Raw genomic sequence first — 1,153,433 nt, 5'->3', positions numbered from 1 at the left:
CAGTGGGATGGAGGGCTTGACTCCTTTCCAGAACGAGGGAGCCTTCATGATTGGTCCAATTGATCGCTGCAGTCGCTTGATATTACATAAAAGGTTGATGTTGAAGCATATGGATTGGATAATAATCAGAGTTGTTCTGACATGGTCTATTTAATAATTCAAAAAGGAAAATTTGAAAATGATTCCACACAAAGCTACAGCGCCCGGTTGACACTTTATTTATAGCAAATGCTCTTTGTGTAGTTCGTGAGCTGTGCAGATTGTCTGTTCGATGGAGTTCTTTTTTCCTGAAGCATCAACATTCCAAATCAACATCAGCAAACAATCAGATGCGTCACCTGTCACTGCGGCCAGCGGTTGAAATGTTCAGCTTCTCTATACACTGATGTAGCAGAAGAAACCAACCCACAGGAAAATCAGCATTTATGAATGTGTCCGAAATGCATAGAATAGGGTTAAAGGCTTGGTGGATGTGGTTAGTTCACTTGGAAAAAAATTACAGGTAACATTTGATGTGGTCAGAGTGTTTCTGTTGAATGTATTTGTATCACTGGAAAAAATCCAGGGGGTGGGGGGTGGGGGAGGTAAGCTGTTGGGTGAGTGATGCTAACCTGCTCTCAGGTGAGCTTGGGGTCAGGCTGTTTCAAAAGCTGGGAAATAAAAGCCAAAAGTGCATGGTTCCACATGCTAAGCCCAGACCCTTGATAAAGCTCTGAGCATGATGGGAAAAGATCAGGCAGGTTGCCACATCCTCAACTGGTAGCTCCTCCCACTATGCTCAAGACTCCTATTGGCAGGTGCCCTCACTGGTCACCTTTTGGCCTCCATAGCATAACTGTTCTCTCTCCATCTGTGTACTTAACTCCCCTCACCTGCAATATGGAAATAGCACTATGATACATTCCAGGCTTTCTTTCTGGCTACTCTAACCCAAGAAATGATTTGGATAGACCTACAGAATTTTTTAGATATGCCTTTGAAATACTAAATAGTAACAACTTAAATTTTCAAAAGCAAAGTCAGTCATTACTGAAGTGCAAGAAATACATTCTCATCTTACCTTGTACTTGTGTACTTATATTTTTTGTCTCAAAAATTAATCACAGCCTATGGGCAAGTCCACAATTCATAAGAGCAACCCTCACCAGAATGTTCTGACTCCATCGACAAGGGCAGGTCACATGTTGCCATAACCATATACCATTTTAAATGCTGAATTTGCTTCCTAATGGTTTTCCTTGATAAAAGAATTATCCAAAAGATTTTAATCTGAAGGAAAGCTGCCAGCTTTAGTATCTCTTCTAATCTTTTGTATTTCATCCTTGTAAGAATTGATACATGAAGCACTGACATATATTCAGCCTCAGAAAGAACTAATTTAAATAGACATAGCCCATAATTCCTAGCAGCCACATCAAAATGTATTCATGAGATACCTGATTGTTAAAGGTAAATATTTTTCAACATACAAAATAATTGTGTGAACATTTTCTCTTCCCTGCATGTGGATCTAAGAAAGATAGATGACAATCAACATGCAAGGGAATTCTAAACTGAAAATAAAACAAATTACCTGACACAAAAAGATGGTCAAGTAAGATCATGCACATTCAAAAAGGTCCATCTTTCTTGGCTTCAGTGTTCTTCATTTCAATTCCCAAAATACTTACAACCCATCACTATTGTCACTGGTCACAATCAATATTTGAGATGAGGCAATATGGTTTGGGATGCCATTTAATATTTCCCAAAGTTATTGTTGGAAATAATGGATAAATATATCTGATTTGGGCTTCCCTGGTGGCTCAGTGGTTAAAAAAAATTCCTCCTGCCAATGCAGGAGACTCAGGTTCGATTCCTAGTCCAGGAAGATCCCCTGGAGAAGGAAATGGCAACCCATTTCCATGACATTTTCCAATATTCTTGCCTGAGAAATCCCCTAGACAGAGGAGCCTGGGAGGCTACAGTCCATGTAGTCACGAAGAGTCAAACACGGCTGAGTGACTAAACAACATCTGTCTTACATAGAGCATCCTAGAGCAGCCCCAGGGAGAGGAGATGAAATCTGTGCTTTTGAGTAAAAACATCCACTTTTTTCTTTCAAGTTTTTCCTACCATGATGAAGCAGTTATATTATGCTCCATTGCCTTGTGTGCAAAATGTCCTCATGGGCTTTGGTTTTCCTAAGAACATTCTGGGTGTATTTAAAATGAACAAGCGGGTTAGGGACACACCGCATTATGATAAATCAAGAAGACACGAGACCTGAAATCATAGGTTTTCCCTTTAGTTTCTGATCACAACTTTTTAAATCCTGCAAAAGAGAATGTAATCAAGTGACCAGGTGAAAGTTCACAGATGAGTAAAAGACCATGACCTCTGTCTGTATGCCAGTGACATTTAACCCAGGATCTGGGTCTACATATCTAGATGTTAACAGGAGATGTTGATTATATTCTTTTGTGGCCTACCCTGATCTATCCAGTCCCCTGGCCAATGACAACACCCGTTACTTGGTCTGTTCATCTCTCAAGTGAATGACAGGCAAAAATCCCTACATTAGTTTATTTCGTATTAGCCATCTAACTTCATCCTGAAAAGTGTTTTTTAAAGTGTCATCAACCCCATTTTATTGATGATGACCCTAAACCCTAGAAAGTTTAATTAACTTACCTGGGGTCAGACCTCTGTTGAAGTGGTGAAGCTGGGTTATCAACTGTGAGCTTTAGAATCCAAGTTCCTCAACAAATGACAGATAATAAATAACAAAAAAAAGAACAATGTGCATGCTGTAAATATGGCTAATCAGCATCCTCTATGTATGTAGAGGACAGTTCACTCAATTATTTGTTATCTAATACCTGATTTAAATAATGATTAATAAGTACAATCATGTTGTCAATTATGATTCATGGAACTGAGCCCATTCCATGAAATAATAATCACAAGAATATGACAGAAGAGATGGGAGATTTGTCAAAGGCTTCCTAAACCACTCTCCCCCAAGATAAAAGTCAGCAACATAGAGATTATTTAATGACATCAAAGTATTTCTCTATAGGTGCTTATCTCAGGGGCAGGGCTATTGTTACTTTTCCTCAGAATGCTATTATTTTTAATTTTAGCCTGGTTTCTAAATAAAGTGGGAAATTAGAGATCATCCCACCTCACCAAGGTCTAGTTTTCTTGCTGTTTCCAGACCAACGAGAAGCCTATTAGGCAGTCCATCTGAACCTCTTTTCAATTCTCTATCCACCATAAGAATGGTGTCTTTGAAAGTTATCTCGATGTACTCAATACAGACATTCCTTTTGTTTGTTTGTTTACTTAACAATACTGTATTGGTTTTGCCACACATTGACATGAATCCACCACAGGTGCACATGAGTTCCAAACCCTGAACCCCCCTCCCACCTCCCTCCCCATATCATCTCTCTAGGTCATCCCAGTGCACCAGTCCCAAGCATCCTGAATCCTGTAACAAACCTAGACTAGCGATTCGTTTCTTACATGATAGTATACATGTTTTAATGCCATCCTCCCAAATCATCCCACCCTCTCCCTCTCCCACAGAGTCCAAAAGTCTGTTCTTTACATCTGTGTCTTTTTTGCTGTCTCGCATACAGGGTTACCATTACCATCTTTCTAAATTCCATATATATGTGTTAGCATACTGTATTGGTGTTTTTCTTTCTGGCTTACTTCACTCTGTATAATCGGCTCCAGTTTCATCCACCTCATTAGAACTGATTCAAATGTATTCTTTTCAATGGCTGAGTAATACTCCATTGTGTATATGTACCACTGCTTTCTTATCCATTTGTCTGCTGATGGACATCTAGGCTGCTTCCATGTCCTGGCTATTATAAACAGTGCTGCGATGAACACTGGGGTACACGTGTCTCTTTCAATTCTGGTTTCCTCGGTGTGTATGCCCAGCAGTGGGATTGCTGGGTCATAAAGCAGTTCTATTCACAGTTTTTTAAGGAATCTCCACACTGTTCTCCATAGTGGCTGTACTAGTTTGCATTCCCACCAACAGTGTAAGAGGGTTCCCTTTTCTCCAAACCCTCTCCAGCATTTATTGCTTGTAGACTTTTGGATCGCAGCCATTCTGACTGGTGTGAAATGGTACCTCATTGTGGTCTTGATTTGCATTTCTCTGATAATGAGTGATGTTGAGCATCTTTTCATGTGTTTGTTAGCCATCCGTATGTCTTCTTTGGAGAAACGTCTATTTAGTTCTTTGGCCCATTTTTTGATTGGGTCATTTATTTTTCTGGAATTGAGCTGCATAAGTTGCTTGTATATTTTTGAGATTAGTTGTTTGTCAGTTGCATTCCTATATTGGATAGAGGTTTTCACATAATATGTTTTTTTTTAATTGAGTACCTTTTATATTTATTGTAACAGATGGCTAAATTAAAGGGAAAAAAAACCTATGAATGCTTTCACAACCTCAAATATCGGATTTCAAAATTAATTGAAATAGCTCAGAGTTTACAGGAATAAGACCTGAATTCAAGTTCTGCCTGTGCCATGTACTATATTTCCAGAGCCCTATATGAATGTCAGTGGTCTCATCCTTACTTTTTTATCGGATTCCTTTCAAAGTTGATTAAAACAGTTTGCACTAATGCATGATATAACTGTAAATGTACTACGAAACTGAAAATGGCATCAATATTTTTCAATTTTAACTCATGCAAAAGAACATAATCAAGTGACCATGTGAAAGTTAACATCTTTACAAACTCAGATGTTTTTGCAAGTATTTTCTTACAGAGAGATCCAACTCTTCTTCAAAATAAAATCAAGAAACCTAAGATCTGAAAAAAAAAAAAACAAGAAGTCTTGTCTAATGTCCCTCTCAACCTCAAATGAAACTACAACCCCCGTTATCCTCATTCATAGTCTCTGTAGTTTATCTTCACAACAATGACTGAAGATTCTTTTTCAAAAATTAAAAAAAAATTTTACTATTGTCTTGAACTTCTAGTCTATAAGAATCTAAAGTATTTCCCATATTTTCTGCTAATCTGAGAGCATTTAATAAACCATACCCTATCTGTTTGGGGCTTTCTAGGTGGTGCTAGTGATAAAGAACCCACCTTCCAATTGAGGAGACATAGATATTCAAGTTTGATCCCCTGGTCAGGAAGATCCCCTGGAGGAGTGCATGGCAACCCACTCCAGTATTCTTGCCTGGAGAACCCATGGACAGAGGAGCCTGGGGGGCTGTAATCCATAGGGTTGCAAAGAGTCAGCCACGACTGAAGTGAGTTAGCATGCTCACACACACCCTTTCTGTCACCCTATGCCGCCTCGATTTACTTCTCTTGGTATCCAGGGTATCCAAGGTATGCACACTCTTCAGTATCTTCAATACCCCCCAAAGCAAGCTCTTTTCAGTATTTGTCCAAATATTGCTGATTTCATTCATAGAATAATTTCTACTCTCAGCTATTAATGTAAACTTTTCTGTCCTAGTTGTCTTCATCTTTGTTTGTATAGTCATTTGATGCCTGTCTCCCGAGTTAGACTGTCAGTTCCATGAGGGGCCACATCTATTTTTCTCATCACTGAATTCCTAGCACCATTACATACATTCTCAGTAAATATTTATTGACTGAAATTAATAAATGAGAATGAATAGAATCTAAAGGAAAGACAGGAAGGCAGAATACAATACAGGTAACTGTTGATGGACATTAATTTCTCTTTAGGTGTCTATGCCTCAGAAGTGGTTTTCTTCCCTTTTTGCATCATACTTGAAGAAGGAGGAGGAAGGAGAAGAGGAAAGGGCTGGGAGGTAGGAGAAAGAAAACAATTTGAAGGTTGATATTTAGATTGCATTGCATTTTTTAATGAAACATCTACTATTTTCCTCAGAGAATTATTAAATGTCATTTCTATTTAGAATATTTAAGTAGATAGTCAACAAACAGGCCTTATACTGGGTATATATCAGTAAGGAAACACTGAAAAAGACTATAGGAATTATTTAAAGAGCTAGAATTTCTGAAAATATATTCAGACTTTCTATCATCTTGTGTTAAGCTTTAACAAGTAGGAATACTATTTGTTGGACTGAAGGTGGGAATCATTTTGATCCCTGTTCTGTTTTAAAGAATTTAAATTTCTGGTTGGAGTGAAATGAAATTCTGGAGCAGCAAGTGTATGCCTTTCTCTAGATGACAAAAACACCTACCAAAGGGCACAATGGATTCTAATATCATGGGGAAACGCATCTGCCATGCGGTCGACTTTCATTCTGGTGAAATGGTTTGGGGTCAGCGCACAGTTGCAGCTCTTAAATGCAAATGCTGCTTGATCACAAGGAATGACATCAGCGCCTTTGATGAGAGGGTAGAATCAATACAGAGGTCAAAGGTGCACCACTGGGAAAAGAACCGCAATCAGGCACAGGGATTCCCTGAGATTACAATTCCCCCTATGAGACAGGGCAATTGCAAGAGTCTTCTTCGCGAAGAGGGCTGGGGGCTCTCTACCTATCCTGCAGAAAGGACCAGCTGGTGATGGTTTCTCTCTACACACACTCATGTCTGCCCTGACTTGATTGGATGATGTTGCAAAGTTTGCCAACAAGATGCTGACACGTAAGACTGAACTTTCAGAAAATCAATACCAAGTAATTGCCCAGACCATGCTGGAAGATAAACTTATCCTGCACATTATGTACCTTCCGTTCTAGAGTGTGGTGAGCCTCAGGAGCCCAGGGAGCCAAGCTGTTGTTATTGTGCATAATATACCTTTATATATCAGCAGGCAGTGCCAATCATCTCCCTCCCCATTGCTCCATACCCAGAGATCCCATCTCGTCTATATTCATTTTTTTATACCGGACTGATTCCCCAGGATACTACACTGCTGTCAGTTCTTAGATGTCCCTTACCTGGCAGCCAAAGGGAGTGCTTAGGAATGCATCTCTTGTCCCTATACTAAATGTCTCCCAGTGGTGGTATAGTTTGATAAGTTTAAGAAACAGATCACAATATCAACCATACTGTATTTCCCATAAAATCTTGTCCTACAGAATGTGCTTCTCAATTTATTTTTCTACTGAATGGATAAGTGATGAGGTGAAACAGATACCAGATGCCATTTGTTATTGTAATATTTCCATAAAATGATTTCTGCATTCAACAGTTTTAAAAGTCAGGATATCAAACCAATTATAATATAGCATATACATTTCTTTATACTTCAGTGGCAAGTGCTGTTTTGTTCTATCAATTAGAGCAAGAACCCATACAATTCCTCACATTTCTAACCTTAGATTTCCCCTCCTCTAATTAAAAAAAAAAGAGAAAGATTTATCTTTTGGATCATAGCTGTGTGTCTTCTGTATTATTGGTTCCAAAATGTGATCTCAAGCTTAGACAATAAAGCAATGACCTAGGAAAAAGCAGTTCAGTTGCCAAATGTATGAACTCGTAATTCCTACCTCATACACTGTCATTTTTATTATTGTGTTAAGAAAAATAGATAGCTGAAAATATTTCAATAAAAATAACAGACATGCCTATTCAAGACTCTTCGGATACTAAATTCCTGCCAACCTTGTTCATCTCAAAGATATCATATTCCCATTTATAGAAAAATCTACCACATAATATAATTTGGAGATGCAGGCATAGAACAGGGGGGAAAGCCAGGAATAAAAAGAAACGATGTCAAGGTATTTTAGCATGAAATTGGCTTGAACAAGAGAGAAAAAAAGAGCAGGGAGTTTATAATAACTGGTGCTGGAATGCATATTCACCGCCTTAGAAATATATTAATTTTGCATGATTCTTCCCTTGCACTTTATGACAGAAAGCAAGGCCCTGTTAACATCAGTCCAGCACCATCTTTAATCACATTAATTCAGTAACGTGTTGTAATTGGAAGATGAAAGACTAGTGCTTTATTTACATAAATATAAACGATACATGAGCAATTCCTGGATTGAACCTAATCAATACACACTGCGTTGTCATGTTGACCTCACTAGCCTTGAGGTCAATAAATGTGTGAATCCTCTGAATAAAATCACATCAAAACCAGAGGCGAGTCTCCTAGTCTCTAGGGATGTCTCCACCACCCATTTATCTACTAGTCAGAGGCTAGCTGATGAATATGTGAAAATGCTAGATGGGTGAAATGCAATATTTAGAATTAAGGGGGAAAAAAGTCCAGCCTTGGTGACTCCCTGGCTAATATCTAGTGTGTAGTGTTGGCTGCAGCTAGTAGAGGTTAGTTAGCAGGCTCTTACTCACCAAGTGAGTGAACCCCAGATGGATGTGCTCAACTAGTATGTCAGCCTAGTGTCCTAACTTGAGGAATGATACTGTAATTTACTAACAACTGGAAACCTGGCAAAAATATGTGATATACACAGCATTTCAGTAGAATTTTCTGTTTCGCCACAAAATTGTGCCTTTATACCAGGATATTGCAAACTTGTGAAGAATATGTCTTGTCCTTATAAACAACTCACAGTGCAATCAATTAGTGAATGTTACCTAAAACTGCTTTAAGAAATTGGACCAGACTAAGGTATAGAGAGAAAAAAACTACCCTTCTTGTAGCTTATTGAAAAATAAAGATTACTCTTACACAGCTACTCATAAATTATTATCCATACTATGCTATCTGCACTATCCAAACATCAGAATAAAATCAACAAATATGTATTGATTACCTACAAATCTAGACTATTCATTAGAACAAGGTTTCAAGATCATTTACTCTCTGAAAGTGATTTATCACCTGATGGTAGATTAACAAAATGTTAAAACCGAGAGGGATAAAAAGATTCATGGGAAAATATACCAGAAATATACATATGTAAAATATAATGCAAAAGAAAATGCTGTTTGTTTATCTTATCTCTGAGGCAATTTGAAAAGGAGTTCACTTTTGAAAGCCAAAGAACTATCCACATTAAGAAAAATAGCCTGTATTTCTGACTGCATGACATCTAAGAATTAAGGATTAATTTTTAAAAAGATGGGCAGTGGAAGAGGGTTCAAGAGCAGTGTTTTAGATGAAAAGAAATGCTAATACATATTTTTGAGAATACCTGACATATAAAATATTAAGGTATTATTATTCATTTGGTACAATAGTGGAATTATAGTTATTTTTATCTTTTTAGAGTATATATTAAAATTATAGGAGAAAATAATATGTCTGGAATTTGCTTTAAAACAACCCAGACAGAGAGAAGAAAGTTCTGTTTATGAAACAAGATTAGCCATAAATTGATAACTGTCAGAGGTAGCTGATGGACTCATGAAGTAGATTCATTATACTATTCTCTCTCCTTTTGTATATGCCTGAAATTTCATACAACATTTACATATATATACAAAATATATTTACATATGCTTTTAAATATGCATAAATTATAAATTTATATGTATGGATGCAGTCCATGGGGTCACAAAGAGTCAGACATTACTGAGCGACTAAACAACAAAATACAAGTGTTAAGCTTCTATGTATGTATATACATACGTAAACATATATATGTACATATTCATATTAGAAACACCATAAAGTAAGTTCATCTCTACTCAGCACTGAACACTGGTTCTCCAGGTTTTCTGCTGAAAGTCCTAATGTCTGCCCCTCTTGCTGAAATCTCTGCTGTCCTGTGCTTAGTTGTTCAGTCATGTCCGACTCTGTGACCCTATGGACTGTAGCCCACCAGGCTCCTCTATCCATGGGGATTCTCTAGGCAAGAGTACTGGAGTGGGCTGCCATGCCCTCTTCCAGGGGATCTTCCCAACCCAGGATTGAACCCAGGTCTCCCGCATTGCAGGTGGATTCTTCACCATCTGAGCCATCAGGGAAGCTTTAATTCATCCTATACTGATTCTATGTCAGGTCCTGTGTTAGGTTTTGAAGATTCAATGATCACTGACAGGTTTCTGACTTCACAGTGCTTAAATTCAACAGGAGACAAGCATTGATCAAGCACACAAATAAGCAAAAGACCTACATATTGTGATCAGAACTCTGAGGAAAGTAAGTAGAGAAATAAGAGAGAGAGAATTGGAGGAAGACCCTTGAAGAATGGTGATCAGAGACTTCCTCATTATGGAGGGGACATTTGAGTCCAATAAGTGAGACTGTAGCAGCCATGTATATTAGATGTTGGAAAACATTTAAGGCAGAGAGATTAGCTCAAGTGATCATCCTAAAATAAGAATAAGTGTAATATGTTTAAAGAATCAAAGGTCAGTTTGGTTGGAATACAACACTGAGCATACTTGGTGATGGAGTACATGTGGGGCATGAGAGAAACACAGACTCTACTGTTATTTCATCTGTCTATCTATCCATCCATCTGCCTGCTGATCTACATATGTGCTGTACTGTGCTATGCTTAATCGCTCAGTCATGTCTGACTCTTTGCAACCCCATGACTATAGCCTGCCAGGCTCCTCTGTCCATGGGATTCTCCAGGCAAGAATATTGGAGTGGGTTGCCATGTCCTCCTCCAGGGAATCTGCCCAACCTAGGAACTGAACCCAGGTCTCCCACATTGCTGGTGGATTCTTTACCATCTGAGCCACCAGGGAAGTGATCTATCTATATATGTTTATGTAACATATACTCCTTATACCACTTCAGTATTCTTGCCTTGAGAACCCCATGAACAGTATGAAAAGGCAAAATGATAGGATACCGAAAGAGGAACTCCCCAGGTCATTAGGTGCCCAATATGCTACTGGAGATCAGTGGAGAAATAACTCCAGAAAGAATGAAGGGATGGAGCCAAAGCAAAAACAAAACCCAGCTGTGGATGTGACTGGTGATAGAAGCAAGATCCGATGCTGTAAAGAGCAATATTGCATAGGAACCTGGAATGTCAGGTCCATGAATCAAGGCAAATTGGAAGTGATCAAACAAGAGATGGCAAGAGTAAACAACGACATTCTAGGAATCAGCAAACTAAAATGGACTGGAATGGGTGAATTTAACTCAGTTGACCATTATATCTACTGCTGCGGGCAGGAATCCCTCGGAAGAAATGGAGTAGCCATCATGGTCAACAAAAGAGTCCAAAATGCAGTACTTGGATGCAATCTCAAAAACGACAGAATGATCTCTGTTCGTCTCCAAGGCAAACCATTCAATATCACAGTAATCCAAGTCTATGCCCCAACCAGTAACACTGAAGAAACTGAAGTTGAACGGTTTTATGAAGACCTACAAGACCTTTTAGAACTAACACCCAAAAAAGATGTCCTTTTCATTATAGGGGAGCGGGAATGTAAAAGTAGGAAGTCAAGAAACACCTGGAGTAACAGGCAAATTTGGCCTAGGAAAGCAGGATGAAGCAGGGCAAAGGCTAATAGGGTTTTGCCAAGAAAATGCACTGGTCATAGCAAACACCCTCTTCCAACAACACAAGAGAAGACTACACATGGACATCACCAGATGGTCAACACCGAAATCAGATTGATTATATTTTTTGCAGCCAAAGATGGAGAAGCTCTATACAGTCAACAAAAACAAGACCAGGAGCTGACTGTGGCTCAGATCATGAACTCCTTATTACCAAATTCAGAGTCCAATTGAAGAAAGTAGGGAAAACCACTAGACCATTCAGATATGACCTAAATTAAATCCCTTATGGTTATACAGTGGAAGTGAGAAATAGATTTAAGGCCTAGATCTGACAGAGAGAGTGCCTGATGAACTATGGAATGAGGTTCGTGACGTTGTACAGGAGACAGGGATGAAAACCATCCCCATGGAAAAGAAATGCAAAAAAGCAAAATGGCTGTCTGGGGAGGCCTTACAAATAGCTGTGAAAAGAAGAGAGGTGAAAAGCAAAGGAGAAAAGGAAAGATACAAGCATCTGAAGGCAGAGTTCCAAAGAATAGCAAGAAGAGAGAAGAAAGCCTTCTTCAGTGATCAATACAAAGAAATCGAGGAAAGCAACAGAATGGGAAAGACTAGAGATCTCTTCAAGAAAACTAGAGATACCAAGGGAATATTTCATGCAAAGATGGGCTCAATAAAGGACAGAAATGGTATGCACCTAACAGAAGCAGAAGATATTAAGAAGAGGTGGCAAGAATACACGGAAGAACTGTACAAAAAGATCTTCACAACCCAGATAATCATGATGATGTGATCACTAATCTAGAGTCAGACATCTTGGAATGTGAAGTCAAGTGGGCCTTAGAAAGCATCACTACGAACAAAGCTAATGGAGGTGATGGAATTCCAGTTGAGCTGTTTCAAATCCTGAAAGATGATGCTGTGAAAGTGCTGCACTCAATATGCCAGCAAGTTTGGAAAACTCAGCAGTGGCCACAGGACTGGAAAAGGTCAGTTTTCATTCCAATCCCAAAGAAAGGCAATGGCAAAGAATGCTCAAACTACTGCACAATTGCACTCATCTCACATGCTAGTAAAGTAATGCTCAAAATTCTTCCAGCCAGGCTTCAGCAATACGTGAACCGTGAACTCCCTGATGTTCAAGCTGGTTTTAGAAAAGGCAGAGGAACCAGAGATCAAATTGCCAACATCTGCTGGATCATGGAAAAAGCAAGAGAGTTCCAGAAAAACATCTATTTCTGCTTTATTGACTATGCCAAAGCCTTTGACTGTGTGGATCACAAGAAACTGTGGAAAATTCTGAAAGAGATGGGAATACCAGACCACCTGACCTGCCTTTTGAGAAATCTGTATGCAGGTCAGGAAGCAACAGTTAGAACTGGACATGGAACAACAGACTGGTTCCAAATAGGAAAAGGAGTACGTCAAGGCTGTATATTGTCACCCTGCTTATTTAACTTCTATGCAGAGTATATCACGAGAAACGCTGGACTGGAAGAAACACAAGCTGGAATCAAGATTGTCGGGAGAAATATAAATAACCTCAGATATGCAGATGACACCACCCTTATGGCAGAAAGTGAAGAGGAGCTAAAAGCCTCTTGATGAAAGTCAAAGAGGAGAGTGAAAAAGTTGGCTTAAAGCTCAACATTCGGAAAACAAAGATCATGGCATCTGGTCCCATCACTTCATGGGAAATAGATGGGGAAACAGTAGAAACAGTGTCAGACTTTATTTTGGGGGGGCTCCAAAATCTCTGCAGATGGTGACTGCAGCCATGAAATTAAAAGATGCTTACTCCTTGGAAGAAAAGTTATGACCAACCTAGACAGCATATTCAAAAGCAGAGACATTACTTTGCCGACTAAGGTCCGTCTAGTCAAGGCTATGGTTTTTCCAGTGATCATGTATGGCTGTGAGAGTTGGACTGTGAGGAAAGCTGAGCGTCAAAGAATTGATGCTTTTGAACCGTGGTGTGGGAGAAGACTCTTGAGAGTCCCTTGGACTGCAAGGAGATCCAACCAGTCCATTCTGAAGGAGATCAACCCTGGGATTTCTTTGGAAGGAATGATGCTAAAGCTGAAGCTCTAGTACTTTGGCCACCTCATGCGAAGAGTTGACTCATTGGAAAAGACTCTGATGCTGGGAGGGATTGGGGGCAGGAGGAGAAGGGGACGACCGAGGATGAGATGGCTGAATGGCATCACCGACTTGATGGACGTGAGTCTGAGTGAACTCCAGGAGATGGTGATGGACAGGGAGGCCTGGAGTGCTGCAATTCATGGGGTCGCAAAGAGTCGGACACAACTGAGTGGCTGAACTGAACTGAACTGAACATATATTCCTTATACCATAGATATATATTATCCCAATAGAAATATGCATATTTTACATCCTAAATATACAACATGTAATTTTAAATTTAAAATATATTTTATTATTACAAAGACAATACAATTTCACTGGGAAAGAATTAGAAAATAAGCACTTATAAAAAAGAAAATATGCAAAAATAAGGAAATTAAGGTGAAAGAGACATAACCTCTCCACACATACACACACAAAGAGCCACAATTACCATATTATTCTTTTAATCCTCTCTTTCCATATTTTGGGATAAAATAACATAGAAAATGATGCATACAAATTTTAATCTGATTTATTCACTTAACAATATAGTGTGAATAGCTCCCATCTCAACTATTTATTACACATTACATTGTGAGGATAATTTATTTAACCCATCCTCCAACATTTAGCATGTAGATTACTTCTATTTTTTTTCACTATTAATAGTAACACTGAGATGAACAGTCTTATAGAAAACTGCATAAATCTTTAATGATTTCCTTATGATACAATTCTAAAAGCGGAATGGCTTAGCCAAAAGTCATACACACCTTTCAAGGCAAAGTGCTTACTTTATTGGAAGAAATGTGCATCAAAAGAAAAATAATTATCTCCACATTATTCAAATCTCCTTTCTGTTCTATTTTAATTCTAGATCTTCAAAATTCTCCTGTCTGCAGACTTAAATCCTTACATAGGACTTATTCCCCCAGGACGGTATTTAAGTACAAAGTCACACAGACAGACTTTGATATTTCTTTTAATAAAATGTATTGAATTCATCCTTCACATAAGGAAAAAGAGTGGGAGTGAAGGTGTTTGTTTTCTTCTCTTTTACTTGGGGACCATATTTAAACTATGTGATAAATCCTAAATTAAGTTAGACTCCAGCAATTAGAAATGGGAAGAAACTTAGAATTTCCTTTATTCTTGTTCTTCTTCCCTATTCAATGGAATTTGCCAGTGTCCCAGTTAAAATATGGTGCTCAGAAATGAACATGACTTTGTTTTCCATGATCTGAATATTGTTAAATGTTGTTAATTGTTAATGTCAATTAAATGTTGCCTACAGTGGGAATCTTTGTGTACACCTTGCTTTCAAAAAATAAAGAAATTTTTATTTTTACTGGTTGGCCTTCTTTGTTTATTTTTGTTTTGTATTTATATATTTATCTTCATTGGAGTATAATTGCTTTACAATGTTGTGTTGGTTTCTGCCATACAACTTCATGAATTAGCTATATATATATGTACATATATCCCCTCCCTCTTGAACCTCCCTCCACCCCTCTAGGTCATCACAGAGCACCAAACTGAGTTCCTTGTGCTACATGAGCTATTTTACACATGGTCGTGTGTATACATCAATGCTACTCTCTCAATTCATCCCACCCTCCCCCGTGTTTACAAGTCCATTCTCTACATCTGTGTCTCTGTTCCTGTCCTGTAAATAGGCTCATCAGTTCTATTTACTTTCACCTAAGGAGATCCAGCCAGGCATCCTAAGGGAAATTGGTCCTGGGTATTCATTGGAAGGACTGATGTTAAAGCTGAAACTCCAGTATTTTGGCCACCTGATGCAAAGAGCTGACTCATTTGAAAAGACCCTGATGTTGGGAAAGATTGAAGGCAGGAAGAGAAGGGATCGACAGAGGATGAGATGGTTAGATGGCATCACCGACTCAATGTGCATGAGTTTGGGTAAACTCCGGGAGTTGGTGATGGACAGGGAGGCCTGGCATGCTGCAGTTCATGGGGTCACAAAGAGTCGGACACGACTGAGCAACTGAACTGAACTGAATAATTTCATCTTTTCAAGATTTCCATCCCTGGGTCTGCAGTATACACACTCAAAGCTTACTGCCTATTAAGTATTTTGAAACATTTTGGAATTCTTTCTCTGGTTAATCATTCATTTCTCTCTCTTTTTTTTTTTCTTTTCCTTTTGTGCATCGACTGACATGTTTTACTTTTGTGAAACATGTATTCAGGGCCATACTTTCTGGAAGGTTGAAGTACATATGAAACTGGGTAAGAAGAGAGTGAACCACCCATTCTCCAGATTTGTTCAAGACTCTTTTCTGGGACTTGCCCAAAGAAAGTCACCCTTGTTCACCATGCATGAAGCAGCTCTACTCTCCACTTAAAAGTAGGGTGCACACTGGCTTTTAAAACAAAATGCAGCATTTTGTTGGGACAAAATCATCCTAAAGTTTGTCATTTGGAACGAAGTTAATTGAGCTCCTTGGGCGTGGAGAAAGAATTTACATGTATTTTCATGCTCAGTACTCTCAGTGGATTGAGAGTTCCTCAAGTCAGGGGTTCTAGTTTGTTGATTCTTCTTTCTCCAGCACTCTGAAAAGTGCCTGGAACAAAGGGTTACTAGAAATATCTGTTGACTGGGCAATTAATAAGTAAATTGATGGGTAGATTTCATGGCACAAATTATTTATAGTATTTACAGGGCATGAAGATCAGTTTTCAAATTTGCAATTTCAGATTAAATTAATATACATAAAAACTGTCTGATTCTGCTTTTCATACATAGAGAACCCTCTACACAATCACCTTTATTTTAAACAGCTTACTGTTAATTTTTTTGAGTGTAGCTAATGTATGATATTATATAATTTACAGATGTACAATACAGTGATTCATAATTTTTTAAGTTTATACTCTCTATATAGTTATGAAATACTGGCTGAATCCCCCATGTTGTATAATAGATTCTTGAAGCTTATTTAAAACAGTTGAAATGCACAAGCCTATGCTTACTTCTTTATGACTATTTAAATTTCCCTAAAAAAGTACTCATTATAATACAAAATCAACATGTTCACAATGGTTACCTTATTACTTTTAAATTTTTCAGTTTTAAATTTAATCATAAAATATTCTTAAAATGTACAATTTTTCCTTTTTATTTTTAATTATTCACTTTGGAATCCAAAAACATTTCCCCAAATAGTATTTGCTATAAACTACCTGACCTGCTAAGTGTTAAGTAATTCTGATTTCTTATTTTTGAGTTGTAAGTTCTTTTGAGTAAACCATGTAGTTCACTTCAGTTTAGTCGCTCAGCTGTGTCCAACTCTTTGTGACCCCATTAAATGCAGCACGCCAGGCCTCCCTCAGAGTCCACCCAAACCCATGTCCATTGAGTCAATGATGCCATCCAACCATCTCATCCTCTGTCATTCCCTTCTCCTCCTGCCCTCAATCTTCTTTTCAAATGAGTCAGCTCTTCGCATCAGGTAGCCTAAGTATTGGAGTTTCAGCTTCAACATCAGTCCTACCAATGAACACCCAGGACTGATCTCCTTTAGGATGGACTGCTTGGATCTCCTTGCAGTCCAAGGGACTCTCAAGAGTCTTCTCCAATACCACAGTTCAAAAGCATCAATTCTTCGGCACTCAGCTTTCTTTATAGCCAAACTCTCACATTCATACATGACTATTGGAAAAACCATAGCCTTGACTAGATGAACCTTTGTTGACAAAGTAATTTCTCTGCTTTTTAATATGCTGTCTAGGTTGGTCATAACTTTCCTTCCAAGGAGTAAGCGTCTTTCATTTCATGGCTGCAATCACCATCTGCAGTGATTTTGGAGCCCCCCAAAATAAAGCCTGTCACTGTTTCCACTGTTTCTCCATCTATTTCCCATGAAATGATGGGACCAGATGCCATGATCTTCGTTTTCTGAATGTTGAGCTTTAAGCCAACTTTTTCACTCTCCTCTTTGACTTTCATCAAGAGGCTTTTAGTTCCTCTTCACTTTCTGCCATAAGGGTGGTGTCATCTGCATATCTGAGGTTATTGATATTTCTCCCGACAATCTTGATTCCAGCTTGTGCTTCTTCCAGTCCAGTATTTCCCATGATGTACTCTGTATAGAAGTTAATAAGCAGGGTGACAATATACAGCCTTGACGTACTCCTTTTCCTATTTGGAACCAGTCTGTTGTTCCATGTCCAGTTCTAACTGTTGCTTCCTGACCTTCATACAAGTTTCTCAAAAGGCAGGTCAGGTGGTCTGGTATTCCCATCTCTTTCAGAATTTTCCACAGTTTATTGTGATCCACACAGTCAAAGGCTTTGGCATAGTTAATAAAGCAGAAATAGATGTTTTTCTGAAACTCTCTTGCTTTTCCGATGACCCAGTAGATGTTGGCAATTTGATCTCTGGTTTCTCTGCCTTTTCTAAGTCCAGCTTGAACACTGGGAAGTTCACAGTTCATGTATTGCTGAAGCCTGGCTTGGAGAATTTTAAGCATTACTTTACTAGCGTGTGAGATGAGTGCAGCTGTGCAGTAGTCTGAGCATTCTTTGCCATTGCCTTTCTTTGGGATTGGAATGAAAATTGACCATTTCCAGTTCTGTGGCCACTGCTGAGTTTTCCAAATTTGCTGGCATATTGAGTGCAGCATTTTCACAGGATCATCTTTCAGGATTTGGAATAGCTCTACTGGAATTCCATCACCTCCGCTAGCTTTGTTCGTAGTGATGCTTTTTAAGGCCCACTTGATTTCACATTCCAGGATGTCTGGCTCTAGGTGAGTGATCACACCATCGTGATTATCTGGGTTGTGAAGATCTTTTTTGTACAGTTCTTCTGTGTATTCTTGCTACCTCTTCTTAACATCTTCTGCTTCTGTTAGGTCCCTACCATTTCTGTCCTTTATTGAGCCTATCTTTGCATGAAATGTTCCTTGGTATCTCTAATCTTCTTGATTATATTCTTTGCAGCAAAAGATGGAGAAGCTCTCTACAGTCAGCGAAAACAAGACCGGGAGCTGACTGTGGCTCAGATCATGAACTTATTGCCAAATTCAGACTGAAATTGAAGAAAGTGGAGAAAACCACTAGACCATTCAGGTATGACCTAAATCAAATCCCTTATGACTATACAGTGGAAGTGAGAAATAGATTTAAGGGACTAGATCTGATAGACAGATTGCCTGATGAACTATGGACAGAGGTTCATGACATTGTGCAGGAGACAGGAATCAAGACCATCCCCAAGAAAAAGAAATGCAAAAAAGCAAATGGCTGTCTCAGGAGGCCTTACAAATAGCTGTGAAAAAAAGAGAAGTGAAAAGCAAAGGAGAAAAGGAAAGATATAAGCATCTGAATGCAGAGTTCCAAAGAATAACAAGAAAAGATAAGAAAGCCTTCCTCAATGATAAATGCAAAGAAATAGAGGAAAACAATAGAATGGGAAAGACTAGAGATCTCTTCCAGAAAATTAGAGATACCAAGGGGCCATTTCATGCAAAGATAGGCTCAATAAAACCAAGTAGACACATTTTCTATTATTATTTTTTCCTCAAAATTTCAGATCATATTCAAGATGAGAGTGAAAACAAATAATGCAGTTTGCTTTTGAAATTATTTGTATATACTACTGAGAACATTAGGATAATTCCATCTTTTCTTAGATAAAAGTTTTTATTCGGTTCAAAGAGATACCCTCTGCACTGCAGAAAGGTTTCATTTTGTTTGGGCGGGTCCTTCTGCCCACTCTGATTTTTGTTTCACAGGCAGGAACTTAGTCTCTTATAAATTTACAACAATCACTCAACCTCCCCCACGCTTCTCAGTTTATGTCAAGTGCCCCCAAATAAGTCTCTGCTTGGCGTGGACTGTGATTAGCCTTTTCTTAGGGATCTTTGTTTTCAGCCAGATCTCTGCTTCCCAGCTGTGAAAGCTTACCTGGCTTGCTACTTCAAACTCAGTGCATTTCACTACAACATCCTTTATAAAATTATGGATTAGATTATTATCTAATAATCTTATTCTTTATTGACATTTCCAGAGTTCCACAGCCCAAAGATGAAGTATGCAAAAGGGCAAATGGCATCACTGCTTGGAGTTACAGATGCTACTTGATTAATTATGTTGATAAGTGTGGCTAAGATTTGAAGTTTGACCTAGCTTTTCCATATCTAACACAAGATGGTAGGTTTACAGTTTAGTCATAGCATGCTCACCAAGAATGCTCACAATTCTAAATTCTGCTGTATGATTTTAGTGAATGAACTCTTACAACTTTTTTAAAAGTCTGAATCGAAATTGAGCTGCATAAGTTGCTTGTATATTTTTGAGATTAGTTGTTTGTCAGTTGCTTCATTTGCTATTATTTTCTCCCATTCAGAAGGCTGTCTTTTCACCTTGCTTATATTTTCCTTTGTTGTGCAGAAGCTTTTAATTTTAATTAGATCCCATTTGTTTATTTTTGCTTTTATTTCCAGAATTCTGGGAGGTGGATCATAGAGGATCCTGCTGTGATTTATGTCAGAGAGTGTTTTGCCTATGTTCTCCTCTAGGAGTTTTATAGTTTCTGATCTTACATTTAGATCTTTAATCCATTTTGAGTTTATTTTTGTGTGCGGTGTTAGAAAGTGATCTAGTTTCATTCTTTTACAAGTGGTTGACCAGTTTTCCCAGCACCACTTGTTAAAGAGATTGTCTTTACTCCATTGTATATTCTTGCCTCCTTTGTCAAAGATAAGCTGTCCATATGTGTGTGGATTTATCTCTGGAGCCGATTATACAGAGTGAAGTAAGCCAGAAAGAAAAACACCAATACAGTATACTAACACATATATATGGAATTTAGGAAGATGGCAATGACGACCCTCTTTGCAAGACAGCAAAAAAGACACAGATGTGTATAACGGACTTTTTGGACTCAGAGGGAGAGGGAGAGGGTGGGATGATTTGGGAGAATGGCATTCTAACATGTATACTATCATGTAAGAATTGAATCGCCAGTCTATGTCTGACGCAGGATACAGCATGCTTGGGGCTGGTGCATGGGGATGACCCAGAGAGATGTTATGGGGAGGGAGATGGGAGGGGGTTCATGTTTGGGAACGCATGTAAGAATTAAAGATTTTAAAATTTAAAAAATAAAAAACTAAAACAACAACAACAACAACAACAAAAGTCTGAATCGAATATGTGCATGTGTGCTAAGTCACTAAGTCATGTCTGACTCTTTGAGACCTGATAGACTGTGGCCTGCCTGGCTCCTCTCTCCATGGGACTCTCCAGGCAAGAATACTGGAGTGAGTTGCCATCTCCGGCTCCAGGGGATCTTCCTGACCAAGAATCGAATCTGCATCTCCTGCACTGCAGATGGATTCTTTACCACTAAGCCACCTTGGAAGCCCAGGCACAAATATAGTTGCTATAAAGTCTTGAAATGGATGATGTGTGTGAAGAGAAATAGACATATTTCCCACCTGGTCTCCTCCATGCACCAAATTCGTTTTATAGGCAGAACTTTTCTGCATTTGGAATGATCCCTGTGCAGTAAAGGATGGTGAGATATGTAACATAGCATAGCATTAATGCCAGACAATCACAGTTTGTGTGGAACACTGAAGAATAGAAGACAGGCTCCCAGGAACACAGCACCTAAGGACAAGACAAAGGAAATGAAGATCCTGGACAAAAGAGATGGGGAACAGCCTGCTCGGATGGTAGGGATGGTGCCCAGGAAGCTCTGAATCCAGAGTGAGAGAGCTAATGAGGAAGGACCCAAAGCATAGGATTAGGTTAGCTTAAAGATGTGAGAGAAAGAACCTGGCAAGGAGAATGGTTGAGCACTGCGTGTTCTGTGTCACACTTCAGGGGCACCAGCATTGCTTCTGGTCAGTATGGATGACTAAGCCCTGGTTTCCTTACCTACCTTGCTCCTCCAGGTTCATCCCACTGACACTATGGATGTGGCAGGTACGACCCCTCACTTAGACTTGGCTGTTGTTCAGTCTCAGTCGTATCTGACTCTCTGCGACCCCATGGACTGCAGCACACCAGATTTCTCTGTCTTTCACTGTCTTCCAGAGTTTGCTCAAACTCATGTCCATCGAGTCAGTGATTCCATCCAACCATCTTATCTTCTGTTGTCCCTGTCTTCTGCCTTCAATCTTTCCCAGCATCAGGGTCTTTTCCAATGAGTCAGCTCTTTGCATCAGGTGGCCAAAGTATTGGGGCTTCAGCTTCAGCATCAGTTCTTCTAATGAATATCCAGGGTTGATTTCCTTTAGGATTGACTAGTTTGATCTCCACAGACTTGGCTACAACCACAAAGTCACAACTTTCTTAGGTGAAATGATCACATCCAGATGTGAATCTAAAGCAGCCTTTCATTAAAATGATGTTTCATTGCAACTCCGGGTTCTGAGGAAATTTTCCAGTGTTCTTGTCACAAAGATAACAATTTGACAAACATTTTTCTGTTCCCATCAAAAAAGTTATATGTTGCAGGAAAAGCTTTTGTCTTCCAAAATCTCCTAGAGTGAAAGATTCCCATTTTCTTGTTTATAAAGGGAGGGGGAAGACAATTGTATCCCCAATTCCCCCATTCCCAACCCTGACCATAACATTGCTGGAGTTAAATGTACAGAGGTGCCGTGATAACTTATTCAAACAGTTTCTTCTGCCTCTGCCTTTGGTGTCAGTAACTACCAATCCCAATCCCTGAGAAATACCCTGTCATCACATCTATTCCAAACCACAAGATGTGTGGAGTGGCAGTGGGGAGGCGGGGGTGGGATGGAAATGGAAGAGCTGAGCATTCATTTTGGTTGATAACCTTTGAAAATACAGTGTCTCATATTTTCTCTACAGAGCTCTCATACCCAAAATCAAACTAAAAACCCACTGAAGGAAAGACAAGCCTGCACAGTGTATGCACAGCACAGGAAATCAATACGTACTTCTGGAATAAAAATTGAAGTGAATTCACCATTTCTAGGGGCTGCCCTGGTCACTCAGTGGTAAAGAATCCACCTGCCAATGCAGCAGACCTGTGTTGATCCCTGGTCCAAGAAGATCCCACATGCTAAGGAGCAACTAAGTCAGCATGCCGCAACTATTGGATCTGTGCCCTAGGGCCCACGAGCCGCAGCAAGAGAAGCCAAGACAATGAGAAACTTGCACACCTCAACTAGAGAAAGGCCCCCACAGCAACAAAGATCCGGTACAGCCAAACATACAAATAAAGAAAATTTATTTTTAAATCTAAAAATACATTAATTCACAATTTCTTTTTAAGACCTACCAGAATTAATGAGAGAGAAGTTCAAGCTATAATTTAATCCAAGAGGAAATCTTCAACTTTTTTAAATCAACAAAAAGAACATTTCAGAAAAAGGCTTGTTACTAATTATATTTTGCTGACATATGCCAATTACATTCAGCAATATTGTTCTCCCAGCCTGTTGGGTCACGTAACAGCCTGAGAGAACAAAGATGCTGAATTAACAATTGCAGTGAAAGCTTTCAAGAATCTCTTACTCAATTAGATACTGACAAATTTACCTGTAAGTCATAAAATTTTTATGCAATTTAAATAGTTTCATAAAGTACATGACTTCATACAGTTAACACAATAGCAATGAGATACTGAGTCCATTTTTATGTATTTAGAACATTCTCATATTTAAGTGACTTACTAAGTCAAATATTTATGTATATTTTTAGCAATGTCATCACATAATGTGTGTATTAAGTTGTCTCTGCAAGTCATTTGAAGCTAACGTAGAAAATGTAATTCATGAATTCAATGGCCTTCCAAGTGATGTCCAGTTGCTTTATAATTATAAACAAATAAATTAACCTTCAGAGGCCAGTGGTGATAGATGTTAAAGCAAAGATTAACCATACGTACCAAAATTAAGCCAACAGATTAATGTTTTTAAGTATTCATGATCCATAAAAAACATCAATAGTCTGATTGAGGTATCAGAAATAAGCACTACCATTTGCATTACAATATCATTAGGAACGCATTTTGCTTTCAGAACACAATTGCTTTGTATTACATTATTAATTTAGAAAAAGAGGAGAGTGTTTCCATGGCCATTATACAGATGGAAAAATAGAAGTACAGAGTTAGGACTGCACTATAAAATATTACATAGAAAATCTCACACAGACTGAAACGTGCTCCAAGAGCTTCTCCAGACTCTATATTAATCTCTCCCCTCCGGTGGGGCGTTCAAGGATTATTCAAACCTTAAGAACACATGAGAATGACAATCTTACAAAATCTAACTTCAGGATCTTTATTTATATATATATATATATATATATATATATCTTAGGTATATACCTAAGATATATATATATATATATCTTAGGTATTTCTTTGATTGATTGAACAGTTCTCTATGTTAGTACATATATAAGTATAAACTCCTTGAGAACAAGAATTTTATTTATCTTGTTTAAATTACAGACCAGCAAACATACAAGTTTCCGAAAACAGAGGCTTCCTACAAAACCTTTCTTAAGCTAAAATGGTGAAAGTAAAGAAGCAATTACCTCAGGTCACATCTTGCTACTGGATGCACAAAATAAACAGAGTTAAAACACAAATGCTCACAGATATGGTTCAAAGCTATGGTGGCTGGACGCTGAGATGCTGACTGTGGTTCCCGGGGAAGGAGTTTGGGGGTGCCACACTCACAGTTCCGGGTGCCCTCTGCTTCTGTAACCACTGGCTACCAAATAAACGCTAAACTAGAGTTTTGCTTTTTGCCTTTTTTCGTGGAAGCAACAATCTCCTTCCAATGTCTTTGATTTCTTTCAGTTAGCAAAAACAGATACCAGTGTAGGTCTTACAAAAAGCGGGGAGATACCTATATATCATCTCTAATTGAAGCAAGCTTTACTAATTCCATGAGAAAATAATTATAGCAGATTTCTTGTACTTAGCTTATAGGCTGGCTTTACTTGGTATAAAAACCATGTTGAGCAAGGCAGATTCTGACTTTCCTTAAAATTTCATTTTTTAATTATTTTTCTTTTAATGTTATCAAACAGCCACCTGTCAAATAATTTTCACATATTATAGGGTATTATTCAAACAAGAATAATTACAGTCTTTATATTAAAAGTCTTCAGAATAGCATAGTCTTCATAAAGCACTCTTGGGCTGTACCAGGAAGAACTGAATAATTTAACAGGAAATTTGGGAAAATCCAGGGTGGTCATATTTTTTCCTTTGAAAATAAGCATGTCTACATTCCGCAGTCTCATAAACCCTGGTAAGTTTTCCTAGATATTTTCTGTTTTTAAAAATGCATTGCATCAAGATCAGCTGAGATTTCCTTTCCATAATCATTTATTAAACCACAGATGCTGACTGCTGGTTCAGAAGTCCTGTGGTCAGGGTACCCTCTATTTAGTCTCATTTACATGCTCTCTTTGCCCTCTGGTAGATAGGAATAGCTTATGGAGCCCTTACTTGATTTTGCATCTTGACCTTGACCATTGAGGCTTTAGAAAAATGCTTCTTGCTTGTGCAAAGCAGCCGTGGCTCTAGGAGTTCTTCCTTTCAGCTCAAGGTCATGAGATATGCCTTTTCTCTGGACCACTATCTTTGTTTGGCTTTTCCTCTTGAAATTATCTTGTGCTGACTTCCAGACTTGCCTATCATTCATTCTTTTTTGCTCTCTTCTCTCTTATTCCCTCCCTTTTCCCCTTACTTGCGTGCACACACACAAGCATACACACACAGAGGAAAATCTATATGTGTCAGACATTCAGCAAGGGAAAGACAAAGGCACTGAGTTAATTACCCATCATTTACTGCTGCTGAGAAGAGCAGATGGCAGCAGACGATATGTAAATGGCAAGGGGCAGTGAATTATTCGATTTTTTTAGATTAATCGTCGATGACAAAGGAAGTGATTACAGGCTGTGACATTTATACAAATGTATAAAGTACATCACACTAAAAAATAGAGCTTAATATTATTATGAGGATGTCAGGCATAGGAACACTATTGTCATAATACAAAGCAACAAATTTTACAAAAACCTAAGGATATGTTCGTCTTTTACCTTAAAACTTTAGGGAGCCCTAGACTCTGAAAAAAAAAAAGATGAACTCAAGTCTGAATATCATGAAATAGTACCCTCCAAACCCAACCAGATGAAATAAGGTACAAGAACAGGGAATGCACCACCACACAGTAGAACAATATTTATGGGAACATGAAACAAAACCGTATTGTTTGCTCACAACAGATCTGGGGCTGTATCAGTGAGCCGACTGTAAAACAGAAAAGGTGCTAATAGAGTACAGGCTAAAAACAGAAATTAAAATTAAAGGTGATGTTTGGCTGAGAGGCCCATTTAGGTGGTGTGAAGAGAGAACAGGTTAAAAAGGAAAAGAAAAAAGGATTGTGCTCTTACTTCATCAAAATACTACCTTATTCAGACACACACACAGACAATCGTACAGTAATTTTCAGGGTTAATATGAAGAAATTTCTGGCCAAGATTCCCTTCTAAGTAATACACACGTATGTATACACATGTGCTCAAGAGCACAGACAACAGAACACACACACACACTGCAACCTCTTTGCAGTAGCTCCTATTTTCTGTTGCTTCAATAATTAATTGGTACACGAACAAATCAGATGCCTTCAGTCTTTCCTCTGCAGATCAGAGAAACCACCTCATCTTCAAGATGTTTTCTATCACCCCATTATTAAATCTATACAGTGCTAATATTACTGAAAAGCGAGGAAGCGGTGGAGGCACATAGTGGTCCCCATAGTGGTCCCTGAAAGCATTCTGGCCACTGGGTTTCTGAGGCTGCCCCATAGGATGAGAGCTTAGCTCCGAGTATCAGCAGAGAGAAAGGGGGAGAGTTTAGGACACGTTTATTTATACTCTTCAGAAATACTTTCAAAACATGCAAGACGAAACATCACCAAAATTACTGCCGGGTACTTCACCATTATGCATTCTTTGTTGACAATAGGGCCACCGGTGCCTGTGAGTGAGTGTATGTGTCTGTGTCTGTGTGTATGAGAGAGAGAGAGAGACAGACAGAGAGAGAGAGGGGATCAGAGGGAGAGAGAGGAAGAGGAGAGAGAGAGCGCGCGCGATTGCTGGGTGTGATGGGTTGGGAGCCGCGGTGGGGGAGGGGTATTATTAGTCAGCAGCAGCGGCACTGGATGGAGCATTTAAGTCTGCCAATCCATTTCGAATGAACGTGGGTTCAGGAATAAAGTGCAGGCAGAACCAATCTGCCCTGAAGAGAAGAAAAGCATAAAATATTGCACAAAGAAAGGAGAATTTCCAGGGTGGCTTTAATAGGTTCCCAAACCGGCAGGTGCAGGAAGCAAACCATGAGCTTTGTGCGTTGGTTTTAGAAAATATTATTGTTTGGGGTGAGGGGACTTCATTTTCATTTAACCATACAAAGCAATACTCACAGATGCAAATAATGCTGATCTAGGCCTTGCTGTAAACAAGATGGGTACAGGACTTGACAATTTTCATTTTGCATTTTACCTGTACAAATGCATTGCTGATACTATATAAACTGATGCTTAGATATGGGTGACTTCTGCCTTTCGTGGAAATGGAGTCCAAAATGTAGCCACCTTATCTTTACTCGGCATTTTATGGTTGTCAATGTAACTATCTTTTAAATAAAAAGGTTGAAATATTAGTGAAGGTTAACTACCACCTGCAAAAGTTACCTAAATCTTGGGACCCCACGACAAAAATGGACAATTATTTTAGCCAAAGATACTTGTCTGTGTGTGCTCCACACCTACTCTGTCCTCTACAGATTCAGGGCACCTGGCCTGTAACTTTACATTCATCACTGGCAAGTAAAAAGAAACCAAACAAAATAATTCTCCCTGTGTGTGAAGAGGGAAATATTCTGGAAGAATTTACACGTAAGAAAAACTTCTGGAAATACATGCAAAATCTTACAGTATTAAAACAGCCACCCTATGAAGCCAAATTGTTTGCTGCTATTAATCATTATTAGAAAATCCATTGAAATCAACACTTTTGCTCCAGATAAGTTTCATTTTAAACAAAATAAAAATTAGAAAACATATTTACCCACGGTGAAAACTGTATCAAAAAGATCTTTTATTAACAACAACCAAAAAAAACCCTCAGAGAGGAATATAAATAATTTTTGAATCTTCCTTTTGTTAGAATTCTGTCTTCCCAAATTCATAGAAAAAAAGAAAAAGAAATATAATTGATAATCAAACCCTTCTACATCAACAGTCCAGTTGCCACTGTGTTTATTCTTTTAAAGCAAAATATTTTGTAAATAAAAAAAATGTTGAGAATGCTTTTATGGATAATCAAACCAAATTTTATTTGCTTGGTAACAGATCACAGTAAGGACATATGTTATGAACACACAATTCACAAATAAGGATTTACTCTTCATAAACATGATATTAATAAACAAGGGTTTGCTTATTAATGTAATCAGATCAAAGTTTCATATATAGCAAAATCTTAGTGGGCCAAAACCATTATAGTGAAAATAATTATAAGCCTTTTGCAGAAATGTAAATTATACAAAATGTATTAATATACTATTACATATAAATATACACCTATTATACATAGATTATATACTAATGGTTTACTCAGAATATTAAATTGTAATCTGCATTTGTATTCAAGAAAATCTAGAAGAAAACATTTAGGTAGTGAATACGGGCATTTAAGATGCCAATATTTCTAAATGATATTTAGAGAGTATTTTAAAGGGGTGTTTCTGGTTATTTTAGGTAAATGCATTTTAGGAAATATAATCAAACTTCAAATTATTTATTTAAAATGAAAATTAGTTACGCCAGACACATCAAAGTATAACAATATTTTTAACTAGACACAATAAGATAGGTTACAAATTTTAAAACCTGTCTGTTCATAGAATACAATGACCTCTGCATTTCAAAGAACACTGAAAGAGATGATATTAAAAATTAGAAGTCAAAAAAAATCTATGGTCCAAAAGTAACTTGTTTTAGTTGATTTTTTGCTTTACTTTGAGGCATATATTGTAAGCTTCTTTGATTTGAAAATAGATTTAAAAGCTAGGCCTAACATGAAAAAGTAATCTGCATGCTATGCCTGAGTAAAGAAATATATTTCACTAGAGCTTATTCTTATGTCTTTGTACTTCACCTTTCTAAACAGTATCACTTATCTTTGTAAAAATATTTTACTAACATTTTGCATTTTGCATGCATACAAATATATATTTTGCGTATTAAATATTTACAAGGCATTTTATGTACATACCACAGCTTCTTACACCAACACTAAATCATTTGCCAACAGCAAAGATAAAATGTCTTTGAAGAGAGAATGAATGCAGTCGCTCCTTTTTTCTTTTAAAATGTAACTGAATGAGGTAATATTAATAGTACTTCAAAGCATGGAATATCTCTAATTTGCCTATTTTCTTATTTAGAGAGGGTAAAATGTATTTTCTCTTTTGAAAAGAACATCAATTCAGAGAATTATGAAATTCTGTCTTATAAGAGGAGACCTTACATTTAATCTTCAGATGATTCTTCCAGTTCAACTCAACTGACTCCATTTTTATCGGTTCTATTTTTAAGGATAATACAGAATTTACTATAGCAACCTAAACCCAAGTAGTTTTCTCTCACTTTCTCCACCTAAATCAAACCCATAGAGCCCTCTGTTGGAAGGACTTCAGATTGCACTGCATTGCCTTTATTTGGAGCACGGAAGATGTTCGGAATGTTAACCTTTTTTATCTTATGCTAACAGTTTTTATTTCAGAAGGCATAGGACACAGGGTTACAAGCAGCTTCCCAACACAACAGAAAGCATTTTGTGTCAAAATAGTAAAACATATATATAAGCACATCATACCTTTGTTCCAGAAACTCCAAACTGTGCTGCAGTAGTTGGGGAATGATATTAAGGCAGGGGATTCTACTCACTACCTTCTTCGGTCAGTAAAATACTTGGATGCTATTTTCACAAAAGGGAGGTAAGCCAAGCATCCTTTGGAGCAGCCTGTAAGAGTGATCTAGAGGTAAGAGATACACTCGTTCGACAGGGAGTAATTTAAAAGGGTTCTAGGAGTTTTTAAAATGTTAAACTATTTATGCATTCATTTGCAACAATATTTTCCTATGTTTAAAAAAAGATTAATGAACTGCTAAAGGTTTTTTTTTTTTAATACAAAGCTTTGTGCTTAGCACATTTTTAATATCAAAGTGGGAAGGAAGACGATTGGTATACAGGGTGCCACCTTTCTGGGATAGCTCCATATGCTGCAGACACCCTCGGAGTCTCCTGTAGTTTTCCTCCACTTATCCGGACTCCCATTTGGTTTCAGCAGCGGCATGTGTCTTATCACTTCCCACCATCCTTATGGCTGCATCCCTGAGCTTCAACCTCATCTCCCAGAGAAGGGTCCTCCGGATCTGGCGAAGCTCGGCTTCCTGTAACAGCACCATGACACATTTTGCTTCATCTTTTATAAAAATCATTGTCACTCCACATGCTAATGGAATGACTTGTATGGGTAATGTGGCTGACCTCTTGGCTTGGTCAAGAAGCATCTTAGTTGGCATTGAATAACTAATTTTTTAATGCATTTTGTTCATGAAAGTTCCCGCTCAAAGCATGCGGCAGACTGCCAGATTCGGAAAACCCTAAAGATGACCCCACAATTTCTAAAATTCTCAGTTTCTATGAAATGAAAATGCATATATCAATCATACTTGGAGGCCAAAAAAAGAGAAAAGGTGCCTGCTTGTCAATTTGTCTTCTCTCAAGAACCCTATAGCTTATATGATATAAATTTTTAAAAGTCAAACTAATTCACCTCAGAAAAGGCTCTTTGCTAGCCCCGGGCAAAGGGCACTAGGTCTGTTTTTTAAAAGACTCAATCATCGGCAGTATTTAAGAAGATATCAGAAAGTAGGCCTTAGGAATCTTCTCTACATGAAAGGAAGTGCTGATCTTCTTACCCCTAAGCCAAACTAAAGCTTTTCTTTAGTACTTATCTAAGTATACGTCGTCTCCAACAAAACTAGTGGAAAGTTTATAAAATGCATACCTAGATAGATAAATAGATAGATACCAGTATGTACCAATATATTTTTAGGGAATGAAAGAAGAAACTTAAGCCAGAGGAAAAAAACTTAGGCATGAAAATAAGCAATGGCCCTTAAGTCAAGATTTAGGAAGGGAATTTGGGAATAAGCTCAAAAAAAAAAAAAAAAAAAATCAAGACGGCTGCTTTGCTTTCATCCTTCTGGCTTTAGCTTTCATGGGACTCTGTCCCTGAATAACTCTTCTGTTCATTTGCTACAGGCATTTATGTCTTTTACCTCATTTTGTAAGGGGAAGGAGAGGAAATGGAGGGGATGGCTGTGAAGCAGGACGTGACATTGGTAAAGGTGGACAAAACCAACCCAAAGTGTTTGAGATGATGAAATTGGGGTAAAGGAGGTCAGAAGACTGACGTGCATTTCAAAAATAATTCCAAGACAAATCCACAGAATTAGAAATGGGATTTGGAGGGAAGGCCAGTTTTCCTCAACTTGAATTCATTTGCATAATCCTGAAGAATTTTCTTCAGTAACTATAAGATAAGGCTTGCAGCTCAACAGAGAAGGGTTCTCAAAATTGCAACTAAATGAAGGAGCAAAGTCTTCAACCAAAATTAAGCTCAGGGGGCCAGTATATATCTATCAATTGATTCTAGCCTCTTGGTCTCAAATTCCTGAGCTCAGAGCACAGAACCTGGGAAGAATATATTTCCCTGGTGAGCAGAGTCACCTCTGCCGTTTCCTGGGTGACAAGAGAGATGTGTCTGTGGCCAGAAGGCAGCACACCAAGTCACTGCAGCCAGAAGATTGGCACCAACATCTTGGCAGACATGGATGTCACTGTGAACTAGACGGGGCATTCTGAACTGGTGGGCCCTCTGGGTTAGGCCTCTAGATAGAGTCTCTGCATATGATTTTTTACTGATTAGGTTTCCTGGGTTGACTTTGAGGCTGAGAGTCAAATGGAGGTGCTGGTTTAACATTTGCATTTTTGTACCTGAATGCTCTCATTTCAAGAAAAGACACCACTTTGGGAAGATAAAGTAAAGAATCAGGTTTCTCATATACATTACCACTTGTAAAATAGATAGCCAATGGGAATTTGCTGTATGACTCAGGGAACTCAAACCGGGGCTCTGTAACAACCTAGAGGGGTGAGATGGGGTGGGAGTTTCAAGAGGGAGGCGACATAAGCATACCTATGGCTGATTTATGGTGATGTTTGGCAGAAACCAACACAATATCATAAAGTAACTATCATTCAATTAAAACTAAATAAATTTAATTATTTTTAAAAAATCATGTTTCTTTGTCAGGGGACACACATTGAGTGCTTATATGTGAGAAAGCATCACATGCTAAAAACAATTTTCTTAGCTCCACCCTAAACTCCCAATACTGGGGAGCAAAGACTGCTCATCAGTAACCAAAGTAAGAGTCACCAGTGCTTCTAAAGACATGGTTGCCAGCTATATGCACCTTTGTCCTCATTAAAACTTGTTGAGAATATGATTTCAACTGGCCATTGTATCATAGCCTCTGATATTAATTTCTACTGTCCTTGCCCCTGGTGACAAAGGAAAGCACTTGGATTTTCCATATCAATAGAATTCTACAAATACATATTTTAATGTGTTTAATGAAAAAATTTATACTTTTTTTTCAGGGGGTTTCCCTGGTGGCTCAGTGGTAAAGAATCCACTTGTAGGAGATATGGGTTCAATCCCTGGGTTGAGAAGATCTCCTGAAGAAGGAAATGGCAACTCACTCCAGTATCCTTGCCTGGGAAATCCCATGGACAAAAGAACCTAGTGGGTTACATACAATCCATATGGTTGCAAAAGTGTCAGTTCTGACTTAGTGACTAAACAACAACAAACAATATATATTCAACATCTTTAAAATCAGTTTCAGGATTGGATGAGTTCCCTGGGTCTTCTCTTTCAGTGAAAATATTTAGCAAAATCACTTGAGGAAATAATCAAACAAGATGTATAGTTTTCAATAGGCTAAAATTTCAGCAAATTAGATCAAATTTGATCAAAGTTGATAAAAAGAAAAAATCCATTTTGAAAACTGTCTTAAAATCATAATCTTAGAAATTCCTTTATCCAGAAATAAAAGCCCTTAAGATTTGCTTTCTTCCACTAAGAGAGTAGAAATGCATTCAATAGGAAATCTAATTTTAAATAGCAACCAGATAAACCTCTAAAAATGAATAAAAAGTATGTCCCAGTGTTTCCTAAGTCTATCTAAATAAATATCCAAGGAGAACATTACTATTTAAACTGCTTCCTTGTCTTGTGAACTCTAAATCAAACCAAAGCAATAGCGTCCCAGAAAAAAATGCTCATCACTAAGAATTCTAGACAAAGCTGGAGGCAGTACCCCTACACTGATGGTATGTGACGGGCTGCTGATCGCAGCTCTAGAAGCGCTGTATTAACAGTCCTCAGAGCCTGGATTAATGGTCACTAGAATGACTTTCAGGTTGGGCACTAAACTTTCATCCAGCATCCTCATATTCTGTAATTTTCTAAATTGTAGAAAAAACAAATATATCTTTAGCTTTTACAGTATCGAGAGAATTTGGTCTCTTTTTATGAGAGCGAAAGTTTAAACTGGAAGAGAATGCAAAAGGGCCAACCCTCCTGCCTCTAAGTTCATTCCCTCTCCGAGCGAGCCATTCTGGCATTTTATCCAGCCAATCTCTGTTAAAATGCTTTATTCATCTGTTCACTCTTCTCTTTAAAGCCCTAGGTGATGCAAGGTCAAGAGCAGAATCCTTTGCTTGGAGTTTATGGTCGGGTTGCCAGATAAAATATGGGGTGCTTAAATTTGAATTTCAGATAAACAAACACTTTTTTTTAGTATAAGTATGCAGTATTGGGAACGTAAATTAGACTGAAAAATTACTCCTGTTTATTTGAAATTCACATTGATCTGGGCATCCCAAATTATTATTTGCTAAATCTGGCAAAGAAGTCCTGTCACCACACTCTGGTCAGCTAATTTCCCCACAGTTGGCAGCCTTCTGCTCCAGCCAGACTAGGGGCTCCGTGCTCCCCACACCTGCTCCTGACTCCGTGCAATTCTGCCCAACACTCCCTCGCCCTCTTTTCTCCACTTGATTAAAACTGTTCATCTTGAAGACCCAGTTTAAACTGCACCACTTCCATAACATCTTTCTCAGTCACTCCAGTCAATTTCTATAGCCCATCGTCTCTCACATTAATTCCTCAATTATCTCTGCCCTGTAGTTTATCCCCGATTGGTAGCTTTTTTAAAAAAAAATCTATTTCTTTCTCTTTTTATTTTGGCCATGCTGTGTGGCTTGTGGGATCTTAGTTCCCCAACCAGGGATTGAACTCCAGTTCTTGGCAGTGAGAGCTCCATGTCCTAACCATTAGACCACCAAGGAATTCCCTGTTAGCTTCCAAATTTCATTTCGAACCTGGAGTTGGCTTGAGACTTATTTCCCACTTAGGCTCACACCCTTGAAGAGTTTCTATTTGCTGTTTATCATGTGCGTTTGCTCATAGACCCCAGAACACCACCTTGAACAAAGCATACTTTCAGGAAGAGAAGCAAAGGTGAACAGGGACACTGGGTGTGGGGGCCTCAAGGTGCTGAATTTTCACATGTTATTGTAAAATAACACATCCTTGCAACAGACCGGCAGCATCTTCCAATGGAGGAACCCGAGGCTCTCAGGGGTAAGCAGTTTACCCATGAGAATAATACCAGAGGCAGAATCTGAACCCAGTATCTGACTCTTGCATCAGTGCCTCCATGAATGCCCTTGTCACTTGCTGCTGCTGCTCCGGCTGCCTCTGCTAAGTTTTCAGGGTGGGTTTGGAAGGCTCAGTGGGCTTCCCAGGCAGTGCAAGTGATGAAGAACCCTCCTGCCAATGCAGCAGAGATGCAAGAGACACAGGTTCAATCCCTGGATTGGGAAAATCCCCTGGAGAAGGAAATGGCAACTCGCTCGTGTATTTCTTGCCTTGAAAATTCCAAAGAGAGAGGAACCTGGTGGGCTACAGTCCAGGGGGTCAGAAAGAGTCAGACAAGACCAGAGCATGCACACACATGGGAAGGCTTGGGGAAATGAAAAATCTAGGCAGGGCAGCTGAGGTCAAGTAGACAACTAAGGAGCCTTGTAGGAAGCTCGAATTGCAGCAGGGGCGGGGACTCTGTCATCCTGGGAACAGCAAGAACAGCTGGGGCAGCAGAAGAGAAAAACCCAGTGCATGGGGTGAAGAAAATTAAGTGGAACAGGAGCAGAGCTGACTCCACATTTCCTGGTAACTGCATGTTTGCAAGCAAACAGCAGTCCGGAGCCAGCCCGGGCGGAGAGGCTGGGCCCGCATTCTCCCTGTGGGCTGAAGCAGTTGGGGCCCTGCTGCAGCACAGGACTGCCTGGGGAAAGCAGGAAAGGAGAGAAGCTGCAGGCAGAAGCCCGGAGCTGAATTCCCAGCAGAAGCTAGGCATTTACGTGTGGTAATTGCCTGTAGGTCAGTAGATTCTTAAACAGCATGAAAGCTACCGAAAGGTCAGTGAACGTTTTTAAAAATTTCAGTCCACATCTGTGCATCACATCGCATGCTTTGCTGTGCAGAGGCTCAGCAAGGGAGAAAAGTGGTGATTCTAGGGTCTGGGAGCCTCACCCTGCCCTGTGGAAAATACCATCTACAAGAGAAAGACACCTTCGTTCACCCGCCTGGACTTTTGGAAGGCTTATCTGGTGATAAATTTCATTTCTGCCTCCCTACTGTTCAGAGGCCTCTGCCGTCAGCGTGAGTGAGATAAGAACAGAGAAGCTGGGTTTTCTCCCTCTTGCTTTTGTGGATTTCTGACACGGAGGCCTCTCATTTTAACATATTTTGTGTAGTTAAAGGGGAGCCATTTGGAAGAAGAACATTCCAGTGAACCTTCGCCTGCCCATTAAATAGCCTCAGTTGCTAAGATGGAACGCAGACTGTGCTTGTCAGGATAAGCAATGATTCTCCCACGATGCCTAAGACATTATTATCAACTCAGGATCAATAGACATTACAAAGCAGCATTGCTTTTATTTTCAGCTTTAACCTTTGAGAAAATCAAGGCTTCACAATATCGAATCAAGTCAGCGCATCAGCGATTGCAGACACAGATACAATTAGGGCATCTGGGTGCAGCCCAACAATTATAAATCTTCTTCATGAGGTGCCATAGTTTCCCATGCTGTGTGGTGTCCACACAAATAAAGCATCTCATTGAACAGAGCTTTGGCCTTAACACTTATCAAAGTGCATTTTCAGTTCACAATTATGGGATATTCCATTTTACATATAGGAAAACTAAAGTCACGGGGCTTATAAACCCTGCCTGCGTGCACATACGCTCACTCATTCAGTCATGTATGATTCTTTGTGACCCCACAAACTATAGCCCACCAGGCTCCTCTGTCCCTGGAACTTTCCAGGTAAGAATACTGGAGTAGGTTGCCATTTACTTTTCCAGGGAATCTTCCCAACCAGGGGTTGAACCTCATGTCTTGGGTCTCCTGCACTGGCAGGTGGATTCTCTACCACTAGTGCAAATGGGAAGCCCTAACCCTAGATTCGGATTCACCTAGCAGTTGTATAGCCAAGAGGAGTGGCTAAAGCTGAACTAAGTGCAGGAGGTATTATTAGCATCAAAGATGTAAAATCTATAAAATATCAACCAGCTAAACAACCCTCTGCAATTGATGAAAGCTTGGTGAGTTAGAGACTTCTGTTCAACCATAACCTGCAATCCCCTTACAAAGGAGACACTCAATTTCTGAAGCACCTTGGATCTTCCATACTTTTCCTGCTAAGGCTGTTTTTTTCCTGCCCATTTGTCACTATTTCTCATGGCCCATGGGTTCAGACTTGGGGGACGGACAAGGGAGTTTTGGAAATAGGACAAAAGTGAATAGCAATATTAGGAAGCTGAGCTCCTTGGCTAAAGCTCCAGTTTGTTATCTGTTTTAGAAGCAAGACAAATCCTTCAGACATTTCAAGGGCACACAGATATCCTGAAATACGTAATCTTACTAATAAGAGACAGCAGCCAGCCAACCGCACTGGCTGGCAAGGGGCCACCAGAGGCAAAGTGATTCTCTTTGAGCTATACTGTGGGTCAGGCCCTCTCTCTCTCTATTATATACACACACACATGCACACATAAAAACCCACATATACACTCATTGTGTGCACATACCACTAAGGTCAAGTCTGTGACAGAATCTGAGATCCAGGGAAATTCATTCTTTAAAAAAATATGCTCATGATATCTTTATGAATTTATGAATATCATATATATGATGTTTATGAATATCATATTTCTGATATCTGTGAATATCATAAAAAAATTATTTCTGCAGGCCTCAGAAGACCCGAGTTTGATCCCTGCCAGGAAGATCCCCTGGAGAAGGGAATGGAAACCTACTGCACTGTTCTAGCCTGGAGAATTCCATGGACAGAGGAGTCTGCCAGGCTACAGTCCTCAGGGTCACAAAGAGTCGGACACAACTGAATATGCACACACCTGCACAGTATTAACAATATATTTGGTACTCATTTTACACCAAAACACATCCCATGAGAGTTATCGTTGAGTTTCACACTACCACTTGCCCTGTCAGCAACAATGGACACAGATATTTACTCCCTCCTTCTTGAAATCCATCCTTCCTTTGGCTGCTGGAAAAGCACTTTCCCTCCACCTTACCGGTTCCTCCTTATCAGCCCAGCCCCCAAGTGTGGACATGAGCTCAGTTCTTAGACAGACTTCTTCTCTTCTCTGGCTATACACCCCTCAGAGATGTTTTCTTCTGATCCTGTGGTTTTAAACACCACTTCACTTCCAAGACTCCCAAACTGATGTCTCCACCCTGGACTTGTCCTAACTCCAAACTCATATCCACCTGAATACCCTACAGTCTCCTTGGATCTCTAATAGAGAAAGAGCTAATAAGAATCAAGCTCCCGACATCCCTCCTCCTTGGTCACCAAATTTGCTCATGTCTCCATCTTTGCCATCTCTCTAAGTGGAAAATCCATTCTCCCAGTTGCTCCAGCCCAAGATCCTCAAGTCCTTCTTATGTCCCCTCTACCTCTCCATCCCACATTCAATCCACAGCAGATTCTGTGAGCTATACTCTCAAAATATGCATAATTTAACTCTGTCTGCCATTACCACCCTGTTGCCATCTTCTGCTTTGATTCTTGCAACACTATACCAATTCACCTCTCTGCTCCTACCCTTGCCATCCTGGGTAGTACAGAGTCACTCTTTTAAAATGTGTTAGTTCATGTCACTCTCCTGCACACATTTTTCATTGCCTCCAAATTCATTCGGACTAAGCCCATGTCCTTGCGCTCTGTGTTTGCCTTGGTCCCCACGGACATAGGTGATTGGGTCTCTGACCTCATCTCCTATTTTTTTTTCACCTCATTCATTCATCTCCAGCCATGCCAGCCTCCTTGCTAATCTATGATCATGCCAAGCACACTTTCACCTTTGCACATCCTTGGAAATTTCTTCTCTCACATATACACACTACTCACTTTCTCCCTCTTTGCTCAGAGGACACTTTAATAGTGAGACCTTCCCTGACTAATCATTGTATAAAATACTATCCCCTACCCAGCCCTGTGCCAGCATCTGCTCAATTATCCTCTCTGGGGTCATCATATAATTCACCAGCCAAAAAGACAGTTACATGACTGAAAGGAGGCACTATTAGTGACTCTTACACGTCACACATATGCCAGCATTTTCTAGGCTGTGGCTCATTTGTGCCTGATGCGTGGCCATCCCATGGACTGTAGCCTAACCAGGCTCCTCTGTCCACAGCATTTTCCAGGCAAGAATACTGGAGTGGACAGCATAAATGGCCCAGGGTACCTGTCACCACTCAGCATAGTGTTTACTCGGGTGCTTGTTCATTGTTTGCTTCTCTTCAATAGAATATTATACAAGACTTCGGAAACTTTTGTTCACAATTACATCCCCAGTGCCTGGAAGGTAACCAGCCAAAGTTTACTGATTGAATGGATCATTTACTGGTTGAATCATTTGCTGATTGAATGGATAGCTGGATGAATCAGTATGCCCTGTACTGAATTGAATCCATGAAAACCTGTGCTATACCAATAATAATTCAAAATACTAGCTAAAATTTTGGAATACTTACTGAGTAAATGGAAGACACAAATACGATGGATACTGTGTACACGTCCTCATGGACCCTCGTACCCAATCCCTTACTCCCCCATTACAGACTGAAGGATGGTGCTCAGGGAGCTGAATGAACTGTGGGTGCTCATCAGCTAGAACATGCTGGAGCTGCACTTCAAACTCAAGTCTCGCCAGCTCTAAAATGCTTTTGAAGGTCACCCCCATGACCTGCAGACCAATCTCTCTGCTATGATCTGTCTCAACTCCATCCCTGGTTCTACCTTCTGGGTGCCTTCCTAACATCTGCCCTCCACCAGCGAGGCTTTTCCATGGACTCTCCTGCCCAGCCCTCAAAGTTCCCTGGGATGGAGTGAGCTTGCCTGCCTCTGGCCCTCACCCAATGCGCCTCCTCCCACTTTGCCCGGTACACTTGCAAGTGGGCGGCAGCTGCAGCTCTTGATTTCTGCTCTGATCCTCAGCAGCATAAGATTTCAGTCACTTGCTTCTGCTAAGACCCCTTTCTTTCCCCTCTTGCCGTTTGTCCCATATTCGTTAGTCTGCCCCATCCCATCCCATTTCTCCCATACCATTTCCTAAATGTTACATCATTTAGTAAAAGTCAAGCTCTCTCTCTCCCAAACCAGAGAATACGCAGTTACACCGTTCATTGTTTATTACAAGGCACTTTAATAAAGCTCTTTCTACTTGGTTATTAGAGATTCAAAGGAGATTGGACCTTACCTAATTCCTCCTTGTATCTTAGCAGGGCCTACCAGAGTGCTCAGCTCCTAGGAGGAGCTAAAACTGGTATTGATTTTGCTAGATGTGCTGTGCGTGGATTGTTTAAGAAGCAGTTAGAGAGGCAGAGCTGAGGCTCCAGTTAGAAACTGTAAAACATCCACATGTCGATGAAAAATACATGTGTAAGTGAAAATGAGAATTTTGAGAAAACAAGTGACAAGTGAGAAAGCTTTAAGTAACGCCGTATTTAAGGTAGAAGTAGAAAAACTGCGTAATTTTTTAAGAATGGCTTGGTACTCATAATTCTATGCAATATGTAAATATATACACTCTGACAGAGAATTGACGGAATAAAGTGTGTAATGATAGGAATCCCCTCCTTTTTCATGGAGTACCTGGGACTGATTTTTTGGCCTTGATCATTTAGCTTCCCTGTGGACGGGATTTCAGAGCAGACCACATAAGGCATCAGAAATCATATATAAGAAATATGGAAGCTACTATGTGGAGCTCTAGACCTTCAGTCTAAGGGGGGAAATTACATAGTGGCTCATGACCTAGAGGTCATGCCTTTAGGCTACTGTACAAATTTGCTTGATCCACAGACCTATTTGGGGGAGGAGGGAGAAGGCTGGGTCTAAAACAAATTAAAAATGAAAATTTAAATAAAATGTTAAAATGCAGCCCCACACAAAATAAATCAGTTTCTTTGATATATTACCAAACACTGACACAACAAGCATTAGGTTTAGGATAAGTCATAAAAAATCTTGCAAGTGAATGCATTTTATTTGCAACTTAATTTGCAGATCAAGTGTGAGAACAATTTCTGGATTTTTGAAAACAGACCACACAAATCTCCATTATGCCGGGACACGAGGCAAAGTTTCCAAGGACCATAAACCACTGTTAGCCTGACTTGCACCCATACCTGAGCTATAAATTACTTCACAGGCAATTATATCACTGAGTTAGTCTGTCCTCCTGCAAGGTTACCGTTAAGAGTATCATTCCACAGATCAAGCCAAGGTTTAAAGTGGGAAATGTGTGTGTTTGACCAGGTTGTTAAAAGTGTTGCACACAAGCAGGTTGTGTTCAGGTATGAGCGGCCTTCTTGGCACGATCATCACAAGAGCAGCTGCTTCTTTTCTGGTGTCTCTGTGAAGACCCCCTCGCATTTCTTTCATTAGGAAGCGGATGGTGGCATCTCCCAGGTGTGTTGCTGTACAAAGGGCATTCGTTCTATCAGGGCCCAGGCATTAAAGATAAAGGACGCCAATTACAGCTGGAGCTGTGTGTGTGGATAAATGAGGCAGCGAGGGGATAATCTTCTTGTGCTTCCTGAGTAATCCTGCCCTGAATTCTTGAATGCTTGTATAGATGTCTCAGCCAAGAGAGAAATAGAGCTTTGCGTTTCCTTGCCTTGAGAGACAATGAGATACCCCATGAACATTCTGCCTCCTCCTGCTTATAGGAGAGTCTTTTAAAATGCTGAATTCTTAAGCCAGTTCTACAGTGAAGATATTTAGAAGTATATCTATATAGTAGATGTTGTGGTGCAGGATGATTTATACTTTTCCACCCTGGAACATTCACAGCACTCTTCATTTTAAACCAGTCTTGAGAGGAAACTCGAGGGAAGTAAATAGCAAAAGCCAGCCCCTAGTGAGAGCTTACTGTAGTCCATGAACTGTTCCCAGCTTTGTATTTATTAACTTATTTAATCCTGATTCAGTATTAGTGGAGCTTCGCCGATGGCTCAGTGGATGAAGAATTTACCTGCAATGCAGGAGCCATAGGAGACTCAGGTTCAATCCCTGGGTCAGGAAGATCCCCTGGAGAAGGAAATGGCAACCTACTCTAGTATTCTTGCCTGAAAAATCACGTGGACAGAGGAGGCTGGCGGGCTACAGTCCAACAGTCCATGGAGTCACAAAGAGTTGGACACGACTGAGAGACTAAGCACCATCCACAGCTATTAGTACCCCCATTTTATAGAAGAGGAACCTGAGATACACTGGGAGATTATATAATACACTGAGATTATATAACCGACCCAGGATTACATAGTAAATGCAGGACTGAGATTCAAAATGCAGGTTGTCTAACTCTAGAACTTTCCTCCTGAGCACTTACACTCTGTAATAGCTTATACTCTGAAGCTATTACATCTCCTTACTTAATAAGGTTTCAATTAAAACCCAGTATTTTCATCTACTAAAATAGCTATTGCTTCCTCTTCCTTGGTAGATTATTTAAATTCTCACCTGGATCTGTCCTAAGGCAGCCAAATGCTTTTAAAACGTATTTTACTTTTGAAAGGGCAGAAGGATACAAAACTTGTCAGTCGTATTTCTGGACTACAGGACAATGAGTAAGAGGTAAAGGAAGAAGAGGGGGATATATAAAGGTGTTAATATCTATTGAGTGACTGTACAAATTGAAGTAAGATATTCAAGGCTGTATTAACTTCCTAGGACCACCATAACAAAGTATCACAACCTGTGTGGCTTAAACAAGAGAAATGTATTGTCTCAAAGTTCTGGAGGCTGGAAGTCAAAAATCAAGGTGTTGGCTGCATTGGTTTCTTCTCAGGTCCATGATGAAGGAATCTGTTCCAAGTTGCTCTCCTTAGCCTTGAGATGGCTATCTCACATTGTCTTTCCTCTGTGTATGTCTGACTCTACGTCCAAACTTCCCCTTTGTGTCAGGCATAATGGATTAGAGCCTGCCCTAAAGACCTCATTCTAACTTAAAATGAGGGTCTCTATAAAGAACCTACCTCCAAGCAAGGTCACATTTTGAAGCCCTGGAGGTCAGACTTCAACCTATAAATTCTGAAGGACCACAAATCTATCCAGAAGAAAGGCCACAGAGTTACTAAGAGGTAAGAAAGGCTGGGATTCTAATTCAGAGTCTTTAGATATCAGATGATCTATTCATTATCATGCTACTTTGCATTTGAAAGTGAAAGTGTTAGTCATGTCCAACTCTTTGTGACCCCATGGACTGTAGCCCACCAGGCTCCTCTGTCCATGGGATTCTCCAGGCAAGAATACTGGAGTGTAGCCATTCTCTTCTCCAGAGGATCTTCCTAACCCAGGGATGGAACTCAGGTCTCCTGCGATGTGGGCCGATTCTTTGCCATCTGAGTCACTAGGGAAACCCAATTAAAGATTTGCAAGTAAAGTCCAACACCAAATTCTGGGGTCTTCAGTAATTTGTGTGAGGCTCTAAAGTGGTAAAATATATATGCAAAAGGTTTTCTTTCTGAAAGTAAATACCTTTAATTTCTGTCTCTCCAATGTCCCTTTCTCCCACTGGAAATAATATTAATCCTTCAGTCCTCCCATTGCGGAGCTGGCCCTCCCCTTTCTACGTTCTCATGGTTGAAAACCTCCTACTGCCAAACACAGGGTGGACTCAGTTCCCATCAGCACCTCTTTCCCTTGGGTCTGAAGATTGTAAAGATATGTGATCCTTGATTTTCTAGAGGTAATATCCCCCCGAAAGAGAAGCCTGAGATCTGATTCTCTAAGCACCAGGACATAAAAGCCAAGGAGAGACAGAAAGGTAGGGGAAAAAGACAGAACAGATCAATGGACAGAGTGGCTGAGGTCAGTTACTCCTTCAGACCTTGACTTTATTTCCCCTGAGGCTAGATCTACCCCAGCCTGGGCATGGATGGGTTGTATGAGTCAAGGAATGATCCACACACCCCCTTTTTTTTTCTTTTTTCTTTTCTCAAGATAGTTTAAAGAATTTTTACTCACTTGGTTGGAAGTGAATAAATCCTGAATCTCACTTTTATATATGTAATTGCATCATGGAATTTATAATGTATGAAGTACCATGATAGGAAGTAACATTTCAGAAGCAGAATTCATATAGTCCTATTTCAGAATCTAGTTTAAGTGTTTGAAAGGTCATAAACTCTATGTTTTCCATTTGCACCATAATCAGTTTGACTCATAAATTCACACAGTAACCCCTAGAGCAAACCATCAAGATGGTTAATTCATTTTAAGATGAAAAAGTGAAAATTAATAAAAGTAAATATGGGGGCTGCTATCAAACTGCTGCTACTAATGGATATGTTTTTCATCTCATCATTGCAAATCATATTTTAGATCAGAGATTCAAAATATTCTATATAACATTTTAAATAAAACTACTGCATTCTCTGGAATAAAAAAAGATTTCAGAACCATTGCCAAATATAATAAAACAACTCTTCATTACATAAACATCTTTATTACTTAGTCATATTCTTCTATATTAATCTTGAGCTTATTTACCAGACTGGTGCTTTAAAAATTAGTTGTAGAATCTGTATCTCTGCAGATAACACCAACAGTATTTTCTGGAGGGATAGCATCTTCCTCAGGAATGAAAGGAAAACCAATGGCTAGAAACACCAGATTTAAATAACTGAAAAGTTCAGATTTCAGGTGAGAAATTTTATATCTGCAATACAAGAAGACTTTAAATTATATATAATGTCACACTTCTCCCAGGAGTATTCCTCCTGCCAATGTCATATAAAGAAAAAGTTCATAAATCATATGTGCATACTGTGTGCAAAATGTTGTAAGAATATCTCACCTGCTTTGAAGCAACATTAATTCTAATGGTTGAGAAAAAAATAAGACATAGAGGACAAGAACCATTTGAACCTAATTTTGTATGTTCTTGGAAGTATATGTACTGTCAGTGTTCGATAAATATTTATTCAGTGGCTACATTCGTATAATGGATCGTCTTTAACAGAAACATATTCCAAGATGCTATAGAATAAATAATTTTTATATAGACAATATGTTTGTGTGTGCTAAGTCACTTCAGTTGTGTCTGACTCTTTACTACCCCATGGACTGTAGCCCACCAGTCTCCTCTGTTCATGGGATTCTCCAGGCAGGAATACTGGAGTGGGTTGCCATGCCCTCCTCCAGGGGATCTTCTCAACCCAGGGGTGGAATCTGCATCCCCTGTGGTTCCTGCATTGCAGAAAGATTCTTTACCCACTGAGCCACCAGGGAAGCCCATATGGACAATAGGTGGATGTAGACCCAAACAAACATGGATACTGACACATATGCAGATATGCAGATGCAGATATAGGTATAGCTATAGAAACGTGGCACAGACATACAAGGTACCGGTTATTTATAGTTTTCTGCCTGGAGCAGACATCTGTTATTTCTGTCTCTCCAGCATCCCTTTCCTCCCACTGGAAATAGCACCTCATTACCTTCCATTGGGAACGGAGCCTCCTCCACACATGGTGGTCAGCTGCAAATCACAGCACCTCCTCCCACAGCCAGACACAAGGTGGATTCATAAGTTCTCACCAGCACCTCTTTCTCTGGGGTCCAGGAGCTATCAATAAATGGTGCCAGATCTCCCAAAGGTAATACTCCCCCTCTTCCCCGAAAAGAAGTCTAAGATTTGGGGCACCACTCTCATAAGCCATATGGAGAGCCTTAGAGATGGACAGAGAGCCAGACCTGACTTGAGGCTCCATGGCATTCATCTGTTATACTTCCCACATTGTAGCAAAAGACAGGAAAGGGAAGAGAGAGGTGATGCTTGCAGATTCCAAAAAGGAATTTGAGTCTTGATGTGAGAGGAAAAAAAAAATGTTTTTCCCAAAATTTGGATTCAAGAGTATTCTATGAAGCATGAAGGGTGTTAAACATTGAAATAGGATATCATGAATTTTTTCTTACCAGGAAGTATTTAAATAAAGATACACTCTCTTCCTCAATCAGACTTTAGATAAAATCAGGAACTTTTATGTGAAAAGCAGAACTTAGAACTGTAAGGATGCAATGGTTGGGGCAAGGCTAAATATACAGATGCCCCACCATTCAGTGTACTTTCTACAGAATTTTCCTAAAGGACATGAAGATACAGGTGCAGCTAATTTAAAAATAAGGTGAGTGACCATGTGGATGTCTGCCTTGCAAAACTCAAAAGGGCGAACTCCTTTTTAAACTAAAGAATCTTCAGCATTTGATGTTGGCTAGATATAAATAAGGAAGGAGAAAAAAAAAACTGAGATAATTCACACAAGCTCTCTGGAATTACCCACGTAATCAAATAATCCAGGAAGGAACTCTTTCCTGGGAACCCCCACCCCAAATGCTCTCTTAGCCTCTGAAAATAGTACTCTAATTGAGATATGCACCTTCATTTTAAGATTTAGAGGTAATTCAACAATATACTTCTGCCTCTCTCTTTTCTATCAAATGAAGAAATGTTAAAATAGTTGTTCAGAGTTAAATTATTTTACCCAGAGTTACCATTCTCAGTCTCAACTCTCTGGTGCTTCATAAATGATCTAAGTGAGCAATCAAACTACAGTTTAATTTCACCAACAATGGCTGTAGTTTGCTATAGCCTTGAAGTTAGACATATTAAAGGAAGCTAGAGAAACGTAACTCTAAAATGTTTAATTACAATATGAGTTATAATTATTAACACTAATGATTCGTATTTTAAAAATATAATGTGTCTGGCTGCATCATGGTTTTGAAAGGGAGCCATTTACTAAGTCTTTTGTCTACCATGTCTATTGATTTATTCCCAATGCACTAGAGAAGAGGCTTTTACACTGGTTCAGGGGATTTTCAGTGGCAACTGCCACTTAACGAACTCTCTACTCTTCCTTCCAAGCATAAAGAGTTGCGCTATCAGAAACTGAGACATTCTCAGTAATCAAGAAGATTATTCAGGATAGAAATTTAAGAACCTTATCTATACATAAGAAATACACTCACATAGATTCATAAAAATTTTATTATCCTTCAACTATAAAGGATAGGTAAATATTACTTTTAGCGTCACATATATTTTATAGGGTGGTATAACATATCATGGTCCTAGTTCCACTACTGTTTTTCAGACTTTTCTTTATTCATTCTTTTTATTCTTTGAGAAAAAAGAAAGAAAGATAAGGCAAAGTGAAACTAATTCATTGGCTTAAAGAGGTAGTACAAAGTATTTCTGGGCTTCCCAGGTGGCACAGTGGTAAAGAATCTGCCAGCAATGCAGGAGAAGCAAGAGATTCGGGTTTGATTCCTGGGTGGGAAAGATTGCCTGGAGTAGGAAATGGCAATCTGCTCCAGTATTCTTGCCTGAAAAATTCCATGGACAGAGGAGACTGGTGGTTTACCATCCATGGGGTCATAAAGAGTCAGATAGGATTGAGTGAAAGAGCATACATAAAATATTTCCATCAAAGAGAGAACTAGAGTCTAAGTGATTGTCATAAAACTGTTTCACGTGTTAATAAGCTTTCTTTCTAAAGTTTGTAAATCCTCTTCTAAAGCATATGTTGTCAGAACCATTTTCAAATCTCCACGAAACTTTAATAATGTGCTTAAGTGTTTAAGGATGCTTGGATGTTCCTAGGTAATTATTAGGATTTGAGGAAAGGCTTATTTTTGCTCTTGGGTTAAACAGAGACGTATTTAAGCTCAAAATATGAATATGAAGTGGTGATGGCTAGGAATTGGCAAGTAACTTCTCTCTTGAAACAACCCCACTATCCCTGCCGGAGATGTCAGAAATAACACTACACACCATTCCTGTTGGACCGCTGTTCACTCAGCCTGCCAACACACAGCGGACCCTAGGAGAATGACTGACCGTACCTACCACTCCCGAGGCCACAGACAGGACCTCACAGATCCCAGGGTAGGGTCCCAGCTGCCTATAAGGCTATCCCCCCGAATTCCACAAGGACAAATGACTTCATAACACAGCTCTGAACACCTGCCTGAGATAGTCTCATGGAATCTACTCTAGCTCCTTACATTGGTTAATGTTAAGTTTAAAAGCAGAGTAGCATGACAAGTTTTAAGACAAAAACCTATCTCAGGTAAACAAAGTCCAGTGGTGGACAATTCAAGACTGATAAGTAGGGAATTCCCCGGTGGTCCAGTGGTTAGGACTCTGTACATTCACTGCCCTGGGTCCCGGGGTTGAATGCCTGGTCAGGGAACTAAGATTCTGCAATAAATAAATACGTATAGAGTCAGGATTCTGAAAAGATATATTTTGAAAAGAATGTACAACCCAGTAACAGCAACAAAAAAATAATATGAAAAGAAAGACTGGCATGTGGATCCTCCTTCTATCTTTTAGCTCTGCTATTTAGTCTCAGCATGTGACTTTACCACACAGTCCCAAAGAGCTGCTCCAGATCCAGCCCTCCTATCCACATTCTAACCAGGAAGAAAGAAGAGAGTTTAAAATAAAGTTTGACCCTTACTCACAAGGATACTTTATGGAAGTTATATATGTCACTTCAGCTTACATAATAAAGCAGAAGTGCCAAAACATAATCTTTTGGCCAAATCTATCAAGGAAGCCTTCGGGATGCAGTCTTAATCAAAGGTAGCCAAGGAAAACCAGGGGATTCTATTGCTAAATTAAAAGAAAATGGCTATTATTAATGGATGAATATCAGTCTCTCTCTCTCTCTTTTCTCTTCGAAAACACTTTAGAATTTAAAAGTTAATGAAAGGATGCTATTACACAATCAGATATCAACAGCCAGTGTGGAAAATATAAAGACGGAGAAAGATCATAAGTACAGCAATTTCAGGTTTCTCACTTGAGCATCAGGATACACTGTAAAATTATATTTAAATAAACAAGACTTTAAAATCTGTTATGACAAGATACTTTACAAAAAAAGAATTTGTCACAGGCAAAACCCCACTGAATCTATGTGACACAGATTTTCTAAAAATTATATATGCAGAAAATTATAAATTTATCCTGTTAGAAAAGACTCAAGGATAATGAATCCTATAACCAAGAACAAGACATTTCTACAAATTCTTTATTGAATTATTGTTAATTATTAGAAATTACATTTCTGTAAAAATGAGTAGATTTTAATATTATCTGTTTGACGATCAACTTAAGATCTGGGGCAGATAGAAACACTGAGTTTACACAGTGACCAAAAATTGCATTTTCCCAGCCTTGCAGTTTGGCTTTCATTTTTAAAAAAGTCTCTTTAGAAGTAAGTCACTTGAGCAGAAGTCTTCATGGCATACTATTTGACAGTGTCATCCACATGACAGTGTTGACAGTTTATGAGAAAATTAATTTTGCCAATCCAGGTACATTGTCAAATTCAGAGTTCAAAAGCCAGAGATCAAAATATACCAAATTATAAGACAAAGCAAAATAAACACTAAGATGTTAATATGCCTGGAGTATGAATACCATCTAAGTCTAGGATCTTTCAAGATATTTCCACTGAACATTTCTAGATGTCATTATTTCTGGTCGATGTCCCACTAAGATATGTCCTGTCCTATTCTCCCTTCTACATCCCTAATCTCCCATCCAACAAATAAATGCTCATGAAAATAAAAAATTTTCAAACTCACAGAGGGAGTTAATCTGGAAAATTTGATCAAGAAGAGATCAATTTTCCTGTGTGTGATCATTTTTAATTTCTCCACTCCAAAAAGGAACAAATACCATTCACAGCAGCACCAAGGAATATCCCAACTCAAGCCAGGGCAAGGTTACAGCAGATCACATTCCGGCGGGGGAAAAAAAAAACCTCTCAGAATAGGAGCTAACAAGCAAGAATCAGAAGCCACCGTAACCACTTTCTGAGCCCTTCTAAATGAAAGAAGAAAATGTACGGAGACTCCACATTTGAAATATGTCCCTTAAGCTCTAGAAAAATTGTGTTGAAAAGACTTTTAACAACTGCTTTACTAGTTAAGGCTATGCGTTTTGTTTATACATTTCTATTAATCAGTGAACACTTCTGGGTAACTGATGCTAACGTGGATTCCTTCACTCATTTATTCCTCAAACAAATAGCTACAATTTGAACGTTTACCATTCAAGTCCCCTGAGAAACAGCAGGAATGAATCACACCATCCTTGCCTGCACAGAAATGACTCTGTGTGTGTGTGTGTGTGTGTGTGTGTGTGTGTGTGTGGTGCACACGCACACATGCAGAATCTTAGAAAGGAAACTGACGCAAGTATTTTAAATATTACATAAAGGGAAAATATGGAACTACGTATTCTCTCGAAGGAGCATCTGATTGACTCATGGTGGTGGTGAAGTAGGAAAGGGGTAGGACACACTTCTCAAAGCAAGTGACATACAGACAGAGCCCCGAAGGTGAACAGCAACAGCTGGAGAAAAAGAGAAGACAATTTCAACTTGAACACAGAGAAAGAGTTGAAAATAAATTCATGGTCTGGTCAAAAGAGCTATTTTCACCAGCTACTGCTGAGTATTGGAGGCATTATTTACATTCATTCAACAGATATTTTTCTGAGCCAGAAAAATATCAACAGATATTGTAAACGGAGCACTGTTCTGGGCAGTGGGTGTGCACAGAAGGAAAAAGAGGAGATGGGACCCCAAGATTCTATCTCTAAAATGTTTTCTGTTGATTTTGAAAGTCTTAAATTAAAAACACTAAACACTCATGCAAGGATGAAAGCATTCTATTACTATTCATCAGAGTCACTGCCTCACAGTGGTACCACATCCTCCCTGAGGCAGTCACCTCTAGTGGTTATGAATACAGACTTGGCAGCCAGATTGCCTCCGTTTCAATTTTCACTCTGTCATTTATCCGTTATGTGAGCAAGACTGGGATAATTAACCTCTCTGGAATTCCGTTTTCCCATCTGTAAAATGAGGGTAATAATAACCGTTCCTACCTCACATGGTGGTTTGAGGATTAAATGAGTTAATACATGGAAAGCATTTAGAACAGTGTCTGTTCCATTGTAAGCAGTCAGTCAGGGCTGCACATTATTATAGAGGAAAATTCCAGCATAATCATCCTGGAGTTCAATTCACTCTATGTTACTCTGAATAAATAGCATTCTGTCAGTCTCAGGGCTTTTATATAACCCTAGACAAGTCACTTAAACATCATTAGCCCTAGTTTCCTCCTCTGCAAAGTGGGGGCAATAAGACCAACCTCACAAGATTGTCTTGAGGGTTAAATGAAATAGCAGATTGAAGGGCCTGTAGGCTGCAAATTGCTATGCAATTGTTGCTTGTTGTTATTATCGTGCTCTTTTTAACCCTCATCCCCAAATTGGTAAGTGCTTCTCTCCTTAGGAGGAAGACAAAAACGAACACACACGACTTTGACATGATGTTTCCTGCTCTTCAGATAGTCCAGAGCTGATAAAAACAAATGCCTCCAAAGTGAGGACTGGAAACTAACTCAACATCAATTTATAAATTTAAAAGCTCATATACCTTCAGTACATTGGCCATCTGATGCATAGAGCTGACTCACTGCAAAAGGCCCTGATGCTGGGAAAAATTGAGGACAGGAGGAGAAGAGGCCAACAGAGGATGAGATGGCTGGGTGGCGTCATCGACTCAACGGACATGAGTTTGAGCAAACTCTGGGACACAGTGGAGGACAGGGAAGCTGATGTGTTATAGTCCATCGTGTCGCAGAGTAGGACATGACTGAGCAACTGAACAACAGCAACAACATCCTTTCAGGGATGAAGAGGGGAACTAATACATTTTTTAGTTTCTGCTTTGAGCAAATGCTGCATTCTTATATGAATGGACACCTGCATTGTCTTTTATTCAAGCAGTGTTTGGACAACTGAGAATCCAATGCGCCCGCAGCCCCTCACCTCCAGGTATCATGTGAGCCCCACCTTGCACCCACTCTGAGCGCTTTCTGTGTGCTGGTTTCCCACAAGGGCAGCCACACCAGCTTTTCCTTTGAGAAACACACTCCAAAGACAGATACTTGGAGGAAAGGAGAGAGCTGACCTGATGAGCCCAGGAATCGACTTGGATTTACTTCACTGCACCATCTGGTCATTGGACACCGACTGCGTATCTGGCAATGTATGGAGTGTCTGTGAAAATGTGCCAAAGTGAAGTTGATAGAACCCCAAGTCCCAGGGGACTCACAGACTCTTGTGGGTGAGATGGACAGAAATGCAAATGACAAGTCAGAATGTGGAGTGGGTACTAAAAATAAAAAGCGTGACTGAAGTCTGGAGGCTCAGAGCCAGTAGATCAATGAGGAGGGTACATTAAAACACGTTTCTGGCTTCCCAGAAGACAGGGAATCTGAGCAGGGACTTGAAGAACAACTAGGCTTCTTGAATAAAGAAAGGAAGAGACAGGAACACCAGGCCGAGGAACAAGGTAAGCATGTAGATAAGCAACCCTGAATGTTCACTGGAAGGACTGATGCTGACGCTGAAGCTCCAATACTTTGGTCACCTGATGTGAAGAGCTGACTCATTGCAAAAGACCCTGATGCTGGGAAAGATTGAGGGCAGGAGGAGAAGAGGGCAGCAAAGGATGAGGTAGTTGGATGGCATCATTGACTCAATGGACAGGAGCTTGAGCAAACCCTGGGAAATACTGGAGGACAGAGGAGCCTGGAGTGCTACAGTCCACGGGGGTCACAAAGAATCAGTCACAACTTAGTGACTGAACAACAGCAACAAAACACAGAAACAGGGAAGAACAATTTGTGTCCCCCAAACAAGGAGAGGAATAAAGGGACTGGGACATGGAATCTGATGGGGATGAGAAGGAAGAAGGGAATTAAGGTAAACAAATGTTAGGCCCAAAATAGACCATAGACAGAGTCATGAGAAGAAACTGGAATTTTCTGGGCAGATTTGGAGCAATGGAGTGGACGAGCCACACCTGGATCTGCAAAGCTAAACCCTCTGCTCTGGACAAGAAGCCCCAGGGATTCATTTCCTTCTAAGGAACAGTCACCATCAGCAAGCAGACAGTATTCTGTCTGCTCATCAGCTTGTGAAACACAAGCAGGCGGGGCGTAACCCAACACTGCAATAAAGATGCTGTGGGACTTGGAAGCTGGAAAAAACATTAAAAAATCATACTGCTCACTCACTGGGGACAGTGTTACTACCTAGAAAATTGACAGTATGGAGATACTTAGTGTTGGTCACTCAGTCGTGTCCCACTCATTGCAATCCCATGGACTGTAGCCTGCCAGGTTCCTCTGTCCATGGGATTCTCCAGGGAAGAATACTGGAGTGGGTAGCCATTCCCTTCTCCGGGGATCTTCCTGACCCAGGGATTGAACCCAGGTCTCCTGCATTGCAGGCAGATTCTTTACCGTCTGAGCCACAGGGGAAGATACCTGATCATTTAATTACATGCTAATAACACTTGCTTTCTCTGGCATGTACACATGTGCGTGTCTGTGTGTACTCGCATTTATAAGGAGGCCCATTACTGCACTGGATTATGTTATTCCTTTCATTTCAGGTGGAGTGTCTGCATAAAATGGAAACAATTAATTTCAAATGCCTCAGTCTCCAGGGAGGAAGGCCAGCTTCCTCTGATCAGCCCCAAGGGAGTAGCTGGCTGTGCGCTGGCATTTTACAGTTTTTATTGTGCTTTTCCTGCCTGCTCCTAGCCCCGAGAAGTTCTAGAATTTGCCTGTGATTTCCTGCCATCTCTTCCCCAGGATTCCTTCCCAGAGGAACACACAGACAGTGGGGCGGAATGATAGGCGAGAAACAGATTGCTGAACTGGCTCATTCCACAGCTGTCTTATGTTTTTTTTTTCCCAAGTAGTTTAGACAAGGGGAAAAGAAGGCAGTCACAAACTAAACCACCACACAGCTTTTTATAATCCTCTGTTCACACTCTCTTCAAAAGCGGGTGAAAATTAAGGTCCCAGTGATTTCAGTTGAGCCCGAGTCAGGCAGGCAGATGTTGGCTGATCAACAGTGTTTTGAAAATTTTGCTTGGAATTTAGAGCCTGAGAAAGAAGGCCTGCCTCTCCCAATCATTGGTGTTCTTTTCAAGCTTATCTTATTCATTTTTGAAATTTGGAGAGGAGGAGCTACTTTCATGCCTGTTTTACTGACTAGGAAATCATAGTTCTAGAAGGTGGAGCCAGAGATTGACAGTTGGTATTCTTGGCATTGGGCTACCCAGGTGGCGTTAGTGATAAAGAACCTGCCTGCCAGTGCAGGAGATGCAGGAGACTCAGGTTCCATTCCTGGGTAGGGAAGATCTCCCTGGAGGAGGGCACAGCAACCCATTCCAGTATTCTTGCTTGGAGAATCCCATAGACAGAGGAGCCTGGTGGGCTACAGTCCATGGGGTGGCAAAGAGTCAGACATGACTGAAGCAACTTAGCACAGCACAGCATTCTTGGCATTCTTCCTATTTTGTCTAAGAAACTGGCATAGTTCCAGCGCAGTGAGGACATCTGCCTGTCATTATTCATGACGAGATCCGTACATGTTTATTGAACAGCTACTATTAGGAATCAGAAAGACACAGTCTGTATTTTTAAAAGCCACTGTATTTCAGGAACGTTTATTCTAGAATAAGAAATAAAACACTAAGAATGAACTTCTTTACAGAACAGAAATAGAGTCACAGATGTAGAAAACAAGCTTATGGTTATCGGAGGATGGGAGGAGGGATAAACTGGGAGATTGGGACTGACATATACACACTATTATATATAAAATAAGGCTTCCCTGGTGGCTCAGCCGGTAAAGAATCCGCTGTCAATGCAAGGGACCACCTGCAATGCAGGAGACTGGGGTTCGATCCTTGGGTCAGGAAGATCCCCTGGAGGAGGAAATAGCAGCCCACTTCCACTAACCTCCTCTGTCCATGGAATTCTCCAGCCAAGAATACTGGAGTGGGTTGCCATTCCCTTCTCCAGGGGATCTTCCTGACCCAGAGATCAAGCCTGCATCTCTTATGTCTCCTATATTGGCAGGCAGATTCTTTACCACTGAGCCACCTGGGAAGACCCATAGTGCATGTGATCTTAGCCAAAAGGCCGAGAAGCACTCCCACTATGGGGCAATAACTCTATTATAATTTGAGTAGGCAATGAACGAAACAGACAAGATGCCTTCCTTGGTGGAGTCAAGTAAAAGGTCTAGAAATGAAACAATGAATCGCATGTGTAAATGCAGGCTGTAAGTTGTAATGATGCTGTTGGATCAGGAAGAACTATGTGTCCAGGAGAAGCTGAGGGAGGGAAAGAGCTGGGGAGGGAGAGTTCAGGGAACACTATTCTGAGAAAGGGAGGTTTGATCTGAGACACAAGGGGCGTTAGTCAGAGGAAGAGAAGGCAGCGAGTGTGACAACAGGGGACAGAGATCTGTGTGACAGGCACTGATGGCAGTAATGGACCTGGCAGGAGAGCACCTGGGGCGTGAGAATCACGGCAGACATAGAAGCTGCAGCCTCACAGAGGAGTCTGCACGCTGTTCTGATACAAAGGGACATCATTTTAATGGTTCCAATAGGAGACAAATGTAATCCATTTGCATTTTTAAAAACTCAGCCTAGATGCCCTGTGAGCAATGACTTGGGGAATCCAGAAAGGGTGCAGGAAGAGCAGGCAAGAAATGTTTTGCGGAAGGAGATGGAGAGCGGATTGAAGAGAGAGGAAGTGATATGATGGTCTTTTAGGGCATGCTTCCTAAAGAAATATAGATTTCTGGGACATGTTAAGTACTCATTTGAAATGCTATTGATACATTTGAAGGAAAACCTGCCTGTCCAGTTTGTTATTTTCACCAATGGCAATCAGCTGCTCAGATGTAGCCACAGGGAGACAGATGGTTGGATTTATCCTGGTTTGGTATTTTGCCAAGAAATATTATGGATGGAAAACATGGTGGATGAAAACTGGGGCAGATCAACTGAAGGCTTTTTGCAAGGAAGTGATAATAACGATTTACCACTGAATCCTCATGGGATCAGATGGCAAGGAGAAAATGGGGAGGAAAATAGATGGCAGAAATCTATGGAATGGTGCTTCCAGGGTATATTTCAACAAGTGAATTAGGTGGAAGTTGATGGGAGAGAATAGGCCATTTCATTTATGTTATTTTAAATGTAATACCCTTCCATGTAATACCCTTCCTGATTATAGCAACATCCAGAATGTGACTGTAGGAGAAAGATGGGCAGTGGAAAAGACTCACTAAAGATCAGTGGTCAAGGAACTAGGCCATCTTTGTGATACAGAATCCATGATAAACAAGGAGCTGGTTACCAAGAGATTACTCCCACATACTAAGGAGTGACAGGTGGTTTTACCAGATGGTATAGGGTTCAAAGTAATAGGATGGAGTTGGATTTTTTTTAATAACATGGAGCAGAAATAATGGCCAGAATTGGCAATAGGGATGGAAGAGGACACCAACTCCATCCTCAGCCCTGAGTAACTGCCATTTGAGAAAACACACAATGAACCTCCAAGTCTTTGTGGAACAGCTGAGTGCCACTTAAGGATTCAGGAGGTGGAAGCAAAATTTAGAGAAGAATCTGGGAATCTAGGGAAGACTAGTGAGTGTGGACAAGAACGCTGAAGGCAGATTGTAAAACTCGAGTGTGAGAAGGGAGAGAGGGTTGGATTAGATCAGAGGAAGGAAAAGGATGCGATTGAACAATAAGACTTATCTGTTTATATAACTCCTTAACCCCTAGGCAGTGTTTGAAGACCAAGGATTTTGTCTTGCTTCTTTCTCTATTTTAGAATACTGTTTGAACTATTGGGTGCTCAGCAAATGTTTGTGGAGAGAGCAGGGCATGATTGTTAAATGGCAGTTACAGGGTGTAACTTCGATGCTATTCAGGGGGAAGAATTCTATGGTTTACAAAAGCCATGGAGACAGTGCTTGTGCACTGTATGATTTGAGCAAAACCACAACTAAATGAAACAATATAAAACTTCGGAGGGAAGACTGAGAGCCAAAAGAACAGATGTATTCTATGGTCATCAAAGATCTGGTTTAAGAAATAAAGTTCTTCAACACTGAAGTGGAAATTTCCACATATTTGATGAAAGGGAGGGAAAAAAGGACACTCAGCAAATGCCAAATCTATAATCATCTGAAATAGTATCTTCCTCCACAGACACTTGGTTAGAAAGACCTGTGGATTTAGTTCCTTTTCCGTCCTGGAAAGGCTGGATGCAATTCTTCTGATTTATTTCAGCGTCACTTCCTACGTCATAGGAAGGTTCATGGAGAAGCAGTGGAGTAACAACTCCACTGGAGTAACAACACCACCCACGGAGTAACAACCCCTCCCTGTTTTAGGCTGCAAGTTTCTCTGCTCAATAAGACCTAACAGGGCAGTTCACTCATGCAGACTGCTTCACGGTGAATGGCTGGCCACAGGGATGGGTCACTCAGAAGATAAAACAGAAAATGTCACTTTCTAGGTTAGTGCCAGCAGATAATCTGGCCAAGTGTTAGATGTTGTGAAGATTATAAAGGGATTGGCATCAGAGGTGTGACTTGAAGCCATGTCCCTGTGCCAACAGACCTGGGTGGGTTCTGCCAGAACCACAAAGGAACACAGGATACAACGCCTCAGAGAGTCTGCACTCCACTGCAGAGAAAACTGATAAGGACACGCTCTACGATACTGCAAGGAAATCAAACTAGTCAATCCTAAAGGAAATCAGTCCTGAATATTCATTGGAAGAACTGATGCTGAAGGTGAAGTTCCCATACTTTGGCCACCTAATGCAAAGAACTGACTCATTAGAAAAGACTCTGATGCTGGAAAAGATTAAAGGCATGAGAAGAAGGGGATGACAGAGGATGAGATGGCTGGATGGCATCACCAACTCAACAGACATGAGTTTGAGCAAACTCCAGGAGACAGTGAAGGACAGGGAAGCCAGGCGTGCTGTAGTCCATGGGGTCGCAAAGAGTTAGACATGACTGAGCAACAAAAACAACTAAAATTAATATTAAAACAAAAGGAGTGAGTGTGGCTGCTGTGGGAAAAAACTCAAAACCCAGGATTGAAAGACCCGAGGGCTGGTCTTGCTATCATGTTAGGTCCTTGAACTCAGTCTTGACCAACAAAGACTACTTCGTCTTCAAAATTAAGTGGTTGCCAACAAGGACCTACGGTATAGCAGAGGGAACTCTGCTCCATGTTATGTGACAGCCTGGATAGGAGGGGAGTTGGAGGAGAATGGGTACATATATTTATGGCTGTATATATGTATATGAGTTAGAGCAAACTCTGGGAGATAATGAAGGATAAGAAAGCCTGGTGTGCTGTAGTCCATGGGGTCACAAAGAGTAGGACACAACTGAGTAGCTGAATTGAACTGATATATCTATGTATATGCATATGGTTGCAAAGAGTCAGACACGACTGAAGTACTCACACACACACATATGTATGGCTGAGTCCCTTTGCTGCCCACCGAAAACATCACAACATTGTTAATCAGCTATGCTCCTATATAAAATAAAAAGTAAAAAATAAAATTAAGTTGAAATTAGAAAATGAATTGGTTGCATGGAATGATTTCCAAGGTTCCTCAGATTCTAAAATTCTCTTAGTTTGAATGTATACTACTAACAAAGAAATTCTTTATCTATTAGGAATAATTGGAGAAGCAGGGATTATCAGAGTTAAGCGGGGCTGGTGAAGGTGCTCAAGAAATGTCTGTGAAAAAGAGATGCTGATTAGAGAGAGAGTTTCATGTGGACAGTTAGGCATGAGTGAAGACTTGAAGCCAAGAAAACTCAGGCACAGAAAAAGGTGGAGAGGTTTGTAACAGATTAGTATGGGGAAAGAGTGGCTTTCCCAGTAACTCACTCTGCAGGTGTGATTTAGGGTTGAAGTTGATTTTTGCTCCCAGTCGAAGCAACTGGGAGCCACTGTTGAGTTCTGAGAAAGGAAGTGACATGGTGAAAGAAACACTGAACATGAGAAAATTGGAGAAGCCCTGGGGTGGGAGAGAGACGTCTTTCTCCCATCCCCTTGCTGTGTCTGACCCTGTGACCTGTGTCTCTCCCCTCCTGCAGCCTGGTGACCTTCCTGGGGAAGTAAACAGAGGCCAGGTCGCGCCTTGGCACAAACGCACAAGCTAGAATTCGAGCTTCCTGCCACCTGGATGGTAGCTGTTTTCCAGTGAAGCCTGCCCACTGCCACTTCCCTCACGGAAGCTTTTTCCCCCTTTGTTTCCACATCTCCAAGAATAGAATGTGTCTGCATTTCATGGGCTCAGCCTCTTAAGTGATCCAAATAGAGGGTTGGAAAAGGGGCGCGTATCACAGCTGAAAAGTGTCGCGTGTCACTGGGATTAATAGAAGAGAGGCCCCGTCTTCCCCTCTCCCTAAGAGAAATCTGATGGGGATCTGGCAGGGGGTTGCGGGGGGTGCGTAGAGAAGGACGAAGTCACCCGGCCAGCGCTCCATTAGCATTCCAGCCGCACGCTGTCCCATGGGGGCAGTGCCTCCCGCGCACACGCGTGCGCAGGATATCAGTGTGATGGATCTGAGCGCGGGCCCCTCTGAACACAGTGACCATCTGCTAGGCAAAACAGAGGGGTCTGACAAGCAGAAGCCATTCAGCCCGTTGTTGGGCCACAATATTACATATTTGACAAGGGTAATGAGGGGCTGTCATTAACCTTACATGACAGTTGCCACAATGACACACTAAGGCAAGGACAAAGAGCCCGAGTCAGTAAAAAGGCACCTACTCCTCATTGAACCCTGGAATTATGTGACGCCATTATTCCTGACGGAGTCTGGCAGGCCTGGGGTTAATTTCCATTTCTGTGTCTGCTTGTTCTCTTTTTTAAAATGTACTCCTCGTATGGCTAAGGCAACTGTTGGGACGGCGCTGCATTATTTATCACAACACACTGAGCTAGACTCAAGGACAGAAAGGGGCTCCCAGGGGGAAAAGAAAAAGAAACAAATAGATCCCACGCGACCCACGATGGCCAGGAACAAGGCTTCTGAACTATGCCTGTGATGGTTAAGGTAACTCTCATCTAAGCATGGCATCTCTTGGAATTTTCTGCTGGACTTTTATGTGATTTAAAGGAGTATGTTTGGAAATAGGACTAACTAACTACTACAGTGGGTAGCTGCATCATCAACTCAAGGGACATGAGTTTGAGCAAACTCTGGGAGATAGTGCAGGACAGGGAAGCCAAGCGTGCTGCAGTCCATGGGGTCGCAAAGAGTCAGACACAGCTCACCAACTGAACAATAGCAAATTACTACAATCTATTTTCAGGCTAGAGATAAACCTGGGGTTGGTGGTGGATGGTAGAGGAATAAGATTGTAGTTTTGACAATTAAACGTGATTTTTTAATCTAACTTTAGAAATCCTGGCTTCCCTGGTAGCTCAGTCAGTAAAGAATCTGCCTCTATGGGGGAGACCCAGGTTAGGCCCCTTGGTCAGGAAGATCTCCTGAAGAAGGGAATGGCAACCTACCCCAGAATTCTTGCCTGGAGAACCCCATAAACAGAGGAGCCTGGTGGGCTATAGTCCACGCAATTGCAAAGAGTCAGATATGACTAAGCCACTAACACACACTTAAGAATCTTATAGTTGGAAATACCCTAAAGAGCATGGCATGCTCTTTGGTTTTAATTTACAGAAGAGGCCACCAAAATCATGAGCTGGCCCGGTCCTCCACCCCCACAAGTCCCCCATGCCAAAGAGGTGACAGCCACCTACCTAGTCTACATGCTGCCCTTTACTTTCCAGAATTATGCTTCGTCCCAGCTTTCTCTCTGATCACTCAGCATTCATTACCAAAAGGGAGATTAAATTTTTCATTTGATCATTTAAATCTGCTAGTCCTCTGGAGCCTGGTGGGCTGCCGTCTATGGGGTCACACAGAGTCAGACACGACTGAAGCGACTTAGCAGTCCTCTGAAAGTCATGCCGGCTCTCATGGAGTCTGCAAGGCTACTGTTTGAGAGAGTTCTGTTTCATAACTCAGGAAGCTGGTTCTGCATAAGGTGGCCACTCGAAGCTTTTCTCTCCTTAGTGTGTTCATCTGCCTGACACCGGACAGCCACTAAAGTAATGACGGCCAATACGGATGCTTTAAGTTAAGAAACTATAATCAAGATGGTCCAAGTCACGAAGCAGTAAATATTTAGTAGAAAATACAAAGATCTGGTTTGGGTAAAATATCTTATAGTTTTAGGTTTTTGTTCAGTCACTCAGTCATGTTCAACCTTTTTGTGACTTACTGGACTGCAGTCTACCAGGCTCCTCTGTCCATGGAACTTTCCAGGCAAGAGTACTGGAATGGGTTGCCATTTCCTTCTCCAGGGGATCTTCCCTGAACCTGTGTCTCCTGCACTGGCAGGAGGATTCTTTACCACTGAGCCATAAGGGAAGCCCCATAGTTTTAGGTACCTCCTGTCTAAATGACACCAAACTGTGACAGTCAAGAAACTTCAAATATCCAGTTATATGGGTCTAAAATTCAACCTCTCCCTTCTGTCACATATGCAAAATAGAAAGAGGGATGATTTAATTTTCATGTAAAGATTTGATTTTCATCTGGCTCAAACCCGAGACAAGGCCCTCAGGTGGTCCTGTGACTGGTGATCAAGGGGTCTGGGGTCTTGCTCTGTCACTCAACTAGCAGGAGATACCAGGAAATTGGTGTATTTCTCTTGGCTAAATTTTCCCAGCTTTAGAGTGAGGAGATTAGATGTGATACTGTCAAAGGTCACTAATTCTATTCTGGTCAAACACTTCCAAGTCCACAGCAGAAAAAAAGGTTTTTGCTGATTTCCCAGAATGGACCAGCAGGTCTTTCTGAGTTTAATCAACTCAGTACATGGATGAGTTTAGGTGATTTGGGCTGAGGAACACAAGAAAATGAAAAGAATAAGAATCATCCCACACTCCTTCAATCCATGTGAATCTCACATAAAAGCATAAAGTCTCCAGAAAGCTCATCAAAAGACCAAGTTAGGGAAATCCATGGGCAATGGAAGTGGATGGTTGCAGAGCCGGTGCCCTTTGGCTGAGACAGGGCTGGAGCGGAGACAAAAAGGAGAAGTCAGTGCAGTGCTAGGGTGGAGAGTATTTCTCTGCAGACCATCTCATACTCTGTCTCTGCCACACCGGGCTCAGTAAATGAACATATGGAAGTGTTAGTATAGGAAATACAGAGACCGTTAAAACACGAACCTTCTGTCTTTCTAGACACCAAACTTCATGAGAGCAAAGCATCTTTCTCAAAACATTACCAGTTAAAAGTAAAAAGATGTTTGGGAAAAGCCAAGAGAAAGGAAAAATCCAAAACGGGCCAATCTTGACATCAAGAAAAGAAAATATTTAGATTTGACCTTGAAAGTCTGTTGCTATGTTAATAGCCTCTTCAGCTCGATTGGTGGTGATGTCTTGGTAAGCTCTTTGGCTCAGTTAATTGTCATGGTTACTGATTTCTCATAATTTCCCTGTGTGGAATCCTGACACACAATTGCAATTTAAAAATCAAAAGGAAAGAGTTTAAAAACACTGTGAATTTAAAATCAGAGCACTTGTAAGATGTACTGGTTATACTTAAAAGTGTTAATTTTTGCTAGCAAGAACACCTGTTCTTACTCATAATTCATAATTTCACAGAGTCAAAACAAAGAAGTAGCTAGTTTAGAATGGACTAGGATGAAATCTCATTTAGAAAACCAAATCAGGTTAGGAAGTACTAAAGATACTCTAAAAGGTAAAAAATTTTCCCCGCTCCAATCCATTTCCCTTTCTGTAGACTCAATCACTAGTAACAGATTCCTTTCAGAAAAATGTGAATACATGTATCACCATTTATAAAAGAATGTAGTATATGTGTTATTTTCACATCTTATTTTGTTCCTTTAATCATATTTCTTGGAGAATTTTTCTTCATCACTGTATTTGAATCTCCCTCATTGTTTTAACAGCTTCACAGTACACCAATGAGTCTCTCATATTTGTTTAGCCAGTTCCTTATTGATCAACAATTATACTGTACCCATTCTTTTATTATAAAACCTCTCAAACTTATACATATATTCTTAGGAACACATATGTCTGTATAATATGACATCAATATGTAAAGTGTGTCTGTACAATAAATTCTTAGAAATGGAATTTTCTTGTAAAAATCAAGCAGATTTTAAATTTGGATGATACCAAATCCTCCTTGAAAAATTTTATATCAATTTGCGTTTCCCTAAAAGTGCATGAGAAATTATTGTTCCATCCTTTGTCTATAGTGTAGTATCAAAGTGTTTGATCCTTGCAAAGTTTATGTAAAAAGCATCTCCTAGATTTATTTTATTGTGATTTATTTCATTAGCACTTCTTTCAAATTTATAAGATAATCATATTTCTCTATTAACTATTTTCTGCCCATTTTATTTTTTTATATTTATTTATTTGGCTGCATTTGGTCTCAGCTCCGACTTGGAGGATATTTTTAGTTGCAGCCTATGCAATCGAGTTCCCTGACCAGGAATCAGACCCAAGCCTGCTACATTGGGAGTGCAGAGTCTTGGGCACTGGACCACCAGGGAAGTCCCCCATTTTAAAATTAGATTTTTTTATTGTTGATTTGAAGGGTTATTACATGTTAATGAAGTTAAACTTAAAAGCCCTATATCTTACATATCACAAATATTTCCTAGCTTGACTTTGTTTAAGGTATTTAATACATTTACTTTTAACTTTATGTGACTATTTTGTTTAAAACTAATAGCATTTAACTTTTTATTGCTTTTAGAAAGAAAAACTTTCCCTGTCCATTATTATTTTTTTAAATTTCCATTTGCTTCTTGTATTTTTGTGGAATTATTTTCTAGGATGCAAGGTAGAAAACAAGTTAATTTTAACATTTGAATTGTTGACAAATCTGGAATTCATTTTAAGGCTAAGAATGAAGTAAACATCCAGAATTTTTTCCTTTCAGTGGCAACTGATTGAAAGCCCAGTTGTATCAGATTCTAAATTACCTTATGGACCTCAGTGGGTCTGGCAATTATCTGCACCAGTACAAAATATTCTGTATTTTGTATTTGGCATTCTTGTATTTGGCAGATTTAGTGTATCCCCATAACTTATCATTTTTCATTATGAACTCCTATTTCCTTCTTATTTCTTTAATAGGTTTTAGAACTAGCTTTACTAGTTCCAAAAATAAGTCAAAACTAGTAAATTTTATTAATATGATTCTACTTTAGGAAAACTTTGCATCTTTACTGAATTTTCTTATTCAAGGAAAATCACAGTTTTTCATTTATTCAAGTTTTTACTTACATCCTAAATGGGGTTTTTTTTTAAAAATTATGTTCAGTTCAGTTCAGTCGCTCAGTCGTGTCCGACTCTTTGCAACCCCATGAATCGCAGCACGCCAGGCCTCCCTGTCCATCACCAACTCCCGGAGTTCACTCAAACTCATGTCCATCGAGTTGGTGATGCCATCCAGCCATCTCATCCTCTGTCGTCCCCTTTTCCTTCTGCCCCCAATCCCTCCCAGTATCAGAGTCTTTTCCAATGAGTCAGCTCTTCGCATGAGGTGGCCAAAGTACCAGTGTTTCAGTTTTAGCATCATTCCTTCCAAAGAACACCCAGGGCTGATCTCCTTTAGAATGGAGGTCCTGCTTCTCTCTTATTAAGCTTATGACTAAGTAAATTTATCTTTGTGCATGATATTGTAAGTTCAGTACTTTCCTTATACCATCTCACTTAGTGTCTAGATTTTGGAAAGCTACTGATTTTTATGTTAAAGAGGTAGTTAGGGAGCAAGGGCTGCCCGTAGCCGGAAGGAGGCAGCTGGGTGCTGTCGCTCGCTCTCTGCTCCAGTCGCTGCCGGGGGTTCAAAGCGGCGTGCTGCTGCTGCACTTTTTCTATGCGGCGGCCAGCTGAGGTTTCCCGCAGCCGGCCCCCCATTCCACTGGTGACTCCCTGTTTACCCGGAGGATGCGCCCGGCCACCGGAGGTGAAGCAAGTGCAAAGTCCAAAGTCAGCCCCCAGTGCCATCAACTTCCCCAGGAGCCCTTCTCCCTCGCCTGAGCCTGCACCAGCCATGGGAGTGATGTGCCTCCAGCCAGACAGCACACCCTCTGCCAACTTGCCACCCATGGGATCCACTGCCCTTAGCTGCCCTGCTTGGAGCATGCAGCCTTCACCACGTGGCCCAGGAGAGGAGTGAGACACCAAGGCATTTGGTGGATTCTGCGCACTGGCAGGTCTGCCGAGGTCTCCTGTGGGGCAGTGTCCATACCCAGGGGGTGAATAGAATCCCCAGTAAGATGCAGAAGCTTTCTGCCCCTCAACCACTAACTTCACCACAGACCTGGAAGAAACCTCAAAGACTTGGAAAAGACTGTCCTGGAACCTGCATGGAGGCTACAAAAACCATCCTGGTGGTGGCCTGAGCTGATTATTTCAACCCCAGTGTTGCCCTGAACATTGCAGTCAAGATTCCAGAAGATTAGGACTGCTGAATCAGTACAGGGAGAACAAAATGGTGGAGGAGTAGGTCGATGTGAAGTACATCTCCACGGACACATCAGGAATACACCTTCAGATGCAGAAGTGCATGCAGAACACCAGCTGAGAGCAGACGGGAGTACCTGACCAGCAGAAAAGAATATATAGAACCACGCAAACCTTGAGATGAAACCGTGAGCCTTTGGAGTGGGAGAACTGACTACAAGACCCTAGACTACCAGAGAACTAACCCTAGGGAGTATCAAATAGTGAGAACTTACATAAAGGAAACCACTGTAATACAAGACTCAGCATCACCCAACCACCAGTAGTACCTGTGCACAACACCTCATCTAAACAGCAAACAAAACAAAAATACAAACCAGTCATCAGCAGACAGAAGTACCACCTCATTTAGCCGTGCCCATCAGAGAAAAAACAAACAAAAACTCAGCACAAATCTCACCCTATAAGAAGCTCACACAAAGCACTGGATCAACCTTAGAAGGGCAGAAACCAAAAGGATGAAAGAATTCAACCTTCTTCAAGGAAAGAATTCAACTTTCTTGAAGCCTGGGAAAAGGAGACCTCAAACACAATAACTTTAAAAAGAAAAGAAAGAAAGAAAAGAAAAGGCAGAGAAATATGCACAGTTGAAGGAACAAACTAGAAACACAGAAATCCAAATAAATGAAGAGGAAATAAGAAAATTACCTGAGAAAGAATTCAGAATAATGACAGTAAAGATGATAAAAAAAAAACCTTGAAAACAAAATGGAGAAAATGCAAGAATCAATTAACAAACACCTAGAAGAATTAAAGAATAAGCATACAGAGACAAAAAGGAAGACATAACAATTGTAAAAATCTATGCACCCACATAGGAGCACCTCAATACATAAGACAAACACTAACAGAAAATAAGAATCAATAGCAGAATATCTGAAGCAGAAGAATGACTCAGTGAGCTAGAAGATAAAATGGTAGAAATAACTTCTGAAGAGCACAATAAAGTAAAAAGGAAGAAAAGAGCTGAGGACCATCTCAGAGACCTCTGGGACCATAGCAAATACACCAATATTTGAATTATAGGGGTCCCAGAAGAAGAAGAGAAAAAGAAAGGGTATGAGAAATTTTTTAAAGAGATTAAGTTGAAAATGTCCCCAACATGGGAAAGGAAATAGCCAATCAAGTCCAAGAAGCACAAAGAGTCCCATACAGGAAAAACCTAAGGAGAAACACACCAAGACACATACTAATCAAACTAACAAAGACTAAACACAAAGAGATTAAAAGCAGCAAGGGTGAAGCAACAAGTAACATACAAGGGAAACCCCATACACTTATCAGCTGATCTGTCAACAGAATCTCTGCAGGCCAGAAGGGACTGGCAAGATATATTTAAAGTAATGAAAGGGAAAAATCTACAACCAAGATTACTGTACCCAGCAAGGATCTCATTCAAAACTGATGGAGAAATCAAAAGCTTTTCAGACAAGCAAAAGTTAAGAGAATTCAATACCACCAAACCAGCTTTACAGCAATGTTAAACAGACTTAAATAGTTAAGAAATACAACAGAAGAAAAAAGATCTACAAAGTCAACCCCAAACAATTAAGAAGATGGCAATAGGAACAAATATATCAATAATTACTTTAAATATAAATGGATTAAATGCTCCAACCAAAGGACACAGACTGGCTGAATGGATACAAAAATAAGAAACATATATATGTTGTCTACAAGAAACCCACTTTAGACCTCAAGACACATATAGACTGAGTGAGAGGATGGAAGCAAAAGAAAGCTGGAGTAGCAGTCCTCATATACGACAAAATTGATGTTAAAATAAAGATTACAAGAGATAAGGAAGGACACTACATAATGATCAAAGGATCAATCCAAGAGGAAGACATAACAGCTGTAAATATCTATGCACCCAACATAGGAGAACCTCAACATATAAGACAAACACTAACAGATATAAAAGGAGAAATTGACAATAACACAGAAATAGCAGACTTTAACACCTCACTCACATCAATGGACAGATCATCAAAATATAAAGTTAATAAGGAAACACAAGTCTTTAATGATACATCTGATGAGATGGATCTCATTTATATCTTCAGGATGTTCCATCCAAATGCAGAATACACCTTCTTCTCAAGTGAACATGAAACATTCTCCAGGATCTTTAGTCACAAATCAAACCTCAGTAAATTTAAGAAAATTGAAATTGTATCAAGCATCTTCTATGACCACAATGCTATGAGACTAGACACCAATTACAAGAAAAAAACTGTAAGAAACACAAACACATGGAGATTATACAACATGTTAATAAATAACCAACAGATTACTGAAGAAATCAAAAGCAAAATCAAAAAATTTCTAGAAACAAATGACAATGAAAACACAGCAACTCAAAACCTATCGGATGCAGCAAATGCAGTTCTAAGAAGGAAGTTTATAGCAATACCATCCTACCTCAAGAAAGAAGAAAAACATCGACTAGACAGCCCAACTTTACACCTAAAGCAACTAGAAAAAGAAGGAAAAAAGAAACAAAATTGGTAGAAGGAAAGAAATAATAAAGATCTGAGCAGAAATAAAGGAAAAAGAAATGAAAGGAACAATAGTAAAGATTAATAAAACTCAAAGTTGGTTCTTTGAGAAGATAAACAAAATCAACAAACCTTTAGCCAGACTCATCAAGAAAAAAAAGAGAGAATAATCAAATCAACAAAATTAGATATGAAAAAGGAGAGATTACAACAGACAATGCAGAAATACAAAGGATTATAAGAGACTATTATGAACAACTATATGGCAAGAAAATAGATAACCTGGAAGAAATGGACAGATTCTTAGAAAAGTTCAATCTTCCAAGACTGAACCAGGTAGAAATTATGAACAACCCAATTACAATCACTGAAATTGAAGCTGTGATCAAAAATCTCCCAAAAAACAAAAGCCCAGGACCAGATGGCTTCACAGGAGAATTCTATCAAACATTCACAGAAGATCAAAGGCCTACTAAAACTCTTTCAAAAAATTGCAGAGGAAGGAACCCTTCCAAACTCATTTTATGAGGCCACCATCACCTTGATACCAAAACCAGACAAAGACAACACACACAAAGAAAGAAAATACAGGCCAATATAACTGATGAAAATAGGTGCAAAAATCCTCAACAAAATTTTAGCAAACAGAATTCAGGAGTACGTCAAAAGGCTCACCCACCATGATCAAGTTGGGTTTATTCCAGGGATGCAAGGATTCTTCAATATATGGAAATCAATCAATGTGATACACCATATTAACAAAATCAAAGATCAAAACTATATGATAATCTCAATAGATGCAGAAAAAGCCTCTGACAAAATCCAGCACCTATTTATGATTAAAACTCTTCAAAAAATGGGCACAGAAGGAACCAACCTCAACATATTAACGGCCATATATCTTTCCGACCCAGGAATCGAACTTAGGTCTCCCACATTGGAGGCAGACGCTTTAACCTCTGAGCCACCAGGGAAGCCTATGATAAACCTATAGCCAACATTGTTCTCAATGGTGAAAAATTGAAAACATTCCCCCTAAGATCAGGAACAAGATACGGGTGTCCACTTTCGCCACTATTATTCAACATAGTTTTGGAAGTCTTAGCTACAGCAATCAGAGAAGAAAAAGAAATAAAAGGAATCCAAATGGGAAAAGAAGAAGAAAGCTCTCACTGTTTGCAGATGACATGATATTCTACATCAGTTCAGTTCAGTTCAGTAGAGTCACTCAGTCGTGTCCGACTCCTTGCAACCCCATGAATCGCAGCACGCCAGGCCTCCCTGTCCATCACCAACTCCCAGAATTCACTCAGACTCGCATCCATCGAGTCAGTGATGCCATCCAGCCATCTCATCCTCTGTCGTCCCCTTCTCCTCCTGCCTCCAATCCCTCCCAGCATCAGAGTCTTTTCCAATGAGTCAACTCTTCACTTGAGGTGGCCAAAGCACTGGAGTTTCAGCTTCAGCATCATTCCCTCTAAAGAAATCCCAGGGCTGATCTTCAGAATGGACTGGTTGGATCTCCTTGCAGTCCAAGGGACTCTAAAGGGTCTTCTCCAACACCACAGTTCAAAAGCATCAATTCTTCTTCAGCACTCAGCTTTCTTCACAGTCCAACTCTCACATCCATACATGACCACTGGAAAAACCATAGCCTTGACTAGACAGATCTTTGTTGGCAAAATAATGTCTCTGCTTTTCAATATGTTATCTAGGTTGGTCATAACTTCAATATTCTACATAGAAAACCCTAAAGGTACTATCAGAAAATTACTAGAGCTAATCAGTGAATTTAGCAAAGTTGTAGTATACAAAATCAATACATGGAAATTACTTGCATTTCTATATACTAACAATGAAAAATCAGAAAGAGAAATTAAGGAATCAATCCTATTTACCATTACAACAAAAAGAATTAAATATCTAGGAATAAACTTACCTAAGGAAATGAAAGAACTGTACACAGAAAATTATAAGATGCTAATGAAAAATCAAAGATGACATAAACAGATGGAGAGATATTACATGTTCCTGGGTAGGAAGAATCAATATTGTGAAAATGACCATTCTACCAAATGCAATCTATAGATTTAATGCAGTCCCTATCAAATTACCAATGGCATTTTTCACAGAACTAGAACAAAAAATTTCACACTTCACATGGAAACAGAAAAGACCCTGAATAGCCAAATCAGTCTTGAGAAAGAGAATGGAGCTGGAGGGATCAGCCTTCCTGATTTCAGGTTATACTACAAAGCTACAGTCATCAAGACAGTATGGTACTGGCACAAAAACAGAAATATAGACCAATGGAACAAGATAGATAGCCCAGAAATAAACCCATGCACCTATGGGTACCTTATTTTTTACAAAAGAGGCAAGAATATACAATGAGACAAAGACAGCCTCTTCAATAAATGGTGCTGGGAAAACTAGACAGCTACATGTAAAAGAATGAATTTAGAACACTTCCTAACACCACACACAAAGATAAACTCCAAATGGATTAAAGACCTAAATGTGAGACCAGAAACTATAAAACTCTTAGAGGAAAACATAGGCAGAACACTCGATGACATAAATCAAAGCAAGATCCTCTATGACACACCTCCTAGAATAATGGAAATAAAAACAAAAGTAAACAAGTGGGACCTGATTAAACAAAAGCTTTTGCAGCAAAGGAAACTATAAGCAAGTGGAAAAGAGAACCCTCAGAATGGGAGAAAATAATAGCAAATGAAACAACTGACAAAGGATTAATTTCCAAGATATACAAACAGCTCATACAATTCAGTACCAGGAAAATAAACCCAATCAAGAAGTGAGAAAAAGACCTAAAGAGACATTTCTCCAAAGTAGACATACAGATGGCTAACACACATGAAAAGAAGTTCAACATCACTCATTATTAGAGAAATGCAAATCAAAACTACAATGAGATATCACCTTGCACCAGTCAAAATGGCCCTCATCAAAAAGTCTACAAACAATAAATGCTGGAGAGGATGTGGAGAAATGGGAACACTCTTGCACTGTTGGTAGGAATGTAAATTGATACAGTCATTATGGAAGATGGTATGGGGATTCCTTAAAAACCTACAAATAAAACTATCATGTGACCCAGAAACCCCACTCCTAGGCATATAACCTGAGGAAACCAAAACTGAAAGAGACACATATATCCCATTGTTCATTGCACCACTATTTACAATAGCTAGAACATGGAAGCAACCTAGATGCCCATCAACAGATGAATGGATAAAGAAGTTGTGGTATATATACACAATAGAATATTCCATCCAGTTCAGTTGAGTCGCTCAGTCATGTCCGACTCTTTGAGACCCCATGAATCGCAGCACGCAAGGGCTTCCTGTCCATCACCAACTCCCAGAGTCCACCCAAACCCATGTCCATCGAGTCGGTGATGCCATCCAACCATCTCATCCTCTGTCGTCCCCTTCTCCTCCTGCCCTCAATCTTTCCCAGCATCAGGGTCTTTTCCAATGAATCAACTCTTTGCATCAGGTGGCCAAAGTATTGGAGTTTCAGCTTCAACATCAGTCCTTCCAATGAACACCCAGGACTGATCTCCTTTAGGATGGACTGGTTGGATCTCCTCACAGTCCAAGGGACTCTCAAGAGTCTTCTCCAACACCACAGTTCAAAAGCATCAATTCTTCAGCACTCAGCTTTCTTTATAGTCCAACTCTCACATCCATACATGACTACTGGAAAAACCATAACCTTGACTAGATGGACCTTTGTTGACAAAGTAATGTCTCTGCTTTTTTATGCTGTCTAGGTTGGAATATTACTCAGCCATAAAAAGTAACATATTTGAGCCAGTTCTAATGAGGTGGATGAACCCAGAACCTATTATACAGAGTGAAGTGAGTCAGAAAGAGAAAGATAAATACCATATTCTAACACATATATACAGAATCTAGAAAAATAGTACTGAAGAATTTATTTACAGGGCAACAATAGAGAAACAGATATAGAGAATAGACTTATGGACATGGGGAGAAAGGAGGGGAGGGTGAGCTGTATGGAAACAGTAACATGGAAACTTATATTACCATATGTAAATTAGACAGCCAACAGGAATTTGCTGTATGGCACAGGAAACTCAAACAGGGGCTCTGTGTCAACCTAGAGGGGTGGGATGGGGAGGGAGATGGGAGGGAGGTTCGAAAGGGAGGGGATATATGTATACCTATGGCTGATTCATGTTGAGATTTGACAGAAAACAGCAAAATTCTGTAAAGCAATTATCCTTCAATAAAAATTAATTAATTTACAAAAGAGGCAGTTAGTCATATTAATGATTTTCCTCATTTTTTTCCTAGCTGAATTTTAGATGATTAACTCAGACTATCTAGAAATACAATAGCATCATTGGAATATAAAGATAATTTCTCTTGTTTAATTGCAATTCTTGTACCTTGGATTTTTTCATCTCTTCAAAGTGGTTGACAGTTCATGAAAATTTTTAAATGAGAGCTGTAAGAGAGGGCACTCACCTCTACTATATTGCTAGATTATATTTGCTAATATTTTATATTAGACTTTTATATCTATATTTTTAAGTGAAACGGGTGTATTTTTCTTTCTTTCTCAATTTCTGCCACATTTTCTTTGCCAAAGTAGATCACTTTCTTCATGGTGTCTTTTAACGAAGATTCATATTTTAACACAATTAACCTATCAATTTTTTTCTTTTGAGATTAGTAATATTTGTGTCTGCTTTAAAAATATTTCTTTGCTCCTAAACCATTGTCTCCAATAATTTCTCTGAAAAGTTTTAAAGTTTAGCCTTTTAGATTAAATTTTTAATTCATTTAGTATTGATTTTAAGGTATGATGCGTGCATGCATGCTGTCACTTCAGTCATGTCCGACTCTTCGGGACCCTGTGGACTGTAGCCCACCAGGCTCCTCTGTCCACGGAATTCTCCAGGCAAGAATACTGAAGTGGGTTGCCATGCTCTCCTCCAGGGGTTAAGGTAAGGTGTGAGGCAGCAATTCAAGTTTACTTTTCCCCTCAAATGGATAATTGATTATCTCACACCATTTATTCAATGGTCTGAATTTTTCCTATTTCTGTTTCTGTCACATGTCCAGGATCTATGTATGTATCTAGTACTGACTAGCTCTTCTGATACAATGTTGAACAGAATCAATGACAGTGAGTATCTCTGCCTTATTCCTGATTTTAAAGGAAATGCTCTTATTATGGTACCATCAAAAATAATGTCTGTCAACCAAATTTTTTTAACGGTCAGAAGACTTGAACAAATATTTCACCAAAAAAGATATATGAATGGCAAATAAGCACATGAAAAGATTTCACAAATCATCAAGAAAATACAAATTAATGCAAAATATTTTATATACCCACTATTTTTGTGTTCAGTCCCTCAGTCATATCTGACTGTTTGTGATCCTATGGATTACAGCCCACCACAGTCATACTTGTTTCTTAAAAAGATAATCCCAACAGCTATGTGAAGGGGACGGGAGTGAAGTGATCTTAGAGATGCAGAGGCCCCAGAGAAGAAAGCTGTTAGAAACACTCCAAAGAAGAGAAAAGGAAAGCTTGAACCATAGCAGTAAGAAGTGGGGAAACAAATGAAAAAGTCATTACTGAGACAAAAATTGATAGAATATGGTATAATGATTTAATGTAGGATATCAGGATTCCATAATTAACCTATTAGTAGCACTATCCTAAAATACCAGACACTGAGATATACATTTCAAAAAGGCAAAATTGTATAAATTGCACAAATTTCATATTAGGAAAATAATGAAGTTTAGTTCCAATCAATTTTGAAAATTCTTAAAAGATGATTTTGGGTTTTTGTTTTGTTCCATTTTATCAAATATTTAGATAAACATAATTAAATCTATTGGTTTTTTCCCATTTGTAGCAGATATCACACAATACACTTAAAATGCAAAACTGACATGTTGGCTCAGGAAAAAAATACATCAAGAAAAAAGAAATTACAGGAAACAATTTTTTAGGTTAAACAGATATGTCAGCTGGGTGCAGATACCCTAAAAATGGAATAGAAATTTCATACATTTTGAACAGGAAGACTGGGTTTGTTTAAGGTGTTTAGCATATCTTGGCATGCTGAAAAATATATAAAATATCTCTTCTTAAATTTAGTCTCAACACTAAGCATGTGTTTTCATGACAGGTAGCAGGTAATCATTTTTTTTCCCCTTTACCTTGCTCTTCATCTCTGGTTCAAAATGTTTGTTTCTGCTATATGTATTGAGAAGCATCATCTAAACTGAAACAAATTTTCCCAAGTCATTGGATTTTGCTTCTTCTTAATATTTTCTTTGGTCCTGTGTTAGCAAACACCACAGCCAGTTACACATTTAGGGCTAATACAATTCAGTACATTATATAAACATTTGCTTATGAAGCCTAACTTGAATATCTTTGCCTTGATTTACACTCAAAGGGAAAAGCATACTGAATTAAAACTAGGACTGCTTACTAAACTGTGCACCAGATATCTGATGAATCCACTTGGATGGTAGCTGTTTCAATGCCATTGCTTAGGGATCGTCAGTAAATGTCCCCAGTTTGTATTTTTATCACTAGATAGCACCTGAGTCCTTGGGATCACTGCGTTTCTTCCAACAAAATTAAGTAAGCATCAGTTCAGTTAAGTTCAGTCGCTCAGTTGTGTCCAACTCTTTGCAACCCCATGAGCCACAACATGCCAGGCCTCCCTGTCCATCACCAACTCCTGGAGTCCACTCAAACCCATGTCTATCGAGTCGGTGATGCCATCCAACCATCTCATCCTCTGTCATCCCCTTCTCCTCCTGCCCTCAATCTTTCCCATCAGGGTCTTTTCAAATGAGTCAGTTCTTCACATCAGGCGGCCAAAGTATTGGAGTTTCAGCTTCAACGTTAGTCCTTCCAATGAACACCCAGGACTGATCTCCTTTAGGATGGACTGGTTGGATCTCCTCACAGTCCAAGGGACTCTCAAGAGTCTTCTCCAACACCACAGTTCAAAAGCATCAATTCTTCAGCACTCAGCTTTCTTTATAGTCCAACTCTCACATCCACACATGACTACTGGAAAAACCATAGCCTTGACTAGATGGACTTGCTTGACAAAGTAATGTCTCTTCTTTTCAATATGCTATCTAGGTTGGTCATAACTTTCCTTCCAAGGAGTAAGCATCTTTTAATTTCATGGCTGCAGTCACCATCTGCAGTGATTTTGGAGCCCAGAAAAATAAAGTCAGCCACTGTTTCCACTGTTTCCCCATCTATTTACCATGAAGTGATGGGACCGGATACTATGGAAGGCAATAATGTCCTAGGGTCAGCCTCCTGGAAACCATACAAACTTCTATTTTCGGGACTAAGGGTCAAACTGAGAACCAAATTCCCATGGAAATAATTTCTATAAGAGGATCTCTTTACCAGGACCCAAATCCAACTATTACAGCTAGTGGTGCATTCCATATAAATACTTCTGGCTCTTCCACTGACCCACATGTTACTCTTTGATGCATAATTAATGTTGAGGTCAGAGTTGTCACATTCCATACTTCCTGCTTTGCAGTTATTGGCTTTCCCAGTGGCATTCTCAACCACTAGACACCAGCTCTAAGTGGTCACACCTAATCTGGAGGGGATATGTCTATATCTAAAGAAAACCGGCCTCCAGGGATAAGGGCTGAATTTGCAATACAAAACCCTGAATTTCAACCCATTTCAACCCTGGGAAACTGATATTTATCTTTTCTGAATTTAAGTTTCCTCTAATAAGTGAGATTTATAGTATCCTTGTCCAACAAACATACAGGACTTTTGTGAAAAATGAACAAGTTAAAAGTTGTGAAAGCATCTTGAAAATAATGAAGCATTTGTAAAAGCAAGAATGGCATATGAAACAGTTCTCCAAAAGCAATGCTGCCTGTTTGTGCTCTTTCTGACTTCAGACTAGCAATAGACTGACTATTGGCATTTGATTTAAATGGATCTCCTCACTTTAAAAGGAGAACCATCAAAGGTGGTTCAATCTTATTTCCTGGGGACTTAAGAAAAAAATTGTGAAAACCATCATAATATTGTAAACTAGTTATCTGCCAATTAAAAAACAAATAAATAATTTTTACCCTGTAAAAACATGTGATAGGATAGAACTTCACAAATAACCTATCTGCACAAGCATTGCATATGAGCTCTTGTAAATGTGTTAAATTCACACACATACACATAACTCCAGATGCTCATAACAGAAAAAGTCATTGTTGAGAAAATTCAGTCAAGATTGTTGTCTTGGAGTGTTCTTAAAAATTCAGTTTATAGTCTACAGGAACTTGAATAGAATTTGTATCCTACTGTTGTGTGGAAATTGTGGAAATCGTTGAATTGGTTCATGGTGCTTTTCAGGTCTACCATATCCTACTTTTCTATCTATTCATTCTATTAATTTCTAAGAGTTTGATGTTGAAACTCCAACTAAAAACTTACATACTTAAAAAAATAATTGCAATATATAGTGGAACTGTATGTAACTTTGTTCTGTGTTTTTCAAGTCTCCTATAAATGTGTTATCATACTTTCATAATTTAAAAAAAAAAAAGAAAGAGAAAAAAATTCAAAAGCCATGTGAGTGTGTGTGTGTGTGTGTGTGTGTGTGTTGGTGTGTCAGATGGTCTCCAAAGCAGATGCTGTTGACCACCATGAATAGTTGAACATGGGCTCCCCACCTGGCATGCTCAGGCTGGTCCACACCCTGCCCTCTGGGCTAGATGCCAATGCTCCAGGGATCTGAGGTGGACACCTGCCCAGGAAGGGATCCTGAGTGTGGCTTCCACCTTCAAGCTTAAACCTGATGCACTTTCTGCATCTCAAGTCCTCCAAGTAGCAGCTTTATTTAACCCACCTCTGTGTCACTTGAAATCTGGAGACAGCTGAAGGGGCCCTACAAAGACTTCCCCCACACCCTGACATGGACTGAAGGGGTGTGGCTGGGTGAGGGCAGGGGTCCAGAGGGAACACTCTTAATGTGATAAAAAAGCCTCTGCAAACATAGCACTAAAAACATGTCACTTTCCAAAGAACAAAAACTAGTTGAGCATGAATTCTTTCTGCAAAACTTTAAGGTAAAATTGTATGTTGCATTGACCCATGCTCCCTCTGTGTAGAGCCACACCAAGCAAATAGAGTCACCCATCTAAATGTTTTGAGGCCCAAAGAAAGTACCATCCAGGTATTGATTTCCTTTTCTAAGGAATTGACTTTGTCCATTTGGAAATTGTCATGATAGGAAAGCTTGCTTTGGAATTTAGCCATGATAATAGTTCTCACGATTCACCATCCAACTCTTTTGCAATCTGACACCTATTTTGTTAATGAATAAAATAGGTCAGAACCTAAGCATTAGCTCAAATTCAAATGCAAGAACTTCCGGTAACTCAACATATTCTTTATAGGATTGCTCAGGGCTCTGCTTCTAGAATTCTCAGCATGGGGACATGAGAATATCTATTAAAGCATCACACATCAGTTTAATCATAATAATTTTAGAAAGTAAAATCTCCAGGGATCACAGTCCTGTGTTAAACCAACAAACTTTATGGAAGGAGTGAGATCAAGGTGTTCAAGAAGCCAAGATGGATTAATTGCCCTAAGATTTGAGTCCTAGTCTTAGTTACACAACTTACTTACCATGTGACCTATGAAAACTCACTGAAACCTCAGAATCCAGATTTGTAATATAGAGATAACATCTTTCTTGACTGCTTCACAGAGGAATGCATTTGAACACTCTTTTAAACAGTAAAGCCCCATCTATTCACAATTACAATGTACCATAGTATTATTTTTTAACATCACGGTGATGATGCCATTTTTTTAAAGCTTATTTATTTATTAACTGCACCATGTTGCATGTGGGAACTTATTTCCCTGGCCAAAGATTGATCCTGTGCCCTCTGCAGTGGAATTTTGGAGTCCCAACGACTGGACTGCCAGGGAAATCCCTACAATGTATTATTATTAATTGAAGATCATGGTATGGGGTGTTTTCATGCCTGTTGCCATTGTTACTGTTGTTTCTTAAAAGGCACATTAGGAAGTGATTTTTGTCTGCAAAACTGTAGCTGTGATCATTTATCCACATCCCCATTCTTCACACTCTGTATGAACATAACTCAATGTTTCTTCACATGCTCTGCAAGATAAACTTAGAGCTGTAAATGGGCAACAAAGCATAGGCTGGGGAGATGGAATAGTACCCAAACTTCCTCTGATGTAACAGTATTTATGTTGGATATCAAACAAACAAATGTATAACCACCAGACCACAAGCTCCTTGTCTACACTGCTGCGTCCAGCACCTACAATAGTGTCTGGCACAGAGAATCCAATAAAACTTTTCCAAATAAATTAAATAATCCTCTTTTAACTACTGCCATTGGTGCAACCATCTCTAAGGGTCAAATATTTTTTAAAAGCATCATTATATGGCTCTTCTCAGAGGTGTTGTATACGTAGCATCTCAAGCCTGCCAAAATTCAGGGTTCCCAAAACAACAGCACAATGACCAATCTGTTTGATAAATGTTACACATAATATTTATATATGTTTTATATATAGTCAAATATATTTTTATATATTCTCATAGATACAGTTTGGTGCTTAGTGGTACTTAGAAATAAAACACTTTTACTAACTAAAATGTTCGTGGCATAAAATGTCACAATAACTGGAAGGTTTTGCTTAGCAATTACTAAACAGGAAGAATTGTTCATTTCAAGCTTTATTGAGATCATCCTGATTTGAATTTGAATTTGTTTTTCCATCTCTTTAAGGAAATTATGCTATAAATATAATGAAGTCTTTTGTGTTTGAAAATCTTACAGTGCCTGAATATTGTCAACATGAATATTGGCTTTTATTGTGCAACACAATAAATAAGAATTTGAGTTGATTTTGTTTTGATCCCAGAATGTACATGATATTTTCTTTAGAGACTACATCCCTTTTATCAACTTGTTTTTATGATATTTTGCCTCTTGTTTTAAGACTGAAACTGTAAGGTACAGAAAAAAGAAGAAAAAAATTACCTATCCTCATTGTGGAGACTTCACGAAACAATTTTGATAAGTACACGGTTTACTCAGTGCATTTTTACAGCTCCTAACAATTTTTGTTTTCTCTGTACTCTGTCGCTTCATGTAACAATTTACAGGAAAGAAAGATGAGCCTCAAATCTCTTCTTTCTGTGTCACCACCTAATTGTTTAGAAGCTCAGGATTCACCAAATTAGTAACAGTATTATTTTATTATTTCCAGTGCATTGGAACAATCAGGATTTTTTAATGAATATCCAAAAAAGATAATATGGTTAGCAACAGATTAAAAATTTGGAATCTTAGATAAGGTGTTGAGGTTTATGAAGCATCCCACGGCACCCCTGGCAGGAATTTTTTGTGTCAACTCTGCCAGGTTGAGAGAACACACTTTTTTTTTTTTTTAAGACTGAGATCTTGTGGTGGCAGTGTCATTTTTACTTTAAAACTGAGATTAAAATATTGTATTATATTTTCTTTGGGATTGACTCCAAATATATGCTTGTTCAGATATATGTAGCCCAACTAATTCAACATCATTTACTTAATTCTCCCCAGATTGCCTGGAAACTTAATCTGATCTGTATCTGCCTCTTGAGCAACAGCATTGCCTGTGATTAGGGAATTGGCAGTCTGGCTTTGTGGACGAACAGGTTTTCCTTCGTATGTTCAGGAATCAAATCAGAACCAAAATTCAGATTTGATCTGGTAACCAAATATATGAAACTTTCAGGAAGTAAAAGTGACAAATTATTTCTTCCTTCTTACCACAACCACTCTGGTCCAAACCTATAGCATGCCATGCTAGAGAATTCTGACAGCCTCCCACTTGGGTCTCTCCAGGGTCTCAGAGCCCTCACATCTGTGCTCTAGGTCATTCATTCTGCAAACACGTGTGGAGTCTCCAATGAGTGTCAGCGATCATAGGAACACAAAGATCATAAGACATGGCCATTGCTCAGGCTCTTAATACAGACTCCAGGGAAACGTAGTATGAACTCAAACTTTTTTCAATTTATTTATTTTTAATTGAGGAATAATTGTTTTACGATCTTGCCTTGATTTCTGCCATACATCAACACGAATCAGCCATAGGTATTACATATGTTGCCTTCCTCTTGAGCCTCCCTCCCACCTCCCACCCCTTCCCGCCCCTCTAGGTCGTTATAGGGCCTCCGGGAACGCAAACATTTTTTGAACTGGACCTTCAAGAGAAGGAAAGTGGAAAGGGAATTCCAGGGGAAGGGTACAAAGTGAGCTAATGTGTTAAGGCAGGAAAGATGGGCCATCACAGTAAACAGTGCATCCGTGAAGCCCAACATCACCTACTCATGACAGAGAAATGCTGTTTCCATCTGAGAACATCTAGCTCTGCCACAAGTGCTGGCACACAGCAACACAATGCCAAGAAAATCTTACCTAAAAAGAACCCAGCGCCCTTACTCAGAATTGAGTCATGATGATCTGGTGCTCAGAATTACCCAACATCATCAACAATATGGGTTATTTAATAAAACACAAGTGGGACTGCACAGCTGGGATGTGAGAAGTTCCTCCATCTGCTCTGGAAATCCCCTCCTTAAAACACTCTTGTTGTTGTTGTTTAGTCACTAAGCTGTGTCTGACTCTGAAACCCCATGGACTGCAACACACCAGGCTTCCCTGTCCCTCACCATCTCCTGGAGTTCGCACAAACTCCTGTCCACTGAGTCGGTGATGTCATCTAACCATTTCACCTTCTGCCGCTCCCTTCTCCTCCTGCCCTCAATCTTTCCCAGCCTCAGGGTCTTTTCCAGTGAGTTGGCTTTTTCCATCAGATGGCCAAACTACTGGAGTTTCAGTTTCAGCATCAGTCCTTCCAATGAATATTCAGGGTTGGTTTCCTTTAGCGAAGCTCATATGCTGAAGGAGCAACTCTTCATTGAATCCCCCAGCTTGGTTGTGATGCTGGTTCTCCTCAATCTCCATGTACCCTTTTCTGTAGAAAAAAATCTCACTTTGCAAAGACTTTAGAAACTATATTAATGACCTTCTGAAAGTGAGTTGTCCAGATGGACTGTACTTATTTCCACCCACCTTCTATCCAAGCAAAACTAAAAGCTATGTTCTTTCCCATTTCCTAACAGTGTAACCACTGGCTTCAACCAGAACTGGTAGTTTATGTTTCTGGCTCCCCAATAAAATGTGACTGCCTCCAGGCCAGGAGCCATGTCTCTTCACCTCCATATCCCTAGAGAATAGTGCAGACCCCCTGCACAAGAGGAGATGGGGGCAACAGAGGTTGAGATGGTTGGATGGTATCACTGACTCAATGGAGTCTGAGCAAACTCCTGGAGATAGTGAAGGACAGGAAGCTTGGTGTCCTGCAGTCCATGGCATCTCAAAGAATCAAACAAGTCTTAAAGACAGAACAACAACATCCCTGCACAACACACTGTTAAATGTTACTAGTGTTTTTGAAGCATATATTGGGCCTTGGGATTTAGGAGAAGGCTGGACTCCACCAGTGATCAGGTCATGCAGGCCCCTACAGTTCGTGTTAAGGTGTTTGTGGATTCAAGAAAAGTGATCTCAACTGTTCTTTCCATACGTGACTCTATTTCATGTTTCAGTAATGCTTTCATGTGTTACTGAATGTGTGTAACACATTTGAATGTGTGTGTGTGTGTGTGTGTGTGTGTACATGCTCAGTCACGTCTGACTCTGCAACCCCATGGACTATGGCTTGCCAGGCTTCTCTGTCCATGGGATTTCCCAAGCAAGAATACTGGAGTGGGTTGTCATTTCCTATTCCAGGGGATGTTCCCAACCTAGCAATCAAACCCACGTCTCCTGCATCTCCTGCATTGGCAGGCGAATTCTTTACCACTGAATCAACTGGGAAGCCCTAAGAAAGTATGGGATCCTTTAAAAACAAAACAAACTCTTCCTTGGAAACCAGTCAGACTTGAGTTTGAAACCAGGCTGTGTCTCTTCCAGATCAAGACATTAGGCAAATCATTTGACCTCTCCATGTTTTTATCTTCCCATCTAAAAACTGGAGCTGGTAATAATTTAAAGTTTACAGGGGCTCTTAAAGGGATTAAATGTCACAATAAAAGTTAAAGATACAGTACATGATAAGTGCTCAATAATGGCAGTTGAAATTTATTACTCATCTACATGAAAGTGTTTAAGGAACATGAAGGCACTCAAATATGAAAATCCTTACAATTTTAATTAGTCAAAGAAGGACTTCGGTCAGGATAGCCACATAGTTACATGTACGTCTTTTCCTATCCTTTCCCATAAACTCTTTCTAGAAGGTCCATTCTTACATCTTGCAAAAATCTATTTAGTGTTGACCACTAGAACCATAATGTCTGCTATGAGCTTAACACCTCCTTTTACAAACAAAGATAGACTATTCATTTAATACACAGTCTGTCATTATAGACAAACCTTTCTTTTCTCTAGCTGCTTCCCTCACAGGTTTCCAATTCAGAGAAACCTCCTCTCCAAGCCATGGTGTTGCTCATACTGATCTCCATCTACAGCTATATTGTGGTTAACATAGTTTCCCAGTCAAACATTTATTTCTTAAATGAATCACATAGACTTCTAACCTGTAAGCCAATCCTAAGTAAGAACATAAATGAGAACAACTCCCCCAAAACTTGTAAGAATTATATGCTGCAAATGATGTCAAGCAGGGGCTGGAAAATGCAACTCGAGTCCACAGCCTTCTCCGAACTGCTGGTTACAGAACAGAGACGTTTGCAGGTTTCCTTGTGCCAGTAAAAGACTGGAAGAGTCAGCTTCTGTAATAGGATCATTGGCTAAAATGAAATGAGTCAATCTGATCAATTGAAACTGCACATGGAGCAAAGAGCTCTTAATGGATCCTAATCTCCATTAGGCTGAATTGGAGGAAGTTGCAGGGGAAGCCGCATCACATTTCAGCCATTTATAGCAGCAACGTGGTCTGTGAGCGGCTTTCAGGGAATGGGCACGCTTAGCCTGGGGAGCTCTGGGACAACCATCAATGGGATGGTAGACTCTTGCATCATCGGTGTCCACGAAATGCTCTGGGGACTACTCTGTAGAAGTGTCTCCAAGGCTCATGAAAATTTTAGCAGAAACTCATGGTGGGTCAACTAGAAGAACATTAGCACATGAAGATTTTCTGTCATGTGTAATTAAATGTGGTTTAGAATCCCTTAGACATGATTTATAAAACCAAAAGGAACAGTTCCAAGTTTGTTACCAGAGGCCTATGAAGAGTGTGCAATGAGGAAAATAGCAAGGATCAAGTTTTCCAGAGGTAGGCATATTTTGCCCACTACATATGAAAATATTTTTATAAAAAAAACAAAAACCTAATGTTTGGATGCCCAGAATGTGAAACTAACTGCCTCTCAATTTAATGTATAATAGGGAAAGCTCCATGTGGAAATTTGAAAGAAAAGGAAAATTGCACACAATTTAGAAGACTACCCATTGTACATGTACTTGGAAATTACAGCACAATATCTCCTAATTAATGCTGATTGAGTACTTTGATTTCAAAAATTGAAAAGCATAATACATGGACATTGCATTACACAATCACACACCCTCTCCACAAAGTCCTTGAAGTCAGAGACCAAAATAGACAAGCCGATAGCAGATTACTGCGTTGCTTTTTTTATTTTCCTTACTCTAAGTGAAGCTTTGTGATTATAAATTCTGAAGTCCAGAATTAATAAAAACTGAAGTGTCTTGTGGGCTTCCCTGATAGCTTGGTTGGTAAAGAATCCACCTGCAATGCAGGAGACCTTGGTTCGATTCCTGGATCAGGAAGATCCCCTGGAGAAGGGACAGGCTACCCACTCCAATATTCTTGGTCTTCCCTGGTGGCTCAGATGGTAAAGAAAACACCTGCAATGCAGGAGATCTGGGTTTGATCCCTGGGTTGGGAAGATCCCCCGGAGAAGGGAAAGGCTACCCATGCCAGTATTCTGGCCTGGAAAATTCTATGGAATCTATAGTCCATGGGGTCTCAAAGAGTGAACTGTCTTGTGCTAGGGCATGAGTAATTTACCCTAAATATTTGGGCTGCGTAATTGGAAACATAAGGATTTTTTTTCTGTGTCATATCAATAATTTCCAGTGTTGATGCTCTCTGCCTCTGAGGTTCTGTGACATGTCACTACTGCTTCTATTACAACAGCACTTCATCACCATAGACCATGGTTCCTTATTTTCATGTCTGACTCACAGCTTGATCTTACCTGGATGAATTGTGAGTCCCTTGAAAGCCAAAACATCTCTTTTCATCAGTTTAGGCTCTGTGCCTACCTAAGTTTATGCTGATATTAAATAAATACACAATATATTTGATCAAATAAAGGTAAGAATGGTAAGTCATTTAATATACCCTAATCTTTCATGAGGTATTTAGAAAATACTACCTATTTTTAAAGGTCTAGTCAAGGCTATGGTTTTTCCAGTGGTCATGTATGGATGTGAGAGTTGGACTGTGAAGAAAGCTGAGCTCCAAAGAATTGATGCTTTTGAACTGTGGTGTTGGAGAAGACTCTTGAGAGTCCCTTGGACTGCAAGGAGATCCAACCAGTCCATTCTAATGGAGATCAGCCCTGGGATTTCTTTGGAAGGAATGATGCTGAAGCTGAAACTCCAGTACTTTGGCCACCTCATGCAAAGAGCTGACTCACTGGAAAAGACTCTGATGCTGGGAGGGATTGGGGGCAGGAGGAAAATGGGACGACAGAGGATGAGGTGGCTGGATGGGATCACCAACTCGATGGATGTCAGTTTGAGTGAACTCCAGGAGTTGGTGATGGACAGGGAGGCCTGGCGAGCTGCGATTCATGGGGTCACAAAGAGTCAGACATGACTGAGCGACTGAACTGGATTGAACTGAAGAGACCTTTAGAGACATGTCAAAACATCACCTTGACATGAGAAACTAAAGTAGGATAAAAAGCCAGATCTGCATACTATCTGGATCTATTCACTATAGACACTATAATATAATGACATCTGTGTATTTTTCAGTTATGCTACTTTATTGTCTTCCGTTACAAAATTTAAAAACCAAGTCACAAAGTTTTAATGTCGGATTTTTCTAGTAAGTAAACATGCTGACAATGATGGGGAAAATGAAATTTAAGTAGCCAAATGTGTTTCATTCTTTTCTCAATTGAACACAGGAAAGAAACTACATTATGTAAATGAATTATTGACATCAGAAGGACTATCTAATAATTTACATTTCTAATAATATTATCCATTATATTATATATATAAATTATATTTATTATATCCATCTTTATCTATCCCATCACTTCATGGCAAATAGATGGGGAAACAATGGAAACAGTGAGATAATTTATTTTGGGGGGCTCCAAAGTCACTCTGGATGGTGACTGCAGCCATGAAATTAAAAGATACTTGCTCCTTGGAAGAAAAGCTATAACCAACATAGACAGCATATTAAACAGCAGAGACATTACTTTGCTGACAAAGGTCGTTCTAGTCAAAGCTATGGTTTTTCCAGTAGTCATGTATGGATGTGAGATTTGGACTATAAAGAAAGCTGAGCACCGAAGAACTGATGCTTTTGAACCGTGGCCTTGGAGAAGACTCTTGAGAGTCCCTTGGACTGCAAGAAGATCCAACCAGTCCATCCTAAAGGAAATCAATCCTGAATATTCATTGGAAGGACTGATGCTGAAGCTGAAACTTCAATACTTTGGCCACAAGATACAAAGAACTGACTGATTGGAAAAGACTGTCATGTTGGGAAAGACTGAAGGCAGGAGGACCAGGAGACGACAGAGGATGAGATGGTTGGATGGCATCACCAACTCGATGGACGTGAGTTTGAGCAGGCTCTGGGAGTTGGTGATGGACAGGGAAGCCTGGCATGCTACAGTCTGTGGGGTCGCAAAGAGTCAGACATGACTGAGCAACTGAACTGACTGATATCTATTATTATCTATAATAATCTTATTATTATTTATCTAATTATTTCTACCTATGGCACTTTCAAAACAGACAGTCTAATATGAAGTTCCTACCACACAGAGTAGGGACTCAAGATGCATTGTTGAAGTAAGACATTAGTGAATAGCATTCCCAAAAATAATGGAAGCAAGTACTTAGCTTCCTTAGGTACTGTACCATAAACAATCTGGGTCCCAACACTTTAGACAACCTTTCTTTCTGTTTCAAAAATACCACTCTCACCTCCTCGGACTACCAGAGTGCCTTTACCTGCCTCTAACACCTTGCAAACATGTCTAATCATCTGAGAATTGAGGGAACAGGAGAAAGTGCTTTTGGTAATGAAATTATTGATGGCACAATACATCTCTAATAATTTTCATTTTAAATTATCTTACTATTTATTACAAAAATAGGAAGGTTAAGTGAGAATTTTCCAGTTTTTAATTAATCTACTCTTCTTGAGTTGATGGTACTTAACTCATCCTGTCTTTTGGGAGAAGTTTCTTCTTTGAATATAATCTTGATTGTAGACAGGCTTAAATCAGCTCTATTATACTATTACTTAGAAGAGGGAAAAGAGAATTCACCAATTCTGGTTTAATGAATATGACTGTCTAAGACCCAGAAAATACACATTTTATTTTACATCACCAAAAGATCCTTAAACCAACAATTTCTTTCAGTAGAAAGGAAAAAAATTCTAGACTGCAATAATTACAATAGACCCCCATGGGAGTTTTTGGGCTCAGCTGTAAGGAGCAATTAAGTGCAGGTTCTGAGACATTGCGTGACTCTTGTGAAAGGAATGTGGAAGTGCCTGTCTCTACTGATGACTGGACAAGTCACTCCATTCAGCCTTCGTGGTCTCTGCATTTTGCAGGTTCCAGGAACTGGCCCATCTGGGAGCCTGGAACTCCATCCACTCGAAAATATCTGATCAATCATTAACTATTAGAAAAGATGACCCCAGGAGAAGGCCTCTTATCAAGGAATCTCTTAAGAACTTAAGTAAACCCAATTTTTAAAAATTATGTATTGTAATTAGGTTCAGTCACATAATCCCCTTAGGAAAAGTGTGACATAGAGTTTGGACATAATTCTTTCACTGTGATCAGTTTCATAGAGTGTTTTATCTCCATGAAATATCAGATCAAAGCAATTTAAAACAATTTATAAATTTCACCAATCCAGTACAGCAGCAATATCAGCTTGTGGTTATGGGCAGAGACTAGGGAAGACTGACCACCCTGGTTTGAATCCAGAATTCTGTAGTTACAAGCTGTGTTAAAAGTCTCAGTTCTTCAGATTCCCCTCTCTAAGATGAAAATAATAACTTTTTTAAAATGTATCTTCCAGGTTTAGGGTACATAAGATCAGTGAATTTATATGTATAAATTCCTTAACACAGTGCCTAGCATCTGTATCTTGATATTAAAGCTAAAATCAGAAACAATAGACTGTCTTCATGCACATGTAAATGTTAATGTAATGATGCTAAACATGGTTACATCCTGATTCCCTCCCTGTCTTATTAATTTACATCCAGCAACTTTCTAGGACAGTAAAGAATCTGCCTGCAATGCAGAAGACCCAGGTTTGATCCCTGGGTTGGGAAGATCCCCTGGAGAAGGGAATGGCTACCCACTCTAGTATTCTTGCCCGGAAAATCCATGGACAGAGAAGCCTGTTGGGCTACAGTCCATGGGGTCACAAAGAGTCAGACACGACTGAGCAGCTAACACTTCCAACTTGCTATAGCTAACAGACACTGAGAATACATTACTTAATACCCCCCAATTGCCCCTGCCCACACACACTCTACAAGAGATTATACATTGATGGGGTTCAGGGTTTTTTTTTTTTATTTGCTCAGAACCCGGCTCTCCCTCATAAGCTCCCCCAACCCAGAACCTGCCACTTTGCCATGTGAATTACTTTGAGCTGAAGACAATCAAGACTACCCCAAAAAATCTCAGGAGGAGCTTTTACCTCCCCCATAAGTGCCTAAAAGAATTTAGATAGAAGGACTGGTACAGGTAGAGAACTATGACCGTAGATATCTCCAAAAAACATGGACTGGGAGTAGTGAGCTGGAGGGAAGCTTGGCAGAGTCTAGAAGTCAAAGTCCTCCCTGTGTCCCACTGTCTACGTCTGAACTGGCAAACATTTGTTTATAAAGCACGTGCTTTTTTAACTTTCCAGTAAATCACCCTCCTCCCTTTTGAAGTCCCAAACCTCTAGCCCCTCCTCCTTTGCTCAAGATGGCATATAAGCCTCAATTGTCTGACTGCCTTTGGGTCTCATATTCTAGAGGGTCCCTGCATGCACATAATCAAATGTTTTTTCTGCTGTTAACCTATGTTAATTTGATTATTAGACCAGCCAAAGAACCTACAAGGGAAGAATGGAAAAGTTTTCCTCCTCTACAACTTCTTTTGAAAAAATTCTGAGGCTATGTTTTATCTTATAAAATCAATTTACTTCCTAGTTACTTTCAGGAAATGCAAATCCAGTATCAAACATCAAACATAAAAGCAAACTCACTGAAGTGAAAGGCATTTCCTAACATTAATTACATTTCAATTAATTCCATCAATTTTAAGTGACTCCACATAATTTATTAATTCTTCCAGGTCTAACAAAATGCCTTTTACAGTTAATTTTACTCTGTCTATCTTATCAGGATGTAGTTCCTTCTCATATAAGATAGTCTATTGGTAACAAACGTCTTTAAAATCACTTCATGTTAAAATGAATTCCCTCATGCTCTGTAGTACCGTACTCTAAGATGCTAGCCAACTGGTTGTGCAAAAGCTTGGAAAGATTTACAGCTCTTCTTAGGGAAACCACTACCTTTACTGCAGGTGTCTCTGCAGCCACTGGAGTAGGTTCAAGGAGAGTCGGTCGCCTGCTGGTGTGTGTGTGTACAGTCACTCAGTTGTGTCTGACTCTTTGCGACCCCATGGACGGCAGACTGCCAGACTCCTCTGTCTATGGTATTTTCCTGGCAAGAATACTGAAGTGGGTTGCCATGTCCTCCTCCAGGGGATTTTCCCCACCCAGGGATCCAACCTATATCTCTTGAGTCTCCTGCATTGGCAGGTGGGTTCTTACCACTAGTGCCACCTGGGTCAAATTAATTGGGAGCTGTGGAGAAAGGCCCATGCGGTGAACAGTTAAGTTTAAACCATAGACTATATGAATAATGTAGTCACATTACTTTAAAAATCATGAAAGCAGAAGCAAGTCCAGGTGGGAGATGATGACAGGCTAGAGGAAATTCACACGGTAGGAGGGCTGAGTGCAAGGAGTGTTTCAGCAAACAGAGCGGGGTACCTGGGTGCAGGAGGCTGAATGGCCTTGCTCTGCGTGAGGCAACAGCAGAAAGATGCACCAGTACAGGATGGTTGGAACCGAGATGGAGTCATTTCAGATTTCGGAGGGAGGGTGGGGGAGTCTCTATCCAAGCTGGAAATGCAACCTTTTTAGGACATTATATAAATCTTTATAATTTGCTCCCATTTCAGTCACTGTAAATAGTCCTAAAATCATGGGCTATTGAATCAGGAAGAAACTCCATGGACCATACAGCCAGAAATTTCGTTGTGCAGCTGAGGAGACTGCAGTTTGGGAAGGTTACCCAAGGCCACACAGCTGGTCAGCTAAACAGGCAACACTTAATATCAGGATTTCTAATTCTCAGTTCAGTGTTTTACACCCTGCTGTCCTCTTTGATAGGATACCAAACATCCTTATTTGTCTGAGACTCTCCTGTTTTAAAATTGAAAGCCTCACGTCCCAGGAAATCCATCAGTCCCAGGCAAACCAGCGTGGTCAGTCACCTTAGTGAAGATACGAATTATTATTCATATTCCTATAACCTTCAAGAGAGTAGTTTTCAGTGCTGCCATAGCAAAAATTTTCCATGCAAAAGTTTGTCCAAACAGTTCCGGAATAAAGACAGGTGACTTTATGCCATCATGGTAGAAATGAGAAGAAAGAACCTCTTCATTTTTTATCTCATTTATGACAGGAATGGGTTTCCCAGGTGGCGCTAGTAGTAATAACTACTAGTATTAACCCGCCTGCCAATCCAGGTTCGATCCCTGGGTTGGGAAGATCCTCTGGAGGAGGGCATGACAATCCACTCCAGTATTCTTGCCTGAAGAATTCCATGGACAGAGGAGCCTGGCAGGACACAGTCCACAGAGTCGCAAAGAGTCGGACATGTCTGATGGGACTTAGCACACAGGCATGTGTGACTGGCATACCTGTTGTTAGTCCCAGGTCATACTATTGACAACACCCCCAGCCCCTATCATATCGGGGCTATCAGATCACTGGTAAAATTTACAGAGGGTCTGCTTTTCCCAATGCCAACTATTATACACCTAGAAAAATATATCAAATGGTAAAGACAGAAAGGGACATGATACAAGCCAATTTTGCTCTCCCCCATTATTCCAGTGGAGTGGCCTAAGGAGGATCAGGCAAACAGATACACAGACTTCAAAGAAATTAAACTTTCTGCTTCCCTCCAAAGTCACCAGAAGCAGGAAGCCTTCTTGAACACTACAGCTGGAGCCGGGGAAAAGGCACAGAGGGTGTCCCTCCGTCAGCAACAAGAGACTCAAGCAGAGGATGGTAACTTCCATGCAGAAGGCCCTTCAGGCTGCTTGGTGCTGGTCTGGCCCTGCCCTTCCCTGGGGTCCCACCTGCCAGCACTGTCGCCAGTGCCAAGCCTCTTCCTCAGAATGACTGCTTCCATCAGAGACGCAGCCTGACGGCCTCATCCCAGATAACTCCGAGTATCCAAGCATCCACTTCCAACCCCCGTGTGGAAGGTACCAGGAATTTTCATTTCAGACCAAGCTGCCCTGAGTCTGCGAAAAAGGCCTCCCGAGAACAAAGACAGTGAGGAGAACAGCACATCACACTTGACTCTGGATTCACCATCTGACACAAAAACCTTCCTTTTGGGAAACTAAGAGGTCATGTTTTCTTTGCCCTTTCTTCCCCTTTGTTTTGAAGGAGATTGTGAAAATAATAATAACTTCTTGAATCAACTCCATTCACACTCAAGAAACCACGATATCTTACTTTCTACTTTTTTAGAAAACCTCTTTTACTTAGTCTGCATATGTGTTAAGTTGCTTCAGTCATGTCCAGCTCTTTGTGACCCCATGGTCTGTAGCCTACCAGGCTCCCCTCTCCATGGGATTCTCTAGCTGGAATGAGTTGCCATTTCCTTCTGCAGGGGATCTTCCTGACTCAGGGATTGAACTCGAGTCTCTTATGTCTCCTGCACTGGCAGGTGGGTTCTTTACCACTAGCGCCACCTGGGAACATGAAACTAAAGGGTATGGAATCAAGCCTTCTACACAAAGGTTGCTTCTCATAGAAAAGCCTGTGACTCCTAACAATGATTCAGTAAAGGTGCAGCACATTATATAGCCTCCTTTAAATTTCCTTTTTCAAAAGTCAGTGGGAGCCTGCCAAATGGCAAAGGTGTGGATGAGCCTCGCTCAAAATAATGTGAATTATAGCTAATGCACTTTCTGTGAATAAGAAAGATATAATCACAATTGGAAGCCTCTGGCTCCATTCTTCCCAAATCACTGTCAGTCTCCTCTTAGAGTACTCTCTCATCTCTGAAGCTTCCTGGTTGACTCAAAGCCACAGAAGGAGCCTGCCTTCCCCTGCCTTTGCAGACTGATTTTTCCACAGAGCACCTGATGAGATTCATCAATGTACCTCACCCCAAGGGTTCAATTTTGTGTTGCTGTTGGGTTGTTTACTTTATTTTTTTTGCTTTTGATTTTCTACTTTAATTATTTTTAATTGGACACCTATCAATTAAATTGGAAAAGACACTGATGCTGGGAAGGATTCAGGGCAGGAGAAGCGGGTGACAGAAGATGATATGGTTTGATGGCTTCATAGACTCAACAGACATGAGTGTGGGCAAACTGCAGGAGACAGTGAAGGATGGGGAAGCCTGGCGTGTTGCAGTCCATAGGGTTGCAAAGAGCAGGATATGACTGAGCAACTGAGCAACAACAAATTTTTAATTGGAGGATAATTGCTTTGCAATATTGTGTTGGTTCTGCCATATATCCACATAAATCAGCCATCAGTACACATGCATCCCCTCCCTCTTGAACCTCCCTCCCCATCCCACACCTCTAGGTTATCACAGAGCATCAGATATGAGTTTATTTTAGGAAGTCTCTCTGGAAAGAATACTGAACTCAAAACATGAATACTGGCATCCAGTTCTATCACTCATTTCCTTGAACTTGAGCAATTTCCTGAGCCTCTCTGCATGCCAGCTTCCTATCCAGAAAATGGCAATAATGATACAATTACTAGGTTTATGGGAGAACCACCACAGGACAGGTGAAGGTACTGACACACAGTAGGTGCTTCAATATTTATTCAGTGCCTCAGAGGAACAATCACCTGAACATCAAATAATTTTTGTGCCTTATCACCATAATAGGTTGGTAGAACAGGGCTCAAAAACAAGACGTCAGCCTCAAATAGAAATAACTGCCATCTGTTGAGCACCTATTAAGGGCCACATGCTAAGTATTATTTTAAAGATTTTTTTGTGGACCACTTTAAAGTCTTTAATGAATTTGTTACAATTTGTTCCTGTTTTATGTTTTGGGTTTTTGGCTGAGAGGCATGTGGGATCTCAGCTCCCTGACCAGGGATGGAACCTCCACCCGCTGCACTGGAAGGCAAAGTCTTAACCACCAGACCACCAGGGAAGTTCCCACATGCTGTATTTTAACATACAGTGTCTTACTTAATTCTCATGACAACGCTATGAGGCAAACATGATTATAATGTTTCACGGAAGAAGAAAAGAAAGTTTAGAGAAGTTAAGTAGATTGCCCAAAGTCACATAAGTGGCAGTGCTGGACTAGAATACAGGTCTGTCTGTCTGCACATTGCCCTCCAGTGCAAGCTGAGAAAGTCCTAAGTGTACACACAAAGAGACCTGATCACATTCCAGAATGTTCCACGTGCTCACCCAGAACTCAAGGGGTTAAAGAGAAGATGACAAAATAGCAGAAACAGCTGGTTCCAAGGTGCTAGCTGCTCTTCTGTGATACCATTTTATTTGTCCTCTCCAGCTGTACCAGAAAGTTTTTGTTCTCTGAAGGAAACACTGAACTGAAAAGATAATTGGTATTCAAGACACACATGTTTCCTACCAGCAAATGAGAAGAAAGCACAACAGTATTCTTGAAGGATGCTGATTTTTTTGTGTATTTTGCAATTCGGCATTTTCAAAAATGACATCTGTTTTGTGAGTGACTAAAAACTCTGGAAGAAGAATCTCTAAAAGGAAATAAAATTGTGTTTCTGAGCAGTTTACTCCTTACTGCCTTCAAATGATATTTGTTTAGTTAGCCCATTTTCCCCCAAAACATTGTCAAGGCAGAAGTTTTCCCACTTCCTACCCACATTTCTGACAGGTTTGAAATGATGCACCAGTGGCAAATGTTTTCAAAGTTTCTTTCAGCACTTTTTTGCCATGTATCAAATCATCCTTTCTTTTGAGCACTCAAGAAAACAAATTTGTGCCTTCTAGGAGCATAAATGAATATAATGCATCGTGTTTATATTGCCCGTTCTAGGACAAACTCAAAAGTATTTTACTATCTTCGCTTGTCTAGGCTGTTTATTTTTGCCGGTGCATCAACAAATACAAAAGTTTGAGGGATCCATTTCTTATTCATTCCCATCTCTTTGATTTATCACTTCCTATTTCATAAATTTCTAGTCTCTGCTGCACACAAATAAAAAGACGCAGTAACTCATGTAGTTTGTCAGACAAATCCCAGTTTTGGAGAAAAATGAATATTAACTAAGGTCATCTAAGGAAGTTCCCGCTGCAAATGGTACTGTGTCAGTCTGAACCCCTACCTTCCCAAATCAATATGTGACCACTTCGCAAGAATCACCTCCCTAATCCAAAAATGCTTGACAGCTTCCATGTTATAATCGGCAGAATCAGCACCCTTCAAGGTGGGCGGGAACTCTTAGGTGGTGGGTATAAGTCTTTCTCCTCCTGCCTTTGCCCAAAATTTATGGAGCCATCCATCACAGAGAAATGAAATATAAATGAATCTTTGGGAATTTTCACGAGGCAGAACTCTCCCAAGTCGTTCTGACGATTCAGTTCTCATTTATCTAGGCCCATAATTCACAAGTCACAAACCTTGTTTGTTCAACGTTTCTTTCCCAAAGTTTGTATGTGTCGTTTTTGTGGTGATATCTTAGTCACACACACATGTCAACTCACCTTCAGATTTTAGGCCTTGACTTCCCAAGCACACTGGCCTCAGTGTTTTCTTTCCTGCACAGTCCTTCTGGCCCTTTGCTCTCTATTGACATCATGTTCTCTCTGTGCAAGAAATAAAGCAGACATTCCTGGACTGCTTCACATAGAGGATGGCTCTATCATTACAAAGCGTGGAGAGATCAAAGCTGCAGACAGGGAAGAAATAATGCACCTCATTCTTGGAGTCAACATTCTCACTGGCAAAGGACAGACAGAAGGCCATCACCAAACGCTGCTCATAGATACAGAAATGTATACACAAAAAATAAAAGCAGTATATTTGTCAGGAAACTCATAGACATGGGAGTTCTGCCATACCTAATGATCTTGGGGTCATGACCTAGGTTAGGCATCATTCTCCACCTTTTTAATAAGCTCCTGATATCACCATGAGCCCCTTCATGTGACAAAATAGACTCCACCAGCTCCCCATCACTAAGATGTGACTCCCCACAGAGTTGTACTGCTGGAGAAACCCCTGAGATTGGAAGCTCTGGTACAGACTGAAGAACAGGTCCCACATGTTCTAAGAAGTCACTGTGAACTATGACAATCGCTAAAATGGGTACCATGAACTTGTCCATTTGTTACCCAGTGAAACTTGGGTCTGCCCACCTATGTGCAGGAAAGCCAATCTATTGACACCAGTTTGTGATACAGGAAATTGCAGTGTTTATTATTGCAAAGTCAAGCAAGGAGTATGGGTAGCTAATACTCAAAAGGAAATCATTCCTAAAGGAAATCAGTCCTGAATATTCATTGGAAGGGCTGATGCTGAAACTGAACCTCTAATACTTTGGTCACCTGATGCAAAGAACTGACTCATTGGAAAATACCCTGATGCTGGGAAAGATTGACGGCAGGAGGAGAAGGGGACAACAGAGGATGAGATGGTTGGATGACATCACCTACTCGATGGACATGAGTTTGAGCAAGCTCCAGGAGTTGGTGATGGACAAGGAAGCCTGGCATGCTGCAGTCCATAGGGTCGCAAAGAGTTGGACACAACTGAGCGACTGAACTAAACTGAACTGCACGCTCAAAAGACCTGAATTTCCCGTGGATTTCAGGGAGACGTATTTAACGCAAAGTGAGAGGGGGAGCTGTGTGTGTGGGATCAACTTGTGCATAATTCTCTGATTGGTTGATGGTTCCTGGTTCTAGACTGACTTCCTCAAGAAAGTGATGACTTAGCTGGGTTTTGGGGCGGGGGGGGGGAATGAGTAAGAAGGAGGAAGAAAAGGGGAGCATGTTCTGAACAAAGGGAGCAACTTGAGCAAAGTCAGGATGAAATGTTAATAATCCACAAAGATACTAAATTAGTAAGTATTAGTAATCCTGGGAATTAGCTTACTTAACAGGCATCACCTGAGTAATTCTGATGCAGGCTGATACAGAACCATACTTTGAGAAATATCATTTTGCATTCCAGTTCTTGAAGAACTTGCTCAGAAATATTTGATAGTGGGTAAAATGCCTTATTTGACTTGGTGAGAGAGGACAAGAATCTTGTGTGGACGGGTCTTCTCTCCACACCTCTACTTAAGGGATCAGTCCAAAATAAGAATCTGATCATGTTACCTTGCAGTTTATAATCCTGAAGTGACAGCCAGAGAGGATACCCAATGACTTTAGTGGAGCATCCTTGGCTGAACTGACCTTCCTTCCTGGCCTTGTCTCTGGTCTCACTGCTCAAACTCTGCCGATTATATTAAACTCCACACCTTCCGCTGCTTCTTATAATTGTTACAAAATTGCTAAAATTTAAAACATATAGAAAACACTATTTACTGAAGATATTCAATTAAGTAAGACTATTGTGCTTATGGGACGCCTTGATGGCTCAACGGTAAAGAATCTGCTTGCCAATGCAGGAAATGCAGGTTCAATCCATGGGTCCAGAAGATTCCCTGGAGAAGGAAGTGGCAACACACTCCAGTATTCCAGTCTGGGAAATCCCATGAACAGAGGAGCCTGATGGGCTACAGTCTATGAAGCTGCCATGCTAAATGGTCTCATAAATACAGGTAAACCAAGAGTTTAAAATTCTGAGAAACTGTTAGAAAATATCACATGAAATGATGAGACATCCCACACAATGAGATAATAATGATGAACACAGAAACAAAAAGTATGCTAATCTCCACTCCTAATATGTACACATACATATATGCACACACACACACACACACACACACACACACACACACACACACACACACATGCCTCATACCACTGGAGGACATTCTGGAATCTGTGCATCAACAAAATATTCAGTGATAAAGACATTTTCTTCCTGGCACATTAGAGAGAGAAACTGAGACCAGACAGCTAGTAAGATAAGACACACTCTCCCTTCAGGAGCACATGCCACTTTGGCAAACACAAATATCACTCACTCACACACACATGTACTCAAGCCTGTGCATAATTCTCTTGACAACTCCAACTTATAACATTAGCATATGAATGCTGAGGCTTACAGTGATATTCATCCACCAAATGGAGTTTATAATATAAATGCAATGAAAAGTATCTGAGAGATTACTCTTCACTCTGAATTGAGTCTGTCAGAGCCTGTATGTAAAATATATATAATATCTGTAGAGAACCCAATGTAAATATATTCTTCCTGCATGCTCCCATGGAGAAAAGCTGAGATGGTGAGGACAGTACTAAATTCATACTTCCTTTCCAACTAATGCATAAAATAAATGGCTCCAATTTCCTAGCTTTATGCATGTATATCTCCCCCTGTTTTCAATATTTCATGTTTATTAGGCTAAATGTGATTTTTTTCAAGGTCTCTGTCTTCATTTTATTTTTGTTAGATGTCCTTTTCCTAGCTGCCAAGAATTATTCACAACTGCAGGAGAAAGATTGTACAATTGGACCCATAATCTACTCACACGAGAACCAGAAATTATTTAGGGTATGTGACATGCCTTTCCTGGTAGATTATAAGCTCCTTAAAGGGAATGACATTGACTTGTTCCTCTTTAAAGTCATGCCATCTTTTAAGTCGTATGCCTAAAAAAAGCAGCGATGTGTCATCTCATGTGACTCTGCAGGTTGTCAGGGTGATTCCTCTTATGTCTTCACTTGGGTTTGTTCATGTGGCTCCATTTATCTTCAACAGCTGGCTGCACTGAACGCTTCTGGCTTCACTCACAGGTCTGACAGTAGGTGCTAGCTGTCAGGTGGGCTTTGTCGATCCTCATGCACATAACCTCTCATCCTTCAGGTGGTCAGACAGGCTTCCTTATACACTACCCCAGAGCAAGGCTGCAAAGTATCTTACGGGTCATGCAGCATCACTTCCACCAATTTTTATCAACGAAAGCCAGAGGGCCAGTCCAGGTACAAACAGGGGAAACAGATGCCACCTTGTGGTGGGAGGGCTGCCGGTTTAGCCCGTGGAGGGCAACATGCAGGATGAGAGGAGGCTTTGCAGCCATCTTTATAAATAAGTTACCACACCAGCACCCTAGAGAAGGAAACCGCAACTGACTCCAGTATTCTTGCCTGGGAAATCCCCTCACGGACAGAGGAGCATGGCAGGGCTACAGTCCATGGGGTTGCAAACAGTCTGACACAAGTGAGCAACTAAACAGCAATGAATCAGAGTGTAATTAGGCCTTCCCTAGTGGTTCAGCGGTTAAGAATCTGCCTGCCAATGCAGGAGATGCAGGTTCAATACCTGGGTCAGGAAAATCCCCTGGAGGAGGAAATGGCAACCTACTCCAGTATTTTTGCCTGGGAAATCCCATGGAGAGAGGATCCTGGTGGGCTACAGTCCATGGGGTCACAAAAGAATCAGACACAAACAACAACAAATGCTACACTAACACAGGCCTAGGAAATATACAGCAGTGAAAAACTACCTGGAGAAGTTTCATTTATTCATCTACTTCTTCACTCATCTCTTTAACAAACAGTTCTCAGCTGCCTACAGTGTTAAAGCCATAGCTTTGTTAGGCTGTGGAAATAGAAGGAGCAATAAGGCAGAACTAGTTCCTGATGCTGTGGGATTTATAAAGAATAAATAAATGAGTGAGTGATTGAAAAGAAAGAAAGGTGATGGCAGCTGAGTAGAGTTTTCAGAGTCAGCTTCAAATTCTAGGATCCCTTCTTGGTTAAAGGTTCATGATTCTCTTATTGGGAGTGGGGAGCCTCAGCTAGGATACAAGCTGGGGCAGGAGCTGTGAATTTTCATTGAAGGCAACACAGGCTATAGGAGCCAGAGGGCCCTTCTTAATTTTAAACATGAGAGACTCCTCAGTTCAGTTCAGTTCAGTCACTCAGTCATGTCCGACCCTTTGCGACCCCATGAATCACAGCACTCCAGGCCTCCCTGTCCATCTCCAATTCCCGGAGTTCACTCAGACTCACATCCATCAAGTCAGTGATGCCATCCAGCCATCTCATCCTCTGTCGTCCCTTTCTCTTCCTGCCCCCAATCCCTGCCAGCATCAGAGTCTTTTCCAATGAGTCAACTCTTCGCATGAGGTGGCCAAAGTACTGGAGTTTCAGCTTTAGCATCATTCCTTCTAAAGAAATCCCAGGGCTGATCTCCTTCAGAATGGACTGGTTGGATCTCCTTGCAGTCCAAGGGACTCGCAAGAGTCTTCTCCAACACCACAGTTCAAAACCATCAATTCTTTGGTGCTCAGCCTTCTTCACAGTCCAACTCTCACATCCGTACATGACCACTGGAAAAACCACAGCTTTGACTAGACGGACCTTAGTCGGCAAAGTAATGTCTCTGCTTTTGAATATACTATCTAGGTTGGTCATAACTTTCCTTCCAGGGAGTAAGCGTCTTTTAATTTCATGGCTGCAGTCACCATCTGCAGTGATTTTGGAGCCCCCCAAAATAAAGTCTGACACTGTTTCCCCATCTATTTCCCATGAAATGATGGGACTGCATGTCATGATCTTCGTTTTCTGAATGTTGAGCTTTAAGCCCACTTTTCACTCTCCTCTTTCACTTTCATCAAGAGGCTTTTAGTTCCTCTTCACTTTCTGCCATAAGGGTGGTGTCATCTGCATATCTGAGGTTATTGATATTTCTCCCGGCAATCTTGATTCCAGCTTGTGTTTCTTCCACTCCAGCGTTTCTCATGATGTACTCTGCATAGAAGTTAAATAAGCAGGGTGACAATATACAGCCTTGACGTACTCCTTTTCCTATTTGGAACCAGTCTGTTGTTCCATGTCCAGTTCTAACTGTTACTTCCTGACCTGCATACAAATTTCTCAAGAGGCAGGTCAGGTGGTCTGGTATTCCCATCTCTTTCAGAATTTTCCACAGTTTATTGTGATCCACACAGTCAAAGGCTTGGGCATAGTCAATAAAGCAGAAATAGATGTGTTTCTGGAACTCTCTTGCTTTTTCCATGATCCAGCGGATGTTGGCAATTTGATCTCTGGTTCCTCTGCCTTTTCTAAAACCAGCTTGCACTTCAGGAAGTTCACGGTTCACGTATTGCTGAAGCCTGGCTTGGAGAATTTTGAGCATTACTTTACTAGCGTGTGAGATGAGCGCAATTGTCCAGTAGTTTGAGCATTCTTTGGCATTGCCTTTCTTTGGAATTGGAATGAAAACTGACCTTTTCCAGTCCTGTGGCCACTGCTGAGTTTTCCAAATTTGCTGGCATATTGAGTACAGCACTTTCACAGCATCATCTTTCAGGATTTGAAACAGCTCAACTGGAATTCCGTCACCTCCACTGGCTTTGTTCGTAGTGATGCTTTCTAAGGCCCACTTGACTTCACATTCCAGGATGTCTGGCTCTAGATGAGTGATCACACCATCGTGATTATCTGGGTCATGAAGATCTTTTTGTACAGTTCTTCTGTGTATTCTTGCCACCTCTTCTTAATATCTTCTGCTTCTGTTAGGTCCATACCATTTCTGTCCTTTATTGAGCGCATCTTTGCATGAAATGTCCCCTTGGTATCTCTAATTTTCTTGAAGAGACCTCTAGTCTTTCCCATTCTGTTGTTTTCCTCTATTTCTTTGCACTGATCACTGAAGAAGACTTTCTTATCTCTTCTTGCTATTCTCTGGAACTCTGCATTCAGATGGCTTATACCTTTCCTTTTCTCCTTTGCTTTTGCCTCTCTTCTTTTCACAGCTATGTGTAAGGCCTCCCCAGACAGCCATTTTGTTTTTTTGCATTTCTTTTCCATGGGGATGGTCTTGATCCCTGTCTCCTGTACAATGTCACGAACCTCATTCCATAGTTCATCAGGCACTCTATCGATCAGATCTAGGCCCTTAAATCTATTTCTCACTTCCACTGTATAATCATAAGGGATTTAATTTAGGTCATACCTGAATGGTCTAGTGATTTTCCTTACTTTCTTCAATTTGAGTCTGAATTTGGTAATAAGGAGTTCATGATCTGAGCCACAGTCTTGCTCAGATCAGTTCATGATCTGAGCTCCTGGTCTTGCTTTTGTTGACTGTATAGAGCTTCTCCATCTTTGGCTGCAAAGAATATAATCAATCTGATTTCTATTCCACTGTATCAGCTGAGGAACAGCAAAAAAAAAAAAAAAAAAAAAAAAGGCAGAGCAGACTGTAATAACAAAAAGGCAAGGAGAAACAGAACCTCAAAACTCTGGTTTTAAGAGAACCAGAAAAGAGTGAAATCTGGAAATTCAAGAAAAAAGAGTGTTTTAAGAAGTTAATCACCAATGCCAAATGTGATAGACTGATTGAAAAAGATCTTACTGAATTTGATAATGTAGAAGGTGATGTACAAAGTTGCAAAATTATGTCCTCCACAAGGCTCCTGCAGTTCCTGTTATTTGAGTAAATTAGTTTAGAATGTGTTCATTGTATTTATGGATGACTCTATGTTGAAAAGAACTAGTAATAATTTAAAGGACTTCATAATGTCAGAGTAAACAGTTTTAAAATGGTCAGCTGGAAAATACACACATACACACATATGTCTGAGACAGGTACAAGGCATGTACATAGGTACCAAACATAAACCTATAACTGTGGGAAATAACTAGATAAGCATACGTAAAAGAAGAAAAATACTTGGGAAATATATCATTTTCAAGTCAATAGCGCTCCTATTTCCTTAGCTACTTCTCTCATGTTACTAGGATGATTTCGTAAGAAGTCAACATATGACCTCTAAAAAAATGATTTTTGTACTATATGTTGATCAATGCACAATACATACAAGGGAAAATGAAGTGGCTTAGGATCAGTTAACTGCTTTTATTGACTACGTAGATTATTGTATCAGGTCCAATGTCATACATATAGGACATTGCAGCCATTTCTGTTGCTCCAATTGTTTATATTCTATTCATTTTCTAAATTTTCTAAAAAGTTCAAGTTTAATTTCTCTGTGATCTTTGACTTTTCCTCCAAATAACTTCCTCTCTACAAATTAAATGCTCTTGGAACTTTTTTTTCTACGTTTTGAAGACTTATGAGGAAGATGAAAAGATAAGAGAAATAGGAGATGCCACATCAATGTAATAATGACATCAGAAGAAGCCCCTTGGAAGATGAGGCTCACTTGGCCTGGACCCCAACCCACTCTTCAGCTGCTGGAAGTCTGGTGATTGCCCCACAGTTCCTGCCAGTCTTCAGAGATTACACCAGAAGGTCCACTTGCATCATTCTTACAGTCTGTCCTGTTTTCTTCCGCACATTACTCTGGCCATGCAACTCTGCCCTCCCACCAGTTTCCACTATTCCAAGTCCTTAATCAGTTAAAAAAAAAAAAATTATTTGAGATACATGAGGTTGTTGGGATGGGTCACATCAGCCTCCTGCCACATCTCCGTCCCTCCTCTGTCTTCTTCCTTCCCTCTCTGGAGCACACCCTGGACCTCCCCACCGTCAACTCCCAACCGGCCCACCCCCTGCAGCATGCTCTGCCTCCGAAAATGTAACAGACCCCCAGGGTGAAAATCTAGCAAAATTAGAGGTTAGTCTATAAAAAGCATTAGACGTAGTCTCCATGTGTGTCTTATATAAGCGTTCAAAGACAATGCCTCCAAGAAAGCATATCTAGCCGACTAGAAAACGTTGAAAATCTGGAAAGGGAAATTAAAAGGTCATGTGCATCTTACATTTATCTCCTGAGCCCTCAGGTATGTAAATGAGGCAAGAAGTGAAAAACAGCAGGTCAGGTTCCCACTTCTTCTTATGGAAATGTTATCACAATTTAACAAATAGAAAAAGGGCTTGCTATCATAAGCTAATGACTTCAAACTGGAAAGTGTGTGAATTTCCAGACTTTAGGAAGAGCTCATTAAGCCTCTAGCCTAAGAAAAAAGTTCATTCTGGTCTCTCACATAAACTAGACTCTCCCTTATCCTTTCCCATGTCCTGTTCTTATATGCTTCAGGAATTCTCCCTACAGTTTGGTCTCATTTTGTCCTATAAGCCAAGCCTTATATAAGCTTTCCTGCAATGCATTTTTTACCTCCATCTTTTGAAAAAGACAGAATAAATCTCCGTAGTCACTTTTCTCTACCCTTTAACACTCCATCATTTAAGAATGTAATGGTTTGGGATACTAGGATATAAGATATGATTTTGAAAAGTCTTCTATTAGGGTAAGAATTGCTATCTCAGCCAAATTTTTACATGCCATTATTTTGGGAAAGTGTGATATTATAACCAGATAATAAGTATCTATTTAGGCAAAAGCCTGCGCTGTTTTTTGAAGTCCTAATGCCTCAGCTTTCAGAAAATGAAAAGTCTTTTCTTCCACTCTTTCACTGTGTCCCTAGTTAGATCTTCTTCCTTCTCCTGAATATTAGTGCTTCTAAGATCGCAACCACAGAGAAGTGAGTTTCTCACTCAGCGCACTGTCCTATAATCTTATCTAAAGGTGTGAGTGTGTGTGTTGTGTAGTGTCATGCGTGATAAAATCTAAGGCTCAAGGGAAGTAAAAGGCCTGAGAAATAAATTCAAGAAGCATCAGTTGAAAGAACTGAAGTTAAATAGACTATGTTTCCTCTAACAGAAGAAAAGTACATGAGAAATCAGTACTGTATGTGGGAACGTGTGTTCTCATGTTCGATCATGTAAGTTTGTCCGCATATATTTGATGAACATTGTAACATGTGTGCATTCTGTACAGGTGGTTGTGCTCCTGTGTACTCTGTTATACAATACTACATGGAGTACAATAGCACAAGGTCTTTTTTTCAGGTCCAGGATGTATGGAAGCAAGCATAAAAGCAGTGGTGATGTGGCGGGTACTGCTAAGAAGCACCAGAAATTGGAGGCCTAGAGAAAGGATGAAGAAGACAAAAAGAAGAAGTAACTGAAGAACTGAAGAGATTCACTATGCAGGAAATGACAAGGGGATTTTCTTTATTTGAGGAGGCACTGTTAGTTTTTGAAGCACAGGATTTGAACATAGAACCATACAAGAAGTTTGCAGCTACCATGTCATCTATGATGAGGAAAAAAGAGCTACTACCTAGACATCACAGGATTGTTTTTTCAAGAGGTGAACAGAATTGATGCCAACAAAGAACCAGACCTGTGCCATCATTGTCAGGTGTGAGTGAAACTGCAGCTTGCCCTCTGCCTCCTGTTGCTGATGACCCTTCAGCTCTACCATCTCCCCTGTCCTCTCCCTCCTCTAATCAGTAACTCTTTTTGTCTGTTTATATGCCAGCTCCTATATGCCAGCTGTCATGCTGTACTACTGTAATATTAAATATTCTCCTGGGAAGCCACTAAGAAAATAACTCAAAAATGTATAGTAAATGAATGACAAGGTAATTAAAGTGGTATACTAAAATAACCTAGAAAATATTTAACATAAAAGAAAGTAGTAAAGGGTAAATAAAGGACAACAAAAGTAGGTATGAGACATGAATTCAAATAGCAAAGCAGCAAAAATAAGTTCTTTTTCACTGGTGGTGGTTTAGTCGTTAAGTCGTGTCTGATTCTTCCAACTCCATGGACAGTAGCCCATCAGTCTCCTCTGTCCATGGGATTTCCCAAGCAAGAATACTGGAGTGGGTTGCCATTCCTTCTCCAAGGGATCTTCCCAACCAAGGGATCAAACCCAGATCTCCTGCACTGCAGGCAGTCTCCTGCATTGCAGGTAGGTCTTTACTGACTGAGCCACCAGGGAAGTCCTCTTTTTCATTAGTAACTACTTTAAACGTAAATGGATTAAACTCTCCAAAAGGTAGAGATTGGCAGAATGGTTGACAATGAAAAGATAAAGATATTGCATCTAATGAGTAAATCAAAAGAGAGTTGCAAAGGCTGTATTAATATCAGATAAAACAGATTTTATGAAAAAATTATATGAGACAAAGAAAAACATTATATAATGATGAAAGATTAACCCATTAAGAAGACACAATGATAAATGAATATGCACTTAACAAGATACCCTCAAATCACATGCAGCAAAAACTAATAGAACTGAAGGGAGAAACAGACATTTCAACAATAATAGAAGAATAATTTAATATCACACTTTCAGTGATGAATAGAATAGCAAGACAGAAGATCAGTAATGAAATAAAAGACCTTAACAGCACTTTTGGAGAAGGCAATGGCACCCCATTCCAGTACTCTTGCTTGGAAAATCCCATGGACGGAGAAGCCTGGTGGGCTGCAGTCCATGGGGTCGCTAAGAGTCAGACACGACTGAGGGACTTCACTTTCACTTTTCACGTTCATGCATTGGAGAAGGAAATGGCAACCCACTCCAGTGTTCTTGCCTGGAGAAGCCCAGGGACTGGGGAGCCTGGTGGGCTGCCGTCTGTGGGGTCGCCCAGAGTCTGACACGACTGAAGCAACTTAGCAGCAGCAGCAGCAGCAACAACACTTTAAACCAGTTTGAGCTAATAAGCTTTTATAGAATATTACACTCAATGACATCAGAATACATGTTCTTCTCAAGTGTACATCTTCCAAAGTAGATTGTACTTTAGGTGATAAGCTTAAATAGACTTAAAACAATTGAAATTATACAAAGCACATCTCTGACCACAATAGAATGAAATTAAATATTAAAAACAGTAGAAAACGGGAAATCCACAAATATATAAAAACTAAACAGCATATTCCTAAATAATTAATGGACCAAAGGAAAAATTACAAGGAAAATTTAAAAATTCTTTGATATGGATAAAAATTAAAACACAGCATTCCAAAACTCATGGTATGCAGCTGAAACAGTGGTTAGAGGAAAATCTATAGCTTTAAATGTCTATATTTTTTTAAAGTAAAATGTCAATCCAATAACCTTATTTTTACCAAAAGAAACTAGTAAAGGAAGAGCAAATTAAATTCAAATTAGGCAAAAGAAAAATAATAGTGAAAACTAATATAAAATGTAATGTGAAAATAATTGAGATAATTAATGAATCCAAAAGTTGATTCTTAAAAATAATCAATAAATTTGATAAAATATTGAAAAGATTGATCAGCAAAAAATAAAGAGGATGAAAAAAACTAAAATCAAGAATGAAAGAAGAAACATTGCTACCAACCACAGGAGTAAAAAAGACTACCAGGACTATTATAAACAACTCTATGCCAACAAATTATCTAGATGAAATATCAATAATACCAAAAAGATTCAAACTACTGAAATTGGGAACAGAACTAGAAAATCTGAATTAACTTATAAAAACTAAAGGGATTAATTCAGTGACAACCAAAACAAACAAAAAGTAACAGAAAACAAATGATAAAAACCTTCCTACAAAGAAAAGTCCAAGTCTTCACCGGTGAATCCTACCAAACATTTACAGAAGGATTAATACTATTTTTAATAAACATACAAAACACAGATGAGGAAGAAACACTTCCTAACTCATTTTATGAGGCCGGTATGACCCTGACACTCAAACCACACAAAGACATTAAAAGAAAAGAGAACTACAGAACAATATCCTTTATGAATACAAATGTAAAAATCTTCAGCAAAATCTAAGTCCACCAAACTATAAATAGGATTATATGCCATGACCAAGTGGGATTTATCCCAGGAATGCAAAGCTGTTGAAACATATGAACGTCAAGCAATGTAATACACCATATTAACAGAATAATGGACAAAACCACATGATCACGTTCGGCATGACTTAGCGACTGAACAACAATTCCCTGTAGTACAGCTACAAGTTTGTAGCTAAAACTTAAAACGCTGGAAGCCTGATAAATTCTATTTTGTGTAATTCCATCAAAAAAGACAAAATTTACATGTTGTCATAATTTTATATATCCTATTATCAAGTATATATTAGACAGTTTCTGTTTTAACTGTGTCTATAAGAACAAAATCATTTATTGCAATTATACATGGATGATTGAAAAAAATTTCCACAGTGTAGCTTCTAGGCCTAGGATCTATAGTGTATGTCATATTGATATACAATCTCTGATGCTGGAATTGTGTTTTAATGCACGTGAGTATTGTGGTGTTGCAGAAGACTCTTGAGAGTCCCTTGGACTGCAAGGAGATCCAACCAGTCCATTCTAATGGAGATCAGCCCTGGGTGTTCTTTGGAAGGAATGATGCTGAAGCTGAAACTCCAGTACTTTGGCCACCTCATGCGAAGAGTTGACTCATTGGAAAAGACTCTGATGCTGGGAGGGATTGGGGGCAGGAGGACAAGGGGACGACAGAGGATGAGATGGCTGGATGGAATCAGTGACTCGATGGACGTGAGTCTGAGTGAACTCTGGGAGTTGGTGATAGACAGGGAGGCCTGGCGTGCTGTGATTCATGGGGTCGCAAAGAGTTGGACACGACTGAGCGACTGAACTGAACTGAAGACCAGGGGAAGGAGAAAGATTTCTGGAACTCAATTCTACATTGGTCAGCTTGAAAGAACTATACATAAATGTGTCCAGTTGTAACAACTGTACATGAAGTGAGTGTATACCACATAATTGTCTCACTGGATCCAAACTAAAAACATTCCCAACTCAGTTCCTCTTTAACTCAGATCCACAGCCATTCCAAACATGAGGAAAAACAGCAAAGGTTAAGTTAAAGTGGAAAAAAGGTTAAGTCAAAGTGGAAAAAGACAGTAAAATTATCTCACATTTGTAAAATTTACAAAATCATATGACCATATGAATAAACTGCTAAGCCGCTCCTACGGCCTTGAAGGGGCCCAGGGAAGAGAGAGACTTGAAATTAAAGCTTGATTAACTTCACAATACACACATCCCTGGCTTAGGACATCTCAAGGCAGAAGAAATTGGCAGTTTCACGCTGAATTCTTGGAGTCTACTGTCCACTCTAGTAAACTATCAGCTTTGTCTAATAGCTTGTTGCACTAATAGGAGCATAAATTCAGCTCAAGGTGGGGTTACAGTCCCATTACTCATAATACCAACTCTGAGAATCAAATTTTTGAAGGCTAGTTGTTTAACCCAAAGACATCCAGAGGACAGCAGAAAAGACTCAAAAGAGGAAGAGTTATTAGAACTTGGGTGTTTAGCATGTCAGAGATGACACAGAGAGGAAACACCATTTACAAAATGTGAATGGGATTGTCACTACAGATGAGAAATTAAACTTGCTCTACATTCTTTGGAGCAGAAGAAGGGTAGGGTGTGGTTTGAAGACAACGCAAAAAAAAAAATACATAAAATATCTCATGAATAATGTTTATGTTGATTATACATTGAAATGGTAATATTTTAAACAGTTAGGGTTTTACTGCTCTCAGTTGGCTACTAGAAATTCTAACAGTATATACATATATGTGACTCACATTTATGGCCCACATTATGCTACTATTACATAGCTGGTCTAAGGGTTCAGCCCCACTGAGATAATCCCTAAGCCCTCAAAGCTACTGCAATTTTACCAAGAGCTGAAACACCAAAGCCATTTCATATTTAGGCCACTTTTACTTGAAATTCTCTTTTCATGAATTTAGAGCATTTATTGTATCTGTTTCATTGGTGTCACTTGGTTTTTTCTTAAATCAGGAAAATGAGCTCCTATAGTGTTCAAAAATAGCCCAATAAAGACATATTACTCTCTTTTCTCAGTAGTAGATGGGTCATAACAGGATGTCTGACACTGGCAGGTTTATACAGTAATTTTTTTCTTATCAGCTACTTAATGAAACGAATTTCTATCATAGCATCTTTTAAATGTTAATACTCTTACAGCTGTCTTCAAAGACCTATTTTGAACTAAATATGTTATCAATCAAAATACTCATTAAAATTCAGCACAAGCTTATGCGAAGAGCGAGATTAAATCATTGAGGCATCTGGGCCTCTTATTTCACTAATGTGACCTCATTATATCGTAATTTGTTATTACAGAAATTTAATTTTCTGATGCCGTAGAATTACTAAGGGTCTTCACATTTCCCAGATTTTCATCCACCCTAACTGCAAACTTTTTGATCATTTACTGGTTGGGTCCTTGTGGGTAGTTTCAAGGCTTGTACTTCTGATAGACTACAGTGTGTAACCAAAGAAAGCAGTGCTCCCTGACACTGGAGGGATGTGATGTTCCAATCACAGAAGGAGCTTGGAGAGGGTGTTCTCTCTAATGAGATAAGAAAATACCTTGAACTGGCATTTCATTTCCAGCAGCCACCATTAACAAATGGGGATCCTAACCTTCACACTCTCCAACTTATCTCTTGTTGGAATCACCCCTCCAAGGATGCATGATGGAGTTGGAAGCAAACAAAGGATTGTTCGTGGGGCTAAGTAGTTCCTCCATCCACCTCAGAGAGTTATGAGGACCAAAGAGGGTGACAAATTCCTAGCACAGTGCCTGGAAACAAAGTAAATTCTAAATTCATCCTATTTGTCTTCCTCTGCCCACCCACCCTCATATCACCTTAATCTAATCATTCAACCAAACATGCTACTTGGTTTTCATGTGTGTGTGCCTGCATGCACGCTCAGTCGTGTCTGACTCTTTGCAACTTCATGGACTGTAACCTACCAGGCTCCTTTGTCCATGGGATTCTCCAGGCAGGAATACTGGAGTGGGTTGCCATTTCCTTCCTAGGGAATCCTCCTGACCCAGGGATTGAACCTGCATCTCTTGCATCTCTTGCATTGGTAGGAGGATTCTTTACCACTGTGCCACCTGGGAAGCCCATTCTCCCACCACTTGAGGAGAACCCAAGAAAAACCAAAGGGGAGACAGAACATCCTGATTGTCAAAAATCAAGAATATGATATTCAAAAATTCAGTCCATCTTTCATATAAGGACAATTACCAAAATATCATGATGTAGAACACTCAGAATTTCATCTGAAAACTTTGTCACGTTAAATCCATACACCTATACCTATGTCCAACACTGCTGTCAATTATAACAAAATGGTCATTCTTTTCATCTCTAATATTGTTTCTCCTTGTTACCTTCTCACTTTAAAAAAAAAAAAAAATTCAAGTTGCCTAATTGCCATGACCAGGGATGAATTCTGACTAGATCCCAGAACCCAGAGTAGTCCCACTGTGATAGCCACTGATAGAGTGGCTTCATTTCTGGTGCTCACACAGAAGACTCAGAAAACAGTTGTCCATCAGATTAACAGTCTTTTAGCCTCAATGGCACCCCACTCCAGTACTCTTGCCTGGAAAATCCCATGGATGGAGGAGCCTGGTGGGCTGCAGCCCATGAGATCACGAAGAGTCGGACACGACTGAGCAACTTCACTTTCACTTTTCACTTTCATGCATTGGAGAAGGAAATGGCAACCCACTCCAGTGTTCTTGCCTGGAGAATCCCAGGGACGGGGCAGCCTGGTGGGCTGCCGTCTATGGGGTCGCACAGAGTCGGACACGACAGCAGCAGCAGCCTCAAGTTGTTACAAAACATCTCTTATGACAGACATGAGCTGTCAGGAGGTGGGTATTTCACTTTACTCTTCACCTCCATCCACTGGCTCTCCTACTCTTCTCCTCTCCAGCACCCTGTCTCAGCTACCCTGGCCTCCTTCTCCTGCTTCCACAGCCAGACTCCCACCACAGGAGGGCTGCACACCCTGTTGCCTGAAGGCAGGATGCTCTTCCCCTAGATTGCCACATTGCTCACTCTCATACTCTACAAGGGCCTGCCCAACTATCTCCTTTCAGTAAGGCTTTTCTGATGAACTAGTTGCAAATGAAATGGCAACCCACTCCAGTACTTTTGCCTGATAAATCCCATGGACGGAGGAGTATGGTAGGCTACAGTCCATGAGATCAGAAAGAGTTGGACACGACTGAGCAACTTCACTTTCACTTTTCAGTTCCAAATGAAATTCCTTCTCTGCCCAAACCTGGCCCCCACCCCAATCCATTTACCTGCTCAATCTTCCCAGATAGCATCTATCACCATCTGATATCCTCCACATGTCACATGCTGTTCATTATTGTCAATCTCCCAGGTTCAAAGGTGAGGTTCACAAGGGAGGAACTTCGGGCAGTTTTTCTGCGGCTGTCTCAAACACCTACAAGAGGGTTTGGGACAAAGGATACTGGGTAAGTGAATGGAGAAAGCATGTAGTCATAGTTTTCTGTCATTTTGTTATGGGTTTCCCAGGTGGTGCTAGTGATAAAGACCACCTGCCAATGAAGGAGATGCAAGACCTGGGTTCATTCCCTGGGTAAGGAAGAACCCCTGGAGTAGGAAATGGCACCCCATCCAGTAAGTCTGCCTGGAAAATGCCATGGACAGAGGAGCCTGGCAGGCTACAGCCATTTTGTTGGAGTACATCAAATAAGAGTTAAAGCGACTTTATTTTTAAATCCATGCAGTAAATAATTTTGCTGACTTGACTTATACATACATGTCTATTTGTAAATATGAATACACTACAGTCTACATTGTTGGGGTTGTTCTGGTATACGTTCTTCAGGCCCTGAAAAAAAAAAGGCTCTGAATTCACATTACCTTCAGCATGACTCAATAACAGATGACAGACTACTTTCCCATTGTTTTCTGTGAAAGAAAGAACGAGAAATACATAGGAGAAAAAGCCATTCTAGAGTGAAAAGAAATGCCTGAGTCAGCCTGGCACAACCACCGCTCAGTGCAGCAGGAAAACTGAGGCACGCTCGATGGCTGGTGACCAGTGGCTTCAAGTTCCTCCCAGGGAACAACATTTGGCTCTCACGTCCCCAGCCTTCAGCTTTGGATATTCCACAACCCACAGAGGAAAGAAACTGTGGCTTCAACATGAAATAAAGAAAATGAAATTCCTCAAAACAAAAGCATAATGTTTCTTCTCAACACCCCCTGTTTTGCCTTCTGTTATTATTTGAGATCAAGCCTTAATGCAAAACTCAAAAAGAAAAAAGTAGACAATTCTTTGCAGATAACTCACAGTTCAATAACCTGATAATTATTCATTTCGGCTTAAAGCATGCTTGTAAATATCATTTCAAATGAAGCACTGACTTGATTTTTAATCAATGAAAACTGACATTTGTTGAAAAGGCTTTCTGAATAATTACCTTGCATTCTTATTACTAAAGCGGATTTAATGGAAAATCAAAACAAACGGTATTAATTACCCCATAGCCTCATTATATATTAATAGGTTCAGAAACCAAACACTGAGTTCTTATAGAGCTCGGTGTAATATTTATATGAAGCTTTATGACAGAAGCCAGCTTAATTCTAATGCATCCATTTCAGGTGCTCTGACCTTCGCTCTCTGGAACCGTGAGTTTGATCTCAACTAGGAATCCACACATCCGACATCAAAATTTTGGGATCATGACTGATAACCCAGAATGTCAGAGGAAGTTGACTTTCTCATGCCAAGGGACATGAGTTGCCTGATGGATCATCTTTCTTTAACTCAGAGTCATTACAGAAACACTGGCCTTCTGATCGCTGAATTCAGAACCTCAAGAAAAGGAACCTCACTGCATGACTCTGCATTAAGATCAGCTGTTATCTTTGTGTCCAGCAAGCAACTCTGATGGTACAAGCAGGAGCCTGAAGATGAGGACAGGATCACAGAAGGGATTTCCAGTCCAGGTCTTCATCTCCTGGACTGGCTTCTCAACCATCACATTTTTACACTCATGTTCAGCTCTATTCTGGCTCTTTCATGGTAATTAGAAACTAGCAAGTGGATCCCTTAAAAGCAAGGGGTGGGGGTGATTTTCAGTTGTAAAATACCACTGAGGATCAGTTTTTCCATCTATAAATTAAAATTAAGTAGCTGGTTGTTGTAAAGATTAAATAAAACAGAATTATTATGAAGATTAAATGGACAACCTCCAAAAAAGTGCTAAGCAGAGTTCCTGGCATGCAATAGGCTGTCAAATATGTTATTAGAGTCATTGTTATTAAAGGACCTTTCCAGTTTGGATGTTCTATGACCATTCAAACACAATATGGAAGACTTACTGGGAAAGTCTAACAAGACTTATTACCTCTTCAACGATATTACCAGGACAATATCCTTCTGACCTCCAGACTTGCTAAAAAACAACATGAACAGAATGGACAAGTATAAAGAATTGAGTAAAGTTTGGACATAAGAGACTTCCCACCAGAGTACAGGCCACACACAAAGCAGGTAGAGTCCAGACAATATCACAGTCCTTGAGGACAACGATTGCAAAATCTGAATCATTCATTCAGCAGAAATGACATGTGTCAGCAAGTGTTCTAGGTACTGAAGACTCCACAGTAAACAAAACGCATGTCCATGAGTGGATGTTCTAGCTGGGAGAAAGAAATGGGTGGAGTCAAAAGGAGAGCAAAGGTGACTCAGCGCCTCCACCCTCCAATCAGCCTCCTCCTGGGAGCTTTACCTGAGTTTTCTGTGTCTCCACTGTGCCCGTCAGTCCGCATCTACCTGCCATTGACCTGTTTCTTTCATATAAATCCTTAAACACCCCCTCGTCTGCAGTTCCAATGACACTTTCCTCAGTCAAGTCTGTGTCCTCTCTAGTCTTGGTTACAAGAGCAGCCCCTTAGCAGAGCTTCCCATCACCTGTCTCCACAACCACTGAAATGCCGTTTTCACCCTTGAAAAAATTCAACTCGGCCTTCAAGTTCCAACTCACATGTTACCTCTCCCATGAGGTCTTGTTCAAAAACGCCCTCACCTCACATTCCAACACAGGCAGAACTAGTCATACATGCTCCATAATTTCTTAATTTGGTCACCCTCCCAATTATAGCCCAGCTATGCTGTAACAAAACCCATTGACTCATGTGATAAATATTTATTAAAATCTGTACCCTCGATCTGGCACTATTGAAAGCACTGGAGTTAAAACAGTAAATGAAACAACATAGGCCTCCATCTCAAGGATCCAGGGATACGCCATCTCTTTGAGGTTGGAGGTCATGTCTTATTACCTGAGTGCCCTGGGCACATGGCTTGTGTTCAGGCCTTACTAAATGTCTGCCTCATCACCAGAAATTTATTCAGAGAGAACAGGTGTTGGCCAGACTCAGCCCACCAGATTCTATGTCAGAATATGGCACAGAATTCCTCAGTGTGGGGAAGGTCCCTCCTTCTGTTCTCTAAAACAGAGGAAACAGTTATACATCCCAGAAGAGTTCTTAGTGTTTACTCTTTTATCCCATTACTTTTAATTATATGGGGGGAAAAAATCTGCCTCCTTTCATAGCAAACCCACATTCTTTAATCTATAATTTAAGGTAAAATTGATCATTTTCTATCATCTGCAAGTATTTTCTTTAAACATTATGCTATTAGTCATTCAAATAAAATAATCCCTAAATTTTCCTGTCACAGGAATTGTTATCATTATATCAGATAATATAAGCATATAAGTGTGGCAGAATGAAAGAGGAAGCCAAGATCATAACTCTTATTTACTCAACCTAACCGGGCTTCTTATAACCAGTATCATTGTTAGATATGAGAAAGAATGGGTGTTACTGAAGGAGGTGCTACTTTCAGTGAATATATTTTTAATGAGATAATTTATAACTAAAATAAGATATATTAGTGTTATCTTAGTTAGTTTGGGTTGCCATAAAAGAATACCATAGATTGTGTGGCATAGATGGTAGAAATTTCTTTCTAATGAATCCAGAGACAGGAAGTCCAAGAGCAAGGCCACGGCAGATCCGGTATCTGGTGAGGATGTTCCTCTTGGTTTGCAGATGGTCATCTTTTCATTGTGTCTTCACTGGGTGGAGAGAGAGTAATCACTTTGCTCATCTCTTCTTATAAAGGCACTAATCCCATTCATTAGAGATGCACCCTCATGACCTAATTACCTAAGTCTCCCCCTCCAAACACCCATCACATTGGGGATTTAGGCCTCAACATATGAATTTGGGGAGGACACAAACCTTCAGTTCACAGCAAATATTATTAGTAACATAAAATAAGCATGAGGAATTATAAAAGCACCATCTAAATTATGAGAGTTAGGCCTAAACAAAACTTAAAAGTAGTGGAATAATAATGGCTTACATTTCAAATAGATCATCTTTAGCCAGACCATCAGTTAAGTGAGTACCTGAACTGCTATCTGCCTCACCTGACTGTACTTTGGCATCATTCCATAAACAAATATTGAGAGAACTTATGAGAACCAGGACTTTGAATCTGGCTCTTCTGTTTAGCTTAGGATTAATTCGTTCATTCTGTGCATTCATTGAACACTGTTGACATTGATTATATGCCAAACATTGTATCCAAGGCCCTGGGAATAGAGAATTAAAGTATCATCTGTCCCTTTAAGGAGCTTATAGTTTGGCATAAAGTCAGACAAGCAAACTATTATAACCCAATGTCACAAGAGCTATGCCTGGGTTCTGACTCTGGAATCTCTTAAGACAGGTGCTCAGCCTTGATGAGGGGATAAAGGCAGGCTTCTGGGAGGAAGTCAGAGCAGCACAGAAGGAAAGTCAGACAGAAGGAGTAAGAAGAGTGAAAGCACAGAACCCTAGAAAAGTAAAAAGCAGTTATACCAAATTATTAATGCGGGTGTAAATGGGGAAGAGAGGGGTCAAGGATGGGAGAACCGGTCACCGCATCACACGTTGTTGTTTAGTTGCTAAGTCGTGTTTGACTCTTTGTGACCGCATGGACTATAGCCCACCAGGTTCCTCAAGGCAAGAATGCTGGAGTGGGTTGCCATTTCCTTCTCCAGGGGATCTTTGCAACCCAGGGAATGAACCTGCATCTCCCATATTGGTAGGCAAGTTCTTTACTACTGAGATACCAGGGAAGCCCACTGCATCACATGGTTGCCCTTTATGCATATCCTCAGGAAGAATTTCAGGCTTAATATCAGGCCTTTATGCCTCTCCTGAGGTACTGGATGACATCATCTTGGGAACACAACAAGGCCTGCACACTCTCTGCCAACAGGACAGAACATTATTGGCATGCTCCATTCAGTACCTTGTCCAGGACTTGGCACAAAGCAGGGGCTCAGCAATTTTAGTTGAATATTAAGATAAACTTTCGGGATATTAGACTTGTTTCATCTTACCTTCCAACATGATTTTCTTGTCTGATGTTTGCATCTTTATCTCTATAAACCTTTAAAAGGAGATGAGCTATAAAGAAGATAGATAATGACATTTAAAAACACAAATTACTTTATTATCTAACTTCATAGGTGAGTCCAAAATTAAAGCATAATTTTAAAGATTAGAAAATTAAGAACTTGGTGATTCTGCCAACAAGGTATGATAAGGACTGGATTCACTCAAAAGGCCTCCTGCCCTATCACCAAAAATACTGGGGAAAATAAATGAAACAGCATTCTTTAAAGCACTGGACATTAGGCATTGAAGGGTGATGGTCTTGGAAGACTAGAAATTAACAAGGTGACTTCTGACACTGCTTGAGGTCACTTCCTTGAGAGACATTTCTGGGCCATGGAGAAGGAAAAGGGAATTAGGCATAACTCAGTAGACTCCCTGAGTTGAGATGGAGATGAAAGTCTAGAGAACAAAATGGCTAGAATTAGAAGAACAAAGCACAGGAAAGAATAAAGCTGCACGAGAAAACTCCAATGATCTTCAGAGGAAGGTTCCCCTTGAGTGTTCTGCAGAGCACTGCCCAGCTCATGCGTGGAAGGAAATTATTCCAGACTAGGGCAAGAACCAATCACGGGAATTAAAGGAAAAGTACCCAGAACTCACATGGGGTCAAGAACAGTGCTGATCTCCCTCCCCTACCCCCTTCCCTATCCAACTGGAAACCCTCCAGATTCACAGGACATCAGGTAGAACACTCAGAAGGGTCTTGCCTCAGGGACAGATTAAAATTAACTCTACACAAAATACAGCTGTGGACTCACCCAACAAAGCTTAAAAGCAAGACTTGAAAGGATCAAACTGTGTCTAAATAACTTAAAAGTGTCCCAGAACAAAGCTCAAGGAGATGCGCACGACTAAAAGACTACTTGGAGCCCCAGAAGGACAACATTCACATCCCATCGAAAGTGAACAGGCATGTAAAAAAGTTACAAAATGCAATTCAAGATGAGGATAAAGTGACCCAGAGCTAACACATGTCAGAAGACAAGGACATGAAATCAGTTACAACAACTGTATTTTATATGTTCAAACAGCTGAAGGAATAGAGAGGGATGATAAAGAGAAAAAAATTCAAGTCAAATTTCTAGAAATGGAAACTATGATGACTAAGGTGAAGAATAAAATGGATGGGATTAACAGTAGATTTGAAAATGGAGGGAAAAAATATTTTCAAGAATTTGAAGACATAAACAATGGAAACAACCCAAAATGAAACACATGGAGAAAAAAATGACAAAAATATGAACAGAGCACCAGTGAACTGTGGAACATCTTTGAATGGCCTAACATATGTGTAATCGAAGTTCTCAAAAGAGAGGAAAGAAGCAGAAGAGACAGAAAAAATATTTGAAGCAATAACAGTCAAATTTTTCCAAACTTGGGGAAAATCATAAACCCACAGTTGCCAGAAACCATTCGTAAGAAACATAAAGAAAACGACATCAAGGCACATTATAATTAAATTGCTAATAATAAGGCAACTAAAGCTCAGAGTATTAATTTAAAGCCCTTTTCAATATACAAGTTCACACTGGGTCCATTCACAATGAGCAGACTATTCATATCTTTAAGAGGCCACAGACATGAACTGGCAAGGACTAGATCAGAGGTGAAAGCAGGAAGGAAAACACCACTTAGGAATGAAAGCAGAGATGCTACCATAGAATCCTTTATAAAAAAGTCAACACTTCAAGCGCTTGGTCAAGGTTGAGGAGGCCCCGCCTCTGCAGGCAATGAGTTCTGCCGACCACACTGGGTGTGGAGCCAGTACCAAGGGCCACAGCGTGTGCGTCCATTTCACTGTGTCATCACCCCATTTCTTCAGCCTGCCCTCTTCTCAGGCCTTAATTTTCAGCCTCTTGGGATTATCGTCTTGTTCAGTGTGGGGTTTTCCTCCTTCTTTTTTTTTGGGGGGGGGGGTGCCGAGGTGGGGCAGGGATACTGGAATTTCAGTTGTGAAAAATAAATGCTAGGTTAAGTGGGCTGTGTTTCATTTCCAAAGCTTATAAAATAAAGAGGTTTATCAATGATCTTTTCCTTTTCTCTTTTTGTACTTGTAAAGTAGAAATCCCCCTAGTCCCTCATACACTTGAAGATGCCGATTCAGTATTTGCGTGATAAGAATCCTTCTTCATTTGTGTTTCTTAAGGTGTCTTTTAGTTTCCCACCTTGACCTTTTGCCTATTTTTAAATTTCATCTATTTTCTTTTCTAAATGATAATAAATTAAGAGAATGAGTGGTAAAATTTGGGAATTAAATGTATTATTGGGCTGAGCACACTTTTAGAAGTTTGCCTCCTGGTCTTCTCTCCCCACTCCACAATTTCCAAACGTTGTTTTTATGAATAGAAGCACTTAATATATGCTTTAGATTTTATTCAGCTAACAATTATTTTACCCTGTTATACACAAACACTAAGCCAGACCTACAGAAGGTATGAAGATGAATAGCTCTGACCCTCCCCCTAGGAAGTCCATAACCTAGAGGCAGTGAGCCAAAACTAAACAAAATCCAAAGTGAGTGAAAGTGAAAGCCATTCAAACACGTCCAACTCTTTGCAATCCCACAGACTTTAGCCCATCAGTAGCTTCTCTGTCCATGGGATTCTCCAGGCCAGAATACTGGAGTGGGTAGCTGTTTCCTTCTCCAGGGTATTTTCCCCAACCCAGGGATTGAACCCAGGTCTCCCGCATTGATTCTTTACCGTCTGAGCCACCAAGTTAAGCCCAAGAATACTGGAGTGGGTAGCCTATGGCTTCTCCAGTGGATCTTCCCAACCCAGGAATTGAACCGGGATTTCCTGCATTGCAGGTAGATTCTTTACCAGCTGAGCTACCAGGGAAGTCGTTATCAGTGGGTAGTCTTCTGAGTAGTTTGTTCAGATATAAAAACACTGCAAGTTACAAAATCCCTGTTCTAAATCAACTCAGTCTTGGTTGCAGTCGTATTCAGACCCGGCCTCATGAAATCATGCACATATATGTGTGTGTGTTTCCAACAATGTTTTTGAAATTATAGCCTTTTAATTTTTTGCATGTAACTCTAACCATGGGCTTCTCTGGTGGCTCATGTAACTCTAACCATGGGCTTCTCTGATGAAGATTTTGCCTGTAATGCAGGAGACCCAGGTTCAATCGAAGATCCCCTGGAGAAGGAAAGGGCACACACTCCAGTATTCTTACCTGGAAAATTCCATGGACAGAGGAGTCTAGTGGGCTACAGTTCATAGGGTCGCAAAGGTCGGACACGACTGAACAACTTTCATCATCATCATCTGCAGGCATACAGCAAAAGCATGATATACCCCCAACAAGCAAAGAAACCAAAAAGCCCCTTATTAGGACTACATTAAACCTATAAAACTTAGAAAACTGGTATTAATCAGCAGGCCATGAAAAATGAACTAATGACAGCCCAGAACATTCTAACTCTGCAAATAAGCCTGGCTTTAACCAATGCAAGTTATACCTGTGTATCTGCGAATTTTTTCTATTTGTAGAAGAATTTGAAAGAACGGTGGTCCCTAGCAAATACAATAATACTTGTTCATAAAAACATTAATATGATGTGTGGTATTGAGAAAGATGTAGTTATGGAGGCAGACCATCCAGGGAAGACAGGACAATTTGCCTTAAAACTCCTTCTTGACTGTTTCACTTCCTTGAAAACTGCAAAGACTAAATAACTAGCTGGAGTGTGCACTAACTGAGTAAAGAAAACGAGGAAGGTGCCAAGGCAGGCTACTAAATTTCACAGTCATTCATCTTTTCAGTTATTCTGCACAGGCCCCAGGCAGGCAGATAACGCAGCCAAGAGAACCTGGGCAAAGATGGCTGTGCAGGCAGGGTGGGTGGCTGCCGGTCCATTTGTCAGACTCAACCAAGGAAAGAGCCCGAGAAGGCAAGAAAACATGGGTTCTGTTCTCTGACCTTGAAAGAGGAGCTGTGTTTTCAAGGGGAACATGGTTGTCTCAGAGCCACAAGAAAAAAGCAGGCCAAGCCAGGGGAAAGAGCCACAAACAATGGGGTAACTAGGAGATACCTGGGGAAATGTATTTGTTATATCCCAAAGTAAGAAGAAAATGAGGAAAATAGCTTTATTTCAGCTCCTAAACTTGTTTTATGGGCGATTTCCCTAAAAGATCTGTTTTTTCCTCTGAGCAGTTGAGCATGCACGCTCTCCCAGAATTTTCTCATTCCCATCCAGACAGCAGTAGATCCTCACATTCCTGCAGGTAAAAGCCCTGACACCCCGCTTCAGCATCCAAGTCTTCTTTCTTTTGTTACAGATGCTCTGCCAGCGAGAGAAAAGATTCTTTCTAGAAATAGCAGAATAGCAAAGGGATGAATATCAGGGGAGGGGGGCGGGGAGAAGAGTCGGGGGAGGGAGACAGACAAGGGTAGAGAGAAGGGAGGGGAGAATAAAGCAGCGCAGAGACAGGAATCGGGAAGCCCCAGGCTCCCAGGTCCTCCTAGGTCTATTGTTGCCTTTCTCCGCGGTTGGCCTTGCTGAGAACCGCAGCTCAGGACACAGTCCGCTGATGCTGTTGGTCCTGCCCTTCAGGCTCTGGGTACCATTGTGACGCAGCCCTGAAGTCAGCTGCCCTGTCAGCTCTCATCAGCAGTCTTGTACAGGCGGAATGAAATCATTTCTATTGACCCTCTGGCATATTTATAGGCTCTGTCTTTCTGCTGAGACTGGTGGTTATCACTTTCCCCTCCCCCGCTTATATGTTTATTCGCGCCCGTGTGCGAGGGGAGCGTTCATCAAGGGACCACGCAGCCCTCTCCCAGGCTGCCAAACCTACCCAATTACTGAGGCTGGAAGGGACCTGGGGGCGGGGAGGGGGGGGGGGACGGGGGTTGGGGGGGGGAACACCCTCTGCCTGGTCTGTTCTCTGGTTTGTACCCTCTAAAAACAAGACTTTCTGACTCTGCACGCTTCCTCGGTCCAGTCCGAACACTGACTTTGAACGGGCAGAGCGATCATTTATTCTTCATTGGCTGTGTCTCCAAGACCCCCTTTTCTTGTTAAACAATGAGCGAGAGACGCTGCGTTTCGCTCTGGAGGGGTAGGAGAGAGGATGCGGGCAGAGCCTGGACTCCTCGGTCTTCTCGGCAGCCTCTTCCGTGCGAGTTAGGCAGACCTCTCTGTTGCAAGGCGCCCAGCACTCTGGTCCTGTGCTGCCCTCTATCTTCCCGTTTCTTGCTAAAGATGTTGCAGTTTCTTTTTAGTAAGTAATTTGGAAGAAAACGTTAAAAATAGGGGGAAAATGGTGTCATGTGATTTAAAGTCATGAGAGCTCCATCTAGACATTCCCTTAAATGCTGTTGGACGAAGATGGCAAATTGTTTTTAAGTGTGTGTCTCTTAGGCTTCCCTGGTGGCTCAGCGGTAAAGAATCTGCCTGCCAATGCAGGAGATGCGATTCCATGCCTGAGTTGGGAAGAGTCCCTGTAGCAGGATATATCTACCCACTCTAGTATTCTTGCCTGGAAAAATCCCATGGACATGGGAGCCTGGCAGGGCTCCATGGGGTTGCAAAGAGTTGGACACGACTTAGTGACTAAACAATGACAACAACGAATGTGTCTCTTAACACTTACTAATTTACTTAAAGCTTTGGGGTTTGTTTTTTTTTTAACCAATATTTTCATAATTCCTATTTTCACTGATGTAGTTTATTCTTCAGATTTAATATTAATAACACTTCAGTAATATTGTTACTAAACAATTAATATTAATTAATTAATATTACTGGACCTACTATGCAATGTTTTTTGAAGCTCATTACAATGGAACATTTATGAATTAAGATTTTTTTTATGTTATGGGAGGCAGAGTTCAAGAACAGCAACAAAACCTGCCGGGGACACAGAAAACCTGGATTCTTGGCCCAGCTTTGCTTCCACCTAGAATCATGACCTTGTAAGTCATTAATCACTCTGGGCTTTAGCTGCTTTATCTGTAGTTCTGTCTAGAGCTAACACTTCCATACTTACAAGCAGGGGACTGAACAAAGGAAGCCTAGCCAATGACCACTTGATTAATAACCAAGCCATTTGTGAGAATGAGGGCAAAGGTTGATTGTTTCTCCTATCCCCAGGGACTAATGCATAGTGGCCAGTGAGGCTGCGGCAGTAACATACAACACATGAAAGACACCTAGACCAAGTATCAGCTGTAGACGATGTGTTGGTCCCTATTTAAAAGCAAAAGTGAAAGTGTCAACCACATAGATGTGTCTGACTCTTTTCGACTCCATGGATTATAGCCTGCCAGGCTCCTCTGTCCATGGAATTCTCCAGGCAAGAATACTGGAGTAAGTAGTCATTCCCTTCTCCAGGGGATCTTCGTGATTCAGGAATCTAACCCACAGCATCTGTGTTTCCTGCTTTGCAGACAGATTCTTTACCATCTGAGTCACCAGGGAAGCCCTCTTAATGTACGTAAAGGTAAGCCATCTTTGCAACCCCATGGACTGTAGCCTATCAGGCTCCTCCATCCATGGGATTTTCCAGGCAAGAGTGCTGGAGTGGGTTGCCATTTCCTTCTCCAGGGGATCTTCTTCCCGACCCAGGAATCGAACCCGGGTCTCCCACATTGCAGGCAGATGCTTTACCGTCTGAGCCACCAGGGAAGCCCAATGTATGTAAAGGTAAGCCAATAAAAGACTCTAAATTCAAACCACAACTTGAAGCGTTCAGAATGGTTTTCTAAAGGAAGTAAAGAAGAGAGAGGGAAAAAGAGAAAAGGCAAGAGAAAGAAAGGGAAGTAGGCAGACAAACTACAGACTCTGTAAGAAAAAAAAAAAAAAAACACTGAGGCATGGAAGAAGACTTGGAAGGAGATATCACAGATGTGAACTTCTTCTTATGACTCAATTCACCGTCATTCTCCATGACAAAAAAATATTCCAAACTCCTGTGTTTTTCAGCTCACTAGAGAAATGAATACTTTCTTTTTTAAGCTTGTTGTTGTTGTTGTCCAGTAGCTCAGTTGTGTCCAACCTTTTGCCACTCCATGGACTGCAGCACGCCAGGCTTCCCTGTCCTTCACCATCTTCCAGAGCTTGCTCAAACTCATATCCATTGAGTCGGTGATGCCATCCAACTATCTCATCCTCTGTTATCCCCTTCTTCTCTTGGCTTCAATCTTTCCCAGCATCAGGGTCTTTTCCAATGAGTCAGTTCTTCGCATCAGGTGACCAAAGTGCTGGAGTTTCAGCTTCAGCATTAGTCCTTCCAATGAATATTCAGGCCTTATTTCCTTTAGAATTGACTGGTTGGATCTCCTTGCAGTCCAAGGGACTCTCAAGAGTCTTCTCCAACACCACAGTTCAAAAGCATCAATTCTTCGGTGCTCAGCCTTCTTTATGGTCCAATTCTCACATCCATACATAACTACTGGAAAAACATAGTCTTGACTAGACAGACCTTTGTCAGCAAAGTAATGTCTCTGCTTTTTAATATGCTTTCCAGGTTTGTCATAGCTTTTCTTTCAAGGAGCAGGTGTCTTTTAATTTCATAGCTGCAGTCACCATCTGCAGTGATTTCGGAGCTCAAGAAAATAAAGTATCTCACTGTTTCCATTGTTTACCTATTTGCCATCAAGTGATGGGACTGGATGCCTTGACCTTAGTTTTCTGAATGTTGAGTTTTAAGCCAACTTTTTCACTCTTCTCTTTCACTTTTATCAAGAGGCTCTTTAGTTCCTCTTCGCTTTCTGCCATAAGGGTGGTGTCATCTGCATATCTGAGGTTACTGATATTTCTCCTGGCAATATTGATTCCAGCTTGTGCTTCATCCAGCCTGGCATTCCACATGACATCCTCTGCATATAAGATAAATAAGCAGGGTGACAATATACAGCCTTGATGTACTCCTTTCCCAATTTGGAACCAGTCTGTTGTTCCATGTTCGGTTCTAACTGTTGCTTCTTGACCTGTGTAACAGGTTTCTCAGGAAGCAGGTAAGGTGGTCTGGTGTTCCCATCTCTTGAAGAATTTTCCACAGTTTGTTGTGATCCACACAATCAAAGGCTTTAGCATAGTCAGTGAAGCAGAAATAGATATTTTTTCTGGAATTCTCTTGCTTTTTCTATGATTCAACAGATGTTGGCAATTTGATCACTGGCTCCTCTGTCTTTTCTAAATCCAACTTGAACATCTGGAAGTTCTCGGTTCACATACTATTGAAGCCTAGCTTGAAGAATTTTGAGCATTACTTTACTTGCCTGTGAGATGAGTGCAATTGTGTGGTAGTTTGAATGTTCTTTGGCATTGCCTTTCTTTAGAGTTGGAATGAAAACCGATCTTTTCCAGCCCTGTGGCCACTGCTGAGTTTTCCAAATTTGCTGACATAATGAATGCAGCACTTTCACAGCATCATCTTTTAGGATTTGAAATCGCTCAGCTTGGAATCGATGCTTCCCAAGGCCCACTTGACTTTGCACTCCAAGATGTCTGGCTCTAGGTGAGTGACCACACCAGCGTGGTTATCTGGGTCATTAAGATCTTTTTTTTTCTTAATCTTATTTAGACTAATGCCTATTTCAGCAAATTTTGAAGATCAAGAGAAGAGGTGTTATAACGGCAACCAAAATGGGGGTGTTAACAGGAATGAGATGAGAGAAACCACAATGATAGAGATCATGAAGCACAGACACTAAATTATGAGGAGGAAATAGTTTTGAGAAGAAATTAACATCACATGGGGGTACTGACTCAGAGGGAAAGAGTGAGCAGTAATCTAAAGGCTCCACTTCCTCACTGGGAAAGGGTACAGTGTTCCAGGTTATGTTCCAGGTTGAAATGTCCTGGATGGATATTGGACCATTCAGTGTAATCTCATAAAAATTCACGGCATGCCTGTGAGTACAAAAGTCCCAAGTGGAGCAGAAATTGGTGCAGGAAAGTGGGTACAGCCCAGAAGGCATGTCCCAAGATTAATAAAGACATGATACACACACTCAGGAAGTGAAGACTATAGCAGGGGTGGATGATCTGCTGCCTAAAGCACAAGGAAGAATGGCAGGTGTTATAAGAGAGGTGAAAACACAATGCTTTATAATAACTTCCAGTGGGAAATAAAGAAATGCACTGAGGCCTGATTCTATTTCATAAATTGTTATTTTCCCTATACGTGTATATTTTGCTTATGCAGAAATAAAGAAGTCATTTTTATTTCAACTAAATATACCCAGTTCACCACATCTTTTTCTTTTCTCGAGTATCTTTCTGCATGGGAAGAGGACTTTTTATGCATTGCCAGCTAAGTCAAAAGGAGTTTACAAATAGCCTGCCCTTCTAAAGACCTTGCAAACCAATTTTCTGTGATGAGCTCACAGAACTGTGTGGTCAGAAAACTGCTTTATATACTTCCCAGTGCTGAAGAGAAGACTTTGCTTTCAGGTTCTAGACAAGGCTCTAGAAATAGTTGCAAAAGAATCATTTCTTTTACTAAGGGATATAATTCTGAACTTAACTTCAAACACTTGTTAATGTCCTGTTAAATTTACCTGTCATTTTAAAATTTAATAATGCCAACCTAGTGTTTATTTTAAAGAACAGAAAACCACATGGAGACTGTTAAAGAGAACATTACCCAGTGCACAAGTTGGTTGACCTGGAAATTCTAATACCCTTCATATAATGTCACCTACGGTGGGGGGGAAGGGGTTGCAGGGGGCGGGGGGCTTTTAGATGGTGCCAGTGGTAAAGAACTTACCTGCCAATGCAAGAGACATAAGAAACCTGGGTTCTAGCCCTGGGTCAGGAAGATCTCCTGGAGGAGGGCACAGCAACCCACTCTAGTATTCTTGCCTGAAGAATCCCATGGACAGAGGAGCCTGGAAGGCTATGGTCCACCGGGTTGCATAGAGTTGGACATCACTGAAGCAACTGATACACACACACACAAAACTACCCCTCATAGGAACCTAATAAACCTGGTTGGTTAGTCAGAGGTGCACCAAACACCTAAATATTTTGAAATTTTAAGTAACTGATTTTCAATTTTCTTTACTTATAACATTTTCATGGAATTACAGCTAACAGCCAAATTCCAATCATCCAGAGCAGATGAATTAGCAAACACATTAACAGTGAATCAAAACATGTGTTTTGGACCAGCCTAGAGAGATCTGTGGTATCATAATAAGCATAAACTCTGGGATGAAAATCCTTGGGGTCAAGTCCTAGCTTCCTCCATTCTCTAGCTGTAAAGCCACAGACGGATTACTAACCTCAGAACTTCCCTGCAGGGCAGGCTGTGATGATTAAGTAAAGATTTGTAACACACGGAAACATTCTTCAGGAATATGTATGTGTGAGCTATTGCTATAGCCCAGATTCAAACAGCATTTCCAGAGCTTTCTATTCTTCCAATTATACATATCCCTAAACAGGTACCCTGCTACATAGTTAAATTATTAATGAAAGATTTGTTTATGTTGCCAACCCTTGTGAAATTCCAAGAACAAAGTTCAGCCAATATTTCAGAGAATGGCATCTGTAATAACAAAGTTTTCCATATTGACCCAGGAAAAAGGTGAAAAAGGGGGGTCAGTGATGAACTTAGGGAATCTGTGACTCTGTCAGAAAAAATTTATGTAAAAATGACTGCACCTCTATGAACATTGTTTACAGGAAATTTCCACAGCTTTCAACAGATGTGAGAAAAGACTCAAAAGATGATAAAAAAAGCCCACGCATGTAAATCAAAATACCACTCATTTTTTGGATTCAAGGCAACGTTAGAATTCAAATAGAACCTAATCCAGGTACTTACCATTGATCTTTATGTGCCTGCCACCATTTTATGTTACAAGGCAATTATTATTTTTATGCAACTTGTTTTCTTTAACTCACAGTTAAAACACAGATATGCAAACTATAATCACACGCCATCTTAAAAAGCAAGGTTATTTATACTATGTTGAAATTGTTACTTTCATTTAGAACTGCATTTCTCCTTTTTCCACTTCAAATGGCTTTAGAAAAAAACATCCCATGAAGACATGGAGGGACATTAGGAAAAACAAGGACTTTGGCATCAAACAGACAAGAGTCTGAATTACAGCTTCCCCTCAGAGGGGACGTGAGAAACCTTCCCAAAAGAATGGCTCAAGGGTTCATCAGTACCACTTTTCTAGATTCCATGTATACGCATTTAATATACAATATTTATTTTTCTCTTCCTGATGAACCTATTTGCAGGGCCCGAATAGAGATGCTGGCATAGAGAACGGACCTGGGAAAGAGAGGGTGGGGTGAACTGAGAGAGCGGCGCTGACACACAGGCACCCCCATGTGTGACACGGCCAGCGAGACGCTGCTGCAGAGCCAAGGGGGCTCAGCTCGGGGCTCTGATGACCTAGAGGAATGAGGTGGGACAAAGGTTCAGGAAGGAGGGGATATGTGTGTGCTTACAGCTGATTCACTTCGTTGTACAGCAGAAACTAACACAACATAATGAAGCAATTATCTTCCAATAAAAAATAAATGAAAGAAAAAGGAATGGCTTGGAGGAGTGTTGGGAACCACATAACAGGCAAAGTACGAGACCCAGGGACACAGCAGACCTGCAGAGCTGGTTTCCTTCCCTTTTTCTTCTCTTTCTTGCCCCATAAGAGGGAGTATCGCAACACTGAAAATGGCACTTATGCCACAGACTCCATCAAAATGAGTGTAATCACCTCTGGTTTTATTCATCGCATTCAGAAGCATATTTCCCATGGAAGGAGAAGTAACAATAAATAAATAAATAGCTTTTAATGTTTATTTTAAGTGCAGCAATTTGTTCTATAATGAATTCATGTTAATAAAAAATTTAAAGTGTACATGGAGATTGTAAGAATTATCAGTGTAATATTACTGAAAATGACCAATTCTCAGTCTGTTATTTCGCACACCCTCAGTGGAAAGTTTATTTATTTTTAAGTTCTTTCTACATAAAGTCATATCTTTCCCATCAGTACATTCTTTTTTAAAGAAATAGACCTTTAATACAAAAACATTTTCAAAAATATTTCTAACACTCGAGTGTTGGGAAAAACACACCATTAAAAAATATTACCGATTCAAAGTCTTCATATTTTGTTTTAAATTGAACTCTTGTCTCCTCAGGGACCAAACTTTTAAAGTTACCTCAAAATTTAAATCCATAAAGAAAAACTGATTAAAAAATTTTAGACTATCAACAGTATTTATTATGATAAGATAAAGTAAAAGCATTCATGCGTGCTCAGTCATGTCTGATTCTTTGCAACCCCATGGACTATGGCCCCCCAGTCCTCTATCTGGGGGATTTCCCAGGTAAGAATACTGGAGTGGTTGCTATTTCCTTCTCCAGGGCATCTTTACCACCCAGGGATTGAACCCAGGTCTCCTGCATTGCAGGCAAATTCTTTACCGTCGGAGCCACCAGGGGATGGAGACACAAAAGTTAAAAAAAAAAAAATTCTCACCCTCATATTTCACAAGCAAATGGGGGAAACTATATACTAACGGCAGAAAGGGGTCACATTATGTCACATGTGATTCTGTTTTCTCTTTTAAATGGATTTCCTTTCATGCTTGTTACCCTGTTATTTAACACAGGATTCTGTAAGTGGCTGCATTTTGCCAGCTCCATAAATGGCATTAGCCCTGGAGCAAAGTGGACCATGCCAGATCCATGTAGTTTTGATGCGACCCTGATGGTGGAAGCCCTCCATTTCCAGCATTTCAAAAGGCCGGTGGGGTCCCTCAATTGTTATGATTGAATAATGGTATGGAACTGGTATTGACAATAGGGCAACAAGAAAAAAATTCCCCCCATACACTGGCTGTGGAAGACGGGCACTGCTGCCAAGGCCCCACAGTAGAGCCTCTGCCACCTGAGGAAACAGAAATAGGAGGGGAAGAACTGGGGACTGGCTCAGCTGTTTCAGAGTAAAGGAGAGAGATCCGGACAGCCACATCCCAGTTCAGTCAGTCGCTCCATGACCAAGGCGTAGTCTAAGGAACCTGCCCGAGATCTCAAGACAGCTTCCCCAGCTCTGCACTACACGGGGCTAAGAGCTCAGTCCATCGGCTCTGCATCAACCTCAAGCCTCATCGTCCTTCTCAGAGCGAGTCTGTAATGAAATGCTGGTCTAACGAGTAGTCAATTTTTAGTATCAGAAAGCACTCCCGTCTCTTTAAATGCTTACAAATCGTGTGATGTAACTGTTTACTTAACACACGGTAGGTTTATCCTCAGGACAAGGCTATGACCTACCTTGAATGACACAGTTTCAACTGTTTCCTAGGCCTGAGTACTATTTGCAAAATGCTTTAAGGACTTCCTTATAAACAGAGGCTGGAAAGCCAAGATAAGCTCGTATTTATAGCATTCAAAATCTCAGCAAATATTCTAGCTTGTGAATGATGAATCAGCAAGATTTCATTATCTTCCTCTGAGAAAATGAGAGGTATTGGGTCCTACACAAACCCTACACAAGTCCTGGGAACTCTGATAGTAAAAAGTCTCCCGGTATTTAAAGGGCTGTATGTGGAGAAAGGTCCAGACTGTGAGGAAGCACACATTTAAAGGAAAGGGACTTCCCTGGTGGTCCAGTGGTTAAGACTCTGTGTTCCCAATGCTGGGGGCCTGGGTTCGATCCTTGATCAGGGAAGACCCAGCACAGCCAAATAAATACAAGAAAAAATAGAAAATACCAGCAATTCCTCTGAAATATGTTCTGTACCTTGTCCCCCAGGGAAGGAGCAGTTGTCTTCATCACATACAATGTAGTGTGTTCTACCTGTCCTTCTGATAGAGGGATAAAGGACTTAAATCTGAGGTTTATATTCATCATCCTTTCCCTGCCCTGTTTAGCATTCTTCTACCATCTCTTGGAACCCCAAGTCTCTAGAACTCCTTTGGTTTCCAACAACCAGATCTTTTTCCTCATCTTCCTCACATTCATGCTTTCTTGTATCCCATTCTGCTCTTCTAAGGGAGCTTAGGATACAAAAAACAATCCAGAGTTTGATGACATTATTATTCAACAAAGCATAGGGAAACACTTTGTTCTCTCAAATGGAGGGGACATAAAATATCTATGGAGAACAAGTTAGCAACAGCAGGTGATGTCATTTGGCCTAGCCACACTCTTTAATAGCACACTTTCAAGCATATGACAAGATATTAACACATGTATGAAACTGTTCATGCAATACTGCTTCTAATACTAAAATATAGAAATCAACCCAAATGGCCAGGAAAAAAGAGGGGTTGTTTTATTAAATTATAGTTTATCCACACAGTGGAGTAACCTGGCTTCCATAAAAGATCAATGAAGTTTCTTCATGTACTGACACGTAATGACATCTAAAGAAATAAATAACAGTGTATCACAGTCCCTGTACGGCTGTCCTATTTGATTTTTTTTTTAATGCAGAGGGAGTGGAGCACTGATTTTCCTTGCTATCTAATCTTTCGGTCTCAGAAGAGTCAGTGTAACAACTGCCAAATTGTTCTATTCAATATTCCCTATCTAAATTGAAAAACTACTATAATGATGCAAACACAAGCATTCCCAAGCATTATGCATGGTTCCAGGAAGATCAGAGAGACTGGCGATTACTTCTCAGGTGTTCTCTACATAGAATGAGTCTAGGCTGATGCTATCTAGGCAAGTTCTACATCACTCATCTTCCCTCATCTGAAGCAAAAACATCTCCTAAAAGTAGAGAAGGAGAAAACAGCTAAGCCTAGGAGATTCAGAAGTGTCCACACATAAGAAGAAAAGTTTGAAATGATAAAGTCAAGGGAGAGAGGAGATCTCAGCGAAATGTAGGTTCTGATTTACTGGATTTGGGTTTGGGTCTGCGGGGCAACATGTCTCACAAGCCTTCAGGTTATGTCAATGCTGCTGGTCCTCCTATCTTGAGTGGCAAACTTTGTTACCATTGTGTACTACATGTAAACACAGTCAGTAATGACTTAATTAAGTTTTAAATATTTCTGTTCTTGGTGTTTTATGCAACAGACATCCTTGCTCAATAATATATAACAATTGGAGAAATAAATTGAGGTTTCTGATTGCCTGGGAATACATAATTTTTTCCTTTTAAAACAGTGGATTATCAGCTCAAGCTAGCCAAAAATTTGCAGTCCAGTAGGTTTTCAGAAATATATGTATATGCATGCCTGTATGTTCATTTGATACAAGTAAAATAACTCTGAAAGGCTCTAGAAGAATAACAGGTTTAACACTGAGTACATGGGAAACATGAATAGCATGTGAACTTTATTATATTTCCTTTTAATGCCTCTTGAATTTGAGTCATATAAATACATTATTTATTAATGAATAATTTTTTAATTATTTCAATGACCTCTTGAAACTGAAAAAAGAAAGGAAGGAGAATTCATGCATATCTAGACCTACAACAAGCTTTTCCATGAAAGACATGGTGCTGGATTGAGTGCCCAATTTGAAATACCTTCAAATCTACATACAGAAGCAAATAAGTGTCCAATGGTTGCATAATCAGTGACTGAGAGTTTTGTATTTTTTATAGCGTTTTGAAAAATATGTGTTAGAATTATATAAACAAAAAATTTTTAAATCACTTTCTAAAGAAGGATATAATGAAATGATCCATCTAGAATGGATCTACAGGAGAGACCATTTTTAATACTTTCTGCCTATGATTATATTCATGTTGACATATAGTGTGTTTACACATCTATTTATAAATTCAGGAATTGTACACATGAAGCATCAGCTTCTTGCTTTGATGAATTAGAATTATGCTCATCTTACATCACTCCCATCTCCTCCCTTCATCCACTTACAATGATTATATCACTATTTGGAGGAATTTACATGATTATATTCATGACTGTAAAGAATATGTTTTCTTCTCTATTTCTTATTCTGTAAACTGATACAGTCTCTCTTGAATCCTCACTGTCTTATGAAAACATTCCTGCCTCCAACCCTTTAGCAGTCTCTCTACCATTGTTCCTCCAAACACTGGGGACACCTCCAAGGTGATAATATTTACATCCTGTTTTCAATAAATCATAAATATGGCTGAGCACTGAAGAATTTATGCTTTTGAAGTGTGGTGTTGAAGAAGACTCTTGAGAGTCCCTTGGACTGTAAGGAGATCAAACCAGTGAATCCTAAAGGAAATCAGTCCTGAATATTCATTGGAAGGACTGATGCTGAAGCTGAAGCTCCAATATTTTGGCCACCTGATGTGAAGAGCTGACTCATTAGAAAAGACCTTGATGCTGGGGAAGATTGAGGGCAGGAGGAGAAACGGACGACAGAGGACAGGATGGTTGTATGGCATCACCGACTCAATGGACATGAGTTTGAGCAAGTTCCAGGAGATGGAGAAAGACAGGGAAGCCTGGTGTGCTGCAGTCCAGGGGTTGCCAAGAGTCAGACACGACTGAGAGACTGAACAAGAACAATGTCCATATTTTACCCTAAAAGGTACACATTGAAATTTCATGCAGTATTCACTTAATCATGCCCATAAAACTATCATTCACTGTATAACCAAGTAACATATTTTATTTCTTGAACAAGTTTTTATTTTTCCTAGCAGCCCAGGTTTCTTATTTTCCTTCCATTACTTAACTTTTTCATAATTTTAAGACCTCATGACTTTTTCCCAGTATTTTCATTCTTCCTCTGTAATATCCAGTCATATCTTTCCAGTCGTCTCTTCTATCCCAGTGCCTGTTTGCTGCAATCTGTACCACAGTCTAGGCTTGTAACACAATTCTGTTCCTAAACTTACCTTCTGCCTTTTTTTTTTAAAGATTTTTTTTGATGTGGACTATTTTTAAAGTCTTATTAAATTCATTATAACATTGCTTCTGTTTTATATTTTTGGTTTTTTGGCTGCAAAGCCTGTGGGATCTTAGCTCTCCGACCAGGGATCAAACCCACACCCCCAGCATTGGAAGGTAAAGTCTTAACCACTGAACCACCGGGGAAGCCCCTAAACTTCCTTTCTTGTTGTCCTGGGTTACATTTGAGCAGGTCTTCCAACAAGAGGAAAATCTCCTGGCCAACAGATTTTTCCAGCACCTACAATGAGAAACTCCTCAGCCTATCAAGGGCATTTTGAGGAAAAGGACTCATTAACAGAAAAAGTCAAAATATCGTATTTTATGCTCTTTTTTTTTTTTTTGCATGCCACCTAGACAGCAATGCAAAAAAAAAAAAAAAAAAGCATAAAATATGGTATTTTAGCAACAGGATTTCCCTGACAGTTCAGTTGGTAAAGAATCCACCTGCAACACGGGAGACTTGGGTTCAATTCCTGGGTTGGGAAGTTCCCTTGGAGAAGAGAAAGGTTACCCACTCCAGTATTCTGGCCTGGAGAATTTCATGGACTGTATCATCCATGGGATTGCAAAGAGTCGGACACGACTGAGCAACTTTCAAGATAGCAATATGCCTTTTTGAGATGATCCTTAACTTGATGATTCTAAGATGACAATGGAGAACTTAATTTTAATTTAGTTATTTAACTCATGCCAGTTGTGACTTATTCTGTTTCGTACTGAGTGTACTTTATTTTTCTTTCCAGAATTATTTGACAGACGTTCAATAGAACCTCTTTTTTATATAATAAAGAGCGCTTAATTGTCAAAGCAGTAAAATATTATCCATGGACTAATGATTAAGATTTTCCTATATTTTAGTTAAGGTGCTCTGATTCTGAGACGCTCAGTCTATTTCCTGTGAGTCTATGAAATGGAGTAGGGAAATATAGTTGGAATGATTTACCAACTTGATTAACTTTTTCTTCTTTTTGACAAAGTACTGTGTCATGATTATGTACAGCCCTGATTCCATTTAAATATCTGTGTGACAAATATTCTGCAGAGAGAAAAGAACAGGACTTGAGTAATAAGACTAACTCACCATACACAGAAGTATGAAATCCTCAAAATTAATGTAATGCATAAAAGATTGACAGTCTATCTTTTACTTCTCTTATAATGGTTCAATTTATATCAAATCCTACTCTTTTTATGCAGAGGTCGATGTCTTGAAGACATTTGAGGTACAAATGGCTTATTTTATTCATTTTAATTTTAAAAAATCTGACCTTGAAAACTTGTTTACAGAGCTCACGGTCCTACCTTGTATATTTGGTTAGTGAACATTTACTAAATGGTTAGGATGTATAGGTTTATCTGGTGCAGTACTAGGTTCTTGGAAGAATAAAAAGACTTAAAATACTAATACCTCACTCCTAGAGATTTTATAGAAACATAAATGTGAATTTGAAACAACAACAAAAATATTTAAAGCAGGGACTTCCCTGGTGGTCTCTGATGGCTAAGACTCTGTGCTCGCAATGCACAAAGTCCCAGTGCACAGGCCAAAGTTTGATTTCTGGTTGGGGAACTAGACGCCACATGCCACAACTAAGAGTTTGCATGCTTCAACTAAGATCCAGTGCAGCCAAATAAATAAATAAGAAATAAATAATTTTTAAAATATTCAAAACAGTTAATAATCAAGGGTTATATTGTATGGCACAAAGGACTGTGTGGCGCTTAGTGAAATCTGAAGAAAAGAGAGATGAGGGCTGGGGTACCCATGTACAGCTTAGTGAACAACGATGGGATTGCAGAGTCACCTGTGGGTTATTTTGATACAAACACTTCATGCCAACTTATTGACTATGAAATACAAACTTTTCCCCTGCATCTGGAACATTATTTAACTTCTTGGGGTATGTTCTCAGTTTCTATGTGTGATGGAAACAAGAGAAAATGATTCATGGTTGCTTTGGTAAGTTGACTCTAAAAGTCAATATTTATGTGTCTATATGACTTTCAATAGTGCCTGTCATTCTGACTAAAATTCATGCAAGTAGAACTCTTTATTCTCTTCAAGCACCTTGGGCTCAGAAGGCAAGATTGTTTTAGCGGATGTATTAACAGCATCCTGTGACTAGCCTAATGCAATAGAGATGTCATCACTCAAGGTGTTCCAGGTAGGCTTAGTTTAAATATTAGTCCTGTGGCCAAGAATTTATGATAGAGGATATTTCACTTAAGGAAATAGGTATTTCCTGGAAACTTTGAAGACTGAAAAGCAGAAGCATTGAGTTAAACAATAAGAAAATGCCAGTTCTGTAAGACAAAATGTCAGCAATTTTCTATGGTTGATCAGAAGGTAGCAGACTCTTCCAACTGTGTTCTGGTAGTCACCACTTACAGATCAGACACCATCCTCCTCCCCACGGAACTAAACCTATAAAGGAAAGGCCACTTTTATTTCTAAAGCTGGGGGCTGATAAATAATCTCTGGGGCTATCAAAACAAGAAACTGACCCTTTGTAAACTCCATGAAGTTGCTTTGAGGTTTCCTTTGTAGATCTCCTAGCTAAGAATAAATAGGTTAACAATGTGTATATTCAGTTTCAATAAATTGAATAAAATTGCTAATTCTGGGCCTTTTAGACTCTCATACAGGAAATAAGGAAACGAGTATAGAGACAGAGATATCTGTCAGCCTTGACCCAGAGTTCTTAAGACAAAGAGGAATAATATACTGCGGTCTATTCAAGCTTTGGCTTCTCCACAGATCATTACAACCAAGATGCCAATTAACACTAATGTGACAGTGGCTTGTGTGACGTGGACAGCTGGCCACTCAAAAATACACAAGGACCACCTGCTCATATAACATAGGCCACCACACAGGCACCAGATGGTGACAGCATTTGAGTGTTATTACTATAGTCACTTTCACCTCAGCTCTCTATTTGAACTGGACATTTAGGAGGAAGCTGTAAAATTTGCGTTTGATTTTTAGAACAATATGGTTCTCTATAAACCTCACATGGATGACTTACTTGAGGCCAAAGGATCATCAGTGGGCATCAGAGGCTCAGTAGAAAGTTCTGCATCACGTGGCAGTTAGAAGCAATTGGCTTAACCAAGATGTATGGTTCCTGCTGAGATACCCTTCTGGAAAGCTTGGAGAAGAGAAATGCAGAAAAATTATCGACAGGGAAAAAGCGGCTTGAGATGCTGGAGGTGGGGGTTGGTTAAAAAAAAAAAAGTGAAAAATGGTTGTCAGAAGAGAAAAGTGCCAAAGTAGCAAGAGAAGCCAAAACATGCACAGTTTTTGGCTGCATATCCCAAGCCCTTGAAATTTGCTCCCGGCTATACAGATTTTCAAGGAAAAACATTCTATAAACGTTTAGACATGCTTATAGCTCACCAAAAAAAAAAAAGATGTAAATACAACTTTTTTTTTTTTTTCAATAAATAGGCACTAGGACACTGAAAGAACATTCAAGAGTTCAAATCATTTCCACAAACTGGGAAATGTTCTGGGAAACGTAATGATGTCCCAAGCTTGGCAGAATAGTTATGAGGTAAAACCTGGTTAGGGCTTCCCTGGTGGCTCAGCAGTAAAGAACTCGCCAGCCAATGCTGGAGATGTGGGGTTTGATCCCCAGGTCAGGAAGATCCCCTGGAGGAGGAAATGGCAACCCACTCCAGTATCTTGCCGGGGAAATTCCATGGACAGAGGAACCTGGGGGGCTACAGTCCATGGAGTTGCAAAAGAGTTGGACACAGCTTAGGAACTGAACAACAACAAAAACTTGGTTAGCAAATTCTGGAAATAATTTGTACTTTGGACAAAGAGAAATCCATGGTTGTATTTCATAGGGAAGAAGAGCCTTGGGATAGCATAACCAAATCCTCAGTCAAGTTAACAACACTGTCTAAGGAGCTAGGGATCGCATGTAAAATTGTTTAGCAAATTATAAAACAATCAAAAGAACAAAGAGATTCCACTAATGTTACTGCATTACAGACTGATGTGGTCTCTACTTATCCATGAAAAAATTGAATTCCATTTCCCTAACAACATACGTGATCCTTGTTGAAAGAGCAGCCAAATGTCCAATAAGATTTCCTGAATTTCACAAGGCAGCAAATTTAGCAGGTGGTCCTAAGTCTATAAATCAAACTTAGGTTTAAATCAAATTAAGGTTTCTTGGGGGTGAGAGGGATATGGGTTCCCAACTTAGGAAAACAGGATCAGTATGGGAAAAAAAAGTTGGAAAAAATCTAGAGAAAACGAAAGGAAAGAACAAAGAAAATATATTGGTAAAATTTGACAAATACATTTCTCAGTATTATGTCAAACATGTTTACCAAGCAGCACAATTAATAAAAAATATTCTGTACTAGAGTCCCTAATTATTATTCCACACAGGACAGAACACCTCTTCATTATCCCTTTTTGAATTGATTGTGTACATCAAACAGTCGAGATATAAATAAAATATGCCTGCATGCATAATACCCTCACATTAAAGCTGGAGGCAATTAACCTATGATTTCTCATTAATTAAATTAAAATAACCTTCTAAAAAATGCCTAAAATCAAAACAGCTTTCTTTCAGTTTAGATTTTCTCCACAGTGATGCAGAGAAGCTGTTTACCAAATTTATCACACCAATAAAAAAAAAAAAAAATGCTGTTTCTGATTTTATCCCAGGCTTGTCTCTAGCTTTCTCCTGAGGTTCCAGTCTCATTTAGCTAAATCCGATTACAATGTCAGGGTTTTACTTTTTTCCCTTCTGTGTTTAAAAATACCTGTTGTCATCAAGATGTTTTTTTCTTATTGAATTGTCCAAACAACTTCTCCCTGAGTTGGATCCATATCAGATAATGGAAAGCTGCACATTATTTGGTAAATCTGCTGAATTTAGAGAGTTGAAGCACATAAATGAGATAGGAGAAGGCATAATAGGGCCTGAGTCCAGGGCAGCCCTCAGCAAGGCTGGGAAGTTCTCACTGACTCCCTGTTCAAGAGATGCAGGATCGATCCCTGGGTAGGGAAGATCCCCTGCAGGAAATGGCAACCCATTCCAGTATTCTTACCTGGGAAATCCCATAGACAAAGGAGCATGGCGGGCTACAGTCCACAGGGTCAAAAACAATCAGACATGGCTGGACTCACACATACACACACACACACACACACACACACACACACACACACACACACACAAGCTCTTTCCAGTTCTCCCTCTCCTTCCCTGATTCCCAAATTACACCAAGTTAAGTATTCATATTTCAAATTTCAGTAGTCTCCCCTCTACAGAGTATTTTCATTATAAAACAGGTATAAAAGGATATGTTTCACCAAGGAATATATCCTTAATAGTAGAAAATTTTTGCTTTCCTTTTCTATGAAGTCCTTTGCAGTATCGCCTAAAATCCCACTAGATTGAGAGACTACACAGTCACAGATCGACCCCACCTAAAGCCTGGCCTTCTGAGCATACGATCGGGTGCTAAAATGTTTCTTAAATTTCATGCACTGATTGATCGATCAATCCCTTCTCCAATGGGCAAAGTATACACATATTTCCACTTTTTCTCATTTCCTGAGAATCTAACACAGTGTTTTCTCATGGTTCAGTTCAGTTCAGTCACTCAGTCGTGTCCAGCTCTTTGCGACCCCATGAATCGCAGCACGCCAGGCCTCCCTGTCCATCACCAACTCCCGGAGCTCACTCAGACTCACGTCCATCCAGTCAGTGATGCCGTCCAGCCATCTCATCCTCTGTCATCCCCTTCTCCTCCCGCCCCCAATCCCTCCCAGCATCAAAGTCTTTTCCAATGAGTCAACTCTTCCCATGAGGTGGCCAAAGTACTGGAGTTTCAGCTTTAGCATCGTTCCTTCCAAAGAAATCCCAGGGCTGATCTCCTTCAGAATGGACTGGTTGGATCTCCTTGCAGTCCAAGGGACTCTCAAGAGTCTTCAACACCGCAGTTCAAAAGCATCAATTCTTTGGCGCTTAGCCTTCTTCACAGTCCAAGTCTCACATCCATACTTGACTACTGGAAAGACCACAGCCTTGACTAGACGGACCTTAGTCGGCAAAGTAATGTCTCTGTTTTTGAATATATTATCTAGGTTGGTCATAACTTTTCTTCCAAGGAGTAAGCGTCTTTTAATTTCATGGCTGCAGTCACCATCTGCAGTGATTTTGGAGCCCCAGAAAAATAAAGTCTGACACTGTTTCCACTGTTTCCCCATCTATTTCCCCTGTCCTCAATAAATGATGCTGTGCTGAACTGAGTTTAAGCCTGGGTTCATTCCTTTCCCCCAGTCAGCTCCCTACTTCCACTACCACAGGCTGTTAGTGACAGCCCTTGTCTTCAGGACCCATGGATTAGAAGTGGTGGGAATGTCTTTCACTCCAAGTCACCTTTTTTTAGACGACTCATTGGAAAAGTCCCTGATGCTGGGAAAGACTGAGGGCAGATGGATAAGAGGGCGTCAGAGGATGAGATGACTAGACAACATGAACTTGGCAAACTCCAGGAGATGATGAGGAACAGGGAGGCCTGGTGTGCTGCTGTCCATGGGGTCTCAAAGAGTCAGACACGACTGGGCAGCTGAACAATAACAACAACAACAACTAAGTCCTTTTATTGATTTCCTCATGAGCTGCTATCATTTTTTCCTGCAAAAGATTGGACTACCTTTTTCTCGATTCCAACCACCACAGCCTAATATAGACACATTACTTTGCCTTTATAAACTTAAAGCTTTCCCAGACAACTCTCTATTTCCTCCAACAGTCCCTCTACAATATACACAACTTGTACTCCTTAACAATAATTCTTTCTTCAGCCTTGTTTTGCCCTTGACCTCTTCCTCACACACCTACAGCTGTAAAGCACACAATGACCATTGTCTATTCAGCAAACATTATCACCTTCCCACCTAGTAGAGCCATGGATTTTGTGTTCTAAAGGAGGGATAGTCTGTATTCTTACAAAAGAATGGCCCCTCCTCTGCTCTCTGATTGGTCTAAACTAGCCAATGGTCTAGGGAAAGGTATTTGACCCAGTTTCTGTCCTCAGTGAGCTCTAAGAGAAAGTTTCTGGGGAAGATAAAAAAATCCTAAATGAAATGGCAAAGCTTCATAAGTTCAAAATATTATGCCTCGGTCTTTTCCTTACGGCTTGGAAGTGAATGTAAGGTTGTGATGCCTAGAGCTATACCAATAGGTAAGAATAATAGATCAAAAAAACAGAAAATCTCGGGTCTCAATGGCATCACTGAGCTGGGAACCCACTCTTCAAGACTTTTGGCTAAAGAATAAGAAATTTAGATTGAATATTTTTAATTTAGTTGAAAAGGATCAAAAGAAATTATTTTACTATGCAAGGTTGAATCTGCAAGAGTGGTTCTTCAATGCCCGATTTGGGAAACCACTGGCACAGAAGACCATGAGTCCTCTGAATACTATGGAGCGTCATGATAAATTCTTTAGGAGGCTGATAACATGCAGGATTTAATGTCAGGATACACACAACCTCCAACCCAACAAAGGCATCTGAGAAATTCACTAAGCACGTATTTAAACAATTGGATCTGTCATGTGTGTTCTGAGAAGTCCCTAAAGAAGTAGAAACTTGACAGGATACAATGGCATTGGAGAAGCTATTATAGTCAATTCTATGAATCAGGTACCCTGATTCCCCAAGGCAATCTTTACAAGAGCAGGTCAATGGCTTGTGTTTAAGGCTTTGTTTTAAAAATGATATGAGGGATTTGAGAAAATGGTTTCCTTTTAGTTACAATACCTTTTAATAATACATTAAAATTAGACAGGTGCTACTGATACAAAGGTACATTTTGACAAAAGAGAATTTTATGACAAATCTTAAAATGAAGTACTATTTCAATTTTTACTGCAGATCATCATAAATATAATGAAAAAGCCTCAAAAGGCCTGAAGTATGAAAGGAATGTGACTGAGATCTGTACATATGATTTTTAGTCACTTCAATGTAGTCATCTTATACATGGTGTGAGAATGTAGTTGAAATTTAATTCTCTTCCATGAAGCAGTCCAGTTTTAAAACACCCTTTATTGATAAGACTATTCTCCTCCCCATTGATTATTCTTAGCTTCTTTGTCAAATATGAACTGACCATATATACAAGGGCTTATTTCCAAGCTTTTGATTCTATTCCACTGGTCTCTGTGCCAGTACCATACTGGTTTTTTTGGTTTGTTTGTTTGTTTGTTTGTTTACTATGGTAGTTTTTTTGCCTCTGTTTCAGCCTATCAATAGTGACTTTATCAGCTAGGAATGCCTGAGGGCACGGGACCATACTATTTGTAGTGAGACCCCACAATGTTGTGACTGGATCACTCTTACATTTTTTATTGTGATTATAAGACACATTTCAGCAACAACCACCAGGTAACTTGGAAAAAGCAATCCACCAATCCTTAAGGGTTATTTATCTTTTTGTATGGTGGCAAGGTGTGTATTCGAGATGAGTGACTTTGGAATGGATGCTTTGACATATTTGTGAGTTGATTTTCCATACTGATATACTTTGATTCTCTTCTTCTTTTATCTTTTGTGAATCTACGTAGGTTTTTGCCTTGTGGTTATCATGCATGCTAAGTCACTTTCAGTTCAGTTCAGTCGCTCAGTCGTGTCCACTCTTTGCAACCCCATGAATTGCAGCACACCAGGCCTCACTGTCCATCACCAACTGCCAGAGTTCACTCAAACTCACATCCATCGAGTCGGTGATGCCATCCAACCATCTCATTCTCTGTTGTCCCTTTCTCCTCCTGCCCCCAATCCCTCCCAGCATCAGTTTAGTTATGTCCAATTCTTTTGTGACCAGAGGGACTGTAGCCCACCAGGCTCCTCTGTCCATTAAATTCTCCATGCAAGAATACTGGAGTGGATTACCATTTTCCCCTCCAGGGTATCTTTCTGACCCAGGGATCAAACCCTTATCTCCTACATTGGCAGGAGGGTTCTTTAACCACTAGCACCATCTGGGAAGCTCCGTGGTTATCATGAGGCATATATAAAACATCTTTTACATTTAATGTCTAGTTTACATTGATAAAATCTTAACTACAATCACATACATACACACACATACTACATACACATACATACAAAAACTCTACCCTTTTGCCCTCTCCCATAATTTTATGTTTTGGGTATCATAATTTACCTCTTTTTACACTGTATACTCATTAACAAATTATTGTAGCTATGGTTATTTGGGGGCTTCCCTGATAGCTCAATTGGTAAAGAATCCACCTGCTATGCAGGAGACCCTGGTTTGATTCCTGAGTCAGGAAGATCTGCTGGAGAAGGGATAGGCTACCCACTCCAGTACTCTTGGGCTTCCTTTATGGCTCAGCTGGTAAAGAATCCGCCTGCAGTGTGGGAGACCTGGGTTGGGAAGATCCCCTGGAGAAAGGAAAGGCTATACCCTCCAGTATCCTGGCCTAAAGAATTCCATAGGCTGTATAGTCCATGGGGTCACAAAGAGTCAGAGACAACTGAGTGACTTTCACTCACTCACTCACATAGTTATTTTTAATACTCTTGTTCTTTCATTCTCTTAATAAAATTAAATGGTTAACACTATACCATATTACAATATTAGGGTATTCTGAATTTGCTTATTTATCTATCTTTACCAGAGTGCTGTATATGTTCATGTTTCATGTTACTAATTAGCGTCCTTTCATTTCAACTTGAAGGACTTCTTTCAACATTTCTTGTTAAAGCAGTTCGGATGCTGATGAAGTCCCTCAGCTTTTTTCTGTGGAAGCCTTTTATCTCTCTTTATTTATGTAGGATAGGTTTGCCAGGTAGAGTAGTCTTGGTTGACTTTGTTTTTCCTTTCAGCAATTTGAACACATCATCTCACTCACTCTTATCCTATAAGGTTTCTACTGAGAAATCCACTGAGAGTCTTAGAAGAGTTCTAAGTGACGAGATTTTTTTTTCTCTCGCTGCTTTAAAGATTCTCTGTGTTTGATTTTTGTCAGTTTTATTATAAAGTGTTTTGAAGAGTATCTCTTTAAGTTGCCTTTGTTTGGTGACTTATGAGCTTCATTAACTGGATATCCAAATCTCTCCTCTGATGTGAGGAGTGCTAAGCCATTGTTTCTCTAAATAAGTTTTTAGCCTCCCTTTCTTTCTCTTCTTCAGAACTCCAGTAACTTATGAATTGGTCTTTTTGATGGTGTACCACAGATATGATTTTCTTCAGTCTTCTTCACTTTTTTTCTTTGCACTCCTCTGATTTGCCATCGGGTGGAGAAGTGGGTGTGTGTGTGTGAGGCATGCAAAGTACTGCTGCTGCTGATAAGTCGCTTCAGTCGTGTCCGACTCTGTGCGACCCCAGAGACAGCAGCCCACCAGGCTCCCCCATCCCTGGGATTCTCCAGGCAAGAACACTGGAGTGGGTTGCCATTTCCTTCTCCAATGCATGAAAATGAAAGTGAGAGTGAAGTCGCTCAGTCATGTCTGACTCTTGGCAACCCCATGGACTGCAGCCCACCAGGCTCCTCCATCCATGGGATTTTCCAGGCAAGAATACTGGAGTGGGTGCCACTGCCTTCTCCGATGCAAAGTACTAGAAGTGCCCATAGGCCAGCTGGGGGATCCACAGATGAGGTGTTTCTAGAGGCTCATTAGCAGGCTTCTTCACAGGATCCCTGACACAGTTAGGATTTGTGTCCATTTAATACCCTCCCACCCAAGAGTTCTGTGTGCTAATTTCCCCACCTCCACTTGCCCCTCGGCCATGTAGCTCACAATTCAGCACTCTGGATGGTGTGGAAGAGCAATGAACCTTCTGGCAGCATGTTGCCAGAGACAAGAGCTGAGGACAGTATTTCTTGGCCCTAAGTTGTGCCACCTAGAGAGAGTGGTGACACAAAGTCAAACTATTCCTTCTACACATTCCAGTGTGTCCTAACTTGTATTTTTTGTTCCAGTGGAGTACTGGAGCTTCTTCTATGGAAACTTGGACTTCCACAAGGACTCTGTGTGAGTGACTAAGTCAGTGAGCTCCAGGGACTGACAGAGTGTCAGGAAGCATTTAACAGGAGGCTTCCTGTGTGCTGTTTTGGATCTGTCAGGAATTCTCTCTTCCTTATTAATTCCTGAATACTCAGGAATACCCTCTTCCTTCTTGTGAACCATATGGTAAAAGTGATTATTTACAACTCTCTCTCTCTTTAATACGGATCGCCTATGCTTTGTAAGTCTGGAATTTTAATCTTTATCTTTGCTGAGAATAACTACCTTGTAAGACAGTATATGGATCACAATAAACTGTGGAAAATTCTGAAAGAGATGGGAATACCACCTGACCTGCCTCTTGAGAAATCTGTATGCAGGTCACAAAGTAACAGTTAGAACTAGACATGGAATAACAGCCTGGTTTCAAATAGCAAAAGGAGTACATCAAGGCTGTATATTGTCACCCTGCTTATTTAACTTCTATGCAGAGTACATCATGAGAAACGCTGGACTGGAAGAAACACAAGCTGGAATCAAGATTGCTGGGAGAAATATCAATAACCTCAGATATGCAGATGACACCACCCTTATGGCAGAAAGTGATGAGGAACTAAAAAGCCTCTTGATGAAAGTGAAAGTGGAGAGTGAAAAAGTTGGCTTAAAGCTCTACATTCAGAAAATGAAGATCATGGCATCTGGTCCCATCACTTCATGGGAAATAGATGGGGAAACAGTGGAAACAGTGTCAAACTTTATTTTTTGAGGCTCCAAAATCACTGCAGATGGTGATTGCAGCCATGAAATTAAAAGACGTTTACTCCTTGGAAGAAAAGTTATGACCAACCTAGATAGTATATTCAAAAGCAGAGACATTACTTTGCTGACTAAGGTTCGTCTAGTCAAGGCTATGGTTTTTCCAGTGGTCATGTACGGATGTGATACGGATGTGAGACTTGGACTGTGAAGAAGGCTGAGCACTGAAGAATTGATGCTTTTGAATTGTGGTGTCGGAGAAGACTCTTGAGAGTCCCTTGGACTGCAAGGAGATCCAACCAATCCATTCTGAAGGAGATCAGCCCTGGGATTTCTTTGGAAGGAACGATGCTAAAGCTGAAACTCCAGTACTTTGGCCATCTCATGGGAAGAGCTGACTCATTGGAAAAGACTTTGATGCTGGGAGGGATTGGGGACGGGAGGAGAAGGGGACGACCAAGGATGAGATGACTGGATGGCATCACTGACCCAATGGATGTGACTCTGAGTGAGCTCCGGGAGTTGGTGATGGACAGGGAGGCCTGGCATGCTGCGGTTCATGGGGTTGCAAAGAGTCAGACTCGACTGAGCAACTGAACTGAACTGAACTGAAGACAGTATATACGCCCACACCATGTTGATTAAAACCCCTTTGCTCCATCAGAGCTCTGGTCCCTGTGTCTCTCTTTCTCTCTCTTTCTCTCTCCCTCTTTCTCTTTTTCAGGCTGATCCCCTGGAGTGCAGAGGCTCTCTGAGTTCACTTTCCTGCCCGGGCTTCTAAGACCCTCCCAAGAAGGCGCTCTGCACCTTCACCCCATCGAGAGGGCACCTGAGGCCTTTGTAAACAGAGCAAGCCCCGTGCAGGGGCTTTATTGGCTTTCTGCATAAACCAAGGAATATCAGCCTCTTTCTCTCCTTTACTTTCTTATCATCAACTCCGGACCACCAGATTCAGTCCATTAAAAGACCTCAACAAGTGGGGCCCGAATAGGAGCCTGGTACACTTGGCAGATCGGACAGAGGGACCTCGAAGGCCTACTGAGGCTGGTAAGTACTAACACATGGGTCAAAGGCTGGAAAGCCCATCATTTTTCTACTTTACTTCATCACTTATTTAAAGTTCAGGGATCTACTGAAACATATGCTGATTTTTTATCTAGATTAGAATTGCTATTTCCCATACTGTAATTCGAGAAGAAGCCAAAAGGCAACTAGAGAAATTACTTGCTTATGATAATGCAAATCAGGAATGTCAAAAAGCTATAGCTCCAATTCGTGAGAAAAGGACTATTATTGATTATTTGAAGGCTTGTTGCAATCTAGGATTATAAACTCAAAAGATGCAAATGGTAGCTGAAACAGTAGCTGCTGCCTTAAGAAAGGGAAAAAAAAGAACGCTTTACATGTGAAAATAAGAACCATTTAAAAAGGGACGGCCCTAAGAAAGCTAAAACAAAAAAAAAGAAAAAAAATAGAAAAATAGAAAACCCTCCAAAAATCTGCCCTTGCTACCATAGAGGAATACATTGGGCCAAAGATTAAAAGTCTAAATCTGACACTGAAAGAAAACCTATTCCAGAAAACTCCAAGCAGGGACCCCCCCCAGGTCCCCTTCAATAAAAACCTGGGGCAAATTCCATCTTTTAACTGAAACCCTCAACATCTGGCAGTGTTGCCATTGATATACCAGCTTTGTTTTTAGATAATATGAAGTTAATGAGCTCTATCAGATTCATGTGAACTGAAAAATATTAAATATATATAATGTTTATTTAAATATAAATAAAATTTAAATATAATTGTTTGCTAATCTAATTAAGACATGTCTTAAGTCATCAACATTATATAATACTTTTATTATGCCTAGGTTTAAGGTAAACTAAATTTGTCAACAAAAAGGTAACTCTCTCTCTCTCTCTCTCTCTCTCTCTATATATATATATATATATACACACATATAAAATGAGATAAAAACTTTTAGATAAACTCTATTAAAATAATTATATTTTATTAGAATAATCTGTTATTATAATCTAAAATAGTCTCTTAGGATTGAGATAACTTAAACTTCTAGAGTTATACTAAACTAAATAATAAAAGTTTATTAAATAGCTAGGTCATTTCCAAATAAAATAAGATTCTAAAACATTAATTACTAATCATTAACTTCCTCTTACAAAACGTTTTTCTTACAGAAAAACTAAAGAGATTTTAAACTATTAATAAATATATAATGTATAATATATTGGTATATATAAAATATTTTTATATATAATAAATATATATTATAATATGATATAATAAACATATTCACCAATATATAAAATGCTAATATACAAGACACTTCATAGTTGCTAAGAAAAAGTAAGATATATGCTTTTAATAAAAAAGATATAAGATATGACAAACTCAGATATACATTCCACATTTTTCCTGGGGGCCACTGCTCATTTAACAAACAATACAATTATTACAGTGAAAGTGAAAGTAAAGTCGCTCAGCCGTGTCCGGACTCTTTGAGACCCCATGGACTGTAGCCTACCAGGCTCTTCCATCCATGGGATTTTCCAGGCAAGAATACTGGAGTGGGTTGCCATTTCCTTCTCCAGGAGATCTTCCCGACCCAGGGATTGAACCCAGGTCTCCTGCATTGTAGGCAGACGCTTTACCATCTGAGCCACGAGGGCAGTCCTTTCCCTTCTCAATTATTAAAATAACCTGAAAATATGACAAGGCTATTTAGACAGAGCAGTGGCCCCTCACGAAAAAGAAATTATAGGCAGCTAAGAAACTTGTACACAACTAAAATTAAAGCATATTGAAGAATCTTGTCCTCCTTGAAACTCTATTTTTGTCATTAAAAAAAAAAAAAATCTAACAAATGGTGTCTCTTAAGGGACCTTAGAAAAGTTAATGCATCCATGAAACCTATGGGTACATTACAACCAAAAATCCTATCACCTACCACTATTCCTTAAAATGGACATATTATTATTATTGATTTACAAGATTGCCTTTTTAATATACCTTTACACCCTTTAGACTGAGAGAGATTCACTTTCTCTCTCCCTTATCCTAATCATATTAGACCTCATAAACGGTACCAATAGACTGGACTGCCACAAGAGATGATGGATTCTCCCACCATGTGTCAGTGCTACGTAGCCAAAGCCCTTGAGCCTGTGAGAAAGCAGTTTCCTAACTTTCTTGTTATTCACTATATGGATGGTATATCGTTTTCAGCTCCATCTATTTTAAAAACTGAACACGTTTGATATAGCTCAACTATGCTTTAAAAACTCTAGATTAATCATTGCCCCTGAAAAAATTCAAACCTCTACACCTCACCATTACTTGGGGTTCGTTGTTAACAGACAACGCATTACTTCCCAACTAACTCAGATCCATACTGATAAATTGTCAACCTTAAATGATTTTCAAAAGCTCTTAGGTGATATTAATTAGATTAGACCTTCTTTAGACATGGCTAATTATCAACTGAATAACCTATTTAATACTTTAAAAGGAGATCCTGATTTAAATAGCCCTCGTTCACTTTCTCAAGAGGCAAGAAAGAAACTCTATTTGGTGCAAAATAAATCACAAAAACAATTTCTTATTCACATCAAACTAGATTTATCTCTAGAACTGTTTATACTCCCCTCTCCTCATTCTCCCACAGGACTTCTTGCCCAACAGAACACCTAGTAAAATGGATCTATTTTAGAAAAATAAAGTCATCTACACCCTACCTTGATTTAATTGCTCTAATCACTATCAATAGAAAAAATAGGACTAAAACTCTAATTGGCTCCAATCCTCATAAAATTGTAATACCTATCAATAAATCTCAATTTGAGAACACTTTACAAACTTCTACCGATTTCCAAATAGCTTTTCTGAAATCTTTTGGAGAAATTTCATTTCATTATCCTTCTGGTAAGCTGTGGAATTTCTTCAGAAATACTGAATTTATTATTTCTCATATTATCAGCTCACAGCCTATACCACAGGCCAAGGTTTTTTATATAGATGAGACTGAAAACGCCAAAGCTTCATTCTGATCTCTTAAAGAATATAGTCTTTTATACTAAATTTCATTCTGCTCAACAAAATAAATTATATGCTCTTATTTATTTGCCTACATCCTTACCCCATCAATATAGTCTCTGACTCTATATATTCTGTTTTTGTATTAAAAAATATAAAAACCTCCACCATAAACTCCAATCAACCTATTATTCAACAACTCTTTTTCAAACTACAATCTGTTGTTAAAAACCACAATTCTCCCATTTATATTACACATATTCCAACACATTCTTGTCTTCCAGGCCCCGTGACTTATGATAATGAACAAGCTGATAAACTGGTTTCCTTTGCTACTCCAAAAGAACAGCATGCTCTGTTGCATAACAATGCTGGCTCCCTACACCAGCTATAGAAAATCCCATATCGCCAGGCTAAAGAAATTATTAGTAATTGCTTTACTTGTAGACCCCTACATCTTTGACCCATCACACAAGGTATTAATCCTCGTGGTTTACAACCTAATGAACTATAACAAATGGATGTAACTCATTGCCCTGAACTCTCTCCATTTTCTTTCCTACACGTCTGTATAGACACAAATTCCTCTTTTATCTGGGCCACTCCTCTTCGTAGTAAAGCTCCACAACATGTTATATCCTGCCTATATTTCTAGACACTTTAAACAATTTTTACAATCTTTTCCTATTATACATATTACAGGTATTCCACAGACACAAGACATAGTCAAACAAACACATCACACATCAAAGTTACAAATAAAAAAATTTTTAAAGGGGGAATACACAGGTATACTACTGTCTTCCTTATCTAAAGCAGACTTTACTAGATTCCAACATACTTTCTAAACCTGTAACTATTGTTAATACAGCTTTATTTGTTTTAAATTTTTGAACCTCTTCTTAAGATTCGACCCAAGGGGGCCCCCGGCATTCAAAATGGAGATGAAACAACAAGAACCCCAGAAGAAGAAATTCCAATATAGGCTATGTCTGCTCTAAAGATCTCCAGAAAGCACCGGCCTCGGCGGCATCACCCTGATGATCTCCCCACTTGGGGACAAATAAAAATCCTTACTAATCAAGCTGAAAATTTGGTCTCTCAACAGGGATTGCCACCAAGTCCTAAATACATTCTCCTGACAATGGTCAGTCTTTTGGCCTGTACCTCCCCCCCACTCGAGCTCAGACTAATACCCAACCCCCCTCTATTCCAGGTGGTCAAATGGACAGAGAGAGGATCAATCATTTCAACAAATGACTCTATACATATACCTTCTTCCTAGTACATGAAACGGCCCTCACACCCTGGACAGGAAAGAAAACTAATTAACATTTCTTTAGACTATGAAGTTCTTCCCTTGTGCATGGGCCCAGCAAAATTGTGCATAAATGTCAGCCGTTAAACTTGGGCTTTCGTCCTGCCTCCAAAAGAAGACTTTTGGACATTGCTTGGATTATTTACTGCCCTTTCTTTGTCTGTAAACCATGTTTATACTACTGAGACTTTAGGGAAAGAGTTAGGGAAATATTTAGGGAAAGAACAAAGAACATTATGCAAGGGGTTTACTTATAAAAACTTTACTTATACTCCCATTCGTTCGGACAAATGTCAAAGCAAATCAAGAAAATCAATGTTTGTGGCTAATCATACAATTGTTGATTGGGGACCCCATGGTATGTGGTTATCTGATTGCTCAGATGATATTAACAACACTGTGTGTGATATGGAAGGTCACTGACACTATAATGGAACATTACTATGACAAAAGACTTCTTGAGTGGCTTGACAGTGGATTAGCCCCACCTCGACCTAAGATCGTCCATGATAAACAGAGTGGGCCTGAACAATGGGACATTTAGAAACTTGCTGTGAGCACCAGAGCACGGAAAAACTTGAAACTTGGACCGGACATTTCATAGGGACCAGTTGTGGCCATAGTAACTATTTCTTTCACTATAATCAGCCATATTTTATACAGGCCTGTGTCCCACTTCCTTTTGTTATAGCCATAGAAAATTTACAATTTAATAAGACTTTTACGGTCTGTAACTTGTATTGATTGCAAACTATATACTTGTCTTAACTCTTCTGTTTCTTTAAGCTACTCAATTTTGTGTTCAGTTCAGTCACGCAGTCGTGTCCAACTCTTTGAGACCCCATGAATTCCTGTTCAATTCAATCATACTGCCTACAACTGGGAAGAAATCAAATTTCATTTACAAAATATACATGATAATGCCTCTCTGAATGTACAATTACTGCAAAAGAAAATCTTTAAAACTTTTTCTAAAATCTGCCCTCTTCCCCTAATTTGGAAACTTTAGCTGAACAAGTTATCCGGGCTAGACTCATGAAGATGGTTTCAAAGTATTACCCACAGTATCAGGTCTGGAACTGTAAATTTGGTGATTGTCTTGATAATTATATTTGTTGTTTACCATCGCCTTTCTATAAGGTTGGTTAATACTAACCAAACTCATTTGGTCAAGACCTTTTTTACAAATATAATAAAATAAGGGGAATTGTCAGGAAGCATTTAACAGGAGGCTTCCTGTGTGCTGTTTTGGATCTGTCAGGAATTCTCTCTTCCTTATTAAGTCCTGAATACTCAGGAATTAAGAGGAGAGGCAAACCTCTCCCAGGACTGAGGAATCCAAGCATTTCCTTCATTAGTGTTTCTATATGGTGATAAGTACCCTCTTCCTTCTTGTGAACCATATGGTAAAAGTGATTGTTTACAACTCTCTCTCTCTTTAATATGGATTGCCTATGTTTTGTAAGTCTGGAATTTTAATCTTTATCTTTGCTGAGAATAACTACCTTGTAAGACAGTATATATGCCCACACCATGTTGATTAAAACACCTTTGCTCCATCAGAGCTCTGGTCCCCATGTCTTTCTTTCTCTCTCTCTCTCTCTCCCTCTCTCTCTTTTTCAGGCTGATCCCCTGGAGCGCAGAGGCTCTCTGAGTTCACTTTCTTGACCGAAAAGTGAAGACCCTAAGACCCGCCTGAGAAGGCGCTCTGCACCTTCACCCCATTGAGAGGGCGCCTGAGGCCTTCGTGAACAGAGCAAGCCCCGTGTAGGGATTTTATTGGCTTTCTGCGTAAACCAAGGAATATCAGCCTCTTTCTCTCCTTTACTTTCTTATTGTCAACTCCAGACCACCAGACCACCAGGTTCCAGTCCATTAAAGGACCTCAACACCAAAGCATGGGCCAACAGGGGTTGGAGCCAGCTAACAGGCTACTGAGGTGTCTGCAGGTGGGACCCAGGTCTGTCTATTACTTGATGTGCTGGTAGGTAAGACTTCTCCCAGACTCCTTGGCATACAGTGCTGGATCCACAGTGCCTGGCTCCCTCACAGGCACTTTTGTCCATGGATAGAAGATGAATTTTTATTGTTGAGGGAGAAGAGACAAAAATGAAGGACTTCTTGGGCTGCCATGATGCTTGTGCTGCATGTGTGCTCAGTCATGTCTGACTTTTTGCAACCCCACAGACTGTAGCCTGCCAGACTTTGTCTGTGGGATTTTCCAAGCAAAATATGGGAGTGGGTTGCCATTTCCCACTCCAGGGGATCTTCCCATACCAGGGATTAAACATGAGTCTCCTGCATCTCCTGCACTGGCAGGCATATTCTTTACACTAGCACCACCTGGGAAGGTTTATGACCATTAGATTTTAATTGACTTTCTGTGTTTATCCTCCTTTGGGAAAAGAATGTCCTGACCATGCAAATATAAGTGTTTCAGTTCAGTGTCAATTATATTTCTTGCTACACATATCAAATAACTCAAGTCAAATCTAAATAGTGAGCACATAGAAAAAATTTGTGAACATAGATGAAAATAAGGACAAGTAGTGCAGCATAAAGGAAAATAAGAGCTTGGGCTTTAGAATCAAACCTGGAATTAAGTTCTAGCTGTGTCAGTCTATAACCTGTGTGATTTCAACAAGTCATTTGATCTCTCAGAATCCAAGTTTTTTCACTCACAAATCAAATATTAATAGGGGACTGTTGGGAAATTAGCAAGGATGCATTTTTAACCCAAGTGTCAGTAGTGATCACCCTTTCCTTTCAAGCTGTGATCTCTGAAAACTCCAGTCCCTGGGATGCTTTGAGTCACACAGGGTCTTTAACTCTACAGTCCTCTCTCCTCAATTCCTGTTTCTGATAAATCTTGATCTTTTTCACATTCTGCTTCCTGTATCTCCCTCTTTTTTCAAATTGTGTCACCTCACTGAGAGCACAATCTGTTTTCTCTGATTTGTCCCAATCTTCCAAGGCATTTATGCCTAGAAGACACTGTCAGAGTACTTGTGCATGTGTAGTCATTCAGTCGTGTCCAGCTCTTTGTGACCCCATGGACTGTAGCTCCCCAGGACCCTCCAACCACGGAATTTTTCAGGCAAGAATATTGCAATGGGTTGTCATTTCCTCCTCAAGGGGATCTTCCCAACCCAGGAATCCAATCCGAGTTTTCTGTGTCTCCTGCACTAGCAGGCGGATTCTTTCCCTGCTGAGCCATCAGGGCAGCCTTGACAGAGTATTCAGGGACTTAAACATAAATATTAAAAATGTTGTGGGTTACTTCCCATTCCCAACCAACTTTCCTACTAACGTTGCTCCCTCTCTTCACCTTTTCTTCATATCTCCTTCTTTAACTCCCAGCCACCAAAATTTGCTTTATATCATTTGAAAATCAGTGTATCAGCTTTGCTTCTCACTCCCAAGAACATTTCTTGTTATGCCCAGAAAGGCTGATTTTAAGAACTTGGTGGGCAGCATTTAGAGTAATGCTTACTCTCAGCTACATTCCTAAAATTCCTGAAAGAGCAGACATTCAATTAGTGCAGTGGTTACCATTGTGTGTATAAAATCCCCAAGGTAATGACCTAGAAATGTTATTCTTATTTGAATATGCAAATTCTTTTATCTTTGTTAAAAATCTGGCCCCATTATTTTACGCTTGCCCCTTACAAATCACCATTCTGGAGGCCACAGAGGGTAATTTGATGCTTTTGGTTTTTAGAGTGCTGAAAAAGTACTCACCATCATTATATTTTAAATTAATTATATATCAATAAACACACCTTTTTTTACTTGCTTTGTTCCAACAATCACCTGATTTTCTGTGTTGGTTGTGTTCTGTTGTTGTTGTTTGGCCACTCAGTTGTATCCAACTCTTTTGTGACCAGATGGACTGTAGCCCACCAGGCTCCACTGTCCGTGGGATTCTCCAGGCAAGAATACTGGAATGGGTTGCCATTTCCTCCTCCAGGGGATCTTCCCAGCTCAGGATTCAATTCCACATCTCCTGCCTTGGCAGGCGGATTCTTTACCACTGAGCCACCAGGGAAGCCCATTAGTTGTGTTCTGCTTTGGTCCTTAGAATATCACCTCTCTGTACTCTCAGCTTTCATGCTCCTCTTGCCTTGCTGACACCATCCCCACAGCCAAGGTGTATCATGTAACAGAGGCTTAGAAAAACAGTATGTTATACTCCATGGCTTCAGGTCAAAAACAGGTCAAGGATGGACACACTACCAAAGTCAAGTGAATCAGACCAAATGAGACAATTCTAGGGACTTTTAAGAAAGTCAACCACAATAATTAATGCTATGTATCAATTTGACAGGAATGAGGGGTGCCCAGATATCTGACCTAACATTATTTGTGTGTGCCAATGAGAATATTTCTGGATAAAATTCACATTTGATTGGTAGACTGAGTAAAGCAGAATGCTCTCCCTAAGATAGGGGGCCTCATCCAATCAGTTAAAGGCCGGAATGGAACAAAAGGGTTTATCTTCCTCTAATAAAAGAGAATCCTTCCTGCCAGGCTGCCCCTTTGATCTCGAATAACAGCTTTTCCTCTGCCTTTAAACCTTAATGCTAGCTCTTACTGAGTCACAAGCTTGCTGGCCTGTGGACTGGAATGAAACCATTAGCTGTATTCCAGCTTGCAAACACACCCTGCACATCTTGGGACTTGCCTGCCTCATGTAAGCCAGTTCATATATATGTGAATCATTTCTCTGGAGAATCCTAATACATCAACCCTACAAGATGAACCTTTTATAGATATATTGTTGCTGTCAAACAAGTAGATAATTCTGAATATAAAGCCAACACAGGAGAAGCCTGCACTGAGAAGTAGAAAGAGAAAAAATATCCTTGTGGCCTTTACTTGAGCTCTTGGTCAAGCAAAATTTGAAACCAACTCTATCTCTGTATTTTTTTCTGTTACATAGTAGAATAAACTTCCCTTTTGCTTAAAGGAACTTCTCAAAATTCTCCAAGCCAGGCTTCAGCAATACATGAACTGTGAACTTCCAGATGTTCAAGCTGGTTTTAGAAAAGGCAGAGGAGTCAGAGATCAAATTGCCAACATCCGTCAGATCATCGAAAAAGCAACAGAGTTCCAGAGAAACATCTACTTCTGCTCTATTGACTATGCCAAAGCCTTTGACTGTGTGGATCACAATAAACTGTGGAAAATTCTGAAAGAGATGGGAATACCAGACCATCTGACCTGCCTCTTGAGAAATCTGTATGCAGATCAGGAAGCAACAATTAGAACTGGACATGGAACAACAGACTGGTTCCAAATAGGAAAAGAAGTATGTCAAGGCTGCATATTGTCACCCTGCTTATTTAACTTATATGCAGAGTACATCATGCAAAATGCCAGGCTGAATGAAGCACAAGCTGGAATCAAGATTGCCAGGAGAAATGTCAATAACCTCAGATAAGCAGATGACACCACCCTTATGGCAGAAAGTGAAGAACTAAAGAGCTTCTTGATGAAAGTAAAAGAGGAGAGTGAAAAAGTTGGCTTAAAACTCAACATTAAACAATAAAGACCATGGCATTTGGTCCCATCACTTCATGGCAAATAGATGGGAAACAGTGGAAAGAGTGGCTGACTTTATTTTGGGGGGCTCCAAAATCACTGCAGATGGTGACTGCAGTCATGAAATTAAAAGACGCTTACTCCTTGGAAGAAAAGCCATGACCAACCTAGACAGCATATTAAAAAGCAGAGACATTACTTTGCCAGCAAAGGTTCATCTAGTCAAAGCTATGGTTTTTCCAGTAGTCATGTGTGGATGTGAGACTTGGACTATAAAGAAAGCTGAGCACCGAAGAATTGATGCTTTTGAACTGTGGTGCTGGAGAAGACTCTTGAGATTCCCTTGGACTACAAGGAGATCCAACCAGTAAATCCTAAAGGAAATCAGTCCTGAATATTCATGGGAAGGACTGATGCTAAAGCTGAATCTCCAATACTTTGGCTACCTGATGTAAAGAATCAACTCATTGGTAAAGGCCCTGATACTGGGAAAAATTGAAGGCGGGAGGAGAAGGGAATGACAGAGGATAAGATGGTTTGATGGCATCACTGACTCAATGGTCATGAGTTTGAATAGGCTCCAGGAGATGGACAGGGAAGACTGGCTCTCTGCAGTCCATGGGGTTGCAAAGAGTCAGACATGACTGATCAACTGAACTGAACTGAAGAACACTTAAGAGAAGATCTACTCCCTTAAGAAATGTTTAAGCTTATATTACAGTTGACCCTTGAACTATTCAGGGGTCAAGGGCACTAGCTCCCTGAAGTTGAAAATCTGATTATAACTTTTGACTCTCCACAAACATAATTACCAGTAATCTACTATTGACTGGAAGCCTTACCAATAACATGAACTGTTGACTGATACACATTTTGTATTACATGCAGTATATGTATTATGGACTGTATTTTTATAATAAAGTAAGCTAGAAAAGAGAAAACATTATTAAGAAGATCACAAGGAAGAGAAAATACATTTATAATACTGTACCATATTTATTGATATGGTAAGTTTGTGTCATCTTTTTGCAAGATGAATCATCTGTCAGTATCTAAATTAATATTGCCTTATATGATACAAAACATTATATGCTATATGTATTACTAACACTAGACATTAGATATTAAAAGATAATGTGAAAGAGAACTCAGATTTTGGAGCCCAACAAAATAAAATTGCCTGCAATGCAGGAGATGTGAGTTCAATCCCTGGGTCAGGAAGATCCCTGGAGGAGAAAACGGCAATCTATGCCAGTATTCTCGCCTGGAGAATCCCATGGAAGAAGCCTGGTGGGCTACAGTTCATGGGGTCGCAAAGAGTCGGACATGACTTAACAACTGAACAACAATAAGTAACAATTCATGCATTAATAACAGCATTTGCAGCAGCAGTATAATTACTTTATAATAGCCTACCCTAATCAATGAAATTGTTTCACAGTAACCTAGCCTGTACACTAGTGAATGAATCATTATAGTATTTTTATGGGTAACACTTTACCACTGGAGTAAGTCTCTTCCCCATGCATTAGAATAAATGACCTGTTTCTCTGTTTGCTAATCCCTACTAGTTACTGCTTTATAGTGTAAGACAGGGCAGGACTTCAAATGTGTTTCTCATGTGGGCTTAGAGAATGTGAGCGTTGAAAGACATCTACTCCAGGATCTTCCTCTGTGCAAAACAGAAGAAATATAGTGTATCACATTTATAGACTGTACTGAATACAATCAATATCAGAGGAGTAATATGAGCGATCTTCTTTTAGAAATTTCATCTTGACAATGGGGTTGCTAAGATAGTGAAGAAAGAGGGACTGAAGGAGAGCAGTAAAGATGCTTTGCCACAGTTTAGAGGGGAGAGATTGTGGGTCTTAGAGGTCTAAGAAAGACATGATGGGAATTTACAATGGGTCAAAATTAAGGTGCTAATGACAATAAGGTAAGGAGCGGAATAGATGGCAAGAGTCAGTCAGAGATGCTGACTACGACATGAAGATTGGTGATTTTAGGACTATGGTGCCTGTAGTTAAGGCAAGAAGTACAGGTGGAACAGAGGATTTTTTTTTTTGAAGAAAGGATGGCATATGACACATTTGATTTTGAACATGTTGCATTTGAATTTTCTTCAAGGGATCCATGTGGAACTTTCCAGAAGGAAGTGTAAATCTGGGTCTGGAGCTTAGAATAGAGATTGGAAATGGTCATATACATTTGGCAGCATATGGTCCATTCTAGCCTTTCCACTTTGAATATTACTTGCAATAAAGAAAACATGCCAAATAGAATGTGCATTTCTTTCTTTCCGTGATCCCCAAAATAGAGGTTATCTCTTTTTTTCTTATTCCTCGCAACATACTGAATTTCTGAGAGAAAGAAAAAAATCCCCCAAGATTACATACTAAGTGATTTCATTTATATAACATTTTTGAATAAATGGAGACCAGATTAATGGTTTCTAGAAGTTGGGGAGGGGGTACTGCAGGGAGGTAGGTGTGGTTATTAAAGGGTAACATGAGGGAGTCTGTGGTGATGGAACTACTGTGGATCATGACGATGGTGGTGGTACCCACCAACATGCACGTGTGATATTTATATAATGAAACATACACACACATGTAAGCACAAGCAAAATTGGGCAAAAGAAATGAAAACTGATGGATTGATCAGTGTTATCAGACTTGATTGTGATATTGCATGCTCATTTTCAAGATGTTACCACTGGAGAAAACTAGGTCAAGGGTAAATGGGATCTCTGTACCACTTCCTATAACTGCATGTGAACCTACAATTATCTGAAAATAAAAGTTGGGATTTTTTTTTTTAATAATGAGGCAAGATTATTTTGAAACAAAAAATAGTACTTTCTCCTTATTTTTCCTCCATTTGTTTCCTTGATTTAGGAAACATTTGTGGCAAGCTGGTAGAATCAATAGGATTTAAGGAGAAAAAATACTCCCAAGTCTAAAAATAATTTGCCCTCATTTAGATAGAATAGAGTGAGGGAATTTGAGAAAAAAGCAAAGAGAAGAGAGAAAGAGGCAGACTGAAGAGTTTTGAGACAATACTGGACAACTGAGACAAGAATCAGGGATGTTTCAACAAAGGTCCTTGTTAGTATGAGCACACTGCTTGAGGAATCAAAAGTTACATGACAATTAAGCCATGGTCCACAGACCACTCAACCTTCTCTAAGGTGGGCACAACCTATCTCTACCCTATGCCAGCTGTCCTCACTACCAGTGGTCAAAGAGGGCACTTCTTGGTCAGCAGTCAACATCTTAACCAGAGAGTGTGCAAAGTAATGAAAAAGTACCTCCAAAAGTTCCAGCATTTTTATAAACCAAACAAGGGAGTCTCAGCCCAGCTACATGTCTTTCTGTTTCTTTAAGCATTCATCATGGGTGTGTGCTAGTCATTTCAGCATGTATGACTCCTTGTGACACTGTGGAGGATAGCCCCCCAAACTCCTCTGTTCATGGGATTCTCCAGGCAAGAATACTGGAGTGGATTGTCATGGCCTTCTCCAGGGGATCTTTCCAACCCAGGGATCAAACCTGCATCTCTTATGTCTCCTGCATTGGCAGGTGGGTTCTTGACAACTAGCACCACCTGGGAAGCCCAAGCATTCATCATAAGCCTATGCTGTGCTATACTGTGCTTAGTCGCTCAGTCGTGTCCAACTCTTTGCAACCCCATGGACTGTAGCCCACCAGGCTCCTCTGTCCATGAGGATTCTCCAGGCAAGAATACTGCAGTGGGTTGTCATACACTCCTCCATGGAATCTTCCCAACCCAGGGGTTGAACCCAGGTCTCCCACATTGCAGTCAGATTCTTTACCAGCTGAACTACCAGGGAAGCCCTCATAAGCCTGTAGAAAGCCTATTATTTTTCTATTGTTCCATCTGCTTTTTGTTGTGTAAACCTCATTTCAACAGTAAATCCTCCTTTGCTGCTGCTGCTAAGTCACTTCAGTCGTCCGACTCTGTGGGACCCCATAGACGGCAGCCCACCAGGCTCCCCAGTCCCTGGGATTCTCCAGGTAAGAACACTGGAGTGGGTTGCCATTTCCTTCTCCAATGAATGAAAGTGAAAAGTGAAAGTGAAGTCGCTCAGTTGTATCGGACCCTCAGCGACCCCATGGACTGCAGCCTTCCAGGCTTCTCCGTCCATGGGATTTTCCAGGCAAGAGTACTGGAGTGGGGTGCCATTGCCTTCTCCGAAATCCTCCCTCAGAGGATTCCTTATAAACATGGAGCTCAGCAAAGAGACTTCTTTGCAGTCACACTGATTTATTTATACACATATAACTTTCAAAGCACAGGGGAAATGTATTTTGTTTTCTGATATTCTATTTGGGGGGCCTTTTACCTATTTTAAGTCACATTATTCTCTATAAGCACCCACCAGCAAACTACACTTTCCTCTGATTTTGTTTTATTTTTATTTCCCTCAACACTAACTTATATGTCTGGTTATTCTTGGAATTATTTTTTTTCTTTGTTATGAAATCTGAGATGTCTTGTATTACTTCTACATCATCAGTGAGTTTCCTCTTTCCTGACAAGAATTGGTTCCAAAGTTTTGCATGTTACAACTTCTGTCTTCTTGGAGAACAAAGTCTCATCAAGGCAACTGAAGAGTTTATCAAAACCGTGCTTTCGGCAGAGTAAGGCTTTCAGCAGATGTCTGGAGAGTTCACATTTTCCTATCACAACTAGATCATGTCGCTGCACCTGCTTTATAATCTGTGTGAGAAATACATCACTCCCTTCCTCTCACAGCCCAGCCCCTCCACAGTGATACTACATCTGTTTCCTTCTCAATTTACCCTTAACCAGATGTTCTCAACTGTGTTTCCAAAATCAGGTTTATTAACGTCAGTAGGAAACTTTGATACTCCCCAGCCATTGCTGGGAGTATTTTTCTTGTCAATGGTTTATGTCATTCTCATTGCCATTTATGGTATTGGTGATTGTTATGAGCACCTGTGTATCATTTTGTGGTTTAAAAAAAACACAAAATTTATTTTATTACTCTATGCAATAGTAGGTAGGTGCCTGCAGTCATAAGTGTCAATCATAGCCTTCTTATTTACTTTTTCCCCAGAGTCAATAAGCCCTCCCTCCTCTAAAGGAGAAAGCTATTGACACATCATAGCTGTAATTATTGATGATATCAAAATGTAATAGAGTTCTTTGAGGACATTTTCTTCTTTCCCCTCAATTTTCACTTTTTAAAGGCTTTTTCAAACAGTTTGGTGCGGGCTCCTGTCAAATATCTTCTTTTCAGGCAATTGCCCAATGAGTCAGAATGGGCTGAATTTCATAAAATGATAAGAAGGATCATTCTCATCTGAATCACTGTTCAACTTGTTTGACAGTGAGCATGCAAATTTAAAAGAGAGAAAAAACTTTCAGTGGCACTTGTGGTAAAGAATCAGCCTGCAATGCAGAAGACATGAGTTCAATCACTGGATCGGGAGGATCCCCTGGAGGAGCGCGTGGCAATCCACTCCAGTATTCTTGCCTGGAGAATCCCATGGACAGAGGACCCTGATGGGCTATGGTCCCTATGGTCACACAGAGTTGGAAATGACTAAAGTCGCACACACACACACACGTCAAATGAGTCAGAATGGCTTGAATTTCATAAAACAGTAAGAAAAACCATTCTCATCTAAATCATTGTTCAGCTTGCTCAACAGTGAGCATGCAAATTTAAACGAGAGGAAAAAAAGCTCAATTCTCCTTGTGGCTCAAAGTAACTGATTCGGAGAGAGACAAAATGAAGACAAATTGTATTATATGATCGAGGCAGGAATGTTTTCTTCTTTTAACTGCACCACACAACTTCCAGAATCTCAATTCTCTGACCAGGGTTTGAACCAAAGCCACAGCATGGAAAGCTCTGAATCCTCACCACCAGGCCACCAGGGAACTCCCCAAGAATTTTTAAATAAAAATGTTTTCATTGTTTTTGGCTCCCTTTCTGTGGGTTTTTGTTTGTTTGTTTGTTTACATTTTGCAGCATGCTTTATGTTGTTGCTGCTGCTGCTGCTAAGTCACTTCAGTCATGTTCGACTTTGTGGGACCCCATAGACGGCAGCCCACCAGGCTCCCCCATCCCTGGGATTCTCCAGGCAAGAACACTGGAGTGGGTTGCCATTGCCTTCTCTAATTCATGAAAGTGAAAAGTGAAAGTGAAGTCGCTGAGTCGTGCCCGACTCTTAGTGACCCCATGGACTGCAGCCCACCAGGCTCCTCCATCCATGGGATTTTCCAGGGAAGAGTACTGGAGTGGGTTGCCATTGCCTTCTCTGATGCTTTATATTATGTTACTCAAAATGTAAACAACAACAACAACAACAAAAAAAACCACAGAAGGGAAGCAAAAAACAATGAAAATATTTTTATTTAAAAATTCCTGGGGGCTTCCCTGGTGGCTCAGAGGGTAAAGTATCTGCCGGCAATGAAGGAGACCTAGGTTTGATCCCCGGGCCAGGAAGATACCCTGGAGAAGAAAATGGCAACCCACTCTGGTACTTTTGCCTAGAAAATCCCATGGACGGAGAAGCCTGGTAGGCTACAATCCATGGGGTTGCTAAGAGTCTGATATGACTGAGCGACTTCACTTTCACTTTCAATTTATGAGTAACAACATCCTTGTCCAAGCTCCTCACAGATGTTAATGGTCCAGAATGATAAGCTTTCATTAGAATCTCCACTCATAGCTGCCTCATATCATTCCAAAAGACAACCCCATATATTCTAATTCAGTGCTTGTGTATTTAACACAAAGTGATTTTTGTAGTTTTGCTTTGATTATTCATATGCTTGTTTTAAACAGTATTTAAAACAAAAACTAAAAAAAGACTATTTTGTTAGCACGCACAATCCCATAACAGGTGTCTCTTTTGATCCTGTCATATAGCAATAGGGGTACAAGTTGTAAAATCAGGGCCTTGGTGACATCTCGATATGGGGGATTGTTTTCTTCCAAGGAGGAGAGTCCCCTTCAAGAAAGTCACAGAACAGCTAGATGGCAGGAAACTCAGTAGCCTAAGTAATCAGACAGCTAAGATGTAAATCTTACTTGGCAAGTCCAAGTCACCTGCTTTCACATGTGGCCAAAACACAAGCAGAGGAGAGAAACAAAAAACTGAAAAATATAAAGATGAGAAATGTAAACACAACATAAATTCTGATGAATGAAAACCAGGGGAAGCATCAAAATCAACAGTGGAGTGCAAGGTAAGAAATACAACCACAGGATTGCTAGAGAAGAAAAAGAAAAAGGAAACATAAGAGGGAAAAATACCAGAGAGGCAACAAAGCCACAGTAACCTAAGATTTAGAACATAACACTGTTTCAATATTTAGTTAGTACTCTTTTTAACTGTATAAAACAACAATAATGTATAATGTTAATGGAATTTAAAGTATATTGTGACATGGAGGCAAACTAAATATCCATCAACAGATGAATGAGCAAAGAAGATGTGGTATATATATGTACATATATATACAGTGGAACATTACTCAGCCATAAAAAAGAAATAATGTCATTTGCAGCAACATGGATGGACCTAGAGATTATTATATTAAGTGAAGTAAGTCAAATAAAAATACTGTATGATACCACTTATATATAAAATCTAAAATAAGATATGAATCAACTTATTTATTAAAAGAGGAAAAAAAAAAAGAAAAACCAGACTCACAGACATAGAAAACAGATCTATGGTTACCAAAGGGGAAAGGGGGTATGGGAAGGATAAATTAGTAGATTCAGATTTGCATATACAAACTACCATATATAAAATAGATAAACAATAGGATCCTACTGTATAGCATGGGGAACTATATTCAATATCTTGTAATAAACCATAATGGAAAAGGATATGAGAAGTCACCTATAGTGAGGAAGAAAGAAATATGCAAAAATATGGCAAAATTACACAAATAATAAATCGAGTCAAAGTAATCTAAGATTCTTTTATTATTTAGGGGAAAAGTAGAAGTTTTATTAACATTAAAACTTGATATCACAAAACCTCACTAATGTCTAGGAGCGATCACTAAAAGAATAGCGACTAAGTATAGACTTCCAAACTAATAAGGGAGTGATAGAAGAAATTAAATGATCCGAAAAAATTCTCAAGTCAAATGAAAGAAAGGGTAAGATCAGAGAAAAAGCAGAACGAATCAAAAGCAAATAGCAGATTTAAAATCAACTGTATTAAGATGCACATAAAATGTAACTGGATTAAAACCTTTCAATTAAAAGACAGAGCCTGTTAGCCTAGATATAAAATGTATGGTCTAAAACATAAGAAAACAGAAGGGCTAAGGATATAACAAGATATGCATGCGAACAGTAACCAAAAGAAATGAGGTAGCATATAAATACCACACAAAATAAAAGAAAGAAAAAGCCACTAGCGAAGCTAAAGAAGCTCCTTTATAATGATAAAATATTCAATTTACCAGGAAAATATACTAATTCTAAAATATAGTCATCTAATAGCATAACCCCAAAATAAAACAAAAAGTAACAGAAATACACAGAAAAATTAATTCATGATGAAAGTTTAAAACATGATTAAAATTAAGGAATCTTAATATACCTCTCAGAAGAAGCAGACAGAAATCTGTAAGGATGTCGCAGATTTGAACAACAGTTAATACACCTGAATCAGGACCTCTCTAGTGGCTCAGTGGATAAGAGTCTGTCTGCCACTGCAGGGGACACAGGTTTGATCCCTAGTCTGGGAAGATCCCACATGCTGTAGAGCAACTGGGCCTGTGCACCACAACTGCTGAGTCTGCACTCCAGGGCCCGGAAGCTGCAACTACTAAAACTCACGTGCCTAGATAGAGCCTGTGCCTGGCAACAAGAGAAGCCGCTGCAATGAGAAGCCCACACATCTCAACCAAGGGTAGGCCCTGCTCTCCGCAACTAGAGAAAGCTTGCACAGAACAACAAAGAACCAGTGCACTCTAAATGAATAAATAAAAATTTAAATAAATAAACCTGAATCAGTGGGTGATACAGAACAGCCAACCTCAAAAACTGCAGAATATACTTTCTTTTCAAAAATACATGAAACAGCTTTAAACAGAACAATATACTCCACCATAAGAATTACAATCTCAGAGTCTATTCTCTGATCACAGTGTAATTATGCTAGCAATTGACAAGCAAAAGATATTCTAAAATCCCCCATATAGAACAAATGGGTCAAAGAAGAAATCATAAAGATAATCAGAAATTCTTTGAACTTACGGATAACTAAACTAGTACATGTACAAACTTGTGGAACTAAGCGGGGGAAATAGGATTTAGAAGAAAATTTCATTTAAAAATGGCAATAACCTTGCACAAAAATTTTTTAAAATTTAGATAAAATTGACAAATTATTAGGAAAGCATAACTTAAAAAGCTGACATAAAAACAAACAGAATGTCAAACATCCCCAAAAAGAAAACTCCAGGCCTAAATGGCTTCACCAACAAGTTGTTCTAAATATAAGAAATAACTCTAATCTTATAAAAAAAAAATCTTCCAGAGACCAGAAAAGGAGTCACTTTTCAAGTAATTTTCACAAGGTCAAGATAACCTTGGTCCCAAAACTCAGCAAGCAAAAATTGTAGGCCAATCTCACTATGAACAGAGTTTCAAATATTCTAAATAAAATATTAACAAATTGCATCCAGCTATGCAGAGAAATAATACAAGAGGACCAATTTTGACTTGCCCCAGGAATTCAAAGTTGTTTTAACGTTAGAAATCAATGTCATTTAGTACATTTACTCAATATTATGATGATTTACACAGAGGCAGAAAAGGCATCTGATAAAATTCAACAACTTGTCAAAATAAATATTAGCAAACAACCGAAAAAATAATCAAGTGTTGTATTTAATGATGAAACATTAAACATTTCTCTCTCAGACTGGGGACCAGGACAAGAATGCCACTGTTATTTCTACTCAACATTATGCGGGAGGTCTTAGCCAGGGCAGTGAGATGAAAACAGAATGAAAGGTAAATGGATTAGAAAGAAACAAAACGTTCACTATTCACATATGATATGTATGTACACGTGCATGCTCCATCCCTAAGCTGTGTCTAACTCCTTGCAACCCCATGGACTGTAGCCTGCCAGGCTCCTCTATCCATGGGACTTTCCAGGCAAGAATACTGGAGTGGGTTGTCATTTTCTTCTCCAGGGGATCTTCCCAATCCAGGGATCTTCCAGAAATATTGTATTATTTCTCTGCATAGCTGGATGCAATTTGTTAATATTTTATTTAGAATATTTGAAACTCTGTTCACAGTGAGATCGGCCTGCAATTTTTCTTCTTTGTTGATCCACATTGGCAGGTGGATTCTTCTACCACTGAGCCACCTGGGAGGCCCTGATATGTATCTGTAGCAAAATCCAAAAGATTCCACCGATAGTTAGATTAATGAAGATGTAGCAAGTTAACTCAGAGAAGGCAATGGCAGCCCACTCCAGTACTCTTGCCTGGAAAATCCCATGGATGGAGGAGCCTGGTGGGCTGAAGTCCATGGGGGTCTCGAAGAGTCGGACTTGCTTGAGCGACTTCACTTTCACTTTTCACTTGCATGCACTGGAGAAGGAAATGGCAACCCACTCCAGTGTTCTTGCCTGGAGAATCCCAGGGACGGCGGAGCCTGGTGGGCTGCCGTCTATGGGGTCACACAGAGTCGGACACGACTGAAGCGACTTAGCAGCAGCAGCAGCAGGAAGTTAACCTGATTCAAAATCAATGTGGAAAAATCAACTGTGCTGGTAGTGTTCTGTTTCTTTACTGGTGGTGGGGGGGGGGGGGGGGAATTGCTACATGTGCATTACGTTCTTAGTGACTTGTTAAGGTACACACATGTTGCGTGCACTTTTTTATTCACTCTTACCCATTGCTAGTGGCTCAGAAGGTAAAGAATCTGCCTGCAATGCAGGAGACCTGGGTTCAGTCCCTGGATCGGGAAGATCCCCTGGAGGAAAGAATGGCAGCCCACTCCAGTATTCTTGCCTGGAGAATCCCATGGAGAGAGGAGCCTGGTGGGCTACAGTCCATGGGGCAGCAAAGAGTCAGACACGACTGAGCGACTAACATTTACACTTTCACACCCATTACTAGCACCCTAAAGGTGTCTTAGCCTTCCTAATAGGTCCCACCAGCTTGATAGTGAGGAAGAAGGTAGGTAGCACTCAGCCTGAAAAGCAACAGTATACCTACACGAAACATTTAAAGCCTTACTTTATGGACAATTCTGATGCTCACGAGCTGGCATAATTCCATTCTTATGTTACTGTTTAAGTTTCTTTTTAAAGCCATCATCTCCTTTATATTGTTTACAATAGATCCTGTGAAACTATCACAGAAGCTATTTGTCCATCAAAGCATTTCCCTTCTAGACATTTTACCTTAAAATAGACATTCACCTGACAATTCTATGTACTTATCTTTCCATCAAAGAGATCTGTACATTATACTTTGGCCGTTGATGTGTTGATCTATACATTAGCCTTTCCTTGAAGGAAAGGGTCATTCAGAAGGAAAGAGCAGTTTGATAAAGCCTGTATAGCAAGTCACTGTAAATAGAACTGAAACGTTTTCTTAAAGACAAAGTTGAACAATTTCTTTTCAACCACTGAGCAAGGGATAAAAAAGAAAATAAGCTGGATATAAATTTGTGGGCACAAACAAGAACAATTTGGTTCACTTATTGTTAGTTGCACTGCACATTGTTAAAATCCACTGGACGCCCAGAGAGCCATTAGCAAAGTCACAGGATCCCCGTCACCGGGCCTAAAAGCAGAATAGAGAAGCAGGATTAGGCCTCATGTAGGGATATGGTTTAGAACTCTGGCAAAACGCCCATGCTCCTGGGGTACCTGCTTCCTCTTACAGAAACATCATGCACTTTAAAGGCCTGGACCACTTTTCATCTAAAAAAAAAATACCATCCACTACTGCATGGTTATTGTAATAACCTATACTATGTGTTCATTAGTCTTTAAAAATACAAACACTGACTCTTCGCCTTACCTGTTATGTCACAAGAAAGCATAAACGAATCTGTCAAGCAACAAAAGAATTTTGTTAAACATCCCAAAACTAATCTGGTATTATTCTGCCTTTTGCGGCGGGGAGAGGCAGGGGAGGGGAGTCAGAAAACACAAATTCATATCATTTTCTATTAGCCAACTAAAAATAGAGGGTAAAATGTAATTTCACTAGAAAAATGAATAAGTACTTGAAAACCATCACATTCTATAAAGGTCTAGCTTTTGGAAACTGTAACCCTGTCATTAAATTATTTCCCCAAATCCATTCACACAGTCATGTGCTGAGTCTAAGAGGAGGAGGAAAGATCATTTTTTTCCCCAAATTTGGTATCTGGCTTTCTAAAAAAAGACAAAGGCACATTTTATCATCCTGGAAAAAGTGACTTCAGTGAAGCAGATAAAGTGTCTAATAAGGCCTAATTATCTCATGTTGTGATTCTTTTTAAATCACTTTTAACCTCAGGAAGAATTTTAATTATCTTGTATAATAAAGTCTTTCCTTATTTCACCCCCTCTAGGAGAAAAGACATATTAAACCTTATTTTTGTCAAAAGATAAGAGCAGTATTAAGTTTAAATTGATGTCATTATGAAATATTCGATATCAGGATTACAAATTTCAACTTCAGTAATTATTCGATTGGTCACAAAAGGACTATCATTCCACCACCAACTCCTAGAAAGAGGCCATCAGTGCTATAGCAGGGCTGTAATACACCAGGGACGGTGGATGGGAGAGAAAAATGTGTTTTTTTCTATTCTAGAAGAATCTTGTGAGTCCAAGGTTAAATTATTGAAGCAGTTTGGGAGGTACTTTTTAATATGATTTTCAAAAAGTTTTCTCCTCATTATCAACCCTTTAATAAACACTTCAAAGTTTCTGTGAGCTTCTCTATTGGGAAAAATAATATTAATTCATGAGTTCTTCTTCCCAAACATACACTCACTCCTCTCATTGGGATTCAAGAACTCAAGAAGGAAATGTTATGCAAGGTCTGCATATGGAAAGACAAAGTTTCCTTTCCTCTTTGTCCTGTTTCCCCTCAAATGCAGCCGTTGCCTGATGGGTACAGAGCCTCCATCTTGCCATGATTCTGGCAAGAGGGACAGCCTCTGAAACTCAAGGAGGGCCTCAATAGCCGAGTATAAAGAAAGCTGAGCTTCTGAACTGCGGTGTTGGAGAAGACTCTTGAGAGTCCCTTAGACTGCAAGGAGATCCAACCAGTCCATCCTAAAGGAGATCAGTCCTGAATATTCATTGGAAGGACTGATGCTGAAGCTGAAACTCCAATACTCTGGCCACCTGATGTGAAGAACTGACTCATCTGAAAAGACCCTGATGCTGGGAATGATTGAAGGTGGGAGGAAAAGGGGACAACAGAGGATGAGTTGGTTGGATGGCATCACTGACTCAATGGACATGTGTTTGAGTAGGCTCTAGGAGTTGATGATGGACAGGGAAGCCCGGTGTGTTGCAGTCCTTTGGGTTGCAAAGAGTTGGACACAACTGAGTGACTGAACTGAACCGCTTCCACCCTAATCCACACAAAATAACAATGGTGAGCACTGACTAGATGCTCAGCTCAGTGATGGACCCTTCCCAACTCATTTATCTCATGCACCTTCCCAACAGGGCTTCCCTGGTGGCTCAGATGGTAAAGAATCTGCTTACAAGGCAGGAGGCCTGGGTTCAATCCCTTGGTTGGGTAGATCCTCTGGAGAAGAGAATGGTCACCTACTCCAGTATTCTTGCCTGGAGACGTCCATGGACAGAGAAGCCTAGCAGGCTACAGTCTATGCGGTCACAAAGAGTCGGACATGACTGAGCAGCTAATACACACACATCTTTATGACTCCACTCCCTTCCCTAATGCAGAAACAGCCTAATGGTTCAGTGGCTTCTCTGGGGTTATGGGGTTAGTGGGTGATGGAATCTGAACTCTGTTTTCATTTATAGAATCTGCTCATGTAACCGTCACAGCATTTGAAATGCATTCTTTCATTTTGACAGAAGGGAGGTGGCTGCTTTCTTCCCTTCTATAAGGATGTATAATTTGTATATTCATGATGCCCTGGAAAAGCATGAAGTTTTTCATTGATTTGTATCTTTATGTAGTGATCCCTGACCTTTGCCACAGATATGTACTAAGTTCAGTTGAGTTCAGTTCAGTCACTCAGTCATGTCCGACTCTTTGCGACCCCATGAATTGCAGCACGCCAGGCCTCCCTGTCCATCACCAACTCCTAGAGTTCACTCAGACTCACGTCCATCCAGTCAGTGATGCCATCCAGTCATCTCATCCTCTGTCATCTCCTTCTCCTCCTGCCCCCAATCCCTCCCAGCATCAGAGTCTTTTCCAATGAGTTAACCCTTCGCATGAGGTGGCCAAAGTACTGGAGTTTCAGCTTCAGCATCATTCCCTCCAAAGAAATCCCAGGGCTGATCTCCTTCAGAATGGTTTGGTTGGATCTCCTTGCAGTCCAAGGGACTCTCAAGAGTCTTCTCCAACACCACAGTTCAAAAGCATCAATTCTTCAGTGCTCAGCCTTCTTCACAGTCCAAGTCTCACATCCATACATGACCACTGGAAAAACCATAGCCTTGACTAGACAGACCTTTGTTGGCAAAGTAATGTCTCTGTTCTTTAACATACTATCTAGGTTGATCATAACTTTTCCTCCAAGGAGTAAGCGTCTTTTAATTTCATGGCTGCAATCATCATCTTCAGTGATTTATGAGCCCAGAAAATAAAGTCTGACACTGTTTCTACTGTTTCCCCATCTATTTCCCATGAAGTGATGGGACCAGATGCCATGATCTTCGTTTTCTGAATGTTGAGCTTTAAGCCAACTTTTTCACTCTCCACTTTTACTTTCATCAAGAGGCTTTTTAGTTCCTCTTCACTTTCTGCCATAAGGGTGGTGTCATCTGCATATCTGAGGTTATTGATATTTCTCCCGGCAATCTTGATTCCAGCTTGTGTTTCTTCCAGCCCAGTGTTTCTCATGATATACTCTGCATAGAAGTTAAATAAGCAGGGTGACAATATACAGCCTTGATGTACTCCTTTTCCAATTTGGAACCAGTTTGTTGTTCCATGTCCAGTTTTAACTGTTGCTTCCTGACCTGCATATAGGTTTCTCAAGAGGCAGGTTAGGTGGTCTGGTATTACCATCTCTTTCAGAGTTTTCCACAGTTTCTTGTGATCCACACAGTCAAAGGCTTGGGCATAGTCAAGAAAGCAGAAATAGATGTGTTTCTGGAACTCTCTTGCTTTTTCCATGATCCAGCGGATGTTGGCAATTTGATCTCTGGTTCCTCTGCCTTTTCTAAAACCAGCTTGAACATCTGGAAGTTCACGGTTCATGTAATGCTGAAGCCTGGCTTGGAGAATTTTGAGCATTACTTTACTAGCATGTGAGATGAATGCAATTGTGCTGTAGTTTGAGCATTCTTTGGCATTGCCTTTCTTAGGGACTGGAATGAAAACTGACCTCTTCCAGTCCTGTGGCCACTGCTGAGTTTTCCAAATTTGCTGGCATATTGAGTGCAGTACTTTCACAGCATCATCTTTCAGGATTTGAAATAGCTCCACTGGAATTCCATCACCTCCACTAGCTTTGTTCGTAGTGATGCTTTCTAAGGCCCACTTGACTTCACATTCCAGGATGTCCGGCTCTAGGTGAGTAATGACACCATTGCGATTATCTGGGTCGTGAAGATCTTTTTTGTACAGTTCTTCCGTGTATTCTTGCCACCTCTTCTTAATATCTTCTGCTTCTGTTAGGTCCACACCATTTCTGTCCTTTATCGAGCCCATCTTTGCATCTTTGCATATGTACTAAACCTCATATTAAAAGTCATGCTACAGAATTCAAAATGGGCAGGTGGCTCAGCAGTAAAAAATCCGCCTGCACTGCAGAAAACACAGGAGACTCGGGATCCATCCCTGAGTTGGGAAGATCCCCTGGAGGAGGGAATGGCAACCCACTCCAGTATTCTTGCCTGGATAATTCCAGAGACAGAAGAGCCTGGCAGGCTATAGTCCATGTGGTTACAAAGAATCAAACACGACTGAAGCAACTGAACACATTCACAATTCAATTACATCAAATTTTACTTAAAGGAACTCATCTTGCCTTTGGCTCACTACACTAGAAGTCTGTGTCTTATTCTGGTCAGATCCTACGGGCAGCACACAGGGGATGGGACAGAAGGTCAGCTTCATGCATTTAGGGGCCCAAACTCTCAGGGACTCTGACATCTTGTAGTCACCTCAGGTACCAACCTCCAGCCTGGGGTCTTGCAAAGAAAAGTAAGAGCTGACAGGAAAAGGTTTTCTGAGTCAAGCAGAGAAATACCCAAAGAGAAAAAGGCAAGAACTGGCTGACCAGCTAGTCAGTTTTGTTTACCTTAGGTATACACAGTAACATAAATTAGATGAAAAACTGTTGTATCAGGTATGGATATTCTATGGCATGGACTGAAATTTCATGTTTTAATGTGATTGTTTATTTTTACTGTGTGTCAATTTTATTAACCATTGTTTAGTCTGTATTTGTGCTGAGACCCTTTAAATGCTCTCCTGAAGAAAAGAGAAGTTAACTATTATAATTAATAATCAATATTTATAATATTATTGAATAATAATATTAAATGTTATTATTGAACGATAAAATTCAATACTACTATTAATAATATTGAACATGATTGATATTTAATAATAATTTCAATATTATTATTCAATATTATTGAATAACAATATTCAATACTCTGGAGACACCTGGGAGAAGAGCGACCTGCAGGCAGTCCTCTCATACACTTTATATTCCAGTGGGAAGACCAGTTATTAAACAATGATATGCATTATTAACTGTGATCTCAGTGAGGCCTGTGAAGCACAGCTACAGCCAGAGGGGGTAGCCTGGTCCTGGGATCAGGGAACGCTTCCTGGAGGAACTGACACTTAAGTCCTGAAGGATGAGGGGATTTCTCTGCTAAGAAGGACACATGTAGGGAAAGGAGCTATTTGAAGGCCCAGAGGTAGGAGTGCAGATGGTACAGCTGAGGAAGGAGCCAAGGGCTTGTGCAAATGCAATAAAGAGGACAGGACACCAGCAGGAGATGGGGTTCCTGGACATTCATATAAGGCAATCGTGGGCCCACAACTGATCGTAAAACATTATCCAAGCATCAAGGGCTTTGTCCAGAACAACCAAAGCACTGTCCTCCAATCCACTTCTTTTAAAAAAAAAACCCAAAGCATCAGGCGCTCTGCACAAGTTGTCCAATGAATGTCAGTCGGATAATGAATCAATTAATCAAAAATGTAAGCTGTATGTAAAATCTACCTTTCACACAGGAGAATCTGTGCTTTGGTCCATTTGCTGCAATATTGCAAAATCATATAAGTATCTGGGCTTCTTGAATTTGAAAAGGCAGCTTAAAATAATTATTGAATTCTGAGCCTTTGTTCTCTCAAATTAATTCCCAGTGCAGTATACGTGCTCTTAATCAGCTTTTCTGGTTTTCTGTCTAAATAACATCGGTACCTTTGTATGGAATTAGTCAAGGCTAGAGTTTGCTGGACCCAGGTGTCATCTAGCCCAGAGTCCTCAATTTGCTAAAGAATCTGAGAACCCAAGAGAAAAAAAAGGCCACAGAGCCAAGCAGAGCTGAGCAGACTCTGATGCCCTCAGTCTGAGCCAGGTCTCCTAAGGGCATCAGTCTCTTCATCTCTCCTCTTCATCTCTCTCCACTTTATCCGTTAATCACTTAGTGACCAGCTCCCAAATAGCACCACTAGGATTCTATTCCAAGAAACTACACCATGAATTTTTATAACAGAAATCATCATTTCATTTTGTATTTTATACTTTCATTTGTTTATGCATTATGCATGTTGAAAATTATGTTTTAAACTGTTGAAAGTCCACTTTCTGGGAGACCCAATAAACTAAGATCAATATGAAAGACAGTAATTGCTAACATTTGTAACTAATTCATGTTCATCTTCGGTGTCCTGGTTGCAGTGATTCTAAATGGAGTCTTTTGCTCTATGAAAATCATAGCTCTGCCACTTGCTAGCTGTGTGATCTTTGAAAAATTGCCTAATATCTCTGTGCTTCATGATCATAGGGCCCATGAGAGGGTTGTGGAAGTCTTAAAAGGGTTTATGTATTAAAATGGTGCTTGGCATATAGTAAATACTATGGAAATGCAAGCATTTATCTGTCTGGATAAAAAAATTCAATTAACCATGGGGTGGTCCAAAGTAAGGCCTTAACAAAGACAAGGCCTGTCTTTGAACACATATCACCACAGAGGTTCACCAACAGTTGATTTCAACCTTCCGTGAGTTTACTGGGATGTCCTATAAAATCAAGTTCAATTTGAAGATGATTCTCCCACTGTCCCTCTTTGTGATTATTTTCTTGCTGACTTCCTGAATCTTCATATGTTATCTTTTCTCATTCAGGAAACAGTGATGCACTATTTTGCAAGAATGGTACTAAACATACCTGAAAATATCACAAACCCTGTTGAATATTTTCTAATGATGCTGTTGAATTTCTCCAAACAATGAGAAGTCCATCCTTGTGCTTCTTGATCCTACAAGCAAATGCTCATTTTTCTTGTGTTAATAAGAGATCCTCATTCATCCAATAAAAAATATGCACTGAGACCATATTGTTACTGTGTGATTGTTGTTTAGTGGCAAAGTCATGTCTGACTCTTTGTGAACCCATGGACTGTAGCCTGCCAGGCTCCTCTATCCATGGGATTTCCCAAGCAAGAATACTGGAATGGGTTGCCATTTCCTTTTCCAGGAGATCTTCCTGACCCAGGGATCAAACTGGCATGTCCTACTTGGCAGGCAGATTCTTTACCACTGAGCCACCAGGGAAGCCCAGATTCTCTGCCAGGTGCTAGGAATACAGAGACATTACCTGTATTCAAAGGAATCACATCATTCCCATTTTTGTTTGTTTATTTCACTTCCATCCACAGAGGACCTACTGGGAGCCAGGCCCTGCTCTTGGGAACAGTGTCTTGGGGTGAGTGAGACAACACAGACCTGCCCTCGTGGAGCATAAGGTCCCTGGAGGGAAGCAGATAATAAACAGGGAAGCAGACAAAGAAGGACGAAATTACAAACTGAGGAAAGGCTTGTGAGGGCAAACAACGGGTTAAAATGACAGCCTTCCCATGCCTCCAAGCAAGGCGGTCTGTGTAAACAGAGTGGGTGGAGAAAGACAGTAAGGTCTAGGGTGAGGCCAGCTCAGGAGCCTGCCGTACAGAGAACAGAGGAAAAGATGGCGGAAGCCTAAGAAACAGTGAGTGAAGCCCCGGGAGGGAAACACCTTATGGATGTTCAAGTAGCAGAGCAGCCTCGCATGGATGGAGTGAAGGCAAGATGGGACCAGCCGAGACCGGAGAGACGAGCGGGGACCACAGTGTGAGCGACATGATAAGCCATGGCCACGAGTGCGGATGTTATTCTTTGGGCTCTGCTGGGTCTTCATTGCTATGTGTGCTCTTCTCTAGCTGGGGTGAGTGAGGGCTACTCTCTGTGAGGTGGGCTTCTCAATGCTGTGGCTTCCCTTGTTGTGGAGCGTGGGCAGGCTCTAGAGCACGTGGGCTTCAGTAGTTTCTGCACATGGGCTCAGTAGTTACAGCTCCCGAGCTGTAGAACACAGCCTCGATAGGTGTGGCATATGGGCTTAGCTGCTCCACGGCACATGGGGTCTTCCTGGATCAAGGATGGAACCTGTGTCTCCTGCATTGGCAGGCGGGTTCTTTACCACTGAGCCGCCAGGAAAGCTTGTGGGTGTTATTCTTAAAATGCAACAGTAACTCATTAAAAGATCAGAAGTGATGTGCAGTTTACGTGTTGCAAGATTCTGCCGGACACTGTCGGGAAATGCCACTGAAGGAAAGTGGAGAAATTCTGATTCATTTAGAAGGAGAACTGTGACCTCACTGATGAATTGAAACTACAGTTTGAGGAATAGGGGAGAGTCAGGATGGTGGCCCTGCCTGTGGCTCAGGCATATAAGAGAATTAGGATGAAAAAGATGAAGGAGGAACTAGTTTCATGAGAAAAGAATATCTGTTCAGTTCTTTTGGTCTTAAACAAAGAGATCCTCTTATAAATTATTACCTTACAGGAGTTAAGTCCTAACAGAGCTTCCTATCAGCATTCCAGAAAGCTGCTGTGTGGGACCCCCTCATTCAGGCTGAATTAAAAACAAGAGAGTGTTGCTCTCATCACTGGATCACTTTCTGCTCGGGACAATGGGCCTCCATTATCAACTGTGTCTGAGGAAGTGACCCTAGGAGATGATAGTAGCCCAGTGAAGCTTCACATCCCCTCCTCCTGGCCTGAATTCTGCTTGGTACCAGTGTTGCCTGTCCACAATGCAGCTCAGCCTTTCAGGAATCTGATGCTAGACATTGAAATGGACAGCCATCTCAGATAAGAGTACTGTGTTAGCTGACATGAGGTGCATCTCTGTAATTAATGTGGCCACCCCAAACGACTAGCCTGACTGAGTATACATGAAGTGAGGAGCCTGAAGCAAGGTCAAGGAACGCAAATGATTAGTCTCACTCAGTCATGGAATTCAAATCCCTCTTACCAATGACTGGTTTCAGGATGGGCATGTGACCCAACCCTAGCCAACTTCAGGGGATAAAAAACTGAGAGCTTTAGGGGAGATGTGTCTTGGTCCCAAGGAGGAAACACAAGAAGAGACAATCCTTTCCTTGTCCCCTGGACATCGCCATATCAGGACCATATCAGCCATATGACTCATCATATGATGAACAGCCATCGTCATATCAGGAGCCGCTGCCACTGTCTTTGAATAAAACGAATGCCCAGAGGAAGACAGAACCCATAGGAGGCTCACAAGTTTTGCAGGAGTCCCTAACTCCCTTGAATAGGCAGGAGTCCTTCCTATTTCAGGAAGCCTATATCAGGGCTTCTCTGATAGCTCAGTTGGTAAAGAATCCACCTGCAATGCAGGAGACCCCAGTTCAATTCCTGGGTCAAGAAGATCTGCTGGAGAAGGGATAGGCTACCCACTCCAGTATTCTTGGGCTTCCCTTGTGGCTCAGCTGGTAAAGCATCCGCCTGCAGTGCAGGAGACCTGGGTTTGATTCCTACGTTGGGAAGATCTCCTGGAGAAGGGAAAGGCTACCAACTCCAGTATTCTGGCCTGGAGAATTCCATGAACTGTACATGAGGTACCAAAGAGTTTGACAAGACTGAGCCACTTTCACTTTCTTCCTATTTCAAGAAATCATCAAGTTCCTCATTGTTAAACCACTGTGTGTAAGGATTTTCTCTTGAGGACACTAACGCATCCTTACTTACATAAGCCCCAATCCTTGGGGAAATGATCAAACCACTTCACATTCAAAGTCCATGAAAAAACACACCTTCTCAAGGGTTCTACTATATTTTTTTTAATGCTGTACTTACCTAATTTTGGAGAAACATGTAAATTCTCTCAAAAGCTTACAAATCAAGGTGAGCAGACAGAAGGTATTTGTCAAAGAATTAAAGCACTTGTTAATAACATTTTCCATGAAACAGGAGAACACTTTTCAAAAGAGAAGTAAATGGAGGAAATTCACAAATTTCAGTTGTAAAGAAAAGGTGAAATCATAAAAAGTAAGAACATGGTGAAGACTGTACTTTAGTAAATAACCCCTGAAAAACCAAAATAAAAGAATCTACAATTAAGGAGGCTTTCTTTCTCTCTTTTCTTGATTTATTAGCTACTAAGTCAGATGAAAAGCAGAAATGGTACTATTGAAGTTGAGAGGGCAGAATTGTTTAGAGGACGCCTCTGATGTTGTAACATCAGGGAATTGTGTGAGCATCAAAAATGTCTTTGGATGGCAGATTTTGGAGGGAGAAGACTTATTGGGCTTTGTGGTCCTCACATCCCCAAACAAGTAAGTCACAGGAGCAGAGACAGATTAGCATGGATTGCAGGATCACAGAGGGTATAAGAAAAAAGTTATATTTCTTGTGCAGCTGAGCACCAAGGACTCTGAGAACAGAAAGATCTAGACCAAAGTCAGCGACACGGTTAATGGGAAAAGACTGCCACTGCTCAATTTCACTGCCACACGTCATCGGACGTCCCCAAAGTCCATTCCTTACCAACTACCTCTCTGGGAGGACATTTCAGCTTGAGTTCTGTAAGTCAGTCTACACAATTCAGACTCAAGTTAGTCTAACTTCCTGATCATTTACAAAAAGCTTGGCTTAGATGTAAATATTAGGGTAAATAAAATATTTTTTCCAATATTTAACCTCTAACACACATAAAATTTTTCAGATTTTTCATCCTCCAGAAAATAAGCAGGCCTTTATGTTTTTCCTCTTGAAATTTAAAAAAAAAATTTTTTTTTCAACTCATTCCCCAGTTCCATACTATTTGTAGTAACAGCAATTGATTCTTTGAGAAAGTTTCCTGCTAAACTTTGTCAAATGGACCCACATGAGTACTCATGTGTGTATAAATATACATGAAGATGTGATTTATTGTAAGCTAAAGTATGAAGAGATTTACCTAGCAAATAAATTCACGGATGTCTAATCACTTTACAGAATTACCCATTACGAGAGTTCTTTAAATACTGAGTTTCTGTGATGAGTTTTTATAAAACCATTAATTCATAAACATCAATATACATAACCTGGCACTGCCCTCTCAACTCGATGCTCCAGCTTAGCCCCAGCCCTTTAATGACATGGAAAGTGAAAGTCGCTCAGTTGTGTCCAGCTCTTTGCCACCCCATGGACTGTAGCCCGCCAGGCTCCTCTGTCCATGGAATTCTCCAGGCCAGAACACTGGAATGGGTAGCTCTTCTGTTCTCCAGGGGATCTTCCCAACCCAGGGATCGAACCCAAGTCTTCCGCATTGCAGGCAGATTCTTTCCCATCTGAGCCACCAGGGAATGATATGGAATACACAATAAAACCTCCATCGCCCACGAAACTGACAACTATCCTTCAAAGAGAACTAAGCGCATTTGACTTTCCCCCCACAGGTAAAGAGGTAACAGTGAATATGACCAAACAATCTGGACTATGAGAAATAATCCACTGTCAGATTGCGTGTGTGTGAGAGTGTCTGACTGTTTGTGACCCCGTGGACTGTAGCCCGTCAGGTTCCTCTGTCCACGGGATTTTTCCAGGCAAGAATACTGCAGTGCTTGTCATTTCCTCCTTAGGGCATCTTCCCCAACCCAGGGATTGAACCCATGTCTCCTGCATTGGCAGGCAGATTCTTTCCACTGAGCCACCTTGGCTTTTTTCCTTGAAACCGTAACAAAATCACAACTGTTCTCTCCCAGAAAAAGCAATGACAACCAGCATGCCATGTGACTGCTCTGGAGCAGAAATGAGATGAGACTTGGCTGGGGGCATCTCTCTCTGGAGAGATATCTTGTTCCCCACAGTGGGTACCACCCACCCTAGCTGCCAGCCTGTGGGAAACGGAAGTCCCTGTGGTCTGCATTCAGAGGTGGCCGTGCAGAGGAGGTGCTGATGGGGAGTCTGCTGTGAGTCAGCTGTCTTCAAGTCCTGCAGGTGCATGGGGCAGAGCAAGGACACGGCCCTCTGGACCCAAGACTGGAAGGACCCCCTCCCAAGGCCAGTGGGACTTGTGACACCGCCACAGGGCAGCCAGCTGTGCCCAACAGAGCACAGGCCATCTGCGAGGACACCCACAGAAATGCTGAGAAACACTCTGAAGGAGACTCATTTATACAGAAGGAGTTAGTGGGAGATCTTACAGCAATTATGGAGTCAGCCCTTTTCACTCGGCCGTTCTCCTTGTCTGAAATGTTCGTCCAGACAGACACAGAGCTTGTTTCTTTACCTGCTCTGGGTCTCTGCTCAAATACCACCTTATCAAGAAGTTCATCTCTGACCACCTTTCTTAAAATGGCAATACACCCACACACAAAACACCCATCCTGTACCCCAGCTTTAGCTTTTCCAGTGCACTCTCACCGTCTGACATATTGCATACTTTATTGTCTGGCTCTTCCCACTGGAAGCTCTGCAAGGGAGAAATTTATGTCTACTTTCTTTACGGTTTTATCCCTAGTACTAGAGCAGTCCCCAGTCAAAAGTAGACCCTCGATTATTCTCTGTTGAATAAGTAACTAAATCTATCCCACACTGTGGTGGAGGCTCTCTCATTTCTTTGTCTTATGCCCTTTCTCTGCCCCAGTCCAGCCACCGCAAGCCATGTCTTGAACTTTGTCATCACCCACCTGTTCCACCCCCAAATCTCTCCTCCACTGATGTATGCTATTTCTCCCGCTGTAGACATTCTTCAAACTCATCACGACACCTTTACTTTCTTCAAATCACCAACTCTGTTCTTTAAACCAAGCACTTTACTTCTGTTGGCTCAGCTCCCACTGAATCTCATTTTGATGATGTTTCCTTCTGGCCCAACCCAAGGTTGGCCCCACTCTGCACTTATGCGTGACTCATCCTATAGCTGAGCATTGCTGAAGAGAGTCACACAACACAGGGATCGGCCAATTAGATGAAATGCAATGGCTGGCCTCACAAAGGTCCTCAGAGCGCTCACATTAATTCCTTTACTTTTATTAGATAATCTCTCCTCCTCCTTTACAAAGAAAACAGAAGCTGTAAAATGGGAAATCCATCACCTTTTCAAAAGCAAGCCCACAGGCTGACTCACCTCTCACACATTCGATTGACTTTCTGATCAGCTTGAATCCCATTCCCACTTATCTTCTGAGGAACTTACAGTATCAACTGTCTTTTGTATATCTGTCTTTTTTCCTGAAATCTTTTCTTAGTTTGCTAGGGTTGCCTTTGCAAAGCACCGCAGACTGGGTAACAGAGAAATTTGTTGTCTCACAACTCTGGAAATCAAAAATCAGAAAAGGTCAGCCAAGTTGATTCCATCTAAAGGCTTTGAATTACATTCCATGCCTCTCACCTGACTTCTAGTGGTTTGCTGGCAGCCTCGGCATTCTTTCGCTTGCAGAAGCATTACTCTGATTTCTGTCTCCATCTTCACATGGTGTTCCCCTGTGTACATCTCTCCAAATTTCCACTTTGTATAAGGACAACAGTCATATTGGATTGTTGTTCAGTCACTAAGTCATGTCTGACTCTTTGCAACCCCATGGACTGCAGCACACCAGGCTCCCCTGTCCTTCACTATCTCCTAAAGTTTGCTCAAACTCGTGTCCATAGAGTTGGTGATGCTATCTAACCATCTCTTCCTCTGCCACCCACTTCTTCTCCTGCTCTCAGTCTTTCCCAGCAGAAAAGATGAGTTGGCTTCTTTGCATCAGGTGGCCAAAATATGACTCAGCTCTTCACATCAGGTGGCCAAAGTACTGGAGCTTCAGCCCTTTCAGTGAATATTCAGGGTTAATTTCCTGTAGAGTTGACTGGTTTGATCTTGGATTAGGGCCATCTTACTCCACTGTGACCTCATCTTCACTTAACTAATTACATTTTCAATGAGCCTATCTCCAAATAAGGTAACATTCTGAGATATTGGGAGTTAGAACTTCAACACACAAGTTTTGGGAGGACCATTCCACCCATAATAGACCTATACCCTTCTGTCGTCTTTTAAACATGCTTAAATCTCTCCCTTTAACAAAAATCAGCAGAGCCCAGATTCTATTCTGAATACTGACCCTTTCTCTACTTTTCCCTGACATAGACATATTTCATTTCATTGTTTTATTTACCCAATTGTCTTGGTTTCTTTATTTCCCATCCTCTCCTAATCCACTCCCAACAGCTCTCCAGTGGCTCCCATAAATGTCAACAATGGCCTCCTGGAGATAACTCAATGGTTATTATTACTTTAATGCCCAGCTTATTCAGTTCCCCAGAACCACTTGACAACACCGAATAATGCCAACCTCCTTAAAACATCCTCCCGCCCTAGGGATTCAGCTCCACCATCGCTACCATCTTCCTACACATTCTTCTACTTCCACCCCAAGCTAATCATCTTCTAAACAGCCTGTAAGCAAACGTGTGTGAGATCTTCCAACTTTGCTCCTGGGTCCTCTCCTTTTTACACTCTATGCTCTCTTTCTAGATGATCCCATACATACTTATGACAGAGGTTATCTCCCAAACAAAGGGAACTTGGAAACTGATATCTCCAGCCCAGGTCTCTCTTTGATTGCCAGACCCTATGAATCCTACTGCCTGCTTGCTTCTTCTTGACGTCCTAAACTTTTATGAACTTCACACTTCTAAAATTGAACACAAAATCCTCACTCCATCACCACCACTAACAGAGTCCTCCTCTTGCATTCTCTGCAGGGATGAATTCAAACATTATGCAAACTCAACGAAAAGACCATATGTCAAAGCTATTATTTCTTCCTTTAACTTCATGTTGTTCTCAAATTAAATTGAGTTCAAAGTACTTATTAAGTGTCTAGGATTGGATTATTCAAAACATTCTACATGCAAAAGTTCACTAACTTTTGTAACAATTCTGTACAGTAATTTTATCTATTCACATTTTGCAGATGAGGAGACCAGGCTTAGAGAAGTTAGTAACTCCCTCAAAATGACCCAAATAGCAAATGATGAAGCCTTGTGTCAACCTACATCTGACCTCAGAATTTGAACCCTTAGCCACCTGACTAAACTATCACAACCACAGTATACATTCAATCCATCAGAAGAAAGCAGAAAGCCATGTTTAAGCCCAGTTCTGAGGAATGAGAGAAAATATGGATAGAGAACTGAGCAAATCATGCTGTATGAGCAAAGTGAAGACTCTAGTGACCCAGACATATGAAAGAGACAGCAGAATCCATTTCCACGGACTCAAGTCCCTACTGCAGACTATTATACTGAGATGACTGTATAACATAGGGTCACAAAATTGAATTTCTTGAATGCCAGCTTAAAAAAAAGTTGAAACTTGAACCTCTAAGCAATTGGAAATCAAGGGCAAAAGCAAATGGTCATAAAAAGAGGAGGATAACACAGTCTGTTTTTGTTTCCACTGCCCTTTCTGACAGCACTCAGATCTCTAAGAGCCATCTGGGTTCAGAGGCACAGCGGGGACATACCCTCTTCCTTCCTGAGTTCTAACTGATGAGCCACGGAGGGGCACAAAATGCCATCTTGCCAATCACCAGGCATTAAAAGTGGTCAGGCTTTCTAGAGTAAATTTCTAGATGCTTGATAAGACAGTAAAATTAATTAGAATATGTGCTTTGTTGGACCCAGTTATCTTTTCTCTTGTATATTACGGTACTTCTTCTCCATCAAAGATCTATGCCAGAAATTAACCTGGAGAATAAAAGATGAGGCTATGGGACCATCGTTCCAGGAAATGGTGATGATGAAGACCGCTCCTGTCCAGCTTCCAAAACACCTTATTCTTATCTCATGACTGCATCAGGAGATGAACCAGTTGCCCCATAGGAGAACTGAGGTCATCACTAACTGGAATACCTAAACTGGGTCAGGAATTTGCTGAATACTGGAGACACACAGAACAAAAGGATCCTTGTTCTCACTGAGCTTACAGTCTCGGGGGAGACAGACACAGACATACACGTTGATATTGATGAGGACTCATACTACACAATTCACTATGACAGATAAGTTAAATTAAAATGTATTTGGTTTTTTGTTTGCCACAGGCCCTGATGAGCAATTTTGAAACTTGATTCATTTGCAAAGGTCCTCAAGCAAGTGATTTAATTTCACCAAGGTGTAGTCTCCTTGTTTACCAAATGGGAGTGATAATAATAAATGGGGAGTTTTATAAGCATAAGTGAGATAATTTATGTGAAAGTGCTTGCATTGCACTTGATACATACTAAATATTAAAATATGTTAGCTATTGTTACTCTCAGAGCCTCTTAGGAGTCTGCCTCTTTCCTGCTATGGGATATAGAATCTGATTGGTCAAATCGTTTTTAACTGAAACCACACTGATAATGTCTTGCGCTGAAAGTAAATGCTTACAAAAATCTCTTACAGGCACCAAATGATATTCTGGAAGTAGGAAAAGAAGATGACAGTTTTTAATCTAGGAAGGGAAATAGAATACATACAGATATAATTTGAAATAGACATAAATGTATAGACCACGGTGGGAGCTGGACTTGGTTAAGTGTGGGCTGGAGATAGAAAAAGCTAGATGGAGAATGACCCACATTACAACACTGGAGTGACACTCATCTCAATAATAAAAAGCCTTACCTGGATCTGCAGGCCGGAAAGAAGCTCAGGTGGAGGCAAAGGAGAAGAGCAATCAAAAGAGAAACACTTCAGTTTCACCCCAGCCTCCTGGTCAGTAGAGACAGCATCCAGCCAACATCAATCTAGGGGAAAAAAAAAAAATTGCACACGTTTCAAGGAATGCTTCTATTAAAGGCACTATGATCTTAGCTGCTTGATACCAACTTCAATACAAGATGCAAGAGACATAAAACAATCCTAGATTTCAAGTGGTTAGTATTTCTTTATATCTCATTTCTGTTATTTGCCTCAGCCTGAACTGAAAACTCACATACACACACACACACACACACACACGCACACACACACACGCACATACACACACATATGCCAAAAAAAAAAAACTGCACATGAATGTTTTCTAGAAGCTTATTCATACTTGCCAAAACCTGGAAGCAACCAAGATGCCCTTCAATAGGTGAACACAAAGAGGCGAGGGTGAATAACAAGATGAGTAGATGAAAATGTGGAAGGACCTGAAATGCGTATCACTAAGAGGAAGAAGCCAGTCTGAGCAAGCTGCATACTACAGTGCATAGACAGTACAGTTCTAACCAGATGACAGTCTGGAAAAGGCAAAACTATGCAGGTGACCGAGCCAAACTTGGGTCCAGTCACCCGTGCACAGTAAAACCAACCTGCTGACACCAGGTTGTGGTAAAAGAAAGTGCAGTGTCTGTTGCAGGGCTCCCAGCAAGGAATCCAGGTAGCTAACACCCCAAACCCAAACTCTCTGATGGCTTCCAGGGAAAGATTTTTAAAGACACAGAGAGGGAGAAAGGTGTGAGGTGTGTTATCAGTTCATGGACATTCTCCTGATTGGCTGACAGTGAGGCAATCAGGAATCAACATCATCAGGCCTTCTGGTTCCAGCTGGTCTGGGGTCTATGAGCTTGTGGGCACCATAATGCTGCTTGTGGGCAGCCTCTGCCTGGCAGGGGCTTCAGCATCTGCAAAGTGGCTCAAAGGACATGACTCAGAATATTATCTACAGCTCTAATGGCTAAACCATTATTATTTTATCTAACTTGACTGTTTTCCTCTGTTTCTGCATTTTCTCACATCTTCAATTAGATTTATTCTTTGGAACTTGGAGGCCTAGGGAGCTAAAGTTATTCTACAAACAAGAGGCAGGCAGACAACAGACATGGTGTGGGGCAGGGAACAGTATGTCTCAGGAAGGTCCCATAGGGTTTGCTCAGTTATATGGAGACAGTAAAAAGATCAGTGATTGCCAGGGGCTGGGTGAGAGGTAGGAAATGATGAATAGATTGGAGTGTAAGGAGTTCCAAGGGGGTAAAACTATTCCATACGATATTATAATGGTGGATGTGTGTGTGTCAGTCACTCACCCCACGAACTGTGGCCTACCAGGCTGCTCTGTCCATGGATTTCCCAGGCAAGAATACTGGAGTGGATAACCATTCCCTTCTCCAGGGGATTTTCCTGACCCAGGGATCAAACCTGGGTCTCCTGCATTGCTGGCGGATTCTTTATGTCTTTATATAGTTGCCAAAACTCATAGAACCAACACCTCCAAGAGGTAGCCCTAATGTAATCTATAGATGTAAGGAGCGGGGAGCCGGAAACTGGGCTTCTGTCTTCCCTCACTCTTTGCTATTTTGAAGAAAAAAGAGAGTGCCGATTTCTTTTCAAAACACCAAAGGCAAACTAAACCATCCACATGCTCCTTTTTGACAGAAAGGAACCATGTGGAAAAATCTCTCAAGCTTGAAAGGACTTATTCTACTCAAAGCCCAAGTCTCAGCCAGGGAGCCCTGGCCTTTTCTGGCAGAGGTGAGCGTTCCAACTAAATCAAAAAGGGCGCCAAGCCTGCGTGAGAGGATGGGCTGAGCTGCTCCAGACACTGCTTGGAAACCCACGACAGAGGACCTCATGCAAATTTCCAAACCTTCCCTTTCTCCCTCTTCTGTGTAGACAGCATGTTTAAAAAAGATGTGTAAGATCTTTCTACCTGCTCCAGCGCAGGAAGCTACAGATGAGACTGCTCTGTGGTAAAGGAAGTGGTTTCTGGAAGGCCAGCTACGAAGAGGACTGTGTGCCTCATACGCCCTCTTGTGGCCACTTGGAGATAATGCAATTAGGAGATGCCTCGGATTGTATTCTTTTTTTTTTTAGCTTTTTATTTTTAAAATTTTAATATCTTTAATTCTTACATGCGTTCCCAAGCATGTATTCTTAACATTAAAGTTAGGGAATTTCACCCGTGGTGGATTCATGTCAATGTATGGCAAAACCAATACAGTATTGTAAAGTAAAATAAAGTAAAAATTAAAATTTAAAAAAAAGAATTAAGGATTTGGGAAGTTTGTCTTTCCGTAAATTATGCTTGCCTCGAGTCCTGTGGAAACCTATAGAGCTATTTTTCCTAAAAGGACTGTGACTGTCTATCCCAACTAAAGCTCTTTTGCAAAGAACAGAAAGTATCAGCTTTTTCTTTAAAGAACACATAATGATTAAGGAGGTTGCAAATGCAGAGAGGATGACTGAATGACTGTGGGCTGTAGCTGTGTTTACACTGGCAAAACAAAGTGAAAGAAGAGACAGTTCAGATCATTTGCAGGAGTGTTCATCAGCTAAACCAAAAACAAGGTGCGAAGGAAACACTGAAGCGTGTCTGTATTGACATTACATGAGTGGTGCGTTCCAGCCTTGCACAGCCTCCAGGACAAATTCTTTCCTGCAAGGTGCTGTTCTGAAATCCAGCCTCCTTCTGTGGCTACAGTGCCTTGAACTGGGAGAAGGTGATGACTTTCCTTGCCTCTGGGGAGGGCAGGGAGAGTGGAGGGGGGGCGGTCATGACACTGACCTCCCTCCCTGGGCCCTCCTTCTTCACCTGAAAACTTTCCCCTCCCACCTGAAAACATTGCTACTGATGACATAGAAGTTTAGCAACCCTGGGGGCTTCTCTTCCTGCTTTAGGAAAAAAAAGTCTGCCTATGGTTACAAGTTTACAATAGAAGGCAACAAGATCTAAGCACTGTGCAGTGTCTGGCTAATCACCTTTACAGGCGGATATTAATGAAAGGTTGATAAAGGGAAGATTACATTAATTATTCAGTTTTTCTAATTGTCCAGAAATCAAAGTGGGTTGTCAGCAACTAGACTAAAAATTTCCAGAACAAGGAAACATGGGGATGAGTTGGGGGATTAGGAAGCATGTAAGATTTAGGACAGGGCAGCTCGACCTCAGCACTCCCTGGCTATGTGAGTTGGGTGATCCTTTGTCCTGTGCCTTGGGGAACACACAGCAGCATTCCTGCATTTAACAACTAGATGCCAGCAGCACCCACACCGGTGGTGACCACCCAAAAGTCCTCTAATGACAAAACCATCCCCAGTTGAGAATCACTGCTTTATGGGGACGAGGCTGGTAGCAAAATTATTAAACACTGTGACAGATGAACTGAGAGAGATGTCTGACTACAGGATGCCATGATGCACAGAAGAGCAAATAGGCTTTAGGGTTAGTAAGAACCAGGGCTCGGATTAAATGACGAGACCTTTTGTTGTTTAGTCACTCAGTCGTGTCTGACTCTTTGCGACCTCATGGACTGTAGCCCATCAGGCTCCTCTGTCCATGGAATTCTCCAGACAAGAATACTGGAGTGGATTGCCATTTCCTTCTCCAGGAGATATTCCTGACCCAGGGATTGAACCAGCATCTCCTGCACTGGCAGGTGGACTGTCTATCACTGAGCCCCCAAACTTAGGCCTCTTCCCCCCCACCAAGCCTCAGATTCATGTATGTAAAATAATAATAATAAAACAGTAGTAATAAGAATAATGCTGTTGAGTGGTTAAAGGAAACAAAGCACATAAGGGATCTGGTCTATTGTCTAGTATTTAATAACATCAGTAGATAGCACTCTCTTTTCCTCATCTCCAGAAGTTTCTAGAAATAGAATACAGGTTCTTTAGGGGAGTTTGAGAGTCCTGGGAGCCTGTCAGAGGCAGGGTGGGAAGAGCCTTGTACTTGGGGTCCCTCGTGAATAATACCACCCTCCTTTCCTTCAGAAGGTTTCTCCCTGAAACACAGGCTGCACCTGTCCAGAACAGGGGGGCCATTCAGATGTGTTATCTCTCAAGATAAATTATCACAAAGGTCAGCAGAACAGAGAAGAGCATTCCAGAAGCAGACGTATTTATAGTCTTTAAGAGTCCCTTGGACTGCAAGGAGATCCAACCAGTCCATTCTGAAGGAGATCAACCCTGGGATTTCTTTGGAAGGAATGATGCTAAAGCTGAAACTCCAGTACTTTGGCTACCTCATGGGAAGAGTTGACTCATTGGAAAAGACTCTGACGCTGGGAGGGATTGAGGGCAGGAGCAGAAGGGGACGACAGAGGATGAGATGGCTGGATGGCCTCACTGACTCGATGGACGTGAGTCTGAGTGAACTCTGGGAGTTGGTGATGGACAGGGAGGCCTGGCGTGCTGCGATTCATGGGGTCTCAAAGAGTCGGACACGACTGAGTGACTGAACTGACTGAACTGAAAGGTCCCTCTTTGGTCTCTGTTTTCCATCAGAAAAGTGCAAAGTCATCCTTTTAACATGCATAGCAAAATTCTTATACTCTGATGTCAAGGAAAGCTGCTTGGCAAATTTGAAGGAGGGGATGTCTGCTGTGTTACTCGTGTCTGACACACACTCCTTCTGGAAACAACGAATGCTGCATTTTCAGATTCATGCTATAATGTTTCATGAAAACCTTAAGTAGCTCTGTGGAAACATCTCCATTGCCCTTCCTGTTCCTTACAGTTTTAATTAAATCATTTGTTTACTGCTTACATAAATTACTTAAAAATAAAAAGATGTTAAAATGACAAAATTCCCACACAGTGACAATCATGGCATTAGTCATTTATTCTTGAGTTTCATCCCATTAAAGATTAATGCTCCTTTTCCCAGAACCCCTGGACCCTATTCTGGTCACATGCCTGACTGTCTTCTCTCAAACATTCAAGATCCCTTGTTGAAACAGGGAGCCTGGAAGAGGACTGAAACTCCTTATTTTTTAAACTTTGCCCAAGTCATCAACACTGCCACAAATTATTCTAGATGAAGTTATGTAAAATTAACAACTTATGACTTTTATTGACATACAAACATGGCAAGTTCATATAGTTTAAGTTAAAATTCTATCTGGATTTCTCTTACAATTCTGCTCATCCAGTGTAACTTTCCTCATGGAATTTTCCACAATAGCTGCTGCCCTGGAAAGAACTCCCTTTCCTAAGGATGCCTACCTCTCAGTAGTATTGTTGTTGATCCCTTATTACACCACTTTGGGGGTATTCCCCATAGAAAGGGTATAAACTGAGGAATTCAGCTGGGAGAGAGCTGTGTTTGATTCTTGAGTCTTCTAAGTACTTACTGGGTGACTGAAAGTGAAAGTGTTAGTCACTCAGCTGTATCTGACTCTTTGTGACCCCATGGACTGTCACCCCCCAGGCACCTCTATCCATGGAATTCTCCAGGCAAGAATATTCGAGTGGGTTGCCATTCCTTTCTCCAGGGGATCTTCCCGATTCAGGGATTGAACCCTGGTCTCCTTCATTGCAGGCAGATTCTTTTCCATCTGAACCACCAGGGAAGGCCTGATGGATGACTGGGGATCAGCTACGTGACCTGCCTAAGTCTCAATTTCCACACTTGTAAAATAGTTCTTTTAAGTATTGAGATAATGAATTTAATATTTTACATAGTATCTAAATGTTTAGTAAATGGTCATTCTAAAAAATGACTGGTAGCCATATAAATGAACTCCTAATGCCATGCCTTATTCACTGCAGCCTCCTGATGTGTGTTCAGTACATAACAATAACAGCAACAGCAGATAATAACTTAATCTGATAGGTGTTCACTCTCCCTAGTACTATGCTAAGCATTTTCCCTACATTTATCTCATGTAAGCCTCACAACAACCCTGTGAGGTAGATGCAGTTACTATCACATTTTAGAGATGATGAATTTGAAGCAAACAGACATGTGAGAATTGGACTATAAAGAAAGCTGAACCATAGTCAAATCAACAAAGCTAAAAGCTGGTTCTTTGAGAAGATAAATAAAATAGACAAACCATTAGCCAGACTCATCAAGAAAAAAAGGGAGAAGAATCAAATCAACAAAATTAGAAATGAAAATGGAGAAAGCACAACAGACAATACAGAAATGCAAAAGGATCATAAAAGACTACTATCAGCAACTATATGCCAATAAAATGGACAACTTGGAAGAAATGGATGATTTCTTAGAAAAGTATAACTTTCCAAAACTGAACCAGGAAGAAATAGAAAATCTTAACAGACCCATCACAAACACAGAAATCAAAACTGTAACCAGAAATCTTCCAACAAACAAAAGCCCAGGACCAGATGGCTTCACAGCTGAATTCTACCAAAAAGTTAGAGAAGAGCTAACACCTATCCTATGCAAACTCTTCCAGAAAATTACAGAGGAAGGTAAACTTCCAAACTCATTCTATGAGGCCACTATCACCTTAATACCAAATCCAGACAAAGATGCCACCAAAAAAGAAAACTATAGGCCAATATCACTGATGAACGTAGATGCAAAAATCCTTAACAAAACTCTAGCAAATAGAATCCAACAACATATTAAAAAGATCATACATCATGACCAAGTGGGCTTTATCCCAGGGATGCAAAGATTCTTCAATATTCGCAAATCAATCAATGTGATACACCACATTAACAAATTGAAATATAAAAATCATATGATTATCTCAATAGACGCAGAAAAAGCCTTTGACAAAATTCAACATCCATTTATGATAAAAAAAAAAAACCTCCAGAAAGCAGGTATAGAAGGAACATACCTCAACATAATAAAAGCCATATATGATAAACCCACAGCAAACATTATCCTCAATGGTGAAAAATTGAAAGCATTTCCCCTAAAGTCAAGAACAAGACAAAGATGCCCACTCTCACCACTACTATTCAACATAGTTTTGGAAGTTTTAGCCCCAGCAATCAGAGAAGTAAAAGAAATAAAAGGAATCCAGATTGGAAAAGAAGAATAAAACTCTCACTGTTTGCAGATGACATGATCCTCTACATAGAAAACCCTAAAGATGCCAGCAGAAAATTACTAGAGCTAATCAATGAATATAGTAAAGTTGCAGGATATTAAATCAACACACAGAAATCCCTTGCATTACTATACACTAAAAATAAGAAAACAGAAAGAGAAATTAAGGAAACAATTCCACTCACCATTGCAAAGAAAAGATAAAACACTTAGGGGTAAATCTACCTAAAGAAATGAAAAACCTATATATAGAAAACTATAAAACACTGGTGAAAGAAATCAAAGAGGACACAAATAGATGGAGAAATATACCGTGTTCTTGGATTGGAAGAATCAATATAGTGAAAATGAGTACACTGCTCAAAGCCATCTATAGATTCAATGTAATCCCTATCAAGCTACCAACGGTATTTTTCAGAAAACTAGAACAAATAATTTCACAATTTGTATGGAAATATAAAAAAAACCTCGAATAGCCAAAGCAATCTTGAAAAAGAAGAATGGAACTGGAGGAATCAACCTGCCTGACTTCAGTCTATACTACAAAGCCACAGTCATCAAGACAGTAGGGTACTGGCACAAAGACAGAAACATAGATCAATGGAACAAAATAGAAAGCCCAGAGATAAATCCATGCACCTATGGACACCTTATCTTTGACAAAAGAGGCAAGAATATATAATGGAGAAAAAACAATCTCTTTAACAAGTGGTGCTGGGAAAACTGGTCAACTGCTTATAAAAGAATGAAACTAGAACATTTTCTAACACCATACACAAAAATAAACTCAAAATGAATTATATATCTAAATGTAAGACCAGAAACTATAAAACTCCTAGAGGAAAACATAGGCAAAACACTCTCTGACGTAAATCATAGTAGGATCCTCTATGACCCACCTCCCAGAATAATGGTAATAAAAGCAAAAATAAACAAATGGGGCCTAGTTAAACTTAAAACCGTTTGCACAACTAAGGAAACTATAAGCAAGGTGAAAAGACAGCCTTCAGAATGGGAGAAAATAGTAGCAAATGAAGCAACTGACAAAGAATTAATCTCAAAAATTTACAAGCAACACCTGCAGCTCAATTCCAGAAAAATAAGCAACCCAATCAAAGAATGGGCCAAAGAAATAAACAGACATTTCTCCAAAGAAGACATACGGATGGCTAACAAACATAGGAAAAGATGCTCAACATCACTCATTATCAGAGAAATGCAAATCAAAACAATGAGGTACCATCTCACGCCGGTCAGAAGGCTGCTATCCAAAAGTCTAAAGTCTACAAACAACAAATGCTGGAGTTGGTGCAGAGAAAAAGGAACCCTCTTACACTGTTGGTAGGAGTGCAAACTAGTACAGCCACTATGGAGAACAATGTGGAGATTCCTTTAAAAACTGGAAATAGAACTGCTGTATGACCCAGCCATCCCACTACTGAGCATACACACCAAGGAAACCAGAATTGAAAGTGACATGTGTACCCCAATGTTCATCACAGCACTGTTTACAATAGCCAGGACATGGAAGCAACCTAGCTGTACATCAGCAGACGAATGGATAAGAAAGCCATGGTACATATACACAATGGAATATTACTCAGTTATTAAAAAGAATGCATTTGAATCAGTTCTAATGAGGTGTATGAAACTGGAGCCTATTATACAGAGTGAAGTAAGTCAAAAAGAAAAGCATCAATGCAGTATATTAACGCATATATATGGAACTTAGAAAGATGGTAACGATAACCCTATATGTGAGACAGCAAAAGAGACACAGATGTAAAGAACAGACTTTTGGATTCTGTGGGAGAAGGCGAGGGTGGGATGCGAATAGCACTGAAACATGTATACTATCATATGTGAAATAGATTGCCAGTCCAGGTTTGATGCATGAGACAGGGTGCTCAGGGCTGGTGCAATGGGATGACCCTGAGGGATGGGATGGGGAGGGAGGTGGAAGGGGAGTCAGGATGGGGAACACATGTACAACCATGGCTGATTCATGTCAACGTTTGGCAAAAACCACCACAATACTGTAAAGTAATTAGCCTCCAATTAAAATAACTTAAAAATAAAATTAAAAAAGCAAAAAAAAAAGCTGAGCACCAAAGAACTGATGCTTCTGAACTGTGGTGTTGGAGAAGACTCTTGAGAGTCCCATGGATTGCAAGGAGATCAAACCAGTCAATCCTAAAGGAAATCAGTCCTGAATATTCATTGGAAGGACTAATTGCTGAAGCTAAAACTCCAATACTTTAGCCACCTGATGTGAAGAACTGACTCATTGGAAAAGACCCTGATGCTGGGAAAGATTGAAGGCAGAAAGAGAAGGGGACAACAGAGGATGAGATGGTTGGATGGCATCACTGACTCGATGAACATGAGTTTGAGTAAACTCTGGGAGTTGGTGATGGACAGGGAAGCCTGGTGTGCCGCAGTCCATGGGGTCACAAAGAGTCGGATGTGACTAGGCGACTGAACTGAACTGAGATCAAATGAACAGGACATGGAGAAGATAGGACAGGAACCAAGGTCATCTGACATCAGAGTCCATGATCTGTTGGGTGATGGCCTAGATCTCTTACAAAGGCCTTACAGACTTCTTTCTACTTTAAAAGAGTCCATGATGCCAATGGGATATTCTTGAAGCACTGTCATTTTTACTCACTTAACTAATCAATCTTCCCACTTTTCTTTGTCCTATATGATATTTCATTAGGGTTCTAAGTAGCTAGAGATTTTTGTCTACATGGCTGGGCAGGACTAAGTTATGGTTAAAATTAAGTGTTCAATTTATCTGAATAATCTATCCCTCAGATGTGAGGTGCCATGAGGCACTCAAAAGGCACATGAGAATACCACACCATCCTTGGCTGCAGGTACCCATAGCCATATTATATTAAAAGACTAAACTTTATCTTGAGGAGGTGGTACCATGGAAGACTTGAACATAACTGAACTTGGAAAACCATTTCAACAAAAAGGGGCACCACATAAGTGCCCCTGTGGGCCCAGCCAGCACTTCACAAGGTGCTGTGGAATGTAAACAAAAGTACAACATGACCCTTGACTACAAAGACCTCATATTCCTATGAAAAGAGCAACACTCACAGTGTAATTAGATGCAATGATGCAATGATGACTCTGCAAGTCAGCATCATCATTCCTTTAATGAATAGAGATTTAGAACCAACCACCTTGCCAAGCCTGTGCTGGAAGCTGAGATAGGGTGAACAGGTCAGGCCTGGCCTGGCCCTGTGAATTGTACAATCTAGTGGAATACATAACAGATTTTGTGAGAAGGATAGAAAATAAAGTCACAGTTTAGAGAGCTCATAGAACACTAGAGTAACTGGAAAAGGCCTCTTAAATGAGAGCAGGATTTGAGTTTGGTCTTCAGCAAAGGAAGGTAACATGTCACCCAGCGACTTAATTCCTAAACTCGGTGATCAACACAAACGTGTAATCTGATATTATTATTTTCATAATGGTGATAAAAGACATACAGTGGAAATGATTACACTTACACAAGTGCATTCATGTTCACATCATTCTTCACAGCACTGTCAGCTTTGCATTCTTATTTCTTTTACTGAAAGAACTAAGGCAGAAGTAACCTCAAATCTGAAAACACTCCTGGAAAAGATTCTTAGAGAACTATGTTAAAAAGCCAAAGCGCAGCAGTATAGTTAAAATTGAGGTGTTTTCCTTTCAATTCAAAACCTCAATTTTCAGACGTTAATATCTTGGACTTTGCAATCAGAGTCAGTGGGAAGTTGGTTACAGAGCATGGTTACTATGAAGAAGGGGCTGCTGATAGCATCCTTCAGAAGTCTGACTGCGCCCTTCATCTTTCGATGGTTAAGGAAGCAATCCAGAGAAAAATATGCTGAGGGGTAAATTGCTAACTCAATCGAGGTGAAAGACCAGGGTAGGTCAAACTGTAGGGTTTTTTTTTTTTTTTCCATTTTCTTTAATACTAGTCAATAATGTGAGTAAGAAGCCCAGCTATATTTTTTCCCCCATACAGTGGTTCAGTAGAGCTTTCCACAATGTAATTCACATGGTATCAGGGATTATCTTTTTATCTGCAAACTAAACAAGATGAAATTATGTCAGCCCAAGTCTCTGCAGACAAAATATGTCAAAAAGGTAAATGACATAATTTATATTTGCATTCCCTTTGCATTTTTAATATTGTTATGGTCTTTGCATTTCTAATTATATTTACATTTAAATATTGAATTCACTTTTAATTTCAGGGGTAAAATGATATAATAAGGAATAGATGGACATGAGATACTTCCAAATTCTTGTCTTTGCCACACCTACAATTGAAGACTTCTTTCCATCTCATGATTCTCACAAGTACCCCCCAAAGCCCAGTATGAGAAAATTAAGGTCCAGCTGATTATTAACACGGACCTCTCACTATTATTCAAATTATTTTCTCCTGCCATGTGAAGCCTTACCAGGTGGCACAAGTGGTAAAAAACAAAACAAAACAAAACAAAACCTGCCTGCCAATGCAGGAGATGCAAAAGACGTGGGTTTGATCCCCGGGTCAGGAAGATCACCTAGAGGAGGGCATGACAACCCAATGCAGTATTCTTGCCTGGAGAATCCCATGGGTAGAGGAGCCTGGAGAGCTACAGTCCATCGGGTTGCACAGAGTTGGACATGCCTGAACACACGCATCTTATCTGGGAGCAGGTTACACACTTTTGCCCTGTGATGTCTCCCTGCAGGAGGCAGCATATGTGCCTTTGCCTCCTCACCAGGCCTGCCTGTGTGAATTGATGCAGAAGTTTTGAATCCACCAGCACAGCCCTTTGTACACTTGCCCTCTGCCATGAGAATGCCAACCATGTCTCACAGAGAAACTGCACCTTCACCCTGAATCCAGCAACGAGAAGACGTGAGATGGTCTATACCACTGAGCAGACCTAACGGCCAGCACCAGACTGATTCTCATGGCCCTAGGCGGATCCAGTGGGCTCCATCAAACCTGGGCCCTGGTTCACCCCAGTATCCACTGGTTCCAGCAGCCCCAGGCAACTCCCCTGCCCGAAAGTGACTTCCACGTCATTGGACCCCAGTGAGTCCCTGCTGCCCCAGGACTACAAGTGGCTCCAACATTCCTGACAGCTTCTATGGTACCAAGGCCCCAGTGGCTCTGACAAATCCAGGCCCTTGACTCACTCTAGTATCTGCTGGTTCCAGCAGTCCCAAGTGGTTTCAATGAATGCCAGTTCCCTGCCCAGCTCTGGGGGGCTTCCATGACCCCAGGCAGCTCCCTGACACCTGTCTCCCCATGGACTTTAGCCAACCCAGGCCCTTGATCACTGAGCCAGCCAACTCTCATGGAACCGGGCTCCTGACAGTTTTCTGAGAACTCAGAATTTAAAAGAGTAAAGAAATTCTGTGGGCATTATAGAATACCATTGAAAGAAAAAAATCTACCCATTATCAGAGTTCCAGACAAAGAATAGAGGGAGAAAGAACAAAGTTTATTTAAAGAAATAATAGCTAAGAGTATCCCAAATTTGGTGAGAGATTTAGACATCCGACATTCTGAAGCTAGTTGGTCACCTCAAAATTTTAACTCAGAATAATCTTTAAGACAGTAGAATAAAAGAAAAGACATATTATAATAAAATTGTTTAAAATCAAAGATAAAGAGAATTTTTAAAGTAGCAAGAGTAAGGGAATTCCATAAGACTAAAAGAAGATTTTTCAAGAGAAATCTTGCAGGCCAGAAGAGAATGGGATGCTGTATTCAAAGTGCTAAAAGAAAATAAAATGTCAAACAAGAATACTTTATCTTGGTAACGCTATCCTTCAGAAATGAAGGGAGAATCTATGAAAAAAATATATATATAGAATCACAGAGAGAATATACTGGTGGTTGCCAGAGGGGAGAGGTTAGGAGAGGACTGGATTGCGAGTTTGGGATTAGCAGATATAAACTGGTATATATACAATGGATATACAAGGAGGCCCTACTGTATAGCAAGTGAACTATATTCAATATCTTGTGAAAAACCATAATGAAAAATAATGTATATATATATATATATATGTATAAATTAGTCACTCTGCTATGCAGTAACTGAGCAGTAATTAACTCAACATTGTAAATCATCCCCAAGAAAAAGAAAAGCAAAAAGGCAAAATGGTTGTCTGAGGATGCCTTACAAATAGCTGAGAAAAGAAGTGAAGCAAAAGGCAACGGAGAAAAGGAAAGATATATCCACCTGAATGCAGAGTTCCAAAGAATAGCAAGGAAAGATAAGAAAGACTTCCTCATTGGTCAATGCAAGGAAGTAGAGGAAAACAATAGAATGGGGAAGACTAGAGATGTCTTTAAGAAAATTTAAGATATTAAGGGAAATTTTCATGCAAAGATGGACACAATAAAAGACAGAAATGGTATGAACCTAACAGAAGCAGAAGATATTGAGAGATGGCAGGAATATATAGAAGAACTATACAAAAAGACGTTAATGACCCAGATAACCATGAATGTGTGATCACTGACCTAGAGCCAGACATCCTGCACTGCAAAGTCAAGAGGGCCTCAGGAAGCATCACTATGAACAAAGCTAGTGGAAGTGATGGAATTCCAGTTGAGCTATGCCAAATCCTAAAAGATGATGCTGTGAAAGTGCTGCACTCAATATGCCAGCAAGTTTGGAAAACTCAGCAGTGGCCACAGGACTGGAAAAGTTCAGTTTTCATTCCAATCCCAAAGAAAGGCAATGCCAAAGAAAGGCAATGCCAAAGAATGTTCAAACTACTGCACAATTGCACTCATCTCACATACTAGTAGAGTAATGTTCAAAATTCTCCAAGCCAAGCTTCACCAGTACATGAACCGAGAACTTCCAGATGTTCAAGCTGGATTTAGAAAAGGCAGAAGAATCAGAGATCAAATTGCCAAATCCATCGGATCATAGAAAAAAAACAAGAGAATTCCAGAAGAACATCTACTTATGCTTCAGTGACTACATTAGGCCTTTGGCTATGTAGATCACAACAAACTGTGGAAAATTCTGAAAGAGATGGGAACACCAGACCACATTACCTGCCTCCTGAGAAATCTGTGTACAGGTCAAGAAACAACAGTTAGAACTGGTCATGGAACAAGAGATTGGTTCCCAATTGGGGAAGGAATACATCAAGGCTGTACACTGTCACTTTGCTTATTTAACTTATATGCATAAGAGCCTCTTGATGAAAGTGAAAGCAGAGAGTGAAAAAGTTGGCTTAAAGCTCAACATTCAGAAAACTAAGATCATGGCATCTGGTCCCATCACTTCATGCGAAATAGATGGGGAAACAGCGGAAACAGTGTCAGACTTTATTTTGGGGGGCCCCAAAATCACTGCAGTTGGTGATTGCAGCCATGAAATTAAAAGACACTTACTCTTTGGAAGGAAAGTTATGACTAACCTAGATAGCATATTCAAAAGCAGAGACATTACTTTGCCAACAAATGTCCATCTAGTCAAGGCTATGGTTTTTCCAGTGGTCATGTATGGATGTGAGAGTTGGACTATGAAGAAAGCTGAATGCCGAAGAATTGATGCTTTTGAACTGTGGTGTTGGAGAAGACTCTTGAGAGTCCCTTGGACTGCAAGGAGATTCAACCAGTCCATTATAAAGGAGATCAGTCCTGGGTGTTCATTGGAAGGATTGATGTTGAAGCTGAAACTCCAATACTTTGGCCACCTCATGCGAAGTGTTGACTCATTGGAAAAGACTCTGATGCTGGGAAGGATTGGGGGCAGGAGGATAAGGGGACGACGGAGGATGAGATGGCTGGATGGCATCACCAACTCGATGGATGTGAGTTTGAGTGAACTCCAGGAGTTGGTGATGGACAGGGAGGCCTGGCATGCTGCAATTCATGGGGTCACAAAGAGTCAGACATGACTGAGCGACTGAACTGATGGTAGTACATCAAAAGAAATGCCAGGTTGGATGAAGCACAAGCTGGAATCAAGATTGCCAGGAGAAATATCAATAACCTCAGATATGCAGATGACATCACCCTTATGGCAGAAAGCTAACAGGAACTAAAGAGCTTCTTGATGAAAATGAAAGAAGAGAGTGAAAAAGTTGGCTTAAAATTCAACATTCAAAAAATGAAAAAAAAAAATGAAGATCATGGCATCCAGTCCCATCAGTTCATGGCAAATAGATGGAGGAACAATGGAAACAGTGATAGACTTTATTTTCTTGGGCTCCAAAATCACTGTAGATGGTGACTGCAGCCATGAAATTAAAAGATGTTTGCTCCTTGGAAGAAAAGCTATGACCAACCTAGACAGCATATTAAAAAGCAGAGACATTACTTTGCCAACAAAGGTCCATCTAGTCAAAACTATGGTTTTTCCAGTAGTCATGAATGGATGTGAGAGTTGGACTATAAAGAAAGCTGAGCACCGAAGAATTGATGCTTTTGAACTGTGGTGTTGGAGAAGACACTTGAGAGTCCCTTGGACTGCAAGGAGTTCAAACCAGTCAATCCTAAAGGAAATCAGTACTGAATACTCATTGGAAGAACTGATGCTGAAGCTAAAGCTCCAATACTTTGGCCACCTGATGCACGTGAAAAGACCTCATTGGCAAAGACCCTGATGCTGGGAAAGATTGAAGGTGGGAGGAGAAGGGGATGACAGAGGATGAGATGGTTGGATGGCATCATTGACTCAATGGACTTGAGTTTGAGCAAGCTCTGTGAGTTGGTGATGGACAGGGAAGCCTGGCATGCTGCAGTCCATGGGGTCACAAAGAGTCAGACACAACTGAGCGACTGAACTGAACTGTACATCAACTATACTTCAATAAAACAACAAAAATTTAAATTTTTTTCAATCAAACATTTTAAAAGAAATAATGAGTTTGAAGATGAGTAAAAACTAATGAATAAAGTTGGAAAAAAAAAGAAATGAAAGAGAGATTAATATTTCCTCAGACAAAAGTAAGGAAATTCATCAACACATTACATTTCTTGTAATGCCTTTATTAAAACGCTGAAAGGAGCTCTTCAAGCTGAAATGAAAGGACAATACCTAGTAACATTAAAAAACATCAAAATATAAAACTGGTAAAGCTAAATACTTAATCAAATTCAGATTGCTCTAGTACTGCAATATAGCAGTGTGATAATCAGATAATCACTTAACTCTAGTTTAAAGGTTAAAGGACAAAAGTATTAAAAATAACTATACAATAATCTGATAACAGATACACAATATAAAAAGAGGTATACTGTGATATCAAAAACACAAAATTTGGGGGGAAATGTGAAAGAGTAGAGTTTTTGTATGCAGGCAAACTTAAGTTGTTATCAGCTTAAAACAGACCGTTATATCTGAAAAATATTTTATGAAGGCTCATAATATATGCTTTGCAGTCATTATGAGTGTTAGTCACTCAAAGAGTCAGACACCACTGAGTGATAACACTCATAATAACTACATAGCAAAAACCGACAGTAAAAACTCAGAATATAAACATAGGGAATCAAATAATAACACTATGAAAAATTATCATTCACAAAAAAAGACAGCAAAGAGAAAGAAAGCTAACATCATACTTGACGATGAAAGGTTAAACACTTTTCCTCTTAAATCAGGAACAATACAAGGATGCCCACTCTTACCATATACTTTAGTTCAGTTCAGTCACTCAGTTGTGTTTGACTCTTTGCGACCCCATGGACTGCAGCAAGCCAGGTCTCCCTGTCCATCATCAACTCTTAGAGCTTTCTCAAACTCATATCCTTAGAGACTGTGATGCCATGCAACCATCTCATCCTCTGTCACCCCCTTCTTCTGCCTTCAATCTTTCACAGGATCAGCGTATTTTCCAATGAGTCAATTCCTTGCATCAGGTGGCCAAAGTATTGGAGTTTCAGCTTCAGCATTAGTCCTTCCAATGAATATTCAGGACTGCTTTCCTTTAGGATTGACTGGTTGGTCTCCTGGAAGTCCAAGGGACTCTCAGGAGTCTTCTCCAACACCACAGTTCAAAAGCATTAATTCTTTTGGTGGTACTCAGCTCTCTTTATAAGCCCAACTTTCACATCCATACATGACTACTGGAAAAACCATAGCTTTGACTAAACAGACCTCTGTTGGTAAGGTAATGTCTCTGCTTTTTAATATGCTATCTAGGTTGGTCATAGCTTTTCTTCCAAGGAGCAAGTATCTTTTAATTTCATGGCTGCAGTCACCATCTGCAGTGATTTGGAAACCCCCCAAAATAAAGTCTGATACTGTTTCCATTGTTCCCCCATCTCTTTGCCATGAAGTAAGAGACTGGATGCCGTGATCTTTGTTTTCTGAAAGTTGTTTCAAGCCAATTTTTTCACTCTCTTCTTTCATTTTCATGAAGAGACTCTTTAGTTCTTCACTTTTTGCCGTAAGAGTAGTGTCATCTGCAAATCTGAGGTTATTGATATTTCTCCCAGCAATCTTGATTCCAGCTTGTGCTTCTTCCAGCCCAGCGTTTCTCTTGATGTACTCTGCATATAAGTTAAAGAAGCGGGGTGACAATATACAGCCTTGATGTATTCCTTTCCCTATTTGGAACCAGTCTCTTGTTCCATGTCCAGTTCTAACTGTTGCCTCTTGACCTGCACACAGATTTCTTAGGAGGCAGATCAGGTGGTCTGGTATTCCCATCTCTTGAAGAATTTTCCATAGTTTGTTGTGATTGACATAGTCAATAGAGCAGAAGTAGATGTTTTTCTGGAACTCTCTTGCTTTTTCAATGATCTGACAGATGTTGGCAATTTGATCTCTGATTCCTCTGCCTTTTCTAAATCCAGCTTGAACATCTGGAAGTTCACGGTTCACATACTGTTAGCTTCACTTGGAGAATTTTGAGCATTACTCTGTTAGCATGTGAGATGAGTGCTTTGGGGTGATAGTTTGAACATTCTTTGGCATTGCCTTTCTTTGGGATTGGAATGAAAACTGACTTTTTCCAGTCCTGTGGCCACTGCTAAGTGAGTGTTCCAAATTTGCTCGCATATTGAGTGCAGCACTTTCATAGCATCATCTTTTAGGATTTGGCATAGCTCAACTGGAATTCCATCACCTCCACTAGCTTTGTTTGTAGTGATGCTGCCTAAGGCCCACTTGACTTCACATTCCAGGATATCTGGCTCTTGGTGAGTAATCACACCATCATGATTACCTGGGTTGTGAAGATCTTTTGTATAGTTCTTCTGTGTATTTTTGCCACGTCTTCTTAATATCTTCTGCTTCTGTTAGGTCCATACAATTTCTGTCCTTTATTGTGCCCATCTCTGCACGAAATATTCCCTTGGTATCTCTAATTTTCTTGAAGAGATCTCTAGTCTCTAGATCTCTCACCATATATTTATACCTTATATATACAGTTTTTGTAGGTATACCTCAATAAAGCTAGAAAAAATCAAAGGCGAAAATGAGAATTTTTAAAAAATCAACTTCTAACAGCTACAGGGTTCATAGTACTGGGATACTAACAAAACATGAACTGCTCCCCTCAGATGGTGAAGATGAAAACATTATTAGAAGTACACTGGTAGAATTGTAACCAGAGATGAGGTATAAATTAGTGGAGGAAGGAGATGACGAAAAGAAAGGAGGAGAAGAATTTTTTTAAAAGAGGAAAATTAAGGAGGAGGAGTAAAAGAAATGGAAACAAAGAAGGAAGAAGAGGAGGGAGTGGAGGGAGAAATAATTACCTGTATCTCAGCATCTAGAGAGAAGCACAGCTAACACTTTAGTGTCGGCACAGACACACAAGGACACACACAGAAACTTCAGCACTTTTCCTAAAGTTGGCAGGTGCACAAAACTTAGACAAGAGCCAGTTATAAGCATGTCAGGTTTGTCATAGTCATGAAGCATTTAGGAAGATGTGTTTGAGTGAAATTTAGGTCCAACTATGAAAGAAGGGAAAGAAAGCAGATGGGCGAGTGGTATTTCGAGGACTTGTCAATCTCTCAGGAATCTTGAAATAGACATCATGGAAGAGAAAGAACTGGCGGAGAGGAGTTGAGAGCATCAGGATGGAATGAGATGAGAATAAAAATGGCCTTGTAAATAGGAAAGCTGATAGAAGGGAATGCTATGATAGGACAAGATAAAGTAGATAAAAGCCAGGGGGAAAAAAGCAGGAGCTTAAGATATTAAAATATCGTCTCTCCTAACAATTAGGTAAAATAGGTTAAACATATATTGCTTTTAAAATTGACGGGCATGATACTGAGACTGCTGAGAGTGACCTGACACACGTATATCACAAACAATTATTACAATAAGATCGGCTAACACCTCCACCTCCTCATAGTACCTTTTTTGCGGTAATAACATTTAAGATCTGTTATTAACAACTTTCAAGTACACAGTGCAGTACTATTAATTATAGTCACCAGGCTGTATATTAGATGCCCAGACCTTACTGTCTTACAACTAGAATGTGCACCTTTGACCAGCATCTCATTTCCTCTGCCCCACAACCCCTAGTAAGCACCATTCTACTCCCTCCGTCTGAGCTCAGCTTTTTAGATTCCACATGTGACATCACACAATATTTGACTTTCTTTGACTTCTCCTACTTAATATAATGCCCTTGAGGTCCATCTGTGTTGTCACAAAAGACAAGGTTTCCTTCTTCTTTATGGCTGAATATTCACTTATTTATTTATTTATATAACTTTTTCTTTACCCATTCATTTGTCAATGTACACTTGGATGTTTCCATGTCCAGGCTATTGTGAATAATGCTGCAATGAGCTTGAAGTAAGTACAGAAATCTCTTCAATAACCTGCTTTTCCTTGGGATATCCACCCAGAAGTAGGATTGTTGGATCACATGGTGGTTCTGTTCTTAATTTTTTGAGGAATTTCCATACTGTTCCACAGTGGTTGCACCAATTTACATTCCCACAAACAGTGCATAAAGGTTCCCTTTTCTTCCCCACCAACACATAGTTCCTGTCTTCTTGATGATAGTCATTTGAGCAGGTATGAAGTAATATCTCATTATGGTGGGTTTTGATTTGCATTTCCCAGGTGATTAGTGATGTTGACAATCTTTTCATGCACCTGTTGGCTATTCATATGTTTTCTTTGAACAAATGTCTACTTAAGTCCTATGCCCATTTTTTAATCAGATTAATTTTGGGCATTGAGTTACATAAGTCCCTTATTTACTTTAGATACTAACCCCTTATCAGATAGATGGTTTGCAAATATTTTCTCCCATTCTGTGGATTGCCTTTTCACACAATTGATTGTTTCCTTTGCTGTGAAGAAGCTTTTGAAATGGTTCAGTCCCATCTTTGCTGCTGTTGCCCGTGCTTTTGGTATATATCCAAAACCAGTTGCCAAGATCAATGTTAAGGAACTTAATCCCTATGTTTTCTTCTAGTAGTTTTACAGCTTCAGGTCTTGACATCAATTTCAAATCAATTTTGTGAGTGGTGTGTATGTGATCAGGGTTTATTTTCTTCTTTGCACATGAATATCCAGTTTTTCCATACCATTTGTTGAAGAGACTGTCTTTTCCTCATGTGAGTTCTTGGCATCTTTGTTGAAGATCAGTTGGCCATCTATGCATGGGTTTATTTCTGGGATCTGGAATAGAGACACTTACACAAGCTTTATGCCTAGCACCCTACTACTCTTAATCTTTCATGTTTGGTACCCAGAATGCTTATGAACTACAGCTCTGTGTAGGGAAAAATCTCCAGTAATCCTCCTGGGTTTCTCCTTTGTTCTCACACTCACAACACTTCTATACTTCTGGTCACCGAATATGCGTGGGATTTTCCCACACCAAGTAATTCTCTGTGACACCAGCTAGTTAATTCCAACACTGTCTACTAAAGACAGCATCAGATTCCACATGTTAAGGGCTCAGCCTCAAAAGACTGACCCCCTACTTCAGATAATGACAAAGAGTAAGCATCCAGGTTATCCACAATCTCTGTCTGACATGGCTACAAATCAGAGGTTCCCATTACCGCCTCCCCTTGGACCAGATACTCTGCTAAAGCCTCTTGAAGAATTCAGGAAAACACTTACTTACATTTACCAATTTATTAAAGCATTGTGAACAGTCAGATGAAGAGATCCGCAGGACAGGGTCATGGGGGAATCCAATGCAGGAGCTTCTGTCCCATGGAGTTTGAGCCCATCACCCTCCCCATATGGGTATGTGTTCACTAACATGGAAGCACTCTGAGCTCCATACAATTGAAGCTTGGTGTGATCAATTATTCACTTCATTTCCAGCCCCTCTCCCCTCTCTGAAGAATGTGGGGGGGGGGGTGGAGTTAAAAATTCCAAGCTTCTACATACAGATAGTTAATAAACACATAAAAACATGCCAAATATCACTCATTATTAGAGAAATGCAAATCAAAACTACAATGAGATATCACCTCACAACAGTCAGAATGGCCATCATCAAAAAATCTAAAAACAACAAATGCTGGAGAGGGTGTGGAGAAAAAGGAACCCTCTCGTACTGCTGGTGGGAATGTAAATTGATACAGTCACTATGGAAGATTCCTTACAAAACTAGGCATGACACTACCATATGACCCAACAATCCCACCACTGAGCATATATCCTGAGAAAACCATAACTGAAAAAGTCACATGGACCCCAGTGTTCACTGCAGCACTATTTACAATAGCCAGGATAGGAAAACAACCTAGATGTCCATTGACAGATGGATGGATAAAGAAGCTTTAGTAAATATATACAAGGGAATATTTCTTGGCCATAAAAAGGAACACACTTGAGTCAAGGTCAATGAGGTAGATGAACTGAGAGTCTATTATACAGAGTGAAGTACGTCAAAAAGAGAAAAAAGCAAATACTGTATTTTAATAAATATATATGGAATCTGGAAAGATGGTACAGAGAAAGCAATGGCACCTCACTCCAGTACTCTTGCCTGGAGGATCTCATGGACAGAGGAGCCTGGTGGGCTGCAGTCCGTGGGGTCACGAAGAGTCGGACATGACTGAGCAACTTCACTTTCACTTTTCACTTTCATGCACTGGAGAAGGAAATGGCAACCCACTCCAGTGTTCTTGCCTGGAGGATCCCAGGGACGGTGGAGCCTGGTGGGCTGCCGTCTATGGGGTTGCACAGAGTCAGACACAACTGAAGTGACTTAGCAGCAGCAGCAGTAGAAAGATGGTACTGATGAATCTATTTGCAGGACGGCAGCAATGGAGATGCAGACATAAAGAACAGACTTATGGACATGGGGGCAGCGGGGAGGAGAGGGTGGGACGAATGGAGAGAGTAGCATGGAAACATATACACTGCCACATGTAAAATAGACAGTGGGGATTTGCTGTCTGACTCAGGGAACTCAAACCAGGATTCTCTGACAACCTAGAGGGGTGGGAGGGGGTCAGAAGTGGGAGGGAGGTTCGAGAGGGAGGGGACATATGTATACGTATGGCTGACTCATGTTGATAAACGGCAGAAACCAACACACTATTGTAAAGCAACTATCCTTCAATTAAAAATAACTTTAAAAAATGCAAAGCTTCTAATCACGGCTTCATCTTTCTGGTGACCAGCCCCCACCCTGGAGCCATCCGGAGCCACCTCACTACAACAAAAGATGCCCCAAATGCTTTTATCAAGTAGGAATTTACATCGGCTTTAGAAGCTCTCTGCCAAGAACCAGAAGCAGATATGTATGTTCCCTAATGTCTCAGAAGCTCCTTTACGCTACTTAAAGCTCCTTGGGTATAAATTCCATACACAAACCTGTTCTGTATTAAGTAGATACAGTGTTGGAGATTCTAAAATAAATCTGTACCCCAAAAATAAAAAATAGATATAAGAATAAACAAGCCCTGTTTAGGAAATTGATCCTCAGAGGAGGAAAAATGGGGGGTGGGAGGGTTCTGAGCTGTTGGAGCACAAATTGCGGAGACTTGATGTTACTAACTGAAGACTTACTTCCCACAAGTCTGTATTTAAGGATGAGAGCATGAAATAGTGATTTTGAAGCTTTTGCAAAAGCAGAAATACTATTCCTAAGCAGTTCTTAAGAAGATAAATGTTAAACAGTCCAAGAAGTGACTAAAACAATAAAAGTGAGAGCCATTTTCCTTCCTTCTCTCCTCCCATATTTGTAAGAATCTCATGTTTTCACAAACCTCAGAATTCTATGGATAAGGCTTAGTTTACTGATTGTTTTGTGCTTTAAATAGTACTTGAAGTGCTTTTTTAAAAAAATAAAATAAATAAATAAACTATTTTTTCTCCTAAAGATTGGCTATCCATTTAGGTTTGCTTTTGTCAATTTTAAAACAGTTAAATGCCAAAGTTTGGTCATGATTTTTCCATAATTTTTTCAAATTTGTCTTTCAAAATTATTAACTTGTAATGTTAAGAAAGTGGGGTATGGAATCAGAACCATGCAGGCCTCCTGTACCTTGTCATGATCAGACAGTGGTTAGTACTCTGCACTGTGAATCAGAACTATGTTAAGTCCCAGTCCTGACAATTAATATAAAAAACTAATTTACTTCCCTATGACTTTGTTGTTCAGTCACTAAGTCATGTCCAACTCTGCAACCCCATGGACTCAGCACGCTAGGCTTCCCTGTCCTCAACCATCTCCTGGAGTTTGCTCAAACTCACATCCATTGAGTCGATCCAACCATTGGATCCTCTATTGACCCCTTCTCCTCCTGCCTTCAATCTTTCCCAGCATCAGGGTCTTTTCCTGTGAGTCAGTTCTTTGCATCAGGTGGCCACAGTAGCTTTAGCTTCAGCATCAGTCCTACCAATGAATATTCAATACTGATTTCCTTTAGGTTGACTAATTTGACCTCCGTGCAGTCCAAGGGACTCTCAAGTGTCTTCTCCAGCACCACAGTTCAAAAGCATCCGTTCTTACTCAGCCTTCTTTATGGTCCAACTCTCACAGCCATACATGACTACTGGAAAAACCATGTAAAGCAATACGTATCCCCTAAGACTGTCATGAGTATTAAACGAGATATTGTCTATGAAGTGCTTAGAATAATGCCTGACACAATGATTCTTGAAGACTGTGGAAATGTCTATCAATTGTGGAAAAATTAACTAATTTCAGCCAGGCACAGGTGCAAACATAGCATTTGGGTACTTAATAAATTCTGTAAAGGGAATGCTAAGGAAACACCTGCGCTGCCAAACAAATGAAGTGTCACGCGAACTGTTGATACATTACCTACTTCTCCGAGCAAGGTTAGTGCTCCCTCCTCAGGATTCCCTCAGCATTTCAAACATGCTTTTATTACAGCACTTTTAACCCTGGCGTCCTCTGGGGCAGAGTGTGTCTTCTATAGATCCGTAACCTCAGAGGCTGGCGCAGTGTCGATAAATCTTCCAACAAATGACTGAATTTCAGTACCCCAAACAAAGGTTAAGACTCACTTGTAACAGAACCTTCATCAGCATAACCCCTCTGGCCAAACTTAGTTCCTAAGACGAGGGATGCTCCAAGAAATGCTAAAATGGAAAAACTTTAAATCAAAGAGGTTCAAGATCTATGGCCTCAGTTATTTATTCAACGGTCACTTAATAAGTACCTACTAGGGGTGGCTCAGAGGTTAAAGCATCTGCCTCCGATGCGGGAGACCCAGGTTCGATCCCTGGGTCGGGAAGATCCCCTGGAGAAGGAAACGGTAACCCACTCCAGTACTCTTGCCTAGAGAATCCCATGGACAGAGCAGCCTGGTAGGCTACAGTCCACGGGGTCGCAAAGAGTCAGACACAACTGAGCGACTTCACTTTCACTTTCACTGGGTGGAAGGCACAGTACAAGGTACAATAAAACAAAATAACAGTTTCCTGTCCTACAAGAGCTTATATTTGAGTAGAGAAAACATTTTTACATACATCACTGTATAAGAAAGTTTCTTTTAAAAGGATGGGTTTCCAGGTCGGGTGATAAAGGGTGTCCATCCTAAGAAAAGAAGTTTTCAGGATGGTTGCTAAAGACAGGTAAGGGCTCAGTGGGGGAGGAGGAAGGGTACGGACAAAGATGGAGAAAAGGCACAGCAGAAAAGATAGTAGGAGCAAAAATGCAAGGGAAGGAAAAGGCAATGTGTATTTAGAAAAAGTCCAGCTTCTAGTTGTAACACTTGTTGAACGAAGGGAGTTGGGAGGCCAGCCTGGGGATGCACTGTGAAGGAACCTGAATGCCAGCCTGGACTGTGTTCAGTGATTTAAGATCAATGCCATGTCAGGTGTGGAATGGTTTGGAAGGTAGGAAGGAATCTAGTGTGAAAGCTCAAGCTGAGGTCTTCACTGAAAGGAATTAAAAGGAAGAGAAGGAGAGATGAGAATTATCTATGAGATGAGAGTTGCCTACAAGGTCATTTAACTTAGGCTTGGCAACTGACTGTGGGTCTGAGAGCTCAGTAGACAGGAAGCAAACATATCTGTTTATCATTAGATGGTCAAGCTCTGGTCGGGGGTTCAAGCGTTCCTTCCCCATGACTCACACATCACCAGAAGCTTGTGATTTCCCAGAATTTTTTATTAAGTTTCTAAGGTTTTTGATAATAAATTTTTAAAACACAGTTTTTACTGCTTGTTCATGCTGCAGTGTCTCTAGGAGAGACTTCAGAGTGGAGACTTTCTTATCCAACTCCTGATACAAATCAGACCCAGTGCAGCTAATCACTCTGACTAACTGGTCTCCAAGTCTGTTACCTCAGTATGAGCTACATTCAGTGTTTTTTCCTGGGAGGCAATGAATGCATGGTGAGATAAGTGATTTCCTGGTAAATAAGAAACTTCTGGGTATGCTGGTACCAGTAAAAGGCAAGATATCACACTAATTACAGGTTTCCAGTGTTTAGACCCATCAGGGAAGTCCTGAAGGGGATTCTTTTTTTTAAGACTTTTTTCTTTTGATGTGGACCTTTTTTAAAATCTTTACTAAATTTGTTACAGCATTGCTTCTACTTTTTTGGGTGCTAATTCTAGAAGGTCTCATAGGTCTTCACAGAACCATTCAACCTTAGCTTCTTCAGTATTAGTTGTTGGGGCATAAACTTGGATCACTATTATACTAAATGGTTTGCCTTGGAAACGAACAGAGATCATTCTGTCCTTTTTGAGACTGCATCCAAGTACTGCATTTCGGACCCTTTGTTGACTAGGATGGCTACTATTTTGTTGACTAGGATCAAATTGCCAATATCCTTTGGATCTTCAAAAAAGCAAGAGAGTTCCAGAAAAACATCTATTTCTGCTTTATTGACTACCCCAAAGCTTTGGACTGTGTGGATCACAACAAACTGTGGAAAATTATTCAAGAGATGGGAATACCAGACCACCTTACCTTCCTCCTGAGAAATCTGTATGCAGGTCAAGAAGCAACAGTTAGAACTGGACATGGAACAGCAGACTGGTTCCAAATTGGGAAAGGAGTATGTCAAGGCTGTATATTGTCTCCCTGCTTATTTAACTTATATGCAGAGGACATCATGAGAAACGCTGAGCTGGAAGAAGCACAAGCTGGAATCAAGATTGCCGGGATAAATGTCAATAACCTCAGATATGCAGATGACACCACCTTTATGGCAGAAAGTGAAGAACTAAAGAGCCTCTTGATGAAAGTCAAAGAGGAGAGTGAAAAAGTTGGCTTAAAATGCAACATTCAGAAAATTAAGATCATGGCATTCAGTGCCATTAGTTCAGTTCGGTTCAGTCCCTCAGTCGTGTCTGACTCTTTGTGACCCCATGGACCACAGCACGCCAGGCCTCCCTGTCCATCACCAACTCCCAGAGTTTACTCAAACTCATGTCCATTGAGTCAGTGATGCCATCCAACCATCTCACCCTATGTCATCCCCTTCTCCTCCTGCCTTCAATCTTTGCTAGCATCAGGGTCTTTTCTAATGAGTCAGTTCTTCTCATCATGTGGCCAAAGTACTGGGGTTTCAGTTTCATCATCAGTCCTTCCAATGAATATTCAGGACTGATTTCCTTTAGGATGGACTGGCTAAATCTTCTTGCTGTCCAAGGGACTCTCAAGAGTCTTCTCTAACACCACAGTTCAAAAGCATCAATTCTTCAGTGCTCAGCTTTCTTTATAGTCCAACTCTCACATCCATACCTGACTACTGGAAAAACCATAGCTTTGACTATATGGAACTTTGTTGGCAAAGTAGTGTCTCTGCTTTTTAATATACTGTCTAGGTCCAGTACCATCACCTCATGGAAAATAGATGGGGATACGTTGGAAGCAGTGACAGACTTTATATTCTTGGGCTCCAAAATCACTGCAGATGGTGACTACGAAATTAAAGGATGCTTGCTCCTTGCAGGAAAAGCCACGATCAACCTAGATAGCATATCTGAGAGTCCCTTGGACTGACTGCAAGGAGATCCAACCAGTTCATCCTAAAGGAAGTGAGTCCTGAATAGTCATTGGAAGGACTGATGTCAATGCTGAAACTCCAATACTTTGGCCACCTCATGCGAAGAGCTGACTCATTGGAAAAGACTCTGATGCTGAGAAAGATTGAAGGCAGGAGGAGAAGGGGTCGACAAAGGATGAGATGGTTGAATGGCATCACCAACTCGATGGACATGAGTTTGAGTAAACTCCGAGGGTTGATGATGGACAAGGAAGCCTGGCTTCTGCAGTCCATGGGGTCACAGAAAGTCGGACAGGACTGAGCAACTGAACTGAACTGAACTGCTTCCATTTGTTGGCCATGAGGCATGTGGGATCTTAGCTCCCCAAACAAGGATTGAACCTACAGCCCTTGCACTAGAAGGCTAAGTCTTAACCACTGGCCTTCCAGAGAAGAGCCTGGGAGTGGATTCCAATGCACAACAAACAGGATAATGACTTAGCTAGTTTGTAGAGCCTAGAGTCACATTTCTGGGTTAGAGTTCTCTCTCTAAATCTTCTCTTTAAAATCCAAATACTTATTAAACATCTCCACCAAGAGGCCCACAGGGATCTCAAGGTCAGCATGCCTGGAAGGTCATTCACTGTCCTCTGTGTGTGTGCATGCTAAGTTGCTTCAGTCATGTCCGACTCTTTGTAACCCCATAAACTGTAGACCACCAGGCTCCTCTGTCCATGGGATTCTCCAGGCAAGAATATTGGAGTGGGTTGCTGTGCCCTCCTCCAGGGGATCTTCTCAACCCTGGGATCAAAATCTTGTCTCTTACGTCTCCTGCATTGGCAGGCAGGTTCTTTACCACTAGCGTAACCTGGGAGGCCTCCATAATGCCCTTTAATTGTACTTGTTGTCCTCTGATTTTTGCAGCTACCCTAGGTAAGCCTGAGACACACCCTTAACTACAATTTGTGTGCATGCATATAGAGGTGCATTATTAGATCATAAACTCCTGAGATTCAAAAGTCATATTCACGTCCAAAGCCCCAGTACCTAGCATAATAGCTTTTATATATGTCTTTAGTTGGTTCTAAATAAATGATTTATTAAACAATGCAGTGGTAAAGGTAATCTTGTTATTTTAGGAAATAATGAAGCTTAAACCAATTACAAAACATAAAGTAATTTTTAAAGTACCACTTAAGGATTGCTATATAAGAGATAAATAGTATATAAAGAAAAAAAATTGCTGTATGCATTTACTATTTGTAGTTCATGAATTTTAACTACTAAATGAGACAATATGTCTCTAAAAGCTTGGTATAAGTAATAGCCCAATGTTCTCTGGGCAAATTTTTCAGTTATATTATTAATAAGATTTCACTTTGGTTTGGATTCAGACCGTCCTTGGCCAATGTCATTATTCAGTCTTTCATCTTGAGTTCTCTATACAGAAAAATTTCTTTGGGATCATAACTCTTACGAGCGATGGAAACTTTCAGGTTAGGTGAAGTGGTAAGTTCCAAGAAAGGTATCTCCAAGGGGGACTCCAACTTTTGACCAGATGACCTTAACTCCATACTGATCAAATACATCTGTTCCAATGAAGCCATGTTTTTAAGGATAAAATTTTGAAAAGTTAAAAAAAAAAAAAAACAGATAGGGAAATAGTCTCCATGGAAGCTATCATTTGAGGAAAGTTTGGAGAAACTGGCGATATATAACCTGATGATAAAATTTGGGAGAAATATTACAAATATTGCTGCAGTCAAATATTTGTTATTTGAATGACAAATAAAAAAAAATAACAAACTGAGTTTGCTTTGTGAGTTCACTGTGGGGCATTTAACCTCTTTAGCCAAAATGAGGAAGTATGTACTTGCTTGTTTATTTTAAAAGGAAATGTGGATCAAAACATCCTTTCCCTACAATAATATATTATAATCCTATTTGTTTAACTATGACTTTGAGCATCTAACATTTGGGCTTCTGTGGTGACTCAGAGGGTAAAGAATCTGCCTGTAAAAATGGAGGAGAGAGGGAGAGGGAGCGAGAGAGATGAAAGACCTGGAAAGAATCTTGGTGCTTTTGAGTCTCTGCTTCCAGATCATTCCTCAAGCCTAACGCATTTGTGCATTTCTGTCTTGGGTCCCATAGCAAAACTCTACATCTTTCTTATTAAGTCCCCCATTATGCTTAGGCCAATTAAGGTAGGGTTTGGGTTACTTACAAATGAAAAAATCCACAGTAATTCAGTTGCAATATGGAAAAGAAATTGGATATTCTTGTTGCTTCCATAGGGAGAGTAAACAAGGACCAAAGTATTGAGGTTATTCTAATAAAAAGGAAGATATTGGTGAGAATACATGGAAGAACTTTGTAATAGTTAAGATGAATCCCAAAGTGTGCTGCTGAATGAACTTTCTATCCTGAGAAATATTACAGAAAAGGCTCATGATTCGATATAGACATTGCAGAGATTTCTGAGGTCCAGGAAACTGGATAAGGTAACCTCTTAGGGTTTTCCAACTGTGATTTTCCATGAGGTTAAGGGAACTTATCAGTCATCTTCAGGTTCCCTGGTCCCCATGTCAAACACAAAACTACATTCTTGCACCTTACAATTATCCCAACGCACCCACCCCCATCTCCAGGGGCTGAGCTCTACTCTGTCACCACACAAAAAAGTTGGTGCTTGGCGAAATGGGATTCAGCAAGTATACACGTCAGGGTGGTTGTGGGAACAAGAAAGAAACTGCTAACCTGATACTAGGAGATAAGTTTAGCAGGGAACAGTACAGGAGTTAGCCAAGAAAGGGGCTGGTACTTGAATGAAAATGATGGAAGAAGTACAGACTGGTGATAGCTGTGAGGATCTGCCAGCTCCAAGACAATTCACCAAATATTCCCCAAATCTAGGTGGTGACAGGCTCGTTGCATGTGTGCACGCTAAGTCGTTTCAGTCGTGTCTGACTCTTTGTGACCCTATGGACTATAGACTGCCAGACTTCTCTATCCATGGGATTCTCCAGGCAAGAATACTGGAGTGGGTTGCCATGCCCTACTCCAGGGGATCCTCCCAACCCAGGGATGGAATCAGCGTCTTTTCTATCTCCTGCATTGGCAGGCAGGTTCTTTATCACCAGTGCCGACTGGGAAGCCCTGATTGGCTCATAACAGGAGTGCAATCAAGTCACTGAATAGATGGATGGATGATGGATGTATGGGTGAGTGAGTGAAGAGATGAAGCAGTCAAGAAATTCAGGCAAGAAAATATGAGAGGAGCCTGGGGATAGACATGAAAATGAACTCACAGAGCTCAGTAGTCAGTTGAAAAGCCACCTCTTTAAGACTGAATTTTGTGTATCGGGGCTACTTTGCACTTTCAAGACTCCATTCACTTGATTTCAGAAGTAACTGTTCAGTTTGACCACTAACTAGAGCCCTTACTGCCTTACCAGATTCCAGAAGTATTCACATCAAAGCCACAGATTTTTCATCACCTCAGCTCAGACTCAAGCAAACCAATGTTACTTCTCTGTCCTTCCATCTGAAGCGAACTTTAAGTGGGAGAGTAATCGCTGAACAAAACAAGAGGTTGGAAAACAATTTTGACGGTTGGAAATGAAGGAGCTTAAAGTGCCCATTAAACTCAGCAGAGCTTGAGTCATGCTGCCAGTAACAGAGAAACCAGGGTCTTCAAAATCTGAAGACTCTTGAGTTACTTATATAAGTAACTCGAGAGTTCTGGGGAGAGAAGCTTCACGGTATCGGGAGGGCCTCCCTTGAGGCCCTCCCTCACCCAGGGGCTCTGAGAATGGAGACAGCAGGCTGCTCCCTTCCCCAGCCCCCTTTGCACGCTTCGTCTGCTGAAGCTGTATTGGAAGGATTAGATTCCTTTTCTTCCTTCAGACCCAGGTCTGTCCTCTGTCCCCTTTATTGCCTGGAAGGGTTGGTGTCCTGGATTCCATTTCACTGGTTGCAATGAGCTCTGAAGGCCACGGAGAAAGGAGCAAAACAGCTTCTGAGACCATGGACAGCAGCCTGATCATCAAGGGCTCCCGGAAGCCCAGCCTTGCAAATGCTTGGCTCACTTTTGGTGTATTTACCCCTTGATTTTTTTTTTTTTTAATAATCTACAGAGGAGCCTAGTAAGCTATAGTCCATAGGGTTGCTAAGTGTCAGACACGACTGAGTGACTTCACTTTCACTTTTTACTTTCATGCATTGGACAAGGAAACGGCAACCCACTCCAGTGTTCTTGCCTGGAGAACCCCAGGGACGGTGGAGCCTGGTGGGCTGCCATCTATGGGGTCGCACAGAGTCAGACACGACTGAAGTGACTTAGCAGCAGCAGCAGCAGTACCAATTTAGGCTGCTCTGCTGTGCTGTGCTCAGTAGTGTCCAACTCTTTCCGACCCTATGGACTGCAGCACGCCAGGCTTCCCACTCCACTGTCTCCTGGAGTTTGCTCAGGTTCATATCCACCACAGCCTTGTCATGTGGCAAAGGGGTTTGGGTAACTCAGTGAAGCTAGGAGCCATGCCATGCCATGCAGGGCCACCCAAGACGGACGGGTCATAGTGGAGAGTTCTGACAAAACACGGTCCACTGGAGGAAGGAATGGCAAACCTCTCCAGTATTCTTGCCATGAGAACCCCATGAACATGAACAGTATGGAAAGTCTTATTATCACTTGCTGATAAACGAGGATTCAGAAGCTGAGGAGTTAAGTCATTCAATCAGAGTCGCACCATCATCCTCAGTGCAAAGCTGGGATTGGAGCCCAGACACTCTCCTGGCGGTACATTCTACATCCACAGTCAAGACAGCAGGTCTCCAACCACCTCCCCCCAACTCCATCCCCCCTAACCCCTTCCTCCTCTACAGAGTCTGCCTCCAGCCCTGTGACTCCGGCATCAGTCACTGCCTAAGCCTCCCCTTTCTATCTGTTGCTGCTCTTGCTGACCAACTGAGCAGAACTGACTAGTCCTTGTTTCACATCAAAAGGCAGCAACAGGCTTTGAGTATGAGCAGCTCGCCTCCAAACCTGCTCAGAGTGGAGCCAAAGCCCAGTGGGTCCTGCTGTGCTTCCTGGGGCAGGTGCTATTATTACACAGAGCCTGTGATTTAATCCTGTTGGCACAGAAATCACCTTCCATAGTCTCATCCTGTTTTCTACCATGTGAATGCCCTTCTGCCGAGAACACTGATATTCTCTGCACGTCTGGCTATCATGCATCAAAACCCTCCCTTTCTCTGTTTTCTATCATCTCTCTCTCCCCCCATTCTCTCACCAACACACACACACACACACACACACACACACACACACACACACACACACCACCCAAACCCCAAGCAAAAACAAACACGAGTTCCATCTGGGGCTGGAGAGAAAGCCTGCTATGTTTTTTCAAGCCTCTAAATTTCCAAAGTCCAAACCACATACGTATGGATGGCAAGGGTGCAAATGAGAAAACAGAAGAGAAAGTGACAGAAAGATATTCATTCTAACGGCATGACCGATGTCTTCTGGAATGGTTCTTAAAATTTTGCAAATGGTGTGAAGCCAACCAACACGGAACCACAGAAATTAGACAGTAAAGGGAAAAAGTGGTTGTGGCTTTTGAACTAATTCCCTGGCTCCCATTCTGCTCCAAATAAAGACGGTGTAGCCTGAGGCCATGCGATTTCAAACCAGTTAAGTGAGCCTGGAGCATTCTCCTAGGAGCCCTGAAATTCACGGCAGGCTCAAGAGAGACCTTTAATGGATTCAGTCTTTGGACTCAAACGCAAAAAGTGAACTCACACAGGCTTCTCTAAACCTTAAGCTGTTAAACAGGCTAGAACAAAAGCTCATCAAAAAGCCTCTTTCAGACTGCTCTCTGCTGCACAACAGCTTTTTCCCAGACAAACCTCCTTTTGGAGTTATAGTCTAGGCTTCTCTGTTTAAACTCGAGGCGTAGTTTTCAGAGGCCATGTGTTGTGAAAAACACCAGTCTCATACAGCAGATTCTGCGTGAGTATGGTTCTCTTTATTACCATTAAAGGGGAAATAGCACCGGGTCACTAAAGCAGAATTAGGAGAAAACCATCATAACTTCCTTAAGTAGATGACACCCTAATACAAGCATCAGATAACGCAGTTCGCTGAAGGGGGTGGGGGGAGAAGGCATGCCTTTGGCAGACTGTCCTGAAGTAGAGACGCACGCCCTGTAAGACCAAACTACTGCCATGTAAAGACTGAAAGGATCTGTTCATAAGGAGCTCAAAATGTAAAATAAGGTACCTCAGATGAGGCTTTGATGTCTAGATAAGGAGCCCAGCAGTTGCTGGCTGGGTTCTGGTCTCCCCAAGCCAGAGCCAACGCATCATCAGACCAGCTGGGGACAGGAGGCGAAGCGGTTGAGGACTCTGGTAAGAATCCAAGACCTGACTCGGAATCTCAGGTCTGCCTCTCACTAGCCAAGTGACCTTAAGCAAGTCACTTTACCTCGAGGTTTCCACCTGTAAAATGAGGATCATAGGAGTACCAAAATCACAAGTCAGTTTTAACAAGAGAGAAGATGCTTGTATGTCTTGTGTGTTCTCCACTCTTAGCAAGCGGAATTTAGCAGCAAAAAATGACAGAGAAGGGATGTGAAATAGCAGGGGCCGACCAGAACACACACGCTGCCTTGAAGCCAGCCTGGGGCCCCAGGGGTGAAAGAAGGAGAGAGATGACAAGAGATGGTCCAGACACATGTGAGAACTACGGTTTGAGGAGGATGAAGAAGCTGTTGTTGCAGTTGATGATTTGGGTCTTGTTTACCTGCATTTCCAGTATCCAGAATGTGCTGGAAATACTCAGTAAATGCATGGAGAATGCATGGGTGAATGTATGCACGCATGGACACTACTGTCATAAATGTCTCCAGCCAGCGATAGTGGCCAAGACATGGCGCGTCCACCCGTTGCAGTGAGGCAGAGCCTGTGGGAATGGGGAGACTCCATCTGGCACCGTGAACCTACTTTATGAATTCTCCAGAATATCAAAAAAAAGTGTTGACTCTTTGAAGAAAATATACTGCTTGATAAAACACTTGATTTTTTTTAACGAATAAATGAAGATACTGCTGCGACTGCTAAGTCACTTCAGTCGTGTCTGACTCTGTGCGACCCCATAGACGGCAGCCCACCAGGCTCCCCCGTCCCTGGGATTCTCCAGGCAAGAACACTGGAGTGGGTTGCCATTTCCTTGTCCAATGCATGAAAGTGAAAAGTGAAAGGGAAGTCGCTCAGTCGTGTCTGACCCTTAGCATGGACTGCAGCCTACCAGGCTCCTCCATCCATGGGATTTTCCAGGCAAGAGTACTAGAGTGGGGTGCCATTGCCTTCTCCGTAAATGAAGATAAGCAAACCTTATTTCATTAGTACCTGTGAACCTAGCCTTCTCTCCCCTGTCAACTCTGTCCACCCAAGTTTAGTTGAGGACACTTTACTCATTATATCCTGGAGCTGAAGGATCTGCTGAGTGGAGCTAAAAACAAGTTCTTTTACTGCAGCCCCTCCCCTCCCAGCCTCCAGCCAACAGAGCTTCTCTGCAAGAACAGGAGAGCCGCAATGCAGTATCTATCTGCTCTGGAACTTGGAGGCTGAATTAAAAGATTTTGGACTTACACTGAAAGCATATTTGTTTTCAGTGTTCAAATGCAATTTCAATGGTAGCTGTTCAAGGAAGCAAATGAATTATTGCCAGCTCAGCAGCACTTTTTTGAGCTAGCCGATCAGAATAGTATTTTGCTGAACTAAATTATTTGAGGTCCCCTTGGAAATGAGGTAGTTCTTCCCTAGAGTCTGTGGCTCATAACTCAACCCTTTAGCACCACTGCAGGGAGGAAAGCTGTCCAGCCCTGAACCTTCCAGACCCAGGAAAAGTAAACTGATAAAGAAGCTAAAGGGAGTTCACAGCAAAACAATGGGAAATCACAAGCCACCTTTCCTTTGTAAAGGTCATTTTTCTTAGTCCTACTGATGCTAATCAGGTTTCCCTGGTAACTCAGATGGTAAAGAACCTGCCTGCAATGCAGGAGACCCAAGTTTGATCCCTAGGTCGGGAAGATCCCCTGGAAAAGGGAATGGCAACCCACTTCAGTACACTTGCCTGGAGAATCCCATGGACAGAGGAGCCTGGCAGGCTACAGTCGATGAGGTCACAAAGAATATGACACAAATGAGCGACTAAGACACACACACTGATGCTAATTGCAGCGATTCAGAGTCCTCCCTGGAGACTCCTGTTATTCTGCACGCTATTACTCCTGGGTCCTATCTCACTTCTGCATGTTGGATACTCTGGGGGATGTGTTACTATCTTCTATTTTCCAGCACATTCTTTCTCTTTCTTGCCTGCCCTCTCAGAGGCCTGCCAGTAAATTCTTTGGTCTCAATATAACAGGAATCTATCCACCATCAACTAATAGACGACACCTCAGTCACAATTCCAAAGTCCAAGTTAATTCTTAGAAATCAGAAGAGAGTTATGGTTGAGGACAGGAACTGCAGTGTCAGAGCTAAACATCCCGGGTGAAGCTTGAGGGCTGGAGAAGGAAAGCACAGTGTCCTGGGTCCACTGTCTCATGTGGTCTTATAGTCTGGAATGGAAAATAGAGTCTGGTTCTGCACTCTGGAAAGCTGATAGTCAGGACCAGTGTAAGATCTCATTAACCCTCCACCCCTCAGTGAGGTCAAGAGCCAGCAGGATGAATTTCGTTTCATAAACATAGAAATGGAACTCTATCAGGGGAAGAAACACAGCCAAAACTACCTGCCAAATTAATGCAAGAGATAATGCCATGTGTGTGCTTATGCGTGTGTGCATATGTGTATGTGTGTGTGCTTGTGTGTGTGTATGTATGTGTGCATGTGTGAATGTATGTTTGTGTGTGCATGTGTTTCTATGTGTGTCTGTGTGTGTATGTGTGTGTATGAATATGTATGTGTGTGTGGTGTGTGAACATGTGTGTGTGTGTGCACGTGTGTATATGAATGTGCGTGTGATGTCTAGATTTAGACCTAGTGTTAGGTTATTTTGCTTTTTGTCCTCAATGATATTTTTCTCTTTTCTCCCTTTTCTTGCCCTTTTAAAATTATTGGAACATGTAGTTTTAGCTATATCTCTTTGTATTATGCATGTTTACATATATGTATAAGCTTCCGATAAGACTCTTAGGAGCATCTGCCCATTTCTAGATATTCATGCAATCTCATTAGGGAGTAGAATGAGTTAAAAATGCCTTCCCAAGACAGTCTTTGTTTCCTCTTTTCCAGCCAACATTATTTCCCCTCTTCTGTCATCTCAGCACTGGTAAACCCCGTCAAATTATTAAGCCCTGTCTATGATATTGCCACTTGCTTCACTAACATTCTCTTGCACTCAAGGGTGGAACTGCTGCATCTTTAATTATCCTGAGCCTTTTCTGCAAGCAACTAGACTCTTTCATTCCTGAACATTCAAGTCTAACTCCTCTTTTCATAACTACTGTATAAAGAGTGGATTTTCACAAAAACCAACAGCTCCCTAAATAAGCTCCTTGCCCTCGTCTAGGGAAATTGCTTCTGCTGTGGGGTACTCTGAATATCCTTCTTATTTACCTCTCCTGAACTAATCCATGGATGCTCTGTGAGATGGAAGAAATATTGCCCTTCACCCCAGGCACCCCTAAGAGGCTGCAATGGCTTAAACCAACTAGCCTGTAATAACACTGGCAAATTTATAGGTTGTTTTATGAACAAAGTAATGACCATCGGAAATAGTCACCTTGACTTCTCCCCTGCTCCTCCATCCTTTAAACCTATCATTATGAGGCAAAAGACACGAGATATCTTATTTCAAGAGGCATGTAAATCATTTGTACAGAAATCATCACAGAGTTCCCTCTACACCCAGTGATGCAGGGGACAGGTCCCCTTGACCATGAGAACGGCTAACCACTTGCCAAGTTTGGGGTACAGCTTGGCGCACAGCCCATAACCTTTTTCACACCACCGGAGAAATGACGTGACCCCCCCAGAGCACATCCTTGGGAAAATTATGCCTGAAACATCTACAGTTAGGGCAAACAGGGCCCCCTGAGTGCCTGTGGAAAGGGAGGCCCACAGCAGGCCAGCGTGACCTGGGGGGTACTCCCCAGAGGCCTCGGCAGGTGAGGGCAGGGGGGATATTTAGGGGGTTGAAGACCAGTGCAGGAAGGGCGGCCTGAAAGATCACCAAGTGTGGGAGGTGTCTGAGAGGATGCACACTAATTATCCAGGGGATAAACAAACTCCCTGACCTTCTGTGGATAAGGAAATGTAAATCTGTGATTTTCCAGCCTTGGCAGCCCTGCCAGGAATTTTTCCATTCCAATTTATGGATAAATCTCAATCTTGCTCCAGCCTTCACTGTGATTCAATAGATTTTTTTTTCCCCAAATGTTCTAAGAATTTAGAGGGTAACTGCCCCTCCCACGGCAAAACATTTCCACTAAGGTAGGTACTGTTCCCTTTAGCCTCCTCCCTAACCCAGGGAGATAAAACAAAGTTCATCTTTACCTCAAGGTTCAGGTGATGTTTGTTACAAGCTGAAGAACAGAAACAAAATGAATCTGCCAAAGGGAAAGTAAAGAACATTCCATTGTACTGGCATTATACATTTCTCAACTATTATATTTAGTCCTTCAATAAGTGGTTTTGGGGTCCCATCTGGATACATTCAACTTTATTGCTCCTAGGAAAATGGACATATATATGCATGCTAGGTTACTTCAGTTGTGTCCGACTCTGAGACCCCGTGGACTGTAGCCAGGCTCCTCTAGCCATGGAATTCTCTAGGCAAGAATACTAGAGTAGGTAGACATTCCCTTTTCCAGGGGATCTTCCTGACCCAGGGATCAAACTCGGGTCTCCTGCATTGCAGGCATATGCTTTACCACTGAGCAACCAGGGAAGCCCAAAATGGGCATAACTCCCCTTTAAATCAACAGAGACATCAGACAGATAACGTTTCCATTCCTTCTCACTGATGTCAACCTGCTGTGCCCATTACTGCTTTCTTTGGAGAAGAAATAGAAGGGGAAGACAGAAAGAAAATGAGCTGGGATGAAAAGGAGAGACAATACAGGAAGTGAAAAGTATCAGAGAATAGTAACATCAATAAAAATATATATATAAGCAAGAGAAAGTGAAGTGAAGTCACTCAGTCCTGTCCAACTCTTTGCAACCCCATCGACTGTAGTCTACCAGGCTTCTCCATCCATGGGATTTTTCAGGCAAGAGTATTGGAGTGGGTTGCCATTTCCTTCTCCAAAGCAAGAGAACGAAGATAGGTAAACTACTTTTTTCCCCATACTGGGCATTGGCACAAAAACCAGAGCTTTGTGTTCTCAAAGTGTTGGTTTCCCAGGTAATTAAGAATTGTTCTCAAAACTCATTTCATAACAACTATATACAAGGTTTAATACAAGCTCTCCTCTAAGATGAGCAGAGCTGCAGACATGAAGAAAGTAGAGATCTGAACTCAGAAATAACTGGATGCCCACTAGAGAGGACAGGGTCTCCCAAGGACTCTGCCTTGTGTACACAGCCCTTCCGGGGCTTGTAACAGCTCTAAGTAAGGTCCCTGTGTGTGTGTACCTAAGAAGTCCAGACAATAAGTACTAGAGCCTGCCAGCCTTGGCAAAGGTCCTCATGACTCAGCAAAAAGGGAAGAGGAAGCACAAGCTTTCAGACAATGGCAGGCAGGCATTTTCAGAGAGGAAAGCCTAGGAGATTAAAGCCTTTCTTTTTTACAAACAAGAAATTGGGGACCCAAAGTGGCTTTTGTCCCTGGGAGGACCCCACAGTATCCTGCTTGGTTTCAGTCTCCCCCTTGTGTTTGATACTCCCCAATCCTGAGGGGAACAGGGACACAACAAGAAGAATAAAGTTTTGGATAGAGAGGTTGATCATAAACTCAGCAGGGGAACTCAGAGTTGGCTCGGGGGGGGGGGGGGGTGGACTTGATTTCAACATGCAATTTATAGTCTAGGAGTCTTGAAAAAATAAGAGAGGCTCTCCTGATCCAACAGAAAAAGCTTTCTTAAGCCTCATCTTCATCGTGACCACTGGTAGCTAGGACTCCTGGGTGGAGGGAAAGAAAAAAATGCCTAAATGCCCATTCGGTGATGGACAGCAGGTCAAGGTGGGGTCAGGTCGGCTCCACTCTGCTTCCTGACAATCCACTGCAGGCAGCCAGGAAAGGATTAAAGTGGGACTCCCAGACTGGGGCTTCCCTGGTGACTCAGACAGTAAGGAACCTGCCTGCAATGTGGGAGACCCAGGTTCAATCCCTAGATCAGGAAGATCCCTTGGCAAAGGGAACGGCTACCCACTCCAGTATTCTTGCCTGGAGAATTCCATGGACAGAGGAGCCTGGTGGGCTACACTCTATAGGATCACAAAGAGTTAGACATGACTGAGCAACTAACACACATGAGTGCATGCATGCCCACACACACACACACACACACACACACACACACACACACTGAAGCTGAGACCTACCTCCTTCTACTGTGGGAAATCAGAGGCTGAGAAGAATGTGATTCTGAGCACTGAAAACATTATGGTTAGTTAAATGGATCCTGAGCACAGTTTTATTTGAAAATCAGAAAGATAAATGGATGTGGCTCTTTTTTAATGTCTTCAATGCTATGGAGCAAGTTTATTCCATACAAATGGCAATACAGGCATGCAAAAGACATACAGAAAACAACATAACACAAATCTTTTGATCTGGAGGAATAAAGGAGTATTCAGATATGAAGAATAAAATGAATATTCATTTGAATTAAAGACTATCTGCTCTTAAAAGACAGTTCTTTCATTTCTCTGTGATTTAATTTTTCACTTCTCCCTGGTAGAAGTAATAGTTGCAATTAAAAGAAGGCAGTATTATGAGAAAAGTTTATGTTTGTATGTTACTTTTACAAAGAAAGCACTGCAAAAAAGTGTTCTTTCATGTAAGGTCTCTAAAATGCCTACAATGACATTTCTCCAGGAAATCTGCTGCACAGAGAAAGTAAACTATAGCCTAAACACCAAATAATGTCTGATGAAAGAGCCATTCACTACATAAAAACAAACATCCATTTCTACAATTTACTTCATCCAAATGATTTAAACTCTAAAGTATTTTGGACCATTATTTAAGTTTTAATTCCAGATTTAATTCTTCTCTAGTCTAACATGTCAAGTACCTGGCATAAAAAAGAACAATAGCTCAGGTAAGAAACAGGAAAAATGTATCTAATTATTAAAGATAATAGTATAATATTTTTTAAAAGGATGCAAGTTAATTGATTCTTACATTTTATTCTCTACTCGAATTTTAGTTCATCTTTATTTTTTTTATGTTTTTATAACGATAGATAGTGGATTAATCTATTTAAATGGGATAGTATTTCACAGAAAATGGACATCCTCATGAATCCCAGAACTCCTTACCAAGATGAAAGGCTGTGTTAATAAAACAGTATTAAATTACTCTGCAATAGTAATTGCTCTGCTCCTTTCTACCATAGTGAGTGGTAATAAAGGAAGATTTCCCCATACAAACGTCCATGGCTATTTCAAAAAATGAGACCGTTGGCTTGATTTAAAATTTGGCTGTAGGGTCTACCAGTTCTAATTAACGTGACTAAATCTTGATTTAGAAAAGAGAGAGAAAGAGGTTAAAAAAATAACAGCATGTCCTAATCAAATAAGAAGATAATTCAAAGGTCTTCATTTTGCCCATGGAAATGACTGCCAGTTGAGATACACAGAAGAAAATTTAATCAAGCTGATATAATCTAATATATAGGAACTGACTTGAGCTGCATAATATAAAAAGTTTTCTCTGATTCAGGCATCAAACACATTATGAATACTAGGTCAACAGAACCAATATTAGTAACTCTCGTCTTACAGGGGTATTTTTTTTATTGAAGTAAAGTTGATTTACAATATTGTATAAGTTTCAGGGTATATAGCAAAGTGATTCATATATATGTGTGTGTGTGTGTGTGTGTGTGTGTGTGTGTGTGTGTGTGTATGTATTTTTCAGATTCTTTTCCATTATAGGTTATTACAAGGTATTGAATTTGTTTACCTATTTTGTATATAGTAGTGTATATCCGTTAATCGTCTACGTGGGTATTTTTAATTGTCCTGAAACTTTTCACTGCAGCTGTTTACATTAATTAAATAAACAAATGAATGCTGCATGATCAGCAAAACCATGGCTATCTTTTAGAAGCTACAGACTTATGAAGCATAGCTATAGAGGAGATAGAAGGTGGAGGATACTTGACAGTATATAGACATACTTGGGTACTCACTGAGATTATTCATTTCAATTTAGACGTCCTTGAATTTTACAGATTCAGTCTGAACTAGGAAGAGTTTAAGAATAATCTCTCATTTTGGTGATGATATGAATTACAGATTGGGAGTTGAAATACGATTCTGATATGAACCTATCGGCTCTATGTGAGATAGCGATTCCCAAGTTGGCTGATCAAGTCATCTTCTGAAGAAAGAGTCTGGAAGAAAGGGGACTGAAGACCACCTGAACTCACTAATCCAGCGGTCCCCAACCTCTCTGGCACCAAGGGCCAGTTTCATGGAAGACAGTTTTTCCATGGATGGGGGCATGGGGGTGGTTTCAGGATGATTCAAGGGCATTACATTTATTGTGTACTTTATTTCTACTATTATTACATCAGCTCCACCTCAGATCATCAAGCACTAGATCCCAGAGGTTGGGGGCCCCTGCTCTAATCCAGCAGAATAACCAGGCACTGTTTATACCTTCACAGTATGAATCATCAATGATACATCACTGGCATATATGTTATTAAGAAAGTTTAACTTGATTCTAGTCTAGTCCTTAGTTCTAACTTTCAGTTTGTAGGAAACAAGAGCGGTAGAACAGTGAAAAAAACCAGACAAATCTAGAATATGGGATGCTCCACAGAAGTAACCTGCTTTATTTTTTTTCAATGACTCAATGTCATTTAAGAAGTAGGGAGAAGAAAATTCCAAATAAGGCACTTAAAAGATATAACGACTGGAGTCTGTGGGGTTTTCTGAATTCTGGTTTACTAACCATAAGAGACATTTTGGGGACAACTGGGGAAATGGAAACATAAACCAGAATTAAGAGCTAATAATGACTCACTGTTAATTTTGTTAAATATAATAATGTTACAGTGGATACTTTAAGAAAATGTCCTCATTTTGTACGCTGCACATAAAATATTTAGAGGAAACATGACATAATGTGTGTAACTCATTTTAAAGTATTTTTATAAAGATGTGAGCCAACTTCCAGTAATGGTGGAAACGTGAGATGATGATGAGGCCCCCACAGACAACAACTATAAAATACTACATGAAATTTAAATGAGGATGACTTTAAAAATCTTAGAAAGCATCTAAACACAAGCAAAAACAACACACATATTTTATTTTTAAAAAGAGCAACTGGAAAAGTTAAGCATTTTGAGTTTGTGGCTATTTGACCCATGGCTCTGCCCAACCTCCACAGCGATGGCTATTAAGATACAGCAGGCAGAACAACCGCCCATTTTAGCTAAAGATGCCAGAGATTGGGTTCAATTTTGGAAAGCAACTGGAAATTTAAAGGGGGAAAATCTTAGTAGCAACAAAGCCTCAGAAGGAGCGAGACCAAAATTCAGAGGAAATTGTACAAACCCCTGGCTGGCAACTAAACATGGCAGAATCCAGAGTTCATCTCATTATCTATAATATCTAGCTTCAGTCAAAACTTAGTCATGCAAAGAATGGAAACTGTGAACTCCCATCTTCAGGAAAAAAGGCAGTCAGAATCTGATTCTAATTTGGGCCAGATGTTGAATTTAGCAGGTAAAAACATTAAAAAAAAAAAGTTACTGCAAATATATTCAAAAAATTAACAGAAAATATGTTAGAAGAATGGTTTTTTAAGTTTGCCAGCAATAATTGACAGGAAATCTGAACAGAAAAGTGGAAATAATTTTTTTCAAAAAGATACCATAGAGTTGAAATGCAAATTACTAAAATTAAAAAAGGCTAAATAGGCTGAAAAGTGGACAAGAAATGAGAGAAAATAATAAGTGGACTTGATGATAGATCCATAAAAACTGTCCTAGCTGCAAATCAAACAAACAAACAAACAAACAGAATTTAATTTAAAAATAGCAACACCTCACAAAACTCTAGCAACAATATGAGATGATCCAAGTAGGTGTGATGGGAGTGTCAGAAGGAGAGAGACAAGGAGGGAAAGACAAAAAAATTTTAATGTCTGAAAACTTTCCAAATTTGTTGAGAAAACATTAATTTTTAAAACTAAAATGCTCAGTGAATCTCACAGCAGAATAAACACAGAGGAAACCATCCTCAGTACATCATAGTCAAATATCACAGTCAAAAAAGTCAAAGAAAAATGGCAGTTCTTCAGAGCTGTCAGAAAATATATATTACACACAGGGAAGCCATAGGAAAACTAAAGACTAACTTCCTACAGGAAACTCTGGGAGTCAGAAGAAAATGAGATGACATGTTCCAAGAGCAGAAGAAAAAAAAATGTTAATCAAGAATTCTATATTCGGCAAAGCTATCCTTCAAACTGAAAGAAAAGAAAGACATTGTCAAATGAATAAAAATGGATTGGATTTATCCCTAAGGGAAAAGAGTCACTAGGAGAAGTCTGAAGGGAAGTGCTATCAAATAGCAACTGCTCAGATCAACAGAATGAAGACTCCCAGAAGCAAATATGTGGTGAACACAAATATATATATACTTCATATATATGTATATTTATATTTCATATTTATATATAAATATATGGCATACACACATGAGCTATATACAATAAAATAGCAAACAAAAATATACTGTTTCAAAACTGCCATATGTTACCTGAAGTAATTCAAATATTAATTCTGAATTGACTGGGGTTATTTTAAGGTGTATGTTGTAAGCCTTAGAGCAACCACTAAAAAAAGTAATACAGAAAAACATAGCAATCAAAAAACTGAAATGGAAAACTAGAAAATAACTGATTATCACAGAAGCAAACAGAAAAGAAAGAACAGAGAACAAAACACAAGTAAGACCAACTGATAAAAAAAAGGGGGGGACCAAAATGGAAGACCTAAATCTATTATGCCAATAATTACTTTAAGTGGGAATAGGCCAGACAGTCCAATAAAAACACTGTGATTGCGGCTTCCCTGATGGTCCAGTGGTTTAAGACCTTGCACTCCCATTGCAGGGGGCACAGATTTGATCTCTGGTTGAGAATTTCTCATGCCACATGTGCAGCACAGCCAAAAAAAAAAAAAAAAGAGAGAGAGAAACTTTTAAAAGACAAAGATCACCCAACTATATATAAAAGTAAAATGCAACTATGTGTTATCTATAAAAAATGCACTTGAAATATCAGACGTGAAAAACTGAAAAACTTCTTTAAGGGGTTGGTTATTATGCGACTAAAAATCCACCTGCAACACGGGAGACCTGGGTTCAATTCCAGGGTTGGGAAGATTCCCTGGAGGAGGGCATAGCAACCCACTCCAGTATTCTTGCCTGCAGAATTCCCACTGATAGAGGAGCCTGGCACACCCCAGTTCATGGGGTCACAAAGAGACGGACACAACTGAGCAACTAAGCACAACACAGTACAACATGGGATTATATGAAATCATGTATGTGAAATTTTTTGAAAACTGCAAAGCATTATAGAATTTGAAGACTCTGACATTCAATAAAAAAGTGAAAAACTAGAAAAGATATACAATGCAAAAATAAAGTTGGAGTGACTATACAAAATCAAAACAACAGATATCAAAACAAAGAATACTACTAAGGACAATGATAAAAGGTTCAATATATCAGGAAGAGATTACAATTATAAGTATGTATGTGCCCTACAAAAGAACTTCAAAATATATGAAGTAATGGATGTACAGGGAGAAAAAGACAAATCTACAGCCATCATTAATATTTGACACATCTCTTTTCAGTCAATAATTTTCTAAAATGAGACCAAAATATCAGTATTTTTAATAAAAGGCCTGAATGATACTAATCACTATCTTCAACCTAATTGACATTTTTAGGAAACTACACCCAGCAACTGCAGTTCATTTCAGTTCAGTTCAGTCCCTCAGGCGTGTCTGACTCTTTGCGACCCCTTGGACTGCAGCACGTCATGCCTCCCTGTCCATCGCCAACTCCCACAGTTTACTCAAACTCATGTCCACTGAGTCAGTGATGCCATCCAACCATCTCATTCTAGATCATTCCCTTCTCCTTCTGCCTTCAATCTTTCCCAGCATCAGGATCTTTTCAAATGAGTCAGCTCTTTGCATCAGGTGGCCAAAGTATTGGAGTTTCAGCTTCAGCATCAGTCCTTCCAATGAATACTCAGGACTGATTTCCTTTAGGATTCACTGGTTGAGATCTCCTGGCACAACAAGTGACTCTCAAGAGTCTTCTCCAACACTACAGTTCAAAAGCATCAATTCTTTGGCGCTCAGCTTTCTGTATAGTCCAACTCTCACATTCATACATGATTACTGGAAAAACCATAGCTTTGACTAGATGGACCTTTGTTGGCAAAGTAATGTCTCTGCTTTTTAATATACTCTCTAGGTTATAACTTTTCTTCCAAGGAGTAAGCTTCTTTTAATTTCATGGCTGCAGTCACCATCTGCAGTGATTTTGGAGCTCAAGAAAATAAAGTATCTCACTATTTTCATTGTTTTCCCATCTATTTGCCATAGAGTGAGGGGGCTAGATGCCTTGATCTTAGTTTTATAAATGTTTAGTTTTAAGCCAAATTTTTCACTCTTCTCTTTCACTTTCATCAAGAGGCTCTTTAGTTCTTCGTTTTCTGCCATAAGGGTGGTGTCATCTGCATATCTGAGGTTATTGATATTTCTCCCGGCAATCTTGATTCCAGCTTGTGCTTCATCCAGCCCAGAGTTTCTCATGATGTACTCTCCACATAAGTTAAATAAGCAGGGTGACAATATACAGCCTTGACGTACTCCTTTCCCAATTTGGAACCAGTCTGTTGTTCCATGTCCAGTTCTAACTGCTGCTTCTTGACCTGCATACAGATTTCTCAGGAGGCAGGTCAGGTGGTCTGGTACTCCCACCTCTTTAAACATTTTCCACAGCTTATTGTGATCCACACAGTCAAAGGCTTTGGCATAGTCAATAAAACAGAAGTAGATGTTTTTCTGGAACTCCCTTGCTCTTTTGATGATCCAACAGATGTTGGCAATTTGATCTCTGGTTCCTCTGCATTTTCTAAATCCAGCTTGAATAACTGGAAGTTCTCAGTTCACGTACTGTTGAAGCCTGGCTTGGAGAATTTTGAGCATTACTTTCCCAGCAAAGTAATTGCACTCATTACTGTGCAATTGTGCGGTAGTTTGAGCATTCTTTGGCATTGCCTTTCTTTGGGATTGGAATGAAAACTGACCTTTTCCAGTCCTGTGGCCACTACTGAGTGTTCCAAATTTGCTAGCATATTGCATGCAGCACTTTCACAGCATCATCTTTTAGGATTTGAAATAGCTCAACTGGAATTCCATCACCTCCACTAGCTTTGTTCGTAGTGATGCTGCCTAAGGCCCACTTGACTTCATATTCCAGGACGTCTGGCTCTATGTGAGGGATCACACCATCATGGTTATCTGGTTCAAGAAGATCTTTTTTGTTAGTTCTTCTGTGTATTCTTGCCATCTCTTCTTAGTATCTTCTGCTTCCATTAGGTCCACACCATTTCTGTCCTTTTTTGAGCCCATCTTTGCATGAAACTCCAGTACTTTGGCCACCTCATGCGAAGAGTTGACTCATTGGAAAAGACTCTGATGCTGGGAGGGATTGGGGGCAGGAGGAGAAGGGGACAACAGAGGATGAGATGGCTGAATGGCATCACTGACTCAATGGACATGAGTCTGAGTGAACTCCAGGAGTTGGTGATGGACAGAGAGGCCTGGCGTGCTGCAATTCATGGGGTCACAAAGAGTCGGACACGACTGAGCAACTGAACTGAACTGAACTGAACTTGCTGAAATATTCCCTTGGCAGCTCTAATTTTCTTGAAAAGATCTGTAGTCTTTCCCATTCTATTGTTTTCCTCTTATTTCCTTGCATTGATCACTAAGGAAGGCTTTCTTATCTCTCCTTGCTATTCTTTGGATCTCTACATTCAAATGGGTATATCTTTCCTTTTCTCCTTTGACTTTCACTTATCTTCTTTCCTGGAGAATTCTATGGATAGAGGAGCCTGGTAGGCTACAGTCCACATGGTCGCAGAGTCAGACACGACTGAGTGACTTCACTCACTCACTCTCTTCTTTTCACAGCTATTTGTAAGGCCTTATCAGACAACTATTTTGCCTTTTTGCATTTCTTTTTCTTGGGGATGCTCTTGATCCCTGCCTCCTGTACAATGTCAGGAACCTCTGTCTATAGTTCTTCAGGCACTGTGTCTATCAGATCTAATCCTTTGAATCTATTTCTTGCTTCCACTGTATAATCATTAGGGATTTGATTTAGGTCATACCTGAATGGTCTAGTGGTTGTCCCTGCTTTCTTCAATTTAAGTCTGAATTTGGCAATAAGGAGTTCATGATCTGAGCCACAGTCAGTTCCTGGTCTTGTTTTTGCTGACTGTATAGATCTTCTCCATCTTTGGCTGCAAAGAATATAATCAATCTGATTTCGGTGTTGACCATCTGGTGATGTCCATGTGTAGAGTCTTCGCTTGTGTTGTTGTAAGAGGGTGTTTGCTATGACCAGTGCATTCTCTTGGCAAAATTCTATTAGCCTTTGCCCTGCTTCATTCTGTACTCAAAGGCCAAATTTGACTGTTACTCAAGGTATTTCTTGACTTCCTACTTTTGCATTCCAGTCCCCTATAATGAAAAGGACATCTTTTTAGGGTGTTAGTTCTAGAAGGTCTTGTAGGTCTTCATAGAACCATTCAAATTCAGCTTCTTCAGCATTACTGGTCGGGGCATAGACATGGATTACTGTGATATTGAATGGTTTGCCATGGAAATGAACAGAGATGATTCTGTTGTTTTTGAGATTGCATCCAAGTACTGTATTTCGGACTCTTTGGTTGACTATGATGGCTACTCCATTTTATCTAAGGGATTCTTGTCCACAGTAGTAGATATGATGGTCATCTGAGTTAAATTCACCCATTCCAGTCCATTTTAGTTTGCTGATTCCTAAAATGTCGATGTTCAGTCTTGTGAACATCACTCATCTCCTGTTTGACCACTTCCAATTTGCCTTGATTCATGGACCTAACATTCCAAGTTCCTATGCAATATTGCTCTTTAGAGCACCTGACTTTACTGCCATCCCCAGTCACAACCACAACTGGGTGTTGTTTTTGCTTTGGCTCCATTCTTTCATTCTTTCTGGAGTTATTTCTCCACTGACCTCCAGTGGCATATTGAGCCTACCAACCTGGGAAGTTCATCATTCAGTCCTATCTTTTTGCCTTTTTTGTAGTGTTCATGGCGTTCTCAAGGCAGGAATACTGAAGTAGTTTGCCATTCCCTTCTCCAGTGGACCACGTTTTGTCAGAGCTCTCCACCATGACCCGTCCATCTTGGGTGGCCCTACACAGGCATGGCTCATAGTTTCATTGAGTTAGACAAGGCTGTAGTCCATGTGATCAGATTGGTTAGTCTTCTGTGATTGTGGTTTTCAGTATGTCTGCCCTCTGATGGAGAAGGATAAGAGGCTTATGTAAATTTTCTGATGGGAAAGACTGACTGAGGGGGAAACTAGGTCTTGTTCTGATGGGCAGGACCATGCTCAGTAAATCTTTAATCCAGTTTTCTGTTGATGGGTGGGGCTGTGTTCCCTCCCTGTTATTTGGTGGTGGCTCAGAGGATTAAGCACCTGCCTGCAATGCATGAGACCCGGGTTCGATCTCTGGGTTGGGAAGATCCTCTGGATATACCTGGGGCCAAACTATGGTAGTTTGAGCGTTCCCCGGTGGCTCAGATGGTAAAGCATCTGCCTACAATGTAGGAGACCCAGGTTCAATCCCTGGGGAGGGGAGATCTCCTGGAGAAGGAAATGGAAACCCACTCCAGTATTCTTGCCTGGAAAATCCTATGAATGGTAGAACCAGGTAGGCTACAATCCATGGGGTCGCGAAGAGTCAGACACTACCGAGCAACTTTCACTTTCAAACTATGGTAGAGGTAATGAAGATAAAGTTGACCTCCTTCAAAAGGTCCCATGCACGCACTGCCCCCAACCTTGCAGCAGGCCACTACTGACCCACGCCTCCACCAGAGACTCCTGGACACTCACAGGGAAGTCTGGGTCAGTCTCTTGTGCGGTCACTGCGCCTTTCTCCTGGGTCCTGGTGCACACAAGGTTCTGTTTGTGCCCTCCAGGAGTCTGTTTCCCCAGTCCTGTGTAAGTTCTGGCAGCTCTATGGTGGGGCCAGTGGCAACCTCCTCCAAGAGGGCTTATGCCATACCCAGGTCTGCTGCACCCAGGGCCCTTGCCCCTGCGGCAGTCCACTGCTGACCTATACCTCCACAGGAGACATTCAAACACAGTTCTTGCTCAGTCTGTGTGGGTCCTGGTGCACACAAGGTTTGTTTGAGCCTTCTGAGAATCTCTAGTGGATGGGGTTTGATTCTAAATGCGATTTTGCCCCTCCTACAGTCTTGCTGGGGTTTCTCCTTTGCCCTTGGATGTGGGGTAGCTCCTCAAAGTCGCTCCACACAGCTGCCGCTCCAGCACCTACCATCTTGCTGGGGCTTCTCTGCCCTTAGACATGGGGTATCTCTTCACAGTCACTCCAGCAGAAGTCAGGAAGCCGGGATAGCTGGGAAGCCCAAGGATAGTCATAAACATCCACGGAAGAGACGAGAAAGTCCATAAGCAGTCCATCATGTAACTAGAAAATTGATTTTGAAAAAGATGCCAAAATAATTTATGGGGAAATAGTTTTTTTCAACCAACAGTGCTAGAACAATTTGATTATCATATGCAAATATAAAAAGATATTGGACATTCATCTAGTATCATTTACTTGAAATGGAAAATTATAAAACTTCATAAAGAACACATAGGAGCAAAACCTTGCTGATCTTGACAGCCTAAATTTCTTTATATCAGAAAGCATCAACTATAAAAAAAATGATAATTTGGAATTGATCATAATTTTAAAACTTCTGCTCTTCAAAATTGACAGTTAAGAGAATGAAAATACAAGACACAGACTTGGGAAAAAATATTTGCAAAATCTGTATTCAATAAAGGACATACCTCCAGAATTATATTTTAAAAAACTCTTAAAATTCAATAATAGGATTACTAACAACTCAATTTCTTAAATTTCCTAAGAGACTAAGGAAGGTACTTTAAAAAACATGGCATACAAGTGGCAAGTAATCATGTAAAAAGATGCTCAATATAATTAGATTAATGCAAATTAAGATACCACTACACACTCACCAGAACAGCTACATTTACGACTGACATAATCAAGTACTGGTGAGGGTGTGGAGCCCCTGGAACTCTCATTCATGACAGATGGGAATGCAAAATGGTATAGCCACTTGGAACCAGTTTCAGTTTTCTATACAATTAAATACACACCATATGACCCAAAATTTTACTGCTGGGAAATTAGCCAAGAGACATGAAGAAGCTGTCTACACAAAGATGTGTAACCAAATGCTTATAGCAGCTTTATGCAAAATAGGCAAAAAAAAAAGCCTGGACATAATCAAAATGTCCATCAGCTACAGAACAGGAAACTTTGGTATATCCATACAATGGAACACTAATCATGAATAAAAAGAAAAAAAAATACTGATATATTCAACAAAAAGGATGAATCTCTAAAGTATCATGAAAAGTGAAAGAAGACAGACATAAAATACTGTTTACCTATGATTCAATTTATGTGACATTCTAGAAAAAATAAAACTATAAAGGAAGAAAGGAATTCAGTGGTTTACTGGAGCTTTAGTGGAGGAAAGGAATTGTCTGGAAATGGCCAGAAGAAAATTTTAGGGTGTGGAATTTTCTAGATCATGATTCTGCTGGTTGCCACATGACTATATATATTTGTCAAACCTTATAATTCAAGATTTTTTCACCTAGACATTGAAATTTTTATTTTCAATGTTATTCACCTAACATTGAAAGTTTTCTTACATGTAAATTACACTTCTATGAAAAACCTTGGGATTGACAAAACTGTATAAATCTAAAACACGGAATAAATATATAAAATACTAGCAAATGTTAATGTTATTAAGTCTTATTGATATATGAAGGCATTACACTCTTCTTTCTATTTCTCTGTATGCTCCAAATTGTCTTTGTAGAAATATTTTTAAGGAAGATGTTGACATGATAGGAAAGGACACCTATCAACCTATCAGGGAATGCCAAAAAATTAAAAAGAAAAACCTTAGAAGATTTCTTTCCCATCAAATGAGGTCACTACCACATATTGTGGCTCTTTGGTGTAAGTTTACAAGCAAGGCTAAGACTGAACTGCAATCTTTCTTGAGGCTGCTTTCACTGCCTTGAAAAACAAAGTCTCAGGAACAAACAGAAAACCCACAGTAAGACCAAGGCTGCTATTTTCACAGAGTGAAAAATTTCTTACTGGTTCTGATTCCTTTCTTCTTTTCTCTATTTTTTTTTAATGTGCGGTATTTACTAAAAGCTTTTCTGGTGTCTTGTTTTTGTAGGTTTCTCTTTAGCACAGTTATTCACAGATTTTTTTTCCATTCTTTATGTATTTTTAAAATAATTTGTTTACTTACTTACTTTTGGCTGCACTGGGTCTTTGCTGCTCCTCAGGCTTTTTCTCTATCTGCAGCGGAAGCGGGGCTACTCTCTAGTTGCGCTGTGTGGGCTTCTCATTATGGCAGCTCCTCTTGCTGCAGAGCATCCACTCTAGGGCACTTGGGCTTCAGCAGCTGTGGCACTGGGACTCAGTAGTTTCAGCTCCCGTACTCTAGGGCACAGGCTTAAAAGTTGTGGAGCACAGGCTAAGCTGCTCCAAGGCAGGTGCGATCTTCCCAGACCAGGAGTCAAACTTGTATACCCTGCATTGGCAGGAGGATTCTTTACCACTGAGTCACCAAGAAACCTGATTGTTTCCATTTTTATTTCCTCGTTAATTATCTGTTGGTCACTCTACTTTTAGAAACTGAACATGCAAAAACACTTCTTTCACTCTCTAACAGTTCGAAGCATAAAAAATACTAAGATTGACATTTAGCAATTATTAAGAGTCTTTGTTTAAAAAAAAAAATTCCCTGAAACTCTATGATATATTAAATACTTGTTAAAATTAATGAGAATGTTTTTATTCTTACCTGTGAAAATCTCTTTTTTTAATGCATGGTTTAGATAGGAAAATTTTTAGTCTTACAAGTGTTCTGTAAGTGTTAAGAAGTCTGGAGGGACCATATGAGAGAAAGTGAGAATGCAGAGAGCTGTGTGAAAAAAAATTAAGTAAAATTGTTAAGAATATGATGGGTAACAAGAAAAAAGATATCACAGTTTTTCTGCTTCTCCCTTTCTACCACACTCTCACTAATGTTCTCAAGTGAAACACTCTGCTGAAAGTTTAAACAAAATCAATATTTTCCTTCATGTCAAATACATAAAAGCATATTTTCAAAGGCAGAATTTTCTAGTTACCATTTGTCATGGTGGAAATTATCAATATTTGATGTTAAGGAGAAAGTCATTTATTCTGTTCATATTTTAAGTAAACAATTTTATTTTTTTTAAATGTCATGTTATACAATATATATGTGTAACTCTCTCTGTCATCTTTCTCTGGCCCAATAAAAGAAAAGGAGGCGGTGAGGGAGGAAGGAAGAAGGGAAGGAAGGAAGGAAGGGAGGGAATTTCTTCTAACATATTCACTGTGGAGAGGACTATAGCACTTCCAACAGAAGAGAGAAAATAAATGCTATTACCTGTGAAATGAGGAAAACAGCAAGAGCAGCTGAAACTGAAAGTAGCTCAATTTAGTCTGTGAATTCCTATTCAATGTTATTGGACCCTGTTAGCAAATGATTTTTCCTGTGTCTCAAACACATTCTAAGCATTCTTGAATTATCTTTCAAAATCCTTCACTTGTACCCCTGAGGCTGTCAATATCTGACAAACCAGAAATTCAAGGGCCGCTGGGAGAGATAAATTTTTTCCTTGACAGCAACCAACCACTGCTATCTTTTACTTACCTCCTTTCACCAAACAATGTATCACCAAGACAGATATGGAAATTCCAACATCAGGGACTTCATATTTGTATATATGTGCTATCTTTTTATTAGGTAAGTATTTACCACATGCTAATACTAGCCAAGAAATTACAGAAAAATCACATGCAAGGTAAAGATTTTAAGTGTTATCCACATATAATTTACAAGATAACATCACAGATCATTCCATCTCACACTATGATCAAAAAAAAAAAAAGTAACTAAGTATTTAGTAATAACACCATGCAGATGGCCCTGGGCAAGGCATTGTGAATCTTACAGAAATGTGTAAGATATGGTTTCCACCCTTAAAAAGAGCACTATTTTGTTAAAAAGAAAGATTTACAGACATAAATCTCCAGGCAGCAGTGTAAAAGGAGCCACGGGGCAAATCCATGACGAGATGCAAAAAAAAAGGATGCATCAACAAAATGCAACACTCCCTCAGAGGCAGTAAGCATTGTAATTCGTGGAAAAGTCTGTGCAATTCTCAGGGTAAGTCAGCACTAACTGAAAATCTATGCTTTTTTGAGTAGTGTGTCGCACTAAGAAGGACACAGAATTCCAATTTGTCCCACTCTGGTATGAACTCAGGCTCTGCCATCTAGAATCTCAGGTTCAGCATTCATAAACTGAAAACAACACTTTGTTTCATTCCTCTGTTGTGAGGATTAAATGCCACGCATGGTATTTTGATGTATTTATCTGACATTTGGGCTTACAAATTTGTATACAGAGCTATGGTATCTTCACTACTTTTCCATTCTTTCCAAAGCAGCGATGATATAGCATTTGATTCTCATGGTTCTCAGCAATTTGTTCATAAATACCAGAACTGTTTCTGTTTTTGACTAAAATTAGTATTTTACCAAAGATGGTCTTTTCTGTATTATATATATCCTATCTGAACAATACATTTTATACACACAGACACCTCCTGCCACTCTACCATCAACCTGAATTCTATGTTATTGGACTAATTAGGTGCGGCTGGCTGATGTTCTGGAGAAGGCAATGGCAACCCACTCCAGTGTTCTTGCCTGGAGAATCCCAGGGACGCAGGAGCCTGGTGGGCTGCCGTCTCTGGAGTCGCACAGAGTCAGACACAACTGAAGTGACTTAGCAGCAGCAGTAGCAGGGGGGTTCCTGAAGACCATTCTTATGCTCCATGATCTGCTGGAAGGACTCACAGGACTCAGAAGACCTCTACACACTATTACAGTTTACTATGCTGCTGCTGCTCTTAAGTCACTTCAGTCGTGTCCAACTCTGTGCGACCCCATAGACAGAAGCCCACCAGGCTCCCCCACCCCTGGGATTCTCCAGGCAAGAACACTGGAGTGGCTTGCCATTTCCTTCTCCAATACATGAAAGTGAAAAGTGAAAGTGAAATCACTCAGTCGTGTTCGACTCTTAGTGACCCCATGGACTGCAGCCTACCAGGCTTCTCTGTCCATGGGATTTTCCAGGCAAGAGTACTGGATTGGGTTGCCATTGCCTCCTCCGACAGTTTACTATAGTGAAGAGGAAAAGACCCTAATGCTGGGGAAGACTGAGGGCAGGAGGAGAAGGGACGACAGAGGATGAGAGAGTTGGATAGCATCACTGACTCAATGGATTTGAATTTGAGCAAACTCTGGGAGATGGTGAAAGACAGGGAAGCCTGTCTGCAGTCTATAGGGTCACAAAGAGTCAGACATGCCTGAGCCACTGAACAACTAAAACAACACAGTGAAGAGGGACAGGTTAACATCACAGGGAGAGCTTAGAGGGCAGAGTCCAGGAGAAACCAAAGCACAAGCTTCCAGCTGTCCTCTTCCTGTGAAATCATACACACAGTGTTTAATTCTCTCTGTAACAGTGTGATGACCCATGTTAAGCGCTGCCAACTCAACCATCTCGCCTGAGACTGGACGTCCAGGGATTTTACTAGGAGTCCACCACGTGATACGCAGCATCTGTATGACTGTCTTAGCTGCTCAGTCTGCAGCCCACCTCCTCTAAGAAGTCAAATACGTGTGTGGTCCACAGTCTCAGGCCTGTCAAAACAGGTGTTGACTACAAATCATATTGTAAGCATAAGCTATCTCATGTGCCCCAAGATCTCAGGTAAACAAAGAAACTTACCAAGTAAGATACCCCAAGGATTCAGACTGGATCATCTCCTGGGGACCAGACATAGGGTCAGGTCTGAAGACCTTTGAAATATATAGGGTTGGAGCAACCCAGGCCTGCTGAGTTAATTTTTCCTGCACAACTGAATAATAATCCCCAAAGACATCCTGGCTCTCATTCCTGGAACCTGTAAATGTCGTTAGATGGCCAAAGAGACTTTGTAGATATGGTTAAAATGAGAATTTGAGGAGGAAAGAATATCCTGGATTACCTGAGTGGATTGTAAATGTAACCACTAGCATCTTATAAGATGAAGGCAGACAAGAGGGCAATATGCCTGAAGCAAGATGCTAGGGTTCTGGCTTTGAAGATGGAGAAAGGGGCCACGAGCCAAATAACGCAAAGAGTGCAATGACAAGAGGCAAGGCAAGGAAGTGTCTTCTGGAGCCTTCAGGGGGAGCACGGCCCTGCCAACCACTTGACTTCAGTCCAGTGGAACTGATTTCAGACTTCTGTCCAGGACTGCAAGCTACCGGGTTTGCAGCAAGTTGTTACAGCAGCCGTAAGAAACTGATACAGTTGGGGACAAAACTTGTAATGAGATGACTTTGGCATTTCATGTACTAAATCTTCTTGGAAGTCATTCTTTCATTTCATTCAGCTCTAAAAGAGTGCAATATTATAGCAAGATGTCAGTATATACATGAACATGCACGCACACATTTAAAATGCAAATGATCGTAAGTACAAAACATTTTCAAGAATTTGAAAGCCTAAAGAAATAGCAAGCAAGCTACCCTAAACCAGATGGCTAACTAATGGATTCAGTCCTATAATGATATTAAATTCAAATATCAAAAGCTGTAATATCCTGAGGACTGTGACTTGAATATAAAAAATAATTGCTAACACGGAAATGAAAAAAAAAAAAAACTGGCATCACATGAAGAGTAAGATAATCAAGTGACATGGGAAATATCAATGAACTTTACTGTGTTCCGGGTCTGAATTTCCATATTTTATAATAAACCTTAAAATGCCTCAAAATATCTGATTTCCTGTTTTTAAAGATGATAATTTGATCATCTTCTGCCTTTGGTGATTTCTCCAGCTTCCATTAACATACACATTTATTCCTCTGTGAATTTATACTTTTCAATTCTAATTCACATCTACATATTTTAACCATTAGGTCAGAATAGGGTTCTTTTTTCCCCTCCAAGTATATTGGTAAATCTTTAGTCTTTTTCTCACTAATCGAATATACCTATATATAATTATATTTATTTTTATAGCTCATTAATTTCTCTTTTAGTTATGATCTAAGCCAGTGGAAAGTCAAATAATGAGAACATCTTTCCTGAGTATTTTTACAGTAAAGATAAAATTGTCAAATAATAATTTTTTAATTAAATCAAAATAATAATTTTAAAGAATTAGAGATGTCTATCATATTCTACCATTTTTATGTTCATTGTGCTATATTCTGTTAACTGATTTTCATAGTATATTATGCACATTAGACAAAGTGACTCCTAAATCATAAAAAACTGTATTATGTGTAGAATAATTTAGAACCTATCACATGGTATAAAAATCAATGGAAAACTGATAAGCCAAATAGGGACTATATGTCAACAATGAATAAAGCAGAATATTTATTTTTCTAAAACTGTCCAGTTTATAGCCATGCACAGTAGTTGGTCAGTAAATGTTAGTTACACTTACATATTAATATAGTCTAGTAAACATACACTCTGTTATGAACTTTATAACCATTTGCGTCAGAATAGATCCCAGTCTTCATTACCCCCACTTTGACACTTTATGTAATAAATTAGGAAACAAGATATCAAGAGATTAGGTAGTTTGCCAACTCTCCCCACAAGTTCTAAGAGTCTAAACACGGTTACAAAGTTTAATAAAAATTCTTACACACACTCCCCATTTATCAGGAACTACTTGAGCACATAGCTCCCAATGAAAACACTCGAGACACACAGTATACAGGTTTTCTTTCTCTCTAAATGAAAGATGAGAGAATTTTTAGCAATCTAAACAAATTCATGTTCATAAAAGTCATGCACCAATTGCTATATCAGATATATGAGCCTAAATTAAATCAAAGTATGAATATCAGATGCAATTAACTGGAGCTTAAAGAAGATATCCAATCTAAGTAATTGCATATCTGTAGAAGTTTTATTAGTTATTTACCAGAACTGTTAGCCAAAATATCAGATTTCCTCAATCATCTGAGTAACTGCGGCTCTGAGGCCTGGCCAGAGGCTATAGCATTGTACAGTCGGTCCACACCGATGACTGGCTGACGTCAAGGGAAAATGCAGCCCCTTTCCAGAGCTCAGCTGGCTGCAGCTCCTACTCAGACACACGGAGCTATTGCCACTGTTATTTCCATGGAAACCATTAGGGATGTAGCTTAAGGAACCAAGAACCAGGTATCAAGCTCCTCAGCTAACTGCAAGTTCCATCTTTGATGGAAGCAATGAGGGTTGCATGGTTACTTGAAAATCAGGGTTCTCTAAAGGACATTATGGTTGCCTTGGCGGGGGGCGGGGGGTGGTGCGGGGGGGGGGGGGGGGGGGGGGGGAAGGAGGAGGGAGCAGGGGAAGGGACAGTTAGGGAGTTTGGGATGGACATGTACACACTGCTATATTTAAAATGGAAAACCAACAAGGACCTACTATGTAGCATAGGGAGCTCTACTCAATGTTATGGGGCAGCCATGGGAGGGGAATTTAGGGAGAACGGATACATGTATGTGTATGGCTGAGTCCCTTTGCTGTTCACCTGAAACTATCACATTGCTTGTTAATTGGCTATGCCCCCAATACAAAAAAAGAAAGCTTAAAAAAAAAAAAAAAAAAGCATCCTCTGTAGTGACCAAGACCTAGCCGAAGATTTTTATAAAATCAAATTAGTGTGAAGATGACCCAAAGCCTCCCTCCCCCTAATGAAGAACGGCTGCTTATTTGCGTATTCAGCCAGAGCAAGGGCTTTACAAGAGCTAATATAGTAATGTCTATCGTCCTTTGTGTGACTGTATCCAGGGTTTATATGCTACTTTATTCCAGAAAGATGAGATAGATTCTTACTTCAGCTCTATGAGTGCTATTATTTGTATGATTATTTGACATTTTAAAAAATAATTTCCATTTACATTAAAATGTCTCATTTTAAGTCAACAAAAATGGAGTTACAGTTTGTCATAATCATGGCTTGAAGTCAATTCTTAGTCCCTGGGTACATATGACCCTGACACAGATACTAAGTGGAGCAGGAAAAGTCATACCTACATTGTGTCACTTGAGGTGACTGTTTCATTCTCTAAGTACCAACATTTACTGAGCATGTACGATGCTCCACGCTCTATGTATGATGCTCCATGCATTAGCTGAGTGCTAAGCAGGGAGTGCAAGTGAGAAAGACATAATCCTGTCTTCAGGGAATTCTGAGCCTAGGGTATTACATACTGTAGGTGGCCCATATCTGCTGATTGTTGGATAAAGTTCAAGGAGATTCTGAAAGTCTGAATATAGCCATGTGCCCATGGGTAGAACATGGGCATTGGGAACACTGAATATCATCCAATCTAACACAAGCCTCCTTTCATATGCATTCCTTTGATTGCCCCTATGGAATTCTTCTTTTCAGAGAGTCCTTGCATTCCCTTTTTTGTTCTATTTTAAATTAGAAATTACAGGACTCAAAAGGTAAAATATTGAATAAACCAAATATGACAGCTAACCAAAAGCATCGTTGCTATTTAGTTGCTAGATTGCATCCCACTCTCTTTGCGACCCTATGGACTGTAGCCTGCCTGGCTCCTCTGTCTATGGGATTTCCCAGGCAAGAATACTGAAGTGGGTTGCCATTCCCTTCTTCAGCTTGTAACTAAATTTCAGGGCTCCTTGTTCACAGCCCATTTAGTTGACTTTTATTAAATACATACTATGCTTGTAGCACTTTGCTAAATATTTAGGGAATAAGAAAGATATAAAGGCCTAAAAATTCCCCCTCAATGAACTTTTATTCTTAAGAAACAAGATACTTACATAAAAGAAACATATATACATAGCTATTATTTAGAGAAATGCATGCAATTACACATAATGTGTGGCTGACATCAGAACAGAGACTGCTGGATGGCCTGTAGACTTGAAGGAAGTGTGCAGAGAATAATGCCCAGGAAGAATTTCACTGAATTTAAACTTGACAACTGTACCATGTGAATAAACAGAGAAAGAGGGAGGACTTGGAGAGATGATACTGACATGGCAAAACAAAAAAACAGCACAAGCAAAACTCTGTTCTGAACCCAGAGAGGAGACAGGTGTGACTGGTATTGGAAATAGTGGAAGTACGGAGACAGATGGTGAGACTTCCTTGAAGGTGATTCTGCTATCATCATCAGTTAGAGAACCACAATAGGGACTTGAACTGGCCATTGCATGCCTGTCCAAGTGTTGAATACTGCCCTGGCGACAATGTATAGAGCACCCTGCAGAAGGCAGAGATGACTTCTTGTTGTTGTTCAGTCACTAAGTCACGTCTGACTCTTTGTGATCCCATGGACTGCTGCATGCCAGGCTCCTCTGTCCTCCACTATCTCCCAGGGTTTGCTCAAATTCATGTCCATTGAGTGGATGATGCTATCTAACGATTTCATCTTCTGCTACTCCATTCTCCTTTTGCCTTCAGTCTTTCCCCAGCATCATCGTCTTTTCCAGTAAGTCAGCTCTTCATATCAGGTGGCCAAAATATTGGAGTTTCAGCTTCAGCATCAGTCCTCCCAATGAGTATTCAGGATTGATTTCCTTTAGGATTGAATGATTTGATCTTGGAGTCCAAGGTCATACCTGAATGACCTAATGCTTTTCCCTACTTTCTTCAATTTATGACTGAATTTTGCAGTAAGGAGCTCATGATCTGAGTCACAGCCAGCTCCAAGTCTTGTTTTTGATGACTGTATAGAGCTTTTCCATCTTCGGCTGCAAAGAACATAATCAATCTAATTTCGGTACTGACCACCTGGTGATGTCCGTGCATAGAGTCATCTCTTGGGTTGCTGAAAAAAAGGTGTTTGCTATGACTGGCAAGTTCTCTTAACAAAACTCTGTTAGCCTTTGCCCTGCTTCATTTCGTACAACAAGGTCAAACATGCCTATTATTTCAGGTATCTCTTGACTTCTGACTTTGGCATTTCAACCCCCTATGCTGAAAAGGACTTTTTGTTTGGTGTTAGTTAGATGTTGTAGGTCTTCATAGAACCAGTCAACTTCAGCTTCTTCGGCATCAGTGATTAGGGTACAGACTTAGATTACTGTAATGCCGAATGGTTTGTCTTGGAAATGAACCAAGATCATTCTGTTGTTTTTGAGATTGCACCCAAGTACTGCATTTCAGACTCTTTGGTTGACTATGAGGGCTACTCCATTGCTTCTATGGGATTCTTGCCTACAGTAATAGACATAACGGTCGTCTGAATTAAATCCACCCATTCCCATCCATTTTAGTACATTGATTCCTAAGATGTCAATGTTCACTTTTGCCATCTCCTGCTTGACCATGTCCAATTTACCTTGACTCATGGACCTAACATTCCAGGTTCCTACGCAACATTTTTCTTTACAGGATTGAACTTTCACCGCCAGACATATCCACAACTGAGCATTATTTCCACTTTGGGCCAGCCACTTCATTCTTTCTGGAGGTATTAGAAATGGTCCTTTGCTCTTACTCAGTAGCATACTGGACACCTTCCAACATGAGGGGCTCATGTTCTGGTGTCATATCTTTTTGCCTTTTCATACTGTTCATGGGGTTCTCACGGCAAGAATACTGGAATGGGTTGCCATTTCCTCCTCCCGGGAAGCATGTTTTATCAGAACTCTCCACTATGACCCATCTATCTTGGGTAGCCCTGCATGGCATGGCTCATAGGTTCACTAAGTTGTACAATCCCCTTCGCCATGGTAAGGCTGTGATCCATGAAGGGGAGAGATGAGTTGGGTGGCCAATTCAGTGGACCCTGACAGAGATGGAGGAAAAAGAAGATAAAAGACTGAACTATAAGCCATGCTAGAGAAACCTTACAAAGAGACAGTGAGTATGGAGAAGACATCCTTTTACCACAGAATCTTACATTCATGATACAACATTAAAAAAAAAACAACTTTAAGATGTTACAGAATAAATGCCGAAACCAGTTTGTATAGGCTAACATCCCCTACATGGTGGCCCACTTTTAGTAAATCCATGCATTTATGGCCTGTCTACATTTTTTGTTCTGCGAAGAAATTATATAACTACCGAAATAAGACCCCGTGATTTCCCCTCAAGACAATAATTCTTTGGCAAAGACATTAAGTAAAGCCACAAGCCTAAGAAATGCAAGATTATACACATTATCTCTTACAGGCAGGCAGTGATGTTTGTAATACACTAAGGAGATATCTTCTCAAAAGAAACAGATGTTCTTAGTTGACAATGGAAATCTAAACAGAACCTTATGGAATTTTCTCCTCATTTGGCTTATTTATTTACATACTGTCTTTGCTAAAAAAGAATTAGACAAGCTTACAGAGACAAAATAAAACAAGATAAAGTAAAAATAGGTGATGAAATTGGGTCAAAAGAATAATAAAAGTAGAAAAAATAGGATAGAGCCAAGAGCAATGTTGGCACATTTTTTTAAAATGTGATAAAGCTCTATCCACTGACTAGAAGCAAATCCAAAATTTGGTTCTGAACTTTATGCCTGAAACATAATTGCTTACGTGATACACAGTATCCAAAAACAAAGCATTCACTCAGAAGGAAAAAAACATTTCTAGATCTGAGAACTCCCCCAAAACATTTATCCTGTAGATTCTTAAAAAAAAAAGGCAAAGATTATTAATATTTTGTATTGGTTAGAACTCCTTCCACTGAAAATGATGGGAAGACTGGCTCAAACCAGCTGAAGCAGAAACGAGAACTGACTGACTAGTGTAACTGACAATCAGAAGGGTTAATCTGTGATTTTAGGCACTGCCACATGCGGGTGCCCAAGCATTACTGTGAAGGCTCTGCTCCTGGCTCTGTTACGCTTTCCTATGTGTGGCTTTATGTTCAAGAGGACTCTTCCTACTTACAAACAACAGTGGCCACCTGCAGTTCCAGATTTATGGTCTACCAGATCAGCAACTCTGAGAGGAACAGAGGGCCTTTCGAGGTTGACACAACAGAACTCCTAGGACAGGTTCTGGTGGTCCCAGCTTTGGTCATATGATTTTGTTAGTGGGTCTGTGGATTTGGAGCTGTCCAGCGAGATCTGTGGGAGAAGGCAATGGCACCCCACTCCAGTGCTCTTGCCTGGAAAATCCCATGGACGGAGGAGCCTGGAAGGCTGCAGTTCATGGGGTCGCGGACACGACTGAGCGACTTCACTTTCACTTTTCACTTTCATACACTGGAGAAGGAAATGGCAACCCACTCCAGTGTTCTTGCCTGGAGAATCCCAGGGACGGGGGAGCCTGGTAGGCTGCCATCTATGGGGTCGCACAGAGTCGGACACGACTGCAGCGACTTAGCAGCAGCAGCAGCAGCGAGATCTGTGATGGGGAGGAAAGCAGTTGTTCCCAGGCAGCAGCCCCAAAGCCAGAAGGAGGTATGAAAGAAAGAGCTGAGGTCAATTTTGTCCCCCATATTGAAATCCAGGACCATTCCACCTCAAGAGAAAGGACTGGAGCAGAGCTCTAGAATACCACCACCCCAGTCATCCGTACATCCACCACGTGGCATCTGCACTTTCTAGTCCCACAACTCACAGGTACAGTAATGGTTAGCCAATTAAATGAGATCCTCTGGGAACACCTGAAGGAGGATTCCTAATGGTGATCTTGCTGAATCTCAGTTGACCATGGCTTTGTTCAGCTATTATTAAAGAAAAAAAACCTCCTGTATTTTCCAAGTCTCCTGTAAATGTGTTATCATATTTTTATAATTTAAAAAATAAAAAAAAGAAAGAGGAAAAAATTCCATATTAAGGACAAGGAGATTTAAAAAAAAAAAAAACAGCTCTAAGCAACGTGTTTGTTGTTGTTATTGTTGTTGTTGTTGTTCAGTTGCTGAGTTGTGTCCGACTCTTTGCAACCCCATGGACTGCAGCACACCAGGCTTCCCTGTCCTTCACTGTCTCCTACAGTTTGCTCAGACTCATGTCCATTGAGTTGGTGATGCCATCCAACCATCTCATCCTCTGTCATCCCGTTCTCCTGCCCTCAATCTTTCCCAGCATCATGGTCTTTTCCAATGAGTTAACGATTAATCAAATTTATCCTGTCAGTGAAGTTCAACAGGGACCAACAATCCTCCTAGATTCATGCCATGGGGCAAAACACCCAACACAACTCCTCAAGGCAGGCTTCACATGATGAAACCTAGAATGAAGACCAGAAGGGTTCTGCACGCTGACTCAGCTCCCATACTGCCCCCCATGCCAGCAGTGGTCAGCATCCTCCAGTGGATACGAAACACCTCCGGACATGAACTCCACCTCTATCAGATGACCACCTATCTCTTTCCTTTCTCCTGCCTCCTCCAGCCCTTTATCTTTCCCCACGTAAGAAAATCCTTTCAAGTCCCAGAGACTGAAGCTTCACTTTTACTTCTTATGTATTGTGATCTAACTCAGTTGTCCAATCCCAGTCACGTAGAAATGATCTGTAAATCTGAACTGTTTTTATAGTAGCTTCCCTAGCCACATTGAACACTATGAAATGTGCAAATGAGGGACTGGCTTTTCATGTATTTAATTTCACTTCATTTAAATTTAGATAGCCACATGGCCATGAACTAGGGGCTATCAAGATAACAAGTTTAGCTCTTGACTCTCAAAAACTAAGAACTGATTTCCTTTTATTTTCATTCCTGATTCCTTCTGATTTCCTTTCCTTTTTTTTTAAGGCTGGAAAATGAAGCATTTTAGCAGTCATTTCAGATAATATGGGTATTCTTTTTGATATCACACCATAGCTTAACAAATGTAGTTCCCTAAAAGATTAGTTGCAATGAGAACTATGAAACCATATCTTTTGTACTGTTAACCCTAAAACTGATTGATTTATCTAGAAATTTGAATTGATCTTTTACTCATGCATGATTTTGTAACATCATGTATCAGTGAACTGGAAGATGCTGGTTTACTAAGTTATACTGTACCATACCAAGTGTACAATGGAAACCTCCCCTGTATACTCCTGAGTGACTAAGAGTAAAAAAGACAAATAATATGTTTATATCAATGTAAAAATAACTTTAGCCTTTTATACTGTCTACATAAGGAGACATAGGGTGTTTCCTCACCTCCTATGAGAACCACTGTCCTACACTGGCGATAGCCACTAGTTTCTGAAAAACATAAAGGATCTCCAAAGTATCCTTTATGGCAAAATAACTCAACTGGATGAATCTAAAGGTAAACGTACAATGTACTTCAAGATTGTGAACGCACTTCACAAAGAAAAGCCTAAAGAAAATAAAAATCACTTACACCTTTGTCTTCTAGAAATAAATGTGTTAAACTATTTTGGCCACTGGCACCTCTCCTTAAGGGCAGGGGCTGTGTTTTATTGATCTACAAATCTGAGATCGAGCACAGTGCCTGGCCCTTAGAAGCACTCAAAAGTATATCTTTTCTAAAAGTATACTGTGCATAATCCTGTTGCCTATCCTTTTCTTTCAGCCTCGCAATTGGTCAATTTCCCCGTTTGTATTCTTTAACAACTGCGTATCATTAAAATTTTGAAGCTCAAACTCACTTAAAAGTCTATAACTTTTAGCAAGGAGCAAAAATCTTGCGAGAAAATAAACGTAAATATCATGGGTCCAGAAGGGCTCTAGGGCAGAAGTTCAGGGAGCAGAGTTGCTCCTCTAGACTCACCGGACCTGGGACACCTGGACACAGGCCGCCTCGCGGAGGATGGGTGAGGGTCCCGGGACCACGACACGGGGTGCTTTCTGTTGCAAAAGATGGACATGGGAAAAGGGGCGCAGCCGCCCGGCCCCGCTCCCTGAAACCGGGAGAGTTGTCCAGTTCCAGGTCCGCGCCCCTCCATCCGCGGAGCTGCCTCACTCTTGGCGTGACAGCAGAAGTGGAGACAGTGCTCACGTGGAGTCCACCCGGGCCGAGCTCGCGAGCTGCTCAGGAAGACTGAGCATGCGTGGAAGTGCCAGGCCTGCCCACCCGGAGAGGTCAGAGGTCGCAGGAGTGTCCCCACGCCGGCACTGGACTTCGTATCCCTGAAAATGAAAGTGACTCGAATCCAGGCAAAGGAAGTGCCATCGGAGGCCGACTTGATCACCCTCGGTACTGGGACGACATTCGGGCCTCACTCACGAGTTCTGTTCTCCCAACTCTCTCAGGGGAGAAATGAAGACCTTAGCAGCGCTGGAGAAGGCAGAGAGGAGTAACCGCCACACGCAGAACTGCACATCGCTTTTGCTGCACGTGTTCCAGGTAGGGAGGTGCTTGGACCCCCTGTGATTCTGCGGGGTCTCGGTGGCCTAGGCCCGGGACCTAGGCATGGAAGCTGATGGTTGTGTGCCCTCAATCGTGGTGTGATGCTGAAGGAACAGCAACAGCAGTCTGGACCCGAAGAGCCCCATGGGACAGGAACAGAGGATGGCTTAGCACTGACCTTCACGGACCATCTGCAGGGACTAGAGGTTAACAGAGGCCATCAGAGGGAAATGTGGATAGATGACAGCAACCAGTTGTCTCCCCTTGTCCAGTTCTGTGGCATCATTGAAATCCCCCAGAAATATGAGGGAACCAGAGGGAAAAGGAGAAATCTAAATAGATTAAAATTAGGTTTTAAGAAACCCCAACAGATTAGTGCACAACATTAAAGTCTAGTTTTAGCTATAAAAAAAATGAATTTACATTTATTCCTCACCTAACTTTGTGAACTTATATTATGTATACATATTATATATTATGTATATATAACTACTATGTATACATAATTATATATGTTGTTGTTGTTTAGTCCCTAAGTCATGTCCAAATCTTTTGTGACCCCATGGACTATAGCACACCAGTCTCCTCTGTCCATGGGATTTCCCAGGAAAGAATACTGGGGTAGGTTGATATTTCCTTCTCCAGGAGATCTTCCCAACCCAGGGAGAGAACCCACATCTCCTGCATTGGCAGGTAGGCTCTTTACCACTGAGCCACCAAGGAAGCCCATATTTTATATATATATATATACACACACACACGATAATATATAGTATGATGTATTCGTATGTGTATATAATTATATTTTATGTATATATTTATAATTTAATATGTTATAATATGTATATTATATAAATTATGTATAATATGTATTCTCCCAAAAGTACCTAGTGAGAGTGGACTTAAAAACCTAGGCAGTGTTTACAATAACCCCTTTCCTCTTTAAAACACCTAATAGGTTACATGATTACATCTAGTCTCAGCTGTAGCGGTGAGCTTCTAGCTCCAATGAAGAAAGGTAAATTAAATGCACACTTGAAGCCTAAAATGCACAAACACTTAGAATTGTATCTGACTTGATAGAAAGGAGAACAAATACTTTGTTTTAAATCAAGTTTGAATTAGCTTCGGTTTATTTAGCTAGAAATCTGTCTCTGCCTGCCACAGATATTTAATTATGTTCCTGGGGCTGCCTTAGTTTAAGTGTACTCAGGTTGCCTCTAACATCCATCATTTTCTCCTTGTCCACCTGCTTTTACTAAGGTGACAGAGCAGATCAGAGTCAAGAAATCAGTGACATTTATCTTTAGATCCTCCCAATAGCACATCTTGGATAAGGCGATGGCACCCCAGTCCAGTACTCTTGCCTGGAAAATCCCATGGATGGAGGAGCCTGGTAGGCTGCAGTCCCTGGGGTCGCTAGGAGTCGGACACGACTGAGTGACTTCACTTTCACTTTTCACTTTCATGCATTGGAGAAGGAAATGGCAACCCACTCCAGTGTTCTTGCATGGAGAATCCCAGGGACAGGGGAGCCTGGTGAGCTGCTGTCTATGGGGTCGCATAGAGTCAGACACGACTGAAGCGACTTAGCAGCAGCAGCAGCAGCAATGGCACATCTAGCACCCTAGTACCCATTCCCCATACTCCAGTGTAACTTGAGAAATCTAATGTGGGCTCAGATATTAAAAGAACACCCTCCCACGGTGGCGTGCAGGCAGGGTCCCCTGTGCATGAGGATGGCTCAGAGGGTGGAAACAGCAAGTGTACCAAAAGAATACAACGACTTGTTGAAACTCAGTGGAAACAAAAGACCTCGAGAAGAGATCAAAACACATCACTTTTCATTTTATTTTATATTGACTTATAGGTGGCGCTAGTAGTAAAAAACCCACCTGCCAGTTCAGGAGACCTAAGAGACCTGGGTTCAACCACTGGGTTGGGAAGGTTCCCTCAAGGAGGGAATGGCAACCCACTCTAGGATCAGGGCTTGAACCCACGTTTCCTGCAATGACAAGTGGATTCTTTACCACTGAGCCATCAGGGAAGCCCTAAATTTCTTAATGGAGGGCAAGCACCAGGAATTTTCCTTTTGTGGCAGAGACTATAACTGTTTCCCCATTGTCTGGTTCCCTCTTCTTTTTTTAGTAATGAAAGTTATAGCTGGGCTAAAGACTGCATTTTTCCCAGCCTCCCTCATACAAAAGCATGTATCCTAATTCTAGTCAGTGAGATCATATGAGCAAAAATGGTTTGTGCAACTTCTGGGCTGCACCCTTAAAAGGAAAGGAAGGTACTCACACTGCCTTTTTCTCATTTCTTCTTTTTATAGCTGAATGTAAAGATCGTGAACAGTCATCTTTGACCTCATGTACAAGGGCCATACCCATGGGATGCTCAGTCACTCAGTTGTGTCCAGTTCTTTTATGACCCCATGGACTGTAGCCCGCCAGGCTCCTCTGTGCTTTGGATTTTTCGGGCAAGAATACTGGAGTGAGTTGCCATTTCCTCCTTCAGGGGATCGTCCCAACCCAGAGATCGAACCCATGTCTCCATCTCCTGCATGACAGGAGGATTCTTTACCTCTGAGCCACCTGGGAAGCCCACCTTGGGAACAGCAGAGTCTAAAAGTGGAAGGAGCTTGTGTGTTCAAAACCACTGGGCCCTCACTCAGGTCTGGACCACTATCTCGAACTCTATAAGTGAGAAATAACTTTTATTTATGTTATATAAGAAATATCTTCTATGTCATGTAATTTCTGTGTTATATAAGAAATAATTTAAATGTTATAAGATAGAAATAATTTAAATGTTATAAGATAGAAATAAACTTCTATCTTGATTAAACAAGGCTCACTGAGGCAGTCTAGTCTGTGACCTGAAGCTACAGCCACTGGGGGAAAGGTAATGTCCTGAAAAGAAATCAAGCGCCAGCAGAATGATGACGCACCTGCTTGTACCTGGTGGCCTAATGGCAGGTGTCCTCTATAGCTATTGGCATTGCACTGCTTATGAGGTCCAGACCATTTTGTGAATTAAGAGTCCTGTAATTTTGATGACAGCATCATTGTGTGCTGTGCTTAGTCATTCAGCGCGATCTCATGGACTGTAGCCCACCAGACTCCTCTGTCCATGGGGATTCTCCAGGCATGAATACTGGAGTGGGTTGCTATGCCTGCCTCCAGGGGATCTTCCCAACCCAGGAACCAAACCCAGGTCTCACTGCAGGTGGATTCTTTACTGTCTGAGCCACCAGGTATGGGTAAATTAGAATTGCTACATTGGACCTATACCCTGACAGGGAGTTTCACAGTTAATCAATGTTTAGTCAATGCACACTACACTAATTTTCACATCGTTTATCTTTTCCCCATCCATGGACACCTTTTTAATGCAAAAGAAGTCTCTGGACCATGGAATTATTGAGCCATAGGGCAGTTTAGTGAGCAAATAGCTAAACCAGGGGATCCTAAACTAGTCTGAGTGGCACAGTCTCCAGGGAAGCTTATTGAAAATACAGATGCCAACCCTTCCCCCACCCACGCCTCTGCCCACTTAGTGTTGAGGGAGGTTCAGGATGAGTTGCTCTCGTGCCTGGATTCAATCCCTCATTCAGGAATCTCTGCAATAAGAGAAGCCAACGCACTACACCTAGAGACTAGCCCTCATTCTCCACAACTAGAGAAAAACCTGCACAGCAATGAAGACCCAGCACAGCCAAAAATACATAAATACATATTTTTTAAGAAAGAACTTCAAAGGTTCCCACCCCTCATTTCCCAATGTCAAAGCAACCAAGAGTCGGGCACACAGCTAAGAACGGTCAATTGAAAGGTCTCTTTCAGGGTTTTGAATCTTGAATAACACAAGGATAGAAAGTATTAATGACATCATGGGCCATATATTTTAGTGGCCATGTGCTGACCCAACTTGTTGCTAGGAGAATGTTGCCATACTTTTTCCTAAATCCTGGGACTCTGTGTGTCCCTGCCTGTCCTCAAACCTGGCCTCAAAGTCTTCTGTTGATTCTACAGCCTCCTAATAGCTTTCCAATAAATTTCCTTTTGTTTTAGTTGGCTGGTTTGCATTTCCATTGCTTGAAGACAGAGGGTTAGCCTCAGTATCCAGAAATGAAAAGTCTGAGGCCCAAGAGCTTGGATAACCCTGGATGTGTGCTCTCAGAACCCCACCAAAACTGAGCCTAGGGATCCTGTCATTATGGCCCCCAGTTTTCAGAGACCTATGCACTCCAAAATTCGTCATTCCCATCGTACTCCCCATCTGTATTAGTTACCTAGTGCCTCATACCAAATAACCCCACAGTTCCACAGTTTAAATCACCAAACATTTATTATCTTGCAGTTTCTGGGAGTCAGAAGTCTGAGTGTCACATGGCTGAGTGCCTCTGGCTTAAAGCCTCTCATGAGGAGACAATCAACCTACCAGCCTTGGCTGTGTTCTCATCTGAAAGCTGATGGGATTGGGGCAGGAGGACGTAAGGAAGGAGAGGCGCTTTCAGTTTCATTTGTAGGGATGTTGACAAGACTCAGGCTCTTCTCATTTGGGGCCTTCCACAGGACTCCGCAGGCAGCACAGTGGTGAGGAATCCATCTGCCAGGCTGATTCATGCTGAGGTATGCAGAAACCAACACAATACTGTAAAGCAATAATCCTCCAATTAAAAGGAAAAAAAAGTAATTCACCTGCCAATGCAGAGGACACAGGTTCAATCCCTGGGTTAGGAAGATCCCCTAGAGAAGGAAAAGCAACCCACCCCAATATTCTTGCCTGGGAAAATCCCATGGACAGAGGAGCCTGGTGGGCTACAGTTCCTGGGGTCACAGAGAGTCAGACGTGACTGAGCGCAGGCACACAGCATGAAGCTGCCCACAGCATGGCAGCTGGCCACCCCCCAGGTTGGGGGTGGAGAGAGAGCAAGAAAGAGCACCGAGGATGGAAGTCACCACCCTTCACCATCCAGCCTCAGAAATGGCATCCCGTTATTCCTGCCTCATCCTATCAGTTAGGAGCGAGCCCCTGAAATCCAGCCCACACTCAGGAGGAGAGGCTCACGCAGGACAGGAACACAGAAGGCGGAGGTCTTTGGACCACCTGTCTGCCTGCCACAGCAAACCATCCCTCCTTCCTTGCAAATAAATCATAATCAGGGGTGAAATTCACCTGAAATTGTGATTCTCTCTCTCTTTTTTTTTTTTCATGAAATGGGCTAAAAATGTTTAAGTGACTATTTTGCTTTCAAAATATCAGGCAGCAATTGTCAGGCAGAACCCACCACTGCCAATTTTTCTCACTGTACTATAATTTAGGGTGCACTGCCACAACTGCTATTTTCTATGACATTCCCAAGGATATTTTAAACAATGATAAAAAAAGACAGTTATATCAATTTATTGAGTTTTATTATTATTATTAACAATAATAACAACCAGACAAGCAAAAAGAAGTAATGTGTCTCTTTCTCCATTTATCTTATTCCTGTCCTCTGTTATGATCTCCTTGGCTGCCATTGTCCCTTTCAAAAAGCTAGTTCAATTACTGAAATACTATCCATTAAATTAGAAATGATGGGTTTGCCAAAGAAATTAGCTATTATTTAGAAATCAAAAGCATAGGCAAAGATTCTGCTCACCATCAACGAATTTCCAGACGTCTTAACATCTTTTCACAGCCATTGTGAACCATGGAACAAAGTTGATGCTTTTGAAATCTAACCAGTTGCTAAAGGCACAAAAGTGACATCTGTAAATAGCTTGATTTTTGCAATTATCTAATAAAAAAGCTCATGTGCAAACAAAGTCATGTTTAAGTATCTTTCTGCCGATTGTTCAAGCCCTGGTGTCCTTATGATTTTCCATAGCTTTCAGCTGAACAGAAAAAGGAGGTCTGAGTGCACTCCCTGGGCGTCTACCCCTTGAGATGGCCAAAAAGTCATCATGCAGGGTCAGGAAATTGTTTGCAAAGTCTCATTTCAAAAAAATAAGAAAAGGAATGGGAACATTTATTAGCAGAGTGCTCCTTTAACGAACACCTTATCTCATCTTGGGCTTCTGTGCTTGCTCAGACCATAAAGAATCTGCCTGCCATGCAGGAGACCTGGGTTCGATCCCTGGGTCAGGAAGATCCCCTGGAGAAGGGAATGGCAGCCCATTCCAGTATTCTTGCCTGGAGAATCCCATGGACAGAGGATCCTGGCAGTCTTCAGTCCACGGGGATCACAGAGTTGGACCCGACTAAGCCGCTTAACACTTTCACCTCAGTTCATCAGGCATTAGATCCTGGCGACTGGAGACCCCTGGTTTACAGGAGAGACACTGTGGCAAGTTGAGTAACTTCCCCCTCCTCCTGCATCACAACTGCGGAACAGGACTTGTGGGTGAACTGATGGCTCATTGACTCCAAAATGAATACACCCTGGGGCATAGCCTCGAAGCTCAGAATCCTGGCCAGCCCTGTTCCCTGCTGAAAGAGGTGAAAGAGTTAGTTGCTCAGTTGTGTCCAACTCTTTGTGACCCCCTGGAACCATAACCCGCCAGGTTCCTCTGTCCATGGAATTCTCCAGGCAAGATACTGAAGTGGGTTGCTACTCCCTTCTCCGGGGGATCTTCCTGACCCAGGGATGGAACCCAGGTCTCCTGCATTGGTAGGCAGATTCTTTACCATCTGAGCCACCAGGTGAGCCAGCCTCTTCCCAGGTGAGGCAGGTTATTTACTGTCTCTGAGTTTAGCTTTCTAATTTGAAAACTAAGAAGTAATAATAACCTCTCGGCTTATTGTAGAATTTAAACAAAGTCTGTGGATGGAAAGTGCTGCGCATACCCCCTGGAGCAATGTGCTGGAAGAGGGCCAGGTGAGGCTTTGGAGAGTGTGGCCTTTTTCACCGTGTGTGCAGTGAGCCTTCAGAGGTAAGATGAGTGGCCAGGTGGACAAAAGGGAGTATGGAGAGAGGCCATTCTTACAGAGGCTACCGCTTGGGGGGTCATGGAACAGGATGTGTTTGAGCAGCGTGGCTGGAGAAGAGGAGACAGGAAAGACTGGGATGCCCTGAAGAAAGGGTTTCAAGTGGAAGAGAAACCTAGGCAAGGTTGCATTTTTCTAAGTTGCATCGAACTACAGGGGTTGAATCAGAGGAGACCATAGAGGCAAAACAAGACCAGGACACCGTCCACAGTGAACGTTTGCACTGCAGCTGGGCTTGCAGACAAACAGCAGGATGGGCCGCAGTTCCCAGCCGAGGGGAGCAGACTTGGCGGAATCTGACTGTGGTCTGAGGGGGCTGGAGAGGGGAAGCAAGGAGGCTACAGGTCCAGCAAGGTGACTACACAGACAGACCAGCCATCAACAGAGATCAGACAGTCAGAAGGAAAACCAGGCTCTTAAAGAGGGACTTGCCTGGTGCTCCAGTGGTTAAGAATCCATCTTGCAATGCAAGGGACGTGGGTTTGATCCCTAGTCAAGGAACTGCAATCCCACACGCCGAGTGAGGGGCTACTGAGCCTGCCTGCCACAACTAGCACCCACAGTGAAATATCCTGCATGCCGCAGCTAAGACCCAACACAGCCAAACCAAAAAAATTTTTTAAAAAGAAGAAGTAGGGCAGAAAATGAAGAATTTTTATCAACAAATGTAAAGCACTTCAAGCACAGACAGCAGACAGCTGAGTCCTGTAGGACGAAAGATCAAACCCCAAGTAGACAGTCGTCTTCTTGTGTTGTACAGAAACAGCCTGATTCCATGTGTTTCCGTCCCCTCATCCCTGAGTGCAGTACCTGGCCTCCGCAGCGTGGATAGGAGTCAGGTCTAGGCAGCAGTAGAGCTGAAATCCGATTTCCCTGCTAGCTATCAGCCGGGAACCGTTCTTAGATCCCGGACTCCGTCCATGCAGGGAGCCCTCTACATCTCAGAACCAGCAACTGGGCAGCGTGCCTGTCTCACCCTCCATGTCCCTTCTGTCTCCTTTTCTTCTGCCACATCTCTCTGGCTGAGGCTTCTCCCTGCTTCCGCTTCTTTAAAGAGTGTATGTGTTTACGTTGGGCTTCCCCCATGTCCGGCGGTAAAGAATCCGCCTGCGATGCAGGAAATGCAGGAGACACAGGTTCGATCCCTGGGTCGGGAAGATACCCTGGAGAAGGAAATGGCAACCCACTCCAGTATTCTTGCCTGGAGAAGCCCATGGACAGAGGCTACAGTCATGGGATCGCCGAGTTAGACATAACTGGAGTGAGCATGAATGCACATGTTTACTGTGGGTCCACCGGATAATCCAAGATTTAATTCTGCAAAGTCTGTTCAGAGCAATGCCAAGGTTCGTGTTTTCTGACTAATATTCTTGCCTGGAGAATCCCAGGGATGGGGGAGCCTGGTGGGCTGCCATCTATGGGGTCGCAGAGTCAGATACGACTGAAGCAACTTAGTGGCAGCAGCAGCAGGCATCAGGAACCTTGGGGGAACATTTCAAGAATGCTGCCTATCAAAGTAACTTCTCATCCAAAAAAAAAAAAAAAACCACGCCTAGTGAGATATGTGAGGCCATTTTATTTTTTCAATGAGTTCATGTGCTTGTGGATGAATATTACACACCAATAGGATGAGATGTTCCACAGAAATTATATTTCTGCTTTTCATTTTCAAAAATCCAAGTGTTGAAATACTTTGTCCACATAAATAAGCAAATATGAACAGGAGTTTTGTTACTGGTGTCACTGAATTCTTCAAACCCCTCCAAAAATATCATCAAGTGATATAGCATCGGAAGTCTTTTTTTTTTTTAATGATCCATCAACTAAAAAGCCACTGAGAGTCCCCTTTAATTCTATAGCAAGCAAAGAATTAAAAACCATCTGACTTTCAGTAGAATTCTTTACCCAATCAACCTTATTCTCAATTTCTGGGACTTACACCAAAAAGTGTTTGTAAAAATTATTGAATGACTTTACCATGCTTATTACTCTTTCACTTACAAAGATAATGGAAATAATGTTTTTGAAACAGACTAGTTTGGGGGGAAAAGAAATGTTTCATTCCCCAGCTGTGTCTTACTATATAAACAATATTTTTAAATGTAAGTACCGAAATTCCAGAGATTGGGATGGTCCCCCCCCCAAATAACCAAAATCCCACCTACGCAGAACAAAGAGCAAAGCTTCCTTTATTATACATTAGGTACCAAGAGAAGATTCAGAAGTACTTTAATCAAAAAATCTGTTAACCTTTTTGTGTGATTAAACTAAAAGTCAGACACAACTTAGCAACTGAACAACAAAAATGTTAACATACAATAAGAAATCGTTAACAGTAACAATAATAAACAGACTTTTCAACACCCTCCCCCCTCAAAATGAGTATCTCACCCAACCAAGGTAAGTCGTATAAGCTTACCTTGCCTAAACGTCTTCAAAGGCAAGATAAGTACAGTAGGGAACAAATAACAAAGCAGAAATAGACTGTTGGGAACTGAATGAGGTCTGTTACATAGCCCACCCTCCTCCCTGCATCCAGAGATGTCACACAGCACACAAGCCAGAATTCTTCCCCTGGCCCACCTTACAAATTAACTTCCATTATCTCAAAAATATCCCTGCGCCATATTTATCAATTTATTGCCTGCCTCATAGGCAAAATCACCCTTCATTGCCTGTTCAACAACAATGGTAATGGATCCCTTAAGTGTTCTTTGCCAAGTGTCACGATATTAAGCTTTACAGGTAGAGGAAGCTAGAGACGTGTTCCGGGAGGAAGGGGCTTTCTTGCCTATGAAGGTGTGCTTTCTCAGAAAGCTCCTGAGGATGCCACCTTTAGGTGGCCTCTCTGGGGTGCTCAGCTCCTGAGACACCCACAGCATCTTCAGGACGCAGGCCATGCAGTGAGCAGCATTACCCAGCAGCCAGCCGCTCCCACGGCGGGTTGTGTAACTTGCTGCCGTAGACTGCCACCAGTGAGGTACCTCCCCATCCACAGATTCCCTGGCATCCAGTAAGTTCCAGAGGGTGGATTTCCAGCTGCTCATACCAGAGCAACACCTCTGTGACTTCTCTGCCAACCACTGAACCATAGCCATGCCTTCTGCATCAGAGACTGGATCTCCATCAAGCTGGAGGCCAGGCCAAGATCATTTTCCTTGGTTATCCAAGCTCAGCCCCAGGAGTAGTGAGTGGCTCCTCCTTACAACTGTTATCCCTGCATTCTTCGACATCTTCTGTACTTCTCACTAGCCAATCTTTTGTGACTCCAATTCAATATTATAAGTAACAATTCTATTTTTTATTTTATTTTAGTTTTAATTAGAGGGTAATTACTTTACAATGTGTGACGGTTTTAACCATACATCAAGGCCAGTGAACTGGCCTTAGGTATACATTATGTCCCATCCCTCTTAAACCCCCTCCCACGTTCCTCCCCTTCCCACCCTTTAGGCTGTCACAGAGCACCAGCTTTGGGTTCACTGTATCGGTACATCAGATTCCTACTGGTTATATATTTTACAAATGGTAATGTGTATGTTGGGCTTCCCAGGTGGTGCTAGTGGTAAGAACCCGCCTGCCAATGCAGGAGACTTGAGAGATGAAGGTTCGATCCCTGGGTCGAAAAGATCCCTTGGAAGAGGGCATGGCAACCCACTCCAGCATTCTTGCCTGGAGAATTCCACAGTCGGAGCCTGGCAGCCTATAGTCCATGGGGTCACACAGAGTCGGACACAACTGCATAATTAAGCACACACAGTGTATATGTTTCAATGCTATCCTCTCATATCATTCCACCCTCTCCTTCCCCACTATTTCCAAGAGTCAGTTCTTTACATTAAGATTCTTTGTTCAAATTTCTGTTTGGTATCTCTTCTGGGAGACCCTGATACAGCCCTAAAATCAGACAGCACCAAGAGAACCTCCCCTCAGCTCGGCTGACAGATATGTCTCTTAAAGTTGTACAGAGAAGGAAATTTTTTCGAAGATGTTATAGTTTCTCTTTTTAACCGATCACGTTGTCTGAAATGAATTAATATTATTTTTAGCAAATTCCCTTATTATACAGGATGAATAATCCCAATCCATTTAACCTTTCCTGACAGGCTCTCAGTGCTTCATTCAGAACACTTCACTGGTCTTCCAGGATCTCCTAAATGTGCAGAGGGATTCTGTAATCTCAGACAGACCTTCCAACATGCTGCTGTGCATGTCTGTGATAATAGTGACATTTTCACAAGTTATGAAAAGTGAGAAACATGCTGATGCAAAGGTAAAATCATTTTAATGGGTAGAAAAGGCACTCTTCCTTTCATCTTTCTTTATTAAAAATAGAAGTGTGGAAAGCAGGGCAGAAAAGAAGAGAAACCACAAAATATTAAGCAACCTAATCAAAAATAGAAAGGAGGCTGGTAATGCTTAAATAATAAAACGACAGCAAGAGAGTGAGGATAAGGGTTCTATCGAGCTTTTAAATCTAAATTCAGACTTCAAAAAGGATTTCTAGTTGCCCTTGGAATTACCTAAAAGACCTTAAAATATATAACCCATCCTTTGAACTAATTCTGCTTTTGCGATTGTCTTCTGAAACAAACCCAAAGAGTTCTTCAGTTTTTCAAGGTCATTTTCTGCAACAAGGGCAATAAAATTCTACAGCCAGTGTAAGTTGATTCAGCAGCTGTAATAACAGAAGCCATCTGCAGCCTGCATTTAGTATGCAAATAAGAGAAACCAAAGGTCTAGCATTCAGTGTAAAGCTTAAATTCTAAACCTCTAGCCTCCCTCTTTCTGTCTGCTTACCTCTAGTGAAATTGGATTCATTCTTTCCTTTCTTAAATAGTTACTGAGTGTGTGGGGCAGAAAGACCCAAACTTGAATAATAGGAGAAACCTGCTCAGGCCACTTTTTGCTTTCTTCCTTTGACCCACCAATGCCCTTTTGGATTTACTTCCTTCCTGACAATCCTGGACTGGTCAGTCATCTCTGCACTGGAGCTGGGTAGTGGCTGTCCCTTTAAACGGTCCCATCTCCCTCACTCCCCTATCTCTTACGCACACATGCTCTACCAGTCTCCCTCACCTACCTTACCCTGTGTGTGTGTGTGTGTGTGTGTGTGTGTGTGTGTGTGCGCGCGCGTGGTCCTCAGTCATGTCTGACTCTCTGCGACCCTATGGACTGTAGCCCACCAAGCTCCTCTGTCCATGCAAGAATTTTCCAGGCAAGAATACTGGAGCAGGGTGCCATTTTCTCCTCCCAGGGGTCCTTCCAACCGTGGGATCAAACCCATATCTGCTGCATTGGCAGGCAGATTCTTTACCACTGAGCCACCAGGGAAGCCCCCAGCAGTGGCTACTTCACATTTACTTTACACCATTTTAACCCAAAAATCAGCTTTTATTCTTGGGCGATTTTGATAAACTTAATCTGACACTGGTTTCCACTGTGAAGGAAATTCCTTCTCGAACATTCCCCATCGTGGTTTACGATATACTTGTGATGAAGTAATTGTTGAGGAGGAAACTTGGGATGTAAAGTCCTCAGAGGTTCTGCCCAGTTTGAAATCCCTTTGAAACATTGGAAAAGAAGTGACAAGTGGGAAGACCTTTTTGGCATCGTACCATCTCCACACTTCCTCTGTCAGACACGGAAGGTTCCAGATTGTAGCATCTCTCTTTGAAATTGGCAGTGAAAAATTAGTAGGTATGCAATTTAAACAAAAAAATAGCTTTAAAAATTATAGGCCCTTTCAAAATTGATTGAATTTGAAGAAAAATGTGTATCTTTTCTTATTACCTCTGAACTCAAGGAAACTGAACTGAGCAAATGCCTATACTGAACTGAGAATAGCAGTCTATTTAAACTATACAAAATTGTGCTGATTTCCATGGCTCTTAACTAGAAATTCATTTCCCTGACTCTTAAGCCTAAATCACATTCAATTCTATTACTCCGTAGAATGATTGTGACTTGAAGACTTTTATAATCTAACTTTTACTGATGACCTATATGCTCTCAAAAGCTGAGCTGCCTTTTCCCTAAGAGAAATGGCAGCAAGGTTAATCCAGCTTATTTGAAGGGTTGCTAACTCCCAACCCCCATCCAACTTGACTTAACACAGACCCCTGGTATAAGCATTCTTCTTAGAATCTTTGAACTGGATGAGGCTTTAGAGATCATCTCATACAGTGTTCCATTTGCTTCATGGATTTCACACACTTGCAAATGAATAACTCATTTTCTAAACGTACAACAAAGTACAAACAAAATAGCCACAGAGAACCAGAAGTGCATGATTAAATGTGCATAAATAGCAAGCATCTTCTATATCTAGTGAAGAGAGGGAAATCACTTGTGTTTTGGTCAAATTTCAAAGGATATGAAATGGTCAGTTATTTAACTTTAAACACTGCATTGTAGCCCAAATCAAATAAGTATTATTACATAAGTATGCTTTGCCCCAAATTGTACTAAGCTAAACTATATAGGCCACCATGTGAAAGGTACAAACTAATGTGAGTTCACTTATATTTTCCCAAAGAATAAAGAATATCTTACTTCCTACCCTCTCCTTAGAGGAAAAAAAGATGCTTGATTTTAGATAATATTTTTGTTATAGCAATTTTCACCTTTGAAATATATTAAATGGCAAATATGGGACACTCTCTAAATGTTCAAGACAGAATCAAGAGATCATATTCCAAACATCATGAGCAGTTTGCACACAGGTCATCACTCTTCTTCCAAAACACTGTGTTGACTTGCCCTCTGATACTATCCTGACTTGGTTCCGGCTGTCCACAGGGTGCCCCTGCTCATGCCTATCACTAGCCCTGCCTCATCTAATTCATTTCTTCACATTGAGCCTCCTCAGGACTCTTTCCTGGCCTTCTTCTCTTTTCCACTTGTTCCCACCTTCATCCCATCCAAGTTCATGGCTTTAGAATTCCATCTATTCACTGGGGTTCCAAGTTTAAATTTCCAACCCAGAACACTACCTGAAACTTCAGATTCTTATATCTAACTACTAACTTGGTATCTCCATTCGACTATCTAATAGACATCTCAAACCTGACAGACACAGGATCGAGCCTCAGAACCTCCTTCCTGGGACTTCCCTGGTGGTCCAGCGGTTAAGACTTCACCTTCCAATCCAGGAAGCGTGGATTTGATCCCTGGTTGGAGAGCTGAAATCCCATGTGTCTCGTGGCCAAAACAACTGAAACATAAAACAGAAACAATACTGAAACAAATTCAATAAAGACTTTAAAAATGGTCCACATTTAAAAAAAAAATCTTAAAAAAAATTTTTTTTCAAAAAATTTCCTTCTTCTAGAATCATCCTCATCTCAATTATGGGCAGTTCTATCCTCCCCCATACCTTGGCCTTGGAAGTTTCTCTACCTTCTTTCTCTCTCTAATACTCCATCTCCAATCTGTAAGTAAATTCTGCTTACCTTCTTAGTAAAATAGAATTCAACTCCACCTCAGCATATCCATCACTCCCATCTTGGGCCAAGCCCACCGTTAACTCTGCCTGGATTATTGCAATAGCTTCAAACCTGGTCTCTCTGCTTCTACCTGGCCTCAACCAAAATTATCCATTCAATATGAACTAGTCTGGTTCATCTGTGTTTCAAGTGGTTTCTATCCTGCTCTAAGAGAGAATACTTCAAAGCTGTTTAAGTCAGGTTATATCACACTTCTGTTTAAACCCTCCAGTGACTGGCCAACTCACTCACTTGGAGCAAACACACACACACACACACACACACACACACACACACATACACACTCAGCTTTACTTCTCTGCTCTTATCTACACTGGCCACTTGGCTGAGTCTCAAACATTCAAGACATGCTCCTGTTATAGGAGCCTTTCACCAACTGTTCCTAAGACCCACTCTCTCACCTGCTCTGCTCAGATTTCACAGAAAGAGTCTTTCCTGATCCCTCGATTGAGAGTTGTGTGTGCGCTCAGTCATGTCCAACTCTTTGCAACCCCATTGACTGTATTGACCTTGGACAGAATTTTTTATATCAGTTACAAGCCTTTTCTACCTTTAAAAAGTTTATTTCTTGTTCAACAAAAATATATGGAAATATAGGATCATTTGCTTTAAAGGTTTTATTTAATAAAGGACAGTCATGAACTTCCCTGGTGGTCCAGTGGTTGGAACTCAAAGCTTCCACTGCAAAGTGGGGAGAGGGGCACAGGTTTGATCCCTGGTTGGCCAGGGAACTGGAATCGCTCAAGATGCCTGGTGCAGCTAAACAAATAATTAAATAAATAAATGACAGTCATGAAGGCTAATATGGATTTGCTTTACTTACAGACTCTGTTTCAGAAATCTGTCTGCCAATCAGTTTAATAGAATTATTGTTATTTTTTTTGAGTGTATATTGAATATCTGAGCTTAAAAACCTCATAAAGAATGCTGTGCTATTATCTAAAAATCAACTGACACAGTATTTTCATATTACATTGACTACCTGCTTTATGGAACCAAGGATAGCAAGATTTTACTGTCTATCTCTCTCACATACACACATACATGCACACAACAGGCACAAACACAAATATTTTGAGAGCTTTTACCACAAAAGGAAAATAGTTAATTCCATTTTTAAGAGTAAAGACAAGAAAACGAATTTCGTATTCAAATGCAGAAAAGGTAATTAGAAGCAGAATGGGACCATTATCCAACTTTCAGTCTAGCTCTCAGCCCATGACTAGAAAAAGCACTGTTCTTTCAAGAACGACATAAACAGTGTCAGTTTTACCAAAGGGAACTCAGACTGCTAACCCTACTTGCCATCTACCCATAGCTCACAAACACAGTGGTCATAAAATTGTAAGACACAAAAAATATGGGGCTTCCCTTGTGGCTCAGCTGGTAAAGAATCCACCTGCAGTGCAAGAGACCTGGATTGGACCCCTGGGTTAGGAAGATCCCCTGGAGAAGGAATGGCAACCCACTCCAGCGGGCCTGGAGAATTCCATGGACCGTATAGTCCATGGGGTCGCAGAGTCGGACATGACTGAACAACTTTCATGTCACAAAAATCTGGTGGCTACAGTAACAGGAGAAATTTTTCGAGAATACTAAAGTGGAAATCTCAAATAACTGATATTTTCTTCAGAGCTGAAGGGAATGTTTCAGGTAATGTTCAATCTAGAAGTTGATCTCTTCTACCCCTAAAAAAAAAAAAAAGATGAGATTTGCATAGCCTAGCCTTCTGCACCACAGGATATAGAAATAAATGATCCTCAGGAAAAGAATAGAGGGGAAAAAAAAAAAAAAAACTATGAGTGAGCATCACTGAGAAAGAACATTGGCGGAAAGCAAAGCTTATTTCCCTGTATCATAGATGAGCTCACCCAAAGCATCACATGGTCAAGTCACCCAAAAGAGATCTTACCCAGGACCAAGCTTTCCTAACAGTTGCAAGAAAGCAAATAGCTAAGATGCACAAACACAGCGAGGTGAAGTCTCAATCCTACGTATGGCCTTTCAGGTCTTAACTTTTTGCAGCAGTTGCATTCTCTGTTTAGGGCAGTGGGTGAATTCTCCAGGTAAAGTATGGTTTTCTTTCTTGGCACAGAACACTCTTGTTGTTATTCAGTTGCTCAGTCGTGTCCAACTATTTGCAACCCCATGAACTACAGTATGCCAGGCTTCCCTGCCCTTCAGTATCTTCCACTGCTGCTGCTGCTGCTAAGTCGCTTCAGTCATGTCCAACTCTGTGTGACCCCATAGACAGCAGCCCACCAGGCTCCCCAGTCCCTGGGATTCTCCAGGCAAGAATACTGGAGTGGGTTGTCATTTCCTTCTCCAATGCATGAAAGTGAAAAGTGAAAGTGAAATCACTCAGTCGTGTCCAACTCTTCGAGACCCCATGGACTGCAGCCTACCAGGCTCCACCATCCATGGGATTTTCCAGGCAAGAGTACTGGAGTAGGGTGCCATTGCCATCTCCGAGTATCTCCCACAATTTGCTCAAACTCATATTCATTGAGTCAGTGATGCGATTCAACAATCTCATCCTCTGTTGCCCCCTTCTCCTCTTGGCATCAATCTTTCTCAGTATCAGGGTCTTTTCCAATGAGTCAGCTCTTTGCATCAGGTGGCCAAAGTATTGGAGCTTCAGCTTCAGCATCAGTCCTTCTAATGAATATTCAGGACTGATTTCCTTTAGGATTCACTGTTTGGATCTCCTTGCAGTCCAAGAGACTCACATGAGTCTTCTCCAACACCACAGTTCAAAAGCATCCATTCTTTGGTGCTCAGCTTTCTTTATAGTCCAACTCTCACATCCACACATGACATCCATACATTGCTTAGGTACCCCCGAGTAAAGTCTTCTTTATTGCCTTTAACAAGTGTCATGGATATTTTTTTTCTTCAATAGCATACACCTTTGTATTCCCATGAAGGGAAAGGACTAGATTGCAGGCTGTCTTCCTCCTCCCTCTGTTGATCTATATGTAGATACAAATTAGAAATAGCAATGTGGGAACTTCCCTGGCAGTCCAGTGGTTAAGATTTTGACTTCCACCACAGAGGGTATGGGTTCAATCACTGGTCGGGGGGTTAAGATCCCCCATTCCTTGGGGATTAAAAAAAAACAAAATGTAAAACAGAAACAATATTGTAACAAATTCTATAAAGACTAAAAATGGTCCACATCAAAAATAATCTTAAAAAAAAGAAGTAGTACTATGGCAGGGGCTTCCCTGGTGGCTCAGACAGTAAAGAATCCGCCTGCAATGTGGGAGACCTCGATTTGATCCCTGGGTTGGGAAGATCCCCTGGAGGAGGGCATGGCAACCCACTCCAGTATTCTTGCCTGGAGAATCCCCATGGACAGAGGAGCCTGGTGGGCTACAGCACAGAGTCAGATGCAACTGAGCAGCTAAGCACAGCACAGCATTACAACAGCCATATAGTTACTAATCACCCAGTCCTTAGCATATAAACCTTAAACAAAATCTGGCAGTTCTTTGCAATTAGTACAAAAGTTAGAATATAAGGGAGGAACTTTCTAAAGGCAACTAACACAAGTTTGAAATAGAGTGACAGATCAATAAACAACATCTCAGAAGAAAATAAAATATGTGGTCTCAGAACCAACACAAAGCTCATGCTCTGGTCTCTCCACTATATGTGACTTATAATTTGTTGTCTACAAAATTACGCTTAAAGATTTATTTACTGTGTCTCTCGTGTGGATTTTAGTTTTCTCAAGAAGACTTCTCATGGTCATTAATACTGTTCAAATGTAATGACTCCCTTCTGGGATGGTTAAACTGAACCAGATAATTCACCACATTTGCTGTGTTAAAATGATGTTACCCATTCTCTGTTCACCAGAAACTGTCACAACATTGTTAATCAGCTATACCCCAGCACCAAATGTTTAAAAATAAATTATGGTAACCAAAGCTGGCTTTAAAAACTTAGGCGTGTTGTTGCTGGAGTGCAGCACACATCCTATACTCTCATTCTTATTATAAAGTCCTCTTGGGTAACATAGGGAGCCAATGAAACATGCAAGGACTTTGTCCTTAAGGAAATTACAGTCTAAAAGGGTCAACAAACAGAAGAAGCAACAAAGTGACTGTTTACCTACTCCAATCCCATTGAAGTGATGGATGTCGTATAAACAAATAATTAGATGTAGCCTGTAGAAGACATACTGTCCTCATTCACACAGACCTAAGTCCCAGCTGTGCCATCAACTCTCCCTTGGACCCTAGTACACCACTTCCTTCTTCAGGGTCTCAGTTTTATTATTCATGAAATAAAAGAAATTTGGGTTAGATGATACAGAAGTGAAGTGAAGTGAAGTGAAAGTTGCTCAGTTGTGTCTGACTCTTTGCAACCCCATGGACAGTAGCCTGCCAGGCTCCTCTGTCCATGGAATTCTCTACGCAAGAATACTGGAGTGGGTTGCCATTTTCTTCTCCAGGGGAATCTTCCCGATCTAAGGATCAAACCCAGGTCTCCTGCACTGCAGGCAGATTCTTTACTGTCTGAGACCCCAGGGTAGGTGATGTAGAGCACCTTTCTAAGTCTAAGTTCATGGAGGAAACACACTTTAAACGGATTGAGAGGATTAGCATCCTGACATTGGTATTTGACACTGGTTTTATGAGACATGTCACTAAGTCCCAAGAACTGAGTGTGGCACAATGATGATTTCCTTTGGAAAGTTTGTGTGACTTGATGCAAAGAGAAAGGATTTGAAGCATCTTAGCTTTAGTGCTTTCATAAATATAATATGATCCTGGCTCATATTTTGGTCTCCAGGTATTTGAATTCTGCAAGTCCTGGCCTTAGCCTTGTGCCCAAAGGCTATTTTAGGTAAAATGTCCTAACAAGCTTTATGCCTTTAGTTAAGTCACATATTAAAATGACTTGTTTGAAGGAAAAGCAAACATCATTCCAAACTTTTAAAGGGAAAATTCAAAAATTTCAGAGAATACAGTAGTCATGTTTTCTGGCCAAGGTACTCCCACAAGCTGGATGATTTTTGTGAACATTTGAAGGTTTGTGGTCAGTGTACCCCCCATGGTATGGCATTCTGAAAATGGGAGAGTAAAGTGACCTGGGGCTGGAGTTTGGGGAACTGGGGAGGCTTGGTCAAAGGGTACAAGCTTTCAGCTGGAAGATGAATAGTTTCTAAGCATCTAATGTGCAGGAACATGATTGTAGTTAATAATACAGAATTATACACTTGCAATTTGCTAAGATAATAGATCTTAAGTATTCTTACTACAGACAAACCAAAAAAAAAAAAAAGGTAGCTGTGTGTGTGTGTTAATTAATTTGATGGTGGCAATCATTTCAAACTGTACATGTATATCAAGCCATCACCTTATACACCTTAAATATATACACTTTCTATTTGTCATTTATAAATGAGTAAAGTTAGAGGAGTAGAACTTATTATTGAGAAATCAAGATGCTAAACCTTGAAACTGGCAAAGCCTAAAGCCTAAGCTGACTGCAGAAGTTATGTAATTTTTTTTCCTGGGTCTTCCATAACTCTAAAATTAAAAAGGAGTGGGGAAAATCCAGTTTCAGTGTGTTTTTTAAAACACCTCATGATGGCAGAAACAGTTGAATTTCTTAACTGGTGCACAAGAGAGAAGAAGAAAATGAGATGGGTAGAGATTTAAATTCAATTCTTTTCTTCTATTGTGTGAGCCTACAGTATCAACAACTGGCAATTGAGAGAAGAGATACATCATTATACTTATTTATAGCATTAACTACTTTACATTCATCCTCACAAGTGAAACTGTAAAAAAAAATTATAAAGGGAGTATGTGGTTCTTTCATTAGCTTGTCTGTAATACTGGATTGGTCCATAAATTAATGTGTATAAGAGAACGAAAAAAAAAAAATCAAAGCTCTGCCATTGTAATTACAGCTCTTTAAATATCAAAAGACACAAAGAAAGATTCCTTCTGAAAAGCCTACTGACTCTCTTGGCAAGACGCTATTAATTACTTGCATAAATCTGCAGTTTGTACACCCAGAGCTATGGGTGACATTATATTACATTATCCAAGCTTGTACCAGTCCCCATTGGTCTCAGCAAGTGTTTCTTTAAACTCTTGTTTACCAAGTGATCCCTCTGTAAACTTCAGCCTCCTGTTCAGAGGCAGTGAACAGAGCACTGGAAAAACAGGTAACGTTGAGTCCTTAATATTGTTGATAACTGACACAATTCAATTAGAGAAACTGTATCAGGCGAATTATTAAATTAGGCTGGAGGTTGCCATGAGCAGTAATAATATCACACTCCTATTTAAAACCAAGACATTTAGCTTCCATAAGCAAACTGTTCACAAACCAACCACACAGGAAAGTGGAAGAAACAAAGTGGGCCTTGGATCTAAATTAATAGTTAAAGCCCTAGAGAAAGGACACTAGAGAAGCATTTCTACCTTAGAAAATATTTTGTCTCCAAATTTCTAGCCTTTATGTATAAATTTAATCAGCATTTCTCTTCTGAACATCCATTGCGCAGAAAAGTTAATAGAATTAAAACCTGGCCTGTGGCTCTATATTTTTGCAATAAATACAGACTCAAGGGAACATCCTCCAAGCTGCTAGGGAGGAGAGAGTGGGAGTGTGTTACTTGATAAAATGAAAACCTAAATTCAAACGGCAAATGTGTCCCCCGCTGTGCCCAAGTGCCAATTTTCAGCTTTAGCCGTGCCCAACATTTGCAAAAAAAAAATTTAAGGAAAACGAATTTATGACCAAATTGAACTGGCCAACATGGTCTGTTTAGGGGAGAAAGAAGCAGGAAAAGCAGACAGCATGTCACCACCTAAACTACCAGGAGAACCTCGCCCCCAGGAGAAGGAGCGGGTGTTCTTTCTCAAGGCCAATGCAAGCCCAAGTGGCGGTGGATGCGGTTCACTGGGTCAAAACCATGCTGTGACTGTGAAGTTCAGAGACCCCAGGACTGATCTCAGAGGTAACCCCACTCTCACAGCTGTTAAACCTAACGTGATACTATTTGATAATACAAGTTGTATTATTCCTAATGACCAACAAGTCAATTAATTAATTCTAAGACTTGGTTTTCAGCCAGTTCTGTTCATGCCATGAAGCTTGATGGTGTGAAAGAAAGGAATACCTCTTTTATATCTGCTCAGTTTTCTTTATCTCTAATCACATCAGTGAGCACAGGAATAGATCTCATGGACTGTATCCTGCAAGGCTCCTCTGTCCATCAAATTCTCCAGGCAAGAATACAGGAGTGGGTCGCCATTCCCTTCTCCAGGGGATCTTCCAGACCCAGGGATTAAACCTGGGTCTCCTACATTGCAGCTGTATTCTTTACCATCTGAGTCATCAGGGAAGCTCACCATTTATATCTTCTCAATCTTTTATATCTATAATCCCATCAATATCTGTAATTCGAATAATAGTTTGTAGTTATTTGGGATCTTGGGGAAAAGTCAAGTGCTCACAGATATGTGTTGGTAGGTAAATTCATGTGAGTATACTGAACCAAGAACAGAGACTGTAATGTAAAAATGAGTGGCATCTTAAGCAGATGTCATACACTATACTTATTAAGAACTTGCTGGAAGTGTCCCACTGCCTCTGGGACAAAGACCACAAAACTTGCAAGTTGAAAGCTATTTTGCAGATATTCTGATACTACTCTTTTTATTTTTACAGACAAGGGGAACAGAAAGATAGGGAAGATACAAGAGGTTTTCTTCCTCAGATTTTCAGAAATTTGAAAATAAGTGGTAAAATTAAGCTTCAAACTCTGATTTATCTCATACCCAAGGATTCCTTTGCTGTTATGCTTATAGTAGAAAGCACAAATGGGTGAATCTTTATTTTCCTTAGGTGTAGCAACCTCTTTTTGTTAGCCATGGTCTAGCTAAGTAAATATAACAAGAAAATAAATTTTTAAACAAACATAAAACTAACCTATTGTATAGGAGGTGATCTATTTGGTTTTTTGAGGGGAGAGGGAGGTTTTTTTTTTTCTTGACTGCACCTGAGGCATGTAAGATCTTTAGTTCCCCGACCAGGGATCAAACATGCACCTCTAGCACTGGAAGTGTGGACCTCCAGGGAAGTACCAGGATAAGTTTTAAATACTTGCCTAGAAGGAGAATTAAGAGCCACAAACCTGATCATATCACTTCCTTATGTAATACAGTTCAGTCATGGTCCTTGACTTAACAATGGTTCGACTTAACTTTTCAACTTTATGATGGTGCAGAAGCAATAAACATGCAGTAAAAATTGCCTTTAGATTTTTAATTTTGATCTCTCCCAGGGCTAGCAACCTGCCAACGATCCTCTCTCACGATGCTGGGCAGCAGCAGTGAGCCGCACAATCATGAATGTAAACAACTGATACGCCTCCAACCATTCTGGACTCAGACAACTACTCTAACTTTCACTTTCAGTACAGTATTCAATCAGTTGCATAAGACAGTCAACACTGTATCATAAAATAGGCTTTGCGCTAGATGATTTTGGCCAAGTGTAGGCTCATGTATGTTTCCTGAGCACATTTAAGGTCGGCTAGTCTAACCCATGATGTTTAGTACATTGGTCTATTAAATGCATATCCAACTTTTGATATTTTCAACTTAGGATGGATTAATGAGGGGGTGTGTAACCTCATTGTAAGTCAGAGAAGATCTGTACTGAGGTTCAAGCTCCACTGTGACCTTCAGGCTTTTTCTCTAACCTTCTCTCTTGAATTTCTCCTCCACTTCTTTCCTAGATCGTCAGACTCCTCTCTGTGGGTGGTGGTCTCTTGTCATCTCCCTCCATGAATCACAAGCCTCATATTTGTCTTTCTTGTTCTTCATTTTATCCGTGGTGCCTAGCACAGAGCCCAGCATATGGTGTGCATTCAATAAATTTGGGTTGAATAAATGAACGAAGTCATGCATGTAAGAATGCTTGGAAATTTTCCAGGATGTAAAACACTATTAAAACGCTAAGCCTTTCTTCTATTTAATTTTTAATGTCTTTGGAATCTGATACTTTTACACAAATTCTAAGGGACAGATTTATGGCCTAAAGCTACATGCACTTTATTGTACAATGACATCTGGATGAGCCAAAGTAATTAAAAATACTCTGCTTGAATCATCTATCACCCAACTCCTTGTACTCATCAAACTGAACATTCTTAACTTTACCTTTTATTAATAAAAAGGGGGGAGCTATTTCATGTCTAGTAAACCAAAAGGAAACGGCACAATCGTTCACCTCCTCTGCTGTCCAGGCCCTGGCTGGAGGACAGGACACTCTCGGGTCACACATAGTCATCCTCAGGAGACAGTTATGCGCAAGGGCAGATATAACGTCATTGGTGCCTCTCTGACCATTATTCACTGAGCTAACTTTCTGCCAAGGGTCCTCTCTAGGGAACATAGAAGGAGCCTCAGGGTATTATCCCAACAGAGAGCTCAGGCTAACCAAGTATCCAGCTCTGATGGGGATAGGTCCTTCCACAGAATTGCTCCTCACCTTCAGAGCAATAGAGGCTCCTCACTGGCACAAAGAGAACAGATAAAGGTGTTGGTGGCCTGGACCAGGATGGTAGTAGGGGAGGTAGCAAAAAAACAGTTGAGCTCTGGATATAAATTCTTCTGAAGGTAGAGTCAACAGGCTTTGCTGATGGATTGATGTGAGTGAGAAAGAGAGAGAAGCCATGGATGACTGTGAGGTTTGGAGCATGTGAAACTGTGAAACCCTGATTGCCGTTGACTGTAAAGGTAAAAACTGCAGGAGGAGCATATTTGGGGTGGAGACCTGAGTTGCACATTAGGAATTAAGTTTTGGACACGTTAAATTTGAGATGTCAATTAAATATGATTAAGTTTATGATTAACTTCCAGCCAGAGAGAAGAGATAGAAGTATGATACAGTGAATAAGAACCTGCCTGCCAGTGCAGGAGACATGGGTTCGATCCCTGACCAGGGAACATGCCACATGGGCGCCCATGCGCCACAACTACTGAGCCTGTGTGCCTCGAGTCTGTGCTCAGAAATAAGAGAAGCTACTGCAATAAGAAAATCATGTGCTGCAACCAGAGAATAGCCTCCACTTACTACAACTAGTGAAAGCCTGAGCAGCAATGAAACCCCAATGCAGTCATAAATAAATAAATATTATCTTTTTAAAGGATGATAAAATTATCACCCATGTTAGTGAGGCTCATGTGGCAAGACACTGGGGGCAACCTCCAGCCAACAACCAGCTAGAAACAGAGGCAGTGGTCCTAACAGTCCAAAGGAACTGAATTGTGCCAACAGCCCTGTGAGCGTGGATATACACCCTTTCTCAGTCAAGTCTTCAGATCTGCTGACACCTTGACTGCAGCCTCTTGAGAAATTATAAATTAGAGGACCCATCTGCGTTGTGCCCATATTCCTGACGCATATTGCAGAAACTCTAAGATAATAAATGTGTATTGTTCTAAGCTGCTAATTTTGGGATAATCTGTTATGAAGCAAAATACAATTAATATAAGGTCATAGGGCTTCCGTGGTGGTTCCGGTGGTAAAGAATCCACCTGACAATGCATGAGACTCGAGTTCGATCACTGGGTTGGGAAGATCCCCTGGAGGAGGAAAAGGCAACCCACTCCAGTATTCTTGCCTGGAGAAACCCATGGACAGAGGAGCCTGGTGGGCTAGGGGGTCGCAAAAGAATCAGACATGATTTGGTGGCTAAACAACAAGAGAATCAAAAGAATGAATGTAGACAGAAGAGAGAACTGGGTTTTGGCCCTGGGTTCACCACTGTTTAGAAGTTAGGAAAATAAGAGGAAAGTACATGGAGAGGGAGGGCCATCAGTAGAAAGGGACAAAGAGATGGGATGACAAAGGGGTCAACGAGGAGGCCGAAGTGATCAACTGGTAAACACTGTGGACAAGTCAAGTAAGGTGAGGGCTGAGAATGTGTTGTTGCAGTTAGTGATGATGAGAAAACACAGTAACGCTGTAAAAAATGTAGGGCGAAAAAAATACTTAAAAACTTAACTTCTTTGATAAAGCCAAAATTTCGCAGGTGGAGTTTCCTTTAAGTCAGAGACAGCTCCATCTATTCCTGCTGTTGCAGCTGATCGTAACAGTGTAACACTGAAAAAGAATTTAGCAAGTTTCAACTTCAGATGTCTCTTTTACAGATGAGCACTGTGAGTGAAGCCAATTATTCAAGGTCACATAGTTAATGAATAGAAGAGTTAGGAATCAAAATGAGACCAAAGGTTCTTGACCTACTGCTCTTTCTGCTACATTTCATTCCTTCTTCGATTTCCTGCTTCCAGGTGGATGATTAGAAATCTTAAAATGCTGTATAGCGATGATAAGTATAGGTAACCTCTCTTACCTGAAGTCTGATTTATTTGTGTTCTTCTATAGTTAAAAGTTTGTAAAAAATCTTATCAAAAACAGATCTGTGGGATATCCCTTAAACCATTGAAAGAATCAACGTGTAAAAGACACTGATGAGGTGTCCAGTGGTCCAGTGGTTAAGACTCCGAACTGACAATGCAGGGAACATAGGTTTGATCCCTGGTCTGGGAACTAAGATCCCACATGCCTTAGAGCAACTAAGCCCGTGCGCCACAACTACTGAGCCCTTGAGCTTAGAGCACATGCTCAGCAACAAGAGAAGCCCCCTGCTCACCACAGTTAGAGAAAACCTCCACACAGCAACAAAAATCTGGTGCAGCCAAAAATAAATAAATAAATAAACATTTAAAAAAGACATTTGCCCTCAAGGAAATGACAGTCTGGTGGGGAGGCAGATACTTCAATAGGGTACTGCAGCTCAGGGTGATAGAATAAAAACGCAGAATGTGGTGGGTGCATTAAAAAGGATTCTGAGCTCAACTTTAGCAGCAAGTGACATCTATGGTGATGTCAGAAATACAAGAAGTATCAGCAGTGTAGGGGGTGGCCCAGGAAAATGGAAGAGTGTAGCCCAGAATAAACAGGGCCCTGACATAAAGGGGAGAAATGAGGTTCCCTGGGCACACAAAGCAAGAAGGCAATGGGACCTCCCTGGTAGTCCAGTGGTTAGGACACCATGCTTCCAATGCAGGGGGCACAGGTTCGATCCCTGGTCAGGGAACTAGGATCCCACATGCCACTGTGAGGCTCAGCCAAAAAGTTAAAAATAGAAAAAGAAGGCAGTCAGGACCATTCAAACTTTCAAGCCATGGGAGCATAAAGATCCTGTTGATGCAAATACCAGTGGGGAAGGTGTAGAATATTTCCAGAACCCCACACTTTCTTGCAGGCCCTTCCCTCGTCTGCATGTTGCCTCCCCACCCCTATTCCTGGCCCACCCCCAGAGGTGATCAATATTCTAACTTATGTCATCACAGATTAGTTTTGCCTAGTCTTAAATTTCATGTAAGTGGGATCACAGAGTAAGCTCTATCATTTGATCTGGCTTTGGTTACACAAGTACAAACGTACATAAAATCACGCTGTACATTTAATATCTGTGTGCTGCATGGTATGTAAGTTGTATCTCAATTTTTTCAGCAAGGGAGGAGGAGGAAAGGATAAAGCACACATGACTCCTAGGCTGTGCTTCTCAAAGTTTCTCCCAGAAACCCCTTAGAAAAGGGATTCCATGTTCAAATAAGCAGGGGAGTCGAGTTACAGTGAGTGGAAAGCATTTTCTTCTGCAAATCTTCTGAGCTCATGCTACAATTGTAAGTACTGTGACTCTCCAAAGGGGTGATAAATAGCCAGACTTTCTCCCATCTCTTTTTGTCGGGTATCTCTCAGGACTCAGATATGAAGGACCTGTGGACCAGTCCTCTAACCTGCACATGTGGGAAATGGATTGTGTTAAATAGGACACCAGAGCTGGTTCATGAAGGAAATGACTCTCCTGGGCACAGCGCATTCAAAATGCCAGTGAATCCAGCAGGTGCGGGGAGTCCAGGAAGTGGCTGGACGGCAGGAATGGGGCTCTAAGAGCCGTCAGACCTGGGAATAAATTTCTAACCCTCATATATGATTGAGGTCTGCAACTCTGTGGTTAGATGGAATACAGCCCGCAGGTAGAGATATCAGGTGAGCCGCTCTCAGGGCCCAGAGGGCTGTGGGGCAGAGGAAAAGGGACAGGAAAGTTACAAATAAAAAGGAGTCTTGGGACTTTCCTGGTGGTCTAGTAGATTAGAATCAACCTGCCCATGCAGGCGACGTGGGTTCAAACCCGGGTCCGGGAAGATACCATATACCCAGTAGCAACTAAGCCTGTGTGCCACGACTGTGGAGCCCGCTCTCTAGAGCCCGCGAGCCGCAGCTACCGAGCCTGCATGCTGTAGCTACTGAAGCCTGCGTACCTACAGCCTGCGCTCTGAAATAGGAGAAGCCTGCGGGCTGCAAGGAAGAGGAGCCAACGCTCGTGGCAACTAGAGAAAGCCAGCTCACAGCAACAAAACCCCAGCACAGCCAAAAATAATGATAACAATACAAGAAATAATTTTTTTTTTTTTTTTCAAAAAGAAGGGCTTCCATCTGGATGTAGCTGATGCAGCAGGAGGAAGTGCCTCCTTCCAGCAACAGTGCAGGTTCAGCGCCTTCAACCCCGTCTCTCTCCTGTCTTAAGCCTTTTACTCAAAGCTCTTCCCAACCACCAGAACCCAGAGCTTCTTAAATGTCTTTTGAAGGTCTTCACAGGGTGCAAGTTTAACATGATTCTGAACCTAGTGACAAGAGAAGCGTAGTATTCAAAGTACAAAATTTACTTTTTTGAGGTCTTTACAAATTGTAAACACTTGGTTCTAAAATAAAAAACACTTCTTCCACAGAGAGGATGGGACAAACTGAAAGAGTAGCACTGATACATACACTACCAGGGGCAAAATGGACAGCTGCTGGGCAGGCGCTGCGAAGCACAGGGAGCTCAGCTAGCTGCTCTCTGATGAGCTAGCGGGGTGGGATGCAGGGAGCCGGGGACGGAGGCTCAAAGTGCATATGTATCTATACATACAGCTGATTCTCTTCATTGTACAGCAGAAACTAAAACAATATAGCGCAGCAACTATCCTCCATTTAAAGAAATTAATTAAAAAATAAAAACACTTCTTCCAGTCTAAAAGTTATTTTTAAAAAGAGGTACAATATGAGTGTGGCTTGTTTATCTTTTATTCTCCAGAAAAACCAATTTCATTTAAATTCATTATGTTATACATGCCTGCTGCTGCTGCTGCTGCTGCTAAGTCGCTTTAGTCTTGTCTGACTCTGTGTGACCCCACAGACAGCAGCCCACCAGGCTCCTCCGTCCATGGGATTTTCCAGGCAAGAGTACTGGAGTGGGGTGTCGTTGCCTTCTCCGATGTTATATGCCTCAGTTCAGTTCAGTTCAGTCACTCAGTCATGTCCGACTCTTTGCGACCCCGTGAATCCCAGCATGCCAGACTTCCCTGTCCATCACCAACTCCTGGAGTTCACTCAGACTCACGTCCTTCAAGTCAGTGATGCCATCCAGCCATCTCATCCTCTGTCGTCCCCTTCTCCTCCTGCCCCCAGTCCCTCCCAGCATCAGCTAGTACTACTTCATTAATAATAGTTATATGGTTAGACTCTTTGCCTTCATTACTAGCAGGTTTATATTTGCACATGTGCTCAGGCGTTCAGTCTTGTCCCACCCCATGGACTGTAGCCTGCCAGGCTCCTCTGTCCAGAGAACTCTCCAGGTAAGAATACTGGAGTGGGTTGCCATCTCCTATTGGGGAATCTTCTCGATCCAGGGATCAAACCCGTGTCTCTTGCATCTTCTGCATTGGCAGGCAGATTCTGTACCACCATATTTGCACATAGAATAGAACAAGGATGGATTTAACTATGGAGTAAAAAACTAAGCAAAAGAGAAAAAAAAGAAAATGAATCGCAAAGAGGCAGCAGTGAAGTGAAAATAACATGGCTAATATTTTATGAAAAATTTAGAAAAAAAAGATTTTGTAAATACCAAAGAGACAACCAATAAAGATCTTGGTTCTTCCATCTGACTAATCTCAGAGCATCAGAGACTATCGTTCATTTTAACCATCTTAAAAAAATGATCTTATAATATTGCCATCTGTCGGCCTATGACAGATATAGCAGTCCAATGGCGCAGATAATGAAGCAAAAATACGAGAAATTAAAGGGACAGATGTGCAAAACTAGCATACTCATTTGGCTTAGTATTTCACATCTGTTCTCTCCGAAGCCTTCCCAGTGACACAAATCTAGATGTGGTATCTTGAAACGTTATGCTGTACAGCCAGCAACGTGCCCATGACTGACTGAAGATCCACTCGTTCCAACACACCACGTGTTTCCTTGTCAATATTGCTACTGTTCTCTCCAAAACTGCACATCTGTCATCAAGGGAGAACCCGTGTAGGTATACATAGGCGTATATTACATGATTGCATTTATCCATCCTTCTAAAAATTGGCCTCCCTGGTGTTTGAAAGTTAGCTGTGACAAGAAATGCAAAAAAAGATGGCCATCCATATGTTCTACATAACCATTCTGGGATCATTCATATTTTTGATTGGCAGAGAGAAAATAAAAATGGTAAAAAAAAAAAAATATATATATATATATATATATATATATATATATATTAACCAATTCTGGCATACTACATAAACTTTTTCATTTTAACACCAATTCTCCTTTTTAGACTTTTAAAATTTTGGACCATAAGTCACCTATTCAAAAATGTTTAGTTTAAAATGTGATGGGACTTCCCTAGTACCCAGAGGAAAAGAATCCACCTACCAGCGCAGAAGATGCCAGAGATGAAGTTATCATCCCTGGGTTGGGAAGATCCCCTGGAGCAGGAAATGCAACCCTCGCCAGTATTCTTGCCTGGAGAATCCCATGGACAGAGGAGCCTGGTGGGCCATAGTCCATGGGGTCTCAAAGAGTCAGACACAACTGAGCTGCTTATCATGCATGCACCATAAAGAGTAAAGCAACAATGTCTTCCCTGTACTATAAAACACATACTAATCTTCAGCTTGTGGAAATTAAGCAACATTGAAAAAAATAATTCACATCCATAATAAAAATGTGGACTATAAGCCTTGGTGGCTATAAAGGTAAGGAATCTGCCTGCAATACGGGAGACCTGGATTCGATCCCTGGGTCAGGAAGATCCCCTGGAGAAGGAAATGGGTACCCACTGCAGTATTCTTGCCTGGAGAATCCCATGGACAGAGGAACCTGGCAGGCTACAGTCCATGGGGCCGCAAAGAGTCAGACATGACTGAGTGACTAACACTTTGTCTTTGGGCTTTCCCAAAGACCCCGTGCAGCCAAGTAAATAAAATAAATTTTATAGGAAAAAGGGTTCATACAGTTCTAAGCTTAAAAAAGATTCGTGTCGATGCTATGGCCACACCTTTAGGATATACCTGTCTGGGTTCTCATAGCTGTTTAACCTACTGGAAGTTCCTCAATCCCTGTAAACCTGTCTTTCCTCTGGTAACAGAGAACACCAAGAAACCACCCCATACTGCATCAGGAGGATGAAATACCATCATTTGTTTAAATCAAATGAGTTTATAAAAGACACAGCATGGAGCTGTTTTAGAGCAAGATCTCAATATGTTTTCATTAGTTATTTTTCTTATTGTTGATTCCCACAATAAAGTATCAAGGTAGAAATTAGGAGCCTATTTTACAGGTTGATGAAACTGACACTCATGAATTTCTAGTAACTGTTATAGAGCCAGGAACCAGCCTGAGGCTGTGGAACCTGGAATCTTTCTACTCCACCACACGGGCCCTCAGGCAGTTGTTCAGTCACTCAATCGGGTCTGACTCTTTGCTACTCCACGGATTTCAGCACAGCAGGCTTCCCTGTCCTTCACTATTTCCCAGAGTTTGCTCAAACTCATGTCCATTTAGCCAGTGATGCCATCCAACCATCCATTCTCTGTCGTCCCTTTCTTCTCCTGCCTTCAATTTTTCCCAGCATCAGGGTCTTTTCCAATGAGTCTGCTTTTCACATCAGGTGGCCAAAGTATTGGAGCTTCAGCCCCAGTCCTTCCAATGAATATCCAGTGTTGATTTCTTTCCAGTGCCACCAGCTAGAGCTCTCTATCCTTTCTTACTAGAATCTGGGCCAACATTTCTGACTGTGGTAAGCAAAGTTCGCCTGCTAAGTCACTTTAGATGTGTCTGACTCTTTGTGACCCCATGGACTGCAGCCCTCCACATTCCTCTGTCCATTCCAGGCAAGAATACTGGAATGGGTTGCCATGTCCTTCTCCAGGGGATCCTCCCAACCCAGGAATCAGACCTGCATCTCCTGAATTGCAGACAGATTCTTTACCACTGAGCCACCAGGGAAGCCCAAGCAAAGCTTACAGACACACAGTTATCAGTGACAATCTTAGCAAGTACAGCACCTTGGACAAAACAGAGGTGACTTTCCCTAATAAGATAAAAGCTGTTCACCACCACCACGCCCCCGCCCTCAGCCTCTGCAGGCTACAGGAGGCCATGAGCAGAGTGACCTCTCACTTCAGTCCAATGGCATTGAGAAAAGGAAGCATGAACACCCAACATGGGTTTCCTGTCCCTGCTAGACAATTGTCCTTATTATCTATTCCAATGAGAGGTTTTGTGGTTTCCATTACCATAGTAAAAACAAAAGACCCTGATGCTGGGAAAGACTGAAGGCAAAAGGAGACAGGGATAACAGAGGATGAGATGGTTGGATGGACATGAATTTGAGCAAACTCCGAGATGGTGAAGGACAGAGGAGCCCAGCGTGCTGCAGTCCATGGGGTCGCAAAAAGTTGAACATGACTTAGCAACTGTAAAACAACAGCAAAAGTAATCACTGTGGGGTTTTTTTCTTTTTTGTTGGAGAGGGTGGGAAACTTTCCTATACCTTGATGTACCCTCAAAAATCAACTAAAATTAGCATGGAAGCATGTACGATAACGTATGTAAAATAGATAACCAGTGGAAATTTGCCGTATGACTCACGGAACTCAAACCGGGGCTCTGTGACAGCCTAGAGGGGTGGGATGTGGCAGGAGGTTGGAGGGAGGTTCAAAAGGGAGGAGGCATATGTACACCAATGGCTGATTCATACCGATGTACGACAGAAGTCAAACCAATATTATAAAGCAATCATCAATCAATTTAAAATAAATAAATATAATTTTTAAAAAATCAATGACAAACAAATGAATGGAAGGACTGAGCGTGTAATGAATGTGGTGGCCCCGATGTCAGACATTACACAGTCTTCTCTACACAACAGGGAAATAAAACTCTCCAGACTATCAAAGGTGACAAGCACGCAGTAACAGCCAATTCTTTTTATTTCTTGTCATTAAATGTGCTCTGCATCAGTAGAATATGTAATAATTGTCCATGAAATGAGTGCTTTTAGACTGACTGACTTTTGGGGAAGGAGAAATAACGCAGATTTGCAATGTGGAGTTATTAGAGGTGACGAGGAAGAGGAAGAGGATGAAGCAGTGTTTGCAAAATGTCTTCCTCTGAGTAACTGAAGGCAGGCTATAGAAAGGCCTTGACCACAATCATCAAGCAAGGACTCCACAGCTATCTTTTACATAAACCCTTGCCACATTATCATCTATCTTCATCCAGTTTCTTTTTTTAATTTTTATTTATTTTTGGCTGTGCTGGGTCTTCATTGCTAAGCGTGGGCTTTCTCTAATTGCAGCGCACGGGTTTTCCTCTTTGGTGGCTTCTCTTGAGCAGTGCGAGCTCTAGGCGTGTGGGCTTCAGCTGTTGCAGCACGTGGGCTCGGCAGTTGTCGTGCAAGGGCCTAGGGACCCCAAGGCATATGGAATCTTCCCAGACCAGGGGTGGAACCTGTGTCCCTTGCATTGACAGGTGAACTGCCACCCCCTGGACCACCATGGAAGTCCCTTCATCCAGTTTCTGAAGGGTTCTTGTGAGAGTTCTGAGTCAGAGAGCGAGCTGAGAGGCCCACACCGTAAACATGCATCTTTCTCCCTTTGACACACGGGCTGGAGCTCGTCAGGGTGATAAGGGCCATCCTTTCCTCTGATGGGACCTGCTCCCCCCGCACCCAGTGTCAGGTTCAGCCTCCTAGGAGGTAAGTTACAGCTCTGTGACACACTCAGCCCCTCTATATGTGAGTCTGTGTCATGCCAGGTGCTGGGAAAGGCATGTGAAGGACCCAAGTCCCAAGGAGCTTGCAGTCCATTGAACTGGGCTCTGCACTAGCATGTGGCAGGTGTCACAAGAGAATTAAGTGTGAGGATGGGCCAGCAGGGTCCTTCCCAGGTACATTTGAAATGGAGCTGAAGAAAAGAGTTTTTGTCCTCTCCTAATAGGAGCTCTGAAATGGGAACCTGAGAACTGCCAGCCACTGTACTGAAAAGGGACACACTTGGCTGGAATAAAGCCAACAAACCAAGAGAATCCAGGACAAGTGATAGGGACAAAACCCAACGCACTAGGGTCCCTGATCCCAGGTGTCCAGGACTTGGTCACCTAATCCTGTGAATTCCCCCATTCTGGCCTAAGCAAGGATAAACGTGGTTTCTCTTCAATACGAATTTGCACCTGAACAATGTTGGACAATATAAGTGACAAATGGGCCTAGCAGGGCATTCAAGTCGAGACACATTCAAGTCGAAATATTCAGCAGGCAGCTGGCTCCTTTCAAGGTTCAAAAATAGAATCCAGGGTGGAAATATATGTTCCACAGTCATTAGCTATGAAAGGTAACTAATTTTTAACTTTAGTTTGTCTGGGGAGGAAAGTGCCCAACGTTGAAAGTCCTCTTTCCCCATCTCCCGTCTTTCTACCCAGGGCCTCTACTCAAGCTCCTGCCTCTTGAACTCAGGATATTTCCTTCTCTTCTCCGCTCCTTCAATCTCTCTGCATCTTGCTTTTTCTTGCCAGTGGCTCCCTAACGTCTGCCACATACCTCACACCTTCTCAAGCTTCCCAGGCTCTGGGAATGTGCAGGTATTTTGGAGGAAAGACGCTTTATCTGTCACCCCCAAGACACTAGACAGGAGTTCCTGGTTTTGTACTGCGTGCGACACAGGGTCATTCCTTCCTCAAAGATCCTGAGCAGCAAGTTTGCTTACATTCCTGTCATACTAGATGGACTACATTTAAAACTATCCTTTATTTCTAAATTATATCCTTTGGTTGTTAAAATATCGTGTGTGTGTGTGTGTGTGTGTGTGTGCGCGTGCACACTCGGTCATGTCTGACTCTTCGAGGCCCCATGGACTGTAGCCTGCCAGGCTCCTCTGTCTATGGAATTCTCCAGGCAAGATAACTAGAGTAGCTTGCCATTTCCTTCTCTAGGGGATCTTCTCCACCCAGGACCGAACCCACCTCTCTTGCATTGGCAGGTGTGTTCTTTAGCAGCTGAGCCACCGGGGAAGCCCCCTTCTTTTATTAAACGATGATGACAGTAGATGGTAGATTAAAAAAAAAAATACTTGGCTAAATAAAATGTTTGCAACTTTATTTTAGCCTTCAAAGCTTTCTTTAAATTTTACAAGTCTGCTAAATACAGAAGTCTTGGAATCATTGTAGTAAGACAATATGTACATCTGAAACTAATTATTTTACATGTTAATTATACCTCATTTTTTAAAAGTTAGGGGAATATGCAGAGAAAGAACACAAAGCAAAGGACTTCCCTGCTGGTCCAGTGGCTAAGACTCTGAACTCTCAATTAAAGGGGCCCGGGCTTGATCCCTAGTCGGGGAACTAGATCCCACATGTCACAATAAAAGAAAAAAAAATCCTGCATACTGCAACGAAGATTAAAGATCCCACATGCTACGACTAAGAGCCAAACAGATAAATTTTATCAAAAAAGAAAGAACACAAACAGAAAGGAGACGCTGAGAACTGTCAGTCTGCAAAATGCTGACCGCTATCCCTCTCAGAAGAAAAATTTGAGGAAAGATTAAAAGAGCATAAAGAAGCAAGGGGGGTTAGGAACATCCCAGGCACTGTGCCAGGGGTCTTTGTGTATATTTGCATACCTGGTAATAGCTAGGCATTGACACCTCCTTGTTACTGATGATGAAACAGGTTCAGAGAGCCTAAGAAAAGTACTCAAGGCAACCCAGTGAGGGTAGCAGGGACAAGAGAGACATCCTTGACTAGCAGCTCACTTTTACAAACAGTGGAATTGATAACTAGGGCTAGGACATAGTATATAGGACCCCCAAACAAGCAGTGAGGAGCAGAAGAGCTGCTTCATCTATCCTCTTAGGACAGACAGGAAGATGCTTCTGAAACAGAAATCAGTTGAAGAGCCTTGGATATGGAGCCAAGCAAATAAAGGCTCATTATCCTTGACTCACTGAATCATCTACGAACATCCATACAGTCGTGTGGAAATTTAATTCCCCATCCACCAAGTGTTTCTGCTCTGTTCTCACACTCAGAACGTCGTCTCAAGTTATCAATAGGCTTTTTTTTTCCTGCGTTTCTTTCTTTTTAACTAAGCTAACTCCGCCACATCCTGACAGTATAATTAGCAGTAACCTTGGGAGAGGAATTGTTCGGAATTAAAAAATAAGTACTGTAGACAGATACTTTTAGAGCGTCTTGCATGGCTGAGGAAGGATCAGTACACTAAGCATGAAGTCAAGACACGTGAAAGAACAAAGGGGAAGGAACACTAATGAATTCTCAGACGTGTAGGAAACCTGTTAAGCCCCAGGTTTGACACCAGATGTGGAGTTAAGTGATTTTTAATTTCTTTAATTGTAATTTTAAATTGAATATAATCCAAGAATGCTATCTGTCATTTCACAAAATCTCACTAATTGTTACACAGGAGGGACAGAGTAACTCTTACCAGAGGGACCCCCTTGGGTATCAATCATCCAAGAGTTTGAGACAGAGGGGTGTGTGTGTGTGTGTGTGTGTGTGTGTGTGTGTGTGTGTGTGCACCTGCTTAGTCGCTCAGTCCTGTCCGACTCGGCGACCCCATGGACGGTATGTAGCCCACCAGGCTCTTCTGTCCATGGGATTCTCCAGGCAAAAGTAGTGGAGTGGGTTGCCATTTCCTCCTGCAGGGGATCTTCTGGGCCCAGGGATGGAACCCATGTCTCTTGTGTCTCTTGCATTGGCAGGTGGGTTCTTTACCCCTGAAACACCCGGGAAGCCTGAAGTTGTTATGGGTGAGCTTCCATAAAATGAAGCATATTTGTCTGCATATTCTTCAAACTGATCTGTTTATGTTTGCCAGGAGGGCCAAGCAGTCACCTAGGAAAGAAAGAAAGAGTTAGGGAAGTATTTCCTAAACAAATATTGCAATATCTTTCTATGATAGTTGAACTGATACGTAAATCAGTCTACCAGCTATCAATCACAAAACGAGATCAATTATAGGAAAATGCTTGGTCAACTATTCAGAATCCATTTGCTATTATCCTAATTATTACTACTTCTACCATCACCTTATTTGAATTTGGTGTTGAAACATATAAAAAAATAAACACTAATCCAGACTACCTGAGAGAGAACAGCCTAAATCATACACTGTGTTATTAAAATGTAGTGTTATTATTGTAAAGTCCACAGTCTAACTTGAAGCTCCTGTCAACAAGTCCAATCAAATACAGTTTTGTCTATTCTTCTTTAAGAAAAGACACATTCATACTTGAAATTATACATTTATATGCTATAATGAATGTGATAGATTCTTTAAAAAAGAATTTATCCTGTTAATTATTGTAAACATGTCTATATATTAAAATCTTGTTAATCCAGGCTTCTGATAATTCAGAGTTTAAGTTCATTTTCCCTATGCTGAAATGAAATATATGTTTCTCCTGAGATATTGTAAAAGTGTATTTCAGTAGTACACATGCTGAAGTGTAAAATTTAAGAATATAGTCTCAGAGAGATTTTATTTGAAAGGCATTCAGAATCTTGCATTGCTGCCCTCTGGTGGCCAAACACGGTTCTGTACTGTAATTTTAAAATTATCTGTATAGAACAATTTGAACTCTATCAATGTCATGATGCAGCTGCAAATTTAAGTATCTTGCCATAAAGTAAGTGCAAGTAGAGAATTAGACAATTACCTGTAAAAAACATGCATCTATGTTAGTGATGTGTGTGTGTGTCTATGTGTGTGTGTGCTCACTCATGTTCGACTCTTTGCGACCCCAGGGAATATGTAGCCTGCCAGGCTTCTCTGTCCATTGGAATTTCCAGAAAAAAGTACTGGAGTGGGTTTCCATTTCCTCCTCCAGGGGATCTTCCCAACCCAGGGATCTAACCCACGTCTCTTCCTTCTCCTGCATTGACAAGCAGATCCTTTACCACCAGTGCCACTGGGAAGCCCTTATATTAGGGATACGCCCAAAGAAATTCTCCACTCAAACTTGGTCTATAGCAGATTTTTAATTACTGCATAGAACAAGGTCCCTGACCAGAAACAACCCCAAAATAATGGGGAATAAACTCTGTAAAGGCCACTTCACGTTATTTTGTTTCCATAATATAAAGTTTTTAACAGTTCGTGAGTTCTTGAGTTCTTTGGCTGTAGATTCAAGTCACAATAAGGTAGTGTAATTTATTAGCTAAGTGACTTTCAGTAAATAACCTAACTGCTCTGCATGCTCTGTACTTCATTTTCTCACCTGCAGAATTGGGATAATTGCACTTATTTATCAAATGTGTTGATTAACTATGGATGTATATAATGTGTCTGATAGGTTATAGGCATATAATTAATGGTAGCAACTCTTCGCGACCTCATAGACTATGGCCCACCAGGCTCCTCTCCAGGCAAGAATTCTGGAGTGGGTATCCACTCCCTTCTCCAGGGGATCTTCTCACCCAAGATCGAACCCAAGTTTCCTGCATTGTAGGCAGATTCTTTTCCCCCTCCCCTGAGCCCTCCAGGAACTAACATTCACTCACCACATCTGGTTTCCCAAAGGAATTGACTCAGAGGCCTTCAGTTCAGTTCAGTTCTCTCACTCAGCCGTGTCTGACTCTTTGAGACCCTGTGGACTGCAGCACTCCAGACCTCCCTGTCCATCACCAACTCCTGGAGCTTGCTCATACTCATGTCCAAAGAGTCGGTGATGCCATGCAGCCATTTTATCCTCTCTCAACCCCTTCTTCTCCTGACTTCAGTCTTTTCCAGCATCAGGGTCTTTTCCAGTGAATCAGTTTTTCGCATCAGGTGGCCAAAGTATTGGAGCTTCAGTTTCAGCATCAGGACTGAACATTCAGTACTGATTTCCTTTAGGATAGACTGGTTTGATCTCCTTGCAGTCTTCAAGAGTCTTCTCCAACACCATAGTTCAAAAGCATCAATTCTTTGATGCTCAGCTTTCTTTATAGTCCAACTCTCACATCCATACATGACTACTGGAAAAACCATAGCTTTGACTAGATGGACTATTGTCGGTAAATTAATGTCTTTGCTTCTTAATATTCTATCTAGGTTGGTCATAGCTTTTCTTCCAAGGAGCAAGCCTCTTTTAATTTCATGGCTTCAGTCATCATCTGCAGTGATTTTGGAGCCCAGAAAAATAAAGTCTGTCATGGTTTCCATTGTTTCCCTATCTATTTGCCATGAAGTGATGGGACTAGATGCCTTGATCTTTGTTTTCTGAATGTTGAGTTTTAAGCCACCTTTTTGTCTCTCGTCCTCAAGAGGCTCTTTCGTTCCTTTTTGCTTTTTGCCTTAAGAGTGGTGTCATCTGCATATCTGAGGTTATTCATATTTCTTCCTGCAATCTTGATTCCAACTTGGGCTTCACCCTGTCCCCATTTCACATGATGTATTCTGCATATAAGTTAAAAATATAGCCTTGATGTACTCTTTTCCCAATTTGGAACCAGTCCATTGTTCCATGTCCTGTTCTAACTGCTGCTTCTTGACCTGCATACAGATTTCTCAGGAGGCAGGTAAGGTGCTCTGGTATTCCCATTTCTCGAATAATTTTCCACAGTTTGTTGTGATCCACACAAAGGCTTTAGTGTAGTCAATGAAGCAGAGGTAGATGCTTTTCTGAAATTCTCTTGCTTTTTCTATGATCCAACGGATGATGGCAATTTAATCTGATTCTGCTACCTTTTCTAAATCCAGCTTGAACATCTGGAAGTTCTCGGTTCACATACTGTTGAAGCCTGGCTTGGAGAATTGTGAGCACTGCTTGCTAGAATGTGAGACAAGTGCAACAGTGTAGTAGTTTGAACGTTCTTTGGCATTGCCTTTCTTTGGGATTGGAATGAAAACGGACCTTTTCCAGTCCTGTGGCCACTGCTGAGTGTTCCAAATTTGCTGGCATATTGAGTGCAGCACTTTCACAGCATCATCTGTTAGGATTTGAAATAGCTCAACTGGAATTCTGTCACCTCCACTAGCTTTATTCGTGTGAAGCTTCCTAAGGCCCACTTGACTTCAGACTTCAGGATGTCTGACTCTAGGTGAGTGATCCCACCATCGTGGTTTATCTGGGTCATGAAGATATTTTTTCTTAATATCTTCTGCTTCAGTTAGGTCCATACCATTTCTGTCCTTTATTGTGCCCATCTTTGCATACAGTGTTCCATTGGTATCTCTAATTTTCTTGAAGAGATCTCTAGTCTTTCCCATTCTATTGTATTCCTCTATTTCTCTGCACTGATCACTGAGGAAGGCTTTCTTATCTCTCCTTACTATTCTTTGGAACTCTGCATTCAGATGCTTATATCTTTCCTTTACTTCTTTGCCTTTTGCTTCTATTCTTTTCTCAGCTATTTGTAAGGCCTCCTCAGACAACCATTTTGCCTTTTTGCTTTTCTTTTCTTGGGGATGGTTTTGATCACTACCTCCTGTACAATGTTACGAACCTCTGTCCATAGTTCTTCAGGCACTCTATCCATCAGATCTAATCTTTTGAATCTATTTATCACTTCCACTGTATAATCAAAAGGGATTTGATTTGTGAATGGTCTAGTGGTTTTCCCTACTTTCTTCAATTTAAGTCTGAATTTGGCAGTAAGGAGTTCATGAACTGAGCCACAGTCAACTCTTGGTCTTGTTTTTGCTGACTGTATAGAGCTTCTCCATTTTCCGCTGCAAAAAATATAATAAATCTGATTTCGGTACTGACCATCTGGTGATGTCCATGTGTAGAGCTGGCTCTTGTGTTGTTGGAAGACGGTGTTTACTATGACCAGTGTGTTCCCTTGGCAAAACTCTGTTAGCCTTTGCCCTGCTTAATTTTGTACTCCAAGGCCAAATTTTCCTATTACTCCAGGTATCTCTTAACTTCCTACTTTGGCATTCCAGTCCTCTAAGACAAAAAGGATTTCTTTTTTTTGGTGTTAGTTCTAGGAGGTCTTGTAGGTCAACACAGAACCATTCAACTTCAGCTCCTTCAGTATCACTGGTCGGGACATAGACTTGGATTACTGTGATATTGAATAGCTTGCCTTAGAAACAAACAGAGATCATTCTATCATTTTTGAGTTTGCACCCAAGTACTACATTTCTGACTCTTGTTGACTTTGAGGGCTACTCCATTTATTCTAAGAGATTCTTGCCCACAGTAGTAGATATAATGATCATCTGAATTAAATTCACCCATTCCTGTCCATTTTAGTTCACTGATTCCTAAAATGCTGATGTTCACGCTTACCATCTCCTGTTTGGCCATTTCCAATTTTTCCTCATTCACGGACCTAAATTTCCAGGTTCCTATATAATATTGTTCTTTACAGCATCGGACTTTACTTCTGTCAGCTTAGCCCAAGGTTGTTATTTCTGTGTTAAAATGTTTTGGTGACAAGAAAACAGAATGAGAAGTTTTGTATTATTGATGGAGCTCAGCTAGCAACTTCAGACTCAGACTCAAATTGAAGAAAGTAGGGAAAACTGCTAGACCATTCAGGTATGACCTAAATCAAATCCTTTATGATTATACAGTGGAAGGGAGAAATAGATTTAAGGGCCTAGATCTGATAGATAGAGTGCCTGATGAACTACGGACTGAGGTTCGTGACATTGTACAGGAGACAGGGATCAAGACCATCCCCATGGAAAAGAAATGCAAAAAAGCAAAATGGCTGTCTGAGGAGGCCTTACAAATAGCTGTGAAAAGAAGAGAGGCGAAAAGCAAAGGAGAAAAGGAAAGATATAAGCATCTGAATGCAGAGTTCCAAAGAATGGCAAGAAGAGATAAGAAAGCCTTCTTCAGCGATCAGTGCAAAGAAATAGAGGAAAAGAACAGAATGGGAAAGACTAGAGATCTCTTCAAGAAAATTAGAGATACCAAGGGAACATTTCATGCAAAGATGGGCTCAATAAAGGACAGAAATGGTATGGACCTAACAGAAGCAGAAGATATTAAGAAGAGGTGGCAAGAATACACAGAAGAACTGTACAAAAAAGATCTTCACGACCAAGATAATCATGATGATGTGATCACTAATCTAGAGCCAGACATCTTGGAACGTGAAGTCAAGTGGGCTTTAGAAAGCATCACTGTGAACAAAGCTAGTGGAGGTGATGGAATTCCAGTTGAGCTGTTTCAAACCCTGAAAGATGATGCTGTGAAAGTGCTGCACTCAATATGCCAGCAAATTTGGAAAACTCAGCAATGGCCACAAGACTGGAAAAGCTCAGTTTTCATTCCAATTCCAAAGAAAGGCAATGCCAAAGAATGCTCAAACTACCGCACAATTGCACTCATCTCACATGCTAGTAAAGTAATGCTCAAAATTCTCCAAGTCAGGCTTCAGCAATACGTGAACCAAGAACTTCCTGATGTTCAAGCTGGTTTTAGAAAAGGTAGAGGAACCAGAGATCAGATTGCCAGCATCTGCTGGATCATGGAAAAAGCGAGAGAGTTCCAGAAAAACATCTATTTCTGCTTTATTGACTATGCCAAAGCCTTTGACTGTGTGGATCACATTAAACTGTGGAAAATTCTTCAAGAGATGGGAATACCAGACCACCTGACCTGCCTCTTGAGAAATCTGTATGCAGGTCAGGAAGCAACAATTATAACTGGACATGGAACAACAGACTGGTTCCAAATAGGAAAAGGAATACATCAAGGATGTATATTGTCACCCTGCTTATTTAACTTATATGCAGAGTACATCATGAGAAACGCTGGACTGGGGGAAACACAAGCTGGAATCAAGATTGCCGGGAGAAATGTCAATAACCTCAGATATGCAGATGACACCACCCTTATGGCAGAAAGTGAAGAGGAACTAAAGAGCTTCTTGATGAAGGTGAAAGTGGAGAGTGAAAAAGTTGGCTTAAAGCTCAACATTCAGAAAACGAAGATCATGGCATCCGGTTCCATCACTTCATGGGAAATAGATGGGGAAACAGTGGAAAGAGTGGCTGACTTTATTTTGGGGGCTCCAAAATCCCTGCAGATGGTGACTGCAGCCATGAAATTAAAAGACACTTACTCCTTGGAAGAAAAGTTATGACCAACCTAGATAGCATATTCAAAAGCAGAGACATTACTTTGCCAACTTAGGTCTGTCTAGTCAAGGCTATGGTTTTTCCTGTGGTCATGTATGGATATGAGAGTTGGACTGTGAAGAAGGCTGAATGCCGAAGAACTGATGCTTTTGAACTGTGGTGTTGGAGAAGACTCTTGAGAGTCCCTTGGACTGCAAGGAGATCCAACCAGTCCATTCTGAAGGAGATCAACCCTGGGATTTCTTTGGAAGGAATGATGCTAAAGCTGAAGCTCCAGTACTTTGGCCACCTCATGTGAAGAGTTGACTCATTGGAAAAGACTCTGATGCTGGGAGGGATTGGGGGCAGGAGGCGAAGGGGATGACCGAGAATGATATGGCTGGATGGCATCACGGACTCGATGGACGTGAGTCTGAGTGAACTCCGGGAGATGGTGATTGACAGAGAGGCCTGGCGTGCTGCGATTCATGGGGTCGCAAAGAGTCAGACACGACTGAGTGATTGAACTGAACTGAATTGAACAGCTAGCAACTGCATGACCCCACTCGGAGGTCATGGGATTAACTTCCAACCTACATGTCAATTCCATTCATTTACTGTCATATGTATACTGTGTGGCTCAATGGACTGGGTGATAAAGACTGGCCAGAAATGGATAAATAAAAACATGTTTTATTTTCAAGAACTTCAATATCTACCTGAGAAAACTCAACAGTAGTAAGGGAAATGATAATAGTAATTTTTAAAATGACCTTAATATAATGCAGAGTAAGGGCTTCCTAGGGGCTTAGTGGTGAAGAATCCTCCTGCCAGTGCAGGAGACATGAGGTGGATCCCTGGATCAGGAAGATCCCCAGGAGAAGGAAATGGAAATGGCAACCCACTCAGGTATGTTTGCCTGGAGAATCCCATGGACAGAGGAGCCTGGTGGGCTACAGTCCATGGGGTTACAAAAGAGTTGGACACAACTTAGTGATTAAACAACACTGAAGAGAGTACATAGTTCTTTGCAGTATGGAGAAGAAAGGGATCAGAGTACATGAACGTAATTCTAATCTCTGAGTGTCTCTCACTCACAGTAAGCATGATTATCAGGCTTCAGCAGACTTCTGTCTGCCATGTATTTCATCCTATAGTCTATTTGGCCCTGCCAAAACTTAAATAGCTAAATCACTTAAAGAATGTTTTATTGATCAACAGTTATTATGTACATGGAGACTCTGAAACAATCCAGTGTCATATTCTTGTTCCAGGGGTGTATAAACAGAAGCTGGTTTATAAATTTCAGATAATAAGCTTGAAAACAAACAAGAGAGGGATTAATGTACAATTCAGATTTGTCATAATCAACCTCTAGATGCAAGAGTCTAGACAGGCAATAATAAAGATTAACAATCTTATCAGGATTATGAGGCAGCAAATTATTGGGAAAGATATCTTTGATTTATTATAGTCATCAAAGGAATTATTTCAGAGCTATAGAAAATGATGTGAGTCAACTCCAGAAGAGATAGAGTCAATTGTTAATCACTAAAATGGCTTGTTTCTTGATATCTCAAAAGTTATTGAAGATACAACAAGGAAATTAATTTTGTCTATCTGGGAAAGAAGGATATGTAGCCTCGTTATCAGTACATATTTATAAGAGCCTAAGCTACATTGGACCACATCATATCTCTTGACATTATTGAATGAATACATGAAAGTATCTAGTAATAACAATCTATTTACATCTTAACAAAGCACTCAACACTGTTTTGTGATGAAAATCCATGAAAAGTCTGCAAATACATGGATGGAGGAACTGAAGATGACATAGTAATTAGCTAATTGGTCTCTAGAAAAGCTTAGACAAATAGCAGTACTGCTTCTTCTTACCTTTCTTCTCAAGTTTGAAATGGCAGCACAAGGATTTTTGGTGCATCCCAACTTCCCAAGTTAAAAGATTTGTCTCAGAGCAGCGACACTCTGAAAGCACATGATGCATAAAAGATAAGATGCAGTGGGGAAAGAGGTGCTTGGAGGGGGAAAATTGTGGAAATCTCCAAACACGGCAGAGAGAATTCAGAAAAAGACTGTGATCAAGACTCCAGTTTCAGTTGATGGTCACTTTGCCATATCCTGCAAGACACCACCAAGTCACCTGGGAATAAACACTCTGAGTTTGTTCCTTCAGCCTATCATAGTGCTCCTTCGTTTCAATGACTGAGACCACATCCCCTGCTTTAGTTACTGTAATATGCATTAGAGCGTGAGCCCCCTTAGGGCAGAGTTCTTGTGTTCAACTGCTTTATCCTAGAGCTTAGAAAACTGTTCAACATAGAGTTGTTCAAGGAATGAATGGTAAATATGATCAATAAACTTACTGAAAGAATGTATCTCCTGGGTTCAAAATAAATACTTCTAATCAGTAGCTTTTCTCTGCAGAAACAATAGCACTTTCAGGGACTTTCCTGGCAGTCCAGTGGTTAAGACTCTGCGTGGCCATTGCAGGAGGCATGGGTTCAATCCCTGGTCAGGGAATAAAGATCCCACATGTTGCACAGCATGGCCAAGAGAAAAAAACACTTATAAACTGAAAAATATTCCATTCACAGAAGTGACAAAAACTGTAAAGTAGTAATAGCACAAGAGCAGCGCAGAAATGAACAGTACAAATATTACTAAAAGACAGAAAACAAAACTGGAACAAATGCAAAGATATAATATATTGCATAGGAAGACAGTAATAAAAATGTCAGTCTTCCAAAAGTAATAATGTAAATATCAATGTAATTCTAATTAGTATCTCAAAAGAATTTTTATTTCATTAGGATTATCTTGAATTTCCTATGGAAGAACAAATATCCAGAATAGCCAAGAAAACTGTTTAAAAATCTAATGACAATGGAAGATATACTGCAATAAGCCACTGTAATAAAATCATTATGGTATTAACATGAAAATAGATTAAAATAATAAATCAATGGAATAAAATAGATAATTCAAATAGATCCCAGTGTATATGTCACAAAGGGATACATTAATTTCATGAGTAACAAACTGATTCATTTTAAAAGCCTGATAATATAGTGCTCCATAAGGAGAAAGTGAGAGTAGATGGGCCCTTATGTACACTGTGTATAAAACCATCCCCAGGGGTATACAAGAATTATCTGTGTAAGTAAATAAAATGTTAGAAGAAAATGTAAGAGACTGCATATATACTCTAAGTCTGGAAGAAAATTTATTAACCAAGTGAGAAAAACTGAAAACTAAAAGAAACAAAACACTAGGGCGGGAATGAGGAAGAGAGAAAAAGATAGATTCGACAAAACAGCTTTTTTTCATTAGGGTGAAAGTGTCATAAACAAAATCAATAGATAATACAGATAAACAGCGCTTTGGGGGAAAAGAAGCCACAAGTTGAAAGATCGACGAAGAGTTATCACTTGAAATGCATAAAAAGTTTCTCCGAAACAACGTGCGAAAACATGGGAAAGGATATGAACACAGGCAACTCACAGAAAAGCAGATCTGAGTGACCAGCACACACATGAAAAGATTTCAGATTCATTAGCAGTCAATGCAAAAAAAAAAAACCAACAAACATTTAAAAAGTAGCAATGAGGTATCACATCTGGCAAAAATTCAAGTGCAATAAATGCCTACTACTGACAAGAACGCAGGGGAAAGAAACTCAATCTACTGGGTGAAATGTCAGCTTTACAGTCTTTCTGAAAAACCATCTAGCAACATCTAATAAAAGGTAATAGAATTACCTCCTTTGACGGGGCGATTCTATTGATAATCTATCATATAAAAATAAAGGCACCTAAAAATATCTACAACTCTGCTTTTTTCACAGGACTGTTGATATGCAGTACTATCAATTTGAAAATAGTTGAATGTATTAAGATAATTTTACATCATGAAATAATTTGCATCACTTAAAGCAATGAGTTAGAATGATACTATATACTTAAGAGAGTTCCTTGAAGTTTTAAGTGACAAAAAGAAAACACATAATAGTACGAATAATATAATGCCATTTTAAGGGAATTCCCTGGTCGACTGGTTAAGACTCCGAGCTTCTACTTCAGGGCACCCAGGTTTGATCTCTGGTCAGGGAATTAAGATCCCACAAGCCACTAGGTCAAAAATAATAAAAATAATAATGCCATTTTTAATAAGAACTAAAAATGGCCTTCTATTTCTATACCTGTGTGTATAGGAGTGTATCTATATGTAGTTTGTTTATAATTATAATTATAGAGCATGGAGTAAATACATTCAGAGGGGTTAGGGAGGGTCTGCCTGATTTGAGGAAGAGCAAAGGAGAGGAGAAAGAAAAAGCAAAAAAGGAGAAAAAAGATATTATAGCTTCTCCTCCAAGATTATTGTATGATGCCATTTAAGCATTTATATTAAATTACATATATTGGACTGCAAGGAGATCCAACCAGTCTATCCTAAAGGAGATCAGTCCTGAATGTTCACTGGAAGGACTGATGCTGAAGCTGAAACTCCAATACTTTGGCCACCTGATGCAAAGAGCTGACTTATTTGAAAAGATCCTGATGCTGGGAAAGATTGAAGGCAGGAGGAGAAGGGATGACAGAGGATGAGATGGTTGGATGGCATCACCGACTCAACCGACATGAATCTGAGTAAACTCTGGGAGTTGGTAATAGACAGGGAGGCCTGGCATGCTGCAGTCCATGGGGTTGCAAAGAGCCGGACACGACTGAGCGACTGAACTGAACTGAACTGATACATATATGTGTATGCATGCATATAAAGAAAAAATTAATTAAAAAAATTAAGAACTGAGAAAGGGAAGGAAGAAGTGAGGAGAAGATGGAAGGGGTTGGGGGAGGAAAGAGGGATCGATGATCAGCCATATCAGACTCGCATCACATCATCTCCTTCACTTACTAGTGACTTAAGACTCAGCCTTGACAGCCTTCCATGATATCGGATATTCCAACAATTTCAGTCCAAAATGTGAAGGAATTTTTAGTTTTTGTAATTTTTCTTTTCTTTATCCTTCTCTTCCCACTTCATGCCTTTTTAAAAACAAGAACAGCCCATTGCCAATGCTGAACATCACCTACATGGCTCAGATTCTTACCTGACTTCACGGAAATCTTTTAAACTGATATGCCTACAGAGTGGTTTTCTATGCTTTTTGTTGTCTGTGTGAAATCTCAGATAACCTACTGATGAGGAGCTCCTTCTAAAAGCAAAACACCCAGCTCCAACAAAAGCTTGCTTTTGCAAAACAACAACAAAGGCTTCGTCCACGTCTTCTGAGTTATAAAAGACAAGAGACTGTGTTTTCGACACAGAAGAAACAATTTCTGAAATGCCTTAATAAATCTCAGTAATTGTTAGAACACCATCAAGTCAAGCAGAAAACAAAGAAGGATATCAATTTCTCAAAAGATCAAGGTCAATAAAATTGGTTCCAGCAACCATTCAACAATTTATAATGAGATCAAACTTGTCACCAAATGTCTTGGGAAAGTAATTACAATGGACATACTTTGAGGCTGTGGGTTAGCACAAAGTGTCACCAAGGAATTAAGAATGATGACAGTATTAAGGGTTTAGGGAACAATGGATGAGGAATACAAATACGAGGGAAGGAGGTTTTAACACAGACATTGAGTTCGCAAACTAAAATTAACTTGAATTCAAGTTAGTATCATTTAGATAACCTATGTCCATTAAACTTTTATATTCAACCCCCATCTAATCATTCATTAAAGTGGCCTCCCTCATCTTTTCTCTGCTTGGCAAGAGTAGAGGACTCGACTAATGCTCACCCCAGCTTCTTTCTTTGAGCCTCCATTCTAATAGAATCACACTTTGTATCATATCTCATTTAAGCATAATTACAAGTTTATGAAACAGGTCTTCATTTCACTATTTTAAGGTGAGGAGACTGATGCTTGGAGAGATACAATGAATATCATCAAGGTCAAAGAGCTAGTGAGTGTCACAGCAGGGATTCACAGCCACGGCCAGTTTCAAATTGTGCTTTTTCTGCTCCACTGCCTGTGTCTCTGGTTAAGCCAATGCGGTCCTGGAGACAGCCAAACATGGAGAACTCACCAGATCCACAGTCATCTGGCATGGAGTCACTGATTCTGTAATCATGCATACTAGGTCATTGTGGTTGCTAACTCAACATCTGTGGGATGGATCAGAAGACCCAGTGGCTCACCCCCACCAGCTCATCTTCTTTAGAAGCTCACCTAGTGAGTGGACACTCGGTCCACCTCCCCAGGCAGTGTGTGGCGTGCCACCCTGTCCCCACCAGCCGCTTAGACTTCTAGGATTCGTGGGCAAGTGACCTAAGGGAGTTAGTCATGACCCAACTCCCCATTATCTTTTCTTAGGACAAGATACACATTTTCTCCTCCTAAGCTCAGAAAATCACTTGGGAAGAATATTAAATGCTAACGGGCAATAAAGATTACAGAATCTTATCCTAGAGAATATGGTGGATTGCAGCACTCAGATTCTATGAGCTAGAGGTCTCTAGGGCAGCTCTTTCACTCTGCAGCTGAGGAAGCTGGGCTGAAGATGTAACATTACACAGATTCTTGTGATGTAGCCCTGCTTGCCTTTTTGACCCCATCCTGTGCCCCTCGGCCATCCTCCATGTTCCTCATAGAGCAGAGCAGCTAAGTACAAGGGACAGATCGCATGTTTCAGTGCCTCTGTTTCCTCATTTTAAAAACAGGTCCTTAAACACATTCTTTTTTTTTTTTTTTTAAGTCTTTATTTTGTGTTGGGATATAACCAGTTAACAATGTTGCAATAGTTCCAGGTGGACAGCAAAGGGCCTCAGCCACACATATACTATAATATCTATTCTCCCTCAAACTCCCCTCCCATCCAGGCTGTCACATAACCTGGAGTAGTTCCCTGTGCTATACAGTAGGTCCTTGTTAACTATCATTTTGAATATAGCAGTTTGTACATCTCCATCACGCTCCCTAACTATCCCTTCCCCCTTGGCAACCAAAAGTTAAGTCTGTAAATCTCTTTCCACTTAAACACATTCTTATTGATATTCAACAATACTAGAAGTTTTTTAGCCAATTGCATAGGGTTAACAGGGCTTCCCTGCTGGCTCAGACAGTAAAGCGTCTGCCTGCATTGCAGGAGACCTAGGTTTGATCCCTGGGTCCGGAAGATTCCCTGGAGAAGGAAATGGCAACGCACTCCAGTACTCTTGCCTGGAAAATTCCATGGAGGGAGGAGCCTGGTGGGCTACAGTCCATGGGGCCACAAAGAGTCGGTCATGACCGAATGACTTCACTTTCTTTCTATAGGGTTAATAAGAGGATTACTTCATTAGAATTGATCAATGAGGCTTACATCCCATGTAAAATTCTTATCCTGGTGACTGCTCCATAGTAAGTTCTCTGTAAATTATTAGTATTATTTCCTTATCTCACCTCTACATTTTTGTACACTCCACCATGTCTGATTGAAATGCCCTTCCCCAACTTATTCATTCTTTAGGACTCAAAAATATCACCTCCTCTGCAAAGCCTTTCTTTTTATTCCAGAACAGTTCCTGGCTTCCTTTTCCTCCTCTGGTTCTCTTTGTGCATATATCAATTATAAAAATATTCAATATTAATAATACTTTGCCCCATATCTGTCTGCCCTCATCACCGCTAGACAGAGTTCCATGAAGGCAAATGGCAGGTGGTGTCTTATTCATAGCAGAAGCCCTCCCAATAAGTGCAACAGGGAGGACAAAATTGATACTCTGTATACAGATGCTGAAAAGGTGAGTTGCCTGCCTGAGCTTTTTTCTTTCTTTCTTTCTTTCTTTTTTTTTTTTTTTTTGCCACGAGGCATGTGGGATCTTCGTTACTCAACCAGGGATTGAACCCTCACCCTCCACTGGGAAGTTCAACTTCTGGGCCACCAGGGAAGTCGCTTGCCTGAACTTTAGAGTCAATTGGTCATAGAACCATAAATCTGATGTCCCCTGATCCTGCCCCTGGTGTTTCTCTCTCCACTCAAACTGCTTCTCTAAATCCCTGGGGACAGGGGCCACAAGACGCTCAAGAGCAGCCAGAGCTTCTCAGGAGACCTAGGTCGGTCTGGGTCCAATCAGGAGACCGAATCTACACAGTGACTTAAACAGGGTGCGTTTAACATTAAGAATTACTATACTGCAACTTAAGGGTAATTTTAATATGTAAGAAAACTTTATAAGAGTAAGTCCTCAAGGAAAACCAAGCATAAGAGGAGGTCCCCTCCCAGGGCTGGGGTTCAGATCTCAGTAGAGAAGCGATCATTTCAGACCACTACTTGGCAGATGAATTTGCCAGTCCACAGTAACAGGACAAAGAGGAAGTGACCTCTGTGACACAAGTAAGCTGTGGCTGATGAGCTGGCCCACAAGGTGCTGAGGGATGGGGACACTTGCATATCTGGAGGGCCTAATGTTTATATTGCTAGAGCTGCAGGAGATGAAGCTGGGATGGAGGGAGCAGGCAAGAAGGATGGGGAGGGAGTGGGGTGCCAGTGGGGGCAGAGAGCCCACAGAGCAGTGTCTTGATCATCAGCTCAGGCCAGGGCTGCAAATCATCAAAGGACCATGCATTCTCAACTCACTTCTGGGGCAGAGTACCACTGAAGTGTTCACATCCACACCGCTGACAGACACTGCAGACACCAGAAGCAGCACAAATGCCCTTTCCTTCGGTGGTGTTCTTCCAGCACCCTCTATAAGAAAGCTTAATATCATGCTCACTATAAATGAAAAATGTTTAACGTTAGCCTGTCCATTATGACATAGTAGATATTGGAAGATGAATTGGGAGTTGACAGGTAATAAATTGACCACTGGCATAAAGCCTAAATGGAAATTTCAGAGTGTAATAAACGCCTATGTTAATTTTTTCAAGTCTGTGAGACTGCCAATCAAAAGTGAACAACTGGGGCTTCCCTAGTGGTCCAGGGGTTAAGAATCAGCCTTGTAATGCAAGGGACACTGGTTCAGTCCCTGGCCCGGGAAGATCCCACAGGCCACAGAACAATAATCCCCTTAAGTTCCTTCCAGACTGTACCCACCCCAAAGACAAATCCTAAGTCATAAACTTTTGTGATCGATTGAAGGAGAAATGGAATATTTCCTGCCATATCCATAAACAAGAATGTCACAGTTGTTGGCAGTTGCTGCCACATGGATGGTGAGCTGGTGAGCCCTGAAGGCACTTAGGAAGGAGAATGCCAGCCCTCAGAATGCAGTCACTCCTTAAGGTGAGCTCCAAGGGAGCTCAGGATGTGAAAAAAACCACAGGATACTGGCCCAGAACAGCTGAGATGCCTATGAAAGGAATGATTTCAGTGAGCCCTGACTCTAACATTTTCCCATACATAGAAAAACACTAAAAATTCCATGACTTAGGATATCTGGTTTTCTTTAATTAACAATAATCTTTTGATGCTTAGACTACCTGACCTTTGTTACAAAACTTCTATATGAAACATAACTCTCAACTTTTAGGTTGTGAATATTTTTTAAGTTGACAGTAATCAGGAGGGGAGGTCTTCCCAGGTGGCACAGTGGTAAAGAATCCGCCTGCCAATGCAGGAGACCCAAGAGACATGGGTTCAATACCTGGGTCAGGAAGATCCCCTAGAGTAGGGCAACCCACTCCAGTATTCTTGCCTGGGAAATCCCATGGACAGAGAAGCCTGGTGGGCTACACAGTCCATGGGGTTGCGAAAGAGTCGGACACAACTGAGTGACTGAGCATGCACACAATCAGGAGGGGAACAAGACTGAAAGTATTTAGAGGTTTCCCACTTCCCTGGTGGCTCAGAGGTTAAAGCATCTGCCTCCAATGAGGGAAACCTGCGTTCGATCCCTTCCCTGGTGGCTCAGACGGTTAAGCATCTGTCTACTATGTGGGAGACCCGGGTTCGATCCCTGGGTTGGGAAGATCCCCTGGAGAAGGAAATGGCAATCCACTCCAGTACTATTGCTTGGAAAATCCCATGGACAGAGGAGCCTGGTAGGCTACAGCCCATGGGGTCGCAAAGAGTCAGACACGACCGAGCGACTTTACCTTTACCATGGATATTTGGATGGATTGGACTTTCTCTCCATGTAGTATTATGTGGTCTCTCCAGCAGGGTGGCCGGATTTTTTATATGGCAACTCAGGGCTTAAAGAAATATGAAACTGGAAGCTTCCAGACCTTAATGCTTGGATCCACATAGGCAAGTGTCACTTGCTCTGCCTTCTGCTGATTTAAGCTAATGCAGGAGATGCGGGTTTGATCCCTGGGTCAGGAAGATCCCCTGGAGAAGGGAATGGCAACCCACTCCAGTATTCTTGCCTGGAGAATTCCATGGACAGAGGAGCCTGGTGGGCTACAGTCCATGGGGTCCCAAGAGTTGGACACAATTTAGTGACTAAACAACCATCACCAACCCCTAATGAGGGGCATGATGAAGGAACTGTGGTCATTTTTTTTTCTCCCCAAATAGGCTCATTGAAGAGGAGCTTTAGTAAGTATCTCCTTCCAGGTATGTGACCTGGCATCTTAACTTGATTGGCAAAAGTTTCGGCCATGGTGCTCTGGGAAAATCATCTGACCTCTTTGTTGAGCTGCTGGATCTTGCTAGAACAATGCATTTCATTAAGAATAGATTTTGCTACTGCTATTTTATGCAGAGACATTTTCCCGAACTCATTTCCTGGAATAACAATCTTAGCTATTAAGAAAAAAGAGACCTTAATTTGTTCTTGGTGTGGGGGATGGTAGGGTAAGTTTAAAACAGATTAAAAACAGAAGATAAAACAACACATCTCTTGTTGCTGATAAAAAACAAAGTGTCAAAAGAAGCAAAGCTCAAACAAGCACACTTCCAGCTCCTTGCTGAAAGGACTAAAGGAGACAGCTGCACTGAATTTTTATCAGATCTATTTCTGACACATATTTCACTCACCTGCATGCATCCCTCATCACATTCATGCAGGACCGGTTTCCAGAAACATCTCTTAAGTAAGTGAACTCTGCCAGCATTTACAACTTTATAGAAAAATTGAGTTGATCTGTGGTTCTTGCATTCCAAATACTATCCAAGAAGCAGGAGACAGGATTTGATTATACCTCATTAAACCAAATTACATAAAAGCAGACATTTGGGGAAGTCATCAGACTTGGGCAAAACTCATTCATTTATTCATTCAAAATTTTTCATTTGAGAAGGTGCTGCCATAAAACAAATGTGACTTACCATTTCAAAATAAAGTATCATAAAAAGCAGTAAGGGGAAGTGGCTTTAAAGAGAGGTCATGCATAAGAGGGGGTGACACTGTTAAAGTCGTGGGACTACCCACAATCTCTGAAGCAGGCCAGTGCTGCAACATCAGTGTAAATTGCTCTTCTCTGCTCCATGCTGGCCAGACAAAACCCACACCATCGGCAGTAGAAACCACCAAGAAGCCAAATTTTCAGTCTGAATTTCTTCTAACTGTGCTCTTCCTAATACGGTGCCTGGATGTCACCACTGGATTCGCCTTGGAGGAAGGCAGCTAAAGGACCACTGGACTTACGGCAGCAAGCTTTGGTATTAAGCCACACTGAAGACTCTTCCTCCACATAGCTAGCTGGGAGCACAGCTTGAAGTGAATGAGACATAGCACAGGTACAATTTGATGCAGAAGTCTAAAGAATGACGCCATGCCAGCAGAAGATCCTGTATAAAAACCATTACTACATTTATTCCACAAAGCATCAAGGCTATGAGAATGGATAAAATAGTTTCCATTCTCTAAAAAAATACCTGTGATGTCTTATTGACCACAGATATCTGCCTGTCATTGGCTGAGTCTTGGCAGAAATTCACTCTGCCTCTCACAACAATCTTGCAATATGGCATCAGGGTCCCCACTTTCATGGTGAAGGAACTCAGGCTAAAGGGGGTTACATATCTTGCCCAATATCACATGGCAGGTAAAGTCCAGGTCTTGATTTTACCCAGTCCTAAGATCAAAGCCCTTTCTGCTTGATACTACAAAAGCTGCCTCAAGCAGAGAGGAGGATTTCAGTTCAGTGACCACAAAGAAACACCATCCAAATCAGACCCAGGGGTGCCTGAAAGGCTTCCGGAGACTCTGAGGCTGTAATTCACTCTTGGAAGATCAGTAGATTCATTCATTTAAATTATTTTGTCAATTATAACTAGAAGCTCTCAGTAGACAGTTCAAAGCAAATCCATAAAAAAAAAAAAAGAACAAAATAATGGCATTTGCAGCACCATGGATGGACCTAGAGACTGTCATACTGAGTGAGGTCAGTCAGAGAAGGAAAAGTATCATATGACATCACTTGTATGTGGAATCTAAAGTATGACAAGAATGAACTTATTTGCAAAACAGGAATAGAGTCATAAATGGAGGAAACAAACTTACGATTACCGAGGGGAAAGTAGGGGATAAATCAGGAGATTATGACTGACGTACACACATTACTGTATTCTCTGGTGGCTCAGTGGTAAAGAATCTGCCTGCAATGCAGGACACCCAGGTTTGATCCCTGAGTTGGGAAAATCCCCTGGAGAAGGGCAAGGGTATGGCAGCCCACTCCAGTATTTTTGCCTGGGAAATCCCATGGACAAGAGGAGCCTGGTGGGCTATCGTCCACGGCGCTCACAAAATGTCAAACACAATTGAATTACTGAGCCCACATGCATGTATAGCACAGGGAACTCTACTCAGTACTCTGTAATGACCTTGGGAAAGGACTCTTAAGAGTGGATATAAGCATAGCTGATTCACTTTGCTGTATATCTGAAACTAACACAGTTTAAAGCAATTCTACTCCAATAATAATAATAATAAAATAAAGACAAAAAAAAATGCCTTTTAGAAAAACAAAGAAAGATATAAGACCAAAAGCAAAACCTCTCCTCTTTCTTCCCCCTCAGCCAGCAAGGTTAACATCATACTTCAGAAGTAGTCATTGTTATGAATGCCTTATGTATACTTCCAAAATCTTTAGCTATAAAATCCTTTTTAAAAATGCTTAAATTATGTATTAAAATTATATGTGGATCTCTTATTTCAGTTGTGTGTTAAACTTTAAAACTCCTGGTACAGATCATATATGCCATGAAGTTTTGTGTGTTTTTTTTTAATTTAAGAAAATATATCACCATCTTCTTGCATCAGCATCTACAGCTACCTAAAGTTTCACTGTAAGGAATTCCACCATTTACTTTTTAGACCAACAGGTTTGTTTCCATCCTTTAATTTGCTATTACAAACAATACTGCAAGGAGTATGCCCACCCCCTCACACCTTTTTTTGTGCACTTATGTACACAAAGAGAACTTCCTAGGAGAGGAATTAAGAGTGGTGTTGAAAAACTGAAGACAATGGCTGAAGTGAAGAGAGTAGGCTTGGAGTAGGGAGAACTCTGAAGCTGAGGGTCCAGTTAGGGGGTACAGGGCCAGCAGGGACACAGCCACGGAGGCCAGAAATAGATCACACCCGTGGGTGTGACCGAAAGAAAGGCCTGAAACAGACTTTTTCTACCTCCCTCCCCAAACCGTCACCCACCCACACACGGCAGACAGCACCCACACATGCACACAGCACGCATCATCCAGGGCAGCCTTCCCTCCTCATCATGAAGGTTTTCCACAAAATGCTGCGAATTTCAACACCTTCAGGTCTCATTTTTCACCATATATAATTGAAGCAGGGTGGAGAGATAGTGCTCACATCAATACGGGCAATCACCGTAAGACTTTGAGACCCCCAAATCAGTCTCCACAAAGCCAGACAGAAACACAAGGTGGGACAATGGCTTGTAGAACAGCTAATCCTGTTGACCCAGATTTAGCCTAACAGAGGAGCTTCATTTCTAAAATCACTGCCGTAAAATTATGACTTTTCTTATACCGACTACCTTAATAGGTGTTTGGGGAAAGATAAAGGGATGGAAAGGGGACCAGATTAAAAACAAAACAAAAAACCCCTCATTTTTTGTAATCCTCCACAGTGTATATATTCTCTTCCCATATAATAAAACGTGCCCTGCCTGTTCACAACTGAGAAAACGGAGAAAGTCTAAGTCGAAATATGATAAAGAAAAACCTCAGCCAGGACAATGGAAAATGTAATCAAACCTCAATAGCTCCCCCTGCTGTCGTTTTATGTAATTTAATTTTTTGGTTTGTTTTATTCAATTACAAATCACACGAAGCTGGGTAATACAGAAGTCAGTTGATAAAATCCTTAATTACTTCACCTAAAACTGGAAGCATCACTGCTGTATCCTGTCTCCTGTATTGGCAGGTGGGTTCCTTTTCCACTAGCGCCACCTGGGAAGCCCACTCCTGTATCATGAATAAGGATGATCTGATGATGGGACCGTTTTCTATACAGTAGAGGCATTAGGGTAACTTAAAGAAGTAACTGGGCTTCCCTGGTGGCTCAGCGGTTAGGAACCCAGCTGTCAAAGTAGGAGACACAGGTTGGATCCGTGGGTCGGGCAGATCCTCTGGAGCAGGAAATGGCAACCCATTCCAGTATTCTTGCCTGGAGAATCCCCATAGAGAGGAGAGCCTGGTGGGCTATACTCCATGGAGTCAGACACGACTTAGCTACTAAGCAACAACAACAAAAGAAATGGCTACATTTCTGAAGTGAGAAGAAAACGCTTCAATACGCTTCAATAAACCTCGATCTCTAAAAATTAGGCACATTTTTTAAAAGACAACTTTTAACGATTTACTTGTCTAGGCCGCACTGGTCCTGTGAGAGCTGAAAAGCCCATGGCTTTGAAAAGGACGTGGAAGACGTAAGGTTGGAATGCAGAGAAAGGAACAAACACCAGGCCAATTAGGAACAGAACAGGTTCTTCCACTTGAGGCGCCAGGACCGCAGGGCACAGGACGGGGGCGGAGCCGGGCTGACACGCCCCGGAGGCTGCCGGCGGGATGGCCCTCGGCGCGCATCCTCACCCGACGCTCCGAACAAGTCTGAGCGGGGATATTTCTCACTTTACGAACAAGAAGACACTTGATTGTTTGGTCCGTCAACAACTAAGGAGAAAGATTGGGCACAGATTTAGAAGCCTTTGGCTTGGAAGTGGGAGCTAGAAAATCTGGGCTTTGAAGTCCTCCTTCTGTCACTCACGGGGGCCCTGGGAAAGTCCCAGCCTCGCAGCCTGTTTCTTCCACTAAAAATTGAAAGATGTGATTCAGTGGCCTCACAGGTCTTTTCCAGCACTCGAAACCATTGCAGGCCCATCACACTCTATTCCCCCCCTTTATCTGACCCAGAGATGGTTCAGTTTAAATGACAATCAAAGGCAATTTGCAGAAAAAGGAAAAAAGAGAGGAAGGAAGGAAGGAGGTGGAAAGAGGGAGAAAGAGTGGGAGTGAGGTAGGAGATAGATGGGCTCCAGGTTAGATATTTTAAACTGGCCTCCTGTTTGTATTTCATGGGCCACGAAGAAGTGGCCTTCAGATTAGATACTTAATACTGCTAGCATTTCTTGGGACAAGAGATAGGTGGGCTCCAGTTAAGGCATTTACGAGCACCCTCCTGTTTGCCCTCTGAAATGGAAGTAACAACAGAAACGGTAAATTGCCAGTGTTTGTCTCTTGTAAAATCCTTAAGGTAACAGTCATGGCAAGAACAAAGAAGGGCAAAACCCTGTTTGAGTAAAGGATTAAAGGATCTCCATTTCCCCCACTTTGGGGACATGAGACACTACACATGTGCAGAAAGGCTCCTAGGGGTCAAAAGTCAGGGGGTAATACCAGCCATAATGAGTCTCGCTTTTCCCAGAAGCCTTCACTTCAAGATCCATCTTGGCTGAGGGGTGTGTGGGTACCCAGGGGAGGGTCCCAGGATAGGTCAGATGTGGAAAAAGAAACCAGAAAATTGCTTGAAGGTAAACAAAGACCCGGAAGAACTTCCCTACATAAATGACTTAATTGCCTCTTTATTGAGCACCTCCTCTTGTGGGGGGGGGGGGGACAGTCACACCCTTTCTCTGCGGGTGTTCGCCTCTTCCTTGCTTCTGCCTTAACTAAACAAACCATTTCTCTCTGTGCTCTCCCACTTGCTGTGCTACGTCTCTAATAATAAACTCTGAACCTGCATTTATAGTTCCTGCCCCCAGGATCTTTCACTGGGGGTAAAGATCCAGGGAAAAGGAGATTCTAGCCTCTAGCCCTGCTGGTCTGGTGGCTAGGATTCCTGGTTTTCACTCAGGTTATCCAGGTTCAATTTCTAGGCAGGAAATTATGATCTTGCTTCATGCCACAGCTCACTGATGCCTCATTGAGATCAGGAGGAAAGGAGGGAGGAAAAATGGGAGGGAAGCTGGCAGATTTCAAAAGAGCAGCCAAATAGAATACTTGCAGTGAAATGGAGATATTGGCAGGTGGTGAAAGTGCCCCTTGGTGAGAAAAATGAAAGTCACATGGCTTTTTTTCAAACAATAATGAGCAGCAGCAACTTTTCCCTGCTCCACTCACCGCCAGTTTATAGACTGACGTCTGGATCTCAATCAGCAAAGGCCACCATTGAAACATCAATAGCAAAGGCTCCATTCATCCCAACCCTGGAGCGGCTGGGAGGTGCCGATGACTCATTCAACTGGGAGCTTCAGAGCAGTTTACATACCAGAGAAGTCCCTTCCCTCCTAATCTCACAGTTTACAAAGATAAGAACAAACACAAACACTTCTGGAGAAGTTCTATGAAGAAAATAGAGGTAAGACAATGGAGTGGTAGGGTAACTGTTTCAGCTATGGCGACTAGGGACATCCGGTCTCTCTCTCCCTTATATATATATCTTGGATTTGATCCCTGGGTTGGGAAGATCGCTTGAGAAGGGAAAGGCTACCCACTACAGTTTTCTGGTCTGGAGAATTCCATGGACTGTATATAGTCCACGGGGTTGCGATACAGTCCATGGGGTCACAAAGAGTCGGACAGGACTGAGCAACTTTCACTTTCACTTTATATATATATATGTATTTAATTAGAGGATAATTACTTTATAATATTGTGATGGTTTCTTGCCATACCTCAACATGAATCTGCATTAGCTGTACCTATGCCCCCTCTCTCCTGAATCCCCCTCAGGACATCCTCTCTGAGGAAGTTATCCTAACAGAGTCCCTGCTGATGCTGCTGCTAAATCGCTTCAGTCGTGTCTGACTCTGTGCAACCCCATAGATGGCAGCCCACCAGGCTCCCCCGTCCCTGGGATTCTCCAGGCAGGAACATTGGAGAAGAAAGCAAATATCTGATCTAAGCCGATGACAGAAGACCCTGAAAGTGGGAGTGAATCTACAGTATGTGGAGTGAAAGAAAGTCAGGGTGGCTGGAGGACGGGGACAGGGCAGAGAGGAGGTGTGTGAGCTGAGGCTGGAGGGGAGTCTGGGCTGGTTAACAATGAAAGCAGGAGAGCCGACTCGGACAGGAGAGAAGTGGAGTTGGGGCAAGTGGAGGAGAGGAACCCCGCTCACTGGGCACGGCCCGTGCTTTTGTTCCCACTGCCTTTGCTTGGAGCTTTATAAGCTAAATGGTGGTGTGGAAAGGAGAGCAGAGGAAAAAGGAAGTGAGAGGGTGCTGAGTGGGGTTAGGAGAGGCAAGAAGGCCAAGGATGAAAACAAACACCCCCCAGCAGATATCCCCCAAAACAAATCCCTGACAAATACGAACACAAGTCAAAACTAATTTGAGGGACTTCCCTGGTGGTCCAGTGGCTAAGACTCCATGCTCCCAATGCAGGGGGACCAGGTTCAATCCCTGGTCAGGGAACGAGATACCACATGTTGCAACTAAAGATCTGAATGTGGCAACTAAGACCCGGCACGGCCAAATAAATAAATATTAAAAAAAAAAACTAATTTGAGCATCAAATCATTCACATTCTTATTTCTATAGGCAATAAAGCAGCAGATAAGGTGTGGAAATGATACAAAGTTAGAGGAAAAAAGTTCAGGGGTAATGAAAATCTCTGAATAATAGGTCCCTTGTAATGAAGATGTTAACGGAGAAGCCTGTTGGACTCTATGTTGGCAGATCAAGAAGGACAAAAACTGGTGTGTTTCTCTAGAAAGGTAGGCAGTTGTGTACCTGTGAATGGTGGAGTTATCCAACAGGACCTGACAGATCTAAGGACAGCTATTCACACAAAGGACCACGAACACCACACAGTCCATCAAGTGTCCCCAAAGCAGTGGTTCCCAGGGGGGACATCCACAGTGCCAAGTTTATACTCATAATCATACCAGGGCTCTTCACTCTTATTTTCTCCTGAGTGTACAGTCCAGCTTCCCAGAGAATTACATGACAAGGGATACTGCAACAGCTTGAACACAAGAACAATGAAAATCCAGCTGCTACTAAATGAAACATTAAGCCCTTCAGAATTTTTCCATTTTAGTTTCCAGTATGGTGACTATTGATAAAACCCATAGGAACAAAAGCTTTTGGGGTTCCTCAATCATTTCAGGGTAACAGAAAAGTCTGAGAACTGTGGCTCAACCTGTTAGTAAATTTGAGGTTATTAATGTCATATAGTATTGTACTATAAATATAATGTAAATGTTACAATAGGATAGTGATTGGTGATCATTTTATTATTAAATGGGGAGTTGCATTAAGACTAGATACTAGGGCAGTAGATCCAAGACTCAACAGCCATCCATGAACCACTTCCAAGGCAGTAATTTGTCTGCCATTGGTCCCGTGCAAGACTCCTAAGTGATGAAAAAGCAGATCTACAATGACAAAATTCGGAGGCTTTGCTTAAAAGGAATGCATGTTTCTACACCAGATGATACACAGGAGCTGAAGGGGAAGAAGAGGCTGTGTCTGTGAGAATGAAACTCGCATTCACGTCTTTTTCCACATTTGAACCTTTCTCAGAAAGCTGTCCAATACTTCTTCACACACACTCACATACGTATATACGCTACTGATATTCATTCCTTTGGGTTTTCATTTGACCTTTCACCTACTGCCTGGAAACCTAAAGAAATTTGAAACCTTCAGTGTTCCATTTCACATTTCATTTAACACATGACTTCTCAACCATCGCCTGGAAAGCTGAAGAAATTTGGGGGGGAAAAAAAAAAAGAAAAAGAACCAAAACAGAGAATCAAGCCAAGGCTACATACAACTCCAAGATAGGTATTGAATATTTAACTTCTTTCTCAGGCCTTCCCACCCCCGACCTTACTAATGGAGTAACGGGGCGGGGGGGCGGGGAACCATCAATTTACATACACTCTGAGAAAGGAGACTGTCTTTCCAAAAGAGGAATGGTTTGACTCAAGACTTGACATGGTTTCAGTTGGCTTTAAATTTAGATACAAGAAATTGTCAGTGGGTACATTTCTTCTCTCCAACGTTACACACAGAAAACATTGCTCATGGTTTAGAAATTTGAAATAAATATGTAAGTGCTGGCACGTTATATTTTCCAAGCGGTATGAATACTTGTCTTTATTACATTTATTTGCACAGATGTCCTACCAAGTTATCATTACACATGGACACAGGCAGTCATGTTAAGATATTTAATACAGAAGGAAAGAAGTTTGGGGACTTTAAAAAGGATAATTTAGGTCAAAACTTCTCAAATAAAGTGTTAAATAATGAAAGATACATCATTTAAGGAGTGGATTCATAAGTGATATAAACAAACCTTGCACACTGTAATTTAAAACAAATATGCAGAGAATTCCCTGATGGTCCAGTGGTAAGGACTCTGTACTTTCACTGCCAAGGGCCTGGGTTCAGTTCCTGATCTCAGAAGTAGGATCCCACAAGGATTTGATTTAGATCCAAGAGTTCTTCAAATAGGAATCATGTCTTTTTTCTATGAACTACACCTCACCTCTAAGGCACCATCTAAAATTTCCCAATGGAGTGAAAACTGAAAATACACTTGCAAACTACAAGCAAACTTCTACATTTTAATGAGTTTCCTGCCAAGTTTTTACCATTTTCTGATCTACACCTGATGTTCAAGCTAGTTTTAGAAAGGGCAGAGGAACCAGAGATCAAATTCCCAACATCCGCTGGATCATGGAAAAAGCAAGAGAGTTCCAGAAAAACATCTATTTCTGCTTGATTGACTATGCCAAAGCCTTTGACTGTGTGGATCACAATAAACTGTGGAAAATTCTGAAAGAGATGGGAATACAGACCACCTGACCTGCCTCTTGAGAAACCTATATGCAGGTCAGGAAACAACAGTTAGAACTGGGCATGGAACAACAGACTGGTTCCAAATAGGAAAAGGAGTCATCAAGGCTCTATATTGTCACCCTGCTTATTTAACTTCTATGCAGAGTACATCATGAGAAACGCTGGGCTGGAAGAAGCACAAGCTGGAATCAAGATTGCCAGGAGAAATATCAATAACCTCAGATATGCAGATGACACCACCCTTTTGGCAGAAAGTGAAGAACCAAAGAGCCTCTTGATGAAAGTGAAGGAGAGCAAAAAAGTTGGCTTAAGGCTCAACATTCAGAAAATGAAGATCATGGCATCCGGTCCCATCACTTCATGGGAAATAGATGGGGAAACAGTGGAAAGAATGGCTGATTTTATTTTGGGGGGCTCCAAAATCACTGCAGATGGTGACTGCAGCCATGAAATTAAAAGACACTTACTCCTTGGAAGAAAAGTTATGACCAACCTAGATAGCATATTCAAAAGCAGAGACATTACTTTTCCGACTAAGGTCCGTCTAGTCAAGGCTATGGTTTTTCCTGTGGTCATGTATGGATGTGAGAGTTGGACTGTGAAGAAGGCTGAGCGCCGAAGAATTGATGTTTTTGAACTGTGGTGTTGGAGAAAACTCTTGAGAGCCCTTTGGACTGCAAGGAGATCCAGCCAGTCCATTCTGAAGATCAGCCCTGGGATTTCTTTGGAAGGAATGATGCTAAAGCTGAAACTCCAGTACTTTGGCCACCTCATGCAAAGAGTGGACTCATTAGAAGACTCTGATGCTGGGAGGGATTGGGGGCAGGAGAAGGGGGACAACAGAGGATGAGATGGCTGGATGGCATCACTGACTCGATGGACGTAAATCTGAGTGAACTCCAGGAGTTGGTGATGGACAGGGAGGCCTGGCATGCTGCGATTCATGGGGTCAGAAAGAGTCAGACACGATTGAGTGACCGAACTGAACTGATTGATCTACACCTCATTAGAGAAATAACTTTTATCAAGTTATTTCCAAAGCAGTCAATTTAGTTTTCAAACCAACAACTCTCTTTCAGTCACATTTTATCAGTTTACATATTTAAATGTCATAATAAAAGAAATAAGTACAACTGGAATAAGCAAGCTTAGAAAAAACCACAAATGATATTGATAAGCGTATGTACAAGGGCAAACTAGAAAACAGCTCTGAGATGCAAGTATTAACTGTGATCTAACAAAATCAGTTACTGCTGATAGCCCAAGAAGAATAAGTTTAATATACTAGAGATGATAGCTTTAATATTAGCATGGAACAATATTATGATAAAGCTTTAATTTGTAAACTTTTTACGTCAAGATATAATCTTGAATATGTACTAGAGTAGCTAGAACTACTATGTGTCAAATACCTCTTCCTTCTAAAGCTGTACAATGTTACTAATGCCATACTGAGGTAATACATCCACATTAGTGTTTCCATTTTGAATTGTTACTAAATAGTCATTGTGAAGCTCTTATAATTCACTAACATACTTAAGTGGCATGGATATCAAGCGGCATTTGTAACAGGCAAAGCATACATTTTTTTTCTTTTTTTTTTTTAGTATTTATTTATTGCCTGCATCGCAAGAGACACAAGAGATGCGAGTTCAATACCTGGGTCACTAAGATCCTGGAGAAGGAAATGCATCCACTCCAGTATTCTTGCCTGAAAAACTTCATGGACAGAGGAGCCTGGAGGCTGCAGTCCAGTGAATTGCAGAGTTGGATATGACTGAGTGACTAAGCACACACATGTACTTAGCAGTGCCAGGTCTTAGTTACAGCAAAATTTCTTGATCTAATTTTCATCTTTGGCTTTATTTTCTTATATTGCTTATAGATATTCTTGTCATTCCCCCATTTGCTCTCCTTTTAGTCTAATTTCCCTTTGGTTTTGCTGTCTGCTCTGCTCTGGCAGGATTAACTAGCTGTATTGTTGCAGTTTACTTACTTTGAGAAACAATGGCTGACAGTCACTGAAAACCCAAAATTGCAAAAAACAAAGATAAATAATAATTTAACTAAGCTTTAGACAGGCAGTGCCTGTTCTCAGGATCTCAATCATATAACACTATGAACTGAAAATAATCAAACTTTCTACTGCATCTGAGCAGTGAACATTATCCTAAGAAATGTCCAGTGGTAATCAATGAATCCTAAATTTTCCATACAAAACAAAAGAGCAAGTTTTAAAGTCTTGCCACAGACCCAGGGGTTGTGCTCACCTCTTTATTTAATCCTTCTGAAATAGGCTCCATTCTCACTCCTTTTGGGGCTTCCCTGATAGCTCAGACAGTAAAGAATCTGCCTGCAATGCAGGAGACTTGGGTTCTATCCCTGAGTCCCTGGAGAAGGAAATGGCTACCTATCTACTTCAGTATTCTTACCTAGAGAATTCCATGGACAGAGGAGCCTGGCGGGCTACAGTTCATGGGGTCGCAAAGAGTCAGACACGATTGAGTGACTAATACTCAGCTCTTTATTTTTTTAACTGATGAGGAAATCTAGGCTCGGAGCCTAGTGCACCCAGATTCCAGTACAGGTTTATCGGCCTCCAAAGTGTTTGCTCTTGGCGAGAATATTATGCAGCAGACTCAGAAATATTTCAAAACCATTCCATCAAAAAGGATACTGAACTATTTAAATCACCTTCTTTAAAAGGAGTGCATCATTCTAACCATAATATTCTGTTAACTCCTACCTCTGGCTTTTCAATCCAGGCAAATTTGAATGACTATCTGTTCGTATACGTAAGACCAAGATAAATCAGCCACCATCTAAATTTGCCCTATTAATACACCTTCAATCCCTTTATTAAGACCTCTGCGCCCTTATACACACAATTAGAATCCATTCAGGGAGGAGGTACGAATCTCTATTAGAATTCCTCCAAAATATAACCGTCGAGAAATGAGGAAAGAAAAAGAGGGAGGGGAGGATAGCTCTAAAGACATAAAAGGAGAGTAGCGCTGACATATATACACGGTCATGTGTGAAATACACGGGGAAGCTGCCGTATAGCACAAGGAGCTCAGCCGGGTGCTCTGCGATGACCTAGAGTGGGGTGGCAGGGTCAAGATGGAGGGGATATATGTATACTTATGGCTGATTCACGTTTTTGTATGGTAGAAACCAACATAACATTGTAAAGCAATTATCCTCCAATTAAAAAAAGTAAAAAGGACACACGAGCCTGCCAGGATGAGCCTAGGTGGTAGTAAGATTCCTGTATTCTTCTTTATAAACACAAGGATGAAAGAAGAGTGCAACTGTCTACTCAAGTATGGACTGTGACTTCCTTCCAAAGCCCAGTGTGGAAAGGAGGGACAAAGAGTGACTTGAGCAATCTGACACTACCACAGCCAAGTGGTCAAAGTCAAATCAACAGGCGTATGTCGGTGGTGTGTGTCCTTGACATGATGTGGGAGAAATGGCAGCTTTACCCACGTGTGGTCTTCCTCCCCAAAACTGGTAACCCCAGTCTAATCATAAGAAAGATGTAAGTTCCAAAGAACTTTAGAAAATATTTGACCAGTTCCTCTATCAAGGTCATCAAAACCCAGTGTGAGAAACCATCTTGGTCAAGAGGAATCTAAGGAGACATGACAACTGAAAGTAATGTGATATCTATCTTTGATGGCACCCTGAACCAGAATAAGGACATTTGGTAAAAACACACAAAAATCAGAAAAAAATAACAGATCAATACCAATCCATTGATTACAACATATGTACCAGACTAATGGCAGATGTTACCAAGAAAGGAAGCTGGGTGCAAAGCAGATGGAAACTCTCTGCATCGTTTTTCTCAGTTGTTCTGTGAAAAGTGAAAGTGAAAGTGAAGTTGCTCAGTCATGGCGACTCTTTGCGACCCCATGGACTGTAGCCTACCAGGCTCCTCCGTCCATGGGATTTTTCCAGGCAAGAATACTGGAGTGTGTTGCCATTTCCTTCTCCAGGAGATCTTCCTGACCCAGGGATTGAACCCAGGTCTCACTGTTGTAAAAAACAGTCTGTTTGAAAACAGAAAAGGATTAATGCAAAATGGCAGTAGAATAAAAAAAAATGGACAGGATTTCTTTAGGACACATATTCTCTTGCTTTATACAAACACTGTGGAAAAGATGACAGTTTCAATCACTAGACTTCAGGACTCACTGAAGGGCAGTAGTAGTTGTATTTTATCAGAGGCAATTAATCAAATATAATTTGAGGTTTTCAGCACCTATATTTTGAAATAAACAAAAGATAACTATCACAAATATTCCTGGTTTCCAGACTTACTTTTAAATGAACACTCATTGCCGGAGTAAGCTTAGAAAGTGATTTAAATCATAAAGTTGTAAAAATTCAGAACTGCAAAGAAGCTAAGATGCATTTTACGCCAACCTTCTGAACTACCAACTACACTGACAACAGTGATCTGTTCAGGGTCAGGGTCAGTCTACCAGTTAGAAGGAATCGTGTGCACTTCCTATTACAAGCCTCTACAAACAATATGAGAATTACTGTTTGTAATGCAGATAAACTTAAGGAGTATGTAAAATAATCATTATAACAAAGAGAAATAGATATTTAAAATTTAATACTAAGGGAAAAGGGACCATTGTGTAAAACATAGTTTATCTTTGGATACAATGTCTTGTCTTTCATTTTACAAAGCAGCTTCTATTTCAGTATTTTTTCTACATTAATAGGGTAAAATGTAGAGCAATTGCAACCTATCCATGAAATGGGTAAATTTCCTGAGGGGGAAAAAGAAAAGAGTAACTGTTTAAGTCTGACTTTCCAATTTCCAATTCTAAGATCCTCCTCCATACAATATTCTACTCTGGTTACAAACATGTCAGAAGTAGCCAAAGATGTTTCAGAATGACACTCCAGCAGCTAACCTCTGAGTGTGTTACATAAGGGGTATTCTTTGGAAGGGCCCAGGGTAGCAGGAAGGGATGTGGAAGCCCCACCCCACAGTGCTATGAAGTCTGAACTCACATGTTACTTGAACACTACATTTTATAACAACTTTTATTTACAAGTAGTTCCAATGTTGTACAAGTAACTCAAGTTATGGACTAGACACATTCTGAATTTAGTGCAATGTTTATAAATAAACTGTATTTAAACTGTCCTATCTGTGGGTGCTTTACAGGGGAGTTCTGCTCCTATTATTGCACCAAGAGTGATGGGGAAAGATTACATGTCAAGATTAGGAAATGACAAGTACTAGTGCCAGACAAGTACTAGTGCCAGTACTAGTCCATGACTAGTACTAGTCCAGACAATGACAAGTACTAGTGACTCTTGAGTCCACTCTTGAGTCAGCCTAATTGTGCAGTACACTCCTATTTACTACTAAAAAAAGTCCATGTACAAGTGGACCCGTGTAGTTCAAACCTGTGTTGTTCACAGGTCAACTGTTCTAAGAAAGCAAACAACTTAGGTCCCTTAACTTCTAACTGCAAGATTATTTTAGTTCCTAGGCTAGAATTACTGAATCTAATGTCACAAAGATAAAGCCAAGCCAGTAAGAGTCCCAGCCAGAAGCAAGGAGCCTCAAATATAAGCTGCTGAAGTGAGGCAAACCTTCTCTTTAGGAAATGAACAGTAAGAAGGTGGCTTCCAGTGATGCCACAGTGTGGACACCTGGGGTGTCTGTGAAACAATGTCCTGATCGCAGGCTGTGTTGTATGCAGCACAAAACTAAACTTTGGTTTCCCTCATCTGATCAAGTGCTTTACAGAGCCCAGCAATGATTACCAACACACCATTCAGAGTCCCCACCCCCCTACCTCCATAAACTGTAATCAGCCCAAAGGATAATGTACACACTATTAAAAAGCATTCCCTGGTCCCAAGAATGGGAGATTATGGTCATTAGACAGCTGGTGCCAAGACTTCCTCCCATTAAATAAGCCTCTTTCTCTTTTGCTCTAAGTTTAGTAATAATGGTATGTAGTTCAATAAGCGCAATGGAGTGGATAAAGATTAGGATAAACTGTTAGCCTTCCTCCTCTCTTTAATTCCCCTACTTAATTTCAAATGGCCAACTAAATCGAGTGATATAATCTACTTGTACTTGAGAAATATGTCAATCAGGAAATTCATAACAGAGTTGGCAAAAACGTTAAAATTTTTCTGGAAGGCAATGCATATTTATAAAGATAAAATGGAAAGAACACAGATGTGAGTGAACAATTTTTATTGAAACCCTCAAAGATTAAGAGGACCAAATGGTGAGTTTGGGTACCATAACAGAAAATCTCACCTAACTGTACCATCATTCACAGGAATGAACAAACCCAAACACGACAAAATTCAAATTCTCATGTAATTGCTACAAGTGAATGTAAATGAACTAATCATTTTATCATAACCTTTCTTTAATCATATGAAAAAGAAGGGAATTTACATGGCATAACAAAAGATATGCAAAACTTCATGAAACACAATTCTCTTAAATTTCTCAAACTTATGTTTATAGGATGCAGAATGCACTTGAAATGATTAAATGACTTAAGCTGATTCTTTTTTTTTTTTTATTGCAAACTGTTTTAACATCAGCTTTAACCCCCATGCATGGTATTCAAAAAGAACACAGCTTCAGAATTAAAAAGATCACTTAAGTTAAAACGAGGACTGAACTCAGGAAAAGGCTGGGGTTTCTTCTGAAAGGAATCTTCAAGTACCAATATGTATAGAGAAAGAATACTAATTTTGGTTACATTTTCCCCCTTACTGTTAAATATACAAACTATATAATACCTTTCAAAATAAAACACCCATATAAGATAAACTTTAATTAAGAAACATTCAAATCAGATCTTGGAAAAACATTAGGCAAGGAGTTTACTGGGCCAGTAATGTCTCAATCTGTGATTGCTCAAAACATGGGGTCAGTCTCCTGTTGAAGAGCCCAATTTCTCACCCTTCTGGGTCCCAGGAGTTAAGAAACCTCCCATTCCTTGTGCTAATGAGACAACCTGTGATCCTTTCACTTAAGAGGAAAAATATTCTGCTGCACGTTGACAGACCAAGAAGGGAGAGAAAGTAGGTACTCTGAAGAAAACTTAAATGAGGGGGAAAAAAAATTCACCGATTGAAAAGTTTTGTTTTTCCCAAAGGAATGCTGCACCCATTTCACTTAATATTAGAAATCCAGGTTAAAGGCACTGGGAGGAACTCCTCACCACGAGTAGAATTACAGGTGACACTTCTGAGTCTGCTATTGCAATCAGCCTGCCTGTTGAGTGTTCTGTGACGTTTCTTACACAGAAACCTACTGTAAATTAAACAAGTTTCGATCTGTGAATAATGTAACAACTAGTTTTATAAAAAATATTCAGAGTTGCTAATAAAGCACCAAGAAAAAGAGCAGCTCAGAGGACTCAGAGCCTTTCTACAGGTCACTCCTGCACAGTTTTCTCCCACAGGACCTTCAGAGTGACAATGGTCTTCTCTGACCCGTCCCACCTATATAACCCAAGGGACGTGGAAGGCTGCTGCGGGGACTACACCCAAACGCCAACTTTCATTATAAATAGTTAAGAGATATCTTACAAGATTTCATGGCTTACTCTGAAAAAGGTAAAACAGGTGCAATTTTCCTTTAAGAAAGTCTTGATTTTTGTAATACACTATTAATATTTTGATGTTCCCTTCAGTAAACACTGATAACTATGCTGGGACTACCAAAGCACTGTGAAGTCACTACAATTTATCTACAAATACTGTATTTTTTTTCACCTGAATACAGTATTTGTACATTTTAAGAAAATATTGTACAAAAAAAAATCATATAAATGAAAGCCTCAAAGAAATATGTCATTAAATTTTTGAGTTGAAGTGACCAAAGACCATAGTAATGAAAACATTTCTAAACATGATGTAAACATAAGTGGAGTAATGCAAAACATCAAGGTATTCAAACCTACTATATTGCTATTACCATCCTTAATGTATCTTTCTACATAGCTTTCTCCTTTTGGAACCGTAATATAAGGGGCAGTACATTATTTCATAACCATATGCCATCAAATCAGGTAATACAGATGCTTGACACGTTTAATTATACAAAATCAATTTGTTTCAAGATACAAAATTAACGTTGATATGTCATTAATGAAAAAAATAAGATGTTAAAAAGATAACTATAAGAATACCCAGATATATGCTGTATTCCCATTTATATAGATCTGATCAATAAAACATCAACACATTCACTTAGATACTGATTTAACCCATGGATCAAGGCCATATTTTCAAATATTTTAAGGATGCCAGGACACCGCAAAAGCCGGAGAAAGGAGTTGAGGAACAATATATGCTTGCTAAACAAGAACTATGTTTATTTAGCTAGTGAATACCTAGAGTAATAAATTTTTACTTCATGATAGCAATCAGGCTCGCAAACACCCAGAAATAGGAATTAAGGGTTTTAAATGTAGTTATAAAGGTCATAAAAAGTCTGATTAGACTGAGGTACATTACTCAAAATTTTGAGATTCATTAAGTGGTAGCAAACAAAATAATTCCTCAGACAAATGCACATTTTTCAGTATACATATTATTGGGGAAGGAGGGGAGAAGAATGTGCATTAACTGGTGAGACCCACCAAGCTGCATATCAATATTCTGTTACACCAAACAGTTTGAAGACAAGGGAAATGTTCTAATATAATCTCAGATTATGTTTCATTTGGCTAAAATAGAGCTTAAGGTTGCTTTGCCATATTAAAAGTTTACTACAATAATTTTCACATAAACATTTAGACTTGAACTCCAGGACTAAGTATGGCATGATTCTTTTGCTTTTAATCTGTCAAATAGCTAAAAATTGACAATTTAAAAACTACAACAAAGAAAAAGTTGAAGCAGTGTGACTCTTACATCATTGAACCACTTCTAATGGTTAACTGTTAGTATTTAACAAATTCAAAGAGTTAATGAATCCTTGCATTCATTCAGTCTTCTGTGCCTTAGCTAGGATGCATAATTACAAAAGACAGCAGATACTGGTAAAAGCTTCAGGACAGAAAGTGCTTGACGGAGTTACAGTTCTCAAGTGTGTTTGGTGAGAGTGTAAGGGCAGACGCGCTGATGAAAACCATTACAAGAAGAGTCAATTCTGTGTTGTTAGAGTTCAAAGATGTCACCTTAAGCAGAAAAAAGCTTTAATAACGTCTTCTTTGACTTATTAGGCATTTCCAGAGTCTACATCATTAGTGTTGTAATTCTAACAGGATATCTTCATAGGGTTATTGTTTGTTTCTATTTCTCTCCTGAAAGAAAAACACAAAGACCTTTAAGGAAACATCATCATTGTTTAGGGATTTAAATTAGATGCACATAGAAAGTAAACCACGTCCATAAAGAAGTTCTTCAAATACTAATTCAAATAGTTAGACCCAGTTCAAGAGATTATAGGTCCCTTCCACAGCCCTATCTTCCCACAGAATTTTGTTTACGTGGGACTACTACAATAAATGTATTTCTAGCCCCTTCCATGAGTTCTTGATGGTTAAGTATCAAACAGACTGTAAGTCCTGTGAAGCAATCAGAACTACTGGCTGAGGCAGGGTCAGGAGGAAAGGAAGAGGTGTGTTAAAGCTGCATTCAATTAAGCTTTCTGTGTTAATTTCTCCGTATCATACTCTCACATTCAGCATAATTCTTCATTTGAATAAATACTAATACTTATTACTAATAATTCCTTTTAAGAAAGCAGAAATCCCCTGAACAAAAGTTAAACTGAGTGATGTTTTCATGATGGTTATTAATCAAATATCCACCTGCAATACTTATCTTTGAGCCTGCAATTCTAACAAGTTCACAGTGATCCTAATGCTTCCAGTCCAAGGACCACAGCTTGAAAGCCACTTGTGTCTAATACATTCTAAGACTCTATTTTTGGTTTCACTACTCCTTTTTCATGAGTAATACAGATTCCATAATAAATATGTGCATACTTTGAAAATGGTAAACTTAATGTCCCATCCTCTGTGACATCAGGAAATTATTTAAAATTTTAAAGACAACCTAAAGTTCTTTGTTACTAAAGCCCTTCCTTCTTCATTTGTATATATTTCTACAACTTGAATGACAGTATTCAACACAGGAAGTTTAACAAATAAATGTCCTACTATACAAATAACCACAAATAAACTATTTTATGCACCCATAAGCATCAGTGGGATATTATGAAATTAAAGAATAAAACAAAAATGAAAACAGACACAAAACAAGCTAATTTCCAAAAGGATAAACAAAAACAAAAATCCAACAGCATAAAGGAAAAAGAGACCCCCCAAAATTAGAAAAAAGTAATAATAATTTGGAACCAGGAAGTTACAGCCTGATTTTACAAGATACCTAAAGCTTTAAAACAATAAAAAATCAGCCTAAACATAAAGGAAATTTATTTCTCAGCTGAAGGAAAACAGATTTGCACGCAAAATGGTGAAGCCTGCTATAATCAGCTGGATTATAAAACGCAGGAGGTTAACGAATGGCTCACTGTTCACTCTTCCCCATGAAATGATTAATGAGAAAGCACAAATATAAAGTGGCAGAAATACACATTTAAATCAAGCCATCAAAACATGTAGGTTCAACAGAAACACAAAAGAGCTCAAATTTGTATTAAAAAATGATTTATAGGAAATTAACCTTAAACATAAGGAGACAGAAAAGTTAAAAATAGTGAAAAACAAGCCAGATAAAGACTGAGTCAATCAACTGTATATACTTGATTGATATATACAGTTATATAGTGGACATATATGTGTATATATATAGTGGATTCTAAAGGCAAAAACCATTGTTAAACAATCACATATTGAGTGAAAAACATTTTATAATTACAGCAGTATTAAAAAAAAATACAACTTTACATATATTAAAAGTTGTCAGAATTACAAAGAAAATCTGACAGGTTCTTAATTATAGTAGAATTAAACACATTTCTCTCAGTAATTGATAAAGACAAATTGGTGAAAATAAAGACTGAATATACAGAAAACAGAAAACTGAGCTAAATAATTATGGCAGGGTACACAATGAACAATTACAAAAAGGAACTATATGTTAGACCAGAAAATGAAAATAAATACCAAGGAATCAGTATCATACAGATCACATTTTCTGACATCAATTTTAACAGGTAACATTTTAACAGGTAAAAACATTAATTTTAACATGGCAAACAGGTAACAACAACGACGAAATCTTTCCACACTGGAAATTCTCTTCTAAAAGTCTCCCAAAGACCATAACAAAAATTCCAAAGTTTTAACACCAGTGCAATATACTAAATCTAAGCCTTGAATAGCGCTTAGAAATTTACAAGTGTTGATCTGAAAATATATATATTTTTCAGTTGAAAAATGAGCTCATCATCCACTCAGTATGTTAGGAAACGAGCAGCAGCTAAGTCCCCCAAAATAGAATATAAGACCCAGGAGGACAATTTAATAGAAAACAAAAAGCAAAGACAGCACAAGAAAACAAAAATAAAAACTGATGTTGGGGGGAAGGGGTAAAAGAAGCTAACAATTGAAAAATCTCTAAAAAGACTCATTTAAAAAAGAGAAAGCATAAATAATATGAAGACTGATATAGCTAAAAAATATTTAAAACACTATTAACACCAATATGAGGCTTCCCTGGTGGCTCAGACAGTAAAGTACCTGCATGTGATATGGGAGACTCCGGCTCAGTTCCTGGATGGGAAAGATCCCCTGGAGAAGGGCATGGCTACCCACTCTAGTATTCTTGCCTGGAGAAGCTCATGGACAGAGGACCCTGGAAGGCTACAGTCCATAGGGTCACAAATGCCAATGTGCCAAAAATGTCTGAGACAATACCAACAACTTGCTAAAAACATAATTTATTAAATATAACATGACAAAACAAACTCAACAGTAAAAAGAAAACTTGAAGAGACTTATAAAAACTAAAGAACTTTAACCGACAATTAAAAATCTATCCCAAACTAAAAACTACCAGATTCACGGTTCCATAAATGCATTTGATTAATTATCCCAGAATTAGAGATAAGGAAAAGAGAGACTATTTCTTGATGTATTTTGAGGTTAGTAATACTTTGATACTAACTTCAGAAAAGTATGAGAAAACTGAATCCAGTCTCACTTGTCCCAAAAGGATCTCTTATGGGCTGTTCTGATGATAACAGAGTGTGGAGAGGAGCACAGGTAGGTGCAGGAAGGCAGTAAGGACAGCACAATAATCCTCCAGCATGGCAACGATAATAACGAAGGGTGCAGGACTAGTGAGAAGTGCTTGATTTAGGATATATTCTGAAAACAGAGCCAACAAGACTGACCAACAGACTGGTTAGATATGGAGTGTGAAAGAGAAATATCAAATTATTCTGGAAGGACAATGGCCCTCTACAAAGGGGGAGCAGGTCTGGGGCAGGCAAAGAAACAGAAGCCATACTGGATTTAAGATGCTTATGAAACAACTAAGTGAAGATGTTACACAGGCAATTAGATACATGAGTCTAGAGAAAGAAGGAAAGGTGCAGTGTGAGTATACAAATTTCCAAGTCCTCAGCATGGTAAAACATCCTTCAACCAAATTCAATTCCTCCTGAAGTCAAAAGGTCATCAACACCTCTGCTTTAGGCAAAACCCCTCAAGTACCCCACATTTATATCATAAGATTTAGAACAGTGCTTGATACTGTCAGTATTAAACATTTGAATATGAGAAATCTCTGGATATGCTATTAGTAACAGACCACTAAAAACATGAGACTAAGAATTAATGAGCTATCTATCAGTGATATAACTTTTAGTGTTGTTTTAAAACCAGGTACATATGACACAGCTGAGGTCATAATTACATGCCCCAGTGAGTTGTACGAAGTAACACAGGGGGATAGGAAACCTGAATTACACAAAGGAGCCAAGGCCGAGAAGCCCTGAGAAAGGATGAAACCTCTAGTGCTGTTTCAGCAGACAGCACTTCAGACATCTTTAGGATACAAACTTTCCAAAGTGGTTCACAGAACTCAATTTTTACTTTTAGTAACGACTGACAATTCAAACATAAAACAACAGCCTGCAGAAAAATCCCTCCTCCCTCTCTTCACCACGAATAGAGGGCTAGGTCTCAACCAAGCAGATGCGGATATCTGACGACTTCTTCCCCACCCAGATTTTAGCAAAGGTACCGGATATCGCAAGACCAACACCTAGAATTCAGCCTGTGAAGATGAACTCTGGGAGGAAGTTTACTCGCCAGCCCATGTCTTTTTGACATAGCTTAACAGATGAGCTAAGAACTCCCCTACCCTTAAGGGCAGGAGAGAGCTGAAAACAAAAATTTTCTTCAGTGTCCTCAGAGGGGTCATCACCTAAACATTACAGGTAAATGACTTAATTCCTTTTCATTATCTTTAGGTTTAAATAATACTATATAAGTAATAAACTTTAAGAAAAAAGCATAAAAATTAAAAAGAAATAAAATGGTCTCTACTGGCAGATGGTATGACTGTTAGGCAGGAATAACTACTAGAATTAATATGTGAATTTAGCAAGGTCACACAATATAAGACACCTCTATAAGCTTGTAGCAAAAAACTGGGAAGACTGAAAATACAAATTATAATGGCAGAAAAAAATATAAAATACTTAGCAAAACAATTCTGTAAGAGTCATGAAGTTTTCAACAGTGAAAACTACAAAATTTTACTATTATATTTGTCTCTCCCCAAAACTCTTAAGTTCTACAAAGCAAGGGCTATTTACCTTAAGTGGTTTACTGGTAAACCTTTAATAATATTTATCTGTTGAATGAATAAGGTAACAGTTAAGAAAAGAACACATAGGGTCTAAATATATGGTGATAAAGGATGACTAGCGCAAGATACACGCTAGTGTTCTGGTGCCGGGAGGGGTGCAGGGGGAACTTATCTGGGACCCAGTAACAAGTTCTTAAAAACACACAGAGGAATCAATATGCAACCCTATTTTGGAATGAGGTTTTAGACTATGATAAAATGAAAATAATAAACTTATTATCCTCTAGACTGTCATTCATAAGGGAAACTGTTCACGTGTAGCTTTTTTACATCCTAGGTCTTTTACTTTATGTGCTGCAGGGAGGCGGTTCCAATAGCCCCGTGGATATCAAAATCCAAGGTCGCTCAAGGCCCTCACAGTAGCTGGCCCTCTGTATCCATGGGTTCCATATTGACAGGTTCTTATCTGTGGACATGGAGGGTTGACTGTAATCATGCATTTGCTGCTGAAGAAAAAGAAACAGTTGAAATACCATTCACTTTAAGGATGACTGTTCACACCATAACAGATATGAGTTATTTACCAAGCTCAGAATAGAGTATTACTACAATAAAAACGGAATCATCTTGACTATTCAGAAAACCACTCAATGTCTTAACATAGAATTACTCACTTAAACATGCAATTAAGTTTATTCTATCAAGTGTGATATATCCTGGGCCAAAACCTATCTTCCAGAGAAACCTTTTACAGTGAGGATCAAATGAAAAGCAGGATTTTATACACTGAGTTTGCTTCTGTTCACCATAATGAACTCACTAAACAGACAACTTCAACCATACAACAGTTAACAACTATAATCTGACAATGAGAAAGCATTAAATTAAATGTTCCACTTGAGAAAAAGAAGTATAAGAACTGTCAGGAAACTGTTTACTGTTGACAAAGATATACCTACTGCTCAAGTAATTTCTTCTGTATCAACACAAACTTGATTACTCTGAGACAGACCTAACATCATCTCATCTCAGAATCAAAATTGCTCCAACTGTGAAAAAACTTCTATCAGGGACTAAAACTTACTCTTTGGAAATACTCAACAATATAAAATAGCATAAATGACTAAAATATACAAGACTGTTCTGGAAATCAAAACTATTTAATAGGGATTTTATTACAATTATGTCTTGCTTGTTTCAGTTTAAGCTGCAGGGCTTCATCTCTTTCCAAGGAAAGAGTATCATATTTTAGAAGTGCACCCCAAAGTTACCGGTACTCAAATACACTAATTATTCTTATATGGAATTTAAAAAGCTATTAAACTAAAAATCTCACCTCTGTCTGTTTACTGATCAATAAGGACTTGTAAGAATGAAAGAATATAGAAGAAGTTAAATGATGCAGTCATTATAACAAAGTAAAATTTCAGTAAAACATTACCTAAATAGTTAGGATGGCTATGTAGACTCAAATTTATACTGGGCAAATATACTCCAGACATCAGCAGTTTTATTTTTTTCTTTATTTTGTAATCACACTGGCTTTATCGTTAGAAGTAACACACACAATTGCAAATTAAAGAAAGTAATGCTCCCCTACCCTCCTCAAGTCCTTTCTATTTTAACTTCCTCTGACATAACTGTAACTGGCATACTAATACATACATTCTTGATTTGCCAGTTCAGACACTATTGGTGGTTTACTTGCTAAGTCATATCTGACTCTTGTGACCCCATAGACTGTAGCTTGCCAGGCTCCTCTGTCCATGGGATTCCCTAGGCAAGAATAGTGGAGTGGGTTGCCATTTCCTTCTCCAGGGGATCTTCCTGACCCAGGAATTGAAGCCAGGTCGCCTGCACGGCAGGCAGATTCTTTACTGACTGGGCTATGAAGGAAGCGCTCCCACTGTATATGATGAGCAATTTATTACAGTGAATGCTATATTCTCTTCTTCTCTACAACAGAGCTCACTCTATTTTAGTTCCAGTGACCATCCTTGACTTTGCCTACTATAGGCCAAGCATTAGGTGCTAAGGATTCCGCAAAGAATCCTAGAATCATAGAGCAACGCCAACCAAGAGTGCTCATGGCATCCCAACCAAGGGCTCATGTCTCTGTCAGGCTTCAAAGACCATGATGCCATTTAACAGAGCAGGCAGATGCTTACAGCCCTGAGATTCACTCTGTACAATGAGGACTGTCTGACTCAAAACCCATAGTCTCTACAGAGGGATATTTGTTCTAATGTAACCAGCTAGCGGCTGTCATCCTTCTTGAATTCCTTTTTCATTCTGCTGAAATACCTCTTCAAGTTTTTCAAGGATATGTAGCTAAGGTCTTGTACACCTAAAAATTTCATTTTGCACTCATCCCTCACTGATATAATTTAACACTCATCTTCAAGAGCCTGATTTTATGCCCCATTCCTCTACACAACAAAATCAGAATTCCTGTGTGTGTCCAGAGTTGTAGATGAAAGAATTTTGATAGCAGTCTGACTCTCCTTCCTTTGTAGCTTATAGGTAGAAAGCACATAACCTGTCTTTTCTTCAGAAAGCTTGTCTCTTTACCTTTTTCTTTTAAAATTTTAAATAATCCTGCTAGTTCCTCAGTGAGCCCATTCATTCTGGAAAGTTCTCTTTAATCATTCTGCCCTCTGATTGCTTTTTTCCTTTAGAGGCAGTAGATCTCCTTTCTACCATGTCTTCCACTCCTTGTATTTTTCATCACTGTTGTTCCACATTTGGAAATTTCTTTGATTTAAAATTTCAGAACTAAAACATTAACACTGTATTAATCCACTTGCTTAAGAAGACTTTAAAAAAATTTTTTGATAGTGTTTTTCATTTCCAAGAACATTTTCTGGTTTTCTTCGTTTTATGTATGAATATTAACAACTCAACTTTTGTTTTATAAATTACTTTCTGCTCTCTGAATTACCTGTTTCTTTTAGAGGACCCGTCTTGCCTTTTTTTTTGCTTGTCAAGCTTGATTTTAATCAAATATATCAAAAGTGTGTGTTCACATCTAAGAATGAAGAACTATACAAATACTACAATGACACTTAGCTTTAAGCTTCACAACTACCCTTTCACTATAAAAGAGAAAACCTGGCTCTCCAAGTTTTATATAACCAGAACTTTCCAAGTTTTATATAACCCAACAGGCTATGTGTGATTGGCTCCTCCATAGGGTGCTGTGCTGGCAAAGAAAGGTGGGGAATTCCTCCACTGCCAAAATAACCAGAAGGGGAAGAAAAAAATTAGCCAATAAAAAAAAAACCTCTAGCAATGACAAGATGAAATTAGTTCTTTACACTTCTTGTCTGTTACTGCAAGTCGGCTCAACAACTTAAAGAAAAACATAAACACAGTAAGAAAAGAAAGGAAATTACAGTAACCACAAAACTCAATGTAAAATTTTAAATTACAAAAGTCCTATTAGAAAGTACAGGAAAACCTGCCCCTGAGACCCAAGATCACAAGACCCCAGCTGTGGGCTTAAGATAAACTAAGGAGGGTTGGCTGTAAAGGTTGATCACTGGTTTCTCTCTAAAGCCAGTCACTTTCCTTCTTATAACAAATCTTTCTCTGCCTGAAAAAAAGAAAAGGAAAGAAAGAAAGTACAGGAAAAAAGTTTCTCAAACTTGGAGAAGGCAAAGACTTGAAGTCATGTTAGCATAAATGTTCTAAAATAGTTCTTGTTATTCAAAACTGCTTGGGTTGTTCCAATCTTAACCTAGATCCTATACTACCAAAAAAAAAAAAAAAAAGAGCGCTAAAAAACCCCAAAACACTTAAAATGACACTGTGGACCAACTGAAAGAATATCATGGTTACTAAGAGAATAACTTTATTCTTAGAAAATATACACGATACATTTTTAGGGTAAAGATCCATGATGTATGAAATGTACTCTCAAAAAGCCCATATCAGGCAAGCATTTTTCCTGCTGATGACATTTAGGTTGTTTCCTGCTATTTACTACTGTCAACTACACTCCTAAGAACATTCTTGTATGTATCTGGGGTATGTGGGAAGTTTTTCTTAGGTACATATCCTGGAGAACTGCTGAACTGTAAGGTACTGAAATGTTCAGCTTTGTTAAGAAACTGCAAAACTACCTGCCCCAACTACCTGCTATATCAATTTAATACTCCTATCTGCAAACACATAAGACATTTTGTTGGTATACATTCCCTCCAATACTTGCTATTATCAAGTTTCTTGATTTTGCCAAATGAATACATATAAAATATTTTCTCATTATAGTCTTGAATTAACTCTTAATTCATTTCCTGAATTAAGACTGAATATATTTTTATACTTATTAGTCTTACTTGTTTCCTCTCTCATAAAAGGACTATCCTATCTTTTGCCCATTTCTGTATGGGACTATTTTTTTCTTAAACTAATTCACAGGAGTTCTTTATATATAACTGTCTTTGGTCAGTTATGTTAAATTCCTACCAGTTTCTAGCATGTCTTTTTACTTCCTTTAAAGTATTACTTTTACTTTAAGTACTTACTTAACTTTCTTTTGATGAACAGATTTTAATCCAGGCAAATTTTTCTCTTACAAATAGAAAGTCTTTTCTCTTACAAGTAGTTCCATTTCATGTCATTTAAGAAACCCTACTCTATCCAAGGTCATCTGAGGAAGTGTGACTTCCAGGGTATCAGAAGCTTTGAGGAATTTCAGCTGAATACAAGACAGAAGGTGTCATATAAAAGTGAGTACTAGGATAATGACTTGCTGCTCCTTTTATTTAAAAAAGAAAAAAGGCATAACCAGTGAAGGAAATCCTAGCAAACACCACTGATTTGTCCTTTCTTATGGAGCCAAAAAGGACTAGAACAGACAAGGAACACATCCTTCATCACTAGGATGCCCAGAGTATTTGAAAGTAATTTTTGCTGGAAAGCTAGAGTGCAAACACAAGCATATCTAAGAGGAAATACACAAATGAGGAACAGTACCAGGGAAAAAAATGGCAAGGACACATGATATCCCAAATGCCAAACAGTTCATCAGTGGGGGAAATGACTTCCTGACGTGGTCCTTTCAAAGTCTAAGGAGAGTCAAGTTTTACCTACTAGCACGGCCACTGCTCTGGCTCTCCCTTCCTACCCCTCACTGATGAATCACTTAACATCAACATATTGGGTTGGCCAAAAAGTTTTTTCAGGTTTTTCCATCACATCTTCTGGAAAAACCCAAACAAATGTTTTGGCCAACTCAATACATCATGGCTCTCTCCTCTCCACATCTGCAGTGGAAAGACAATATGCAACTAACATAAGCACTAAAGCGCCACACAAAAACAAACCTGTTTCAGGGCAAATGCCTGATCCAGATGATCTCTGCCTGGTTTAATGACAGGAAAGCAAAAAAAAGCCAGAGTCTGAAAATATTTTTTTCACACACACACACTCACAAAGACACTAACAAAACTACAATGAGTTCAGACAGACACTGGGGAAAGATAAAAGACAAAGAGGGCAGAAAAAGATAATCTGGGGGGATACTATAACCTGGCTGCGGTAGTTACACAAATCTACAAATGTGTTACAATTCACAGAACTGTACACCCCAAAAGAGCGACCTTCACTGTAAGATTTTTTAAAATTTTGTTAAGTATATATACAACACAAACATTTATAGAAGCTTTACATTTTCCAAATCTGAAAGCAACCAGATGTCCTTCAAAGAATGATTGGTTAATGAACTGTGGTAAATCCATACAATGGAATGGTAGTAATTAAAAGGAACGAAGAACTGACTGGCAAAACATAAATTCTGAAGATACAGTGCTGAGTAAAAGACTCCAGTGTTAAAGTTCACATGTAATTTCATTTATGTGAAATTATGGAAAATGCCTTATGGAGACAGAGAAAAGATCAGAGAATTACTTACTAGAAGGGGGAAGGGAGCACTTGACTAGCAAGAGGCAGCAAAAGGTATTTTTCAACTTTATTGTACTTTAATTTTTAAAATGAGAAAGGTAAAGAAGCTATGGAAGAGGAAGGAGTTTCTAAAAATGATAATTACAGGAAGCAGAAATAAGCTTTCAATAGCCATCTTTGTGCTCAATAAAATCAAGATGGACTCTGAAACAAGGGATTCAGGTAAGAAAACAACAGGTATATGCCAGGAGCCAGCGTAAGGAATTCCACCCGTGACAAGGTCATGCGGCAAGAGCTCTGATGGCAAGGCTAATCAGACCTCAGGTTTTCCCCCTGGAATTTCCTGAGCATCCACCCCCCAAAAAATAAGAATCTGCCGGCCTTTGTTCTCTGCTTTTCCACTTTTCTGATATTCTCTGGAAAAAAGTCAAATCAGGGCTTTAGTCTTCTGCATTTGAAAGGGATGTTTCAGTTAAACCCCCTCTGATTGCTCTCTAGCTTGCCTAACAGGTTTCCCGGACCTCTTACAGCCCCCCAACTGGGAGAGGCACAAAACTTAAAAGCATCTTAAAGATACAGAGCCTTTTCTAAAGAGTTAAAAATCATATTGGCGACGGGTTTTTACTGTTGACTCAATGACTGCTGCCAGACCTCCATATTCATTATCTTTTAGGCACCTGGGAGGATGTTAATCAATATAAATGGGATATGGAAAAAGATATATAATAGTTTTGATGCTAGCAACACTAGACTTTTGAGTTAATTACTTTTCTCTTTGTTATATATCACTGCACTCCTCTTGTGTTCTTGCTATGTAAGAATGTAACTTTATTTAGTGCTTTTTGAGAATGGCACCAGACTGTGGGAAGATCAACACAAATAAGTCTGGTTGACAAACCCTTATCAGAAAAAAGGCTGTAAAATGTTAATTGGTCCTTTTGGCTGGAAGATGATGTAAATTACCTAAGACTTGTGTATATAATTAGGTATGCAGGGAGAAAAGCCTGGTTTTGATAAGAATCTGGACTGCTAACACTGCATAACTTTGTGTTACCCATTGATCTCCATGTTTTATCAAAAGTATAAACGGCCTTCTGAACAACAGAGGCCGGAGCCAGTTGCTGGACTGGTTTCCCCCATGTCTCTCTCTCTCTCTCTTTCTCCTTTTCTCACTTTCCCTCCCTCTGCTCTTTACTTTAATTTCAGGCTGAATTCCCATCTGGGGCGCAGAGGCTCGCCAAGTCTACTTACTTGCCCTGGCTGTTAAGACCCGAGTGGAAGGGAGCCTAAAGCGAGGCACCCTGAGATATTCAAGCGAGCGCCTGTGGCCCAACAAAGATGGTGCAAATTCCTTGTCTGGAATTTTATTGGTCTTCTGCGTAATCCAAGTTATTCAGCCCTCTTCCTCCACTTAATTTTCCAACTACACTGTTGTTTCTTAATCTAATATCAATAAATAAATAAGTTTTTCTCACGCCAACGCCGTCCACGCTTCGAATTCCCTGGATCCACCAGGGCTGGACCCCAGCAGGTATAAAAGGAGACATGGATGTGATAATGTAAGCAAACTACTGCTGTCTGTGAGGAACAGAAAGCCTTACAAATTACAGAGTCAACAAACAGTCAAATTCATGACATGGAAGTTCAATTCTGAGAAATTCTCCAAATGCAAAGAACAATAATAAAGATAAGAACCAATGGCACGGAAGGACCAAGATTCAGTATTATTTTTTGACATTACCAGGGAGAATTAAAAAAACTTGGCCTATAAATGAAGGAATAAGGAAAATTATGAGACCCACATTGCACACATTCCACACACATGTTCACACTGCAAGAATAAATTTTGTGCACACATAGAGAAACAGCTATTTCCAAAGAAAGAAAATTTAGGCTGGTCTCAGACTTCTCCATAATATAAAACTATAAATAATATACTATAAATAGAAAACTATAAAACAAAGCCTGAATGAAAAGACTGTGACCCAAGATTTCTATATCCAGATAAAACAGTTGCTCACATATCATGGCCAAAGAAAGGCATTTTTTGGATCTAGAAGCGCTTAATAATTACCAAATTACTCTTCCTTTAAAAAAAAAAGATTGATGATGGTAATAGTTAGATTCAAAATTAAAACGTCAAAGGTGGGTTTAGACCTGTTATAAAAAGACTGGCAGTAAGCCATGAAACAATTTAAATGCAAAAATTTTAAGTTTATATCTTTATTGTATATATGATTTTGAAACATAAATAATTCCTGACACAATTATAAATAAAACTAGGATAAATTTTCAAATTGGGTAGAGAAGAAATGTGAGAATATGTACAAGGGTGACCTATCCTTACCGGTGGGAGGAAGAAAAGCACAATCACTTCTTCTGATTCACTCTTTGTAAAGGTGCTTACAGTGGAGCCACTGACTCAACTGCTGAGCTCAAAAAAGCTACTTCTGATCCTCTTTTTCCCTCACTTCCCACATTTAACCTGGAGAAAACTCAAGGATATTCAGCAATTCATTGGTAAGGCTGAGCAGTGCTTTTCACAGTCAGTTGTATTGTGCTCAATTGTATTCAAAATTCAGCACAGTGATCACTAGCACCAGAATCACCCGAGATGCTTGCACACCAGGCCCCTGATCAAATGTACCAGATTTTCCTAGAGTGGGATTCAAGAAGCTGCGGTATCAGGAAGCACCTAAACTGATATATGTATGGCGTAAGTTTTGGAAACTACTGCCTTAGGATCATTATTTCCAACATTATTGAGCAGTGAGGGCTGTACTTGAAACAGTTCCCTCTTCTGTACAGACTAAGAAGCCACAAGATACTTAGGTTCGCACAGAAACAAACCACTGATGTTTTACAGACAGAACAAGTTGAAGTTCCTGCTTTATCTTCATTTCTACATAGAAGCTTTCCATCGTAACCAACTTAATTTACTGGAGAAGCTTCTAATGAGCTCTGCTTTACTAGAAATCTAAATGTATTATGAATGGAAAAATCCGCCAGTTGCCTACTCCATCCATTCTCTTCTCCTCCTAAAAACAGAACTCTGCAATTTACTTTTGTAGTCTGGAACAGAAAACATTCCTCAGCCCGTCCCGCTCTGTGATCAAACCTTGGCCAACCTGAGGCAAGTGTAAACAGTGTTTAACTTCAGGGTCAGTCTCCCTTAAAGTCTCACAGAGGGCAAATAACAGAATCAGAATTCGAATTCTGCAGTTTACATCTAAGTCCACTTCCTCTCAGTTCTAAGCTGTCTTGCTAAAGTCAGATCCTCACTATTCAATATATTCTGTACAAATGCTATAAGTGCACAAATTATAAACATGCCTCAGGAATATTAAGGGAAAATATCTACTTATCATAAACACAAAATCAGTAACATTCAAACATTTAAAAGCTGTTTGTCTCAAACTCCAAATACATATTCCCATAAAATTAAAGTTAAAAGATCAGTGACTAGAATCCTTAGCCAGTTCTTAATAACGAATGCAGATCTCGGAGCTCTGATGAACAGGACTCAAAGACTTTTATCATCTGAGAAGTATGAAGAATAGACAGGAGGCAAATTCAGAGTAAAGGTTGCCCTTGGGAAGGCATCCCAGGCCTTTAAGGATGTTTGCAGAGTTCTGTACCATAAGCTAAGTGGTCAGTTTCCTTCAGGGTAATGTTCTTAAACTCAGAATGTAACACCACAAGGCATTAAAGACTATCCGTCCATACATACCACCCCAATGAAAAGACCCTACACACAAAAATTACTGTACTCTTACCCTACGCATGGCTTCCTCCTCTTCTTGACGCTTTTCATAATGTGCAAAGTCATCAAAGATTGAGGTGGTATGCTTGAAAGTAGCAATTATTTTAAGCACTTGCTTAGCTTTTTCTAGGGGTACCTCTTGAGTGTCCCTTGAATTGGTAACTGGTTTGTTGTCATTATTTTCTAAGCGAATATGCCGTAATTGGTTATTGGGGACATCTTTGACAAAGATCCATTTAACTTCAAATTTGCCCTTCCACTTATCCTGAGACCAGACTCCAGCATACGCATTATAGTCCACAACAGACTTCATCTCAGCCACTCCACAGAAGTGTCCACTGCCATTCACACTGAAGAGCAAGTAGAGTGGGCCTTTCCCATTCAGGGAACGGTAAGCCGCATCCAAACGCTTATTCCCATGCTCAGTACTACACCAGATAGAGTACTTAATGGAACGGTGTATGTCATCCTCAGAATAGCTCTTAATTATGAACACACGTCCGTTCTTCAGGTTCCAGTCAAAGTCTTTGGGATTGTAGTTGTTTATGGCCTTTAGCTTTTCCAGCACGGGATGCACTTCCACACTCGATGGGGAAGCGCTGACAGGAACGACACCTAGACCAAAGTTTTCACTGCCCGCTCCATTGTTCTGGTTGAAGCCGGCCCCCCTGTTCCGGGGCGCCACCCAGCGGTTCTGCAGCTGCGGCTGCGGGGGCTGCACTTGGTGAGGCTGGGCCTGTGGCTGAGGTCCTTGTGGCTGCTGCGCTTGTGGCGGCTGAGGCTGCGGTTGAGGCAGTTGGCTCTGCACCAGGGGTGGTGGCTGAATTAATGGCTGAGGCTGCTGGATTATAGTCTGAGGAGGCAGAACTGGTTGGGTTGGTGGAGCCTTTACCACTGACCCTTTTTCATCCCAAGTTCCAATATTCATGTTGTGTTTTATAGGAGGTGGCGGCACAGCGGAACCCCCGATTCCCACATTGCCCTTGGGTTTAAGTTTCGGTTGAGGTTTGGCGGGCTTTCTGGCAATGGCAGCCCAGGAGGTGGGTTTCGGTGCCGCACTGCTAACCGGGGGCACACTATTGGTTGCGATGCTGGTCATACCACTGCTGCTCAATGCTGTTCCTACGGTTTTCGTCACTGCAGCAGTTAGGTCACCACCAATTTTCAGTCCGGTCATGCCTTGCTCGATACTGCTAATGCCAGGCACCTTGCTCAAAGTATCATTGCCAAATCCAGCCTGTCCATCAGTAATAGCTCTCCCAAGAGAACTAGGTGGATAGCCGTAACTGCTACTATAAGCAGAACTTTGTGTTGATTGTCCCTGAGATCCACTTGTCCCCCATGTAGAGAAATCAGCATTACCAGGAAAAAAGTTAAATCCATGTTGACCAAGAAATGGAGGGGTATTTCCTAATGCCCCAGGCTGACTAAACACACCGTCTGGTATATAATGATGCTCTCCATTACTCATCTGTCCATAGGTTGTCAGATATGGCATAGGCTGGTCTCCAGCTGTGGACCATGCTGCTTCCCCAAGCGAATATGGAAATCCAATGGATGGAGCATAGTAACTAGGCATGTATGGATCTGACATTGGTGGATAGCTGTTATTCTGGAAAACAAAAGATCACAGTCAGGAATGACGTACAATGTGGGGGGAGGGGAACACCCCTAAAATCAAATTGTTTTAAATAAATGGGAAACAGATGTACCTGTTTCAGATTAAAAAAAAAAAAATATTTTAAATCTAATTTTACCAAGAGAAAAATTTACTGATGACTATTGTAATATATTTATAATAAAATTATAGGGTTTTTTTGGGGGGGGATGGAGGGTTAGGATGGGGATTATTTTTGTGTAAGACCCAGATCCTCTGGGCACAACTTAAAAACACTCTAATTTCTACAAAAACTTGATTTATAAACTTTGCAGAAACACTGATTGTTAGCTTTATTTTAAGCCACTGATGTATCAAAAATTTATGAGTAAGGATTAAATGAACACAGATGATGCCAAATAATAGACAAATTGCAGTATATCTATGATGGAATCCAGTCCAGTAATTTTGCATTTTTATAAAAAACAGAGAAATGTTCACACTGAGAAGAAAAAAAAGACTTAATATTATATAAATCCATATTTAGTTTTGCCTTGCTCATTTTGAAAAACAAAATGAAATTCTAACGGTTTCTTAATGGTTGCTAACAGGTGCCAACCTGTTCTCTATGTTCTAAATTTTACACAATATGGTGGTGGTCCAGTGGCTAAGACTCCACACTCCCAATGCAGGGGGCATAGGTTCAATCCCTGACAGGGGAACTAAGATCCCACATGCCATGCAATGCAAAAAAAAATTATAAATACTTAAAAAAAATTTTACACAATAAATTTACCAACTTCCTGATCAGAAATTTAACTTAGAAATTGTTAAGTTCCTACCATTTTTCCCAGAATTACTGTAATTAAATTGGCCTTTATTTTGAATAAAATGAACTCATCATTCATTTAGTGATGTCAAAATTCAAAGCTTATTAAAGAAAAAACTCAAATTTGTTAACTAGCCAATATAAAAAATAAAAGTCTATGGATTTCTTTCGAAGGTAGGTTTCTTGTGCCCCAAATATGTCTAATACAGTCAGCCCTCCAGTCCACAGGTTTTGCATCCATGGATTTAACCAACCATGGCACAAAAACACTCAGGGGAAAAAAAAATGTTCACTAAGTTTCAAAAAGCAAAACCTGAATTTGGCACATGGGCAGCATGTTTACATGGCATTTACATTTTATTTGGTATTATCAGTAATGTGGAGGTGATGTGAAGTATACAGGAGGTTGTACATAGGTTCTATGGTACAGATGCCATTAGGGACTTGGGCATCTGCGAATTTTGCTATCAGTAGGGTCCTGAAACAAATTCCCCCAAGGGACAATCTGTAATAGATTTTCACTCTATATTCATGGTGTGACTTTTAAAGCCTTGAACAGAGCTTTAAATTTTGTAAAATTCATCAAGATGAAAAAATTAAGCTAATATCCAGTTGAGACAATTTGTATTCCTTTCCTAAGGGTCAATACCATTTTGAAGTTTAATTATTCACTTTACATTCTAAGTATCCTGGAGCAAAGTGCATTGGCAGGGGGTGGTACACGAGGGAAGGGCTGTTACTCTCTTGGGATTATTCCTGTCACTGCTTTCTCACCCAAGAAAGAACATCAACATGTGTGACAATCACATCATAGATACTACCTGGAATTCATTTTATTTTTTAAAAGGCCTATTACTAAAAGTTAAAGTGCTTTACTATTAAGGTATCCGTGATATATACCTCACAACTGTTAAAACTGTACACTATAAGAAAGTTAATCTAATATTGTCTTTTGAAATAATTTTCTTATATAATTAAATGAAAATAACAAAAGAATCAAATAAAGGTTGCATTTAAATAAGTAAGACACAGATTTACCGAGTACTTCCAGTTAAACATGAACTTAAAAACAAAAAACAACTGTCATTTAGCAATATTAAAAAAAAAAAAAAGACTTTAAATACACTTGACATTAAGTAAATTCCACTGTATTCAAAACTGGAAATATGTCAACTATTTATTTAGTTTTTAGATAATTATTAACCATATCCAAAAATATATTCAAAAAACTCTCACAATATTAGCATGAAGGAAATGAAGCCTGAGGAATGCTGAAAATCACCAAAAGTGGTTTGATAAAAAAATAAAATTCTTGACGATAATGAGCAAACTTCATTAGACATGGATACACTCACATCTGTGTCTATAATTCAATCAGTAAATTACTTGTTAAAGTATTCATACTGAAGTCACTTGAGAAAGCCTAAGTTTAGACAATATAAACAATCAAGATTTTCTTAATTTTTAAATTTTTTCAAGTTATTAAAATAATTCCCTTTATTACTTTATTATTTATTCTAACCAAACACTTACTAAATGTCTACACTGTAAAAAATACTGACATAAGATATTCATGCTAACGGAAAACCTACAGTTAAGAAGACACACAGCTCAGGAAGTGGAATATATTCCACACAAGGGAATAAGACAGCTAAATGAATATGCAGGTAATCACTTTTCGAAGTTTTAATTTAGAGTATTAGCCTGAAATCTGGACTCAGTGCATCTTTACCTGGATGTGGGAGTGGAAAAACAAAGTGAAAAGCTTTAAAGCTCATTCTTCATGATTCAAGTGTTTGCAAAACCATACTCATAAATCATGTTGAATATTCCTTCTTTACCCTTACAAACGCTGAATTCTGCACAAGTTACATATCAAGTTTCTAATTTGTCTATACATGTCACATGATTCAGATATCAGCAAACTAAAGAGCCAGTGAGCAAATATTTTAAGCTTCACAAGCCAAATACAGCCTCTGGTTGCAGTCACATATTCATCTTTTTATAACCCTTTAGAAAGCTTCAAGCTCAAGGGTTTCCTCAAAGAAAACAGGTTTTGGTCCCTGGATCAGTTTGTTAACCCGGTTTTAATAATTATCTATTTATAGTGATTCCTATTTAAAAAACAAAAACAAAAAACCCTGTATCATTAGATTCAGTGGGTAACAAATTTTTGCCATTTCTTTCACTTCTGGGGCTGGACCAGGTCCAAACCCTTTTCGTGTGGAGATTTTTGTTAAATATAATTATTTTTGAATCATGAGTTTTACTTCACCCCTAAATTAGTGATTGTATCAAAATACTAAGTTTAAATTGCTTTAAAATGTGCTCCTTTCATCACAAGTATCTTGTTAGACAGCTCAGGCTAGTCAGCAGAGATGCACGGCTGTCCATACCTAACTCCAGAGCTATCCACAGTGAGCACAATGGATAAATGGCCCGCTCTCTCCAGTTGACCAAACAATGCTAACTAATTCTTAATTCTTTCAGTAGTTATAGCTGAAAGAGAAGCTTTTTTCTTATCTCTGTGAAAGAAAAACCTGAACAGTCTCCCGTGGAGCTAGGGTTTCAGTTTGGGTTCTAGTGAAAACAAAGTTTTGGGAAACTATTCAAAGTTTAAAAGTAAGATACCGTAAACACAATTTGTATTAGCAGAGCTTTGTTATAAATGGAAATATTTTTAAATGTTTTGCCAAATATAAGGTAAATTCTTAATTGTTAAGTGGGACATCAATTAGGAAACTACCTTGGGTAAAAGAAGGGGAACAAAATTTCTACCTACTGATGATGGAAAACAATAACTCAAAACTATCTTTCACCTTTTACTTCAAATCTGGTACAATGAGGTATAATCAATTTAACAGTTTATGTCCAAATAATCACTTTAAAATAGTTTATTCATAGTGATGTTTCACTTTGTTGTTTAAAGATATATGACCTCTAAGCAAAGTGATGTGAAATGTTTGGTATTTCTCTTACTCAAGAACTAATTAGTAATAGGAAGATAACAATATATACACACAGAAATTGATATAAAATTCAATGGATAGAATGAAAAATACTTGTAAAGTAACAGATCCACAAACCCTTTACCTAGAGCATAAACTCAGAAGTACAATCTGGAGAGAGACCATTTAATTATATAAGGTAGATGTGGTGCCAGGAGGTATCTAATCTAAATTCTAATCCCAACCCATCAGTTGTGTAAAACCAGTATCAAGCTATTTAAACACTTGAGTTTCCTCAAATATTGAAAGAAATAAAAATAAGGTACCTAGGACACACTAACTATTCAATCAACAATACTTGTATTCATTAATACAATTTAACTTGCCTTTTGAAAATATGTTTAAAATGTAAATTAATCACCAAATGCATATAATTTCACTCACATTGACCAGCCTGGATCTTAAGAGTATAAAGTCACGGTATGACACAGTAGTTGTACAAGGACATAGGTTCAGTTCTCTACTCTTCCAGTTTCTATGTCAGTGACCATCAGATCATTTAATTTCTCTAACCTTGTTCCTTCACTGGTAAATGGGATAGTACCTGCTGCTCTAATCAATTACAAAATTTAAAAATCTACCTGTTAATTGCAAAGTGCTAAAGTATAGGAGTTAATCTTATTTTAATTTAAAAACAAATATAGAAAAGATTAAAAATTCTCCCTTAGAATTTCAATCATTTATAATCATCATTTCTTAGCCTTTTTTCTATTATCTCAAATGAAGTTTGAACAACAGTAAGAAAAAATTCATGATTACTGTTCTGACCTGAGGGCACTTCAGTACAACTCAATTATAACTGAGTCTTTCAGCTACACTAATACCAATTTTTACTTCATAAATATCCAAACTTCAAGAGAGAATACTGTACAATGTCTTCGAAGGTCAATATAAAAAAGGTTAAAGTATTATTCACCATTAACAGCATGTCTGCAGAGAAAAACGGAAACATCCATTAAAAACTTGAGGTACTTCAAACTCCAGAACTAACTTACTGAATTAACAACAAAAAGTTGAGTTTAATATACTTTTAATGTATATGTGAATTTAATTTTTTAAAAATTATTATACTTCTTAAAAAGTGTAATACATGCATATGTAATCACATAGGTGTTGTAAGAAAATGTAGCATCACACATTATACTCAATTAATCTGAATTATTTCACCAAGCATACTTCTTCATTCCTTAATTCTAGCAGTTAACCTAATCTACTTATTCAATAAATACTTAATGAATGCCTGCTACATGCCAGATACAGCACCAGTCACTGGAGACAGAAAGAAAAAGAAGATGGTCTTTAGCCTAGAGCATTTCGCACGTTTAGGACGGAAGACAATCTAGGAAGGATAGTTACAGAAATAAGAACAAAGCAAAACAAAACACTTGAGCATAAACAAGAGGGAGCAAGTAACTGGGAAAATCAGAAGACTTCACTAGGTGATATACATATGAGACTGTATGTGTAAACCATACATATAGATAAAAAGTTTGAGATCATGAAAGAAAATATTCAGAAAATATTTATGTTTTCAGAAAATAAGTCCTATTCCCTAAATAATGCAGATGGATAAGTTGGCCAAAGATGAGTCAGGGAGAGAATGGAGTCACTTCAACGGCACTCAGCACTATGACTACACCCTCTGTGGTGAAACTTTGATAAGTCTTTAAACAGGACTATGCAACAGACTACGACTTTAAGACCACCACTGAGTGCCAATATGGAATCCCCAGTCAGGAATTCATTCCACAGGCAGAGATAATGAAAACCTTACCCAAGGGCAGTAACAACAGGGACAGAAAAAGATATTTTATGTTCTTAGTTCTCTATACCTCTTCTCTGATCAACACAGCTAGGAATTTATTACCCATATATATATATATATATATATACACACATATATACATATATATACACACACACAAGCAGACAAATTCAAACTGTGGTGTTTTTCAATTTATTCTTCAAATTTATATGCATAAATCACATGGCATCTTTTAACAGTAATTAAACCTGAATTTTCAATCAACTTCCTTGTTAGACTATTTTGAGGAACTATAGAGAACTAATTTTAAGTCCTGAAGGACATTTACTTTTTAAATTACTATGAAAATTATTTCCTAAGATATTGAGCACTAGGAAAATAGAAGAAATATACTGCCACAGAAGTAAAAGACCAACAATCTGTTTTTAAAGCATCTCTGAGTTTGAACTGATTTAGCTCTAAGTATATAAAACAAACAGTAAAAACCTTTCCAGACTAAAGAATACAATTTTTATTATTTATAACAGCAAAATCAGATGAAGGGATTTCAAAGACCTACTGTGTTTTTCGTTGAAAATTTAATTAAACAATTTCGGCTAGGTCAGTGCAAGAAGCTATAAATACTTGCATAACTTTAAATCTCCAAATAATTACTTCAAATATTTCACCAATAGAAGTTTTCACTAATCTACTTTAAAAGGTCAATTTGTATTTTCTATTTCAGCTAAGTAATCACAACAAATTTAAAATTTGTAAGGCTTATCTTTAAGATTTCAGATAATTTTCAATTTTGCTCTCCAATAAAGTCAGTTTTCAACATTCTATAGTGTTCATGCTCATGCTCAGTTGCTAAGTCGTATCCGACTCTTTACGACCCCAGGGACTGTAGCTCCCCAGGCTCCTCTGACTATGGGACTTCACACGCAAGAATACTGGGGTGACTTGTCATTTCCCTTTCCAGGGGACATTCACAACCCAGGGATCAAACCCGTGTCTCCTGCATTGGTGGGTGGATTCTTTTACCTGCTGAGCCACCACTGAAGTGTTAGTACCATTTCCCCTGATTAGAACATTATTTTCAGTTATTACAGAAAGGTAACTGGTAAAAACCTATTCATTAGTACTGGCAAGGAGGAGGTGGTAAGATATAGTCTCACTGGTATCAAACTTTTAAGACATCTCTTTAAACAGCACATTACATTGATTCATCATTGACTTAAGTGATTTAATTGATAGAAAGCATAAGACCTTTCATTTAAACATCACATTAAAACAAACCTTGTATAGATGTTTTTGCCTCAACATAAGGAAACTTTTATGATAACAATTTAAAAACTGGATTCACTAATGTAAATGCCCTTACACTCTTAAAAAAAAAAAAACAAAAACAATGACTTTCCAATGCTTTATATGAAATTGTATGCAGAATTCCAACATATAAAACACATAAAATGCAAAGCACAGCTCTGGTTGCTACACAGGTGGGATCCAGGTTACCCTCCCCAGGTCTCCCCTAGGCAGACCTGAAGCATCTCTGTGGAATGCCAAAAAACCAATCTTCTAAGTCCCTGTGACAAATAAATTATGAAATATCTGTTACCAAATAAAACAAGAAGATTCTTAAACAGGCAGCAATTCTCAAACATTTATAACTCATTAAAATATCTTGAAAATAAAGTTTGAACAAATATTTCAGAAAATACTCATACTGTACCCTTGCCTTAGACATTCTATTTTACATTATAACACACAAAGTATAAAATCAAATAGCAAAAAACAATTCAATTATTTAAACCAAATAAATTTCCCAAACTTATCTAACAATGGAGACCTTGTTAGCAGAGTATCTACTATAACTCATTATATCAGAATTTCTCAAAAAAACTGGAAACACTGCCATAAGGGATGTTAATTGAGATTACTGTCTGGGCCCAAACAGAACAGAGTACTATTTATTTTGTTTAAAACCTTCACTACACCCTAACAAATAATCTTCCCCTACTTTCCAGTGATACATTCTTTCACACCCATAGGTGGAAAGTAGATTTGTTACTGAGACCACAAAGTTAGATTACATAAGCATGAAATAATTTTTTTTCTTTTTTTAGAAGTAGCCAAACTTCTTGAAAAAATGTAAATTTTATCACTTGTTTTTATTTCTTCTCATTTATTTATTCCCTCCCAACATACTCGAGGGATGTAGACCAACTGATAGAAGGGAGTGTGAGAGAAATAAACACAGATTAGGTTGAACATAACCATAGTTCTCCCAAGTCCTAAAAATGATCATACATTCCACAAATTGGGAACTACTTTTTGTTGAAATTTTCTCTGCAACTGCAAAGTTCTGTAACAATATTTGGTTCCTTGTTCTTTTATTAAGTTTAAAAACAATCTAGGTTAATATTTCAAGGTACATTTTTTTCATGCATCTTTTTATAAGGAAAATTAAAAGTAGTTTCATTCCAAAATGTTGTCTCTAAAAAAACTGGTTAATAATGAAAGCTTATTTGTTAAATTTATTTCCAGTAGTGGTATTTTTATTAACAGAGATGCAGAAATGGAATACAGAGACTAAGGAATATCATTTGGTTTGGTCAATGTTTAAGTCTAAATTATTCCTGTATATAAATTCACAAGATTATTTGTGAAAAATTCAAACAAAGAACCTCAAAAGCCACTAGTTACTTGATTTGATGAAATTCTCTATGCTTACAATATATAAGGCAAGCATGTTTATCATCTTTAATTCTATTCCTTATTATCAGGTTAAATAAAAATGTTAAATATAATAACCAAAAATTTCAGGTACAAACTGTCCTCTCCCCCAAATTTCTACTCAATTAAACCTTGCCATTTGCTTTGGCTATGAAGACATGGCATCAGCATTGAAAGATTAAATTCAGCAGTCAGTCTAACCACAATATATACAAAAGCTCATCTTTAAATCTTTACATTTCATAATTGAGTTTTAGCCATCTACAACTTCCAAAGAACTGCCCTGTATCATAAACCCACAACTGTTATTCACTAGTGTGTAGGCACACTAGATTAATACATGATATGGTTCATCTCATTCAATTAAAACATCTATTTTAAAAAATCAATTGTTTCATTTCCTAAACATGCGACTGTCAGACTTACCTGATTTGTCTGGCTACTTAAGTATGGCTCAAAATCATCATCATTTACAGCATCTTTTTGATGAATCGAACCGTTCTGTACTGAAACTAAAAAAATACATTTGTATTAGATATACTGTAATTATCTTTATGAAACTCATAGAATAACCTAACATTTTCAGTATTTTTCAAGTCAGCTTGGAAAAAATTATCTTGAGTTCTTTGTTCTTTTCATTAAAAAACCCCCTTAAGGATGAACTTAATTTTGGATATTAATATTTATATGGCACCGAAAACTTACAAATCTTGTATATATAAGCCTAACATCACATAAACACAAGCTATATATATACACTTCCCACTACTAAAAACATAACATAAACATCTCAATTTCAACACTGTCGTAAGCAAACAGTTAAATTTAAATGTTGGAAGGGTTTGCTAATGCTATATTCGAATCTAAAATAACCACTTCAGGCAGTGTTGCTGACAAGATAGACTTCTGAATGTGCTCTACCTTTCCTAAATCACTGTAACTATTCACCCCAATAAAGACAAATAAATAACCTTGTTTGCTAACCAAAGTTAAAATAAGTATCTTAAGTATCTCCAGTTAAAGTGACTAAGAATTCACTTGTAGTATCACAATATTATCATAAAAAACCTAAATAAAAAGGGCCTTAATCCTCAACAATAAATAATGAAGACTTTTACAAGAAAGTACAAATAAAACTAAGACACTGAAGTGAAGTCGCTCAGTCGTGTCCGACTCTGCAACTTGTGGACTGTAGCCCACCAAGCTCCTCCGTCCATGGGATTCTCCAGGCAAGAATACTGGAGTGGGTTGCCATTTCCTTCTCCAAAGACACTGAAGATAACCATAATATTCTTGCAACGTATGAAAACACCAGTTAGAGGCTGATTTATAATGACATGTTTGTTCAGAGATCACTTCCATCAGTGCTCTGTATAAAGCTGCCGTTCTGGACACTGTGTCGGTACTTTTAAGCAGATTCAAGGTGGTAAAAAGGCCCTGGGTATGAGTCCAAAATCCAACCCTGAGAGGCTGGGAGATCTCAAGTTCATAACTTAGCCTCTCTAACTCTACTTCCCTGTTCAAGGAGGTTATTAATAGTACCTACTTCATCTCATCTGAGTATTCAATGACAGTATTTAATAATCTTGGATATTATTATTACATAAAATATTACAAGATCCAAATAGGACTAAAAGATTACTTCAGGACCACATTAACAAGTTTACGACTAATCTCTTAGGTACCAAAAAAAGCCCTTCAATACCTGAAGATTTATTGCTGAAAAGTGTATTTTGAAGTATAACCATTAAATATGAAATAATATTATAGATTAAGGTTAGGAGCAATGGATTTAAGTTGTGTGTTCTTGTATAATAGCATCTCTATTTTCCTTTATTATTCCAACAAGTTTAGGGACCTAAACAAAATATACAAGTTGACAGAGACATGGGAGCAAAGCTAGATAAAATACCTTGTGTTTTGCCATCCTGGGTACCAATGATTACTCAAAAACTACTACTCTCTGAAGCCTTCAAAGAAGACCTCTCGTGAATTCTCCACTGCCCCTCAAAGCCTCTAAGAGAAACCTGAAGATCACCACAATCCTGGCCTTACTGAGATGGTTTAACTGTATTTGATAAGGACTGTATCAATGCTAGAGCTGAGCTGAATGTGCTCCCCAGGAGTTACATATGTAACAACTACCAGAAACAAAATTAAAGCAGAGGGTACCTTAAGTTATTTTTGGTGGACTAATCATTTCAGCCCAAGAGATTCTAATATATCTGTTCTTTACCACTCCTTTATCAAAAAGCTAGTTATGCCTGATCCGTTAATCTGAAAAACATTTCTTCACCACACTCCTTGACTGGTACTTATGTGTCACTGGTATGTATTTGACAGTATCTGAAACAGCTACCTAGCATGAGGTTAAAACTATTTATTGCTTACACTCATTATAGAGTCTCAGAAATTTATTCTACACTGCTAAAAGTTTTTTTATAAGTAGCTGCTTAAAATTAACCTACATATATATTATACTGCTATTATTCTTACTCATTTCCTGTTCTTTCTCTTCTGCAAGGCTGAGACTAAGAAAATATTCTCATACACAAAATACAGCACTAAACACAGTCCAGTCTTTTATAAATGATGCATTGAAATATCTTAAGAAGTCCTAAAAGATTATTAAAGGACTATGTCAATCTAAGGATAAATATGTTTTGTTTCAAGTATTTCACTCATACTGATAAGCAATTTGCATCAAATTAGAATCTGAGTAAGAAGCTAGTCCTTGAGTCTCAGAAGCATACCTTTCTTAAGGAAATTCAACTGTCTTAAAGACTCTAGGTTTTGAACATCCCTTAATAACAGTTTAATGTCTTGGAGACCGAAAGCCATTAAAAAAGTAATGAAATCCCAGCCAATTCTATAGTCTGTACAAGTTCTTCAGGGAAAAAAGAACAGATGACTTACATGATTCTTCGCCTGTTTCCTCTGCTCTATGAAGCAGAGTCAAATCAAGATAGAACATGGGCCTTAGAAGTCAGGTGATTCTTTGCTCTGGTCCTGACTACATCAAGTTAGGAAAGTCAACAGATCTGTGCATCATGTTTCCCCACCTATAAAAACAGGGACAATACCATATACCCTCTATCTCCTTATAGGGATCTTTTGAGGATTAATAAAATGAAGCCTGTAACAACAGTAAAGTGCTTTGCAATCATTTCCAGAGGGGGTAGGGTGGGGAGAGGATACAAAAGATATTGCCAAAATACAAGGCATTTTCCATTGCTTTTCTGAAACACTAAAAAACCGTCAAATTTAGCCTAATTTTTTAAAACTGTGGTACCAATGAACATTTCCCTCTGCTCAGAGGGGTACGGGAGGAAAGGAGGGAAAAGATAAATTCCTTTCCAAATATGTGCCTATTTTTAAACTTAAGGGAAAGGAGGAAGCAGGCAGCAAGGCCTGGGGCTACAAGGAGCCTGGGATCTGACACTTTTTATCTGTGGTGCCTGCAAGGAAAGGAAACATTTTAATACACTTTTTAAAAATATATATACACTTTTATTCCAGCAAGCAAAAATTCAGCTTGTTAATAAATAAAACGATATTAAGTCAGCCTTAAATTATGGGCCAATAGGTACACAATTATCCTTAAATTTCTACTATCCTGCAGTACTACCCTGGCCAAGAATAACAGAGTTCTAATACTTAACACAGTGACAACCTATCAATTAAAAAGAATTCCAACTTATAAACAAGTAAACTTAACAGTGTTATTTATGCTACAAAAGCATTTTTGCCTTACAAAGAGATTGATACAGAATTCTTTGCAAATTTTTGCTCCTTCAGTACATTTAAGGACATACAGAAAAATACTGGGTAGAAAATCAAGACATTATAGCCAGGAATTAGGCTGATGCTGTCAACTGAAGACTATTAAGAAAGGAAATTCACAGTCCCTAAAATCATACTAAATCAACTAAAAAGGGGTATGCTTTTCAAAACTTAGATAGTTCCTCTGAGAGATGCATTTTTCATAAGTTTGTTAAGTTTTGAGTTTAACTTTCATACTCATCTTTAGAATACTGGGGGTTAGTTCAAGGAAAGTCTTTCTGCTTCATAAAAATAAACAGAATAAATATAAAGCGATTTTACTAGCTTGAAAACCAAGTCAACTAAGGCAGAGCAGTTTTTTTCAAACACACAGTTACTCATAGTTATCAGTTTGCTGGAGGTGCTGCCTTCCTGTAATTCTCCCCGCAGAGGGATACAAATACAACTAATGTATATGTGTATCTGTGTACTTGGAGTATCCACCAATTTACAGCATCTTATGTGTTAGTGGCTCAGTTGTTGTCTGACTCTTTTTGCGACTGTAGCCCACCAGGCTCCTCTGTCCATGGAACTGTCCAGGCAAGAATACTGGAGTTGGTAGCCATTCCCTTCTCTGGGGGATCTTCCTGACCAGGGAACGAACCTCTGTCTCTGCATTGCAAGCAGATTCTTTACTGTCTGAACCACCAGGGAAGCCCCAGAAGCATCTTAAGTCATTATGAATACTTTTAGGCCAGTCGATATTTTCCCCCCTGCCATGTCTCAGGCAACAGCTTTCCTGCACCTTAACAACAGATGAGGTGAGGCAGCAAATATAATGAAGTGGTGGGTTATTTTAACTACAACAACCCTCAAAACATACAACAGGATTCAAGGCCAGAATTATTACATTCTACAGGGAGAGGGGAAATTCTGACCAAGAGGTGTAATGTGCTCAAGATTACTTGGCAAGCCAGTGGCCATAGGCAGTATTAGAACACAGGTCTCCTAGGGATCCTAGTCTACTGTATCCATGGGTAAAACTGTAAACTGAATAGTAAGAAAGAAAGAAAATTTCTTCAAATAAACATTTATACAAATAAATACTTTGTATGTGTGTCTAAATATATCTGAGGTAATACTGATGGGAGAAAATAATTTTAATAACCTAAAATATCTGTAGTCAATACATAATTTTGTTTATAGAAAATTTATATCTCTAATATCAAAGATGTCATAAGGACACACCTAAGTTAAATGACTATCTCACAAATCATACTTATAGTAATGGTTTACAATGCTGGAGATACTCTATTTTATTTTGTCAGACAAGTTAAGTACTTCATAGAACTTGCACACTTACCTTAAAGCAGGTAACACAAAACACTTAGCATTTCAAATAGCCTTGCAAAGTGCCACCTCCCCACAGATCTAGGATAAAATAATTCATGCTAGGCAATAATGACCACAGATTTCACATATGTCCAAGTCTATATACTTTCTAATGGGCAGACCAGCATGAAAGAAATTAATGGATCACTCTCTTTAAATTTAGAAACCAATTTTTTTAAACTCACATAAATCAATATCAAATTGTGAACTTTATGCTTACAACACAGAAAATAATTCTAAAATTAAAATTAGCCTAAAAATTAAAATTGCTGTTTATATATATCTTTAATTGAAATGAAGCAATGGATTTATTACCTAATACAGTGTCATTATCTAGAATGCAAAAATTGTCAAGAAATTGTACAACTCTAACTAAACTGTGTATAAAGAATCCAATCCTTTCAAATTTATTGAAGTAGCTAATAAAAACCCTAAGAATATAAAGGGCACTAAAAAAACATTGAATTTACATCTAAAAGGCTCTGCAGATGTTACTTTATAGGTAATACTTTACAACAGAAATAAAAAACAGGACGCTTAATTGTTTAGTCTAATTTCAAGCCCTATTATAAAATGTAACAAATACATAGTTCACTGCAATGTTATTTAATTGGCACTGTCCCAAGAAAGCAGTTATTGTTCTACACTTATAAATGTCACATGATTAATGTCATGTTTCAGTCAGCTGACTGTATTGTTCCATATTAATAAATAAAAGATACACTCATTTTTTTAAATGCTCGACTTTCCATGTTACTTTTTTCCCTTCTAACTAAAGAGTAAACTACATAATCCTGGTAGGAACCTCACAAATTATTTCCTTCTCAGTCATTTTTAAAATACCATATTGAGTCAAATCTTTCAGGGCTACATAGCAAGATGACATGCCTGCTCAGTTTTGATCTCTAACAGGCTATTGCCTCAGTGTAACTGACTTCAACAGAACCGGTGATTAATAATACAATTTTCACTAATGTAACAGAATAATTATGTGGGTTCCATGTTTCGATGTAAACCAGACATGTCGAGGAAAACGCCCTCCTATCTACATGCATTTGTTGAATCTGCAGAACTTACATAAAACAAACTGTAAAATTAAATAAATGTCACTACAATTCAAAACCAATACCTCCTTAAGTGAAGTACAACTAATAAAACTGTTACTTGTATCCTTTTGATTCCTATAAAAGTGGCTTCAAAGCAAGGAACTACCAAACTTTCAGAGAGCATTTGGCTGCCTTAGCTGTGATGAACTGTTTTTCCAATTCTGCATTTCAAAAAAAAAAAACCAAAAAACAAAAAGGTCTTCACGTAGTTTAAAAGTATCATCAAACTAACAATGAGAAGATTAAAAAATATCCGAACTCACCTTTATTTCCTTGCCCTTTAGGTCTCTGTGTAGCAAGATGAAAGGTGTAGTAATAAGAAGGGAAAAAAAGGGAAGAGAGGAAAAGTGTGTTAACCCGAGACGTTACCGGAGACAAGTTATTTTAAACAATCCGCGTAGGAGTGAACCCCACCACATCCTCCATCGCCACCGATCTCCCCACAATCCCGGTCCTGAAACCTCCCACCCGCCACTCGGAAGCCGTCTCCCAGGGCTCGCTCGCTCTCAGCCCCGCGTCTGCCGCCCTCGGGACGCGTCCGAAGGCCCCGGAGCGCAGTCCTGCCCGCACCCTCCGCGGCCCCGCGGCCGCCCGCCCGGGCCGCAGGCTCCGGGGCCACGGCGCACGCCCCAGCCCAGGCTGCGAGACCGCGGCAACTTGCGTCCCGGGCACCGTTACGGGCCGGGCAGCGGCGGCGACAGGGAGGAGCCGAAGCCCCAAGCGAGGGTGGAGCTCCGCGGCTCGGGCCTTCGCCAAGCCTGCGGCCTCTGCTCCCTCACCTGATCCACGCTAGTGGCTGACATTCTTCACCGCAACCCGAGAGCTGCTGCTGCTGCTGCTACCGCCGCCGCCGCCGCCGCCTGGGCCTCTCCCTTGTGCACTCACAGCAGTTGGCTGCCGCCCTCGGCCGAGAGGCTCTTCCTGCCGCCGCCGCTCGCTGAGAAGCCAGAAAGACGGCCTCGCTCTCGGGAGTTGGTGGAAGGGGCTCGTCTCTTCCGCTTGCACGCTCCTCTTCCCCTCTCGCGCTTCGCTTCTCGGGTCCACAATGGCGGACAGACTCCCTGGTCTCACTTCCGCTCCGAGCCTCCCTGACCTTCCGCTCTCCACTCTGACGTCCGCGCTCACCTCGCTCTTCCTCCCCCACCCTCCCGCCGCCGACCTTGGCTCCGCCCCCGCCTTGCCACGTCATCGGAGACGGGCCCGCGCGGTCGGCCCCTTGGCGCAGGCGCCGCGGTGGGAGCGCGCCAGGGAGGCTGCGAGCGCCAACTTCCAGCGGCGCGTCTGTGCCTTCCTTCTGTCTGGCTCTGAGGCCGCTGGGCGCGCGTCGGGGGGCGGCATCCGGGAATGGGTCAGGAGTCGGACTCCGGCGCATTCTGAACAGGAGGTTAACCTGGGAGGCTGGCCGAGTTGCCCGGGATTCTAGAGCGGGGCCGGCGTGAAGTGAGGGTTGGCAGGTAGGAACGCCGCAGCCGAGCCGAGGCCGCCTCCAAAGCCGAGGCCGGCAGGGGCCAGTCAGCCGTCCCCGGGACCGAGTTGCTGGCCCGGCTGGGAGCCAGTATATGCAGCGCTAGTGGCTGTGTTAGAGCTCTGGGCGCCGACACTTAACAGCACATAGCGGGTGCACGGGCGAATGTTCGTTCTCGCCAAACCCCAGGAGCATGGCAGGAATAACTCATATTCTGCCGTTCGCTCTGAGTTCAGAGCCTGCCCTCCCCTGTCGATGATTTTGGTGAATGAATAAAGTTACTTTGGGAAAGGTAAGCGTGGTTGCAGAACGCTTTTTCAATCCGAAAAGGACAGATGTTTCAAGGTTCAGGAGAAACCGAGAAAGTTACTCTTCTGCAAAACCAAAGGAACTGATTTGCAACATTTTGAATGTTTGGTTAAAATTACGTCTTTTCATTAAAGGCAAAGACTACTTTCCTAAAGCGTGTGAATGTTGACTGTATATAAAGCAATAATTTAAATGGCCAAATCTTTACCTCAAAACCGTCGGATAAGAGATTAACTTTGTGTTTAACAATGCAACAATATTTTAGAAGCACTGAATAATAGAGGTGAATCCTATCTTGGGAGTCCGGTGTTTCATATAAATCGCCGAGAGGCGTTTTTAGGTCAGCTCAGCTTCCCCTCTGGGAAGTTAAGTTTTTGACACATTCTGATTGACCATGTGCTCAATTTAAAGATCAGAAAGGGGATGGATAGTGAGAGACAAATTGTAATGAACCTTGTATGCGTAGTAATTGCCCAGATTAACTTCGTACCCAGCAGCATTTAAACTATTTGAATTTTTCCCAGTATTTAAGACAATTTCTAAGGCTTTTTGTTATCTTTAAGTAACATAGTATAAAGGAACCAAGCACGGAAAATTCAATTTGAGGGTTGATTAATGCATTTTTGGAGGGAAGATAGCCTTAAATATGCTTAAGTGAAGTGAAGTCGCTTGGTCGTGTCCGACTCTTCGCGACTCCGTGGACTATAACCTACCAGGCTCTTTCATCCGTGGGAAGCTCCAGGCAAGAATACTGGAGTGGGCTGCCATTTCCTTCTCCAGAGGATCTTCCCAACCCAGGGATCAAACCCTGGTCTCCCGTGTTGCAGGCAGACACTTTAACCTGTGAACCACCAGGGAAGCCTAAGGTGAAAGTAATCTCTGAGAACACTGAACCCCCTCCCCGCCACCCCCCCCCCCCAACAATTAAAACCTGCTTTGAAACAGAAAGGTCAGCAACTTTGTTTCATTCTCATGTGTGTGCCTGCTCAGTCACTAAGTCGTGTCCGACTATCTAGGAACCCACGGACAGTAGCCCACTAGGCTCCTCTGTCCGTGGAATTTTCCAGGCAAAGAAATTTATAGTGGCAAGAAAAAGCAGAAAACAAGTGGTCCTAAGGTTTCCCTAAAGCGGTGTATTCCAGAGTGTTTCCCTAGGCTAATAGCATCTCTGGGGAACTTAAATGAAAATTCTTGGTACCCACCATATATACTAAGTCAGAAACTCTAGGATGGGGAAAGTCTTTATTTTGAAATACCTGTAGATTAACAGAAGTGTTGCAAAGAATTTCTATGTATCCTTCACCCAGCTTCCCCTAATAGACACATATTACTTAACCAGTTACTACATTTATCTAAACCAGGAAATTGACATTGTTATAGTACTGTTAGCTACAGACCATCTGGATTTCCCGTTTTCTTCACTGGTATTCTTTTTCTTATTTATCTCCCCCCAGTTTGTGAGTTTCTTGGTCTAGTCTCATGGCCTTGACATTTTTTTGAAGGGTATAGGGCAGATGTTTTTAGAATGAACCTCAAATTTAGTTGTTCTGATGGTTTCTCACAATTAGGTGGGGGTTGGTGGTTCAGTGGTAAAGAATCCACTTGCTGAAGTGGGAGACATGGGTTTGATCCCTGGTCTGGAAGATGCCCTGGAGAAGGAAATGGCAACCCACTCCAGTATTCTTGCCTGGAAAAACTCATGGACTCTGGAGCCTGGCTGGCTGCAGTCCATGGGGTCACGAAAGAGTTGGACACAACTTAGTGACCTCACAACAAGGTTGGGGTTATGGATTTAGGGAAACGATACCACAAGTGCAGTGCCTTCCTTATGTCATTATATCAGGGCTTGTGACATCAGTATAACTTGTCACTGATCATGTTAACCCTGGTTATTTGGGCTAAAGCTGTGTCTGCCAGGTTTTCCATGGCAAAATTAGTATTTTCCACTTTCCGTACTCTAGTCTTGTGAGGTGAGTCGTTAAATCCAGCCCATACTCAAGGAGAAGGGAATTAAAGCTCCCCTCCTGGAGTATTTGGAATTCCTGTGCAGGGAAGATCTGACCTTTCTCTCGTATTTCTGTCACTAGGGACTCATGGATATTTATCCAGTGCTTTCATAATTAATTTAGTTGCTCAACTTGTTCCAGTCTTCGGCCCCTGGGAGATCAGATTGATTTCTGTGTGCTTTTGCCTTACCTCTGTCCTTTTTTTTTTTTTCTCCCCAAGCGCTACACTTTGGAGCAGAAGTATTTCATTCGTTGTAATGTTTACTATAAGGAAACTTACTGTGACAAGGAAATGGCAAAAGAAAACATCAAGTAGCCCTAAAGTCTCCCTAAAGCTCATCAAAGTATGATCCTGGGATAAAAGCATCAGTGGTACCTGGGAGTTTGTTACAAAATGCCAGTTCTCCAGGGTTCCACCCTGTAGTTAGGAAATCAGACACTGGAGATGGGTCCCAGCAAGTTGTATTTTATGAAGCTCAGGTGATTGTGAAGCACACTAAGTTTTAGAACCACTGCATCTAAGTTTCCTCGAAGATCCAGGTCAAAAACCTACTCAAAGAACCCATGCATTCTGTTATCAGCCTTAGTGAGAGTTTCTGAAGCACTTCTAGTTATTTGCTTTAAGAATAAAGCAGACAAGACATGGACAGCTGTTTCACCAAAAGGGGTATACAGATGGCAATTAAGCATTTGAAAAGATGTTCAGTGTCTTTTACCATTAAAAAAGTGCAAATTAAAATCACAGTGAGATATCACTGCACATCTATCAGAATGGCTAAAAAAGGTGACCAAATGGCTTGCAAAGTTGTAGTGGAGAACTGCATCACCCTTACATCACTGGTGAGACTGTAACTAGTACAATCCTTATGGAAAACAGTTTAATAGTTTCTTATAAAGCTAAGTGTGTGATCATCAATGATAGTTACATTCTTGAGCACCTACCCCAAAGAAATGAAAACTTGTGGTTGACTAAATAATGGCTTTGCTATATTTTGACTAACTCTAGTCCCCAGAATTTGTGAATATGATACCTTACTTGGCAAAAGGGTCTTTGTAGTTGTGATTAAGTTAGCGATGTTGAGATGGAAAGATTATTGCGGATGATTCAAGTGGGTCCAATAAAATCAGAAGGGCCTTTATAAGAGAGAGGCGACAGTCCATGGGGTCACAAAAGAGTTGGACATGAGTTAGTGACGACACAACAAGGAGCGCCAGAGTTAGAAGATCTTGTGTTGTTGGAAGCAGCACTTGGAATGTAGCTATGAGCATAGATATGCTGGCCAGCTCCGGAAAGAGAAGGCCAAGATCAGATTCACCCCTGGAACTTCCAGAAGGAACTCAGAATTCTGATCTCCATAACTGCAAAATAATATATTTAAGGGTTTTTTAGATTAAGCTTGAAGAGATTTGGGCTTCCCAGGTGGCTCAGTGGCAGAGAATCCACCTGCCAATGCGGGAGACATGGTTTCAATCCCAGGGTCTAGGTGATCCCATGGAGGAAGAAATGGCAACCCACTCCAGTATTCTTGCCTGGGAAATCCCACAGATGGAGGAGCCTGGTGGGCTACAGTCTGTGGGTCGTGAAGAGTTGGACACAACTGAGCACAATTTGTTACAGCCACAATAGGAAATAATGCATTTCTGTGTTCATGCAAACATCTATACACATAATTTTATAGCAGCTTCATTTATAATAGCTAAAAACTACAAAAAACCTAGGTATCTTTCAGTGGATGAATGGGAAAACATTCTGTGCTACATCCATACCTGGAATACTAGTCAGTAATAAAAGGGAAAGAAAAAAAGAGCTGACATAGAAAACAACTTGAATCTTGGGATGAGTGAAAAAAGCCGGTCCTGAAAGCTTATATACTGTGTGATTCCGTATATATATGTTGTTCAGTCACTCAGTCATGTCCAACTCTTTGTGACCCCATGGACTGCAGCACAGCAAGCCTCCCTGTCCTTCACTATCTCCTGGAGTTTGCTCAGACTCATGTCCATTGAGCCAATGATGATATATATATTTAATAGTCTTGAAATGACAAAATTATAGAAGAAAGACAGATTAGTGATTCCCTGAGGGTTAAGGCAGAGAAGGCAATGGCACCGCACTCCAGTACTCTTGCCTGGAAAATCTCATGGATGGGGGAGCCTGGTAGGCTGCAGTCCATGGGGTCGCTAAGAGTCAGACACGACTGAGCAACTTCACTTTCACTTTTCACTTTGATGCATTGGAGAAGGAAATGACAACCCACTCCAGTGTTCTTGCCTGGAGAATCCCAGGGATGGCAGAGCCTGGTGGGCTGCCGTCTATGGGGTTGCACAGAGTCAGACACGGCTGAAGCGACTTAGCAGCAGCAGCAGAGGGTTAAGGAAGATTTGACGACAAAAGGAAAGTGGGTACGGTTGTAAAAAATCAACAGAAGGGATCCTCCTGGTGATGGAAAGTTCTGTCTTGACTAGAGAGATGTCATTCTCCTAGTTGTGACATTGCTCTATAGTTCTGCAAGACGTTCCCAGTGGGGGAGCCTGAGTAGAGAGCGTACTATGTCTTCTGGATTATTTCTGACAGTGTGTGTGAGGGTACACTTAAGATAAGAAGTGTGATTTTAAATAAGGAATCATACCTTTCAAAAAGATAAAGCAAACATGGAAAAAATGGCATACCTCTTATTAAATGAGATGATGTATAAAAAGTACCGTTTATTTTTGAAGACTAAAGATATGGCAAACTGGCTTACTATTCCATGAAAAGGGAGAATCTGTTCAGTATGGTTCCCATCTTTGAATTTACTCTGTGTAAGAAGACAGAAGGAATCAATCAAAATGTGAACTCAGTATCAATTTACATGGTTATTTCCTTCTTTGTAACTTTCTGCTTCCTAGATTTTCTACTCTTATAATTTTAAAACCTATAAAATAGTTAAGGATGAGCTGAGTCAGCTTAGGATTTTTCCCACTCTTAATGTGTGATCACTTTCAACGTCTAATCAAATTTCTCATCTCCCATCGTTGATATGTGATCACCCTAGCCTGCCATTCAGTAAGAAAGCTCTTGAAATAAGTTTGGAAAAACTTCTCCCTATGCTTGATGTCTTCTCTTAGTAATTTTCCAGGCACAACCCCCACCCACCTTTCACACACATAACCTGTTTGTTGTCTGTAAAGCCCCAGTTGTCCTTAATGAGAGCTGAACTCAGCTCTCCTATTTCAATAGTTTTGACACTTACCACAATAGTCTTAAACAAAGTTTTCCTTACCATTAAGAAAAAATAGTTAAGGATGAAATGTTATATGTCTTGAGATTTGTATTTAATCCAGCTAGAGAGAAAGAAGGAGGAAACTGACTGGATCAGCTGTTATTGAGGCTAGGTCATAGGTCTCTTTTTTATGGTCTCTCTTACGCAGTTGAAATTTTCCATGATGAAAATTTAAAAGAGAAATTACCTTATTTTTGCTGTTGTTGCAGTCAGTTCTCATCATTCTCAATGTGAGACCTGTCGCTTAGTCATGTCCAACTCTTTGTGACCCCATGGACTGTAGCCCACCAGGCTCCTCTGTCCATGAGATTTCCCAGGCAAGAATACTGGAGTGGGTTGCCATGTCCTACTCGAGGGGATCTTCCTGACCCAGGGATCGAACCCGCATCTCCTGAGGCTCCTGTACTGGCAGGCAGATTCTTTACCACTGAGCCATCTAAGGAAGCCCCATCATTCTGGATAGTTGGGTTCTATAAAATCTCTGGAAACCGAATTAGCAAATACTGAGCCATTTCTCTGGGGGAGTTACAGGGTTAAGTTCCTGGCAAGCCTCTCATCCCAGCATGTTTCTCAATCAGAACATAACCTTGTTTTGTTTATGTTTTTGCTTTAAGGATACTGTATTTCATATATATTATTGATTCATTAACATTGAGCTCTGGGCCAAGAGCACTAGAACTCATGCCCAAACAGAGCTTACCTAAAACACGTGTTTTCTCTATAGGACACGTCACAGCCTTCTTGCACTTGTGGACACCAGATAGCATTTCAGCACTACATATGGGGGGCATTTTAAACAGAAATCAGCAACAGAATGCATAAAAATGTGATAATTGGCATTTGATATAGACTATGAAAATGATGTAGGTAGACAGTATGAGTTGGAGAAGGAGATGGTAACCCACTCCAGTATTCTGGCCTGGAGAATTCCATGGACAGAGGAGCCTGGCAGGCTACCAACCATGGGGTCTCACAAAGTTAGACATGCCTGGGCGACTAACACACACATACAGTATTAGAGCTGAAACAAGGCAGTGTGTAGCCATATCAGACCTCAGTCAAGACTTGTACCTCCTTCAGCAACTCAGATTTTCCCCTAGTCTGCCCTTGTATATCTCTACCATCACTAAAGTGTTCGAATATTGATTTGAGGGTTATAAATAAATTTTAAGAAGTATATTTGCAAATACAGAATTCATGAATAACAAAGTGATAAGCATAATGATTGACACAATGTAAGTTATAAGTAAGTGTTCCTTTCTCTTTTCATAGGTACAGACTGAGATGCTGAATTACTCAAAAGTTTATATGAGTCCTGTGGTTCTCATATAAGTGAGTTATGTTAGTGAAATATATTAGAAAGTAATGTGCAGGTAGGACTTCTCAGGCAACTCAGTGGTAAAAAATCTGCCTGCGACTCAGGAGATGTGGGTTTGATCCCTGGGTCAGGAAATGGCACCCCACTCCAGTATTCTTGCCTGGAGAACCCCATGAATAGAGGAGTCTGGTGGGCTACAGTCCATGGGGTCACAAGAATCTGACATGATGTAACAACGAAACCACCACCATCAGTGTGTAAATTCATTTGTAGTACAAGTGTCATTTGTAGTTGGTTAGAAGTGGTGGGGGGGTTATAGAAAGTTGAACATAACTTCCTAGCCTGTGAGGAAATTAGATTTAACTTAATTGTTTTAAAATTTTTGGGTAGTTCCTAGTGGTCTAGTGGTTAGAATTCCACTGCCATGGACGAGGTTCAATCTCTCGAAAAGAATGAAATACTCTCTTAGACCAGTGCTATTCATGAGTCCAAAATTGTATGAGAGGCAACAAAAAATAGAACACATGGATTTTTCAGTCATATGTATCTGGCTTCAAATTCTTGCCAACCCACCTAATAGCTGTGTGAACTAAGGTTAAAACATGCTCAGTTTCCTCATTTTAAAAGGGGAATCATCACACCCATCTCACAGAGTTGTTGAGAAACATTTTTCCAGCACTGGGGCCAAGCAGGGACTCTTGTTGTTTCGTTGATAAATCATTTCTGACTCTTTGCAACTCCACGGACCACTTCTGTCCGTGGGATTTCCCAGGCAAGAATACTGGAGTGGGTAACCATTTCTTTCTTCAGGGGATCTTCTCGACCCAGAGATTGAACCCGCAACCCTTGCATTGCAGGTGGATTCCTTACCACTGAGTTACCAGGGAAGAAGGGACTCTGGCAAAAGGTAATTCTCTCTGAGATGCAGGGGGTTGTTGTATCCAACAGCCTGCTAGTTGCACTTTACCTCAGTCTCAGATAAAGAATATGCAAATAGGACTTCCTTGGTGGTGCAGCAGATAAGAATCCACCTGCCAATGCAGGGATGTGGGTTCAGTCCCTGATCTGGAAGATCCCACATGCCTTGGAGCAACTAAGCCTATGCACCACAACTATAGAGTCTATGCTCTAGAGCCCGGGAGCTGAAACTACTGAGAGCTCCTGTGCCAAAACTAACTGAAGCCCATGCACCCCAAAGCCCATGCTCTGCAACAAGAGAGGCCACCGCAGTAAGAAGCCCATGCACCGCAGCTAGAGAGTGGCCCCCAATCCCTGAAACCAGAGAAAGCCTCCAGTACAGCCATAAATAAAGTAGAATGTACATGTCAAAAATAATTTTTTTAAGTACAAAAAAAAAAAGAATATGCAAATCATCCTGAATTCCCCTTTAGTGACCCATCATAAATATTCCATTCAGGAGTTAAGGTTTTACTTGTGAACGTAAGCAGAACACTGATTCCACAATATTTATCAGCATTCATCCAACCCTTTCTCCTCTTTCCCAACCTTTCTGTTTATCTTCTTCATTCTTCCTCCATATTAAGCAGCACTTTGGTTCTTCTGTTTGTGCACAGGGATGGGATGTAGCTACGATGTGGTGTCTGGTGTCCAGGGGGATGATTAAATGATTTTCGTCCTGGCCTTTTAGGTTTAAAAGCACAGGTGCACACGTGCTCAGTCACTTCAGTGGTGTCGTCAGACTTTGTGTGACCCTATGGACTATAGCCTGCAGGCTCCTCTGTCCATGGGGTTCTCCAGGCGAGCATACTGGAGTGGGTTGCCATGCAATGAAGTGACAGAACCTGGTGATAGGTTGGGGTATAAGGAACTTAATAGAAAGAAGAGTTAAAGGTGCTTTAGGGGATTCTAGCTTTGGAGATTAGGAAAAAGATGGTATTGTGGATAGACTTAGGAACATAGTAAAATGATGCTGGTTTGTAACAGGAAAATGTTGAGCATAGTTGAAAAGGTTAAATTTTTTGGAATAATATTTGTACATCCAGTTATGGTTTTTTTCTCCTCTTTTATTAAAAAAAGTCATGGATTGGGGGGAAATAGATGAATATCCCTAATAGATAATGAGAATGTACAAATAAATAAAAAGAAAAATACATTTCCAATAGAAAAATGATCAACTCAATGCCAATGATTCACCAAAGAAGACACCTAAATGACCAATCAATGTGAAAAACTCTCAACCACACAAACCATTTAAGAATTGTGAAATGTAATTAATAATTTAATATAGATTATCAGGATAGACTTTAGCCATAATTACGTTGCTTCTTTGGAGAAATGGTTCTTTTCCCATACAAAATTAGACCTGAATGTGCTTCGAATGTACTTTGAAGCTGTGACTCTGTGCTCTGACTCACGGAAGTGAGAACCTGAGAGGACAAAAGAGACAGGGAGCCTGGCTGGAGCACAGTAGGTTGATGTGACTTAAGAGCTGATCCAAAAATGTGATAAGAAGAGCTGACAATTGGAGGAGTTAACAATGACAATATCAAGTGAAAAAGATAGTCTTTTAAAATTGAAATAATAGATCTCATTTCTGAAAATGAAAAAAAAGTGAAATATAATCCTTCTAAACCAGCTGCTTATTTAACATATGCAGAGTACATCATGAGAAACGCTGGGCTGGAAGAAACACAAGCTGGAATCAAGATTGCCGGGAGAAATATCAATAACCTCAGATATGCAGAAGACACCACCCTTATGGCAGAAAGTGAAGAGGAACTAAAAAGCCTCTTGATGAAAGTGAAAGTGGAGAGTGAAAAAAGTTGGCTTAAAGCTCAACATTCAGAAAACAAAAATCATGGCATCCGTTCGGTCCCACACTTCATGGCAAATAGATGGGGAAACAGTGGAAACAGTGTCAGACTTTATTTGGGGGGGCTCTAAAATCACTGCAGATGGTGACTGCAGCCATGACATTAAAAGACGCTTACTCCTTGGAAGGAAAGTTATGACCAACCTAGATAGCATATTCAAAAGCAGAGACATTACTTTGCCAACAAAGGTCCGTCTAGTCAAGGCTATGGTTTTTCCTGTGGTCATGTATGGATGTGAGAGTTGGACTGTGAAGAAAGCTGAGCGCCGAAGAATTGATGCTTTTGAACTGTGGTGTTGGAGAAGACTCTTGAGAGTCCCTTGGACTGCAAGGAGATCCAACCAGTCCATTCTGAAGGAGATCAGCCCTGGGATTTCTTTGGAGGGAATGATGCTGAAGCTGAAACTCCAGTACTTTGGCCACCTCATGCGAAGAGTTGACTCATTGGAAAAGACTCTGATGCTGGGAGGGATTGCGGGCAGGAGGAGAAGGGGCCAACAGAGGATGAGATGGCTGGATGACATCACTGACTCGATGGACTTGAGTCTAAGTGAACTCCGGGAGTTGGTGATGGACAGGGAGGCCTGGCATGCTGCGATTCATGGGGTCACAAAGAGTCAGACACGACTGAGCGACTGAACTGAACTAAAACCAGCTGGGCTTCCCAGGTGGCGCTAGTGGTAAAGAACCCGCCTGCCAATGCAGGAAACATAAGAGATGAGGGTTTAATCCCCGGGTTGGGAAGATCCCCTGGAGGAGGGCATGGTGACCCACTACAGTATCTTGTCTGAAGGATCCCATGGAAAGAGGAGCCTGGTGGGCTACAGTGCAAAGGTTCGAAAAGAGACACAGCTGAAATGACTTAGCACCATGCAAAAAATTCCTACAGCACACTAGATTCCAGCAAGCCACAGTTTTATTAACATGAACACAACATGAATGAAGTGATAATTCCTCGTGAGTAGAGGAGGGCTCCCCAGATGGTGCAGTAGTAAAGAATCTGTCTGTCAAGCAGGAAACGCAAGACACAGGTTCAGTCCCTGGGTCAGGAAGATCCCCTGGAGAAGAAAATGGCAACCCACTCCAGTATTCTTTCCTGGAGAATCCCATGAACTGAGGAACCTGGCGGCCTATAGCCCACGGGGTTGCAAAGAGTTGGACATGACTGAAGCGACTTAGCAGACGCCCATACAAATCAATTAGCCAGGAATCCATTAGCACAATAATCCAGCCAAGAAAGATCCAAGGGAGCAACAGATAAATACAGAAAAGCACCGAAGATACATGCTTTTAGGTACATGATGAGTGCAGAAGCAAAAGGTACACTCATATCCAGCAGATGGAATTTGGCTTGACAACCCTAGAGGATACCCTAGGGATACAGAAGAAAGTGATAGACTCTGTTAAAGAAAAAGTGTCAGAAGAAGAAGTAGAATTTCCCCAACTCTGTTTGGAATTTAGTGGAAAAATTAGGAAACAATAATGAAGAAACTTCATTTCATCCGCTTTTTGACTCAGTGTATTTTATGACAAATCTTAGCTTTGCAATAGTTGTTGCAGTTAATTTTCTAGTCTCCGTCTTATACTGCAGGTTATTTTAGTGACTGAATAAAGCTTAGAATCCTCAGAGTGTTTCCTCATTTTGCAGACTGAAATTTCTGAAGCCATGTTACCATGTTAGTACATGGAGTGAAATTATAGGGTCTATTACTCTCAATTATATATGCTTTTAACATATAGAAAGAATTTTATTTTATTTCTTAATTCTAAAGAGAATCCTGGTGGCTCAGTAGTAAAGAATATGCCTGTCAATGCAGGACATGCGGGTCCAATTTCTGGGGCAGGAAGTTCCCCTGGAGAAGGAAATGGCAACCCACTCCAGTATTCTTGCCTGGAAAACTTCATGGACAGAGTAGCCTGGCAGGCTACAGTCCATGGGGTCGCAAAGAGTCGGCCACGACTGAGCACACGTGTATACTTTCGATGAAACCTAGTTCACTTTATGTTTTTCCTTGTCCCCATGACTGATGGCAGAGGACTAGATTGTTGGATAACGTCACCAACTCAACCAACTCAATGGATATGAATTTGAGCAAACTCTGAGAGACAGTGAAGGATAAGGGAGCCTGACTTGCTGCAATCCATGCAGTCACAGAGTCCAACCCGATTTAGCTACTGAACAAGACTGACTACTGCTGCTACTGCTTCTAAGTCGCTTCAGTCATGTCTGACTCTGGGCGACCCCAGAGACGGCAGCCTACCAGGCTCCCCCGTCCCTGGGATTCTCCAGGCAAGAACACTGGCGTGGGTTGCTATTTCCTTCTCCAATGCATGAAAGTGAAAAGTGAAAGTGAAGTCGCTCAGTCGTGTCCGACTCTTGGCGACCCCATGGACTGCAGCCTACCAGGCTCCTCCATCCATGGGATTTTCCAGGCAAGAGTACTGGAGTGGGGTGCCATGGCCTTCTCCAGAACAAGACTGACAGAAAACACCTATTGATTCCTTCTAAAGTTCCACTAGGTGGTGCTACAGTGAAATTAATCATGACTTTTTCTCTCCTTTAATCAGTAGTTCTCAAACTTTAGTCTTATTTTGGAATTGCAAGTGCTGTTTGTTTTCTCCAATCAATTTCTTAATTGTGTCATTACCAATTAACAAAAACAGGTCACCTCACTGCTTCTCTGGTGCTACTGTAATGTAATACTAAGGAGGTGAATGTGAAAATGTTAGTTGCCCAGTCGTTGCCTGTTTACAACCCCATGGACTGTAGCCCACCAGGCTCCTCTGTCCCTGGGATTTCCTAGGCAAGAATACTGGAATGGGTTGCATTTCCTCCTCCAGGGGATCTTCCAAATCCAGGGATCAAACCAGCATCCCCTGAATTTGCAAGTGGCTTCTTTGCTACTCAGCCATTAGAAAATCCATTAATGTAAGATACCACTCAAAGCTTTGATTGTGTAGACTAAACATTCTAGTTTCTAAATTGAGAATATTTTGGTGACATTAAGTGATCACAGAAATGTTATTAACTGGAAATGAGAAAAAAAAATCTTCCAGGAGCAGAGGAAGAATTTCTAATGGACATGTTATAAAGTCATAGTGGGACACAGAAATAAAGGCTCCATTTGATTAACTTCTGGAACCCTTCTATTCAAGGCATTCTTTACATATATTAAGTTTTTTCTATGATAAATTTGTTTCTGAAATGTTGGCTTGCAGGATCTCAGTTCCCAACCAGGGGTTGAACCCAGGCCATGGCAGTGAAAGCCCAGGATTCTAACCATCATGCCACCAGGGAATTCCCACCCATTGTTTTATAGCAGTTTTATATAGAGATAATGAGGGCTTCCCTGGTGGCTTAACGGTAAAGAATCTTCCTGCAAGCAGGAGATTCGGGTTTGATCCCTGAGTCAGGAAGGTCCCCTGAAGAAGGAAATAGTAACCTACTTCAGTATTCTTGCCTGGGAAATCCCATGGACAGAGGAGCCTGGCAAACTACAGTCCATGGGGTAGCAAAAGAGTCAGACATGACTGAGCAACTAAACAACAACGACAATTTACGTATAAGATCATTCACCCATTGAAAGTGTTCAGTATGTTCAGCCTATTCACAGAGTCGGTTTGGCAGATGTTTCCTACTGACTCTTACCTTCTCTCTACATGATACACACCAAGGTCTTCCAAACTTAGCATACAACACTTGGGCCAAATAATCAGCAGTTGTCCCATGCATCATAGGATGCTCAGCAGCACACCTAGCCTTTAACCACAGGCCAGTAACACACCACTCAACCCCAGTTGTGACAATGAAAAATCCTCAGACATTGCCAAATGTCCCCAGGGGTACAAACACATTCCAGATTGAGAAACTACTGATACGGATGATGCATTCTCTTCCAGATGAACTTTGTCCCCTCAGTCCCTGGTTTTGTTTTCAATGATCTGTTTAGACATAGCTCAGCACATGACATGGTCTATTCCACACAGATTTTTGGGGGACCAGTGTCCCCAGGTGGCCCCTCATGGGCAGAATCTAACACAGTTCCAGGCCAGCTCTTTCTCATAGGTGCAGCCAAGATCTTGCCCTTGGGAAGCACTTGTCTGTTACCCTCGCAAATTCACAATGGGAATAGCCACTCTCCCTTCTTCCTAGCCCAAGAGCAGCTAACCTGCCGGTCTCTGCCCAGTGTTCTCCAGTCAAGAGTCAGATACCAGTCTACTAGGTTCTGCTAACCACAGGGATGTCAGTCACACCAGTTCTCAGGGGACCCCACTGAAGACTGACTTGCTTAAGGATGAAGTCATCTCCACTTTTGACCCTGTTACAGCCTAGATGAAAATAAAGCATTCCAAGTCAGGAGCCAGTTTTCACATAATGACGTTGATGTTACTACAGAGCAGTCTGTCTCCCAATTCATTTTCGTATCTGCTGTCTAAGAACCTTGGGAATCTAGTAAACTTCTGCTTTAATCATTCTGTTCCATGTTTAACAATGTCACGAATGGTGACATAATTTATAGCGTATTTCACTGAATACTATATGTAACCATTAAAAAAACTGCTGTTTGAAAATATGCTCACAACAGAATAGTGATTGAAGGAAGAGCTATAGTAAAACTATGTATATTTCTAGACAAAAGGCTAGTAGGAATTGTACCTAAATGTTATTTGTGACAGTCTATAGATGGCAGTCTATAGATGACTGATGCTGAAGCTGAAGCTGAATCTCCAATACTTGGGCCACCTGGTGCAAACAACTGACTCACTGGAAAAGACCCTGATGCTGGGAAAAATTGAAGGCAGGAGGAGAGGGGGATGACAGAGGATGAGATGGTTGGATGGCATCACCAACTCGATGGACATGAGTTTGAGCAAGCTCTGGGAATTGGTGATGGACAGGGAAGCCTGGTGTGCTGCAGTCCATGGGATCCCAAAGAGTCAGACATGACTGAGCGACTGAACTGAACAGAACTGAAGACAGATGGCAGAATTTTACTTTCTTTTTTAAAAATATACTTACTTATTTTTGGCTGCACTGGATCTTCATGGCTGTGTGGGATTTCCTCTAGTTGCTGAGAGAGGGGCCTACTATACAGTGGTGGTGCTCAGGCTTATCTCTGGGGTGGCTTCTCTTGTTGCAGAGCACAAACTCTAGAGCTTGGGCTCAGTAGTTTGTGACCACAGGCTTAGTTGTCTGATGGCATGCGGGATCTTCCCAGACCAGGGATTGAACCCACGTCTCTTGTGTCTCCTGCATTGGTAGGCAGATTCTTTACCACTGAGTCAACCAGGGAAGTCCCATTTTCTTTTTCATAATTTTTTTTTCCTCTACAAATTTTCTACTATAAGCCTGTGTTCATTCTTACTGGGAAAAAATTGTTATATGAAAATAAAATGTGCAAAGTTTAGGCATATTCACATTTTCTTTACTCTTTTAATTCAAATATTTTAAAACTCCAGCACAGGCTTCCAGAAATTTTAATCGATTTCTTTTTCAGAGAGCGTCTCCTTGTCTCAAAAGTGAAGTTCAAATTCCTTCATGTGATATTCCAGGCCTGTCACCAGCCTCTTGTGTCCTCATGAGTCATTTCTGTTCCCTCTGTGCACTGATATGTACATCTGCAGTAGGGACCTTGAAAACTTTATTTACTAAACTTCCTTGGAAGCTAACTGGCTCCTAGTGCCTTCTACCAATGAGATACTAATGGAAGACCGGCAGATGGGAGCAGAGGAAAAGAGACTCCCTTATTCTTCATCATATCAATATCCTGAGACTTACCCAGTGGTCCAGTGGCTAAGATTCTGAGCTCCCAATGAAGGGAGGCCCAGGTTCAATTCCTGGTCAGGGAACTAGATCCCACATGCCACAACTAAGAGTTGGCAAGCTGCAACTTCAGATTCCACGTGCTGCCACCAAAAGATCCCGAATGCCACCTGGTGCAGCCAAAAAAAAAAAAAAATCCCTTCAACAGCAGCAGTCAGTGAAAGAATGTCCTTGTTGTGTGTTGTTCAATCGATCAATCATGTCTGATTCTTTTCGACCCCATGGACTTCAACACAGCAGGCTTCCCTGTCCTTCACCAACTCCCAGAGCTTGCTCAAACTCATGTCCATTGGTGATGCCATCCGACCATCTCATCCTCTATCATCCCCTTCTCCTCCTGCCTTCAGTCTTTCCCAGCATCAGGGTCTTTTCCAATGAGTCAGTTCTTCCCATCAGGTGGCCAAGTATTGGAGCTTTAGCTTCAGCATGAGTCCTTCCAATGAATATTCAGGACTTGATTTCCTTTAGAGTTGACTGGTTTGATCTCTTTTCAGTCCAAGGGACCCTAAAGAGTCTTCTCCAGCACCACACTGAAAAGCATTGATTCTTCAGGGCTCAGCCTTCTTCATGGTCCAACACTTACATCCATACATGACAACTGAAAAAAACATAGCTTTGACTATACAGACCTTTGTTGGCAAAGTGCTATCTCTGCTTTTTAATATGTTGTCTAGGTTTGTCATAGCTTTTCTTCCAAGGAGCAAGTGTCTTTTAATTTCATAGTGGCACTGTTACACACTGGGCACAGCCCCTTCTTCAGTCTCAGCATCAGGGCTCAGATACCACTCCACAGCCCTAACTACCACCTAGCACTGAAAGGACCATAAGATTTTACCAGTGCGCATGGAGCCCTCAGTCCCTCTATAGTTTGAGCACCAGGAGAGGACTCCTCTGAGAACCAGCCAGGTATCGCATCCCCACAGATCTGTTAGGTAGTGATACCACCTAGTCCCTTTATTCTTCCAGTCTTGGGGGTTGGTAGGTGCTTCCTGCAGTTACTAGTTTTCTATTTTTTTCTAGTTTTATTGAGATATGATTGACATACAGCACTGTATATGTTTAAGGTGTGCAGCATGATGACTTGACTTACATATATTGTGAAACAAGCACCACAATAGGTTTAAACCTCTATCATCTCATATTCATACAAGTGAAAGAAGGAAAGAATGCTTTTTCTGTTGTAATGAAAACTCTTAGAATCTACTCTCTTAGCAGCTTTCAAAATAACCACACAGCAGTGCCAACCATAGTCATACTGTACATTATGCCACTTCGTTCTTTTCTTTTTTCTTTTCTTTTTTTTTTTTTTTCACTCAGTTCTTTCAACACTCTTGCAAAGAAAAATCTGCATTAAATTGTCTATATTTTGGAATGCCCAGTGTCAATTTTCCTAACTGGTAAAAAAAAAAAAAAATTTTTTCCTAACTGGTCCCTGACATCACTCATTGCAAATGCTTAAATTCCACTGGCCAGAAGTCAGTCATGAAGCACCCAACTCAAGAGGTATCCTGGGAGCTGTGACCTAACTGCTCCCATGTCCAGAGAGAACATAGATCAGGGTGGTACTGCATCCAGCAGTCCTTATAGCATGCCTTCAGGGAGGCATGAAGTTAACTACCAGGCAAAACCAGACAATTGGGGTATCTTCAAAAACCAAAAGAGGTACAATTGTCTAAAGAAAATTTTGCTATTCATAACCAAATATCTGAAATGAGCTTGTTTTTGAACTGGATATTGACTGTAGCTCTAATTTCCTGAAAACTGAGGCCTATAAAGGGAGTTTCCTGGTGAGCTCATTGTTAGGATGCCAGGCTTTTACTGCTGTGGCCTGGGTTCAACCCCTGGTCAGAGAACTGAGATCCCACAAGTGGTGTGGCACAGTCAAATTTAAAAAAATGTATTGAAAAAAAATTAGGACCTATAAAGCAATACACTGGACCACAGTTTTCAAAGTATGTTCAACAGCCTAGATAAGGTTTGCCCTGAGATGAAACATAAGCATCATTTATCACACTGATCATCCTATAGTGAATATTAGAATACAAAAAGATCATAATTTGAAACCATAATAATATGTTAATACCTCTCTTCTGCTCAGCTCTGATCATAAGTATTTTCACGGTAAAAATATCAATTTGGGGGCAATAAATTTGCATTCTTATATTGCTTTCTAACGTTCAAGGCATGTACTACATGTGTCTATAGGAATAATAAAATATTCAAAATAAGTACATGGTATTTTATTTACATAAACTTTTTCAAGAATAATGTTTATCAATAGCTGGATTTGAAATTTTTAAACTGTTACTATTTCTATTAGCTTAAAAGTTTTTTCAAATTCCACATCTGTACAAAAGGCAATTGAATGTGTCATTAATTAAGAGTTAGTTTCTAAAAGTAGAATGACACATCTGTAACACTTGTGGTCCTAGAGTCTAGAAGGATTTCTGGCACATAGCAGGTGCTCAAAGTTGAGCTTCCCTAATGATTCAGATGGTGAGGAATCAGCCTGTAATTCAGGAGACCTGGTTCGATCTGGGTTGAGAATGCCTGGGTTGAGAAGGTCCCCTGGAGAAGGATATGGCAACCCACTCCAGTATTCTTGCCTGGAGAATTCCATGGACAGAAGAGCCTGGCAGGCTATATAGTCCATGGGGTCGTAAAGAGTCGGACATGACTGAGCAACTAACACACACACACACAGGTACTCAAATATTTGTTGAATGAAAGACAGTTGAATCCAAAAATGTTAAATCTGTGATTGCCAGTTATATACTTAAAACTCCAAAATCTCTAAATCTGCCCTGTTCTTAGATAAAAATTAGGTCATGTATTTTTTCTTTTTGGCCACACCACGTTGCTTACAAGATTCGAATCCCCCAACCAGGGATTGAACCTGGGCCCCCAGGTTTTTTGCAGTAGAAGTGGGGAGTTCATACCGCAGGACTATCAGGGATGTCCCAGATCATATCATATTATATTATAGCAGAATCTTCCCGTCTCTCGAAAAGTCCTCGCCCAACCCCAGGTATTTCAGAGAGGCCCAGGCAGGTGTTACACAGGCTCACAGATCAGGGGTGGGGTGTAGAAGGGCATGACGGTGCCCTCACTGTGTCTCTATTGGTTCATCCAGACAATCTCTGCAGCTTCAAGTGATCTGCCTGCTTGAGCATCTGTACTCCTCCCACTCTCAGGTGGAGCACTCTGGGCTCTGGGCCCACTCTCATTTCCACGGTCCCAGCCTCCCATGTATAGCACAGTGCAGCCAGCTTCCCGTATCAGAGACAGGAAGATCCCTTCTCTCCCACTTGTTATGTCCAGTTAAGGAGACCCACACAGCAGAGACTTTGGGCTTTAACTTTTGAATGTTTAGTGAGAAATCTTGGAGTTTACCATCCCCAAAAGGAACATTCTTCTATTCTTCCATGTAGATCTTTGTACTCTTCACTGATTATGTTCTCAGAATAAATCTCTGGGTTGAACTGCAGGTCTTCCCCTCCCCCCCAACTCTTCCCCTCCCCCATCCCCCACCACGCCCAGGGCCTTTGACTGTGGATTACCAAAGAATCTGCAAAGGTTGTGCCAGGTCATCATTCTACCTGGAGACTGGTGCTGATTTCCTAATGCCTTTATCAGCAACCGTTTACATCTTCCTTTCTAATCAATTGCAATCTGATATACTAAAACAGCACTTCGTTGTTTTATCTTTTTTACTAGGATTTATGTAAGCTTCTTGGAGATGCATGAATGTCAGGTTTTAAAAAAATGCATTTTGGAAAACTTTATGAAAATTCTAGTTTCATGTAGTAGAAACTTAAGCGAATAATATTTGGAGTATTATTTGAACGTGGTTGATTAACATCACTGATTTTCAGCACTAACTCATAGGACAAGGCCAAGTAAACACTTTCCAGAGTTGGTTTTGATTATTTACAGTGCTGGGCAGTGTACTAAAGGTCAGCATTACGTAAACAGACTCTGGGCGCCCGATCACCCTCTTCCTTCTAAAAACTTCACATGCAGATATTTGTTCCTAGTCCCAGAATGAGACAACCTAAATAAATAGGTTTCATATAACAGGAATGTTATATATTAACATTTCTCAATGAAAAAAGACAAATTGGCATATTTTCCTAGTCTTAAAAAAAAGTTAGTCACTCAGTCGTGTCTGACTCTTTGAGACCCCATGGACTGCAGCTCACCAGGCTCCTCTATCCATGGGATTCTCCAGGCAAGAATACTGGCATGGGTAGCCATTACTTTTTAATCTGATGTTAAATAATTGTAGGTCAGGAAATGGCCTCCTTCATATAAAAATCCTTTCTCAATCATCACTCTGCAGTTGTCATTCTTCTTGTTAGGGTCACTTAGGGAAGCCACTTCTCATCATGGTCTGTGCTACAGGCTATGTAGACATAGCAACATATGTTCATTTTACTTTTCTACCTTATACAAGCACTTTCATGATGAAGATTTTTGCATTTCCTCATGGATATAGTTAGCCGTATGTTGCTGTCACAGAAAATATTACAAGAGAGAAAGCAAATTTTAAGGGGATGAAGCTTATACTTAAGATGTTCTTGTTCAGTCGCTCAGTCTTGTCCCATTCTTTTGCCACCCTATGGACTTGCCAGGCTCCTCTGTTCATGGGATTTCCCAGGCAAGAATACTGCAGTGGGTTACCATTTCCTCCTCCGGAGATCTTTCCAACCCAGGAGTTGAACCTGCTTTGCATTTCCTAATGAATATACTGTTAGCCATATAGTTGCCTGTATAGTCTCCTGCTTTGGAGGGTGGATTCTTTACCACTGAGCCACCAGGGAATTTTTTGAGAAGATAAATATTTCATTTTTAGATAAGAAAAATAGATGGAAAGATTATCTATAATTTATGTTTTGAAATAAGCTGTTTTAGCTCCATGATTCCAAAATAAATTTTCATGGGACCTTGCCCGGTGCCTAACACACAAATGGCACTTTACAGTTATTTGTAAAATGAATTACTGCTGCTGGAAGATGTTTAAATGATCTCTCTCAAAAGACTGGAGCAGACATAACATATGAAGAGCTTAGTATGATCTCTGTGACATGGTTAATGTGTGTGTATGTCTTTGTAATATAAAATCCCATCTAAGCTACATGGTGATTATCAGTTTTGCATTCCAACAGTATAATTTTTTTTCTTGCTCAGTCGCTTCAGTCATGTTCAACTCTTTGCGAGACCATGAACTGTAGCCTACCAGGCTACCTTGTCCATAGAATCTTTCCAGGAAGACTACCGGAGTGGATTGCCAGGCCCTCCTCCAGGGTATCTTCCCGACCCAGGAATCGAACCCACATCTCCTGCATTGCAAGTGGATTCTTTACTGCCGAGCCAATGGGGAAGCCAACAGTACTGAATTGAGGCAAATGATTTCTTGAGGAGCATGTGGGTTGAAGTTAGGACCTCAGTGTTAGCCTTTTATATTCTATATTATTTATAATACTTATAATTTGCAACTGAAATTGCAATTACTTTACTAAGTAGCAGAGACATGTGGTCCCAGGTTTTGAGCTAGTGTTCCTCAGAGATTTGATGGCTCCTTCAACCCATTGCCATTTGCAAGAATTTTTTTGTAAGTCACTTTGATGAAATGAGGTTTAGGGTAATCTCAATAGCCTACAAACTCCAGTTATACATCCAAAGCCTCATAAAACAGGTCTACATGCCTATGTGAACAAAATACAGGCTGCCAGATATTATGTTATCTGATGTGGACATGGGCTATTGTTACAATCACTTCTTCCTTAACCAGAGTGTATTTTAATCAGACAGAACAAAAAACTACCTACTAAGGATGTGAATTCCTAAATTTAAGCTAAGCAGAACTTGACAGTATCAGTTCAGTTGCTCAGTCATGTCTGACTCTTTGCGACCCCATGGACTGCAGCACACCAGACTTCCCTGTCCATCACCAACTCCTAGAGCTTACGAAAACTCATGTCCATCGAGTCGGTGGTGCCATCCAACCATCTCATCCTCTGTCATCCCCTTCTCCTCCTGCCTTCATTTTTTCTCACCATCAGTGTCTTTTCCAATGAGTCAGGTCTTCACAACAGGTGGCCAAAGTATTGGAGCTTCAGCTTCAGCATCAGTCCTTCCAGTGTATATTCAGGACAGATTTTTTTTTTTTTCAAGAGACAAGATTATTTAATAAATCTCTTTTGGTTGGTTCAGAGGGTCAGACAGCTCAGAGATCTCCTTGATCAACATGACAGCTCATCAGGATGGAAGGCAAAAATCATACCAGTTTCAGAGTTATAAAATCTGTAGGTGAGGGAGATAAAATAGACTGGTTTCAGTCAGTGTTTCTCAAAATTGCGTTATGCTAAGAATCCTCTGGAGTGTCTGCTACAAACCCAGATTTACAGACTTCTTACCAGGAGATTCTGATTCACATCTCCTACAAGATTGGACATCTCACTAGGTAAATAATCTAATGTTTGGCCAAGTTTGGGAAATAACTGTCTTATTGTTCGTTGAGTAGAAAAGCTGGACAAAACTCCTATCTGGGTCAGTGATCTTCAGAGTTTGCAAAAATCAGTTCATGGGGCTTCCCTGGTGGCTCAGTGGTAAAGAATCTGCCGGCAAATGCAGGAAACATGGGTTCGATCCCTGATCTGGGAAGATCCCACATGCCACGAAACGACTAAGCCTGTGTGCCACAACTATTGAGCCTGTGCTCTGGAGCCCAGGGATCGCAACTACCAAAGCCCAATTACCCCACAGCCCATGCTCCGAGATAAGAGAAGCCACCACAGTAAGAAGCCCTGCAACAAAGAGTAGCTGCCACTCATGGCAACTAGAGAAAAGCCTGTGCAGCACACAAGACCCAAAACTGAAAAAATAGTTTTAAAAAAAAATCAGTTCATGACTGCAACTCAGCAGCAAAATACAGAACTTCTATAGCCACTCCCAACTACTACACATCTTTAAAGAAATATAGTACTTTATATATGTGTGTGTTAAGTCACTTCAGTTGTGTCTGACTCTTGTGACCTCAGGGACTGTAGCCCTCCAGGCGTCTTGTCCATGGAATTCTCCAGGCAAGAATACTGGGGTGGGCTGTCATGCCCTCCTCCAGGGGATCTTCCTGACCCATGGATCATACCTGTGCCCCTTACCTCTGACTGCGTTTGTAGGAGGGTTCGTTACCACCTGTGCCACCTGGGAAGTCCTACTTATATATGAATAACACATGCAATGTACATACTGAATCTGACAATGAACACATCTTGAATCAACATACTGATGCTTATCTGATACCCTGCACTTTTATTTACTACAACACTCTTTCACATATATTATCTCATTTTGACTTGACTCTAGAAACATCCCTGTGAGGTAACTGACAGATTCAGAGAGAAGCCAGGCAGGTGGTTAGAGTCACATCTGGTGACAAACAGAATCAGAGACCAACTCTAGCTTTCTGACTCTGAAGTCTGGGGCCTTTTCCCTGATCACAGGAATGATTGTATCATCTGTTATCACTGATTATGAGAAGCAGCATTGGGTTCTGTGAGTTCAGATGAGCCAAAGATGTGCACTTGAGTAAGGTGATGTATTCTAGGACTCGTTTCTGGCTGTTGGGCTTTCAATGTAATCAAGGTCAATTTCTGTGTCCCAGAGGGAGTGGTCAAGTGATCACAAGTTCCTAACATGCCAGCAGCTCAGGTAGGCGGATCCTTCAGGCAAGAGTGGGCTTTGGTCATCTTGTCCAGCACTCAAGACCTGAGTGTCATTAGATATCAGAGCAGTAATCTCAAAGATTACTTTGCCAACAAAGTCCATCTAGTCAAAGCTATGGTTTTTCCAGTAATCGTGTATGGATGTGAGAGTTGGATCATAAAGACAGCTGAGCACCAAAGAATTGATGCTTTTGAACTGTGGTGTTGGAGAAGACTCTTGAGAGTCCCTTGGGCAGCAAGGATATCAAACCAGTCAATTCTAAAGGAAATCATTCCTGAATATTCACTGGAATGACTGATGCTGAAGCTGAAACTCCAATACTTTGGCCACCTGATGCGAAGAACTGACTCCTTAGAAAAGACCCTGATGCTGAGAAAGATTGAAGGAAGAAGGAGAAGAGGTCGACAGAGGATGAGATGGTTGGATGGCATCACCAACTCAATGGATGTGAGTTTGAGGAAGCTCTGGGAGTTGGTGATGGACAAAGAAGCCTGGCGTGCTACAGACCATGGGTTCGCAAACAGTTGGGCATAACTGAGAAACTGAACTGAATTTCTCGAGACTCAATTTCCTCATTTCTAAATAGGGTTAATAGTATCCACAGTGCAGCACTGTTGTGAAATTAAAGTTAAGGTACATTAAAATATGGAGCAGAGTATCTGGGAAAGTGATATGTATTAGTAGTATTTAATATTTACTCAAAGACTTTATTTGTACTCATGATAACAGCTCATTGACCCAATCATTCAATTATAAATGAAGATAATCTGGTTTCCACAATTTAAATTCATATGAGAAATAGAGCTTCCCTGGTGGTTCAGTGGTAAAGAAGCCACCTGATGATGCAGGAGACACGGGCTCAGTCCCTGATCTAAGAAGTTTGCACATGCTGCCGACCAAGTTAGCCTGTGCACCACAACCGCTGAAACTGTGACTACTAGCTGTGTGATTTTAGGCAGGTTACTTAACGCGTCCGTTCCTTGTCCTCCTCATTTATAACATGGAAGTGATAGAGTCTATCTTGTATGATTGTGGTGAAAATTAAATGAGTTAATATTTGTAAAGAGCTTAGAATATTTGCCAATATCAATAACCTCAGATATGCAGATGACGCCACCCTTATGGCAGAAAGTGAAGAGGAACTAAAAAGCCTCTTGATGAAAGTAAAAGAGGAGAGTGAAAAAGCTGGCTTAAAGCTCAACATTCAGAAAATGAAGATCATGGCATCCGGTCCCATTACTTCATGGGAAATAGATGGGGAAACAGTGGAAACAGTGCCAGACTTTATTTTGGGGGGCTCCAAAATCACTGCAGATGGTGACTGCAGCCATAACATTAAAAGACACTTACTCCTTGGAAGAAAAGTTATGACCAACCTAGATAGCATATTCAAAAGCAGAGACATTATTTGCCGACTAAGGTCCATCTAGTCAAGGCTATGGTTTTTCCAGTAGTCATGTATGGATGTGAGTTGGACTGTGAAGAAGGCTGAGCGCCGGAAAATTGATGCTTTTGAACTGTGGTGTCGGAGAAGACTCTTGAGAGTCCCTTGGACTGCAAGGAGATCCCACCAGTCCATTCTGAAGGAGATCAGCTCTGGGATTTCTTTGGAAGGAATGATGCTAAAGCTGAAGCTCCAGTACTTTGGCCACCTCATGCGAAGAGTTGACTCATTGGAAAAGACTCTGATGCTGGGAGGGATTGGGGGCAGGAGAAGAAGGAGACGACCAAGGATGAGATGGCTGGATGGCATCATGGACTCGATGGACGTGAGTCTGAGTGAACTCCTGGAGTTGGTGATGGACAGGGAGGCCTGGCATGCTGAGATTCATAGAGTCGCAAAGAGTCGGACATGACTGAGTGACTGAGCTGAACTGAACTGAAAGATATATAAGTTCTTGTTTAAAGAAATGAGCTTTCATATAGGTTTTAACACAGGTAATTTTCAAATGAATGATTGACACCAGTATAAGAGATAATATTCCTAACAAAAGGAACAAATTTTCATTTAGTAGGCCACATGATCCTTAATGTGCAGCCATAGAATGGTTTATGTGGTTCAAAACCAGACCAAAACTCCCAGTTTACACACCTCAGTCCACAGATGTGGAGATCCTAAATTGTGGAGAGAAGCTAGGTCCTTCTCTTCATACTGTTCATGGGGTTCTTGAGGCATGAATATTGGAGTGGTTTGTCATTCCCTCCTCCAGTGAACCACGTCTTGTCAGTACTCCCCACTATGACCCATCTGTCTTGGGGGACCCTGCATGGCATGGCTTGTAGCTTTACTGTGTTACGCAAGACCCTTTGCCACAGCAAGTGTTCTCCAGTATTTTTGCCTGGAGAATCCCATGGACAGAGCAGCCTGGTGGGCTATGGTCCATATAGTTGTGAAGAGTCCATACAACTGAAGTGACTTAGTTGCCACACACGCACTCTAGAGGAGGAAGGAGGCAGCTGTTCTTCTCCCTCCTGAAAGGGACTTCTCCTTAGACCTCCATACCTTTGGTTTGTAAATAAAGTCTCCCCAGGAGCCAAAGAGATTCAGTAGTCCCCCTTTGATTCTGAGCTTCTACTATTCAGAGCTATCTCCTGGTTCCCAGGTAAGCCATTCCAGTCTTCCTGTCACTTTGCGACCTCATGGACTACGGTGCACCAGGCTTCCCTTCCTCCACTATCTCCCAGAGTTTGCTCAAACTCATGTCCATTGAGTCAATGATGCCATACAACTGTCTCATGCTCTGTTGCCCCCTTCTCCTTCTGCCTTCAGTCTTTCCCAGCATCAGGGCCTTTCCCAAAGAGTTTGCATCAGGTGGCCAAAGTATTGGAGCTTCAGCTTCAGCATCAGTCCTTCTAATGAGTATTCAGAACTGTGGTCTTCTAGCTTTCTCCAGGAGATTAGCCTTCAGGTTAATTAACTAGAACACAGTTACATATCTAATTCTCATGGTACATGAACATGTTTCTGTGAGTCTAGGGCTTTTTGCAGAAATACTAAGCAATCTCAGTTTAATTTCCCCACAAACATATCCCCACTAAGGACAAAAAGTACCACAAAGAATCTTCAACAGCATTCAGTCATCTTATTTTTAGCAGTATTATTGATACTGCCAATTTTAAACTTTTACATGTAAATTATGTGGCTAAAACATCTAAGTCATTATGCTAGTATCAATAAGTGGTAAGATTTCCAGTGTAAGAAAACAGAGTTGCAAATATAAAATCAAAGATCAGTAACAACAGGCCAATCTTAAGTTCCATTGGGAAAAATCAGTATGAATTCATGATGTAGCTTCTGCTTTTTAAAAAATGCATTTTGGGGCTTCCCTGGTGGGATAAAAGTCTACCTGCCAATGCAGGAGGCAAGGATTCAATCCCTTATCCAGGAAGATCCCACATGCTGCAAAGCAGCTAAGCCCATACGCTGCAACTGCTGAAGCCCATTCTCCTAGAGCTTGTGCCCTACGACAGGAGTTGTTTGGTAGCTAAGTCATGTCTGCCACTTTGCAATGCCATGGACTATAGCTCATATAGAGCCCCTGTGAATATTTTTTACATGTCTTTTGTTGAACACATGGTACATCTTTGTTGAACATATGTATTATACATATATAGACACATATTTTGCTGTACCTGTGTTATACATACGTACATATATGTAGGAGTGAAATGGCTGGTCATAAGGCATGAATATTTTTAGCTTTAGTAAATACTGACAACCAGTTAATGAGATAAATCAAGCATTTATTGTAACTTTCCCATAAAAACTGAACTTCAGGTTAACAAAATAGTTGAGAAGTGTAAGTTCCTATTCATAGAAAGGTGACCTCTAGTTAAGAAAATTAGAAAAATGACCATTTTATCATCCATAATAAAGTTATGGACCTAAGCAAGGATTGTCATCAGCAAATGCTAAAATCATTGGGTAAGTGGAAACCTTTACAATAGATGGATCAGGGTGACAGCATGTAAGCAAACTGATCAATATCAGTATACCAAAAGGACAGCACAGATATTACACAAAGATGCAATGATCCAAAGATGAGTCACCTCATGAAATGATCTTGCCAGAGGAAGATTGTACGCAGATCTAATCACACATCTAGATCTACTTATGCTTACAGGAAATGTAGGGGAAAGAGGAACAATTTAATGATACCACAAGGAGGCAATCAGCCAAACCTAGAACATGGTAAATCTTAAGGAACACTGAACTGGTTACTCCAACAAACTAATGGTGTTTAATTAAAAAACAAACAAACAAACAAAAAAAAAACAGAAAGTACATATACACAACGGAATATTACTCAGCTGTAACAAAGAATGCATTTGAGTCAATTCTAGTGAGGTGGATGAACCTAGAGCCTACTATACAGAGTGAAGTAAGTCAGAAAGAGAAAGATAAATATCATATTCTAATGCATATATACAAAATCTAGAAAAATGGCACTGAAGAATCTATTCACAGGCAGCAGTGGAGAAACAGACATAGAAAATAGACTTATGGACATGGGGAGAGAGGAGGAGAGGGTCAGATGTATGGAAAGAGTAAATGGAAACTGACATTACCATGTGTAAAACAAACAGCCAACGGGAGTCTGCTGTATGACTGAGGAAACTCAAACAGGGTCTCTGTATCAACCTAGAGAGATGGGATGGGGAGGGAGATGGGAGGAAAGTTCAAAAGGGAGGGGATATATGTATACCTATGGCTGATTCAGCTTCCCTGGTGGCTCAGACGGTAAAGCGTTTACCTGCAATTCGTGAGACCTGGGTTCGATCCCTGGGTCGGGAAGAGCCCCTGGAGTAGGAAATGGCAACCTACTCCAGGACTCTTGCCTGGAAAATTCCATGGATGAAGGAGCCTGGTAGGCTATAGTCCATGGGGTCCCAAAGAGTCAGACATGACTGAGCAACTTCACTGGGATGGCTGATTCATGTTGAGATTTGACAGAAAACAACAAAATTCTATAAAGCAATTATCCTTTAATTAAAAAATAATTTAAAAAATAAAAAACAAATAATCAGAAAAACAAAAGGGGAGGTACTTTTGACACTTAGGCTGACCAACCAAATGCAGTGCATACATTTATGCCGATCCTAATTTGAATAGTTTTAAAAAGATATTTTTGAGACAATTAGGGAAATTTGAATACAGACTAGGTATTAGATGATATTGGGGAATTGTGGCTAATTTCCTTAGGTGTGAAAAAAATGGTATCTTGCTCATGCATAAAAGAAAAAATTGCACATTTAAGTACTTACCAGAAAAATGATTCTTTAAATTATAAGAAACCTTTAAAATGTTACTGCTTATTTAAAAAGTGGAAGAGGCAGATAAAACAAGATTGGCAAGATATCTCTGGTTGCTAAAACAAGTTGTCCATTAGTGTTCATTAGTAGTCTATGTACGTTTAAAATTTTCCACCATATTACTTTAAAATTTTTAAGATAAATTTACATCAGAGAACAAACGTATGAATTCGAACATAAAAAGGAAAGGGGCAGTGGGATGAATTGGGAGACTGGGACTGACATATATACTCTATTGATACTATGTATGAAATGGACAACTAATGAGAACCTGCTGTGCAGTTCAGGGAGCTCTACTTAGTGCTGTATGGCAACCTAAATGGGAAGGAAATCCAAAAAAGAGGGGATGTATAATATATGTAGCTGATTCACTTTGCCATACAGCAGAAACTAACACAACATTGTAAAGCAGCTATGCTTCAATAAGCATTAATAATAAAATGAGTTTACATCATTCCAAGTGATACAGGATCAAACTGTGTGTCAGCGGAGAACTATGCATTGTATGGACTCTAGAGCACTCCCTCTGGATTGTCTGATTCTGACTCTATCTAGGTTATTTCACAACACGGTAAATTATAGCTCTTTGGTGGCAATGGCAACTCTTGTTTAAGAGCATGCAAATGCTGCCCTACCTGGTAGTTTCAATTGGCCTCCTGCCCTCACGGTGGAAGAAGTTAGTTTTGTCCCCAAACTTTGCATGTACTTATGTGCTCAGCTGGTTAGTAGTGTCTGACTCCGCAACCCCATAGACTGTAGCCTGCCAGGCTCCTCTGTCCATGGGATTCTCCAGGCAAGAATACTGGAATGGGTTTCCATTTCCTTCTCCAGGGGATCTTCCCAACCTATTTCCATATCCTTCACTCCATATAAATGTGTGCTGTTTTGAGCTCTCCTTTGAGTCTCTGTCTGGTTCTCTGCTTCTAAGTCAAATAAAAATATTTATATCTGTATGAGAGTCATAATTTTACCCCCTTTTGGAAGTTATCTTTATTTATTTATGGCTGTGCTGAGTTTTCGTTGCTTTTGTGTGGGTTTTTCTCTGCTTGTGGCAACTGGGGCTTCTCTTTGTTATGGTGCACAGGCTTCTCATTGCTATGGCTTCTCTTGTTGAGGAGCATGGGCTCTAGAGTGTGCGGGCTTTAATAGTTGTGGAGTATGGGCTTAGTTGCTCTGTGGCATGTAGGATCTTCCCAAACCAGGGATTGAACCCATGTCCCCTCCATTGCCATGTAGATTCTTATCCACTGCACCACCAGGAAAGTCCTGAAGGTTATCTCTTAACAGTGATAATAAATAATATTTATCTCTTTTTTGTGAAACTGAAAATAAATTTTCATTGGTATACTTATGAATTATTACATGTTAATAATCAGTTGCTAAATAATTTCAGAGTGAATTGTAAGTTACTTGTACACATATTAACTGACTTTTCCCTCCATGTTTGTTTTTATTTTCTCATGCCATTAGTTCCAGAAACGCTTCTGGAATCTTTATATAGGAGGCCTGGATGCATGTGCAGTAAGCTCACCAGAGTAACATAGGAGCAAAGCAAAAGTGAAACCATTTCAAAATTAAGAGTGAGTAACACTGACAGAAAATTTGTAGCAAAATTCTAAAATGTTTTTTCAGATCTAAGATACATGGTTGCAACACAGTTGGGTGGTCTGCATTGCTTAGCAAAAAGTAAGCAAGTTTTTCTGTAGGCATCTACTCCACTACTCCTCCACATTCCTTTTCTTTTCTCTCTCAGTTTTTCTTCAAAGGCACTAACTGCAGGTGCTGGAATTGTTTCATATTTTGACCACAGAGATGCTCCACTACCTCTGTACCTCTGGGTTATTAGGAACCATGTCTCTTGGTCACCTGGGCTCCATGTTGCTTCCACTTTTACCAAATTTAATGGTTATCCATCAAAATCAGTCAATAAAAATTCTGTTGGGTTTTTCCTATGAGAGTTCTACAAATGCAAACCTAGCCAAATCAGACTCCACACCCCACAAAGCTCACTTTCAAAAAAGGATGCTACAGCTATGATACTATAGCTATGTCCATGATCTCTCGCTGATTTTTTTTTTTTTTTGCAGTGCCACATGGCTTCAGGGACCTTAGTTCCTGCCCAGGGATCGATCCCATACCGCTGAAGTCCCTCTGAATGAACTTTCTGTCCTATTTCAAAATAGCAGATGCTAATTACTAGAAACAACTAGAATAATGTATTTTTTTTAATTGAAAGAGAAGAAAATATGCCACGTGTACACTATCTTGTTCGCTTACTTTTAAACTCTTTAAGCTCCCAGAGAAGACTGGCTTCCCTTGGATTTTTCATTATTCAGAATTCCAAGTAAGGCTCTGCACAGTCTATCCCTTTGGACTAGTACTTACTTCCAGATTCCACCTCTTTCTCTCACCTGGCAAACCTTCCCAATGCCTCCATTAAGGCTAAGCAAACATCCTCTCTTTATGAAGCCTTCCCAGATACCCTAAGCAGGGTCAGGAAGCCCTCCTCTGTGTTCTCTATGGTACTTTCTCTCTAACCCTTTCATGACAGTTTTCACATTGAATGGTAAACCTCTCCTCCAATAGCTTTCTATCTCACTCTAAATGAAAATCAAAGCTTGGCACTTCTAGCCCTCATTTACCATAGCTTACTCACTGAATTCTGATTATTTACTTCACTGACTTCCCAAGCCTGGCCCCCATCTGCATCTCAGGGACCCCTGGTCCAGCTTCCTCCCCTCTTGCAGGTGTTATTCAAACATCACTGTGGGCTCAACCCTCCTTCAGAGCTTTATGTTTCCCCCAAACCACCTCCCTGACTCTATTTTACTGCTTATTTATCTCATTCCTCATCTGATCTCCCTCCACAAAAATCAAAGCCCCCAAGACAAGGGTTGTATCTGTTTTGTTTGAGAATGGACCCTCAGTGCCTGGAACAGGATCTGGACACAGAAGGTGCTCAATAACTATTTTTTTCATGAATGAAATTGCAGTTCCTCTCACCTACCATGGAACATCTTAAAGGCAAAGATTTAGTTTTATTTGTTTGTGAGATTTTAGTATTTATTTGTCACATAGTATATATTCAATAAAAATTCAACTCATGCGTTCTCCCTCAGGGAGACAGGTCAATTCTGGGATAGTTGCAAAGGACAAAGATAAAGGAAAGACCAATGTAATGGCTTTTCTGGTTTCTACATCACTTCCCTGCTCCATCTTCATAAAGAGGGATCACTTAGATGAGGTCATATGAGGACTTTGGACTCTGTTGAGTGACAGACATGATAATAGAGCATAACACAGGAAGTATGTAGTGTTTACAAAGATTTTCCTTGGCACTTTCTAGTCCTTAGTTATTAAAAAGCAGAGACATCACTTTGCCCACAAAGGTCTGTATAGTCAAAGGTATGGTTTTTTCAGTAGTCATGTACGTATGTGAGAGTTCGACCATAAAGAAGGCTGAAGAACTGATGCTTTTGAATTGTAGTGCTGGAAAAGACTCTTGACAGTCCCTTGGACTGAAAAGAGATCAAATAAGCCCATCCTAAAGAAAATCAACCTTGAATATTCTATGGAAGCACTGATGCTGAAGTTGAAGCTCCAATACTTTGGCTACATAATGTGATGAGCCAACTCACTGGAAAAGACCTTGATTCTGGTAAAGATTGAAGGCAAAAGAAGGGGGCAGCACAGGGTAAGATGGTTAGATAGCATCACCAACTCAATGGAGATGAATTTGAGTTAATTCCGGGAGATAGTGGAGGACAGGGAAGACTGGTGTGCTGCACTCCATAGCACAGAGAGTTGGACACAACTTAGCGACTGAAAAATGACAGTCATTTATTGGTGTATATCACTAAGAGAGTAAGGTACCAAAGAACTAAGAAGCCTTTGCCTGAAATGGGAAGAAAGGGAGGAGCAGTGAGGTGCCCTTTTGGGATGTGTATTTTGAAAACCACTGATGCAAAAACTAAACTAAAAAGCCTCTTGATGAAAGTGAAAGAGGAGAGCAAAAAAGTTGGCTTAAATAAAGCTCAACATTCAGAAAACGAAGATCATGGCATCCGGTCCCACCACTTCACGGCAAATAGATGGGGAAACAGTGGAAACAGTGTCAGACTTTATTTTTGGAGGCTCCAAAATCACTGCAGATGGTGACTAGAGCCATGACATTAAAAGACGCTTACTCCTTGGAAGGAAAGTTATGACCAACCTAGATAGCATATTCAAAAGCAGAGACATTACTTTGCCAACTAAGGTCCGTCTAGTCAAGGCTATGGTTTTTCCTGCGGTCATGTATGGATGTGAGAGTTGGACTGTGAAGAAGGCTGAGCGCTGAAGAATTGATGCTTTTGAACTGTGGTGTTGGAGAAGACTCTTGAGAGTCCCTTGGACTGCAAGGAGATCCAACCAGTCCATTCTGAAGGAGATCAACCCTGGGATTTCTTTGGAGGGAATGATGCTAAAGCTGAAACTCCAGTACTTTGGCCACTTCATGCAAAGAGTTGACTCATTGGAAAAGACTCTGATGCTGGGAGGGATTAGGGGCGGGAGGAGAAGGGGACGACCAAGGATGAGATGGCTGGATGGCATCACTGACTCGATGGACGTGAGTCTGAGTGACCTCCGGGACATGGTGATGGACAGGGAGGCCTGGTGTGCTGAGATTCATGGGGTCGCAAAGAGTCGGACACGACTGAGCAACTGAACTGAATTGAACTGAACTGATGCAACAACACACCCTGGAGAAGGAAATGACAACCCACTCCAGTCTTCTTGCCTGGAGAGTTCCCATGGACAGAGGTGCCTGGCGGGCTACAGTCCATGGAGTCGAAAGAGTCTGACACTACTGAAGCCTCCTTAGCACGCAGGTACCATGTAACACAGGTTGAGGTGAGGAGTCAGTGAGGAAGCATTAATGGAAGGGTAGGGAGAAGGACTCCTCTGCAAGCCCGCCACTGAGACGCGAAGAGGTGGTTCTAAGGCTCCTTCCAGCTTTAGGACAAGGTAGGATTGTAAGACGGAAGGGAGGGAAGGAGGGAGAGAAGAAAGAAGGAAGGAATACAGGAGGGAAGGAGGGAGGAAGAAAGAAAGAAAAAGGAAAGGAGGGAAGGAAGGGAGAGAGAGGTAGATGGGGGGTGGGGGCGGGAAGGAAAGAAGGAAGAAAATAGAAAAAATAAAGTTCTCTGGCTGACTAGTTTTAAAACATCGCCACCGATCACCATCAGCGGAGGCAAACACACGATGTCATCTTCCTGACGCTGAGCACCAGTGACTTCCTTTCTGGGAAGGCCGGGGTTATTACCTGGGGCTTGCAGAGCCCTGAGCCCCGCAGGGCCCCACGTGGTTCGCTCTAAGAGGCGGCGGGACGCACCCCTCCGGGCGTGGCGGGCGGTCCGCGGAGGAGGGGCAGGAGGCCCGCGGGCGCTCTCCCTGGCGCCCCGGACCACAGCGGGAGCGGGCGGCGGGCATGGCGGAGGCGCGGCCCGGGCCGGAGGGGCTGCAACTCAGCGCGCTGCCCGACCACTCGCCGCTGCTGCAGCCCAGCCTGGCCGAGCTGCGGCGCCGTACCGGGGCGGCGGGCGCTCCGCTGGCGGGGCGGCTGCTCAGCGACGCCTTCCTGCTGCGGTTCCTGCGCGCCCGGGACTTCGATCTGGACCTGGCCTGGCGGGTAAGGGGACCTTCCCGCCGAGCCCCACCCCGGTGACGCGCCGGGAAGCCGAGGCTGGGCCGGAACCCAGGCTGATCCCTCGCCTGGACCTGTGCCGGGAGCAGGGGGTGCCGGTGCGGGGTAACCTCGGCGGGGACGCGAGCAGGGCGCACCGGGCGGTGGCAGCGGGTGTCCTGAGAAATCCCGCGCTGGTCCTTCCAGTTTCTCCAGGGTCGTGGAAACGGGAAACTTCTAAAAAAGCTGGGGCCATCTCGGGTGAGGGCCTATTTGACCCCAAGCAGTGAAATTCTGCTCTTGGATGAGTCTCCCGAACCTATAAAGTTTTTCGGAAATGCCTTACTCTCCGCGGCAGAGCAGCAGAGATAAAAGATAATGACCTCTGAGAATGTGGGAAGCCTAGATTTATTTCATCTCAGCAGATAACTCGACGTGTGCTGGGAGAAATGAAATTGCCAGGAAAACTGAAGATCTTGGAGTCAAATTCTAGCAAAAGAGTATTGGTAATAGTAATAGTCAAGGCACTAAAGCGGTGCAGAGTATCTTCAGCAGAAGAGTCGGGATAAGGTTTCTCCTCTGTGTTTCCAGGTGTGATACACGGGGTTGAGAGCAGGGTGGTGGGAAGACAGAAATCAGAAAGAGGGGTGCGACCTTGAGTTCTGTCACTTTGGACTCAGCATCCGCATCTGTTAAGTAACGGGGGAAAGGCCTCCAGCGATGGCTGGTTTCCAGGTCTGATCATTGACTGGTTTAACAGAACAGGACGTACCCAGCGCAGTCCGCGCTCAGCAGTTGAACTTGATGGAGCCCTTTCTCCAAGCTGCTAGCTCACCCACAGCGAGCTGGGAGGCAGAGAAGTGTTACAGTGCTGCGTCCCGGGGGTCTCAGTATGGGGATTTTTGCTGTTAATAACTAATTTTTAATTGAAAAAGTAATAAGAACAGATGCTTTTATTTTAATCCATAAATAGTAAGCAATGCAACGTAAGTTCCTAAAAGTAACTTTCTAAAGGACAAAATCTCTCACCCCAGACCTTAGTTTACAAACCATCTACCCAGTCGCATTTGTGTTTACCTACCTCTTACCTGTCCAGGTAGAATACAGTCACACAAGAACATGTAGGCTTCCCAGGTGGCCCTAGTGATAAGGAACCCACCTGGCAATGCAGAAGACAAAAGAGACCTGGGTTCGATCCCTGGGTCAGGAAGATCCTCTGGAAAAGAGAATGACTAACCACTCCAGTATTTTTCTTGGAAAATCCCATGGATGGAGGGAGCAACCTAGTGAGCTACAGTCCATGTGGTCACAAAGAGTTGGACACAACGGAGTGACTCACACTTCTCAAGCATATGTATGTGTTTTACATTTTGCCTTTTTAACCTAACTTAAAAAGCAGAGACATTACTTTGCCAACAAAGGTGCATCTAGTCAAGGCTCTGGTTTTCCAGTAGTCATGTATGGATGTGAGAGTTGGACTATAAAGAAAGCTGAGCACTGGAGAATTGATGCTTTGAACTGTGGTGTTGGAGAAGACTCTTGAGAATGCCTTGGACTGCAAGGAGATCCAACCAGTCCATCCTAAAGGAAATCAGTCCTGAATATTCATTGGAAGGACTGATGCTGAAGCTGAAACACCAAACTCTGGCCACCTGATGTGAAGAGCTGACTCATTGGAAAAGACCCTGATGCTGGGAAAGATTGAAGGTGGGAGGAGAAGGGGATGAGAGAGGATGAGATGGTTGGATGGCATCACTGACTCAATGGACATGGGTTTGAGGGAACTCCGGGAGTTGGTGATGAACAGGGAGGCCTGGCGTGCTGCAGTCCATGGGGTCGCAAAGAGTTGGACATGACTGAGCAAGTGAACTGAACTGAATCTAACTTATCTTAGAGATCACCCTATTTCGACATGTGTATTATTCTTTTGGGGGCTACTTCATTGTCTCCATTTATTCCATTAAAATGTAATAACCAGTCTCCTATATTGGACATAGGATTTGTTGTCAGACGTTGGCAGTGCTGTCATGCACATGCTGTTCATTTCTACATTCAACAATTACTATTTGAATTCCTAAAATTTGCTTGGCAGTTCACAAAAGACAGAAACCGGGACAAATGGGGCTTCTTCCATCACCAACTGGGTATGATAGTATGTGTCTGTCTTTGTATAAAAATAGGAAAATCCTGACAAGATAAGTTCAAAACTTGAACAGTTGTATGTGCTATGTGCATTCTCAATGTTGATGAATAAACCAGTTGTCCTCTAAAGTGTTTGCATTATTTTTATCACTTCTATATTACATAGTGGCGTCTTTCCTCATGTTATCATCCACTGTGTCATCAAACTTTATGATCCGTGTGTCAACCTGCTAGGTGATGAACTGGTTCCCATTATTATTATAATATGCATTTGTTTAATTATAAATGAGGATAATCATCTTTCATATAATTAACATTTTAAAATTCTTTTCTAATTAACTGCTTGTTTTGCTATTTGTTTTCTTCCACTTCGCTTACATAAAATACAAAACATCTTATTCATAAAATATCGTCATGTGTTAAAGAAAATAGGCTGTTGGCCTAGTTTCCGTCTTTTGACACTGTTAGTGCTATTTTCTTTCTGTGCAGAATTTTAAAGTTTTTATGTCATCAAATGTATTGATTTCATTGTTCTGTGATTGCTTTTAGTTTCATAAGCTCTTCTACAAAATTTTCTCTAGTAATTTATGGCTTCACTTTTTATGTTGGGGTTGTCGATCTACTGGGCTTTAGTTTGATCTTAGGAATGAAATAGGAGCCTGCCTATTTCCTTTGCTTGTCAGATGGCTACCTAGGTGTCCTGATACTTACTCACCTGCTACTAAATATGAAGAAACAATCTCAGTTTCCATGAAAAGTATAGTTCAAATGGTAAATTAAACATGTATAGTAGCTAACAATTAAAAGTGTATGATTTACAGATATCAATTTTGGTTGCATTAAAAAAATTATTTATTTATTTATTTTGGGCTGTGCTGGGTCTTTATTGCTGTGTGGGCTGTTCTCTAGTTTTGGGAAGTGGGGCCACTCTCCACTTGCAGTGTGTCGGCTTCTCACTGGATGGCTTCTCTTGTTCTGGAGCACAGGCTTTAGGGCGCTCAGGCTTCTGTAGTTGCAGGGCAAGGGCTCAGTGGTTTCAGCTCCCATGCTTTAGAGCATAGGCTCAATAGTTGTGGCACATGGGCTTAGAGCTCTGCAGCATGTGGGATCATCCTGGACCAGGGATCAAACCTGGGTCTCCTGCACTGGCAGGTGGATTCTTTACCACTGAGCCACCAGGGAAGCCCTCATTTTGGTTGCTTTTTAAAAGTAACATCTAAATAGAAGATGAAATAAAATTATCTCCTGCCTCTGTGTTATGTTTTTCCCATATTATTTATTTTCCTGAATTGTTTTCATTGCATCATGTCCTTGAGGAACTGGCTAACTGGACCTTGTCCAAATTGACTGGAAAGGAATCAAGTTTCTGTGAACTCTTTGACCTATTTTTCTGCCAACTTGAAAGGAAAGAGGGTTAGAGTGTGAAACTATTTCTTCATTTTCCTCCACAAAAGCAGTTAATTCAGTTCACATTGCTTTATTTAAAATACAAAAGCTGTACAGTTTTAGTGTTTGAAGAAAACAAGTTTTAATGAAATTTTTCATTATTCTAGTTTTTGTATTTGAAGTTATAACAAATTAGTGATTATTTAGAATGCTAATAACTTTAGAGTGCCAGTTACTTTAGTGAGTAGCATTTGTGTGGATTATCTCATTATTATCCTATTTTAGAATAAACTGAGGCATAAAGAGTAAGTAACCTGTTCAGAATCACAGCTGTTGAGTGGTAGAGCAAGAATTTGAACTTGAGTTGAACTCAGGGGATCCTGTACTCTTAAGAGCACTACACTTGCCTCACGTCTTTGAAACAACCGGCTGTTAACCTCTGTCTGTCTTGTATATTCTTGTGAATTCTTGTCTTTCACAAGTGAATATTCCTCTTTATATTTTTGTTCCATGTGATATGACTTTTTATTCTTTAATTATTTTTATAGTTTTCCCAAGACTTGAAAGTTTTCAGAATTCCATTGACTCTCCGTACTAATTTCCCACTAAATGCAGCTTCTTTTTTAAATTTAATTTTAAAATATTAATTTATTTGTTTTACTTGGAGGCTAACTACTTTACAGTATTGTAGTGGTTTTTGCCCTACATTGGCATGAATCAGCCATGGGTGTACATGTGTTCCCCATCCTGAACCCCCCCTCCTACCTCCCTCCCCATCCCTCACGGTCATCCCGGTGTACCAGCCCTGAGCACCCTGTCTCATGCATTGAACCTGGACTGGCGATCTGTTTCACATATGATAATATACATGTTTCAGTGCTACTCTCTCAAATCATCCTACCCTTGCCTCTCCCACAGAGTCCAAAAGACTATCCTATACGTCTGTGTCTCTTTTGCTGTCTCGCATATAGGGTAATTGTTACCATCTTTCTAAATGCAGTATATATGCATTAGTATAAAGATCAAATTGCCAACATCCGCTGGATCATGGAAAACCAAGAGAGTTCCAGAAAAACATCTATTTCTGTTTTATTGGCTCTGCCAAAGCCTTTGATTGTGTGGATCACAATAAACTGTGGAAAATTCTGAAAGACATGGGAATACCAGACCATCTGACCTGCCTCTTGAGAAATCTGTATGCAGGCTAGGAAGCAACAGTTAGAACTGGACATGGAACAACAGACTGGTTCCAAATAGGAAAAGGAGTACATCAAGGCTGTATATTGTCACCCGGCTTATTTAACTTCTATGCAGAGTACATCATGAGAAACGCTGGACTGGAAGAAACACAAGCTGGAATCAAGATTGCCGGGAGAAATATCAATAACTTCAGGTATGCAGATGACACCACCCTTATGGCAGAAAAGTGAAGAGGAACTAAAAAGCCTCTTGATGAAAGTGAAAGAGGAGAGTGAAAAAGATGACTTAAAGCTCAACATTCAGAAAACGAAGGTCATGGCATCTGGTCCCATCACTTCATGGGAAATAGATGGGGGAAACAGTGGGAACAGTGTCAGACTTTATTTTTGGGGGCTCTAAAATCACTGCAGATGGTGACTGCAGCCATGACATTAAAAGACGCTTACTCCTTGGAAGAAAAATTATGAGCAATCTAGATAGCATATTCAAAAGCAGAGACATTACTTTGCCAACAAAGGTCCGTCTAGTCAACGCTATGGTTTTTCCTGTGGTCATGTATGGATGTGAGAGTTGGACTATGAAGAAAGCTGAGCACCGAAGAATTGATGCTTTTGAACTGTGGTGTTGGAGAAGACTTTTGAGAGTCCCTTGGACTGCAAGGAGATCCAACCAGCCCATTCTGAAGGAGATCAACCCTGGGATTTCTTTGGAAGGAATGATGCTAAAGCTGAGGCTCTAGTACTTTGGCCACCTCATGCAAAGAGTTGACTCATTGGAAAAGACATTGATGCTGGGAGGGATTGGGGGCAGGAGAAGAAGGGGCCGACAGAGAATAAGATGGCTGGATGGCATCACTGACTCGATGGACGTGAGTCTGAGTGAACTCCAGGAGTTGGTGATGGACAGGGAGGCCTGGCGTGCTGCAATTCATGGGGTCACAGAGTCAGACACAACTGAGTGACTGAACTGAACTGATACTGTGTTGGTGCTTTTCTTTCTGACTTACTTCACTCTGTATAATAGGCTCCAGTTTCATCCATCTCATTAGAACTGATTAAAATGCATTCTTTTTAATGGCTCAGTAATATTCCATTGTGTATAGGCACCACAGCTTTCTTATCCATTCATCTGCCAATGAACATCTAGGTTGCTTCCATGTCCTGGCTATTGTAAACAGTGCTGCGATGAATATTGGGGTACATGTGCCTCTTTCAATTCTGGTTTCCTCAGTGTGTATGCCCACAATAGGATTGCTGGGTCATATGGTAGATGGAGAAGCTCTATACAGTCAGCAAAAACAAGACTGGGAGCTGACTGTGGCTCAGATCATAAACTCTTTATTGACAAATTCAGAATTATATTGAAGAAAGTAGGGAAAACCACTAGACCATTCAGGTGTGACCTAAATCAAATCCCTTATGATGATACAGTGGAAGTGAGAAATAGATTTAAGGGACTAGATCTGATAGACAGAGTGCCTGATGAATTATGGATGAAGGTTCGTGACATTGTACAGGAGACAGGGATCAAGACCATCCCCATGGAAAAGAAATGCCAAAAAGCAAAATGGCTGTCTGAGGAGGTCTTACAAATAGCTGTGAAAAGAAGAGAAGTGAAAAGCAAAGGAGAAAAGGAAAGATATAAGCATCTGAATGCAGAGTTCCAAAGACTAGCAAGGAGAGATAAGAAAGCCATCCTCAGTGATCAATGCAAAGAAATAGAGGAAAACAACAGAATGGGAAAGACTAGAGATCTCTTCAAGAAAATTAGAGATACCAAGGGAACATTTCATGCAAAGATGGGCTCAATAAAGGACAGAAATTATATGGACTTAACAGAAGCAGAATATATAAAGAAGAGGTAGCAAGAATACATAGAACTGTACAAAAAAGATCTTCACAACCCAGAAGTGATCACAATAGTGTGATCATTCACCTAGAGCCAGACATCTTGGAACGTGAAGTCAAGTGGGCCTTAGAAAGCATCACTATGAACAAAGCTAGTGGAGGTGATGGAATTCCAGTTGAACTATTTCAAATCCTGAAAGATGATGCTGTGAAAGTGCTGTACTCAATATGCCAGCAAATTTGGAAAACTCAGCAGTGGCCGCAGGACTGGAAAAGGTCAGTTTTCATTCCAATCCCTAAGAAAGGCAATGCCAAAGAATGCTCAAACTGCCACACAATTGCACTCATCTCACATGCTAGTGAAGTAATGCTCAAAATTCTCCAAGCCAGGCTTCAGCAATACATGAACCATGAACTTCCAGATGTTCAAACTGGTTTTAGAAAAGGCAGAGGAATCAGAGACCAAACTGCCAACATCTGCTGGATCATGGAAAAAGCAAGAGAGTTCCAGAAAAACATCTATTTCTGCTTTATTGACTATGCCAAAGCCTTTGATTGTGTGGATCACAATAAACTGTGGAAAATTCTGAAAGAGATGGGAATACCAGACCACCTAACCTGCCTCTTGAGAAACCTACATGCAGGTCAGGAAGCAACAGTTAGAACTGGACATGGAACAACAGACTGGTTCCAAATAGGGAAAGGAGTACATCAAAGCTGCATATTGTCATCCTGCTTATTTAACTTCTATGCAGAATACATCATGAGAAACGCTGGGCTGGAAGAAGCACAAGCTGGAATCAAGGTTGCTGGGAGAAATATCAATAACCTCAGATATGCAGATGACACCACCCTTATGGCAGAAAGTGAAGAGGAACTTAAGAGCCCCTGATGAAAGTGAAAGAGGAGAGCCAAAAAGTTGGCTTAAAGTTCAACTTCTAGAAAACTAAGATCATGGCATGCAGTCCCATCAGTTCATGGCAAATGGATGGGGAAACAGTGGAAACAGTGTCAGACTTTATTTTTTTGGACTCCAAAACCACTGCAGATGGTGATTGCAGCCATGATATTAAAAGACACTTACTCCTTGGAAGAAAAGTTATGACCAACCTAGACAGCATATTCAAAAGCAGAGACATTACTTTGCCAAAAAAAGGTCCATCTAGTCAAGGCTATGGTTTTTCCTGTGGTCATGTATGGATGTGAGAGTTGGACTGTGAAGAAAGCTGAGCGCTGAGGAATTGATGCTTTTGAACTGTGTTGGAGAAGACTCTTGAGAGTCCCTTGGACTGCAAGGAGATCCAACCTGTCCATCCTAAAGGAGACCGGTTCTGGGTGCTCATTGGAAGGAATGATGCTAAAGCTGAAACCCCTATACTTTGGCCACCTCATGTGAAGAGTTGACTCATTGGAAAAGACCCTGATGCTGGGGGGGATTGGGGACCGGAGGAGAAGGGGGCGACAGAGGATGAGATGGCTGGATGGCATCACCGACTCGATGCTCATGAGTTTGAGTGAACTCTGGGAGTTGGTGATGGACAGGGAGGCCTGGTGTGCTGCAATTCATGGGATTGCAAAGAGTTGGACACGACTGAGCAACTGAACTGAACTGATGGTAGTTCTATTTCCAGCTTTCTAAGGAATCTCCACACTCTTCGCCATAGTGTCCGTACTAGTTTGGATTCCCAACAATAGTGTAACAGTTTTCCCTTTTCTCCACACCCTCTCCAGCATTTATTGTTTGTAGACTTTTTGATAGCAGTCATTCTGACTGGCGTCAGATGGTACCTCATTCTGCTTTTGATTTGCATTTCTCTGATAATGAGTGATGTTGAGCATGTTTTCATGCGTCTGTTAGCCATCTGCATGTCTTTTTTGGAGAAATGTCTGTTTAGTTCTTTGGCCCATTTTTTTAACTGGGTTTATTTTTCTGGAATTGAGCTGCAGGAGCTGCTTGTTTATTTTGGAGATTAATTCTTTGTCAATTGCTTCGTTTGCTATTATTTTCTCTCATTCTGAAAGTTGTCTTTTCACCTTGCTTATAGTTTCCTTCATTGTGCAAAAGCTTTTAGGTTTAATTAGGTCCCATTTGTTTATTTTTGCTTTTACTCTGGGAGCTGGGTCATAGAGGATCCTGCTATGATTTATGTCAGAGAGTGTTTTGCCTATGTTTTCCTCTAGGAGCTTTATCATTTCTGATCTTACATTTAGATCTTTAATCCATCTTGAGTTTATTTTTGTGTATGGTGATAGGAAGTGTTCTAGTTTCATTCTTTTACAAGTGGTTGACCAGCACCACTTGTTAAAGGATTGTCTTTTCGCCATTGTATATTCTTGCCTCCTTTGTCAAAGATAAGGTGTCCATAGGCATGTGGATTTATCTCTGGGCTTTCTATTTTGTTCCATTGATCTATATTTCTGTCTTTGTGCCAGTACCATACTGTCTTGATGACTGGAGCGCAAGTTGATTCCTCCAGTTCCATTCTTCTTTCTCAAGATTGTTTTGGCCATTTAAAGTTTTTTGTATTTCCATACAAACTGTGAAATTATTTGTGCTAATTCTCTGAAAAATACTGTTGGTAGCTTGATAGGGATTGCATTGAATCTATAGTTTGCTTTGGGTAGTATACTCATTTTCACTATATTGATTCTTCCGATCCATAAACATGGTATATTTCTCCATCTCTTTGTGTCCTCTTTGATTTCTTTCATCAGTGTTTATATATAAGTCTTTTGTTTGTTTAGGTAGATTTATTCCTAAGTATTTTATTCTTTTTGTTGCAATGGTGAATGGAATTGTTTTCTTAATTTCTATGTTTTCTCACTGTTATTGTATAGGAATGCAAGGGATTTCTGTGTGTTAATTTTATATCCTGAAACTTTACTATATTCATTGATTAGCTCTAGTAATTTTCTGATGGAGTCTTTAGGGTTTTCTGTATAGAGAATCATGTCATCTGCAAACAGTGAGAGTTTTATTTTTCTTTTCCAATCTGGATTCCTTTTATTTCTTTTTCTTCTCTGACTGCTGTGCCAAAAACTTCCAAAACTATGTTGAATAGTAGTGGTGAGAGTGTACACCCTTGTCTTGTTCCTGACTTTAGGGTAAATGCTTTCAAATTTTCACCATTGAGGATAATGTTTGCTGTGGGTTTGTCATATATAGCTTTTATTAATTTGAAGTATGTTCCTTCTATTCCTGCTTTCTGGAGGTTTTTTTTTTTTTTCCAATCATATATGGATGTTGAATTTTGTCAAAGGCTTTCTTTACATCTATTGAGATAATCATATGGTTTTTATTTTTCAATTTGTTAATGTGGTGTATCACATTGATTGATTTGTGGATATTAAAGAATCCTTTCATCCCTCGGATAAAGCCCACTTGGTCATGATATATAATCTTTTTAATATGTTGTTGGATTCTGTTTCCTATAATTTTGTTAAGGATTTTTGCATCTGTGTTCATCAGTGATATTGGCCTGTAGTTTTCTTTTTTTGTGGCATCTTTGTCTGGTTTTGGTATTAGGGTAATGGTGGCTTCATATAAATGAGGTTGGCAGTTTACCTTCCTCTGCAGTTTTCTGGCAGAGAAGGCAATGGCAACCCACTCCAGTACTCTTGCCTGGGAAATCCCATGGGTGGAGGAGCCTGGTAGGCTACAGTCCATGGGGTTGCTAAGAGTCGGACACGACTGAGCGATTTCACTTTCACTTTTCACTTTCATGCATTGGAGAAGGAAATGGGAATCTACTTCAGTGTTCTTGCCTGGAGAATCCCAGGGACGGAGGAGCCTGATGGGCTGCCGTCTATGGGGTCGCACAGCGTCAGACATGACTGATAAGACTTAGCAGCAGCAGCAGCAATTTTCTGGAAGAGTTTGAGTAGGATAGGTGTTAGCTCTTCTCTAAATTTTTGGTAGAATTCAGCTGTGAAGCCATCTGGTGCTGGCTTTTGGTTGCTGGAATAGTTCTGAGTATAGTTGATTTCTGTGCTTGTGACGGGTCTGTTAAGATTTTCCATTTCTTCCTGGTTCAGTTTTGGAAAGTTATACTTTTCTAAGAATTTGTCCATTTCTTCCAATTTGTCCATTTTTTTGGCATATAGTTGCTGATGGTAGTCTCTTATGAACCTTAGTATTTCTGTGTTGTCCATTGTGATTTCTCCATTTTCTTTTCTGATTTTGTTGATTTGATTTTTCTTCCTTTTTTTCTTGGTGAGTCTGGCTAATGGTTTGTCTATTTTATTTATCTTCTCAAAGAACCAGCTTTTAGCTTTGTTAATTTTTGCTATGGTCTCCTTTGTTTCTTTTTCATTTATTTCTGCCCTAACTTTTATGATTTCTTTCCTTCTACTAACCCTGGTGTTCTTCATTTCTTCCTTTTCTAGTTGCTTTAGGTGTAGAGTTAGGTTATTTATTTGATTTTTATCTTGTTTCTTGAGGTAAGGTTGTATTGCTATGAACCTTCTCCTTAGCACTGCTTTTACTGAGTCCCATAGGTTTGGGGACCTATTGTTGTGTTTTCACTTTAATGAAAAACAAAACATTGTTGTGTTTTCATTTTAATTCATTTCTATGAGTATTTTGATTTCTTTTTCAATTTCTTATGTGATTTGTTGGTTATTCAGACGCGTGTTGTTTAGCCTCCATATGCTTCTATTTTTAATATTTTTTTCCTGTAGTTTACATCTAATCTTAATGCATTGTGATCAGTAACAATGCTTGGAATGATTTCAATTTTTTTGAACTTACCAAGGCTAGATTTATGGCCCAGGATTTGATCTATCCTGGAGAAGGTTCCGTGTGCACTTGAGAAACAGGTGAAATTCATTGTTTTGGGGTGAAATGTCCTATAGATATCAATTAAGTCAAAGTGGTCCATTGTATCATTTAAAGTTTGTGTTTCCTTGCCAATTTTCTGTTTAGTTGATCTGTCCATAGGTGTGAGTGGAGTATTAAAGTCTCCCACTATTATCGTGTTACTGTTAATTTCCCCTTTCTTACTTGTTAGCATTTGTCTTACATATTGCAGTGCTTCTGTGTTGGGTGCATATATGTTTATAATTGTTGTATCTTCTTCTTGGATTGATCCTTTGATCATTATGTAGTGTCCTTCTTTGTCTCTTTTCACAACCTTTATTTCAAAGTCTATTTTATCTGATATGAGTATTGCTGGTCCTGCTTTCTTTTGGTCTCTATTTGCGTGAAATCTCTTTTTCCAGCCCTTCACTTTCAGTCTGTATGTGTCCCTTATTTTGAGGTGGGTCTCTTGTAGATAGCATATATAGGGTCTTGTTTTTGTATCCATTCAGCCAGTCTTTGTCTTTTAGTTGGAGCATTCAGCCCATTTACATTTAAGGTAATTATTGATAACTATGATCCTGTTGCCATTTACTTTGTTGTTTTGGGTTTGAGTTTATACACCTTTTCTATGTTTCCTGTCTAGAGAAGATCCTTTAGCATTTATTGAAGAGCTGGTTTGGTGGTGCTGAATTCTCTCAGCTTTTGCTTGTCTGCAAAGCTTTTGATTTCTCCTTCATATTTGAATGAGATCTTTGCTGGATATAGTAATCTGGGTTGTAGGTTTTTTTCTTTCAGCACTTCAAGTATGCCCTGCCATTCCCTTCTGGCCTGAAGAGTTTCTGTTGAAAGATCAGCTGTTATCCTTATGTTATTTGTTGTTTTCCCCTTTCTGCTTTTAATATTTGTTCTTTGTGTTTGATCTTCATTAGTTTGATGAATATGTGTCTTGGGATGTTTCACCTTGGGTTTATCCTGTTTGGGACTCTCTGGGTTTCTTGGATTTGGGTGGCTATTTCCTTCTCCATTTTAGGGAAGTTTTCAACTATTATCTCCTCAAGTATTTTCTCATGGCCTTTCTTTTTGTCTTCTTATTCTGGGACTCCTATGATTCGAATGTTGGGGCGTTTGACATTGTCCCAGAGGTCTCTGAGGTTGTCCTCATTTCTTTTAATTCTTTTTCCCTCTCTGCTTCATTTATTTCCACCTTTCTACCTTCCACCTCACTTATCCTATCTTCTGCCTCAGTTATTCTACTGTTGGTTCCCTCCAGAGTGTTTTTTATCTCAGTTATTGCATTATTTACTATATGTTGACTCTTTTTTTATTTCTTCTAGGTCCTTGTTAAACTGTTCTTGCATCTTCTCAATCTTTGACTCCAGACTATTTATCTGTAACTCCATTTTGTTTTCAAGATTTTGGATCATTTTTATTATCATTATTCTGAATTTTTTTTTCAGGTAGACTCACTATCTCCTCCTCTTTCCTTTGGTTTGGTGGGCACTTATCATGTTCCTTTACTTGCTGAATATTTCTCTGCCTTTTCATCTTGTTTGGATTGCTGTGTTTGAGGTGGCCTTTCTGTATGCTGGAAGTTTATGTTTCCTCTTTATTGTGGAGGTTCCTCCCTGTGGGTGGGGTTGGACAAGTGGCTTGTCATGGTTTCCTGGTGGGAATCTTGCGTCAGTGTTCTGGTGGGTGGAGCTGGATCTCTTCTCTCTGGAGTGCAATGAAGTGTCCAGTAGTGAGTTTTGAGATGTCTATGGGTTTGGTGTGACTTTGGGCAGCCTGTATATTAATTCTCAGGGCTATGTTCCTGTGTTGCTGGAGAATTAGTGTGGTATGTCTTGCTCTGGAACTTGTTGGCTCTTGGGTAGAGCTTGGTTTCAGAGCAGGTATGGAGGCTTTTGGATGAGCTCTTGTCAATTAATGTTCCCTGGAGTCAGGAGTTTTCTGGTGTTCTCAAGTTTTGAACTTAAGCCTCCTTCCTCTGGTTCAGTCTTATTCTTACAGTAGCCTCAAGATTTCTCCATCCATACAGCACCAATGATAAAACATCTAGGTTAATGGAGAAAAGATTGTCCACAGTGAGGGACACCCAGAGAGGTTCACAGAGTTACATGGAGGAGGGAGATAGAGGTGACCAGGAGGAGAAGAGGTGGAGTCAAAAGGGGAGAGAGCAAGCTAGCCAGTAATCACTTCCCTATGTGCTCTCCACAGTCTGGATCCCTCAGAGATGTTCACAGAGTTACACAGAGAAGAGAGGAGGGAGGAAGGAGACAGGGGTGGCCAGGATAAAAGGGGGAACCAAAAGGAGAGAGACAGATCCAGCCAGTAATCAGTTCCCTAAGTATTCTCCATAGCCCGGAATACCCAAAGAGATTCACAAATTTGGGTAGAGAAGAGAAGCAGGAGGGAGGAGATAGAGGCGACTTGGGGGCAAAAACGGAGAGTCAAAAGGGGGAGAGGGCAATCAGGCCAGTAATCACATTCCAAAGTAAAAATGAGTACTGAAGATTTGATTCTTAAAAGTTGAAAATTGATAACAAATACCAAAAAGCAAAAATTAAAAATTTAGAGATTAAACTCTCAAAAATACATATTAAAAAAACAAAACAAAATCACAAAATTATAAAATATATATATGAAATTTGCTTTAAAATGAAAAATAAAGAAGTAATAAAAGACTTAAAAAATTAAAAAAATGATAATAGTAAAATATATCTAGGAGTTTCTCTGGAGCTGTTACTGGCAGTGTGGGGTCAGTTCAGTTTCAGATAGTTCCTTGTTCCAGCTAATACTTCTCCTTGAGGTCTATATGCCCCTCCCAATGTAGTCTGTGCTAACTACAGGGTTTTAGTCTGTTGCACCTGTCACTTCCGAAGTGGTTCCCTCTGTTTATCTTGGCTTCTTCTGTTTGCAAATCTCTTCAGTGTCTAATTTCAACCCTGACACAAGGGGGCGAAGGTGGTCACTTATTTAGGCTCACTTGTTCAGTTGTGCTGTGGGGAGGGAGGAACACTGCAAACAAATATCACTGGTGTGTGTGGGGAGTGCTTGCAGTGTCTGGGCCACACTGGGTTTGCCTCCACTCCCGGCGTGTTTGCTTTCCCTGTCTCTACTGCTCAGGCTCCAAGTTGCTCTGCAGGGGAATTGTCTAAAGCGGGCCCTGGGTTGCGTACACTTCTCAGGTCTAAGCCACTCAGGTTCAGCTTCTTGAGTACTCAACAAAGGCACAGACTTGGTTGGGCCTGGGTTTTGAGCCCTTCCCAGGTTTGAGCAGCTCAGGTGACCAGGTGCTCAGTGAGCACACACTCCCCAGGTGGGCAGTGCATCTTATCACCTCCCCTGTCCCAGCCGCTCAGTTTCCTGGGTGTGCAGCGGGAGCGCCATCTCAGGTGTGCCGTGTGTCTCCTCTGGGTAGCTGATCTCTGGCTGCGACCCTCCTGGCAGATGTCTACCGTCTGGGATCCCAGGAAGACTTGGTTAGCAACTTGGGAGCCTGCTCACTGTTTGCTAGAGGATGCCGTCTCTGGGGCCAAGATTGCCCGTTGCCTTCTGGCTCTGGCTGTCGCTTGCCTGCCTCTCTGCCTTCCAACAGGGATGGGCCAGTCTGCAGCTGGCTAGCTCTCCTCTGGTATTGGCTCAGTCCTTTGTTCTGTGAGCGAGCCCAACAGTGCCTTGGGTTAGAGCTTTTTGCAGGAAACTGCTCTCTCTCTCTTTTCCTTTTTTTCTCTCTCTGGCTATCCCACAGTTTGGATTGCTATCGCAGTTAGCTCCCTCAGATTGTCCTCAGGGCATTCAGGCCTGGTCCTATCTCTAAGGAATGCAGTCCACGCCTCCCTGTCCAGTCCCTGCTTGCTGGTGGCTGATGCGAGCCTCTGGGCTACTTCTCCACTGGGCTTATGGTTAGGTGTGTAATCTGTGGGTATTATTTATTTATTTTCTCCTCCCACTTGTGTTGCCCTCTGAGATGCCAAAACTCCCCGCCAGTGAGAGGGTTTCCTGGTGTTTGGAAACTTCTCTTTCATGACTCCCTCCCCACGATGGGTCTCCATTCCTAACTCTTTTGTCTTTCTTTTTATCTTTTATATTTTGTCCTACCTCCTTTCAAAGACAATGGGCTGCCTTTCTGGGTGCCTGGTGTCCTCTGCCAGCATTCAGAAGTTGTTTTGTAGAATTTGCTCAGTCTTCAAATGATCTTTTGAAGAATTTGTGGGGGAGAAAGTGGTCTCCCTGTCATATTCCTCTGCCATCTTAGGGCTGCCTGCTAAATACAGCTTCTTTTGTAAAGTTTACCTTATCAAGAGTCAGTTTCAGTCTCCACTCTGCTCCTGATAGTTACTGCCCTCCCATTAATGTGTAATTTCTTCGAACTTTAGTTTTCCTACCCACAATATGGGGTAACCACAGTTACCTCTCAGAATGGTCATGAGCAAGAATTGAAATGATGCAGTTAAATCCTGGAAAAGTGGCACAAAGATGGTTGTAACTTTATTTGAAAGTATGTACTCTGTTATGAAGCATGGCTAAGATAAGCTATAACTTTTTATCTTATTTATTGCTAATGGTACAAAACAGGTGCCTTTGGGGAATGCATATTCACTTGCATGTGGTTTTTTTGTTGCTGTGGACTTTATGTGGTTTGTTGGATAACTGCTGAGTAGCAGTTTACATAATTTTACGTAATTTATTTATGTAAGCTGGACCTTTGAATTTATCAGTGAAAAGGTAATTAATCAAATATCCAGGAGTAGAGCTCTCAGTTTGCAAAAATTGTCAAAAGTATGAGGGTAATTTGTACATCTTCCAACACATCTGCTTTAATCATATATTTATTTATTCTTTCACTCAATACATGTACCTATTTCCTGAGTGCCCAGAATTCTGCAGAGATCAATGAGCCGAAGAACCCAGCTCTCTTACTCGAAAGATCCCTTTTAATAAAGCTATAATTTTTTATTTTCCCATGGGAAAATGAACATTTTTTTTTTAAAGTATTACTTTATTTTTGGCTCTGCCGCATCTCTGTTGCTACGTGCGGGCTTTCTCTAGTTGCGGTAGGTGAGGCCTACGCTTCTTTGTGGGGCTTGGGCTTCTCTTTGAGGTGCTTTCTCTCATGGAGCATGGGCTCTAGGTGCATGGGCGTCAGTATTTGCAGCATGAGGGCTCAGTAGTTGTGGCTCCTGGGCTTAGTTGCTCCATGGCATGCAGAATCTTCCCAGACCAGGGATCAAACCTGTGTCCCCTACACTGGCAGGTGGATTCCTATCCACTGTATCACCAGGGAAGTTCAAATTGTTATTTCTTTATTGGCGCTCCTATGGTGCTTCTTGTGTTTTGCTTGAGTCAAAGTTTAAAGAACTATTTTTACATCCTAGGGAAGTATCAAAAAAGTGATGAACATTGAAGATGCTATTAACACTTATTCCCATGCCCACTAAGACAGAAGGAGGAAGCGAAATTCATCTGGTGCATAGAATGAATGCATTAGGATCTACAATGTGTCTTTTGTTCTTGCTGCATTTGGAAACTGCTTTTTAGGTCACCAAGTATTTCTTTGTTGGCAAATTTACTGATTTTTTTCCTTTCTAACCTCTCTGTTGCATTTAACTCTTAGTAACATTAAGGCAAGTTTATTAAATACAAACATGACAGAGTGAGAGAAAGAAAGAGAGGGAAACAGAGAAGCAGAGCAAAACAGATGCCATTTCCCTCCCGTCTATGCATCATGGCACCAGTTCGCCTGTGGTGCAACCAGATTCTCTTTTCCTCCAGCCATTCCCAGCCATTGACATCCCCCCAAGGCTTGGTTTTTTTAAACTTGTAGGTTCTCCTCCAGATCATTGCTACTTTGTGAATACAGTTATCATGTTTATTCCAATGACTCAGAAGCAAAATTTGTCCTTTCCTATGATCTGAACTTTGGTTCCACATTGCTAATAGATCTCTTTAAACTCAAAACAAATATATTGTCATTTTAGAAAAACTGAAAATCATGAAGAGATCTATTGAAATATAGTACATTTTAAAAGTGTAATTTGAGGTAAGTATTCTCCACAATGGACATCCCAGGTGGCAGTAGTGGTAAAAAATCTTGCCCCCCGCCTCGCCCCTGCAATAATGCAAAAGACAGACGTAGCAGACTCTGGTTTGATCCTTGGGTCAGGAAGATTCCCTGGAGGAGCAAATGGCAACCCATTCTGGTATTCTTGCCTAGGAAATCCCATGGACAGAAGCGCCTGGCAGGCTACAGTCCATGGGGTTGCAAAGAGTTAGACATGACTAAAATGACTTAGCAGGTATGCACGTGGTGTCTGGATCCCAAAAAGCAAAAAAAGAGGCTTCTTACCCTAGCACAGTGTCACTTCTGTCAAAGGGAGATGAGAGGCCAGCTCAGCTTCCAGAGGAAGGAATCAATGGACTCCACTACCTGGTGGAATTGGGACATATGTACACTGGATGGAGGGCACTTTAAAATATTTATTTATTTATTTTTGACTGTACCATGCAGCTTGTGAGATTAGTTCCCTACCAGGGATCAAACCCGAGCCGCCTGCACTGGAAGCAGGAAGTCTTAACCAGTGGACCACCAGGGAAGTCCCCGAAGGAAGGCATCGTTGACAGCTGTCTTTGGGAGTCTCTTTACCATCAGTTCAGTTCAGTTCAGTCGCTCAGTCATGTCCAGCTCCTCGCGACCCAATGAATCGCAGCACGCCAGGCCTCCCTGTCCATCACCATCTCCCGGAGTTCACTCAGACTCACGTCCATCGAGTCCATGATGCCATTCAGCCATCTCATCCTCGGTCGTCCCCTTCTCCTCCTGCCCCCAATCCCTCCCAGCATCAGAGTCTTTTCCAATGAGTCAACTCTTCACATGAGGTGGCCAAAGTACTGGGAGCTGCAGCTTTAGCATCATTCCTTCCAAAGAAATCCCAGGATTGATCTCCTTCAGAATGGACTGGTTGGATCTCCTTGCAGTCCAAGGGACTCTCAAGAGTCTTCTCTAACACCACAGTTCAAAAGCATCAATTCTTTGGCGCTCAGCCTTCTTCACAGTCCAACTCTCACATCCATACATGACCACAGGAAAAACCATAGCCTTGACTAGACGGACCTTAGTTGGCAAAGTAATGTCTCTGCTTTTGAATATGCTATCTAGGTTGGTCATAACTTTTCTTCCAAGCAGTAAGCGTCTTTTAATTTCATGGCTGCAGTCACCATCTGCAGTGATTTTGGAGCCCCCCAAAATAAAGTCTGACACTGTTTCCACTGTTTCCCTATCTATTTCCCATGAAGTGATGGGACCGGCTGCCATGATCTTCGTTTTCTGAATGTTGAGCTTTAAGCCAACTTTTTCACTCTCCTCTTTCACTTTCATCAAGAGGCTTTTTAGTTCCTCTTCACTTTCTGCCATAAGGGTGGTGTCATCTGCATATCTGAGGTTATTGATATTTCTCCCGGCAATCTTGATTCCAGCTTGTGTTTCTTCCAGTCCAGCGTTTCTCATGATGTACTCTGCATAGAAGTTAAATAAGCAGAGTGACAATATACAACCTTGATGTACTCCTTTTCCTATTTGGAACCAGTCTGTTGTTCCATGTGCAGTTCTAACTGTTGCTTCCTGACGTGCATACAGATTTCTCAAGAGGCAGGTTAGGTGGTCTGGTATTCCCATCTCTTTCAGAATTTTCCACAGTTTAATGTGATCCACACAGTCAAAGGCTTTGACATAGTCAGTAAAGCAGAAATATATGTTTTTCTGGAACTCTCTTGCTTTTTCCATGATCCAGTGGATGTTGGCAATTTGATCTCTGGTTCCTCTGCCTTTTCTAAATCCAGCTTGAACATCAGGGAGTTCACGGTTCAGGTATTGCTGAAGCCTGGCTTGGAGAATTTTGAGCATTACTTTACTAGCATGTGAGATGAGTGTAATTGTGTGGCAGTTTGAGCATTCTTTGGCATTGCCTTTCTTTGGAATTGGAATGAAAACTGACCTTTTCCAGTCCTGCGGCCACTGCTGAGTTTTCTAAATTTGCTTTCATATTGAGTACAGCACTTTCACAGCATCATCTTTCAGGGTTTGAAACAGCTCAACTGGAATTCCATCACCTCCACTAGCTTTGTTCATAGTGATGCTTTCTAAGGCCCACTTGATTTCACATTCCAAGATGTCTGGCTCTAGATTAGTGATCACATCATCATGATTATCTGGGTCGTGAAGATCTTTTTTGTACAGTTCTTACATGTATTCTTGCTACCTCTTCTTAATATCTTCTGCTTCTGTTAGGTCCATACCATTTCTGTCCTTTATCGAGCCCATCTTTGCATGAAATTTTCCCTTGGTATCTCTAATTTTCTTGAAGAGATCTCTAGTCTTTCCCATTCTGTTGTTTTCCTCTATTTCTTTGCATTGATCACTGAAGAAGGCTTTCTTATGTCTTCTTGCTATTCTTTGGAACTCTGCATTCAGATGCTTATATCTTTCCTTTTCGCCTCTCTTCTTTTCACAGCTATTTGTAAGGCCTCCCCAGACAGCCATTTTGCTTTTTTGCATTTCTTTTCCATGGGGATGGTCTTGATCCCTGTCTCCTGTACAATGTCACGAACCTCATTCCATAGTTCATCAGGCACTCTATCTATCAGATCTAGTCCCTTAAATCTATTTCTCACTTCCACTGTATAATCATAAGGGATTTGATTTAGGTCATACCTGAATGGTCTAGCAGTTTTCCCTACTTTCTTCAATTTGAGTCTGAATTTGGTAATAAGGAGTTTATGATCTGAGCCACAGTCAGCTCCTGGTCTTGTTTTTGTTGACTGTATAGAGCTTCTCCATCTTTGGCTGCAAAGAATGTCATCAATTTGATTTCGGTGTTGACCATCTGGTGATGTCCATGTGTAGAGTCTTCTCTTGTGTTGTTGGAAGAGAGTGTTTGCTATGACCAGTGCATTTTCTTGGCGAAACTCTATTAGTCTTTGCCCTGCTTCATTCCGCATTCCAAGGCCAAATTTGCCTGTTATTCCTGGTGTTTCTTGACTTCCTACTTTTGCATTCCAGTCCCCTATAATGAAAAGGACATCTGTTTTGGGTGTTAGTTCTACAAGGTCTTGTAGGTCTTCATAAAACCGTTCAACTTCAGTTTCTTCAGCATTACTGGTTGGGGCATAGACTTGGATAACTGTGATATTGAATGGTTTGCCTTGGAGATGAACAGAGATCATTCTGTCGTTTTTGAGATTGCATCCAAGTACTGCATTTCGGACTCTTTTGTTGACCATGATGGCTACTCCATTTCTTCTGAGGGATTCCTGCCCACAGTAGTAGATATAATGGTCATCTGAGTTAAATTCACCCATTCCAGTCCATTTTAGTTCGCTGATTCCTAGAATGTCGACGTTCACCCTTGCCATCTCTTGTTTGACCACTTCCAATTTGCCTTGATTCACGGACCTGACATTCCAGGTTCCTATGCAATATTGCTCTTTACAGCATCAGATCTTGCTTTTATCACCAGTGACATCCACAACTGGGTATTGTTTTTGCTTTGGCTCCATCCCTTCATTCTTTCTGGAGTTATTTCTCCACTGATCTCCAGTAGCATATTGGGCACCTAATGACCTGGGGAGTTCCTCTTTGGTATCCTATCATTTTGCCTTTTCATACTGTTCATGTTGGGACTGCACACTTTCACTGCCGAGGGCCTGGGTTCAATGCCTGGTTGGGGAACTGACATCCCAGAAGCCATGTAACGTGGCAAAAAAAAAAAAAAAAAAAAAATTCCTCCCAGCCCTGAAGTGTGGAAAAATGTCCAGGCTTCCATGCTGGGCAGGGGGAAAGCTGGAGGTCACATAAAAATCCCTCTACTTTGAGTTTGTGACTAATTCCTATCATCCAAAATCTTGGATGAAGAGTACTTTTAGTTTTTGCAGCTAAATAAATACCCCAGGTTAAAATCCTGTCATAATAGATTTTGTGATCTAGAGTTCTATTAGCTTGGCAAGGGCCCTACATGATGCCAAGACTTTCCCATCACTCTTATAAAAGGCTTACCGTGTATGCTATCTGTAAACAATTTGTATTTTATTTTTTAGTTACTTAAAAACTATTTTAAGTGGAGAGCAGAATGTCCAGAAATAAGTGCAGATCTCCACCCTAGAAGCATCCTTGGCCTCCTGAAGGCGGGCTATGTCGGTGTCCTGAGAGCCCGAGACCCCACCGGCAGCAAAGTTCTGATCTACAGAATTGGTAAGTCACACACGCCTCCTCTTTTCTATTTCTCTTGACTGCCATGTCAGAAGCTTCCATGAGTTCATATTTAAGAGTTTGGCTTTTTAACTTTTAACTTGGGTTTTGTGGTTGTCACTTAGTCATTAGGTCATTAAGTCATTAAGCAGGGCTCTCTTGGTGGCTCAGAGGCAAAGAATCTGCCGGCTAATTCAGGAGACAGGGTCTTCCCTGGTCTGGGAAGAGTCTACATGCCTTGGAGCAACTAAGTCCATATGCCACAACTACTGAACCTGTGCTCCTAAAGTCCGGGAGATGCAACTACTGAGCTTATGTGGTGTCCCAGTTACTGAATCCAAAAGGCTCTAGAGCCTGTGCTCAGCAACAAGAGAAGCCACCATAGGGAGAAGCCCACACACCGCAACTAGGGAGCAGCCCCCACTCACCACAAGTGCAGAAAAGCCCAAGCAGCAACAAACACTCAGCATAGCCAAATAAATAAATAAACAAATTGTAAAAGTAAAGAGCAATCCCATTGTGCCTTCCTAGGAATACCTCTGATTATTGCTTGTTTCTTTGCCTTCATAATTTCCCATGCTATTACACACTACCCATTGACATCTAAATCTGTTAGGGTCAGCCAGAATTCCCTCCTCAATCCCATGAGACCCTTTGGCCTCCAACTCAGCCACCTCCCCACACTTCCCATTCTCAGCCACACTTTTTAAGTTAGTCATGTTCACCATTCACATTTTCTCATAGCTCCTCTCAACATCCCCTGCACTGGTTTCACTCCCATCTTTCTGCTGAAATGACCTTAGCAAATCATCAGTGATCATCTTTTCACAGCAAACCTCTTCCTCTCTGATACCACAGTCTCCTGGTGTTTTCTTCCAACTTAACTGTTTATTCTTAGTCTCCTTCACTGGCACTACATATTCTACTTCAGATTCTGAAATTCTTTTAGATATTGGCTCCAGCCTCCTCTTCTTAGCTATATATCTCTGTACTACAACAGAGAGAAATGTTAAGTCCACAATAATCACTGCCATAGGCCTATATATAACCACAAAATCCTTGAGATTTGTATCTTCAGCCCATCCTCTCTTTGTTTCTCAATCCTCCAGACAACCAGTTCCCTGTCTCAACTGTATCCGCCTGGACATTTCACCAGCACGATTTTAATGTGTTCAAAACTGCCTATAATCTTTCCTTCCCCAACCATTTCTCTTCCAGTATATCTCAACAAATGGTACCACCATTCTACCCGATTGTCTAAGCCAGAAACTTGGGTATTTTTAGAATTTTACCTTTCCTTAGTCAAAAATCTTTTTCCTCCCTTCATCTTGTTAGGTATGGCACCAAACTTTTAATCTGAATATTTGCATCTTTTTGCAGCTCTGGAAGAATTTTCCTTTCCCCTCTGTTGCCTATTACCAGAACTCTGATGAGTTGGATTTTGAAACCTCTGTATCTAGCTGCCTGTCTCTTACCTTTTTATTCATACATGCTGACTTCTAGCTCTCCTATGCTGAAACTGAGAGAATTTCTCACCTCGATATTCCAGACCCTTATTCACTTGTTGGCTGTGTGTTTTCTGACAGTTGTCCTATTAACAGAGATTTGCTCAAATTGTCATTTTATTTCCAAGATCTCAACTGATTCTTTTTCATAATAGCCTCTTATATAATAGCCTAGGGCTTCCCTGGTGGCTCTGACAGTAAAGAATCTGCCTGCAATGCAAGAGAGCCAAGTTCGATCCCTGGGTCGGGAAGATCCGTTGGAGGAGGGCATGGCAATCCACTCCAGTATTCTTGCCTGGAGAATCCCATGGACAGAGGAGCCTGGAGGGCTACAGTCCATGGGGTCGCAGAGTCAGACACGACTGAGTGACTAACACACACACAATAATAGCCTACGGTATCTTTATTTTTCCTCACTGAGACTATTTTGTTTCCTTTACCATTTCTTGCTTTATTAGCTGTCTCCTTTGATTGTAATACCTTTTTCTATTGAGTTGGATCCTTTCTTCTTTTGTGTGTCAGTGTTTTAAAAAATGTTATAATTCGTAGCGGTTGCATATCTTTTTAATAGATCGCCTGCTTGCCTATTACTGTCACTTTTGCCCATCATGGCCTCCCCCAGGACTAGTGGGGGAGGGGAGAGGACAAGAATTCAGCAGCTCCTTAGCACAGGTATTCCTTGTTTTTCCTGGATGGCTACCCTAGTGCTTCTTGACTTGACTTTCCAAGACCATGCTCACTGTTCTAGCCTGTGTGGACATGACCGCTACACGCTGCTCATCACGGAGGGGTGTCAGAGAGAATCTACCTGCCTGTCTCACACATTTCCCTTAGCAACAACCTCTGTGGTTACCATAGGACCCTGGCTACTCTTGGTAATCCAGAGCCTTGCTTTTCCTATTTTCAATACCTTTGAACATGGAGCATATCCAGAGGCATTCCCACCTTCAGCCACAGCTCCGTCCTGCATATTTTGTGCTATAGTTTCATCTGGCCATCACATACAGCCTGCATTCATTCTTTTATTTTCCCCATGCTCTTAGGAATCTGTTCTTTTTTTTTTTTTTCCTGATGTGGACAAGGAGACACATGTGTGATCCCTGGGTCAGGAAGAGCTCCTGGTGAAGAGAACGGCAACCCTCTCCAATATTCTTACCTGGAAAATCTCATGGACAGAGGCACCTGGTGGACTATAGTCCATGGGGGTCACAAAATGTAGGACACAACTGAGTGACTAACACTTTCACTTTTTTTTTTTTTTAAAGTCTTTGTTGAATTTGTTACAATATGGTTTCTGTTTTATGTTTTGGTTTTTGGACCCCAGGGCATGTGGGATATTAGCTCCCAGGGATCGAACCCTCCCCTGCTACACTGGAAGGGAAAGCCCTAACCACTAGACCACCAGGGAAATTGAAAGAATCTGTTTTTTACTAGGGGTTTGAGGGAGGGAAAAGCAGGCTTATGTTCTTAGACCACCAATTTGATCTGTTATTCTATTCATGATCTTCGTATATGTATTATTTCTATTGATCTTTAAATCTAAAAGGAATCCATTTCCTTCTGTAAATCTTTCTGATTCTTTATTCTTCAGACAGTGCTGAGATATGAGTTTTTACTTTTTTTTTTTCAGCGCACTGGGACCCTAAAGTTTTCACAGCTTATGATGCATTTCGTGTGAGTCTAATCACGTCGGAGCTTATTGTCCAGGAGGTAGAGACACAGCGGAATGGAATCAAGGCTGTCTTTGATTTGGAAGGCTGGCAGTTTGCTCATGCCTTTCAAATTACCCCCTCTGTAGCCAAGAAGATTGCTGCTGTTCTCACAGTAAGTGCATAGTCTGTTCAGGATTGTTTTTGTTCCATTGCTCAGTTGTGTCCAACGCTCTGTGACCTCATGAACTGCAGCACACCAGGCTTTCCTGTCTTCACTGTCTCCTGGAGTTTGCTCTCATGTCCATTGAGTTGGTGATGCCGTCCAACCATCTCATCCTCTGTCATCCCCTTCTCCTCCTGCCTTCGACCTTTCCCAGCATCAGAGTCTTTTCCAACGAGTCAGCTCTTCACATCAGGTGGCTAAAATATTGGAGTTCCAACTTCAGCATCGGTCCTTCCAATGAATATTCAGGGTTGATTTCCTTCAGGATTGACTGGTTTGATCTCCTTGCTGTCCAAGGTACTGTCTTCAGGATAATACTTCCAAATATTAGATATAAATTTAGTTGTGTGTTAAAGAGAAGGGATAGTATATTTATTGGGCTTCCTTGGTACCTCAGCTGGTAAGGAATCCACCTGCAGTGCAGGAGACCCTTGTTCAATTCCTGGGTCAGAAAGATCCCTGGCGAAGGGATAGACTACACACTCCAGTATTTGTGAGCTTCACTGGTGGCTCAGACAGTAATGCAGGAGACCTGGGTTTGATCCCTGGGTTGGCAAGGTCTCCTGGAGGAGGGCATGGCAATCCACTCCTTTTATTGGGCTTCCCAGGTGATGCTAGTGGTAAAGAATCTTTCTGCCAATGTAGGAGACCCAAGAGACTCAGGTTCAATCCCTGCATCAGGAAGATCCCCTGGAGTAGGATGTGGTACCTCACTCCAGTATTCTTACCTGGGAAATCCCATGGACAGAGGAACCTGGTGAGCTATATAGTCCATGGAGCTGCAAAGAGTCAGACAAGACTCAGCAACTGAACACAATCACACACACAAGTACATTTATTAGAAGATTAAATAAAATTTTAGAAGAGATACATAGAATTCAAAAATGGTAAGAGGAAGTAAAATTATTATTTCAAAAAGAAAGAATGTTGCAACAGAGTGAAAATATGTTCAAAATTTCAAACCACAGAATTCATACATTTAAACAAGAATGTGATGAGTTTATCTGTCATTAAAATTTTGTTCCTAAATTAAAAATTGTCTCAAAAAATAATATTGATAACAATGATAATATACAACACAGTATCATATAGGTTTGGTTGGCATAGATTGAACAGTTCTTTCCAGAAAAAAATAAGTCTTAAAAATGGCCATCATCTTTGACACAGTAATCCTACTGTGGAAACCTAGCCAAGGAATAATCTTAAATATAGCAAATACTTTGTATATAATAGTGATAGTTTACTCTGTGCTGGATACATTACTGAATTTTTTAAATGCATTACCGTTTAATGGCTACACCAAAAGCTTATGACATATGACTATTTTTTTCCATTTTACACATTAATTTACTATGTCAGAGAGATGACATAGCAATGCCCAAACATACATATTTTGTCAGCAGTGAAACAAGGATTCCAATCCAGGATATCTGGACATAAAAACTGTACTTATAAACATCATTTCTTTTGTATCTAAAGACCATTACTATAGCACTCATTTTTATAGAAGAAAATTAGAAACAGCTTATTTATCCAGGAATAGGAAAAGGATTACTTAGATGATGATACAGCGACTTGATAGACTATGGCTTCAATATTTAAAACCCACTATGTTTACAAAAATTGTGTTATGTCAGTGAAACAAAACAAGGTGCAAATTATTTAGAGAGCATAATGGCAATTATGTTTAAAATAAAATTATTCATCGAAAGAACCTGAAAGGAAAAGTGACAATTTGGTAACACATCTCTAAAAGCTGTGTGTTGAAAAAAAAAAAAAGAAAAGAATTTTGCATAAAAGAACCTTGGCAGGAAAAAATTAACAACTCGTCTTGGTTAGGGAAACTATTGATGTTTTTCTTTCAATTCTTAACTTTTTACCCTTAGAAAAAAGCCAATATTACTTTGATATGAAAGACTTATACCTATGTTAAAAGTTTAAAAGTGGAAAAACAATTCTAAGTGTATGTTTATTGTGCTTTTCTTTTGAAGGAAACTTTTTTTTTCCTCAAAATAAAAATTTGAAGGGAAAAGTTAAATATAAATATACAAACGCACTGATTTTTCAAAAGCACATTTATATGTGATTGGGGGAGATATTTTCTGTGTCTTATTTATGAAATATGCATGTATTTCTTTAAATACTTTGCCTAAGCTACATGGTGAAACCTTTTCTTACTCTAGGGACAGCGAACTATAAAGCAGGCTATTGTGTTGATGGCATACTTTTGAAAATAAAATCACACTTTAGGTATTTCTGTACGTTTAGCAAGTGTTCAAAGCAGGGGTTTGTTGATAGGATTACATATTGATTTATGTTTTGTTATTAACAAGCTGTTTTCTTTATTTTCAAAAGGATTCCTTTCCATTAAAAGTTCGTGGTATCCATTTGATAAATGAGCCAATAATTTTCCATGCTGTTTTTTCCATGATTAAACCATTTCTGACTGAAAAAATTAAGGAACGGGTGAGTAAAACACTCTCAAATCACTATTCTTTATGAAACGTTCCACTCCTTTCTAAATTTAAGAATAGCTCTCTTATTTCCACCCTTCCCCTGACACACACAGAGCATCATCCAAATGTTTTGAATATTTAATAATCCAACTACTTTTATAAATAAAATTTTCTTCTTAATTAAAAAAAATCAAATATCGGATCTCACCGTCTATGGGGTCGCACAGAGTCGGATACGACTGAAGCGACTTAGCCGCAGCAGCATACATGGTTGGTGAGACTGCAAAATGATATATTGCCTTTAGGGGGCAGTGTGGCCATAGTTATAAAAATTATAACGTTCACATTTCTGAGATTTTTTCCAAAGATACACTCATGGGGCTTCCCTAGTGGCTCAGATGGTAAAGAATTCACAGGCTAATGCAAGAGACACTGGTTTGATACCTGGGTCAGGAAGATCCCCTGGAGGAGGGCAGGGCAACACACTCCAGTATTCTTGCCTGGGAAATCCCATGGACAGAGGAGCCTGGTGGACTACAGTCCATGAGGTTGCAAAGAGTCAGACACTGCTTAGCAATAAAACAACAACAACAAATATGCGCTCATAACAAAACTATATATACTATTCATTGTAGCAAAAGATTGGAAACTATCAAGTGTATCATGAGGGAACTGGTTAAATAAGCTATGATACACCTACACAATGGAACACAGTAAGATTTGCAGGATGTATTGGGAAGTGGAATAAAAACATGCAGAATAGTGTTTATGTTATACTACCTTTTGTATAAAAAGGGAAGACATCAGAATCTACAGTTATATTTGCATAAAAGTTATCCTCAAAAAGGATATACAACAACCAAATTGTTTACTCTGTGTAGAACAGAGGCGAGTTATGGATGGAGTGGATGAAGTTAGGGTTGGGAGCAAGACACTGTCTTGCTGTCTTTTATCTTGTTTTGATTTCTAGTCATGTGAATGCATTATCTATGTAAATAATAAAAGTACTTACATTAGACGTGTAACTAAAAACCGCAGTACCCAAAGTATGTGACTTAATGTCATGTTTTATTACCTATCTTGTGGACTCTTATCTCAGGTGATATCACTTGGAATTTTTCAAGTGTTGACAATAGAATCTGAGTTCCCCAAAATGGCAACCATTCTTCTGCATGAATCTGTAAAGGATAATTTTTTTTTTTTGGCCATGCCACATGGCTTGCAGGATCTTAGTTCTCCGACAAGGGATCAAACCTGTACCCTCTCCAGTGGAAGTTCAGAGTCTAACCACTGGACCTCTCCAAGGAATTCCCTTAAAGGATAATTTTTAGAGCATAATATTTAGACAAATGTTGGCAACATCTAATGTAAGGACACAGGTTTTAAAGGCTTTGATGATTTAAATCTCAAAAATTATTTAAATATTAGTACTGATAATGTGAGTAATAACATATTTGCAATTTTAGAAAATATATTCTTTCAGATTCTGAAAATGTATTATCTTGCATCTTCTCAGAAAATTATGACCATAGAGCTTCATTTGAGGTTTTTCAGTAGTTATTTCTGTCTGCATTTAAGAAGCACCACCCCTATTCTTTCATTTTTATAAAAGTCAATTTTTGTTCATTTTTTCCTCTCTTCAATATAGTTTGATAATAGCTGAACATCTCTGTTGAACTCTGAAAGACATAAAAATAAGTATTTCTATTTTGGGTTATATTTTGGATCACAAAAATCCCAAGATATAGCAATAAATTGAACCTAATAAACAGGAGAACATGAGCAAGAAAAGAAGAAAAATTTAAAATTGAAAAGTTAAGTGGAGCATTTCAGTGGAAGTTAATTGTCATGAAACAGATTTCCCAAAATGAGGAGGGTGAGGAAGACCAAATCTTGCCACTTTCTCCCTTTAAATGTTTTGGCAGTACTCTATGAATGATCTTATTTCCTCTTCCTTGAAGAGATAGTAGAATTTTTTAATTAAACATTTCTGAAAAAATCAAGAATTGGGACTGTGAGGTTCCTGAGTACAAGAAACTTATTTCATTCATCTTTCAGTCTTTGTATCCTAGCACATGAAGTGAAAGAGGAAGTCTTAGTTGCTCAGTCATGTGCTTTTCTTTGTGACCCCCTGGACTGTGGCCCACCAGGCTCCTCTGTCTATGAAATTTGCCAGGCAAGAACACTGGAGTGGAGAGCCATTCCCTTCTTGAGGGGAACTTCCCGATCCAGAGATTGAATCCAGGTCTCCCATATCGCAGGCAGATTCTTTACCATCTGAGCCACCAGGGAAGCCTCAACCCTAGCACATAGTAGGTGCTTGTTAGCAGATTGAATTTACAAACATGAACCCTAGCAGATGAGTAAAGGTTGTTTATATATTTGTAACAAGATGTGCTTTTAATCAAAGGTTCCAAGCCTTTAACTTCAGGACATTATATGATGAATTTATATAGTTTAAAATGTTTGAAAATTTAAGTTCTCAACCATCATAATTTCTCTTAATTTTTTATTAGCCAAGACTATATGTCAACTGTACCACATAAATTATTCCCCACATACCTAGTTGTGTGCTCAGAGGTATGCTTTTGATAAGAACTAATAAAAAGAAATACACTTTTATCATCTACAGAACTATTTCAGGATATTCCATCTTTTGCTAAGAATCACCAATACCTTAGTAGGGAACAGAAGGTATAATTTCTAAAAGTTATTCTTTTGTTTTGGCTGTGCTGGGCCTTTGTTGCTGCGCAGGCTTTTCTCTAGCTGTGGAGAGCAGGGCTGCCCTCTAGTTGTGGGGCGCAGGCTTCTCACTGCAGTGGCTTCTCTTGCTGCAGAGCACAGGCTCTAGGGTGTGGGGGCTTCAGTAGTGTGGCTCCTGGGCTCTGGAACACAGCTCAATAGTTGTGGCACACAGGGTCAGTTGCTCCTTGGCATGTGGGATCCTCCTGGACCAGAGAGCAAACCTGTCTCCTGCATTGACAGGTAGATTCTTTACCACTGAGCTACCAGGGAAACCCCCTGATAAGAACTAATAAAAAGAAGTACACTTTAATCATCTACAGAACCATTCCAGGATATTCGATCTTTTGCTAAGAATCACCAATTCATTAATAGGAAAGAGAATGTATGAAATGATTTTATTTAGTTTTAAAAATCTACTTTTGAGAGAAAAAGTATCTTTTTATAAATTCTGAATAGTCGTAAGGATGCAAATATAAGAAAACAGTAAGATGCACAGCTTCATCATAAGCACAACCTAAACATAAGTAAAATTACTGGCTTCATAAGCAGAGGGACAAATGATGTCGTATCTGTACATGTTCTTCTGTCTTAGATGTGATGAGAAGACCTCATTTTATGATGTTGAGTTTCTGCTGGAAATGCCTCTGCTATACTGGGAGGCAGAGAGCGTATCTTCTAAAACATTTTGTCTGTTTCAGATTCATATGCATGGGGACAACTACAAGCAAAGCTTACTCCAGTATTTCCCAGACATCCTTCCACTGGAATACGGTGGTGAAGAGTACTCCATGGAGGACATCTGTCAGGAGTGGACAAATTTTATAATGAAGTCGGAAAATTATCTCAGCAGCATTTCACAGACAGTTATAGGAGAAGAAGTTATTTAATGTGAAAGGTTTCCTGATTAAAAATTCATGACTGAGATCCTATCTGGTTATATGAATGAAAGAAAAGGAATCTTTAAATTAATGCTTTTCTGATATTTTTTTTAATGTAAAAATCTTCTAACTTGAGCACTGTGGGTATTTGGGAAGCTTCTTTACTTTTTAAGTATCTTTTCTTTACCTTAGAAGTAATTAAATGTTAGTATACCTTAAAAGCATAGAAGAGGTTCCTTTTTTGCCATTTGAAAGAAAGTTATCTCTGAAGTACAGTCATGAGTACTTTTGTGTTTCTCAAAAGTTTTATTTTAAAAACTGATTACATAGGTTTAATTATAAATGAATAAATAGTCCACTGAAGAGAAATATTAGCACAAATCAACTGACTATAAAAATCTATTCATACTCTTTTTAAGTGTGTGTCAGATTAGACTACAGTCCAGATTGAAATCTGAATACAGTGTTACATAGTTATTTCCATGGGCCAGCAAAGTAGTTCACCTCAGGGAAATTCCATTGAGCGTATTTGCACAATAGAAACTTTTGACTGAAGTCCATATGCCATAAACTATTATATGTTGCATCAGGTCTCTATGGAATTATTCACGGTGATACAATTGACTCCATAGAAATTCAGAGATGGAATAATATTTGGTTGCCATATACATGGACTCTATTTTTAACTGAACAGAACATGACTACACAAGGGGAAGGCAATGTTTACATTGCAAAATCACTGTCAGTTACATCTGGAACTTTTCAGACTATGCATGAAATAATCTGGGTTTTACTATATTATCAGAACATTCTAGCCAAATCCTACAATTCATATTTACTTAAAAAAATCAGTAGTTAAAATGTGCTGTTTGTACTGTAGCTATGTTATTGCATATTTCATTTATTGAGAAAGATATGTCAATATAACTTTCACTTTATGACAATTTGTACAGTATTTTATAATTTTTGAATTTTATTTTGAACCTCATGAATGAACACAGGATACAAAATTTGTTAAACACTTTTTAGCTTAGTTGGGTTTCAACATTAATCATACAATATTAGCTTTGTGAAAGACTATGTAAAGGCTGTTTTTCTTTATAAGAAAATTATTCTAATCAGATGAGCTGGTACTTATGATTCTTTGTATATACATCTGTAAAAAAATCAAATGATTATGAATGTTCTTTAGAGAACGTCTTTGTGATTTAGCATTGGGAAGCTAACTGTACATTATAATTTTTATTTAAAAAATTAGATCATGCTTGTTTTCTAAAAAATGATAAAACCTTCTTTATAAAATCATAAATTTAGAATTGTTTAATTAAAAATAACAGAAGAATAAAACCATTTAAAAAGTGTAAATAATAGCAACAACAAAAAGCTCTAGTTTACCCAACTTTTATTCTTACAAGGTTTACATCACAAAGTTCCACTTCATTCACATTTTGGGAACTTAAACCACTTTCTTCTGACTCTATAAAGGAATGATTACTTTAGCACAATAGATAGTATTTTTAAATGTCTTTTAATTATTATTCATTGGTGATGTTATTAATAGTAAATAGAATTAAAGTAAGTCAATCAACAGAAGTACATTTCATGATAGGATTTTGAATTTTTTATGAAATGCAGCAATTCACTGAGGAACATTAAAAGAACAATGTAAAATGAACAGGCGGTTTTATAAGGTGGCAAGATAAGTCACTATTGAATTCTCTATTATTTTACAGTAATTGCACCAGAAGTGCCTTTTAAAAGACTAACATGTGCTCATTGTTACTGAACTGCAGGATAATGTATTTGCTCTAATATTGTTCAAAACAAAATAAAGATTTTTCACACTATAGCTGTTGGTTTTCCATTTTTAAATAAGAATACTAGGTATTCTTTTTCAAAAACTGCTTTTCCTTATAGAAAAGCTTAAGAAAAAAGTATCACCATCCATCTAGTTGTCCTCTTTATACATTTCAATTGCAGACTGGTTTTCCCCGCTGCTCAGTTCAATACCACTTTCCCTGGTGGTGTTATGCTTAAAGTGACCATAGATTAATTTCTTAAAATTACGCAAAGCATACTTTCAGAACTTAAAACTTAAGTGAGAAAAGCCAGAGTATGTCACTTTATCAGATAATTTGATTTGGAAACTATCAGCCCAGATCATGATTTCAGATTATCAATATATTTCCCTTACAGAAATAACACAGAAGTCCTAGAGCAAGTAATAGTTTTGCTACCCACCTAAATCAAGCCAGCAGCTCACAAAACTGGTCAAACATACAAACTTCAAACTCAGCAAACTAGTAAGGTGATGTCTGAAATACTTCCTGGTCTCAGGTGTTGAATTTTCCCCACTTGGATGCTATGGGAGAATTATGAGTTACAGAGATGAAACAGGATATGATGGCAGTAAAGTGAGGACTGGCAGCGGGACCAACCTCACCCCCACACTCAGGTTCTGGTGGTCAAGGGTACTCACTTCCTAACTTTCTCCCTCTCCTACAGCCAGCACTTGATTGACTCCTTGCCTCTTCTCTGTCCAAGTCAATCGTATCAGTCTAATAAATATAAACAAACCAGAGCAGACCAAGAGATCTGGTTAAAAAAAAAAAAAGTTGGTGAATTAAAATACCATCTTCAGCTGGACCTATTTTGTTAAAGGTAAAAGGAGTGGGGGGGAGAGGGATGTCCCATACAACCAAACGTTCATGACCTTATTCCAGAATTCAGGTCTAAGCAAGTGGGTGTGCCTGGCTTGAGCTTGCATGCTAAATTGCTCAGGCTCCTCTGTCCATGGGATTCTCCAGGCAAGAATACTGTGGGTTGCCATTTCCTCCTCCGGTGGATCTTCCCAACCCAGGGATTAAACCTGCATCTCCTGCATTGGTAGGTGATTCTTTATCACTGAGACACCGGGAAATTCCTAGGAGATACAAACCTCCACTTAGAAAATAAATAAGACATAGAGATGTCATATATAATATTTTATTGTAATAAATTTGTATGGAGTCAGATGGTTACTAGATGTATTGTGGTGAACATTTCCTAAGGTATGCAAATATCAAATCACTTTGATCACATTTAACATACTCTTGTACATCAACTGTATTTCAATATAAAATAAATAAAGGCCTTTTCTTCTAACTCCAGGATCAGGGTCATCTATGGGTCTATTTTTCTCTTTCTTATTAGATTACTATTATATATTTCTGTTTCTTCATATTTTTAATAATATTTTATGTTGGACATTGTGTTTAGTTGTAGAGTCTCCAGGTAATATCTTCCATCAGCAACAGCTCTTCCTTTTGTCAGGTATCACGAAAGCCTAGTAAATCCATCAGGTCTTGAGCTGGGTTGTAGATTTGAGGATTCAGGCTATCTCAGGTTCATTCCCATTCTTCATGATTGATCCACTTGGGTTTTTTGGTGTCTTGGATGTTCTCCTTTTTTCTTAACAATTCCTTCAACAGATGTTTTAGTGGTGGCAACTGTGTGTATGTGGGGGTGAGGTGAGGTCACTGCCATGACTTATTTCTCTTCATTTCCTCCCTTATCTCCTTCTTTCCCTTCACTGTCCTCTCTTGAAGGAATACTACTTGCTTGTCAAAGTGGCTGCTTCGTCCTCAGAAGCAATACTTATCTGAAGTTGCCATCTCTGGCTTCTTCCTGACAGCCAATACTAACCCTCCAAGAGGGCTTCCCAGGTGTAGCGCTTCAGCCTTAAAGAACCCACCTGCCAATGCAGGAGCTGCAGGAGACACAGGTTCCATCCACAGGTTCCTCCCTGGAGGAGGAAATGGCAACTCGCTCCACTATTCTTGTCTGCAGAATCCCCGTGGACAGAGGAGCCTGGCAGGCTACATTCATACAGTTGCACAGAGTCAGACACTACTGAGCTTCTGAGCACAGGCACACACAACCTTCCAAGACCTAGGCTGTGCTCAGTATCCTGGTATTTCATGTTTGACATTTTCTTTCAGGGCTTGATTTTGCCTATGCTTTGTCTAAATTACTTGCTCCTCTTTCCTCGTTTTCAAAGAGGAAGCCTTGCATCTTCTCCTCTCAGCATCGGAGTCTTGCAGCAGTAGAGAAAACTTGCTGGAGTTTGCTACTTAGCAGTCTTCCTGTTAATTTGATGTTTGTGGTACCCTCCATCTCCAAGTATCGTGAAAGGCATAAATCATGTGTAACTTTAAACTCCTTGTATATCTCATGGTTTTTCTTAAGATCTGTAGACAGATTCTGGCTTAGGCAGTTGACATAAGCCTCTGGACACCAGCATAACTTATTTGTTATTTCTTATTGATATAAAATTAACTCTGTTGATGTGCCATACGCCAAGCTGCTTCAGTCATGTCCATCTCTTGGCGACATTATGGACGGTAGCCCACCAGGCTCCTCTCTCCACAGGACTCTCCAGGCAAGAATAATGCAATGGGTTGCCATTTCCGCCTCCAGGGGATCATCCTGACCTAGGGATCGAACCTGCATCTCTTACAGCTCCTACATTGGCAGGCGGTTTCTTTACCATTAGCACCACCAACTCTGTTGATAACCAGCTCCAATTTATTAATTTTCATGCATTCTAAATATCAATTAATTATACAATTTATTCATTCCTTTATTGATAATGATTTAAGTTGCACTTAATATTTCACTACTACAAGAGAATGCTACAAAGAACATATTTGTATATGTTTATTTATTCACACATGTAGGCATTTCTCTAGGGCAAATACTAAGTCTAAAAAGTGCTGTGTTATAGAATATGTGCACCTTCACTTTTACCACATATTGCCTAATTGCTCCCAAAAACTGTTGTAATACATCTCTACCAGCAGTGTTAAGAGGATTCTTATTTTTCTACACCCTTATTATCAAAGGTTCACTTTTTTACACTTCTGTCATTCTGATGGATGAGACATACTATCTTTTTTTAATCTGCATTTCCCTGATGACTAGTGAACCTTTGTCTTTTCATATTCTTTTCCTAGTTTTCCATTAGGTTGTTATTCGTTCTTGTTCATTTTAGTTCCTTGTGCATGCTAGAAATAAACATCTTTGAAATTCTGTATTTTGTAAATATATCTTCCAAATTTGTGCCTTATCTTTAATTCATTTAGCTAAACAGAAGTTTTAAAATTATAACATCATAAAAAAAATAAAATTATAACATCATGAAATCTACCATTTCTTCCACTAACATGTCATTTTTTTAATTATAGTTTTTTATTTTTTAAATTTTAAAATCTTTAATTCTTACATGCATTCCCAAACATGACCCCCCCCCCCCCCCCACCTCCCTCCCCACAACATCTCTCTGGGTCATCCCTATGCACCAGCCCCAAGCATGCTGCACCCTGCGTCAGACATAGACTGGCGATTCAATTCTTACATGATAGTATACATAACATGTCATTTTTAAAAAATATGTTTTCTGAAATTCCACCAACGTCCTGGACACACAGTCCTATATCTTCTCATCAAAGTATAACAGTTTGTCTTTTACATTTGTATCTTTACTCACCTAGAGTTTATTTTTGTATATAATGAAAGGTAATACTTTTTTCCTATGTGGACAGACAATTGCTCCAGCACAACAACTTCATACTGGTACAAAGTTTCCTCATCTGTTCATTTGAGTTCAAAACAAACCGAATATGTAGGGCCTTTCACAAACACATCCATTCAGCTTATAGTTCACCGCGCCCTTCCAGAGCAGCATCATTATCTTTTTTTTTTAATATTATATATATTTTATTATACCTGCTTATGCCATTTTTGTGTTTATATCATTACTCATTTTATCAGAAGTTTCCCCACACTCCTTCCTTCCATCCATCATTTAATAAACACATGTTGAGCACCTCTTATATGTTAGACACAGATGTATGGAGGTGGATGTAAAATAAAATAATCCTTGAGTTCAAGAAGTTCTTAGTATAGTTCTGTTAATACTTTACTAGACTTTTCATGAAAACTGAACCATTGGTTTGCAATTTAGAACTTATGTCAACCAATTGTATAGGGAAGCTTAATCTATTTCCAATGAAACCCCATATTTTCCCCCTAAAACACTGAACATTTTTACTTCTGAAGCAAAACTACCAGAGCAGCATTATTATCTTAACAAAGCATACGACATATTGCATTCGCTCTTCTCGAAATATTTTCACAAATCCTGTTCTCTCTTTTCCTTACAAAATTGCAAACTTCTGAGACGAAAAAACAAGGCATTGCCCAATTAATCTTCGCATCCTCTATATTTGGCATTGACTTGATTATCAAATACTCTTCAATTTTATTCTGATTTTCACCCTTATAGGTGGGAACTCCCAGTCAGTATAAGCCATATCTTTATATTTAGGTTTTCACACAGAAAGAAAAAGCTTACCTTTCATCTACTAGCCCACCCAAACAAGTTCAGTGTTTCTAAATCTTTTTTCAAATTTTAAACAGAAACCTCAAAAAAAAAACTCTTAGTGATTAGAAACCCAAGTGACCCTTTGTGCCCTGTTGTAGAACAGTCTGCATCAACATTAAAGTTAGAAGGCACCGTGTGCGGGTCTGGCCTGGACTTGTTTTTGTCTTGATGCCAGGAGTGGGCCCCTCCTTGACCCAGTTCTGAGCTGGGGCGATGCTCGGGGGAGTGTTCACATCCACGGGGCTTTCCTCATCTTCTCTTCGTTTGGTCCAGAAGCCTCGACCTGCACGCAAATGGCAGGATGCGAAAACTACCTTCCAAGTCACCGACCATCCCTGATGGAAAGCGGGGGTGTCCAACTCCGCCGCCAGCATTCCTCAACACGACTTTGGGCTGGAGCAACCGATGGCGCAAAGTTCTCAGGCGACTTCTAGAACCTCTCGCCAGCCTCCCCCGCTGCCTGGTTACCAATCAGGTCAGGCTGCAATCCAGCGCTCCCCATTCGGCCGCTGGACCCGGCGCCCCAGTTAGTTCCGGGTGACTTCAGGTCACGTCGAGGAAACAGCTGAAAGGGCGGGCTCGGGTACACGAATCCCACCGCACCTTCCTGAGCCCCCGCAGACGCCGAGGGGCGGGCTGGGGGCCCGGCGTCAGGGCGGCTGAGGCGCGATGGGGTAGGCGCGGCCTCTGCGTTCCCGGAGTCGCGCGCCCCTGCGGCCCCAGCGCACATGCGCCCGGACGGCTTTCCCATAGGCCCCCGCGGCGGAGCACCGCCCCCGCCCGACGCCCTCGAGCGGCCAGGAGACGGCAGCTGCCTCACCCGGCGGCTCGCCGGTAGAAGAGCCTTTGAAAGGCGGCGGGAGGCAGCGAGCGCAATGGCGAGACTGGGTCACCTGCTGAGCGTGTTGGGTCTGGTTCTGTGCGGGGCGACGGGCCTCGGTCTGAGCGCCCCTCCCTCGCCCACCCCCAAGAAGCCCATCATCGGTAAGGAGGCGGCTGGGGCTGGGGCTGGGGCTGGTGAGCCGGGAGCGCGCCCTGGGCGCTTCCAGCTGCTGCGCTAAGGCAGGTGCATCCGGTCCTGGAAACGTTAGGGTTAGTACGTGTGCCTTCCTAGCCCAGGGATCAAACCATCATTGAGATCCTGCTGAAATATACCTAGCTAATGCTCGTTGATTTCCCGCAAATCCTTGGCTCTTAAAATTGGAAGGGAGGAGCATGCACCGTGAAGAATCCTGAGGATATGGCAGCCCACTCCAGTGTTCTTGCTTGGAGAACCCCAGGGACGGCGGAGCCTGGTGGGCTGCTATCTGTGGGGTCGCACAGAGGTCGGACACGACTGAAGCGACTTAGCAGCAGCAGCAGCAGCAGCAGCAGCAGCAGCAGCAGCAGCAGCAGCAGTAATTTCTGCGGAGTAGGCAATGGCAACCCACTTCAGTACTCTTGCCTGGAAAATCCCAGGGACGGGGGAGCCTGGTGGGCTGCCGTCTATGGGGTCTCACAGAGTCGGACACGACTGAAGCGACTTAGCAGCAGCAGCAGGAACTTCTGCTAACTAAACCTTCTGTATGCATGCATTATCTTTATTAAAATTTCACTGGTTGAGGGCTCATTTCGAGGAACAATGCAAAATCGAATTGACTAGATAATTGAGAAATTATGGTATACCTGGCCTTTGTCGTCTTTGGCAGCGGAGGGCAGCCGTGGCTCCTGTGATCCTAGTAGCAATTCTGTTTTATGTTAAAGTAAAACAGTCATTTTTCTTTTTCAACACACTTATTTTCTATAAAGGGAGTAACATCAATTTGCATCGCCAGAACAGACATTTAAGACTGGGGCAAGGGAAAGCAACCCTGGAGAAATCAGCTCGTATTTGAAATGTGCAAAAAAGTAATTTGTGGGCGGACAACTAGAATTGATTTCATTTTAGCTGGTAGTATTGTTAGGCCTTTCATTTTGTTTCTTTCCCCCCCTTTATTTCCCACGAAGATGGGCACTGTATCCTGTAACTAAATAGAAAGTAATTGAGCATTTTTTCATGGATATTGGTAGTGTCCATTTTCATATGTGTTGTGTATCAATATTTGAAACTTGAGATGCATTATTTCAAAGGGAGTTAACTCAAAATGTAATCCTATGTAGGCTTACTGGGTGGCTCAGTGATAAAGAATCTGCCTGCCAATACAGGAGACGCAGGAGATTCAAATTTTATCTCTGGGTCAAGAAGATCCCCTGGAGGAGAAAATGGCAACCCACTCCAGATTCTTGCCTGAAGAATCCCATGGACAGAGGAGCCTGGCAGGCTACAGTCCATGGAGTGGCAAAGAGTCAGACATGACTTAGCTACTGAGCACATTGCAAAACAAAACTACACAGGATGTTTTATATTTTGATTACAATGTTTGTTCCATGTTATCTGGTAAAATATATGTGCATTTTACTATATGTAATCTATACCTCAGTAAATCTGAGTAAAGTTCCTTGAAAAGCAAAACAAGGGATGCAGAGAGAACTTTTAAGGGGCTATTAGAATAATCCAGGTTGGGGGGGTAGGCAGGATGTTTTGTTGCTTGGATTAAGATTGTTTTGATGGTGTTGGAGAAACATGCATAGAGAATTTTTTCACTCTTTTGCTTTGTTGTCAAGGAAACCATGTGCCTGTGTGTGTGTGTGTGTGTGTGTGTTTAGGGAGGGGCCTTCTGCTGGATTTAAGGATTGGTACTCTGACATAGATTCTAGCTTGTGCCAAAGAACCTGGCTTTGGGGGCTTATTTGGCCTCCCCGATGTGGCAAGAGAAGAAGCTACTTACAATTCAAATAAGCCTCCACTACTCCTTTTCCAAATCCTATAGATATCCTTTCAGGAGAAGCTTTATGTGTAATTCTGTGAATTAAATGAGTGAAGAAGTGATATTTCTAGGGTGATATGTTTCAGTTTCTGAGCAGGAAAAGAAGGATATTACTTGAAACAGAAACTTTATTTTTTTTGTAATTTAGGAATATTAATGCAAAAGTGCCATAATAAGAACATGAGAGCCCTGGGAAAATACTACATTGCTGCATCCTACGTGAAGTTTCTAGAGTCAGCTGGTGCAAGAGTGGTACCAGTAAGGTACGATGCAATAGTTTTTACACTGAATTAAAAAAAACTGCAACTTCTGTTTCCTCTCTAAAGTTATCTTTTATCTCTAAAATGAATGCTTTCTCTCTTACGATTGCATTATTCAAGCACATTAATGTTATACCTGGTTTTTGCCCCAAATCTAATGCTTAGAGTGTCTCATTAAGTTGTTCAAAGTGTGAAGCTGCATCTTTCTATTATATCATTAGAGCTGTGTCATGTATATTAGATAGAGAATGAAATGATAAGTTCCTTTACTCCAGAAAAGGTGATCCTCATCAGATATTACAAAAGCAATGGAGTAAAAGCACTTCTAGATTCACCAGCTTCATTCCATAATATTAGTGTAAAGAAACATGTAAGGAATCAAGGAATATTCTAGAAGAGGACTTTTCAGAGACCTTCCCACCCCACTTTAGAAGTTTGGAGATGACTAATACAGCACTGTTGCTTCGATATTAATTGCAGGTATTGCGATTTTAAAGGACCTACATTATTTTTGTGGTGTAATGATCTAAGGAACAATCAAATGACTCGTGTCATATTCATGACATGACATGATAAATGATTCATGTCATTTTGATTTGGAAAGACTTGAATTTTTTTTTTTTTTACAAAAGCCTTGTTGCTGTATTGATATTGTCTTATCACCCCAAAATAGTGTATTTGAGGGTCTTCTAGCACACTCACCTAATCTATTGTAAGTGGTTTCACACATAAAACACAACTGTTTGCTCAGGAAAACCTGTTATTGTAAGTAATTTCACATTAAAAAAATGGTAACGAAAGTAAAACATTAATACTCAAAATGCAAATACAGTTTTGAGAATAGTACCACAAAATGGTTTTATCTTTAGATGAACATTTGCTTTTGACATTAGTCTTCAGTTTTTTCATAGCAATCTAATTTTTTCAAATGAAATCTTCTTTGGAACTTAACTAACAGCAGAGTTTTAGAGCTGAGGTGGAGGTTCTGGACAGTCCTCCAGACAACTTGCAAAGTTTTGATCCTGGAAGCTTTTTCTGCAAGCTGTTCATTTAGAAAATAGGTTTAATAACATGGGTGGAAGGTGGGAGAGACGAAAGACAGGTAGGCCAGTTCAGAGATGTGACTGGGTTAGGTGTGAAGCAAGGAAGGCTTGGCTTAGAGCAGTGGTTGTAGAATTGCTAGGTAAATGTTTTTTAAAAAAATTAATAAGACTCAATGACTACTAGGATGAAAGGGCACAGGGAGGAATAGACAAGAATGGCAGAGGTTTTGAAATGGGAAATGTTGAAACTGATGACTTGCAGAATACTGAGATTCATGACTGAGATGCTGAAAACATGGCATACAGGTTAATTTCCAGCTTGGATTCCCAAAGTTCATTTTAAGGTATATTGCTCAGAATTAGAATCATGTGATTCTATAAAAGCAGTATAATACGTGGCAGCTAAATTCCCAGAGCAACCTGCAAAGGATTCCCTAATGTAGAATGAGTCGTGATCACACTGATGATGTTGGTTGGGTTTATTTCTGAATTTCGGATGCTGGGGACTGACTGCTGCAGTTCAGAAGGAAAGAGGAGGTGGACAGGAGACCTCAGCAGAATCCTTGAGCAGGCGAAGGTGCCCTTCAGGGGAAGGGCCCTTCAGAGGAAGCAGGTGCCCTTCCTCCTGTCTGGCCTTCACCCTCTGGTGCCCGGTGCACTCAGGTTATTATAATCTCCTGCCCTAGAACTGGAGGGACCCAGAAGGTGTCCACCTCCTGAGAGGTGGCATGTGGCAGCCCACTGGCACTTTTGGTCTAAAAATCTGTTTCATTCGTAGTGTTTAAGGTATGTACAAATCAGGAGACTTCATAAAAGTCTATATTTCTGGCCTTTATTTTTTTTTAACACCGTTTTCTGGAGCTAATTTTGAATAGAGCAAGAGCTGTCCATTGGCAGCAGTGCCTGTTGCTCCTTTTCATGCTCCGAAGCTGTCATTTGCCATCATTACTAGACGTATGCTGTTTTCTTTAAAGAGAACTTATTGAGGGGGCCTTGCGTTTTAAGAAAGTCTGACAACATGCAAATGTCATCTGTGTTCAAAGAACGTGCCCTGTCTGTTTTGCCTTCACGGTCTCTGAGACACCTATGTTTGTGACCCCCGTCCCCACCTCACAGTTAAGCCCCTTAATAGTGATGCACTGGGCCCCCAAATTCAGGCATGGACAACATGGGAACCGTTTTTTAGAATGAGTGAAATGACCAGAGCCCGGCTGCAAGGCTACCTGGCAGGAGTCCCTGGAGAGCAGCTGATTCATCTCAGTCCATTTGAGCTTCTGATGGTGGTGGTTGCCTATCCTGATTTAAATGTCCGTGGGGAAGATTCTGTGTCCCGACTGGTCCCCTCTTTGTTGACATAATCTGGGGAGATTCACCTGGCAGAACGCTGGGACTCAGCGGTTTCCCTGGTGTCCCCACAGCTAAGACTCCATGCTCCCAGTGCAGGGGGTCTAGGTTCCATCCCCGGTCAGGGAGCTAGATCTGATACGCTGCAACTAAAATCTGATGCAGCCAAATAAATAAATAAATAAATAAATAAATAAATAAATTTTTTTTAGAAAAGAATTACTTTCACCTGGCTTTTAAATAGTAATGTGGTAGCTTTATTTAGAGACTTTCTTTCTTCAGTTTTGGGAATGGATGTTTTATAACTATTTTTATCATTTTCAGGCTTGATCTTAAAAATGAAGAGTATGAAAAGCTTTTCAAATCTATTAATGGGTAAGTTGCCAACATTGCTTTAAGACAATGTATGAGGTCTAAGTGATGCAAAAGAGTACATATGAATACAATACATGTTTCTAGGTAACTATTTTTCAGTGGTATAAATGTTAGTTTTCTGAGTTATTTTATAGAAATTATTTTGTTGAGTGATGTAAAAATCCTGCAGAGAGAAGGCAGGTTAAAAAATAAATGTTATATAGTAGATAACATATTTTTTTTTAATGTACGACATAATTTTTATTCTTTTAATGCTTGTTTTAAAGGCTTTGAAGCCACTTTGGAGGCCATGACATACTGCTTGCTTAGGGGATTTATGTCTTAAGACTTAAGATATTAATTGGTTATCTTTCAGACGGTGATTTGAATAGAATTTGGTAAAAAGTTTTATATCCTCTAGCTTCATCACAAAAGATATGATTGCTTAGCTCACAGAAAAAAATCATATGAAAAAATGTGAGACTTATTCATAATTAAAGGAAAGCTAATTATAACAATTAAAAACCACCAAGTTGGCAGAAAGCAGAAAATGTGCTAATGTGCTAAGGTGAGGTGAGGGTATGAGGAAACAGTGTTCTTATACTTTATTTGTGGGAGTTGTTGATGCAAATAAGATACAAACAATCTACATTAAGGAACAGAAGAAAGTTTTCTTCAAGCCATACTGAGGACTATAGCCCAGGAAGAAAGTGCTTTGGAAAAACACCATGTTATATCTTGACAGATCAAAGAATGTACGTCAAACATGACAGGGTTACATTCCTTCCAGGTTTCAACAAAGACGTGGCCAGTGAGTCAGCATGACCTTAATGTCTGGCAAGGGAACCTTGGAAGGACCAGGTCTTGGAAGGACCACTAGCATGGGCGTCATAGGAAGGGCAGCCATTTGTCCCTATCTTCAGAGTGGACTTTTCTTTAACTTCTAGATAATGCATTCTTTTCTTAATGGTTAAAGCAGAGGTACAGTACATGTTTGATGGACCATAGACAGACTGTTCTTATTAGCATAAAGTTCCAGTCAAATCATGTGTAAGTCAGAATGACTTCCCCATACTAGCTCATGCTAGCTCATAGTAGGTGAAAATTTCTTCTATCAGGGTGGAAGTTAGATAGTCTTTTGGGGGCAGTTTTATAATCTTTTGAAATTAAAAATGCACATACCATGTGACACAGGAAATGCTTCAGAAGGAATTTTAGTTTACAAATATAATCCTCTCCTTTAACATATACACACTACTATATGTGAAATAGGGAACCAACGAGGGTCTGCTGTACAGCCGAGGTATCATACTCAATATTTTATAATAACCTATAAGGGAAAAGAATCTGGAAAAGAAAAGCTAGTCACCTTGCTGTACATCTGAAACTAACACAGCATTGAAACTTGACTATATTTCAATAAAAAGTAAAGCGAAAAAGGTATAGTCCTGTCTTATATGATGACCTGGGCCCAAACGTATGTACTGTTGTATTGTTTGAAATACCCCTGATTTGGAATCCATCCACCCACCCATCAGTTTGGAACTGGGTTAAAAAATAAACTATACTCATATGATAGAATATGGTTCAAAATGAGGGTGTCTGTAGATGATGCCCTGAATCACTGTTGTAACCTGAATAGTGTGGTATTGTTACACGAAACAAGCAGGGTGCACAGAGGTGTGTGTAGTGTACTCCCATTTGATTTTGTTTTTGAAGTTGGGGTGAGGAGACATGCATAATATATACCAGGTTAACACAGCAAATCTTAATGGTGGTTATTTCTGCTTGGGAGTGGAATAGAGGGAGTCTATCTTACTGTAAAGCTTTTATTAAAAGAACTTTTAAAAATTAAAAATAATTGTTCATTTTTTAAAAAAAGCTATGTTCAAAGCTATCATTTGCATTCAGTTCAGTTTAGATCAATAAGTATTTAAAATCAGTTCAATTTAGTGAAATATTTACAATGCCTGTTATGTGCAGTGTACTTTTTTTTTTCTTTTTTTTAAAGTTGTGATTGAGTTTATTTTTTTTAAATTTTTTTTAATTTTAAAATCTTTAATTCTTACATGCGTTCCCAAACATGAACCCCCCCTCCCACCTCCCCTCCCCATAACATCTCTCTGGGTCATCTCCATGCACCAGCCCCAAGCATGCTGTATCCTGCGTCAGACATAGACTGGCGATTCAATTCTTACATGATAGTATACATGTTAGAATGCCATTCTCCCAAATCATCCCACCCTCTCCCTCTCCCTCTAAGTCCAAAAGTCCGTTATACACATCTGTGTCTTTTTGCTGTCTTGCATACAGGGTCGTCATTGCCATCATTCTAAATTCCATATATATGTGTTAGTATACTGTATTGGTGTTTTTCTTTCTGGCTTACTTCACTCTGTATAATCGGCTCCAGTTTCATCCATCTCATCAGAACTGATTCAAATGAATTCTTTTTAATGGCTGAGTAATACTCCATTGTGTATATGTACCACAGCTTTCTTATCCATTCATCTGCTGATGGACATCTAGGTTGTTTCCATGTCCTGGCTATTATAAACAGTGCTGCGATGAACATTGGGGTACATGTGTCTCTTTCAATTCTGGTTTCCTCGGTGTGTATGCCCAGCAGTGGGATTGCTGGGTCATAAGGCAGTTCTATTTGCAATTTTTTAAGGAATCTCCACACTGTTCTCCATAGTGGCTGTACTAGTTTGCATTCCCACCAACCGTGTAGGAGGGTTCCCTTTTCTCCACACCCTCTCCAGCATTTATTGCTTGCAGATTTTTGGATCGCAGCCATTCTGACTGGTGTGAAGTGGTACCTCATTGTGATCTTGATTTGCATTTCTCTGATAATGAGTGAAGTTGAGCATCTTTTCATGTGTTTGTTAGCCATCCGTATGTCTTCTTTGGAGAAATGTCTATTTAGTTCTTTGGCCCATTTTTTGATTGGGTCGTTTATTTTCTGGAATTGAGCTGCATAAGTTGCTTGTATATTTTTGAGATTAGTTGTTCGTCAGTTGCTTCATTTGCTATGATTTTCTCCCATTCAGAAGGCTGTCTTTTCACCTTGCTTATATTTTCCTTTGTTGTGCAGAAGCTTTTAATTTTAATTAGATCCCATTTGTTTATTTTTGCTTTTATTTCCAGAATTCTGGGAGGTGGATCATAGAGGATCCTGCTGTGATTTATGTCTGAGAGTGTTTTGCCTATGTTCTCCTCTAGGAGTTTTATAGTTTCTGGTCTTACTTTAGATCTTTAATCCATTTTGAGTTTATTTTTGTGTGCGGTGTTAGAAAGTGGTCTAGTTTCATTCTTTTACAAGTGGTTGACCAGTTTTCCCAGCACCACTTGTTAAAGAGATTGTCTTTACTCCATTGTATATTCTTGCCTCCTTTGTCAAAGATAAGGTGTCCATATGTGTGTGGATTTATCTCTGGGCTTTCTATTTTGTTCCATTGATCTATATGTCTGTCTTTGTGCCAGTACCATACTGTTTTGATGACTGTGGCTTTGTAGTAGAGCCTGAAGTCAGGCAAGTTGATTCCTCCAGTTCCATTCTTCTTTCTCAAGATTGCTTTGGCAATTCGAGGTTTTTGTATTTCCATACAAATCTTAAAATTATTTGTTCTAGTTCTGTGAAAAATATGGCTGGTAGCTTGATAGGGATTGCGTTGAATTTGTAAATTGCTTTGGGTAGTATACTCATTTTCACTATATTGATTCTTCTGATCCATGAACATGGTATATTTCTCCATCTATTAGTGTCCTCTTTGATTTCTTTCATCAGTGTTTTACAGTTTTCTATATATAGGTCTTTAGTTTCTTTAGGTAGATATATTCCTAAGTATTTTATTCTTTTCATTGCAATGGTGAATGGAATTGTTTCCTTAATTTCTTTTTCTACTTTCTCATTATTAGTGTATAGGAATGCAAGGGATTTCTGTGTGTTGATTTTATATCCTGCAACTTTACTGTATTCATTGATGAGCTCTAGTGATTTTCTGGTGGAGTCTTTAGGGTTTTCCATGTAGAGGATCATGTCATCTGCAAACAGTGAGAGTTTTACTTCTTCTTTTCCAATTTGGATTCCTTTTATTTCTTTTTCTACTCTGATTGCTGTGGCCAAAACTTCCAGAACTATGTTGAATAGTAGCGGTGAAAGTGGGCACCCTTGTCTTGTTCCTGACTTTAGGGGAAATGCTTTCAATTTTTCACCATTGAGGATAATGTTTGCTGTGGGTTTGTCATATATAGCTTTTATTATGTTGAGTTATGTTCCTTCTATTCCTGCTTTCTGGAGAGTTTTTATCATAAATGGATGCTGAATTTTGTCAAAGGCCTTCTCTGCATCTATTGAGATAATCATATGGTTTTTATTTTTCAATTTGTTAATGTGGTATATTACATTGATTGATTTGCGGATATTGAAGAATCCTTGCATCCCTGGGATAAAGCCCACTTAGTCATGGTGTATGATCTTTTTAATGTGTTGTTGGATTCTGATTGCTAGAATTTTGTTGAGAATTTTGGCATCTATGTTCATCAGTGATATTGGCCTGTAGTTTTCTTTTTTTGTGACATCTTTGTCAGGTTTTGGTATTAGGGTGATGGTGGCCTCATAGAATGAGTTTGGAAGTTTACCTTCCTCTGCAATTTTCTGGAAGAGTTTGAGTAGGATAGGTGTTAGCTCTTCTCGAAATTTTTGGTAGAATTCAGCTGTGAAGCCATCTGTACCTGGGCTTTTGTTTGCTGGAAGATTTCTGATTAGTTTCAATTTCCGTGCTTGTGATGTGTCTGTTAAGATTTTCTACTTCTTCCTGGTTCAGTTTTGGAAAATTGTACTTTTCTAAGAATTCATCCATTTCTTCCACGTTGTCCATTTTATTGGCATACAACTGCTGATAGTAGTCTCTTATGATCCTTTGTATTTCTGTGTTGTCTGTTGTGATCTCTCCATTTTCATTTCTAATTTTATTGATTTGATTTTTCTCTCTTTGCTTCTTGATGAGTCTGGCTAATGGTTTGTCAATTTTATTTATCCTTTCAAAGAACCAGCTTTTGGCTTTGTTGATTTTTGCTATGGTCTCTTTTGTTTCTTTTGCATTTATTTCTGCCCTAATTTTTAAGATTTCTTTCCTTCTACTAACTCTGGGGTTCTCTAATTCTTCCTTTTCTAGTTGCTTTAGTTGTAGAGTTAGGTTATTTATTTGACTTTTTCTTGTTTCTTGAGGTATGCCTGTATTGCTATGAACTTTCCTCTTAGCACTGCTTTTATAGTGTCCCACAGGTTTTGGGTTGTTGTGTTTTCATTTTCATTAGTTTCTATGCATATTTTGATTTCTTTTTTGATTTCTTCTGTGATTTGTTGGTTATTCAGAAGTGTGTTGTTCAACCTCCATATGTTGGCATTTTTAATAGTTTTTCTCCTGTAATTGAGATCTAATCTTAATGCATTATGGTCAGAAAAGATGCTTGGAATGATTTTGATTTTTTTGAATTTATCAAGTTTAAATTTATGACCCAGGATGTGATCTATCCTGGAGAAGGTTCCATGAGCACTTGAAAAAAAGGTGAAATTCATTGTTTTGGGGTGAAATGTCCTATAGATATCAATTAGGTCTAACTGATCTAATGTATCATTTAAAGTTTGCATTTCTTCGTTAATTTTCTGTTTAGTTGATCTGTCCATAGGTGTGAGTGGGGTATTAAAGTCTCCCACTATTATTGTGTTATTGTTGATTTCCCCTTTCATACGTGTTAGTATTTGTCTTACATATTGCGGTGCTCCTATATTGGGTGCATATATATTTATAATTGTTATATCTTCTTCTTGGATTGATCCTTTGATCATTATGTAGTGGCCTTCTTTGTCTCTTTTCACAGCCTTTGTTTTAAAGTCTATTTTATCGGATATGAGTATTGCCACTCCTGCTTTCTTTTGGTCTCTATTTGCGTGGTATATCTTTTTCCAGCCCTTCACTTTCAGTCTGTATGTGTCCCTTGTTTTGAGGTGGGTCTCTTGTAAGCAGCATATAGAGGGGTCTTGTTTTTGTATCCATTCGGCCAGTCTTTGCCTTTTGGTTGGGGCGTTCAACCCATTTACGTTTAAGGTAATTATTGATAAGTATGATCCCGTTACCATTTACTTTATTGTTTTGGGTTCGGGTTTATACACCCTTTCGTGTTTCCTGTCTAGAGAATATCCTTTAGCATTTGTTGGAGAGCTGGTTTGGTGGTGCTGAATTCTCTCAGCTTTTGCTTGTCTGTAAAGCTTTTGATTTCTCCTTCGTATTTGAATGAGATCCTTGCTGGGTACAGTAATCTGGGCTGTAGGTTATTGTCTTTCATCACTTTAAGTATGTCTTGCCATTCCCTCCTGGCCTGAAGAGTTTCTATTGAAAGATCAGCTGTTATCCTTAATGGGAATCCCCTTGTGTGTTATTTGTTGTTTTTCCCTTGCTGCTTTTCATATTTGTTCTTTGTGTTTGATCTTTGTTAATTTGATTAATATGTGTCTTGGGGTGTTTCGCCTTGGGTTTATCCTATTTGGAACTCTCCGTGTTTCTTGGACTTGGGTGATTATTTCCTTCCCCATTTTAGGGAAGTTTTCAACTATTATCTCCTCAAGGATTTTCTCATGATCTTTCTTTCTGTCTTCTTCTTCTGGGACTCCTATAATTCGAATGTTGGAGCGTTTCATATTGTCCTGGAGGTCTCTGAGATTGTCCTCGTTTCTTTTAATTCGTTTTTCTTGTTTCCTCTCTGATTCATTTATTTCTACCATTCTATCTTCTATTTCACTAATCCTATCTTCTGCCTCCGTTATTCTACTATTTGTTGCCTCCAGAGTGTTTCTGATCTCATTTATTGCGTTATTCATTATATTTTGACTCTTTTTTATTTCTTCTAGGTCCTTGTTAAACCTTTCTTGCATCTTCTCAATCCTTGTCTCTAGGCTGTTTATCTGTGATTCCATTTTGATTTCAAGATTTTGGATCATTTTCACTATCAATATTCGGAATTCCTTCTCAGGTAGATTCCCTACTTCTTCCTCTTTGGTTTGGTGGGCAACTCTCCTGTTCCTTTACCTGCTGAGTATTCCTCTGTCTCTTCATTTTGGTTATATCGCTGCGTTTGGGGTGGCCTTTTTATATTCTGGTAATTTGTGGAGTTCTGTTTATTATGGAGCTTCCTCACTGTGGGTGGGGTTCTGTCAGTGGCTTGTCAAGGTCTCCTGGTTAGGGAGGCTTGTGTTGGAGTTCTGGTGGGTGGAGCTGGGTTTCTTCTCTCTGGAGTGCAGTGGAGTGACCAGTAATGGGTTATGAGACATCAAAGGTTTTGGAATAATTTTGAGCTGCCTGTATATTGAAGCTCAGGGGAGTGTTCCTGTGTTGCTGGAGAATTTGAGTGGTATGTCTTGTTTTGGAACTTGTTGGCCCTTGGGTGGAGCTTGGTTTCGGTGTAGGTATGAAGGCATTTGATGAGCTCCTATTGCTTAATGTTCCCTGAATTCAAGAGTTCTCTAATGTTATCAGGCTTTGGATTTAAGCCTCCTGCTTCTGGTTTTCAGTTTTATTTTTACAGTAGCCTCTAGACTTCTCCATCTATACAGTACCGATGATAAAACATCTAGGTTAAAGATGAAAAGTTTCTCCACATTGAGGGACACTCAGAGGTTCACTGAGTTACAAGGAGAAGAGAAGAGGGAGGGGGTAGTTAGAGGTAACTGGAATGAGATGCGGCGAGATCAAAAGAGGAGAGAGCAAGCTAGCCACTAGTCACTTCCTTATGTGCGCTCTGTAGTCTGGACCGCTCAGAGGTATTTACGGAGTTATACGGGGAGGAGGAGAGGGAGGAAGTAGACAGAGGTGGCCAGGAGGATAAGAGAGAGGAATGAGAAGGAGAGAGACAAATCCTGCCAGTAACCAGTTCCTTAGGTGTTCTCCACCGTCTGGAACACCCAGAGATTCACAGAGTTGGATAGAGAAGAGATGGGGGAGAAAAGAGACAGAGGCCACCTGGTGGAGAAAAAGGAGAGTCCAAAGGAGGAGAGAGTGGTCAAGCCAGTAATCATGCTCTCAGGTAAACTTGGGTAGTGAAGTTTGGGTTTTAAATGTACAAAATTGACAACAAAAACCTAAGAGCAAAGATTAAAAATCTAGAGTAGAGGTTGGATTTTCAAAAATACAATATTAAAGAAAAGAAGCAGAAGGAAAAACGAAGAAAGAAAGAAAAAAACAAGAATTATTAAAAAAACCAAAACAAACCACCAACAACTATCCAAAGACTATATATGGTGTTTGCCTTAAAAAAAAAAAAGTCTTCTTTTTTTTAAATAGTAATAGTAGGTTATAGAAATAAAAAATTAGAGGAGAAATAGAAGACTTAACAATTTAAAAAGTTAGAAAAAAAAGAAAAAAAAATAGGAATGATTTTAAAAATAGTAAAAATATTTCTGGCCCTTCTCTGATGTGGGCCGTGTGGGATCACTTCCAAGGTGGTTCCCTCTGTTTAACTTCTTCTGTTTGCTGGTTTTTTAGGCTCACTAGTTCAGTCGCGCTGTGGGGAGGGGGGATGCTGCAAACAAATAGCACTGTCGTGTGCACACAGTGTCTCAGCCCCGCTTGACCTGTCCCTTCTCGCGGCACACAAACCGCTCCGGCTCTACGATGCTCAGCCGGGAACCGTCTGGGGCCGGCCCTAGGCTGCGTGCGCTTCCCCAGTCCAAGCTGCTCAGGTTCGGCGCTCAGGCAGCCCTCAGAGGCACAGATTCGGCTGGGACTGCGCTTTGTGCCCTTCCCAGGTACGAGTAGCTCAGGAGTTTGGCGAGCGCGATCGCCACAGCTTGTCACCTTTTCTGCCGCTGCTGCTCAGCTTTCTGGGTGGACCGCTGGCCCCCCCCGTGAGGCAGATTGTGACTGTCCAGCACCCCCAGAAGTTTTAGCAAAGAAGCCTGCTTGCAGTTAGGTAAGTAAAGTCTCTCCGGGTCTGCAATTGCCCCTTTCCAGTCCTTACGGCTCTGGCTGCCTGTCCCCGGTGGGGGATGGTCTGCAGCCGGCTTTTTCCGTTCCGTCCTTTGTTCTGTGCTCGATCCTGGCGGTGTCTTATGTTTGAGCTTTCTGCGTGGTAGCTATCCCACAGTCTGGTTTGCTAGCCCAAGTTAGATCGTTCTGGTTGCGCGTGGGGCGTTCCTGCCCGATTCTTACAAAGCTCTGCAGCCCGCGCCTCCCGCGCGTCCCTGCCCTGCCCCCACTTCCCAATGGCGGATGCAGGCGTCTGTGCTGCTTTTCCGCTGGGGGAGTTACTGTTGGGCTTGTAATCTCTTGGTTTTAATTATTTATTTATTTTTCCTTCCTGTTATGTTGCCCTCTGTGTTTCTAAGGCTCGCCACAGACTTGGCAGGGAGAGTGTTTCCTGGTGTTTGGAAACCTCTCTTCTTAAAATTCCCTTCCCGGGACGGGCTTCCCTTCCCGGGATGGAGCTCCCTCCCCACCTCCTTTGTCTCCTTTTTCATCTTTTATATTTTTTCCTACCTGTTTTTGAAGACAATGGTCTGCTTTTCTGGTTGCCTGATGTCCTCTGCCAGCCTACAGAAGTTGTTTTGTGGAGTTTGCTCCGCGTTGAAATGTTCTTTTGAGGAATTTGTGAGGGAGAAAGTGGTCTTCCCGTCCTATTCTTCCGCCATCTTTACAGTTCCCCCCGGTAGGTAGTATTTTCTGATCTGCCTTTTACAGCCATTATTTTGTATATCAGAATGCTCTTAATTAGCATTCCACATCATACATTTCAATGGCTTTCTAGTATTTTATTTTTGTAGTGGGGCCAATGATACACTTTGTCCTGCAGTGTACTTTGGCATGGACAAAGATAAGTCCAGGAGAGACCATGAGATAGCACCTCAAAAATAAAGTGAGCATGACTCGCCTCCCACTTTAAGAACCACTTTTACTGAGCCCTGTTATGCAGTGAATCCTGTACTGTTTTGGGGGCATGGTGCAGAGATGAAAAGGTGGAGCCTTGCTTTCAAGGTATTTGTCAATCAGGAGGGACAGTCAAGTTTTACTTTTGAATGAACTGAGGTTAAACATGCCAAATTCGTTCAGAGGCAGCTTTTTAAATACTGAGTCAGTGAAAAGGGAGAACTGCTAATGAGTCTTCATTAAGCCACTTTCCTGCTTGGTTTTGTGGCAGATGCTCTGCCTTATAGTTTTGGTATTTCCTCCCAGACTGTGACCTTACCAACAGCAAGAATTGCCCATATCTGACTCTCCAGGCTAATACCTATTACTGAATGAACAGTCTCAAAAGTGATATTTCTTACCTCTCAAATTCATATTTAAGTACTTTTGAAAAATTTTAATATATTTTGTCCAACCTTTGTAATCTGTTTAGAATGTCCTTAGTTACTTTAAGAGCTCTTTAACTTGAAAAGTTGAAATAAAAATAAAAATACTTTTCTATATATCTCTTCTATTGGTAGAGTCCAATAGTCAGATGTTTGTGACGCTCTTCTTTTTTTTCTGAGAAGTTTTTTAGAATTGTCATAAACATGGATAATATCATATAAGAAATGAATCGCCAGTCCAGGTTCGATGCAGGATACGGGATGCTTGGGGCTGGTGCACTGGGATGACCCAGAGGGATGGTATGGGGAGGGAGGTGGGAGGGGGGTTCAGGATGGGGAACACGTGTACGCCCATGGCGGATTCATGTTGATGTATGGCAAAACCAATACAATATTGTAAAGTAATTAGCCTCCAGTTAAAATAAATAAATTTAAAAAAAAATAAAGAATTGTCACTGTGTTCTTTTTCAAAATTTTCTGATGCCATTCTTATTTCTGAAGAGAACTCAGGGAAATGATAATAAATGAAAATTTTCATGAATATTCAATTCTAGCCTATTGTATTTTTATGACTAGTTCATTCTTTATGGTTAAAACAATTTTTTGTGTGTGTGTGAGCCAAGACTGACTCGTGGATATGAACCTGCAGTTCATTTTGGCATCTCTGATCATCTTAATTTAAACTTATTAATAGCTATACTTAGAACTTTATTTCTACTTGATTTCTAGCTCTGCATATTCTTCCCTTGCCCCTAGTTTCTTTTACTTTAACTTATCCATACTCTATTTCAAACATAGACTTGTTTATCCAAGAAGTTTGGTAGAATATACACAAATGCATTGTTAACTGCAATAGTTTACAAATAGGTGGGATTGTAAGTGTTTTATATTTTTTTGCCTAACTTTTCTCATTTTCTGTAGTGCTCTGGCTGCTTATGTAATCAGGAAAGGTTGTTTTAAAATAAAAAGATTGTTGGTTTTCTGGGAGGGAGGAGATGTTGAAATGCACCCTATTTGATGTTTCAGAGTTCTTTTCCCTGGTGGAAGTGTTAACCTCATGAGGTCAGGTTACGCTCGTGTGGCCAAAACGTTTTACAACTTGTCCATAAAGGTAAGTCTCAGTTATTTCTTATTATTCTAGGTGAGTTTTTGTAATTTTCCAAAAGGATAATTCTTTTTTAAAGGACGTGGTGGTACTTCCTTCACCATTTTGTAGTCTCATTACCCCTTTAACATTTGAGGTGCTGGTTCTTCTCCACCCTGTGGCAGCTCTCAGCTATTTTCTGGTGCGTCATTTAATTCTGGACTCCAGGGAACCCTCCAGTTCTGCTGACCAGCCCTCTGTACTCGGGCTCATCAACGTGAACCAGGCACTCATGGTGGCTGAGTAAGCAGTCTCTATTATGTACTGGGCGTTGTTCATAGGTCGTTAATTCTCATCTTCCCTCTCAAGCTGCCCTCAACTCATCCAATCCTGTTTGACCTTGCTTGACACTTACTGTGGACCCTAAGGCTCCACATGTAGTGACTTGTGGAGCCTCTTGGCTTCTCTGTAACCTCACATTGCGCCTGCCTTTGCATCATACCACAAACTTTTGGGATTTCTCCCTGGAACTGTTAGTAGCAATTTTCTAATTAATCTTGCTGGCCCTACCATCTATCCAACCTTAAATAATTCCCTAAGAAACTGCTTTTAGCATGTGAGATACTTGTTGGAAAATGTTGACTGGCTTGGCTCAATGACCTGTAGCCTTCTGTAGTCTTTGAGTCAAGATAGTCTTTGAGTGAAGAGTGTGTCCACAGCCCACCTTTTCCAGCCTTTGTTTATGCAGGTACTTGCAGTCAAACTGGTGTTTTCTAGAACATATCTTGTGTCCTACTTTCAAATCTGCTTAGTCTCTTTCTTTCTACCTCGTCTGTCATTTGTGCCTTAGCCAGCTTTCAGGGCTAAGGGTTGTGCACCTTATGGGGACATGTCCCTCTGCCCCCGCTGGAATGGCATCCTTCTCGCTCAACTTTTAGAGTATTTTGTTGTTGTTGATCAGTCACTAAGTCATGTCTACCTCTTTGTGACCCCATGGACTGTAGCTCGCCAGGCTCCTCTGTCTGTGGGATTTCCCAGGCAAGAATACTGGAGTGGGTTGCCATTTCCTTCTGCAGGGGATCTTCCCGACCCAGGGACTGAACCCTCATCCCCTGCATTCTTTACCACTGAGCTACCAGGGAAGCTCTCTGAGATTAAGGGGCTTTTATCTCAGAGACTCAATATCTTGAAGTTAGCTGTTGATGTCTCATCAGATTGCATGGTTCTGATACCCTTCGAGGCATTCCTCGTTTCATACCATATGGTTCTGTGTACTTAGTACCTGCTCAGTGGACATTTTTTGGAAAAACTAATGAGCAAAATTGAAATTTAACAAAATTATAACAAGAATGATTTAAAAATGCATTTGGGAAGCATATATATGAATATTATAAAGTAACTCTTCACCTTTCGCAAATAGAGACTTGTGTAACCTGGTTTATTCAATTAGAAAAAACACAAAGGAGTCACCTAACTGCCCAACCCATAAGACACAAAAGGTTTATTTGACAACTTGAAGATTTCAAAGCAAAGAAAAAAGCTTAGCAATCTTGAACTTCCATTTAGGTGTAGCCACTGGGGTCTACAAGCCCTCAGAAGAAGCCGCCTTCAGAAGTGATTTCTGTTAGATCTACATGGTTCCACTCTGTGTCCTTTGTTCTGCTGATCACAACAAACAAAAGATGTGGTCCCAGCAAGTGGGGATTTAACATTTAGTCCAGAGATCAAATTTGGTACATATGGAAACAGCAATTCTGTCTTCTTTTGTGTTTATTGTTAAGTGAATGCCATAAGACCTTTCAACATAACATATGCAATTCTGACTTCTAAAAGTAAAAATTTCCTATATTTGTATACGAAGTATGAAGATCATATCTTGAAGTAGAAAATATTAGAATTAATATTGTTCTATATTTTTCTTACTGAGGAACAGAAAAAAATTCCCTAACATTTTCTGTATTTAAAATGCGTTACTGGAGTAGGAAATGGCAACCCACTCCAGTATTCTTGCCTGGAAAATCCCATGGACAGAAGAGCCTGGTGGGCTACACTCTATGGGGTTGCAAACAGTCTCGGACATGACTGAGAGAATGAGCGCGCACACACGCACAGGTTATATTTTACAGTCTATGCAGGAAAACCACTGTTTTTAAGGAAGTTACAAAACCCATTTTTGTAACTATCAGTACATATGGGTTTAATCTTTAGTTAATCAGAAAATTCTGTCACCAGAATACTTTTTTCCCAGTCACACTAGTCATTTTAATTCCCTCAGAGCCGTAGTACGTTTGTACTTCTTTAGTTTACTCTGTGAAAAGTCAGTACTTTTGCTTGCTGACTGTTTCCTTCCTTCCAAATTATGGCTTTCATCAGATTAAATCTGATTGGCTGAAGGCTGTTACTATAAATTCTGAGATAATGGAGGGAAAGGAAAACCTCCATTCAGAGTAGTTTCAAACCTGGACAATCATTTAGAACAATAGGATTTGTACACAGTGTATAAATAGGCATTTATCTAGCATCATCTTCCATATTTACAGTCCCTAAATGATAACATGTGTTGTCTGGTAGTTGACTGGCAGATGTCTGTCTCTTTCCCAGCACAACTGAGTTTGGATAGTTCGGTAAATTAAACCTTAACTGTTATGTGGGTGCTTGGTCTACAGAGAGATGAAGTGATAACCAGCTGATAGAAGAGAAAATGCTGGCCTACTACTATTGATCTTGGAAATTCCTTAGAAACCCATGTGTGACTCAAATGCCCATCTTGTTAGGACAAACTGAATGTATAAATTTTATTATGAAAAGTTTGGATAAGCTTAGTTTTTCTCTTTTCTCTGCAAAGAGTTTTGGTGAAGGAGACTATTTTCCTGTGTGGGGCACCTGCCTTGGATTTGAAGAGCTTATTTATCTGGTCAGTGGAGAGAGCTTATTAACCCTTACAGATACTGTTGGAATTAAACTGCCGCTGAACTTCTCTAGAGGTAAGAATTTTCTTTTTGCTCCTTCAAAAAAGTAGTAACTGGGTAAGATTAGTAAGTTGCAAATATCCAAGTCAAAAGGTGTTTGTTAATTTTTAATTTATTTACACAGGCTGAAGGTATAACTCTGTGTACTGAGTTATAAAGATGGCTTAAGGGATTTTGCATGTTTATAACTTAACTGCTTCTAGTGATATCAGGACCATGTATAATGAAAAACTCTAAAATAAGACCTGGTTTTGAGTTCTAACTTTGTTACTTTTGCCTTGGGAAATGATTTAACCTGTCTTAACTTCTACAAATGATTTCTAAAAACATTTAAGGTTTTTTGTGAGGGTTAAATAAGACAGTGTTTTCTGGGTACTGTCCTAAGCACTTTAAACATAACTCTCATAAATGTTAGCTTCAGTCGTGTCTAACTCTTTTCAACCCTATGGACCATAGCCCACCAGGCTTCTCTTTCCATGGGATTTTCCAGGCAAGAACACTGGAGTAGGTTGCCAGTCCCTCCTCCAGGGTATCTTCCTGACCCAGGGGTTGAATCTGCATTTCCCCCTTGGCTGTGTACTGCGTTTTGACCCCAACTGGGGTGTACTCCATTCTAGTATACCCTGGAGGTAGCTCAGGCTCCAGGTAAAGGTCATCTCCCTGACCAGACTACCCTTACATCAGGTACCAGCCTCTAGTCACGCCCCAAGGCTACTCACACTTCTGATCAACTGGCCATGACTTTAGGGATACCCATGGATTTAACGAAGCTTCCCAGGTGGCTTCCCAAGTGGGAAGCTTTTTTTTTTGAAAGTGGGCCAGGCTTGGGGCTGGGTGAGGTTGGGGCACAGGGGCTGTGATGTAACTAAGGCCAAGAGAGGGTGCCTGGGCGGGGGGCTGTGGGCACTCTCTCTCCTCCTGGGTGGACAGTCCTCGCTTGTGCCAACTGCTGAGGCACCTGGGGCCCTAGGCTCTAGTGCAACAGTATTGGAGATGGGGGCAGCGGGCCCGGGTTCAAGGAGGAGGTGGCTGACAGCCCATGTTCAACTGAGTTCAAAATACGCATGTTTCCTGGGAGAAAACACTGTTATTGGTGAAATGCTCAATGGGGGAGGGACATGGGGCAGCAGAATGGAGGAGGCAGCGAAATAATCTAATTATTATACCAATAAAATGTTGTTATAAGGAAACATCGGCCTGTAAGTGGTGACAGCAGTGAATTATACAGCAGCGTGTCTCCGTGGGTAGGGCTGGTCTCTGTACTCTTCACTGAGTATGGAGAGCTTCCCAGGTGGCTCTAGTGGTAAAGAACCCACCTGCCAATGCAGGAGATGTAAGACGCAGGTTCAATCCCTGGGTTAGAAAGATTCCCTTGGAGGAGGTCCTGGCAACCCACTCCAGCATTTTTGCCTGGAGAATCCCCATGGACAGAGGAACCTTGGCAGGCTATAGTCCATAGGATTTCAAAGAGTCAGACGCGACTGAAGCAACTTAGCACACACTCACAAACAGGTTTAATAATGCACTGGAATGACTGACAGAGCTCAGAAAGTGCTGTGTTTGCAGTAAGAGTTTTGCTGTAAAGGATTCACGTGGGCTGAAGTCTGGAGGGAATGCAGAACCTCCTGCCCTCTTTCTGTTGACTCAGGGCACGTCACCCTCCTGGCGCATCAATATTTCATCAGCCAAGTGGCTCCAGGGAGCTTTGGTGCTCAGAGTTTTTATTGGAGGTTCATTGTGAAGGCATCATTGATTACATCACTGGCCATGTTATTGAACTGTCTCTAGTCCCCGTCCGTCCCATCCCTGGAGATCAGGCTGGCTCAAAGTCAGATTTACTCTTGAAGTCCATTTCATATCCATTGTGCTGCAGATTCAGATAAAGCCAGACCAGCTGTAATCACGTGGTCAGTCTCTCTGGTCATCAGCCTCATCCCAAAGCTGTCTTGGGGTCAACTTATGCCACCTCATGAGCATTACAAAGACATGCCCATCCTTTGCGAATTTCCTTGAAATTGCCAAGGGTTTTAAAGGCTCCCATTCGGGAACCCAGGACAAAGACCAGACAAATTTCTTTATTTGCCAGTTTGTGTAAATAGATACTGATTCTTGGGAGTTCCCTGCCACTCCAGTGTTGAAGAATCCACCTGCCAGTACAGGAGACACAGGTTTGATCCCTGGTCTGGGAAGATCCCACATGTCACGGAGCAGCTAAGCCTGTCCTCCACAGCCACTGAAATCCTGTGCTCTAGAGCCTGTTCTCCACAAAGAGAGAATCCACCTACAATGCAAAGTCTGCGCACAACAGCTAGAAAGTAGCAACACCCACCTCCACCCCCCAACCCCCACTCCCGCCCACTGTGTATCCAGAGAAAGCCCTCAGGCAGCAGCGAAGTTGCAGCACAGCCAAAAAAAAACCTAAAAACAAAAAAGATGATTCTTGTAGATTACTTGATCTCAGAATCATCAGAATTGAATGCTACCAACCTTTCTTGTTCTCTTACGGATTTTGGATAGAAAGCAGTAGTTATTCCCAGAACTTATAAAATGCTCTATACTTTTCAAAGCTCTTTCTTACATTCAAATAGTGCAAAAGTCATATGGGAAATATATGTCTTGGGTCAGTTTCTTTTGGTTGTGTGTGTTTGAAACCCAATTTATACAAACCAGGAATGAAATCCACTGAAATAAGGAATCCACAGATTTTGATGATCTGGGGCGCTGGGATTCTCATGGACCGTTACCTGAATGACAGGCTCATTTGAGGACAGCTGACGTTGGGGCCTTGATTACCATTAGGATTTTCTTATCCTTTTGCTGCTGTGTGTCTGTGTCAGACTCCAGAGTTTTCAGGGAAGCAAATTGCTTCTTTTGATCCGTCTAGTGGTTCATGACCTGGTTTGTGTTCTTTTCCACATCGTTGGTATTTTTAACCATTTAAGTCCCAGATACTTTGAAAGTGTGTTGAAAGTTCTAGATCCTTTCCTGAGCAAACAAATATATACACATGTGGACAATTTTACCTATTTTTCAGCCCTGTCCAGAGAACTCAAGTTAAAATCCTGCTCATTATCATGTCCAAAGAATTTGTTATTTATGTTGCAATCCTAGAAGAAAGGTACATAAGTATGAAACATATTTGGAACTGTGTGTTGAACTTATTTTGTGCCTGACTAGAATACTCCTGTGGAAATGATGTGTTTGCAAATCATTTAGTCATCTTGATTGTGTCTTCACAGTGGCCTCTCTTTGGCTGTGACTTCAGCAGATTTTATTTTTTTCCTGTGTTTGAATGATTTCTTTTGGGCTTAAATTTTTTCAGGTACATTGCAGAGCAGAATGTTCCAGAATTTTCCTGCTGACTTGCTGCTGTCATTAGCAGTAGAACCTCTGACCGCACATTTCCACAAGTGGAGCCTCTCCGTGATGGTATCTCATTTATTATGCAGTGAAATCCATGCTAAATTTAGATTTACTGCAGAAGTAATCATTTTGGTTTTATTTTTGCACTTTAGAATTTTACGAAGAATGAAAAGTTAAAGGCGTTTTTCAATATATTAACTACAAATACAGATGGCAATATTGACTTTATTTCAACCATGGAAGGTATGTATCACTGCACATGTACACTTTGTTTTATTATATTTATGAATTTTGATTTTATAGTTCTCTTATGAATAAAATCATTTAAAATCTCTCTTAAAAATAAAATCATGAATAAAACTTTGGGGACTGAAGTTGGAAGTTAGGGCATTATTGGAGAAAAGAGGCCCATGTTTTGCTCAGCTTCCAAATCAGTTGCAGTTTACCTGGGTCACCTTCTAGGTCAAGGTGATGAAAATAGAAGGGAGGTGAAGACTATGGGGAGGATCAATGAAGATAAGTGGAGAAGATGACTTCTGTTTCTAGCAACATTGCAGATTAAGGACATGCTGTAGACAATAACAAAAAATGTGATTGGCATACAGAAGAAAATCTCCCTAAATACATTGATGAAAGGACAGTAAGTGTATTTAGGTCCTAAACTCCAGGAGTTAAATGGAGCATTTAAACCAGCATTGTTACTGAATCAGGAGAACTTGAGGTGAAGCTCAGGAGCGCCCTCTCTGGAGAGTACCCCTACGGAGCAGGACCCGAAAGGCTGGACCCTCAACGAATCCTGTGTGCAGAACTGCTCAGAGCTAAGAGCTCATTGAGAGCTGAGACTGTGTCTCATTCTTCTTTGTGTTTCCAGGAGATGTTGAATGGATGACTAATTATGTACATGAAAGAGATTTGGCTTGGAAATTAGGGCATCAGGTTTCTGTGTTGGTTGTGTTTCTGGCTGTGTTATCATACCAGGCTCATTTGAAAATTTTATCTTCTGAAAACTTCCTGATACCTGCTAGATAGGAACACTAGAGATGCTCTTATTTACATATTTCCTACCTATTCTTACTTTTTGGAGAAGGCAATGGCACCCCACTCCAGTACTCTTGCCTGGAAAATCCCATGGACGAAGGAGCCTGGTAGGCTGCAGTCCATGGGGTCGCTAAGAGTCGGACACAACTGAGCAACTTCACTCTCACTTTTCAGTTTCATGCATTGGAGAAGGAAATGGCAACCCACTCCAGTGTTCTTGCCTGGAGAATCCCAGGGATGGTGGATCCTGATAGGCTGCCGTCTATGGGGTCCCACAGAGTCGGACATGACTGAAGCGACTTAGCATTCTTTCTTTTGTTCTAAATTAGTGAGAACAGGGCCTGGTTCCTACATTGTCAGGAACCTGCACTGATCTTTCAGTGATGGCAGTTTACAAAAAAGAGTGAATCTCAGCTTGTTTCTGAATTTCAGTGTGTATCTCTGTCTGAACATTCATCTGTCTATCTATTTTTCTATCTATCTGAAAATCCTTGTTACAGTTTATCACTTGTTGTTCAGTTGTGAAGCTGTGTCCGACTCTTTGTGACCCCATGGACTGCAGCATGCCAGGCTTCCCTGTCCTTCAGTATCTCCTGGAGTTTGCTTACCATTGAGTTGGTAATGCCATCTCATCCTCTGTTGCCCCCTTCTCCTCCTGCCTTCAGTCCTGCCCAGCATCAGGATCTTTTCCAGTGAGTCAGCTGTTCTCATCAGGTGGCCAAAGTATTGTAGCTTCAGCTTCAGCATCTGTCCTTCCAGTGAATATTCAGGACTGATTTCCTTTAGGATTGGTTTGATCTCCTCGCAGTCCAAGGGACTCTCAAGAGTCTTCTCCAACACCACAGTTCAAAAGCATCAGTTCTTCGGCATTCAGCCTTCTTTATGGTCCAGTTTTTACATCCATACATGACTACTGGGAAAACCATAGCTTGACTAGATGGACCTTTGTCAGCAAAGCAATGTCTCTGCTTTTTAATACGCTGCCTAGGTTTGTAGTAGCTAGGGTGTTTCTTATCCTAAATAGTACTTTTCCTATCTCAAAGAAATATATTAGAAGACCTGCCTTTCAGTTATCTGTCTGCAGCAGTTGATTTTCTAGTCATCTAGCCAATGGGTCTCCTGTTGGTGTCACCACGTGTGGTCCCAGACAGAGAAAGAGAGTATGTTACAGGGAAGTAGGGAGGTGGGCAGTGGGAGATGGATGGAGTAGTGACCACAGCTACTTGGTATTAGGTTCTCCTCTTGTGAACCTTGCCTGAGCAAGGGTAGGATAAAGTAGGTTTCCTTTCTGTGATGTGACCTCTCCTAGCAGAGTCTCATGGGAGGCAAGAGGACAGTGCTCTTTCTCCTGGATACTTCTACTTTCAGATCAGTCATTCCTGCCAGTATTTTCGTATGGTAGTTAGGGTTTTAATTTCAATGCGAGAGTAATAGAGGATTTCTTTTTCAGTTAACACACTATTGACTGGGGGGGGGTGGTTTTTGCAGAAACTAATCCTGTGGCCAGTGATTTGTTATGTAAGTGAATATTAAAACACTCCAGTCAGTAATGTTTGGGTAACAAAAGACGTATTACTACATCTCTGGTCAATAAATTGTTAAAATGAGGAAAGGCATATGTGTGAAGAAAAAAATGAGTATGTAAATTTCTCATATTCACATATGAGAAGACATATTCACATTTTTAAAAAGTTACAGAATTTTAAAAACACACTTAGAAGTAGCTGAGTAATATAGTGACATCCTGGGTACTTTTCTGTAAGTTTCAACAACTTTCACATTTATGTGGCCATTCTTATTTCATACAGTCCATGGGGTTACAAGAGTCGGACATGACTTATTTCATATCTACTTTTTCCTCCTACTAGAATATTTTTTGCAGTAAATCCTAAGGATCATATCATTTTTATATATAAAAGTAGTTAATAATTCTAAGAATAAGTGAACTATAGTAGCAAAAATCTTTCAAATTTAAACTTCTTTAAAAAACTATTTAAAGATTGATTCAGTGAGGTCATGAACCATTCCACAGACGGTGAGAGAGGCACAGTGTATGCTGAGACAAACTAGCTAACCTATAAAGACACCAGAGATGCTGGCATAGCTCATTCTCACATGAGTAAGTCATTATATTGGAGGGGATGAAGATGTGGTGTGAAGTGGGGGGAAAAGAAACCTACTGTAGAAGAAGCTTGTCACTGATCAGATGTGCTCCTGACTGTTGAACTAGTCTGTATTCAGAGGCTCAGTTATTCTGCCCTATTCTGATCATGCTTACTCCTTGGAAGAAAAGCTGTGAGAAACCTAGACAGTGTATTAAAAAGCAGAGACATCACTTTGCCAGCAAAGGTCCGTATAGTCAAGGCTATGGTTTCTCCAGTAGTCATGTATAGATGTGAGAGTTGGACCATGAAAAAGGCCGAGTGCTGAAGAATTAATGCTTTTAAACTGTGGTGTTGGAGAAAACTCTTGAGAGTCCCTTGGGCTGCAAGGAGATCAAACCAGTCAATCCTGAATATTCATTGGAGGAACTAATGCTAAGGCTGAAGCTCCAGTATTTTGGCCACCTGATATAAAGAGCTGACTTACTGGAAAAGACCCTGATGCTGGGCATGATTGAAGGCAGAAGGAGAAGGGGATGACAGAGGACGAGATAGTTGGGTGGCATCACCAACTCAATGGACATGAGTTTGAGCAAGCTCTGGGAGATGGTGAAGGACAGGGAAACCTGGCGTGTTGCAGTCCATAGGGTCGCAAAGAGCTGGACACAACTGAGCGGCTAAATGACGAACAACAACAACTCTGATCACCCAGTAAAGTCAGTCAGTCATACTTCAGATTATAAAAAGTTGTGCATGTGTGCTAAGTTACTTCAGTCGTGTCTGACTCTTTTTGGCCCCATGGGCTGTAGCCCATCAGGCTCCTCTATTCATGGGATTCTCCAGGCAAGAATACTGGAATGGGTAGGTAACCGTGCCCTTCTCCAGGGGATCTTCCCGACCCAGAAATTGAACCAATGTCTCTTATGTCTCTTGGCTTTGACAGGCGGGTTCTTTTACCACTAGTCACCTGGGACTCTCATAAAAGGTTATAAGTCAGTGAAATATGGTTATTATGAACCTCACATTGACTATGAATTGAAATTCTTTGTTTCTGATAATAATATGCACAGTTTTACTTTGTCTGACATTGTGGGCTATAAAAGTAACATTTTACAGAGAATATACAACATAATTGTAACATCTTAGACCATTGTTACCATTTAATACTCACCAGTCTGTTCTTTGTGCAGGAAACCAGTATCCGATATATGGTGTCCAGTGGCATCCGGAGAAAGCTCCTTATGAGTGGGGGCAATTACGAGGCATTTCCCATGCACCGAATGCTGTGAAGGCTGCATTTTATTTAGCAGAGTTCTTTGTGGCTGAAGGTAATTTGAGGCAGAGGTTATAATTTTATCACTCTAATGTGGTTCTGAAGGAAATTGCCCTCATCTAAACTTTTGTGTAGTCTATAAATATTCTGTAGGTTTAACTTTTAAGAAAATGAATTCAAGAGCCCTGAAATTGAGATATTAGTCATTTAAATCAAATCAGGACCATTATTTCAGTTAACAGTATTGTATTCTCTAAAGTGGGTTGAATTCTTAAACAACAGCATAAAGATTGTTTCTTTTTTCTGTCTGTCTTGATTCCTTTTTTTAAGATTTTTTTCCCATTACTGTTGGGTTTCCCTGGTGGCTCAGTGATAAAGAATCTGTCTGGCAGTGCAGGAAATGTGGGTTCTATCCCTAGGTGGGGAAGATCCCCTGGAGAAGGAACAGGCAACCCACTTCAGCATTCTTGCCTGGAGAATCCCATGGACAGAGGAGCCTGGCGGGAGGCAGTCCACAGGGTCACAAAGAGTTGGACGCGACTGAGCGGCTAAACAACAGCCATCATCATTACTCTTCTTTGGAATAATATTTTAATTATGACATTATCTGAGAATTAGATCTTATTTTTCCAAGACAGTTACATGAATTGAATCTATACTCATCAGTCTGTGGATTTAAATCTCCCTGTCTATAGGTATTGGCACATTGGAGAGTTAATACACTTTGCCTGCTTTTTCATGTTGGAAACACAGATGTAATCACACAGTGTTATGTTTGTGGGTAATTGAGAATTTGGTTCTAGATGCTTGAGGTTTATTTGAGTGATGTGGGTGTGAGACAGAGCTACAGATGCAGCTTGCCAAGGATGGGGCATCCCTTGGGCGAGGTGTGGGCATGGGAAGACTTGGCCTTCTCCATCCATCCAAGCTTTCCCTGAGGTTTATCACCCCTCTGTCCACACTGGCAGGTATATACTGCATCCTAAGTTCACCATAGTTTAGGATTATGCTCAGTTGAATGGGTTATTTCTTGACAAAACCCCAAATTAAAAAAAAATCCAAAAGTTCTCCCATGGGCAATATTAGTCCTAAGAAACACTTTTAGGTCACGTGTGTAGAAGTGAATGAGGACAGTGGCGGGCAGGACATGGTTTTCTCCAGCACTGTCACAGGCGTGACTCCACCGTCTTCATCTTCCAATGCCCTCTTTCTAAAAAATGCCAGAAAAGCCCTTATTACTTTATTTTGACTTTAAGGTAAAGTCTGAGCCTTCACCCCCTCACATTTGAACTTCAGCTTCACCGACTTCTTCCTGCCTCCTTCCATTTCAAATTCCCGCCTCTCTTCTCCCCACCATCACCACACCTGCCTCGGCTATACAGTGTCTCCCTCCTCTTTACTCTTGAACCATCTTCAGGAGGTTAGTCTATAAAAAATGTTCTATGTAATGATGTAATATTCGTAGTTTGTACTCATGCATGGAGTAAACGATGTATGATTTATATACAGAATGTATCATGTTCAATCAAGTGAAAGTGTTAGTCGGTCACTTAGTCCTGTCTGACTCTTTGTGATCCCATGGACTGTAGCATGCCAGGCTTCTCTGTCCATGGAATTCTCCAGGCAAGAATACTGTAGTGGGTTGCCACTCCTTTCTCCAGGGGATCTTCCCAACCCAGGGATTGAACCTGGGTCTCCTGCATTGCAGGTGGATGCTTTACCGTCTCAGCCACCAGAGAAATCCCTGTACGTTGCAATGTACATTGCAGTGGGCAGGTCACTTAGTATACAAAGTACACAGCAATGGGATCCTCTAGAATTTGTTGTTAATACCAACATAGCACATGACAATAATAGGTTACTCTTTATGTGCAGCTTTCAGGGAATAGTTTAGGTACAGTTTCCACTTTGATTGCTGATGGAGGAGTTGGAGCGTCTTCCTTGATGTCTCGTAGGCAGATTTTCCTCCTTTTCTGGTCTATAAGACCAGAGTGATAAATCAACTCAAAGGCTCTTCATTTTAGAAGATTATTTCCAATTAAGGTTGTAAGTAGCCTAAGTAAAGAATAAGCAAATAAAAGATTGGGGCTTCCCTGGTGGTCCAGTGGCTAAGACTCTGTGCTACCAGTATTAACAAAAATGTTAACAGTATCCACTTCTGTATGGGAATCAGACTAGATTGCTTGAGAGTTAGGACATTGCCTGGTGAATATTTCCATCTCCAGGAGAGGTGTCAAGCCTTGTGCAAAGTAGGTACTTAGTAGGTGCCTAGTAGGTGTTTGAATGTAACCCCACCATGTGGGGTCTGGTGCAGAGCAGGTGTGGCTGCTGTCAGAAGAATGCCCCTCCAAGTCAGGTACTGCTTTGGGGGAAATTTTATAAGACATTTTTTCCTTTTTGCTGGCCTTGTCCCACTAAATAATGCTGATTAGAGGAAGGAACATCATAGAGTAGCCTTTTGAAAGTTGTACCACATCTTCTTAAAAATTAATCCTTTCTTTGTCTTGCAGCTCGGAAAAGCAATCACCATTTTCAGTCTGATGTTGAAGAGAACAAAGCACTAATTTATCAGTACCGTCCAACTTACACTGGAAATGTTTCTTCGTTCCAGCAAAGTTATATATTTGATTGAAAGGCTTCGCTGTGTTAAGAAGAATTCTGACTAACTCCCTGAGTAAACTGTTAAAATAATGAAAAACGTGCTACTCATGGCGGTAATAGGTCACAGAGATGCCGTTTCTGTGATGTTATTGGCTCTGATTCTTCATTCAGTATTTTTGTGTATCACATTTGATAATCAGTGAGACAGATAAATAATCATAGTGTGTTTCATGGAAAATCTTTGTATTATTTAAAGATTAGGAAATAAATTTATTGAAAATACATATGTTTTATTTTTTCTGATTCTGGCAATACCAATCCCTAAGCCGTCTACCTACCTCATCCTTGCTGAAGACTGTTTTTATTTTTTAATCAATTTTTATTGAGGTGTGCCAGAGTCCAGCCCCAGTGGATCCAGGGTGATTCGAACCGTGGACAGCGTAGGCGAGAAGAAACTTATTTATTTATTAATATAAGAGTATAAGATTAGGGAAAAATAGTGTAGTAGGAAAATTAAGTGGAGAAAGAAGGCTGAATAACTTAGTTTACGTGGGAAGTCAATAAAGTTCCAGACAAGGAGCTTGCACCATCTACGTTAGGCCACTGGCGTCCTCTTGAATATCAGGGGGTGCCCTGCCTTGGGCTCCCCCTCACGTGGATCTTGAAAGCCGGGACAAGTAAGTAGACATGGTGAGCCTCCATGCCCCAGATGGGAATTCAGCCAGAAATTAGAGAGGAGACACGGGGGAAACCAGTCCAGCGACTGGCCCATCCTCTATTGTTCAGAAGGCCTTTTATACTTTTTGATTATACATAGAGAGATCAATGGGTAACACAAAGTTATGCAGCATTAGCAGCCCAGACTCTTATCAAAACCAGGCTTTTCTCTCTGCATACAAGTCTTAGGTGATTTACATCATCTGGCCAAAGGGGCCAATTAACATTTTACAGCCTTTTTTCTGATAAGGGTTTGTCAACCAGAAGACTTATTTGTGTTGATCTTCCCAAAGTCTGGTGCCACTCTCAGAAAGCACTAAATAAAGTTACATTCTTACATAGCAAAGATACAGCAATTTATAACAAGTAAAAGGAGTACAGTGATTTACAACAAAAGAAAAGTAATTAACTCAAAAGTCTAGCGTTGCTAGCATCAAAACTATTATAAATCTTTTTCCATGTCCCATTTACATTGATTAACATCCTCCCAGGTGCCTAAAAGATAAAGAATATGGAGGCCTGGCAGTAATCATTGAGTCAACAGTGAAATCCTGTCACCAATATGATTTTTAGCTCTTTAGAAAAGGCTCTGTATCTTTAAGATGCTTTTAAGCTTTGTGCCTCTTGCGGTTGGGTTGGGGGGCTGTAAGCAATTCACAAGCTGTAAGAGGTCCGGGGAACCTGTTAGGCAAGCTAGAGAGCTATCAGGGGTTTAACTGAAACATCCCTTTCAAATGCATAAGACTAAAGCCCTGATTTGACTTTTTCCAGAGAATATCAGAAGAGTGGAAAAGCAGGCAGATTCTTATTTTTTTGGGGGGGGGGGTGGATGCTCAGGAAATTCCAGGGGGAACCCCTGAAGTCTGATCACGTCCTTGTGTTTTGTCAGGCTTCCTTCCGCATGACCTTGTCACGGGTGGGATTCCTCACGTTGGCCCCTGGCAGAGGTGTAGTTAACAAATAACATTATATGAGCTTTAGGTGTGCAACATATTGATTTGAATATTTTTATATGTTACAAAATGTTTGCCACAGTCTAGTTATCATCTCCATAGAATGTTGTTACAATATTATTGGCTATATTTTCTGTGTGTACATTACATCCCCCTGGCTTACTTATTTTGTAACTGGAAGTCTTTGTCTCTTAATCTTTTTCGCCTACTTTGCTCAGCCCTCGGTCTTTCTCCCCTCTGGTGACCACCTGTTCATCCTCTGTAACTGATCCTGTTTAGGCATGTTTATTCATTTGCTTTATTTTTTTAATCCCAAATATAACTGAAATCATACAGCATTTGTCTTTCTTTGTCTAACTTATCTCACTTAGTGTAATAACCCTCCAGGTCCATCTGTGTTGTCACAAATGGCAAGATTCTGCTCTTTTTTATGGCTGAGTAATCCTGTGTGTGTGTGTGTGTGTGTATGTATAGCACAGACATATATTTCTGTTTCTGCTATTTCAAATCCATAATTGAGGCAAAGTCTGTGTTTTGAACTTTTATCTCCTAGTGTTCACCATAGTAGTTCCTCAAAAAATGTTTGTGACTATTCGTGAATGTATCTTTTTTTCCATGGAAAATGATTCAAATGCTGTCATATATTTGCTCGGGTATATTTTTATCTATTTCTTAGTCTGTGCTTCCTTCTTCAACCCTTACCATCCCATATACCCTCAAAAACACTTGAAGTTTAGAAATACCTCGAGGGCAACCAAGCAGTTAGAGAAATTTTTTTTTTTTTTTTGAGCTGTTTCTGGCAGCAGGTAAGTATCTGCTCTCCTTGTTCTGGAGATACTGCTGGAGAGGGGAGCATGGGAAGCTGGGTGATTGGGCAAGATGCTGGGGAAGATGAGGAATGATTTGATGTGCAGAAAGATGGGAGCAATAATCTGAAGATACTGGATCAAACCATAAGCTTTGGGCAGTAAGGCCACACAGAACGTAGAAATTAGAGGTTAATCCATTTAATCAGTTGAGAAGACCTTAACAGAAGTATGGGAGATTTAGTTTTTGTCCATGAGCATGAAGATTGAGTGTTGTTTTCTCAAATGTGCCATTTCTGACTAACTTTACATCTTTTTATCAGTTGGAAAAGATAGTGACACAGTAATCTTGCTGGAGAATCCCGTGGACCAAGAAGCCTGGCCAGGCTACAGTCACAAAGAGTCTAACACGACTGAGTGACTTAGCAGCAGTAGCAGCGACATTGTTATTATTCACCCTCCCTGGGCTCTTCCAGCCCATCTGTTGAATTATAGATCTACTCATTTCCAAAGTTCCCTAGTAACACTGAATCCAGATGGCACTGTAACTCATGGTGCTGTACTAGCCATCTTCCTGCCCATGAACACTGGCTTATTATTGCTTGCCATAGTTCTCATGGTGATGGTGGCCACAAATGCAGGAAGAGGTGGACTGCTGATTTTTTTCTTGACTCGTTACATTTTCCATTTCCCCCAACAGTGTTATCTTTATGCTGCAAGCAACTTTATTCCAAGAGCAGAATCTCTTACAAAGTTGACAGCCCTCCTGCCTTCCCCATACCACCACCAGGGTGCTCAGCAAGAGGCCTAAGGGCAAATGAGGAGAGAAGTTATTTTCAGGAAAGCTGTGTGTTCCATGTCAGCGTGGCTGGAGACTGACCTGGGGCAGCCTGACATTGCTTCGTTAGTGGAGCCAGCGGAGGACGTGGCTGAGAAGGGCCTCCTGATGTTCATGAACATCAGTCAGGAAGCCCTGGGAGGAGACGGGTGGCCACTGCTGGAGAACTGACACCCAGGGAACCTGGGGAAGGGGTGCCAGCAGCCGGAGGCATGGAGGCCGGCAGATGGGTGTTGCCACCCTGCCACTTTTGGGTTCTGTAAACGGTAGGTGACGCTGTAGCTGGAGAAGGAAGAGCCAGTGCACGGCGCACGTGGCGGTTCCAGCCCAGGGGCTGGCGAGTCTCCAGCAACCGGGTCTCTGAACTTGCCCTGTGCCCATCATAAGAGTCACTGGGAATCAGCAGGTCAAGGAACACCCCTGGTGGTCCATGGGTTAAGGTTCTGTGTGTCCAGTGCAGGGGGCCTGGTTTCAAACCCAGGTAGGTAAACTTAAGATATCATATGCTGTGTGGTGCTGCAAAAAAAAAAAAAAAAAAAGCATTTTGACATCACCATTCTGCTTGCAAATTTCTTAAAATCCTCTGAGAGAAAAAGCTACTGTACTTGCCAGGCAGCCCTCCTGACGCCATTCCGTCATCACGACTCCCAGAGCAGGGGGCCTGTGGTTGAGCTGGGAACAGGGAGGTGTAGGGAGGCACCTTGAAGGGGAAAAGTGGGAGGTAGGGACCGTAGAGTTCCCAAAAGGCTCAGAGTGGCCTGCAGGCATGGCCCTGCCCTGGCTGACTCCTCCCCTTATGAAACACTGAGGTGTGTGCATCCTGGGACCAGGGCCCACATTTGACCAGCTCCGGGTATGGGATGCTTCACCCAGAAAGCACTTCTGCCCCCGATGGGTCTCAGGCACTGGAAAGGGACTTAGCTTGGAGGAAGGTACTTACTGGAAAGGGGCTTAGACAGCTTGGAGGAAGGTACTGCTTGGTCTGGGGACCACTGAGGAGCCAGGTCTGAGCAGGGGCTTCACTCACCTGAGGGCGATACCACCTGGCTCACCACGGGCCCAGGGGCCAGCTGTGGCTGAGAGGGTTAAGTAAGAGGCCTTAGAAGGTTTGTTTCTGAGCAAAAGTGTGGATGCCGTACTTCTCACCGTGGTCGAAGAAGGCAGCCCTCAGTGTCCCAGGACTCTTGCCTTGAGCCTGTTCAAGGCTGTAACCAGGAAAGGTTAATTTTGAATTCATGCTGGATCTGCTTCTGTGACTTTAACCCTCATCTTGCCGCTTTTGTTATGAAAGAAAGTCTTAGTCACTCAGTCATGTTGGAATCCTTGTGACTCCATGGACTGTAGCCCGCCAGGCTCCTCTGTCCATGAGATTCTCCAGGCAAGAATACTGGAGTGGTTGTCAATTTTTATAAACATACAGAATGTCCTGCCTCAGAGAGATAACCTGCTCCACCCACCTGTGAAGCACTGTGAGGAAGTGAAACTAACACATCCCCCCAGTCTGAGGCTTGCCATTCTAGGGGATATTTGCAAGGATTGAACAGTCTTTTTACTTTGTTTCCTCACCTCCCACCATCTCTGATCCATAAAAGAACCTGGCATCCAGGCCCAGCTGCCGCTGCTGCTGCTGCTAAGTCACTTCAGTCGTGTTCGACTCTATGCGACCCCACAGACGGCAGCCTACCAGGCTCCCCTGTCCCTGGGATTCTCCAGGCAAGAACATTGGAGTGGGTTGCCATTTCCTTCTCCAATGCATGAAAGTGAAAAGTGAAAGTGAAGTCACTCAGTTGTGTCCAACCCTCAGCGACCCCATGAACTGCAGCCTTCCAGGCTCCTCTGTCCATGGGATTTTCCAGGCAGGAGTACTGGAGTGGGGTGCCATTGACTTCTCCGTCCAGGCCCAGACAAGATGGTTATTTTGAGGCACTAGCCTGCTATCTTCTGGGTCAGCTGGCTCCCAATAAAGTCCCTTCCTTGTCTCAACCGCTTGTTGGGGAGTTACTGGCTTCTCATGCAGTGAGCAGAGTGGGCTTGGACTCATAACAAGTCAGCTTCTCTTATTCCTAGAGGTGGTTTGTCAGTTGAAACTCATTTGCTTCCACTCTATGGCAACCCACTCCAGTATTCTAGCCTGGAACATGCTATGGACAGAGGAGCCTGGTAGGCTATCTAGTCCATGGGGTCGCAAAGAGTTGGACATGACTGAGAGATGAACACTTTCACAGTTCCTGGTGTCCAGCAGGGCTTTTCAAACTTGTGTGCACTGGAGTCACTTAGGGGTCTTGTTAAAGTGATTCAGTTAAGATTCTGACTCAGTAGTTCCAGGGTTGAGCTTGAGGATCTGCACTTCTAATCAGTTCCCAAGTGAGAAATGGAATATTTGCTGCCATGTCAGTAAACAAAGGATGTCACGGTCATCAGCAATTGCAGCCACCACTGCTGGTGAGCCAGTGAGTCCTGAGGGAGCTCAGGGAGGAAATAAAGAATACCCGCCCTCTAGCAGCCATCAGTCAAAGCTATGGTTTTTCCAGTGGTCATGTATGGATGTGAGAGTTGGAATATAAAGAAAGCTGAGCGCCAAGGAATTGATGCTTTTGAACTGTGGTGTTGGAGAAGACTCTTGAGAGTCCCTTGGACTGCAAGGAGATCCAACCAGTCCATCCTAAAGGAGATCAGTCCTGAATATTCATTGGAAGGAATGATGTTGAAGCTGAAACTCCAATCCTTTGGCCACCTGATGTGAAGAACTGACTCCTTGGAAAAGACCCTGATGCTGGGAAAGATTGAAGGTGGGAGGAGAAGGGGATGACAGAGGATGAGATGGCTGGATGGCATCACCGACTCAATAGACATGAGTTTGAGTAAACTCTGGGAGTCAGTGATGGCCAGGGAGGCCTGGCGTGCTGCAGTCCATGTGGCCACAGAGAGTTGGACATGACTGAGCGACTGAACTGAACTGAGCAGCCATCAGACTGCTGCCACTTCCTCGGTGAGCCCTGAGGAAAGTCAGGATGTGAAAACACAGGACACTGGCCCCAGATAGCTGAGATGCATATCAGAGGAATGATTTCAGTGAACTGAGATTCTTGCGTCTTCCCATACACAGAAAAGCACTAAATTCCTTCTTTCAGAGATATCTGGTTTTCTTTAATTAACAATCATCTTCTGACATTCAGACTACCTGCCCTTTGTTGCAAAACTTCCATATAACCTGGCTCTCCGCCTCCTTGACCTTGGTTCTCTCAGAGTTACTTGAGATGCTGCCTCCTGGGCTTGAAGTCCTAAAAATTCCTGCCAAATAAAATGTAACTCTCAGCTTTTAGGTTGTGAGTATCTTCTAAGCCAATAAGAGAAAGATTTTTCACTCCTTAGAAACAGAAATTTGGTAATTATTTAGCTTGTGCTTTTCAAATTTTCTTCTAAAATTCCATGTAACATTTTCATTCTCATAGCTTAAAATTAATCAAAGTATTTTGCAGTAATGAATCAGGAACACTAGAGGTCAGGAGAGAACCGGCTAACCTGATGTTTAACAGGTTGTATGAGCATTCAGTGTTTTAGGGTAGTAAATGTTATTTGCCTTCCTGATGCAAAGAGCCGACTTACTGGAAAAGACCCTAATGATGGGAAAGATTGAAGGCAAAAGGAGAAGGGGGTGTCAGAGGATGAGATGGTTGGATGGCATCACCGACTCAGTGGACATGAGTTTGAGCTAACACTGGGAGATAGTGAAACACAGGGAAGCCTGGCTTGCTGTAGTCCACGGGGTTGCAGAGTCAGACAGCACTGAGCGACTGAACAACAACAGGATTCTATGGGTCATTTGGTTGGGGCAGGTAGTGAGTTAACACCCAGGTGCCCTGCCTGAGGCCCAGGTACTTCTGGAGCAAACCAACGAGGCGCTGAATTCATGCAGAGGGGTTTAATTCAAATTTGCATCTGTGAACGGTGGGAGTTAGGGGCTCCTTTCCAATTATATGGTGCTGTGTAGCATTTGGGGTTATTGTAGGAATGTGTCTCAGCCTTTCCTACCTGTTGTTTTTTTTTTTTCCTTCTTTAACACACCAAAAACATTTTGTATTGGGGTATAGCCAATTAACAAAGTTGTGGTAGTTTCAGGTGAACAGCAGAGGGACTCACCCATACACATACATGTTTCCATTCTCCCCCAAGCACTCCTCTCATCCAGGCTGGCTTATAACATTGAGCAGAGTTCCATGTGCTATACAATAGGTCTTTGTTGGTTATCCATTTTAAATATAGCAGTTGGTACATGACTCCCAAAGTAGAGTGTGGTGTGGAGTTAGCACCTAATTTTTATTCCATGTTCGCAGGGGTTTTTTTTTTTTAGCATCTTTATCAAATAATCATTTTTCCCCTACTTATTTACAAGGCTGTCTATAATATATTAAATTATTGTAAATGCTATTTTGTACTATTTTGTTTTCTTGATTTCGGCTTATTCTTTTTTTCCCATTTTCCTTTTTTAAATTGGAGGATAATTGCTTTTCAGTGTTGTGGTTTCTTCTGTACATCAACATGAATCAGTCATAATTATATATATATATGTATATATATATATCCCCTGCCTCTTGAGCCTTTCTCCCATCTCAGCCCTCTAGGTTGTCACAGAGCGCCAGGTTGATGCAAGTCTCCCTATGCTTATTATGGCAATAGTACTAATATATATATTGCTAATATTATATTACTAATTTAGTAATATAAGTGAAGAGGAACTAAAAAGCCTCTTGATGAAAGTGAAAGAAGAGAGTAAAAAAGTTGGCTTAAAGCTCAACATTCAGAAAATGAAGATCATGGCATCCGGTCCCATCACTCCATGGGAAATAGATGGGGAAACCGTGGAAACAGTGTCAGACTTTATTTCTGGGGCTCCAAAATCACTGCAGATGGTGACTGCAGCCATGAAATTAAAAGACGCTTACTCCTTGGAAGAAAAGTTATGACCAACCTAGATAGCATATTCAAAAGCAGAGACATTTCTTTGCCGACTAAGGTCCATCTAGTCAAGGCTATGGTTTTTCCTGTGGTCGTGTATGGATGTGAGAGTTGGACTGTGAAGAAGGCTGAGCGCCAAAGAATTGATGCTTTTGAACTGTGGTGTTAGAGAAGACTCTTGAGAGTCCCTTGGACTGCAGGGAGATCCAACCAGTCCATCTTAAAGGAGATCAGTCCTGGGTGTTCATTAGAAGGACTGATGCTGAAGCTGAAACTCCAATACTTCGGCCACCTCATGGGAAGAGTTGACTCACTGGAAAAGACTTTGATGCTGGGAGGGATTGGGGGCAGGAGGAGAAGGGGATGACCGAGGATGAGTTGGCTGGATGGCATCACTGACTCGATGGACGCGAGTCTGAGTGAACTCCGGGCGTTGGTAATGGACAGGGAGGCCTGGCGTGCTGCGATTCCTGGGGTCACAAAGAGTCAGACACGACTGAGCGACTTAACTGAACTGAACTGAATATATTTAGTAATATACTTTAATGTATGGCTAATCTTTTAATTGTTTTAATTGTTTTTAAATAATTTGTTTTGACGTACTTTCCTTTTTTTATAGTAAATGAGTAAGAGGATTGGAATAAACCTAGATTTAGAGTATTTAGCTTTTTTTCATAAAGCAGTATACACTGCATCTTTCATATCTCTTAATTTAGTTAAGTAGTTTCATTTTATGAGGAGTTTTCTTAGGTGTTTCCTTGTCTATTACTATTACTCAGTGGAGTCTATTTATCTACTTTCTTAAATGCAAAGTTTTAAACATACGTCTCTTAAACTCATCAGAATAGGATGTATTTAAATTTTTTTATTTTAATTTTTGAAAATTGTGTGTTTATTTTTGGCTCCTCTGGGTCTTTCCTGCTGCACATGGGCCATCTCTAGCTGTCGTGAGTAGGAGCTACTCTTCACTGCCGCGTACGGGCTTCTCGTTGCAGCAGCGTCTCTTGTTGGAGAGCACAGGCTCCGGGGGCTCAGGGCTACAGTAGTTGCAGTTCATGGGCTTAGTTGTCCCCAGAATGTGGAATCTTCACAGACCCCATGAATCGAACCCATATTCCCCACATTGGCAGGCGAATTCTCATCTGCTGCACCACCAGGGAATTCCTGGATGTATTTAAAAATTTTTAACAGCATTTAAAAAAATTTTTTTTGGAAAGAGTAATAGGTACTTGGCATACTGGCAGTCCACTCACATTTATCTGTGAATTTTGTACCTGTTCTTTTCACTGAGCCATTTATAAACTCTAGTAAAATTTTAACTGATTCTTGAGGGCTTATTGCATTTTATTTAAATATAATATATGTATAAATATCTATAATTATATTATGCTAGCAGTGTTATTAATTTACCTTTTCTTTTTATACATAAATGTATATATGCATTTTCCACATTCAATATGTGGATTCTTTCCTAGAAATAGAGTTGAATGTGCATGTTAAATAAATGAGGGCTGAATCAATTGGATATTTAAATGGTGCAATTAAAGTAGTAGCATGGTTAAAGTTTACAGACATCTGCGTGTGTGTGTGTGTGTGTGTTAAGTCACTTAAGTCATGTCCTACTCTTTGCGACCATATGGACTGTAGCCTGCCAGGTTCCTCTGTCCATGAGATTTTCTAGGCGAGAATACTGGAGTGGGTTGCCATGCCCTCCTCCAGGGGATCTTGCCGACCCAGGGGTCGAACCCATATCTCTTATATCTCCTGCATTCGTAGGCAGGTTCTTTACCACTAGTGCCACCTGAGAAGCCCTTACAGAAATAAAACCATTCCAAGCCTTGATAGAATGGTCACAGCCTGTAATTTTCTGGATGGCATTTTCTCAAACCAGCTATTTACAGGTACGATCAGATGTGTGTGGATTCTTATTGCTCTGGTACTACAATTAAGCTTTTACCTTTTCTTTCAAAGGTAAGGGTCTTTCAAACAGAAGGGTCTGACAAACTATATAGTGCCTATAGGGCCTCTTGGAAGCCACACAAATGATGCCCTTGTGTTGAACTGTAGTTTAAAGAAAGAACCGAGGCTGTGTGAGTGACCGTGTGTCAAGATATTACAACTCAGGTCTCATCACTTCTCATTAAGGCCTTGAGAATTCTGTGAACCTTGCCAGGTCTCTGCCCTGGGTCATTTTAACATGTTTCCCTTCCAAAGTCTGGCTGTTAATTTTGAATTTTTTTTCCCTCTGTAGGAGTTCCTTTATTGTTATGACATAATAGTCATTTACTTTCCCTTTTGTAATAGAAAATTTCTGTTTTACAAAGTTTTTGTTTTGAAATATTCTGTCTTATATGAAAACTTCAACTGTTATGCAAAGAATTCCTGTATATCCTTCACACAGATGGCCCACTTGTTAACATTTTGCACATTTGTATTTTCACTCTCTCTCTTTCTCTGCTTTGTGTGTGTGTGTGTGCAAGTAGGTGTGTACGTGCACACACACATATACTTTTCTAACTACATGAGCTTAAATTGCAGGTGTGTTGCCTCTGATCCCTAAATATGGACTTCCCACATGGAGGTAGTGGTAAAGAACCTGCCTGCCAATCCTGGAGACTTAAAAGATGCGGGTTTAATCCCTGGGTTGGGAAGATTCCCTGGAGGAGAGCATGGCAACCCACTTCAGTATTCTTTCCTGGAGAATCCCCATGGACAGAGGAGCCTGGTGGGTTATAGTCCGTCACTATTGAGTTGGTCAAAATGTCCATAACATCTTATGGGAAAACCTGAACAAACTTTTTGGGTAGCCCAATACTTTAATATATATTTTCTAAAAACAGGACTATTTTCTTAAATAATACTGTGTAATTGTCACACCAACAGACTTTGTTAAAATGTTGCCAATTGGCCTGCTATCCTTTGTTATGGCAAATAAAAAAAAGGGGGGGATCCTGGGATCTAATCCAGAATTACATGGGACACGCCATCGTTAATGTCTTCTGAGTATCCTTTAGTCTCTTCCTCAGTCTTTGCCTTGCGTGTGTGAGTGCTAAGTTGCTTCAGTCGTGTCCGACCCTTTGTGACCCTATGGACTGTAGCACACCAGGCTCCTCTTTCATGACCTTAAGTTTGTGAAGACTGTAGGTGAATTATTTTGTGGAAGCCTTCTTTAATTGCAAAAAAATATCCTAAATCTTCAACTAGTTCCAAAGACATGAATTTTAACTTGCAATCGAGTTCTTGTTACCTTAATTTTCCAAGATGTAAACTGAAGTCTTTTACCTCCTAATTATGATAAAAGAAGTCAGTGTACAAAGGCACAAGTGTGGGGAGGGAATTGACATTTGCTGGGTACCTGCAAAGTCGCTAGACTGAGCGGTGATACACATCTCATTTAATCAGCGCATCCAGCCTGTTGCATACATGACTATTATTGCTACCCCACATTTTGCAAATGAGGAAACAGGTGCTCAGAGATTGTAACCTGCTCCTAAGTCAGATAATATTGAGAGTAACTCTGAATGTGGGCATAGAAGCCCAGTCCTTAGAGAGGTGAACAAATAGCCAAGTAAAAGGGAAATTCAGCATTAAACTTTTCTATTTCAACCACATATTATCAGCAAAAACAAACAAAAAAAATTGTAATGATGAAAAAAAAATCCTAGGGTGAGAGTTTGATGCCTCCACTGAAAAGACCTCTAAAAACTAATTCATCTGACTGGTACCCACAGAATCCAGTCACTTCTCACCACTCTTGCCGCCCCTTCTGTGGTCAAAGTCACCCATCTCTCACCAGGAGTACTGCAACAGTCTCCTTATGCACCACCTGTTCCTATTGTTGCTCCTCCAAGAGTCTCTTCCTTAACCAAGGAGCCAGAGTGATCCTCTTGTATCATTTTTTTTAGTTCTACATATAAGTGATATCATATGATATTTATCTTTGTGGGACTTGCTTCACTTAGTATGATCATCTCTAGGGTCATCTATGTTGCTGCAAATGGCATTATTTCATTCCTTTTCATGGCTGAGTAATATTCCATTTTATATATGTATCACATCTTTATCCACTCCTCAATCCATCATGATTCTTTTTTTTAAATTTTTTAGAAATATATTTATTTTTTAATTGAAGGATAATTGCTTTACAGAATTTTGTTGTTTTTCTGTCAAACCTCAACATGAATCAGCCATAGGTACACATATATCCCCTCCTTTTGGAACCTCCCTCCCGTCTCCCTTCCATGCCACCTCTCTAGGTTGATACAGATTTTTTTTTAAAGAAATATTTATTTATTTATTTGGCCGTGTCAGGTCTTAGGTGTGGCACTTGGGATCTGTAGGCTCCAGAGTGCGTGGACTTAGCTGCTCAGTGGCATGGAGGATCCTAATTCCCTGACCCATGTCCCCTGTGTTGCAAGGCAGATTCTTAGCCACTGGGCCACCAGGAAAGTCCCCACAGCGAGTCTTGAGAAACCTGCGTGTGTGTTCAGTCACTTAGTCGTGTCCAGCTCTTTGCAACCCCACAGACTGTAGCCCACCAGACTCCTCTGTCCATGAGATTCTCCACGCAAGAATACTGGTGTGGGTTGCCATGCCCTCCTCTGGGAAACCTGGGTCCCCTCATATTACTCTTCTGCTCAGAACTCCTCAGCTACTTCCTAACTCATTCAGAGTACCTGCCGACCTTATGTACTGGCCTCTGAGGTCTCAGGGATCCGGCATCATCTCTATCCTCACTCCACACTGGCCACCAGCTGTCCCGACCTCCTTTCTGGGTCTTCCTGTCCCAGCTGCTTCCACACATGAGCTTCGCACTCAAGCTGTCTGGTCTGAAATGCACTCACCCTCCTGCCACCCACCCCCGAGCTGCTGGCTCACGTCCTGCCTTCTTTCCTCCCTTTTGATCTTTATTGAAATGTCACCATCTGAATGACCCTCTCCTGATCAAGCTACACAAAACTATAACTCTTGTTTTGGCGCTGCCTCCTCTCATTTCCTGTTTTATTTGGTTCCCCAACATATATTTCTGTCTGATGTCGTTTTATTTTCTTGCTCGTGTCATTATTTTCTGCCTCATCACTTAGAACATGATTCACATGAAAGTGAGGACTCTTTTGGGCTTCCCAGACGGCACTAGTAGTAAAGAACTTGCCTGCCAATGCAGGAGACATAGGAAACTCAAGGTTGATCTCTGGGTCAGGAAGATTCCTTGGAGGAGGGCATGACAACCCATTCCAGTACTCTTGCCTGGAGAATTCTATGGACAGAGGAGCCTGACATGCTACAGTCCAAGGGTCACACAGAATTGGACATGACTGAAGTGACCTAGCATGCATCACCTAGAACATAATTTACATGAAGGTGAGGACTATTTTTGTCCTACATCACTGCGTGTGGTTGATGCTGATTAAATAATCAATGAAGGGCTGTGTGTTCAATGATGAAAAACTGACTGGGCTATACTTTGGTATACAATTCACCAGTAATGGACTTCAGGGATGAAATTCAGTATTTTTTAAAAAAATTTTATTTATTTGGTTGCATTGAGTCTTAGTTATGGCGTGTGGGATCTTTTGTTGTGATGCACGGGCTTCATTGCCCAGCAGCATGTGGGATCTTAGTTCCTGGACCAGGGATTGAATCCAGGTATTCTGCATTGCAAGATGGGTTCTTAACCACTGGGCAGTCAGGGAAGTCCTGAATTCCAGTATTTTAAATGGAAATTTTTACTACTTCACTTTTGCTTTATGCATGCATTTTGCAACTTCATTCCCTGAGTTTGAGTTGACTCCACTAAAAAAGACCATGGCCATGTGGCCCATTTCATAAAATAAAGAGCAAAAACCTGGCAACTCAAAGTCTGCAAAGCCTGTGATGACCATTGGTAAGTAAAGCTGATGTCAAGTGCCTCAGACATCAAATATACTGAAAAATGTCCTGGGTTCATTTTCAACTTGAATAATTCAATAAGTTTCCATTTGTTTCAATAAGTTGAAATAAGTTTCAGTTTGAATAATTCAACCCCCTCAAACACGAAGCTTTCTTGCTTCCAACTCAAAACCCATGTCAGCCCAGCACCATACACCGAAAAGAACATAAATCCAACTCCATAAAGCACTGAGGAGTAATAACTGATGTTTTCCTTCTGTTTTTTTATGAGGCCACAGAAGAGGTGGAGGCACAGCCACAAACACACTCAGATTTCCTATCACTCTCCGTAGCTATCATTCATCTCTGAAGCTCTGCAGTCACTCCAATCTCCTTCCCTTTCTGCTCAGACTTTCTCCTCTTCCTCCTCAGTCACCCACCCTGCCCCCAGTCTTCTTTCTCCCATACATCTCATGACATTTGTAGATCAGTGATAACTAATGTAGATCAATGAAGCTTTTTTTTTTTCTTTTTTTTGGGCAACAACCCTGCTTCCACACTGGGCACAATAAAGGGGGAGAAGGGGGAAGGAAGATTTTCCTCTCCCTCAGGCGCAGGCGGGGCTCCTCCATTGCTGGTTGTTGTTTAGTTGCTCAGTTATGTCTTTTTCAACCCCATGGACTGTAGCCCACCAGGCTCCTCTGCCCATGGGTTTCCCAGGCAAGAATATTGGAGTGGGTTGCCATTTCCTTCATTATGGGATCTTCCTGACCCAGGGATCAAACTTGCGTCTCCTGCAATGGCAAGCGGATTCTTTACCGCTGAGCCACGGGGAAAGCTCATCTCTGGTAGTATAGTGAATTTTCTGTCTTAGCTGTGCTCAATGCCCCCGGCTCTTGCCCTTCAGCTTGTACCACATTTGCGTGAACTCCTGAAGAGCAAAGAGGACGAACATCTGAACAATCCCTTGCCAACAATTAAGCATGCAACAGGCTGTGCCTTCACCACGCCCATCTGATTGTGGTTCATTTGTCTAATACTAAAATGCTCCCAGGTCTACACAAGCCATCTGCTTTCTCCCCAGATTCACTGAGCCCTGACACATTAAGTATCTGTAACACTATTTCTCTCCTTGTCATTAAAGATGGGTATATGCTATGCTTAGTCGATCAGTCATGTCTGACTCTTTGTGACCCCAGGAAGTGTAGCCCACCAGGATCCTCCTCTGTCCATGGGGATTCGCGAGGCAAGAATACTGGAGTGGATTGCCATTCCCTTCTCCAGGGGATCTTCCCAACCCAGGGATCAAACCTAGGTCTCCCGCATTGCAGGTGGATTCTTTACGGTCTGAGCCACCAGGAGAGACCAAAGATGAGTATGTGCTCATGTAAATACCAGTTGGAAGGGTTGAGTCCTTTCTCAGCTTTGTCAGTTATGCTGTTTGCTCTATTAGAGAAGGAAATGGCAACCGACTCCAGTGTTCTTGCCTGGAGAACCCCAGGGAGCCTGGTGGGCTGCCCTCTATGGGGTCGCACAGAGTTGGACAGGACTGAAGCGACTTAGCAGCAGCAGCAGCTGCAGCAGCTGTTTGCTCTGTTATTATTGTGGGTTAGTCTACTTTGGGCACAATTTTACAGCATCATCAAAGTTCTACATTAGTATTTAGATCTCACATGACAGATTTAATGATCTTAGTTCACACCCCAATGACGTAGGTTTAATTTTCTGGTTCACTTGTTTTTGCTGTTTACTTTCCTAAGTTTCAGCCAAACTAAAGAAACTATGAAAACAGAGTCCGATGAACCGTGAAAGAAAATGCCACCTTTCTTGGTAAAAGAAAACCTGGATTCTTCTAGGTTGGCACCTTAGGAAGGGACTCTGCACGTGGGGCTGGAGGAAGTGTAGACCCCGGCGCCTCGGATTGCACTGCTGGCTGAAGATGGAAACATGTGGTTTATTTATTGAGTTTTCCTGAGCAGATTGTACAAGGGGAGTTTACAAAGTCTTCTCCTTTGGTGTATGTCCCCAGCCCCCAAGCTGTGCCTCCTCGAGACAACCAGTGTAACTGGTTTCTCTGCATCTTCTAGGCTGAGACAAATACAGGATATGGTTTCCCTCTTCCCCTTTCACCCACGCATGATAGAACATGGCACACCCCAACACGAGTGACTCTGCCCCCGGCTGTGTCTTAGAACTACTCCAGCATACAGAGTTCCTCATTCTTTTCTCTCTCCCTTTTTAGCACTTTATTTACTTTTTTTTTTTTTTTTGCTGTGCTGGGTCCTTACTGCTGCACTCTGCTTTCCTCTGGTTTCGGCCAGCGGGGCTACTCTTTAGCTGGCAGTGTGCGGGTTTCTCATTGCGGTGGCTTCTCTTGTTTGCAGAGCCCTGGCTGTAATTTTGATGCACGGGCTTAGCTGCTCTGAGGCCTGTGGAATCCTCCCAGACCAGGGACTGAACCCGTGTGTGCTGCATTGGCAGGTGGACTCTTATCCACTGCGCCACCTTCATTATAGAAAAGAAGTCCCTCATTCTTTTCTGTAATGACCACTGCATAGCTTTACCATAATTCATTTAGCCAGTTTCCAAGCACTTGCGTTGTTTCCTGTCTTTTCCTATTACCAAAACTGCTTCAATAAAAAAGTGAAGAACAACTGTTTTGCACATATGTGGCATCTGTAAGACAATTTTCTGGAAATTGCTGGGTCAATGAATAGGTACATCTTTAAGATTAGTACCTAGTGCCAAATTTACACTGAATATTTTCATGCACACCCTCCACCCCAGCACACATGAATAATGTATACACTCACCAAGAGTTTACAGACGACTTGGGAGCAACGTAAGGAGATAAACCTAGTAACCTAAATTTAGGTAGCTTTTTATGAGCTGTGGCTCACTATTTTTTAACTAAAGTTTTTAAGAGTAATTTTTGGCTTGTTGCAAGACTTGTGGGATCTTGATTCCCTGAGCTGGGATCAAAACCAAGGCCCCTGAAGTCTGGACCACTGGACCTCCAGGGGCCCCTTCCCTGGTCTTTAGTTTGTGGCCCATTAGAGAAAGATTTCCTGACTGTAACTGCTTGTGCAGAGCAGAACCTCTCAGCAAGGTTGGGGAGTTCTTTTTCTTCCCCTCACCTTCTGTACATCCTTCAATTTCTCTGAGCCAGAAGGTAACACAAGATGCCTTAGGTAATAAAAGTCAGGAAATAGAAAGTCTAGTGTTCTTCCTATCTCCATCGTCCCAACACCAACATCTGGCCCAACTAGGTCTGATGTCCAAGGCTGAGTATGGGGAGTAGGGGGTAGTAAGAACACTGAGGGGACCACACGGTCCTTTGCTGTTGTTTAGTTTCTTAGTTGTGTCCGATTCTTTGCGACCCCATGGGCTGCAGCACGCGAGGCTTCCCTGTACATCACCATCTCCCAGAACTTGCTCTCATGTCCATTGAGTCTGTGATGAAGTCCTGGAAGGTGGAAAAGGGAGAAGGGACAAGGAGGGAGAGTTTTCTCTCCTGATAGAAGAGGGAGGCTCTATGCTGCCCTGGATGTGTTGTGGGTGATGTCACTGTTGGCTTGTATATATATGTAGGGCTGTGGAACGATGCCACTGAAGATAGTCTCTATTCTTCTATGGGATCTTAAAAGTTGAATATAATTTCCTTGGTTCCAAATGCTTGAATTTTATTAATTATTGGTGAAATTTTAATACAACAACTACTAATTACAATGAAAAAAAAACACCCCTGGACAAAACTATCTGTAATAAAAGATGGTCAGGCAGAGTTTGCTATGTGGTTATCATGTGTGCTTGAGTGCTAAGTTGCTTCAGTGGTGTCGGACTGTTTGCGACCCTATGGACTGTAGCCGTCAGGGATTCTCCAGGCAAAAATGCTGGAGTGCGTTGCCATGCCCTCCTCCAGGGGATCATCCCGACCCAGGGATCGAATGCACATCTCCTGCAATGGCAGGCAAGTTCTTTACAACTAGTGCCACCTGGGAAGCCCGTGGTTGTTATATTCCTTTCCTTTCCTTTCTGAGACACAGCTCAAATCTCTTCTCTGCTTTCCTTGCTGTTTGGTGAGGTCCTTGTGACTACGTTCTGGGCAGAGGAAAGTAGGCAGAAGTCCCAGGCACTGTTTCCAGGCCCGGCCCCCGGAGGTGAAAGGCTTCCAGGCTTTAAGTCACAGGAAAGCCAGAGCACAGAATGAGCCTGGGGCCTGAATTCTCCTTTAAGAGAGAAACCCAGGAAAGCCTAAGATTTGTAGCCTCCAACTTATCAACTAAACACCACCAACAACAAAATAGGGGGATGCTAGTTCTCTCCTTGGACTGATCTCTGCTGGCAGGTTACTGTAACATCCAGATACATATGTGCTTCCAGGTAAGAAGGCATGAAAATAGGATTCAAACTCACAGTAGAGCTTTCCCCAGCTTAATTTATTTATTAACAGGAAAGTAGAATTTATTGGTGGGCATGAGTAAGGAGGGGCCAGTACCAAGCTCTCACAAGTGCAGGGCCCGCCATCGGTCCAGAGGGCCAGGATTAGGGATTGACCCTGCAGTCGCTGGGATGAGCTGCTTTTCTGCTACCATGTTTTCAAATTCATCCGCATTCAGCTCCACTTCTTGGAGACTGAGATCTTCTGGTACCCGGGGAACTTAAACTTGGCCCTGCGAAGGGCCTCAGTCACACGCTCCTTGCTCTGCAGCTTGGTGTGGATGGACATTACAACTTGGCCAGTGTTGACCCTGGCCACTGCACCCTGGGGTTTCCCAAAGGCACATACTTGTCTGGAACATAGACTGGGGATAGCACGCCAGTCAGGAATGTCCGCTGGAAGGGGTCATCTCCAAGGTCTCTTAGGGCAACCTGTACAGGCAACAGGCTACCTAGACTACCAGGGAGGCTGCTTTTTGCAGCTATGCCCCAACTTTAAGTAAAAAATTTTACCCTGAGTTAGAAGAAGGGCTCAGATAATTCTGCATGAAACTTCTTGAGTGAAAGTCACTCAGTCATGTCCGACTTTTTGTGACCTCATGGTCTATAGGGTCTATGGGGTTCTCCAGGCCAGAACATTGGAGTGGGTAGCCTTTCTCTTCTCTAGGGGATCTTCACATCCATAGATCGAACTCAGATCTCCTGCACTGCAGGTGGATTCTTTACCAACTGAGGTATCAGGGAAGCCCCACAACTTCTTGAAATAAAAACCAAAATAGAAGTCTACTCTGCAAACTAGAAGGTACTTTTAAGAATAGTAAATTCTATCTCAGTGGCCCCCACTCTCAGACAATGAGGGTTAGAGCTGATATAAGCCATGGCCCTAAGAACTGCTTGTTGGCTTTCATCAAGGGCAAGGAAGAGGGAGAAGCGGGGTGTTGAAAGGGACAGAATGGTGAGGAAGGCTCATGTTCGTGGGAATTCACTAATATGTCAGGGCTTGTGTTGATTACTTTCCATGTATTTTCTCACTTAACAACCAAATGGGATTGGTGTCAGCCTCCTTTAACGGGTGTGGGATATGGACAGCATATTAAGAAACAGAGACATTACTTTGTCAACAAAGGTCCATCTAGTCAAGGCTATCGTTTTCCAGTGGTCATGTATGGATGTGAGAGTTGGACTGTGAAGAAAGCTGAGCACCGAAGAACTGATGCTTTTGAACAGTGGTGTTGGAGAAGACTCTTGAGAGTCCCTTGGACTGCAAGGAGATCCAACCAGTCCATTCTAAAGGAGATCAGTCCTGGGTGTTCATTGGAAGGGCTGATGTTCAAGCTGAAACTCCAATACTTTGGCCACCTGATGCGAAGAGCTGACTCATTGGAAATGACCCTGATGCTGGGAAAGATTGAAGGTGGGAGGAGAAGGGGACAGCAGAGGATGAGATGGTTGGATGGCATCACCGACTTGATGGACATGGGTTTGGGTGGACTCCGGGAGTTGGTGATGGACAAGGAGGCCTGGCGTGCTGTGGTTCATGGAGTCAGAGTCGGATATGACTGAGCGACTGAACTGAACTGAATAGCACCTCCTCATCAACTGCCCACTCCCCTGTCCTCTGAAGATGTTTGCATACAACCCTGCCTGCAAACTCAGGGAAACATTTTTTATCCAAGGACCCTTGTCCCTAAAGGAATTGTTCAATTAAGAGCTTCCAAAGCATTGCATTAACTGATGATATCCAGTCTTCTTTAATTTCTTGTCATCAGGACGACAAAGACAGAATCAGGCACCATTAATGCTGACACTTGAGTCTGTGTTTGTCTTCATCAGAGCCATTTAACATCATCATTCAAGGAGTCATCAGCTTTTGGGGAAAATACTTTTTGAAAACAAACTTAATGAGGTCATTTCTACATCATCTGGAATCAGAAATGTCTTTTATGATTGAATTTCCACTTCCAACTTATTGACTAATGTCAGGGATTATCATGTGTCTTGGTGAGATGAGCAAACACATACTTTGCTCTGTGTGGATGAAGGTGTATTCTCAGAGGATTAGAATGAAATTACATTTCTGTTTAAGTAAGAGCTATAGGACAGTGCTCCTGTTCTTTGCTAACCATTCTGGCTTTTGAAGATGCATGCTGTTCCTAGTATTTGCTGGTGTTACCCAAAGAGACAGTATTGGAGGTGGCTTGACTCATCCCTGGGACTCCATGCCATTCACTGACTTCACAGTGGGTATAGCTCCACTTGCGTGACTTACAAGGCTCTGAATCTGGTGACTCCTCCCTGTTCCACATCTCCCAGCCTTTTCTCACGTTTCTCTACCATACTCACTACACTCTAGCCATGGAGGGCTTGGTTAAGGTCCTTGCTGGCATCCACCTCCTTCCCAGCTCAGTCTTTGCAGTTGCAATTAAATCAGAGGTGTCACTTGGCCACTCTATCCAAGATACTCATTCCACGTCGGTTCACTCTCCACCACGTCAGCCTGTTTTGTGTTTTCATGGCACTTACCATAATGTGAATTCATTCTCAATGTGTTCATTGGTTTTCTCCAGGTTTACATACCATGTGATTGTTGGATTTGTCTTTGCTCATTAAGATGTGAACTCCTAGAGGACATCTAGAGACCAAGTCCCTGGAAATTTTCCTTTGTCATTAGGAAGTGATATAATTGCAAATGACTGTCAGTCAGCATTTCTTCACCTTCTCTTGTAAGAAGGATGACTTCCCAGACAAACACCGGTAAATGTTACTAAAGTCCCTTAGAGTTGGAGCAAAGATCTAGCTGACTCCCCAGAGTATAACTGTTCAAGACACAGAGAATCATAATGTGAACTCCTTGGATGGAGAAATCATGGCTGTTTGGCTCAAGGCCAATACCAGTGTCTGGCCCAGAGTCTGGCACATTATAAATGTTCAATATCTACTTGTTGAAAAGTTAAATAAAATTTCAGTAAGATCGTTCCTCTGGGTAAACTTGGAGGATCTCAGAGGATGGGAGAGGTTCCAGAAAATGGGCCATCCATGTGAGAATTTTCAAAAAAGTGAAAGAAAGTAGATTTCACAAATCTTAAAACTGATGAATTTAGTGAAAATCCCAAGGAAGACACTAAGATGTAACTTATAAAATCTTGTAAAAACCAATTGTGGTCTTTAATAACTAATACAAATTTAAGTCAGGTATATTATTTCTTTTTCATAAAATTAATATATTAGACTATGCTAGAGAGGAGATCAAGAAAATGATGAGTCTGGCTTTCAGAATGGTACTTTACCTAAAAGTAGTGCATCATCCCAGATCCTAAGGAGGCATTTGAAGCCCGCCTGGTGGGAATACCATGATAAATGTCAGTAATCACTGTCTAACTTGCCTTATTCAACAATTTGTAGCCTCTGGATAGAAAGACATTTGAGCATTTTGTAAGTCACATGAATTTGAGAAGAATAACCAATATAACTTGGTTTAAAAAAATTGGAATTTAAAAGTATATCAGTTCAGTTCAGTTCAGTCACTCAGTTGTGTCCAACTCTTTGTGACCCCATGAATTGCAGCACGCCAGGCCTCCCTGTCCATCACCATCTCCCGGAATTCACTCAAACTCACATCCATCGAGTCGGTGATGCCATCCAGCCATCTTATTCTCTGTCGTCCCCTCTTCCTCCTGCCCCTAATCCCTCCCAGAATCAGAGTCTTTTCCAATGAGTCAACTCTTCCCATGAGGTGACTAAAGTACTGGAGTTTCAGCTTTAGCATCTTTCCTTCCAAAGAACACCCAGGACTGATCTCCTTTAGAATGGACTGGTTGGATCTCCTTGCAGTCCAAGGGACTCTCAAGAGTCTTCTCCAACACCACAGTTCAAAAGCAACAATTCTTCGATGCTCAGCTTTCTTCACAGTCCAACTCTCACATCCATATACGACCACTGGAAAAACTGTAGCCTTGACTAGACGGAACTTTGTTAGCAAAATGATATCTCTGCTTTTCTATATGCTATCCAGGTTGGTCATAACTTGCCTTCCAAGAAGTAAGCATCTTTTAATTTCATGGCTGCAATCACCATCTGCCGTGATTTTGGAGCCCCCCAAAATAAAGTCTGACACTGTTTTCCCATCTATTTCCCATGAAGTGATGGGACCAGATGCCATGATCTTCATTTTCTGAATGTTGAGCTTTAAGCCAACTTTTTCACTCTCCTCTTTGACTTTCATCAAGAGGCTTTTTAGTTCCTCTTCACTTTCTGCCATAGGGTGGTGTCATCTGCATATCTGAGGTTATTGATATTTCTCCCAGCAATCTTGATTCCCGCTTGTGCTTCTTCCAGCCCAGTATTTCTCATGATGTACTCTGCATAGAGGTTAAATAAGCAGGGTGACAATATACAGCCTTGACGCACTCCTTTTTCTATTTGGAACCAGTCTGTTGTTCCATGTCCAGTTCCAAAAGTATATAGTCATATTCAAATGACTGGCTGAATCTAACAAAATTAAGTTTAATAAGAGTCAATGTAAGAACCTGAAATTGAGTCTAATAAACCTATTGGAGGGTTTAAACTACAGGCAGTTTGGGGCATTTTCACTTAGCTGTAGTAGCATATGTTGAGGGGGGACTTTAACCTTATAACTCCAGGTGATGGAAGAATTAATGAGAATAAACAGGGTCATATGATGGCCAGAAAGGCTAACACGATTCGTATGTATAAAGCACTGAGAAAGCTCACAGTGTAGTAGGTGTAGTTAGGGTTCAACATGTGATTGCGGAAGGAGGATCAAAGTCCTTAGAGTATAGAAAGCCTGAGTCTGCCAAGTAGATTTGGAATTTTCAACATAGTAAGTACTCCACAACTGTAAATTGAGTAGGTTTTAAATTGAGTAGGTTTTTAGGGAGATAACATTTGATTTGGGTCTTAAAGTTTGAGTAAAATACATCTAGCCTTCAAGGCAATATATGAGCATTCTACTTACAGTAAAGGGCTCCCAAATAATAGAAGTAAGAGAAGTCAGGGGAAACGTGTGGGCAAAAGCATCAAAGAGACATAGCAGGTGTGCAAAAGGAAATAGTAAGAGGTGGGTCAGGTAATGGAACATCTCACATACCGAGCCGAGGAGTTTGGATCTCAGTTTTCATATTTCAAGATTTTAAATAGAGTGATAAAACAATGCTCAGGTTTATTACTTAGAACTATATTGAAAGCAGAGTTTTTAGGGAAACATGGAAGTTCTAAGCTCCTTGTGGAGGCTGTCAAATTAAAAGACAACGAGGGCCGGAACCAAGGGCAGAGGCAGCGGGACTGGAGAGCTGGACTAAGAGATGATATTTGAGCTATTTTCACACATGTGAAAAAAAAAAACGGAGAAAAAATAAAATTCAGCATATGCTTAGAGTAGGGAAGGGATACATGCTCATCTGCTGCTTAAATTCACAGCTGTGGGATGTCCCTGGCGGTCCACTGGTTAAGACTTCACCTTCGAATGCAGGGGATGCAGGTTTGACCCCTGGTCGGAGAGCTAAGATCCCACAGGCCGTTTGAGCAGAACATCAAAACATAAAATAGAAGCAGTATTGTAACAAGTTTAATAAAGGTTTAAAAAGAATGGGCCACATCAAAGAGATCTTGAAAAAAGTTCATAGCCATGACTAGGTTATAAGAATATCTTACATGATTTCTGTGTGTCCAGCTAGGAGGCATAAGAATTTAAATGCCTATTTAAGGGAAAAGGCAATAAGATTAACAATTTCAATTTTTCTTCATTTTGCTTGTAAGCCTCCAGGTGCTCTGAGACTTGACTACATTCCTTTTTTCCTTTTTTTTTTTTTTGACAAATGGAAAATGGGAAAAACATTATTTTTTTAGGTTGTTGTATTTTCATCTCTAAGGGTAGAATCTGGATCATACCACTGAAACAAGCCCTTTCCCTACCTTTTAAAGAAACTTACTTTTAGAATTACAGAAATATTGCAAAAGTAGAGTTCTTATGCATCTCATTGCTTCTGTCTCTTTTTTCCTGCAGGTGAACTCAAATCATGAGTTGCTAGCCAGTCGGTTCAAGACAAATTCACTCACTGTTCTTGACAGAATCCCAGGGCACAGGCTTCAGGCCAGATGCTTAATACTCTCTTATACAATGTAAATAACAGTATTGTCTTAAATAATCTCTTTGAAGATTACTCCGATGTTAAAGAGATTTTACTCCCTGATTGAGATGGGGTGAAAGTATTTTTGGTAACCTGACCCAGAAACAGCACAGAAATCAACAGTGGGCAGGTCTCCGGGGAGGAAGGAGGGAGCAGGTGGGAGTTTAAGAAGAAGGGGCGCACTGAGGCCACCCTTCTCCAGGGAAGTTGAACTTAGAACAACCCCAGGGCCTCTGGTACCTTGAGATGCACTTAAAAAAATTATTTATTTACTTGGTTGTGTCAGGTTTTCGTTGTGGTGTGCCAGCTTAGTTGCTCCACGGCGCATGGGATGGGATCACAGTTCCCCAACCAGGGACTGAACCCATGTGCCCTGCATCACAGGGCAGATTCTTTACCGCTGGGGCCACCAGGGAGATCCCTGAGATGTACCGTTAAGCTTTCCCTTTTGTTGCTGACCAAAATCTTGGCTTTCTCTGCCCACTGAAGCCGAATAAAAAAATATGGAAAGAGAGTGTGGAGGTAATACAGAGGTGGCTTTAATTCTCAGCCAGTGGAGAGGGGAACACAGTAGATTCATGCCTGAAGAACTGTGCCCCTGCTCCATGAGGCGTCAAGGGGCTTATTATATAAGATGAGGGCTCACAGTCAGGAGTTGGTGGTGAGGAACAAAGATGTTAGGATCTTGCTCAAAAACAGTCACAGACTGGCGTCTGTAACCCAATAATTGATCCTGGCAGTTCCGGGGCTCTGCAGCCTTCATTCTGTTATGTAAAAAGAGGAACTACAAGGGGAAGAGGGTGTTGTAAGCGTAAGCAAAGGATATCAGGTGAGAAATGAAGCTCGTGCAGAGTTAGGGGGCAGAAAAGCAAACTTTGTTATAGACATGCCGAATTAGGAGCAGTTAAAGTAAAAACAAACTAGGAATGTTCAGTCCTGTTCACTGTTCTCTTTGTCTTCGTTCTCAGAAAAAGGAAAGAAAAAACTCATTCCTCTTTTCCCTACAATTTCTGGAATGTAATTCTCTGATTTATCATCAAACCTTAGTAAAATTTATTCATTACAAGGGCTTGTTTCAGTTTAGGAAATGAAAGAGAGCCTGAGTTCCTGCTTTGGAGAGAAGTTGCCTGGAGAGGACTGTGAGGACAAGAGAAGTTACCAGAAAGTTAGGGTCACTGGCAGAGTGGCCCAGAGCAGCTGTCTGCAAGGAGCCCCCCAGGTAGCACCTGTGTGGATGGGTAGAACATGTGAACCCTCCCAGTTCGGTTCAGTTCAGTTCAGTCGCTCAGTCATGTCCAACTCTTTGAGACCCCAAGAACCGCAGCACGCCAGGCCTCCCTGTCCATCACCAACTCCCGGAGTCCATCCAAACCCATGTCCATTGAGTTGATGATGCCATCCAACCATCTCATCCTCTGTCGTCCCCTTTTCCTCCTGCCCTCAATCTTTCCCAGCATCAGGGTCTTTTCCAATGAGTCAGCTCTTTGCATCAGGTAGCCAAAGTACTGGAGTTTCAGCCATGCTCAGAAATACGTGGGGGAGGGACTGCGTTTCTATAGTCAGGTAGCCTGAGATGTAACTTTCATTTGCGTATCAAAGAGAGGGCTAACTCCTTGAAATCTGAAGAATGAAGGAACATACAAGATACATGCCTTTCCTACTTTTATTATAATGAATACAGATTGGAATGGGGAAAAATCTTTTTAAAAACAGTAGTCCTCTTTTACTTCAATGTACATTTTTATTCATAATTGAAAACAATAGCCTATTATACTGCTAATTTATTGTAAGAGTCTCCAGAGTCAAAGGGTCCATAGAGACATAAAAAAATGTATGCAGTTTCTATTAAATAACACTTTCTGGTCACTTTAGAATATGAGTATAATATACAGGTATTATATGCACAAAAATGTAAAAAGGAATTGTGAAAACAAGTCTTGTTACTAGTTCGTATAAGAAAAAAGACATTCATTTTTCACAGGCTACCAACATCATATGGGATGATTCCTAACAGAATTTGACTTTTTCCATTGATTTACCTGGTAGCTCAGAGATCTGTAGAAAAGAAGTTAATATATAATGAAGTCACTACACAGTGTTAGGGGGCAGTAGAAATTCATACTGGTACAAAATATTATCCAAGATTTGTACATGAACTTGAAGTGTTGAGACTGAGATACACATTGGTTGGCAAGTAATCTAAGAATCGTTTAAGACTGAAAGTTTTTTTTTTAATGATGTTTTTAAAAAATCTGAAAGGTTAAAAACATGTAGAAATAGATAGGCCATGTCCTTCTGTCTTAACAGCAGATTCTTGCCTTTGAAATAGAGTGAAATGCTTTAAGTACTTCCCATATTTTCCATTAGATGGCAGAGTTGATGTTACCAATGTGAGGACAAACTAGAATTCTGTTAGTCACAGCGATAAAGAGACTTAGAGGTATTCTCACCATTTCAATACTGCTCTGCTGCTTTCAGTAAATAATAATATCGAGTTGGTTAGAAATAATACTAAAGAAACAATTGCACGTCGTGTCATCTCTGCAGCTATGCGTTCAGCCTTGCATTTTCTCCTTTACTGAGTCCCCTTACTTGCCTGCTCTGCATTTTATTTAAACAGTGACCTATCAAACTAGAACCCCTACGCTACCACCCTTGGATCATCAGAGATGAAGCACGAAAATCACTTCAGTGAGTAGCGACTGTGATTGCTTTTGATTGTGAGGAGCTTTGATGTGAATTCAGAGGCCCTTCAGACTGGCTTTGGTTTGTCTGCGGTGGGTGTCTGCAGTCCTGGCATTTGTGATTCAGGTCGTGAGTGGTAGGGGGCTCATTTGGTCCATTTTGCTCTTTTCATGCAGAGTCACGAGAGAAAAGATGGCAAAGGTTGGCCCAGATTGATGGGGCAGCCTCTGGGCTAGTGAAACCTCCGTATTATAGTGTGGACAGGTATCCTTTTTAGAGGCTGGACCCCAGGAAAGCAAGTTACCAGCTATCTGAAAGCTATTGGGATTTCTTCTGTAAACTTCTCAAGGCAAAGATGTTTTTGTTACTACCCCAGCTTCTTGTGCAAAGTAGATGCTGAGCCTTTGCTGAGTCATAGGGAGAAACAGTGAGGTTGTGAGCTGGGACCTGGAATCTGGAGGAAGCAAAGCCCCAGCCCCCCAACCTTGCAAGGGTCTGGCTTGTGCAGAGCTGTGAGGTTAGTACTCTTCTTCATACTCCTGACTCTGAGCTCCCTGTGAGCAAACCCTGTTATGATCATCCTTCATCTCTCTAGTGCCCACCCAGACCATCACACGCAGCAGGTGCTAAGAGGTGTGTTTTGAAAAGAAGCAGCAGCTGTAGCTAGACACCAGGGGATGCTGGTATGGCTTCAAGTAGGTCATCTAATCCTTTCTCTCTAGAGGAGCTGGTGTACCAAATGCTAGGGTGGTCCCTACCTGCAGAGAAACTTCAAGAGCACTTCAAGATACTCATCTTCTAGATATTGTCAGTTTTATACACCAAAGTGCATATCAGACTTTCCATGAATGAAGAAGTAACAACACATCCCAGTTTGCTATATGCTGCTGTTATTAGAAAGAAGAGCTCTGACAGGCCACGGATGCACCAGGAAGAAGTTGTTTTGGTGAACAGAGAAGGAGGGTAACCCCTTCCATGGAAAAAGCTTGCTACACTCATGCTTTCTGCAAAAGCTTCCCTCGTCTGCGAAACATCTCTAAGACTTTGCTATCCTTGCAACTGAAAATATCAGAGCATCCTAGTAGAAGAGATAATTTGGGAGCCACAAGATGGAGGAAAATTTATTGAAGGGGAGAATGCCAGAGAACTAATACCAAGAACCACAGTCTTGAAAATCTCTTCATTTTTTCCCCAGAGAGAGGATCTTATTAGAACATGGCTCCCATTCAGAATATTCAGGGGATATCTTTGATGTTACTGAGACTTTAACCTTCTGAATACCCAAGTGTTTTTATTTTAACCAGTTTGGATGGTGAGTTTTTTGAAATAAAATTTATGTACCCAATTATTTAAGAAGAACTTGTTCACCACAGGGCCAATGTATAAAGTTGGCAGGGCCACATTTTAAAGTGTTTCCATTCAAATTATAGACATTGAAAATCTGTGTGGTTATTTGAAAATTTTTCCAGTAGATGACAAAGTAAGTAAATAAAAATCACTACTATGATTTTAGGACAAATGAAAGGACAGTATCTTGACTAAGGGGTTCCTAAATGACAATAAATGTTTTTATTGATAATCTGGATTTATCACTGTACGAACAAAATGTTATTCCTTGAAGCAATACAATGTTACCCACAAACTCTACTAAGTGTATTCACTCTTACCTTAAATGTCTCCAGACAACTGTGCTGTAGAATTTTTAAAATTAGTTCTCTATCTCTGTTCTTTTAGTTTGGGAGAATATGTAAAATTATTGTATTTCTGCATATTGTATACAGTGCTGCTGCTACTGTTGCTGCTGCTAAGTCGCTTCAGTCGTGTCTGACTCTGTGCGACCCCATGGACGGCAGCCCACCAGGCTCCCCCGTCCCTGGGATTCTCCAGGCAAGAACACTGGAGTGGTTTGCCATTTCCTTCTCCAATGCATGAAAGTGAAAAGTGAGAGGGAAGTCACTCAGTTGTGTCCGACTCTTTGCGACCCCATGGACTGCAGCCCACCAGGCTCCTCCGTCCATGGGATTTTCCAGGCAAGAATACTAGAGTGGGGTGCCATTGCCTTCTCCAATTGTATACAATACCTATGTTTAATTTTCTATTTTTACTTGAAAAATACATGAAATGTCATGACATGAAAATGTCATTAAAATAATTAGAATTGTGAGTAAATTGAGTCAATAGTATTTAAAAAGAGGGTTGAAGAGCTTTTCTATGGGAAAAACTCAGGAGTTTCAGAGCGTGGGTTTTGTAACGTTTATTGGGGTAGTCAAAGACTGTTTCTGCTTGTTCCTTGGTTCTCAGTTCTGCTGCGGGCAGAGGTTGCCAGGTAGCAGAGTTCTTGTCTCATATAAAGGAGTCTCAGAAAAATCTGAAAGGAAAGCACAACTGAGAAGACAATGTTTTCTTGCCTTTCTACCTATAATGGCAAAAATTCCTTAGTGTTTTCAGACTGGGGTGGTCTCAGCAGCAGTTCTCACCTATACATTTCTATCAGGAGATGAGCAATAACTTTTTTATTCTGAAAGAGAATAAAATGTATTTTTGCTTTAGAAAATTAGTACTTTTCACTTCAAATATTCCCCTAAGGACTTAGAAGTATTTTGAAGTGCTAATGCCCAAATTCCCTTTGAGTTATACAGGAGGAAATTGGAGTATCTATGTCTTTATGAGAACACAAGAATGTAACCTTATTACAGTTGTCATGGATGCTAAGAATATCCTGTGCTACCCTAAGCATCCATCATATGGTGTCTTAGATTTGCAGGGGAACTTTAATGAAGGCTCTCCACTTTCCTAAGAGGTTTTAATTATCTTGTGGCCCCATATTTATAAATATGGAAATGTGAAGATCAGGCAGAATTTATTTTATTAAAGGAGAGTCAACAGCCATGGGCCCTGAAGCGAAAGAGGAAAGAATAAAACAGGATCGGAAGACCCCCTTCTCGACCCTCCCCTGAAACTTCCTTCTTGACAAAGATTGATGGGACCCATGTGACTCAGGCTCAGAGACTTCAGAGCCAAATTCTTGTAAGCCTGACAGCACAAAAAGAACTTTCCAGAGGGCAAAGTGATTTCAATTTCTGGGTGAACTTTGGATATTTGAGTAATCAATGGCTCTTCTTTGTGATGTTAAAAAAACCCCAAAGATCAATCTTTTTTTCCCCTTAATTCACCACATTAAACAAGTGGTTTAAAAATAATAAATAAAGTAGAATTAATGAGTTTTGCTTGCCCTATAAAAACAAGCATGGCATATGACTTGCCCCAGATTCCAATGTCTAAAGTTATTTAACCTGGTGCTCTATATATTATATTTTGCTTTAAAATATTTAGCACAGGAAAGAAATTTTCTTACTTAGAGTGATGACAAAAATGAAAAGCCATAGAAGGACCTAAATAAATATTTCTAGGTATTGGTTGAATACGTGGGTTAAATGTGACAGATTAGAATAATAAATACCCTGGACAATGCAAAGAAAAGTCTGCTCAACACAAGGCAAGTTATGACGAGGGAAGCAGAAGCTGATTACCATTCACATGTAGAATATTCTATGTGTACCATCATGATCTGAGTGCTGTGCTGTACTGACTTCAAAGACAAGACTCTTAGTTTCATTTTACATAGGAGACCCAAGAAAGCTATTCTGTTCAGAGTACATTCAATGACTGCTAGTTTAGGTTTAAAAGAGAGTTAAGAGACCAGAAGAACAATTCCACCCACCCCCCCCCTCCTTTTTTTTTTTTATTTTTAAAAAAAGAGGTTTTAAAGAAAGGAAAACATGAGGCAGTTAAAAAGTGACCTGAAACAATTATTTACAAAACCACTTCCTCAGGAATGAAAGTCTTGAGAAGAGCCTGCTATCTGGCACTGTAGTTGAAAGGAAACTCTCTGTTGGTTGACAAAAAGAGCAGGAGAAGGCTCGACTGGGGCAGATAGAATCATATTTCTTTAGAATAAAGAAAGAAGGGGGGCAGGACAGAGCAGTTCTGTCTTTTGGGAAGTGAAGAGCAGCTATCTGAGGTCTGAGATGCTTTTTGGTCCTGTGAAGACAAAGTGACAGGAGGCAAGGCCACTGGTTGGGACTTGCTGATGCTCAGATACAGGCAGAGGAAAGGTGGAGTGGGAGGAGCCATCAGCCGGAGCCCAGATGAAAAAAATCATAAGATTTCCGTCAACAGCCAAGGGGTGGTTCAGTCCAGGCACGTGATAGCCAATGACCACCCAGTGGAGGCTGGACCGACAGCTTGTCTAGCAGACTGGGTAGGAGGAGGGGCAAGCCTCTGCAGATACCAGCCTCCATCTGTCTCCTCATCCCTGAACTGAGCAAACCAATGGCTGAGGTCCTTTCAAGGCAACAGCCTGATCTCGCAGAGAAAAGAATATATTGTCTCAGGCATCTTTCTTCTTTTAGCTCTCAATCCCTAAAACAATTTTATATTGTTTATCCTTCAGGAACATGGGCCACATGGTACATTATTTAAAAAAGGATGTGCTCAGTGAAGTTGGTGTGTATATGCATGTGTTCAGCATGGAAAAGTGAACCAATCTTATCTTGGTGATCAGTGTCAGCAGCCAGACTTGCAGGTACAAGGTATGAGGGCCTATAACTAACACTTTGCAGCAACAGAAATCATTTTGAGGAATATTGTTTAATGAGTGGTGCCTGGAAAGTTTCTCTCTGTTTCTCTGTCATTCATACACACACACACACACACACACACACACACACACACTGACTCAGAGAGTCTTGGAGGAACACATGATAAAATCTAATTATAAAAACAGTTTATGATTTTCCTTAACTGTATGTATCCTTAGAGAAACAGACTACCAGGTAGTTTAAAATACACCCTTTGTCTCCACGGGTCTCCACATCTGCCCGTCTGGAGTGTCGGTGCAGGGAGGGGGCTGACTGTTTTTATTGTTTGTGTCACCTTATTTAAGGGTCTTGAGCTTGGAGGATTTTGGTTTCTGTGGGGGCTCCTGGAATGAGTTTCTCATGGATACAGAAGGATGACTGTACCCATTCGTCTCTAGCCAATATTATGTTCTTAGAGGTTGAAAGGAAACACAAGCCCAACTTTTACTGAGAGAAAATAACAGAAAAGGAAGGGTCATATATTTTTCACTTGAATGTCCTTCCCCATCTCCCTAATCACCAATGTCCATTACATACTTGGTGAATTGAATGAAAAGAAAATAATGGCACACCCAATCAAATCAGAAGAAAAGGTGCTGCCACAATAAGAGCTGAAGAGTTATGATCATAGAAGAATTAATGTATGTTTGAAGCAGAACAATGAGAACCAAGCAATACATTAGATTGCAATTTAATTTCCAGAGAAGGAAAGTTAAAATATATTCTGCAGAATTATGGGAAACATAGAAGGATCTTATGTCATAGGTTTATTATTTTATTTCTAAGAAGAAAGGCAGAAAGATGAGGTAGAAATTCTTATTTCACAGAGTTGATAATTCCTCACAGTATTGAAGAATATATGTATTTTTTAAATAACGCATTGTAATCAAAGTAAATGAAAATATTCTTCCAAAAAACCATGCCCACTAGTCTGAACTGTGTGGCAGAGACTGCTAAACATTCTTCAGCATACATTTCCCTTTGTTACTAAGAACTTGAACCCCTAAATTTTAGATGAGCACAAGGCCACCACTGATAAAGACTACAATTTCTTGCTTTCCTTGCAGCTGAACTTGGGATGAACCAAGTAGTGTGTGCAACATGTGAGACACATCCTTAAGTGAAAGAAGCACCACTCTCTGTCCCCTTTTTAGCTGGAATACAAAAACAATGGCTGGAACTTTGGCAGCCATATAGAATCATGTTATGATCTTGAGAAAGTCAGGAGACATACCGAAGCAATGAGAGAGAAGGAGCCTGGGTCCCTGTCTCTAGGGAACCCCAGTCCAGGTCTTTGCTGACTATCTCCAGGATTTTGAAGTATGAAGAGATATAGACCTGGATCTTATTGAAGTCACTGCCGTTTTTCTTTTCTGTCATTTTTAGGTAACACTGCTGCTGCTGCTCTTTAGTTGCTCAGTCGTGTCCGACTCTTTGTGACCTCATGGACCATAGGCCGCCAGGCTCCTCTGTCCATGGGATTCTCCAGGCAAGAATACTGGAGTGGGTAGCTATTCCCTTCTCCAGGGGATCTTCCTCACCCACGGATCAAACCCAGGTTTCCTGCATTGCACGCAGATTCTTTGCCATAGAGCCACCTGGGAAGCCTTGTTGCTGCTGCTGCTAAGTCGCTTCAGTCGTGTCCAACTCTGTGCGACCCCAGAGACGGCAGCCCACCAGGCTCCCCTGTCCCTGGGATTCTCCAGGCAAGAACACTGGAGTGGGTTGCCATTTCCTTCTCCACTGGGAAGCCCTAGGTAACCCTAATCCTAACAAATATAGACTGACAAGGTTGACTGCGAAAGCAATTCTATGAGAATAACTAGATAATTGGTTTCTTCAAACTGTTTTAAAAATAACTTAATTCTAGAGAGCAAAGGAAAAGTGTGTGTTAAATGGAAAATGGTCCAAGTTTTCAGTCACTCAAAGAAACAAGAACAATAACCGCAAGTTAAGGACTGATATGTCCAAATCCAAATTAGGTAGAATTTCAGATTTGAATTCTTCCCTCCTTCTTCCTCCCTCCTCTCTTCTCTTTCTTTTCTTCTTTACCCCTTCCTTTCTTTTCTTCTTATTTCTCCTTCTTCTTTTGACTTAATTTAGTTTTCAGTTCCAGGCCAAAACATATTTGGAATTCTTTGAATATTTCAGTATCTCATGTATTTCTTGCTCTTTACATGCTTGCAACTCCATGAAAGATGATTTATGTATCACTTGGCACCAAACTTCTCTACAAATATCCATATTTAAGAAGATTTACCTACCTTCGAGTAATGGAGTTTTTTCTTCCACTTCAGTTCAGTTCCGTTGCTCAGTTGTGTCTTACTCTTTGCGACCCCATGAATCGCAGCACGCCAGGCCTCCCTGTCCATCACCAACTCGGGAGTTCACCCAAACTCATGTCCATTGAGTCGGTGATGCCATCCAGCCACCTCATCCTCTGTCGTCCCTTCTCCTCCTGCCCCCAATCCCTCCCAGCATCAGAGTCTTTTCCGATGAGTCAACTCTTCGCATCAGGTGACCAAAGTATTGGAGTTTCAGCTTTAGCATCAGTCCTTCCAATGAACACCCAGGACTGATCTCCTTTAGAATGGACTGGTTGGATCTCCTTGCAGTCCAAGGGACTCTCAAGAGTCTTCTCCAACACCACACTTCAAAAGCATCAATTCTTCGGCATTCAGCCTTCTTCACAGTCCAACTTTCACATCCATACATGACCACTGGAAAAACCATAGCCTTGACTAGATGGACCTTTGTTGGCAAAGTAATGTCTCTGCTTTTGAATATGCTATATAGGTTGGTCATAACTTGCCTTCCAAGAAGTAAGCGTCTTTTAATTTCATGGCTGCAGTCACCATCTGCAGTGATTTTGGAGCCCCCCCCCCAAAAAAAAAAAATCTGACACTGTCTCTGCTGTTTCCCCATCTATTTGCCATGAAGTGACAGGACCAGATGCCATGATCTTCGTTTTCTGCATGTTGAGCTTTAAGCCAACTTTTTCACTCTCCTCTTTTACTTTCATCAAGAGGCTTTTTTAGTTCCTCTTCACTTTCTGCCATAAGGGTGGTGTCATCTACATATCTGAGGTTATTATTTCTCCCGGTAATCTTGATTCCAGCTTGTGCTTCTTCCAGCCCAGCGTTTCTCATGATGTACTCTGCATAGAAGTTAAATAAGCAGGGTGACAATATACAGCCTTGACGTACTCCTTTTCCTATTTGGAACCAGTCTGTTGTTCCATGTCCAGTTCTAACTGTTGCTTCCTGACCAGCATATAGGTTTCTCAAGAGGCAGGTCAGGTGGTCTGGTATTCCCATCTCTCTCAGAATTTTCCACAGTTTATTGTGATCCACACAGTCAAAGGCTTTGGCATAGTCAATAAAGCAGAAATAGATGTTTTTCTGGAACTCTCTTGCTTTTTCAATGATCCAGCGGATGTTGGCAATTTGATCTCTGGTTCCTCTGCCTTTTCTAAATCCAGCTTGAACATCTGGAAGTTCACGACTCACCTTTTTCCGCTTAGCTTGTAATAAAGAAATTAAGGTTTTTCAGGATGAAAAGAGAAATGCTGCCCACAAATTGTGGATTTTTTGAGAATGGTTTTTTGAAGAATTCTTTACTTATAAACACATTCGTCTAATATTTCAGATACATTCACTCCCTTTAAGCATTACACACTATGCAGTTATGTGAGCAGTGATTCCCTTTATCAGTTCTACTTTGGGACATAATATCCTTAAGTTACAGGCTTATTTATTTATCATGAATATTAGAACAGAAAACATAGGTAGACCTTCAGTCCAGTAAAGGTTACAGATGACTCTTAAACAGGAAGGAAATAAGAAAAAGACATTCTAAGTTTTAAAAGATCAATTACTGATATTATTTCCTACTTAATTCAGTTATCCATTGGAAGAGCTACTAACTTGGGCTAAAAGGTCGAGTCAGAACATTTGAATTCTAATCAACTGCAGAAGTTCTCCTATTTACATACTATGTAACTCTGAAACGATAAGCGAGTATTTTCTTTGAGAAATACTTAGCCAGAATGTTTACTCCATACTGAATCCACATTTGGGGAAACTATACATTTTAAAATTAGGTGTGAAGTGAAGATCTGTTTATTCTTGGCAGGATTCCTTTCTAATTTGCAAAGATTGAAATGAGCAGTTTTGGTTTTTACTTCCTCCTCAGTTTAGCAGAGTCACGATGGTTCTCTCCAGCTTTGCAATGTATATTTCAGCTGGTGTTGATGAAGACAAATTCCTCTCAATCATGCATGGTCCATCCATAAGTGAGACAGATGGTAGTCTTGCCATAATCTGCTAGATTCAGCCTCTTAAAACTGGCTGCCTCCCTTACCTCGGTCTACAGGAAATGTGTGCTGTGTGCTAAGATACTTCAGTCGTGTCCGACTCTGTGTGACCCCATGGACTGTCACCTCCCAGGCTCCTCTGTCCATGGGATTTTCCAGGCAAGAATACTGGAGTGGATCGCCATGGCCTCCTCCAGGGGATCCTCCCCACCCAGGGATCAAACTCGTGTCTTTTATGTCTCCGCCACTGGCAGGTAGGCACCATTAGTGCCACTATACCACTATAGGAAATAGTAGGGCTTATACATGAAAAAAGAAGGAAGTCAGTGTTTTCCTAGGCAAGATGTCAAGTTATCTTCAAAACAGGTAAGCCAACAGCCTCTCAGCTTGGAGTGATGGACACAAGTTTTTGTTTCAGGGACACATACCCTGACATTGTACAGCAGGTAGCAGGCTAAGACAGTTGTGAATGTACTATCTTAGAGCTTTTCCTAAGAGAAATTTCTCCCTTTTTTAAAAAAAAATAATACCGTCAATTTATTCCAGCCTTCCCAGGTGCTTCTCTATCCTTGGACAAAGGCAGAGAAGAAAACAGAAGTCTTTAAGGTAACATTTCAGTGCAACTGAGAAGAAACCAGATTCTCTAAGAACAGTAGAAAATAAAGAACACTGAATCATTATCTGCACTGTGACCTTTGGAAACTGACCCGAAGGAAACTGACATCGAACTCACATTCGATGAACGTGAGCAGCAGAGGAATAGCCCTTTCTGCCTCTTTCTGCTCCAACTCCAGGCAGATAAAGGGAAATCAAAGAAATCTGTTTGAGGCTGTTCCACACCCCATATGTATTCTGTCTCTTGGGAATTTTCTAATTCAGCCCCTCCTCTGCTGTAAGTCCCCTGCTTCACTTCTGCTACCTTGAAAGTAAGTTAGAAAGCATCTTAACTGCACAACGACAGCAGAAGACACTTATAAAAGGAAAAGTCATTGATGCAAGATGGAAGATGCAGTCTGGGGTAGGGGTGGACAAAGCTCACAAGACGCAATGCCAGGATGGTTCAAAGAGGGAAAAATAAAGTGGTTTTAATTTTCCCCATCTCCATTCTAATCAGCGCTCATGACAGTGAGAACTAAGGGGCTCATGGGCACTGGGTGTCCCATCTCCAGCTTTACTGGGGCCATTTCTGAGAAGAGAGCTTGAACCTGGAGCTGGATCATCTTCTAGGACGAGGAAATTCTATCCAATGGACCTGGGCTAAAAATACATGTTCATTTTCCCTGACTTTGACCAGACACACTTGCACACAGAGAAGTCAAGATGAGGCAGGAACGTACATAACAGTGAACGTGTCTTTGTCGAAAGTTCTGCCGTGTGATGCATGGTGCAGCGTGGATTCCCTAAAACAGGAAGCTGCAAAAGCTGGAAATGCTCACTTCTAAAAAGCAGGAAGGGGCTTCCCCGGTGGCTCAGTGGTAAAGAATCCTCCTGCCAATGCAGGAGACAGAGGCTCCATCCCTGGGTTAGGGAGATCCCCTGGAGAAGGAAATGGCAACCCACTCCAGTATTCTTGCCTGGAAAATTCCATGGACAGAGGAGTCTAGTCCAGGTCTAGAGTCCAGGGATCGCAAAGAGTCAGACATGACTGAGCGACTAAACAACAAAGAAGCAGCAAGCTTGACAGTTTTGTGTCGGAATTACCCAGATCAAGGAGTGGCTGCTGAGTGTTACTGCACAGGCCTGTACATCTTTTCATCCATTGGTCTTTAGTAAGCATAACTTCTGAAGACTGGTGGGACTAGGAGAGGTACGGAGGAGCTCCAGGGGAGGGAGAGCAGACAGGAGACCTATCTGGCTTGCTTCTGATGAGTGGCAACATTTCTGGAACTTTAGAATTATCATTATGAATTGACGGCATTGGGGTTTGAAACAGTGATAACTTCAATGAAGAGAGATTAAAAGCTAAAAACACACAGACTATATCAAGTAGTTCCATACATTGAGTATCCATAGAAAGATGACTAATGTAAGGATTTCTTCCTCAAATCTGCAGTTAGACAAGATCTAGGACTCTGCAGTGCTTCGTAGAAGCGTGTTCAAATTTATATGAAGGCAACGCAAGTTAGTGTGGTAATATTTTGTGAAGGGTTCACTGTGTTTTGTTTGTGTGTGTGTGTGTATGTGTGGAGGGGATGATGAAATGACAGTTTAAAATATTTAAATGTTAATTTTATTCTTCTGTCTTCCTGATTTTCTACATTTTTTAACATATTCTATTAGCTTACTCCCTAGTAATACTATGTATTCATCTTGGATTTGAAGGTAAAAATTACTTATAAATTAGAAAATGCACTGTTGAATGAATATTATTTCTAATCTCTTAAATATGGGCAAGTTTTTCAAGCTATTTTTTAGGAAACTTGGAAGAGTTTGGAGTTTGCATGGGGGTTGCACAGTACTTGAATGGGTAGCAAGAGCTCCAGACAGGATCCAACTTGCTCTGACATGACAGTGAGAACTGCCTCTTTTAATTGTGGTACATTTCCAACTAATCCTTACCTTACCCTTGGGAGGGAGGGATTGTTGTTATACTTAGAGATGAGGAATTCTCTAGGGTTGAGATGTCAACACTCTCCAAGACCACAAGGGTGGGCTGGGGACCCAAGCCCCTCCCTGTCTTTGTCCTCCAGGTTCTCCTTCCTTGGGCCACAAAACATGCCCTCTGGGCACAGCAGGACTCTGGATACATCAGCAAATCCCCGAGGATTTACCTCCCTCAACTGTACAAGGAGGTGACTTGGACTGGTCTTTCTCCCGACTCCCGGCTACTTCCTGTTCATTTTTAATTTGGGCTCATTCAGTGGAATGAAAAGTGATGGGATTCAGCTGACTGATGGGAGACACAGTCCAGAGGAGGCTGTGAGTATAGGAGGCCTCCAGAAAGCCCACACTGTCATGAACCAGGGCGGACCTTATTGCATAAATTCTCAGTCTTAAGGCGATCTCATAAGATATATGGACTTGGAAGAAGAAGTAGGAAATGAAAGCCTCTATAGAAATACAAAAAAGTAGACACCATTTAAGACAGGTTGTAGACCGACTCAGAGGTTCATGGGCCGGGTTAACAACTTCTGGGTTAAATAGCGCATGTACCCAATTTCATGGCCTCTAGGAGGACCAATTCTGGTTGTTACACAAAGTGAGCAAAGCTTATTTTGATGTGGGAAATAGTAATTGAAAGATAAGAATGGAAAAAAAAATGTGATGAGTTTTCAAGACAGTCTTTTTCTTCCATGGGAAATTATGTTTCCCATATTACTTTCTTGGTTATTGGAATAGGTTAGAAGAAAGAAAAGTTGATGAAGAACCAATAGAAGTATCTATACTTCTTTAGAAGTATATAGAGAACTCCATGCCATTTTGATACTTTTTTGGAATATATTAAGAGCAACACTTCTGATTGCAGATTTATGGTTGTGATTTCTGTCCCATGAACCTCTAAGCTGTATATTTAGGTCTGGGTGCCAATGGCAGGTCTGGGATAAAGGGTAGAAAATCTGAACCTCAGAGATACCCAGATTCCCTCCAAAGGGCAAAGATGTACTACTAGTCATTTCACTCTTTCTTATACCCATGATATATAATTTTTCAGAACACAGGAAGAACAAGACGTCATTCACCATCTGAACATTTAGATTACCATACTATTATTCTGGGTTTTGGAAAGTTGAGAACAAAGGAGGACTCCCTGTTTTGTCTGGTGGTGGTGAACAATTGATGCATACTCAGTCTGAAAGCCTGATCCACTCTCTGTACCCATTTATCAGCTGTCATGCCATCTAACTTGCTGCTGAGAAACCCCAGGTGACGTGTACCATGTGAACTCTTTCAGGTCTGGGGTCACCGCAGGCAGCAATGGGGACCTGACACCTCAGCTATACAAACCCACATTTCTCTTCGAATTGACTGCGGAAGGTTTTCACAGAATGTTTTTTCTCATGTCGCATGCCTCACATTAAATATTGTTAAAAAATTAAAAGCCGATTTTGGGGGTACAATTTACAAGTCTTCATATAAGAAGGAAACGACTAAAAAAATACCCACCCAAGCACCTACAACTCATCTAGCGAACAAGGCTAATAATACGTAGGCTGTGCCCGGAGAATTCCGTGACTCGTGGAAAAGCCGGGAGGTGCGGTCCACCCTCTGGAAGTAAGTGAGACGTGTTGATGCAGAGAGTGCTGTCAGTGGTGCTTTGCTTCCTAAGTCAAATTCGGCAGCTGCGTTTCAGAGTCAGTGTCGTTACTTATTTCGACCTAAAACAGAAAATATGAATTGCTTTAAAAGACTTCAAAATTGAAAATGAAATTTCCTTTCTATTTACCTGGGCTTTATAAAAAGCAAAATGTGACTTGTGCTGCCTGGGTTCCTGGCTGTAGAGTCAGCAAGCAAAACACCAGGGTTCCCTGCTTTTCCGATCAGGGTGGGCGAGGAGGTGTAAACATCAGAGGGTGGGACTTGGCTTCCTGGGAAGGAACTGCCAGCCACAAGAAGATGTCAGGGGGAGGTAAAGGTGTTGTCTTTGGTGACCTTGGGGTAAAGGTGACAGGGTGGTGTTGTCTCCAAACTGCCAGATATGCCCCTAACATAACCTACAGGCTTCTGCTGGTTGACTGCTCAAGAATCATACACAGATAGGTGGCTTTCACACCACCTATGGCCCTTACATACGTCCCACTCTGTGATGGTTAATTTAAAAAATACTTTAATTTATATATTTTTGACTGTGCTGACTCTTCCTTGCTGCGAGCAGGCTTTTCTCTAGTTGCGGTGCACAGACTTCTCATTGTGGTGGCTTCTTTTGTTGCAGAGCACAGGCTTTAGGGTACATGGGTTTCAGCAGTTGTGGTGCCTGGCTTAGTTGCTGCTGGACCAGGGATTGAACCTGTGTCTCCTGAATTGGCAGGTGGATTCTTTACCACTAAGCCACCAGGGAAGCCCTGTGATGGTTAGCTTTATGTGTCAATTTGGCTAGGCCATAACATCTAGATATTTGGTCAAACACTTGTCTAAAAGTCACTGTGATGGCATTTTTTTTTTTTTTTAAAAGAGATTAACCTTTAAATCAATAGACTTTGAGTAAAGTAAATTCTCTCCATAATGTGGGTGGATCGTGTTCAATCAGTCGAAGGTGTTAAGAGAAAAGACTGAGGTCTCTGGAGGAAGAAGGAATTCTGCCTCCAGACTGCCTTTGGACTCAAGATGCAATGTAAACTCTTCCTGGGTCTCTAATCTGCCTGCCTCCTCTGCAGATTTACACTTGCCAACCCCATAATCACATGAACAGATTTCTTAAAATCTCTCTCTCGCTCTCCACACACACACACACACACACACACACCCTATTGATTCTGTTTCTCTGGAATACACACTCTCATCTCCAGTCGTCCTTGTCTGCACACATTTGATAAAGATGCTGCACCTTTCAGACCCTGCACCAGGCAATTCGCCTTGGGAAGGCGAGGGCTTCAGTTACAGCATCTTCATACAGTATCAGCCTCAACACAGTGTCTGCTACATAATTCAGTTCAGTTCAGATAAGTCACTCAGTCGTGTCCGACTCTTTGTGACCCCATGAATTGCAGCACACCAGGCCTCCCTGTCCATCACCAACTCCCGGAGTTCACTCAGACTCACATCCATCAAGTCAGTGATGCCATCCAGCCATCTCATCCTCTGTCGTCCCCTTCTCCTCCTGCCCCCAATCCCTCCCAGCATCAAAGTCTTTTCCAATGAGTCAGCTCTTCGCATGAGGTGGCCAAAGTACTGGAGTTTCAGCTTTAGCATCATTCCTTCCAAAGAAATCCCAGGGCTGATCTCCTTCAGAATGGACTGGTTGGATCTCCTTGCAGTCCAATGGACTCTCAAGAGTCTTCTCTAACACCACAGTTCAAAAGCATCAATTCTTCTGCACTCAGCCTTCTTCACAGTCCACCACTCACATCCATACATGACCACTGGAAAAACCATAGCCTTGACTAGACGGACCTTAGTCGGCAAAGTTTTGAATAAGCTATCTAGGTTGATCATAACTTTTCTTCCAAGGAGTAAGCTACATAATTGGCACCCAGCAAATATTTGTTGCATACTTCTGCTCTGTTTCTCTCTTGTGAGAAGTCTTAGCTTGTCCAAACCTACTTATCTTTGAGGTCAGTGGATATTTCTTCTCCTTGAAGTCCCCACTTCCACCTCAGTGTGTTGCTTGCTCATCCTGCTCATGGCAACTCACACACTATGACTGGACCCCATGTGGGGCAAACAGCATTCGGCCTCACAAGCAACTGTGCCCTGACTGTTTCACTCAGCTCCGTTAAGTTTTCTCCCTCCAACTAAATTATAAGCAGGGTGCCGGTGGAGACCATCTTGCATGCTTGTTTTATCTCCCCATCCAGCAGTTCTCTCCCATTAACTCAGTTTGATGACTCTCTCTATGACTTGGAATATAGACTTTTTAGTCACAACTTGAAATAGCTGAAAAAAAGATCAAATTTTTCAGTTTTCCTTTTGGTAGCCACCCTTATCCCTGTAAATTCTGTTCCCTTCTCAGTCCTTAGGGATGGGACCCCTCCGTTCCCTCCTTGCTACTTATCACATTTTCTCTGCATTCCTATTTCTCTACATTCTGAAAGATGTAGCCCAAATGCCTAGCCCTTTTACCCCACTGAAGTTTAACAAGGAAAGATAAAGAGGTGAAATTAAATGGTGGAATTTTTGTGGTTTTATAAATCTTCTAGTCTGAAGATTTATTTGAGAGTCAAGTTATGGAGGTTTATTCGTCAATCCAACAGGTGACTCTTCTAGAATGGGATAGACAGTAGAGGAGGGATGTTTTCTTTCTTTGTTAGCAAATAGTATTGGTGGTGGTGGAGGGTGTGGTCAGGGGCACGTCTAGGTACCTGCTCATTTATCCTTCTTTTTAAAAATCTTTTTAATTTTTACCTTTTTTCAGAAATTAATTTTTATTGGAGTATAGCTGATTTACAATGATGTGTTAGTTTCTATTATACGGCAAAGTGACTCAGCTATATGTATACATATATCTCTTCTTTTTTTGGATTCCCTTCCCATTTAGGTCACCACAGAGAACTGAGTAGAGTTCCCTGTGCTGTAGAGCACAGTCTCACTTAGTTGTCTGTCTTATACGTAGTATCAGTAATGTATATATGCCAATCCACACCCCCAATTCATCTTACTCTCACTTCCCTACATTTATCTTTCATGTGATGGAAGTGAAAGAGGGAAGAGAAAAAGTTGGCTTAAAATTCAATATTCAGAAAAATAAGATTCTGGCATCTGGTCCCATTACTTCATGGCAAATAGATGGGGAAACAGTGACAGACTTTATATTTTTGGGTTCCAAAATCAGTGCAGATGGTGACTGCAGCCATGAAATTAAAAGTTGCTTGCTCCTGGGAAGAAAAGTTATGACCAACCTAGACAGCTTCTTAAAAAGAAGAGACATTACTTTGTAACGAAGGTCCATCTAGTCAAAGCTATAGTTTTTCCAGTAGTCATGTATGGATGTGAGAGTTGGACTATAAAGAAAGCTGAGCACTGAAGAATTGATGCTTCTGAACCGTGGTGTTGGAGAAGACTCTTGAGAGTTCCTTGGACTGCAAGGAGATTCAACCAGTCCATCTTAAAGGAAATCAGTCCTGAATGTGCATTGGAAGGACTGATGCTGAAACTGAAACTCTAATCCTTTGGCCACCTGATGCGAAGAACTGACTCATTGAAAAAGACCCTGATGCTGGGAAAGATTGGAAGTGGGAGGAAAAGGGGATGAGAGAGGATGAGATGGTTGAATGGCATCCCCAACTCCATGGACATGAGTTTCAGTAAACTCTGGGAGTTGGTGATGGACAGGGAGGCCTGGTGTGCTGCAGTCCATGGGGTCACAAAGAGTCGGACACAACTGAGCAACTGAACTGAACTGAACTGAACCTCTGCTTATAGCTATTTTCTTTTTTTAAAAAGTTTTGTTTATTTTATTCTATTCTGGCTGTGCTGGGTCTTTGCTGCATGTAAGTCTCCTCTAGTTGCAGTGGGTGAGGGCTGCTCCTTGCTGCGGCGCACGAGCTTCTCATTGTGGTGGCTTCCTTGTTGCAGAGCACAGGCTGTAGGGCACGTGGGCTTCCGCAGTTGTGGCTCTCAGGCTCTAGAGCACAGGCTCAGTGGTTGTGGTACATGGGCTCAGTTTTCCTTGGCAAATTGGATCCTCTTGGACCAGGAATCGAACCAATGTCCTTTGCATTGCAAGATGGAATCTTAACTACTGGACCACCAGGGAAGCCCCATATAGGTACTCTTTTCTGCTCTGGGGCTTTAGCAACATTTACTGAAAAAACAGTGAAGTAGGCTGAGACTGTTCCAAGGATTCCTGGTAGGAATTCTGGAGTGTTTCCTCAGGCATCGGGAAATATCCCTGCAAGGAGTTTTCTAAGAAGACAGTAAAGCAACTTTGAAAGCAGGCATTGACAGGAAAGCCTGTTGACAACCGTGCCCAAGGTTTTTATTAGCAGATGGGTTTTTAAAAATCAAACATACATAGAAGAGAATGCTATTATGAATCCTGTTTACTCACCATGCAGAATCAACTAAAATAAAAATGATCTAATTAAGTTTCAGGTATTCATGCAACATTTTTCTTTTTTTAGCTAGAGTATTTAAAAGCAAATCTTAGATATCATATCATATGTGTCACTTATGGGCACATTCAAGTGATGATTCCCTAGCTCAGTGATTTTTCCTTGTTGTTCTTGTTTAGCGGCTAAGTCATATCTGGACTCTTTTGCAGCCCCATGGACTGTAGCCTGCAGGCTCCTCCATCCATAGGATTCTCCAGGCAAGAATACGGGAGTGGGTTGCCATTTCCCTCTCCAGGAGATCTTCCTTGGTCAGGGACCTAACCTGAGTTTCCTGCATTGATAGGCGGATTCTTTACTGCTGAGCCACAAGAGAAGCCCAATAGGTCTTTCAAATCTCTTAAATTTTATGAGTTCCCTCTCCCCCACCTTTTTTTTTCTTCTTCCCATTTTCCCTATGCTGTTTCCCACATCCTAGATTGGTTGATTCCTTCCTTCTGGTGAGGTTTAACTTACTCTGTTATTCTTGTATGTTTACACTTTCAGTCCAAGATCAGTTAGTCCAAGATTTGCATAGATGGTGCCATGTCTTCTTACTGCATCACCTCTAGAGACACATAATGTCTAGTTGTCACTCTTTTAATGATGGATCAATTAGTCTAGGTTGAAGAGTTTGAGTTTGGGGATCCTTAAAAAGAATTTTTTTTTTTTTTTTTTAGCAGACGTTTGTAGATAAGTTAGCAGTTGCCTGAGGAGAACTACCCTCAAGGCAGAATGAAATCAATGATAAGACAGTGATGTTATTCCAAAGTTCATCTCCTGATGGGCCTGTCATTGCCTCTTTTTCTATTGCTTTTTAAGTCTCACTGTGTCACTTCTGGGGTGTGTGTGCTGTGTGTGTGTGTGCTTGACTCTGTGTTTTGTACATTCTTTCTTTCCTTTTTTAAGTAACAATCTCAAATTTTTATTGTCTTCATAATAAAACAAAATATGAAGCTCAAAGCTTGATCAACTGGCCCTTTCTCTTATCTCCTCCCAGATCAAAAATGCTTGCACCTCTTAATAGTCAGCATTCTCTTAGATCTACTTCCTGGGTGGCTCAGTGGTAAGGAATCTGCCCACAATGTGGGAGACTCAGGTTCGATCCCAGGGTAGGGAAGATCCCCTGGCGGAGGGCATGGCAACCCACTCCAGTATTCTTGCCTGGAGAATCCCATGGATAGAGGAGCCCAGCGGTTTACAGTCCACAGGGTCGCAAAGAGTCGGACACGACTGAATGACCAATACTAGATCTGCAGTTGGGCTCAGCACATTCAAGCTTCAGTACAGTCTTTTTTGTAGTTTTAGCCTTTTTCTGGAAAACTGGCTGAGTCTGCCTACCATAGGCGCTTTGCTTCCTGTCGTAATGCCACTTTCCCTGTGCATGCAGAGAATCCTTGCCTTTCTTGTACTATGTTACTCTGTGCAGCTGGCGCTTGCCACACTTCTTACAGAAAGTCTGGCAGGTTTTAGGAACATTCACCCCCTTGGCAAGAGCACTGTCGGCACAGAAAGAAGCTTTCTTATGTCTTGTTTCTTCCCAGAACCTGTCATAACTTGCAACTTATACATATTTTTGATGTGACTATAGAGTGAAAGATACGTATTTGACATTAAACTTGGTTTATGTTCATTATCTTTAATTTTAAAATCAGTAGATACTTCCTCTTGGGGACAGGACCAAATGAAGCTACCTCTACTCATGCTGGTTAATTTTTTTTGGTGGGGGGAGATGCTCTGTAACTCCATACCTCTACAGAAATCAATTTTCATGCCATTGACACCGATGACAAGTACTGAGAAAAATCCTGAGTTTCTTGGAAAGACAGGAATTGATAAATTCCCTGGAGGGTACCGTTTGGATATGAGCTTTCTCATTTTGGAAAAGGTTTTATGTGAACCAGGCTCCATAAGCTCTGGGGGCAGTGTGCAAGGTCATGTGTCAAATGAGAGGACCTCTGTGTCTCCAGCGAGGCGTAGGACAGATAACTGAACATGGGCAAGGAGCCTCTCTTGCATGTGGCCGGCTGCACCGCTGGTGGCCACGTTCTTGCCTAGTAGACAGTGGTGCATCAACTGGCCAGAGTAGGAAGGAGTCAGAACTGTGTGAGACGTATAAACACAGCCATCTCACTGCTACTGGTCAAATAATTACACATTTCCCCGGTGGCTCAGACACTAAAGAATCTGCCCGCAATGCGGGAGACCCGTGATAGATCCTTGGATGAGGAAGATCCACTGGAGAAGGAAATGGCAACCCACTCCAGTGTTTTTGCCTGGGAAATCCCATGGACAGAGGAGCCTGGTGGTCTATGCAGTCCATGGAGTCACAGAGTCGGACACGACTGAGTGACCGAGCAGCAGCTGTAGGATATATTCTTATATATCCCTAAAAAGGGATAATCATCACCTAGGATGGATCAGAATGTCATGAACACCGCGACAGAGGGAAGGAACTCCAAGCCAGGGAGAACAGTGAGCCCTGGGTGCTGCCCCCTGAGTGCCAAGTAAGGCAGGCAGGCGGGGGCACCGGCTCTCCTTGGGGACCACACAGAGGGGCTGAGTACTTTACTATTTAGCGCTCTGGAGGCTTGAGGCCACCCTGGAGGGTTAATGTGTACAAAGAGCTGCCTTTCCAGGGACTGATGGGAACAGAAGTGCACACTCAGTAATGGGAAAAGTGAGCCAGTCATTGCTCCGAGCAGGTCATTGGCACCTGGCTCTGTGTACCACAGAGACAGACACACAGACACCTAGATGGATATGAAGGTGTGGAAGCCAATTGAGGATAAGTCAAAATAGGATCCAGCCAGAGAGCTATCACTTTATTAGTCTTCAGTTGCTCGGTCAGGAAATGGAGGCGTGATGGGATGAATGATGGTTCCCTGGCTGCAATTTACTAATACATTGTTGGAGGTTATTGGCTTTTACTTATTATTATTTCATAAATTTATTTTTGTGTCTTTTATTTTTAATTAATTTTTATTGGAGTATAGCTGCTTTACAATGTTGTGTCAGTTTCTGCTGTACAGCAAAATGAATCAGCCATGTGCTGTACTTAGCCGCTCAGTCGTGTCCAGCTATTTGTGACCCCATGGACTGTAGCCTGCTAGACTCCTGTGTCTATGGAATTCTCCAGGCAAGAGTACTGGGGTGGGTTGCCATGCCCTCCTCCAGTGGATCTTCCAGACCCGGGGAATGAACCCATTGTCTTCTGTATTGCAGGCAGATTCTTTACCACCTGAACCACCAGGGAAACCCAGCCATACATACACGTATGCCCTCCTTTATTGGATTTCCTTGCCATTCAGGTCACTCCAGAGCACTGAGTAGTCCCCTGTGCTATACAGTAGGTTCTCATTAGTTATGTATTTCATAAACAGTATCAATAGTGTATATGTGTCCATCCCAATCTCCCAATTCTTCCCACTGCCTCCCTCTCCCACTTGGTATCCATACATTTGTTCTCTACGTCTGTGTCTCTATTTCTACTTTGCAAACAGGATCATCTATACTGTATTTCTAGATCCCACACATATGCGTTAATCAGAGTTTGAAAGCACATCATTCTTACCTCCCTGCCTTCTACACACTCACACACACACCCCTCTGATTGTCCTCCTAGCTGCTTTATAATCTAGATGCTGTAAATGCAGGATGGCTTGGCACCAACCTGTAAGGATGCCGATACCAAACATCTGTTCACAGGAAAGAGCAGATGGACGTGACCACCTTTGGCTCCATCCAGCAGCCCAGCTGTCAGAGGAGGATTTCCTCTGAGTCTGCACTGTGAAGGGTGGAGGTACAGGGGGAACTGACTGCAGTGCTGGCCTGAAAAGGGGGGCAGTGTGTCTTCCAGAACTTGGTTGCAATAGCAGACAATCAATGGTAGTCACATGGCATGTAACAATTTTTGTGAAGAAAAGTCAGCCTCCTGCAAAGGCAATCAGACAAGTCAATATGCCAGCGAAAAGTCAAGTTTTTATTTGGAAATCTGAGGAAAAGATTGGCTAAAAGCAACAGGAGAAGCTTTTTCCATCAAATTTTCTCAACTGCAGTCATGGGGCATCTTCCCTGTGGAAATTTCTAACATTATCAGATCTCTCTACTTTTCTTGGAAGACTTAGTTCTAAAACTCCACTGCTGTCTATCTTTGATAAACTGCTTTGGTCTGATTATTTTTATGTGAAGAGTTATTGCTACATGGGGCTTCATTTTACCACCACCCAGTCCCTGACCATTATAATGGTTTTTACAAACCTTGAAGTATTTCAGTTGCTCATGATGATGCTCCTTGATTATCTGTATCTCTTTTAGAGCTGCTTGGGTTTATGCGAAACTATGTTTCTTCCTGGGGCTTCCCTGGTGGCTCAGATCAGAAAAAATCTGCCTGCAATGCAGGAGACCTGGGTTCGATCCCTGGGTAGGGGAGATCCCCTGGAGAAGAAAATGGCAACCCACTCCAGTATCCTTGTCTGGGAAATCCTATGAACAGAAGAGCCTGGAGGGCTACAGTCCATGGGGTCACAAAGAGTTGGACACAGCTGAGCAACTAACACTATATGCCTATATATGCCTAAGTTTCTTCCTGAGAGGTGTAGCTGCTTCTGTTAACCCTCTACCTCTGGTGGTATGGTTGCTTCCACCATAAGCTGCCTTGCAGCTGTCCTCTTCAAACCACAGATGACCACATGAGCAACCCTTGCACTGGTCCTTCCCCCGTCATGAAAGGTGGTGTAGCAGCAGCAACGGAGAAGACCCTGATAGAAACCCAGGATGTACTTATATTGAGAGTTAACCACCCCCCCTCCCCCACAGCCATGGCAAGATAACGGACCCCAGCACAGGCTCCCCTTGACCCCCAAGCCAGACTCAGATGACAATCACTGGAAGCATCTCTATAGCCTCAGCCATAAAGAACGACGTCATTTAGATGGTGAAGCAATGGCTGCTGGGGATCTAAGCGCATCCTCACCAAGAGCCAAGATTCCTTCTCTGCTTAAACATCTGCTTCCTTGTGGGTTTGCTGACTTTATGTGAGAACTATGGCAAAGGCCAGATTGGATAGGCACAGATTTCAACTCTGTCCTGTGCAGAGTGGCCAAGCAGATGAGACTCCAGGTAGGGAACACTTGTTTTCTTCTTTTTTTTCCTCTTGATAAACTCTTCATCTTCTTTTCAAAGTCATTTCAGACATCATAGCTCAGTGGTGTCTTCTCTCCCCAAGTGAGAAGTAAACATTCCCTCTTCTTCAGAAACTTGCCTTGGGGTCATCACTTGTATCTGCTTATTTCTATGTAGGCTTCCTCTCCTGGATCATTAGCTTCTGGAGGCTGAAGCTCAAGGATCACTCATCATTTTATTATTAACAAAAATAACGTTTTGTTATTTCCAGCCCAGATCCTGGTGCACATGTTATAAGTGATCAATATACAGTTGTAAATGGAAGTAAACCAATTTATTTGACCAGTGGGTCTTGATAGCTTGATGCTGTTACTTTTTTCCACAAAAAACTAACTTTTTATTTTGTACTAGGGTAAGTCCCATGAATAATGTTGTAATAACTCAGCCACACTTATATACGGATCCATTCTCCTCCAAACCCCCTTCCATCCAGGCTGCCACATAACATTGAGCAGAGTGTTACCTTTTTAAAAAATTGAAATATAGCTGATTTATAATGTTGTATTAGTTTCAGGTGTTGAGCAAAGTAATTCAGATGTGTGTGTACATATATATATGTATGTATGTGTATATATATGTATACACACACATCTGAATAATATGTATACACATCATATATATATAAGTATTTATATATATATATATAATCCTTTTTCAGATTCTTTACCCTTATAGATTATTACAAGGTATTGAACATAGTTTCCTATGCTATGCAGTAGGTCCTTCTTATTTATCTATTTTATGTATAATAGCATTAGTTATTATGTATAATAGTATAGTTAGTATGTATAATAGTCTCTGTTAATCTCAAACTCCTAATTTACCCCTCCCTCAGCTTTCCCTGTTGGTAACCATAAGTTTGTTTTCTGTGTCTGAGTCTGTTTTCGTTTTGTGAATAAGTTCATTTGTTGATGCTGGTATTTTAAAAAGAGACAAAGCAGGAAAGACCAAATCCATATATAAATTGCCACCCCATCCCATCACCCCAGTGCACAGAGTCACGCACAGGTGGGCTGTGGGCCCCGGAACTGGACACTTTATGGTTATGAGCCATGACACAATCAAACACGAGAATGGGGACTCCCTGTACAAGTCTACAGCGAATGGATGGTCTGTGATCATCCATCTAGAGTTGGAAGTGACCTGTCTACATGTGCTTGAGAATATGACTAAGATTCTTCCAGTTCCCTTCATGAAGCAGCTTTTCCGTAAACCTGGATTTGTACTCCATGGAGATCAGAGCCTTAATGAAGCTTAAAAGCCAGGGTTCACGTATGCCCCCCTAATGATTTAGTGCAGAAGACTGGCTTTTCCTCTAGTCTGTTGCTGGTACAAGGGATATGGCATCACTGCACTGGTTACAGTGGAACCCAAAAGAAGGGCTTTTTAAAAAACAATCAAGCAGGTGACTGATGCCGACTGGATAAACTCTGCCATATTTGCATACCCGAGGGGAGAACCCACACCGACCTTTTAAATTGTTTCCTGTACAAAGATTTCATTTTGGGTTTAGTTTGATCTTGCAGATTCCTGCCTCCTTCACGGTAGAAGGCATTCCATATTCATCTGGCATAATGACACACATCATCTATCAAAGCGGAAACTTGTTCTCTTGTTTCCTGCAGCTTGTAGCTGATGCCACCTTCAGCTGAAAAGTGTGGGAGGTCAGCAGTGAACAGCGTAGTTGATGTAACTAGAGATTATCACACCAAATGAAGTAGGTCAGGAAGAGAAGGACAAACACCGTAGCATATCACTTATATGTGAAATCTAAAATATGGCACAAATGAACCTATCTATGAGACAGAAGCAGGCTGATAGAGAACAGATTTGTGGTCGCCAAGGGGAGAGGAGGTTGGTTGGGGAGGGATGGACTGGGAGTTTGGGGTTGGTAAATGCAAACTATTGCATTTAGAATGGATAAACAACAAGGTCCTAATGTATGGCAGAGGGAAAACTATATTCAATATCTCATGATAAACCATAATGGAAAAGAATATTAGAAAAGAATGTCTATATGTGTATAAGTGAGTCACTTTGCTATATAGCAGAGATTGGCAGAACACTGTAAATCAGCTGTTGTTTTTGTTGTTTTAGTTGACTCTTTGTGACCCCATGAACTGTAGCCCACCAGGTTCCTCTGTCCATGGGATTTCCCAGGCAAGAATATTGGGAGTGGGTTGCTATTTCCCTCTCTAGTGGATCTTCCTGCCCCAGGGACTGAACCTGTGTCTCCTGTGGATTCTTTACCACTGAGCCACCAGGGAAGCCTACTATACTTCAGGTTTTTAGGAAAAGCCCTTACAAGGGAGTGGAGTTGATCACAGCCTTTTAGGTAATCTTACCAGGATGTTTCGTGCATTCTGGATTCACAGAGATGGAAAGGACCTTAAGAAACAGAGACAGAAGTCACGTGCCTCTGGGCCATCCCACTAGACACCCTTTTCAGGCACATGGATGAGCGAGTGTCATTCAAGAAAGGAGATTCCATTATCATCAGTAATCAACTGCTGTGTTTAATAACTTCCCCTAATAAAAAGATCTTTCTTATATCCGACCAACATCTTTCATACTGCAATCTCTCTGCCGAGTTATTCTTCAGAATGGGGATGAAAGAAATCATTCATCATCCTCTTTTCACATAACAAGATGGTCCAAGTCACTGCTTGGCATTGTTTCAGTTCTTTTCTCTTCCGATGCTCTGGTCATCTTTGTTACTGCACAATCCCTGCCAAGTTCCCCACATGCCCAGATACCCACTTCTGGGGTAGATCATTCATGAGCACTCAGTAGCATCAGTAATGAGGTGGTGGTTGCTTGGTTCTGGAATGTGACGTGGGGTGAATGCTTTTCCAAATTGGATTTGCTTTAAGAAACCAACATATATTTAAACACCTATCACGTGATAGGCACTGTGCTGAATTGTGTAGCCTGTGAGCCTGTGTTTCCTTTAGCTCACTCTGCTGGAATAAAATTAATTCCACATGGGGAGGTGGAGGAGCCAAAACATCCTTCTAGAGGCTTCCGTCCCCAAAGAAGCTGGGGGAGGAATTGCAGATTTGGGCAGAGGCAGCTGGTGAATGCTTTCATACATATTTCTTATACTAGTGATTGTGTTACCACTTTCCCCTGTCATCACAAAATTACAGAGCATTGGCCTGAAAGAACAGGAAGGTCATCTGAGCAAGTCTACAATGTACTGGTGAGAGTGTCGCACCCAAGAAAGACCCCAGCTCCACCCCTTACTACTTGGGAGACTTTGGGAAGACTGTTTATCATCTATGAATCGCAGGTTTCTTATTTATAAAGTGGACTATTAGTACATTATTTTCATGAGGATGAAGTAAGATAATAATGCAAATTGTACAAAGTAGCTACTGCTTTATACAGCTGTCTATTTGCTGCTTAGAGTTTTCTAGGAATGCAGTCATGGTATCTATTTTCTTGTTGTTTAGTATTTTATCAATCAAGTGACTGTGACTCCTTCCTTATACTCAACTGAAATCTGTCCAGTTTGAGGTGTTTTCACTGTAGTTGTTGACTTTCTTCTGATTAGACAAACATTTGAGTACCAGGTGGACTTCTCTGGTGGCTCAGATGGTAAAGCATCTGCCTGCAGTGCAGGAGACCTGGGTTCTATCCCTCGGTCAGGAAGGTCCCCTGGAGGAAGACATGGCTACCCATTCCAGTAGCACATGGGCCTGTGTTTCCTTTAGCTAACTCTGCTGGAATAAATACTACCCACTCCAGTTTTCTTGCCTGGGAAAGTCCAGGGACAGAGGAGCCTGGCAAGCTACAGTTCATGGGGTTGCAAACAGTTGGACATGACTGAGGGACTAATACTTTTTTTTTCTTTTGAGTACTAGGCACAGACATAAGCAGCTTTAGAGATGTTCTTTATACCGTATTCCATTTAATCCACCCTCCCTCCTCCACCCAGGTGACAGTACCAAGTCTATTCTCAGAGACATAAAAGAAGGCCCCTGGGACCACACAGGTAGAGCCTGGATCCTAACCTAGTCTTTCTTCCCTTTTCCCTCTCCTGCACTCCCCCAAGACACATATTAAGCCTCTGTTTTATACACTAAATCGTCCTTTCTTCTCCCAATTTGGCAATCTAACAACAAGAAAAATAAAGCAAAACTATCATTTAAGAAACTTAAATCATTGTACTACTTGAAATCCTTTTTGGAATGAACAATAATAATGATAATGTTGGGTTACATGTGAAAGGTGTGTTTCAAATATGAGTGGAAAATTAAACCAATGATTAGTAGTGGTAGGTCCAAATTATCTCAGGTTTGGTTAGTTTTGGCCAAGTTAGAAGGATTAATATTTTCCATCTCATCACACCTTTACTTACAGATGAACAGGCTTTAACGTAACATGATCCTGGCAGTAGGAGTGTGCATCAAGTCCACCTATGAAATCAACTGCAAATACAACATAGCCCAACATGAGTAAGTGTGCAAATTCACATAACAGTAGATGATTTACAAAGAACACATGAAAAGCTAACAAAGATATTTATCACGCAATGGAAGAATGTGTATTTAATATAAAGACTGTTCAAAATATTATCAGTGGTCAAAAAATGGGGAAATTTAAAAAAAATTTTTAATGGGGGATAATTGTTTTACAATGTTGTGTTGGCTTCTGCCATACATCAACATGGATCAGCCATAGGTATACACAGGTCCCCTCCCTCTTGAACCTCCCTCCCACCTCCCACCCCATTCCACCCCTCTAGGTTGTCACAGAGCACCTGAAAAAAATGGGGAAATTTGAAGAAACACACAGAGAACTTGGGATCTTAGGGACTGAAAAATCACACTTGTTACTGGCTTTAGTAAAAAATGAAGTATACTAAATAGTATTAGATTTTAAATAATGTGCTTGTCCTTAGGCATACAAATATGCCCTTCCCCCTCATATATCAAAAGATATGCCTTTTCTTCTTGTTGCCAGAAACCATTTTTTTTTCCTTAAGAATATTTATTGCATTATTAGAAAGACCTTTGAGAAGTCACAAAATATATGTCCTTGCCCTCTGTCTTCAAGCCATTCCTGACAAATAAGCACCTGCATTTTGCAGAGAAAGTTTCAACTTCTCTCTGGTAGTGTGGTACTTGCCTCATACTGCATAGACTCACTAATTTTGTTAATATTCTTTCTAATCTGTTTCCACTTTGATAAAAACCTCAGTCTTTCTTTTGCAAACCTAATGTCCATGGTTAATCTTAGCTTATTTCTCCTGTTTTTTTTTTTTCCTGCTGTAGTCCATTAAAGCTATTAATTAGGTCATAGCAAGCTCTGGTTATATTATAGTACTCTAACAAGTATCTGGGTGTATATGAACACCCTGAGCTTGGTATGTGTGTGTGTTTAGGTACACAAGATGTGAATATTTTATCATATTCTCCACTCAAGACAGGCATGCTAGTAAACTGTGATTTTGAGAAAGATGAATTAGCCTAGAAATTCAGAGGGGCCAAGAAAAGCCCATCCTTTTCCTACCAAGGCACATAAGTCACCTGGACACAATCTTAAGGAGAGAAGTAGTGAGAGAAGAGTCAGTCTGAGACACTAAAACGATTTTCCCAGGGCTTCCCTGGTTGTCCAGTGGTTAAGAATCCACCTGCCAGTGCAGGAGACACAGGTTTGATCTTTCCTTAGGGAAAAGGAAAGGGAAAGTGAAAGTGAAGTCGCTCAGTCGTGTCCGACTCTTTGCGACCCCGTGGACTGTAGCCTACCAGGCTCCTTCCTCCAAGGGATTCTCCAGGCAAGAATACTGACTCTTTGCGACCCCGTGGACTGTAGCCTACCAGGCTCCTTCCTCCAAGGGATTCTCCAGGCAAGAATACTGGAGTGGGTTGCCATTTCCTTCTCCAGAAGATCTTCCCAACCCAGGAATCGAACCAGGGTCTCCTGGATTGCGGGCAGACGCTTTAACCTCTGAGCCACCAGGGAAGCCTCCCACAATGCCTTGGGGCAACTAAGCCTGTAAGACGCAACAAGAGAAGCCCTGGGATGAGAAGCTGTTGGGCAGCAAGAAGACCCAGTGCAGCCAAAAAAAATAAAATAAATAAAATACTTTAAAAATTCTTCTATTAAAAAAGGAGTCTTGTCAGAGAGAACTACCAGTGTCTAAAGGGGTCATTTAGTCAGATTAGATTAAGTTTTTATTAGATTAGATATTTAATCAAATCCAACCCCTGACCTTGTTGACCAATGGGTGAAAATTTAGAAGGAAAAATCACCTGATCAATTAACATTATTGATTAAAAATTGAATGGTCCTAAAAAAAAGTTGGGTAGTACTGTAATTTACTGAACTGATATGGAAAATATTTTCATAGTTAAAGATACTATGACTTACAGAGGCACCTTTGGAAGTTGAAGGGTGGGTGTGTTAAAAGAATCAAAATTTTAAAAAACATACATTTATGAATAAAATTATTCAAAAATGCAGTTCTGTCAAAAGAGTCTTTTCTCAAGTCAAGAGATTTCAAAAGGAAACTATGAAACTGAAAATTAAATTTCATATAACATTTGAACTCTCAATATTTAATTTGTCCAGTTTGCTTGTTTTGTGAGCATACATTTCTATGTTTTCTTTTTTTTGTAAGCTTTCACTTATTGCCATCTACTAAAGATTCAAAACATGATTTTGGGGGTGCTTCATTTGTTGAATAATTTGACTTAAGTTCTTCAACTGATCTTGAATGCAGTGCAGCTAAAATGCGGAAGACTCATTTATAAAATGCTCTCAGTCACTTGGATTAATTTACAAAGAGTTCTTTAAAGACAGAAATGACCCTAACTGATTAATGAAGAGAAGCCAAGAGAGAAAACGTATTCTGTCATCCCAAAGACTTTGTTTTGTTCGCTTGTTTTCAACATCAATTGCATTACAAAAATATTTGCAGGGAAATGCAAACCAAAACCACAATAAGATACTACTTTATACTCACCAAAATGGCTATAAAAATCAGATAATAAATGTTGGTAAAGATATGGAGAAATTGGAACCCTCATGCACCACTGGTGGTAATGTAAAATGTTGCAAGACAGATGGTTCTTAAAAGAGGAAGTACAGAGTTACCATGCGTGCTTGCATGCTCACTCATGTCTGACTCCTTGGGACCCCATGGACTGTAGCCTACCAGGCTCCTCTGTCCATGGGGATTCTCCAGGCAAGAATGCTAGAGTGGGTTGCCATGCCCTCCTCCAGGGGATCTTCCTGACCCAGGGATCGAACCCATGTCTCCTGCATCTCCTGCATTAGCAGGTGGATTCTTACTCCTAGGTATACACCCAAGAGAAATGGAAACATACGTCCACATAAAAATTTGTACACAGATTTTTAAATTCTCAATATTTAGTTTGTCCAGTTTGCTTGTTTTGTGAGCATAAATTTCCATGTTTTCCTTTTTTGTAAACTTTCACTTATTGCCATTTACTAAAAGACTCAAAAGATGATTTTGAATCATTTTTGAAAACAGCATTATTCATCATATCCAAAAGGTGGAAAAAGTAGGTAATTAAGAAACTGAAAACATCAAGAATCTTTTATGAGAAGAACAGAACAATGTTGTTTTTGTCAACAGAAACCTGATATTTCCATATTAGAAAAATAGTTTTTTAAGCACACACTGACACTTCCCATTTGTCAGAGTAGGAATACAGTTTAAGTAAAGAGGTAAACTGAAGTGTTTATAGATTTTAAAGTTTTTAAAAATGATGCTTTAAAAAATGAAGTTGTTCTTTGACCCAATGAAATACTTGAAAACAACTCAGTAGGAAATACCTTCAGCTTTTTAAGCTTTCAGAGTGGTAGTTGTATCACACTGTTAAGAAAGTGAAGTGACTGTGCATTCTAAAAGTCACTGTAATGAGAAAGATGGGAGAACAGAAGCTGCTGAATTAAGGAGTTGCTCCAGTAGAAATAAGGAGATGAATTGCAATGAAACCTGAGAAGTAGCAGAAGAGGCATAGATAGGTTTTCAGAAATATTAGAAAAGGAGAATTAGAAACGAAACATCATGAAATCTGAAGCAATCACAGCAAGAACACCATCTAAGGGTCTTTGGCAGAAGAGTGGCCTGGGAGGAGATGAGGAAGACAGAAGGTAGAGGGGTGTGCACAACTTGCTGAGTGACCTGCAGGATAATTGACTTGAATTCTCTGGTTATTAAAGTCTTAAAATGCAGAACAGAAAAATCAGCACAATTAAGAGCTGGCATCAATGGTGCAGAAAAGCCGGTTATAGAGAACATTGCCCTCTTCACCCATTCTCGGAAACTGAGGTGTTACTATAAAAGATCCCTTGGGGAGAGCCCACAGCCTGGAAACCCCATTGTTTGTAGTCCTTTCAAATGTATTTCCTGTGCCAACTTCCAAGCACAGAGCCAAGTGACTTCTCAGAACAAATTATGTTATTTGCAATGGAACATCTTTGTGGTTATTCACTTTCCCCATGGTAGATCCCAGAAAGGGGCTCTCACTGACCTGGAGGAACTCCAAAACCACTTTGGATTTATAGCATCATCTTACTGTACAAACACAGACTTGTTTTCCACTTGTTGGGCTTCCCTGGTGGCTCAGATGGTAAAGAATCCATCTGTAAAGCTGGATAACAGGGTTCCATCCCTGGGTCAGGAAGATCCCCTGGAGAAGCGAATGGCTACCCACTCCAGTATTCTTGCCTGGAAAATTCCACGGACAGAGAGGAACCTGGTGGGTTACAGTCCATGGGGTCGCAAGAGTAAGGCACGACTAATACTTTCACTTTTCTTTTTTTCTCACTTTTCCACTTTTAAGAGATTCACAAGTGAGTCTTCTGTTTGACTACAGGGAACTTTTGGTCATCAGTGAGGTTTCCAATAGATAAGTCAGTATTACCTACTCAGGGCTTCATCCAGACACTGCAATCCCAACTGACACCTAAAGCAAGACAGGCCATTTTCAGTGCGCACTCAAGCTATCATTTATGTCCCAGGTTTAACTAGATTCACCCTGGTGGCTCAGCTGGTAAAGAACTCGCCTGACGATGCAGGAGATACAAGATATGTGAGTTCGATCCCTGGGTTGGGAAGATCCCCTGGAGGAGGGCATGACAATTCATGCCAGTATTCTTGCCTGGAGAATCCCCATGGACAGAGGAGTCTGGTGGGTTACAGTTCATGGGGTCACAAACAGTTGGACACGACTAAGTGCGCACGCACACACACAGCAGAGAATGAACCAGAATGCAGGCATTTTTTTCTGATCCAGCTCTGTTGCACACTGTCTTGTCTCTGATTGGGAAACATGGAGACACTCTACCATTGCGTTTAGCTCAGAGAAATGAAAAGACTTGGGAGGATGAGGATCAATTAACATATTTACTCTGAGCCTGCTTCTTGCTCTATCATTGTTCCCGCTATGTCGTTATGAGACTACTCTAATAAGCATTTATTTTATAGGTCGCCAGCAATACTGCTTAAGGGAGCACGGCTCAGGCTTCTAAAGAACTCAAATATGGGGGCCGTTACATTGTGATTTACTCATTCTGTGATAGGAATTCATAAGAGAAAAGCCAGGGCAGACGCTCGACATCCACTGAGTTCATGCAGTGAGGCCCTTAACAGACCACAGGGAGGATTTTGCAGACCCCTGTAGGTAATGAAGGCTTTTAGGAGAGAGCGGTGGTTTCTGAGGGAGCTGGCAACTGAACTCTGCCTGTGTTACTAGGGAACGAGCTGGCCCACAGCATCGCTGATCTGCTGCCTCTCCCTGTCTGAAGAATCTGAGCTTTCAGAGGGCATGACCCGCTGAGCCAAATCGCAGACCGTGGTGGGGCAGCTCACATCACACGGAGTGAGTCTAGGCATGGTGCCCCCACGGGTCTGCTGGACCTGGTGAACTTGACTGTGCCCTGAAACACCGCTGATCCCCAGAGGAGGTGGTTGGGGCTGTGCAACTGCCTGCTGGAAATAACTTTAGGAATGTTAAGAGCTGTTCAAACTGGTAGATGACAGCCCATGGGCAAGCTTTGTTAATGTTCATGATTGTTCTCTTTATAATGTAGGAAATTTACCATCCCCTCCACCTTTCAGAAAGCACTGGGAACTGAAGAAGGGAAGCTTCTCGCATGGGACCCCTGAGATGCTCAGGGAGAAGTCAGCCTCACTGGAGGGGCAGAGTCTGCCACCCTAGAGGTGGCTTTGGCCAGGTCTATCTTCCAGCACATTTACCTCTTTTTGCCTGCTATCAGCCATGCAAAGTGGATCCATCTCACTTCATCTGGTCCCCCTCAGGCAAAGGCACTGATGTGGAACGCTGATACTGCGCAATGACTCGGATGGCTCTGTGGCCTGGGAAACACCGAGAGGTGTCACTGGGAGAGTCTGGAGGGTCTGGAAGAAACCACACGTCTGTCTGGGGGTTCCAGTCCCTCCTCCTCTTGCGGGGTCGGGGTGGGGAGGCAATAAGAGGCCAACTGTCTTCAGCTGGGGAGTGCATGCCCCAGGGTATGTGAGGACTTCCCAAATGGTGTGTAATTTAAAGTGGAGGTGGAAGTGTTAGTTGCTCAGTCACGTCTAGCTCTTTGCGAACCCATGGCCTGTAGCCTGTAGACAGGCTCCTCTGCCCATAGAATTCTCCAAGCAAGAATATTGGAGTGGGTTGCCATGCCCTTCTCCAGGGGACCTTCCCAACCCAGGGATTGAACCTGTGTCTCCTGCATTGCAGGCAGATTCTTTACCATCTTAGCCACCCAGGAAGCCGATTTAAGGTAGCCAATTCCAAAAGTGTTATTCCAAAACGTGTGTGTCCTGAGAAGGTACCTGTGGCCACTCTGGTTCTGGGTTCACTCATTCTCTTCCACAGCTATCTACTTTCTGCTTGACTGAAGGCATTTATCTCAACCAACTGGAGAGGCATGCATCTTATTGCACTTCCCAGGGTAAAAGGCTCCAGGGCACTAAACCAAAGCAAAGTTTTAATTTCTTATGAGGGATGATAAAGTAACAGCTACTAATGACAAGGTAGGTAGCTTCCAAAATAATGGAAGGAGGACATAGTTGATTTATCACTTGTAGTACTTTAAAATAATCTAACAATTTTTATTGAATTATAGTTAATTTACAATGTCCTGTTAGTTTCAGGTGTGCAGCAAAGTGTTTCAGTTATACACATATATTTATATATAGACATGACTGAGTGAACGGAACTGAACTGATATGTCTTTTTATAATCTTTTCCAATATAGGTTATTATAAGACATTGAGTATAGTGCTCTGTGATATACAGTACATCCTTGTTGGTCATCTATTTCATACATATTAGTGTGTATATTTTGATCCCAAACTGCTAATTTATCCTTCCCTAAAAAATGATTTTTGATAATGGAGCATATATACTTTTGACATGTACTGCAGCCACTTTATAATTCCCACTTATCCTATCTCCTTTCCTCCGTTATGTTTCCTCTTTTGTGTTTATCACTGTTTACCATATTGTACTGTATATTTTGGGCTTTCCAGGTGGCTTAGTGGTAAAGAATCTGCCTGCCAATGCAAGCAGACCCAAGAGATGCAGTTTCGATCCCTGGGTTGGGAAGATCATCTGGAGAAGGAAATGGCAACCTACTCCAGTATTCTCCCTGGAAATCCCATGGACAGAGGAGCCTAGCAGGCTACACAGTCCATGGGATGGCAGAGTTGGACATGACTGAGCATGCACACAACCACTATATATTTTGTTAAAAAAAATTTGATATCTGACTCCTTCACTATAATTTAAGTTCTATGAGATAAAAATTTTTATCTAACCTTGTCTGGTTTTGTTCACTGCTATCTCCCCAGAACTTAGAACAGTGCCTGGTACAAGGTAAGCTCTCAAAACTATTTAGGGGGAGTAGGAATTAAAACAGTTGAGTGACATTACTGTAACAAATTTCCTCCCATTCTTATATTGAAATGAGGTAAAAAGTACCTCAGGTACCTATTATATTCTAGCAATAACCAATATTCATCTATGGATACATGAACTAATTGAAACAAAACCACCCTGTCCATTTTATTAAGAGGTACCCTTCCAATAAATATTTCATTTTATGTTTAAGACTTGTTCATCAATATCTGCAATGCATTTATGTTTGCTCATGTTGGTAGAGGATAACTGCCATTATTCTAAAGTGTCACTAGCTCAGTCGTGTCTGAATCTTGGCGATCCCATGGACTGCAGCCAGACTCCTCTGTCCATGGGATTCTCCAGGCAAGAATACTGGAGTGGGTTACCGTTTTCTTCTCCAGGGGATCTTCCCAACCCAGGGGTCGAACCTGGGTTTCCAGTATTGCACGCAGATTCTTTACCATCTGAGCCACCAAGGAAGCCCACCATTATTTTAAAGATAAGCTTCAAATGCTAAATCTGATTTTGCCAAAATAAGGAAGGCACATTTTTTATTTTTAAAGATTATACCCACAATATTTGTCATATCATACTCTGTTACATTTGATTGTTGTTTGTTGTTGTTTAGTTGCTGAGTTGTGTCTGACTCTTTGTGACCCCGTGGACTGTAGCCTGCCAGGCTCCTTTGTCCATGGGATTTCCCAGGCGAGAATATTGGAGTGGGTTGCCATTTCCTTCTCCAGGGGATTTTCCCAATTTAGAGATAGAACTCACATCTCCTGCATTAGGCAGGCCTTGGCAGGAGGATTCTTTATCACTGAGTCATCAGGGAAGCCATTTGATTGAGCTAGACTTTAATAATGGCAGATTATTAATTAGATACTCATTTTATAGCCATACAAAATTTTGCAACTATTAAAAGTAAACAGTTTGTTTTTTTTCTGTTGGGGGCATTGTTTTCGCAATTGTGTAGTATTTGAATTACATCCTAAAATTCTGTTATTGTAATGATAAGCTTTACATTGAATTCTTGCTAACGAGACATTTGATTTGGTTGGTGCTAGCGGTAAAGATGGAGAAGGCAACGGCATCCCACTCCAGTACTCTTACCTGGGAAATCCCATGGATGGAGGAGCCTTGTAGGCTGCAGTCCATGGGGTCTCGAAGAGTCAGACACAACTGAGCGACTTCACTTTCACTTTTCACTTTCATGCATTGGAAAAGGAAATGGCAACCCAATCCAGTGTTCTTGCCTGGGGACTCCCAGGGACGGGGGAGCCTGCTGAGCTGCCATCTATGGGGCTGCAGAGTTGGACACAAGTGAAGCGACTTAGCAGCAGCAGCAGCAGTGGTAAAGAACTCACCTGCCACACCTGCCAATGTAGGAGACTAAGAGGGGTGGGTTTGCTCCCTGGGTTGGGAAGAGCCCCTGGAGGAGGGCATGACAACCCACCCCAGTATTCTTGCCTGGAGACTCCATTGGACAGAGGAGGCTGGTGGGCTACAATCCATAGGGTTGTAGAGTTGGACATGACTGAAGTGACGTAGCATGCACTCTTGAGCTTTTATTTTTTTTTATGCTTTTAACTGGCATTGCTTTTATTCTCTAGTCCTTTTTCCTCACAGTAGCACAGACACTGAGGGGAAATCACTCTCTTTTTTCTTAGTATTTCAAGTCACTCTATGGGATTCTTTGTACGTAATACATCCCCTTTGTGCAAAGTGTACAGAGTGACATTTCCCCAATGCTTTCAGTGTTATTCCTTTAGGTGCATGGGTACACTTATTCTATGACACTATTTGAATAGAAACTACAAAACTTCTATTTCGTCTTCTATAAATCCATACAGTTTTTCAGTAAGGATACCATGGACAGTCTCTAGCATTTTGTCTTGATTCTTGTGCGAGGGGAACCTGCTTATAGTGTCCCTACAAGGTGCTTTGATAATAAAGCATCTGTTGCTGTAATTTCTTCTCTCACTCTTGACTGCTAGAGTTGTATCATCTTTATAAAAATGCCTAGGACATCCCGGCTCCCACAGCCATCTTCCTCAGTGCACACATACACTTTTAAGTTTTCATTTTCTCATATTCAGGAAGAAAGGACCTAGGATCTTTTCTTTTTCCTTTTTAATCTTCATCTTTAATTGTATATTTGCTTTTATAAAATTAGTTTTTGTTGGCATAGCATTGCCTCACGATGTTGTTGGTTTCTGCTGTGCAGGAAAGTGAATCAGCTATATGCTTACATATATCCCTTCTTTTTTTTTTAAAAAAAAAATTGTTTTCTATTCCCTTTAAAGTGCTTCCCAGGTGGTACAGTGGTAAAGAATCCCCTTGCCAATGCAGGAGACGCAGGAGATGTGGCTTCAACTCCCGGGTCGGGAAGAGCCCCTGGAGTAGGAAATGGCGATCCTCTCCAAGTATTCTTGCTTAGAGAATTCCATGGACAGAGGAGCCTGGTGGGCTACAGTCCATGGGGTCGCAGAGAGTCACACAGAGCTGAGCGTGCATGCATGCACACACACACATTCCCTTTAAAGCTACTCAGGGTTTTTAAAGCCACATAAGTTGTACTCTTTTCCTTTTGTAGATATACTGCTAACCCTTTGGTTCATCTTCATCAGTAATTGGGTGGAATGGCTGCTTACTATTAACAACTGCAATTTGGCTTTCCTGAAGTCTCTTTCAAAGTTTTTATAAGTTTTCAATTACTGTATGCTCAAAATCAGGGGTGGCTGAAGGCCTTAGCGTCATTACTATTGGGCTCATTTAGAGGAATATTTTATTCTAGAGAAAACAAGATTTTTAAAAATTCTGAAAACACCTCCCTTTTCTATTTTTGGAGCTCCCTTTTCATTTTTTAATTTGGATGAATTTCCTCTTTTGTTTTTCTCATGGGTCCACATTTCTGAAGGCAGATGTTTCCATAATCAGAGCACACAGTTTCTTTCCACTTTAAAATTTTCCATGAGTATATAATACTTAAACAATGGCACAGTGAATTTCTAAGATCTGTTTGGGGTCAATAAAGCAGAATGGAATGACTCAGAGAAAAAATATTAAACTAAAAAGGTAAGGGCTAAAAAAAGCTCTAAGACTTTGTCTAAACAGGTACATTTTTCCCCCTTATACAATGCATTTTTCTTAGTTATTAAATTTTTCCCCAATATATTTTTATCACTCATTTAAATCTAGCTAATGTTTTACTTTGCTCTATAAATCAAGTGACAAATACTTGTTGACTTTGAAGTCTCTATAATTCAGTTTTTCCTGTCTGCTTCTACACTTTTGAACATTTCCCCTTTGAATATTCTTTTTCCTTTTAAAAATAGCCTCTATTATTACTTTTGGTTTTCCAATTTCTAAGACAGACTCCATCCCCAAAATGCCATTTCTTCTGAGATCATTTTATAAATTCCTTTCTCTTTCTATGAATGACTGTTCAAAGAAAATTGAATCTAATCATATTCTTCCCAAGATTAAATCTTTTCATTGATTCCACATCATCTATCAGAGCATCCCAGCTGTTGAGACCTGAGTAGGTACAGCTGACAGGATATTGATTCCCTAATTCCCTGGTGTGTGGGTGGCGGGGACGGGCTGGGGCATGCTCATGTCCACATGCTTGCTGAGCAAGACTGGAGGTAGCTAGTGGTCTGGGGTGCTCATTTATTGCTGGGAAAAAGTAACTTATTTGTCACAGTGTGCCTCATAAATTTTGACTTTTCTCTATAAGTGCCAAGATATGAAATAGGTTGGGACTCATTTGCCTGGAGAATCCCATGGACAGAGGAACCTGGTAGGCAACAGTCTATGGGGTCACAGAGTCAGACACCACCAAAGTGACTTAGACTTAACACAGGTATAAGCCAGAATCCAAGGTCCCTCAAAGACTGACCCTGTTGTTCACTTAGTGAACTGAACACACCCCATACTCATCACTTCCTGAGTACCCCATGGTTTTCCTACACTAGTTTGACATATCTTTTTGCCAACGTTTTAATGTCCTCTTCCTTGTAATTTTCTTCATGTAAGACCACGTTCTCATGCTCTGAGCAGCCAGGCTTGATGCTCTGACAGACAATTAGTTTCTGCTGGTTTTTTTCAGTGCATCTGATTCACTTTATGCAGACCATGATCTGTGCTTCACTCGTCCATCATTATTTACATACCTGGCTCACTTATTAGACGGGAGATCTCCTAAGAAAGGGACCAAGGCTTATTCATCTCTGTATCCTTGCGGGTCTAATACATAGCGGTTTTTCAGTAACTGTTTCTTGAACTAATGAATCAAATGAATAAAGGATTAACTACTTAAACTTGTTTAAGTCCTGAAATTAGACAATAATATTCTGGATATGGACTATACTTTCAGATACGGAAAGATCAATTTCTACAGAACAAGAAGGGATTTTGGAAAATGCCAAATCTAGTTGAGCACTGCAAGAATTGGCAACCTACCTAAAATATAGAAATAACACAGAATACCATCAGGAGATACGGTTGAAAGAAATTAAGCGGAATGTCAACACAACATCTGAGTCACACGGGAAGACATTAAAATGTTTTAAAGGGTTAGTGAGTATAAAGCCAACCAGAAAGAGATTCTTGATAGGAGTAAAGTCTTGTGTCTACTCAATCTAACATAATCTGAGTCCCAATGCTGTGGGCTGCTGAATTAGTCACATTGGAAGGATATGGCATGAGATCGCCTCTTGTTCCACCAACTATTTTAAAAAGCCCTGAACATCCATTAGTGGAAAGTGAGAATTGCCTTGGAATTGAGCTCCTGCTTCCTAGTTGAAAATTCCTTAGAGTGAAAGAAAGTGAAAGTCACTGTCGTGTCTGACACTTTGTGACACCATCAATCAAAGCCCTCCAGGCTTCCCTGTCCATGGAATTCTCCAGGCAAGAATACTGGAGTGGGTTGCTATTCCCTTCTCTGGGGGATCTTCCCTCCCCGGGGATCAAACCCAGGTCTCTTGCATTGCAGGCAGATTCTTTACCTTCTGAGCCACCAGAAAAGCCCTTAACATGCAGCAAACTCAAATCATCTGAGATGTTTACTTAATGGAGAAATAAATTCCAACATTTATTTCGATATTTTTTCACCGTGGTGGCTCCACCATTTTGAACATGTGACTTCCAAAGCTGGTCTGTAACCAAGAGGCAGAAAGGGGACGAACATGGAGAACCACATAGGGGAGGATTTGGGGGCCATGCCTGGAAGTGAGGGTGTCTCTTCTGCTCACATTCCATGATCTGGAATTCAGTGTCATGGGATACCCAACTGCAGGGAACTTGGGAGATGCAACCCAGTGGTATGCCAGAGGAAGAAGACACAAATGGCAAATAGCTGGCAAGCCCCCGACACAAGCACATATGTCCAAGCTTGGCAGTTGTCTGAACTGTATTCAGCAAAGAAAGATGTTCTGAGGGTATGTCATTTACTCTAATCTAGACTTTGTGTTCTTCTTATAATCAGAGAGAGAGAGAGCAAGAGCAAACAAAAGAGAGGCGAGAAAGAAGACAGTAAGAGCAGACACGGGTTTGATACCTGGGCCGGGAAGATCCCCTGGAGGAGGGCATGACAACCCGCTCTAGTATTCATGCCTGGGAAATCCTATGGACAGAGGAGCATGGCAAGCTACAGTCCATAGAGTGGCAAAGAATCAGACAGGACTGAAGCAACTGAGCATGCACGCACAGCTTTATTCATAAGCTGAAGAAAAAGATCCAAGGAGAGGAAGAAACTAGGATGAGGATGGGAAAAAGAGATAAGGCCAGGGAGGCGGAGAGAGAATCATTAATGACACCAGCTGCCTGAATACATGGGAAGGACGGACAGAGGAGCCACAAGAGCCCCAGGACAGAGTGAAGCCCCCCTCTTCTGTGTCAGCAAGAAGAAAATCTTGGATTAATATGGACAGCTCTGATGGAAGAGAGACCCGAGGAGCCTGTGGGAAGCCACGTCTGCTGGCTTGCCTTCTCTGTATCTTAGAGTCTCAGGCTGTCACTGCAGAGCAGAGGAGGACAAAGATGCCACAATTACATCACCTGTCTGGGCTTCATGTCCTCATTCCTAAAATGAGAGTAAGGACTCCAAAGTTGCAGTGTAAGGAGCTTTAAGGCTGCAGTTTTCACGGACCAGGAGACGCCGTTGATTTGGAATGCATGAGAGGAAGAAGCAGAGGGGGCCCTCACACACGTGCCCTCATGGGGCAGCATCAGGGCCAGTGGGTAAGGTACATGCTTCTCTGCTGCTCAGGGACCGATCACCGGGCAGCTCAGGGATGGCTGGAGAGAAACGAGGGCTCGGCGTACCAGTGGTAGGGCTGGCTGGGCAGCTCAGTTGGACGACTGAGAAAGGTGGAGATGAGTTGGGATGGGGCTACTGACTTTAGAATTAAAATGGAAATACAAGCGACCATGTCAGAATACTGCTAGCTCCTCTCTCCCTTGGGTTTCTAAATTCTCCCACTAATAACGCATTATTATTGAATAAATAATAAAAACTATTGCCCAGGATCCACATAAAATCCTTACATCCCCCCCCCCTTTCTTTTTCTTACTGCATTTAGGATGCCACGAGGATGTGAACTTTCTTTTTTTCAGTTGTTCCCTCATAATCACCTCTGGCTCCCAAATCTCTCATCTTCCATTCTGTACCATCTGGATGGCAGATCCTTCAGTCTTCCTTCTCAGGGAAGGGCATGGTCCACAGCTTGGACTCTTGGTAACCATAAGAACCTGGGAGCTCCAACCTGTCTGACCCTGGCTGTAGGGAGATGAGATCATGTCTCTTTTGAGCTGACAGGCATCTGTGTAGAGGGCTTGCCGTAACGGGTGAAGCTGGTTTTCACACTGCCTAGGCTGTTAGTCTGGAGCAGAGAGATGAGGATGTCTTGAATAGCTACCTGATATTTACCATTTGGAAATGAATGAAGAAAAGGTGATGCACTTGATGGTGCCTTGAAATATTCCCGGCTCTGGGCGTCATCCAGAGGGCTGTGATGTTAGAGCTGAAAGTGCTTGGGTGACCCCTAATGGGAGATTCTATTTGTTAATGGGCACAGAGCTAGGTATTGGCAGAGTGAGGACCACTTTCATTTAAAAATTTTCTAACATACAGTTTCAAGTGGAAACACAGAAAAATTAAACCCATTTCTGACTGTCACTTCACTTCGCCATTTCACTGTGAGGTTAGCCCTGACTTTGGAGCTAGTTTTAGTAAGATGGTTTTGCTATCTTGACTCCATGGAGAGTCCCTCCTTGACTTACTGGTTTGGGGAGCTGGGTGTTGATGACATCCCTCTTGAGAGACACTGGGACGTGTAAAATCCCCCATCCATGAAATCACCGATGTCTCTGATGCTGACTCTGGGCTCTTTCTTCAGTCTTGAGGCTGGGCAAGTACAGGGCTTGTAAGCCTGTGGGGGGCAGCCCAACAACCCTCAAACATTCACATATTGCAAAGTTCATGAAATAAAAAGACGTTTTCTCTTCTAAGGGTCATCCAGTCCTCATCTGCTTTCTCTCAGTCCTCTACTGCCTGACTTCTGGGTCACATTATTTTTCTAAGGCTTTTCCAGACATCACAAAATGAAGAAAGGGAAACTGGAAATTAACACTCAAACTGGTCAGTTTCCCTCCCATTAGCTTCTCTGGTGAAGTCTCAGCAGGACCTAAGTTCACATCATTGCTATGGTACTATCACCTCGTTCTCTTAACAGGAATTCACGGAAAGACAGGCAAATACATGAACACTAGTCTATGGGAAGCCTCAAGGACAGCAGATGTGCAATTATTTTTCCAAATCTTGTGCTTCTTTCCAATAAAGAGTTTCCCAAAGTACATTAGCAAGGGTCAAACAGTTGTATGAAGAGGTATTTTGAGATTTTCAAAATAAAATACTGAACCCACATCTGGGGAATTTGTTTTCTTTTCAAAAACTTTTCAGAAAAAAGTAGGGTTTTCAACGTACATTTCTCGAGCCATTCAACACATATGTAGTAGGCTGGGCTTTTCAAGCCCAACAGACGCTCCATTCACAATCTGCAACCTAATATCAGATGAAGCAGAGCTAGCAAAGATCCTCTGAAAAAACCTGACTATATTTATAAAGTTAATACTATTTGTCAGCGTCTTTGCTTCCCCTCCACACTTCCTTGAATTAAAAAAAGTATTTTTAGTAAAACTGACCAGACAGTAGCCATCCCACAAGTTCATTTTCAGCAGTAAATGGTTCACAAACAAGATGTTGATATGTTTTTACTATTACAGGTTCCAAATACCCTGGTCTCACAAAAGTGTTCAAAGAGATTGACAGATATTAAAAAGATAAATAAAAAGTGAAACAGATATAAATAGGCTTTTTCATGAGAATGAATGATGAACAGTATTGACCCTACCTAGCAGCACGCTTGCTTTTGTGAGCTTTTTATTTCACTGTCTTTGACCTGCAATCATAGTCTTTATAGGAAAAGGCGAAAGAGTCTGAAAGGTAACTAAGATGGGTGGCTGGAAATAAATGTTTCCTCAAGCATTTATTACCCTTCAGAAATGTCCATCAGCTGAAATGTTAGTCCCATTGAACCACTTAAGCACTGCAGAGGAGAGAGGCAGGTAGTTATTAATTTTTAAGGATGGCTGACAGCTTTCAGTCCATGAGCAAGGCTTAACTTTGCATTTTGAATAATGCAGAGATTTTCATTAGTTAGAATAGGAATTGAAATGATAAATGCTATATTGTCTGCCAAAATACTATGACATTACAGTGTCTATTTGCAGTTACCTTTCAGAAGAAGCTTTCTAGAAGTATGCTTAGATAAGCTGAAAGGCTACCAGTATTGTTTTCTTATTTGATGTTTACATTTTGGAAACACAATTCAAAGGACACATCTTCTCGATTGGAGGTTGGTAATGCCCTCTCGCTGTCTCAATGGTGGCTCCAAAGGGCAGTTCATTATTACGTGACAGCTAAGTGTTGGCATAAATTGCACTAGTCTATGGGATCAATGCAATCGGTTTCAGACTTTTTTTTTTTTTTTGCTCACATCTACCTTCTGAAGACTCTGGGACAATTTAATTACAACTGCACTTAGATTCCTACTTCTTTCAATAAAAAAATGCAAGATTACCCTCACTTTGAGAACTATCAGACTAAAAGGTTTGTGATTGCTTTTTACTGTCATCTTGCTTCCAGCCAATTATAATGTCAGGTTTGTCTGGGGCGTATTTACTTCATTTTGAGCATCCAAGACACTTTTGTCTCTAAGTATTATTTGAATTGATGGTAACACAACTACTTTATCTGGATGTCTCTTGGTAACTTAATGTATGATCCTAGTAACAAACACTAGAATTAAACCATTAATAGAATAAGCTGCTAGCAGCTGCTTCAACAATGGTTTCACGGGCATTAAAATAGCTGATTCAGAGATTTCTATACAGAAACGTAAGGTAGTTAAAGATTCTAAAATCAATGAAACCATAATATCTGCCAGTAGCAAGCTGATTCATATACAGACATTATTATGCTGAAAAAGGCTGATAGAAGGTCAAAAATCTTTTACTCAATTTAAATGAATCTTCTATTTTGCATGTCATTTTGCATTTCCAAATTTAGCTTAAAATCACAAGCTTCAAGGAAAATTCCTTTATATATTTATTCTACTAGATAAAAGATAATTGATTAATCTGCCTGCCCTCACCCAAGAAGGTAGGATGAATGAAGAATTGGCATCATTTGAGAACCTCTGATCAGTTCAGTGAGGAGAAGAAAGAAGATCCTTCTGGTACCTGCTCAGAAGTACTTTATAAGGTATTCAGCTGGGATTTATCAATCAATGTATTAATATCATGCTTTGGAGAAGCATTTATACAGCCCCAATTCTAATAATTTTGTAAGGTCCCAATTCCAGTTAAAATTGTCCTTGCTCAACTGGTTGTTTTTGGCTGTGCAGACTGTCTTAGCCTTGCACTGGAAGCGTTCTGCTGATTTTCAGTACGTAAACTTTGTAAGATTGCAGAACTACTACTGGAGCACCTGAAAATATAACTTTTGAAGTTAACCTCATAGTTGGAAGTGTTGTCATTACAACAGCACTTTTGAAATGTCAGAAACTTTCCAGATCAACTAGCATTAAAAAAGATAGCCACAAGCAGGCACAAAAGAGATGATGTGGAAAAAAAAAAAAAAAGAGAGAGAGATGATGTGGCATGTTTGCATATTTTCACTGCCTGGTGAGTTTAATCTCAAGGTCTAGTATTTCTTCCAGTTAACTAAATAAATCCTCTTTGTTAACTGGATTCCAGTTCATACACTATGAGCTATACCTATTTGGTGATAAGAATTCACTCTTTTGCAATTATGTTATAGAAAGAAGTTGTAACAGTTAACTAGATGCTTATCCTCATTTTTTAAAAAAAGAGCCAACTTTACAACCCAAACAGTAACTGCAGTGATATAACCAAATCTCCGGGATGGTTGGTTATGATTGATTTATCTAATAATAATTTATTTTTTAAAAGCAAATTTAAGTTTTTTGGTATAACATGAGCCTATAATGAAATTGTGCCAAGAAGTGCCTTATAGATTAGCAGGTGTTCCATAAATGCCAGTTGTTGGCCTATGTTGCTAAGGTTCTTGTTTCCTTTACGGAGTTTATATACATATGTAGTTCTTGATATACTGTATTATCTCTATTGATGTTATTGTTATTAGTCAGATTTCAAAATTCTGCAGCCAGCATACTTATAACTGGTGATAGATAAAGCAATCCTAATTTTCTACTCTGAAAGACATTTAGGTCTCTGATGAAAAGTTACTAAAATGATACAGCAGCAATCTGTAGGCATCCCTGTCTCTCTGCATTCTCTTGCATGACTTGGATTGAGAGCTTCCATACCTAGTGCCATGTTATTTGTGTGCAGGATAGTTTGTAAATGCTTGATTGTAACTTTACTCTATTGATTTTAATCATTTAAAATTCCAAATATAAAAGATTTCACGATCCTGTAATGATTAGTTTTGGAAGCTAATCTCTTGCAAAATAAACCCAGAAGCAGATAAAGTAATACTTACAGGTGTCCTCTTCTTCCATGAAAATACTGATCACATAACAGGCATACACAAAACCAACCAACTGCAAAGAAGAAAAAAAAAATCTTGAAAATTTAGGACAAATGTCCATAATTAAAGAGACCGTATAATCAGTAGATAAAGAATACACAGTAGTATCATCTATGAATTTGTAACATTTAGGAAAAAACCTTAAATGCTATTTAAATATTTTAAAATAATAGCTATGATTTTAAAGAACCCTTTTCATTTTTACTTAGGTTTAATGACTTTCTAAAGTAGTACACAGAAATGGGAAAAATTATAGATATATTTTACTTAGATTTTGATTTGGAACAAATTACAGTTATTACCCTTAAGATTTTGATTTGGTATTTACAGTTCTCATATTTTAAAATCACCACAGGTTATTCAGAACATACATATTTAAGTTTTTACTATTTGTAGAGCAATTTGTAGCACTTTTCATTATTACTACAACTATTTTAATGTTTAATCACCACAAGGGGAATCAAAATATGTTCATTGTAAATTAAATACCAATCATTTATTTAATTATGGAAAATGCTTTGAGAATGTAAATTCTAATTAAATGTTAAATTGCTTTGTTAATTATAAATGGCCAGCTGTGAACACCAGGTATGCTACTGCTGCTTGGTCACTTCAGTCATGTGCAACTCTGTGACCTTTGTGGACTGTAGCCCGCCAGGCTCCTCTGTCCATGGGATACTCCAGGCAAGAATACTGGAGTGGGTTGCTATGCCCTCCAGGGGATCTTCCTGACCTAGGGATCAAACCCAGGTCTCCTGCATTGCAGGCCACCTGGGAAGATGCAAACACCAGGTATCTTGTTCTCCTTTCTTGATTGCTCCTCCTTTGTTTCTGTATCTCCTCCTTTCCCTAATTTGTAACTATTTCAATTTGCCCTTTGGAACTCAGGGAATGTTTCAGAGGCTGAAGCCATTTTCTCACAAAGAAACAGGGACATGAAGAGGCTTTTGTACCCAAGGGGGCGCCACAGGATCCTGCTTGGTTTCAGGGGCTAGGATGTGTGTGTGTGCCTGTAGTCGACAGGGTAAGGCCTTCTGAAGAGAGCTGGAACCCACCCAAGAGAACAATATACTTTGAGTTCTTCTGCAGCCCAGTCAGAGGAGGGCTCCCATTTTCTCACAGGCTATGGCTAGTACTTTAGAAATACATGTGACTTTCCGACATGCAGTCCAGGTGAGGCTGTGTGAGTGTGTGCTCAGTTGTTAAGGCATATCTGACTCGTTGCAACCCCATGGACTGAAACCTGCCAGGCTCCTCTGTCCATGGGATTTCCCAGGCAAGAAGACTGGAGTGGGTTGCCATTTCCTCCTCCAGGGGATCTTCCCGACCCAGGGATGGAACTTGCATCTCCTGTGTCTCCTGCATTGGCAGGCAGAGCCTTTACCATTTAGTCACCTGGGAAAGTGAAGTCGCTTAGTCGTGTCCGACTCTTGGTGACCCCATGGACTGTAGCCTACTAGCTCCTCTGTCCGTGGGATTTCCCAGGCAAGAATCTGGAGTGGGTTGCCATGTCCTCCTCTGGGGGATCTTCCCGACCCAGGGATGGAACTTGCATCTCCTGTGTCTCCTGCATCCTTTACCATTTAGTCACCTGGGAAGCCCGAGTCAAACCATACATTATTTATTGTTAAAGGCTCATTTTTCTTCAGTTTTTAGAAAATGAATACATACATAAATAGAAACAGAAGCAATATTTTCTCCTTACGTTCCCAGGTGCTATCTTGTTCACTCTTTTCAATACACATGTTCTCCTTTGGACTCCTTGATGTAGCTCTTTGGATGAATATGCCCTAGCATGGGGAACTGACTTTGAAGATGGCCCACTAGCTTGAAGAGCAGTTCAGTGAGTTCAGGTGACATGAGTCCTAGTGGCATAAATAGGCAGATCACACCCTTTGAACACGAAAGAGCTAGACAGGGTGACAGCCTAACAAATCAGGTCTCTTCGTGTGCAGTGTGACCAGGATGGCTGATACTCTGGGTCCTACTCCCTCGGCAAGGAGGAGGTTGGTAGAAGGCTGAATGGATCGTGTTACAGTAAGAACATTTCTGACCTAGTTTTGTTACTTTGGTTGCAGACCACTGTTTAGATGCTACACAGTTTGTTTTATCTTGGTAGTTGCATATTGAATAGTTATCCCATAGTTGCTCGATAGCTTAGGTAATCCAGTAATTTTTCCCACAGAGTGAACTCGGGTAAATTAAATCTCACAAGTCATTATTTTTCCATTTACGTAGGTGAAAGATAAGCAAAATGTTTTGATTGAGTGTTGTAGGACTTTTCTAGTATAAAGTTAAGGCTTTCATGACAGCTCAGTGCTACAGTGAAGATTCCTTTTCTACTTTCCTAACAGACTATATATCTTTACAAAAAAAATCTAACACTTCTACTTACACATTTATGTTGATTTGAAGTAAGATAAATTATTGTTTTATCTTCATTGATATCTTTTGAGATGACAATGATGTCTATATTAGCCTATTATTAGCCTCTCTGACAGGGAACATCTATCTATCTATCTATCTATCTATCTATCTATCTATCTATCTATCTATCTATTTAGCATTGGCTCATTCCATTTGGCATGCTGGATCCATCGGCATTTGCTAGTTGGTTCACTGGCATTTCCTGGAAGGAAGGCCAGAGAATTGACTAGAAGGGCCCATGAGAGCAAACTCAGTGAGCTCAATGCTGAAACACAGTTTCCACATATCAATATGCAGAGCTAATCTGACAGGGCTGAAAAAAATCCCATCCTGATAGAGAATTTTAACTTAAAATGAAGTCTATCCCACCTCCTCTGGTTTGCCTTCCAGTTGTTACAAGAGACCTGGAAAACAGTAGCTGTTAAAATGCAAGTTAGGTAGTCCTGATTCCATCATTTGAGTAAGCTGAAATTTAGGGAGAGTTTTCGGGTTAGGATGAGACATTGAGCAGTTAGTAGGACTACATAAGAAGATGATCACAGATGTACTTTTTAAAAAAAGTTATTTATTGATGGATTTTTGTCTCACTGGGTCTTCGTTGTTGCACTGGGGCTTTCTCTAATTGTGGCGAGTGGGGATCACTCTTAGTTGTGGTGTGTGGGCTTCTCATTTTGGTGGCTTCTTTTGTTGCAGAGCAGAGGCTCTATGCTCACGGGCTCCAGTAGTTGCAGCGTGCAGGCTCTAGTGTGTGTGGGCTTTAGTTGTCATGGTATACTGGCCTACGTGAATCTATCTTCCCAACCAGGGATCGAACCCATGTCCCTTGCATTGGCAGGCGGATTCTCAGCCACTGTACCACCAGGGAAGTCCATAGATGTACTTTAATAAAGGCAAAAGAAGCAAACTCAATTGAATAAGTTTTCAAACAAAGTTTTCAAAAAATATATTTTTATTTAAGTCTTATTTATCTTGTATTTCTTCCTTGCATTTTAGGACCATGCATTATTTTTAAATTATTGGGTTAACTGTGTTTCTGAAAAGACTGTCTATGTACTTAAGATTATTGGTCACTATATTTATTTCTCTTTTTCGAAATGAGTCTTTTAAGTAATAGAAAATAAGATCAGGTTCTTAGTGATACTGGCATCACACTATTCTTCCCTAGTTGGTGAAATTTTTTTTGTTAACGAAATGTGAGAACCCCCAGTTTTAAAGAAACAAAGAAATGCATAGCATAGCAACAGAAAATTTGCAGATCCAATTGTTTATTAATGGATTTTAATAATATCCTAATAGATGAAACGAAAGGAATTTTGGGTAACTGAAATATGCAATACCATTAGCTGGAAACAGAAAGATAAAGACCTGCCATATTGGAAATATTAGATTACTGTCCAGGTCTTCAAACAGAATTTGCCAGTCATAATCTCAATATTATAACAAAATTAATTAATACATATCCTTTTACTTTTGCTTTATTGATTGGCATACTAATAAATTATTTACTTCTCAAATTACTTTTGCTCTCATGATTAACCAAACTGCTATTCCATTAATAATGCTATTCTCATGAGAACATGTCTAGACATCATGTTAATCACTGATCTGTAGATGGCTGACTGTTGTGTAATTCTTGGTTTCCCAGAATATGAGTTGAAGTAGTCCCCATGGCTTTCTGCTTATCTCTAAGAAATGGAATAAAATGCATGCTTGCCAATAGCAAAAACACAAAATAAACAACATCAGGATAATAATTCTGATTATTCCTGCTTCAAATAAAGTTTTGAAAGAGTCATTCATTTTAAAGACATCTTTTTTCTCTTCTGTTAAAGACACCCATCTCTATGGTTATAACATTCAAATGATTTTCTCCTTCATATTATAAATTCTGACTGTATAAATTCCATCTTTTTCAATATATCAAATGGATGCAAATGGCCTAAGACTAGATTCCAGCACCTTTGTGTGTGTGTGAAGGGATTGATTAGTTTTTGCAGGTAGGATTTGTATAGGAGATTGATTTGGCCTGTAAGCCTCATAGGGCTTCCCAGGTGGAGCTAGTGGTAAAGAATCCATCTGCCAGTGCAAGAGACACGAGAGATGTGGGTTCAATCCCTGGGTCTAAAAGATCCCTTGGAGAAAGAAATGGCAACTCCCTCCAGTATTCTTGCTGGGAAATCCCATGGACAGAGGAGCCTGGCAGGCTTGTATAAGGATTGACAGGATTAGATTTCACTCATGCAGGACAACTAACCGTGGTCTGTGTGTCCTGTTAGTTGTGGGTCTTGTTAAGAATAGTCAAAGAAATGAAAATCTCTACAAGCCTGATGTCTTGTGTATGTACTCAGCCTCTTCAGTTGTGTCTGACTCTTTGAAACCCCATGGACTGTAGCCTGCCAGACTCCTCTATCCATGGGATTCTCCAGGCAAGAATATTGGAGTGGGTTGTCATGCCCTCGTCCAGGGGATCTTCCCACTGAGGGATGGAACCCGAGTCTCCTGCATGACAGACTGATTCTTTACTACTGAGCCACTGGGAAAACCCCTGAGTGTCTTAAGGGGTCACTTTTCACTGGAGTGGATGGTGAGAAAAACTCATTTAGGGACTGCAGAGAGGAAAACTTGTTCAGTACTTGCCTTAGGAGAGAACTGGGAGATTTGAGGGAAGCCAAAAGGATTCATGAACAAAAATAAGTCCCCAGTGCTATCCCAAATTTCCCACCACTCATGCCAACATTTAAGCCCTAAAGCTTAAGAGAATCTGTAAGGAAGGAGGGAAGTTTTTCTATTTAACAAACAGATTCTAAATGGCTCTTTTTTAGTCCAAATTTTTCCTCAAGTCCAAAATGACTTTATAAAAGTTTTGGCCTAAGTCCCTCCCATGGGATGCAGGCAGAGGCTGGCATGCTTAGCTCTTAGCTTCTGTGTCCCTACAGACGTCATTAAGTTGAATATTTGTGAATAGAAAGCATCTGCGTGTAATTTATTTGGGTTAAGGTGTTAAGTTCTTATAAAAGAAACCACAGCTGCCTAATGTCAAGAATGTGCCGGGTTTGGGATTTTACTCTATGTATAATCTAACAAGTTAGCCTGTTACTTTTTCATGGATGCTGGGCCAGAGACTAAGGACTTGACTATTCAGGGTACAGAAGCCAGAATGAACTTTATGTCTCTTTGCTGTACTCCCCACATCCTTTGGGCCATGATGGGCCTGCATACATAGATGGTCGTATTGCAGGAGAGGAATCCCGAGTTCCTTTTAAAAAAAAATTTTATTTATTAATTTGGCTGCGTCAGATCTTAGTTGGGGCATGTAAGCTCTAATTTCCTGACCAGGGGTTGAAATCAGGCCCCCTGCACTGGGAGCGCTGAGTCCTAGCCACTGGACCACCAGGGAAGTCTCTTAAGTTGCTTTTTAAAAAGTAAATCATTCCTCTAAGTTTAAAAAGGGCAAACAAGAGAAAAATTTGCAAAGAACATAGATATCTAAGCCATATAGAAAGAAATAAAACTAATAAACTGTGGAATGATGTCATACATCAGACATAAATGAAATCACATGAAGACTACAAGGAAGCTATGTTGTCACCATATTTTATGACACTTCTTAAAATTTTTGTGGGTATATTTTAACAAAGATGATCAGATTAACATTCTCATATACTACATTTGGAAGAAGTTGGCAAACACTATATAAACTCTTTCACCCAGTAATTTTACCTCAAAAACCTATCATACTGAAATATTTAAAAAGTTTCTACAGTGATTTTTTGAGTTACTTTTCTAGTAAGAGGAAGCAAGCCTATTCTTTGTCAAAGGTGGGATGGGGGAGAAGTTACGTCATCTGTAAAGACTGTTAGCTGAAAACACAGCCCTGAGTAACTGATTAGGCAAAGAGCAGTAATAAATCTGGAGGTCAATCAGTGTGTCTACCAAAGGTGTTTCAAGCCGCGAGACTTGATTAGATCACTAAGGAAGTGAGTGAAGGCAGAGAAGAGGTTCAGGGAAGAAGACCTGCAACATTATTACATTTACGGGTTGGCGAGATGCCAAAGAAGCAGCAAAAGGGACTGAAAAGGACTGGCCCAAGGGATGGAGGGATACATGAAAGCCAGGGCAGTCGGCCGAGGCCAAGGCCTCTGACAGGTCAAGGATGAGGAGCACTGCGTTACTGACCAACGGGTTGGGTAAGGGCCTTACACATGGCTCCGTGGCAAAGACTCCACCTGCCAATGCAGGAGACACAGGAAACACAGGTTTGATCTCTGGGTTGGGCAGATCCTCTGGAGCGGGGCATGGCAACCCATTCCTGTATTCTTGCCTAGAGAATCCCATGGACAGAGGAACCTGGTGGACTACAGTCCATGGGGTTGCAAAGAGTCAGACACAACTGAAGTGACTTAGCATTCATGCAAACATTTGAAGTACATGAAAAATAGCTACAGGTGTTCCTGAATATATGCCACTTCCTTCACTGGGGAGAGGAGAAATATGAATAACGTGATGGAATATGAATTTTCCAGTCACTTTATCAAAGTGACCAGTGGTTTTCATAAGGAATGGTGGTACTGCAAACCTTGCTGCAGTCTCAGTGCAGCTTGCCCTCTCATTATGACAGATGACAGAAGGTCCAGAAACGTGACAGGTGGTTAATCACTTGGAAACCTTCTGACTCTCTCCTTTAGGAGGGGTGAAGGCTTGCCTTCATGCAGTGGCTCACTCTCCACATTGGGCTGGACATAGACATTTCCCTCCTTCCGAAGGAGTTATTAAAAGACTCTGGGGCTGAAGAACAGGCTGCAGGTGGACAGTCTCACCACGCAGAGCTGTGCAGACACATTTCTTTCTCCAGGGATCCCAGCAGGGTGTTTTGTGCACACCCATGTCCATCTGTTTTCTTCTGTGTACCCAGCGGCACAGAAGTCTAGGAACTTAGGTTCCTCAGCGATTGAGGGCCTGGCTGCTTATTTATTTAGATAACTATGGGGAGAATTTCCTTGTAATCCCAGTAATTCCTAACCTATTTGTTTTTTAATCAAGCTGCTCACACTTATCCTTCAGGAATCTAGAATTTGTGATGCCTGTTTATGGAAGTGTCCTATGCCAAATGAAGCCTGAAATTATTTGAAGACATTTGGTTCACTCTCCTAAGAGTCCCACTGGCACCCTGGGCTTCAAATGAATCAATTAATATGGAAATAAGTTGTTTCCTCTACAATGACCATAAAAATGCACAACGGCAACAGCATCGCATTACTCTGGGCTTTGGGGATTTATTGCCCTTATGTATAGGAGAAGCACTCGTGTAGACAGTCAAAATGGAAAACAAATGGTTTGCTGGCTTCTACCAAGGAAGATAAGCTTTTTAATGACATGCTTTTGTGATGCAGATGCTCTGTACAAGCCAGCTCAGCAATATACAGAGGACACACAAGTTACTCTGACTTGCAAAGAGCGTTGCTCTCAGTGCATGTCTGGTGTCAAGTCATAGAGGAACAACAGCTTTGCTCAAACATGGCAAACAAATAGACTTATTTAAAATAGCTCATATCTGGGACTTTTCTAAGTGTTCCCTGCCAAGTTTAATAATTCTTCACTGTGCGTGCTCTGTGCTCAGTCATTTCAGTCATGTCTGGCTCTTGGCAACCCCATAGACAGTAGCTCGCCAGGTTCCTCTGTCCATGAGATTCTCCAGGCAAGGATACTGGAGTGGGTTGCCATGCCCTTCTCCAGGGGATCTTCCCCACCCAGGGATTGAACCTGCATCTCTTACATCTCCAGCATCAGCAGGCAAATTCTTTACTAGTGCCACCTGGGAAGCAATTCTTCAATGGTATCATGTAAATAGTTTGCTAGGGTCATAGTACCTGAGTGTTACGAGGTAATTTGAAGAAAACTGTTTCTACTAAAAATATCTCTTCTAACATTTACTCACTTTACAATCCTAAACATAGAGCTAAAAGTCAGTTTATAAAGGTATGAGATGAACCTATAAATGTCATTTGGACCTAAAGAGTTGTTTCGTGAGGGGTCAGCATGTGAGGGGTAGGGTCTTGGGTGAGACTGAAAAGTGACTTACTCCAGACCACGTTAGCCACTGCCTCTTCCGTACCTGACTGTCCACATGGAGTCAGGCCCAGGGAACTGGAGTGAAAACTGCAGTTGGGCAGGAGCCCTCTGTCCGTGTCCACTCAGACTGGCCTCAGGCTTGCCTGTTCCATCTTCTGTCCCTGTTCTTGAGCTGTTGACTTCCCTCTCTAACAACTCAGACCTCTAGTTCTCAGGACACATGTTTGAACCTGCCCTCTAGCTTATCAGAGCATTATGACTCTTTTTGTGCTTCTCAGGGTCAAGGGTGAGTACCCTCAGTATCTCAGGAGAGACATGCCTGCCGATACACCCTCAAATCCAGCTTGCTGGTAGACCACACAACCCGATAGTGGGATGTCCATCTCCAGGTCTCATGTATCGAGAACAGAGATCCCAAGAATACCTGCTGAAAGGCAGCAGATGGCAGAGCAGCCGTGCTCCAAGCCCCATCTTAGGCAGTCAGGCATCACTCCAGGGGCATACAGACCTGCATGTCTGTCCACTGCCAGCCACTTCCCACCGAGGAGCTGGCTCATCAGCAGTGGAATCAAATGGCAATGTCTGGAGCCCTGTCTATTGTGGACACTGCTCCCACCATCTGGGTTCAGTCATGCAACCTCAGTAAACTTCTCAGCCCCTTATTATAGATGGAGTTGTATGTGGGTATATAGATAATTTTATAGAGCTCAGGAGAACCCAAGAGAAAGACAGGCATTTCTCTGCCTGGACGTACGTGTGGAATTTGAGGGGAAGGATTATGCAATACGGAATTCCGCTTGTCTGTAACGGAAATGGGGTTTTCACAGGCTTCTTGATTTGTCTGAGGGATGTATTTGAAAGTTCTGCCTAGTGAAATGTGGCAGATGCTGTGATCCACTTGACTGAATTAGTACATGAAATCAATTCCACCTAAATTCCACCTTCTTGAACAGGAGACCAAATGAGACTGATGATGCTGTTGTCCAGCTCTGAGAAGGTCCCAGAATGTTCTGTGTGAGGTACTAAGTGCACCAGCCTTTGTAACTAATGAATCTTTGAGTGAAGCAGATGCGGAACCTGGGACCTGCCTAGACTTCAGTGTTGTGCAGCAGATCCCCTCTGTTCCACTCAGGGCCAGTGGGTGGGGAGGATCCCATGTCATGGACCACCTGACCTCCTTTGATGGTCTCAGTGAAATGGTAAAGAACCTGCATGCCAATGCAGGAGACGTAAGAGATGTGTATTTGATCCCTGGGTCAGGAGGATCTCCTGGAGGAGGGTGTGGCAACGCACTCCAGTGTTCTTGCCTGGGAAATTCCATGGACAGAGGAGCCTGGCATGTCCATAGGTCAAACAGTCAGACACAACTGAAGCCACTTAGCACACACAGCATGCACACCATCACTTTCCTTGTCTTCCTGCACCTTCCTTGGTTCTGAGCCTCTGTATCTCTTCTCTTTTGACTGCAAGAACAACTTCAAAGTCCTCAAAGCCAATGATACTGGGGATTCCAAGGAGCTCCATCTAATGCTTGGGGAATCCACAATAGCCCACACTCGCTGCTGGGGTTGCTCCAATTATCCAGTTCTCAGGATGAATTTCAGCCTTGTTGCTGGAATCCAGTGCTTTCCTTACAGTTAATGGTTTTGCTGGTCAAGAGTTCAGCTTTGTGGTTGGAGAGATCTCAGTTCAAATATTGGCTTTTACAATATCATCTGAACAAACTTTGGCAAGGTATTTGACCTCTCTGAGCCTTAGTTTCCTCCTCTGTAAAATGGGGGTAATGACCATTTTACTTCACTGATTATTATGAGGATTACTGCACTAATGGATGCCTAGTGCTTAGCCTAGGGCTTAGCTGGACACCAGATGTCCATTAATTCATTAAGCCCTTATATCTTTAAGAGCTAAGTTCTATCATTATCTTTATTCTATGGAAGAGAAAACTGAAGCACAGAGGTTTATCAATTTGTCCCCAAACCATTTAGGCAGGAAGTTATATCCTGACTCTGTAGTTCATGATGTTGCTCCCTCTCCTTACTGCTACTGTATGCATAGTTCTTCTATAGTCCGAAGCTGCATTTATTCAGCAAAGCAGGTACAACCCTTTATGGTGCAATCCCAGGAAGATGGTGTAATTTTTCATAATAATCATACATGGGATTAAGTGTGATCCAACTATTCACTTAGCACATTGTACACCATATAGTCTGTTCTTTTAAAATGAAGATCTAAACTTTCCATAGCATTTTTAAAGCCTGAAAAGTGTAAGAGTTGAGTCAAAAGCATAAAATAGTTCCAACATAATTGTCTCTATAATCTAGAGTTTTCAGACTTTATTTTTTGTTTTATGAAGCTAGTGGTAAAGAACCTGCCTGCCAGTGCAGGAGACATAAGAGACATGGGTTTGATCCCTGGGTCAGGAAGAGCCCCTGCAGGAGGAAATGGCAACCCACTTCAGTATTCTTGTCTGGAGAATCCCATGGATGGAGGAGCCTGTAGAGATATGGTCCATGGGGCCACAGAGTTGGACATGACTGAAGTGACTTAGCATGCGTGCATTTCCAATAAAATGGGAAAGTCATCATAATTCTCTATAATATGTTGAAATCATTAGAAGTGAAGAGGTTTTCACTAATGTTATCCATTTTCTAATGCCCAAACTAAGAGGTTTTTTTCTCTAAGATGACTTTGGATTATAGTATGTTACTTTAGAAATGAGTAAAATTTCTAGATGCTTTGCAGATCTAAGATATACTTTTTAAAAAAATTATTTAATTTATTTTAGGCTATGCTGGGTCTTCACTGCTGCTGCACACACAGACTCTTCTCTAGGTGCGGTGAGTGGGGGCTACTCGCTAGCTGCGGAGCATGTGCTTCTTGTTGCAGTGGCTTCTCTTGCTGCGGAGCACAGGCTCTCGGGCACGTTGGCTTCAGCAGTTGTGGCACATGGGCTCAGTGGTTGCAATTCCTGGGCTCTAGAGCACAGGCTCAAAAGTTGGGCTTAGTTGCTCCGCGGCATGCAGAATCTTCCTGGACCAGAGATGGAACCCATGTCTCCTGCATTGGCAGGCAGATTCTTTACCACTGAGCCACTAGGGAAGCCCTAAGCTATGTTTTAAAAGAATCTTTGTAGAAATACTGTGCCCACAAAAATCCTAATTAAAAAAAAAAAACAGGTGATACTTTTTGTAATTTTGAGTGAAAATAAATGGCACCTCTGCTTCTATTTCAGGTGTTTAAAAATGAGAATAGTTGATAATAGCTGACTATTGGGTTTTCTCTTCCAGTTCTGCTTTCCCAGTTCTCAGACTAAAATTGTTACACTGTATGGACATCCCAGGAGGAAGGCATTAAGGGTTGGTTCAGTGGTAATTAAAGGTGGTCTCCCTACTATGCTCTAAGAGGTAGAAATTGTATGAGAAGAGGCTTCGGTGATACACAAATTCAGTGGGAGAGAATGGTGTTCAATGAGCCTTAAAAGTATGGTTAACGTTCCTCGAGGTCCCTCCAGCCATTGCTGTCAGCAGAGAGTATCTCTTCCCTACCACGTTTGGTAGTTTTCTGATTTTCTATATGATGGAAACTGAGCTGAGAGGATGATCTCATTTATTGTAGAGAATCCTAGAGAATATCTGAATGGTTGTATATTACATAGCTCTTTCCATGTAATAATCGGATACTTCAAGATAGATTCTATCTTCTTATATTGTATGCTGCATTGGATATTTCATTAAAAGAGACCTATGTATCCATTTGCAGCAATATCTGAGTATTTACTAGGTACCTTTTGCTAAGTTCTCAATAATTTAACTTTCACAACATATTTGCAAGGTGTGTAGTAGTTTCTCTCCTTTGTGGATGAGGAAATGAAGGATCAGAATAGCTCCAGGTTACATAGCTAGTTAGTAGTGGAATCAGGAATCAAGCACATGTCATTAGTCTACAAAGGTCGATGGCACAGTTCAGACTGTCTCCACATTCAGTGGGTGAGACCTGAGATGATGAAGATGTTGGTTTCATCAGAGCTTCTCTTTTACTGATGGAAGCACCATGCCTGGCCAGTGGCTTTATGCTGCCCTCCCTACAGGCTCATCATCCCAACCATTCTTGCTTATTGATGGACCGAACCAAGACTGAACCTGTGTCACTTCTCCTCCTCCTTTCTTTGCCCCTCTTCTTGGGTCACAAAGTAGAGCAGGACCTTAGTGCTCACGCCTTATCAATCAGAACAAATGAATTTGAACTTCCTCAGCTTCAACCGTGCCTTCATCTCCCCATTCAAGCTTACCCCCAGCCTCAACCCAGACCTCAGCTTTCTTTCCAGAACAGGGCCCATTCTGGTTTCATATCTCGCTCATGGTCTTCAGGGATTCTTCTCACATAGTAACGAATCCTGACAGATTCCTTTCAACCCGTCTCGGTAAATCAGTTTATTTCCTCATACACAGTTTCCCGTCTCTTCAAATGAGGAGGATACATTAATAGATTGTTTCCATAGGCTTTTCCTACAATAAACATTTTGGATCCCATGGAAGTCCCCAGTCTAACTCAACACAATCTTTATTCTTTTCTAGCACTTTGTTGAATGTAAGACAATTAACGTGAACCAATTAACATATACACAGACACACCCAATTGTATTTTCTTTCTTCACGTATTCCTTCATTCTTTTTTAATGAATCTGAGGATAAGGAATCTTTCCTTTTTAAAGGATCACTCCCGTCTCCCTGATGTTTTTTCTTATCTTGATTTCCAAAGATCTTTCTTTTGCTCTTTTGGGCTTGTCTCCAATATCTCCTTTTCACAGACTCTTTTCCTTCTGCCTTCAAAAATGTGTAGCTCTCCCTTATCTTACAAAAATGTCACTTGATTCTGTTATGTCTTACAGCTTCCTCCTTCCACCCACAGACGTCTGAACTGAATGTTGTTATCAGCTGCCTGCTTTCCTCTGCTTTTCATTTCTTTCTTAATTCACTGCGATTTGGCTTCTGGCCCTACTTTTCTGCTGAGATTGCTCTTTTAAAGGTTAGCAGTCTACATTTTGTCAAATCTAATGGCCTTTTTATCCATCCAAATTCACAGATAATTGACATGAAACTCCAAGTAGACTGCGGGTGTTCGGTTCTGCCGGGCACCCCAGCATCTGTATCCCACCTGCCTCTGGACTTCAGTGGCCCCAGTGCCTAGGAGCCAACCTTGGCTGGGCTCACAGTGGACCAAAGGGTTGGCTTCGTAGTGGGGCTCAGCACCGAATTCCTTTCTGATGACAGCAACAGGGTCCTGTGTGGGTGTGATGTTGATCTGCCCTTGTGTGAAAGGGCAGAAGCTGGGACAACCCCAGCCTGACACAAAATCAGGGTGGGAAAAATCTGCCTGGAATCTGGGGAGGAAGAAGGGCCAACTCCGAAGCAAACTTTCATTTCATCCCACCCCACCCCCTTCCCTCCTGTATCCACCTGTCTGTTCTCTCCAACTTAAAATCTGCCTCTGCTGGTCAACTAAATGCTGTAAGTAACTTTCCAGGAAAAACCTCTTTAAAGGGAGCTGACAGCTGGGAGGCACGCCCTTTTGTTCTTCTTTCTTCTTGGCGGGAATGTTGATGTGATAGATTTCACTCTGGCTGCCCTGTTGTGATCATGAGGTGTTTGTTCTTCAGGATGAAAATGAAATGATCTGAGATCAGACGAGGAAGGAAATATTAAAAGAGACTGATTCTCAGACGACCATGGAGGCACCATTATATGCCTGCTGTGCCTGCTGCCAGATCCCTCTCAGATGAGAGCAAAACAAATCTCCACCTTCTAAATGGACTTCCCTGTGGCTCAGATGGTAAAGAATCTGCCCACAATGCCAGAGAGCTGGGTTTGATCCTTGGATGGGGAAGATCCCCTTGAGAAGGGAAAGGCTACCTACTCCAGTATTCTTGCCTGGAGAATTCCATGGACAGAGGAGCCTGGCAGGCTATAGTCCATGGGATTGCAGAGAGTTGGACATGACTGAGTGACTTACACTTACCTTCTGAACAACTATTATTTGGGCTTTTTTTTTTTTAAATGTAGCTAAATTCAATTATGAGCTGGTATTATATGCACATACTATTTCCAGAACTGATATCAGCTGTTGCCACCAGAATGGGGAAGTGATATACCCTTGTTTTAGGGCTGGGAGGAAAATTTAAATTTTACAATATTCCCTTGGGCTCTTTTTAGAGTTTTCATTCTAAGAAAATAGCAACTGCAAAAAACAAATAAATAATAACAACAAAACACAAACCAAAAAGCAAACAACTGAAACAGAATAATAGTAATATGAGAAATAATAGTAATATGAGAAATGACTTCCTGTGAGTGTTCAAGAGAAACATCCTTCGAATTTTCAATCCCTGCTTTCACACCCTTTGAGTGATATTTTCTTTTCATTAAAGATGAAAGTGGATCCAGCTGCACTCTATGAATTTAATCAGATATTTGTATATGAATGGAAATTAGCATGCATAATTGACATTCAACCCAACTCTGATTTCTTGTCTTGCCTTCTACAGGATTTTACATCAGGATCACTACACAAATAATTAAGGTTGCAGCATTTTTGCCACTGAAATCAGATCTTCAAGATTTTGAATTCATATCTGTGATTGATAAAAAGTGAATAAATGGCTAAGGAAGAAATGTGTTTTATACTATGTGTCTTTGTGTATGTGGGATCTAAAAAGAAATGATACAAATGAACTTATTTACAGAACAGAAACAGAATGAATTTATGGTTGCCAGAGGGGAAGGAGGGATAGTTACAGAGTTTTGGATCGGCATGTATACACTACTATATCTAAAATGGATAACTATCACAACAGTGTTAATTGGCTATACTCAAATATAAAAGAAAACTTTTTAAAAATAACATAACTTTTGGGAAAAAAATCACGTGTCTTTGTTGGATATTGACAAAATTTAATCTACCTAAATGCAATGTTGGATTTTCAATGGGCATGCCATTTTACTGCAAACATACTAGGAGGCACAAATCTTTACATATGATCAAAATGCAATGAATCAATATCATTTAAGAATCTTCTGCTTACACAAACATCTCCACTTGTCTTTCAAGGCTGTGTTCTACTATTAAGTTGATCTTCTTTCTGGTTGGGGAAAATTTTTCCTCTTTTACCCAAATGTTCCATACTTTCTCATCATTCCAACCTGTTGATTGTGGATCCTTCCAGAGTCAGAAGGGTGCTTCCTCTTTTATCTTTCCCAGTTGCATATGTCTTTATGCACACTCACACATGACACATGCACACAAACACACACACACCCCACATTCAGGAAGTAACGCATCAGTAGACGTCACAGCCCTCCCTGACCTCTCCAGGCCACGCTGAATCACTAGAGGAAAAATCTACTGAATATTCTGTAATAACCTATATGGGAAAAGAATCCAAAAAAGGATAGATACATGTATATGTAAACAGAATCACTTTGCTGTATACCCGAAACTAATACAACATTGTAAATCAACTAGACTCCAAAAAAAAACAAAAAACAAACAAACAAACAAAAAAACCCAAAAACTGGTGTCTTTTGTCTCCAGTCCACAAATGCACTTCATTTGGTCTACACATTGTTTCCTTAAAATGTTAAGATGGTTGTCAAAAATAAAAAAAATTATTTTGGAGTAACAAAATAATAACAAAGCCTTGAAAGGCAAGTGGAAATGTTTGTTTATTATTTTGGAAGGTATCACAAAAACTTCAAACTTCCAGTTTCCTTAAAAAAAATCAGATCTGAAGTCTCATTTGTCACCAGTCAGCTCAAACTGAACAGCTGTTGCTCTTTAAAACAGAGTAGTCTCAGATTTTCCAAAGTTCCCACACCTTATTGCCTGACTTCTGAGTCATGAGTCTTTCCTCTTATCCTGTGGGCATGGGGGTTGTTTAAAGGGGGGCATGAAAGCTTGAGTAGGGAGGGGAACTGATCAAGTGGACCTGAACACAAAATTCTATGCAAACACTTGCAAGTATCTGCATTTGTCTGGAGAGTCAATGCCTCAAGCACACTTAGAACTTTGTCCTGTGTGTACAAGAGCCCAGCACTGATTGTCTTCATCTGTGTGAAATAATTACACAACTTATTTTCTCCTAATTAAGCCAAAACTGTCTACACTAATGTACATTTAAAAAGTGGAATGGAATCTACTGAGTATTAGAGCCCTCCTTTATTTTGTATGTCAGATAACTGACCTGCAAAACTAATTATCACTGCCGAACACATCTTATTACCATTTCTTTACCATCTTATGCTTGTATGTCTCAATTTTTCAAATTAATGAGACTCCTGGAGGGAGGGATATCATCTTTTTATTTATTTCAGGAAGTTAATAGACGATGACACACACACACATATATGATATACTATATAATGTATACATATGTGTATATATGATATTATACTATATATATGTATAAGTAGGGATAGGATGAGATGGTTAGATAGCATCATCAACTCAATGGAGATGAACTTGAGCAAACTCCAGGAGATAGTGGAAGACCAGGAAGCCTGGCATGCTGCAATCTATGGGGTCACAAAGAGTCAGACACAACTTAGCTACCAAACAATAACAACAACATATATGCATATATATATGAACAAATAACTACATAATTTTTTTTTACCGTATGAAAAAACTGGGGTTTTGACATGAGAGAATTGTTTCCTCCTAATCTTCACCATTTCTTTCCTTTACACTTGAATTTACTTTCACTTGAATTAGAGTGACACACCTGGCTTTGGTTTTTTTTTTTTTTTTTTTGGAGTATATTTGTATCTATATTTTCAAGCATATAATTTGAGAATTTCACCAGGAGGCTAATAACCACAGCCTGAAAAATATAAAGATAAATCTTATTTACACATCATTAAATCAAGAAGCATTTTCTCACATCAGTTAATATGACAATAGTTTTTAAAACATCTGCCTTTCTCCCCCCATGGTGCTAATGTGAATTTAATCAAAGTCTAGAAAGGAAGCAGATTTGGAAAGAGATTTTTGCAGAAGTCATTTGAAATGTTAACTTTTCTATGTAAGGCTCTGACTATAATCTTATCTTGATTACCTAGCTGCTTCCTTTTTCCCCCCACATTTTATTTTTTTAATTCTGAAAGGTTTTACCTTACATGATACCTAGAGCTGTTTCTTCTCAGAAATGTAATTAAATGATTTAACAAAGAACTATTAAAATAGATTTAATCCTTGTTAAAATGGATAAAAGCCACCTATGGAATCTGTCGTAACCTTTACCTCCCATATGTTCATCAGCTCTAGTTTTGTTATTTTTGCTTTTGCTGCAGTTTTAATCCTGTGAATAGAAAGATTTTAAATCTGCTTTCACTTACTGATGGATTCTCAAATAATTTTCAGCCTAGACCTTCCTGACACCCTTTCTCTTCTGTTTCATTCAATGAATACTATCTATGTGTGTGAAGATAGAAGGAGGAAGGGAGAGTGGAGGAAGAAGAAGAGGAAGTGGGAAAGAGTGGGCTCTAGAGAGAGACAGGGAAGAAGTGATGTACTTAAGATAGAAACCATGTCAGAGGGCGTTGGTAGGAATTTTATTTGCATTTTAGAAAAAGCAAAATCCTCATGCAAACTGGCCAAATAAGGATGAAATTTTGTCTCTGCTTAAAAGACTAAATAGCAATAGTATTTCAGTAGTTAACAGTGACATCAAGCTGGCTCTCTTTGTCCTCATCTCCCCTCTCTCCTCTGCTTATTGGCTTCTAGAAGGTTCCAGTGTCTGTTTTCTTCCACATAGCTCCCTCTCAGATAGTCTCCGGTGCCTCATTGGCATTAAAGAGTAAAAAAATCAAAGCCCTATGGTGGTCTTCAAAGGATAAAGCAATAAAGGGATCAAGCCACTTAATGATCTTAAAGGGATCAAGGTTGCAAAATGTCACATTAGCTGTGGGGAAGGGCTGGATCTAGTGATGACAGAGGTGATATGATGACAGACTGCATACCCCAAAACGGTAGCACACACTTTCCTTCTGGGTGAGCAGGCCAGCCCTGTCGGGAGGGGCACCTCAAATCCCGTGTCCCTAGTTGATGAGCATGTAAGCTCACATGGCAAGAACATGGACACCCGAAGGGCACTCCAATTAGAAGAGAGGAAAACTCAGCCGATAAGTTGAAATGATAATTGTCTGTGCTTGAATACATTTCCAACCCGGAGGCTTCTTCTCCACAGGGAGAAATTAAACACTTTACTTGTGGGCAGAGAAATGACCTTCCAATAAATTGGACAATAACTTATGGAACGTACATCAATTAGAAGGAAGAACTGGTCTGAGTAGTAAGTTTCCACCTGCATCCTGTGTGTAGGCTGTAGGCTTGAGTGAGTCAACTATTTACATCTACAACTATATATCCTCATTGTGCAAATTAACTAAGAGGAGGGAAATTAGAAACAGAGAACTATCACTGCTCATTTGCTGAAGATCACTTTGGTGGCCAGTATCCTGGTGGCGCTGGCAGTAAAGAACCTTCCTGCCAAGGCAGGAGAAACATAAAAGACCTGGGTTTGATCCCTGGGTAGGGAAGATCCCTTGGAGGAGGGCATGGAAACCCACTCCAGGATTCCTGCCTGGAGAATCCCATGTTCGGAGAAGCCTGGTGGGCTACAGTCCACAGAGGTCACAAAGAGTCGGACACACACGCACGCATACTTATTTACTGTCAGAGCTTCACCATGTTTCCATAATCCCCTTTGAAGTGTTTTAGAAAGTTTAGTAATGTTGGCCTGCTGTCTTTATAAGGGCACTTATTAAAACATTTTAATGCTGCTTCAGATCAGTGGATTCAAGAAGGATAATGTGAATCCAACCGCTAGAACTATCAGCTAAGCTGACGTTCTATTCAGCTGAAAACCATGCTTAAATTATTCTTACAGCCGCTGAAACACACCACACTTTAATTGGAAAGGTGACTATATAATGCTTATTAATACATATTTTCAACCAAAATCTTATTAAAGGAAACAAAGTTAGTTTTCATTATGCCATGCCATGTGGTTTCTCAAGATGAAACTAGAAATATTAATGATGAATTTTTCTGTTTTCAAACTCAAAAAAACAAAAACAAAAAGTGAAAAGAATATACTCTTCATAAAAATTAACTCAAAAAGTTCACATATCTAAGTGTAAAACACAAAATTATAAAACTCCTAGAAGATATCATAGGAGAAAATCTAGGTGACCTTGGATATCGTAATATCTTGGTAGATCCAACATTGAAGGCACAGTCCATTAGAAAAATAATTGATAAAATGAATTTCATGAAAGTTAAAATTTTCTGTTATGTAAAATACACTGTCAAGAGAATAAGTATACACACTATAGACTTGCAAAGAAAATATTTCTTCAGATTTTTTCAGACATGTGGAGAAAATATTTGCAAAAGACACATCTGATATAGATAGGACTGTTAGTCAAAGTGTACAAAGAACTTTTAAAACTCGGTATTATGAAAGTGAACAATCCCATTGAAAAATGGGCCAAAGACCTGAACAGAAGTCTCATGAAAGAAGATTCATGGTTGGCAATATGCAAGAAAGATGGTCAACAGCATAAGTCATTCAGTTGAGTTCAGTCGCTCAGTCGTGTCCGACTCTTTGCGACCCCGTGAATCGTAGCACGCCGGATCTCCCTGTCCATCACCAACTCCTGGAGTTCACCCAAACTCATGTCCATCTAGTTGGTGATGCCATCCAGCCATCTCATCCTCTGTCGTCCCCTTCTCCTCCTGCCCCCAATCCCTCCAAGCATCAGGGTCTTTTCCAATGAGTCAACTGTTCGCATGAGGTGGCCAAAGTACTGGAGTGTCAGCTTCAGCATCAAATTAGAACAGCAAGATGCCATGACACATCCATTAGAATGGCCCAATCCAGAACTCTGACAACCCCAAATAGCAACAAGGATGTGAACCTACAGGCATTCTCATTCACTGCTGGGGAATGTGAAACAGTGCACTTGGAAACAGTTTGGTAATTTCTTGCAAAACCTAACTTGCTATTTGACCCAGCAACCATATTCCTACTTTGGGTATTTACCAAAAGGAGTTGAAAGCAGGTCCACACAAAATCTTGCACATGGATATTTATATCAATTTTATCTATAATTGCCAAAACTTGAAAGCAACCAAGATGTTCTTTAGTAGGTGAATGTGGTACATTCAGATAATAGGATACTATTCACCACTAAAATGAAATGAGTTGTGAAGACATGAAAAGACATGAAAGAATCTTAAACACATATTCCTAAGAGGAGGAAATCGATCTGAAAAACTACATACTATATAATTCCTATCATATGGAATTCTAGAAAATGAAAAATTATGGAGACAATAGGGCTTGCCAGGTGACTCAGTGGTAAAGAATCTTCCTGCCAGTGCAGGAATGTGGGTTTGACCCCTGGGTTGGAAAGATCTCCTGGAGGAAGAAATGGCAACCAACTCCAGTATTCTTGCCTAAAGAACTTCATGGACAGAGGAACCTGGTGGGCTACAGCCCATGGGACTGTAGTCGAAATGATTGAGCGACTGAGTATGTGCTCAGACATGGAGACAAGAAAAGGGTCGGTGCCTGGGAGGCAGGGGTGAATAGATAGAGCAAAGAGGATTTTTAGGGCAATGAAATTACTTTGTATGACATTTCAATGATCAATACATGTTAAACATTTGTTAAAACTCATAGAATGTACAGGCTTCCCTGGTGGCTCAGATGGTAAAGCATCTGCCTGCAATGTGGGAGACCTGGGTTCGATTCCTGGGTTGGGAAGATCCCCTGGAGAAGGAAATGGCAATCCACTCCAGCACTCTTGCCTGGAGAATCCCATGGACGGAGGAGCCTGACAGGCTACAGTCTATGGGATGGCAAAGAGTCGGACAAAACTGAGCAACTTCACTTTCGACTTTCGACAGAAGGTACATGAAGAGTGAACTCTAATGTACGCTCTGGACTTTGTGTGATCATGATATGTCAGTGTAGCTTCACCAGTTGTAACAAATGGACCAATCTGATGTGAGGGTTTTTTTTTTTTTCCAAATTAATATTTTTTTAGAACATTTTTAGGTTCACAGTAACAATGAGCAGAAAGTTCAGAGATTCCCATATACCACCAGTGTGGGATTTTTGGTAGTGGGGAGGTCACACATATAGAGAGGTAAGGGGTATATGGGAAAGTTTTGTAGCTTCTGCTCAGTTTAGTTGTGAACCTAAAACTTCCCTGAAAAATAAGGTTTATAAAAAAACTTATAGTAAAACAGTCAGATTTTTAGTTATCAGAAAGGGAGAGTAGGAGAGTGGATTAAATGCGGGCGGTCAAAAGGTGCAAATTGTCAGTTAAAAGACAAATAAGTATTGATAATGTAATGCATGTGCAGTATGACGACTATAGTTAACACTGCTGTATGGTGTATGTGAACGCTGCTAAGAGAGTAGATCTTAAAAGTCCTCATAATAAAAAAGAAACCTTTCTGTGTGTCTATATGAGATGATGGATGCTATTATTATTGTGCTAATCACTTCATAATATACATGTCAAGTTATTATGTTGTAGGTCAAGTTATTATTATACCTTGAATTAAACAATGCTGTATGTCAATAATTTCTCGATAAAACTGAATGAAAAAACAGTCTACTAAAAAAATCAATATGATGCATAAATTAAATATATACAGATTAAACCAAAGAAACGAATGATTTTCAATGTGATGCTTCAGTTGAATTTGAATAGTCTAGCTCTGGCACTTGGACCTTTAGCCACGCTCTCACTTCTGGTATTTAGTAGATGTTGCAGTCTGTCCGTTGACTTGTAGGATGGAGTAACTGGAACAAGAGTCTCTAAGCGGACAGTCCCATGGGGAAAATGCCTGAGCCACCTACATCCCGGGTGTTCTGCACTGCAGACAGATTCGTTACCATCTAGGCCACCAGGGAAATTATAAAGAAATCAGAGTGATAATACTAGTATGTAGCCCATGAATGGAATTTCCCTTTGGATTAACTGGGTTCTTTTAAGTGAAGGGATTAGGTACTGTCTGGCATGAGGTAATGCATTACACATGCATCTTAGAAAGGGTCTGGAGATCCAGGGCTGTGAGAAGCCTCCAGAGTTCAAGGAGTTTTTGTGACCTCTGCTTCTGGATAAGGGAACAGTTCTCCGGGGGCTGGGGTTAGGGTGGGATGGACCTGACACCAAGCTGATCCCTAGGAAAGGCTGCCGACCTTCTGGGGAACAGGCTTCTCTGCTCGGTGGGAGCAGGATAGGCAATTCACGGGGCCATGCCTGGCACTCAGCCCCCTCATCTGGACTCCTGGACAGCCTTTAGGTCCATGCCTCCAGTTCAACAACAACAAAAATGGCAGAGGTCAAGCTTTCAAGGATCGCAGCAGTAACCACGTTTGGGGAAGCTGAGTCGCTTCAGGGGTTAATATTTTGCCACCAGCAAGACTCAAGTCAGACAAGGAAAATTACACAGTTAGGTTTTGCTTTTCCTGGGAGGATATATTAACTGATAAGAGAAGGATTATTTGATTAATCAAGATATTATCTCCATTGGGATTTTATAGGTAGAATTCTTTTATAGAAAGAAATGTAAATCTAACAGAGTAATATACCCTTCCTTTCAAATATCTAATCCATGTACTGCCTTGCTAAAAAACCTCCCAGCATTCTGAAACACCAGAAAAAACTGGAAATGTGGATACAAAGCAAATTACTGCTCATATCTGATCCTCAGCTGAAATGCGAAGTCTCCTATCAGATGTTTTTTATCTTTCTATATGTTGATACCATCATTTAAAAGAAAAATAAGCCTTCTTTCATTTGTTCATTAGGAAAATGGATATTGTGTTGTGAATATAAAAGCAACCGATTTTGGTAGGACTAAGTAACTGATCATTTTAGCACTAAATTTTTAACCAGCGGGTGAGGAGTCTCACTCCAGGTGAAAATGCTATGTGTGCTTTGTCAGGTGCAGGCACAGGTGATCAGGTGATGATACGGCCCTTACCAGTGGGGTCTCAGGGAAAGCTGGCCCCACCCCCAGCAGCCTAGGTACTTGTCCTGACACTGTGTCTAGGAATGGAGTTCTAGTCAGCTTCCCTCCCCACAGCCCTGCTCTCCCTGCGTGCTTGCTCAGTTGTGTCCAACTCCAAGAACCAATGGACTGCAGCACGCCAGGCCTCCCTGTCCTTCACCATTTCCCTGAGTTCGCTCAAATTCATGTCCACTGAGTCAGTGATGCCATCCAACCATCTCATCTCTGTTGCCCCCTTCTCCTCCTGCCCTTAATCTTTCCCAGCATCAGGGTCTTTTCTAATGAGTTGGCTCTTCCCATCAGGTGGCCAAAGTATTGGAGCATCACCTTCAGCATCAGTCCTTGGAATGAATATTCAGGGTTGCTTTCCTTTAGGATGGACTAGATTGATCTCCTTGCTGTCCAAGGGACTCTCAAGAGTCTTCTCCAGCACCACAGTTCGAAAGCATTAATTCTTTGGTGCTACAGGACTGGAAAAGGTCAGTTTTCATTCCAATCCCAAAGAAAGGCAATGCCAAAGAATGCTCAAACTACTGCACAATTGCACTCATCTCACATGCTAGTAAAGTAATGCTCAAAATTCTCCAAGCCAGGCTTCAGAAATACATGAACTTCCAGATGTTCAAGCTGGTTTTAGAAAAGGCAGAGGAACCAGAGATCATATTGCCAACATCCACTGGATCATCAAAAAAGCAAGAGTTCCAGAAAAACATCTATTTCTGCTTTATTGACTATGCCAAAGCCTTTGACTGTGTGGATCTGCTGTGGAAAATGCTGAAATAAACTGTGGAAAATGCTGAAACTCCAATACTTTGGCCACCTCATGTGAAGAGTTGACTCATTGGAAAAGACTCTGATGCTGGGAGGGATTGAGGGCAAGAGGAGAAGGGGACGACAGAGGATGAGATGGCTGGATGGCATCACTGACTCGATGGACGTGAGTCTGAGCGAACTCCGGGAATTGGTGATGGACAGGGAGGCCTGGCGTGCTGCGGTTCATGGGGTCGCAGAATCGGATATGATTGAGCGACTGAACTGAACTGAACTGAAGCTTTGTTTATGGTCCAACTCTTCCATCAGTACATCAGAATAAGAGAATTGCATGGTGATGTTCAAAAGGAAGTCCTCACATACATGATAACACCGCCCTGATCACAAAAGGGTTCCAAAGCATAGGCAGGACTTAGGGCACTGGATGGATCAAAGTCACAGCTCCATGGTATCATCAATACATTATTTTATGTCTGAAATCCAGCCAGGTCTGGAATTAATGTGAGCAAAAATTCTCTTTTGTCTAAAACATCTACTTTGGTATAAATTGTTTCTCCCTGAATGACTGAGATAAATGCCTCCTTGGTCCATTTCCCTTTGCTAGTAAAGTCCTAGCTTTTAATGGAAGCAAATATCGAATCATAGGGGAAGAAATGAAAGCAAACCAAAAATGAATGAAAAGGCAACATGAAAAGGACAAATATGCTCCCATCAGTATGATAAAATGATTTTTGCTTTCATTAAAGTTAAAAGTTCTTAGGCTGCACCACAGAGGGTTATTTAAAACTGTTGTAAAGCTCAAGTGTTTGTAATTTGGCTCTTTTTTTTTTGTTCTTGTGAGAACATCTGCTTCCTTTTCTAATAGTCACATCTCTGCTTTTTTTTTTTTTTTTCCTTTAAAGATGCTTTTCAATCTCCAGACACCCTGGTCTTTTAATGCATTCTAGTCAGATCCAGGATATTCTTTTCAGAATGACACGAGAACAGTGTACAAGGTTTCCTGTCAGTTTAATGATTGAGGTGCTGATTTGTTGATATGTCTTAAAGCCATTTCATTCTTTCCCAGCTGAATGTACTACATTTCTCTGTGCACGGGTTTGTGAATTTATGTATAGACTTTCAGCGTAAACATATGCATACATGTATGACCAAGTGATCAATTTCACTTTGGGAGATGGCTCAAGACGACTTTTATTCTGTGCTTTTGGACTGTGAGTGAAGCATGGTTATTTAGAGGATGTAATATGCTGCTTTAAATATCTAACACCAGGCAATTGGATTTGTCATCATCAACTAACATTTCTTGCTAGTGGGTAGTGCACTTTAGTGTGAAATTTATCATGGCTGCTCATTATTCCTGGACTCTTGAATTTCCTTCCAAATTTGACTGTGGTTCATGGGCTAGCAGTCAGGGATGTGGGGTCTGTATTGCTGGAGGCTGGAGGCTCCCGTTTGAGTCTTGAATTCAGAGACTCACCTGAGAGCCACTAGCTTGTTAATTCTCAATTCTCTTCTCCATCTCTTATTTTTTCACTGGACTTTCTGGTGTGTCTTAGTTTAGTATGTTTATGAGTCAAATAATGATTATAGCAATTATCATGTATTGATGATAACTTTGTGCCATGCACAATGTTGAGGGCTTTATACATTATCTCAGTTCAGTTCAGTCGCTCAGTCATGTCCAACTCTTTGCAACCCCATGAACTGCAGCACACCAGGCCTCCCTATCCATCACCAACTCCCAGAGTTTACCCAAACTCATATCCATTGAATCGGTGATGCCATCCAACCATCTCATCCTGTCATCCCCTTCTCCTCCTGCCCTCAATCTTTCCCAGCATCAGGGTCTTTTCCAATGAGTCAGCTCTTTGCATCAGGTGGCCAAAGTATTGGAGTTTCAGCTTCAACATCCGTCCTTCCAATGAATATTCAGGATTGATCTCCTTTAGGATGGACTGGTTGGATCTCCTTGCAGTCCAAGGGACTCTCAAGAGTCTTCTGCAACACCACAGTTCAAAAGCATCAATTCTTCTGCACTCAGCTTTCTTTATAGTCCAACTCTCACATCCATAAATGACTACTGCAAAAATCATAGCCTTGACTAGACGGACCTTTGTTGGCAAAGGAATGTCTCTGCTTTTTAATATGCTGTCTAGGTTGGTCATAACTTTCCTTCCAAGGAGTAAGCATCTTTTAATTTCATGGCTGCAGTCACCATCTGCAGTGATTTTGGAGCCCCCCAAAATAAAGTCAGCCACTGTTTCCACTGTTTCCCCATCTATTTGCTATGAAGTGATGGAACCGGATGCCTTGATCTTAGTTTTCTGAATGTTGAGCTTTAAGCCAACTTTTTCACTCTCCTCTTTTACTTTCATGAAGAGGCTTTTGGACGCTTCCCTTTCTGCCATAAGGGTGGTGTTATCTGAATATCTGAGGTTATTGATATTTCTCCCAGCAGTCTTGATTCTAGCTTGTGCTTCATCCAGGCTGGCATTTCACATGATGTACTCTGCATATCAGTTAAAAACAGGGTGACAATATACAGCCTTGACATATTCCTTTCCCAATTTGGAACCAGTCTGTCATTCCATGTCCAGTTCTAACTGCTGCTTCTTGATCTGCATACAGATTTCTCAGGAGGCGGGTAAGGTGGCCTGGTATTCCCATCTCTTTAGTAATTTTCCAGTTTCTTGTGATCCACACAGTCAAAGGCTTTGGGGTAGTCAATAAAGCAGAAGAAGATGTTTTGAACCACAAAGGAAGTCCTAATTACTCTTTCTTTGATTTGTTGTTGTTTAGTTCCTCCGTCGTGTCTGACTCTTTGTGACCCCATGAACTATAGACCACTAGGCTCCTCCGTCCATGGAATTCTCCAGGCAAGAATACTGGTGTGGGGTGCCATTTCCTTCTCCAGGGGATCTTCCTGACTTGGGGATCGAACCCAAGTCTTCCGCGTCGACAGGCAAATTCTTTACCTATGTGTCACTCTTACCTCATCCTTAATTGAGAGATATTTGGTGTGAAGGATTGAAGGGTCTGGATTGTCTAATATGGTTCCATTGGTACACACACACACACACACACACACATACATAGGCACCTATTTACATGCACACATGTGGAAACACATATAGCGTGATACACATACACAAAACACATGCACACAGACATATACACATTCCCTGGTGACTCAGACGGTAAAGAATCTACCTGTAATGTGGGAGACTCAGGTTCCATCCCTGGGTCAGGAAGATCACCTGGAGAAGGAAATGTCTGCCCACTCATGTATTCTCGCCTGAAGAATCCCATGGAGAGGGGAGCCTGGTGGGCTATAGTCCATGGGGTCGCAAAGAGTCAGACACAGCTCAACAACTAACAGTTTCACTTCACTTTCATGCACAATATAGACACTTAAACCTGGAATTTTCCACTCCTGTAGATTTGGATGGAAAAGCAACCACTTTAAAGCTCTTTCAGAGTTTATGGAAAGAGTCTAACTTGGGCCACCTTCCCGCTTGGTCCGAGAACCCAAACGGCACTTGTATCATCCAGCTTCTCTGTGGAGTAGCCTGATTCTTTTCTCTGTGTTCTCCTGTCTGTGTTCTTTCCGTTTCATCATGTTATTGATTTGTGTCCTCTCTTGCCTAAAAGCTATTCATCACTCAATAACACCTTCTCCAATTCCAGGACGATTTTCAGGGACCTTTAAAGACTCGAGTGTATTTCATTTAGAACTGACTTCCCCATGATTTTTAGCACCCGTGTGCCTGGAAGGAAGGGGAACTCAGATATTCTGACAAATGCTAAACAGTGCCCTTCTTTTTTTTCCCTGAAAAAGTTTAATAGTATTTTCACTTGAACTTTTTCTTTCAGGTTTTTAATATCTGGTCCTCTTTTCAATTAATAAGTTTTTTAATCTCTTTAATTTTCAAGATTTTTTTTTATCTAGACGATTTTTTAAAGTCTTTGTTACAAACTTAAAAAAAAATTTTTTTTTTCCACTGAGGTATGTGGGATCTTAGCTCCCTGACCAGAGATTAAAACCCACACCCCTCTGCATTGGAAGGTTAAGTCTTAATCACTGGACCACTAGGGAAGTTCCTCTTTAATTTTCAACATTTAAATTTTTATTTTGTCTTAATCATGATCATGAGAATCATGACTTCCCATGTGACTTTGCTCTGATCTCATTCATTGGTTCTATACCATATTTTCCTTTTTCTTCTTGTGCAAAGTACTCACTGTCTTCTGTCTAGGACAGAACTACTTTACACCTATCATCTACATGGAAAGTTTCTTCTTTCCTTTGACTGTGTTGTACATGAGGCATAGGCTCTGCCCTATGCAGAGGGGGAGAGCCAAATGAATTGTTTTACTGCCATAAAATACAAAGGGGCAGCTGTCTAGTTTTATTAACACTGTTTTTATAATTGGATTCCTGACACTATATTCACTTTTTGACAATCAGTATCAATAGCCAAACTGAATCACAGATCAAACGAACTGTAGAAAACACAATATAGTAAATGCAGACATTTAGTTAGGGCAAGCACAACTTTATACTGCAAGGAGCAGCTGGATACCATATGGCTATCAGGAGAGTTGATCTGTTTCACAGGTGACAACAGAGAAAAAATGAAACAAGTTTCTATGTCAGCTCTTTCATGCCACACTGAGATGAATCCATCTTTACTCTTTCATTCATTTAAACTTATTTTAAAATATGAAGTGAAAGCTTCTGATTCAAACCTCTTCATGGTTTAATGCTAAAATCATTCACAATATCAAACACTGATTAAATGCCAAACTGCTAGTGAAAAAATGGAGAAGGAAATGGCAACCCACTCCAGTTTTCTTGGCTGGAAAATCCCGCAGACAGAGGAGCATGGTGGGCTATAGCAAAGGATGTTCTGGGGGTCCAGAATGGGGTGCTTAGAGAGGCCAGCATGATTTTCTCTGATGGATGCTATAAATTGAAGAGTCAATTCTAAGTGTAGTCAGTTTTGCTATAATGCTTGCTTTGAAATGTGTGATTGATGTATTTGGGAACAGTCTTAATATAATGCAAGTTATGCAGTTGCTTATGCATGACTTTGGGCTTCCCTGGTGGCTCAGCCAGTAAAGTCGGCCTGCAATGTGGGAAACCTGGGTTTGATCCCTGGTTCGGGAAGATCTCCTAGAGAAGGGCATGGCAACCCTTTCCATGGGCAGAATTCCATGGGCAGAGAAGCCTGGTGTGCTGCAGTCCATGGGGTTGCAAAGAATCAGACATGACCAAGTGACTAACACTTCCACTTTTTTAATGCATGTTTTTCCCATTACATAAATAAGCAGACACAGAAAACTGCCTTTAGCTAAACTGAGCTGTGTTGGAAACCACAAAATGCTCACATGAACACACCTCCAGCATCTCCCAGGTACCTTGGTTCACCACATGTGTCATGAACCGAGCTCATCCTCTTCTGAAGTTACAATTTTCCATCAAATTTCAGATAAGGTTCATTCTATCTCTTCACAATAACTCTCAAGCTGCAACCCTTTCCTTACTCACTTGCAGAAGCAAAGTGTAGATCTTTTTCTTTCAAGGTAACATCCCATAGTTATTGTAACATTTACCTAATTCTTAAAAAAATTTTTTCTTGACAGCGCTGTGCACATGTGGTATCTTAGATCCCTGACCAGGAATTGAACCTGTGCTCCTTGCCTTGGAAGTGCAGAGTCTTAACTATTGGGGCACCAGGGAAGTTCCTATATTTACCTGTTTCTTAACCACTTAATATGTGCAAAACTGTGCTACCATCTTAACAGCTTCCTATTTTTTTAGATATCATTGATAACATTTTTTGACTATTGTTCCTCTGACCCCATCTCCCCCATAGGTCCTGTGGATTTCATTGTATAATTATTTTTTTAGGAACATATCTGTCCTTTCAGAGTAGAACTGATATATTGGGTTCATTCACTAATATGATTGGGATGAATTATGAAGGGTTTGGAAAAGATATTTGTGAGCGCATTCTGGCAGTGTGGGCTTCCCTGAAGGAACTACCCCATCATTACACAGCACCCTGTGTGTTTGGATACAACCATCTGCTGAATGACAGTTTATGTCCATGTTGAACTAAAGCAGCACTTTGAGGACTCTCAGTGAATAAGGTTTATGTGTGTCCCAACAACTCTCGCTAGGACTCATTGCACCACTGCCCAAGGCACATGTTTATGCTGAAGTCATAAGGGCCCTTGGAATTCTTATACACACAGCTGTTTAGGAAATCACACCCAACAGATGACTGTCATGCAAGATGAACCTTACTTGCCCTGCCCATGCTCAGTTTTGAGCAGGCATTTGGTATAATGCCTGATCTGAAACGAGGCTACCCTGGTGACTCAGTTTCTGGAAAACTCCAGTATCTCTGTAGAATTAAAATCACCTGGGTGGAAGTATCTGGGTTCTCGTCTTGGGAGTATGGATTGAACGTTGTCTAAGTGTTGGGGTGAGTTGCATGCAAGAACACAAGTCATCTTGGATGGCTCCTCCTACTTAGTTGCAACCCAAGGTTCAGTAGTTTGGCCTGGACTACTGGGCATCAGAAGATTCATTGACAGTTTTGCCCTGTAGACCACTGACCTCAAATCAGCAGGTAAGTAAATATGGGAAAGCACCATGGATTATCCTCAGTACCTGTTCAAACACTGTCAGGGTCTGACCATGAATTTGTTCAGCAAGAAGAGACAAGAGTGAGCCCACCGTGGTGAATTAGAAACTCCCTCTGCTGGGCCACTTAGTCCTGCGGGGCTGAGCCAGGTCCTTACAAGGTGCCTTAGTCCAAGTTCTCAATCAGTTGTTAATGTAAATGGTTCGCAGTAGTAAAATAAAGCAGAAACAAGGGAGGAAAAGGCAATTTGGCAATGATAGCGCCTAGCGTGCACTATCTTATTAATCTTCTCAACACCCCCATGAGGTACGCGGTATGATTTCATTTTACAGATTGGAAGAGGGAAGCCCAGAAGAACTGTGGACCCTGCCTGAGGTTACAAGTAAAGAAGAGGTGGAAGTGAGCTCACATTTGGCCTGCCCAGAGTCCCTCCTCATTCCTCATGGCATCACCGACCACACACCGATGATGGGAAAGCCACCGCTTTTCTATCACAAATTTTGCTTCTTGCAAAATTTGAAAAGCTCCTTATTGTTTCAGGGTTCTACCCCACAGTCAGCATTTAAACAGACTGATGAAATACCATCGTCCACCTATCCCCACTCATAGTTCGCTGTTCGTAATAATTCTGACATTTCTGAGGTCATTCCTCTTCCTCCCCTCAACACAGATGTTCATTCAAAGTGAAAAAGCAAAATGGCAACAAATGTCAAGTGCAACCTGATTCTTTCAGACAAAGAACCCAGAGAGCAAAGCTATTAACAATTTCATTCTCCTCTGCCCTTCCAATCCCTGGTTCCCTGGTTCCCTGGTTCCCTGGGCTGCGTCCTCTGTGCCTCTGAACCAGCAGCACTGGAAGCAGCTCCTACTGCCCCACCTGGGACATGGCACTGTCTCTGCAAATGCCAATGGAACTGCAAATGCATCTCTCAACGTAAATGTAAACGTGGGTCTCTGTAAATTCGACAGCCAATAGCTTTCGTAGTACTGGAGATTGCTGGGAAAGATCTAGCAAATTCTGTGTTATTACTGATAAAGAAAGCAAGCAGTAGGGAAGGGTGCGGGGAAGGGATAGCTAGGAAGTTTGGGATGGACAGGTACACATTGCTATATCTAAAATGGATAACCAACAAAGACCTACTGTATAGCACAAAGAACTCTGCTCAATGTTATGTGGCAGCCTGGATGGGAGGGGAGTTTGGGGGAGAATAGATACATGTACATGTCTGGCTGAATCCCTTCACTGTCCACCTGAAACTATCATGAAATTGTTAATTGGCTATGCTCCAATACTAAATAAAAAATTAAGAAAGCAAGCAAAAAACAATCAAAACAGAAAGGGGTCAGGGATAGGAGCATAAAAGCTCATCATCTTTAAAGCAATTTATTTTATTTTATATATTGGCTTATTTAAAATTAATTTAATTATTTTATTTATTATTGGAGTATAATTTCTTTACAATGTTGTTAGTTTCTGCTGTACAACAAAGTGAATCAGTTATATGTATACATATATCCCCTCTCCCATGCGCCTGCTTCCCACTACCCGCCCCCCCCACCACTCCCACAATCCTATCCCTCTAGGCTATGTTTATTTATTTGAATTTGATTAAATTTAACTGAACTCCTTCCAGTAAAATAATATTTTATTTGAAGTAAGGGTATAGGAGAAATTAACTGAAATAAGAAAATCTTGCTCTTTAACAGGGCACTGAACTTTCTCTTAAGTCAGAAAATAAGCAGCAAGAAAATGATGCTTTGTTATATACCATTCACATTTCACCACTGGCATCACTAATAAAGTATGCACACAAACACATAATTAAATCATGCCATCCAGTGCTGAAAAAGCAGCATCAGAATGCTACTCTTTAAAATTTGAATTTAAATATGTGAATCAAATCAACCCTTCATTTGTAAAACTAGAAAAACTGGACCACTTGTCACACTTCTTATGCTTTTGATAAATCTTACCCTGGTTGTCCAGTCATTGATTTCTAAGTAAATTCATTTGTCAAAACTCTTAGTTCCTGCCTCTCTGTTAGGCATTCATCATTTACTGGACGAAACACACAGTCTTTCTCTCCTCACCCTTTACACATCACTTTAGTGGTTTTGATCTTTCTTCTTTGATAGCTGCATGATCATGCATGGATTTTTAAAAACTCAAGTACTGAGTGACATTTTTCTGTCTTCTGGGTTATAATCAAGTCTTAGAAATCTGACATTACAAATTCACTCTGAATCTTCTAAAAGGACCAGAGGTCCTGGTTACCTGTATGTGGATGTGAATCACAAACGCATATTTTTATTAAATGAAATGATAGAGTATAGAAAACAGACTGAATGTCATGTTTAATAAAATTAAACTGAATTTGGTATCATGTTGGATAGGGGGTGAACAAAACCTGTCTTTCTCTGAGTGATTTTAACATAATGTTCAATTCTACTTAGAAAGTCCTTTTCTCTGATTTTTATTCCATATCTTCTGGGAAAACCTTGATAAGCAAAAATAATGAATACAGATGCTACATCTTTTAATTAGGAAGTTTCAATATTGTTCTGATCCCATTTCTTTACTCATTTTGGGTCTTGTTTTCACTCTGTCTGTGTCCAGTACTTCTGGACAGGACTTAGATGCTGGTCCCATTGGTGGGGGAGGAGCGGACCTAAGGACAACCTGAGTCTTTCTAATGGGACTTCTTGTTTGGGAGGAGGAGTAGTGGGGTGGAAGAAGGGGAATAAAAACAGGGTGAGAAGGCAGCTGTCTGAGATACAGGATTGTTTTATCACTTCAGCAGCAAATCAATGAGCCTATTATTAAAATAAGAAGAATAACATTTTAAAAGACATATAACCAGTGTGGGAAAGAGAACTGAAAATATGTAAGCACTGAAGGCATCTTTAACTTTGGACACCTGCCTTTTTCTTTTTTTTTTTTAATTGGGGTATAGTTGCTTTACAATGTTATGTTAGTTTCTGCCGTATGACAAAATCAATCAGCTGTCAGTACACATATATTCCCTCCCTCGGGGACCTCCTTCTCCACCAACCATCCCACCCAGCTAGGAAGTCACAGAGCACGGAGCTGAGCTTCCAGTGCTGCACAGCTGGTTTCCACTAGCTAGTCACCTTACACCAGGTTCTGTCTATTTGTCAGTCTCAAACTCCCAATTCATCCCATCCCCCTTCCCCCAACTCTTGTCCACTCATCTGTTCTCTATGTCTGTGTCTCTATTCCTGCCCTGGAAATAGGTTCATCTGTCCATTTTTCTAAATTCCACATATTCATGTTAATGTATGATATTTGTTTTTCTCTTTCTGACTTCACTATGTATGACAAACTCTGGGTCCGTCCACGTTTCTCCGGATGACCCAATTTCATTCCTTTTTATGGCTGAGTAATATTCTATCGTGTACATGTACCACATCTTCCTTGCATATTCATCTGCTGATGGACATTTAAGCTGCTATTCAGGCTAGTGTAAATAGTGCTGCAATCCAATCTGAAAAATGGGGAGAAGGTTTAAATAAACAGTTCTCCAATGAGGACGTACTGATGGCCAAGAGGCACATGAAAAGATCATGAATTGTTACAGAAATATAACAAAAACTACAATGAGGTGTCACCTCACAACATCAAAATGACCATCCAAAAAATCTAAAAACAGCCCCCAGTGTGGGCGGAGGCTCGGGGGCATTGAGGCGACAAGAGGGCGGGCGGCCGGGCTTCAGCGCGCCCAGCGGCCCGGGTCCAACGGCCGGTCGGTGCACTGCGGGCGGGCGGGTGGTGGTGGGGGAGGGTGCCTGTCTATATGGCGGCGGCTTTGTCCGGCCTGGCTGTCCTGCTATCGTGCTCGGCCGCCGCCCGCTCTTACGGGGTCTTCTGCAAGGGGCCGACCCACACGCTGCTCATCTTCTTCGACCTGGCCTGGCGCTTGCACATCAATTTCCCCTACCTCTACAGCGCGGCTTCCATGATGCTCAACGTCCGTCTGCAGGTTCATATTGAGATCCACTGAAGGCCTTCTGCGGACTGACAGGCGTGTCCTGGGGCTCAGGATGTCAGAGACACAGCATGAGGGACGGGCACAGGCCTCTCTGCACCCGCCTCGTGGAGGAGCAGAGAGCGGGCGCCGCCTCGGACAGAGCCTCGTGCAGAGCCTCGTGCAGAGAACGGTGGAGTGAGAGAAGGCAGGAGGCGAGCCCTCGCCCAGCAGATGCCACTTCCTGGGTGAGGAGGCCTGAGGTCGATGCCCGGGGAGACCCAGGAAAGGAGTCATCATCACAGGAAACAAAGCATGACCTGCGTGGCTCCAGCCCCTTGTTTCGCGGTGGCCTCAAAACCCTTCCACGGTGGCAAGAATCAGTACGAAGAAATTCAGCTTCAGCGGCTGCGCAGAGCAACACTGCGGGTCTGTCCTCGGCTCCTGCAGGGGAGCGGGGTGCTGGGCCGGCCAGCACCGTTGTGGAGGCTCCAGGCACGGACTGGCCGCAGGCAGTGCCCAGGCCCACTGGCGGCCGCAGAGGACAGAGCCACGGCGGAGAGCCCCGGGGGTCAGGACTGCTGGGCCGGCAGAGAGGGTCCGCAAAGGGGGTTTCTGAGGATGACCCACCCTGTGCTTTCCTAGAGAAGCTGGACTCTGCGCTGGCACCCTCTTGCCTGCGATCCATCCTGCCGCACGCAGATCCCCTAATATTCTTGAATGATGAGACGAAAAGTGTTTCCCCTGGCCATTCAGAGCCCATGTTTACAGAGCCAAAGGTAGATTACAAGAAGATGCTTTCATGGGGGAAAAAAGTACCTCAGATGATCTGCAGATAACAGTGGCGTCACTGGCTGCACAAGCTTTTGAATAAGCAAATCTGTTATGCCACGGTTAAGGTACAGCAGAACAATAAAAATAGTGAGACTAAGCGCTGTCCTCGAATGCTTTCTTTTGCGTTAGCTCTGGATGCACACGGCGCGGCAGTGAAGCTCCGGCTTTGGTTCGTGTGACCAGACAGACTTAAAGTCAGTGGAACTTAAACCCACAGAAAGCTGGTTGATGCTGAAGGAAATCTCTATGCTTGAAAGACATTTAGGATTGGGAAGCCATGTCAAGGTTATTGATATTACCTTATACAGCTATCAGACTAGAATTGAAAGATGAAACATCAAGTTTTAAGTTTACCTTCAGCACCCATCCAGCAGGGCTGACGTCTCAGGCACTTTTTCTCCAGCCTGTTCTCGAACCATCGAACGAGAGTAGATATTTGTAAAAGTCAACCCTGCTGGGCTTGGTCTGAGCCAGGCCAAGCTGATGGTACGCTGTTGTCATTTCCATGTTTTGCAGAATATTTTGAGCAAAAGCTGATATCTTTTCTCACACCCCTTTCCTTCCACTTGACATGCAATTTACATGGAGGCCCTAAGGTGAGAGTTGCAATATTAACATTACCTTTAGATGATCCTTCCTCAAACTAGGAACCCTAGCAGTGTTACCCAAAATAAAAAATGAGTTTGAGCCTGTCTGCCGGAGTTCAGTCAGAGAGAGAGAGAATAAAAAAGCAAGTATTTCCCCTTATAGAAGGTCTCCAGTTTCTAGGAGTTGAGATATCTCCTACACTAAAATTTTTTCTGAGATAACTCCTTTTGTTGTGTGTTGATAACTTCGATAAAAGGGAATGAAGAGCAGAAGTCTTTAAGGAGTCCCAAGGTAAGACGTCCCCACTTTTGGAATTATTGATTGCATGTATCAGTTTATATTGTGTGCTAAATTACTATGCCTTGTGCTATTTTAGTGTTCTGGGGAAATAAAAAATAAAACCTATTCTTTAGCATGATAAATGTCTTACTTTACATATGTAAAAAAATCTGAAAACAATAAATGCTGGAGTAAGTGTGGAGAGAAGGGAAGCCTCCCACTCTGTTGGTGGGAATGTAAATTGACAGCCACTATGGATAATAGTATGGAGGTTCCTTAAGAAATGGGCTTCCTTTGTGGCTCAGCTGGTAAAGAATCCGCCTGCAATGCAGGAGACCTGGGTTCGATCCCTGGGTTGTGAAGATCCCCTGGAGAAGGGAAAGGCTACTTGCTCCAGTATTCTGGGAGAATTCTATGGATTGTACAGTCACAAAGAAAGGTCGCAAAGAGTCAGACATGACTGAGTGACTTTCACTTTCACTTTTTCCTTAAGAAATGAAAAATAGAGCTACCATATGGTTCTGCAATCATACTCCTGGGCATATACCCTGAGAAAACCATAAGCAAAAAGACAGCGACCTTTAGAGTAATTCTAAACCACCCAGATAGTCCTTTTTTATTTCCTATTGGTTTGCTGCCGCTGCTCAGTCGCTGTTACTCTCCACTCTTTGTGCCCCATGGACTGTAGCCCACCTGGCTCTTCTGCCCATGAAATTCTCCAGGCAAGAATACTGGAGCAGGTTGCCATTTCCTCCTTCTGAAAATCTTCTCGACCCAGGGATCCAACCCACGTCTCTTGCATCTCCTGCACTGGCAGGTAGATTCTTTACCACGAGCACCACGTGGGAAGCCCATATGTATATTTATGGCTGATTCACGATGTTCATGGCAGATGCCAACACAACACTGTAAAGCAATTATCCTCCAATTAAAAAATAAAATTAAACAAGGACTTTGAGCCACACTCCCCAACTCCCACCACCACCAAACAGTATCTGGGGAGGGCAATGAATGAGGATCGTCTTACAACACAAAAAGTTCCTCTACTCCATTCTTGGCTTAAAAATAAATTTGTCTTGAACCTTGATTTCCCATTTTGTCACCAGTGCAAACCTAAAACTTAAGTAAGTCTCTCGAATGTATGCAGTTCATCTGTAGTTTTCTGAAAGGAATCTGAAATTCCTACTGTCCCCCCAGATAAATCATCCTTCTTGGACACAAGAAGAGACTGTTCCTATGGAGTTATTTTATTCTGTGGATACACTCACTTTCTGTTCAGCTTTACATGCAATAACCCTGGAGATTTCCCGAGTATTCCTTCCATAAATAATGGAATGATGTCTTTAGAAAGCTCAAGGCAAAAATGTAAATAAATCGAGATGCAAAAAAGCCTTTCAGACCAAGGAGATGCCATCCGATCAGCTAGACCAGGGATCTTCATGTTTGAGGCACTTAAACTGGTGTTTCAGCTTTTGCCCTGACAGTTACCATTGCTACATTATTAATTTGGCATACAAATAGCCTTTTACTGTGAAAGTGCAAAGCGCCTCAAACCACTTCTTGATTACAGGTTTCATAAAGTTTGGGACCCCAAACGACTAATGAGATCCTCCTCAAGCTTTCTTAGTTCTCACATGGCATTGCATTTGAGCAAAGAGGAAAGGTCCTGAATTTGCCTGAACAACAGTAGGCACAGGAGTGAGGGCCAGGGGCTCCCTGTTACTGCAGCTGCTCAATTTAGGAGACATAGGTCAGAAAGAATCTTGAAAAAACTCTATTGTTTCCTATTGCCGCTGTAGCAAGTGATCAGAAACTTACTTGCTTACAGCAACACAAATTTATCTTCTTTCAGTTCAGGAAGTCAGAAGTTCAAGATGAGCTTCCCAGGCTAACACCAGGGTGCTATGGGCTGCGTTCCTTCCTGGAGGCTCTTTCTCTTCCTGAATATCGCTTTCTCTGCCTTTTCCAGCTTCTAGACTGCAGGTCTTCCTGGGCTAGGGCCCCTTCCATCTTCAGAGCTAGCAACGGCAAGTTAAATTTTCGTGTCTCTTCTCTTTGACTCACTCTTCCACTTCCTTATCCTATCTTTAAAGGCCTTCCTACACTGTTGGTGGAAATGTGAACTGGTACAGCCTCTATGGAGAACAGTATGGAAGCTCCTTAAAAAAACTAAAAATAGAACTACCATATGATCCAGCAACACCATTTCTAGGCATATATCTGTAGAAAGCCATAATTCAAAAAGAAACATGTATCCCAGTGTTCACAAAAACCAGGACATAGAAACAACCTGAATGTCTGTTGACAGAGGAATGGATAAGGAAGATGAGCTACATATATACAATAGAGTGTTACTCGACCATGAAAAAGAAGGAAATAATGGCATTTGAGGCAGCAGGGATGGACTTAGAGGCTATCATACTGGGTGAAGTAAATCAGACACAGGAAGACAAGTATCTTATGATATAGCTTATATATCAAATCTAAAAAAGGTATAAGTGAACTTATCTACAAAGCAGAAATGGAGTCACAGTTGCAGGAAACAAACTTTTGGTTTTCAGGGTATAAGCAGGGGAGGGAATAGGGAGGGATAAATTGGGAGATTGGGATTGACATACACACTGCTACTGCTGCTGCTTAATCGCTTCAGTCGTGTCGGACTCTGTGCGACCCTGTAGACGGCAGCCTACCAGGCTCCTCCATCCTTGGGATTCTCCAGGCAAGAACGCTGGAGTGGGTTGCCATTTCCTTCTCCAATGCATGAAAGTGAAAAGTGAAAGTGAAGTCGCTCAGTCATGTCTGACTCTTTGCAACCCCATGGACTGCAGCCCACCAGGCTCCTCTGTCCATGGGAGTTTCCAGGCACGAGTACTGGAGTGGAACACATATGCTACTTCTACCCATTTCCCTTGTTTTCTACAGAACCGGTCTAAATGTAAAACAGTATAGAACCTCCAACGGGCCACTGTTCGGCATCCTTCAATGGATACCGTGGCCATGCAGTATCACATAGGAAGACCAGGTGTGTCTTCTTTAAGCCTTGGGGATCAAATCTGTCCCAGTTTTTCAGGATACAGTTCAAAAGGAGTGAGGCTGGAATTGTTAGCTCCCATCTGTAAGACAGGAAAAAAGCGATTATCGCCATCTTTCTACCGGAGGCGTCCCTCCTTGCTCTAGATGGGGGTGTAGACAGATTTTACACCAAAGCTTTTCTTTCCTGGTTGGACTTAATCTGTCCCTTACCGATGCAAGCACCGTACTCGTCCCTCCTGGTTCTATCACCAAGACAGGGTGGGGATGCACCAGGGGTAGATCTGATGGCATCCCTAGCTGTACTCGTCTGCCAGGGGCCAGAATGAGGAATCCTGCCCATGACAAGGTCATGCGGAAGGAAGCCTGACAAAATGCAAGGACGTGATCAGGCTTCAGGGGTTCCGCCTGGTATTTCCTGAGCATCCACCCCCCAAGACCAGAGTCTGCCTGCTTTACTGTGTTATGCTTTCCACCTACTCTTCTGTCATTAACAGGGGGCTGTCCCCCCACCACCTTTTTCTGGAAATAATTAGAGCTTTTAGATAATAAATCTCCTGGGCATAATACGAGTGTTTCAATCCAAAAACCCCTCTGATGGCTTTCTAGCCTGCCTGCAGGACTCGTACAGCTGCGCATGTGATTGTTTGAGGCCTCCTGACTACAGGAGGCACAGGAAGCTTAAAACATCCTAGGAATGTAGGAGCTTCCGAGGTGTCAAAATCATTAGAAGAGGACTGATTAAAGGTTTCATTTGTTGAGCCAATACTTGCTGCCAAATTTTCATCTTTTATTTTTAGATATAGTTGGTATATAGAAAAACAAGTAGTAGACCTGGTATTAGCAACATTAGATCTTTGAGTTAAGTACTTTCTTTGTTATAACCCCCTGCACCTTTGTTCTACAGGAATGTAACTTTATTTAGTACTTTGAGGGTGATGCAGAGTAAAGAAAAAACACTTCTAGGGAAAAGGAGTTTTCTGGTTGATAGACAATTATCCAGGAAGAGAGCCATAAAAATGTTAACAGGCCTCTTGGCCAGAAGATAATGTAAACCGCCTGAGACCTTTTGTATACGGGGGGTATGCAAAAAGAAAGCCTTGTCTCAGTGAGGGTCAGGACTGCTGCCCTTGCATAACTCTGCATATTCCATTATGTACAACTTGGGGTATATAAGCTGATTTTGAAAAATAGTTTTTGGAGTCTTGCACCAATGCTGGGCTTCCCCATGTCGTTCTTTTCTCCCCTTTTTTGGCTGAACTCCCATCTGGAGCGGGGAGGCTCACCGCATCTACTTACTTGCCCTGGCTGCTAAGACCCACGCGAAAGGGAGCCTAAGGTGGGGCACCCTTCGATATTCAAGTGGGCGCCAGTGGCTTAATGTAGATGGTGCAAACCTCTTGTCTCGAGGTTTATTGGTTTTCCCCGTAGACCAAGTTATTCAGCCTCTTTTTCGCCACCTAAATTTCCTACTATACTATTTCTTCCTAATCTAATCTTATATCTCTAAATACATAAGTTTTCCTTGCCTATCCATCTCCCCTTCGAATCACCCTGGATCCACCGGGGCTGGACCCCAGTACTCGTCCCTCCTGGTTCTACCGCCAAGACGGGGTGGGGATGCTTCAGGGGTAGAGCTGATGGCATCCCTAACTGACATCCAACTCTTCACCGTTAAACCTTGCTTGCCTCTGATGCCACCCAGGGTGCAATCAGAATAACCTTCCAGAATGCCTCCCAGGCTAAACCACTGGGGGAAACATTCATCTCCTGAGTGCCTGTACACGACCCTGAGTGAATTCAGGGTGAGTGTATTGACATACACACACTACTATATATAAAATCGATAACTAGTAAGGACTTACTGAATAGCAAAGGGAACTCTACTCAAGGCTCTAAAATGACCTATATGGGAAAAGAATAAAAAACAGAGTGGATGGATATATGTACACATAAATGATTCACTTTGCTGAATACCTGAAACTAACACAACCTTGTAAATCAGCTAAAGACCTTGGTGATTATATTGAGTTCACCTGTACAATCCATGATGCTCTACACATTTCCAGGTCTTTAATCTTATTTACATCTGCAAAATCCCTTGTGCCATGTCAGGTAACATTTTAAAAGGTTCTGGGATTAGGATATACACATCCTTAGCGGGCCATGATTCTTCCTACTGAAATACCTGGCTTCAGTTTATATTAGAACATCCTAACTTGAATTTTCAGTTTGAAAGCCCCTGGGGGACATGCAAGCTGGTATTGCATGAAAGCATATGCATGGCAACCCCTGAGGGACTATGAGGCTGAGATACTGTTCACAGCTGTTCAGGTGATTCTTCTTTCTCAAATATCCTCACAAAGTCACAAATTCAGTGCTGACTTTTTTCTTTCCTTCATCAAAGTCATATTTTTCCTTTATGTGGGTTGAGTCATCAGCTTTTTAATGTAGAAATTGGGACTGAAAAGGGTATGTAATACTGTTTAAATGATCGGAGAAATCACCTTGTAGTATCTGCTCTGCTTAGAATTATGAAATTTATTTGTGGAACTCCTTTCATCCTGGAAAGTCAATCAGCATTGGGATACAATGTTATCATCAGTCTGACTCTTAGGCAGTGTGATCCTCTGGAGGTCTCTTTTTTGGGGAAAAAAAAGAAAAAAATTTTTAAAATTTATTTTGGCTGTACCAGGTCTTACTTACAGCCAGCAGGATCTAGTTCCCCCACTAGGGCTCAAATCCTGGACCCCCTGCATTGGGATCTTGGAGTCTTAGTCACTGGACCACAAGGGAAGTCTCTGCCTAGAAACACTTTTTTGAAACACTAAAGAATATAGAGAATAGGGTAAAAGGACAGAAAACTGAGGAAAGACGTTCTCACTTTCTCTTTTATTGCTTTTCCCCCTGATCCTCTAGACTTAAATAAAGCAAGCCCTAGAGGAAAGCTCAAACCATGGGTTACAATGAAAAATTAACCTCTTAGAAAGCCCAGTTGACATCTGTGGTGAAACTGAAGAGATTAAGGTAAACAGTGGTATCTGCATTATAAACTCTAAGTATATAACCAGGTCAAAAAGTAAGTCAATGTCTTTTTGAGAGCTCTCTTTTTTGTGTGAAACTAATAACTGAAGGATGATGTGGGTTAGGGAAGATGGAGGCGGGAAACATTTCCTCCTCCCCCCGACCCCAGTGATGACAGTAAAGCTTGGCCATATTCACAAAAGCCATTCCTTCATTCAGAAGTACTTACTGAGGACTTCCCTGGTGGTCCAGTGTTTGAGAACCTGCCTGTCAGTGCAGGGGACTCAGATGTGATCCCTGGTCGAGGAAGATCTCAAATGCCGCAAAACGGCAAAGCCCACAGGCCGTGAACCCGCACACCACAACTAGAGAAAGCCTTTGTACAGCAATGAAGACCTTGTGCAACCAAAAATAAAAGAAATTAACAAACAAACAAACAAAAACCCAACATGACATAGAGAGCTTTACTGTCAGATCCTGTCTGATAGGGATATGAGGGTGGATCAGATGGTAAAGAATCTGCCTGCAAAGTGGGAGACTTGGGTTCAATCCCTGGGTCAGGAAGATCCTCTAGAGAAGAAAATGGCAACGCACTCCAGTATTCCTGCATGGAGAATTCCATGGATAGAGGAGCCTGGTGGGCTACCGTCCATAGGATCACAAAGAGTCAGACATGACTGAGTGATAATTTTCACTTTCACGTTCAGATTTTGGAAAGGGATGAAATTATGTTGGAAACATCTACTTTCTGCAGTACAGGTGTGGAGCCGGGTCCCAGTAACCCTTATACATAGAAATAAGGGGAAGACCCATGCATACTGAAATCCTCCCCCAGTAATTCAAAGATAAGAAAATTAGTGATGAGTCACTTATTTTCTTGCCATTAGAGGAGTGTTTCTTATCCTCAGGAATACAAATATCATGGTCTGGCTCAAGCTGAAAGATGATGTATATTTACATTTCACTCAAATGATTGGAGATTGGTGTCTCAAATGCTAAGTTTATCCCCTTGGATATGATCATCAATTATTTTGTGCAAACTGGATGTGTGATGGCTTTTGCTACCTGTTATACCTAAGAATTGTGTCTTTTTGTGAGAAAGTTAGAACATTTTTTATTTTGTATTGAAGCAGACTTGATTAACAATCAACTTGTTATGTTGTGTTAATTTCAGGTATACAGCAAAGTGATTCACTTACATATATATATCTATTCTTTGGGGAGTTTGGGATGCACACATTGCTATATTTAATATAGATAACCAATAAGGACTTACTATATAGCAAAGGAAATGTTGCTCAATATTCTGTAATAACCTAAATGTGAAAAGAATTTGAAATTGTACCTTATAAATGCTAAAATTATATATAATATATATTATATATAAATATATAAATTTTAATATATTAATATAAATATATAAATTTTAATATATTAATATAAATATATAAATTTTATATATTAAATATTATATATATAAATATATACATAATTATTATATATATAATAATTCTCTCTCTCTCTCTCTCTCTCTCTCTCTATATATATATATATATATATATATATATATATAGGCAGGTGCAGAGGCTCTGGGTGCAGAGAATTCCCATAGCATAAGCCCTCTTGGAGGAGGTCACCATTAACCCCATCATACAGCTGCCAGAACTTACACAGGACTGGGGAAACAGACTCTTGGAGGGCACAAACAGAACCTTGTGTGTACTAGGACCCAGGAGAAAGGATCAGTGACCCAATAAGAGACTGACCCAGACTTGCCCATAAGTGTCCAGGCGTGGGTCGATGGTGGCTTGCTGAAGGGTCAGGGGCACTGAGTGAGGCAGTGTATGGATGGGACCTTTTGAAGGAGTTCCCCATTATTTTCATTACCTCCACCACAGTTTAGCCTCAGGTCAAACAGCAGGGAGGGAACACATCCATCAGTAGAAAATTGGATTAAAGATTTACTGAGCATGGTCCACCCATCAGAACAAGACCCAGTTTCCCCCACAGTCAGTCTCTCCCATCAGGAAGCTTCCATAAGCCTTTTATCCTTCTCCATCAGAGGGCAGACAGACTGAAAACCACAGTCACAGAAAACTAACCAAACTGATCACATGCACCACAGCCTCGTCTAAGTCAATGAAACTATGAGCCATGTTGTGTAGGGCCACCCAAGATGAGCAGGTTATGGTGGAGAGGTCTGACAAAACACGGTCCACTGGAGAAGGGAATGCCTTGAGAACCCCATGAACAGTATGAAAAGGCAAAATGATAGGACACTGAAAGATGAACTTCCCAGGTTGGTAGGTGCCCCGTATGCCACAGGAGATCAGAGGAGAAATAAATCCAGAAAGAATGAGGAGATGGAGCCAAAGCAAAAAAAAAAAAAAAAAAAAAATCCAGCTGTGGATGTGACTGGTGATGGAAGTAAAGTCTGATGCTGTAAAGAGCAATATTGCATAGGAACATGGAATGTTAGGTCCATGAATCAAGGTAAATTGGAAGTGGTCAAACAGGAGATGGCAAGAGTGAACATCAACAGTTCAGTTCAGTTCAGTTCAGTTGCTCAGTCGTGTCCGACACTTTGCGACCCTATGAATCGCAGCACGCCAGGCCTCCCTGTCTAGCACCATCTCCTAGAGTTCACTCAGACTCACATCCATTGAGTCCGTGATGCCATCCAGCCATCTCATTCTCTGTCGTCCCCTTCTCCTCCTGCCCCCAATCCCTCCCAGATTCAGAGTCTTTTCCAATGAGTCAACTCTTCGCATGAGGTGGCCAAAGTACTGGAGTTTCAGCTTTAGCATCATTCCTTCCAAAGAAATCTCAGGGCTGATCTCTTTCAGAATGGACTGGTTGGATCTCCTTGCAGTCCAAGGGACTCTCAAGAGTCTTCTCCAACACCACAGTTCAAAAGCATCAATTCTTCAGCGCTCAGCCTTCTCCACAGTCCAACTCTCACATCCATACATGACCACTGGAAAACCATAGCCTTGACTAGACAGACCTTAGTTGGCAAAGTAATGTCTCTGCTTTTGAATATACTATCTAGGTTGGTCATAACTTTTCTTCCAAGGAGCAAACGTCTTTTAATTTCATGGCTGCAATCACCACCTGCAGTGATTTTGGAGCCCCCCAAAATAAAGTCTGATACTGTTTCTACTGTTTCCCCATCTATTTCCCATGAAGTGATGGGACCAGATGCCATGATCTTCGTTTTCTGAATGTTGAGCTTTAAGCCAACTTTTTCACTCTCCTCTTTCACTTTCATCAAGAGGCTTTTTAGCTCCTCTTCACTTTCTGCCATAAGGGTGGTGTCATCTGCATATCTGAGGTTATTGATATTTCTCCCAGCAATCTTGATTCCAGCTTGTGTTTCTTCCAGTCCAGTGTTTCTCATGATGTACTTAAATAAGCAGGGTGACAATATACAGCCTTGATGTACTCCTTTTCCTATTTGGAACCAGTCTGTTGTTCCATGTCCAGTTATAACTGTTGCTTCTTGACCTGCATACAGATTTCTCAAGAGGCAGGTTAGGTGGTCTGGTATTCCCATCTCTTTCAGAATTTTCCACAGTTTATTGTGATCCAAACAGTCAAAGGCTTTGGCATAGTCAATAAAGCAGAAATAGATGTTTTTTCTGGAACTGTCTTGCTTTTTCCATGATCCAGCGGACATTGGCAATTTGATCTCTGGTTCCTCTGCCTTTTCTAAAACCAGCTTGAACATCAGGAAATTCACGGTTCATGTATTGCTGAAGCCTGGCTTGGATAATTTTGAGCATTACTTTACTAGCATGTGAGATGAGTGCAATTGTGCGGTAGTTTGAGCATTCTTTGGCATTGCCTTTCTTTGGAATTGGAATGAAAACTGACATTTCCCAGTCCTGTGGCCACTGCTGAGTTTTCCAAATTTGCTGGCATATTGAGTGCAGCACTTTCACAGCATCATCTTTCAGGATTTGAAACAGCTCAACTGGAATTCCATCACTCCCACTAGCTTTGTTCATAGTGATGCTTTCTAAGGCCCACTTGACTTCACATTCCAAGATGTCTAGCTCTAGATTAGTGATCACATTATCATGATTATCTGGGTCGTGAAGATCTTTTTTTGTACAGTTCTTCCGTGTATTCTTGCCACCTCTTCTTAATATCTTCTGCTTCTGTTAGGTCCAGACCATTTCTGTCCTTTATTGAGCCCATCTTTGCATGAAATGTTTCCTTGGTATCTCTAATTTTCTTGAAGAGATCTCTAGTCTTTCCCATTGTGTTGTTTTCCTCTATTTCTTTGCATTAATTGCTGAGGAATGCTTTCTTATCTCTTGCTATTTTTTGGAACTCTGCATTCGGATGCTTGTATCTTTCCTTTTCTCCTTTGCTTTTCGCCTCTCTTCTTTTCACAGCTATTTGTAAGGCCTCCCCAGACAGCCATTTTGCTTTTTTGCATTTCTTTTCCATGGGGATGGTCTTGATCCCTGTCTTCTGTACAATGTCACGAACCTCCATCCATAATTCATCAGGCACTCTATCTATCAGATCTAGGCCCTTAAATCTATTTCTCACTGCCACTGTATAATCATAAGGGATTTGGTTTAGGTCATACCTGAATGGTCTAGTGGTTTTCCCTACTTTCTTCAATTTAAGTCTGAATTTGGTAATAAGGAGTTCATGATCTGAGCCACAGTCAGCTCCTGGTCTTGTTTTTGTTGACTGTATAGAGCTTCTCCATCTTTGGCTGCAAAGAATGTCATCAATCTGATTTCGGTGTTGACCATCTGGTGATGTCCATGTGTAGAGTCTTCTCTTGTGTTGTTGGAAGAGGGTGTTTGCTATGACCAGTGCATTTTCTTGGCAAAACTCTATTAGTCTTTGCCCTGCTTCATTCCACATTCCAAGGCCAAATTTGCCTGTTACTCCAGGTGTTTCTTGACTTCCTACTTTTGCATTCCAGTCCCCTATAATGAGAAGGACATCTTTTTTGGGTGTTAGTTCTAAAAGGTCTTGTAGGTCTTCATAAAACCGTTCAACTTCAGCTTCTTCAGCATTACTGGTTGGGGCATAGACTTGGATAACTGTGATATTGAATGGTTTGCCTTGGAGACGAACAGAGATCATTCTGTTGTTTTTGAGATTGCATCCAAGTACTGCATTTTGGACTCTTTTGTTGACCATGATGGCTACTCCATTTCTTCTGAGGGATTCCTGCCTGCAGTAGTAGATATAATGGTCATCTGAGATATAATGGTCATCGACATTTTAGGAATCAGTGAATTAAGCTAGATTGCTGCTGCTGCTGCTAAGTCACTCAGTCGTGTCTGACTCTGTGTGACCCCATAGACAGTAGTCCACCAGGCTCCCCCATACCTGGGATTCTCCAGGCAAGAACAGTGGAGTGGGTTGGCATTTCCTTCTCCTAAACTGGACTGGAATGGGTGAATTTAATGGGTGAATTTAACCCACATGACCATTATATCTACTACTGTGGGCAAGAATCCCTTAGAAGAAATGGAGTAGCCATCATAGTCAACAAAAGAGGCCGAAATGTAGTACTTGGATGCAGTCTTCAAAATAACAGAATGATCTCTATTCATTTCCAAGGCAAATCATTCAATATCACAGTAATCCAAGTCTATGCCCTGACCAGTAATCCTGAAGAAGCTGAAGTTGAATGGTTCTATGAAGACCTATAAGACCCCTAGAACTAACATCCAAAAAAGATGTCCTTTTCATTATAGGAGACTGGAATGCAAAAGTAGGAAGTCAAGAGATACCTCGAGTAACAGGCAAATTTGGCCTTGGAGTACAGAACAAAGCAGGGCAAAGGCTAATGGAGTTTTGCCAAGAGAATGCACTGGTTATAGCAAATACCCTGTTCCAACAACACAAGAGAAGACTCTATACATGGACACCACCAGATGGTCACCAAAATCAGATTGATTATATTCTTTGCAGCCAAAGATGGAGAAACTCTATACAATCACGAAAAACAAGACTGGGAGCTGACTGTGGCTCAGATCATGAACTCCTTATTGCCAAATTCAGACTTATAATGAAGAAAGTAGGGAAACCACTCAAACATTCAGGTATGAGGAAAATCAAATCCTTTAAGATTATACAGTGGAAGTGACAAATAGAGTCAAGGGATTAGATCTGATAGACTGAGTGCCTGAAGCACTATGGACGGAGGTTTAAGACACTGTACAAGAGGCAGTGATCAAGACCATCCCCAAGAAAAACAAAGGAAAAAAGGCAAAATGGTTGTCCGAGAAGGGCTTACAAATGGCTGAGAAAAGAAGAGAAGCTAAATGCAAAGGAGAAAAGGAAAGAGATACCCGTTTGTATATATATATATATATATATATATATATATATATATATAGTCCCAAAGAATAGCAACGAGAGATAAGAAAGCTTCCTCAGTGATCAATGCAAAGAAATAGAGGAAAGTAATAGAATGGGAAAGACTAACAGATCTCTTCAATAAATCTAGAGAAACCAAGGGAAAATTTTATGCAAATTTGAGCACAATGAAAGACAGAAATGGTATGGACCTAATAGAAGCAGAAGATATTAAGAAGAGGTGGCAAGAATCCACAGAACTAGACAAAAAAGATCTTCATGACCCAGATAACCACGATGGTGTGATCACTCACCTAAAGCCTGACATCCTGGGATGCAAAGTTAAGTGGGCCTTAGGAAGTAGCACTACAAACAAAGCTAGTGGAGGTGATGGAATTGCAATTGAGCTACTTCAAATCCTAAGAGATGATGCTGTTAAAGTGTTTCACTCAACATGCCAGCAAATTTGGAAAACTTAGCAGTGGACATAGGAATGGAAAAAGTCAGTTTTCATTTCAATCCCCAAAAAAGGCAATGCCAAATAATTTTCAAACTACTGCACCATTGCACCTATCTCACATGCAAGGAAAGTAATGCTCAAAATTCTTCAAGCCAGGCTTCAACAGTATGTGAACTATAACTGATGTTCAAGCTGGCTTTAGAAAAGGCAGAGGAACCAGAGATCAAATTGCTAGCATCCGTTGGATCATTGAAAAAGCAAGAGAGTCCCAGAAAAATATCTACTTCTGTTTTATTGACTATGCCAAAGCCTTTGATTGTGTGGATCACAACAAACTGTGGAAAATTCTTCAAGAGACTGGAATATCAGACCACCTGACCTGCCTCCAGAGAAATCTGTATGCAGGTCAAGAAGCAACGGTTAGAACTGGACATGGAACAATAGACTGGTTCCAAATCAGGAAAGCAGTATGTCAAGGCTGTATATTGTCACTCTGCTTATTTAACTTATGCAGAGTACATCATGCGAAATGCCGGGCTGTATGAAGCACAAGCTGGAATCAAGAATGCCAGGAGAAGTGTCAATAATCTCAGGTATGCAGCTGATTCCACCCTTATGGCAGAAAGCGAAGAGGAACTAAAGAGCCCCTTGATAAAAGTGAAAGGAGAGTGAAAAAGTTGGCTTAAAATTCAACATTCAGAAAACTAAGATCATGGCATCTGGTCCCATCACTTCATGGGAAATAGATGGGGAAACAGTGAGATATTTTATTTTTTGGCACTCCAAAATCACTGCAGATGGTGACTGCAGCCATGAAATTAGAAGACACTTGCTCCTTGGAACAAAATCTATGACCAACCTAGACAGCATATTAAAAAGCAGAGACGTTACTTTGCCAACCAAGGTTCATCTAGTCAAAGTTATGGTTTTTCCAGTAGTTATGTATGGATGTGAGAGTTGGACTATAAAGAAGCTGAGCACCAAAGAACTGATGCTTCTGAACTGTGGTGTTGTAGAAGATTCTTGAGAGTCTCTTGGACTGTAAGGAGATCCAACCAGTCAGTCTTAAAAGAAATCAGTCCTAAATATTGTTTGGAAGGACTAATGCTGAAGCTGAAACTCCAATACTTTGGCCACTTGATGCAAAGAACTGACTCATTTGAAAAGACTCTGATGCTGGAAAAGATTGAAGGTGGGAAGAGAAGGGGATGACAGAGAGAATGAGATGGTTGAATGGCATCACCGACTTGATGGACATGAGTTTGAGGAAGCTCCAGGAGTTGGTGATGGACAGGGAAGCCTGGTGTGCTGCAGTCCATGAGGTCACAAGGAGTCAGACATAACTGAGTGACTGAACTGAACTGAACCGAACCGAGAGAGAGAGTCCATCACTATCTTCCCCCAACCAGTAATGCATCTAAAAGAGCTAAGGATCTAACCAGTAACCCATTTAAAGCTTGATCCAAAGGATAAATTTCTCTGGCTGAAACTTAAGTAGACCATATTTGGGGGCAGAATAACATTTACACATCCAATAAGACAATTGTGGAATAACCTGAGAGTCACCCTAACTGCATAATTCTACTTGTTTGTATCTTCCATTTCTTATTAAATTTTCACTAAACCCACAAGTCTCTTTCTAAATGTCCCAGCTGTCTTCCTTGAGACTCCCATTCAGAGAAAGACTCTGAATGATGCAAATTGATTTAATGGTCATTTTGATATTATTGCACATTTATAAATTCTAGGATTTAGTTACATATCATTTTAGTTTTCCTAACAAGTGTTAAGAATCAAGAGGGCTTATTCTTACTCTTACCTCTCATTAGCTCTTAGGCTTTACTTTGCATGTAGCACACATTTCGTAAACACTTACAGACTATATGGCCAAATCAGCTTAAAAAATTTGAGTTCAAGGTTTCTCTTGATATCAACCCCCACAAGCATTCTGCAACTCCCTGCTACAAGATTCCCTCTGATGAGCTGGGGCATATTGCATCATGTTTAAAGTAAATTGCTTTTGTAATTTCGAATTGTTTTTGGCAAAAGAGGCAAAGTGAATTAGCTCAGTGTCTTTTGTTTCTCATTAACCATGAAGCATATTGAATTTAGAAAAATTGTGTGAATATGATATGATAGTACATTACATTTTGTCAAACCTAGCTACTCCAAAAGTTGTTCTGTTACAAATCAGGAGACAGATGGAAGGGGCTTCCCAGGCTGCACAGTGGTAAAGAATTTGCCTGCCAATGCAGTAGACCCCAGAGATGTGGGTCTGATCTCTGGGTCAGAAGATCCCCTGGAGTTGGAAATGGCAACTTGCTCCAATATTCTTGCCTGGAGAATCCCATGGACAGAGGTGCCTGGTGGGCTACAGTCCATGGGGTCAAAAAGAGCTGGAAATGACTGAGTACACACACAGATGGAAGATGCATAATCCTGACCTACAGATAAAAATAGTATTTCTGGCCACCAAAACGCCAGGAAGTTTGACTATGATAATATAATGCCATACATATTGCTTTCATATTCAGATAAAAATTTTCCACCAAACAATTAAAATTCACTTTGAGATTATTCTAAAACCTTACTGAAATTTTCAGGCTAGGGAGGGGATTCTTTAAATTGCCCGGTGTGGATTGCGGGGGTCTTTGTTTCCCATACATTTACGTTACTGAACAGCCACAGCTCAGTTCAGCAGTTGTGATCGTTGCTAAACCATGAATCGTGGATTCAAACATGTCACAAAGTAAAGTTTTAATCTTCACTGGAGATGGTGTTTGTTACCTTCTCCATCTCACGATGATGCACGGAATCAATCAACTTCAAACATCTTAAATAAATTGCAAGTTTGTGAAGACAGAAAGAAGATAACACTCATTAAAAATAAATGCCCAGTTCATTACCTACAATGTCACTTACAAGGTCCTAACAGTGCAGAAGCCGGTTACTCCTTGCTAATGTTTTCTTGGAAAACAACTAGTGGAATCTTGCAGGAACGTCCCATGAAGGCAGGACTGTGAGTCTAGACTTTTCTGTCTAGAATTTCTGTCAAATGCCATTTGACAGAAATTGCATTTACTCCCTTTAGTGATAAATGTACCTGTCACACTTCAACTTTCTAGGCAAACTCATTGTTTATTAAAAGGTTGAACTTTAACAGTCTGCTCAACAATTTGTATAGATATTAGTGCCTTTAACTCCCTGAATGGCTCCTCCATCCATAGGATTCTCCAGGCAAGAATACTGGTGTGGGTTGCCATGCCTTCCTCCACTGAACTGACTAAATGCTGCTTAAATTTCTAGGCAGGGCACTGAGTCCAGTTTCTTAAATATCCCTGGACATTACTTTATGCTCGAGTCTTCTCTTTACCGTGGACCTCACCCCGGAGATCTTTGGAAGACATCAGAGCAAAGCTACGAGGTAGACACAGAGAGAAGCCCTGCCCAAACTCCATTCATTCCTGAGCCAGGTCTGCCTGATGCCAGCCCTGATCCATGCAGACGACTTTGTTCTCTGCTCTCACTGATGTCAAAAAAATCCATCAATTCTAGGTACTTGACAGGAGCAGCTGCTGCTTTGCCTTCTGATTTTGTTCAAAGAGAATTTTTTTTTTTTTTTAGGAAAAAATTTTCCAGGTTTTACTGGAAATAATTGTAATTCATCACAGTATAAGTTTAAGGTATATTGTGTGATGGTTGAGTTACATATATTGTAAAATGATTACCATAATAGGTTTAGTTAACATCCATTATAATACAGATACAATAAATGGAAAAGGAAAAAAAATTCTCCTTGTGATAAGACACACGATCTACTGTCGCAACAGAGCTCCTGTATATCATATGGTAATAGTAAGCATAACCATCATGCTGTTCATTATATCCCCTCTACTTATGCATCTTAAACTGGGGAGTTTATACTTTTTGACTGGGGGCTTCCCTGATGGCTCAGCAGGTAAAGAATCTGCCTGCCATTCAGGAGACACAGGAGATGCGGATTTGATCCCTGAGGTGGGAAGATCCTCTGGAGGAGCAAACGAAAACCCACTCCAGTATTCTTGCTGGGAAAATCTCATGGATGGAGGATGCTGGTGGGCTACAGTCTATGGGGTCACAAAGAGCTGGACACAACTGAGCACATGGCACACACCTTCTGACTACCTTCCTCCAATTCCCCTTCTTCCCATGTAAAAGGGAAGATGGTCACAGAAGGCCAGACTGACATTATGCAACTCAGTACTGAAACTTTTGAATGAAAAGCAGAACTGTACTGAATAAATCTGCTAAATCTTTCTTCTTTCTGTTATAGATATTTATGCATTAGAAATCTACAACAAAAGGATATATTAGAACATTTATTTTAGACATAGGGGTTGGATGAGAATTTAGTTTTATTTTCTAGCACCTTATTTTCAGTAATACAACTACTTTTATCATTGGACATATCACTATTTAATGGTTGTATCTAGCCATGGGGGTGAAACTATATTCAAGAAGTCGGAAAAAAAAAAAGAAAAAAAGATAATGGAGACTCTAAGAAGGAAAGGAACTAATTTACCTTCAGAATAATTTATGGAAAATTATGTTAATCAAGTCCTTGTTACGTGCAGGGGTGTATATGAAGTGTGTTCACATTTATTATTTGATTTTTCAACCCCTTAGTTAGTGCTATTTATGATTTACATTCAGACTTGAGTTTGATATTAAAACTCAGATTTAATTCTAGTACATAGGATTTCCCTGGTAGCTTAGCTGGTAAAGAATTACCTGCAATGCAGGAGAGCTGGGTTTGATCCCTGGGTTGGGAAGATCCCCTGGAGAAAGGAACGGCTACCCACTCAAGTATTCTAGCCTGGAGAATTCCATGACTAGTCCATGGGATTGTAAAGAGTCTGACACGACCGAGTCACTTTCACTTTCACTTTTTTTCACGTAGAAGTTGGTGCTGGCTCTTGGTTGTCAGTCAGCAGCCTTGGTTTCTTTCCACATGGGATTCCCCATGAAGCTGCTTGAAATTCCCCATAGCACTGTATCTCCAACAGTGAGTGTTCCAGGAAAAAATCAGTGGAAGCTTCTAGTCTCTTAAGGTCTGGCTACCAAAACTGACATAAAACCATTTCCTCTGTATTCTATTTGTCATAGTAGTGAGAGAGCTATCCCAGACTCAAGGGGGTGGGGACAAATACCCTACCTCTCAGTGGGAAAGCATCAAAGAATTTTTGACTACTTCCAGTCTGCCACGTTGTTGTTCAGTTGCTAAGTCATGTCCGACTCTTTGCAACAGCATGGACTAGAGCACACCCGGTTTCCCTGCCCTTTACCATCTCCTGGAGTTTGCTCAAACTCATGTCCATTGAATCAGTGATGCCATCCGACCATCTCATCCTCTGCCAACTTCTTTTCCTTTTGCCTTCAATCTTTCTCAGCATCAGGGTCTGTTCCAAAGAGTTGGCTCTTCAGGTGGCCAAAGTATTGGAGCTTCAGGATCAATCTTTTCAATGAATACTCAGGATTGATTTCCTTTAGGATTGACTGGTTTGATCTCCTTGTAGTCCAAGAAACTCTTTTTTTTTTTTTCATTTTATTTTTTTATTTTTAAATTTTAAAATCTTTAATTCTTCTTGAGTCTTCTCCAGTACCACAGTTCAAAAGCGTCAGTTCTTTGGCGCTCAGCCTTCTTTATATCAATCTTAAATCAATCTGCCATAGTAACTTGATTATTTCAGACTATGATCACTAAAAGGGAGTTTAGAGGTAATCTATTCTACTGGTTTCCAAATTAAGGTGAATGATGAACCACTGGTACTCAAAGAGAAAATATTAGAACTTCATTACTTTTTTGGGTGCATTATCATACAATATAGTAGAATTTTTGTTTTGATATACAGCTATATAAATTTTAGTTCATTAATAGATTTGAACAGCTACCACTACAACCAACATACAGAACATTCTTTTTATCATTTCAAAAAATTCTCTTATGTTATTTCTAATTATGCCCTTACTTCGCCCATGGGAAACACTGATTAACTTTCTATGACAACAGTTTCCTTTATTTTGAGAATGTCAGATAAATGGAATAACAGAGTGTGTTACCTTTTGAATCTAATTTTTCACAATGTATCTCAGAATCATCTAAGTTGTAGCATGTTGGTAGTTTGTTCTTTTTTACTTCTGAGTGGCATTGCATTGCATTAATACACCAGTTAATCCCTAAAGGAAATCAGTTCTGAATATTTATTGGAAGGACTGATGCTGAAGCTGAAGCTCCAATACATTGGCCACCTGTTGTGAAGAACTGACTCACTGGAAAAGACCCTGATGCTGGGAAAGAAGCCAAAAGGAGAAGGGGTTGACAGAGGATGAGATGGTTGGATGACATCGAGTCAAAGGACATGAGTTTGAGCAAACTCTGGGAGATAGTGAAGGACAGGGAAGCCTGGCATGCTGTAGTCCATGGGGTCGCAAAGAGTCAGACCCGACTGAGTGACTGAACTGAACTGAATATACCAGTTGGTTTATCTACTCACCTATTGAAGGATGTTTGGATTGTTTCCAGTTTTAGCTGTCACAAATAAAAGTGGTATGGACATTCATGTACACAGCTTCATTATATTTTAATCCATACATTAAAAATATATACCTGTGAGGTATGTTTAAAAATGGGCATAATGTATTGGTATAGTAATACAAGTTTCTAATATATATATAACTTGTGTGTGAGTCCTCATTAACTTAATGGTAAAGGTATGTGATCAAAAAGTCTGGAGACTGGGACTTCCCTGGGGCTTCAGTGGCTATGACTCTGAGCTTCCAATGCAGGAGGTCCAGGTTTGATCCCTGGTCAGGGAACTAGATCCTACAAGCTGCAACAAGAGTTCACACGCCGAAACTGAAGACCCCACATGCCACAACTAAAACCTGGTGCAACCAAATAAATAAATGAATATTTTTTTTAAAAGTCTGGAGATTGGGTTGCTAAAGGTTAAAATGGGATGACAGATGCATTGGGCTTCCTTATACTGTACTTTAAATTATATAATACAAAATTTTTTAAATATTTGTAGACCTCTCTTTGGTCCAGGGGCTTCTCTGCTGGCTCAGATGGTGAACAATCTGCCTGCAATGTGGAAGACCCAGGTATGTTCCCCTGGAGAAGGGCATGGCAACCCACTCCAGTATTCTTACCTGGAGAATTCCATGGACAGAGGAGCCTGGCAGACTGCAGACCATGGGGTCACAAAGAGTCAGACATGACTGAATAGCTAACATACAGACACACACACTCTGGCCCACTGTACTCACATGACGGATGAAGAGCTGAAACTTGGGGGTATCATGGACTCAGGAGCAGATTGGTAGAGAGACACCCAGGTTTTCTGCCTCTTCCCAATGTGTCATGTTGCTCACAACCAATGTAGGTGAAATAACAGGTTACAGACAATTTTAAATTAACTGCATATATTCTCACATTCTAGCATTTGGTAACCACATATTTGGACGAATCAATATTTTTAAAAAATACACATGAAAGCAAGCTGAGGTCAGCGACAGGACTCTTATTCCATCTTTGTTCTTCTTATTCCCCTGGCACACTAGACAGGTATAATGCAGGGAAAGCAAATTATCAGGCTTGTGAGAACAGAAAGTCCTCACTCTCTTTCCCTGGTGTATGAAGAGATCCTATTCCTTTTTAGCCTTTTGCTACTAACCCCAGCAACTTGTAGAAAAACAAGGATAAAGACTACGAGGAATATGACTGCTAAGCTGAGGCAAAGGCTTCGTAGGTGGTACTAGTAGTAAAGAAGCCGCCTGCCAATGCAGGAGATGAAAGAGATGCGGGTTAAATATCTGGGTTGGGAAGATCCCCTGGAGGAGGGCATGGCAATCCACTCCAGTGTTCTTGCCTGGAAAATCCCATGGCAGAGGAGCCTTTTGGGCTAGGCTCCATAGGGTCACAAACAGTCGGACACAGCTGCAGTTAGCATGCACGCACCCTGATTCAAAAGAGTTTAATTTGTCTGAAACCAGCTCCTGCCATGCTTCGACTTCTTTACTGTCACTGGTTTGGGTTGGAAAACTGTTTACACATTATTTACTGTTATTTATTTATCTATTATTTCCCTGTAATTTTTGCTGTAAAAGGAAAACTAAGCTACCTGGATCAGCTTAGTTTGGCTTTTTTTTTCTTTGTTTTAAAAGAGCATCATGCTTGTGTTCAATCGTGTCCAACTCTTTGTGAGTCCATGGATTGTAGCCCGCCCGGCTCCACTGTCCATGGGATTTTCCAGGCAAGAAAACTGGAGTGGGTTGCCATTTTCTCCTCCTGGGGATTATCCTGACTCAGGGATTGAATCCATGTTTCCCGCATTGGCAGATGGATTCTTTACGCTGAGCCACATGGGAAGCCCTTTGCTTGGCTAAAACCTACCAAATAACAGCTCTTTCCCTTCCACTCTTAGACTTTGATGGTCAATTAAAGATAGAGGAAAGGGCTTTCCTGGTGGTCTCATGGTTGAGAGTCGGCCTGTTAAGGCAGGGAACACCATTCTATCCCTTGTCCAGGAAGACTGCACATGGTGTGGAGCGACTAAGCCCACGCGCCACAGGTACTGAAACCGTGAGCACTGGAGCCCACGTTCTGAAACAAGAAAAGCCAGCACAATGAGAAGCCCTCACACTGCAACTAGAGAAAGCCCATGCAGCAAGGAAGACCCAGTGCAGCCAGAAATAAACAAATACTTTCCAAAAAGATAACGGGGAAAGACCGGACTTTTAGCAGACGTGTATACAATTCAGCCAAGACGCCCAGACTTGAAACACCTGACTGTAGCTCCTTACAATTCAGCAAGTCTCAGCTATTCAAATTCTCACTGCCTCTGTTTCAGCTACAGTACGAAGAGAGCATCGTATTTCCAATAAATGATGTATAATTAATTAGCATTTCCAAAAGCATAGTACCCTTCACATATAATTGTCTTCTCTGTACCGAAACAGCAGGTCCTAATGAGATCAGGGTTTTGTCTTGGAGCAGTCAGGTCCTGTTATTTGGCAATTATGAAGTGCTTAGGGATACAACTCAATTTCTCTGGGTTCATCCATCTAAAAGCAAATTTATTACTATGGAATGGATAGAATTCTTCTACACAGGGAATCTTATTTAACAAAGTTAGAGACAAAAGACCCTTGCTGTAAGGAAATTTTAATATGCACTGCCATAGAGAACTTCATAATTCTGAATTAAATAGAACAGAGGTCAGTAGAGAGACTGCTCACATTTTTGAGTATGGCTTTGTCTGCTATTATAAATACTCAGTATTGACTAGTCTACTCCAGCAAGTTTAAATAAATAGAGAAGTTTGGTTTTTTTAAATCCCTTAGACAAGATTTTAAAATATATATATATGTGTGTGTATACACACACAGAGACACTTGTTACAGATAAGCTGTTATTCTAATGTGTGCTCAGTCGCTTCAGTTGTGTCCCACTCTTTGTGACTCTATGGACTTTGTAGCCCACCAGGCTTCTCTGTCCATGGAATTCTCCAGGCAAGAATACTGGAGTGGGTTGCCATTTCCTCCTCCAGGGCATCTTTCAGACTCAGGGACCGAACCCACATCTCTCATGTCTCCTGTTATTTTAATACCTATGCCTTATGGCGTCAAATAACTTTAAGCTATTTTCAATGACATGTCATTCTCTTAAGTTAGGAAATGAGGCTTAAGTGATGCAGGTCACTGAAGTGCAGTATCTACTTAGGCAGTTTCAACCTGATGATGAGAGATAAGCAAAGCAGGGGTTTGAGTTGGTAGTGTGGTGATGTTTGCAGAGGAGGAGGTCTGAGACAGGATCATGTATTTTGATGTAGGGAGAATCTTTTGTTACAATTCACCATCAAGGTTGTTATTGATATGCCTGGAAAATATTTGTTCTTTGTGGTTTTTCGTGGTGTGACTGCAGCTGTGTCCTTCATTCCCTCCCTCCAGAACTCTCTGTGACTGATGGGGCTGTCTGAAATTGACCAGCAGTCAGGGGCCTTAAGCCAGCGGGTCTGATGGCTTTATGCTCTATAGTAGCACCATGGAGTGATCCACTCTGCCACCTTATACTTCATCACAATATGATTCCCTCAGCTGGCTACACAAAGGGTTACCTGGGGGAGGTTTTCACACACTGTTCTCTGGACCTCATTTCATACCCAGTCATGACGTTCTCCAGAGAGCGAGACTCAGAGACTCAAGGATCTATTAAAATATTCCTGGGTAATTCTGACTGGCAGCCCCTTGTTGACCACAGTTTCAATTGGCTGGTTTAAGTGGTTCAAGTAGAGCCATGTAGAATGTAAAGATCTCTCTCTCTCTCTCTCTCACACACACACACACACACACACACACACACACACACACTATTACAACTAATCAAACTAAGTGGATCAGTTACTCTAATGGATTTTATGTCATGATAGCATCTGGGCACCTTTGGGCAGTAGACTGTAGAGATTAGAGAGAAAATGATATTCCTGCTTCTTCCATAATAGCTCAACTGCATGTACATACTGTAGGATGGATTTGCCTCAGTCACCTGTTGAATCTAGAATATAAGGCACTTAGGATTTTCACCTAAATGTATATCTAGTAAAACTGGAAAATGTATAGGAATTTTAAGTAAGGTCACCAAGCTTGGTAAAGTGTGTCAATTATTTCTTAGGGAAATCTACTTCCTAGTTGGTATTTCAAAATTTCCTTAAAGGTGCTAAGATGAATTGTTTCATTTATAAGAGGAGATGGTGTGAGGAGGGGATGGGAGTCCATGGATTTGGTTTTAATCTTATTAATATCTTTGTTATGTCATATGGGAGACCTAGAGAAAGTCACAATCTCCTTTCTTTTTTTTTTTTCCCCCACTTGGGATGTTTGGTTAAATCATCTCTATAGTCTTTTGGGGATTATATCCCATGGTTATAATCATCTATGAAGCAGATTTGTCAGAATTGTATTGTCCTCTGTTCCACTGGTGTTTACCCATTAGTTAGGTGACACTACACCAACTTGAGATGATAAGTGATGCGTAGCGTCAGGAATCAACAGGCTAGTGCAGAGCAGAGGTGTCTAAAATCACAGGGAAGGTTGTTGAGGGAAGGCCTCATGGTAGAGTTATAATTGGGTCAGGGCTGTAAAAAGATGATTTAAATTGGTGAAAAGAATGAAGAGGGCATTCCAGGCCAAGCAAGAAGCCAGGAAGATGGAATATACAAGCCCTGCAATCAAGCTTTCCATCCCCCACCATGAAAGAGCAACTGAATCTCCCCAGGAAGTAAACCTCTCTCTTTTGCACTCCCAAAGCACATTGCAACAACTATTATTATGGCAGTTACCACCATCTTTTTTCCTGTCTTTTCTTCTTCCCTTAGACCACAGGCTCATTTCCACTCACCTTTACATTGTCATGATCCAGCAGATACTGAGTCTCTGGTAGACTGAAAATCTAACAAATATGTGACATGAATGGATAGGGAAGATGACGAAGATCCTGGGAAGGTGAGGCGGATGGAGCGAATGGCACAGTCCATTCCGAGAGGGACTCAGTGCTCATTCTCCCAGTGATAGGGAGTGTTGCTGACCAGTCACTTTTGGGAAAGTACTCACAGCTAAAGAACGCTGTCTCATCACAGGTGAGGGAGGGGTCCATATGCAATGGCTGGTTAATGTAGGAGTAAAAAAACCTCAGCCTCCTTCCCTCAAAGTGAACAGTTTTTGAAGGGCTCTGACCATTCCAGAGTTCCCTGGGGGACTGGTTGATATCTCTGTTGAGATTTCATTGCAGTTCACTTCTCTTTGTTCTGCCCTTCTTGCCCCACTACATCCCATCTGCATCCGAAGGACACGCCCCATTAAACTTCTGGGTGCAGATTTCCACCTAGGAGTCTGTTTCTCACAGAATCCAATCTGAGATGGCCAGGGGGAGTTTAATTTTGTAGTAATCCTCCTACTACAGAGGATGAGGTTGGAACAACAATGCCTTAAGCCCAAATGACATCTCTGCAGGAATTAGAAGGAGTTGCCTTTACTCATCTATCAGAAAATTATGGCCCTGAATATACAAACCTGTGTGATTATAAAGACAGGAGGTGTTCCCTCAGTTCAGCGGTGCTTTATGATGGTTAGTGGCAGCCTTGAAGTGGAAAGGTAGATTTGTGCTTCATCAATGAAAGTTTTATCTAATCCGTTCATGCATTTTTATCTTCTCAATGCTACCCTCTTATTTTTGCTGAAGTTCAAGGGTGGTAATATGATGTCAGCTTTTAACCCAAATTTAAGCAATGGTTCTTTTCATGGCTGCTCTATTTGAATTTCTTATCAGGCTTCAACACCATTCTTGAAATAGATACTCGTGAGTTTTCTATTCAGCATTATATGCACTTATTAGTATTTGTACCGGGCATTACCATGTCAAGGGGGAAATGGTTTATGGTTTCTGTGTATTTATATATTTGTTCACTGGGGAATATCTTCAGCAGAAGGGTGACTCTCTTAAATATGGTCCTTGGGAATCCTCATGCTACACATGACACCATCAATAACTTGAAGACTTAGCCCAAAGATGGCAAGAATAATGTGACAGAGCACCCTGCCAAGTCTGTGCAGAAAAAGAGATCTGAGAAATAATTCCCAAAGTTGGCTCCAGTATAAGTCTTTCTTAGATTCCCCTAGATTAGTTGATTTTATCCTTTGGTGCTTTCCTTATAATACTAAACCACAGAAATTACATGCATGCAAGTTAGATCATTAAGGTAAAATGCTTTAAAGATTAATTAACATAAAACTTCGTTGTTGTTTAGTCACTAAGTCGTGTCCTATTCATTGCGACCCCATGGACTACAGCTCGACAGGCAAGAATACTGGAGTGGGTTGCCATTTCCTTCTCCAAGGGATCTTTCTAACCCAGGGATCAAACCCAAGTCTCCTGCTTGGCAGGTGGATTCTTTATCACTGAGCCACCTGGGAAGCCCCAACATAGAATTTACCTCATGTTAATGCTTTTTTGAAACAATGTTTTCACATTTAAGAATCAACTGCTTTCTATTTTTGTACTATTATTAATAGAATTTTTTTATGTCATTTACTCAGAAGCTTTCAAATATTCTTTCTCCTTCCAGTAGGAGGAAATAAATTATACTCACCATCAAGAAGATAAAATCAGCAATAGAACAACCACTGTAGGTCAGTGGGTGCCTTTTTCTTTTGAGAATATGCTCCATTTTGATAACAGAAGGATTTGGCCACCTTGTCAGTCCAATTTAAATTTCACAGAGGGTCATAAGTTAGTAAGGAGAAACTGGGTTTTCACAGTTGCATCCTGGAGGATTTGTTTTTTTTTCTCCAGCCTAATCTGCAGCGTTGGTCATCAGCTTCTGTATCATGGCTTCTCAATAGCAAGGCTACTGGGCACATTGCCCCAAAAAGTACAGCTTCTCTGGGTTTCCCTTTCTAATGAGCAGTAAATGAGAAATGCATTATTATCTCTAGTTTCCCTTTTCAGTAACAGTGTGTCGCTTAGTGAGATGGATTTATGGACACAAACACAAGGACCTGGCCACGTGGATTTCTTGGGACTCTTACATCAGCTGTGTCCTTCAAATGAGAGGAAGATGGAGCTTAGGAAGGACATTTTTAACAACAATACATCATCTTTTATCATCTAAACTAATGTTGATGTGCTGAAGATGTGGGTCAGGCAAAGAGGCAAGTGTTTTTCACTTTACAGTAAGTCGCCTACATGAGTGAGTGAGTGAGTGAGTGAAGTCGCTCACTCGTGTCCGACTCTTTGCAACCCCATGGACTGTAGCCTACCAGGCTCCTCCATCTATGGGATTCTCAGGCAAGAAGACTGGAGTGGGTTGCCATACTGACCTTTAAGTTGCAAATTTTCAAAGACAGGAACATGTGTGCCAGGCCCTGTATGTCAGCTACTACACTGTACTACTGTACTTTTCAGGATACTGTGCTGTGAGATTAAAAATGCTTTATTTTTGTGTTTGTTTTTTATGTACCTACTATTTGTGTGAAAAATATTATAAACCTATTAAAGTGCAATAGTATATAGCTGATTGTGTTAGCTGGGTACCTGGGTAAACTTTTGATGGACTCACAAATGAATAGGACTTATGGACACACTCTCACAGCTCAACCTGTTCATACGCAGGGAACGGAGTGTAATATATAATATAGAAATTCAGGACCACTTCAAAAATAATGATGTGCTTCAAAATGAGATTGGAAGCAATATTATATCACCAATTCTATTTCTTGTTAAGAAGAAGTCCTCCTCAAACCATGTAAGGTTACCTATTACATTGATGGAAAGCACGAACCAGCAATCAACTGCTCTTTCTTCTTCTAAGGTTACAATCTTTCTGGTCAGAAAATTTTTCTAGTGATGAGAAACACATTTAAGTGTCTTGAGTATTAAATGTGAACTTTGAGATGGGGATAAGACTTCAATCTTGATATAGTGAAAAAGGAAATACAAACACAAACAAAAGAGAAGAGAAAATTCCACTACCGCCCTATCTCTATCACAATGATTATGAAGCATAAAACTTTGCCACACAGCCTGGAGGGGAGGGGAGTCTGGGGGAGAATGGATGCATGTACGTGTATGGCTGAGTCCCCATCACTGCTCACCCGAAACTGTCACAACACTGCTAACAGGCTATGTTGTTGTTCAGCCACTCAGTTGTGTCCGACTCTTCTGCAACCCCATGGCCTGTAGCCTGCCAGGCTCCTCTGTCCATGAGATCTCCCAGGCAAAAATAATGGAGTAGGTTGTCATCTCTTTCTCCAGGGGATCTTCCCGACCCAGGAATCAAACCTGTGTCTGCTGCATTGCAGGCAGATTCTTCATCACTGAGCCACCAGGGAAGCCCTAATCAGGTATACTCCAATATAAAATAAAAAGTATAAAAAAAAAAAACAACTTTGCCACAGATTATCATCTCCTTGGCAGTGAGATATTTGAGAGTTGACTTTGCCAGTTATAAAACAAAAGGAAACATTTACTGTCAATGGAGATGGGAAAGACATTCTTCTAGGCAACAGTTGGTATCATTTTTAGAACTGTCATTTTACAGAAACCAAAAGCTCAGACTCTGTAACTCATTATTACAAAAGATAATTTAGGCTTTGAATCTTGCAGGTGTGTCAAGGTAAAATGCAACCAGCATTAATTAAAACACTCCTGTTTATAATTATGCCTATGATAGATTCAGGAGAATAAAAACTACCAGGAAACACATATTGCAAAAAAAATTAAACGAAACTAAAGCTGTTGTAGACTCAGATTGCTTCAAATTATTTGGCTAAATGCTCACATCCACATTTATGTTTGTTTACTTACAGTTTCTTCTTCATGGATTGTTACAGCTCCCTAATATAGAAGTCTTCCATTAAAAGCATCTCCTCAGATATCACCTGCTCCAGGAAGCATTTTTGAAATTGACATTGCTTTCTTGTAATTCTCCCCCTCACCTCTACTGGCTGGTTTTTAACCTGCCCCTCCTTCATTCCCACCTTAATTTGTGAGCTCACCAGAGTTCTGCCTTTGATCAGGTCTTCTTGTACACGTTCTCCCTGGACATGTAATAACCTTTCACTCCAACTAACCTCTGGTCCTAAGCTTTCATCCTGTATGCTGCCCGGCTGGCTGTGGACCCTCTCAATGAGCATGTCTAATATCACACTTGACGCACTCCCTCCCCAACCTGTTCCAAGCTCCGCATCCTCTCCTCTACCTTGCTAATGATGTTACTGTCAAGTGAGTCATTCTTCTCCCTCTCTTTTCTTTCACTGAGACTCCAAATCTTAATTAAATCAGTCCCAGCCAAAGCATTTCCTTTCATTTCCCAAGCCATGTTCAAACTCTCATCATCTCTTGTCTAGACCATTTCAACAGCGTCATCTTTTTGATATTGCTATGGCCAGATCAGTTTCTCTTTATCCCACACACCATGTCATTATCTGATACCTACAAAACAAACATGACTCTCTTTATGTCTCCATTTCAAACCTCCATTGGCCCTCTTTTGCCCATGGGATTAAACACAAATTTGTAAGTCTGGAAAAATGTGTTTGTTAAGAAGTACCCTTAGCCAACAATATGTGAACCGTGAACTTCCAGATGTTCAAGCTGGTTTTAGAAAAGGCAGAGGAATCAGAGATCAAGTTCCCAACATCTGCTGGATCATCAAAAAAGCAAGAGAGTTCCAGAAAAACATCTATTTCTGCTTTATTGACTATGCCAAAGCCTCTGACTATGTGGATCACAATAAACTGTGGAAAATTCTTCAAGAGATGGGAATACCAGACCACCTGACCTGCCTCTTAAGAAATCTGTATGCAGGTCAGGAAGCAACAGTTACAACCGGACATGGAACAACAGATTAGTTCCAAATTGGGAAAGGAGTACGTCAAGGCTGTATATTGTCACCCTGCTTATTTAACTTCTATGCAGAGTACATCATGAGAAACGCTGGGCTGGAGAAAGCACAAGCTGGAATCAAGATTGCCGGGAGAAATATCAATAACATCAGATATGCAGATTACACCACGCTTATGGCAGAAAGGGAAGAAGAAGCAAAGAGCCTCTTGATGAAAGTGAAAGAGGAGAGTGAAAAAGTTGGCTTAAGGCTCAACATTCAGAAAACTAAGATCATGGCATCCGGTCTCATCACTTCATGGCAAATAGATGGGGAAACAATGGAAACAGTGACTGACTTTATTATTTTGGGCTCCAAAATCACTGCAGATGGTGACTGCAGCCATGAAATTAAAAGATGCTTACTCCTTGGAAGGAAAGTTATGACCAACCTAGACAGCATATTAAAAAGCAGAGACATTACTTTGCCAACAAAGGTCCATCTAGTCAAGGCTATGGTTTTTGCAGTAATCATGTATGGATGTGAGAGTTGGACTATAAAGAAAGCTGAAGGCCGAAGAATTGATGCTTTTGAACTGTGGTGTTGGAGAAGACTCTTGAGAGTCCCTTGGACTGCAAGGAGATCAAACCAGTCCATCCTAAAGGAAACCAGTCCTGAATGTTCATTGGAAGGACTGATGTTGAAGCTGAAATTCCAATACTTTGGCCACCTGATGTGAAGAACTGACTCTGAAAAGACTCTGATGCTGGGAGGGATTGCAGGCAGGAGGAGACGGGGACGACAGAGGATGAGATGGTTGGATAGCATCACTGACTCAATAGACATGAGTTTGAGTCAACTTGGGGAGTTGGTGATGGACAGGGAGGCCTGGCGCACTGCAGTCCATGGGGTCACAAAGAGCTGGATGCGACTGAGTGACTGAACTGACCGAACTGACCGTTAACCATATGGTTACTATATTTCAGCTTTATAACCGCAACCAGTCACCTTGGTCTTTTGCTTATTCCTGGCTCCAGACAATATTTTCCTAAGACAATTAAAAAAAATCAATACTGCTTCCCCTTCCTGGTCTTTTCTTTCATCTAGCAAGGCCTCCCACAAACATTTAATACTTTTCCTTATTGTTAAAAATAAAATTTGCTAATGAGACTATTTGAAGCTTACTTTTAAAATTTATAAAATATTGTGCAAGCTTTGGGGTAGAATGTTTTTAAATCCTATTAGCTTATCCTCAGAGGCAAAAATGTGGCTTTACAGTTTCAGAGTTGATAAAAATCATTCATAAGTCCAACAGTAATGGATATAAAGAAATCTTGTCCCCAGTAATTTCTCTTAAAAAATTTTCCATCTTCATCCAGTCCACAGAGGAAGCACAAATTACTCCAATAAATTCTTTTCTTCCCTCAATGACGTGACTATTACTAATGCCATGTAATACAGAAACCCATAAGCCCAAAGAAGAAACTGTTGCTACTGTGACTGAAAAATGAATCAATGCTGTCTATGATTCAGAATAAATTAAAATGAAAATTAGGTGCTAAATGTTCTGTTATGCAAAGTGGTGATGATTAAGGAATATATTTTACTTACTATTATGAAAATTTTCAAACATAAAATTAGCTTAGTGAGAATAGTATAAATGAATTTTCATTCTCAGCAATCAATGTCAACAATTAGTAAATTTTTGTCAATTGTGAATCATTTATCACCCACAATTATATTCTTCTGGAATATTTTAAGGCAAATTCCAGTCATCATACTATATTATTTGTGAATATTTCAGTTTTTAACTCAAACATAAAATATTTTTAAAAATAGTAACAACAATACCATATTACCTAATAAAATTAGCAACAATTTCTTAACTACCATTGTTATTAACAATACTATATCTGTATTGATATTATTATTATTAAATCATTATTAACAATAATTTCTTACTATCTCATCCAACCTGTTTTCAGATTTCATTTATCCTATAAATAGCTTTCTTATACTTGTTTACTCAAATGAGGATTACATATTACAATTGGTTGATTTTTTAAAGACTTTTTTATGTGGATCATTTTTTAAAGTCTTTATTGAATTTGTTACAATACTGCTTCTATTTTATGCTTTGGTTTTTTTGGCCTCAAGACATGTGGGATCTTAGATCCCCCATCAGGGGTCAAACCTGCATCCCCTGCATTGGAAGGCAAAGTCTTAACCACTGGACTGCCAGGGAAGTCTCCCAATTGATTTTTGACAAAAGTGCAAAAGCAATTTAGTGGAGAAAGATGGCTGTTTCTACAAACGGTGCTGAAACTATTCAGAGGCAAAAATTAATCTTGACTGAAATCTCACATCTTGTTCAAAAATTAACTCAATATAGATTAAGGAGTCTAATGTAAACCATAAAATCATATGACTTATAGAAAAAAAAAGTATAGGAAAAAGTCTTTTGAGTCTATGGTGTTGCAAAGACTTCTTAGACTTGACATCAATATATGATCCATAAAAAATTTTGATAAACCGGGATAAACTGTTCTTTGTGGAAGATCCAGTTAAGAGGCTGAAGAGATAAGCTATGGACAGAGAGAAAATATCTGTAAGTTACATATTCAACAAAGAGGCTATATCTAGCATCCACAAAAAAGCTGTCAAAATTCAATAGTGAAAAAAATCCAATTAAAAAATGGACAAAAGATAATAACAGATATTTCACTGAAGAGGATGTATAGATGGCAAATAAGTTCATGAAAAATTATTCCACATAGACTGTAGCCTACCAGGCTCCTCTGTCCATGGGATTTTGCAGGCAATAGTACTGGAGTGGATTGCCATTTCCTTCTCCAGGGGATCTTCCCAACCCAGGGCTTGGACCCGGGTCTTCTGCATTGTAGACAGATGCTTTACCATCTGAGCCACCATGAGCCATCAAAGATATTGAAATTAAAACCATGAGATTTTACTACATATCTGTAAGAATGGTCAAAATAAAAATGGTCACAACACTAAATGCCTTTGAGGAAGCAGAGAAACCAGATCAGGCATACATTGCCAGTAGGAATGTACAATGGCACAGCCACTCTGGAAAGCAGTTTGATAACTTTATTTAAAACTATATATGCAGCTACCATGCAACCCAGAAATTACCCTCTAGAAATTACACCCAGGAAATGAAACCTCTGGCCACATAAAAACCTGTACACAAGTGTTCACAATAGCTCTATTTTCAATAGCCAAAATTGGCAGACAATTTGGATATCTTTCCACAGAAAAATGGTTAAACAAAGAGTGATGTATTCTTAGCAAGCAATCCTACTTTCAAAGCAATAGAATTATGCTCGGTGAGAAAAAGCCAATCCCAAGCCCTTGAGTACTTTATGAATCCATTAATATAACATTTTTGAAGTAACATTATAGAAATGGAGAACAGATTCGTAATTGCTAGAGATTAGGTATTGAGGTACAGGAGAGGGGTAAGGGGTTTTCTAGGAAGCTCAGTGGTAAAGAATTCACCTGTCAATGCCAGAGACATGGGTTTGCTCCCTGGGACAGGAAGATTCCCTGGAGGAGAAAATGGTGATCCATTCCAGTATTTTTGCCTGGAAAATTCCATGGACAGAGAAGCCTGGTGGGCTACAGTCCCTGGGGTCAGAAAGAGTCAGACACGACTAAACAATTGGGCACACACAGAAGGGGAGGGAGAGAGGGAAGTGAGCGTAGGTTAGAAAACAGCAATAGGAGGGATGCTTCTGGTGATAGAAGTGTTCTGTGTCTTGACTGTTCAATTCAGTTCAGCTCAGTTGTGTCTGACTATTTGTGACCCCCAAGGACAGCAGCATTTGAGGCTTTCCTGCCCATCACCAACTTCTGGACCTTGCTCAAACTCATGTCCATCAAGTCAGTGATGCTATCCAACCATCTCATCCTCTGTTATTCCCTTCTTCTCAGGACTTCAATCTTTCCCAGATCAGGGTCTTTTCAAATGAGTCAGTTCTTTGCATCAGGTGGTCAAAGTACTGGAGCTTCAGCTTCACCATCAGATATTCCAATGAATATTCAAGGCTGATTTCACTTAGGATTGACTGGTTGGATCTTCTTGCAGTCCAAGAGACTCTCAAGAGTCTTCTCCAACACCACAGTTCAAAAGCATCAATTCTTTGGCACTCAGCTTTCATTATAGTCCAACTCTCACATCCATACATGATTACTGCAAAAACCATAGCCTTGACTAGATGGACTATTGTTGACAAAGTAATGTCTTTGCTTTTTAATATACTGCCTAAATTGGTCATGGTTTTTCTTCCAAGGAGCAAGGGTCTTTTAATTTCATGGCTGCAGTCACCATCTGCTGTGATTTTGGAGCCCCAAAAAATAAAGTCTCTCACTTTTCCATTGTTTCCCTATCTATTTGCCAGTCCATTCTGAAGGAGATCAGCCCTGGGATTTCTTTGGAAGGAATGATGCTAAAGCTGAAACTCCAGTACTTTGGTCACCTCATGTGAAGAGTTGACTCATTGGAAAAGACTTTGATGCTGGGAGGGATTGGGAGCAGGAGGAAAAGGGGACGACAGAGGATGAGATGGCTGGATGGCATCACTGACTCGATGGATGTGAGTCTGAGTGAACTCCAGGAGTTGGTGATGGACAGGGAGGCCTGGCGTGCTGCGATTCATGGGGTCGCAAAGAGTTGGACACGACTGAGCGACTGAACTGAACTGAACTGAACTGAATGGGACTGGATGCCATGATCTTAGTTTTCTGCATGTTGAGTTTTAACCCAACTTTTTCACTTTCCTCTTTCATTTTCATCAAGAGGCTCTTTAGTTCTCCTTTGCTTTCTGCCATAAGGGTGGTGTTATCTGTGTATCTGACGTTATTGATATTTCTCCTGGCAATCTTGATTTCAGCTTGTGTTTCATCCAGCCCAACGTTTCGCATGATGTACTCTGCATATAAGTTAAATAAGCAATGACAATATGCAGTGTTGACATAATCCTTTCCCGATTTGGAACCAGTCTGTTGTTCCATGTCTGGTTCTAACTGTTGCTTCTTGACCTGTATACAGATTTCTCAGGAGGCAGGTCAGGTGGTCTGGTATTCCTATCTCTTGACTGTAACAATGTCCATATCCTAGTTGCAATATTGTTGTAACTTCCCATTGCAGAAAAGCAGCTAAAGGTATACAGACTCTTCCTTTATAATTTCTTACGACTTTAAGCAAATCTACACTTAGCTTAAAATTTAAAAGTTTAATGAAAAATATAAAGAAGAAACTAAAGGTAATCTTTCATGGGAGAAAATAAATATGCAGTTTCCAAGTGAACAGCACATAAATATGTGGATACATTCTTACATAGGACCAGAAGTATTTAAAACTATCAAGTTAAAAGAAGTCAGGAAAACAGAAAAGAAAGCAAAATTAATACCTGCTTATCCACCCACACACTGTTCAAGGCAAGAATACTGAAGTGGTTTGCCATTCCCTTTTCCAGTGGACCACGTTGTGTCAGAACTCTCCACCATGACCCGTCCGTCTTGGGTGGCCTTACACTGCATGGCTCATAGTTTCATTGAGTTGGACAAGGCTGTGGTGCATGTGATCAGTTTGGTTAGTTTTCTGTGATTGTGATTTTCATTCTGTCTGCCTCTGATGGATAAGGATAAGAGGCTTATGGAAGCTTCCTGATGGGAGAGGCTAACTGAGGGGAAAACTGGATCTTGTTCTGATGGGCAGGACCATGCTCAGAAAATCTTTTTTTTTTTTTTTTGTATCTTGATTTGTATTATCTAATATGATCAAATAAATATCTTAATAAAAACATGGCTAAAAATTGTGTAAGAATTAAAGATATTAAAATTTAAAAAATAAAAAAACTAAAAAAAAAGAAAAAGAAAAAGAAAAGAGGAGCCGAGTTTAGAGGATTGGTTAAGCAGCAAAATGCCTCAGAAAATCTTTAATCCAATTTTCTATTGATGGGCGGGGCTGTGTTCCCTTCCTGTTGCTTGACGTGAGGCCAAACTATGGTGGAGGTAATGAAGAAAATTGCTACCTCCTTCAAAATGTTTCCACTTTAAGTGGAAAATTCTTAAAGAGATGGAAATATCAGACCACCTGAACTGCCTCCTAAGAAATCTGTATGTAGGTCAAGAAGCAACAGTTAGAACCAGACATGGAACAACAGACTGGTTCCAAATCGGGAAAGGAGTACATCAAGGCTGTATATTGTCACCTTGCTTATTTAACTTATATGCAGAGTACATCATATGAAATGCTGGGCTGGATGAAGCACACGCTGGAATCAAGATTCCTGGGAGAAATATCAATAACCCCAGATATGCAGATGACACCACCCTTATGGCAGAAAGCAAAGAGCTAATGAGCCTCCTGATGAAAGGGAAAGAGGAGAGTGAAAAAGTTGGGTTAAAACTCAACATGCAGAAAACTAAGATCATGGCACCTGGTCCCATCACTTCATGGGAAATAGATGGGGAAACAATGAAAACTGTAAGAGAGTTTTTCATCTTTTTGGGCTCCAAAATCACAGCAGATGGTAACTGCAGCCGTGAAATTAAAAGACCCTTGCTCCTTGGAAGAAAAGCTATGACCAACCTAGACAGCATATTAAAAAACAGAGACATTACTTTGCCAATAAAAATCTGCCTAGTTAAAGCTATGGTTTTTCCAGTAGTCATGTATGGATGTGAGAGTTGGACTATAAGGAAAGCTGAGTGCTGAAGAACTGATGCTTTTGAACTGTGGTGTTAGAGAAGACTCTTGAGAGTCCCTTGGACTGCAAGGAGATCAAAACATTCAATCCTAAAGGAAATCAGTCCTGAATATTCATTTAAATGTCTGATGCTGAAGCTGAAGCTCCAATACTTTAGTCACTTGATGTGAAGAACTGACTCATTTGAAAAGACCCTGGAGCTGGGAAAGATTGAAGGTGGGAGGAAAAGGGGACGACAGAGGATTAGATGGTTGTATGGCATCACTGACTTGATGCACATGAGTTTGAGTAAGCTCTGGGAGTTGGTGATGGACAGGGAGGCCTGGCGTGCTGCAGTCCATGGGGATGGACAGGACTGATTGACCCACCCACATACATACCTATCTACATGCATACACACCCAGTATGATAAACAAAATCATGAAATAAAGAAATCAAAGCCTGCCCAATAAATAGAAATGTATTTAGTTGACATATTAAAAGACAGATATCTCCTCTCCTTCAGATTTTACGTTTCCTGAGCGAGAAAAAGGAATGACTTGTGGGTGTTCTTAAAACACATTGGATTCAGGATCCAGACTGGAGCCCAGTCCCCCTAATTCCCGTGCTCACATGCTATAACCAGAAAGAAAAAAAAAACAAAACACTTTTACTCCAGAAATGACCTACTCCACCAAATATCTCCCATTAGACTCACTGGCCTGCCTTTTGATATCCTCAAATTGTAAAAGAAGGGAAATGTGCCTGAAAACAGAATTACATTTTTCTCTGGTGTAAAGACTCCTCTGTATTTCAAAGGTCATTTATTTTTCAATTTTGCCATTTTTCAATTTCTCCACTTGTGGCTGTGGGAATCTACCCTGAATGTGAAACTCATGAACGTGATTACTCAAGCAAGCAGCCGACTTCCTAACTTTCCGTCTTCTAAAGTGAAGTCTCTTCCCCAGCCCTCAGGGGCAGGTTGGAGTTTGTGATCCTTGAACTTAGAGCGTTGACTTTCACTTTGGGCTTCCTGAGGAAGACACCGTAAAGAATGCAACCACTAAATGAAAGACATCAAGGACTCTGGATTTTAGTTATTATTAGTCTGATTCCTTTCACCATCATCAAAATAAGTGAAAGGGTAAAAAATCAATGTATTAATTCTAGAGGCAACTTGGAATTACAAGACTTAGGTTTGCTGCCCATGAATGCCATTTCTGAGCTGTGTCATCAAGAGTAAATTATTTTCACCCTAGGCTTCAGTTTCTTCATCTGTAAAATACATAGCTACTAAAATTTGCTAAGATCATGAGATGCAGTGGAGTGGGAAAGCCTCCAACCTTCAACAGGTATTGAACACATTTTTCAAAAATTGAATTTGAATTATTTTGAAAAGGCTTAAATATAGTAGTAGTGGAACCACTTAATTACCTATAATTATTTTCCCATGAAAATTTCAGGTCATGTATCTCCCTCACACATATGTATTTGTGGGACTGCTTACCCAACCAGTGTGATTAACAACATCTGACAGTTACAGTAGACAACAGAAGATGGTGTGCTGCGGGAAATAGCTGATGACTTAGGATAACTGCTGAGTCGAATTGCTATTATAGAATGTAGCTGAAAGACATTTAGACCAACAAAGCCAGAGTTCACTGTTCACGAGTTCTATGGAAGAACGGCTAAAGCACATACTTCATCTATTTCAAGGGTAATGGGGCCTAGAACAAAGAGGGATGATATGCAAACAGCAAGAGTGACCAAAGAAATTGATAAGCAGGTGCAAATATCAAAATAAGCAGTTGTTTATCCTGAAGGAAAAGTAGGAAGAAAGGGAAAATATAAGCAGTTGCTATAAAAACATTAGTCACTAAGTTGTAGTCTTTACACATAAGGTGGACCCAAAACACTACTCAAAATTACATGGAAAATGAGAGTGGAAGTCTGGAATTAAAGTGTAAAGGACTTTATGTCCTTACTGTGTTCAAAGTGAAGTTGCTCAGTTGTGTCCGACTCTTTGTGACTCCATGGACTGTAGCCCACCAGGCTTCTCCATCCATGGGGTTTTCAAGGCAAGAATGCTGGAGTGGGTTGCCATTTCCTTCTCCCGGGAATCTTCCCCACCTAGGGATCGAACCCAGGTCTCCCACATTGCAGGCATACACTTTACCCTCTAAGCCTCCAGGGAAACCTATTGTGTTCAAAAGGAAGATAAAAATATAAATTTGGATTTTTAAATTAATTATATATATGTATCTTTAAGGATAACTACTGCAAGGCCATAAAAAGATATTTAACTCCTTAACTAGCAGAAGGGAAGTGAAGAGAAACAAGAAAATTGATGAATCTCACAAAAAAGCAGATAAGACGAAGCAAGAAGAAAATGTGTTAAGCGGAAGGAACAAAACAAGAAAATTTAAAAAATCTGTTATCTTTATGTCATAATTCTATATCCATTAGTTACATAAAAACTCCGAGGGAAAGGTTACTTATCCATCTTAGGACAATGGCTACCTTTGAGGAAGGGTGGAGGAAGCAAGAGAAAAAGGCACTTTGGTAATACTTGTTGCTGTTTAGTTGCTAAGTTGTGTCTGACTCTTTTGTGACCCCATGGCCTATAGCCCTCCAGGCTCCTCTGTGCATGGGATTCTCCATGCAAGAATACTGGAGGGGGAAGCCATTCCCTTCTCCAGGGGATCTTCCTGACGCAGGAATTGAACCCAGGTCTTCTGCATTGCAGGCAGATTCTTTACCACTGAGCCACCAGTGAAGCCCTATTTGGTGATAACTGCAAAATTTTATTTGAAAATTCCTGAAACAAAAATGGCAAAGTGTTAGTATTTGTTCAATTTGGGTACAAAGGTCTCTGTTATATTATTTTCTGTTAATTTGAAATATAACACAATAAAAAGTCCACAAATTATATATGTTCACAAGGGCATAGGTGTACAAATTAAAAAAGAAAATCCACCCTTTGTTGTAAAGAAGTTTAATAAATGAAGTACTAGATTTATTAAATGTGTCTGGAGTGATATGCATCTTGAGGAAGTCCTAGTTACAGTTTTGGGAAGGGTAATCAGTGTGCCTGTTTCACTTGCTACCCGTCTGAATCCCTCCATCCTTCAGAGGCCAGACTTTGGTCCCATCTCATGTCTGCTTGGCTTAATGTAGACAACTGGAAATAAACAAGATATTGTTCTGGTGATTTTGGAAGATGCAACAGTGTTCCTGAAATTCTCCAGAGTTAACTGATGTTGGAGAAAAAATCCCATGACGCCCCACACAGTAAGTCTTTTGACCTATGTCTTGATTTCCAGTTCAGTTTACTGGGAATTCGTTTAGGAAGAGATCTCATTTTGTAATATTATAAACAGAATGCCATCACAATAGGTAGGTGGCAGGGTGGTTGGCTTGGCATTTGTTGAGAGAAGTTTGGCCTCAATCCACAGTCCTGGTGAATTTAACCATTGGCCCTAGGCTACCCATTACAGACAGCGCCTCTCAGAGCGCCTACATAAACACCCTCCTATATGCACATGTGTAATAGGAAATGGCAACCCACTCCCCATGTTCTTGCCTGAAAAATCCCATGGACAGAGGAGCTTGGTGGGTTACAGTCCAAAGGGTCGCAAAGACTTGGACATGACTGAGTGACTAAGCACACACACGCACACTACTACCATTAACCAAATTGTGGTCTAGTTTTGTGCACAGAATAGTGGCTTAATTGCTTTCTCCACAGAACAATTAAAGAGCAAGCCCACTGAAAAATCCAGAAGAAACAATAGGTAGAAGATACAGCTATCCAACTTCTGTTAACCACAGGGAAGCTTTCAGTCTCTAAACAAACTGCACCAGACAGCACGCTCTTTAAGTGACCCTGAGTGACCTTATGAGATGCACTCTTCCTTTGCTGGGAGGACCAGCCTGTTGGGGGAAGTCACACTGTTGCTAATGGACCGTCTCCAGGATGACAGCCTGTCCAGTGATGCCTTTAAATTCTTTTTAGGTTCAATGCAAGTGTCTGTGTGTGTGCGTGTGAGTGAAGTAAGAACTAGAGTTCTCTCATCTTATTAATTCTGCTTCCTTTCTATACTAAGTTATTAAATAAATCCCACGGTGCTTGTAACCTGAACACACTTGTTCCTCTGCATGGCGCAAGATAGGCTGAGATGGGAACCCGTGGCTCAGCTCATCCTTGGAAATTTAAATGCTAAGAGAAGGTGTTCTCTGAAAATTCCAGATCTATCTCTTGATGCCGGGGGGCATCATTAGCCTCCAGGTAAGGAATTCAGATTGACTGTCTGCTATTGGATAAGTAAGAAGGAGAGAATGTGTGTGAGATTTGAATAGTGCACACAATAAAGCAAAAGGGGGACTTCCTTGGTTCCTGGGACAGGAATCCAGGTTACTCATATTTGCAGCCTCTAAGTAAGTGATACTCATACACGTCTGAGAATCAAACTTACCTATAGATTTTGTTAGATACACAAACTCCTGGACCTTGCTCTCCTGAAATTTAGATACAAAGGCAAACTGATATATACACAGAAGGTACAGAATGAAGGCTGGTAGGGATTGATGAATGGATGGATGGAAGGAAGGATGGATGGAAGGATGGGTGGATGGATGATGGATAAATACTTGAATGAAAGAAGTAAAAAGGACAGTAAAAGAAGAAGCAGGAGCTAAGAGCCAGTGAGACTACGGCAGCAGGCAAATGCTGTGTTCAGGAGGTCTCTGCATTCACTCTCCCTCTGTCTCCAAAGTCTATTGGAGCCCTACTCTGCATTTCCACAGAGTTAGACTCTTCTTAATGCTGCAAAGATAAATTATTATACACCTTAGGGATGCAGGCAACTGTCAAGAAGCGTCACATTACTGGCAACCATCCCCCAGATAAATAACAACTATGGCTTCCCGGGTGGCCCTAGTGGGAAAGAATCCGACTGCCAGTGCAGGAGACACAAGAGACGTGGGTTGGATCTCTGGGTTGGGAAGATCCCCTGGAACCTGGAAAATTCCATGGGCATAGGAGCCTGGCAGTCTACAGTCCATGGGTTCACAAACAGTCGGACACGACTGAATAACTGAACATGCTGCACATGGAAAATGAGAAAGAAAGAAAATGATGCCAAGGGGAGGCTTGATGTTGAAGACATCTCCAGTTCTCACGCTTACCAACTTTTCAATTTCCTTCCCCAACTCCTCACTCACCTCAAGAAACGCTTTCATAGACATCAGCCCAGTATTTCAGGTATGTTTGTTCGGGGAAGGAACTATAAATTTTCATGAGAGTAGCTTCAAGTTTGAAGACTATTTTCTAAACACTGTTACCAAGTTCCATTTTTGCCTGATGACATTTTATTTATTAAGAGCATTTATTGGTGACAGTGGAATGGATTTTTCTTGTACTTAAACACCACATCGGAAGTGAAAAAGGATTTTCCTGTGACATTTGTCTCTTGCTCTATTTGATATTTATTGGAGTCAGACTAGAATCTACACATGTTAGAAATAATCACCTCATTGTGAGGCCATTTATTGCTAGTGAAACCACCTTACTTTCTGTAGAGAAATAATATGCTATGTGTGCAAAGGCTACTACTAATGGAGGCAAAAAAAAAAAAAAACAAACAAACAAAAACAACAAACCCACAAGAGATGATAAGAGAAAAAGGGCAAAGCTGCCTTTAGCACTGAGCTCACTTGTTTTCCTAGTAGCTACCAGAATTCTAAGAGAGGTTCTTTTTTTTAAAAAATAAAAAAGCAGATATTCAAGTATGTCTAAAATGGTAAAATGAATGATTCTCAAGAATTGCTTATATACTTAAAAAGATTTAGATAATAAAAGGGCACCATGCTCTAGCTACTTCTTAATTAATGATATTTCCCTTCCCTTGGGCTCAAACTCCAGCAAGGATAGAAATTCTTTAACCCCAAAATGTCAGGTTTGATGAGGTTCATGGATTTTCTGGGTAATGTTATTGAGGACACACTGCTTAGATGTTCTTAGAGTTGAAAATGAGCTGTTAGAGGTCAGGTCCTCTCAGGTCTCAGAGAAGCAGCTCCCAGGCACTCACCCAGCTTCACCTGGGAAAGGAGCAGTCCCCCTGCACACTTCCTGCCACTGATAGCCATGCTATTCCCACTGCCACAGATAACTGACCTGCAGCAGGGGAGTGGCCTCAAAGAGACCAGACAGCCGGCTTATAAATTGGCCTGTGACCTAACCTACAGCCTAGCACCAAAAGGGTGGGGGGTGGCAAGCCAGAATGATGCATCCTCTTAGAACTTCAAAATCTGTGCACATCCTTAGTACCTGGTGAGAGCTGAGGCCAGAGGGCTGTGATCTGGAGAAGGGCTGGGGGTGCCATGTCTGCAGTGAGCTGAAGGCATGAAGGGGTGGTAACTATGAGTAGGTTGAGGAAGTCAATGGCTAGAGGAGAAAATGTAGGATGGGTTAGCAGGAAGGACAGCAACACCATGGACAGGGTGGTGGGGGCAGGGGTCACATCTATTTATTTTCCATGGTGTTCACCTGAGTCCAGTTCTCCCTGGACTCTTAGGAGAACTTTTTTTTTTTCCCCTTCTCCTCAGTCAACCATGCTTTACTTGAAAAAGCATCAAAGGGCTTCTTTTTCTTGGGCTTCCCTGATGGCTCAGATGGTAAAGAATCTGCCTGTGATGTGAGACACCTGGGTATGATCCCTGGGTGGGGAAGATCCCCTGGAGAAGGGAAAGGCTACCCACTCCAGTATCCTTTCCTGGAGAATCTCATGGACAGAGGAGGCTGGTGGGCTACCGTCCATGGGGTCGCAAAGAGTCAGACACGACTGAGCGACTAACACCTTCCCTGTTTCACTTTTCTTTTTCTCACAAGCAAATGTGTCCTAAGACAAACTCACTTCAAAATGCCAAAGTGGAGGCTCCACAGGCGAATTTTTAATGTTTGTGTCTCTGAAATTCCAGTTCAGGTTCTGATGCTATCCGAAAGCAGAGCATGCCCGAAAACCATTTTTAGCCAAAAAGAAGCAAAGCAAAAAAGCAAAGACCTTAGGACACATCTTGTTAACGGAGGCACAAAATAAATCAAGATGAAGCACATATGCTCACAGGCACAGTTCAGAGGTGCAGTGGCTGGACTGTGAGATGCTGAGTGTGGTTTTTGGGAAAAGAACTTGGAGGGGCCACACTCATGGTTTGGGATGCCCACTTCCTCTATATCAGCTTGATGGAAAACAAAAGCTATTTTCTATTTTCACCCTTTTAAATAAGGGCAAAAATCCTCTTCGGATTTATTTTGATTAGCGAAAATTAATGTAGATTGTTAGAAACAGTGAAGTGGCATAAAGCAAACTTTTGACAAGCAAAGGATCCTTGTATTTGACTTGATTTACAAAACTGAAGGCAAAAGGAGAAGGGGGTGGTAGAGGGTGAGAAGGTTAGATAGCATCACTTCTTCAATGGACCTGAATTTGAGGAAACTGTGGGAGACAGTGGAGGGCAGAGTGATCTGGGGTGCTGCAGCCCACGGGGTTGAAAAGAGTCAGACACAACTTAGCAACTGAACAACAACAACGAAGCTGTCAGTTTCCCGTGGTTCAATCTGATGCTGCGTTGTATGGGTACCATCTTGGGCATGCAGAGAACATGGAGCCTGGCATCTTCTGCCATTTTCCCTTATCGCATCTGAAGCGTCACTAAGTCATTATGCGTCTCTGAACCATGCTGTTACATGTTTCTCTAAAATTGTTTATGTCATTCCCTCTGAATGAATTGCTGCTCCCTAACTTTTCAACCTGCAAATTCCTACTCCTCTTTCGGGCTTTATTTCAAGTACTAGCTTATCTGTGAAACCTTCCCTGATTTCCTCAGATCTAATAGATCCCTTCTTCACTCCGCTGTTCGTCCATACCTAGCCCTCTACTGTGCCACACTAAACTACTCTTCTCTGTTAAAACTCTGTCCAAAAGTTACCTAGGGACTTCCTTGCTGGTCCAGTGGTTAAGACTTTCAAAACATAAAACAGAAGCAATATTGTAACAAATTCAATAAAGACTTTAAAAATGGTCCACATTAAAAAAAAAAAAATCTTAAAAAAGAAAGGCAACCTAAAAGCCGATGAGATCCCTGAGAAAAAAGATCATGACCAGGGGTCAGGTTCCATCCCTGGTTGGGGAACTTAAGATCCCGCATGCCATGCAACCAAAACAATCAATCAAGACATAAAAGCAAACATTTACAGAGTACTGGCACGATGGAACCTGAGCCCCCTGTAGTGAAAGTGCAAAGTCTTAACCACTAGACGGCCAGGGAAGTCCCAATGTGTGCTTTTAATTAACCTAAGATAACTGATATTTTAGAATATGATCCCAAATAACTAAAAATTTTAAAAAACAAAGGCATGGGTTTCCCTGGTGGTTCCGTGGTAAAGAATCCACCTGCCAATACAGGAGACATGGGTTTGACCCCTGGTCCTGGAGGATCCCACATGCCATGAAGCAACTACACCTGTGCACCACAACCATTGAGCTTGGGCTCTAGAGCCTGGGAACTGTAACTATTGAGCCTACATGCCGCAACCGATGCTGCTGCTGCTGCTAAGTCACTTCAGTCATGTCCGACTCTGTGCGACCCCATAGACGGCAGCCCACCAGGCTCCGCTGTCCCTGCGATTCTCCAGGCAAGAACACTGGAGTGGGTTGCCATTTCCTTCTCCAATGCATGAAAGTGAAAAGTGAAAGTGAAGCCACTCAGTCATGTCCGACCCTCAGTGACCCCATGGACTGCAGCCTTCCAGGCTCCTCTGTCCGTAGGATGCCGCAGCGACTGAAGCCCAAGTGCTCTGTGCTCTGCAGCAAGAGAAGCCACTGCAATGAGGAGCCTGTGCACCGCAATGAAGAGGGACCCCCATCTGCTCAACTAGAGAAAAGCCTGTGCAGTAATGAAGACCCGGCACAGCCAAAAAGAAATCAATAAATAAAATTTAAACAAATAAAAAACACCTCTCTTATGGTAACCCCATCACTTATGTGTTAAGTGAAATAAGCTTGGAAGAATAGAAATAAACCCTGATAACTTGAAGTTTAAGACCCTAAACAAAAATATTCAATATTTCCACTGAAATAATTGTTGACTATATGGCTGAATTATGACTAAGTGAACAAATAGCCTGGCCTTTGGAATAACGACTCAGTTGTCAGTGCATGTATCTATCCTTCCATAAGGAGTCTGAGAACAGTGCAAAGTAATCTCTTTCTTCGGAAATCCACTGAAAACACTGGCCTCGCATGGACTCTGGGGCAAGGTAGAGACAATAACCCTTTTTAAATAGAGAAGTTAATAATCACATTTGCACTTTAGAATCATGTAGAGAATAGTCCAACGAGGGAGAGACAACAGTCAGTAAGACTGATTAAGGACTATTCAGAATCTGAATTAACGCAGAGATGGGAAAGGGAAGACAGAGATAGATATTCAGAAGTACACACAACAAAGCCACCATCTTTTCATATACATGTAGATATAATCAACAAGATTTATCAAGGCCTTTTGGTAAAATAATGTTAATTTTTCTGGAGTTTGTATTATGAATAAGGACAATGTTTTCTCACAGAGACTTCAATCTTTATAATGAATGGAAGTCAACACAGCTACTTAAAATGAGCAAATTCTTACCATGAGGAATTACCACAGTCATGAAAGTGAAAGTTGTGTCTGACTCTGTGACCCCATGGACAGCCTGCCAGGCTCCTCTCTATGGGATTCTCCAGGCAAGAATACTGGAGTGGGTAGCCGTTCCCTTCTCCAGGGGATCTCCCAAACCCAGGGATCAAATCCAGGTCTCCCCCACTGCAGGCGGATTCTTTACTGTCTGAGCCACCAGGGAAGCCTTCATACTGTTAAGAGTTCTCTATTAAAGGAAGATGTCAGCACATTTTCTACTGTAATGGCCAGGGAGCTAGGGGTATATTGAAAATACCAAGAATTTTTCATTTGAGGTGTAGCATCATTGTATCCATTTTCTAGAAAGTCAGATATTCATGTTTTGCTTATAAACAAAAACAACAAAATAAATCGTGTAAGTCATGATGTATACGGAATTTGTTCTAATGGACCTGGTACAGGTTATATGTCTTCATCTACACACTGAAGAATTTCTTTTCTATTAGCCCTTGAGGTATGCAGTAAAAGCAAATTCAACAATATTCAAACAACACATAGGATTTTGATTTTCAAAAAAAAAAAAAAAAAAAAGCCTGAGTTGTTGGCTAGTACCTTTTTTTTTTTTTTTAACTTTACAATATTGTATTGGTTTTGCCATACATGGACATGTATTCCCCAGCCTGAACCCCCCTCCCACCTCCCTCCCCATCCCATCCCTCTGGGTCATCCCAGTGCACCAGCCCCAAGCACCCCGTATCATGCATCAAACCTGGACTGGTGATTTGTTTCACATATGATGATATACATGTTTCAATGCCATTCTCCCAAATCACTCCGCCCTCGCCCTCTCCCACAAAGTCCAAAAGACTGTTCTATATACCTGTGTCTCTTTTGTTGTCTCACATACAGGCCTTTGAAAGACCCTACACAGGGCTTCCCTGGTGGCTGAGTGGTAAAGAATGCACCTGCCAGTTTAGGGGACACACGAGTTTCATCCCTGGTCCAGGAAGGTCCCACATGCAGCAGGGTAACCAAGCCCGGGCACCACCACTACTGAGCCTGTGCTCTAGAGCCCGTGCCCCACAACAAGAGAAGCCACTGAAATGAGAAGCCCTCGAACCACAACTCTAGAAAAGCCCCCGATGCACTGAAGACCTAGCACAGCCAAAAACAAATAAAATTTTAAAAAGAGAAAGACTCTACATATTAACACAATTTAAAATTGTAGTTTAAATTATGGGCTGGTTCTCAATTCAGTACCAAGTGATTTGCAGAAATAGCCACCTGCTTGCTCAGGACAGAAAATGCGGTGTCATCATTGGTTCCTTTCTTTTCTCTTTCTTCCCCCACATACAAACAAGCATTAAAAACTGTTCATTCTACACTTCTAGTGGTATTTTCGTCCCCGCCAACTCGTGGAAGATTATAACACTGCCACATTTGCAGCTTCTCCATCAAGAGGTAAAACCGACTGTCTTGCCCCCATCCTCGAATCTGGGTTGGTCTTTGGCCAGCGCAAAACTGCAGAAGTGAGCTTTGAGGTAATACATTCAAAACTAGGGCTCAAGAGACCTTGCAGTTTTCACTAGTATGCTCTTGGAACCCTGTGACTGCCTTGGGAAGATCTGTTTTATCCTCACAATGACATACAAGAAGCAGGTACTACTATTATCCCTGCTTTGAAGATGAAGAACCTGGAGCGCAGGGAGGGTAGATAACTTGGCTGAGGACACAGAGCTCAATATTGATCAAGACCAATCACTGCCTAGAATTCAGACCCAGGTGTTCTGGCTCTAGAACCGACAATCTTAAAAGCCACACTCTTGGCAGAGATTAAATGCTGTGGTCAACCAAGGATGAATAGTATCTCCTTGCTATTGGTCACAGGAAGAGTATGGACCTATCACTTTAGGTAACATTTTTCAGAGTTGCAATTACTTGTTCAAAACTATGTCTTTCTCAAGCATAGCAAGAATAGGACCCCCTCCTATTTTTATGTTTCCCTGGAAAAGTACTGGGCATAGAGCAGATGTTTGAGAGAACTATTTCCCTTTCAGAATTCTTGCATTAAAGGTCCTTTAATTTGAGAAGGTACCATAACTTGTTCAAACACAGGATCATGGTATTTATTTAGTGAGTTTTCCTCTTCATTCTGGTTGCTAAGGTAGTTAATTATCATGTTTAGTTATTGCAGGTTTTCTCAACCAGTAGATTTTGATCTCTCTGATTCTTTACTATTTCCTTTGTTTTATTGATAGCTGTTTTTGGTCTTTTCATTTTTGTGCTTTTATTATTAGCAGCCTGAATCTTTTTGGAAGTAGACAGGATATGAAAAGATCTGCAAACCCAGAAGTGATATATTTTTGGTTTTTGTTTAGCACAGAGAATTGGAAATGGAATATATTTATTGCTTAAGTGATGCCATGCCTTTCAAAGAAAGAATAAGTTTATTTCCTCCAAGTCACAGTGGAGGAGCATTATGTAATGTTGGCTCAGTGGGTAAAGAATCCAACTGCAATGCAGGAAAGAGAGGAGATGTGAGTTCGATCCTTGGTTTGGGAAGATCCCCCAGAGAAGGAAATGGCAACCCACTCCAATATTCTTGCCTGGAGAATCCCATGGACAGAGGAGCCTGGCGGGCTACAGTCCATGGGGGTCACAAAGAGTTGGACATGACTGAGCAACTAAATAGGCACACACACACAGATACAGAATCATTTTAAGAAAAGTGGTTTTCTTCCCTTCTTTCTCCTTTGTTGTTGTGTTCAGTCTATTCATAAGGGGTTAATCCTTATTCCCAGCCCATAAAGGTCAATCTGCTAAACTGTGGGTTCTACACTGTCCTGCTCCGGGTTGGGTTGGATGGCAGCTGTGGCCTGAGAGCTCACCCACGGAAGCATATGCTCACAACTGCCCCCCAGGGTCATGGCTCTGACAACTGCATTCAGACTGTTCACATGCGCGAAGCGCAGTCCAGCCTTTAGCATATTAAGAAGTAACTAAATCACTGGGGTTTCATACTTCACTGGCACCATGCAGGTTACGGGCTTTTCTCAGAGGGTAAAAGCTTCTGCTGCTTTCTTTAGTTCAGTAATAAATATTTATAGGATTACCAGCCCATTGTCGATGGGATAACCAAATGTATTCTAATGCAAAACTGTTGGCTGCTTATCTAGCTGTTTGACAGAAAGCAATTACATGACCAATTCTCTTTTTTTGTGCCCTTCTGTTACAGCTCCCTTGGATCACTCATGATGGGCTCTCAATATGTGTTACCATTATTTTTTTTTCAACTTTTCCAGGCATTTGTTGTAATCAAGGTTAGATGCATTCACTGTTGTGGGGTATACCATAAGTACTAGGATATATATTATTACTGTTTATGTCCTGATATGAAAACTTTTTTTTTTTCACTACCATAGAAAATCTTACTTAAAATCCAGAGAATTCTCTGGGCAAGAATACAGGAGTGGATAGCCATTCCCTTTGCCAGGGGATCTTCTCGACTCAGGGATTGAACCAGGGTCTCCCCCACTGCAGGCAGATTCTTTACTATCTGAGCCACCAGGGAAGCCTACTTAAAATTGTCTACAGCTAATTAATTATGTCTTTGTTTCCAGTAAGAGGTAGCACCTTAGATGATCTATGTATAATAATATTATAAGAAAAGCTTACCATTTATGTAACACTTTTTTTTTTTTTCCAGAAAAGTTCCATACATCCTGTGGCTCTTGAACTAATGTATTGTTATGGGCATTCTGGTACTTGCAACATTATTATCAGCTAAATTTTACTGAATGCATATTGCGGGCCAATCACTGGGCTTCAGTCAGTCAGTTCAGTCGCTCAGTCAAGTCCAACTCTTTGCGACCCCATGGACTACAGCACACCAGGCCTCCCTGTCCATCACCAACTCCTAAGGCTTACTCAAACTCAAGTCCATTGAGTTGGTGATGCCATCCAACCATCTCATCTTCTGTCGTCCCCTTCTCCCATCTTCAATCTTTTCCAGCACTACGGTCTTTTCAAATGAATCAGTTCTTCACATCAGGTGGCCAAAGTATTGGAGTTTCAGCTTCAGCATCAGTCCTTCTGATGAATATTCAGGACTGATTTCCATTAGGATGGACTGGTTTGATCTCCATGCAGTCCAAGGGACTCTTAGTCTTCTCCAGCATCACAGTTCAAAACCATCAATTCTTTGGCGCTCACCTTTCTCTATAGTTCAACTCTCACATCCATACATGACTACTGGAAAAACCATAGCTTTGACTAGACGGACTTTGTTGGCAAAGTAATGTCTCTGCTTTTTAATATGCTGTCTAGGTTGGTCATGGGTTTGATCCCTCGGTTGGGAAGATCCCCTGGAGAAGGGAAAGGCTACCCCCTCCAGTATTCTGGCCTGGAGAATTTCATGGACTATGCAGTCCATGGGGTCACAAAAAGTTGGACACAACTGAGCAACTTTCACTTCACTTCACTAGGTTGGTCATAACTTTTCTTCTTTTTCTTTTAATTTCATGGCTGCAATCACCATCTGCAGCAATTTTGGAGCCCCCACAAATAAAGTCTGACACTGTTTCCACTGTTTCTCCAACTATGTGCCATGAAGTGATGGGACCAGATGCCATGATCTTAGTTTTCTGAATGTTGAGTTTTAAGCCAACTTTTTCACTCACCTCTTTCACTTTCATCAAGAGGCTCTTTAGTTCTTCACTTTCTGCCATAAGGGTGGTGTCATCTGTGTATCTGAGGTTATTGATATTTCTCCCAGCAATCTTGATTCCAGCTTGTGCTTTATCCAGCCCAGCGTTTCTCATGATGTACTCTGCATATAAGTTAAATAAGTAGGTTGACAATATAGAGCCTGGACTTCTTTCCCTATTTGGAACCAGTCTGTTGTTCCATGTCCAGTTCTAACTGTTGCTTCCTAACTTGCATACAGATTTCTCAAGAGGAGGTCAGGTGGTCTGGTATTCCCATCTCTTTCAGAATTTTCCACAGTTTATTGTGACCCACACAGTTAAAGGCTTTGGCATAGTCAATAAAGCAGAAATAGATATTTTTCTGGAACTTTCTTGCTTTTTTGAGGATCCAGCAGATGTTTGCAATTTTATCTCTCATTCCTCTGCCTTTTCTAAACCTACCTTGAACATCTGGAAGTTCATGGTTCACGTACTGTTGATCCCTATCCCTATAATCTCCAAACCTTGCAATTACCTGGCAAAAAGGACACCATTAGTATCTTTACTGATGACAAATTGGAACTTCTTAAAGTTTACCCAGTAAAAGTGAAAGTCACTCAGTCATGTCTGACTCTTTGTGACCCCATGGACTATACTGTCCGTGAAATTCTCCAGGCCAGAATTTCCTTCTCCAGAGGATCTTCCCAACCCAGGGATTAAACCCAGGTCTCCCACATTGCAGGCGGATTCTTTACCAGCTGAGCCACAAGGGAAGGCCAATAATACTGGGATGGGTAGCCTATCCCTTCTCCAGCAGATCTTCCCAACCCAGGAATCAAACTGGGGTCTCCTGAATTGCAGGCTGATTCTTTACCAACTGAGCTGTCAGGGAAACCCAAAGTTTACCCAGGATACGGTTAAGCCAGAATTCCAATCCAGGTATGTTTCTTTCTGTGCTGCATGCTCAGTCGCTAAGTTATGTCCAATTGTAGCCTGTCAGGCTCCTCTGTCCATGGGATTCTTCATTCAAGAATACTGGGGTGGATTGTCATTTCCTTCTCCAGAGGATCTTCCCAACCCAGAGATTGAAACTGTGTCTCTTGAATTGGCAGGCAGATTCTTTATCACTGAGCTACCTGGGAAGCCCACCATGAAAGCTAGGAGTATTAGAAATGAGATAAGGCTGCCACTATATTCTTCACTCACAATTCCAAAGAGTTGTCCCAGAAGTTCTCCTATCCCATCTCTGTGTACTCTTAGCATCTTGTGGTACGCAGTGTGACATCTTGATACCAAGGACACTGCTTGCCCAACATCAGTAATTCAGTCAAATAGCACAATGTATATAATTCATATATACATCGAACCTTGGGCTTCCCTGGTAGCTCAGATGGTAAAGAACCCACCTGCCACGCAGAAGACCTGAGTTCGATCCCCAGGCCAGGGAAGATCCCCTGGAGCAGGAAATGGCAACCCACTCCAGTATTTTTGCCTGGAAAATCCCATGGACAGAGGAGCCTGGGGAGCTACAGTCCATGGGGTTGCCAAGAATCAGACACAACTGAAGAGACTTAGCACATGCATATCCTGGGGAGCAGGTGGCAATCCCTTAGGAGTGTTCAGTTAGGGCAAGGTTTTACTACAAGGTCTTGATCACCTCCAAGTGGCACCTCCTCCAATAGACAAAATGGAAGGTACTTAAAAATATGTTATACTAGGTGGAATAAAAACAATAAAATCATTTATTCATTCCACATTTATAATAGAAAATTTTAATTATGATTTTTCCTATGTCTAGTGTAAGTAACTACAAAATGACTTGAATTTGTAGTGTCTATCTCCATTCCTTGTGTATATATTTCGAGGGATTAAATTTTCTCTAGAGAGTTGATAGCATTTGAGTTCAGCCATTTTCTCTTTTTTGAGGGAGCCAGTCTTCCTCCAGGGAGCATGCATTGTCTGCCCTCTGTCACTTAATTCTGTCTGGGTCCCATGGGGGTAGGGGCCTGCCTGCCCAGCTGTGCGGTGCCTAATTTGGGAAGCAGGGTTTAGAAAGCCCATTCACTTGCCTATTTAAAGTCATGCTCTTCAATTGGATTTATGAGGGATAAAGCTCATATTCAGATTTCCACCTGTCTGTTTCTTGTATTGTTTTCCTGCTTTATTTTAAATTTAAAAGAGGGAGTATTGTATTACCTAAAAAATCTCCTAAAATAGGATAATATCTCTATTCAATGCAGTATTAATTTTAGCAGGAAAGAAAAACAGTGAAAGACTGGATGTTCAGATGTTGACTAGCTTTGTGTTTCTGGGATAAATCTCTCTTGGTCATAGTATATGACAAAAACAGCTTTATTGAGATGTAATTGACATAGCATACAATTTGCCAATGTACAGTGTACAATTCAGTGATTTTTGGTATATTCACAGAGTTGTGCAAATATTACCCCAATCTAATTTTAGAATATACACTTCTCTCCATACATTCAAGAGGAGGAGATTATGCAAGGGCATAAACAGAAGGAAAAGAGAATCATTGAGGGTCACCTTAGGATCCATCTGGGGCTTCCCCGATGGTTTAGATGGTAAGGAGTCTGCCTGCAATGTGGGAGACCCGGGTTCGAGTCCTGGGTCTGGAATATCCCCTGGAGGAGGAAATGGCTACACATTCCAGTATTCTTGCCTGGATAATTCCATGGACAGACGAGTCTGGTGGGCTACAGTCCATGGAGTCCCGAAGAGTAGGAAATGACTGAGTGCGTACACGCGCGCGCACACACACACACACACACACACACACACACACACACACACACACACACATCATGGCTAATACACTTCTAAACACAAGATCCTATCAGCAAAACACCAGTCAAAAATGTCTGTGATGGCCTAAAGATTATGGGGGTGGTTGGAAGGTCATCTTCTATGATACTCAGGAGGCAGAACCAGTGCCAATAGATGGAAGTTCCAATGTGATGGATTTTGGATTTAGAAACTAAATTAAATCTACGAATCATGTTTTACTCTTACAGAAGCCCAATACAGTAAGTCCCCTACCACGAACAAGTTCTGTTCCGAGAGTATGTTCGTAAGTCCAATTTGTTTGTAAGTCCAATTTGTTTGTAAGTCCAATTTGTTTGTAAGTCCAATGAAGTTAGCTGAGGTACCCAACCGATACAATCAGCTATATAGTACTGTACTGTGATAGGTTTATCATACTTTCCACACAGAAAAAAAAACACAAAAATAAAGGAAACATGTTTTATCTTACAGTACCTTGAAAAGTGTTATAGCACAGTACAGCAGCTGGCACACGAGAGTTGACACTGAGTGAACAGGCAAGAAGAGTTACTGGAGGAGGGACAGGCGGCGGGAGATGGTAGAGCCGAAGAGTCATCAGCAATAAGAGACGGAGGGCAAGCTGCAATGTCACTCATGCTTGATGTGATCGGACATGTGAATACATGTTTGCGTCTTTGAAAGTTTGCAACTTGAAGGTTCGTACTTACTGTAATGGATGGGGCTACCTGGATGGGTAATGAATGGCCTGTTCAAGCAGCGGCTGCATCACCATTCATCAAGGATGTCACAGACTCGCCCTGGCCAATAGAAATATACAGCGAGCTGCATCTGTGATTTTAATTGTCTAGTACCCAAAAACCAGCCAGGGTCAGGCTGCTTTGAGTATGACTTGAGCGAAGACTGCATCTGCCTGCCTCCCTCTGTACGCGTCCCTCTATTTTTTTTAAGTCTTTATTGATTTTGTGACAATATTGCTTCTGTTTTATATTTTGGTCCCTTGGCCACAAGGCATGTGGGATCTTAGGTCACTGATCATGGATTGAACCTGCACCCCCTGCATTGGACGGCAAAGTGTAACCACTGGACTGACAGGGAAGTCTCTGTATCTCTCTATTTTACAGAAGTTTTGTCTCAGGTAGTCACTCTCTACATGGTGACTGCCTATATCTGCAAATGCAAACCCTTCTAATTCAGCAGTCTTTGGGAATGAACTGGTATTTCCTAAAAGTTGAGAACTGTTGCAGTGAGTCCCAAAGATCTGCTTTCCTGACATGACTTTTCCTGAACCGCTCACTGGATCCAGGGGGAGGAATGTGCTAATGATGATACCTGGGTCTCATGTCCAACTCTGGGGCTGGTGAGGTGGGGTCACCTCACCCCATGTGAACCTAGCTTCTCCACACACAGGGAAAGATGGGTGTGTGACTCTCTAACTACAGAGCAGTTGAGGTGCTGTCATCAAAGGTTGGGGGTGTGGAAGCTGGCAAGCCAAGGCAGATGTCTACTTTTTCCCTCTGTCCAATAGATGTATAATTCAGGAATCTCACAATCTGAAGCTTTTGAGTTGTATGAAATTGTGAAGTAGATGGGCAAAATGTGCAAACTGACTCTTTAGAACTCTAATATCCTTCCAAAGAACACACTAAATGATACATTTGTACTTAATATTAAACCATTTATATTATAAATACTGTATTTTTTTATGTATTAATAAAGCCTCTTCAATAAGCACAGCAGTTTTGGGATACATCAGAATCTAGTTTGATGCACTCTCCCCAGTCACTGACCCAAAATTGTTGGTGTTTAGTTGCTCAGTCATGTCCGACTGTTTTGCAACCCCATGGACTGTAGCCTGCCTGGTTCCTCTGTCCATGAAATTTCCCAGACAAGAATACTGGAGTGGGTTGTCATTTCCTTCTCCAGGGGATCTTCCCCATCCAGAAATCAAACCTAAACTGGCAGGTGGATTCTTTACCACTGAGCCACCTAGGAAGCCCACAGGAAATTAGGCAGGCTGTTTATTTAATGTCGTGTGTTCATATGTAAATTAGAGATGAGAAGGGCTACTCTGTATTACTCTTGAAAACATTACACAAGATAATACTTCAAAGAATGATGCCCAGGCACCTCATACACACCCAGTTAATGATAGCTATGATTTCTTTTATTATACCATTGGGTTTAAAATCTTTTACAGCCAAGCCTTACAAGACAGTTCTCTATTTATTTAGATTAGCTTAACTGATTAATTAAAGTTGTTGTGTATCCTGAAGATTTTAATTGTGCGTGTTTCAAGTCTGCATGGCTTCCTGATTATCTTTGCTACTAAGTAACAATAATGCACTGCAAATATTTGCTTGAATTTTATATAAACCAATTTTAAATGAAAGAGCTATTTACATTAATCAATTTAAATAAAGAACACCACTTCCTTGTGGTTTTCTTGCTATCAGTTTTACTCTTAGTCAAATGTGAAGGGCTAATACTGCAATATTTGCTTTAAGTCATTATGAAATGACAATCAATTGTGAGCCATTAGAAAGGCAGGATTTTCCAGTCTGAGAAGGCATACCTTCTACTTCTATAGGATGCTTCTTTTAGGCTCTGTAAGTCTTGTGATATTTTAGCAAATATTTCTCTATTAAAACTATTTTTTTAAAAAAAACCCATGTTTGGTTCCCACTATTTCTTATGTCAAGATGACATAAAACTCACCAGTGAAACAAGATTCCCAGACTCTCTCATCTTCGTAACAAGTAGCATCATCTACCTTACTACTCAAATACAAACCAAAGCTCCATCCTTATTTTTTCCTTTTCTGCACATGCCACTTTTCTCTTCCTGTAAGAACTATCATCTACACATTTCCATCCCTTGAGCTACCACCCAAGTCCAAAGCATCATCTTCTTCCATGCAACCTATTGGAAGAGCCTACAAATTAGCTTCTTTCCTTCCCCTCTCATTGTTGTTCAGTAGTTAAGAAGTGTCTGACTCTTTGCAACCCCATGGACTGCAGCACACCAGGGTTTCTTGTCTTTCACCATCTCCTGGAGCTTGCTCAACCTCATGTCCATTGAGTCAGTGATGCCATCCAACCATCTCATCCTCTGTCGTCCCCTTCTCCTGCCACCTTCGATCTTTCCCAGCATCAGGGTCTTTTTCAATGAGTCAGTTCTTCATATCAGGTGGCCAAAGTATTGGAGCTTCAGCATCAGTCCTTCCAATGAATACTCAGGGTTGATTTCCTTTAGGATTGACTGGTTTGATCTCCTTGCTGTCCAAGGGACTCTCAAGAGTCTTCTCCAACATCACAGTTTGAAATCGTCAATTCTTCAGTGCTCAGCCTTCTTTCAGGTCCAATCCTCACATTCGTACATGACTACTGGAAAAGCCAAAGCTTTGACTATATGGAAGAAAGTAAGGAAAACCACTAGGTCATTCAGGTATGACCTAAATCAAATCGCTTATGATTATGGAAGTGACAAATAGATTCAAGGGAGATCTGAGAGACAGAGTGCCTGAGGAACTAAGGATTGAGGTTCATAACATTGTACAGGATATGTTGACCAAAACTATCCCAAAGAAGAAGAAATACAAGAAGGCAAAGTGGTTGTCTGAGGAGGATTTACAAATACCTGAGAAAAGAAGAGAAGCAAAAAGCAAAGCAGAAACGGAAAGATATACCCAACTGAATGCAGAGTTCCAAAGAATAACAAGGAGGGATAAGAAAGCCTTCTTTACCTCTTAATCACTTCCAATCCACTCTCCAAGCAGCTCCAGAGTTGCTTTCTTAAATATACACCACAAAAATATATGGGGCTTCCCAAGTGGCACTGGTGGTAAAGAGTCCGCCTGCTGGTGCAGGAGATGTGAGAGATGCGGGTTTGATCCCCGGGTCAGGAAGATCTCCTAGAGTAGGAAATGGCAGCCCTCTCCAGTATTTTTGCCTGGAAAATTATATGTATCTTAAAAATGTTAAGAGCAAGGATGGTACCAAGATTCATCATGTGTCCGCATCTAAACTCATTTATTCTGTCAACACGCCCCTCCCCCAGCCTCTGTGTAGAAGCAGACACCTCTGCTCTCTTGGGCTTTACCACCCCTGCCTCCCACCTCATAGTCACTTGCCAAGTACCAGTAATGTTTATTGGGTCTATCCTCTGATTTCCATTCTCATGCTAACACATCCTAACTTTCACTTAGCCAGTATTTCCCAAAATGTTTCCTTTAGAAAATTATTTGGGAATGTAGTAGTTTTTTTGCTTTTAAGATTAAAAAGAAGTTTTTTTTTTTTTCAAAAATAAAGATGTCCTTTATGTGGGCCGTTTTTAAAGTCTTTATTTAATTTGTCATCATATTGCTTCTGATTTATGTTTTGACTTTTGACCACAAGGCATGTGTGATTTTAGCTCCCTGAGCAGGGATCGAACCTGCAACCGCTACATTGGATGGTGCAGTCATAACTACGGGACCCCCAGGAAAGTCCTTAAAAACATTTTAAAAGTTTCTTTTTGAAATAATTTCAGGCTTACTGAAACATAGAAGAAAAAAATCAATCAAGTATTCTTGTATACCCTTCAATCCAGATTCCTTAAATGTTAGCAACTTATGCAGCCATAGTACTATGATTAAAAAAACCCCAGTAAATTAACATGGGAACATGCACACAAGCACAACACTGCTTTCTAATCCATAGTCAGTATTCAATTTCCAACTGTCCCACAAAGATCTGCTTTTTTGTTTTTTGATTTGGTCTGGCATCATTGTCATGTTTCTTTGGTCTTCTTTAATCTGGAAGAGTCCCTCAATCTTTGTTTTCCATGATTTTTTTTTGACAGCAGCATTTCTCACAAATTTTAATATAGTAATTTTCACTGTAATCTCCAAGGAGTGGGTTTAACATGACCTCAGTCAAACTTCTGTCACCATGAACTCTTTCTTGAGGTTCAGTTTGTAGGACAGGTGTTCCAAGGACTCTCTGGGACTATGACAAGACCATTCTGATATGTGTTCCTCCTATGTGATCCACACTACACATACCTATCAGAATAGTCTCCCTAGGTCAAGGTTGTGTGTACATCATTACCTGCTTATAAGCCTCAAATAGCTTGATTTCATTTAGGGTAAAGCCCCAAAGCCTTAACTTGAAATTCAAATCCCCCTCATCCAAACTTTCTTTCCAACTTAAGTCACTACCTCTATGGGCACACTAGTTGCTCAAACCAAAGTGAAGTACTTATGGTTCCCCTGATTTATTTCTATTTCCCTACTTATGCTAGTTCCTCTGTTCAGAACACATATGAGAATTCACTGAAGCTCTCTCTGTTGCAGGCTCCAGCTGCAGCCATGGGAACTCTGAACCCTGGTTTCCTTTGAGCTTGCTTTTGAGTGGTTGTAATAAGAATCCATCAAAACTCATGTCTGGGCCTCTCTTTGGCCAACACAGCCCTATTACCTGGGACTATGAACTCCAGAAGGAGTTTCCCTGCCCTCTTGTATAGACAATCAACCCACTGTTTGTTTTTGTTCTGATGTATGCCTCTGGTTTTATACTTTGTGATATGCCTTAATATAGAAAAGAAAAGTGAAAGACAAAGGAGAAAAGGAAAGATATATCCATCTGAATACAGAGTTCCAAAGAATATCAAGGAGGGATAATAAAACCTTCCTAAGTGAGCGATGCAAAGAAATAGAGGAAAACAATAGAATGAGAAAGACTAGAGATCTCTTCAAGAAAATTAGAGAAACCAAGAGAACATTTCATGCAATGATGGGCACAATGAAGGACACAAATTGTATAGACCTAACAGAAGCAGAAGATATTAAGAAGAGGTGGCAAGAATACACAGAAGAGCTATACAAAAAAAAGATCTTCATGACCCAGGTAACTATGATGGTGTGATCACTCACCTAGAGCCAAACATCCTGGAATGTGAAATCAAGTGGGCCTTAGGAAGCATCACTACAAACAAAGCTAGTGGAGGTGATGGAATTCCAGTTGAGCTATTTCAAATCCTAAAAGATGATGCTGAGAAAGTGTTGCACTCAATATGCAAGCAAATTTTGAAAACTCAGCAGTGGCCACAGGACTGGAAAAGGTGTTTTCATTCCAATCCCAAAGAAAGGCAATGCCAAAGAATGTGCGAACTATCACATAATTACACTCATCTCACACTCTAGCAAAATAACACACAAAATTCTCCAAGCTAGGCTTCAACAGTATATTAACTGAGAACTTTCAGATGTTCAAGGTGGATTTAGAAAAGGGAGAGGAACCAGAGATCAAATTGCCAGTATCCGTTGGATCACCGGATCATAACAAAAAGCAAGAGCATTCCAGAAAAACATCTACTTCTGCTTCACTGACTATGCTAAAGCCTTTGACTGTTGGATCACAACAAACCATGGACAATTCTTAAAGAGTTGGGAATACCAGCTCACCTTACCTGCCTCTTGAGAAATCTGTATGCAAGTCAAGAAGCAACATTTAGAACTGGATACAGAACAACGGACTGGTTCAAAATTGGGAAAGGAGTATGTCAAGGCTGTATATTGTCACTCTGCTTATTTAACTTATATGCAGAGGACATCATGTGAAATGCTGGGCTAAATGAAGCACAAATTGGAATCAAGATTGAAAGGAGAAATATCAATAACCTCAGATATGCAGATGACACTACCCTTATGGCAGAAAGCAAAGAAGTACTAAAGCACGTCTTGATGAATGTGAAAGAGGAGAGTGAAAAAGCTGGTTTAAAACTCGGCGTTCAAAAAACTAAGATCACGGGATCTGGTCCCATAACTTCATGGCAAATAGACAGGGAAATAGTGACAGACTTTATTTTCTTGGGCTCCAAAATCACCGCAAATGGTGACTGCACCCATGAAATTAAAAGACCCTTGCTCCTTGGAAGAAAAGCTATTAAAAAGCATATTAAAAAGCAGAGACATTGCTTTGCTGACAAAGGTCCATCTAGTCAAAGCTGTGGTTTTTCCAGTCATGTATGGATGTGAGAGTTGGACGATAAAGAAAGCTGAGTGCTGAAGAATTGATGCTTTTGAAATGTGATGTTGGAGAAGACTCTTGGAGAGTCCCTTGGACAGCAAGGAGATCAAATCAGTTCATCCTAAAGGAGATCAGTCCTGAATATTCATTGGAAGGACTGATGCTGAAGCTGAAGCTCCAATGCTTTGGTCACCTGATGTGACAAACTGACTCTTTGGAAAAGATCCTGATGCTGGGAAAGATTGAAGGCAGGAGGAGAAGGGGACGACAGAAGATGAGATAGTTGGATGGCATCACCTACTCGATGGACATGAGTTTGAGCAAGCTCTGGGAGTTTATGATGAACAGGAAATCCTGGTGTGCTTTAGTCCATGGAGTTGCAATGAACTGGACACGACTGAGTGACTGAACACAACTGAAGTGATTGTTTTTATGTGGGCCTCCCTGGTGTCATGGGAGAAGGCAATGGCAACCCACTCCAGTACTCTTGCCTCGAAAATCCCATGGACAGAGGAGCCTGGTAGGCTGCAGTCCTGGTAGGCTAGGAGTTGGACACGACTGAGGGACTTCACTTTCACTTTTCACTTTCATGCACTGGAGAAGGAAATGGCAACCCATTCCAGTATTCTTGCCTGGAGAATCCCAGGGACGGAGGAGCCTGGTGGGCTCCTCTGTCTATGGGGTCGCACAGAGTCGGACACGACTGAAGTGACTTAGCAGCAGCAGCAGCCCTGGTGTCTCAATGGTAAAAAACCTATTTGCAATGCAGAAGATATGAGCTCAATTTTTGGGTCAGGATGATCCCCTGGAGGGAGGCATGGCAACCCACTCCAATATTCTTGCCTGGGAAATCCCACGGACAGAGTAGCCTGGAGGGCTACAGTCCATGGGGTCGTAAATGAGTCAGACACAACGTAGTGACTAGATGACAACATTTTTTTTAACGTATCCTGCAGAGTAACTTTTAATTTTCATAACTATTAATTATCCCTGTGGTGGCAACAATGGAAGCTTCTGTAAGTCCACCAGTAACTCATTTGGGATGTCCTTGAAATATTATAGTTTTGTCCTTAAAAAAAGAAAGAGTTCATTTTCAAGAGTCAAACATTTTGGGTGGGGGGAGTAGGGTGAGGCAAAATATCACAGCTTTCCCATATGCGACTTTCTTTTGTGAGCCCAGTAGCACTTAGACTCTGAACTGTGGAACTCTCTCGTTTTCTGCTCTGTTGTGGTCCTTTAATTTCCTGCCTGATCTCCTCTGGTACCATGGGTACAACCACAACAAATTTGAATTCCTCCTCTCATGTCCATCTCTCCTAGCACAGTGCTTTGTATAGTGTAGGGGTTTCCTTTGTATATATATATATACATATATTTTTTGAATGGACATTGTATTGTCTGTTTTCATTTAGAAAGAACACAAAAAGTGACAAGATTTTCTTTATATGATGACTTAGAGGGGTGGGATGAAGATGTGGGGGGAGGTTCAAGAGGGAGGGGATGTGTGTGTACATATAGCCGATCCACATTGTTGTACAGCAGAAGCGAACACAACAGTGTAAGGCAATTATACTCTAAACTAAAAATAAGTTTTCTCTGTACAGTCTATTGGAGAAGGCAGTGGCACCCAACTCCAGTACTCTTGGCTGGAAAATCCCATGGACAGAGGAGCCCGGTAGGCTGCAGTCCATGGGGTCGCTAAGAGTCAGACATGACTGAGCGACTTCACTTTCACTTTTCACTTGCATGCGTTGGAGAAGGAAACAGCAACCCACTCCAATGTTCTTGCCTGGAGAATCCCAGGGACAGGGGAGCCTGGTGGGCTGCCGTCTATGGGGTCGCAGAGTCGGACACGACTGAAGTGACTTAGCAGCATACAGTCCATACTGAATTTTGTCTTCTAAAGGAAGACAGTAAATGTTTTTGAATTAACTTTTGTTTTCACGAAAACTGCCTTTTTCCAGCCCACTAATTATTCCTACCTAAGGCTAAAGAGGAAACCTCTGTAAACATCTGAATGACATTAAATTACCCTAAGTAAACATCACTAAAATTAACTTTTTTGTTTCTAATTTCTCCATAAGCCTACAGTCACAATATTTGCCTTGATTAATTATTAAACATATCTCAGGTTTTCTAAATTAATGGTTTTGTGCTAGATATGATTTCTAATCAAGCTTTACATTTCTCTGGTGAAATCATATTTAAGTCTACCAAATGTCAGAACTCACTTCTGTATTTAATAATCAATGTTTGGCAGATTATTTGAAACTAGCAGAGCAGTAATAATTTATGAAGGCCTGCAAACATGTCTGGGATAACCATGAGCATTTAGGCCTCTGGAGACTAAATTATATTGTTTGGAAATCATATGAATTTGTGTTTGGAAACATAAATGTCTGTGATGACTGATTAACATACAAAATAATGTCCAATCATACACATACCATTAAGGAGAATGCTACAGTATAAGAGGAATACAAATTTTAAATGTTTGCATATTTAAGTTATTTAAACCCATAATGCTGTGTACAAGTGACAGATAACATTAGAGTTAGATTTATGTAAGACCAGACATCTGATAAGAACCCAGATGTTTTCAAAACATGGATATATATATAATATATATATATATATATATATATATATATATATGTAGACAAAATGGATGATGAATTGCTTAAATTCCACTTAGGGTTTTATCAGCGGGCATGGGAGGTCTTTCTACATTTGAATTGTAAATCTGAAATATTTGCTAAATATTGTACACATATCTATAACCTAAAACTATGAAAAGTATCTATATGATTGGTATTAGTCAGCCATAAATAGGCTTCCCAGGTGGCGCTAGTGGTAAGAACCCACCTGCCAATGCAGGAGACATAAGCGACAAGGGTTGGATCTCTAGGTCGGGAAGATCCCTTGGAAGAGGAATTGGCAACTTATTCCAGTATTCTTAGGGAAGCCTTAGGACAGAGGAGCCTGGCGGGCTACAGTCCATAGGGTCACAAAGAGTCAGACAGAACTTAGCTACAAACACTAATTTTTCTTTTCACTTGTTCATTTTGATGATTAAACGAGTTTATATTTGCAAAGCACTCAGAGTAGCTCTAAGCACATACTAACAGTTTGTTAAATAAATTAAATGTTAACTCAGAAATAAGACCCCCCAAGGAAACTTATTTTTAATGATATTTGCATTTTGGGAGTGGGCTTCCCAGGTGATGCTAGTGGTAAAGAACCCGCATGCCAGTGCAGGAGATACAAGAGATGCAATGAATCCCTGGGTTGGAAAGATCCCTTGGAGGAGGGCATGACAACCCACTCCAGTGTTCTTGCCTGGAGAATCCCATATACAGAGGAGCTTGGTGGGCTACAGATCATAGGGTTTCAAAGAGTCAGACATGACTGAAAAGTGACCTAGCATGCATTTTCGGAGGGATACCATTGATAGGAATTGGAACTTATTTCAAAAGCTTACTATTTGACTTGAATTCTTATACTGTGTGAGCATACGTTACTGAGCTAGCAATAATATTACTAGCTTCCGTGACTAAGCCAAGTATTCTAAGCAGATGGAATAGATACTCGCACAGCCTTTTTTGTTTGTTTGCATTTTCTTTTTTTAATTTAAATTTATTTCTTTTTAACAGGAGGATAATTGCTTTACGATGTTGTGCTGGCTTCTGCCATACATTAACATGAATCAGTCACAGATATTCGCAAGTCCCCTCTCTCTTGAGCCTCCCTCCACCTGTTAGCCCATCCCTCCCCTCTGTCACAGAGCACGAGATTTGAGCTCCTTGCTGTATGACGCAGGGAGCTCAAATCTAGTGCTCACGCAGCTTTTTGAGAATACAGATTCTGTAGGATACCTTGCGGTCTACTGTTGTCATTCACCATTCTCTCTTGACTTTTAAGGTGTCTGATATGAAAGATAGAAAATAGTGATGAATGCTGATGACGGGACTAGAGGCAAAGCAAAGAACACAGGCATGACGGAAAACCAATTCTCAGGGTGCTCTGGTCCCCAGCTCTGATCCTGGTGACAACCTCCAAAAACGTTAAAGAGTGAGACTCATCACCTATCAGATATGAAGGAGAATATCTTGACAGTGAGGGCTCCAGAAAGTATGTATATAAAATCAGCTCCAAAGAGTTGAAGACAAGGTGAGTTTAACGAGATGTAGATAAGGTTGAGTTTTAAAGGTTTAGAGATTAGCATTTGTCTACTATTTATAAAAATGAGCTCCTTTAAAATATCTTGTTCAATAGTTAACATAAATATAATATGGATCTATTTAGCCACAAATAAGGAATCATAAAAATTAAAAAGTGTCTTAGATTGCATATTCACTATTACTGACTTGTTGACCTTGGAACTGGGCAGTCTACTAAGACAACGTGTCTAGTAATAACTAAGTGTACAGTAACAGCGAAGATGTAAGAGTGTCTCCAAATGATCAGGATCTTCTCTCTGGCTCCAGCATTTTGTCTGTGCATTCATCCATGCCAGTTCTTGATCAATGAATTCTTCTTGTTGTGTTTACTTACTTCAGGCTTTGGAATCTCTTGTCTGTTGGCCATTTATTCATTCATATTCACAAGTACTCATAAATATTTAGTGCCATCGCTCTGCTAGTCACTGGGATCACAAAAATGAACAGGGTTTAAAAGGACACTGTTCTATCCTTTAAAGAACTTTTATTCTGGAAGGTAGACAGACCAAAGACTCAGTTAAACTCTATTAACGGTGTGCTCACATGGCAGGACACCTGTAATGTACATCCTGGGGATGCAGGAGCTGGGCAGGTCTAGGAAATGTTCTCAGTGACACATGCATACAGCTATTTAGTATAACATGTGTGTGATAGTTACAAAATAGATAATTATAATGCCCAGTTGATATCATGTTATACTATATATCATATATTATGTTAGATATAGTGTATATATTATATATACCCAAATCATTATATTTAGATGAAGTCAAACAATACTAGTGTCATCCTATGCATAACTCTAAACAAACAAACAAACAAAACAAAATGGGTTGGGTTGCCCAATGGGGAGCAGAGATAGGGGATCCAGGCAAGTGGGGCCAAGGGTAGGAGGGAGGATTTCACTGCACACATTTTTATCTCTTTGAATTAAGTGAATGAATTACCTATTTATCTAAATATCTATTATTGATCCATCTAATTGTCTATTTAATTATCTATATAAACCTATCCTGGAACTTTCAGAGGAAAGATGTCTCCTCATGGACTGTGGCCAGTGGATGAAGAGTTGGGGGTGGGAAGAAGAAACATATCCATAGGTAGATTATTCAAACACTTCCATCTCAACTTGCCAGAGAGAGCTGCTGCCATGAAACCCTCCTCCGCCATCCTAGCCACCTCTGTTGGCTCCTCCCTGTGAACTTCTAGATATTCTGGCACCTCCAGCAATTGTAAGGGTAACCCTTGCAGCAGTAGGGCCTCTGGGACTCTGCCCCATCTCAGAGACCTTTGCCTGTTTACCTAGCAGTTGCCCAAGCAGCATGGGCTGTTAAATCTTACAACCGTCACCCCTTGTTTTTCCCCAGAAATAAGACTGACATTTTAGCACATGCTAAGTGACTGATACAGGAAGCATTTCCATATCACTGGATTTAAAAAAAAATCCAGGTTCTAATCATTGTAAACATATTCATATGAAATAGAAAATATAAGAAAACCATACGCAATCAACCACAATAATAATACATAATTATTTTGCTGTGAGACAAAGCCAGGATACATTTCATTTTAACATAAAAAAGAAAAAATATTGAAATTGTTGTCTGGCAGGTATATTACACAAGAGAAGTCAGAGATCAGCGGCTAATATTTTTATTGCTGGAAGGCTGAATAGTATAATGAGGATTATGTGTGCAGTGGACAGTTCTGAACATTTACTAAACTAATATGCCGAGGAATTGATTCATGAATGACAAGTACTTTTAGGCGGCAACATACACTTTATTTAGTGCTTTTCTCTAATGTAGTTTTCTATGTGTCAGTTCGGTTTCTTATCAAATAAATACTTTCACCTTGCTGTTCATTTGAATTGGAGTTACTATGGAGAAACGACTTTTTGATTCTACTGCATTCTGCTACATTATGAAAACTTGGAAATCATGTCATCACTCCACAAAATGGTTTAGCAATTTTCTGTGAATTTTTTTAAAGAAGGGGAATCTGTTCATATATGAATGATTCTAGAAAAATGTTTCAACATTAAAAAGTTCACTAAGAACCTTTAGAATCTCAAATATAATAGAGTACTGTTTCACCTTACAATAGGTTGAAAAATTTTTAAAGAAAATTTGCCTCCATGATTTTTTTTTAAATTCAAAGATTTAAACATATATTTTGCCACAGTTCCATAGGTAACTTCCAGGAGAGTAAAGAAAGACCAGAGAATACAGAGAGATTGATAAACATATATTGACAAGTGACGACAAACATACAGAAACCACGAATAATCAGATTCCCTGCTACATCTCTGAAAGAAATTCCTTATCATTGAGGTCCAGCCTCTTTCTTTGAATTCAGTGTAGAATTTGCTTTTCATTGAAGCCAATTTCATCTTTTAGGACACTAAAAGATCTTTGGAGTTTTATGTTCGAGTCTTTAGTCTTTCTAGAAAATTATGATTCAAACATCCCCTAAAATACTATTTTAGACCTTAACATATGTGGGTTAAAGAACAATAATACATTCTGTAAAGGAGGATAAGACTAGTACACTGATGGCTCCAAATGAGCCATGGCTTCTAGTATGTTCACCTTTCTAGAGGCCCCGCCCACAATAATGCTGAGCTTGATCACATGATTTGCTATAGCCAATGGGACATTAGTAGGCTTTACTCTCAAGAATAGGCTAGATAAATGCTTGCATGTTGGGCTTCTTTTACTGGAACCCAGCTCACTGGCTGAAGCAAAGCCTCTCAAGTTTTCTTCTAAAAGACAAGCCATGTGGAGGAGAATGCAGGTCAACAGCCAGCCCCAGACATATGAGTGAGGACATCTAGGCTAGTGTAACCCCAGCAAAGCTCCTGGTTGGAAAGTCTACATGAGTGACCCTGGCCAGTATCCTGTGAAGCAGAACTGCCTAGATTCCTCACCCACAAAACTCAAAGCAACATACTGATATTGTTTTCTCTAATTATATTTTGGAGCAGTAGATAATGGTTACAGTGTTACAAGGACTCCTAAAGTTCTTTCTGGAAATAATTCCAAGTCCATTCTTCATTGACATACACCTCTTACACTTCTATCATCTATTTATTTATTATTGAACCTGAATCTCTTATTCTGACTCTAACCAGTTGGAACAGAAGAACTGGAATGGTTGGTTCATGTGAAAAGCACTGTGAGAAGGACTCTATCATATATTGACTCAAAAAAACACCAAATCCTTGCTGGATCTCAAAGAAAAAGAATTCTTGATGATGGTATATATCTTAAATTAATTCCACTCCACAGTGAGATCAAACTGTGGGTGGGGCAGTCTGGTGGAAAGAAAACATCTTTAAGGAATTCCTAGCACATAGGCTTTGTGTGGTCCGGTCAAGTCATTTTCTCTCTATTTCTCTAAATGGAACTGTGTCCTCACAACCAATTTTAGGCCCTAAAATGTGTAGGACTCTCTGGAGGAATTTGCTTTCTTAAGGAATAATTATTGGAAATGCGAGTTTTACTAGATTGAGAAAGACATTGGGCATATTCCCATCCTTCTTTCTCTAGAATGCGTGGGCATTAGTAAAAGAGTGCCTTAGGAGTAGTAACTGTAGTAAAAGTGTAGTAGGAGAAGAATCCATGATACTGAATGGACAGTCACCATTTCTGGGGGACAGTGATACTATTTCACTGAATTACGTGGATTGCATCTCAAGTTGGAAACTACAGTAACTAACTGGTTCTAAAAAAATTGTCTGGATATCAAGAGGAAAAAGACATAAACTGCCATCAAGCATAACCAATGTTAGCATCATTACTGTTATTTCCATTGTTTAAAGGATGTTCTCTGTGTACTTATCTATGGCATTATCTACCAAGAGAGCATGGATGGAAGGTTTAGATACAAAATGACATTAAAGAGAGTCCAGATCCGACAATGACACAGATGTGATACTTACAGAGAGTAGGATTTGGACGGCACTGTGGATGACCTCCAGGTACTGGAAGTCAACAATGCAGCCGGTGACAGAGACATACGTGTAATCGTCCGTCATGCCGTGGGCTGACGGGGGCAGCACTCTTCGGACACAGCCAGGCCCGTGTTCCCGCCACCATGACCGGTGCACAGAGATGTTGAATGTCATTAGGTCTGTGTCCTAGGTGGGCAGGAGACAAGACAGAGAAAGGAGACGAACACATTACCTCACATCTTCAGCTTTCACCTTAGGAAGAATTTAGGATGAATGAAATTGCTGAAAGGGTTTAAATTCCAGGTACAGAATGACAAAAGACGAACCTAACATGACTGCATGTGTCATATGAATGAAATAGCTTATTTTCATATGGGTTATAGTTATTCAGTGGGGACACGTAATTCTTTGAATGATAACACTTTAAGGTTAGCATAACATCGAAAATTCAGAGATGATATATTTGTTTAAAAATTCATGTCTATTTATTTAGTTTTTTTATTGGACTATTGTTGATTTATAATGTTGTTTCAGTTTCTGCTGCACACCAAAGTGACTCAGCCACATGAATACATATATCTCCTCCTCCTTGAATTTCCTTCCCATTTAGGTCACCACAGAGCATTGAGTAGAGTCCTGTGCTATGCAGTAGGTTCTCATGACTTCTGTATTTTAGAAACAACATCAGTAGTGCATGTATGTCAATTCCAATCTCTCAATTCATCCCACCCTTCCCTTCAATTATACTGTCCACACTGGAATTTTCTTCTCTGTTTTCTTATTGCTCCATTGCCACTGGTATCACCATCATGGTACTGTGTACTGAGAGAGTTTTTTTGCCTGCGAGACATTGTTCTAAGCACTTTCCATATATTATGCGTTCATGTAGGTATCATCATCCTAACTTATAGTAGTTGAATAATGGTCCCCCCAAATCACATTTATATCCAACTCTCTGGAATCTGTGAATTCTACCTTATACAGCAAGAATAGGACTTTATAGCTATGATTGTGGTAAGGATCATGAAATGGGGGGATTATTCTGGATTATCTGATGGGCCCTAAAGACAATCACATGTCTCCTTTTAAGAGGGAAGCAAAGGGATGCTAGACACAAGGACAGAACAATAAGGTGACCATGAAGGCAACAGCTGGAGCGATGTGGCCACAAGAATGCTGACCACCACCAGAAGCTGGGAGAGATGAGAGAAGATCATCCCTAACACTCCAGGGGGAGCCTGGCCCTGGCAGCATCTTCATTTCAGTCCAGTGAAACTGATTTCAGACGTCTGGCCTCCAGAACTATGAGAATATACACTTCCATTGTTTAAGACACCAGGTTCGTGTTAGTTGTTGTATAGCAATCACAAAAAAAAAAAAAAAAAAAAAAATTAAAGCAGATGAGGAAAGTTGGTCACGGAAAGGAAAAATAAAGTGCCCAACCTCATTAATAAATAAATCAAAAGAACTTCCTATGTATGGTAGGGCTTCCCTGGTAGCTTAGCTGGTAAAGAATCTGCCTGCAATGCAGGAGACTGGTTCCATTTCTGGGTTAGGAAGATCCCCTGGAGAAGGGATAGGCTACCCACTCCAGTATTCTTGGGCTTCTCTGGTGGCTCAGACAGTAAAGAATCCTCCTGCAATGCAGGAGACCTGAGTTCAATCCCTGGGTTGGGAAGATTCCCTGGAGGAGGGCATGACAACCTGTCCAGTATTCTTGCCTGGGGAATCCTCAAGGACAGAGTCGCCTGGCGGGCTACAGTCCATGGGGTCGCAAAGAGTCAGATATGACTGAGCGACACAGCACACAGCGCAGCACGGAGTGGTGGACCCAGAACTTGATCCTGTGCGGTCTGTACTTCCAGCTGTGATGTGGTGGTTTCCCAGTCCTCTGTTCCCCTGCCCAACCCTTTACAATTCCTCAGACCCTGAAGGGAGCTGGTTCCTCCCTCTCTAGTTGTTTTCAGAAAATGTCACCACAGCCAAGCAAAAGAACAAAGAAGGCAAGCCTTGACTTTTCCATATCAAAACAGACTTCCAGAGACTCCTAACAGAGACACCTGTGCAGACGTTTAAACCTCAAGAGAGGCCTTTTAGTATCTGCAGAGTGTCAGCTAGGAAGGACTAAGGTTATAATGTTTTTGTCATAAACAATAGTTTAAAAAGAACAGACGAGGAACCAGACTCTTGGCTCCCAGATAAAGTAAAGATTACAGCTGCTGGTGTGGAGCAGGAAGGAGGGAGGGTGAGGATGGACAGACGGCAAGGGCGCCTACCGACCACAGGTGGTGGACCAGGACATAGACCTGCTGGGGAACTGAGGATTCAGGAGCCGGGGAGTGGGTCCGTTCCCAGCCTCCACTCCTAGCCAGCTTGTCGCCACTAGTGCCTGGGGGACATGTTGAGTGGGTACCACAGACGGCCCTTGTTCAGCCACTCAGGGGCCACCCACTGATCGTGCACCCACAAATGATGCTGTGTCCATACCTGTGCTGTTAGAGAACTGTCCTCACCTGAGTGGCGCAGGACACTCCTAAGTAAGCGACACTGGGTTTGGAACTCTGCAGACTTACAGGAAACTGGTGTGAAATGGAAGGTTCTTGAACTTCTAGGTGGCTGGTCCTGAAAACCAGTGTGGGAGCCCCCAGAGCAAGGACAGTGGCGGACCCTCTCGCCCGTTTCTCTGCTGTATGTGGTACCCACATTGCGAGATGAGAAACATTTCCAGTTCACGCTAGTAGGCAGTTTTAGATTTTCCTCAACTCAATTCAAAGTACCATTATAAGTATGCCTGTGATTAGATCAATAATAAAACATGTTCTTTTCCTTTTTTTTTTTTTTTTTGGTGTTGGTTTGCTACAAATATCATTCAGTTACCTTCACAGTTACAGCATTTTATGGATAATAAGACATTTTACATCATCCTGTTTTTATAGGTGTTGGTTGGCTATATGTATCCTTTGCAGTTACCCTCTGGAGGGAAAATATTATAGAAAAATAATTGCTTTCGCTAGTGAATTCAGTTTCACACAAGGCAATTTACCTGCAGGCAAACTGCACGCTACTCTCTTTGCTAGCCATCAGATTTAATCTCTTAGAGTTAGTCTTGGTCACTGCAGACCAACTATCATTTTTGATTTTAATAGAATTCATTAGGTTCAGGATAAATTAGTATTATCTCAAAATTCATAGCAATCTCTACTCTTTAAGCATTCTTACCCTTACCTCTTTCCTTTTCCTAATTCAGGACTGACTGTAAGTTCCTTTTAATATGGCTTTGACTAAAATTTATTTTACCCAAATAAAACAAAAGCAAATTTATGAATTAATAATACATATTTGTTACATTCATAGAAATGTCTCAGTGTGGTTCTCAATTTGTTGGGACTACAACATATTTATGGGCTTCCCAGGTCGCTCAGCAGTAAAGAATCTGCCTGCAATGTAGGAGACTCAAGTTCAATCCCTGGATTTATCCTGGAGAAGGAAGTGGCAATCTGCTCCATTATTCATATCTGGAAAATTCCATGTATAGAGGAGCCTGACAGGTGACAGACCTTGAGGTCGCAAAGAGTCAGACACAATTGAGTGACTGAGCGTGTACATGCACACACATAATATATTTATAAACTGTATTATTCTTTGCAATAACTGTATAAAATTTGAATGAGAACATCAGTAGCATCAAGTGATATTGAAAATTCAAGCTTCTTACTTAAATTTGGTATAAAATTTTACTACAAGTTTGTGTTTGATTTCTATCTCCATTAGCAGTTAGATTTCAAACATTAAAAAACACCTGAACACATAATAAACTCAATTTCCTATGAGAGGCATGTCAGAGAAAGTGCAACTCAGAAAACTGCAGCTTTTAAATAAAGAAAAGTAAATAAATAAATGCAGAAAATGTAGATGATTGTTAATTTTTTGACACTTTTGGTTATCATATCAAAACTGTCAGTTCTGAAATACACAGGCAAGTGCTACAATAATCTTAAAAATAATTACAAATAATGTTATTAATTGTTATTTCTTGGAAATAACATTCTTGCTTAAATGTTATTTCTTGGAATCAGAATATTATCTGAGAATTTAAGCATACCGTGGTTAAGAAAATTGACATAGATAATGGTATTTGGATTTATGTGAGTATATATGATTACCAAGGGACAGTGTGTAGGAGAGAGAGAAGAAAGATGAAGGGTCTGGAAGGTATCAGGACAACCTGGGGAGAGAGAGCATGTCAAGGTCAACTGGAGTAAGAACTTAAGGGAAGTTGGCAAAGCCAGAGAGGAAACACCACATACTGAATTTCCTGTTTGGTGGGCCAATGGGGACCTTACAAATACAATGCCAGAAGAGCGTTGGGAGTGAAAGGAATTGAGAGTATTGAGAAGAGAGATTTGGTGTTTTTCATGAAGCTGGGACTCCAGGTAGTAAGAACATGGGATGCCGGCTTCCAGGGTGGACAAGGAGAACAAGGGTCAATCCATATACCTGCTCACACTCACCAGATTATGACTTAAAAGAACATTATTCCAGAGTATCTGCTTTTCCCTGAATATCTACCCAACTAAATACTAAATGTTTAAAAGCCCTTTCATCTCAGTAGTGTGAATCTCAAAGTTGTTCCCATTTTCTTAAAGTACTCAAGTTAAGAAAAAAAGCCTTCTAGCATTTTTTGAGATGTTCATTATGAGGTAGACATGACTGCCCAGTTTTATTGGCAGTAAGTGTAGTCATAGTATTGGAACCAGTTCACATCCTGAAAAATTCAATATTCACTTTCTATTATAATAGCTGCTGCTGCTGCTAAGTCACTTCAGTTGTGTCCAACTCTGTGCGACCCCATAGACGGCAGCCCACCAGGCTCCCCCGTCCCTGGGATTCTCCAGGCAAGAACACTGGGGTGGGTTGCCATTTCCTCCTCCAATGCATGAAAGTGGAAAGTGAAAGTGAAGTCGCTCAGTCGTGTCCGACTCTGTGTGACCCTATCGATGGCAGCCCACCAGGCTCCTCCATCCATGAGATTTTCCAGGCAAGAGTATTGGAGTGGGTCTCCATTGCCTTCTCCCTATTATAGTAGACTAGTATATAATTTTTCATTAATCAAAGATCTAATCTCTCTCTTAGTCTTTGTTCTTTTAATTATCTGCTTTTTGGGTATGTGTTTAATTTAATTTTAGCTAATCCTCTCTATTTCTAGAAATGGACTCCCAACTACTAATAATCATTTTTTCCCTCTTCCTCCTTAGTTGTGACTGGAAGGGTCCTTGAAACCAGTTTTGTATGGCTATCTACTCTCTTCATCTTTTCACTTTCTTTTGTCATAAACCAGCCCATGTGGAAGTGAAAATGTGACCTTGAAGAGAAGTACACATGTATTTAAGAAAATAGATTTTGCTAAATTTTAGAGTTAGCTTTGAGTTTACATTTATATAATAAAATTCATGCCAGTTGAAACTTCTTTCGAAATACTGTCTATCTCAGAATAAGAATTAGAAAAGTGAAAACAACTGTACTACACTTCTAATAATTTTCTTTCCAGTGAAGCATCAAGTATTTCCAAGAGTACTGTAGATCTATATAATAAAGGATAAACATTGTACTTGGTAGAGAGGTTTAAGTGTGTGGAGCATATTATACAAAGACTTGGCATCAGATCAAATATATCAAAAACTCTATCTTATTTTTCTATATTAAAAGCAACTCTTAGAGATAAACTTCAAAGGTTTTCCACTGGAAAGTGTTAGTCATTTGCTGTTGCTTTCTTAAATAACACTTCCTGTAAGCCATGAGCATGTCATAATTATTTAGGACTATGCCACTGGTGTCGAATGTAAAGAACAGCAGAGCGAGGAGCAGACATTGATCATTTTGATTTTCTATTTTTCATCCTTACAACTAGGTACTTCTAGGGCTTTCCAATTGTTTACCATTGATCAGAAGCCAGAGGCAAAGCTAAGAGTAATCAAGCTTTTTGTCTTCAATCTTGACCTTAATTCCCTAGATTGAACCACTTCAGGAAGTTGTGAAGTCTCATCCATCTATTCAATGGATATGTATGGAGTTTCTAAAATGAGCTATGCACTTGGATTTAAGAGTGAACATAAGATCTTATTCTTGCCCTCACGGAACTTATATTCTAGTGGAGAAATTAAGTAACAAAGTAAACAATTGAGTAGACAAAGTAATTATACATTGTCAAAACGAATATAAAGAGAATAATGTGATGGAGAGTGACTGTGATGAGGCTGGAGTTATTTCATACAGGTGGCAGAGGAGGCCTCTCTGATGGCTGATGTGTAGGCTAAGGCCTGTTGTTTGAGGAAGAACCAGAAGATGTGAAGATCTGCAGAAAGAGTGTCACATGCAAACAGAACTGCTGGTATAAAGTTCATGAGATGGCAAAGAGGTTTCAGTATTCCAGGGACTGACTGAGGGTCCCCATAGATGGAATGAGGCTGAAATGAGGACAGAAGTGGTATAAGAAAAGACTGAAGTTACAGGAAAGAAGTTATGATAGAGGCTGCGGTGGTGGTGGGATGAATCGGGAGACTGGGGTTGACATTATACGCTAACAATGCATAGAATAGATAGCTAATGAGAACCTACTGTATACATCAGGGAACCCTACTTAGTGCTCTGCGGCCACCTAAGTGGGAAAGAAATCCAAAAAAGAGGGGTATGTGTGTATATATACACACAAATTATACACACACACATATGCGTAGCTGATTCACTCTGCTGTGTGCAATAGAAACTAACAATGTTGTGAGGCAACTATACTCCAATAGAAATTAATTTTTTAAAAAAGAGTCTGAATTTTACTCAAATCCAGGTGGGAGGTCAAAGACTGATATCACCCGCTTTGCATTTTTTTGAAGATGATTCTAAGAATTGTATAGGGAATGGATTTGCCTGGAACAAAAGTGGAAGATAGTAAGGTGGTTACTATAGCAGGTCAGGGGATTTGGAGAAAGATGGCAGCAGCATGGGGGAGCAGAACAGAGAGCGGAGACATATTTTTGGAGGCAGAAGAGAGTGTGGAGACGAGAAGAGATAAATGCAGGAGGATTCAAGCTTCTGATTGAGCCCGTCCGCTGATGGCAGCTCTCTGAAGAATAGGGCAGCTCTGAGCTATCAGCAGCCAATAATTCAACAGCTAGGAAGTGGGCACCCCTGCCCTGTAAAGGACAAAAATAATATTTACTAGTGTATTTTCATCAATTTGCCATTTCAAGCCATTTTCCTTAAATGTGGGTTAAAACAAATAAGCAATCACATTAAACAATGTTGGAAATAAGGATTTTTAGTGTAAGAGAAAAGAGACAGTTATGAGATCAAGGAAAAACAAGTGTAAATACTGTGATTTGGGAAACAAAAAATCTAATGCTCTTCATGTTGGTAGCATAAATTTTAGTAATATAGTTCACCATCATTATTTCTTACTTTAGAAATAAGAACTAATTTTGTTGTTCAGTTGCTAAGTTGTGTCCGACTCTTGGCAATCCCATTAACTGCAGCATGCCAGGCTTCCCTGTCCTTTACCATCTCTTGGAGTGTGCCCAAACTCAAATCCATTGAGTCGGTGAATTAATCTTAAGATGGATGAAATCAATTAGTTTAAATTTCATCCTGAGGTTACCTACCCAACTGTTATTATCATGTTCTGAGTTGAGGCTCTAGTACATTCAGTCATACTGCTAACTAGAAAAATTTCATTAAAATGGATACTGTTTGCATTCATTTACTTTGTTCTGATCTTTTAATTCACTCATTTGAGTACCTTAGTCCTAGAATAAAGAGTAGTTGATAAAAGTAACTCTATTGCTGAGTCTTTTATTTATATTTGTATGTGGATTAGCTGAATTTTAGGATTAGTACAGTTTTAGTTGATAAGTGCATATAGTCACTGTTTTATTTAAAGGATTAATATAAGCTCTATTTCCTTAGTCTTTGAAGGTTCGGTACTGTAGGCATGGCACTTTAAACATGTAAGTAAAATTGTACTGCTGCTAAAAAAAAAGAGATGCTAAAATTGAACTGAAAATATCAAAGTGTACTCACAATTTAAAATCACTATATAAAATGTGTGTGTGTTTGTGTGTGTGTGTGTGTGTGAAATCTGGCCACTGGAATGGCTTAGAAACAGTGTTACCCCAAAAGCAATGAGAACTTCTGGTTCATGTTCTCTAAAACAACCCCTCAACTAAGAAGAACCAAGGAAATTCCTTGGAGAAATGCTAAATCCAGCTGTGGTACAGAAAGCAATAAGCAGAGTGAACATTTTTTGAGCTAGAAAATTAAAAAATGTATGGGATATGGTACATAAAAGGATGTAGGAGCCAGGATGAGGGGTCAATAGCTGGCTAAAGTTGTGATAATTTGAACATTAAAAAGAATAATGATTGAGGCCAAGGAAACACACTGAATTAATGAAAACCTGTGATTCCATAATACTCAAGAAAGGCAGAACAACTCACTGGTAATAGTTAAAGGAGCTATATAACACCTTCTCTGAGATATCCATTCAATTTTGTTATGACTGCTTTACTAAACAAAGTTTATTAATTATAAAAAACAAATTTTGTTTGAAAAATGAGTGACTAAGGGAAAGAAGCATTTATTTTGCCTTTCCAGAAGGCACTATGTTTCAAGATAACCAAGTCAATGAAGTAAAGCTATATAACTGATGTCAGGTAAACAAAGATAGAAGAAATGAAAGAATTTTTTAAAAATTACAAATTATAATGAAACTATTTGATTCTTATAAGGATTTAAGGATTTGGGCTTCCCTGGTGGCTCAGACAGTAAAATATCTGCCTCCAATGCAGGAGACTCAGGTTCAGTCCCTGGGTTGGGAAGATCCCCTGTAGAAGGGAACAGCAACCGACTCCAATATTCTTGCCTGGAGAATCCCATGGACAGAGGAACCTGGTGGGCTATAGTCTATGGGGTTGCAAAGAGATGGACATACCTGAGAGATCAACACTTAAAAGGATTAGTGATTGATAGCAAAAAAAACCACAAAAAACAAAAAAAACCAACTAGTTAATTCATGTAGTGCCAAAGTACATACCACAACTTTATTTTTTAGTCAAGTACTACTACAGAAAAATATATTTAAAAATTACATTTCAGAACTTGTGAAAATTCAGGGGAAATTTTATGGCATTAAATATTCAGAGTAGAAAAGAAGAAAGCCTGAGAATTAATGAACAAAGCACAGTATTCAAAAACTTAGAAAGAATCACAAGTTAAGACTAAAGATGTTAGAAGATGTAGATACAGATTTAATTAACAAATATTTGTTATGTACCTGCATTACTGGGACCTGGGACTAATCCATGAACCAAACAGACAAAATCTCTGCTCTAGTGAAGCTAGCATTCTAGTACAAGAAGACAGACTATAAATATAAGCAAAAATAAAGTCTCGTTCATGTTAGAAGATGAGTGTTTATTAAAAAGAGTGGAGGAAGGACAGCCAGAAAGATATAAAAGCAGAAACTAATTAAAGATACAGCAGAAAGGATCAACAAAGCACAGATTTGTTTCTTTAAAAATCCAATAACATTAATAATACCCTGGTAAGGGTGAGCAAGCTTATATTACTTGTCATTGTCCAGCTGGCATGGTGTGTGCTTAGTCACTCAGTCATGTCCAACTCTGCAACCCCCATGGACTGTAGCCCACAAGTCTCCTCTGTCCATGGAATTCTCCAGGCAAGATACTAAAGTGGGTTGCCATGCCCTTCTCCAGGGGATGTTCTCTACCCAGGGATTGAACTCAGGTCACCCGCATTGCAAGTGGATTCTTTACTGTCTGAGCCACCAGAGAAGGTGGCATGGCAGCCACTCAAACACAGGACAATGATCAGTCATAAACATTGTAAGGTGGCAACATCTAGAAGTTTAAATAGGAATGCCTGTGATTCTGCTACTTTACCCTTCTGAATTTACTTAGCTGACATGTACACCTGTACGTATATGTAAGCATGTTCATAGCATTGTTTGAAACAGTAAAAACTTGGGAGCCACTTAAATGTCTATTGAAGATTGAGAAATTGGCATTCATCCAAAGAAATGCTATGTGAAGTAGAAAACTGCCTGGTGGCTCAGTGGTAAAGAATATGCCTGCCTACAGGAGATGCAGTTTTGATTCCTGGGCTGGGAAGATTCCTTGGAGGAGGAAATGGCAACCCACTCCAGTATTCTTGCCTGTAGAATCCTGTAGAATAGATAGAGGAGCCTGGCAGGCAACAGTTGCCAAAGTCAGACATGACTGAGCACGTGCGCGTGCGCACGCACACACACACACACACACACACAGCAGGTGGGAGAAACACAGTGAGAAGTTTACAGAAGTCTGCAATTTGCAGGAAAACTTTTGGTCTTTTAAATGTCAAGCTCCCCTCCTCTCATCTGTGTTTACTGTGTAGCTGTCCATTCATTAGTCATGTCTTATTTTATGCTGCTATTAACATGAATCAGGTCTACAGGGCAGAACCAGGGATCTCCCTGCAAAAACAGCCTTTCAAAAGCTGAGCATCTGTGTATTGAATGCAACCACATTTTCAACGCGATGAAAAACCCATTTCATGCCAGGGATGCCTCAAATATTATTTGTTTAAGTGTAATGTACATTCCAGGTACTGACATTTATGGCATGTATTTGCTGCACCTGACGACACTAAGATTTGCCTACCGATGTTTCTTTAACCATAAGGATACATTTTGTTTGTAATCTATGAATTTTAAACACCTGTAGTTTACTTAGCTAATTACCAAGCCCACTCAACACATCTGGCTTCTCTGTCTTTGTGTTAATCAATAATTATTTGATTACAATATTATGCCTTTTATGCTAATTAGGGTTTTGAGACCATAAAATTGTGCTACCTTTGTGCTTCCTGCTGGTACTAATGTGTTATATTTATAGTTTGTCGTATTCATAATTCATGCTGCATGTGCAAGCATGCACATATTTTATTTCATTTGCACAACAGAAATGTTTCTGTTCAATCTGTTTTTTGCTAAATTTGCCATCTGAAAAGAAGATCCTTGCATATTTTAAAATTTTGGTTGGAAAATTCCTTGTTTGCAAAAAATAGATGTTTGTTTTAATGTGATGAAGTGAAGTGAAGTGAAAGTTGCTCAGTCATGTCTGACTCTTTGTGACCCCATGGACTATACAGTTCATGGAATTTGAATACTGGAGGGGGTAGCCTTTCCCTTCTCCAGGGGATCTTCCCAACCCAGGGATCGAATACAGGTCTCCCACATTGCAGGCAGATTCTTCACCAGCTGAGTCACAAGAGAAGCCCCTTTAATGAGATAGGATTCTTTTAAAGAAAATAAAAAGGCAAAGTCATATGATCCTTCTGTTGTTTAGTTGCTAAATTGTGTCTGACTATTTGTGACCCCATGGACTGCAACATGCCAGGCTTTGCTGTCCTTCACCATCTCCCAGAGTTTGCTTAAAACTCATGTACATTGAGTCAGTGATGCCATCCAATGATCTTATCCTCCATTGGCCCGCTTCTCCTTTTTCCCTCAATTTTTACCAGCATGAAGGTCTTTTCCAGTAAGTCACATCAAATGGCCACAGTATTGGATCTTCAGCATTAGTCCTTCCAATGAGTACTCAGGGTTGATTTCTCCTAGGATTGACTGGTTTGGTCTCCTTGCTGTCCAAGGGACTCTAACGAGTCTTCTCCACAACTTAAAAGCATGATCCATTTAGTTCTTCCCTTTTTGAAAGGTAGCTGGATAAATAGAATAATATTGGTATTTTTGACCTGTGGATGTGGCTGCTGGTGTGGTTTAAAACCCTCAGCAAAAGAAGACTATTTTTTCTTAATTGCTTCCTTTGCTCAAATAATTGTGAAGGCTGGAAAGAGGCCTGATTAATTATAAACTTGGATGTGGTAAAAACCTCTCAGGCAAGTTCTTCTCTCTCACCATCAATCTCAAGTTGTAGAGTAACCATCTTGGACAGCTTGCAGGAGATAGTGTCTCGGGGTCTGGAAGTTTCAGAGACAAGGACTCAAATACAGCTCTGGCTGGATTTCCACTGTAGCTGTGCCTGGGTGTCAGCCCATTCTTATGCTTGGCCCTTCATTGGGGTCTTCCCATTCCATGCAAATCTTAATGTGTATATGTGTGTACATGTGTGCAAGGGGACCATTCATTTGCTGTGGGGCAGGAGCTAAACTGAGAATAAAAGCCCACATCTATCCATGATATCCATTTTGAGGATATTGTCTGTCTTTGTGCCTCCATTGATCCTCTGACATGACTGGGAAGTAATCACACCAAGTATGGAGATGCTTCATTCCGTTCTATTGTCTCTCTTCCCTTCATCTCAACAAGATTAATTGTCACTAGACAGATATCCCACTAGTATATAAGGTCCAGTGGCCATAAAGGACATTGTTTATTTTATCACTATTTAATTCTTTTGGTAGGAGAATAATATTTAAGGTTTTTTTTTTTTTTTTTTTTTTTTACCCTGTGGCTAAATCATCAGGGTAAATTTCTGACTGTCCTAAGAAACTCAAGGTGCTTCCAAACTATCAATCAATACACATTAGAATGTGAGTTCTTACAGCAAAGATTAATCTCAATAATTTTAATTCCCTTAAATGAAGTAACGACCACTTTGAGCTCCTCCTTAAAGTTTACTTTGAAACTTTCCAAAGAATTTGTTGTTCAGTCACTCAGTCGTGTCTGACTCTTTGCGACCCCATGGGCTGCCCTCTTTAATTTGCAGATCATGAGGACATATCAATTTATGTTGTCCTTAAAGATGGCAGCTACTCTTAAAATACCCAGCTTTTCCAAAATCAGACTTAGCTACACTTTCCATAACTACCTAGTTGAAGACACATTATATTATCCAAAGTAGAATATGGGGGTCGAACCTGTGTCTCCTGCACTGGCAGGTGGATTCTTTAGCACTGAGCCACCAGGGAGCCCTACTATATAACAGATAATTATATTAATAAATTTAAAGATCTCATTAGGTCACAAGAACTTCTTTGAGAATGAGTGCATAAATTTTTCCTGCTCATCTCTTTAACAGAAATGCTATTTCTAGTCTTTGTTCTCTACGCATCTTCGTGCAAAAGTTTCATATTTTCATCATTAGTACTTCATAACCTAAAAATATACAAGCTATATTAATCACAATATATTGATGAATGATGACCAAAGATGTTTAGAATTACTTTAATTCAGAGCCATTTATATAGAAAATGACTCACAGTCTGATATAGTTTTCCTTTAAAAATGATGCTTTGAGCATCTTGTCAACCAATGACAAGGCCTGATGGCATCTTAGTTGTTATTTGAGAATTAGTGTTGTTCATCAGAGAGCTTCCCTAGTGGCTTAGACAGTAAAGAATCTGACTGCAATGCAGAAGACCCAGGTTCGATCCCTGGGTCAGGAAGACACCCTGAAGAAAGGAATGGCTACCCACTCCAGTATTCTTGCCTGGAGAATTCCATGGACAGAGGAGCCTGGTGGGCTACTTTCCACGGGGTCACAAAGAGTCAGACATGACTGAGTGACTGACCCTTTTCATATTGTCCATCAGAAGTTCCATGCATACTGAAAGGTGTGGTGCAGGGTAACAGTTTGGTATTGAGGATGGTGGTCCAATCAATAACCAGAATATTCCCACGCAGTCCCTGAGGCTGAAAAATTCATCAATCAAGAGTTCAGCTCTTCATTTCTGAGTCTGGAAATGAGATACGCAGTTTTTGAAGAAATCTAGCAAGAGAAGAGGGTTCGATCCCTGGGTGGAGAAGATCCCCTAGAGATGGAATTGGCAACCCACTCTAGGATACTTGCCTGGAAAATTCCATGGACAGAGAAGCCTGGTGGAGTACGGTCCATGGCATCCCAAAACAGTTGGACATGACTGAGCACAGCACAGGGCACTGTAAAAGTTTGTCTGGAGACTTTCCAAAAATATATCAAATAGGAGAAGATATTTTCTTATTTTTACTGTCAAAACTATTATGTGTATAGAGGTGTCTGTGTCCTCAGTGAAGGGCAGTGTTCTCAGGACCATATCTAGCTGGGGAATAAGACCCCATATTAGTTGTGCCACACACCTTGCAAGTGAACCTGAAAGCACAGTTTGCCTGATCATGTGTGTGTGTTAGTTGCTCAGTCGTGTCCAACTCTTTATGACCCCGTGGACTGTAGCCTGCCAGGTTCCTCTGTCCATGGAATTCTCCAGGCAAGAATACTGGAGTGGGTTGCCATTTCCTACTCCAGGGTGTCTTCCCAGCTCAAGGATTGAACTCAGGTCTTCTGCATTGCAGGCAGATTCTTTACTGTCTGAGCCACCAGAGAAGCCCCTGCCTGATCACAGATGCACTGTAAAACACAAAAAAATCCTAAATTTGGGTAGCGGACTATTGGCTGACTTAAATTTTTTTTTTTAACTTTAATCAAAGGAGAATTGAAATAGTAGGACAGGCATTTGTACTCTCTCTGTATCCTTAAGTAATTTCATTTTCCTTTACCTCTGGAACATTGTCTAATTCTAGGCTATGTGCCAAGTAGCAGTACTATTACACTTTAGACAAGCTACATAAAATTTCAATTTAAAAGTCCAGGTAGTTTGAAAATCGAGGCAGCCTTCAGCAAAGGACTGTGCTCTTTGGCACATCTGCCTTTCCTTCATATTTTTAAAATTTCAGCTTCTAGATGTGACTTGGTGAGGTACATAGTACCCGTAGGCAGATTAAGCCATGAAAAAAATGGAGCACTTGTGTGACATAAATTCTACAAGGGCAGAAACCTCCCAGTGACCCCTTCCCCAGGACCTCACATTATATCAGAAACCAGGATGTGCTAGTCCATGGTCCTCTGCAAAGATCCACAAAGAAGGGAGGGTGGATACATATACCTACCAGATGCATTCTGGGTAAGGAAGGACTGACCACACATAACTCAGAAACTCAGAAAAAGATCTCTTCTCTGTGTCCAGGAGAACAGAATTTTATGGGGACGTTCAGTAGACCTAGAATCCATGGGTCAGAGCCATACATTATATACAATTAATAAAAGACAAAATTTGAATTATAATGTAATAATTCTATTCAGGATTTTTGTAGCTAGTGAATGATTTATAGCATTCTTTGTCATTTACTTTACTTACGACCATGAATTCTGTCCTCAAATTCAGAGACTTTAGAATAGAATGCACTACACAATGCAATGTACTATACTCCTGCAATGCAGGAGACCCGGGTTTGATGCCCGGGTTGGGAAGATCCCCTGGAGGGAGGAATGGCAACCCAGTCCAGTATTCTTGCCTGGAGAATCCCCATGGACAGTGGAGCCTGGTGGGCTAGAGTCAATGGGATTGCAAAGAGTTGGACACGACTGAGCAACTAACATTCACTCACTTATACAATGCAAATTTATTTATTAACATTTAGAAATAAAAATGTTCCTATAATTTACTGTGAATGCATAAATGTGTTAGGGCCATCATTTCATCATAAATACCAGGTATTGTTATCAAAAACACTCTGGGCCATTTATATAATTATTCCAATATCAAAAAAGAGTCCACTTTGGGGATGTGTAAATTATAGCATCTTAGTTTGATAAATACCTAATTTGGTCATAATTACACATAAAATGAGGGCTTTGCTTCACTCTTTGAGTGTGAATTGTGACAATTTTTTGCCAGGTCATTTCTTTCATCTGATAGGAATGTATTCAGATTAGAGAGTCAACCAACCCACAGTATTAGTCTTGGTGATGGTTGAAATTTACCTGTCAGGCAAGTGAGTGAAGTTGCTCAGTCGTGTCCGACGCTTTTCGACCCCATGGACTGCAGGAGCCTACAATGCTCCTCTGTCCACGGGATTTTCCAGGCAAGAGTACTGGAGTGGGTTGCCATCTCCTCCTCCAGAGGATCTTCCTAACCTAGGGATAGAACCCGGGTCTCCTGCATTGTAGGCAGACGCTTTACTGTCTGAGCCACCAGGGAAGTCAAAGTATACCTGTCAGGCAAAGTATAACACAAATGGATTATTTGTGGACATATTGCTGAGAATCAAGTGAGAACAAAACCAGAAGCTCAGAGTAAAAAAAAAAAAAGCTAGACAAGATCTCAGCTGAGTGTAGAACAGTGATTCATAAGACTAGGTCATCCCAGAAGGTTTCAAAACTTGTCCTCTATTAAAATGTCAGCGGTTAGTTTCTAAGAGAATGTAACCAGGCTCCTAGTCAAGGCAAATTTGTCAAAGAACAGACTTAAAGGACCTGATTGACAAGTAGAGGGTCCATTTTTAGGATGTTAGTTACTTCTGATGGCTCTTAGATTTTTAAGGGAGTGATGGTCCTCTCTCCCTTTCTCCTTCACTGGTGTTCCTGACTTTACTCCTTGCCACACAGGTCTCTTCTCCCACAACTCAGAAAAGCAGAATAATGTGGAAGAGACACAAGGGGGCTCAACCTATACAAGAAAGAAGAAGGAAAGACAGATTCCAAATGAGTCTTCTCTAAGTTTCCACATCATACACAAGCTAAAACAGCATTGCAAAAAATTCTGAGGGTCACACTATGCCCAATATTTATTGGAAGGCAATCATAATGTCCTGATCTTCCTGGACTTATGAGGTGGCAGTGGCACACATGCATGCTCAGTTGTGTCCGACTCTTTGCAAGCCCATTTCCTCCTCCAGAGGTTCTTCCCATAGCACAGGGAACTATACTTAATATTTTGTAATAATTTAAAAGGAAAAAGAATCTGAAAGAAATTGACATATGTCTATTTATCACTGAATCAATTTGCTGCACACCTGAAACGAACACAGCATTGTAAATCTACTCTTCTTCAATTTAAAAAACAAAATGTAAAATAATATACACAATTTAATATCAAATGGTCAACTCTGAATGCATTAAAGAGTTAAATATAAAATATAAACCATAAAAATTAGAAGAAAAACATGAAGATTTATCTTAGGGTGGGGAAGTACTATGCAAACAAAAATATCAAAGGAAGAAAAAAAAATGATGAATAGCCTTGACAAGTTTGTTTCAGATGACAGCTAATAGGAGAAAAGGAGAACTGCTGTTGGAATAAAGAAATTGACTGACTTACACCTGTGTTATGGTAGGATACTTTGAAAAATGATTTTGCCACAATTGAATATTTTTAACTACAAGTTAAAAGGAATCACATTTATGTAAATTATACCATGTTTACACAGACAAATTGGCTTACTACGTTGAGGAAAAATGCTATTGAATTAAACAAAATGCATTAAAATGTCTTTAAAAAACTGTGTCAATAAATAATTTGTTTAACTGTATTTTTCAGAGTTTGGTCAACTAGACTGATATCCTTAGGTGTGATCACAAAATTAAAGTACTAACGAATTATTTATTTATAAAATATGTACAGTTGATATCTACAAGGATGTAACAAGAAATGGTCCTTCCATTTACCACAGCTTTTTTTTTTTCCTGAGGTTGTTTTATAAATAGTAGTATACTTGGTTAGTATATTATACTAACCAACAAAATCATGATTGTAGGTTAAGGAGCTTAAGAGATAACAGAGAAAAAGTCATGTTTTAGAAAAGCCATAAACTTTATTCTTATACCTGTAATTTTTGCCATCTGATTCACCATCAGAAAGATATTTTTGGGGAAAATCATTGTTTGTCTAGTAAAGTTAAAGGGTTTGAAGTTCTATTTACAAACCAAATTTTCTGTACTCATGCAAAAATGCAAATTTATAAGAAAATAACTAAAATAAATACTGTCTAATAAGAATCTAATTCTGTGTATGTAAGTATTGACACTTTTAAATTAACTCAGAATCTGAAATTAGTGGCTTGATCAAATTAGCTAGATAATGGCTATTCATCACTTGGTATCGTAAAAATACAACTTTAGTTATAATGAACTGTATAACACAATAAAACACACAGCTTTAGTTTTTAAAAAAAGACTCTAGTACTGTGATGTTAATCTTATTAGGTAGAAATCACTAATTGATGAAGCAAAGGGTAAAGTACAGGCAGCCATAAAAGTCACTTTTCAACTTTGAGAAGCTTAATGGAGAATATTCTCATGCTTCTATGAAAATGACTCAGTGAAGTATTTTCAAAATATAATAAAACATGTTAGCTAGAAAATGAATATCCTTTCTGCAGATAGGTGTGACCATTTAACAACTGAAGCCACAGAATGTCTGATTGAAAGGTGTCCTCTTCACATTTCACATTCTGGGTGTGACACTATTTTTAGCGGTAGTCAAACCCTCATTTGCAGTTAAGTGTGAAAGTGATTGAACCCCCGTCTCCTGCATGGCAGGCAGGTTCTTTACTGAGCCACCAGGGAAACCCATTGGGAGTAAAACTCTGCTATCTCCTGATCAAATGTTCTTTTGCTACGGCAATTTTAAAGTAGAATTGAAACTATAATACTATAACTGTGGCTATAGCCTCCTTGCTAATTTTGTCATTAGACACAGCTTCAGTAGCAGGTGTTAATTTCTAGGTAAATTTCAGCTGGGCTTCTTGAAAGATGATTCCTAACAGCTGCTATCCTCTACGCTTTTTTTTTCCCTGAGAATTCCACTTCCCAGGCCAAAGGGAGCAGCTCTCCATGTGTCTATTAGTGTTCCGATGCCAGTTCTTCAGGATGATATTAATCTCTATGCCACAGATTCATGTATTTTTTAATCTACTTCAAGAACAAAAAGGATATAATGGCCCATTAGGAGACATTAAATCCTGATCATTTCGTTAATGTTTTCGCTAATATGTGTTCTATAAAGTTGCTCACTTTTATAACCAAGATTCTAGTGTCATGGGTTAATGAGCCACACAGCTTCTAATGCTGTACATCTGCCATCAATTCATTATCAGGAAAGGACTCATCCATTGCCCTAGCAGATGGATTAGAAGTCCTGCAGGGGTAAATTAACTCCCATTCTTTTCATCTCTCTTTTTTTTTTTTAAGTTTTCAAAGAATTTATTTTATTTTTGGTTTGCGCTAGGTCTTCATCACTGCACAAGTGTTTTCTCTAGTCACAGTGAATGGGAGGTACTCTTCGCTGTGGTACCTAGGTTTCTCAGTGTGGGGGCTTCTTTTGTCACGGAGCACAGGCTCAGCAGTTGCAGTGCACAGGCTTAGCTGCTCCAAGGCATGTGAAATCTTCCTGGACCAGGGATCGGACCCATGCACCCTGCACTGGCAGGTGGATTCCTATCCATTATACCACCAGGGAAGTCCTTAACTCCCATTCTATACTGCTATGTCTTAAAGACGTGCAGAGCATTTCCACATACAATCATATTTCATTCTTAAATCCAGTCTTTAAAGTCGGGAGGATGTATATCAATACCCTCATTTGTTTGGAGCACCTGGCAGGAAGCACAGCATCTTCTGTGTCATTGACCAAAAAGATGGGTTGGACAGGGTCTCTTCTTATTGGGAAGGTCACTGGCTGACTCTGAAGGGATGTGGAGGGCAGGGGAAGTAATGGGTGACCTAGCTCTGATTTTTGGATGAGGAGTGTGTTTGAACTACAAAGCAGATACACGGCAGGGGAAGGGGGCAGATGCAGGCTGCTGACTCGTTCCTCGTCTTTCCCACTGTGACTTATGCCAAGTTCTTTGGAGGCACCAATTCTGACAACTTCTACATCAGATTCACAGCAGACAGCAAGGTCATTGAGCCTGTTTCTTTATTCCGCACCCCTGCATGGCCCTGGCCTCAAAAGAAGTTGACTCCCCTCAGCTCTGGGGTGTCCCGACTGCTTTCTAAGGTAAACTTGTTCTTCTATGAGGTGGCTGTTCAAAGGAAAGGCATGAAACCCAACTCCTGAAAGGCAGATGGGACAGAAAATTTGCTGCAAAGACTAAAACTACTTTTCATATCTGTGAGAGCACCATAATTGCTTTTTCTGGACACTGTCACAACAGCATAACCAGAAAAATAGCAACCGATAGCTAACACGCACGTAGCACTTAGAGTGCCAGCCATAATTCTTAGCACTTTATGTATTTTAACTGACAGACCACAAAACGGACCTCCCACATGGCTCAGTGGGTAAAGAACCTGCCTGGAATGCAGGAGAAGCAGAAGTCATGGGTTCCATCACCAGGTCAGGGACATGCCCTGGAGAAGGGCATGACAACGTACTCCAGTATCCTTGCCTGGAGAATCCCATGGACAGGAGACTGGTGACCTACAGTCCATAGGGTCGTAAAGAGTTGGACATGACTGAAGTGACTCTAATTTGTAAAATGTGAGTAACAATAACCTTCTATGCTTCTTATGTTATATAAAACAACCCATATAAAATACTTAGCAGAAATAAATTCAGTGGTTTTCTTTTCTTCAGCTAATTTTTTATCTTAATCAAAATAATATACATACAACATAGAAAATAAAACAATTGCTAAAGACTTTTAAAGACAAAGCAGTCCTTTCTATTTTGAGTTAAAGCTATCTTAGCATTTTGTTTTTCTTAGAAAAATTATATACACTAAAAAATATTACTGTCATCATTTAAGTAAAGGTTTACTCCTTCAATAAACCAGTCTGAATACAAACTTCATACTTGTTTTTAATAAATGAAAACCAATTACGGTCTGCGCAAACTGTTACATAAGAAATGCCACACTATGGTACGAACAATTGGTCTATTTCTAAAATAAAAAATGGGGACATATCTGGCAAATTATATTGCTTGCTGATCCATAAACTTGCATAGATCAAACACCCTAGTACAAGAGTTAAATATCTAATACTATATGTCTAAGGAAATATTACACTATCTGGATAAATTGAAACTGTGATTTGTCAAGATCTAGAGGCTTAAGTATAATTCTGCTTTGAAATTAATATTTGTAATAACCAACTGATCCTAAAAAATTCCAAATACATTACAATTAGCTTTCAGGCTCTCTCAGAAACTGATTAAGCTTTCTATAGCAGCAATAAACTAAAACTCCATCTGCATTATTAAATTTAGAAATAGAATGAGAGCTTCTATGTATCAAAATCTTATTTACTGACACATATAAACTATAAAACTGTTTACTTCAATCTGTTCTTGGAACAGATTTTAACCTATGAAATTTTAACCTATGAAATTTCATCTAGAGGCTATTCCTACTAATTAAATAATATCCAATTCATAATATATGTGCTATGTAACCAAATGTGAATATTAATCTCAGTAATTATTAGTGAATCTTAGTAACTATTACAGAAAGCAGTGATCAAGACCATCCTCAAGAAAAACAAATGCAAAAAGGCACAATGGTTGTCTGAGGAAGCCTTACAAATAGCTGAGAAAAGAAGAGAAGCTAAAGGCAAAGGAGAAAAGGAAAGATATACCCACCTGAACGCAGAGTTCCAAAGAATAGCAAGGAGAGAAAAGAAAGCCTTCCTCAGTGATCAATGCAAAGAAATAGAGGGAAACAATAGAATGGGAAAGACTAAAGATCTCTTTATGAAAATTAGAGATACCAACGGAACATTTCATGCAAAGATGGGCACAATAAAGGACAGAAATTGTATGAAGCTAAAAGAAGCAGAAGATATTAAGAAGAGGTGGCAAGAATATACAGAAGAACTATACAAAAAAGATCTTCATGACCCAGATAATCACAATGGTGTGACCACTCACCTAGAGCCAGACATCCTGGAATGTGAAGTCAAATGGGACTTAGGAAGCATCACTATGAACAAAGCTAGTGGAGGTGATGGAATTCCAGTTGAGCTGTTGCAAATCCTAAAAGATGATGCTGTGAAAGTGTTGCACTCAATATGCCAGCAAATTTGGAAAACTCAGCAGTGGCCACAGGACTGGAAGAGGTTAGTTTTCATTCCAATCCCAAAAAAAAGGCAATGCCAAAGAATGCTCAAACTACCGAACAACTGTACTCATCTCACAGGCTAGTAAAGTAATGCTCAAAATTCTCCAAGCCAGGCTTCACCAGTACATGAACCATGAACTTTCAGATGGTCAACCTAGATTTAGAAAAGGCAGAGGAACCAGAGATCAAATTGCCAACATCTGCTGGATCATCGAAAAAGCAAGAGAGTTCCAGAAAAAATCTACTTTTGATTTATTGAGTATGCCAAAGCCTTAGACTGTGTGGATCACAACAAACTGTGGAAAATTCTTCAAGAGATGGAAATACCAGACCATCTGACCTTCCTCCTGAGAAATCTGTATGCAGGTCAAGAAGCAACAGTTAGAATTGGACATGGAACAACAGACTGGTTCCAAATCAGGAAAGGAGTACGTCAAGGCTGTATATTTCACCCTGCTTATTTAACTTATATGCAGAGCACATCATGAGAAATGCCAGACAGGATGAAGCACAAGCTGGGATCAAGATTGCTGGGAAAAATATCAATAACTTCAGATACGCAGGTGACAACACCTTTATGGCAGAAAGTGAAGAGGAACTAAAAAGCCTCTTGATGAAAGTGAAAGAGGAGAGTGAAAAAGTTGACTTAAAGCTCAGCATTCAGAAAACAAAGATCATGGCATCTGGTCCCATCACTTCATGGGAAATAGATGGGGAAACAATGGAAATAGTGACAGATTTTATTTTTGGGGGCTCCAAAATCACTGCAGATGGTGATTGCAGCCATGAAATTAAAAGATGATTGCTCCTTGGAAGAAAAGGAGCATATTACATATGTTAGATAGCATATTAAAAAGCAGAGACATTACTTTGCCAACAAAGGTCAGTCTAGTCAAGGGAATGGTTTTTCCAGTAGTCGTGTATGGATGTGAGAGTTGGACTATAAAAAAGGCTGAGTCCTGAAGAATTGATGCTTTTGAACTGTGGTGTTGGAGAAGACTCTTGAGAGTCCCTTGGACTGCAAGGAGATCCAACCAGTCTATCCTAAAGGGAATCAATATTCCTAAAGGAATGAATATTCTTTGGAAGGACTGATGCTGAAGCTGAAACTCCAATACTTTGGCCACCTGATGGGAGGAGCTGACTCATTTGAAAAGACCCTGATGCTGGGAATGATTGAAGGTGGCAGGAGAAGGGACAACAGTGGATGAGATGGTAAGATGACATCACGGACTCAATGAACATGAGTTTGAGTAAGCTCTGGGAGTTGGTGAAGGACAGGGAAACCTGCCATACTGCAGTTGATGGGGTCACAAAGAGTCAGACACGACTGAGCAGCTGAACTGTATCAAATTATTAGTGACATTGTGCTTTCTCAAAGATATTAATATTTGTTGAATAGATAACACTGGAGTTGGTAAAATGTACATTCAAAGTATTGTTAACTTTGTCCATTGCAGATTTTTACTTAGGGAGCTATATCTTTATGTTGCATTATTGGAGAAGAAGGGAGAGATTTAATTTTATTAATTTATCAAATACAATAAATCTCTAATATGTGACAATGGATGATGTAGTGCTATGTTTTAGATGTATTTAAAGTTTTCATCTATTGAATTCTACAAATACCAGTCAATGTCTATTATGTGTAAGCAGTGTTACATACTACAAGAGAATCAACACGAAAACTGTACCATCTTGCTCTCTTATTAAGATGCAATACTGAAAACACACTGACAAAAACTATAGTAAAGGGATATATATCAAAAACATAATCCACAGGAGAGAAGATAAAGATCACACAGTTTTGGAAGGTAGAAGGAAACAGATGAGAGACATCAGCAGCAAAAGATAGAAGCAGACCTGAATTACACTTGCAAAGTCATAACCAGCATCGGTTACTTCAGGAGTGGAGGAAAAGAGGGTGGTTCTGAAATTGGCAGCCTGGGTGGAATCTGTCTGAGAAGCGCTTAGACCTCTGATGTCTTCTGCCTCTCACTGCTGCATGTCCCTCTTCCCCCAGAGCCTAGAGATGTATTCCCTAGAGAGGGTAAACAGAGGCTCTGGGTCTGGCAAATGCTACACCTAGCGGGGGGCTTTCCAGGGGGTGTGAGTGGAAAATAATCCACCTGCAGCAGTAGCTCAGTCACTAAAGAGTCAGACTGTGATGCAGGAGACCTGGGTTCAGTCCCTGGGTTGGGGAGATGCCCTGGAGAGGGAAATGGCAACCCACTCCAGTATTCTTGCCTGGAGAATCCCATGGACAGAGGAGCCCGGCAGGCTACAGTCTATGGGGTCGCAAGAGTTGGACACGACTGAGTGACTAAGTGCAGCGCCCACGCAGCAGATGCCAGACATGAGGGAGGCCTCAGTTCGATCCCTGGATGGGGAAGATCCCCTGGAGAAGGAAATGGCAACCCACTCCAGTATTCTTGCCTGTGAAATCCCACAGACAGAGGAGTCTGGCGGGCTACAGTCCCTGGGGCCACAAGAGTTGGACACGAGTGAGTGGCTAAGCACTCACACACACACAGCTGATGTCATGGTCAAATGCATGCCAAATAAGGAATGCAAAGTCCCCCGCCCCTGTCCCTAACCCTAATTTGTTCTCAAGAGACTAACTCCCAGATCCCTTCCTTCTAGATAGAAATTGGAAGATGGTTTCCCCCGCCACCCCCCGCCCCCACTGGGGAATTTGATCTATTTCTGAGCTTCCCAGGTGGCGCAGCTGTTAAAGAATATGCCTGCCAATGCAGGAGTCTCAGGAGATGCAGTTTGATCCCTGGGCTAGGAAGATCCCTTGGAGTAGGAAATGGCAACCCACTCCAGTATTCTTCCCTGAAGAATCCCACAGAAAGCGGAACCTGGTGGGCCACAGACCATGTGGTTGCAAAAAGTCAGACATGACTGAGTGACGGAGCATGCATGCATTGGTCTATTTCAAAGCAGAAAAGACAAATACACTGACACCTGGAATTCCTGAAGAAATGGTCCACATAGGGCAATTCTCAGTGTAGCTGAGAGCTGAGATACCCAGTGATGAAGGCAGCTTGGCCAATCAGGCATGAAAGCCCTCATTGTTATCATGCACAAAAAGCGCAGAATGAGGAAAATCTGAGGGAAAGCTCTCAAAGATTCAAACTAACAAACAGAAAAAAGTAAAGTCATTTCAAGAAAACAGATTTTTCAGGGAGAAAAAAAAGTCTAAAACAAAACACTTAGGAACATGTACAAACCCCAAATCGACACTAATAATGCAGGACACTCAAGTTCAAAAATAGAGCATCTGAAATTACTAACATAACAGCTCACATGGAAATTCAGCAGACGGATCGGAAGACAAAGTTTTAAGAAATCATCCTGAAAGTAAAGTAAAAAGACAAATGAATGGAAAATAGAGAAAAGGCAAGAAGCTAGATTAGTCAAGAATACGCATTGTTTGAGTGATAAAAGTTCCCATTAGAACATGGAGGATGTACAACAGGGAGGCAAGAAAATTAGCAACAAACGATGTAAGAACATTTCCCCAAAATATAGGTCATAAGTTTCCAGAAAGGGCCCACTAAACATTGGGCATGAGATGCCTTGTTAAAGAGCAGCCTGTTTCCCAGAACTCATTCATCACTGGGTCTGGTGATGCCCCGAAGGGCTCTGAGAATCCCTTGAGCTAGACCATAATTTAACTCTCAGTGGCTTGAAATATGAAAGACTAAATCCTGGAGCTCTGGGTGATAATTTAATTGAAAAATATTAAAGCAATATACGAAAAAATCTCCAGACAGTCGCATACTATTTAATAATCCCCTTAAAGAAAAACAGGAGTGGGGGTTGGTCCATAACATCATCTTTATGCAACTTTGTATAACATTCATCATCCAAATGTGATGTACCTTCTGGGGCTATTAACGTCTATGGAAACACTGTTTGTCGTTCCAATTGGTGCCAAGTGCTGCCAATGAAAAAATGAGTAATTCTTCAGGATTTTCATTCCATTTGACCAAATCAATGTTCTCAGCAACAGACGAGCCATATGATATGTTCGTCAGAATTTTCAGTCCCTTTAACTTTGAATTCAAACGGAAACCTTTCCCAAACAAAGCTTTCAGTTCAGTTCAGTTCAGTTGCTCAGTCGTGTCCGACTCTTTGAGACCCCATGGACTGCAGCACGGCAAGCTTCCCTGTCCATCACCAACTCCTGGAGTTTACTCAAACTCATGTCCATTGAGTCGGTGATGCCATCCAACCATCTCATCCTCTGCTGTCCCCTTCTCTGCCTGCCCTCAATCTTTCTCAGCATCAGGGTCTTTTCAAATGAGTCAGCTCTTTACACCAGGTGGCCTAAGGATTGGAGTTTCAGCTTCAACACAGGTCCTTCCAATGAACATTCAGGACTGATTTCCTTTAGGATTGACTGGTTTGATCTCCTTGTAGTCCAAGGGACTCTCAAGAGTCTTCTCTAACACCACTGTTCAAAAGCATAAAATTTTCAATGCTCAGATTTCTTTATACTCCAACTCTCACATCCATACATGACTACTGGGAAAACCATAGCCTTGACTAGATGGACCTTCGTTGGCAAAGTAATGTCTCTGCTTTTTAATATGCTGTCTGCTGCTGCTGCTGCTAAGTCGCTTCAGTCATGTCCGACTCTGTGCGACCCTATAGTTGGCAGCCAACCAGGCTCCTCCGTCCTTGGAATTCTCCAGGCAAGAACTCTTAAGTGGGTTGCCATTTCCTTCTCCAATGCATGAAAGTGAAAAGTGAAAGTGAAGTCGCTCAGTTGTGTCCGACTCTTCGCGACCCCATGGACTGCAGCCTACCAGGCTCCTCCGTCCGTGGGAGTTTCAAGGCAAGAGTCCTGGAGTGAGTTGTCTAGGTTGGTCATAACTTTTCTTCCAAGGAGTAAGTGTCTTTTTATTTCATGGCTTCAGTCACCATCTGCAGTGATTTTGGAGCACCCCCACCCCCTAAAAGAAATAAAGTCTGGCACTGTTTCCACTGTTTCTCCATCTATTTGCCATGAAGTGATGGGACCAGATGCCATGATCTTGTTTTCTGAACACTGAGCTTTAAGTCAACTTTTTAACTCTCCTCTTTCACTTTCATCAAGAGGCTCTTTGGTTCTTCACTTTCTGCCATAAGGGTGGTGTCACCTGCATATCTGAGGTTATTGATATTTCTCCCAGCAATTCTGATTCCAGCTCATGCTTCATCCAGCCCAGCATTTCTCATGATGTACTCTGCATAGAAGTAAAACAAGCAGGGTGACAATATACAGCCGTGCCGTACTCCTCTTATGACAACTGCTGTTTAACTTCCTTGATTCCTTCATCTTCTATTCTCAACATTTGTTTAATTAATCTCTACTTTTGCAGTTGAGACTATACAGAAACAAAGGAGAATTCGTGGTCAAGATGGTGGTTTGAACAAATATATATGTGTGTGTGTGTTAGTTGCTCAGTTATGTCTGACTTTTTGTGACCCCCATGGACTGTAGCCCACCAGGCTCGTCTGCCCGTGGGATTCTCTAGGCAAGAATACTGGAGCAAAGCCAGATCTACCCTAATATGGAGGAGAGGCCAAGATGACTCATGGAATTTGTCGAGAGTTTTTGAGCAATCCCTCTCCAAAGACAGGGGACAGACACGACAACACAGTATTTGGAAGAAAGCGACATCCTGGCAAAGACAGCTCTCTTTCTCCAGAGAAAAGATTATCATTTATTCCCACAGAAAGCAGAAAGAAAATATTATAACTGTGAAGACTTTTTAAAAAGGAATCTTTGGGGAATTGAAAAATTATGGTATAAATAAAAAGCTCATTTAGAAATGTTAGACAATGAAGTTAAAGAACTCTTTTGGAGAAATTCCAAAGAAGTTTAAAACAATTGTTCAAGACAAGTATCTGACTTTTACCACATCTTATCTGCAGATACCATTATTTTTAAAATTTTCAGATACCATTTTTATAGCCATAAGAAAATAACCACTGAATAAAAAAATAATCAGATCAAACAAAACAAAATTCACCTTACTCATTTGTGATAGAAGATGCAAAAGTCTCTATTTAATGATTATCTTGCTGAAATGGTGTGTTGATCTTAAAAATCCAAGTTAGAAAATGCTACTGAAGAAAATGAAAGTGCGCTTCAGGGAATACCTAGTGAAAGATGACCAAAGTGGTGGGTATTATGAGATTAAGCAAATTGTCTGACTTAGTTAACTGTGGTTTTAGGTAATACATTTTTAATAAATTAAAGTAATGAATGTATGTACTTCCTGCAAGGTAGAGGAAATTAAATTTAGTAGCTCTGTCATGGAACAATACCCCTGTCCCCCCAGCCCTGAAAATAATGAGTTCCTTTGGAATATATTATCCTAATGGAGCTCAGTCGCATGATCCTATGCAATGAAAAGAATGAAATATTGGTGCAAATGGAAGCAATCATTAATGCTGACAACATGTTTCAGTGCAGCCTAACTCCCTGTGGTTTTTTTATTTTTAATTCTTCTGTTACTACACGGTTTCATTGACGTTTACATCGATATGTCACGGGGGTCTTAATAGTTGTTAAATTTGACTTAGGAATCAAAATGAAACAACCAGCCAAGCTTTCCCAGAACAAAATGTTGGAAACAAAACCTAAAATGTTGCTAAGTGGATTCTAAAACAACAGAACCATTTAAGAGACAAATTTAAAATACGACCATCTAGAATTTTCAAAAGTCAATCTGTGGCTAATGATAGAACATAGGAGACAAGTTAAAAGAGTCTTTAAAATAAAGTACTGATCCCTAACTCTAACTTGCAACATATAAACCATCTAGAAAACTCCAAAAACCATGTTTGGCTCCATCATTGATGTTCATCCTTGCTAATACAAGCAAAATAATTATTAGTTTGATCAGAAGACAAATTGTCCACAGGCACTTAGTCTTTCTATACACACTATCTGCAAAACAGTCTAACTTTCAAGATCAAAAGAAATCAACATTTGCTTCTAAAATGTCCACAATTCTCACATTAAGATATACTGCCCCCCCCAAAAAATAAATAAAAAGATATACTCCCAATTAATTTGACACCCTCTCCATTTAAAAAAAAAAATATAATTGTATGGCCTTCTGTCTTAAACAGAGTGATTTTTGAGTGGAATGATACCAGTAGTATTGGTTTAGAAGTTGCATTTTTACGCCAAATGTAATATACAAACAACATATTCAAATTCTGAAATGAGCATAGGCAGTCATGGCAGAACTGAAGATTGTATCATTGGATTGATAGTCTAAATTCATTCAACATTCTTCAGTTGCAGTGCTTCAAGTGCAAAGGGTTTATGGAGATGACCCAGAAGGGTGTGGACTTGAAGATGTTTATCATCTGGACACAAAGACAAGCATGTAAAGAATCAAACCAGCTAACAGGGAAGAAAGGAGAAATCTCTGCAATGGTCACACAAGCGTACATGGCTGCTGTTCACCTATGCAATGCTTATGTGGAATCTGAAGAACAAGATGAACCAGTGAACGGCTGCAGCTCTGTGTACACAGGAGCAAGTGGAGGCTGTTGCATTCCACCCTGTAAGTTACTGCTTTGGAACCACAATGTCAGTTCCAAACAGGCGCACATTGGGAGCCTTCCTGGAGGAGGTGGCATTTGGATTTGGAAGAATGGGCAGCATCTCAGTAGAGAAATCTTAGAAGTACAGTCTGTTTCTCAGTCTGGCCCATTTTCCAGGGATGGAAACGGGGCTCTAGAGACTCATCTTGAAGAAAGGTCATCTGAGAAGCCAAGGTGAGTTTTCATGTCATCTTGCCCACCCAGGACGCTGATGCTCAGGACTCTGTATGTTTGGTGCCCCCATCTAATTCCTCAATACCAAAAATAGAATTTTACTTCTATCTCCACGCAGTCTGAGAATAGCAGGGACACAAAATTGCTGATCTGTTGGGAGTTTCACTTGGATTGCATCAAACTGCCCCCCATGTTTCTCAGCTGTCCATCCATTTGAAGGACCCCCATGTTTCCACAATCCATAAAACATACAATGACTAAATCTGAGATTCTTCTAATTGAGAGTTAGAAAGCATGACTAAAGCAAACGTGACCACAGTAAACTGTTGGGTCCAGGCTGGGCATTTCTGACAAATGCCTGGTTATGCATAGTGAAGAAGTGAGCATCAGACACAGCACCGGATGGTGACTCCATGGGTCTGATGCCAGGTTTTAAAATGCCCAGATGGCCAAATCCTCACATCCACAGTGTTAGAGCGGTATCATGAATCAAAATGAGAGGAAAGATGCTGGGGCCCAAAAATGGTTACAGTATAGTGATAAAAAGCTTACAACCCAAGCAACACACAGGGATTAATAAAAGGTAAATCTGACTGGATTTAATGCTAACCTTCAATGAAATAATTAACTTTTTAGCGACCACAGATGGGTTTATAGGGGCAAAGGCTAGCTATGCATAAGTTTACAGCTAAGAGAAAGGATCAAAATGCAAACATAATATTTAGAATTAGTTTGTTTCTGGCCAAGAGTACCATGGAGCAGTTAGAATCCATAAAGAAAACAGATGGAAGGCAATGGTATAAAAATACAGTATTTTCAGTTCGGAAAATATGATCTGATACTGGCTATTCTTTTTTCTACTTTGCCTGTGACAGAAAAAGTCTACCATCTCCAAACTATGTTTGTTCATGAATCAATCAACAAAACACAAAATGACAACAAAACAGTCAACTGATCATTGTTTTAAAAATGTGAGAGAAGTTTCTTTTTAGAAAAAGAAACACTGGGGAAACATGTGCACTTCAGATCACGTACCTGAGCTTTTTAGACAGAACTTGTTATTTTTTGCATCTCCGTCTTCTCTGCCAAAGGTGCTGATTAATAGGTGATCCAAGGTTTAAATAATGCATGTCTACCAAATTGACCATTCTGATTGAATTAGGGGGTGAATAGGAAAAGAGATTATATTTCTGGGAGTCTGTACAGTATTTCATAGTTCATAAAACACTTCCACATTTGAGTGAAATTATCCTGAGGCAATTCTGGAAGATATCATTTCTCAATTTTTTAGCTCAGAAAATTGCAATGCAGGTTGTAACAACCTGACTCCCAGCACTGGCATTTAAGCGGTAGACATGTACACCTTCTCTGAATTATCAAGTAAATCCCAACCAAAAATACTACTTCAGAGATTTCTTCTTCCCTCCCCTCATTTCCACACTTTCTCCAGTTGACTCTTTAGTATCACAGAGCACTGACCTCAACTATCTACTCACTTCGAATTTTAAATCACCAGCAAGTGATCAAGTAACCAAGTAGAAAAAAAGTCTGCTCTAAAAATGTCAAGATATTGAGTAATAATTTACAGATTACCCATCTTCCCATTTGGCATAGTGGATAACTTTGAGTAGCATAAAATCCTGTAAATTTACTTTTCTGAGGTTTTCTTCCACAAAAAACAAAACAAAACAAAACACAGTTCCTGACTAATAATAATTCCAAGACTATTAATAACAGCCAAGCAAACTTGAAGATCTTCCTTTATCAATACCCAGTGACAGGACAAGAATGAGCAGACCATGGAAATAGGATGTTAGGTAAAGATCTTAAGTTCAACTAACAGACTCCTCCTTCTCCTCCCCTTCCTCTCTCCCCCAACAAAAGTAGGAAAGTGGGTGGAAGAGAAGCGGATATTTAGAAGAATTCCATATGCAAGGCTTCCCAATTAATTACAGCACCAACCATTTCATCAGAGGCTCCACCATATCAAAAACCGTTTCTTTCAATAGCACTAATTCCATTTTGAAGGGCAATGCCAAAGAAAGACTTTTTAATTGATCATCATTCATGGTTTAATATAGATTCTCAACGTAACTGGCTTAGAATTAAAAGTGAATTATAAGAGAAATCCAGCAATGTGCTTTATAAGAAGGCAGCACATCATATTAATTTCCTTGAACTTGTTTGACCTTTTTTTTCAACAATACTTGTGGGGCTGTATCAAATTTCTAATTTGCAAAAAGTAGGAAGCAAAACTGTGAAAATGATTTGAGGATAAATTATTAAGAAATGGTGTGTAAATACCCTAAGGAAGATCACAGGAATCTAGCATGGGTCTCATAACAAGAACATCCGGATTTATTTCTCTGACTGGGTTCCCAGATGAAGAATGCATAGAATGATCATTCAGGACTAATTCTTAAACTGGCAAATTCTTAGGCAATATTCTTATTCTTTAGGTAGAAAGAAATCTGAACAACAGATAAGTGGCTTAGGAACTACTTACATCATAGGCCCTCAACTGTTGTTGTTTAGTTGCTAAGTCATGTCCAGCTCTTTGTGACCCCAACGCACCAGACCCTAAGTCTTCGACTGCAGTGCGCCAGGCTTCCCTGTCCTTCACTGTCTCCCAGAGTTTGCTTAAACTCATATCCATTGAGTCAGAGATACTATACAGCCATCTCATTATCTGTTGCTCCTTCTCTTCTTGGCCTCAATCTTCCCAGCCTCAGGTTTTTTTTTTTTTTTTCCAATGAGTTGGCTCTTCACATCAGGTGGCCAAAAGTTTCAGCATACTGGAGATTCAGCCTCAGCATCAATTCTTTCAATGAATAGTCAGGGTTGATTTTCTTTAGGACTGACTGGCTTGATCTCCATGCGGTCCAAGGGACTCTTGAGAGTCTTCTCCAGCCTCAAGTTCCTCAGTGGTGCTCGTTAATAAACTGATGTTAATCACAGGGGAGGTTTATGGGGAAGAGCTGCAGGGTTTCATCTTTTCATCTGTTCTCTTCAGCATTTTTCCAGTTACTTACATTTCTTAAGTAAAGAGGTAGAGGGCATACTCTCCCTTCTCCTCCATTTATAGTTGAAGATAACTTAGTATTAGATGAACTAATTAGATTAATTTAGATTAGTAAATATGGTGAATCAAAATAGTCTTCACATGATGTAGCCATGGGCTGAAATCTACCAAGTTTGTGATTATTTGGAAAAATATGTCTTACACCTGACTGTACACAGTGGGGACTATGTAGCCTGAGAGACTTAGGGATTCAATTCAATAGGAATCACATATGAGTCATGAATATAGCATCAGAAAAACCAAACTGATCCGAGGCTGAATTAGTAATAGCAAAACATCTAGAAGTGAGAGGATGGCAATGCTCTGCCCTGTGCTATAGGGAGCACTCAATTCTAGGGGTCGCTCTGTAAGATGAACATGAGCTTGAACTTGAACTTAGGACAACTGTGAAATGGCTCATTCTTTATCCTAAGCAGTTGAGGGGAAAATGAAATTTCTCTTCAAACATTTGAAGGTTCTGATATTTAGAAATGAAATTTAAGAAAAGCACTTAACTTTTTTTTTCTTTCTAATGGGCATAAATCACACTATTCTATTGTCTCCATCTGTGAAAAAAGGGAACTTTTCCCCACTGTTTTTACCTCATCCTTTCCATCTTCTTTCCATTTCCCAGTTTACACTGGTTTAATATGTTGTTTTAGATCCAGTTTATGGTTGAATTATTTTACTACAGTATTTGAATGTTTGAGATGAATTAATGAAAAAAATGGACAACGATCTCTGCCCTTAAGGACTATATCTTCTAGCATTTGGGAGGTGTTAGAGGTTCGGAGGAGATGTTGTTGTTGGATTGAGACTACAACAACAAAAACACAGTAATTAAGCAAATTATTAAATGTGTTAGAAAGTGAAAAATGATATATAAAAAAGAAAAAAAAAGTTTATTGGGGGTGGAGGAAGTTTGCAACTTTATATAGGGGGTGATGAGGATATTCCCATTAAGAAAGAGGTGTCTGAGACGGTCTTAGGAAGGGAAGCCAAGAGACATGAGAATAACTCTTGGAAGAAAAGAGCAGAAGAAACCGCATGTGCAAAGGCCCTGAGGCAGGCAGGTTCTCAGCATGGAGAACACAAAGAGGCCAGTGAGGCTGCAACAGTGAGCAAGTGGCAGGACAGAGGATGAAGAGGCTAGGAGGATGTTTCTAAAATCATGCAGGACCTTGTAGGCTGCTGTAAGGACTTGGTTCTTAGTCCAAGTGGAATAAGGAGCCACCGTGGGTCAGATGGTAAAAAATCCGACAGTAATGTAGAAAACCTGGGTCTGATCCCTGGGTTCAGAAGATGCCCTGGAGAAGGGAATGGCAACTCACTCAATATTCTTGCCTCACTCAGTAGAATCCCATGGACAGAGGAGCCTGGCAGGCTACAGTCCATTGGGTCGCAAAGAGTTGGATATGACTGATCAACTAACACTTTCAGAGTCCTTAGCAGAGGGCTGTCATGTTCTAACCCAAGTCTTAGAAGGATCACTCTGGCTACAGTTTTGAAAATAGACTGCAGAGAGACAAGTATGAAGAGACTGAGATCAAGTCTTTTCCATTTATTCCCTAGTAAAGTAAAAATGAAGCAATTTAACAGTGCTATTTTGCATTTATTGTATACTTTTAAAATTTTTTACTAGGAAAAAAATGTAACAGAGCCTATCACAGAGAAATCATTGAACTATATGACTGGAGCAAGTGTTGAGAAATAATCTATTCCACTTTGCCTCAATCAGATTGTATCCCAGTAAATGATTTCAGAAATGTATGAATCTGTTTTACCTTAGAATACTTCCAGCAAAAGAAATTTCACAGTGCCTTATAATCCATACACCAAAGCTTCACAGATGCCCCATTCAGAAATGCCTTCCTTATGGCAAATAAGACTTCTTCATTCTATAAATCACAACTTTTTTTCTCTCTCTCTTTGAAAATGGGAACTTTAAACAAAGTATACTAAATGTAGAATCAAAACTCCTGTTTTCTAATGCCAGGATTCTAATCACACTGGCATACCATGTAGCCTTTGTCAGATCACTTCTTTCTACGTACAAATCAAGTACCAGATGCAGACCTTCCTTTAGCTGCTAGGAAGAAATGAGCTGTACAAGTCTGAGATATAATTAGAATGTTTGTTGGTATTCTTCTCTTCTCATTAGAAGTGGAGAATTAATCCAATCCCTTACTAGGATTTTAACTCAGCAAGATGGTGTATGTTGCCCATAGATATGAAATCTTCAGGGAGCATTAGTCATTAATTCTGAGTCGGGGGGGGGGGGAACACTCAGAATTCACCAAAAGCTTTTAATCCAGATTTAGACTTGTTCTCACTCTATTACAATGAGTGACCTTTAAGGAAGAAATCCGGGCAGTAATTTAAAAGAAATTTAACGAAACAGTTCAATATAGCTAACTTAGACTTCCTTAAAAAATACACTTCAGGTGTTACAGTGAAGAAAATGAGATATTTAATTGACTGAAATTTTACTTGATGACCATGAAAATTTAAAATGCAATAGCTCAAGTTTCCCAATTTTAAAAATATTTCTTTCATTTGGAACCATTTTTCTTAAGGTGGCAATAGCTAACATCACGCACAGCATGGAGTCCATGTTGACCATATCCGAAAGAGTTCAGCTTCCCCAAGGATCGTTATTAAAATCCACCTGCTCTTAGCTCCAGGCTCAGCTGTGTCTTTATTGTCAATTATTCCTTCTGCCCTTCCAAGTCCTCACTGGGTACTGTGGATTCCATTTTCAGAAATGCCCAATATTCTTTTCTTTTTGGCCTTACTGCAAGGAATGCGGGATCTTAGTTCCCTGACTAGGGATCGAACATGCGCCCCCTGCATTAGGAGGGTAGCATCTTAACCACTGGTCTGCCATGGAATTCCCCAGAGGATGAGATGGTTAGGTGGCATCATCAGCTCATGGACATGAGTTTGCGTGAACTCTGGGAGATAAGGACAGGGAAATGAAGGATGAAGGGCAAGGAAGCCTGGCATGCTGCAGTCCATGGGGTCACAAAGAGTTGGACACAACTGAGTGACTGAACAACATTGCTCTGGATCCTCTGACCGTTTCCCACTTTGCCTCATTTCTCATCGGCCTGGATCATCTCAGTGCCGTCCTCACTGGCCCCTTGCGTATGGTTTCCTCTCTTATTCATTCTCCATGCCGTTTGCATACTTATTTACTTGAAGCTTTGCTCCTATTTTTTGTTCAAGTATCACTGAACCTTCCCCAGATGGCATGCACAAGGTACACTCTTCCTGTCAACACATGAATTCCCACACCTGTAAATAAATATGAATTTCTTTTTCACATTATCTTTTTATTTCTGATGCCTAGTGTTAGTGATGTGTATAACATCTACACTGTTTTGTGTCATATAAGACAATATTATGTAGGTACCGATAGATGATTCATCTTGAATTAATATTATCTATGTATACATATGGTACAGTACTGTAATAGTAATGTATTTTTCTTCCTTATGATTTTCCTCTTAATATTTTCTTTTCTCTAGCTTGCTTTATAGTAAAGGGACACTATGAACACAACTACAAAATTAATAGTGTTAATCAACTATTCATGTTAGGGGTAAGACTTCTGGGTCAGCAGTAGGCTATTTATTAGTAGTTAAGTTTGGGGGAGTTCGGTGTTCTTTGGAAGGAATGATGCTAAAGCTGAAACTCCAGTACTTTGGCCCCCTCATGCGAAGAGTTGACTCATTGGAAAAGACTTTGATGCTGGGAGGGATTGGGGGCAGGAGGAGAAGGGGACGACAGATGATGAGATGGCTGGATGGCATCACTGACTCAATGGACGTGAGTTTGAGTGAACTCCAGGAGTTGGTGATGGACAGGGAGGCCTGGCATGCTGCGATTCATGGGATCACAAAGAGTCGGACACAACTGAGCGACTGAACTGAACTGAACTGAAAAGTTTTAAGGGTAGATTTTAATCTGCAGTGAAGTCAGTGCCCCCATCTCCCACCTTGTTCAAGGGTCAACTGTGGCCTCCTTCCTTCACTCAAGGCAACTGGCCTAAAATGAAGCACTGTGTGCAGGCTGTCGCTTCAGTGGTGTCCCACTCTTTGTGATCCCATGGGCTGTAGCCCGCCAGGCTCTTCTGCCCATGGAATTTTCCAGTCCAGAACACCGGAGTGGGTTGCCATGCTCTCCTCCATGGGATCTTCCCCACCCAGGGATCAAACCCACGTCTCTTACGTTTCCTGCCTTGGTAGGTGGGTTCTTCACTACTAGTGCCACCACAAAACCCAGAACACACAGGGTCTGAAGGACTTGTTAAGAATTTAACATTTTTAAATACATCATTTTTTTTCTTCTTTGGATAAAACTCCCAAACAAACCAACAACAAAATCATAAACTTACATTTAAACTTTAAAAATTTTTGAGATCTGGGGACATTTGGAAATCTCCATGAGGACATTCAAGAGCTCTTTGTTTCCTTTCACTTCCCCACCACTGCATCAGCCCCCACTCCCAGCTCAGCTTGTCTTCCTGCACGTGGAACAGGTTTCGAACAGAGACAATGGGATGAGCACACCTCACCCTCTTACATTCCCTAGCCAAGCACTGAAGACCCTCCAAGATGCACTTGAGTCAGTCTCTTTACCATAACACCTGCCTCCCTGCTGAAAACACTTCCCTGAAGGAAGGGATGGTGTGTAAGACCAGGCAGAGAAGCTACTTAGCTTCAAGCGCTTCTTATGAAAATAAAGCAAACATCAAACTACCTACTCGAAGCCATGGAAGTCTAAGATACTTAGACTTAGGGAAGGTTTTCAAAGGCCTCTGGGAGTTGGATGACTTGATCCTCTGTGATAAGACGGCAGGGGCTGTGTGTCTGAGACCCTCCTGCATGAGAGTGGGGAACACAGCCTTGTCTTCATAATTTAGTCCCCGGTTTCTAGTTATTATACGGTCCCAAGCATCAGGGAACACAACAGAAATGGGTGGCTCCATTAGCAAAGATGGTGTCACCTCCCTCTGTGCTCTGATGCTCAGGACTTTGCACCTTTCAGAATGCAGTTTATTTAGACAAATCCAAGCAGCTGCTCTATCAGTGGAATGTTTGGCTCCTGTGAAATGCATGCAGCTGTCAGGGAAAACCTTCTTGGTGCTTCTAACAGAGAAAGGGACTGGCTGGGGGCACCCCTGTCTCAAGTCTGGGTTCCTCCCCATCCGGCTCCTAGACACTGCCCAGTGCTGCCAGTCCAGCGGCCTGGGACAGAGAAGGATACCTCTGTGGAGGCGTGGTGGCTGAATACCTCGTGCTTTTCAGCGAAGTTTGGAAAATGTCCCAGACTGTAAATCTGCCTCAGCATAACAGCTTGTACATCAGAGAAGGAGGCTTTCAAGAGAGACAGTGAGAAGAGCCACAACCACTCATGGAGGGAGGGTGACATTTCTTGCCTCTTTCAGGGACTGGTGCTTGTCTTGTCAAACTCTGCCCCTCATCGCTGTAGCTGCTGGTGGATGTGTGAGGTCAGGAGAGGACCACTTGGCGCAGGAGCCCTGCTTGGGAGACCTGTAGTTGGTGCCCTGATCTAGTCAGCCCCTAAGGAGGAGGTGCTTACAGTGGCCAGAGGGATCCCAAGGGGAACAAGGCCAAGGAGCCTTCTCCACTCTCTCTTCCTCATCGCCTCCTAGTATCTGTTTTCCTTTTTTTGCTTTTGTTTGTTTGTTTCTCAAAGTGAAGACCAGGCAACCAGATGCCAGAAAACTGATAATAGAACGCGCAAAATCTAAAAAGAAAGCATGTTGCAGTTGTTACTTGACATGTTTAAAAGGACTTAAAAACATGAAAAGGAATTTTAAATAATACAAATTCTGTATTATTAGGTTTAAAGTTAAGGATCTTATAGTGATCCACCTCTTAACAGGAAAAACCAAGCCATCTCATAACCATGCTATCTGAAAAATGGATGACAGCCCTGAAATCTTTATTCTTGAGATAAGAAAACTTTGTGGAGAAAGATAATACATTAAGCTTCGGGTGTGTGTGTGGGTGTGAGCGCACAACAGAAAGTGAACTTGCTCTTTATGATGCCCTTTGTGTGCTCTCTGGGTACCCTGGTGTTTTCTTTCATAGCACTTCTAACCCTGGTAATTTGATGTTTATTTTGGATAAATTATATCTCCTTAAGACAAGGTATCCACTTTTTTTTTTTTTTTAAATTCTCTGCTATATTACCAATGTCTCTAGCCGATGGTTTGGAATAAGATGAAAGTGAAAGTCACTCAGTTGTGTCTGACTCTTTGTGGCCCCATGGGCTATACAGTTAATGGAATTCCTCAGGCCAGAATACTGGAGTGGGTAGCCTTTCCCTTCTCCAGCGGATCGTCCCAACCCAGGAATCGAACCAGGGTCTCCTGCATTGCAGGCAGATTCTTTACCAACTGAGCTATCAGCGAAGTCGCTAGTCCATGGTTTGGAATAAGATAAATTTGCTAAATAAATGTTGTACCAGTGAATGAGTGAATGAGTTTTTACTGTTATTGGGTAGAAATAATATTCAGCAAGCATCTACCATGACAAACACTCTACTAGGTAATTATGCCTATTTATCTCCTTTAATCTTCCTTATGATTCTGAAAGATTCATATTATCAGCTCCCTTCTAAAGATGAAGAAATGGAAGTTCACAGAGCTTATCTGAACCATCTCTGTCTGTTTGGGTCCAAGGTCACTATCACTTGGACAATGATGGATATTCTCTGATGCTGCCCTGAGTGAAAACAGATGCCAACTCAGTGTAAGTGTGACTTTTCTAAGAAGTCTGGCAATTCTGGGATGCACTCTCATGAGGAACTGAATTCTCTGTCACTAGAATTATGGAGTCTGCCTGACCACCTGTCAGGAACATATAATAGAGAAGACAGGAAAGGAAGTTGAATTGGAAAAACTCTAATGTTCCTCTCCGTGCTCAAACCTTAATTTACTGTCTAGCCATATGCTGAAGTGGCAGAATAATACAGTTCTTCCCCCTATTTGGCATTTCTCCCTTTTTCTTTTCCTTTTAAAGCAGATGGTTGCTATTGTGCGTGTTGCCCCAGGAGAAGGATACACAGAACAACAATTGGAAAGTCTGCTATCTTTTGGCTTTTCTGTTTTCAAAAGCCTAAGCCTTTAGGAGGAGCTGGAAGATTAGGGGCACAGATGAAATATTTGAAAGAAAGATATATATATATATATATATAAAAGATCACAGCTCTCCCACTGGTTTGAAAAGGATAATCCAGATTGGTGAATTAGAATTAGATGAACAAAGCGTAGACTGCTTAATGACCAGCGAGGTACTTACTTGATACTTCAGAGAAAGATACCCTGCAGCTTCCTTCCTGGGTAGATCCACGTGGAAGCAGAACCACCCCAAAAAGGGCTTAAGGGGCTCGAGAATACAAGAGACCACGTCCGTTTTCAGGCAAAATTGTGAAGAGATAGGAAAACCCAGCAAAATGTGGTCTGTGAGGAGCGTCCAGGCATGCTAGCCAAGGAAGGCACTGGGTGACCCCAAGTTGAAAGGGACATAGCCCCAAGCAAATGTTGAACTGGTGACTACTGGAGGCAGCCAGCTAACTGGCTTCTTTAAGGCAAATTGTCTCTTGAAAAGAGAGCTGAGTGGTTCACCAAGGCTTCCACAACCACCTTTGTTCTTCTTCTTCTTTTTTTTTTTTAACGTAATGAATTCTTAGAATAGTGCGGCTATGGATATGGGGTAGGTTCCTGAGCAGAGTTTTGAAGAAGGGAAACAGAAAAGGCGAAGGGATTATAATACTGACAAGAAGCGCCTGGTTTAAGTGAGCAGCCAAGCATGGGAACAGGTTATCCTAAAGACTTAGCAGTCACAGTGTTGGGATAAGTCATTTCCCCCTCACCTCACCGGGTAGAGAACTTACCTCTTCAAATACAGGATTCCCCCACTTTTCAAAGATTCATTGCATGCAGTTTTTGCTTTCATGAAAGACCTACGCTAGTACCTGTTTTTGCAAGCCAAAAGATAGCCAAAGAGGAAGTATTCAGCCTTTGTTCAGCAGTGAGTTGAGCTTTTGCAGGGGCTTCCCAGGTGGCTCAGCGGTAAAGAACCCACCTGCCAATGCAGGAGACACAAGAGACATGGGTTTGATCCCTGGGTCAGGAAGATCCCCTGGAGAAGGAAACGGCAACCTACTCCAGTACTCTTGCCTGGAGTATCCCATGGACAGAGCAGCATGGCAGGCTACAGCCCCTGGGGTTGCAGAGAGTCAGACATGACGGAGTACAAGAACAAGAGCTGTTGTAGAGGCAGTGGGTACCCCGAGCAGTGAGCTGGGCTCTGCCAGACTCCTTCCTGGGGACCACACTGAGCCTCTCAGCATCCACCTGCCAGAGCTTTGAACCATGTCTGTGAGCATCTGTGCTTTATCTTGACTTATCTTGAGCATCCATTAGTAAGATGTGTCCTAAGGTGATAGCTTCTTCACTTTACAGCATTTTACCTTATGAAGGGTTTCCTAGTAAGCTTCTAGTTTCAGAGAGCAGGGGAACTTGTATACAGTTTTGAAGATATCCTTTGTACTGATTTCATTAGCCACTTAATTAAACCTCTCAGGACAAGTGTCTGAATGTCGTATGACTGCAAATAGCAAGGATGCTTAGAAAAAGTAAAATTTCCCACTGACTAAAAGGATAAGCAAAGAGAAATTAATATTCTTGAACTTGCTGTGTTAAAAGGAAAGAATGAGGGAAGTCTCAGTGATTTATTTAAAGTGATTGTTATTGATCAATTTTCAAAGGTGAGTGAACCAAAGAGGTGCTTCAGAAATAAAGAATTAAAGCTTATTAAATTCAATTTTCTCCATTGTGAGGAATAGAAAGTTAATGAAACTGAATAAAAAGGAGGGTACTTTTTAAGTCAGTGACTAAAAATGAGGACTCAAGACTTTTTAATATGATTCTTTTCTAAACTAAATGGCATAATAATAGAGACTCACAAAAAAGTCTCAGAGCTTCCCTGGCGGCTCATTGGTAAAGAATCTGCCTGCCAATGCAGGACATGCAGGTTTCTTGCCTGGGAAATCCCATGGACAGAGAAGCCTGGTGGGCTACATTCTATAGGGCTGAAAAGAGTCAGACATGATTTGGTGACTAAACAAAAATAGAAAGTCTCACCCAAGTCCTAGTCTTCATGAGTCCATTTTGCTCCCTTGAGCTCTGGTGAGTTTAAATTCTATATTCCCCATATGGAGAGGATGTTAAAATCCTTTCCCACATGTTGTCATAAATCTCACTAATGACGGGCCTAGGCTTGCCTGAAAGGAAAACCCTCACTGGAGGTAGGAGCCTTTACAGCAACCTGACACCCTGGTACCGATTTTTCCAGTACATTCGGACTTGAGGAGGTTAGTGCAGAGCAGTATGTTGCCTTTCCGCCCCACACTTGAGAATAAAGGTGGGTACAGGTAGCCCTACATCCGTCTCTCAGAGAGCTGTCAGCTGCAGGGCCAGCTATCCCCACCTAAAGTTTTGCTGGGATGGGTTGGCTCCACAGAACTCACTCTATGCTCCTCCTCGCAGTTAACAAGGTGACAGGAAGGGAGAATGATCACCTTGTCAGGAGAGCAGAGATTGGAAGGGATGGGGCAAGAGGTACTTTGCTTCCCTTGATCTGAGGAAGGAAAGTTCCAAGGAAACAGCTCTGTAAAGATGTGCCTACAAGCATGGAAGTCTGACACTTCTTTCCTGTGGGGGAGGAGGAGAACACAGGGAAGAGAGAAAACATGGGGGTTTCATTGGCAGAGCTAGGTCTCCGACCACCTTCCTTCTCTTTCCCCTCGACCACCCCTGAGTTTCCAGTTCTTGAAATGGATCCTGAGTGTGCCTGTGGGCCTCAGGTTGGTGGTGCATGACAGAGGCGATTGGGAAGTACCACACATACTTCACGGGAATTAGGGCAAAGCTGCCAGTGGTGGTGGGTCAGGAGATCAGGTCACATCTCACATGCTTCATGCCTAGGGGTCTGCTAAGAATGGGACCCTTATCAGTGAGGCTCGTTAGAGACACTCCATCCATCCTTGTCACAAAATACGTACAAGCCAGTGGGACCATCCAAAAAGGAAATGGGATGTCACCCTAGGCAGTCCATGAAGATCCCTCTCGTATGCACTTCTCCCTAAACCAACCTCTGTGACATACACATGGGAGAGTCTCGAGAGAGCCAGACTGAAACCCTTCCACTCCACGTAATGGAGGGCAGGGCAGAATGGACAAAAGAGCTATAAAATGTTTATGAGACTCTGAATTTTTAAGAACGCTAAGTGACTGATTTAATCACCAAATAAAACTGAAAACTTAAGGATTCTAACCATGATTTTAAGATTGGTTCACAGAATAAGTAGGAGAGGCGGGGTTCAACAGAGCACATTTGGAACAATAATTGATATATGAGTTTTATTTTTATAACCCAGCTCTTTTTTCTTAATAAACCAGTTACTCATTATAGATAAAGGGTTAATAATCCCATTTCCTGCTGGAAGTAAGTCAGAAAGAGAAAAACAAGTATTGCGTATTAATGTATATGCAGAAGCTAGAAAAACTGTACAGATGAACCTATTTCCGGGCAGGAATAGAGACACAGGTGTAGAGAACAGACATGTGGGCACAGGATGGGGAGGGGAGGGTGGGACAAGCTGGGAGATTAAGATTAACATATACACACTATCATGTGTAAAAGGTCTGTATAGTCAAAGCTATGGTTTTCCCGGTAGTCATTTATGGATGTCAGAGTTGGGCCATAAAGAAGGCTGAGTGCTGCAGAACTGATGCTTTTGAACTGTGTGGCTGGAGAAGTCTCTTGAGAGTCCCTTGGACAGCAAGGGGATCCAACTAGTCAATCCTAAAGGAAATCAACTCTGAATATTCATTGGAAGGACTGATGCTGATGCTGAAGCTTAAACTCCAGTACTTTGGCCATCTGATGTGAAGAGCTGACTCACTGGAAAAGACCCTGACTCTGGGAAGGACTGAAGGCAGGAGATGGGGGTGACAGAGGATGAAATGGTTGGATGGCATCACTGACTCAATGGATATGAGTTTGAGCAAACTCCAGGAGATAATGAGGGACAGGGAAGCCTGGGATTCCAAAGAGTCGGACACAACTAAGTGACTGACCTTTAAGTATCTGTTCTTTTCTAATCTAACAGCATGTTCTAACAGCATGTTCTTTGGAGTCAGGCAGATCTGGGTATAAATTCCTATGCTTCCACTTATTAACTCCATATCCTTGCATTATGACTTAGCCTCTTTGAACTTCTGAAAAGTGGGGGTCAAGGTTACTGAGCTACCTCAAAAGAGAGTTGTGATCATCAGGTTCAATAGTCTTCATGCAAACCCTGGCACTCTGCCTGGCACGGAAGAGGCAATTTCTGAATGTACATTCCTCTTCCAGTCCTGATGAGGGTAGCTGAAATCCTCCCTTCATGCTGGCCGTCTCCTCCCGAGAGAATGATTGCAACAGAATGGCAGGAAATGCATTCTTTGTGGGTGGGTACTTTGAATAAATAAAGCTAACAGACAGTCATAGGAAGAATGATGTCAAATAAATCCTCTCTTTTCTCATTTAAAAATGAATTCAGAATCAGAGTCCATATGTTATTACTAGAAGGCACGGTCGTCCTCACTGTGGTCAACTGATGGAGACCAAGATGGAATGCACCCCCTGCCCCACCTCCACGGGAACCAGGCCAGAGTCATCTCCTGCCTCACACACCAGTTCATGGGGCCCCAAAAGAGTCTGACATGACTTAGGGACTAAACAGCAACAATAGCAATGTACATGATACTCACTTAAGGTGGGTGGGTTATGTATCCTTAACCTCATTTCAGAAGTGAAGAGACTGAAACTCAGAAACATTCACATGAAAAATAAATTAACTCCTTCATTCCCAGACAAAAGCTGGACCAAGACCACATGGCTTCCCGGAGTTTCCAGGAAGCCCGTGGAGAAGCTGTGTGTGGAGCCTACATGTCTTAACAGCTTAGTCCAGGATGTGAGGAGGAGAGTACAGGGGGAGAACTGGGTGCCCAGGGATGAAGTGATGATGGTGGGGATGAGCCTCGCAGCGCATGTCGACAAGCAGTTCTTGTTCCTCATCTGCGATGGCAAGATGAGGGGGGATGACTGGACAACTTGCTGGTTGCCTACGGTTTGTCTGTTTCTCCCTCACTTTTTCCCCAATAACTGCTTTTGGGGATTCATGTGATTTTGGAGAAGCCAGGCCCATCGCACTGGGATGGGCCACGTGACTGGGAGAAGTCAGTCATCATGCTCCTTAACTCAGTGACTGGCTTTTGTGGACATGTGACCCAATCCAGTTGAGTGAGACCATCCCAGGTCTTCTTGGAACCGTGAGACAAAGGCATGATACCTCCCTTTAGATGATGTGGAGAGCGGATCTCAGGCCACGGACTGCTGTAGCCCACTCTTTTTCTACCACAAGGGAAGCCGTTCTGAAGAAAACACCAGGAAAGGAGGGAAAAACTAAGAGACATCTGAAAACGCAGAGTTGGAACCCCAGTTATCTTATACTCCCATGAATCAAACAGGGCTTCCCAGGTGGTTAAGAACCCGCCTACCAGTGCAGGAGATGGCAAGAGAATTGAGTTCGATCACTGGGTTGGAAAAATCCCCCAGAGGAGGAAATGGCAACCCACTCCAATATTCTTGCCTGGGAAATCCCACTGACAAAGAAGCCTGGCTACAGTCCATGGGTTGCCAAGAGTTGGACATGACCGAGCAACTGAGCACGCACAAGAATCAAAGTGTGACTGAAGCCTGACCCATGTGCAACATCTCAGCTATAAACACCAATGAATTATTTCTTCTCATTTAGGTTAGTTAAGTTTCATGTTACTTGCAAAACAAAGGGCCCTGACATAGAAAAGTATACTGGTGTGTCATCATAAATAATTTTTATTTTGTCAGCTTTTAAAATAAAACCCTGATAAGAATACCTACAATTTTGAACCACATAGTTCCCTAGTATTCTTCCAAAATGATTCTATCCCACTTAAGCAACTCTCTCGTGTTATTAGGAAGAGATTTATATGGTGCTTACTTGTCTGTATTCAAAAGTCAATAAAATCTTTGCATAAAATTTTCAGTTTTAAACACCTAAGTCTTAAACTATTTTCAAAAGCACTTGAAAGATATAACAGGAAGTTCTTGGGCAGAAGTAGATTTTTTATTTAAGGCAAAAAAAAAAAATATATTGTTAGGCAAGCTCTCAAAAATCTCAACTCACCAAGAGAAGTAAGATGCATTCTTATCTGCTCTCATCATGAATGACCTGACTCCCACATGAACTTAAAAGTTTCAAGTGTGTGTAAATGAAGATAGCACACTAACACGTCTTTGAAAAGACTAGAGTCTAGAAGAAAATAACGTGAATTTATCGAAAGCCACTAGACCAAGCTCCCTTTCTACATGGCAACATTCATCACACTGCTCTTCCTGCACAAAAGTAATTGTAGATGTTCAATGTCGGAGGACTGGGACCAACATGTACCTACTCATTTGGGTTTTGCTTATTTGCTTTTTAAAAAATAATATATATAAGATTCAGAATCATGGCATCAATATAATTAAGATTCTTGGTTATAAGTAAGATTAATCTACCAAAATTTAGAGGCAAGATAGATACTTGAGTAAAACGTTTATTTGGAAAGGTATTTCTGTGTGTATGTGCATGAGATCGGGTCTCCCAGAAATGATAGGTGATTAGGGACTACATTTAGAAACAGATGGAAACCAAGAAAATTACAGAAGGACAAAAATCAGGGAACAGGAACCAGAGTTCCCATATTTTAACTTATCTAGAACTCCAGCCCTGGGATTTAAAAATCTACAACCATTTCCCTCCTAATAGGAACATATATTACGGCGCGTGTACACACCCAGTCGCTCAGTCGTGTCCACCTCTTTGCAACCCCATAGACTGTAGCCCGCCAGGATCCTCTGTCCATGGGATTTCCCAGGCAAGAATACCGGAGTGGGTTGCCATTTCTTACTTCAGGGGAACTTCCTGACCCAGAGGTCAAACCCATGTCTCTTGTGTGTCCTACATTGGCAGGCAGATTCTTTATCACTGAGCCACAGAAAAGTCCATTTCCGAATCAGTTCTGATGAGATGGAGAAAAACACCAATACTGTATACTAACACATATATATGGAATTTAGGAAGATGGCAATGACGACCCTATATGCAAGACAGGGAAAGAGACACAGATGTGTATAACGGACTTTTGGACTCAGAGGGAGAGGGAGAGGGTGGGATGATTTGGGAGAATGACATTCTAACATGTATACTATCATGTAAGAATTGAATCGCCAGTCTATGTCTGACGCAGGATGCAGCATGCTTGGGGCTGGTGCATGGGGATGACCCAGAAAGATGTTATGGGGAGGGAGGTGGGAGGGGGATTCATGTTTGGGAACGCATGTAAGAATTAAAGATTTTAAAATTTATTTAAAAAAAAAAAAAAGAAAACTGAGGCACTATTAGGAGGGGACCACCTCCTGGCTAGCCAAAGCAGCGTACATTCTCACTATAGGAACTATAGCTCCACGGATCCCAAGGCAAAGTCCTGCAGTCTCAGACAGACACCGAATGCTGAGGAGTTAACAGTATAATAACTGCATTGTGCTTTGTGTAGAAGTCTAAAGCACTGGGTCTAGCAGTATTTATCTCAAGTATTTATGCCAATGCTATCTAAGGCACAGAGATGGAATAGAAGCAGTTCCTTAGAGAAGACGTTTATGGTTATTCTTTATACCGTGTGCTTGTGCTTAGCCGCTCAGTCATGTCTGACTCTTTGTGACCCCCTGGACTGTAGCCTACCAGGTTCCTCTGTCCATGGGATTCTCCAGACAAGAATACGGGAGTGGGTTGCCATGACCTCCTCCAGGGGATCTTCCCAACCCAGGGCCCAAACGCAGGTCTCCTGCATTGCAGGTGGATACTTTACCATTTGAGCCACCAGGGAAAATGCTTGTGGATGCCAGTCCTGTTGTTCTGGCATTTAAAGAGATGGAGACAAAGACAGGCATCATATGATATCCCTTATATGTGGAATCATAAAAAATAATAGCAGGTTGGCCAAAATGCCCATCTGTTCCAAAGTCATCCTCCCACCCAAAAGTGTGGCAAAATTATAAATGAAAAGAGACTGTGGTCTTAAACAATCTGGACAAATGACTTTGCAAACTTTAGTGAAACATACTGTGAACACATTGCTAGGACCCCTCCTAGCACCTTGAAAGGGGCCTGGGCAGTGAGGATTCCTGAAACAAGCTTCATTAAATCTAAAGGAAATCCTCTTTTAGAGGAAAGTCACAATTTGTCATATTCTTTAAGTTGGTGAGTCAGAAAATAATAAGCAAATAAATGGTAACCTCTAGAAGAGCTTCAGACTCATAGAAGGGAAATCTCTGAGCACATCTAAGGAGGAGCAAGAGAAAATGAAGGATCGTCTTTAGGGCATATTAGGCTTCAAATGTTTTACTCCAGCACTTCTCAAACTTGCATGTGGACCTGGGGATCTGGTTAAAATGCAGACTTTTTATTTATTTTTTTATTTTCTGTACAATCTTTTTTTTTTTTTTTTTTTACTTTACAATATTGTATTGGTTTTGCCATACACCAACATGAATCCACCACAAGTGTACACGTGTTCCCCATCCTGAACCCCCCTCCCACCTCCTTCCCCGTACCACCCCTCTGGGTCATCCCAGTTCACCAGCCCCAAGCATCCTGTATCATGCATTGAACCTGGATGGTGATTTGTTTCATATATGATATTATACATGTTTCAATGCCATAAAATGCAGACTTTTGACTGAACAGTTGTGGGGCAGAGCCTGAGAGTCTACATTTATAACCAGTTCCTCAGTGTCCCTAGTGACACTCTTAAGATCACACAGTCGAAAGATCTTAATAGTAGTTCAAATGGTGATTTCAAGTTACTGGAATTAAAAGGAGAGGTGGTGGTGGTGTGTGCGGGGGGGGGGGCGGGGGTGGCTTCCCTGGTGGCTCAGTGGTAAAGAACCTGCCTGCCAATGCAGGAAATATGGGTTCAGTCCCTCATCGAGCAAGATCCCACATGCCTCAGAGTGACACAGCTGGCGCATCACAACTATTGAGCCTGTGCTCTAGAGCCTGGGAGCTGCAACTTCTGAGCCCCATGCTGCAGCTACTGATGTTTGTGTGCCCTAGAGCCCATGCTCTGCAACAAGAGAAGCCACGACGATGAGAAGCCCATGCACTGTGGACTAGACAGTAGCCCCCACTTGCCACAGCTTGAAAAAAAAGCCTGTGCAGCAACAAACCCCCAGCACAGCCAAAAACAAATAAATAAAAGTTATTGAAAAGAAAAAGAGGGTTGGAGTTGAGAAATTTTGGTTGTCATCAGCGTAAGTTCATCTAAGCAGCAAGTGTACTCAAGAGACGAGAAAAGAGCCAGGGACTGAACTTCAGGGCACCCTGGTGTTTAGAGCATCCTTTCTCAACTGGAGTTCCTCATATAAACCAGAGAACACAGACAATTGTTATGGTGCATTCTCTCCATCCCAAGGACGGCATCTAACTAATCCATTTGAGGTGCATAAAGGAGAGGTTACATTCACAGATGCCATTGGCCATCAGGGCTTTGTACTCTGGGGAACTCCAGCTGAGAAATCCTGACTTAAAATATAAAAAAAGGAGAAAGGATCCATCACAGGAGACAGAGATAGACGGCTGGAAAGTCAGAGTAATATCAGGAGCCCCAGGTTTTGTGGAAACTCAGTAAGAAAAATGGACAAGAATGAGGAAGAAAGACAGTGTTTATTCATCACTGAACAGTCCTCTGAGCACATCGACACAACATCTCCCAATGTGTTTTGCCTGCAGTAGGTGTCCAAAGAATTTGCATGAATGCACTAACCAATCAATTAAATACTTCATAAAAGTGAAATAAAAATAACTTTGGGCCATTCACCAGACTGTAAATGTTACAAGGGCAGAATTTCTTATTAACTTTTTAAATTCCCAGCACAAAGAACAAAGTGCAACTCCATAAAAATCTATTGTATGAATGATTCAAAAGAGTCTGAAGATCAATGGATATCAGGTCTATCTGAGGATAAAGGGAAAAGATGACTCCAGTGAGAAAAGTAATAAAAGAAAAACCTCAGTAGAATTGTGGAGTCAGTCCCTGCTGGATGGCAATGGTTGGGGTGATGAAGAAAAAGTGTTTTTCCTCAAAAACAAACAAACAAACCACATTTTTTTCTCCTTAAATTTTTTAAAAAATTAATTAATTTTATTTTTAGTTTCTCTAGGTCTTCGTCGCTGCACGTGGGCTTTTCTCTAGTCGTGGAGAGCAGGGGCTATGCTAGTTGCGGTGTGAGGGCTTCTCACTGCGTTGGCTTCTCCTGTTGCCGAGAATGGGCTCCAGGGCGCACTGGTTTCTGTTGTTGTGGCTCAGGGGCTCATTGCGCTGAGTTGCTTCGAGGCATGTGTGATCTTTCTAAGCTAGGACCAGGGAACAAACTCATGTTCCATGCATTGGCAGGTGCATTCTTATCCACTGTACTGCCAGGGAAGTCCTAAACACGTATTCGAAGAAGCTGAGAAAGAGGCTGTACATCATCTCTGGCTGGGAGGGGCTTCTGGCATGATGAGGATGTTGACAGAGAACGCAGTTGAGATGCTTTTGTCCACCCCTGGTTCGGATTGCCTGGAAAGACTGTGGAGCAAGGCTGCAATTGTAGAAATCACAGCAGGTAAACGTGACAACTCAGAGTGTGTGGAGAGGGAGTTGCTGATGCTAAGTCACTTCAGTCGTGTCCAACTCTGTGCGACCCCATAGACGGCAGCCCACCAGGCTCCCCCTGGGATTCTCTAGGCAAGAACACTGGAGTGGGTTGCCATTTCCTTCTCCAATGCATGAAAGTGAAAAGTGAAAGTGAAGTCGCTCAGTAGTGTCCTGCTCTCAGCGACCCCATGGACTGCAGCCTTCCAGGCTCCTCCATCCATGGGATTTTCCAGGCAAGAGTACTGGAGTGGGGTGCCATTGCCTTCTCTGGGGGACAGGGAGCAGGGCTGGCTTAATGTTCCTCAACTGACCTGGGCTCCTGAGTAGTATGCAAGACACCAGAAATGACAGTTTCCTCTCGGGAGAGGGGATCTGTGAGAGGTGGGAGTTCAGGTGGGTTCATTTTACGAGCAAAGAGATCCTGAATGCAAAGGCTGATGGACAGGCCCCTCAGGATTCACACAAATGACCTTGACCTTGAATTGCACTAGTCAGAGTGGAGAGGGGTCTGCTCAGCAGTGGGGGGTGCTGGGCTCCCAGGAGTGGGGCGTGGTTGAGTGATCACACAGGGAGTTACATCAGCAGGGCCTGAGCAGGAATATAGGCAGGACTTCTTGGTTAAGACAGATACACCAATTTCAGCAGAGACAAGCCAGAGGACAGTCAGGGCTAGGGGGCAGTGAAGGGGACTAGCCAGCACCTCGTGCCAGGCCAGGGCCTCTCTCCTACCATCTGGACATCAGGAGGATGGGATGCTGCCCCTTCAGACAGCAGCCACCTGGGGGAGGAGCAGCAGAGACTGGGGAGGAACAAGTCTGTAGGGTGAAGCTGCATCAGTGGACATTCAGCCAGCAGTGAGGGCCTGGACTGAAATACACTGAGGGGCTGCTAAATTTCCATCTGCCCCACCTCCTTGGCCCTGCCCAGGGAAGCAGAGGCTGGTGAAGAGCAGATCACAAGAGAAAATAAAAGAGCATCATTCATTTGTTCTTATGAACCCAGTATGTTAACAATGCAAACTGTCCACTTGGAGGTCCCGGAGCCATGAGAAGAGCAGCTTCAGACCGAGGTGGTGGCCTGAGGCTCAGGCAGAGAAGGGCATGACTGTCCTCAACAGTCATAACAGCTCAAGATTGCCCAGCCTGACCGGGCAGGAGTTGGGGAGAGTAAACAGGGGAAGGTCCAGCTCAAAGCATGAGCTGCTGGCCAGGAAAGAAACCTGACCGACCCGGAAGATGGTACCCACACTTCCAATCTGCTGTCAACTCACTGGGTAATGTAAGTGTGCTTGTTACGATCCTAAATTTCAGAGCTCCTATTTTCCTCTGTTGCCTCTGCTAAGCATCTGGAAATGCACTAGAAGGAGGCAGAAATACTGTGTGCACATCGCCCAGGCTGTTCAGTGACAGTGTTCCTTTGGCAGGAGTCGGTGGGGAGAGGGAAGTCCCCAGATGCCCAGCGGAGTCCCATGGAGAGGCCCTTGAGCTGGCTGACCCTGGCAGCTCTCCCTACCCTCCAGTCTTCCCTCTTCTCCTTTTGGAGGGATGTGGTCATGGAAGGTGTGGAGGAAAGCCTCCAGAGGCAGGTCTGCAGAGTGTCTGAGTGACTATTTACTACACACGCCCACATCCAGAATCATGTTAAGACCCTGAACCTTTCATCTCTAACTATCTTTGATAGATTCCTTTCTTTTGTGAATAAAGAACCGTTGATGACATTTGCCTCTTGTCCTGGACTATGAGATCTGCCTTTAATCATTTCACTAGCAGTTTTGATATCACATTCACCTGATACATTAAAGCTTCCAAAATGCCTCCCAATAAAGTTTTCCAGGTCATCATCTCTACTAATGTAAGGCCAAGCATAATTAGGTTCTTTACTTTTCTAAGAAAGGAAAGAAAAAAGTTTAGTTTTTGAATGTATAATGTGTAACTCACATGTGGATACCTCCTTACTATCCACATACATAATGAATCATAGATGATAAAACTAATGGTGTGTTCGGTGGTGTTTCCTTCTGAATCTACTCCAGATATTCTGTGGTAATGTCCACTATTTGAGAGTCCCTTGGACTGCAGGGAGATCAAACCAGTCAATCCTAAAGAAAATCAACCCTGAATATTCACTGGAAGGACTGATGCTGAAGCTGAAGCTCCGATACTTTGGCCACCTGATGCAAAGAACTGACTCATTTGAAAAGACCCTGATGCTGGAAAAGATTGAAGGCAGGAGGAGAAGGGGTGACAGAGGATGAGATGGTTGGATGGCATCACCAACTCAACGAACATGAGCTTGAGCAGATTCCAGGAGATAGGAAGGACAGGGAAGCCTGGAGTGCTGCAGGTAGTTCATGGAGTCACAAAGAATTGGACATGACTTAGCGACTGAACAACACAGCAGCAACAAGACTTTGTGAGCTGTGGCCATAAGGTCAAGTCTTCTGCTTTAACAGAAAGAACAGAAAGAAAGTGCTTTTTTCAGGGTCAGTCACCAAATTAGCACTGAAACCCTGCCTAAAACCCAGGTCAAGGGATCCCTACTTCTGTGCTCAATCAAGAAACCATGTTGCCCTCTACACCATGGAGAGGCTCCAGTTCAGCTAAGCAAGCAAACTCCCCTGAGGTGCTCAGCCAGCCCACCGCTGGGCCAACTGTATCCTCACCCTCAGGCCAGAAATCAGCATCACTAAATAAGTGACGGCTTCCCTGGTAGCTCAGCTAGTAAAGAATCGTTTGCAATGCAGGAGACCCCGGTTCGATTCCTGGGTCGGGAAGATCCCCTGGAGAAGGGATAGGCTACCCACTACAGTATTCTTGGGCTTTCCTGGTGGCTCAGTTGGTAAAGAATCCGCCTGCAATGTGGGAGACTGGGTTCGATCCCTGGGTTGGGAAGATCCTCTAGAGGAGGGCATGCAACCCACTCCAGTATTCTTGCCTGGAAAATCTCTATGGACAGAGGAGCCTGGAGGGCTACAGTTCATGGGGTCACAAAGAGTCTGACATGACTGAGCGACTAAGCACAAATAGGTGACAGGACCATGAGGAAGCAGTCCCCAGCTCCATCCAGCACAGCAGAGCCCACTGGAAAACCTCAGGCTCAGAAACCCATTGTCCTCACAACAGAAAAGCACAGGTGCAACGTACCCAGGAGTCACATTAATCTGTTAAACATCAAGCGTTTTTACATGCAAGCCTGTAAGGTATTTCACTTGTAGCATCCCATTTCATCCATACAAGACCTTGTGAGGTACACACCATCAACTGGTAAGAGCCAGAGCCAGGACCTGAGCTCAGATCTGACCTCACTGCTAGAGCAGGGAAGGTGAACCCTTCAGAGCAGGTCACTGATACTCTCAGGGACCGGAGAGACAGACCCCAGGATGTCATCTCAGAAACCGGCTTAGCAGGGACCAGGAGATGAAGCGGAATGTGTGTCCCTCATGTTACGTCTTGGCTCTGGTACTGATGTCGTGACCTTGGCATAATCAAGCCCAATGTCAAGGTGATTCCATGGAGATATGAATGGCTTCTGACAGAATGGACAGCTGGAGCGTGAAAAATGATGAATTCCACATAGGAGAGGGGTTACAGGGATATTCCTCTCACGTGGGCTGGACCTCTCACTTTTTATCACTCTGTTCTCCTCATCCTGGCTCCATTTTTAGAGTCTGGAATAACCCCTGCATTTCAGATATACACTGAGGTGTAAATATGCAGAACTCTCTGACACTTAAAAATATGTCCTTAGTGAAGTAGGACAGGTTAGAATTACAGTGTAGCCTGGAGGCAGAAGGGAAAGCCACGAGTAGGTAATACTTCACTTTCTGAAGTTTCAAGGAAGAGTTTACCAGCCAACTGCTGCTCAGGGAGGAGAAAATTACTTACCAAATCAACAAATGCACAGGCTAGAAAACAAATAAATTATTTCAGCACTACTTCAAAAACTCATATTTCATCAATGATAAATCACTGAGTGGAAAGGAACCTACGAACACCGGGCTTATTTTAAAGACTCAATATATGACTCACTATCTTCATGGTGTGATAGATTCATTTATTCAAAAGTGCACCAGTCAATTATCTGTATGAGTAAGCTTCATTTGCATATAATGCACCAAGCAGCGATACATTAGAATGCTGAGCATCTACTGCCTCAGTTCCCCAATGATAAACTCAATTAATTTCTTTCCAGAAAAAGCAAATAAACAAATCGACTGTTTCCAAAGTTTACTGAAGAATCTTGCACTACATCCTCAAGACCAAATGAAATTTTTGCCAGAGGATGGTGTGCTGTGTTTATGATGCTCACCACACGGCTGTCACTTGTCTGGGCATCGAATAAGATCCCTTTAAGGCAAGGGAAGATTAAGAGGTTGTCACAAGTTCACCCCAAAGCCAGCTCCATAGAACTGGATCTTTGCAGTGATGATCACGATTCTGTGAGAGTACACTCTCTGAATGTGACACAGAGCACATTCAAATTTAATTCCAAAGCCAAACACAAGTGCTTGGGATTATTCATGCCTTGGCCGCCCTTCATTAATGCAAATAATTTAAAAAGCTGGTGATAAACAGAAAGGCACATGGACGGCTGAGATAAACCAAGAGATCTGCCTTCTCTTCCGTCACTGTGTTTTCTTTTGTCCTTTTGGTTATTTGAATATTTTCAGAGCTGTCTCCATTCGTGCCGCTTAATGACTGCCAAGGGAAGGGGTCAATAGTTTTATCCTGATCCCCTCAAATGAGGAACCTCAAAACTCTGGGACACAGCCTTGGTCAAGGTCACCCCAGAAGGGGCAGAAGACAGAATAAATGGCACTGCGTGTGTGTCCTCCTGCGGGGTTGTTTCTAGTGCACCATCTTCGTGGTATATTTCACAGATCGCAGCGGGCACCATTCACTAATTCAACAAGTATTTACTGAGAGGTCATTGCATCTGCGTGTGAGGAACTATTTTATATTTTAGGTACTACAGACAGAACGATGAACAGCGTAAAGATCTTGCCTCCATGATATGAACAGACTGGTAATGAAACATGCAAACCATTTAAAGTTTCTCCTTGTACTTCTTTCCACTTTCTACCCATAGGAGAAATGAACTCTTAGGGGATGGGCTTTGAACATAAAAGATGATAAAAGGAGGACTGCTTGCTTATTTGCGGGAGTCCCAGTTTCCTGTTACTGAGAATTAACTGTGGGCACACAGAAAGATGGGCTTTGCTTCTTCTATAATGCATATGTAAAGTGGATCCAAATGAATATAATTAAATGTGGAATATTGACCAACCAGTCTATTAAAGTGAATATTATTGAATATATGCTACACTACATTATTTCCATTTCTAAAATGGATTCTGACATCTTAAGAGGTTTCATTGTACACCTATGAAATATTTACAAAACTGTTCTCAGCTGTTGATAAATAATAGCAAATTTCAGACATGCTTAGATAGCAATTTTGAAAGCTAGAATTCCATATTTAGGCAGACCTTTAAGACAGTGTGAACACTGAAATGTTTTAGATACTGTTTCTAGCCTGAACAAAATAGCCGAAACAATAAAAGTTATAATCAAAATAAACTGCAGTATAGCTTCATATGTTGGAAACTGACCTTTCTAATGCTTGAGTTTAGAAAATACAAAGAATACCCTTTATTTAAAAATGATTTGCTTACACAAACAGATTTTAATAGAATCATCAATTATTCGGTAATATGTTAATTTACTAGCCACTTCCATTGTCTTTTCTTGTAAGTTTCTCTATCTGCCCTGAACAGTCTTAGCTGGAGGCAGCCTCACAAATACAGAACTCTATCTCAAGCTTCTCTTTAAAATAAGAAAAAAATTGCTGAGGGCCATGGTTAAAAGAGAGCTGATAGGAAGAATGAGAACTATAATTTGAGGAGTGCTTGGGCTAGACATTTTAGAGTAACCATGAAGAACAAACACTCTTATTCCAATTCACAAATTCATAGCCTGAAATAACATTCTTCGGGGAAGGATAATTTCAAATAGGGTTTCCCTGGTGGCTCAGCGGTGAAGAATCCACCTGCCAATTCAGGATACGCAGGTTCGATCCCTGGGTTAGAAGATCCCCTGGAGATGGAACTGGCAGTCCACTCCAGTATCGTTGCCTGGGAAATCCGATGGACAGGGGAGCCCAGTGGACTATGGTTCATGAGGTTGTAAAAGGGTCGGACTCAACTTAGTGACTAAACAACAACAACAACAACTTTTAAATATCAATTCAGTTTACAAAATGAGGTTCTAATTTGTGAGGCTGGTTGCCCTGAGTCACAGAAGAACCTCAAACATAGAATTTTAGAATTCTATGACTCTCACTTACTTTCTTCGCTGAATGTTTCAGAAATTCTGCAAGCCACAGAAGTTTTCTCAAGCTTAGAAATCTATGTCCTGATTTTCAAGGCTGAGATCAGAACAACTTGCTGAGTCAGACTGTCTAAACTGGAGAACAGGGAGTATAATGGAGAATCAATGGGAGACATGGTTCAGAATGGCAAGCAGCATCAGCGGCAGACGGTTCCTGCTGCTCTGCATGGTGGCAGGGCCTCTGCTCAGGTGAGGCAGCCTCTAACTGTCAGCTCTCAGCTGCCAGCTGCTCCCTGAGGTCCACTTCCTGAAGCCATTTTTCCAGTGGTAATGTATGGATGTGAGAGTTGGACTATAAAGAAAGCTGAGCACAGAAGAATTGATGCTTTTGAACCGTGGTGTTGGAGAAGACTCTTGAGAGTCCCTCGGACTGCAAGGAGATACAACTAGTCTGTCTTGAAGGAAATTAGTCCTGAATATTCATTGGAAGGACTGAAGCTGAAACTACAGTCCTTTGGCCAACCTGATGCAAAGAGCTGACTCATTTGAAAAGACCATAATCCTGGAAAAGATTGCTGGCAAGAGGAGAAGGAGGTGACAGAGGATGAGATGGTTGGATTGCATCACCGACTCAGTGGACATGGGTTTGAGTGGACTCCAGGAGTTGGTGATGGACAAGGAGGCCCGGCGTGCTGCAGTTCATGGGGTTGCAAAGAGTTAGACATGACTGAGCAACTGAACTGAACTGAACTGATGCACTGAATTGTGTTCTATCCTAAAATTCATACATTAAATCCCTGAACTTCACTGTGATAGTATATATAGAGGGGGTCTTTGGGAAATAGTTAGGTTTAAATGAAGTCATGGGATGGGACCCTCATGATGGAATTAATACCATAAGAAGAGACATCAGATCTCTCTCTCTTTCTCCCTCTGCATCTGAGGAAACATCAAGAAGGTGACTGTCTACAAGCCAGAAGAGACATTCATCAGAACCTAACTATGCTGACACCTTGATCATAGACTTTGAGCCTCCAAAACTGTGAGAAAATACATTTCTGTTGTTTAAGCCACCTAGTCTACGGTATCTTGTTAAGGCAGCCTAAGCTGCCTAACAAGGGCTTCCCTCGTGGCTCAGATGATCAAGAATCTGCCTGCAATGCAGGAGACCTGGGTTCGATCCCTGAGTTGGGAATATTCCCTGGAGAAGGGAATGGCTCCTCATTCCTGTATTCTTGCCTGGAGAATTCCATGGACAGAGGAGTCTGGTAGGCTACAGAGTATGGGGTCACAAAGAGTTGGACAGGATTGAGAGACTGACACTTTCATTTTTCAAGTTGACTAACACAAGTATTTAACACAGAAAAAACTGCATACAAATCTTGAATAAATCAAGGTGGGACTACTGTTGTGGAGAATACAAATCACAGTGACAACGGGAGACTCAGTTCTATGCACCAAAATGAAGAATATCACATTCCTCCCTTCTGAGTTCTGCTCTTTCAGTCTCATTTTATAAACAGATAGTAGTTCAGAGCATGGTCTGCATATCAGACTTGAGAGGTAGCCTGGCTCGGGCACTTACTAGTGGTAGGACCATAAGCGATTCATCTGTGGCTGTTCCCTTCCCTGTAAAGGAGGATCAGTGAGGGCATCCACCTCAGAGGTTTGTTTGGATGATGGAAGGTATAAAGCTTAGAAAAGCTCTGGCAGAAATTATTGTCTCAAAAAAAAAAATGGTATCGGTAGCTCTCACCCACCCATGCCACTACAGCAGGGGCATTCAAATCAACAACCAGTGAATCGGCATGTATGACACTATTTATTCCTGGTTTATCCCAAATAGTTTGTCTCCTTAAAAATCTCCTCAGAAACACTTTGGCTAATTGTCTGATTGGAAAGGAGGTTAGCTGTTTTTCATGCTTTCCTTTTAATCTTAACATCTGAGAATCAGAAGCTTTTCTTATTCTTCTAAATAAAGGTTATCTTTCCTCTGAGAACAAATAGTTCAGCCCATCTGTCTGGCAGTGCTTTGGCGAAGCTGCAGGAGGGCTAGTATGAGGAGGAGAGCCTTTAAGTAATATTCACCAACTGGTTTAAATTGTGTTTGTTTGTTTTTCACTTTTTTTCTTTTTCGCCATCCTGCTCAGCATGCAGGATCATAGTTCCTTGATCAGGCATAGAACCCACGCCCCTGCAATGGAAGTACAGAGTCTTAATCACTGGACCACCAGGGAAGTCCTTCATTTTTTAAAAAAATAATCAAAGTATAGTTGATTTGCAATGTGTTAATTTCTGCATATAGCAAAGTGATTCCATCATACATATATATTCTTTTTAAAATCTTTCTCCATTATGCTTTATAACAGAATATCAAATATACTTCCATGTGCTACATAGTGGGGCCTCGTTTATCCATCCTATATATACTAGTTTGCACCTGCTAATCACAAACTCCCATTCCATCCCTTCCCCGTCCTCCCCCTTGGCAATCACGTCTCTTCTCTAGGTCTGCCAGTCTGTTTCTGTTTTACAGATAAGTTCCCTTTTGTCTTATTTTAGATTCCACAAATAAGTGATATCATATGTTACTGATCTAAATTCTAACTTCTCTTAAGAGACAGCTTGGACGGTTAGTTGAATATCGAAGGCCAAAGTTCCAGATGGAGATAGTTTCATATAAAGTACTGAATGACATTACTGGGCTGCCACGAAGATTGCCAAGTAATATTCCTCCCAAACCTTCCACATGGAGACAATCCTCTACCGATGACACTTAATGAGGTGAATATTAGACATTATGCAAACTGCTCCAAGACAAGACTTGAATACTGTTACTCCTCTTTGATTCCTTAGGTGTCTCTCTTTAGCAATTAAAACCAGAAAAAGGTAAAGAAGATGCGGCACCTTTTAAAATCATGCAAATATGAATATAAAATGTGAATAAAATTAAATTATAAATTGAAGAAAAAGAAAATGTATCAGTGTTATTCGGAAAAAAACCACACTTTTCCCCAAGGGGGAATAATTCTGCAAATATATTCTCTTTTCTTTTCAAAAAAGATGTTTTTCTTTTTGCAGGTCCTGGTGGGAAACCAGAATTAATTCAAATGAAGGTTCATTAAAAAATTGACATCTTTTTGGGATTCTTTGGACGTCTTAAACAATTTGAAAGGTTTCATTGAGATCCTACAAAAGCTCCGTGATGCAGCGTGCCTGTTCCCCTGAGAAGATCCAGAGCAGCACGGCTTCACGATGCCGCGATTGCTCATGCTGCCATTTCTGCTCTCTCCTGTGGGCTCTCTAACATTTAGCTTGACTTTCTCCATCCTTTCCTGAGTAGATCCTATGTTTCAAGGGTTGAGGAAAGAGAATGAAAAGGAGGAAGAATGAGCTCTGTCCGCACCAATCCACTGAAAACCACCATCACTGAAGGTTTCAATAATCTTTGTCACCAAGCCCATCAAACCTAAAGGATCCTTTTCGGCTTCTGGTGTAAGCAGGTGTCTTCTGGTCATCGATGACAGAAAACAACTCAAACTGTCTTTAGAAAAATAAAACAGCATTTACTGCTCACAAAATGTAGAAGTCCCAGCCTTCTGGCTTTTGCCTGTTGCTCCAGTGAAATTCCTGCATGGGGGTCCCAGTGGCCTGCTTGGCTCACTGGTCAACCCTATCTCAGGGAAGTCACATGCTCGTTGCACTCGGACCTTATACAATCGGCTATATAGTACTGCACTGTAATGGGTTTGTAATACTTTTCACACAAATAATACACAAAAGCTAAACACTAAAATAAAGAAAACATTTTTAATCTTATGGTACAGTATCTTGAAAAGTACTGTAGTACAATACAGCAGCTGGCATACAGGGACACATTTGCATCTTTGAAAGTTCCCAACTTGAAGGTTTGAATACAGGGGACTTACATAGCTTTACTTTGGAACTTTGATCCTTAGGAAACCTGGATTAGGACACAAGACCATCTTTCTCTGATCATGGCATATCCTTAGGGTATCTCCTAGGTCACTTCTCTTCTTATAACACACATCCTTCTGGGAAGAAGCCATCCACTCCCAAGATTTCAATAACCAACTGCAGTCCAGTGACTCCCACGTCTCCATCTCCATCTGAGCTCCAGCTCCATGGAGCCAGTTCTTATCACACATCTCTCCTTGGAAGGCTTACAGGTGGTTTCCATGTAACCCCAACATGCCCCAAACTTATCCATATGTCAAATCCAAACTTCTTCTCTTCCCTTGATATTTCCTCTCCTAGAGAATGACACCACCAGGCGTCCAGCTGCCTAAATCAGAAACCTTGAGCCACTTGATCCCTCCCCACCTCTTACTCCTCACTACTCACATCCACTTTCCCATCAGGCCCTGACAGTTCCATCTTCTAAATTCATCTTGGCCCCAACAACTTTATCCCATTACTACTCCATAACCTCTCCCAGCCATCCTCCTAGCCTGCCTGCATTCCTCCGGTTCATTTTCTAGAGAGCAATCCCTCCATTTATTTTTATTTTTTTTCCTAACTTTACTGTGTAAGCTCACTGTGTGCAATGTGTTGATTTGACACATTGTATACTGCAAAGTGATTCTCAGATCGATGCTGTGAGGTAAGAGTATGGGGAAATACCAGCTGAAAAAGCACAAACTTCTGGTCAGAGGAAGATGAGCCCCTTTAAAACATGGATCTCCAAGTCTTTTTGTTATTTCAGGTAGAACATCCTCAATGAGGCTGACCCTGACCTTGATGCCCTCTGCCCTAGCTGTGTCTCAAGGTTAATTTCTTGCCTCTCAGCAATCTAGGAGATTAGGCTTCAGCCCCACTGAGTGTTTATTTTCTCATGGCTCCACATCCTCTCTTACCTCTGAGTCTTCACAGAAAACTGTTTCCACTGCTTCTTCATCTAGATAACTTTTACTCATCTTTCAGAGCTCAGTTTCATCACTTCTTCCTGGAAGCTCTCCTTTATTTCCACCCTTTCCCCAGTATAGGTCAGTGCCTGCCTCTCCTGCACGTTTGCTCTCTCAGCTTTTATGGTGCTGAATCACACATACCTTCCAGTTCTTTTCTTTCTAAAAAGGGGTAGGTCCTCTGTCCACCTTGCTCATAATGGTTTTCCTTAGAACCTGGCCCAGTGGCTGGCCTAAAATACCCCTAATGTACAAGCATCTTTATAAGTAGTTTTGCCACCTTGCATTTTTTGTCAAGTCCCAGAACATCCAGGATTTTTCTCCTTAGAATTTCAGACAACTGTTCTGCACAGTCTTGCCTCTGCAGACTCTTTGAGCAGTCTTCATTAAGGTCACAAGAGATGGTATTAAAAGGTTTCAAATAACTGTACTCCCAGGTAGAATATACTATTGACTATTTCTAAGAAATATTACCACATAGACATGAATGCCGCTGTTATTATATATTGCAAAGCTTGTTTCTTTTCGGTCTTACAAGTTAAACAATTCTCAGTCTTAAAGAATTGATTTCACAGCAAATGAGTAAATTAAACAATCATCAGTATAGCTTGCCAGGGACTATGTACAGGGAGCTAGGCTACAAGTCATTTTTTAATTCATTTATGACACTTTGAGCTGGTATTCATGACTGCCCCCCTCACTGCCAACATGGCTCTCAATCTTGGAGTTTTTACTGTGTGATTGACCTAAACTATTGTACCTTTAATAGTATTTTTGATTATTATAATTTTTGCTTGTGTGTGTTTTTATTTTATTCCCTGTTACTTTGTGTGATCACAGGCATTATTATTTTTGCTCTGTTTCCGGTTTATTATCTCATGAAAAGAAGATGCTGATGGCAATTTTTAGGGTTATAAAATGTAATACAGGTTCATATCATAAATGGGAATTTTTAAATGGAATAGATTTCCAAAGAAATCAACTTTATGTAAAAGCTAAGCCTGTTCAAAATGGATAAATACAATGGCTTATTATAAACATTAGGAACATATAAATTAACCTCCGCATTTTATGGTCAGAACAAGCTATTATAGGCTCAGTCAGGGCATTTTTATGTCTAAGCATATTATCTCCTACATTAGTTTTCTTTAGTATCTTAAATGACTTTTTCGGAGCTGGGTGAATGAAAGAAACAGCTCCATAAGCACAGATTCAAAGCCTAACACTGGTTTTTGCAGCACTGTTTTTCAGGTTCATATAGATGTATAAAAAATACATTATTAATAGAAGTGAATTAGATCTCTTAAAAAAATCACTTTCTAAGCCTTATTGTATTAAAACCTTTGAATTGAGTTAGTGTGGCGGTTGAGGGGCTAAAACTGTGGAAGAAGCTGGGAAGTGATGGAGTGCTGGTTCCATGATGCAAGCTCCCTGCCCAACCAGGTCTTCCAGATGTTTCCAGGAACATGTGCCTCATATCACAGACCTTCTTACAGAGACCTGTCTTACCAGATGACAGTTTAAGTCTCCCTCTTGGGCACCCCACTCCCCACGCACACCTAGAATTTCATTATTATAATTACTGTAATAATTATTGAAGGATATGGATCCCTCTGACCTTGGCTGGAAGGCTTCACCCTGCTCTTTGTGGAGCCTTGTACCAAAGTCACAGGTGTGGAGCCCTGTACAAAGGTCACAGGACAAAAGTCTCTAGAACTGAACAAATCCCATAGCAACTATTGCTGTGAGTCTCTGGATCTAAACCTGCCAGTTCCCTGACCATATCTTAGGTAAAATATCCACCCTATTACCTACCCTATAGCATCTTAAGCTGAAAGAAAGTGTTAGTCACTCAGTCGTGTCTGACTCTTTGTGATCCCATGGATTGTTGCCCGCCAGGCTCCCCTGTCCATGGAGTGGGTCCTAGAGTGGGTAGCCATTCCATACTCTAGGGGATCTTCCCAACCCAGGGATCGAATCCAGGCCTCCCATTGCAGGTAGATTCTTTACTGTCTGAGCCACTGGGGAAGCCTAGCGTCCTAACCAGCCACCATTCCGGTAGGAATTTCTCTGTCTTGAGGCTATAAACATTTGGCGGCTGCTGCTGCTGCTGCTAAGTCGCTTCAGTCATGTCCGACTCTGTGCTACTAGTCTGCAAAAGGGTTTGACTCTCCCTCGAGCTGGCCCAATGTTCTAACAGCATCTCCCACTCTAATAAACTTTATTCTCCTCTGATTCTACCTCGTGTCTGGAAATTCTTTTCCAACCCATGCATGGACCATGATGTTCTTCATTTAGTAAGGGCACCCTATGAGGACCTGAATGGGAAACAGAGCTGAGCCCCACTTGTACCATTCAGATATAAGCATCGAGATGCACAGCAAATGCTCTGGAGGCTCTAACTATAACCTGTGATTAAAACATTTCCTGCAGATTTCTCTAAAAAGAAAGGTCAACAATCTCCTGTCAATCAACATGTTGTGTTCTTGTTTAGTCACTAAGTCATGTCCAACTCTTTTATGACCCCTTGCCAGACTCCTCTGTCCATGGGATTTCCCAGGCAAGAATACTGGAGTGGTTTGCCATTTCCCTTCCCAGGGGATTTTCCCGACCCAGGGATTGAACCTGAGTCTCCTGCATTTTTAGTTCAGTTCAGTTCAGTCACTCAGTCGTGTCCGACTCTTTGCGACCCCATGAATCGCAGCACGACAGGCCTCCCTGTCCATCACCATCTCCCGGAGTTCACTCAGACTCGCAGCCATCGAGTCAGTGATGCCATCCAGCCATCTCATCCTCTGTCGTTCCCTTCTCCTCCTGCCCCCAATCCCTCCTAGCATTAGGGTCTTTTCCAATGAGTCAACTCTTCACACGAGGTGGCCAAAGTACTGGAGTTTCAGCTTTAGCATCATTCCTTCCAAAGAAATTCCAGGGCTGATCTCCTTCAGAATGGACTGGTTGGATCTCCTTGCAGTCCAAGGGACTCCCAAGAGTCTTCTCCAACACCACAGTTCAAAGGCAACAATTCTTTGGCAGGTTCTTTTACCACTGAGCCTGCATCTAATTTCCTAACAAGGTGAGAAAATCACCCTTTATTTTTAATTCATTGAAACTGACATACATACATATATGTATGTGTTCAGTTCAGTTCAGTTTAGTTGCTCAGTCATGTCCAACTCTTTGTGACCCCATTGACTGCAGCACGCCAGGCCTCCCTGTCCATCACCAACTCCTAAAGTTTACCCAAACTCATCTCCATTGAGTCGGTAATGCCATCCAACTATCTCATCCTCTGTCGTCCCTTTCTCCTCCTGCCCTCAATGTTTCTCAGCATCAGGGAGTCAGCTCTTCCATTAGGTGGCCAAAATATTGGAGTTTCAGCTTCAACATCAGTCCTTCCAATGAACACTCAGGACTGATCTCCTTTAGAATGGACTGGTTGGATCTCCTTGCAGTCCAAGGGACTCTCAAGTGTCTTCTCCAATACCACAGTTCAAAAGCATTAATTCTTTGGCACTCAGCTTTCTTTATAATCCAACTCTCACATCCGTGCATGACTGCTGGAAAAACCATAGCCTTGACTAGATGGACCTTTGTTGGCAAAGTAATGTCTCTGCTTTTGAATATGCTGTCTAGGTTGGTCATAGCTTTTGTTCCAAGGAGCTGCTGCTGCTGCTGCTAAGTCAGTTCAGTCGTGTCCAACTCTGTGCGACCCCATAGATGGCAGCCTTCCTCGTCCCTGGTATTCTCCAGGCAAGAACACTAGAGTGGGTTGCCATTTCCTCCAATGCATGAAAGTGAAAAGTGAAAGTGAAGTCACTTAGTCGTGTCTGACTCTAGTGGCCCCATGGACTACAGCCTACCAGGCTCTCTGCTAGCATCTTTTAATTTCATGATGCAGTCACTATCTGCAGTGATTTTGCAGCCCCCTAAAAATAAAGTCTGCCACTGTTTCCACTGTTTTCCCATCTATTTACCATGAAGTGATGTGTATACATGAGTATGTAAATGTTATGGGGTATATATACACAATGCAATATTACTCAGCCATTAAAAAGAATATATTTGAATCACTTCTAATCAGGTGGATGAAACTGGAGACTATTATACAGAGTGATGTAAGTCAGAAAGAAAAACACCAATACAGTAAAATAATGCATATATATAGAATTTAGAAAGATGGTAATGATGACCCTATATGCAAGAGAGCAAAAGAGACACAGTCTTTCGGACTCTGTGGGAGAAGGCGAGGGTGGGATGATTTGAGAGAATAGCACTGAAACATGTATATCGTCATATGTGAAACAGATGGCCAGTCTAGGTTCGATGCATGAGACAGGGTGCTTAGAGCTGGTGCACTGGGATGACCCTGAGGGATGTGGAGGGAGGTGCGAGGGGGGTTCACGATGGGAAACACGTGTGCATCCATGGCTGATTCATGCCAATGTATGGCAAAACCAATACAATATTGTAAAGTAATTAGCCTCCAATTAAAATAAATAAGTGAATTTATTTCTTAAAAAAATAAATGAATATTATGGGAAAACCCAAATGAACTTTTTGGCTAACCCTGTGTGTGTTTTTTATATATATATATATATAATATGCTTTGATGAAAGTGAAAGAGGAGAGTGAAAAAATTGGCTTAAAGCTCAACATTCAGAAAATGAAGATCATGGCATCTGGTCCCATCACTTCATGGGAAATAGATGGGGAAACAGTGGAAACAGTGTCAGACTTTATTTTGGGGGGCTCCAGAATCACTGCAGATGGTGACTGTAGCCATGAAATTAAAAGACACTTACTCCTTGGAAGGAAAGTTATGACTAACCTAGATAGCATATTCAAAAGCAGAGACATTACTTTGCCAACAAAGGTCCGTCTAGTCAAGGCTATGGTTTTTCCAGTGGTTGTGTATGGATGTGAGAGTTGGACTGTGAAGAAAGTTGAGCGCCGAAGAATTGATGCTTTTGAACTGTGCTATTGGAGAAGACTCTTGAGGGTCCCTTGGACTGCAAGGAGATCCAACAAGTCCATTCTGAAAGAGATCAGTCCTGGGATTTCTTTGGAAGGGATGATGCTGAAGCTGAAACTCCAGTACTTTGGCCACCTTATGCAAAGAGTTAACTCACTGGAAAAGACTCTTATGCTGGGAGGGATTGAGGGCAGGAGGAGAAGGAGACGACAGAGGATGAGATGGCTGGATGGCATCACTGACTCGATGGATGCAAGTCTGAGTGAACTCCGGGAGTTGGTGATGGACAAGGAGGCCTTGCATGCTGCGATTCATGGGGTTGCAAAGAGTCGGACATGACTGAGTGACTGAACTGAACTGAATATGCTTCATCTGAAAAGATTTTGGTATGCATTTCAAATTAATGTTTTAAGATTTTGTTATAAAGCAGAAAACCATTTTGAGAATAGTAATACTTCTGGAAAGTAGAATATTAATTTCATGTAAATAGGTCTTCAGATGAACTAGGAAATGCTTCTGAAAAATTTTAGGGGTGAAACAAGGACTTGGGCCTCAGATGATTTGCATCACAAAGTCATACTAATGGCAAGAGCAGTGGTTGAGAACAGAAACCCCAGAATATCTTTAATTGTTTAAAACAAACCTGATGCTCAGCAGTAATGATATCCTTTACTTAATAACATAGAAAAATTCTATTTAGAAATGTGGGTCTTTGAACTTTCAGAGAACCCATATCTTCATATAAATTTGGTTAATTCTTTCATCTTTAATAAGTGTGATTTTTGATTTAAAAAGTGAGGAGGATTTTAAAAATTCTGTGTGTTTGTATAGACCATCTCTTTACATCCTGGTTATTTTAAGATATTTATCCTCATTCATCTTTAAATAAAACTTCAGAAAACCAAACCGTCTCATTATACTAACCCCTTTCCAAAAGCAGCATTGTTCCGTGACATTTATCAAAAGAGGATTCATAAACAGTGTTATTCATATGTTACCTGGTAAGAGTTTTTGCTCCTCAAAAACAAACAAAAAAAATAGTAAAAATTTGAGTTATCTGGAAGATTTGGGGTTAAATTTGTGCGAAGTATGAACATACAATATCTTCAAAGAACTGCAGACCCAGCTTTACCACAGAACTGTCTTTATTTTTGTGCTACTCAACTCTGTGACCTGAATCCAGTGAGGAGTGACTCACTGTTAAGCCATCACCCAAGCTCTGTTCTTCTCCTGCCCAATGGTTCTTAATTAGTCTTGGAATCAGACCATCAAGAGACTGCTATGACTTGCCTTAGGTGAATGATAACCTAATCAAGCAAAGTTAGAGACATTTCCCACAAGTACTGTTTGCTATATAATCCCCCTCTGGGTGTTCCATTAACCTAGCTAATGAGAAAATGCAACAAAATCCATGTGTTCCAGAAAATAATATAGCTATGGATGGTCTGCCTGCCTCCCAAAGTACAGAGCTGAATGCAGATAACTTCATAAACAATTAATTATGCAACAAATTAATTGGTAATCAGTTATGACTAGTCTGTTTTGTGCTTGACACTCCGCTACATGCTGCAGGCAATAAAGACCTTCCCAATGCATACTCATTTCTTTTTTTTTTTTCTTTTTAGTTTTTATTTTTTAAATTTTAAAATCTTTAATTCTTACATGCATTCCCAAACATGAACCCCCCTCCCACCTCCCTCCCCATAACATCTTTCTGGGTCATCCCCATGCACCAGCCCCAAGCATGCTGCATCCTGTGTCAGACATAGACTGGCAATTCAATTCACATGATAGTATACATGTTAGAATGTCATTCTCCCAAATTCTCCCACCCTCTCCCTCTCCCTCTGAGTCCAAAAGTCCGTTATACACATCTGTGTCTCTTTCCCTGTCTTGCATACAGGGTCGTCATTGCCATCTTCCTAAATTCCATATATATGTGTTAGTATACTGTATTGGTGTTTTTCTTTCTGGCTTACTTCACTCTGTATAATCGGCTCCAGTTTCATCCATCTCATCAGAACTGATTCATATGAATTCTTTTTAACGGCTGAGTAATACTCCATTGTGTATATGTACCACAGCTTTCTTATCCATTCATCTGCTGATGGACATCTAGGTTGTTTCCATGTCCTGGCTATTATAAACAGTGCTGCGATGAACATTGGGGTACATGTGTCTCTTTCAATTCTGGTTTCTCGGTGTATGCCCAGAAGTGGGATTGCTGGGTCATAAGGTAGTTCTATTTGCAATTTTTTAAGGAATCTCACACTGTTCTCCATAGTGGCTGTACTAGTTTGCATTCCCACCAACAGTGTAGGAGGGTTCCCTTTCTCCACACCCTCTCCAGCATTTATTGCTTGCAGATTTTTGGATCGCAGCCATTCTGACTGGTGTGAAGTGGTACCTCATTGTGGTTTTGATTTGCATTTCTCTAATATTGAGTGATGTTGAGCATCTTTTCATGTGTTTGTTAGCCATCTGTATGTCTTCTTTGGAGAAATGTCTATTTAGTTCTTTGGCCCATTTTTGATTGGGTCGTTTATTTTTCTGGAGTTGAGCTGCATAAGTTGCTTGTATATTTTTGAGATTAGTTGTTTGTCAGTTGCTTCATTTGCTATTATTTTCTCCCATTCAGAAGGCTGTCTTTTCACCTTGCTTATATTTTCCTTTGTTGTGTAGAAGCTTTTAATTTTAATTAGATCCCATTTGTTTATTTTTGCTTTTATTTCCAGCATTCTGGGAGGTGGATCATAGAGGATCCTGCTGTGATTTATGTCTGAGAGTGTTTTGCCTATGTTCTCCTCTAGGAGTTTTATAGTTTCTGATCTTACATTTAGATCTTTAATCCATTTTGAGCTTATTTTTGTGTACGGTGTTAGAAAGTGATCTAGTTTCATTCTTTTACAAGTGGTTGACCAGTTTTCCCAGCACCACTTGTTAAAGAGATTGTCTTTACTCCATTGTATATTCTTGCCTCCTTTGTCAAAGATAAGGTGTCCATATGTGTGTGGATTTATCTCTGGGCTTTCTATTTTGTTCCATTGATCTATATGTCTGTCTTTGTGCCAGTACCATACTGTCTTGATGACTGTGGCTTTGTAGTAGAGCCTGAAGTCAGGCAAGTTGATTCCTCCAGTTCCGCATACTCATTTCTGAAGAACCATTTAGAAAAGCAAAAGGTCTTCAGAAAGAAAATGCTAGAATCCACACTTATAATCATTGTGCAGCCATTACTTTGCATTCAGTAATAACCAAAATTAACTGATCTATAGTCACCCTTCCCATAGACTTCATCATGTGAACATTTAATTCACTTAGTTTTTAAAAAGGTTCCTAAAAGTCATAATTCTGAATTTCTAGGAAATGTGGGATATATGTATACAGTAAGATATAGGGGTAAACAGAGGGCTTCCCAGATGTTGGTAGTGGTAAAGAACCTGCCTATCAATGCAGGAGACATAAGAGACACCAGTTCGATCCCTGGGTCAGGAAGATCTTCTGGAGGAGGAAATGGCCACCCACTCAGTATTCTTGCCTGAGAAATCCCACAGACAAAGGAGCCTGGTGGGCTATAGCTCATGGGGCTGCAAAAGAGTCAGACACAACTGAGCAAATGAGCACTCAGCACACAGCTCCTCAGAGAGAAGACTATAAGAACGTGAAAGATTTGCAGCCTAGAAGAAAGCTCCATCCAAATTTTCCTGCTATCTGTCCTTCTACACATTTTCACGAAAATAATTCTGTGATTTACACGTTCAGAAGTAAGTGATTCAGATAAGCAACCCCTTTCTGGACTTATATCTTGCTTTATCCATGACATATTTAACTTGCTGAATCGTATTTTACTGCTCAAAAAACACTTTCCTGTGGTTATGAATTTAGAACTGGATTAGCATTAGGCTGTTGAGTAACAGTTTTCCTGAATGCCACTGGTCCTCCCCACTTATTAAAAGCCTACAGAGGGCAAATGAGCTACAAAGCATTGGTGGGTTGCTGAAAGTGGCTTTCTTATCACGGTTATTTATTTCATGTCTAATTTCTAAGCTGCAGTTGACATGGAAGAATTCAGCTTTCCTGACAATCACCCCCCAAACTTTCTGTTCCTTAGGTTGGTGTTTACCTACCAATACAGGATGCTTCCCAGGTGACTCAATGCTAAAGAATCTGCCTGCCAATGCAGGAGATGCAGGAAATATGGGTTCCATCCCAGGGTCAGGAAGATCTCCTGGAGGAGGAAATGGCAACCCACTCCAGTATTCTTGCCTGAAGAATCCCCACGGACAAAGGAGCCTGGTGGGCTACAGTCCATGGGGTCACAAAGGGTCGGATACGACTGAGCACACATACACAGCAATACAGTGTGCCTTTATTTACAAAACGATTAAGGCACTTGTTAAAACTTCTTCCATGTTGCAAAGCTTTTTGTTAGTGCAATTGCATAACCTGACTTGGGAGGTTCTCTTATACTGTGTAAGAGAGGTTATCAAACGTTGGTGGCTTGTGAATCACCTGAGTACCTTGTTAAAGTGCAGATGCTGGTTCAATAGGTCTGGGGCAAGGCCAAGCCTCTGCATTTCTAGTAAGTTCTCAGGTAATGCTGATGTGCTGGCACAAGGACCACGCTTTGAGAATCGAGTGCCTATATATATACATATATATATATATATGTATATATATACAGGAGGGCCAATATATATATGCATATGTGTACAAGCTAAGTCGCTATAGTTGTGTATGACTCTTTGCAACACTATGGACTGTAACCCACCAGGCTCCTCTGTCCATGGTATTCTCCAGGCAACAATACTGGAGTGAGTTGCTATGCCTCCTCCAGAGGATCTTCCTGACCCAGGAATCAAATTTGTGTCTCATTATGTTTCCTGCATTGCTAGGCGAGTTCTTTACTGCTAGAGCCACCTGAAAATTAAAAGATTCTTACTCCTTGGAAGGAAAGTTATGACCAACCTAGATAGCATATTCAAAAGCAGAGACATTACTTTGCCAACAAAGGTCCATCTAGTCGAGGCTATGGTTTTCCAGTGGTCATGTATGGATGTGAGAGTTGGACTGTGAAGAAAGCTGAGTGCCGAAGAATTGATGCTTTTGAACTGTAGTGTTGGAGAAGACTCTTGAGGGTCCCTTGGACTGCAAGGAGATCCAACCAGTCCATTCTGAAGGAGATCAGCCCTGGGTGTTCATTGGAAGGACTGATGCTGAAGCTGAAACTCGAATACTTTGGCTATCTCATGTGAGGAGTTGACTCATTGGAAAAGACCCTGATGCTGGGAGGGATTGGGGGCAGGAGGAGAAGGGGATGATAGAGGATGGGATGGCTGGATGGCATCACCAACTCCATGGACACGAGTTTGAGTGAACTCTAGGAGTTGGTGATGGACAGGGAGGCCTGGTATGCTGCAATTCATGGGGTTGCAAAGAGACGGACACTACTGAGTGACTGAACTGAACTGAACTGAACGGATGCCTGGCCTTAGCTTTTGCTTTTTAACAACTTTTTGTACTATAATCATAAATGTGAAACCATACTTTTCTAAAACATACTAAATTCACATTTTTAATAGAGGAAACTGATAGATGTTGATATGTGTACAAAATAAAAAAAGTTACATTTTTATATAACACAAGGAAGTTAATTCATGACAAAGGAGCAAAAAATTCAAGTTTAAACAATTATAATTAGGAGAGTATACTGCAGAGTTCATTGTGATGGAGTGAGCATTGCTAACTATTGTGTATTTTTAAAATATCAATTTATCATCACTAATTACTATCATTATAGAGTATGAACATAAGATTAATGGGGATTTCTGAGTTCTCTAATGAGGTCCTTTGTAGCAAAATTTATACCAGTGACATGATTTCCTTTTGTTAGCATATCAGCATAATTAATTCAGTTCTCTAATTATGAGGAAGGCCCTAAATAGAGATAAAAGTTTCATCAATGGAAGTATGCCCACTAAAATGCTACCATAGACATAGCTGAAATTCACAATAAGTGATTTGTCTCCAAGTAGAGAACTTCATGTCCAGATTGAGACTTTTATTTTCTGGGACCTGCCATGGATATGAATTTTCAAGTTCAACACTGTTCAGAGATTTGTGTTTTTTAAATGTGCAATTTACTCTGGTAAGTTTCATCTTTTGAGGGTACAAGGAAAGACTTACTTTAGTATCCATTTCAAATTACTGTGAATAAAGTGCATTAGGAAAATTCTGACAGGAGCCGTTGCTACACACAACTTGTGTGTGTGTGTGTGTGTGTGTGTGTGTCTTTACAGGGGGAACCCTTTGTATAATTTTTGTAATCTGTGAAAAACGAAAATTTTGCTTGCTTGAATCATGCACCCTGGGACACTGATACAGAATAGTTTGAAGCCTGCTGCATCACAGATTAGAAAATGAATGCTGTAAATAAGTTAATTACTAATAGGATTGGAAATTTGGCCTTCCCCAACCATAGTTCTCAATTTCCATCTATTTCTGAATCTGTAAGAAGGAAAGAAATGGCCAGAAGTGTGTGTTTTCTTCTTTTCACTCCCACCTAGATCATCTTCAATTGCGCCTGCTTGAGTTCCCTACCCCAGGGCTCAGTTCTCACTGCGGAGCTCACACTGAGTGTGCCAGTGTGGGCACTGGTCTCGTCCATGTAGACAGGACAGTCAGCCCTTAAATATTTTCTCCTGCATTTTCCCAGATGACACCGTGGCTTCTGCTAACATTCCATCACTGATTAACATCACTAAGAGATCATGATGAGCGACTAGGATTCAACTTTCTGAGGCAGTTCCCAAATGTGTCTATACACAGTTCTTGTGCAGACAGATGTCCCTGCGGTCACCATCTGGGAGACAAGGAGACCTTCCTTCAAAAACCACCAGTGCTGACTTTGGGGTTTTTAATCTCAAACTTTACGAGACAATTTTTAATTAATATATTCCCAGAATTTCTTCATGTGCATGACTATTTCATACTAGAATTTGTGGGAATCTCAGAATAAAAAATAAACGACTGAGACAGGTTACAACTTGGAGACAATCTCATGTAGCTTGTCATGTATTTAAAATACTTAAAAATAGCTCCCAAATGTTTATTCCTTTTGCTTTATTGTTTGTATTTTTTATGTATTTGTCTTATCTCCCCATGTCCTCGATGCTTAAGAAGCCGTTTTGTTTGTTTTTTCCTTCCTGTCCCCACACTCTAGTGGTTGAGACAGCCACCTGACCCACCGGATAACTGGAATCCCCAGGTTCTGTCTATTCAGTACGAATTCTTTTTGTGAGTTGAGATTCTACCTGATATAGCACCTGGAGCTTCTTCTTGCCCCTTTCACTGTCCTTCTTTTTCCTCCTGTTTCTCCCTGCATGTCCATCACACTATCCTAAGGCTATTACAGCAGGCCTTCCATTCCTGCTTGGTTTGTGGAGTAACTCCATCCACTCCCTCTCCTCTTGCCCTGCTTCTTAAAACACTTTTTAGAGACCTTTGATCTTGAATCTATGCCGACATACCCTTGCTCCTTCTCAGCTCCGTCCCTCCCCTCCTGCTCCTCCTGGCGTCTCCCCACCAGGGACCACCTTTTCTCATCTCTGGGAGGGGCAGCCACTGCTTTCCATGCAGTGTCTGTAGAGAAGAAAAGCACTTCTCTATGTAATTACATTTCTAATCCCTTGGTTTCAGTGAAGCATACATTCCTAAATCCATGCTAATTTCTCTATTTGAGAGGGGAGAGGAAAGAGAGGGTCCCAGTTCTGTGAGTAACGCCTCCATCCTCCTGGTTTTACTGCCCGCCTTGGCTGCACTCTCTAAGGTGCTGAGGGACAGGGGAGGGAGGTGACTTTGAATGGCAGGTGCCTCTTCTCAGGAGGCTCACAGCTTCTCCATGTCCTCTCACATTCAGACTAGGTAAGGGCAGGTCTGGACTTCCCTGGTGGCTCAGACAGTGACGAATCTGAGAATCTACCTGCAATGCAGGAGACACAGAAGATGAAGGTTTGATTCCTGGGTCGGGAAGATCCCCTGGAGGAGAGCACGGCAACCCACTCCAGTATTCTTGCCTGGTGAATCCCATGGACAGAGGAGGCTAGTGGGCTACAGTCCACAGGGTCCCCAAGAGTCGGACAGGACTGAAGTGACTGGGCGTGCACGCAAGGCCAGGTCTACGTGGGCTTCTACCAGGCAGGGCTCCCGCCAGTGCCCCCCAAGCCAGGCACATCTGTCTCCAATCACACTGCTGGGTCACATGGCAGAAAGCGTGTCAAAGGCAGGCTTCACTTTTAGCGCTTGTGCCCACAGGAGGCACTTCCTGGCTGTCCTCGCTGCCCACACGCCATCCCTCCATTGTCTGTGGTGCGCCTCTCTAATGTCAGACACCGACACCGACCCTGTGGAGCTGTTTCCTGGATCAGAGGTAGTACAGGCGAGACTGACATTCAGGGACCACTGTTGCTGCTGCTGCTTTTACTCTCCCAATAAGTCTTTCCACTGTAAGAAACATGGGATATGAGGAGGTCAGGACTATGGCTGTGGACATATAACCCATGATCAGACGGACGACTGAGGTACTGGGCATTGTAATGACTCAGGACCCTGAAGTGGTGGGGCATGCAGTTATCGATAGCGACGTGAAAGAATCAGTCATATGGAAAAGAAGAAGTGGTAATCCCATAAGTACTTTGGTGTTCACACTTTGGAATCTTCTGAAATAATAATGCTGGAAACAGCCTGTGAGATTCGAACAAGTTTCTCCACCTTGCAAGAGACAGAAGCAACCGAGGCTGGGAAAGATCAGGTCACTGGTTCGGTCTCCCAGTTATTAGGATGCTGAGTGAGGATCTGGAGGCAGGAATAGCAGGCTTCTGGATTCCTGCTTTCACACCACACTTCACAGCCTCTGCACATCGCAAGCAAAGGACCAGAGAGCCGCCCCTCTGCCCCTGCAGCACAGGGCCAGTCTGTCTCCATTTCCTGGGTAATCACTGCAGAGAAGATGGAGGGAAGAAGAAGAGGGAGCACTGCCTCCAGGTAGGACAAATCTGCTGGAGGCATATTTTCTTGAATTTCTTTGAGTAGTCACGGCATGAATTCACTCTCACCTGTGGAATCTGTAATCCTTCAGGCCCATTTAAACCTAACACATACTTAAAGATATTCGTAAATGAACTGCTGTTGAAGCTAAATTATTCAAACACCTTTTCTACATCAACCCCACTGAAGCTTTCAGTTTCCTGCCCAGAACTGAAGGAAGGGAACCATGTAGAGTTCATGTTAACATATGTATTTTCATTTTAATACTCTGGACTAAAATTTCTCAGTTATGGTTCCTCAAGGGTTAAAAGCACTTCAATTTTAAAAAATCATGTTATGGCACCTAATCAAACTTATAAGCTTTTGCACAGAAAATTCTAGTAGAAAGGGACCCAATAGGAGCAGACCTGAGCTGGCAAAGAGAGGTCGTTAGTGACCACTGAGACTGCAGTGTTATCAGAAATGCAAGGACCCTTTTTCTTCTGGGGGCTAAGTGGGAGGTTTGCAAGTGGAGATGGTGGAAACAGATTTGTCCTTCTAGAAACTTGACGGTGAAAGGAGAGATGCATGGCCAGATGTAAAGGAAAACTGCCCTTCTCTTAACATGGGAGACAAGGATTGAGACTTGAGGCTTGATTTTTTAAAATAATTTTATTTATTAGTTATTTTTGGTTTCACTGGGTCTTCATTACTGTGTGCAGGCTTTTTCTAGTTATGGCAAGCAGGGGCTACTCTTCAGTTGAAATGCACAGACTTCTCATTGAGGTCGCTTCTCTTGTTGGGAAGCACGGGCCCCAGGCACCCAGATTTCAACAGTTGCAGGGCATGGGCTTAATCGCAATAGTTGCAGTGGCTCCGCGGCATGTGGGATCTTCCCAGACCAGGGATCGAACCCATGTCCCCTGCATTACAAGGTCGATTCTTCACCACTGGACCAACAGGGAAGCCCTTGAGGTTTGTTTATGTGATAAAAGAAAGATCTAACACTGAGGGTGGAGAGAGGAAGAACAAAAACCCATGAAGTAAAGACACGACTTCCAGAGGAAGCAGAAGATGTTAGGTGGAAGTTTATCTCTTTTTCTAAGTCAGAGAGAAAAAAAGTGATTACATAGAGAAAGGAGGTGAAAAAAGGAGAAGGGAGAGAAAGGCGCTAAAGTGATTACAGGAGAAACGTCAGAACTGGTTGCCTCTGTTTCTACTTTGAAACAAAAAGTGAGGACACCTGCCAAACTGGGGGTGATGAGGCTCGGGTTCAAGACTTGAGTAAAGTAACAGAGACAGAAGCACTGGGATGGACAAGGCACCATGTTCTGGATATGATGGTGTTTGTTGACTTGCTGAATATATTTGGAAAAATCTAGAAATACTTTTTTTTTAGGGTCAGATCTTCCATGAGCCTTTGAGAAGGAAAGCTTCATTATGACACGATTATGAAGTGCTACTTTTAATGAAGAGTCTCTGCTCTCCAACACTAATTAGGTTAAATCCCATTATAATTGTCAGCTGAATGGCTTACACCTCATTTTACTGCAGAACATCATTTATATTCAGAGGGAAGAAAGGCCACCCTACAGTATGTTTCTACAGTTCAGACTCCACTCCTTGCTTAAACAATTATCTAATGTAATTACTTTAGAGTTATTAGTGTGCATCTTTTAAAGAATCAAAAAATGAATCCAACTCTTGGGTACAGATCCACACATAAGCCTCAGAAACTCAGCTGTCTAATGAAATGCAGTGAATTTGAAATACTGTAATTAGTACTTTCCAGTCTACAAGAACATGTGTGGTCCCCAAATTCCTGGGTCCATCACAGTCTGACACTTAGAATTTTTTTTTTACTGAGTGATAACAAATAAATAAATAAATAAATTTATATTGAGCTCTTTGCCCTCCCTCGATCTTCTTAATCAATGGAAAACATTTTTAAACTACTTAGCCTATATATGCTATTGCGTAGTGATAATGTCTAATATTTATTGTCTACAGTGCGCCTGCATTGTTCTAGGTGATCTTACTAGTATTCTCTCATTTCATACTCCTGGCAATCTTATGAGGTAGCTTCTAGTATCATGAGGATAAGGATATTTTCTATTGTGTTTGTGGCTACATCCCTACCACCTACAACAGTGTCTGGCACACAGTAGGCATGCAAAACATATTTACTCAATAAATGAATATGCGTTTGACGGATAAGGAAACTGAGCCTTAGAGATGCTAACTCACCTATGTTATAGGCTAAGGTTGGAGCAAATTCAAAGAGCAAACCTGGGAAAAACACTTAACATAGGGTGAGGAGGAATTGCCTTCACACACATGAGTTGTTAGGACAGAGCCTGGAAGCTAATAACACTGTCCAGGAAATTTGCCAACATTGTTGGAATTTGTCAACATACTGTTTATTGTTCAGTCGCTCAGTCACGTCCGACCCTTTGCAACCCCATGGACCGTAGCAGTCCAGGCTTCCCTGTCCTTCACCAACTTCTGGAGTTTGCTCAAACTCACATCCTTTGAGTCAATGATGCTATCTAACCACCTCACTCTCTGTCGTCTCCTTCTCCTTATGCCCCCAGTCTTTGCTAGCATCAGGGTCTTTTCCAATGAGTCGGCTCTTCATATCAGATGGCCTAAGTAGTGGAGCTTCAGCTTCAGCCTAAGTCCTTCCAATGGATATTCATGGTTGATTTCCTTTAGGAATGACTGGTTTGATCTCCTTACTGTACAAGAGACTCTCAAGAGTCTTCTCCAGCACTAAAGTTCAAAAGCATCAATTCTTTGGTGCTCAGCCAACATTACTAGTGTTATCCATTACTCTCTGTCAGACCCCATTGCCAGTCGCTGAGCTAGCGTCTTCCATAAATTAGGGTGTACACAACATGATGGAGGTGGAAAATATTTTCAAAGAGATATTTTTGAGACATTAACGAACGATGTGTTTGATTTATGTATTTATTTTTAAATTTTTATTGGAGTATAATTGCTTTACAATGCTAACATTGGTTTTTGCTGTACAGCGAAGTGAATCAGCTCTGTTTCCTTACCATCTAGGTCACCCCAGAGCACTGAGTAAAATTCCCTGTGTCCTACAGTCAGTTCTTATTGGTTGTCTGTTTTACACATAGTGTCAATAGTGTGCTTGTGTCTATTACAGTCTCTCAATTCATCCCACCCACCGCCCTTTCCCCTTTGGTATCCATAGGTCTGTGTCCCTATTTCTGCTTTGTAAATAAGATCATCTATGTCACAAATTATTTGCTTTAATAAAAGAATTTAAGCCATACCTTCAACATTCATTCAACAAACATCATCAAGGACTACTCTGTTTCAGGTCCTCTGCTGGGTGTTTGCAATAAAATGTTGAAGAAAGACAAAAAAAGACAGTTCCTGACCTCATAGAAGTCACTCTGGGAAGGAATGAGTCAACAATATAGGCCTTTTTTGTTTTTACAATCTTGAATGGAAAGTTACTTAAAACCATGACTTATGCATGAGGAAACTATAAAAACTTTTTGATAACTGGAACCCAGATTAAAGTGCTAACAGTGATTAAAAGCAGGACCTCTGCCAAAACGTTAAGAACATAGCATATGTATGCTGCTGCTGCTGCTAAGTCGCTTCAGTCGTGTCCGACTCTGTGTGACCCCATAGATGGCAGCCCACAGGCTCCTCTGTCCCTGGGATTCCCCAGGCAAGAACACTGGAGTGGGTTGCCATTTCCTTCTCCAATGCATGAAAGTGAAAAGTCAAAGTGAAGTCGCTCAGTCGTGTCCAACTCTCAGCGACCCCATGGACTGCAGCCTATCAGGCTCCTCCGTCCATGGGATTTTCCAGGCAAGAGTACTGGAGTGGGTTGCCATTGCCTTCTCCGAGCATATGTATGGATTAGAGTAAATAAAATGGTGAGGAAAGGATGATTACTCACTAATATTTGGAAGAGAATGACAGAACAGCTTAGAAGAATCACTTACCATGATGTAGCATTACATAGTAAGAGGAGACATGCCACATCCAGGAATGAAACATTTAGATGTGAAATGAGAAACAAACAAAAAAAACTGGCCATGACAAAATTGGTTAGATGATGGGATAATTTATCGAGAAACATTCTATTTTCAAATACAGATAATGACAAAATATGCAAAATCTGCTATGCAAACCACATGTAAGCCTAGCGGGGAAAATATTAGTACATCAACCATACATTTTCCTGTGCAGTCACATATACGAGCACTTCATTCCACATTGAGATGATGACATTTTAGCATTTCAGTGACGTGAACTTGGATTCAGGCACAGCCTCCTCTCCAGGTCCCACTACTCATGAGGCGGCTTCCTAAAGTGGATGTGTGAGAGAGCTTTATGGTCTCCATCAAGTCCTTTGACCTTTGTGGCCTTCAGCATGCCCATCTGTGAAGCAGAAGCATGCCCAGGCTCACAGTGCACTTAGAGATGGCCCACAGTGATTCAGAGGGCAGGATGCTTTAATGGATGCGGGAAGCTATGGTACTAATGGATTCTGTGTATTGAGTGCCTGGTAGAAGGCATCTCGTTCACACCATTTTATTTCACCTTTTCACAGCCTGTGAAGTGGGTGCTATCATTTTTAAGGATGAGGAATCTGTGTTTCTGTGGGACTCAGGGACTTGTCCAAGTGCTCATGGCTACTTAACACCTGGAAGTACCCCTCTGCCTCCAGAATCTTCTTCCTGTCCTTTGGGCCCTGTTACCTCCTACAAAACAGGTCTTTCCTTCAAATCACCCTGAAAGCAGCATCCTAAGGATGACAAAAGACATGCCCTTTCCTATCTTGATTTTACCAGAGATGTGACTTTTTCAGTAATAAGGAGCTTTTTAAATTTGTCAAGAGCTGTGAAAAGGCAAGCTGTTGCAATCACTGCAATCATGATGGTGTCATCATCTTGATGAGCAGTCATATCAAAGTCTGTGTCAGCTTCCCTTTAAAGCATACAAAACTAGAAGAATTCTGCTATCTTTTTCTCTGGACCGCTTCCCACCCCAGATCTCAAGTTTTCCATACTTTAAGAGATACACTCTTCCCATCACCCTTTCCATAGCTCAGCAAAAGGTCCCCATCAACCAGCATCCTTGGTCCCAACCATGTCTAAGGGGAAGACAACCTGATTGCCTCTTGAAACAAGTCACAATGATGTTATCCGTATTTCCCAAGTAGAAAACTAGGTTTTAGAGAAAATGGTTGGTACAGTCTTTCTGCTGCCAAGTGGCAGGCCACCCCCACAGAGCTTCTCACACATCCTGTCTATTACCACTCACAGCTGCTCGCAGGCACTGCCTTTCTTTTGAGGATACCGTTCCTCCTTGGCTCTTTCCTAGTTCTGGCTACCAGCCCATCCTTCCTTGGAGCCATGGCATGGACAAACCACTCGGTTAGAGACGTAACAAACCAAAAGCTTGCTGAATATTCCTTTGTATGTCACTGACATGGTGAACAGAGTTACTGTTAAATTTGGCAACACAGAAGTGAGAGTGGATGACTTACGGTCTCAAATGCTTTCAGCCAAGTGTGTGTGCTCACTCAATCATGTCCGAGTCTTTATGACCCTTTGGACTGTAGCCTGCCAGGCACCTCTGTTAATGGGATTTTCCAGGCAAGAATACTGGAGTGGGTTGTGAATTCCTACTCTGGGGAAATCTTCCTGACCTAGGAATCGAACCCTTGTCTCCTTCCTTGCAGGCAGATTCTTTATCATTGAGTCACCAGGGAAGCCAAAGCTTTCAAACAAAATATATATATATTTTTTCATTGTTTCATTTAATGTGTGGTGGGCACCATTTTCGGCACTTTACACAGACTAGGTCATTTAATTCTTAGTTCATCCTAAGAGGAAGGTGCTACTATTAAGTGCATTTTATAGATAAGAACACTGAGGCATGGTGAGGTAACTTCTCAAGGAGCCAGCTGGAAGTGAGATACAAACCTCAGGAGTGTGTTCCGAGTCTTGGCCTTGAGACCTGATGACCTATTCCCTGTCTCCCATAGACCTCCCTCCTTTTCTGGAGAATCCTGCAGAGGCTGGCATTGAGAGTTGTTCAGTCACTAAGTTGTGTAGAACTCTTTGTGACCCCATGGACTGTAGCATGCCAGGCTTCCCTGTCCCTCACCATCTCCTGGAGTTTGCTCAGACTCATATACATTGAGTCAGTGATGCCATCCAACCATCTCATCCTCTGTCACCTCCTTCTCCTCTTGCCAGAAATCTTTTCCAGGATCAGGGTCTTTTCCAATAAGTTGACTCTTTGCATCAGATGGCCAAAGTATTGGAGCTTCAGTTTCAGCAAGAGTCCTTCCAATGAAATTTCAGGGTTGATTTCTCTGAGTATCAGCAGCTGTGTGTAGAACAGACATCTGACATTCCACATGACCTCGTGCTTCTGATGCTTTCTCAGTGTCTGTGCCCCAAAGGCCACTTGACATATTTGCTCAGTAAGAACAATCTCTAGAATCTTCATTGATCTGAATTCAACCTCTCCATTTGTGGGAATTATTGAGCCCAGCATAAAATATGAGTTTATATCATGAACAAAGAAATCCATTTCTGCATTTCCATCTAAATGAGGCTTCTCTCCATGGAAATCAATGGAAACTGAGTGGTTCGAAAGGGCCTGCCTGAGATGTACTAATAGAATCACTGGTCACTCCTTCCGCTTACTATTTCGGAAGCAAGAAACTCCGGTTGGTGCCTATACCCCTGTGGGAAGGGTGGGCTTGGGAGCTAAAGAACATAGACATATCTCAAGGGCTAATGAGCTAGAAAGCTAATCTTCCTCCAAATTAAGCATACCACAAGTATAGGACTCATAAGTTGCGGTCCTTGTGCAAATTATTTAAATTTCCAAGGCCTCAGTTTCCTTATCACAGGGTTGCTGTTTGGATTCTGTTGCATTAACATATGTGAAATGTTTGTAACGATGCATGACATTAATGTAAAAATGTTGAATAACTATGCTTTGTTTTTGCTGCTGAGTTCCCTAAGTGGATACATAATGGGAAGAGTGATAAAACAGAGGTCATGGCTTAAAATAGATCCACAAGGGGAAGGAGTGGGGATATGGCAGCTTCCAATTCCTTCTCATCCTTTAACACCCTTGTCATATGTCATATTTTCTTAGAAGCCCTTCTCAATTCCTTAGGCAAACTACAGTGCTCCTTCTCTTGCAATTCACACGCTCTGTTTATTTCCCCATCAGAATAGTTGTCAAACTTATCACAAGCTGACGAGGCAGGAACTATTACTGTCTCCATCTTCAGATGAGGAAACTGAAGTCAGATGTTAAACAATCTGCTTGAGTTACAGAGTCAGTATGTGGGAGACAGACCTCAAATGGAGCAGAAATACAGTGATTGGGTGACTGACAAGGGCTTAATTTTCAAAACACATAAAGAACTTAAACAGTGCAATAACAAATAAATCCAAACAACCCAACTGAAAAATGGGCAGAAGATATAGATAGACAATTCTTCAAAGAAGGCATGTAGAAGACCTGGCCAATAGGCACATGAGAAGATGCTCAGCACTGCAAACTGGAGAAACGAAACTCAAAACATCAAGGCATCAATTCACACCAGTCAGAATGGCCATCACTAAAAAGTCTACAAACAATAAATGTTGGAGAGAGTGTGGAGAAAAGGCAACCTTCCCACACTGTTGGTGGGAATGTAAATTGGTGCAGCCATTATGAATAGTGGTATGGAGGGTTCTCAAAAAACTAAAAATAGAGTTGCCATATGATCCAGCAATGCTACTCCTGGGCATATACTCAGACAAAATTACAATTCAAAAAGATATACATACCCCTACTGGAAAAGGTCAGTTTTCATTCCAATCCCAAAGAAAGGCAATGCCAAAGAATGCTCAAACTACCGCACAATTGCACTCATTTTATATGCTAGTAAAGTAATGCTCAAAATTCTTCAAGCCGGGCTTCAGCAATACGTGAACTTCCAGATGATCTAGCTGGTTTTAGAAAAGGCAGAGGAACCCGAGATCAAATTGCCAACATCCGGTGGATCGTGGAAAAAGCAAGAGAATTCCAGAAAAACATCTATTTCTGCTTTATTGACTATGCCAAAGCCTTTGACTATGTGGATCAAAATAAACTGTGGAAAATTCTGAAAGAGATGCGAATACCAGACCACTTGACCTGCCTCTTGAGAAATCTGTATGCAGATCAGGAAGCAACGGTTAGAACTGGACATGGAACAACAGACTGGTTCCAAATCAGAAAAGGAGTACATCAAGGCTGTATATTGTCACCCTGCTTATTTAACTTATATGCAGAATACATCATGAGAAATGCTGGACTAGAAGAAGTGCAAGCTGGAATCAAGATTGCTGGGAGAAATATCAATAACCTCAGATATGCAGATGACACCACCCTTATGGCAGAAAGTGAAGAGGAACTAAAAAGCCTCTTGATGAAAGTGAAAGAGGAGAGTAAAAAAGTTGGCTTAAAGCTCAACATTCAGAAAACGAAGATCATTGCATCCAATCCCATCACTTCATGGGAAATAGACGGGAAACAGTGGAAACAGTGTCAGACTTTATTTCCTGGGCTCCAAAATCACTGCAGATGGTGATTGCAGCCATGAAATTAAAAGACGCTTACTCCTTGGAAGAAAAGTTATGACCAACCTAGATAGCATATTCAAAAGCAGAGACATTACTTTGCCTACTAAAGTCCATCTAGTCAAGGCTATGGTTTTTCCAGTAGTCATGTATGGATGTGAGATTTGGACTATGAGGAAGGCTGAGCGCCGAAGAATTGATGCTTTTGAACTGTGGTGTTGGAGAAGACTCTTGAGAGTCCCTTGGACTGCAAGGAGATCCAACCAGTCCATTCTGAAGGAGATCAGCCCTGGGATTTCTTGGAAGGAATGATGGTAAAGCTGAAACTCCAGTTTTTGGCCACCTCATGCAAAGAGTTGACTCATTGGAAAAGACTCTGATGCTGGGAGGGATTGGGGGCAGGAGGAGAAGGGGACGACCGAGGATGAGACAGCTGGATGGCATCACTGACTCAATGAACATGAATCTGAGTGAACTCCAGGAGTTGGTGATGGACAGAGAGGCCTGGTGTGCTGCGATTCATGGGGTCACAAAGAGTCGGACACGACTGAGCAACTGAACTGAACTGACTGATAGTCATTGCAGCACAATAACCAAGACATTGAAACAACCTAACTTTCCATCAACAGATGAATGAATAGAGGCTGTGATGTATACATACAATGGAATATTACTCAGCCATTAAAAAGAATGAAATAATGCCATTTGCAGCAATATGGATGGACCTAGAGATTATGACACAAATATTAGTCAGAAAGAGAAAGACAAAGACCATATGCTACCACTTACATGTGAGGCCTAAAATATGACACAAAGCAAACTCACATAGATCACAGACTTGTAGTTTTCCAGAGGGCGGGGTGGGGGGAGAGGGAAGGATTGGGAGCTGGGGATTAGCAGATGCAAACTACAATATACAGAACGGATAAACAACAAGGTCCTACTGTATATCAAGGTCCTATGTTATATCCTCAATATCCTGTGATAAACCATAATGGAAAAGAGCATGTAAAAGAATATATATATGTGGATAACTGAATCACTTTGCTGTACAGCAGAAATCAACACAACACTGTGATCAACTATACTTTGATAAACTTTAAAAAAATTAAATAATTTGTTTTAAAAGTTAAAAAAAAGAAATTCAAAGTGATTGCTTTTATATAACTCACTGTAGTACACTGCTCTGATTAGCTTTGAATCAGGAAAATCCAAGCAGGCATTCAGGTTTCACCATTTCTTGGCCATATGACCTTGAGCAAACTCTAGGTTTCTTGGCCTGTTAAATGAGAATCATGGTGTCTATCTCTTGGTACCATTGTGAAAATTAAATGAGACAGCACTCGCCAAAAACCAGTAGGAATTAATCAACTGAAGCTTTTATTAGAACTATCCATTACGTCTACATCTTGATCCCAGCTTTGTATCTTCAACACAATGTCCAGCATGTTGTGGTTACTGATGAACAAATTGTTGGATGAAAGAATGAAACATGAGGATTTCCCTGGTGGTCTAATGGTAAAGAATCCGCCTGCCAATGCAGGGGAAATGGGTTCAACCCCTGGTCTGGGAAGAATCCACATACTTAGGGGCAGCTAAGCCCATGTGCCACAACTACAGAGCCTGGGTGCCCTAGGGCCCGTGCTCTACTAGAGATGCCACCGTAATGAGAAGCCTGTGCACCACAGCTAGAGAGTAGCCCCCGCTCGCTGCAACTAGAGAGAGCCCATGAACAGCAACTAAGACCCAGTGCAGCAATAAATAAATAAGCAAAAATTTTAAAAATTTGTTTCAAAGAATGAAATACGAAAGATTAAGTCAGGCTGAGAATGTTAAGCTCTGAAATACAGTATCACATCAAAGTAATGCTATCTATCAGTTGTTCAGACTATGGTTAGTGTTATTATTTTAATATATGCTCCACTGGACATTCATGGAGGAAGGAAGGTAGGAGAAATCATACAAATATAAAAGTTAGACATAGCTATAAACTTTATAAATGGCTATATTGATTGGTTAACATTCCCAGGTACTCAAACAATGTCTGTACAAATGCGTATTTTTTTCTTCTAATCACAGTATCCATTTGCCCTTACATGATCTAGAAGCACCTATTCATTATGTTACTGAAAAATCTACCATCAACCATTCATACTTCATTACATTTTTGTTATGACTATTGTTCCTCAAACAAGTACCCTGTCATTTGGCATATGCTGATGGTTCATGTAAATTTAAAGTGGTGTGGATTTTTTTCCTGCATCATTGATCTCACAGGAGAACAAGAACACCCTCCATCGTCTGCCAGGCTGGTGACAGAAGAGGGGGCCCTATGACCCCATTGCTATCATCCAGACGGAAACAGAAGTTTTCCTTCCTTACAGCTAATGGTTTCTGTTATTGGACTTTCTTTTCCTTCCTATGCCTCTGTCTGTAGAGATAAACCTTTTTTCTTTTTCTTTTCTTCTCATGGATCCTTTGCATAGCTTACAGCCAACAAAAGTTTCCTATATTTTCATCACTCTGTTGTATATTTTCTGTTTAAAAAAAGGAAATATTGACTCTGAGACCATTAGTCCCAAAGCACAATGATAATTACAAGGTCAATAGGGGAGAGAGGTTAAAAGGAGTGTGTTTATAAATCCTGTGAGGCCAGATCCATGAATTTTCCCCATTTCTCTTCTCCAGGATGTCTTTCTGTCTTCCTTTAAGTTCTTTGATCCTGGTTCAGAGCCTGGTCATCTAAATGGCATCCTTGGAGATTATTATCTGCTTCCAAATCTAGACATCTATGTTACATCTGTCTGGATTGCACACAAACATGTGTATATTGATTTAGTTAAGACTTCCTTAGGGAGGAAAATGTCATAGTGGTTATATACACACATTTATTTAGAGGAAGAACTTTCTGATTTTAAGTTGTTTGACAATATCTGAATGCAGTTGTCAATATCAGCACTAGGTTGATATTCTTTTTTTCCCCAAGCATCTTATTTTTATTTATTCATTTACAGAATGAAAGATTCCTTAAATTCTACAGTGCTTTACAATTTTCAAGTTTAGGTCTATATTGTTTATAAAAAGAAAGAGAATAACATAGGGAAAGAAGGAAAGGGAAGATGAGTGGGTTTAGCAGATTAAAGACTTCAAGAATTCAGCAGCAGAAGTGAAGGGAGAGAAGATGATGAATGGGAATTCTAGACTAGACATCCAGAGAACTGTTAAAAGCAGACTACCAAGAAGAGGAGAACTGTACAAAAAAGATCTTCACGACCTGGATAATCACGATGGTGTGATCACTCATCTACAGCCAGACATCCTGGAATGTGAAGTCAAGTGGGCCTTAGAAAGCATAACCACGAACAAAGCTAGTGGAGGTGATGGCATCCCAGTTGAGCTATTTCAAATCCTGAAAGATGATGCTATGAAAGTGCTGCACTCAATATGCCAGCAAATTTGGAAAACTCAGCAGTGGCCACAGGACTGGGAAAGGTCAGTTTTCATTCCAATCCCTAAGAAAAGGAATGCCAAAGAATGTTCAAACTACCGCACAATTGCATTCATCTCACACGCTAGTAAAGTAATGCTCAAAATTCCCCAAGCCAGGCTTCAGCAATATGTGAACCATGAACTTCCTGATGTTCAAGCTGGTTTTAAAAAAGGCATAGGAACCACAGATCAAATTGGCAACATCTGCTGGATCATGGAAAAAGCAAGAGAATTCCAGAAAAACATCTATTTCTGCTTTATTGACTATGCCAAAGCCTTTGACTATGTGGATCAAAATAAACTGTGGAAAATTCTGAAAGAGATGGGAATACAGACCACCTGACCTGCCTCTTGAGAACTCTGTATGCAGGTCAGGAAGCAACGGTTAGAACTGGACATGGAACAACAGACTGGTTCCAAATCAGAAAAGGAGTACATCAAGGCTGTATATTGTCACCCTGCTTATTTAACTTCTATGCAGAGTACATCATGAGAAATGCTGGACTGGAAGAAACACAAGCTGGAATCAAGATTGCCGGGAGAAATATCAATAACCTCAGATATGCAGATGACACCACCCTTATGGCTGAAAGTGAAGAGGAACTAAAAAGCCTCTTGATGAAAGTGAAAGAGGAGAGTGAAAAAGTTGGCTTAACTCAACATTCAGAAAACGAAGATCATGGCATCTGGTCCCATCACTTCATGGGAAATAGATGGGGAAACAGTGGAAATAGTGTCAGACTTTATTTTCTTGGGCTCCATAATCACTGCAGATGATGACTGCAGCCATGAAATTAAAAGACGCTTACTCCTTGGAAGAAAAGTTATGACCAACCTAGATAGCATATTCAAAAGCAGAGACATTACTTTGCCTACTAAAGTCCATCTAGTCAAGGCTATGGTTTTTCCAGTAGTCATGTATGGATGTGAGATTTGGACTGTGAAGAAGGCTGAGCACTGAAGAATTGATGCTTTTGAACTGTGGTGTTGGAGAAGACTCTTGGGAGTCCCTTGGACTGCAAGGAGATCCAACCAGTCCATTCTAATGGAGATCAGCCCTGGGTGTTCTTTGGAGGGAATGATGGTAAAGCTGAAACTCCAGTTCTTTGGCCACCTCATGTGAAGAGTTGACTCATTGGAAAATGAGAGGGAGGTGATGCTGGGAGGGATTGGGGGCAGGAGGAGAAGGGGATGACAGAGGATGAGATGGCTGGATGGCATCACTGACTCGATGGCCGCGAGTCTGAGTGAACTCCAGGAGTTGTTGATGGACAGGGAGGCCTGGCATGATGCGATTCATGGGGTCGCAAAGAGTCGGACATGACTGAGCGACTGAAGTGAAACTGAACTGAAGAAGGGGAGTCAGTTGAGATTCCTTGTCTCCACTGGTTCAGATGGACTGTAGTTTATCCTCAGTTAATATCCAATTATGCTGTTTTCTCTCTCAGCCTCACTTCATCCATGAATTTCTAGATTCAACACTTAAAAAAACAAGTTACCTCACTGTGAACATATTAATTCAGTCTTACACAGGGAATAAAATTATAGCTAAATTAATGAACTCAAAATAGGTCACCAACTTAAAACATAAAACTGTGAAATATTTAGTGAAATTAAAGTCACATTTTATGGCAGCACAAGAAAAATTTAAATGCAAAAATTGTTCTCTGTACTTTGGCCTCCTCTCTCCCCACGTTGTGTATCTCATTGGGCATTGACCAGATCTCTGTATTAAAAGGCAGAGGCATCACTTTGCCAACAAAGACCCATGTTGTTAAAGGTATGGTTTTTCCAGTAGTCATATACAGATGTGAGAGTTGCACAATAAAGAAGTCTGAATGCTGAAGAATGGATGCTTTCAAATTGTCATGCTGGAGAAGACTCTTGAGAGTCCCTTGGACAGCAAGGAGTTAATCCTAAAGGAAATCAACCCTGCATATTCATTGGAAGGACTGATGCTGAAACTGAAGCTCCAACACTCTGGCCACCTGATTTGAAGAGCCACCTCATTGTAAAACTCTCTGATTCTGGGAAAGATTGAAGGCAGGAGCAGAAGAGCAACAGAGAATGAAATGGTTGGATGGCATTTGTTTGAGCAAATTCCGTGAGATAGTGAGGAACAAGAAAGCCTGGAGTGCTGCAGTCCATGGGGTTGCAAAGAGTCAGACACGACTTAGTGACTAAACAACAGATATCTCCCATGGGCAGGAATACTTGCTCAGCCATAACGAGCAACATTCTCCCAGCATCAACAAGACAACTTTTTAAAAGATAACATTCCTTTTGGATCTTGTAAATGGTCACATAACCCACCATGATAATACAAATTTGGATTATGTAAACTCAATAATACATCACTTGATGTACAGTCTTCTGTATCAAAAAGCTTATATAACTGTGCTTTTGACAGTAGGCACATTTCTCAGAGCTTTTGGAGAAGTTCTTCCTGGGTTATAATCCTCAAATCTGGCTTAAATAAAATTTTTCAATTCTTTCTTAGATGTACTGATTAATTTTCATTGACAGTTTGAAAAGAAGATAATCATCAGTATCTAGGGCTAGCAATGAATTCTTAGACTTCACAGGAGAAGTATTATCCATAAGAAGAAAAAACTGACAAATTGGATCTCATCAAAATTAAAAACATTTGCTATGTTACAGGGTGTGTTAAGAGGATGACAAGACAAATTACATACTGGAAAAAATTTGCAAAGCACATATCTGACAAAAGATAGTATCTAGAATTTACAAAAAAGTCTCAGAGCTTAACATCAGAAATTCCAATAAATCCAATCAGAAAATGGGCAAAAGACATGGAGAGATATTTCACCAATGGCAAATCAGCAAATGAGAAGATATTCAGCTAAGGATGTGCAAATTGAAACCACAATGAGATCTCATTATACACCTTCCAGAATGGTTAAAATAAGTAACAGTGACAAGACCAAATGTTAGTGAATACACAGAGAAACTAGATCATTCAAGCATTGATAATGGGGAGTAAAATGGTATAGTCATGCTACAAAATAGTTTGACAGTTTTACATGAAACTACAGATGTAGCTATCAAATGATCCAACAACTACACACCTGGACATCTATCCCAGAAAGATTTCATATTGAAAGAAATGAAAAGAAATAAAAACATATTCACAAATACCTGTACACAAAAGTTCATAGCAGCTTCAGTCAAGATAGCCAAGAATTGGAAACAACCTGGATGTCTGTCATTGTGTGAATGGTTAAACAGACTGGCGCACCCATTCCATGGAATAAATACTCAGCAAGCAAAAAGAATCAACTATTGATACATGTAACAACTTGGATGAATCTCCAGAGAATTATGCTTGATGAAAAGTTATATACTGGGTGATTCCATTTATATAACATTCTTGAAAACAAACCAAAAAAATGACAAACAGATAAGTGGTTTCTAGACATCAACAAAATCACTCCAAAATCACTGCAGGTGGTGACTGCAGCCATGAAATTAAAAAATACTTGCTCCTTGGAAGAAAAGTTATGATCAAACTAGACAGCATATTAAAAAGCAGAGACATTACTTTGCTGACAAAGGTCCATCCAGTCAAGGCTATGGTTTTTCCAGAAGTCATGTATGGATGTGAGAGTTGGACTATAAAGAAAGCTGAAGAATTGATGCTTTTGAACTGCAGTGTTGGTAAAGACTCTTGAGAGTCCCTTGGACTGCGAGGAGATCCAACCAGTCAATCCGAAAGGAAATCAGTCCTGAATGTTCATTGGAAGGACTGATGCTAAAGCCAAAACTCCACTACTTTGGCCACCTGATGCGAACTGACACATTGGAAAAGACTCTGATCCTGGGAAAGACTGAAGGCAGGAGGAGAAGGGGACAACAGAGGATGAGATGGCTGGATGGCATCACTGACTCGATGGACATAAGTTTGAGCAAGCTCCAGGAGTTGGTGATGGACAGAGAAGCCTGATGTGCTGCAGTCCATGGGATCGCAGAGAGCTGGACACGATTGAGTGACTGAATTGAAGTGAGACATTACCAATGGGAGGGAAGTATGTATGACTATAAAAGGTGCCACGGGTGATCTTGTGGTGATGGAATTACTCTTCATTTTGATTGAACCAATGTTAATATCTTGGTTGTGACATTGTACAGTAGTTTTGCAAGATGCAACCTCTGGAGGCAACTGGGCAAAGGATATATTAGCTCTTTCTGCATTATTTCTTACAATTCTATTGAATCCACAATTGTCTTAAAGAAAAAATTAATAAAATGTGGTTTTCAAAGAATATTTATTACATAGTCAAGTGTTCTTATTATAACATGTGAAAAAGCAAAATATGAAAATATTTTAAGTAATGACAAATTTAGAGTATATCTATTTTATATATGTGCTAAGTTGTGTATATACTATGTACATCAGTTTAGTCACTCAGTCGTGTCCAACTCTTTGCGACCCCATGAATCGCAGCATGCCAGGCCTCCCTGTCCATCACCAACTCCTGGAGTTCACTCAAACTCACGTCCATCGAGTCGGTAATGCCATCCAGGCATCTCATCCTCTGTAGTCCCTTTTTCCTCCTGCCCCCAATCCCTCCCAGCATCAGAGTCTTTTCCAATGAGTCAACTCTTCGCATGAGGCGGCCAAAGTACTGGAGTTTCCGCTTCAGCATCATTCCTTCCAAAGAACACCCAGGACTGATCTCCTTTAGAGTGGACTGGTTGGATCTCCCTGCAGTCCAAGGGACTCTCAAGAGCCTTCTCCAACATCACAGTTCCAAAGCACCCATTCTTCAGCACTCAGCTTTCTTCACAGTCCAACTCTCGCATCCATACATGACCACTGGAAAAACCATAGCCTTGACTAGATGGACCTTAGTAGGCAAAGTAATGTCTCTGCTTTTGAATATGCTATCTAGGTTGGTCATAACCTTCCTTCCAAGGAGTAAGCGTCTTTTAATTTCATGGCTGCAATCACCATCTGCAGTGATTTTGGAGCCCCCAAATACTATGTACATGTGCCTACACATAAACAAAATTTATATATATGTTGAGCTTAACAAATGGGAATACTGAAATACAAGTGGTAGAAGGGAGAAAGATTTGTTTCTTTATTCTAATTCAATACATTTTTAAGTTTTTTTTAAAAAATATTTATATATTACATTTATAATCAGCAATAACAAAAATAAGCCAGCTTAAGTCATGCCCACCCATTCAACTCATATTGGGTTGCCCAAAAAGTTCATTCCAGAGTTTTCTATAAGACATTACAGGAAAACCAGAACAAACTTTTTGGACCAACTCAATACTTCAAAACTTGAGATCTTTTCTAGCAGAGTATCAGAAGAAATGGGAATTTACTGACAATCTGGATCTGATATTAAATAAATTATCCTTTTCTACTCTCCAAACTGATGGCTTTTATAATTAATGGGCTAATTTAACTGCAAATCTTCAAGTCAGTAATATTAATTAAAAAGAAGACATGTAAATGACCTTCCGAAAAGGACTTATCTCTTAATTTGCCCACAAATGAGCACTTGCGATTACTTCTTAATCAATACCAGGAAGCTGGCTAGAATTAATGCCAGGTCTCTGAGTTTCAGCCACTTTTAAGAGCACTCAAGATCACCACACGCAGACTGTTCAAGGCTGGCCCTATATTATCCTTTAATTTACCTGACCTTTCTGGCAGTGAGTGAATTTAAGGCCTTTATAGGCTTGGCCTGAGTAACTGGCAACTTTCATTACTTTAATCATTGACCGAAAGCTTTGGGAAATGTCAGCCTTTTCTATGTCATTGTTTAATATGTTAATAAGATCATTACTATCTGCCTTTGCTGAGAAGGGGTCTGATACATAAAAAGTGGTAGGAGGCTGGAGGTGGATGGGGATGAATAAAACTTTCTTTTTATTTCCAAAAAAATTGGAGTTACTTCCTCACTGTCTTCCCTCTTGCAATAGTTGTAACATAAATGTAGTTGTAGCAGTTCTCCAAGGATCTCTGCGTGTGCATGCGTGCTCAAGTCGTGTCTGACTCTTTGCAACCCCATGCACTGTAGCCTAATAGGCTCCTCTGTCCATAGGATTTCCCAAGCAAAAATACTGGAGTGGATTGCCATTTCCTCCTCCAGGGTATCTTCCCAACCCAGGATTGAACCCACATCTCCTTCACTAGCAGGTGGATTCTTTACCATTGTGCTACCTGGGAAGCCCTAAGAACTGACACTGACAGGCAAAACGCATTGGCTTCTTATGTCAGATTTGAGTTGAAAGTCATCATAGAAGGTGAAAATCAAATATATTCCAAATGACCCCTGGCATCCCTTACATTGATTGACCACAAAGACTTGCTAATACAATTTGTCTATAAGACATCCCTGTGAGAAATGGATATTTCCTGACATATCAGTAAACAAAGGAGGTCACAGTCATCAGCAATTGCAGCCACTTCCTAGGATGAGCGCTGAAGAAACTCAGGGGTGAAAACCCAGGAAACCGGCCTCAGAACCTGAGGTGCATATCAAAGGAATGACTCAGTGAGCCCAGACTCTTGCATCTTCTTACACAGAAATGTGCTAAATTCCTTAACTTGGGATATCTGGTTTTCTTTCATTAAAAATCATCTTTTGGCATCCAGACTGCCTGCCCTTTGTCACAAAACTTCTATATAACCTGACTTCTCTCGCCTCTTCGATGCAGTTCCCTCAGGGTTACTAGAGATGCTGCCTCCTGGACTTAAGTCCTAAAATTCCCACAGAATAAAACATAACTCTCAAATTTTAGGCTGTGAAAAAATTTTAAGTCTACACCTGCAGTTCTTCCTTTCAGGGCTAGCCTTAGGTTAGTTCACTTGCTTTCTCAAGGATGTTGTTTACTGTTTGTTTGTTTGTTTGTTTTCACATCTTAAGCATTTTGTAAGTAGCTTTTGGCAGTAAAGACACTCTTTGTAGGAGATCCCTTTGTCTTGTCACTAACCTTAAACCAAGCACCCCCACACTCTCCTCATTTCAGGTCCTAGCACACCTTTCAAATCTTTTGATTACACAATACCTTGCCTATTCTGTTGGTTCTTTCCGTTGATCAAAGGAGTAGAAACGAGAACTAAGTAATTAATCGATGACCAGAGCTCTTCCCTAACTTCCCCTTCAGCAATCTCAAAAACAAACTGTGAATAAGGTAGCATCTAAAGAAATCTCAGGAGCAGTCCACAGGCCCACACACAGACTGGACGCAGTGCAGATGGTGACATTCTGATCCCCCATCTCAGTGGTTACCTGGACTTACTTCCTTTCTTCCCTTGAGAACTTTCATGGCCGAACACTGAGTCCACTGTCCCCCCACCTCCACCCCCCACCCAGATTACTGGCATTCTGATTAAAAGCAGCTTTTCTTTCTACCAACTTTTGCCAGTATTGATTTTTTTTTTTTTAAGTGGCAAGCAGCCAGACCTGGTTCGGTAACACTTTTACCAATTTGTCAATAGTTTGAAAGACCCTTAAAAACACTGGCATGTATTTTCAATATGTTTTGCCTGTATGTATCAGCTGTTCCAGGCTTGAATGTTTCCGTTCCCTTGAAAATATAAGTGACTCAGTGCAGGAATTGCCAAGTTGAGTTCAGCTAATGTAGATAAACATTCACATCTATCTGATGGCAGCACAACAGCTGTCCACTGTATCATCTTCTCATGAGATCACTGGTTACAGCTTCCTGCCAACTCCGTATAGGGTTTTGCCAAGTTGGAGCCTGAGGTCTAACAAGCAACATTAGAACCAAATCAGAATGCTTATTAGGGGCTTCCTAGGTGGCTCAAGTGGTAAAGAATCCACCTGCCAATGCAGGAGACACGGGTTCGATCTCTGGATGGGGAAGATCCCCTAGAATAGGAAATGGCCACACATTTTATTGTCTAGGAAATCCCATGGACAGAGGAGCCTGGTGGGCTACAGTCCACAGGGTTGCAAAGAGTCAGACACAACTGAGCATGCACACACTCTGTAGCAGCACACACATACAGAACATTTATTAATTCAACAGCCCTACTGTAGAAAAAAGCGTAGCATATCTATTTTATTGCTTGCCTTCTCTTCTGATGAAGGGAAAAGTGATGCAAAATAAATAAGTGTGAAAAATACTGAATAAAATAAAATAAATAAGTGGAAAACATCTAAAAAGACAAGCCACCACAATTAATTCTCCACTGGAAGTGGGGCAATCACAATAATTATGCCTGTTTTCAGAGACAGATGGATGGAACAGTAGCTCTCGCTGGCTCAGTTCTTAGCTACATCCTCCTTGCCTTGCTCACAGCTGGACTGACCACTCAGGCAGCTTCTGGATTCCAATAGGTCATTTCAATGCATCCAACTCCACACCTGACTCACATCCTTGACAACGTTCATGGATATGGGTCTGACATTCTACGTTTGACTCTCCCTCTAACCACAAATATAGTGTGTGTTCACAGGCTTAACTTCTCAGAGATGTTTTACCCTGGTCTTCAGAATGGGATGAAGGGGGCACCGGGCAGGACCACACTTGGTGACATGGTTGGAGCTGTTGTCTATTGCAAAGGTTCCTTGGCAGGCATGAGGATGAGGCTAATCACTGAGTTATAGGCTTCCCTGGTGACTCAGAAGGAAAAGAATCTGCCTGCAATGCAGGAGACCCAGGTTCGATCCCTGCATTAGGAAGATCCTCTGGAGAACGGAAAGGCAACACATTCTAGTATTCTTGCCTGGAGAATCCCATCGACAGAGGAGCCCAAGGGGGTGGGCTACAGTCCATGGGGTCACAAAGAGTCAGACATACTTGGAGCTACTTAATACACACAGTCTGATGTCAGCTCTTTGGACAGAGTTTTGTTTCTTCATAAATCTCCCATGTCTCAGGATTTCAGGCTGCTTCAGTAGGAACACTCCTCAGTGGTGGAGAAGGAAGGTGTGAATACAGTAACATGTTTGCCCCAGTTTTTCTTTGTTTTCTTTCATTTTATGATTCTTTTATAAACCATGTCAATAATGGATGTGATCTTAGTCTTGGAGATGGCAGCCTGGGATTAAAAACTATATTTGCCAGACATCAGTTATCTGACCAGGAATAAATTATTTATCTTCTCTACACCTTGCATTTTCTTATCAGTTAAGGAGAAAGACCACTTCCTTTGCAAGACTGATGGCAGGGTGAAATGAGCACCCTCTGGGAACTTACCTGGTAACCCAGAAGACCCTCAAACCCTTGCTTCCTTTGTTTCTTTCCCCTGGTTTCTGCCCTTTGTACTGTCTTTCTCACTCTGGTTGAACCCTAGCACCTAGTGTTAGGGTCCTTTGAAAGTTCTTTTCTCAGTGGGATAGTAATTAAAAAGTGTGGTATATAATAAAAAATATATACTTGATATTCGTCAGTTCCTGGAACAGAGATTCTAAAATCTTTGGAATTTCCTAAGAGTGTCTTTTGTTGTTCACAAGGAGACCCTTTTGATCTTACCTGAGTGTATGTTAAAGAGGTGATTCTTTGGAGACAAAAGTCCTAGATAGCTTTGGGGAGAGAGCTGGTTGCTGAAGGAAGCAACCACACAATTAGAAGATTGGAACTTTCAACCCCACTCCCTCTGGGGAGGAGCCCGTGTGCATGCTAAATCACTTCCGTTGTGTAAGACTCTTTGAGACCCCATGGACTGCAGCAAGCCAGGCTTCCCTGTCCATCACCATCTCTTAAACTCACATCCATTGAGTCGGTGATGCCATCCAATCATCTCATCCTCTGTTGCCCCCTTCTCTTCCTACCCTCCATCTTTCCCAGCATCAGGGTCTTTCCAATGAGTTGACTCTTTGAATCATGTGGCCCAAGTATTGGAGCTTCAGCTTCAGCAACAGTTCTTCCAATGAATATTCAGAGTTTATTTCCTTTAGGACTGACTGGTATGATCTCCTTGCTGTCTAAGGGACTCTCAAGAGTCTTCTCCAGCACCACAGTTCAAAAGCACCAATTTTTCAGCACTAAGCTTTCATTATGGCCCAACTCTCACATCCATACATGACTATCGGAAAAACCATAGCTTTGACGAGATGGACCTTTGTTGGCAAAGTGATGTCTCTGCTTTTTAATATGGTGTCTTGATTTGTCATAGCTGTTCTTCCAAGAAGCAAGCATCTTCAATTTCATGGCTGCAGTCACCGTCCACAAAGTCTGTCATTGTTTCCATTTTTTCCCCATCTAAATTGGACTTACAAGCATGCTCTGGGAGCAGAACTCCTTTGTATGCAGGGAACATACTGTACTATCCCCTCTGCCACTGCCACCACTCTAATCCAAGCCACCCTTATTTCTTACCTAGATTACCAGAATCATCTGTCTATGGGTCCTCTTGCTTCTATTCTTGTTTCCTACATGACAGCCACACCAAGGTTGATCCTGTCATTCTCCTTCGCTCAAACTTCTATTGGGTTCCCATTACATTGAGGATAGATCCAAATCCTTACCATGGCCCATGAAGTTCCTACAGATCTCACCCCTACTTAGCTCTCCACACTCACAGCATGTTGGGGACACAGCACAGCATCCCTGCTGTTTCTGGTACACACTGAGCATCCTTCTATCTTGGGAATCTGGCATTTTCCTGTATCTTGGCATGGCTTGCTCCTGTCTGCCACTTGGGCCTCTAAACTCCATCTTCCCATGAAGTCACCCTCTTTCCCTTATTCTGCCTTTTCTTTTTTTTTCTCTTGCTAGCATTTAACACAGGATATCACATCATGGATTTATTTGGTTACATATTATGTCTCTTTCACTACAATAAAAGCTTCATAAGAGCAGGTCCTTTTCATCCCCCAGTTGTATTATCAGCACCTACAATAATACCTGGCACAGAGAAGATGCTCAATGAATTTGTTGCATTAAAATATCTGACTCCAATGCTGAGAAAAGAAAATACTTAAGACAATTGGAACTTCTTTTAAAGAAAATTCCTTAAAAAGATTATCTCTTGAAAAACATGTAGAAAATGAACATTTCCCAGTAAGCATTACATCTCTGGCCCATTTATACCAGCACTATTTCCTGCCTTACATGACTGGCAAAGTGTTTTGATGACTGCTGTCATGTTTTGTAAAAACCCTTTAGCTACTTGAAGGAAAACACAAAATAAGTGCAGAGTAATAATAAACCACCTCTCTGTTTGGTACTCATAGTAATGTACATGAGGCTTTTGATGATTTAGTGAAAAATAAACTAGGGGGTTTCTAAAGGTAAAGGAATAGATCAAGTCAAAATCATCACAGTCTGATCCAAGCGGCAGGGGGCCTTAGTGAGTAAACCCACCTTGATTTAAACCTTGGAAATTCATGTCCTGATGTCTTTCAACAAGGTGATAGCCTTCTACATTCAAGGCATTCTGCTAGCTGCTACCATTATCATACTCCAATCTAATCTTTAGTCAAACAGATAAAACCTTGATTTTATTGTCTGCAACAGAGCTATCTCTTAATAAGTGAATATTTTCTCCCTTCTGAAAGTATAAGTAAATATATATATATATATATATATATATATATATATATATGGACAGAGGAGTCTAGAAGACTACAAAGACTGCAAACTATGGGTTGCAAAGAGTTGGACATGACTGCAGCAACTGAGCACACACACACATACACACATCACACTAAAATACTGTAGACAAAGAATGAACAAGGAAACTGTGTGATTTAAACAGTCACCCAAAGCCAAGATGGTGTAAGTAATTAAAAGCTTACATGTGTTTGCCAGGAGTGTTTTTCTATTGCCTTATGTGTCAAGACAGTAGGTCTGCCGAGCCAAGGAAGAGCTGTGTTAGTCTTTAATGTAATATTTTAGAAGCTGTCCATTCACGTGAACTTTAATTTTATTGATTTTTTTAAATTAAGAAAAAAAGCTCTCTGGGTAAAGCCAGAGTTGTGGCTTAATATTAATATTTGTTGTTGTTCAGTTGCTCATTTGTGTCCAACTCACTGCAACCCCATGGACTACAGCATGCCAGGCTTCCCTGTCCTTTACCATCTCCCAGAGTTTGCTCAAACTCATGTCTATTGAGTGGATGATATCACCCACCATCTCATCCTCTGTCACCCCCTCCTCCTCCTGCCCTCAATCTTTGCCAGCGTCAGGGTCTTTCCAATGAGTTGAAATGATAAATTTCTAGAACTGTATATTTTGCTTTTAATATCTGATATGGGAGATAAAAATTAGTTTATCAAAAGGTCATCTTGTTTTCTCCTCTTGGGAAAAACATGGGGGAAATGATTAAAGAAAACACAAAAGCTTCCATTAATTTGTAAAGAAGTTTATAAATCTCATCAGAGGGGCAAATAGAGAAAAAGTTTAAGGCAGAGGAAAGAAGGTATTTGTCTTAGTTTTCAGATTGATTTCATTACTAACAACGACACACATAAAGACTCACCTTGTCTCTTGTCTGGTAAACTAAACTCATTTAAAATATATAGTTACTGTTGGCATCTATGATTTCAAAAGAAGAGTTATGATTACAGCTCTGATTTGCGACATTTAAGCCTGCTAGGAATTCCTGGAGAAGTTGATAACATAAATACTGGGAATAAATTTAAAGGTATAACAAAAGAACATTTTTTGGGTAGAGTTCCGAAGATGATCAATCCTAGGCTATACTTTGTCATATTTCAATTATGAGACGCTATACTTGATGCGTATTCTTCCTATAGAAGTCACCCCCAGGATACTTTATGGTATCAAATTCCACCAAGTGCTAAGCCTTCCTTCATTTTACTTTTTTACAAATTCAAATATGAAGAAATAATCATTACTGACTCAATTCCAAAAGGGAAAAGAAGTGGAAAGAAATTACACTAATAAAAATGGGATTTCCCTTTAATCAGCTTCTTATGAAGAAGAGCAAAGTAAACTTCCGATGCAGGATGAAAGTGATCACACCCCCAGGGTAGCACAGGACTAAAGAAATATACGGCCGATGACTTCCTCCTCTGAGAAACAAAGCCCATCACCATGCTCTCTCAGGGACAAGTGCATTAGAGCACTGAGTGATGCAAAGATGCTTAATGGTCCCAGGGCAGGTGCATCGCCCTTTCTGACAGCACTCATTTGCATATGCACGTTTAATCCCAGCAGGAGGTGTGCATTCAGGAGTCCCCCAGGACAGAAATACAGACGCTCTCAGGTAAAAGCCGTTCTTCATAAACTTTATAACCTCATTCCAAAACTCCAGTTGTCAGTGAACAGCTTTCCAGATTGACATCTTAAATCAAGAAAATGTCACACGTGTACAGTAACTGGCCTAATCTTTTCTGTAAATTGCTGCCTGTGGTTTTCAAAAACATAGTAAATTGCTGGCAATTGACAATGTGTCTCCCTGCATGGCTAACTTCACTTCTGCACAGTTAACAAATCAGTCTTAAATTATTCATCAGATCACCCAATGTCTAGGCTCTTCTGACTGCCATTGATTTCAGGGACCAGTAGCCTGCATGCCTTTTATGCTAAAGTGAAATGCACACCATGTTCTGGGCATATAAAATTAATTGCATGTAGGAAATAACAACTATCCTCTGTCTCAGGATCTCACTTAAGGGTGAGGGCAGCTTACTGCACAATCAGAGCTGCTGCTGTTCTCTGCTGCCTCAAAGCAGGACAGAACCTTGTCGCACACTAATACTTAAAATAGCCTTAATGCCCCTGATAATTCAAATACATGGAGGCAGTGTTTTCTCTATTAATTCCACAATTAAGGACAAGTGCAAAATGATAAACTATATGTACAAGCTAAAACACGGATGGTCCATGCAGAAATGATGCCATCAAACCACTGCATTTTTGTTCTAGAAAAAGGGTCAAATCAACTCTCCAGACATGTTGACCAAATTGAATTTTGGTTGCTAAAATGAGTGTGAGGATAGAGTGCTTGTTCTGAAAGGACTCTAACTCAATGCCATTTTTCTTTTGGCAGCACACAGAGGATTTTGCTGGAAGCATGTTTGTCCTTCTTTGAAATACTTTTTGAATCACTGACTGGCTCTAAGTTAAACAGTGCAGTTGTGCAAGGAAATAGCCTCATATTTGAGGATCATATTTGTCTGTTTAGGGCTTCCCTGATGGCTCAGTGGGTAAAGAATCTACCGGCAATGCGGGAGACACAGGAGACTCTTGTTCGATCCCTGGGTCAGGAAGATTCCCTGGAGTAGGAAATGGCAACCCACTCCAGTATTCTTGTCTGGAGAATCCCATGGACTGAGGAGCCTGGTGGGCTACAGTCTAAAGGGCCAAAAAGAATCCAATACGGCTAAGAAGCTAAACACGCAGTACATATGCTACAGTCTGTAAACCATTCATTCATTTTGTCTGTTGATGCTCAGGAAAATTAACTCCAGGCCATCTCAAAAGGATATCCAGCATTCTGGTATTTTCTCCCAGCTGTGCCTAAACAGACCATTTTCAGGCCACTGGTAGTCAGGTATTACCTGAAAGCTCCCTTGTGGTCCTTACATGACCACTTCTAAAGGTAGTGACCTTGGCTCTGATTCATGTAACCCTATAGAGTTCTCTCTCCTATATATGCTGGCCAGAGGAGAGTCTGGGAAAAGAGTACAGGATGGAGGTGGGTGGAGTGACAAAAACTCATTATAGGAAGTTGAAAACAAATAGCAGCTCAAAGCACTTTTCTCTCCAATGGTAGGTCAGTAACAGCATTTGTGTCTATGAAGGTCAGCATGGTATTTGTTCTTTCCAGAGGGTGTACAGTCCTCATGCCATCTTCCTTAGGAAAGCTTATCTGATCCTGGTGATACTGTGTTCCTTGTTCTATGGTATCAGAGTCCTTTTCAATTCATTATCCTAATACTGGTTACATTTTCTTGCTATTATGCATTTAATTTCCTATGGTAAGAACATTTTATGAGGCAGAAATAGGATGGAGCCCTAGTGCCTGGCACAACGCTTTGGACCAAATAAATGCTTAGTAAAACTGTCTGTACAATTATACATGATTTGTTGGGTATTTTTTTTTTACCTGCATATTTCAAGTCCTCCCAAAGTGGCTTAAACACATTTTCTAATCTGAAGGAAGTCTGTGTGGGAAATTCAGGGCTAAAATCTCCATGGAGTTAGGGTCCCAGGCTCCTTTTTTCTTTGTACTCAATTATTCTCATGCATGGCTGATATCCCTAAGGTTACCTCATGGTCTAAGATGGCTGGCACCTCTGTGGTAGCAGAATAGGGGCCCTCAAAGAAGTTTATGTCCTAATTCTCAGAGCCTGTGAGTATGGTACCTGATATAATTGACGTGGGGCTTCCCTGGTGACTCAGAGAGTAAAGAATCTGCTTGTAATGCAGGAGACCCGAGTTTGATCCCTGGGTTGGGAAGATCCTCTGGAGGAGGAAATGGCAACCCACTCCAGTATTCTTGCCTGGAGAATCCCATGGATAGAGGAGCCTTGTGGACTACAGTCCAAAGGATCGCATAGAGTCAGACGCAACTGAAGCGGCTTAGCATGCACGCAGGGAAGAATTAGTCAGTGTGGAGACCATGACATCAGCAGGGGCCATTACCAGTGACTGGAATAGACTAAGGCTGGCATGAGGTCAGGATCTCTGCACACTTCATCATCAGCTCAAGGTCGGCTCTAGAAGCTGACTATGTCCTCTCTTTTCTCCCTGAGGAGTGGAGTCAAGGGAAGGGAAGAGGGAGAGGTGACCAAGGCCTTAGGCATGTCAGCTTTACTGAGCGGAGAACAGGTCTGAAGCAGACAGGAGACTAATTTTCCATGACCATACTTGTAATACAGAATCTGTTACCCAACGTAATAAGCAATGGGAATAGGGTAAGAGACAGAACAGTTGGGAGATGGTTTATTCAAAGAAGCACAGCCATTTCATGACTATAATCCACTGAGCTGAGATAATAGCCCAGTTATTCAATTATATTTGCACAGGCTTTGTTCAGTAACTCTTACTCTGCAGCAATAAACAGAGCCTCTCTTGATCAAATAATATATCCATCTGTTCTTTTGACAAAATATTTGAACTTCTACAGAAAGGTACAAGGTTATCACACAAACCTGTGATTAAAAACTCCAAACACCACCCAGGCTGCAGCAATTACTTAGTTATTGCGGTTTCTATACGTCATTGGACTATAACATAGCGGCAAATTGGATTTTTTGAGCAAAGGGTTTCAAAATGTTTGTATTTGATGAAATCTATGAAAATATAATACTGAGTTTAGATGTGCTTATAATTTTCTTTACTGTGGAAAAGAAGCTACGGGGGAAACAATTATCTTAACACACAAAGAATGCCAAAGATGTTATTTTCAGAAGTTATGTTTATTTAGACCCATACCAAGGGAAAAAGTATAGTTTAAGTCCATTGGAATAAGAAATGCATAACTATATTTATACTGCCTTGCTACTTTTTAAAAAAATATAAAATAATTGCATCACTTAGGGAAAGGACTGTATAGGAAACAAAAAATAAACATTTGCAAGTTTTGGGGCTTCATTTTGATTTAATGCCCAGAAGCAGATTGTGATGGTTCTTTCTTTATACATTTTTAATAACTGGATAGATGTTCACCGCCACCTCAATTGTCCCTTTCTGCATTAATATTACGAACAAAAATATTCTTTCAGGACATCATGATAAGTATATACCAGTATATTAGTTCAGAACCTGAAATAGTTTGTTATTCTAGTAAATTGAAAGTTTATGCATTTTTCAAAGATTCTTATTGGTATAGATATGCTATTCATCTCACGAAACAGTAAAATATCATTCTTATAGTTTCAAATGTAGGTATAATTTTGCCATGTTTCTTGGATGCTATTCCTATATCATTTACTGATATAATATTATTCTCAAATAAAGATATTTTGTATCCTAGCTTCAGTCTTCCATAAACATCACATTTCAAGATTCTTTTTGAAAAAATGTTCAAGGAGGAAGAAATTCAAAGGAAAAGATAAATGTAAGTTTAATACTCATTACTAGATTCAGTAAGTTGCATTTATTTAAAGAAAGATATATACTATGTCTTTAGGGGCTTGCCAGCTGTCTCAGTGGTAAAGAGGCTATCTGCCAATACAGGAGCTGAAAGTTTGATCCCTGGGTTGGGAAGATCCCCTGGAGGAGGACATGGCAACCCATTCCAGTATTCTTGCCTGGGAAATTCCATGGACAGAGGATTCCGTCAGGGTACAGTCCGTGGGGTGGCAAAGAGTCAGACATGACTGAGTGACTGAGCATGCCCGCACATGTACTCTGTATCACTGATTTTGTTTGAAACTGCCCACAGAAAAACAATTCTTTAGAGACATAAAAATATTTAGAATGCTTATTAATGGAGGGGCTGTATGCAGCTGAAGGGGAGAGACAGTTCTGTTTCCTACGCAATAACTTGTACATGGAGCTCTGAACTGTCTAAAAGTTTCCTACTTGAACGTGCCTGACCAAACCAAAGTTAGTGGAAGGATTCATCCTTGAAGGAAAGTGAATCTTGATGAAGAGAGAGATTTTTCTCAGTTAGTATAGAGGAACAATTCAGGCTGGGTAATAAGAATGAACCTTGAAAAAGAAGGATGATGTCATTGACCCTGCCAGACTGCTCTGGTGAAATATTCGACTGAAGAATCTCACGAGAGAAGAGAACCCTTGTGAGTGAATGGTGACGATTTAAGTCAAAAAAGGACAAGAAAGTGCTATTATTGCCATTTGGAGAAATGGCTTAAATTTCTTTAAGAATCAAAATATCCACAAATCAGGTACTATGGAAAACATGCAGCCATTAAGACAGGACACAGAGAAACAAATGTAGGTAGTTTTTCTTTTATGTGAAGGCCATGTGAACACAGGTACAGAGGTGGTATCAGGGAGGGTTAATCTGTTTCCCTTTCAGGCTTCTTCCTAAGTTTTAGGAGACTCTTGATCAAAGCTCATAGTTAATAAAAGTCTTCAGAGAATTTCTTCATATTCATTTTTTACATCTAGATTATGCTCATGCACAGTAGCACAGTCAGAATTCTAGGAAAATGTAACACACTGAAAATTCTCTAGGATCGGTAATGAGTAAGTTACATACATTTTTTCAGGAAATGGCAGTTAGAAGAAATACTAACCTAAAGTTTCTACAATTTGGAGTAATCGAAAAGATGCCTTAAGGCATCAGTTTAATTTTGGAGGGATTAAACACAAATACAACAAATACAACTTATCTTTCAGTATCTTCAAATGTAACAAATGAGTTGGGTTTTCATATTTGCATTCTGAATGGGTGCCTAGGAAGAAAAAAATGATTTCAAGTCTTGCGACTTCCAAAGAAGCAGCAATAACTTATTAATTGTACCCTTGGTGATCTTAAAGTACAGCATGAAAAACTGCCTTGGAGACTCCAAAGACGCATAAAGTTCCTCCCAGGGGGAGCAGGAGAGACAGCAGCAGAATCTAGCTACAGAAGTATTTCAAAAATGCTATTTACAAGTTGAAGGAAAGGGTTTAATTAATCGTATTACAGCTGCGAAGTTAATATGCAGATCTGAGGTCCTAGCACAAGGGACTGTTACATACTTTTTAAACAAGTCACTCAATCCTACATATTCCCCTTTAACAGCTCTTGCATAGTAATAAATATATGTCCCACAGGTTTGCAGAATGAGGACTGAGATGTCTGTTAATTTCTCACTAATAAGAAAGATGATGATGTTGATGGCAATTATAAAGAACCATTTTTACTGAAACCTCACAATATTCCAAGATCCTTTCTAAGTTCTTTGTATGAATTACAAACAATTTCAACAACGTGGCATGCTGTAGCCCATGGGGTCACAAAGAGTCAGACACGACCTAGCGATTAAACAACAACAACAATAAAATTAATGCTGTGGTTTTTCCTCATTTTGCAGAAAAGGAAACTGAGATTTCAGTAGATTATAAAAGTACAGGCACTTTTGGTCACCTACCCACAGTCATCCCCAATCTCACCATACAGGCACACATTTCCTAAAACAGCACATTCATTTCCTTCAAGTTATCGAATCCAGGGAGAATGTCCAGGGAGACCCTCAGGACCACAGGGACAAAAGCATGATGCCAAGCAAAAGGAAATCTAAAGGTTGTGATCAACAGTCCCCATAAGAGGCCAGAGGTATGATCACCCATGGTCAGCGAGTACACTGTTAGTTTACAAGAATGGTTCAGTAGTGCCTGTCATTGGAATAACACCCAAATCCATAAAGGTGTTGTGGAAATTAAGCTGAATCTGATGTTTGGAGAAAGATTCATCACTTTTACAATGGACATTTTAGCCAAAAATCAAAGTAGAGTGAGGCTTTTATTAATCTGTCCAAGTATATAATTCCAAGAAATGACTTCATGAACTAGAAGGAGAGGGAGGACTCTGGAGAGTTAGTATATAAAGACGCACATGTGAACAAGGATTATTTTATGAAATGGCGTACAACCTGGGAAAATGGCAGAGGGGCCGGGGTTTATCAAGGGTCCTTAATGCTGCTCTATTTTTCAGAATAGATTCCTGACAGACTGGAATTGAGACTCACCTGTGGCTAGCCAGGGAGCAATTACCAAGCTTGGAAACAGGAAGCAGAAAGAGATCAACAGAAAACGTTTAGGTCTTTTGGAATCGTCTATCTTTTTAATGATCTAGAATACTTGGTGGGCTGCTTAATGGCATTTGCCTGGGTCATAAAATGAGTAACTGGGACCTTACACCCACATTTTTAACTCTGAACCCAAAGAAATGAGGGGCAAAAAAGCCTTGATGTTTTTCAAGGATTTATATTGAAATTCATGTGAAATTCACATTCACATCATTCACATCCATGTTAGAAAGCCAGTTACAAGAAACAGTTCACAAAGGTCATCTTGGGCAGTAGAGAGAAATCAACTTTTGTGGGAAAAAGATACTATTATTTTAATTTAAATTTTTTTAAAAAAATCACATCATATTTGACGCCTACCTGAGTTTCTATTTGGTAACAATGCTCAACACTAAACAAACACTGATTACTATCATTATTGGTGATGCTGGTCCTGTTTTTATATTTCACAGAGACTTTTGGGATTCAGCGATTTACCTAAGGGCCCATGGTTTATAACTGCTACAGACAAGATTTGAATGAAAGACTTATGATTTGAAATTTAGTCTTTTTCAACATATTATGATGCCAGTTCCATAGAACAAATTTCCTATGGTCTAATTTATTCCAAACCAGTTAACAGAGAAGAAAATAAAAGATGATTTCCATCCAGTGAAATAAAAACATGATTTAAACTGACCATTCAAATCAAGAAACAGAAAATGTTATGGGTAGAAAAATGCTATGCTTAACTTATTATTCACAATTATTTTATTCACAATATTTGCATTTTTAAATTACTGTATAATCTGCATGTTACAGATGATAACTGAGCACTGATTTAAGTCCTTTTTTCTGTCTTTGAAATTAGTGGTGAAATGCAATTAATAGCACAAATACTAAAGGTAGATGTTGGTGCATTTCTATGTAACTCAGTTTTAGGAATGTCATTTCTGGTTCCTGAATACATTTGCCAATGTAAGAAAATGATGACAAGTTCTAATTATAAAATTATTATAGTGTAGAACAATCAACTCTGAAGGTTCTAGAGAAAACCCTTCAGGGATCTTTGCTCTTAGCTACATCAAAAATTCTTTATTACCCTATGGACTTCAATGGAGCCTAACAATTCTAAAAGTCTCTGTGCTGGTCAAGGCAAATGTTTCTAAGATCTAAACCACAAATGCTACTTAAAGAAAATCTGACATTATTATGCAACAATAGAATAAGTTGGCACAGAGATAGTTGAAAACAAGAAACCTAGAAAAATAGGTTAAAACTTTCTTATTCTTTTTGTAATTATACTGTTAAGTTTCTTCTCTATGATTTCAAATGACAACTGCACTGGTTTATGAGAAAAATACGTAAGAAACATAACGAGAAGTTTAACCTAAGGTGCTCTTCCATTTGGGTGGTAATCAAAAGCTGGTTCTGCAACAGTCATAATGAAAATTGTGTGCTTTGCTGACATGAGTTCTAGACAGACAGAAATAACATTTGTATCATGTTGCATAAAGACAAGTCTGATCAGGATTCACAGAGTTAACACACTGATGTACATAGTTGTTAGTAAACATATGCTCCCTCTAAATATAATGAGGATTTCCTTCTCTGTCAAACTTTTTTCTTAGAATTGATATTCAAGCAAAGATGGCAACTTGCTATTCATATCTGCTACATTTTGGTCAATCCCTTTCCCCACTTTAAACACAAGAATGTTTAAAGCCATTTTTTCACTTAACATTTGGGGCTTGTGGTCACTGGGATGAGAGGCTTTTTAAAACTGGACATGAGTCTGTACTGGAAGCTGAGTCCCACTGCAGCTTAGCAAACTAAATTATAAAGCTATTGTTTTGGAGTTTCATTGTTATTAACATGCTTCCAAGGTCATTCTTTCCTAAATGATATCCAAACTCTTTTTTGAATAGTATTCCATTTGTAACATTGTTTTGGTTATTATATATACTTAGTATTCCATTTGCAATGCTGCTTAGGTTACTGTATATTGCATATTTATTAGTATGCCATTTGTAAAGTTGCTCTGATTACTATATATACTTAGTATTCCATTTGTAATGCTGCTTAAGTTACTGTGTATGTGCATATATATTAGTATTCCATTTTTAATGTTATTTAGATTGTTACATATACTTAGTATTTCATTTGTAATATATGTACACTGTAAAGATGTATATATATTAGTATTCCATTTGTAATGTTACTTAGATTATTTATTAAGTGTACTCTTTTTAAAAGCGTACTTTAAAACCATCATGAACTTACCTTAGAGAGCCCACCTACTTCCAAATAGAAGCAGATAATAAACACATTCCAGGTGACCCAGAGGGCAGTCCATACTGTATACTGGAAAGAAAGGGTAGGGAGGGGAGAGAAAAAGAAGAAAAATGTGGAGATGAAAGGAATGTATATTCAATAAGTCGATAATAAAAATGTCAATAAATCTGTCTTCTGGGATGAAACAGGGCATGCTCAGAAGAGTGCCCCTTATGGGGTCCCCTAAGATTCTAGAAATTAAAAATCCAATAGTTTCCACTGCTTTCAGTAGATGTCAATAAAACTAGATTTATTTTGAAAGTGCTTTGCTGGCTTGCAGATGCAAGTGAAATCCAAGTGCTGATTTGATTTCTGTTTTCTGAGTACTAACTTTTCCAAGGATACAATTATGCAAATTTTCTGTGGGCTATCTAGTCAGCTAGTCAGTCATGTTCAACTTTTTATGACCCCACGGACTGTAGCCCACCAGGATCTGTTCATGGGGTTCTCCAGGGAAGAATACTGGAGCGGGCTGCCATTCCCTCCTCCAGGGGATCTTCCAATCCAGGGATCAAACCTGGGTCTCCCTCATTACAGGCAGATTCTTTACCACCTTAGTGATCAAGGAAGCCCATCTAATCAGCTAGCTAGCTTTGAGTTACAATATTAAATCATCACGGTCTTAGGAATATTAGTCAAAACCCTTCACTTCCATATCACTGAATGAGAATCATGTGGAAAAATGGATATGTGGAGTAAAATTAACCAACTTTCAACTGTTGGACTATTTTATTGAATGGAATGTATGCCCCTAATATAACGATAGGCTATAACATGAGCATGTAAAATATTTTTTGAAAGCATAGAAATTAATAACTAGGATTGCTGCTGCTGCTGCTAAGTCGTTTCAGTCCGAGCGTGCAACCCCTTAGATGGCAGCCCACCAGGCTCCCCCGTCCCTAGGATTCTCCAGGCAAGAACACTGGAGTGGGTTGCCATTTCCTTCTCCAATGCATGAAAGTGAAAAGTGAAAGTGAAGTTGCTCAGTCGTGTCCGACTCTTAGCGACCCCATGGACTATAGCCTACCAGGCTCCTCCGTCCATGGGATTTTCCAGGCAAGAGCACTAGAGTGGGGTGCCATTGCCATCTCCAAATAACTAGGATTAAGGATGAGCAAATAAGCAACATATTTCCATAATGGGAAAATACCTTCCAATTACATCCCCAAACTCTCTAAACATGCCAGCCTTATTGATTAATTGGTTTTATGAATGTATTATGTATTAGGAAATGCCTTTCTCAAGAGTATTAGTCAGACTGAATTAAGGTAACCTCAGATCAAGACTCATCAAAGGAGATGGTCTTAGGGTTCAGTTCATCCAGTCACTTTCTTTTTCTTTTCTTAATTTTTTATTTTTAATTGGAGGATAATTGCTTTACAATGTTGTGTTGATTTCTGCTGTACAACAACGTGACTCAGCTGTAAGTATACATATATCCCCTCCCTCCTTAGCCTCCCTCTCACTCACCACCATCCTGCCCTTCTAGGTCATCACAGAGCACGGAGCTGAGCTCCCTGCGTCATACAGCAGCTTCACATTAGCTGTTCACACATGGCAGTGCAGGCATGTCAATGCTCCTCTCTCACTTCGTCCCACCCTCTTCTTCCCCGCTGTGTTCACAAGTCTGTTCTCTTCATCTGCATCTTTATTCCTGCCCTGTGTATAGGTTCATCTGTACCATTCTTCCAGATTTCGTATACACGCATTGATATATGATATTTGTTTTTCTCTTTCTGCATCCAGTCACTTTCTCAAGCAGACAAAGACACTAAGGTCTGGAAAACTGACATATAGGACAGCTTGAATGAGGAAGGAATTTGCCACAGCAGCACAATGAATACACCAAGTACAATGGGTTGCTCACTCATTTTACTTTACCACAAAAATCTATGAAATCTTAAATAGACATACTAATTCAAGTATTGCTCTTTACTGTTAAATCGTGATAAATAGTGAAATAACTTATTGTTAATATTAAACTAAGTACTAAAATGATTTATTAATATCAGTTTCTTCTATGCTCTGCCAAATAATAGGCTCATGAATTTTAAACACTATAAAACAGCCATATCCTTACTAGAAACCTTATCAGAAGCTTTTAAATTTTTTTCTAAAATTCAATTTACATTTTTAGCTTTATCATTTATGATTTTTAAAGAGTAATACATTTATAATAATGAGTTAAGTCTCCAAAATCACTAGAACTATAGAGGAGTTGGAAAATATGCCAAAAAGTTAACATCAGTTAAAATGTACATTGAGGTTTTTGGTATTTGCAGATACTGTTGATCTGCTGATATTTTCTGTTAAAGAGTCTTCCAGTGTGAGTGGGTAGTAGATGTTTTCTTAAAAATGCACCAAATGCATTGAAATGCACTTTTCTGATCCACAAAATATTCTTGTGAAAACTTAAAATAGCTAACCTACATCCTCAATGTATGCTTTTTGCAAACTGATAAAGTCATAAAACCACAACAAATTTTTAAAGATGTTACTAATAAGATGGCACCTGGTATTGGACAGTTTTCATTCTACATAAGTCTAATTATGGAGATAATGAGTAAAAGAGCAGTGCAGACCACTAAGTCATGAGGAAAAATCTAGGGACAAAGGTTAAGGGGAGGAGATAAAATAAAGCAGGACTAAAGTAAGAAAATGAAACAAATTAACTGCAAAACCACATAGTTCTTAATTATTAGGACTGCAAACCTACACCCCAAGTATTCTTTTAGAAAAGTAAATCAACTCAGAGTTACAGAAAATGCATATTGAGGCAAATCTATTTAAAGTCAAAGCACAAACTTCATGACAGAAGTGTATTCTGATACATCACAAGTTGTACTATTGATATCACTTCTGAACATTCAAAGATAAATTGATCAGGCTGAGTACTATAGATTCCAACTGTCAGCTCTGAAATTCCTAACAATAACAACAGTTATTACTGAGCTGCCTTCTATTGTTCCTTTCTAAGAACTTTACATAGATTAAGTCATTCAGTCATCACACTAAGACCAAGGTAGAGAGGTAATCATTTGATCATGTAGTTAGTGTCAGACTTGGGACAGGCACTCTGGCAAGAGCTGGAGTGCTCAGGCATCATGACTCCAGAGCTGGAGTGCTTAGACATCACATGACTCCAGAGCTTGAGTGCTTAGACATCAAATGATAAGCTTCATTTGAAAAAATTTTAGGAAAAGGACTACAGGTTAATTTGCAAGTTAACACTTTCCCAAATTTTCCATTTTATCAAATGATCAATTCACCAATTTTTCAAAAATGTACTTCATTCATATGTATTTTATAACCAGTTACATTTTTGAAATGATTTCTTTTTTATTTTGCTATTAATGTGTCATGCATTATATAGACATCGGGATTTTTAAAAGTAATATTGTAAGTTTCTTTATTCTAATACATTGGCCTGTTGAGAACAAAGAATATCTATGTGGTTGAATTTTGGATTGCTTTGAGATGGAAGCTTCATACCTCAGTGTGCACCGGAGACCCAAATCTGTACACAGGGGAAAAAGGAAGGATAACACAGCCAAAGGAATTTTGCTGAGGTAGAAAGTATCAGGACAACATATGGTATAAGGTACTGGCTATCCTCCTTGTCATCTTTTTGATGAGGACTAATTTCTTTTTAGGATTTCCCTGGTGGCTCAGTGGTAAAAGAATCTGCCTGCTAATGGAGACACAGGTTTGATCCCTGGTCCCAGAAGATCCCTTGGAGAAAGAAATTGTAATCCACTACAGTATTCTTGCCTGGAAATCTCATGGACAGAGGAGCCTGGTGGGCTAGAGTCCATGGGGTTGCAAAGAGTAGGTCACAATTTAGTGACTGAACAACAACAAACTTATTTATGCAATTGAACCTAGAATTTTTAAAAAAGAGATACATTCCATTTTAAACAAATATCTTTTGGTCACCATGGAGTATGCCTACAAACTCAGACAGTCACGCAGATATACCTGTAGTATAGAAGACGTAACTTCTCAAAGTAAAGAAACATTCACTCTGCATAATCATTTATCCATCTATTTACCCATCATCTCTATATAATCTATCAACTATTTATCTATCCTACTTTGCTTATGTTCAGTACACCTACTTTAAATCCTAATTTAATTAGGACAGTGCCTATAAAGATGAAAAACCATTTATGTTGTTCTATGTGGCTTCCAGGATATTGCATAGTTTTATGAGGATATTTCAGCATTTTTTAATTGAAATGAACTTTAGAAGTCTCCTAGTATATTTTTTTTCTCATTGAGCAATTAGTCTATAACTCAGACTACTTTATTTTTTACTTCCCAAGCTTGTTTTTCATTTACCAAGAAGACCATTCATTAATTCATTCACATGTGTATCAATTAGATATAGTAGTATACACAATTGGAGAAGGCATGGCATCCCACTCCAGTACTCTTGCCTGGAAAATCCCATGGACGGAGGAGCCTGGTGGGCTGCAGTCCGTGGGGTCGCTAAGAGTCGGACATGAATGAGCGACTTCACTTTCACTTTTCACTTTCATGCATTGGAGAAGGAAATGGTAACCCACTCCAGTGTTCTTGCCTGGAGAATCCCAGGGATGGGGGACCCGGTGGGCTGCCATCTATGGGGTTGCACACAGTCAGACACGACTGAAGCAACTTAACAGCAGCAGCAGCAGTATATACAATATGTTATGCTTATTTTTTTTAAAAAGGATCTGTTTCTTGCTCAGTTATTGTTCTAACAGTTTTTGGAGTTTAGTATTCATGTCCAAGGAGATTTAAATCTGAGACCATTGGATATGAACCTAATACTCTTAATTGCCATTCTGAACAGTAACTCTGGGGGAAGATTTATGATGACATAGTAGGGATATTTCCTTGTGTACAGAGTGCATGTGTGTTCAGTCGTGTCTGACTCTTTGTGACCCTTTGGACTGTATATAGCCTGCCAGGCACCTCTGTCCATGGGATCTTCTAGGCAACAATACTGGAGTGGACTGCCATTTCTTCCTCCTGGGTATTTTTCTGACCCACGGATCGAACCCATGTCTCCTGTGTCTCCTGCATTGGCAGGCAGATTCTTTACCAGCTGAGTCATCTGAGAAGCCCCATATTTCGCTGTATAATAATTCAAATGAAAGGAAGTTGCAGTTCTTTGGATGTGGACCTTTGTATAAAAGTCCAAAGGACTAACTTATGGAAGTAGCATACTTACTTGTTTTTTTTTTTTCTTTCCTCTTTTTTTTTTTTTAATTTTTAAAGGAAGTTTTGGGTTACTTTTAATTCCAGTGTTAATCTGTATTCAAAAAATATCAAGTTAGCTAACATTTCTGCCTTTAAAGTAATATAAAACTTCTTGATTAAGTTATTATCCATGAAATAATAAAGATTTAAATAATTCTAGGGCAGAATCCGGAGAAGGCGATGGCACCCCACTCCAGTACTCTTGCCTGGAAAATCCCATGGACGGAGGAGCCTGGTAGGCTGCAGTCCATGGGTCACAAAGAGTCAGACACGACTGAAGTGACTTAGCAGCAGCAGCAAGGCAGAATCTCGGGGCTTCCTAGCTGGCACTAATGGTAAAGAAAACACCTGCCAATCCAGGAGATGCAAGAGATGCGTGTGTGATCCCTGGGTCAGGAAGATCCCCTGGAGGAGGAAATGGCAATCCACTCCAGTATTCTTGCCTGGAGAATTCCATGGACAGAGGAGCCTGGTGGGCTACAGTCCACGGGGTCACGAAGAGTCAGGCACAACTGAGCGACTGAGCACACACAGACTCCGGTAAGAGTTTAATATTATGCATACTAAAGTCTTCCATGCTGCAAGTCCAACTCTGTGAAACATCTTTCTAGTAGATCATACAGTGGCGTTGCAAAGGTTCTCTTTCAGGAAGAAGAATAAAGCAGGCATTGTTTAGCCCTTGCAGGGACAGAAATGCTCTCCTGTACCCGGGTGGCAAGTTTGAGCACAGGGTCTGCTGTGAGCTGGCTATCTTCACCTCTGTGTGATGCAATGAAAGATACTCCCAAAGCGAGTTTTGAGACTCAGAAAGTTGATGCATTTATAGAAAAAATTATAACTTTTTTCTTTTTGATAGGAGTGATTGAATTAAACCAAAACAGGCAGATGGCATGCTGCTAAGTCTTTTGGTTTTCTTCTAGTGACTCAATCACTCGCATTGCAAGAAAATATTCACTAATTCTACTGAACACCATATATTTTTTCAGGTTCAGTGAGCATTTTAGAGTGTGTTACTCCTCATTACAACTGCTTACATTTGCTTGGTATTTCTCACAACCTTCTTATACATACATGTAGCCTAAAATATTCCCCTCTAGAAAAGAGAACTAATTACTGAAAATAACTTCCAGTCAAATGTGGAGCACGGATTAAATTCCTTATTAAATTTTTCTACAATGGAGGGTGTGCTGACCATGTATGTGATAGTTTGGAGCATGTGTTTGTTTCAAATTTATCATCACAAAGTTGAGAAATGTTTAGCAATATATAGTACACTGTAAATTAGGGAAAAAGTATGAAAAAAAGGTGGCTCAGATGGTAAAGAATCTGCCTGCAATGCAGGAAACCGGGGTTTGATCCTTGGGTTGGGAAGATCCCCTGGAAACGGGAATGGCTACCACTCCAGTATTCTGGCCTGGAGAATTCGATGGACTCTGTAGTCCATGGGGTTGCAAAGAGTCAGACATGACTGAACGACTTTCACTTCACTTCATGAAATAAATGCACATGCATTCATTACATCAGTTAAAACTAAACAGCTTTTTAATCAGTTAGTAAATAGTTATGGCTAGGCAAGTTTGCTTTTTAGTATTAGTGACACACGTGATTGAAATGATAGTTAATGTACATTTACATATCATCTAACATCAAGACCACAGGTCATCCTCTACTGAAACTCGCCTTAAATTCCCTTGTGAATCTTGATCTCAGTTACACTATGCATCTCACACTCACAGTCACGTTGTTTGCCTTCGTTGTAAACATTCACTGAGCCTTCTTCCCCACAGATAATCATCTCTCCACAGAATTCAGTAATGAAGGCCAGTACAGCCAAGCCATATTATATCAGAAAGAACAACTGAAATAATTTTCTTCTTCTCCTAACAGTTTTGCAGCGTTATATGAAAACACAAGTTAAAAATAAGACTTACCACCACAATATATCGAGGTCTGTACTGAATGGTTCCAAACAAACCCAATATGACGACAATTATATGCAGAAAATTGCCAAGAATGGGCGCCCACTGGAAGCCAAGGAAGTCAAAGATCTGCCTCTCTAATGCTGAGAGCTGCAACAAAGCAAAGAGAGTCCATGAGTATATAACCTGTGCACCATCAGACCACATCAACGTTGGCTTCACAGTTGGAGAAGGCAGCAAAGTCAATTTCAATTGCACTTATGGACACTGTTATCACTAAGATTGTGTCACCCATCTCATGTACCACTTTATGCAACACCTCAGAAAATATACTAAAATTACTTTGAATATCAGAACTTCAACTAGAAATAGATTTTAAGCCTTTCTGGAGCGCTAGAGATATATACCTGAAATCCTTTTCTATAGTAGTAAACCTTTTATGATATCATATCTTCTAATATTAACCTATCACTATTTTTGGTAAAATGACTAGCTTAGCTATAACATACTTAGAACAGTAACTCTAGGCTTCAATGCCAGTACTATTAATATTTAGGAAGACAAACAAACAAAAATAACAAAAACTACCCCCAATTCTACCTTCCTATGTAAAATATGAATTATCAAATCTTTGTTTTTTCTTTCCTTTCTTTAGATTGTCATTGATTATAATGGCTAGCCACTTTTTCAAAATGAAGCTTATTTATTTACTTTTGACTTATTTACATTAATGATGATAACTACTTTTTCAAAATGAGCTTACTTATTTATATACTTTAGCTCCCAATCTAACACTGGAGTTTCATAGCTCCTTTGAATGACATTTTATTGAGACAATATATTTACATGAAAATTCATCTTCAGTTAGGTATGTGTGTGTTTGTTGCTCAGTCGTGTCTAACTCTTTGCAACCCCATGAACTGTAGCCCAGCAGGCTTCTCTGTCCATGGAATTCTCCAAGCAAGAATACTGGAGTGGATTGCCATTCCCTTCTTCAGAGGAACTTCCCAACCTAAGGATCGAACCCTGGTCTCCTGCATTGCAGACAGATTCTTTACCATTTGAGCTACTGCTGCTGCTGCTGCTAAGTCGCTTCAGTCGTGTCCGACTCTGTGCAACCCCATAGATGGCAGCCCGCCAGGCTCCTCTCTCCCTGCGATTCTCCAGGCAAGAATACTGGAGTGGGTTGCCATTTCCTTCTCCAATGCATGCACGCAAGCTAAGGCGCTTCAGCCGTGTCTGACTCTGTGCGACACTACGGACCACAGCTCATCAGGCTCCTCTGTCCACAGGGTTCTCTAGGCAAGAATACTGGAGTGGGTTGCCATTTCCTTCTCCATTTGAGCTATAGGGAAGTACTATTCAATTAGGTATAATCCTTTCTAAATACCCAGATAAAAATTATAGGGTAATGACAATTTTACACATGTCACAGTTTATTATATTTGCATTAGATACAATTACATTTTTAAGCAATTCTAAAATATACTAAAGTATACACTCATACTCTTTAGGATGAAACAGATGAATTTCACATAGTCCAGTGAATGTCAACAATGTCATTATAATGTACAAATAACATTTATTATGCTTTATATCTAGAAATTTTATAATCACACCTGCTGTGTTTGGACATGGATCTTAATACATTTGAAGCATTCTTCTACATTAACTTTGATAAAATAGTAATTCTGAGAAAATTACCCACTGATCAACCATCCTGCCGGCACTGAAAAGAAACTGCAGGTCTGAAAAGAAAATGGTACCCTAGGTATTTGTTTTTAGTTATGTGGCACGTGTATGCCTGAATAACTTTAATTTCCTTGGACATAAAGAAATGTCCTCTATCCAGGAAGCTGAATTTACCTTGGTTTAGATCCACCTTCAATAAGATGTGAAGGAGAAAGAGAAACGAGCAAATACCTCAAGACAACCGCACCAGAACCACATTCATTTCATGGTATTTCCTGATCATCAAGTGATTTGTCACCAGCCCCTGCACTTGCAAACGGGAGGATATACAGGAATGGCTAAAACTCAAAATAATCAGAGCGAGGTAAGAAGCAGCACTGTGTTTTCAACCCCCTGCTTTTCTGCTCCTGACTGTAAATAGTTCCCAAGAACCTTCCCCTAAAAATGCAGCATTCTACTTATCGGTCCATCAGTGATGTAAATATGTGGGGTTTTGTATCCAAAAAGGATGGATGTGCTCAGAAAAAAACCACAAAATCCTGAAGAGCAGCTGCAGGCAATTCATCGTGAAAAGCAACCGATTTTAAAGCCATCGTGCATCACAAATACCTTTAAAGTGAACTTTTCAAACAGAGAAACCCATTTTCTTTTCTGTCAGAAGACGCATGAATAGCATTCTCTTTTATGATATTAAAGAAAATACACAATGAAAGGGAAGCCAAATTAACACCAGTCATTTGAAAATCTGCACTCTTTATGAAGACACCCCGTTTCTCTACTTATTAATACTTATTCTCTGATAACTTAAAATGGATTTACAGCGATTTTAAATCAAAGCACAAATAAAAGGTCATAAACAAAAAACAAACAAATAAGGAGGTCATATCAAGAATGAGGCGAGAGACAGCTAAAACAACTGTACAAATCATGAAAATTAGATTTGAGTATTGTGTTTGAAAAAGTCAACTAACAAAGACAAAAAGTCCTCTAAAGGTAAACAAAATACCATTGCATTCTGCATTACTTATTTTATCTAATTTCCATGTTTGACTATTAAGCCATTTAGTTTAGAGGCAAATATATTCTCTTTGGGCTTCCCTGGTGGCTCAGATAGTAAAGAATTCACCTGCAGGAGACCTCAAGTTTGATCTGTGGCTTGGGAAGATACCCTGGAAAAGGGAAAACAGCTACCCACCCCAGTACTCTTGCCTCGAGAATTCCATGGACAGAAGAGCCTGGCAGGCTACAGCCCATGGGGCCACAGAGTCAGACACAACTGAGACTCTCACATGTCCTCTCACTGTCATCTTTAGAGACAGCACTTTTTGCCTTAGAGCTTGGCATTAATAATAATGACTGAGAGCCACAGAATCAAATTAAATGATATCACGGTTGCTTTGTTAACTCAAAAACGTATGAATATATTTTAGAAACATGTCTGTCAAAATGGTCTCATCAATACTGTGCTTAAGCCACTAGTGCAGGGTGGGGAGTGTAGATCAGGTACATCTCTTTTCAACTTCTCTATGAATGATGTTGCTTTGGGAAGGTGACTTTGCCCAGTATATTCACAACATGAACTTCCCTGACAGCTCAGTTGGTAAAGAATCCACCTGCAATGCAGGAGACACTGGGTTCGATTCCTGGGTCAGGAAGATTTGCTGGAGAAGTATAGGCTACCCACAACATGGACGTCAGGAAGCACTAAGAAATCAAGGTCTTGTTTATTTGTAATGAGAGCCTATGGTTAAATAGTTACCTCTGCACCATGGAACATGGCACTTAGAAACGAGTGGTTTCTAGAAAGCATCTGGCCCGCTGACAGCAGAGGACGGAGAGTTCTGTAGAGACGCCACAGCAAAGAAGAGAATGCATGAAACCCTGGGAGAACCTGAGTTTAAACCAAGATAGAGAATTCAAGAAACTAGAAAGGGAACAAACAATCCAGAGGAAAGCAAAACTATCTGGTCCCTAGTTTAAAAACAGAACAGGAAGCAGTGGCCTAAAGAGCTTTTCTAGGGGACAGGTCCAGTGGGTAAGACTCTGGAAGTTCCAAGAATGTGATGGACGAGAATATGGATCTCTTCCTAACCAGTTAAAAAAATTAAGGCAGACAGAATGTGAATAAGATGGAAGGAAGGAACGGAAGGAGACCAAATAAGTGATGCAAAGGAAGTATGTTTCAAAAGTACCAAGAAAAGTAAAACTGGGCATGGTTTAGAATGTAAAGATGAAGAAATCATTGAAACCTTCTCCTTAGATGGCAACACCGGAACTAAGGAGAGATATGTAACCCTACGTGGGATGGCGTGAGAATTATCTCATACTCATTATAATAAAAATGTAACTCGGCTTGTAACTTTCAGAATCCAATTGCAGAAAGCTCAGAGGCCTTCATTATGATTACGAAAATATAAGTTTCCTTTGACCCTATAAAGTATAACAGAACTGAGAAGGGGCTGAATATTCTCTGTAAACTCTGTGTATACGGCAAGGGGAAGGGGTATGTTTTAAAATTCTTCCTGCAGGTCAGGCATTTCCTTCTGTCAGGTTCCAAGGTGAAAATGTTTCCTGTAAATCTATGAATCATTAACTGCACCTCAAATTAACCACAAATACTCCCAATAGCACCATAAAGGTCCCTATTTCCTTATTGTGCCCAGACAATGTAGATAGAGACAAACAGGGGCACATGTAAAATACAGCAGTTCTTCTTCTTTCTTTTCTTTTCTTTTTTTTTTTTTTTGAGTATAGTTCCTTTACATTGCTGTGTCAGTTTCTGCTGTACAGCAAAATGAATCAGCCTTACATAGACATATATCCCCTCTTTTGTGGATTTCCTTCCCATTTAGGTCACCTCAGAGTATAGAGGAGAGTTCCCTGGGCTGCACAGTAGGTTCCCATCAGTTATCCATTGTATACATAGTATCAACCGTGTATATATGGCAATCCCAGTCTCTCAATTTCTCCCACAGCCGCCTCCCCTCAGCTCTTGGTATTCATACATTTGTTCTCTACCTGTGTCTATTGCTGCTTTACAAATATGATCATCTACACTGTTTTTCTAGATTCCACATACATGCGTTAATATATGATACTTGCTTTTTTCTGTCTGACTTCAGTTCAGTTCAGTTCAGTCGCTCAGTCGTGTCTGACTCTTTGCGACCCCATGAATCGCAGCACGCGAGGCCCCCCTGTCCATCACCAAATCCCGGAGTTCACTCAGACTCACGTCCATCGAGTCAGTGATGCCATCCAGCCATCTCATCCTCTGTCGTCCCCTGCTCCTCCTGCCCCCAATCCCTCCCAGCATCAGTCTTTTCCAATCAGTCAACTCTTCATATGAGGTGGCCAAAGTACTGGAGCTTCAGCTTTAGCATCATTCCTTCCAAAGAAATCCCAGGCCTGATCTCCTTCAGAATGGACTGGTTGGATCTCCTTACAGTCCAAGGGACTCTCAAGAGTCTTCTCTAACACCACAGTTCAAAGGCATCAATTCTTCGGCGCTCAGCCTTCTTCACAGTCCAACTCTCACATCCATACATGACTACTGGAAAAACTATAGCCTTGACTAGATGGACCTTTGTTGGCAAAGTAATGTCTCTGATTTTGAATATGCTATCTAGGTTGGTCATAACTTTTCTTCCAAGGAGTAAGCGTCTTTTAATTTCATGGCTGCAGTCACCATCTGCAGTGATTTTGGAGCCCCCAAAAATAAAGTCTGACACTATTTCCACTGTTTCCCCATCTATTTCCCATGAAGTGATGGGACCAGATGCCATGATCTTCGTTTTCTGAATATTGAGCTTTAAGCCAACTTTTTCACTATCCTCTTTCACTTTCATCAAGAGACTTTTTAGTTCCTCTTCACTTTCGGCCATAAGGGTGGTGTTATCTGCATATCTGAGGTTATTGATATTTCTCCCAGCAATCTTGATTCCAGCTTGTGTTTCTTCCAGTCCAGCGTTTCTCATGATGTACTCTGCATATTTAGACACTCTAAAATACAGTAACTTTCTTATTGATCCATATATCCATATATTATGTTTAACACGGTGTTTTGCTTAATAGCTCATAATTATTATAAATTGTGGAAATTTATTTATACTTAATTAAAGAGCTATAAAAACTCTAGGTGACCAGATATTTTCCTAAGCATTTCCTAGCTGGATGTACATAACATGCTTCTATCTAAACAAAACCTAGGTAGGAATGCTCATTGTTAAGAAGTGAATACTCTTGGAGGCTGAACTTCACAGTAAGAAAGGTGAGCTCCCTTTAACTTCCATTTCTCTTACACTTTTCCCTGCTCAATAATGTCAGACACAATACAATAGATCAAACCAGTGTTCCTCATGTTAGTCGAATTATAGGAAGGTATTTGATCAAACGATGGTTTCCTAAAACACCAAAATTAAAGCTTATTGTATGACTGATACTCTCTTCTATATAACCTCTGGTCTAGGAATTGAGAAAGCTCATCTTTCATAAAAAGGGAGAATGCAAAAGCTCTAATTAACACTCCTACTAGCTAAATTGGGGCTTCCCAGGTGGTGCAGTGGTGAAAAGACCACCTGCCAATGCAGGAGATGCAAGAGAAGCGGGTTTGATCCCCGTGTTGGGAAGAGCCCTTGGCAGAGGAAGTGGCAACCCACTCTAATATTCTTGCTGAGAAATCTCATGGACAGACTATAGTCCCTGGAGTTGCAAAGAGTCAGACACGACTGAGCATGTATGCATTAGCTAAATTGATACATTCCAGACCATTTCAAATAACTTTTGGTATTAGAAGAGGTTCATCTTTGTCTGGAAGGTCAGTGTAGCCCTCAGCTCTACCACCATCATCCTTGCTTCCTTTGTTCTAGAATCTCATAGCTACTCAATCTCAATGAACTTTTCATGCTCAAGGTTGATGATTCAAAACTTCCATGTTCATAGACCTGGCCTAGACCAAATTACAAGTTTATGTTTTAAGCCATAATCTGAGAATACTTTTTCATGGCTCTAAAAAAATATATATATAGAAAGGTCAGTAGCATTTTTATCATGAGCCTACTTACAGAGATGTGTCACAAGAAGTCCTAATAACCAGCAGATTTACCACTGTGTCAAAGTAGGTGCTGTTTTGGAGAGGATTCTCTTGCCTATGAACAGGTAACCAAGGCTTAGGATGTGCACAGACTGTGATGGACCTAGGAAGTTCAGATATAGCCTGTGCATGATTTGGTTTACCCAGTGAGGAAAGCAACTGTGTTAAGGGCTTCACAGTTTATGCATGATTTAGTATTATTTTTGGTAGCAGTTAGAGGGCAAGGGCTATTATTCCAGTGAAACCAGAAACCAATAATTTAGTGAAATGTATAAAGTAAAATCAAGTTGCAGTGGCCTGAATGTCTACTAATGCATTTGCAGCTAGGGGAGGCGGAACCATGAGAGCTCAGAGGAAGAGTATTTTCTTAATGTCAAGTGTCTGTTGAAATTTGTTCATTGAATTAGCTTTATTCGGGCACTGTCTCCAGAATATCTGAAAAGGCTTCTTGAATTCTGTCAATATATTTTGAATCCCTGTATCTCAAGGAAATTGAATGAGCACTTTCTACTCTTACAATTCAATCAGAAATATATAAACTACTTTGTCATGTAAGCAATTTTGGGAAATCAGAAAACAACCACGTGTTGTGTTGCAAGTCTATTTTTTGAAGAAATAAGAAACCATGGGTAACATACCAAGTTTCCTGTTTAAAAAGGAACAGATATTGCACTGCCCATGGATGGATTTATGGAGGCCAATGAGCTGAAAGATTCATGTGAAGGGCATTTATGAACCACAAATTCAGTCAGGAAAATTTCTTTAGTATATCTCATGCACTGACTCAGCATGTCAACTGTTTGAGTGACGACTATTTCACCAATTTCTCAGTGTGGCAGAGAAGCCACCTAACTGAAAAAAAGTGCTCTAAAGCCTGAAAGAATAGTAATACCATGAATGGGACAGTATTTAATGCTTACATTTTTCCATATTCATTAATCTAATTTGATGCTAACAAAATAGGATAAACATTATTATCCTTATATGAAGAAACTTGGAACACTCCACTGATGAGCATCAGAGAGGTCTAGCGTCTTTGTGCCCTGATCCTACATCCTTTCTCCCATACTACTCTGAACTCATTCAACAAAATATACACTTTAATGAGGTTAAATTCTGAAATGAGCTCTCTCACAAGAGATAGAAATAACACAGGGGGCACAGTGGGATGTTTCATGATATGGTGCTCCTTCTGGGACCTCCCAGGTGGCGTTAGTGGTAAAGAAACTGCCTGCCAATGCGGGAGACCTAAGAGACATTAGTTTGATCCCTGGGTTGGGAAGATCCCCTGGAGGAGGGCTTGGCAACTCACTTCAGTTTCCTTGCCTGGAAAATCCCATGGACAGAGGAGCCTTCCTGGCAAAAATTCATGGGGTTGCAAAGAGTCAGACATGACTGAGTGACTAACACACACACAACAATAACTTAGCCTTGTCTAACTCAATGAAACTATGAGCCATGCCACTTAGGGCCACCCAAGATGGACAGGTCATGATGGAGAGTTCTGACAAAACGTGGTCCACTGGAGAAGGGAATGGTAAACCACTTCAGTATTCTTGCCTTGAGAACCCCATGAACAGCATGAAAAGGCAAAAAGATTAGGACACTGAAAGATGAACTCCCCAGGTTGGTAGGTGCCCCATATGCTACTAGAGATCAGTGGAGAAATAACTCCAGAAAGAATGAAGAGACGGAGCCAAAAAAAAAAAAAAACAACACCCAGTTGTGGATATGACTGGTGATGGAAGTAAAGTCCGATGCTGTAAGAATAATATTGCGTAGGAACCTGGAATGTTAGGTCCATGAGTTAAGGCAAATTTGAAGTGATCAAACAGGAGGTGGCAGAAGTGAATGTTGACATTTTAGGAATCAGAAAACTAAAGTGGACTGGAATGGGTGAATTTAACTCAGATGATCATTATATCGACTACTGTGGGCAAGGATCCCTTAGAAGAAATGGAATAGCCATCACAGTCAACAAAAGAGTTCAAAATGCAGTACTTGGATGCAATCTCAAAAATGACAGAATAATCTCTGTTCGTTTCCAAGGCAAACCATTCAATATCAGAGTAGTCCAAGTCTATGCCCCAACAGTAATGCTGAAGAAGCTGAAGTTGAATGGTTCTATGAAGACCTACAAGACTTCTAGAACTAACACCCCAAAGAGATGTCCTTTTCATTATAGGGGACTGGAATGCAAAAGTAGGAAGTCAAGAGATACTTGGAGTAACGGTCAAATTTGGCCTTGGAATACAAAAGGAAGCCGGTCAAAGGCTAACAGAGTTTTGACAAGAGAATACATTGGTCATAGCAAACACCCTCTTCCAATAGCACAAGAGAAGACTACACATGGACATCACCAGATGGTCAGTACCAAAATCAGATTGATTATATTCTTTGCAGCCAAAGATGGAGAAGCTCTATAGAGTCAGCAAAAACAAGACCAGAAGCTGACCTTGGCTCAGATCATGAACTCCTTATTGCCAAATTCAGACTTGAAGAAAGTAGGGAAAACCAGTAGACCATTCAGGTATGACCTAAATCAAATCACTTACATTTATACAGTGGAAGTGACAAATAGATTCAAGGGATTAGATCTGATACACAGAGTGCCTGATGAAGTATGGACAGAGGTTCGTGACATTGTACAGAAGATAGGAATCAAGACCTTACCCAAGAAAAAGAAACACAAAAAAGCAAAATGGCTCTCTGAGGAGGCCTAACAAATAATTGTGAAAAGAAGAGAAGAAAAAAGCAAAAGAGAAAAGGAAATATATACCCATTTAAATGCAGAGTTCCAAAGAATAGTAAGGAAAGATAAGAAAACCTTCCTCAGTGATCAATGCAAAGAAATAGAGGAAAACAATAGAATGGGAAAGACTAGCAATCTCTTCAAGAAAATTAGAGATACCAGTGGAACATTTCATGCAAAGATGGGCACAATAAAGGACAGAAATGGTATGGGCCTAACAGAAGCAGAAGATATTAAGAAGAGGTGGTAAGAATACACAGAATTACACAAAAAAGATCTTCATGACCCAGGAAATTACAATGGTGTGATCACTCACCAAGAGCCAGACATCCTGGAATGCGAAGTCAAGTGGGCCTTAGGAAGCAACACTATGAACAAAGCTAGTGGAGGTGATGGAATTCCAGCTGAGCTATTCCAAATCCTAAAAATGATGCACAAATCCTAATGTGATGCAAATCCTAAAAGTGCTGCACTCAATATGTCAGCAAATTTGGAAAACTCAGCAGTGGCCACAGGACTGGAAAAGGTCAGTTTTCATTCCAAACCCAAAGAAAGGCAATGCCAAAGAATGCTCAAACTACCTCATATTTGCATTCATCTTACACCCTAGTAAAGTAATGCTCAAAATTCTCCAAGCCAGGCTTCAACAGTATGTGAACCATGAACTTCCAGATGTTCTGAAAGGCAGAGGAACCAGAGATCTAATTGCCAACATCCATTGGATCATCGAAAAAGCAAGAAAGTTCCAGAAAAACATCTACTTCTGCGTTATTGACTACGCCAAAGCCTTTGACTGTGTGGATCACAACAAACTGTGGAAAATTCTTCCAGAGGTTGGAATACCAAACCACCTGACCTGCCTCTTGAGAAATCTGTATGCAGGTCAGGAAGCAACAGTTAGAACTGGACATGGAACAACAGACTGGTTCCAAATAGGAAAAGGAGTGCATCGAGGCTGTATATTGTCACCCTGCTTATTTAACTTATATGCAGGGTACATCATGAGAAATGCTGGGCTGGATGAAGCACAAGCTGGAATCAAGATTGCCAGGAGAAATATCAATAACCTCAGATATGCAGATGACACACCCTTATAGCAGAAAATGAAGAACTAAAGAGCCCCTTGATGAAAGTGAAAGTGGAGAGTGAAAAAGTTGGCTTAAAGCTCAACATTCAGAAAACAAAGATCATGGCATCTGGTCCCATCACTTCATGGGAAATAGATGGGGAAACAGTGGAAACAGAGGCAGACTTTATTTTCTTGGGCTCCTAAATCACTGCAGATAGTGACTGCAGCCATGAAATTAAAAGATGCTTGGTCCTTCAAAGAAAAGACCTGACCAACCTAGACAGCATATTAAAAAGCAGAAGCATTACTTTGCCAACAAAGGTCCATCTAGTGAAAGCTATGCTTTTTCCAGTATAGTCATGTATGGATATGAGAGCTGAACTATAAAGAAAGCTGAGTGCTGAAAAATTGATGCTTTTGAACTGTGATGTTGGAGAAGACTCTTGAAAGTCAATCCTAAAAGAAATCAGTCCTGAATATTCATTGATGTTGAAGCTAAAACTCCAATCCTTTGGACACCAGATACAAAGAACTGACTCATTTGAAAAGACCCTGATTTGAGGAAAGGTTGAAGGCAGGAGGAGAAGGAGATGACAGAGGATGAGATGTTTGGATGGCATCGCTGACTCAGTGTACATGAGTTTGAATAAACTCTGGGAGTTGGTGATGGACAGGCAGGCCTGGCATGCTGGCATCCATGGGACTGCAATGAGTTGGACACAACTGAGCGACTGAACTGAACTGATTGACTATTAGGGATTATTTTAACAACTTCTCATATCAACCCAGTTAGCTTAACTAAATATGCAAAGTTTCAAACTGTAGGGTTTAATTTTGAGAAATGAGGCTCTTAAAATTGAATAAACTTTAAAAATATCTCTTTTGGTAGCATACAGTTTGAAAAAAAGATTCTTACATTTTATCAAAAGGTTCTTGTCCAGAGAGGCATTTTCACACTTCTTTGCTAGCCCTGCAGATACCAGTAGAGACATAAAACGAACCATGCCATGGAGAAACCAGGTGATGAGCACTCTACTCCCTCTTTTCATATCGAGCCAGAATGGGTAAGAATTTCACAAAAATTAGGCAGGAGGGAATAATCTGTCGGTATTTGTTTGAAGATGTCCCTTGATCTCTAAAGACGACAATTACATCATTTGATTCAGCTTCTAAGCATCCTTCCCCTGCCAGAAATTATCCTGCAGCCTAACTCCTCCAACTTTGCCAGGTTGAAGCTGACCTTAAAAAACACAGTTCCAGTTCATGAATAGCTCAAGCCAGGAAGAAGGCAACTATTTTAGCAAAAGCCCAAAGTACCAATTTGTTACAGAACAGTGATTGAAGATTAAATTTCAACCCTCCAGTGGAGCCATAAGAGACCCAAGAACACTAAAGCTGAACCCCTAGGCTGGGTGACCTATACAAGCCCACCAACAGCTGGCGGGAACGTGCCTGCTGCGGCATTTAAGACTCCCACTGAGGTCTGGCGGAAATGGCAACCCAGCATGAGAAGACAGAGAGAAGGTTATGGGTGGAAAGTTTCCCTAAGGGCCTTTTCACATTTTTATTTGTTGCGGCCACCACCTGTAAAATTCCCCTTTTTAAAGAATTCCTTTAAGGTATACATTTCATTTGGGAAGGAAATTAAATGTTTCTCCTTTAGAAAATAATATGGGAAAACACTTGAACATGTCAAAGTATTTATGCTATACAGAAGCCATTCTCACCTGAAAATTAGAATGTACAACAGACCTTTAAGTGATAATCAGTTGATGGTGTTAAAGCAGGCGAACTTCAACTGTTCATTTTCCTTTTGATGGTTCTCTTTGTTTTGCTCTTGCCACTCTTAGTTGACTATGTAGCAGCTGCTGAGTGTCCCATTGCTGTTCATATCCTGGGAAAGGTGCAGCGACCCATGGACTGTGGACCGTGTCCCTAAGTACAGAACTAGTGAAAACCCTAGACAACGACTGAGGTGTTCCTGGTGTACACTTGTGTTTTGTTTTCTTCTTCACAGTTATCACTAGCCAATAGCTATGGTTTAATTGCCGAAATCGTCTCCATCAGCTATGTTCAAATAACCCACAGGAAAGCAGAAAAAGAAGAGTGAAAAATAAAATTTTAGATTTTAATCCTTAATATATCAAGAATCACATTAAATGTGAACAGTCTACATATGCAAATTAAAAGAGAGAAATGAGAAAAGTGGATTAAAAACTATGACTATCTTTACGGCATCTATAAGCAGCTCACATTAAATGCGTGACATAAGCCTATGGCTCACTATTTTCAGTGCAGCCTGAGGATCTTTGTCTTTTATTGTCCAATTATATTTATTGTGATTAATGATATATTTGGTTTTGTTTATATTATTTGGATTTGTTTATATTATCCTTGCTTGGTATTTCTGTTTCTTCTGTTTCTGTATTTCTAGGATTTTACTTCTACTTTCATCACTTCTTTTGAAATTTCAGTTTTTTTCCCATTTCATTTTATGCCCTTATTAGTTTCAAGTATGTTAGTCTCAAGGCTTTCTTTTATACAAATAATCAACCTAGACTTTTTAGCATTCAGTTCAGTTCAGTTCAGTTGCTCAGTCTTGTCCAACTCTTTGCGACCCCATGAATTGCAGCATGCAAGGCCTCCCTGTCCATCACCAACTCCCGGAGTTCACTCAGATTCACGTCCATTGAGTCAGTGATGCCATCCAGCCATCTCATCCTCTGTCGTCCCCTTCTCCTCCTGCCCCCAATCCCTCCCAACATCAGTCTTTTCCAATAAGTCAACTCTTCGCATGAGGTGGCCAAAGTACTGGAGTTTCAGCTTTAGCATCATTCCTTCCAAAGAAATTATCAATGTCTCCTCCATATCTCTCCAATAGATTTAAAAATCTCTCTATGTTCTTGAAGCTTTGAGGATGACTCCGATGTATTTTTGTGTCTTTTCAACTATCTTTCTTGGTAAATTTTGGTCTTCCATAACGTGATGATTGATGTGATATTTTGCATCAGTTCTGGAAAATTCTCAGCTAAAATCCTCTCTAAGTAGTTACACTTGTATTGTGCCTCTCTTCTTTTTTTCCCTTCCAGAACTGTATTCAGGAACATAGAACTTCTCACTCCATCTTCCTGTCCTTTAATCTTCTATATTTTCTCACTCTTGTTTTTCTGAATTGCATTCTGTATAATATCTTCACCAATTATTTTTCCATTCACTATTTTTCTCCACTCTTTTAAATCTGGTAAACCCACTCACTGAGTTTTTTAAAAAATTAATGTTATATATGCATGTATGCAAAGTCCTTCAGTCACGTCCGACTTTTTGCCACCCTGTAAACTGTAGCCCACCAGGCTCCTCTGTACATGGAATTCTTCAGGCAAGCATCCTCGAGTGGATAGCCATTCCCTTCTCCAGAGGATCTTCCCAACCCAGGGATCAAACCCAGTTCTCCCGCATTGTAGGCAAATTCTTTACCGTCTGAGCCACCAGGGAAGCCCCAATATTATGTACATTTTTTTATTCATTCTATTTGATATTTTCAAATACACTTAGTCATTTTACTCTTTCCTTAGCTCAAACCTCTCTTTCATTTCTTAGAGCATTTTAATTTGTGCTTTTTTCCTGTTCTGTGCCTGACAGGAGTTTGTGAGTTTGATTCAGTTATTTGATTAATCATTGTGAGTTTAGTCTTTGTGAGTTTGATTCAGTTATTTGATTAATCCTTGATTTACAGGTATGGCCCCTTGGTTCTTTGTATATTCTGAATTGTTTACTGTGAATCTAGTTTCTTGGAACTTTATCTTTGGGAAATTTCATGATTTATTTTGAAGACATATTAACCCCTTTCCCACCCCAAAGGATTTTCTTTTCTTTTGGGTTTTTATTTGTATTTGCATCTCTCAAATGGTGTGAATTTAGTTTACAAATCCATGTGAGGATCTATTTTAATGAATATTGAGGAGTTGTTTTAAATTTTTTTCCACCTAGGACTAAGGTTGTTGATGTTTGGTCCTTATGTCCTGTCTGAGTCTTTCGTAACCCCATGGACCATAACCCATGAGGTTCCTCTGTCCCTGGAATTTCTCAGGCAGGAATACTGGAATGGGTCACCATTTCCTACTCCAGGGAGTCTTCCCGACCCAGGGATTGAGCCCGGGTCTCCTGTATTGGCAGGTGGGTTCTTTACCACTGAGCCACCTGCAAAGCCCGAGGCTAAGGCTAGAGGCAGACAAGTTTGCTCGTCTGTTGGGAATAGGTTTTGCACTACCTCTCACCTTCACTTTGAGGTTATATCTGAGCGGGCTTCCAGTTTTATGAGAAGGGTCTTCTGTTAGACTCCCAGATTGGAGAGTCATTTGGAATTTATCTCTTTTTCTCTATTCTCTGAGTTTTGAAAATGAAGTTCAAGTTTAGAAGAACTTAGTTTCTTGTTAACTCACTGATGCAACTAAAACATCTTTTAAATCTGACACTCACAGTTGTTTTTTAACAGCAGTGATGTTCAGGGAAATTATTCTACCATTCTGTCAGAAATACATCTTCCAAAGATATTTCTGATCTCAAATAATATATTGCCTCTATTATGTGTTCCTCTGATGGAATTTAAAGAAGTCTTGTTTCAAGGAAACAAAGTTCCACTGATATGCTTTATTAAGGAACTAATGACATAGATCCTCTCTATTCTGAGGCAAAGTAGGAACTTGAACACATTTCATTTCCATCAAGCAGTATTACTCTTTAATGTTAAACACTGGAACAAATAAAAGAAGAAATCTTTGAAAACAGTGATTGAAATTTGATTTTTCATTACTGAATTATGCATTTTTAGAAACTCAGGAATCAGCCTATGTTAAGTTGAAAAACTAACGTATGCTGTTTGTCATCATGCAAATGTTAGAGGGCAAAACAGTCTGAGGCATAAGATATAGTATTTAATAATCCAGGGCTTGGGTCAGCTTATATTTGTATCAGACAGCACACATACAAAGGGTATAGCAGTATTTTGCATATTGTAGCTCTACAATAAATGTCCGTCAAACAAGATTCTCTTTTCTCTCTGACAAAGAGAAATTGCTGTGAAAATACTTGGTGGGACATCTTGGTTTAAATCATGGTAGACTGAGTAAATGAAATGGGCATTTACATGAGTTGGAGGAAATAAGGCAAGTGGTTTGACAAGTGAGGTGAGAGAGGTAACTCCTGAGCTGGAAAACAAGGAAATGAATAATGGAACAATTTTCATGGTATATTTCTGCATTAATGTGATAAAAATGGTAATATGAGCCTGATTATTCTCCCCTCGGTTATTGACTGCTACATAACTTGTACATGGAAGGAAACTTGGAGTTTTTATTTCTTTGTCTCCAGCACAACCAGCACCATCTGTTTTTCCTCTTGTAGCCATCTCTCCACGGCAACATGTATCGATTTACCAGCAAGATTACAACTGTATGGCCAACTTTATGTAACTCCGTACTGCCAACCATGAATCCAGCAATTTTCTTTTTCTACCGTGGTTTTCACAGTCACCCTCCAGTGACCGCATTTTAGGGCACTCTACACAGAGAGGAGAGTAGTGTTTTTTAGTGAAAGGTGCCTTTTATCCCAGCAGCTATCTCAGGGCCAAAATGTCTCCAGCAGTTATTTTGTGAAAGTTAAGACCTGGCTGGCAACTAAAAGTGTACGTACTTGTCATCAGCATTAACTGAGATCTCAATGTATCAAACCGGACAAAAGAGATGCCGGAAAGCTGGCATCAAGCTCAAAAATGGCAGGTTCCTTTTCAATTGGGCCCATGTTGTGCCATTCCTGACTGGCATGATGGTTTAATGAGACCTGGATGCTTCTTTGGTCATTGAATAGTGCCATCCATCACAACAGAAACATGAATGAACTGTCATCAAGACTGGACTTTCTTTCATCTTTATGGTTGAACTAAGAAGAGCTTGCAGGCGTTGCATTGTGACAGATAGCCAATGCAAGGAAACCACTGAACTCCATCAAGGGATAATCTGATGCATGTTGTGAGCAGCTTGCCAAAATTATTACCTGGTATTTTTCCAGTGGATATCTGGAGTTAGAATATTCTTTTTATTCTCATAAGTACTAAATGAATTAGAATAAATCTTCAAGGAAGCAAGAAAAGGAAGACATATTAATACTTAGAAAGTAAAACAGAAAATATTAGAACTGATTGTGATATGTAAAAGTAGCCCAAACTACGTTCAGCGAGGTCTTTACTCTGTACTTCCTCAACAACTGTATCTGTGGCTCTATACTATTTAGCATGTGTTGAATTCAGCAGTTGTATATTGGGTAAATGAATTACACTCTGGATTAAAGCACAGGGAACTCAGTGGAAAGACCCACATCCTCAACTACTTAGGTATTTTTGCAGGTAGTAAGATTGATTGAAAACATTTGCAAAGAAACGTGATCAAAAGATCGCTTTTCCACCCAAACAGAGCCAATGGTTCAGGATCAAATAAAATGGACATGACAAGCAATATCTTGGATCTCAAGGTTTGGCTAACAATATTTCAGGAAGAAACATATTTTGCACATTCTCCACCTGATTTCTGCATCCAAAAGTCTTCTTGCTGAAACTCCTGGGAAAGTGATGGTTTGGTTTTTACAATGAAGTACCTCTTTTGTCTCTGCAAATCAAATTACACATTTATTTCCAAAGAGTTCAAAACACCTGTTCAAATGTAATAGCTTTCTGTCCTCTGATCTTTGTAGGTTGAGCTACAAGCTAATGTCAGAAACAAGCCCTATTCCAGCACCAAACACTCAGGCAATGTAATGCTAATTTGTCTTGGCTTTTAAGATCCTTCTCTTATTTTCTCTTCTATAATAATTACTAAGGCACAGATAGGCATCATTTCCACAGCTGTTTTGATTTTCCTCTTTGACATAGTTCAGTTGAACTGATATTTCAAACCAACTAGTCCCATGGCTTAAATAACAACAAAATAAAAACCCTATGACCATATAACACTGTGTCATGTGTGTTATATAACACACACACACACACACAAATATATATAACAGTGCTATATAACACTATGTTATGTATTTAGTCAAGGACTAAGTTGGCGGTCACTACCCAAAGCCAACAGTCAAGTTGCAGAGATGGACAACACATCAGCCATCCAAATACTGAAGAGCAATCAAGGAAAGAAATTAGAGCATGACAGAGGCAACATCAGAAACCTCCGAAAGATCATTAGCAGCTCTGAAGTGCTTCCGGGTAACAGAGTCAGGATTTATAAATGAAATAAGGAATTCACGTCATTCTCCTCGGCCAGCCAAAGACACATTTGACCTGTTCTTCTTGTGCATACTCATTCTTCTCATCCTCCATACAAAGGAGATCCTATTCTAAGAATCTTTAAAAATCCCTTACAATGTATAGCACATCTAATTTTAGAGGAACACTTTAAATGCACCAAAGTCTTTTTATTTGTATAAAATGCAACTCTCATTTTTGCCTCAGAGAAGTTTAATAAATAGGATGTTTACCTTGAGAACCTTCTCTTTAAAAATTATTTCTACTCTTCATCTCCAGACAAGCATTGTTTAAAGTAACTGTCTCACTGCTTGTACAGAAGATCTCAAATTATAAAGTTCAATTCATCCAACATCCATGATGTTCCAGGAACCAATCTAGGCAATGCCAGAGATGAAAATACAAAAGGAAAGAAATCAGATTTCTTAAAAGGGCTTGAAAACCTAGGAGGAGCCATAGAGTCAAGTTCCCAAATAATGGAGCACAATGAGATGAATGACATAAAAGAAGTGAAAACCAAGTGCTGTCCTAGCTCAGGGAGGAGATGAAATTACAGCTTTTTGAGCACTGGCCACATTTTTCAAAGGAAAAGGGAAAACTGGTATGAAAATGAAAGAGTAAACGCCTTATAAAGGCCATGGATTGACAGCAAATAGTGAAGCAAAAGAGAAATATTTATCAACAAAAATGACATGATTGGAGATATGAGCAGAAGGGCAATGCATGTACGCATACAAACTATAATCCTAAGAGTTTTCTAATAACTAGTTGGTCTGCCACACTAGTCCTTACCTCACTAGTAATAGCATTTCCTCCTGGTTTAATTTGTGTATTCTTTCTTTCACTAAACACATACTGAGTGATCTGCTAGACTCTCAAGGTACAAAGTGAATCAAAGGACACTCTTTTCACGAATCTTGCATTTCTAGAATCATGAGGCTACCACAAGATAAGCATGCAGATCTGAGTATATGTATATATTTGTACATATAAATATAACCTCTCAAGTATTTGAATAAAATTAATTCAAAGACTCTTATCTAGAAGCACAGATCATTTAAGGGAGAAAAGAGTCAGAGACAGAGAGGGAGAGAAACCTGGAAGAGGCGGGGGGTGGGGAGACTGGGAGAGAGATGGGAAGGGCCCATCTGGATAAAGGAAAGGAATCAACAAGTCAGTGTAAGAAAAAGAGAATTTGTTTGCCGTCAGTCAAACGAGTGCAACATGGACGCATGTTGTCAGATTTCTGAGCAGAATTTTTTCTTCTCAGGTGAAAATACAAAATGTTGAAATATCCATATCACCAGATAGCTGATTTTATCTAGTAACATCCTTTACAAACTTAAAGGCTGTAGACAGAAAGCTGAAGGGACATACCTGTTGCTGAAGCTAGATTTCACACAAGATGGAAACAAAGACAGGATTTAAATTAGGAAAGAAAATAACTTGTGTAGTAGAGAGGGCAGAAGAAAAGGGGGTATAGTGAGGAACAGACTACCCAATTGGATTTCAAGAGGTGGATGTCACTTGATAAAGGAATTTCCTAACAACACTTTTTACTGAGTGTCTGATGAGGACAAGAGCTCTTCCTGAAGGGCCTGTGAATTTCATCAGATTTTAGGAAACATTATGGAGCTTTTGGCTTCCCTAGTGGCTCAGATGGTAAAATTCTGCCTGCTATGCAGAAGATCCATGTTTGATCCCTGGGTCAGGAAGATCCCCTGGAGAAGGGAATGGCTACTCATTCCAGTATCTTTGCCTGGAGACTTCCATGGACAGAGGAGCCTGGCAGGTTACAATCCACGGACTCACAAAGAGTCAGACACAACTAGGCAACTAACAGCATCACTATGGAGTTCGCATGAAAAATGAAAGTATTAACCAAATCTGTAAAAGTGTATTCATTCTTACAGTCAATGAAATGTTTTCAAAACCTGCTTAATTTCTCTAAAGGGAGTCTTACCTAGAGTGGACTTTTGCAATTAAATATGTGGAGAGAAGCATGAATGATTGCAAAATATTACTATTGAGAGTTCTTGTTTTCCTGTGATTTCTTGAAAATTGTATTATAAAAAGAGGTACTTTCTCAGAGGAAGTTAAATCATCTATACTCAACACTTTGACTAACTTGCAGTTCTCTTCCCCAAATTTCTTTTTATCTTTTGTGTATATTAAAAATTATAAACACACAAAATGCATCGTTACATCTGACTTTTTCACTTAACGTGATATAAAATTTCATGTTATTAGAGTTGTTGTGACTGTAATTTACTGAGGTACTTTCTATTTCACCAGGGTGACATGCCATAATTTGTATGTGTGTGCTCGGTTGCTGAGTCATGTCTGACTCTTTGTGGCCCTATGGACTGTAGCATGCCAGGTCCCTCTGTCCATGGGACTTCTCAAGCAAGAATACTGGAGTGGGTTGCAATTTTCTTCTCCAGGGTCTCTTCCCAGATCAGGGATTGAACCTATGTCTCCTGCATTGGCAGGTGGATTCTTTACCACTGATCCACCAGGGAAGACCTATGCCATAATTTACCTAATATTTTTATCTTAATGGGGACTTTTTTCAGCAACATGCATTGAGCATTTACAAGTGCCAGGTGGGCTCTGGGTGGCATGTGGATGGGGGACAAATGGGATTCAGAGCTGGCCCTGGAGTGGTGTGAGGACCCACCCAGAGGGGAGGCAAGGTGTTCTGATGGCAGTGTCCCTGGCTGCGGAAGGGCTGAACTGAGTCTAGACAGGGAGGTAACAGACTGGAAACTGAATATACTTCTTTAACATTACTATCCTTCTTAACCAATGTTCCTAAGTCCTGTATTCATATTCAGCAAACTGTGAACTATGTTTCAAACAGTAAAATACTTGACCATATTTTCAATTTATTTACAAAAGCTCAACTTTAACAATAGCAGGTTTACTCTGCAGACTCAGGAGGAATAAGGGAATTATCAGAAAAAATATTCATCACCCTTTGGTCACTGCAGAAACTGAATTTCTGTTCACTTATGTCCAGGAAAGAGTAAAAGAGTGGGCAGGTGGTATAGACAGGCAGTGCAAGATGAACAACCCAAGGGGTCACAAACCAACAGAGATTGTGTTTTTACCTTCAGCTCTAAGTAAAAGGTTTAGAAACTAAGACTTCATACATTCAAAGTGTGGAATGTGGACCTGTGAGCGGGTGAGTACTGGTCAGCGCACAGAACGCCATGCCCCACGGAGAACTACAGCGTCTGAACCCGTATTTTAACATGATTCCCAGGTGACTTGTATGCTCATTCAAATCTGAGAAGCAGTGCCTCAGAGACCACCTCCATTGTGACAATATGCCATGCAGAATGCCAGTCCTTGTGGTTATGGAAACAGTAAACCCGGGACCCTCCTTACAGCCTAGAGCCCAGTGAGAGCTGACCCTTAAAGTGTTTGCTTGCGGGTGATCAGAGAAGCAGTTTGATCAAATGTTTAGGCCATCATTGAGCTGGTGGCTAGGGGCCAATTAAGTAATGGCCTTGAAATTCTACAAGCATTTTAAAGCCAATTCAAACAATAGACATGTAATCACTAAAGTCATGGGATACAGCCTTCTGTTTCTCATCAGCACCAGCCTAGTGACCTCTTGAGTTTTTCCCTTCGAGGAGAAATGAATAAATAGGAAAAAGTCCCTGATTGTCAACTGAAGCTGCCATAAGCCAGGGCCTTATTTTGACTAATTATTGATGATATTCCTCCTGACACAATGTTCTTTTAGTTATCTTTGCCTCTGACAAACTCATACAGGAGAAAATCGAACCTCTGAAGGCTGGAGGCAAGGAGACATGGTCCTGTGTTAATAACCCATCAGGAGCTACCAGAGGGAGAGGAACCACGGGGAGACCTCTCCAGGACAGGGATGAAGTCACCACGCTACCAAGAATGGAAGATTTCGGTGGCTCCGCTCACTAGGGACATGAGCAAGCCACTCAAAATGTATCTAATCGTGGCAGCTGCTGGTGCCACTGTGGGCACAACTGGGCCTCATTAACAACCTCACCCTCATCTGACTTCTTTGGATGTGTCCCTCAATCTGTCTTTAGACCTTAGACAACAAGGACAAAAAGGGTCTCTGATGTAGGCTCAGCTGTGCCAGATACTCACAAATCCACTTTCCTCCCTGGCATCACACCCCAGATAATAGAATATTCATTGTTCATTTAAAACCATATGCTCCATTGGCACAAATCCCATCATTCAATATTTAAAGCCAAGGTGGATCTCCTGATACCCGCTGTCAGAATACCAGGGATGGCGTGCTGAGTGCAATGGCAAGACTGAACTGTTACTTCATATTTCTTTTTGTTACCTTTGCAACATTTTGTAGGCTTATGCTTAAATAGAATGAAATAAATATAAAATATTTCATCCAGAGCAAACTAGAGACTTCTGATTTAAAATAGTGTCTAGTTCAATATTCACGACATGGCTTTTCTGAATTCACCCAATGATAATGAAGAAGACACCAAAACAGTGAAAATTCAGAGAATGGCATCACAGACCAAGGGCCCAGGGCAGCATCTGGGAGAAACAGTCACCGATAGGACTGGGTCCAAAGCATAACTAACACCCATTTGTACTTTGTTGTTTGGAAACCTCGCAAACCCGCAATTGTGAATATAGATACCCAGGTGCTCCCACGACCCTCACTTAGGTATCTCATCATGTCCGCCTGAGATCAGAAATGTGAGATTCATAGCATCTCTGAAACTAGCTTCTGCTTGCTTAGGTAGCCAATGGAAAACATCAGCTTTGCCCCCATGAATGCTTTTTCCTATATCCATTCCAACTAGGAAGCTCAGAAAAATGAGTGGGATTGCAATATGAGTGGCCTGATGAAGGTCGTGAATCTTACTGTCTAATTCTGATATGGATATGGGCATGAGAGTAATGCATTAACCTACTGTAGATACAAGTAGGAACAGAAGCAGCCCTGGAAGTAGTGCATGCTGCGGAACATAGTTTTTCTACATCGCATGATCCCTCAGTTCAGCTCAGCAGCTCTGTCATGTCTGACTCTTTGCGACCCCATGGACTGCAGCACACCAGGCCTCCCTGTCCATCACCAACTCCCGGAGTTTACTCAAACTCATGTCCATTGAGTCGGTGATGCCATCCAACCATCTCATCCTCTGTCATCCACTTCTCCTCCTGCCTTCAATCTTTCCCAGCATCAGGGTCTTTTCTAATGAGTCAGTTCTTCATACCAGGTGGCCAAAGGATTGGAGTTTCAGCTTCAACATCAGTCCTTCCAAAGAATATTCAGGACTGATTTCCTTTAGGATGGACTGGCTGGATCTCCTTGCAGTCCAAGGGACTCTCAAGAGTCTTCTCCAACACCAAAATTCAAAAGCATCAATTCCAGGGTGCTCAGGGTTGGTTCACTGGGATGACCCTGAGGGATGGGACGGGAGGGAGGTGGGAGGGGGGGTCAGGATGGGAAACACACGTACATCCATGGCTGATTCATATCAATGTATGGCCAAAACCACTATAGTGGTTTTTGAAAGTGAAGTAATTAGCCTCCAATTAAATAAATTTATTTAATTTGAAAAAAAGCATCAATTCTTTGGTGTTTGGCTGTCTTTATAGTCGAACTCTCACATGCATACATGACCACTGGAAAAACTATAGCCTTGATTAGATGGACCTTTGTTGGCAAAGCAACATCTCTGCTTTTTAATATGCTGTCTAGGTTGGTCATAACTTTTCTTTCAAGGAGTAAGCGTCTTTTAATTTCATGGCTGCAGTCACCATCTGCAGTGATTTTGGAGCTCAAAAAAATAAAGTCTGACACTGTTTCCACTATTTCCCCATCTATTTCCCATGAAGTGATGGGACCAGATGCCATGATCTTCGTTTTTTCTGAATGTTGAACTTTAAGCCAACTTTTTCACTCTCCTCTTTCATTCGTTAAGAGGCTCTTTAGTTCTTCTTCACTTTCTACCATAAATATGGTGTCATCTGCATATCTAAGGTTATTGATATTTCTCCGGCAATCTTGATTCGAGCTTGCGCTTCATCCAGCCCAGCATTTCTCATGATGTACTCTGCATAGAAGTTAAATAAGCAGGGTGACAATATACAGCCTTGACATACTCCTTTCCCTATTTGAAACAAGTCTGTTGTTCCATGCCCAGTTCTAACTGTTGCTTCCTTACCTGCATACAGGTTTCTCAAGAGGCAGGTCAGGTGGTCTGGTATGCCCATCTCTTGAAGAATTTTCCACAGTGTGTGGTGACCCACACAGTTAAAGGCTTTAGCATAGTCAATAAATTAAAATAAATGTTTTTCTGGAACTCTCTTGCTTTATCGATGATCCAGCAGATGTTGGCAATTTGATCTCTGGTTCCTCTGCCTTTTCTAAAACCAGCTTAAACATCTGGAAGTTCATGGTTCAGGTACTGTCAAAGCCTAGCTTGAAGAATTTTGAGCATTACCTCACTAGTGTGTGAGATGAGTGCAGTTGTGCGGTAGTTTGAGCATTCTTTGGCATTGCCTTTCTTTGGGATTGGAATGAAAATTGACCTTTTCCAGTCCTGTGGCAACTGCTGAGTTTTCCAAATTTGCTGGCATATTGAGTGCAACACTTTCACAGCATCATCTTTTAGGATTTGAAATAGCTCAGCTGGAATCCCATCACCTCCTCTAGCTTTGTTAGTAGTGATCCTTCCTAAAGCCATTTGACTTCCCATTCCAGATGTCTGGCTCTAGGTGAGTGATCACACCGTCATGATTATCTGGGTCATCAAGATCTTTTTTTGTACAGTTCTTCTGTGTATTCTTGCCACCTCTTCTTAATATCTTCTGCTGGGTCCATACCGTTTCTGTCCTTTATTGAGCACATCTTTGCATGAAATGTTCCCATGGTATCTTAATTTTCTTGAAGAGATCTCTAGTCTTTCCCATTCTATTGTTTTCCTCTATTTCTTTGCATTGATCACTGAGGAAGGCTTTCTTATCTTTCCTTGCTATTCTTTGGAACTCTGCATTTAAATGGGTATATCCTTCCTTTTCTCTTTTGCCTTTCCCTTCTCTTCTTTTCACAGCTATCTGTAAGGCCTCCTCAGAGAGCCATTTTGCTTTTTGCATTTCTTTTTCCTGGGGATGGTCTTGAGTCCTGTCTCCTATACAATGTCAGGAACCTCAGTCCATACTTCATCAGGCACTCTGTCTATCAGATCTAATCCCTTGAATCCATTTGTCACGTCTACTGTATAAATGTAAGCGATTTGATTTAGGTCATATCTGAATGGTCTAGTGGTTTTCCCTACTTTCTTTAATTTGAGTCTGAATTTGGCAATAAGGAGTTCATGATCTGAGCCATAGTCAGCTTCTGGTCTTGTTTTTGCTGACTGTATAGAGCTTCTCCATCTTTGGCTGCAAAGAATATAATCAATCTGATTTTGGTATTGACCATCTGGTGAAGTTCATGTGTATAGTCTTCTCTTGTGTTGTTGGAAGAGGGTGTTTGCTATGACCAGTGCATTCTCTTGGCAAAACTCTATTAGCCTTTGCCTGGCTTCATTCTGTACTCCAAGGCTAAATTTGCAAGTTACTCCAGCTATCCAGCAGCAAAAGGCCTGTGTGCCTGCAAAAAATCAGCCTTGAATGACTGTTTATACTTAAGGAAATATATTTTAAAATAATAATTAGTCATTTGGATTTCTCAGATTGGCAAAACACTTAAAAACAGACAGTATTCAGCGTTAGTGAGGGTGTGAAGCAACATTCATATTTATATGTTTTTGGAGTGATTTGTAGTTCCTTTTTGAAGAGTAATTGGACCTTGCATTAATTCAATAAATACTCATATACCTTTGATTAATTAATTTTATTTCTAGGACTATAACTGACTAAAAGACATTTTGCACACATATGCAAAGGGCTCTGTGTATAAAGATGCACAGTGCAGTGTTCAGCATAATAGTAAAAAAAAAAAACTAGAAAGAAAGTTAAGTGTGGGAGGGAGGTTCAGGAGGGAGGAGACATATGTATACCTGTGGCTGACTCATGTTGATGTATGGCAGAAACCAACAAAATAGCATAAAGCAATCATCCTTCGATTAAGAAAAGGAAAGAAAAAAAAACCAAAGATTGTTGAGAAAATTTTCACATAAATAATTGCATATCAGTCCCATGAGGTTATTAGAAAGAATGTGATAGATTTATATTCACTAAGATAAGAGATGTGCTCATTGTAAAAGACCAGATTTTAAAAGTAAGTTGTGGAACAGTATGTGTTCTGTACTTTATTCAAGTAAGAAAATTTAAAGGCTGGTGTATATACCTATTTGTTTTAGTGTGCATAATATACATGCATCTTTGGACTTTAGGAAATATACGCTTTATATAAAGGCTATAAAAATGTGATGCATAGTGGAGGTCTGGGAAAATATACAAGCAACTTCAAAGAAGTTAAACCTTGAGGAACCTTATTTCAGGGAAAAATAAGGCTAAAATGGAATCCTAATTATTTGTGCTCTATAACTTTATGTTATCTATATTTTTGAAATGAGTATTTAATACTTTTGTGAGGAAAAGTAAAAAAAAAAATAAGGCCTTAAGGATATATAAAAGTATAAAGCTTTAAACTGGTTATGCCTGAATGTTCAGATTCTGGATTTAAGTTTCTGATAATATTTCTGTATTTCCCAATGTTCTATAATGAAGATATAGTATCATCATAATCACAAAAAATTATCTTTTAAATTTAGCATGAAATTTTGTTCCTAACATCATAGTAAATAAGAAAACATAACTTGCAAAAAAGCACACAAATATTAACAGGAATTCTGTTTGGTTGATGACACTTCCAGATAATATTACTATTTTGGTGTTCTCCTATTTCACGGTACTTGAGAAATTTTCTATATGTTATAATTTTGCGCTATAAACAATAGATACAAAAAAAATGAAAACCTTCAAAACTCTGGGACATGTGGGCCAAAACAGTTATATATTACCAAACATCTAAAATAGAAGCAATGTTAAAATGGTAAAAGAATTGAATTCAGGAAATTAGTTTGAGAATTCCAGTTTCCTATGTACCAACGGTGTTACATATTGGCAAAGATTTTGCCAAAGTATCTTACTAAAGAGTCTGTCTAAAGCAGATTAAAGATCAGCATTTTCTCTGGGCACTAAAGTATGGTGCCCAGGAGCTGTCACATTCTAGCCCAATGTGACACACAATTCTAGCATCTATGGTCATGCGTGCTCAAACCCTCTCTGTGATTACACTAGTCTCAGTGGGGCTCTGCAACCTGATGGATGGAGTCTCCTATGGGGCCTTCAGTGCCACCTCTGAACCACTGCTTACATAGAAACTGGAGGCATGATCCATAAAGCTAAGTTTCCAGAACTCTCTTACATGTTCCTTCTGGAATGGACATGGAAGGAAAATAAACGATCCCTTAATTCTCTAGACATTAAACAAGCCAGGTGGACCAAAGCAGGGCAAATAGCCTGGAATGCTAGCAAAAGCCAGTAGGTGACAAACTGATGCAGAAAAATGACTTGAGTGAGGAACTAGCAGCATCGCTGGTGGTCTCAGGTAGAAGATGGCTTGCTGCAGAAAAAGTAGAGAAGAAAATTCCACAGCCAGAATATGAAACAATCCAAACCGTATCATTTACAACCTTAGAGAAGACAACATTTATAAAGCAAGAATAGGATGCTCTAAGGAAGAACAAGAAACACAGTAATGAACTTTCAGAAATTTAAAAATATAGCAATAATAGAAAACTCATTAAGTAGAATAAACTTGAGAACATTATTTCAGAAAATATAATTAAAAATAGGACAATAGGAGAAAAAGGATGAGAGATACAATAACTAAATAATAAGAGTTCCTAAAGAAGCAACAACATACACACAAAAAACCCCAAATAATTTAATAAAATTTCTCAGAGCTCAAGAATAAGCTTCTAGACGAGAACTCCTCCTCTTCAACCAAGGGCTCAGCAAGATGGGTGGAAGTTGCCCTCACAAGCTCCATCATTTTGATGCTTCAGGGCATAGAAGAAGAAGCTATCCTTGTTTTTTTTTTTTTTTTGCTTTTGAGGAGTGGGAGATTATATAAATATACAAAGGATGTAAACTCACAATGCACTGGACTTCAAGTTCATTCATGGTGTCACAAATGAAAGGAATTCCTTTAAAGGTTAGGTAGCATTTGATGATATATATATGTGTGTGTGTGTGTGTATATATATGTGTGTATATACATATAGAGAGAGTCTATATATATATATATATATCGTCTATATATGTATAGACACAAATGAGTGACTGAGCACACACTTATATATAATTATACATATATAAAATACACACACGTGTGTGTGTGTGCTCAGTTGTTTCAGTCGTGTCCGACTCTTTGCAACCCTATGGAGATAGTCCTCCAGGCTCCTCTGTCTATGGGATTCTCCAGGCAAGAATACCAGAGTGGGTTGCCATGCCCTCCTCAAGGGGATCTTCCCAACCTAGGGATCGAACCTGTGTCTCTTACGTCTCCTGCATTGACAGGCAGGTTCTTTTTTTTTTTTTTTTTTTTTTACTTTATTTTACTTTACAATACTGTATTGGTTTTGCCATACATTGACATGAATCCACATGCGTTCCCAAACATGAACCCCCTCCCACCTCCCTCCCCATAACATCTCTCTGGGTCATCACCGTGCACCAGCCCCAAGCATCCTGCATCCTGCATCGGACATAGACTGGCGATTCATTTCTTACATGATAGTATACATGTTTCAATGCCATTCTCCCAAATCATCCCACCCTCTCCCTCTCCCTCTGAGTCCAAAATCCGCTCTACACATCTGTGTCTCTTTTGCTGTCATGCATACAGGGTCATCATTGCCATCTTTCTAAATTCCATATATATGCGTTAGTATACTGTATTGGTGTTTTTCTCTCTGGCTTACTTCACTCTGTATAATCGGCTCCAGTTTCATCCATCTCATTAGAACTGATTCAAATGTATTCTTTTTGATGGCTGAGTAATACTCCATTGTGTATATGTACCACAGCTTTCTTATCCATTCGTCTGCTGATGGACATCTAGGTTGTTTCCATGTCCTGGCTATTATAAACAGTGCTGCGATGAACAGTGGGGTACATGTGTCTCTCTATTCTGGTTTCCTTGGTGTGTATGCCCAGCAGTGGGATTGCTGGGTCATAAGGTAGTTCTATTTGCAATTTTTAAAGGAATCTCCACACTGTTCTCCATAGTGGCTGTACTAGTTTGCATTCCCACCAACAGTGTTAGGAGGGTTCCCTTTTCTCCACACCCTCTCCAGCATTTATTGCTTGCAGACTTTTGGATCGCAGATATTCTGACTGGTGTGAAGTGGTACCTCACTGTGGTTTTGATTTGCATTTCTCTAATAATGAATGATGTTGAGCATCTTTTCATGTGTTAGCCATCCGTATGTCTTCTTTGGAGAAATGTCTATTTAGTTCTTTGGCCCATTTTTTGATTGGGTCATTTATTTTTCTGGAATTGAGCTGCATAAGTTGCTTGTATATTTTTGAGATGAGTTGTTTGTCAGTTGCTTCATTTGCTACTATTTTCTCCCATTCAGAAGGCTGTCTTTTCACCTTGCTTATATTTTCATTTGTTGTGCAGAAGCTTTTAATTTTAATTAGATCCCATTTGTTTATTTTTGCTTTTATTTCCAGAATTCTGGGGGGTGGATCATAGAGGATCCTGCTGTGATTTATGTCTGAGAGTGTTTTGCCTATGTTTTCCTCTAGGAGTTTTATAGTTTCTGGTCTTACATTTAGATCTTTAATCCATTTTGAGTTTATTTTTGTGTGTGGTGTTAGAAAGTGATCTAGTTTCATTCTTTTACAAGTGGTTGACCAGTTTTCCCAGCACCACTTCTTAAAGAGATTGTCTTTACTCCATTATATATTCTTGCCTCCTTTGTCAAAAATAAGGTGTCCGTATGTGTGTGGATTTATCTCTGGGCTTTCTATTTTGTTCCATTGATCTATATTTCTGCCTTTGTGGACAGGCAGGTTCTTTACCACTAGTGCCATCTGGGAAGCACGCGCACACACACACACACATATCTATATATATTCTAAGTCACTACAGTCGTGTCTTTCTCTTTGTGACCCTATGGACTGTAACCTGCTAAGCTCCTCTGTCCATAGGATTTTCCAGGCAAGAATACTGGAGTGGGTCACCATTTATTTCCCCAATCTCTCTCTCTCTCTCTCTCTCTCTCTCTCTCTATATATATATATATATATATATATACACATATATGGGGAAGGCAATGGCAACCCACTCCGGTACTCTTGCCTGGAGAATCCCATGGGCGGAGGAGCCTGGTAGGTTGCAGTCCATGGGGTCGCTAAGAGTTGGACACAACTGAGCGACTTCACTTTCACTTTTCACTTTTATGCATTGGAGAAGGAAATGGCAACCCACTCCAGTGTTCTTGCCTGGAGAATCCCAGGGATGGGGGAGCCTGGTGCGCTGCCATCTACGGGGTCGCACAGAGTCGGACCCGACTGAAGTAACTTAGCAGCAGCAGCAGCAGCATATATGTATATATGATAACTTCTTGCTCTCTGCTTTTCAGGAAACTATTGGAGGAAGTGCTCTACCATAAAAAAGAATAAACAAAAATATAACAGACATTTAGACAATAGGAGATTTCATATAGAAAAAAGACAAAAAACCCAAACACTCAAATTGATGGTTGAGGGGTCTCTTCAGATGACAGCAGAAGAGAAAACCCAGAGAACACCCAAGCTGGAGGTTTTGAAAGAGTTGTCTCCAAGATAAATGTGATAGAATGGCCAACATTTAAAACACATTGATGGATTTACACTATGAAGGAAAGTTGGGGAGTTAGAGACAGATATATAGAAAATTTATAAGCAAAAAGATAAGATTTTAAGAATGGAAATCTAACTGCAGAATACCACATGGCTCAGTTATGAATAGTGCTTATATAATGATGTAGACACTGAATAATGATCCATCAAAAGATTACAATTTTTAACAACTGGCAAATGGTTAGAGGTAATTATGCAGGTGAGGATTGGGGTGAGACTGATGGGAGAAAATGAAAAATACTAAATCCCCATTTTTTATGGTGGATATTAGTTGCTAATTGCATGAAGCTTAAAAAAACCCAGCCAGAAGTAGCTCAAGCATGTTATTGACTGATTTGGAAATAAATACCAAAAGAAACAATTAGAAGATTTATAAACTTTCCTTTTGAGAGCAGGAGTTAGGAATTAGGAATCAGGCAAGAGATGGATATTTTCAATGTTGTTGAATTAGTTGACTGTTAAATTTTATAAATGTATTATATATATATCTCTTATATATTTATAGATTATATATACATATTTATATGTGTATATAAAACAAAGTTATAAATGTATAACTTTGATAAAAACTTTTTTAAAAGCCATTAACAGTTGTTATGAATATTCATTGGAAAGACTTATGCTGAAGCTGAAACTCCAATACTTTGGCCACCTGATGCGAAGAACTGGCTCATTTGAAAAGACCCTGATGCTGGGAAAGATTGAAGGCAGGAAGAGAAGGGGACGACAGAGGATGAGATGGTTGGATGGCATCACCGACTCAATGGACATGAGTTTGAGTGATCTCCGGGGGCTGGTAATGGACAGGGAGGCCTGGCCTGTTGTAGTTCATGGGGTCACAAGCAGTCAGACATGACTGAGCGACTGAACTGACTGAACTGGGCAGTTGTTATATACGTAATAATAGGGTTTATAGTTCTTAACTAAAAGCTGACACATTTATTAACACAAAATGAAGCAATGCATAGATCATTTGTTGCCTTTTCTTTTGAATGTGATTGACACACACAACATACATTAGAATGCTGATTTAAAAAAAATTTGAAAAATATATTCAGGTTGTTTAAAGTTTTTCTGTGATTGATCAAAAAAATCCTTTGAATCTTTTTAATATCTGCACATAATATACCTCTTATCTTGGTGATTTATAGGGAGAGTATGACAATAGGCCAGTTTCATACTGCAGAAAAGCTGAAATGAATGCTTACCGTTGTTTTCTGCCAGTTTTACAACTGACTCTTTAGATGTTTCAGGTAAAGCCTTTAGCTTTCCTTCAGTTTGGGATATTTACATTTTGCTGTTCTCAAACTGTATCTTTGATGATTCAATTGTTCCTACTGAGTTATCATTCAAAAAATTAATTCTTCAGAATGTCACATTTGTAAAGTGATGTTGCTAATTGCACTCAAGCTCAAAAGGAATTAGCGATCAGTTTGGATAGTTTTGGAACCAATGTAAGAATGAGGTACACAGTTTAGCACACAGACACAGAAATCAGTAGGCAGAAAGAACGAGGAGCCCTGCTAACATCATTTGCTGAACATCCACTGAATGTCTCTCAGGAGGACCCACAGTGTTCTGGGTGCTTGGCGGATATAGTGGGAGTAGATGAACAAATATTTAATATGCACAACAGTAAGCAGAAAATGAAAGAGGTTATGGGATAAAGTGGTTAAGGAGATGCTGCTGTCTATTTCATTACTGGCTTAAATATAATATGCATCAGTTCAATCTTTCAAAATTAATATAATTAGAGATCTACTAGAAATCGAGGTAGTAGGAAAAACTCTTCACAGAAAATGTGCTATGTCATGTAGAGGAACATATTGTTGGCACAAAAAGACAGAAAACAACAGTAATTTTAACTGAGACTACAGAGGCTGAAATTATAGTTAGTGCTTTGGAATATATGAAATTTGTCACACAGAAAAATCCTCCTAAAACATGAACTTCAACAGTATCCATTTTATGGCTGAAAATTAGTAATGTGAATTTATAGCAATACACACTCTGAAACCATTTTCTTTTGGAACTCTGTTTAAGATTTATTTTACCAAAAAACAAAACAAAACAAAACAAAAAACACCCCAACTATTAGGCTACATCATAACAAGCACGACCTTTGCCAATGACATGTTTAACGATCAAGCCAGACCTACAGTTTCCTGAAGTTCCTAGGGGCTCTGTTTTCCTGCCCCTTCCCCTGGTGCTCTGACACCTGCTCTCCATCAGGGGAGGTGACTCCTGGCAGAGACCCTGGACTCAGGGAGGCTAGGCTGTAATCACAGTTGCCATCACTACTAGGGGCAGCAAAAAGACCACACTGCTCTGTCCTTGAACTTGGCTTCTCTGAGATTGTGTCTAAGAGTGAAAATTATCCTGCACTTCCTGAGTATCTTTCAAAAGCAACCTGATCAAAGGTGCCCCAGAAAGCAGAAGTCAGCTCTCAAAAGTCACCATCTTCACTGCATAGTGGCAAGGCTCTTATACATTTTCAAACAGAATGTATCTTCTGAGAGTCCTAAAAAGTCTTACCTACAGTTGTTCCTCAGTATCCAAGGGGGATTGGTTCCAAGACCCCTGCCCATGGGATCAGGCAGTACTGTAGGATCTATTGAAAATAAATCCACCTATAAGTGAACCCACACAGTTCAAACCCAAAGAGTTCAAGGGTCAATTGAGCCTCTATGAGACTACACGCTAACATGCAAAGGAATTGCTGATTGAGAACTGTTGGATGAAAAATATAAAATAGGGAAACTGATGAGAGAATTGCTAGGTATAGCAAGATACAAGATGCAGTTAAGGAGAAGTGGCCAGGAGTAATGAAACCAAACTAAGAAAAGGAGAATCTTCCTGGGAATATTTTGTCTCTTACTGAAATCTTTTAAAATCACTCTGTTTTTGTTGCTATGATGTGTTCAGTCGCTACGTCGTGACTGACTTTTTTTGTGATGCAGTGGAGTGCAGCACACCAGACTTCCCTGTCCTTCACCATCTTCCGGAGTTTGCTCAAATTCATGGCCATTGAGTCAGTGATGCCATCCAGCCATCTCATCTTCTGTTGCCCTCTTCTCCTCCTGACTTCAATCTTTCCCAGCATCAAGGTTTTTTCAATGAGTTGGCTCTTTGCATCGGGTGGACAAAGTATTAGAGCTTCAGCTTCAGCATCAGTCCTTCCAGTGAATATTCAGGGTTGATTTCCTTTAGGATTGACTGTTTTGATCTCCTTGCAGTCCAAGGGACTCTTAAGGGTGTTCTCTAGCACCACAACTCGAAAGCATCAATTCTTCAGCGCTCAGCCTTCTTTATGGTTCAACTCTCACATCTGTACATGACTACTGGGAAACCATAGCTTTTATGATATGGACCTTTGTCAGCAAAGTGATGTCTCTGCTTTTTAATACTTAATCGCACATTAAAGAGATGCTGGGCACTTTACAACAGTGGCGGCAACAAGGGTGAAGTGCTTTAGAACCCCAAAAACTTCTACTGGGTTTCCTCTTCTAGGCAAAATAAACAGAGACGTGTGTAGGTGGAGAAAAAACCATATAAAATACAAAGTTGTCTTTAAAAAAAAAAAAAACTTTGCCAGTACACCCTAAGTAAAGTTAGCATATTTACTTAACAAACACAACTTCAGAACAATTTCCGTATCTCTTTCTTCCAACTAGATTGCTGTCCCGGGCTCCCACTTATCTAGAAATTCGGGAGCACCTCCTGCTCAGTTAAACAACAATCAGTTACAGAATGAGTTCCTTCTAAGTCTGACTGCCAGGAAGTATTAGCATTTTGTCTTCATTCAACATGTGCTCCAGTCAGAATTTATTCTAAAGTAAAGGCATAAGGTGGGCTTCCCAGGTGGCTCAGTGTTAGAAACCCACCTGCCAAGCAGGAGATGCGGGTTCAATCCATTCAGGAAGATCCCCTGGAGAAGGAAATGGCAACCCACTCCAGTATTCTTGCCTAGGAAATTCCATGGACAGCAAAGCCTGGTGAGTTATAGTGCATGGGGCTGCAAAGAGTGAATACAACTGAGCGATTGAGCACTCATGCACACACATGTATTCATACATATGACATATATCATATGACACGTAGATGAGTGATGCATATAATACTGGAGCTTCAGTAGGATGAGCAGTGTGTGGATTTAACTCAGCGCTCATCTGTGAGCTCTGTCAATTTTGGATGCAGAGAGGAATCACTTGGTGTTAGCTGAATGGTTATAATGACTCCACAAAGACAGCCCGATTCCAAGTTTTATAAATAATGCTACTCATAAACAAAGCATACACACAAATCAGTTTGAATTTCAATATACAGCTGCAATGAGCAGAATGTTATTTGTCTAGCTGTGTTTCACAAGAAGCTGCTTATAAATATTTCCTTTGGGACCATTCTGTGGTACTTTCAGAAAAATCAGAAAACATACAAAGAAAGAAACAACAAACGGAACGTTACTACATTTCTGCCACAAAGAAAGAAGCATTTTCCTGATGAAGGAGTGACAGCCACGTGGAAGTGGAAAACAGGCATCTGTTGAACCAGAGTGTGGTCCGAGAGACACAGTGTCAATAGATGGAAAAATTTCCAACTTCTGTTAGAAAAGGAAATACCCACACACTACTGGAGTGGGGCCCAGCACCCCATTTTAGGAAGCCCTCCAGGTAATTCTATTGTTATTGTTGTCCAGTCACTCAGTCACGTCTGAATCTTTGAGACCCCACAGACTGTAACCGACCAGGCTCCTCTGTCTGTGGGCTTTTCCAGGTAAGAATACTGGAGTGAGGAGCCATTTCCTACTCCGGGAAATCGCGTAGTTGGGCTTTCTGAACCAGGGATCAAACCCAGGTCTCCTGCCTTGCAGGCAGATTCTTTCACTGCTGAGCTACCAGGGAAGCCCAAAGTGATACAATTACCAATCACTAAATGAAGTGTGTGCTGCAGTCCATGGGGCCGCTAAGAATCGGACACGACTGAGCGACTTCACTTTCACTTTTCACTTTCATGCATTGGAGAAGGAAATGGCAACCCACTCCAGTGTTCTTGCCTGGAGAATCCCAGGGACGGGGGAGCCTGGTGGGCTGCGGTCTATGGGGTCGCACAGAGTCGGACACGACTGAAGCGACTTAGCAGCAGCAGCAAATGAAATGTGGGTTGGGTGATTTCATAACTCAGCAACATCCACATAGTGAAAGAGAAGTTGCACTACAGAGTTCTGCCAGAGGGGGAGCTGTTCTATTCACTAGTGTCCCTGTTAGCTGTTTTCTTCATCTAGTGTCTCATCACTCACTAACCTGCAAAGGAAGAAATTCTTTCCACATTCGGCTGCTGTTTAGCTCAGAGCTAGGTATCCTGAGTGCACCCGTTTGAACAGACATTGGAATCAGTCTGCTAAGGGAGAAAAGCTTTCATCTTTAATAAGGAGTGGCAGATCCAAGGCAAGAAAGTCATCAGAGGATAACGAGAGTCCAGAAAACTCAGGAGCTGGGACCAAGCTCCGCCCACCTTCCTTATTTCCATGAAGTTGCCGTGGCAACAATGATGCGCCTGAAGGTAGGGACCAGCATTGCCAGGAGGCCCGCATGACCCTCTGCGGACCCCTCATTCTCCAGTGCACTCCCATTCTCACTTTCAATCTGCCACCTTTCTTTCATGTCTAAAACCTTGTAAATTTAGATGATACTGTAGAATAACTATTATCATCACTTTGTTTTCCGTGGTTTCATAGTGGAGTTCTGTTTGTGCAGAGTCCAGAGAGAAAAGACTTCAAAAATCTAGGCATAAGGAGGAGAGGGTGGGGGAAAGATGGATTGGGAGTATGAGATTAGGATGCAAGCTATTTTGTAGAGAATAGATAAAGAACAAGTTCCTACTGAATGGCACAGGGAACTATATTCAACATCTTATAATAAACCATAATGGAAGAGAATATGAAAGAGAATATATGTACAGCTGAATCACTACTGTACAGCAGAAATTAACACAAGATTATTAATCATTTTTCCTTTTTTTAAAAAAACCTTATTGATGTGGACCATTTTTAAAGTCTTCATTGAATTCATTATAATATTGCCTCTGTTTTATGCTTTGGTTTTTTGACTGTGAAGCATGTGGGGTCTTGGCTCCCTGACCAGGGATTGATCCTGTGCCACCTGCATTGGAAATGTCCCAGGGAAGTCCCTCAACTATATATCAATAAAATAAATATTTTAAAAATCTAGGCATAATTAAGATTTCTAGGAATATAATGTGAACCACCAATTTATACCTATGGACTTTTCCCATCTTTATAAGTAATGATCAGGGTCTCAGAGTAAACGGAGAACAATTAAAGTTTAAGACGCTCCAAAAAAAAAATCATCTATAAAGGAAGGAAGCGGTGGGGAGAAGGCAGAGCTTTAACTGAGGTTTCAAAACAGAGAAACTCTGTCCCTCAAAGGCACTCATGTTCCTCGGAGACTGATTCTCCCCACCCAAGTGCCTGAAACTGGTTTGGGAGGTAGAATCTGAAGATGACCGCATCAGGGCCCCTGACTCAGGCACTAAGGTGACTCCAAGTCATATGATAAAATAGGAGAACTTGGAGAGGGCTGTTACCATATGGAATTCCAGTCTAATTTCTCCAGTTTGTTCCACTGAAGCTGGGCAATGCTATACATACTCTCCTAAAGATACCAGTTGTTAACAGCTTTAATTATTACAAGTAAAGAGTCCATCTTTTTACATTTTTCTCCTTGAGATAATCACACTTGAACTAAGAGTAAGTAAAGTCACATTTTCTGGGAAGACTTTCCCAAACAAACTATAAATTACAGCTCCCTGCCTAAACTCCCCTTTTCTTTCCTGTTTCTTTTCTTCTGTGATACATTTTTACATTCCAAAATTATATATTTTAGTATTTATTTGATTTATTTTCTCTCTCCCCCACTTAGAACATCAGAGGATTTTGTTTAGCCAACTGTTGTACCCAAGGTAGCTAGAAGAGTTAGTGACACAGGGCAGACTCTGAATGATTTGTCAAAAGAATAAATAAGTGAATATTCCACAAGGTGGTATTTCCTAGATTCAAAATGCTGACTCATCCATGCTGGAAAGTAAAGCATGAAATCCAACAGTGATATGGGATGTGGAGCAGGATTTTTCATACACAGGCCCTCAAATCTCACTACCTCCATCAACCTGGACAACTACCTAGAATGAGGGGGAGATTCCAGAAGCCAGTGGGGAGAGCTCGCACCATCTCAGGCTACTTTAGTGAACTTTCTCACAGAATGGAATTGAAAGGCGAACCAGATCACCAAGGGATTACAGCCATGTATGTCCGACTCTTTCTGACTCCATGGACTGTAGCCTGCCAGGCTCCTCTGTCCCTGGAATTCTCCAGGCAAGAAATACTGGAGTGGGTTGCCATGTCCTCCTCAGGGAATCTTCCTGACCCCGGGATTGAACCCACATCTCCTGCGTCTCCATAATTGCAGGCAGATTCTTTACCAATGAGCCGCTGGGGAACCCTATTACAACCTAGAGACCCCTAATTGGACTCAGTACCAAAATAGTTCCAATATGGTGCCTATCTGGAGATGCTAGAATGCTGACATAAACACACACCCTACAAAGCTATGTATCATCACAAAACCAATGCAAAATGCTGAGCCTGTCTGCCAGGAACACTAATTCTTCAAGAGATTAGCATCCTAGCTCTATGAAAACATGGATAATTAGAGCATCATGTTTATTATGCTGTAGCTAGCAAAGCACACATTTATTATAATGCAGTTTTCCCCCCTTGGGGCTCCAGTACAAATATAGACATTACACTTTGGACTGGATCATGAAGGCACGGAGCCTCAGTCTGAGCGGTTAAGCAGGGGATGCCTGGCAGAACCAGATCACAGCCTTGCCATGGGTGAACAGCTCTGTCTTTCTGCCAGGCTTCGCTGTCACCTCCGGGTGCCATGAGGCTCACCTTCACTTTCAGCTCACAGTCATGATCAGTGTGATGAAAAGGTACATGCAAGATGATCATCTCATTTCTCACGGATGTCACTAAAAAAACCAGAGCCTAATAGAGCTAAGCCGAGCAGAGATCACGATGGAAAGCATCACACCAGGGGCTTTAACCAAAGAACAGATGCCAGAGACAGAAGAACGTGTCCATGGGGGCTCACAAGTAAATTCTAAATGACAGAGAGTTTCCCCAGACATGCGGAGGTGAGGTATATTAAGTTCCTGCTTCATTACTGTCATCTGAGAGGACAGGGCGGTCATGATGACACTTGGCAGGAAGCGCAGCACCTGGGGCTCATCCAGACTTCCAAGGGGGAGCGTGATTGTGCAGCTGAGAGCAGCATCTCCCCCAGGAAGGTGGGCAGCGATGCACATGCCCAGCGGTCCAGAGTCTGGCCATTTTCCTTCAGTCTGTCTGTTCCTCTGCAATCAGACCAGGCACCATCTGAGCAGGGTGTTGGGAGAAAAAACACCATCAGCCAGTCATTAACTTCACATCATCTCCATGTCAGTGCATCTTAAACTACATGGTGGGTGCTTTTATTCCTGTATTGCTTTACTCAGGAAAAAGAGTGTTACACCACCTACTCTGTGGACTGTGTTGATGGCTCAGTGGTAAAGAATCCACTTGCCAATGCAGGGAAAATGGGTTCAGTCCCTGAGTTGGGAAGATATCCTACAGAAGGGAAAGGCTACCCACTCCAGTATTCTTGCCTGGAGAATCCCATGGACAGAGGAGCCTGGAAGGCTATAGTCCATGGGGTCACAGAGAGTCTGACATGACCCAGTGACTGAGCACACACACGTGCACCTACTCTGCATCAATCAGTGGGCTGGGGGTGCAGAAGCTCAAGATGCCTGTCCTTGAAGAGCCCGAGATTGCTGGGAAACTGATGTGTGATTACCTCCTTACAGTACGTGGTGAGAGTGCTGCCACTGTGATTGAAAAGTTAAAAATAAAAGACCCAGTGGCAGGGCTCTATAACAACCTAGAGGGGTGGGAAAGGATGGGAGCAGGGAGGGAGGTTCCAGAGGGAGGGGACATATATACACTGATGGCTAACTCATGTTGAAGTCAAACCAATATTGTAGAAATCAAACCAATATTGTAGAAATCAAACCAATACTATAAAGCAGTTATCCTTCACTTAAAAATAAACAAATAAATAAAAAAGATCAATGGCCTGGGGGGTGCAAGGAGGGAGCAACCAAGGCTATTTTAAGTATGGAAAGAAATAACATATGAAAGAAGCATGGACAGAATTCATATGATGCTTTGAGGAGAGATACATAAGGACCACAGTCTGAGATATGTTAGATCGAGTATGGTGACTGAAAACAGAAAGAGATGGAAAGACAAAAGGCACTTACTGTTCATAATCACCCAATATTTATGACTTACTAAAGGGACATGAAGAACTGTCAGGTGTCTGGTGAGCTGTGCGTGTGGATAGGGGGTTGGTTACTGCAGCTCACATTTCAGAGGCATCTCCTGTATAAGAGTAACTGGTTCCCTTCAACATGCCTAATCATTCCTTCCCCCCATTTCATTGCTCAATTCTTTCCAGTATTGTTCCATTTATTTGCAGTCCTAAATTCTGTGACTTTATTGTAGTTGATGCAGTTAATAAAAGCAAACTTGTGAGTGCAATGTCATCAGAGCAGGACTACAGCCAAGCCAGGTGAAACCCGGACTGGCTGCTGCTAGAACTTGTAGAGGAAGCTTCTAGCATCAAGACCAAGGTACTGAGAGATTTGTTTGCTTCATGTGAAAACATCAAGAGCTCAGCTTGATGGTTCTGACTTCAGTGCTTGTTCTGTACATGACTTATAAATCTCATTATCCCTCCAGCCAGTGCTGAAAGTGTAAAAGGATGTGTCTACTTTATAGTAGGAGACAGGAAGGGCTTGCCTGGTGGCTCAGTGATAAAGAATCCGCCTGCAATGCAGGAAACGAAGGGGACTGAGTTCGATCCCTGGTTAGGGAAGATCCCCTGGAGGAGGGCATGGCAAATCACTCCAGTATCCTTGCCTGGAGAATCCCATGGACCGAGGAGCCTGGTAGGCTACAGTCCAAGGGGTCGCAAAGAGTTGGACGTGACTGAAGCAACTTAGCACTCAAGCAGAAGGTAGAAAGGAGGAACATGCAGGTAAGATTTGTCTAGAATAATTTGAAGTTCAACTACCGAAGGTCTTAGTGGGTTTTGGGTAATGTTTTTTTCCTTTTAAATTAAAGACACTTCAAGGTGATCATATAAGAATCCCACTCTCAGTGCATCCTGATTTGCCTTCTTGAATAGGAGAGAAAAGGGTTGAATTACAGGAACAGGCCAGGGATTGCACTCAATCCCAGGTAGCCTGTCGGAGTGTGTTTAGTTGTGTGTGATAAAGAACTAGCTTAGACCTGCTGGTCTAGCAGAATGTCTCCCTATCAGACAGTCCTGATTCTAATGCTTTCACTGCCACTATGACTTTGGTCAAATTACTCAGCTTCTACATACCTTGTTTTTCTTATCTGAAAAGTGGAAAGACAGTATCTACCATTTGGGGGAATAAAATGATAAAAAGTGTAGGCACTCTATCTATGACTTACTGACTGTTTGTTCCTGAAGTATGCTGAACAATCAGTGTACAAACTAGAAAGTTTTTGGTTGCAAATAACAGAAAAGCCAACTCAAACTGGTGTAGACCGCATGGAATGTACTGGCCCCATAACTGAAAAATTAAGATGGTCAGCCTTCACGGGTGTTATCATCTTTTGACTAGGATGGTCACCAGGAGCTTGTTACTGCCATCCCTTAGGTCTGCCTTCAATAGGGCCTAAGTGCCCTTTTATTATAAGATGCTCCAGGAGAATGAGCTTTGGGAGAGAGAGAAAGGGAGAGAGAGAGAGGTATCAGTGCGTCAATATCACTCAAACAATATGGATGCTACAGAGGAAGAGTGATGGTGTAGATTAGATGCCAGGGAGGCAACCAAAAGTTCACTACAGGAACAGTAACGTTGGCATTATAGAGCCCTTATGGAAACTTTCCACGTTACATTTATTCTATGAAAAATATTTACATTTATTCATATGTCTATATATACACATTATACAGAGAGAGAGAGATGAGATATGGAGAGAGAGATGTTAGTCCAAGGAGAAGGAGGAGAAGCCATAGGTGCAGTTCCATAACCTCTTGGACGGGAAGTGTGGGATTCAGGAAGGGTCTTTATCTTGCCTTTAGAATCCATTTGATTTAATCCAGTTGTTTTCTTCTTTTCATAAAATCACACAGATAGATATAATGGCCAAGAAAGAATAGATTTATTTTCCTCACTAACACATGAACACATACATACTACCACCACCACCACCAAAAATCCCTTTGTTAAATCCTTCATAAGCAACCAATTTCATATTGATATCATCAAGTGAAGTCTCAGACTCAGCAAGAATCCTGAGGATTCATTATGCTCTTGACATTTCCAAAGCAGTTTCATACTTGAAGCATGAACACTTCTGACTAATGTTTATTATTGGATCCTGGCTGGATCGGAGAGGTACACATATTAAGACATCTTCTAAAACATGAGTTCTTAACCTGTCCACAGCATTTGCCAAAAAGAAAATATTCTTCACATTTGAAATATAGGAAAGAAAACAGGGTCAGTGAATTAAATCCCAAATACACAGTAATGATCTGCTAACTATATAGGGATTGTGTTCCCTGAAATGTTCAGAAGAGTCACAGATTCAAAAACCTTACGTTGCTGTTTCAAATGGGATAGTATATCACCACTGTTCTTTTGTACAGATACTGTTTGGTCAAATGTACACATGTGTGCTCATGCTCAGCATGTCCAACTCATTGCGATCCCATGGACTCGATCTCACCAGGCTCCTCTGTCCATGGGATCATCCAAACAAGAATGCTGGAGTGGGTTGCCATTTCCTCCTCCAGGGGATCTTCCTGACCCAGGGACTGACCTGGTGTCTCTTGTGTCTCTTGTGTCTCCTGCATTGAAGGCAGATTCTTTACCAACTGTGCCACCTGGGAAGCCCATGAACACACATTATAAGGAAAGGGTTTATGAAATTCTCTACTGCATTTAGACAGGAACAAATGCTCTTGTACTTGTTGTCTATTGTGTTACATACTGACTCTTGAAGATGTTATGGGAGAGACTGCTTTGTGGAGATTGTACTTCGGACATCTGAGTTTACTTTATCCACCATACTGTGTACGCTTTATAACTGTTGATATTTTCCTTTTCCTTTGCCACTGGAAGCTATGACCACACAATCAGGCATGTGACTACACTGTAAGGAAAAATGGCAGAAAAAAATCTGAGCTTGGTGCTGTTTTCTTTTCCCACACATGTCCTTTCTCCAACTAAATAGTCCAACAAGTATTTCAACCAAATATTCCAACAAATTCATGTCCTCTCTCCAACCAAATATTCCAACAAATATCACAACAAATTCATGTAATGATAATACCAATATTTTTAGGAGATGCTTCAAATCCCTTTTGGAATGAAGTGAAATGTACAAGAATAAAGAAGAAAATATGGGCTGGAAGATAGATTAAATATAACTTTCAATTATTTATATGGTCAAGATGGAGGATCTCTTCCAATGAAGATATTTTTGATTTTTGATATAAATCCCTCTGTGTGCGTGCTGTTTGTTAAGTCACTTCAGTCGTGTCCAACTGTCCACTTCACCCTCTGTCCATAGGATTCTCCAGGCAAGAACACTGGAGTGGGTTGTCATGCCCTCCTCCAGGGGATCTTCCCAACCCAGGGGTCGAAGCCGCATCTCTTCTGTCTCCTGCATTGGCAGGCAGGCTCTTTACCACTTGTGCCACCTGGGGAGCCCATGAATCCCTCTGCTGCTGCTGCTGCTGCTGCTGCTGCTGCTGCTGCTGCTGCTGCGTCACATCAGTCGTGTCCGACTCTGCGCGACCCCATAGACGGCAGCCCACCAGGCTCCCCCGTCCCTGGGATTCTCCAGGCAAGAACACTGGAGTGGGTTGCCATTTCCTTCTCCAATGCATGAAAGTGAAAAGTGAAAAGTGAAAGTGAAGTCTCTCAGTCGTGTCCGACTCTTAGCAACCCCATGGACTGCAGCCTACCAGGCTCCTCCGTCCATGGGATAAATCCCTCTAACTAGCATCAAATCCCAGCCCATTCCAAAGAGGAGCAAGTGGCAGGTGTACCAAGCAGAAAAGGAGGGGATCACCCCAGAGGATGACTTGGCAGGTTGACCAGGAACAAGGGCTCCTTCTGACATGTCTTTTCCTCTAGTTATAAAACTGCCTCTTCTACCACCGCCTCCTCCTCCCACCACTCAGTATCTGTTTCCCTTGAAATGTCAATTTTGAAAAGGTTACAATTCACTCTTAAGTATGCCTCCCTGAGTAAGCATTTGAAAAGGAATGTAGTCAGCTCTCATGAAGGGGTTCTGAAGCAAAATCCTTGATACATGGCTCCCCACAAAAGCTAATCTCAGTGTAGCTGGCGGCTCACAGTAGGAATGCAGCTATTGGTAATCAAAGAAATGTATATGGAATCATTTACCCTCTGAGGATCTGTCCACAATACCACCCCCCCCCCACACACACACACATATACACATATAGTAGTCTCTGGAAAGAATGAGGTGACAGAGCAAGAGATGGTTCTATGTGGGCTATTTCTTATGGACCTTTGGGTAAAATCAGTCTTTATGCATAATGAACACATCTTTAATACAACCATTTATATCACCAAACAAATGCAGCTCTTAAACCAGGGTATCTCAATAATTCTCTGAAGGCCTGTATTCATTTCATAAACTCTCAAGATATACCAAGGATTGACAGTAAACAAATAACATGCATGGGATGAACAGAGTACTCTTAACAATGAACAGTGAAAAATAGTACAATTGGTAAGTTTCAAACCTTTGCAAAGAAACCAAAACAAATTTGAAATATTCTGGATAGCTCCCTTAGAAGGATGGGGTGAGCCTGGAGATTTCAAATAACTGAAGAATGCCACAGGGGTTAATTGATGTCAGTAGTGCAAGGCTGAGAAAGCCACTCACTGTGGATGGAAGATGAATAATTTGTTCCATTCAGGGCTATTTTCTGAATGACCTGGGCTGATTCCCACCAGCAGACAGAATTAGTTATCTCTGCCCATGCGTCCCTTCAGGGCCTGCTCATTTTTCAATCCACTGCCATTTGGTTGAGTTATTCCCTAAATGAATCAATCGCTAATTCATAATTAGATCCAATGACAGCATAAATCTCTGTAGTGGAAAACTCTGGAAATGATGATATGAGTCTGAAGACAAATCAGACATACAGCATGTTTGTTATTCTTAAAACCAATTGAATCTTGGCTTAAAAATCGTGGTCAAGATATATTAGCTAGATTTTTGAGGAGTCTGATGTGATAAATTGAATATTTCTTCCATTCATTTATTCTTGCTTTTCATACACATCCACAGTGACTATTCTAGAATAGTAGGATTTATCAATGTCACTGACATAAAAAGTCTTGTCATCAGTTTTATGTTAGAGGGAATATTATATGAAAGCAACTATTGCTACTTTCAGGCCCAATCATCATGCTCAAGGACCAAAGCCATACAGGAGAAATTCCCTGGGACTGTTAAAACTCTGGAAAATGCGGACTATAAAATGGTAGGGCTGGCTAAGCCAGCTGAATCTCTAACTTGTCCTCCTCTTTGTGAGGCTTGGAGAAGTCTCAGACTCTAGAGTAGTGTTATTGTATCACATTGAGTCTTCAAATTCTTGCCCACTGTACATCCAGTTCAGTTCAGTTCAGTCCCTCAGTCATGTCTGACTCTTTGTGACCCCATGAATCACAGCACGCCAGGCCTTCCTGTCCATCACCAACTCCTGGAGTTCACTCAGACTCATGGCCATCGAGTCAGTGATGCCATCCAGCCATCTCATCCTCTGTTGTCCCCTTCTCCTCCTGCCCGCAATCCCTCCCAGCATCAGTCTTTTCCAATGAGTCAACTCTTCGCATGAGGTGGCTAAAGTACTGGAGTTTCAGCTTTAGCATCATTCCTTCCAAAGAAATCCTAGGGCTGATCTCCTTCAGAATGGATTGGTTGGATCTCCTTGCAGTCCAAGGGACTCTCAAGAGTCTTCTCCAACACCACAGTTCAAAAGCATCAATTCTTCGGCACTCAGCCTACTTCACAGTCCAACTCTTGCATCCATACATGACCACTGGGAAAACCATAGCCTTGACTAGACGGACCTTAGTCGGCAAAGTAATGTCTCTGCTTTTGAATATACTATCTAGGTTGGTCATAACTTTTCTTCCAAGGTGTAAGCGTCTTTTAATTTCATGGCTGCAATCACCATCTGTAGTGATTTTGGAGCCCAAGAAAATAAAGTCTGACACTGTTTCCACTGTTTCCCCATCTATTTCCCATGAAGTGATGGGACCAGATGCCATGATCTTCGTTTTCTGAATGTTGAGCTTTAAGCCAACTTTTTCACTCTCCTCTTTCACTTTCATCAAGAGGCTTTTTAGTTCTTCTTCACCTTCTGCCACAAGGGTGGTGTCATCTGCATATCTGAGGTGATTGATATTTCTCCCGGCAACCTTGATTCCAGCTTGTGTTTCTTCCAGTCCAGCGTTTCTCATGATGTACTCTGCATAGAAGTTAAGTAAGCAGAGTGACAATATACAGCCCTGACGTACTCCTTTTCCTATTTGGAACCAGTCTGTTGTTCCATGTCCAGTTCTAACTGTTGCTTCCTGACCTGCATACAGATTTCTCAAGAGGCAGGTCAGGTGGTCTGTATTCCCATCTCTTTCAGAATTTTCCACAGTTTCTTGTGATCCACCCAGTCAAAGGCTTTGGCATAGTCAATAAAGCAGAAATAGATGTTTTTCTGGAACTCTCTTGCTTTTTCCATGATCCAGTGGATGTTGGCAATTTGATCTCTGGTTCCTCTGCATTTTCTAAAACCAGCTTGAACATCAGGAAGTCACAGTTCACGGTATTGCTGAAGCCTGGCTTGGATAATTTTGAGCATTACTTTACTAGCGTGTGAGATGAGTGCAATTGTGCGGTAGTTTGAGCATTCTTTGGCATTGCCTTTCTTTGGGATTGGAATGAAAACTGACCTTTTCCAGTCCTGTGGCCACTGCTGAGTTTTCCAAATTTGCTGGCATATTGAGTGCAGCACTTTCACAGCATTATCTTTCAGGATTCCAGTTCAGTTGACAGTACACATACGTACAGGAAACAAAGTACTATTGATGTATCACTTCCTTACCCTCTGCAGATAGGATACGCAGAGAATAGAATAGAACTCTAGTGCTTTTGTTGTAACCCAAAGATCTCATGGGAATGTTATGACCCCTTAGGAAGTGAGACTTCCCATTTCCCTTTCCCTATATCAGGAAAATATCTCCCAGTCCTAAAGGTTTTGACTTCTAGAAGGCAACAGTCCACACCAGTGGGTTATTTATTAATATGTATTCTCTTTCACAATTTGCTAGCTATTCCTTGCTCAGTGCACTGCCTACTTTGTACCTATTTTTGTGAGTCTAGTGGATATTGGGGGCTTTCCTGGTGGCTCAATTCTAAAGAATCTACCTGCCAATGCAGGAGACAAGGGTTCAACTCCTGGGTTGGGAAGATCCCCTAGAGAAGGAAATGGCAACCCACTGCAGTATTCTTCCCTGAGAAATCCCATGAACAGAGGAACTTGATGGGCTATAGTCTATAGGGTTGCAAAAGAGCTGGACATGACTTAGTGACTAAACAAGAACAGTGGATACAATGAAACACAGTCAATATGGAGAAATGTGGCCACTGTGCTGCTGGGATCCAAGGACCTGTGTTCCCCAGCCTTCTCTCACTGAACAAGTATGGAGATGAATACAGGTCTTGTGTCTGAATATGAACAGATCTTACCACGGAACAAAACCTAGACTGCTGCCTTTCTAGGCTCTTTGCTTCCTATTCACTCTATGCCCCACAAGGACAAGGGTAGCCATGCAATTTGAACGTCATTGCCATCACTTGCTTCCTGACAACTGTCTGATCCAGGGAACACATGCCTAATCTCAACCGAAACATGGAGAACTTCTCACCACAATTGAACTTCTCATTCAATATGTTTTAACAGCAATTATGGCACTGAAGAATTCAGATTTCCCAGGACCAAGAGAGAAAATATTATAGAAAACTGTAACTAAAATCTCATCTAGGAATAAAGATGCTGATGACATCAGCTGGAGATGTTTTCTGGTTTCTAGAATCCTTCTTTCTTGAACTGACAACCCCTAAGTACTCTGCGTTAATGAGCCTTCTGAGATAAATTGGAACTGATGTGGAGAATCAGAGGCTGCAATCCAGGTCCACATCCTGTATGCTCTTTTTACCCATCATTCAGCTACATTGCCAACAATTAAAGCAACTCAAGATGACTTGCGAGTGGGGTCAACAGACTTGCTAACTGCGTTTAATTCAACATGGATGCACAGGCGGCCTCAGCCATTTTTTGCAGGTCATTTAAGGGGATGTCTGTGTGTCTCTTAGAGACACATGGGATTTACTGTCCATTCACTATGATCACACATATGGCCATAGAAGGACTCCTCTATGGCTCTAGAACCTTCCTGCTCTCACTGCTAAGCCCTTGCTCAATGATCCACACACTCCCAGGCAACAAAAGTTAGAAAATTCTACAGAGGCAGTTATGTAATCACAAAGATTAATTGTTCTTCCAAACACAACATTTAAAAACAGCTGGTGTGTGGTTTGCCTACCCACAGGTTATCTCGGAGTCATGAAATCAGAGCAGGAGGAGACATTGAGAGAACAGTCTCTCTGCCCTTCAGGTAGACTACAGCTAAGTCATCCCAGACAGAAGTACATTTGCCCTAATTTCAAGGAGCTCTAGGGACAGAGCTCTCATGACTTTCTAGTCTGAATAGAGATAAAGCCTTTCTTGCGGCTAAACAATATCTCCCTTTAGAGCTAAAGTCTATTCATCGTGTCTGGCTGCCCTTTGAGATGCAGAAGGGTCTCTCTAAAAATCTTAATACCTCACACTCCACACAAATGGAAATCAGCTTCCTCCTTGAGGACTCTATTTTCCCCAAACTTCTGAAATATTAAAATCACTTTATGACTTTCACTTGCTTCTCAAAGTTTTCTCTATTTCTTCTTAGTTCTTAAATCCAGATTTAGATATTATTTTCATGTAAAGTCAACTTGTTCTTGTTCAGTCACTAAGTCATGTCTGACTCTGCAACCCCATGGACTGCAGCATACCAGGCATCCCTGTCCTTCAACATCTCCCAGAGCTTGCTCAAACTCATGTCCATTGAGTCAGTGATGCCATCCAACCATCTCATCCTCTGCCGTCCCCTTCTTCTCTTGCTTTCTATCTTTCCTAGCATCAGGTTGTTTTCCAATGTGTGGGCTCTTCATATCAGGTGGCCAAGGTATTGGAACTTCAGCTTCAGCATCAGTCTTTCCAATGAAGATTCAGGACTGATTTCCTTTAGGATGGACTGGTTGCTGTCCAAGGGACTCTCAAGAGTCTTCCACAGCACTACAGTTCAAAAGCATCAGTTCTTTGGCATTCAGCCTTCTTTGCGGTCCAACTCTCACATTTGTACATGACTACTGGAAAAATCATAGCTTTTACCATACAGACCTTTGTCAGCAGAGTGATGTCTCTGCTTTTTAATATGCGATCAAAGTTTGTCAAAGCTTTGTTTCCAAAGAGCAAGCGTCTTTTAATTTCATAGCTATAGTTACCATCCATAGTGATTTTGAAGCCCAAGAAAATCTAACTAGACCTCAATAAAATACAAAATCTCTGTGTTGCCCAAAATGGTCACTCCTAGTCACATGGGTATGTGAAATGTGGTGAGAGTGACTGAGAAATGGAATATTTAATTTCATTTAGTTGTACTTGATTTAAGTTTAGATTAAAAGTTTAGATTTAAAGACTGGCTACAATGTTTGGAAGACTTGAAGTATATTTGGAACAGCTTTGGTTTGTCAGTCTCCTTTTTCACATGTAAGTTTTATGACATAAATAACATTCAAGTATTGCTGATGAAAATTCAGCACCAGCTTTGAGCTATCTTTTAGTGTATAATACACAGAGGACTTTTGGAGACCGCAAATAAAAAGAATTTAAGCATTTCATTAATATTTTTATATTGATTCCACGCTAAAATTAAAATGTTTTGGCTATATTGGATGTTATAGACTGAATATATGTGTCCCAGCCCCAAAATTTCACACGGTGAAGGCTTGATCTTCAATGTTACAGTATCTAGAGGTGGAGCTGGTGGGAGGCAATCGGGTCATAAGAATGGAGCCCTCACCATGAACCAACCTGGCCAGCACTCTGATCTGAGACTTCCTGCCTCCAGAACAGTGACGAATAAGTGTCTGTTGTCTAGGTGACTCAGTATATGGTACTTTGTCATGGCAGCCAGAGCTGTCTAGGACATTGGGTTAAATAAAATACATTATCAAAGTTAATTGTATCTTTTTTTTTTTTTTTTTTTTTTACTATTTTGTAACCTAACTAAATCACAATCCTGAAAAGAATTCCTTAACAAGTGTTCTATCTCTGATTTTATTTCCTCTCATAAGCTTCATGAATCTGCAAGATTGAAAGGTAGAGAGAGGAAAGGAAGGAAGTTGGAACAGCAGGATTTTAGATGTTGTGCCACAAAGTCATGATGAGAAGCAGCCAGAGGAAGAGATTTTAAGGTTGTCTTCATGTTCGCAGGCTGCTTCCCTGGTGGCTCAGTGATAAAGAATCTGTCTGCAGTGCAGGAGACGTGTGTTCGATCCCTTAGTCAGAAAAATCCCCGGGAGAAGGAAATGGCAACTCACTGCAGTATTCTTGCCTGGAGAATCCCATGGACAGAGAAGCCTGGTGCGCTACAGTCTAAGAGGTGGCAAAGAGTCAGAAATGATTGAGCCACTGAGCAACAACAAAAACCATGGTCTCAATGCTCCAGCAAGTGACAAATCGAAGAATATCTAATATACACAAGTAAGTTGGTGTGAAGGTTTTTTGTTGTTGTTGTTAGTCTTATTTCAAATTTTGCCTATGATAGATATAAAATGGGAGTCTGCAAAAAAAGGGAAAAAGTTGACAAAGGCATGTTATGAGTCCACAGTCATCTGGCTGGTCTGGGAAGGCCTTGAACGGCTCAAGTGCAGAGGGCTGCATAACACGGGTAGGAAGTGTGTGCACAAGGATGGGGCTGGAGACAAGAGCCAAAGTCACAAAGCGAAGAGGTCTTGGCAATTTGAAGATTTAGGAAGCTATTGTGAATGCAACTGGCTATGAAAAGATGAGCAGCATTATTAGGTGGTGCAGTTGGTAAAAGTCCGCCTGCCAACGCAGGAGATGTAAGAGATGCAGGGGGTCAGGAAGATCGGCATGGCAACCCACTCCAGTGTTCTTGTCTGGAGAATCCCATGGACAGAGGAGCCTGAAGGGCTATAGTCCATGGGGTCGCAAAGAGTCAGACACAACAAAGCACACACGTACAAGACTTGCAAATGATTTTTTCAAGGATTACCTGGATTTAGTAGGATTAGTGCTGAGAAGGGGACCGTCACCAGACCCAGCTCTGTTCAGGAGGGGAAATGACCATGCAGAGATACCCACAAAAGGTGGATTTGGGGGGATTGATGCTCCCTTCTTTCACCTTATGTTAAAAGCCACTTTTTATTTCCTCCTGGAACCCCTCTCTGGTGTCCTTTAATGATACCCAAAGAGCATGCTTTGTGTGTACCCCCTGTGACTGTAGGCATTAGTATTGTACATGCTCTCATGGATTCTGATCTTCTAAGAAAATAAAGTGTGTAATGACTAGCAGTTTTTCTTTGATGTGATGTGTATTCATGACAGCACCATTTTACGGGTCAGGAAAGTGAATCTGGTCTGTTTTAACAGAGAAACTCCCAGGAGGATGAAAGGAGAAGACATGAGATTTCTGCTTCCAGACCTTTTAATGAATCATCCTGAGAATTTTAGCAAGTCACCTTTCCCCTCCAACTTTTCCTCGACATTATGCAGTACTAACTTTTGTTTCTGCACTTGCTTTTAATATGCTAATACTGCCATCAATTTCATCTTACTAATATTAATACTAGAGGCTTCCTGAGGGTGGGGACTGTGTCCTCAACTTTTCTTGTGTTTTCTAAATTTTGGTACAAAGTGCTACATGAAATATTGCACAATGCATTCTTTTTACCCTTAGGAAAGATATGTTGACCTTGCACATTGTTAAAGCTTTAAATATTAGATTTGGATGCTAAAATGAATCTGAAAGATTGACTAGGAAATCCTATCATGGTAGAACCGACAAAGCTGGGACCCAAGCATCAATGTCACTTCTAAATCCTGTATCTAGTTAGCAAACAACTATAGCCAGAATCTAGGTCACTAGAAGATTTGCTTCTTTATGCTGTTTTAGCAACAGCAGAGATAATTTGGGTGGACATTTAAGAGCAACTCAAATACACAAACAAAAATAGTTTAAAATTTCTCATTTTAGTTTTAAAGAACTATGTTTAAAAAAGTCCAGTCCCATTACTTCATGGCAAATAGTGGCGGGGGAGGGAGGCGGGGAGTGGAAGCAGTGACAGACTTTATTTTCTTGGGCTCCAGAATCACTGGGGATGGTGACTGCAGCCATGAAATGAAAAGACACTTGCTCCCTGGGGCAAAAAAGCTATGACAAACCTAGACAGTGTATTAAAAAGCAGAGACATCATTTTGCTGATGAAGGTCTGTATAGTCAAAGCTATAATCTTTCCAGTAGTCATTTACAGATGTGAGAGTTGGACCATAAAGAAGGCTGAACGCCAAAGAATTGATGCTTTTGAACTGTGGTGCTGGAGAAGACTCTTGAGAGTCCCTTGGACAGCAAGAGGATCAAACCAGTCCCTCCTAAAGGAAATCAATCCTGAATTGGAAAGACTAATGTTGAAGCTGAAGCTCCAATACTTTGGCCACCTGATGCAAAGAGCCCATTCACTGGAAAAGACTCTTATGCTGGGCAAGATAGAAGGCAGGAGGAGAAAAGGATGACAGAGGATGAGATGGTTAGATGGCATCACTGACTCAATGGACATGAGTTTGAGTGAGCTTCAGGAGATGTTGAAAGACAGGGAAGCCTGGTGTGCAGCAGTCCATGGGGTTACAGAGTCAGACATAACTTAGTGACTGAACGACAACATTTTCCCCAATAATTGCGTTCCACAGGAAATATACTAGACAGCTAAGTCCACTGTTTAGTTCAGTTTCTATCAACATTATATATATATATATATATATATATATATATTTTTTTTTCAAAGTGAGCTTAACAATACCAATAGGGAAAGCAAATACTGTGATAAAGTCTTTTACTTGGTGAGTTTCCTATACACTCTGCTGCCATGGCTTGTGTGTGTGCATGTGTGTGTGGTTAAGTTTACTTGTTTTTCAGTACTTATTGGGAAGCTACTTGTCACTTGCTGATAATGTACCATCTGTTCAGCGAAAATGAAATACATGAAAAATAAAAGTTTCCTGATCAGAAAGGAAAGCCAAGAGGAGGCTGAAACTCAGGAATTACCTGAGTTTAAACACGTGGTTACATAAATAGAAGCTAGGTGAGAGGAATGGTTTTAAATGTAACAGTAGCTCAGATACAAGTAGTAGTATGAACAGTCAGTGTTCACTGCACATGAAGGAGATTTCCCAGCATCCACCTCTGCAGTGTGGACACCACCCTTTAGCACCTGCCTCTGTGGGAGTCCTGCAAAGTACCTGTTCCCTCAATGTCGCTTCCAGATGAAAGGATAAGCAAGTCTAAGACTAGAATTTGACATCAAGGGAGGCAATTTGGGGGATTAAAAATCAGAAGTGAATATCAACCTGAAAGAAAACTGACAGTAAAGTTGAAAAAGAAGTCAGAGGAATCTAAAACCCCAAATCCTTTTAAACCAAGGGAAACATTGCCACATATTGCGTCCTGTTTCTGTGACTTGATCCCAGGAGGGAGAGATGAGAACATGCTTCTAGGTTTTCATTAAATATTTGAAAGAGAAGACTGTGTAAAAGAAATGAGCTAAGAACATTAGAGGGATGAGCTGGTTAGGAATATCAGGGGTTAGTTGGCTAGGGCAATGGGCTCCTTCCAAGCCTACAATCTCCTGTTGATAGCTGCAAATTCATCAGCCTGGCAGTTACAATAGTTCATTCATTAAATCAATCATCCATTGATCATTTTAGTGACTCTCACAGATAAGAACTCTTTAAGATCCTGGGCATATTTTGTCAAATCAGCTTGGTCTCAGTTCCCCAGTTTTATGGTATAAAAAAGAAAGTTGATTCACTCATTCATTTTGGCTAGGAGAGTTATATCTACTGAGCATTAGACCTTTGCCAGGCATTGTGCAAGACACTGGTCATTTAACCCTGAACAAGTGAAAGTGAAAGTGTTAGCTGCTCCGTTGTGTCTGACTCTTTGAGACCCCGTGGACTGTAGCCTGCCAGGCTTCTCTTGGGAATCTCCAGGCAAGAATACTGGAGTAAGTTGCCATGCCCTCCTCCAAGGGATCTTCCAGACCCGGGGATGGAACTTGAGTCCCTGACATCTCCTGCATTGGCAGGCAGACTCTTTACCACCAGCACAACCTGGAGTCCTTTACTGGACCTTAGTTTACTCAAGGGCAAGATTCATGTTCACATTAGTTTTATTTTCTAATACCTGATACATGGTTTTTCCCATATAAGTTCCTTAGAAGTGACTTAATAAAATGTGTAAGAGTTTCAATATGAATGAATCTAGTAATAGAGATTGATGGGTAATGTAATATTTTGGAGTGTTATGATAAGAAAGAAAATGCCTAGTAGAATAATCAAAGCCAGAAGAGAGAGTTAATAGCAATTTTCAGACACAGCTTCATGGAAAACGGCATTTTTCTGGAATAGTGGACCCAAATCTCAGGGCAGCGTAGTAGGGATCTTACATTTCTGGCACCTGGAGGCTTGTGGTGCTTAGAAATACAAATGCAACCACTGCTGTGATTCACTAAAAGACCAAAGATCAGGAAGAAGGCTTCCCTGATGGCTCTTCAGATAAAGAATCTACCTGGAAAGCAGAAGACACAGGAAACGCAGGTTCGATCCCTGGGCTGGGAAGAGACCCTGGAGAAGGATATGGCAACCCACTCCAGTATTCTTGCCTGAAAAATATCATGGACAGAGGAGTTGGCTGGGCTACAGTCCAAAGGGTGGCAAAGAGTCGGAAATGAATGAGTGACCACACACACAGGAAGACCAAATCGAAGGCTGACTTTGTGAAGCCAGGGTTACGCAACACTGGCAGCAAAGGAAGGAAGCATATGGGGCACAGACAGAAATGAAAGTGACGGATAAAGGATGGCGAGAACAAGGGCCGCAGATCTCGCTGGAGGGGACCCTTCACCCAGACAGATGGCACCGTGGGTGGTTGCAGTTACTTGAGACAGTAAAGCAGGGTCTGAGGTACAAATGATAAAGTGAGGTGAAGGATAAGATGTGATGAGTCTCTAAGTGCTTTTCTCAGCCTTGAGGAAGCCTTTCCTGACAAAAATCTGCTCACTCCCTTCCCCTGTTCCCTTTGATCAGCACTCTATTCTTCATGCTTATCACATTCATTTCAGCAAAGTCCTTCAGCTGTCCTTCCCTTGTGCTGAGTCCTTTTGCTCCCCCTACAAGTCTCTAAGGGAGACCCTACAGAGAAAGCCACCCCTTCCCCACAGACAGGACAGAACTGAACATTCTCAGAGGGAACCATGCTCGATTGTGGGGAGATGTGAATGAATTCCCCCCGCCAAAAAGCCCTTCTTTAAAATGAATATATCTGGCTGAGTTCATTTGCTGTCCACCTGAAACTATCACAACATTGTTAACTGGCTGTATCAGTGCCAAAGAATTGACGCTTTTGAACCGTGGTGCCGGAGAAGACTCTTGAGAGTCCCGTGCACAGCAAGGAGATCCAACCAACCAATCCCAAAGGAAATCAGTCTTGAATACTCATTGGGAGGAGTAATGCTGAAGCTCCAATATGCTGGCCACCTGATGTGAAGAGCTGACTCATTGGAAAAGACCCTGACGCTGGGAAAGACTGAGAGCAGGAGAAGGGGGCAACAGAAGATAAGATGGTTGGATGGCACCACTGACTCACTGGACGTGAGTTTGAGCAAACTCTGGGAGATAGTGAAGGACAGAAAAGCCTGGTATGCTGCAGTCCATGGGGTCACAGAGTCGTACCTGACTGAGTGACTGGACAAATAAAAATAAGTTTTTGAAAAGATTAATGCATAGAATTCAAGTTTTATGACTCCTGAAGTGGAGTGTGACATGATTTTCTGGTGGCCTTCTTCCTCTTTCAGTCAAAGAGCTCATATAATTTAAACTTGCTTCTGTTTAATACATACTTATTATCTACTTGTGTAAATATATGTGAGTTTTACAGTAAAGTTCAGTTTTCAGGTGCTGAATACTTTGCATTAAGTATGGAAATAAAAAATATCTACTACAAAAAAGAAAACTTCCATAAAAAAAAACAAAACCCTATTGAACTGGGCAGAGGCATGAGGGTACCCTGGGGTACTGACAATAATCAAGTTCTCGCTCTTCTTCTGGTGTTTGTTACATTAGCGTAGTTTGAAAAAAAGTGGAAGTGCAGGTCACTCAGTCATGTCTGACTCTTTGCAGTCCCATGGACTGTACCCACCAGGCTCTTCTGTCCATGGGATTTTCCAGGCAAGAATACTGGAGAGCATAGCTATGCCCTTCTCCAGGGGATTTTCCCAACCCAGGGATCAAACCTGGGTCTCCTGTATTGCAGGCAGATTCTTTACCATCTGAGCCACCAGAGAAGCCCATTAGTGTGGTTACTTTGTGAAAGTTTATTCCATTGCATGCTACGATCCATATATATTTCTGAATGTATGTTATACTTCAATAAAATGTAAACTTTAAAAAAGCTTACTGAAAAATTCATTCTGAAATATCTCTAATCTGAAAATAAACCCATAACAAAGTTCATGTGAATATGAGGTCTCAACTGAGTGGTGAGAACCATGGGAACTAGCTCTTCAGGGTGGTAGAGTATGGACCGCATCATCTTGGAAGGATGCTCTGGAGTGGATGAAGCATTGGGAGCACAAGATTTTGGGGTTCTCCTGCCAAACCCATGCAAGAGGCATGCTGAGCTTGTCCCCAGCATAGGAGCGGCTTGGCATATGGGTCCACCTGCAGTTGCAGGGGCCCACAGCCCAGACAGAGAGTGGATGGGACATTTACGAGGTGCATGAAGGGAAACTGGTGGATATGCCTCAGCTTGAGGGAGCTAGAAAGTAAAGGAAGACTCCAGAAGCAATGCCCAAGGTGGAGGAAGGAGGCGCAGAAAGACTCAAGAGTAAAGAACTGAAAACTGAGCAAAAAAAAAAGTCTTTCAGCCATGAAGCATGGCTAGAATGATTCAGCTTTACTATCTTCAGGGATCACTTCCTTGTCCTTATGCTTCCTTTTTGCATTTGTAGCATGGCCTAGCTACTCTCTAACCAAAATCTCCCCGTGTTTTTAAGACCTGCTTTCTCCCCATCCTGACACACAACCATCAATGACCATCTAGAGAAAAAGGCATAAAAGGAATGATTTCCTAGAAATAACACATCACATTCCCTGTGGAAGCCCTATCACTATATTAGGACAGATGTCTGTTTTAGCTGATCCTGAAAAACAACACACCAAGATGTTTTTCAGCACTTTTAACACCATGGAACGAAAACATGGGTCTTTGATGATGAGCAGCAGAATCATCATCAATGATGTGCACCAGTGATGAGCCAGCAGAATCTCCCCAAAGGTCACCGGATAGACTCTCATCCCTCTTCTTCTACATGTCCTTTCCCCAAGCCCTGACTCTGTCACTGGTCCTTGCAGTGGGCAGCCCTGAACAGGCACAGTTACTTTTACAGATTCCACAGGAAACAGCTGATCATTTGGTACAACCGGTGGATATGGAAGCCGGTTTGTAACAGAAAGGAAGAGAGGGTCATATTAATAATGTCTCCTCCATCTATCCTGGAACACTTTTTATTGTTCACTTTTTTTATTGGAGTATAATTGCTTTACAATGTTGAGTTAGTGTCTGCTGTATAATGAAGTGAATCGGCTATATATATTCCCTCCCTCTTGGACCTCCTCCCACGCACCCCCACCTCACCCCTTTAGGTCATCACAGAGCACCAAACTGAGATCCCTGTGCTATACAGAAGCTTTACACTAGCTATATATTTTACACACGGTGGTGTATATATATCAGTCCTACTCTCTCAGCTTATCCCACCCTCTCCTCCCAACCCTGTGTCCACAAGTCCATTGTGCATGTCTGCATTTCTATTCCCGCACTGCAGTAGGTCCATCTGTATCATTTTTCTAGTTTCCACATATATGCATTAATATATGATATTTGTTTTTCTCCTTCTGATTGACTTCACTCTGTATGACAGACTCTAGGTCCAACTACATCTCTACAAATAGATACTATTCTTTTAAAAAGGGGACAAAGAAGGAAATAAATGATGGCGACTTTGTTATTCTCAACCAGTGGGAATAATGTTAACAATTCTGGGAGGGTGATGGCATTCAGTAGAAAGCCTTATAAGGGCCTGGGAGCGGGCATCATGTGGACCACAGTGGTAGGAGGAACTCATCTGACAGGCATGTCAATCATTTCTGCCTGCTTTACAGGAAATTGACTGGGAAGAATACCATCAAATGACTATTGGCTCCAGAGGAAAAGTGAAACGTGATTATTCTCTTATGCAAACAGTAAGTATTTATCAACTGTCTACTGTGTGCAGAACAAGATAGTTACTGAGATACTGGTTATGTTGTGCTATGTGTGCTCAGTTGCTCAGTCATGTCCGACTCTTTGCGATCCTATGGACTGTAGCCCACCAGGTTCCTCTGTCCATGGGATTCTCCAGGCAAAAATACTGGAGTGGGGTTGCCATGCCCTCCTCTAGGGGATCTTCCTGACCCAGGGACTGAACCCACGTCTCTTATGTCTCCTGCATTGGCAGGCGGGTTCTTTACCACTAGCGCCACCTGGGAAGCCCACTGATTATATTAGTTTTCCGTAAGTCCCAGCGAGTAATCCAGAATCCACAAGCAGTGTTTTCTACTTTGTTCACATTCCAGACTCAAATCAGAAATCCTCATCCATCTGCTTGTATCCACACTATCCAAGATTGTTTCAATTTTGTAAAGTGAAGCTGACAAACACATTGTAGAAATATTTTTTCTAACCACTCACACACTTTGGAAAACAATGGAAAATTATTCACACAGTGCAAAATTATCTTTATTCAGAAGATCACATCAAGCAGCATGTTCACAATCAAAAACGTTTTACATTTGCAATAAACACCATTCATTTATGCAGGAGCTCTGCCGGGTTGGTAGATATTTTTATTGCTTCATTTTTCTTCTGTCAAAGAAATGAAAGAGATGGTTTCAACCTATTATCAATTCCACATGAGGTGTAGGAAAGGGAAATGCAAAGCATTAGAAAGAGGTCAGGGGAGAAGAGGGACCTCCAGTGTTCCCTATAAATGAAGTAGATTCAGATATGGCCAAACCAGACACCATCTTTAATTTCTAACCTTATAAAACAGAGAGAAATGTATATGTCTTAAGTAACACATGCACACACATTCTGACGCAACTGCCTGTGGATTCTCAGGAAATGCAACTTGCTGTTGTAGTGAAAGTCACTCAGTCATGTCTAACTCTTTGTGACCCCACGGACTATATAGTCCATGGAATTCTCCAGGCCAGAATACTGGAGTGGGTAGCTGTTCCCTTCTCCAGGGGATCTTCCCAACCCAGGGATTGAACCTAGGTCTCCCACATTGCAGGCAGATTCTTTACCAGCTGAGCCACAAGGGAAGCCCTAGAATGTTGGAGTGGCTTATCTTTTCAGGAAAGGATAGGATTAGCCTATCCTTTCTCCAGGGGATCTTTCTGACCCAGAAATCAAACCAGGGTCTCCTGCATTGCAGGTGGATTCTTTACCACCTGAGCTATAGGGAAAGCATCCAGAATTAATTACATCACGCAGTTCTCTCCTTTCAACCAGTAGCTGATGAGTCACAATCTCCATTGGAAATTAACACAGGTCAGTATGATGGTATGGAGGCGGAATAAAACCCCCGCACCAAATATTCTCACACTAATCCTCAGATTATTGGGATGTATTATTCGTATAACAACAAAAAAAAAAATTCTTTGCAGATGTGATTGAAGTAGTTAAAATGAGAAGAGTGACCTGGATCATCCAGGTGTGTCCAGTCTAAAAAGCAGAGGAGCTTTGCCAGTTGTCATCAAGGCAGGATGTGACTATGTAATGATGGCCAGAGAGATGAGGCTTTAAAGAGGAGGGCACAAGCCAGGGAATATGGATGCCCTCTAGAAACTGGAAACAGCAATGGAACAAATTCTGCCCTGGAGTCTCCATAAAGGAACCAAGTCCTGCGGTACCTAGGTTTTAGGCCAGTGAGAACTATAAGTGACTTCAAACCTACAGAGCTGTTAATGAAATAAATTTGGTTATTTCAAGCCGTTATTTTGTGATAATTTGTTACAGCAGCAATAGAAAATTAATACATATGAGCTGGCAAATAAGGGTGTCTTGGTGCTAATATCTCAAATAAATGCACACAGCCATTTTGACTAAGATATCAGTGATACTGCTGGAGGTGTGTCTGGGTGTATTTGGCAAAAAGATTGTTAAAATGAGGTCATAGCACTTGATTTCAAAAACGTTTTAGCAGGTGCCTACTACAAGGTAGGGAATATTCATTGCTTTTCAATGGTAATTAACCGTCATATAAAGCTTCTGTTTTAATTATGAAAGCATTGTTGAGGGTGTTACCCTTTATTTCCCTCAATATATCCTAAATGATACAGCAACTGGGAAATTTCTCTTGGAGAAATGTTTCTCATAATGAACTGTTGCATCTATTCTTCTAAGATCATTTCAAGTATATGACTTATTCCCACATATATTTTCTAAGTAGGAGTCAGATCTATCTTGTTAATGGTTGCCTTTCAATATTTTGTGCCAGGTAAAAGGGATTCACTCAAAATTATGTGTGAAGGGAGTGAATCAAAGACTAACTCTTGACTAGGTTTTGTGCACAGTCATAGCAAGGGCCTTTGTTGCCATACTGGCTTTATTCTTGTTCTTCTTTCTTGGCCATTTTTTAATTTCTTTTTTCCAGCTGCACTACATTTGTCTTGTCTTCTCTCAAAGGACTTAGATTGCGGGGAAGAAGAATACTTGCATACTAACTATGATAGAAGGAAGAAGCACCGACAGATAGTCAAGTATTACAGGAAGTTAAAGGAAGAAGTGGCTAAAAGTAACTGTTCAGGGAAGAAGGGCTTCTAAAGAGAAGGAGCATGTGACTTCCCTGGGGGTCCAGTGGTTAAGAATCTGGCTTGCAATGCAGAGGACTCAGGTTTGATCCCTTGTCAGGGAACTAAGATCCCACATGCCAAGGAACAATCGTGCCCACGCGCCACAACTACTGAGCCCTGGGCCACAACTAGAGAGCCCGCGTGCCACAATGAAAGATCCCACATGCTGAAACTAAGACCCAACACAGCCATGTAAGTTAATAAATACAGAAAAAAATAAAGAGAAGGACTGTCACTAACACAGACAGCTATTTGGGGGACACTGAATCTGGTGTTGTTGGAACATAAGCTAGTGGGAGAAGAATCTGGAAAAGACAGTGGAATACCACTGTAAAGGATGATGCCAGCTACACTTGGGGATTATGGAAGTATACCATAGGCAACAGGAGCTACTGAAGGGTCTTGAGAACACTAACCTATTTATTTCTGTGTTTCAGGAAAACAAAAAAAGGAACATAAAACTCTTATGACAACATAATGGACAGTTTTGAGAAATGGGAAGTAGATAGCAGAGGCATCAATTTGAATGTTATGGCAATAGTCCAGGAAACGAACAGTAAGCACCAAAACACAGCTAGCTAGCAATAGGGTCCAGGGAATCTAAAGAAATAGGGTCAGCATGACACAATCAGTGACTGGAACTGAGGACTGGGAAGAGGAGAAGAGAACACGATGACAGTGCAATGACACCTTGATTAAAAAGTGATAGGAACACAAGAAGGCAAAGAGGTACTGAAGAGATGGTAATAATGCTGAACATCTCCTATATACTGAGTGACAACCATTTGCCAAGTTCCATTTTAGACGTTTTATGTAGAGGGTTATTCTACAAAGTCAGTTCTATAGTCTTCTTTTTATTGTTACACAAAAACTTTCAGTATCTTCTCCAAGGTCCTGCAGCAATTAAGAGCCAGAAATCAAACCCTGGTCTATTCATGTACAAAGGTCATGGTCTTTACGCTGTTCTTCACAGTCCAGGTTCACTTTGGACACACTGAACTTGAAACCCGGAAGAATGTCCATGCCTAGAAAGCTGTTGCCAGTGTTCTTGGGGTGCCCAGGAGAGCAATGATAGGGCAAGATTTCAAGTCATCTTGAAATGATGGTGGTAAATGGTAGCTAGGGAATCATCTGATGGAATTTCAGGAGGACCCAGGAGAACAGAGAAGACCAAGAATGTTACTCCTTTAGGAAAATGGAGAAAGCGAAAGTCAGAGGGGAAACTGAGAATAGAAAAAGTGAGACATGAACAGGGAGAGCATAGTGTCACAGAAGTCAAGACGGGGCATGTCAAGGAGTGGGTAGTCAGCTAGAATAAACTAGAAAATTACGGGAGGAGGAGAAATGAGAAGAGGTCACTGAATTTTGCGAAGGGGAATCCATCAGGGGCTCTGGCAATCTTCAAGTACTGGGAGAGCCTAGAGGCAAGATGCCTGGGTTGGGTGGTGAGGAATAGTAAAGACATAAAGCCTGTTCTCCATGACATTTAGCAGTGACAGGAAGACTCGACAAAGGACAGAGGATGTAGAAACAAGGAGACTTTTTCCTGTATATTTTCATATCTATAGGAAAGCTTCTTAGGGTATAATGAGGCAGTGGAGAGGGAAGACTATGAACATATGAGAAAAATGGATTTTCCTCATTGTCTAGGGGGATCACTTGGTGGGATGCAAGGGAAGGATGATGCTTACTGCTGGGTTATATCCCTCTGGAGGCCACCTGTGGGACTGCAGCAGTTGCTACAGGATGGACATGTCTATGTCATGTCTATGTCTGTATGTCATGTTTATGTCTGAACTTCCAGATGTTCAAGCTGGTTTTAGAAAAGGCAGAGGAACCAGAGATCAAATTGCCAACATCTGCTGGATCATGGAAAAAGCAAGAGAGTTCCAGAAAAACATCTATTTCTGCTTTATTGACTATGCCAAAGCCTTTGACTATGTGGATCACAATAAACTGGAAAATTCTGAAAGAGATGAGAATACCAGAACAGCGAATACCAGATGAGAATACCTGTCTCTTGAGAAACCTGTATGCAGATCAGGAAGCAACAGTTAGAACTGGACATGAAACAACAGACTGGTTCCACATAGGAAAAGGAGTACGTCAAGGCTGTATACTGTCACCCTGCTTATTTAACTTCTATGCAGAGTACATCATGAGAAACGCTGGGCTGGAAGAAGCACAGGCTGGAATCAAGATTGCCAGGAGAAATATCAATAACCTCAGATATGCAGATGATACCACCCTTATGGCAGAAAGTGAAGAAGAACTAAAGAGCCTCTTGATGAAAGTGAAAGAGGAGAGTGAAAATGTTGGCTTAAAGCTCAACATTCAGAAAACGAAGATCATGGCATCTGGTCCCATCATTTCATGGGAAATAGATGGAGAAACAGTGGAAACAGTGTCAGACTTTATTTTTTGGGGCTCCAAAATCACTGCAGATAGTGACTGCAGCCATGAAATAAAGAGACGCTTACACCTTGGAAGAAAAGTTATGACCAAACTAGACAGCATATTCAAAAGCAGAGACATTACTTTGCCAACTAAGGTCCGTCTAGTCAAGGCTATGGTCTTTCCAGTAGTCATGTGTGGATGTGAGAGTTGGACTATAAGGAAAGCTGAGCGCCGAAGAATTGATGCTTTTGAACTGTGTTGTTGGAGAAGACTCTTGAGAGTCCCTTGGACTGCAAGGAGATCCAACCAGTCCATCCTAAAGGAGATCAGTCCTGGGTGTTCATTGGAGGGACTGATGTTGAAGCTGAAACTCAAATACTTTGGCCACCTGATGCAGAGAGCTGACTCATTTGAAAAAACCCGGATGCTGGAAAAGATTGAGGGCAGGAGGAGAACGGGATGACAGAGGATGAGATGGTTGGATGGCATCACCAACTTGATGGACATGGGTTTGGGTGGACTCCGGGAGTTGGTGACGGACAGGGAGGCCTGGTGTGCTGTGATTCATGGGGTCACAAAGAGTCAGACACGACTGAGTGACTGAACTGAACTGAACTGTCTGTATCTATGGCATGTCGAGACATTTAAACTCTTTAACTCAAACATGATATCCAACTAGGTTATTTGGTATGTGGGCTTCCCTGGTGGTTCTAATGGTAAAGAATCTGCGTGCCATGCAGGAGAACCAGGTTTGACCCCTGGGGTGGGAAGATCCCTTGGAGAAGGGAATGGCTACCCACTGCAGTATTCTTACCTGGAGAATCCCAGAGGAGCCCAGTGGGCTACAGTCCATGGGGTCGCAAAGAGTTGGACACGACTGAGTGACTAACACTTTCACTTTTCACTTATTGGTATGTAAAATGCATCCACTGAGAAAAATGCTGTCTCTAAGATATGACTCATCATCACTTAGCATAGCGATATCATTAGCAAATACCAAGGATAGTTGCTCAAGTTTATGGTTTTATTTTGCATACATATAGTAGCACTGATTTGAATACTTACATACAGGAAGTGTAAACCCAGCAGCTTCTGTTTGCTACAGAAATTGATTTCAGCTTTTAAGTGAGCAATCATAAGACAAATATTTAGAGTACTTTGAGGAAGAGTATCTGGCAAGGTTTAGTCTCATCGTACAGAATACACAACAGCAAGAATGCACATTTTGCATCACGGCCAGCCATCACGGGTGGAAAGCATAGAATACAGTTTGACTCCGGCAGGGGCCAGGGTTCCATCCCTGGTCAGGGAACCAGATCCCACCTGCCGCAACTATGAATTCACGTGCTGCAACTAAGACCCCATTCGATCAAATAAATAAATAAATATTAAAAAAGAAAAGGAGCCACAAGAGCAATAAAAGTTTAGAATCGGCAACAAACAAGAGAAATGGGAGACCCGGAAAAGACACAATTAGTAGAAAGTGTTTTAACTTGGAGGGAGTTGAGAAAGCAAATAAAGTTTAGCAAAGGAAACTTATCAACCTTGAAGAGAAAGCCCAAAAGGAACACAATCCAGGTAGCACCCTAGATTATCCTGACCCCAGAAGATCGATTTTATAAGGAGAGAAGAGACAAGTCTTAGGAGGATTGAGTAGGACAATGGGAGTCAGGGTAGGTGGTGGGACCTTCAAGGGCCACTCTTGGAAAGTCAGGGTGTGATTTCTTACACTGCATCCCCTTCTTTCATATATTCAATACATTTTCATCCTATATTCATAAAAAAAGACTAGGAAATTTGGGAATAATACAGTTATGTCATAAATGATCTTTGCCTTCTCTAAACTCTCAGTTTAGTATAGTTGGGAAACAGTAAAAAAAAAAAAATACAATAAATGGCATAACTAGAAAAAGGAGGGTTTCCCTGGTGGCTCAGATGGTAAAGAATCTGCCTGCAATGCAGGAGACCCAGGTTCAATCCCAGGATCAGGAAGATCCCCTGGAGAAGGGAATGGCAACCCACTCCGGTATTCTAGCCTGGAGAAATTGCATGGACAGAGGAGCTTGGCGGGATACAGTCCATGGGGTCACAAAGAGTTGGACATGACTGAGTGACTAACACCAGAAAAAGGAACATGTTTAAGAATCTGTTTATATGCATGAAATCAGCATCAGAGAACAACTGATACACTCTCAGATTTTTCTGAAAAGCTGAAGCATTTTGCTTTTGTCTAGCAGTCCCATTTGGCACAGCAAACACCACTTCCTCCCTGATAGTGGCCTGGGAGTCATCTCCCGATGAACTCTGATCTGGACGTTCCCTTCCTGGTGTCTTTGGGCTTCTGCCTTCTCTGGTTTTCTCTGATGACATCCCTCTCCTACTTCATCCAAACTCATCTGCCTCCACCCTGACATCAAACACAGCCTATTCATCCAGGCTCAAACACAGGGTCATTTCCTTGACCAAATCCTCCCCACTGCTGTGTCTTTCTCTTTCATCCTTCCTGCTGCTACATGGTGCGGCAGTTGTTCAATCTTGAAGTCATGTCCAGCTCTTCATGACCCCATAGGCTGTCACTGCTTCCACTTTTCCCTTTCTGTTTGCCATGAAGTGATGGGACCAGAGGGCTTCCCTGGTGGTTTAGCAATGAAGAATCTGCCTGCAGTGCAGGCTACAGAGGAGACACCAGTTCAATCCTTGGGTCAGGAAGATCCCCTGGAGGAGGGCATGGCTACCCACTCCAGTATTCTTGCCTGGGAAATCCCATGGACAGAGGAGCCTGGTGGGCTGTAGCCCATAGGGTTGCAAAGATTCAGACACCACTGAAGTGACTGAGCATGCACGCCCAGCACGATAGGACCAGATGCCATGATCTTAGCTTTTTTTAATGTTGAGTTTTAAGCCAGGTGTTTTCTCTTTCACTCTCATCAAGGTGCCACAGAGGTGATATCTAATTGTCTTCTGATCATTTCTTACATTTCTGAATAAGGTCTGACATTTTCTCTTAGGATTGAAACCCATGTAGCATTTGTCCTCAGTTAAGGAAGGCATGATAAAAGAGCTTTCCATTGCTGAAATAAACCTCCAAAAAAGCTGATACAATTCAAAGAGCACAAGAATAGAGAAGCAGCATATTTGGGTTCAAATCCGGATTCTGGCACCAGGAATTACCTTTGCCAGGGCTCAGATGGCTTATATGCAAAATAGAGGGTTGAGAATGACAATGTTCTCTGGCACTCCAAAATCCCCAGGCTCTGTGACCTTCTTCGGAGACAAGTGGTACACACATTCAGACCCATCCAAACACACTTCTATGAAGCATTCACTGATGTTAGTGTCAACCTTCAAACATTAGGTCTGATCTTCCTCTTGAAATAAATCATCAGTTCCCCCCTCCTGTTATCTGTTCTTAGAAGATGCTTCAACCATGACAAGACATAATAAAAAGAAAGATTAATTGGTGAACTGAAAAATCCTTGCCGTGACAAGGACACAAAAAGAAGAAGGAAAAAAAAAAAAAAAGAAAAGACAGAGGGGAACAAAAAGACCAGAGATAAGACATTGCTTTCTTTCACAGTCCTGTTGATCTCAAGTTTCAAGGTTTTATTAGTGGGATGACAAGTTGACATCCTTAAAAATATACTGACTAAATTGTTAACAAAGAGAAATATATAAGTCCTACTCTGGCCATTAACTGACTTTGATTAAGCATCTATTTACAGTGACTTTCAACTTCCTAGGAGATACGATGCTATGTAACCTTTGCCACTTTATCTGCCCTCCCAGTGATACATGAAACATCATTTTCTTCTATTTATATTAAGTCAACATAAATAAAATTGAATTCTGCTTGAAGACATTAAATGAAACACCTCTCAAATACATTTGAGATACCATGAGTATTGAAAGGTTAGATTTGGGAATCATTCAATGGCATTCTGTCCTAGAGAGGCAGCAAAAAGAACAGAAGCTCCAGCTTCTATGTTCACAAAGTGTGACACTTGCAGCTGACTTTCACCAAGGTCCCATCATGGGCCAGGGAAGGTCTTTCCGTACTTACTGCAGCCCTCCATGTAGACACCCTACTACTTCCATCTTAGTTGTGCTCAGGACAATCATATGGCGTAATCTGACATCTGCTACAGAATATGTATTAACAAGGAATCCTTTCCTGGGGTTCAGTAGAGAATCAGAATTGATCAAAAGTGGGAGAACACAGAATAAAGAGGATTGCAGAAGGAAATCCACTTTCTACAAAAGGAGACATTTGACTCGGTCTTAAAATTGTTATTGGGTATAAATAAATGATATTAAGTGGGGAGAATATTCCAGAAAAAAATATATGACGAGAAAAGCCCTATCACAGTAATGATCACAGCTGTACTAGGACGGCTCCCTGTCAGTTGCCCCCACTCTGCTGTAAGATTCATCAACTCCGAGGCTCTGCCTAGCTTCCAGCTACAATTTCAAGTCCTAGGATATAGTAATAGAAGTTTAATAAAAGGAAATACATGTATCACTTAGTAGACTGAGTTACTGGCCCAATTCTATATTCATCATAAAGACCTTTGCCATGTACCTTTTCAGTTCATCCCTAAAATGGTAGAGTATATTTTGTCACTCTGTTATGGACTGAATGATTGTGTCCCCCCAAATTCATATGTTGTTGACCCCCTAACCTTTAACATGATGGTATCTGGAGGTGATGCCTTTGGGAAGTAATAAAATTAATTTCAGGTCATGAAGGTGGGACCCTTGTGATGTAATTAGTGACCTTCCATGAAGAGGGAGCTCTCTCTTTCCAGGCACAAGCAAGGAGGAAATGTCCTGTGAGTACACAGTGAGAAGGATGCTACCTACAAGCAAGTAAGAGAGCTCTGACAAAGAACTGAATCTGCTTAAGTCTTGATCTTGGACTTCCTGGGCTCTAGACCCAAGAGAAATAAACATAAATAAATAAATTTGTTGTTTAAGCCATTCACGCTATGGTATTTTGTTACAGCAAACTGAGTTGACTAAGACACACTCATGACTGTGGACCTAGTCATGTGATTTGCTTTGTCCAGTGAGATTGAACCAGGTTGATGCAAGCAGAGGATTGAAATTTGCTTTGTCCCTTGTGCTTCTGCTGATACCACAAGAAACAGGCAGCACAGAGCTTCAGGTGGTAGAATGCAAGGGCTGGACAGGTAGTTAGAATAATATAACTCATATAATTTGAAGCATTGTGGTGCTGCATGTGTTTGAGAGTAGAGTTGGAAGTATGAATAAAATGAGGACAGAGCAGTTGAGGGAGAGTCATCATCAGTTCAGTGCAGTTCAGTTCAGTCGCTCAATCATGTCCGACTCTTTGCGACCCCATGAATCGCAGCACGCCAGGCCTCCCTGTCCATCACCAACTCCCAGAGTTCACTCAAACTCACGTCCGTGAGTTGGTGAAGCCATCCAGCCATCTCATCCTCTGTCATCCCCTTTTCCTCCTGCCCCCAATCCCTCCAAGCATCAGAGTCTTTTCCAGTGAGTCAACTCTTCTCATGAGGTGGCCAAAGTATTTGAGTTTCAGCTTTAGCATCATTCCTTCCAAAGAAATCCCAGGGCTGATCTCCTTCAGAATGGACTGGTTGGATCTCCTTGCAGTCCAAGGGACTCTCAAGAGTCTTCTCCAAAAACACAGCTCAAAAGCATCAATTCTTCAGTGCTCAGCTTTCTTCACAGTCCAACTCTCACATCCATACATGACCACAGGAAAAACCATAGCCTTACCTAAACGGACCTTAGTCGGCAAAGTAATGTCTCTGCTTTTGAATATGCAATCTAAGTTGGTCATAACTTTTCTTCCAAGGAGTAAGCGTCTCTTTATTTCATGACTGCAGTCATCATCTTCAGTGATTTTGGAGCCCAAAAAAATAAAGTCAGCCACTGTTTCCACCGTTTCCCCATCTATTTCCCATGAAGTGATGGGACCAGATGCCATGATCTTCATTTTCTGAATGTTGAGCTTTAAGCCAACTTTTTCACTCTCCTCTTTCACTTTCATCAAGAGGCTTTTTAGTTCCTCTTCACTTTCTGCCATAAGGGTGGTATCATCTTCATATCTGAGGTTATTGATATTTCTCCTGGCAATCTTGATTCCAGCTTGTGCTTCTTCCAGCCCAGTGTTTCTCATGATGTACTCTGCATAGAAGTTAAATAAGCAGGGTGACAATATACAGCCTTGACGTACTCCTTTTCCTATTTGGAACCAGTCTGTTGTTCCATGTCCAGTTCTGACTGTTGCTTCCTGAGCTGCATATAAGTTTCTCAAGTTGAAAAGTTTACATTTCAAGAAGAAGTCTGAGGAGACTTGTATTATCCAATCTTTACAATGGAGTTAAGATAAATCCAAAACTAAATAAAGCATTCTTCAGACCAATTCTGCTTTGTTCAGTGAAAAGTGTTGAAATCTGCTATCTTTTATTTTATTAAAAAAACTTTTTGTTGTTGTTGAAGTATAGTTGATTTGGTGGTGCTAGTGGTAAAGAACCCACCTGCCAACACGCAGGAGACATAAGAGACATAGGTTCAATCCCTGGGTTGAGAAGATCCCCTGGAGGAGGGCATGGCAAGCCACTCCAGTATTCTTGCCTGGAGAAACCTCATGGACGGGGAGCCTGGCAGGCTGCAGTCCATAGGGTAGCAAAGAGTCAAACATGATTGAAGTGACTTAGCGTATGTCATACCACATAATTTGCAATGCTGTGTTAATATCTGTTGTACAGCAAAGTGGTTCAGAGATATGGATATATATATATATATATATATATATATATATATATATCATATTCTTTTCCATTATGGTTTAATCACAGGATTTATTTTATTGTTTCATACATGAAACTGGTTTGCAACACAGGAATTGAGACACAGATATAGAGAACAGACTTGTAGACACAGTGGGGGAAGGAGAGTGTGGGGTGAACTGAGAGCATAGCTTTGACATATATACACTGCCATGTGTGAAATAGATGGCTGGTGGGAAGCTGCTATATGGCACAGGGAGCTCAGCTCGGCGCTCTGTGATGACCTAAATGGGTGGGATGGGGTAATGGAGGGGTGCGAGAGAGGCATATGTATACTCACAGCTGGTTCACTTTGTTGTACAGCAGAAACTAACAGAATATTGTAAAGTAATTATATTCTAATAAGAAATAAAATGAAAATCTTATCTTATGTTATTTTTTTGACAAAGCAACAATGGACCTTATTTTACAATGTGTTATATAACAACCCTGGCTAAATATTATTCTCAATTCAGCCCAAAGGCTTGATAATTACTAGCCTTCCTTAATTGTGATGGTAGTCTACAGTCATAATCAGTGCACATCTGTTACACACACACACACATACACACAAACCTGGCAATGCTCTAAAAACCAAATAAAAGGAACTAAGCAACATGAGAGGATTCAAGTGCATGAATACCAAGTAAAGTAGCTTTCCCACCTTCCCCTTAATCACTGAGCCACTTCAACAGTAGTTACCAGCAGGCTTATTGATGCTAATCCTAAGATTTTGTAGTTAATAAGCCCAAATTGGCAATGACAGAGACTCAGTCTGCAGAAATCAGTAGACTAAATTCCCTAGGGCTGGGAACTCAGAGAAACATAAATATCCAGGGGCACTGGAATCAAAACCCCAAGTGCACAGCACAAGGCTCCTGGATTTCAACATCAAGTTCAAATTTGGCTCCTAGTGTATTTTATCAGGGATACTTTGGGCCTATGCTAGGTACTGAGGGTCCTCTCCTAACTGGAATTGGTCTCTGTGAAATAAGATGATAGTCTACAGTGTGTTTCCACTGAAAACAAGCCTGGAACCAAGAAGGGACTAGGGGGTTGGAAGTAAATTATAGGGTTAGGAGACCATTTTCTACTTCTATTGTAAGAGTTTATCCTAAATTAAATTGCCTGCAAGGCAACAAACAACAACTATTACTTTAAGACTTCTGCTAGGAGCTTGAAAAGAAAATTCAGGGTATACCTAGAAATCACTGCCCACTTATTTTATATCCCACAGAACTCGGCATCAATAATTACTATTTGTTTTTTATTGTGAAAATGGAATATATATCCTGTCTTCCATTATTAGGTGTAAGTCTACAAGTGAGACATTCTATGTTTAGTAGTTTATTTTGCTACAATTTGTCATTCTCTTGTCTTTTCCTCAAATTCTACATTTTTATAACTAACAATGATTAAATTACATATTTTGGAAGTCTTTTTCTTTTTGTAATAGCTGTCAAAAACACTTCAAACACTTAGAATTTTGTCATAGTAAGATTGAAGGAATTTATTTTAGCCTAAAGCAGAAAAAAACAACTTCTTTTTCAGATTATCAACTCCTTAGTTGGCAGCTGTATCATTAGGGAAATGTCTTTTTTTTTTAAGACCTTGAACTTCAATGCCTTCTTAATTACGAAACTCATTAAGTGTTCAGACATGACATTATTCTCTAAAGCTCATACCCATTAAGCAGAGCATACCCATTGTAGCTATTAAGATTCTGGGGAATCATTGCACTGGTGAGGAACCAGAAAAGTAGGAGGCCAGAACAAAATGAAAACATTTCCACTTAGAAAATAATTACATAAACAATACAGAACAAATGAAACTTCTGCTCCCACCACAATGGAGCTAAAGTCAGTCTAATCTAGTCTAATCAAGTTGGACAACTTATCTTAGCTCTGTTTTTCTGAAGGAAGGTCTCCAGTAGCCTTTCAGAAGTCTCCCCATACTCCCTGACACCAGTGAAACCCACTCTTCACACTCTCTATGCTGTTGTTGTTCAGTCACTAAGCTGTGTCTGACTGTGACTCCATGGACTGCAGCAAGCCAAGTTTCAGTGTCCTTCACTGTCTCCTGGCGTTTGCTCAAACTCATGTCCACTGAGTCAGTGATGCCATCTCTTGAATAAATGCATGTAGGAATAAATGCATGATGGATGCACAGGAGCTTGGAAAAAGCATCACAAACAGACTTCCTATTAAGCATGTTTTAGCCAGAACCAGTGGGCCAGATCGGGGTCTAGGGAATTCCTTTCTCTCCAGTACTCTCCTTCCACTGGAGCTCTCTTCATCTCTAATTACCCAGCAAGGAGGCTCTGGACAAGCTTGACATCCAGCACTTTCAACATCATTCAGGCAGAACTGAGGTAGAGAGCTGAGACTCATCGGAATTATTAAAACATGTGACTTTCTCCCATATATACTGTGAAGCTTTGGAGAAGGAAATGGCAACCCACTACAGTATTCTTGCCTGGAGAGTCCCAGGGACAGAGGAGCCTGATGGGGTTGCAAATCTATAGGGTTGCACAGAGTCAGCCACGACTGAATCAACTTAGCAGCAGCATGGTAAGAATGGGCTTTCCTGGTGGCTCTCTAGATGGTAAAGAATCTGCCTGCATGAGGGAGACTGGGGATTGATTCCTGGGTCGAGAAGATTCCCTGGAGAAGGGAATGCCTATCCACTCCAGTATTCTTGCCTGGAGAATTCCATGAACTAGAGGAGCCTGGTGGGCTACAGTCCATGGGGTTGCAAAAAATCAGACTTGACTGAGCAACTAACGCTTTCACTTTCACAATAAAAATGCTTGCTATATCAGATTTTTGTGCCCCTTGTGAGGGCGCATAAGAGAAGCATTATCAGTAGCCTAATTTAAAACAGCTTATTTCTTCTTTTGTGTATTTATAGTCTTCTTCCTTTTCCTTTTATATTTACAGACTATAAGCAGTAAGCCCAGCATTAAAAGTGGTTAAAGTAAACAGGCATGATGATTTTAATAGAAGCATGTAACCACAAATGATACAAAGAAAAGGTGTCCCCAGGCTCATTGTTCAGTTACTACACTGACAATTCCTTGCTTAGACCAAATTAATGGGTCCAACCAGGACTTAGCCGTGCTGCACAGTGAGCCCTGAGCTAGCGCTGGGACTCCATTGCTAAAGAGCTCCCAGGCTTGGAAGTCAGCCCTTTGGTTACCTCATTAGTTATGTGACCTTGGGTGAATTACCTCACCCTTATGAATCTCAATTCTCTTATCTACAAGTTAGGACTCTTAGTTTATAGAACTGTTGAGATATTAAGCAATGTGGGTAAACAGCTTAGTATAGTACAAGATCAGTCAGTTAATGATAGGAAAAAATAGCTACTCTTTGAGTGCTTCAACTAACTTTTTATTCCATTTATTAAAAAAAATCTAAAGCACATTTTTGTCCCACAAGCATATATTTTAAGTATATTTTTATATATTCTCTATTTAATTGGTCCCTACTTTGACACACCCTGTAACACTTGCATTATTGATCAAATGAATTTATTGAAAAAAGTGAATTCAGCACTAAAGATACATACCTGTGTAATTCTCAAACACAGTGTTGTGTTTTTTAATATGTAATTAAAGTTTGTGCTCATTTATTTATTTCTAGTGCTTTCATCTGCAGGTATTTGTGGTTTAGTCGCTAAGTTGTACCCAACTCTGTTGCTACCCCATGAACTTAGTCCACCAGGCTCCTCTGTCAATGGGATTTTCCAGGCAATTCCAGGCAAGAATACTGGAGTGAGTTGCCATTTCCTTCTCCGGGGGATCTTCCTGACCCAGGGATCGAACCCCGGTCTCCTGTGTCTCCTGCGTTGGCAGGTGGATTCTTTACCACTGAGTCACCAGGGAAACCCCTTGTGATGGTATAGTGTCTATTTTTCTGACTACATATCAATGCTCTTATTCTATTAATTTAAATCTGTCATTCAAAGCTAACCTCAGTTTTTGGTTCAAAAATATTTACTAAAAATTTACATAGCTCACACATAATTGGTCATGAAACAGTTACAGGAAAATTGCAGTGCAGCAAGCAAACAGTTTTAACTACAGCTGCTGTAGCAAAATATGTTAATGGATTGTGAGAGATGGGAAGTAACAATAGAATAAAGGGTTTCGGATAACGGAGGGAGAGATTTTCAAGTAAACCTCAGACCAGACATTGCTCTTTCCCTCCAAAATTGCTACCAATTAAATTACTGATAGAATTTTCTGCTATTCACAGGCAGCTGCAAAAAGCATAATTGCAAAAATTGGTTGAAAATTGTACTTCCGACATTTTTACAGATTTGTAAAGTAACAAGTCAGAACATTTGAACTAGTTACTACGAAAGAACAAGAGTTGGAAGATATGCGTTCAGACTACAATTTAAGAAACTGCAGATGGAGTTGAGTAACATCTTGAAGTTATTATGCCAACTCTGATACAAAGAAGAAAACAATATGATAGAGCAGGGACATATATAGAGTACCTAGTAAGACAAGAAGAAAACCAGGACTATAGAAGACTCATTCCTTCCCTGAGAAACTGGTTCACAGATTTGAGGTAGGACTTGGGCATTTATATTTATAAACTGTCACGGGTAATTCAGGTATAAAACCAAGTGGTACCAAACTCCATCATTATACTTACTAAACAATTATACACTCCACTGCTGGAGAGAAGCAACTCATCACATTTTTTGTTGAAGCCCATCATTGACTAATAAGATCTACTAACATCCCTGACATATCTTTATTCTTTCCTTCTTGGCTTAACTTCTTGGGGAAGTTTACTACAATTTTTTATGTCTTCTCTTCACCTACTCAAGCTATTGCAATGCACGGTCTATATTCACAACTCCAGCTACACTGGTCTCATTAAAATCATTCAGGACTTTCTTAATGAATAAATTGAATGAAAGTTTTTAGTCCCCAGTGCTTTGGCTTCTTCCCTTAGAAGTAACTGACATTATTGATTACACGCTCTTTAAAACAACCACATTCATTTATCTCTCCTTTTGGCTTACTCCAGGAACTTCTCTTTCTTTTCCTGCAGTTTACTATGTGGTACCCAGGGCTCTATTCTTAGCCCCCTTAGCTTCCAACTGTAGATGCTTTTCCTGACTGATCAAGGAAATGGGAATAATGCTCAGAAAATTCTCATTAGCCTAGATTTTATTTCCTACAGTCACTCAAATAGGACTTACTATCCAAGATGGAATTATTCCACCATCTTTTGCCTCCCACACATGACATCTGCTCTGCTTTTCCTCTGTTTTAGTGATCTTCAATGCTTTCAAAATTTTATGCAGACTGCAGGCCATTGCTAATTCAGTGTAACTAAATCCCTTGTTGTTGTTTAGTTGCTAAGTCGTGCCCATCTCTTTTATGACCCTAAGGACTACAGCTTGCCAGGCTCCTCTGTCCATGGGATTTCCCAGGCAAGTATACCGGAGTGGTTTGCCATTTCTTTCCAGGGGATCTTCCCCACCGAGTGATCTAATCTGTGTCTCCTATGTTGGCAGGCAGATTCTTCAACACAGTACCACATGAGAAGACCCATTAAAGCTTAGAGGCCATTATTTATGTTTGCTTCAAACAAGAAATTGAAAAAGGAAAAAAGTCTAGGATGTCTTTCAAAAGACAATTCAGATGCAATGGTTAGCTTGAGAAGGCAAGAGAAGTTCTTATATTTAGTTATTTCCAGAACATCTAACTCATGAATGGGTAGGGAAAAAAGTAATCTAGGCATGATAAAAAAGGAGACCACATGGGCAAAGGCTAGACCAATAGTTGACCACTGGCCTGTAGGATCCTCTGTGCTGCGCCTATGCTTTCAATTGTTTGGTAATGTTTAGAGGAGATCATACATTGCCAGTGCATAGGCTAGGTAGTCAATTTCTTAGGACTATGGTGACATTTATAATAGCCTGCCAGGCTACAGTCCATGGGGTTGCAAAGAGTCGGACATGACTGAGTGACATCACTTTCACGTTTACACAGTTTAGGAAACATGAACTGATGACTTTTCTTTGGATATTTACTATTTATTTTCCCTTGTGACATAGTAGGTTAGGGCATATGTAAGTGCTCAGTTACCCTCTAAAGATGCTAGTTCATCAAGGTTGGTTCTTAGCAAGAAGCTCAGAAAATGAGAAAGGGCATAGTGTGTTGAAAATCCACAGTCTCAATGTCATACTATCAGCCACTATTTATCATGTGTTTATTTTATGCTGGCCCTAGACATGCATCTTTATTTTTAAAATATTTATTTATTTACTTGGCTGCTTTGAGCCTCAGCTGTGGCATACAAGATATTCATCGAGGCATGTATGATCTTTTAGTTGCAGCATGGGTGATCTAGTTCCCTGACCGGGGATCGAATTGGGGTACGCACATTTGGAGCATGGAGTCTTAACCACTGGACCACCATGAAAGTCTCCCTTTTGATTCTTATAGCATCCCTGAGACAAAGGTATTATCTGACATTTTCATTAAAAAAGTAGTAGAAGTGAGCTTCAGCGAGTTTAAATAACTTTTCCAAGGTCAGGCAACTAGCAATGACTCCCTGAGGCATGATTTTTATTCGGGTCTGTTTGGCTTCTGTACCCTTCTTCTTTCTACAGTGACCTGATACACTGCCTCTCCCATGATACTGTTGTGAACTGATTGATGGACTGGGCATTCCTTTGGACCCATGGGTCGATTTTATAATTTAAGAGGCACATGTAAACGTTCAGATGTCTGTTTTTCAGTGAGCTAACACATTCCCATATTCCTAAATTTCTGCATGAGGAGTTGTTCTTACTACTTCCCATGGCTCTTCTTTCCACCTGATCTGAAAAAAGTTCCTCTTAATCATGCACAGTATGATCGCTTGATCCCTCATTGTCACCTGTATTCATTATCATGCCTTCCTCTCAAAGAGCACAGTCATGTAAATTGCCACTGTATCAACTGGAGAACTAGAAACGGTAGGAGAAAACATATTAAGAGATGCAATGCCAGCACCTGGCTTATGCTACTGTGAGGTTCAGATCTGCAAATCTGAAATCACTAGGACTAAGCCATCATGAAAGGGAAGTTATAAACCATGGATGGGCAGGGGGAAAAGTGGAATTTCCTCTCTTTGGGGAAGCCCAGCTCTGTTTCTAAGGGCTTTCAACTGACCAAATGAGGTTCATCCAGATTGTTCAGGATAATCTCTCTAACTTTAAGTCAACTGATTATGAATTCTAATTACATCTATAAAACACCACCACAGTAACACCAAGATCAGTGTTTGAATAACTACAGACTATACCTTGCCAAACAGACGCAAGGAAAAGACTATCAGAGCAGCAGACTATATTTATTATACTAAAAATCCTAAAATATGATGCTGTGAAAGTGCTGTACTCAATATGCCAGCAAATTTGGAAAGCTCACCTGTGGCCACAGGACTGGAAAAGGTCAGTTTTCATTCCAATCCCAAAGAAGGGCATTGCCAAAGAATGTTCAAACTACTGCACAACTGTGCTCATTTCACATGTTAGCAAAGTAATGCTCAAAACCCTTTAAGCTAGGCTTCAATAGCACGTGAACTGCAAACTTCCAGATGTACAATCTGGATTTATAAAAGGCAGAGGAACCAGAGATCAAGTTACCAATATCCACTGGATCATAGAAAAAGCAAGGGAATTCCAGAAAAACATTTACTTCTGCTTCATTGAGTACACTAAAGCCTTTGACTGTGTGGATCACAACAAACTGTGGAAAATTCTTAAAGAGACAGGAATACCAGATCACCTTACCTGCCTCCTGAGAAACTTGTATGCAGGTCAACAAACAACGATCTAATGGGTCTAAACTGGACATGGAACAACAGATTGGCTCAAAATTGGGAAAGGAGTATGTCAATACTGTATATTGTCACCCTGTTTATTTAACTTATATGCAGAGTATATCATGAGAAATGCTGGGCTGGATGAATCACAAGCTGGAATAAAGATTGCTGGGAGAAATATCAAAACCTCAGATATGCAGATGAAACCATGCTTATGGCAGAAAACTTAGAGGAACTAAAGAACAGAGCCTCTTGATGAAGGTGAAAGTGGAGAGTGCTTAAAAGTGGAGATAGCTTAAAACTCAGCATTCAAAAAATGAAGATTATGGCATTCAGTCCCATCACTCCAAGGCTAATAGATAGGAAAACAATGGAAACAGTGACAGATTTTATTTTCTTGGGCTCCAGAATCACTGTGGAAGGTGATTGCAGCCACGAAATTAAAAGAAGAAAAGCTGCTCCTTGGAAGAAAAGCTATGGCAAACCTAGACACTGTATTAAAAAGCAGAGCTATCACTTTCCCAACAAAGACCCATCTAGTCAAAGCTATGGTTTTTCCAGTAGTCATGTATGGATGTGAGAGCTGGACAGTAAAGAAGGCTTAGCGCTGAAGTATTAATGCTTTGAGTTATGGTGCTGCAGAAGATTCTTGAGAGTCCCTTGGACTGCAAGGAGATCAAACCAGTTGATCTCAAAGGAAATCAACCCCAAATATTCATTGGAAGGACTGATGTTGAAGCTGAGGTTCTAACACTTTGGCCACTGATGTGAAGAGCCAACTCATTGGAAATGACCCTGATGCTGAGAAAGATTGAGGGCAAGAGAGTAGGTGACAACAGAGGATGAGACGGTTGGATGGCATTACCAACTCAATGGACATGAGTCTGAGAAACTCTGGGAGATAGTGCAGGACAGGGAAGCCTGGCATGCCGCAGTTCATGGGGTCAGAAAGAGTTGACAAGACTTAGCAACTGAACAACTCTATTTTAACTGGTTCCCCTCCCCGCTCGTTCTTCCACAATGTCGTTCCTTGGAAAGAGGATGTGAAATGCCAGTCACTTTACTGAGCCTTAAAACAATCACAAGGAGCAATAAGAGCTGGAGAACTGCCATGGGAAGATTAACAATGTCCTTCCCACTTTCCTCTATGTGTGTTTGTGAAACTGTAACAAAGGATATTACTTTTTCACATGGCCTGAGGTCAATGACACCATGTCAAAAATCAAATGCAAATGAGCAAGACACCTCACTCAGCCTGTGGGCTCATCTCTACCAGAGATGAAACCAGCATCCAAGCTTAATTTGATGCAATATTTCAAATTACCATGAGGGGATGCTCCAAATATTTAATACAATATCTGCTGAAGCACCAAGTATTCAGATGAAAGAATTTACACACAACCACACACACACAAAAATCTAAAGGAAGAAGGAGGAGGAGGAAGAGGATGGGAATAAGAAAAAGAAAGGAGGAAAACCTATGACCCTGAGCTCAGCATGCAATGAACTGACTCCTTATACAACTTTTCATCTTTGAGATCAACAGATTCTAACTTACAGAGGTTTCCTTTCTTCTTGCCTCCAATGTCGACCTCCCCTTCCTGAAAGTCTCTTCTCTCATAGCATCCTTTTATCAGTCTCAGCTGAGTCTCTGCCTGCATGACTTTCTCAGTATCCTCTGCTGCTTCATTTCATTCTGCCCCTTCAATGTTGGTGTCCCTATGACTCCATCCTCAGTATTTTTTACTTTCTTCTTTGCTTATCTTGGGTGATTGAATCCTCTCTCCCAGGTTTAACCACATACCAACAATTTCCGAATTTTCTTTCATCTCCATCCCTGGCCTCACCTCTAAGCTGACACTCTCATTTGTACTGCATATTTGCGGCTAGAAAGCCTACAACTACTTCCTAATTAACATTGACTTATTGTCATCACTTAGCCCTGCCCTCCACCCATATTTCATAAATCAGTTAAATCATTATCAATCCCCTGCTCACTCAAGCTAAAACACTTTCTTTCAGACTCCAGATCAGATCTGTCATTAAATCTCTCAAGTCGACCTCCAGAATCACACTCAAATCCATTCTCTCTTCTCTTTTCCCCAGGGCCATTGCCTTGTTTAGATTTTAGTCTCTTCTCCCTGAATAAATGCTACAGTCTCTTGATCTCTCCTGTTCTGCACTCTCGTCCCTTCCAGCCATCTTCTATAACCGCTGCTCTGTATGGTAAAGGGTCACAAAGTGATGTTCCCATAGGTCCACTGTGTTCTTGGCTTAACACTTTTGCTGAATAAGACTCAAACTTCTTGATGTAGAATGCAAAGGTCCCTAGAAAGCTGACCCCATTATGTAAAACTTAACCCCTATTGCCAACCATCTAATTTGGCAGACAACCCACATAGTGAGCACACAATAAATATCTGCCTGATGAATGATCTTTAAACAGAATCTGACATCTCTGTGATATAAAAAGGTTATTTCCTCTCAGTGTGGAGAATGAGAACCTTCCTACAGTCTTGGTGGGAATGTAAATTGCTGCAGCCACTATGGAAAACAGTATGGATGTTCCTTTGTTTGGGAATGCATGTAAGAATTAAAGATTTTAAAATTTAAAAAATAAAAACTAAAAAAAAATAATAAAAAAATAAAATAAAATAAAAAAACTAAAAATAGAACTACCATATCACCAAGCAATCCCTCTCCTTGGCATATATCTGGGGTAAAAAACTCTCATTTGAAAAGATACATGCACCCCAACATTCACAGCAGCACTATTTACGATAGCAAAGACATGGAAGCAACCTAAGCATTCATCAACAGATGAATGTATGTGATACATTCAGAAAGATGTGGTCCACATATACAATGGAATATTGTATATTTAGCCAAAAAAAGAATGAAATAATGCCATCTGCAGCAACATAGAGGGGCTTTCCAGGCGGCTCAGTGGTAAAGAATCCACCTGCCAGTGCAGGAAATGCAGAAGACTGAGGTTCGATCACTGGCTTGGGAAGATCACCTAGAGGAGGGCCTGGCAACCCACTCCAGTATTCTTGCCTGGAGAATTCCATGGGAAGAGGAGCCTGGTGGGCTACAGTCCTTGGGGTCACAAACACTTGGACACAACTGAGCAACTAAGCACGCAGGCAGATGCACCTGGAGGTTATCATACTAAGAGAAGCAAGTGAAAAAGAGAAAGACAAATATTATATGATATCACTTATATGTGGAATCTAAAAAAATAATACAAATGAACTCACAGATATGGAAAACAAACTCACAGTTACCAAAGGGGAAAGGAGGAGAGAGGGACAAATTAAGACTATGGGATTAACAGATACACACCACTATATATAAAATAAACAACCAAGATTTACTATATAAGACAGGGACTATACTCAATATCTTGTAATAACCTATAATGGAAAAGAATCAGAAAACATATATATGTGTAACTGAATCGCTTTGCTATATACCTGAAATGAAAATAATATTGTAAATCAACTATACTTCAATTGGAAAAAAAATGTTATTTCCTCTGTATGTGGTAAAAATAAAAATAATCTGTTTGACTTGAAATTATACATACACACCCCATGTAGATTTCCATAGCCTCTTCAATTCAGTTCAGTCACTCAGTCATGTCCGACTCTTTGAGACCCCATGAATCGCAGCACGCCAGGCCTCCCTGTCCATCACCAACTCCTGGAGTTCACTCAGACTTGCATCCATCGAGTCAGTGATGCCATCCAGCCATCTCATCCTCTGTCATCCCCTTCTCCTCCTGCCCCCAATCCCTCCCAGCATCACAGTCTTTTCCAATGAGTCAACTCTTTGCATGAGGTGACCAAAGTACTGAAGTTTCAGCTTTAGCATCATTCCCTCCAAAGAAATCCCAGGGCTGATCTCCTTCAGAATGGACTGGCTGGATCTCCTTGCAGTCCAAGGGACCCTCAAGAGTCTTCTCCAACACCACAGTTCAAAAGCATCAATTCTTTGGCACTCAGCCTTCTTCACAGTCCAACTCTCACATCCATACATGACCAGTGGAAAAACCATAGCCTTGACTACATGGACCTTAGTTGGCAAAGCAAAGTCTCTGGATTTTAGGAAAATACATCGGTGAGATGACCTACGGATTCTTACTTCCATCATTACCAATGTTTCTGGAGGGTTTGGGTCTCCATTCTGATGTTGTGAGGGCAGATGGGTAAGCAGGGGTTGCCAGGCTGTGCATCTGTTGTGACAAAGGACTTTGCCCTGGGGCAGTCAAGACCCTGTCTCCTGCTGACCCAGTGGTTCTGCCTGGCAGGGACCATCAGTTCATGTTGGGTCCACAGAAATAGTTAATTAATAGATAATTTGGTGAGCCCAGTGATAGCAATGTGCACAGGATTTATTTATCCTGGATGGACGGGAGGGACTGTTGTCACTCAGTCTAGAGCCCAGTAAAGGCCAGTCCACACTAATATGCAGTCCCTGCGCCAGGGCCATTGATGCCCAAGCAATGGCTGGGCCTGGTTGCCTATGACTGGAGGTCCCACAGCTTTGGTTATTTGTATGAATTTCTAGATGAACTGTAGTAAAACTACCCCAAACATTTTCATTCTTTTTTATTCCATCAGTTATCAAATCAATGGACATTTACGAAATGCTGCTGTGAAGCTGCTTCTGTTCTAGTGGATGCACATATAAAGTTTGGATTTCAAGCAGCTTATGGCTCTGTCTGGGGTGGCAGAGATACATGGACAGTTAATATAGAGTGGGTAAAGTCCAGTGACAGAGTCATGCACCAAAATTATGTCTATATGAGATGAACACATCCCCTAACCTGGGGCCTTCTTAGAGAAAGTGCCAGCTGAAAAGGGATCTTAGTGGATGAGTAAGAAGTGGCTAGCAAAAGGGAGGAGGAAATGGGAGAGAACGTGGAGCTCATAAGCAGTGTGGTGCATGCAAGTGATTGCAAGGGACTGAGTGTTGACGCAGCATCGGGTACGAGAGGAGGAACAGTTGTGGAGGATATTTCGAAGAATTATTGACATCATCGGTCCAGTGATTAAGATTCCGTGCTTCCACTGCAGGGACACGAGTTAGATCCCTGGTTGGGGAACTAATATACCACATGCTGTTGGGGCCACTAAACCCACGCGTCACAGCTATTGAGACCCTGAGTCACAACTAGAGAAACACTTGCACCACAGTGAAGACCCTGCATGCCAAAACTAAGACCTAATGCAGCCAACAAAATAAATAAATATTAAAAATAAAGTTCATATGAACATGTAAATCAAGGAAGAATTTAACATTATCTGTCACCAAAATCAATTAATAAAAATGAAATGGCAGTGATATCATGATTATAAAAATGAAAAGCACCAGAGAGGTTGGGTTTTAAATCATTATGCCCAGGCATCCAGATTGTATCATAACCATCAGTCCAGGAGAAAAGGGTGGCGTATGTTCTCTCGGGATTAGCGACTTCTCTTCTCTCACGTCCCCTTCTCTATCTCTTTCCAGGTCCCTGGGGAGTTATTCTATTCTGCCCACTCCTCAGTTTTGTAAGTTCTGAACTCTATAGCCACTGAGAAAAATCATCCACTATGCTCACTCCCTCCTGCCCCCGGAGTCTATTTCTCATCACTATTCAGGACTCCAGAAGTCCATGACTTTGGTGTGTAGCTTCAAAGAAAGTCCCAACGTTATTCAAGAAATGGTTTTTCTGGGTTCAGTTCAGAGCTGTCCTTTAAATAGCAACCTAGGGCTTTTCTTAACAAGCCCTGAGGCATCTCTCCTCTGGGACTGTTTTAAAAGTATCTTGACTTTTCCTCTCATTGAGGGATGTTGGGAAATCCCAAAGTCTAACTCGTTTTTCAAACCTTTCCTGTTGATTTTAAAGAACTACCAGGTTGAGAAGCATTGTGGGAAAATGCTACTTTTCTACTACTAGTAAAGATGTTTCATAATAAAGATGATAACACTAACAGTAGTAAGTATGAAAGTTTACTTCATGCTGCTTACAATGCTAAGTTCATGGTTACACAGTTTGTGGTGGTAGACTAGGATGGGAAGGCAGGTCTGAGCAGCTTCAAGGTATGTAACCACATATGTGCCTTGTGTTAATTTTATATTTGATGGGCCATCCGTATAGTATGGGCTTCCCTTGTGGGTCAGCTGGTAAAGAATCTGCCTGCAATGTGGGAGAACTTGGTTCAATCTCTGGCTTTGGAAGATCCCCTGAAGAAGGGAACAGCTACCCACTCCAGCACTCTGGCCTGGAGAATTCCATGGGCTGTATAGTCCATGGGGTGGCAGAAAGTCAGACACGACTGAGCGACTTTCACTTTCACTATATAGAATACATAAAAATAGGCACACTGCTGGGCTTTACTTTCTTTACATTCCATGATAATGTACAGTTATCTGAGCGGTGGGTGGCCACTTGAGTTTGTGACCTTGACTTTGTATTGTGTAAAGTGTCATAGTGGGTGCATGGTAAGTCATTTCACTCACATCTGACTCTTTGAAACCCCATGGACTATAGCCCACCAGGTTCCTCTGTCCATGGGATTCTCCAGGCAAGAATACTGGAGTGGGTTGCCATTCCCTCCTCCAGGGAATATTCTTGACCCAGGGCTCGAACACACGTCTCTTATGTCTCCTGCACTGGCAGGGGGGTTCTTTAACTAGCACCACCTGGGAATCCTGTGGCTAAAAGCATGCATGAGTGAACTCTGGGCCTGGACAGCCTTGGTCCAAATACTGGCCCTACCTCTAACCAGCTGAACAGCTGATTCTACTAGCTACCCTTTACCTAACATCTCTGTTCCTCAGTTTTCTCATCAGTTATATGGGAAGAAGAATAATAGTACCTTACAGAGTTCATTAAATTACTACATGGGAATAGTGCTTAAAACAGAGTCTGGCATGTTGTAAGAGCTATACACGTTTTGGCTTTTTTCATCATTATATTCATTGGAAGGACCAATGCTGAAGCTGAATCTCCAATACTCTGGCCACCTGATGTGAAGAGCTGACTCATTGGAAAGACCCTGATGCTGGGAAAGACTGAAGGCAAGAGGATAAGGGGACAACAGAGGATGAGATAGCTGGATGACATCACTGACTCAATGGACATGAGTTTGAGCAAGCCCAGGGAGATGGTGAAGGACAGAGGAGCCTAGTGTGCTTTAGACCATGGGGTTGTAAAGAGTTGGGCATGACTCAGCAACTGAACAATAACAACATCATTGTATATACCTAACTGAGGCAGTGCTCAATGGTGGGGATTCCAGGAATCATGGAAGCCTACTGAGGAGACACTTTGGATGACTAGCTCTTTGCCACATTTCTAGGATCACGCTACATTTGTGGTTATTTGGTTCTGAAGTTTTAGCTCACACAGTGAGTGATGTGTCTTAGTAGTTCTCAGAGGGATGGGGGTTGGTGCTGCTTTCTAACAAGAATTTTGGAATGTGTGTGTAGTGGGTTTTTACTTGTCCCCAGCAAAGGGGAAGCCCTACTCAGGGATAGTGGCTGAAAACCATGGTCATTTCACACTGCACACAAGGGAGGGCGGCCCCCCAGACGGCAGCAACGTTCTATGGAGGAACACTGAGGAAGCAGACACAGTCCAGGGTGATGGTATATAAAAGGCTTTATCATAAAGTCAGAGAGAAAAGGACAACAGCAAGTTTCCTTTGAAGTAGAAAACGAAAGGAGATGGAGGCTATTTGTATAGTACAAGTGGTAGCCAGTGGAATTCAGATCTGCTCCTCAGGGGGTGAGTGTGAAGATCCCCCACACAATATTTAGTCTAGCAATTCAGGTCCAAGGCTGTAGGCAGGACACACCTAAAAAAACACTCTGCTATAATTATTGTTGTGTCAGAATACATAGCTATGAACAAAGAATAAAAAGTAAAAAGTAAAACAAATATGGATTTTAAACATGTTACTGTAATAGGACTGTGTATGATTTTTCTTTCAAGATTAAAAATATGGTGAAAAATCCATAAATGCAAACATGTACTGCCGTTCTAACCATAGTGATGAGGATGAAACTGGTGTGAAAAACAGTCTTGGACAGGAGAGCAAGCAAAGAAAGGAGATAAATGACAAGCAAAACTATGGCCTCACTTTCTCCTTTTTAAGAAAAGAAACCTGTTTTTAGAAGTACAAGTACAAGTACAAACTGATTTCACATTTTTGACATGTTCTTCTAATTTATATAATGCACTTTTACCTATTCATATCGAGATCTCTAAGAGTTTATCACTCTCTAAAGAATTAGGCTTGCTGTTGTTCGGTTACTAAGAGGTGTCTGACTTAATTTAGAGTGTGTGGTTCCATCTGCAGGTGTGCTACTCCTAAATTTAAAATTGTGTTTATTGATGACATCCTTTAATTAAGACAATATCTACTCTGTATAAAACTGGAAATTTTATACAATTTAATCATATTTCTAGTTATAGCTAGCTTTCATTTCTGAATTATTATTTATGGGCCATAAACCACCTGCTTATCATAAGAAAAAACATCACTCTTCCCCCATGCCCATATCAAACACTCTTAAGATTTTATCTGATTACATTTGGTCTCACGGGGCCTCCCTGGTGGCTCAGACAGTAAAGAATCTGCTTGCAATGCAGGAGACCCAGGTTCAATCCTTGGATCAGGAAGATCCCCTGGAGAAGAGAGTGGCTACCCACTCCAGTATTCTTGCCTGAAGAATCCTAGGGATGGAGGAGCCTGGCGAGCTACAGTCCATAGTGTCACCAAGAGTCAGACACGACTGAACAACTAACACTTTATGATAAAGATAAAACAAAAGTACACACTCAAAAATGCAACACTTCTACAATCTATGTCTTTGACTTGCATCGTTCCTTCAGTGGTGATATTTACCTGTATGTGATTTTCTCTGAAACTCTAGACATCCGACTTTGACCTGTCTGTACTTTTAATTGGAATGAATATGAAACTCTCTTTTCAAACCTCTCAGGAGTTTTCCTACTTCTTATTTGAAGTGACATTTTCTTCCCCAGGTGGTAACTCTGCTGTTTGCTATCCTTTCACCCACTGTCCTTGTGCTTCACTTTTTACAAAAGCACTTTTTTCTTTCCCTGAACCACACAGTAAATGGATGCATTTTATAATTTATCTGTTTTCCTACGGAATAATTTTTGTTTCAGATCTCAGGAGCATCTTAGGTCTAAGAGAGGATGATCACAAAAACTTGATTATTTCCCATCCTTCCTCTTATTGTATCATCCACAAATTACAAGGAAGCATAGACCAGGCCTCCATTTATCCTTCCTGTTTATCGACTTCAGATTTAGTCAGTACAATAAAAATACGATGTTCATGTTTATTTTTTCTTCTGTTTTCTATTTAAGATGCCTCTATTATAAAAATAATCTGTCACTTATACATCAGCCTTAGCTCACAGAAGTTAGTGTCCTAAGTATGAATTAGGTTCTGAAAACTATTTAATATTCATATTTTTCTAATATTTCCTTGATCTCCTTTATTTGAGTCTGTCTCTCTGCCCTCATTCTTAGAATGTTATTCCTCTTCTTCTCAACCACCAGCCTGCCTTATGTTACACTGGCCAAAAAGTTTGTTTGGGTTTTTCCATAAGGTGTTATGGGAAACAAAATTTTTGGTCAACTCATTATTTCATGGGAGTCACAACTGTTTCTGTTTTACTGCTGAACTCCTCTTTCCCATTTTCTTTCTCTGTTAGACTCTCTAAGTTCTAAAGTATATACCTCTCAGGAGTTCCCTTCACACAATAAGGCAAGCACCCTTATTTCCCAGAAATATGATTTTCCCCCCAAAGGAAGCTCAACAGATGAAAGTATAAAAGGAAGGGGTATAAGAACTGTCCTGTTGGGAGAACTGTCTCCTGGGCTCTGTGGCTGTGATGGGAGAGCTGCTGTGCCCTCCAGAGCTATGAAATCCATGAAAATAACAGCCCGGATATTCTTTCTCTAGGCACCTGGAGTCAGCCCACAGCTCTCATTCATCCCATCACCAGGCGAAGGATATGCCCTTGTCACTGTCCTTGGCAAGGAGTCCAAAAGATACTGGAGTGCGTGCGTGTGTGTGTGCGCACGTGCGTGTGTGCATGTGTGTGGGTATGTATTCTAAGCCCACCCCTGCCCTCATCCCAGTCCTGGCAAGAAGCCTGTGCTCTCACGGTGCTCATCTCCATGTTTATTTCTCCACATGATGGATACTCAGTATTTTTAACCAGCTGTTTCCTCCCCACATGAATATTTCCTGCACTGACTTTTCCCTCTGCCCAGGAGATCTTTATAATAGTTTCCTCTGATTGCTCTTGTATCTCTCCTATGTTTCCCCAATCAAAGCTGCCTCTGTATTTGTAGTCAAACTACACACATCTTTCCTCCTAAAGTAACAGCGTACTCCCTCCTCTCTCCTTTCCCTTTGTCTTGGTGGACTGATTCACTTCAGAATTCCTGTGATTGCTCTAGAGTGTCAGAGAACATAGAATATTATTCATGAAACAAGAAACAGGGACAGACAGATATATGTAAAAAAAATTAATTACCCCAAATGTTTTATGTAGAGAGAGGGTACAATGGCTTTTGAATTACTATAGAAACAAACAGAAACTATACAAGATGTGAGGCTTTCTATCTTTCACCAGCAAAGATACATGATTGTACTCTATGCTCCATGATAATAGTTGCAAAAAATGTGCAGACTCAACTTCTCTAAATTCCATCTGAATAAGGAAGACAATCTACTACCCTGCCACTTCCCTCTGTTTTTTCATACATCTCTTTCTCAGTGACAACATGCCATGAAACAAGATGTGGTTATAAAATTTCAAGCCTCTTAACTTGATAGTGGGATAGAGCAGCAAACTGCTTCTTCAAACTGGTCTTAATAAGAGCTTCCCAGGGGACTCAGTGCTAAAGAATCTGCCTGCCAGTGCAGAAGACTCAGGTTCAATCCCTGGGTCAGGAAGGGAGAAGGAAATGGCAACCTACTCCAGTATTCTCGCCTGGGAAATTGCACGGACAGAGGAGACTGGAGGACTATAGTCCACGGGGTCACACAAGAGTCAGACATGACTTCGTGACCAAATAACAACAACAAGCCTAACCAGAAACTGTGAGCCATAAACTATAATGCTAATAATTAATGTCTATTGAATGCTTATCATGTCCCAGGCATTATTCCAGATAACCGACTTCTTTTGTTTCATTTTATCTTAATCACAAATTCAAGAAGAAGGTGTTATTCCAGAGTAGAACTTGCTGTGAGTTGGAGTGATTTGCTCAACTTCACAAAGAGAGACCCCTTTGATTGGACCTGATCACACTTTATGCTCTTTTCTTAACCATTACTGTCTACTGTGACTTATATTGATCAGTTAAAAGGTTTGCTTGTATTCTTTAGCAAAACTTTTTCTTCTTTTAAATCTATGTGACTTTTCATAGGGCCCTCAGACAGCATCAACTAGGGGAACTCATCAGAAACAAGGCACTGGAAGATGAGCTTCTGGGTCAGGCAGTCCCGGAAGAGGGTACAAGCTCAGTTTCACCATGGAGTGCGAGATGTTTGTGAACTTCCAGGATGCAACGAGAAACAAAGTGAAATAGGTTTAAGGAGAGAAGAATAACAATTACTGATGTGATTGTCAACTGTTTGTGTTCCCCCAAAGCATCTGCAGGAGCTTGTTAAATACACATGTGTTCCTATCTACCCCAAGGCATGTGGTTTCAAAGTCTTTAAGGTAGAGCCCGGGATTCCAAAATTTAACAAGCCGAGTGGCTACATGAAAGGGGCAGATGAGTACAAGGTTTCTTTGGGGATGATGAAACATACTTTTTCCTTTTCTAATTACTTTTATTTTTGATTTGTATTTTAAATTAATTTTTATTAGAGCATCAGATCAGTTCAGTTTAGTTCAGTCGCTCAGTCATGTCCGACTCTTTGCGACCTCATGTCCGACTCTTTGCAACCCCATGAATTGCAGCACACCAGGCCTCCCTGTCCATCACCAACTCCTGGAGTTCACTCAGACTCACGTCCATTTATTTATAATGTTGTGTTAGTTTCAGATTTACAGGAAAGTGAATCAGTTGTACATATGCATATACCCACTCTTTTTTAGATTCTTTACCCGTAGAGGTCATTACAGAATACTGAGTAGAGTTTCCTATGCTATAGAATATTGAGTAGGTCCTTATTTTTAGTTAGTAGTAGTGTGGATGAATCTCCCATTTCATCCCCCTCCTTCGCCCCTTGGTAACCATAAATTTGTTTTCTACATCTATGAGTCTATTTCTGTTTTAAAAGTAAGTTCATTTGTACCATTTTTTAGGATGCAAATGGAGCCCAAAAGAAAGCAGGAGTAGCAACACTTATATCAGACAAAATAGACTTTGAAATGAAGACCATGATAAAAGACAAGGAAGGACACTACATAAGGATCAAAGGATCAATCCAAGAAGAAGATACAACAATTATAAATATATATGCACCTAACATAGGAGCACCTCAATATGTAAGGCAAGTGCTAACAAGTATGAAAGGGGAAATTAACAGTAACACAGTAATAGTGGGGCACTTTAATACCCCACTCACACCTATGGATAGATCAACCAAACAGAAAACTAGCAAGGAAACACAGCTCTAAATGATACAATGGACCAGTTAGACCTAATTGATATCTATAGGGCATTTCACCCAAAAACAACAGAATTCACCTTTTTTCTCAAGTGCACATGGAACATTCTCTAGGATTGATCATTTACTGGGCCATAAATCTAGCCTTGGAAAATTAAAAAAACTTGAAATCATTTCAAGCATCTTCTCCAAATACAATGCAGTAAAATTAGATGTCAACTACAGCAGAAAAACTATTAAAAATACAAACATATGGAGGCTAAACAACATGCTTCTGAATAACCAACAAATCATGGAAGAAATATGAAAGGAAATAAAAATATGTGTAGAAACATGAAAATGAAACATGACAACCCTAAACCTATGAAATTCAGTAAAAGCAGTGCTAAGAGGGAGATTCACAGCGATACAAGCCTACCTCAGGAAACAAGAGAAACGTCAAATAAAAAGCCTAACTTTACACCTAAAGCAACTAGAAAGAGAAGAAAAGAAGATCCCCAAAGTTAGTAGAAGGAAAGAAATCATAAAAATCAGAGCAGAAATAACTGAAAAAGAAATGGAGACTATATCAAAAATCAACAAAACTAAAAGCTGATTCTCTGAGAAGACAAACAGACAAACAATTAGCCAGACTCATCAAGAAAAAAAAAAGGGAGAAGAATTAAAAAAAAAATTAGAAACGAAAATGGAGAAATCATAACAGACAACACAAATACGAAAGATCGTAAGAGACTACTGTGAGCAATTATATGCCAATAAAATGGACAACTTGGAAGAAAAGGACAAATTCTTAGAAAAGTATAACCTTCCAAAAGTGAACCAGGAAGTAATAGAAAATCTTACCAGACCCATCAAAAACATGGAAATTGAAGCTGTAATCAAAAATCTTCCAACAAACAAAAGCCCAGGACCAGATAGCTTCACAGGTAAAGTCTACCAAAAATTTAGCGAAGAGCTAACATCTATCCTACTCAAACTCCTCCAGAAAATTGCAGAGGAGGGCAGACTCCCAAACTCACTCTATGAGGCCACCATCACCCTAATACTAAAATCAGACAAAGATGCCCCAAAAAATGTAAGCTAAAGGCCAATATCCCTAATGAAAACAAAATTCTAGCAAACAGAATCCAACAACATATTAAAAAGACCCACATAGGAGTGATATCATATAATACTTGTCTTTCTCTGTCTGACTTCATTTAGTGTGACAATCTCTAAGCCCATTCATATTGCTGCAAATGGCATTATTCCCTTCTTTTTATGGCTCAGTAATATTCCATTGTCTATATGAACCACAGCATCTTTATCCATTCCTCTGATGATGGACATTTAGGTTGGTTCCATGTCCTGGCTATTGTAAATAGTGCTGCAATGAGTACTTGGGTACATGTATCTTTGAATTATAATTTTCTCAGATATATGCCAAGGAATGGGATTGGTGTATCATATGGTAGTTCTATTTTTAGGTTTTTAAGGACCCTACATTCTGTTCTCCATAGTGGCTGTATCAATTTATATTCCCACCGACAGTGTTGGAGGTTTTCCCACAGTCTCTCCAGTTGTTTACTGACTGCAGACTTTTTGAGGATGGCCATTCTAATCGGTGTGAGGTGATACCTCATTGTAGTTTTGATTTGCATTTCTCTAATAATTAGCAAAATTGATTATCATTTCCTGAAATATTGCATGTATAAAATATTCATGCAATATTTTAAATTGGGTTACCATAATTATTGCAAATCTCTGTAAACATATTAAAAACATTAAACTGTATCCTTTAAAAGGGTGAAACCTATTACACATAAATTGCATCTCATGAAAAAAAACTCACATGCAGAACTGACCACACAGATACAGCATTCCAGGCAAGCCCCTCTGACTACAGCTCACAGAGGCCCACAAAGAACAGGGTTAGAATGGATTGATTCTCTGAGCTGGAAGAGGTGTGGTTTTCTCATCCATTTCGGAAAAGTAAAGTAGTTTATGACAAAGACAGAGAACATATTTAGAAAACGAACTTAGAAAAACATAGAAAATAAACTTATCATGACCAAACGAGAAAGGGAGGGAGGAGAGTAAATTGGGAGTTTGGAATTACTAACCAACTACTATATATAAAGCAGACATACAACAAAGAATTACTGTGTAGTACAGGGAACTATATGAAATTTTATAATAACCTATAAGGAAAAAGAATCTGCAAAAGAAAAATATATATATTCACAGACACACATATACATGTATAATTGAGTCATTTTGCTGTACATCTGAAACTATCACATATTGTAAGCAACTATACTTCAATTAAAAAAAAAATTAGTTCACGACAAAGAAATCTCCAAAGGAAACAGGGTCTCTATTCTCTTTTTATTTCTTTCAATTCTCTGTTCCTTCTTTCCACCTTTTTATCTGGAGAGGAGTGGATGAGCATGTTTTAGTATCTTGTCTGCTGGCTTTTTTAGCTATGCCTATTTTTATTATTTTTATAATCAGCCCTCTAGGGATTACAACTTATCGTGATCAACCTTGAATTCATATTTCATATAATGTAAAAAATTTTAACTGACTTTTTAAAAATTTAAGAGAGAAGATAATCTTTTATATTAACCCTTTATTCTTCCCTGTATCAAGGTTATTTACTCCTTATTGTAGATATAAATATCCATCTGGTATCATTTCATTTCAGTCTGAAAAACTCTCTTTAGCATATTTGATAGTGTGAATCTGCCAACAATGATTTCTCTTATCTTTTGTTTATCTGAAAATATTTTTATTTAACTATAATTTTAGTGATTTCATTTTTTTCATAGAATTTGTTGTTGTTTAATCTCTGTCGTGTCTGACTCTTTTGCAACCCCATGGACTATATCCCCCCAAGCTCCTCTGTCCATGGGATTTCCCAGGCGAGAATACTGGAGTGGGCTGCCATTTCCTTCTCCCAATATAGAATTTTAGATAGTATTATATAGTTATTGTGTTTCAGCACCTCAATGGTTTTGTTTTATTTTTTTTTCACCTCCATTTTTTCTTACAATGTCATATTTATTATTATTCCCTGCAGGTATTGATCTGTCTTTTTTTCTGGCTCCAAGATCACACTGTCTTTTTTCACTTCCCACTGCAGCTCCCAGCCTCTGCTTACTCAGCAAAACTCCCAGAGAGGGAATTACTAGGTACAGAGGATTAGTGTTTGGAATAAGGTTAGATTAAAATATAACATGCCGGTCCAAGAGCTGTACAGCATGGACTGGTTTCTCCTAGTCCCAGCAAAGACAGACCTTCTTTGGCTGACTCCTTTATGCTTCCTGACTAGCCACAGAAGCGTGGCTATCAGCTCACATCTATCAGCTTCTCTGGTATTATATCTTTAACATTTCTTTGTGCTCACAGTTCTTTCATGTCTTAAAAAATATATAATTGTTTTTGTTTGTATGTTGGCCTGGTGATTTCTGAGTTTTATCTTCACATGAATGAAGATCTTGCTTATCCTTTTGCATCCAAACTGGAAATGGAACTCCTCCCTGTTTCCATGGAGCTGAAAATCTGACTAAAGGGATACAATAGGACTGGGTAGGGAACGCCAGGCGATCAGTGAATGATAAGAATAGTCAGTCCCCCAAGAGTTCAAAGGAAGTAGGGTTGCCAGATACAGTACAGGTCAGCCAGTTAAACTTGAACTTCATATATGCAAGATTTAAATTTTTAGTGCAAGTATAGCCCAAATATTGCATATTCCATTATTAGACTGAAAAATATCCCTTGTTTATCTGAAACTCAAATTTAACTGGACATCCTATATTTTTCATAATTTGTCTTTAGGAGAGAAAGCCCCCAGTAGAAAAAAAAAAAAAAAGGCACTGGAAGCAAGTAAAAATTGAGTCAGGCTGTTAGGAAGGGCTGAAATGATTAAAAATTGCCATGTAGCACATGTACAGATAAACAGTGGAAGAAATAATCAGAGAAATGTGCTAGGTTCAAAACCCCTGAAGATTCTGAATGCCAGTCTCAGAAGAAAGGACCCTATTTTGCTGGCAAAGATGAATAAAAAAAGATTCTCTGTATGTCTCTCATTGTTGACCTCTTCAAAGGTAACAGCAGTAATAAGAATCAATTTTACAGTATAGGTCTTCCATAGCAAAGCCCTTTTCAGATTTTATAGGGCTTTTTGCTTCAATAAGATCCCATTTTCCTTTTAATGCTTTTCCTTAGGATTTTTTACAGCCTTCATTTGTTCAGGTATTAGAAATGATGATGGCTCTACCTTCAGAAATGTGAAATAAATAAGGCTTTCTATGACTGCCAAATAAATGAAAATCTAGATGGTGTAGAAATTGACAAATGCCAAACAATGGACTTGTAACCATGTTTATTTGAAGCATCTTGCTGTACTTCAGCGCACAATTGCAAATCATCCTTCCAAGCTCTTCAGAATCTCAGACCTGCCAAGAACTAATTAACTGCTCTGACGGTGGGAAGATGTGGCAACATAAGGAACAGTTTCTGAATGACTGTAAGGTATTTAATTTGAATAAAAGGAGAATTAAAAAGCAGCAGTGAGTAAGAGTGGTAGCAGATAGAGAATGCCTATATTAAAGATTTTTGTCTGGCTTCAAAATCGTCCCCTGGAAATTTATATCAGGATGAATGCTTTAAAGTGTGAGCCAGCCCTCCCTGCTGCTGCTGCTGCTGCTGAGTCACTTCAGTCGTGTCCGACTCTGTGCTGTCCCATAGACAGCAGCCCATCAGGCTCCATCGTCCCTGGGATTCTCCAGGCAAGAACACTGGAGTGGGTTGCCATTTCCTTCTCCAATGCATGAAAATGAAAAGTGAAAGTGAAGTCGCTCAGTTGTATCGGACCCTCAGTGACCCCATGGACTGCAGCCTTTCAGGCTCCTCCATCCATGGGATTTTCCAGGCAAGAGTACTGAAGTGGGGTGCCATTGCCTTCTCCGCAGCCCGCCCTAGCAGACAGCCAATGACAGAAGAAGACAGTGACTTTGTGTTGGTGTAGCTTTTATTTTCTTGGACTCCAAAGTCACTGCAGACAGTGACTGCGGCCATGAAATTAAAAGAGATTTGCTCCTTGGAAGAAAAGCTATGACAAACCTAGACAGTGTATTAAAAAGCAGAGACATCACTTTGCCAACAAAGGTCTGCATAGTCATGGCTATAGTTTTTCCAGTAGTCGTGTTCGGATGTGAGAGCTGGACCATAAAGAAGACTGAGAGCCAAAAGATTGCTGCTTTTGGACTATGGTGTTGGAGAAGACTCTTGAGAGTCCCTTGGACAGCAAGAAGATCAAACCAGTCAACCCTAAAGGAAATCAACCCTGAATGTTCTTTGGAAAGATTGATGCTGAAGTTGAAGCTCCAATATTTGGCCACCTGTTGCAAAGAGCCCACTTGTTGGAAAAGACCCTGAGGCTGGGAAAGATTGAGGGCAGGATGAGAAGGGGGTGGCAAAGGATAAAATGGTTAGATAGCATCACGGACTCAACAGACATGAATTTGCGTGTACATATCAAAGATATTTTTTTACCAGTAACTTGAATGTTTTATGATACACAAGAGAATTTCTCTCCTAAATAATATCCTGAAACTTCTTATGAAACTTAATTTTAACAGAACTTATGAAATATTCCAAGCATATTTAAAGGTATAAGAAAAATAAAACATCTACATAATTATCACCAAGACTGAACAGATGTTAACATATTGCAATTTGCTCCAGATCATTTTTTTAAAAGAAATATAATGTTACAGACATTGCTAAAATGTTACTTTCATCCTGTACTGCCTTTCTCTCTAGAAATATCTTCTAGAAGTTGGTGTGCTCTTCCTATGCATGGTTTTGAATTTCTACAATATAAATAAATTTATCAATAAATAATATGTGTTTTTAAGATTTATGTAATTGAAATCCAACTGCACATATTTTTAATAGCTTGTTTTTCTCCCACTTTTTATAGATGTCTATCTAAGGGAAGCTAGATGAGTTCAAGGAGGTATGTATGAGGATTTTCGCTTAATCACTGTATGCTAGTAAAACAAACAATGAAAACAACCTAATTGTTCCTCTCCTATGCAATGCTCACATAAATGTGATTTATGGAATGAGATGCTATCAAAGATATCCAACAGTTCAAATGGATCCACAAGATCTGCACCACTTTATGGAACTTAAGTCCTATTTTTCATATTTCAAAATGCATTTAGGCCAAGCAGAGCAATGAACATAAAGTGAGTTTTTACAATATTAGGATTTTGTTTGCTTCTGCTTAAGATTGAGCCCTTGGTAATATAAAATATTGAAGGATTTAGTACATAAAAATTCTTAGTGTTATCACTGGTGAGGGGAAACAAAAACCGTTTCAGTATTTTTATCTAATGTGTGTGCTTGTTTGCTCAGTCATATCTGACTCTTTGCGACCCCATGGACTGTAGCCTGCCAGGCTCCTCTGTGCATGGAATTTTCCAGAAAAAGAATACTGGAGTGGGATACTGGAGTGGGGTGCCATTTTCTTCTCCAGGTGACCTTCCCTGCCCAGAGATCAAATCCAGACTCCTGCATTAGTAGGTAGGTTCTTTACCACTAGTGGCACCTGGGAAGCCCTAAGCCTCTGCTCTATCTTCAGCTCATGGGTTTAAGCCTGCAATGCAGATAGCAGAAAGATGCAGGATTTTGACACTAAATTAAGTCAACATGTTACCAAATTCTCATTTAGCCCTTGTCACCGACTCCACTGTAAACTCAGGATAAAGTAAGTCTCTCATTCTTAGTAAATCAGTTGCACTCACTGTACTTGCGTACAGCAGTTAGGTCAGTGATGCTGTTCAGAGGACTGGTCTTTCTTGCTATCTGGTCTGATCAAGCTAGTTCCAAAAAGACTTTAGATGACTCATTGGTATGCAGACCAGAATTTCCAAACTGGCAGTTCTAACGACCACAGCATTGGAACTGCCATATATAGATGACAGTAAATTACTTTTGATATTACCTCCAGACTATTAAAGCTACAGTGGTATGAGAATAATGCATGCGTGCATATTGCTACCGTCAGTAGGTACCCAATCAATAAAACAATATTGCTCCATATTTCAGCAAAGCAGAGGCTTGATAAGGTAATGGTAGCCTGAAAATGTTAACAAATATATTTAGTAAAACCTCTATTAATGAAGATGAGACTGCTTGAACTGGGAGAGCCACAAAGCATGCTGGAACCTGTGCAGCTCAGAGCTGGAATTCTGCTGCAAACTTTCTTGTGGCTGAATCTAGAAAGGAAGTGGGGTGTGAGTCAGACAGTAAGTACTGAGCCATCCAATTGAGTTGATGAGGCAAAATATCTCTGACCTGCTAGAATAGGTCAGGTCGTCCTGTTGGCTTTTCATGTGCACAGCAATCTTCCTTAGTGAGCTTATAACAACAGTAGACATGCAATTTTTTGTAAAATTAGGTGATTAAGGTTTCTTTCTCCTGCCAGATGCTTAGCTGGATAGAAAGGATTGTGCCTCTCTTGTCTTTTACATAACCCCAGTGTCAAGCAAAGGTTCCCTGAACACATAATAATATAGTCATAAAAAGTAGTTAAAGGGGTATGAGGGGAAGGGGCCCAGTGTAGAAAAGGAAGGTCTTCTTTGTGCCTGCCTTCCACCTCTGAGCAGTCCAGCAGAAGCTGTGAGTCAGTGATTCCAGCGGAGCCTCAGAGTGGAGTTCAGAAAACAGGTTGGGCCTCAGGCCGTTTGGTTCATGTTCAATGGTATTATTCACAAGCTGTGTGATTTTGAGCAAGTGACTTAGCTTTCTTAACTCTCCAGTTCTCCATCTGCAAGATGGATGTGGGTTTTATACATTGTTTTTAAGAATGAGATAATCCAGGATAGTACCTGCTCAAAACATGAGTCCTATTATTACCATTATTATTTAAGATGAGAATTCATTGCAAAGGAACGAGGACAGATAGGAAATAAGAGGGCATGACACAACATCCAGTCACTGGTACTGGTTTAGGATGGCACTCCAGACTCAGGGATGTGAGGTCTCAGACGGAATCACTAGCATATTTCAGAAAATAACCCAGATTTATGGTCAAGACCTATACAGAGGTGATGGACTGGAAGAGAATGATGACATTTTAGGTCTTGATGGCTTGAGAATAAGCAACAGAATCCTAGGTTGGATGAGAATAAGTTTGATTAGGAAGAATGTAGAAACCCAACAGATATCCTCTAGATTTGGGGATTAGGGCTGCCTTATTCCAAATTAATGACTCAATTTTGAGACACTGGCAAAGAGAGAGAAAACAAGTCAGGAGCTGACAAATTCATTCTGGTGGTGTCAATTACTCTAGGAAAGGTTATTTAGAGACATAAATATAACATTTAAGCAGAACTGAACTTTGAAGGACATTGGAAAGGGGAGTGACCAATTGTTTATTATCCGTTTACTTAAATTAAATCACAAGTAAGTAGAATCAGTGTGGATAAACACAGGCATACCTCAAAGGTATTATAGGTTTGGTTCCAGACCACCACAATAAGCAAATGTTCCAATACAATGAGTCACACTTCTGTTTTTGGTTTCCCCGTGCATATAAAAGTTATATTTATGCTATGCTGTAGTCTTACATATGTCTAAAAAACACAATGTGTATACCTTAATATGAGCCATCATATGAGCTTCAGTGTGTCTGACAGCTTTTGCTGGTGGAGGAAGACCTTGCCTTGATACTGATGGCTGTCAGGGGGTGGTTGTTGACAGCTGTAGCAATTGATGGTTGTAGCAATTTCTTGAAATAATACAGTGATGTTTGTGGAGACCCAAAACAATTAGAATAGCACCATCATAATAAATACAATAATGATGAAAAACTTTGGACTATTATGAGAATCACCAAAATCTGATACAGAGATACTAAGTGAGGAGATATTGTTGGCAAAATGGAGCTGATAGACTTGTTTGATACAGGATTGCCACAAATCTTAAGTCATACAAACTGTAATATCTGCTGGCATTTCCAAATTATGTGTTCTTGACCAACCTAAAGGTGTAATCGCTATATTCTCTGGTGACCCCACATGTGGCCTCAAGGTTCTCAATATAGAGCACTGGCCTCTCCCAGCCAACATGGTTTGACAAGAAAGAGAGAATGAACCAACTTGCCTTCCCTGATCTACATTAACCCTTAGCACTGAAATGAGAAAATTGGAGGCCAGTGAGTTGAAACCACTTTCTTCTTAAAATCCCAAAGTCCACTATTGCACCTCTCCTGGTTAGTATATTTCATATATATATATATAGTCTATTCATGATCCTCATTTCTATTTATATTCAATTAACCTTATTTTGGGGCTTCCCAGGTGGCTCAAATGAATCCTCTGCAAATGCAGAAGACACTGGTTTGGTCCCTGGGTTGAGAAGATCCCCTGGAGAAGCGAATAGCAACCCACTCCAGTATTCTTGCCTGGGAAATCCCATGGACAGAGGAGCCTGGCAGGCTACAGTCCATGGAGTCACAGAGTTGGACATCTTATTTTTACACAGAAAACCTCATTTTTATATAAAATAAACTTAGGCAAAGTATCAGATATTAAATTAATTAATTAATTAGATGATCTTTCCAGAAATTAGATGACTAGTTGTTCACAGAGCCAGTACTTTGGGAAAACACTGAGTGCCTGGGGCTGAATCCAGTGACCATGTAAGAAAAGGCAAATGGGGGCAAATATTGAGTGAACTCAAAAATAAAAGTTATTTTCAACGAAGGAGACATAATATTTGTGCATCACAGGGACTCTCCCTCATGTAAACAAAGTCATGAAAATAAAAAGACATAAACACAACCTACTTTAGCAGCTTTTAAGAGAGACCTGGAGCATCCAAATTATCTGCCCTCAAAGTCCTGTAAATTCTAAACAGCAAAAATAATAGTTGATGGGGACTTCCCTGGCAGTCCAGCGCCTAAGACGCCAGGCTCTTGATGAAGGGGGCCTGGGTTCCATCCCTGATCAGGGATCTAGACCCCATATGCCACAACTAAGGCTTGGCACAAGAAGGTACATTAAAAAAATAGTTAATGAAATTGGTAATGCCTTACTGTAACTTCCATATGGACTTCAGATAAATTTGTGACACACTAGGGACAATTGTACTTTCGTATTAAGCACTTATTACAGATAGAATTCAAAGTAACTGTGTTAGTTGCTCAGTTGTGTGTGACTCTTTGTGATTCCATGGACTGTAGCCTGCTAGGCTCCTCTGTCCATGGGATTCTCCAGGCAAAGGTACTGGAGTGGGTTGCCATGCTCTCTTCCAGGAGATCTTTATGACCCAGGGATCGAATCCATGTCGCTTCTGTGTCCTGCATTGACAGGAAGCTTCTTTACCACTAAGGCCACATGGGAAGTCCCACACAGTTCAAAAGGAAACACCAATGTGTAAGGTTTCAGGATAATTTAAATTGCCTACAGCAGAGCGCCTTTGTTTTCGTAAGATTAGTGACTATGGCTGTGACTTCTTTGGTACAAAACCCCTGGTTAGGAATTCTCTCATTTTTTATTTCTAGGAAAGCATATGACTTTTTTTTTTTCTGATACAGTTTTTAAGAAACACACAGAGGTAATAAGAAGAAAGCACTGCCTAGAATCTGACTTGGATGAGGCTGAGGTATGAGGAAAAACAAGCTATCTTTCCAGACAGAAGCAACAAGCAAGTGCCAAGGTCCTGAGGCAGCAATGAATTAGACACCTTTCAGGAACAGAAATACACGTCCCATGACTGCTGCATTGTAGACCTGAAGAGTAGGAGAAAAGTCAGAGCCAGGTCAAGTGGGGTCTTACAGGCTAGGAGTTGAGCTGTAATTTAAGTCCCATGGGAAGTCATTTAAGGGGAGTTAAGGACAGGAATGTGAAAAACCCAATCTTTGGAAAACACCCTGATGCTGGGAAAGATTGAAGGCAGGAGGAGAGGGGACAATAGAGGATGAGATGGTTGGATGGCATCACCACTTTGATGGACATGAGTTTGAGTAAGCTCTGGGAGTTGGTGATGGACAGGGAAGCCTGGTGTGCTGCAGTCCACAGGATTGCAAAGAGTCAGACACAACTGAGCGACTGAACTGAACTAAACTGAAGAACAGGGAAGTCTGGGATGCTGTAGTTCATGAATTAGTGTCCACAAAGAGCCAGACATGACTTAGTGACTGAACAACCACAACAAGCAAGAAAATGAATGATTCGATTAACCTTTTAAGGTTAAAGGAAATCAACCCTGAATATTCATTGGAAGGATTGATGCTGACGCTGAAGCTCCAATACTTTGGCCACCTGATATGAAGAGCCTACTCACTGGAAATGACCCTGATGCTGGGAAAGAATGAGGGCAAAAGGAGAAGGGGATGGCAGAGGGTGAGATGGTTGGATAGCATCACTGACTCAATGGACATGAATTTAAACAAACTCCATGAGATTGTGATAGACAGGGAAGCCTGATGTGCTGCAGTCCATGAGGTCACAAAGAGTCAGACACAACTGAGCAACTGAACAGCAACAACAACTTTTAAAGTGATAGTATCTTTTCTCTTTGAATTAGTTTTATTTAAGTAAATCATGTAACTAAACTCAGAACAGGAATTGTTTCTGATTCAGCTCTGACACCTCCATATCATCCGATTCATAACAGGCTGAGAATAAATGTTTACAAAATTAATAAGATGGCTTGCTGAATGAAGAAATGAATATACAGGAAGAACCATCAATGTGGACAGAGTTCAAAACACACCCTGAAATAATTCTGGCCAAATGTAAGTCTGAGTGGATAGGAAAACACTTTAAAATAGTATATGTTTATGATTTATTGTTGAAGATGTAATTAGCCCCTGATTTTTTTTCCTTTTTCATAAGTTTGTTTATTCTGCGGTGGTTGTGTTAACATTCTTGTTTTATTTAAGTGTGTTCTTGCTGATTAGCATGCATTTATGTAGCCAGGATAATTAGGTTGAATTACATCAATCCAGAGAGGTTAAATTCTAGTAATTATACATGTGCAATTTGGAGTATAAATCTAATGATGGTATATAACTTGCAATGAATACAATAATGGCAATTTAAGAAACATGTTACGAGTCCAGGATACTGTTGACTTAAGCAATCTATTTAGTCTATAAAAATATTTGCATTTGAATATTCTTAAAAAAACAAAGCTGTGAATTGTTATCTCCCTATTTTATAGTTGAAAATGCTACATTGTATCTGTCTTTAAAATGGTTTCCAACAGGAAGAAAGTTAATTAGAAAACTACATTAGAAAATGTAAATTCCTTCTACATATGAAACTCACTGTATTGAAATGACCATTCCATCTTCACATCTGAGCTACAGCCTCAGGTAGCTTTGCAAACAAATTGCAAGCTGCACTATTAAAAAGAGCTATGATAAATAATTCACAGGTATATCTTTATTTTAAGTACATTTAGGCATGCGGAGTATCATCAATATCAAGAAAGAATCTACCTGTGGCATTTTTCAGAGTCAGCACTGAATCACTGGTAAGTTTAGTTGACCATAAGCTAATTTGCTTTCCCAAAATAAGTTATACCTGAAGCTCCTCCTAACCCATCACGGAGGACTTTTCTAATAGCATTTAGAATGTCATTAGGATATATCTATGAACATCTTTAAATATAACATTCTAACTAGCATTACATGTCTGCTGCTGCGGCTGCTAAGTCGCTTCAGTCGTGTCTGACTCTGTGCGACCCCATAGATGGCAGCCCACCAGGCTCCCCCGTCCCTGGGATTCTCCAGGCAAGAATACTGGAGTGGGTTGCCATTTCCCTCTCCAGTGCATGAAAGTGAAAAGTGAAGTTGTTCAGTCGTGTCCAACTCTTAGCGACCCCATGGACTGCAGCCCACCAGGCTCCTCGTCCATGGGATTTTCCAGGCAAGAGTGCTGGAGTGGAGTGCCATTGCCTTCTCCAGCATTACATGTCTAAAAAATGTCAAATGTTTTTGAACAAAGAAAAAACGGAAGGCCCATGTAGTGACTGATTTTTTAAAAATGTTATTTCATGAATCAAATACTAGTGATTACTCTTTTTAACTATTTTCTGTGTGAGTCCAAATACGCACATACATGTACATCTATACTTAGAGAGACTATATAGTAATAATTATTTGATAAAATATCCTACTATCAAGAGTAATTTTATTGACTTCATAATGTAAGAGGAATCGAGGGATATACCAGCTTTGCCATTTTTAATTTGAGAATCCTTTCCAAATACTGCAGCTCTCATTTATTTTTGAATACAATTTAACTTAGAATAATTAAAGATTTACAGAATGGTCAGAAAAATATCATATCACAGAGAGTTCCCATATACCTCTTAATTTTGTTTTTTGTACCAGGATATGGAGACATAGATGGGTAACTAGATTGCTATATCTCTATAGTTAGATAGATGTAGATAGATAGACACAAACACACACAATACAAGGGAATGATCACATATAAATAAAATCATTTAGGGACAAAGAATCAGCTTTAAGGGACAAAGAGAATGAGCAAATCACCAAGAGTTAATATAGTTTTCCACATTATGACATAGTTTTTAGCTATCACAAAATTTAGTCCAAGGACATGAACTTTAATAACAAATTTTTATTCAACATGCCCTCGGTATATTTTAGGATATGTGGGGCTTCCCAGGTGGCTCAGTGGTAAAGAATCCAGCAACCAGTGTAGGAGATGCAGGAGTTTAATCCTCTGAAGGAGGAAATGGCAACCTGCTTCAGTATTGCCTGGGAAATCCCATGCTACAGTCCATGGGGGTCGCAAAAGTTGGACAAGACTGAGCATGCATGCACACTCTAGCAAGGAATGTTGTGTTTCTGTTAAGTAGCTCTGCTTTATAAGATGGATTGCACTGATTCTCAACATTTTCCAAGGTAACACCAATGCTAATTGCTAATAAGCCTTATACTATGCCTAAAATAGATTTTAAATTTGCTGGATTCTATTAAACTGAATTTTAATGGAGCAAACTCACTTTCATTGCACAAATGGTTGTTCCTACTTATAAGGGAACATTTATTAGCTCTGAGTAGAATTACAAAAATGAATAAAAATGCTAGTTTTCCCTTGAAGGAGCTCAAACTCTACAAGGAGAAAGAGAAAGGAAGGACAAGAGATTCAATGAAAGACCTAATATGAGATGGCACTGTTAAGAGCTGAGCCCATAAAAGGCTGTGGGAGCTTTGAGAAGACATGCAGTTGAGAGAAGCAGTTGTTAGACTCTGAGAGCAATTAGAATGTTCTGGGTATTCAGGAATATGGGAGAAGGCGGTTGCATGAACAGAAAAATGTATGGGGGCTTCCCTGGTGGTCCAGTGGTTAAGACTTCACCTTTCAATGCAGGGTATGCAGATTCGATCCCTGGTCAGAGAGCTAGGATTCCACATGCCTTGCAGCCCAAGAACCAAAAACATAAAACAGAAGCAATATTGTAAAATTCAATAAAGACTTTAAAGAATGGTCCACATAAACAAAATCTAAGAAAAAGTTATGAAACAAGGTTTGCAAAGCTGGCCTACAGAATGCCTGTGTCCTGTGAAGAGGCTAGTTGTCAAAGGGATGGACAATGTCTTAGAAGCATCAAAGACGTTCCACCTGATAAATGCGTGCTGTTCTACAAAGGCAAAGACCTGGAACACCATCCACCTCAGCTGCTTTTTCCAAATCAAGATGACCAGCAGACATACATTCTTTCTGACCTTCCTAGGGACAGTCAGTTCAGGATCTGCTGCTCAAATACCAACAGCCATTGTTCACACTGTGAAGGGCTGGGTCAATGACCTCCAAATCCAGCCACCCACCATGCTCCACCCGTCACACTCCAGAGCAGCCACCTATCATGCTCCATTTCCACCAGCAGATATGTTTTGACATGTTTGTATTTCTTAAAAGCCATGATTCCTCTTAACAAGATCTTGTACACATACTTCCTCTCCATACTTTTTCTGACTCCTTAGGTTTGGCAAATGTTTTTGTTGAGATAGGAGTAGGAGCATGCACTCAAATGAAAGGACTGAATATAAGACATGGGCTCTTTCACAAATAGCAGCCTCCACTAAGTAGCTGAAGAACACACACAGATTAATCTTGACAGAGTCAGACTTGCAGATACTTAGACAGGGAGATGGCGATATACTTGAAGTTGTCTACAGTAGTGCTGTAATTTTTGTTTCTAGACAAGAAACAAAACTAAAGCATTTGAAGGTCAGATTAAACTGGACTAACACACTAACCACTACCCTGTGGGACCTACCGATAGACACAACCCAAGTCAGAGAGACAGAAATCTATAGGTAATCAATAGTGAGCTTCTGACGGCATGGTGGCTTAGGTAATCTTGGCCGTGTGTCTATTCTATCCACTTGAGAAAGACTTGAATAAATCTTCCCTGAAAAATAATGAATTGGGTATAAGCAGGTGCTAATGACCATGGTAAGAAAAAGTAACTTACAGTACAAGGCAGACCCAAGTTATTTCAAAGTATGCCTACATATGACTAATTTAATATACTAAAAGCTGTGGTATAAATTTGAATCAATGGTAAAGTGTGCTTAAATCATGCTTTACTCAATACTTTTTAGCAATAGTTATTGACCTAGAAGAAAGAATTCATTGATAAAAAGTAAGAAAATAGCTTTTTGAATGAAATTAGGAGTTGTCTTGAAGAAAAGTAAGAACTATAGGAACTTCCCTGGTGGCCCAGTGGCTGAGACTCCACACTCCCGGTGCAGGGGTCCTGGACTCGATCTCTGGTCAGGAAACTACAGTTCACACATCACAACTAAAAATAGATCCCACATATCGCAAAAAAGATGGAAGATCCCACCTGCTGCAACTAAGACCTTGCCCAGCCAAATAAATAAATAAATACTAGAAAAAATTATAAACCATAAGTGGAAATCACTGTGTGCTCAATTACATTAAAGTCAATTACTCACATACCTCTGCAAAGTTGAAATTAAAAAAGAGAAACACTAGGTAAACCACTTCATCCCTTGAAAAAGTCACATGATCACAGTTGAAGAGGCCTTCAAAGTGAGCATGCTCATTGAAAGAACCTGCTCTATCACCTATTATGCAAATGGATTATCTCAACTCTGAGTCCAGTATCAGAGAACTGGATACCGTGTGGGATTTTGCATGGGATTTCACTCTGTGTAAACATTCCAGTTTAATTTTAAGTCCTCCTTCCCAGATGTAGATCTCATCTTCTGTGTGATTTTGCTGTATCCTCCTGAACATGATGAATGAGCTGCATTATTCTACTGAGTAGACAATAAGTAATATCAGTCAGTCAGTCATGTCCAGCTGTTTCTGACTCCATGGACTGCAGCCTGCCAGGGCTCCTCTGTCCATGGGGATTCTCCAGGCAAGAATACTGGAGTGGGTTGCTATTCCCTTTCCAGGGGATCTTCCTGATGCAGGGATCAAACCCAGGTTTCCCATATTGCAGGCAAATTCTTTACTGTCTGAGCCAGCAGAGAAGCCCCAAGGATACTAGAGTGGGTACCCATTCCCTTTGTCTCAGATGGTAAAGAGTGGACCACATAGATGTTCAACATTCTTAACTAGTAATTGAGCTATCCTGGAAAATAAAGCAAGCATGTGTATGTGTAAATAGTATGCATAATAAGTAGTGTTCAACTGAACAGCAGTGTCAGCTTCATGCCCCTTTAGCTTTTTTTTTTTTAATTTTTTAAATTTTAAAATCTTTAATTCTTACATGCATTCCCAAACATGAACCCCCCTCCCACCTCCCTCCCCATAACATCTTTCTGGGTCATCCCCATGCACCAGCCCCAAGCATGCTGCATCCTGCGTCAGACATAGACTGGCGATTCAATTCACATGATAGTATACATGTTAGAATGTCATTCTCCCAAATCATCCCACCCTCTCCCTCTCCCTCTGAGTCCAAAAGTCCGTTATACACATCTGTGTCTCTTTCCCTGTCTTGCATACAGGGTCGTCATTGCCATCTTCCTAAATTCCATATATATGTGTTAGTATACTGTATTGGTGTTTTTCTTTCTGGCTTCAACCTCAGATATTTTTCCTGGAAAATGAGAGGTCATTTCTGAAGCTTTCTAGCTTGCTTCCAGTTGTAATAGCCCATGAATCTGAATACTATTTAATTAAGTTTCAAATACTTTTCTATAACCATGTTCATAAGGTACAGAAAAGAACCCCTTTCGTTGTTAAGAGACTTACCAAAATATATATTTTAAAAAAAACTCATTTTCTGAGGACTCAAGAACACTTGACCATGAATGATGCTAAGTAATCTATTTCCACTGTTTGAAACACTCAGTTTTTAGAATTCTACAAAGTGTTTTTATGGCAGATTTTAGCATAGATCTCTCCATCAAACATCTCCTGAATAGCATGAGTCTAGAAGCAGATTGCTCACGTGGTGCTTATTACCACTTTGCATGTTCTGAATGAGCTGCTCGCGAACTAGCTAAGTTAACTGTTGCTTGAAATGTTCTGAGAGTGTTAATCAATAACGAAAAACGGCAGATGACATGGATATTGGGATTTCATCATGCATCACTTTGACATTTGTTTGAACCCAATTTTTATTTTGCAAACTCAATAACTTTTACCTTAACTTTCTGGCTAGCTTCAAGTGTTTTAACCTTTCCTTGTAAATTATCAGATATAAGTAGTGACCGAACTGGCTAAAGGTCACATTGAAGGAGGGAATTGTTAATGTTCTTCTGGGTCTGGAAATGAATTATATCTGAGAGAGAGAGAGTGTAAAATGTGTTCAGGGCGGGGCTGGTGAGAGAAACACACAGAACTCAGTGTCTTTTTCAAACACTGTTTAGAAATATGTATTTCCTTCACGTAGTAGCAATATACATGTTCTAGCAAATAGTGAAGGTGAACTAGAATTTCATTAGCTCACTCAATCCTAGTAGTAGTAAAAGGCTGTTTGTTCCAACTAAAGATTGCAATGCTTTGAATAATAACAATACACCTTGTCACATAATTTATGAAGATGGTGACACTGCAGATTTAATGAAGTTTTAAAGTACAATTTGATACACTAAAGAAAGTTTTAGTCTCAGTTTTTGATTTGTAAGATTACAGCATTCTTCATGAACTAACCAAGGATGGCCAAGTAGAGGGAAAGAAATGAATGAAATAAAGACAGAACAACAAATTGGTCATCAAAAGCACAGTAGAATTATCCTGCCTACCCCATCAAGGATACAGGGGACAATAAGTAAGCACTAAAACTCAACAGTAACCTGAATACAAAGGATATTGAAATTAAAAACATTATTCTGTTTTGCTTTAGGCTCTGGTATTAGTGCGGATACACATTTAATAATATCTTCCTGCTAAGATTCTCTTCAGTCAAAACCATTTATATCAACTACTGATGGAGAGTTGTCTCATTGGAAAAGACCCATGCTGGGAAAGATTGAGGGCAGGAAGAGAAGGAGGCAATAGAGGATGAGATAGTTGAATGGCATCACAGACTCAATGGACGTGAGTTTGAGCAAACTCCGGAAAATAGTGAAGGACAGGAAAGCCTCACATGCTGTAGTCTATGGGGTCACAGAGAGTCAGACACAACTGAGTGAATGAACAGCAACGGATGGGTAATAAACCCAGTAAGGAAGGGCAACCTGAGGGTGGCACTCCTTTGTGGTCTGTGTCATGTGATGGCTTACTATGCTTTATTAAATTTCAGTAAAGACAAGCTTTTCTGACAGTTCAGTAAGACATAAACTCATGAAGATGTAAAGGGAGGAGGTGGGGGACTCCTGGCAGTGATTCCTTTTCTGAACCATATACAAAAGAAAGTGAAATAAAAGAAAGTGAAGTCGCTCGGTCGTGTCTGATTCTTTGCGACCCCACAGACAGCAGTCTACCAGGCTCCTCCATCCATGGGATTTTCCAGGCAAGAATACTGGAGTGGGTTGCCATTTCCTTCTCCAGGGGATCTTCCCGACCCAGGGATTGAACCCAGGTCTCCTGCATCACAGGCAGATGCTTTACTGTCTGAGGAACCATAGACAAACCTTATAGTATTTAAATACATAAAACGCACTCATTCTGAAGACTCACTCATTCTGAAGACAAACTTTGCCTCTTTCAGTCACATATACATGACTTAAAGGCTGGGGGGGAGAAAGAAAGGAAAAAGAAACAGAACTCAAGTACATCTCAAAGCTTATTGTTAGTTTTACAACAGAAATCAATGAAATCTAAGAGAGCAGAGACTGTAGGTATATATTTAACATAAATGGACAAATTTGCCCTAAAAGCACCAGCACATGGCCATGTATGTGAAATAGATCATTTTTGACAGTCCTGAGTACTTCATGGGCTCTAAATATTTTATGTCCTCGCCATTTGTGAACGCTTCCAGTCAAACACAAATACAGAGTGGAATACAGCAGGCTGATGTTCTCGGAGTCAGATACAGATTTAATAGACTATAGATAAAGCCTGACTGCTAATCTTAGGCTTGTTTTCATTCACTAAGAATTTCATGACGTATTTGTCAACACATCCCTGTGCAGTCTTGGAAAAGGAGGAAGAGGAGCAGATCCCATAATTTTTTAAGCACTGCTTCTAAAGACCAGTTGCTTTTCACTTAAATGAAGCTGTCTGACTCCTGATAAGAAAAGCATTTGTGACTTCCGACAGGCTTCAAATATTCAGTTTTTTACAAAGATCACATTACGAACATCCTCACATGGTAAATCCTTGAGTTAGGAAGTATAAACTCTATAAAAGAATAAAGACAACTCACATAATTTGAAAATTCCAAGATAACATCTGTTCCTTCAACAGATATAGCGTAGGACAATTTTAAGGTCAGACAAGGGACTGTGTTCTCATTGTCAATAGTGACAAGAAAGAAAAGTGGAAAAACTGACAAAATGGAGTTTGGAGATTTTCTGTGCATTAAAAAAGAATCCATACTATATCATATCCCATATAATAACCAAAGGTTTTCTTAATTTGAAGACTCCTTCATTTGGTGGCACAATCCAACCTAACCCAGAAAGAAACTAGGTATCCTCCTTGTGAGAATTCTGAGACAGTCTGCTACAGAAATACTAATGTGCTTGATTATGGAGTTTGAAGACTACACTGGGGTTTATACAAAATTTAGAGTGTGTGCGTCATCACATTTCTGAAACCTGGAAAGTTCTAAATTCTTAAACCCATCTCATCCTAAGCTGTTTGGATGAGAAACTGTGGATCTCTATCTAGTAAAATAACAGGATCTTTCACAAAACTTAAGTCCTATATATGAGATGATCATAACCCAGTGCCATTATTAACCAATATACATTCATCTACAAACAAACTCCAATAGAATTAACAGGTAAATACTGAAAAATAATAAGTTAGTTACAGAAAGCTGTCAGATACAAGATCAACATTCAAAATTTCTTCTACACAAGGAATAACAACATAAGAAATAAAGTTGGAAATTATTCAAATGAGCAAAGTGACAATAAAGATATTATTCAAATGAGCAAAGTGACAATAAAATACCTAGGGATTATTGCAACCGTGTGTATAAAGAATGCATATGACCTTGTAGAGAAAACTTATTATTTTCAAACTTTATTCTCGCTACTGACAGATATAAAAGATCTGAATGAATGAAGAGTTAAACTCTGTTCACTGATAGACAACTTTGCACTGCAAATATATTAAATGTTGTACATTTATAACAAAGGGGGCTGTGGTTCAGTGGTTAGGACTTGGCACTTTCATGCATGGGGTCGGGGTTTGATCCCTGGTAGGGGAACTAAGATCCTGTAAGCCATGTGGTGTGGCAAAAAAAAAAAAAAAAAAAAAAGACACAAAAAAGACTCATAATATTGGAAGATAAAATTATCTTTTTTAAATAGGGGGTGACTCATATAATATATCAAGACATACAGCAAAGAAAAAAGAAAAGAAAATACCATAGCTACAGTGGTAAAAAGAGTATGGAGGTTAACTACCTGTTAAAATCAGTATCTCTGTGTGCTGTTTCTTCAAAGAAGAATAAAAACCTTAGCCTCTTGCTGGAACCAATGAGACTTACCCTGTATTCAAAACTGTAACCTTAATGACAAGCAAGAGGTAAACACAAATAAAATAGAAAAGAGACAAACCAAAGCTGAGTGTTTTGACAACTTCTCACTGGATGAAGCCTTAGAAATAGAGTGGATACATGGCAACAGGAGGCAGGCCCCACCTCAGGGATGATGCGGACAGCAAAGTGCACGTGTGTCACGGGAGCTCCGAAATAAGTCAGGATATTTGGAACAGAAGTTTTGTGCAATTTTATTCATCACCTCATAGGTAATAAACTCTTGTAATAGCCACAAACTGATCTGCCTGCTTCTGGCACCCCTCTGGTCAGATTAATCTTCCTGGGACACTGCATGTCAGGGGAGCAAGAATGTCTGAGGGGAAAGATATTTCATTCTGCCTTTATTTCATGGTCTTTAGTACTGGCTTGATACAAAAAAGAAAGGAGACTGTAGCCACTAGAGAGTTACTGAGGAGCTAGGGAGACTGTATATACATATAGTTATATGTAACATTATATATACCTTTATATATAATTACATATAAGAGTTTATATGTACAGTTGTACATGCATGTTAAGCTGTTTCAGTCATGTCCGACTCTCTGGGACACCATGGACTACAACCCGCCAGGCTCCTCTATCCGTGTGATTCTCCAGGCAAGCATACTGGAGAGGTTTGCCACGCCCTCCTCGAGGGGTTCTTCCCAACCCAGCGACCGAACCCACGTCTCTTATGGCTCCTGCATTGGCAGGCAGGTTCGTTAGTCACCACTAGCGCCACCTGGGAAGCCCCATACATGTACAATTATATATATATGCATAGTTTCATATGTATAACATATATATTTAGCAAGTATACACACACACAAACACACACAGAGTAAGTTCCCTACATACGAAAGAGTTCTGTTTTGAGAGTGAGATCACAAGCCCAATTTATTTGTTAGCCCAACAAAGTTAGCCTAGGTACCCAACTAAGACAATTAGCTACATAGTACTGTATTGTAAAATGTTTATAACACTTTTCACACAAATAATATGTAAAAATAAAAAATAAAGAAAATATTTTTAATCTTACAGTACAGTACCTTGAAAGTGGTACAGTACAGTGCCTTAGAGTGGTACCAGGTACAATACTTCTGCCTTTATGCTTGCTTCCAGATATCCTGGGCTTGAAATAAACATACTCTACTACTGTCCTCTGCAAAGGACTGTACAGTAAAGTACACAAAAGTAAAATCACTTGCAGACGATGCACGCATGTGACAATGCACACCAGACATGTAAACCACCTTACGAGTTTGGACGTGCGAATGCACATTTGCATCTTTGAAAGTTTACAAGTTGAAGGTTTGTATGGAGGGAGCTTAGTGTATATTCATACATTTGAGCATGGACATGTATGTAGGGAAACTCACAATAGAAGTCTGTAGACAAAGGAGATATGATGACAGTGAGATGGAAAGGATTGGATCAAGAGCAGTTTGAAACTATGACCAAGGACAGGAGGCAGGAATCTTATTTCCTAAGACAGAGTGAAAGTGACACTCTTGTCAATATATTGGCTCAACTGGTCCCTCCCATATCTACCGATAAAAATGCTGCCTTGTCAGCTGCAAACCCTGTCTGAATCTTGACAGCTTTTCATCTTCAGTGAAGGTTGGACATGGATCCTTTGACTGACATTAATTTCTGAGTGAGATCAAAGAAATCATAAAATTCACACCTGAAGGGCACCTTTAGTTGGGGCTGGATTTTGTCCCACTGTTTACCTTCTGGGTCCTTTTGGTGTGCAGTATGGAAGGTAACTAAGAAGACTAACAGATCGATACTGGAGATAATGATGTTTTCCTAATTCAAGAACTGCCCTGACCTTGGACTTGCGTGAAGGAGTAAATAAAATGCACATTTCAGGGAAGGCAGAGCATTCACTCTCAGTTACAAAGAAGGAGGCAAAATTCAATGAAAAAGTGGGTTCTGAATTTCTTTTCATTAAAATCAGCATTATAGTGTAAGCAAAACACTCTTTCTTCTCATATTAATATCTTCTTCCCAACAGAGTAAGTAAAACAACAAAAACAACCATAAACCAAGACTGGAACAACAGCTGATCTGCACAGAAAAGTAAAATGCTTTCCCTGTATGAATGCATGTTCATAATTCAACAGCAAACAAACAAACAAAAATGTGTCTCTGCTGACTGCAGCTCAAGCTGGTGGCAATGGTTGTTCTATGCAAATAAATGAATGAAACCGTGAAACGCAAACAACTTCGATAACATCTGCCTGCAAATGTTCGGAACACTCAAGTGCTTGAATCCAGTGCAGCTAAGTACAAATGTTAACACTTCTGGCCTTAAATGGGGTGGAGTACTGCGTCTTCCAAGTCTGACACAGAGAGTGATGTGAGGGAGAGCAGTCTGTGCTGGGTGCATCTTTTTCTTCTCAGAATGAAGGCTGAAATATGGAGACACTTGAAGGAAATCTATTCCTTAGCCAAAATAATGCTGGTATTTGTCATTTGCTTCCAGGCTCGAACACCTGCTAAGTTTAAACTTTTTAAGAATTGAAAAGCACGCACTGGCGAGGATCAAAATTATACTAACAGAGAAGCAGAGGCTGTATCGCACTTGTCTTAACAGTCTCCTAAGAGCCTGCATCTCCCTTAAAATTTCTGAACCAAGAGTATTCTTAACATGTTCTTTGCAGTGTGAAAAGGGTCTTCATTTCATAATCCAGAGGACCTGGGCCCTCAGCCTGGTGCCTTACCCACCAGTTGTACAAATGTGGACCACAGCCAGAGTCATCATTTACTTTTCACATCATTCTCCCCTGAATAAAATCTTTCAAGCACTCCCTAGTGACCTTGGATAAAGCCTAGTACAGGCGTGCATGCTAAGTCATTTCAGTCATGGCTGACTCTTTGCGACCCTGTGGATGGTAGCTCTCCAGAATCCTCTGTCTAAGGGATTCTCCAGGCAAGAATACTGGAGCGGGTTGCCACGCCCTCCACCAGGGGATCTTCCCTACCCAGGGATGGAACCCATGTCTCTTACATCTTCTGCATTGGCAGGCGGATTCTTTGCCACTAGCACCACCTGGGAACCCCATAAAGCTTAGTATCCTGACTTAACTTGTCCTGGAAGGTCATGCATGATTGGCCTCACCCACCTCTCCATTCTAAAGCTGGGCTCTACCCCTGCCGGTATCCATCCTTCAGCCACATTGCCTCTTTCAGTTCCCAAGTCACTGCTCTGGCACCCGAGGATTAACAACTTCGGAGCTCTGAGCCATCCCAAGCACTATGGCATTCTCATGGTGGCTGCTCCTGACACTGGCCTCAAGGGTGTCTTTGATAAGCGGACACAAAGAAAAGAGATAATATGGTAGGTGATATGAGATGATTCTGGGTGACAGACTGCATGGCAGCGACCAGACTCACTAGTGTACGGGTAAGTCACAGGAAGGGGAAGTGAGGGCTCACGGCAGTTGTAATGGGCATAGTGTAAATGTCACTTTATTTGTGAACACAAATTTGAACTTAGCACACTGATTCCCATCACAAAGTATGGCTAAAGAAAGAGACAATAGCAACTGATTTTATTTATTCCTTCAACTACGGATTAGGCACTTACCTATGGAAAGATACACAAGAAAAATATGAAGCTTGCTCAGAGAAGGCTTTGAAAGGAAGAGAGGTGAGGGAAATAGGGTGACAGGGTAGAAGGAAGGAAGGGCATAGAGCCAGGCATGGTCATTTCTCCTGCTGTTGTTGTTCAGTTGCTAAGTCATGTCCAACTCTTTGCAACCCCATGGACTGTAGCATGCCAGGCTCCCTGGCCCTTCATTATCTCCCAGAGCTTGCTCAAATTCATGTCCACTGAGTCAGTGATGCTAACTAACTATCTCATCCTCTGCTGCCCTCGTCTCCTTTGGCCTTCAATCTTTCCCAGCATCAGGGTCTTTTCCAATGAGTCAGCTCTTCACATCAGGTGGCCAAAGTATTGGAGCTTCAGTTTCAGCATCAGTTCTTCCATGGAATATTCAGGGTTTCCTTTGGGATTGACTGCTTTGATCTCCTGGCAGTTTGAGAGACTTTCGAAAGTCTTCTCCAGAAGCACAATTTGGAAGCATCACTTCTTCAGCACTCAGGCTTCTTTATGGTCCAACTCTCACATCTATACATGACTACTGGAAAAACCATAGCTTTGACTATAAGGACTTTTGTAGGCAAAGTGATATCTCTGCTTTTTAATATGCTATCTGGGCTTGTCATTGCTTTTCTTCCAAGGAGTAAGCATCTTAATTTCATGGCTGCAGTCACCATCCACAGTGATTTTGGAACCCAAGAAAATAAAATCTATGCACCCGCTCAAGGGATCCATGAAGTATTTTCAAATTAGGGAGCATTATATACCAAACAATTAGTGTATATTTACCAGAGAAAATGTGGAAAGTTGGCAACACAGGAAGATTAAAAACAATGACCCAAGGTCCTTGCACAGTAAACCAAATGATGATAAATCTCTGCTGTGTTTTCTTCTAGCCTTTTTTGGACTTGTGTAGTTTTTAGATTTGTTTTTAGGTTTTAACATAGTTGAAAACTTACTCCTTTTACAGCAATTTCCCAAGTTATCACATAATCTTCCTACACTTCAATTTCAATAATGATATTGATTCCATCAGGAAGATAGAACATTGTATATTTACCCACATTCCCTACATGACTATTAAAGTTCTTTCCAGCGTTTTACATATAAAAATAGTCATCATACATACTTAAGTTCACAAGATCTAAGAGTTACCAGAGGACTCCCAAAATATGGTCTTTACTGCTCTCACAAACCTAGACAGCATACTGAAAAGCAGAGACATCACTTTACTGACAAAGCTCCGTATAGTCAAAGTGATGGTTTTTCCAGTAGTCATGTACAGATGTGCAAGTTGGGCCATAAAGAAGACTGAATGCTGAAGAACTGATGCTTTCAAATTGCGGTGTTGGAGAAGATTCTTGAGAGTCCCTTGGACTGCAAGGAGATCAAACCAGTCAATCCTGAAGGAAAGCAACCCTGAATATTCATTGGAAGGACTGATGCTGAAGCTGATGCTCCAATACTTTGGCCACCGGATGTGAAGAGCCGACTCACTGGAAAAGATCCTGATGCTGGGAAAGATTGAGGGCAGGAGGAGAAGGGAGTAGAAGAGGATGAGATGGTTGGAAGGCATCACCGACAACAGACATGAGTTTGAGCAAACTCCAGGAGATAGCGAAGGACAGGGAAGCCTGGAGTGCTGCAATCCATGGGGTCACAAAGAGTCAGACATGACTGAGTGACTGAACAATGACAACTGTTTTCAGTGACTCGCATAACTTAGAATTTCACAGACCCTTGCTTGCAGAGGAAGACAGGAGGACATAGCCTGTAGCACTGATAAGCAAATTTAAGTCTGTCCACAGTGCAGGATGTCCAAGTTCCCAGCTAAAATGGAGCCTGTATATCAAGAAAACATCTCCATATTCCTTTATCTGTGCACACCTGCAGGCCTGGGGGAATTTCTTCTGCAGAGAAAACTAAACTTTTCTTTCTTTTACTAACAGTGTTAAAGATTTGTTTCTTGCTACTCAGGAGAAATTTTATGAAGATTCCTTGAGGGAAGTTCAAATAAGTCAGCCATACCTATTTTCTTGTTTTTGTGTGTGTCCTGTGAGATATTATAGGTCAGTAATGATCTAATGGTTTTTCATATGCTTTTAGGCTCTTCTGCCAAAAGAAGGAAATTCTGCATGTGTCCATACTTATAATATTGAAAATTTCACATTTAATAATAGCAATTTCTAATCATACTTCTCTTTTTTCTAATGTATTTACCTCTCTACATTTGCATCTCTATTTCTTCCCTGCAAATACGTTCATCAATACCATTTTTCTTAGATTATATATTTGTTTTTCTCTTTCTGATTACTTGGACACATGGGGAGAGAGTGAATGGGGAAAATGGAGAAAGTAGCATCAACATATATACACTATCATGTGTAAAATTGATAGTTGGTGAAAAGTTGCTATACAACACAGGGAGCCCAGTCTGGTGCTCTGTGATGACCCAGGGGGTGGGATGGGAGGAACGGAGGGAGGCTCAAGAGGGAGGGGATGTATGTATAATTACAGCTGATTTGCACTGTTATATAGCAGAAACCAACACAATATTGTAAAAAGTAAAAAAAGAAAAAAAAAATTTTAAAGTAACTCATTTGCCTCTATTTTAAAATTAAGCAATGAAACTTACAGTGATTGGAAAATCATACTGAAGAATGTAAAACAATCTTTCATTTACTTTAGCACATTTTATTTAGATTTAAATATAATTATTAATTCATTTTAATATGTATCCCTCTTTCTGGTGTGTCCCACACATCAAATTGCATTTCTTCCCACTTTACAGGGATCCTAAATTTCTTAATTCAGTTGGTACAAAATCTAGTACTTTTGAGAAATATGAACAATGCTAACTGCCAAGTCAAGGACATCAGTTCAGTAGTCTGTGACATTGCCATTCATTCTACAATAAAGTAGATTTCTGATGCTTTACTATTTGTATGAAAATCTTGACATTTATATCATTGTCATTTTAGGAAAATTGTCAGTGTGTGAGAACTCCTAATTAAGTGACCAAACTAGGACTTCTGGAAAAGGATACTGTCTCTAATTTCTATGCGTGAATATAATTGCTTTCAGTTCAGTTCAGTCACACAGTCATGTCTGATTCTTTGCAATCCCATGGACTGCAGCACGTCAGGCTTCCTTGTCTTTTACCAACTCCCAGAGCTTGCTCAAACTCATGTCCATCGAGGCGGTGATGCCATTCAACCATCTCATTCTCTGTCATCCCTTTCTCCTCTTTCCTCTAATCTTTCCCAGCATCAGGGTCTTTTCCAGTGAGTCAGTTCTTTGCATCAGATGGCCAAAGTACTGGAGTTTCAGCCTCAGCATCAGTCTTTCCAATGAATATTTAGGATTGACTTCCTTTAAGATTGACTGGTTTGATTTCCTTGCAGTCCAAGGGACTCTCAATAGTCTTCTCCAATACCGCAGTTCAAAAGCATCAGTTCTTCAGCACTCAGCTTTCTTTATGGTCCAACTCTCACATCCATACATGACTACTGGAAAAGCTGTAATTGCTTTATTGTGTATTTAATAACTAATAACAAAAACATGAAAACTAGAGTTTATCGATGGTTAAGTAAAATTTCCTTATTTATTAAGCTGGCACTCACAGCTGTTTTACAACCACTTAAACTGACAAGAAGTAATGTAATGGCTTTATTCTGTCTTATTTGAAATCTCCATATTAAACATTATTTAAATAAATAAAAGATGTCTCTATAGTTTAGACTCTTCTCAGAAAATACTTTATGTAAAGTTCACAGCCCTGAATTCAGTTCTACTTGAGCAAAAATAAAACTTCACCCGATTGCCTTAATTAGAATGTAGCTGGAAGACTTGGGGTAAATTATGAGTGAAAGAAGACTTTTAAAGAGCTTTTTATGGCACTTTAAAATCTCCATTTATTAGTGAGGATGGGGATATGCTGGCTTTTCCACATACTCGCTGGTGGACCAGATATTCAGATACATAATATTTGAAGGGCAATTTGATAATCTGTTACATTATAGCTTAAAAATGTTCATACATGCTGTAAGACAGCAAATTCCCTTTAGGAATTTATCTCGAAGGGATAAAAAAGCAAGGGCAAGCAAAAAGATTTACATCTAAAAATATTTATCCCCGTGCTTTTAAAAAATAATGTCAAAACATTAAGAATAAAGGAGAGAAAAATTACATGTTAAAAATTATATTAATAGTATGTTCATATAAAGGCAAGTTGTGTAAAGTGTTCAATGACTAGGGACAATACTGTAAATACATTTTTGAATGAAGAAGGCCTAAACAATAGATTTTATAGCATAATAGGAAATTTTAAAACACTTACCCTTAATGTATATTGTAGAAAAAAATCCCTGAAATGATATATACCAAAATATCATTGTTTCTCACCAGAAAGGTGATTTCTTATATTTTAAAATACTTTTTATATTTTCTACATTTCTAATTAATATATATTATCTTGCAATCTCTGATAATAATACATATTAATTTCTAAGCATGTTGAGGTTAAAAGAGTGAGCTTTGTCTTTGGGCCATTTACTTGTACTTATATATGGACATAACCAAATAAAATTTAGTGTGCCCTAGTGGTAAAGAATCTGCCTGCCAATGCAGGAGACCTAAGAAACACGGATTCAATCCCTGGGTTGGGAAGATCCCTTGAAGAAGGACATAGCAACCCATTCCAGTATTCTTGCCTGGAGAATCTCATGGACAGAGGAGCCTGGCAGGCAATCGTCTACAGATTAGCAAAGAGTCAGACGTCACTGAAGCAACTTAGCACACAGGCAGCACATAGTTATTTTAAGCAATAACTCTCTTTCAGTGGAATTTGTAAGGAATTATTTTTTGACTTCTTCTATCTACTTGACCTTAAAAAAATATATTTTTGACGTGGACCACTTTTAAAAGCCTTTATTGAATCTGTTATAATATAATATTGCTTCTGTTACATGTTTTGGTTGTTCGGCCCTGAGGCATGTGGTAGCTTAGCTCCCCAACCAGGGATGGAACCTGTATCCTCTGCACTGGAAGGTGAAGCCTTAACTGGCCTGCCAGGGAAGTCCCAACTTTTTATTTTTTATAGGACCCATTTGTCCAGCATCCCAATCCCCTCATGTCATAACTGTCAGCATGTGGTTTTTGGTAAAGGTGAGAATAAAGGAAGCTGTGCCGGAGAGATTTTATTGTGTCTACAACCTTTAGTTGTTAGAATCTGATGTTGCTCTGAATCAGACACTGGTTATTAGGCCCCTGGGAAAAACCACTTTGAATAATCAGGAAGCCAAGCCCTGGCGACCAATAAGGTCCCCACACTTCCAGTAACTGAAGGTGGCCATAGAAGAAACCAAACACTAGGGGAGAATTTCAAAGCCTGAACTGTCTCACTTCAGAAGCTACAGGTATTAGAGATGACTGAAAATGTCAGTTTATCACAAATCTCCATTTTATTTTCATCCCCTTTTTATCCCTTCTTCCTCCCTGTCCCCATCTTCCGTCCTGCCATCTGCTGCTCAGAGCTCAGTGTCTTCAAGTACTCTCCTGGCTCATGTCTGCCACTGAGAAAGACAGAATATCTTGATGTCTAAGAATAACCGACATGTATCAGAGCTCCATCAGTGTTAATACATGTTCTATGAAAAACTGGTGAAGAGAGGTATTTGATGATTAGCTCATTTATTCTGTGAACCATAGGATAAAAAAAATAGACACACATGTGTGTAATTAATTTTCAAGAAAGGTCTATAGACTGAATGCTTCCTAAATTTAATCATCATGTAACCCTTTTCATTATAAAATATATTCAGGACTCATGCTTTCCAAAAGGCATTTTGAAAATTTTAAGCCTAAATCCAGTGGTATTTCCTTATAGGTAGAGTTTGGAGCCTCTGTGGAACGAATGGCTTGATCATGATGCATCATAACTTCTTTATTTACTTATATCAGGTGCAGGGACAGAGACTTGGGGGAGAAGTGGTCCTTTTCCAAAATTTTCCCCAAATATGCATCGTTGGATGTTGATCTTAAGATAAACCATGGTTCTGATAAAGCAGAACACTCCTACCACTTAGCAGGACCTACGCAGGGCTGAAAAGCTTGGAGCCACGTTTTCAGCTACTTCCAATGCCACTGCATCCATTGCGTTCCCTGACTGCTCCCCTTGGGAGTAGAGCTTCATCATTTGTGTTTTCATTTGCCTGTGCCTTTCTTCCTGGTTTCTTTACTCTCTCTCTTTCTCTCTCTCTCTTGCCCCTCATGAAATTTGAGAGCAGAGTCCTTGATTGATTCACTTTAGTAGCACTCTTAGCATCCTGCAAAATGACTTTTATATCTTGGATTCCTCTTAAACATTGTTGAATAAATAACAAATAAGAGAAGAAATAAGGCCGACACTCATGACTCAGTGGTACCAATAGGGTCTAAATCTTGCTCAGTTTTGAGACTCAGCTCAAGCGTCAGCTCTCAAAAGACACAGCTCTGATTTTCTTAGGAAGAGCAGAGCTCTGCTATAGTGTCAGTACATATCTCTACCAGAGGACTTATCCCAGGGTGTGATGGAGTATTTTATGTGCATTTCCTTCATTAGAACTTATTCTTGTCACCCTGGTGTGGTCCACACTGATCTCACACAGACTACAAGGTCCAGAAAACAGAAGGTGTATCTGACTTGCTTGTATCTGTATCACTAGGACTCAGCATTGACTCTCGCATTTGGTAAGTACTCAAAAAAAAATGTTATTATGAGTGAATTGAAGATTAAAAATCAAAGGCACAAAAGGATGACAGGGTATTGAGGGGAATGTTCCATGCCTTTGCTTGACTTTTATGTTCACTAAAGATATAGTTTCAAAAACCACAAAAGGGAGAAGCTATAGATATTTCCATCAAGGAAAATTTTAACTCCTCTTATCTAACTAATTTCATTCATTAAATTTAATGTCAAATGAAATTTAAAGTAATAACCCCCAAATTTGGGATTAGCTTAGAGAAAAATACCCATCATCATGTAAAGAAAAAGTATAATAGATATCTAAGTTTCCATTTCTAATAGAGCTTTTAAAAATGGTTTTATTGCATTTAGAGATTATGAAATCACTCTAAAGTGCAAATAAAGTTACCCAAACCAGTGAAGACTGTTTTTGCTGCAACTTTGCCTGCATCTTTTTCTAGTCATTTAAGAGATGGATATTTAGAATTGCATTATTATTTTACTAGTATCTGTAACTACTTTGCCATTTGTATTTTTAAGCCTTTATTGTTTCAGGACAGCAATATTGAGAAGGTACAGAGATTTCCCATATATCCTTTGCCCTTATGCCATAGTTTCACACATTACCAGCATCTGCTACAGATGAACCTATTTTTCCCCATTCTTAACCTAATTCTAGGAGCTGATCATCCCTGTTCCCTACCTCCTACCAAGTGACTGCCTGTAACCTGAGGTAATAAACTGAACATTTGGTAGAAATTGGTGCTCCTACTCAGAGATGGGCCTCACACTTGTGATCTGAAATTTAGCAGGAAATGATCTTCAAATAGGAAAAGGAGTATGTCAAGGCTGTACATTGTCACCCTGCTTATTTAACTTACATGCAGAGTACATCATGAGAAATGCTGGACTGGAAGAAGCACAAGCTGGAATCAAGACTGCCGGGAGAAATATCAATAACCTCAGATATGCAGATGACACCACTCTTATGGCAGAAAGTGAAGAGGAACTAAAAGCCTCTTGATGAAAATGAAAGAGGAGAGTTAAAAAGCTGGCTTAAAGCTTAACATTCAGAAAACGAAGATCATGGCATCTGGTCCCATCACTTCATGGGAAATAGATGGGGAAACAGTGGAAACAGTGGAAACATTGGCAGACTTTATTTTCTTGGGCTCCAAAGTCACTGAAGATGGTGACTGCAGCCATGAATTTAAAAGACGCTTACTCCTTGGAAGGAAAGTTATGACAAACCTAGATAGCATATTCAAAAGCAGGGACATTACTTTGCCGACTAAGGTCTGTCTAGTCAAGGCTATGGTTTTTCCTGTGGTCATGTATGGATGAGAGAGTTGGACTGTCAAGAAAGCTGAGTGCTGAAGAATTGATGCTTTTGAACTGTGGTGTTGGAGAAGACTCTTGAGAGTCCCTTGAACTGCAAGGAGATCCAACCAGTCCATTCTGAAGGAGATCAGCCCTGGGATTTCTTTGGAAGGGATGATGCTAAAGTTGAAACTCCAATACTTTGGCCACCTCATGCGAGGAGTTGACTCATTGGAAAACACTGTGATGCTGGGAGGGATTGGGGGCAGGAGGAGAAGGGGACGACAGAGGATGAGATGGCTGGATGGCATCACTGACTCAATGGACGTGAGTTTAAGTGAACTCTGGGAGTTGGTGATGGACAGGGAGGCCTGGCGTGCTGTGATTCATGGGGTCGCAAAGAGTCGGACACAACTGAGTAACTGAACTGAACTGAACTGATCTTCAATGAGTCTATATTTTCAGTTGTACTGAACAAAAATCAATTAAGATTGCATTTGAATAAAGAAGTCCCCCAAATAGTTCAGTTACTCTTAAAAGCATCAGAACATTTATTAAACTTTCATAAATATAAAATGCTCTGTCAAAATAATTCAGTGAGGATTTAACTAATTTAGTTTGGAATTAAGAAGGCAACAAACCACCCTCAGTGGGTTGCCATTTTCTTCTCCAAAGTTCAAGTTGAGAGAAGCAAATGTTTGGAGGAATATGAAATCTACATTCTATATTCAAATCATGTGGTCCAGGCTGAGGAGTGTAAACTGGGATGTGCTTCTCTTCAATGATGCATTATAGTTCAGAAAGGCTATTTCCCTTGTCATAGCCCTCAGTAAAGCTCAAAGACAACAGGAAAAAATATATGTGCAATATTATGACAGACATCAAACGGCATGCTGATGTACAGTTTCTGTCACAGATTAATTTGATACATGGGCCCTTAAGTCACCTCAATATCATAAAGGGCCTTCTAGACTACAGATTTAAACCACTCCACAGTCCACTCCTCTAACACAGAAGTAGTTCATTAAAATGATTGTCTGGAAAGTGAAAGTGAAGTCACTCAGTCGTGTCCAACTCTTTGTGACCCTATGGACTGTAGCCCACCAGGCTCCTCCATCCACGGGATTCTCCAGGCAAGAATACTGGAGTAGGTTGCTATTTCCTTCTCCAGTGGATCTTCCAGACCCAGGGATCGAACCCAGGTCTCCTGCATTGCAGGCAGACACTTTCACCTCTGAGCCATCAGAGAAGAACAAAATGATTGTCTAGTTTCTTAAAAAGCTAAAAAAGAGCTGACATATGACCCAGCAATCCTATTCCTGAGCACATACCTAGAGAAAAATTCAGAAGGACACATGCACCTCAGTGTTCATTTCAGCACTGTTTTACAACAATCAGGACCTGGAAGCAATCTAAATGACCATCAATAGAGGAATGGATAAAGAAAATGTGGTACATATATACAGTGGAATATTACTCAGCCACAAAAATGAACAAAACTGTGCCATCTGCAAAGATGTGGAGGATCTAGAGACAGTCATACAGAGTAATTCAGAAAGAGAACAAATCTTTCTTAATGCATGTATGTGGAATCTAGAAAATGGTATAGATGAACATATTCACAAAGCAGAAATACAGACACAGACATACAGAACAAACATATGGACACCAAGGGGAGACGGGAGCAATGGAAGGAATTGGGAGGTTGGGATTGACATATATATATGTGTATACACACACACACACACACACACACACACACACACACTATTGATGGTGTTTAATTACTAAGTTGTGTCTGACCTTTTTGTGACCCTCTGGACTATATTGACCTTTTGGGGACCCTCTGGACTATATAGCCCATCAAGCTCCTCTGCCCATGGGATTTCCCAAGCAAGAATATCGGAGTAGGTTGCCGTTTCCTTCTTCAGGGAATCTTCCCAACCCAAGAATCAAACCCGTGTCTCCTGCATTGGCAGGTTCTTTATCAATGAGCTACCTGGGAAGCTCCACAACACTGGTATTATGTATGAAATAGATAACTAATGAGAAACTACTGCCTAAAAGGGAAGGAAATCCAAGGAAGAGGGGATGTATGTACTCGTGTGGCTGATACACTTTGCTGTACACGATACTGTAAAGCAACTATACTCCAGTAATGAAAAAAAGATTGTGTAGTTGTAAGGAAATAATTTCCCTATTTCCTGAAGTTCCTTCAGTGACAAAAGAGCTCTTAGGCTAAGTTTTCCCTTGACTGGAAAAGCAAGACTCAGCTGGGAAATTAAACAAAACCACTTCTAAAGGAATTTCTAGTCTTGACAATTTCAGACTTCTGTGGAACCATCATAATGATTCCATTTCCCTTAGTATTTTTACATCAGAGACCTTCTTTGTGAATTTTTATGGCTTATTTTGAGTGACTTGGCTATCTTTTGGGGACAAGCAAATTGAAGAGACTATAAAGAGAAATGATCAAATTAGAATCTTTTTGAGGATAAAACCACGCAGTCAACATTTGGTTCTTCATTAGTTTTCTACTATTTATTTTATTTCTTTTGCTAAAAATGATTCTCTCTCATATACTTAAATATCTAAAAGGTTTTGACATGGGATAACTACATGTCAGTTGTAGTTTAATTGGGTGGATATAGTTCTTAGAACAAGTTAATTAACTTTTTCCTTTTTATATGCATTTCTTTTGGTTGTCCTTACAGCATCTCAAGCAGATAATTAAGCATTCTCTAAGGCACTTTTACAGTCCTTGTTACCATCGATTGCTAACAAGACTTAGCAGAAAATAAATCACCATTTTTTTTTAGGCTACCTGAAAACATTACAAAAAATCCTTTGTTATTTTAGAATACAAGAAAATCAATCACTACAGCAATAATGCTTTTCAGATACAAGCCTGAAGTAAGAACAAACATAAAGATGTTACTTGTTTCATTTTGTGACAGTTTAATCTATTTGTTAAAAGAAACTCTGACCTAAAATTATGATTGTTTCCCCACTATTTGCCTCTCCAAATTCACAACTTTAAATGTAATACTGGTTTATTTTTGGCCACATATCTAGTCAATTTAACATAAACCATTTCAGTCAGAGCTCAGGGAAAATAACAGAATATAGTTGACAGAAATAAAATGCTAGTTGACAGAAATAAAATGCTATTAACATGTTTATTTTGAATATAAGCTATATTTAACTTAAACAGTGGAGATAGAAGTGAAAAAACTGAGATGCACCTTAATTCTTTATGTTCTTTGTTAAATACATTTAGAGAATTCGTTTTCAGGTCTCCCATTTTTAAAGAAGACAGGCTGATTAAGATTAGAATTAGAGTAATCCAACCAGGAATTACTCTGACTCAGACTGTCTTTGTGTATGATATAAGAAAACTCTTCTAATGAAAGGAACACTGCTTCCAGGAAACATTTATATACAATGCAGTCATAAACATGTTTGTTAAATGTTAAGAGTATTTTATCTCCCTATCTTTCTAGGATCAACTTTTTCTTGAATCATACTTCTGTGCCATTTCTCAGTAAGCCAGGTTCACACCGTATGTCTGCCTGCACTGGTTGCCTGCCTCATCAGGGTCTACAAGAACCTACTAATTATTCAGTACACACATGCGCTTCCATCCCTTCCATGATTCTCTCTGACTACCCCTCTCCAAGCAAATATTTATAATCCTATCCCTACAGTTCTAATTCAAGGCAGTTTCTTTACCTTTTTACTTCAGAAATACACCCATTCTCAAATGCAACATTTCCATTTGGACTTCTTTTAAGGACATGATTAAGAACGGATCAATTTTCTACATCTGTTACTCTATCTCTGTTTTGTAAATAAGTTCATTTGTACCATTTTTTAGATTCCACATAAAGGCCTTATCGTATGTCATTTATTTTTCTCTGTCTGACTTACTTCACTTGGTATGACAATCTCTAGGTCTATTCATGTTCCTGCAAATAATTTCACTCTCTCTTGTGGCTAATATTCCATTGTATATATGTACCACATCATTATCCATTCTGGTTACTGAGAGGGAGGAATAAATTGGGAGATTTGGATTGACATATACACACTACTATACATAAAATAGGGGCTTCCCTGGTGGCTCAGAGGTGAAAGCGTCTGCCTGCAATGCGGGAGACCTGGGTTCCATCCCTGGGTCAGGAGGATTCCCCTGGAGAAGGAAATGGCAACCCACTCCAGTATTCTTGCCTGGAAAATCCCATGGACAGAGGAGCCTGGGTATTGTATCACATAGGAAACTCTACTCAGTACTCTGCAATGACCTATATGGGAAAAGAATCTTTAAAAAGAGTGGACATAAAATGAGACTGGAACAGTCACAAGCGCAGCCACAGCATACACACTGGAGAAAACTGCATATGACGACTGTCCCCATGCGGAACACTAATGCCTACAGCTCTACAGGAGCGCATTAACAAACAAAGGCGGTCCAAGGTACATTCTCAGAAGTGAATGGGTTCTTCTGAGAAAACAAAGGGAAAAAAAAATCTCTGGGCAGAACCAAAGGCAGCAAGGTCTGCATACAGAGACATTCTCTGTGCACAGAAAAATTTACCAATATATCATCTCTGTCTTAATGACATTTATCAGCAATGATTATTTTGTACCTAGTAATCATCAGTGTCAGGATTCATACTACATTTTAGATGGGGATATTGAATCTGATGGACAAAAAGTGACTTATTCCAGCCAGCAAGCAGTGGAATGAGGATCAGAGCCCATCTGAGAATCTCAAAGACCTCTGTTCATCAGCCCTGTTATCTTTCAGTGAGTCTTCCACTGGTTGATAGCAGAATCTGGTAGCAATCTGCAAAGGTCTAGGAAACTTCCATTTTTTGAGGGCCTTAAAATACATTTTATCGATTCACTGGAAAAGACCTTGATGCTGGGAAAGACTGAAGACAGGAGTAGAATAGTGCGACAGAGGATGAGATAGTTGGATGGCATCATCAACTCAATGGACATAAGTCTGAGCAAACTCTGGGATATAGCAAAGGACAGGGAAGCCTGGCATGCTGCAGTTTATGGGGTCACAAAGAGCTGGGCATGACTTAGTGACTGAACAACAACATATATTTTTAGCACCTCTAAGTCCAGATTTCAAAAAATTATGACACACTTAAACTTACATTCAATGTTAATAATTTTGACATAACCTTGTTTGTCTATATTAAAACCTACATGTACAGCATCCCTGGAATAATAAGTAACTGGGCTAAATGCCCATCTTGACACTGCTCTGTTGATGGATAGAAATATCACCAGTAGCTCCCATCAAACACAAGCGTGCATATCAACTCTACAGGTACTACCTCATACAAAAGTCTCTAGTCAGGAGCATCTTTATGACCAACAGATACTTTCTGAGGATCCAATATGGTACTTATTATACTCCCAGAGTTGGTGATGGACAGGGAGGTCTGGCATGCGGCAATTCATGGGGTTGCAAAGAGTCGGACACGACTGAGCGACTGAACTGAACTGACCTGAACTGAACCTATGCTCCACGTTACCTACACAGTCGCTGAGCTAACTGATATGGGCAGAATATAATTTCTTTTTACCAACATCAGTAACTTCTGAAATAATGTCTTAACATGGACACATTTAACAAAGAACAGAAGAAAGCAAGCAAACTGGAAAGCAACTAAAGAAAGTTAAAGTGAGAACTGTTTCTATGCTCCATTGTTGCATCTATGGAAGGTCTCCATGGAACATCTCTTGAGGCAGTTTTACTAAGGCTGTTAGTTAATGAAATGCCCTCCACTCAACCGCACACAAAGAATCAAGCAGAAAATGGCGCAATTGAGGAAGGTACTGCAGGAACACAGACTCTTTAAAGAGCAAATACCAATCAGAAGTGTTCTATTGTGAAGGAAATGTGTTTTTAGAAGGTAATATTTCCATATGCAAAAGGCCACCTTAAAGATAAATTTGTCTATAACCGTGGCAATTGGAGAAGGCAATGGCATTTCTTCAATTGCCACAGTAATAGGCAAATTATAAGGTGGCCTTTTGTTCTTGCCTGGAGAATCCCAGGGACAGAAGAGCCTGGTAGGAGGCCGTCTATGGGGTCGCACAAAGTCGGACACGACTGAAGTGACTTAGCAGCAGTGGCAATGGCTACTAGCTACTACTGACTTTTCATAAACATCTAATCAGTTTAAGATTACAGTTTGACCATGAAAAAAGTAGATTCTCACTCTAAATTCACATTCTGAAATAATTAGTTTTAAAAAAGTTTCCCCTTACCTCACTGATGGGTGGAGTTCTTTTTTAGTAATAGGCTTACTGAAAGAAGTTAAGAAGGATTTCTTTAAAAATATCCATGTTTAAATTTTCCAAGCATACATTTTATCTTCATTAAACTGGAAACTGGGATAATTAAGTCAATGTATGTCTCTAGTGGTAGACTCAGTTTTCTCATCACTGTCCTTCTAAATGGACAAGATTTTTACTTTCACTGTATGTTTCAGAGCTCACTTGATCAGATATTGACCTGACATTTCCAATCTGCTTCAGTGCTCTTGATGATTTATCTTAATGATGCAAGTAAGTTTTTGGAGAATATGCAAAGCTGTGGTAGAGATGGCATTGCCCATGTCAGAGATGGAAAATAAGTTGAACACTTATATTAACTCCTATTGGTGTGGCCTCAAGACTTGTGTTGGAAAACTTCTGAGATAATGTCCTTTTTCAATGAGAAAGAGCATGTAGTTGATTAGCAATGTCTCCCATGAATGTAAGACAGGAGAGATGGGACAGTTGAAATGTGGTTGTCATTCATGATTTTTAATTTTTTTAGGTCACCAAAGTGACCAAAATCAAAGCATTCAAAATCAAGTTAAAAATGTAAGGCTCCATGAGAGTGTCAACCAAATCTGGACAGCTGATATTTTGCCCTTAAATTCTCAGTTACTAGGCACTGCATGTGCTTGTCCTTGCATTCAGAATACTTTTCACATTTCAATTTTGCCGTCGTGTTTCAGGGTCACACCAAGGGAAAGACTCATAATCTTAAAAATAAATTAAAGTATTGTTTATTCAAACCACATTTTTCTGCTGAGAAAGACAGCACAAACTTGAAAAGGAATTATCATTAAAAAAACTTATTTATTTAAACATTTAATGATGTATCTTATTCAACATTCAAAGCAAACAAAATATGTAACTTTATGACATTTTGCCCTAAAACAAAATAACTTACATACCTTAGGTTTCTAGAGATCTTTATTAGTTTCATTATCTAAATGTTATCTGCAAAAACTATGATAAGGAACTTATCATCCTCTTTGACTAGCCAAATATCAATACTTTTGGCTATGAAATCACGGCTGCAACAACAGACCTTAAGGCAGACTCATATCTACCATTACCTATTTCTGCACCATTCTGTGTGACAGTGAAGTTAGAGTTCTAGAAGCTTGAACTTGTACCTCAGTTTCAGTTCAGTTCTTTTCAGTTGCTCAGCCATGTCTGACTCTTTGTGACCCCATGGGTTGCAGCATGTCAGGCTTCCCTGTCCATCACGAACTCTCAAACTCATGTCCATAAAGGTGGTGATACCATCCAACCATCTCATCCCCTTCTCTTCCTGCCTTCAGTCTTGCCCAGCATCAGGGTGTTTTCCAATGAGTCAGTTCTTCCCATCAGTGGCCAGAGTATTGGAGTTTCAGCTTCAGCATCAGTCCTTCCAAATGAATAATCAGGACTGATTTCCTTTAGGATTGACTGGTTTCATCTCCTTGCAGTCCAAGGGACTCTCAAGAGTCGTCTCCAACACCACAGTTCAAAATCACCAATTATTTGGGGCTCAGCTTTCTTTATAGTTCAACTCTCACATCCATACATGACTACTAGAAAAACCACAGGTTTAACTAGACGGACCTTTATCAGCAAAGTAATGTCTCTGCTTTTTAGTATGCTGTCTAGGTTGGTCATAACTTTTCTTCCAAGGAGCAAGTGACTTTTTATTTCATGGCTGCAGTCACCATGTGCAGTGATTTTGGAGCCCCCCAAAATAAAGTCTGTCACTGTTTCCACTGTTTCCCTATCTGTTTACCATGAAGTCATGTGACCAGATGGCATGATTTTAGCTTTTGAATGTTGAATTTTAAGCCAACTTTTCACTCTCCTCCTTCACTTTCATCAAGAGGCTCTTTAGTTCCTCTTCACTTTCTGCCACAAGGGTGGTGTCATCTGCATATCTGAGGTTATTGATATTTCTCCCGGCAATCTTGATTCTAGCTTGTGCTTCATCCAGCCCGGCATTTCTCATGATGTACTCTGCAAATTAGTTAAATAAGCAGGGTGACAATATACAGCCTTGATGTACTCCCTTCCTGATTTGGAACCAGTCTTGTTGTTCCATGTCCAGTTCTGTTGCTTCTTGACCTGCATACAGATTTCTCAGGAGGCAGGCCAGGTGGTCTGATATTCCCATCTCTTTAAGAATTTCCCATAGTTTGTTGTGCTCCACACAGTGAAAGGCTTCGGCGTAGTCAATAAAGCAGAAGTAGAACCTCAGTTTACCACATACTAACTACATGACTTCATAGCTTTACACAATTCAATTAATCTGTATCTCAGTTTTCCCCATATACAAAAGTGGAACATTGGTACTTATGTCATGGGATTCTTATAAGGATTATATTAGGTAAATATGAAGCATACTGCAACCTTACAACTCACCCTTGCTACTAAATGATGAGGAAATGCAATCTAGTTCCCCATGGAGAGTAGATTCACACCCCTAGGCAGGTGCAGAGAGAGAGAGCAGGACTTCTCTTGAGAGCCAAATTCTCTCACAGCCTTTTCAGCTGATATAGGAAAATGAACTCCACCCCCAGGCAGATGGTGTGTGGTCGTCTCCAAATAGACTGCTTCCCCAAAGATTAAACCTGTAGGGGTTAGAGCCTCCTCCTGCTCCACCCATCACATACACACTTAGACTCTACTTATGAAAAACTCTCATGCACTTAAAACTAAGAGATAGCTACATACTCACTCATAGCTGAATGATATGTATGTTTCACAGCTTACTTAACTCTCAGTATAAGGAGGAAAGATAGTCATGGGCATTTTAATTTTTTTATATTTAAAACCTTTGTATGAATAAATTTTTAATGAAAGAATGAAAAACATCTTCAAATCACCTTTAATAAAACATATACTAATTCAAGTATAAAAACTCTTTTTTCCAATGGAAAACAAAATCTTTTTTCATTGCTTATTTTCCTGGTTTTGAAGATTTTGAAATGCATATGAAATTCACAAAATCCTTTGAATGGAGCTAACTGCTTATCAATTTCCATGAACCTGGAACATAGCCACTTAGTAAATTCTAATTCCAAATGTTAAATACATCTTTAATCTTTAATACAGCTTGTCAAAAGGCCTCATTTTTCTTGCCTTTGAATTGTCAAAATGTAATTCTTTTGACAACTGTCAAGATTTATAATTTGCTTTTTGATCAATCCAAAAGATTTTCCATGTCTACATTATGGAGCTCCTTTTTGAAACTTTTCCATATAAACCATACCCACTGACTCAGAACTCTAAGAATGGTACCCAACAATTTGTGAAATATTAGCAGGTTTTCTCATTAAAATTAAGAACACAACTTGGAGGGTGACTGTTGTCATAACTATTTATCACTTTTTTTTTGGAAATTCTTCTTCTGCTGCTGCTGCTATTTTGCTTCAGTTGTGTCCAACTCTGTGCGACCCCATAGACAGCTAGTGTTATAAGGCAATTAACAGAAATAAGAGATCGAGTTTCTTTCAAGGAAAAGCTAGAATGTGAAGTCAAGACAACTGACTGTAAGTACAATGAAATATAGCTTTACATTTTAAAGTTAAAAAAAAATGACAACTGACTGAGAAACTGTTTTCATTAATATGATGATTCAGTAAAATGTCATGTAAAAGATGGATGCACAATAATCAATCGCACTTCCTGTGAAAGTATTATTAGAAGAAAGATCTGATTCCCAATAGTAATAAAAATATAAAATATTAAAAATTACTATAAAGAAATATGCTTGCTTTACATGTAAGAAACTACAAGTCTTTAATAAGACTTTAAAGAAGAGTTGAATAGACTATAGATCCAACCCTGTAAATAAAAAGACAGACTATTACAAATCAGCCAATTCTTCCAAAGTTAGCTTAACATTTCAATACAATTTTGATCAAAGGTAAATTAAGTTTTAAAAAATTTAATCCCCCAAATCTAAAAAATATATAAGAATAACTATAGAAATGTTTGAAATGCCAATTATAAAATAAATATTTACAATCCAGAACTGTACAAAAAAGATCTTCACAACCCGGATAATCACGATGGTGTGATCACTCATCTAGAGACAGATATCCTGGAATGTGAAGTCAAGTGGGCCTTAGAAAGCATCACTATGAACAAAGCTAGAGGAGGTGATGAAATTCCAGTAGAGCTATTTCAAATCCTGAAAGATGATGCTGTGAAAGTGCTGCACTCAATATGCCAGCAAATTTGGAAAACTCAGCAGTGGCCACAGGACTGGAAAAGGTCAGTTTTCATTCCAATCCCAAAGAAAGGCAATGCCAAAGAATGCTCAAACTACCACACAATTGCACTCATCTCACATGCTAGTAAAGTAATGCTCAAAATTCTTCAAGCCAGGCTTCAGCATACATGAACCGTGAACTTCCTAATGTTCAAGCTGGTTTTAGAAAAGGCAGAGGAACCAGAGATCAAATTGCCAACATCCGCTGGATCATGGAAAAGCAAGAGAGTTCCAGAAAAACATCGATTTCTGCTTTATTGACTATGCCAAAGCCTTTGACTGTGTGGATCACAAGAAACTGGAAAATTCTGAAAGAGATGGGAATACCAGACCACCTGACCTGCCTCTTGAGAAATCTGTATGCAAGTCAGGAAGCAACAGTTAGAACTGGACATGGAACAACAGACTGGTTCTGAATAGGAAAAGGAGTATGTCAAGGCTGTATATTGTCACCTTGCTTATTTAATTTCTATGCAGAGTACATCATGAGGAACCCTGGACTAGAAGAAACACAAGCTGGAATCAAGATTGCCGGGAGAAATATCAATAACCTCAGATATGCAGATGACACCACTCTTATGGCAGAAAGTGAAGAGGAACTAAAAAGCCTCTTAATGAAAGTAAAAGAGGAGAGTAAAAAAGTTGGCTTAAAGCTCAACATTCAGAAAACGAAGATCATGGCATCTGGTCCCATCACTTCATGGGAAATAGATGGGGAAACAGTGGAAACAGTGTTAGACTTTTATTTTGGGGGGCTCCAAAATCACTACAGATGGTGACTGCAGCCATGAAACAAAAGACGCTTACTCCTTGGAAGAAAAGTTATGACCAACCTAGATAGCATATTCAAAAGCAGAGACATTACTTTGCCGACTAAGGTCCATCTAGTCAAGGCTATGGTTTTTCCTGTGGTCATGTATGGATGCAAGAGTTGAACTGTGAAGACAGCTGAGAGCCAAAGAATTGATGCTTTTGAACTGTGGTGTTGGAGAAGACTCTTGAGGGTCCCTTGGACTGCAAGGAGATCCAACCAGTTCATTCTGAAGATCAGCCCTGGGATTTCGTTGGAAGGAATGATGCTAAAGTTGAAACTCCAATACTTTGGCCACCTCATGCAAAGAGTTGACTCATTGGAAAACACTGTGATGCTCGGAGGCATTGGGGGCAGGAGGAAAAGGGGATGACAGAGGATGAGATGGCTGGATGGCATCACTGACTCAATGGACGTGAGTTTGAGTGAACTCTGGGAGTTAGTTATGGACAGGGAGGCCTGGCGTGCTGTGATTCATGGGGTCGCAAAGAGTCAGACACAACTGAGCGACTAAAATGAAATGAATGAAAATGAAAAGTAGAAACAGCCAAACAATCGATGCTTTAGAACTGTGGTGTTGCAGAAGACTCTTGAGAGTTCCTTGGATGGCAGGGAGATGAAACCAGCCAATCCTAAAGGAAATCAGTTCTGAATATTCTGAATATTGAAAGGACTGATGCTGAAGCTGAAATTCCAATACTTTGGCCACCTGATGTGAAGAACTGACTCATTGGAGAAGACCCTGATGCTGGAAAGATTGAAGGCTGGAGTAGAAGGGGATGACAGAGGATGAGATTGTTGGATGCCATCACTGCCTCAATGGACATAAGTTTGAGGAAGCTCCAGGAGTTGGTGATGGACAGGGAGGCTTGGCGTGCTGCGGTTCATGGGGTCACAAAGAGTCAGACACGACTGAACGACTGAACTGAACTGAACTGAAAGTAGAAAACCTACAGAATATAAAACTCAAGCCAAAACTAAAGAACATAAACCTTCTGTAGCTAGGAAAAAAATAGAATTACAAGTGATAAGAACAAATAAATGGAAAGATAATCCAGGTTCATGGATTGAAAGAATATTGTAAAAATGTACATAACTTCCCAAAGCAATGGATTGAAAGAATATTGTAAAAATGTACATACTTCCCAAAGCAATCTAAAGATTCAGTGAAATTCTACACTCAGTATCTTATAATAACCTATAATGGAAAAGATTCTGAAAAAGAATATGTGTGTGTGTGTGTGTGTGTGTGTGTATAACTGAATCACTTTGCTGTACAGCTGAAATTAATACAACATTGTAAATTAACTATACTTCAATTTTTTTTTTAAGAAAATGGCTTCCCTGGTGGCTAAAATGGCAAAGAATCTGCCTGCTATGTGGGAGATCTGGGTTCAATCCCTGGGCTGGAAGATCCCCTGGAAAAGGGGAAACCCACTCCAGTATTCTTGCCTGGAGAATCCCCACAGACAAAAGAACCTGGCGGGCTGCAGTGCATGGGGTCACAAAGAGTTGGACACCACTGAGCAACTAAGCACACAATTTAAAAAATGGTTTAAAAAAGACATAAAAAATCTAAAGTAAGAGTGATTAGCATCCTACTTATTTTTTTTACAGCAAAGTTTTAGCCTTACGCTTTATATCTTGTGCAACTTACGATCTTATTTTCCTGTGTTTTGAAAACAAATGTTGGATATCATATAAATTTTATATATTTCTTAAATTTACAGAGAGTTCCTCCTAAGAGACCAAACAGTTCATATATTACAGCAGACACTAATTCTACTGAGGCACAGCCTTTCTTGTTTTAAGATGCTGAAAATGTATTCAACAAAATTATTTACATGCCTTAAATATTTACTAGTTGCCCATATCAACAAACATTTAATGAATATGTTGCATGTAGTTAGCTATGTGTTAGTATTGAGAAGAGATATTAAATATAAGCCTTACTTCCCTAAGAAAGCCGCTGGAAGAATATTTCATTAAACATTTGTGGTGACTAAGATAAATTATCCTTGGTTATACTGTAGTGAGCAATATTGATCGAAGAACTTATTGGAGAAAGGAGACTCATAAATTTCGAACAATTGGATACTGGTTCAAAATAATTTATAGTCAAGTAATAACTTGCATGGTATAAATTATTCATACTTTGTTAGTTAAGAGAAGGGATAAATTAGTGAGCTTGTAAAGGAAGAAAGCTTCATCAAGAATACTTAAATTTGGACTTAAAACATGAACAGATTAAGGTAGGGAGAATGGGTAGTGGGTGGAACTGAGAAGAGCACAAAAGAGGAGCGTTGGTAAGATGGCAGCGGGGGGGGCGGGTCAGGAAGTGGGGGGCATAGGAGGAGTGTGACCAGAATAAGTGGAAACACTCCTTATTTTAGAGTAACAGTTTAAAAGGTTGTAATGAGAGTAAAATATACTATTTTATTAGCTCATGATTGCTTCTATACCATATTTGCTTATTCCCCATGGTTCTAAAGTATAATATAGATCAGGTCACTAATATGTATTTGACTAAAACATGATAATTTGGCTAAAACATGTTAATAAAATATTAGCATGTTTTGGTGCTGTTGCTCAGTCACTCAGTCATGTCCATCTCTTTGCAACCCCATGGACTGCAGCATGCCAGGCTTCCCTGTCCTATACCATCTCCCAGAGCTTGCTTAAACTCATGCCCATTGAGTCAGTGATGGGATCCAACCAGCTTGTCCATTGTTGTCCCCTTCTCCTCAATCTTTTCCAGCATCAGGGTCTTTTCCAATGAGTTGGCTCTTCACATCAGGTGGCCAAAGTATTGGAGCTTCAGCCTTCAGTTCTTCCAGTGAATATTCAGGATTGATTTCCTTTAGGACTGACTGGTTTGATTTCCAAGGACACTCAACATTCTTCTCCAACACAACAGTTTGAAGGCGTCACTTCTTCAGCACTCAGGCTTCTTTATGGTCGCGTCCATGTATGACTACTGGAAAATCCGTAGCTTGGACTACATGCACCTTTGTTGGCCAAGTCAAATACATATCAGTGACCTGATCTATATTATACTTTAGAGCTATTAGGGAACAAGCAAATATGGTCTGGAAGCAGTCATGAGGTAATTAAACTCAAGGTGGGAAAAACAGTATACTTGGCCGGAGAAATAAAACTGACTGAGTGAAATAACTGAGGCCATAGCAGACCTATACACCACGTATAATACCCAAAGAAAGCCACAGCAAAGAGTTGAGAGCAGCTTTAGGAGAGAAGAGAAAGAGGTTGTATGATTCTTACACCTGTGACCAAACAAAAATGATGAACAATAGCCCGTATATGTAGAATCTAAAAAGAAATGATACAAATGAAATTATTTACAAAGTAGAAAACGACTGACAGAGAACAAACTTATGGTTGATGGGGGGAAGGGATAGTTAGGGAGTTTGGGATGGTTATGTACACACTGCTATGTTTGAAATAGATAATCCACAAGGACCTCTTGTATAGCACAGGGGACTCTGCTTCATGTTATGTGGCAGCCTGGATGGAAGAGGGGGTTTAGGGGAGAATGGATTATGTATATGTATGGCTGAGTCCCTTTGCTGTCCACCTGAAACTATAATAGCATTGTTAACTGGCTATTCTCCAGTTTTTTAAAAGTTTTTTAAAAAATGATGAATTGTGGCAGTCAGACTCAGATGGCCCACCAAAAGCCCAGCCTCCTGGCTCTCATATCTTTGTATAATTTCCTCCCCTTACCTGTAGGCTAGACTAGTGATTAGCTTCTAACCAACAGACTAAGGCATAAGCGATAGCATATCAATTCCGTGGTTAAGATACATAAGACTATGACTTGTGACATTCTCTCCCTTACTGGCATTGATCGATTCTATACATGGTTAAGGGTAGGCAAGTTCAGTGGTGAGTGAGGGGAGGGAAGTTCTTATAAATGTGCATAGTTGTATGGTCAAGACTCAGAATATACAAGACTCACTTCCCTGAATGAACGATATAAAGACTCAAGTGCTAGTGAGAGAGATGAATGACTAGTCAAAGGAAATCTTCCTTTACATAGTTTTCAAGCTTTTTTTCACAAAGCTCAGAAGAACACTTTTTGCTAGTAGGACTTTTTCAGTTAGTCCAATTTTTATATTTTGCCTCCATAGAAAGGACTCAGTATTATTTTTCCCCTTTGTTTGGACAGAATGTAATTCAGACAGGCTCACCTACATTTCAAAAAAAAAAAAAAAAATGGGGGTGTGGTCTGTCAGGCCACTCATTCTTTTCAGGCAGGGTTTTCAGAAGTTATATTTTTTTCCTTCTATCTTTTGCCTTTTTAAGGTATTTTTACTTGTCTTCTTTTTATATAACACATATATTTCTCTAAAACTTTCAGAATAGAAATATATAGCATTTGCCCATTCATTACATTTTCCCCAATTCTTTTAAAAATATTCACAGAAATCCTAGTATGTACAAGGTGCTGTGCATGAAGGCATATCAAGAAGAGAAATTATGATTATTTCAAAATAAGATCAGAACTAAGACTTGAGTCTCTGTAAACAATTAATCAAGGTAACCTAAATTTGGGGGAATGTGTTTGTAATCATTTTTGCCCATCTTTCAAGCATACTAATGAAATAATTTGATTCTTTTCTTCCTAATCAGTTTTGTAAACCAAATTTGCTGAAATATCTGTGTGTATATGTTAGGGAACAGACGTCACCCACTTGTAGCTCACAGCTAGGGCTGCACTTGCTTGTATCACCAGCATTTGCACAATCCCTGGCAAAGCGGGCATTGATCAAGTATTTATTGAATAGGATGGAGTAGGATAAAATTGATATTTGGCTCTTAGACTTTACTATTTGAAATTTCTTTATCTAAATTTGTAATTTCTTTATTTAAATTGCAAACTGATTCCATATTAATGATGCCCACGTACAAGTTATCAACGTGCAATACGTATAAAATTAATTTTTGTGTCCTTTCCCTTTTGTAGCTGTAACTTACTGAGTTTGTTTTTCTCTCACCTATACCTGTGATCTCCAAATGACCAGCTTTAGAAAACCAAGAATGTTCTTGTTTGTATGGGAATAATTTATTCACATTTTGTTCCACCCACCAATTTTATTAACATTGAAATATGGCGTAATCTCAAGCACATTGTTATAAAAGGTGTATATAGCAGAAATCTGCTTTGCATTAATAAAAGTCCTTATTAATGCAAACTATTTTCACATTATAAAAATTGGTGAGGCAGAAATGTAAATACGATCCTCCAAACATGCAAGAACTTGAGTTCACTGGAATGTAAGTATTTATAGAACTCCTGTAAAACTTTTGTTGAATATACTGACCCTGCAGTATATTCATAAACTTCAAGTTTATAAATCTTGAAGTTATTCTATTGCTGGTCTAGCAGCAATAGAATTAATCATAACTGAAGATGTAGGAAATGTCCATAACTTTTTCTTCATTTACTTCCCTAAATAAGTGAAAAGAGATAACCTATGTGATGCTATATTTACAAAGATAATATCATAGGGTTATTAAAAAGAGAGTAATCCACATAATTTTTAATATTAAGATTCACTTTTGCATTTCACAAAGGGCTTCAGATAAATAATGAAATGTGGATTCCACTAAAACATTCAGGGTACAAGTGTAAAATAATGTATTTGTATAAATGGTGCATAAACAGAAATACTATTGGTGCTTACATTACTTAATCTATACTTTTCAACATTTTAATTTTGGATCTGTGCAAATAATGAAAGCTTAGATCCCCTTTCTACATTATATTATGAGCAAACTGTTATATACTGAGATATATTCCTGTGATATTTTCTCATACACTTAACCTTATACAAGGGGAAGTAGACTAAAAGATAAATATTTACAATCAAGAAAACATAAAGCCAGGTTTATTACAGCTGTTAGCTTAGTCAGTTTTTGTTGGTTAATGATCTGGTCTTGTCTGAATACTTAACCTGTGTGAGTCTGCATGCCGTTAAGCCACATGGCTGTATCACTTTTCTCATCTCTGATGTCTACCCACCTGTCTTTTCCATCATTTACTGACGACACTACTATTGGTCCCCAGCCTTCCATTCTACCCAGGGGTTGCCATAATCTGGGTAATTTCAGGGACTGCGGAATGGCCCACTTGACGTGGCGGTTTCACACGCCACCTCTGGATAGATTGCTCAGTCTTCTCCATCTCTGGCCCTCCTCCTGCCTGACGGGAAGCCCACAGCTCTGCTGACCTTGGAGTCCTGTTCCATCTCTTTATGGGGACTCCATCATTCTCTGGCTTCTTTATTGCCTGCCTCTGGTCCATGCTTTCTCTGTATCTACAGTAACTACTTCCAGTCATTCTCCATGGAGAAGCCAATTTATAAAATTATAGCATCCACCATAAAGGAAGGCTCTCAACTCACTAGGCTTCAGTGTGACCTCAGTTTTTTTTTCCCTTTACTCTGCATGAGCACAAGGAATCTTGCCCATCTGAGTCTGCCCTCTACTTCTGCTTGGGGTCCCAGCCTCTCCTGACTGTTTAGGAACCTTGCCTTATTTATTATCCCTCTCTCTCTTCTATCATCCACTGGCAATCTGTCAGTCTCCAGACTGTTAAAGGAAGCCCCTTTCAATGATTACATAAGTCATTTACATTTTCTTTCAGGTTTAGCACACTCTCCACTCTCCTTTTTTAATATAATTATCACCTGCCTGAAAAAATCTCAGAAATAAATACATATTTCATGTAATGAAAAGTGAAAAAAGTGGGAAGTGTTTAGTCAGTCAGTCATGTCCAACTCTTTGCGACCCCATGAACCCCATAGCCCGCCAGGCTCTTCTGTGCATGGGATTTCCTAGGCACGAGTACCAGAGTGGGTTGCCATTTCCTTCTCCAGGGGATCTTCCTGACACAGGGATTGAATCCGGTCTCCTGCATGACAGGCAGATTCTCTACTGTCTGAACCACCAGGTAAGCCCTGTAATTTCATGTAATGAGCTTATCTTATCTTCTGAAAAAAATTAAACACCTCCAAGCAATAGGAACAAAAACTGGAGCAGCTTTATCCCATATAAATTGTGTCTATAATGTTTTTAAGATTACACCATGTGGCTCATATAATCTTAGGTCCCTGACCAGGGATTGAACCTGGGCCCTCAGCAGTGAGAAAATGGAGTCCTAACCACTGGACCGCCAGGGAATTCCTGTGACTATAATTTCTTATATTAAACAGCACAACCAATTCGGATCGTCAAGAAGATACATTAGAAACTGCTGAGAAATCAAAATGAAGATAACAATAAGTAAAACAGCACAGTGGCAGTTCTTTCTGCTAATAGCGAACATGCTTCAGCTTATTTCTCCAAGGTGCCAGGAGCAAATTACTACTTACATGAGACTGAAGAATTTGAAATAACCTTTCTATTGAACCTTGTGATATATTCGCTTTAATTGTTACCCTTCTTATCTGAAAATCTTTAAGTTACTATCTTCTACCTTCAGTTGTGTCATACCATTGGTATCAGACATTCAACATCTCACACGAAATCTGCCTGTGGTTTGGAAGGGCAGTGACTTTGCAGAACAGAGAAACCTCTGGATTCAAATGTTGCTTGCTTATGTTGATGTTGCGGTTTAGAGCTGCCCTTATGTTTACTTAATGTGGAGGTTTATATATGGGAAAAGGTAATAAGGATGGAATGTCATTTCAATTTACATCCATCTGCACAAATAAGAGGGCACCATCTCACTCAACAACTATTAGTCTGTTCCCCAACACCTCCAAGGTTGTGTGTTTCCCACACACAAGATCCTTTCGCTTCCATGGCTATCTTCCTTTCTGCCTTTCTTCTGCCTCTGCCGTAGCATCAACAAGAACGGCTGAGCTGAAGGACGCTGGCAGACACCCCATCATGGACTAGAGACGGAGGATGTGACCATAAACCAGGTTCTGTCCACTATAACCATAGGTGCTGAGAGTTCGCTTTATATAAACTTTATCATCCATTTTCCAAGGAGTGAGGGGGCTGGTACTGTGATCGAGTGGATGGAGAGCTAATTGGGAGTCAAGAGACCTAGTTCCACTCTGAGATCCAAGATAGCTGTGCTCTTGTGACTCGGAGCAATTCACCACATCGCTCTTATTTCAATTGTTGTCCCTGTAAATTGGGTACACTACTCATCACCTCCAACCCTCCACAGAATTTGGAGGTCTAAATGAGTTATTGCCTGTGGAGTAGGTTGTGCTCCTGAGGAAGAAGAAGTACATACTTTAAGACAGAAACACTTTCATTTAAATAAAATAACTCAATACCATCATACTCTCACTCTGCAAAACAACCAAATGTGAATTTTAGAAGCGTTGGAGTTTTTTGTTTTTTTTTTTTTAAGGAACTAGGTAATTAAAGGCATAGATGGGATGCTGAATTTTATTTTCTCCGCTAATGAAATGTCAGGAGGGTAGCAAGGATCAGTATCTTTAGAGCAACAAAGGCAATGGTATCTGCATGAAACACTAAAATCGGAAAGATTATGAAGGACTCCACTGATAAAGGAAATACTATTTCTGAGCTGGGAGTTTTAAGATGAATCCTCCAGAACACATCCAAAAATACCCCAAATATTCCAATACTCAACATAATATATTATGGGCATCTGTGGTACACTTCATCAGATTGCTAGAAACTATATATATTATTGCCTGTTCAAGGGCTCGGCCCTCTCTTCTTGAATGATAAGCTGAGATTATAGTGGTTTCAGAATCACCATCAATGAGCATAGAAAATGCCAAATGAAGTCATTCTAACCTGGGGCCCAGGAAACAAAGTTACATCAGGAAGTTTCTCTGAGTGGTCCATGGGGATAATTTCCTGATGGTAATCAACATAAGAAAGGCCATGGGGGCAAAGTAAATGAAGCACTTGTTCTGGGAGTAAAGTGTAAACTCATTTAATTTAGTTTCTTGCAGAACAGATAGAGTAAGTACCACTAAACATGGAGGACTTAATATAAAGCATGTTCTGAAAATTAAAATAAAATGAAGTAGGGTCTCAATAAATTGTTGCTAATATTATAAATCTAATACATATGTATGCATGTAATATAAGGTATGTATATAATGTATGTCCTTAAGAGAATAAAATATAATGTATGCCCTTAAGAGAATAAAACAAAAGGTAAGATTTCTATTGTTAAAGAATAGTTTATATCCAGGACAAACAAATGATGTTGAAGTTTCAACTTGAGGAGTCTATGCCAGTGCCATTCTACAAAAATGTAATATGAATCACATATGTAACATTAAAGGGCTTCCCAGGTGGCTCAGTGGTAAAGAATTTGCCTGCAATGCAAGAGACACAGGTTCAATCCCTGGGCTGGTAAGATCCCCTGGGGAAGGAAAAGGCAACCCATCATTGAAACCTCAGATTATGGGAAAATGTTTGACTTTAGGTATTGTAACAAAATTGCATCTGAAAACCAACAAAGCAGATGATTAGACACTGAGACCCCGGTTACCGTATCAAGGCATTGCCACCTCATGGACTGTCTTCTGAATGCGTGCTCAGTCACTCAGTCGTGTCCAGCTCTTTGCGACCTCATGGACTGTGGCCTACCAGGCTCCTCTGTCCATGGGATTCTCCAGGCAAGAACTCTGGAGTGGGTTGCCATCTCCTTCTCTGCAGTAACACAGCAGTCTTCTCTAAAGAGAGTATCACTACGTACTCAACTTCTTTTATAATCTGAGGTTTCAGTGGTCAATTAACATGTCTTTTTTAAAAGGTAAACATTTTACTAAGAATAGGAAGATGTCACATCATGGAGAAGCTCACCAAAAATATATGTGGAGCAATGTTTTAAAATATAAGCAGATAACTTATTTAAATGTGTTTATAAAACTCATCACCACACATTCACATGGCCCTTCTGCTATTCAGAACAGACTTTGAGCTGGAGGCGCCGTTCCTCTGAGAGACAATGCAAATAAGCCTTTGTATCAGCTTTTGACTTAAAATAAGCCTCAAGACCTGCAGCAAACAAAATTTAAAGCTAATGCGTTAAATTGTGATGGTTTAAGTTTTTTTTTCAATCTCCAAAGTGTTAACATGAAGGACTCAGAGGAGGTGAGAATTCATGCTGACAGAACCCTTTTACCTTTCAGAGGAGGTGAATTCTGCCAGAAGTGGGATGGATAGTCTGTGTCAATTTTTCCCACCCCAGGAGGTTCATTCCCCTCCTCACATTCAGGATGGATGCCACTTTTCCTTCTCCTGAATGTAAACTAGTTTGATGGCTTGCCTTGATGATGGATTGCTTCCAAGTGCTTTGTAAGCTGGCCTGGAAGCTTCAGTTGTCATTCTTTTGGATATCTAAGTGGTCAGGTAAGGCATGCTACTCCACTTACATATTTTGGGTTAGCTTCTTTATCATGTGGCACGTTTATCATTGGTGAGGAGTCTGTGTGAGACAGAGGTCCAGCCAGGCCTCAGCTGTTGCAGCCAACCCAACTGAGGCAGCAGAGATATGAATACAATTTTTACTGGGTCAGTCAGCCTGATTTGAGACTCCAGATAACAACAGTCACAGAAATGACCCAAGGAAGGACAAGCAGAAAACCAGTCCAGATTGCTGAATCACGGGCAAATAAATGGTTGTTGTTTTATGCCAACACTAATCTGGGCTGATTTGTTACACAGAAATAGATAACTGATACACGCAGGCAATTGAGTATAAGCAGGCAAGAGACTTAGCTAATGGAAGAAGTTTCTGAGAAGCCATCTCTTAACTTACCACTCCCCTACAAAGAGTCCTAGTGTGGTCACATGAGAATCACAGAAGCCCTATATAGATTTTCCTTTGGAGAAGAAGTGACTGGTTGTTGATAAGACCTATTCTGGATTTCTGGGTAAAGACTAAAACAGTAAGCTTCCTGGGAAAGACTTCAAAAGCAGACTAGAGAAGCATCAGTCTAAAATAAAATATGGCCAGACATATCCAGACAGAGAGGACTTAATCTTCTGAACTTCTAGCCCCAGTGGACTTAGGGAAGTGCCCAGGACTCCAACAGGTTGTGCAGGCATGGTCTGGGTTATGTGACCTTCTCCAGCAGTGGATACAACAAACACAGGGATAGCTCAGCAAAGTCCAGCAGCTCCAAAATATCAATGTGAATGATAGAAAAGGGTGAAGGATGACCACAGTCCAGATGATGCTCTCCCCAAAGGCCTTGAAACACAGTCCTAGGCCTCCAAACGCCACACTGGAACTTAGATGCCGCTTGGAGAGAGAAGCGGGGCTGTACGGGGAGGTAGGAGGAGTGGTGAGAACACAGCACTGGTTACCCGAAAGTTACCAGAGCTGCCAGTCTTCTCCAGAAGCGATTCCAGAGGGAAGGAACTTGGATTCTGAAATTTAACATTTATGGAAACCACTGTGTTCCTTAGCCACTTGATTCTCGGGTTAGCCCGTATGCATTGCCTTCATCTCTAGTCTGTGAATTTTTTATCCCTACCCTATCACATTAGAGAAGGAAATGGCAACCCACTCCAGTATTCTTGCCTGGAGAATCCCGTGGACAGAGGAGCCTGGTGGGCTGCTGTCCATAGGGTCGCACAGAGTCAGACTCAACTGAAGCAACTTAGCATGCATGCATGCATTGGAGAAGGAAATGGAAGCCCACTCCAGTATTCTTGCCTGGAGAATCCCAAGGATGGAGGAGTCTGGTGGGTGGGCTGCCGTCTGTGGGGCCGCGCAGAGTCGGACACAACTGAAGCGACTTAGCAGCAGCAGCAACTCTATCACATATTTGTCTACGATTTTTATAAGATCTGGGAAATAGCCTCTTCGCATCCATGGTAAACAGAAGTTAATTTTGGCAGCTTTGATAGAGTATTACCAATTCATTTTGTTAATATTTCCTACTTTTCTGGAGTAATATTCCTTAACTTCTACATACTTTTAATAGCTTTACATGGTACTGTAAACACTGAAGGAAATTAAAGACCATTTTGGTCCATTACGCTGCTAGGATATGTGTGTGTGTGTGTGTGTGTGTGTGTGTCTACAGGTGCATGTGTTGGCATGTGTGTGCCCTCCCACAAACACTGATGTTGCTAGTCTATTGATAGTTGCAACTGTGGCATATAGGCATCAGTGCAGTAACTGTTAATGTTGTTATGGTCTTCCATAATTAGTAACTTTTATAACATCTTTTCTTACAAGCCTCTTGAATCCTTAAATTTGAATCCTTAAATTCTTTGCTATTATTAAAAAATAGAAAAGACGGTTACCAAAAATAGCAGTATCTTATTTACAAGGATGTTTTTCTCACCCAAAAAATATGTATAAGACCAAATGACACCATACTGAAAGAATTTCCAATGAGGCAAGAATTTCCTCAAACACCAAAGACTGGGATTGACACATACACATTACTATTGATAAAACAGGAAATAGCAAGGGCCTACTGCATAGCACAGGGGCCTCTGCTCAGTGCTCTGTAATGACCTCTATGGAAAAAGAATCTAAAAAGACTGGATATATGTATATGTATAGCTGATTCACTTTGCTATCGAGCAGAAACACAAAATTGTAAGTCAACCATGCTCCAGTAAAAATTAATTTTTAAAAAAGATGGAATATCATAGGATATTACCAAAAAAAAAAAAAAAACCTTTTGTTTTTTTTGGGTGACTTTGCATTACTCTGGTGTCATTTCCTAGCCAATAATGCTTAATTTATACTCTCCATGAAATATGAACTCAGATTCTATTGAAACAGAAGAGAGGGTTCTGCACTGTAATAACCTTTCTTAACCTTTTACTAATTTTTCTGCCAAAAAATCAACACCTATGCACCTGGTCAATGCAAAAATTTACGTTGCTGCTAGAGTTAAGGAGGCTGATAATGCTGAATAGGAAATCAAGTTTTCTTATCTCCAAATCAGATATTTTATTTCTTGCATGTTTAGAGTATAGTGAGAATAGTTTTATTTCAATCTAGTCTGCAGGTTTTAAAAAGCAACACATGAATTATGATGAAGAAAATGGAAAGAAAATTACCAAGGACAGTTGCTTTTCTATTCGCCTTACCAAAGAGAGGCAACACTTTGACAGCTACAACATAGACTTTTTTTTTTCCTGCTATATCTGTCCTTTACGTGAATGACCTATTAATTTTAATGGTTTGCTGGACTCCTATTTAATGGTTGAATGAGTATAATACATGTGTGCTTTTCCCTGCATAATGAAGTGGCCAACTAAGCAAGATAATTTTTTGAAGTTATGTAGCTCTAAACAATTCAGATATTTCCACTTTGCATGAAAACTGTAAAACTTCTCTAAATTCCATCCTTAAACTTAAAAACTAGCTCTAAAGGTGAGCTTCACTTGGCTATAAAATGATCTATCAAATTATACACATCTCTAAAAAGTTGTACTTAGCAAAATGCTCTTTATGATTAGCTACAAATTTACTATTTCTGTATGCTACAAGTTTATTTAGTTTTGAGTTACTCTGAGATCAGGTAACTGCCAATAAACTTAACTACTGTTCAGAGTAAAAATATTCAATATTAACTATTTTCAAAAGTATAAACTAGTCCTATAAATTTCCTTGTAGGCTTATTTTATTAGAAGGTTGAATTTTTCACAGTTCTGCATTTCATCAATCTTAAATTTTTTCTACTAAATATTTTTAGGGGTTTTAATTAGAACTTTCTCATGCTGTCTAATGATTGTTTAATGATTGCTTCTGCTAGTAAGAGAGGGTCAGAGATTAATGTGCCGAAAAGGAATTACCTCAGTTGGGCCAGATAACAACTTCATTCCATGAAACATGAGAAAATGTTGGTAATATGTTGACACTATGTATTTTTCCCAAGTGAATCTTGAATTTTTCACACACACACACACACACACACACACACACACACACACACACACACACATTCATCTTCATACAACATTAAACAATGTGTGACATTAAAAACCACCATTGTAATCTTCAGATTAAATCTCAAAGATTGGCACTTGATCTTATTTTTATCATTTATTTTCACTAAAGCCTGTATTAAAGTCATATTTATAGACAGTTCACTTCTTATCCTTAAGATTTCCTAATTTTCCTATTTTGTTCCATTTCATTGTATCTTTTCTCCCTTCATTGTGTCCAAATTACCTTTCTGCGTATTAAAGGCTGACTTCCCTTTTCTTTAATTCTCATCTTTCATCTATTCATCTCAAGTTGTAACCTTAGTGTTCATCCTTACTTAATGTTGTTGCCTGGTTTTGACTTTTTATTCTACACCCTGAATTTATCGTTATTTCCATCAACAAAGTTAGTGTTACTTCCTTTAAGTTCCTTCTAAGGAATGTTTTAAACAAAGCCACCCCTTTGAACCTTAAGGCTTTAACAGAGACGCTGCCTGCCCAGAGCAACCCAGGAAACTTTCAATGGTGCCAGAGAAAAAGACGCTTGCGCTGGCACAGACAGTTGTGGCTTCCAGGCTGGCTATTCCTGCAGGGGCAAATCAACCTTTCCTTAGACTGAACTGAATTCCATTATTCTCAAAAAAACTAGGCAAAATAACATTATCTAAGATAAGCCATTACTGCTACTGTAAAATAAATGATACTCAAGCAGCCTGGAAACTTAATTGCATTCCTCTCAACCACTAAACTATATCCGGAACCATTTAATAAACAGTTATTCTGCTTTTTTGCATATTTTTTCCTTGATCTCCATCTGTACAGCATTCCTATATACACATACACTGTGTGTTCAGTCATTTAGCTGTGTCCAACTCTTTGCGGCCCCACGGACTATAGCTTGCCAGGCTCCTCTGTCCGTGGGATTATCCAGGCAAGAATACTGGAGTGGGTTGCCATGCCTGCCTCCAGGGGATCTTCCTGACCCGGGATCAAACCTTGGTCTCCTGTGTCTCTCCTGCATTGGCAGGCAGATTCTTTACCACTGCACCACCTCAGAAGCAGGTATGCTATACACATTTATTCTGAGTTTCTCTTGTCTGCCAATATGTTTATTGTAAGATGTCAGAAAGAGGAATGAGATCATCATCCAGTGATATTAAGCCCTTTCTATACACTAAAAAGAGAGCCACCCAGAGCATCCCTCAGCTCAGCACAGCTGTGGCTGCCCAGGAATAGCCAGACAGGTTCTCCATCGCCAGGCCTTCTTGCTACGGAAATATTCTCTACCAGTACCTCTTCTCAGTGAAGTACCAGGAAGGACATTTCACCTTTATTTCTCCCTGCTTCTCTTCTGCACAGGAAAAGGAATCAAACTCCAGGTGACAGCTTGCAATCTGGGGGCCCTGCTTATTTGCTGGGTGGAGGTAAGGAGTTCAGGTGCAGGACTTAGGCCTGTTGTGAGATTCTGGATATGATTTTTCTGTGGATGAAACTGTGCTCTGGTTGAGGGTTTTTGAATGTTCAGTTTCTGCATAGCAACCTCCACCCCCGCTAGCTAGAACCCTTTAGACAGAGTATCTCTCCTTGGCAGTTTCTCTACTGCAGCTAAGCAGAGGAGACCAATGCCAGCTATACCTGCTCCGGTTCTGTTTTGAGTTCCATCAGAAAAGTCTCTGCTTAGGAGGACAAGGCACCAGTCCTGCCCATCAAGAAAGATGATAACTCAACTTCTCCCTTGACCACAGAGTTTTTGGTTGACTAGATATTTCCTTACAACGGGAAGGACCAGACAGTGGAAAGGGGATGGCATGTCTTCTATCCTGCAGCTTGCTTAGCATAGTAGACAGCAGACGGATCAGTTTAAAGCTCCATTTGGAGACAAGATACTTAGGGAAGTTGTCCAAACTCACTGAGCTCTGATGTCTTTATTTTAAAATTAGGATAATGCAACCTTGATGGCTGTTTTAAAAATTAATTTAGATAATGATTGTAAAGTGCCTGAAGTAGAACTTGGTGTGTGAGATAACGGCCAGGATTTGATAAAATTAGCTAATTAGGTGTGAACTGCAATTAATGGCAACCAACTCTAGTGTTCTTGCCTGGAAAATCCCATGGATGGAGGAGCCTGGCAGGCTACCATTCATGGTGTTGCAAAGAGTCAGACATAACTGAGCAACTAAGCACACAATTATTCCACTTAGGCACAAAGATTTTCCTCAAGTACTGAGGGTTTTTTGGCATCCACATATTACTTTGTTGGATGTGAACAGACAATAATCAAACATTATAAATATTTTTTCTTAGATTTTCTTTTCAAAATTATGAAATATATGCATAGCCCACATATAATGTTCAACTATTAATTAAATTAAAGATGGCTATTATTTATGAGTGAACAAAGATAAAGCAATCTAGCAGGTTTTATATGTAAAAAAATGATCAATATAAATTATTTAACCTGGAAAAAAACACTTTTAGGGGTCCTAAAATACATTAATAAAAATGAAGGCATCTTATTCAATATGTAAAAGTTTCACAATGATATTTATAATGCAAATGCTGATTCACAGAAATGATATTACATATTCTTTTAATCTCACATTAGTAAATGAAGGTCTATAACAATTTAAAAGCAATGTTTGGAGAAATTATTATATATTTTTAAGAATTAGTGTTCTATGATAAGACAACAATTTTTTTCTGATACTCCAGGATATCATTAAATAGCAAGGCCATAATATGGGTTAAATTTATCTAGGCTAAAAACACCAGGCTCAATGGAAAAATGCTAGGAAAGTAACTTTTTTATTTATATAAAAGAGAAATCTTTTTGTTGCCAGATATTTACCTAGGCAACAAGAAACCATAAGCAGAGTTTTGCTTCTCTTTTTTCAAGATAAGACAGAAAAGTACATGGAACAGTATGCCTAAAATTATAGCTACTGCTAATCTTACTATAGTCATGTGGCATTTTAGAATGAAAATCAGTGCAGATTTAACCTAGCCTGATGCCTTCATTTTACAGATACAGAATGTGGCTAAGTGACTTTCCCAGAGTGCCATAGCAGCACCAAAACAAGTGCCAAACTGGGGGATATAATCACAGCAGACAGGTTTGTGCATTGTTCCCCTCCAAATGGGAGGTACGATCATTCTGAAGAGGAGCAAAGGTGATGATGAGCAAAATGTGGTCTCTCTTCATCTGTGACCTCCATAAAAGAATCAAGTCTTTTCTGAATGTGATGCCAATGCCAATGCCAAAGGACAAGCAAAGATCTATAGATATGGAATATCACTGTAGTTTGTTGTAAGAGACCTTCTGGAAATTATAAATGCAATTACTATGCAGAACATGTGTTTGACAGTGTTGTGTATATTGTTTCTGTTTAGTTGCTAAGTTGTGTCCCAACTCTTTTGTGACCCCATGGACTGTAGCCCTCCAGGCTCCTCTGTCCAGGGGATTCTTCAGGTAAGAATACTGGAGTCAGTTGCCATTTCCTTCTCCTGGGGATCTTCCCAACCCAGAGATTGAACCAATGTCTCCAGTCTTGGCAGGTGGATTTTTTACCGCTGAGCCACTGGGGAAGGCCAAATGCATGATAGTCCCAAGAAATAAAGGACTATTCTTCACCATTTGGACCAGGAGGGGTCTGCAGCTCCTCTGTCTTCCTTAACAAAGGAACTCAGCTGAATATTGATGGAGTTTAACCAGAAGTTAGAAGAGGGAGTGATCAGTCTGCACAGACAGATTGGTAAAAATATTATTAAAATATTCATGTCTAGGGGAGAACTCATGAGCATGTATGTACTCGTGGATACTAACCAACTATCATAGCTTGGAGAGAACACCGAGCCTGGAGCCAGGAGACTGGGGTCTAGTCCTCGCTGTGGATCAAATTCTCTCTCTTCCATCCATCAGAGACCTCCTTGACTGGAGTGAGTTCATTTAATTTAGCTCTTTATATAAATGTCCATGTCACTTACTTTAGGGCAGGCATGGAAAAACAACGTACCTTTATATTACTAAACAACACCTCATTTCCTTGTTCTACTTAATTTATGAAGTATTTTTCCTTTACTAAAAATAAAGCGCCATCCTAATCAAACAATACTTTGTAAACTGAAAGGATTAGATATTTGACTCCTGGGGGCAATGAAGGAAACAATAGCAGGGCATCCTCCAATAAAGTGGTTACATACATGCTTGAAGTTTCAGGCAGAGAAGGAGTAAAATTTCAGCCTGAATTTGATTGGCAAGATAAAAATGTCTTCGTGAATGGGGAGAAAATGGATTTCAGCATTCTTAAAGGTTCTCCTAGAAAGAAAAAGTAAGTAAAAATTTTAACTACAGGAAAAATTGTCAATGCCAAGGGGAAGAAAAAGCAAAATCAAGTTCCAAACATTCAGAAATAATAAACGGTCTTGCAAAGTATGGAAATAGTGCTTTATTCACCTTTTGATTCTAGAGAATGTAACATGGAATAAAGCATACATAATTTATGTTTTAATTACAAAACCAAGTAATTGATATTTTTTAAAACAGAGAACCTCGAAAGGAGATCACATTGGATTTTTTTTCAATAGGCCCCATAAGAAGTAAATTACAAAGTCCCTATTTGTGCCTTACAGGAAAAAAAAATCCATTACCATTTGCTCTTTATTGGCATAATAGTTCTTCAGAATGGCTTACAACTGAGCTTGTATTTCACACATGAACGTTTGATTGAGCTCACCTGTTGTGATCAGCTTTAAGTGCCCACATTTTAGGAGCAGCTGAAACCAAGGCTTTTACTATAATGTTTTAAAATAATTGAGGGAGCTTTTCCTTTGTTTCGCCCTCACTTTATCTCACATGAATGTTAAACAGAAATTACTCAAGTTTGGGAACTCGGGGGTTGGTATTGAAAGACTGCTTGTCTCCCAGAGTTGACACGGTCACTCCTACTTGCTTCTTGTAACAAGGCTCTCCTGAGACCAGCAAGGGAGCTGCCAGCCCTGTTCAGGGCCACCATCGTGGAATTCCTGCCTCATTGGTTGGGTTGTGAGGGTCTTATCTTTTGATAAGCCAGAAGAGGTGGATATCCCTAGAATGCTCTAGCCCATATCCCCATTGTCATCTGGCTGGATAAAGAAATGGAAAAGCTCATCATATGAAAGTAGTAACTAAGAGGAACAATTCGCTTATGGCAAAAAGTGGTCCAAGTCCAAAAGAAGTCCAAGTCATTGTCTTGGTTATCCTATTGAGGCATGCAAGTGAGTTCATTTATCTTTTGAAAGTGAAAATTTTTTATTGATTTAAAAATCTTCTCATGACATCCTGGTTCAGATTAAAGACTACAGCATCTATTTTTCCTTCTTCTGTCAGAAGTCTACCTAAGCCATTTCAAACAAAAATGTATTGTCATGTTTTTAAACTATGTTAACATACCAGTCATCAAGCTCCTTCACCAAACAATTTTGCTATTTAATAATCTTTGCTGCAAACAGTTTTCCCTAAATATAGTTAGCTGCCTCAGACACTGAGATATAATGGCTGGAGGTACACAGAGACTTAAGACCTACCTCTAGTAACCAATGAGACCTGCCTGGGTCCCGTTACCCTCAACTGTATTGTAGGAATGTGAGCTCGAGGAGATAACCAACAAGAGTTCCTGGTGGAGAAGCTGTGCCAAAGGAAATACAGGTTATTTCTATCCATGTTACATTTAGAGTTCATCACTGCATATTCTCTGCTCCATATGCAGTAACATAGACTGGCACATTAATATCCATCATGCCCTGGAAAATGGTCACCATTCCAGCAGCCTCTTTTCTGACTCCTAAAGTTGCATGTGTATGTGCAGAGCCCACTGAAAACAACTACAGTGTTCTTCATAATAGAACAAAATTTTTAAAAGAAACAGATGTTAGGTTGAAAACAGTTCTGAGAAACAAAGCATTTAGAAGAGAAATAAGCCTTTGATAATTTTTAAAACCCTAAATAAGGAATTTGGAAGGCTTGTTTTCAGGGAAGAAAAGAGATAGAGAAAAAGTTGTGTTATGTGTATGAAGCTATGCTTTCTTGTGTGTGTGTGTATATCTGTTTGAGAAAGAGTCAAAGAGACAAAGGAGAATTTTTTTAAAAAAGAAGACTGTGCATGTTCTCAGCAATCAACATTTTTTTCATAATAGAAATGAAAATTTAGTTCTAATTAGATGCTAATTAGGTAGCAAAATGTGTTTTTATTCTATTGTTAATTTTCCATTACATTAACCTTCTCATCAAAACTTATGTTTATATACTCAAGTATTCTAATGAGAACTTCATGGAAGAAGTTTAGAAAGCTTTATCTGCATAAAATGTAGGTCTTTGTACAGGGTTATCATATTGTGCTTTATAGATACAGATATGAGAAGAAATTGGCAACCCACTCCAGTATTCTTGCCTGGAAAATTCCATGGACAGAGGAGCCTGGCAGGCTACAGACCATGAGGTCACTAAGAGTTGGACATGACTGAGCAACTAGCACAGTACAGCGTTGACATTCTCTAGTCCTAAGGTTTTATCTACTCTTATAAATCAAAATCCCACGGAAGCTCAGAACAGCTGAATAAAGGACTTAGGGCTCCCTAGCCTGGCTAACATCTGGATCCACTGTGACCCCAACTTTAAGCTCTTTCCACAGCATACTTCCTGGAATCAGGGGCATGACGTGTGGTTCACATTTGTTCATTTCCAGGGCAAGATAGCTGTCAGTTTCAAACATGTTTTCAAAGGAAAAATCTGCAGTGCTTACAAATATCAGCATGCAGTATTTGTACCACACTTCACAGTGTTCATAGACCTGATATAACTGATCTTCACACTGTGAGCAACATAGATCTGATCACATTGCTCCTATTTTAAAGGTGACAGATTCGAATCTCTGAGCTAAAATGGCTTGCTTATGATCAAATTTGCTGAGGGGTGAAAAAATGATCTGGTTAATTCAAAACCTACATGATTAACTTTAAATGCAACACTGAGAATCATTTGTTTCAAATAATGCACCTCAACAGAGGAGCATGGATCATTGAGGCTGGTAAGAACAGAATATTTATACATCAGAAACAATGAAAATGAACTATTCAAAGGATGGATAAACCCATGAAAAAAATGGGAGCAAAAGCTGTAAAATGCTGCCAATAAACCATGAAGCTCTCTTTAGAAGCATGGAGGTTTTGGTGGTGGTAGTGGAGACTACTCCAACTCATGTGCGACTCTTGCGGCCTTGTGGACTGCAGCCCACCAGGCACCTCTGTCCATGGGATTTCCCGGGCAAGAATACTGGAGTGGGTTGCCATTTCCTCCTCCAGGGCATCTTCAGTTGTGATTATCTTTCCTTGGGTCCGTGAAGCCTGTTTTCAAATGATACACTCTATTCCACGTAAATGGAGTAGGCGGGTAACATACTTTAACATTGCTGACTCAAGTTAGGTTAAAATGCCTGATTTTAACACCCATTTGCTTGAAGTTCCACCAACTTGGCCTTGTAGATTCCTTTCAAACCTCCAATCCTTCTCCCCATTCCTGCCCCTAGGATTGCTTAATTTGCCAAGATTTTATTTACTGGCTGGAATGGTGAAGCTATAAAGAAAAAAATCATAAAAACTGACTGGCTCAGTGTGCAATTTGCCACTAAGGAGCCCTCATTTCATGGTTCCAGCTCATAGTTGAAAACTAGCAGTAACTTTCCCAGGAGGGAAAGAACTCCTCATTTTTCTTAAAGTTGCTCAACAATCCTTCTTAGGCTATACTCCTGAAATCTTAGACACCTGAGAAATTGCATCACTACTGGGGAAACCAAAGCATAATTTTAACTTTGTCTGCAAACAGGCAAATTAGAGTTAGGCTGCCATTGCCAGTATTAATGAGTTATATACTCGGATGCTGTAGAAGGTCTGTAGCCAAGCAATGAATATAATTTAAAAGGAATTTTTAGTGAATAGCACTAACACAAAGTCATTTTATCCCAAAGCTGGCCATCAATACACTTTTCATTTTGAGAACTGTATTTGAAGGGTGGCTTTCTGAGTTCAAGAAGTATAATTTCTGTAAAGGACATTGGAAGTCAAGTCTACAATGTACTGAAGTGACAATGAACACCTTTGTGACACTTGTAGATGTGTCTGTCTACAAGTACGTTTGTAGATGGACAGCTGCAATTAATGACAATTCATTTCCTCAGTGAAATAAAATGTAACAATCTTCATTTTAAGGAAGTTTCTGATTTCTTCACTTTCACTGCAACCTTACATCAAATGATTCATTATCTCAACTGTAAAGGTGTTTCATTGGAACTAAACCATACGTCTGAAATAACTCATCCAAAAGCCTTGGTTTAGGAGGGTTCTAAACATCCAAAATGGTAAAATACAATAAGACACAGGAAAAAAATAGCTGTGTGTAATCTCTCCTCTCTCAATGACAATAAGAATACCCCAAAATATTGGTAAGTAGGCACGATTTCTAACATTTACTCTAAGAATTCTATTAGCTATGAAGTCATATTGATTTTTAAAGAAAAGTTAGGAGAATTAAGTTGTTGTTGTTGTTCAGTCACTAAGTTATGTCTGACTGTTTGCTACCCCATGGACTGCAGCACATCAGGCTTTCCTGTCCTTCACTATCTCTTGGAGTTTGCCCAAACACATGTCCATTGAGTCAGTGATGCCATCAAACCTTCTCATCCTCTCTCACCCCCTTCTCCTCTTGCCCTCAGTCTTTCCCAGCATCAAGGTATTTTCCAACTAGGAAAATTTCCTAATCCATATTTTATTTATTTGATAATAGAATATGCAACTTAAAACATTTTTGGAGTGCATGCAGAACACCAGTTGAGAGCACACAGGGGTATCTGACCAGCAGGAAAGAATATATAGAACCACACAAAACTCGGTAGGATGAAGGAACTGGGGGGAGAAACAGGAGCGTTACTAGGACTGGGCCTGCCTTTGGCAGGTGGGAGAACTGAAGCAGGGGTCTGATCCCCATATTGGGGCAACTGTCTACGTCAGAGGAGAAACATTTAAGGCTGAGGATGAAACAGCTGATCTGTGGCAGCCTAAATAGAATGAGAATCAGAAAGTTCTTGCTGCAGTCATACTTACCCCAGACAGGGACACAGGTCCCCTAGAAGGTGCAGCATCTTGGAGCTGGAGTTTAGGGATTGTGGAGCAATCCGAGGGTGAGGGCTGATGTTGACTGCGGAGAGATGGACCAAGGGGACGTGAGGGAGGAGATTGTGGTGGGAAATGCCTGTAGACGAAGGCCAGGCAGCCACCGAAGCAAGGTGACACTGCTGAGTCACAGGTAGCGGGTGGAGCCATCACCATAGCCTCTCTCTCCCCACACCCCAGCACTGGCAGCTGAACAACAGAGAGGCTGGCCCATCAAGCACCTGACACACAGAACTACAGAGTAGGACCCCACACAGCATGCCCCTTTAAATGCCTGATGCACTGATCTATACAGTAGGACCCCAGCCAAGGGGGGTCCCTGTATTTGCCTAACATGGAACAATAGAGAAGGACCCCAGGTAAGGGAGCCCTCTAAGTGCCTGAACAGGCAGAGCTAGAGAGAAAGACTAGCCAAAAAGGCCTTCTGATCGACAACTACCAGAGGCTCGAAAAAAACTTTGATAGGGCCATGACTCCAACAATTGAGGCAGTCTGTGTCCTTCACACTTCCAGGGTACCCGCAACGCAGGCAGCTGCACCAACTTCATGCTCAGTCCTCACTGGGGCAGACCTGCCATAGGCAAAAAAAAAAAGTCCTGTGTCTATGCATGCAGAGTTACTTCAGTTGTGTCCAACTCTTTGCAACCCTGTGGACTGTGGCCTGCCACGGTTCTCTGTCAGGGGGATTCTACAGGCAAGAATACTGGGGTGTATTGGCCAGTACTGGTTGCCACACCCTTCAAGAGCACTATATATCCTGCTGCCCTAGCCGCCAGCTCCCCTGAGTACCTGGTGCTGCCAGAACCCCTGTGACCCAAGCAGCTGCACCACCTCTGCACCTCACCCACACTTAGGCAGACCCAAGTTCTCCAGGGAAGCCTCAGGAGCAAACCCCAGTGGAAGGCCCACATGCAGAGGTGGAAATAAAACCACAATTGAAACCCAGGGGCAGTGTGGCTAAGGAAGAAGACCTAAAACCTTCCCACCAGTTGTACAAGCTGCAGATTAAATCCACATGCTCAACTAGATAGCCTCTGTGTCTGCAGACTATATTAAAGACATTGAGAGCTCCCACAAAAGAAAATGCACTAGTTCTCATAGCTGTGGACATTGGAAGCAAGAACACCCAGGAGTAGAACCAGATTAGAATCTCAGTTGCCCCCACAGCAGGTCCAGAGTAGCACAGTGTTGGAGGGCATCCTAGGGGGGTGAGAAGGACTATGACTCCCAGAGAGGGAAAGGATCCTGACAGCAGTGACTAAAGGAAAACATTTATTATTCTTATGTTTTGACTTGTTCTGCAGTTTCTCTTTATTTTTTTCTTTTCTTTTTTCTTTTCCCCACCCCTGCCCCCCATTGTAGTTGTCAATTTCATTGGAACTATGAAATCTCATTAAACCTTTGAGTTTTTTCTTCTTTTTTCTTTCAATCACACTTTGTATTGTTGTTATAAACCTCTGGCTCTACATTGGGCTTTTGCAGTTCTATGGAGTTTTCTTTTTTTATTTCTTTTTAAAGACATTTTCTAAATTTTTAATTTTTAAAAACCTATTATTATTTTTTCTACATTTATTCCTTTGTTTGCTTTTCCTACTAAACTTTTCACCTTGCAGTTAATCTTTAATGTCTATAAATCTTCTTTATCTATCTCTATTTAGCCTTGCATATCTATTATTTCTTTCTTTCCTTTCCTTTCAACATATATGTTAGTTTTGTTTTCATTGCTTTGTTCTCCAGTTGGCATCTGGCTTTGGTTTTATTTTCCAGCTTGTGCTTTAGTTGGTTTTGTTCATAAATGGTAGATATAATTTTTGGTTTCCTTTGTTCACCAGATCAGCCTATTGTACCTTATTTTTGTTGGACTGTTTTGATTTTGCTTATGGATGTGTATGTGTATATTCCACTATTTTAATCATTATTTGCCTGATTTTGTAACTACCATTAGTTTGGGGTTCATCTTTCAGTTCAGTTCAGTCACTCAGTAGTGTCTGACTCTTTGCGACCCCATGAATTGCAGCACGCCAGGCCTCCCTGTCCATCTCCAACTCCCAGAGTTCACTCAGACTCAGTCCATTGAGTCAGTGATGCCATCCAGCCATCTCATCCTCTGTCGTCCCCTTCTCCTCCTGCCCCCAATCCCTCCCAGCATCAGAGTCTTTTCCAGTGAGTCAACTATTCTCATGAGGTGGCCAAAGTACTGGAGTTTCAGCTTTAGCATCATTCCTTCCAAAGAAATCCCAGGCCTGATCTCCTTCAGAATGGACTGGTTGGATCTCCTTGCAGTCCAAGGGACTCTCAAGAGTCTTCTCCAACACCACAGTTCAAAAGCATCAATTCTTTGGTGCTCAGCTTTCTTCACAGTCCAACTCTCACATCCATACACGACTACTGGAAAAACTATAGCCTTGACTAGATGGACCTTAGTAGGCAAAGTAATGTCTCTGCTTTTGAATATGCTATCTAGGTTGGTCATAACTTTTCTTCCAAGGAGTAAGTGCCTTTTAATTTCATGGCTGCAGTCACCATCTGCAGTGATTTTGAGCCCCCCAAAATAAAGTCTGACACTGTTTCCACTGTTTCCCCATCTATTTCCCGTGAAGTGATGGGACCGGATGTCATGATCTTCGTTTTCTAAATGCTGAGCATTAGGCCAACTTTTTCACTCTCCACTTTCACTTTAATCAAGAGGCTTTTTAGCTCCTCTTCACTTTCTGCCATAAGGGTGGTATCATCTGCTTATCTGAGGTTGTTGATATTTCTCCCAGCAATCTTGACTCCAGCTTGTGTTTCTTCCAGTTCAGCGTTTCTCATGATGTACTCTGCATAGAAGTTAAATAAGCAGGGTGACAATATACAGCCTGGACCTACTCCTTTTCCTATTTGGAACCAGTCTGTTGTTCCATCTCCAGTTCTAACTGCTGCTTCCTGCATACAGATTTCTCAATAGGCAGGTCAGGTGGTCTGGTATTCCCATCTCTCTCAGAATTTTCCACAGTTTATTGTGATCCACACAGTCAAAGGCTTTGACATAGTCAATAAAGCAGAAATCGATGTTTTTCTGGAACTCTCTTGCTTTTTCCATGATCCAGCAGATGTTGGCAATTTGATCTCTGGTTCCTTGCCTTTTCTAAAACCAGCTTAAACATCAGGAAGTTCACGGTTCATGTATTGCTGAAGCCTGGCTTGGAGAATTTTGAGCATTACTTTACTAGCATGTGAGATGAGTGCAATTGTGCGGTAGTTTGAGCATTCTTTGGCATTGCCTTTCTTTGGGATTGGAATGAAAACTGACCTTTTGCAGTCCTGTGGCCACTGCTGAGTTTTCCAAATTTGCTGGCATATTGAGTGCAGCACTTTCACAGCATCATCTTTCAGGATTTGAAACAGTTCAACTGGAATTCCATCACCTCCACTAGCTTTGTTCATAGTGATACTTTCTAAGGCCCACTTGACTTCACATTCCAGGATGTCTGGCTCTAGATTAGTGTTCACAGTTTCTCATTTTGGTATGTGTTTTAATCTCACTTTGTACCATAACAAACTACTTGTGGGGTCTTTGTTCCTGATGAGAGATCAAGCCCTGAGCCTTTGGAGTGGGAGCACTGACTCCAAGACCCTAGACTACCAGAGAACTAACCCTAGGCATTATCAAACAGTGAGAAATCCCACAAAAGAAACCACTTGAATATAAAATCTGGCATCACCCAACCACCAGTAGAACCCTGTACAGGATGCCTCATCCAAAACAACAAACAAAACAAACATACAAACCCAATCATCATTCCTATCAGACAGGATTACCACCATCAGAGGAAAAACAAACAAAAAAATTAGCATATCACCCAATCTGAAGATTACACAAACCACTGCACCAACCTGAGTGGGCAGAAACCAAAAGGAAGAAAGTATTTAACCTTGAAGCCTGGGAAAAGAAGATCTCAAATACAATAAGTTTAAAAAAATAATAAAAAGGCAGAGAGATAATGCACAAATGAAGGAACAAACTAGAAACACAGAAGTCCAAATAAATGAAGTGGAAATAGGCAAACTACATGAAAAAGAATTCAGAATAATGAGAGAAAGGATGATCAAAAACTTTGAAAACAGAATGGAGAAAATGCAAGAATAAATTAACAAAGACCTAGAGGAATTAAAGTATAAACATATAGACACAAATAACACAACAACAGAAATTAATACTACTCTAAAGGAATCAATAGCAGAATATCTGAAGCAGAAGAAAGAATCAGTGAGTTGGAAGAAAAAATGATGGAAATAACTTCTGAAGAACAGAATAAAATAAAAACAATGAAAAGAACTGATGATAGTCTCAGAGACCTCTGGGACAATATCAAATGCACCAACATTTGAATTATGGAGGTCCCAAAAGAAGAAAAGTAAAAGAAAGGGCGTGAGAAAATTTTTGAAGAGATTATAGTTGAAAATTTACCCAACATGGAAAAGGAAATAGTCAATCAAGCCCAAGAGGCACAAAGAGTCCCATACAGGATAAACCGAAGGAGAAACACACCAAGACACACACTAATCAAACTAATAGAGATTAAACACAAAGAAAGAATATTGAAAACAGCAAGGGAGAAGAGACAAGTATCATACAAGGGAAATCCCATACGTTTAACAGCTGATATTTAAGCAGAGACTCTGCAGGCCAGAAGGGAATGGCAGGATATATTTAAAGTATTGAAAGGGGAAAATCTACAACCAAGATTACTCTACCCGGCAAGGATATTGCACAAAATCAAAGGAGAAATCCAAAGCTCTGCAGACAATCAAAAGTAAAGAGAATTCATTACCACCAAACCAGTTTTACAACAAATGTTAAAGGGACTTATATAGTCAGGAAGTAAAAGAGAAGAGAAAGACCTACAAAAACAAACTCCAAACAATTAAGAAAATGGCAATAGGAATATACAAATCAATAATTACTTTAAATGTAAATGGATTAAACGCTACAACCAAAAGACACAGATTGACTGAATGGATACAAAAATAAGACCCATATATGTGCTGTCTAAAAGAAACCCACTTTAGACCTAAAGACACATACAGACTGAAGGTGAGATGATGGAAAAATACATTCCATGCAAATGGGAAGCAAAAGAAAGCTGGAGTAGCAATACTCGTATCAGACAAAATAGACCATAGAATAAAGAATATTACAAGAGATAAGGAAGGATTCTATATAATGATCATGGGATCAATCCAAGAGAAAGACATAGCAATTGTAAATATCTATGCACCCAACATAGGAGCACCTCAATACAAAAGACAAACACTAACAGACATAAAAAGAGAGATTTACAGTAACACGAAAATAGTAGGAGACTTTAACACTCCATTCATACCAATGGACAGATCATCAAAACAGAAAATTAATAAGGAAACACAAGTCTTAAATGATACATTAGATGAGATGGATCTCATTGGTATCCTCAGGACATTCCATCCAAATGTAGAAGAATACAACTTCTTCTCAAGCGCACATGGAACATTCTCCAGGATAGACCACATCTTGGGTCACAAATCTAACCTCAGTTAATTTAAGAAAATGAAATCATATCAAGCATATTCTCTGACCACAACGCAATGAGACTAGATATCAATTACAAGGAAAAAAAAACTGTAAGAAACACAAACACATGGAGATTAAACAATATGTTTCTAAATAACCAACAGGTTACTGAAGAAATCAAAAGGGAAATCAAAAAGTTTCTAGAAATGAATGACAATGAAAACACAACAACTCAAAACCTGTGGGATGCAGCAAAAGCAGTTCCAAGAGGGAAGTTTATAGCAATACAATCCTACCTCAAGAAACAAAAAAACATTGAATAGATAACCTAATTTTACACTTAAAATGACTGGAAAAAGAACAAAAAATCCCCAAATTTAGTAGAACTAAAGAAATCATAAAGATCCAAGCAGAAATAAATGATAAAGAAATGAAAGAAACACTAGTAAGGATTAATAAAACTAAAAGCTGGTTCTTTAAGAAGATAAACAAAATTGGCAAACCTTTAGCCAGATTCATCACGAAAAAAAGTGAGAAAAATCAAATCAACAAAATTAGAAATGAAAAAGGAGAGGTTACAACAGACAATGCAGAAATAGAAAGAATTATAAGAGACTATTATGAACAAAGATATTGCAGTAAAATGGTTAACCTGGAAGAAATGGACAGATTTTTAGAAAAGTTCAATCTTCCAAGACTGAACCAGGAATAAATAGAAATTTTGAACAATCAAATTACAAGCTCTGAAATTGAAGCTGTGATTTAAAAATCTCCTAGAAAACAAAAGCCCAGGACCACAGGAGAATTTTATCAAACATTTAGAGAAGAGCTAATGCCTATCCTTCTGAAACTTTTTCAAAAAATTGTAGAGGAAGAAACACTTCCAAACTCATTCTACAAGGCCACTATCACCTTGATACCAAAACCAGACAAAGAAAACACGAAAAAAGAAAACTATAGGCCAATATCACTGATGAATATAGGTGCAAAAATCCTCAACAAAATTTTAGCAAACAGAATTCAGCAGCACAACAAAAATCTCACACACCATGATCAAGCTGGGTTTATTCTAGGAATGCAAAGATTCTTCAATATATGCAAATCAATCAATGTGATGCACCATATTAACAAATTGAAAGATAAAAAAACATATGAACATCTCAGTAGGTGCAGAAAAAGCCTTTGAGAAAATTCAGCACCCATTTATAATTAAAACTCTTCAAAAAATAGGCATAGAAGGAACCTACCTCAACATAGTAAAGGGGATATATGATAAGCCTACAGCAAACATTCTCAACAGTGAAAAACTGAAAGCATTCCCCTTAAGATCAGGAACAAGGCAAGAGTGTCCACTTTTCCCACTAATATTCAACATAGTTTTGGAAGTCCTAGCTACAGCAATCAGAAAAGAAAAAGAAATAAAAGGAATCCAGATCAGAAAAGAAGTAAAGCTCTCACTGTTTGCAGATGACATGATACTCTACATAGAAAACCCTAAAGATAGTATTATAAAATTACTAGAGCTAATCAGTGAATTTAGCAAAGTTGCAGGATACAAAATCAATACACAGAAATCACTTGCATTTCTATATAAAACAATGAAAAATCAGAAAGAGAAATGAAGGAATCAATTCCATTCACCATTGCAACAAAAAGAATTAAATATCTTGGAATAAACTCATCTAAGGAGACGAACTATACACAGAAAATTATAAGACACTGATGAAAGAAATCAAAGATGACATATACAGATGGAGAGATATTGCATGTTTCTGAGTAGGAAGAATCAATAGTGTGAAAACGACTATATCAGCAAACACAATCTATAGATTCAATGTGATCGCTATCAAATTGCCAATGGCATTTTTCACAGAACTAGAGCAAAAAAATTTACAATTCATATGGAAACATAAAAGACCTTGAATAGCCAAAGCAGTCTTAAGAAAGAAGAATGGAATTGGAGGAATCAACCTTCCTGACTTCAAATTATACTACAAAGCTACAGTCATCAAGACAATATGGTACTGCCACAAAAACAGAAATATAGACCAACGGAACAAGATAGAAAGCCCAGAAATAAACCCATGCTCCTATGGGTACCTTATTTTTGACAAAGGCAGCAAGAATATACAATGGGGCAAAGACAGCCTCTTCAATATATGGTGCTTGGGAAACTGAACAGCTACATATAAAAGAACGAAATTAGAACACTTCCTAACACCATACACAAAGATAAACTCAAAATGGATTAAAGACCTAAATATAAGTCCGGAAACTATAAAACTCTTAGACAGAAACATAGGCAGAACACTCGATGACATAAATCAAAGTAAGATCCTCTATGATCCACCTCCTAGAGTAATTGAAATAAAAACAAAAGTCAACATGTGGGACCTGATTAAAGTTAAAAGCTTTTGTACAGCAAAAGAAACTATAAGCAAGGTGAAAAGACAACCCTAAGAGTGGGAGAAAATAATAGCCAAGGACACAACTGACAAAGGATTAATTTCCAAAATATACCAGCAGCTCATACAACTCAATATCAGAAAAACAAACAACCCAATCAAAAAGTGGGGAAAAGACCTAAACAGACATTTCTCCAAAGATGACATACAGATGGCTAACAAACACGTGAAAAGATGCTCAACATCACTCATTATTAGAGAAATGAAAGTCAAAATTACAATGAGATATCACCACAACTGGTCAGAATGGCCATCTTCAAAAAGTCTACTAACAATAAATGCTAGAGAAGGTATTAAAAAAAAGGGGACACTCTTGCACTTTTGGCAGGAATGTAAATTGATACAGTCAGTATGGAAGACGGTATGAAGATTCCTTAAAAAAACTAGTAATAAAACCATCATATGACCCAGCAGTCCCACTCCTAGGCATATACCCTGAGGAAACCAAAATTGAAACAGACACATGTATCCCATTATTCACTGCAGTGCTATTTTCAATAGCTAGAACATGGAAGCAACCTAGATGTCCATCAACAGATGAATAAATAAAGAAGTTGTGGTACATATACACAACGGAATATTACTCAGCCATAAAAAGGAATGAATTTGAGTCAGTTCTAATGAGGTAGATGAACCTAGAATCTATTATTCAGAGTGAAGTAAGTTAGAAAGAGAAAGCTAATGCATATATACAGAATCTAGAAAAAATGGCACTGAAGAATTTATTTACAGGGCAGCAATGGAAAAACAGACATAGAGAATAGACTTATAGACATGGGGAGAGGGGAGGAGAGGGTGAGATGTATGAAAAGAGTAACATGGAAACTTACACTTCCATATGTAAAATAGATAGCCAATGGAAATCTGCTATATGGCTATATGGCTCAGGAAATTTGCTATATGGCTATATGGCTCAGGAAACCCAAACAGGGGCTCTGTATCAGCCTAAATGGGTGGGATGGGGAGGGAAATGGGAGGGAAGTTCAAAAGGGAAGAGATATATGTATACCTATGGCTGATTCATGTTGAGGTTTGACAGAAAAAACAAACAAAATTCTGTAAAGCTATATCCTTCAGTTAAAAAGTAAATTTAAAAAAATTTTGGTTTTCAAACTTCATCTAAAGTTTGACAGCCTTTATGGTAACCACTATTTATCTGGAATGAAAAGAGACTGGCGTTTAACTCTCATAATCAGCTCCACTGTGACGCTCTTTCTAGTGATACTTTCACATAAACCACAGTTATCTTCCTTCAATCTTCTAGAAACAGGATTTCTAAGTCAAAGGAAATATATGAATTCTACGTTTTAAGAAAATGTCTTGTAAGCTGCTTTTCAGAATTTGCCTAGTCTACCATCAGAAATGGGCTTCCCAGGTGGCTCTGGGGTAAAGAATCCACCTGCCAGTGCAGGGGACATGGGTTCGAGTCCTGGGTCAGGAAGATCCCCTGGAGGAGGAAATGGAAACACACTCTAGTATTCTTGCCTGGAGAATCCCATGGACAGAAGAGCCTGGTGGGCTACAGTCCACAGGGTTGCAAAGAGTCAGACACACACATAAGCTACATTCCTTTTCTGAGCCTCTGTCCTTGAGATTATACTTGTCTGTAATTTGAATTTTTTTAAATCTTCTGTTAGCAGTTTTATTTCATTATTTTGCTATTGTAAACTTTAAGACAGATCACTTCTTTCAAATGTTACCATCATTTCCACATCAAAACCTATTTTTCTTCATTTAGCGCACACATTTTTAGTAACAAAGTCTGTTACTGAATGGTGCAGAAGTAAAAAAAAAAATGAGACATTGGTAATGGAATATGTTTGATTCTACCTGTACGTCTAGCTAAACATATTCAACTTGTTTCTTAAAATGGAACAAGAGCTCATTTTTAGTCTTCCCTTAGTTCTGAAAACTTTATTAGTGTGCCATGATGGAAATAAATACTAGATACTCTTTTAAAAATAAACATCTTCATGAAAATTGGATTTAATGAAATATTAACTATAGCACATACTTGACAGAGAATGTTACAAAAAGTGATCTATCTCTCTGTCTTAAGTGTGTTCTGCTCTTCTGTAAATACTCCATAAAGTTGTGGTTTTATGAGAGTATAATTGGTTGCTATCTAAGACAACCTGGAAACATAAAATAAAAATTAATCAAACAACAATACCTCTTTAGGATGAGGCCAGCATACCAACAAGCATATAAAACTCAAATTTATCTATCAAAACTCTGCCAGGCTCCTCAGTCCATGGAGACTCTCCAGGCAAGAATACTGGAGTGGGTTGCCATTTCCTCCTCCAAGGGATCTTTCCAACCCAGGGACTGAACCCATGTTTTCTGTGTTTCTTACATTGCAGGAGGATTCTTTACTCACTGGGCTGTAAAGGAGGTCCACAAGAAAGTACAACCCTGGTTAAATAAGATTGATTGCTCAGGATATTTAATTTTGACACAAAATGTGTAGTGTGAATATCTACCACGAGATAAGTGTCTAAAGATATCCATTCAGCTGACAACTTTCTCCTCCTTCAAGCATAGAAATGTATATTTTGTTAGAATCACAAAAAGGAAATACAATAGGACCAAAGTTCAAAAGAAATAATGAACTAACCCTCTACCTACTTAAAAAATAATATTAAAACAAGATACATCTAATAATTATATTTTGTCTTTTAGAGAAAAAATAGTAAAAATTATTAATGCACATTCTGTATATAACTAAATATTACTTAAAGCTTATAGGTCTATGTAATATAAATACAGCTTTCATTTTTCTTTTTCTTTTTAAGCAATTGCTTAAATAGATAAAGGGGAAAGATACACACCCAGATCTACAGTCTTCATAAATTCTTTATTGTAACCTACAGGGCCACTCAGCTAATCAATATGACTTTTTTTAATCTTGGGAAATATAATCAGAGTGGAAAGCCAGTTTATGTTGATTGGATAAAACCAGAACTAAGTTTGATCTTTGATATACATTTCTACATCAAATATTAAAGAACAAGAAAAAAAGAAAAACAAAAAAGCAAAATTATTTTGATAAACTTCTGTCAAAGAAGCAAAATGGAGCCTAGTCTGCAAGAAATAAAGAGGGGCAGATAAATCACTGAAGATAATTTACCATAGAAATCAGGAGGAAAGTTTAGAAACGTTTAGCATTCTCACTAGTGCCTAAAAAGAATAGGCAAAAATTAAAATCAACAGTATGCAATGTAACAGAGCTGTGTGAACTAAGGAATGAATTCAAGAATATTAAAATTACTACAAAATACAAAAGCTAGTTAAAAATCCATGATGAAGAGTAGAAATTTGCAGTTCAGAATTTACACTGCCGAAAATAAAACCAAGGATTGGAGCACATGGAAAGCTCTCCCAGAATTTAAAAGAAAAGTCAAAGATATTAAAAGAAGAAAACTGTGGTTAAGTATGGAGGGCAGAAAATGGCAGCCTTGAAGTTGCTCTTGAGGAAGAACCAATAACTTAACTAGAAGTCATGAAAAAAGAAAATGGAACTAAGTCTTTTATTCTGGAATCAATAAAAGTATTCTTACTATGCATGCAAGCATTAATTTCACTCCAGCCAAAAAACAAAAAAACAAAAAACAACAACAGACAGCAATCTTAATGTAGATGAATCTTAAAAGGACAAAGAAAAATGAAATGAAATAACAGTACAAACAAAGACAATGGGAAGAGGAGGGATGAAAGGAGAAAGAGAATTAGGAAAACAGCCTTCAAAACAATGACAATAACAACAACAAATAACAAAGTATGTTGTCTGGATCTGGCTTCCCTGGGGCATTAAATTCAGAAGGACAGAAGCATAATGTTGACAGAGGCTCATGAACAAGACGGCATAGTGAGATGTCAGCCACATTATTACTGCTGTATTAAACCAACAGAAGGGTAATAAACCAAGTTATGCTAGGGCTCCGGACACATCACATTTATGTGCTCCTGTTTACAAATGTTCTTTGAGATTTACTACAGGCAATCTTGAAAAGAAACAAATCTACAACTCAGGCCTCAGATAAAACCAGATTGGTGGGTCTGCCTTAACTGGGTTTAAATCTCAGAGGAAATAACTGCAAGGTGCTCTGTGCAGCCTGGGGCAGTTGGACTTTGCAAAACTCCTGCACCTTTTCTTCTGGATCTGTTGTACTACCAGCCAGACAAAAATACGTTTCTTAAACCACATTCCTGCTCGTGATTCAAATATAATGTTTTGTAATTTTCATGGTTCTTTATTACAATAGGTAGTATTGGTTTCATTCTTGTTAAGATTCCTTAAATATCAAACATGGTGCTAGAATTATTAGTTAAAAAGGCTCTATTTTCCATTCAAAAAAGTCAAGTTGTTAAATAAATTAACACAATTAAGGAATGCATGACTGCATGCATGCGTACTTAGTCGCTTCAGCCGTATCTGACTCTTTGCAACCCCATGGACTGTAGCACTCCCAGGTTCTTCTGTCCATGGGATTCTCCAGGCAAGATTATTGGAGTGAGTTGCCATGCCCACCTCTGGGGGGGTGGATCTTCCCCACCCAGGGCTCAAACCCACATCTTCTGCAGCTCCTGCATTGCAGGCAGATTCTTTACCACTGAGCCACCAGGGAAGCCCACTCAAGGAATATATGTATATATATATATATATATATATATATATATATATGTATGTATACATGTATATATAATGAATCCAAATATATGTATATATATATATATATATATATATATATATATAGCTGATCTGTTGAAAAACACATGTCAATGTTTCTTTTACACTGAAGACTAAAAATTCACCCAGTAAGAAATATTTTTGTACTCAATCAAGAACATATGAATGTTAAAAAATTAATCTTCCTGAATTAATTCTGTCTAAAATCAATATATGATATATAGTTATATATTAAATATGAAGTTCAAAGAAAGAAATATATTGAAAGATATATAGAGTAATGATATTTAAAGAAAAACAGGATAATAAGAAAATGCATTAATATGTAAAATACTAATTGTCTTCCATAAACAATAAAGTTACAGGCAATATTTTTCTTCCCGAGTTTTCTTTATCCTCTTTTTTAATGAGTACAGTTTTATTGAATACTTTTAAAAATATGGAGAGCAAATACGCAGATGCAAAGCTCACACTACTCAGATAAATGCAAATTAAAACAACACTGAGATACAACTTCATACTCAAAAGATAAATACAAATTAATTCTCAGAAAGTACTGAGTGATGGTATAGCAATAAGCACTCTGCAATCCTGTAGGGAGCAGTGCAAATTATAACATTAGACCTTGGTAAACTTGAAGTTTTGTGCTTATGTGATTTGTCCATTTCCCTCCTATAAGTTTACAGATTGCTCAGGTGGTAAAGAATCTGCCTGCAATGCTGGAGACCCAGATTGGATCCCTTGGTTGGAAGATCCCCTGGAGAAGGGAATGGCTAGCCACTCCAGTTTTCATGCCTGAAGAATTCCATGGACAGAGGAGCCTGGTGGGCTACAGTCCGTGGGGTCACAAAGAGTCAGACACAGCTGAGTGACTAACACACACACACAGGCTTAGGGAAATTCTTGTAGCAACTGAATTTGTAAGAATAAAAAGTGACAACCTAAGGGGTGGGATGAGGAAGCAGGTGGAAGGGTGTTTTTAGAGGGAGGGAATATATGTATTCTCATGGCAGATTCATGTTGATGTATGGTAGAAACCATCACAATATTGTAAAGCAATTATCACCCAATTAAACATAAAATAAAATTTAAAAAGATTACTGGGAAAAATAAACACCAAATGCTGCCATTTGGAGGATGGGAAAGAATAGGTTTAGCAGGAAATGTACAGGTGTTTCAGTTTTTTTCTCTATATTTTTCTACATGTTTGAAAAAATATCAAAATGATAACACCCTATAATAAGATCAAATCTTTTTAATTTAAACAATCCTCTCAATTATAAAAATGAAGAAATATGATTTGAAAAACAAAGTATCTAGACTTTGATTTTTAGAGGCCACCTATTTTGATTCTTCACCCTCTGATATCTTTAGAGTTACACAGCAGTTCTTTGTTAGATCTCAATTTTTTAACAACAAATCACAACTAAGCTCTACTTATTTGTCTTGAAGAAGAGCCTGGACAATGAATCTGCAAATAAAAGGTTTAGAACACATATATTTTAATTAACTGAAGCAAGAAAAACTTTCGGAGAAGGCAATGGCACCCCACTCCAGTACTCTCGCCTGGAAAATCCCATGGACGGAGGAGCCTGGTGAGCTGCAGTCCATGGGGTCGCTAAGGGTCAGACATGACTGAGCGACTTCACTTTCACTTTTCACTTTCATGCATTGGAGAAGGAAATGGCAACCCACTCCAGTGTTCTTGCCTGGAGAATCCCAGGGACGAGGGAGCCTAGTGGGCTGCCATCTATGGGGTCACATAGAGTCGGACACGACTGAAGTGACTTAGCAAGAAAAACTCTAAAGTGAGCTATACAATTGAAATATCCCATAGGAAATAAAACTAGTATGGGAAGACTAGAAGAGCCGGATTCCCTATAATGGTTTTGGGTCAAGTCAGTCTTGGTGTGGGCTCCTAAAGAGGGAGTTTGTCCATCCACTGCAATCCTATGATTTCCTGAACATGGGCTTTGTTGGTTTTCAAGGCCAGGTATTTAGGGGGTCTACTTTCCTGTGCAGGATTTCTGGGTTGGAGTGCCCAGTGGAGCCAGAATCTCTCACTCTTCAGGGAAAATATCTATCTCTGTGATCTCTCCCACTTGTGGCTTCCACGGCTGGGATTTTTTTTTTTTTCCTTTGCTGAGACTTTCTCTGCCTCTCCTACATGTCCTGATGCTATCCTTCCATGCTTTGTTGTGGAAGCTCTGTTCATTCAGTTTTCAAATCCCTTTCTGAGGGGATCATTCCATACATAGTTAGAGATTTGTCCTATCCATGGCAAGAGGTGAGTTTGAGATCTTCCTACACTGTCATCGTAAACCCTCTCCTATAAAATCTCCAAGCTATAGAAGTTAAATGATTTGGAAAAAAAAGACTTTCACAGAAGTTTTATAATTACCTTTATGGCATTGCTCTAAGTCTCGATATGTTAATTGACTTTTTGTACGTTAAAAAGCCTGAATCTATTAATATACACTTTAGGTAATGCTCTAATTTGTTTCAGTGCTTTCATTTAATAGGAATACAACAGAGCACATACAGAAAACTATTCATTCACTCATTAGCATGCTCAATAAACATTGGCTTTTCCTTATTCTCCAATAGGTTTTAAAGAAAATGATACATGAAAAATTTTAAACTCACACAAACATCTACAGAAGGAAAATCAAATGAGAAATATCCTCTGAGTAACCATTCCCCATTATTATGGTACAGTGCATCATTCTACATAAGTTGCATAATTTCTAACCAGTATTGAAAAACAGAAAGACAATAAGAACTAATTAAACACCTTTCTAATTTCAGACTAGCAATTCATTTCTTCTGCTTGAGAAAGAAAATACGTCTTTCTTTCAAGGAGCACTAGTCGTTGGTAGTAGATTTTCCAATAGACTTTATTATAAATATTGGCTTGCCTAAAAGTTTGCTGATGGACTAGACACAAAATAATTTTTCTCTTATCTCTGGCATTTTTGTTCCATGACTCCAGTCAGAAATGGTTATCTCCTTTCTCTGACAGTTTAAGGAACTTGGAACATATAATTTTCCCTTGTAATTTTTGAAAAATATATTTTATCTACCCAAATAATACTCACTAACATTTGAGTAGCACTTTGGGATACACTGTCATATAGCTGATATGCTCATTTAATGGGGCAGCATTGCAGCTTCACACAAATCTTCAAAGAGAAGAACAGTCCCAAGGACAACACTGAAGACCAGTACATTGAGGAGACTGAATGTTCATCGTCCCAGACAGTTAGGTAGCATCCACTGTTCCTACTGTGAGGGCTGAGGCAAGACAGAATTGGATGAAAAAGCTAGACACAATCAAGAAAGTGAGCTCCAGTGATAAGACCCTGGCCATCATCACGCTGATTCACTGAGAATCAAGAGAATTCTTGTCAAGAGAATCAAAAGTCCGAAGATACCTTAGGAGTGCACAGAGGCAGCCCCAGGAAATGAATGGGAACATCATCCCCAAGTACATGCTCCATGGCGTTTTGCCTTCACAAAGTCTTCAGAACAGTACTCAGTTACTACAGTATCCTTTAGAGCTTTGCGTCCATGCTGAGTCGCTCCAGTCGTGTCCGACTCTTTGCAACCCAATGGACTGTAGCCTGATAGGCTCCTCTGTCCATGGGATCCTCCAGGAAAGTTACCATTTCCTCCACCAGGGGATCTTCTCAACCCAGGGATCAAACCTGCACCTCTTATGTCTCCTGCATTGGCAGGTGGGTTCTTTACCATTAACACCACCTATATACTGTTAGGTACTCTGATTTCCTGCCCTCCTACACTATCCCTTTGTCTTACTCTAACAGTGTCCGTTTGTTTTTACTGGAACTGTACGCTTTTGCTTTTGTTCTGCAGTTTCTCCTGTCTGCTTCTCATGCAGCTCCCAACGCCTCCTGGGTTTCTCCACCCAGCAGAGAAACTGTCCCTCAGTTTGACACACAGTCCTCTCTCTGCAGCTCCTGTTTCCTATCAAGTGTTGTCTGTGCTTGTTTTCCCCAGTGCTATGTTCCACCCTCCTTGCTTCCAGAATTGACACAAAACCTCTGGGAACTGTTTGGGATACATTGATATATACATCCAGCTCTTTGGAAGCCATTATAAACATCTGTGTTATACTGAACATTCTGAATTTGTCCCTCTAAAAACTGCCTCCTGCTCTTATTCTGTTTTCTAAATTACATTATATTGCTTAAGAGTGACTCTGATAGCATATTCCTTTGCCTTATCCCTGGTGCTCCTTTATTCATTCATTCACTCACTCGCTCATTCAGTCAGTATTTATTGAAATGCTCCACTGCAGCATATCTTGTACTAGGTGCTGCAAAGAATCTCAGCCATCAAGAACTATAGGGTCCTGTGGAAAAACAGACCAAAAGATGAGCAGGTTATGGTGCATTACAGAAGGGACCTGGGTGATGCTAATGGTAAAGAACCTGCCTGCCAATGCAGGAGACATAAGAGACACGGGTTTGATCTCTGGGTCGGAAAGATCCCCTGGAGGAGGGCACGGCAACACACTCCAGTATTCTTGCCTGGAGAATCCCATGGACAGAGGAGCCTGGTGGCCTACAGTCCACAGGGTCACACAGAGTCGGATACGACTGAAACGACTGCACATGCTCACGAGCAGGTAATGTAGAATGTGTGTTTGACTCATCTTGGAGGGCGCAGTAATGCCTCCTGGAAGAAGACACTTGGAAAGTTAGGAACAAAAGAACAAGAGTTTTCAAGATGGAAAGGAGGAAGTGAGCACTAAAGGCAGAGGAAACCACGTGTACAAAGCCTAGAAGTAGAAAGAAACATCCACAAGTTTGCTCATTACTGTACCTGCTGGGAATGGCACAGAAAATCTTTTAAAACACTTAACTCGTCACTGCTCACTTCACATTACATCAATTAAAAATAAATAAGTACATACTAATGTTCAGAACATGAATCATTAAGCACATATTTGTATTAAGAATATGAGTCATTAGGTAAAACATTTAATAAAATCACAGACCTGCAAGAATTTTCAACAATTCATTTGTCTCAACTCCCCTCCCTAAAAATTTTGAGTTAGTGAGAGCTACTCTCAGTTTAAAAGTATAGTGAGAAAGAAAATGGGGCACTTTAGACTAAATAAATAACTTTTTAACTTCATTTAATCATTGTACAAATATTTAATGAGTTACTATTATTGCTAAGTACTTCTTTCAGGACGCTTACTATGCTAATAGAGGGAAGAAAAGACCAACTTAAAAAGCAGTAAACATCTAAATACATCATGTAGCACTTCGAATATAAACATTAAAGGCAAAGCAGAGCAAATGATCCATAAACGTAAGATCAAGTCACATAAAAAATTTCATTTACTGAAAATGCTGCTGAAATCAAACCAACACTAAAAATTCTTTCTAATAAATGGCATTTGTTATATTTTCTTTACAACTTTCTAAGCAACCACAGGTCACAGACTCACTTTCTAGCACTGGATTCAGTTTATTCGGGATTTCAGACAATCATAGTACACTGATGAGAAGTGGCAGCTTGTGGGGGTTATGTGCTCTGGCTAATCTAAAGACCAGCTGTAACTCTGACTCTGGCATTTTCTAACTTGATGAAATTCAGGAGGTTACTTAGCCTTATATGACTCTCATTCCATTTTTTAATAATATGAAGATAAAAATTATAATAATGTTAGTACAAACTCATTGGGTTATTCTGAGACTGCACATGAGTTAATTCATCTTAAATGAGTTAATTCATGCTAAGCTCTTAGAACTGTGCCTTGACTGTTTTAAACACACGAGCTAGCTGCATTCTAATCCATTAACAGTAAAGACCCTTGCTGTTCGGAACCACCACGAGGTTTATGAACAATTTCTGCCTTCCTATGCTCTCAAGAGCTATCACAAAAGGGTTCTTTCCTACTCCAAATAGTCAAAAGCTGGTTTCTTTTTAGCAAACCCTGCCTAGTTATGTCCTGATTGCAATTTTCTTTGAGATTAAATCCTCAGGGGTTCAGATGGTAAAAAATCTGCCTGCAATACAGGAGTCCTGGATTTGATCCCTGTGTTGGGAAGATGCCCTGGAGAAGGAAATGGCTACTCACCCCAATACTCTTGCCTGGAGAATCCCATGGACAAAGGAGCCTACAGTTCATGGGGTCGCAAAGTCGGACTTGACTGAGTGACTAACACTTTCAACACTTTCATCAAGGGCTAAGCACAAGCTGCTTGGGAACCTCCGCCAGTAACCTGCCCAACCACATGTTAATCCCATAGGCAGGAGCAGAGTCATTTACACAATGAACCCAGCTGCTCAGTGCAACAGTGACCCCATGACCCCATAATCTGGACAGACCACTCCCCCCTCCTGCCTGGCTGTATCCCCACCCAGGTCTCTGGACAGGGCTCAAGGACAGGGAAAACTGCAGTAAATCAGCACTGAGGGCAGGTGAGTTTCCGGGTGTGGGTGGCCCTGAGGAGCCGCAGCGTGGCTCACAGACCCGTCACAGAGATGTTCCTAGGCCGGGAGGAGCTTCACATCAGGACGGCAACCAGGAACACTACCACCAAGCTCCATGCAGCTTTTACACGAGGAACAGGATGGAGGCATAGGAGGCTTTCCCATCACTGCTCCAGCGACAACACAGGGCAGTGGCACCTCCAGAGAAGAGCGTGCAGGGATGTCCTCCCCCCATAAACCACACACCCACAGCAGGAGCGCCAGTGAAGAGTGTCTAAGTGGGGGGATGCTTGCTGGTTTCTAAGAGAAGACTTGTGGCCTCAGCCTGCTTACTTTCCAAAGTGTAGAGTCATGGAGAGAGCAGTCAGTGGATGACAGCCACCTGGCCTCTTGACTGGGTGGAGCTTGGAGAATTTGGTCTCCAAATGCCCTCCTCCCCTGGGCCAAACAGAGGTAGCAACCCTGGGGAAATGTCTCTGCTTTTAAGACACAAATCTCTGCTCTGCGACAGTGGTCCCCAGGCTAGTGTGGGGATCAGGAAGGGTTAATACATCCACTTTACTTAACTGACAGACATAGACTGTGCAGTTCAATAGCTCTTCATCAGGTAAAAAGCAAAAAGTGCTATTGTGATCTCTGTCTGTGTCTGTGTCTCAGTGATTTCCAAACCAGATGAACACAAAGGACAGAAAGAATGATATTTACTGATCTTATCCAATCCCAACACTTAAGGTTTTTTTTAAGAAAAAGTGAAAGTGTTAGCTGCTCAGTCGTGGCCATCTCTTTGCAACCCTATGGACTGTAGCCCATGAGGCTCGTCTGTCCATGGAATTCTCCAGGCAAGAATACTAGAGTAGGTAGACATTTCCTTTCCAGGGGATCTTCTTCACCCAGGGATCAAACCCAGGTCTCCTGCATTGAAGGCAGATTCTTTACTGTCTGAACCACCAGGGAAGTTGGAAAATAATGTTTAAAGTTTGGAATCTTATCTAAAGTACATGGGAATTAGTAACAGATTTAAAAGCATAGCTTAAAAAATGGAAACTCCCCTACAAAATATCTTTGAGCTCTTTTGTTTGTTTTCTTGTTTACCTATATAAATCAATGAACTCTGTAAGCCTGATGTAAATAATACAATCACATGTGAGCTATTATTTCATATTTATTAATAAATTTGAGAAAATAAGTAGAATAAGCTAGTCACACAAGCAATTGACTTTATAACTCAGAGCATGATTCTTCAGCAACACAAATGCTAAAGACATCTTTTCTTGAATTCACTGTTAAAGGACAATCTCTGTCTAGGGAGCTTGATATGCTGGCATCAGCAATGCTCATCGCTCAGAAATTACATATTCTACCACTCATATCTCAAAGAATATGTTAAATTTTTTGAACTAATGTATAAAAAATGCAAATGTGGGCTCATCCATATCTATGCTTACATATAATGGAATAAAACTTCTTCTTTTGGCTTACGTAGCATTTTGTACCTTATCAACCACCATTAAAATGCATTAAATGGCTCTAATAATGGTGCACAATTGACCTGCCCAGTACTTCAGCATTCCTAATCATGTCTAATTTCAATCTGGAAATGAAGAACAGTCTCATTATCAAACTATCTTCAGGTCCTTTGAGTATCAGAAAAAAAAGTCAAAGAACATTAATGAGCTTCAACTCTCAATCTTATAAACTTCTGTACTTCTTGATGAAACTGTCAGTGATACGATTCCAGCCTTTCCTCCATGTGTGTGCCTGAGACATGAACAACACTTAGCCTTGATAAGTTGGATAGGCTTTTCTATCTGTTATCCCCATAGCGTGGCTTCCCCAATGGCTCAGCAGGTAAAGAATCCGCCTGCAATGCAGAAGACACAGATTCAATCCTAGGTCAGGAAGATTCCCTGGAGAAGGAAATGGAAACCCACTCCAGTATGCTTGCCTGGGATATCCCACAGACAGAGGAGTCTAGTGGGCTACAGCCCAAAAGGTAGCAAACAGTCAGACATGACTTAGCAACTAAACACACACACACAATCCTCATGAATCTGTAATATAATCCAGTGTGTCCTCTTAAAATATCAGCCAAAATTAGAAACCTGTGCTATCATCAAAGAACAAACAGCTTGATGACATTTATATGTATCTTTGTGCAGATCACAATAAACTGTGGAAATTATGAAAGAGATGGGAATACCAGACCACCTAACCTGCCTCTTGAGAAACCGATATGCAGGTCAGGAAGCAACAGTTAGAACTGGACATGGAACATTAGACTGGTTCCTATTTGGAAAAGAAGTACATCAAGGCTGTATATTGTCACCCTGCTTATTTAACTTACATGTAGAGTACACCATGAGAAATGCTGGGCTGGAAGAAGCACAAGCTGGAATCAAGATTGCCGGGAGAAATATCAATAACCTCAGATATGCAGATGACACCACCCTTATGGCAGAAAGTGAAGAGGAACTAAAAAGCCTCTTGATGAAAGTGAAAGAGGAGAGTGAAAAAGTTGGCTTAGAGCGCAACATTCAGAAAACTAAGATCATGGCATCTGGTCCCATCACTTCATGGGAAATAGATGCGGAAACAGTGTCAGACTTTATTTTTTGGGGCTCCAAAATCACTGCAGATGGTGACTGCAGATGGGGACTGCAGCCATGAAATTAAAAGATGCTTACTCCTTGGAAGGAAAGTTATGAGCAACCTAGATAGCATATTGAAAAGCAGGGACATTACTTTGCCAACAAAGGTCCGTATAGTCAAGGCTATGGTTTTTCCAGTGGTCATGCATGGATGTGAGAGTTGGACTGTGAAGGAAGCTGAGTGCCAAAGAATTGATGCCTTTGAACTGTGGTGTTAGAGAAGACTCTTGAGAGTCCCTTGGACTGCAAAGAGATCCAACTAGTCTATTCTAAAGGAGATCAGTCCTGGGTGTTCTTTGCAAGGAATGATGCTAAAGCTGAAACTCCAGTACTTTGGCCACCTCATGCGAAGAGTTGACTCACTGGAAAAGACTCTGATGCTGGGAGGGATTGGAGGCAGGAAGAAAAGGGGACAACAGAGGATGAGATAGCTGGACGGCATCACCGATTCGATGGACTTGAGTTTGAGTGAACTCTGGAAGTTGGTGATGGACAGGGAGGCCTGGTGTGCTGCGATTCATGGGGTCGCAAACAGTCTGACACGACTGAGCGACTGAACTGAACTGAACTGAAGAAAAAGACTGGGTTATATGTTATTATCTAAGAACAATTTTAAATATATAGTAAAACTAACAAACAATTTAACTTACTAACATTTTAAGAGTGTAGACTCTCCCTTAATTTCTGAGGAAATCAAATCCCTCTCTTTTTCTCATTAACTCTGCTGACAGTTACTGGAACTCGGAGGCAACGTCCAGGAGAGGAGAGAGGTGGAGATAGAGGGAGTAAGGGGGCCCTGGAGCATACTGAGGAGTCTGGGCATTATTTTGCAGGCTTGCCTTTCTTAGAGCTTTACTAAATGTTTTGCCAAACAAAATAATTTTATTACCAAATAATTTGGAAATATATATTGTTATTTGGGAAAGACTTAAAGATATCTTTATCCCAAGACTTCTAAGAGCCTTTTATATGCAAATGAGAATTTTTCAGCAACAAGAATTTTAAGTATACCCTATAGAATTTCTAATTTTCTTTTTACTATTGAATTCTTTTCTAAGAGAATACTTCTTTGTAAAACCTAGTATCACAAAACGCACTTGAAGTATGACTTCAGGCAAATAAGGAGACATTTAAAGATTTTAATCCTGGGAATGACATGGTTTGATGTGCATGAAAGATAGATTGCTCTGATGGCTGTGCAAAAAGAGGCTGCAAGGATATCACGGAGGCTGTCAAGACAAGATGATCAAGGTTGGAATGAAGGCAGCAGTAGTCGGGAAGAGAGAAGCATAAAGACTAGGATCCACCTAAGAGAAAAAATCGGCAGGACTTGGTAATTAGTTTGACAAAGGGGTATATTAAAGATACTTTCCAAATTTTAAGTTTTGGTGCTAGGGTGATAAAGTGCCAACAAATTTAGGTGGAGAATAAAGGAGAAAGAACAGCATGAACAGATACTCATGCACATGGAAACTGTAATTTATAAATTCTTTCCGGGACTTCCCTGGTGGTCCAATGGTTAAGAACTTGCCTTCCAAGCAGGGGGTACAGCTTAGATCCCTGGTTGGGGAACTAAGATCCCAAATGCCTCAAAGCCAAAAACCAAAACTTAAAACAGAAGTAATATTGTAAAGAATTCAATAAATACTTTTAAAATGGTCCACATCAAAATAAAACTTAAAAAATGTTCTTTCACAGCCATACCAACTCTAAAACTTAAGCAGTATACACAGTTTTGTGTATTTTAATGATGAGAAAAATGAGATCAGAATTTCAAATGACTCTCCTAAACTAAGCTAACACTGCATGCATAACAAAGTGAGATTACCCTCCACCCCTTAAATCATCACACAGTAAAGAGAAAATGTTTCTACATTAAATCTCTGATGGTTCGGGGCTCTGTATGTGTTCTGAAGAAACTGCTTTAGCCTGAAATGTTCTCAGCCAATTCTGGTTGAGATGTTTTTGGTGCTCGGCTGAATAAATTCATAGAAAGGGGAAACCAAGAAATGTAGCCTGGATTTAGGACTAAGTTTTAGATTTATGTCTTCATACCTTTGGCAATTACTGTATTCAAAGTTTTAAAATATCACTTTGAAAAGTCATATAGTGTTGCTATATTTTAGAGATTACATACATACATATGACATAGATATATAAGGAACTTTCCTAATATATTCATGGCATGAGATAAAATATATAATGGTAACATCATACACAGAAACAAATCTATTGAATTTTTAAAAATGTATATGAATGTAGAATGTAGAAATGATGGTCATAAAATAGTGTATTAGATACCCCAAAGTGGCTCCCTAGTGGCCCAAATGGGCCTCCCTGGTGGTTCAGACAGCAAAAGAATCTGCATGCAATGCAAGTGACCTGGGTTTGATCCCTGGGTTGGGGAGATCCCCTGGAGAAGGGAATGGCTATCCACTCCAGTATTCTTGCCTGGAGAATTCCCTGGACAGAGGAGCCTGGTGGCTACAGTCTATGGGGTCATAAAGAGTCAGATACAGCTGATAAAATAACACTTTCACTTTTCACTTTTAAAGTGGCTCTAATGTTGAAATACACGTGAAGAATCTGAATGCCATTGTTTTAGAAAATGACAGAAAAAGCAGCATTACTAATATGCCATATGATTGCATATGTGGCTTTAAGTATATACGAATAATTAAAATTATAAATTAAGAACTATAAATAAGCCATAGATTTTCACCTACATCTCTAAGAGTCAGACATTTAGACCAGCTAAAAATATTAGTTCCTCTTATTGAAAAAGTGGGAGAGTCATGTTTTATGCTGAGTTGCCTTTATTCAGGCTTCTTTGATGTCTGGATCCTGTCCACTCTTCACTAGTACCACTGTTTCATTAACTCAAGAGGTGCCTGACTAGATCCTATCAAAGCTGAAATTGGTAAACCAATGCTGACCTTGGAAGCAAGAGAGGCAGTAAAGTAATGTGCAGTCAGGAGTCCGCATACGGTACTGACTCTAAATTGCATCACAAAGATTTCAAAGGTTGCTTCTCAAATTGGGAGAAACAAGATTTCTAGAAAAAGAAAAGCTCTATGTGCTGTGACTCGAAGTGTTTACAGGGAAATACTATGGTGGTGTGAAAAAAAACTCTAGGCTCAAAAACAGCCTTATGGTTGCTTATGGGTGAGATATTACTTTTGGGAAACAAATCTCCATGGAGTTCTTGAATTTCTGCAGATCTTGACGATGAGACGCTGACTACCCTTTCTCTGGACAATGTTTGCAAAGATATCTGTGTAGCAAACAGCCTTGGAAGACGGAGACAGTATCTCCCTCCAGGGAAAAGGGCAAGCATGTTTATTCCCCATGTAATAAAGATCAGTCTCCTTACAGAGGGAAGGGCAAATATGCTTTGGGACCACTTCGAAAAATTCAGAGTCCCTAAGCTCTGGGCTCCTGTCCTGGAGTGCGGCACCCTGTGGGTAGGTAGACTCGGTACTGTTCCCCTATGGGACCAGGGGCTTAAGATTCAAGTGCACAGATGCTAACACACTGGCTGCAATCACTTCAGTAGCAACCTGTCTTCCACCTCTGACTCAGGAGTCTGGAATCTCCTGCCAGCATTCATGTCCCTGTGACAAGCCGACTAGCTAGTCTGCGAGTAGGGTGAAATCTCAGACCCTTCACAGTCCTTGAAATTCTAAACATTCCTTCCTTTATGTGTCTAGAATAAAAACAGCTTGGGCTAAGTAATCTTTGGTTCTCTTTCCAGCTCATCAAGTACATATGATTTATATTAAAAATAGAAGCAGTTTAGGCAATAACAATGCTTCTGTTTTATATTTTTATTATTTAATAATTTTAAAGTTGTTTTTCCAAAAGAACGCCACATCTAACAGAGTTTTGCTTCCACTTTTCTTAAAAATAAATAAAAATCAGAGACCTGTATGCTTTCCATTTATTTTCAAAACACAATCTGATCTAATCAGTTAAAACTTCACCTCTTAAACAGCTCAGACTGAACTGTGATCAATCTTTTCTCAGACACCTCATGCACACTCACTTCCTTTCTGACACCGTTCAAATACAGCTTTAGTTTTGAAGGTTCTCCCAGCAGCTGACAATGTCTATCAGCATGATGACCTCTGACATCTTAAACCAGCTGGTCTATTTTTTACCTAAAGTTTGCATCTATGGCTGTTTCAATTTCAATGATGTTAGCCACAAGATAATGTTATTCTCCACATTTGATAAGTATTCATTCATGTTTGACAAAAATTTCTCTACAAGATTAGGAAATTTGTCCCCACATTAATAAGTGTTTACAGAGTTCCTACTATGTGCCAGGAACTGAAATAGATGTTATGATATAAAAATTAACAAAATATGAGTATTGTTGCTCAGTCACTAAGTTGTGTCCAACTCTTTGCAACCTGTGGACTGCAGCATACCAGTCTTCCTTGTCCTTCACTATCTCCCGGAATTCACTCAAATTTATGTCCATTGAGTCAGTGATGCTATTAACCATCTCATCCTCTGTCACCCACCTTCTCCCCCTACCCTCAATCTTTCCTAGCATCAGGATCTTTTCCAATGAGTTGGCTCTTTGCACCAGGTGGCCAAACTACTGGAGTTTCAGCTTCAGCATCAGTCCTTCCAATGAATATTCAGGGTTGATTTCCTTTAGGTTTGACTGGTTTGAGCTCCTTGTCATCCTAAAGTGTCCAGTAAAATAGAGGAGTTTACAATTCTCTTATTATGAGATGAAGGATCGATTCCTAGGGATCCCCTGGAGGAGGGCATGGCAACCACTCCAGTATTCTTTCCTGGAGAATCCCATGGACAGAGGAACCTGGCGGGCTACATTCCATGGTGTGGCAAAGAGTCAGACACAATGACTAAACAGCAACAGCAGCTATCTCTTTCAGCCTCAATGTCCTTAGAAAACAGATAATTTACCATTCATACATTAAAAATTTTTTGAATATTGGCTGAATGAATGAATATATGGGTGCTGGAATGAAGAAATACACACTGAGAAGAATCCAGGCTTTGTATCAAATACATGCTTTGGCAGCCTGGGGATTTCTGAAACCATTACAGATCAGTAGTGTTAATGAAAACTCATTTCTTTGCAGAAAGTAGAATTTAAATTCTAATTGCATTAAAATCCCTAGGCTAATATTTCTTCCTAAGAGTCCACACGGAAACAATTAAACTAGACTTAAACTAACCCTGTCTAAGGGTCGACATTTTTTTTTTTAGCTTTTGTAAAGCAGGCAAAGGCTCACCTGAGGCACAATTAACCCTTGTCAGGAATTCTTACACTGATGTCACAGGCCTACCTGGGGCTGGACCACACACTGAGGTTTTGGAGACTTTAATCTGAAAGGCACAGACTACACTACATCTGGGGATTAGGCTGTTGATCTGATTCGACTGCTGATCAAGTAATAAGAAGGCAGATGGACTCCTTCTTCCTATTGGTCCAGACCTCCAAGTCATCAATCTGCCTGTCTGTACTAAGGGTAAATCTGGGTTCCTGAAGCTGGAGTACTGTTATTATTATGCAGTGGGTATTGGTAAAGGCTGAATATCTGAGACTTTATCGTTAATTCATTCACTCCAGAATTACTAATGTGGTGCCTGTGTTATGCGAGTCAGTAGCTAGGAAGGAATGTAGCGAGAGAATTACAGAAATGAACGGTGTCTTCGTGGACCCAAGGAATCTCCACTGTGGAAGTGAGAAAGGCAGGGACGTGACAAGCTATGTCCTAGAGGTGGCTGGACATTCTGTTGAGATTCAGAGGGTGTGAGATCAGAAGTCATCTAAAGAAAAAGCAAGGATCTTCCCCTGGAGGAGGGCATGGCAACCCACTCCAGAATTCTTGTTTGGAGAATCCCATGGACAGAACAGCCTGGCGGGCTACAGTTAATAAAGTCATCAAGAGTTAGACACGATTGAAGAGACTTAGCTAGCATGAATGTCTTCTATCTGTTTATTCAAGATCTAGATCAAATGGCAGTTATCTTGAATGTTGGGAGAAGTGAGGCCTTTTAAGAGGATGATGCTCAGCTAATTCTTTCCCCTCAAAGACTCCTCCAGAGAGTCTGAATGACTCGCTCATCTTTCAGCCTCCTTTTCTGCTCATCTTTGTATTTCATCCATTTACTCCATTAATTCCCAGGGAGGCAGAGGAGACACTGCCTCTCCCTACAAAGCATGTGATGTTTAATAGGTTGGAATCAGTGTGAGCGAATAAAATGGTCCATGTGATATGGGAGGAATGTGTTCAGGACACAGAAAGAAGCTGTCATTTCTACCAAGCATTGCTGGAAAAGCTTTAGAGGAGACCTTGAGGAGAGCAGTGAGAGAATGGATGCTCACTGGCCAGGCAGGCAGATGACAAACAGGAGGTGAAGCTCAGCAGCATGAGGGGAGAAATAAAAGCATCTCAGTGCCTATGGCCCCACCTTTACCTGACTTCTCTAAAAATCCTTGCTCTGTTAGAAGTCTGACTTGTTCAACTGGCATAATTCTTTGTTTCCAATATGTTCTCCCTCCCACTCTTCCTGCATCTTTGATCTTTGGTTTCACTCCATCTCCTGTCCTGGTAAGTGTTCAGTTCAGTTCAGTCACTCAGTCGTGTCCGACTCTTTGCGACCCCATGAATTGCAGCATGCCAGGCCTCCCTGTCCATCACCAACTCCCAGAGTTCATTCAGACTCACGTGCATTGAGTCAGTGATGCCATCCAGCCATCTCATCCTCTGTTGTACCCTTCTCCTCCTGCCCCCAATCCCTCCCAGCATCAGAGTCTTTTCCAATGAGCCAACTCTTCGCATGAGGTGGCCAAAGTACTGGAGTTTCAGCTTCAGCATCATTCCCTCCAAAGAAATTCCAAGGCTGATCTCCTTCAGAATGGACTGGTTGGATCTCCTTGCAGTCCAAGGGACTCTCAAGAGTCTTCTGGTAAGTGTTACCAGCCTTCAAACCTGGTCTCTGACTAACCAAGCAGCTTCACCCTATAGATGCATCTGTGACTCTCACTAACCCAGCCCAGGAGGAAGTTCTCTGTCCAGCCTGGAACGTGACTTGTGCAACCGCGTTTCTTCCATGGTTGCCCAGGACTCCTGCATGCTGCTGCAGCTGCTGCTGCTAAGTCGCTTCAGTCGTGTCCGACTCTGTGTGACCGCATAGATGGCAGCCCACCAGGCTCCCCCTTCCCTGGGATTCTCCAGGCAAGAACACTGGAGTGGGTTGCCATTTCCTTCTCCAATGCATGAAACTGAAAATTGAAAGTAAAGTCGCTCAGTTGTGTCCGACTCCTAGCGACCCCATGGACTGCAGCCCACCAGGCTCCTCCGTCCATGGGATTTTCCAGGCAAGAGTACTCCTGCATAGTATCTCAAAATAAATATGTCTTCACACAAGTCACTTTATATAAATTTATTACAAAATAAATTACTTTCAGGTGATGGTACTTCCTAGAATCATAAATTCTAAAGGGTTGAAAGGTACTTTTCAACAGAAATTAACATGTAATGGGCACTTGGTAAACCACAGAAACTGTTCCAGGCAATTTCATATTTTTCATATTACTTGGTTGTTCTAACATCACTTCAAATTAAGAACTATGATTTATAGTGTATAAATCAGATACTTGAGGATGGAGAACTCATAATTTGCTCAAAGTGGCATAGCTAGTAAGTGACTGAGTTAGGGCTCTACCCCCAGTCTCTTCAGCTGTATGATACTTCTCAAAACAATCTTTATCTGTCTCTGAATCTGTCTCTGTCCTTATAACTCTTTGTATCCTGCCTCCACCCGAAGGCAATATATTTTTATATTTTACCATGATTAAAATATAATGCCATATTCAGTGCTAAAAAGAAATGAGTTATCAAGCCATTAAAACACATGGAGGAATCTTAAATACATAGTATTAAGTGAAAAAAAAAAAAAAAAAACCAATGTGATACAATCATCATGTCTATCATTTCCAGAGTAGTATCTCCACCTACTTCAAAAGTTCATCGTACAACATGATTTTCAGTATCCTCAGGGGAGGAAATTCTAGTTTATTAGGGTTTGTCTTAAAAGCTGGCTCCACCAAATGAGAACTGCTCAGTGGAAAACTTTGCTAATCTCAGCAAACCTGTAGAGCAATAGAAGATTGTGTAACCTATATTTAGAAGCCAGAGACACACAGTTGGTTCTCATACAAACTGTGAGCAACTGAAACCTCTGACATTAATGTTGTTAAATACATATTCCCTCCTTGGTGCTTGGGTGCTGGATTTATGTATACATTATCTTGTCTGTTTCTTTCCATCATGCAAGCCAACAGAAATATTTTTCAATTTTAGTAATGTCACTAAATTTATCTGCAATGCCTAAAAGACTGTGTCATCTTCAAATATGATAAGTGTACTTTCTGGAAATAGCAGCCTTACAAAAGAGAAAAAATAGTTTAACTTGGATGACTTGGTCTTATTGAACCCAAATGATGTCCTAGTTATTATGACACTTTTTAAAAAGTAGTCATCTTATGCTTCCTAATATTAGGGAAGATCAACAGTATACTAACCTAGAGTTGCTTCAATTTATCTTTTCTCAGTTTTGGAAATTAGGATCAAGATTGCTTATCTCTGGTAACCTAGTATGTTTTTAAACAACAATGTATTAAAAAAAAAAACAAAACACTGACAGTGAATCTAAAATCATATTTTCAAACTTTTTTTAAGACCTAACAATTCTTCTGTTTGATGCTTGACTTAAACAACCAAATGCTTTCTCACCATCTGATTCCCTAAGTATATGAGGAAGAGTCTCTTTTGTCCAATGTAAAGTTCATTCTCTTGGACAATATGGAAGAAATGAAGCATGAATGGTTCTTGATTTCTCATTTTTATTCTCTAGTCTCATATTAACCCACCCAGAAATGGACCTATAACATCCTTCTTATTATTCTTGTTCCAACTAGCTTTGCAAAACTAATTAAGTTTCTGAACATTTTTCAAAACACCCCACCATTGTAGGCCTTATATTATCTGGCATTATATTTACATATTTATTTCTCTTTCTTTCAGAATCTGTAATCGGTTATGTACCTTTTCTTTGATTTTTTTTTTATGTGCATCTCCTTTCAAAAGATTGACTTAAAAGGGATCCAGTTATATTCCCACAGAAATTCTTACTCTTTGAACTCCCCTAGGGTCGCTTATAATTGTGCATTCAGGATTTGGATTTTGAAAGTCTCTCATCATTTCCAGAAAATCTCTCTCTTTAGAGTCTTTGAACATGGAAATGAACCCCCTTTTCTAAACTTTTTCTAATATCTTTTTTAGAAAAGGTAGGATTCAGATCTAGAGATGCCCAACACTTCTTTTTCTTTTCACTGTGACTTCTAAGTTAATAGCATCATGGGCTCCTGAGGTTCCCACAAGATCTAAAGCACCAGTACAGTTTCCTCTTTGAAAGGGAAAGTGAAAGTCGCTCAGTTGTGTCCAACTCTTTGTGACCCCATGGGCTGTACAGTCCATGGAATTCTCCAGGCCAGAATACTGGAATGGGTAGCCGTTCCCTTCTCCAAGGAATCTTCCCAGCCCAGGTATGGAACCCAGGTCTCCCGCATTGCAGGCGGATTCTTTACCTGCTGATTGAGATGGAAAACTTTACCAGCTGAGCCACAAGGGAAGCCCAAGAATACTGGAGTAGGTAGCCTATCCCTTCTCCAGGGGATCTTCCTGACCCAGGAATCGAATCAGGGTCTCCTGCATTGCAGGTGGATTCTTTACCAACTGAGCTATCAGGGAAACCCTTTTCTCTCTGGATAGAATTAATTCAACAAAAGCTCCTTTTGAGCTATGGAGGACATAGATAAGCCAAGCGCTCTGCTTTCAGTGAGCTGAATTTACAGCAGAAATCTTCATATCAAAATCCTCCACCACTATGCTCTCCAGAACCAACTTAGAGTTTGTATGATAAAGCATCACATGTAACTCTGTCTGCAAAAGATGTTTGTGCTGGTTGCTCAGGACTAAAAGCTATCAACCATTCATTCACTTCTCTAAAGGTCTTTGGCTCTCCTGATTATCACTCATGGTTAGTTTTCTTAGAGAAAGTGAAAACGTCAGTCACTCAGTCCTGTCTGACTCTTTGCGACCCCATGAACTGTGGACCAGCAGACTCCTCTGTCTGTGGAATTCTCCAGGCAAGATTACTGGAGTGGGTAGCCATTCCCTTCTCCAGGGGATCTTCCCGACCCAAGGATGCAATAACCCAGGTCTCCAGCATTTCAGGCAGTTTCTCTACTGTCTGAGCCACCAGGGAAGCCCTCTCTGAGAGTGTATTCTTTCTTAAATAAATTCTCCCTTCACTTGACTCAGACAGTGAAAAGGAGCCTGGCAGGGTACAGCCCATGAGGTCTTAAAGAGCCGGACACAACTGAGCATGCATGCCGCATGAGCGTTACTTTCTTAACCTCCCTGCTTGTCTCCAAATTCTTTCGCCAGGAGGCAAGAACCTTAAATTCACCAGCAACAGAGGGAAAATAGTTCAAAAGGAAAAAGGTCAGGGTTCTCATGTCCAATTTCGTTCCTCTCAAGATCAATATTTACAAAGCAGTCAAACAGGACTTCTTAAAATATAAATTGGACCTTGCCTTTTCCTGCAGAAATATCTAAATAGGTTCCTATTGAGCTGAGGGGAAAAAAATTCCACACTCCCTACTGTGGCCCTAGGACCTGCGATGGGTTCCTGTCCACCTCCCTGTCCATCTCACCTCTTACATCTCCCAAGCCTAACTCTCTAGGCATCACTCACTCTGGAGTTTCAACTCCCCAACCACAAAAACCACATCCCGATCCTGAAGCCTCAACATCTCTCTGGAATGTTCTTCCCACTGGTCTAATCATAGGCATATCTTCTCATCCTTTACTCTCTCAATTGCCACCTGCTCAGAAAGGCCCTCCCTGGAACTCTTTGTCAAGAGCTGATCCCAATATTCCCAATTTCAGCTCACGCTTGTTCCTTTCATAGCATCCATCCCAACTTAGAACTGTTTTGGTCTGTTGACTTGTTTTCTTCTGTCCTTGCAGAATAGAAGTTCTGTGATGGCAGAGTTGAGTTGTTCTGTTTGCTGTTGCATTTCAAGCACTCAGTAAACCCTTGTTTTCCCCATAAGTTTCCCATTTCAAATCCTCAGCATGAGTATATAATTTCTTCACAATTTAGAAAAAAAATTATAAAGTTTTCTTATTATAAAATGTAATGACTTCCACAAGGACACAATGGTATATTCACAACCTACCAAAGCTAGCAAGAATTTATGGCTCTTTCAAACTAATGTCATATTAGAATAGCTCAATTTTAACAGCCATCATTGGCAGAGAACCAAATAACATATATCAAAAGATACTGGGTCAATGTTTTGTCAGAGAAGCCATTGGGCAAAGAATTGCTTGAAATGTTCGTTCATATTCCCCTATTAAATCAATTCCCAGATCTGTAAAGATAATAAGTTTTCACAGTAAGTGATTGTGCAACTATGACCCATAAGACTGTCTTCTTCCTCTTCTAGACTGTTGCTTTTCACTTTATGAAATCAAACTGTAGTTGTGAAATTGATTCAGTGGATAATGGATCAATTGTGAAATTCATTCAGTGGACAATGAATTAATTACATATCTGTTTCCAACTCTTATGTAAGTGCTTTGAGGGGAGGAAAAAGTCTTATTCATCTGTGAGCTGAATTAAGGTCATGCATTGTGTTGGATTAAAGACAGCCACAAGAGAATGTAAATTGGTAGAGCCAGTATGGAAATTCCTTAAAAAACTAAAAATAGAGCTCCCGTATGATGCAGCATTCCTGCTCCAGAGAATAAATCCAGAAAAGACAAAAATTCAAATTCTAAAAAATACATGCCCTGTAGTATTCATAGCAGTACTAATTTACAATAGTTAAGACATATTTTGTATGTATATATAATATATATAATGGAATTTTACATATATATAATGGAATAGAATACTGCTGCTACTGCTAAGTCACTTCAGTCGTGTCCGACTCTGTGCGACCCCATAGACAGCAGCCCACCAGGCTCCCCCATCCCTGGGACTCTCCAGGCAAGAATACTGGAGTGGGTTGCCATTTATATATATAATGGAATACTCCTCAGCCATAGAAAAGAATGAAACAATGTCATTTGGTACAATATGGATAGACCTGGAGATTATCACACTAAGTAAAGTAAGCCAGGCAGTGAAAGATAAATATCATATCTTATTTCTTATATGTGAAATCTAAAAATTATACAAATGAACACATTTATAAACCAGAAATAGACTCACAGATATAGAAAAGAAATGTGGTTACCAATGGGAAAGGGGGAAGAGCAAGATAAACCAGGAGTTTGGGATTAACAGACACACACTACCATATATGAACTAGATAAACAACAAGGATTACTGTATAGCACTATATTCCATATCTTCTAATAACCTATACTGGAAAAGAATCTGAAAATTTTATATATACAATAAACTATTCAAATCACTTTACTGTACATCTGAAACTAACACGATATTATACATCAACTATAATTTAATTTTAAAAACCTGGCTACAAGTCTGACACTGTTTCCATTAAGACTGTCCTTAAAGGCTGTGTCCCTTTCCCACCCCTGGAAGGGGAGGTCCATGCAAGTGCACTGACCAGTTCAAAGGGCAGAAGTGATGACATACGCGGTGCTCATTTCCTGAACCTAAACCTCACAAGCCTAGCAGCTCCCCCTTCCTGTCTCTGGAAACACTCACTCTTGGTGCTGAGCTTTCCTGTGAGAAGCTGGACTACCTTGCTGGGGAAACCACAGAGAAAGGCCTTATAACTATCTAGAGGATGGGAGATGTCCTGCTGAGCCCTCCCTTTGAGCCATCTTCATGAAAATAAAAGACACGTGTAGGAAGCCTTCTTGGATATTACAGGTCAGGTGCTGCCAAACTATGGCCCACAGCACAGATGCATAATTTTGTAAATTAAATGTTAGAACATGACCACAGTCATTTATTTTCATAATATCTGTAGCTACTTTTACGTTTCAGTAGCAGGGTTGAGAAACTGTAATATAAAAAATGTGTCCCACAAAGCCTAAAATATTTACTATCTGGCCCTTCACAAAAAAGATTGTTCACCCCTATTCCAGACCATGCCACACACCTCCAAATGACCCTAGATGACACCACACAGAGCAGAAGAATCTCCCAGCCAAGCTCTGCCTATATTTCTAATCTATGAAAACCATGCTGTTGTGTTCGTCACTCAGGTGTCAGACTCTTTGCAACCCCATGGACTGTAGCCTGCAAGGTTTCTCAGTCCATGGAATTCTCCAGGCAAGAATATTGGAGTGGGTAGCCATTTCCCTCTCCAGGGGATATTCCGGACCATGGAGGATAATAAAATGTTTCTTGTTTTAAACCACTTGTTTTAGAGTGAATTTTCAATACAATAATTGAAAGAATAGAAGGTGAATAGGGTGGATAGGGTGAATTTTCAATACAATAATTGGAAGTTGAAACATAATTCATAACCTGGAAATGTGACTTTATTGTATAAAACCTGTGACACGTTCAATGGCTTTGGAATCAGGCAGCAGAGAGAAGCTAGAAGTGCTTCAAGGAGAATGTTAGTGGAAAGAAAGACTTTGAAAGACGGTGTTAGTAAAAGCTGCAAGAGCCTTGAAAAGACTACTGGTGAAGCCTTGAGGGACAATGAAAATATGATATCGGAGACTGGAGAACATGGGATACTCTTACTGTATTGGCAGAAAGGTTGGCATTAGTGTCTGGTGTGATAATGAAGAAAACACAAAGGGAACTGGATGAATTTGTGAGCCTGGCAGAGATTAACAGGCAGAACAGAGAAAGAGCCAGCTGGCTTCTAGCTACTGAGAGTAAAATAAGAGAAGATAGATGAACTAAAGGACGAATTGTTGAGTTTGTGAGCAGGATTTACAGGAAATATAATGAAACCAGGGCTGCCTGCTTTTTGTCGCAGTTGGACACGACTGAGCAACTGAACTGAACTGAGGGCTGCCTGGATACGAAAATAAAACTGTTTCTCATACTAGTCTGGCCCAGCAGTAGACTTCACAAAGCCAGAAATGGCCTCAGGACAAAGGTTAAATCCAGGCTACTGCCTGTAAAACTTGCCATGGGGTAAATAAGCTCATGGGTGTTTCTTTGTTCAGACTTCAAAAAATGTGAGGGCAAGCCTAATAGGGCTTCTAATAAACTTAAGGGTTATCCATCTTAGCCCCTCTCTGCAAGGAAAGAAGGCCTCTATGAATCATATGATGTGTTTAATAAACTCTTTCAACTAGATAAAAAGGCTTCTTTGTTTCATAAATAACCTGTGGCCAGAAGTTGGACAACAGTCCTTCCATAGAAAGTGCCCCCATCTTCCCTTAAACCTGGGGATACCCTGTAACTACACAGAACAATAGAATATGGTAGAAGCTATATTGTGCCAATTTTGGGGGCTTGGCTCTTATGACACTGAAAGTTTCTTGTTCCTGTCTCTTGGTAGCCCCAAACTACCATGCAAGACCTCCAACTACCCTGTTCAAGAAAGCATGTAAAAAGATCCTGAACCCACAGCTTTCTCACTTGAATGAAGCCATCTTTGACCCTCCAGCAGAGCCACTCACTGAAGAACACCATTGAGGTCACATACAGAACTGCCCAGCCAAACTCTGCCCAAGTTTTGGCCCACAAAATCCTGAGATATAATCAAATGGGTACTGTTTTGGCCTTACCAGATTGCTCAGTGGTAAAGAATCTGCCTGCCAATGCAGGAGATGCAGGAGCTGCAGTTTTGATCCCTGGGTCAGGAAGATCCCCTGGAGTAGGAAGTGGCAAGCCCACTCCAGTGTTCCTTCCTGGAGAATTCCATGGACAGAGGGCTGCACAGAGTTGGACACAACTGAGCACACACACATGTACAGCCTGGCATGCACAAATTCCACATATTTAGGCTAGTTCTCCATATTGTACCAATGCTTTATTATACTGGCTCCTGAAATCACAGGGCTGGGAGATCCCAGGCATCTGGTTCTCCCAGCCTTTCAAATCCACTGGGTGGCTTATAGACCTAAGGAAGGGCCAGCACCATAAAAAGGGATAAAAATCCAATGAGGCAAAGCCATTACTTGCCAGAAGTTTGGCGATGGATAACTATAATTATTCTCTAAAATGAGATTTGAAAATTTTCTGTGGCTTTTAGTTACTCATTCTAAATACTTTCAAATAATGAGACTTCAGCCTAAAGTCATAGGTAAGCATTTAATAATGTACATTTGTATTTCTTTCAAGACTTCAGAATGCCTATCGGTCTAAAAATAGGTGAAAATTTATGCTGCTTATTTTAACTGAATGATAATAGGTGTAGCTAGGAAAAATGATATATCAAGTTAATGTTGAGTAAATCCTCTTCCAAAGTGACTGTTTATACATAACTTCAGGAAAAGATCAGATAAATGTGATTATTTCAGTGAGGGCATCCACAGTATTTCTAAAATGACATTAAACCTCCCTTAAGTAGCCCCTGCTACTCCTATGAAGAATACAGAATTACTGCCTTATTATCATTAAAAATTCATGTCATATTTCCAGATTGTATTCATTTGGCCAATGGGACATGCACTGCAATGAGTTAGTACCAGACTCACCTGAGCTATTAAAATAAATAACTACATGATAATCTTCTGATGTACAGCCAAGAATCGTTTAATATCTAAGGTCATAAAAGGTGAAACGAACCACGGATTCAAAAATGCCAATGAGTACTTGAAGGAAATATCCTTTAGGGACAGGTAACTCTAGCTTTTTTAATAAAATTTTTAAAAATTAATTTCTTAGGGGAAAAGATAGTTAAGTGACATATTTCTATACTAGTGTAAGGGGAGACCTGAAAATATTTTCAGGAGTATTAGTTTGTGCACCTTCAAAAATTGTCTTGTAAATTGCACTAGAAAAACTTTTCATAGAGAAATGAATAAATGAAAATCCAAGCAGAAACATAGAGTCCTGTCAAGCGGATGAAACAGAGGTTTGTGACTGTAGACCTCAGTTCACAGCACAGTTCATTTATAGCTTTAGACAGGTCCTCAAGTCACAGAACCTTCTCAGCCTTCAGTCTCTCTTACACAGAATTAAAGGATCTTACTACCTATGTCACGGAATCATTATGATGAAAAATGAGAAACCTGTATGCAAATTTTCCTTGAAAATCACAAGCCACTATGCAGATGGTATTATATTATTCATCGGTCTAGCTGAGAAAGTCATCCCAAATTACATTTAGGTATATTCTCTTTAACCTGAGGTTTTGAAATTTTGGCTCCAATTTAGCTTATGTTTAATGATTTCTGAGCCACTAGGAAAGCCTGGTGGTTCAGAAACGGACACAACTTGGGCGACTTAGCAAGCACAATTCTGATGATGAGTTTTGTTTTTACTCAAAATATCAACTCAGAAAACATCACGCCTGTCACTTAATAACAAAGGATATGTAGAAGAGAAATACTATGTCCTTCTGGAAGTCTAAAGCATATACTGTTAAAACATTCTTGCTGTTAGAGTCTGTTAGGCAGAAACAAGGGGTTAAGAATGTAATGGACTGGGAAACACTTTCTTATTTCTGAAGCATTTATGATTTCACACATTCCTTTTCCAAAGTCCTTTTAACAGCTCTGACATGAGGTTCCATTGAAGTTTCAGAAGGAATGCAGACAGGTTGAAAGGCACACAAGTAAAAAGGCTTCCTATTAGAATCAAAATGGAAACAAGTCCTTAATTGTTCCCTTCAAATTCATATCATGATCAGCCTGAGCATGTTTCTGCCCAGGTCATTCAGCTGGGGAATTCCCTGACTTCAAAGCTATCTCCTCTAAGAAGAGACATCAGCTGAATTCTATCTGAAGACAGAGTTAAAAACGAAAAAAAAAAAAAAAGAATTTTTTTAAATAATTCTAAAAGAACTCTTTCAAAGCACGGTTTAATTGGTCTTTCACAAACAAAGACAAAGATACACAATAACCTACAGGTCCTGGAGCTATAAACTCCCTGTTAAAAGTCTGGTTGGGAGATATTTGCTTCTAATGCTCATTAACACACTTTATAGCTCATCCAGGATAAAAATCAAACTCCTTCCCAGAGCTGATAAGAAAGAATTATTCAAGCTTTCCCAACTCTGAAAGCAGAACAAAGGCTTCCTACGCTCTGCGCTTTCTTCTTTGGATGGTTTTGTGTGCGTGTGTGTGTGTGTGTGTGTGTGTGTGTTTCAGAAAAAGAAGTTGGTTGTTTGAATGCAATGTTCCTTCTAGCCATGTAGCCATTGCACATGCATTTGCTGTCTATTTTATGTCAGATTCCATGTTGATGCTACAAGGCACATGAGGGATGGTTCCTGCCTTCAAGTTCATTCATTCACCTACCCGCAGGAGCGACTACCATGTGATTCACAAATTATAATATAGTGGGGTGAGACCTGGCAGAGATGGGAGTCAGAGATCCCAGGGCATCTGTCCAAGCAGAGGAGACACATAAGCTGGGTCTTGGACGTGTTAGCTGGAGGAGTTAGCTGGAGCGGGAGGCAGTCAAGGGGAAAGCAGGTATGAAGGGGCACAAACCACCCCAGTACTTTAACAGGGTTATGCTGAGGGCTTGGAAGGTGGGGAGAGAGGGGGACAAGAGGGAGCTAGGGGAGTGAGCAAATGGATCTCTGGGATGTTAAGGTCTTCTTTTGCATACGATACCTGGCACAATGAGGACTGGTTTAATGGCATGTGGTTATTTTTTCCCCAGAAGGCTGAGCAGACAGGAAAGCTCTGTGACATAATAATCACATCATCTCTTTACACACTGAAAAGGGAAAGAAAGAAATATTGCTACCCATAGATTCTCATGCTTTACTTGTAATAGGACTTGTCTTATTATGGGTATTTTGATACATTTAAGCTTATTAAAAGGTAAAGGAAAACAATGTCTGAAATAACAGGTTCATTAAGCAAGAAAATGAGAACCATAAACAAGGCAAAGGATATTAAGCTATTTTGCTTTTCACTGAACTTGTGAATTCTATAGAAGGCAATGCTGAGCTTAGTGAGAAGTAATTCAAAAAGTAAATTATTTTAGTAATGGACTGGTCGACTGACACTATTTTCTAGTTGTACTGCACTAAATGTCATTTAACTGTTCTAATGAATGTTTAGGCCACAGGTACAACTGACAAGCAGTTCTCTATGTGTATGTATGTGTGTGTACACTCAGTCATGTCTCAGTCATGTCCTCTTTGTGATGCCATGGACTGTATGTAGCCTGCCAGGTTGCTCTGCCCATGGGATTCTCCAGGCAAGAATATTGGAGTAGAGTGCCATTCCCTTCTCTAGGGGATCTTCCTGACCCAGGGATCTAACCAGTGTGTATGTCCTCTGTCTCCTGAATTGGCAGGAGGGTTCTTTACCACTAGTGCCATCTGGGAAGCCCAAAGAGTTCTCTGTCTGTAAATAAAACAAGCCAGCATAATAAATGGATCAATGAACAATGCAACATTGTATTATGCTTGGTGATGTGCTAAAGTGAAAGTGAAAGTCACTCAGTCGTGTCCAACTCTTTGCCACCCCATGGACTATACAGTCCATGCAATTCTCCAGGCCAGAATATTGGAATGGATAATCTTTCCCTTCTCCAGGGGATCTTCCCAACCCCAGGATTGAACCCAGGTCTCCTAAATTGCAGGCAGATTCTTTACCAGCTGAGCCACAAGAGAAGCCCAAGAACACTGGAGTGGGGAGCCTATCCCCTCTCCAGCAGATCTTCCTGACCCAGGAATCAAACCAGGGTCTCCTGCATAGCAAGATTTTTACCAACTGAGCTACCAGGGAAGCCCAATGTGCTAAGGACTGAACCAAAAAGAAAAAAATTCGTTATTAAGATTATTGCTTCAAAATAACATTACTTTTTAAAAGCTCTATAAGGAAAACTACTACTGTTGAAAGAAATTAAAGAAGACATAAATAAATGGAAAGATGTCCCATGTTCATGGACTTAAAATTGTTAAAATGTCCAAAGCATTCTACAGATTCAATGCAACCCCTGTAAAAATCCCCATACCATTTTTTTTCAGAAACAGAAAAATGTATACTAAAATTTATATGAAATTTGAAGTGACCTTGAAAAGCCAAAACAATCTTGAAAAAGAACAGAACTGGAAGACTCATATTTCGTGATTTCAAAACTTACTGAAAAGCCACAGAAATCAAAATTGAGTTATACTGGATTAAAAACAGACATATAGACCAACAGAATAGACATTCCAGAAATAAACTCTCACATACCTGGTCAAATGATTTTCAATAAGGATGCCAAACTTGTTCAATGGGGGAAAATGATCAACAAATAGTGCTGGGAGTACTTAATACCCACCTGTAAAAGAATGAAATTGGGCCCTCATCTAAAACCATATACAAAAACTAACTCAAAAAGGATCAAAAACCTAATGCAAGAATTAAAACTACAATATGCTTAGAAAAAAACACAGGGTAAGAGATTTATGATATTGGATTTGGCAATGATTTCTTAGATATGACAGCAAAAGCACAGGCAGCTGAAGAAAAAATAAATTGAAAATGAAATTTTAAAACTTGTTTGCATCAAAGGACACTATCACTATCAACAAAATCAACTAAGTAGGAGATATCTCCACAGAATAGGAGATACTTGCAAATCACATATATGATGAAGGATTAAAATCTGATGTGTGTTTATTCTGGAGATGGAGTACAAAACTCAATAACAAAAATCAAACAACCAATTCAAAAATGAGCAAAGGATTAGACCAGACATCCACCCTAAAAAGATATACAAAGACCAACAAGAACATGAAAAGATGCTCAACATCATAATCACTCAATGTGCTCAGTTGCTCAGTTATATCTGACTCTCAGGCCCCATGAACTGTAGCCCACCAGGCTCCTCTGTCCATGGGATTTTCCAGGCAAAAATACTGGAGTATGTTACCATTTCCTTTTCCAGGGGATCTTTCCAACGCAGGAATCAAGCTCACATCTCCTGCATTGACAGATGGATTCTTTACCACTGAGCCACCAAGGAAGTCCCTTATCTTTTGCAAATATTTTCTCCCCATCTATGTTGTCGTCTGTTTTTAATAACTAATTTTCTCATTTGTGTTTACATGACCTTCAAAACTTAGAAGCTCCCTCATTTAGTATTTGGAGAAGGCAATGGCAACCCACTCCAGTACTCTTGCCTGGAAAATCCCATGGACGGAGGAGCCTGGTAGGCTGCAGTCCATGGGGTCGCTAGGAGTCAGACATGACTGAGCGACTTCCTTTTCACTTTTCACTTTCATGCATTGGAGAAGGAAATGGCAACCCACTCCAGTGTTCTTGCCTGGGGAGTCCCAGGAATGGGGGAGCCTGGTGGCCTGCCGTCTATGAAGTCACACAGAGTCGGACATGACTGAAGCGACTTAGCAGCAGCAGCAGCAGTAGCATTTAGTATTTATTCACCAAGTGTTTGAATATGCCCACTTAAAGTGCTTTCCATGGATAACATGGATTTCCATGAAAACATTTGTTTTGTGCAGGTATATTTTCAAATATTCTACAGGAATCATTGAGAATAAATTGCTCATATATTTCCACTCACCCTCTAAAGACAAAATTTGAATGTATTTGTAACAGAAACTTGATAGAAAACAAATCAGTCCACTTTCAAAACTGCTGCTTGTTTCACAGTTACCTGCATTTAAGTAAGAAGACTGATTCTTTTTCTAACTGGACACCAGTCACCAGTACAGAAAAGAGTTACACCATTACACAGCTGCACTCAACACACATGGCCACATAGCTGATTCCTGCCCTCCCCAAAGGAATCATGCATGTTTCTTTCAGATGCACTTAAAATTTTGGATGTTAGAAGCAGGTCACCCTTTCATTCCAACTGTCTAAGATAAACAATCTGATATTTCCCTTGCTAAATCAACCGCAGTGATGTAAGGATAGTTGGATGACTCCAAGAAAGTGAAAGATCACGCATCTCTTAGCATTTGCAACAAATCCTGAAGAATCCCTGAGGCTACCCTAGAAATTGAGGTCAAGACATTTAATAGCTAGGTCCTGTGCAGCAAGTCTTCTGAATGAGTGTAACAGAAATCTCTAACTATCTCATGCCATTATGTTTACATTACAATTTGTAGCACTCTGGAAAACTGACATGTAAGAGCTTTCTATGAATTCCATTTTCAATAGTGTTTTCCTTCCAGCATCCTTTTTAAACAACTGCAACAGTCAAGCAGGGGCTGTTATTTAGATAACATGGGCTAAAACAGATTTTCTCTTCCTGTCGGAAAAAAAGAAGTATGTCCTATATGATGACTGTGTCTTAAAAATCTATTAAGTCTTCCTCTGTGATCTATTTACACCAAACACCAGGCTCTTCTGCCCCCAGCAAGGTCCTATAAGCTGAGCACAGGTAGAGAAAACAAGCAAGCTGGGCAAATCACCTCACCTGCAACTTACATGAGCCACAGCTCTTGAGATTTAACCTCCTGAAATAAAGATCATTTTTCTTCACAAAAGAGAATTTTGGGTTCAGTGTTCATGACTACAGATCCTTGTCACATATGACTTTGCTAACATCAATACAGTATAAAACATATATTTAAAATATCTGCTGCATAACCTTTCCAAAGTCCCTTACTATCCCTTCCTGCTGGCAACCATAAGTATGTTTTCTAGGTCTGTGAATCTCTTTCTGCTCTGTAAGTAATTTCATTTGTATCATTTCTTTTTAGATTCTGCACATAAGGGATGTCTAAACAGATAACCAATGAAGACCTATGGAATAGCACATGGAACTCTGCTTACGTGCCAGCCAGGATGGAAGGGTGTTTGGGGGAGAATGAACACATGTGTATGTATAGCTGAGTCACTTTGCTGTTCACCCGAAACTACCACAAAGTTGCTAATCAGATATGTTGTTGTCCAGTCACTCAGTCATGTCCAGCTCTTTGTGACCCCGTGGAATGCAGCACTCCAAGCTTCCCTGTCCCTCATCATCTCCTGGAACTTGCTCAAACTCACGCAATCCAACCATCTCATCCTCTGTTGCCCCCTTCTCCTCCTGCCTTCAATCTTGCCCAGCATCAGGGTTTTTTCTAATGAGTCAGCTGTACGCATCAGGTGGCCAAAGTATTAGAGCTTCAGTTTCAGCATCAGTCCTTCTAATGAATATTCAGGGTTGATTTCCTTTAGTATGGATTGGTTTGATCTCCTTGCTATCCAAGGGACTTGCAAGAGTCTTCTCCAACACCACAGTTTAAAAGCATCAATTCTTTGGCGTTCAGCCTTCTTAATGGTCCAACTCTTACATCCAAACATGACTACTGGAAAAAACCATAACTTTGACTAGTTGGACCTTTGTTGGCAAAGTAATGTCTCTCCTTTTTAATATGCTCTCTAGATTTGTCATAGTCTTTTTTTCCAAGGAGCAGCGTCTTTTAATTTTGTGGCTGCAGTCACCATCTGCAGTGAGCAGTGATTTTGGAGCCCAAGAAAATAAAATCTGTCATAGTTTCCACTGTTTCCCCATTTACTTGCCATGAAGTGATGGGACCAGATGCCATGATCTTTGTTTTTGAATGTTGAGTTTTAAGCCAGCTTTTCACTCTCCTCTTTCAATTTCATCAAGAGACTCTGATTCCTCTTCACTTTCTGCCATAAGGATGGTGTCATATGCATATCTGAGGTTATTGATATTTCTCCCTGCAATCTTGATTCCAGCTTGTGCTTCACCCAGCCCAGCATTTCGCATGATGTACTCTGCATATAAGCAGAGTGACAATATACAGCTTTGAAGTACTCCTTTCCTGATTTAGAACCGGTCTGTTGTTCCACAACCTATTCCAACTGTTGCTTCTTGACCTGCATACAGATTTCTCAGGAGGCAGGTAAGATGGTCTGTTATTCCCATCTCTTCAAGAATTTTCCTCAGTTTGTTGTGATTCACACAGTCAAAGGCTTCAGCATAGTCAATAAAGCAGAAGTAGATGTCTTTCTGGAATTCTCTTGCTTTTTCTATGATCCAACAGATGTTGGCAATTTGTTGTCTGGTTCCTCTGCCTTTTCTAAATCCAGTTGGAACATTTGGAAGTTCTCAGTTCAGGTACTGTTGAAGCCTAGCTTGTATTGGGGATAGTCAGCTATGCCCCAATACAAAATGCTTTTGGTGTTAAAAAATTTTTAATTAAAAAAATTGTTTTTAATCTGCTGCAAAGGAAGCAACGTTTTGATTATTGGCAGATATGTTATTTGGCAAGCTATAACCGTCACAGGGGACCTCGAATGGACAGGGTTCTTTATAACTAACGACTGCCTATCAAAGAAAGTTCCAAATTCCAACGTAACAAGCTGGGGGCTAGAGGTGGGGACTTATGCTTAGATCTTCCTTCTGCCAAGGAGGAAGAAGCATGTGGTACAGGCTAGCACTGCAATTAGAGCCAGGTCATGATCACTGAATGGAGAATTCCTTTCACAAGAAAGCAGTGGCTTCCTGTCAATAGAATTAAGTCTGTCTCCAGGGGCCCATTAATTTAAAGTCAAGGGCAGGAGTTTGGCTTCTGCACAAGTCTTGAGGTTTTCAGTATAGTAAAAAGGAGGTCTTTTCACCCATCCAGTGCGATGGGAACAATAGGACCCAACTGAAGGCCTGGAAATGGCAACACAGACTGCCTCTTAAACAAGACTGTGACTCTGGATTAGGTTAGCAGAATAATTTAATACAGCAAGAGCATTTTGGGGGTGCTATTAAATACTGAAACATCTAAAATTTGCCTAGTAATTGAGAAATTTTTTTTAAAAAAGTATCCTATTTTGCCTTAGATATTTGACTCAGTATTGCATTACATGCAGAATATTTTAAGTCTTCCCTCCATTCCTGGCCTTATTCTGAATGCCTGTATGGGAACCTGAGAGAGAGTTTTTCAGAAGGTGGATGTACTCACTAAAGGATACTTAAAATCATTCTTACACCAAGTGACAATGAGCAGAAGCAATTTTGATTAAAAAGAAAAAAGGCATGCATACATTTTATTGCACATCTTTTTTAATAGGAAGCATTGTTGTGTCTCTCCTCCAGGCCACAGTGAGGGTTTAATCTTGTCGGCAACAACTTTCTAGGGCTTTGTTCACAGTACCCCCAAAAAATGTTTTGCAAATAAATAAGTAAACAAAAGAGTATGGAGGTTTGGAACCATTAGCAGCATGGTATTTGGCCTGCATGTGAGCTTACAGCAATGTAAACAACTGTGCTAACGTCTACATCCTTCCAGATGTGTTCAGTTCAGTTCAGTTCAGTTCAGTCACTCAGTTGTGTCCAACTCTTTGTGACCCCATGAATTACAGCACGCCAGGACTCCCTGTCTATTACCAACTCCTGGAGTTCACTCAAACTCATGTCCATTGAGTCGGTGATGCCATCCAGCCATCTCATCCTCTGTCGTCCCCTTCTCCTCCTGCCCCCAATCCCTCCCAGCAACAGAGTCTTTTCCAATGAGTCAACTCTTCGCATGAGGTGGCCAAAGTATTGGAGTTTCAGCTTTAGCATCAGTCCTTCTGAAGAACACCCAGGACTGATCTCCTTTAGAATGGACTGGTTGGATCTCCTTGCAGTCCAAGGGACTCTCAAGAGCCTTCTCCAGCACCACAGTTCAAAAGCATCAATTCTTCGGTGCTCAGCTTTCTTCACAGTGCAACTCTCACATCCATACATGACCACTGGAAAAACCATAGCCTTGACTAGACTGTAAAAAAGATATTCACAACCAAGATAATCACGATGGTGTGATCACTCATCTAGAGCCAGACATCCTGGAATGTGAAGTCAAGTGGGCCTTAGAAAGCATCACTACGAACAAAGCTAGTGGAGGTGATAGAATTCCAGTGGAGCTATTTCAAATCCTGAAAGATGATGCTGTGAAAGTGCTGCACTCAGTATGCCAGCAAATTTGGAAAACTCAGCAGTGGCCAAAGGACTGCAAAAGGTCAGTTTTCATTCCAATCCCAAAGAAAGGCAATGCCGAAGAATGCTCAAACTACCGCACAATTGCACTCATCTCACATGCTAGTAAAGTAATGCTCAAAATTCTCCAAGCCAGCCTTCAGCAATACGTGAACCATGAACTCCCTGATGTTCAAGCTGGTTTTAGAAAAGGCAGAGGAACCAGGGATCAAATTGCCAACATCCACTGGATCAAGGACAAAGCAAGAGAGTTCCAGAAAAACATCTATTTCTGCTTTATTGACTATGCCAAAGCCTTTGACTGTGTGGATCACAAGAAACTGTGGAAAATTCTTCAAGAGATGGGAACACTAGACCACCTGACCTGCCTCTTGAGAAATCTGTATGCAGGTCAGGAAGCAACAGTTAGAACTGGACATGGAACAACAGACTGGTTCCAAATAGGAAAAGGAGTATGTCAAGGCTGTATATTGTCCCCCTGCTTATTTAACTTCTATGCAGAGTACATCATGAGAAACGCTGGACTGGAAGAAACAGAAGCTAGAATCAAGATTGCCGGGAGAAATATCAATAACCTCAGATATGCAGATGACACCACCCTTATGGCAGAAAGTGAAGAGGCACTAAAAAGCCTCCTGATGAAAGTGAAAGAGGAGAGTGAAAAAGTTGGCTTAACTCAACATTCAGAAAACGAAGATCATGGCATCTAGTCCCATAACGTCATGGGAAATAGACAGGGAAATGGTGGAAACAGTGTCAGACTTTATTTTGAGGGGCTCCAAAATCATTGCAGATGGTGACTGCAGCCATGAAATTAAAAGACGCTTACTCCTTGGAAGGAAAGTTATGACCAACCTAGATGGCATATTCAAAATCAGAGACATTCCTTTGCCAACAAAGTTCCATCTAGTCAAGGCTAGATGTGTTAGATGCTAGAATTCTTATAGCACAGTCTGAAAGGACAAACTTTCATGCTTTATGGAACCTGAGTGAAACAGGTAAATATTCTCCCAAATAGAAAAACCTTTTCAAGCATTCAGCCCATTGTGTCTATCATTCCTGTCAGTAACATCTACTCCTTGCCCTTGAGCTCCTTATAATTAGTAACAGCTTTTTCAAAACTGCTGACATTTTATGCCCTGAGCACTTACGCTTCCAAAGAAACATTCTGACTTACATCACTGGGAGGTTATATGCTGGTTATGTATCAACACCTGCACTATCATTTTCCTCCCGCTTCCAGGAAAAAAGGGAAGAAAAATCTAAATGCTAAAGGAAATTTTGCAAAAAAAAAAAAAAAGTCTTGTTATTTCAAAGACACAACTTACATTATTTAAATGCTTGGAGCCAGGAACTAACTTCATTCAGCCTGTAGAAGTGATTTCCTGAAGGTGTGTGTGTGTGTGTGTGTGTGTGTGTGTGTGTCTGAGCATTCAGTCGTGTTCCACTCTTTACTGTTCCATGGACTGTAGCCTGGCAGAATCCTCTGTCCATGGAATTTCCCAGGCAAGAATACTGGAGTGGGTTGCAATTACCATCTTCAGGTAATCTTCCCAACCCAGGAGTCGAACCCGCATCTCCTGCATCTCCTGCATTGGCAGGCGGATTCTTTACCACTAACGCCACCTGGGAAGCCCTTCCTGAAGGACAGTCTCCACTACCTGTTCAATCAATGACAAGGAAAACTTGAGAGAGCTTACACACATTGAGTATTTTGCAACAATATCATGGATTAAAGCTCCACATCCATAATTAGCTTGGCATAGAGACAGAGAAAAAGTTAAGCAGTTCTCATGTCTTTGCTGGAAATAGTTGGCCATAGGAAGACAGGCAGTAGGAGCTAATTTAAACAAAATAGGTTCCCAGGTCAGTACATTACTCACCAGAGATCCACTTTCATATACCCCTCGTTAAATGACTAGCAACCATTCTCTCCTCCCAATAACTGGAGGCAGAAAAATACATGACAATTAGTTTGGAAGAAGATTCAAATATTCAACTTCAACTCCTCATACGTCTTCAGTAGTTTCTTGGAGATCATCATTCTTGCAATAATAAACCCAGAACACTTCCCATCTCTTATTTTTTCAAGTGTATTTCTAAAAGTAATATGGGGAAGAGGGCGGGGTGAGTGGGATCCTTGTTTATTAACCTCCTCTTTCTTCCTCAAAGTTGATCCTATCTAGCTGGATGATAAAGAAGATCCCAGCAGGATGGCTCATTAATCTGAAGATACTCAGAATCAATAGCAATCATCAAATTTTTTGTTTATATAACCCTAACTTTTTCCTTCAACCCCTCACATATCTCTATGTATCTGACATCAAAAAGCAGATGGAGTAGTTGCAAAAGATGTTAATTCTCACTGTATTATAATTTCATTTAAAATTAAACTGCCACATTACTCTTTTAAATATATCCATCGGGAGCCTGGTGGGCTGCCGTCTATGGGGTCGCACAGAGTCGGACACGACTGAAGCGACTTAGCAGCAGCAGCAATCTAAATACAGTAGTGAATCCATCAGTATCTACTAAAACAGACATGAACTGTCATGACTTCAAAAGTCAGAAATTGTGTGTAGCTTCTCTCTTTGAACTTACATTGACATTTCACATCCCCCAGAGAGTTTCATTCTCATGTATAGGTACTTTTTTCCTTAAAACTTCCAAACTGCTTTACTTCTTTGCAAAAATCTGTCTAAAATTTAGACTCTTACTTTCTGTCACTATCTGTCATTCTTTCTGCCAATACTCACATCAGTATTTTGAATGCTCCTTTCTTTGGTCCTCCAAAGGAAGACCAAAGAATGGTCCTTTGTGGTAAAAGTCACATAACATAAGACATACTGCTTTAACCATATTCAACTGTACAGTTCGGTGGCTTTAAGCACATTCACACTGTTGTGTAACTCTTGCCATCATCCATCTCCCGAATTTTTCCCCTTCCTAAACTGAAACTCTGTCCCCATTTAACATTAATTCCCCAATCCCCCTCCTAAAACCCCCACCCCCTGGCCCCTGACATCTACCAATGTACTTTCTGACTCTATGAATTTGACTGTCCTAGATAGCTCGCATTAGTGGAATCAAACAGCATCTGTCTGAACCTAACGTATATTGGAAGGTGTTTTAAGGTTAACTTAATATATGTCCTACAAACAGATTGCACTGTCTTTTTTCTTCCCCTGTGCTAATCTTACACATAGTAATGTCTATATGTCAATGCCAAACTTCCAATCCATCCCACCTCCCTTCTGCCTCCTTGGTGTTTATATGTTTGTGCTCTCCCTCTGTCTGTGTCTCTCCATTTCTGCTTTGCAAATTGGTTCATCTGTATTACTTTTCTAGGTTTCACATATATGTATGAATATATATTTATTTTTCTCTCAACTTCACTCTTCACTATTTTTCCTTTTTTTTTTTTTTTCACTTCTTGGAACCACACATGATGGTGAAATTAGAGATGGGTAAAAAGTCAGTTTGTATGTTGCAGAGTCAGAGGATGGAATTTGAGAACAAGGATGTGGGGAAAGGACCCCATTCCAAACACAGGAGTATTTCAGGCAGATCAGTTTTATGGAAGACTGAATGGAAGCTGAGGATCTGGAAGCTGATCCTCCTGAAAGGCTTCCCATGCAGGTCTCCCTTCTTGGCCTCCCACTCAAATGTGGTCTCAGGCACTAAAATGATCAAGGAATTGGGAGTCAGACCCAGGTGGCGCTAGGAGTAAAGAACCCGCCTGCCAATGCAGGAGACGCGAGAGACACAGGTTCCATCTCTGGGTCGGGAAGACCCCTGGAGGAGGAAATGGCAACCCACTGCAGTATTCTTGCCTAGAGAATCCCACAGACAGAGGAGCCTGGTGGGCTACAGTCCATGGGTTCGCAATGAGTCCAGACACGACTGAAGCAACTTAGCTTGCTGATATGAGAGGGGTTCTCAGGTGGTCCAGTAGTGAAGAATTTGCCTGCCAAACAGGAGATGCAAGAGGTGGAGCTGGATCCCTGGGTAGGGAAGATTCCCTAGAGAAGGAAATGGCAATCCACTCCAGTATTTTTGCCTGGAGAATCCCATGGACAGAGGAGTCTGGCGGGCTACAGTCCATGGGGTCGCAAAGAGTTGGACATAACTGAGCAAATGAGCACACACACAGACATGAGATAAAAGCACAGATCTGCCATGGGTTATCAGAATGAACTAAATCAAATTGATTAAACCTCTGGGACCTAGTTTCCTCAACTTATAGAGGAAGCTAATAATACCTGACTTTTGTGAGGATTAGAGGCAATATCCTTTTGAAGTACAGAGCACACTGCACAAAACACACCTGTTTGCTTTGCCCTGTCTGCCCTCCCCCATAGGTCATCCAGCAAACCCCTCTGCTCATCTCCCATCTCCTTCCCAAAATATACATATCTAAGTCAGTTCTACCTTAAAGTTAGGATATAAAATGGCAGGAAACAAACACTGCATTTTCTACCGGTTTACATGTTCTGTTCTGTTCTTGTTTGATTTGGTTAAGCTTTTAAAATCAGTCATCAAAACATACATCTAAGCAGTAATTCTTCAAGGACTGAGATCACAGGTATAGCCCAGTGGTGAGATGAATTCAAGGCTAGAAAGAGGCTCTCTGTTGCCCAGAAACTGTACTCTATTGGTTGTTCCTGACTCAGTCTGGGTGCTGGGACACCTTGATTATGACCTGGATTGATCACTGAAGCCCTCAGGGCCTGGAGAGGGACAGTCCCAATATTCCAGTGTTCCTATGGTACCACCATTGCCCACCCCCACCCCCAGCTTCTTGACAGGGTCTGGAGCAGAGGGGTCACATTTCTGATTAATGATGGGGCTCATACAAGTCTGTGTGGATCTGATTACACAACCCCTAAGAACAGGCAAATAGAACCAGTCTCTCTGTTCACCCAGTGTTTGATCAGATACTCCAAGTAATGGCAATATCCACTTCTACTTTATTTGACCCTTAGCATCTTAGACTCTGATGCTGGAAAAGATAGAAGGCAAAAGGAGAAGAGGGCTGCAGAGGATGAGATGGTTAGACATGAACTTGGGCAAACTCTGGGAGATAGTAAAGGACAGAGAATGCTGGCATGATGCAGTCCATGGGAGTCACACAGAGTCGAACAAGACGTAGTGACTGAAAACAACAACAATCTTAGACTAAACAGCTTACAAACCAACAAATTAAAAACAATAACAATAAAAATAAGAACCAAGCTCTAAGCACTCTAGCACCCACTGTAGAGTAGAAATATCTATGGAATGGAAATACTTTCTAAATGCTTTCCAAACACACTAAACCTCATATAAAATTGCTCTTTTCCACAATTTTAGAATTAATACCTACAATTTGCTTTGTGATGTTTTAACTATAGTCTTCTCTGTCCTTTAGCCTAGCAAAAATGGCTTCCTAACTAAATGGCTTTGAAAAGGTCATATGGAATTTAAACACTTATCAGAAATGGCCAATATTTTGCTTTTAGTCATATGGAATTGAATCCAGCGCCATCTACTTTCTTCTTTAAGTACATTTTTCTGTTAACTGAACATTCACTTAAAGTTTCCCGCCCCTCTTAACATAATTGTCTCTCATGCAAAGGCATTTTATAAGACAGTATAAAGAGGGTCATCTAAAAAAAAAAGTATAGCCTGTTTTAAGAACACAATAAACAAGTTATGCTGCTAGGTCACCAGGTTGACACCAAGTTGACACTAGGTTGAATCTGTATGAACCATCACTTTCTATTTTATAAAATATCACCTTTAGAATTTTTCTTATGACAATGTTTGTGGAAATAACTTATAATTGAGGTGTAATATGCAAGACATATATTTCCAAGCAGAATTGTGGGGTTTATACAAGTTTCAGGGATATTCCATTCTGTCTCTTTCAGAGTTCATTGCTTAGGCATTGCTTGGAATATTTGGAGATCTACTAATATGTAAATATTGTTCATTATGAATAACTGAAGCTGCGTCAAAGAACGAAGAGTATCTCTTGAACTTCCTGCTAAATTATGAGGCAGAACATGCTTCTATTTCAGACAATACAAAGAATCTGAATGATATTTATCTACGTTTAACTCAAAATCATACAAACACACACCTTGAAGGATATAAAGTCCCATGCTTGGAGTCTCTGGAGGTAACAGATTCAAGGATTTGGGAGATTATAGGTCTAGGATTAGCATTCATATGGCAAACAAGTTTAGTGCTTTTCTTTTGAAATATCGCTTAGACCCTGTTAACTACCAACTTTATAAAGTGTGCCCTGACCCCAGTAAGTGATGGTTTTATCTTCTGCCATGGATTAGAATTTAATATATTTGCACCTTCGTTTTTCAAACCCTTCTGAATGTGACTTGTATCTACATTATCAAAGTAGGAAGCATTTACGCAGAGCAGTTTTCCTTCTCAATAACAGAAGATGCTTTTTATAAGCATATATACTTTACAGAAACTGAAATAAAATTTTTTTAGCAAATCTTTTTTCAGTGTTATCCTTATAACCTTCTGAATCACGATTAAACAAATTTGTCTCAATTTGGACATAAAACAGATGTGCAAATACTATTATTTTTAAAATTCAAACTCCAAATTTAAACGAACACCATTTTTATAAGACACAGCCACTTTTGGTATATGGATTGAGCACAGCTCCATAATGGTGGATACTTTGATTTTTAAAATGATACAATTTTTTCTTTAGATAAAACATCAAAATATTTTCAAACACATCTGAGTCACAGTAACTTTTGAGATAACCTGGAACAAATAATACAGGCGTTTAAATTTCAATATATGGTTGTTTATACGATTGATTCGCTTTTCCCAAGAATGAGGCAATATAATGTCTATTTTATTATGAAAGTAAACAAATACCTCCTGCCATTTGTTAATGGACTATCCAGCAAAATACCCCCGTATTCTTTTTTGGAGAATCCCATGAACAGAGGAGCCTGGCAGGCTACAGTCTATATGGTCACACAGAGTCAGACATGACATTTAATAGGCACATGCATACACAGGTAGACCTTCAACTGTGAAACGCAAGGCTTTTCAGCAGATCTGCATGTTCTGTTTCTAAATCTTCTCATGCGCTTGCTTATTTCCCTATCTCGGCTGATGGGACCTATCTTTTTATAGTAGCTGACGTACCACCTAGACTCAAGCTCTTTGAAATACAAGATCCCTGCTTCTCATTTGTAGCCTATAGTCAACTGATTGCCAAGTCCTATTGATTTTCTTTCCACCATGAACCATGAGGATGACCTTTCACGTAGAGTACAATTATTCTAGTTGACCATTCTCATATCTCTTCCAAAGATGCTGCCATGTACCCATAAATGTCCATATCCAGATGTGCAGCTCACAGAATAATCTTCCTAAAATACAGTTCTTGATCATGGCCTTTTCTGACAAACCATCAAACTCTTCACATTGCCATGTGAATTTAACTTTCAATTCCTTAACTCAAAATGAAGGCTTTCCCTAGCCGCAGACTCAGCTGTCTTTACAACCATGCTTAGTACAAATCATTCCTTACAAATACCAAGTTTGAAGTTGCCATATTGTCCTCAGACATGAAGACTGAGGAAACCTGGGTGGCTGAGGGGTCTGTCAGGTGAACAAGCCTTTGAGGTACAATTGAATAGACCACTCGGAGCTATCACCAGAAAAAAAAAAAATCAGAAAGATATATGCATGCGTGCACAGTCACTAAGGCATGTCCGACTCTTGCAACCTTTTGGACTGTATCCTGCCAGGCTCCTCTGTCCATGAGATTTTCAAAGCAAGAATACGGGAGTGGGTGGCCACTTCCTCCTCCCGGGCATCTTCCCAACCCAGAGATCAAACTTACATCTCTTGCATCTCCTGCTTTGGCAAGCAGATTCTTTACCACTGAGCCATCTGGGAAGCCCATCAAAAAGGTATACTTTTCTTTAAATAATTTTTAGAGCAACTAGCTGCTCACACAGCTATCTGAGAAGACAACCTTTGGCTCTGGTGTCAACATAATTATCCAGCCAAATCTGCCCTATCTGCTCATCTAAGACCACAGCTTCCAACTCAATGCTATGTTCTGACCTGTTAAACTTATCTCTAAGCCTGAGCACCACCATCAGTTCTGACCAGCTCTATTTGGCTCATTCTATCTCCCCATGACCCTGCCTTAACCCCAGGGCCCTGATGCACCTCTCCACCCAATTTAAATTCAGCCAACCCAGTCCTACTATACAACCCAACCCAACCTAGAACATTCTAGCTAAAAGTGTTCTCTTTCTTTGCCTATAAGAACACTTTGTACAATTCACATAAGATTTCCCACATTCTGCCTAGGGTTGTTTTTTCTTCTTTTCTCCACATGTTTAATAGCATAACAACTTGAGGCCAAGCTTATGCTTTCGGTATCTTCCACAAAACCCAAAACAGTGCTTGCACACAAAAGAATCCTAATGCATACTTGTGGAGTTAAATAGAATTTATATCACAAATGAAAAATATATTTAACCCTTTACTGCATATTTGAATATGTACCCCTTTTTCCTACAAGATTATTAGGATTTTTTCCTGCCAGTATTTATAGTATCAGGTACATGACAGTGCTCAAGAAAAATACATGTAGAAGGGAGAAGAGGAAAGAATAAGGAAGCACAGACACATAAAGAGACAGAAAAGGAAGGCAGGAGGGAGGGAGGGAACAAGAAGGGTCAGAGAGAAAAGAAAGAAGGAAAGAGAAAAGGAAGAGGAAATTAAGTGGAAATAAAGTGAACATTTTATACATGAAATTTTGGCTTGTTGGTCTCACTGAATTTCAGAACAGTGAAGCCATTTGTGCTAACTTTTTAATGGAACAGAGTGAATTAAAATATAAGGGGGAAAAGCTGTTTCTTTAGATAGCATTTAAAATGGAATTCCAGGGACCTCCCTAATAGTCCAGTGGTTAGGATTTTGCCTTCCAATGCATGGGGTGCAGATTCAATCCCTGGTCAGGGAACTAAGATCTCACATTCCTTGCAAGCAAAAAACAAACAAACAAACAACAAAAACATAAAGTAGAAGCAATATTGTAACAAATTAAATAAAAACTTCAAGAAGGTTCCACATTAAAAAAAAAAAAAAAAAGGAATCCCAGGCAGGTGGTCAGTGTGTCACCAGGAGAAACAGCTGCTCAGCTACCCAAAGTCTCAGGGGGAGGGGAGGAGAGGTGACGAGCAGATTGACCTGGATGGGCCCTCAGCTCCAGAGGCTCAGCCATGTGAACTGTGTCTCAGGCGTGGGGTGTGTGTGTGTGTGTGTGTGTGTGAGAGAGTCACTCAGTCATGTCCGACTATTTGTGACTCCATGGTCTGTCCATGGAAATCTCTAGGCAAGAATACTGGAGTGGGTTGCCATTCCCTTCTGCGGGGGTTCTTCAAGGATTGAACCCGGGTCTCCTACATTGCAGGCAAATTCTTTACCATCTGAGCGACCAGGGAAGCCCCTAACTTTAGAGTCTAGCTCAGTGTAAAGTGAAACTGATAATTGCTCAGTTGTGTCCAATGGACTGTAGCTACCAGGGTTCTCTGCCAATGGAATTCTCCAGGCAAGAACACTGGAGTGGGTTGCCATTTCCTTCCCTAGTGTCTTAGGAGGGTATTCAAAATACCAAGCTCACAAAAGTCAAAGTGGTAGACTTAGGATGCAACGTGACTCTTCTGACATACACTCAGAAAAGGAAAGAAGAAACTATGGCATAACTGATGAGGCCATGACCCACACACACTCTTCTGTGGACACACCTGCATGGGTTGGCCAACATTAAAGTGAAAATTTCTTGGTGAACGCTGGGATCAGAACTAGGCATGTTTGTCATAGGATCTGAAAAGGTAATATCATGAATCTAGGATCATTTGCAGTGTCTATCTGCTTACGATGGCATTCATCCTGAATATGGAATTCTATTATCTGGCTCTTTGGCCAAACATACCACTCCACTAAAACTAACAGTTACTGAATGATCAGTATCAAAATTCTGACACCCTGATGCTTCTTTTTCTATGCTCTATGGCCAATCAATGCCTTTCTCCACCCCATTCCCCCCCACACACTGCCTTCTGATGATCGGCATGGATAAAGCCTATCTTTATCTTATGAAAATATTCAGTCAGGTATTTCTTTGGCTGGGAAAAACTATCTCATTAAGGCTTTCATAGCTCTGCTCGTTCTTATTGCATTTTGCTTTAATAGTTCAACTTATGGAGCTGTTTTATTGCTCTTAATTCTAAGCTCTTGGGACATACCCAATTATTACCCACTACCACATACAGCCAAAGGTAAAAAAAAAAAAAAAAAGTCCTCCTTTCAAAAACTCAAGAAGTCTGAAGGTCGTCAAAAGGTACAAACTTGCACTTACAAAATAAATGTCCTGATAATGTAACATACAGCATGGTGATTGAAGTGAACAATACTGTATTGTGTATTTGAAAGTTGCTATGAGAGGAGATCTTTAAAGGGCTCATGACAAAACAAAAGCTGTGTGGTGATGGATGTTAATTAGACTTACTGTGGTGATCTTTTCACAATGCATACCCAGTGACACCACCACGCTTACATCCTGTGAGATTTACAGGCTGTTAAACAGGCATTTTTAGGGAACATGCAGAGAGAGACGATTGGCTTCCATTGTCTCTAGAAAGGAAGTCAAACTTGCCCTTTGAAAAAACTGTGGCATCTACAGGATATGAAAGCAACTTAGATGCCCTTCAACAGATGAATGGATAAAGAAGTTGTGGTGTATATATATATATATATACATATATATACATATATATATATATAATGGAATATTACTCAGCCATTAAAAGGAAAAGAGCCTGATGCTGGGAAAGACTGAAGGTGGGAGAAGAAGGGGACAACAGAGGATGAGATGGTTGGCTGGCATCACTGACTTGATGGACATGAGTTTGAGTAAGCTCTGGGAATTGGTGATGGACAGGGAAGCCTGGCGTGCTGCAGTCCATGGGGTCGTAAAGAGCCAGACACAACTGAGCAACTGAACTGAACTGATAAAAAGGAACAAATTGGAGTTAGTTCTAGAGAGGAGGATGAACCTAGAGTCTGTTAATACTGAGTGAACCAAGTCAGAAAGAGAAAGACACACATCAAATAGTAAAGCATATATATGGAATCTAGAAAGATGGTACTGATGAACCTATTTGCAGGGCAGCAGTAGAGACTTAGACATTGAGAACAGACTTGTGAACACAGCAAGGGAAGGAGAGGGTGGGACTAATCGAGAAAGTAGCTTTGAAACATATACATTACCATGTTTAAACAGATAGTAGCGGGAAGTTGCTGTATGGTGCAGGAAGCTCAGTGGGGCTATGATGGAAGCTCTGTGATGACATAGTGGGGTGGATGGGGAACAGGTGAGAGGGAGGTTCAAGAGGGAGGAGAGACATGTGTATACCTATGACTGATTCATGTTGATGTATGGCAGAAACCAATACAACACTGTAAAGCAATTATACTCCAACTAAAAATAAATTTTAAAAAATAGTGGCATCTAGGGGTGCATTCAGAGAAGGCGATGGCACCCCACTCCAGTCCTCTTGCCTGGAAAATCCCATGGACAGAGGAGCCTGGTGAGCTGCAGTCCAAGGGGTCGCTAAGAGTCAGACACGACTGAGTGACTTCACTTTCACTTTTCACTTTCATGCACTGGACAAGGAAATGGCAACCCACTCCAGTGTTCTTGCCTGGAGAATCCCAGGGATGGGGAAGCCTGGTGGGCTGCCGTCTATGGGGTTGCACAGAGTTGGACACAACTGACGCGACTTAGCAGCAGCAGGGGTGCATTTGTCAATAAGAAACAACAAAGACAGTGAGCACTCTGTGAGCTGTTCTGGTACACGTTTATTCTAATTAACAACTGTATTCCGCACTGAGATGAATTTTTAAGATAGCTGCAGTTTTTCCAATATCTTTCTGTCAAAATTATATCCACATATATTATGAAATTGGGCTTCCTGGTGGCTCAGTGGTGAAGAGTCTGCCTGTGATGCAGGAGACGTAGGTTTGGTCCCTGGATTGGGAAGATCCTCTGGAGAAGGGAATGGCAACCCACTCCAGTATTTTTATCTGGAGAATCCCCATGGACAGAGGAGCCTGGTGGGCTACACTTCATGGGGTCACAAAGAGTTAGACATGACTGAGCAACTACCACACACAACATATTATGAAATGCCCTAACTCTATTTTCTCCTAAAACCTAATTTCTGCTGAATGATCTCTAACCATTAAAGCTTTAAAGTCATATTTAACAGAAATATGTTTTCAAAATAGTTACCAGCAATAAAAATGGATTTGTAACACTGAGGATTGATAGATTTTAAAATGCCTTAAATTTCAAGGGTGAAGGACGTACTATGGTAAATATGATGCTAAGAATACACTGTTTATGGAGAAACTGTTCTGTGCCAGGCAATGTGCTATTTCCTTTCCAGACGCTCCTTCTGGCCATTGAAATATCCCATAACTATTTCACTTCACTGACCCAAAGTCACATGGCAAATGAAGCTCAGAACCTGAGATTTAACCACATTTCCCTCCCACTCTTGCAACTATAACTGAGACTTCCCAAAGCAAAGTCTGGGTCATCTAAGAATGGATGTTCTTGTGATTCATTCAGTAACTTGTGCTGACCTATGAACTTCCCCATGGACAACCATACACCAAGGACACAATCACAGCAGGATGTTGTGACTCTAGGCAAGTTAGAATGGAGGCAGATACTTTCGTATGGCATCCAGTGCTGCTTAAACACCTTATAAGTGAAACAATTAAATCCAGACTATTAGTCCCAGAGTGGTTATGTCATCAGCCCAGGGCCCAGGTCAATTAGCAATAGTAAGACTAGCCTTTTACACCTGCTGGCTCTCAATGCCTTGTGCCTTCTTCATTCTAATTGCATAGTTAAACATTTCCGCAAATACGTGTTAAGTGTCTGTCTGCCTGTGTGAGGTAAATCAGCTTTGATGATTCACTACGCATTTGAAAATAGCTTCTCTGGCACTGTTTTAGGCCAAAGTGAACTGGACCTCCTCTGTCCCCTGATGGGGATGGGAGAGCGCACATAACTTCCGGCATTGTTTTCCTTTCTGCTGGATTACATGCTTAAGCAGATGGATTTGGACACATAGACAACTCTTCAGCAATGCATTTTCATGCAATCGCCTGGGATGTATTTCTGTAGCTGACTATGCTTGCCCTGTGGGTGTGTGCCTATGTTTCGGTGTGTTAGTTGCTCAGTCATGTCTGACTCTGTGACCCCATGGACTGTAGCCTGCCAGGCTCCTCTGTCCATGGAATTCTCCAGGCAAGAATACTGGAGTGGGGAGCCATTCCCTTCTCCAGGGGATTTTGTTGACCCAGGAATTGAACATGGGTCTCCTGCCTTGCAGGTGGATTCTTTACCATCTGAGTGACCAGGGAAGCCCATGCTTGCTCTATTCTACTTTAAATATAAAATCAATGATTTGCCCAAGTTCCTGTAACTGGCTGGGGACAAATGAAGTCTGTTCCTTTTCATACTTTCCTACAAATTCTGAAAAAAGCAGCTCTAATCACACAGTCTAGATCTGATAGATAGAGTGCCTGATGAACTATGGAATGAGGTTCGTGACATTGTACAGGAGACAGGGATCAAGACCATCCCCATGGAAAAGAAATGCAAAAAAGCAAAATGGCTGTCTGGGGAGGCCTTACAAATAGCTGTGAAGAGAAGAGAGGCGAAAAGCAAAGGAGAAAAGGAAAGATACAAGCATCTGAATGCAGAGTTCCAAAGAATAGCAAGAAGAGATAAGAAAGCCTTCTTCAGTGATCAATGCAAAGAAATAGACAAAAACAACAGAATGGGAAAGACTAGAGATCTCTTCAAGAAAACCAGAGATACCAAGGGAACATTTCATGTAAACATAGGCTCGATAAAGGACAGAAATGGTATGGACCTAACAGAAGCAGAAGATATTAAGAAGAGATGGCAAGAATACATGGAAGAACTGTACAAAAAAGATCTTCACTACCCAGATAATCATGATGATGTTATCACTAATCTAGAGCCAGACATCCTGGAATGTGAAGTCCAGTGGGCCTTAGAAAGCATCACTACAAACAAAGCTAGTGGAGGTGATGGAATTCCAGTGGAGCTATTTCAAATCCTGAAAGATGATGCTGTGAAAGTGCTGCACTCAATATGCCAGCAAATTTGGAAAACTCAGCAGTGGCCACAGGACTGGAAAAGGTCAGTTTTCATTCCAATCCCAAAGAAAGGCAATGCCAAAGAATGCTCAAGCTACCGCACAATTGCACTCATCTCACATGCTAGTAAAATAATGCTCAAAATTGTCCAAGCCAGCCTTCAGCAATACATGAACCATGAACACCCTGATGTTCAAGCTGGTTTTAGAAAAGGCAGAGGAACCAGGGATCAAATTGCCAACATCCACGGATCAAGGACAAAGCAAGAGAGTTCCAGAAAAACATCTATTTCTGCTTTATTGACTATGCCAAAGCCTTTGACTGTGTGGATCACAAGAAACTGTGGAAAATTCTTCAAGAGATGGGAACACTAGACCACCTGACCTGCCTCTTGAGAAATCTGTATGCAGGTTAGGAAGCAACAGTTAGAACTGGACGTGGAACAACAGACTGGTTCCAAATAGGAAAAGGAGTACGTCAAGGCTGTATATTGTCCCCCTGCTTATTTAACTTCTATGCAGAGTACATCATGAGAAACGCTGGACTGGAAGAAACAGAAGCTGGGATCAAGATTGCCGGGAGAAATATCAATAACCTCAGATACGCAGATGACACCACCCTTATGGCAGAAAGTGAAGAGGCACTAAAAAGCCTCTTGATGAAAATGAAAGAGGAGAGTGAAAAAATTGGCTTAACTCAACATTCAGAAAACGAAGATCATGGCATCTAGTCCCATCACTTCATGGGAAATAGATGGGAAAACAGTAGAAAACAGTGTCAGACTTTATTTTTGGGGGGCTCCAAAATCACTGCAGATGGTGACTGCAGCCATGAAATTAAAAGACGCTTACTCCTTGGAAGAAAAGTTATGACCACCTAGACAGTATATTCAAAAGCAGAGACATTACTTTGCCAACTAAGGTCCGTATAGTCAAGGCTATGGTTTTTCCAGTGGTCATGTATGGATGTGAGAGTTGGTCTGTGAAGAAGGCTGAGCGCCGAAGAATTGATGCTTTTGAACTGTGGTGTTGGAGAAGACTCTTGAGAGTCCCTTGGACTGCAAGGAGATCCAACCAGTCCATTCTGAAGGAGATCAACCCTGGGATTTCTTTGGAAGGAATGATGCTAAAGCTGAAGCTCCAGGACTTTGGCCACCTCATGCGAAGAGTTGACACATTGGAAAAGACTCTGATGCTGGAAGGGATTGGAAGCAGGAGGAGAAGGGGATGACCGAGGATGAGATGGCTGAATGGCATCACGGACTCGATGGATGTGAGTCTGAGTGAACTCCGGGAGATGGTGATGGACAGGGAGGCATGGCGTGCTGCGATTCATGGGGTTGCAAAGAGTCGGACATGACTGAGCGACTGAACTGAACTGAACTGAACTGAAATCACACTTAATTTTAAAATATGAAATCAGAAAGAGAAGATTATTAGATACTCCCTTGAAAATTAAATCTATAAAATTGTAACAACTTTTGTGATTCTATGTTGGTTATTTTTATTCCATGCATTTATAATCCTGTAATACTAAATTAAAGCATTAGATTTTGTGTTTTAGATGTTTGTATTAATCAATCAATATTTCCAATATGTATTTTACATGATTCTGCAATCCCAGTAGCTTAGAATTTGAAGTTATTTTTCAAGTTTAAAGTTTTGAAAAATAAGTTGATTCCAACCTATGATGCTTTATATTCAATTTGAGAGAAAGCACTCAAGGAGCATGCCTGTCAGTGCTATGCGTGAGGAAGTCAACTATTTTCTCATAGCTTCCACATCATGCATTTAAGTTCATTCACCACATTAAGCTACAATTTCCAAAACGGTCCTCATTTCAAGGCAATTTGTTCTGCAATTAACATGATCTGGTCCCAGATAATGTTCACCTGGGTACCTTGAAGCATAGTTAGGTGTTAGTAAACACCTGTTTTGGGGGGAGACTCTTATAAAAAAAATGAGTGGACAAAAATTGCCTCATCAGTCATTGGCTGTTTTTCAAGGGTCCTGCGACCACTTCAGCAAATTGGAATAGGAAGTCAAACTTACGGTGGAATTCTTCCAAGGTCATGAGTCTCATCCAGGGATCATTCAACATTTTCACATGTTTCATTTTAATTGTCACAGAATCCATGACCAAAGAACACGACTGTTTTCAAAAGGAACAGTCAATCAACCATCGGAGAACACATTTCCCCAGTTGTTCTTGAATTCTGCACCTGATTTTTAATAGTCCAAAATCACGACCAAGGCACAAAACTTCTTTGCTGCAAGCTCCCTCAGCCCACTCCAGCTCAGGCAGGCAGCTCAAGTGATGTGCGACATGAACTTGTTACCATGCCATGGCTTCTTCAGAGGTGCAAGCAGGAGGGGTGAAGAGTTCAAACCTCCACGTACCATCCCTACTGTAAAAAAGAAACCCCAGGGATGATGAGCAAAACAAAACACGAATCTTCTGACAAAGATGTCTTAGACACTATTTTCTTGTGATCAGATTAAACCCAACCACCACTAGTTTCCTCTACTGCATTTGTTTACTAAGAAGAAAACAAACTCTGTGACATGTTCTCTGGAGATGTACTGTTAGCTTTTCTCACCTCTGAAAAAATGCAGTGGACATCTTTAGGTGACGAATATTCACTGAGTGCTTTCTGTGCACCTGGCACAAGGACAAAAGCCAGAAATCGCTGTCAAATTCCCAGTGGACAATACTGACATCCTGAGGGGCTCAAACACGGGCCACTCTGCAACTCTAACAGAGGATATAGTTGGTTAAAATGATAGTTTAAAATTCATGATTATATTTTACTTGTTATTGATACAGCTTCTAAGGAGAAGCAAAAGAGAAACTGAGCTTTTGTGTAATGGACTTTAATTACTTTTCTACTTAGCACCGAAAAATAATGCCTAGTCTTTGAAATACAACCTGTAGATTTTCCTTTGATAAAAAGGACGGCAGAAGAAGTTGGGAACCCAGCTGAGGAAAGAAGAAAGGTGCCTTTTATCCACGTGGTTTAGGGGAGTAGAAGAGACTAATCAAAGGATAGAAAGTGCTTTCTTCCTAATGAATAGATGACCCACATGAATGCCCCTGGTCTACCCACTTGGCAAACCTAACAGAGAAACACCGCCAAGCCATGCCTCCATGAATAGCTTCGTTAGAGAATTCTGAGCATGGCAAGGGGGCATTCTTGAACATGTTTTTATTCATCTTGGAAGCCTTGTAGGGTAATTAGGCAAGAGAGAACACTCAGACTGTGTAAGGAGTGGTATTCAGACTGTTTGTAGGATAGCCTGTGGTAGCAGCTGTTGAAAACCACAATAAGGCAGAAATATAACCCTACTGGAGAGGAGGTGAGGAGGAGCATGGATGGGGACGTACCTGGAGGGTTGAGAGTGAGTGGTTAGGGTAGCTCAGGCCTGACTTTTATTCAGTATATGAGAAGCCATTAGTGACATAAGGACCTCAAGTGACTCATAGAAATCAGAATAACTACTGTGAGGAATGACAATGCACACTCTTCAGAACAAGAAAATAATTCCCCTGAAAGTTGTATGTTGTTGTTGTCCAGTCACTAAGTCATGTCTGACACTTTATGACCCCATGAACAATAGTACAGCAGGCTCCCCTGTCCTTCACTGTCTCCTAGGGTTTGCTCAGATTTATGTCCACTGAGTCAGTGATGTTATCTAACCACCTCATCCTCTGCCCCCCACTTCTGCTTTTGCCTTCAGTCTTTCCCAGCATCAGGGTCTTTTTCCAATGAATCAGCTCTTTGCAGAGTTGTATGGGTCTAGCTAGATGGTAGACTTCAAGTATCAGCCACAAACTACACAACAGTGTTATTTTCTTCATAACATTCCAAACCAGAGTGCAAGTGGAAGGAAGGCTAGACTGACTCAGGGATGATGACTTGTAGGGTAGCTGTAGCACACTGATAAAGGGCATTGAAAGGATGGATGAAAGAACAGCTGAACTCTGTATTCACAGGAAATGTAGAAATGGAAAGTATTCCAAAGTGAGAAAATAAATTAGGAGAAGAGGAAGGTGGCAAGGGATTTGATGTGGAATTTTGATGAGGTTGAGAAGCAGGGGTGCTGGGATTTGACATTGAAGGAATGGAACAGAATATAAGACATTAGAGCCTGGACAGTTCCCAGTGACACTCGGATGTGATTAAGACACAGGATGACTATCAGGAAGGGAGCAGGTCGCTGGAGAAGGATATCTTTGCCATCTTTCATGAAGTAAGAACTCAAACCTCCCAGGGTTTCCAATGAGGAGAACTGTGAGGACCAGGGGAGCCAGCCCTGATGTGCTGACACCTGTTCCCCTGTGACTTTCGCTGCCACACGCCTCTGATCTCTTCTGCCCTCACATCGCTGCACCAAGTGAAGACTCAATTATGTCTGACTCTGTTGAGAGCAGTTCTGAAATAGTAAGACTATTAAAGACTTAGTGCGACAAAAGGGAAATTGGTAGAGGACCATCAAAACCAGATACTTTTCTTTTTGCTTGGCTTTTCGCTTTGTTTTATTTTTTACTGCAATTTCAGTGTGCCAGCTTTGATTCTCCCTACATGGAGATCTTCCTGTCTCATTCCCTGCTCTCATTCCCTGTAGGAAGTCATTAAGGCTCCCTACTACTTGGTTCCCTCACATAAAAATACGGTTAAGCCTTTCAGATCTACGCCACACAACTTGTGAGAATCAACTCAATAAGATGAATCCTAAAGCATGTTAGAAACTTTTATTGTTATAAGATGCACTAGGTTACCACTAATTTATATTCTCTCCCATTAAAATATTTTGATAATGTAAAACAAATTTCATAAAGTATAATCGTTTCAATTAAACTGTAATCATGACTATTACTTCCTGGAAAACATGGCAGATAAATTCTAATTAACTGTATAGAGCAATACAAACTCATTTCTTCTGCAGTTTACACCCTTTCCCAAAGTGCAAGCCTCTGACCATCTGACCTCCTCCCTCCCTCTACTAGAAAAGTTAAGTCGTCCAGAAATCTGGTTGAAGCTATCATTGTCATCATCATCAGTGTCATCATTGTTAGTGCTTAGAGCCTAATGTGTTTAAAAGAAAAATCATAAATCTTTACTAGAGAGAGAGAGAGAGAGCTCAGACTAACTCACAGGGACCTGCAGTGGGACAAGGAGAACCCTATCAAATGGGGCAGCACTTTTAGAAGCCATAATTCTTAATTACAGGATCCTTCAAGTGGACCCGGGAGTATTTCCAATGGCTGAGTCACCAAAAATAAAGAAGAGTAGTAGTCCCGGTTTCTTATCCCTTAGGACTCAAAATTCTAACTAATACGGAACATCCATTTTTTTTATCCATTTCAATATCCAGTTCACCTCTTTAAACTAGCATTTCAGGGTGAGATTGAGATTTCAAATTTTCCCTTTCAACCTCTATTTTTGGGTAATGTCACTGGTCACAGATGTAATTAGGGCCAAGAATCAAGAACCACCATGCACCTCCCTATTTGATTGGCATTTTTCATTGCAAAATATGCTGTTCTTTTGACACATGCCAGTTCTTTTCAGGAAACGCCTATTGAAAGAGACGCAAAAGCAATTTCTTAAAAGTCAGCAACCAAAAAGATCTATTCACAATAATATATATACAAATGTGTACATTCTCATATTTCCAACATTAGCAGAAAATAGGTTCCCAACATGTATCAGTTCCCAAGGCACTGTAAGATGCAGATGATTATTCATGTCTTTTTCCCATTCATGAAGTCATAATATATATTTTCAGGGCTGCCTTAAGTTTTCTAGAAAGGGAAAGCCATTGACCACATGCACATATCATTGCAGTACTACTTATAATACCGAGGACACGGAAGCAACCTAAATGTCCATCAACAGATAAATGGATAGAGGAGACGAGGTACACACGTACAATGGAATATTTCTCAGCCATATAAAAGAGCGAAATTGTGTCATTCATAGAGATGCTGTCAACTGTCATTGCTATAGACTGTCATACAAAGTGAAGAAAGTCAGAAAGAGAAAAAAAAATATAATAAACATATGTTAAATCTAGAAAAACGGTAAAAATGATCTTCTTTGCAAACCAGAAACAGACAAAGACATAAAGAACAAACGTATGGACAACAAAGGGGGAAGGGGTTGGGGTGGGATGAATTGGGAGATTGAGATTGACATACACACACTATCAATATTATGTATAAAATAGATAACTAATGGGAACCACTGCACAGCACAGGAAACTCGACTCAAATCTCTGTGGTGATCTAAATGAGAAGGAAATCCAATAAAGGGGAGATGTCTGTGTATGTAAGGCTGATACATTTTGCTCTACAGCAGGAACTGACACAGCAATGTAAAGCAACCGTCTAGTCTACAAGGTTTCCTATTCATCCTTCCCTACATTTCTTGTCAGTTACTGCAGTACCACTCACTAAGTAATCCACTTTACCTTCTTTATTTTGTAAGACCTTCTTCAATAATCACTAACTTCTAACAGTTACTGCAGTACCACTCACTAAGTAATCCACTTTACCTTCTTTGTTTTGTAACGCCTTCTTCAATAATCACTAACTTCTAAACTCTGAAGAAAATTTCTGGGAACACTCTTCTATTTCAAAGGTCTATTTCTGTGCCTAAACCAGAAAACTCTATAGATTAATTTGCCTTTTACTACATCTATGCTTGCTATGGAGATGTTTCTCTTAAATAACATTTAAATTTAAAAAAATTTACTAATGTTTTCTTCAAGTGAAGTGAAAGTAAAGTCTCTCAGTTATGTCCAACTCTTTGTGACCCCCTGGACTGTAGCCTACCAGGAAACCTCTGTCATGGGATTTTCCAGGCAAGAATACTGGAGTGGGGTGCCACTTCCTTCTCCAGGAGATTTTCCTGACCCAGGGATTGAACCCAGGTCTCCCACATTGTAGGCAGATGCTTTACCATCTGAGCCACCAGAGAAGTCTTTCTTCAAGTGAACTTTAGAATAATTTCTTTGAATTTACAGAATTTCCTTGTTAGATTATGACTTAATATCATTAAACTTATGAATTAGATTTCAGAGAATTCATACTTTCATATACTGAATATTTTTAAAATAAAGCAATGACCATTCTGTTTGCATGCTGAAATCTTTATTCTTTATGAGGTTTGGTGGTCTTATGTTCATAGGCCTACACAACAGCTACTAAGTTTACTGTCAGAATGTACATTTTATTTGCTTATAATATACTCTTTCTCATTATAATTGGCACTTTATAATGGTTAGCATATTAAAGGAAATTCAAAATCTAAGTGAGAAGAAGCAAAAGTACACATTTAAGGAATAATAATGATTCAATGAACCAAATGTCAGCTTTTTGACCAAAATGCACCCTCTCTGCTTCACCGAAAATGTTCCCTGATGGTTGACTACAAATTCTCTAAACCTTTCAAATTATTTATGTGAAAAATATGCCTTGTCATTTTTCCCATTTGATGTTAAAAATTAAAATTTATGATAAACTGTAAAAATCATAAAAAACATACTCTGGCTGAATCAGTTCAGTTCAGTCGCTCAGTCGTGTCTGACTCTTTGTGACCCCATGGACTGCAGCACCCCAGGCTTCCCTGTCCATCACCAACTCCTGGAGCTTGCTCAAACTCATGTCCATCAAGTCAGTGATGCCATCCAGCCATCTCATCCTCTGTCGTCCCCTTCTCTTCCTGCCTTCAATCTTTCCCAGCATCAGGGGCTTTTCCGATGAGTCAGTTCTTCACATCAGGTGGCCAAAGTATTGGTGCTTCAGCTTCAGCATCAGTCTTTCCAATGAATATTCGGGACTGATTTCCTTTAGGACTGACTGGTTTGATCGCCTTGCTATCAGACGGACTCTCAAGAGTCTTCTCCAACACCACAGTTCAAAAGCATCCAGTCTTTGATGCTCAGTTTTCTTTATATTCCAACTCTCACATCCATACATGGCTCCTGGCTGCTGATTTTGGCTGAATAGGACACTTTTTAAGCTCCCTTTATTCATTCCACCTGTACTATTTTTGTTTCATGATTGATTTAGTTTTAATTACTAGAACTATATATTTTAGCAGTAGCAATGAAATTAAAATTGAACATGATTTTTTTTTTCTAATTAGAAATTAAACTTTTGACTGAAGTCTGTCCTTGCTTTTCCATTTGAAAGGATAATCTCATTGCCATCCATACCTACCTTTATCAAATTACATTCCCCAGACAGAGGTAAGTGACATATCAGTAAGATTATAATTTCATTTGTTGCTTCTCCTTTAATTTAATTTTGATAATACAGCTGTTCCAAAAAGGGCTCTTCTTGTCTATTTTGAATTAAAATAATAGAATTATGTTTGATGTTATTATAAACATCTTTTTCATGTTTACTGCAGGTTACCTCTCCAGAGGGATTTCCCCCACCCCTGCCAACTGACATACAAACATCACCCCTCCATCACACATGTAAATTCAGGTTCAACTGCATGATACAAATAAAGCCTCTGGTCAAGCAACAACATGTCACACCTGATACAAGATGCAAAAATCATTTTGCCACTCAGATTCCATTAATGACAGGGAAATAATAATTCTTCTGATTATAATTGTTGGTAGATAGCACCTCCATTCCTCAAATTTCTAATTTAGAATTACCTGATCAACATTCAAGTTCAAAGTCCCACATTTTTTAAGCTGAAAATATATGACAAATTGATAATGAAATACAGTGTAGAAATGCTGCAAAGGCAATAAAATCATGCTTTTCTACATCTGCATATTGGATAATTGGTGTCACATGCCAGGGCGTGCAGGCCCAGTTGCTCAGTCATGCCTGACTCTTTGCAACCCCATGGACCATAGCCCACCAGGCTCCTCCCTCCATGGAATTCTCCAGACAAGAATACTGGAGTGGCTTGCCAGGCCCTCCTCCAGGGGATCTTCCGCACACAGGGATGGAACCCATGTCTCCTGCATTAGCAAACAGATTCTTAACTGCTAAGCCACCTGAGAAACCCATCATATGTCCAAGTGTAACTTAAAAAAACCCTTCTCTTGATATATTAAATGTGGAAATTACTGTAAAGTCTGTTAAATAAAGGAAGCAAGAAGATATGGGGTAATATACAGGGAGATTTCCTTTCTCAAAGACTATTAACTTCTAAATTCACATAGCTTTAGTTTTTCTCAAATTATCTTGACCACAGATCCTATCTGTACATGAAAAAGTCTAATGATAAAATTCATTTACATTAAACTCTTCTGTGAAGGGGGAAATGTTCAGAGGAACTGCACTTCAAACATAAAATATTAATAGATAACTAATAAGGACCTATTATAGCACAGGGAACTCTACTCAATACTCTGTAATGACCTATATGGGAAAAGAATCTAAAAACGAGTGGAGATATACATATATATATATACATATATATATATATGTATATATATATATATATATGTATATACTGATTCACTTTGCTGTACACCCAAAACATAACACTACAAATCAACTGTACACCAATAAAATGTTTTTTAAAACAGTAGGTGAAGCAGTCATAGAAAGGTGGAAGAGTGGGTGGAAAAGAGAGACCAATGAGTGATGGATGGCCCAGAGATGATAGAAGGCCTAGTTGATGGTCATATTTTGGGATGGGTGAGAGTGAGAAGTGGGGCAGAGAACGAGGTATAACAGCCTGGAAGGTCTGAAGAAGGTGGAGAAATGTATGGAAGTCACTGCAGTTTGGAAAGTCAGAGAAAGTTAAAGACCCTCTCGAAATCAGTGATAATTTATAGCAGCACCAATAAATCCAGAGCTTCCCTGGTGGCTCAGATGGCAAAGAATCTGCCTGCAATACAGGAGACCCGGTTTCAGTCCTTGGGTTGGGTAGATGCCCTGGAGAAAGGAATGGCTACCCACTCTAGTTATTCTTGCCTGGAGAATCCCATGGACAGAGGAGCCTGGCAGGCTACACAGTCCATGGGATTGCAAAGTGTCAGACATGACTGAATACTTGCATGCACATGTGCGTGGGCACACACACACACACACACACACTCATACACACACACACAGTCCAAGTGCAGATAAACGTCATTGACTTGTTTCCATGAGTTGCTTTCATGAAAGCACCTAAGTGCCTCAATTGTGCACTGAAATGAACTGGTTTCTATCCAGTTAAGAACACAGATCAGGCTCCTAACCCACCCACCACTGAAGGTCAACCTTGCCTCTTCATGTCAGGATTGTTTCTTTAGTCAAAATCACTGACTAGCTGGGCTACACGTACTTGTTAGAGACTGATGAACTGATCCATGCTGGGAATTTGCCAAGAACAGTAATATTTGAAAATTATAGTTTAATAGAGATTCATTCATTTAAATTATACAAGTTCTGTCATAGTAAATTGTAATATAAATAGAAGATTCCTGAACAGTATTATTTCTGGTCCACAGAGAATTCCTTCACTGAAATGGGATGGTGTCGTATTGCGCCTTCTACATTTGACAGTGGGTACATGAGAATTGTTCATTTAAAAATATTTCTGCATCTTCTTTCATACAAATAGAAAGAAAACATAGTCAAGGATACTGACCATTACATTCTATACTTCTTTACATGAAACACGCTTAGATACATTTTATATTCTCCTTATATCTTTTCAAGGTAAGGGTTATATGCTGCTTTGTCAGAAACTAGATCATGAACAATTTATCACAAAGGGAATAGTGTGCACAATTTAGGAAGCTCAGAGGCAAATAATGGTCCAATGACAACATTCTGTTGCAGACATCTGGTATGATCATTTCCTTTCTTTAAACTATCTTTGCTCAGTGGAGGCAGGAGAATAAGAGTTGGGGATTAACTTATACAAATTACTACATAAAAAATAATCAACAAGAACTTTCTGTCTAGCCCAGAGAACTCTACTAAATATTCTGTAATAACCTACATGGGAAAGAACCTGAAAAACAATAATATATGTATGTGTATAACTGAACCATGTTGCTGCACTCCTGAAACTAACACAACACTGTAAATCAACTATACTCCAGTATAAAATTTGAAAATATTTAAAATGTATTTTAAAAAATCTTTGCTCTACTTTAGGCTCAATTTGATTCCATAAACATTAATTATTGGCAGGATACCAAGAACTTGGCTAGACATTTGGGATGTATATATAAATAAGTACCTTATCTTGCATTTATAAAGTATGTAAGCTACCACAAGTCTTGGAATGGAAGGATGTACACCATAAATAAATACGCCCACATGCAGAAAACACAGATTCAATTTTCTAGGAGAAAAGTTATGTCTAATTTAGTCTTTCTTTCCAATATGCAAGTATAGAAAATTGAGTTGATAAATCATGTAAAATCCTAAGTGAAGAAAACTGCAAATGCTTTCAAACTTTCTGGTACAGATATTTCCATGGGGTGTGTGTTATCCTCATCTATCAAGTCCAGACAGGGGCTTCCCTGGTAGCTCAGATGGTAAAGAATCTTCCTGCAATGCAAGAGACCCAGATTCGATCCCTGGGTCTGGAAAATTCCCGGGAGAAGGGAATGGCAACCCACTCCAGTATTCTTGCCTGGAGAATCCCATGGACAGAGAAGCTCTGTTCTGGGCTAGGGGTTGCAAAGAGTCAGACACGACTGAGCAACTGAACACCACATCAACTCCAAAGGAAAAGGAACTGAATGGCGATGGATTCTGAAGGCCCTCAGGTGTCAAGTTTCATTCACATTTCAGGAGGTGGCACGAAAAAGAGGCAGTGGGGTGAATACCAGTGGTGCCATAGAGAGCTCTAAAAGCCACTAGAAGGGGAACTCTAAATCCTACTGCAGAGCCCAAATGGGGACACGAGAGAGAGACCAGGATGGAAGTCAGGGAACCTCTGATGAACTGCTCCCCAAAATCTACTCCAGCCTCTGCTGGTTTAGGCTCAGACTCTTAAACTCTAATTCTCATTCCAGGGACACCTTAAGAAAATCTATTAATAATAGTTACTAATAATGGGATATCCCAAAGCTAGTATTTCCAAGAGAAAGCAGATGGCTATGTTTGTAACTGAGCACAACATATATTTGTGTATTCTCTCAACTTTCCTTCATATCATAAAATACACAACTCCGTAGAAGCATTATTTTGCCAAGATTTCACAGCCAGCAATTTCAGATCAATGGCTTAGAAGACATCCATTCTCGATTTTCCAGTGATTTTGTCTTCTCCAATGAATATCTATATTTTGGTGGCTTTAGCATTTGGGAAGCCCGGGCTATATCAGGAGAAAGATTAAAGAAGTTTTATGGTGCATATTGAAGAGGGCTAGGACAGTGTCTCTTTATTTTCCAGCAACAGTAGTATACTTGAAATTATAGAGTCATTCTAGTGCAGTCCTGGACCAATGCTTTAAATCACTGTGTTGCTACTCTTCACTAAAAAAATCTGAAAATTAAAAGGTCAATTTCTCTGCCAGCTTATTCACAGATGCATGTCTAAACCACTGAACTCAGATGTCCCTGAAGCCATTTGTACCAAACTTATCTAGGAAGTTTGATTGACTTCTATTTAAATAATTACATATATGGGGTTTTCCCATTTGGGGAGTTTATTTTTGCATCTCATTCATATTTTACCCTTTTCTTCTTGGTAAAATCCTACCAACTGTGTATCATTGCTGCTGGGTCTTGAATGAGCCATACTCTCTGAAACTAAGCACCATACATCTGCCATCTTAACCAGAACAGGAAGGACAACACCAAAGAAAATATAAAAAGACTGGACATCCTTCTAGTGGAAAACCACTAGACCATTCAGGTATGACCTAAATCAAATCCCTTACTATTATACAATGGAAGTGACAAATAGATTCAAGGGACAGATCTAATGGATCTGTGGATGGAGATTCGTTAACATTGTACAGAAGGCAGTGATCAAAACCGTTCCCACGAAAAAAAAATGCAAAAAGGCAAAAAGGTTGTCTGAGGAGACCTTACAAATCACTGAGAAAAGAAGAGAAGCTGAAGGCAAAGAAGAAAAGGAAATATACACCCATCTGAATGCAGAGTTTCAAAGAATAGCAAGGAGAGATATGAAAGTCTTTCTAAGTGAGCAGTGCAAAGAAATAGAGGAAAACAACAGAATGGGAAAGACTAGAGATCTCTTCAAGAAAATCAGAGATACCAAGAGAACATTTCATGCAAAGATGGGCACAGTGATGGACAGAAATGGTATGGACCTAACAGAAGCAGAGGATATTAAGAAGGGGTGGTAAGAAATCACAGAAGAACTATAGAAAGAGATCTTTTGACCCAGATAACCATGATGGTGAGACCACTCACCTATAGCCAGACATCCTGGAATATGAAGTCAAGCGGGCCTTAGGAACCATCACTAAAAACAAAGCTAGTAGAGGTGACAGAATTCCAGTTGAGCAATTTCAAATCCTAAAAGATGATGCTGTTAAGTGCTGCCCTCAACATGCCAGCAAACTTGGAAAGCTCAACAGTGGCCACAGGACTGGAAAAGGTCAGTTTTCATTCCAATCCCAAAGAAAGGCAATGCCAAAGAATGCTCAAACTACCACACAATTGCACTCATCTCACATACTAATACAGTAATGCTCAAAATTCTCCAAGCTAGGCTTCAACAGTACATGAACAAAGAACTTCCGGATGCCTAAGCTGAATTTAGAAAAGGCAGAGGAACAAGAGATCATATTGCCAACATACGTTGCATCACAAAAAAAGCAAGAGAATTCCAGAAAAACATCTGCTTCATTGACTGTGCTAAAGCCTTGACTGTATGGATCACAACAAACTATGGAAAATTCTTAAAGAGATGGGAATATCAGACCACCTTATTTGCCTCCTGAGAAATCTGTATGTAGGCCAAGAAGCAACAGTTAGAACAGCACATGGAACAATGGACTGGTTCCAAATTGAGAAAGGCATATGTAAAAGCTGTATATTGTCACCTTGCTTATTTAACTTATATGCAGAGTACATCATGTGAAATGCCGGGCTGGATGAAACACAAGCTGGAATCAAGTTTGCAGGAAGAAATAGCAATACCCTCAGACATGCAGATGACACCACCCTTATGGCAGAAAGTGAAGAGGAACCAAAGAGCCTATTGATGAAAGTGAAGAAGGAGAGTGAAAGCTGGCTTAAAACTCAACATTCAAAAAACGAAGATAATGGCATCTGGTCCCATCACTTAATGGCAAATAAATGGGGAAACAGTGTCAGGCTTTGTTTTCTTGGGCTCCCAAATCACTGCAGATGGTGACTGAAGCCATGAAATTAAAAGACACTTGCTCCTTGGAAGAAAAGCTATGACCAACCTAGCTAAGTGTGCAACCCCATAGATGGCAGCCCACTAGGCTCCCCCATCCCTGGGATTCTCCAGGCAAGAATACTGGCGCGGGTTGCCATTTCCTTCTCCAATGCATGAAAATGAAAAGTGAAAGTGGAGTTGCTCAGTCCTGTCCGACTCTTCGTGACCCCATGGACTGCAGCCTACCAGGCTCCTCCATCTATGGGATTTTCCAGGCAAGAGTACCAGAGTGGGGTGCCATTGCTTTCTCTGATGACCAACCTAGACAGCATATTAAAAAGCAGAGACATTACTTTACTGGCAAAGGTCTAGTCAAAGCCCTGGTTTTTCCGGTAGTCATGTAAGCATGTGAGAGTTGGAGCATAAAGAAAGCTGAGCACCAAAGAATTGATGCTTTTGAACTGTGATGTTGGAGAAGGCTCTTGAGAGTCCCTTGGACTGTAAGGAGATCCAACCAGTTAATCTTAAAGGAAATCAGTCCTAAATATTCATTGGAAGGACTGATGCTGAAGGTGAAGTACCAATACATTTTGGCCACCTGATGCGAAGAACTGACTCATTGGAAAAGCCCCTGATGCTGGGAAAGACTGAAGGCGGGAGGAGAAGGGGATGACAGAGGATGAGATGGTTGGATGGCATCACCAGCTTGATGGATATGAGCCTGAGTAAGCTCCAGGAGCTGGTGATGGACAGTGAAGCCTGGGGTGCTGCAGTCCATGGGGTCACAAAGAATTGGATGTCACTGAGCGACTGAACTGAACTGAATGTCCCTCAGGGACACCATCTTCTTCCCCTAAGTCCTCTTCACAAGGGTTATAATGACCAAAAACTAGACAACTTCCCAGAGTCCCACAAACACAATTTTCTGAGCCAGTCAGCACCAATGCTATGTTAAGAAGAGATCTCCTTTCCATACTCTTTCAGGGACCACCCTTCCCGGTTTGAAAGTCATCCAGAAGTAGAGGAAACAGGTAGCATTCTGGACTGTGGTCTCAAGATCTAAGAAAGGAAAAGTAGAATAAGGAATCCATAGTGAACAGTTAGGGAGGCACTGTAGCTTTTCCAAGTATAAGAAGAATATCTCCCAACTCTAATTTTCATATATCAACCTTAATAATTATTGCTACTTTTGTGCTGCTTGCTGTATGACTTCTCTTTAAATCAACACATTATTAAAAATAGACAAATATATCTTCAAAGACATCAAAGAACTTCATGGGGCTGTTATATTTATTCCCAGAGTACATAAAACACAAAATTTTAAAAGCAAAATGTTTGCCTACATATCACCAAAAATGTAGACTATTTTAAGTCATGGCTTGAAATTAAGCGCTTTTCAATCTTTAAGTTTTGGCAAGTGTAAGCATAAATAGCATCACTTTATTTGAAAATTCAGGAAACAAAAACATTCCAGAATATTGGTTTCAGGAAGGTATGTAATGAGCACGGCTTCCATTGTATTTGGTGTGGTTTCAGCAGCTCTGGTTTAAGCACTATCATACTTCTCTTCTCTTCTCTTTTGATCTGCAGAGCCATTAAAGCACCACAGGCATCTTCCTTAAACAGGCCTGTGTCCACGTATATATATTCTGTCAAACCATTTGCCTAATAAACAAAGTATTTGAAAGTCAAAGGGGGATTACGTGTGTGTATTCCCTATAGCCTGAAATCCTCAAGACAAACGAAAAGCAAAGCCAGACCTTACAAGGAAAATCATCTAATTACCTGTTTTTCAGGAGTCCATGAGAAATTTACTAGCAATCAATTGGTCATTACAGAGAATGGACATTACAGTTAACAAGATGGAAAAAATGGTCTCTGCACTAACATGCTTTCTACTGAAAGGACAAAATGCAGAGCTGACTTAAAGGTGTGCTTAGCCACTCAGTCGCTTCTGACTCTGTGACCCCATGTACTACAGCCTGCCAGGTTCCTCTGTCCACGGAGATTCTCCAGGCAGGAATACTGGAGTGGGTTGCCACGCCCTTCTCCAGAGGATCTTCCCGACCCAGGGATCAAACCCAGGTCTCCCACATCGCAGGCAAATTCTTTACCATCCGAGCCACCAGGGAAGCTGACTTACAGGCTGAAAGTGAAAAGTGAAAGTCACTCAGTTGTGTCCGACTCTTTGCAACTCCATGGACTATACAATCCATGGAATTCTCCAGGCCAGAATATTGGAGTGGGTAGCCTTTCCCTTCTCCACAGGATCTTCCTAAACCAGGGATCAAACTTGACTTAAAGGCTGCTAACAGTGAAATGTCTGCAGTCATCAAAACGAGGTACTAGGAAAGCTAATTAGCAGGTAACTGAAACAGGTAAAGATATTTTTTATCAAATGAGAAAAACACAAAAAGTGCTAAGATGGAATCTACACTGAACACTTAAACGTATGTTTGAATGAAGAAACACACCAGAGAAATGCAAAGATCTTATTTCTACAATTACATACAATAAGTTGTGACAAATGTCTATACCCCTTTAGCCGACAACCCAACAGAGATAGACCTGTCTCCATTCCCACTTGGCACCTTCCATAGCTTCTTCCTGCTCCACCACCCAAAAGGAACCACCATTACTATTTCTATTCCTATAAAAGTTCTTGAACTTAAATATATTATATAGTAAGAGCTCCCACGTCTTTTTCTAGAAGATTATGTCTGTCTCCTTCCCTTCATTATAGTATTTTTGAAACTCACGTTCATATTATTGAGTTCATCAGCAGTTCATTCAGAAATTTGGGGATATTTGGGTTGTTTGTAGTTTGTGAATATTTTGAATAAAGCTACTATAAAAACAATTGTGTAAAAGGTTTTGTCTTGATGTATATTTTTTCTGTGTAAACACATATGAGTGTAATTCTGGAATCGAGTAAGGATATGTTTAAATTTCCGAGAAACTTCACATTTCTTAAATTTCCCTTTTTACAGTCTTCTAGCCATATATGAGCTTTCCAGTTGCTCCACACCCTCACTGCCATCTATGTTGTCAGTCTTTTAATAGCTAAGAAATAGCATTTCATTGTAATTTTAACTTGATTTTCCTGGTGGACAATAACTGTGAGAATTTTTTCATATGCTTGCTGTCATTTGTATATGTCCTTGAGTGTTTATCTCTTCAACTCCTTTGTCTATTTTTAAATTCAGCTTTTATCTTTTAACTATTTTTTTTAAAATTTTTTATTTTACTTTACAATACTGTATTGGTTTTGCCATACATTGACATGAATCTGCCACGGGTGTACATGAGTTCCCAATCCTGAACACCACCCCAGCCACCCCTCTCTCCATATCATCTCTCTGGGTCATCCCAGTGCACCAGCCCCAAGCATCCTGTAACCTGTATCAAACCTAGACTGGTGATACGTTTCTTACATGATAGTATACATGTTTCAATGCCATTCTCCCAAATCATCACACCCTCTCCCTCTCCCAGAGTCCAAAAGTCTGTTCTATACATCTGTGTCTCTTTTGCTGTCTCGCATACAGGGTCATCATTACCATCTTTCTAAATTCCATATATATGTGTTAGTATACTGTATTGGTGTTTTTCTTTCTGGCTTACTTCACTCTGTATAATTGGCTCCAGTTTCATGCACCTCATTAGAACTGATTCAAATGTATTCTTTTTAATGGCTGAGTAATACTCCATTGTGTATATGTACCACAGCTTTCTTATCCATTCGTCTGCTGATGGACATCTAGGTTGCTTCCATGTCCTGGCTATTATAAACAGTGTTGCAATGAACATTGGGGTATACATGTCTCTTTCAATTCTGGTTTCCTCGGTGTGTATGCCCAGCAGTGGGATTGCTGGGTCATTCAGTTCAGTTCAGTTCAGTCGCTCAGTTGTGTCCAACTCTTTGCGACCCCATGAATCGCAGCATGCCAGGCCTCCCTGTTCATCACCATCTCCCGGAGTTCACTCAGACTCACATCCATCAATTTCCAGTTTTTTAAGGGATCGCCATAATTATTGGTTTTTATTAGTTCTCAAAATATTCTAAATGCAAGTCCCTTCTTAGGAAGGTGTAATGCAAATATTTTCTACATATGTCTTGTCTTTTCATTTATAAAGTTTGTCTTTGGATGAACAGAAGTTTCTTATTTAATGAAGTACAATTTATCATCTTTTTCCTTTTATCTTTTGTACACTGTCTCTGCCTGTTTGAAGGTTACAATGCTATTCTCTCAAGTTTACTTTCAGAAAGTTAGAAGCTCAGCCTTTATGTTTATGTCTATGATCCATCTCAAATTAATTTTTGTGAATGGAATTAAATAGAGGTCAAAATTCATATTTTCTCATATGTTTATCCAATATTCCAGCACCATCTGTTGAAAGGTTTTCTCTACTCCTTTGAATTGTCTTGGTGCCTTTGTCAAAAGTTAATAGACCAATTGCATGCAGATCTGTTGTACATCCTTTATCCTAATTAGTATCATAATGTTTTTAGTGAAATATAAGAATTTTACAGCAGTATAATTCCATCTATATGAACCACATTTTTCATATATTTTATATCTATATGTAATATAATATCCATAATACAATGCCATTATTTTTATTGCCTTTTAAAGAGATAAAGAAAAAACACGTATCCAACTATTTACAATTTCTGATGCTCTTTGCTATTTGTCGCCCAGCTCCAGCCAATGTCTTGAGATGTCTAACTTCATCAGCTCCTCCTTTCTCACCATGCATCTCATTCTCTGTTACCTGCTCCACAAATTTCAGCTCTGACCTCCAACACCTGCCTCTTCATATCAGCAACACCTCTGCTGTCTGGGTGGGCTCTAGACCCTGCTTCTCATTCAGAAAGTACCAAGTAGAGTCTTGCCTTTGTCAAGGTCATAGTCCTGCACTACCTGTTGCCTGGTGCCTGAGAACCACGGTCCTAGCTCTTTTGTCCAGTGTTACAATTGTTTATGTTAAAGAGAAAATTCAGTACCAGTTACTTCATCTGCCAGAAGCAGAAGTTTACAGATAATTAAGAAGGATTTTTAAAATAAATAAAGTGAATTGTATTCAAGTATACATCCCAAATCCATGCTGTACTGTGATTAGTCACTTCAGTCGTGTCTGACTCTTTGTGACCCCATGGACTAAAGCCTGCCAGGTTCCTCTGTCCATGGGGTTCTCCGGAATGGTTTGCCAGTTCCTACTCCAGGGGATCTTCCCGACCCAGGGATTGAATCCTTGTCTCCTGCGTCTCCTGTATTGGTAGGCAGATTCTCTACCGATATACCTATACATCACCACAAATCTGCCCAGATCTAAGTTTAATTCTGCAGTAATCCAGAAGCTTTCAAAAATACAAACCTCTTTCTGTCCATTACAAATTAGAAATTACTATACAGACCCAGAAGATACCTGAAGAAAAAGGTATCTTGTTTACATAATATTCTATGCAATTACTGTTGACAGATTCATTAAGAATTTAGCTAAAACACATCTTCTTTTTAATTTAAAAAAATTTGTTGTTTTATCCTTGATTTCAAAAGTAGTTGGTTTGGGGGCATTTCAAAATTGAAATTCACTGATCAATAACATTTGTTATTACTAGCAAATAACTAAATTATACAAATCAAGAGATAAAATAAGCAAGTCAAAGATCAAAGGAATAGAATCTTTTGTGGTAAAGTACGGAGTATTAGAAAAAATAAAATTCAGAAAAGTAATGAGAAAATATGCATTTTATTCACCATTGCATAGAAATACTAAGTGAATTCTAAAGCATAGACATATTAGCTGAAGTCCAAAGAGACAGTCAAAATTTTATCATGATGACTGACTCGAACAAATTAAAACTATTGTAATGAATAAAGCATTCAAAATTACCATCCTCAATAATTTATGCATGACTGCTAGTAATTATAAATTCCTGGCCTTTTAATTTTAACCTTTCTTAGCACTCTATTGAATATTGCCTGAAAGAAATAGATGAATTAATAAATTGGAAAATTTGCCAACCTAACACAAAAAAGTGATTTTAATAGAGAAAACTGAATATGGAGGTAAATATAAAATTAATATGAAGCATATACATACTCTATAGCATACCATCTCTCATTTTTATAACTGGTCATTAGGACAGAGCTTCAGATAATCAGGAATACAATTATTGCTTCATTTCTAGTTTTTCTTCATAAGTCTAGCAATGCTGTCTAGCAATGTAGAGCCTTGTCACCACTCAAAACTACTTCTCTTCAATTACTAATTTAAAAATATAAAAATCAGAACTGACATAATATACTAGTTACATGTCATTCTCTCAAATATAAATTTTTCCCCTACATTTCTAATGTATTGGGTCTTATTTAAACTCCAGAAAAAGACACCCTGATTTTCTAAACAACTAAGTTTCAGCCTCAAATAGTTTATCATTTTTCAGCATCTAAAAAGTCATGGGAAAACCTAAGAAGAAAATGAATGATAAGCTTCAAATTCAGAAGAATGAATATTGTTCAATGTCCATCAATCAATATATATTCAACACTAAAATAAATTTAAACTAAAATTTAAATTAAAATAATTAAAATTTAAATTTAAATTAAAATAATAAAATATTAAATAAGAACCATTTACTAATAATAGAATTATATTAGAAATATTATAACACTACAAAACTTGTGCCTTGTGATTCATAAAATTATATAAACAACACTTTAAATATAAATTATAAAAGGTTTTCTTACTCCTTTAGCACAAGTAATATTTGACCCCTTTTACAGCACTTAGTCTGTTGTTCACCAAAACTGGTCTTTAAATTGGAAATGGCAGGATTTATATAATTTTAAAAAAAGAAAGAAGTCAGTCTATGACTGTGGAAGAAAGGGGCTTACAACTTGAGGAACATGGCAGAAAAAAATTCAGATTTACATACTCAGTTCTACTTAAATGAAGATGGAACATGAAATAATATTCCAAACACCTTAAAAGAAAATTGAGCTCACAAAATATGTAAAGCAACCAGAGACTTCCCTGCACATACTTCCCCCCGCCGCCTCCCCATCCCCCCCCCCCCACACACACACACACACACACACACACACACACACACACACACACACACACACACACACACTGCCTCAGAGCATTTGTCTAAAAAGTAATGGTCTTTACAGTACAGGTCTCAGGCCCAACTGAATAGTATCACAGTACAGAATCCTAGAGTTTAGTATCATCACAGCTGATTCAGGGCGATCAGAGATCAGACACAGCACCCAACTTCACTAATGATTAGTGAAGGATACTGACAAAGATGCTCTTTGAGAATTCTAGCCAGGCTCCTCTGAGCCTGCTTCTTGAATAGGCCAGTCAACTTTGGCCTACAAGGACTTGAACAAACACTAACACAGTTTCTAACAGCTCAAGGCTGCGTCCCAAGGATGACCCTAATTTCCCTTAAAGTGCTTGCCTGAGAAAACTCAAGGTTGCTGGAAGAGTTTAGTGTCTGTTCCAGCCAACACCTGAAAAGAAAGCAGGATTCAATCTTATGCAGCAGTTAGCAAACCCTTTCTATGGACCAACTATCCGTTTCCATTTTTTGTAATTTTTCACTTCCCCAATCTACAGAGCACCCCTCTCACCCACTCCCTGGATTCTCATCTCCCTTTAAAATGCCACATTGCCTCTGTACAAATCTCAGTGGAGCTCAGTTCCGTGGACCCATTTCCTATTGTAATACCACATCACTGCTTTACTCTTTAACAACACAAGAAACAAGAGGCACACTTGCAACTGTTAAAAACCCTGAATTATCACAGCTTCAGAAAATCCTTTTTCCCAAAAGGGATGCAATTTGGTATCAGAGCAACAGATGAGTGCCAAGTACGTGCCTAGTGCAAGCTACCTCAGGAAAAATAAGTTGACGGCCCTTTTAGTTTTCATCTTTCATTTCTCATGCAGATAAAAAACTTACATGACTAACTTCCACTCTCTGGCCACCTGTACCACATAAATTTCAGGTTTACTTATTTATAACAGGTAATTAATACAGAGAATATTAAATAAGCACAAACTTAGATATGAGCTTCTTAGTTCACCTTTCTGTTACTTGGAATGTCTGCAGGATGTCTGATGGAGATCAGCAATGGTCCAGGAAGTCCTTAAGAAGGAAGAAGGATGCTAAGACCCTGTTAACTCTTCCTCCTCTACAGAGGGTTTTAAGAGACCCATAACTGTGACCTCAGAAGCACAGTCATGCCACAATGGCATGAAAACCCCATTTGGGCAAATACCTCAAAAGGAGCAGGCATAGGGGTGGGACTCATGAGATTTTGTCTACTTTCAGCAAACTGCAACAATATATGAGTAAACAGTTAATTTACTATAGCCAGTTTTATATGAGAAATATCGTTTTGTTGGCATTAATGGAGTGGAATGGCAAGAACTTGTAATAGACATACATCCTGATTTCAGGAAGAAAATACACACAACCCCCTCATGATTCTTATAAAGAAAAAAATAATTGTGGTGGATAATGGAATTTTGGTGTGAATTCATGAATTAATTAATGAAATTATTATAATCAAATATTTATCATTTAGATGGCTAGTCATCATAAGCTAAAACTTACTACATAGTTAGGGTCTATTTTTGGCTTTATTCTGTGCAAGGTGTCTTTGTTCTGGGTATGAAGAATGACCAGAGAAAAGCACAGAAGTGACATATTAGGTGATACAAAGTGAAGAAGAACCTAATTCCTACTGAATAACAGAACTTGAGTAATTAGAATTCAAGAGGTGCTCAGATGGTTTGTATGATTTGGCTGAAATCAATACAATAATATAAACAGAGATAATAAATAAAGTACTGCATTTGGATTTTAATCTAATAAATCTTTAAGTACAAAACAGGGGTTGACAAACTGTGGCCCAGGAGCCAAATCTAGCCTACCACCTATTTTTGTAAAGACCATAAAATTGAAACACAACCACACTCATGGATTTATGTCATGTCCATAGTTGCTTTCTGGCTACAAAGGCAGAGTGAAGTAGCTATCACAGAGGCCAGCGGGCCAGAGAAGCCTCGAGTATTTATTATCTGGTTCTTTACTGAAAACGTTTGCCCACCCCTGATGATGGAAATTCTGATTGTCAATGGTTGATGTGAATAAGATTGGAATTTTTAATGGTCAGGTGATAAAAATCATGAATGATAAACACAGTCTTCGGTTAAAGTCATAGAAATAACAGTAACAGCTGTGACTAGGTCAGAAGTTAGCCTCAGTCACTGAGGCTCCAGGTGCTTTTTATGCTGTACAGTCGAGCCATAGTCAGAGGACAGGGTCAGGTTCTAAATGTCCCACCGTAACAAGGATAAAAGAAAACCTGTCCAAGCCTGAGGAAAGTAATCAGAATGGGGATGGTCAGTAAATGAGTTGTATGAATAACATTAGAGGAAGCTAACGGGTCTCTCCACTCCTTCAGAGGACAGAGCAGATACCAATGGGTGAATTTTCAAGGCTTTAGCTAAGCATCAGGAAATCTTTTTCTGAATGTTCCATGTCGGCTGAGTGTTGAAGACTTGATACTTTTGAACCTGTGGTGTTGGAGAAGACTCTTGAGAGTCCTTGGACTGCAAGGAGATCAAACCAGTCAATCCTAAAGGAAATCAATCCTAAATATTTATTGGAAGGACTGATGCTGAAGCTGAAGCTCCAATACTTTGGCCACCTGATGCAAAGAGCTGACTTATTAGAAAAGACCCTGATGCTGGGAAAGACTGAAGGCAGGAGGAGCAGAGGAGGACAGGGGATGAGATGGTTGGATGGCATCACCACTGAGGGATGCAATGGACATGAGTTTGAACAAGCTCTGGAAGATGGTGAAGGACAGAGAAGTCTGGCGTGCTGCAGTCCACAGGGTCAAAAAGAGTTGGACACGACTGAGCAACTGAACAACATGTCCAGCAAGATATTTGGCTACTTGAAGAAGTGATGACTTCTTGTCTTTGACCTTTCTATCAGAGAACCCAGATGGAGAGTCGGTGCTTCTCGGCAGGATGTTAGTTATCATTTTAGGGAAGACTTTCTCACTGTGCAAGACTTCCTATCCACTGAAGGATCATCTCTGCCCTATGGGAACCTAAATGCCAGTAGCACCTCATCCCTCCCCCACTCCTATCACCAGGGCAACCAAAATGTCACCACACAGGTCCCAATCCCCCAAGCGAGTGGAAGGGTGAAGAACGAGGGGAGATGAGATGCTGTGGGAATTGCAAAGGAAAGGGAGTGACCTACTGAACTTAGGACCCACTTCCACTCCAGAAGACCGTCGGTTCCTTCCCTCCTTTATTCACCTGCACTACAAACACCTACTGAGCCCTTCTTACCTCAGAGCACTATGATCCCATTGTTTCATATGAGGCTAGCTGGAGGGCAGACTTTTTTCTACCGTTTAACCACCAGTCACCGCCTCTGCTATTAGCCACACATTGTTATGAATTGCTCAGCTGAGCTCTGCAAGCAGAGTAACCCAGTCTTCAACCACAGCCAGGAGGCAGGCTGTTTGGGGCTCACCGCAGATCCTTGTGGACTTTCCCTAAGTGTGGTAGAGCAGAAAGCTGACAACCACAGGAGTTCAGCAACACAGCTCACCCTCCGAAGAAACAGGAGAGTGGAAATTAATTCTCCCTCCTCTCAGAAGAAAGGGCTTGTGGTGGATGATCTCTAAAACATCAGTTTTAAAAAAGGGAAAAGACTGTATGTCCTTTCTAGTGCTATTATACAAATGGACCAATGGACCCCTTAGTATCCTGAAAATACTAAGATACGACCCTCGGATTTGCATCATATACCTTTATTTATTCTTTATTTTTAATCTATTGTATTCTTTGACTCTTGAGAGTCCCTTGGACAGCAAGTAGATCAAGTCAGTCAATCCTAAAGGAAATTAATCCTGAATACTCATTGGAGGGATACTCACTGATACTGAAGCTGAAGCTCCAATACTTTGGCCACCTAATGAAAAGAGCTGACTCATTGGGAGAGACCCTGATGCTGGAAAGATTGAGGGCAAGAGAAGGGGGCAACAGAGAATGAGATAGTTGGATGGCATCACTGACTCAGTAGATGTGAGTTTGAGTAAACAGTCGGAGATAGTGTAGGACAGGGAAACCTGGTGTACTTTAGTTCACGGGGTCGAAAAGAGTCAGACACAGCCTCACGACTGAACAATAGCTTAGTTTCTTGTGAAAGTGAAAGTCGCTCAGTCTTTGCAACCCCATGGACTGTGTAGTCCATGGAATTCTCTAGGCCAGAATACTGGAGTGGGTAGCCTTTCCCTTCTCCAGGGGATCTTCCCAACCCAGGGATTGAACCCAGGTCTCCTGTATTTCAGGTGGATTCTTTACCAGCTGAGCCACAAGGGAAGCCCAAGAATACTGGAGTGGGTAGCCTATCCCTTCTTCAGAGGATCTTCCCAACCCAGGAATCAAACCAGTGTCTCCTGCATTGCAGGTGTATTCTTTACCAACTGAGCTCAGGGAAGCCCTTCTTGTAGTTTCTTGTAAAAAGTATATATTTCGGTCTTCTTACTTCATATGATTTTACAGTCCCTATGTTTACACCAATAACATTCATTATAGTCATTGGTGTGATTGAATTAAAATCTACCATTTTCTTAAAGAAATAAATAAATAAAATACAACCCTTGGTAGTTCTTTACTACATGGAAAATAAAGCATTATGAAAACATTACATTCTTGACCTGGATAAAATCATATTGAAATTCTTACATCACAGTAACTTGCATGCCTCCTAATACTACCAGGCCAGAGCTGGTGTTTGTTTAATGCCTTAGCTCTTAGGCACACCCTGCTACTGGATCCCAGACAACCATACCAAGATGTTTTCCATTTGCTCCTTGAGTCAGTCCCATGTAAAGCTTTCTTTCTGAAATTCCCAGTCTCTGGGTCTGCCACAAACCTTGGCCTTAAAGACAACAGTAAGAACAAATAAGTCCAAGAGTTGAGTGCAATAAAAGAGAAAACACCTCATTTGTGCCCCTCTCTTGCTGGTATGAGCTATTCTGTTGAAAGTCTGGTCACAGTAAACCTTATTCATGCTGCATTCCAGCCCTGGCAGAAGCGCATCTGCTGAGATTTATCATCTGACCTTTGTCTCTGCATCGTTTCTAACGAAAACTAAAACAGTGTGTAAATACTTTGAAAAAAATGTTAGCGTGAATACTCTGAATATGTTTCATGTTTGACGCTAAGAAAACAGGAGAAATATGTATGTTTTTGTGAGTGACATCTAAAAATGTTAATTGGGTTTTTAAGACCAGTTTTTAAGCTTATCACAAATTTTCAAAAGAATAGTAAGAATAAATGATTTCACAAGGCACTCTAAACTTCAGTACTATAATACTAATATCACATTATGTTCTCAAAATAAACACTTGATATCTGGGTTACCAAACAACGGAGAAAAGCATGAAGTCCTCCACATGAAGCAAAATAAAATTAAACTATTTTGGATTGTTTGTGCTGTGCTGTGCTTAGCTGCTCAGTCATGTCTGATTCTGTAATTTGTACTTCAATGTTAAGTATTACTTTTTGTTTTACTTAATCTAAAGTACATAGAAAATTTTAGAAGATAAATGGGTCAGTTTTGCTTCAAGTTTTCTTTTTTACGACTTCTCATGAAATAGTGAATCTGATGAGAATGTTTAATTATGTACATGCTGGGGTCTTTCATACAGAGGCAGTCAGCAACATTAATGAGATTATCAAATGCCACATGAGTCAAAGTTGTTGACCTGAATTAACTTACAATTGAGTATAACCTGACATTATAAGGCTGTGATAGGAAAAACATATCTGTGGGTAGACCCACATAGCTTGTAAGTGCTGAAATTTTCAGAAATGTGATAATGAAGTCTGCATATTTGGGTATTAAAGATGAATGTCCCAAAGCTTGTTTTTAGAGCCTTGTACACTTTGCTATGATGTATGCATAAACTAGAAGAGAATATGTCCTTCAAAAAGGAACATGGTCAAAGATAATTAGGATCATATGCCCAGCTTCACAGTAGAATGAAAAAAAAAAAAAATGGACCACTCCAGAGATATATTGTCTCATTTTTCTCAAAGCAATTTTCTAGGGAATTGGAATATTAGGAACTATAAGATAGAGAGAAAATTCCATAAACTGGGCAATTTTCAGTTTACCAAAGAGCTCTGTTGCTACGAAGTGCTTGAATGTGGTTCCATGGCCTTCTTTGGGGTTGAAAATAGTTTTTGGAACCCTAGGTAAGCTGATCTATACAATAGTATTGCCATATTAGGAAAATTTCAAGCTATACTTATCCAACATGGACAGGGGCTTATTGAACAATGGTCTTCTAGATTGCAGAATTAAAGGGAATATATCTGTCTATATATTACATCCAATCCTATGATAGTAGAGGTGACCTTTGACCCCCAGGGCAGTAATGACAGTGACAGATGTTGTATAGGGGATGCCTTTCAGATAGCAGCAAAGAGGGTTCATGTTTTAGTGACCAGATAAGAAAACAAGTGTAGGCCTACATTCCAGAAATCAAATTACCTGGGCACAGATATGCTAAGGTAGTTCACATTACCTCGTTGAAAGAAGGCATCACTCAAGTCAGTCTCCCTGGGTCAGACTTTCCCAGGTTTTGACATCATCTAAACACAATGGACAGCAAACACGAATAAGCTTTGTCAGCAGAGTAGAAAGAATCTGAGTCTAGACATTCACAGTGTAGAGCTTGAGTCTCTCCTCTGCTTTGCTCCTGTATGCTCAGCCACTGAAGTCATGTCTGACTCTCTGTGACCCCATGGACTGTAGCCCAACAGGCTACAAGAATTCTCCAAGCAAGAATACTAGAGTGGGTTGCCATTCCCTTCTCCTTGGGATCTTCCCAGCCCGGGAATCAAACCCAGGTCTCTCTCATTGTGGGGAGATTCTTTACCATCTAAGCCACCAGGGAAGCCCCACAAAAGGGCTAAGGAAGAGAGAATTTGCTCTCTCTGCCTGAGCTAGAACATCTATCTTCTCCTGTCCTTGGATGTCAGCCTTCCTGGTTCTCCAGCTTGCCAACAGCAGGTGGGGCCTTCTCAGCCTCCATAATCACGTAAATCAATTCCTGTAATAAATTTCCTCATATACATATATAATACATGTGTATATATATATACATATATATATAAAGATATACTAATACATATTATTATGGTTCTAGTCCCCTGGAGAACACTAATACAGGCTGAATCCATCCTATCAGACAAAAGTAGCTTCAATCTATTCTATTATTTAAATCACTAACATGTATACTATCATGTGAATTGAATCGCCAGTCTATGTCTGACGCAGGATGCAGCATGCTTGGGGCTGGTGCATGGGGATGACCCAGAAAGATGTTCTGGGGAGGGAGGTGGGAGGGGGTTCATGTTTGGGAATGCATGTAAGAATTAAAGATTTTAAAATTTAAAAAATAAAAAACAAACAAACAAAAAAAAATAAAAAATAAATCATCACAGAAACAATTTCCAAAATCTTCTTCCAGTAAACTTCACAACTTATTCAGATAAAAGTAGATACTGAGTTTGATCATGCCAGCCATTTGGTAGAAGAGTATAATTATAGAGTAGTCACCACCGTGGCTTTACACTGGAGTGAAAAGCACATGGAGTGGTGGAAAGAAACACACATCTACTCTCAATCTCCTACTTGAGAGTAGGAGCTTGACTACTTGACTATTCTCAAGTAGTCATTTTAAACAATGATTTGGGAAGTAGTTAAGGAATGATCACCCGTGCACCTAAATTAATGTCAAACTGGTTTTCTGTAATAGCACCTTTTACGCACCTGTTTTAACCAGTGTGCACTGCCATAAGGTGTGAGTTTCTGATACCACTTTTCTCTTATGTCAAGGAAGTGGCTGTTTTGGAAATTTCACACGGCTCCTTCCTCAGCTGCATGGGTGGGAAAGTCCAGATCATAAAACACTGCTCCAGGTGGCCTCTGAGAGCCTCCATAAGAGCGTCACGCTCACAAAAATACAACTGAGGAGAGAATTCATGACGTGACACAGGCAGATGGTGGTCACAGGAGCAGCAGCGCAGACACCATTAGGTTGTAATTTTACCGTCATAATGGACAGCTGAACAGATAAAGCTGCAGCTGGGGTCGGCAGAGGGAGGGTCTCCAGGCTGAACGCCAGTATGTCAACCTCAGTTTCTGCATCTTTGTCTGCAGGAAGAGATGGATGCGGAAAGCACGAGCAACTAACTCGTGTTTAGATGTAACTAAACACGGTGCTAAGTTATCGTCAATTGGATCTTATTATATGAACAGACCCAGTGCAATAATATAGGTTAGAAGCACAAGCTAGCAGTTGTCAGATCTTGGGAAGCACCAAGAAAGCTTGGGAACCAAGTGGACAAGGAGGAATAAGGGACCATCTTATAAGGTGTCCAAGTTTCTCTTGCTGTACTATCACCATCTTGCTATATCATTATCTTTCATTCTTTCTGCTTCTAAGAAATAGAGTTTTACATGGGCTGCCCTGGTGGTCTAGTGATTAAGAATCCACCTGCTAATGCATGGGATGTGGATTCGATCCCTGGTCCAGGAAGATCTCACATGCTGTGGAGCAACTAAGTCCTTGCTACTGCTAAGTCACTTCAGTCGTGTCCGACTCTGTGCAACCCCATAGACGGCAGCCCACCAGGCTCTGCCATCCCTGGGATTCCCCAGGAAAGAACACTGGAGTGGGTTGCCATTTCCTTCTCCAATGCATGAAAGTGAAAGTGAAAGTGAAGTCGTCCAGTCGTGTCTGACTCTTAGTGACCGCATGGACTGCAGCCCACCAGGCTCCTCTGTCCATGGGATTTTCCAGGCAAGAGTACTGGAGTGGGGTGCCATTGCCTTCTCCGAACTAAGCCCTTGCACCACAACTATTGAAGCCTGCACGCCTAGAGACCATGTGCTCCACGACAAGGGAAGCCACCGCAGTGAGAAGCCGGAGCACCGCAACTAGAGAAAGCCCCAGGGCAGCAACAAAGACCCATCGAAGTAAAAAAAGGAAATTAATTAACTGTCAATTAACTAACTTTTTAAAAGAAATAGAGTTTCACACATATGACTTAAAAGTCTTAACTGTAACCAATTGAAGGGCTGAAAATGACATACCTACTATTCTGTCAATATAGAATAGGTGGATCAGAATAGGTGGAGGAGGACAATGATTCCAGGGGTGACGGAAACAGAGATGGAAACAGAAGATGAGGTGGGGACGAGAGTATTTTCCTTTCAGCATTCTGCAACAGTTCCTTGTGATGCTAATAATCTACCATTAAGCTAAACAATCCAAATATCTTCATTTTTCCTTCTGAACAATTTCCGAATTAGCATTCCCTTGAAGTTGAACTATACATTTCTCAAAATGTTTCACTCTGAGAAATATGAAACTATCATCCTTTGTTTGTTTGTTTGTTTAAATATATCTGATCAACGCTGCCTAGACAGGATTGCTACATATCATGCTTACATTTATGCATTGCAATATTTGCTGTTTAAAGAATATTACACTGCTGATTTGGCTTTTGTCTGTTGTTTATTACTGTTCAAATTCTTATCTCCAGGACTTTCTTGCAAATTGTTACTGCTGCATGCAATGGAGTTTATACATGAACATGTAGTTTAACCCTGTCAAAAACATCATTCCCCCTATATTTGAATGTGATGGAAAAAAATAAGTCCAATTACCAAGAACTCCCAGAAATGTCCAAGGATTTGACTCCTCAGGGTTACAGATGAAGCTTATGAAATCTGCCATGACTTACTGCACTATTTTTTCACTCATATTTACTGCAATCCAGAAAATCTGTTCCTAGTATCATCTGACTTTCCACTGCTATCTTGGGTTAAGTTACATCGCGTTAAATGCTGCCTTTACAGCACTAATTCCATGATTCGGCTGTGAATTTCCCTCCATAAAGTGAGCCTCCGGTACTCACTCGAGCACCTTGGAGAAACTTGTGGCTACTTGTCCATCAGTGTAATTTTGATGCCTGTGGAGCGATGGTTCTCTGCTGCTTTTCCTTTCATTACAGGTCATGGAAAGCACGCAGGCAATGCAGGCGAAACTGGACCTATATCTAAACTTCAGATGACTTCTTAATTAAACATAATGCAAAATACATATTAAATAAAGAAGCTTATTTCTAGTCATAAAAAAGAGCTTGAACTACCATTCTCCTAAAGGACATTTTAAACCTTTCATTGGCTTTTTTTAAATCAACATTTCAAAATCAAACTAAATTTTATGATGACTAACAATATAAAAAATATAAAACTTAGATGTCTAAAATACATTTAAGTATAATTATCTCTTCAGCTTTAGTATGGTCCTCTAAAATATGCAAATAGTAAAATTTCATCAATACAATGGAACAAAAATAAAGCATCATGAATTAGAATCCATCCACATTTTAAAATACCAAGCTAGTTTATAATTAATGAAGAAAAATAAACCAAGAAAAACAATATCTTGTACTTGTGTTGTCTTGAAAGAAAATTGAGCCATTATTTATATCTTAATACCCCCAAATCCCTGCCTTCCAGTAAAAGTATCATCAGTAGTGAAGGAGTTAAAAAGTATGTACGAAGAGACTCTAGGACTAGTCAAACTAACATATTAATAATAGATGACCAATGCTCCTCTGTATGGTGTAGTCCGTGAAATGTTACAAAGCGTGAAGTCTCCCACTTGTGAAACGCTTCAACAGACAGATCCCTGAGGATGACTCCATCTATATTTCCAACCACAGCTCTCTTTTAGATGAAAAGGCTGTGAGGAACCTTCGCAGGCTTCCTAATGGGTCAGTGGCTTTATCTAATGCTTTCCCCTAATTGGCCCTGCATTTCAGACACTCAGTCAATGATGTAGCTGCAATATTTAGATCTTTGACAATCATACCCTCCCAGGCCAGGGAAGAGTTTCCCATCAGAAAGCAAAAAGGATTCGTGGCTTCAAATCTTAGAGAGAGAGAGGATAGTTGTTAGTAGGGGTCCCAGTGGTATTAGAAGATTCTATCTGGAGAGTGCAAGCATTGTCAGGAGTGGTTCATCTGTTGAAGAAAGTGGAGCATGCAAAAACTGTAGAATATCTGGTGTGCATAAACCTTGCATTTCACTCCTTTGTTTCAGGAGAAATTGGGGTGCCTCCTGAGAGACTCTAAAAATACATATCCATCATGAAGAGAGCCACCTCTGCTAACAGAAATGGAAGAGAAAAGAAGTCTGCAGTGCTGCTTCATGTTACTTAGGTCACTTTGATCATGGTTTAAAAATCACATTTTATGTAAAGAAACAGCTTGCTTAAATAACTACTCTTTCCAGCAGGTTTGGCCTGAACCCATAGAAACAACTCTCTTTATAAATTCAGTCTTAAGGTAACACACACAAAAAATTGTTATCCTCATTTCCATGGCTTAGTTGTTGTTTAGTCACTAAATCGTGTCTGACTCTTTATGACCCCATGGACTGCAGCACGCCAGGCGTCCCTGTCCTTCACTATCTCCCAGAGTTTGCTCAGACTCAAGTCCATTGTGTTGATGATGCCATCCAACCATCTCATCCTCTGTCTCCCCTTCTCCTCTTGCCCTCAATCTTTCCCAGCATCAGGCTCTTCCCATGAGTCAGCTCTTCTTATCAGGTGGCCAAAGTATTGGAGCTTCAGCTTATGCATCAGTCCTTCCAATGAATACTCAGGGTTGATTTCCTTTAAGATTGACTGGTTTGATCTCCTTGCTGTTCAAGAAACTCTCAAGACTCTTCTCCAACACCACAATTCAAAAGCATCAGTTATTTAGCACTTAGCCTTCTTTATGGTCCAACTCTCACATCCATACATGACTACTGGAAAAACCATAGCTTCGACTATACAGACCTTTATCAGCAAAATGATATCTTTGCTTTTTAATATGCTTTTTTTTTGGATGGCTTAAGCCATATCCTAATATACAATTTCAATATATAGCAGAATGTCTCCATATTTTAGTTTTCTCATCAGTAAATGGGAAAAAATATCAACATCTGCTTCATGGAGGTGCTGTAAGAAAGAAACAAGTGAATTTAGGGTTTTATTCCAAATTGTAACAATGATTACTTTTTAAAATTCAGAATATAAACTTTATGAGCCAAACATATTTTAGTGTGCTCTCAAATATTCTTGCCTGAAGAGTTCCATGGACAGAGAAGTTGGAAAGCTACAGACTGTGGGGTCGCAAAGAGTCAGACACGACTGAGCAACTAACACACACACACAAGTAAATCACCTTTTCACAATCTCCTGCAAGATCGAATATTTGGTATTTCAATGTGAGGACAATAGAAAATTGAAGCTCATCCCAACCCTGGTGGAAGAGGGCATTTTGCTCCTTTTGTCATTGACTGCAGGACTTCACGGAGAAGGCAATGGCACCCCACTCCAGTACTCTTGCCTGGAAAATCCCATGGACGGAGGAGCCTGGTGGGCTGTAGTCCATGAGGTCTTGAAGAGTCGGACACGACTGAGCGATTTCCCTTTCACTTTTCACTTTCATGCACTGGAGAAGTAAATGGCAACCCACTCCAGAGTTCTTGCCTGGAGAATCCCAGGGATGGGGGAGCCTGGTGGGCTTCCGTCTGTGGGGTTGCACAGAGTCCGACAGGACTGAAGCGACTTAGCAGCAGCAGCAGGACTTCACAGCCCTGGGGAAGATGTGAGGACCAACAAGTAGACAGGTGGGGCAGCTGGGCTCAGAAGAAAGTTCTCCTTCTGCCCCAGGAATCCAGCATCACCGATCAGGCAGAAACAACTTTCCTCTCAGTGGGGGATTCTAGAGTCTAGTCCAGAGGTCCCCAGTGTCTGAGATCTAATGCCTGATGATCCTCGGTGGCGCTGATGTAATCATAACAGAAATATAGTGCATAATAAATGCAATGTCCTTGAATCATCCCCAAACCACCCCCAACCCCCAGTCTGTGGAAAAACTGTCTTCCAAGAAACCAGTCCCTGGTGCCAAAAAGGTAGGACCGCTGGAGTCACCTAGAAGTGAAAACATGATCAACTCTGGATCATTTAGTCACAAATCAGTTACCAACTCCAATGTTTCAGAAGGTCCAAAAGCTATTGTAATAAAAGGAGTTCATAGTAGGATTTTTGAAAATAAAAACTTCTCCATTGTGTATACAATTTTGCACAGGCACTGGAAGCATTAGATAAAACATTTAGGTTAGGAAATATATTTTTTACTCAAGCATTAATTAGTTCCATTAAGAGCTTATAAATCAGTTCCCTACATGTCCAAGGGAAAAAAATAGGCTTTCTTCTATGAGTGCCCCATCCCAGTGGCAGTTGGTAAATCATTAGTAACTGGTTCTAGGGGGTGAGAGGAGGGCCCTGATTGGAGTTTGTGTATCTCTACGATGTGAATACTTACACCATAATAGATTTTGAGCTACCAATATGATGTCACTGGCTGTGGAATTGGAAAGTGATGCTGAGCATCACAGTGTTACATAGAATTTCTACCATACCATCATAGACGTAAAATCACCCCTAAAGTACAGACAACAGAGCAATGCAGTAAAATAATTAGGAAGGATTGAATTTGGGATACTTATTACTTCTGCTTTTAACATAATTTAAAATTTATATAACTAATGTTTAATAAAGGCTGCACTTAACAACTGGCTTACAGAATTTCTGGAAACATAACAGTAAATTTTCCCCGGTTGGTATGAGCTGGCCCTAGTACGATACTGCCTCCAGCTGCTACTCATCATCCAGATAAAAGGCAAATATATAGAAGACAGAATAGAAATCAAGCACGAGAAGTTCCACTTAAATATAAGGAGGATTTGGCTACTTGTAAAAATTTCCATTCTCAGAGAAAGCTTAAGAATCATCATCAGGGTCTTCTGTATAGAAGATTCAGACATTGACTTGCTATAGTGATAAAGACAGATCTAGAGAGAGGGCAATGGCACCCCACTCCAGTACTCTTGCCTGGAGAATCCCGTGGACGGAGGAGCCTGGTAGGCTGCAGTCCATGGTGCAGTGAAGAGTTGGACATGACTGAGCTACTTCACTTTCACTTTTCACTTTCATGCATTGGAAAAGGAAATGGCAACCCACTCCAGTGTTCTTGCCTGAAGAATCCCAGGGACAGGGGAGCTTAGTAGGCTGCTATCTATGGGGTCACACAGAGTCAGACACGACTGAAGTGACTTAGCAGTAGCAGACCATTTCTTAGAAAACAATGAGAGCTGCTCAATCACGTCCAACTGTTTGTGACCCTATGGCCTGTAGCCTACCAGATTCCTCTGTCCATGGGATTTCCCAGCAAGAATACTCCAGTGGGTTGCCACTTAAGGACCCCTCAGAGCTAAGATATGATACCTTTCATAAACTATAATTTGAAAGAGCTCCCTCATCAAGAATTTATATTTTAAATACAAATTGATAACAAGTTGCCACTAATGAGAATTTTATATTTCCCAGTTTCTTAATTATGATCAGTCACAGCTAGTTATCAGGACAGGAAACACAACTTGAGTACAGAGCATTCCACTCTGTACCTTAATTAACCAATTAACCAATCAACCTCTGTTGCCTGGGGCTTCCCACATGCAAGCACTCCAACCATGTCTCTAATGACTGCAATAGAGAGAAACCATCAGAAATAAATTTAAAACTTATCGTCCCACCCATTGAGTTCCTATCTCTTACAAGAATCTGATAGCTACAATCCTATTCCAATACCTGTTAATAAAGGAACTGGGCCTCTGTATGAAGCCATTTTTAGTGCAAGTACCTGTAGACAGAGTGAAGAAACTCAAATATTTAATTCTACTTGATGAAATTAATCAGGAAAACCATTCTAGGAAGTGGTCCTCTATGCAGGGAAAAAAAAAAAAAATCAACAGAACAAGTTCATCAACATTGCCATGATCTTGCCCCTCCTTCATTTAACAAAAGACCCTTTAATTTTTATAGTCAGAGCCCTTGTTAGTACCACCACTCCTGCTTGCTCACCAGCCTTCACCCGCATCTCTGTTTCCCAATAAACAGATGTGTGTGTGCTGTGTCTTCATTCGTGTCCAACTCTTTGCGACCCCCTGGACTGTAGCCTACGAGACTCCTCTGTCCAGGCTCCTCAGTATTCTCCAGGCGAGAATACTGGAGTGGGTTGCCAGCCCTCCTCCAGGGGATCTTCCCTACCCAGGGATCAAATCCATCTCTTCTGTCTCCTGCATTGGCAGGCGGTTTCTTTACCATTGCCCCACCTAGGAAACCCTAACTCAGATAATTCTCCAAATTGAGGAACTAGGGATGCTCTTAATAAAAGTTAAACAGAACAATCTACTAGTTCAAGGATTTCACCTTCCTTAATTCTGTGATCCAGTAAAACTCAAGGTTTCCACCTGATTTTTTTTTTTTTTTTACTATGCCCATCTTCAGAGAAGGCAATGGCAATCCACTCCAGTACTCTTGCCTAGAGAATTCCATGGATGGAGGAGCCTGGTAGGCTGCAGTCCATGGGGTCTCGAAGAGTTGGACATGACTGAGCGACTTCACTTTCACTTTTCACTTTCATGCATTGGAGAAGGAAATATCACCCCAATCCAGTGTTCATGCCTGGAGAACCCCAGGGACGGGGGAGCCTGGTGGGCTTCCATCTTTGGGGTCGCACAGAATCAGACACGACTGAAGCGACTTAGCAACAGCAGCAGCAGCAGCATGCCCATCTTAAAATATCTATTCTCCAATACTTTACATGCACCTACAAAGAATTTAACAAAGAGTGGATATATGTATATGTATAACTGATACACTTTGCCATACAGTAGAAAACAACACAGCATTGTAAGTCAACTATACACAGACAAGAAAAGAATGTTTCATTAAAGGACATTTAGGGTCTATCTCCTGTTTTATTTTAGTATCTGCCAAATATATCAAATAAAAATGTAAATTAGATAGTTTGTGCTATGTCATTTGTTTGTTCCACTATTTAACTAGCATTTTGAATATGAATCTTTGATGAAGTGCTATCTTTTAGTCTAATGTTGCATTCTGTTATAAATGCATGAAGATTCACACACATTAACATCAATTAGTGTAAATGTGCATTAAAAGCATGAATTTTTGATGCACTTAAGAAAGAAGGCCCACTTTAACTTCATCAAATATTTGTCAAATAGTTTCCCAAAATTGACACTCAAAATATCTTCAAAACTGTGTGAAAAATCTCTTTTCAAAATTAATGTCAAAATTATTTTGAAGTGTAACATAAAAAGTATTATAAGAACATCAAAATAAGCAATTAAAAAGATAACCATTTGTGGTTTTCTTCTTAACCTTCTCATTTTTTGCCTAAATTACTAGAAAAATTACTAGCAATTTTGCCTAAATTACCTAAGAATGAGCTTTACTTTTAAAATGATTAATACATTTATTCTATTCCATGTCATCTCCACAATGGTACTCATCAGCTAACTTTCAAAATGCAACACTTAAAGGGACCCAGTTCTTCAGCCCCATGCCACTGTGCTCCTCATGGTAAGTGGATAGAGTTGGATTTCTGCCCAACATATAACACCTGTGCTCACACAACACACACATCTTTCTATTAAGACTCTGATAAAATATGCTCTGCTTCTTATCTTGCTGGATTCCTCAGTTTTGCTGGTCATCTATCTGTTCCACTTTTCTCTCCATCACAATTATCACTTCATTCTTTGGGACCTCGGGAAGAATGGAAGGTAGATGCTTCTGTGATTTGTCATCTTGTTGTAAAAGCCCTCAGATTTTGTGTTTTCCATTCTGATTTTTATCTAAAGAGTACTTTTTATTAAGCATTTGAATCCTGCTTTTTAAAGCAGGATATACTTCACTGATGAAAATAAATGCTTAAGAAAAATGTCAAAAGACACATAAATAAACCTGCTTTATTTTCCACTTTTGCAAAGAAACCACACAGTTATATTAATATGTATCTAATGCCAAAATCTTACATAATATTAACTCAAAATTTCTTATGCATACATTTGAAATCCTTCTTTTATATAATCTGGATATTATTCAAATGTTTCCTTGAGACCCAAAATGGACATTGTAAAATTCATGAGAGAAAAATGAAAAAAACTAGAAAAAGCAGTTTATTTTTTTAAAAAAAGAAAGTACTACTAAAGTTCTAGGGGAAGAAAGCAATTTATTTTTAAGCATCTTATAATTAGGATTATCCTCTTGGAAATAATCAGAATGGAAATGATTTTGTTAAAACTAGGGACAATTTTTCAGGATGGGGAACACATGTATACCCATGGCTGATTCATGTCAATGTATGGCAAAACCACTACAATATTGTAAAGTAATTAGCCTCCAATTAAAATAAATAAATAAATAATTTTAAAAAACCCAATAGCACTTGATGTGTGCTTTCCAGATGGCTCAGCAGTTAAGAATCCATCTGTAATGCAGAAGACATTGGAGATGAAGGTTCGATCCCTGGTTGGGAAGATTCCCCTGGAGGAAGGCATGGCAACCTACTCTACTATTACTGCCTGGAGAATCCCACAGACACAGGAGCCCAGTGAGCAAAAGTCCATGGGGGTCACTTGAGCATAAGAATTTGTGGGGAAAACAATTCAACACAGATACCCATAAGAATACATTTATTAAGCAAATTTGATACTCTGTACACATAAATAACAAAAGAGCTACAAAGGGTTTGTAGAAAAGCGGCTAATGCAGAATATTGTAATGATTTTAACACCTATCACATTTGAACGAAAGCCTCTTCATTAGACAAGCATTTAATTTCCTTAAGCATTTCTAAGTTTTGTAACATGAACCAGACTATTTATATGTAGAAAAAGAATAGAAACTAAATGATTACAAATTATACTGTTCAGGAGAAGAGAAAAAGCTGCTAAAAAAACATCTTAAGACAAAAGTATCAGTTTATCTACATAGTAAAATAAATGTATTTCTGCATTTACTGCCAGATATCTATAACTGAGTGGTTCATTTCATAAAACTTAGTTTAAAAACATGTTACCACAACTACGCCACCAGGACACCTCTCAACACCTTTTGTCTCAGCATCACAGTAACACATGTGGTCACAGATGGTCTGAATGCGGAGTAGAGAGAAAGTTAACTGATTTTTCACGGCGAGAAAGAAAAATCACTAGCTTGATTTCATTTGACAGGGTGTTCTCTAAAATAAAAACATAGAGACCATCGTGGTGTTAAAAGTTGCTTGTTTTTTTTTTATAAAACCTCTAAAGATTTCTGTTACTGTGAATACAGAAAGTAAGAGTTGGGAATTTTCAGTCCTCATAAAAATATGGCAGTCTCCTATCCATTAAGTGACGCAATGCAAGATGCAATCAGTCTCTCCTGGTAATGCCCACCTCCAGGGACAAAGCTGCCCCCGTGATGTGGAGAAGACGTTGAAAGTTCTGTGTGTACAATCCCAAACTAAGTTCAACACTTTACCGAGACAACTCTAAGCTGCGGCGCTGTTTACAATAGCCAGGACATGGAAGCCACCTAGATGTCCATCAGCAGACGAATGGATAAGAAAGCTGTGGTACATATACACAATGGAATATTACTCAGCCATTAAAAAGAATGCATTTGAATCCGTTCTAATGAGGTGGATGAAACTGGAGCCTGTTATACAGAGTTAAGTAAGTCAGAAAGAAAAACACCAATACAGTATACTAACACATATATATGGAATTTAGAAAGATGGTAACGATAACCCTGTATGCGAGACAGCAAAAGAGACACAGATGTAAAGAACAGTCTTTTGGACTCTGTGGGGGAAGATGAGGGTGGGATGATTTGAAAGAACAGCATTGAAACATGCATATTAGCATACGTGAAACAGATCACCAGTCCAGGTTCAATGCATTAGACAGGGTGCTCAGGGCTGGTGCACTGGGATGACCCTGAGGGATGGGATGGGGAGGGAGGTGAGAGGGGGGTTCAGGATGGGGAACACGTGTACACCCATGGCTGATTCATGTCAATGTATGGCAAAAACCACTACAATACTGTAAAGTAATTGGCCTCCAATTAAAATAAATAAATTAGTTTTTTGAAAAAGAAAATGGCTTGGAAATGCATGTGGAGGAAATTCTGGATTTAGAAACATGACATTAAGACTCCTTTAAATGTGGCAACTAAAACAATTTACTAAAAGCACACAATCAAGTGTTTCACATGTATATAAACATTATTCTAAAACAAGCAAAATTAAAAGCAGGCTTCAAAAATGTGTCTAAAGTTCTTGGATGACTTCATGAATCTGTTACCTGGAACCGCTTTTTCAGAAAAGATTTACTTTGCACAGTTTTCTATGGGCATGCTTTTCACATTCTCTCCAAGCTCATCTAGCAAAACTAGGGATATGAATGTGAAATGTGAGGCAAACACTCAAATGTGCTCGAGGTTAGAAGCATAGTAAGGATGGGAGGTGGCCAGAGCAGTGCAGGAAAGGAAGCAGAATGGAGACAGATTTTACAAACCAAAGCTCATTCAAATTCACTAGCCTTAAAATGGTAAATTCTCTCTAATGATATCCCCAATCTGGGGAGGGGGAAGGTCAGAAACAGTGTGAATGAGATGATAAAAATCTTTCATTTGTTTCTTTAACTTTTAGAAGGAGTTAATGGACCATCTTTTAATGGTCCACATAGTGACTTAGTCATCAGCACTCAGCTTCTCTTCAGCAAATGTGTCCTCTGAATGCCATTCCCCCTCAACACCCACATTTATTTTAGTTGCTTCATAACCCTCATCTTCCAACAGTTGGTGGGAGCAGAAAAAAAAAACATGAAAGAGGAAAAAAGACAGCTGGATTCAGTGGAAAGAACACTAGATCTGGGAGTCCTACCCTGTGGTAGGCTGGAGGAGGCTCACACCAGCTCATCGAGTTAAACTTGGAATTTAATGAGCCAGCTGTTAACATAACCATTATTTTAAAATAAATAATAAAAACTTTAAGTCAATTGCATTAAAAAACAGAAGGACTAAAATATCTTAAGCACATCCTTTCCTCATTATTTTACTGTGTTTTACTTTCTTTATGCTGTTGAGGTTATTTATGCTTATTTGGGGGCTTCCTTGGTGACTCAGATGGTAAAGAATCTGCCTGCAATGCAGGAGACCTAGGTTCGATCCCTGGGTCCGGAAGATGCCCTGGAGAAGGGAATGGCCACCCAAGTCAGTATCCTTGCCTGGAGAATTCCATAGACAAAGGAGTCCATGGGGTGGCAAAGAGTCAGATATGACTGAGTGACTAACACTTTGCACTTTTTGCACGCTTATTTTATCTGTATGATGGAAGGACCTTGTAATAGTCTACTTCAAATTGGCCGATGTGGGAGTATTGACACCAAAGAAATGGGCAAATGCTAAAAATCAGGGTGTAACATTGCTTTGTTGATTGTCTAGACTTAAGAAAATGACAGAGAACTTTTTTCTAGCAATGTGTCTTAAACTTAAAACGTGTCAGGTCATTATATTCCCAACAGCACAAAAGAACTGAAGCAACCCAATCAAAATATGGGCAGAAGACCTACATAGACATTTTTGCAAAGAAGATACACAGATGGCCAACAGACACATGAAAAGCTATTCTGCATTGCTAATTATTAGAGAAATGCAAATTAAAACCACAATGAGGTATTGCTTCACATGGGTCAGAATGGTCATCAACAAAATGTCTACAGATAATAAATGCTGGAGAGGGTGTGGAAAAAAGGGAACCTTCCTACACTGTTGGTAGGAATGCAAATTGGTACAGCCAATAAAGAACAGTATAGAAGTTCCTTAAAAAAAATAGAATAACCATATGATCCAGGAATCCCATTCCTGGACATATATCCAGAAAAAAAAATGAAAACTCTACTTCAGAAAGATACATGCACCCCAACGTTCACAGCAGCACTGTTTACAACTGCCAAGACATACAAGCAACCAAAGTATCCATCAACAGATGAATGGATAAAGATGTGGTACACACACACACACACACACACACACACACACACACACACATATACACACACACAATGGGATATTACTCGGGCATTAAAAAGAATGAAATAATGCCATCTGCAGTAAAATGGATGCAATTAGATATTACCACACTAAGTGAAGTAAGTTAAACAAAGACAAATATGATATCACTTATATGTGGAATCTTAAAAAATAATAATATAATTCAACTTACTTGCAAAACGGAAACAGACTCACACACATAGAAAATAAACAAGGTTACAAGAGGGGCAAAAGGGTGGGGGGATAAATCAGGAATCTGGGATTAACAGATACACAGTATTACATATGAAATAGGTAAACAACAAGGAGTTACTCTATAGCACAGGGAACTATATTCAATACCTTGTAATAACGTGTAATGGAAAAGAATCTAAAGCTGTACCTCTGAAATGGACACAATATTGTAAATCGACTGTGGTTGATTTTTTTAAAAAAAGAAATGAAGAAAATAATTTTCTAGTACTTGAGAACTATTACCCAATTCAACAAAGAATCTGCATATGCTGGAAGAGGTCATGGAACAGACCTGACCTCCAGGTGACTCTGAAGAGGGACTCCAGGCAATGAGAGGCTCCTCCTGCTCTCCCAGTCCTTGGAATGCAAGTCCTGCCCACCACTCCCTCAGTAGAGGCTGCAACCATTTCAAGGATGTGGCCTTGACAGCAGTGTGCTATTGAGACCATCCAGAAAGAAGACATCACTGAACCCAGAAAAGGGTTCATCAGATTCATGGAACAAAAGAGATCCTGCCAGAATTAATCAGCTATGTAGAACTTACAATCAAGTGTACTGCATATTTTATTACTGTGTGTGTGTGTGTGTGTGTGTGTGTGTGTGTGTGTGTGCTCAGTCGTGTCCAACTCTTTGCAACCCCATGGACTGCAGCCTGCCAGGCTTCTCATCCATGGGATTCTCCAGGCAAGAACACTGGAGTGGGTTGCCATTTCCTACTCCATGGTATCTTACTAACCCAAGGATCGAACCCATGTCTCTTGTGTCTCCTGCATTTGCAGGTAGATTCTTTACCACTAGTACTGCCTGAAAGCCCTATTTTATTATTATTCGTCAAACTGAGTGGTGTGCGTTCAGTTGCTAAGTCGTGTCCAACTCTGTGACCCCACGGACTACAGCACACCAGGCGTCCCTCTCCTTCAAGATCTCCCAGAGTTTGCTCAAATTCATGTCCATTGAGTCGGTGATGCTAATCTAACCATCTCATCCTCTGTTGCCCCCTTCTCCTTTTGCCTTAAATCTTTCCCAGCGTTAGGGTCAAATCAGGTGGCCAAAGTACTGGAGCTTCAGCTTCAACATTAGTCCTTCTAATGAATGTTCAGAGTTGATTTGCTATACATCCTTAATAAACATAATATTTATAAAATATTATGTAATAATGTAATATATACATATATTTTTTGTTTGTCCAAGACCTAATCATCAAATGTTTACCATCAGTCCGCTGTCTCTACTATCTAAAAACTATTAATTTGAAGAAGTCCTTGAATTCTATGAGCATCACCTTCCTCTTCTGCAAACTAGAGAAATGGGTGCCTTCCTCAGAGGGTAATTTTAAGGGTAAAATAATGTTCATGTAAAAACCCGATATGGATCACAAATGTGAATTTACCATCGTCAATTCAGCCATATGTTTCAGCTCCTAATACAGGCACTCCTAAAGAATTGCAGGATTTGCAAAGATGAATAATGTTTGATCCTTATCCTCAGGCTGCTTACAGTCTAGTAACATGTAAATCACTAACAATAACGTAAGAGGATGACATGCTTTCTCACAGAGGAAAAAGCAATATACTGTGCAATTAAAGGAAAAGAAGTGATTGATTTTACCTGGAGCACCAGGGAAGACTCCACAGAGAAGGTGGAAATTTTAGACAAGCTTTGAGAAGTAAGTTGCATTTCTATCAATTAAGGTGTATATGGAAGATGGAGGCATTCCAGGCTGATACATGAAATACCAAACACATGAACATCAAAACAGATACAATATCAATTAAGGAAATCATAACTGCATTAAAAAATCTGCTATATCAAAAACCTTTCCATATCATTTGTGTGTAAAACAGAAAGATTGATGCCACTATAGATCACACAATCCAGTGTGCCCATCTACTATTTTGCATACTCAAAGGCTGACTAAATATTTCTTGTTTTCCCAGCATATAAGCCATGTCCACTTCTAACAACCAAAGCATAAATGATCCTCGGCCCTTCTTTCCTTAATGAAAGAAAGCATTCATGTTCCAGTGAATTTTCAAATTATTTTTCAGGAAAACTCTAGAAAATACATCCTATTTAATAGGATAGAAGGAATGTTTCAGAGATTTAAAGCAAAGGAGTCACTGATTTCAGATCTATAAATATATAAATTATGCTCACATTATGTAAACAATGAAGAGAACTTCTCAAGTGAGGGTTTAATGGGAGAGTCAAACACTGAGGCAAGAGAAAAGTGAAACCTCTTAAAACATTGATCGGTACAAGGACTAACTATTCAAGAAAGAGCATTATTTTAACCCTCACTAAAGGGTTGACCTTATGCAGTCAAGCTCACCAAAAACCTTTTTCCTTCTGATGGTCAAAACAGGCTAGCTAATGTTGGCGACTTTGAAAAACACCACTTGGAAGAAAGCTTGACATAGCATCTAAACAGTCTGTCCTTAAGTGTAATAAAAGGGAGATGTCTATGAATCTCTCACACATAGACGTCTCACACATCGGTCTGTGGCCTGGACCTCAAGAGATAGAGCACAGGGCCAGACTAGGTCCCAACAGGACATGTGTCAAGAGAGGTGTTCGTCCCACACTGAAAGCCCTCTCACTCTCCGCTCTGGTCCCCAGCTTCCCACTCCACGCATCCCTGGCAAGCCACCACGCCTTCTGTCCCACAAGACAGCTGTCAGTCTGTCGTTCTCTGAACACGCCGCATTTCAACAAAATCTGAAGAGAATTTGGAAGGTTGGAGGCTGAAACCGTCTGTTTCAAAACACACACAGCGCGACCTTCTATCCTTCCTGGAGATCCAAGCCTCCTCAAACACCCGCTTTCAACCGCGTTTAACGTACGAACACCTCACTCTTAACTAAGACTTGGGGGCGGGGGGCGACCCCGTCTCCCCAAGACTGGGCATTCCCACGCTCCTTCTGATGACACCACGTTACTGGAAACCATCCCGAGAAGAAAGAGCCCACAAGCCCCCGTGAAACTTCAGCGGGAAGGCGGAGGGGCTAAAGCCCGCTGGCCAGCCCAGGGGCGGGGGAGTCGCTCACTCCCCCGGGCGCCCCGGGGCAGTAGCCCCTGGACCGCGTGGCGACGCCGGGCGCCCGGGGCCCCAGGGGGACCGCGCCCTCGCGCAGGGCAGGGCCACCCGGCGAGTGCCCGCGGCTGGCGGGGAGGGTGAGGGCCGACGGAGGGAGCCGGGGCAGGAACTCACCAGCTGCAGCGCGCAGAGGCCGATGAGCGAGCAGCGCCCGGTGCAGCAGCCCATGGTGCCCGCGGCGTCCGAGCGGCGCGCGCCGCCTGAGGTCCGCGTCGTCCGGCGCCGCCGCCTCCCGACTCCGGAGCGGCCCCCCTCCCGGCGCTCGCCCGCCCGGCCCCGGCTCACGCGCCCCGCGGCCGCCGCTCTCCGCTCCCGGGGCCGGGCTCGCGCGCCGCCTTTGTTAGTTTCCCGGGCGGGCAGAGGTCAGTGCGGCGCGCACAACCCGAGCGTCTGGCTGGGGTCCCTGAGGCCCGCGGGGCAGGTCTGCTTCTTGGGGAGGGGGAATCGGGCAGGCGGGGAGGGGGCGGACGGGAGGGAGGGAGGGAGGCTACAGATGGTGAGTGGGTGGAAGTATGTTCAGGGGAGGGGAGTGTGTGTGGGGGAGTGGGCGTCTGAAAAGTGGAGTGGGCTGTGTGTGCGCGCGTGTGTATGTCGGTGTGTGCTTGTGTGTGTGTCTGTGCGCGCGCGCTCGTGTGTTTGTGTGTGTGTGTGTGCGTGTGTGTGGCGGAGGGGGATGAATGAAAGGGAGTGGCGGGGGGAGGATCGGCCTGTCTAGTTAGGAGTCTGGAGAGAGGAAGAGAGAAAGAGAATGAATATGAATGAGCGTGAACTCGGGCGACGGCTGGTGCGGGAGACCCTCGGCGCGGTTGGAACTGGGGAGACCCGGGCGCGGCTTTCTGGCCCGGGGCTGTGCTGGATGTTGGGAAGGTGGTCCAGGGATGTACGAAGCAGGGGACCGGGTTTGACTTTGATGCCCGGAGGTGGAGTGGGTGGGAGTTGAGACCTCTCGGTGGAAGACGATCTCGGAGGCGAGAAGCCGAGCGCAGCGCCAGGCCGAGCTCCGAGACGGGCTGCCGGCGCGGGCGCGTCCAGTCGGCCGGCCCTGGGCGTGGGGCTCCGGGGTCTCGGGGCCAGGGTCGCCCCCGGCTGCTGCAATCGGCTACCCTGGAGGCCAGCCCTGCTGGAGTCTCCGGGACGAGTTGACCGAGTTGGATCCGGCAGAGGCGATGCGGCGGCAAAGAGATGCGCTGGTACGGAGCGCGGGGAGAGTCGGAACCGCGAGGAGACCCGGCGTAGGTTTCTCAACTAAAAGGATGTTAGAAATTGTCACCAGGCATGAAAGATAAGGACGCGTGGCTTTTCTAGGAATGAGAATGTTTCCGGCTTGAAGATAAATATGATTTCTTCCCAGAGATAATTAAATTGTTTGAAAGGAGCTTGGAAATAAGCCCTGATTCCGGATGGTTAAGATCCAGGACTAACTCTCCAAGAACCCCAAGGAGGCTCTGTTGCTCGCTCTCTCTCCCCTAGTAGGTTAGAGCCGAGGAGTTCTGCTTAGGATTCGGTTTCTTCAGGCTCAGTGTCAGTTTCCACGCGCACTTTTGCTACCTGGTGAAGCGACGCGCGAAGCTCGCGCACTTGGAAGAGCAAAACAAGCCTCCTGGCCGATCGTCTCCAAAGAGGCTCTGCGGAACTTGGCGCAGAAACCCCATCCTAACCCAGTGCTGCCCTCCTGGGTCCTTAGCGGTAGGTTAGTGAGAGGAGAAAGATCTCTGCGTTTTTAAAAATTCACTCCATGCAGGGAAACTGCTCAAGCCGTGCCTTCAGGCATTACAGGGAGTTGTGGTTTTATTTGTCTTGAAATTAACTGGCTCTTGCTGAACTGTTCCTTCAGGACTGGTGTTTGTAACTTAAAGCATAGTTCCCAGGAAAATCGCTGCGTGGTGTCTCTGAAATGGTAGTAGGGACACACGGATAACCTGAAGATTTGGGTCAAGGAGAGGGTAAAGCACATTTGTTGTTAGGTTGCACCTCTCTGTCGGATGTCTCTGAGAAGGGGGTTAATAGAGTCAGAAGCGTTAAAAAAAAAAAAAAAAGTAAGACATTAGAGATCAAGGATTATGAGGACATGGTTCTTCTATGTACAATAAACAGCCATCACCTTTCATGATGAATGAAACAAACAGGAAAGAATAGGCACTGACAGATAGGTAAGTTAGCATACAAGAAATGATGGGGCAGAAATTCCAGACCACTGATTCCCCGCTAAAACTGTAGGAGGGAGGCAGGGCATGAACTACCTGCAACTTCCAGAAATTGTCATAGCCTCTTCATCATCAGGAATTTCAAAGAATGATGATAATAAACAGAAAGATCCTTTCTTCCCTCCACATTTACATATGTTCACCCCAATATCCTTTTTTTCATCACTGTATTTTTCAAGAAGTACCAAATTTGCAGCTAAGATGGACTGGATCCTTGCCAGGCACCAGGCTAAGTGCTTTACGTACATTCATTTATTCCATCCTCGCAATGACCTATGAAGTAGGTGCTATGAGCCTCCCCAGTGAAGAGATGTGAACCGAAGAACAGGCATCCAGTGGTCACGGAATGGATGAAGAGGAAGGGAAAGCCAGGTTGGACTCAAGAGCTCCTGGATTTACACATTCACTGCGCTGCCTTAGAATCTTAGGACACGAGTGACACCTGCAGAGGAGCTAACTGTTTGCTGGGAAGGAGACATAGTCTTTGCATTGGCCCCATCTCCAGAGCCAGTGGCACCATCCTGGTGTGATTCCAGGAGACCATGGTGGTCCCCCTGCACCTTCCCCTTCCCACTGCCCCATTTACAGAAGGAACCAGATTAGAGTCTTCCTTGTAATAATTTAAGACAGTTGCAAAATGCTTTTGGCTTTGAAAGAGAGGAAGAGAGAAGACACGGCGCTAGGGAGAAGTCTAGAAAGTATATGAGGCTACCTGCTTTTCACTGCAGCCTCTCATTCTCGTTTTCTAAAGTGATTTGCATCATGAGGTAAAAATCGCCCTCGCCCCCTTCTTTGTTTTGTTTCTTCCTCAGTGTCACCCTCAAGTATTTCTTTCTTGTTTCTTTTGCCAATTGCTTTTGTCAAAAGCAATGCTAGCTGCCAGGTTCGCAAAGCCGAGTGATACATTCTGTCCCTTCCCCTCTAGGGCTCGGAGGTGGAAAGGGAGAGCAGATGGGTCAGGGAAGCTGAGCTCACCTGGGACTGAGCGCTGTCATCAAGTTTTCTCCCTCAATGAGGGATGCTAAGGGAATGATCTGATCTCTTGGGGAGGGGAGAGGCGAAGAGAGTAGAAAACAACTGAGCAGTGGAAAAGGGTGGGGCCTAGGGAGGATTTTGGAAAAGCTGATGGAGGAAGAAATTATAATCTAAGGAACAGCCTGTACCACTTCCTCACTGTAGAATTTCAGGCAAGTCACTTCGATTCCTCGTTTTCCTGTGTAAAGTCAGCATGATGTGACTTGCCCTGTAGGACTAAGCCGGACGTTTGTTCTTCAACCTCCACCTGCCTGTGTCTGGCTGCCTCACTCCATGCAGATCTTAGCCTCACGTCACATCCTACAAGGCATTCGCTGACCATACTGTCTGATGTAACACCCTAGCCAATCTATTGTATTTTCTATGGAAACAGTGATTGGTTTATGATTTCCCATCTCCCCCACTCAAAAACAATGCTATTTCTCCAGTGCTTACAATAGTTAAATTTATTATTTCTTGAATGAAAAAATATAACCTGTGGACATTTTTAGCATAATATCTCTTACACAGTATAGGGTATATATGTATACACACATGTATAGAGCGCAGTAAATACCTGTATTAAACACATACGTATAAACATGCACACATACCCTAATGACATGTTTTTGTCTTTAGTCTGTCTTTTCTATTTCTCAGTTTCTTGGTAAAATTCCTTTTGAGAAACTCAAGTCCTGTTCCCCTTAAAGTTGAGAGAGAAGCAAATTATTTACACATGGGGAGAGTAACATACCCGGATTAAGAGAGCACCCTAGAGAACAGACCCAAAAGTGCAGATTTTCAGACTGCATAATAGAGTCCACAGGTCTTTCAAATACTAGGATTTGAGACACCAGCTTGTAGGAACTGAAGTTCCTCCTTAATTATTTCACTGCTTGTTTCTCTCTTTTTTTTCTTTCTTCCTGTTTGGCACTTTTGTTTGCATGAAATGGTGTTCAGAATGATAAAAGTGTTTTCCTATCTCCACTGAGAAAAGTTCCTAGACATGCCACTAAATAAGTGTCTTTTCCTGCTTGATTTGGGTGGGGATGGGGCCCTCCTAGGCACAAGAAAATTAAAATCCTCCACACCCCCTGCTGTCTCGGGCTTAACTTCATGGATATCTGACAGATGTTGAAAGGACAATATGGCTGCTTGGTGGGAGCAAAGATAAGGTTCATACTAGAGAGAAATTGGAGACCTACATGTGGGATGTGTGAAGCACGGTCGTGAAGACTGTGGTACATTAGTGTGCTGTCCAATGCCTGTTGAGGCCACAATCAATTCTAGTTAGAATTGATTCACTTGTTATGCATAGCGAGGAATGCCCCAGTATGCTGGCGACACCAGAGAGAGGGCAGTTATAATTTCAATAGTTCCTTATTCCCTACAAAGAGAGATCCTTCTTGCTATAAGCACTTTACATCAAAGCTTTAAAAGTGACCCACCCTCAAGGGGCTGTTTTATTAGGAATTAAGGTGAGAAAGAAGTGGCAGATGGATAGGGTGTGTGGGAGTGTTTTTAAGAAAACCAGAAAGGCTTGAGGATGCAAGAATTACAAAAGGAGAAATAATAAGAAAATTTCTTTGAAGCATTTTGCTTCAAGAACTGTTAGTAGTTTAAAAATTTGAAAGGGATGATTTGGGTTAAAAACTAAGCCTCAATTAATATTTACCTATCATACGCTTTATTGGTCTAACAACACTGATTTTGTGCTTACTATTATCATAACTACTACTACAGTGAAACACATATAGGGTGTTTCTAATATGCACTGAGACGCCCCTACTGACACCAAGAGCTCAAGCATGTCTCGCTTAGTAGTTTATTGCCAAACATTGGCAACCACTGGGGATTTTTATGCAAGAAACACCACTGCATGCATACTATGTCAGAGCCCTCATATCAGCGACTTGAACACTTCCTACTATTAAAATCTGCTCTCCTGCCCTCTGCTTTTCTGAAGATTCCAGAAAATCAGATTAGACTTCTCTGCATGGCAGCTTAGCTAGACACCAACAAAGAAAGAGAGAAGGTGGCATGACTGAAAGCAAAAAGATAACATTAATACAAAGTCAGTGAACCCTGCTGCCTCCCAACTTGTTCTCTGTATGTATGTATTATGTATCTATCTACCTATCTATTGGATTACATTGTGTTCCAAAATAAAACAGTTTTTTCTGCTATTTTAAAACCAAGGATGGTAAATATTTTTATCCATTTCAGCATCATACGTGGAAAGCATATCTCTACAAAATGATGAACTTTTGCAGCAGATCTACTCACATCTATCTGGTTCCAGAATCAGTCCTATATTACTATATAATGTCATGCATTATCATATAATGTCATATTTTATTAAATAATGTTTCTCTAAGATGTTAACATTAAGGGAAACATATGGGATCTCTGTAATTTACTTTTCTTGTAGCCTAATATTACTTTAAAATAGTTAAAAGTAAGAAATAACCATATAAAATATGCTACACATGTAAACAGCAGGCATATGCAATACTGGACAGTAGTCCATCTGAAATGTAAAACCTAATGTAAAGTAGATTAGCTTAGGCTTATATGGAGCAAACTATTTTTTAGTAATATATAAATGATGGATTTTTTATTTGTCATATATGATCCCCCCAAAATATACCAATGTGCATAAGTATTGATGTGTGTGTTAGTCGCTCAGTCATGTCTGACTCTTTGTGACTCCATGGACTGTAGTCTGCCAGGCTCCACTATCTATTTGGATTCTCCAGGCAAGAATGCTGGAGTGGGTGCCACTCCCTTCTCCAGGGGATCTTCCTGACCCAGGTATTGAAGCTGCATCTCCTGCTTGGCAGGTATTTTCTTTACCACTTACCTAACTGGGAAGCCCAGTTTGTTTCATAATCCGCCTTTTATTGCCCCTTCCCCTTCTTGGTTTCACATCCTACTTCCGTCTGTAATTTCCAGGAACCATCTTCCAAGCTTACTGCTTGCATTTGAATTTTTATCTAAGAATCTATTTCCATAAAAGTCCAAACTAAGACACACTTACACTCACCTGGTGTTCCATTCTTGGCACTGGTAACTTAAATGCGGAACTGGTAAGATTCAACCCAATTTTTTATACATGAAACTTAGTCATTCTTTAGATTGATTTCATAAAAGTAACAAAAGGATGAGCAGATAACGAGTTAACCAACAGCATAGGATCAGAACAGCAGGCAGCTCACGGTTGTTAGCCTAAACACCACAGTGTACTGTGGGCCATCACGGTATACTACATACTAGAAATTTCACACTGAGATGCTGACATGAGTTTCCTATTTCCTCCTCACTGAGGATTAGCGTCACTCTTAGCAACAGATGACTGCAAAATGAATGGTTTGGTCGCGTCTGTATTTCTCTTCCAGCATTGATGATCATTGCTGTAATGATGATCTCCAATGAGGCCAACTTGCCCTTACATCAGAGCTCTTATTCTAATTATATGCCAATTACGCTCAGTCTCTGCTTGTGTGTACTCAAAATCTACTTTCAGTACGAAGTTACCATCTCTTATATTCAGAAAAAGATCCTTTTGACAAGGGTTACCTTCTGCTTGCCTCTCACTTGTCCCTTACACTTCCTGGGGCTTCTTTTTCTACTTGGAAGAACTTAGTTCTTTGTGAGGCCTCATTTTGAATGAGCCTTTATGTCCCTACTCCTTTCGGTAGAAAGTACAACTTCTGGATGCTGTTGAAGCCTGAAATGGAAGCAGAAGACTAATATACCTGTGATACTTGCCAACTCTTCAATGCAGAGGTTGGACTGCTTTCCTGTTTAATTCCAGTCATGTGATGACATACTGATGAATGACTTGGGTTTTCTTTCTTGAGTCTCATTGGATAAAAGGCATTACCATGGTTGAAAGATGGAGAAAGAGGCCCATCTCAGAGACAGTTAAGCTTGAACCTTTGGGAATACATGTCAATGCCCATTAGAAATAAAAAACCTACCAGAAGAACATAGTGTCATGGTTCATCTACCATAAATGCTTTCTATAAATGACTGCTCTAGGTAGGCAGTCTCCATAGCATGAACCACTCCTTCAATGGGGCATCATTATATGTTAACATTAATGCTTTGCTCAGATTTATAGTGCTAAGGTGTTGTTCTACCTTTTAATATACTTGCTTCTCAAAATAGCCACAGAGATATCTAGAATAAGCAACTAACACAGCTAGTCAGTGACTGTTAATCTCTTCCTGCCTAGTAGCCATCACTTACCATCAGCATGATCCCATGATAACTGTTCTATAGACCATTGCTAAGTAAGTGATAATGGATATTGACTTTTGCTATTCCTTTAGCACAGTAGGGAAAGTGTAGGGAGAAGAAATATTAACATATTTAGCTGTTTAAATACTGTCTTATTTCCTTCTATCATGGTAGAAAAAAGAAGAGGAGATGATCATAAGAACACTAAGAAATCTGTCACATCTATGAATCACAATAGGTAGGGAGGTTCGAAAACTTACAAAAAAAAAAAAAAAGGAATTGACAGTAACCTTTGCTTCAAACACAGTTATATCCCAAAGTACAGGCATAGTGTGTCAGAATCCTCAAGGACTGCTTCAGTTTGTCACAGACAGCAGTCCTGGCTCATTCTTTGTGTTTGCCCTGTTCCTAGCCTAGTTCCTAACTTTAAAAATGTTTGTAAGGGACTTTCCCTGTGGCCGAGTGGTTAAGAATCTACCTTGCAATGAAGAGGACATGGGTTCAATCCCTGGTCAGGGATCTAAGATCCCATGTGCCGTGAGCAACTGAGCCCACGTGCTTCAGCAGCTACTGAAGCCCACACTCCCAACTAGAGAGTCCATGCACCAAAACTAAAGATCCCACATGATGCAGTGAAGATCTGACAGAGACAAATAAATATTTTTTGAATGAATGGATGTGGACAGTGGTGGGGAGAGATTTCTGCTGAGCACAGGTAGGAATGATTGAGGATGCTAATCCAAAAAGTTATGCACAAACATTTGCTACCAGAAACTTTTGCCCTTTATCCCTGTCCAAGGAGGGTCTCATGTTCACACCCTCTGCCTGAGGCTTCTTAACATGCCCGTGAAAATACGTCTTCTAGAGCAGCCTGCCACTTCCTCAAGTGCTGGCTGACCCTATTTCTGATCTAAGTGCTTCAGAAGATTTCTGCCTGCTGTTTCCTTTTGTATGAATGCCATTGAATATTTTACAGTATCGTTGGTGTTTCTAGCAAATCCTATTTTCAATATATCCTTGAAGAAACAGACATAAAGATGATCTCATTTTAAATTCATGTATGCTTATATCTCATGCTAGGAAATAACATCCTTCATTGAAATGGAAGCAGTTTATGTAAAATGACTAAGTTACTAAGTATTTGTAAGCAAACTGAGAGGAAGAGTGTTATCTAAATGCTCTGCAGAAGCACAGTGCAGTTGAAAAAGCACAGCCTTTTTATCATAACCAACATATGAACCTGCTATTAATCTATGTAAATTTAACTTATTCTGCAGAAAGTAGGAGTGGATTCCCTGAGCTTAACCTGAAGAAGACAGGCAATTTTTTTCTCTCATTATTATTTGATCTAAGTCATAGGGATTCAGGCAAAAATTACCTGTCATTACTATGCAGTCAAAGTCGTATGGTGACGATAAAGGTAAATACAACAAATACCCTATAACACTCTACCATCATTTGTCATCTTAAGCATAAACATCATTAAGTAAGTGAAGTCGTTCAGTTGTGTCCAACTCTTTGCGACCCCATGGACTTAGTCTGCCAGCCTCCTTCATCCATGGGATTTCCCAGGCAAGAATACTGGAATAGGTTGCCATTTCTTTCTCAGGGGATCTTCCTGACCCAAGGATCGAACCTGGGTCCCCCGTTTTGCAGGCAGACTCTTTACCATCTGAGCCACCAGGGAAACACCTGTAAACATCATTAGACAGTTTAAAAAAGGAAATGTAAGTGGCTTAGTCTTCATGTTAAAAATCAAATGATAATGCTAACCTTGGCCTTGAATGAGAAAGGAAAGCTCAGGGCACTCCAAGCAGTGTTGTACCCATAAGTCTGGCCTCAATCTTAAGGTTCCTTACTTTTTAAAATGGGCTTCCCTGGTGGCACTAGTGGTAAAGAACCCACCTGCCAGTGCAAGAGACATAAGAGACGCAGGTTCGACCCCTGGATTGAGAAGATCCCCTGTAGGAGGGTGTGGCAATCCACTCCAGTATTTTTACCTGGAGAATCCCACAGAGAGAGGAGCCTGCAGGCAACAGTCCATAGGGTCGCAAAGAGTTGGACATGACTGAAGCAACTTAGCATGCATTTTTTTTAATGCCTGGAGCAAAAGCATATCTAGTGATGTGCAGCAGCTCTGCCCAGAAGACAGTCTTATTTCTAAAGTGAAAGCGAAGTCGCTCAGTTGTGTCCGACTCTTTGTGCCCCCTTGGACTGTAGCCTACCAGGCTCCTCTGTCCATGAGATTTTCCAGGCAAGAATACTGGAGTGGGTTGCCATTTCCTTCTCCAGGAGATCTTCCCTACCCAGGGATTGAACCCAGGTCTCCCGCACTATACGCAGATGCTTTACCATCTGAGCCACCAGGGAAGTCCTTATTTCTAAAATTTTTAGCTAAAAGGGGCCTGGATTCTTCACCCTGGTCTACTTGTCAGATATTTCTCAGCCCAGGGATGCAAGTTTCAGGAGAGCAGACCAGGTTGAATTTTACCTTCCCTATAGAGGAGATGCAGGAGATGTGGGTTCAATCTCTGGGTTAGGAAGATCCCCTGGAGGAGGAAATGGCAACCCTTCTCTAGTATTCCTGTCTGGGAAATCCCATGGACAGAGGAGCCTGGAGAGCTATAGTCTATGAGGTTGCAAAGAGTCAAACATGACTGAGTGACTAACACTTCCACTTTCTTTCTCCCTGGCTTGCTGAGCCGTGGCCCAGGTGTGCAGTGAGATCTTAGGATGGTTTACAAGGCTGTTTATCATCTGTCTTCATCTCCTACTATTTCTCCCTGGCACGATACTCCAACAAGGAATCCAACAATATCCAACAAATTCTCCCCTTCCACTACCAGGCTCCAAAAGGGCACAACACCTCTCCCCAGGGAATTCATCATCAAATTCGAGGATAGACTCCATGTCCACTGTGAAGTCTTATCTACCTGCACCTCTTCTACCCAACTTTGCCAACCCCTCCTTCAGGTCTTCAACCAAAGTGAAGGTCACCCAGAGGGGCAGAATTGGATGAAATTAGATAGACGTGAGACCAGAGACCCCTGAAGACATGACCATGGAAGCAGCATTAATAGCATTTGACTAAATCAACACGTAAACATATGTATCTGGAAAACAAGAGCTAGTAACATCTGGTAAAACCTCCAGACGACCATTGCCTGGACTCAAATCTTGCTCAACCAGCTCCATGGCCTTGAGAAATTATATTACTTCTCTTTGCTTCTCCGTGAAATGAGAATCTTGATAAAGGTTTTAAACAGAAAGTGTTATGAGAATCAGATGAGTAAATTAGCATAAACCCATTGGATCTGCTTCAGACCCACAGTGAATAGATGGTAAGAGCTAGGTATTTTTGATTACTACAATTTTTTAAATTCTCTTGATTTTAATTGAGAATTAATGTTGGGTTTAGTTACATAATTTATTTTGGTCTTGCTTTGTTTTTGTTCATCATTTTATACTGGTTTTTCTCTTTCTTTTGGAAGAATTTAAGCAATGAAAACTAAGAAAATCATCAGGAAACACTTTTTTTCTACACTTAATATGGCTCAGGGCTTCCTTGGTGGCTGAAACAGTAAAGAATCTGCCTGCAATGCAGGAGACCCTGGTTCAATCCCTGGCTTAGGAAGATCCCCTGGAGAAGAAAATGGCAATCCACTCCAGTATTCTTGCCTGGGAAATCCCATGGACAGGGGAATCGGGTGGGCTACAGTTCATGGGGTCACAATGAGTCAGATACCACTTAGTGACTAACACACACAATACAGTCCATGCTTCTTTTCAAATGATGATTTGATTTTTTTTTTATACTTAAGGGCACATATACAAACACATGATTATCATTTAGAAATAATTTCATTGGGTTATTTAAGAGTTTATCTCATATTCTGCCCACACTCTTTGAAAAAAGAGATTTCAATAAAGTATTTTGAAATGGATAAAGCAAATAAGATTATGTTTAGATAGTATGAAACTCTTACTTCTTTTTGTTACCAGTTCTTGCTCTTACAAGTCTGTATGTTCTTTTATACAGGGCTCTTTTCCCTGTACTTCTTATTAAAAACATGTGGGAATGTAAATAACAGTAGCTCTTCAGATGAAACTGCAAAGTGAAATGTATTCTGCATTTTGTGGAGCTTTTACTCTACTCTTAAAACAGCAAGTGGAAGATTTCAAGACTGGAGGTCTATTTATTAACAGGCTGCTTAGGCCAGCATTTGTACTGTCCTTTCCTGGAAATCTTACTAACTCAACAGTAGTCAATCCATCATAGCTGCACAAAGGAGGCGATGAAAAGCATGCCTGTCTCCTGCACTTGAAATTGAAATTAGCCTGATTGGATTGCACAAACAGTCCTCTGCCTCTGCCGTCAGCCCTGCTTGACTTCAAAGGATTCATATGCGTGGAAAAAGAAAATCCAAAGCTACAAAGAGTTGAGAATGTGGAGCAAATAATGTCATTTCTTTTACTTAAGGCTTAAATTACCAAGCAAAACAAAAACAGAACCAAAGAAACCAAATCCTTGCTGTTTCCAAACAATTAATTTTAAAGCCATATTTATGTGATCAGTCTATTTATTTGTCATTTAATAGCTATGTTGTGTGCTTGTGCTAAGTCACTTCAGTCATATCCAACTCTTTGTGACCCCATGGACTACAGCCCACCAAGCTCCTCTGTCCTTGGGATTCTCCATGCAAGAATACTGGAGTGGGTTGCTGTGGCCCCCTCCAGGGGATCTTCCCGACCCAGGGATCGAACCCACATCTGCTGCATCTCCTGCATTGACAGGTGGATTATTTAACCATTAGTGCCACCTGGGGTGGCTCTAAATGTTACTACTGCAGTTTAAGTCAGTTATCTTTATGAACCTTTTGGAATCCATCTTGCTTTGATAAGTGAAGAAAATAAATATTCCTGAATTTCTGCTGTGTATGTTTACCATTTACAGTAGGTATGGCAAACATGTGTGTGCAGGGCCAGGAAGGAAGCATGGTAATGGAGGCTGCCTGGATGGGAAATGTGATGAACTTGTTTAAAGGGGAAGCCATTACTCAGAACCAGCCAACTGTTGCCTTGCAAGGAGCGGAGACCACATTGCCTATTCTAAAGACTGCCAAGAGGAGGCTGAAAAATGCAGTTTTATATTTTACCCCAGGTTTTCCACAATTGCAATTAATTAAGAAATTAAAACATTGCATGAAAAACAAAACAAATGAGTCAGATTTGTCATATTTCATCGAGAAATCAGTTGTGAGAATGTATGGAGCCAAAGATGGAAAAGTAGGGTTGTTTGAAAATTAGTCACTACAAGGAATCTCTGTTTCCTCTAAGTTGGAGGAGTGAAAATGTTGCCCAGAGATCAACGGCAGGTACTTCACACCTTCAGATGTCCAAGTTCAGCTTCTTAAGCAGAAGTCTAGCAAGTGGTCCTTCGGAACCTGGGTCATTACTGCTGTTTTTGAAGCTTCCACCATGAGGACTCATGTGTCAGCTGCTCCAGCTGCAGCTAATATTGTCATTACTTCCTGAATTGTTCCCATTGCTGCCACTGTGGCCTCTATCACAGGGATCCCTTGGTGCTGCTGCTGCTAAAATCCATATTGTCTCAACTTCCACAGCTGTTGCCATTACAGGATTATTCTCATTGCAGCCACCGCTCAGGACAGCTTTAGAGGAAGTAGGAAGAGTCACTTCTTCCCTCCCCCAGCTGTGTGACTTACAGTCAGGTCCTCCCACAGGCAGATGACATAGGAACGACATGCCAATTTCTTTAAGAGTATGCCTGCAAAATTCTCCTGAAAGTGTTAGAAAACTAGGTTGACAAGACTGAGTGACTGAACTGAATTGAACTGAACTGAACTGATATATACATAAACCCCACAAGTAATATAGAATAATAGCATTGCTTTTATCTAGTCATGCAGGAAAGCTTGAACAATAGAAATTCTTTTAATGTCATTTACTACATTAACATTAAAAGAGGGAAATCATTGGATTAGGGAAGAGGGAAATCAGAAGATATGAGAAAAATATATATATGCTAAAATCCAATGTTCATGTACATTAAAAGTTTTTTACCAGCCTAGGAATCGAAGAGTCAGGCATGAACTTAACTACTGAAGAATAGGAATAGAAGACAACGTTCTTAACCTGACATATTTTAATCTATAGCAAAACCATCAACATTATCATATTTAATGTTTAAATGAATATTTTCTGTAAAAATTAAGAAAAGGAAAGAGGTGGCTGCTGACATGCTTATATTTACTGTTGTTCTAGAGTTCTTGGCAAGCACAGTAAGACCTTAATAATTAAGACCTTCTTTTCAAACCAAGTTGTTAGGTAGATGGTTAGGAAAGTGCCAGTTTTGTGGAAAAACACACAAAACACACAGGAAAAACACTCAAATGGAATAAATTTCCTTTCCTCTTTTGAATAAAAGAAAAGTCAGTTACTTGGCCCATGATATACTGAGTTAGATACACAGAAAAAAAGAGAATGTGATTAAATAGCTTCTCATTTGGTGCATTTGTTTATGTATTCTGCCTTGATGGTAGGGCAGTGAAGCACAATCAATCACTGATTTTAATTCCCTTTATTGTGTGACAGACAGATGAAAAGGGAAGCGAGCTGAATGAAGGAGTTGGTTAGTCAGGCTGTGCACCATCTCCAGCCCCAGATGGCACTCGCATCCTGTGTTCTTTGCCACATGACTAAGCACGGCTAAGCTCCACCTCACAGGGTCCATGCAGTTCACAAGCACTTCCCCTATGAGATGCAATTTAAAAAAGACTAACCATCTCCCTCTTTACGTATGTGAATAAAGCCATGGAATTCATTTTCATGGATTACATCATAAAATGTCCTAAATTCTGTATTCTGTGTTCTAAAAGCTGTAAGATCAATCGTAGTTGCCTTTGATACCATCTGGCACTCCGTGATCAAGAGTATATTTACTAATACTTTTCGTTATAACATGGTTGGCAATTCCTGGTTCTCTCTCTCTCTTTCTAACCAAACAGACACTGATCAGAACTTATACTATAAAGTGAATGAAATTATTATGTAGAGATGTTGTTTAGTCGCTAAGTCATGTCTGAACTCTTTTGCCACGCCATGGACTATAAACTACCAGTATCCTCTGTCCATGGGATTTCCTGGGCAAGAATCTTGGAGTGGGTTGCCATACTTCCTCCAGGGAATTTTCTCCACCCAGGGATTGAAACAGAGTCTCTTGCCCAGGCAGGCAGATTCTTTACCTCTGAGCCACCAGGGAAGCCCTATGTAGATATGAAGATAATAATTTTTCATCAAATTGAGTATTTTTTTATGGGAGTAAAACCTAAAGAAATAATTTATATTAAAGATTTGAAATGTCTTAACTTTATGTCCAGTGGTAATACAGCCCTCCCTTGAACACCACGAGGGCCAGGAGCCCCAAATCTCCACATCATCAAAAATTCTAGTATAACTTTTAGTCAGTTCTCCATATCTTGAGGCTCCTCCTATACCAAGGTTCCGCCATATCCTCGATTCCACATCTTTGGATTCAACTAGCAGGGGATCTTGTACTGCTATAATATTTACTATTGAAAAATATTTCATGTAAGTGGACCCATGCAGCTCAAAACCATGTTGTTCACAGGTCAACTGTACACAATTTTTAAAGCCTTTTATTCAGCACCCAGATTTACTACCCAAGCACCATCCATTCTGAAATCCATTAGTTTGAGAAATTGTTTCTTCAAGAAACTTCTTCAAAATGCTTGACCTTTCCTGGAAATCCATACATATAGCCTCTTATCCCGGACATCCGTCAATATAACATCAATACCACTGGTTTAAAAAGTAATGTATTTGGTGACTAAATAAAGATCACTTCCTCCAGACAAACTTCTCTGATGCTCAAGGGGCTGCAAACCCTCCCTTCTAGCCCCCGCTCTCCCAAGTTCTCCACCTCTCACCAGGCACCAAATACCCAAAAGGCAGTTATTGTTTCTCTGCATCTTATCTAGCTGACTGTCTGCTTGAGGAGCAGAGTCACGACTCTCTCCATCCCTGTATCTCCCAGGATTGAGGTCAGTGCCTGGTAACTGAGTTTAATAAAATGAAAAGGATACTTGAAGAATCCTCCTATTAAAATAAAATCCACTTTTATATCCCTTGCCATTGAATCTCTGGATACTTCTGAACAGTCCAAAGCACTTTTAAAACATCCTATACTGCTCTATGTTTTGTTTTTTTATCTGATGGTCAGTCAAGTGAGGCCACAAGAGGAAACACAAGAGAGCTTCAGGAAAGTGAGGTTTATTATACGCATAGGTCCTGTCTGCCATGCGGGGCCACGTGGAGAGGCCTCACTGATGAGGAAGTAAAAAACAGGAGTGAGGGGAAAGCTTGGACTAGACACTTTTGGGAGGGTTCCCGGGGAAAGGCAAGGCAAGTCCAGGTGAACAGTTAAGGACTGGCTTGTTTGAATATATTCAGCAGAATCCTAGCTTTAGGCGTAGTCCCTAGCTGCCGGTTACCTGGCTCTGGTGTGATGGAGGCAGAGATATATTGCCTCCTAGGAGCCTTCCAGGTGGTGCAGTGGTAAAGAACATGCCTGCCAATGCAGGAGACATAAGAGACATAGGTTCCATCCCTGGGTCGGGAAGATCCTCTGGGGGAGGGCATGGCAACCCACTCCAGTATCCTTGCTTGGAGAATCCCATGGGCAGAGGAGCCTGGTGGGCTACAGTCCATGAGGTCACAAAGACTAAGGTCAGACAAAACTGAATGACTGAGCACAGTGTTCAGAGGCCCACAGAGGAGGGCGGGCTCTGGGCTGATCGGTTTACATATCAAAGGCCTGCCTTGGGTTGGGATCTTTAGTTCCAGGAAGGGCAACCTCCCACCAGCCAGAAAAGTTTTAAAGATGCCAGAACATCATTATATATATATATATATATATATATATATATATATATATATATACACACATACACACACACATACATACATATACATAAATAAATATATACACAATCCTCACATCCTCATGGCAAGCGTCATGCCAGCCAGGAAGCAGGGTTCATGCGGTCTGTCATTACTTTCAGGGTCACAGCGGTGTCTTTCTCACCATCACTCCTGGCCTTTCCCAGTTTGAAACCTCCTGGGCGGCCTCCCACTTACTCTCCATCCCCACGTCAGGTGTTTTGAAGACTAATGAGAATAGCAAGGGGCAGAGACGTGCTGCCTCGGAAGCAGAGAATTTATCAGTTTTGCTGAGCTGGCACAGGTACGTTATGTGGAAGAGAGACGAGGGGTTTGAGGTGTGAGGCTCTCTCTCCAACTTGTTCATTTCACAGCTCCTTTCCCTCTGGTACCACCTGCAAAAGAAGTCACTTATGGAGTCCTGTTGCTTGGACCAACTTCATTCTGGAATTGGCGTCCCAGGTGACTCAGTGCTAAAGAATCCGCCTGCCAATGCAGGAGATGCAGGTTCAGTCCCTGGGTCAAGAAGATTCCCTGGAGGAGGAAATAGCAACCCACTCCAGTATTCTTGCCTGGGAGATCCCACGGACAGTGGAGCCTGGTGGGCTGCAGTTCACAGGATGGCAAAGAATCAGACACAACTAAGTGACTAAGCATACACAAACACACATCCTGGCATCACAGTGGAGTCTCTGGTCTCAGACCTCCAGCAGTACTGACAATGGAGCCAGTAGAGGCAATTTCTCCATTCTGACTTCTTCCTGAGCCTCACCAGCCCAACAAGGAAGCTCTTTTCCACCAGGACTCTCCATGACAGTTCACCTGTGCTGAAAACTACGTTTCCGTGCATCTATCAGTTCTGCCAACTGCCCTCAAAGCAAGTGCAGACCTGGACTGTTCCATTCTGTGTCTGGGCACACCTCCCCTCCACCCCACACAGATTCTCTACTGTGTTCCTGCTACCACGCTTCACCCCTGGACTCCTTGAAACCACTGCTGACTGGCCCTGATCGGCCCCGACACACAGCTATTCTCGTTGGTATAATGGGTCAGCTAGGAAACCTCCTCAGTTATTTTTCTCTTCGGGGATATTGTAGGACGTCACTTATTATTTCATGATTGATACAGTGTCCATATAGTCAAAGCTATAGTTTTTCCAGTAGTTGTGTGCAAATGTGAGAGCTGGACTATAAAGAAGGCTGAACACCAAAGAATTGATGTTTTTGAACTATGGTGCTGGAGAAGACTCTTAAGAGTCCTTTGGACAGCAAGGAGATCAAACCAGTCAACCCTAAAAGAAATCAACCCTGAATATTCATTGGGAGGACTGATGCTGAAGCTGAAGCTCCAATACTTTGGCTACCTGATGTGAAGAGCCAGCTCATTAGAAAAGACTCTGATGTTGAGAAAGATTGAGGGCAAAAGGAGAAGGGCAACAGAGGATGAGATGGTTTGGATGGCATCACTGATTCAATGGACATGAGTTTGAACCAACTCTGGGAGATGGTAAAGGACAGAGAAGCCTGGCATGCTGCAGTCCATGGGATTACAAAGAGTCAGACACAATTTAGCGACTTACCAACAATTCAGTGTTTAACCTATTGCAAGGATTATATCATAGAATGTTTGTCTTCCCCCAAACATTAGTGCACTCTTTGTTTTTTACTTTAAAAAGTTATTTTGTATCAAATTAGAAGGTAGACTAAAGAATAAATGTCCATAAATCAATTCTTACCCACTCCAGTGTTCTTGCCTGGAGAATCCCCACGACGGGGGAGCCTAGTGTGCTGCCGTCTACGGGGTCACACAGAGTCGGACACGACTGAAGTGACTTAGCAGCAGTAGCAGCAAATCAATTCTTTTTATTTACACTCTTCTAGAATGTTTTAATAAAAGCCTCTAGCCTGAAAATTATATTGCTGAGGCTCTTTGAGCCAGTAACTGTGATGTCAGAATTTGGTGCAAGCTGTTGAAACCTGTTTCCCGTTTAAAGTCAAGGCACTGAGAATATAATCTAAAGAAAATTAACTGAAATTTATAATTTTTATGAAGTAAAAGCCACACAAAAATTAAAATCTATTTTGGTGTATATAAAATAGAACAAACTTCCTGCAGTTCACCCTTCAAGGACAAATGGTGGGAAAACATACAGCCAGGTCCAGGGTTGCAGGCACATTCTCCAGCCTCAAAAAGACCCTGGATACCAGGATTAGAACGGGACTGAAACTTATCGCAATCAATAATAATAATCATAAAAAGGGCATCCCTATAACTCCACGGAAATACTTTCCATAAATTTTCACTTAATGGAATTGAACTGAAAGTGGTTCCAAGGCATTCATAGCATTCTTATTGTCATGTGGGGACACAGTGCAAAAGCCCCCTTAAATATCGGATCTCAAGGTCAAAGAGAGGAGAGAGCCTGCCTTTGTGTTTCCTCTAGTCCTGAAACGTGGCAGTGTGCTAAGTGGCCGTACTGATGGAAGGTGAGAAACAAAGATAAAAGACAGCAGACGTCGTCCCCAGGAAAAGCAGATAAGAACAGGCATTAGAGCAAATGATAAATGTATCGAAAGGACAAGGAAAAATAGCTCTTTTCTTTTTTTTTTTTAATAGCTCTTTTCTCTTACCATAAATAAATAGAATAAAATAGCTAGCAAAAAAGGCGTACACACAATGGAAGACGCTCTGTAACGTGTGACATTATTTTCATCAGTGATACATTTCTCTTTGACTCTGTATGCCAGACAATTGTTACCCAATTAAAAGTAAGAGAGTGTACAAAAAGAAAGGGGAATACAAATATTAAGGAGAATGATCAAGCTGCTTTGGTGGAAGTAGAAGGGCACCAGTGACTGCTTTAAATCACCATCTCAGATCTTATAGAGATAAAGCCTTGAAACTTCCATTTCCTTTTCTACCTCATAAATTGATTTGAGGAATAATGAACTGCTGTTTGTGAAGCACTTATATCTTTAAATAATGATTGTAATAGGAAGGCAGATGAGGGTCGAAGGAGGAAGTCTTTTTAGAGCTGAACAGGTTTCACCCAGTGACATCATCTCTGAGATTTTGGTACTCAGGCTAGGGTGATTTCTGATACCTGGACCTCATCTCTTGGGAAGCAGCTAAGAGTCATCCACCGCCAGCCTCAGGCACAGCATACTTGATCTCCCCATCACATCAAAGCTGCCACTCAGCTCTCTTTCAGGAGGTAAAACCAAGGGTCATTTGTATGTCCTCACCCCCAATCACTTCATGGGAAATAGACAGGGAACAGTGGAAACAGTGTCAGACTTTATTTTTTTGGTCTCCAAAATCACCACAGATGGTGACTGCAGCCATGAAATTAAAAGATGCTTACTCCTTGGAAGAAAAGTTATGACCAACCTAGACAGCATATTCAAAAGCAGCGACATTACTTTGCCGACTAAGGTCCGTCTAGTCAAGGCTATGGTTTTTCCAGTAGTCATGTATGGATGTGAGAGTTGGACTGTGAAGAAGGCTGAGCACCGAAGAATTGATGCTTTTCAACTGTGGTGTTGGATAAGACTCTTGAGAGTCCCTTGGACTGCAAGGAGATCCAACCAGTCCATTCTGAAGGAGATCAACCCTGGGATTTCTTTGGAAGGAATGATGCTAAAGCTGAAACTCCAGTACTTTGGCCACCTCATGCGAAGAGTTGACTCATTGGAAAAGACTTTGATGCTGGGAGGGATTGGGGGCAGTAGGAGAAAGGGACGACCAAGGATGAGATGGTTGGATGGCATCATGGACTCGATGGACATGAGTCTGAGTAAACTCCGGGAGATGGTGATGGACAGGGAAGCCTGGCGTGCTTCGATTCATGGGGTCGCAAAGAGTCGGACACGGCCGAGCAACTGAACTGAACTGAACTTACCCCCCAAAAATTGAAATTGAGTTAACTCTGTCAATCCACCTGGAAAGAAAAATGCATGGGATTCCATTTGTAGTCACTGTTATCGGATATTGAAAAGATAAAACCTGTTTGGTTTATTGGTTATCAAAAAGAAATAAGAATCAGGTAAATTGCAGCCAACCAATATATGAGTGTCAGAAGCCTCAAAACTGCCAATTTGTTTATATTTTCTACAATGCTCTTAACGTTAAATTAGAAAAGATACTAAATAGAATTGGAACTGACAGAGTATAGAAACTGATATCAACAAAACTACTCAAAAATAGAAGGAAGCCTTAGGTTTAAACGTCAAGTCCAAATTGATCTGTAGACAGAGAGAGACTCCCTCCTGGAAAAAAAAAAAATGCAGCCAAACGTTCATCATCAGAGACAAAAGATGAGCCTGGCAAACTCATTACAGTGGCAGTGATGCTGTCTGATAAACCAGGGGACAGTGACAGAGCTCTCTGCTGAGGGGCAGTCTGAGGCCCGCCACTCCACCTGCCAACTGCAGGGAACATGAACATCTCTTAACAGGAAATGTGCAGGGGGTGGAAAAATGAAGGAGCGATTCGCTGAGTGAGACAGAAAGCTCCAGATCAGTCAAAAGCACTTCCTGAAACCCTTGGAGTTGGTTATACGCCAACGCCCAATGATGCAGCAAAAAAAAAAAAAAAAAAGAAAAGAAACCAACAACAATCTGCAGTCAACTGCTCAGAAAAGATCAACACACAGCACACCTAAAACTTAGCTGTTTATTTAAGTTAAAACCCAACACCTCCGGGGCAGGGCAAGACTGACCAGCCTGAGCCCAATGTCACCCACGAGAGAGATAACAAGTGCTAAAGAGCAGATCAACCATCTCTTCCTGCCAGACTCAAAAGGTCCTTGTGGATTAAACCCTGTTCCAAGGGCCTGGGCTTTTATGTGGGGTTTAGATGTGTTGACTTACATGTGTAGTTCTAACTGAGTCCAAGTCTTTTTTTTGGACAAATTTTACTCCAGGTTATGGAGAGAATTGGGGCCAGAAATCATATATGTTCAGATTCAAAATAGGATAGTGAGCTTGACAAGAGAGAGGTTTGTGAGAACGGTGGAGACCCCTTGCTGAAACCCCCCATCAGGAGAACTTCCTGATGGGGCTCACAGCCCCCAGCTGCTGCTTCCAAGTGCTCTTGGCTACCAAGCCAAGGCCCTGCTTCCCCTCCGGCTGTTCCCATCAGTGACTGAGGATGGCAGGGCTTCTCAGCAGACCATTTGTGCCAGCTGTGGGGCTCCTCCATCCTGGCTTGGGCACTTGCATTAGTTTGGTGACACCACCCCAGAATCACACAGCGGTCTGAGGCTCTTTCTTCTCAGTCCCTCCTCTCTCTTCTGCACGCACAGGAGCCAGCCCTGCAGGACAGTGGAAAGGCTCCTTTCTCCTGCTCCTATCCCATCCCTCTTTACTCTGCAGGGCACTTCCTCAATTAATTGTCCAACCATGTCTAAGCCTACCTGGTAACTAGGTAACTAGGCCCTGCTTCTTTGAGGGCCTGGCCTGGCATAAGCTCATATCTGCAAACCATAGACAGCCATCAGTGTTTGATTCTACCAGCTAGATTCCAGCCACGAAATAGACCAGAGTGGTTTACCAAGATGTTTAGTGTTAGGAAAGCACAGCATGGGTTTCATAACTGGTAGTCCCGTAAGATTTACATGATTTTCCTTCTCAACAGGGTGACTACCGTGACACACGAGGGAGATGCAGGAGACATTTGTATTTTCATAAGGCATCTGGCAAGGGTTCGGGTATGACTGTATTTGGTGTAGGAGCACCGTGTGGTGACTGACCCTGACTGAGCTCATCAGAGACACTTCAGAGGGGGGACTCCCCTGGTGGTCCAGTGGTTAAGACTTTGCCTTCTAATGCAAGGGATGTGGGTTCAATCCCTGCTCAGGGGGCTAAGGTATCATGTGCCTTGTGACCAAAACATAAAACACAAAGCAATGTTGTAATAAATTGAATAGACTTTAAAAAAGGTCCATATCAAAATAATTTTATTTTTTAAAAAAGGACACTTTAGAGGAAGCCGAGAGGGGTCCATGGGGGAGGCACACTCAGGGAAAATGGAGAAGACAGAAAAGATTCAGCAGACTAACAACTGCCACGCCCTAGGGCACTTCCAGAACATTCACAATGCACCAGGCAGTGTATAAGGGCTTCCCAGTGGTAAAGAACACGCCTGCTAATGCAGGAGACATAAGAGATACTGGTTCGATCCTGGGAGGAGGGCATGGCAACCCGCTCCAGTATTCTTGCCTGGAGAATCCCATGGACAGAGGAGCCTATCGTCCATACAGTCACAGAGTTGGCCACGTCTGAAGGGACTTGGCATGCACACAGGCAGTGTATAAAACACAGTATATGCTATGTATCATGTTGTTGTTTGGTCGCTCAGTCATGTCCAACTCTTCTGTGACCTCATGGATAATAAGCACCATTGGTTAAGAGCTGAGAAATCCATCACAGTACTAACTACAACACCAAGCCCTGTGCTAACTACAACACCCTGCCTCCTGTCTCTGGGGAAGGAGTTCAAGTTCAGTGTGACCAGATTTTGATATGCAGTCTCATATACATTATGGTGGGAGACAAGGGTCCCTCTCTAAACAGTTCGAGGACTGTATTCGGTGCTTTGCTCAGTCCCTCAGTCATGTGCAACCCCCTGGACTGTAGTCTGCCAGGCTCCTCTGTCCATGGAATTTCCCAGGCAAGAATACTGGGGTGGGTTGCCATTTCCTACTTCAGTGATCTTCCTGACTCAGGAATCAAACCCTTGTGTCTCCTGCATTAGCAGGCAGATTTCTTTACCCATTGCACCACACTGGAAGCCCCAGTTTGCAAAAAGACCTGCCAGGCCTTCTTTTACATGCAACCAGCGTCATCTACAGGGCAGTACTCGAAAGTGCAGGTGAATGTGCTCTGGGTCTGTCCGGCTGCTCTCCAGCCATGCACACAGAGGCCTCATTGATTAGGTAGTATCACACAAAGAGTGACTCACTGGACATGGTTGGGCTTGGGGAGGGTATGGTATAGGGTAGGTGATGAGATCACTTCCTTGTAATGCCACATTGTAGCACACGTCACATGCTCTTTTCCCAGCAACTGGGCACACTTCTGATTTTACTTTTAATCATGGTGGGCAATTCCACAGAAGCTCAGCCTGCTTTTGTGCTTCCAGCATCCGAACTCATCCCACACCTGCATGTCTTGCGCTCATCTCATAGGATCTTATCCAACTTTTGTGGGATCCCATTTCAGCCTGTGCTTGTATGCAGCTTTGTTGTTGTTCAGTTGCTAAGTTGTGTCCGACTATTTGAGACCCCATGGACTGCAGCACACCAGGCGTCCCTGTCCTTCACTATCTCCTGGAGTTTGCTCAAACTCATGTCCACTGAGTGAGTGATGCCATCCAACCATCTCATCCTCTGTTGTCCCCTTCTCCTTCTGCCTTCAATCTTTCCTAGCATCAGGGTCTTTTCCAATGAGTCCGCTCTTCACGTCAGGTGGCCATAGTATTGGAGCATCAGCTTCAGCATTAGTCCTTCCAATGAATATTCAGGGTTGCTTTCCTTCAGGATTGACTGGTTTGATCCCCTTGCTGTACAAGGGACTCTCAAGAATCTTCTCCAACTCCACAATTTGAAAGCATTAATTCTTTGGTGCTCAGCCTTCTTAATGGTCCAACTTTCACCACTGGAAAAACCATAGCATTGACTGTACAGGTCTTTGTTGGCTAAGTGATATCTCTGCTTTTTAATACGGTGTCTAGGACATGGACTAGAAAGAGATGGTAAATCCTAACTGTGGTCTGAATACCAATTGCATCAGGGGGGACCATAGCTTGTTTCACTAAATCTGCCTGTATAAAACTCTTTGATAGAAATTGTAGCCAATCCCACCTTGAAAATGTGGTGACAGAGTGGACTTAGTGAGGGACATGATGCAATCTAAAGGGTGAAACAGGCTGTACTACAGCACATGACACGTGACACGTGGCTCACCTCAGGGTTAGCCTCCCCTGCAGTGGACAGTGGTACCTGAATGAACTCTGATTCACCTGGGTGTACCTCAGACATGCAAGCCTGAATCAGTGCTCGGTGCTGCAGGGCCTTCTGAGATGCCAACGGAACTTGTTTGGTCAGTCATAGGCACAGTCTGAAGCCACACCATTGGAAGTGACCTTCAGCCAATGACCAATGAAAGATGAATTTCAGTGGATAAGGCTGCTGTTTCCTGACTTTCATGAGGACATTTCCAAAAAATGCTCTCTTCCTTTCTCAGAGATTCTGAATGAATTGCCCAAATGCCTTTACCAGTGTCAACAATGGTGGTTGGTGGTTTAGTCTCCAAGTCGTCGTCTGACTCTGTGAGACCCCGTGGATTGTAGCCCGCCAGGCTCCTCTGTCCATGGGATTTTCCAGGCAAGAATACTGGAGTGGGTAGCCATTTCCTTCTCCAGGGGATCTTCCAACCCTGGGATGGAACTCGGGTCTCCTGCATTGCAAGTTGATTCTTTACTGACTGAGCCGCCAGCGGAGCCCGATAATACTGCACGTTTATAGTGACTTTCCTCCTTCGGAGTCTTTCTGTGTCCCTCTCTTCCTTACTTCTGCTCCCTGAGTTCATCTGTCAGGCAAATTACTTGCCCTAAAACCCCCTTTCAAGCTCTATGTTTAGAGGAAACCAAACTAAAACACAAAATGTCTCCAAAATCTTCACGTTTCCTGCTTTATGACAAACGTGCTCACTCTGGCTGGAGGTGTAGCTGGATCGAATATTGGGAAAGGAATGTTTATTATTTAGAGCCCAACGGCAGTGTAAGTCTGGGATTTGTGCCAGGTTTCAAATTTCTATTGCTTTGCAGAATCTTCACCTTAAAACTTGGAGATGCTGAAAATCCACCGTCACAGTCAGATGAGTTATTGCTCCTGGAATTTTTAAGTCGTTCAGATAACATATTTTTAGAGAAAATCTACCCCAGAGCAAAATTGGAAGCATTGGAGGGAATATATGTTCCAAGCCTATCATTTTTTACCTTTCAAATTCCCTGATGCATCCAGTTCAAGCTATCATTGATATTGCTTTGGGGCATTCCAAGTCCCCAGCGAGAAGTCGGCTACAAACTCTAACTACTTTCTAAGAAACGTGAAGTTCAAGCAGTTGTCTAAGGAGCTCAGATCAATGAGTCATGAAGGCGCTAAGTGGGGTAGCTCTCCTCCTCTGAACTCCCAGACCCTGCATTCAACAGCGAGGAATGCCGATGGATACTCTCCTAGGCACTCTGGTTAAAATAACACTTAGCACTTAGTGGTTTCCAGTCCCAAAGTATTTACTGAAACCCTAGGCATTCCATTGCCAATCCTTTGAAATATGTGGCATTAGGCTCATCATTCTAAATAGGAGAAAACAGGCTAAAATCGGTTATTTAATAGCACAGCACTCAAATATGCAAAAAAATTGGAATTCAGTCGTTTCCGAGTTCCAAATTATCTCCTTTGGTTGTTTAAGTTTGATGAATTCAATTCAGACTGATGTTTCACCCATGATTTTTTGTTTTTCCTATGTGCTATTTCATTCTGTGTTCCAGAAGCAAGTGATGTCAATAGCTCTTTGAATGGGAAGTTTGGGCTTCAAACTCTTGAGAAAGGATGTTTTGTTGCACTCAACAGGCCATGGAGGTTCTGGAGATTTCAAAACAATTGTTGAAGACAGTAAAGGAATATTTACTAATCCTTATTTATCTCAAATAGACAAAGGTGGAGGTGCCAGACAGAAAGAGTGGGTTGACAGGTAGGAACAGAGAGTAGAAATGATAACTTACTGTGTGTTCACAAATAACTCAAAATTAGGGCACCATTCCTCTATTACGCTGAGCTGAAGACCTTTCCATTTAGAGTGCTCATTGCAGAATGTGCGAAAATAAATCATTTTTTTTTTCTATATTACAAAATCTTCTTTGAAAGATGGTTACAATTGAAAGACTGTTAGCATAAGTGATGCCACGGATGCCATCTTGGGCCCATACAGTTCCTCCTGTCCTCTCACTGACCCTACCCAGGTCTATTGGCTTCCCAGGTTCCTCAGTGGAAAAACAACCTGGCAATGCAGGAGACATGGGTTTGATCCCTGAGTCCGAAAAATCCCCAGGAGGAAGACACGGCAACTCAGTCTGGTATTCTTGCCTGGAGAAGCCCATGGGCAGAGGAGCCTGGTGGGCTGCAGTCCATGGAGTCGCAAAGGGTAGGTCACACTGATGCGACTGAGCATGCACACACGCACCCAGGACTATCCCGGTTGCAAATCACTTCTTTGTCTTCAGGGGGGTTTGCAGTTAATAGATATTGTTTAATAGTCAACAGAACCAGGTGACCTCTGTGCTGTTAGTCCCCAAACAGTGAAGAAGATCACGTTCTCAGTGCCCATAAGGCTAGGTGTGTGTGTGAGCGCTAAGTCGCTTCAGTCGTGTCTGACTCTGCAACCCTGTGGACTGCGTTCCCCCAGGCTCTTCTATCCATGGGATTTCTTAGGCAAGAATACTGGAGTGGGTTGCCATTTCCTCCTCCAGGGGATCTTCCCAACCCTGGAATCAAACCTGCATCTCTTATGTCTCCTGCATTGGCAGGTCTGTTCTTTGCCACTAGTACCACCTGCAAAGCCCACAAGGCTAGGTACTCATTCATAAGTCTTAACTTAGGAATGCACATTCTGTTTTCAAGTACGCACCACCGTACCCTAGGAAAACTATAAGATTTGTCCCCGTGGCCCCTCAGTGGTGCAGCTGTGAAGGCTCCTAGATGGTTGTCCACCAGACCCTTGTCCCACTTGCTCACATTTGAGTAACTAACCCTGTATAAACTGACCCATTCATTGTACACAGCTGCCTGCCTCATTTTTCAGTCTTCAGAGACCTTCTCACTTTGGTGGGCACTTTTCATTCCCTCAATCCTCCAACCAAATGAATACATGAATTAAACTATTTTTAAATGATCTTTTCACACAGATGTAATTTCTGCACTTCTGGGCATGGCTACATCCCAGGAAAAGTAACTGTTTTCTCAACCTAGATAGATCTAATGAAAGCTAAAAAGTCTGGAATAAAAGAATTATACTGATATAAATTATCATAATGTTTGACATCTGTATGACATGTTCTCAAAATCTTCCTGGGATGCTTATTAAAAAGGCAGGCTTCTGGACCTCATTCAGAACCACAGAATCAGAATGTTCTAGACTAGAGTCTAGTTCTGTAAACTTCTAACCTCCATTCTCACCTTCCCCTCCAGCACTCATGACCCACCAGCTGAGTCCTAGGAAGTCTGGAGAAAGAGAAGTCTGCATAATCTCCATGTTTGGAAAGCAGTATGTTGCATGAAGTCTGATTTATAAAAGTATGCTAAAGTTGGGGCATATCTCTCTCATACACCAGCAAGTCCACACAAAGTGCCTGCTGACTTCACTCCAATAGAGCTGTGCTTCCAGGGCTGAGGTCTCAGTTCCTCTAGATTTCTTCCTCAGTACCATCACCCACACCAGGACTACTGCTTCAGTTCAGTTCATTTCAGTCGCACAGTTGTGTCCAACTCTTTGCGACCCCATGAATCGCAGCACACCAGGCCTCCCTGTCCATCACCAACTCCCGGAGTTCACTCAGACTTGCGTCCGTCAAGTCAGTGATGCTATCCAGCCATCTCACCCTCTGTCATCCCCTTCTCCTCCTGCTCCCAATCCCTCCCAGCATCAGAGTCTTTTCCAATGAGTCAACTCTTCACATGAGGTGGCCAAAGTACTGGAGTTTCAGCTTCAGCATCATTCCCTCCAAAGAAATCCCAGGGCTGAACTGCTTAGCTCACATTTAAACCCTTGTTGTGGCTCTCGATCCCTGGGTTGGGAAGATTCCCTGGACGAGGAAAACCCGTCCAGTGTTCTTGCCTGGAGAATCCCATGGGCAGAAAAGCCTGGTAGGTTATAGTCCAAAGGGCCACAAAGAGTTAGACATGACTGAGCGACTGAACGACTGTGCACCATACATGTGGCTCCTCAGAGGCTGCAGCCTAGGGCATGCACACAGTCATGGGGGCTGACGGCTATACCATCAGGATTCTCTTTGAATGTCTCCGTCTCTTGCTGTTCATTGTTGTTCAGTCGCTCAGCTGTGTCCGACTCTGTGACCCCATGGACTGCAGCTCTCCAGGCTTCCCTGTCCTTCACTATCTCCCAGAGTTTGCTCAAACTCATGTCCACTGAGTCAGTGATGCCACCAACCATCTTATCTTCTGTCACCCCTTTCTCCTCCTGCCCTCAATCTTTCCCACCATCAGGGTCTTCTACAATGAGTCGGCTCTTTGCCTCAGATGGCTGGAGTCCTAGAGCTTCTGCATCAGTCCTTCTAATGAATATTCAGGGTTGATTTCCAATAGGATTGACTGGTTTGATCTCCTTGCAGTCTGAGAGCCTCTCCAGCATCACAGTTCAAAAGCATCAATTCTTCATTGTCTACCTCTGATTGTATCAGCGGTACCTTTGAGGCTGTGCTAATAGCTGACAAATAGCTCTATTGTTTTCAGTAATGGCCTGGGGCATAAATTTACCAATAATCTGATATCTTTTGTAGGGATATTTTTTGAAGTCAGTATTGAGTTTTCTCCTGACCCAGGGAGGCCTTTTTATTTTTTCTTCTTACTCTGGTAAATTAGCCTGACTTCGGTTTAGCCTGCTGTTTAGATAGGGTTACCCATCTCCTCTTGATTGTTGCTGTTTAGTCACTGAGTTGTGTCTGACTCTTTTGTGATATCCCTGGACTGTAACCCCCGTTGTCCGTCTCAGCTTTGAATCCGCAGGAGTGAGTGAGATTTCACCTTTATCATTTAAGTTTTTCACATATGTTTTAATTGTTTGCGGGCTCAGTTCTGTCCAACACTTTGAGACTCCATGGACTGTAATGCTCCAGGCCCCTCTGTCCATAGGATTTTCCAGGCAAGAATACTGGAGTGGGTTATCATTCCCTCCTCCAGGGGATCTTCTCCACCCAGGAATTGAACCCACACCTCCTGCATCTCCTGTATTGGCAGGCGGATTCTTTACCACTGTACCACCTGGGAAGCATTCTTGTATTAGAATCTTGCAAGTCATCCAGTTTTAATTTGTCATCCATTTCATTCAGAGACCTTAAGCTAACACAGTGACTAAAGACTCAGGAGAAAGATTCTAGCATATTCTTGGGAAGTGAGAAAGCCAACTTGACTGGAATAAGAAGGTACAGCTTGAATAAGTGAGAAATAAGACAGAAAACAGAATGAGACCATGATCAGCAATGTTATAATATCTGAAACTAGGTTTATCTTAAATCAGGAAAAATGAAACCATTGGAAACTTCTGAACAGAAATTGATAGTATTCACATAATAAAGAGTGGCTGTACTATGCTGGCTGGAATGTATCAGGAAACATGGTGTACAACATGTAAAGTGAGACAGACAATAACTACTCAGTGGAAATGACAAGTATATAAAAGTAGATCTTGGGAATGAAGTAGATACAGGAAAGAATAAGGTGAGCCAAAGATGACTTTGAAGTCTGAAGTCTAGGTGACTGGAAAAAGGATGATGTTATTAAAAGATGACATTTGTGGGGAGGGCAGAGAGATGGTATTCTAAAGATAAGGAACCCATCCTCACATTACCATTGCAGGAATTAGCTCCAGGTGGGTTTCCCAGGGGGCACAGTGGTAAAGAATCTGTTTGCCAATGCAGGAGATGCAGCCTCGATCCCTGTGTCAGCAAGGTCCCCTGGAGAAGAAAATGGCAACCCACTCCAGTATTTTGGCCTGAAAATTTCTATGGGCAGAGGAGTCTGGTGGGCTACAGTCCATGGTCTTGCACAGAGTCGCATAGGATTGAGCATGCTCACATTCATGTGGGCTTGATTTCAGCTTTGAAGGATAAATTTTCCTTCCTATGATAAAGCAAAATCTAAACTTACGAATCCACATCGAGACCAGCAGATGGCTCAGTGTGCGATATTCAAAGAGTCTGATTCCAGGGAGCATTGGGGAGAGAAGCTGTTATCCCTGGGAACAAGATAAAAAAAATTATATCTGTGACTCAACTCAATGTAACAGGTCAGACAGATTGGTTGTTAGAGTCAGGGGAATGTTACTTGCACTGGATTTGGAAAATACAACTATCCAAAGTGAAAGAAATACTGACAATGAGAGCTTTTCTAGCAGAAGCCGTACCACAAAGGGGTAAAGGCAAGAGGAATCATTCTACAAGGCAATTTATTTCCTGAGTGGTTTACAGAACAGACTAAGGCTAATTCAGTCGCTCAGTCATGTCCAACTCCTTGCGACCCCATGGACTGAAGCACATCAGGCCTCCCTGTCCATCTCTAACTCCCGGAGTTTACTCAAACTCATGTCCATTGAGTTCGTGATGCCATCCAGCCATCTCATCATCTGTCATCCCCGCTAATTACATAAGTGAAATCAGTAAGGTTGGGAAGGACATGGTGCTTGGCTTCAAAGACCATAGAAGTATGTGGTGTCACTGCTCCAATTCTTGCCACTGGTTGGCAGCCATCTGTCTTTGATGCTGATGGCTCAGTGGCTAAAGAATCCTCCTGCAATGCAGGAGACAGAAACCTGGATTCAATCCCTGGGTTGGGAAGATTCCCTGGAGAAGGAAACGGCAACCCACTCCAGTATTTTTGCCTGGAAAATCCCATGGACAAAGGAGCCTGGCAGGTGACAGTCCGTGGGGTCACAGAGTTGGACGTGACTGAGCAGAGAGAGAGAGAGCAAGAGAGAGAGAGAAGGTATTTGGTGCAGAGTGTGGGAACCAAGCCATTGTGAGCAGACTACTGAATCTCATGTCAGAGGTACAAACTTTAATAATAAGCTGAGGTTACTTGTGCAGTTATTAATATTATTGCTGAGAATGTGAAATTTGGCTTGAGATTGGAGCAGAAGAGAAGACAAAGATGGAGGGTTTTTTTTTTTTTTTTTAAACTCAGATGGATTGCCATTTCATCCTCCAAGGGATCTTCCTGACCCAGGGATCCAACCCATGTCTCTTGTGTCTCCTGCATTGTCAGGCATATTCTTTATCACTGCACCTCCTAGGAAGCCCAAAATACTTCAATTTAAAAAAAAATACTAATGCTTAGCTATAAAGAGAAGCACCAAGGTCACAGAACAAGCTAACTTCCATATTACAGCAAGCATAAACTCACCCAGTAGTCAAATATTCACTCATTTTTGACAAAATATGTATCAAGAAATAATAGTTTTCATCTTTATACCATCAATGATAGTAAGCAACTTAGCTATATTAATGTATTTATAAACTCACTATAAAATGTAAAGGAGCAGCACCTCTCAATATCAATATATTATAGCATATAATAAGGGAAATTTTAGGAGGGTGCAGAGGCAGCTATTTATTCAGTTCTTGATATTCCATTAAATTATTCAAGTCACAAAAGCTCTAATGAGTGCTTCCCAGAAGAGAAGGAAAAAATAAGAAAACCTAACTGAAGGTTTGTTTCATTTTAAAAATAATATGCATTGTATTATTTTAAGTTTACTGATAAATATTTGAATTGAGTCTTTTCTTTACCCTTAGAGAAGAGTAGAAATTCCCTTGGGAAATTTTCTCAGCTTTCCTCAAGCCTGGAAAACTTGGTTTTATATAGATTAATAACCTTAGAATTTTATCCTCAAAGTAATATTTAATAGCCTGATGGATGGTGGTATAGAGGAAGTGATTTCTGTGAAACGCTTTTATTTATTTGTTTTCAGCGAAAGAGACTTCATATAATTGTAGCCTCCCCTCTGCAATGTAGTTTCTATTATTCTCTGAGTTTATCATGAAGAATAATGATGCTTTGATTAAAAAAGGAACATCACCACTGCTGCAGTTGGACCTCACCAAGGGCAGGCCAGCACATCTTTCTCTTACTCTTTTCCCCATAAACATGACAGAGAGAAATGGTAAAATACATCAGATTACGACAATTGTGCAAGGACTGCAGTATGTCTTCGGTTCCTCATGAAACATTCACAAAACGTTTCTAACCATCGCCAGGCGTAGATTCATTCATCCTCAGTTTTTCTCCTTTATAAAAAAGGTAAAAATATGCTACAAGAGGCAAAGTCTATCAGCCTTTGGCCCATCAGCCCAGAGTTATTAATCCATTAGCATGACTCGAAGATCTAAGTAGAAAGAGCAACATAAAAAATTCAGTGTGTGCTATACTTCCTTCTCATGCTTTTCCATTGCGATTACAGCTCTGGCTCAGTTTCTTATCGTGCCTAAACCAACTGATTGCAGCGTTCTTTTAGATTTGCCTGTTTCTTGTGTTTCATTCCATTCTTCACATGCTCCAGGAGTGCTTCGGATCTGTAGTGTGTTTTGTCACCACCCAGGCTTCCAGGCGTTCTCAGTTGTTGACTTTCTCTACCCGACAGGGTCTATCCTCTGTTCCCAATTCTGCTTTCAATCTCCTTAGATTTTTAAGTCCATCTGGTTTTGCCTTTTATGTCATCCTGTTACTCTGAGATTTATGTTGTTTCCCGTCCAAATTATGTCATTGTGATTTGTTTAGAACTTTTCATTGAGAAAACTTGAAAGTTTTCAGTGGGTTCAAGATAATTCATCTTGCAGAAGTATTTATATGAAGCTGTTCTAAAACACTGAAATTTCTCATCTCTCTTTCATCTTTAGTGATATTTCTTTCACAGTATTTCCAATGAGACAATTTTTGGTACTTTCAAGGGCTGAGATTTTATATACCTCTAATCACTTTAAACATAGAAAAGGCAATTTGATTCACAATGTATCATCAGAATATTCTTGAACACTGGAAATGTTTCTGGGCAAAGTGAAGCACATGGTTTCCTAAACTGATATTGATCTTCCTTTCAAGGTTATTATTAGTGTAAAGGACTGTGAATATCTTCCATATATGGGGTTCTGCATATGACCACGAGAAGTTATGTAAGTGCTGACTTAGTTATATAGGCCTCTTGTTTACTATCTACATTTGTAAATTGTCCATGCTGGTGCTGCTGCTGCTAAGTCACTTCAGTCGTGTCCAACTCTGTGCGACCCCATAGACGGCAGCCCACCAGGCTCTCCTGTCCCTGGGATTCTCCAGGCAAGAACACTGGAGTGGGTTGCCATTTCCTCCCCCAATGCATGAAAGTGAAAAGTGAAAGTGAAGTTGCTCGGTCGTATCAGACTCTTCGCAACCCCATGGACTGCAGCCTACCAGGCTTCTCCTTCCATGGGATTTTCCAGGCAAGGGTACTGGAGTGGGGTGCCATCGCCTTCTCCGATAGGGGATAGTTTTCTCCTGGCCTTTGTGGAGAAAATGATGGTGTGATATAAATTCAATGATATAATTTTTGTTCTGACTTTAGATAAAGTAGATATACAAACCCAAGTCTGAGCAGAAACTGGCTTTTCTACTCCCTTTACTCATTTTTCTTATTGAAGAAAAATTTTGAAAGCCACATAGGCACATTCATTCAACACAATAGAATTTGCTGTTGAAAGCTCCTCTGTCCCAAAGCATATACTAGGCTAGATGGTATCTGTACACAGCCTTTTATTCAAGCTCTTAGGACCAGATATGCTTCTGAATGCAGAATTTTCCAAGTTTTAAGAAGGTAAAACAGTGCGTGCATCTTCTCTTTCAAAATACTCCCAGGGGAACCCTAAACAGTATCCTATAATCAAACACATTAATGTGTCAGTGGTGAAAATCATGACTATTCACTTAGGAATAACAAAGTTTATAAATGGTCTCACGTCAACACAGACAAAGTTTTGCAGCCAAATGAGTTATAGAGACAATTTTTATCTTTTACAGCTTTGGGGGTTTCAGAATTGTGAAGGCCTGCAGAGCCGTGGTGTTTAATGAAATCTAGAACACAGTTTCTGCCCTCAAGGAACCCGGCAAGAGTTAATACTTAGTTAGCTCACACTGGTAGGCTTATCCTGGAATTGATATATTGAAAAGTCTCTTTTCCCAGTTATTAAGTGGCCATGTTTCAAGCCATTCAAGGACTCTTCTCTCCAGACCACCCATCTCCTAGACCTGGTAGCTTCCTGTCCCTACTGAAACCCACCAACTGAAGGGGAAACTCCTGGCTCCACAGGAAGTCTCAGTGGTTGGTGGGTGACTGAGCCGTTAACACTTGTTCACAGTTTGAATGTCACTCCTGATATCATAGAATAGTGAATTTCTTCCAGGATTTTCACAGAATGAGGAGAGGTTGGAGAATAATGGAGTTCCACTTTCTTTCATTTTTAACTTTTATAGATCACAGGCTTAGATAAGTAGAAAGTCAATGAAATTATCTATGACCTTAAGTCTCTACTGCTCCAAGAAGGACAACAGTTCCCAAGAGGGCAGCCTAGGAAAGAGTGACCCTTGGAAAGAGTGTTTGCATGATCCCTTATCAATGGCTTTTGTAGTTATATTCAATGTCATTTACCTCAGATATAGGAACTTCCATATACACTCAGTTTTTTCAACACATGTTAATTTTCAACATGGCATAATTGAAAGAGAACACGATGAAAGACCGGTTGTTGAGAACTTCTTTTTAGAAATAATGTCCCTGGAACTTAGCTTTTATTTTTCATCTCTAAAACAAGTATTCAGTTCAGTTCAGTTCAGTCGCTCAGTCATGCCCGACTCTTTGCGACCCCATGAATCGCAGCATGCCAGGCCTCCCTGTCCATCACCAACAAGTATATTAATTCCTACTTGATGCTGGCCCATTTGTGAAAATTGAGATGTCATATATTGAAAAGCTGATACAAGACATTACTACTTGATATTTATGAGATTAAAAAATGACTCAGAGATTCCTGTTGTTATATATTTTCCATTAAATTTGATCAGCACTGATGGTATACTTATAAATGAAATACACTGATTTGTCCCCACCCTGCCCAACTGGCCAGAGGTCAGTGATGTGAGTGGATACTAATTTGGGCTTTCATCAAAAAATTGCTCCCTATTCTAATTTAGTGTGAGAGGCAGTGAGACATAGTAGTTAAGAGAGTGGGTTCTGGAATATGACTCTGTGTGTGTCAGTTGCTCAGTCATGTCCAATTCTTTGTGAACCTATGGACTATAGTCTGCCAGGCTCCTCTGACCTTGAAATTCTCCAGGCAAGAATATTGGAGTGATTCCTGACCCAAGGATCAAACCCAGGTCTCCTGCATTGCAGGCAGATCCTTTACCATCTGAGACACCAGGGAATATTACTGCATTATTTTAAATTCCAATTCTGGCACTCAGTAGCTGGAGCAAGTTTACTTAATCTCTTTGTCCTTTAATTTCCTTATTGGTAAAATAAGGATAATAATTGTACCTATGTCATTCCCAGGTAGCGCTAGTGGTAAAGAATATGCTTGCTAATGCAGGAGACGCAAATATACTGAGTGACTGAACACACAGTCACACCTCTCATAATATTGTTGTGCTATGCTGTGCTTAGTCACTCAGTCGTGTCCGATGCTTTGCGACCACATGGACTGTAGCCTGCCAGGCTCCTCTGTCCATGGGGATTCTCCAGGCAAGCATACTGGAGTAGGTTGCATGCCCTCCTCCAGGGGATCTTCCCAACCCAGGGATCAAACCCAGGTCTCCCATACTGCAGGTGGATTCTTTACCATTTGAGCCACTTCCTCAAGGAAGTGCCATAATATTGTTATAATTATTCAAAGATTTAATGAGAGCAAAAGTTCAGCACATTTCCTAGCAGAGATTAAGCTTCTCCAAGCATCGACTCTTACTGGAAGGCTGCCTTCCCCCAGGGAGAGCCCTGGCTACAAGCTGCTACTTCTCAGTTACTATGGTGGTGTGAACTGGGCTGGTCAGTCTGCTGCCTTAGAGACTGACATGTAGTCAGTTTCTCCAGGGCCCTGCCATCAAGGCAACTCTTTCTATCCAAAAGACACTGACATGCACAGGAACTTAAGCTCAGCCTGTCATCATCTGCTCAGATGTAGTGTGTCTGCTGAGATCAGCTTGGAAAGCCTGTCTGTGTACATAACCTGTCACCCATACAGCTTGACCACAATTTGTCTGACTCCTTGTCATGGTTCATCTTCTGTGTTCAGTTCTGGCCTTGGGGCTTATACCACTCAGAAATGTCCTGAAGGGCTTTGCCAAGACTATTTGACGACAATCACCTGGCTTACTGCAGCACGAGCACTTTGTGGAGTTGGGGGCACCTGATTGAAATTCACTTACTCCATCCCCGAGAAGTAATATTTTCAGTTTATTTCACACAGACAACACTTTTTCAAATTCAGAGTGAATGTCTGTTTCCATAGCACAGGTAATTTATTCCAGTTACTTAAGATTGGACTCTAAATCCATGTGCCATTGGTAATTTAGGATGGATATAAGGAAGAATTTCCTGAGAGCCTTATGGGTTATTAAACACTGAAATGGGCTACAGAAGAAAATTGAAAGACCCTCTTCCTTCAAAGGTCCTTAAAAATGGGATCAATGAACATTATCCCATGTGGGCTAAGGTGGACCCATATGAAGGCAAGGATATGGAATAGATAACTTCTCAAGGTCCTTTACAGGGCCGACATTCTATGATTCATGCTTTAAAATCAATGATCTGTGTTGAGAAAAATTATGGGAAGAAAGCAAACATAAAATATTCTAGAGGCAGTGATAAGCATTTATCGTGAACTAAACCAACACTGCGGACTTAGAAGATATTTACCAAGTTTGACTGATTGCGAATGTGGCAGTGATACTACAGTCTTGGGAGAAAAACTACAGCTTTTAATATAACCCTTAAAACTCATGCAGTGAGAATGGAGAAACCCTTTCAAAAATATATTTATTTGCTGTCTACATTCAGTAAACTGGAGAGAGATTAGAAACCCTCCAAAATGCTGTCCCTGCATTCATATTATAAAATAAACTAAAGATATAAATGGCTCTCAAAAGTTGTACCATGCCATTTTTAAGTGGCATGTAGCCTATTTATTTTTCTATACTCACAGGTTATTTAGGCAGTTCTCCATTTGGCTTGGTTGCACCTCAAATTTTTATGCTTTGGAAATAAAAATGCATTTTTCTTGATGAACAACATTGATATATTTGTTTTCCTGTTTAGCCTCCAAAACATATTTAGCCCTCTATGGTTATGCTGCTTTAATATTAACAACAAAAAATGAATGAATGGGAAATAGGTGCTTTTAATTCCATTTCTTCATCTTGGATATTTGAATTGAAGAAGATAGGACATTTATGTAGAAACACTACAAAGAACTTCTGGGCATTTTTAAAGGCTTTGGTACTTGCTATGACACTGAATATCGTTTGTAATTTCACTAATGTTTTTGACATTTTTTTCCTATGGATAAGTATGTCGTTATCACTAAATTTTCATTTAACTTTGATGGCATTCCTGTTTCTATTTATTTATTAAGCAATTATGTTTCAGACACTGTGCTGGCTACTGGCATATAATATTAATAGCAATAGAAAATATGAGGTTCTGTTTTTATGCATCTTACAATTCACTAAAAGCGACACAGTGATGAGAAAAGGGAATTCTAGTTACTTAGGACCAGAAAGCTTGGCAACACTTAAGAGCTGCAGGTAGAAGATAAGAAATGTAGCTAATTAAGGGACTAACGGGATTTCCAGGCAGAACTCTGAAACATTGACTATCCTAGCTATGATAAAATAGTCTTGCCTGTTAGAAAATTTAAAAAGAGAAGTGGAAGTTGATCAGTTTTTAAGCAGAATTTAGGGAACATAAAAAGTACCCAGGACTGTCTTTCTAGCCAGGAAGAGATTCTCAAACTCAGAAATGACCATAGGGCATAAGTCAAACCCCAGGGAGTAAGACTAGGTCTCTGGGCAAGGTTGAAGTCAGGATAAGGCTGTATGACCCTTTTTTTAAATACTTCATCAAGATGTAAGGGAATGCCTTATAGATCCTCTTTGTTAGGAAACAGTATTTTTAAGACTTTTAGAAATTAAAGAAAATTTTTTCTAAGACCTCACAAATTGCCCAAGGTAGGTAACTTGTTGCCTTGGGGAGTAATATGAGTATGGCTTTGGTCTAGTCAAGTGAAATATAATTCCGTAGTGTTGGACAGCTACAAAACTTCAGGAGATTTGCGATAGGTGAAAGACTGTTAATTAAAATGGACAGAGACAGTAAAAAGTGAAAAAAAAAAAGAAAAAGGGTAACTTTGGTATCTGGTCTCCTAACAGTTTATGGACAGGAAGTTGGATGAGACAACGACACAGCTGCAAACCTGGGCATATATTTTTTTTTTTATGGAAAAGGAACAATGACTCAAATTCATGAAAAAGTGAAAAGTGAAAGTGTCTGACTCTTTGCGACCCCATGGATGATATCCAATCATGCTCCTCTGTCCATGGGATTTTCCAGGCAAGAATCCCAGAATGGGTTGTCATTCCCTTCTCCAGGGGATCTTCTCCACTCAGGGATCAAACCCAGATGTCCTGCATTACAGGCACATTCTTTACCTTTTGAACTACCAGGAAGGCCCATGAAGGGTGGATCCAAATACCACTGAGACTATTTTCCAGGAATTAGGGAAGAGCTCTAACCAAGAAACTGGCAACACCTACCTGTCCAGTTGCAGAGTTGCTATGAATCAGCTCTGTGCCTAGAATTTTCCCACATTTAAGGTGAGTATCTATTGTGCTGACCTAATCCTGTCTCATGTGGTGTACTCCTGATCTTTTAAATTAGCATCAGTGGATGCTAAGGTGTGTGGGACTCAAGGGCCACAAGTATGAATGCACAGTGCTCAGTGTTGTGTGACCAGTGGAAAGGAAAAGAGAACTCTATGTTCTGCAGAAAAATTACATCTCAACTAGGTTTTAGATCTTAGCTGTGCTGAAGCACAGCTGGGCTGAGGAGGTGGAGCAGGGAAACATGAGAAGCCGAGCCAGACTTGGACTTGCAGGTGGGACAATAGATGGAGGTAGGTTTGAGGAGCCAGAAAAGCAGTGTTGCCTGTAAGAAAAACATGTCTTTTGGTTTGACTTCTAGTCCAGGTTTATCTTTCCTTGTATACTGGGGAACTCGTTAACTGATATAACGATAGCCATCTCTGTCTAAACTTTTAAAAATTTCTGCATTCATGTGTCTTTGAACTCATTAAAAATATGCTCTGCCTCATTTCTCTGGAGGCAGTACTACTACATTCCTGAAGACCTTGGTCATGGAGTATCTCTCAACCCAGTGAAAATTCAGAGAAGGCAATGGCACTCCACTCCAGTACTCTTGCCTGGAAAATCCCATGGATGGAGGAGCCTGGTAGGCTGCAGTCCATGGGGTCGCTAAGAGTCGGACACAACTGAGCGACTTCACTTTCACTTTTCACTTTCATGCATTGGAGAAGGAAATGGCAACCCACTCCAGTGTTCTTGCCTGGAGAATCCCAGGGACGGGGGAGCCTGGTGGGCTGCCATCTATGGGGTCGCACAGAGTCGGACACGACTGAAGCAACTTAGCAGCAGCAGCAGCAGCAGTGAAAATTACGCAGGGTGCTATGGAAAATGGGGTTATAATTTTATAAGATCCCTCAATGAGCCTAAATAGAGTCAAACAGATAAAACATTGGCATGCATAACACAAGTACAAAGAGTATATAAAAATGTTCACCAAGAGCAAGAACATTTTCATTTCCCTTGAAATAGACTGATTCCTCTTTGGCCATAGTAACAAGTAATTCATACCTGGCATTGAAAAAATCCCAGCTGATCAGTGAAGACTCTGAGTCAGCAATCACACTTCTGTAAGCCAGGCATTTTGTGACAGCCCCCTACACCTGAAAATACTAGCCACAGCTACACTCTTAATAACCAACCCTTCTCAGCCAGAGATCAATGTCTCCCTAAAAGGTCCTCTTCTATACGTCATCAATCCAGGATTCAATCCCAAGCTTCTACAAATCCTATGTGAGATCAGCATTTGACTTATTCAGAGATTGCATTTTGCAAATGCAGTTTTTCTTTATCTAATAAGCAACAAGCTCACTTTTCTGTTTTAGATTTTGAGTGATGATTTTTTTCTTTGACATCATTGGTAAAACTCAAGCAGTATCTTTGTTCCCTATGTTTCCCCTGGAGTCACAAGCCATCAGAAAATGAACAACCCATGGAAACAGCCTTCCAAGTCTAGACTCACTAATCATAAGCCTTTGATTATGCCCTTGCCAAGTGCTGTGCTCTCATCTTGGAAAATAATTATGCCAGTTGTCAGGATAAAGATGATACCATGGACAGAGGTTTCTTTGTAAAAATGAGACTAGACAATTTTGGCAGAACGGCTACAAAAGGCATAGCATGCCATCTCTCCCTGAGTGTCAGAATCAAAACAGGGAAAATATGAAATGTTACCTGAGCCTGTGAGGCAGGTGATAATCTGCCACACCCCTATCTTCTGTTCCTTAGAACCAAGATAGCCAGACCTCTTATCCCTACTATCTATCCAAATATATTTTTTCCTATACAGCCAGAGAATAAAGAGCCGAAAGTCCTAAAGGATGGGGATTTATGTTTTTAAAATCTAAGCATCTAAGGAGAGAAGAATATTAAAGAAGAAAGATGAAGGTTATAAACTATTGTAATTATAACATTAGTCACTAGAAAGTATAGTTTGGGAGTCTTTCTAGTATAAAAATAACCTATCCTGTGCTTTAGAGACATTTGGAAAATGAAACTATGTACCTGTGACTTAATAGACATCACCCCTTACTGGATATGGCTGGCCTGAAACAGATTAACGTGTCTCATATTTAACCAGTTCTTTAATTGGTTTAATTCAATCTCATGAGAACAAAACATTTTAATTTCACTAGAAAAACATCAATTGCTTTCTGGCCACAGTAGCAAGTAACTAACTATCAGATCTGGCATTAAATTTCAGATCTGGAAAAGACAGCTTCTAGACTCAGTTTTTGTTGTTGTTGTTGTTGTTGTTGTTGTTTATTTATCTTTCTATTGAAGAATAATTGCTTTACAGAATTTTGTTGTTTTCTGTCAAACCTTGACATGAGTCAGCCATAGGTATACATATATCCCCTCCCTTTCGAACCTCCCTCCCCTCTACCTCCCTATCCCACCCCTCTAGGTTGATACAGACCCCCTGTTTGGGTTTCCAAAGCCACACAGCTAATTATATGTGGTAATGTAAGTTTCCATGTTACTCTTTCCATACATTTTACTCTCTCCTCCCCTCTCCTCATGTCCATAACTCTGTTCTCTATACCTGTTTCTCCACCGCTGCCCTGTAAATGAGTTCTTCAGTACCATTCTTCTAGATTCCATATGTATGTGTTATGACATGATACTTATCTTTCTCTTTCTGACTCACTTCACTCTGTATAATAGGTTCTAGGTTCACCCACCTCTTCAAAACTGACTCAAATGCATTCCTTTTTATGGCTGAGTAATATTCCATTGTGTATATGTACCACAACTTCCTTATCCATTGATCTGTTGATGGACATCTAGGTTGCTTCTATGTTCTACCTGTTGTAAATAGTGCTGCAATGAACAATGGGATACATATGTCTGTTTCAAATTTGGTTTCCTCAGAGTATATGCCTAGGAGTGGGATTGCTGGGTAATATGATGATTTTATTACTAGTTTTTTAAGGAATCTGCATACTGTCTTCCATAGTGGCTGTGTCAATTTACATTCCCACCAATAGTGCAAGCATGTTCCCTTTTCTCCACATCCTCTCCAGAGACTAGGAGACTTTTTGATGATGGCCATGCTGAATGGTGTGAGGTGATATCTCATTGTAGTTTTGCTTTGCATTTCTCTAATAATGAGCAATGATGAGCATGTTTTCATGTGTTTTTGTTAGCCATCTCTATGTCCTCTTTGGAGAAATATCTGTTTAGGTCTTTTTCCCACTTTTTGATTGGGTTGTTTGTTTTTCTAGCATTGAGTTGTATGAGCTGCTAGCTGCTAGTATATTTTGGAAATGAATCCTTTGCCAGTTGTTTCATTTGCTATTCCTTTCTCCCATTCTGAGGGCTGTCTTTTCACCTTACTTACAGTGTCCTTTGTTGTGCTTTTCCTTTGCTGTGCTTTTTAAGTTTAATCAGGTCCCACTTGTTTACTTTTGTTTTTATTTCCCTTACTCTAGGAGGTGGGTCATAGAGGATCTTGCTTTGATTTATGTCGACTGTTCTGCCTATGTTTTCCCCTAAGAGCTTTATAGTTTCTGGTCTTACCTTTAGATCTTTAATCCATTTTGAGTTTATCATTGTGTATGGTATTAGGAGGTGTTCTAATTTCATTCTTTTACATGTAGCTGTCCAGTTTTCCCAGCACCATGTATTGAAGAGGCTGTCTTTGCCCCATTGTATATTGTTGCTTCCTTTGTCAAAAATAAGATACCCATGGGTGCATGGGTTTATTTCTGGGCCATCTTGTTCCCTTGGTCTATATTTCTGTGTTTGTGCCAGTACCATATTGTCTGGATGACTGTAGCTTTGTAGTCTAATCTAAAGTCAGGAAGGTTGATTCCTCCAGCTCCATTCTTATTTCTCAAGACTGCTTTGGCTATTCAGGGTCGTTTGTGTTTCCATATGAGTTGTGAATTTTTTGTTCTAGTTCTCTGAAAAATGCCATTGATAATTCGATAGGGATCTCATTGAATCTGTAGATTGCATTTGGTAATATAGTCATTTTCACAATATTGATTCTTCCAACCCAGGAATATGGAATATCTCTCCATCTGTTTCTGTCACTTTTGATTTTTTTCATTAGTGTCTTATAATTTTCTGTGTACAGTTCTTTTGTCTCCTTAGGTAAGTTTATTCCTAGATATTTAATTCTTTTTGTTGCAATGGTGAATGGGATTGATTCCTTAATTTCTGTTTCTGATTTTTCACTGTTAGTATATAGAAATGCAAGTGATTTCTGTGTATTGATTTTGTATCCCATGACTTTCCTAAATTCATGGATTAGTTCTAATAATTTTCTGATACTATCTTTAGCATTTTCTATGTACAGTATCATGTCATCTGCAAACAGTGAGGGCTTTACATCTTCTTTCCTGATCTGGATTGCTTTTATTTATTTTTCTTCTCTGCTGTAGCTAGGACTTCTAAAACTATGTTGATTAATAGTGGTGAGAGTGGACACCCTGGTCTTGTTCCTGATCTTAGGAGGAATGCTTTCAGTTTTTCATCATTGAGAATGATGTTTGCTGTAGGCTTATCATATATAGCCTTTACTATGTTGGGATAAGGAGAAGGCAATGGCACCCCACTCCAGTACTCTTGCCTGGAAAATCCCATGGACAGAGGAGCCTGAAAGGCTACAGTCCACGGGGTCGCTGAGGGTTGGACACGACTGAGCCACTTTCACTTTTCACTTTCATGCATTGGAGAAGGAAATGGCAACCCACTCCAGTGTTCTTGCCTGGAGAATCCCAGGGACGGGGGAGCCTGGTGGGCTGCCATCTATGGGGTCGCACAGAGTCGGACACGACTGAAGCAACTTAGCAGCAGCATGTTGAGATAAGTTCCTTCTAAGCCTATTTTTTGAAGAGTTTTAATCATAAAAGGGTATTGAATTTTGTCAAAGGCTTTTTCTGCATCTATTGAGATGATCATATGGTTGTCACCTTTCAGTTTGTTAATATGGTGTATCACATTGATTGATTTGCACATATTGAAGAATCCTTGCATTCCTGGAATAAACTCAGTTTGATCATGGTAGAAGAGCTTTTTGATGTGCTGCTGAATTCCATTAGCTAAAATTTTGTTGAGGATTTTGCATCTATGTTCATCAGTGATATTGGCCTGTAGTTCTCTGTTTTTGTGTTGTCTTTGTCTGGTTTTGGTATCAGAGTGATGGTGGCCTCGTAGAATGAGTTTGGAAGTGTTCCTTCCTCTGCAATTTTTTGAAAGAGTTTTAGGATAGGCATTAGCTTTTTTCTAAATGTTTGATAGAATTCTCCTGTGAAGCCATCTAATCCTGGGCTTTTGTTTTTTGGGAGATTTTTTATCGCAGCTTCAGTTTCAGTGCTTGTAATTAGGTTATTCATAATTTCTATTTCTTCTTGGTTTAGTCTTGCAAGATTGAACTTTTCCAAGAATCTGTCCATTTCTTCCAGGTTATCCATTTTATTGCCATACAGTTGTTCACAATAATCTCTCATAATCCTTTGTATTTCTGCATTGTCTGTTGCAAGCTCTCCTTTTTCATTTCTAATTTTGTTGATTTGATTCTTCTCTCTTTTTTTTTCTTGATGTGTCTGGTGAAAAGTTTGCCAATTTTTTTTAATCTTCTTAAAGAACCAGCTTTTAGTTTTATTAATCTTTACTATTGTTTCTTTCATTTCTTTTTCACTTATTTCTGCTTGGATCTTTAGAAATGATTTCTTTTCTTCTACTAATTTTTGGGTTCTTTTTTTTTTCAGTTGTTTTTGGTGTAAAGTTAGGTTGTCTATTTGATGTTTTTCTTGTTTCTTGGGTAGGATTGTACAGCTATGAACTTCCCTCTTAGAACTGCTTTTGCTGCATCCCATAGGTTTTGAGTTGTGTTTTCATTGTCATTTGTTTCTAGACATTTTTTGATTTCCCTTTTGATTTCTTCAGTAACCTGTTGGTTATTTAGAAACATGTTGTTTAATCTCCATGTGTTTGTGTTTCTTACAGTTTTTTTTTCTTGTAATTCATATCTACTCTCATAGCAATGTGGTCCGAGAAGATGCTTGATATGATTTCAATTTTCTTAAATTAACTGAGGTTTGATTTGTAATTGAAGATGTGGTCTATCCTGGAGAATGTTCCATGTGCACTTGAGAAGACGTTGTATTCTTCTACATTTGGATGGAATGTCCTGAAGATATCAAAGAGATCCATCTATCTAAAGTATCATTCAAGACTTGTGTTTCCTTATTAATTTTCTGTTTTGATGATCTGTCCATTGGCATGAGTGGGGTGTTAAAGTCTCCTACTGTTATTGTGTTACTGTCCGTTTCTCCTTTTATGTCTGTTACTGTTTGTCTTATGTATTGACGAGCTCCTATGTTGGGCACATAGATATTGACAATTATTATATCCTCCTCTTGGATTGATCCTTTGATCATTATGTAGTGTCCTTCCTTATCTCTTATAATATTCTTTATTTTATTATCTATTTTTTCTGATATGAAGATTGCTACTTCAGCTTTCTTTTGCTTCCCATTTGCATGGAATATATTATTCCATCCTCTCACTTTCAGTCTATATGTGTCTTTAGGTATGAAGTGGGTTTCTTGTCGACAGCATATTTATGGGTCTTGTTTTTGGTTGGAGCATTTAATCCATTAACATTTAAAGTAATTATTGATACATACATGTTCCTATTGTCATTTTCTTAATTGTTTGGAGTTGATTTCGTAGATCTTTTTTTCTTCTCTTGTATTTCTTGACTATATAAGTCTGTTTAACATTTGTTGTAAAGCTGGTTTGGTGGTACTGAATTCTCTTAACTTTTGCTTGTCTGAAAAGCTTTTGATCTCTCCATCAATTTTGAATGAAATTCTTGCCAGGTACAGTAATCTTGGTTGGAGATTTTTCCCTTGCAGTACTTTAAATATATCCTGCCATTCCCTTCTGGCCTGCAAGGTTTCTGCTTAAAGATCAGCTGATAAGCATATGGGGGTTCCCTTGTATGTTAGTTGTTGTTTCTCCCTTGTTGCTTTTAATATTCTTTCTTTGTGTTTAGTCTTTGTTAGTTTGATTAGTATGTGTTTTGGCATGTTTCTCCTTGGGTTTATCATATATGGGACTCTTTGTGCCTCTTGGACTTGATTGACTATTTTCTTTTCCATATTGGGGAAATTTTCAACTATAATCTCTTCAAAAATTTTCTCATGCCCTTTCTTTTTCTCTTTTTCTTCTGGGACCCTTATAATTCAAATGTTGGTGCATTTGATATTGTCCCAGAGGTCTCTGACACTATCCTTAGTTCTTTTCATTGTTTTTACTTTATTCTGCTCTTCAGAAGTTATTTCCAACATTTTATCTTCCAGCTCACTGAAGCTTCTGCTTCAGATATTCTGCTATTAATTCCTTCTAGAATATCTTTAATTTCAGTAATTGTGTTGTTTGTCTCTATATGTTTATTCTTTAGTTCTTCTATGTCTTTGTTAATTGATTCTTGCATTTGCTCCATTTTGTTTTCAAGGCTTTTGATCATCTTTACTATCATTATTCTGAATTCTTTTTCAGGTATTTGTCTATTTCTTCTTCATTTATATGAACTTCTGTGTTTCTAGTTTGTTTCTTCATTTGTGTAGTATTTCTCTGCCTTTCATTATTTTTTTTTAACTTATTGGGTTTGAGGTCTCCTTTTCCTGGGCTTCAGGGTTGAATTCTTTCTTTCTTTTGGCCCTCCTAAGTTTGGTCCAGTGGTTTGTGTAAGCTTCATATAGGGTGAGATTTGTGCTGAGTTTTGTTTGTTTGTTTGTTTTTCCTCTGATGGGCAAGGCTGAGTGAGGGGTAATCCTGCCTGCTGATAACTGGGTTTGTAATTTTGTTTTGTTTGTTGTTTAGATGAGGCATCCTGCACAGGGTGCTTTTGGTGATTGGGTGATGCCGGTCTTGTATTCAAGTGGTTTCCTTTGTGTGAGTTCTCAGTATTTTGTACTCCCTAAGGTTAGTTATCTGGTGGTCTTGGAGTCAGTGCTCCCAGTCCCAAGGCTCAGGGTTTGGTCTCTGGTCAGGAACAAAGATTCCAAAACTGGTTTGTTATGGCATTAAGGGAGATCAAAACCAATATCAAAAAATGAGAAACCAAAGATGAACCTCAAATTATGGCAATTATAAAATCAGGCAAATAATAATTAAAATAATGGAATATACACATATACATATACACCCGTGAGCAAAGTCAAAACAGTCCAACAAAAATAAAGTGCAGTGGACTGACCTGGTGAACAAAGGAAATCAAAAATTATATTTACCAGTTAAGAACAAAACTAACTAAAGCACAAAGTGGAAAACAAAGCTAAAGCACAGTGCCAAGTGGGGAATAAAGCAATGAAAACAATACTAACAAATAGGTTGAGAGGAAAAGAAAGAAAGAATATATATGCAAAGTTAAATAGAGGTAGATGAAGAAGATTTAAATACATTAAAGATTAACTGCAAGGAGTAAAGAACAGTAGGAATGGCAAAGAAAGGAATAAACATAGAAAAAATATAATAGGTTCAAAAAAATTAAAATTATAAAAAAGAGAAAAGAAGAAAAAAAAGTGAAGAAGAAAGAAAAAAGAAAAAAAAGAAAACTCCACAAAACTGCAAAAGCCTAATATAGAGGCAGAGGTTTATAACAACAGTAAAAAGTGTGACTGAATATACACATATACATATACACCCATAAGCAAAATCAAAACAGTCCAACAAAAACAAAGTACAATAGACTGACCCAGCGAATAAAGGAAACCAAAAATTATATCTACCAGAACTAAACTAACTAAAGCACAAACTGGAAATCAGAACTAAAGCAAGGTGCCAATTGGGGAATAAAGCAATGAAAATAAAACTAACAAAAATGTTGAGAGGAAAGAAAAAAAGGAAAGAAAGAATAGATATGCAAGGTTAAATAGAGGTAGATGAAGAAGATTTGTATACATTAAAGATTAACTGCAAGGGAAAAAGAACAGTAAGAATGGCAAGCAAAGAAATTAAAGTAGAAAAATATAATAGGTGTAAAAAATTAAAAATTAAAATTATAATAAAGAGAAAAGAAAAAAATGGAAGAAGAAAGTAAAAAAAGGAAAACTCCACAGAACTGCACAAGCCCAATGTAAAGGCAGAGGTTTACAACAACTATAAAAAATGTGCCTGAGGGGGAAAAAAAAGCTCAAAAGCTTAATTAGATTTCATAGTGCCAATAAAATCAACAACTACAAAGGAGGGAGGGTGGAGGAAGAAAAAAAGAAGAAAAAAATCTAAAATAATCTACAGAACAAGTCAGAACATAATAATGAATGTTTTCCTTGAGTCACTGCTGTCAGAGTCCTTTCCCTCGCTGGGAGTCACTGTCCACCTCACCTCCCTAGGATGCCCTCCAACACTGTGCTGAGCTCAGGACCTGCTGTGGGGGCCAGATTCTAATCTGGTCCTACTCCTGTGCATTCTTGCCTCCAATATCCACAGCTATCAGAACGAGTACACTTTCATTTGTGAGAGCTCTCAATGACCTTTTATATATTCCATAGACACAGAGTCTGCTTAGTTGATTGTGTGGATTTAATCTGAAGCTTCTACAGCTGGTGGGAAGACTTTGGGTCTTCTTCCTTAGCCGCACTGCCCCGGGTTTCAATTGTGGTTTTATTTCCACCTCTGCATGTGGGTCATGCACTGGGGTTTGCTCCTGAGGCTCCTGAGACTGCAACACTATTGCCTTGCTTCCGTGGCTGCTGGGCTTTCCTCCACAGGCATTTCCCACCACAATCTCCACCCTCACATTCCCTTGATCCTTCTCTCTGCAGTCAACAGCAGCCCTCACCCTGAGACTGATTGCTTCACAATCCTTAAACTCCAGCTCCCAGCTGCTGCACCTTCCAGAGGACTTGTGTCCTTGTCCAGGGTATGTATGGCTGCAGCAAGGACTGTCTGATTCTCATTCTATGTAGGCTGCCACAGATCTGCTGTTTCACTCTCAGCCTTAAATGTTTCTCCTCTGACTCAGACAATTGCCCCCATGTGGGGATCAGACCCCTGCTTCAGTTCCCCCACCAGCAGAGGGCAAGTCCAGTCCTACTAACACTCCCATTTCCCCCCCTAGTCCCTTTGTCCTACTGAGTTTTGGATGGTTCTATATATTCTTTTCCACTGATCAGCTCCTCCTGTCCACTCTCAGCTGGTGTTCTGCATGCACTTCTGTGTCTGAAGGTGTATTCCTGATGTACTGGTGGAGAGACGTGTCCTCCACGTCCACCTACTCCTCTGCCATCTTGCTCTCTAGACTAGGTTTTGTGTGGAGGTTCGTGGTAAACTGAGAAGTTAGCTGAGAAGAATTACCATAGACAACTCTCACATTTAGGGAATGTGGATAATGAGCAATACAAATGACTATAATGAAAAATTATATACAGTCCATTGGGTTTCAAGAATTGGACATGACTAAACCTAATCTATAATGAACAATGCAAATGATCTCATGGACTGTAGCCCACCAGGCTCCTCTGTTCTTGGAATTTTCCATGGCAAGAATACTGGAATGGATTGCTGTTCCTTTCTCCAGGGGATCTTCCCAACCCAGGGCTCAAATCCTGGTGTCCTTCATTGCAGGCAGACTCTTTACCATCTGAGTCACCAGGGAAGCCTACAAATGACTGTAAGGACCCATGATTCTGCAGGAGATGAGGGATTTTGGAGGGACAATTATAGTGTGAGGGAGAGTAGAAAACATCATCCTGTAATGAGAGAGGAAGCTGGACAGAACTGACTGAAGGAAAGATATTCCTCTTAAAGTAGGACCCAGAATGAGATGATAAAATCAGTTATGAATGCTAGTTCAGTGAGACCTCTGTGCTGCAAATTTTCCACCTAACTTTTCAAAGACAGAAAAGTCTTATAAAAAATTGTTCTTTCTAAAGTCACAAGCATATCTATTAAGAAGTCTACTTTTCTTCTGACAGCTTAAGGTTAGAGTAAGAGATGAAGCAAGAATTCTTTTTGTTCTGAAATATGAAACAAAGTCATGCTGACTCTTGGAGGGGAATGTTTCTGTTTGTTAGGCGATTCCACAAAGAAGTGACTGTCTTTATTCCAAAATTATATAATGAAAATTCGTGGCCCTAGTTAGCCTCTCCTTGATTATTAATAGAATATAGCAATGTCCAGTTCTAACTGTTGCTTCCTGACCTGCATACAGATTTCTCAAGAGGCTGTTTAGGTGGTCTGGTATTCCCATCTCTTTCAGAATTTTCCACAGTTTCTTGCAATCCACACAGTCAAAGGCTTTGGCATAGTCAATAAAGCAGAAATAGATATTTTTCTGGAACTCTCTTGCTTTTTCCATGATCCAGCGGATGTTGGCAATTTGATCTCTGGTTCCTCTGCCTTTTCTAAAACCAGCTTGAACATCAGGGAGTTCACGGTTCACGTAATGCTGAAGCCTGGCTTGGAGAATTTTGAGCATTACTTTACCAGCATGCGAGATGAGTGCAATTGTGCGGTAGTTTGAGCATTTTTTGGCATTGCCTTTCTTTGGAATTGGAATGAAAACTGACCTTTTCCAGTCCTGTGGCCACTGCCGAGTTTTCCAAATTTGCTGGCATATTGAGTGTAGTGCTTTCAGAGCATCATCTTTCAGGATTTGAAACAGCTCAACTGGAATTCCATCACCTCCACTAGCTTTGTTCATAGTGATGCTTTCTAAGGCCCACTTGACTTCACATTCCAAGATATCTGGCTCTAGATTAGTGATCACATCATCATGATTATCTGGGTCGTGAAGATCTTTTTTGTACAGTTCTTCCATGTATTCTTGCCACCTGTTCTTAATATCTTCTGCTTCTGCTAGGTTCATACCATTTCTGTCCTTTATCGAGCCCATCTTTGCATGAAATGTTCCCTTGGTATCTCTAATTTTCTTGAAGAGATCTCTAATCTTTCCCATTCTGTTGTTTTCATCTATTTCTTTGCATTGATCACTGAAGAAGGCTTTCTTATCTCTTCTTGCTATTCTTTGGAACTCTGCATTCAGATGCTTACATCTTTCCTTTTCTCCTTTGCTTTTTGCCTCTCTTCTTTTCACAGCTACTTGTAAGGCTTCCCCAGACAGCCATTTTGCTTTTTTGCATTTCTTACAAGCTGGAATCAAGATTGCCGGGAGAAATATCAATAACCTCAGATATGCAGATGGCACCACCCTTATGGCAGAAAGTGAAGAGGAGCTAAAAGCCTCTTGATGAAAGTGAAAGAGGAGAGCGAAAAAGTTGGCTTAAAGCCCAACATTCAGAAAACGAAGATCATGGCATCTGGTCCCATCACTTCATGGGAAATAGATGGGGAAACAGTGTCAGACTTTATTTTTTTGGGCTCCAAAATCACTGCAGATGGTGACTGCAGATGGTGACTGCAGATGGTGACCGCAGCCATGAAATTAAAAGACGCTTACTCCTTGGAAGAAAAGTTATGACCAACCTAGATAGCATATTCAAAAGCAGAAACATTACTTTGCCGACTAAGGTCCATCTAGTCAAGGCTATGGTTTTTCCATTGATCGTGTATGGATGTGAGAGTTGGACTGTGAAGAAGGCTGAGTGCTGAAGATTTGATGCTTTTGAACTGTGGTGTTGCAGAAGACTCTTGAGAGTCCCTTGGACTGCAAGGAGATCCAACCAGTCCATTCTAAAGGAGATCAACCCTGGGATTTCTTTGGAAGGGATGATGCTAAAGCTTAAGTTCCAGTACTTTGGCCACCTCATGTGAAGAGTTGACTCATTGGAAAAGACTCTGATGCTGGGAGGGATTGGGGGCAGGAGGAGAAGAGGATGACCGAGGATGAGATGGCTGGATGGCATCACGGACTCGATGGACGTGAGTCTGAGTGAACTCCAGGAGATGGTGATGGACAGGGAGGCCTGGCGTGCTGCGATTTATGGGGTCGCAAAGAGTCGGACACAACTGAGCGACTGAACTGAACTGAACTGATAGCAATGTCAGAGAAATCCCGCCCCCCCCAACTCCCAAGAACTTAATGTTTGGTTGAAATAATCCAGAAAGGAGGCATTTTCCTGGAATAGAATTATCAGCCTGTTTCTCCCTTCTGTTAAACTGACACCTGTTGCACAACCTGTCATAGGACTCTTGAATGCTCAAGTAAATACCGCAGGTTTTGATTCCATATTTTGCTACTAACAGGATTGCAAAGAACCAGAAATCTATTGAAGACCGAATGAAGGAATAGAAGTGTTCAACTGGGGTTCGAGTTATTTAAACATCTGCTACTAATATGTTTTCTTTTTCTTTTTTTAGCTCTTTAAAAAAATTTATTGGAGTATCGTTGATTTACAGTGTTGTATTAGTTTCTACTCTACAACAATGTGAATCAATTATACATACACATGTATTCACTTTTTTTTAGATTACTTTCCCTCATAGATCATTACAGTGATTGAGTAACTGAGTATACACATTACAGTGAATTGAGTAGAGTTCCTTGTGCTATACAGTCGGTCGTTATTAGTCATTTATTTTATATTTCCTGTCAAGTTAAGAAAAGCTAAAAATAAATTTAGCAAAAAAGAAAATATTAAAGACATTAAAGAAAATAAAAATAAACAAGGTAAAAGAGAAATTTTAAAATTCAGAAGAACTTAAAACTTGCTGAAGTACATGAGAAAGAAAATGAAAAACAACAAAACAAAACAAAACAACCCAAGACAATTTCAAGTGGGTAGTTGAAGATACCCATTAGGCCATTTAATGAAAGTAAAAGCTTAGAAGAAGGGAACATAGTCCGATAAAGTAATGTAAAATGAATATTATTCAAAAGACTAGATTATATAAGAAAAGCAAAAAGGGTAAAAAAATTGAATGATTCAGCAATAATATTTCAGATTTAGTACCATGATACAGTGGCATATGTCCTTATAACAGAAAGCCAATGAACACAGCACAGAATACTTTTCCTTTATATGTGTGCAAAAAGACTTTATATTCTAATTATTTAATTAATATTTCCCATTTTTGGAAAGCTAAAATGATCCAGTGTGTGTGTGTTTGTGTGTGTGTGCTCAGTCATGTCTGACTCTTGGTGACCCCATGGACTGTACCCTGCCAGGCTCCTCTGTCCACGGAATTTTCTAGGCAAAAATACTGGAGTGGGTTGCCATTTCCTTCTCCAGGAAAATGATTGAATATAAAAATATAACTGTTTAGTCACCATATTTATCACATTTAAAATAATAAAGGAACATTTAACTGAAAGTGTGAGTTGAGAACCATGGAGGCCCAATGGTCAGCTCCTCCTGCTCGGTGGATCTCATCCCCCCTGCTCACTCAGGGATTTCTCGCCCACACTTTCCCTCCGTATCCTGAATCACTAAGTTGTTCCTATCAGTATTCAAACATACTTTACTATTTCTCATACTGTAAAAGAGCCTCTCACCAGTAAAGTACTCGTATCCCGAAATGGAAACAGCATCTGCAAATCAATGAGGAAAATAGAGGTAAACAAAGAGAAAAACTGCAAAAATGTACGGAGTGATACTTCTCAAAGGCAGCATCCAATTTGCCTCCCAACACACGCCTTCCTTGGTTGGCCTTCAGTGAAAGGCAATTTAAAAGCTGTGTCACAATTGATAAATTGAAAGTTTTTTAAAAGTATGTAAGGGCTGAGAAAACTGTCTAGCAAGTGAACTCATATATAGTGCTGAGAAAACAAACAAAAAATAAACGGTTTGCTTGGCTATATTAGTTCATATGTGTGTTTTTTGTAATCCAAGAATTTCATTCCTAGGTAAATACATACATATGTTCACCAAAAGTCACATATGAGAAAATGCATGACTAGAAATTAGGAAATCATGACTGCTACATGGCAGCACTCTGTATAAAAGTCCAAAATTGTACAATTCCTTTCAATACCATGACAAATAAGTTGTAGTATATTCAGATGAGAGAAAATTAAATGGTGATGAGAATGAAAATGCTAAAACCACCAGTAAGTATAATTAAAAAGTGAATAGCAATCAAAAACATAATGCACAGCAAAGGAAATCAGACACAAAAGTGAAGCCAGCACTATGGTGTCACATGTGAGCAAAAGGGTCACCCTTTGGGAGATAACTGGTGACTTCATGGAGTACTGAGGTTTTCTTGAAGGGGGTGGTAGCCTATTCTTTGATCTGCAAGCTGCTGCTTCTGAAAGTTCATCAAGAGGTATTTTAAGATGCATGCATTTTTTGTAAGTATATGCTTAAATAAAAACTTACAAGAAAGAAAATTTGACCCCATATCACCCTCACATGCATATGATCTTATATAATAAGCCTTCTCCAATTAGTGCTCTGAACTTGCTATGTTTACTATATCCACTTTCTTACAGCTTTCTCTGCAGAATCCATTCCAGTTGGTCTTTTGTACCCATTCCCTTTCAGTGGGACCAAGGATGACCCTAAATCAATGGCTAGTTTTCTGTCTTCATCTTACTCAACCTCCCAGTGGCCCTTGCCACATTGATCATTGTTCCTGAAAGATTTTTATCCTTTGGCTTTGTGACATTACATTCTTCCCAGTGGCCACTTCTTTGTAGCATCTCTTGCTCAGTATAGCAAATAAAACCAGGAAAATTGCATTGCTAGAGTTCATACATGGAGAAGGCAATGGCACCCCACTCTAGTACTCTTGCCTGGAAAATCCCATGGACGGAGGAGCCTGGTGGGCTACAGTCCATGGGGTCGCTAAGAGTCAGACACGACTGAGCAACTTCCCTTTCAATGTTTACTTTCATGCATTGGAGAAGGAAATGGCAACCCACTCCAGTGTTCTTGCCTGGAGAATCCCAGGGAAGGGGGAGCCTGGTGGGCTGCCATCTATGGGGTCGCATGGAGTCGGACATGACTGAAGTGACTTAGCAGCAGCAGTAGAGTTCATACAACGCTACAAACTTCAAATTACCTGTAAGTACGGAAAGAAATGCCTATTTTCAGCAGTGCCATCTCTCAATGTTGTAGATGAGAGATGGTGTGGAGGTGCAGAGGAGGGCTTGGAAAAACTGCTGAGGAAGAGGGAATAGGAGAAGAAATGGCCATACACCTGTCCTTCAAGCAAGAGAAAGTCCACCGTAAGTGTGAAAATACTGAAAAATACTTCTGATAAATCAGAGCACTGACGGTAGAGAAAGGACATAATAGTGTGGGGAGCTCATGGTGATATGATTGAGAGGTATTATTTCTGAAGGATGAGGTTAGAGAGTGATGTTTAGGGGAGACTGGAAGGTAAAGGGAAAAAAGAAGCAGGATGGGGAAATGCGATCATACTAGAAAAAAAAAAGAGAATAAAAATTAAAGTCAAAGGCATACAATCTGCATTCAAACTAACAAAATAAACAATCCAAATAAACAATCCAGAACAATTTCCTTCTCTTGAAACAGAAAACTTAATCCATTTCACTAGCATCTTGTCCACAAACTGCAGATGTAAGCTGTCTGCATCTACACATTCCACTACTACAGGAGGGAAACAGAGTGGGAATCAGACATTTGCTCTCCCAGGTGAAAATCCTCTCTCAGGAAACCAAGTAAAACCAGAAGAAAACTCTCATACAACATTCCAGGCTGAATTAAATATCCCCAAACAAGCATTTGTGGACAAGAAGAATGATACATATGAGAAGGCAATGGCACCCCACTCCAGTACTCTTGCCTGGCAAATCCTATGGATGGAGGAGCCTGGTAGGCTGCAGCCCATGGGGTCGCTAGGAGTTGGACACAACTGAGTGATTCCACTTTCACTTTTCACTTGCATGCACTGGAGAAGGAAATGGCAACCCACTCTAGTGTTCTTGCCTGGAGAATCCCAGGGACGGGGAAGCCTGGTTAGCTGCTGTCTCTGGGATCCCACAGAGTTGGACACTACTGAAACAACTTAGCAGCAACAGTAGCAGAATTATATATCATTCTGCTTTATATATATATATATATTTATATATATATATATATATATGTATATATATATTTTAAAAAAAAACCCTGAAGAAGGGATTGGCAAACCACTCCAGTATTCTTGCCTGGAGAATCTCATGGACTGAGGAGCCTGGTGGGCTACAGTCCATGGGGTTGCAAAAGAATCGGACATGACTGAATGACTAACACTTTCACTTTCATATATATATTAAGGAAGAAAGGAAATAAAAATGGAACTCAGTGAAGAAGGAGGAAGATAAAGAAGAAGAAGAGGAGGAAAAGTTTGAAGACAAGGGGGAAATTATAACAGCAATGATGACTCAATTATGAAGTAGCTCAGGGAGAATAGGTTTAAACAGACATTTAATAGGAGACTTTGGAGAAAAGTAGTAAAGTAAACAAGAGAATGAAAACCAGTTTAAAAAAGAAGTAAAAAAATGAGAAGTAGATGGTTTAAAATGAAAGAGGTAAATACAAAAACATCATATAATATGGAGTCTGATAATGAAAAACAAACAATAAAAGCAATTGGTATTTAATTCTTTAATATGAAAATTCCTAGAAATAAAATAAGAACACTTTTTAAATATGGGAAGACACCCAACAGGTACCTGAGAACTTTTCTTGAGACTACTATAGAGAAAAAGTTGAAAGCCAAAAAGTTGAAAGCCGTAAGTCACTCATAGGAAATAAGACACTTGGTTCAATTGTTAACCTACTGGGATGAGCATCAGACCTGCCAGCAAGACTCAGTACTGCTCTGCTTCATGATCTGCCTGCCCCCACACTGGGAATACTGCTAGAAATCTGTCCACCTCAGTATTATTCAAAATTCCCAGGTGGTCTCCTGTCATGAATGCCCAGGACCTCTGGTCTATTTCTCTGGGCCTGGAGATCAAAGTCCCACGACTCACCTTACTTCTCATTTACCTGGGAGAGTAATGAACTTCTGGATTGACTAACACCCACTCACTGTACTGAGGTGTGTTTTGACATATGAAACCTTTAAAGGAGAGAGAGCTGATTGGGTTAGACCTTAACAGTGGTTAACTTCAAGATGTATGTTAATAAATCTATAAGACTTTAATGATTTTTAAAAAATCTTTAGGATTTACAGGCAAGTCCTTTTGACTTACAGGCAAAAAGATCAATAATTTAGAAGGACAACAGAATTGACTGATGTTGGATTTCTTAAAAGCAACATAAAAAGCTAAACAACAATAGAAAGTATTTTCAATGAAAAACATGTGAATCAAAGATTTTGCACTATTAAAAACTGTCATTCAACCATCAAGGCTGTAGAAAAATAATTTAACATTTTAAACTCATGTTGTGCTGCATTCTCAAGATCTCCTGGGCTTCCCAGGTGGCATTAGTGGTAAAGAACCTGCCTGCCAATGCAAGAGACATAAGAGATGTGGGTTCCATCTTCCCTGGTGGCTCAGATGGTAAAGAATTTGCCTGCAGTGCAGGAGATCTGGGTTTAATCCCTGGGTTAGGAAGATCCCCTAGAGGAGGAAATGGCAACCCACTCCAGTATTCTAGCCTGGAGAATTCCATGGACAGAGGAGCCTGGCAGGCTACAGTCCATGGGGTTGCACAAAGAGTCAGACACGACTCAGTGACTAACACACACACAAGATCTCCCTAGAGAATCTTCTAGAGGATGAGCCAATCCAGAGATTACTGGCTTGTCTTTCCATCTTCTAGCCATTGTCTTTTACAAAGCAGAAATTTTTAAATGAAATTCTGCTTATTATTTATCTTATGGATTATGCCATTGGTGTAACTAAAAAGTTATCACCATGCCCAAAGTCATGGAGGTTTTTGCTTACGTCATCTTCTAGGTGTTTTATAATTCTGTGTTTTACATTTAGGTCTTTGATTTATTTTGAGTGAATTTTTGTGAAAGGCATTTATAAGGTCTGTATCTAGATTCATTTTCTTCTGCATGTGTATGTCCCAAAACCATTTGGTGAAAATACTATTTTTGCTCCATTATATGCTCTTTCATCAGAAATCTATTACTATATATATATGTGTGTGTGATTCTATTTCTAGGCTCTCTCTTCTGTATCATTCCTTTATTTGTCTGTTTTTTCACTAATACCACACGGTCTTGATTACTGTGGGTTAGAGTAAGTCTCGAAGTCAGGTAGCATCAGCCCTCCAACTTTGTTCTTCTCCTTAAATATTGAACTGGCTCTTCTGCGTCTTTGCTTCTCCATATGAATTTTGGGGTAAGTTTTTAAATATCTATGACATAACATGATGAGTTTTGATTGGAGTTGTATGGAATCTGTAGATCGACTTGGGAAGAACTAACTTCTTGACAATATTGGGTCTTCCTATCCATGAACATAGAAGAATTAAATTTTTATTGGAAAAAAAGTCAATTAGATTTGAACCAAGGAATGAAAAATAGAGCTGTTGACTAATATTTTTGGTGACTTTTTGCCTTTCCTCAGTTATTATAGATCAGCATATTCTGTTTTTCCAATTAGAAAACATTTTTCAAAAATGCCTGTCATCCTTTTATGTTGTTCGTGGAGAGTTTGCCTCTTTTCATCATTCTTGGGTTAAATAAGAGCACCAAGCATGGCAGGGAAGGTGAGGGATAAGAGTCTTTCTCTGCATAGAAGCAACTGGCATCAGCATTTTGAAAAACCCTTTCCTCAAAGGAGAGAAGAGTAGGGGTTCCAAGCATGAGCTTCAGGAGTCAGATGGAAACTGTTTGAGTTTTTGCTTTGTTGTAAAAAGTTAATGAGATGGAATGCTTGTTACATGAGAACAGTCAATAAACTATACCTTTATTTTTTTATTCACCTCTTTTATTGACATCAAATACTCCATGGATTTATGTAACTCATTTTGTATAAAAGTATCAAAACCCATATACTGATATAAATACACAATAAGTAATTAAGAAAGGATTATTCACCTCATCAAATGGAGCACAGTAAGACCTTCGTAAATTACAAACTACTGCAATACATTTACTTTTTGTTAATAAGTAATTCCCAAGATATTTTATTTATTTTTTTCCAAGATATTTTAAATGAACACACACACACATATAAAGACAACCAAGCAATTAAGATTCATATGCATGAAGAATATACACAACACATTTACAAAAATGTCAGTCATCCTCAGTAAAGCTAAAGCAGTTTTACACTTTTATTATGTGCAGCAGTGCCTTCATTCTAGATTATAATCAGCTAGAGAACAGGCAAAGGCTATATTTAACTTGCCTTCTTATTTGTCTTATATTTGCATACATTACTAAAAAATATTAATGTCAACAAGCTGACTTGAAGCTTTCCAAAGTTTCTCAAAACTGATCCTGTTATGCAAGTATGTAATACAGAGAAACAAAAAAAATGCTTTTTGTGCTAGAATCTGCTTCTCCCGCCAGGTCACTCTAAGTACCAAGGCACAGTGATCGTCCTTCCTCAGGGCTGGATGGACCAGGTTGTCTAGATTTAGTGAGAAGACAGAAAGCCTGGTTGGAACAGTTGCCCAGGATCAAGAAGACCTGAATAAGAGGAAAGTGCTCAGCTGGTGATTGTATGGTTGATGAATACAAGTGAAAGTGGTTTTGAAAAATGTGCTCTTGACTTAAAAAAAATAATAATTCTGGTATTATTTTTACTTTGCCATTAGGAGACAAAGCAGAGGGCTCCTGGCAAAAAATTCAAGTGAATGCAGAAGCTTCCCCTGTTCTATCAGCAGTATCAGAATGAAGGAGGGGACATCTACTCTGTTCTTAGCCCTTCACCTCCAAGCTCCATCTGTGAGGCAGCATCATTGTTTGTCCATGAAGAGGCATCCTGCTTACCTAGGCCTGAAAAGATGTCCTGGAGAAAACAAAACATTGATGTGGATTAAAGGACAGTGGAAACAATAAAAAAACGTAAAAGGTCAATTGATCCAAAGTCAGGGAGCCAGAGCTTGCTCTCCCCTCCATGTTGGGAGACCAGTACAAAAAGCACTGGAAATGACTGGCAGGAAAACAGTCCTCTTCCCTTGAGCGCAAGGATTTGTCTCAACCAAAGACTCTCATTTAGGAAAATCATTCCTGTCCTCTGCACAGTGTCTGCACTTTCTAATCAAATCATTCTTCAGGTAAAACTGTCACATGGAGATGATTGATTACATTAGTTCCTTGAAGAAAGAATAGTTTCTTGAAGCATATCACTATTGCTAAAGAACCCTCCTGCCAGTGCAGGAGACATAAAAGACACAAGTTCAATTCCTGGGTCGGGAAGATCCCCTGGTGGAGGACATGGCAACCCAGTCCAGTGTTCTTGCCTGGAGAATCCCATGGCAGAGGAGCCTGGTAGGATACAGTCCATGGGGTTGCAAAGAGTCAGACATGACTGAAGTGACTTAACATGCATGCATGCATCCTGTTTTAGGTTCGCAGGAATGATCTTATGCTGGCTAAAATAGAAAGACAGTTGCTAATTTCCAGACACATAGGAATTAAATGAACAAAAGTGACATACACATAATGCTTTTTTTCTTTCTACAGAGTAGAGTTTCTTTTCACGGAATGCAAATTTATCTGTTTATATTTTCTTAGAGGCCAGTTCTACTTTTACAGCCAATGAAGCACTAGCTGATGTTTGCTGACCTTATCTTTTGAGCTCTAACTGCATCTTCATTCCCTTCTTTGCTCTAATTTGGGTTACTCATGTAAGGTGAAATAATCCACCAATTCTATGTAGAGTCACATTGCATCTATTTCTGTGTGCACTTGTGTGTGAGACTGGTTATGTTGACAGTGCACCTATATTCTTAGCAAATTAACAAACAAGCATAACACCAAGAGCCTTCAAAATGTCAAAATGATATCAAAATCCATTTAAAAAGCCTTAAAATGGATGTTATTATTTTCCCATCATTATGATTGCATTTATTTGATTTTCAATGTTACTTTGAGTCTTGGGAAAATTGTTGCTTTTATCGTAGTACTTGTAATTCATAGGGCAGAAAAGAGAAAAGGAGAAAGAAAACAGGGAAGGTTAGGAAAATGTACCTAACCATGATATATTTAGGAAAAGGTAATGTAGATAGAGAAGCCTGGAGCACTGCAGTCCATGGGGTCGCAGAGTGGGACACAACTTAGTGATTGAACAACAATAACAAATGTAGACTGTTAACTGTGATGCATTTGGTTGTAAGATTTACTTTTAAAACAACTATTAGACTTTCATTTGTAATATTGACATTAGAAAGCTTAGAAGTATATTTTTATTTCCTTAATTTTTTTAGTTTGTAGGAAAATTTTCTCATTTAGTTTGTCTTTATTGTGGAAAAAGTGTGAATGAGTAATCTAAAATACATAGTGGAAATTTAGAAGACATAACTGAAATCTCAATATCTTAGGTATCTATAAATCTGACATGGCTCATAATAGCATAGAAAACAGGACTATTCTTAGCCTGACCTCTAGTGTTAAGAGCAAATAAGTGTGGATTCTGACTGTATTAAACCAAAAAGAAAAAGTTTCCGAAGAGGTACATACCCAGAGTTGTTTTTTTTCAATCATTAAAAAATTCATCCTTAGTGAGTAAATATAGAGCATAGACAACTCAGAAGAAGCCTGGAGATTAACACCATTTGATCGAAGAAAGACCAGAGTCTGACACTTTTAAGGATCACAGAATTAATCTAAATTAGTTTATGGAGCTGCGTTCCAATCTTTGCACCCACACTGGCCATAAATCTGTTTTACCACCATGGGAAAACAGTTAACGGCCTTTAACCCCGGCCGTCACCTCTCCTTGGGCCCTGCCATGGCTAAGATGTGGGTGCACTCCTTGCCTGCATGGAAATTGGTGGGCAAGTTCAAGTTAGTCCAAGGGCACAGCAGAAAGGGCCAGAGAAAGGATTTATTCTCTACTAATTCCATTCTGAGTTCAGAGTTGTCTGACTTTTCTCTAGTCAGCTGAGACAATCTTAGTAATTATCTTTGATTCAACCAACTGTCTCTCCTCTCTGGTAGGAGGAAACCTTTTTGTACAGTAGAAGCCCTATACAGCTTTCATCTATGACTTCAGGTGGTATGTTCTTGGCAGATAAAGACGAGAATTGTATTGTTTGCTTGTTTTTCTTAAAATCCGAAAATCTAGCTCTTCTCATCTCCTTTGTATTATATACTATTGTGTGTTAGTTGCTAAGTCATGTCCGACTCTGTGATCCTATGGACTGTAGCCCATCAAGGCTCCTCTGTCCATGGAATACTCCAAGCAAGAATACTGGAGTGGGTATCCATTCCTTTCTCCAGAGAATCTTCCAGACCCAGGGATCGAACCTAGGTCTCTTGCACTGCAGGCAAATTCTTTACCATCTTAGTCACCAGGGAAACCTGCTTATATACCCCCAAATCTGCATTACTTAATTTATGAATTTTCTACTTCTTTTGATCCTGAATTCAGTCAGTTTATAGTTTCCCAGTGATGACTGGTTAGCTTTAGATGTTGGATGATTCAATTTTGTTCCCTATTTCCAAACTAATAAAGACACTTGCTCCCTAAATCAGGAGATTATCACCAGGTCATTCTAAAATACTTTTGACAAGATGTAACCTATTAATTTTTCAGCAGAAGTTTGAGCAGCTCATGTTCTAGTTACCATTCAGTTTCTTACTTTGGGAATATTTGTGAGTTGATTAAAGAAAGTCTTGCTTAACGGTTGTCTAACTATCAATGGTCTTAAAATAACACAATTCTCATCATCTTAAGTGTTAATTCTCTTGTCTCTTAGGGTACTGATGGGAACATTTGAATTTAGAAATAAAAAAGCATTTTGGGGGATATTGTTAAAATAAAATTGCAATAAAACCTCACAAAATTTTTGATGGAGCAGTTGCCAGTGATGAATGTTGAGTGTATATTTGAGTGTTGGCAGCGTTTAGAAAGTTTGCTGAGATTAAAGAAACAATATACATGATAAAGATATTATTTGAATGAATACTAACTCTCAGAAGTAAACAGTGGTAATTAGGGTCCCATGTCCCTGAATCAGCTTAGCTGCTGTCCCTTTACTCACTCCTGAGCTCCTTGATTCCTATCTGTTTTCCAAATACAAGGCTCAGCACTCTAGCCATTCTGTGAACTCCTCCACTACTATTCTGACAAATCTCCCTTGACTTTTACCATTGCTCTCTGTTGCTTGTATCAACAGGTTAGCGACACTGCAGACAATGAGCAAAAACTGAATTAACTTCCGGAAAAATAAGGCACATAGCAATGACAAATCCTACCCATAAACCTAGAGGGGAATGTAGCAGTCCATAGAATGAAATGGCTAGATTAGCCAAAATCAAATTCATATGAATACATGTATAAATGTACGTGGCACTCATGGTAAAGAACCCACCTGCCAGTGCAGGAGACATAAGAGAAGAGGCATGGGTTTGATCCCTGAGTTGGAAAGATCCCCCTGGAGGAGGACATGGCCACCCACTCCAAACTCCTTTCCTGGAGAATCCCCTGGAGAGAGGAGCCTGGTGGGCGACAGTCCATGGGGTTCCAAAGAGTCAGATACCACTGAGGAATCTTAGTGCACGTGTACACACACACACATACACACACACACACACACACACACACACATATGAATAACACCTGTCTCATCCAAAATCTAATTCCTATATGTAGTACAGCAAGACTCCTGACTGCTTTGGGAGATTTGCACTGCTTCTGCCATACAGAATAAGAGATATCCTAGACCCTAAGGTAACAAATGTCAGGCCATAGCACTCTCTGAGGCAAACATGGTTATCATAACAAGCAGCAGGACTGGCACCATAAACCCATTTGACTCACAATGTTGCTACAGTCAATTGAACATGAATTTCCTGGAAGAAAATCAGAAATCAAAATGAAAATTGAGTTCTGGGACAAAAGTCTGTCTTGAGCTACTATAATAAATAGAGTTGGTCCTCTCTTGATTCCCAGGCCTGAAATAGTTCACAGACAACATGAATAAAAGAAGGCAAGAGAGACTTCAAAACGAACCTTGCAACACAGCCTTTATATATACCTTGTGAAATTGGTCCTAACCATAATCAAAGGGTCCTAAAGCTATTTACCAGAGTAAGTCTTTAACGGAATGGAAATACTGAATGTTTCAAGGGCTATCGGGCACTGTCTCAGCGCTAATTCCTAGGAACTCAAAACAATGCTGAGCTTATTTTCAGTGTAGCTTTTCTTTTAAGGTGTAGACTTTCAGAGCTCTTGGCACTTGCCAGGCTCTTCATGGACCTTGAATTTCAACTTTTGTCTCAGAAGTCTGTGAACGGATTGAAGATGTTTTCAATCTCTTAGGTTTTCAGGATCAAGGAGGAAATTGTTCTCTCCCAAAAGCCAGAATTACCTTTGGGATGTTTTTGTTGTTTCCTCCATAGACTTCATAGCTCTTCAATACTATTCAAAGGATATATATATATATATATATATATATATATATATATATATATATCTTCTGTACTTCTTTTCATATGTAGTGTTGTCTGAAAGACTTTTTCTGCCTTAACACAAAACAAAATCTCATATATATATAACTATGTTGAGATGAAAATCTTAAAGGATTTGGAGAAAAGATGGAGAAGAGGTATTTTTTTCTCAGTTTTGTTTTATGAAAAATGAAGACCACAAGCAAGCTAACTATAAAGAGAAATATTTAAAGAAATTGGAGTTTATAGACTGCCTTCTTTAATTTCTCATTCTTACTTTACTGTGAAATTTTTAAGTGAATATAATAAGTTTAAGTTTTCCTCTAAACTTTTATTTTTGTCCTATTTGCCATGACTTAATTTGTATTTCCACACACAGGAAACTGGCTGTAATTCACAAAGAAAATATAGCCTGAATTATAATTAAATAATTTTCATGTAAATAATATGAAGAAAGCCCCCATATCATTCAGAGACCTGACTGATTTATCTGCAGGATAATGAAATAGCAAATGTTGCTGTAAGGAGCTGGTAAGAAAAATCTGGATGGTAACACTGGGATCTCATTTCCCTGAAATTTGAAATGATTTAGATTTTAATATTTTTCTCCTGTCCAGGATAGCTCAGAAGCCTCTAGGAATGTCTGATCAGTTATGTAGGCATAATTTTCACTGTGATGACCCTGTGCTACCAGGTCTTCTGAGCACAGATTTGGAGTCAGATTTCTAATGACTTCTTTGTAATTACTGTGATGCCACTAGAAATATGTTGATCTTTTGGACCAAGAAACTCAATACCTGAAGGACAGTGATTTTCATGGGGTAAACACTGTTTTCCTGAGCTGTTAAAAAAACAGTGTCTGCTATGTCACACTGTACTTTCTTTTGAAACATGATAAAAGAATTTGGATGACAGATCCAAATGAAACATTAATTCCATCAGTATTTGCAATAATAATCAGGATATCTTTATAGATTAAAAATGTGTTCAGAATGCAAAAAAAAATATTGCAGTCAGTACACAGGTTGTTTATGTTTAATTTATCTTTTTCCTCCTATTGAAGCTTACAGAGAATTGAGAATATAAACATGGAAGAGGAAGAACACAGAAAAAGGGACTTTTATCATTCCTAATTGATCAGCTAAATATTTATATGAAGTTATCAAACAACTGAGTCTGACCAGCATAATGATTTCTGAAAATAGCTTTTCTGGGAACTGAGATTCTTTTACAGAAAATTTAACATGGAAAAACTGTATTTTAATACTGAAGGTTTAGAATATAATAACCTGGTGAATCAGATATCTTTTATTTATTTTTGTATTGATATCTTGACTTTTAATGCTTAAAATTCACTTAGAAGGTGCAGGGTTCTCAGAAACTGGTATATCCGTGTTTTTAATCGTCTGTAAAGGTAATTTGGATTGAATGTGCATACTGATGTCTGTTGAAAATTATGTATTTGGGGATAAAATTCAACCTAAAGAATACTTTTTTTTTACTGTAGAAAAACTAAAAATCACAAGTCTTTGATGTAATAAATATAAAGTGTTTTCTCAAATTCATAATTCTTTTCCAAATTATACTCAGTTCACACTTGATGTTTGAATTCTGCCAGAAGACAAAGGCCAGTATAAAATATCATATTTTAAGCAATATACCCTATTACAGAAAATATAGGATTTCTGAAACAAGGGAACCACAAGAAAGGGTGAACTTCAGCAATGCAATTACCTTGATGCCTCAGGCATGTAATAACATAGCAGTCAGGGCTTTATGTGTATCATTTTAAACATATGGATTAGTGTGCAATGTCACCCTGAGAAAACTCCTTCATAAGAGAAGTTCAAAACCTACTGTCTAGAAAAATGCAATCTCCAGTGCGGGAGAGCTAATTCTCTAAAGTATATTTCACTGCTAAGACTGAAAGAGAGAATTCAGAAGTCTTCCTTCAAGTGCAGTTCCTATAGTAACCCTAATTTACACTCCTTATTCAGCCTTTAGATTCCCCCAAATAACACCTTGTGTGTTCAGTGGTTCATTCGTTTCTGAATCTTTGTACCACCAGGCTCCTCTGTCCATGAATTCTCCAGGCAAGAATACTGAAGTAGATTGCCATTTCCTTCTCCAGGGGATCTTCCTGACCCAGGGATCGAACCCATGTCTCCAACACTGCAGACAGATTCTTTACCATCTGAGCCACCAGAGAAGCCTGAAGCCCATTCAGCCTTTCAGTTCAGTTCAGTCGCTCAGTTGTGTCCGACTCTGCGACCCCATGAACCGTAGCACACCAGGCCTCCCTGTCCACCACCAACTCCCAGAGTTTACCCAAACTCATGTCCATTGAGTCGGTGATGCCATCCAACCGTCTCATCCTCTGTCATCCCCTTCTCCTCCCGCCCTCATTCTTTCCCAGCATCAGAGTCTTTTCAAAAGAGTCAGCTCTTCGTATCAGGTGGCCAAAGTACCAGAGTTTCAGCTTCAAAATCAGTCTTTCCAATGAACACCCAGGACTGATCTCCTTTAGGATGGACTGGTTGGATCTCCTTGCAGTCCAAGGGACTCTCAAGAGTCTTCTCCAACACCACAGTTCAAAAGCACCAATTCTTCTGCGCTCAGCTTTCTTTATAATCCAACTCTCACATCTGTACATGACTTTAGCCTTTAAGTTCCACCAAAATAACATCTTGACCACATGCTAATATTGTTCACATAATACTCTTATGTATTTAGTGTTTTGATTTCTCCAGTAGTCATGTATCAATGTGAGAGCTGGATCATAAAGAAAGCTGAATGCCAAAGAATTTATACTTTTGAACTGTGGTGTTGGAGAAGACTCTCAAGAGTCCCTTGGACTGCAAGGAGATCAAACCACTCAATCCTAAAGGAAATCAGTCCTGAATATTCATAGGAATGACTCATGCTGAAGCTGAAGCTCTAATACTTTGGCCACCTTATGCGAAGAACTGACTCACTGGAAAAAAACTCTGAGCCTGGGAAAGATTGAAGGCTGGAGGAGAAGGGAATGACAGAGGATGAGATGGTTGGATGATATTACCAACACTCTGGACATGAGTTTGAGCAAGCTCCGGGAGTTGGTGATGGACAGGGAAGCCTAGCGTGCTGCAGTCCATGGGGTCGCAAAGAGTCAGACATGACTAAACCACTGAACTGAAGTGCTTTGGGAAAAAATCCTCAAAATATGCATAAATTCTATATTCAGTCACAAAACACTATCAATTTAAAAGTTTTAATTCATAAAATAGATAATCTGTGTATTTTCTGGCCGAAAATAATTTTTTAATGATTAAAGCCATAATGATTTAGAAGACAACAAAGGACTCTTCAAACCTGAAAGCAAAAGTTTAGGAATTAAGATATCTGAGTTATTGTTCTGATTTGTGCATTAACTTTCAGCAAGATATTATCCAAGGTAAGTAATTTAATCCTTTCAGTCTCAATTTTCTCATTTGTAGAATGAAAGGGTTAGACTTGAAGATTTCGTGGGTCCCTTACACATCAGTTAATGTATTTGAAGTACAGACCATTGAAGAATTTGAAAATTCCCCATATCCTGGAGAATTAAGACAGTATGAAATAGTGTTGCAGTTTCTGGAGTGGACCAGGACTGACAACATGCCTACTTACACCTTTGTCAGCAGGAGCAAAAACTGAGCCCATTCCTTTGCTGGTAGGTGTCTATAGAAGTCTCAGCTTCATCACTGAGGGTGCAGGCAAAGCACACAGCCTCCAAGAGCAAGTCCTCCTCTCCCAGTAGGAATCAAGTTGACAGGCATACTGGAACTGACAGTGTGAAGCCTCTAGAGCATCTACACTCTTATCAGGGCAGTAGAGACATCCCCAGCTACCACTCCTGTCCTTGGCTCACACTTAGCCTTTCCACCACCACCACCCGCTTTGAAATGACAGAAATCAACTTGGTTCTGCTCAGTTCTGCTGTCCTCAGAAGCTGCTATCTTAAGAAGCTCCAGGCTGGGGCCATCATTCACCCACAGTCTCTGATGGCCTCTTTTCTTTCCCCCTTGCCCACCTGTAAACCTTGCTGGGTCCCCTGGATCTCACCTTCCATCATCCGCACATCTCCCTGCATTCTTAGCCTCTCTTTTAAATGCTCCTGTCACGTTCCTGATGTAAGAAAAACTGCTTCTCCCCTGAGGACCTTACCTCCTTCAACCCTCTCAAGTGGAGGCTGTGCTTCCTTCTGCCTTGTATGTCGTGCTGGAAACTGTGGCAGGGGGTTGACTTGTTCTTCTTACTTCTTAATTTCAAACTATTCTCCTTCCCTTCCTTCTAAAGGTTCCTCAAGCTTTGAATTTCACAAATCAAATAATTATTTTATAACATTTTGGTTTGTTTTTTTATTTCCATTAATTTTTATTGATTCTAGACTCTAGCTCCCGCCATGGGCTTTCTCCTGCTTTAATTCTTGGCAATTTCAGGATACTTGTACTAATCTCTCCCACACTCTGGCCTCTCCGTTGTTTGATCTCCTTTCCACAGTGACTTTGCTCAGACACTCTCATGGCCACACCCAAAATCTTGTCTTTACCGATAACAATAAAACAAAATGGCAGCCTCTGCTCAAATCCTAACCAATAAGGACATAAATATAAGGACAATCAGCTGCCCTGTTCAACGACAGGGCTATGTGTCCTGAGACACTGAGAATTCAGATTGGCCCAATCTACTCCCCCTGTTGAAACATAAAATGTGGAGCCACGGGGTGTCTCCTGTTCTTGATAGAGAGCCAAAGAAAGTTGTGTATTAAGACTTGTACCATTTACACTTGTGCTATTCTAACATTAAACTATAAAGCCATAAATGTTCTAATATACTTTGCAAGCACTGAAAAAAAAAAAAAAAAGAAAAGATGATGGAAGGAGTAGAAGACTTTTTAGCATTACTTCAATGCTAAAAACTAAAAAAAAGAAATACCCACAAAAATAGCTCTAAGTTAAATCCACTCAAGGAAACAGTGATTTGAATTTACCCTTTGAAAGCAACTTAAATGAGATTGACCAGGTTAGTGTGTTCAAATTAGGGCTGTGATTATCTAGGTTATTTAAATTCAATTTTTGAATGCAAGTTATTGTCCAAATGCAAGGGATTTCGTTTACTCTAGCAAAAGAGCTCTATTTGCTAATTATAGGCTTAATGTTAAATTGGGTCCTATTTCTCTGCAGCAGTAAAGTAATCAGAGGAGAGTCCCATGCCTCTATTAAACATTTACATTAGAGCTGCCTAATTACGCAAGGATTTGTTTGGGTAGCACTGGCAGATGTTCTGAAAGGCTGTCGAAAACACAGTCACTGTTCCATAGGAGATGGGCACCCACTTATGAGCATCTTGACATCAGAGCAGGATAAGCAAGTGCATGAAATCAAGAAACGAAGGTGCTTCTTAACGTAACTCATTACAATAGTGTGTTTGAGCACCTGTAATGAAGATATTTATTCTTCATCTGCCTCAGGGAAATATTGCAAAAAATCACAGAAAGAAGCCCAGAAAACTTTAAGCATTCAGTGTAGAAACAGAAAGCTGTTTAAATTACTATAATCAGAGTTTAATGTTGAAAAAAAGTTCACATAGGCTACTTTTGTGGCAACTGATGACACATTTCCTTAGCTCTTTTTATCTTCATGAAGACATGATATTTGTAATGCTATGAGATTTTACTGATAAAGCCCTGGTGGTTTGCATTTGAGTAGAGGGCACCGAGTGGGTCACTGCCCTCAAGAGAGTTCAGCAGGCTCTATTTCCTTTATTCTTTTACATTAATTGTGCATTTTATTTCTATTATTATTACATCAGCTCCACCTCAGATCATTAGGCATTAGATCTTGGGAGTTTGAAACCCCTGCCATAATCTTTATGCCTGCCTACTACAGACTGGTAGCATTAACAGAAACAATGGGTTAATTAACCGAAATGCTGAACTGACTAGAAAACAGCAAACTAGTGAAGTCAAGGTTCCTGGCAGAACCACTGATTCACCTAGGACATTGTACATCATCATCCTGAATTGTGAGATCATGCTAGATTATCCCACCATCCATTCCATTCCTTTGACAGGAAGGGAAGTGAGGAATTAAAAAAAAAAAAAAAAAAGGTTTGTAAAAGATGCTTGCTGCTGCTACTGTTAAGTTACTTCAATAGTGTCCGACTCTTAGCGACCTCAAGGACTGCAGCCTACCAGGCTCCTCCGCCCATGGGATTTAGTAAAAGATGCCTAGTATCTCCTCTATTTCACTTCATGATACAATGCCTGAAGGGTCAGACAAGCAGAAGAGGAAAACTCAGGACTGTCCAGGTGACATAGTTCATACACAAAGAAATAAGCTCTGGGTCCAGGTTTACTCCATGTCTTCTCCTGCCCCCCTGCTTGAGGCCCCAGATTCCTCTATAATAAGCTCCTTTCTCAGGCTGAGGGTGTTCCCCAGGCTCTCTGAACACCCTCTGCTCAGAACACGCTTGTTCTCATCCATTTTCCTAAGAGGATGCTCAAACCTAGTCTTCCCTGTCTGTCCAACTCTCTCTCTCTGACAAACAGTTTGGATGGTTTGCCTGAATTTCATTTGAAATTCTTCCCCATAAACCTACTCTTTGGGTGAGCTTCTCCCCACAATGAGGTTCTACATAGTGCAGCTCACACAGGACTGACCTCCCCTGGATATGCACCCACTTTCCATTGAATCTGACCACATTCCTGATACACACAGTGCGGGACAACCATTTTCTCAGGAAAAGGATTCAGATAACACTTATTGGAAGAAATATTTTAATGTGGGGCTTTTGGAGGCAAAAAGTTAGTCTTTAACAAATTATCAGCTGGACTAACAGTACACAGCATTGGTTTGAGCAGAAACTCCAGTTTCTTCTCTAAGCACTGTTAGCGCTCTTCTATGACGTGCAGAATTCATTCTTTTAGCCTTTCAATCTGAAAATGCTCAGAGGGGACATCGAGGAAAATCCTTACCGTTGGTTTTTGTTGTCTTTATCTTAATTTATTACCCTATGATCAGCCTCTCTTACGTGCTTGGTTTTGTCACCATCTTTTGTTGTTCAGACGCTCAGTTGTGTCTGACTCTGTGACCCCATAGACTGCAGCATGCAAGGCTTCCCTGTCCTTCACCGTCTCCCAGAGCTTGCTCAAACTCATGTCCATTAAGTGGGTGATGTCATCCAACCATCTCGTCCTCTGCGGTCCCCTTCTCCTCCTGCCTTCAATCTTTCCCAGGATCAGGGTTTTTTCCAATGAGTCAGCTTTTTGCATTAGGTGGCCAAAGCAATGAAGCTTAATAATGACAATAAAAATTGCCACTAGGTGCAGACCATTTACCAGCCATTAGAATAAGTTTTTCTTTTAATTGAATGCTTTTATTTTTACATGATTTATAATGGCATATTGTTTCCCTTTTAATCAATTAGTGTAGTTAGTTTAATAAATTATATAATTTTGTTGCTTCTTTCAATTTGAAAAATTAATACAATTTGTAAAAACAAGGCAACTTACATGTTTCTACAAAATACCTTTTGGGCTCATTTAGGTAATCCTTTACATAGAATTTTTGTGACTACATTCACAAATGAGAATGACTTATAATGTTAATTTCTTGAATGTATATTTTTGTCATAAATGTTACATTAGTCTTATAAAAATTAGAGGCAGGTTTGTCTCTATTTCTGTTTTCTAGGACAAATTATAGAAGCTGTAGGTTATTATGTGTTCCTTGAATGGTTGATTAAAATTGCTTGAGTAGACTATCTGGGTGATGACTTCTTTTGGAGAGAAGTTTTCATCTATCATCCTATTATTTTTAATGGTTATTGAATTATTCCAGTTTTCTATTTCTTACTGGCCAATTTTAGCAAACAAAATACTCAGTTATAGTTACAAGAATTACTGCTCTATAAGTGGTGGGTTTCTCTTTTTTATTCTGAATTTTGCTTATTTATTAAAAATTTCTTTTTCTAGATAAATCTTACTAGAGTATTATCTATATTGTCTTTTAAAAATAGATTGAGTTTTGTTAATGCTCTATTTTTTGTCTATTTCACTGATTTCTCCTCATATGTTAATTATTGCCTTCTTGTATAGTTTTAAAAAATATTTCACTTTCAAACTTTTCTCATTTTTATAGATTTTCTAATTTTTGAGTTGAAGCCTCAGCTAATTTGCTTTCAATCATCCTTGTTTTCAGTTGCTTTTACATCTATAAATTTGACTATATATATCAATTTACCTCCAAAATTATGATGTACAGTACTTTTATGATCTTTTAACTATATTTCATAATTTGAGCCTTTGACCCATTGATTTTTTGACATAGGATAATGGTTTTTCAGTTATACAGTATTTTTTTATCCTTTTGTTTTTTTTTTTTTCTATGCTATAAATACTTTTATTTTAAGATGAACTATTAAGTGGTACTTGACTCACAGTTTTTTTTTTTTAGTTTTTATTTTTTAATTTTAAAATCTTTAATTCTTACATGCATTCCCAAACATGAACCCCCTCCCACCTCCCTCCCCATAACATCTTTCTGGGTCATCCCCATGCACCAGCCCCAGACATAGACTGGCGATTCAATTCACATGATAGTATACATGTTAGAATGTCATTCTCCCAAATCATCCCACCCTCTCCCTCTCCCTCTGTGTCCAAAAGTCCGTTATACACATCTGTGTCTCTTTCCCTGTCTTGCATCATGGTAGCTATTGGAGGCATTAGGCAGGTGAGTCCTTGGTTTGCATGGACATCGAGGCAAGTGGTATTTGGGGGGCAGCCTACTCAGGTGTGCAGAAAGAGGAGAAAGGGAAAGATGGCTGGAGACTGGCAGTGGAAGGCAGCCAAGCAGATAGCACCAGGTAGTACCAAGTGAACTATGGTTCAGTTCAGGTCTTCTGCTGGCCTGACGACCTTATTTTCCGATTTCAGAACGAAACTGTGCAGTTCAGGTTCCTGTGGCCTTGGATCTTGGCAGAGGTGGTACCGGAGTTCCAGGATGGGGTGCCAGAACCCTGAATTGCTAACTTGGGGCCTTCAGTTTCCTGGAAGGCGAGAGGCTTGCTGCTCAAGCATGAGCAGTTCACTCCCACAGTCTGACCTGGGGCAGTCCTGTACCTGCAGAGCCTTTGGGCCTGGGCCAGAGTTTTTGCCCTGGCTGGACCCCTGGGGAGAGGCGGTACCTCACTGTGACCTTGACTAGGGTATCCTGGAGGCATCCATAAGGATTGAGGTTTGTTTGATAAGTGGCAAGTGCCAGACTCCTTAAGAAGGAGCCTGCGATGAGAGGCTGGGGGTACCAGGGGCATTCAGCTGTTTCTCATCCAGGATTCTCCTGCTGGTCTCTAAATCTCAAGAGACCATGTGAGATCATGCTTCCTCGGCCTGGTTCCACCATCTTCTGAGTTGCCCCAGATACTCAGGGCTTCCCAACCCATCTCCTCCCTGCCCCTCCATCAGAACCCACACTTACTTCCCCTCACCCACCAAAACCACCAAAGCACATCCTGGGGGCTCCAGTTGCACTGTTTGCCTTCCTGGAAAACCCCATACTCCACCCACGCAGACCAGGCCCCAGGCCCCAGCCTGGCTCTACCCATGGGTGGTTTGAGTAGACGTAGAGCAGTGTTTGGAGCCTGAGATGCTCAGCTTTGCAGAAAGAAGGGAAGGAGGACTGTGGGAGTCTGGTGACCGAAGGAGGTCAGAGCTAACAGCACCGGATATTATCAGGTGAGCTCCCATTCAGGTCTCTGCTGGCCTGACACAACTTATTCTCTGGTTTTGGAATGGAACTGTGCATTCAGGTTGCTGTTGACTTCGGATCTTGGCAAAGGTGGGATTGCGGTTCCCGGGTTCCATAAGAAACCCGAGTTGCTATCCCAGGGCCAGTGATTTCCTGGAAGACTTGCTGCCCAAGAATGCACAGTTCACCCCTCACCCCCAATTTTTTTTTTCTCCACATTTTTATTTTATTTATTTATTTATTATTTTTTTTTATTTTTTATTTTTTTAAATTTTAAAATCTTTAATTCTTACATGCATTCCCAAACATGAACCCCTCCCACCTCCCTCCCCTCACCCCCAATTTTGATGTTGGGCTGTCCTGTCCCTGCACAGACTTTGGATGGGGAGCTTGGTCCCCCACACCTGGCTGGGCCACTGTGACTCTGAGTAGGAAATCCTGGTGGTGTCAGTGAGAACTGGGACCTCAGGGTTCACCAGAGAGGTACATTTGTAGAATTTATTAGAATTGATGAACCTACATAGATACATTCTTATCACCCAAGGTCTGTAGTTTACCGTATGATTCACTCTTGGTATTGTACATTCAATGGGTTTGGACAGAGATATAAGGTCCTGTATCCATCATCATAGTATCATCCAGAGTATTTTCACTTTCCTAAAATTCTGTGTTGTGCCTACTCATCCCTCCCACCACAAACCCCTGGAAACCACTGGTCTTTTCAGTGTTCAGTTTTGTCTTTTTCAGAAAGATCAGAGGGGTTTCCCCAGTGGCTCAGATGGTAAAGCATCTGCCTGCAATGCAGGAGACCCAGGTTCGATCCCTGGGTCAGGAAGAGACCCTGGAGAAGGGAATGGCAACTCACTCCAGTATTCTTGCCTGGAGAATCTCATGGACAGAGGAGCCTGGTGGGCTAGTTCATGGGGTTGCAAAGAGTCAGACATGACTGAGTGACTAACACTGAAAGGTCAGATGGTTGACTCATACAGCATGTAGGCTGTTCAGATTGACTTTTTCATTAAGTAATGTGCATTTAATATTTCCTCATGTGTCTTCATGGCTTGGTAGCTCATTTCTCTTTAGTGCTGAATAATATTCCATTCACTGGATATACCACAGTTTATTCACCTCATGAAGAACCTCTTCGTTGCTTCCTGGTTTTCTCTATAATGAATAAGGCTACTCAGATATTCACGAGCATGTTTTTGTGTGTACATAAGTTTTGGGTAAATACTAAATAGCATAATTGCCAGATCATATGGTAAAAGTATGCTCAGTGTTTTAAGAAACAGTCTAACAGTCTTGCAAAGTGAGTGTTTCCTTTTGCATTCCCACCAGCAGTGAATGAGAGTTCCTGTTGCTCTCCATCCTCACCAGCATTTGGTGTTGTTTGTATTTCAGATTTTGGCCATTCTAATACATGTGCAATGGCATTTTGTTTTAATTTGCATTTTCCTGATGGCAAATGATGTGAAGCTTCTTTTTATATGTTCACTTGCCATCTGTATATCTTTATTGGTGAGGTGTCTTAAAGTATTTGGTCCATTTTAAAATTGGATTGTTAGTTTTCTTATTGTTGAGTTTTAAGAGTTCTTTGTGTATTTGGATAACAGTCCTTTATCAGATGTGTCTTGCAAATATTTTCTTTTAGTCTGTGGTTTGTCTTTTCATTCTCTTTACAGTGTCCTTAACAGAGCTGAAGCTTTTAATTTTAATGAAGTACAGCTTTTGAATTATTTTTCATGGGCTATGCCTTTGATGTCATATCCTAGACTAGACAATTTAATTGACTTTAATGAAATTATTTTGCGGAGTGAGATTATAGGAATGGATGACAGTTTTAATTTCATTACCCTTTTTTTTGTTCTCATAACAAGCCCCTGAAATATCATTAACCTTAGTTTTAAGTTAAAAATTAAAACAGAAATTTTTTTTTGGCCACACAGCATGTATGATCTTAGTTCCCTAAACAAAGATTGAACCCATACCCCTGCATTGAAGCACAAGTCTTAACCACTGTATCTCTAGGGAAGTCCTTGTCCCTATTTTAGATGACTAATTTGAAGCTGAGCTGGATTAGGTACACTCCAATAAAAAGTGGTACAGGGATTTCCCTGGTGGTCCAGTGGTTCCCTGTTCAGGAGCTAAGATCCCTTATGCTTCATGGCCAAAAACCAAACATAAAACAGAAGCAATATTGTAAAAAATTCAATGAAGATTTTTTAAATGGTCCACATTAAAAAAAAAAAGAAAGAAAAGTAGTAAAGCCATGATTCTAATCCAGTTCATTCTAGCTTTTAACTACTACGTTAGTGACTCTAAAATGTTTTTTTAACTAGAACATCCCTTTTTCTCAGAATAGTATCCGTGCTCTTTTTATCGAAATGTTTCCCAATTTCATTTCTCATACTATTATCTAGATCCCTAATAAATAAAACAGACCAGTCTAGGTGGTGTGGTTCAAGTTTAGAACTCTAGGGTCCCTAGGACAAAATGAGGAACAATCACTTTTGAGTAAGGTACTTACTAGACACTACTTTGAGAAGTGTGAACAGGCTCCACACTCTCAAGTGAAATTAAACACAAGGGAAACAGCAATAATGTGCTGTCAGGGGGCCCAGCAGCCCAGGCACTTTTCCCTTCTTGAGTTCAGACAGTTGAGATAAGCAATCGGTGCCAAATCCAGTGACGGAAGAAGTTCTCTTCACTCAGCTTCCAAAGAGAAAGTGAATGGGGGCCACTTATTATCCAGCTTGATGAGCTAACAGCAAAAAGACTGGAAGAAGCAGAATGCAAAAGAGGAGAGTTTTCAAAGCATTTTTTAAAAATGTTAGATAGACTCTGTTCTCTTAACCACATGACTACCCTCATATGCACTGACAATTTCACAAATAACTTGAGACAATACTGCCACTACCCAGGAGTTCCTCACCCAGGGCAGCAGTCAACAGATGGGTGACTGTAGATTTCCAGTTGTCTGTACTAAGGCACCCTGTGTAGCAAAGTCCTCAGATCAATGTTATTTAACATGACCTACTTGGATATTTCTCACTTTTTGAACATTTTTCCTCCCTGTGTTGCTCTACAGAAACATATTGCAGCCTTGTTTCATTTCCTCTGCTTTTACTCAACTTCAGCATGGCTAACAATCGATGATGAAATGACTTTTTTTCCAACCTGGAACTTACTGATTATCCTTTGAGAACTGGAAGCAGCTACACTACATGCATTCAGTCTCCTGATTCTCGGTGAAGGACAAGAGGATCCAGTATTGTGTAGAGGTCCTTCTTTGCCGTCTGATGATGGGATGATAGCTGTTTTGGTGATGACTTTCCAAAACTGTTTTAGTACTTGTGGTCAAACTCTGAATTTCCATCCTGAATGTACTACTTGGCAAAGAGATTATCAGGTGATGTCAAAAATTCATATGAAGATTCACTTCATCTTTTTCTCTGTAATTTGCTTAATTTAAAGTGATGTGAGTAGACCAGAGGCTTGAAAAAATGTTCAAACATGGCTGCAAACATAACTAAGAAATGATTCAAAATAGTAATCGATACAAGACACAGCTTGGAACCCCTTCCTGGGATCCAGTTGTCCATTGTTGATACTGGTAACTACCACATGCAGCATAGTAAGATGTGTTAAAGCTGGAAGCACCAGAGGGCAGTTATTGCAGACAGCCTGTGCACAGTAAAAATGTCTATGTTTTAACAGCTTTAGAGCTGCAACGTTATTTGATTAATTTTAAACTTTTAAGCTGAATCTCTTGGGAAATATCAGGAGTTGCTTAAATATCATTTTCATGTACCTTGAGAGGGAATTATTCCAAAATGTTATGCTCTGCTTATTTATAATCCACATCTGCTCTGTAAACAATCACGGCTGCTTGCTTGAAAAATAAGCACCAACCTGGATTCTAAAGTAAACAAATGATTTTTTTATGAGAAAATGTTACAACATGATGGGAAATGGCAAGTTTGGTTAAAGTGTTCTAAGGCCTTTTAATTATTCTTTTACACATGAGGAATTTTTTTTGACTCTTAGAAGGTTATTTTTAATGAAATTTAAATATATGTGCTTTTTCATGAAAAAAAATTAGACCTAAATTGCCAATGATTAATTCCTAAAGAATTATTAATATCAGAAAAGTATAACAGGTTTTCTTAAGGTTTATACTATGTTTTTATATAGCTTTTATGACATATAAAATATTGCTGGATTATAAAAATTAAGGACCTGCATTATTTTCCAGGACTATACTTTTGTTTAAGTCATCTGTACTCCCAACACTGAAAATGAGACACAGTATTTACATCATTTTATTTGTATTTGCTGGACAGAGAAGCCTGGCAGGGCTACAGTTCATGGGGTCACGAAAGACTCGTACATGACTTGCCAACTAAAACAATAACAATTTGAATTTACTAGTATATTTCTATTACTAAATATCACCATACTCATATGATTCACCTTCATAGAATGGCGACCAGAAAGACAAGAATAATCAGGAAAATGATAGTATCAGGATGACCTAACTTCCCATATGGTGGACACAAATTGATGTTTTAGATTAATATATGCAAAACACAATCTATTTGCTTTGGAAAATGGTCAATAGACATCATTCTCTACTCCCTTAAAACCTTGAGCATTTAACTTAAAAAAATACATTTCTTTTACTTACAAAAAAAATTTGATTCTAAAACATTTGTCAATAAAGGAGTTTCTTAATAGCATCCAAATGAAAGTATTTGTTAATTAATCATTTTAAAGTTGCTACTTGATTGCATTTGCATATGCTTATCTTCTCTTATTGTTATGAACCTGGAATTATTTAAACCCACTGTCAACATTTTCTCCACACACAGGCAGAGTTCACTGAGCAAACAGTATATGGAATATTAGAAGTGGTGAGAGTGGGTACCCTTGTCTCAATCCCAATCTTTGGGGAAAAACTTTCAACCTTTCACTGTTTAGTGTGAAGATAGCTATGGGCTTGTCATAATTAGCCTTTATTATATTGAGTTACATTCCTTTTATACAGCATTCATGGAGTTTTTATCATGAAAGTATGCTTAATTTTGTCAACTGCTTTTTTTGCATCTATAAAGATGATTATGATTTTTATCTTTCATCTTATTAATGTGATTGATTTGTGTATAATATACACATTTATATTACAAAATTATATAGCATGCATATTATATAAATATATGCATGTTATATAATATATATTAAAAATATAACATATAACTTATATTATAAAAATTATAGAAAATAATAAATGGACTGTCCTTAGATCCCATAGGTAAATCCCACTTGATTGTGGTGGATGATCCTTTTAAAAGGCTGTTGAATTTTATTTGTTAATATTTTGTTGAGAAATTTTTCCTCTCTATTCATCAAGGTTGTTGGCCTGCAGTTCTCTTTTCTTGCAGTGTTCTTGTTTGCTAACATCATAAAATGAATTTGGGAGTGCTCCTTCATTTTCCATCTTTCAGAAGAGTTTGAGAAAGATTGGCGGTAATTCTTTAAGTCTTCGAATTCACTAGTGAAGTCCTCTTGCCGTGTGCTTTTCTTTGTTGGGAAGTTTTTAATCACAAATTCAGTCTCCTTACTTGTTATTCCTCTGTTTGGTTCTGAAATTGTTAAATCATGTAACAGAGCAAAGACTATAATCCAATGTTTCATAGGATAAACTGTTGGCATTATGTATACAAAGTTATTAAAATTATTTATGCAAAGCAGGATCTATTCAAGCAGTCAGTGAGGAAATCAGAGCTTTCCAGATAGTGTGAAGTAGGACTAGCCACCTGTTTTTTTTTCTCTGGGGCTTCCCTGGTGTCACAGTGGTAAAGAATCCACCTGCCCATGCAGGAGATGAAAGTTCCATCCCTCAGTCTCAAAGACCCCTTGGAGAAGGAAAGGGAAATCCACTCCAGTGTTCTTGCCTGCATATTCCCACGGACAGAGGAACCTGGTGGGCTACAGTCCATGGGATCACAGAGTCAGACATGACTAAGCACACACAAAATTCTTTTCTGAATAGGCCAAGATTTTGTACAGCAGTCTTTCTCAACATGTTGGTATAATGTGTGAAGAAAGTTTCGTAACTGTAGGGGAAAAGGCAGCACCAAATAAACCACTAAAATATTGCAACTGAATAAAGGAAGGGCTCAGCTGTAGCTGTGGTCAGTGTCTCTTTGAATGTGGCCAACAGACCACTGTGGGTATATCAGCTAATTTTAGATAATATTAGACAGAAACTTTCAAAATTTACCTATTTTATGCTTTATACATTTATAACTAGTATCTCATACACAATTTTACTGACACTATTGCTTGAAAGTGAAAGTGAAGTCGCTCAGTCTTGTCTGACTCTTTGCGACCCCGTGGACTGCAGCCCATCAGGCTCCTCAGTCCATGGGGTTCTCCAGGCAAGAATACTGGAGTGGGTTACCATTTCCTTCTCCAGGGAATCTTACCGACCCAGGGATCGAACCCAGGTCTCCTGCATTGCAGGCAGACGCTTTAACCTCTGAGCCACCAGGGAAGCAGCCATTACTGGGGATGGCAAAAAGAAGCTGTGCTGTGTTGATCCATCCAACAATGATAACGTAATCAAAGTGGTTATGCCCAGTGTCGTAAGGCCTATGGATAAAACCAGGAAGAAAATATATGAAGGAATAAGTTTGACAAACAATGTCTCCAACTGTTGATTCCCCGAAGAAGTACTCTAACTTTGCTAAAGCTCTAAACATTCTTAGTTTCTAACCAAACTTTTGCCATATGGTGCTTAGCCTTGAGAGAGAGTAGGTAGTATATCTTGATACAGTCATCCGTGGGTATCTGCAAGAGACTGACTCCAGGAACCCTCCATACAGAAACTCCAGGTCCTCAAGTCCCCTAAATAGAATGACATGATACAGTGGACCCTCCATATCTAAAGAGTCTGCATCTTTGGATTCAACCAACTGTGGATCAGAAGTGTTCAAATCTGCGGGATTCGGAACCTGCAGAGGGCCGACAGCATACAACAGGTTGCACTGAAAAAAAACTGAAGTGAGTTTAAAAACGGTCATTTACTCAGGGAAATGCAGAGCTAATTTCCCTACCCATAGACAAAAGGAAAAAATAACTCTAAGTCATACAGGTATTTTTATTTTGTGGCACAAACTTAGAAGCTGAAGAATTTCTTTAATAAAGAATATTGTAGGGCCTCCCTCGTGTCTCCGGGGTAAAGAATCTGCCTGCCAATGTAGGAGATGCCGAGTTCCAGCCCCAGCATCGAAGTGGGAATTCGAAGTGGGGACGGCGTTGGCGAGGAAAGACTTATTTATATATTAATGTAAGATTAGATTAGGAAGTAATAGTGTAGTAGGAAAATTTAGTGGAGAAAAGAGGCTGATTAACTTGGTTTACATGGAAAACCAATAAAGTTCCAGACAAGGAACATGCACCATCTACGTTATGCCGCTGGCGCCTGTTTGAATATTGGAGAGTGCCCCACCTTGGGCTCTCTCTCTTGCGGATCTTAGAAGCCGGCACAAGTAAGTAGACATGATGAGCCTCCACGCCCCAGATGGGAATTCAGCCAGAAAAAAAAAAGAACGACATGGGGAAGCCCAGCATCGGTGCAAGACTCCAAAAACTCCACTTTCAAAATCAGCTTATATACCCCAAGTTGTACATAAAGAAATATTGGAACATGCAGAGTTATGCAGGGGCAGCAGTCCTGACCCTCATTGAGACAAACAAGGCTTTTTTTTTTTTTTTGCATACCTTCCCATATACAAAAGGTCTCAGGTGGTTTACTGTATCTTCTGGCCAAGAGGCCTGTTAACATTTTTATGGCTCTCTTCCTGGACAATTGTCTATCAAACCAGAAAACTCCTTTTCCCTAGAAGTGTTTTTTTCTTTACTCCGCATCACCCTCAAAGTACTAAATAAAGTTACATTCCTATAGAACAAAGGTGCAGTGGGTTATAACAAAGAAAGTACTTAACTCAAAGATCTAATGTTGCTAATACCAGGTCTACTACCTGTTTTTCTATATACCAACTATATCTAAGAATAAAAGATATGAAAATTTGGCAGCAAGTATTGGCTCAGCAAATGAAACCTTTAATCAGTCCTATTCTAATGATTTTGACTCCTCAGAAGCCCCTACATTCCTAGGATGTTTTAAGCTTCCAGTGCCTCCTGCAGTCAGGAGGCCTCAAACAATCACAAGCGCAGCTGTACGAGTCCTGCAGGCAGGCTAAAAAGCCATCAGAGGGGTTTTTGGATTGAAACACCCATATTATGCCCAGGAGATTTATTATCTAAAAGCTCTAAATTAATTTTTTTTCCAGGAAAATGTGGTGGGGGGACAGCCCCCTGTTAATGTCAAAAAAGTAGATGGAAAGCATAACATAGTAAAGCAGGCAGACTCTGGTCTTGGGGGGTGGATGCTCAGGAAATACCAGGGGGAAAACCTGAGATCTGACTAGACCTTGCACATCATATCTCTGCCGCATGACCTTGTCACGGGTGGGATTCCTCACGCTGGCTCCCGGCAAGGAGACAAGGGTTTGATCCCTGATTTGAGAAGATCTCATGTGCCTCAGAGAAATTAAGCCCATGCACCTCAGTATTGAGCCTAGAGCTTGTTCTAGAGCCCAGGAGCTGCAACTACTGAGGTCACCTGCCCTAGAGCCTGTGCTCCACAACAAGACAAGTCACTGCAATGAGAAGACCATGCATCATAACGAGTAGCCCCCATTCACCACAACTGGAGAAAGCCCATGCAGCAAAGAAGACCCAGCACAGACAAAAATAAATAAAATTATTTTTAAAAAGAATATTGTGTAATCTTATATTTCTTTTCTTTCTCTTTACCACACAAAAGAGAGTTGTTTGCATTCATTAGTACATTTTTTATTGTTTCAATAGTGATGGAGCACTATTGAAACTTCAGTTTGGGAGAGAGTTTGAGCCTTCATTCTAGTCTCTGAACAACATGTTCAGGAGTAAGATAAATATAGTATTATTATATTTGTAATTTTCTCCTAGTGATTTTCAGCAGTTGACTACATTTTTTATCTTTCTATTACCATAATACACTTTTTGCTTTCTTAGAAAGAAAACAAAAGGAGGATCAAGGAATATTTCCTGGGAAATTTGTAATTATTTTAGTTTTTATTGGGGAGGTAACAGAAAACATTCCTGATATCATAATTGGTTATGATAAAGACAGAATAGTAGGATGAAAATGAGTCACCTATTATAAATGGAATTCACTGAAATGCTTTATTGAAGCAAAGAGTCAAAACAGAACTGAATCCATGAAATATGAAATATTAAAAACAAAACTGTGTATTTGGATGTGTGTCAGTGCATGGAAAGACAGGGTGGGGATATAACTAGAATATTCAAACATGTGAATTATCTTTTTTTTACTTGAAGCATAGTCAATGTACAATGTTACAGGAGAACAACATGGTGATTCACAATTTTTAAAGGTTTTACTCCTTTTATAGTTATATTGACAATATTCCTTTGATTTACACTATATCCTTGTATCTTATTTATTTTATACACAATACTTGGAACTTTTTAACTCCTTACTCCTGCCCCTTGCCCTTCCTCCCTCCCCTCTCTCCACTGGTAACCAGTAGTTTTCACTAGTTTATAGAGAGGCTTTAATGGGCTCAGTCCGATACACCATACACATGGTCCCACAAAGCATTTCTGTCTCAAGGCTCTATCCACTGGGATACTGAGCACACCTGGAATGCCAGGTGAGTCTAAACCAGTGAGGGATGCTTACAGACTCATGGAACCAGAAGCCAGTTGGGGCCACAGGGAGACAGACAATGTCATCATGACATGCCTAACCAGTGTCTTCATGCCAGCTAAAAGTGTTTCTTGTGAAGAAAAACTAAATTGTTCTGCTTAAGGTTTTTGTTGCCTAGGTAAATACCTGCTGGGGAAGATTTCTCTTTTTATGAAAATCACTTTTCACAAATATTCCCAAAGTCTACATTGTTCATCATTGGTATATTTAACTCACACAGTCTATTATTTAAGAGAGGAAATTATAACCTGTTAGCATAGAATTCTGAAATGTTAATTAGTTTTCCCTATGTATTTTCCAAGAGCTATATAGAAGTTTTGTACTGGCTTAATACTAGGGGAAAAAAATGTGATATCTATTTGCTACAATAATTTTTCCAAATGGAAGGCTAAATTTTTTTCCTATGAGTTACTTTGGAACATTGTAAGTGCCTTTTCAGAATAATAATTTTTATCTTTTTTATATTTGATATATAAAAGCTATAATTTTTAAACCTTTATGCTATCTTCATCTTTAATAGTTGGAAATTTCATTTGGAACCAGGATTATTTCATGATTTGAAAAGTTTATTTTGTTTCTCCAGGTAAATTTTTGTTCATAAAGCTTCTTCCCTGGCTGTTCAAGTCCTAATGAATATGATAAATGATCACAAACAAGCCAAACAAGAAGACTAATTTTTATTTACACCTAATCAGTTGCTCTTAATAAACCCTCAGTCTATCTATTGCTTGTACATGCATGCTAAGTCGCTTCAGTCTTGTCCTACTCTTTGCAACCCTATGGACTATAGCCTGCCTGGCTCCTCTATCCATGTGATTCTCCAGGCAAGAATACTGGAGAGGGTTGCCATAGCCTCCTCCAGGGGATCTTCCCAACCCAGGGATTGAACCCAACTCTCGAATGTCTCCTGATTAGGCAGGTGGGTTCTTTACAACTAGTGCCACCTGGGAAGCCCATATATTGCTCACGAAGTGTTATTCTAAGCATTTCACACTCTATTACCTATGACTTTCAAACAACTGGTACAGTTAAGATACCCTAACTTAAAATTAAGAACCCAGGACTCAGTGGACTTAAATAAACTGTTCAATTTCTCACAGTTAGGTCATCTCTGAATTGGGACTCAACCCAGCTCTGTCTATATCTGAAGCACACAGATCTCATCTGCCATATGACTATGTTGGACTCACGTGGTCCAGTCACTTACTAGCAAAGAACTCTGTGGCCAAGCGAGAAGCCAGCTCCTCAGTTAATTAATGGGCTACAGAAATTCCCTAAACCCGCCAAGTACATGGCTCTTTGATAAAGCCAGGAGAAAGACTTCCCCAATGGCTCAGTGGGAAAGAATCCACTTGTAATGTAGGAGACAAAGGAGAAGTGAGTTCAATCCTTGGGCCAATCCAAGATGATCCCCTGGAGGAGGAAGTGGAAACCGGTTCTAGTATTCTCACCTGAAAAATCCCATGGACAGAGGAGCCTGGCAGGCTACAGGGTCACAAAGAGTCAGACACAACTGAGAGACTAAGCTCATAAGAACTTCTAAGACAAGCCTGAAGTGGTTCGATGCTGGTGGAAAAGCTGTGACACAGCTGACCTGTCCTCTGAGAGGGGATCCCAGCTCAGGGAAGAAGGCTTTCTGCCTAGAGATTGTAAACACAAACTCATGGAACCAGAAGCTGGTTGGGGCCACAGGGAGACAGAACAATGTCATTATGACATGTCTGAGCAGTGCCTTCATGCCTTAAACCCCCACAGCAGAGAAATAGGACCTGGAGAATGCTTGCACTCACCATTCTTAATGGTAAGTTTGAAAGTGAAAGTGTAAGTCTCACAGTCGTGTCTGACTCTTTGTGACCCCATGGACTATACAGTCCATGGAATTCTCCAGGCCAGAATACTGGAGTGGGTAGCCTTTCCCTTCTCCAGGGGATCTTCTCAACCCAGGGATTGAACCCAGGCCTCCCATATTGCAGGCAGATTCTTTACCAGTTGAGCCACAAGGGAAGCCCAAGAACACTGGAGTGGGTAAAACTTCCAGCTTTAGTTTATAGCCTATGCCGTCTCACAGGATAGCTGTCTTAAACAGGATAGCTCAGTCTTAATGGTAAGTTTAAGACTGAGCTATCCTGTGAGAAGACATAAGACTATAAAATAAAGCTGGCAGTTTCCTCTGCCTGAAACTAACTTCTGTAGGTTGACGTAGAAGATGAAAAAAAGCAAGGCAATGGTTTTCCATACCATTTACAAAGTTACTCTCAAAGAACACATCAATATAAATAGTATCTGCTGTACACATAAGAAATCATGCGTTATTATTCATTTTAGGATTCAGGAAGGGCTAAATGTTGATGAAACATTAACCCATCCCTCTGCCTAAAATTTAATGAATAACCATTTTGATTATGAGGGAAATTATAAATGCTTTTCTATATCCATATTCCTTGAATGGATATAGCCATGCAGAACAGAAGAAAATTATTCAATGTCTTTGCTCTTCCAAAGAACAAAATACCTTGCTTATTAAGTTGCTTCCTGATACAATTTCATAATTGCATAGAATCCAATTAAATTTTCAGGCCCCTTGGAGATCACTTAAAGCAATGTGGTTGTGCAGTATCTTAGAGAATTACAGTTATTTTTCCAATGCTTTTCCTATGAATAAAATGGATGTTCAGCTCCATCTGAGAAGAGCAATTGCCTTTATAGCCCCTGTAGGGATAAACATCTAGAAGCAATAGATAACTGCCCAGTTCTGTATACCTTTTGCTTTAAGAGATAGACAGGGAGATTCATTGCTGCCACCTCTAGGAAAGGCACTGGGAACCTGGCATCATGGTAATTTTCCTGAGATGTTATGGGGAGACCATTTGAATGTTCGCTATACTTTGAGGGTTTAAGGTTTATTAGGTGAAGATATTAGTGGACAGATTTCCCAGGTGGCTCAGTGGTAAAGAATCTGCCCGCCAATGCAGGAGATGTGGGTTTGACCCCTGGGTCTGGAAGATCCCCTGGAGGAGGAAATGGTAACCGACTCCAGTATTCTTGCCTGGGAAATTCCATGGACAGAGGAGCCTGGTGAGCTATAGGCCATGGGGTCACAAAGAGTCAGACACGACTGAGCACACGCACATATATGGACAAAAGTGTCTTTCATCTACATAGTTCTTATGAAAGGAGTTAAATGAAATTGCTAACTTGGTGATGGAAATAAGGATATAATCCAGGCTGTGAAATAAGGTAAAATTAAGGTGGTACCTGGAACTGGAGAATGGGTGAAAATGATAACAGAAAAACACAGGAAGAAGGAATTTAAATGTGAAGAAAATTTATTGTAATATAATGAAGAAGAGGAAATATGGAGCATGAAGTAAAAGGAAAAATTATGAAATCCTTTGGATAAGAAAGATAAATTCATACAGAAGTAGTATTTCTAAGTTGACATGGAAAAATCAGTTTTAAAAAGAAAGAAACTTAACAAGTGGTGCTGGGAAAACTGGTCAACCACTTGTAAAAGAATGAAACTAGATCACTTTCTAACACCGCACACAAAAATAAACTCAAAATGGATTAAAGATCTAAATGTAAGATCAGAAACTATAAAACTCCTAGAGGAGAACATAGGCAAAACACTCTCAGACATAAATCACAGCAGGATCCTCTATGATCCACCTCCCAGAATGCTGGAAATAAAAGCAAAAATAAACAAATGGGATCTAATTAAAATTAAAAGCTTCTGCACAACAAAGGAAAATATAAGCAAGGTGAAAAGACAGCCTTCGGAATGGGAGAAAATAATAGCAAATGAAGCAACTGACAAACAACTAATCTCAAAAATATACAAGCAACTTATGCAGCTCAACTCCAGAAAAATAAACGACCCAATCAAAAAATGGGCCAAAGAACTAAATAGACATTTCTCCAAAGAAGACATACGGATGGCTAACAAACACATGAAAAGATGCTCAACATCACTCATTATTAGAGAAATGCAAATCAAAACCACAATGAGGTACCACTTCACACCAGTCAGAATGGCTGCAATCCAAAAATCTGCAAGCAATAAATGCTGGAGAGGTGTGGAGAAAGGGAACCCTCCTACACTGTTGGTGGGAATGCAAACTAGTACAGCCACTATGGAGAACAGTGTGGAGATTCCTTAAAAATTGCAAATAGAACTACCGTATGACCCAGCAATCCCACTTCTGGGCATACACACCGAGAAACCAGAATTGAAAGAGACACATGTACCCCAATGTTCATCGCAGCACTGTTTATAATAGCCAGGACATGGAAACAACCTAGATGTCCATCAGCAGATGAATGGATAAGCAAGCTGTGGTACATATACACAATGGAGTATTACTCAGCCGTTAAAAGAATTCATTTGAATCAGTTCTGATGAGATGGATGAAACTGGAGCCGATTATACAGAGTGAAGTAAGCCAGAAAGAAAAACACAATACAGTATACTAACACATATATATGGAATTTAGGAAGATGGCAATGACGACCCTGTATGCAAGACAGGGAAAGAGACACAGATGTGTATAACGGACTTTTGGACTCAGAGGAGAGGGAGAGGTGGGATGATTTGGGAGAATGACATTCTAACATGTATACTATCATGTGAATTGAATCGCCAGTCTATGTCTGACGCAGGATGCAGCATGCTTGGGGCTGGTGCATGGGGATGACCCAGGAAGATGTTATGGGGAGGGAGGTGGGAGAGGGGTTCATGTTTGGGAATGCATGTAAGAATTAAAGATTTTAAAATTTTAAAAAAAAAAAAAAAAAAAGAAAGCAAACTAGGATTAGTTGTAAAGGTATATTGCAATTTGTAGGGCAATGACTTAAGTAAAAAAAGAAAGTATAACTGATATCCTATATAAGAAGAGAACATGCAATCACATAAAATGCTTTTTTTTAACCCCAGGAGGCAGAAAAATAATGGAAGACAAAAAAAAAAAGGAAAAAAGAAAGGTTACAAATAGAATATAGCATTAAGTATGGGTCCAGCTGTACTGGTGTTCTATATCCAAGATTTTAACCCATCCATATCATTAATCACTTTGAATATCAATGGTCTAAACGTATCAATTAAAGACAGGTGCTGTCAGAGTGAGTTAAAAAAAGACCCAACTCTAGCTTGACTACAAGAAATTAAAACCACAGTGAATACTACTAAACATCCAATAGAATGTCTATAGTTGAAAAGATTGATTCTACTAGGTATTGGCCAGAATGTGGAGCAACTGAAGCTGTTATACACAGCTGATGGGAAGGCAATGTGGTACCAACATTTTAGAAAACAGTTTGGCAGTTTACTAAATAAAAGAACAGCAACAAACCTACCTCTGTATGACCTGGTCATTTCTCTCCTAGCTCTTTACCCAAGAGAAATGAAAGCACATGTCTGTACATGTCAACATGAATGTTTGTAGAATTTTCTCTTTGATAATCAAAGAACAGAAATAACCTAAATGTTCTCAATAGGAGAATGGATGAACAATTGTGGAACAACTATATAGTGAGATACTACTCAGCAAACAAAAGTAATGAACTATTGATACAGGTAAAAGCATAGATAAATCTCAAAATAATTATGTTGAGCAAATGAAGTCAGACAAAACGTGCATACTAGATAAAGCCATTTGTATAAAATTCTGAAAAGTGCCAACCACTCTATAGAACAGAAAGCAGATCAGTGGTTGCAGGTGGATGGGGTAAGGACAGAAGACAGAGATTACAAAGAGACACAAGGGCATTTTAGGGGATGACGGATATATGGTATTTTCATCATCTCAATTGTGGTGATCATTTTGTAAATGTATGCATAGGTCAACACGCATCAAGTTGTACATTTTAATGTGAAGTTTACTGTTTGTTAATTATACCTCAATAAAGCTGTTAAAAAATTTAAAAAAAAAATAAAAAAATAAAAAGAAAGAAACTATTGTGCTCACTTTGAAGTATAGATGTCACTACCGCTGTGTATCTTTATATTGTTTTGCGCATGAACTTTGGGTGCTGAGACAAATCAGACTTGACAATTCATTATTTTTGTAAACCTCCTTATAAAACAACATCCATTCTGAAAAATTCATAAAATACTACATTATGGACTATTATTTCAGATATATTATAGCATAATAAATCCAACAAATTTTAAATAGGTATCATAACTGTTGCCTTTTTAATACCCCCATGATATAACTTTAAATACAGCTTCAAATAAATTATTTCTTATTCAATTATTTGGAGAAATAAATGAAGAAAATACATAAGCATTTTGTTGAATTTGGAATTTTAGAGAGTTTTACTTTATTTGTTCTCTTTCAATTTGACTGATTTATTTCTTATATCTGCTTAATCTAAAATCTAAATCTTACTTCAGTGTTTAAAATTTGTTAAGTATATAGTTTCAGCAAAAGTTGGGTTTTTTAATCAGCTGTTAAAATCCTGATATTACCATGTGTTCAAGTTCATGATTCCGTGGAGAAAGATGTTTACATTTCTGCATTAATTTGACAGTGGAGGAATAGTTTGCCTAAGAGCTTTGTTAATGCAAAACAAACTACTTCATTTCAAATTATTTTAATATTAATAATGATAAACCTTAAAGTGTCCACATTTCAGTAAAATTCATAGGTGATGAAAATGTCAATATATATTATCCATGTATAAACAAATCATTCATGTTTTCACAAAGCTAATCTTTGAGGAACCATCAGTATTTATATGATAAAAATGACTGAACAGAATATATATGCAAGAGGAAAAATAACAGTAAGCTTGATTTCATAAGTACCAAATAAGTGATGACATCATTAATACAGAATCAATTTTCAATGGGAGATTTCATAGCCAATTTAAAAAATGGCCCCATAGATTTAACAGCCAAATGGTTAACAGGGAAAAGAAGACAATTTTTATTACTCATTTTTCATTCAACAAAAAACATTTTGCATCTGCTTTGTGTCCAACTCTGTGCTAGATACAGAGATTACAAAAGTAAGTAAGATTTAGTCTCTGATTACAAAGCAATTACAGCTATAGGAATCCATGGACTAAATTTAAACCACTTTCTAAAACACACAAAAATTTTTCATAAATTTTGGTCTACAAATTAAAAATTAGTATAAAATTTTATATTAATATTTTGTGAAGGTGGTCATACCTGATTGCAGGGTCCCTCTAAAATTTGCATTGGGCCCTGTAATATCTGGATTATTTTTCATAGACATTCAAATTGTTGTTTACCTTTGTGTTTTGTAGACAATCATGATTATCTTTCTAATCGATGTGCCTATGGCACATCTTACACATAGTAGAATATATATAAATATTGTTAAACAAGTGAAATAAATAATTAATGACTACTGAATGTTGATATTTTAAAATATTCCTCCTGAGACCTTGCAAGCTGATACAAAATAATTTCATTATGTAAATGTAAGGCAAATTAAAATTATCTGAGATAAAAAGTAATTACTGAGAGCCCTGGCTGGTAAGAATGAATGATCTGATTAAATCTGACCACTTTACTTTCTGTGAAACATAATTTAGCAGATCTGCATATGAATAGAAAGAAGAAAATTAAATCTATTTACTTACAATGGAAAATTCTGAAAGAGTTCACAACTGAAATGATCTCTCTAGTCAAAAAACACATCTTCTGCAATTTATGAAACATTTAATACGTTGCAGGAGAGGGTGTCATTTGAGTCAGGACTTGCCTGGCACTGAGCCATTTTGTTATTCACCTACTGTGAGTCCCAAGTGTTGGATTATAAACAGGAACATTCACCACCAACTCTCCTTTTTACCCAAATTCTGATCTGGGTGTTTAAGCAAATGTGCTTTAGTTGAAGCCTTGAATAATTCAGGTTCTGTGCTCTGATTACTGTGCAATATGATAGTATTACTTACTGCATTAAAATCCTCTAGAGCCCTCCATTCCCCCATGATAAAGTCCACACTCAGATTTCTGCATGACTCTCCTGTGCCTTTCTACCCTCCATTCTCAACTGCTCCCTCCGTGCCTGTGATGATAATAACAGAACCTTCTCAGGGGGCTTGTTTCACATGTAAAATCTACAGAGTACCAAGTAGAATCCTGGTACATAGTAGGCACTCAAAAAATATTGGCTGTTATTGTTCTAATCATCAACTCAGAAAAAAACTTGTGGGGGATTCCATAAAGAAAAAGTATTTTTCTTCTCTCAAAGGAATGTATCTGTGCTTCCTACAAAGTAATAGTCATGTAAGAGGTGGTTGAAGTTATGGTAATTTATTTCAGAGTCAGAATGAGATGAGTCATAGTATGGGGCTTTATCTTAGAGACTGTTCTCCATGGTACAGGAATATTTCTGCCTTCCTCATTCCCTCCCCCTTCTCAATCTAGAGACATTTCCTGGGTACAGTGATTGAGAAACCAGTGGGTGGCTCTTTGCAAGCCATGGAGAATGTGGATTCTCTTCAGAGAACAAGCTGATGAGTGCCATGGCTTAGCCTTTTAACTCATGATGTACTTAAGAGGTGCATTTTTCTTTCTCACAGTAAATAAAACAGTATAAACTTGATATTCACTGTAACTAAACTGACATCATGAGTCATGTGGTCCAGTCTCAGAACAAAGAACACACAGATAACCACTACATGCAGTTACAAAATAACTCGTGCGTTGTTTTTTTTTTTTATTTTTCTCATGTGGTGAATCCTGTACACAGTGCCTGGCATTACTTAGCTTTCTTCCTTATTTATTTATTTTTTCATATAAATCTTTTAAGCCTCATGCTTGTATTTACCATTCCCTAAATTTCTTCCCTAGTCTGATCTTACCTTTCTCTTTTTTCTACTTTTCCCTCCTTATTTCAATCAGGAGTAAAGTTCAAGAGGTTGAATATGGTAGAGAAGAGGAGGGGAAAGCTGCTGTAGGAAAGCTAGTCTACTTGTTGATGGACAAATGGCAAAACACATGGGATGATGATACTTTGGTATATTTTGCCTGCTGCCAGCAATAATCAGAGAAGGCAATGGCACCCCACTCCAGTACTCTTGTCTGGAAAATTCCATGGGCGGAGGAGCCTGGTAGGCTGCAATCCATGGGGTCGTGTGATTTCACTTTTCACTTTCATGCATTGGAGAAGGAAATGGCAACCCAGTCCAGTGTTCTTGCCTGGAGAATCCCAGGGACGGGGGAGCCTGGTGGGCTGCCGTTTACTGGGTCGCACAGAGTCGGACACAACTGAAGCGACTCAGCAGCAGCAGAAGCAGCAATACACGGTTTTGTCACACTGTTTTCTCCTTCCCCAAAGCATTCTCGTGTTTTAGATTTGCCTCTTACTGGTCAAATCAAGGATCAAACAATACATGTGTCCACTGTAATCACAATCCTTTATCTTGTCTTGTTCCGTTTTCCTTATCAGACTTCCCTGCCCTTCACGAGTCTCAAGTAAATTAGCATATGTCCATTCATTTCAGGTCACACTTTCAAGTCCTTCATGATTTATGGGCTATACAGTGTTAATGCAGTTTAAGTTGCAAATGTAAGTACACTTATATTAACATTTAATATGATTAAACTCTGATTTAATTAAAGTATTTCCTCAACTACTCTAAATAACTGTCTTCTTGTCTTGCACATTTGGTAATCTCCATCTTCTCACCATTGTTCTTATATGCTCTTCCTTACCAAAACCCTTCATCTTCTCCTTTTTACCAAACACAGTTTTGTTCATGTTGAAGGCTCATTTCAACTGTTTCCACTGAAGGCTTCCTTCTTTTTAATTTCACGATAATTCCTCTATTCTAACAAGTGAAGCATTAATAATTTATATTAGACAAGATGTCAGTTGACAGGAAATTATTATGTACTAATTACTAATTGTTTTTACTTTATAAGCCTCATTTCCTCAATAAGATTGTGAGATCTTCAATCAATGGAACTTAGTAGAGTATAAATAAAGAAGGTTTATCTTAATTACCACAAATGATGAATAAAATGTCTTTCTGATGTCTTGATAAAAATATATTTATCCTTACATTGTCCCTTAGTGCCTAAGACAAGTGGATACATACAGAGTATGCAACAGATACTTGTTGATTTGCTATGGCAAATACATAAATAACTTCATTACTTATATTTTAATAACATAAAAGAATATGATACTGCTCACTAAAGATGGTATTTACCTGTAATACATGAACTGTGTATGTTATGTGAGTTCTTAGGAAGAAGAGCTCTATATAACTTTTTTTTTTTTTAAAGCATACAACGGAGAAAAGACATTCTCTTTAACAACTGATGCTGGGAAAACTGGTCAACCACTTGTAAAAGAATGAAACTAGATCACTTTCTAACACCATACACAAAAATAAACTCAAAATGGATTAAATATCTAAACTTAAGACCAGAAACTATAAAACTCCTAGAGGAAAACATAGGAAAAACACTCTCCGACATAAATCAACAGCAGGATCCTCTGTAACCCATCTCCCAGAATACTGGAAATAAAAGCAAAAACAAATGGGACCTAATTAAAATTAAAAGCTTCTACACAACAAAGGAAACTATAAGCAAGATGAAAAGACAGCCTTCAGAATGGGAGAAAATAGTAGCAAATGAAGCAATGGACAAAGAATTAATCTCAAAAATATACAAGCAACTCCTGCAGCTCAATTCCAGAAAAATAAATGACCCAATCAAAAGTGGGCCAAAGAACTAAACAGATAATTCTCCAAAGAAGATGTACAGATGGCTGCTGCTGCTGTTGCTAAAGCACTTCAGTCATGTCCAACTCTGTGCGACCCCGTAGATAGCAGCCCACCAGGCTCCCCCACCTCTGGGATTCTCCAGGCAAGAATACTGGAGTGGGTTGCCATTTCCTTCTCCAATACAGATGACTAACAAACATGAAAATATGCTCAACATCACTCATTATCAGAGAAATGCAAATCAAAACCACAATGAAGTACCATTTCACACCAGTCAGAATGGCTGCGATCCAAAAGTCTACAAGCAATAAATGCTGGAGAGGGTGTGGAGAAAAGGGAACCCTCTTACACTGTTGGTGGGAATGCAAACTAGTACAGCCACTATGGAGAACAATGTGGAGATTCCTTTAAAAACTGGAAATAGAACTGCCTTATGACCCAGCAATCCCACTGCTGGGCAAACACACCGAGGAAACCAGAACTGAAAGCAACACATGTACATGTACCCCAGTGTTCATCGCAGCACTGTTTACAGTAGCCAAGACATGGAAGCAACCTAGATGTCCATTAGCAGACGAATGGATAAGAAAGCTGTGGTACATATACACAATGGAGTATTACTCAGCCTTTAAAAAGAACACATTTGAATCAGTTCTAATGAGGTGGATGAAACTGGAACCGATTATACAGAATGAAGTAAGCCAGAAAGAAAAACATCAATACAGTACACTAATGCATATATATGGAATTTAGAAAGATGGTAATGATAACCCTGTATGTGAGACAGCAAAAGAGACACAGATGTATAGAACAGTCTTTTGTACTCTGTGGGAGAGGGTGAGGGTGGGATGATCTGGGAGAATGGCACTGAAACATGTAAATTATAACATGTGAAACAAATTGCCAGTCCAGGTTCGATGCATGACACAGGGTGCTCAGGGCTGATGCACTGGGATGATCCAGAGGGATGGGATGGGGAGGGAGGTGGGAGGAGGGTTCAGGATGGGGAACACATGTACACCCATGGCGGATTCATGTCAATGTATGGCAAAACCAATAGAATATTGTAAAGTAAAAAAAAAAAAAAAAAAAAAGCATAACATTGAACTGATGCTAAAGAATTTTTTCCCTAATCTAGGAAATAAAAATGTAAGTTTCTCAAGGTAGAATTCAAGAAGTGATTCCCAAACTTTAGCAGAATCAGAATCTCCTGGAGGGATGTAAAAGATTAAACAAGTTGCTGAGTTGATCCCCAGGGCATGGCCTACCTTTAAAGATGTTGAAATTCAAAACTTTCCTCGCATAACAGAGAGAAAGGCATGAAAAGGTTTGGGTAATAGGAATATTAGAAACAATAAGCCCTTTTCTCCAAATGCTGGAAAAAATGAACACTGTAATCAGAGAAAAGGCTTTGCATATGAGTAGAATTTAATCTTTAATATTTATAGATTCAATTCTTACACAGCAAATAATTATAAAAATGTCATCAATTCCCAGTGTGGATATTAGTCTTTAACTGTGTCCAAGGTTAGGACTTCTATTTCCTAAATGAGTATATTTTTATAAAAGTGTTAGCAGTCAAGTTCCTAGACTTTATGTTTGTCAAAATTGGTATTTTTAACATTGCTCTGTTTTTCTTCCTGTAAAATGGAGACGACACCTGACCTTTGGTCTCAAATACCATATTCTTTACCTGAAAGTGTCTCTGTCCGTCATCACTACCTCACTTGGTATCTCATCATTTACAGTTTTAATATCAATCCTTCAGCAAAGTCTTCCCATGCCACTTGAATTTATCCTTTATGGTTTTGACCACAATGAAAATTGATTAATGGTGATGAGTGCTTAATGTCGCTCCACTTCATTAAGCTGGTTATGAGAGCAGAGGTCATTTTTGTATTGTTAATAGCATCCCCTCGGTGGATGCTCAGAATATACCTGAAGGATGGATGAATGTGTATCATATAAAGCACCTGACACAAGTAGCTAGCAATAAATGATAGCTAATACTATATTCATCTTTTGTATTTTTATAATTTTTGTAATCTACTGTGAAGTATTTAATAAACATCTGCCATGGTGTTATTTTTGTGCGGTGACCTTTTTTGTGCTATAGAGATTAGAGATTGCAGCATAAAATCAAAGGGCAAATTTTATCACTTCATCAGATGACTATGTTGGGACTTATTTACTTGCAGAGTTTTATAGATGTAGAACTTTTCAGAATAGTAAGTTTCCCTTGTTCCAAAGCGGGAAAAAAATGTTGATATTCTCTTTAGTTTATACTCAGAGTTAAATATTGTTTTTAAACAATTCACTTTTGACTGTAGGCAAGATCACTAATACATGGTGAAAGATCCACTTTGCTTATTCAGACAACCTTGCTATCTGTATGACTAGCAAACTTACAACAGAGAGTCAGCAGTCATAACCCAAACCTATGTGGCCAAGAATCATCTTTCCTCTAAATGGGACATTTTCCACCAGCTTCCTTGTCCCAGGCAGGCCATTATCAGTCTGTTTGTACCTATGGAAACTCATCTGTCATCCTCCTAGCTCAGGTCATTATTTGCAAAAAGAGAGGTTAACTCTTGCAAAAATAACTCTCTTAAAATCCTTGACTCCTACTCCAAAGGACAAATAGTGCCATAGAAGAAAGTGAGAGCCCATGGCTTTGGTCTTTGGAAAAGCAAAGATACCTGGGTCACACTGCCCCCTACACTCTGAGGCAGAGGTAATTTTCTGGAGCAACCAGAAGAGATTTTCTCTTCATGGGTGACTTTTTCTCTCTCTGAAATTGCCTGTGGATATGGATCTGCTGAAATTCTTTACTTAATAGCTGCTGCTGCTGCTGCTACTGCTAAGTCGCTTCAGTCGTGTCCGACTCTGTGCGACCCCATAGACGGCAGCCCACCAGGCTTCCCCGTCCCTGGGATTCTTCAGGCAAGCACACTGGAGTGGGTTGCCATTTCCTTCTCCAATGAGTGAAAGTGAAAAGTGAAAGTGAAGGCAATGGCACCCCGCTCCAGTACTCTTGCCTGGAAAATCCTATGGACGGAGGAGCCTGGTAGGCTGCAGTCCATGGGGTCGCTAAGAGTTGGACACGACTGAGCGACTTCACTTTGTGAAAGTGAAGCACATTTACTTAATAGCTAATGTGTATTAAATGCTTGCATGTGTACTAAGTGGCTTCAGTCGTGTCCAACTCTGGGCGATCCTATGGATTGCAGCCCTCCGGATCCTCTGTCCATGGGATTCTCCAGGCAAGAATACTGGAGTGGGTTGCAGTGCTCTCCTCCAGGGGATCTTCCAGACCTAGGGATCAAACTCGCGAATCTTATATATACCTGCACTGGCAGGTGGGTTCTTTACCACTCACACCACTTAGGAAGCCCATTGAATGCATACACTGTGCTATTTATTTATATAATTTAATGTTTTACAGTTACATTATAAGGTAACTACATATCCCCAATTTTCAGAATGACTACCATTATCCCTGATTTCAAAGAGAGAAAACTGAGGCATAACAAAGTGAAATAAAATATAACTTATATGTTCTACAACTAATAAATGAGGAACCCAATTTAAATAAAGCTGTTCCAACCCAGAATGTCCACTCTTTACTGATATGTAACACAGCCAGAGGAAAGTGGTGATGAGCAGGAATTTACCTTTCTCTCTGACTTGTGTATTTATATATAAATAAAAAATATATAAATTTATTTGACTGGTCAAAAGCAAATTCTATGCTCTTTCTATGCAGTCAAACAACAGAATAGGCTGAGATGAGCGATGTTCAGGGAGGACTTAATGAAAGAGGTGAGATGAGAGGTGAAGAGGTGAGAGCTTAAGAGGTGAATGTGCTTATGAGGCAGAGGTGATGTGCTGGAGATGCTGACAGAGCCCCTCCAAGTAGAGGACCTGGTGGGCAAACATAGGAAAGTGTGAACCAGCTTGTGCTCCCAACAAACAGCAATGCCAGGGCACTGACTGTGGGGAGGAGTTCTCTAGTTGCTGACTTCATTTCTCTTCTTCAGGTTGGAAAGCACACCTTCTGCTTCCTGTGCCTAGATTTTAAAGGGTGAGGCAGAGGATTCCTCCAACATGTGTCACTTTTTTAAACAAAAATTTCCCAGGGGGGAAAAGATTACTCTAGACACAGGTCTATTGAATGAGTAAATGGTTGCATTCAAGTATAAGGATTTCTGGGTTAAATAAGAAAGGAAGAGAATTAAAATCTCTGCTCTTGATTTGGTTTGGAGACAGCTAAAGGGACATTTCTAATTTCTTTAAATGCTTTTGTGGTTTCTAATTATAAAATTTATTCTAAATATGCTGACATTTTAATTCAATCAGCTAGAATGCTCATTAGATACAAGATTGTAAATTAATATAAATGCATCAAATAGTCCATGTGTGTGCATGCTAAGTCGCTTCAGTGGTGTCTGACTCTGTGTAACCCTATGGACTGTAGCCTGCCAGACTCCTCTGTCCATGGGATTGTCCAGGCAAGAATACTGGAGTGGGTTGCCATGCCCTTCTCCAGGACCTTCCCGACCCTGGGATTGAACCCACATCTCTTATATCTCCTGCATTGGCAGGTGGGTTCCTTACCACTAGTGACACCTGGGAAACCCCAAGTAGTCCATTCCTGAAGTTAAATGCAGCTTGTATATAACTCAAAATAAAAATATTAGTAAAACTTTTTTTCTGAGGTAACAATATTGTTTACTATGCCTGGAGCTCAGGCTGAACTAATCTGTGCTGAATTTATTGAGACATAAAATTTAGAGTAGCCAGTATATCATTTAAATTTGTAAGTGAAACAATCTTCAGGTCAATTCAGTCACTGTCATGTCTGGCTCTTTGAGATCCCATGGACTGCAGCACGCCAGGCTTCCCTGTCCATCACCAACTCCCAGAGCTTGTACATGTCCATCTTACGTCCATGAAGTTGGTTATGCCATCCAACCATCTTATCTTCTGTCTTTCCCTTCTGCTCCTGCCTTCAATCATTCCCAGCATTGGGGTCTTTTCCAATGAGTCAGTTCTTCCCATCAGGTGGCCAAAGTATTGGAGCTTCAGCTTCAGCATCAGTCCTTCCAATGAATATTCAGGATTGATTTCCTTTAGGATTGACTGGTTTGATCTCCTTGCAGTCCAAGAGGACTCTCAAGAGTCTTCTCTAACACCACAGTTCAAAAGCTTCAATTCTTCGCAGTTCAGCTTTCTTTATGGTCCAACTCTCACATGCTTACATGACTACTGGAAAAACCATAGCTTTGACTAGACAGATCTTTTTTGGCAAAGTAATGTCTCTGCTTTTCTTTCTTTCTTTTTTTAATTTAATTTTTTTTTTACTTTACAATATTGTTTTGGTTTTGCCATATCAACATGAATCTGCCACAGGTGTACACGTGTTCCCAATCCTGAACCCCCCTCACACCTCCTTCCCCATACCATCCCTCTGTGTCATCCCAGTGCACCAGCCCCAAGCATCCTGTATCCTGCATCGAACCTAGACTGGCGATTCATTTCTTATATGATATTATACATGTTTCAATGCCGTTCTACCAAATCATCCCACTCTTACCCTCTCCCACAGAGTCCAAAAGACTGTTCTATACATCTGTGTCTCTTTTGCTGTCTCGCATACAGGGTTATCATTACCATCTTTCTAAATTCCATATATATGCGTTAGTATACTGTATTGGTGTTTTTCTTTCTGGCTTACTTCACTCTGTATAATCGGCTCCAGTTTCATCCATCTCATTAGAACTGATTCAAATGTATTCTTTTTAATGGCTGAGTAATACTCCATTGTGTATATGTACCACAGCTTTCTTGTCCATTCATCTGCTGATGGACATCTAGGTTGCTTCCATGTCCTGGCTATTATAAACAGTGCTGCGATGAACATTGGGGTACATGTGTCTCTTTCAATTCTGGTTTCCTTGGTGTGTTTGCCCAGCAGTGGGATTGCTGGGTCATAAGGCAGTTCTATTTCCAGTTTTTAAAGGAATCTCCACATTGTTCTCCATAGTGGCTGTACTAGTTTGCATTCCCACCAACAGTGTAAGAGGGTTCCCTTTTCTCCACACCCTCTCCAGCATTTATTGCTTGTAGACTTTTGGATCACAGCCATTCTGACTGGCGTGAAGTGGTACCTCATTGTGGTTTTGATTTGCATTTCTCTGATAAGGAGTGATGTTGAGCATCTTTTCATGTGTTTGTTAGCCATCTGTATGTCTTCTTTGGAGAAATGTCTATGTAGTTCTTTGGCCCATTTTTTGATTGGGTCGTTTATTTTTTTGGAATTGAGCTGCAGGAGTTGCTTATATATTTTTGAGATTAGTTGTTTGTCAGTTGCTTCATTTGCTATTATTTTCTCCCATTCTAAAGGCTGTCTTTTCACCTTGCTTATAGTTTCCTTTGTTGTGCAGAAGCTTTTAATTTTAATTAGGTCCCATTTGTTTATTTTTGCTTTTATTTCCAGTATTCTGGGAGGTGGGTCATAGAGGATCCTGCTGTTGATTTATGTCAGAGAGTGTTTTACCTATGTTCTCCTCTAGGAGTTTAATAGTTTCTGGTCTTAAGTTTAGATATTTAATCCATTTTGAGTTTATTTTTGTGTATGGTGTTAGAAAGTGATCTAGTTTCATTCTTTTACAAGTGGTTGACCAGTTTTCCCAGCACCACTTGTTAAAGAGATTGTCTTTAATCCATTGTATATCCTTGCCTCCTTTGTCGAAGATAAGGTGTCCATAGGTGTGTGGATTTATCTCTGGGCTTTCTATTTTGTTCCATTGATCAATATTTCTGTCTTTGTGCCAGTACCATACTGTCTTGATGACTGTGGCTTTGTAGTAGAGCCTGAAGTCAGGCAGGTTGATTCCTCCAGTTCCATTCTTCTTTCTCAAGATTGCTTTGGCTATTTCAGGTTTTTTGTATTTCCATACAAATTGTGAACTTATTTGTTCTAGCTCTGTGAAAAATACTGCTGGTAGCTTGATAGGGATTGCATTGAATCTATAGATTGCTTTGGGTAGTATACTCATTTTCACTATATTGATTCTTCTGATCCATGAACATGGTATATTTCTCCATGTATTAGTGTCCTCTTTGATTTCTTTCACCAGTGTTTTATAGTTTTCTATATATAGGTCTTTAGTTTCTTTAGGTAGATATATTCCTAAGTATTTTATTCTTTTCATTGCAATGGTGAATGGAATTGTTTCCTTAATTTCTTTTACTATTTTCTCATTATTAGTGTATAGGAATGCAAGGGATATCTGTGTGTTGATTTTATATCCTGCAACTTTACTATATTCATTGATTAGCTCTAGTAACTTTCTAGTGGAGTCTTTAAGGTTTACTATGTAGACGATCATGTCATCTGCAAACACTGAGAGTTTTACTTCCTCTTTTCCAATTTGGATTCCTTTTATTTCTCTTTTTGCTCTGATTGCTGTGGCCAAAACTTCCAGAACTATGTTGAACAATAGTGGTGAAAGTGGACACCCTTGTCTTGTTCCTGACTTTACAGGAAATGCTTTCAGCTTTTCACCACTGAGGATAATGTTTGCTCTGGGTTTGTCATATATAGCTTTTATTATGTTGAGGTATGTTCCTTCTATGCCTGCTTTCTGGAGAGTTTTTATCATAAATGGATGTTGAATTTTGTCAAAGGCTTTCTCTGCATATATTGAGAGAATCATATGGCTTTTATTTTTCAATTTGTTAATGTGGTATATTACATTGATTGATTTGCGGATATTGAAGAATCCTTGCATCCCTGGCATAAAGCCCACTTGGTCATGGTGTATGATCTTTTTAATGCGTTGTTGGATTCTGATTGCTAGAATTTTGTTAAGGATTTTTGCATCTATGTTCATCAGTGATATTGGCCTGTAGTTTTCTTTTTTGTGGCATCTTTGTCAGGTTTTGGTATTAGGGTGATGGTTATAGCCAGGCAGGTTATGGGCTCATAGGATGAGTTTGGAAGTTTACCTTCCTCTGCAATTTTCTGGAAGAGTTTAAGTAGGATAGGTGTTAGCTCTTCTCTAAATTTTTGGTAGAATTCAGCTGTGAAGCCGTCTGGACCTGGGCTTTCGTTTGCTGGAAGATTTCTGATTACAGTTTCAATTTCCGTGCTTGTGATGGGTCTGTTGAGATTTTCTATTTCTTCCTGGTTCAGTTTTGAAAGTTGTACTTTTCTAAGAATTTGTCCATTTCTTCCACGTTGTCCATTTTATTGGCATATAATTACTGATAGTAGTCTCTTATGATCCTTTGTATTTCTGTGTTATCTATTATGATCTCCCCATGTTCATTTCTAATTTTATTGATTTGATTTTTCTCTCTTTGTTTCTTGATGAGTCTGGCTAATGGTTTGTCAATTTTATTTATCCTTTCAAAGAACCAGCTTTTGGCTTTGTTGATTTTTGCTATGGTCTCTTTTCTTTCTTTTGCATTTATTTCTGCCCTAACTTTTAAGATTTCTTTTCTTCTACTAACCCTGGGATTCTCCATTTCTTCCTTTTCTAGTTGCTTTAGGTGTTCAGTTCAGTTCAGTTCAGTTCAGTTGCTCAGTCGTGTCTGACTCTTTGCGACCCCATGAATCGCAGCACACCAGGCCTCCCTGTCCATCACCAACTCTCCAAGTTCACTCTGACTCACATCCATCGAGTCAGTGATGCCATCCAGCTATCATCCTCTGTCGTCCCCTTCTCCTCCTGCCCCCAATCCCTCCCAGCATCAGAGTCTTTTCCAATGAGTCAACTCTTCCCATGAAGTGGCCAAAGTACTGGAGTTTCAGCTTTAGCATCATTCCTTCCAAAGAAATCCCAGGGCTGATCTCCTTCAGAATGGACTGGTTGGATCTCCTTGCAGTTCAAGGGACTCTCAAGAGTCTTCTCCAACACCACAGCTCAAAAGTATCAATTCTTTGGCTCTCAGCCTCACAGTCCAACCCTCACATCCATACATGACCACAGGAAAAACCATAGCCTTGACTAGATGGACCTTAGTCGGCAAAGTAATGTCCCTGCTTTTGAATATACTATCTAGGTTGGTTATAACTTTTCTTCCAAGGAGTAAGCATCTTTTAATTTCATGGCTGTAATCACCATCTGCAGTGTAGAGTTAGGTTATCTATTTGACGTTTTTCTTGTTTCTTGAGGTATGCACGTACTGCTATGAACTTTCCCCTTAGCACTGCTTTTACAGTGTCCCACAGGTTTTGGGTTATTGTGTTTTCATTTTCATTCATTTCTATGTATATTTTGATTTCTTTTTTAATTTCATCTGTGATTTGTTGGTTATTCGGAAGTGTGTTGTTAAGCCTCCATATGTTGGAATTTTTAATAATTTTTCTCCTGTAATTGAGATCTAATCTTACTGCATTATGGTCAGAAAAGATGCTCGAAGTGATTTCAGTTTTTTTAAATTTATCAAGGTTAGATTTATGGCCCTGGATGTGTGTGATCTATCCTGGAGAAGATTCCGTGTGTGCTTGAGAAAAAGGTGAAATTCATGGTTTTGGGGTGAAATGTCCTATAGATATCAATTAGGTCCAACTGGTCTATTGTATCATTTAAAGTTTGTGTTTCTTTGTTAATTTTCTGTTTAGTTGATCTATCCATAGGTGTGAGTGGGGTATTAAAGTCTCCCACTATTATTGTGTTATTGTTAATTTCCCCTTTCATACTTCTTAGCATTTGTCTTACATATTGCGGTGCTCCTATGTTGGGTGCATATATATTTATAATTGTTATATCTTCTTCTTGGATTGATCCTTTGATCATTACGTAGTGTTCTTCTTTGTCTCTTTTCACAGCCTTTGTTTTAAAATCTGTTTTATCAGATATGAGTATTGCTACTCCTGCTTTCTTTTGGTCTCTGTTTGCATGGAATATCTTTTTCCAGCCCCCTCACTTTCAGTCTGTATGTGTCCTTTGTTTTGAGGTGGGTCTCTTGTAGACAACATATATAGGGGTCTTGTTTTTGTATCCATTCAGCCAGTCTTTGTCTTTTGGTTGGGGCATTCAACCCATTTAGGTTTAAGGTAATTATTGATAAGTATGATCCCGTTGCCATTTACTTTATTGCTTTGGGTTCTGGTTTATACACCCTTTTTGTGTTTCCTGTCTATAGAATATCCTTTAGCATTTGTTGGAGAGCTGATTTGGTGGTGCTGAATTCTCTCAGCTGTTGCTTGTCTGTAAAGCTTTTGATTTCTCCTTCATATTTGAATGAGATCCTTGCTGGGTACAGTAATCTGGGTTGTAGGTTATTTTCTTTCATCACTTTAAGTATGTCTTGCCATTCCCTCCTGGCCTGAAGAGTTTCTTTTGAAAGACCAGCTGTTATCCTTATGGGAATCCCCTTGTGTGTTATTTGTTGTTTTTCCCTTGCTGCTTTTCATATTTGTTCTTTGTGTTTGATCTTTGTTAATTTGATTAATATGTGTCTTGGGGTGTTTCACCTTGGATTTATCCTGTTTGGGACTCTCCGTGTTTCTTGGACTTGGGTGATTATTTCCTTCCCCATTTTAGGGAAGTTTTCAACTATTATCTCCTCAAGTATTTTCTCATGGTCTTTCTTTTTGTCTTCTTCTTCTGCGACTCCTATGATTCAAATGTTGGAGAATTTAATATTGTCCTGGAGGTCTCTGAGATTGTCCTCATTTCTTTTAATTCATTTTTCTTTTTTCCTGTCTGACTCATTTATTTCTACCATTCTATCTTCTACTTCACTAATCCTATCTTCTGCCTCCAGAGTTTTATTCTACTATTTGTTGCCTCCATAGTTTTTTTATCTCATTTATTGCATTATTCATTATATATTGACTCTTTTTTATTTCTTCTAAGTCCTTGTTAAACCTTTTTTGCATCTTCTCAATCTTTGTCTCCAGGCTATTTATCTGATTCCATTTTTATTTCAAGATTTTGGATCATTTTCACTATTATCATTATTCTAAATTCTTTATCAGGTAGATTCCCTATCTCTTCCTCTTTTGTTTGGTTTGGTGGCATTTATCCTGTTCCTTTACCTGTTGGGTATTCCTGTGTCTCTTCATCTTGTTTATATTGCTGTGTTTGAGGTGGCCTTTCTGTATTCTGGCAGTTTGTGGAGTTCTCTTTATTGTGGAGTTTCCTTGCTGTGGGTGGGTTTGTATCAGTGGCTTGACAAGGTTTCTTGGTTAGGGAAGTTTGTGTCAGTGTTCTGGTGGGTGGAGCTGGATTTCTTCTCTCTGGAGTGCAATGAAGTGTCCAGTAATGAGTTATGAGATGTCAATGGTTTGGGGGTAACTTTGGGCAGCCTGTATATTGAAGCTCAGGGCTGTGTTCCTGTGTTGCTGGAGAATTTGTGTGGTATGTCTTGCTCTGGAACTTGTTGGCCCTTGGGTGGTGCTTGGTTTCAGTGTAGATATGGAGGCTTTTGATGAGCTCCTATTGATTAATGTTCCCTGGAGTCAGGAGTTCTCTGATGTTCTCAGGATTTGGACTTAAGCCTCCTGCTTCTGGTTTTCAGTCTTATTTTTACAATAGTCTCAAGACTTCTCGTTCTATACAGCACCATTGATAAAACACCTAGGTTAAAGATGAAAAGTTTCTCCACAGTGAGGGACACCCGGAGAGGTTCACAGAGTTACATGGAGAAGAGAAGAGGGAGGAGGGAGTTAGAGGTGACCCGAATGAGATGAGATGGAATCAAAAGAGGAGAGAGCAAGCTAGCCAGTAATCATTTCCTTATGTGCGCTCCACAGTCTGGACACTCAGAGATGTTCATGGAGTAATACAGAGAAGAGAAGAGGGAGGAAGGAGACAGAGGTGGCCAGGAGGATAAAAGGCAGAAATGAAAAGGAGAGGGACAGATCCAGCCAGTAATCAGTTCCTGAAGTGTTCTCCACCATCTGGAACACACAGAGATTCGCGGAGTTGGGTAGAGAAGAGAAGGGGAGGGAGGAGACCGAGGCGACCTGGTTGAGAAAAAGGAGAGTCCAAAGCAGGAAGAGAGCAGTCAAGCCAGTAATCTTGCTCCCAAGTAAAAATGGATACTGAAGATTGGGTTTTTAAAGGTACAAAATTGATAACAAATACCAAAAAGCAAAGATTAAAAATCTAGAGTAGAGGTTGGATTTTCAAAAATACAATATTAAAGAAAAGAAGAAGAAGGAAAAAAAAACAAAGTCACAAAAATTATTTAAAATATATATATATATGAATTTTGCTTTAAAATAGGGTCTTTTTTTGAAAAGTAATAGTAGGTTATAAAAATGAAAATTAAAGGAGTAGTAGAGGACTTAAAAATGTTAAAAAGTTAAAAAAAAAAGAATGATCGTAAAAATAGTGAAGATATATCTAGGACTTTCTCTGGTGTTGTTGTGGGCAGTGTGGGGTCAATTCATTTTCGGATAGTTCCTTGGTCTGGCTTATATTTCTCAAGATCTATAGGCCCCTTCCTATGTAGTTGGTACTAAGACAGGGTTTTAATCTATTGCACCTGTCGCTTCCAAGGCAGTTCCCTCTGTTTTAGCTTCTTCTGTTTGCTGGTCTCTGCAGTGTCTGATTTCCGCCCTGGCACAAGGGGGGCAGTGGTGGACACTATTTTTAGGCTCACTTGTTCAGTCACGCTGTGGGGAGGGAGGGACACTGCAAACAAATAACACTGTGTGTGCTCGCAGTGTGTGCTCGCAGTCTCTCAGCCACACTGGGCCTGCCTCCACTCACAGCGCACACAGCTTAGGCTCTAGGTTGCTCTGCAGGAACCGTCCGAGGCTGGCCCTGGGCTGCATGCACGTCCCAGGTCTAAGTCGTTCAGGTTCAGGCACTCAGGTAGTTCTCAGAAGCACAGACTCAGGTGGTCCTGTGTTTTGTGCCTTTCCCAGGTCTGAGTAGCTCAGGTGTTTGGCTAGCACGGTAGCTGCAACTTATCGCCTCCCCTGTCCCTGCTGCTTGGTTTTCTGAGTGTACAACTGGTGCACCTTCTCAGGCAGATGATGACTGTCCAGAACCCCAAGAAGTCTTAGTTAGCAAAGAAGCCTGCTTGCAGTTTGGTAGATAATGTTTCTCTGGGGCTTCGATTGCCCCCTTCCAGCCCTTCCAGCTCTGGCTGCCTGTCACCGGAGGGGGATAGTCTGCAGCTGGCTGATTCTGTTCCATCCTTTCTTCTGTGCACGGTCTTGGCAGTGTCTTATGTTAGAGCCTTTCGCGTGGTAGCTATCCCACAGTCTGGTTTGCTAGCCCACGTTAGTTCGCTCTGCTTACACTCAGGGCATTTGGGCCTGATTCTTACTCTAAACAATGCAGCCCGCGCCTCCCTGCCCAGCTCTCACTTGCTAGTGGCAGATGCAGGCATCTGCGTTGTATCTCCGCTGGGGACGTTACCATTGGACTGGTAATCTGTGGGTTTTAATTATTTATTTATTTTTCCTCCCTGTTATATTGCCTTCTGCACTTCCAAGGCTCGCCACAGATAAGGCCGTGAGAGTGTTTCCTGGTGTTTGGAAACTTCTCTCTTTTTAAAACTTCCTTCCTGGGACAGAGCTCCATCCCTGCCTCTTTTGTCTCTTTTTTTTGTCTTTTATATTTTTTCCTACCTCCTTTCGAAGACAATGGGCTGCTTTTCTGGGTGCCTGATGTCCTCTGCCAGCATTCAGAAGTTGTTTTGTGGCATTTACTCTGTGTTTAAATGTTCTTTTGATGAATTTGTGGGGGAGAAAGTGGTCTCCCTGTCGTATTCCTCTGCCATCTTAGGACCGCCGCCTCTGCTTTTCAAAATGCTGTTTAGGTTTGTCATGACTTTTCTTCCAGGGAGCAAGCGTCTTTTAATTTCATGGCTGCAGTCAACATATGAAGTGATTTTGGAGTCCAAGAAAAGAATCTGTCACTGTTCCATTGTCTCCCCTTCTATTTGCCATGAAGTGATGGGACCAGATGCCATGTTCTTAGTTTTTTGGATGTTGAGTTTTAAGCCAGCTTTTTCACTCTCCTCTTTCACTTTCATCATGAAGCTCTTGAATTCCTCTTTGCTTTCTGCCATAAGGGTGGTGTCATCTGCATATCTGAGGGTATTGATATTTCTCCCTGCAATCTTGATTCCAGCCTGTGCTTCATCTAGTCCATATTTATCATGATGTACTCTGCATAAATTAAATAAGCAAGGTGACAATATACAGCCTTGATATACTTCTTTCCCAATTTGGAACCACTCCATTGTTTCATGTCTGGTTACAACTGTTGCTTCTTGACCTGCATATAGATTTCTCAGGAGGCAGGTAAGGTGGTCTGGTATTTCCATCTCTTTTAAGAATTTTCCACATTTGTTGCGATCCACACAGTCAAAGGCTTTAGTGTAGTTAATGAAGAAGAAGTAGATGTTTTTCTGGCATTCTCTTGCTTTTTCTATGATCCATTGAATGTTGGCAATTTGATCTCTGGTTCCTCTCCAGTTTCTAAATCTAGTTTGAACATCTGAAATTTCTCAGTTCATGTGCTATTAAAAGCCTAGCTTGGAGAATTTTGAGCATTACTTTGCTAGCATGTGAGATGAGTGCAATTGTGTGGTAGTTTGAATATTCTCTTGCATTGCCTTTCTTTGGGATTGGAATGAAAACTGAGCTTTTCTGGTCCTATGGCCACTGCTAAGTTTTCCAAATTTGCTGGCATATTGAGTGTAGCACTTCAACAGCATCATCTTTTAGGATTTGAAATAGCTCAAGTGCAATTTCATCACCTCCAGTAGCTTTCTTCGTGATGCTTCCTAAAGCCAACTTGACTTTGCACCCCACGATGTCTTTCTCTAGGTGAGTGATCACACCATTGTGGTTATCTGGCTCATTAAGATCTTTTTTGTATAGTTTTGTATATTCTTGCCACCTCTTCTTAGTATCTTCCACTTCTGTTACACTGAAACACTCATAATTTCATGTATAAAAACTGATTGATAGAATTAAATGTAACAAATTAAAATAATTGGTATCTATGTTTGCTCTAACTCTAGTTTATGTCTGAAAGCATTATTGTTATAGTAATCAACTTTGTCATACTCAAAAATAATAGATTTTCAAAAAATATTCTAATAACCTGAAACATTGAGTTACTTTCTGCTGTCTTATTAGCAATCAATAGCAATAAAGGCTGTGTTAATTATCTTTTTGAGATTCTCTGAGAACAAATGAAAGAGAGCTTATAAAAACAAAAGTTAATTATTTGTGTATTTTTATATTTAAATATACAAGCAACTTATGCAGCTCAATTCCAGAAAAATAAACGACCCAATCAAAAAAATGGGCCAAAGACCTAAACAGACATTTCTCCAAAGAAGACATACGGATGGCTAACAAACACATGAAAAGATGCTCAACATCACTCATTATTAGAGAAATGCAAATCAAAACCACAATGAGGTACCACTTCACACCAGTCAGAATGGCTGCGATCCAAAAATCTGCAAGCAATAAATGCTGGAGAGGGTGTGGAGAAAAGGGAACCCTCCTACACTGTTGGTGGGAATGCAAACTAGTACAGCCACTATGGAGAACAGTGTGGAGATTCCTTAAAAATTGCAAATAGAACTACCGTATGACCCAGCAACCCCACTTCTGGGCAAACACACCGAGGAAACCAGAATTGAAAGAGACACATGTACCCCAATGTTCATCGCAGCACTGTTTATAATAGCCAGGACATGGAAACAACCTAGATGTCCATCAGCAGATGAATGGATAAGAAAGCTGTGGTACATATACACAATGGAGTATTACTCAGCCATTAAAAAGAATTCATTTGTATCAGTTCTGATGAGATGGATGAAACTGGAGCCAATTATACAGAGTGAAGTAAGCCAGAAAGAAAAACACCAATACAGTATACTAACACATATATATGGAATTTAGGAAGATGGCAATGACGACCCTGTATGCAAGACAGGAAAAATGACACAGATGTGTATAACGGACTTTTGGACTCAGAGGGAGAGGGAGAGGGTGGGATGATTTGGGAGAATGGCATTCTAACATGTATACTATCATGTAAGAATTGAATCGCCGGTCTATGTCTGACGCAGGGTGCAGCATGCTTGGGGCTGGTGCATGGGGATGACCCAGAGAGATGTTGTGGGGAGGGAGGTGGGAGGGGGGTTCATGTTTGGGAATGCATGTAAGAATTAAAGATTTTAAAATTTTAAAAATAAAAAACTAAAAAATAAATAAATTAATTTTAAAAAAAGTTAATTAACTTGTCCTAAGGATTATATACATCCAATTAAAGTAGAAATAAAATTATTGTTAATTCACCTTAAGTTGTTTGGTATATGATAGATAATTTACATAAGAGTAAGAATAAGCGATTTTTTTAAAAAGGAACTTTGGAACCAATCATCAGTTACCTTACTTAACCTGGTTCCCTTAAAAAGTATGTCTTCTAGTTGGATAATTTCTCTTTATTTTCCCCTTACATTATTCCTTCTTAGAAAATGGCCAAATGGCCCAAAATAATCCATAGGAATGCACAGAAAAGGTCTCTGACTTTGCAAAGATGTTCAGGGAAAACAGAATCATTATGAAAGTTATTTGCAAGTCTGAAATCTTCACAAACTGCTGGATATGTATCCCTCTATACCTCTTATTTAATTTCCCAACTCAGTCTTACCTTCCTGGTAGAAGAACTCAGCCAAGATCCTCTTCAATCATTGTGAGATCCTTAAACAAAAAAAATTGTTAAAAAAAATTTTTTTTAATGACTAATAACTATAGCATTGTTTTAGTGAACTACTACATAAGAAAAAAAAGTTGTCACCCAGAATACTCTCTGTGACATCGATGTGAATTAAGGGCCTATAGTTAAAGTAATATTGAAAAGATACTGTACATTAGCAAACTTTTTATGTCTTATGATGTTATATTTTGCCATATTGTCTCTGATCTTTTTCATGGAAAACAGCCAAAGAGAAGGGCATTGTCCTTTTAAAATTACCTGCTTGTTCTAGACCAAGCAATTTGAATACAGAGTTTATATCATCACCAAAGATTAGATTAAATTAGATTATGTCTCAATATGCTTAGTCACTCAGTCTTGTCTGACTCTTTGCAACCCCGCAGACTGTAGCCCACCAGGTTCCTCTGTCCATGGGATTCTCCAGATAACAATACTGAGGTGGGTAGCCACGCCCTCCTCCAGAGGATCTTCCCAACCCAGGGGTTGAAACCAGGTCTTCCACATTACAGACAGATTCTTTTCCATCTGAGCCACCAGGGAAGCCCTTGAATACTGCAGTGGGTAGCCTATCTATTCTCCAGGGGATCTTCCCGACCCAGGGATCAAACCGGGGTCTCCTGCATTGCAGGCGTCTGAGACACTAGGAGCATGCAGAAATGAACCCAAGAAATAATGAGTATTATGTCCCTTAATACTGCCATCTAGAAGACTAAGGGCTTCCCTGGTGACTCAGCTGGTAAAGAATCTGCCTGCAATGTGGGAGACCTGGGTTTGATCCCTGGGTTGGGAAGATCCCCTGGAGAAGGAAACAGCTAACCTCTCCAGTATTCTGGCCTGGAGAATTCCATGGACTGAATAGTCCATGGGGTTGCAAAGAGTCGGACACGTGCATTTTAGACTTCCTTAGCACTCATATGCCCACCATGCTTTCCTATTCGATCAAAGCTCAGTACTTACCACTATTCTATGCCTTAAATCTCATTTGATGACTTGGCCCATTTGAACTGGGAATTAAATACGTCTCTCTCAGAGATATGCAAGAGACCACTCCACTCTTACAGCAGAGTGGTACAATCCCAAGTGGAATAGTACTTAATTTACAATTTCATAGAAGCTTTTATATTTGTGAGACTTTAACAAATATTGTAGTCCTGATTTCTACATCTAGCTGGAAGGCAAAAAGCACTCACCAGACTGCTTTTCTGATTGTAATAATGAGAATAAGCCAAAGAAGCTATAAAATCACACTAAACCTTGTTGGAGTCACCAGTATCCAATTCTGCCTCCTGGCAGAAACAACTAGGAAAACAATTGGAACAATTGGACACAATTATATGAAACAATTGACTTTATACATTGGATGGCAGGTAGTGCAGGGCTTTGCTCCTTGGAAAATTAAAATTAACAGAGAAGCTTATAAGTTGCCCTGAGGTTTTTCATGGAGGCACTTTCAAAGACAGCTTATATGAGCAGACCATGGAGATTTTGCTGAATTGAGGAGACAGACATTGCATTTTGATTAAGCCCTAGCAGCCAAAATTTTAAGGACAGAGTATTGGAGAAGAGAGGGAGCTATGCAGAGAAAGAGCCCTAGAAATCTGCACAGAGTTCAGCCACTTGAATGTGTGGCTGAACATTAATTTGTTCACATGTGACAACCCACCCCAGTATTGCCTGGAAAATCCCATGGACAGAGGAGCCTGGTGGACTACAGTCTAGCCAAGGGGGGGTCACAAAGAGTCCGATGTGACTGATCACACACACATACAGCATAAATACCCTGAAGTCAGGCTAGGACATACTGTTAATTTATAATATAAACACTTCCTAGAAATCACTCAGAACCATAAGATGTTCAAGTTACAACCTGCCAGAGAAGAGATGCCTCTGTGAGCAATCAGGGTAGAGACATCAGGATGATCATATTTCAGCAACAGATTAATTTATACCTACAGCAAACCTAGCCCAGACCCACTCAAAAAACACCTTGGAAAAAAGCTTCAAAAGGATCAAGCTATTCCACAAATAACTTGACTGTCAAAACTAACTTAAGCATTTTTTTCTTTTTAAAGAAAGACACAACACTCCAACAAAAGTGCAACAAAGTGACTCAGTTCAGTTCAGTTCAGTAGATCAGTCGTGTCCGACTCTTTGCGACCCCGTGAATCCCAGCACGCCAGGCCTCCCTGTCCATCACCAACTCCCGGAGTTCACTCAGACTCGCATCCTAGCACCCAATTAAAACTTACTAAAATACGAAAAAGCAGGAAAATCTTACCCAGAACTAGATAGAAAATAAGACTATTGAAATAACCAAATATGACACAGCCGGTGGGATTCACAGAAAAAGACTCTAATACAGCAATTACAAATATAATGAGGATTTTTAAAAAATGTAAACCTAAACACAGAGAATTTATAACAATGAACCAGATATTACTTTTATACAAGAAAAGTAATAAAGTACAAGATAGAAATTGAAAAACATTTTCAAGGTTTAATAGGTTATTCAGTTCAGTTCAGTAGCTCAGTTGTGTCCGACTCTTTGCAACCCCATGAATCGCAGCACACCAGGCCTCCCTGTCCAACACCAATGCCCGGAGTTCATTCAGACTCACATCCATCAAGTCAGTGATGCCATCCAGCCATCTCACCCTCTGTCGTCCCCTTCTCCTCCTGCCCCCAATCCCTCCCAGCATCAGAGTCTTTTCCAGTGAGTCAACTCTTCCCATGAGGTGGCCAAAGTACTGGAGTTTCAGCTTTAGCATCATTCCTTCCAAAGAAATCCCAGGGCTGGTCTCTTTCAGAATGGACTGGCTGGATCTCCTTGCAGTTCAAGGGACTCTCAAGAGTCTTCTCCAACACTACAGTTCAAAAGCATCAATTCTTCAGTACTCAGCTTTCTTCACAGTCCAACTCTCACATCCATACATGACTACTGGAAAAACCATAGCCTCGACTAGACAGACCTTAGTCGGCAAAGTAATGTCTCTGCTTTTGAATATGCTATCTAGGTTGGTCATAACTTTTCTTTCAAGGAGTAAGCGTCTTTTAATTTCATGGCTGCAGTCACCATCTGCAGTGATTTTGGAGCCCCAAAAAGTAAAGTCTGACACCGTTTCCATTGTTTCCCCATCTATTTCCCGTGAAGTGATGGGACTAGATGCCATGATCTTCGTTTTCTGAATGTTGAGGTTTAGGCCAACTTTTTCGCTCTCCTCTTTCACTTTCATCAAGAGGCTTTTAGCTCCTCTTCACTTTCTGCCATAAGGGTGGTGTCATCTGCATATCTAAGGTGATCGATATTTCTCCCGGCAATCTTGATTCCAGCTTGTGTTTCTTCCAGTCCAGCATTTCTTTAGTCCAGCATAACTTTCATATAAGTTAAATAAGCAGAGTGACAATATACAGCCTTGACATACTCCTTTTCCTATTTGGAACCAGTCTGTTGTTCCATGTCCAGCTCTAACTGTTGCTTCCTGACCTGCATACAGATTTCTCAAGAGGCATGTCAGGTGGTCTGGTATTCCCATCTCTCAGAATTTTCCACAGTTTCTTGTGATCCACACAGTCAAAGGCTTTGGCATAGTCAATAAAGCAGAAATAGATGTTTTTCTGGAACTCTCTTGCTTTTTCCAAGAAATAATATTGTTTAACCTTATTATTAGAGTCAATTATTTTTGTTAATTCTTTGGGATCTTATAAACAAAAAAGCATATCATTACTGGACAAAGTTTTCTTTTTTCATAGTCTGAATTTTTTTTTCCTTGTTTTCTTTTACTGCAGTAGCTTGGACATCCAGTATAATATTGAATCAGAATGATAGGAGAGAAGATCCTTGCTTTGTCCATGATCAGTGGGTGGGGTGGGGTAGATCAATGGTTCAATTTCTCGCCAATAAGTATGATGTTAGCTGAAGGTTTTCTTAAATACTCTTTATCAAATTGAGGGATTTCCTCTCAACTCTAGTTTTCTGGGTGTTAAATTTTGTTATCTTTTTCTGTGTCAAATGATACAAACACATGTTTTTTCTTGAGCCTGTTGTTAAATGGATTTTACTGATTAATTTTTGAATGTTAAATCAGTCTTACATAGCCAGAATAAATTCTAATTGGTTGTAATATACAATTATTTTCATATATTGTGGGATTATTGAAGATTTTTACATTCATGAGAGATACTAGTCTGCCCTTTTTCTTTCTTATAACATCTTCATCTAGTATCATTATCACAATGATTCTGAATAGAATGAATTAGGAAGTATTCACTTTGTGTCTATCTCCTGGATGAAACTGTAGCGAACTGGTATCATTTTTTCCTTACATATTTGTTTTAGAAAACACTAGTTAAAACCACCCAGGCTTGGTGTTTTCTTTATTTGGAAGGTTTTCAATTATTGCTTTAATTTCTTTAACAGATATGAACCTATTCAGATATTTATTTCTCTTTGTATAGGTTTTGGTAGCTTGTGTTTTTAAAGCAACTGGTTCATTTTATCTAAGTTATCAAATTTGTGGGCATAGAGTTCTTTACAGTATTGTTTTATAATTATTTTGACATTTAATACACTTTTAATAGTATTTAAATATCTTTATTATTCATTACTGAAATAATAATACTGTGTTATTCTTTTAATACCCTCTTACATTTTTGGTATTAGCCACTTGTAAATTCTCTTTTTTTCTCTTGGTAACCTAGCTAGAGACTTACTAATCATTTTCTTTTTGTTTGTTTGTTTTTACAAAGAACTAGCTTTGGGTTCATTGATTTTTCTCTATCACTTTCCTATTTATATTTTCATTGATTTTTACTCCATTTTTTATCATTTCTTTTCTTCTGCTTGCTTTAGACATATATGATTCTTCTTTCTCCAGTTTAAAAGGATGAAAATATAAATTATTGATTTTAGATCATTCTCCTTTTCTGAAAGTCATTCAATGTCATACATTTTCTTCAAAGCACTGCTTTCAATGTATCACACAAATTTTGACAAGTTGTATTTTCCTTGTTATTTTGCTCAAAATAATTTAAAATTTCTCTTAGATTTCTTAGGCCTATGGATTTTACATATGTTGTATAATTTCTAAATATTTGGGGCTAGTCATCTTTCTAGTTTAATTCTATCATGGTCAGAAAGACATTTTGTATGATTTCTATTTATTTTAATGCTAAGTATTTTTAATAGTCAAGGGTGAGGTCCATCTTGATCTATTCAGCCTTCCTCTTCACTTCATAGTAAGACCAGACTTGCAGTGTTTGAGCATAACGTTAACAGTCCAGATTAAAGCTCAAACACCACTGCAGGGCTAACTCTAGGATGTCTGCATGCTTAAGGGGAGAAGTACTTTGCCCACAGGCTGGGCTGCTCCTCCATCACACTATTACACCCTCCACACTAGACTCCATGCTCCTTCCATATAACGTAATTCAAGTGTTGAGTGCTTAGAACCTTTGCAGACAGATGGTATGAGTTTCTTGTCACAGTTTCCTCAGTAAATTTGCATAGAACAACAATTGCCGCTGGAAATGAAGCACAATCAACTGAGAAACAACTTGTATTTGTCCTTGAGATCAGGGAATATATCTGTGTTAGGGAAGGTTTTGCCCTTTATTGTGCTAAAAACACTTCTGTTACACCGTTTTTGAATTTTCATATACAAATCAGGATATACTTCATATATATATTCATGCATCAAATTAAAGTATATATTAATGTATAAATAAGGTGATATATGCCAAAATTTTTATATATCAGATTAGAGTACATATACTTTATATATACACGTTGTTGTTTATACTTGCTAAGTGGTGTCCAACTCTTTTGTGACCCCATGGACTATAGCCCACCAGAGCCCTCTGTCCATGGGATTTCTCAGGCAAGAATACTGGAGTGGGTTGCCATTTCCTTCTCCAATATACACTTTCTTTGCATATATATTTTAATCTAATAAATATCTACTTTTCAATTTATCAGTTTAAATATATTCACATATATTTTTCCTCCCCTTGATCCGCCCCCCCAATTTCTCTCTAAATGGCATATTCTCTCTTTCCTTGCTTTTTCCAATCAAAAGAGTTGGGGTCAAACCCCTAACACTTATGGTTGTATTTAAAGGGTCATAAGAGGTCATAACTCTCATTATTACAATTAAAACCAAATGGATGTGGTTTTTTTTTGTATAAGTTTTTTAAAGTCATAGCTATTTTTAAAGTCATTAGAAATCCAAGGATGCATTCAATTTTAAATGAACTAAATTTCAGAGAGAAATGAGTATTTCCTAAGAGGGGGAAAAATAAGAAATTACTGGTTATTCTATATAGTTTATATTTCTATAATGGGGATAGATTTTGAATAAAACAATAAAGGCATCAAAATTTTTCAATAGATGAATAAAAACCAAGTGTGGAAACTAAGCTTGGTTTACCCACAGTCCATTAAAGACAGGTCTGATTTTCTGAACCATTGCTTCAGTCAACCAGCTATATTCCAATCTGTGTCTGTGTTTGACTGGAAACAGACACAGATAGGGAAGGTATAAAATATTTAAAGTTCATGGTGCACTTAGGACTGTCAGAATGATCTGTCTCGCACACACAACCCTGTGCTATGGCTTTTAGGTCAGAATTACCCATCAATGTTAGCTGTAGCTATAGCTTATAATCATTTAGTTACATCATAAAAGTAACAATAAACTTTGATATATATTAAAGTTCTTTCTGTTTCCTATCCTTCAGGTCATGTGCAAGTGATTTATAGTGGCAGATTATATTCTCTGCAGGAGTAATTTTTAAGTATTAGAAACACCTAAAAATATATTTATAGTTTGAAGTAGAAAATTACCTTCACATTACCCCCCACCTCCAAGCCCATTTAATTATTACTGATGTTGTATCTTGCTGTGTGGCCAGAGTGAACTAAACTTGTGTTTATTCAGATTTCTAACAAGCCACATTAAGGTTGCTTATTTTCTGCATGGACCACAGGGAAAATTATCATCACCGTCCTTGCATGCTGGCACTGTCCCATATCAGTAATGCATTCACATGACTAGGCTGAGCACATATGAAAAAGGAAATGAATGGGTATCAGAGCCTCTTAAAGCAGAATCTCCAGGAGATCCAAGTTAATGTAATTTTAATTTCCATATCCTTTGCATTTATATTTCTGGTGAGTTTTTGTCTATGTGGTGTTTCATGTGGCAATTATATCTTGCTTCAGGGATTTGTATTTTTCAGTCCTTCATTTATAGTTATGTATCACCACCAGGCTTCCCTGGTGATCCAGTGGTAAAGAATCTGCCTGGAATCCATCTGCCAATGCAGGTTTGATCCCTAGGTCGGGAAGATCTTCTGGAGGAGGAAATGGCAATGCACTCCAGTATTATTGCCTGAGAAATCTCATGGACAGAGGAGCCTGGTGAGCTACAGTCCATGGGGTCACAAGAGTCAGACACACTGAGCAACTAAACAGCAACAACATCACCACCACCTCCTCCCTGCCCCAGAGGGCCCCCCACCCAAGTACAATTTGGTAATTCATAAAGGATGTCATGGGCTTTCAAATCAAAAACTAAAGCTATAAGATGATGTTAGGATAATGGAATAATTTGTACCTTTAAAATCTTATTTAATCTGTTAAGTCACTTTCTTAATGAATCGCAGAAACCTGGAAAGTTTTGTATTATTATGCATTACTGTCCTCAGTTTGGAGAGAGTTCTTTTGTTGTTGTTGTTACTGTGATTAATTTGATCCATTGATGGTATTGGCAGGCATCAAAAGCCCTAGCTAGTTTTTACAATTTATTAACAGTAATGTAAAAAAAAATGATTTGATAAAGACATTGTCATATAACCTCAATAAGTTGCTATAAGTGCTATTTAAAGTTAGGGACAAAACAAATAAATAAAAAGTTAAGGCCAAACAATCTATATCTCATGGCTCCCTATTCCTTCCCATTACTATGACATATTTTTAAATGCTTATTAATGTAAATTTACTTTTGAAAGCTGTTTAAGGATATGAGATTCCCTGGTGGCTCAGACAGTAAAGCATCTGCCCACAATGTGGGATACCTGGGTTCGATCCCTGGGTTGGGAAGATCCCCTGGAGAAGGAAATGGCAACCCACTCCAGTACTCTTGCCTAGAAAATTCCATGAATGGAGGATCCTGGTGGGCTACAGTCCATGGGGTCACAAAAAGTCAGATGTGACTGAGCAAATTCACTTCACTAAGGATTTGAGAAATCTCTTGAGGTGCCTTGATTTAACCCAAGGTATTTCAAATTAAGGATAAGATTTTTGTTATCATTTTTGCATTTGACTTCCTTTGTTCTAAAACAGGAACATACAGATATTTTTCTGGTAAAAATCCAGAGAGTAAATATTTGAGGCTTTTTAGCTCTATGATTCTGTCTCAACCACTCACCTCTACCATCGTAGTGCAAGAGCAGGTCATAGACAATACATTAACTGACAGGTGTGTCTGTGTGCCAATAAATCTTTATTGACAAAAAAAGACACAACGTGGATTAAGCCCACAGAACACCACTTTGTATATTAATACATTCCTGATAAAGAATGGTTCAATCAAATTTGTGCTAATCCTAACAGAGTTTTATTTTTATGGACACTCATAAAAATCATATAAATTGAAAATCTATTTGCAAATGGAAAAAAGTTATGTATATATATTAAAGTCTTTTTAAAGAAGTCACATAAAATTCAAACTGACTGATATATTACTAAAAGAATTAGAGTGTTCTATAACTTGTCATTAGAAATGCAAGCATTAGAAATTTTCTGCTCTGACATGTGGACTGTACATATACAAGGATTTGGCGCCTTTGGGAAATGCTGTGACCTGCAGTCTCATAACTACTAGGTGTTGAGCTAAAATCCAACTATTATGTCCTCTGTTTTTGTCCTCTTTGTATATTATGTTACCATTTAAATATTAAACTAACAGCTTGATGGTATTTATAATAGCTATACGTTCTGGCCTTTAAAAGTTAATATCCAAGAAAATGTAAATGAAATCAGATGTGCACAAGTGAATTAATAAAGCCTCTTTGTGACTTAAGTAATGCCGGCACTTTCCTTTTCACATGTCTTTTCTCCAAGGACATGGAAAGTACAACTCTCTGAAGATTAAGTGTAATTATTAAAGAGAACTGTCACTGAAGGTTAAGTGTAATGATTAAAGAGAACAAATGACAAGCCTAATGCAGAAAAGAGTCTTGCCTTTCAGGTAATGTTTGTGTCCAAAGGCAAAGTGTACAGAAAAATGTCTAATCCTCTTGAATAAAGAAGGGCCAACTTCATGATGGAAAAAAAATGATCATAGAAATCAATGATTATGGTGGTTGGTTTAGTCACTAAGTCGTGTCTGACTCTTGCAACCCCATGGACTATAGCCTGCCAGGCTCCTCTGTCTATAGATTCTCCAGACAAGAATACTGGAGTGGGTTGCCATTTCCTTCTCCAAGAATGATTATAAAATAAGGAAATGCCAGTGGGGGTGGTACTGGGGTTAACAGCAATGTTAGCTTCTCACAGTTTCATCCTGAAACAGGAGTTTGATTTATGCAGCTGCCAGAAAGTGGGCAGAGAAAGCCCAATCCTTGTCAATGTAGATGAAGCCATGTCACCTCCCCATGGGTTGAGTGCGCACTATCGGCCCCACTCACAAGGGGCAGCCTGGACGAGGGACAGACATTCCATTCCTTCTTCTATTTTCTGCCTCTTTCAATGAACTCTAAGGGTAAATCGATGCCCCCAGTAGAGCAAACAGTTATTGAATGCTATTTGATTTTTATGTAAAATTTCCTGGGGAACCAGACCTAAGTCAAAATGTTTAGTCCTTTTCCATGTAATTTTTAGTCTGCCCTCTTAGCGCAGTAGGCAGCGCGTCAGTCTCATAATCTGAAGGTCCATGTAATTTTTAATAAGATGACAAACTGTATTTTCCTTAAGGCTACAATGAATTCTGCATCTCACAAGCTCTTCCTACAACGTGCCATTAACATTTTTCTCACCCATTTGAAAAATGCAAAATACAGTATATTCAAAGAGGTCTATGAGAACTTATTACTATACACTTGGGCTTCCCTGATAGGTCAGTTGGTAAAGAATCCACCTGCAATACAGGAGACACTGGTTTGATGGGTCAGGAAGATCTGCTGGAGAAGGGATAGGCTACCCAATCCAGTACTCTAGGGCTTCCCTTGTGGATCAGCTGGTAAAGAGTCCACCTGCAATGCATGAGACCTGGGTTCAATCCCTGGGTTGGGAAGACCCCTGGAGAAGGGAAAGGCTACCCATTGCAGTATTCTGGCCTGAAGAATTCCATGGACTGTATAGTTCATGGGTTCACAAAGAGTCGGACATAAATGAGCGACTTGGAGAAGGAAATGGCAACCCACTCCAGTATTCTTGCATGGAGAATCCCATGGATGGAGGAGCCTAGAAGGTTATAGTCCATGGGTTTGCAAAGAGTTGGACACAATTGAGTGACTTCACTTTTGTTATTTTTGAGAACACTGGAGCTCAAATCAGTAGTACTTAAATTCTAAATTTATAATGCCTTATTAAATTGTCACTATCCTATCGTTACACATTTAACATCAACATATTTATTTAATGGTATGTTTCAAACATGTAATTAAAATAATTTAACCTGTCTATAAAAATGTAACTTAATGAATTACCCTGGCTATTTAAATGCATGCTAATCAGCAAGAGATTGCTTGAGCATAATAAGAAAATTAATACCGAGAAATAGAGAATGAACAAACTTCTGGAAAAGAATAATTTCAGAGACTAATTACATCTCCAACAATAAATCATAAATGCATGCTAATGGAAAGACTTATTCCTTTCCATTCAGATTTTAGAGGTGACCAGAATTGTCCAATATATGTTTTTAATCCTATTCACTTGAACGCTTCTTTTCTTGTATTCAGTCATTTATTCAGTAATGCATTCATTTTTCATATACATTCTAAACATTCATTCGTGATCATAATTCTGTTATAAATAATGTATTAGGGTTCTCTAGAGAAACGGAACTAATAGGATATGCATATGTGTGTACGTACGTATATACTACTGGCTCATGGGATTATGATGACTGAGAAGTCACCAGGAGAGTCAATGGTAGAGTTTCAATTCTAGTCAAAGCACAAAGCAGGAGAAAATTAGCGTCCCAGCTCAAAGGCAGAGAGTTTTAGTCCATTCTGGCCTTTCTGGATTGAATGAGGCCCACTCAATTTGCAGAGGAAAATTGGCCTCAGCACATCACCAGTTCAAGTGTTAATTTCATCCAGAAACACCCTCACAAATACATCTAGAAATAATGTTCAGCCAAGTATCTGGGCACCCTATAGCTGAATCAAGTTGACACAGAAAATTAACTCCCACAAGTAGTTATGAGTGGAAGAAAAATCAATTAATCAAAACCTGTTCTTGTTATTTGCTTTTTGCTTACTTTCTTATAGTTGCTCCATTGTGTTTTTGTTTGCCAGGTACAGAGATTGCCATTCTACCAGTCCAAGATAACCACATACTGACAAAGGACTCTTTTTTCACTGTCCTTTCCAGTTTTCTATTTGATCTCAAAAGCAGCTGTGTTATTTGTGTTAAGCCACTTCATCAATTGTGGACATATTTTTGGCCCAATCTTTGATAATTGCTGGGCTTCCCTTGTGGCTCAGTCAGTAAAGAATCTGCCTTCAATGCTGGAGACCTGGGTTCGATCCTTGGGTTGGGAATATCCCCTGGAGAAGGAAATGGCAACCCACTCCAGTATTCTTGCCTGAAGAATCCAATGGACAGAAGAACCTGGCAGGCTATAGTCCATGGGGTCGCAAAGAGTCGGACACAACTGAGCGACTTCAAATCAGTTTTGACAATTGCTATCAAATGACTTATCAAACACCCTTGTTTAAGGTATAGTTACCAGATATACTATGCAGAAATCAGAGAGAGAGAGAGAACAAATGAGATCCTGTCCTTGTCCTGGAGAAATGAGGTTAGGAAAAGATAAGAGACACAACCAAAGTAAGTTCATATCTAAAGTATGTAAAGAACTCATATAGCTCATTATCAAATAATAATTTGAAAAATGGGCAGAGGACCTAAATAGGCATCTTTCTGAAGAAGATATACACACAGCCAACAGACATATGAAAGGTGCTAATCATCAGGGGATGTCAATCAAAACCAAAATGGTGTGTCACCTCCCATCTGTCAGAATGACTATCATCAAAAAGACAAGAAATAGCAAGTTTCGGCAAAGATGTGGAGGAAAGGGAACCCTCATTCATTGCTGGGGAAAATGTAGCAAATTGGTTATAGTCACTATAGAAAACAGTACGGAGATTCCTCAAAAGAATTAAAAATAGAACTGCCATAAGAGCCATCAATATCACTCCTGATATTAGTGAAGAAAACAAGTGACTCAAAAAGATACATGCACGCCAATGTTCACAGAGTGTTATTCACAATAGAGAGATGTGGAAGCATCCCAAGTATCCATCAACAGATGAACAGATAAGAAAATCATGGTATATATACAATGGAATATTCAGTTCAGTTCAGTTCAGTCGCTCAGTCATGTCCGACTCTTTGCAACCCCATAAATCGCAGCACGCCAGGCCTCCCTGTCCATCACCAACTCCCGGAGTTCACTCAGACTCACGTCCATCGAGTCAGTGATGCCATCCAGCCATCTCATCCTCGGTCGTCCCCTTCTCCTCCTGCCCCCAATCCCTCCCAGCGTCAGAGTCTTTTCCAATGAGTCAACTCTTCCCATGAGGTGGCCAAAGTACTGGAGTTTCAGCTTTAGCATCATTCCTTCCAAAGAAATCCCAGGGATGATCTCCTTCAGAATGGATTGATTGGATCTCCTTGCAGTCCAAGGGACTCCCAAGAGTCTTCTCCAACACTACAGTTCAAAAGCATCAATTCTTCGGCACTCAGCCTTCTTCACAGTCCAACTCTCACATCCATGCATGACCGCAGGAAAAACCATAACCTTGACTAGATGGACCTTAGTTGGCAAAGTAACGTCTCTGCTTTTGAATATACTATTACCCAATCACAAAGAAAGAACAAAATTTTGCCATTGGTGATAATATGGATGGACCTAGAGGGCATTATGCTTAGTTAAAATAAGTCAGGCTTTTCACTTGTATGTGGAATCTAAAAAATAAAGCAAACAAACACATATAGCAAAGCAGAAAAGGACTCACAGATACAGAGAATAGTGGTTACTACTGGGGGAAGGAGGGAATTAGGTGAAGGGATTAAGAGACACAAACTACTAGGTTTAAAATAAGTTACAAAAATGTAATGTAGACCACAGAGAATATACTCAAGATTTTATAATGATTTTATATGAGTATAATCTGTAAAAATATAGCATTACTATGCTGTGTGCTTAAAACCATTATAATATTGCACTTCAATTTAAAAAAACCTGTTCCAGACCTTGAGATGCTCACTGGCTAGTTTGCAAGGAAATATTTACCAAAATAGCAGTAATTCCAAGTTAAAAGGGATATGATTGTTTTATTTTTATTTTTATTTTTTTTATTTTATTTATTTTTTTATTTAGGATATGATTGTTTTAAAAGATAAGTCAGGTTAATCACTTTCACCACTTAAAACTCAACCATGGCTCCCCAAGAGATTTACATGAAAATCCAAACTCCTAGCCTTGGTCTAACCATCTTCCATAGCTCTCTGACTATACTACCTTTCCTTGCCCTCTGCTATGGCTAGGGTAAAAGTGTTCATTCCAAAGGATGCCAGACTCTCTGTTGCCCCAGGATCCTTGCTCTTGGCTTCTTCCCTCTGCCTGGAAGGCTGCCTCTTGGTTATCGGTCACAATCCTTTCAGGTGAGAAGGAAGTCACGAAAAAAGTGAAAAGTGAAAGTATTAGTCTCTCAGCTGTGTCCGACTCTTTGCAATCCCATGGACTGTCGCCTGCAAGGCTCCTTGGTCCTTGAGATTCTCCAGGCAAGAATATTGGAGCAGGTTGCCATTTCCTGCTCCAGGGAATCTTCCTGACCCTGGGATTGAACCCGAGTCTCCTGCATTGGCAGGCGGGTTCTTTGTCACTGAACCACCAAGGAAGCCTCTCTCTCTCTGTATAGTTATAGATATATAGATACAAATGAATCAAGCTATGAATAGGAATCTCTTTGTTCTTGTTTCTCTAGAGAATGCTTAATACAGAAAGGATTCAAGAAAACCTCAAGGTGAGTTGTTCCTTCTGAGACAGAGGGTGAGTGTGGAATATAGAGGTAATAAGTAGCAGTGCAAGTACTTAATGGGCTTCCCTGGTGGCTCAGATTGTAAAGCATCCTCCTGCAATGCAGGAGACCTGGTTTGATCCCTGGGTTGGAAAGATCCCCTGGAAATGGGAATGGCAACTCACTCCAGTATTATTTCCTGGAGAGGTGCATGGACAGAGGTGGGTACTTAATAGATCCTGAATATATCCTTCTATTTTTAAAGATAATTGTTGCCAGATGGGCTGGTATTGTCCTTTGCTTTAGTGACTTAGGCTTAGCAGAAGCCTTGTGGTTCAGACCTTGATGCCATGAACATCATTCTCATCCCATTCTCATGTTGCTATTGACTAGAAACAGTCTATTAGCATCTACAAGGCACAGTTACAGAGTGAAGGCTTCGCTCACTGGTATTTGCAATGCAAGGCTCCCTTAATATGAAAAATCATCCCAAAATAAATCTTCAGGCAGTTCATGTTTGAAATTGAATAAGAAACATTTAGGCAGCATATTCTATCTATTGATACTCTTGCTAACTGCTGCCCTTTAATTCTTCTATTGTTCAAATTAAATACCTTGCAGCCGTTCAGAAACTGTGAATTGTGTTGCCAACATCGCTCTGCCGCCAAAGCAGTTAATTAGCTCCTGACGGGTCAGAACATCTAAGAGTGAAAGAGGATTTCTAATTGCCTTCAGAAGTGCAATAAGTTGCTTAAATGGCTTTCGCTCAGCATGTACGAGTTCTACGCCATTTAGGTTTTTAGCTATCTGATAGAAATAGAAAATTTTATGCTTCATATTCCTCATGGTGGCATCGTTATCATTCTTTTAGCTGGATAAAAGGAAAACCAAAGTGGATCTTACTGAGGCAAATAGCTCTATAAAATCTGAAGAAGACTTCTCTAAGGCAGGTCTATAACCTGAAATTTATTCTTATTGGTACTGATACCTGCAAAGCAGTCAAATCTGAAGAATTTACTGAAAAAAAAAAAACCTTCTTGTTGTCTTTTGACAGTAAAACAAAGTTCATTATTTTAATATTTATACTGACCATCAAGAATTCCAACAGTGTTATTTATCTATTTTTCCTTCCTGTTATGTTGCCCTCTGTGTTTCCAAGGCTCGCCACAGACTCGGCAGGGAGAGTGTTTCCTGGTGTTTGGAAACCTCTCTTCTTAAAATTCCCTTCCCGGGACGGGCTTCCCTTCCCGGGACGGAGCTCCCTCCCCACCTCCTTTGTCTCCTTTTTCGTCTTTTATATTTTTTCCTACCTGATTTTGAAGACAATGGTCTGCTTTTCTGGTTGCCTGATGTCCTCTGCCAGCCTACAGAAATGTAAGATCAGAAACTATAAAACTCCTAGAGGAGAACATAGGCAAAACACTCTCAGACATAAATCACAGCAGGATCCTCTATGATCCACCTCCCAGAATGCTGGAAATAAAAGCAAAAATAAACAAATGGGATCTAATTAAAATTAAAAGCTTCTGCACAACAAAGGAAACTATAAGCAAGGTGAAAAGACAGCCTTCTGAATGGGAGAAAATAATAGCAAATGAAGCAACTGACAAACAACTCATCTCAAAAATATACAAGCAACTTCTGCAGCTCAACTCCAGAAAATAAACGACCCAATCAAAAATGGGCCAAAGAACTAAATAGACATTTCTCCAAAGAAGACATACGGATGGCTAACAAACACATGAAAAGATGCTCAACATCACTCATTATTAGAGAAATGCAAATCAAAACCACAATGAGGTACCACTTCACACCAGTCAGAATGGCTGCGATCCAAAAATCTGCAAGCAATAAATGCTGGAGAGGGTGTGGAGAAAAGGGAACCCTCCTACACTGTTGGTGGGAATGCAAACTAGTACAGCCACTATGGAGAACAGTGTGGAGATTCCTTAAAAATTGCAAATAGAACTACCTTATGACCCAGCAATCCCACTTCTGGGCATACACACGAGGAAACCAGAATTGAAAGAGACACATGTACCCCAATGTTCATCGCAGCACTGTTTATAATAGCCAGGACATGGAAACAACCTAGATATCCATCAGCAGATGAATGGATAAGAAAGCTGTGGTACATATACACAATGGAGTATTACTCAGCCGTTAAAAAGAATTCATTTGAATCAGTTCTGATGAGATGGATGAAACTGGAGCCGATTATACAGAGTGAAGTAAGCCAGAAAGAAAAACACCAATACAGTATACTAACACATATATATGGAATTTAGGAAGATGGCAATGACGACCCTGTATGCAAGACAGGGAAAGAGACACAGATGTGTATAACGGACTTTTGGACTCAGAGGGAGAGGGAGAGGGTGGGATGATTTGGGAGAATGCCATTCTAACATGTATACTATCAAGTGAATTGAATCGCCAGTCTATGTCTGACGCAGGATGCAGCATGCTTGGGGCTGGTGCATGGGGATGACCCAGAAAGATGTTATGGGGAGGGAGGTGGGAGGGGGGTTCATGTTTGGGAATGCATGTAAGAATTAAAGATTTTAAAATTTAAAAATAAAAATAAAAAAAAAATAAAAAAGTATTGAGAATTCAAAAAAAAAAAAAAAAGAATTCCAACAGTGTTTGAAATTGGCAGGTGGATTTCTCTGATCAATTTTCTCCTATTTTCCTATATATACATTATATGACAATTAAACAGGATACCTTTGGATTTTTTCCATATTATTTTTATCCGTTACAGCTCAACTCAATTTTTTTGAAACTCCTTTGAAGCCCTGTGATGCATAGCATCTGTATTTGTCTCTTGTCACCTCTTATTTTCAACGAGGTTTAGTGTTACTTCCCCAGGTAGTCTTATCAGCATATTTTGAGACTAGAAATCAAGTCTTCTTATCTTCTCTTCGGAACACACTGTTTTATTTTTCATAAATAAGAAAACAACTCTGTTGTTCTAAAAGCCATCTTTCTCTCTAGAGTCAGAACAATGTCTTTAATATTCCCTTGGATTTTCCATCTATTCATAGGTTCAGTTCAGTTGCTCAGTCATGTCAGACTCTCTGTGACCCCATGGACTGCAGCATGCCTGGCTTCCCTGTCTATCACCAACTCCTGGAGCTTGCTCAAACTCATGTGCATCAAGTCGGTGATGACATCCAACCATCTTATCCTCTGTGGTCCCCTTCTCCTCCTGCATTCAATCTTTCCCACCATCAGAGTCTTTTCCAGTGAGTCAGTTCTTCACATCAGGTGGCCAAAGTATTGCAGTTTCAGCTTCAGCATCAGTCCTTCCAATGAAGTCCTTCCAATCCTTTCCTTTAGGATTGATTGGTTTGATCTCCTTGTAGTGCAAAGGACTCTCAAGAGTCTTCTCCAACACCACAATTCAAAAACATCAGTTCTTCAGCACTCAGCTTTCTTTATAGTCCAGCTCTCCCATCCATACATGACTACTGGAAAACCCATAGCTTTGACTCTGTGGACCTTTGTTGGCATAGTAATATCTCTGCGTTTTAATATGCTGTCTAGGTTGGTCATAGCTTTTCTTCCAAGGAGCAAGTGCCTTTTAATTTCATTGATAGGTAGCCCAAATCAATTTTCCATAGAAATAAATAAGACAAATTAGAAGCTAAAATGAAATCATAGTTACTTCTCTGTCTTATTTAAGTCTCCACTAGGCACATTAGGAGGCACAAATGCTAACTCCAGAGAATGGCCACCTGTGGAGGCAGTGGTCAGAGGGAGAGCTGGTGTCTAATGGGTCAGTGAGTCTGATGTGTTGGCTAAAGAATAGAAGCAAGGGGATCAGTGGGAACTGTCTTGGTCAGGGAGGCCTCCCGCAATAGACAGGGAAGAGGGAGACAGGAAACAAGAATCCCAGCTATATCAGCCAGTGGTCAGGGTACTATGTGGATCGGAATTCAAGCCACAGCCCCAAAGTAGTAAGGGCAGAATAATCTTAAAAAAAAAAAAAAAAAAAAAAGCTGGCTGAGGGGATTAACACCCAGCCCAGTCCTGTGATGTGAACCAAGTCAAAAGATCAGAAAACTGTAATCTGCGGAGCCCACCTGGGGCTGCAAGCACAGAGGCTGGCTGCGCTGTTATTGGAGATGAAGTTGTTGATTTGCGGCAGCGGCCAGCAATTGTGGGGGAACGAGAGTGAAAAACAGAAACATCCTTAATGTTCATGACAATGGAGCAAAAAATAGAGAAAAGCAACATTGCTCTTCTCTCGTTTCCTCCCCACAAACCGCAGCATATCTTGTCTGTTCAGGGGGATGTCTGTGTCAGTAGACCCATAAAACCTTGTTAACTTTCCCATGAACACTGCGGGTTGCACTCAGAAATTTGCATGTTTGACTAGAGTTGGAGAAGCACTATCTTAATTCTTCTCTTCTGGTCAAAATTTAATTTCCTTTTACTTGTTTATTAAACTAGATGTTCAGACATATCATGATGGCAATAATAACACCAAGGAAATTTCATGACACGCTGAAGACCCTGTTCTATGTCACTTCAGTCATGTCCAACTCTTTGCGACCCGACAGACTAGAGCCTGCCAGGATCCTCTGTCCATGGGATTCTCCAGGCAGGAATACTGGAGTGGGTTGCCATTTTCTCCTCTAGGGGATCGAACTCTTGTCTTTTATATCTCCTGCATTGGCAGGTGAGTTCTTTACCACTAGTGCTACCTGGGAAGCCCCATACTGCCTTCCATCTCCTAGGAGCACAATTCACATTGTACTGATGTGAATGGCACTATCTAATGCTATACTACCTGTTTGCCCTGGGCAAACTTGAGTTGATTCAAATAGAAAAACATCATGTTAAATTGTATCAATAGATGGTGTAGTTAATAGAGTTGCATAAAGGTGTGGTCATGAATAATAGCTCTGTGACTTGAGTCCCTGCAGGCAAATCACAGTTCTGTTTAGTGTCTTACTGAAGACTTTGGACAAGTTACTGGAACTCTGTGCCTTAATTCAGCTCAACGATAATAATACATGGGCTTCCCTGGAGGCTCAGATAGTAAAGAATCCACCTGCAGTACAGGGGACCCTTGTTTGATTCCTGGACTAGCAAGATCCCCTAAAGAAGGAAATGGCAACCCACTCCAGTATTCTTGCCTGGAGAATCCCATGGACAGAGGAGCCTGGTGAGCTATCGTCCATGGAGTTGCAAAGAGTCGGACATGGCTGAGCAACTAAGTACGTACTCACATAATAAGACATACAAAACTGAAAGGAGACTTCAATGAAACAAAGCAAGCTGTGTGTTTAGAACTGCACCTGACACATGGCAAGCCCTCCATAGGCCTTTATTATTATTATCACTGTAGGTTCCAGTTATGAATTTGCCAATCAGATTTGCATTGGCATCAGCTTAAGGCATTTCACTGTTCCAAGATCGAATAAAAAGGCTTAACTTTTTAGAACCAGTTCAGTGATACTTATTTTATATGAATACTGGGCCCCTGAAAAAGAAGTATGTGTATGAAAACATAAGAAAGCATCAAGAGAATGAATTGCTTTTTCCATCAGATGGGATTTAGGCCAGAGAAGTTTGTACATCTGAAGACTTGTGGGAAAGAAGTGAATGACTGCTGCATCTTTATTGTGTAAACTTTGCTATGGGTGTGCACATTTTCACAGTAGGTGCAAGTTTCCCACGTATCTCAAAAAGAAGATGAAATACTCCTCTCACTTCCCCTATTTTTTCTTTTTGGTAATTTATATGTTACTTTCCTCTCTTTGTCTCTGTCTCCTTTCACCTCTTTCATAAATAACATACAGCTTTCCTCTGTCATTCTAAAGGGGTTGAGGGGACTTTAAACTAAATTGATACAGCTATAAAGCAGGAAACGAGAGGCGAGGGAATAACCTGTGACTTTAGAATGGAAAGATATGTGATTGGACTGCAAATGTAGAGGCGGCTTCACTGAGATGAAATATAGGAAAGGTCCACGAACTATCAGAGAAAAGTTACAGATCTGCTGGGCAGAGGGAAACATCGGTGGGAGAAGTGTTCCCACAGAGGGGTGTGAGGGGAAACAGCTAGTTAGAAAGTTAGAGTATCCATCACGTGGGGAAGTACACAGCGCTGAGCTAGGTAAGAGCGCACGGTCCTTGCCAGGGCTGGAATGAGGGCAGGTGCGTGGAGATTCACAGACTCACACATACCCTTACACGCATGTGTGCACAGATGGACACACACCTTTTAAGGATTTTCTGCCAAGGACTGGGCCAATAGCGCCCGCATGCTCTCCTGGCAGTGAAGAAGCCAGTAGCTGGGTGAGTGGGATGACTGGCCCATCCGTGCACATCACTGCAGGAGCGCACCTGTTGTTTTCATGGCTCCCATAAATTAGGCGCTGAGGGATTTGCCCCGAGCCCTCTCTTCTGCCACACCCACCCCCGCCCCCACCATGTACTGTGATGTTCCTGCTCAGAACCTCTGAAGGCAAGGAACCTGAGCCCAGATCCTGCTACCAGCATTTGGACTGATTTCTTTGCTCTCTGTTGCTCACATACTGGCTGTGCGTCAAGGAAACAACTTCTGTGTAGATGGTAATTTAAGGCTACTGTTTGCACACTCCCAAATCACTAGTATTAAGGATATTGGAAACACCATTACCTGCAGAGAGAAGTGTAGGCTTCATAGGCAACCGTGAGAGCTGCAGACGGACGTCTTGAGAAGCAGAAGGTGCTGGGAAGTTGGAGATACTGTTTGGAACACAGCAACTAGGGGGAGAAGTGAGAAGAATAGTTATGACACCCGATTCAATGTATACAGAGGGGGGAAAGCTGTAAAGCAACTCTGGGTAGTTCAAAATCTGGGGAGTAAGAGACGTGGTGGGTGTATGGGAACTGGGAAAGAGACCAGCTCCCTAGTAAATCAGGAATTGAGCAAACACCAAAGAAAAGGTTTTTGGTTGCCTAACATGAATCTAATCCAGGGAGATGAACTCGCATTCATGAACTGAAAGGAAAAACATGAATCTTTTTCATATTAATAGAAAGGTCTAAAGAGGAACATTATAAAATACCAGCATTATGGACTGGGCCACACTGAAAGGATATGAACACTAACAAGAAGAAGTGGTAAAAGGAGAGAGTCCATGTTTCATGGTAGCTTCTGTGTGACATAATATGACAAACAATGGAGAATAATCTGGCTTTAGGGGACATAAAATCTTATTATATCTGAGATCCTTCTGTGACCTGCAGTGACCCAAAATTGCTGTATAGGAAACAAGATTAGGGGAGGAATAGTTTACATTATATGTGTACATGATATGTCTTTTGGGGAAAAATTATGCAAAAATTAATCACATCAGAGGTAGTAAGTGAAAGAGCAGTCTAAGACCAGAATAACAAATGATACTAATGAAAAAAAAAAAAAAAAGACCATAGATTAGACACTTCTCCAAGGAAGGTCTAAAAGTAGCCAATAAACACATGCAAAGTTTCTCATGTCCTAAGTCTTCAGGAAAATACAAATCAAAACCACAACAGGATACTACTTGGCTCCCACTAGGATGGCTAGAATCAAATAGATAATAGCAAGTGTTGGTGAGGAAGCAGAAGACTGGAACCACTGTACATTGCTGGTGGAAATATAAAATGGAGCAATCATTTAAGAAAAAAAGTTCATCCACTTTTCAAAAAGAGTAAACATAGAGTTACCGTTTGATCCAATGATTCCATTCTTAGGTGTGTACCCAAGAGAAATGAAAGCATACATCCACATGAACCCTGTTCTGTAAGTGCAGATATTTACAGAACAGTACTATTCATTGTGGCCAAAGGTAGAAACAACCCAAGTGTTCTCACAAGTTTGAGGCAATGACCAAAACCTTAGAAAAGCTGCTGGTAACAGTGGTAGTGAGGTTCCAAGCATTACCTCCAAAGCACAGTGTTTTATAGTTTATTTTTTAGGAGGCACTGGAAAACTGCATGGAGTCTATAGAAAGGATTTAATGTCGAATGGGTTAAGTTTCTGTATTTTGCTTTTACCATAGGAGAGTTAAAGATTAGATGTATATGTTAGTCTCAAATTGTTAAGGATTTTTCATGTTGCTCCAAAAATTTGGACTTTAGTCTGAGTCTGGGGAGCCACTATCTCAGGGATTATATCATTAAGGTGTGCTGGAAGCATGATGTAAGATAGGTAAGAAAGAAAAGAGACAGGAGTCAGCAAGATCAGCATATGCCTTAACTTTTAGAATAAACTCAGGGTGAAGAAACTAAAACCCAAGCTAAGCCAATGGTCACTGGAAAGCAAGACAGGGAATAGGGTTTGAAGTGCATTTTGGAGGAGAATCTGACAAGACTTAGCAACAAATCCATTTTGATGTATATGGAAATGTTTTCTGAGTTGAATGATCAGGTGATTATAATGCATCCATTGATTTATGAAATATAAGTGGAGACAGAGTATTGAGGGTGGCAATAATGTCTGTGCTATTTAGCTAAAGTATGTGATTGCATTGGGGAGTCTCACTGCGGAGAGAGGTCAGAAATGGAGATCAAATCAGATTTGAATTTTTTTTTGCTTTATAATTGAAGCTCCATGAAAGGATTATATCACACAAGTTGACAGCAGAAAAGAAATCAAAATAGGGCTGAAGACAACATCCTAGGGACAACACTATTTAAGAGATGAGATAAAGAAAATGAACAAGTAGAGGAGGCTGTAAGAGCAAGATAGGTGGACAAACAGGTGAGAGGCGCAGTGGAGGAACCCCATGGACTGTAACCCACCAGGCTCCTCTGTCCATGGAATTCTCCAGGCAAGAATACTGGAGCAGGCTGCCATTTCCTCCTCCAGGAGATCTTCCTGACAAAAAATTCATTTAAACCAAAGTTGACAACAATCCTGAAAAATATTTTGCTGCTACTTAGATATCTGATGGTGTCTTGTGATGGTCTTCTAGATGAAAGAGAACATGCTGGAAAAATCCAGTCTCCTCACACACATCCAGACTGAATCTCAGGAGCACGATCATCTTTTATTTTCTTTTTCTTTCAATTGAACCACTAGCTAGAATACCCCATTCCCTGGCCCTGCCAGGTAAGATAATTCTCTGTAATTAATTTTAATAAGCACTTAACCATTTAAAATATCTAAAAGGCAATAATTATCTTCAATACACTGAGGACCCACCTGCATTTCTGACAGGCACTTGGCATCGCATGCTGTACTTGGGGCAGGACTGTAGCATTTGATGAGCTTGAGATTGGAGAGTGGAATTTCTCATATACACAATTAGTTTCCAAGGTGACACAGAACATGCTAAGGAACTGAAGAGGCCTGTGCCTTCTTTTTTAAATAGCACAAAACCCCTCAGAACTATGGGGGTCAGTCTAGGAAATAAAGGACAACAATGGTCACTTAGAGATGACATAGTGGAAAATATTCGATGAGGTGTTTTTTACACACCGAGGCAACATAACCAATATGCAATGGTTCCATTCGTTTCTATAAGAGACATTTATATGGTAAATTCATCTTTTAAAAAACATTTACGATGGTATATGCTTTCAGAGGATAAAGCAGTATTTTCTGCTTTGTGAAAAATAGTGTTGCAAATGTGAAGAATCATGGTAAAATTTCCAAATGGCTTAACCACTACATTATTACTTTAATGTTTTGCTATTAACCTCATTGAAGTTGACTTTTTCCCCAAAAGATAAGATACCTGCACTTTCAAATGTAATGCGAAACAAATACATTTATAAATCACTAATTCACAAGAGCTAGGGAGATCAAATCAGTCAACCCTAAAGGAAATCAACCCTGAATATTCATTGGAAGGACTGATGCTAAAGCTGAAGCTCTAATACTCTGGACACCTGACGGGAACAGCCGATTCATTGGAAAAGACCCTGATGCTGGGAAAGACTGAGGGCAAAAGGAGAAGGGAGCGGGAGACAATGAGATGATTAGATAGCATCACAGACTCAATGGACATGAATTTGAGCAAACTCTGGGAGGTAGTGGAGGACAGAGGAACCTGGTGTGCTGCAGCCCATGGGGTCGAGAAGAGTTGGACATAGCAACTGAACAATAGCAACAAGGCAGATGTGGTTTATTACACAGCTGTATTTGTATATCATTTCCAATCTTATTATTGCTACATGCTTTATATAACAATCACATCCTCTTTACCTGCAGCATATCACTCTCAACAGAAGATGCCCTTAACCCATATATATCATAGTTCTTGATCCCCAGTCACAATCTAACCATG

The 1,153,433-nt window shown here is 40.4% G+C and overlaps 5 protein-coding genes and 2 non-coding genes across 26 annotated transcripts; 4 read left to right on the top strand and 3 right to left on the bottom strand.

The window, feature by feature from the left end:
* Positions 1-276,376: 276,376 nt before the first annotated feature.
* Positions 276,377-276,449, top strand: TRNAW-CCA (transfer RNA tryptophan (anticodon CCA)). The gene has a single exon. It is a non-coding gene; the product is annotated as a tRNA-Trp (tRNA).
* Positions 276,450-319,242: 42,793 nt separating this feature from the next.
* On the bottom strand, positions 319,243-353,738 carry YTHDF3 (YTH N6-methyladenosine RNA binding protein F3). 19 transcript variants are annotated; one of them, XM_042254248.2, is made up of 8 exons: positions 353,449-353,738; positions 352,933-352,957; positions 351,535-351,602; positions 349,326-349,471; positions 346,836-346,921; positions 345,215-345,259; positions 336,506-338,104; positions 327,169-327,328 (listed from the first exon to the last, which is right to left on the bottom strand). In XM_042254248.2, the coding sequence occupies exons 4-8, from the start codon at positions 349,381-349,383 to the stop codon at positions 327,170-327,172; spliced, it is 1,947 nt and encodes a 648-aa protein (XP_042110182.1). In that variant the 5' UTR covers positions 349,384-349,471; positions 351,535-351,602; positions 352,933-352,957; positions 353,449-353,738; the 3' UTR covers position 327,169. The 19 variants fall into 19 exon arrangements, with proteins under 19 accessions (XP_027828794.1, XP_060249696.1, XP_060249695.1 ...); XM_042254250.2 differs by having other exon boundaries at positions 353,555-353,738; XM_027972993.2 differs by lacking the exons at positions 327,169-327,328; positions 351,535-351,602 and adding an exon at positions 319,243-322,336.
* A 34,437-nt stretch (positions 353,739-388,175) lies between these two features.
* TTPA (alpha tocopherol transfer protein) lies at positions 388,176-422,615 on the top strand. Of its 2 annotated transcripts, NM_001198882.1 has the most exon segments (5): positions 388,176-388,399; positions 409,862-410,015; positions 413,148-413,341; positions 415,748-415,858; positions 419,292-419,695. In NM_001198882.1, coding segments are annotated over 5 exon segments (849 nt in total). In that variant the 5' UTR covers positions 388,176-388,198; the 3' UTR covers positions 419,481-419,695.
* Positions 422,616-426,673: 4,058 nt separating this feature from the next.
* Positions 426,674-456,802, top strand: GGH (gamma-glutamyl hydrolase). The gene is made up of 9 exons (XM_027972988.3): positions 426,674-426,879; positions 428,890-429,004; positions 431,713-431,763; positions 443,117-443,201; positions 446,020-446,158; positions 449,466-449,572; positions 449,659-449,749; positions 453,837-453,974; positions 456,430-456,802. The coding sequence occupies exons 1-9, from the start codon at positions 426,771-426,773 to the stop codon at positions 456,549-456,551; spliced, it is 957 nt and encodes a 318-aa protein (XP_027828789.1). The 5' UTR covers positions 426,674-426,770; the 3' UTR covers positions 456,552-456,802.
* An 18,700-nt stretch (positions 456,803-475,502) lies between these two features.
* On the bottom strand, positions 475,503-475,631 carry LOC114116539 (small nucleolar RNA SNORA70). The gene has a single exon (XR_003590437.2). It is a non-coding gene; the product is annotated as a small nucleolar RNA SNORA70 (small nucleolar RNA).
* Positions 475,632-482,893: 7,262 nt separating this feature from the next.
* NKAIN3 (sodium/potassium transporting ATPase interacting 3) lies at positions 482,894-1,017,521 on the bottom strand. Its single transcript, XM_042254246.2, has 7 exons — positions 1,017,396-1,017,521; positions 751,913-752,050; positions 744,684-744,764; positions 634,812-635,009; positions 529,739-529,799; positions 511,116-511,185; positions 482,894-497,200 (listed from the first exon to the last, which is right to left on the bottom strand). Exons 1-7 carry the CDS (start codon positions 1,017,447-1,017,449, stop codon positions 497,191-497,193), a joined length of 612 nt encoding a protein of 203 aa, XP_042110180.1. The 5' UTR covers positions 1,017,450-1,017,521; the 3' UTR covers positions 482,894-497,190.
* Positions 564,618-564,883, top strand: LOC114116422 (small integral membrane protein 10-like protein 2A). The gene has a single exon (XM_027973284.3). The coding sequence runs from the start codon at positions 564,618-564,620 to the stop codon at positions 564,822-564,824; it is 207 nt and encodes a 68-aa protein (XP_027829085.3). The 3' UTR covers positions 564,825-564,883.
* Positions 1,017,522-1,153,433: the final 135,912 nt, after the last annotated feature.

Source organism: Ovis aries, chromosome 9, assembly GCF_016772045.2.
Source record: "Ovis aries strain OAR_USU_Benz2616 breed Rambouillet chromosome 9, ARS-UI_Ramb_v3.0, whole genome shotgun sequence".
NCBI lineage: Eukaryota > Metazoa > Chordata > Mammalia > Artiodactyla > Bovidae > Ovis > Ovis aries.
This window is presented reverse-complemented; position numbering and strand designations above follow the sequence as displayed.

Coding starts and splice junctions, on each gene's coding strand:
- YTHDF3 (XM_042254248.2), bottom strand. CDS start 349,383: ATGTTCTATCTTGATTTGACTCTGCTTCATAGAGCAGAGGAAACAGGC. Junction 346,922..349,325: donor GGAAACAGGCGAAGAATCAT/GTAAGTCATCTG, acceptor GTATTTTTTTAG/TTTCAGTACAGAACGGTTCG. Junction 327,329..336,505: donor AGGAGGAAGCCATGCGTAGG/GTAAGAGTACAG, acceptor CTTTTTCTTCAG/CAGCAAATGCATGATTACAG.
- TTPA (XM_042253800.2), top strand. CDS start 388,199: ATGGCGGAGGCGCGGCCCGGGCCGGAGGGGCTGCAACTCAGCGCGCTG. Junction 388,400..409,861: donor ATCTGGACCTGGCCTGGCGG/GTAAGGGGACCT, acceptor TTTATTTTTTAG/TTACTTAAAAACTATTTTAA. Junction 413,342..419,291: donor AGATTGCTGCTGTTCTCACA/GTAAGTGCATAG, acceptor TGTCTGTTTCAG/ATTCATATGCATGGGGACAA.
- GGH (XM_027972988.3), top strand. CDS start 426,771: ATGGCGAGACTGGGTCACCTGCTGAGCGTGTTGGGTCTGGTTCTGTGC. Junction 429,005..431,712: donor GCAAGAGTGGTACCAGTAAG/GTACGATGCAAT, acceptor TATCATTTTCAG/GCTTGATCTTAAAAATGAAG. Junction 446,159..449,465: donor GCCGCTGAACTTCTCTAGAG/GTAAGAATTTTC, acceptor AAATTTTTTCAG/GTACATTGCAGAGCAGAATG.
- LOC114116422 (XM_027973284.3), top strand. CDS start 564,618: ATGGCGGCGGCTTTGTCCGGCCTGGCTGTCCTGCTATCGTGCTCGGCC.
- NKAIN3 (XM_042254246.2), bottom strand. CDS start 1,017,449: ATGGGCTGCTGCACCGGGCGCTGCTCGCTCATCGGCCTCTGCGCGCTG. Junction 744,765..751,912: donor GACCTCGATATATTGTGGTG/GTAAGTCTTATT, acceptor CTTTCTTTCCAG/TATACAGTATGGACTGCCCT. Junction 635,010..744,683: donor AAGTAGGTGGGCTCTCTAAG/GTAAGTTCATGA, acceptor CTGCCCACCTAG/GACACAGACCTAATGACATT.